This window comes from Papio anubis, chromosome 16 (assembly GCF_008728515.1).
Source record: "Papio anubis isolate 15944 chromosome 16, Panubis1.0, whole genome shotgun sequence".
NCBI classification, from domain to species: Eukaryota; Metazoa; Chordata; class Mammalia; order Primates; family Cercopithecidae; genus Papio; species Papio anubis.
The window spans coordinates 38,394,401-39,211,089 of record NC_044991.1 but is presented as its reverse complement, the minus strand read 5'-3'; the positions used below and the strand labels follow the sequence as shown (position 1 = coordinate 39,211,089).

At 43.9% G+C, this 816,689-nt stretch overlaps 3 protein-coding genes and 3 long non-coding RNA genes across 22 annotated transcripts; 2 read left to right on the top strand and 4 right to left on the bottom strand.

Moving 5' to 3' along the window:
* Positions 1–20,341: 20,341 nt before the first annotated feature.
* SLC24A3 (solute carrier family 24 member 3) lies at positions 20,342–518,288 on the top strand. Of its 5 annotated transcripts, none has more exons than XM_017945044.3 (17): positions 20,342–20,682; positions 82,494–82,622; positions 315,610–315,686; positions 379,536–379,610; positions 384,540–384,624; positions 385,006–385,109; positions 450,234–450,308; positions 461,923–461,948; positions 469,818–469,871; positions 476,018–476,151; positions 478,367–478,527; positions 479,304–479,565; positions 487,480–487,646; positions 490,960–491,074; positions 492,769–492,881; positions 512,910–512,975; positions 516,381–518,288. In XM_017945044.3, the coding sequence occupies exons 2-17, from the start codon at positions 82,505–82,507 to the stop codon at positions 516,528–516,530; spliced, it is 1,782 nt and encodes a 593-aa protein (XP_017800533.1). In that variant the 5' UTR covers positions 20,342–20,682; positions 82,494–82,504; the 3' UTR covers positions 516,531–518,288. The 5 variants fall into 5 exon arrangements, with proteins under 5 accessions (XP_017800533.1, XP_021776974.1, XP_017800535.1 ...); XM_017945046.3 differs by lacking the exon at positions 20,342–20,682 and adding an exon at positions 20,827–21,096; XM_017945045.3 differs by lacking the exon at positions 20,342–20,682 and adding an exon at positions 22,714–23,059.
* Positions 73,569–83,045, bottom strand: LOC103888157. 2 transcript variants are annotated; one of them, XR_004178992.1, is made up of 3 exons: positions 82,945–83,045; positions 77,103–77,166; positions 73,569–73,647 (listed from the first exon to the last, which is right to left on the bottom strand). It is a non-coding gene; the product is annotated as an uncharacterized LOC103888157 (long non-coding RNA). The 2 variants fall into 2 exon arrangements; XR_004178991.1 differs by lacking the exon at positions 82,945–83,045 and adding an exon at positions 77,588–77,720.
* On the bottom strand, positions 294,558–301,433 carry LOC103888156. 2 transcript variants are annotated; one of them, XR_004178990.1, is made up of 4 exons: positions 301,347–301,433; positions 300,750–300,971; positions 297,939–298,021; positions 294,561–294,641 (listed from the first exon to the last, which is right to left on the bottom strand). It is a non-coding gene; the product is annotated as an uncharacterized LOC103888156 (long non-coding RNA). The 2 variants fall into 2 exon arrangements; XR_002515254.2 differs by lacking the exon at positions 297,939–298,021 and having other exon boundaries at positions 294,558–294,641.
* Positions 487,427–490,883, bottom strand: LOC103888155. The gene is made up of 2 exons (XR_652561.2): positions 490,723–490,883; positions 487,427–487,683 (listed from the first exon to the last, which is right to left on the bottom strand). It is a non-coding gene; the product is annotated as an uncharacterized LOC103888155 (long non-coding RNA).
* Positions 518,289–548,743: 30,455 nt separating the features above from the next.
* Positions 548,744–801,543, top strand: RIN2 (Ras and Rab interactor 2). 11 transcript variants are annotated; one of them, XM_017945051.3, is made up of 13 exons: positions 548,744–548,903; positions 594,059–594,184; positions 685,724–685,816; positions 731,835–731,935; positions 754,517–754,709; positions 758,631–758,742; positions 762,879–762,951; positions 768,706–768,797; positions 772,801–773,934; positions 788,819–789,124; positions 790,950–791,081; positions 795,457–795,620; positions 799,714–801,543. In XM_017945051.3, the coding sequence occupies exons 3-13, from the start codon at positions 685,760–685,762 to the stop codon at positions 800,035–800,037; spliced, it is 2,688 nt and encodes an 895-aa protein (XP_017800540.1). In that variant the 5' UTR covers positions 548,744–548,903; positions 594,059–594,184; positions 685,724–685,759; the 3' UTR covers positions 800,038–801,543. The 11 variants fall into 11 exon arrangements, with proteins under 11 accessions (XP_017800540.1, XP_017800538.1, XP_017800539.1 ...); XM_017945049.3 differs by lacking the exon at positions 548,744–548,903 and adding an exon at positions 549,275–549,604; XM_017945050.3 differs by lacking the exon at positions 548,744–548,903 and adding an exon at positions 549,708–550,001.
* Positions 608,585–609,117, bottom strand: LOC101004009 (60S ribosomal protein L23a). The gene has a single exon (XM_003905126.4). The coding sequence runs from the start codon at positions 609,107–609,109 to the stop codon at positions 608,639–608,641; it is 471 nt and encodes a 156-aa protein (XP_003905175.1). The 5' UTR covers positions 609,110–609,117; the 3' UTR covers positions 608,585–608,638.
* Positions 801,544–816,689: the final 15,146 nt, after the last annotated feature.

Sequence of the window (816,689 nt, the reverse complement as noted above, 5' to 3'; positions counted from 1 at the left end):
TTGCCTCAGACAAAGGCAAATTCATTGTACACTTACAATGAATCCAAGTCCACTTTCAAATAACACTATACTGCTTCATGTGCAGTGCAAGTACCCTATAATAACACATTACTATTTTCTATCTCCTGTTCCTGATATCATTAATGTCATTTATTTCACTTGCCCATTTTATATATATAAGCATATATATATAAATGTATATATATAAGGATATATATATAAAAGGAGGATTGCTGTTATTATTTTGAACAGATTATTTTCTATTATATCAACTAAGAATAAGAAAATTAATAATTTTCATTTTACCTTAACCAATTCTTTGTTGCCTTCCCTTTCTTTGTGTAGATCCAAGTTTCTGATGTATATAATTTTCCTTCTCTTTTACAGGATTTCAACATTTCTTGCAAGGCAGGTCTACTTGCAACACATTCCTTCAGTTTTTGTTTGTCTGAGAAAGTCTTTACTTCTCTTTCACATTTAAAAGATAATTCCATAGGGTGCAGAAGTCTAGTTTGATGTTTTTTTAGCGAACACTTTTATTTCCCTCCACTCTCTTCTTGCTTGCATGGTTTCTGAGAAGCGTGATGTAATTCTTATCTTTGCTCCTTTATAGGTATCTCCCCACTCCCTGTTTTTTGTTTTTTGTTTTTTCAAGATTTGTTCTCGAATATATCCTAGGTGTAGTTTTTTTGGCACTTAACCTGGGTAGTGTTCTTTGATCTTGCTAGATCTGTGGTTTGGTGTCTGACATTAATTTGGGGGAAATTTCCAGTCATTATTTTCTCCTCAAGATTTTTGTCTTCCTTTCTCTTTTTCTGATATTGCCATTTTAAGCTTGTTTATACCTTTTTCAGTTGTTCCACAGTTCTTGGATATTCTGTTCTATCTTTTTTCAGTGTTTGTTCTTTTTGCTTTTCATTTGTGATTTTCTACTAGCCTATCTTCAAGCTCAGAGACTCCTTCATCTGTGAGCTATGTCCAGTCTACTAATGAGCTTACCAAACTATCTCTAGCCTTTCACTTTGGATTGTTTATTAGAATTTCTATCTCTCTGCTTACATTGCCCATCTGTTCTTACATGTTGTCTACTTTATCTGTTGGAAGCCTTACCATATTAATTACAGTCGTTTTAAATTCACTGTCTGATAATCCCAATATCTCTACCATATCTACATCTGGGTCCAGTGCTTGCACTGTCTCTTCAAACTTTGTTGTTGTTTTTTTTTCTTTTAGTATGCCATCTAACTCTTTTTTCATACTTGGACATGATGTACTGGTTAAGTGGAACTGTAGTAACAGGCCTTCTGTGACATGATGATAAGGTGTGAAGTGGGAGGAAAGGAATCTACGGTTTTATGATTAGGTCTCAGCACTGTAGTGAGCCTATCCCTCTGACCTGTGAACTTCACAGAGCATCACAGTTCTCCCCATCCTCTGCACCTTTGCTGGGACCAAATATTTACAGTTAACCTGAGTTTGACAGTTCCCTTCTGTCAGATCAGTTAGTCTGTTACAAAAACTCCATTATTTCAGGCTCTGGTAAAATACTTTCCTTTGAAAGCAGGACTTGTTAAAAACAGTCCCCTGGCATATTTCAGAATGGTTATTTTCACCCTCTCCTATTAGAAGTATGAAGGAATTTTTCTCTGATATTCACCAAGAGAATCTGGTGGAGCATTTGAGAGGAGCATTTACAAAAGTGTAGTGGAGTGGGTTTCTATGACTACCCCGTCCCAAAAGTGATTAACACTCAGATTTGTCCACTCTGAGTCTCTAGCATTTCCAGAAACTTGTCGTTTCCTATCCTGGTATTGATTCCCTTGTAAATATCTGCTCAGGGGTTTCCACTCTGATAAGTTGTGATTTTCTGTATTTGCCTGTTTCCCTAATTTTAAGTACAGTAGTTTGCCTAGCTCTAATGGATCTAAGAAGAGTTGTTGATTTTTCAATTGGTTCAGGTTTTTACTTGCTAAGGCAGAGCAATGACTTCCAAGCTCTTTATATGCTGGATCACAAACTGGAAGTTCATTTCTACATGAATTTGAAGATCAGCTTGTTAGTATATGCAAAAGGGCACCTAGAATTTTATCAGTATTACATTTAAACTGTAAATGCATTCAAAGAATATTGTATCTTAATTCCAATCCATAAATACAGGATGTCTTTTCACTTTTTAGGTTTCCTTTAGTTTCTTTCAATGATGTTTTATAGATTTCAGTGCACTTTTTGTTAAATATATTCATATTGGTTTAACCTTTTTTGATAGTATTGTAACTGGAATGACTTTCTTAATTTTATTTTCATTGAGAATATTTTCTTCTATTTATACCTCTGTTGAGTATTTTTATCATGTAGGATGTTGAATTTAGTCAACTGCTTTTTTTGGCCCCACTAAAGGTGATCATGTGTTTTTTGCCCTTTACTCTATTGATACACAGTTTCATTGGTTGATTTTTGTACGTTGAACTAACCTTGCATACCTGTGATAATTTCCACTTGCTCACGGTGTTAAAAACTATTTTTATGTGTTGCTGGATTCAGTTTGTAAATATTTTGTTGAAGACATTTTATCTACATTTAAAGGAATGTCAGTTTATAGTTTTCTTTTCTTGTGATGTTATTGGTTACGGAATCAGAAAAAAATGCTGGTCTTATAGAACGAGTTGGAAAGTATTCCCTTCTCTTCTAATTTTAGAAGAGTCTATGAAGGAGTGGTGTTAATTCTTCCATAAACATTTGACATAACTCATTGGATAAGCCATCTAGTCCTGAGATTTTCTTTATGAGAAGTTTTTTGGTTACTAATTTAATCTCTTGTTATAGGTATGTTCAGATATGATCTTTCTTCTTGAGTCAGTTTTGGTAATTTGTGCATTTCATGAATTTGTCCATTTCATCTAGGTTATCTACTTTTTTGTAAATAATTTAAATAATATTCTTATAATTCTTATTTTTATAATTACTAAAATTTCTACTTTGAGTCTTCCGTCTTATTTTCTGGCTCAGTCTCACTAAAGATTTGTTAGTTTTGTTGATCTTTTCAAAGACTCAACTTTTGGTCTCATTGATTTCTTTCCCCTATTCTCTATTTCACTATTTTTACTCCAATCTTTATTCTTCCCCTCCGTGCTAGCTTTTGGTGTATTTTGCTCTTCTTTTTGTAGCTTACTAAAGTGGAAGATTAGGTTGTTTATTTGATTTTTTAAAAAATAGGTATTTATTTTGTCATTTTTCTCAAAGCACTACCTACCTAACTTCCTTCCTTCCTTTCTTCCTTTCTTCCTTTCTTCCTTTCTTCCTTCCTTCCTTCCTTCCTTCCTTCCTTCCTTCCTTTCTTTCTTTCTTTCTTTCTTTCTTTCTTTCTTTCTTTCTTTCTTTCTTTCTTTCTTTCTTTCTTTCTTTCTTTCTTTCTTTCTTCTTTCTTTCTTTCTTTTCTTTCCTTCTTTCTTTCTCTCTTTCTCTCTTTCTCTCTTTCTTTCTTTCTCTTTCTTTCTAGTTCTGTGGGGACAAAGTACCTGAAGTTTACTTCTATACACAGCAGAATGTGGGTTCAGTTTCATAGCTGCATTAACTGGTTAGGAAAGGGTATGTAGCTTTCTATGAAGGCAAGTCACATGGGATTTTATTTATTTATTTATTTAAACAGAAATGTATTTCCACAGTTCTGGAGGCTAAACATCCAAGATCAGGGTGCCATGCATGGTTGTGCTCTGGTGAGGACCTCTTCTAGGTTGCAGACTGCTGTTTTTTTTGTTTTGTTTTGTTTTAATTATGATGGAAACACTTCTTTTTGTATCCTCACATAGCAGAAAGAGGAGGTGAGAGCTCTCTGGGATCTCTTTTTACAAGGGTTCTAATCCCATTCATGAGGGCTCCATCCTCAAGATCTCAAAGACTCCACTTCCTAATACTATCAATTGGAAATTAAGATTTCAACATAAGAATTTGGGAGGAACGCAAACATTCAGTTCCTAACAGATATTCCTTAATTTATGTAATCATTCTCTTACTTTTAGGCATTTAGATTATATTCTGCCTGTGCAGTAAATAATACTATAGTAGTGAGCATTAAAAAAAATAAACCTGTGTCATTTTTTCCCCTATATATTTCCTTAGGCTTTATGAATGACTGAGTCACAAAGAGTGCAGTTATTTTTACGTTCTGAATATACAACTTTCCTGGAAGATTGTACTGCTTCACACTCATATCAATTTTCTCACTATACTCTTGCCACGATTTAGAATAACCTTTTTTTTTAAGTCTTATTAACTTTGTAAAAACATTATGTCTCATTTCTTTACTTTTCATTTATTTGATTCTATAATGAAACGTTTAAAAAGAAAATGATAGCATGTTTCTAATGGATAGTGTGTTCAAATATTGACAATTTGTAAATATTATTCACAAAGATGCGTCTGACTCCTTTATCTAAGATTTGGGGTCAAATCTGTAGGTGGTGGTCATGTGAATTCTGGGAATGCAATGTGTTTTTAAAGGACCTTCTTTCTAGTATATTGTCTTTAGAAGCATCTTTTGAAATTTTTTTGAAGCTCCCCTTTTTTTCATAGGTCCTTGAACCCTGAGACAGTAAATCAGTATTATAATCACAGCTAACGTTTACTGAGTACTTAGAATTATTTGCTAGGTATCTTGCCAAGCACTCTACTTGTGTTATCTCACTTAATGTTCATAATCACCCTATAAGATGTACAAAGCTTTTATTTCCATTTTACGAATGGAGATTCTTGAGTACATAGAGATTAAGTTATTTGGCCAAAGTCACAAAGTTAGTAAGCAGCAGTACCTGTATCTGTACCCAGACATTCCGACTCTAAAGCCTTACTCTTAGGCACTTTGATTCCTGGCAAGATTACTGACTTTGGGATGGTTTTCTTCTAAACATGTAATCTGGTTTAAATTTTAAAAAAAATTTTAGATTCAAGGGGTACATGTACAGGTTTGTTACATGGATATACTGTGTGATGCTGAGTTTGGGTTTCAATTGAAACTGTCACCCAGGTAGTGAACATAGTACTCAATTGGTAGTTTTTCAACTCTTGCTCACCTCCATCTGTCCCCCTTTTGGAGTACCCCAAAGGACTGTCTATTTGGAGTGTCTGTTCTTCCCATCCTTATGTCCATGTGCACGCAATGTTTAGCTCCCACTTGTAAGTCAGAACATGCAGTGTTTGGTTTTCTATTTCTACATTAATTCACTTAGGATAATGGCCTCCAGTTTTATCCATGTTGCTGCAAAAGACAAGATTTTGGTGTTTTTTTTTATGGCTGCATAGTTTTCCATGCTGTATATGTACTTCATTTTCTTTATCCAATCCACTCTTGATGTGCACCTAGGTTGATTCCATGTCTTTGCTATTACATAGCACTATAATAAACATGGAAGTATAGGTATCTTTTTGATAGAATGATTTATTATCCTTTGGGTATATACTGAGTAATGGAATTGCTGGATAGAATATTAATTCTATTTATAGTTCTTTGAGAAATCTTCAAACTGCTTTCCATAGTGGCTGAACTAATTTACAATCCCACCAACAATATGTAGGCGTTTCCTTTTCTCTGCAACCTTGCCAATGTCTGTGACATTTTTTTTTTCTTTTTCTCTTTTTTGAGATGGAGTCTCGCTCTGTCACCCAGGCTGGAGTGCAGTGGCATGATCTCAGCTCCCTACAACCTCCGTCTTCTGGTTCAAGCGATTCTCCTGCCTCAGCCTCCTGAGTAGCTTGGACTACTGGTGCCTACCACCACACCCCGCTAATTTTTGTATTTTCAGTAGAGATGGAGTTTTACCATGTTGGCCAGGATGGTCTCAATCTCCTGACGTCATGATCCACCCACCTTGGCTTCCCAAAGTGTTGGGATTACAGGCGTGAGCCACCACGCCTGGTCTTGACATTTTAAAAACCATCATTCTGACTAGTGTGAGATAGTATCTCATTATGATTTTGATTTGCATTTCTCTGATGTTTACTGATACTGAACACTTTTTTTTATGTTTGTTGGCCACTTGTATGTGTTTTTTTGAGAAGCATATATTTATGTCCTTTGCACAGTTTTTAATGGGGCTGCTTTTTTTTTTCTTGTTGAATTGTTTAAGCTTCTTATAAATTCAGGATATTCGTACCTTGTTGGATGCATAGTTTGCAAATATTTTCTCCCATTCTGTAGGTTGTCTGCTCTGTTGATAGTTTCTTTTGCTGTGCAGTAGGTCTTTAGTTTAATTAGGTACCAATTTTCACTTTTTGTTTTTGTTGCAATTGCTTTTGAAGACTTAATTCTTAATTCTTTGTCTAGGCCAATGTCCAGAAGAGTATTTCCTAGGTTTTTGTTTGTGGTAAGAGATAGAGGTGCAGTTTCACTCTTCTGCATATAGCTAGCCAGTTTTCCTAGCACCATTTATTCAATAAGGTGTCCTTTTCCCATAGTTTCTTTTTGTCAACTCTGTCAAAGATTAGTTGGTTGTAGGTACACAGTTTTATATTTGGGTTCTATTTTTCTACCAGTGCCATGCTGTTTTGGTTACTGTGGCTTTGTAGTATAGTTTGAAGTCAGGTAATGTAATCTGGCTTCTGTTTTTGTTCTTTTTCTTAGGATTGCTTTGGCTATTTGGGCTCTTTTTTGGTTCCATATAAATTTTAGAATAGTTATTTCTAATTATGTGAAAAATGATGTTGATAATTTGATAGGAATTTCACTATATCTGCAGATCATGTTGGGCAGCATGGACATTTTGATGATATTGCTTCTTTCAATTTATGAGCATGGAATGTTTTTCCATTTGTTTGTAATTTCTTTCAGCAGTGTTTTGTAGTTCTCTTTGCAGAGATCTTTCACATGCTAGGGTAGATGTATTCTCAGGTATTTTAGTTTATTTTGTGGCTATTGTAAATGCAATTGTGTTCTTGATTTGATTCTCAGCTTAAACATTATTGGTGTACAGAAATGCTACTAATTTTTATACCTTGATTGTATACCCTGATACTTTACCGAAGTTGTTTGTCAGCACTAGGAGTTATTTGGTGAAATGTTTAGGGTTTTCTAGATATAGAATCATATTGTCAGTCGAGAGTGATAATCTGACTTCCTTTTTCCTATTTGACAAACTTTTATTTTTTTCTCTTGTCTGATTGCTCTGGCTAAAGCTCCCAGTACTATGTTGAATAGGAGTGATGAAAGTGAACATCTTTGTCTTGTTCCAGCTTTAGGGGAATGTTTCCATCTTTTGCTCATTCAGTATAATGTTGGCTGTGGATTTGTAATAAATGGCTCTTGTTATTTTGAATTGTGTTCCTTTGATGCCCAGTTTGTTAAGAGTTTTTAATATGTGGGGATTTGGGATTTTATTGAATGCTTTTTCTGTGTCTATTGAGATGATCATATATTTTTTGTTTTTAATTCTGTTTATGTGGTTAATCAATTTATTGATTTGTGTATGTTGAGCCATCCTTGCATCCCATTAATAAAACCTAATTGATAGTAATGGGTTATATTTTTGAATTACTACTGGATTTGGCTTGCTAGTATTTTGTTGAGGATTTTTGCATCTATGTTAATTGGGGATATTGGCTTATAGTTTTATTTTGTTGTTGTATTTGCTAGATTTTCATATCAGGATGATACTGGTTTTGTAGAATGAGTCAAGAAGGAATCTCTTCTCTATTTTTCAGAATAGTTTCAGCAGGATTGGTATCATCTCTTCTTTGTATGTCTGGTAGAATTCAGCTGTGAATCCATCTGTTCAAGGGCTTTTTTTGGTTGGTAAGTTTTTATATTGGTGATTCAATTTCATAGTTTATTGTTGGTATTTTCAGGATTTCAATTTCCTTCTGGTTCAATCTTGGAGGTTTTGTGTTTCCAGGAATTTGTCCATTTTCTCTAAATTTTCCAGTTTATGTGCATAGAGATGGTTGCAGGATTTTTTTGTCACTGAGGATCTTTTGTATTTCTGTGGGATTGATTATAACTTCACCTTTGTCATTTCTGATTGTGCTTATTTAGAGTTTTTTAAATCTGTCTAGCTAGTGGTCTATCAATCTTGTTTATCTTTCAAAAAACAATTTTTCATTTTGCTGATCCTTTGCAAATTTTTGGGGGGCTCAGTTTTGTTTAGTTCTGCTGTTATTTTAGTAATTTCTTTTCTTCTGCTAAGTTTGGATTCAGTTCTTGTTTTTTTTAGTTCCTTAAATGTAACATTAGGTTGTTAATTTGAGATCTTTATATCTTCTTGATATAGGTGTTTATCGCTATATGCTATAAACTTTTCTCCTAACACTGTTTTTGCTGCATCTCAGAGGTTTTGGTACATTTTGCCTGTATTTAAATTTGTTTCAAATAATTTTCTGTCTTACATTTTTGTTTATCCAAAAGTCATTCAGAAGCAATTTGTTTAGTTTCCATGTATTTGTATGGTTTTGAGAGCTCCTCTTGATATTGATTTCTAATTCCGTTCCACTGTAGTCTGAGCTGGTATAAGTACATTTTTTTTTTTTTTGAATTTGTAGAGACTTGCTTTATGACCAGCCATGTAGTCGATCTTAGAGTATGTTTGTGTCTGAGCACTGCTTAAGTTACATCTCATACATTTTGGTTTGCTGCATTTGTTTGTATTTTCATCTCAAAATATTTTTTAAAAATTTTTTTCTGATTTCATCTTTGGCCCATTTATTTATCTGTGTTTAATTTTCATGGATTTGTGAATTTCCCTCATTTTCCTTCTGATATTGATTCCTAGTGTCAGTCTATTCTGGTTGGAGAATGTATTTAGCATTATTTCAATCCTTTTCTTATTTTTTGTTTTTTGTTTTTCTGGGGGATGTCTAATATATGGTCTGACCTGTGGAATGTTTCATGTACACTTTTGAAGAATATATTTTTTTCTGCCATTCTTGGGAAGACTGTTCTATAGATGTCTATTAGGTAGAGTTTGTTTATAGTGTTGTTAAAGTATTAAAGTAATTTATTTCCTTGTTGATCTTCATCCTAGTTGTTCTATCCATTATTGAAAGTAGCCTATAGGGGTCTCCAACTATTGTTTTTGACCATTTCTCCATTCAATCACATTAGTTTTTGCATCATGTATTTTGAAGCTCTGTTGTTAGGCACATATATGTTTGGAATAATTATATTTTCTTGATGGATTGACACTTTTATCATTATAAAATGTCATTTGTCTTCAGTAATAACTCTTAAAGTCTGTTTGATTGATATTTTTAAGCCATTCAGGTCACTCTTGGTTACTGTTTGCACGGTTCATTGTTTCCCATCTTTTCACTCTCTGCTTGTTTATGTCTTTTAACCTAAAGTGTAGCCCTTGTAGATCGTATATACTTGAATCTTACATTTTTGTCTATCCATTGTGCAAATCTCTGCATTTGGCTTGAAGTTTTAAATCAATTCCCACATAATGTAAGTATTGATAAGGTAGGATTTATACTTGCCATTTGTTATTTGTTTTCTATATGCTCTATGTCATTTTTGGTCCTCTTTTTTTCCATTGTTAGTTTATTTTGTGTTAAGTAGAAATTTTCATAGCATACCATTTTAATTCTATTGTCATTTATTTTACTAGTGTTTAAACTTACTTTAAACTGGGGATCACAAAGAACATCTTAACACTGTATTTTCAGCTAACACCACCTTAATAATAAGAGTGTATACAAATTTTACTCTGACATGACTCCATTTCCTTCCTCTCTTTTATGCTGTTATTGTCATCAAGATTACATCTTTATACATAGTATACCCATCAACACAGATTTGTAATTATAGCTTCATGCAATAGTCTTTAAAATTAGATAGTATAAAAAGTTGCAAACAAAAAGATAGTTACACTGTTTTTATATTTATCCATGTAGTTACCTTTACCAGTGTTATTTCTTCATGTAGATTTGAGTTGCTCTCTAGTGTCCATTCATTTCAGGCTGAAGGACTCCCTTCAGTATATCTTTACTTAAAAAATGGATTTTATTGTTTATATTTGAGGTTTACAATATGATGTATGGGTTACATATAAATAGAAAGCTTACTATAGTGAAGCAAATTAACATATATATCAACTCACATAGTTACTTTTTATTGTAACAAGAGTGGGTAAATATCTACTTATTTAACAAAAATCCCAAATACAATGCAATTTTATTAATGATAGTCCTCATGTTGGACATTAGATCTAGACTCATTTATCCCACATATCTGCTACTTTGTAGCCTTTGACCTATACCTTCTCATTTCCTTCCGTCTTTGACCAGTAAACCATTGTTTAACTCCCTATCTCTGTAAATTTAAAATTTTTAAGAAGATTCTATATATAAGTGAGATCACGCGATATGTTTCTTTCTGTGTTTGGCCAATTTCACTTAGCCAAACGTCCTCTGGGTTCATCTGCATTGTGGCAAATAGCAGGAGCTCCCTTTTTAATGCTGAATGATATTCCTGTGTGTGTGTCTTTGTGTTGACAAGACAGGTTTGTTTATCTCCTCATCTGTTGACAAGTCTGCTAGTTCTGCTTTAAAAAAATATGGAAATGTCTAACCTCTTCTTTAATTTTGAAGAATAGCTTTACTGGTGTAGAATTCTTGGCTGACAGTTCTTTTTTTAAGCACTGTGAACATGTCATTTCACTGCCTTCTAAATTTCATGGTTTGTGATAGGAAGTCAGTTGTTAACACTATTAAGCCTCCATTGTATATAAAGAATCTCTTAATTCTTGCTGCTCTCAATATTCTCTCTGTATTTCAACACTTTGATTTAAATGTGTCTAGATGTGGATCTCTTTATATTACTTGAAGTTTACTGGACTTCTTGGGTGCATAACGTTTTAATCAAAGTTGGAACATTTTGGGGCTTTACTTCTTTAAACATTCTTCCAAGTGATTTCTCTGTTCTCCATTTGGGACTCCTATGATGTATATGTTGCATCACAGGTATGAAGCTCTATTCATTTTTATACATTCTCTTTTCTTTTTCTTTTTCAAACTACACAGTCTCAATTGATCTGTCTTCAAGTTTGCTGATGCTTTCTTCTGCTTGCTCAGATCTGCTGCTGAAAACCTCAGTGAATTTTTTATTTCAGTTATTGCACTCATCAACTTCAGAACTTCTATTTGCCTTATTTTTAAAAGCAGTTTCTATCTCTTTATTGAAAGTTTCTATTTTGTAAGACTTTTAAAGACATGGTTTCCTTAATTATTCAAACATATTTAAAATAGTTGACTTAAAATCTTTGTCTAGACTACACATTGGGTACAGTGTACACTGCTCAGGTGATGATGGGTCCACCAAAATCTCAGAAAACACCAATTAAAAACTTACTCATGTAACCAAACACTACCTGTTCCCCAAAAACCTACTGAAATTAAAAAAAAAGTAAAGTATTTGTCTAGTATGTCCAATATCTGGGCTTCCTCAGAGACAATGGATGTTAACTTCTGGTGGTGGTTGTTGTTATGGGTCATACTTTCTTGTTTCTTTACATGTCTAAAATTTTTTTCATTGACAACTGAACATCTCCAATAACATAACACGACAAGTCTGAAAATCATATTTTTCCTCCTCCTTACGATTTGCTGTTGTTGCTATTAATACAACCTGAGCCAGGCATGGTGGTTCATGCCTATAATCCCAGCACTTTGGGAGGCTGAGGCAGGAGTACTGCTTGAGATCAGGAGTGCAAGATCAGCCTAGCAAGATCCTGTCTCTGCAAAGAACAAAAAAAGGAAATACAACTTGTAGAGGGGCCCTTCTGTTTTCCTCTACCCATTCCTTGTTGTTCATTGTTTGAGCACAGCTCTCTTTTCTAGTTGTCATTCAATGCTTCAGAAAAAATGGCAAATAACTGTTTACACGACAGTTGAATACCGTGGTAATCATTGTTGCAGATAAGATTCATCAATGGATGTTAAAATTAGTGGGTGAAATTTTGAAGACAAATAAAATTTGCATAGCTTCAAAGTACCTTTCCCAAAATATTAACTCCATGTTGTCAAGGTTAACACGAGTAATAAGACATATTGATGTCAGAAATCCCATGGTATGAGGCAATGAGGAGGACGTGGCAGAATTTCATGCCATGATGCATAAACTCATCCAGATAACAAGAACATATTAGTCAAAAGTAAATTGAGGGGCATTTGTGAAACAAATCATCCGTACTCAAAAGTGTCAAAGCCATTAAGGAAAGACTGGGGAAAAAATTATGAAACTTGAATAAGGTCTGTAGTTAAGTTAGTAGTATTGTTGCTATGTTAATTTGTAGCTCTCATTATTTTACCATACATACACAAATTGATAACATTAGGATGAGATTCATGAAGGGCCCCTTGGGATTCTCTGTACTATTTTTATGACTTCTGTAAGGCCAAAATTAGCTCAAAATAAAAAGTTAAACAAAAATTGTTGTACCCAAGGTGGGAGGATCACTTGAGGTCGGGAGTTCCAGGCCAACCTGGCCAACATAGTGAAACTGAATCTCTACTAAAAATACAAAAATTAGACAGACGTGGTGGCATGTATCCTTAGTCTCAGCTACTTGGGAGACTGAGGCGGGAGAATGGCTTGAACCTGGGAGGCAGAGGTTGCAGTGAGCCAAGATTGTGCCACTGCACTCCACCCTGGGCAACAGAGCAAGGCTCCATCTCAAAAAAAAAAAAAAAATTGTTATACCCAGTTTTTAGCATCTTAAAGGACTAATTTTTATTCCTTTAATAATTTTTGTCATCTTGCTCAAAAACTTGATATTTTTGGACATGGTATTTTAATGAGAACATGACTAATGCTGACTATGGGTAGGAACACTCTGAAAAATTAAAAATGATTTCACCAAGGTGTTCTCAAATTCTCATGATACCTTTTCATCAGAGTTTAAGTTTAAAATCCTGTTTTGTGTTTAAAATGCATTATATGCACTGGTATTGTTGAACTAACATAGTTTACAATGATGTGGGATTTAACTTTGAAGTTTTTCTTTTCTATTTTATATGAAATAGGGTGTCTTGCTATTCACAGCTAAATGATGTAAGCTGGAATTACTAATGCTGTAGCTGGAATTCTTATTCCTTGGAGACTTTAGAAGCTATTGCTTGTAGATTACTTTAAATGCTTAAACGTTGGGAATTTGGTTCTGGTGGTTTTCCATATTTAAGAGGTGTTTAAAAGCAAATGAAACATGGAAAGTTGAAAAAATGAAAAGGTATGTGTAATCTTGAGTGCTGTAACATATAGTTAGCTGTAAATACGGGTAGTTATGAATTCCTAGTCATCTCATTTATGAAGAAATATCAACCAAATCTATGCTTTTCAATCTGTGGATTTTGTTAAAATGCAAGTTCTAACGCAGTGGTCCTAGTAGTCTACCTTTCTAACCAACTCCCAGGTCATGCCACTAACTCCTAGTGCCCGCTGTTCCAGGGAAAACATTTGGAGTACCAAGAACTTAAATGACAGGAAAGAAAATGCTATGCATGAGTCCTGTCTATTTCTGGCAAAAACTTTCAAAGAAAGGGACTTAATTTTTTAAGTGATGTATTTAAGTACCTAAAGGAACTCTTTAATTTGAGAAACTCTTGCCAGTGAAACAAACTTGGGAGACAGGAAGAGCTGCATGTGACACACCAGTCATCTTAATGTCACATGTCACCTGAGTGGAAATGTGGAAAGAAAAGAGGCTGTGAAGTCAAAGATTAAGCTGAACCAGTCAAGGGCAGGTAGGAAACACCTCCTCTCAGGCACACAGAAATCCCCCAGGAGGAGATTTACCGCCGCCACCAGGGGGCGCACCGCCACAGCGATCCCAGGAAGAGCGTCTGGACCCAGTCATTCTGCAATTCTGGGTCTGGAAACCTGGGCGATGAACTGAGATAACGAGATGGACACAGCACTGTATAACGTGAGACCATCCCATTAGCCTCAGGTCTCTCTGGGGATGACGGCTTGGTGATGGGTCGTGCATTTACCACTCAAGTTTTTGCACTGGACAGCTGAACTGGGCTTGAAATGGATTCCGCAGTCACATTTGAGGTCTTGGGCAAGAGGGGTTTGCTGTGATTATCCCCATCAGAATAACACAGGGCTGTCTAAAGTACAAAGAGCCAACTGACATTGGCATTTCTTTCCTCTGAATGTTCTGTATTTTCAAAATGCTACATTGCCACAAAGCACCCTTCTGTGGAAGAGTTGGCATCATCTTTGACCACTGAGGAAACTGAGGCGCAGGGGAGGAATGGACTACACTTTAGATCTGTGGCCAAATCAGAATCAGAATACCAGCTTCTTGCTCCAGCCAACCACAGCAGACCACCTGGGGTGGGTAGCCCTCCCCCTGCCATCTCAGGGTTCCTCTGAATGAGCCTCAGGCATAGAGCTGGGAGGAGTGGCTCCTTGGAAGGCAGGTCTGGAGGCTCAGCCTAGCCTCATGCTCAACCCTGCCAAAGTCAAACCATGTCAATTTCTTTCATTTAAGTCAACTTGTCTTAACTGCTGACACATGAACAGATTCTTTTTTCTTTAATTTTTTAATTAAAAAAATTGGACATACTGATGGAAGAAAAATAATTTTAAAGCTATAGAAGAGTATAAAATAAAAAGTGAAAGTTCCTCTTCATTCACTGACCCCCAACCCAAATCTTGTAATCCCACATCCCAAAGTAATCAGAGATTGAGTGAGAGAGAAACAGAGATGATTTTGCTTAACTTTACAAAAATGGGATTATACAATTTTTACTGTAACTTATTTTTTTTTTCACTTAAGATATACTGTATATCATGGTCTACCAGGATGAAGTTTTGAAATTTAAAAATGCTAAAACATTTTTTAGATCTATTGTCTTGATTAAAAACATGGGATTCCTAAGCCTAATAATTGTATGTTCACAAAAATAACCCTTCAGGGCTCTCCCCAGGCTTCTCTGCCACACTCAGCACCTTGTCTGCCCAAGCTTACAAGGGCAAAATTAAATTAGTGGCATGTATATGTTTTCTTTCTGAATGATCCTGATAGAATGAACAAATTCCTCAAATCGTGAATACTTAATGTTTGTCCTCTGTGGATTAAAAATTTTAATCTTTTTATTATTTATGGGGTTCTGAATTATTTCTTACAGGAGTCTTTAAGAAACATAGTACTCGTGTGAAAAAGGAAATACATATAGACATAGCTACAGGGTGTGTTTGCATACTCTGTCTTTATTTCTTCCAAACACCCCAAACAAGTCAATTAAAAATATAGACAGACAGGAGCTGGGTGGTGTATTTTTGCTTTTTAGACTTTCCCTACAGGATTTACCAAAAAATATATGCCAAGCTGTCCTTTTCTCTGAAACAGCAGATCTCAAACCTTAATATGAAAAGATACTTGAGACCTTGTAAATAGTGCAGATTGTTGAGCTTCCTGAGTCCCACGTCCTCAGGATAGGGTTGGGAACTTTTTCTGCCCAGCAGAAAGGAATTTGATTGACAGGATCCTCCATGAGTTTGTCATGGCCGGGTGTGAATCTTTCCTGATGGAACCTATTCTACTTTCCTCTGATTTAGAAGAAAAAGGAAATGGGTTGTACTGACTTTTGCCATTAAAAGTTTCCTCAAAGTCTAATGTACATTGCAGGAATTCTTCTATGCTTGTCTTTGACAGCTTGGCCCCCTGAAGTTTCCCAGTGGACCTGTTGTCCTGCAGTTTCCCTTGGGCTCCTCCTTATGTACTGATTTGAGAAGCAGCTGATGACTGTTTCAATTTCAACTGAAGTTCCTTACAAAACTAGCTAATCTGGGAGGTCATTTGTCTCTGATCCATATGTAGTGGTTTGATTATTCTTGGCTTATATTAAACTTGGAAGGGAACTGAAGCATTAGGTAAAAACAACCTACACCTTCACAGCGTGAAAAAGAACACATCACAGCTACACACACCGCAGTGGACAGACATCACAAAAACAAAGATGGGCAAAAGCAGCCTCCCTTTATCTGAGGCTCAAGGACAGGCAACAATGATCTAGGATACAGGGTTGGGAAGAGGCGCTATCTCTGGGGAATTACTGCCTGGTGAGGGGCTGGCACAAGGGAGACTTCCAGGGAGAGCAGGAAAGGTTCCATGTCTTGGTCTGGAACCTATGAGGATGTATACACATATACAGAGTCATTGAGTTAATGCTTAAGCTGTGTACGTTCTGCCTCATGTATGTTATACCTCAACACATTTTCTTTTTCTTTTTTCTTTTTTTTTTTCTGACACGGAGTCTCACTCTGTCACCCAGGCTGGAATGCAGTGGCGTGATCTCGGCTCACTGCAATCTCCACCTTCCAGGTTCAAGCGATTCTCCTGCCTCAGCCTGCTGAGTAGCTGGGATTACAGGCATGCGCCACCATGCCTGGCTACTTTTTGTATTTTTAGTAGAGACAGAGTTTCACCATGTTGGCAAGGTTGGTCTCGAACTTCTGACCTCAGGTGATCCACCCGCTTCAGCCTCCTAAAGTGTTGGGATTACAGGCGTGAGCCACCGTGCCTGGCCAACAAATATTTTTTAAAGGCAACTGTGAATCTGACAATGGTCCACTAGGAAAAAAAAAAAATCTATAGTCATATTTATGTGGTGAGTTAAAAACCAAACAAATGCACACAGTTGGGCAAAAAAGAAAATTCAAAATTAAAAACTCTTCTAAAATAAGCAGTCTATTTGAACTCCAGTCATAAACTGAACATCGAAAATAATGTGAGCTCACCTTGCAGACACAATACTCTCAAAAGAGCAATTTTTTCTTTTTTTTGTCCTTCAAAATATAGCCAGTTCAGAAAGTGTCTGAAGAAGCAGCTTTCCTGGCTTTTTGATAAAGACGGTGGACAAGAATGGGGGTGAGAAGATACAAGTTGTTAGGTCTTCCTTAGTAAGGATGGGGTTTTGTCCAAGTCTACGTGAGGGCGCAGGCGCAGGCGCAGGCGCAGGCGCAGGCGGAGGCGGATTTGTCTGGAGGTGATCAGTGCTATCAGAGTAGTGGCTTCCTGGGCTATGTTTGCGTGAGGCAATGACAGGAAGCCTGGCCCTTCAAGTCTCTAGGCAAGAGGGGGATGCTGTATACAAGGCCTGTTCTAGGCATACTCCATGGGAGGAATTTCTCTCTTTCATCCCCTCATCTGCTAACATTAGGTCTCACTGCGCTTAAAGGTTTTCCATGAACACCCACGGGTCTTTCCCCTCTGAGCATGGGCCAAGTCTCCTTGTGTTATGGAACAGCAATGGTGAGAAAGTTGATGTCTCTTTACCAAGAAAGTGGCTTTTCTGATTTTCTCTTCCTCTCTCCTCCTCTCTTGTAAATCAATGGCTTGCCTGCCACACCTGGGAATGTTTGGCGTTATGGAGACATAACCTTGCTTTGTCCTGGAAACTGCTCCACAAGGTCTGGGCGCTGGGGGCAGGAGGAGGCTGGAGAGCTGGAAATAGCACAGGAGGGCACCGAGCTGCACCTAGTTTGGGCACAGATGAGGTCTCATTCACTGGCTAGTGGGTGATCTGGCCTGGGCTGAGAGTTAGCGAATATAGTCACGGGAGGCTTTCTATTCTTTGTCCTAAAGGCAGAACTGTGAGAAAGACTAACCACCTTTATTGACCACCTCAGTCAAGGTCTCTGCATGGACCTGAAAATAGAATGTTTATGGGAGGCCAAATCAGGGGGAGTAGACAGTGACCCTGGCACCCAGCCCAAGGTGGGGAGGTGCTCTGTAAATACACCTGTCTTATTCCTGAAAGGGTGAAGACCCCCACACATCTGGGAGTGATGTCTCTCTTTCCAGGCAAGAAATACTCTCAGACTGAAGTATCAGAGCAGATTCTTCATTCCCACTCTTGCTCCTTTCACAGTTCAGTTTCTGGGGGGAGCTTTCAAACACTGGAAGAGACAGGTAGGAAAAAAAATGACTGTTTTCTTTGGAGAGGAGCCCCTGAGGCCTGTCTCACTTGGCCATAACCTGGTGGGCTGAGGAACCTACCAGGTCTCAGCTGCTGCCAGCCTAGGGACCAGGATCCCCACCTTTCTTCCCTAGGTGGTGCCTGGTCGCCCAAGGAATTGCTCTTTGTGCTTTACTTTAATGGTGCCCTTCACTCCAAAATCTGTCAGAATGAATAGCAACCCAATCATCATTTCTATGTGCCACAGGAGTGCTCTCCCTCCACCCCCCCCACCACACACACACACACACACACACACACACACACTCCTGGTGCTGAGATAATTTCCAAGAAATTGCCAATTCCTGGTTATTCTCCTTCCTCCTGGCTCCCTTCCTAACTCCCCCCTCCATCACCAGATTACACAATTCCTTGAGCCTATGGTATTTTGCCCTGGAGCTGGTGTTCATTTCCTAACTCAATTAATTCCAGATTCCTTCTCTCACCTTTTATTTTCCCTTGTTTTCACTAGAAAACACAATTTGAATGTCTCTCCTGGTTAGCTGAATTCTTCTCACCTACTAAACTTTCTTTTCTGTGTCTCCAAAAGCTTGATGGAGATAACACAACTAGAGAATTCTCCCTACACGCTCCAGCATGGATGAACTCATATTTTTACATCCTCCTTAGTATCTGCAGCCAAAGCAAAGGGAAAACCACTCAGGCATTGTGGGGGAGGTACCCTGAGTGTCTGGAAGATGCCAGGCTGAGAGCAGCAGTAATAAATGGTATACCCAGAAAGGAAAAGTCTCTGGTCTTCCTGGGTGAAATGGCCTTTCTGTGGAAAGGAGGCCACCTATGACCACTTCCTTTGCCCTTTGCTGTGACCTTGCTGTCTCCAGATGCTGTCAGGAATTGTCTGGGAGGAGATCGGGGTGGCGGGGGGTGGTAGAAGGTCAGTCACAGGTGGGGACACCTTTGAACTCTGCGGGCCCTCCCTGACCTAGACTGGAGAGCCCTGTACAGAGGTTCCCTGCTTCCTTCCCACCTCCTTAGGGTATGAAGCCAGATTCCCTGATCTGAATGCATTCCATGGAGATAGTCACTCAGACAGACACCTGGTTTCAGGTGATCCCTTTCTCAACAAGGACTTTTGTTTTCAGCCCCACCACAACGGCATCTCCTCCTCAGCCCAGCCAGCAGCCCCAGGGTAGCATCTGGGAAGAATCCAAGGAAGCCCAATGAGGGAGAGTGGGCTGTGTCTGGGATGGCCAGGGGTCCCCTTCAAATGGGCACCTTCTGCAGGGTCGTGAGCCCAGCCATCTCTAAGGCAGCCCACACCTTCAGCAAGGAGAGGCAGGAGACCTGGAATGGGGAAAATGGGAGGACTAAGGCTCTAACGTCGGAGATAGGGCAGGCTGCTGTTACCTGCACAAGGCCAGGAGCCTCTTCAGGCCGCCTCTCCAGGGACCCTGCCCGCCGTCCCCACTTCCGATCAGCCACAGTGTTGGGCTTCGTCCAGCACGAATAGAAAGCGAAGTGTGAGCCCAGGCCAGAGGGGGGAGCCCGGACACCCTCATGGAACCAACAGCCACTGGGAAGGCCTGTTCCAGATTCCGAGTCGGGCGCACAGGGGGATCCCCGCAAGGGGGCAGAGGGAAACCCGGGAGGCCCGCGAGAAGAGGCGATGCCAGCGGCTGGGCTCGGGCAGCCAAGTGCACTCGCGGCGCCCCGACTCCAGGTAGCAAGTAGAGAGGAGGCTGAAGAGCCCCTCGGTTTTTCCGAAAGTTTCCAGCGAATCCTTCTTGGTGAAGATCGGCCTCTGGGAGGCAGCGTGTGTGCTTCCCGAGAGGGGGCCCCTGCGCCGTCCCCCTTCCCCTGGCACGGAAGGGTTGAAGAACTGCACACAGGGATCCCTCCCCAGCCCAGTCTCCTCCCCGCGCGCCCCCTCCCCGCCGTGCCGGCCAGCGCCGGGCTGTGTCCCAGGCACTGCCCCCCGCCAACCGCGGCCCGACCAGCTTCGCCGCTGCAGGCTGCCGGGAGCCGCGCTAGCTCATGCTCCCAGCTCTCTCGGTGCTCCCTGTTCGCTCCAGCCCGGACCCGGCCCCCAGCACGCGGACCATGGAATAGGCGGACGGCCCCGCGAGGCGCTCCTGCAGCCGGCGAGGCCAGAGCCAGCCCGGGGTGGCTTCGCCAACCGGCGGAGTTGGCCAGCGGCGGGCCCTCCTCCCGTCGGTCCTCCCCCGCTCCTCCTCCTCTGCCCCCGCCGCCCCCGCCTCCCGGCCGCCCCCGCCGCCCCCGCCGCGCCGCCGCCCCAGGCCGAGCGCGGGCGCGGAGCGTGGGAGCCATGGCGCGCGAGGAGGAGCGGGACCCCGAGAGCCGGGAGGCGGCGGCGCGGGCGAGCGGCGAGGAGGAGGAGGAGGAGGAGGAGGGAGGGGAGGAGGGACTGGGCGATAGCTACGACGAGGGCGACGACGAGGAGACGGGCAGCGGCGAGGAGGAGGAAGAGGAGGCGGAGGCGGCGGCCGGGTGGGAGCGCAGCGAGGACGCGCGGCTGCTGCGCGCAGGGCTGCCTCCTGCCGCCGTCCCCGCCGCGGCCGCCCGCGATAGGAGCGGCCGCCGCCCGCCGAGGCCGCCACCCGGCCGCCCGAGGATGCGGCCGCCCGGCGACGAGGACCGCGCGCGTCGCCGCCGCCGCCGCCGCCGCCGGATAACCTTCTGCTGAGCCAGCCTGGCTTCCTGGTCTGGTGGCGCTGCTGCTCTGGTCGCTGTCGAGCCTGCGAGAGCAGAAGGGTGAGTGCATGCTGCCTGCCCCGAGTGGGCGCTGCGGCTCCGGAGGCTCGGGGCTCCCGGGGCCGGGCGCGGGGCTGCTGCGGGCGGCCCGGCCGGAGCCCCGGCGTAAGCGGGCTGGCTTGGCGGGGGGAGTGGGGTGCTGGGCACGAGGACTCCCCCTGCCCCACGCAGAGGCATGGGAGGTGGGGACCCTGAGCGCCAGCAGCCGGCAGGCTTGGCCGCCTGGCCGCCCTGGGAACATTTACCTGTGCCCGCCTGTGCGCTGCTTACTCGCGAGCTGGAGGACTGCTGGTGGCGGTGGCGGGGAGTCTTGCCCTCCATCAGCCCCAAGGCCAGGGATAAAGTTGTGCTGGTAAACCCGGCTCCTGTGCAGGTGACCACCTGTACACTCCTCGGCTTGCTGAAGGATTCAAGGTGACTGCTTAACACACAGTTGTCTGTATGTTCTCCATACAGAAAGCTGGCGGGACGGTCCGAGTAGAGAGCTCTTCACCCCCCTTTCAGAACAGGTGCCGGGAACTTTGGGGAGGGAAAAAGTGTTGGCCCTCCAGCTACGGGCTAGTAGAGGACTTGTTCTCCTAAAATGACCACTCACTGGGAAGACAGGGACTTATTCCCTAGCAGTCCCTTTTGCAGAGATACGGCTGTGGAAGAAATGGTTTGCAGTGGACCACGCATCACACTGTCCGCTCCTCTCCCGGTGCTCTGCGCAGGGTCTGCCCTTTAACTCACAACTTTTGTCTTTTGTCTTTGTCCTTGGCCTTTCTTGAGCTGAAATAGATCTTGTGTGCTTAGAACAGTTGTCTGCTGAAACAGTTTCTACCCTGTGATTCAGCTGTCTAAAAAACGAAGGAAAGACATGAGAGACTAACTGTTGTAAAATGGTTTTATATCCCGGCTGTGGAAGTGGCACGATTCGTGGGGAAACAACCATGTAAAGGATGGTGAGGAAAGAAACAAAACAAAACAAAACAAAACAAAAAAACAGTCACAAGTATGTGTGCTGTGGTGTTAAGGTTGACGTAGCTCTAATGCAAGGTGTTATGAGGTGCAGAATAAAGACATTTTGATAGTCACTATAAAATATTTTCACAGGTGCCGTGAATTTAAAAAGGGGTTTCCCCCAGCTTGGCTGGTCTCCTGCTTGGTGGGGAAGCTGAACAGGCGTCAGTCTTCGTTCAGGTCTTAGCAGACCGCTTGACGGACTTCATCATATATGGTAATAGCAGAGAGTCCGTCTTGGTCTTCAGTGAAGCTGTTGAAGACTCCACGGCTCTCTCCATTGCTCTCCTGGATCTCAGATCCCGTAGCCTTGGGTTCTGACATCAGGAAGGGGGCTGTGCCGGTGTGAGGGAAGCAGACTCTCTCCCAGGGCAGATTCACATCTGCCAGACATCAGTCTACTGAGAGTCTCACTAAGGGGGTTTTCGCTAATCCCCTTTTTATTTTCCTTTTTTTTTTTTTCTAGTAAAAAACCAGTTTATAGTTCATGCCACCTTTGCAAAGGGCTATTCCAAGTGGATTACACGCTGGCCATTTTTTCTGGTATTTTGGGGCTCTATGAGACATGGAGTTCCCACCACTTTCAAGAACGTAAAAGACATTTTTTTCTGGGTGAAGGGTGGACCTTAAGTCAGTCAATGACAGGGGGCTACCTGGGCTCTGAAAAGCTGAGATTTGGGGGCGGGGGGAGAGGGGGCCAGACACTCTGCAAGCTTGAAACCTGGGGACCGGAATGTCATTTTGAAATGGTTTCCCTGGCAGTGACATTTCTGTTCAGGTGCCACTGACTCAGATTTAGTTCTATAGCACAGCCCTTTCCCCATCTCTCCCTCTGTCCCTTTCTCCTTTCTACCTTTCATATTCTTTTTTTCCTCTCACTTCCTCTTCCTCCCTTCTCATCTCTGTTGGTCTTAGGACCCCTCCACACCCCAATAACTGAAGATCTAACGGGCAAAAGCCAACAATGTTAAGGAGGATGCCAGCCAGCCTCCCTGTGTTGCCCCCCAATGACATGTGAGTTGAAATGGTCTCCAATCACTTTTCTTCCATTAGATATTGATGATTTCAGTATGTGATGCACAGTAGTATTTTGCAGCAACACACAGGTTTTTCGAGATACTTTTTAACATATTAATTAATGGTGAATCTGCAAATGATAATTTTGCATGGGGAGTTGTCATTTGGCACACCGAAGCATTTGAGTGGTGACTTTTACCCTGGAAACTTGGGGCACACACTACCTGGCGGTCCTTTTGGTACAGATACTGAAGTTTGGAATGGAGCATTGTTTTGAAGACCCTGTGGCTTAGAGAGGCTGAGTGATTAGCTTAAAGTCACACAGCATTCGAAGAGTAGAGGAAAAAACCAACCTGAGGTAACCTGGTTCTTTTTTCCCAACTCTGTCCTCTTGTATTCAGACCACCATTTGGGTGTAGCTTTGTAATATTTATATAATCCCATAGGGGGTACCTTCATAATGATCAAAAGTAATATTTTCATTTAGTCACTTTGAAAGCCATGCAATGATTGTCAAATGTAACTTCTCAGAAGCTTGTTTTCTAACACATATTGACCTTTCCCTCCCTCCCTCCTTTTGTTGGCCCTTCCTCCCTCTCTCTTTCCTTCATTCTTTCTTCCTTCCTGCTCCCTTCCTTACTTTCTACTTTCCTTCTTTAAAGGACAGTTCTTTTACCAAAGCAAAATAGAGACGTGTGATACTTATATAATGTTTCATAACATAACATTTCTAATCATACGGAATTCAAGATCCCTTTCTAGACATCTGACGAAACTCAGATTTGGCTATGTACTGAAAAGTTTTGGTTATATACTGAAAACATTTTCCGTGTATTCAGTATTTGGTTAAATGCAGTAAGAATCTACATTGATTCTTTTCTGCTGAGGTGTAACATGAGGTCTGCTTAATTTAGGTCAGGAAGAATTAGTGCTGGAATCAAGAAAAATGTTAATTCTAACAACAACAAAAGCAATAATAATAACTGGAATTTGGTGGGCTCTTATGTGCCAGGCAGTGCGCTATGCCCACCTTATAGGTATTATTTTATTTAATCTGCAGACACTCTTTTCAGAGGCATGAGCCTTCAGTGGTGGAAAGCAATGAGCTGTAGTTGCCCTATTTAGTTGTCGTGGATGAAGATCTCATTTTGATCTCTTTTTTCAAAGCCAATTAAAATAAGGTGTTAGATTTGCTGAGGAGGATTTTCTTTCCTTTTTGCAATGAGAATAGATTACTTTTGGATATTTTGAGTGGTTTAAAAGTGTTCTATTTTTCTTTGACGTAAACTACCCAGCCATTTTTTTTCCAGAAGTAGTGTGGATAAAGCCCAGGGATTCTAACTGAGGAGTAATTCTAGACTTTTTCTCTAGAAGGTTCTCAGGGAGGTCATTAGTAATTAAGAAAAAATATACACCAGCCTAGGCAACAGAGTGAGACCCCGTCTCTAAAAAAAAATTTTTTTTAGTTAGCTGGGTGTGGTGGTGCATTCCTGTAATCCCAGCTACTTGGGATCTGAGGTGGCAGGATTGTTTGAGCCCAGAAGATTGAGGCTGCAGTGAGCCATCATTGTGCCACTGTACTCCAGCCTGGGCAACAGAGTGCGACCCTGTCTGAAAAACAGAAAAAAGGAAAAAATACACACACATGCATATACACTACATATACATACACATATGTACATATGTGCATGTATGTATGTATATACTTTGAGATACTTTCTATACTAGTTGCTGCATACCACATCACCCCAAAACTTAGTGGTGTAAAACAGCCATTTAATTTTTTTGCTTATGGACACTTTGGGTCAGGAATTGGTTAGGGGTAATGGGGATGGCTTGTCTCTGCTCCATTACATCTGGGACCTCAGCTGGGAAGATTGCGAAGCTGGGTGGCTTGACAGCTGCATGTGGAGTCGTCCGAAGCGACACCTCTCCCACACCTGGGGTCGACGTGGCTGTTCGCTGGACCCTCAGAGCTGGGCTGCCAACCACAACACCCACACATGGCCTCTCCATGTGATCTCTTTACGTGGCTCGCTTTGAACTTCCCAAGAGCATGACATCTAGGTCACGAGGGCAGGTATCCCAAAAGGACAAGGTGAAAGTGTATGGCATGTTTATATCCTAGCCTCAGAAGTCACAGTCACAGAATGTCATTTTCACTATTTTCTGTTAGTCAAAGCAGTGTGAGATGTCAGCCCACGTTAAAGGAGAAGGGCATAGATACCAGCAGTCATTCAGTGGAGGAGTATAGGGTCACATTATAAGAGCCTCTGCTGTGGGAGATAATGTTGTGGCTGCCTTTTTAAAAACCCGAGGATCCGAAGGGATCGTAACTTAGTAGTGAATGTAGACATTTCCCAAGGTGGCTAAGGTGAATATCACATATGTGCATACATACAAACATATATAGACAGACATACACACAGACATATGTATGTATGCGTATATTATCTTTGAAATATCTTCCGCTCATGAAAATATTGCTGCTTATTTTAGCTGGTGTGGGATCTAGAAGTGGTATTTGAAAAAGAGGTTGCAGTGGGTATTTGAACTGCAAATTTAAATTGCAGAGCTGAGAGCCCGTCTTTGCCCTTGTGGCTGCCCCTTCCTCCTATGGCGATGACCACAGCTGTTTAATCCTTCTTATGGCCCAGTGTAAGGGTTGCTGGAATCTCCAGCTTTGTTTCGCCCTTCTATTTCCACACATCCCCACTCTGGCTTTTCCTCTGCTCCTCAAAAGGTCTATGATTCTTCTGATCTCAGATTCCTGGCGCATGCTGGTCCCACTGTCTGGACTGCTTTGTCCACCATGGCTAGTGAATTCCTCACTACCTGGCTCGAGATCTTCCTGACTGGGTCCCTCCATTTCTCTGTCTGAATACACCATATGTTCCCTTCATAGCGTTTATCACCGTTAGTAATTATGTATTTATTTGGTCATGATTTGCTTGATATCTCCTCTTCCCCAGATTCTAGGCTCCAGGAGGTCAGGGACCCTATGAACTTTCCTCACCTCTGTACCCCAGTCACTGGCCCCATAGTAGGAGCTCAGAAGATATATAAATATCTTAAATACAGAGGCAAGTGTGAAAGGTATTTGTTAAATAAAGATGCTCTTTTGATCGCTGAACTACAGTGCCTGTGGTAAAAACTAGTCATCTTGTGTTAGGAGCCCATTGGCTGGCGTGGGTTTTATTGCCATGAGCAAAAGTAACTGAAGGTTTTGCCATTGATAACATGATTCTGCTCTCAGTCCAGCGGATTCAATATCATTACCCATTTCTCATGGGATAGCACTGAGCTGAAGAAAGGGGGAGTGCAGTGCCTAGTGTCTGTTCAGTGGTGGGGTTTGAACCCAAGTCCACCTACGTCAGGGCTGCGTGCTGCTGCATTTTCCAGCCTCTGCGGAGGAGGACATGAATAGAAGACGGGGAATCACCCTGCCTTTTTCAGTTAACTGAGGAGTAAGGAGTAACAGAAGGTTGGTTTCATAGAAGCAGTATTTTAGAAACACATTGCTTTTCAACCTTTTCTATTTTTTGCATAAACATATATAGATATGTCTCTTTCCTCTTGGCTTTTCTTAGCTTCTCATCAACCCAGATTTTTCTCAAAGATTTCCTCCACTTGCAAGCCTCAAATCCTTGTGGGAAGTTTTTTTTTTTTTTTTTTTTTTTTTTTTCACCCTGGAGGGTTGGCGAAGCTAAAAGAATTGCAAAACTAGCTATTTGCTGAGAATTCCAAGGCCTGGTGGAAGTTGGCTGATAGGACAAAATTTTGGCAATTTTCTTTTTCTGTATGGAGGTTTCTTTTCTTTGAGCAAAAGAACTTTTTGGAGGCATAATAGTACATGGACTTTCATAATGGGGAAACTGAGGTATGGGGTGGTTAGAAAATGTTCCCAAAGTTGCAAAGCAAATGGGTTGTGCTGCCAGGAAGGTAATTTGGATTTTTTTTTTTTTCTGGCCCATTTTCCCCTGCTTTTTCTGTAGAGTTTGTTTGGCAATTATTTATATTTATTGTTTGCAATGGTTTCACAAACAGGATTATCCTGTAGGATTTGAGAATGTGAAGTATTAAGGACCCAGATGGAATAAGGTTTTGTATGAACCAAGTGGCGATGGGCTCCAGGTGTCCTAAGATTCCCCCTGCTGTTCTCTTCCTGTTCCACTTCCAACCTGGAAAGGCAATGCTCCTTGCTGTTGCTAGTCCTGGACGGGCCACATTATCCCTTATTGGTTTCCCAGCCCTACACTTACCCTTGTAGACTGTTCCTTCATGAAACTCTCTCAGTGGGATCCCTTGAGGGAGTTCCTGTCTGGACTCCAGTTGCGTAAGACATAGGGACCTTCACCCGTTTGTTCATTCAACAAATGGCAGGCTCTTTACTAGTTGCTAGGGTGGCTGTGTTGTCTTTGAGGGACACCCTGATGTTCACCCTCGTGGTGTTCAAGCTTGACTGAGAAGAGAGGTGCTGAATAAGTAATTTTCATGAATTGTGAGAGATTGGGATGAGAAATACAGCATGGCATGGAGGAGGCTGTGGTGGTCAGGAAAAGTTGGAACCTGAAAAATAAAGGGAATAAGATTAAGGAACAATGGGGGATACAAAGGCAAACATAGAAAAATGGGCAAAAGATGCAGATGGGCAATTTACAATAAAGCAATTGCAGATGACCAACAGACACAAACAACAAACTTAATCTCAGTTTTAACAAGAAAATCAAATTAAAAATAATAAAATACCATTTCTCAATATCAGATTGGTAGATTAAAGTCAATTAAAACATGGGCTCACATCAAGGGTTTGTGCAGGTGCTGGAGATACAGCTGCTTTAGTTCACTTCAGAGGAGGATATCAGATGGCACCCCAAACACTGTGGGGGACCACCATCAGGGGACCTGGTTATAGGAATAGACCCCAAATGAAGCCTTGGCCATTTAATGTGATTGACACGTAGAAAGGGAGGTGGGTGGGATTAGAATGGCTATACATAGATATTTGAGGCTTGGGTAGAAACTCATGTTAGCTGGACCCATCCATGGACCATGGAGCGTGTTGGTCATGACTTTTTCACGTTTAGGTGCTTAGGTGGGAACTCCAGGGAACAAGGAAAGACCTGCGTCATTCCTGGAACTGTCTGAACCAATAAACGTCACTTATTTAAATCATGAAATCTAGCAATCGTTGTTGGCTTGTCAATAGCGATTTATTTTTAGGAGAAAGCGAACAAATAAAGTCAGCTCATCTGTGACCTAGTTTAGGGACTTTCACATTTGCAACTTTTACATTTGCAATATTTGCAACAAATATTTCTCTTCCTTTCTCACTTTGCATTTCTGCATTGTTTGATCTCAGCAAATGTCATTTTCACTTTAGTCAGCCAGTCTGCCATGGAATTGAACCCGCAGAGGACAGAGAAAGGAGCAGGTTTCCGGATTAGGACTTTGACAATAGAACAAAAGGGGTGGGAGAAGGGATTGGTGACCTCAGCAAGTCAATAATGCCATGTTTAAAACAGAATATGAAACATTTATTTTTGAAGATTTGTACTTTGAGAGCATCCAGGTGGAATATAGAGCTGACAGTTGAAAGTCAAGATGATAAGCATTTGCGGCTGCAGATAAAGATGTTGGAATAGTATGCATGAGGGTAAACATTGCATCTGTGGTTAGCTCTGTGCTTCTCAGTCTCGTCTGCACATCGTAATCACTTAGGGAACTTTAATAATTACTCATATCTGAGTCCCACCTCCCAGAAATTCTATTGTCATGTTCCCAGTTGTGGCCTGGGCATTGGGATTTTATACAAAAGCGATACAGTTGGTGCCAGTGTATCTCAGCAGCCAAAGCTAAGAACCAAAGGGTTAAAGGTTAGTATTTACCTTATCACAAGCACATTTTGCTGTTCATCACTGAGCTACGAAATACACTGTACTTAAATTTCCTGTCCTGAATGTGAATGAATATGTGTTTTTCTGCTTCATTTTCTAAGCCTTCACCACAAATTTAAACTTAAACTTCTCTCCAGTTGCCTAGATTTCCTTTTCTTTTTAGAGACAGGATCTTGCTTTGTTGCCCAGGCTGGAGTGTAGTAGCATGAACATAGCTCACTGCAGCCTCAAACTCTTAGGTTCAAGCAGTCCTCCTGCCTTAGCCTCCTGAGTTGCTGGGATTACAGGTGTGAACCCTCACACCTGGCTCTTCCGTCTCCTCTCAATATGTGCAGGGACACTAAGTATTCCAGGACGTCTTCTTTGGAGGAAGTCTTCACCAGATTCCTCTGGCCTACTCTGATCTGGACAGGTCACTTGTAAAGTCTGTTGCCAGCTGTCATATTGCCATCACCTTCAGCTTCATCCTGCATATTTCTTTTAACTTTCCCTTGGGATGAAAGCCCTGCTCCCTGGAACCCAGGTATGCATCTTTCTTGGCTTATTCCTGAATTTTCAGTGTACATTTTTTGAGGGTCATACCCTCCAGGTGCCTCCTACAATAGGGAGTGTGGAAAGTAAAGATTCAAGACTGTATGTGTTTTAAAATATATTCCTTCTACCTCTACACTTAGAAGATAGTTAGGCTGGGTCAAGAATTTAGGTTGAAACTCATTTGCCTTGGAATTTTGAAGGCATTGCTTGAATGTCTTCTAGCTTCCATTGTTGCCTCTGAGAAATCTGGTGCTGTCTTTGGTTAATCATTTTGGAAGCCTGTATCCCCCACCCAAGAGCATGTCTATTCTTTGCTTTGCTCCTAATGGTCTGTTTTTTCCTCATCTTCAGTCATGTCACAATTATATGATTGGGGTGGATCTATTTTCATTCATTTTCTTGGATCTTTCACCAGGTTCTCTTTGGAAGCTTGTCTTCTTCAGGTCTGGGAACTTCCCTTTTATAATATTCTCCATCCTAAGTACTCCCTTTTCTCTTTCAGGATTGTCTGTTATTTGGGTGTTTGACTTCCTGGATTGACCTTCTAATTTTCTTATCTTTTCTCTCCAATTTCTCTCATCCTTTTGCTGTAATTTCTATAAATTTTTTTAAACCGGGTCTTCCAACTCTTATACTGGGTGTTTAATTTCTGCTGTCATATTTTTAATTTCCAAGAGCTCTTCTTCCTGTGGAAGCTATTTTTAGTAGCATCCTGTTCCGCTTCAGTGGTACAATATTATCTCCCATATCCCTAAGTAGATTCATAGTAGTATTGAGGTTTTCTTTTCCCCATATGGACTCTGTTTTTTCAAGTTGCTGTTGTTCCTTTGTTTTGTCTTGTTTTTCATGTTGTATATGCTTTCTTCAGATGTCAGGGGATCTTTGGCCACCACTCATATTTAGGTGGTGCTGTTGAAAAGATGACCGGAAATTGTGCAAAGAGGGTCTTGTTGATTGTGAATATCTCTGTAAGGCTATCTAACTGGGCTATTTTATTGGGCAATGCTTCATATCTCAAGTTTTAGATCTCTATCGGGGGTGGTCAGTTTTCGCAGAGAAAGATCACTCAGTATCCTGTCTTGAGGGAAAAGACCTGGTTACTTCTGAGAATCCAATAGGAGAGGAATCTGGGAATGGGGAAGGTTTTTTCAACAGAAACAGTCTCCTAGACTCAAGATGTATTCAGCCCTCACAACTATGAGTAAGAAACTGCTAAATAATTTATTTAGATATATAGCAGGGCCATCCCAAATTATTTAACTTCTTTCCTTTCCGTTCCGTTCCGTTCCGTTCCGTTCTGTTCCGTTCCTTTCCTTCCTCCCTTCTCTTTTAAACTACTGTACACATGAAGCTGGGAAGAACTACTGCCTCTTGGTAGAACTAATGGTCAGAAGTAGAGAGAAGGCTTAATCTTCCCCATACCCCCTTTTTTTTAAATTGAAAAAATTTTTTTAGAGAATTTCAGATTCACATATAGTCATAAGAAGTAATACAGAGGGCCGGGGACAGTGGCTCACGCCTGTAATCCCAGCACTTTGGGAGGCCGAGGTGGGTGGATCATCTGAGGTCAGGAGTTCGAGATCAGCCTGTCCAACGTGCTGAAACCCCATCTCTACTAAAAATACAAAATTAGCCGGGCAAAGTCGTGCATACCTGTAATCTCAGGGACTCAGGAGGCTGAAGCAGGAGGATCACTTGAACCCAGGAGGCAGAGGTTTTGGTGAGCCTTGAACCCAGGAGATAGAGGTTGCAGTGAGCTGAGATTGCGCCACTGCACTCCAGCCTGGGCAACAAGAGCCAAACTCCACCTGGCAGGGTGGGGGAGAAGTAATACAGAGACATCTCTTACACATTTTGCCATTTCCTTTCATGGTAACATTTTGCAAAACTATAGTATAATATCATAACCGGAATAATAACATTGATAGAATCCACTAACTTTATTCAGATTTCTCCAGTGTTATTTTTGTGGTAGTCCTTCAATATCCATGGAGGATACGATTCAAGACATCCCAGTGAATGCCTGAAACCATGGATAGTACTGAATGCTACATACACTATGCTTTGTCCTATACCTATAATAACTATGATAAAGTTTAATTTAGAAATTAGGCACAGTAAGAGATTGACAATAACTAACAATAAAATAGAACAATTATAATATACTGTAAGAAAGATTATGAGAATGTGGTCTCTCTTTCTCTCTCAAAATGTCTTCTTATTCTGTGCTCACCCTTCTGGTGATGATGTGAGATGATACAGGGCCTACATAAAGAGATGAAGTCAGGTGCATGACGTAGGCCTGTGACATAGCGTTAGGCTACTGTTCACCTTGAACCCAGGCACTGCCACACTGTGATAGTCGATCTGATAACCACGCGGGCTACTGAGTGACTAAGTGGCTGCAGAGTGGATCAGCTGGACAAAGGGATGATTTATGTCCCAGGCGGGACAGAGCAGGACAGCTTGAGATTTTATCACATTACTCAGAACAGTGGCAATTTAAAACTTAGGTATTGCTTACTTCTGGATTTTTCCATTTAATATTTTTGGACCATGGTTGACTGCAGGTAACTGAAACAGCAGAAAGTGAAACTGAGGATGAATGAGGACTACTGTACCCACGGGTGTGTGTGTGTGTGTGTATGTATGTGTGAGTGTATTGAGTTACACACAGTTTTATCACCTGTGTAGGTTTGTGTGTTCATTATCACAGTCAAGATATGGTGCAGATCCAACACCACAAGGATCCCTTATGCTGCACACCCATGTGTCTTTTAGTACGAAAGGAGCAGTCCAGTAATTTATGTCACTTATTCCCCAAAAAAGTCAATTAAAAAGTATAACATCAAGAATTAAGGAAATTCTACCCCAAATAATTTTGCACTCTACACAAAGGATTTCTTGCAATTTGGGGCAGGTCAGTCTACATTAGTAAAATTGAACCATGAAGGGTTTTCTCCATGGATGCACTTTTATTACTGTCAGGTACGGTAACCTGAGCTACGTGCTGGATAACGGCCATGCATGGCTTGTTAACAGTTTCTTTGATTAATGAATTTTTTTCTGTCATTTGCACAGTATTTCTGAATGAATGCTTCATGAAAATAGCTTATTTGAGTAGTTTGTTCATTCAAGCAGCTTAGCCATGGCCCTTGCAATGTTACTTTCACCATTTTCTGTTTCCTAGAGTATTAGAGATGGAGAAGCTCTTGGGGACCGTTCAATCTTAACATCCTATTTTACTTTTGAGGAAACTAATGTCAAAGGAAATTGGAATTGGGGCCAGAACCCAGGCTTTCTGATTCCTTGCTTAGTAAATTCTTTAAAAACTCCAGAAAGTTAAGGTTATAAAAAATATTTAATGCAAACTGACTCTTGGTAAAAATTTTTTTCAAATTCTGAAATTCTTCTGAAATGCTGGAATCTTTCTGGGAATGTTTTGGCGTTTAGTGTAGTTAGTACATGGGAAAAATTAGGAATTTTCAGGGTGAGCCACTTCTTGTGACAAAAAAGAGATTTGTTTAATCAGAAACACTGGCCGTTGAAATGCTCCTAGGTTGCTTCAGGAGAGAGTTTGCATCGTTGGTTCACCACCTTCTACCTGGGTTGTAACCTCATATGACCATTAGGATGATTGACTATTTTGAAAATGAGTGGCCATTAATTCGTTTTGTTAGGAGTCTTTGAGCTTTCGGGTTTTCAACTTTTTTCATCCTTGTTGTTGGAATTCTGGGTTGTGATTTGAAGATACTTCCAAAGAAATAAAATTTTCCTAGGACCTTCAGAACCCAGGCTTCATAAGCGTGATATTAAGGGCCTTTTGAATGGCATTCTGCAGTTTGGTTGTTTGAAATCACAGGTGGTTGTTGGGCCACGTGCAGAAAGAAAACTCATTGTACCTATTTTGAGTAAATCTGGGCATGAGGACAGGTCAATTCCAGTATTTTTCCAGCATTGTGGAATATTTCTTCCCTTACATATGTTAAATTGATATCATACTACATATAATGTTTTGGATCCTGCTTTTAAAATGAAAAACCCTTAAAATTGAGTGACAGGGTACAGAACAATGTATCACACCCCAAAAACTCCCTCAAGCTACCCCTTTGTATTCATACACTTCTTCCATCTCTGAACCCTGATTTGTTCTCTGTTACTATAGTTTTGTCTTTTTGAGAACATCATAGATGGAGTTCTATAGTTTGTAATCTTTTGAGACAGGCTTCTTTCACTCAGTACAATGCTTCTCAACTTCATCTAAGTCATTTTGCACATCAGTAGTTCATTCCTTTTTATGGCTGAGTAGTATTCCACTATACAGATGTACAATAGTTTGTCTATCCATTTAATGTTGAAGAACGTTTGGGTTGTTTCTAGTTTTGTTAATTTATGAACAGAGTTGCTAAAAACACTCAGATCCAGGGTTTGTAATTCCTTTTTCTTGACTTATTGCAATGGCTAAGACTTCTAGTACAATATTGAGTTTGAATGGACATCCTTGTCTTGTGTCCCTGATCTTAGGGGGAAAATATTTAGTCCTTCCCTGTTAAGTATGCTATTTGCTGTAGGTTTTTCATCGATTGCGTTTATCAAATTGAGTAAGTTCCCGTCTCATGTTAGTTTTCTGAGAGTTTTTATCGAGGGTGGATATTGGTTTAACAAATATTTTTCGTGTATCAATTGATATGTTTTGTAAGAGCTTTTATATATTTTATTTTACTTTGCCCTATTTCAAAAGTCTTGTTCATTTTTTTTTTTTTTTTGGCATAGAGAAGATTCTCATGTTATCTGGCCCACACCATATCTCTTTCCCTTGTATTTTTTCATCCTCCTATTCTTAGATTCAGGCTCTCAGTCATGTATTTATTCCACATAATTCTTTATGTCGCCCCACCCCTATTTGTATGGTTTACTTTTTTAAAAATTTAACTCTTTACTTCATTTGGAATTTATTTTAGCATAAGATTAAAATTTAGTTTAAATGGATTAACATATTTATAGTTAATTCCAGAATTGTTTATTGACTACTGTTTCCTCTACCTCCACATTTGTGGTATCACTTTTATTCCATGCCTATTCTCTTATGTACCAGAGGCAAATATTTAATGATATTTATTTTGTTATATTTACTCATTAATTAATTGTAACTTATTAGCATGTTAATTATCTGGTAGGTCAAGACATCTTTCCTCTTGTTTTGAAAAAGACTATTTATTATTATCACTCATTTATCTTTCCAGATGAATTTATAATCCTTTACATTTTCTCCAAATCCTTCTAGGTTTTGATAAATCTATAAATAATTTATGGGAAATGGCATTTTATAATGTTGATTCTTCTTCTTCGTAGTGTGCTTCTTCATTTGATAAAGGCTTTTAAAAAATTTGTCAAGATTCGTGATTATTTCTCTATTTCTTTCTTACATTTGCTGATGAAGTTTACTCTGGTATTTATTATTTGTTGTTGCTCTTGTTTCATTCCTTAATAGTCTTTTAAAATATTGCTTCTTTATATTTTTTCTTAAAAATGTGAAATTATACAATACTGAAAATAAACTTATTTTATCAACCAATATCTTTAGACTGATTCTGTAGCTATGGAGCTTTTTTACTGTTGGAAGCCCATGTGCTGTCCATTGGGGTATGGATCCTGTTGGCTATTAGTGACACTGGTTATTTTTCATTATGCTGGGGAGGTTTCCTTTTATTTGTGGTTTTCTACATTAGAAAAAAATCAAGGCAGGGTGCGGTGGCTCACACCTGTAATCCCAGCACTTTGGGAGGCTGAGACGGGTGGATCACAAGGTCAGGAGATCGAGACCATCCTGGCTAACACGGTGAAACCCCATCTCTACTAAAAATACAAAAAATTAGCTGGGTGTGCTGGTGGGACTACAGGCGTAGTCCCAGCTACTCGGGAGGTTGAGGCAGGAGAATGGCGTGATCCTGGGAGGCAGAGCCTGCAGTGAGCTGAGATCGTGCCACTGCACTTCACACTGGGTGACAGAGCAAGACTCCATCTCAAAAAAAAAAAAAAAAAAAAAATTATCCGTGGATGTTGAATGTGATCAAATGCCTTATTAACACTTATTAAAGTGTTTAATATGACACTATATATATAGAAAATATATATATATAAGTCCTTACTATAGCACTTCTGAAAGTAACTCTTACAAAGGCATGATATATACTTTTAATATGATATTGGATTTTGTTTGCATTTTCTATGAAATTTTTACCTATATATTTATGAAGAAAATAGACATATAGCTCCTTTGCCAGGTTTTGGTGTCAGGAGCACACTAACTTTACAAAATGAATAGGTAATTTCTGTGTTCCTCCATGTTCTGCAATATCTTATGAAGCATGGAAATTTTGTATATTGAAAATTTGACGAAAGCACTTATAGTGCTGCCTGACTTACAGTCTTCTATGAAGATAATTTTGAACAAACTTTAATTTCTTTCACTGATACTTTTCTGTGTGGGTAATTTACGTTTTCCTAGAGAAGTGTTAATTTCATTAAGATTTTAGAAATGGACAAAATTATGAAGTACTTTTTAAATTTAATTTGTTCTGTAATTGCGATTATATAACCTTTTCTCAGTACTAACTTATTCATTTATTTTTTTCCTTGATAAAATCTGACTGTATTTGGTGTATTTTATCTATTTGTGAAAATTTGTGTCTTGTGTTTCTTCATTAATTTTTCTTTTTTCCCTTTTCCCTGAGTCAGTAAAGCTTTAATATTTATTCAAAATATCCTCTTAATTCCCGTGTTTATTTTCAAATCTCTTGCATTAAATGCTTTATTTCCTTTTTATTATTTCTTGCTTTATAATGCATTTGATGTTTAGTGTAGCTTTAGACTCACACTATAAATTATAAAATGTCATGCAGTCATTATTGGTACATTTAAAATAGTCTTGTAATTATAGTTTTTATATTTTCTGCAATTAATTATTTGAGAGACTGAATTTTAACTTCTAAGTTGTCAAACACACCAAGTTTTAATTTTACTTCATTTTGCCCAGAGAATATGACCTTTAATTGTGGCTTCTTGTTGGTTTTGGTTTTGGTTGTTTCTCTTGGAACATGAACGGTTTGTAATTTGGGTAGTTATTTGGCTGTGTCTTCATCTTGTTGTCTTTTCCTCTTAATTCTGTAAGAGCCTATGATTTTTTTCCCCTTGGTGATTTGATTTTCAGCACTATTGGGTCTGCTGTCTGCTGCATCTTATTCCCATTTATGTTTTGAGTTTGCATTTCTGGTTTGTTTAACCATTTTATGTCTTGTCATGTCCATCGTAGCTGACTCCCCTTGTAATCTTAGCCTTTTCCATTTAGTGGTTTTTCTTTCATATATCCTATGTTTATTTGATATCAAGATAAAAAAATGGATTCTAAAATGTACATCTTCTTCCCGTAATGTATGTTTTTTTCTTTTTAGAAGAATAGTGTTTTACTTCAGATGTTGCAGAGAATTTTCAAAGTTGTCTTGAGTTATCAACCTTTGAAAGAGAAGGTCCAGGCCAGGGGTGTGCCTGTGAACAGACCCTCCTGTCCCTTCAGCACCCTCGCCACTCTCACCTGGCCACAAGGGTCAGGTTGCTGTGAGCATCACTTATGCTGAAGGGGTGGTTGATGTGCATGCTCCCTGGTCAATCTTCCACTGTTTATGTTGACTTTTCTAGGGTGACTCAGCTTGCCTGAGAGGGGATCTCCTTCTCCTGCTGCCTTGTAGTTAGAATATCGAGGTGGAGCCTTATTCATTATAATTTTGATCAGTGATAGTTCTTCCTAGTTCTTATATCTAGAGACAGTGGGTGAAAGTCTGCCCCCCTGGTTTGATCCCTCTTGTGGCTCTTTCCATCGCCCCTCTATTCCGTTAATCTCCAGAAGGCTGCATACCACCCTCCTTTTGCTGCTTTAACTAGTTGAGTTGCATTTCCAGGAACTGGGGTCTCTGAATGGATGGGTATAGAAAGACATATTGATGGGGGATGCCCTTTACAACAGTTCCTTTCTGCAGCAAATGCCTCATGTTTCTGAGCTGGGATTCACACCTGGGGACCCATGTGCCCTTCCACACTCCATGTGTCACAATCCCTTGTGTATTAGGCACTCATCCACACTCAGCTTCTTTTATGCATCTCTGCATTTCCTTCAGTGGGAACGTGGGAAAGGGTGAATCACATGCCATTGGCTAATTACCGTGTATCACAGAATGCCTGTTCAGATTTTAGCTTGAAATTTTTAGTTTGTTACAAAGAAAAAGAAATTGGGATTTGGGAACAACTAAAGCTATCCGATATTAACTACTCTGTCTTAGCATTTTTTAGGCTCACACCTGTTTCTATGGTTTACCCCACATAATTATCTGCAGAACCATGGATTAGGTGATTATTATCCTCATTTAAATTAAAGTAACTTGCCCAAAGTGAAAAACAGGTAGACAGGGTAGTTTTGAACTTACACTTTCTGAGAAAACACTCTTATACTATTTTCCCCATGGTAAACATCTCTGAGGAAAGACATTTCTGAATATTTCTGCCAGGAAGTTGGACAAAGAGTTACCTCAGTGTGGTTGGCAGAATAGTGCTCCCAAAAGATGTTTATGTCAGAATCCCTGGGACCTGTGAGTTTGTTATGTTACACATCAAGGAGGAGTTCAAGTTGCTGATGGAATTCAGGTTGCAAGTTAGCTGACCTTGGAATCGTGAGATGATCCTGGCTTATCAGGGTGGGCTCCGTGCTATCACATTGTTCCTGTGAAACAGGGAGGCAGGAGAGTCAGCCAGAGAAGGTGATGTGCCAACAGAAGCCGAGGTCAGAATGATGTCATTACTGGCTTGAAGATGGAAGAGGCCACGAGCCAAGGAATGGGGGGGTGGGTGCCTCCAGGAGCTGGACAAGGCAAGGCTGCAGATTCTTCCCAAGAGCTTCCAGTAGGAATGCAGTCCTGCTGACACATTAAATTTAGCCTAGCAAGCCTTCTTTAGGATTCTGACTTCCAGAACTGCATGGGGCTGTTGAAAGCCACTAAGTTGGTGGTAATTTATTACAGCAGCAATAGGAAACCCACGCACCCAGTGTGTTGAATATTGGCCATGATCTAACTCTCTGCAGAACAGGAACAGGAAGTCCTGGAGTGATTGGCTGTGTGTGCACACCCATCACATGGAAATTTACATTAATGTGTAACTTGTTATCACTTGATTATATATTTTTTAGCTAATGTTATTGTTGTCACCCTCCCCTAGCTAGAATGTCAGCTCCCTAAGAGCAGGAACTTGGTCTGGGGCGTTCATGGCTGTATGCCCAGTGCCTCGTATAGAGGAGAGGCTCAAGTATTTATTGGATGATTACTTTTTTCCCAGGTGACATTGTACCAACTAAATGGAAGCTAACTTACGTCTTGTGGTGGAATACTGCAGATTATATAAGTAATAATAAGATTATATAAGTAATAATAAGAAATAGAAGAAATTGAGTTAAAATTATGCTGCCCTTGACAATCAAAATATTTTTCAGTGTTCTAGCATTTGGTCATATGTGTAAATATTATTCACGTAGGTAGTAAATATTTCTATTTAAGGGTCAAACATGCAACATACGACATTCTATTTATTTTGTGATGTTCAACTCTATGAATATTTTTATGAATAAAATAAGAGATGGTCATCACAAAATAAATGTAATGTTGTATATTGTATTTTTGACTTTTAAATAGAATGTTTCATGTTGCACTTTTGTGACAACATATTTGAAATAAAGGTCACTGAATTTTTTTAATAATTATCATCTCACAGGCGGGTTGGCATTCTGTTGATTGTATAGGTCATACTTATTTCTTGTTGGTTATTTTAAAAATTATAGTTTATTTGAGATATTTGAATACTGTTAACTGAACACCTTTGTGCATGAATTTGCTGTCAGTCATGTTAACTCTCCAGGCATCACTGAGGTAGTCCAGTAGCCTGCACTACCTGGGAAAGCCACTGACAAGGCCTCTGGAGCTAGAGAGCTTTTGCTTATTGATAGAGAACTCTGTCAGCTAAGCTACCTGCCTTTAGGCTTGTTGCATGCTTTTATAATTTTTGTCTAAATCTATTTAGAGGGAATTCTCCACCTGGCATCAGGTGTCCTCACCTTGCCTCTTCAACCTCAGCTTGTGCTTCTTCTACAGAAACTCATTCCTCATCAGAAATGCCCAGAACCTCTATGACAAGTGTAGGCAAAAGCACAGTATGAATGGGACAGTGATGGCAAAGGAGGAGCTACCAACTTGGAAAATGAGTCAACTCCCAAGAGGGTTATTAGTATCAGATTAAATTATCTCGTTTAACTGCGTCACATCATGACCTTTACTTTTTAAACAGACATCTTGTTTTTCTTATCTTCTCTTGTCAGTTGCTTCGGTTTTCCTACATACTGACTGTTCCTCTGATAACAAACTGAGAAGGGAAAACAAAATTTTAACTGTCAACTGAGTTTCGCAAGAGCGATGAGTAGTCCAGGGTGGGGAGGGGATCTCCCCAGGCTCCCCATGGTTGTACAAGCCAGCAGCGTTAACAGAATTGCACACAGCAGCTCCAAGCCTGGGAGGAGAAGGACGTCTGCTCCAGGCAACTCAGGACAGTTGTTTTGCCTAAGATGGCAAGAACATCATCCTTGCATCTTGAGCCAAGGAAACCATACATGGACACATCTTGTCCTGCATGGGAAGGCATCCTCCTGCAGGCTTCTGGGGTACCATAAGTGTCCCACGATGGCTCTTTCACCTTGGCGTTTGTTTTCCAAAGTTTTCTAAGTCCATTGGAAAGTAGAGTAGGAAGGAAAGGAGGAGGAAGGGGGGACAAGAAATATACTTGCCTGCACGTGCACTTTTCTGATTAATGTTCGGAGTGTCAGCACACAGTGAGGGTTTATTTTAGAAGACACCAGGAATGAAATCTTTTATGTTGATATTGTGCAGGACTAATCTGTATTTTCTGCTACGAAGGACAGTATAACTTCATGATGCTCCTGCATCTTTGTAGTTCCTGTCATGAAATCATTCAGGGACAGGAAACTTGGTTCACAAGAGTGAAGGGCATTGCCTACAACAGGAGTGCTGGACAGTGAGTCAAGAGACAGGAGTTCTAATCTCACTTCAGCTGTTAACTTTCTGCATGTCATTTTCTGTTCTCAGTTTCCTTATCTGTAGAATGAGAGCATTTACGCTAAGTTGTCTTTATATTGGTAATACTAATTTCTCTCCAATTTGATCATTGATTTTAAACCTCTAGCCTCCTGAAAGACGCTACCTTCTAAGGCTAATTTATAGCCAGAGTACTATGGTTTTGCTCTGAGCATGCCCTGTATCATTATTTGTTTTTATTTCATGAGCGTTACTTTTGTAAATGTTATTTTCTGTTGGTTCCACAGAGCCATTGAGATTGCACAACTCAGATTTCTTCTGCATGTCATAAGTTTTGCTAATAGTATAAACCCATGTTTTTCAAAGTGAGAACCTTGCAATAGCAGCATCAGCATTGCCTAGGTCCCCTGTGAACTTGTTAGAAATGCAGTCATGGGCCCCATCCCAACCTGCTGAATGGGAGCCTCTGAGGATGAGACCCAGGAAAGTTTACTTAACTCAGTTGACATGTATTGCCTGTGAAAGAGAAGTTTGAGAAGCACTGCTGTGAAACAGGGCAGCCAGCAGGTGCTGTGATTTTGCCCTCTGTACATGGTCACACACTCAAGCATATGGTTCGCTCCTTGCATGACTGCACTTCAGATGAAATGCCGAGATTGAGACCCTTCTATGTTAGTGAAGCACAGGCTACTTTATTGAGAGCCTAGCAATATCGAGAGAGAAAAATGCAGACCTTCTTGGGGTAGAAAGGAGGATGAGCTTCCTTTCTTTATGAGATGGGATCTAGCATCCTCACTACTCCAGACTTAACTCCTGAGTCTCCCATGGATGGTGGCTTTGCTGATTTCAGAGGGAGCTGCAGGTGCACAGGAGCACCGTGATACCATTGGCGTGCTCTGAAGAAATGAGGCCATGAACAGAAGGTGAACAGAAGGTATTTCTAAAGGGTCTGGGAAGAGGAACAGCACCTATGATAATGAATACCATTTCTGTTGCACAGTACTTATTATTTTGATGGTTGGCCCTGGGCTTTGATTTCCAGCCCTGTGGTCACAGACACTCTTTATAATCATCTGTTCCCAGGGGAGGGTGTCAAGAAGTCTCTCTGTTCCTCCAGCCTTAGCTGGCACTGGCCTGGAATACGGTGTGACTGTGTAGAAGCTGTTGGCATTGTTTCCGCATTGTAAACTCGCACACACTGAGTTAAATGCTGCCGAGTTAACGTGCCCACTCCGGCTATTTTCTACCCTAGAATACTTGACTCATTTCTTATATCCTCTACTGTCCTTTAAATCTCAATAGTGCTCTATCAGGGCCATTTAATGTGGTGGCACAAGGCATGCCTTGCATAGGACGTCTGCTTCTGTTTGAGTGGGACTGAGACCCTGGCCTGGAGCTGTAGCTGCTTGGAGCAAGAGCTGCCTTTTTCAAATGTGCATGAAGGTGCTACCCACTCATCTTCCCTGCCTATGCCCCGACCCACTGTGGGAGTAAGGTGAGGTAGGGTGGTGCTCTCTCCAGTTTGTAAAAAGGACTAGCCACGGCTCTGGGTCCCTGTATGGTGCAAGAAGAAACATTTATTTTCACTCAGGTGCTCTGCCTTGATCTAAAGCAAAATTCATGGACTTACCTCCTACACTAGGGTCCCTTCCTATTTACACACCTAGGTTGAATACCTGAGCCTCCTGAATTCCTGTGTCTTCATCAGAGCAGCGTCTGGGAAGCTGGGTCTCTGTACTAGCTCCTTCACAGCATCTCTCCCATGGCCCCTCATCTGGACTGCCATCTCATCTCCCCTCAAGTCCAGATTCTTGACACCTTGTACTTGCACCTTCTGGCTCCTTACCTGTCTGGCCCTCTAGACCCCAACCCCTTCCTCCTGACTGTTCCAGCACATCCCATGGACTGGGCTTCCTGCAGTAGCTTTGAGATGCTAACAGATGCATCCCCTGCAGAACATCCATTCGTATGTTCCAGTTTTTCCATTACCTACAAGGTGCAACTGAGCCCTGCAGCCTGTACCTGGAGCCTCCAGATTTCTGCTCCAGCCTACCTTTAAGATGAAGAACCAGTCCATAGTCTTCAGGGTCAAGGTGCATGTTGATCATAAATGCATTTAACACCATGAACACTGGGTGACAAACCCAATGAAGAAATAGTTTCACTCTTTCTTTGAACACTTGTGAAGTGCTCACGTATGAGTCAAATTTCAAGGCCTAATTTAACTCCAGTGTCCTGACCCCTTCTTCAATCTCATGGCGAACTTTTCTTTTTTTGAAATTATTCATCATTTAATTTGATATAATTCAACCAAGTTTTATTGGGGGGCCACGCTCTGTTGGTAGCATATGGGTCTAAATAGCATATGTGACACAGTCCTTGCTTTGAAGGCACCTAGAGTCCAGTAGGGAGAACAGGCATGTACAATCAAAAGACTCTCATGCCACCTGTGAAGTGTCCTTAAAAAGCAGCATGGGAGTGTGCAGGGGCTGTTGATAGTGAGTGATATGGGTTCATTCCACAGGAGAGCTCAGGGGGAAGCCAGCAGTGCTTTCCTGGAGAAGCTTGGAGTCTCCATCCCTCCCAGGGGGTTGATAGACCGGCCCATATATCATAGTATGCTTCTATCCTCCATTCTACACTAGTTTTAGAGAAAAAACAAGCAGGCTTGTCATGGTGGCTCATGCCTATAATCTTGCACTTTGGAAGGCTGGGGTGGGAGGATTGCTTGAGGCCAAGAGCTTGAGACCAGCCTTGGCAACATAGCAAGACCCCAACTCTACAAAAAAAAAATGCAAACATTGGCCAGGCATAGTGGTGCATGCCTGTATTCCCAGCCACTGGGGAGGCTGAGGAGGGAGCATCATTTGAGCCCAGGCTTTGAGGCTGCAGTAAACTATGATTGCGCCACTTCACTCCAGCCTGGGTGACAAAGTGAGACCCTGTCTCAAAAACAAAACAAAACGAACAAAAAACAAACAAACTTAACATGAGCACCAAGGGCATACTGAAAGGTCAACAGCTGTGACAGACACCCGCAGAGAGAGAGGGATGCAACTGTGGAGATGGAGAGAGGAAGTGTCCCTTGGGGATGGTGGCTCATGTTTATAAACCTCACTCTTTATTTTTCAGTAGAGTTTCCCTCTTCTTTTCTGGGCTATTATTCTCCAAGGAACCACCTACGCTCTGGGCACTTCCAAGCCTTGCGACGAACTGTAAAATGTGATATTCATTACACTGTATAGCACTTGGCCTGAAATGATGATGATGAGAAATTATGGCAACCCAACAAACATTTGATTAGCTCTGTTTCATTAGGATTCTTCACATTTTGAGTTTAAAGACCCTCTGGGTTTCAGGAGCTGCAGATATCCATCCATTTCACTTTCCTTCTGAAGTTCTTTCTGCCATGAAAAGAGAAGTTGGGAGGAATTTCAGCACCTGGTGTTCCTGGGCCTGCAGTCGGGTGTCAGTGTCTGGTGTGGGTCGTGCACCTGGATTTGGTTAGCCGGCTGGCCATCTGCTCTTCCCCTGCCTCAGCTGCCCATCTTCACCCGCTTTGCCATCTGTAAGTCATCCTGAGAAGGGATTTCATGAGAATTACCTTCCGAGAAGGCCTGGTGTGGTGTCCCTTTCAAGTCACGGGTATCTGCTTTCTGGGTTCAGCGTCTGTTCCTGTCATGTGCTAGCTCCACTTGGGTCCAGTCTCTCTGAAACAACCAAACACCAGCAGGGCCAGGCTGGAATCTGGGCTCTAAGCTGATCCTTCCCCTGCTCTCCATGCATAGGACCTGTCTCTTCTCCTCCATCTTGTCATTGAATGGACAACAGCATCGGCATTGACCTGTGGCTGAATTCAGCTGGATTGAGATTCGCTCTTGGTAAGAGGGAGACTGAACAGGAGAGATATGCAGCTCTCATGAGGGGCTCTTGGTTTGGCCTCCTTCTCACCAAATTGCAGCCTGCTCCCCCACTTTCCTCACAGCCTCCACCTCGCCTTCTGATTTAAGCCTGGGCCCGAGTTTCATGTCTGTCGGTTTTACTTTCAGTCGATTTTATGGGTGCCTGAGCGGCTGTAACATTTTCCTGCTGCCTTTTCTATTTTCAACCCAAATAGGAAGTGACAAAGATGGTTTTGGTGCAGAGAGAATGTGAATCATTTTGTTACTTTATTTAAAACTTTTTTTAAAGTTCAATATATGTACAGAAAAGGGTATCTATCATACGTATATATAGCTTGATGAATTTTCACTAACTAGACAGCAGCTGCCAGATTAAGAAAGAGAGCAGGAGCTGCATCCCTGAAACCTGCACGTGGTCCTTCCTAGTCACCCCCTGCAGGAGTGATCACTGTCCCAGCTTCTAACAGCAGAGAGCAGCTCTGCCTGTTCTTGTGCCGTTTGTCATCTGTGTGTCTGTTCTCTGGCTGAGTGTTATGCTTGTGAGATTCATCCACGTGGTCATGTCTAGTTGTAAGTTATTCATTATTGTTGCCGTTCACAGTTTTATTGTGAGAACTGATGGACATTTGTGTGATTTCCAGTGTTCATCTATAATGAGCTGACCAGTTCAGCTCATTATAGATGACCCTGGTGTCCTGGTCTCTACCCTGGTCTGGTATTGGGTCTCTACAGCATGCGAAGGGGGTGGCCAGACAAGACACACCGAAGGCACACCTCCTGTCCTTGGGATGCTGATTGTTTCAACAAGGACGTCGATGATCATTGGTATTATTATTGATCTTTCTCTTCCTCCTCTCCTTCTCTTTCCCTTCTCCCCTCCACTTCACCCAAAAAAAGAGTTTTATTCCCATCTCTCATCCAGCACACACACGGGTGCTTGCACGCACACACACACACACACACCCGCCAAATTCGTGGGAGGACCCACTCCTGAGGTTGGGATGCAGTTGGGAATCACAGTGTGAGGAAAAGTGTTAATCACACCAGAGGAAGTGTGATGCAATCACTGGAGCTCTTTGAGAAAAGCTTATTTATTTATTTATTTATTTTTAAAACAACACAGAGTAAGAATGAGTCTTTCCAAAATTACAGTGTCTGGGGCCAGGCCTGGAGGCAGCCCTGTCCGTCTCTTATGCTCCTTGCGCAGTGTTTGAGATGCAGTAAACCTGTATGAAGCACAACGGGAGAAACAGCCCCAGTACCCTCAGATAAAAGCAACAGGTTGTGTGTTTTCTAAATAGCACCTTGCCTTTCTAGTGCCACCTCCTGCAACTGGGGATCCCACTGCCAGCAGCCTCTCCAAGCACCCCCAAGGCTGTCTCCCACAGCTGGGCTAGGATATGAGTAACAGGGCTCGTTGCTCACCTGAGGACCTGCATGAGCAACTGGAAGGGGCCAGCTGGACACAAGAGGCACTGGGCGCTATTGGAGAAGAGGGCGCTTCCTTGGGACATTTGTTAGCCCATCAGAGGATGGTGACCCCAGGGTGGCTGACCCTTCCTTCCTCCATTCAGTTCAGCTGGGTGTGGCTGAGGAGCTTGGACAAGCATCAGTTGCGTGTCTGCAGGGCCAGAGAGGTGTGCCATGTTAGCAGGTAACTGATTTGATCCACACAACTCTGTCACATTGTTTTCACCCCAAGGGTCCAGACCGCCAGCCTGAGGGATCTCAAAGATCCCCCTCGATGGCTTTGCCTTTGGGAACTGGAGAGAGTGGAGGCATGGGTGAGGAAACTGCCTGGATACAACCTGGGGACCCTGTGAGCAGCCTTGGCACTAGTCCAAGGCTGGGAAGCTGCCCCCTAGGTCCTATAGCCCTCATTGGACTGTATGGGGTCCCATGGTCTGTGGTGTAGGAGAAGCACAATCTGTGGTTGTCCTGAGTCTCTTCTGTCTTCCTTTAAGCTGCCCAACCCCAGGGGCCTAGCAGAGATGATCAGTTTAACCAGGTTGAACATGCTGGTTTTGATGCCTTCTTCTGTTAGTTTCTTCCAATGTCTTGGAAAATCTTGTTGACCAGTAAAGCTTTATTAATAAAGCATTCATTTTTTCCTCCCCCCCCGAAAATCATCACAGATGCACATGACTGCCAGTGGGGGCTTCGGGTCACACTGCAACAACTGCTGTGACTACTGGAGTTTATCTAATGGTGTCTGAAACTAGAGGCGCGTGATGTTCTTGTGAGCCATTGCCGCCTCGGTGGTGTACATCTGAGGTTCCTGTTGCTTTGAAATAACATGCAGACCGTCAATACCACACTGTCCTAGTAGTTCTGAATGTGAGTTTGCATTGTTAAAGCAGTTTTCTCCTTCCAGGAGTTTCCAAATTGTAAGTGACAGGGAACTCCAGGGATAGTAAAACTGTCTTCAGAGTGGACCAAACTCTGTATGTGCAGACAGGCTCAGAAAGCCAGGGAAGCCGGAGGAGGTGCTGCTGCAGTAACTCATCTCTTTTGTGAAGGTGGAAATGAAAAAGGAATCTAAACCTCCTTCTGTGGGTTACCCACTGTTTCTGATTAGCGAGCCTGATTTGTGGGCAGGTGAGTAATTGAGGGAGGGAAGAAGGATAGGCTGGGGATGAAGGTCAGGTTGGGATGATGTCTCTGCTTGGGTTTGGCTGATCCATAGTGTTCTCTGGAGCACAAGCAACATCACACAGTTGATCTTATCTTGGGTCAAAGGGACCACTTTTTGTAGACCCAGTCAGCCACTCACTAGCCCCTGGCTGCCCCTTGCATGGGGCAGGAGAAATGTGTGACTCCTAAGCAAGCGGCTTCTCTGGACATGGGGGCAGCTGAGAGCCAGGAGCAGCCAGAGCTCACAGCAGCAGGGTGCATGGCCGGCGAGGGTATCTGCAGGCACCCGCAACAAGTGCTGCACCTGCCACCTGTGAGCCTGGCTGGCCACAGGCTACCACCTGTCTCAGCCTGTCCCTGTGAAGAGGATTGGTGTAGATTTGTATCCTACTGTTTGAAAAAGTCTCTGCAGCCCTGCAGGGATCTTGTAGTAGATTGGGGGAAAGCAAACCAATCATGTCCAAAAAGACCATGCCAGTGGGCAAAGTGGGGAAGCAGAGATGTGGCTGTCAGGGTAGGAGATGGACGGGAGGATCCAGAGGTGTGGGGAGGCGTGCCTGTCTCAGACCTGTCCAAGATTCTCTCTGGGTGGCATTTCTGCTCAGCCATGTGTTCCTGCTTTGTCCATGTACTTTGAGGCCCCAGGGTTTGTGCACACAATACACAGGGCTTGGGAGCTCCCCATGTAGCTCAGAGCTGTCCACCCCCCACTCCCCAGGCATTTCCTCTCAGGCCGAAGATGCTTTTCTCAGGATGTCCTGGCCCTTTTCAGGCCACTCCATTACTCCATTTCTCCATTTCCCCATTCTTGTGGTGGGCCTATTGATTAGGAGAATCTCACCCAGTCTCGCTCCGTCTGGGGTAGCGCTGCCACATCTGAATTCTTTTCAGAAATTGAAAAGTACTTGTAAGTAGATTAACCGTGCATGCCCAGGGGCGTTTCCCAAAGCCAGCATTGACAAGTAGATAAGAATGATTTATAACTAGCACTTCAGTCTGCGTCAGTGGTGCTTGTGGACAGATAACGGTGTCTTTGGCTCGATTTCTTCTTGGCTGAATTGGAGATGCTCCTTCCAGGCTGGTGGCTCTGAATTCAAGAACTCTGGCACACTCAGCTGTCATTGAGGGCAATCGTGATGAATAATGAATCAGCTTCCCCTGACAATGGGGGTCATTTTACTGCAAAATGGCTGCCCTTTGTGTCTCTGGGAAAAGGGTGCTGAGAAATGAATGTTGAGGGCTGTAGAAATGCTGAATAATAAGTGAACTTGATCTCATCGTGCAGTGAGTCTGAATGGTTCCCTTTGGTTGACACAGTTATACCTTCAAGGTCCCAGGACGGGTGCTTTGGATAAAGAGACTGGCTCCAGCTCATCTCCCTGTGCCTCGATGCTATCAGATCTCCATCGTGGACTCTCATTTCAATAGAATGTTAAGTTTTGAGAATAATAACTCAAAGAATTTCCTGGAAAAGGCAGAAGAGGTGAGGTGAGGGGAGGGATTGTGAATGGGCATACTGGAGACCCAGCTCCAAGAGGAAGATTAGTTTACAACTCAGAGGGATGGGCCTTGGCTTAAGCTGGAGCCGGACTGCTTGGGCCCTGATGGGAATAAATAGCAGCCCCAGGTTTTGTAGGTGTTTCAACCTCATTCCTTTATTCATTCAGTCAATGGGCAGGTGTGGGATTAGGTCAGTTTTGCTTGTATTGCATTTGAGATGTCCCACATAGATTAAGGTTTGGACGATAGAGGTTTGTGTTGTGGGAGGAAGCAATTCTTTACTATTTTCCCAAGGCTGTACTGAAAGCAGCTGGGATTGCAGCTGATGTTTTCCACACATGGCTGTAATCTGAAAGTACAGGGCAGTTGTCAGTTGTCTCTAAATTCACGGGGCAAGTTTGCATCCCTAGTTAAGTAACCATTTAAAGAAATGGTTAATCATGACCTTCCTACAGATATAAAATAAACATGTGTTGAAGATTTTCTTTAACTCATTAAGAATGAGGAAACTGGTAAGATGTTATAGACATTTCAAAGGATAATCCAAAGAACGGACACAAATATAGGTCAGGAATATTGAAATGAATGTGCAAATGGAGGCAAAATTGGTTTCTTTCATAGTAGGGGAGAGAAGTCAATTGAACCTACTAGACAAAATTTGCACGTGTAGATAATTATTTTGCGTCACTGTCAATTTACAGAGTCGTAAAAGAGCTCAAATGCAATGAAAAGTAAGAATAATCTGGAAAGATGTGCTCTAAACAATGCATAATTTCCTATTGATACACAATTTTTTTTTCCTTTACCCGTCTTAGTAAAGTTCAATATTTTTTATCATTAAACTTGCTCAGAAAGTGTCTGTCTCTTTAAAATATGTAAGCAATAGTAAAAGTTTCTTTTTTATTTTGTAGTACTTTATGTCTGTTTTTATGATATTAAATTTTAGGTAGGGCTTTTACTCTCCAAATAACTCTAAGAGTTACTGCAATTTTCCCAGGTGATTTCCTGAGACCTATATTAATGATTAGAAAGTATGATTTATAAGATTGATGTATATTATTTGTTAAATACTGGGGATATGAATAACATTGGAATAATGAGTCTGTGACCAGAATAAAATAGCTCAAACAACACAGAAGTTTTCAAAGCACAACTGTTATGGGGTGGGCTATGGGAGGTGAGGGAATAGGACACATTCAGAAACATCTATATAGTTTCAGAACACAACTTCCTCAAAATAACTGCAAATTTCTTCATGCATCATTTTTGAATCTCTGAGAACTTCTAGAGTGATTTAATGGTAACATTTTTCCTAGTTTAGAAGGACCCCACAGGGTAGATGCCTCTATCTTGTCTGCCTTTCTAAAGTTTATCCTGAAAAGATGTACAGGAGAACATGGAAAGGAGTAGGTAATTCGTGGCAGAATTGAACTTGCATAGCTTCTTCTGGTGTAATGTGGAAATTGTTCTTCTTGATCTTTCTGCAGCCTTTGACATTGTAGACTCAGCTCTCCTGTTGGAAACCTATGCCTCATTTCCTTAACCCCTCTTACAGTCCCTGTTTCTCATCTGCTAGGGCTGCTTCCTGTGTCTTTCTCTGGCTCTTTCTTCTTTCCTCCCCTTGGTTCCGAGGACGTAGCCCCAGGCACCACATTCCTCTCTCCCCAGAGCCTTCCCCAAGAACTGAATCCCCATGTGGAAAATCAGCCCCCACCTTGATTCAGATGACTGTGACCTTCATTCTGCTCCCCAGCATGATTCCAGTATTCCCCACGACCACTGGAGGTTCCCACCTGAATGTTCTTACACTCGATACTCAGAGCGACTGAAATGTAGATAATCAAATATCCTCCAGTGAAATATAGCTCCCTTTTAAATGTATTCTGTCATCCAACTGTTTGACAATTACCAAACATTGTCAATTCTTTCTTTTCCGTCTCTCTCCTATCTGACCTTTCCACTTGCTCCATTGTCAGGCCATAACCCAGGCCTTTATCCCTTCATCAAGGGGTCATCCTAATAGCTTCTGCATTCATCTTGATTCAATAAGCATTCCTTTAGTGACTTATGAGTAGATACTGTGAGCTGGGCGCTGACCCGCCTGGTAGGGCTACAGTGCCAAGAGGATGCTGGGAAGACAGACATCCATTAGATACTCATACTGTTAAGCATCTAATCATAAACTGCAATAAGTGTTAGAAAGAAGGTGTGGTGAGAACATGCAGTGGGCAACTGGACATTAGCCTCTAGGGCCAGACACAACATCTGAGTATCGGGAGAACCTACTCCCAATGGTTACATGGGTTCTTTTCTATTTCCTAGGTGTCTTGGCTGGTTTGAGCAATAAAGGAAAAGAGTACGAGAGAGAAATTTAAAGCTGGGTGTCCGAGGGAGACATCACATGTTGGCAGGATCTGTGATGTTCCCAGAGTCGTAAAACCAGGAAGTTTTTATTAGCGATTTTCAAAGGGGGAAGGAGTGCACGAATAGGGTGTGGGTCACAGAGATCACATACTTCACAAGGTAATAAAATATCACAAAGCAAGTGGAGGCAGGGCAAGATCACAGGACCACAGGATGGGGCGAAATTAAAATTGCTAATGAAGTTTTGGGCACGCAGTGTCATTGATAACATCTTATCAGGAAACAGGGTTTGAGAGCAGCCAACCTGTCTGACCAAAATTTATTAGGCGGGAATTTTCCTCATCCTGATAAGCCTGGGAGAGCTACAGGAGACTGGGGCGACCATAAAAGATGGCACACCTTGAGGGGGCCGTCTATAAACCTACCCTCAGGGTGCATTCTCTTTCTCAGGGATGTTCCTTGCTGAGAAAAAGAATTCAGCAATATTTCTCCTATTTGCTTTTGAAGGAGGAGAAATATGGCTCTGTTCCGTCCGGCTCACCGGCGGCCAGAAGTCTTATCTCTGATGTTCCCCTGAACATTGCTGTTATTCTCTTCTTTTTTCAAGAGGCCCAAATTTCATATTGTTCAAACACACATGCTCTACAAACAATTTGTGCAGTTCATGGAATCATCACAGGGTCCTGAGGCGACATTCATCCTCCTCAGCTTACGAAGAAGATGATGGGATTAAGAGATTAAAGTAAAGACAAGCATAGGAAATCACAAGGGTATTGACTGGGGAAGTGATAAGTGTCCATGAAATCTTCACAATTTATGTTCAGAGATTACAGTAAAGACAGGTGTAAGAAATTATAAAAGCATTAATTTGGGAAACTAATAAATGTCCATGACATCTTCACAATTTATGTTCTTCTGCTGCAGCTTCAGCCGGTCCCTTCATTCAGGGTCCCTGAATTCCCACAACATCTGAGGAATGAAGAGGCATGACATACATCGAGGCGAGGTGGAAGGGAGAATTTACTAGGCAAAGACCCAGCAGTGGTCAAGTCTATGGGGTGGTTGGAGGCATGGCACATCAGAGAGACTGAGCATGAAAGGCCTGTTGCTAGAGTGAGGTGAGGAGGGGCGGAGCAATGTTGGAGGAGTTGGGGTGGGAGAAGGAGGCAGCAGGCCAGCAATGTGAAGTTGCAGTAGGAATTCAGGTGTCTACCTCAGGGCAGAGGTGAGTCTTTGAAGGGTTTAAGCAGGAAGGGAATGACACGATCAGGTAAGCCTTTTCTGAAGGTCATTGTGACTGCTTTGTGATGTCCAATAGACAAGATAACCTGAAAATCCTCCTGATCCAGAACAACAGGAAATGCTGGATAATATCACAGCTGAGCTGAACTTAGAAGCAGGTGAGAGATATCCTTGGAGATGTAAATAAAGAGGAAGCTGAATACCCAAGGATCATGTTGTCACTCACTACTGCATCTCCCCTGGTGGCATTTGCCCATCTCAGTAAACAAGAGATGTCTCTTTTAATGACTGCACAGGGACGGAAGACAAGGCTGGGGGTGTAAGTGGGTTGGGGAATTGGATCTGTGACCCTGCCATGAAAGAGGAGGCTTTTGATTAGTAAACGGGACTGTATGGTAAATCCGCTTCCCACAAAATAAAATGCTGGAAAGTTTGTCTCTTTTGATCTGGGCTCTAGGTGGGGCTGGGGGAGTCTTCTTTAAAAATATGTTATTGTGGACCTGCCGCAAGTGGATTTGGAGTTCTTTACACTACTTTCATGGTCCTGGAAACCTCATGCCAAGAAATTAACATATTATAGTAATGGATTTCACACTGGTCATCACCACAGGATTCCTAAAAGAAGAATGGAAATTTTCTCTGAAACTCTCAGTAGAAATAAACTCTAAGTAACTTCAAATAGTAATATTCATATATATTTATATAAAAGATATTTTAAGTATTTCAGACTGTATAAAGCAATAATGACTATGTAAGTATGATCAATTTAAGTTGGTGATCAGAATTATAACATTTTAAGTCCTTGTATTTTTGAAGAAGAGAGTCAATATAGAGTGAAATTTAATTTTATTAAATGAAATGTGTATGTTAAAATTAATGGGGAATTACTAAGATAATACATTCACAACACAAAGGCACAAATGGTTGAAAATAAAAGAATGGAAAAGTATGTAGTAGGCAAACACTAACCAAAAGACACCATTGGATTACGTTGGATATTACTATCCAATAAAGTAGATTTAAGAGCGAAACATTATTATTTGAGACAATTTTAATGCTAATGGTAATTTTAATGGTAAATGGTATAGTTTCCTGGGAAGATAAAACAATTTAAAACTTCTAAACATTTAATAACATAGTCTCAATGTGCTAAAATAAAAAAAACTTCACCAGAAACTGAAGACATAAGAAGAAACAAGAAATTTTTAAAAATGACAAATTTATAATCAGACTGAGAGATTTTAATACAATTTTTTGGTAACTAAAAGATCAAATAATAAAAATATTCAGGTATAGAAGATTTGAACAATGGTTTGATTTGATGGACATGTATAGAACTTTACTCTCAACAATATAGCATAATATTTTTCAAAATATATAAGCAGTAAGACAGGTATAAGAATTCACCTTGTACCTGGCCATAACTCAAGTCTCAAAAAATGTCATTGAATTGGCTGGGCGCAGTGGCTCACGCCTGTTATCCCAGCACTTTGGGAGGCCGAGGCGGGTGGATCACGAGATCAAGAGATGGAGACCATCCTGGCTAACACAGTGAAACTCCGTCTCTATAAAAAATACAAAAAAGTAACCGGGACTGGTGGCGGGCACCTGTAGTAGTCCCAGCTACTTGGGAGGCTGAGGCAGGAGAATGGCGTGAACCCGGGAGGCGGAGCTTGCAGTGAGCCGAGATCACGCCACTGCACTCCAGCCTGGGCGACAGTCTCAAAAAAAAAAAAGTCACTGAATCAACATCACATCACACCAGTTAAATTATTTGAGTCCAGAGAGACATTTATAGCCTTATGTTGCATATTGTATATATCATCTTATGCTTTATTATATCACAATAAAGGAAGACTAATTGTTCAGTGTGATAAGTTAGAAGAAAGAATAATAAACCTAAACAAATTAGAAGGAAGGAAATAATATATATGAGTAGAATCAATGAAATAGACAACAGCTATTATCAGGAGAATGGTCAAAACTGAAGTTTTGTTCATTATGAAGAACAGTAAAATACACAAGAGTCTTTGACAAGCTTGATCAGCAAAAATGACTAATGTTAGGCACGAAAAGGAGGAGGACATAGGTACAACTATAGCAGAGATTATTAAAAAGATAAAGTGACTCTTACCAACATATTAGTCAACTCAGATGAGATTGACAATTTTTCTAGAAAAATATAACAACATGACTGAACAAGAAATCCAAAATATGAAGAGATGTATAACACGAAAAATTTTGATCAGTAGTTTAAAATATGTTTATTTAAATCTATAATGTAATTTATCTCATGAACAGTTAAAGAAAAAAGAACAGGATTATTTCAATAGATGCAGAAAAACATCTTTAAAATTTGAACCTATTATTTGCCTCTTCCTCTATCTCTGTCTTCTATCTCTATCTCTATCTCTATCTCTATCTCTATCTCTCTCTTTCTCTGTCTCTATCTCTATCTTGTTGTCTGCAAAGCAGGGTTAGTAGGGAGTAAAGAGTATTTATCAAAACCTGAAAGTAAATATAATTATCAATTAAGAAATAATAAAAGCATTTCCTTTAAAATCAGGAATAGGCAAGAGTGATCATTATCATCCCTTTTAATCAATATTTTATTTGTGGTTATAATCAGTGTAATAAGTCAAAAAAGGAAGTTAAAAGCATCTCAACATAAGAAGTACATTTGTTTATAAATATGTTTTTTAAATAAAAAAGAGAATATATATTCAATTAGTAGAGTTAGAAACAAAAATCAGCTTCAGATGTCCACATCAGTCGTGAATAGAAAAGTACGTAGCATTTAGAAAGCAGGGCCAGTGACCCCTCTAGGCTCTCTGATGGCTCAGTGGGGCATTGCCTGGTGAGTGAGCCTTCCTCTTTAGGTACAGAAACAATTCTGTGTGCACCTTATGCCCACCCTCCTACCTACCTTTGCCAAAGTTACTTGAAACCCCAGTTGCTTTGCATAATATTTTTTTTGACTAAAAGAAAATTATGGAGAAAAAAATTTAAATCCAATTTCTGAAATGTCTTCAGCTCTTTTTAGTGATCTATGGCTTTCTCAGAAAGCTCTTTAGGAGGAAAGGGTGTAATCCTGAGGTAATAATGTTGTGGATAAAAGTATGAGGCTCATAGCCACTGAAATGCTCATTTTTAGAGGCAGAAGGCAGTTCCCAATTCTCTCTGGTTTGGTAGCCAACAATCACGTGTAGCTGATGGAGCAACTTGAAATGTGGAATTGACATTTGCTATAGGTATAAATGTTCGTCAGATTTTGAAGACTTAGTAGAAAAGAATGTGACTATTTCCTTATTAATTTTATATTGAGAATGTGCTGCATTGATATTTTTGATATATTGGGTTAATTAAAAGTTACTACACTTAATTTCTTTTAGAAAACTTCTAATACGTGAACACTAGAAAATTTAAAGTTACATATGTGGTTTGGTTTTTAGACATTTTATTTCTACTTGATGACACTGTTGTAGGTCCTCCAATTCCTAATTGTGTGGTTTGGGGTTAGTGTTTAATTTTCTCTCAGCCTCAGTTTTCTCCTTTGTAAATAAGTGTGATAAGTGTGTCCTCTACCTTAGATGGTTGAGAGTATTCCATGGAGAAACCTATCCTTTAAAAGACAACTTGCTAAATGGTAAAGCTTTATAAAACCTACATAGGTTTGTTGTTTCTTATTTTTCAGTCCATTTTTGTTCCAGAGCATGACACAGTTCCAGAAATAGAAAAAAAAGCGGGGGGCGGGGTGGGGGGGTTAGAGAAAATCTACCACGTTGCTGGCACGTTGCCTCTTTGTTGGAGCCAGACATCAGAACCAACCTCTAGGCAAGGTTTTGCCATTTGTCTTCCTTACTGCCTTCCTTACTTCTACTTTCAAAGAGAATTCTGTGTGCCCCGTGTCCCGTTCATCATGCTGCAGTAGTACAGAATTGTAAATATTACCATGTAAGCTGAAACTATGCAATATGATCTAAATAATTTATTTAAAAATTATGATGGTTTTGTAAACTTTAGCATTTTTTCTCAAATCATTAAAAACTCTCTTAGTATTGGTTATAAAGCATAGTAAAATGGAAAGTAGTAAAACTAATATTTAGTCAGTACATTTAACAGAACATTAGAAATGTTGACATGGAGAAAAGAGAACCCTAGTACCCTTTTGGTGGAAATGTAAATTAATACAGCCATTATGGAAAACAGTATGGAGGTTCCTCAGAAAACTAAAAGTAGAGTTACTATATGATCCAGCAACTCCACTTCTGGGTATACATCCAAAGACTTTGAAATTGGTATGTTGAAGGGATATCCCCATTCCCATGCCTGTTGCAGCACTATTCGCAATAGCCACGATACGGAAGCAACAAAAGCGTCCATTGACAGATGAATGGATAAAGAGAAGGTGGTGTGTATACACAATGGAGTACTGTTCAGACTTGAAAGACGATGTCAGTTGTGACAACATGGATGAACCTAGAGGATACTGTGCTAAGTGAAATTAGGCAGGCACAGAGAGACAAATACCGCATGATCTCATATGTGGAATCTAAAATAACCAGACACATAGAAGCAGGGAACAGAATAATGGTTTCCAGAGGCTGGGGAGTGGAAGGAATGGGCAGATGTTGGTCCGAGGATATGAAGCTTCAGTTGGACAGGAGGAATAAATGATGTGTTTGAGATAATGAATATGTCAATTAGCTTGATCCAATCATTCCACATTGTAGGGGTAGATCACAGCATCACTTTGTATCTCACAAATAGATCCAATTATAATTTGCCAATGTCCAGTTGAAAAGCCATTATAGTTTTGAGAACCAAAGTGTTTTATTTATTTGTAAAACAAACTTATGCAAGAGTAGTTTGAACAGTGCTTATGATGTGGACCGAGTATCTTTCCTAAGCCCTGGCAAGCGTCCGTACTTCTTTCTAAGTTTGGCTCAGCCTCCAACATCTTATCTTCTGTGCTCTCTGTGTCATGAAATATCTTCAAGCATTTCTTTAAGACATCATCCTTTTCCTCAAGACCACTTTCTTCATTTGTGTTAAGTTTGTCTTCACTAATTCCTGTGGCTCCAAATCTAGAGTGTCTGTACCTCAAGAGTGTCAACATCCCCAGGGTCAGCTGCTGCTTCTCTAGCTCCATTTATGTTCCATTCACATTTCATTTCCAGCATGAACACGTTTCATTTCTTTGCTTCACTTTCATATCATCTTGTTGGCCAGTTGTTTCTTTTGGTCATCTATCTTTGTAAAATGGGTTTATCCCTGGGAGACAGGAAGGCAACACAACTTCACAATTTGCTATCTGTTGGCGGACTGAGTAACTGATGCACAGTGACCCCTGGTGACTCACTTTGAAAAAAAATCAGCATGTTAGTCATGGATCATGGTGCACATGTTAATTGCATGCTGATTTGAGGACTGAAGCATTGGGGCGAAATTTACACTTTTAGCAATTACTCACAGTTAATATACCGTGCTAACTGAAACTTGGACAGTGTTATTGGGGCACTAAATTAATGCCTATCAGAACTATGCCAAGTGAAGACTGCCTATGCTCAGCATGTTCAGAAAGTTGTTCCTTGGAGGAATCTTTGTCTCTTGTCTTTTGAGTGATCTGAAAGACCATCTTTCCTATTTGCAGTCCTCACATGCTGTCTTCTGAGTATTCCAAGTGTGCAGAGGAGATGTGCAGGGGTCGGCAGTCATTCAGTCATTCAACAGCCATGTGTGCAGTGTCCATGCTGTGCTGAGTTCAGTGCTGGGTGCTGGCATATTTGCTGGCAATTTCCAGTGCCTTAAATTGCTGTCATTTTTGGCTTTTGGCAGCTAACTTTCCAGCATATTTTCTAAACCACTGCTTATACAATTTGCACAAGGTTTTAGAGTTATTTCTTACTTGCACAAATTTCCACTATCTTGATTGCTGGGATACACATACTGTCAGGAGCATCAGGTTCCTCCAGTTGGGATACAGTCCCCGTCCTGGCATGCCAAATGGGACAGTCCCTTTTCTAAACAGAACAATCAGCTAATGGACACAGTCTAAACTTGCATAGTTGCTGGTTAATTATTCAAAGCATGTTTCAGTAAAGCCAGTCCCGTTTCTCAGCATCTTCTTTCTTCAGTATTTTTAATTGACCTGAGAATTACCATACTCTGAAGGGTATGTTAGAGTTTATTTAGAATCAGTTGTCTTTGCCTGGAGCATTAAATTCCACTGAAAAACTACTTCAACCAGAAGAGAGGTATGGCCAGAGAGAGAGGTTCATAGTCTTAGAGCTTTTAAAAAAATTTTTAATCCTTTTGAGATTCTTTGCCATTAAATGTATTAAGTAGTTTTGGCAAATAATGTGTTTGCTTAAGAAATCCAAAACACTTTTTATAAGGCAGCTCCCTGGCTCCCACTGGTGAAGGGAACCAAAGGTTTATGGATCTGGCAGTGTGCCAGGGACTTTCACATATCATCTGCAGTCCTCATAATGGCCTTATAGGATGGAAATTGTTATCTGCATTTTCACAGCGAGGAAACTGGGGCCTAGACAGGTAAATTAAGATGCCCAAGGTCTTACTTCTGTTGTTAGAGCTGAATTTTGACTTTTTAGTTTGTCTGATTCCAAAATCGTTTTACTTTTCCGTATATAAGTGATTGAAAATGCCTGACATGCCGATCACCACTCTTCTATCCTGGTACCGTTACAGACATCACTAATTGATAACGTAAGTATTCACCCTGCCTTTTGTCATGCTGCTGCCCATGAACGCTGCTCAGAATGGAAAACCCAGCTCACCGTCTGAATGGAAGATAATGTAAGCAAAGAGATTTTAGGGTAGACTGATGCTGGTGGGCAGCTTTTAGGCCAGTGTAGCCATTCACTGCCGTTGGATTCGAGGTGCCCCTCCTTCATACTGGCATTTTCTTATGCCGTCTATTTCTATATTAGGGATAGTAAGAGAGCACTAAAGCATTCGCTGTGGAAGAAGCCACAGACAGGGAAGGAAAGTAAGAACTTATTAATTTAAATTATGTCTGTTTCGCCAGTGTCTTGGTTTGGGTTCCCCTAGAAGCACACATTCAGACAAGGCCTTGGGTGCAAGGAGGTGACCTAAGAAGCACAAGAGAGAGAATGAGGTAATGAAACAGAGTGAGGGGAAGGGCTGATAAAGGTGCATTCTTAAGCAGAACACTGCAGGGGACAATGAGGGCCCAGCCCTAGCGGGTCTGTGGAACAGGCCTCAGAATTGTCCCACGAGAGGGGCAAGAAAGCCAGGGTATTGATCTGCAGGTTGAGGGTTGCCCACATCCCTCCTCTCTCCTAGAATTAAATCTTATCTACCTCTCAGTTTGTCTGTGCTGGTCCTGCAGAAAGCCCTCCAGGAGGAGCTGGGAGACTCCAGCCCTAGAGTTGAGGCGCTATCATCAGGATGCTGCAGCAGGGCAGCAGGGGTCCCCAAGGGGGCATGAGGGGGCTCCTCCAGTGTCTGTGTGCTCTCTAGCTGGCTCTCTTGGGTAACTTTCTCTGATGGTGAGCAGAGTTAAGTTGATCCCACTATCGTAACTTTAGAAAGTCGCTGAGATTCTGTATATCCTGAATGCCACCTGATGGGATATATAGACCGCAGATGGCCTTTCTTTGTGGCCCCACTACATTCTCAGTGGTTTCAGCCCAGCAGCATGGATTTGAAATTTATGGTGGTGGTTGATTCCACCAAAGACAACACAGAGTGTTGTGTGTAGCTCCTAGTAAATTCCTTGTTATCTTTTACAACCATCTCAGGCAAATATTGTTCCTCTTGACACAGTGGGCCATGTTAGCCAGAGCAAATGTTACCCCCAGACAACCGTGAATTGAAGATGAAAGAGGTGTTGCGGCCAAAATAACTAGCTTAGAAATGGAGCCAAACAGTCTTTCAACAGCAGAAGGGGCAGATAGGAGGCAGGGTGAACTCAGACAACCTTTGTGCTGAAGAGACCCTTTGCTGTGTGAGGGTCCAAGCAGTTGCTGGTAGCAAAATCTTTGCCACCAAGGCTTGGAGTAAGAGGAAAAATCATGGTGGTGACAGAGTAACAATATACTTGTGGTCATAGGCACTAATTAACGCAGACAGATGACTTTAATCATTGCTGTCATCTGTTGCAATCAGCTAGCTGACAGAGGGGTTCAGTTTCATCTTTTCCAATAAGTGAATATTCAAAGCTGTTCTCTTTTCTCTCTTCTTTCAGCTTAAAAAAAAAAAAAAAAAAAAGCCTAAAATGGGGGGGGGGGGGGGGGGGGTGCCTGTTCCAGAAACCCCTTGCAATTGCCCTTCAGTCGTCTTGGTATATTCATTTGTATGTGACTTTGTCTCACTGGATTGTGTAAACTAGGCAAAGAATAAACTCCGCAGATCTTACTCAACAACTCCCGTGATATAAACTTGTTGGGATCCTCCAGTGGAGCCTCCAGTGTGGGGGAGGGGTCAGCATGTTTAGAATGAATGTGTCACTAGCCCTGTACTAAATTCTAAAGAGACACACAGAAGAGGTGGTGCTTGATTTCACAATCTCATGGTAGAGCTTTGGGTGCATTTAGATTTATGTAATTATGCAATGGGTGCTTCGCCTGTTGGAGTGAAGCAAGGTCATGTGGCAACTTGTGGAGCAATTCTTGGACGCTTGGGCTTCCCACGGGCTTAGGCAATCCTGCTGCTCCTAAGTGCCCCCAGGCAACAGACAGGATGGTATCATTTATAGAAGGCATCCAGCTTTGGCCCCATGGTCTCATCTGCTGATTCCTATAGGAGTAGGTAGAGGAGGGGACAGACTTAAAGCCTAACATTCTCTAGGGGTTTGTTGGGATGTGCCAGGGCCCTAGCACATCCCGGAAATTTCAACAAGGGAGTGCAAATGACCTGCCATGCTTAGTTGCAGGAGTCTGTCGTTTTCAGGGCATTTTCGCTTCAAGAGAGGCATGAAATTGTTTTAGACTCTGGGGTCTGATGAAGGTGTGGGCAGCACAGGTTCATGTTGCCCTTGCCGGGCGTTACCCCTGTTCCCCTCAGGGGCTGAGCTCTTCTGAGCATTCAAGTTGGAATCCTCTAGACTTCCTGAACCCTTTCCATGTTGTATTTGCTTCTGACATTTGCCTCTCAGATTGTTTCCTGGTTAATTTTGAATCATCAGCATCTTTGCCTGTAGGATCCACATCTATACAACCTCCGTGGTCTTCTGAGGTCTTGGCATGGGTTGGCCAGTGAGGGGCTGTGTAAAGTCACCCCATTATTACCTGTGTCCTCACAGGTTTCCCATAGGCTCTTCTCATGTTGCATGAGAACCTATTGTGGGCCTAACCCAGTCTGTCAGGAAAAGGAGAGAAGGGAAGTGCAAGGAATGGTCCTGTCCTTAAAGAGCTTCTGGAGGAGATGGAGAAAGGAGGCATTCACATGTAAGATGAAAACACCATAGCAAGACATGATAAGCTTGATAGGCCTGATGAGCCAGGCCACACCGTCTTCTTCCATAGCCCAGTCCAGTGTGCATGTTTCATGTCTAAATCAGAGGACCCAGTGGGAGACAGTAGGGAACAGTGGAGCCCGTGGTGAGCACAAAGGAGGTTTTCCTGTCCAACATGGGATAGACGTTCCCCTCAGGGCTTACATGACATGAACTCTGGCCATGTTGCCAGGTCTTCTGGTTTTTAGAGAAACTGTACATCTGGTTTTTGTATGAAATTGGGGCTCTTTTATAGCATTGTATGAACAAACTAAGCATGCCTGTGCCCATCTTCATCCAGACTGTAGCCTCTGGGCTGTGCCATCCTAGTGTGCTCCCACAGAGTGACATTGCCCAGGCCGCCTGATGTCCATCTACCCCCAACTGGATCCCAGAGTCTGGCTGCATTTGTGAGGTCAGCTCACATGGTCCAGGGGTTCCTTCACAGGTCTTGGGCTCCACTGAATGTTCAGTGAGTAGAGGCTGGGGAGGAGAGCTCATCTGTGGGGAAGCGGCCTCCCCATGCTCACTATGTTGCTTGCCACCTCAAGTGAAGGTTTCTGAGGCTGCATTTCAGGCATAGATATCTGAGGCTGCACTCAGGTTGGGTAGGCACGTTTTGGGGACAAAAGCAGTGAGTCCATGTGTTGTAGAGTCTGCCATTCCTCAGCAACAAACTCAGCAGCTTTCCTTCCAATTTAATAAATCCAGACCCTTGTGGCTTGTATAACACGCGTGATGACAAGTAATGATAACTCACGAACGAAAGGAAGAAAACTTTTTTTGTCTTTCTGACTCATGCCTGTAGTGTGGGAAATCTGGTCAGGGTGGCCACACATGTTCCCTGGAGCTGGAAGGCGAGATTCCAGAGGACACACAGCATGGGCTGGGAGGTCTTTTGCTTCCACTGAGGAAGAGGAGACTTCACAGGGAAGGGTTTCCTGGAGTTCCAGGTTTCTCCAGGGCAGCGTGGTGGTCGGGAACCTGCATCCTAGAGCCAGATTGTCTGGGTTGAAATGCTGGCTGCACCACTTACTAGCTCTGTGACCTTGAGAAAGTTATGTAAACTCTCTGTGCCATACTTCTTTCATCTTTAAATGCAGGTAATAATACCTCTCACACAGCGTTGTTAGGACTAAAGCTACTTCCATTACTATATACGAAAGGAAGCATGCATCTGCCTTGCCCTTTCCCAGAAGTAGTAAATGCTTTTGATCCACTGGGTGGGGATCCATGTGGCAATATTATTTATAAGGGATAGAAGTTCATTGACTGTCGTTACTCAACAGACCTCATGTACCCAGGCGTGTTTGTACCTCATCTCCAGGGCTACCCTGCATAGCAGGAGATGTATGTATTGTTCCTCTGCCAAGGGGCCCCAGGGGAGTTGAGTGGCTTGTCATGGTGACCCATCAGTTTAACTCTTGCTGCCTGTCAATGGTGGCTACCACTGAGAATTCCCTCCCCAATAGGATGGAGAGGTGCTCTCTTTAGCATGATTGTGGCTGGGCTGCCCCAACGCTTGTCCCACTGGGCCTGTGCCCTGGTTGAAAATCAAAGATGATTAAGATTTGGAGTGTTGTTGGGAGAGAAGCGTAGACTTCTATGGATGTCTGTTTAGCCAGATGGATTTCCATCTTTGTCCTCTCTAGGTGGCCCAAAGATGGGTGAGGAGGAAGCATGGTGCCCCTGGATGGTCCCAGGAATGCTTGGGTTCAAGCTCAGATGGAGCCATTGACTGGCATGTGGCCTTGGGCAAGTCATTGTCCTTCCAGTGCCTTTAGTTTCTTAAAAAGAGGTGGACTAGATCTATGCTGTCCAGTACTGGAGCCATGAGCCACAAGTGGCAACCAAGCACTTGCAGTGTCGCTTGCTAGATGAGATGTGCTGTGAGTATAAAATGCACAGTGGCTTTTGAGGGCTTAGTACAGAAAAGAATGAAAAATACCTCATTAGTAATTTTTTATCGGCCAAGTACAGTAATTCATGCCTATAATCCTAGCACTTTAAGAGCCCAAGAAGGGAGAATTACTTGAGGCCAGAAGTTTGAGACATCCTGAGCAACATAGTGAGACCCCATCTCTACAAAAAATAAAAATAAGAATTAGCTGGGCACGTGCCTGTAGTCCTACCTACTTGGGAGGCTGAGGCTGGAGGATCGCTTGAGCCCAGCAGTTCCAGGCTGCAGTGACCTATGATGGTGGTACTGCACTCCAGCCTGGGTGATAGAATGAGACCCTGTCTCTAATAATAATAATAAGAAGAAGAAGAAGAAGAAGAAGAATTTTTTACCTACACAATAGCAATGGAAAGGGATGGAGCACTGATGCTTGCTATAACACGGATGAGTCTTGAAAACATTATGCTGAATTCATAAGCAGTTCAGCAAAGACCACATACTGTACAATTCCATTCATATGACGTGTTCAGAACAGGCAGCTCCATAGAGACAGAAAGCAGTTTCATGGTTGCCTGGGGCTGGGCAAGAGGGTAACAGGGAGTGGCTGCTAATGGATGCAAAGTGTCTTTTTGGGGTGATGAAAATATTCTAAAATTAGATGATGGTGATGGTTACACAACTCTGTAAATATATGAAAAGCCATTTAATTGTACACTTCACATGGGTGAATTTTTATGGTACTAGCTGGTTGTTTGTAAATCCAGCACTTTGGGAGGCCAAGGTGGGCAGATCACTTGAGACCAGGAGTTCAAGACCAGCCTGGGCAACATGGTGAAACCTCGTCTTTACAAAAAATACAAAAATTAGCTGGGCATGGTGGCACACACCTGTAGTCCCAGCTGCTTAGGAGGCTGAGGCATGAGAATCACTTGAACCCAGAAAGCGGAAGTTGCAGTGAGCTGAGATCACGCCACTGCACTCCAGCCTAGGTAATAGAGCAAGACGTTGTCTCAAAAAAAAAAAAAAAAAGGAATTTTATGGTACTTAAGTTATGTATTGATAAAGCTGATAAAATAATTTTTATAATTATTGCATGTTGAAATGATAATATTTTGGATATATCAGGTTAGGTAGAATATATTATTGAAATTAATGTCACCTGTTTGGTTTTACTTTTTAATACATCTGCTAGAAAATCTGGAATTGCCTGCATGGCTCGCATTATATTTCTGTTGGAGTGCTGCACCGAACCCTCTCTAGGGACCTTCCTAGTTCCAAAATTATATTCTTCCACAAAATGATCCCCAGGTTTGGACTTCTGATGACTCATCTGATATCATGGCTATGACCCAATTTGAAAAAAGTTCATTTGGGTCTTTTAAAAAGCCATTTGCAAAAATAGGTTTATAAAGAGAAATCCTGAAAGGAGGCACAGAGTCACATAAGGTAAGCCCAAGAGCTGGGACCGTCACTTTCTCCTGCCTCCATGAGCAGCCTGGAGCCATCTACAGCTGTGGATGGGGCTGTTTCAAAAAATGTATAGTCTGAGCCTGAACAGTGGTTTCCTTAGTCGATCCTCCTCTCGGACGGTTGACCTTGCTGAGACTGGCCCTGCTGAGCATCAGGCCCAGGAGAATGGGCAGTAAATTCCCAGTTGGGGTCAGCCAAGAACAGGTGCTTGGGTTTCTCATATCTTTATGGTCCAATGGGAGACCAGGGAGGTGCCTTTGGATCACCAAAATGCTCAATGTCAAAACACAAATCTTGGCCTCCAGTTGTACTTCCGAGGAGGGCTGAGGATGATGTCAAGAAGCATCTTTTTACCTTAGTTCTCCTGCAGGAGTTAATTAAGAATGCCTGTTATGTTTCCTACCTTTTTCTGGGTGCTGGAGGGAAATTCAGAAGTCTCACTTATATCTCTTTTCAGAGCAGCTTGTCCCCTGCAAGAACCAGAGTGTGTTCATGTCCATAAAAATCAAATCCAACCAAAACATCTCCCAAACTCCTGGATATGGTGTGTATTTCCTTTGGGAGGTTGAGTCTTTCCTGTTTACTCCTTCTTCTGCTTCTTTTTATTTTTATATTTTCAGAGATAGGGTCTCCTTCTGTTGTCCAGACTAAAATGCAGTGGGGAGATCATAGCTAACAGCAGCCTCAAACTCCTGCACACAAGCCATCCTCTCACCTCAGTCTCCTGAGTAGCTGGAACTACAGGCACACGTGCCACTGTGCCCAGCTCACCTGCTTCTTAAAGGCTGGTAAGAGTCTCAGTCCTGGGGCTGTGAGCCCTTATCCACCTCTGTATTCTGCAACCCCTGCACTTAGGTAGTTTCCTGTTTGGAATGCTGTTTCTAAACTGCCTTACCTCCCTTTTCACCTGTTTTCATTTAAACAACTGATACAAGCACCGCCGTCCTGAGGAAGCCCAGCTACAAGCTCCTGGAGGCTGGCGCCTTTGCTGTCTCTGCCCTCACAGCTCTTCTTCCCACCCCATGAACTCTTCTTCCCCATTTCAGGCTTTGGGCAAAGGCAAGGGGAAGAGGGCTTTTGATAAAAAGCCACCCTGAACATTTTTCCAGAAAACTGGGCAAAAGCAAATTTCTTTGGGTACTGGGCATTTTTTTAGATGATAATTAGAAATGCAGAGGAATAGTGATAGAAACTATAATGATGGCGGGGCGTGGTGGCTCACGCCTGTAATCCTAGCACTTTGGGAGGCCGAGGTGGGCAAATCACGAGGTCAGCAGTTCAAGACCAACGTGACCAATATGGTGAAACCCCCATCTCTACTAAAAATACAAAATTAGCTGGTCGTGGTGCAAGCGCCCATTTTACCCAGCTACTTGGGAGGCTGAGGTGGAAGAATTGCTTGAATCTAGGAGGTAGAGGTTGCAGTGAGCTGAGATGGTGCCACTGCACTCCAGCCTGGGTGACAGAGTGAGATTCTGTCTCAAAAGAAAAAAGAAAGAAAGAAAGAAAGAAAGAAACTATAATGATGAAGCAGATATAAGAGTGAACGTTTTCCTGTGGCTTTTCCACTAAGCACTGACTTTTCAGAGAACTCCAGAGAACAAGCAGCAGACAGGGAGCTTGCGCAGGGTCGATCAAGCACAAGATAAAGTCGGTGTCTTCAGGAATCAGAGTGGTTTGTGAGACACCTAAGCAAATTGCATTCAGGCCCTATCTCCTTCTGGCAATAATTCACCAGAGAAATGAGCCATTTCACTAGAAGATTTCCATTTTAATATTAGCGCAGGGACAAGCCTTGTTTCACAATTAAATTAGAGCCAGGTAAGTTTTCTAGTAATAGCGATATCTCGAGGAAGGATTGAAAACAGAGCCGCTCAGAGAGAATTTGCTTCTGAGCCAAGTTATTTCATGGATCTCCCAGGAGGACATCTTGCTGATATGGCTTTGCTACGTAGGAGAAGCCCTCCAAGCCCCTCTGATGAGAAGATAAGTCACACTGCAGCTCTGGAAGAGGAAATGAAACGAGTGTGCAGCTTGAGAGACACTGAGGTGCTGGGATGCTCTGACTCTGCTGTACAGATGTCTCGGGAGTAAAGGATCCAGCACGCAGGAGCCTTCCTTCTGGAATGGGCTGTTTCCACCCGCCTGACACCCCCAGGACGTTGTCTTGTCAACAATGGATGTTTGTCATGTGCTTGGCCACTGTGTTGGCACCATGTCACTCTGCTGGTGACAGTTCAGGCCCAGAGGCCTTTAATCACAGTAGAAACAGTTTCAGAAGCGGAGCACTGCTGAGTGGCAGCGACACCTGAAGGTTGGTGACCAGGCAAGGTGATGTGACAACACAGTGGCTACACGGTAGCCAGTCACGGCCACCCCGGGAGGGGTTCTTGGAACACATCGAGCTTGACCATAGCCCCTGCTGTTGCATTGATCTTTCTTCTTATCACCCTCAGATACTACAAGAGGCTGTTATCAATATTAATGTACCACTGAGATATTGGAAACACTGTTTCTCCCCCAACATTGTATATGAAAATGTTCAACCGTACAGAAACATCAAAATAATTAGATGGTGAACACTTAGATACCCACCACCAGGATTTCACCATTAACATTTCACTCTATTTATAGTTTTTCCCCCCTTTGCTATGGGAAAATCTCTTTTTGATGTTCCTGTCGTGTTTCCCTTTTAACAAAGTGGGTCTCTCCCTCCCATGTCTCAGATGGAAACGTTGAGGGGAAGATCATGCCAGATAAATAGCATGTTAGTGAAGCCAAGGAAAAAATCCGTGTGCCCTGAGATTAAGGCAGCAAAATATTCAGGGAAGATCTCTGGAGTGGGAGCTGGAAGGTGGATGCCAGGCCCAGCTCTGCTGCTGCACAGCCTGTGAACCTGAGATAATCACCTTCATCATTGTTATTTTTTCTTTTCTCTTTTTTCCCCATTATATTCAAGATCACCTTTATTTTGCTAGGATGGTCCTAAGGCTGACATTGGGCTACTTGTTGCCTGCAGTATAGTCCTATGCAGAGATGACAAGTAGCCTTTGGCAAGTTGCTGGACTCAATTCTGAGCTATTGATTTCTTATTTCGGAAGTGAGGATAACAACACCCAGCTCTCAAACCTGTTGTAAAAGTAAGTAAAGTGTTGAGATGAAAAAAAAAAAGTACGCAAAACCATGCCTGGCATGAGGTCAGCATACCCAGGATGTCAAAGTATTATGACTCCTAGTACACATATTCCCTTGCCAGTGTCCAGCACATAATCTCCCTGAGGGTAAGCACTGCTGAAGTTAGAGCTCTGTTGTATTTAGAAATAATAATAGTAGCAAGAGCAGCAGTTATTGTAAAGTAAAACTGAACTGAAAATGAAAGAACTCGAGATACAATTTCTCCATTCTCAATGTGTGCATCCTCTGCATGAATTTATGAAAAGAGCTGCTGCACTTGTCTCTATAGAAGAGCATGTTTTGGTTTACTGCTTCCCAAAAAAGGTTGAGGCTATGAGACTGGTGTCCTCCTCTGCCACCCTTTGCAGAAGGCCTGCGAGGCATCATTGCCATAGGCATCATTCGCAGTATGAGATGTGGTTACTGGAGCTCTGCCTGCCCAAGTTAGGTAACCCCCTCCGGCATGGACAGACACGTTCCTCTTACTCAGTGACTTCCTGTTTATCATCTGGCGGTAGACAGCTTGTCACTGGAGAGGACGGGATCAGCTCGAGTCACAGATTCAATGTGTTTCTAATTGGAAACCAAATCAGGGTGGCCTTGGAAGCAGAAGATGGTAATGAAGACTTTCTACAGCCCCTCAGAAGTCCCAGCCCCTCCTCATGAGGCTCAACCCTTGCTTCGAGCTGCCTTGCAAATCAGACACCACCATTCACAGTGCCTTTCCTGGCTTCACTGAACCTCTCTGAGGCAAGGAATCCCCTTGGAAAGATGGGAATTTATTCCAGAGACTCCTCATTCTGGTCTGTCCTCCCTCTCTACTGCAGTTTAGAGCTGAGGGGCACTAGACCTGGCTGATAGGCTGCCCTGGTGGAGACATGATGTGATGTGATGGACAGTGGACCCCTGAGAAGGAGGATGAGGTCTTTGTGGTGAGCATTCATTGTCCCAGTTTTATATTTTACTTCACTTTTAGAGACAAGGTGTCACTCTCATCCAGGCTAGAGTGCAGTGGTGTGACGTGATCACGGCTCACTGTAGCTTTGAACTCCTGGGCTCAAGTGGCCTCCCCCTTCAGCCTCCTGAGTAGCTGGTGTGCACCACCATGTCCAGCTATTTTTTTTTTGTAAAGATGGTGTTTTGCTGTATTGTCCAGGCTGGTCTTGAACTCCTGGCCTCAAGCGATCCTTCCACCTCAGCCTCCCAGAGTGCTGGGATTACAGGCGTGAGGCATTGTGCCCTGCCTCACTGACCTTCATAAAAATCTTTGTGTCCAAGCAGGCTCGTCTATGGAATAGTCCACACCTAGAGCCTGCTTCCAGGAAGAAGTTTATGCATTCATGAGGCCACATGGGTCAGAAAGTTGCAGAGCAGTAATTTAAACCAAAGTCTGGTGTTTCTCATGACAGCGCTGATATCTTCTTAACAAAAGGCTTAATCTGACATACAAGTCATGAGGCTTCATGCTGTCAAAAATAAAAAACAATGCAAAATGCTTGATGCATTGGGAGATTTATCAGCAGCTGTTTCTGCAGGGAGTGTGGGTGTCAAGGCAGGTAGGATCAATGGGACAGTGATGTCATGAAGGACCCAGTGTTGTTTTCCCCTTTCCCTCCCTTCCTGATGTTAGCATCATTCCCAAAGAAGCTTCCTCCATGGTGGCAAAATGGCTGCAGCAGTTGCAAGCATTGCCTCTATACAAAGAAAGAGAAAGAGAAATAGGACATCAGTAGCTCCCTCTGAAGAGTGAGAGGCCTTTATTCTCAGAAGCCACCAGTAAACCTCCCCTACCATATCACTGGCCACTTACCACTTCCCGAACCAGTCCCTTTGGCCAGGTAGATGCCGTATGCTAATACCCCCAATTATGCTACAATGATGATGGCCCATCCCTGGAACTAAGGTAAAGTCAGGCCACCCCTTCTCCCCTTTCTCCATAACTTTCTGCTGCTACTCAGTGGGGACTGGTGGAAGGGATCTGGAGAAAAGGACAATGTCTGTGGTATCTATGATGGGGACATTTACTAATCCCACCCACTTTACAATAACTACTGCTCTTGCTACTACAATTATTTCTGAATGTAATACAGCTCTGACTTCAGAGGTGTCTACCCTTTTTGAGATTGTGTACTGGGCACTGACAAAGCTGTGTGTGTCTTTATAGTCTTTATAGTCACAATATTTGCCCTGAGCCATTTGCCCTTTCACCACCCCCTCATCCTTCTGCCATGGAGTGACCATATGGGATTCCAGAAGAGACGGACACGCTCCTTTGTTCCTAGAATCCCTCGTTCCATCACCCACCCCACACTTTGTGTGTGTGTGTGTATGTGTATGTGTGTGTGTGTGTTCTTCTGTTGATCCCCCCACCTTTGTTCCTGTTTCCTTCACTTTTAGAAACAATGGAAAAGGATTTTCTTTCTGGCTTCCCATCAGAGGACATGCTGACCTTGGCTGATAGTGGCTGTGATGAGCAGGGTAGCTCACAGCACTGAGAAGGCAACAGTTTCATGTGGCTTTGGAGAGAGAGTATGGGCTGGAGAGAAGGATGCAGAAAGCCATGCAAGGAGCAAACTGTGGAGAGTGGGACAGGAGCCCTCAGCTAGGGGCACACAGCCAAACCTACATGCTGAATATTGCTTGTTTTCAAGGGGGAAAGTTATTGGAAGTCTGCACTTAGGTACCAGTGTTCCTTGTCAGGAGTCTGAAAAATAAACAAAGCCTAATTATTTAGGCAAATGCCTAGTCAATTAGAAATAGAGGGGTTCACTAGGGATGAGAGTGAGAGAGGCATTGCTCTCTGGCTGAAATATGCAAAGCAAGCCTCCCTGTTTCTCAGGAGCAGGTGGTGGCCAGGAAAGTTCTACTTGCATCAGCCTATCCCGGTGTGACTGAGCCACATCCTCTCTCCTTTCCCTGCCTTCCCTTACCTATCAGTGGATCTCAGACTCTGGGCTGAAACTGAGAGAGCATGGATCTATCTTTCTTTCCATTCAACCTTGCTATTCTCCTATTGCTGGTTTCAGTTTCCAACTTGGAAAGTTGCAAGCAATGGGCCAAAGAATAGGAAAAAGTGAGAAGAATAAAGTGGCTTTGTGTTTAAATGAAAGCTTCACTGCCTGTCCTCCCCTCAGTTCTGTCTTTCTCACTGTGAGGCACCGAGAGGATATTTTAGTTCTGGTGTCAAGTTCCAGTGGTGAAAGGAGAAGAGAGAAACATTAGCAGAAAATCTATGGGCCAGGGGTGGTGGTGGCTCAGACTTTTAATCCCAGTGACTTGGGAGGTTAAGACAGGAGTTCAAGACTAGCCTGGGCAACATCGTGAAATTCCATCTCTTAAAAAAAAAAAAAACAAAAAAAAAGCTTAGTGTGGTGGTGCACGTCTGTAGTTCCAGCTAGCTAATTTCCACCACTACACCCCAGCCTGAGTGACAAAGCAAGACCCACCCCCCAAAAAATTCTTTCTTCTATGGCTCTAGACCAAACACATCTTCCCACTTGTTTTAAGAGACATTGTTTCCAAGATGAGGTCAAGGTTACCTTCAGGGCTGGTATCACTTGGTGTCCCTCAAGGCAACCCCTCGGCTCTCCTCTGGTGCCAGCCTCAGGCGCCATGGGCAGTTCAGTGTAAGCTTAGACTCCCATTGCAATACACCATTGCCCCAAGCATAGGCTATGTGTCTCTCTGCTTCCTGGCTCAGGGTCTTCCTGAGAGGTGGGAGTCAGCCTGACTCACTCAAAAGTGCAGTCTGCCCAGCACTTTGGGAACCCGAGGTGGGTGGATTGCCTGAGCTCAGGAGTTCATGACCAGCCTGGGCAACATGGTGAAAACCTGTCTCTACTAAAATACAAAAGAAAAATTAGTTGGGTGTGGTGGCATGCACCTGTAGTCCCAGCTACTCAAGAGGCTGAGGCAGGAGAATTGCTTGAACCCGGGAGGCAGAGGTTGCAGTGAGCTGAGATCGTGCCACTGCACTCTAGCCTGGGCGACAGAGCGAGACTCCACCTCAAAAAAAAAAAAAGAAAGAAAAGAAAAGAAAAAATGCAGCCTGGACTCTGGGGAGTTTGTTCTCCTGGAGCAAGCCTCATCTAGTGAGGCATGGAAGCCACAGCCTCATTCTTCACATGGACAATTTGGGGAAGCATTCCGAATGCATGTCTGAGCTTCCAGAGGGATCCTGCTCTTGTCACGAGTGGCAGCAACCTCTGTAATGCATTTTCCCCTTTCCCTGTCTTGCTTTCCACTTTCTTTCACTGTTTCCTGGGATTGTCTCCAGAATAAACTACTTGCACCCAAGTCTTTGTCTCAGACTTGGCTTTTGGAAAATCCAAATCAGGACACCTTTCAAGGTTGCAAACACTATGTTACAACGTAAAGCATTACTGCACTACTACAATGACATTTGAGGCTTTTGTTTGTGTGGCTGAGCCAACCTGTGCTGTCAGTTGGCCCAGGCTAGCCAGGTATTTTGGGGGGCTAGGTGTCAACTATCTTGCTCCACCATCAGTGGTCAGCCTTCTCCCCTTGTAGCTTGTACTTGAACCTTTTTTGTCCCATAGCCATCTTAATTCACAATTTCCCCAGGGCTCTTAGAGCTTTATTACTCTGATTCATAGAAGCCACTTGAGAGGCTCTGTGTTCATGGCATGGCGAGGGACATTCATGCAAAGAAAAGAAATAGCTCTCTGCTCAGCAGTGCACTATGATGAACACAGGATGAAGCCAGGAAGGGCTGGGGAAGACGTTACTGGGGTTCTGTCTGGGATTTCATCAGGCTTTCCATAGGATGGGAATTTTTTAAAAAAGTAGAAGCACGTATCAGCTATGAGCTTCTCAGTTGCTCTTAGAAAAAAGCCAACCCAATCTGGCTCAGGTTAAAAAGGGAATACATTGCAACATGGAATCGAAAAGTTTGATTAGTCTGGCTTCAGGTATCAGGGGCTGAAATGTGATGACATCAGGACCTTGCCTATCTCTGCCCTTTGGTCTGGGTGTACTCACCTTTATGTGCTGTCTGCAGACTCTCAGCCTCCAGGTTCTCCTACTTCCAGGTTCAAGGTCACTGGGACAGAGTGGGTGAGTCTCTTTCTGGGGACTCTGCTTTGATTGGCCTGGTTCAGTTACAGGCACCTCTCAGAACCAATCATTATGGCCTACAGGATACTGGACTTGGGCTTTTAGTTCAGGCAGCGTCTTTGCTGGTGGTGCAGTGGGTGGGTGGAGCTTCCTCCCAGGACAGGTAGACTTGGCAGGAGGGAGGGGTCTCTCCTAAAATCAAAATTTGAGGTTGGTTCTAACTAAGGGAGAGGGGATGCTGGGAGGGGGAAGTGCCGGCACCAAACTTGCAGTGTAGTTAACACTTTAAATTTCCCAGTGGAGTTTTATTGAATCTCTCTGTGCAAGTACTGGGGCCAATAAGAAAAAAAAAATGATGTCATCAGGAAGCTTATAGTCTAATGGGGGAAATAAAAATCATACTTGGATAACTGCAATGTAATAATTGTTTAGAGACACATTTCTTACTACTCTGTGTGCAGATGAAATGTGCTTTCTCACTGTTCACATGGTAGCTCCTCCTTCTCTTCACCTCCTAGAGAGTCCCGATACTTGGTATCTTTGAAGAAAGGTGTTCCAGTCAGGATTGTGGAGAAGAAATCACTGCATTTCTCTTCCGTCTGCCTGACTCACTGGTGATATTTATACTCTAGGCATGAATTAAGAAAAGCCCAGAATTAAGGAAAGACTAGTTTCCTGCCCTGTTCTATAATGGCAGAGCCAAGACAGCCTGAGAGAAAGCAGCAGACAATTTTATACTCATACTCACAAATAAATTGGACTGTTTATCCAATCACAAAGGATGGAAATGGCAGTGATTTTGAGGAGCCAAGTGATGTAGAGTTGTCAAGTTGTACTCAATTGGAAACAAAAAAGTGAGTTTTATTTATTTTTTTTTGAGACGGAGTCTCGCTCTGTCGCCCAGGCTGGAGTGCAGTGGCCGGATCTCAGCTCACTGCAAGCTCCGCCTCCCGGGTTCCCGCCATTCTCCTGCCTCAGCCTCCCGAGTAGCTGGGACTACAGACGCCCGCCACCTCGCCCGGCTAGTTTTTTGTATTTTTTTAGTAGAGACGGGGTTTCACCGTGTTAGCCAGGATGGTCTTGATCTCCTGACCTTGTGATCCGCCCGTCTCGGCCTCCCAAAGTGCTGGGATTACAGGCTTGAGCCACCGCGCCCGGCCAAAAAAGTGAGTTTTAAAGAGAACTGAAGAAACACATCGGGCAGGTTTGCAGGGGCAAATATATTAGATGTATGAAAAATACAAGTGTTTGGAGTATATCAACAGAGCCCGAGGCAAGGCATATGTACAGCTGGAATGGACTATGTTACCTAAAACTGTGATCCTTAGGAAAGTATGTATTTTTTTAGAAATTATGTTTAAGAAATACTGTATATATATTATGTGTATATATGTATAATGAGATATTATTTTTAAGCCTTATACCTATCTTTGTATTTGTAAAATTTTATATTTAAAAGAGTGGTCTCAATATTACATAAACTTCAGGTCCCATAAAACCTGGATCTGCCCCAGATTTTTAAATACAATGAAAAATAAATGTAATAGGAATAAAATAGCGATGAAATAAACCATTTTAAATATATTACTTATATTTTAACAGAACAAAACATGGAGTTTTCTAAACAATGATGATGTTAATGTTGTTATCTTTATGAGTAGTATCTTATTGAGAAAACATGATAGAATATACTTAATCATTTTTGAAAATATTAGTTCCACACTTTGAGATACAGCTAACAGAAGGTCTGCTTATTTTAATTTAAGGTTCAGTTTATTTTAATTTTGAAGTTTAATGGCTGTCCTACTTGTAATAGATAATTCCCCAAGATGTATGGATCCAAATGGAAGAAAAGCATTATGGGCTATAACTACTAAATCAAGATACTAAATTTTCAATTTCATTCACCAATTACCCAAAGACTGTTGTTAATATCTTCCCATCTTTTCTGACTTCAGTAGATTAATCTTGCAACTTTTCAGAAGGTATTGCATTTACATGTTTCTAATAAATGGATTTATAAAAGTCCATTTTTTAAGTAAAAGACATTGAATTTTAATTTCAAATTTCTAATAAAAGTCATTGAAACTCTTTGTTTTGGAATTTTAAAATCAGGTTATATAATTTTGATTCCAAATTTTTAAGTGGAACATATACATGTTTTTAGAATGTACTGATTTTAATCATTTTCTTGATATAATTTATCATATGAAGACATACAAAGTTTTGATATTTATTTTCAAAATGCTCTGTCCATAGAGCAAATTTCTTTAGGAAAGCTTCTACTCTTTCACTGGTTGTTAAAGGTCACCTTGAGGGATGTGGAGCAAAAGCAGACATGAGGAGCAGTGTGTTTTCTGAAAATATCTGCTAGGTGCACACTTAGTTAGCTGGTGACCATGTCTTCCCAGAAAAGGTTAGCATATTTATAGCACTTGTCTTTTTATGAGAGAGAAATGCATAATTCATCTCTAAGTTCAACAGTTTTAAAAACTTCTTTGCCAAAAGACAATCAATGGACACGTGCATGGTATAAAAAGATTGCATGATCATGTCCCTCTTCTTCCACCCCTTTTTCTCCCCCTCCCCCTCCCCCTCTAACTCTCTCTCTCTCCCACACTCACACACATATAATGTCCAATATGGGGTTTCTTGTTACAAAGTATGGAATGTTGGTGTCAAATTCATATATGGAAATCCTAACTCCCAATTGAGAAGTAATTAGTTCATAAGACCAGAATACATCCACCACATCCCAAGAATGGGATTAGTACCCTTGCTAAAGGGACCCTAGTGAGCTCTGTAGCTCTTTTTCTGCCACGTAAGGATACAAGAATATATCAGTATGCAATTCAGAAGAGGACCCTCACCAGAACCTGACCATGCTGGTGCCCTGACCTTAGGCACGAAGTGCCCTGCCTCAAGTGGGCAGGTGACTAGGGTCACCTTCTTCCCTCTTCCCCTCTGGGTTAAAGGGAGGCCTGTCCTATTGGAGGGACTGAAAAGGCTCAACTTTCAATCTGGGTTTCCTCTTGGAGTGGAGGTGTAGCGCCTTGACACTGGCAAGAAATTTACATCCAGGTAAGAGTTGATGCCTGTGATTGCCGTCGCTGAGTTGGGGACATTAGTGGGAGACCTCGACCCAGGCCAAGGGGGTGTTCTTAGCATCCTCTTGCCCATTGGACAGGCTGTGGAAACAGGCTGTGGAGCTCGTGGAAGAGAATTTAAACAGAACCTATCACCTCCTGTGGCTTGGAGATCTTCTCCCAGACACCTTCTCTGGATCTTCCCTTCTCTGACTTTCTGGAAGCTTTGAGGCCATTGAGGGCAATGAATGTGTGGCCCTTTTAGCCTCCAGCTTCCTCCTGTCCTGCTGGGTTAGGAGAGCTTTGTTTGGAGGACTGCAACCTCTCCACAATTGGTGCTCCTTTCCAAGGACCATGAACAAAAGCACAGGGAAGCTCTTGCTTCAGCTGGAAAACCCATGAGAAAAATCCACCTGTACGAAGCCAGGGCCTCTACTGCTCCCCTCTTCACCCACAGAGGATGAGGCTCATCCTTCTGAGACTTTAGGGGGAGGGGCAGGAAAGGGGTCATTTGGAGAGCAGTGCTGCTCACTTGAGTCTGCAGAAGGCGTCCGCTTGCTGCGGGCTTATGCAAACCTGACCTCCAACCCTGGGGTGAAGACCTGGGGTGTACAGAGTGGAGGCAGCTGTGTAAACTGTAGGGTGGGGTATTTATAGCCTTAGCGAAGAGCACCAAACCAGCATAGAGAGCCTGAGTTAGTGCTGCCGCCTTTGGCTGTTTCTTGTGCCATTAACTGAGTGTTCCAGACATTCTTTCTCCAGTGTTGTATGCGGCTTTACAAGACTCAGTTTCTTCATCTGCAAATGGGAAGCTGTTGCCATGGCTGTCTGAGCATTTCAGCTGGATGGTTCTCTGCATCCCAGTTTCCAAAAAGAAAAGCAGTATTCCAGTTCACAGGGAGGGGAGAGTTAATACCTCCCCTCCAAAAGAGCTGCTATGCCCCTAAGACCACTTCCCTGGGCTCCTGGAGCTCTGGGACAGGTGAGAAACACATACCTGAGCTTTGCAGTCGTCTGTGGCCTAGGGTCCTGGCTTGGCTGCTTACCCCCATCAGCATTCCCTGCAAGCGGATGGAGTGAGATGGTACAGGAAGGGTGCTTGGCACATAATGAGGGGCATAAAAGATAATTTTGCTGGTGACGCAGCAAACTTCCTCATCTGCTGTTGCCAAGGTGTCTGAAGGAGTTAATTCTCCCATCAGAGAGCAGGCAGCCCCACCGCTCCACCAGGCCTGGGGCTGGTATTTGGAAGGGTTGCAAGCCCTATGGGACAAGGTTCACATAGGAGACAGTGTTAGGGTGAAGGCTGTGAGTCAAGGCTGTTTGTCAGGGGGCACGCAGGGAGATCCATTCTTGGTGTCAGAAATCCTTGGGCTCTCTAAGCCCCAGTTGTGGGGAGGAGGGAGGTAGGGGAAGGGAGGGAAGAGAGCACAAAAGGGTGAGCACATAGCTCTGTAATGGAAACTTGGCGTCCAGCCTCACTTTGTGTCCTTCCTTAGTGCATGCGCTTGCTTCTTGAGTTGAGAGCTTGATTTCCTCCCCTTCCAGCTAGCATCCCGTGCTGTCCCGACAGCCCACTCCTGTCCCCTCTTCTCAGAGCCTGCAGTCCTGCAGGCTGCCTCCACTCGTGACATGTGACATGTGAGCCTGCTGCCTCCCTTCTTCATACCCTACCCCTCCCCTGACTAATTAGGCCAACATGCAACTTCCAGGGCCTGGCAGATGAGGAGCCAAGAATGCCATGGACAGGGGCCAAGTGTTTTTGTTGACATTGCTCAAGTGTAGCTTTGCAGAGTGGCCTCTTTGCTGTAGCGGAGAAGTCCAAGGAAGCTGGGGAGGTGAGCGAGGGGAGAGCAGGGAGGACAGCCAGTGTGGGCGCCTCTCCGTATCCCCTTCACCTTCCCACCCTCCAAGGCTTCCCAGCTGCCCACCCTCTGCCCCGCCTCCCTAAGTGCAAGAAGATAGCCCTCCATGTCATAATGCGTGCGACCAGCCTGGTCTCTAGGAAATCACACTGAGCAGAGTGAGTTGCACCCAGTGGGACTTTAGTCCTTCGTTTGTAAACCTTTCATGGGGGAGGCTCCTGCCTCACTGCTGTTCCTAATTCAATCACATGTCCCTTAACAGTGGGGATATGTTCTGAGAAATGCATTGTTAGGTGATTTTGTTCTTGTACCAACACCGTAGAGTGTATTTACATAAACCTGGATGATATAGCCTATTGCTCCTAGGCTGCAAACCTGTACAGCACTTGACTGACTGTACTGAATACTGTGGCAATTGTAACACAGTGGTAAGTATTTGTATATTTAAACATATCTAAATACAGCAAAGGGACAGTAAAAATATGGTGTTAAAATCTTATGGGGCTGACTGTGGTGGCTCATGTGTATAATCCCAGCACTTTGGGAGGTCAAGGTGGGAGGATCACTTGAGGCCAGAAGTTTGAGACCAGCCTGGGCAACATAGGGAGACTCTGTCTCTACAAAAAATAATAAAATTAGCTGAATGTGGTGGCATGCACCTGTAGTCCTAGATACTGAGGAGGGTGAGGTGGGAGGATCATGTGAGCCTCGGAGTTTGAGGGTGCAATGCACCATTGCACTCCAGCCTGGGCAACAAAGCCAGACCAAAAAAAAAAAAAAAAAAAGTTGACCACTATCATATATGCCTTCCAACGCTGACAGAAATGTCATTTTGCGGTGCATGACTGTAACTTCTAGGGAAATAACCTCTTTGAAATAAGTCCAGTGAGACTTATTTACCTCTTCATTGCTAACCTGTTATAAGGTGCAGGCTACATTATTGAGCTACTTTACTATAGCTGTATAATGAAACCAGGATGGATTTCATCCTATCCCAGGATCTACCAAGAATTTGTCCTTTGAGGTCACTAGGCCTGGGTTCAAATCCTCATTCTGCTACTTCCTCACTGTGTGACCTTGGGCAAGATATTTAACCTCTCTGTCCATCAATTTCCTTATTTACAAAAAGGAACTAGTATTTCCATGTAGGGCTTTCGTCCATGAAGATGAAACATGGTGAAGAATGGAAAGGTTTCTGCACATCACAGACATTCAGTGAATAGAAGCCATGCTAACTATGAAATGATGGTTGATGTAGCCATGGATTGACTCTGATCTTAGCAAATCGCTTATCCTCTGACTTATGTACTCTAAAGGTAAAGTGACCCCAGAACCAACTGCCTCTTCCTAGCTCAGCAGGAGTTTTGCGAGGACAGATGAACTGTGCTATAATATTGTCAAACTTGGTTCTCTGTGGGAAGGAAATGCATGCAATGCATTGCTTCATCATTTTTTTCTCAGACTCTGGTCTCTGTGTTGTTATGTCAGCCCTCAGTGGTCAAATACATTTTTATTGAGATAAAAGTTTGCACATTTTGGAATCCAGAGGTGCTGCCTTAAGAGTCTAATTCCTGAAGATATTGAATCATTATGTTGAAAAATCCTCTAATTTTCTGCTACAATAGCTGGCTTTATTTTTACATCTCTTAATTGGTATCAGCTTTTCTCTCAGAGTTACAGAACCATGGAAACTTGGCATATGAAGCAACTTGGAAGTCATTGGAAGGGATACTCCTGCTTCTTTTTAAATCTTTGGGGTCTTCCTGAACATTAAGATTACAGTACCACAAAGCATGTCTCCTTGACCCAGATTATAAGAACAGTGGAATAGCCACGCTGCTGGCCACAGCATGACTCTCTCTTTAGGTACTGTGTAGATGGGCAGATGTCGTGGTGCTCAACGTATATTACTCGGTTCTGACCTCTTCAGTGCCAGCTGGCACAGTGCAGCTTCTAGCACCTGCCTCTCATTGCCCAAGGCCTTTTTCTGGGCATCACCTTGGACCTCCATGTGGCAGATTGGAAATGCTGGGGGATTATGTCCTCTTTTGTCAGCTTCAACCAATGTTAGACCAGGAGTAGCTGGATGAATACCCAAGCTTCCTCACCTCTTAGGTGTCCGAGATGCATGTCTACACTGGTCCCCAGAGCTTTCCAGAGAGGTCAGTTTCTAGTTATTCATATTGGCAACTGACTTAAAATGCACCTGCTATTAGCGTTTCCTGTCCTACTCTGCTCTTCTACTGATTCTTCTTGGGATCACCTCCCGTATAAACCACCTGCTCTCAAATCCTTCTCTCAGGGGCTGCTTCTAGGGAAACCCAGCCTGAGACAGAGGGGATGCCCTTCTCCACACTTGCAGATTATTTGTGACAATATGGGAGTTTAAGGCTACTAACCTTATCTTTTCTTCATGAGGCTTTGAGATTTTTTTGCCTCTATTCATCACTATTCTTAATCATAAGAATCCACCATTCAGGTTATTCAGACTACACAAATGCCTTGCTTTAACCTTGAATTATCTTTGATATTGTCCTCATAATTTGGGCTAAGCTGATACATGTGGCCGCCATGTAGAATTTTGTATTTCAAGAGTCTGAAATTATTGTTTCTTTTCATTAGACTCCACATTCTTCCTCCATTTTTTGGGGAAAAAAACCTGGGGGGGCTCTCCTGGATGGTATGCATAAACTGTAATTTGATATCTTGCTAAATTTACACGTGGAAGCAGGGTCTGTGTTTGAGGAAGACCTCAGTTCATGAGCTACTGATATTATGTGCATCATGTTATCTTAGGTGAGGTGCCCACAGGCATTGTGATTTCCAGACACTTCCATGAGTCTCACTTTCTCCACTTATAAAGTGGGAATAATTATTTCAACGCATACCTACTGAGCACCTACCCTGAGCCAGCAGTGATCAGGTGCTGGAGAGGCAATGTCCACACTCTTGCTTTCTTTCTTAAGCAGTGTTGTGAGGTTTGAATTCAGTAACAAAGGAGAAATCATTTGGGAAACTGAATCACTGTGAAAGTAGAGGAGAGGGCAGGATGCCCTCCAGCTCTTCAGTGACCACTTCAGACACTGTGTTGGTGTGGTTGGGTGCACTATCTGGCCTGAAGGCCACTGGGCCCGTGGGTTAGGCCCACGTCTTGTGTTTCAATCCATTTTCTGCCCGCGGCAACTTTGGACACTCAAGAGGCAGCATTGCCTCAGGTCCCTTCTTCAGTGCCAAGCCCCTGGAAAGAGCCACTTTGGCAGCTTGGCTTGCTGTCTGTGTCTCTCCATGGCCCCATGACGCCAGGTCCCACCTGTCATGTTTCTGCCTTCATCTTACCTGATCTGTCCATGGAGTTCAAGGCTATTGGCTACTCCTTCCCTCCTGAAATTCTCTTTCTGCTTACCTTCCACGACACCTGCTTTCCTTGCTCTTTTCCTTCCATTCATGATCCCTTCCTGAATCCTTTTGCTCTGTCTCCTCTCTGAAGGATATTGTGTTCTTCCATTCCTTCTCCCCAGTGCCCCCTCTTCTCCACCGGGAGACCCCATCCATACATGTGCCTCTCACCCTTCCCTGTTGCTGATGATTTCCCTGAGGTTTGCTGTGGCTCTGCTTTTCACCCCAAGGTTCCTCCACTCACACTTGCACAGGTGGCATACCTCCCATTCCGTGCTCTGCGGACTCTTCAAACTCAACGTGCCCCAAACAGAATGCACTGCACTGGCCGCTTCAGTGTGCTCTTTAGCCTGTGTTCTTTCTTCTGGCACCTCCACCCCCACAGTCATTGCAGCCCTGAGCCCTGTTACCTGCTCTCCCAACCTACTGTTTCCTAGTTCATGCCTTTATCTCTTGTTCATTGGAAACATGCTGTGTGGCACTCATGAATCTATGCTTTGGGGATGGCAAATTATGTCTTCGCTTGATAACCCCCAGAAGCAGATTCTGAAGTATGTTCAATGGTGGGTGGTTCATTTGGGGGCTGGTTTCAGGAGATACTGGCAGGGACTAGATCTCGATAGGCTGGAGCCAGCTATTATTGACTCAGTGGAGCTGATTGTGTCCATCTCTTCCGAACCCCATTTTCAATGATGTCATGTGTGTAGCTAGGCATTGGCTACAATGGGAATATTGACACCACAGAAATTGGCCAGTGGCTACAAAACAGGGCTTTTCTTCCCCTTTGAGAGTTGGTTGTTAAACATTTCTCAGGATGTCACTGGGAGCAGGGAATTGAGACAGGGAAGGGGGAGCAGTTGATCAAGTGTGCTTTATCAAGAAAGTTACACAGTAGACAACTGGAGCTTGATCCCACTGGGAAGAATCTAGAATCCAGTTTAGAACACACACCTCAAAGTCATCCCACTGATGCGGCGAGGAAGCCATCAGGCAGCTAGAAGCAGGGTGGCCGGGAGTGCAGGCAGGGTTGAGCAAGTGATGGCTGGTCGGGGCACCGGGCACGCAGTGTCAGCAGAAGCTGAAATCCAGCTGTGAATGACATGTGGTTATTGTCTTTGTCTCCCCAGAGCTTGACCTCATGGACCTCATAGGGGAAGACAGAAAGTGGATGATGGGGAGGAAGCTCATGCAGGTGAACGACACTCTGACTTCCGAAGATGCTGGACTCCGGAATGGCAAGAACTGCACCGAACCAGGTAACAGTGCTGGCTACTCATGGGCAGCAGCTGTCATTTTCTCCTGTGGCTAAGGAAGAGGCAGCTGCTGTGTGTTTTCTTAGAATATTAATCCAGAGAGCTTCTGAGGATGTTTAGGATGGGAGCCTAAGAAACTTTCAGGTGACATCCTGAGGGACTATTAGGGTATGTTTTGACCTCTGTGTTCGTTTTCTACTGGAGCTGGGGCTGAGTCAGAGACAGTGACACTCCTGATGCGGTACTGAGGTCGGATGTGGAGACTGGTGCTGCCAAGTGAGAAACTAAGGCAGGAGCAGGATGGGTGAGGATGTTGTGTGGTTACCTTTGCTTTGATCGCTTGGGTCCTTTCTGGCTGGTTTTTAATCAGGAACCTTGTTCCTATCACAGTAGAGACACCGGGATTGGGCCAGATCCTCACCCACGATGTTGATCTTCTTGGAAGAGGCGGATTTTCATTTATTGTTTGTTAGATTTGATATCTATTGCGCCATTCCCCGGAAACATATATGGAACATTTTGTCTCTGAGGTTACTGAACTGAAAAAGAAAACAAACACAAAGCAGATCAAAGGGAACGAAGGGCTGTGAGGACCCAGCCCACCAAGCCTCAGGGACATGACAGGCACCCCTCTGGATGAATGAGGTCCCTGAAGGTTCAGACGGGAGTTGGTAAACTTGTTCTGGAAAGGGCCAGATGGTAAACACTGTAGGCTTTGCAGGCCACATATTGTATCTGTAGTATATTCTTAAAATAATTTTTTATAATGTTTTATCAATTTAAAAATCATTCTTAGCTCACAGGTTGTACCAAAACAGGCGATGGGATGGAGTAGGTCTGTAGCCATGTTTTGTCACTTTGACTTGGACCTCGAAGCCCTCTGGGGCTTTCTGTCCTTACCTGGTGGGGATTGACCGCATGTGTGCCACTGTCCAGGGCCCAGGAGCTCAGTGACATGCTGATCTTCCATCCAAAGGCCTGTCTCATCTTTAGTGTCAGCATGGAAGGATATAAACAATCTCTGCTGCAGCCCAAAGAACTACAAGTTGTTGAGTACAGAAGACATGTCAGAGAATTGCAGGTCTGGATCTGTTGGGAAGATGGGTGGAAGTGCCCTTCCCACCATACTTAGACTCTTAACAATCAGCTTTCAAGCAAAGCTGAAAAGAATTCAAAATAGGTTATCTGCTCCATCTCCACCACCAAAAAAAATCCTACGTAGTCTGTGTTCCTCAAGCTGGGGAATCCAAAAGTTACTGTGGCTGTTGTTCCATGCTCACAAGGAACATTTTTCACTTGAAAGTGAAGCAGCACAAGGGCAGCTACGTGAGCTAGAAATGAAAATGGGTATGAAGGGGTCAAATGCCCCACTGAGGGGCTGAGCCACGTGTAGTCTAAAATTAGTATTAATCAGCTAATAGTATTAGAAAGGCCAGTTGTCACTCCTGGTGTGGAAAAGAATGGAATCAGACAGTACATGGTGACCAGCTCTGAGCATTAGGTTCAGCCATATGCAGACCCAGCAAGGATGGGGGGATTCTGTTCTCTGTTGCTGGGGTGTGTTTTGGGGGCAGATGATTGGTCTCTCTGTGAGTGGCATTGCTGTCTGTATTGGGAAATGCCTTTCTCAGAGTGACAGATGTAGAAGCATAAAGCACATTAAAAGTCATTCCAAGAGAGGAAATGACTCAGCCTCACAGATAGAAAAGAAAATGTCTAGGTAGATAAAAAGAACGCAAACCCAGGACCTGCCCGTGTTGGCAGGGGGCACTCAGGGAAAGGGAAGAGAGGAAAGGCTTTAGGAGAAACTTGGGAGGAAGCAAAAGCAAGCTGAGTCATGTTGCGAAGAGCAGGTCCAAAGGGAATATGGAACCAGGAGGGACAATCTTGATTTCCTCACCTGCAGACCAAAAGGACTGGGCTTGGTTTCTGGGGCCCTTGATTTAGAACCAAATTCCACAGGGAAGATGATCATGCCCGAAACAGAAGTTCTGTCCAAATCCTAACACATCAAGGGCTGGCTCAGAGCCCATGTGCTTCATGAAGCTCGCTTGGACCACCCCAGACTGCAGCATTCTTTTCTGACTGCTGCTGGTATAAAATGTCTCCACATGTGCTGTTAAATGTTGTCATTCAATGGCAATTTCAATTCAAATGAATTCAAACCAACTAAAATTAAATATTCAGTTTCTCAGTTGCACCAACTACATGTCAAATACTTGATAGTTGGATCACGGATGACAGCACAGGTCCCAGAACATTTCCATCATCACAGAAAGAGCTATTGGACAGGGTGGTCAGAACTTGCAGTTGTCTTTGGACGTATCTCCTGTCTTTCCAGCCCAATTGCAAACATCTCAAGGGTGTAGAGCAAATATGTAAATCTGAGGGCCTTATCTCTAACCGGGGTCTTAGAGTCACGCTCATCTGAAGCTGTGGACTTCGGCCAAATAGCCAGGTTCTCTGAGTCTCTGTGTGCTTCTCTGGAAGTTGACATAATCATTCTGACCTTTCATGATTGCTGTGAGAATTAGTAATAAAGTGTGAACAGCTTAGTGTCCTGGGTTTGATGGCACCATAGTAGGAGTGTATTCGTGAATTTCCCACCTTCTGTCCTGGGCCATCATTATGGGTGGGGCACAGTGCAAGATTCCTAGAACAATATTCTCCAGCTACTCCCTGCAAGAGCAAGTCTGTCAACAGGACACACTGCAGGTAGCCCAGGTCTGAGCAGATCGTCATCTAGACAGGAGGCTTCAGTACCATCTACTGAGGTAGGCAAGCCCTGAAGACCTCAGGCATGGCAATGAGTGCCATCACCTCTGCTGCATCGACTATTTCTAACAACAGGATCAGACCATTGCCATAGACACCTGTGAGCCCTGGTTACCTCCATGCCCTTACCAGAATGCTGTCGAAGATGGCTTCTCGGTCTGGACTGGACAGATATTTTATGAAAAAAGTTGAGAGCCAAAGCACCCATAAGGTCCTGATTTAGAAGCATCATTTTAATAATATTCTTCTTCTCTACCTCTAACTTGTTGTTGGGTGAAATGATTGAGCAGGAGTGAGGTGAGGGCAGGTTCATTCTAAAGCATTGTTCAGTTTTCCTTAAGAGGCCCTGGGCACGATGAATATTACTTGTGCCAGTTAAACATAGTGCTGTCTGCCCTCGAAAATCTTAAATAGAGAGGCTAGGAAGTGAGCCCTGTGGTTCCTGGACTCTCTCCCTTTCTATTTGCGATGATGTCAGCGGCAGCAGTACGCTTAACAGAGCCTGCGGAGCAGGCTTCCCTCTATGCTTGGAGGAGTGAGTGTTTTCATAGGGACCTGAGTGTTTGGGGTGCAGTGTGTGTCCTGGCTGTCTGAGTTATGGTGGCAAGGTCACAGGCAGGAGTTAATTTAGCATTTGTCATAAAGTACACCCAGCTGCCACTTGTGATGTCATGGGGCTTCTCGGACTGTGCTGTCAGAAACCCTGGCTTTAGATGCTATTAGAGGAAGGCTGTAGATTCAGAGACTGGAGACAGAGTTACCTCTATTCTGGCTGTATTCCCTGTTGGGGCGTAAGGCTAGTTTGCCTCTCAGATGACCATTTCCTCACCTATAAAATAGATCTTCAACTACATTTATCCCTGCCCTTGCACAAATCCACTTATTCCAAGAAATTTCAAGAATAGAAATTCAAGAAAACTTCTTCCCCTAGACACTCTCCCATTTCCCTTAATAACTGCTGTGTTTGCAGAATTCCATGCCATACCTCAAGCCTTCCTCTACTCCCTCTCCCCTCCTCCCCTTCCCTCTCCCCTGCCTTTTCCCTTTCTGTCTGTCTGAAAACCAGGAGCACAGAGTGCCCAGTTTTGGTGCCAGAGAAAGCCCAGGGTGCTATCTTCTTATGACAGCTGCTACTTTAAGGATATATTACTTTATACATTTTCTGCTTTCAAAAGAATGACGCTGGGCGCTGTGACTCATGCCTATAATCCCGCACTTTGGGAGTCCAAGGCGGGTGGATTACTTGAGGCCAGGAGTTCGAGACCAGCCTTGGCAACATGGTGAAACCCCGTCTCTATAAAATATACAAAAGTTAGCCAGGTGTGGTGGCGTGAGTCTGTGGTCCGAGCTACTTGAGGGGTTGAGGTGGAAGGATCGATTGAGCTTGGGAGATGGAGGTTGCGGTGAGCCGAGATCACACCTCTACACTCCAGCCCTAGGTGACAGAATGAGACCTTGTCTCAAAAAAGCTTTTTCCTTTGCTTATGAAGACCCAGTTTGGTGGGGTGGCATTTTTTTTTTTTTTTTTTTACCTTCAGAACTGCATGAACAAGACTGACCTCCGGGCTCCAACTTTTCTTTGCAATTGTTCCAGCTCTCTGTGAATTTTTAAGGTTGTTTTCTTAGCCTGACACTGCCGATTTCATCTGAAGCCTGGAAACATTTTTTTTTTTTCCTTTTGGCAAGTAACACTTGAAATTGTTTACTCAGATGACCTATTAAGAGAAATTTAACTTTGAATAAATTTGATCCACGGAAAATTAAGTTAGCTAAATGTAGTATTGAAGATGGTAGACAACTGTAGCAGAAATTAATTCTTTGTAATATTTATTTGTACACTTTGCAGAATTTTATTTATTCTGCACTTTGCAGTCTGTCTCCAGAAAAATATATCATCTTTTGGTTTTTGGTTCTTTGATATTTTAAGGAAATGAGCTTTTCCTCAGAGTACTTTTTTCAAGTAAACTTTGGAAGAAGGAAAATATTTAAAATGATGGCCTTTGGTGTGGGCTTCTCTGCAAGATCAGTGGATTTCCCTTGATAAAGGATCATCCCACTCTGTCTGGCTTAGCTGGGCCTAAGGCCTCGGAAGGTGAAGAGGACGCTTGGCCTGTGTCCAAGACCAAAGTCAGGCTGGCAGGGCACTGCCCTGTGGGGATGGTCAGGAGTGCCTACAGGTAAGGTGTTGACTGGAATGGCCAGAAGCCCACGTTTAACAGTTAAATGTGAGCTTCAGTCGACGAGGAAAACCAGGAAGTCTGTATGAGAGAAGCAACAGGAGGGGAGGTTCAAAGGGTGCCTGTGGTCCGTAAGCAAGAATTGGAGCCCAGGCACAGACCAACAAGCAGAAAATATGCATTCAGGGTACTGGCCATGAACAGTGTCAGGATCCTGCTGTTTGGGGTTTAAACTGTAACATCAGAGTGGGCTAGTTTAAAATCACAGGGCTGGACATGACCAGTCTACAAAGCATGATAGGGCCAACATTCTCATCTTTTACATGAAAAAAACAAGAACCACAGGGGATAAACAACCTGCCCAAGGTCACAGGGCTTGTCAGAAGTGAAGTAGGGCCACCCAACACCCGTGCAGTGCTCAATACCCGTTAATAATTGAATAGAAAATCTGAGGTCTGCACAATCTAGAGTAGCACTGTCCAATAGGAATATAATTTGACCTACAGTGTAATTTTAAATTTTCTATTGGCTACATTACAAAAGTACGAAGAAACAGGTGAAATTAATTTTAGTAATATATTTTATTTAACCAAATGTTTCCAAAATACTAGAAGTGACAAATTGCATTCGGGTTAGTGTGGTTATTGCTGGGTTTGAACCCAAGAAGGAACTAAGTTTAAAGACTTAAGATTCATCTGGACATTATTTCACTAGCTCACGTAACTTGAACTTCTTTCTGAAGTTGTAATTCTCATAATGATTCAAATCATAGTAGTTGACATTCTTAAGTGGAACAGATTTGGAACTAATGTGATCTGCTTTTTAATTTGTATCAAATTGTTTGCTGAATTACTTAGATAGGGTAATAATAGCTGCTGTAACAGAAAAGTCCTCCAGATTTCTATGTTAATGCAAGAGAAGTTTATTTCTTTCTCATGGAATGTTCTAGTCTATAGTTGCACCTGTTGCAAGAAGGGGTCTATAAACTCCAGATGCTTCTATCTTTAGGCTTTTCCCTCCTCAACTTGGCTTCCAAGGTTGCTGGGCTTCTTTGCATTAAGAGGAAAGAGCATGGAGGATTTAGGGTAGCAGAGTTTTAGGGACTAGATGCTCACTGATGCTCACATTCCATTGGCAGAGCTCAGTCACGTGACAACTTCTGACCTCAAGGAAGGCTGGGCCATGTACATTAGTGGAATGTAGAAAGCAGAAGAGGAAACAGATTTGGTGAACTGCTAGCTAGTCTCTGCTACATTAATTTTCCCTAAACTTGTTTCTTTTGAAAAAGCAAATTTCCCAATTTTTCTTTATGCTTAAATCATTTTCAAAAGCCAAATACCACCATTATAGAAAAATCATAATCCAAATTTATGTCTGCCAAGGCTGACTATAGCTCTTGCTTTAATCTTCATAATTCTTGCCTCATCAAGTGAAACAATTGGATTCTCTTTTTACCTTGTGGGGGTCATCAGTGAGGTAGAAATTGTCCCAGTGGTGCCATTTGCAAATTGCATCTTTTCTTTGGTAATGAAAGAACCCTGGGGAAAATAATGAATGCTTTTGTATAGATGAAGTCATTTGGCAATTGTGTGGAAAGAGCTTGGGTTCTGGAGTAAATCCTAAATCCCAATTCCATCACTTTCGACCTATGTGATGCCAAGTGGCTTGCTAAGCTCTTTGGACCTCATTTCCACCCTCTGGTAAAATGCAAATTAAGGTACCTTCTTCCCAGGCTTGTGGTAGTCATTCAGTGAAGTGAGCTTTGCAGAGCAGCTGCGCCCTCAATCGTAGTATGTGCTTAATAAATTGTAGCCACATTATCTTTGCTACCAGAAATACAGTGGAAGGTAGACTGATGGAGATCATTTATGGGGACTTTACCTCTCTTCAGGCACGTTAGAACTCTGTGGGGTTAAGATTGTTTTAATGATGAAGAGATTATTTAGTGTCATTCAGCAGCAATACCACATTCTTGCAGGTTGGGCTGCGTGTAGGAGGCATCCAGTGGTATTAACTACAAGGCTTCTGACTAATAAGTTTCTGGCCTAAGAGTCCACTATGTCAACAAACAGGATGAAATAGGGAGTAGAGGATTTTCTACTTTATACTAATGAAGAGTTTAAAAGTCTCAGGCTCTAGGAGAAAGGGCCAGACACTATTTGTTTTTTCTAGCTTTGACATCCCTTTAGGGCATTTTTTAAAAGACTGTTCTTCAAAAGCAGCCCGGGCAGCCTAATTTGGTGAGTGGTGTCTGGAATCTTTCTGATACACAGGTAAAGGATGATAAAACTCTGCTCTTAGATGCAGAGATTTTGTGGATCTATTTGTAAAGTACTGTAGACATTTCAAAGCATTTTCACATTCATTAGCTCATTGGAACACATTTGGCCATTGGAACAAATACCTCAAGGTCAGGGAAAACGGTATTATGATGCCCAGTTGATAGATTAGTTAGTCTGAGAGCAAAGTAAGTTGAGTTAAAGAATTGAGAATTCAGAGTCATAAATGCAAAAACAAGCACGGTGATTATTGTGTCTAGTGGCTTCTAAATCCTTTTCCTCTAAGCCAGGGCTCAACAAACAAGAGCCCTTGGCCACAGGGGGCCTGTCGACTATCTTTGTGAATAAAGTTTTATTTTAACACAGCCACCACACACATCCATTTATGTGTTTCTGTGGCAGCTTTTGCTCTATGAAGGCTGAGTTGAGTAGTTGCAACACAGACCACAGGGCTTGGAAAGCGTAAAATATTTATTCTTGGTCCTTAGAAATGTTTGCTGCTGCCCCCTAGTTCCAGGCTCTGTGACGGTTGCCTCATGTGCTCTGCAGGGGAGGTTGAGGCAGGAATGACATTTCCAAGGTCCTCTCTACTTTCCCTGATCCTTTCCCCGGGTAGTGCCTGTGCCATATTGCGTATTTTTAATGTCATCCCTGGGCTGGGGGATCTGTGATTCAGGTACTGTCTCCTCCTCCCGCCCTTACCCACTTTCTCACAATCAAAAAACTCCAGTATCTTTCCTTTCATATGTTAGGGATCTGTTTAAAATTTTATTTGAAGAGTAAAATTTTACCGCCTAAAAGAGCTTGAAATCACAGGCCTGGAATACCCCTTGCTCCAGAGCATCCGGGTCTCCAGACCACATGTCTAGTACTCATTCTACCTTGGAATTGCTTTCCTCTGGGGTTCCACAGTAAAGCAGCCACTTAGGGCTGTACACCTGTCCTCCTGGCTTGTTCTGCACGAGGACAGTTTCCCCAGGGCTCATCTCACAGGCACCCCCGGAGCAGTGAGCAATGTACTCAACTGTGTGTAGAGGCCATCGGTATTATAGTGGGGTGCTGGGAACACCCACCTTGGGGCAGTGGAGAGCCTGCAAGGGAAGTCCCCTCTTGGTCCCAATACACCTCTTGGCTGCAGTGTGGCCTGTGACAGTGATGAGCCACATAGTGCTGCTTCTCCTGGCCTAGGAGCACATGTGGCCTTGCAAGTCTCCAGCCCTCTGGGGTTCAGTCCGCCCCACCTGGCTCCCCACTCCTCAGTCATTTCTGGAGCAGCAGTGTGCCCGGGGGACTTGGGGCTCTTTTCTTCCATCTCTTACTGAGATTGTTACACAGATAATCTCATTTTGCAGATGAAGCTTCAGGTTTAGAGACATGAGAGGCATCTCCAGGGTTCCCTGCTAGTTGGCACTGGAGCAAGCACCAGGACTCTGAGGTTGCCTGTCTCCCAAAGCCTTGTTTGTGTGTGGTCAGCCTTAGGTCACATAATCTGGGTTGCCAGGTGGGCTCTGTTCTGCCCCCATCTAAGTGCTCTCAGATGTCTTAGGACCAGCAGCAGCAGCAGCAGCAGCAGCAACTGGGTGCCTATTACAAATGCTCATCCTTGAGCTGCACCTGAGCCCTACTGGATTGGAACCTCTGAAAGGCAGACCCAGCCATCTGGGTTGTAACAAGCCCTCCAGGGGCTTGGGAGGCACACTCAAGTGTGAGGACCCCTGGCTTAGCTCATTGGAGGCACCTGGGGGGATTTTAAATCCGGGTCCACCCCAGGCCAGGAAAATCTCAGCCTCTGGAACTGGGAAGCAGGTGTCAGAGGTTTTCAAGCTTCCAGGGGGTTATGGTCTGAGTGTTTGTGTCCCCCCAGTATTCATTTGTTGAAATTCTAACTCCCAAGGTGATAGTGTTAGAAGGTGGAGCTTTTGGCAGGGGGATTAGGTCATGAGATCAGTCCCCTCAGGAATGGGATTTCGTGTTCTTATAAAGGAGGCCCGAGAGAAGGCCCTCACCCCTTCCACCGTGTGAGGCTAGAGTGAGAAAGCGTCATCTATGAACCAGAATGCAAGCCCTCCACCAGACACCAAGCCTGCCGGCATCTTGATCTTGGACTTCCCAGCCTTCAGAACTGTGAGAAATAAATTTCTGTTGTTTGTAAGCCACCCGGTGAATGGTGTTCTGTTATAGCAGCCTGAACAGCAGGTGGGAATGCTGGCCTGTGACCCACCTCTGTGCATGGGCGGTCTCTGTCAAGCTGGCTCAGGGGAGAATAGCTGGGCTTGCCAGGCCTAGAGTCTTCAACAAGCTGGCAAACAGATGAATAAAGGGAGACCTCCAGCCACATGTAAGACACCAAACCTGTCTTCCAGCAGGGTCCATGTGAGTTCAGCACTCCTCCCAAGCCCTGTGAACATTGGTTTTTTTACTCTGTCATGGAGGCCACAGGTTTTGTTTCTAAGCTTTCTTGCCCTGGGAAACACCAGGGTGTGCTTCACCCTAGCTGCATTTTAAAATCTCTTTGTATCAAAGTCAAGAGGGAATGTTCCTGCCTTGTCCTATTTGTGGGTCTAATCTTTCCGTCTGGTCCTCAGTTGCCTCAGCATTTGCCACTCCCACCCACTCAGAAGCCAGGGCTGGCCGAGGTACAGGGCAAGGTGCCCATGGGACTGAGGACAGGGCCTTGGGGCGCATCTCCCGGCTGTTCTCTGACACTCCCAGGTCTGGGTGGACTCTGGTGCTTCGGGGTGGAATGAGGCCCGGGGAGGCCCAGGGAGGCCTCGTCTCTCTCCCCAAAGGCTCTCCCAGCCTGACAAGTTTCTCAGCAGGCTCCATGAACAATGGGGGTGGCCTGGCTGAGGGCTGTGAAGGTCAGGGATGGTCTGAGCTACCCCAGTGAGTGCGCTTTGGTTTGGACAGAGGCACCGAGCACAGTCTATCCCTGGCTAGTGGGCCAAGGCCATGTCTCAGTTTGTGTGCCTTGGGGTAGGCCCCACTGAGGCCTAGGACTATGCTCACATGCCACCTTGGAGAGTAAGTGTAAATAGGTACATGTCTAGGCTATCCTACGGGCGCTTCTGAGGTTCCTGATAGAGTGTGAATCCCATTTTGCTTGGCTGAAATGTCTGTAATAGAACAATAAAATTCTTGAATTAAAGATTAGCAGTCTTTTTTAGAAGCTGACTCAGAACAAAATGGATTTGGGCCCAGCCCAGTGGCTCATCCATCCCTGTCAAAACTTTTGTGCCAGGAGCTCAGCCTGGCTCCCCAGCCCTGAGCCTGCAGGAGACCTCAGGGCCCACTCAGTGTCCACGTCGTTGGGATCAGGGACACTGGTATGGGGGGAAAAAAAATGGCGACAAGCTGCAGACCCCTGGGACAGGCCATTCTGGAAGCAGCAAAGGACTGGGTCCAAAGAGCAGGCTGGACTCAGTGAAGCTTCTGTGACCTCAGTTGATAAATGGGAACTCACAGTACCCACCGTGTCTTGGGGTCATGAGGAAACCTTTCAGACAGAGAAGGAGAGGCCACATTTTGTAATTGTAGGTACTTCTGAGCAGAGTGAGAGAGGTAGGGCCTGGGCACCACAGGCCTGAGGAGGACCCATGGGCTATGGGACCCTGGACCGGCCACGTAATCTCTCAAAGCCTTGGTTTCCTTCCCTGAGAAGTGGGGATCATTCGTGGGTTGGTGGAATAAAGCGTGTTAAGTCTTTAACACACAGCCAGTGCTCGGTCCCTGAGTGGGTGTCCATTTTCCAAGCACCCACTTTGCAACAGTCCTGAGGGGTCCGGCAAACAGAGTCTCAGTTTGTCACACTTAGGAGATTGTGGTTATTATTCATGCTGCTGATTCCTTTCTCCAGTTTTTAGGGCATGGGAGTTTTCTACCATGGGAGGCAGGTAAAATGAATCTGACAGGCACTAATACTACAAAAACCCAGGCGGGAAGTAAAAATAGTCTTAGTTGTCAAAGCATAGGAGCCAGTCACAGGAACAGCCTGTCAGTATCAAGATGAGCCTCCCCGTGGAGCTTTTCCTAGGGAATGGGAATTCCACTTCTGCTGAAATCTTGTTGACTTGCCCTGGACAAATGTATAGAAAAATCACGGATGATGGGGGTTTTGGTCTTTAGGCCGAGTATTCAGGCTGGGTGTGTAGAATGGATAGCAGTGGTCGCAGGGATGAGGTGGAGAGGCAGAAGCAGGTGGAAAAGGAGGGCTTGATCTGCTCTTGATTCTGACCTTTTTGTCATAGTCTACTCGGGCTGCTAAAACAAAATGCCATAGACTGAATGTCATCTAAACAACAGAAATTTATTTCTTACAGTTCTGGTAGCTGGAAGTCCAAAGCCAAGGCATTGGCAGATTCAGTGTCTGGTGAGGACCTGTTTCCTGGTTCATAGTTAGCGCCGTCTCACTCTATCCTCACACTGAGGAAGGGGCAAGGGAGCCCTTTGGAGTCTCTTTCATAGACTTAGGAATCCTATTCCTCATCACCTTGCCAAAGGTCCTACCCCCTGCCTTGGGGGTTAGGAATTTAACTTGAGGATTTGGAGGGAACATAAGCATAAAGACCATAGCACTCTTGCATCCGTAGGACCATTGAGGTGGGAGGCTGCCCTTTGGACAATGTATTTCCACATTCCAGCAACACAGTGTCCCCACTGCCTGCTCCATTTTAACCACAAATACTAGGCCAATTTGTTAAATTGAGTTATTTGATACTGACTTTAAAGGAAGGAAAGTTTTAATGCAGCTGCACCTCCCCACTGTCAGCCATTTTTACCCAGTTGCCCTGGTTTCATGCAGGACATTGACCCCTTTGTGGAATCATTTTGTGTCCGTGGCTCGGAAAAGGATGTTTCCTGGCTGGGCACAGTGGCTCATTCTGAAATCCCAGCACTTTGGGAGGCTGAGGCGGGTGGATCACCTGAGGTCAGGAGTTCAAGACCAGCCTGGCCAACATGGTGAAACCCCATCTCTACTAAAAATACAAAAATTAGCTGGGCGTGGTGGCGGGTGCCTAGAATCCCAGCTACTTGGGAGGCTAAGGTATGAGAATCGCTTGAACCCTGGAGGTGGAGGTTGCAGTGAGCTGAGATGGCGCCATGCACTCCAGCCTGAGTGACAAAAACAAAACTTCATCAAAAAAAAAAAAAAAAAAAAAGGATATTTCCTTTAAGGATGCCCAAGCAAAATTACTTGGTGCCTGGCTCTGCTTAGTGGTTCTTAGGGGGACAGAATTCCTCAATAATTCCCATTATAAATATAGAATTATCGTCCCATCAGTGCCACAATTTGATGTGCTGTTTATTTAAAATTTTGCTTCCTCTGTCTCCTCATTCAGTCTCAAGACTCTTGCCTTTAGGTCCCGTGGTCCCTTGGTATCCACGGAGGATTGGTTCTAGGACACCCCTCTACCTCGGATATCAAAATGCACGGATCCTCAAGTCCCTGATATAAAATGGCATAGCATTTGCACATAACATATGCACATCCTCCCGTGCACTTTAAGTCATCTCTAGGTTGCTTATAATACCTAATACCTAATACAGTGTCTATACACCACTTCATTTACATGGATTCAGTGTAGTACTTGGGAAGTGGCAAATTTAAGTTTTGGTTTTTGGAACTTTGCGGAATTTTTTTTTCCAATTTTTTTTTAACAGAAAACTCTAGCATTTTTTCATAAAATCTATAAATGGAAATCAAACCATTTTAATTGATTACTCTAGCCAAAATTACTTTTAGTCAATAAACACTTTTTTTTTCTTTAAAGAAGAAATTTAATTGTATTTTATTTTAAGTTCTGGAGTACATGTGCAGGATATGCAAGTTTGTGCCATGGTGGTTTGCTGCACCTGTCAACCCATCACCTAGGTATTAAGTCCCATGCGTTAGCTATTTATCCTGATGATCTTTCTCCTCCTTCCCACCAACAGGCCCCAGTGTGCGTTGTTCCCTTCCCGGTTTCATGTGTTCTCATTGTTCAGCTCCCACTTATATGTGAGAACATACAGTGTTTGGTTTTCTGTTCTTGCATTAGTTTGCAGAGGATAATGGCTTCCAGCTCCATTCATATCCATGCAAAGGACACGATCTTATTCCTTTTTATGGCTGCATAGTATTCCACGGTGTACATGTACCACATTTTCTTTATCCAGCCTGTCACTGATTGGCATTTGGATTGATTCCATATCTTTGCTATTGTGAATAATGCTGCAGTGAACATATGCATGCATGTGTCTTTATTGTAGAATGATTTATATTCCTTTGGGTATATACCTAGTAATGGGATTGCTGGGTCAAATGGTATTTCTGTTTTTAGGTCTTTGAGGAATCGTCACACTGTCTTCCACAATGGCTGAACTAATTTACATTCCCACCAACAGTGTAGAAGTGTTTCTATTTCTCCATAGCCTTGCCAGCATCTATTTTAACAATAAATAGCTGTTGTTTCTGAACCTTTTAATAATTGCCATTCTGACTGACTTGAGATTGTATCTCACTGTAGTTTTTATTTGCATTTCTCTAATGATCAGTAATGTTGAGCTTTTGTTCATATGTTTGTTGGCTGCACAAATGTCTTCTTTTGAGGAGTGTCTGTGTCCCTTGCCCAATTTTTAATGGGGTTGTTTTTTTTCTCGTAAAATTTTTTAAGTTCCTTGTAGGTTCTGGATGTTAGAATCATTTCCTGAGACTTTGCTGATGTTGCTTGTCAGCTTAAGAAGCTTTTGGGCTGAGTCCATGGGGTTTTCTAGATATAGGTTCATGTAATCTGCAAACAGAGACAGTTTGACTTCCTCTTCTCCTATTCGAATACCCTCTATTTCTTCCTCTTTGCCCTGGCCAGAACTTCCAATACTACACTATGTTGAATAGGGGTAGTGAGACAGGGTATCCTTGCCTTGTGCCAGTTTTTAAGGGGAATGCTTCCAGTTTTTGCCCATTCAATATGAATGCCCATTCAGGCTGTCGGTTTGTCATAAATGGCTCTTATTATTTTAAGGTATGTTCCATCAATACTTAGTTTACTGAGAGTTTTTAACATGAAGGGATGTTGAATTTTATTGAAGGTCTTTTCTGTGTCTGTTGAGGTAATCATGTGGTTTCTGACTTTTTTTCTGTTTATGTGATGAATTACATTTATTGATTTGCATATGTTGAACCAGCCTTGCATCAGGGATGAAGCTGAATTGATCGTGGTGGATAAACTTTTTGATGTGCTGCTGGATTCAGTTTGCCAGTATTTTATTGAGGATTTTTGCATCGATGTTCATCAGGATATTGGCCTGAAGTTTTTTTTGTTGTTGTTTTATCTTTGCCAGGTTTTGGTATCAGATGACGCCGGCCTCATAGAATGAGTTAGAGAGAAGTCCCTCCTTCTAAATTGTTTGGAATAGTTTCCGAAGAAATAGCACCAGCTCTTCTTTGTACCTCTGGTAGAATTCAGCTATAAATCTGTCTGGTCCTGGGCTTTTTTTGATTGGTAGGCTATTCATTACTGTCTCAATTTCGGAACTTGTTATTGGTCTATTCAGGGATTTGAATTATTCCTGGTTCAATCTTGGGATGGTGTATGTGTCCAACAATTTATCCATTTCTTCTAGATTTTCTAGTTTATTTACATAGAAGTATTTATAGTATTCTCTGACAGTTGTTTGTATTTATGTGGGGTTAGTGGTGATATCCCCATTATCATTTTTTATTGTGTCTATTTGATTCTTCTCTCTTTTCTTTATTAGTCTAGTTAGTGGTCTTTTTTATTTTTATTTTTTCAAAAAAAAAAAAAAACAGCTCCTGGATTCATGGGTTTTTTGAAGGATTTCTCATGTCTCTGTCTCCTTCAGTTCCACTGTGATCTTGGTTATTTCTTGTCTTCAGCTAGCTTTGGGGTTTGTTTACTCTTGGTTCTCTAGTTCTTTTAGTTATGATGTTGGAGTGTTGATTTGAGGTCTTTCTAGCCTTTTGACATGGGCATTTAGTGCTATATATTTCCCTCTTAACACCACTTTAGTTAAGGAATCAATTCAACAAGGAGAGCTAACTATCCTAAATACATACGCACCCAATACAGGAGCACCCAGATTCATAAAAAAAGTTCTAAGAGACCTACAAAGAGACTTAGACTCCCACACAATAATAGTGGGAAACTTTGATACCCCACTGTCAATATTAGGCCATTGAGACAGAAAATCAACAAGGATATTCAGGACCTGAACTCAGCTCTGGATCAAGTGGACCTGACAGATATCTACAGAGCTTTCCACCTAAAAACAACAGATTATACTTTCTTCTTGCAAAATTGATCACATAATTGGAAGTAAAACACTCCTCAGCAAATGCAAGAGAACTGAAAACATAACAGTCTCTCAGACCATGGCTCACATTTTCCAAATATTTTTTATCCACAATTGGTTGAATTCACAGATGCAGAACCCATGGATACAGAGCGCCAACTCTATTTTCTTCTCCTGCATTTTTTAATGAACATTTGGAAACATACAGAAAACTAGAATGAATTTTATAGTGAATGCATATAGACCCAGCACCCAGGTTCTATAGTTTACATTTTACCATACTGGCTGTTATCACATGTTTATCCCTCTACCCAACCCTGTGGCCATCCATCAGTCCATGCTATTTTAGTAGACTTCAAAGTAGTTTCAGAAGTCAACCCATTCCCTCTCACACGTGTTGTTAGGTCATGTATATCATTAGCTAAAGTTTACCACTTGTTACCCTTCTACTTTGGGTTACATTTATACACATGATGTGCACAAATTTTGAGTTGCATCCATGAGTTCTGATATATAGTAAACCTTTGCACCCTGCCTCTGTCAAGGTATAGGACATGCCATCATCCCAGGAAGTTCTCTCTTGACCCTTCTCAGGAACCCCAGCTCGGCATACCCCATACAACTACTCTTCTGATTCCATCACCATAGATTAGTTTGTGCCTGTTCTAGAACTTTATGTGCATGATTCCCACTGTATGTGCTTTTGGCTGTAAGGCTTCCTAGCACTCTGTTTTTGAGATTCATCCATGTATTTGTGTGTAGTCACATTCTGGACACAAACACATCCTCATATACATACATGTAGATACATATCTATGCATATTGATGACATATACACCATGACAGACTTTTCAGGTAAATGTTAATTTGTTGCATGTATTTCTCTTCAGGAAATGCCTTATAGATTTTAGCCATTTTTCTTAGATACTTATTCAAGTCAACTTTTAAAGAGACTTTTGTGATAAATGGAAACTTAGAGCTTTGGTTGACCACGGAAAGTAACTTAACAAGGACCAGTTATCCCTAATATCCCTCTCACTTCCCTCCAAAGCAGAACCGTGAACTGAACCCAGAAATCTTGTGCTAGGAAGGGAAGGGAAGAAGGAAGGGAGGAGGAGGTGTCCCTAGTCCTTGAGTCTTATAACCAGTCACACCTTTCAGGTGTAACACTGCACATTCAGCTGTGACAGTAAGTGGGAGGAGAGAAGCTAAGAGGGTGGGGGAATGGTCTGATTTGTTGAGTAAACAGCCATGTTATTCTGTAGTGGAAGCTGCTTCCAGTGGCCATCCGCATCCTCGTTACAAACACAGCATCAGAGAGAGAAAGTAATTCCTTCTTCAAGTATGTTTATTGGGAAATGGATGCCTGGAATAGTTGTAGGGATACGAGGCCCCCTGCATGAACACGGGAGTTGCATGTGTCAGGCTCTTTGGAAGGAATGCAATCATCATTTTTTCCAGCAAACTCTGTCCCAGCAGAACCCTTCATTGGTGTGTATCCTCATTTGTTTCTTTGTGATTCTTTTTTATGTGTTGGTTCCTGAAACGCAAGTTGATTTGGGGTGGGTAACTTGAGATGCATAAATGACATGTACAGCAGTGGCACACCCTTGGTGATCATTAATATATTGCTCTGCCCGTCAAGTGCCCTGCTAAGTTCTTGTTCCCCAGAAGCAGATTTTAAGACAAAGATGTGGGTGTGTGTAGTTTTTTTGGAGTTGATCCCAGGAAACAACAGTAGGGAATGGGGAAGTGAGACCAGGAAGGAAAGATGAAGCTCAAAACAGGTCAAAAAAGAAAGAAAAAGAAAAAAAAATGGAACTGAAAAGAAAATTCTGCCTAAGCTCCTTCTGCAGGAAAATAGAAGCTTTACTCACAAGGGTTCCCTTTGCCAGGGCAGACCTTTTTATTTTGCAAATTGATGAAATAGTTGGCATCATTCCCGAATACCACTGTGAGCAACTCAGTTTTATCTGGCTGGGGGCCCCAGGATACAATGTAGAACACATACCTCAGAGTTCTCCCTTCAAGGGGTGAGAGAGCTGGGGTATTTATACACCACTTCCATCAGTCATGGGCTAGGGGCTGTTCCCAGAGGTGTCAATGACTTGGCATGTCCAGCCTGCCCCTCACACAGGAAAAGCAGTCCCCATGGCTGAAGACAGCCTTCAGGTAAAAGAGTGCAGGTGCTGGCAGTTGGAAGTTGGGTCACTGTGGATGAGGGGAGAAAAGCCAGCACTGACAGTCATTGCTAAGCTTCCACATTCCCCTAACTACATGATTTCAATGTTGTTGAATGGGGTGGAAAGCTCATCCCAACCAAGAAGACCACATAACAGTTCTTCCCCTTCGTGTGTGTGTGTGTGCGCGCGCGCGCGCGTGTGTGTGTTTTCATCTTGCTAAGTCCCAGCACTCAATCTCAGCCCATTATTTTTCACTGCCTCATAACATGTGTTTGTACAAGTGCTGACTGCTGGCAAGCCATCCTGCCACAGGAGTGGGCTCAGCCGAACGGGTGATCTGAGGAGGCATTTCAGGCCTAGGTCTAGAATTAGAGGAAAAACATTTCTTCTTCTTTCCTCATTTATCTTTTACCACCTCCATCCATGTGTCAGACTTCTGAGGACTCCAGGGAAGCTCAAAACAGGTCAATTTTTTTAAAAAAGAGAGTCAATAAGAAAATTTTGCCTAAACTCCTTCTACAAGAAAATAGAGGCTTTACTCACAAGGGTTCCCTTCACCTGGACTGATCTTTTTATTTTGCAATACGAAAGTAAAAGAGTTATTTCTAGAAGTGTTGCTGGGGCCTGGAACTTATGTAAACGCAGAGAGGAGACTCCATTTGAGCCCTGAGTAGAAGTTAGGAGATGTGATATCAGCACAGAAGCACAGTCTGTTCTGGAGGCTTTGACCTGTGTGTTATTTTAGGGGCATACACTAGCTTTCCTGGCTTCAGAGTCAAAAGAAAATGGAACTATATCCACAGGCAACTGGTTAATCCCTCACTGGGCTCTACCTTGTGTGAAATGGAATTTGTATTTCACACACAATCTTTGAAAGTGACTCAGTATGTTTAAAGCCAGGAACGCTGTGGCCCTGGCATTCAGGTCTTCCATGATTTCTTATTTCCAGAGTTTCCCAAATGTGGGCACATCCAACTCAGTGATGCTCCTTAGCCCAAAGCCAGGCACAATAAGAGGTAATTCCTGCCCGGGGAAGTGATGTGTGGATTCCTCAAAGGTGATGGAGTACAGTTTCTAGAGGAAGGGTTGTACCTGTGGTCTTCTAAAACACACTCACAAGTGCTTTGATATTTCTCTTGATATGAAGTAACTCTGATTCCCCTTTCCTTGAATATGGCTGGCCTTTGTGACTCCCCTCTAACTGACAGATTTTAGCAGAAGTCATGTGCCTTCCAAAACTGGGTTATAAAAACAATACAGTTTTCACCCAGCTCTCTCCCTTTGAACACAGCCACCATGTTGGGAGGAAGCTCAGGCATCATGGATGACCCCAGCTGAGGTCCTAGCTGACAGGCAGAATCAACCAGAGGTGTGAATGAAGATACTTCCTAGGTGACCCTATCCTCAGTCACCACCTGACTGCAACCACTTGAGAATTTCTGAGTGAGAACTATCTAACTGAGACTAGTCACACCCAGAACCGGGAGACGTAATGACAAGAAAAGAATGCTGCTGTTTTGTGGTGCCAGTGCGGGCTGGTTTGTTATGCAGCCACAGTGACTGATACACACATACAGTCATTGTCACATGGCTAAAGAGCTTCTGGGGCTCATAAAGGATCTCCACTGTCCATCATTCACTTCCTTCCTTTGGTTCAATGACTGACTGGCTTCTTGACTCAGGAAATCAGTGTCTGGGGAGAAGAGATAAGGAGGGGTGTCTCTCTCTTGTTCCTGGAGTCTTCAGCTTGCTGCCAAGTTTTGTGACCTAGAGACAGGCAGGAGGTTTCCAGCTGTTTGCCCTCAACAGGTTAGGAGTTGAGGGACTGTTCACTGGCTGTGAGAAGTGGGGGTGGCAGCTGCTGCCTTTCTTCCTCCAGATGAGATCACAGCGGTGGTGGCAGCTGCAGGGAACAGTTCTCCATGTTGTCCCCATGTGCTGGGCCTCTGGCCAACATAGCATACCTAACTTGCTTTTAGGTTGTTACCTCCACACGGAGCCTCGGACCTTAGGAAGTAGTCCATTTCAGGGTGCATGGCAATTGGCCCCAGTGTCCTTTACAATGCTTTGGTTCTGTAGAAAGCAGGTCCCTGTATGCCCAATCACAGGCCTTTCTTCTCACTTTCTCCTCTGCACCTCTCCCTGTTCAGCCTAGGATTGGATCTGCCATTTCTTCATGGGCTCTTGGGGAGAAATGTGAAAATGCATGTGAAAGGACTTTGAAAATCTCCAAATATGTTGCAAAAATGGAAGCTACTGTTAAGGGATTAGTGAGCAATTACTGTGTCAGGCTGGAGCAGGACACCTATCCAGCTGTTTCAGCTCCTCTTAAGACCATGAGTTAGTCATAAACTCTCAACATTCAGAGATTTTAAAAAAGCATGCAGCCCAGAAATCAGTAGAATGCTTGGATTTTCTTTGCAGCGTCACCGCAAAGTGCTCTTCTGTCACGTCCTTGGTTATCCTCAGTGATGGGGAGCTCACTTACCACCTCCTTTTAGAGGTATTTTATTCCGGCCGGGCGTGGTGGCTCAAGCCTGTAATCCCAGCACTTTGGGAGGCTGAGACGGGCGGATCACGAGGTCAGGAGATCGAGACCATCCTGGCTAACACGGTGAAACCCCGTCTCTACTAAAAAATACAAAAAAACTAGCCGGGCGAGGTGGCGGGCGCCTGTAGTCCCAGCTACTCGGGAGGCTGAGGCAGGAGAATGGCATGAAATGGAGAGGCGGAGCTTGCAGTGAGCTGAGATCCGGCCACTGCACTCCAGCCTGGGCGGCAGAGCGAGACTCCGTCTCTAAAAAAAAAAAAAAAAAAAAAAAAAAAGAGGTATTTTATTCCATGGGCAACTGGAATTATTAACATTGTCTTCATTGTAGCGAGCCAAACTCATTTTCCTTTGAGTTATCTTGAGTTCTATAAAGTAAATTGTATTTCTGTTCCTCATGGCATACTTTTGAGGCCAACTATTAAGTCTTCCTTGTTCAGGCTTCTCTCTCTTCAGTTTTTAGCAGCCCCCTTAAGTGACATGTTTTGATGACCCCCCTCACCGTCTCCCTTCTAGTTCCCTTCTGGGCCAAATGCTTATCTCCTCTTCAGCTCTTAAAAATCAGCCTCCTGTTATTATGTCTGAACAAGATGTGAAAAAATTGGACCTCACTCAGCCCATGTTTAGCTGTTGGATATAATTATTTCAGATGCAAACCCAGCATTCCTAAACTAGCACTTAAAGTCCTGTATTCTCTCAAGGGACAAAGTAAAGGAACCGGGCATTTGTTGAATGCCTCCTTGGAGCCAGGGCTGGGCTAAGGGCTCTAGCTGCAGAATCACCTTAATTCTAGTAATATGCCCATGAGTCAGGCATTCCAGAAACACCCAGAAAGGGCAGGGCATACAGGAGTTAAAACTCAGCTACACCTAAGTGCTCCTTCTAACCACCTTCCTAAACTGAACTTCAAGGAAGACTCTCAAGCTGATGGACTATATTTCCATAAGGAGTGGTCTTTGCCCTGCATGTACTAAGCCCTGTGTGGGCAGGGGCTGGGGCTGTTTTGCTCACTATTAGATCGCCAGGCTGTAGAGAATACTTGATACTATCTATAATGGTAATGGCATTAAATCTTTGGTGAATGAATGAACGATTGATTGAATGAATCTATGTAACTTCTCTGTGACAATTTTTTAGTATTTTATCTTGAAACAACAAAAATTAATACAGAAAACTGTAAAGGAAAATATTACAAACTCCAGTGTATTTATTCACCAAATTAATACATTTTTTCACCTTCTTAAAAGAACATGAATATGAAAATTTCTCAACTGAAAGTCAAGGATTGAGGATCCAAAACTAAGAAATCCCTGGAGGATGCAGCCATTTCTGTCTGGTTAGCTAACATTTTTATATTTGCCTCTAATCTTTTTCCATTTTTAAGAAATAAAACATTGCACATCAAGTTGACATCCTTTTTATTTGCTTTGTCAGGTCTTCTACTCCAGAAACAACCATCATCTTTACTTGGGGAGTGTCTGGCCTGTGTTTAATATTTTTACTTCATGTATAAATATAAATAAGCACTAAATAATTGCATGTGTTTTCACATTTAAGTAAATGTTGTTTTACTGTATTAGTATTTGTGATGTTCATTCCACTGATGTATTTTTTAGATCTATGCGTACACTCTACTTCATTTAACTGCTGTCTCGTATTCTACCTTATCACTTGATTGCCATTTGCTTATCCATCTCCCAGTAATCAATATGTGGGTTGTTTTCAGTTCCCTGTTATGGGTAGTTAGTATTATCCTCACCCTAAGTTTTCAAGCAAGGAAACTTAGAGTCATCAGTTAAATGACCCATTTAAGGTGTCAATTTTAATAGGTTGTAGAACCTGATAATGAACTTAGTGATCTTTTTCTTTTTTAACTTTTATCTTAGTTTCAGTGGTGCATGTATGAGTTTGTTACGTGAGTAAACTCTCTGTCATGGGGGTTTTGTGTACAGATTATTTCATCACCCAGGTGATAAGCATAGTACCCAATAGGTAGTTTTTCTGATCCTTCCTCTCCTCCCAGTCTCCACCTCAAATAGGCCCCAGTCTTAGTATCTATGTGTTCTCATTGTGTAGCTCTCACTCATAAGTGAGAATATGCAGTATTTGGTTTTCTGTCCCTGTGGTAGTTTGCTTTGGAAAATGGTCTCCAGCTCCATCCATGTTGCGCAAAGGACATGCTCTCGTTCTTTTCTTACGGCTGCATAGTATTCCATAGTGTATATGTCCCACATTTTCTTTATCCAGTCTACTGTTGATGGGCATTTAGGTTGATTCCATGTCCTTGCTATTGTGAATAGTGCTGCAGTGAATCTATGCGTGCATGTGTCTTTATGGTAGAAAGATTTATGTTCCTTTGGGTGTATACCCAATAGTGGGATCACTGGATCACTGTTAATTTCTTTGAGGAATCACCGTACTACTTTCCACCAATGGTCTTTCTCACTGTATCAGTTGTCTCTCTTCAGGAAAGGGAGTGAATTGAAGGAAATGTTGGACTGCTTTATCTTCTAAAAGCTCCAGAAAGAAAATGATCATTTTTAGAGGAGACTGTAAATGTTTTATGCAAAAGGAAGTCACCACGATGTGTTCCAAGGATGAGAAAAAACTCATGCATGATAGGAGGTTATCCCTGATGCTAGGTCTTGCCTTCCTATCTCCCATTTTTGTTGTCACCATTAGGCGTGAAGAGCATTGTTACCAAGTCACCCTACTGTGTGACTGCTGACTATTCACCCATGTCTTCTGAGCAAGAGACAGATCAAGTGTTACAACCACCTTGAGGTTGTCCCGTGTTTCACAAAAACCAGGAGGCCATGGGTGACCTTACTTCCCAGCTTTGAGGATCCAAAACTAACAAATCCCTGGAGGATGCAGCCATTTCTGTCTTTGGTTAGCATCCTTCTTTAATTTCAACGGAATATAATGTCTCCGTAGAGCAAGTTTAAACAAGTTAACATAGAAAAACCCTGATCATATCTTCTCTAGCTTCTCTTTAATACATGAGGCTTTGAATAACATTAGTCAAGTTTTACAAATTTACCAAAAGATGGTCTAATTTCTGCTACAATAGAAACCTTATTTTCCCTTTTCTAGGGATGGGATGGCATCGTGGTCTTTAAGCCACCTGGCTCTGTTCTTTGCTATTGAGAGGCTCAGGGGCAATTTGTGTAACTTCCCATAGTTTCCTCATCTTTCAAAGCAGATGTTGTTGATACCTGCCTCATTGCCAGAACAAATTTACCAGAAAGCCTGAGCCTGGGAGTTCTTACTTGCAATGGCCCTTCCAAGACGTTCCATCTCATTTCCTATTTGTTAATTTGGTAGACTTTTTTTTTATAAAGAGGGTCCCCTGAGTTGATAAGCTCCGCTCCCTGAGCCCTGGCTCCACCTCCTTGTACATTGGGTTTTTGTAAGGAGGATGCACCCCTCGCTGTGCCTGTGGCGTCATTCTTGCCCGGTAATTGTTAGCTGTGGTTAGGTTAATTTTTTCCCCTTCTTAAAAGAACATGAGTATGAAAATTTTTCAACTAAAAGTCAATGGTGAAACATTTTACAAGGGGGAAAAAAGCATATGAGAAAATGCTGATTACCAACAAAAGCAGAGAAAAAATTGTTCCTAGAAAAAATGAAATTGTACAAGAGAGGAAAGGACTCGTAATGTCTATTCTTGAGCATCCTCAATGCCTGGCTTCTTAAATAATCTTCACCCTGAAAACTTGAACCAGACTATTTTGGCCCTGTCTGAACTTTAAGACCTGATGAGTTTTTTTCTTTCTTTTTTGAATGCAAAGTGACAGTTGTGCTTCTAAATTTAACTTTTCTTGTTAGCTGCTTGGCTTGGACTTTTTGCTCACGTCAGGCCCAAGTGGGATATAAGCGGATATAAGTGGCTCCCCGTGAAGGATCAACTCTGCCATGGGCTATCACATCCCTGGGGAAAAATGGTCTCAAGGGCCCTGAGGGATGAGTGGCTCTTGGATATCACCATTCTTTCTGTGCAGTGACATTTTTTCCCCAGAGTTAGTTTCCTTGACATCATATTCCTCAGCCTCCCCAGGAATCCCCAGCATTGTCTCTTTCATGAGGAAGTGTGGGAGGATGGTTGTTTCCTGTGTAGTTCTGAAAGCCGTTTATGGGATCTTCTTGCAGTTTCTAACCTCTTTGAATGCCTTCTCAGCATTCACCATGCCCTGGAGACCCAGACTGTTTGTAATTGAGGCACCCGAACCACCAGGAGGGTAAGGGATTTGGCCAAAGGTGCATCACATGCTAAGAGTGAATGCCACACCCTGACGGAGAGTAGAGGTAGGGTGCTGCTTCTGCTTGGACCTCCATTCTTGCCTTGCTTGAGTGTTTATACTTAGGATGTTTACACCAGGTATGACTTGTGGGGTTAAGAATGATCTCATGATACATAGACCAATGGAACAGGATAGAGAACCCAGAAATAAAGCCACATCTGGTCTTCCAAAAAGTCAACATTAACAAGCAATGGGGAAAGGACTCCTTACGCGATAAATGGTGCTGGGGTAAGTGTCCAGCCACATGCAGAAGAATGAAACTAGACCCCGTTCTTTCACCATGTACAAAAATTAACCAAGACCTCAAACTATAAAAATCCTAGAAGAAAACCTAGAAAAGGAAATATCGTTCTGGACATTGACGTTGGCAAAGAATTTATGACTAAGTCCTTAAAAGCAATGGCAACAAAAACAAAAATTGACAAGTGGGATCCAATTAAACTAAAGAGCTTCTGCATAGCAAAATAAACTATCAATGGAGTAAACAGACAGCCTACAGAAAGGGAGAAAATATTTGCAAACTATGCATCTGACAGAGGTCTAATATCTAGAATCTACAAGGAACTTAATTCAATAAGCACAAAACAAATAACCCATTAAAAATGGGTAAAGGACATAAACAGACATTTCTCAAAAGAAGACATACATGTGGCCAACAAATATATGAAAAAGTGTTCAACATCACTAATGATTAGAGAAATGCAAATCAAAGCTATAATGAGATACCATCTCACATCAGTCAGAATGGTTATTAATAAAAAGAAAAGAATAGATGTTGGCAAAGTTGTAGAAAAAACAATGCTTATCTGCTGTTTGTGGGAATGTAAATTAGTTCAGCCACTGTAGAAAGTAATTTGGAGATTTCTCAAAGAACTTAATACAGAGCTACCATTCAATCCAGCAATCTCATTACTAGGTATATATTCAAAAGACATAGGTACTCATATGTTCATTGCAGCACTATTCACAGTAGTAAAGACATGAAATCAACCTAGGTGTCCATCAATAGTGGACTGGATAAAGAAACTGTGGTGCATATGTACCACGGAATAATACACAGCCATAAAAAAGAATGAAATTATGTTCTTTGCAGCAGTATGAATGGAGCTGAAGGCCATGATCTTAAGTGAATTATTGCAAGAACAGTAAACCAAATGCTACATGTTCTCACTTGTAAGTGGGAGCTAAATACTGGGTACACATGGACATAAAGATGGGAACAATAGACACTGGAAACTGCTAGAGGGGGAAGGTGGGGAGGGGGTGGGGGATGAAAAACTGCCTGTCAGGTACTCTGTTCACTACCTGGGTGACAGTATCATTCATACACCAAACCTCAGCAACACACAATTAACCCATGTAATAAACCTGCACATGTACCTGCAGAGTCTAAACTAAAAGATAAAAAATAATAATAATAACAAAACCTCTCACATGACACTCCATAGCTTTTCTATCAGTAGAAGTTTACCTTTCACTGACCTTTCCTCTGAGTGAGATCTGGGTCTCCCAAGGGCTTGAGGTCTTCTGAGCCTTCTGAAGGCTCTGGCTGTTCTCTTCCCTGGTGAGGATTTTGGTTGGAGTGGGATCAGCATTCTAGGTGAAATTGAAATAGCAATGAACTGGGAATCTAGACTAAATTTTGGTCATTGCCTTTCCATTGATCAGTGGAATGAAAACATCCATCCTCTCATCTCAAAATGGGGATATGAACTACATTGCTGTGTTATCATGAAGAGTAAATGAGATAATATTTGCAATCATGCCTAATATTTATAGTACCGGGTGTATGATCAATGATCAATCAGTGGTCACCCCCTTTTGATTGTGTATATCAAATGTATATCAAAATCCTTGGATTTTGTATATCAAATGCACAGACTGACTAGATTATCTTTAAGGCTCCTACTAGCACCAAAATGGAATGATTTTATCTTTTAAGAGGGATCTTTTAAAATCTGTTTTGATGTAGATGAAAAGCTTCATGTAGATGAGAAAAGATAAAACGTTTTAAAAAAGTGTCTTTCATCCTCAGAAAACTAACACAGGAACAGAAAACCAAACACCACATGTTCTCACTCCTAAGTGGGAGCTGAACAATGAGAACACATGGACACAGGGAGAGGAACATCACACACCGGGGCCTGTCGGGGGGTGGGTGGAAAGGGGAAGGAGAGCATTAGGACAAATACCTAATGCATGTGGGGCTTGAAACCTCGATGATGGGTTGGTAGGTGCGGCAAACCATCATGGCACATGTATACCTATGGAACAAACCTGCATGTTCAGCACGTGTATCCCAGAATGCAAAGTAAAATAAAAATAAAGAAAAGTTTTGCCAACCAAAAAAAAAAGTGTCTTGTTTGTAAAGCCCTTTACACAGGAATACACATGGCAGGGAAACTGAGGAGTCCACCTTGGGACCAACCCTGCCTGTGTGGTGACCAAACAGACAGCGATTTGCATAAGCCAACTCAGCACAGGAAGATTTACATTTTTCTTGTGCCTGATATTTACGGAAGCAAAGAAATTTTTAAAGTGAAATGTTATCTTTATTAACCATACTTGACCTCACGTCTACATGACACATGACACAGAGGTCCCCTCCACCAGAACACAGAGGGCCCTTAGGAAACGGATGTGGGAGAGTGAACCAGGTAAATCTTTCTTCCCTTCAACCTGGCCATTGTTTAAGGAGGTATCCTATTTATCATATTTTAATTCGGTGCTATGAGGTTTTCTAATGGACTCATAAAGCAATCCGTTGAAAGGAAAAGGTCTCTAGTGGTATATTGACCAACTTTGATGTCACCAACTTCTTGATTTTTAGTTTCTTCAACTCTATAGCTGTAAAGGTTGCTCAGATGGACCTTGCAAAAGGAAAGCTTCTAGCTAGACAGGGAGTGGCTTCATTCTGAAATTGCAAAAGACTGAAGTGACTTTCATTTTGTTATGCATTTTGTTTGGAGGGTGCAGAAATTAAACGTGTGAGTCTGCCTTCGCCGTCCTCAGGCAACCAGCTGAGGGGAGGGGACATTTGCGATGTCTTCTGAAAGCTGGTGTTGGAGAGCTGAATCATGCCAAGTCCCCCATTCATTTACTGTGAATTTGTGTGAGGGCTTATCAGGATAGATTCTATACTTGATGCACTTTGCAAACCTTTATTGAGCGATTTTTTATTAAAGTGTCTGAAATCAGCTGTGTCATTTGCAACTCGGGATGGAGAAATCCTAAACGGGGTTGCAGGAGGGGCTTTATTTCATTGTTAAGGAGCCTGTATTATGACTTAAGTACCTCATTTATCTGGCATCGTTGGGAAATCGTTTCTGCCTAAGTGGCTGCTGCTGAGGGTGCAGTTCCTTCCACATCTAGGAACTCGACAAATGTCTGCAGAATGTGGTTGAATGAACTAAATGAAACATCTCTGCAAATGCCAGGCCATTTTGAAAAGTGATAAGCATTTGATTGATATCTTTCTAAGTAAATTTAATACGTTCTTGTCTGTGAGTCACAGTGCACGGAATGTGGATTGGACATTCTAGTGAAAAATTGAAGCCATGGATTCGTAGAGGACATATGTTATTTTACCATCTTGTAATTCAGACCAGGGCCTCCTTTTTTGTTGCCACTGTGTCTGCTGTCACTTCCACTACATCCTAGGTTTGTCTACCTTTAAAATTTTCACACCCTCAGATCTTCTACAGTTTCATCCTGACAGCAGATCTATGGGTAGAACATAAACTTTGATGTCAGGCAGATCAGACTTGAAATCCAGTTCCTCTCATTTTCTTGCTGCAGAACTTCATCAGCTTTCCTAACTTCACTGAATATGGGCTTCCTCATCTATCAGATAAAGGATCTGTGCTTGACCTGATGACATTACCACTTCATTAAATTAGCTAATGTATATTAAGGGCCTAACCAGGTGGTTAGCATGTTCTCTTGCCTTCTACTACTCAGTGTGGTCCAGGGACCAGCCTGGAAGCGTCAACACCTCTTGGAAGCTTGTTAGAAATGTAGAATCTCATATTCCACCCAAACCTACCAGACCTATGGAATCAGAATCTGCATATTAACTAGCTCCCCAGGTGGTTCCTATGCACACTGAATTTTGGAAAACGCTGGCCTGGAGCTTGTATTTTTTCTCCTCTTTGGGAGAGAGAACAAGATGTTAACTTGAGTTTGTCAAAGCTTCAGTTTTCTGAAAGGATGAGGGGTTCTAAGCATCATGAGAAGTGGCCTTCGAAAAGAGAGCTGAAACTTTTTGCAAGCTTCTTCTCTGTGTGGCAGGTTAATTTGAGATGGCCCTTTATTGTTCATTTGTTACCCATCCACATACCGACACAGAAGCATCATTTGGGGGATGCAAAGACGAGGGACTCCTCCTTATACCCTAGGAGAGCTGGGCTTCCAGTCTGTGCTCCATGCTTTCATGCCCCAGGAGTGACTCTGGGTCATTGGGACAGGTCAGGGAGGCAGAGCATCACACTCTTCCTGCTATCAGTATCCGACCAGCCTGAGTCCCCATCCTGCACAGTGAAGAGTCCAGCAGGCACAGTGGGCCTGAGCAGAGCTGGGCTTGACATTGGAGGCAGCCCTGGGAGATGGTGCCTGGCCTCTTCGTGGAGTTCATTACTTCTTCTGGCTACTTCATCTAGGTGGCATGACATCCAATAACTGATTTTTCATTTTCTTGAACCGACAGACCCTTGCTTTCACATTGCTACTTCTAACATGTTTCTGTCACATTCTAAACCCTTGCTACTCAGAGTGTGGTCTCAGGCTCAGAGGCATCAGCATGACTGGGAGCTTATTGGCCACACAGAAGCTCAGCCCCCACCAGGAAAATGCACTGAGTCTGACAGTGAATTTCAAAAGTTCCCAAGTGGTCGCGTGCACAGAAGACTTGGAGAAGTGCTGAGCTAGTAGTGTATGTTCAGTAAATATTAATTTTCTCTTCCTTTGTTAAACCTGGTGTATGAAATAAAAATCAATAAGGCTCTGCATGAGGGCTTGAGAAATGAGGAGCTCAATATCAAGGCAGGAATTCCATGAGGACTGTCTCTTCTCTAGTCCAGGCCAGTTCTCTGGAAGGTCAGGGTTGCTTCAAGACTGACCTGCAGCTACCTGGGAAGGAAACTTACTGCTCCGGCCACTGTTCTTCCTTATCGATGCCTGCAGCCTCTTAAGTCTTGCTGGGACAGTCATTTTCTGTGCTGCAGTCATTCAGGGCAGCAAGCATGTAAACAGAGCTTGATGCTGCCTTTGGCTTCCGGTTGCATAACCCCACTTTGGAGTCATACTTTCCAGATGTTGTGTGTGGACATGCTCCCTTCTTGCACTACCTGTTTCTTTAGCCACATTCAACTTTTGGGGGAAAGGTCAAAAGACAAGCTCCAAGGACAGCCAGGGTACTTTAAATCTGAAAATCTTTTTGGAGCTTATTAAAAATCGTGTTTATTTGCTTTGCTGGAGTCTTTCTGAAAGCTTTTCATTTCTTTTTTTTTTTCCTCTATGTAATCTTCCTTCCTTCCTTTCTTCCTTCCTTGTTTCCATCCCTCCTTCCCTCTCCTTCCTTGTTTCCATCCTTCCTTCCCTCTCCTTCCTTCCTTCCTTCTTTCCTTCCTTCCTTCCTTCCTTCCTTCCTTCCTTCCTTCCTTCCTTCCTTCCTTCCTTCCTTCCTTCCTTCCTTCCTTCCTCCCTCCCTCCCTCCCTCCCTCCCTCCCTCCCTTGCCTTACCTTCCTTTTTTTCCTTCCTTTCTTCCTCTAATGGAGAAGCACAGATTTGGGCCACTGGAGCTTGGGCTTTGGTTACTTATATGTGTGTGTGACTTGAGTTCAGATCTGTGAGGAATTTGGGCATGAACCTAAACCCCATATTCAAGGGCTTACGGCTTCAAGAGAACCCCAGGCTTGCAGTCAGCATCTTTTGGCCAGCAGGTCCCGCTGGTGGGTTCTCTGTATGCGGTGGATCATTCCGGGGCCACACACAGGAAATCAGGATGAGGTCACTCAACAGACTTGTGCTCCTTGAGCTTTCATGCTGGTCCAGGCATTCTGCTAGTGGTGGGAAGGTTTGGAGAAAGAAGAGATGCAGTCCCAGCCATCAGGGATCACATGCGGAAGGTAGCAGGGAGAGGAATCCAGCTACATCCACTCAGAGTGATCAGTGCTCTACTACAGGTATGCATGTTGGCCCCCACGGAGAGCCAGGATGGATGGGAAAGTGTAGGGTAAAGGAAGGCTTCCCGGAGGAGGCAGTATTTGAGTCAACAAGTGTCTCCAAAGGAAAACAGTTAAATTAGATTTCACCAGGGAGGATGATGGTACTCATTTGAGGAGGTGGAAGCCATGAAATCAAGATAGCCTGTTAGCAACAATAGTATGCAGCTGTCTTTTTTCCCTATGGCCAGCAGGGAATTCATCTGCCACACTTACTTTCCATGCTCATTAAATACATGTTCCTAAAGGGTGGCATGGAGGAAACAGGGATGAAGTCTCCTGATGGGATCGAGGCCCACCGAGGAACACGGCTTCCAGTACTCTGTGTGTAGCATGAGGGTTTCCTTCCCCCTTTCCTCTGTTGTATGCATGCATTTGCTGCTTTTGTTCTACTTCATGTTTCAAACACAGGAAATGAGCCTCTAGTATAAGAACAATAAACTCAGAGGTAGATCACTGCCTGGATTGAAAATTGCCTTGTGAACCAAAATGGCACTTGATTAATTCGTTAAGGTGAAAACATTTTTTTAAGTGGCAGTGGGTGTCCCTCAGTGAGATCCCAGCATTGGAAGAGCTCTTCAGGGGTGTGAGACACAGGTGTGGGAAAATGGAGACAAATGTCTTCCATTTTCCCTTTAGTGAAGGGCTTCATTCTTGCATGTTGGAAAACTCTTACAGGTGTGCCAGACTTCATCGGTGGGTAGCCCAAGGTGCAGGGGACAATGTTCCAGGGAACTAGTCAAAGCTCTAGGAATTTGTAAGTTAGAACAGTATAGGTCTATGTAGTTTTTATATTTATATAGTCGATTTTTTTAACCTTGAGGAATCATTTCAGAATGCATACATACCGTAGAGAACCCAAACAGTACTGAACTATACAGTTAAAATCATTCTCCACTTACAGCTTACCTCCTCCAGCCTCTCTGCACAAGGGTAACTGACTATTGTGAACAAGGAGGCCGAGAGGGTGGGATTCTTCATGACCTCTTCCTGTTCACTCACAAGTATGTATATAGGTTATTAATACACCAGTGAGATACACTTTACACTTTATTTTGGGACTTGCTAAACTGCTGCTTTGATGTTTTGTTGTTTTGTTTTGTTGCCCACATACCTTTTGTCTGGACTTTATGTTGAAAAGTGTGATGGAGAAGGGCCTTGGGGTTGTGAGTTTTATCCCAGGACGTAAATGGAACCAGGGAGTTCCCCTGTGCTTCTGAGGTTGCTCAGAGCTCAGAGTTCCACTGGCCTGGGGTGCTTTATGTGGCAACAGCCTGGATATTGGGTAGCAATGGTGATGCTGGCACAGCCTAACCACTTGGGTTTCCCTGGCCATTGTATCGCACAGTTCCCCTGTTTACTTTATAGCAGTGTCAGGACCAACAAGATGAGGGAAAACAGAAATGTTCTCCAGAGTTTTCATATATTCTTCCTTTTCTATTGCTTTTTTTTTTTTTTTTTTTTTGAGATGGAGTCTTGCTCTGTTGCCCAGGCTTGAGTGCAATGGCAGGATCTTGGCTCACTGTAACCTCCGCCTCCCAGGTTCAAGTGATTCTTCCCCCTCGGCCTCCCGAGTAGCTGGGATTACAGGCACGCCCGCCACCATGCCTGGCTAATTTTTGTATTTTTATGGAGACAGTGTTTCACTGTGTTGACCAGGCTGGTCTTGAACTCCTGACCTCAGGTGATCCGCCCGCCTTGGCCTCCCAAAGTGCTGGGATTACAGGCATGAGTCACCACACCCGGCCTCTCTTGTTTTTTTATGACCTCTTCTTTATGGGCAAGGGAGACGAAATGAAGCATGTTATTTCAGAGCTGCCCCTCCACCCAGAGGTGGAATTAAATCAGAGCCTTCCAAGGAAAAGCAGTGGGGTGTCTGGTTCCTCCCCTGTTTGCTCCGGGCTCTGTACCTGAGTGGCATTGAGTAGGGCCAGGGAACCTGAGCTAGGCTGGAACCCAGCCCATTGTGGGTCAGTGGCCCATTTCAGCTCTGAGGTCTGAACTTGCCTCTCCTGCCACTCCTAGGTCTTTCTTTTCTTAGTTGACTTAGCAAGTCAGATTTTGAGATTTAACTAAGAATACGAGGCATTAAACCTAGCTCAGCTACAGTAATCTGGCTGCTGATTGCATGTGAACATGAAACAGCTCCTGCTTTCAGAGCAGGTCCTGGGGATCACGGTGATATAGGGTGAGTTTCTCTTGTGCTTGAACCTTTTCTTCTACCCTTTTCAAACTAGTAACAGGGAGGTACCACATTGACAAGTTTAATCCCTCTGAGGCTTTAGAAACTTGTTGTGCTACTCCACTTCAACCCCATGAAGAGATGATACATTTCAAAGGATGGGCAGAGGGAGAAGGTGATGCCAGAAACATGAGCCGAACTATACAACTTCAGGTCTTGAGGTGTGGGAAGGAGAAAATTCATGCTATAGGCATCCCCTGATGAAATTCACAGACTGGTCACTCTGGTCATTTATCCAGTTCATGTTTACAGAATCCAGGGACCGTTGATAAACAACAAAAGCCTTCACCTGTGAACATATTCTGTCCCCAACTTTGTCTGTGGTTTTGCTGTAAGGTCCCAGGCCTGCAGACAGGTGTTCTTCCATGGGCCAGTATTTTTTGAGGAAGGTTGGAGTAAAGATGCACTGATCCCTGGTTCTATTCTAAACCCTCTTTTTGTTTTTTTGAGACAGGATCTCACTCTGCCGCCCAGGCTGGAGTGCAATGGCGCAATCTCAGCTCACTGCAACTTTGACTTCCCTGGCTCAAGTGATCCTCCCACCTCAGCCTCCTGAGTAGCTGGGGCTATAGGCATGCACTGCAATGCCCAGCTAATTTTTGTATTTTTTATAGAGGTGGGGTTTCACCATGTTACCCAGACTGTTCTTGTACTCTTGGGCTCGTGCAATCTGCCCACCTCTGCCTCCCAAAGCTCTGGGATTACAGGTGTGAGCCACTGCACCCTGCCTTCAAATCCTCTTTACTGGAGTTCTAGAGGCTTGAGCATTCTCATTCCTTGTCTGCAGGATGAAGGGAGTCGCTGCGGAAGGTTCTCTGTCGTCAGGCAGCCTGTAACTCCTGCCATGCCGGCACACTGCCCATCCGTACTCACAGCCTTCCAGAAGGAGTGTCAGCAAAGCTTGTCATAACACACCTTAGTGGTTACCAGGCCTTGGCTTGTCAGTGTGTCTGGACATGAGTTACCGACTGCGGGCAGGAAGTCTGATGTTTCAGATGTGTGATTTACACATTGTGTCTGAAATGCAGAGAATTGCAGTATCACCCTGTCATCTGACATCATTAACTGCATGTTTTGGCATTTGGTCGAAGGCCACATATAAAAGTGCTGAAGAAGAAATTCGCTTTGATTTTCTAGGTGGTAGTGCCAGTGTGCTGGCAATCAGGTCACTTGCTTCTGGGACACTCACATTCTGTTCCATCTGCTCTGTTTTTGCTATTTTTGCAAAGAAAGAGTCCTTGGCTTTACTGTGCTCAGATTCACCTGTCCTTGCACCCACACCTGTCTCTACAGTTCACGCAGGGTAGGCTGGTTTCCTCTGTGCTGGGCAGACCTGATTTCCCTCTTCTCCATCAAACTAGACATGTTTTAAATGGGAAATGGAAAGGAGGCTGCAGCAACAGCCTGGCAGTGGCCCCAGGGCAGGTTTTCCAGAACATGATGCTGTTAGGACCAGATCACTGGGGCTAGGGTGCCAGAGACCCCATTCAAATGCAAAGAAGGAAGTGTACGGTTGAGGGATTTTCCACCCAGCACCAAATAGAAATGGGATGGAGTTTTCTGGAAAGAGGCAAGATTTGTGCTGAAATCCTGGGGTCATGGTCTTAGAAAGTCTTAGAAAGCTAAGTGGGTTATATGGCTAGGGACAGATCCCTCAACCTCCCTGGGCTATGGATTCTTTCTACAAAATGCTGATGTCCCTCCCTCCTGGTTGTGGTCATAGAGATTACATGGAAGGGTGCACTGCTGTGCTCAGGTCATGACCAAGAACACATGTGTTGGTGACTTTCATGATCTATTATTGTGGATCCAGTGGCTCTTCTGGTAGGAGGGTCATCACCCTGCTGGAATATTACAGCGCTGTAACCAGAGTTCACAGTTCTTTTGTTCACTCGTGTACATAAATATAGGTGATCCTCAATTTAAAATGGGATTATATGCCAATAAGCCTGAAAATATCATAAGTTGAAAATGCATCTAATACACCTAACCTAGCAAGCATCATCACTTAGCCTAACCTACATTAGACATGCTCAGAACACTTACATTAGCTTACAGTTGGGCATAATCATCTAACACAAAGCTTTTTATTACAGAGTTTTGAATGTCTCACAGATCTATTGAGTACAATATGCTTCAGAGTGCACTGGTGATGGCATGACTGGGGGCGGCAGCTCACAGCAGCTGCCCAGCATCACCAAAGCCTATTGAACCATGTATTGCTAGCTCAGGAAAAGACCACAATTCAAAATTTGAAATACACTTTCTACTAAATGTACATCACTTTTCACCATCATAAAGTGGAGAAATCCCAAGATGAACCATCGAGAATCGGGGACCACCTGTCCTAAGGAAGCTCTAGTTAAGTGGGGGTTTCAGCAAAGACAAGGCCGCACAGTTCCTACCTCTTGGTGCTTCTGTGGAGCTGGAGAGGGGTGAGATAAAGGCTCAGAAGCACCCGGAGGAGGTAAGCAAGTCCCCAGGGTTTACATAAAAAGCCAAGGAAGGCAGTGTGCCTACGGCCACTGGGTCAGGGGCTGGGCTGAAAAACATCAGGGGTTTGCTCCACCGCGCTGGGAGCAAGTACAATGGTTCCTTTGACACAACAGGGTTTCCCTGTTTAATCCGAGCTATGGCTCGTAAATCAGTCAAATAAAAAAAAACTAATCTTGAAAATGTCTAGCATTTTCAAAAACTCTGGGATTCAGCGAAGACGATGGGAGCCGTAAATCAGCCAGACACCAAGTCATGCCGACACTCCCTGGGTAGGAGCCTGGGGTCCAGGCCAGGTTGGCCCTAGGGACTGGGGAGAGGTCACCTGACCTGAAGTGGACTTTGCTGAGGAGAAAATGAGAATGATCTCTGTGTCTTTGCTGAGGAGGCAGACTTCTTTAAGTGTTCCCAATTAACTCTCTTTGCAAATTTTTTTAAAAATAGAATCTCTTGATTTTTTTTTAAATTTTCAACTTTTAAGTTCAGGGGTACCTGTGCAGGATGTGCAGGTTTGTGACATAGGTAAACACGTGCCATGGTGGTTTGCTGCACAGATCATCCTATCACCCAAGTATTAAGCCCAACATCCGTTAGCTATTCTTCCTGGCGCTCTTCCTTCTCCCACCCCCGACAAAAGGCCACACACCTACAACCATCTGACCTTTGACAAACCTGACAAAAACAAGCAATGGGGAAAGGATCCCCTATTTAATAAATAGTGCTGAGAGAACTGGCTAGCTGTGTGCAGACAATTAAAAACTGCACTCCTTCCTTACACCATAAACAAAAATCAATTCCAGATGGATTAAAAACTTAAATGCAAAACCCAAAACTATAAAAAACCCTAGAAGAAAACCCAGGCAGTACCATTCAGGACATAGGCACGGGCAAAGATTTCATGACAAAAATTCCAAAAGCAATTGCAAGGAAAGCGAAAATTGAGTCTCCTTGATTTCTAAGTGAGCTGCCGGGTAGCCGGGCAGACACATGCATTCAAGGTCTTAGAATCATCTCATTTCTGTTTCTCCTCAATTGCCAAGTATTACTTTTATTTCTACTCTGCTCTGCAAGATGACTCCCCTGTGACCTGCTGCATTCACAGAAAAGAGGCAAAAGGAAAAAGATCACTTCAGGACAAAGCCGCCACAGCAAGGCCCATGGGCCATGCCTTCTCAGGCCACCCCTCACTCCTGTGACCCCAAAGGGTAAAACAGTTTCCCATCCCCCTGCAGGACACCTGTTTAGAAAGCTGATGAGGAAGATCTGTTCCTCCTTTGAGTTGCTGTAGACATGTACACTCATCTTTGGGGAGGGGTCTCTTTTGTTCTCCCCTTCACCAGCTCACCCCGTCTTGCCAGGGAAATAGAATTGCTTGTCTGGGTGGATAAGCATGCCTTGTGTTTACAGGACACCTCTCTCCTGAGGAGTGTAAGCCTTTTACATAAAGGTGCCCTTGGGCATCCCAGCTGGTATAGTAATAGCTGCATTCTCTGAGTCTTTCAGGAAGCAGACACCACCCTGCCTGCCCATGGTTCGTTGCTCTTACCATGTTGGTGCACACTGGCCACATTCCACCTGCTCACACCTGCATTCCTTTGCCCAAAGGCTTTCTTTGGATGCCAGAGTCCACACTGCTTTGTGCATGGCAGGCTGGAAATGTCAGAGACTTAATAACTTCTGGAGCAGCCCTCAACCAATGGCTGATGGGAGGTGGTGTATAAATACCCCAACTCCCTCATCCCTACAGGGGGCTGGCTCTGAGACGCGAGTCTGCACTGTCTCCTAGAGTTGTCCAGTAGGATTATGCTCCACTTGCCCGCAGCCGTAACCTGCTGGATAACACAAGCTTTATGAGCAGCCTTTCCGCCTCTCTATTCCTTCTTCCTCTTTCGTCACCTCCCAAATACGTTACTTTCAGTGTCTGTTCAGTGGGATTGAAAGCCAAGACATTTACTTGGATCCTTTTGTAGGTGGGTGATGGTAGACCTAGGGAAGAATTAGCCATGATGAGGAGGCTGAGAGACAAGACCCAAGAAAAACCAGAGCCAGGGGAAACAGTGGCACCTCTGCCTGGGGAGGCTGTGCTACTTCCTCATCCCTAGTGCTGATATTCACCACTTTTCCAGAAAAGCCGAGTTAGCTCTCCTCATGCTCATTTCCTGAGACTAAGCTGCTCTTATTACCAGGTATGAAATCAAGAGTGGGAAACACCACGTGTGCTCCTTTGCCATGAAGAGGCCCCCTTGCAATCCCCAGTCCTAGTCTCTTGCTCGTCCCACAGGTAGAAGGGTAGGTGTAGGGAGGGAATACTGCTGTGCACCTGAGACACTTCGTTTTAGTGGGAAAAGACAGCACAGGGACATGTGGGATGCTCGTCAGGGCTGGAAGAGAGGCTGATGGGGGCGGGGCAGTCATGTCCCCAGAACTCCTGCCCTATCACTTGCAGGGTTACAGCCTGCCTGCGAGGGAAGATAAATATTCTGTCTTGTTCCGTGCTGAATGGCTGCCTTGGTCTAAATGATGCCTTTTTTTTCTCCTTTTGGGACAGTGTCTTTACTTCCACACAGTTCTTGCCCTTGTTACCAGCATTTTCCAGACCTCAGAAGAAAGTTCGAGAAGGATCCTGGTCTTGGTGATGTGAGAGCTCCCTTGTGCCACGTTTTAGAGCCTCTGTTTCTTTTTGCCTACCAGTGAGTTCACTGCACTGCCGTTCTTTGCCTCTTCCCACTCTAGACTTTACAACTGGTTTTCCAGGGTGAGGCTCTATTTCATTTAAGGAAGTAGAGATAGAAGATCAAAGTGAATCTAAAGGAACCATGGACTCTACTGTCCCATGAGCATGACACTGGTAGGGGCTGGCTGGGCTTAATTTTTGCTCCATAAATATGTGTGTGTGTTTATTACTTAAGAAGTGTATCTCAAGTAAGCGTTTTCCAGCAGAACTGCCTTATACATAAATCAGTGCCTCAAACCTATTGTGGTTCATAGGCCCTGCACCTGAAACTCAGATGTGGCTCAAATGCAGTAGTGTGATACCCACCCACAGCCACTCGCTGCTGCTCACTCTCCCTCACTAACAAGCAGCCCTGCCTCATGGCAAGCTCCTCTTGGGTCCTTGGTGGATGCATTGAACTGGTACTTCTGTGGGTGTGGCTTCAAGACGTGCTAGAGATGCAGAAATGAATAAAATAGACTCCTTGCCCTGGAAGCACCACAGTCTAGGAGGCAGAGTGCTGTTTAAAATACTCAACAATGAGCCGGGCGCGGTGGCTCAAGCCTGTAATCCCAGCACTTTGGGAGGCCGAGATGGGCGGATCACAAGGTCAGGAGATCAAGACCATCCTGGCTAACACGGTGAAACCCCGTCTCTACTAAAAATACAAAAAAATTAGCCAGGCGTGGTAGCGGGCGCCTGTAGTCCCAGCTACTCGGGAGGCTGAGGCAGGAGAATGGCGTGAACCCAGGAGGCAGAGCTTGTAGTGAGCCTAGATCGCGCCACTGCACTCCAGCCTGGGTGACAGAGCAAAGACGCCGTCTCAAAAAAAAAAAAAAAAAAAAAAAAAAAACCAAACTAAAATACTCAACAATGACAGAGTACTTGGCCCTAGGTTGGATGTAGTGAGATTTTAGCTCTTGGAGTTAATGGGTCATGGGGGAGGCGATCATGAGGGGTCCTGGTGGAGGAGGCAGCACGCAAGCACAGGAGGGGGCACTGGAGGCATTTGGAGGGCGGTTATTTACCACCTGCTACAGAGCATCTTGGTATTTTAACAGCTGGTACACCCGTACATTTGTACCCCAGCTGGCCTGTGCCCATTTGACCATGGGGTCATGGGACGCACACCTAAGGAATCAGTGCACTGGGTTTGTCAAAGGGTGGGTGGCTCCCCGCCAGGCACGGGGAGGTCACAGAGCTTCCTCCTGAAACTCCTGGGGCAGCCCTTCTAGATCTGCTCTACTTCTCGGCAGCTGCAGCATGGATTGGGAAAGCTGGGTCCTTGCAGCTTGCTCACCTCTAATTACATTTGCTTAAATCTGTTGGCAGGTCAAGGCTGTGCCTGAAGCCCAGTGTGTTTAAATAAAAGTTGAGCTGAAGACGTGCCAATGTCCCTTGTCCTGCTCTGTAGCTGTTTCGTGGCTTTGTTTTCTGTCGGGCGCAGACGGGCCAGGCTTTGTCATTTGGAGAAGTGGTGTGCATGTGTTTTTGTTTCACTCAAAATATGGTAATTTACTAACATCATAAAGGTCGAGTTATGAAATTAACATGAGGAGATGCCTGAGTGGAACTTAAAAGATTATTTCCACCTCATTTAAGAGATTGATGCTGAATTGCTGTTCTGGAGCTCTTGGATTTGGACATCTGCTCATTTTTTCTGGGACAGATGTTATCCCTTGCTTTGTTCATGGGATGGTCATTCTGCTTTGAGTGTGCTGGCCTCATGAACACAGCTCATGTCAGGCTTTATGTCCACATCCTATGCAGGAGCTTTATCACATCTGCTTGGTCTCTCTCTTTTGTGCATTATGGACACACACATGCATGTTACATTATGTTGCACATATTTTATTACTATTCAGTTGTCTCTCGGAGTCTTCAGGGGATTTGTTCCAGGACCCCTCACAGTTGCCATAATCTGAGGGAGGGTACCCAAATCCCTGATACAATCCTCCCATATACTTTAACTCATCTCCAGATTATTTATAATACCTATTACAATGTAAATGCTATCTAAGTAGTTGTTTTACTATGTTGTTTAGGGAATAATTACTAGAAAAAAGTCTACATGTTCAGTACAGATGCAAGTTTTAAGATATTTTCAATCTGAAGTTGGTTGACTCTGTATATGTGGAATGCATGAATACAGAAGACTGACTGTATACAGAATGTGTATACATGTACACACACACATATATGTATTGAATATGTGGATGTATATGTATACATACATATGCGTGTATTATGTGTATATACAGTTAGTCCTCTGTATCCATGGTGAATTTGGAATCCACAGATATAGAGGGCTGACTGTGTGTGTGTGTATATATGTATTTATGTATATAGTTTACTTGTTTTTTTGTAAAAACATTTGAAAGTAAGCTGCAGACAGACATCATGACCCTTTGGCTCTAAATACTTCAGCCTGATCTAGAAACAAGGCCATTATATTCCTATTCATAACTACAGTGTCATTATCGCACTCAAGACATTGGAGCAGTAACTTTAAGAAGTTTGAAAACAATACAAATAAGGTTTTTGTCACATTAAGGACTTGAGTGATGGAGCGAGCACAACGATGGCTGATTATGGACTAGGCGTTTCCTGAGTCCTTGGCATAGGCTGAACATTTCACTTAGCACTAAGGAGGCAACAGGCAGAGGGAAAACATGAATTGGTGAAGACAATGAAAATATGTGAAGGAAAGAAAAGGAAATTTAGAGAAGCTCATGCTACATGACTTCAATCTTGGAAAATCTTAGAAAATTAAAAGCCACTTCTATCTCTAGACTGTCAGATCATCCAGAAATCAGTACAAATCATCTTAACATTATCTTATGTCTTAGGTCTCTAAGACACTTGTTATATTTAAATGGGCTTAAAATAATTAAAACCATTTGTTAAGGGACAGTGGATAGAAGATGCTGTAAAGTTTTGTATAGTTACCTTCCAAGACATTGAATAAATACAGTTCCATTTTCTGGTCAAAAATAATGTCAATAATATCTAATATATTCATATATTCTTATTTCTCCCAGTCGCCCCCAAAAGTCTATAGTTTTACTTTTTAAATTTAGAATCTAGTCAAGGTTCCCACATTGCATTTTAGAAAATCTCCTGCCATTTTTCTTTTTCTTCCAGCCACTGACATTTGGATGCATCCAGGCCTGTTGACTTGCAGAATGCCCCATGCTCTGAACTTGTCTGATTAACTGATTGCCTCTCTCTGATTAGATGCAAGATGAACATCTTTGACATCAGGGGTGTGATGCCCTTCCCAGTGCGTCACATCAGGAGCCACACGATGCCACTGTCTCTCATGTTTGTTAGCTCTGACTACTTGGTTATGAAGTGTCCGCCAGGCTGATGCTTTGTCTATGTAAGTTGCTCCTATATCTCAACAGCCTTTCCCCCTGTGGCTTTAGGATCCTTGGATCATTCTCTCCTAGATCTGTTATTATAGAAAGGTGTGCAAAATGGTGATTTTCCTATTCAGTAATTTTTTCTACATTAGCTGATATTCCTCTCTAAAAATACCCCTCCCCCTTTTAGTATCATTATGGGTTCCCAAATTGAGCCAGCCAGCCTGCCTGCCTGCCTTCCTTCCTTCCTTCCTTCTTTCCTTCCTTCCTTCCCTTTTCAACCCATTATCTTCATTGGTCTTTTTGATTCTCAAATTGTCCCAATTTTGGACATAAAAGCCCATTTAAGCTGACATGGTCCTAACAGAATTTCCAAAAACTCACCTTGTTCTTTCCTGCGGGGGCATTTTTGACTTTCAAAGGCTTGGGATTTCCCTCTATCCTACATCTACCTGTTCTGTGAAATTTAGTTAGGTTATAGCAATCTATCTTGTAATTTAAAATAAAAACATGTTCACTCTGCACACACAAGAGATGCAATTTGCACACCAGACCTTGGCCCACTGCCACAAGCTCCTGGAATGCAGCAAACCCAGGGCCTGTGGTTAAGCCCTTCTCTGAGCTTGTCAGGATGAACTCTCCTTATCAGCTGGAGCTGGCAAAAAGATGGTGGACATAAAGACAGTGGGGCTGGAAGGAACCCATTTTGGATAAAGAAATTTTCCATTAAGAAGAAATATAACCTTCTTTATTCTTCAAGCTATTAGAGCATTGAGAATAGAGCTTTATAATTATAAGTAGAATGACCTGGAACAAAGTTTATGCATGGACTAGCGGAGGTTAGAGTGCGAGCACGTCCATGCCACATAAGCTTTTGGATGGTCCAGCCTGAAAATGTTCCAGATTTGTCCTAGGACACAGAGGTTTCAACTAGAGTGGTTGTTTCTGGCAAGATTGGTCATTTCTTTTATATGTAAGATATTTTAAAATGTAATGGTACCTCGAGAACCAATGGAATAAGGCCTTGTGGAGCCAACAGGATGAAACCTTCGCATCCAGACAGCTGTCCATCCAGCGCATCCCTAGCCTACTGCAGGGATGTCCTCACTGTCAGTTTTCCCCCTGTGAACTCCACATCCAGCGAGTTCACCAGAGGTTAATATGGGAGGCTGAGACCTAAGGGGAACTTTAGCTACCATTTATACATTTTATGGAACCTTCCATCAGAGAGGTGCTGGAAGCCACACTGACCCATGAGGAAAAGTGAAAGCTGGAACTTCATTTGCTGAGATGGCAGAAGAATAAGCTTTAGCTGGAAAATTGTTCCTTCTCACTACTCAGTTTTAAGATTTTTTTTTTTTTTTGGTAGCTCTGCAAACCATTTAATTGATGTTATTATCATCAGCAGCATCATTAGCATTTCAAAAAAGTCTGCTAAATTAAGAATATTTGCTTTCTAGTCCGTCATAGGTAAGAAGAATACCTGCCTCGCAAGGTCATTGATTGGTACACGAGATCACACACAGGGAGCGTTCATCACTGGGAGCCCAGAAAACACTGCTGGTGATGAGTGAACAAGCTTGGTTGCTGCCATGATCTGGCCTGGGAACACTTCAGAATTAAAAATGCTCTTCCCAAGCCATTAAATAATTCTTCTTGTTTCAGTCATGTGAAATCTCCTGGCTGCTCACTGTGGTGGATGATAAGTCACAAGTGGATGTTAGGAGGCAAATTTGACTGTCCTTTCCCCTCACTAGAGAAGGGGAAATTAGCCAGAATGCTGCTTTCCTTGGTGCTAAAACTTCACTGGATTGGTTTTAAACCTTTTTTTTTATTTAAATATTTTTCTTAACTGCAGTGAGATTGGGTCACACAGATATTATCGTGTCTAAATTATACATCCTGTGGCATTTATCACAAGACATTTTCACTGCTCTAACAGATGAGTGGGAAGTTCTGCTTTTAAGAACGTGTCTTTCACAGGTTGGCACTAAGTGGTGTCACAATCCCATGTCCCCCAGGATTGTCCTGGCCTTGGGGTTCACTGTGCTCTCTGGCCACGCTTCTCACCGCTTCTCCTGACTCTGCGCCATGAGGGTTTGACATTTTTACCCATCCGCATAATCAAAGGAAATCAAGTTATTGCTTTATTACTGAGGTTCCCTTAGGCTGTGTCTATAGAATACCAATTATATGGCTGGAAATTGGGATAAGTCAATTATCTTATTTTTCCCAAAGAGTTTAACACAATCTGAGATTTGGATTAATATTGTGACACATGCCATCCTGAGAAATGTCTCAGACTTTTGTTTAGCGAGTTAATCCTCTTGCTATCTTCACTTTTCAGTAGTCACCCTGGCAGTTGACATTCAAGAAGCACAGTTCTGCTGTTATGACAGCCTTGGAAGGTGAATGGATGGTAAAGCCTTTTTTTCTTTTTTTTTTTTTTTTTTGAGATGACACCATCTCATTCTTACTCATGCTTGTCATTCTCTTGCACTCCTAAAATACCTTAGGTAGCTTTTCGGTCAGAGTGGGGTCACCCCCTTAGGAGAGAAGGAACCCAGGCCGGGTACAATGGCTGACACTTGTAACCCCAATACTTTGGGAGGCTGAGACAGGGGGATCCCTTGAGGCCGGAAGTTCCAGCCTGGGCAACATGGTGAGACCTTGTCTGTACTACAAAGTACTAGTACTAATAATAATTACCTGGGCATAGTGGTGCATCCCTGTAGTCCCAGCTACTGGGGAGGCTGAGGCAGGAGGTTCCCTTGAGCCCAGGAGTTCAAAGCTGCAGTGTGCTGTAATGGCACCACTGCACTCCAGCCTGGGAGACGACAGTGAGACCCTGCCTCAAAAAATAAACAAACAAACTAAGAAGGGAATCCAGCTTGTAAAAGGGTTGTACAGGCTCTCCACAGCCTTGGGTGCTGCGTTGGATGAATCGTCCTTTCTGTTCTCAGAAATGATGGTGGTTTCTTCCAGTGCCATGTTCCTTCGTGACCACCTCCATGGAAGAGGAGGCAGCTACCAGGGCCCTAGGGATGTCCAGGTTGAGTGTTCCTTATCTGAAGTATTTCAGACCAGAAGTGTTTGGGATTTGGAGTTTTTTTTTGTTTTTTTTGATTTTGGAATATTTGCAAATATACATACATATGTATATATACATGTGTGTTTATAGATAGACATATATATGTGTATGTGTGTGTATATATACACATATATATGCATGTGTGTGTATATATATATATAGAGAGAGAAACATCTTGAGGAGGGGGACCCAAATGTAAACGTGAAATTTATTTATTTATTTATTTGAGACGGAGTCTCGCTCTGTCACCCAGGCTGGAGTGCAGTGGCCGGATCTCATATACCTTATACATGTAGTCTGAGGGTAATTTTGTACAATATTTCAAATAATTTTATACACAAAACAACGGTTTGACTGCAACCGGTCACAGGAGGTCAGGTGTGGTATTTTCCACTGGTGCCTTCATGTTGGTGCTCAGAAAGTTTTGGGTTCTGGAGCATTTTGGATATTGTATTTTAGGATTAGGGACCTATATTTGAACCTATATTTCTCTCCGAGTGTGGTGTTCTGCCTGGAACGTGCATTCTTCCTTCGGCATCCAGGATCTGTAAGCAACAGATGGGATATGCAAAGGGAGTAATACTTCATGAAGGGCCCCCGTTACCAAGATGTGGGCAGGACGAGGGAGCCAAGAGCAGATGGTGAAGCACCCAGAGGAGCCACAGTGAGGGGCCATCACCACTGTCTGCCCAAGGGAGCAAAGGAGGACAGGGACGAGCTGTGGATGCTGGGGACTTGATGGGGACTATGGGCTGGGAGAGAACTATGAGAATGAGAATCCTGACTACTCTCTTCTTTCACTCTTTAACTTCCTGCCATTGGCCAAATCCACCTGGAAGTCAGAGGGGAAGGGAGCCAGGTTCGGCCCCCTGGAGCACAAACTAGGGGCAGCGGGTATGTAGAGCTGGGTCAGGGTAACAAGGAGAATTTCTAGCACATTCAGTCCTTTCTTTCCTTCTTTTCTTTTCTTTTCTTTTCTTTTTCTTTCTTTTCTTTTCTTTTCTTTCATTTTTCTTCTTTTTTTTTTTTTCCTTGAGATAGTGTCTCCCTTGGTCTCCCAGGCTGGAGTGCAGCGATGCGATCATAACTCACTGCAGCCTCAACCTTCCAGGCTCCAGAGATTCTCCTGCTTCAGTCTCTGGAGTATCTGGGACTACAGGCACATGCCACCACAGCAGCTAATGTTTGTGCTTTTATTTTTTGTAGCAACAAGGTCTCACTGTGTTGCCTAGGCTTCCCTCAAGCTCCTGGCCTCAAGTGATCCTCCTGCCTCAGCCTCCTAAAGTATGCTTTCCTTTTTAAAATACAGAATAAAGTTTGTTTCCTTTGTTTTACAGAAATAGATTATTTGGAAATCCAGGAAATGTAAATCCTGCCAGTAATTAGGTCCTGTTTAGAAACTCATTAGAAGGAGACTTTGCTCTAGGAAAGAGTTGCGGCCTTCCCATTTTATGAAGGTTTACTGTTCTCTACATTTAATTTAACATTTTTATTTCTGTAATTTAAAAAATCTTACTAATATTTAGCTACCAAGTATTGGATCATTTTGTCCTGTTCTGTTTCATCCACCAGGAAGGTAATTTCTAAAGCTCTTTTCTCTGGTGATTACTGGAGTGGTAGATTATTGGAGATGCCTTGAGCTTCTCCAGCTACTGAGAAGGTCACTGTTGACTCCCGTGTGTCCTCACTCCATGGCGGGGTAGGCAGAGCAGCAGGCAGCCACAACGGCTTTTTTCCCAAATGTCAAGGCACAGAGTTGTCAAGAAAAAAAATCCTTCTTTCATTTCCCCATGCAAGATGCCGCCAGGTAGAGATGCCAATGGATGGAACATATGAGCAACAAATAATTTGTTAACTTCACAGACTTCTGCCAGAATAAACAAGAGAAGTGGCAGTGAGTGCTCTACCCAGAACGCCCTCTGCAATCTCAGCATGAGACTTCACACATTACAACCCTTCTGACAAGGGTTGTACAAGGTCTCCATATCTCTCCCTCAAGTGGAGCTGATCCAGAACATATGTTTCTGCTCTGATGACTCTCTGTTCCATTTGCATGTGGTCTTTGTCATCATATCATTGTTAGATGTTACTGACGTGAGCTTGTCTGCTCCCAGCCTCAGGACGCCTGTGGCTTTCTTGGTTTCCCTGACTTTCATGGTCTGATGCGTGGGTGCATCCTTCTTGTTTTGTCTACATTTCCACAAGATTGTGTAGAAGTGCATTCATTCATTCAATATATATTTATTGGACACCCACTGTGTGTCGCTCATTATGTGTTCTGGGTCATAAGGACAAGGAACAAAGAAGGGAAAGTCCTTACATGCATGGAGTTTCCATTGGGGTGGCGAGGGCTGGTGGTGAAGATAAACAAAAAATATACATAAATAAATGTAAAGTATGCTCGAAAGTGATACAGAAAAAAATGAACAAGGTGAGAGGGACGATGAGTTGGGGGAGTTTGGAGGGCTTGCAATTTAAGGCCAAGGTTGAGGTCTTTGTGAAGGTGACATTTGAGCGATCTCTGAAGGAGGGAGAGAGGGAGCCCTGGAGAGTTCTGAGGAACAGCATCCAGGCAGAAGGGCAGCAAAGGCCAGGGATGGAAGCACGCTTGGTGTGTCCAGAGGATGGCACGGAGGGTCAGTGTGGCTGGAGCGGAATGAGGGAGGAAGAGAGGAGTAGGAGGAATGTCAGAGGTCATGAGGGACCAGGTCTCTTAGGGCCTTGGGGGCTGATGGAGGTCTTCTGTATTCACTGTGGAGTGGAGAGCCGCCTCTTGCTCCCCGTGACCAGGTGTACATTGTTAAAGGATCAACCAGAGTGTTGGATTGATAGTCAAATGTAGTGGGCAAGAGTGGAAAGTGAAAGACTCTGGAGAGTATTAAAATAATTGTGGCTCAGTTCAGAGCAGTAACAGGGGCGGGGTGAGGAGGTATCTGATTCTGGGCATGGTTTGCCTTCCTGCAGGATTGACTGGACATGGTTTGAATCAGTGACAACACCCTGAAGGAGTGGGTGTGGGTGAGAGAGAGAGCAATAGAAGATTGCAATTCCTGGCCTGAGCAGTTGTAGGCGAAGGTGAGGGGTGAGTGGAGTGAGCTTCGTGGGAGACCGGGTGTCCTGTGTTGGAAGTGCTCATTTTGAGATGTGTCCTGGGTATCCCAGTTGAGATCATGAGTAGGATGATAATGAAAGTGTGTGCATCTGGAGTTCAGGCTGCAGGTCAAGGCTGGAGTTACCAAGGGGGAACTGGGAGGAAGACAGAAGCTTGTACTGATAGCCACGAGGTGGAGGGGATTCCCCACAGGAGCAAGCGTGAGCCGAGAGGGGACCAAGGGCCCAGCCCAAGCTCTGTGAGGAGCCCGCAGAGGAGGCTGGGAGGAGCAGCCATCGAGGTGGGAGGAGGATCAGGAGAGGTGGCCTGGAAGTTGGGCACCAGGGAGGTGGGAGTGAGTGATGGGTTGCAGGCTGTGGATGCATCAGGCAACCCCAAGGCCATAGTGACATGGACGGGAAGAGTTGTGGTGCTGGTGGGAACAAAATTCTGATTGTAATGGGTCCAAAAGAGGATGGGAGGGGAAGGATTGGAAACAAAGCAGATGGATAACTCTTTTTAGTTTTGCTACAGAAAGGTGAAGTAGTATAGTAGTTCGTAGGAAAAATGGGAATAAGATTTTTTTTTACTGGTTAGAAAAAAAAGCTTGTTTTTATGCTAATGAAATGGTTTCCTGTTTACCTGAATGTACTGGCTTCACAGAGTCTTTTTTCTTTTCATATTAACTGATCTGAATTCATGTCTTGCACTCCTTCATTCCATGAGCGTACCTTCCCTCCCATCAGTACAGCCAGTCATTATTCCTATAGGCAACACAATGAGATGCTCTCGAGTCCAGTTTTAGTTCATCTATTCCTTGGGCACTTATAAATCATTTCATATGCTCAAGAAAGAAGTTTGTCACATTACTTTGGTCATTATAATATCTGATTGTTATATTCTATCATAAAGCTATGAAGGCTATTTTGTATGCAGTATTATTGAATTTGTTGCCTAGCTTACAGGGCAGTGAGATATATTGTGGATTTATTCTTCTGGGAACAGATGAGATCTCTCCTTCTGAATCTTCTGCCCCAGAAATATTTTTTCCCCTTCATAGCTAAGTCACTCAAGTGAGTTAGTTTGTGGTTGAAAACATGTTCCTTGGTTCAGAGTTTGCTGTTTGCTTCATCTCATCTACTTAATACACAGTGAGTGCTAGCCTCTTACCTGTGCTATTTGAAGGTCAAGGCTTTGACCTTGGCAGCATGTGGGGACCCTCTGTGATCTGACGTATGTGAAATTTTGCTTGTTCCAGGTTAGAGGCCTGCCATGTTACTGGACACCCCTCGAGCTAGTTGGAATTAGTTTTCATCATCTGCAGTCTCTGCACATGATTTTAACTCAGAAGGGCTCCTTAGCACACATCAGAGACCATTTTACACCATGTTTATTGCAGCAAGAGTTTGGGGCTAACCAGATGACACACTCATCTTCTGAAACAAAATCATGCCTTAGGACGGAACCATCTTAGTTGCTTGCAGGGATGCAGTGCTGTTGTCTCCTAGCCAGAGGTTTCCCTGGTCAGGGTTGGGCTGAGGAGGGCCTCCAGGCACTGGGTCTGGACCCGCTCAGACTCCTCAGGGCTGGTTTCTCTTTGTCCCAGAGGAGGTGGTCAGGGACAGTGAAGAGCTGTGGCTGAGCCAATTAAATGGCCCCCAGCTATCCAGAGCCTTGATGTGGGAGAAACGCTTATTTCCCCATTAAAGAGGAAAAAGGGCATCTTTGAAGCAACCAGGATTTTATGGATGTACTTAAAAATTATCCCCTTTTATACAGAAGCCATTTGAAAGGGCTCTCACTGGCCAAATGTGGGATATTTCGGGAGAGGAGATAAAATATAAATCTTGAGAAGTAAGAATCCGTAATTTCTTACCTATAATAAATAGTTAAAGCAGTGGAGAATCAAATGTGGAAGGAGGAGGGCTCTTGCTTTCAGTAGAACACTGACTATTAACTGCTAAACGTGGAGAAGGTGCTGAGTTGGAAACTCACAGTTTTGTAGCGATCACAGTAAAGATTGGTCTGATAAAAGTCATCAGTAGATGCAAAATCCATGGGAAAGTTTGGATGAGGAAGAGGATATTTGCATGGTCTTCAAATGCCTCTCGTAAGTGTACAGTGAGAAATATGACAGCACCTTGACTGAAACTTCCTTGTTAAAGTTAACATCGCCAAGGAGACCAGATGGTCGTGGTGCCCTCCACATGTGATGCACCTGCCCTCCTGCAGTATTCTGGCAAGGAAGGCATGACTTGAATCTAGTTATGAGGAAGCACCAGAAAAACCCCCAACGAGAAACATTCTATTGAAGCAAGAGACTGTGTTCTTCCAAAATGCTGAAGTTGTGAAAGACACGAAGGCTGAGGAATAGTTCCACATTAGAGGAGACCAGGGAGGTGGGACAGCTAATTAACTACACCTGGATCAGATCCTGTACTGGAGGGAGAAGTGCTTTAGTGCACATTATCAGGTCAACTGACAGTTTGAAAATGGACAGAAGTTTAGATAAAAGAATTGTATCAGTGATAAACTTACTGGAATTGATGAGTGTGCTGTGGTTGTGTTAGGGAATTCCTTTATTCCTGGGAAATAAGCATTGAAGTATTTAAGGGTGGGGGCAATGATGCTTGCTACCTACTCTAGAACAGTTGAGGAAAAATGGTATAGATAGATGGATGGATGAGTGGCAGATGGATAGGTAAGTAGGTGGATATATTAGAATAGCTATGATTGATAGATGGATAGATAGGATAGATGGATGAATGCATAGATAGATAGATAGATAGATAGATAGATAGATAGATAGATAGAGAAAATAGATAGAGATAGAAATGATATAGATAGATAAACAGAATGCTAACAAAAATGAGTACAATATTGACAATAGGTGAATCAGGGTAAAGGGTTTATGGGGAGTTCCTTGTAAGATTGTTGTAATTTTTCCACAAGTTTGAAATTACTTCTCTGCAAAAAAAAATAGAAGAAATAAGACCCCCTTTTTATTGACTGATTGATGACTTCTCGCAGGATTGATTGGTCATTGGTCCATCTCAGGCCCCATCTTTCATGCTGTGAGCCACACAGACAAGCTCCTGATTCTCATGAAGCTTCCATTCTAGGGGGAGGTGTCAGAATTAAGGAATAAACAAAACAATTCGAAAGCATCTGATTTTGATCGGTGTTACAGAAAAAGGGAACGAGGAATAGGTCTGATGGGGATCGATGGGAGGGGTCCTTTGGATCAGGAGCCATGGGAAAAAGGAATCTGATTGAGGGAAGGAGTCATTCCTATAACCAGCCAAGGAAGAACATTCCAGGCAGAGAGACCAGCCACTGCAAAGGCACCCAAGCAGGAGGGAGACGGAGCTTCTTGAGGAACAAAGAAGGACATTGCAGCTGGGGATTAGGGAGAGAGGGAGAAGAATTGGAGCTTCTTGCAGGGCTGGACCATCTAAGGTCTTGTCTGCCTTGGTAAGGAGTTTGGATTTTATTCTGAGTAGCAGAGGGAGTCCATGGAAAGTTGGAAGAATGAAGTGACATTGATGAATTCATGTCTCCATGTATCACTCTGATTATTGTGTGGAGCTTGAATTGTAGTGGGACACTGAGCAGGAACAGAAACCAGTGGGCCACCGCTGGCCTCGCTGGGGTCACAGCCACCCCTCAACAGGGAGCAGGGCAGCTCCCTGAGCCCCCTAGTCTTGTTTCCCCTCACCAGCCCTCTCCTTCATGGGGTTGATGTCTTTAGGATTATAGCATGATTCTGGCACACCATCTCTTTCTATTTCTTTTATACAACACATGTCTTTAGTGCAGTCACTCAGTGCCTTTCAGCAACTCTAAAAATTGACCAGGTTTCTTTTTCCAACATGACTTTGACACATGCCAAGAATGACAAAAATGCATCTCTCTCCAACTGACTTCTTTCTGCTGTGGAGCTGCCTTCAGTCTTAAGCACTGGGGAAGAATAAATAGAAACCCAGAACAGGACTGAGGAGACCCAGTTCCACAGGGAGCAAACCACCTCGAGGTTTCAGAGGGGCATTTGGTGAGGGGGGTACCAGGGATCCCTAAAATAGGAGGGTGGCAAGAGGACCCTGGTCCCATGGATACTCCAGCACTACATGGGATGCTCTGAGGGCACAGAGGCTGTGGCTTTTCTTGCCTGTTGGTGGATTCTGTTCTCTGCCTCTACCCTGTGTTGCCTGCCACCGTCATCAAGAATTTGGAATTCTGAAGTCTAGGGAGCCAGGACAATTTAGGGAGGATGCTCTAAATAGCTTTCTGGTTTTGGCTCCTCCCAGGGTCAGATGAACTGAAGTTTTTCTTTAGCAGGCTGAAGGGGCTGTGGCTGGGTTCTTGTGGCTAATAGAGGTCTGTTTTGTTGTGCCCTCATCCTGCCAGAAACCAGGAGGGCCAGGGAAATGTCCTTCAAAATTGTGAGTGATTCTTTAAAGAGGGGCAGCGGTTGTAAACCCTTCACACTTCAAGCCATGTGTCTGTCTATCTGTCATCTGTCTGAGGAGTGAGGGGATATGTAGTGGGACAGTGGGTGTCCCTGGAAAGAAATTTATCCCTGACATCAGTAGTTGTGGTCATTCAGTTGGTTATAAAGAGTGGTGGTACCCTTTTATCTTCCCCCCCTGGATTTAATATTTATCTGCTTTAATGCATGTGTCCACTACAACCAGGGTGCTCAAACTAGGAACTGAGAAGCAGATTCTGGTGGGAGCTTAAGTGACCCCAACAGATGCAGGAGTCTCAGGGGGAAGTGACAGATTTGGCCTGTTGCAAGAGCGATGTGGGAAGAGGAGGGAATCATTTCACCAAAGTGGTTTTTGGTATCAGTAAGAATCAGAGAACTAGGGAGAAATTGAATTTTTTAAAAGAATACATTTTTGTGTGGGAATTTGTATTTCGTTGAACAAACAATATGTTACTGGTGAGTCCAGTCTTGCTAATGTGTGTGTGTGTGCATGTGTGTGTGTGCAGTATAACTGATGATATTACTGCCCTGGGGATTAGGTGAACTGATGACTGAACATGGTAATTCTGAAAAATGGAGGGGAAGGAGCAACATTGGTATAACTATTGCATATTCTGTTGCCTAGCCTCAGTGGCAGTAAATTGTCCTCCACTGCATATGGCTTGGGCTTTGATTTTTGAATGTAGCCATAAGGTTCTTAAGCAGGAATAATGTGTGAGGTCGAACTGCCTGTTTCCATTTATGGTGAAAGAAGACAAGAAAAAACATGGCTGCACATCCTGTGAGTATACTAAAAAAAAGGTGGAATTGTACATTTTCAATGGGTAAAATGTATGACAGGTGAATTATATCGGGAAAAAAGCTATTAAGAACAAAAAAGACAGCAAAGAGAAATAGACAAGTGTGACTATGAAGAAATCAAATTGTAAAAGTCACACAGGAAACAAAACATGTAAATGCGTGGTCGTTGTCTCCATGAGTATGGTCTGCTTATCCTGATGACTTGTTATTGGCCAACGGTCCTGAGAGCCAGACTATGGGAATAGCTTTCGGAGCCTGGGATGTGTTCCCTTCAGTATTCTCAATGGGGTCAAATATTGTCCCTGGAGAGTGGCTTGATTTTTGGAGATAGCTAAAATAATTCAAAAGTGGGTTTGGTAATTAAATGAAATGATCAAACTGAGAAATACTAACACAGTAAAAAAAATAAAGGGTGCTATAAAGCATACAAAAGTATATAAAGTAAATCAATACAGTTAAAAAAAAAAAAGAATTCTGTAAAGTAAGGCAACAGACTTAATTTTTTTCTGAGCTCTCGTATATTGATTCCATAAATGATCATCTTTTTCACTGGTAAAGTTGGCTAGTTTTCAAACACCAAGATTCAGTGACAACATCAGTGTGACTATCTTACAATTTGTGAACTACCAATGAAGTTCATTGTCTTAGATGGGTTCCTATAGAAGGCAACCCAAGTCAAGCCAGTTAAGGGGATTTCAGCAAGCACATGATTGCTGTGGGTAGCTGGGACTCATTGCAATTTGGCAACTCTGGGAGCCTCTGTAGGACACGCCTCGGAGCTCTGTAAGCCAGGGAACATGGACGCTGGGAGGCTCATCTGCTGATTCCCACCTGCCACTCGCTGAGCCCTGCTTCTAGGGGTATTTGTTGGCACTGCTGGCTTGACCCACCCTGCACGTGGGCCGAATGTCCCTTCCCAGCCAGAAACTGCATGCAGACACAGGGTTAGCATGTCAGTAGTGAACAGCCTCTGCTGTGCCATATGCAGAAGATAGGCACAGAGCGCCGCAGTACCTGGTACTTTAGTCTGAATCAGAACTTTCTTTGATGATGGACATATTCTCCCTCTGCATTGTACAGTAATATAGCTTGAAATAAGACTGGAATATGACTGAAGAACTAAATTTTTAATATTATTTTAGTTTAATTTTAAATTGCTACATATGGTTATCGGCTACCATCATGGATAGTGCAAGTCCAAATAGAATATTAGAAAATGAATCCCTCAAAGTCTCATAGTCTCAAAGTTAGGAATTAAGAGGGCTAGAATGAAGTGAGTGGCGTCCACGGATATATTTCCACTGCCTCTTAAATCTTGTCTTTTCTACTTTAGCTGGATGGGTTTCCAGCTTCTCTTAGCCCACAGATAGGACTTTGTGTGCTCAGCTGAAGATAATTGCTAATTAATGAAATTCAACAGGGTTTTCGAGGACCACTGTAGGAAATTGCTGTGGCCCTGCATCCTAGCTCTGCATGCAGAGAAGAGTAATTGGTGGAGCCTTCAGTGATAAGGAATCCATTCCTGCAGGACTGCCCAAGTGCTTGACTTAGCCTAGATAAAGGCTACTCAGGTAAATATTGTTGCGAGGGGGTTACTGGAACTGTGCCTCCAGTTCAGTGCCCATATTTGAAGATAGTAGTGGTTAGGGAATTTTACCTAGTCCTTTCCAGCTTCAGTGTATTGACCAGCTCTTGACGTTTAAGGTGAAATGATTGAAGCTGGCAACCAGATCACTGGATCAAGGGTATTCAGAAGATTATTCACACCTGTTTCTGAAAAGCAGCCTGAATGATCAACAATTCATTTTAAATTGAGTTAGCGTCAATTAATTTGTATTGAAAATGGGTAATGATGATTAGAACATACATGACCAGTGTGTGGGATGTTTGACTCATTTCATGCCATCTTTCTCCCTTCTTTTGCCCAAGACAGACATTGCTAATCAATCACAGTGCCCTTTCATGTGGACCCACCATATAGCCCCTGGGTCTTTCTTAACACAGCATCCCTGGTACATAATTGCAAGTCCATCAAGATGAATATGTTCAGTAAGAAATAATTAGTCACTTCTGTCATAACTTACAGAAAACAATGGGTGATTCAGATATCACTTAGAAGTAGGAGACTTTAATAGACTACTTGTTGTTTCTTAACTCCAGGGAGTTAGGGTACCAGCATTACTGTGTATTTCCCCTCTTCTCTGTCTGTCCCTTAGGCCAGGGCTCAGGAAACTACCCCCATCTTGGTAAATAAAGGTTTACTGGACATAGCCGCACCTGTTGGTTTGTGTGTTATCTGTGGCTGTTTTTGTGGTAGAATGGTGCATTCAAGACTGTTTGACCTGCCAAGGTTGAAAGATTTACTACCTTGCCATTTATAGAAAAAGTTTTCTGACTCCTGCCCTGGACATTTATTTTTTATTTTTTATTTTTTTGAGATGGAGTCTCACTCTGTCACCCAGGCTGGAATGCAGTGGCTCACTGCAACCTCTGCCGCCCGGGTTCAAGCGATTCTTGTGCCTCAGCTTCCTGAGTACCTGGAATTACAGGTGCTTGCCACCACACCTGGATAATTTTTGTATTTTTGATAGAGGCCGGGTTTCACCATGTTGGCCAGACTGGTCTTGAACTCCTGACCTCAATTTGCGCCCACTTGGAGCCCCAAAGTGCTGGGATTAGAGACATGAGCCACTGCGCTGCACCCCCTGCCATACCCTGCCCCACCCACCCCATCCTGGACTCTTATTTTGACTTTTATGCAGGGAGAAAAGAAAAACACTCTTTCCTGTTGGCACAGAGAGCCACATTAGATTCACCTATGCTTGTCCTCTCCTAGATTGGGTAAAACCGGTAGGGCTTACTACTTACAAAACTTCCTCTTTGTAAAATGTACACGAAGCTGCTATGTGGCCATGATGGAAACTTTTAAATCCCAGCCCATCATATTAATTGATTACAGAGACAGAACTTCTCAAGCATACTCTGTAAGCATGTGAGCTTGGGATAAGTTGCCCTTGGGTTCATGTTAGCCTCTCTGAGTCTGTTTCTTCATCGAGAATATTAAATCTCAACTCTTGTGTGTGGCTGCTGAGATAATGTTGCTGTGAAGATTAAATTACAAAAGAACTAAAAGTGCTTTTCCTAGTACCTCATACATATTAACAGTTCACACATCGGCCGGGCGCAGTGGCTCACGCCTGTAATCCCAGCACTTCGGGAGGCTGAGGTGAGCAGATCACCTGAGGTTGGGAGTTTGAGACCAGCCTCACCAAAATGGAGAAGCTTCATCTCTACTAAAAATACAAAATTAGCCAGGTGTGGTGGCATATGCCTGTAATCCCAGGTACTCAGGAGGCTGAGACAGGGGAATCGCTTGAACCTGGGAGGTGGAGGTTGCAGTGAGCCGAAATCATACTATTGCACTCCAGCCTGGGCAACAAGAGTGAAACTCCATCTCAAAATAAATAAAATAAAATAAAATAAAATAAAATAAAATAAAATAAAATAAAAGTCCACACATGGTAGTTATTCTTGAAGCAGCGTGTTTTAGTAAATAAGATGATGGACTTATTATGCACTCAGAACAAAGTCATATTTGCCCTGTGTCTTGGGGAAGGATTCTCTGTTTATGCCTTGAGAACCCTATTGTATCAGTTAGCTACACAGCTGTGTAACAAACTACCCTAAAACATGGTTGTTTCTAACACTAAGCATTGACTATGGCTCATGAGTCCATAGGTCAGCAGGGCAGTTATGTTGCTCTGGGCCAGGATCAGCTGATGGTTGCTGAGCTTGTTGATGCATCTGTGATCATCTGGTGGTCAGCTTGGGGCTGGCTGGATTAGGATGGCCTCGCATGTCTTGTGGTTGGCTGGCTTTTGGCTGGCACTTGCCTCTCATCACTCAGTAGCCAGCTGAGACCTGTTCACAGGCTGGTGGCAGGGGCGTGGAGGTGTGTGAGGCCTCTTGAGGGCAAGGCTGGAAAATGGCACAGCGTCACTTCCTTCAATTATCTTGCCCATATCAAGTCACAAAGATGGCCTATCTTCAGGGGATAGAGGCACCACAGGATGGGAGGAGAAAAATCCAATTGCGAAGGGCATGGATACAGGGATTAATGGAGAACTGGGGGAAAAAGCATGTTGTAATTACCTATCACATTGACCCCTTCACCAAGATAATAGAAAATATACTCTTTTCCTTTAATAGAAAGAAACTATGAAATAAAGCTTTTCATTAGGAAGTTTTGCATGGCAAACTCAAGCTCTCCCCTGCCCTGTCACTCTTGCACTGGCTTTGGTCAGCAGAGCTCCTGACATGGCAGGAGGTTAATTTGGGTCCTGCCTCCCAAGGTTTGTCTCTCGCGTGACAGGGTTGGCAAACCTCAGGGCCTGTTGGCTGGTTACATATCAGATTTCTTCCTCTGACATTCTCACAAGTTCCACAGCCCTTGGATTGGTTTATGAAGGAGCCCTCAAGTCCTCCACTTCTTAGATGTGTGGAACTCCCTGAGGCTGTCTCTGCAGATTGCCACTGAGACCACTTGAGAAGTGAGAATCGTGTCTGCTCAGTGTACTGTCTTGGCCTCTGGGATCAAGGCCTCCTAGCCAGCCTGCCCATATGATCACAATGCCTGTTCTATTTCAGCCAGTTGTTTGGATGAACTGTTGAGATGTATGAGGCATTTAAGAGCTTGGCTCTGGAGTCAAATACAACGTAGAAACCTGGCTCCTTTACATGCAGGTGTGACCTTGTGCAAGATGCTAACCTCAAGGGACTTCAGGTGTTATATCAATAAAATGGGAGTAATAACAGTGCTTGTGATATGGGGCTGCAAAGATTGCATGGGCTTGAGAAGCACCTTACCTATGTGTGTGGAATAAGTACTTACTCGATGATAGCAGTTATTATCACGATTATTTTTATGACTCTGACCCCACCATATATGACGAGTTTCACCTCTTCAAATGAGTCTCCACCACCTTTTCTTAAGGCTGGGAAGGCTTAGTTTTAGCACATCCATGGGTTGTCACAGAGATGTCATTTTTGATTCACACAGGGACGTTCCACACTTTGAACGGGATAGCTGGTCCCCAGCAAAGGGACACTGCCAAGCTTCGGAAGAGCTGTGAACTTGCTGAATCGTGGAGAAGGATTCTTGGACACACAGTTCCCAACAAGCCTGACTCTGTTTGTAATCAATTTGAATGCTTCCAGAGCTTCCTTTTATACCCTCCCTGTTGTAATTCCATGGGGAGTTCCTCGGGCCGGAGCTGCAGTTCAGATCATTGCGTGCAGTCCTCATTCTTACCATCTGGGCTACATTTGAGTAGAGGGCAGTTATTTTTTGCCTCCAGGTATCTGTGGTTTTTTTTTCCCTTGTGCAGCATCTGTGGGTGTTTGTACTGCAGAGGGAAGCATGTAAATAAATGCACTTGATGAAGAATCCATAAGAATATTAATTCCTAAGTTATCACTCAGTCTATATAACCATTTGTAAAAGAGGAAAATGTCATTTCACTGATTTAGCTGTTTAAGAATTCTAATATTTCTCATTTTATAAGAAAAAGTAGAAGAAACAGGTTAGGAAAACTAAACCCGAAGTATGACAGTGCTAGAAGAAACAGAAATTGTTAAGTAAATGCTGGAGTTGCATTTCACGTTGCATCCCACATGGTGTTTTAGAGAGCTAGCACCCTGATCTACCTGCTGGGGAGAAGTTTGTCCTTAACCCAGAGCTTCAAAGTTTGCCAAGACTTGGGGGCTGAGGGCCAGAAACCAACCAGGAGATGGGGTACCAAGGTAACCTGGAGACAACCCTCGTCCAATGCACGTGGACACCTCTCCAATCCAGTAACATTTTATTAGGCATGTTTGATTAATCAGGCTTAACCAGCAGCACATTGGGTAGAGGGAAGAGGGGAGGAAGGCAGAGGAATTCTAGAAGGAAATTGAGTGAGTTCCATATCATCTGCAAAAGAGTTCCTTCTGGCAGTTTGTGAAACAAGAGATATTTGATGAAGTAACATTCTAACAAGGACGTTGCACCTTGGCAGCCTGTCTTCTGTCTCTGGGACTTGGGGCATGTGGGAGATCCAAGGGGTGGGCTCAGGTGTTCAGGTTTGGCATGGTGTTGTGGATTGAATTGTGTCCCTTAAAAAAAGATATCTTGGCATCTTAGTCCTAACCCCCAGTAATTCATAATATGACGTTATTTAGAGATAAGGTTTTTACAGAGGTAATTAAGTTAAAATGAGTTTATTAGTGTCGTATTAATTCAGCATGCCAGGCGTCCTGATAAAACGGGGACATTTGGACACAGACATGCACACAGGAAGCACTCCATATGAAGATAAAGGCAGATGTTGGGAGGCTGTGCCTGCAAGATGAGGAAAACCAAAGCTTAGCAGCAAACCATGAGAAGCTGGAGAGAGGCATGAAACAAATTCTGCCTAACAACCTCAGAAGGAACCAGCTCTGCCGACACCTTGATCTAGGACTTCTAGCCTCCAGAACTGTCAGAGAACACATTTCCACGGTTTAAGCCAATCAGTCTGTGGTAGTTTTTGACACCATCTCTAGCAAACAAATACAGAGGGTGTCCTGATAAAAGGCATGGGTATTCTCACTGCATCACCCCACTTTCCCATTTCCACCATCCCCACAGCCTGGACAGGGAGGAAGAGTGAGGTGGAGAGAGGTCAGAGACAAAATTTGGGGATCAGGCATTCCCAGGTCCTCCAAAATGAGTTTGGGAACCACTTGGCAACTTAGATTCCTGTGTTTCAAATAAACATCCAGAAATAACATGACGAGTTCAGATTTCTGCCTCTTAGCTTGTCATCTAGTTTTTCTGTTTATAACAACAATGGTAATATGAAAAGTACAGTTGTATGATGTGATTTGTTGAGGGAGCGGCACAGTTGCACAGGGTAATTTGTGTGCAGAACACATATTATCCCTACCACCACAGAATGAAGGGGGTCTCATTGGGCCCCTTTTGTGAAGCAGCTGACTTGCGCAGGAGGCAGTGACTTGTACAAGGTGAATGATAGAACCACAGTTCAAGTTCAGGACTCTTGACTTGCTTGCATGTAAGCTCTTGCCTCCTACCTGTAGGATGAGTGCACCAAGGTCTGGCTGGGATGGCCCAGAGAGTTCTGAAAGTACAAATGCCTGAACCATCCCCAGAGGGGCTGAACTAATTGGTCTGGGATGTGGTCTGGGTAGGGGGAGTTTTTGAGTCTTCCAGGTGGAGACCCACAACAGTAGGCAAACCAGCAAAGGATTTTAGGTTGACAGCAGCCTGGAGAAGTTAGCTTATTCAGAAGTTCTCAGTGGCTTGTGACAATCCCCGGGGAAGCCGTTCCTAAAATACAGATTCCTGGGCCCTGCCCAGACATACCAGATCAGAATTCCCAGGAGTGGAGTCCAGGAATCTGTATTTTACAAAAGGCCCAGAGGTCATCTGAGGATCACATCGGTTTGGGAACTGGACCTAGTCCATCCACTGTGCCTGTGGGGTGTGTTCTGGAGGGAGTCTAGACAGTAAAGCACTCTGTTGTCTTCACTTAAAGCCTATGCTTTAACACCTTACCCAGGAAACAAGGTCATCTGCTTACTTCAAAGATTCCAAGGGTAAATATAGTGTCACACTAGGAAGGACTCAGGACTCAAGACAGAGTAAACACTTCTTCACTCAGCAGCTGGGTACAACTCCCAGCCACCCAGGAACGCTCATTTGGAATTAAACAGAGACTTGCAGAAGTCCCCCAAAGAGCAGCAGTTTCCCATTCCATAGACCCACAGAATACAGCCTTTTTTGATATCATCTGTCTGAGTTCTTCATTCTGCAAATGAAGAAGTTGAAGCCAATGTAGGTATGGTCATCTAATCTCTGTGACGGGCAGATCTAGGATGCCCTCTGCAATGGGCAGCTCCTGGTGCCAGCTGCTGTGTCCTTGTCATTGTCTCTATGTGTTTTTGACCCTGGACTCATCTGGCTGCAATTCACTGGCCACATTTGTAGATACAATATCTATTTTTGAAGTGTTTTGGAAGAGTAAATGAGATAGTGAGCATTAAAAGCACTTTAACACTTTATAAAATACTAGTTGTTACTGTTGAAATGTCAGTTTGCATTAGGGTGATATGGAAACTTAAGATGGGGCACCAACTTTGATTTGTACCTGTAAGAATAGTCATGTAACAATGTTGTTTGTGGATCTGATTCCCTTTTGCCAGTCATTTAAAAATTTCCTAATGTAATGCCCTATACAGTGAGTTAAGCTGATTAGCTCTCTGTTCTTCTGGTGCTTAAAGCCAAGACAGAAAATACTGGCAGTGGCAAAGATGACTGGGCCACTGGCCAGAGTGGATCCATTGATAAATCCATTTTTATGTCTTGCCCAAGCACTGTGGGAAACTGGAACAGAACTATGAGACCTATACTCTGCCAGTGTTCCAAAAATCAGGACTTAGGCATTCATCATGGTAAATTTCTGCTGAGTTGGCCCTGTTAATCTTTGGACAGATCAGATGTTTAAGATCATATTCAATTATACAGCAATCATACATTGGAATATGGGGAACTCATTATAAATTAAGTTGTTGAATATTGAATGACATGGGAATTTATTTATGACAACTGTTTTAGGTGCAAAAAGCAAGCTGCAACCTGGAAATGTATGTGCCAAATGTTAAGAATGAGTTTCTAGTGGAAGAAGGAGTGTCTTTTTATTTTCATCTTTGTATCTCTTGACATTTTTTAAAGAAATGCTAATTCTGCCAGATGAAGTGTCTTGACGGAAGAGATAACATCGAAGGTGGGTCTTGATGGATGTGTAAGAGTCTGAAAAGGCAGAAGCACCGGGCGCGGTGGCTCACGCCTATAATCCCAGCGCCTTTGGGAGGCCGAGGCAGGAGGATCACAAGGTCAGGAGATTGAGACCGTCCTGGCTAACATGGTGAAACCCCGTCTCTACTAAAATACAAAAAAATTAGCTGGACATGGTGGCGGGTGCTTGTAGTCGCAGCTACTCCGGAGGCTGAGGCAGGAGAATGGCGTGAACCTGGGAGGCGGAGCTTGCAGTGAGCCGAGATCACGCCACTGCACTCCAGCCTGAGCGACAGAACGAGACTCCATCTCAAAAAAAATAAAAAAAAAAAAAGAAGCATCATCCAGAGGAATGAGAGTAGCATTTGTGGAGGCATGGAGTAGTGAGGGCCCATAGTTTGTTCTGGAACTAGTTGGCTGTTTCAGCTGGACCACATTCAGATGGCTGACTGGTTACCAAGGCTGTGTACCACTGAGATTGACAGCAGTATGCTTAACCCACACAACCTGAGTTTGAGTCTTGGCTTTACCATTTCAATTGTGTGACCTTGGGCAAGTCAGTTTACATCACCTACTCTATGTGTTTTCATCTGTAATATGTGGATAATAAAAGGACCAAGGTATAGAGGAAGGTTAAGTGAGATAACACACGTGAAGCCATTAGACTCCTCACCTGGAGCATGGTGAGTGCTTAGCACATGCCAACAGTGGTACAATTTAGTCTATCATATCTCATCATTATGGCAGATATTGTTTTGCACCCAATAGAAATGTACAGCCTTACTTCTCTGAGAGTTGAAAGAGAAAAAAAAATGGCGAGTTGGAAGTAATACTTCATGGAGGACAGGGTCTCTGTGGGACTGTTTGGAATTGTGCAGACAGAGGGAAGACTGGAGAGCATTGCCGTAGGAGAGTGGCACCAAGTGAGAGCAATTCTTCTGAGCTCAAGATTTAAAACCAGTTCTAATTGGAACAGAAAGAGAGACTGGCAAGTGTTAGGAAATAATGTTGGATGCATTCAATGAAGCCAGATTATGGAGGGCCTTGTGGACCAGTCGGTAGGTGTCTCACTCACAAAAAGGAAAAGGGGATTAGCACGTGATTTTTACAGGTGATATATGCCTGGTGGAAATGTTAGAGCATAAAGGGCCTGGCCTCAGACTTGTTTTCTAAAGCTATTGGGTGATATTTCCTGTGGACCTCACCTGTAGCCAGTAATGATTTGGAAATATTTTGGACCTCCATCTCACCACAGCTTGAGTAATAGGCCCTGGTTTCTGCACCTAGAAAGAACCATGGTAGACTTTTCTTCTGAATATTGGTTTCTGGTTTGGGGAAAGCAGATGATTATCTGTGAACATCTCCTCCTTCAGTGAATAAAGAGAACAATGTTGGATGATGGAAAGAGCAGTGAACATGTTGAAGCCACAATAAAGTGTATTGCTAATTCATTTTTTAAAATGTGTTTGCCTTCTTACTTTCCTTAATTTTTTACTACCACATTATTTTTGAAGTTTAATAATATGCTTGAAATACATGACTAGCTGGGTTTCTAGTAGATATGATACTCTGTCTCAGAGCAGTACTTGCGAGAATTGTGAATCCTAACCTTTTACACCATAGATAAAATGAAACCATAACTGCATATGTACATGGCTTGGTCTTGGGTTGGGTATACCACAGGTTTGTCTCCTAAAGCAGGTGAGAATACTGTGGAGCATTTACTAACCAACTCCTGTCTGCTATTGGTTGATGGTTGCTTCTGGAGAAATTAACTCCCGGGCACTCCTGGCTTCTCCACATAATTGATGGGGCCTGATCTGTGGCCAGAGAAAGCTCCCAGATAAGGAAGATTGAATGCCAAGGGAAAATGGGTAGAACACCTGCTACTCCACGTCACATGGAGGGCTTAACAGTGAAAGTAATGGTGAGAAACTGGGTACCTTACCCCTAAGATGAGAAATAAGGCAAAAATGTCCATTCTCATCATTCTTATTTGACAACATACTGGAAGCCCTAGACAATGTAATGAGACCAGAAAAGGAAAGAAAAGACACACTGATTTGGAAGAAAGAAATAAACTAGTTTTGTTCACAGCTGACATGATTGCCTGTAGAACATCTCAAAGAATCGATAAAAATCTCCTGGAACTAATAAGTAATTATAACAAGGTTGCAGGATACAAAGACAGGAGAGTTGATTGCTTTCCTATATACCAGGAATGGAGAATTGGAAGAGTATAATTATAACTCTTCCATAGTGGCGGTGTAAATAGTACCGCCACTGTGGAAAACAGTGTGGAGAGTCCTTAAATAACTAAAAGTAGATCTGCTGTTTGGTCCAGCAATCCCACTACTAGGTTATCTACCCAGGGGAAGTCATTATACAAAAAAGATACTTGAACGTGCATGTTTATAGCAGCACAATTTGCAATTGCAAAAGTATGGACCCAGCCCAAATGCCCATCAATCAATGAGTGGATAAAGAAAATGATATATGGCCAGGCGCGGTGGCTCAAGCCTGTAATCCCAGCACTTTGGGAGGCCGAGACAGGCGGATCATGAGGTCAGGAGATCGAGACCATCCTGGCTAACACGGTGAAACCCCGTCTCTACTAAAAAATACAAAAAAAACTAGCCGGGCGAGGTGGCGGGCGCCTGTAGTCCCAGCTACTCGGGAGGCTGAGGCAGGAGAATGGCATAAACCCGGGAGGCGGCACTTGCAGTGAGCTGAGATCCGGCCACTGCACTCCAGCCTGGGCGACAGAGCGAGACTCCGTCTCAAAAAAAAAGAAAAAAAGAAAAAAAGAAAACTATGTGTGTATATATATATACACACACACACACACACACACACACACACACACCATGGAATACTACTCAGCCATAAAAAGGAATGAAATAATGGCATAATAAAAAGGAATGAATAATGGCATAATGGTATTTGCTGCAACCTGTGTGGAATTAGAGACTATTATTCAAAGTGAAGTAATTCAGGAATGGAAAAGCAAACATCGTATGTTCTCACTCATATGTGGGAGCTAAGCTATGAGAATACAAAGGCATAAGAATGATACATTGGACTTTAGGAACTCAGGGGAAAGGGTGGAGACTGTCGAGGGATAAAAGACTACACGTGGGGTATGGTGTACACTGCTCCGGTGATGGGTGCACTGAAATCTCAGAAATCACCACTGAAGAACTTATTCATGTAACCAAACACCACCTGATTCCCAAAACCTATTGAAATAAAAAGAAAAAAAAAAAAAGGAATAATTATATAAAGATCCCTGTTTAAACACACAAACAATAAAAGAATAGACAACTAGGCTAATGGAACAGGATAGACAACCCCAAATTTGGAAGCAACCAAGATGTCCTTCAATAGATATGTAAGTAAACTATGGTGCAGACGTTCAAAGGAATGTTATTCAGTGATATGAAGAAATGAGCCATCAAGCCACAAAAAAAAAAAAAAAATTAGAAACTTTTATTGCTCAGCAAAAGAAGCCAATTTGAAAGGGTTACTTACTGTATGATTCCAACCATGTGACATTTTGGAAAAGATAAAACTGTAGAGACAGTAGAAAGATAAGTAGTTGCTTGGGGCTCCAGGGGGAGGGAGGAAGGAGGGATAACGGTGCAGCGTAGAGGGTTTTCAAGGTGGCAAAACTGTTCTCTTATGATACTGTAATGATGGATACATGACATTACATATTTTCAAAACTCGTAAAATGTCAAACATCAAAAACTGACCCTAATGTTAGCCCTGCACCTCAGTCAATAATAATGTATCAATATTGGTTAATCAATTGTTACAAATGTACGTCACTAATGCAAGATGTTAGTAATCGGGGAAACTGGTTATCCTGGGAGCATTGGGAACTCTGTACATTCTGTTCAGCTTTTCCCAAAACCACTCTAAATTTGTTAGGACCTTATTTTAAGGTTTATTGACAAATGACAAAAAAATTATGTAGATTGGAGTTTTAAAAACTAGTATGTGTGAGTATTAACTTACAAAATAAATTGGAACAGAATCCATTGTTTGCTTGTTAAAAAAAAATGAGTTCCATTTGAAAGACAAAAGGGTGACATTATAGAAATGGAAAATACTGTGTTTGAGATCATGCATGGTATAATGGAAGGCCACGGTTCAGGGCTTGGTCACTGTGTTTGAGTCCCCTCCGGCCTGTTTCTGGGAAATACTGGGACTTCAAATTACAAATAAGCTTCAGACTTCACATCTGCAAAGTGAGGCTAGGGAGACCTACTTGGTGGGGTTGTTGTGAAGGTGGAGAGAGAGGAAGTCTGTCAAAGCAATTAGACAGCACCCAGCACGTGGAGCTCAGTGCCTCGCCCTGCTTCCAAACCTTTCCTGGTGCTGACCTGAATGTTTTTCTCTGATTCAGTCAACAGTTGCGCCATTTTTGGCTAGTGTTCTGTGGCTGGGCTGCCAGCCGATGACAGGCAGTTCCCCAAGCAGGTCACAACAAGGTGGCAATTGACCTTCCTCCACGAGGATGTCTGTTCGGGTTCTGCTAGAAGCCAAGGGCTCCCTGATGTGGGGTTTTGGTTTCACACTGCGGCACTCTGAACATTTTTTATGGGCTGGCAAAAGGCATTTCACACTTCAGATGGGCCCCAGGAGGATGATTTGCTTTCTTCAAGGAGAATTGAGAATTCTCAGATGATTGGAAGGTTCTGTACTCTCATTTTAGCACCTCCGATAGATTCTCCCACATGTGGCAAACACAGTCATAGCTGGAGGTCCATTGTCAGTCGGTAACAGGCAGGGAACTGTTGCTGAATCGGACAGTTCAGGCATAGGGCATTTCCGTCATCATAGAAAGTTCTGTTGGTCAGAGCATCTAAGGCATATTCGGCCTCTACCCCTAGCCACCGTGTTTATCTCCTGCTTGCATTCCTCTTTGCTGTTTGTGCCGCCCCCACCCCAGTTCCAGCCCCCAATGCCTAATAACATCCTGATAGATCGATAGGGTTGTGTTTCAGCAGGTCTAACATCATGTTGTATCTCCGGCCTCTCAAATGGCAGAGCTACTCCTCTGCTTGGTACTTACGGCCTCACTGGGGCCCCGACGGCCTGTGTCACCTTACAGTCTCCATCCTCCAGGGTGTGCCCAGGAGTGCATGGGGTGCACACACAGACTGCTTGCTGTTTATTGAGTAAGCTTGTCAGTCTGTGCTAGGTCTGTTTCACAACCCACTCGCCGTCTGCCCTGGTCAAACTCTTCTCCATTGTGTATCATGCTTCTTATATATCACCAGAGACAATTTCTCCCTCAGGTAAACACCTGAACACTTTACGTTTCCCTTCCATGTGACACCCAGCACATCCTGCTTCATATGCAATTTGTCTGTCTGCATCCCCCAGCCTCGCTTCTTCCTGGAGTACTTATTCCCTTAGGAACAGGTGCTCTGGGCCTTCCTCTGTGTAGGCTAGCCCAGTGCCTTGCCAAGGAATACATACTTGGTAAATTGTAAGACCCCTTTTCCAAGACACAATTTCCAAATTTCTTCTCTAAGAAGTTCTTTCCTAAACTTCCGTAGGAACAAGCCAGCATTCTTGCATTGACTCCACATTGGGAGACTACAGAATCGCTCCCTCAAACAATCCTCTCTCCTTGCATCAGTCTCCTGTCTCTGTGCCTCCAGACTAACATTCAGCCACACTAGCTGAGTGTCCCCTTCTGCAGACTAGGAAGATTGGGTTGTGTAGCAGACACTGTCCACACCTAGTTCGTATCTCTCAGGCCTTGCTACTTAGTATGTATTACCCAAGCCTCCCATTGCCTGAACCTGAATCTCTTTGCCTGGGAGATTCTCTAGTTCCTAAGAAGACCACACCATCTGCCCCTCAAAGCAGACCAGAAGTTCCAGGAGAATAAAGACCCCTGAGAAAAGTCCTTGACCAAGAACTGGTGAGTCAGTGTGTAAATATCCCAGTTCCCCAGAGTGGGATGACTCTGAGGTGCATGCTTGGTGTGGTTTTCTGGAGGCCCCCAGCAGGATGAAGCTTCAGTTGCCCACAGCAGTAATTAGCTTGATAAATTACTTCGTTGACTCCTTTGTGGACTCCCTTCTTCCCTATCCCTTTCTCCTCACAAGAAACTACTTGCCATATATCTTTGTCTTGAGCTCTACTTCTGGGGAACCCAAATTCAGATTGAATGACTCCCAAGCAATCTTCCTTTCCAACTCTCTGGCTGCGTTGGATTTTGTCATCCTTTGATTTTCTCTGGTTGGTATTTTGCCTACACAGGTTACCACTGCGTGGCATATGTTTCTAAACTTCAGCTGAAATTATTGCCTCGCTCATGTCACAAGACTAATCCCTGTAAATGGTGTGTCCAACCAGGGACCCAGCAGGGTGAGAAGCAAACCTTGACAGCATGGGCACCATTGGAGGCCTCCAGGAGTTCTGGAGAAGATGCTACAGAGAAGCGCTTGGCTGCAGTAGCTCTACCTTAAGCCAGGGATTACTGAGAGTTACTCGTTCTGCTATTTATAAGGACTGAATTCATAGCTAGGGAGTTTATGTATGAATAATGGGAAATAACTTTTTATGGGATATTTCATTTTGTTCTGTAGTTGGTAAAAAGAGCACTTTATTAAAATAGAATTTGGTAGATGAGATCAAAGTTACCTTGAAAAATTACTTTTACAAATTTATTTCTGTCTGAATTTGCTGCTGCTTTTCTTAATTCTGACTCTCTTGTTCTTTCTTTTCATTCTTCTCCTTCCTTTTCCTTCTGCCTCTTTTTTTATGATGATTTTTTGTGCTATTGCATTTAGGAAATAAGGTATTTTCTTTTTGAAATGCATGTACACATGATGTCATTTACTGATTTAGCTTTTGAATCTATTGGAAGATTCTAAACAAAAAGACATGTGTTGCTATCTCTTTGCCACTTTGCCTGCCAGACATCAATAGTCAATTGTAGCGTCATTCTCAATCTTGAGCTCCAGGGCACCCTGGTAATTGATGGGTATTAGCATAGGAGAGGAAACTGCTATGATCTAATGGAAATGATTAGATTAGGTAGACCAATGTAGGCAGATACTTGATATTCTTTTCCTTTCATTTGTCCTTTGTTAGGGGAAGGAGGCTGAATGATTACTTCAGGAGAAGAGAGATTCTTGGACAACTTCTTGAGTTCTATGGGTTGTGAGTCTGTCTTGGGTACAGACTGTGCTGTTTCCCATCTGTCTTGGAGAACTCCAAAAGAGACTAGAACCACAAGCTGGATTTTCCACTCACCTCTCTCCAGGCCCCAGTGGCAGTTTAATTCTCATTATGGACAGATGGGATGCTTACTTTTTCTCTCCTCCTGTGGACTTTATACATATTAATGCCACTGGCTTTCCCCATGGTCCAGCCTCCATTATTGACATTGCCTGTCCTTAGATGCTTTGATGTTTGGCTCCCTTTGTGATGGTGGCCAATGGCCCAGGCCTGGGGCTGGCCTCCATAGGGTCTCTTGGGAGGGTGATAGAGAGGAGACAGTTCCCTATGACAACATCTTATCTCAGTCCTCCCCAGAACCTTGGCCTTGTCACTGGGGCAGTCTGAAGTTCTCATTTGCCCTTCAGACTGTTGGATTTCCTCATACACCCAAATGTGGGGATCAGCTCCCACTCCTGCATACTTTTGCAAAGCTGAAGCTCATTATTTCCTCTCTATCTCACCTTCACATCATCAGCAGACAGTATCATCGCCTACCTGTAGGCTTAGCTGCTTTTCTCTAGGTCTGGATGTGCGATGAAACAGGAGCTCTTCCCTCTGACTTTGTGACCATCCCCCTCCCCAGCTTCTCCTTCCCTCTTGTCCTTATGTCCTGGCCTGCGAGTCAACTTGGAGAGCCTTTCCAATTTTTGTTGTGGAACCTCAACTAAGTGATTAAACTTCCCATGGGCCCTTGTGTGTGCAACAGCAGCGTTAGTAACATTTTCCTCTCCCAGCCTCCCCTAGGACTCCTTTACTGGGGTATCTGTCAGCATCTTTTATCAATAGTTGGACTGGAGGTTTGCCTTTGTCAGCTCTCTTCTGAACACTCCCCAAAGCTTCATGGATTTCACCTCAGTTTCCACCAGGTGGTTAGTTTGAAGCAGGCTGAACACAGTAATGTCGAGAGACTCCATAGGTTTAATCAAACACAGAATGTGTAGAAAATGCCTTCATCTGGGATGCTTTCACACTCCAGTGGTTAGAGAGCACAGCTTCAAAAAAAAAAAAAAAAAAGTTATCCTTTGTGCCATTAATGCATTGTGAAGGAAATGGTGCCCCTCAAGTTCCTGGGTGTCATAGGTGGGGCTCCTAGAAGCAGAGCCTGAGGTGAGGACTCCAGAGCCTGTGTTTTATTGAGGGAGAGCTCTCAGGGGATATCTATAAAAGAGGGAGAGAAGCAGGACAGGGCCGGGGAGGGGCTGCAAAGGGAGGATGAAGGGGTAGCAGGGCAGCTCAGCCTTGGCCTGAACCATTGTCGGTGGGAGAGGTGGGGAGGGGGTAGTTCTCTGGCTTAAATCACACCCAGAGTTGCCCTTCTTGAGTCAAGGGCCTTAGCATTTGTACTTAAAGTGGTCGGTCGTTGAAAACCCCCAGGGGCAGAGTGGGGGTACAGCCTTCCATGAGGCCCTATCCAGGTGCCCTACTGATGAAGGGCAGTTCTGCAGAGAGTCCCAGCTTTAGCCCTGCACTCAGCAGCTGGCACTGTGGTACCAACCACTAAGAGAGACCTGGGCCAGCACCAATGGCAGCAACCGCCCAAACCTTCTTGGCTCACGACAAAGGAAACTAACAATATTAATGGCTGCTGTGAGTAGGTGCAGTGTGGAGAGCTTCTACACCCATCTCCTCATTTGATTGTTGAAACAATCCATAAACATGTTATTCTTTTTCCTGATTTTCAAATGAAGACTCTGAGCCTCAGGGATTCAGGAACTTCCTAAGGTCTAAATTGTAAGCAGAAGAGATGGAATTTGAACTCAGATCCCTCTTTCTTGGTGTCTCTTCTCAAAGCCCAAGTCTGCATTGAACCTTAAGGTTAAATTGCTGCCTGGACCAGAGACACTCGTTGCAACATGTGAAGCCTTAGCTGTTGGTGGGGAAGAGACATTCTGTAGGAATTTCCTGTACAATCATCTTTTAAAGTCTTTAAGGTCATCACACAGGCTTATTTGCTTTTATTGTCATGTGTCGTGTACCAACATTTTGTCAATGATGGACCACTTATGCAATGATGATCCCATAAGATTATAATGGAGCTGAGAAAACCTCATCACCTAGTGACCTCACAGCTGTTGTAATGTCATAGCGTAATGCATTATCTTTTCTATGTTGAGATACACTTAGATACACAAAATACTTGCCATGGTGTTCCAGTTGCCTGGAGTATTCACTGCAGTGTCGTGCTCTACAGGTTTGTAGCCTAGGGGCAATAGGCTATTCCTCATAGCCTAGGTGTGTAGTAGGCTATACTGTCTAGGTTTGTGTAAGTATACTGTATGATGTTCGACAACCATGAAATTATCAAAAGGTGCATTTTTCAGAACGTATCTTCATCATTAAGTGATGCATGACTGTATTTATACAGTTGTAAATTTAGAAGTCAAAACAAACTTCTTTGTTAGCTTCCCAAACAAGCCTACAGTAGATTCAAATCACCGGTTTGGAAGGTGGGTCATCTACAGGCAGGGAGAAGCTGAAGATTTGATGTGAAAGGAGAGACAGTTTAATCATAGCTATTTTAAAAAATAGTAGTCTTGGGCCATTCAGTTAGAGAAAGCTGCTGCTTCACACTCTTTAGTAGGTCCCAAGTATGTCATCAGATTACATCCTAGAATTAACTGGAATCTGTTTGCTCATCTTTTTTCAGTAGACTTATTGAGTACCTTCAGTGTGTCAGAAACTGTGCTAGAGATGCGATAACTATTAAGACAGGATTCTTGTGCATAAAAAGTTTACATCTTAAAAACTTCTTGGACACAGGGAGGCTGCAGAGGAAGCAAGAGACAGAGCAAGCACCTCCCCTGAGCAGGTTCTTTATCACATTAGCCAGACTAATAAAAATGCATGACCTGATGCGCTCATAAAAGGATGTTCAACATCATTAGTCATTGGGAAATGAAAATTAAAATTGCCGTGAGATAGTACTGCACTAGAGTGGCTCAAGTTTAAAAGCTGACAATACCAAGTCTTGTCAAGGATGTGGAGACTCTGGACTCTAATATATGGTTGATGGAAATGTAAGATGGTGCAGCCACCTTGGAAAACAGTTTGAAGTTTCTTATGAGATGTATGAACCAGCCATTCCACCCTTAGGTTTTTTACCCAAGATAAATGAAAATATGTGGTCACCAAAAAGATGTGCACATGAATGTTTATAGCAGTTTTATTCTAATAGCTCCAAACCAGAAAAATCCGGATGTCCTCCAACTGGTAGATGGATTAACAGATAGAGGCATGTCCATGCAATGGAAAGCTACTCAACAGTTTCAAAGAATGCACCACTGAAACCCACAACCACGTGAACGGACCTCACAGACATCGTACTATTCTTGAGCTGAAGCTGCAAGGTAAAAATAAAATTAAACTAAAAAAAAAAAACTAGAAATAAGCAATTCGAAAACAGAAAAAAATAAACAATTTAAAAACATGCCAAATGAAAGGAACCAGGCACAAAAGAATACATGCTTTGTGACTCTAGTTGTGTAAGAGTCTAGGAAATGCAAATGAGGCAATAGGAGCAGAAAGCAGCTCAGTAATGGTGTGGGGGTCAGGTGCAGGGGGGTTGGCCTACAGAGGAGGACAACAAACTTCCAGGGGTGGCAGAATTGTACACTTTAAGTGGCCGCAGTTTATTGTATATAAATTATACCTCAATAAAGTTCATTTTTTTTTTCAAAAAGCATCTAGAAGCATGCCTAACACATAGCAAACGGTCAATAAATGGTGGACTTCATAAAAAATTTATGTGTGTGTGTTTGTGTGTATGTATGACCCAGTAAGCTCATAGAATGATATTCAACATCATTAGCCATTAGGAAATGAAGATTAAAACTACAATTGATCAGGCGATAGTACTGCACTAGAGTGGCTTAAGTTTAAAAGCTGACAGTACCAAGTCTTGTCAAGGATGTGGAGCAACTGGGCTCTAATATATTGATAGAAATGTACGATGGTACAGCCACCTTGGAAAACAGTTTGGGGTTTTCCCACTGCATGCTAGGTTCTTGCCAGCCTCTCCCCTCAGATAAGTCCCTTCTCCTCCTTTGGGCAGCAGCAAGGTACAGAAACTCCAAGCTCTTCCCCGTAAGGCAAAATGCCAACTTCAACTCACCTTCTTGGTGGCCGCTTAGCATCAGAGAAGGCTGCTTCCTGGCAGAAACAATCATGTTCTCTGCTTCATCTTGGCTTCCTTATGACCCCAGTCAGACTTTATCAGGCCTGTGTGCCACTCCTCAGACTGGGCTGAGTCAGGAACTCAGCTGGCTCTCCATGCCTGTCCTCCACATGGCATCAGAAGGGAGGAAGCTACGTGTGGTTCCAATCACTGCATTACAGATTCAGCCTGTATACCCTTCATTCTGTTTGGTTTGGAGGTCCCCTCGCAGGCTTTATCCATTAGCTCAGTTCTTGTGTTAAATTTATCTCTGGGTTCAGAACACTTCACATGATAGCCACTGATTAAAATCCAAAAAATGAGACAGAAAGAAGACAGGATAAGAAGGATGATACATTCGAAAATAAGTGATCTTAATTCCTGGGCTTGGCATTCTCCATCTGCTAAGATGAACAAGTGCAACTTCCTTTGCTTCCTTGCCTTATGATTTGATTGTTCTCTCTGGCCTCTCCACCTGGAGCTGTAGGGACCCCCAGGGACTTTTGTTAGCCACTGACCTGACCACTGGACCCTTCGAGAATCCCCAGCCCCTCTGGAATATGCAGGAGTTTCTAACTCTATGACATTCTGGTGAAGAATTTTGTTTTTAAAAGCATAGCTTAAAATAGAACAACAGAAGGTGTTTCCATCCTGTAGTGAATAAACAACCTGGAGGTGAAGGAATGTATATGCTTCTTTATCCGCACGTTAGTAGCAAGATCTGGTGGTGGGCCTAATAACTCCTGTCAGTTTGAATTGTTGATGAGCATAAATGCTATTTTGAGATGCCTGCTACATTGTAATGGACTGTAAAATACCTGACTGCCATTGGTGATAAAGTCATAGAAATTGCTGACACTGTGTGGTGTGCTGCCTATATTCATATCAGAAGGAAATGCTACATTTGGGTTAGAAGTTATATATATATGTAGCTGAGTTCACTTTAGAGACCCCCTAAATTCTACCCATAGTTACCTAGGGGGTCTATAGACCCCAGATTAAGAACCCTTGGGGTTAGGACCAAACTCTCCCACCTGCCAGGTATCCTCACTGAGATGAGTGACCTGTCACCACTCCTGCCAGCAGCATACGCCACCTCGTAAATTATTTTTAAAAAATGATAAAACATTTCAGATACAAAAACATATAGGGAGTAACACAATGAATATCCATATACTCATCATTCCCCTAAGACATAAACTGTTTGCAAATATATTTTGAAATCCTCTGCAGACTTGTCACTGCTCACAGTTCCAATCTGTTCCTTTTTCCCAAGGGCAACCACTATTTAGAATTGTCTTTTGTGATTCCTGTATGTATCCTTATGCTTTTTCCACAAATGTACATACCCGTGAATAATGCCAAGTATCAGCTGCATATTTTTAAACTTGGAGTGAATGAGATCATGCTATGGTGTATTCTCCTGCAATGTGCTTTTGCCTCTTGACATTCTTTTCGTGAGGTTTATCTGTGTCACTGTATGGGACCCCAGTTCACTTATTCTCAATGTTGCATGGTGTCCTATAGTGTGGCTCTACCACAGGTAAGCTAGCTATTCTGCTGTCGATTGACATTTGGATTGTTTCCAGTTCTTCAAAATGGCAGTGCTCCACAGAACATTCTTTTGGTTGTCTCCTGGGGGGATGAATTTGTCTGTCAGTGGAATGGCTGGGGAATAAGGTATGTGCATCCTTGGTGGCTACAGATTCTCCAGCATGGTTCTTCCGATAGATTTACACTCTGACTAGCAGGGGGTGCAAGTTCCTGCTGCTCTACATGGTCATCAGTACTTCATATTCTCAGACTTTGTATTAATAATAATAATAATTCCTGCATTCTGATGATATGAGATGGTATCTCAATGTGGTTTTAATTTGCCTTCCGTGGTTACCGGTTGTAATAATATAAATTGTACCCACAAATAGAGAAGGTCTTAATCCCTGGAACCTGTGAATATTACTTTGGTAAATTATTTTGCAGGTGTAGTTCAGTTAAGGATCTTGAAATGAAGAGAATATCTTGGATTATCTGGGTGGGCCCTAAATGTGATCACAAACATCCTTATAAGGGAGAGGCAGTGGGAGATTAGACACACAGAGAAGAAGATGATATGAAGGTGGAGGCAGAGATTGGGGTGATGCAGTCACAAGCCAAGGGATGTTGGCAGCCCCCAGAAGCTGAGAAAGGCAAGGAATGGATTCCTTCTTAGAGCTTCTAGAGGGAGCCACGGCCCTGCTGACACCTTCAGTTTGGACTTCTGGCCTCCAGAACTGTGAGAGGCTAAATTTGTGATATTTTAAGGGACACAGTTTGGGGTAATTTGTTCCAGTAGCCTAGGAAGCAAATTCATGGATCAAGTTCAGCTTCTGTTCACAAGTCTATAGGGCATAGGGATGGCCTCTTCTATGGATTGATTATTCATCAACATTGCCTATTTTTCCTTATTAACTGTAAGAGAACTTGATGCATTCCGGATATTAATTCTTTCTTGTTATTGCGTTTTGCCTATGGCTTGTCTTTTCTGTTTTTGGTGGTGGTTTTTTTATATACAGAAGTTTTAAACTTTAATGTAGTCAAATGTGTCATTTCTTCTCCTTGTTGATTTGTGTCATGTCTTGACTGAAAAGTCCTTACTGTCCTGAAATTGGAGATACATACATATCCTGTTATTGTCTGCTAAGTATCTCCTGCTGTGTTGGGGTATGGCCAGTCCCTGCCTCTTGGGTGAGAGACCCCAGCTGGGAAGGGGTTGCCTTGCCCTTCAGATAATGGGCAAAGCCATGCAGATATCCCAGAGAGCCTGCCAGAGCACGCTGGACTGGAAGCGGGTGTTGGCTCTTTCAAACCTTCATTTTGCCAAATGGCCATGCTAATGATTTTGATGTTGAGTTTTTGTAGTACTGACTTCTCTGTTGCTAACATGTGCTTTTTAGTCATCACTTATACCATTTACCACTTTTCAGTTCAGTTAGCACCACCGTAGGTCCAATGAAGGCAGATGTGCCCTCCAGCTCAGCTACAGGTTGTCAGGGTTGTTTTCCCTCATGCTCCAAGGGTGTCATCATTTTCACATAGTTTATTATTTGCAGCACCTAAAATTCCGGTCCTAACAGTTTTGTTTAGTATTTTCCTGTCAAAAATCCACATTGCAGGCTATGATCTGGGGTGCCTTTGGGCTAAGGCAGGTGATACAAGAGCAAGGAGGTGAATGAGTGACCTTAGGGACAGTTGCGGAGGGCAGGCCCCTGAGGTCTCAGATTGGACTCACACATCCACCTGCGTCACACCTGGGCCCTGGGCTCCTTGCTGGATGGCCTGTTATAGACCTCCACCATGGAAACTTTGATCTCATTTTGGGAAAAAGGAGACTAGAGCCTCTAGCAGAAGAAATGACCCCTCTTGATACTTTTTGCAACCCTGACTAAGTCATTAACTGCCCTACGTCTTTCTTGAGCTTTCAAATGGGATTACAGATGAGTGCATTTTGAAGACCCTTTCCAGCTCCTAAAAAGTGTCCAGTGACACTTAAGAAATCCAAAGGTGTCCAGTTTCATAGACTTATATGTTCCTTTAAAAAAAAACATGGTAAAGTATACATAACATAAAATTTACTGTGTTACTCATTTTAAGGTGTACAGTTTAGTATTATTTAGTGCATTCACGTTGCTGTACAACCATCACCTCTATCTAGTTACAGAACTTTCACCATCCCAAAGGATATCCTGTATCCATTAACAGTCACTCCCCACTTCCCCAGCCACCAGGCCCCCGGCAATCACCAATCTGTGCTCTTTCTCTGTGGATTAGTCTAGATTGGGTATTTCATATAAATGGAATCATACAATTTATGGCCTTTTGTGTCTGGCTTATTTATGGCCTTTTGAGTCTGGCTTATCATGTTTTCAGGGTTCATCCATTTTGTAGCATGTGTCAGTACTTCATTCACTTTTATAACTGAATAATAGTCCACTGTGTGGCTATATCACATTTTGTTAATCTATTCATTCATTGGTGGACATTTGGGTGTTTCCACCTTATGCTTGTAGTAAATAGTGCTACTGTGAACATTTGTGTACAGGTTTTGGTTTGAACACCTAAACTTACTTATTTTAGGTATATTCCCAGGAGTGGAACTGTGGGGCAGTACAGTAATTTTATGTTTGATTTGTTGAGGAACTGCCAAACTGTTTTCCATGACAGCTGCACCGTTTATGTTTTTCTTGATGCATTGTTTCCCCAATTAAAAAAAAAAAAATTTCTTGTTCTTTCAAATTTCCCATGTTTAAGATTCCTCTATTCCTAAAAGAATCCTTCATTTATTCCCACCCAGAGATTCCAGGAAGCATTTTCTATGAATGACCTGTGTAGCTTTTCAGTACCTTTTCTCCCCACTGAAGAGCCATACTGGGGGCTGCCCCAACAGAGAGCTGCCACCCCTGTCACCCACGCCATCTGGGTGCAGAGGGTGAGAAGCAGCCCTTCCAGGTCCCTGTGTGATGGGAGATGGGTAAAGTCAGGGGATAATGAGCATGTCCCCAATCTGGGAAGGATGTTGAGAGACATTAACACACCTCCATAGATTTCTGTCTTCCCAGTGACCCCTGCTCCTTGAGGGCAGGTCCCTAGCCCTGGGTGCCTCAGCCATCCTTATGGATTGTAGACGGTTATCCGACAGCCTGCAGAGAGAAATATGTCTCTTTTTGCAGGGATGGGTGTTCTGGCTCTGCTTTCTGACTGTTTGGAGAGAGGACTGGTCCTTTGGGGATGGCTTAGGGTCCAAGATTGTTTGGGAGGTAATCCCAAGAGACACCCATAGGGAGTATTACCACTGAGGACAACTTGGGTGCAGTTTCAGTGACTACCCTCTGGGAGACAGTGTAGAGCCCTCGGTGTTGAGGCACTGACAGGTGAGGAAGGTGGGGTATTTATCCCCCAAATCTCATCCTACCTTGGTTGAAGGTCACTCCTGAGGGCTGTCACTCCAGTCTTCACATGTAAAGGCTTAGCACACTCCTAGGGTCAGAGAACATCCTCAGGCAGAAAGATGCAGGAAGCCACAGGCATAGATGGAAACTGGGGAGACTTCCAACAGTGCTAACACTGTGATAACGGGAAAGAGGTGTGGAAGAAGAATTTGACAGATATTGCCCAGAAATGATCAGTATCTATATCTTGGGTTTGGCTGATACCGTGTTATGTTTGAAGTCAGACATGAATGAGAAGGTCTTAACATCTCAACATGTGAATGAGTCAGCTGATCCTGTCGATGTCTGTACATGTCGACACGCAAAAATCTCCACAGCCAAATCTTCAAATGCCTCAACATCTGGGCCTGTGAATATCTCAAAACTTTAACATGCAAATGACCCAGTATCTCAACGTGAGCATGGCTCTACATCTTAACATGTGGATATCACATCAACAGCTGAATTGGTGAATGTCTCAATATCTCAGCATGTGAATACTTCAACATTTCGACATGCAGATGCCACCTGTGAATAATATGTCAACTTCTCAACGTGAAAATGTCTCAACATGGAAATGTTATGGCATCTGAATCTATGGATACCTCAAAGCTTCAATATGTAAATGTCTTGGTATCTTAACGTGGATATTACAACATCTGAACCTGTGAATGTCTGTGCATAACAACATGCAAATGTCTTGACGTCTCAACATGTGATTGTCAACATCTCAACAGTGTCTTGACGTCACAGCATAGGTGACAACACCACAACTCCAAAAGGTTGAGTGAGCCCTTATCTTTCTTCTCAATCCAATTCCTCAAAACCCTATTGAAATACTAGCACACAGAAATGTTAACTTTTGTAGACGTTCTGCTCTTTTGCAGATCAGCACTGAATCTCACATGTGGAGAGATATCTGCTGAAGCTTTGCAACAATCCATCAGCTCTGCACTACATTTATATGGAAGTGAGGTTGCTGCATATCTCAGATGCTTCCAGATCCTTGTTGGGAAAAGGCCACCCTGAGACCTATCCACTTTCCTCATAGTGGCTTTAGAATCCTTCTCACAATCCCACCCTGATAGTTGCAGATAAAATGAGGCTACAGATTAGAAACAGAGGCTCCAACACATGTAAAGAGATAGTTGACTGCAGAGGAAAGAAAAGGAAAAGCTGTAGAAAGTAGGATCCCAAGGGAGTGAGAGTGGGATTGACTAGGATTAGCCCCAGGGAACTTCCTGGGACACAGCAATACTCTTTATTTTGATAGAGCTTTGGGTTACGCAGGTGCCCTCCTTGTCAAAACTAGGTGAATGTTCACCAGATTTGTACATTTTATTGTATGTTTTTAAATTGTATCTCAGCAGAAAAATACTGTAAACAAATATTGATATGATATGCTTGCTGAAGTATTTAGGGAAAAGTGTGTTAATGTTTGCAATATATTTTGAAATTTTTAAAAATAATATATTAATTTTAAAAATTTTAAATATATTATTTATTATTTAAAAATTAATATATTTTTAAAAACATTGATGGCTGGGTAGTTAAATATATGTGTGAAAAAACAAGTATTTTACAATGTTATCATAGAATCTAGGTGGCGGGTAACATTTTTTCAACTTTTGCGCATATCTTAAAATTTTCCTAATACAATATTCCAAAAGAAAAAGTAGGCTGGGAAAACTAACAAGTCCAGCCTTTGGGGGCTGCTCTACCCACATCATAGACTCTGAGAATGCCTCTCAGTCATATCTCATTTTCATGCCTGATACTCATTAATGATGGGCTGGGTTATTTTTAGAAATCTTAAATTCTGGTTCATGTGTAGTTAAGACAGCAAAAATGCATGTAATTACTTCTGGAAATTTTCCATTAAAAATATCTGCATTTTAAAAAAAGTGGATTCTTAATTAGGGGTAAGCCTTAGATACTTGGAAAATCCCACTTAAGTGAAATCTCGCATTCCCTGACAACACAGACACAGATGTTATTTTAATTAGCATTTCTAGTTAGTGGGTGATCCCATCAGCTTACCTTTATCCTGGCTTTATTATTTCCAGGGCATTTTTACATGTTTCACCTCAGAGTTTTAGAGAAAGGGTTTTTGAGTTAGAGCTGCCTGAGTTTGAACTCTAGTGTGACCACTTGCTGAGTGTGTGACCGTGAAGTCACTTCTTGATTTGTTTGAGCTCATTGCTTTTTCGTGACAAGTGGAAACGGTGATATCTAAACTGCAGGCTTCTTATAGGAAATAAATAATTCAGGCAAACCACATTAAAGGGCCTGATCGGCCGTAGGTTCTTAATCAGATAGTGTTCTCGGCTTCAGTTATTTTGATACAGGCACCATGAAGTTTCTGTGAAGGAGGAGAATGAATATTGTTTTATCATTTCCCAGATGAGATAGCTGGTGTTTGGAGGAGTTCACTTACCTGCAGACCACCAACCAGGTGGGTCTCCCAAAGTAGATGGAGGACTTGAACCCACATCTCTGTGTCCCCTGCTGTTTCTATTTCAGCCAGCCTCCCTGCACCCCTGAGTCTGATAGGACAGTCACAAAAACAGAGTGAGGGGTACAAAGATAATTGAGCTGGAATCTCCATTGGTCTCGGGGCAAAAATAAGGTTGCCTCATGCTGTTGGGTGTCACAGAGAGTTTTGTTGAAAATTATTAATATCCATGATTGAACAATGAAAAAGGAGCTGAAATCACTCAGCAAACTTGCTGTGCCATTTTCAAACATGGTTAAGTCCATTTGGGCTTCCCGTATGTCACTGCGGAAGCTTGGCTTAGGGCTACAACTGCCAAAACTTTGAAATCACAGTATAGGAAATGACAGATGTTTTCCTGGCCTGTGAGTTCTGCAGGTGGAGAGGCTCCATGTTTGCACGTCCTGCTGCTCGTCACTCCGTCCCCCGAGGCCCCTTACTTTCCACCTGACACCAAGCACTGGCGAGGAAGATTGGGGCATGGGTTGAGTGCACAAGCATGGATCAGTAGGGCAACAATGGCCTTTTGAAGGGCTGTGCGCCCTTTTCTTCCCCTTCTTTGGCCAAAGCTGTGGAGTTCCCGCACACAACAAGGAAGAATAGCTGTATTACTTGCCAGACCATTCTCCCAGGACATCAAATCTGCCTCAGACCTGGTCATTGGACAGCTTTATGCAGATATCTAAGTTCTAATGAAGACTTTCCCATCTTCTTAAGTTCGTTATCCAGAATTGGCCACCAGCCTTGTTTTAGAATAAAAGAAGAAAACACATATCCATTGGAAAACCACGTCTGCTGTTTGAGTGCTCTATCAATGCTGAAAGGGAGAGCCCTGGAGCCCAGCGTGTGTCTGCTGGGGATGCCCATTCAGGGTGCTCTATGGCAAGATAGAGACCATGAGAGGAACAAAATACACTCACACCAACCCTGGGAGAGATGCTGTGGCCAAGGAACACACACCCTCATGTGGCTTATTGTTTTTAGAGCATGCTAGAGAACTACGACAGACTGTTTGGAGCCTTAACAATCGCTTATTTTGTATTGGATGTTTTAAGAAAGCAAAGGATTTTTTTCTTTGTATGTTACACGTATGCCAGGAAAAATAGTTCCTGCAGAATGAAAACAACATGAGGGTCAGTTTGCAACTTGAGAGGGGCCTTTGGGTCCAATTGCAAAGATGCCATTTTCTCTGAAGCAATGAGGCTGAGTGTCTGCAGGGAGACAGACTGGGTCAGGCAGGTGGGCTTGATGTCAGATGATTGGCTGTCTTTAGGGAGGGCCCAGTCAGGTCTTCAGTGGGAACTGCAGGTACAGTAATGACCTTGCCCCTGGCCAGTAGGAACGTAGGCTCCTGAAAAACTGGTTTCCAGATTTAAACCTAATGGGAAACAGAACTGAACAGTCCCACAGCCTGGGGTGGTGGATTTTATCATTTCCAAGAGGAGATGGCTGGTGTTTGGAGAAGTTCAGTTACCTGCAGACCACCAACCATGTGGGTCTCCCAAAGTAGATGGAGGACTTGAACCCATGTTTCTGCATCCCCTGTTGCTTCCACTGCAGCCAGCCACTCCTCTTCCCCGAGTCTGATGGGACAGTCATGAAAACAGAATGAGGGGTACAAATATGGCCTGAACTGGAATCTCCGTTGGTCTCAGGCTCAGGGCAAAAATAAGGTTGCCCTGAGATCAGTGGAGATTCCAGTTCAGGAATAAGGTGTCCACATATGGCTCTGGGTTCCTCAAGAACAGTTAACTTTTTTTTTTCCTTGAGACAGGGTCTCACTCTGTCACCCAGGCTTCGAGGCAGTGGTGCAGTCATGTTTCACTGTAGCCCCAAACTCCCCTCAGTTGATCCTCCTACCTCAGCCTCCCGAGTAGCTAGGAATACAGGTGTGCACCATCATGCCTGGTTAATTTCTGTATTTTTTGTAGAGATGGGGTTTTGCCATGTTGCCCAGACTGGTCTCAAACTCCTGGACTCAAGCTATCCTCCTGCCTTGACCTCCCAAGGTGCTGGGATTACAGGCATGAGCCACCGTACCTGGCCAAGAGTGGTTAACTTTCAAAGTTCACCTTGCCTCAGCATCCCCAGGGCTGGGTTGGGAAACCCACCCAGACCTCAGGTTTTCTCTGGGCAGTGCCATCATCTGCAGGGCCAAGAAACTAGACCCTACCAGGAAAGTAGGCACAGAGGAGCAGCAGGAGAAATGAAAGGAAGAAAGCCAGAAAAGTAAATTCTAAGAACTAAGTAAGTTCACCCAGGGCTGCATCAGGCAGCCTCCATATGGACACAGAGAGGGGCTCCCAGAACCTTGGGCACGTCATCTGTTGAGAATTAGGCCCTCCCCATGGCTCCTCCATGGAGCCGTGCAGCTGTGCTAGGATGACCGATGCTATCCCATGAGGCCTTGCACTTTGTACCATTATACAAGGATAATGATGTTCCCCTACCGGCACCTTCAGCTTGACTTTCCCTCAAGTCAGCTTCTGGGGTTGGTAGGAATCTTTAAAGCAGAGTTTCTCAAAGAGAGTTTCCAGTACCAACAGTGAGCTTCCCCTGGGAGAAGCTTGTGAAAAATGCACATTCTCAGGCCCCGCCCCACACCCACTGAATCAGGAACTCTGGAGGTGGGCCCTAGGATCTGAGTTTTCCCAAGCCCCCCAGGTGGACCTGGTTCTAGATGCACAGCTGTAGAGGAACCATGATAGCTCCTGCAGAAAACAGATGGGGTGGGGATTCCATTGTGGGGCGTTTCTTTAATCTCTTTCACATTCTACACCCTTTCTGTTGGCTTTAGCAGAGTTTCTATATGGGAATGCATTAGGAACATTTGAGGCAGTGATCTGGCTGATAAGGGACACTAGGGAACTTTTTTTTTTTTTTTGAAGTTGCTATACAGAAAAGCACATGGTTATTACTTAAATGATATGTTGTAGATCAATAAAAAATGCTAAAATGTTTTAAATGATGCTTTTGTTCACACTTTACGTAAGAGTGAGTAAATGTCCGCGGTTCATTTCAATGGCTATGACTGTTGTCTGTGGAGGGAAGAGCTACCTCCGGCCTCACTACCCCCAGCTCCTCTCTGAGGCTCCATAATTAACATATCCAATTGCAAAAGTCTCCTGCTTTCTGGTTCAGGACACTGCCCTCTGAAAATAAAGCCTCCCCGCCCAAAACCTTTTATTTGATTTCTGATTTTTCCCTGACATGTGGGTCCTTTATTATCCGTTTTTTTTTCTCTGCCTCCAGGCAAGGACTATATTTAAGCCAATGCAAACTTTGCAAGTCTTAAAAATAACTCTCCCTTTGCTAACCCCTTCCAGGTTTGGCAGGGGCTTCCCTGGAACGGGAAATCCATCTCTTTCTACCTGCCCAACCCTCATGATTAAATTGCCCCATGATCTTTTCTTACTTTTTCAAGGTTTTATGCTACAATTTGACAAGGTCATTGTTTTCGGTGGTGGTGGTAGGGGAGGATGGGGTCCTGCTTTTCCTTCCATTGCCAAGGGTCTTGATTTTTAGTGGTGAAGATTCACTTCTGTAAAGGCAAAACAGGCATTACGGCCCCTCATGAATATTCACACCTTGAATGAGTTCATCTTTATCTAATTGTTCCTAAAAGTTATCCCAGCCTTCTGAAAGTGAAAGCAACTATGACTATTTTAAAAAACGACCTTTAAATGTCATTGATAATTATCTCCAGCGTGAATTACTTCTATACTGAAAGGAGGCCTCTAAAGAGTTCTCTTTTCTTGTAGTTCCTCCACGCAATGGGCTTTTGAGCACCTTTGTGAGTTCCAATCTCTCATCTCCCACTGCTTCCCATCTATCCCTAATGACCAGCCCTTACCCTGACATGTTTTTCTGTCCCTGCAAACCAGTGCAATAATCAAAACTCTTCATCCCCTGAAGGGGCCTCCTACAACCATGCATCTCTCTTCACGGGACCCCGAGTAATGATGAGTGGGAATCTTTGATCACAGAGGGATCTTTGGTAAAATCAAATTTACTTTATTAAAAGTTAAGAAAAAAAATAGGGGCTAGCAATTAGGCCCCATATTGAGGGGAACGTTTCAACTTGCTGAGAAATGTAGCATGGAAAATATTTGGAAGGTAAGAGATCAGTAAAAGAAGGATAAGTGCCAAATGATCTTCCGTTCCCTCCTCCCCACCGCCAGATCTACATACCCCGCACCTGATCACCATTCAGGGGTACACATGGAGACCGCATTCTGAGAAGTCCTTGAGTGACTCAACCCCAAGCTCCTTCTACTTTGAAACAGATGCACCAATTGGCCAGCCCTGATATCCAAAAGAACTTATTGTGATGGTGGAAATATTCTCTGTCCGGTTGGTACCACAGCCACTTGCCAATGTGTGTACCGAGCAGTTGGCAAGTGGCTAGTATGATGGAAGAACTAAATTTTGAATTTTAGTTAATTTAACTTTAATTCACATTTACATTTAAATGGCCACATGTAGCTAGTAGCTCCCAAGTTGGACAGCACAGAGGTGGATAGAAGGAAGTGGAGTTTCCTGAGCAATGTTCTCTCTTCCTCAGCTACCAGAAAATTCCTCTGGACAGTAGTCACAGGAGCAGACTGGCTCCCCAAAGAGGAGTTCCTTACCAGTTTTAAATATGGAAGCTAAGGGAGGAAAAGACAATTGTTTGGCAAAGAAACAAAGATAACCAAGGCTTGAAATTTTCACTGAGGTGAAACAGAACCTTCATTATTAACAAACAGGCTTGGGATGAAAGCAGAGAGCTAAAAAAAAAAAAAAAAAAAAAAAAAAAGAGGCCCTGCCCTTTCTTTAAAACTCTGCATAGGTATGAATCTCAGAAACGTGTGAGTGTTCAAGGCCTCCCCTTGCCTTGGAAAGAGGCGGAGTCATGGTGGTCTAATTAGATGCCCAGGTTCTCAGACTAGCTTTGGTCTCCCTGCCTTCTGTTTACCATCTGCTAAGCCACACCTTAGATGGGAAGGTAGAAGAAGATGGGAATGAACGTTAGTTAATTTCTTCCTTGTTGGCCAGGTTAATGAGAGGGTCTGTTGGGGAGGTTCATGAAACGCCACAGACAAAGTCTGAAAGATCACAGATAGCCCTGGGCCCACTTCCACTTGGCATTGGTGCATTGGCCGTGTTTGTCTGAGAAAGTTAGTTCTGTTCTGGAATGTTCCTTAGTGATGATCAACCAGCAGCCATCACTGGGTATCTGCTGAATAACAGGCTCCATGTTTTATGCTATGAGATTCAAAAGAAACATGATGTATTAGCATAGAGTATAACCTATAGAGTTGGAAAGATGAAATACACTCTCTTGGAATAGATGGTAGTAAAGGTAGTTATTGAAGTGTTATTTTTTAAGTAAAGAATAGGGCTTTGAGGGTGTGTATGAATGTGAGTGTGTGTATGCGTGTGTGTGTCCATGTGCATGCACATTTAGTTAACATGTTGGGGGCAGTCAGTGGGACAGAGTTTAGAGGGATATTGGGCTTCTTTTAACCTGAGAACCATCATGGCTGGATGGCTGGTATCTCTACTGAAGACAGGCCAGTAATTGGAAATGAGTAACACTGACACGTTAAGACAGGCAAAGTACAGCCAGAGAGAACATGGGACAGACAGAGTTAAAAGCAGCAAACCAAGATCCCAAGACTGCCCTGGGTCCCTCGTGCCCCTACTGGCCTGGTCAGTTGCATTTTACTCCCCTTGATGATGGTGTCACGTCACGGTCCTCCGTAGCACATGCTGTCGGTCCTGCATCTCCACCAGCAGCACTGTCCAGCCTGGCTTGGCTTCAGAGGCTGGTGTGTGCCCTCTATTCATACTTTTGGCTGGCACCTCCAGCAGCAGGCCACTGCATTCAACTGAGGTCTGGGCCTTGGTTCTCCTTCCTGCGTGCTCAGGGGCACCACCCCCATTCCATCTGCAGTCTCTGGTACATCTGCTTCACCTCTTTCCCTGGGGCAGGCAGCCATGACAACCATTGGCCCCAATACCCAGCAGTGTAGCCAAATGACGCATTATTTAGACAAGCATTTAACAAACATTACATCTATTCTGAAACAAAAATGGGGTCCGTGGTATCTCAGCATCCGGGAGAATTTTCCAGTTCTGACATATCAAAAGGACACAGGAGCCAGCTTGAAGAAGATCCCACTGACCAAAGCTGGCACAATTTGGACATCAAAATAAATAATGAAAATAACAGGTTATAATCCATAGAGTAAAATAAGAATCTGTGGGTCCAATGTGAATGAATGAATAAACAAGATGAGAAAATTTCTTCCTTTGAGCAGAAGACATGATGGAATTAGAAAAATTACCATTTGCCAATCATCTTCATAATAATTGTTTCAAGCAAAAATTCTAAACTAACACAAAAACTGGTGGATAAATGCTTGATAAACAGGATGTTTACATAGTTTCAAACTATATCCCCATAGGATACTTATAAATTACAAAGGAAAAAAGTAGTAACTTTGCAGTGGAGGAACCTGGCCACCTCCCCTAACCAAGTGCTTGCAGTTAGCATCACCAGTGAAGGCACCTGCATTCTGCCTCCTGTTGAAGGGCAGCACAGTGTCCTGTCAAAAATGCAGAGCTTGACTATCATTTTGAGAAATCATCAGGCAAACCCAAATTGAGGGGTATTCTACAAAATAACTGGTCTGTGCTCTTCCAAAATGCCAAGGGCATGAAAGACAAGGCAAGACGGAGGAATTGTCCCGGATTAGGGGAGACAAAGGAGATAAGATGGTTAAATGCATTGTGGGACCCTTTGTTGAATCCTGGACCACAATTTTTTTTTTTACTTTTCTTGTAAAGATATTAATGATAATGAGCAACATGAATAAAGTCTAATATAGATTAGATAATAGTAGTGTTATCCTTGTGAATTTCCATTTTTTGATAATTTCACAGTGATTATGAAATAGAATGTCCGTGTTCTTAGGAAATACACTAAAATACTTAGGTATACAGGGGCACAATACCTGGATTGGGGCCTCAAAGGAACTGTCCAAAATAATGGAAATGCTCCGTGTCTTTTTAAAAAATTTGTTGTAGAGTTGAGAGTTTCACTCTGGGCTCAAGCAGTCCTCCCGCCTCGGCCTCTCAAAGTGCTGAGGTTACAAGCATGAGCCCCCGCACCTGACAGAAGTGTTCTGTATCTTGATTGGGATGTGGGTTACAAGGGGATTCACGTTTGTTAAAACTCATTAAACTGTGCTGGAAAGCTAAGCTTTTTCCCATGTATAAATTGTGCCTCGATGAAAAGTTAAATTAGAGCAAATTAAATTCTTTAAAAAAAAGATAATTCTAAAATCGCTGTATGCAAAGCCATGGAAGTGGGTGTAAATCTGTCCACAATAGCTACTTTGAAATTCCAAAGTATCCCTGAACTAAGCATATTGGGTTTTTTTTTTTTTTTTTTTTTATGATTCACTACTTTCTGCTCACACATCATTTCCTTCATAGCATTTTGCATCATGTGGAACATAAATGTTTGTCTGTTGTTTGATAAGTGATGTCATTGACTGTAAAGTACATTTCATCTTCTTTGAGACCTGACAGACTGGAATGACATTCGTGTTTTCAGGGAGAAGCAGATGACCCAGGTCAGAACTTTCAGGCACCCACAGCCTCTGTGGGGACATTTTCCACCCTAAGAAATGTTCCTGCCATGTAATGCATGAAAGTGGCAAGCCTCATAGTCCTATGACTTGAAGTCGGACAGTCCATCGATTGGAGTGTCCATTTAATGGACCCCAGCTGGCTCCCTGCCTTGTTTTGAAAAGGTTGGAGAATGTATTTGTTGCTTTTTGTATCGCCCTCCTGTGCCAGGAAGCTTCTAAGACATTGTAATCCCTCTGCCTCCAAATCAGAGAGAGTAAAAATTTCCTGCCAACCTATCCCAGCAGGAGAAATAGGAGGTTTGAGCACATTGTCAGGTCTTTCAACTGAGGACTAGAGTTCAGGCCAAGGAAACAGGTTGAAGACTTCATCATGGGAGTTCTCACAGTATTGTGGCTCTGGTTGCTCAAGGAAAGAAACGCAACTCTCTGGTTAGGCTGGCACTGGGCTGTCAGCAGCCTGGTGGGTCCCGGTGGTGGTTCTCATCCTTTAGTACAGTATTTGGACCCTCATTGGAAGATGATGAAATGGAGGATCAGAGATTTTAACTCACTAGAACCTGGGCTTTCTTCTCTCTTTTCCAGGGCTCTTGCCCATCTTGGTGTGGGTCTTCCCAGAAGCAGCTCCTGAGCAAGGATTTGGGTGCAGTGCATCTCTCTGGGAGGTGAATGAGGACAGGAGTTCTGGGGACAACTGGGCTGAAGTTTGTCCTCCATGGGATCTGGAAAGCACTGTAGAACAGGCATCTCAGCATTTCCTCCCCAATTAGGGAAGGAGCAGGGTACATATAGGCCAACAACTGGGCGGTAGGGGAGGAAGCTAATTCCAGGCACTTCTGTCCATCACTCATTTCAGCAAAGAGATACTAATGTTTGTGTGTGAGAGATGAGAATGCAGGCCCTGGGAGGGTAAAGGCCCAGGAGGTCTGGGGATCACCCAGCAGAGTCTGCTCCACCACTGTTTAGGTGTAGGCCCTGTGTGTGGAACAGCCGGGAACAGAGAAGGAAATGAGCAAAGCGTTATGGACAAGACCCCAAGCCTGGCCTTGGACTAGGATCACACTGCCTGGGAACCAGTGACTGGGAAGACACAGTTAGTTCTCTAGCTAGTTCCTGAAAAAGGGATTTGGATGCCCCAGGTTCCTACCATTGGTAATAAACCCCACCATCCCCCACATACAGGGACAACATCCCCACACTCTCCATATGGGGGAAAGCTTTTGGTTGTCCATGTTTTTTAGTGGTATATTTCCCCACCTTTTTTGGGGTGGGACCCCAGACCCAGTTCTGATCTCATATCTAGACCCCGCCGGCCATGTGAAGCTGAGCAAAGTCCATAGACTCCCTGTGTTCTGCAGTGTACAGGTCTATGCAAACCTACCCCAGAGTCTGAAGAAGCTGATAGGCTGAATAAAAAGGCTGGCATGCGGATATGGATCCATATCTTAGGTGGGTATGCCAGCCTTTTCTTCAGCCCATCAGCTTCCTCAGACTTCTCTGTGGAGGCTGTCTATGTCTCAAGCAGTAGTGAGGCAAGATGGTAGATCCCCATGCCGTCACGCCCAGACCAGACCCAGGGCTTTTATATCATAGGGAAAAGGTATACATGCCTTGGAAGGGTTGTGTAGGACAATTGCTTAAGGGCAGGATTTATGATAAGGACATGCTTTTGCACAAGGGACAGTAAATAAACTGGAAACCTTAGAACTATGGTTGCTCAGAAGTCAATATGGTGGATTTTCATCCAAGATGGAGTTGCTTTAGCTTCCATACCTTGTGTCCAGAATTCCTCATGTGCTATATCTGTATTTGCTTGGAATCTTCTAACTCAGGGAAAGAAGCAGAAGTTGAGGGAAGGCTGGAATGAATGTAAAGAGACCACAGAGGAATCCTTTCAAGACAAGTGAAGCCTCATGAGGTACACAAGAAAGACAGGAACATCCACAGCTCACTGATGCTCTCACTCAGCATCCGGCTCAGCCACACCCACTTTCTGAGGGTAAGGGATGCTCTTGCAGGACAAAGAGCAAATTGAAAAACAAGGAAAAAATGGTTCATGTGGGAATAAAGGCCGTGACCTTGACCTTATTAACACTATCTGGGAGTAGGCTCAGTTCAATTGTTTCTTAGGAAAATGGTGAAACAGAAAAAGGAACACAGCAACAAACAGACTAACCAAACCTTGGAGAAGCTTCCTATCTGCTTACTAGGAATCAAATCCTGCTGGAGTGAGAAAAATGGGATTCCTCTGTCCAAGCTCTGCTGGTCACCTTAGTTATCAAGAATGACGGAGCCGGAAGAAAGGGTCTCCAGGGAGAAACAGAAAACACAGGAAAATGCCGGGTTTTCCCTCCCCGAGCTCAGCACCACTGAGCAAAGAACACGGGTACAACCAGCACATTTCATCTTTCTCTGTGGCGGCCAGAATTACAGATTTAATCAGGTGGCATCAGAAAGCAAATATTTGGACCTGTCTATGGAAAGTTCTTCTGATCCACAATTTCCTGTGGTGGCCCCAGGGCTGCATGGGACCAAAAGTGAAATGAATTGCACAGAAAGACACATGCCTGTCTTAGTTACTGAAAGAGAAATAAAGAAAGAACTTCTTTAGCTTTGGGATTTTTGGGCCCATTTGTGTTAAAGAGAGAGATCCTGGCAATGTGCTCTGGCCGGGGCCTGCAGGCGGGATCCTGTGCCTGTCTCACTTTGTCCTTCCACACCGAAGCTTTTAGGTCTGGTTTTTGTTTGTTGCTGGTGTTTAGTTCCTGAGAGATGATCTGATTTCTGCAAACTAATTTTTCCTTCAGCAGACCCCAAGGGAAATCAAGGCCTCTCTCGGAGGCCCCTCCTTGTTCTGACCAGCACCAGCCCCATGGTCACCTCCTCTGCAAAGGCAGAGCCTTGGAATGGACTGAGGTCAGGGTGGGAAGTTCCAATGATCAGGGAGACCTGGTAGAACTTTCGAGAAGCCACCCCTTTTCTCTACTCTTTGGTGGTCAGAGCAGCCCACGTGCTGCCTGAGCACTCAGCAGGCAGATCCTTGCCATCTCCATGCCTTCTTCAAGGATGTTTTTGTCTGGGATGATGTTCCTAATTCTTGAGGGACACTGAGCCCATGGAGGCTCTGATTATAGTGGCTATTCATTCTGACTTAGATTTTGCACAGATTTTGAGGACAGTCTAGGCCACCCTGTAGATTCCTAGTTCCTGGATCCTAGCTAGGTTAAGGAGATTTTGTCCAGACTGATGTAGGTGGGAGAAGAAATTTAGTGGAGAAGGAGTTTCAGCTGCTGCTAAGCATCATCTTCCTGGAGTGGGTGGGCTTCTGAATTTGGAGGCGTCTACTAAGAGCATGACCTGTTTTTAAGTCAAAACAAAATGAAGCTGAGATCAGCGGTGGGAGCAGGGTGGGCAGGGAGGAGTGTGTGTCTATCTACGAACCCTAGATCCCTGGTAGGGTTAATCACAGTTTCTTTCAGGTTTTCCTTGGATGGGTTGAATAACTGAATGAAGGATTCCTTATCCAAGTAGTTGTCACTTGGCCACTAATGTCAGTTTTTCACAGCATCATTTTGTAATGTAGCATAGGTGCTTTAATGCCAAATGCCTTTGCTTGAGATCCGGTAAAGAATGAGCCTCAGATCGGAGAAGTGTAGAGGAATGGTTTATCTTGTGGTCTAAGGGCAAAGCAAGGAATTTCCATCATGCTTCAAACGTGAGAAAGTTTCCCAGTTCCTCTGCTTACCTGACCCTTAGATATAACTCAAATATCACCACCCTCTCAGTGACAGGGTGGGCCGTCACTCCTCCACATGCTCAAGTTGCCATTTCTTTCTGGTCTTGCATGAGTAACCATAACCCTGTTAAAATGACAAATGTTTCCCCTGAGCTGGGACACCGGTGAAGCAAGCTGGATTTGTGGACCTGAAAATTAGGCAGAGTGCCTGCCTGCTAAGCGCTCAGATGAGCAGAATCCTGACTGTTGAATGAGCCTCCCCTTTGCTGCTCAATTATAAAACATGGGGAGACTAAGCCTGCACACTTTCCTGTCTCTCCTGGAGTTCTGGGCACTGGTGGGCTCCCACCCATCCCCATGAGTTTATGGTTTAATTGCCCTTTGTAATTTGCACTGTGCTTTCACAGCATTGCCTGACTTAATTCTCACCCCAAGCCTGTGGGGTAGGCATGATGACACTGTTTTCTCAATGTGAAGCTCAGGTATGGATCAGAAAAGTTAAAGGATATGTCTGAGTCACAGCTCTGATCAGCAGCAGAACATGGATTCATAGGCTCTCATGGCCCTGATCGCATCCTTCACCCATTCTTATCAGGACACCTGTATTCTTTTGTCAAAGATCTTTCTCTGGCCACCTAAGTGTAGCTTGCCAGCCTTTGTGGTAGACCAGAAGTCAGAGGAATGAATGCTTTCTAAAGCCACCCATAGCTGATGATGGGAGTTGGTGTATAAATACCCCAGCTCCTTTACCCCTTGGGCAGGGTAATATTGAGTCTGTGTTTTTATTTTTCCCCAGAGTTTCTGTTAGTAGGAAGCCCCAGGTACTCCCAGGGATAACTGATGCAACCGCTCATGCCTCACTGGCTGGTGTCTCTTCCCAGTATGACCTCCTCACTCCCCAGCTGGCCCTATTTCACCTCACAGATCAATCACTTGTACTGAAATCCTTGCCTCAGGGTTTGCTTCTGGGAGAACCTACACTATATCCCAGATTCCTGGGCACCAAATCCTGGCTTTTCTCATCTTCCCTCTGGGCATAAATGTTCACCAGGCTCCTTAGGGAGAAGGCAAGCTGTGTCCCGATGCTCAGAACACCCTCTGTCAATACTGTGGTGCATAGCGTGTAGTTAAAGTTAATGGTTTTTCTTTCTTTCTTTTACTCTGGGAGAAAGAAAACTGGCCCTCCCTTATACACTCCCTCATGAACCACACAGATCAGCACTGTGTTTCTTATCATAAAGAGAACTTGGCTGAAACGGAGGCGGGGCGGGCAGAGACCCAGGAGGAAACCCCAGTGTCAGAGCTGCTGGCCTGGGAAGACAGATTGGACCCAGATAGGTTAAAGGGTTCATGGAGTGACTGCATTTCTTCTGCACATTGCCTTATGTTATGTGAGAGGAGGAAGTGCCATATCAGACTCCATGACAGATGTTGTAAATCTTGGGAAGTGTGCTGCGGCCATCTCTACACTGTGGCTTGCAAATGAAGCCATCTGTCAAACCAGGGGCCAGGCGCCCAGCCCTTATTCACCTGGGCTGTGCCTCTGGCCAATGGCTGAGGTGAGCTCCCCAGGCATCCACGGTGGGGTATGTTTCTACTTTATTGAACACCCTTGAAAATCAGAGAAGCTGAAGAAACCACGTCAAAATTTTCTGAGGAATTTCTTTCCTGCATTTGGCAAAGGTGAACTAGAATTTGCCATGTGAGTGAGGAGGACTTTTTTTAATGAGGCAAGAGCTCCACAATTCCCACAGCTGCTTAGAAGGTTCTCTTGCATGTCTTGAGAGAGACTGAAATAAAGAGAAGTCAAGGACAGCCAGGCTTTGTTCTTTGAAACTGCTTATGAAAGTAAGATCATCCTAAACCAATATGAGAAGTGTATGTGCAACTGTGTGAGCATGTGTTTGCTTGTGAGGGTACACATTGAAAGAAACTAAGGATGAAGGAAAGAGGAAAATAGAACTGTTTCATGGAATACATCGTGTGCCTCAAGTAATGCTTCCTATACTTTTGTTTGTTATTTTGTTTGTAATTTTATTTATTATTAATGAAACTGCCAACTTGGGAATAACGTTTTAGGTGCTAGGCGCCACATTCACCAAGAACCCAAAGAGGGAAAGGACAAACGGAGGACTTTCAGTGTTCAAGATGGCTGCCTGCTGGTCGTCTTGGTGAAGAACAGTAACTAAAGGATAAGAAAGGATTAATGGAAACTATTGAACAAAGTGAGACTTTGGAGTCATCTCCAGATTACCTTGTGCGCTGCTGTATCTGTACTGTAGCATGGATACTTGTGGCAGGCTGTCGTTCTAGCCCTGCTGGGAGACAGATTCCAATTCATTATTTCATTCCCCAGCATGAGCCAGCCAAGGGAAAAGGATATTCCCGGAACCAGAGTGTTCCAAGTTTTCTGAAAGGTCATTGCCACTTTTTTTGTTTTTGGTAGCTCCCAGCAAAGCAGAAACACTTGGAAGTCAACCCTGTCCCTTTAACGCTGCTGTGAGCTGACTCCATTTGTCTGAGATAAAACTTCCCTCTTGGTCCAGTAGCGTTCACGGCTGAGTTGGCCACGAGACAGAGGACCCTGTGTTCCTAATTATTTCTGGATGAAAAGTCCTGCAGGCGAGTGGAGATTCGGGGCAAGGATGGCCAGGTGGAGCCGTCACTAGAGTGCAGTGGATTGTAGAAATGGAGAGATAATTAAATTAAAAGTGCCAGGTGCAGGCATTGAAAAATAACCCTGGGTGTTAATTATGCAGTTCAGTGTTAGCGGAGGAAATGCCACTGGCCTGTCCATCACGTGGCCGTTGAAAAGCTTGGGAAGGACACATTCATGGTTTCTAGAGAATTTGCCAGGGCTGCCTACTTGGGATTCTGGTGAAGCAGAGATTATTTATTAGTTGGAGTGTGTACATTTTCCCCATTTATCCTCTAGCCAAGGTGGGCGTTTGGTGGGTATTTGGTGTGTGGGGAATTAACTTTGATCCACATAAAAATTTGAACATTTGAATGTGTCGCTTGCAATTTAGGCACTTAGGAATATTTCTTCTCTTTCTGATTTGAAATGAATTTGATTTTAGGGGTCAGAGGCGATGTGTCCCTGTTGTGAAGATGGAGGGAATAAATGGTGGCGTGTTCAGACAATGGAGTAGAGCACAGTAATCAAAACGAAGGGACCCAGTAGTGCAATAGCAGCATGACTGCGTTACAAGCACAGTTGAATGAATGAAATAAGCCAGACCTCAAGACCCATTCTGCATGAATTTATTTTGGTGACATTCTAGAACAGGTTAAACTAAGCTGTGGAGGTGGATGTCAGGTCTGTGACTGCATGAGGGAACTTTATGAGGTAATGGGAATGTTTTCTTTCTTGGGCTAAAGGGCACATGAATGTAAATATTTTTCAAAATCTGTTGAATGCACACTTAACATTCTTGCATGGAAATTATCCTTCAGTGAAATAAATGTGAAAAGATCTTCCCATGTTTTGACCTTCCATGAATTTTGAACCCTGGTCAGTTCATTTCAAAGGGTGGTACGGATTAATCTGTTTGTGGTCCTTCCTGACCACCCAGCCTTTTCTGGTTCACAGACCTGTTCAGAAAAGACTTTCATTCCAAGGAAGCAGAATTGAAAACAGGGTGGCCCACTACAGCTTTTGGGCCAAATCTGCTCAATCACATTTTTGTAAGTAAAGTTGTATTGGGACACAGCCACGTGGTCAGTCATTGATGTGTCTTCTGTGGCTGCTTTCATGCCACAGTGACAGCCGAGGAGCTGCTACAGAGACTGATCCACCACCTAAAGTGTTTACTCTCTATCCCTTTACAGAAAAGGTTTCCTGACCCTTGGTCTAAATAATCTTTCTTTTTGGAACTTCTCCCTTCAGATCTGTGTGGGTGGAGGTTTTGGATGGAGAATGTTCTCTGGGAGCGAGAGCCCTGTAGAGCCAGGTACTGAGGTTAAGCATGGTCACAATTTGGATAAGCTGTCATTCATCCCGTGGAGTTCACTGGGCATGCGTGCTGTCATGGATCTACAACAGCACACAGAGCTTGGCCTATGTAGAGGTTTTTTGTTGTTTTTTTTTTTTTTTTTTTTTTTTTTTTAAAGTTATCCAAGCCACTGTAAAGAGAAGAGGAATAAATAAGGCCTGGAAGCTATCAGTGGCCAAAGCTAGACTCCTGTTTTAAACTCCGAGCCACTGGCTATAAATTAGCCCTGCATGGAAAATAAAACTAAGCTAATTGATTTTGATAAAAGTAAATGTGATCTGGTTGAATTGGGTCGACATGGTTGGCAGTGTTTGTTAAGTCAATGAAGGAACAAATTGAACTGATGTAACAATTCCGTTTTGAATTTGGGGCTAAATGAGCCATTTTGTTGAAGATACCCTGTGCTGCTGTTTTCTTCAGTAAGGTTTAAGCCTCCCTTCTCTCCTTTACCTTCCACCCAACATGAATGCACGTGACCAAGCAGGAAGTCTCTGGAGGATTTGCTAATGAGACACACAGGTCCCAAAGCTCAGTCTTTCTTCATTTTTCAAGTATTTATTTCCTTCATCTGTCTGCTTTCCCATTCCACAGTTACTGGAATTAAAGAGTTAGATCTTGGGGAAGAGCGATCAATAGCTTTTTTAATGAAAGGGGACAAATGCAATTGGTGTCACCTAAGGCTTGAGAAGTAGATCTCTACTGTCTTTAAAAAAAAAAAAAAAAAAAAGGATGCAGTGGGGGTAATTATAGACCCCAAGAGTCCACCTAATTAGGGAGTCTTAAAAAGTCAAGGCAGTAGCTTGTATTATATTGGACTGTTCCTTAATGGCCCCAGGTTACAGTGGCTGTGAGCAGATGAGGAATAATTGTTAGAAATGGAAAATTACCATTTAACCAAGAGGATTTCCGAAACAAGCAGATGAACCATGAGTGGTAAAAATGTGCTCTACGGAATGTGATTATTGCTGATTTCATCCTATGTCCTGGGCATCTTGGGTGAGAATTCACTCATTTACTCAGTCACATATGTTCAGAACCTCCCCTAAGTCTGGCACTGTACTAGGAGCTGGGGGGACCCTTGTGAGAACCCCCCATGTGTTTCTGCCTTCAGGGATCTTCAGTCTGGAGTGGGGCGGTGGGGGTGGAGAATAATTGGAGATAAGGCTGGAAGGCCAAGATGCCAGCCACTTGGGATCAGGGTTTTGCTGAGTTTGTTATTTAAGCCTGTGGTCAGTGGGGGGCCATTTTTTACTGTTTTAGGAATGAGGGAGTTTGATAAGTCCAAGTCTCACCAGATTCGTAGTGAATCTGACATGTTGTTATTTGTGCTGCCAGTGGTCCTGGGGAAGGACTCTCCATGGGCCATGGCGACCTGTGCTCACAGGTGAATACTCCCAGTTACCTTTGTTAACCAGAAGTTAGTCAGGGGTTAGCAGAATTAAGCCAGTGGCTGCTTCCACTGCATAATAGTGTCAAAAATGATTAAATCTCTGTACAAACCTCCCCTCCTCCCTCCAGGCCACTGTATCTTACAACAACAACAACAATGACAAACACCACACCATTATCTGATTTTCCCCCTTCTAGCTTGTTTCATCTATGGATTTGGGATTGAAGGAGAACGTGATTGTCCATACTTTCATCAAGCGTGAAGTATTTGTTCTATATGTATTCTTATAGAATTACTCTAAAATAGCCCGAGCAGCAGTGGCTCAAGCCTATAATCCCAGCACTTTGGGAGGCTTGGTGGGTGAGATCCTGGAATCAGGAGATCTCAGGAACTGCTCCCTGGCCTAACTAGGTAGAAACCAAATCTCCTACTAAAAAATACAAAAAGAAACCTTGGTATGATGGCGCCCTATGATCAACTACTTAGGAGGCTAGCAGGAGAACCAGTGAACTGCAAGTGAGCGAGATCAGCGCCACGCCAGCCCTGGGAGACTGAGTGAGACTCCGTCTCAAAAAAGGAATTGCCTAAAATAAACCCTACCAATGAACATGGGCTGGCTAGCATTGTCTATGCATTCATTCATTTATTAAAAAAACTCTTATATATGAAGCACATTGCTGTATGGCAAATACTCTACTTGGTGCTTGGGAATAAGTAGTGAACAAAAGCGAACCCAGTTCCTGCCTACAGGGAACTTACAGCTTAATAATGGGGGCAGGTAACAATCAAATAATATTCAAATATATGCTTGCACGTTTAGAAAAGGACTGTAAGTGATGCAATATGATGAGATGGCACAACAGGTCTGGGGATCAGGAGAAGTTTTGCAGAGAAGAAAGTGACACTGGATCTGGAATCTACAGGAAGTGTATTGACCAGGTGAAGGTCAGGGGAAGGCCTGTTGGTGCAAAGAAGTCAGGCACAGTAGAGGAATTGAAAGAAGACTGCAGAGAAGCAGAAAAGGAGAGTGTGGTGTGAGACAGGGCTGGAGACACTGGCAGAGACCCGGCAATACCAGTCCTTGTGGGTTGTGCTAAGGAGGCCGGGTCTTATTTGAAGAACAGCAGGAGGCTGCTGCAGTGCTTTAATAAGGGCAGATTTACATTTGGAAGACGCACATTTGGATTTACATTTTGGAAAGATCTCTGGCTACTGTGCTGCTGTGGACTAGAAGGGGGAAGATTCAACCTCTGATGATGGCTTTCTGATGATTTGTTTTCCTTCTTTCACTTTTCTTCTGGGTTTGGGGGCTCTTGGCTGATTTAGTCTCTGCTAGCCTCTGAGGAAAAGCACTGGTCACGGGGTATTTATTAAAGGAAGCATGATGGATTGTTTGGAGGGACATTCTTTGAAATCTGGAGTGAGAGGGAGTACCATATGCCAGCAGCAATGGGCAAAATGGGAGTTATGGTGCTAAGAGGTAAACTGATGTCCAAAATGATTCCGTCCACCAACCTTGGCCACGAGAGTGAAGTTCCTTTTTCATAAATGGGAGTATAAACCTAGTTTATCCAGAATAACGTGTAAGAAGTTTTCCTTGGCTGCAAATCTTAAATGATGGAGCCTTGGGGAATGATTTCTGACCCTTTATAATAATTAGCAAGGCCAGGATACGTAGATAAGACACCTGGTGACCAACAGCCTAAGGGTCAGGGGGCAAAGGGTGGTAGGACAAGTATAAAAATGCTTAACTCAGTGTCCTGCATAGATGGTAGCTATTAGCATAATGACTATTACTAATATACACACCACTATTACCAATAGAAATATACTGTATTGCTTTCTCATCTTTTAAATATTGATTCATTTATTCATTCATTCAATTCATTGTTTCAGTGAACATTTATTGAACACCCACTATACTATGCATTGTTACGGGAGGTGGGGACTCAACGGTGTCAAAAACTAAGTTCCAGCCACCATGGAGCTTACATTCTGGTTGGGAGAGGAGAGTAAACAAATAAAATTAAATAAATGAATGTGAATGCATTATCTGGCAGATGGTGATAAGAGCTGAGAAGAGAAACACAAAGCAGGATAAAGAGATGGAGAATGATGGATAAGATGATCTGAGAGGGCCTCTTTGAGGAGGCACTGTGAGCCAAGCTCTGAATAGAGGGATTGAACTATGCAGATGACTGGAAACATGGAACAGCAGGTGCAAAGGCCCCACAGCAGAAGATGCTTGCAGGATTTGAGACGGAGTGCCCTCCACTGTGTGCCCAGAGCTTCTGTTATTCTATAACTACTAACCCTTAGTAACAGGAGCGGCCCCTTTTCCAGGGGGAGGAGATGAGCAGCTCTGACACAGTAGCATCCTCTGTCAATTTTCTTTCTTTATTTCTTAAGGCTCTTATTCCCACCTCCCAACTATGGTTTCAGCACAGGTTAGGTGGGCAGCTATTTATCTACTAGGTGAAGGTTCCCAGAATAAATGTCTTGAGATTTTAAGTAAGGCGTAGTATTATCGTGTGTCTCTTCTGACAATTTTCCACGTTGACAAAAAATCTGCATTTGTCTAGCAACATGGTGACTGGAGGGGCAGGCATTCTGTTCGACACGGAACAAAAGTCAGCAGTGGGAGTTGATGTGCTGAAGTAGCAATTGAAGGAAATACAGCTTTGGATAAACTGGAGCCACTCACATGGCATTTGAAATGTCTGCTCTGCATTCGATAGATGATGTTGTCTGCCGCCGGCATCCTTTTTGATATTTATGCAGACGTTTGCCACGTGTCAGTTCTCAGCTGGGGACTAGGAAGCATTCTTCAGGGTGTCAGCGTCTTGATAAACATGTCACCAATTTGTATGATTCACTACACATGAATAAATGCTAGGAGTTTGGCTGATCAATTCATATGCCAGGGCCTACAAATGTGGAGGAAAATCGCACTTCTTATCTGTGGGTGGAAATGCAAAAACCAGCGTGATAGTGCACAATGCATGATCTGAGTGTGTGAAAAGTTTTAGAGACTCGATTACTGTTGATGATGATGATCTGAGTAATTGAAGCCATATCAGAATTAGTCTAATTTACTGCAGTGGGAGGAAGAAAAAAAATATTTATTTTTGTAGTCGTGAGAATCATAGTGATTGAAATTAAGCAACTTCCTCATCTTTTTAAAAGACAACCTAGAGATGCTGTTATCTTTGTTCCAGGGGCCTGGCAGCTGGCAGACATGCGATGTGAATTTACTTGTCCTTCCTGATTTGGGAGCTGCTCAAGCCCTGGGTGTAACGGGCATCTGTGTCTCTGCTTGGCTCCTGTCTCTCCGGCCTTGCCAGGCAACACCAAAACCTCTGGAGGACATTAAGCCTGGATAACCAAACTGCACAAATGTTGAGGGGAGAGAACGAGGTTTAATTACAGTTTCCCTTCATTGCCTGTCTTCTCCCACCCCAAAATTAATTTGTAAACAAACATAGCATATTGGGGTTTGAAGAGGATTCAAGCAGGAGGTTGTTTGGTTGTGGCCAGGATAGATGATGGGGTTGCAGTTTGCTCCGATATATTCAGTCGAGTCTGGCCGCCCCATGTCTCTATGGCAAAGCCTGCAAAATTGTGAGCATTCAACTCTGTACAATTACCCCTGACTCGGCTGCCAAAACGTATTTTCCATCCATTTTTGACAGAGGCTTCTGTCTAAATAGAGAGAAGAGGAGAGATGATCACTTTTAAAAGTGATTCCAGTCTGATTCTCAAAGTGCAAGTGGTAAAGTCACCAAGCCTAATTGGAATGCATTGATTTATCCTCTTTGGCAGCCCTGATCTGTACCCTCCCAAGAGACTGGACTACAAATGGGAGGTCATCATGATGATATGCATATTTCTTTGGATGCTGCTTGGCTCATCCAGTCCATTTTCCATAGATATTATCACTTAAGACAGCTGCTATTCTATCACTGGTCTTGGATTTTTTTATTTAATCCCGTACTTCAAGAAGAGAAATCTGTTGGCTTTTCGAATGCAGAAGAATTGCCAGAAAAGACATGGGAGGCAAACTGTTTCCTTTAACATTTTTCTATGGAAGTTAAGTTTTTTTTTTTTTTTTTCCACTACCCCCAGGCAAAAACTGAATGACCATTTATCCTGTGAAATGTCCTGAAGCTACATATAGTATATACATAGTAATCATCTGCATTCTCCTGCCGATGTTCTGTGTTCATCCATCAGACCCATCAAGCCTTGGGTTGTCCTTCTGCCTGTCCTGCTTCACCCTGAGAGGACTGAGGAATATGAATTTGGGGGCCAGCCTCTGAGTTGCCATAGTGTGTGATTTATCTGTTCTACTTTTGTCTTGGTCAATTGGGACTGTTGTAACAAATAGCATAGACTGGGTGGCTTACAAACAACAGAAATTTCTTTCTCATGGTTCTGGAGTCTGAGATCAAGGTGCTGACAGATTCAGTTCTCGTGAGGCTTGTAGACAGGCTTCTTCTCACTGAGTCCCCAGACGGGAGAGGCAAGGGAGACCTCTTCTGTCTCTGCTTATAAAGGCACTGATTCCATCATGAGCATGCCACCCTCTTAACCTAATTACCTCCCAAACGCCCATCTCCTAACACCATCACACTGGGGATTAGCGATTCAATTGTGAATTGGGGGAGGACACAAACGTTCAGTCCATAGCAGCTTTTAGTTTTATCTTTTGCTATTCTTTTTATTTTGAAATAATTTTATTTCTCTAGCTTTATCAAGGGATAATTGGCAAATAAAATTATATATGTTTAAGGTGTGCAGTATGATGTCTTCACTTACATAAATGTTGTGAAATAATTACCACAGTCAAGACAATTAACATATCCGTTGCCTCACATAGTCAGCATTTTTGTTTCATGTTAATCTTTAACATCTACTCTCTTATCAAATTTCAATTACACAACGCAGTATTGTTAACTATAGTCATCAGGCTGTACGTTAAATTTCCAGAACTTATTCATTCTGCAAAACTGAAACTTTGTGCTCTCTGAACAACATCTCAACATCTCCTCCGCCTCCCAGCCCCTGGCAACCACCATTCCACTCTCTACTTTGAGGAGCTTGACTTTTTTGGATTCCATATAGAAGTCCTATCATTTGGGTTTGTCTTTCTGAGCTTGGCTTATTTCACTTAGCATAATGCCCAGTAGGTTCACCCATGTTTTAGCAAACAAAGAATTTCCTTCTTTTTTAAGGCTGAATAGTATTCCATTGTGTATGTATACCACTTTTTCTTTATCTATTCATCTGTAGGTAGAGGGACCCTTAGGTTGATTCAGAATCTTGGCTATTGTGAATACTGCTGCAATGAACACTTGAGTGCAGATATCGCTTCAACATACTGATTTCCTTTCCTTTGGATACATACCCCAAAATGGGATGTGGGAATCATAAAGCAGTTCTCATTTTAATTCTTTGAAGAATCATCATACTCTTTTCCATAATGGCTGTACTAATTATATCACCACCAAAAGTGTACAAGAGTTTCTTTTTCTCTACATCCTTGCCAACACTTGTTTTCTTTTGTCTTTTTGTAAATAATCATCCTAACAGGTGTGAGGCAATATCTCTTAGTTTGCATTTCTCTGATGATTAGGCATTTTTCTTGTATACCTGCTGGCCATTTTTATCAGGTCCCTTGATCATTTTTTAATCAGGTTATTTGTTTTCTTGCTATGAAATTGTTTGAGTACCTTATACATTCTAGATATTAATGCCTTATCAGATGTATGGCTTGCAAATATTTTTTCTCATTTCTTAGGTTGCCTCTTCACTCTGTTGATTGTTTCCTTTACTGGGCAGAAGGTTTTTAGTTATTTTGCAATCCCATTTGTCTATATTTACTATTGTTGCCTATAATTTTGGGATCATACCCAAAAAACCAAAATCATTGTCCAGACCTATGTCAAGAAGCTTTTACTCTATTTTCTTCTAGTAGTTGTAAAATAGTCTCAGCCCTTATGGTAAATTTTTAATTAATTTAGAATTGATTTTTGCATATGGTGTGAGATAATGGTTCAATTGCATTATTAAGCATGTTTCCCTAACACCACTTATTGAAGAGACTGTTCTTTCCCCATTGTGTGTTCTTGGTACTTTGTTGAAGATCAATCAACTGTAAATGCACAGATTTATTTCTGGGCTTTCCGTTCTGTTCCATTGACCTGTACGTCTGTTTTTACGCCAGTACCTTGCTCTTTTGCTTATTGGAGCTTTTCAATATATTTTGAAGTCAGGTAGCATGATGCCTCCAGCTTTGTTCTTTTTGCTCAAGATTGCTTTGGCTCTTCGAGGTCTTTGTGGTTTCATATGAATTTTAGAACTGGCTTTTTTTTTCTGAGATAGGGTCTCACTATGTCACCCAGGTTGTAGTGCAGTGTTGCAGTCATAGCTCATTGCAGCCTCAACCTTCTGAACTCAAATGATCCTCTTACCTCAGCCTTCCAAGTAGCTGAGACTAGAGGCACACACCACCATGCCAGGATCTTATTTTTGTAGAGACAAAGTGTCAAACTCTGTTGCCCAGGCTGGTCTCAAACTCCTGAGCTCAAGCAATCCTCCTGCCTCAGCCTTCCAAAGTGTTGGGATCATAGGCAGGAACCACCGGCCTATTTTTCTATTTCTGTGAAAAATAACACCAGAATCTTGATAGGGATTACATTGAATCTGTAGGTCACTTTGACTAGTATGGACATTTTAACAGTATTCATTCTTCCAATGCACGAACACAGGATATCTTTCCATTTATATGTGTATTTTTCATTTTTTTTAACAATGCTTCCTACTTTCTAGTGTATGGATTTTTTCTCTCTTAGGTTAAATTTATTCCAAGTATTTTGGTTTGATGCTACTCTAAATATTATAGGATTGTTTTCTTGGTTTCTTTCTCAGATAGTTTGTTGTTGGTGTACGGAAACACTGTTGATTTTTTGTATGTTGATTTTGTATTCTGAAACTTTACTGAATTTATTTATTAGTTCTAACAGGGTTTTTTGGTGTAGTGTTTAGAGTTTCCTGTATCTAAAATCATGGCATCTGCAAACAGAGACAATTTAACTTCTTCTTTTTCAATCTGTATGCCTTTTTGTGTCTTATCTGGTTGCCCTAGCTAGAACTCCCACTACTATATTGAATAGAAGTAGGGAGAGTGGGCATCCTTGCCTTATACTAGCTCTTAGAGTATAAGCTTTCCATTTTTCCCATTGATTGTGAGGTTAGCTGTGGGTTTCTCATAAGTGATCTTTGTCATGTTGAGGAAATTTTGCTCTATACCTAATTTTCTGGAAGTTTTTATTCTGAAAGGATGTCAAACTTTGTCAAATGCTTTTTAGCATCTATTGAGATGATCATGTGGTTTTTATTATTCATTCTATCAACGTGATTCGTCATGTTAATTGATTTGCGTATGGTTAACCAAACTTGTATAGCAGAGATAAATCTCACTTGGTCATGTTACATAATCTTTTTGATGTGTTGTTGAATTCAGCTTGATAGTATTTTATTTAGGATTTCTGCATCTATGTTCATCAGATATATTGGCCTGTAGTATTCTTTCTTGTGATGTCTTTGCCTTTGGAAGAATTTAAGAAGGATTGGTATGTATTCTTTTTTAAATGTTTGTTAAAATTCACCCATGAAGCTACCTGGATCTGGGCTTTTCTTTATTGGGGAATTTTTTGATTACCGATTCAATCTCCTTACTCATTATTGGTCTGTTGAGATTTTCTATTTCTTCATAATTTAGTGTTGGTAGATTGTATGTTTCTAGGAATTTATCCATTTATTCTAGGTCATCCCATTTGTTGTTATGTAATTGTTCACTGTAGTCTCTTATGATCCTTAGTATTTCTGTAGAATCTATTGTAATGTTTTCTCTTTTATTTATAATTTTGTTTATTTGAATTTTCTTTCTTTTTTCTTTAATTGTGGTTTGTCAATTTTGTTTATCTTTTTGAAAAACCAGCTTTTAGTTTTATTTATCTTTTTATTGCTTTTTTCTCTATTTCATTTATTTCTGCTCTGATTTTACTCTTCCTTTCTTCTGCTGACTTTGGGCTTCATTCTTTTTTTCTAATTCCTTGGTGTGTAAAGTTAGTCTATTTGAGATCTATCTTTCCACTTACGTAGGCATTTATCACTATAAACATCCCTCTTAAAACTGCTTTTACTGCATCACATAAGTTTTGGTATGTTGTGTTTCCATTTTCATTTGTCTCAAGTTATTTTTTAATTTTCTTTTTGATTTCTTCTTTGACCAGTTGGTTGTTCAGAAGTGTGCTGTTTAATTCCACATATTTGTGAATTTTCCATTTTTTCCTGCTTTTGAATTTCTGGTTTCATACCATTGTGGTTAGAAAAGACACTTGATATGATTTCAGTCTTCTTGAATTTGTTAAGACTTGTTTTGTGGCCTAACATGATCTATCCCGGGGAACATTTCTTGTGTGCTTGAAAAGAATGTGTATTCTGCTGTTGTTGGATGGAATGTTCCGTATATGTCTGTTAGGGCCATTTGGTTTATGGTATTATTCAAGTCTACTGTTTCGTTGTTGATTTTCAGTCTGGATAATCTATCCTTTGTTGAAAGTAGAGTATTGAAGTCCTCTAATATTATTGTTTTTAATTTTTTTTAATTTTTAACTTTTGTGTGTTCATAGTGGTATATATATCTATGGGGTACAAGAGATGTTTTGATACAGGCATGCAATGCATAATAATCTCATCATGGAGAATGGGGTCTCCATCCCCTCAAGCATTTATCCTTTGTATTACTTTTAATCCAATTATACTCTTAGTTATTTTACAATGTACAATTAAGTTATTATTGACTGTAGTCACCCTGTTGTACTATAAAATAGTAGGTCTTCTTTATTTTTTCTAACTATCCCTACTATTGTATTGCTTTCTATTTCTCCCTTTACTTCTGTTAATATTTGCTTCATATATTTAGGTGTTTTGGTGTTGGATGCAAATGTATTTAAAATTACTGTATCTTCTTGATGAATTTACCCCCTTTATCATTATATAATGACCTTCTTTGTCTCTTGTGACAGTTTTTAACTTAAATTCTATTTTGTCTGATATAAACATAGCTATCCTCTCTTGCTTGTTTTTAGTTCCTATTTGCATGGAATTTCTTTTTCCATCTTTTCACTTTCAGCCTATGCATGTTCTTAAAACCAAAGTGAATCTTTTGTAGTTAGCATATGGTCAGCTCTTGTTTTTTTAATCCATTTAGCCACTCTCTTTTAATTGGATAATTTAAGCCATTTAAATCTAAAGTACTATCATTTTAAAATTGTTTTGTGACTCTTTTGCAGTTCCTTTGTTCAGTTTTTCCAATCTTACTGTCTTCCTTTGTGATTTGATTGTTTTTGCAGTGATATGCTTGATTCTTTTCTCTTTATCTTTTGTATTTATCTTTATTGTTACCATGAAGCTTAAATAAAACATCTTATAGTTATTACAGTATATTTTAATCTGATAACAGCTTACCTCTACATTTTAACTTCTCTTCCCCCCAAACTTTGTGTTATTAGTGTCATAATTTATATATTTTATATATCTTTATTAAATTATTATATATATAGTTATTTTTAATACTTTTGTCTTTTAACTGTTATACTGGAATTAAAAGTGATTTATTCACCATTAGTACAGTATTAGAATACTCTCAATTTGACTATATTCTTACCTTTAAATTGAGTTTTATACTTTTATATGCTTTCATGGTGTTAGTGTTCTTTTGTTTCAACTTGAAGAACTCCCTTTAGCATTTCTTATAATGCAAATCTAGTGGTGATTAACTCTCATACTTTTTGTCTGTCAGGGAAAGTCCTTATCTCTCCTTAATTTCTGAAGGACAGTCTTGCTGGGTATAATATTCTTGGTTGGCAGGGATTTTTCCCCCCCAACACTTGTGATTATATCACTGCACTCTTTTCTGGCCTCCAAAGTTTCTGGTGAGAAATCTTCTGATAGTCTAACAGATATTCCCTTGTAAGTGGCAATTTGCTTTTCTCTTACTGCTTTCAGAATTATTACTTTTTGTCTTTGACTTTTGAGAATTTTATTACAGTTGTGTCTTGGTGAAGATCTCTTTATTTTTAATATATTTGGAGCTCTTTGGAATTTATATATCTGAATATTAACTTCCCTTTCCAGATTTGGAAGATTTTCTGTCATTTTTTGTTTAATATGCTTTTAGCCCTTTTCTCTTTCTCTGTTCCTTCTGGAACTTTCTTATTGGTATGCTTGATTGTGTTCCATAATTCCCATATGCTTTCTTCATTCTTTAAATTTTTGTTGTTGTTGTTGTTGTTCTGACTGGGTAATCTCAAATGGCCTTTCTTTAAGCTCACTTATTCTTTATTCTTTCTTTTATTTGATTGAGTTTGTTGTGAAAAAACTTTCAGTTCAGTCCTCGTGTTCTTTAGCTCTAGAATTTTTGTTGGTTCCTTTTTATGGTTTCTAGCTCTTTGTTGAACTTATCATTTTGGTTTTTTGTTTCCTGATTTTTATTTAGTTGTCTGTTATCTCTTGCAGCTCTCTGAGTTTCTTTAAGATTATTATTTTGAATTCTTTGGCCAGGCAGTTTATTAATTTCTATATTTTGAGGTCAGTTAATATTTTTCATTTTGTTTCTTTATTGGTGTCATGTTTCCCTGATTATTTGTGATCCTTGTGGCCATGTGTTAGTATCTGCCCATTTGGAAAAGCCCTTCACCAGTCAGCTGATCCAGAGATGCTCAATGGACCACCTGGTGTGGCTTGCCTGGTGCCTCATTCATCAGTTCAGCAGGCCTAGTGCCTGGATTCACAGGGGCTGGCTTGGAGGTTAGGTCATGTGTCTGGCCTGTAGTATAGGACCATGAGGAATGGCCTGGCACTGGAGCAGGCCTAGAGGCTGGGTCCGCAGAGGTCTACCCAGTGTGAGGATCTACAGGGCAGAATTAAGCGCTGAGTTTGCTGGACCATGGAGCTGTGGGGGAATGACCTGTTGCTTGGAGTCACAGGGACTGGCTAGACCTGGAGCCTACATTTGCTGAATTTCCTGTATCAGCTGTAATTGCTGGATTTCCAACATGGGAATTTTCAGCATAGGCCTGGCAGGGAGGCTGCATCTGTAGGTATTGGGCTGGTACCTTAGGCCAAAGGGACTGACATTGAGCCTGGGGAGGCCTGAAGACTGGGTCTGCAGGTGCAGAGTTGTAGCTTGGGGTTGCAGAGGCCAGCCTTGCACTGAGTGGTCCTGAATTCTGAGGCTGCAGGGGCTTGCCTGGAAGTGTAGCAGGTCTGAGGGCTGAGTCTTTGGGAGCCAGACTATAGCCTTGGGCTCTAGAGGCTGGCCTGTCTCCAGTATGGGCTCTAAGCCCTGGGTTGCAAAGCCACCCTGGTGCTAGGGCAGGTCTGAGATCAGGGGCTGTGGGACCATCCTGGAGCCAGAATGGCTTGTTGTCACTGCTCAGGTGACATTTAACCCAAACTGTCTTTTCTGATGTTTAACTGATTCAAGGAAGCCTTTTTACCCCTAACCCCACAAAACCCTTGATGCTTTAGGTTAGGCCTCAAGAGAATTTTCTTCTTTTTATATTTTCCAAGGCTACTAGCCAAGCTCTGGGCCATAGTGAACCACCAGTAGCGTCTTGTTGACTTCTTGATAACTGAGTAACCGTGGGTTAATGAATGTGTCTCATAGTCCCTGGGTGTGAGTCTAGATGTGTGTTACTGAGGAATGTAGAGGAGTGTCTGGTCTGAGGGTAGGCTTTTCATGTCTCCAAGGTGAAGCATCCTGTAGCCCAGTTTTTCTTGAGGGCACAAATGCAAAATCTAAACCAGTGGATCTCAGACTGGTGTCCCACATCCAGCAGGCCACACCACTTGGGAACTTGGGAATGCAAATTCTCAGGGCCCATCTAGACTTCCTGAATCAGAACCTCTGGGATGGAACCATGCAGTGTATGCTATAACTAGCCTCCAGGAAATTTGGAGGCACTCTCAAGTGCAAGAACCACTGGCCCAGAACACTGCATTTTTAGCTATGCTGCCAGAGAGAGCATAGTCTTTAGGAGTCTTCAGTCTTTGAGAGGGCCCTTGGCTGACCCCAAGAGAGTTTACATGGCCTCTATATCTGGAAAAAGTCTCACAGAAAAATGCAGAGGTTTTTCCTTAGCTAAAAAGACTCAGTCCTCTGGCCTCTTGAGGTCTGTGTCTGTAAAAAGACATTCTGAGGATTTGGCTTCTGTCCCTGCTACATTGACTTTGTGTCGGCAGGCAGGTAGCAAGCAGTGTCTCCAAATCTTGTGCCTGGAGAAGGGAACAAATGTTCTGGGTACTAGTGACCCTTCGTTTATTGTCCATCTTCCTTTCAGAAATCCAACTTCATGAGACCAGAGATAGAGTCTTGCTGTTTGCCTAGGTGTCAGAGGCACACAGTAGGTATACAATTAATGTTTGTTGATTTTAAAAAAGAAAGGTCCTTGGAGCATAGATGTTAGAGGTCAGGTGAGGAATTAAGAGTTCTATCTTAACAGTTTCCTGAGCCTGAGTTGTAATTCTAAGGCGTAAACAAACAACAGTTACATCTGAAAGTCCCTTGTATTGGGCCCTCTGATCACCTGTGGGTACAGGTGGGCAGAAGGTGGTCATGGAGGGACGTAATTCATTCAGATGTCTTAGTCTGCCTCAAAAGCCCCAAAGCACATGGATTCCAGCATGTTCTATTAGTGTTTCTTGAGAGTGGAGGATATAGGAGCCTTCTCAGTGTTTAAAGTTTTAGAGAAGACTTGTGAAATGATGAGAAATGTTCCAGCATAGCTCCCAGGGCTGGGCCTGGATACTTCTGGGTTGGCTGTGAGCTTTGCTGTGGCTTCTTCAGCTTTTTGTGGGGGAGTGCTGACCAAGCAAGATTTCTCTCAATAAGAACTAGAACCAAATACAAAACTGAGGATGTGCCCTGTCTCCCATGGTAATGATATTGTAAGATTATTATATGTGCCATTGAGATTGATGATCTCCCATTTGCCAGGCAGTGGTCCTCCTGTTACCCTAGCTGGATGACATCATTAAGCCAGAGTGAAAGTGTATCAGCCATTGACCTGTAACATACAGATCTGTCATGCTTCTTCATTTCAAATGACAAATGTGAGTATGACTTGTGGGTAAATCTTTACGAGAGAAAAGACCACAACAAAGGCAGGTAATCACATGTTTAGTTTGTTGACAGTAATTGAGTGAGCCTTTCCCTTCTTGCAAGGAAAGAAGAGATTGCAGTCAAAAGGGGAAAGATCCTCTTATCTTGTCCGTCTTTATGGCCAGAACAAAAATATACTCACTCTCTGTCTATCTCTTATCTCTGATCACTCCTAGTTATCCTCAAGCAAAGAGTACATTGTACATTTTTCAGTGAAGTAGTTCAATCATGATCTGGCCAACAAATTATTGTTAAATAACTTTTAACCTGATTATTAAAAATATGCATAATCTCTTACAGATAACTTATGAAATATAGAAATATACACAGAAAACATAAAAATCACTGATACCCGTAGCCTGACATCATTCTTTATGATGAAAGACTGAAAGCGTTTTTCCTAAAATCAGGATGGCCATTCAGGGTACTCGAGGGTATGATAGAGACTGAAAGAAAGAAAGCACACTCACACCAACCCCTAGAAATGAGAATGCCCGCTTTTGCTGGTTTGCTCAATATATCACTGGAAATCCTAACCAGAGCAATTAGGCAAGAAAAATAAATAAAAGGTATTGGAAAGGAAGTAGTAAAATTATCTCTGTTCATAGGCTCTGTTCTACATATAACATGATCTTATATGTAGAAAACAAATTGTTGTTACTAACAAAGAAATTTAGCCCAGTTGCTGCATACAGGATCAACATACAAAACTCAGTTGCATTTTTATAAAATAACAATGAATAAGCTGAAAATGAAACTAAGAAAACAATTTTATTTATAACGTTGTCAAAAAGAATAAAATACTTAGGAATAAACTTAACCAAGGAGGGAGGCAAAAGATTTGTACATTCAAAACTACAAAATGTTGATGAAATAAATTTTTTTTAAATGTAAATATATGAAAAGACATCCCATGTTTATGTAATTGGAATAGTTAATATTGTTAAGATGTCAAGATTACACAAAATGATCTACATATTTAATATAATACCCATCAAAATTGTAAGAGTGTTTTTCAAAGAGTTAGAAAAATCCACCCTAAAATTCATATAGAATCTTAAGGGACCCCAAATAGCTAAAACAATCTCGAGAAAGAATGAAGTTGGAAGTCTCACACTTACTGACTTCAGAATATGTTACAAAGCTACAGTGATCAAAACAGTGTGGTACTTGTGTAAAGACAGACATAGATCAATGGAATAGAATAGGTAGCCCATACATTAACCCTCACATATATGGTCAAATTATTTGCAACAAGAGTTCCAAGACTTTTCAATGGGGAAAGGACAGTGTCTTCAACAAATGTTTTTGGGTAAACTTGCTATCTACATGCAAAAGGATGAAGCTGAGCTCTTACCTTACACCATAGACAAAAATTAAGTCAAATGGAGCAAAGATCTAAATATAATATCTAAAAATATAAAATTCTTAGAAGAAAACATAAGAGTAAAGCTTCCTGCTGTTGGATTTTGCAGGAATTTCTCAGATATGACACCAAAGCCATAGGAAACAGAAGTAGAAATATATAAATTGGACTACATCCAAATGAAAAACTTTCACCAATTAAAGAACACTATCAACACAGTGAAAAGGCAACCTACAGAATGGGAGAAAATACTTACAAATTATATATCTGATAATAAGTTAATATCCAGGATATATAAAGAAAGTCCTGCATCTCAAAGCAAACAAAAAAACCCAAATAACCCAAAAAAATCAATAAAGGACTTGAATAGACATTCCTTCAAAGAAGATGTACAAGTGGCCGACAAGTGTATGAAAAAATGTTCCACGTCACCAGTCACTAGGGAAATGCAGATCAAAACTGCAATGAGATATCACCTCCTACCTAGTAAGATGGCTGCTACAAAAAACAAACAAAACAGAAAATAGCAAGTGTTGATAAGTCTGTGGAGAAATTGGAACCTTTGTGTACTCTTGGAGGGAATGTAAAATGGTGCAGCCACAGTGGAAAACAGTATGGTGATTCCTCAAAAAATTAAAAGTAGAATTGCCATATAAGTAGAATTCCATATAAGTGGAATTGCCAGCAATTATTCACAGCATATGTTCACAGCAGCATTATTTACAGCAGTCAAAATGTAGGAGCAATCCAAATGTCTAATGATTGATGAATGGATAAACAAAATATGGTGTATACATACAACATTACTTAACCTTAAAAAGGAAGACAATTCTGACCCAAGTTACAATATGGATGAAATAAGTCAGTTATTAAAAGACAAATACAATATGGTGTTACTTATGTGAGGCATCAGTTGCAGGCCGACTCTCAGAAACAAGAAGTTGAATGGTGGTTGTCAGGTAATGGGGGGAGAAATAAGGGGAGCTATTGTGTAATGGTCATAGAGTTTCAGGTTTGCAAGATGAAAAAGTTCAGGGGACTGGTTGCACAAAAATATGCATATACTTAACACTACAGACTGTACACTTAGAAATGGTTAAAATGGTAAATTTTATGTCATATGCATTTTACCACAATTTTTAAAAGTCACTTATAATCCACATGATCTCAACATCAGAACTGACCAATGTTAACATTTTGGTATATAATTCTATCCAGTTTGTAGATTTTTCTTTCCTAGGTGTATGTGTTTGCAAATATGTGTGTGCCTACACACATACTAACACAAAATTAGGTGTGTTGGTCTGACAGTTCTGTAGGCATGTAGAGAACTACAAATTAGACAAGATGGTTCCTGCTCACATGAGCAGAGAGATACTCAAATAATTACAGTGAAACCTAGCTGTGCTCTAGTAACTAAATGCTGAAAATGTCGGAACACTGCGGGAGCCAGAGGGGGATGACCTGCAAAGAAGGAGGCATCCAAGTTGGGTTTTAAAGTATGAGTAGGAATTTTGTAGGCAGAAAAAGGGGATCATAGCACTCCAGGAAGGAGAATAGCTTGTGAAAAGGCATGGGGTTGTAAAAGGTTGTGTGTATTTGGGGAATAATGAAGAGTTCATGCCTGTGTTTCAAGAATTGGAGTGGGGTAGGTAGTGGCAGGTCATGAGCCTGGAGGAGGTGGTTTGGGGCTATTTGAGGCTTTGGTCTTCTAGCTCTGAGTCAACAGGTCCCACACCCTCCAAACCCTGAGATGGTTGGTCTGACTGATTTTAATAATGAGAATGATATTTTGGCTACAACATGACACAAAAATGATTACTAGGAATTACTTGTCATTGTAGAATTTGTATGATAACCCTTTAAAAGATGATCTTTTATGGCTCTGCAAAAGGAAACTACCAATATCCTGGTTCCCAGATATTTAAACTTCTAGTGGGTATACGAGTTGGCTCGCAAAGGTTGATGTGCTCTTGCTGTTGCCTTTCAAATTGGTGCACTTTAAAATAGACCAAACAATGAGTATACAAGGTTTATTAATCTTTACTGTTTACAATAACAATAAAGCAAGACATAATAAACTTTTAAATTTTCTAATAGCTACATTAAATAAAGTAAAAATGAGCAGGTAAACTTGACTTGAATAATATATTTTATTTTACCCATTTTAGTATTGAGACAATATCATCAACATGAAGTCAGGATACAAATTATTAATGAGTTATTTAAATTATCTTTTTATAGTAATTCTTCAAAATCTGGTGTACATTTTACACTTATAGAACATCTCAATTCAGACTATTCACATTTTGATTGCCCAACAGCCACGTTGTCAGTGGCTATCCTATTGAATACAGCAGATCTAGAACATGCAGTAGTTTAAATGCAATAAATAATAGCCACACATTGTTCAAAGGCTTTGGTTGGAATGAAACATGATCAGTATCAGCACTGTTTTAAGACTTTGTTCATAGTGCAGATCAAATTACTTCTCTGGCATTTAGGAAGGTTTAAGCTGATGAAGTATAATTTTCACTGACACTTTCATTTGCCAGGATCATATAGTGTCTAAAAAATATGCAGTCATGTCAAATCACGGTAATTAGTGCCAGAAAAAAAAAAAATGTGTCAAAGCATGCATGCAGACTCTAACATCTCCACTTGCCAACCTTGTGTGTGAATGTTCTTTTGCATTTTCATCTCAGTCAACAGTACTGAATTCTGCTTCAGGATATGTACACATGGCCTGTGCTAGTATAGGTGGGACTGAATTTAGAACAGAACTTGGCCTGAAGGGTAAATGAGAAAGTGATCTTTAACATCGCTAAATATTGGAGGTAGCAAACGCATGAGCATACACTAGACACTGATAAATGCGTTTGTATATGCATTTGCATTTCAACCCAACTCAATAGAATTCATTCTTTTGGTCTCAATGTAAGCATATCATACCCACTTTTCAAATTTTCCCTTATTCCATATCTTGCGTATTTTTAAGATACAGATTTGAAACTCTTAAATCATACATTATCTTTTTCTCATTAGCAAAATTTCTTCCACAATCCATATTTTTTCTCCTCTCAATATACACGCAATTTGTTTTACATCATAACCAGTTAGGTTCTTGCCAAAGGTATGAAATAATTTTTTGAGATGGCGTTCTCTTGACGCCAAGCCCTCCAATCAAGATAAGAAACTAGTTGGAAACCACAACAGTTGGAAAGAAAACAAGACTCGAGCCCAGGAGTTGAGTAGTGTTTTCAAACTTTGAAGGAAAACAGAATCCTAAAAACAACTTATTATGGATAACAGACATTTGTTGTCTTCAAAAGCAGAAATGGTTTTTCCATATCTCTTATTTCATTTTGCCTTAAAAATGTTAGCTTTTTTCAAAGTATGCTTATAAAGGAAATGGTTGTGCCTTTTTTTTCTTTTCTTTTCTTTCTTTTTTTTTTTTTTTTTTTTTTGAGTGGTAATTAAACAGATAAAGAGAACAAGGTAAAGATTCTAAAGTTTGAGACTGTTAAAGTAGTCAGAGTCTGCATCTATGAAATAAGTTGGAAGCTTCCAGGAAATAACATAATTTGGAACTGTTGTTGTGATGTTGAAAGGGCTGTTAGTTCTTGATGCAGTTGTGTGCGAGTCTGAAGGAGGAGGAGCTCTCGGGCAACAGGAAGTGAGATTCCAGTAGGAAGTGAGAGGCTCACAGAGATGAGAAAGCTGGCTATTCATCTGCCACTTAAGCAAGGAAGAAGCTCTGTGGAGAAAACCAACACCATTTTCTTAAAACACTGCTTTAGAGGAATAATAGCCTACCTTATGAGATTATGGATGTTTTCTACTTCTTTTTTCTATCTTTGCTTCTTTCTCTTTAATTATTACTTTTTACTCATCTCAGGAATTAAAGCCTTCTCTCTTCTATTAGTAATCATTTCCTTTTGACTTATGATTTCACTTGTGTAACTCACCATTGATAACACCTTTATTATGTAACTTAAAGGCTCTGTAACTTTTTTCTTCTTCTTTAAAAAAGACTGTTGGGATTTTGATTGGGATTGTGTTGAATCTATAGCTCAAACTGGGGAGAATTGATATCTTAATGAGTCTTCCAACACATGAATATGGTATATCACTCCATTTACTTCAGTGTTCAATGTCTCTCAGCAATGTTTTTAAATTTTCATTGTGCAGGTCTTATACATCTTTTGTCAGATTTATCCCATTTTTGATGTTAAAAAATGTGTTGCTTTTTAAATTTTTGCTATGTTGTTTTAATTTCAACTTCAATTGTTCATTGTTAACATTTTAAAATATGATAGATTTTTGCATATTGATTTTGTATTTTGCAACCTTGTGAAACTCACATATTTGTTCTAATACCTTTTAGTCTACAACATTAAATTTTCCACATAGAGAGTCATAACATCTGCAAATGAAGACAGTTTTACTTTTGTCTTTCCAATGTAAAAAGAGACATTTTATTTATTTTTCTTGCCTTATTGCACTGGCTAGAACTTCTGTAATTTTGAACAGAAGTGAGGAGAGTAGCTATCCTTGTTTTGCCCCATATCTGGAAAATGCATTTAATCTTTCACTATTAGATTAATTATTCTGTTTTAGTCTTCAGAATAATTCTGGCTTCATAAAATAAGTTACATGGGAGCTAAACAAGTTTCGTGCGATAGGTATTATTTATTTCTTAGTTGGTAGAACTTACCAGTGAAGCCATCTGGGCCTAGAGTTTTATTTGCATTAACGTTTTTAACTATAAATTCAATTTCTTTAGTAGATGAGAGCTATTCAAATTATCTGTTTCTTTGGTAGTTTGTTCAGGAATTTGTTCATTTCATCCATGTTGTCAAATTTATTGACATAAGGTTGTTCAAATATCTACTTAGCATCCTTTACATGTACATATAGAATCTATGTTGATGTCACCTCCCTCATTCCTAATCTGTCTGAATAGTTATCATTTTTTATGACCATCTCAAGAATCAGCTTTTGGTTTCATTGATTTTCTTAATTGTTGTGTTCTTTGTTTGTTTATTTTGTATTTCGTTGATCACACTCTGATCGTTATTATTTTCTATCTTCCACTTACGTTGAGTTTTATTCACTCTTCTTTTTCTAGTTTCTTAGGGTGGAAGCTGAGATCACTGATTTGAAACCTTTCTTCTTTTTCAATATAGATAAGGTCTATATTTTTCCACTTGATGACATCTGGCAATGTTTGATATGGTGTGTTTTTATTTTCATTCATTTCAAAAACATTTCTAATTTCTCTCAGAATTCTTCTTTGACATATTGATTAGTTAGAAATATATTATTTTGTTTCCAAATATTTGAGAGATTTTTCAGTTATCCCTTTGTGATTGATTTCTAGTATAATTCCACTATGGACAGGGAGCAAACTTTGTATCACCTGAATCCTTTTAAGTTATTATAATTGAGGCCAATTTTTATGGCCCAGAATATGGTTTGTTTTGACAACTGTTCTGCGTGCACCTGAAAAGAAGATGCTTTCTGCTATTGTTGGATGGAGTGTTTCATAAATGTCAATTTGGTCAAGTTGGTTGGTAGAGTTGTTTAAATCTACTATCTACTTACTGGCTTTCTATCTACTTGTTATATTAGTGATAGAGAGAAAGGTGTTGAAATATCTTTTTGTTCTCTTTTATTTTGGATAGTTTCTATTGGTATATCTTCGATGTCCCTAATCTTTTATTAGATTAAATATCTCATCTGCTGTTAATCTCGTCCAGCATATTTTTCTCAGATAGTGTGGTTTTCACTTAGAGATGCTCAATTTAAATCTTTTTTATATCTTCCATGTCTCTACATAACTTTTGGAACACAGAACAGATTGTTATAACAAGTTTTCCAACGTCTTTGCTCTAATTCTATCATCTGTGTCAGTTCTTGGTTAGTTTTGATTGATTGATTTATCTCCTCATTATGGGTCCTATTTTTCTGCTTCTTTGTACAGTTGGTCATTTTTGATTGAATATACAGACATTGTGGATTTTACCTTATTAGGTGCTGGATATGTTTGTATTCTTGTAAATATTCTTGAGTTTTGTTCTGAGATTCAGTTAAGTTACTTGGACACAGTTTGATTCTTTTGGATCTTACTTTTTTAACTTGTTGGGCAGGATCACAGCAGCGCTCACCAGGGCTAATTATTACCCGCTTCTGAGGCAAGACCTTTCCATTTGCTCTACCCACTGCCCCAGGAATCTTTCCATTTTCCAGTCTTGCTGTTGAGAACAGGCACTATTCCTAGCCCTGTGTGAGTGCTGTGACCTCTAACCTCTTTGAGTGGTTCTTTCTCGGGTAGGCTCTTCATCTGTATGTGCTAATCAGTGCTCAGCTTAATGCTCCCATGGGACCCTCTGCAACCATCTAAAATTCTGTGTCTGAGCGGCTGTCTTCTCCCTAGTGCCCTTCCGTGAGGACTCTAGCTGTCTTGGTCTCCTTAGACTCTCAACTCCATTTCCTCAGTTCAAGGATCCTGCCAGCCTGCTTCTGTGTTTCCCTCCCATGTGGCACCATCTTGGAATCTCTGTCAAGGCAGTAAGCAGAGGCATTTCTTGGGCTCATGCCACTCATTTCCCATCTTTTGGGGATCACTGTCCTTTTATGCCTGATATCTATTGTCTTGAAAACTGTTTTATATGTTTTGCTTATTTATTTATTTTTGGTTGTTTAATGTAAGAGGGTAAATCCATTCCATTACTCCATCTTGATCAGAAGCTTAATCTGGGGGAAATATTTAAATCCCAGTTCCTCGATTTTCTCAATTTTCACCCGTGTTTCATAAGGCTGTCATCAAGTGTGTGAGCTGCTTAGAGCATGCCTGGCATTTGATAAGCTCCCCTCCATTTCAGGAGGGAAAATGACTGAGGTCCAAAAGAGACAATGGTCCCAACTGCTCTTCCTCAGATTGTCAAAAGAATAATGAGACAGTTTCTAGAACATTAGGCAAACCTCTGAGGTCAGACAGTGGCTGAAGCATGAGTCCACAGAAGTAGGATGGCGCTGCCAGTGACCAGCCTCTCTCATCTCCCAAGGGTATTCTTGGAGAGTAAGAAGAGCTCATGCATCAAACTGGCATGAGTGGCAGAGGAATCGATGAAAGACTTCTAGATGGAAACAATTGTTGCATCTGATAGTCTGCTTTCCATCTTGGGGATGATAAGAGGCATCCACACAGATATGTATTGGAAAGTAGTTCAGAGCCTCAAATAATCAACAAATGTTTCTGGAACTTTGGGGATCATCTCCTTTGGACCCATTATTGGGCTCATGAGAATACTGAACAATGGAAAGGTTAAGTGACTTGTCTCAAAGGATTTCCCAGTAGAGATTGATTAGGAACCTGCCTGGCAAGTGGAGCAGCTGCTGTCAGGACCCTGCCTGGAGCTTCTCACCCTTACCACATCAAGTTCTGACTTCACTTCTTTGTCCAAGGGCTTTCTTTGACCCACAAGGCATGTTTTGCCTGTCAAGTGGAAGCGTGAAAGTGTAGGGAAATAATGCCCTTGTTCAAGAATCACTCTCAAATGACGGCTGCGGGAATTGGTGTATAAGTACCCCAGCTTCCTTCCTCAGGAGCAAATGCTTTACACTGCTTCCTGGAATTCACTCGTGGGATTGAGCTCCAGTTGTCTACAGTGGTAGCTGGTTTGATAACACACCTTTTATTGACCACTTTCACCTCACTGTCTCATTTCTCTACCTCCTACTAGTGTTTCTTGGGCTCACATCCCAAAAATCCTTGCCCTTGAATCCTTGTCTTGTTGTCTGCTTCTTGGAAGAAGCCAAAATAAGGCAGGGGCTACATGGGGACAATTTACAAGTTTCAGGAAAGGAAGAAACAACTAAGGCAGAAATCCCTTTTTAATGTAATGTTATGAAAGAGGAAAGAAAGAATTACTGCTCTGAAGCTCTAATCTAAAGATTAGATAGAAGCCTTGGAGGAAATGATCACAAAATAATCAAATCCTTGATGATCTCAGTAGGAATAAGCCAGAAAATGAAGAGAGTTCAGTTTACGAAAACAGATTTGCTTAGATTTTCTCTCCAACCTTTTCCCCTAACCGTTACAGGAATGTGAGTGAAGGATGAATGGAGATATTGGAACTATTATTTAGCAGCCTAAAGTTTCCTTCAGAAACAAACTAACCAGGGTCTCAGAAGGACAAAAATGACGAGAAACCAACCAAGGCCTCACTGCAGACTCCATGTAGTTAGGGCAGATTGGAAATGAGGCCGTGTCCTCAAAGAGAAGTAGAATGAGACAGTCCAGCAATATTAAGCGGGCCAACATTGAAAGAAGTTGTTACCAGCAAAGGGCGTAAAAATAATGAAAACAAACAGAACATTTAAAATCTATTGGGCAGAAGGAAAGATCAGAGACGTTGTTTTGTTGACAGATGAAAGTTTTAAAAATCTTTCTCACTTCTGTCCTTTCAGAAAAGATCAGCAGTGAACATTTGGCTGCAGCAAGTTCTAGTTATGACATTAGGAAAGAAGGCAAACACTAGATAGGGAGTGATGCAGTTCAAGGTGACCCAGAAATATGGGATGCATTGAGCTTAGCAGGGCCCACACAGTAATATCCAAAAGGACTTTCTGCATGAGTGGGCACGGCCTGCCCCAGTGGTGTCCAGGACAGTGGCCACTAGCCACAGATGGCTCTTGAGCACTGGAAATGTGACTACTGTACCCAAAGAACTGAATTTTTAAATTTTATTAACTTTTAATCACTGTAATTGTAATTAGCCGTGTGTATCTGAGGGCTTCCATATTAGACGTCCCAGGCCTGGAATATATTCCCCCAGGTAATGGGAGATGTCATGGAGGAGCCACTGGCCTCCCATTTTGAGACATCACCTAGGACAGAGAATGAGCCAGAGAACTGGGGAAGGGCCAGTGTCATTGTTGTACTTTTCTAAGAGAAATGTGACCACTGGAAACTACAGGTTTGTCCAACATCTTAAGGTACATGGGATTGTAACCCCATAGTAACGAACTGTTATACATCATCTTCATGCCTGTTAAACTTGTGATTCATTATCCTTTCAGGAAATCGGAGAATGCTTATTCTGTTCTGGAGAATGAAGTTTTGCCTGATTCTAGGATCACAAATAAAAGTCAATGAGTTTTTTCTTTAAAGAAATGGTTATTGAGTAACACACATGAGGTCAACTCTGGGAGCCACGTGGTGAACAAACAGACCCCATCTCTGCCTTCATCTCATGGAAATGTTCCTCTGGCAAAAAGAACAGACCTCTGACCAATAATCACATTGATGTATTTCGTTATAGTGTAACTATAAAAGGTACTGTCATTAAAGAGGACAAAGTACTGTGGGAACAAATAACGGGGGCCTCGGACATAGCTGAAGATAGCAGGGATGGCTCTTCTCGGGAAATAGCACTTAAGCAGGAGTTAGTCCAGCAGGTATGTATCAGCAGCTGGGTGAGAAAGGGCATGCCAGGTAGAGGGAACAGCATGTGGACTGCCCCGGGGGAAGGAAGGACTTTGACATATTTCAGGAATCATAAGAGTGCAGTGTAGCCAGAATGGAATTTGAAATATCATCAGATGGTAGAGCCTTTTGGGGCAATAGAGCCCAGTGGTTTTCCCAACCACTTATGATTAGCAGGGGAATCCTTTAGTCAAACAAAATAAGATGGGTAACCCTCATGATAAAACAGGTAAAAGCAGCTGTGCTCAGGTCTCCTGTGTGCTCCTGCAGGAAGTGCCTTCGCTAAGCTTTGGGACTTGATGAAGGTCACATATCTTGATAAGAGCGAGGGGGAATCAGCATTGTGGTCATCTGGCCCCGCTGCCAAAGGATATTTCTACTTTACTGTGAAGCAGTAATTCTGAACCTGCTACCAGGGATTTCTTGTCACCCCTTTAAAATTCAGTTTTACTCAGCAAATATTTTTGAGTGCCTACGATGTGTGCCAGCTACTCTCCTGGGAGCTGGGAATATCTCGGTTCACAAAACAGACCATGGCACCTGGTGGAGCTAAATGTTGGGGAGTTCATATTTAGACAATGAAATACAATGAAATATGGGGCTGGATAAGCCAATAGCCTTTCTAGTTGCAGAAATCCTTAGGTTCTCATGACAGCACTGTGGACAAATAAAAATTCCCTTACCCACTTGTCATGGGGGTGTAGGTAAAAGTGGAAAAGCACACGGGCAATGAGAGCCACAGTCAGTACTTTGTAAGTAGGGCTTGCAAAGGAATTGCCAGGAAACAAGAAATCCCCTGGAGCCTAAAGGGTCTAGTTTTGCCCCAGTGTTTTCCTTGGCCTTCCATCAGCCTTTCTCCTTTCTCTGTATTTGTTCACACGCACCTAGCTGATGATTTGGGCATGAGTTTTCATCCAGTTCCATGCATTCTTCAATGTGATACAGTGTGGTTGCTAATGGGGCGCAGAGGTCGGGCTGGACACTCCTGTCGGGTGTGGTCTGTTAAGAGTGCAAGCATGTCCCCTTGCAACTGCATGATACATGCAGCTCCTCACAAGAGCTTGGCCATGGCTGAAGGACTGAAGGGGCTCTTCCCCAGGAGGCTGGCTCTTTCCCTATTTAAGTGGCAGTTCTTTCACCTGGTGCCCAAGCAAGATGGTCTTGCATTCCTTGTTTCTTTCAAGCATATTAGGATTGAGATGGTTCTATTTTTAAGAGGCCAGTCAGTTTTTTTCCACTCTCTCTCAGGGTACTTAGGACAGAGAGAGCAGGCAGTATGACACACCCCAAAGTCATCCTTCCCCAGTGACCACTAGCCAGCGCCCCAGGAGGTCCTGGGTCCACAGGGTGGGTTCTTGCTAAACACGACTTTCTCTGAAAGACAAAAATCACATCTTTTCAACTGCCCCTGCCCCAATCCCCACCTTCTCTGGAATCTTAATTCCAAGGTGCAGTGCATTTTTCTGTAGTCCCTAGTCCCCAGGTCTCCGGAGGGCCGGGGCCCACTCCTAGCATCCCCTCTGTACAGTGGCTTGAGTGAGAGGTTAGTTGGTGTGACTGAACCAGGACTTGGGATTCCCATGTTGGTGCTTCTTCCAGCAGCTCTTTGAGAAAACCAGGAACCGCGAGCGCGTCAGTCTCAAGTTTGTCTTCCCATTTCTTCTGGAAAGTAAAAGTTACTGTTAGGAAAAAAGATTAATGTTTAAGAAAACAAAATGTTGGTGTGCCTTCTGTCAGTGGCATTCTAGCTGCCTCAAATTTCTTTTCATTTTGAGTCAGGGAATAAATGACCAAAATATCCTCAGTACCCTGGCCACATGTATGGAAGCCAAAGGCAGAATAGCAACTTGGGTTAGATCACAAGGGAGAAGCGTAATTTCAGCCACATCTATCTTCACCATCACTGCCCCTCTACATTTTTGTTGAAAACCATCCTGACTTAAATAACCTGATTCCCAATAGTGCATTTGGTTTCAGTGCTGTTTCCAACCAGTTTAAAACAAAATCACAAGCCTTGAAGAATTTGAAGAATTTAAATTTTATTTCTACTAGGGAAAATTATTGAAAGGTATAGCTTCCTGGGCTGATGGTCACACACTGGACAGTATAAAATGAAGGTGTCTTATTTTTGGCAGGTGTAGAAGGAACTTTGGGTGAAATAATGAAACGGTTTTAACACACAGATTTAGAAATGTATTTGTGTTTATTTCATGAATGATTTTCTCTGCTGAAGGATTGTGTTAATAAACATTCTGCAAGCAAATGGAATTTCTAAAAGGAACTTCTGAAAATATGATTTTGAATTGCCTCCTGAAACTTGCTGGAGTCTTGGGCCTGCCCCTCCTTCTTATTTAATTGCTTTAGAAAGTCCTTAGAATGCAGTCTAAGAGGCTTAACTGCCTTCAAGAATATTGTAGCAGCCCATCCCGAAGTGCTTAGTACATTAGAACATCTAGTGCTCTTAAAGATGGTGGGTGTGTGTGTGTGTGTGTGTGACAGAGAGACAGAGACAGAGAGAGAAAGAAAGCATATCTAAATGTTGGTACCAAATCATACCCCACTGGAAAGATTCCATTTTCTGAAATTCCATGTAAGAATTTTTGTACTTATATATGAAGGCAATTGTGAAATTATAGAGAATTAGCAAAGTTTATTTAGAATTTGAGGGGTTTGGAGTGCAATTTTACAGCTTTTCTACCTCTTTTTTCTTTAATGTCCATGCAGAGACTAACGTAATTGACTTTTAGATCTTTATCCAGAGAATCAGTCCAATTCAATTCAAAAATGTTTATTGCCAGTCCACTCTGAACAAACAAGATGTGATTTCTACCTTAAAGGAATTTACAGTCTAGCTGGGGCTCAAGACACATGTTGACACATTTATTGCAATACAGAGTGATGAATGCAGTGAGAAAAGTGGGGTGAGCTACAGGAGCCTGGCAGAAAGAGTGAAAGGTAGCACAGAGGGGGAAATCATTACATTTGGGGACCTGGAGATGCAGTAGACATCACAGCATGCTCCATGCCCTCGGTGGCCAGTTCAGCACCCCAACTGGAATGAGACAGTGCCATGACCTTGCCATCCCAAAGCACGGTGAGATTATTTGTTTGTTTCTTCTATTGTAAGTTAGAGAAATATCGCACCCCATTTATGAGGTCCTAAGTTTCCAAGACACAAGTACAATCCCTGGTGAAGTGAAGGGAGAGATCCAGTAAGAGATGGCAGTTGACAGACATGTGGTACTGCCAGGTCTCTGTGACTAGCACAGACATGTATCACTCACCAATCATGGCACTCTTTTCTGTTGATCTCTGACAACGTGGTGAACCAGGCAGTTTCTACCAATCCATGAGTTTGGGATCCAGAGGATATCGATGGACAATTACCAGAGGATCCGTTTCTGGAAACTGAGTAAGAAGGTGGGGTCTTGTTGGATGTATTAATCCAGAGACGATGGAGGCATCCAAGGATTGGAGCTCCTCCTTGTCACAGAGTCCACAAGCAGCGTGGTTGAGCATTCTGGGAGTGTATTTGGCAGCAGCAGCACTGAGAGGATGGTGGTAGGAGACCTTTGGATAGTTGGAAATGCCCTTCAGATGGAAAGCATTCACCATCTTTAGTTTTTCTGTGTCCCAGTGCTGTGTCCTCATTCCTGTCTTCCTCCCGGGAGTTGAGAACGGGGCAGGTCGTGCTCTGATGCTGCAACTCCTGCTGCTTCCAGCATGAAGGGGCACCTGGCAGAGCAGAGCTGCCTTTCATGTCAGACACAGAGGAGGGAAAATAACAACAAAGTTTTCCTGGCTTTAGAAGAGAACTGCAGGAAAGATGCAGCAGAGAAAGCTCTTCATGGAGAATAAATGAATCACGGAAGTGTCTATTTTAGGAATCTTTACTCTTGACTAATCTCAGACATAGAAAGAAAAGAAAGGAAAACAAGTAGCCAAGAACAACAATAGTAATGATAGTTGTCATTTAAACGTGCTTTTCTTTTCCATGTTATATAGGTTCCCTTTCTCCGCCATATTGATGGCTGAATCTTTTATATTTTAGCAAGGACATATTGGCAATGGTCAGTTTCTGTCATGGCGTCTGCACGCTAACCATGAAACCACCACAAAAGAATTTGGCAGAAAGTGTCACTGAAATAGAAGTAAGTCCTACTTCTTTCTGCATTCGTGGTGGTTGGGACATACCAAGGATGAAGGCTGCTAATAGTTCTAAGGAAACCTTGTGGCTTTATGGGAGTAAACCTGTAAAACTGGTTCCTTCTTTGAACATTCTTTCTGTAACACTTAAAAAAATACCTACAGTTTGCAAAACACTTCTAAGAATAGAAAAGAAGCCTTCCCGTACCTCAATAAAATGTGAGAATAAAATGTTGAGTACAAATGCCTTTGAACTCAGAAACTGGAGAATTTGTAATATTTTACTTTGGTCTGATTGTGAAACACATGCATGTTCACTGGAGAAAAGTCGTAAAACACTGAAGTACCAAGTAAAAAATACTAATTATATCATTCAGATATACCATTAACATTTAGTACATCTGCTGTCATTAAAAATTCTATAAACATTTTTTAAAGTCTACATAATGCTTTGCCATTCCTAAGAGATTAACCTGTATAATAATTTCCCCCCTTTTTCTATGTGAAGGTTTATTTTTGACACTAAAAATACTTTTTTTTTTTTTTTTTTGAGACAGTCTCGCTCTGATACCCAGCCTGGAGTGCAGTGGCACAATCTAAGCTCACCGCAGCCTCCACTTCCCAGGTTCAGGCAATTCTCCTGCCTCAGCCTCCCGAATAGCTGAGATTACAGGTGCACACCACCACTCCCAGCTAATTTTTGTATTTTTGGTAGAGAAAGGGTTTCACCATGTTGGCCAAGCTGGTCTTGAACTTCTGGCCTAAAGTGATCCACCCACCTCAGCCTCCCAAAGTGCTAGGATTACAGGTGTCAGCCACCGCACCCAGCCTAAAAATTCTGTTCTAATGACCATCCTTGTGCCAAAATTGGTGTCTCCATTTTTGTCTATGTCATTAGGAGAGATTCCTAGAAGCAAAATACTGGTCAAGGGGTTACGGACAATTTAAAACTCCTCTGGGAATAAGGAACATCCATATAATGTGGCAAATAATGTACAAAGCATTTCACCAGGGAAATGAGATTTACCTTCATGCTTTCTTTCATTCATTTGTTCATTCAGGAAACATTTATTGAGCTCCTGCTGTATGCTTTCACTGTTCTGGGCACAAGAGACACAGGGATGCACATGAGAAACTGGGTTTGGTTAAAGGGAGAAGACGACCCAGAAACACATCAAAGCACCAGATATTTTCCAGGAGAGTTCCGTGAAGAGCTCAGTGTTCTTGGGTTATGTTATTGAGTGTGACTGGTGGGGAGGGAGACTTAGAGCTTCTTCAGATTGTATATCCAGGAGGCCTCTCTGAGAAGGTGACTCATAGGCTCGGACTGAATCACAAGGAGACACCCTACAAAGACCAGGGAGAAGGAGGAGCCCTTCCCACGAAGAGGCGCAGCAGGAGCAGAGGCCCTGGATGGGATCTCTGTGCATGGACGAGGGGAGGTAGAAACAGCTGCAGGGATGGTGGGTTCAGGAAGCAACACATGAGTGCAGATGTTCACTCTGAAGGGCCTAGAGGCAGGATGTTTCCCATCAGGTGAAGACCAGGGTGTGCAGCTTTTGGACAGTATGCATGCCCTGAGAAGGAGGAGAATATTCTGTGCCTGATCAGACAAGTGAACTAGAAAAGGTTCTGAGCACCTTTGTGGATGAGCCACTGAGTCAGAAAGATTGCAGTGCAGTTATGCTCAAATGTCTCATTGGAGAAGGAGTAGGGGAGATACATTTCTTATATGATTGTAACAAGCAAGGAAAAATAACCCAAGTGTCAAGCTAGGAAAATGATGCAATAAATTATGATAGACCTGAAGCATAAAATATTACGTGACTATTTAAAATCATGCTTGTGGAGAATTTTAATAACATAGGAAATTACTAACACTACTATCTTAAATTTTAAAAAATCTAAAACTATACATAAAACTATACACAGTTATATAACTGTGCTATTATGTATAGTTTGAATATATATATAATGTGTGTGTGTGTGTGTGTGTGTATATATATATACACACACATATATTCAAAAAATGTCCTGGTGTAGAGTGGTCCAAAATGTTGTTAGTGGAAGTCTTTGAGTGGTAGAATTGTAGTTATCTTTAATTTTTATGTTTATCCTTTTTTGCATCTTTCAAATTGTTAATGATACATGCATCACATCTAAAATCTAAAAAATAAAGTAGGTCAACAGTTTTTTGAATACCAGAATTCAGACGAAATTCATCGCACAGTTATTCAATTACAGAACAAGGAACTGCAGAAAGAATAGAGGCATTAGCTAGAAAAACGTTGGAAGGAACCATGTAATGAAGCAAGTTCCTCCCAAGAAGCAGGAGACTTTATCAAACTCCTCATTAGAGGCCTAGAAAAAGTACCTACAAAGAAGCAAGAAATGTGGCACCCAGAGGGGGAAAAATAAATTATCATTTTAACAAAAAAAGGCATTAGACAGTGTCGTTGAGGAAGCGAACCCAGTGTGTGGTCATGGCCTCCAAAAAATAGAAGAAAAAGGAAAGAAAAAAGGAAGCAGCCTCATTTGTCATGCATCTGAGGACACATTTAGAGGAGAAACAGAAAGTGCTGTGCTCTGACCTGGGTTGCTAGGCTGTCTCAGGCTATCTCACTGCAAGAAAGGTGGTCAGAGGAAGAGAACACTCAGGAACAATAAGTATGTATCAGATCATGAGATAACAAAATGGCAGAACTGGAAGAAATACGCCTCTTCTTCCCTGGTTGGGTTAAAAAACAAACATGGTTGTCTCGGGGAAGTCTCTGGATTCCAAAAAGCTGAAACCACATCTAATTTTGGTTTTGGTCATAGCCCCGGCACCAAGAACATTGCCTGGCACATAATAGGTGCTCAGTAAACCCTGAAAATAAGTGAATGAAAGAATCCAATGAACCATGATTTGAAGGTATCTCAAGTGGTGACACTAGCAACATCTTCATTTACCAATTCATTCATTTTCTCTACAAACATGTATTGAACATTTTCCTGTGAAAGACACCGTCTTTAAAATAAAAACTGGCTCACAACAAATTTGATGAGCTCAGTGGGCCCACACTCAATTGTGACAGGGAGCTGTGGTGGGAGTTTTTTCTGGAAACATCCCAGTCTTTTGAATTGAAGTCTAGGGAGAGGCCACATAACGCTGTTCTGCATTCCTTGGTGCCTAAGAATGGCCACGCATTTACGATTTGGTTTCTGGGTCCCTGCTTTCCAGGTGATGTTCCCCTCTGCCATTTTGGACACCGATGTCCCATGGGCTGGCTGTTGTGGAGGATGCCTGCTTGGACCTAAGGTGATCACAGTCTGAATGGTGTGATCTGTGACCCCCTGAGCACACTTTTGCATCAGGGCTCCCATTACCCCTTCCTTAGGTGCTGAATCTCCCCATGTTCCCAAATAGGTGTTACCCATCTTGGGCCTGAATTGGTCTCTCTTTGAATTCCTGCTTCAAAAAGAAAGTGTTGGGTTTTTCTTTAGGGGGACAATGACATGGACTTTATTTTTTCTAACACAAGTCTTCAGAACCTTATGGTATCCTGTTAGTTGGCAAGACAGTAATGTCAATATTTTCGAAATGTCAGGACATGTTTGGATTTTGCCTTGGACATCACCAAGCAGATTGATGTTTCTTCCTCCCAAGTCTAGGACCTGGGTCTTTTAAGTGCATCCAAGCCAGCAGCAAGAAGGGAGTTGAATTTCCTAGGCAGCTGAAAACTCCGACTGTTGGAACAATCTTGCTCTGATGCATGAGTGAGTCAAGTAAACTTGAGTGATTTGAGCGAAACAAATATGGAGCAACAGGGTGTCACTTGAAGGAGGGTCTCACTGGCTTCCCCTCAGAGCTTTGGCCACCTTTCAGTCAGTTCGAATAATTGTAGGTTATGCTTTTGAAGAGCAGAAACACAAATGTTCCACTTGAGCAACCTCTGACGCAGTCGATCTCCAGTAGCACATTATAGCTTTGGGCATGAGGACACTGAATTTCCCTTGACATTTCCAAAATAGTTGAGGATTTTTTCTTACATATTTGGTGAACTTCCTTTGTGTTCATCTCAGGACTGTCAGTGTGTCAGAAATTCACAATGTGAGCTAAAGAAAAGCTCCATGATAGTCCCTAACCCCAGCCCTTACTTCTTCACTGTATTTTTAACTGTGAGTACACGGGGTCAGGGTCACAGTCTCTTCTTCCGCAACAAGCTAGGGAAAATTCTTGAAGATATGAAATTACAGTATTATTGAGTATACCACTAGGCAAATTCCAAACTCCAATAATTCTAGGAATTCAGTGCATTTGGACTGCAAATTTATCTCTTACTATTTTTCTTCAAATCCATCCTGTGCATCTTTGTTTCAAGCCTAATAAAATTAAGCCTTAATAAAATTATTCAGTCAGGAGTGACCCGGACAAAGAAAGACGGGCTTGGTTGGGGTGGCAAGACAGAACTGGAAATTCATGGAAAAAACCTTTTGATAAGATAAAGATGGGAAAGTCATGAAGAAGATTGTGACCATTCAGGTTCCCCTATGAGTGAAATGTCAAATTGAAGAAGAAAAGAAAAAGAAGGAGGAGGAGGAGGAAGAGGAAATGGGGAGGAAGAAGAGGAAGAGAGGAGGAGGAGGGAAAATAGGAAGAGAAGAAAAAGAAGAGGGAATGAGGAAACAGGAGGAGAAGGAGGAAAAGAGGAAGAGGGAAAAGGAGGAGGGGCAGGAGGAGGAGAAAGAAGGGCAAGAAGAGAGAGAAGGAGGAGCAAGAGGAGGAGGAGCAGAAGGAGGAGGAGGAGCATCCGAAAGCAGCAGCACATCCTGATGAAATTCTTTCAAGATCTCTCACAGAATAGTATAGGGTGCATATTTTGGATGCCACTTTGACTTAATATCTTTTAAGAAAAGAGAAAATGGGCTGTTTTCTCATGGCCTGAATCCCTTGGACTTCTTCATATGTGCAGTAACAGCTGAATAGCTTGCATTCAGCCCCTAAACTCCCGGTAACCACCCAGTTGATATTATTTTGGAGGCCTCTTTCTCTTTGACGTATCTCTGTTGAAAACACCACAATGTTTTGGGGCTAAATATAAAAGATAGTCTGAAGTGGGAAGAGTGACTTAAATGAGGAAGAACATCCTAACTGATGCTTGCTGTCAGAATGCATCATCTTGGCACGAATGCTCTAATTGGAGATTTCTGATGCCCAGCTGGGACACTTCTAGGATCTGTTAGCTCCTGAAGTAATTTTCAGCCCTTTTGCCTTTGGGCTACCTACTTAGTCACTAAGAAAGACCAAACCCAGAAGTATAGGGCCAGGACTAGAAGTCTTCCAGAATTGGACTGGACCTATAGGTAGTTACATTTTCATAAGTCAGACCATTTTCTGAAAACAGAAAGAAAATGGAGAAATGAAAACTTGCATCATTACATGGTTTATGATGCTTCATGGAGTATCTTGAGCAAAACCAAGATGCAATGAATATTTGTTGTATAAATAAATAAATGGTACCAGACACTGGGGTCCCTGGTCTCTAGGACAGTGGAAAAGAGCAGAGGAATTGGAGAAAATGCTGAAGAGTTAGAAAAATTTTCTAACTTCTCTTCAAGCGAGGATTACTGTTTCAGGTGGGCACTTTGAGCTGCCCAGTTCTTTAAAGGAGCCTGTCTGGGAAGATGCCTCATGCTGAATGTTCTAGCTGCGTTGATTGCCCCCCACCCCCCGCCCCGCCCGGCCAGGTTGCTTGTTTGGTTTCTATCAAGAACACCCAGTAGTCACCTTTCACTTTCCCCTCAACCTCACCTTTGCAGCTGACTGATGATTACATTTTGATTTGCAACTTCTTGCTCTAAAACAGGTAAGCGGAAGGAAAAACAAATGTCTCTATGACATTCTACCATAGTTCCCTAGGACAGGAATATTTTATTCAAGCTCTTTGCTAGAACGGCTTAAAGTAAATGTATTGAAAGAAATCATGGTGGAATCAATCAATAGATTAGACTTAATAACATTTTAAAATTTCTTTTTATAATGTTATCTCATGAGTAAAATCAACAGACAAGCATCAAGCTGGGAAATGTTTGAAACCAATATGTTGGAGAAAAAATATTAATATTCCTCATATATAAAGAATGCATACAAATCAATAAGAAAAACATTAAGACCCAAAATAGATACCCAGGTAAAGGACAAACAAATCTCTGAAGAGGAAATGCAAATGGCAAATCAGCATATGATACAATGTCCAGCCCTCCTTGGTATTGAACAAAATGCAGATTGAAAGAGCAGAAGGACATCATTTGCCCTATCAAATTAACAAACATTCTACAATGATGGTCCAAGAAAGGGGGCAGTGAAGTAGAATGTCATGTGCTACTCAAGAGAGGCACAGATTTTCTGGAAAATAACTAGTCCATTATAAATCAAGAGCCTTGAAATAGGTGAATACGCTTTGACCTAGGAATTCAGCTTCTAGAAACGTATCGTGAGGAGGTCATCAGAAATATGGAAACTCATTTATATACAAAGATATTAATAACAGACATTTGGTTTATTTAAATATTAATTATCAAAGAATCAAAGTGCACCAAATCATGAGATTGGCTCAATGAATATGGCTTATCCATTCCATGGAATGTAGAGCTGTTAAATATGGTATGTGTGTAAAGAGTTTTTGATGGCATGGAAAAACTTTTAAGATATAACATTAGTAGAACAAAATAGGAAAATATCACTATATATCATTTTATATATTTTTAAAACTGTAAAGAGACTGGAAGAAAATACTCTAAATCCTCACATCGTTTATCTCAGGACAATGCAATTACAAGGAACTATTATTTTCTTTTTAAACATTTTTTTCTCCAGATTTTCCAGAAAGGGCATCTTTTCCTCTTAAAATAGAAGAGAGAATTACACTCTCTCAGAGAGGCCCTCAGTCAAGATCAATGACCTCATGGTTTAGTGTCATCTTAGAGCATGAACTCAATCTGTGGACAAGTAACCTGTAAATTACATAATGCATCATATCACGTTTCCCTTTCTATGTTGGCTGTCAAAAACCTAAGGCCGATTATAATGTTCAACCAAAATAAATAATTATCTTGACTTTGTATTGAGTTTTCTCCCACCTCTTTTTATATCACTTCATGAATTTTATATTTATTTTTATAGCCTTGTAGTGTGTATCTTTAGTTAGAAACCACCTCAGATTCTTTTTCTTTTAAACATAGTTGGCTCTCTCATTATAATACCTACAAATGTGTATATTGAGCTTTAGAGTCAGTAAAAAGCACTGACTATATTTAGTTTTGATGTGTTATCCAGCAGCAGGGGTCTTTGGGAAGTGATATAAGGATCCTAGTGGTGTTGAGAGTGGACACGCTTATGGATACACAGGTATGTGCACACCACTGACACACCTACTCATCCTTCATGTTCATTTGTAGAGTATAAGCCTCAGGGCTGCACCTTTTCATGCCTGCATGTTATTCCAGAACTGTGTAGGCTCCTGTGTCTTGATTGTGCAGTGCACGGTGTGACCTGAATGACAGAAGCCACCTCACCAAAGTGAGGCAGAACTTTATTACAAACCCTCAAGTCCAGTCTCCTGCAGTCTATATAAAAGTTGAGGTGGAAACAACTGCTTCCAGCCATACCATTCATTTTTCCTAAAGAAACCCTAAGTAAGTATTCTAAGTTCCACTGTTTAAAAAAAATGAGATAAAACAACCTTTCCAAACTAACTCTGGGCTCACCAGAATGTATACCTTAAATGTGTACAAGATTTTGTGTATCAGTTATACCTCAATAAAGCAAAAAAAACACACAAAAAAACAAAAACACAAAACTTAATCTAGGTCCATGGTTAGGGATTTCAGCTTTCTCTTAGGGTGAGGCGTTGTTCAAAATTTGCACGCATTTCAGAGAATATGTTCTGTCAGGTGAATTGTCTCATCTGATTATATTCCAATTCCAGGAGGGGAAAGCTAAGGTATACAATAAACCTGAAGTCATGATTTTAGACTTCCAAATAATGTCTTAAATTAAAAGGAAAACCCACCAAGGCTCTCTTGTCCTTGAAAGACCTTTTTCTCTCGATGTGAAAGGCGGTAGGCACATCATGGTAGCTAAGCAAAGGCCAGGGGGTCAGATACACCTGGCTTTGAATTACTTCTCTCCTGCTTATTAGCTCTGCAAGTTTGGCAGTGATATTTAACTCCACCGAGCCTCAGTTTTCTCATTTGTAAATAAACCCAGTAAGGATAGTTAATGTGTTACATGTTCACTGTGTGTTAATGTGTTACATGTTCACTGTGTACCACACAGTCAGGAAACTCATCCCAAGCACTGGGCTGAGTACTTTAACTCATCCCAAGCACTGGGCTGAGTACTTTGCATGTATCGACTCATCCCATCCCCCACCACCTCACCAAGGTGGGTGCTCCATGGACTACCGTGGCAAATGGGGAAACCAAGGCACAAAGCACAACAACAAAAACAACACAATCATTTGCTAAAGTTCTGTGTGAGCTTGTAAGTGGCAGAGCCCAGATTCCAACTCAGGAAACTTGACCCTTGAGCTTGCGTTCGTAACTGATAACATTTACCCTGGCTGGTAACATTTGCATCAGAGGATCACCTAAGGATCAGGGGAATGATGATGTTCTCAACTCCAGACAGTGGCATCCCAAGGAAGTCACCTTTAGGGCAGGAAATGTTGTAACTTGAATAATGTTCGAAGACAAGTGCTTGAGAAAGAGAAACAAACACCAGTGCTGAAGGAATTCAGGGAAAGCGGATGACTTGACTCTGAGGACAGAGCTCTCCCAGAGAGTCAAGAGCCTGTCGCATGGCCCAGCTCAGCCACAGATACCCCATTGGTTCCTGGAAAGTTCCCAGGACCTTAGATTCTTATCTGTAAAATTATAGGTCACAGTGGGCTCAGTGATTACTGAGGTCCGTTCTTGCTTTGAGACCCTAGAAACTAACATAGCTGAGGCTGGACCCGAATGCTGCCTCACTGATCCTCTGATCAAATGAGATTCTGCCTTAGACACCCTGGCTTTGAGCCTTTCTTAAGACCTCCATATCATCCCATTTCAGGTCCTAGTTTTCGACCTTATCTTACATAATCTCACATATGTAAGCCCTTTCCTGAGTTGTCAAGCCTCTAGCATATTAGCTTCGGGAAGACAACTCCAGCCTCGTAGTAGATTTTTATTTTATGGCTCACCAGTTAACTAAAATCCTTGTAATAATTTGTCCTTCTGCTGTACTCAGGCAGAGGGGCTTCTTTCTCTTATAACAAAGACCTTTGACTGATAAGGGTCCTTCTCCCTCACAGACAAGGACGCCAGTGAGGAGAATGGCTCTGCCCAAGGACACCTGCAAGCTCGTGCCCTGTCCTGCTGGTTCCCAATCAGTGCTCTTTGCTTGACACTTCCTTGTTTGGAGTAAATTGATACAGTACAAGAGAGATTCAAGGAAAAGATGGAATTTTAACAGTTCACCAAAGAGAGCCTGTAACTTATATAGGAGAGTTGAGTAGGAATTTTAGGTTTGGAACCAAGAACCTTCACTCATTCCCTTACTTGGTCATTTCATTAAGACTGAGTGTTTACCACTTCCTGGGCTCTGTGCTAAGTACTTGAGATACGGATATAAGGAGTCTTTTAAGGAGCTTCCTGTCTGTGGGGGAGACATGCAGATACAATAAAATGCCACCAGTGCTATAGCAAAACTCGCATAAGGTATTGTGGGAGCACAGAAGGGGAGCTGTTAACCTAGAACCAACAGGAGCAATCTTGGATAACTTCTTGAAGCAGGTGGCACTTCAGTTTAATTTTTTAAGAATAAAGAGGAATTAGACAAATAAAGGGAGACAGAAAGGACAAGATAGACTGGAGAGGCCACATAGACAAAGGCTGATGGCAGGATAAATGTTAGGTGTTTGAGGAAATGCAAGTAATTTGGGGTGTATTAGACCAGTGAGGTAGGTAGGAAAAAAACAAGACCCATGAACAACCTTTAGCATTAAAAATTTAATTTTATCCTGAAGACAGTAAGGAATGGTCAACAGGAAGTAACATGATCAGATATGCAGCAGTGTAGAAAATAGATTGGAGACAAGTGTTGGTTAAACACAGTGCATTATATATGTGATTATCTTTGTTCTCTCCAAAAACCCATGGAAATGATAATAACATAAATAAAAAGGCATTGCTCTACAAGTACAGTCAGAATGGAACAATAGCGGGCAGATGAGAGACGTCAACTCAGTTCTACAAAATGTCAAGTGGATGGAAGGGTGATACCTCATCAGTGAACTAGAGACAGTGGGATCCCTGCTTCTGCAGGATGGGAAAGGTGAGACACCAACTAGAAGCAAGCTGATTCACATTGAGAAACCTTGAAAGGTTCAGAAATCAAGGTGGCAGGTATCCATAAACGTACAGACTCGGGGAAGGGCTGAGAACAGAAGAATAAGTTGTTTATTAGGAACAATTACATAAACTTCTAGATATGCTCTTTTCCTGTACCACACAGTCAGGAAACTGGCCTGCACCCCAAACCTAGCATAACTCTGAAGGCACATTTTCTGAGTTGAACTAGAAACATTCTGACTCAGGCATCAGCCGAGGTGAAGGTGCTGGATGAGGCATCACATTACAATGGTGGAAGTAAGTGAAACTCTATATACTGAATGGTGAGACCCCTGCCTGGCACCCAGAAATGAAAGCCAGACCTGTTCTGTAAGTGGGAAGTTGGAGGAGTGGAAGAGTCCTTTTGGGAGAAACCGATCTGCTCAAAACGAAAGGCCTACATAATGTTGACACTGGAGGTCCCCTGAGAGATTGCTAGATTCCTGCCTGCCCACTCTGCAGTGAAACCCTGAAGGAAACAGTCTCATCCTTTACAGAAACAGAGCTTTCGGTCAGCATTTTAGCTCCTCACTCAAACATGAAAAAATGACAAGGGATCATTAGACACTTGAAAGGGAATGGCGGAAACCAAAGTGGAAAAGCAGGACAAAAAGGAATATGAAACAAACAGAGACAGCGTGGAGCACATATGAAACATCAAGAAAAGGGTAAGTGACAGCCTCAAGTCTAAGAGAAGCTACTGCACCCATGGAACAAGAACAGCATGCTATATAAAAAGAACATTCAGAGAACACAATAGAGCTCTTGGAAATAAAAATATGTAATAGCAGAAACAAAAAGTCCAAAAAAATAGTGCCAACATAAAGTTGAGGAAATCTCCCAGAAAATAGAATAAAACTACAATGAATGGAATAAAGGAGGGGGAAAAAATGAGAAAATTAGTGGTCTGGTCTATGCAATCTAAAACCCAGATAAATAAAAGTTACAGAAACAAAACAAAACAAAAAAACAGCAAATGGAAGAGGAGATGAAATTATCAAAGAAAAGATACAAGAAAATATCCAGCTCATAGATATGAGTTGACTACTTTGAAAGAGCTCATTGAGTGCCCACCTCCATGAATTTTAAAAGACCCTAATCTAAATATCATTCCTCTTGAAAAGAACGAGATTCTTGGAGAAGTGGATAATTCTAAGTCTGGGGCAGGAAATGCACAAGATGGAACATTATATCAAACCAAACAGCAAAACAGTCATGGAAATAAGTCTGTTTGGGTCATGTCAGTGGGACTCAGGAGCCAATTTGGAGAGATTCCCACTGGCCAGAGGTGTAATGATTTGAGCGTCACTTAGAATAATGACTGTAATGCATCAGATATGTTTCAAACCACGAATCTATTATGATGCCTAAAAAAAGAAGTCATTGGCCACCTTTGGAAGATGCTAGAAAATCAACTCATTATTTTGAAAGCTGATAAATAACAAGAAAGAATCAAGCATGTATTTTGTCTTTCGTGTAAAACTATAGTTCAAGTAACCAAACAGTTGATGAGAGAAGGCTTCTCTTGATGCAAGTATTTCAACTCATAAACAAAGAAGGAATGAAAACAATTGTGAAATTCACCACATTGCATCTCCCAGTGAAATAAAGGATCTGGGCCAAGATCCCTGATTATTGCTAACACCAAAAGGAGTAACAAGCAGACATTTCTGCTTCCTGGCGGAAGTACACACCACCACCTGTGAGGCCCTGTTGCCAAACTCCCTCTCCTGCTGGCACAAATCAGGCAGTAAACAGCTAGCTTCTCATTATCTTTTTCCTGGGCATTTAAGCCAGAAGAGAATATGTTTTTCAGAGGCTCAGTTTACACTGAATGCAGGGACTGGGGATCTGGTTTAAAGGTTTTTGCAAGTGATGGATATAATGCTTAATGACCGATACAGAGCCTCTAAGCAAAAGTTCCTGAATCTCTGCCCAGAAGGAATGTTGGAGGTTTAACCCAGCTGTCCATCTATCATATGGACTATCTCTGCAGTCCCTCAGGCAGATCCTGAGGGGAGGGATGTGAAGGGGCTGGGAAAAGGGGGTACAGCCTCCTGGGTAGGATCTTCGCAGCAGCTGCCCTTTCCTGCCTTCCCTTGGGAGGCAGTGCTGGAAGCTGCACACCATCTCCTTTCACTTCCGAGGGCTTTCAGAGATGGAGGCCACACGGGCTCAGAGACATTAATCCCAGGTCTCGCCGTGTCTTCGACAGCCAAGTTTTGAGTTTTGAGTTTCTTCAACAGCTGAGCCTGAACGAGGGCTTCAGTTTAGGAGGAGGAGACAGGAAGCAAGGTAAGGAAATGAAACAGGAGACCCAATATTGCTGCAGGACTTTTTCCTTAGTTCAGCTAAAGATGGGGGTCCTTATCACACGCCCATGAAAATTTAGGCTTGAAGATGATGTGAAGAGTGAGAAAAATGGGATTTATTGGGCAAAAAGGAAAAACAAAGTGGGAGGATGGAGACTTTTAGCGAAGCAAGAGAGTGTGCTTCTTGGTCATGGGCTTCGCGCCTCACAGCTTGAATTCCAGGTTCCACACAGCAAGAAAAGGGGCCAGGCATCTCCTTTCTGCAAAATGCATGAAATTCCGGAGGCTCCACCCCAGTGGCCCAGGTCGGTTAGAGTTTTGCCAGGGAGCCCTTCCCACCTGACTGTCTCAATACAGGATGTGTCAGGGAGCGAGTTACCACAGCGGGCAGCTGGAGCTCAGTCCCACTGGGAACCTCCCGGAGACTGTGAGGAACACGCCTCAGAGTTGTCTCATCCGGGGGACAAAGAAGTGGGAGTCTCTTTCCCTCAGTGCTTGAGGGTCACTCCTGGGGTGCTGACTCTCTGGCACGTCTGGTCGATCCTACTGAGCGTGTTCTCTGGCCAGAGAACAGACTGGGTAGAGCTGTCTGCAGGTAATCTCTGAGGGAATGTAAGTCTCCCCTACACAGCTGGCAAATGGCAGACCTCAGAGCAGAACCAGACTATCCGGGCCACAGTGCTGTGCTTGTAGCCACCACACTAAACAGGTCTTGGGGTTTTTAAATAAAGCTCAGATCTTTTACTTGGAGAGAGAGGGCAGGGTGCTACTGGCTAGACGTGCCTATGTCAAGCAGGTAGTGACACAGGTATTGTGTGCTGGGAGAGCAAGCAGTTACGGGAGTAGGGCTGCCCCTCTATGGTTCTGGCATAATGCTTCCCAGAGAGAACTGAGGACGCTTGTGATCAGTGGGCTGTCAGGAACCTGGCTTCTGACCTGGGCTGTCCTGCTCTCAACATCTTCTGTAGCTTTGTTGAAAATGCTGACGGTAGTCCTCAACCCTGGCTGCACATTAAGGTCACCTGGAGAATTTTAAAAAATACTGGTGCCTCTGTTCCTTCCCCAGAGTGAGGTAAGTAATTGGTCTGCAGTGAGTCCTGGCAGGGGGAGCTTTAAAAATCTCCCCAGGTGTTTCCAATGAGCAGCCACAGCTTATAAGAAAGTTCTAAAAGCTTAAGCAGGAAGTCTCTATTGCAAGAAAGTATTATTTTAGCAATCAGGAAGGAATTTCTCACCTCTTTACAAAACCCCACCCACTGAGTTGGGGGAAGAAAGAGCCCCCATAGAGGGATGTGTGAGTGAGCCCTTTTGCCTGCAGGCCTCTGATGGAATAAGAGAGTTACACATAAGTGTAATTGATTAGTAATTGATAAAGTTAGGAAGTCCCTTTTCAGTGTTACCTCGTGGCCATAAAACTCTGCTGATCAGTGATGCTACTTTAATTCCCAAACTTCAGTTTTCACATTTATAAAATGAGCATATTCATGTGACCTGAGCAAACTCCTATGGCTGGGCACCTGGCATGCTCAGGGTAGACACACAGGCAGCTCTTGCCCTGCGTCCAGCCGGTCTGGCCAAGAGTGGTTCAGTGTTCTGGGCCACAACTAAACTGCTTTAGCAGAACAGGGAATGTTCGATTTTCTCAGCCCTGCTGGTCATCCAGATGTCATGGGAGGGAGATATTTGAGGGGCCGAGCTCAGGAGGGGCCATCTCCCTTCCTCTAACTTTTCCTGCTTGCCCACTCAGCCCCGACTGCAGAAACTGAACCCTAGCAGCAGGGTGAGTGCAAAGTGATAAGGGGCCTTTGCTCAGTCTGAAAAAGATGGCTGTGGTAATTAGGACAAAAGAAAATGTAGCTAGGCCATTTAAAAACTTTGCAGGATGCTTTCCTTCCCAAAGAATGAGCTAAGCAGGAGCCCCCGGGAGGTGTTTTTAATGGGGCTAAGCAGCAGGAGGGTTTGCAGAATTGTTTTCTCTGCTCCCAGGGGTTCTGTTTCTGTTTTGGTATAGGCACTGAACTTATTGGTTTTCCAGAGCCCCATTTGTTGTTATTAATAACACAGCATCATCCAGAGCTTGAGCAAAGGCAGGCAGCAAGGAAGCAGGAATCCTGATATTTAGAGAGGGCTGCGTGTTTAGAGACATCCCTGCCCAGCCCCCACAGTAGGCCGGTTCTGTGGACATTGAGGGTGCCAGGTCCTGATAGTGCACTCAGGATTTGAAGCCAGGTCTGCCTGGGGAGCTTACTGTTTAGTGCAGGATGCCAGGTTTGTCAGCAGTCAGCAGTTCATGTCCCACAACAGAGTGCATGATATGATGGAGGTAGGCACCCAAACCTGGAAGCATAAGGGAGGGGTGTGCAGAAAAGGAATTTCTCTCACAAAGAGTCTTGCCTGAGATACGTTTAAAGGAAATTCCGAAGTTATAGCATGAAAAGGAAGGAATCCCTTAGTGGTGGGAGGAACCACATGAGCCATAGCGGAGCAGAGAGGAAAGGCATGGTGTGATCTAGAAATAGTAGACAAGTGGGGGTGGCTGGCTGGTGCAAGGGAGGCCAGGGGTGACAAGATATAAAGCTGAGAGATTAAGCAGAAACCAAATACCCAAGACAATTTCCTGGGTCCAGGAGCATAGACTTGACTCCAGCTCCTTCCAGCTTTTCATTTTGAAACTTACAAACCTACAGAAAAGTTTCAAGAAAAGTACCATAAATAACTGTACATTCTCCACATGGATTCCCAACTTGTTAACAGGTGCCACATTGGTCTTCTCTTCCTCTCTGTATATTTTTGCCAAAACTTTGAAAATAGTTTATAGACATGATGACCAAATAATTGAGCATGAGCCCGGGTGCAGTGGCTCATGCCAGTAATCCCAGCATTTTGGGAGGCAGAGGCGGATGGATCATTTGAGGTCAGGAGTTCAAGACCATCCTGGCCAACACGATGAAACCCCATCTCTACTAAAAATACAAAAATTAGCTGAGTGGTAGTGGTGTGTGCCTGTTATCCCAGCTACTCGGGAGGCTGAGGCAGGAGAATCGCTTGAGCCTGGGAGGCAGAGGTTGTGGTGAGCCAAGATTGTGCCACAGCACTCCAGCCTGGGCGACAGAGTGAGACCCTTTCTCAAACAACAACAACAACAACTTGAGCATGGGTCTCTAGGAGCAAAGGACATTATCTTACATTATCTTACATAACCACAATGTCACTGCTATACTATGGAATTGAACATTGAAAATATATTGAATTTATTATCTGACACTCATTCTATAGTTAAATTTTCTGAATTATCCCACAAAGGAACTTTATAGGTCTACTGTTCCTTATCGAGAGTCTGATCAAGGAAGACTCTGATCAAGAAAGACTCTGATCAAGGAAGAGTCTGATCAAGAACACTAATGGCCAATACCTGCAAAACACACCCGCTAATAAAAATTCAGGGGCCGGGTACCGTGGCTCACACCTGTAATCCCAGCACTTTGGGAGGCCAAGGTGGGTGGATCATGAGGTCAGGAATTTGAGACCAACCTGACCAATATGGTGAAACCCCGTCTCTACTAAAAACACAAAAATTAGCCGGGCGTGGTGGCGGGTGCCTGTAATCCCAGCTACTCAGGAGGCTGAGGCAGGAGAATCGCTTGAACCTGGGAGGCGGAGGTTGCAATGAGCCGAGATTGTGCCACTGCACTCCAGCCTAGGTGATAGAGTGAGACTCCATCTAAAAAAAAAAAAAAATGAATTACTGGGGACATTGACTCTTTTGTCTCTTTTAATGACCAGCCCAGGCCTTTCTGTTGTAGTTGTTTGTTTTTCTTGACATTATCATCCGTTAAGAGTGCAGGCCAGTCACTTTGTAGAAAGTCCCTCAGTGTGAGGTTTGTGCAGTTGTTCTCTCATTATTAGATTGAGGTCGAACATTTTTGGCAAAAGTACCACATGGGAAAGATGGTGGCCTTCCCATTGTTTCGGTTCCAGAGGCTCATGGTGCCAGTTTATCCCAGTATTGCTGTCCTAAGTTGTCCACTTGGTGTCTCTACAGTTTTTCCATTTTAAAGATGTATCTTACTCCTCATAATTAAGGGTGATTTTACAGTTCTATCTTTCATTCTCCATTTGTAGCTTGGCATTCTTCTCTGAAGAAAAACTCCCACCACACGCTGCTTTAACTCATCACTGTAGACTCCTGGGATTCATTTTTTTATTCAATGCATTATAAATCATTAGTGTCATTCATTATGCATGTTGGTGCTCAGATTGTCCCAAATTGGGCCAGTGGTTGCTCCTTCAAGCCAGCTCGTGTGCCTTGATAGTCCTTACTCAATTTTGCACACTTCCAGGCTTCCTGCCTAACTTTGTGCTTTCTTGCCCTGAACTTGGAATGATCACTTCTCCAGGGAGCCCTAGTTCCTTTTAGTGAGGAATAATCACTAGAAACCGAGGTCTGTGTGCTGACTCTGCTTTATTGCTACAGAAATGTCGCTGCTTCTAGGCCCTTCAAGTGGAAGTGCTTAGAAATGTCTATTTTCCCAACTTACTAGCTTATGCCGATAACACCAATTCAACGTGAGATTCTTCCTCACTTCCTCCCATTCCATATCCCTACATTGGTTCTCAAATGTATGAATATATTTACTTATTTGTGCTCTATATTACAATTTGCACAACATTGTTTCCAGATTACTATATAGGTAACACCACCAACAACGGCAAACTTACTAGGTTAAATATAAGATTTCTTGGAGATATTTTCCTTCTTAGAACATATCCCACTATGGGTGTACACTCAGAGGACTGTGTTTAAAATTACTTAAATATATTACTTGTGGTTAGATTCAATTGTTTATATACAACTTTACGCTTGTTTACCTTTGAATTTATTTTTTGGAAATGCGAAATGCTTATATTTCAAAAGTCAACACTATATAAAATTGTTTATCTAGCCAGTGTCCTAGGGATAGGCACTTGGATTGTTTCCAATACTTTGCTATCACAAATAATGCTGTGGTCAGTTATTTTGATTCATGGATGTATTTTCGAGGTAAACTCCTGAAAATGAGATTGCTGCATTGAAGGGCAAATGTGTGTCATTTTGTGAGATGTTGCCACATTCCACTCACTACCAGCTGTACCATTTGAGTTTGTATTGGTTCTGTTGGAGAACGGATTTGAGAGGAAATGAGGTTGGACATAGGAGCATGGGTCAGGAGCCTACTGCGGACATCCAGGTGGGTGATGATGAATACCTGAACCGCAACAGTGGGACTGGGGAGTGAGAGGAGAGGCCAGGTTAGAGGTTTGGCCCTTGATTGGACATGGGCAGCAAGGGCATAAAAAGAACAGAGAACAAAGGAATAAAAAGATTCCCAGATAAAAAGATTGCCAGGTGATTAGATGAAGGGGAAGCAGGCAGTTTGGTGTCCACACCAGGACAGGAAATACAAGGGTGAAGAAGACATGCGTGTATGTGTATATGCTTGTGTGTGCATGTGTGTATGCATGTGTGTGTCTGTGCGTGTGTCTCTCTGTGCATGTGTATGCATATGTGTGCAAATGTGTAGATGTGTGTGCATGCATGCACAGAAATGAATGCCATCTGAACACGTGGAGTTTGGGAAGCAGATGCCCAGGAAGCCTGGAACACCAGGGGAGGTGGGGCTGGCAGCAGTGAGACACCGGCATGAAGAAGGCAGCAAAAGCCATGATCGTGGATGAGATCAGTACACACATCGCAGTGTCCCCAGGCTTGGGACACACAGGGAAAATGGTGCGTCTGCTTTACTTTTCTCAGGTAAACAAGTGAACTCATTGCTTTAAATTCCAAGGTATTTCATCTGAAGAGGCATCTGGAGGCTGAAGAAAAATATATTGAGCTTATTATGTAAAAATGTAAATAACTACTGTTTAGAAAGAAATCGATTTTATGTTTCTCAGCTTTTCAAACACCACTTCCGCTTTAGTGTTCCGCTAGGTGCTGGGGGAAAAGGCAGGTGGATGCAGCCTTGGCCCCCAAAATGAGGTGTGAAACAAGCCGCTGTCGGGAACCCCGAGTCGATTCCCACTGCGGTGCCTCTGCCTGTTACAGGCCCTCCGACATGTCCTCCTTCCAGGCCTGTCCTGGGCTGACCCAGGGAGGATAAAGATCTCTCCTGGAAAAAATATTTGCTGGAGGCTGGGAGGAGGGACTCCGGGCAGTGGGAACCAGTGGGACCTGTAGAGGTTGTCTGGAAAGGGGCTTTTATCTCCCATCAGGGAACAGGCTCTTCATTTCCAGAGGGTAGTTTATGTTTCGCTCTGTGTATTCATGCACAACTTTAATATCAGTGGATTAATCCACAGTTTTAGAAGCTTATCAATAATTCTGCTTTCTGCACACATATAACAAAACAGCACATTTGCAGCAACACACTGGGGATCTTGCATTGCTGTGCTCCTCATATTTGAATTACTCAGATAATTGGAAAATTTCCTCAAACATCAGTTTAATGATGATAAAACACAACCCCGTTTGGTTTGGACTTATTTCAGTGCAGTCTTTTGAAAATGCGTTCTTGTCACCTTGCGCTGTGTCTCATGCACATTCCTCAGCCGTCTCTCCGTGCAGTAGCAGCAGCATGAGCCCGGTCTCGTTGTGGGTATTGCAGTTGCTGTTTGTTCCTTTCACGGGTGGCTGTCAGCTTCTACTTCTGCTACCTTCTGGTTTGCCTCAGCCAGCTCATTTCACACCAGTAAAATTCAATCACTGTGCTTCTTGTTTGCTGGCTTAAACATTCACTGAGCTTGGACACAGCACTCAATCCACACCGTGTTAATACTGTGTGTTAAGTAGGAGTCATTAGACTCTGAGGGACTTCTCAAAAATAAATGTCTGACTGGGGTTCGGGGCACTGTCGGCAAGGGCTGCGAAATTCTAAGGTGAGAACAAGAATGTAGAGGAAGTTCCACATTTGCGTGGTGGCGTCTAACCACTGGCACTTGCAACAAACATTATTTCCCCCAAAATGATAAAACTGCCAGAGCCACTGACCAAAGGAAGCTACAGTTTCATTGCTCATGTGGGTTCTCTCCTTTGAGTGGGGGGGGTATGGCATGGGCCATCCTTAATCCTCATCTGGGAGGCAGATGAGAAGCAGCCCTAGATTGTAGTTCTGAGTTCTTACCCACTCCAGATTCTATCACTTCTCGGCCATGTAGTGTTGGGTAAGTTGTAGCTTCCTTATCTACACCTTCCGTTTCTCTAAAGTTGTAGCTATTTAACCTGCCCTGCCCAGGAGGTGGGTGTGAAGAGGCTTTATACAAGCGATGCAATCTACAAACATAAACTGTCTTCATCAGTATCGAAATCCTTATTTGCAAGTTGGGGATATGGCAAATGTGTAACAGACAAGTTATGAATTGTGGTTTTGTCAGCTACAACAAGCATGGGATGCCTTCTTTCCATCTTCAGGTTCTTCCCTTCCCCTCCAATGTTTCCCCCCAGAAATTCAAAACAGAAATATAATGCTATTTTTTAGAAATCAGAAATAATGTCCCCCCTACACACTATTAGCAGCCAGAAATTCATTCCTTTGAAGGTTCTAATGCAAAAGAGGTATGAACTGTGTTTAACAAAACAAAAGCAAGCAACTCAACTATCTTCACAGATCACTCAACCATCCTCCACTGTTCTCACCTTTACGTCTCTTATCATTGAGAAAAGAATTGATGTATTGGGTTGACCCAGAGGAGGCTGCTGATATTTGATCACTTCTGGCATGTCATTTTTGTATGCTCAACCTAATTATTTCTGAGAAAAGAAATTACACCCTTGGTTCAGGGTTATCCAGGCAGCATTGCAGCATAATGCTGAAACTCTCATTTTTAGAGTGCAAAGTCTGGAAAGAAGCCCATGGAAAGGGTGTGAGTAAATGCAGAGGTAATACACACACTATCTCTAATACTTTGTGTCTACCCCCCATTCAGCAGACACTGTTCTTTCTTGAGTCGAGCTTAGCTCGGGAAGGACACATATTTACGTGGAAGATGAGGGATGTGGACTTGAATTTACTGTGTCATTTTAATAGACTGCTTCATCTACTTGACAATGAGATTCTTCCAGGATTGTCTTCAAAGCCCTGATGATCTGCTAAATAAATAATGTTCTGGGCCGGCCGACTCTATATATGGTCATCCGAGAGGGCCATAAATCTGTGCTCCTAGGGGAGCAGGAGTTCAATTGTTCCATTTTTATTTCTGACTGACCCATAAAAGGCATCTTCAGTGTTGCTGATTATGCTCTCGTCATTTAATTTGGAGTTATGTCACCCTAAAGCAGGGAGAATTTCCTCACAATAAATCTCTCATTTTTAATTCCGAGCTTCAGTGGGAAAGCCTGTCTGCACAGCTGAGAAAAAAAAAAGAGGAAGGCCTGGGCTGTGATTTAATAGGATGAAGGGTAGGGAGGCAGCCACCGTAGGGGCTGCACAAAGGCATCTCTGGGGAAGCCCCTGGGAACTGAGTCCCAAGGGAGAGAGAGAAGGAAGGAGGAAGGGATTTGGTTTGATCTTTCTTCCCCAGCCCCTGACCCCACCCTAATTCTATGTCTTTCTTTGAGTTAAGATTTGGCTCTTGCTGGGGTAAAGCTAGCCTTTAGGGTTTGACTCCTTGGAGCCATCATCTCTGCTGGCACTGATCTTACTGACATGGCCAAAGGCATCATTGTTCTTCTGTTTTCTGGGCTCACTGAAGACAAACAAGGATTAAAGCAGAGAGGATCAATAATCAAAAGGGAGTTTTCCCTTGGCTCACCGCTCAGGCAGGTGCAGTCTCCAGCCCGACCAAGGGTCTTGATGCCAAAAGAAAGAAAATAAAGGAAGGAGGGAAGTTGGGTGAGAAAGAGAAAAAAACAGGGAGGGAGGAAAAGGAGGGAAAGGACCAGGGAGGAAAGGAGAGCGAGGGGGAAGAAAAGGCCATTCTCCCAGTTTATTTATGTGGAAATTAAAAACAGAACGTGGACCATAGGATTTCTGTAATCTTCAGGGAGAGTGCTAATGGGGAAAATAGTGCATAGAAATGCAGCTGATCCACACTAGCAGCCCTTCTCCCTTGAGATGCTCCTGCCCCAGCCTGTGACCATATACTCACACACACATACACATTTGTGTATGTGCACACTCACAGTCAAATTCACACGTGCATACAGGCCCATGCACAAGCACAGCTAGGTAGACTCACACACTTGCATGCACGCACACACACACACACACAGGCACTTGCACTCACAGACACACATACACACGCACACACATGCCAGGTACACAGTCACCTAGGGACACATGCACACACACACACACAGACACAGTCACACCCTACTCCATCCTGCCTGTTTTGAATCTTGGACTTTGAGGTTGTTGATGACTGATCAGTGGTGGAGTCTGCACAAGGTCATGTCCTCCATCCTCTGCCTGCCCTCAGGACCCCAGCACAGACAGATATCTCTGCTGGGGGCAAAAGGAGCACCCAGGCTTTGGGGTCAGGGCAGAAAAGCAGCTTTTATGCACCCTGGGAAGATGTTAACTGACTGGTTGGCCAATGGGAAGGGAATGTTGATGAGCAGTACCGTGAGGACTTTGGTTCTGCCCTCAACCCAGCCCCATGTGACATCCCAAGGTCATCCCTAGGGCAAGCCTGGGTCCTCCGAGAAACGGATGCCAAGACAGAATGAAGGATGCAAGGGTTTTTTTTTAGCGAAATGCCTATAAAAAGGGCAAGGGAGCTGCGGGAGGGTTGGGAGGGGCGATGGACCCATACGCCATCTGACCCAAGTGAAGGAGGGAGAGAGGGAAGCAAGATTGTGTGAAAGTGTCCATGTGTGGACGGCCGTGCAGTACAGACAAGGTTCAGCAAGACCAGCAGAGCATCACTGAATCCTTGGTGCTCCTGCTGTGCTCAGTCACAGGCTGGGAGCAGCCCCTCCATGGGGCCGTGGGTTTCAGTCACCCTTTGGTCAGTGGTGAGGTGCCTGTCACTGGCCGGTTGAGCACCCAGAGCCTCCCCTCCCAGCTGCCTTCCAAACTACTACTGAGCAAATGGAAGAGGTAGATTGAAAACTTAGCCCGGAGTCAGAAGCAGTAGCCCCAGTCAACTTCATACTGAGTTGAAACAGAAAATCAACAATTCACTCAAGAAATAGATTCACTTCAAAAAAGAAAAAAAAAAGGTAAATTTATTCAAGTAATAACTTGTTAACAAGGTGTTTTCTCTATCTGAATTTGAGGAGTTCTCTCTCCATGTCCAGCTGGGCAACACAGAGGCACGGCTGTTATCAGCACTGAGAAATGTCAGGGTTTTGAGCTGCCACAGGGAGCATTTAGCTTGAAAATAAGAAAGACTTTCTGGATGGTGAGGGGAGCTTTAAACATTGCAAAGGGTCATAGAATTATTTTTTTTTTTAGAATCCTTAAAAATCCAGTTTAAGTCTTACCGTTTTAAGGTAAGTTGAGTGACTCTATTTGAGGGAAGATGCTTTGAAGTCCTAGCTTTGCAAACTACCTGAATCCTCTCAGCATCTGGCTGAGGTCATCAAAGGCACCAATGAGGTGACAGCGGAGAGAGGTCTTTGCTTTGAGGCCAACAAAATACGCAGAATGTCGATGCAAACACAGTACTTAGCAAAAGCCAGTCCCCAAGGCGGGTATCCTAGAGGAGGAGATAGTTGGCTACCATCATTTTTACAGAATCAAACAGATATATATATATGTTATATATATATGATTATACATATATAATCATAATCATCCTAACAAACAATTTTCATCCTAATAAACAATATTCCGAGTTAAAATTTAAAAAATTGAATCAATCAAAGAAGACAAGAAAAATTGCCTAATTGATTTGAGAGTATTAGGTTACTCTTTTTCTCTGACCGTCTTTCAGTTCGCCTCTTAAGCTTTCTCTCACTGTCCACAATAATTCACCTAAAGGCAGATGACCCCATGGAGAATTCCAAGCTGAAGTCTGATTCTACCACTCTCTGCCTATCTAAAGCCCCAGGACATTCATAAACGGGGGTGGGCAGGGGGAAGCAACCAAAGTCAGCAGCTAAAGAAAGTCTTCAGTCAGAAGCTTGGGGTCTCTCTTGTCACCTGGGTGAGACTCAGGTAATATTGCCTTGCAGAGACTGGCTCAGCTGTGTTGTCTCGGCTAATAAGGGGAATGCTTTGCTTGCTCTTTGTAGCCAGATGTATTATTTACCTCGTGTTTACCGAAGCGTCTTAAAACACTGACTTAGTGCTGTAATTATGAAAAGTAGAAATTCATGTGAATGCTTCCAGTTTTTCTGAGGAACTTTCAGTGGATGATGGTGGTTGTAATTGTCTGCCTTTTACTTATGCCTAGTGTTCCATTATTGGAACGTCAGCATGTGGCAGTTATTTATATCCTATTGCTCAAGGTCATCGCCAAGGTCTGATTGCAGAAATTCAAAAAATTGCAACCTCAAGCATAAATGGGTTAAATAACATTAGAAGGACTATAGTTCATTATTCAGGTAGTTCCAGTTACGATGTAGATGTTTTATCTTGTGCAAATAGCTCTCTCTCTAGGAAGCTCTCCTCACTCAGGATTTAATGGAATATGCCCTTTCTCTGCAATGTATCATCCAAGGCATTTCAGGTTATATGTGGGGCAGTATCACCCTGTTATTTATTAATAGACTAATGATAGATGACCACATTGTCGTACATAAGACATTTATATTTTATTTCTGGAGTTTGGGAATTGAAACTAGGTCAAATCACAGAGAGCTCTTACACAAACTAATGAGCTTACAAAATCCAGATCCTCAGAAATCATGCAGTGGTTTTAATGAATGTTCCGCAGGGAAAATGCACCAAGACTTTTTGTTTGAATAAGGCAGTGCCTAAACTCAGGTCACTTCAGGTAAGTTTTCTCCAAGATGCAGAGTATTAAACTTGCATCTGCATCTCTTTGATTGTTTTGCTTCCTTTTTAAATCACAGTTGCTGGTTTTTCTCTTTGAAAAGCAAGATAAGGATAAGGCCACCAAAATTCTTCTGCTGCCTTGTGGTAGGCCATGGAATTTGGTAAAAGTGACTCAGTGGAGACTCTCACTCTGAAAAAATATAAAGTATTAATAGAAAATGTGAAGTATGGTAAGGCCAACAAATTAGAAGACAACTGCCACTGAAAAAACAGTTTGTAGCAATAGCAAGCAATTTCAAAAGATGAGTACATAGCTCCAAGGGGAAGTAGGACTGACTACTGTCTCATTTTAATGTCTCTCTGGGCCCCATAGTTTAAAAGGGCTCACATTCTTCACATAAAGGTTCTTTTCTTTTCTCACTAGGTTTTTGGCATCTGGCCCTGGGGTGATCTGAACAGTGGATAGTGGTCCCAAAGTGGAGAGTGAGAGTCTAATAAAGGAGATAGTTGGGGTGTGGGCTCTGGATTGATTGGTTTGTGTTTGAAAAGCACATTCTTGGGTTCCCTATCTCTAGGAACTGGTTAACCCTGGGAGGGGCAGTCCCTCAGGGTCAGCAAGATGCAGTATCAGAGCATCGGAATACAGGAAATGAAAGATGATTAATACACATCACTGAGCTGAAATGCCAGTGGTTTATCAAACAAGATAAGTAAAGATTTAGGACTACATTTGTGCTCACAGAAACCCCCATATATGGGAAATTTTCATGGGCAGTGAAACCAAGGAACTGCTGAGCTGTATTCTCCCATGGAATTTCCTAAACCTGGCATCCATCAGCCCCTTTTGATCCCTCCACAGCGAGGGCTTGGGAAAGCTCTCTAGAGAGAAGCAGGCAGCTGAACAAGGTGCAAGAGAGAAGGAGCATCACTTCGAGTCTGAGTACATGGTGGGAACAAATGGGAAAACATTCTTCAGGTGACCTCAGCTCAACAAAGTGTACACTGCAGGAAGAACATTTCAATTCTGGAAAAAATGGAAAACTTTATAGAACCCTGGTCTGCACTTTTAACATTGGTGCATTGGTGACAAATGATTTTTTTCTTGGAGAATTTGTCATTTTTGCTCAGAAGGAAACAAATAATACCTACAGTGAGGCATGCTATCTACCATTCTCCTTTTTTCTCTGCATCCATCTAATAGGCAGCACAGCTGCCTCTGGGTGGTTATTTATTCTTGGCTAATTACAAAGTAAAGGGATTTTACAGTCTTACAGATGGGAACTTTCAGATAGGATGGTTTTTCTTTCTTTTTTCTAGAAAGAAATGGAGCTCATTTAATGCCTAATTAGGGAGAGACATGTGTGCAGGGCAAGGGGAATGGTGACTCCTAACCTGAAGGGAAGGAACTCTTTCCTTCTTGCTGGCATCATACAGAGATTCTGTCTCTTACTTTTGTAAGCCACTTAACAATTGAGAATTATCTTGGCAACAGCCAAGGGCTATCTTTCCTTCGTCTTCCCACTAGCTTGAGGTGCTCTGCGTGTCTTTGGACAGATACTTGTTGATAACTGATCCAATTACTCCAGCTTTGGATTTTGCCAAAATTATTTACAAATGCTGCCTTCTCTATTTTGAGACAATGCACAATGGAGAGTGAACAGGCTTCCAAGTAAGGCAAGGTCAGGTTTAAATCCTGGCAGAGCCAATTACCAGCTGCAGAAAGTTGGGAACTTAACTCCCTAGAAGTTGAGCTTTCTCCTCTGTAAAATGAGCATAACAGCACCCACCCCGTCATTTCACTGACATGATTAAATGGTACTGCCCATGCAAGAACCTGCCATCTTATGGACTTGTCTTCAGTATATGTTTTACATTTCTACACCAAACAACATAGAAAAGGATTTTAGTAAAAAAGGCATTCGTTGTCACCACTTATAGTCTATACTATAGCATTAAGTACAATTTCAAGGAGAAATGTTTTGGAAGGAGATTCATCTGCCCACTAAAATGGTAGGAATCCAGAATGATCTACTTGGCTAGATCCTGTGCTCCCAGTTTGGTACTGGACAGTTAGGGGCATCCTAGGGTAATTAGTATGTGCTTAAAGTACTCATGGTCACCTTTGGAGCTTTCTCCCCAGGCAAAGAGTGACCCAGCTGGAGCACCCACCCCTGGCAAGCACTGACCTGTAGACTCAGAATCCAAAGGTGACTGTAGTTTTCTCATCTGTCTAGTGAGAGTCTGGGATAGCTTTCTTTATCTTTAAAGTCTCTTCCAGTTGGAACAGTCCTATAACAGCTCGTGGTTAGAGGAGAAACATAGAACAGAGAAAAGTCTACTGTGCTGACCTGCCTATACCTCACATTGTAGTGGATGCCCAAACTGGTTCCAAGAATGAATGATATAATGATGCAGACGCTCATTTTCTTGTCTCTTGGGTCTGCAGCTTAATCACCTGAAACTCTCTGTACCAAGTGACCTGCTACATGTCCTTCCTACAAGTGCTGACTTGTGCTTGGTAAGGGGACTGGTTAAAGATCTTCCTCAGTTCAGATGTAAATAGTGGAGATACTAATAGCTAACAGTTGTTGAGTATTTATCATGCATCAGATAGTGTCCAGAACTTGGCACATATCAGTTGATTCAGTCCTTACACCCTGAGGTGAGGACCACTGTTTTTATATCCCATAAGGTTATGTTTTCCTAGCTGGGGAAACTGAGGCCCTGAGAAATTCTATGCCTAGCCCCAGAGTTACAGGGCTAGGGAGAGGAAGCAGCAGAGATCGGTTTGCACTGAGCCACTAATGGAACTTCTAATTGACCCGTCCTTTCTCAAAGGTTGGGAGTACTCTCCTGTGACTTCCTTTAAAAAAGCCATGTAAAAGGACCCAAGTGGAATTTCAGCTCATGATCTTGGTGTTATTAGCGTGACGCTCAGATGCATGTGTCTTGGACTTCACAGATGGATGTGAGAAAGAAGTTCTGCTCTACCTGCTGAAAAGGTCCAGGATGCTCATGTAGATTTACTGACCCTAGTACGTTCAGGGGCCTCTTCAGGGGATGTCTTCCCCACCTCAACCCTAGTTTCTGGCTGGATGCTGGCAGGAGCTTTGTGGCCACTTTGTAGACAGCACTAGAGCAAAGGAGCCCAGGAGGTCTTCTGGCTGCTTCTCTCATCATATCAGTCTTGTTCTCTTTTACTGCTTTCCAGGTGTGTATTCACGTATCTGCTTTCACAGGTAGCTGGGTCCAGGGTCACCACTATACCTGAATCCAATCTTTACATCTCAGCCTCTAGGGAGAAAGGGACTCTTTCCCCATCTCTACTTAGGAAAACCCCAAAGAAGGGCTCTGATTGGTTACAGCTGGCACCTGTGTCCTTCCCTGGACCAATCACAATGGCCAAGAAAGTGAAGGACCATTTTTGGTTCAGCACAGGCCATGTCTTCACTTTTCTCCAATTTCTGCAGCCAGGGGATTGGGGTCACATCAGAGGACAGTGGCCCCCATTGATGAGAGAGCTAGAAGGGCAGTGGGGGCTAGGTGTACCCATGACAAGAGAGATCAGGTTCCAAAAGACAGAACAGATAAATGAGTTAACAGAATAACATGGTGAGACATGTAAATGTTGGAGCAATGAAATGGTCTTGTGGGGACATCAAAAGCAAATGGATTGTGTCAGTGTAGAGGGGAGAGAGGATACATAAGAGGAACGATATGAGAGTCGGTGATACGGTTTGGCTCTGTATCCCCACCCAAGTCTCACCTTGAATTGTAATCCCCATAATCCCCACGTGTCAAGGGCAGGACCGGGTGGAGGTAATTGAATCATGGGGGCAGTTTTCTCCATGCTGTTCTCGTGATAATGAGTGAGTCTCACAAGATCCGATGGTTTTATAAGCATCTGGCATTTCCCCTGCTGGCACTCATTCTCCTCCCGATTCCCTGTGAAGTGGTGCCTTCCACCATGATTGTAAGTTTTCTGAGGCCTCCCCAGCCATGTGGAACTGTGAGTCAATGAAACCTATTTTATAAATTACCCAGCCTTGGGTACTTCCTTATAGCAATGTGAGAATGGACTAATATAGTCAGAATTAGTAGAAGTCAGAAGACAGAGCAAGAAGTGCTGGGGCCAACATCGTGCCCTCAAGAGTCCCATGAGGAGGTGGGAAGAAGCCTGGGGCTTCCCACCTTGTGTGGGATGAGGCTTATCCAGGACAATTGACCCAAACAGCTGGGACAGGATAATTCCAGTGGGCATCTGGGTTTCCACAGCCTGGCCCTGCCCCGCAGTTCTCTATAGCAAACCCATGTGCCTGACGGCAGATGGTTTTCAAGACAGCTGGTAGGAATGCCGGGGAGCTCCTGCGCTCCTCAAGTGCGTTCTGATCCTGTCTTCATCCTCCTCCACCCTGTTCCCCCTGCTATTTGGGGCACAGTGGTTGGCCATGCTTCCCTCTAGCATAATTCCAGAAAATTCTCCACCACAATTTTGCCACAAGCTGGTGAAGGGACATTAATGAGGTCATTGTAAGGCCTGCTGCATTTTCGGGACAGAACTCTGCACATGAGTCTAACTGCCAAGTGAGCCGATGGAGAACACCACGGCTTTCCCTGAAAGGCTCTGGCGTTAGTGCCCAAGCACTCTCACTGCCTCAAGGTCCCCTGTGTTTTTGAAAACGTGAAATGATAATTGAGAAAATGAAGTGAATCAAGTTTTGGGATCCTCGGTGTCTGGGTACCAGGCACTCAGCTGTGAAAGGAAAACGCTGGCCTTTGAGCACACAAAAGTCATCCGACAGAGTTAGAATGAAGGGGCTTTTCAACACTTCAGGGCAGTAAATTGAACTTTGAAAAGGGCACCTTTCATTCTGGGAGGACTGATTTGGACAGTCATCATTTCTGAGTGATATAAAGATGGTCTTGGAGATCTTCAATGTCTAGCTCCTGGCCCATCACCTGCTTAGGGGGTGGTAGGTAGTATAGACAGCAAGCTGCTTGCTGGCCTCTATACAGGACATCCCTACATGGTAGGTAGTGTGGACAGCAAGCTGCTCATTGGCCTCTGCACCTGGCACCCCCATACAGTAGGTAGTGTAGACACCAAGTCACTCATTGGTCTCTGCACCTAGCACCCCTACCTGGTAGGCAGTATGAACAGCAAGCTGCTCATTGGCCTCCCCACCTGGCACTCCCACATGGTAGGTAGTGTAGACACCAAGCCACTCATTGGCCTCTGCACCCAGCATCCCCACAGGGTAGGTAGTGTGGACAGTAAGCTGCTCATTGGCCTCTACACTGGGCACCCGACATGGCAGGTGGTGTAGACACTAAGCCACTCATTGGCCTCTGCACCTGGCACCCCCACAGGGTAGTCAGTGTAGACAGCAAGCTGCATTTGGCCTCTGCATCCTCCCTCTCCAGTCCTCAACTTATGGTTGCCTGAGGAGTGGTAAATCATGCCCAGAAACAAGCGCACAGTGAGACGAGTGCATAACCTGGGGGAAGAAGCCTTTGGCTGTGGCTTTCTGGGATGCAGAGTGGCCTCCCAGGAAATAAGGCTGATTGCCTCCAGGCTGGCACCCCACACCCCGTACAGAAGTTTCCATTCCACTGCTGTGCTTGTCTCCACTGCCACATCTTCCTTGTCCCTCCACCAGCCTGCTGCCCCCTTAGCCCTCTGTGACAGCTGTCCTGTTGGTGACCCCAGACCCACATTCAGTGGAGCATGGGATGCTGCTGGGCAGCTATCCCAGGTCTGAGAATCAGGCCTCCTTCATCTTGAGAAACGTTCCTTTACTTTCAAAGCTTTGTAGGAACAGGGCACGAAATTTTTGTCTTTGTATTTTTGCTTGGGTTTAAAATTTTTTTTTCTTCTGTGGAAAACAAACACACATGTAAACAAAAATTATATATTGGGACATAAGCCTGCCCTTCCTTGCCAAAAAACAAAACAAAACCCCAGATAGATTTGGTTGTTCCTGTCTCAGAAGTATATTTGTGAAACACGTATAACTCCACACAAATTTTGTTGGCACATGGGAGTAACTTCTCAGCACCCCACTGAAATGATTACTAATAATAGCCTGATTCACCAAAAACAAAGCAAAACTTATTTCCTTCCAAGCAAGAGACTTCCAGGTCATTTATCCATAAAGCATGTCTGTATAAAGTCAGAACAACTGATGGTTTGGATCTGTGTAGTGGGCAAGTTCAGAGGTCTCTGGATGAAAAACAATGGAATGCCTCACTGATCCGAGTGACTGATTTGGCAATGACACGGTATCTCCATGTAGACATTGTTAACTCTTGCTGAGGATAAGAAGGGGAGAAAGAGGTTGAATTCAGTCTTAAACTGAGAGCGTTGTTGGTTTTGCATGTGGCCAGCTTTGGGTGGAAGGGGGATGTTAGTGACTGGGTTTCCGATGGGGTGTTGGGGTTTTAGTTCAACACAAGAAATACGTATTCCTATGGATTTATTATATTTCACTTTTTCAGATATGGGAAAAAAAATCAAACTTAACCTTAACAATTTGTCTTTGCTGAAATACAGTGACGTGAGAATCCTCGAGCACTGAAAACAGACATCACTCTAGAATTTACGTTTTCTTATCTGGGTGAATTTAACTTATTTCAAAGCTCAGAGATATCCAGAGTAAATTTAAGAGCAGCACCACAGCTTATACTTCACTTTGATCATGTTAGTCCCACCTGACCATGCATCCACTCACCTTATCTGTCAAACACCTAGTTGTCAAGTTAGGTGCTGTGCGGTGTTTAGGTAGGAAGGTTCTATATGTAATCTTAGAAGGACCTGGCAAGACAGCTGGAGAGACAGAACGGGATGAGTGTCCAAAGATCTGTTTTGTCTCTGACTGTAGTAAGTGCCTTACAAGTTGAATGCTGCAGAGATATGCAGAAAAGTAATACCCCATGTCACGCGCATCCCTGTGAAGAGACCACCAAACAGGCTCTGTGTGAGCAACAAGGCTGTCTCTTTCACCTGGGTGCAGGCAGCCTGAGTCTGAAAAGAGAGTCAGCAAAGCGTGGTGGGATTATCATTACTTCTTATAGGTTTGGGGATAGGCAGTGGAGTTAGGAGCAATGTTTTGCGGGCAGGGGGTGGATCTCACAAAGTACATTCTCAAGGGTGGGGAGAATTACAAAGAACCTTCTTAAGGGTGGGGGAGATTACAAAGTACATTGATCAGTTAGGGTGGGGCAGAAACAAATCACAATGGTGAAATGTCATCAGTTAAGGCTATTTTCACTTCTTTTGTGGATCTTCAGTTGCTTCAGGCCATCTGGATGCATAGTGCAGGTCACAGGGCATATGATGGCTTAGCTTGGGCTCAGAGGCCTGACACCCCAGCCCCTACAGTGCTTCCCAGCAAGGGACAAGCTACGTTTGACCTGTAAACCTGGCTTCCAAACCACGAGGTAAGAGAGAGAGGGTGGCAACAATGAACATTTCCTTACTTTTCTAACCAGAAGAGATTTCATTACCTGGAAAAAATCTAGAAATAGTTGCCAGAGGAGAGGCCTCACTGAGGTTTTTTTTTGTTTTTGTTTTTGTTTTTTTAAGAATGAATTTATTTAGTAGAATGAGTGAATTTAGTAGAATTTCAGCTACTAGAGGTAAGTCTAGCTCCAAGGAACTGTGTCAGCAGAGGAAGAAGAGCAATGAGAGTGTCCAGGGCTCTGCCAGGTATCTGGAGGGATGGATGGAAGATGAACTTAAGGGCCCGGGTGGAGGGCACTGGGTGAGGGCTCAGCACTGGACGGACAGCAGCCTCAGGGTGCATTTGGATACCGAGGGACTGTGTTTTCATCACATATGAGTGACAGGGGGGTTTAAATGGATGGGTTAAAAGCAAAGCCATGTGTTCTCTGAGTGGAAAGCAGGCTGGATTCTGAGACTCCACAGTCATTGGGATTTCACATCACATACCTGCAGCCACGTTTCAGACAAGACTGTGGACCCACTCCTGGATGAGGCAGCTTTGGAAACCAATCTGGAAGCCTTTAACCTTCCTGTTGTCTCATCAAGCTAAGGATGGGCTGACCTCTGTATGGGACCTTCCCTTCCTTGCACCGTAGGAGTCCATTTCTGTTTTTTGTTTTTTGTTTTTTTTGAGACAGTGTCTCGCTCTGTCCCCCAGGCTGGAGTGCAGTGGTGCAATCTCAGCTCACTGCAAGCTCTGCCTCCCGGGTTCACACTATTCTCCTGCCTCAGCCTCCCAAGTAGCTGGAACTACAGGCACCCACCACCACGCCTGGCTAATGTTTTATATTTTTAGTAGAGATGGGGTTTCACCATGTTAGCCAGGATGGTCTCGATCTCCTGACCTCGTGATCCACCTGCCTCGGCCTCCAAAGGCGCTGGGATTACAGGCATGAGCCACTGCGCCCGGCTGTAGAAGCCCATTTCTAATTCACATTCTGACACTGACAAACTCGGTTTGTTTGGTTACGTTATCTCATCTCTCATCTTCCTGGGCCCCGGCATCACGTCTGGGGGCCGGAAGTAATGACAGTTCACACCTCACAGTCACGCACAGGGCTAGCACAGCCTGCCGTTGACTCGCTAGGCAAGGGTCCTGTGCATCTGAAAGCAAAGGAAGGAAGTGTGGTTAGGGCTGCAGTAAGCATGGACTCAACGCACAGTCCCCACTCTGCTAATCAGATCATCACTTCTTAGACCTCCAGGGAACAGAAATATATTTAATGTTTATTTGAGATACTTTAAGTTAATATACTTTGTTTTTAAGAGTAGTTTTAGAGTTACAGAAAAGTGAGTGGAAACTACAAAAAGTCTCATATCCCCATCACTTACCCATCTACCCCCATTTACCCTGTAAACGTCTTATATTAGTGTGGTACATTTATTATGATTGATGACAAATAATGATGCATTATTATTAACTCAATTTTATAGTTTATATTAGGGTTTATTCTTGGTGTATAGTTCTGTGGGGCTTGCCAAATGTGTAATGTCCTGTATCCATCATTCCTCTATCCTACAGAATTGTTTAATTGCCCTAAAAATCCCCAGTGCTCTGCTGATCCATCCCTCCCTCTCACCAACCCCTGGAAACCACTGATCTTTTTTCTGTCTCATAGTTTATTTCTTCCAGAATGTCTCATAGTTGGCATTATACAGTACGCAGCTTTTCAGGTTGGCTTCTTTCACTTAGGAATATGTGTTTAAAGTTCCTCTATATCATTTTGAGGCTTGATAGCTCATTGCTTTTCATCGCTGAATAATATTCCAACGTATGAATGTACCACAGTTTGTTTATTCATTCACCTACTGAAGAACATCTTGGGTGCTTCCAAGTTTTGGCAATTAAGAATAAGGCTGCTATGAACATTTATGTGCAGGTTGTTGTGTGGAGATAAGTTTTCAGCTCATTTAGGTAAAGATCAAGGAACACAATTGCCTGATCAATCATATGGTAAAAGTATGCCTAGCTTTGTGACAATCTGCTAAGCTATCTTCCAATATGGTTGTACCATTTTTCATTCCCACCAGTAATGAGTAAGATTTTCTGTTACTCCACATCTTCACCAGCATTTGGTGGTGTCAAGTCTTTTGGATTTTGGCCATTGTAATAGGTGCGGAGTTGTATCTCATTGTTTTTTTAAATTTGCATTTTCCTAATGACATATGGTTTGGAAGGAACATCTTTTCATATGCTGATTTGTCGTCTGTACATCTTCTTTGTCAAAGTGTCTGTTCAGATCTTTTGCTCACTTTTTAATTGGGTTGTTTGCTTATTGTTGAGTTTAAAGAATTATTTGTGTAGATTGCTTACTAGTTCTTTATCAAATATCTGTTTTGCAAATATGTTTTCCCAGTCTGTGGCTTGTCTGTTCATTCTCAGAGCAGTGTCTTTCACAAAACAGTTAATTTTAATGAAGTTCAATTTATCTATTTTTTAATTTGTTTTATTTTGTACGCTGCATCTCAAGAATCACCAAATCCAAGGTCACCTATATTTTCTCTATGTTGTCTTCTAGAGGTTTTACAGTTTTGCATTTTACTTTTGGTCTATGATCCATTTTGAGTTAATTTTTGGGAAAGGTGTAATGTCAGTGTCTATGTTCATTTTCTTTTGCATATGGATGTCTAACTTTCCCAGCACCATTTATTAAAGACTGTATTTTCTCTATTGCATTACCTTTATATGCATTACCTTTGTATATCTTTATATGCATTACCTTTGATACTTTGTCAGAGATCAATTGAGTGTGTGGGTCTATTTTTAAGTTTTCTGTTGTGTTCCATTCATCTGTCTTTGCTTTCAGAAATATCACATTATCTTGATTACTACAGCTTTGTAAGAAGAGGTGAAGTCAGGTAGTTTTAATCCTCTGACATTATTTTTCTCCAATAATGTGTTGGCTATTCTGGGTCTTTTGTCTTACCATATAAACTCTGGAATCAGTTTGTTCATATCCACAAAATTACTTGCCATGATTTTGATTTTAGATTGCATTGAACCCATAGAGCAATTCAGGAAAAACTGATATCCTAACAATATTGAGTCTTCCTATTCATTAGCATGGAATGCCTCTCTTATCAGAGTTTTATATTTTTATATAGATCTTATACATAGTTTATTAGATTTAAACTTAATTTTTGTTATTTCGTGCTAATATAAATGGTATTATGATTTTACTTTCAAATTTCAATCTCTCATTGCTGCTAGGTAGGAAAGCAATTGACTTTTGTAAATTAACCTTGTATCCTACAACCTTGCTGTAATTACTTTCAAGAGATTTTTGTTGTTGCTGTGGATTCTGTGGAATTTTCTATATAGACAATTTTGAAACCTGTAAAAAGAGAGTTTTTTTTTTTTTTCCCCCAATCTCCATGCCTTTCATTTATTTTTCTTGTCCTATTACATTGGATAGAACTTTTATTATGATGTTGAACAGGAGTAGTGAAACATCATTGCCTTATTCCTGATCTTAGGGGAATAATACCTGGTTTCTCACCTTCCCTTTTACTGTTAAACCCTCCCCATAATTGGGGAGTGCTCTAGCCATAATTGCCTTGGCATCCACTCTTCCCTGTTTAAGGCCTTTCTCTGGCCATGGATAAGGCCCAGCCCATAATGTGGAGAAAGCCAGGAGTGCTTGAGACTTAATAAAGCATCTTGTTCCTTACCATTAATGTTACCGTAGGCTTTTGATAGGTGTTTTCTGCCAGGTTCCACTCTATTCTTAGTTTTCTGAGAGATTTTTAAAATCATAAATCAGTGTTAGATTTTGTTAAATGCTTTTTCTGCATCTTTTGATAAGTTTATATGATTTTTCTTCTTTAGCCTGTGGATGTGATGAATTACATTAATTGATTTCAAATGCCAATCCTACCTTGCATAACTGGAACAAATACCACCTGGACATGGCATATAACTTTTTATATACCTTATTGGATTTGATTTGCTGATATTTTATTGATGATTTTTTTGCATCTATGTTCATGAGAGATGTTAGTCTTTAGTCTTCCTTTCATGTAGTTTATCTGGTTTGGTATTGAAGTAATGTTGGCGTTACAGAATGAGTTAGGACGTAGTCCCCCTGCTTCATCTTCTGGAAGACATTGTAGAGAATTGATACAATTTCTTCCTTAAAGGCTTGTTATAATTTACTAGTGAACTCATCTGGGCCTGGTTTCTTTCAGTAAATTATTAATTGCTAATTCAATTTATTTAATGACACAGGCTTATTCAGGTTATATATTTCTCCTTATTTGAATTTGGTAGACTTTTTCTGTCAAATAATTCTCCCATATCATCTAGGTTCTCAAATTTCTGGGCATAGGGTCGTCATCATATTCCTTTATTATCCTTTCAATGTCAATGCAGTAAGTAGTGATAGTCCCGCTTTCATTTCTGATGTTAGTAATTTGTGTCTTCTTTTATTTTTCTTTTTACCTGGCTTGATCAATTTTATTGTCCTTTCAAAAGAACCACCTTTTTGTTTTGCTGATTTTTGCTGATTTTATCTATTTTTCCCCTTTTTAGTTTCATTGATTTCTGCTCTAATTTTTATTGTTTCTTTTCTTCCGCTTACTTTGGGTCTAATCTGCTTCTGTTTTTTTTGTGTGTTTTTTTGGTTTTTGTTTGTTTGTTTGTTTGTTTTTGTTTTTTTTTACTTTCCTAAGATAGATGCTTAGGTTATTGATTTTCGATCTCTTTTTCCTAATACCTGCATTCACTGTAAGCACCACTTTCTGTGTCCCACACATTTTGATACATTTTACTTTTATTTTTATTTTATTTGAGACAGTTTTAGAAATACAAAGATAAGTTAACACACTCTGTATAACCACCAACCAGAACTGACCTTTTTCGTGACCTTATATCTGCTTTATCTCTTTACAATAAAATCCAGTACAGCGCTACACATAATATGGATCTTGTCTTCTCACCATCGTTAGTCTGCATCATTCCTCATCCCTTATTTCTAAATATAACCACTGGCTTGAAGTTAGTGTGTTCTTTCCAACCCAATTACTTCTACTGATTTGGGTGACAACCTTGATTACTCCTGCATCAACAATGTGGACCTAAGGAAGCTGGAAAGGATAGCAGTATAATAAAAGATAATAGCAGCAGAATTGATCAATATCTAGTCCGGAATGCAGGGATATGTATTTATGAACAATGCATCTGTCTTAGTTTGAAATCTCTTAGAAGCAGACTCAGGGTCAAGGATTCGAAGGCAAATAGTTTATTTGGCAGTGCAGAACAGGGAATTGAAATGTAAGACAAAGAAGGGAAGAACTCTAGAAAAAGTACATTATCAAGGAAGTTATCACTTTGGACGACTGGAGTTTAATTCCTCTAGAAACTCTGGGAGGCAACGTAGAGCACGCTGGGGAAGTGGGATATTCATCCGCAACACCCATCAGCCGTTAGTTAAGAGCAGCCCCCAGGTGCGTTGAACCCCTGGTACTTCTGGACATAGACAAAGTCAGCTCTGACAGCCAGAAATTGCCCTTGAGAGGGGAGATGTAGGTCCTCACATGCAGAAATCAGACAGATGGGTGCTGACATGGTCAAGTTGAGGAGATATGGGCAGTCCACCAACAGCATCTGCCCAAACCTCTTATTAAAAATTCTTTTTCTGAGGTTTAGCTTATTTGGTAGGTATATAAAAAGAATAAAAAGTAAGAACACTACCCTTACTGACTACATGCTGTGTACCAGGTCTCGGCATCTCATTCTATCCTTACAATAACCCTTCGGGGAACTGTTGTTACCTTTATCTTCATTGTCCAAATGAGGCCCATAGGGGTTCAGTGCTTACCAGTAGCCAGTGCCAGCACCAGAACTCTGACTCATCTGCCCAGGACCCCAAGTTGCTGCTCAGAGAGTGTGGCTTCAGTAACCCTTAAGAACATTCAGGAAGGAAAAGGCTGTAATGGCAAAGAAAGCTTATTTTGAGTCAACTTTTAGAGGGCAATGTATAATGAGTTCTGGGAGCCTTTTAATTAAACATGGAAAAGCATGAGAGGTTGAAAGCAAGCTGCTTAAATGGGAAAGCTAATATTTACAGATTTAAAAACCATGTAAAAGTCTGAAAATCCAGGTCTCTCATTAGGTGTGATATAATTACTGAATTTCCATTTCCTAGCAATAAGGAAAAAGATGTTAATTCTCCATCCATGGATTGCATTTAAGCAGGTCTTGGATATGGCCACTGGCTGAAGCCTGTTGTCAAGGGATTTATCTTTGCACTTTTTAATGGAAGCAAGCGTTCGGGGAAATTGTTCTGCAAAGGATGGCATTACTCTTATTCTCTGTATTCAGGTGACTTGGATTAGATGTTCGGGCAGTGAATGTCAGAACGGGAAAGTGCTCTTTATGTGACCTTGACTCATTCTTCCAGAATGTCTGCCTACAGGGAAAACACCTAGGCTAAAAACAAAGACCTCGGCTTTGCCACTAGCCAGCTGTGGGACTTTGGACAAGTCCATAGACTTCTCTAGATTTAGAGTGACTTTTCGTGAGGTCCTGTTCAGCTCTGTTAATTGTACATGGCAGCAAGTGAACATGTGGGCAGTGGAGGCTTTGCCAAAAGGCTTTCGCGTGCACCTGCGGTGCTCATTGTCAGCTGCAGCCCACTTCTGCCACCAGCTTATCCCACTTTGTGTCATTAAATGGGTTTCCCCTTGGCATTAGGCCTGACATATGACTTGGATGAGGGCACTAAAAGCATACACATCCACTTTATGGATCCTACAAAGCTGGAGCAATGAGCAGAAAGTACCTTGTTGAATCACTTAAGGTAGCCCTAGCTGGTGTAATAGGTAGGGCCCCACATTTCAATGGCTTAACACCAAAGAAGTTTATTTCTCACTCTTGCAAAGTCTGATGCCGTATTCAGCATTCAGCCTTCCATGCAGTGGAAGCCAGGAGCCTACAATTTTCTGCTCATTATCTGCTGAGACTTCAAGCATTCCCTTCTGCTTAGAAGATGAAGAGAGAGAATGGAGGATCACAAGGGAGAATTGAAAGGGCCAGGCTGAGAAGTGGTGCGTATCATTTCTACCCATGTATTATTGACCAGTGCTCAATATTCCCTGGATGTAGAGTGCATGGGTTTTGGTGGAATCAGAGCTGACTCTGCCTTAATTGTATGAGAGTAGAAATGGGGTTCACAGAGGTCTGGCAGCCTGTATGAGGGGATACATGTTAAAAGAAAAAATTGGGTGGAAAAAAAATGAAATCGGGCTCTGGGTTACATGAAAGCCCTTTTGCAGAAGCATTGGACAAGGAGGATGTAGCTTAAGAATATCACACCTATCAGGCAACATCCAGGGCCTCCATGGCAGTAGAACTGGGTGAAATGCCTCTCAGAGTTATGTCTCTGCAGAGGTGGCTGCAGGCAGAGTTCACCACCACCCCTGAACCTCGGTAGCTGAGGGCCAGCTCCCCTGCATTTCCAGGGACTGAGCAGCTTTGCCAGGCTTTGGAGGGAGCTCAGAGGCAGGAAAGCTGAGAGTGCTGCCAGCACTGACAATGGGATTCTGCCACAGACGTGGGATGTGCCTCAGCCACAGTGAAATAAAGGGTCTTCCTGCCCCACATGGGGCCCAAGCTCTGGGGCCGAAGACACACATTTCCAGGAAGATCAACCTGACAGAGTTCTGGGCTGGAGCTTGAATCAGGAATTTGGAAAATGCCTTGACCTCTGGCAGGAAAACAAAAGTTGTCAAGTCTTACCAGCCACAGTGAGCTTGGGTCTGCATTTAATGTACTGAAGCAGTAGCTAGTGTTTGCCAGGTTCTTTCTATGTGACAGGTATGTCCTGGGCATTTTCTTGCATTTGGATTCATTATCTCATTTCATTTTTACACCCACCCTCCTAGGTAAGTATTCCCAGCTCTGCATTTCACAGATAAAGACTCTGACGCTCAAGGAGATCAAATGAATTTGGTCAAGGTCACAAGGCTGGTGTGGGGCAGATGATATTCAGATCTATCTTGGGTTTGTCCAGGTTCCATTTCTTTCTATAGGAATGACTTTCCGAACCAGGGCAGAGTTAGCTGATGATGCTCGCCTCCCTGCTAGACAGACATCCTTTGGACCAATGTTGTCAGTTCTCAATGCCCTCCTCTGGAAATGGGGAAGGGAGCAGGCTCAGTGGTGAGGGATGGGCATGGTGTCAAATTCCTGTCCTGGAGGGAAAGAAGGGTGCCTAGTGTTGTTTGCTCTGGAGAATGAGCATTTTAGGTGGCTAGTCCGTCTACTGGAAGGAAGGGAAGACTGAATGGACAGGGTTTCAGAGCCCCAAGCAGTAAGACTAGGGCCTGAACAGGTGCAGTTATGGGAGGCAAAGTTTTGTTCAATAGAATCAAGTGCTTTTTTTGCCCTAAAAAAATGGAGACACACACACACACACACACGCACACGAAGTAAAGTAAAATAAAACAAGTAAATAAATAGAGACAGGAAGATGGCAGGTTTACCATCAGTGGAAGTGTTTAGGTTATGCCGGGCACAATTTTCTGGCAGTGGTGTTGAGAGAATTCAAGCACATCTTGGTGGGGTGCAATGATGGTTGTTCCTCTGTGAAGCTGTACCAGGATGCCCCATAGGTAGATGGTCCGCTTGCTCCTTTGAGCCCCACTATGCTCTTGGAAGAGCCCTGTTTCTGCACTTGGGACACCTTAGTGAACTTAATTTCTGGGGTAGACTTAATCCACCTTCAGATCTCCAGTGGTTATCACAGAATGGGTACTTAGTGAAGGCTGTAATTAATGAATGAATGCATACATGCGTGAATGAATGTAGGGTTGGGAGGTAGGGACATATGACTTCTTAGGTCCCTCTGACCCCAGCATTTCATCGTTTCCTGAACAAAATGAGCTCGCTCTTCCCAGAACTGACCTGTGGATTTAGCTTTTCCGGCCTTAGTTGGTTCTAGGTTCTGGGGGAACCTCACACTTCCAGTCGTCCCTTCCTCCCAAAATGCAAGATGCAGGGTTTTCACTGCCCCTCTTGCACATGCCAGGATAGCTAGACCTGGTCTACAAACCCTCAACGGTAGTTCAGAGCCAGACACAGTGCTGGGCCCCATGATCTGTGATTATTTTAGCATTACTAAGAACATTGTTGATATTATTAATAGCTACTATGTATCGGGTATTTACATACACAAGGAAGTGGTTACTTTGTATACTCTGTCTTTTAATTCCAGTAACCAACAGTAAGATAGTCTTTATAATTCACATTTTTCAATGTGCAAACAAAACCTTGAGTTTCAGAGAAGGTCGATGGCTGATTCCAAATGCAAGCCTCGTCCGCCTAACTTCAACACCGTGTTTTCCCAGGTGTCACACGATTTCTCTGAATCCTCGAATCACGGCGTTCGACAGTTACCATTTTCCTTTTCTCCCAGAAGCAGTCTTGAGTGGTTTCCGTTGTCAACATTGTATCCCAGTGTGTGTGTCCATGGTGAATAGGGTGAGGCTCCCACAGTCATGGCTGGAGGTGTGAGACTGGGTTCAGGCTACCTTTGGGTCAAACCTGGGCCACACCATTCAATAGCATATTGTTCTGAAATCCCTGCTGTCCCCTTTGTATAGTGTGGCTGGCACTTGTGCCAGTCTTCCCAGAAAGTGGTCAAAGCGTCAATGAGAGAAATCATGCAAAGCCACTTAGCACAGACCTGGCACCTACTCAACGCTCCATAAATTATTAGGATTTGAGAGAAAGCAGAAGGCTGTAAAGCCATTTTCTCCTCTCCTACTAATAAAGGAGAGAAAATCACACTTCATGGGCAGGGAGAGCGCAATTGAACAGCAGCCACTCAGCCCCTCCTGGGTGTGCACCTTGGGATGGACACATATAGGGACCTGCCTGTTTTATTCAGGAGTCATTTATTAATGAAGTGGGCAAGCAAAAGAAGCGAGTGGGGAGGGAGAGGGAAGTGGGAAATGGAAGGACCCATCAAGGGGCAACATCCAGGGCCTCCATGGCAGTAGAACTGGGTGAAATGCCTCTCAGAGTTACGTCTCTGCAGAGGTGGCTGCAGGCAGAGTTCTCCACCACCCCCGAACCTTGGTGGCTGAGGGCCAGCTCCCCTGCATTTCCAGGGACTGAGCAGCTTTGCCAGGCTTTGGAGAGAGCTCAGAGGCAAGAAAGCTGAGAGTGCTGCCGGCACTGACAGTGGGATTCTACCATAGACGTGGGATGTGCCTCAGCCACAGTGAAATAAAGGGTTTTCCTGCCCCACATGGGGCCCAAGCTCTGGGGCCGAAGACACACATTTCCAGGAAGATCAACCTGACAGAGTTCTGGGCTGGGGTTTGAATCAGGAATTTGGAAAATGCCTTGACCTCTGGCAGGAAAATAAAAGTTGTCAGGTCTTGCCAGCCACAGTGCTCAGCCCGGGGGGCAGTCCAGGCCCATGGCTCTTCAGCTGGGATCCTCCATCTTTTCCTCTCTTTGAGTTTGAACATGCCACTAATTCAGAAGGGGCTGGCAGACAAGATGAATGAGAACTTCTTCCTGGGCAGTCATGTTTGCAAGTCTTGGACTTAAACCACATGCCTTGGAGTTTCAGGGGAAGAGGAGGAATAACTTGCTACAGTAAGTTCTCTGATAGGAACCTCATCTTCCCCACTGTTCTGTATCTAGGGGTCCAAACCCCAGCCCTGGAAGGGCTGCCAGTTGAGTGTTCATTCCAGATAGACTTTATCTTAAAACTTTTTAGAAAGGAGCATTAAGTAGAAAATAAGGCAAAGTAAAATACCTTTCTTTTTTAATGACCTTTGCCCTCATTTATTCATTCATTCATTCAGTATTCTCATTTTTTTCAAGAAACAGAGCTGTGGTGTCCAGACCTCAAGGCATTGACAGTCTGGGGAAGGAGAAGCAGAAGATGTGTGCCACTTTGGAAAGGGTCAACACAAAACATCAACCATAGGTGCCAAGTGAGAGCACGGTGGTTCAGAGGAGTTGGGTCTCTGCAAGTTAATGTGGTCATAGCATACTTCTTTTCTTTGGCTCCATAAGAAGTTAGGTGAGAAAGCTTCAGACAACATGATGGCAGTCCTCTCCACAAACAGTAAACTGGACTTGCTTCCAACAGTCAGACAGTGACGAACCAGCAACTTTCAGACTCCAGACAGCTCTCATGTAGGACGGGGTTGCATCCCTGGCACTTGTTACACTTTCTTTCTGCTCTCACTGCCAGTGAGCTTCTCCTTCTGGTTTCATCTCCCCAGCCCTGATCATGAGATACTATGATATTTACTGTGGAGAGGAGGAAGTGGCAGAGGGGAGGGAGGTTAAAGGGGTGTGGGCAGAGGAAGCCTTCCCTCTGTGCAACGTCACTTGTCATGTTCTCATCACACACTTGTCACCTTTGCACCAGCCCAGTCCCCCTCACCATATGCTAATTTCTTGAGGATAGTGGCCACCTTTCTCGAGACATTACCAGCTCATAGAGTGCTTTTGTGTAGACTTAAAAAGTGCCCCCTCATGATCATCACAGCCTTGTGGGCACTGGCTTAGTGAGTAGACGATACCTTGATTCAAATTTGTAAAACAATGGGCCAGGTGCGATGGTTCACACCTGTAATCTCAGCACTTTGGGAAGCCGAGACGGGTGGATCACGAGGTCAGGAGCTTGAGACTAGCCTGGCCAACATGGTGAAACCCCATCTCTACTAAAAATACAAAAATTAGCCAGACATGGTGGCGCACGCCTGTAGCCCCAGCTACTAAGGAGGCTGAGGCAGAAGAATCACTTGAACCCAGGAAGTGGAGGTTTGCAGTGAGCTGAGATGGCACCACTGCACTTCAGCCTGGGTGACAGAGTGAGACTCTGTTCCAAAAAAAAAAAGAAGAAAACAAATTTGTAAGACTACTTCTGGGGTTTTGTTAATGCTCCGTTACGTGACCCAGGTGCTGAGTATGTGGTTGTGTTCAGTTTGCGAAAATTTGTGGAACTTATGATTTATGTACTTTTCTTGTATGTATGTAATACTTCAGTGAAATTTACAAAAAGATCAAAGGTAAAAGAAAACGCATATTTTAAAGTACTCCTTCCTCCAGCTTGGCTTGGCAAGAGGAGCTAGTGGCAGGATATCAGCACCCAGTTACCTCTTCAGTCAAAGGTCCTTGTGCATTGCACGTCCCACACAACTGTGCATGACTATTCTTGCCTGAATCAACATCTTATGTCTCTGGGGTTGGGGTTTTTGTAACAGTTCTTGGCCCCGGCAGGCTTTCTTATCAGTGGCTGTCCACTTGGTTCGTTCGTCATCATGTTGAGCCTCTGTAGCCCTTTGAGTGGAGCCAATCTTTATCTCCTTCATTGCTGATGATAAGTCTGCTGTGTGGCACAGTGCAGAGGTGACTTGTGCCAACTCAAGAGTTTTGTTACTTGAACTAATCCTTTGCTTTTGCAAGAGTGAATGAATGAAAGTTTGGCTGGCAGCTCCCTGTCGTGGAGATGTTTTGAATGTTGGCTGCAAAGGGAGGTAGGACTGGAAGATTCTCAAGGTCATCAGAAAGTTCACATTTTCAGCTGCTGATAAATAACTTTCGAGTGGTTTCTCATAGACTCTGTCCCTTTCTGGTGCTGTGTTCCTGTCACTTCTTCTCTGCACGCCTGCCTCAGGAGTGCACCATACAGTCATGTCATGCACTGGCACCTCAGATCCCAGGCCATCCAAAGCGAATAAACTTGGTCTCTGTTTTTTTTTCCCCCTAGCAGTGCTAGAAATGAGCTTTCAGCCCCAGTAAAGTGAAAGAAGGAAATGTTTACCAAGAGCCTCCCTCCCCATCCCGTTTACTTTCCTTGACTTGCTTCAGTCTGTCCACATGTTATAAGACAGGATTCTCTCTGTGGCTATTTTCAGAAGCTCAGACCACATCTTATTACAGCGCGAGAACATAATTCAAAAGAAGCCCAGCTCCACTCCTGGGAAACATTGCGTGTGATAGATGAGGCGCTTAAGGCTTATCCCACAAGTGCAGTAGTGCTTTTTCAACCACAGACCAACATTTGAGAAGCCAAGAGGAAGACATGGTGTACTTTTTAAAGAACAGGGCTAGAATTTACCAAGGGGGAGAGGTTAGGTTCACATCAAAATCTACTATCTAGCCATCGGGCTCCCAGCAGTATTCCTGTCCTAATTGTTGTAACTTGTTAGTGGCAAACTTAGAAAAATGAACAGTAGGTGGCCCATGTGGGATCCTGTGGGGTGTGTGTGTGTGTGTGTGTGTGCGTGTCTGGGGGAAGTAAGGTGGTGGGGAGGAGTGTCCTTAGAGAAAGGAAGGGAGAATGTGAGAGTGGTGGGGTACACTGGGGCCCTTAACTGGGAAAGACTGAGGCACTTGGTGGAGTTGGAAATAGTCAGAGGGAAGAATTGACCCTTCTCTAAGACGTCTGTGGGGACATTATGTTCCATCCTTCATAGAGCATCATACAGGGGTCCTGGGTGAATCATTCTAGGCCAGAGAGGTAATTATGCTGTGGATGGGATACAGCTGGTATGTTAGCAACTGATTGAAAACAACTTCAGAAAGGTGGTTTGTGGTTGGGCACAGTGGCTCAAAGTGCTGTAATCTCAGCACTTTGGGAGACAAAGGCAGGAGTATCACTTGCGGCCAGGAGTTTAAGCCCAGCCTGGGCAACATAACAAGACCCCATCTCTACAAATAATAATAATAATAATAATAATAATAATAATAATAAAATAAATAAATAAAAATAAAAATATTAGCCAGGTGTGCCAGGCGCAGTGGCTCACGCCTATAATCCCGGCACTTTGGGAGGCGGAGGTGGGTGGATCACAAGATCAGGAGTTCAAGACCAGCGTGGCCAAGATGGTGAAACCCTGTCTCTACTAAAAATACAAAAATTTGCCAGCGTAGTGGTAGGCGCCAGTAATCCCAGCTACTCAGGAGACTGAGGCGGAGAATTGCTTGAACCCAGGAGGCAGAGAATTGCTTGAACCGAGGAGGCAGAGGTTTCAGTGAGCCAAGATGGCACCACTGCACTCCAGCCTAGGTGACAGAGCGAGACTGTCTCAAAAAAGAAAAAAAAAACAACAAAAACCCAGGTGTGATGGTGCAGGCCTGTACTCCCAGCTACTCAGGTGACTGAGACAGGAGGATTGCTTGAGCCCAGGAGTTTGAGGCTACAGTAAGCTATGATCATGATCATGCCACTGCCTCCAGCCTGGGTGGCAGAGTTAGACCCTGTCCCTCAAAAAAAAGGGTGATTTATGGCTTTGGTCGGGGGACTCTCTGTAATGGCATGTCTGCACTTGACCCCAACAACACCCTGATCAGGCTCTTTGATATATTGGTGGAGACAAGGAACATGCTGTTAACCACCAGAGTCTCTTGGGAGTCTGACCAAGCTCTGGAGGTCCTTGACTTCTGGCCTCAGGAGAATATTTGTCAACTTTCCAAAGACACATGAGAAGTGGGGCGAGAGTGGCCGATGGAGCCTGGAGACGGATGGTCGGTGTTGAAGTTCTGCTTGAGGCATATTCGCAAGATTTGCTTTAGATACTGCCCATGCCCTTCCATTGCCATAGGCTCTGCTCAGACCTGTGCGCCCACCCCACCTTTCCTTTCTGCAGCACTCTAGCATGGTCTCACCCCCACTGGAGCTGGCTCCCTCTCCCCAGATCACTTGCGGGGCTTGCCCACTGTGAGAACAACGAGGACATCAAAACACAGAGGCACAGGAGAGGGCTTTGGGGGCTTAGGGTGTTCCCAGACTGCCTTAAAAATGACTGAAAATACACGTGAAGTCTTCATTTACTGCAAGTGTATGAACTAAAGAGCACCAACACCGCTGACAGAGCCATTTTTCCACTTTACAAGCTGCTATCTTCAGATGCTAATGAATTATTCCTTGAAGCCTGACCAGCCTAGAGATATTCCCATCTCAGAGTTCAGGAGGCAGACATGCTGGGGGTTAAGAAGCAGTGCTCAGAGCCAGTGATTTTGAGGCGGGTCTGATGTAATTGAAAATTTATGGCCGTGGTGTGGGGAAAGGCTGGGCAGCTGGCCTTGCCTGCTTCCTGCCCATCTAAGGAGTCAAACTGTCATCAGAGTAGCAAGGGGAAGACCCGTCAATGTTGTGTTCCCCAGCCTCTAAACCTCTGATCCATAATGGATTTAAGATTCATTGAGGGCATCTTTTGCAATGATAATTTATTTCCTGATTTTTGATAGGTTTTTCAGGCTAGTAATTCAGGACAATGAAATAGATATTTGGTCTTGATTTCATGATAGGACTTGCAGAATCTGTTATGCTGTGATTTTAAGTTAGACTCTGCTATGGATGGTATACAGCTGCTATGTTAGCAACTGGTGGAAAACCACTTCAAAAATGTGTTCCTGGCCCAGGCTTTGGGGGACTCTCTATAATGACATGTCTGAACTTGATCCTAACAAGTTTGACATTTTTACAAATGATAGAGAATTAGAAAAGTCAAGCCATAAAGAACTTCAGTGAAGACATAAAAGGCGTAATTATCACATTTGCAAAAGACCCAAGGGTTGTAGGAGTAACCACAAAGTATAATGAAGAACCGGGATTTTAGGCTATCTGCACAACCTGCAGATGAATGAGATGAAATTTAATCAGGTTAAATGCAAAGTCCCTCATGTAAGTTCCCAGAATCAGCAATGTAAGTGCGGGATGGGTGAACTCTGTCTAAGGAGCAGTTCCTCTAGAAATTGAATACACATTGAATACACATTCTCAGCCACTGAGAATTATAGACACTGAGTCTAGGTGATAGTGTCACTCTCAGAGCTCCTTCCCGCTCCCTTCCCTCCCTGTCTCTTGTTCTATGCCTTTTTTTATCAGCAAGGCAGACATTTAGTGCCCCCCAATACCTGACCCTCGTATTTCATGCCCATTCCCAAGCTAAGCATTTGCAAGTAGAATGGAGTCACCATTATTGGTTGAAGAGTACCAGGCTCGGAGGAGAACAGATCCTGTGAGCAAAAGCGGAACCCTGTTAGAAAGGAGGAAGGGGATAGATGGGTCTTCTACAGAAACTGAATGGTTTTTGTTTTCTTTTTCCATAGACCCTGATATAGTGTTCAGTCATTGGTGGGTTGACTGATCTTATGACATTCATTTCTTATCATCACTATTAGGTAACCAGATAAACCTAATGGTTAGATGGATGAGATGTGAAGTTGTGTTAGATGCTATCAGTGCTCTTCCCATGTTGCCTCAGCCTACCCCAGAGGTCACCTGTAGATACTTTTCATAGATGTATGTAAATGGATTCTTGCGTCTGTCTCCCTCATGTTATCTTTTGATCATGGAAGTATGCTCAGCATAAACATAGGCAGAGCCGAGAATGTGTGGAAACCAATACCCAAGGATCAATCTTTAATCAGCAAGAGATAAGAGTATAGCAGATAAACCCCAGCCTCTTCACCTCTTCATGGAGCAATAAAAGGTAATTCAGCATCCTCTCTCAGAGCATCCCCAGGGGGACCAAGCCCTAGCTGATGGAGGTAACACGCTCATGAATGTATGGGCCACCTTCTGGGCTCTGTCTCACTTCCTCACTCCCTTATGGTGCTTCCTGTGATCACCACCCTAATTTCACAGTCACCTTCTGGGGGAAGTCAAATGAAGATGGAGGCTAAATAATTAGAACTACTTGGTTGAGTGGCTAAAATTGTAAGTGTCGCTATAATATATAATTGGTTCCTTAAGTAACATTTATTAGGCAACTATTGTGTACAAGGAACTACATCCAATGTTGGATATTTCTACATAGATGAATGAGCTATGAGTTTGTAATGTACTGGGGAAGGTAAAGTAAGTACATCCCACCCAGGAAGTCCTCTTTGCTGCCAGGCAGTGAAATCTCCACAAGTCCCGTGTTTGCCCCCGCTTTTTATTTCATCTGTATCTGTAACACGTTTCTTAAAGTTGAAGGAAAGACCCTTTAGAAAAAGAGATTTGGGCCCCACAGTTAGGGTAGTCTTTGGAGGAACACTTATGGCAAGAGAAAGACCTTTTATTCCTTCCAGGAGGTGACATACAACCAGATATGGTTTGGCTGTGTCTCCACCCAAATCTCATCTTTAATTGTATTCCCATAATTCTCGTGTGTTGTGGGAGGGACCTGGGGAGAGAGAATTGAATCATGGTGGTGGTTTCCCCCATACTGTTCTCATGGTAGTGAATAAGTCTCGTGAGATCTGATTGTTTTATCAGAGGTTTCCAGTTTTGCGTGTTCCTCATTTTCTCTTTGCCTGCTGCCATCCATGTAAGACAGGACTTGCTTCTCCTTGCCTTCCACCATGATTGTGAGGCTTCCCCAGTCATGTGGAACTGTAAGTCCAATTAAACCTCTTCATTTTGTAAATTGCCCAGTCTCAGGTATGTCTTTATTGGCAGGGTGAAAATGAACGAATACACAACCCATTCTTTAAATCCTTCCACATTGCCATGAGATGGCCAGGATGTCGGTGACCAGGCTGTCACCGCACTGCCCCTCTGCAGCTAGCAATGGCTCAGACATCCACTGTCAACTCATGAATCCCAAACCCTAGTCATTGGGCAAGACAGGCTGACAGGGCAAGGAAGTGACTGTGGGTGGTGACTTCCTGCCTTGGGCAACTTTGACCTGGGAGTCAGTGCAAGACACCAGTCACTACTCTGGGCTTATTATACACCCCAGTACTCAATCTGGCAGGCACAGTGTACAGTGTGTTCACAGAGATAAAAGATGATACTGTGACTTTGTCCAGAACCACTGTTAATGTCTTAGAAGCTTAAATATTAGAGCCTGAGCTTTCTCTTGGGATTAATATAAGAGGAGGCGTGTGCCAGACATGGCTCCTCCATGAGCTATCTGATGCTATAAAAAGAAGAACTGCAAAGGACATCCAGAAAAATGCCTGGACCCAAGAAAAAAAATGAATAATGTAGTACTTACTGACCTATGGCCTGGGATGTAAAGGGAAACCCTAATGGCATAATCCCAGATCCATCAACTGTGGAGTCTCGTATTTTATGACCAGACTTTCTCATCATGGTAGGGGAGAGCATGGAGGAGGACAGAGTCTTGCTTTCAGCTCTGCATCTAATTTGCTGCATAACCTGGGGCAAATCATGTTACTACCCTGAGCTATAACTTTAAAATGAAGGAATTAGGTTGGGTCATTTTCAAGCAATGTTTTCTTTTTGCTTGATACAAATTCAGACTAAAACAAAAATTATTTATAGCCTACTTAATTTTCACTCAAGATGAAAATGCTTTATTGAATTCCATAAAAGAAAATATGTATTTTTACTATTTAGATGGTTTACTCTACTGAACAGGAAAATGCCAGTGACAAAGTCAACACTCCTTTTTAGCCTCTGAAGCATTCATTAGCTGGGCATATTTGAGAAGTGGTACAGTGATGGAGGCTTTCTAATGTTCTGCCTTAAAACTGGATCTCTGGGCTGTCTTATGAAGCCAAGTAAATCCTGTACATCCTGACAGCCACAAATCACTCATGGGACCAAGGCCCCAACCTCGAGTTCCATTTGAGGACTCAAATTCCCTGGGTCTGTGGTTCTAGCCTGCTGTGAATCCCATCTGGAAGGGATTGAGGGAGTCAGCTGTGAGAGCTGAGCAGTCCCCAGAGAAAGAACTACACGTGGCTTCTGCAGGAATTACCTTCAGCCTGTGGTAATCGAGAGTGGCAGCTCCAGCTATGGGGTTCAGAAGTGGCAAAGCCTTGGGATTAGGTGGCCCCAGGCGAATCACAGAGCATCTGGAGGACCGTTGATGAATTCCTTCCCCACCTTTTTCCTGCAGAAATTTCAGGTTAAACTTACTCTGGCGTTTCATAATGGCTCTTTCATCCATGACTTCTGTAAGCCTAGGTTGGCAGGGCGGGATAGGAGCTTTGTAAGTTGGAAGTTCTGCTTGAGAATGTGTTCTGGACTTATTCTATATCCTGCAAAAAAGATGACTTCAAGATCCCCCCTCACGTGCGCGCGCGCACACACACACACACACACACACGTACGTCTATGTGCATATGTGTATTTCTGTATTCTTTTTATTGTTGGTTTCACTTGAGTAGTGTCAGAGGCAGGCTTTGCACCCAAGCCCTTAAGGGTAGGTATATAAAAATTATTTTTTAGTAGACTGTGTTTTTAAAAGTTTCAACAGACGTGGTTTTTAAAATGGTCATAAATACAAAATTTGCCTTCTTAACAGTTTTAAGTGCACAGTTCAGCTGTATTGAGCACATTCACACTGCCTGTGCAGCCATCACCATCAGCTATCTCCAGAACCCTTTTCATCTTGCAAAACTGAAACTCATCAAACAACATTAAACAATAACTTTCCATTTCTCCCTCCTCCCTAGCCTCTGGCAACCACCATTCCATTTTCTGTGTGTATGAATTTAACTACTCTAGGTACCTCATATAAGTGGAATCATACAGTATTAGTCTTTTTGTGACTGGCTTTAAGTTTTATCCGTATTGTAGCATGTCTCAGCAAGTCCTTTCTTTCTAAAGAAGAATATTCCATTTTATAAATATCCCACATTTTCTTTATCCCAGACTGTATCTTTCACAGTTGACTGAGCAGTCTCTTTTTTGTTGTTAATATATACCCTATGGCCGTCAATTTTTTAAATAAGAATTATATTTAATTCTGTGGAAGCAGCAGAGAAATTGATTTTTTTTTCACTGTGTGAGCATTGTCAAGTCCCTTACTTTGATGGACTTAAGAATTATAACCAGTAAAACTTGAGAACTTAGGACTGGTTAACACACTTGTTTTGGCCCATTGGAATGGTTAAGATAGTAGTGTTATAGTCAGATTTGCTTAGAACTCACTTCCCCACTCCAACATGAGCCCTGGGATCATTGAAATACTCTGAGATTTTGGAGGACTTGAGTCTCAGCACCTACCTGTGGGGACTGCAAGATTGAGATGTGTGATACATCCTTCTTGGTTGACTTGAATTGGTTGATATACCTGGTTTACTGAGTTGCTTTCAATTGAAAATATATACATACAGATATATTTTAAAGAGATATTTAGCATAACCCTAAACATCTTGGCCGGTCTTGTTATATTCACCAGTATCTTCTGGTCTCCATTTAGTGCTTCCCTAACATTTCACCTGCCACCACATGCCTCCACCCCCCTTGTGGATTGCCCGTGGTCTCTTGACCTCCCTTGTTAGTAACTGGCTCACTACTGTTCTTCACATCTTCCGGTTGTGGAAGGAACAGGAACTTGGACGTGTGCCTGACATATTTTGCTTTCAAGTTCTGGATGTCTCTGAGACATCATGTAAATGTTTATTGATTTTCATTGCACAGACTCTATTGACATAATGCAATATTAAATAGAATCCTCGTACTATGGAACCTTAGGGGGTGGTTGTTCCTCCATCCAAATACAGTGTGTGAGCTTTGCTAAATATTTCATAAATGGTCAATAAATATTTCTTTTAATATAATCAGTGTAATGTCTCTCTGGGAGCTGAATATAGGTTTATGATCTCCAGGTGGCCTGAGAGAGACTCGGGGAAACCCTTGGGGAATCTTCCTTCCGCTGATATCACTCGATCACCTCCCTCCCCCATTTGGACCAAGGCTGAGATGGCAAATGGCAGATGAGCCTGGGATTTCTGCCCTTCCTTGCCTCTGCTACCTCTCAAACATCAACTGTGCCACTGTAAATCGCCTGGAGGTCTTGTCACTCTGCAGATTATGACATAGTAGGTCTGGAGCTAAACCCAAGGCCCTGCATTTCTAACAAGCTCTCAGGCACCTCTCACTAGTCCTGGCTCTGAAAGAAAGATTTTGGTCCTGGGATTTGAAGTCTGTTGTGCTGTTTGACCTGAGTTACCTGGAGGCCAGTGCAGTAGAAACATCTGCCTGTTTGACCAGCGATACCCAGTCTTTCCTGCTCCCTGAGCCATCTGTAGACAAAGACATGGGCTCATGTAAACGACCCCCACAGCCTAACCAGATGTGGGCAGGATTCTCTCACAGCTGGGTCCGTGTGGCTGGCCAGATAGTGCAATGTTTGTAATCAACCCAAATGTCCATCAGTGACAGACTGGATTAAGAAAATGTGGCACATATACACCGTGGAATACTATGCAGCCATAAAAAAGGATGAGTTTATGTCCTTTGTAGGGACATGGATGCAGCTGGAAACCATCATTCTCAGCAAACTATCGCAAGAACAGAAAACCAAACTCCACATGTTCTCACTCATAGGTGGGAACTGAACAATGAGATCACTTGGACTCGGGAAGGGGAACATCATACACCGGGGCCTATCATGGGGAGGGGGGAGGGGGGAGGGATTGCATTGGGAGTTATACCTGATGTAAATGACAAGTTGATGGGTGCTGACGAGTTGATGGGTGCAGCACACCAACATGGCACAAGTATACATATGTAACAAACCTGCACCTTATGCACATGTACCCTAGAACTTAAAGTATAATAATAATAATAATAATAAAAAGAATACACACACACACACACACACAAAAGACTTTTAGCATGATTTCTTCTGCATGCTTTGTGGTGCAATGTGCATGATGTCCTGTGGCAGCAAGCAGAAAGGATGCAGAGTGAATTAGCAGTGGGGCCATGACTTGAACCCAGGCAGTCCCCTGACTGGCTGTGTCTTAACCACTCTACTCAACTGTTTTATTTGGATGTTTTTCCCTCCAGGGTGTTTGTGGTGGATTATCATGTTCTCTTCAGCATGCTAGCTATGTGGAAGGAGAGACTGCAAAGCCTCATACTGCAGGCCTTCCCTTGTTCTTTTACCCACTTTTCCTCTCCTCTTTGTAAGTCCATTGGTATTTAGTAAAATTAGGTTACAGGAAAAAAAAAAAAAAAAAGAAAAGAGTTGTTAGCCAACAATTGACCAGGCCTCCTCCAGTTGTGGACTTTCTGGGAGGGTCCCCATGAGTGAGGGGAAGGATTTTAATTTTCCCGGTAGAGTCATGTCCTAGGGAAGACCAGGCTTTGGTTGTTTTAAAGCTAAGCATTTTTCTTAGCCAGCAGAGCGTTTGGGGGTATCTTCCCATAGCACACTGGGGTCTCCAGTTTCCGGAAGAGACCAAGTTGAGTCTGATGGACTTCCATATCTGGAGAACGCCCCGATCATCTGCCTTTTCAGAGGCTGCTTCTCAGCTCACCCTGTGTTTGTTGGCTTTAAAAAAGCCAAACAAGCTTCCAGGGGGGAGTGTAAGATGCCAAGCCTGAGTCCACTCCATGTTCTCTCGGTGGTCTTGGATAAGTCCCTGTCCTCCACCTTAAGTTTGGATTTTGTCCCAAGAAAGATTTGATTCTTAGTTCCTCTACCAGAAGAAAAATGGGAAAAGAAAAAGAAAAATATATATACACACAAGTATACATACACATATGTGAACATATATACATATACACATACATGTATACACATATACATATATGTTCACACATATTATGTATAGTCTGTATATAATATGCATGCACTGGGCACTTATTATTTGCCAGATACTTGTCTTCTACATCCTTTGCTTGCTTGCTTGCTTTCCTTTTTTTTTTTTTTTTTTTTTGAGACAGGGTCTTACTCTGTCACCCAGGCTAGAGTGCTCACTGCACTGCACCCTTCACCCCCTGGGCTCAAGTAATTCTTCTGCCTCAGCCTCCCAAGTAGCTGGGATAACAGGTGCGCACCACCACACGTGGCTAATTTTTGTATTTTTCGTAGAGACGGGGTTTCACCATGTTGGCCAGGCTGGTCTCAAACTCCTGACCTCAAGCCATCTGCCTGCCTCTGCCTCCCTAAGTGCTGAAGTTACAGGAGTGAGCCATCGTGCCTGGCCTCCAAGTACCTTATCTACCTGTTTTGTTGATGCCTAGAAGCAATCTTAAGGGAAAGTACAAGCATTTTCCCCCATGTATAAGAGGTTAAGTAAAGTATCTCAGGTTAAACAAATATTCAATGGTTGGTTAAGGATTTGAATTCAGGCGTTCTGACTCCAGCGTCTTAAATCATTTTTTTCTTTCCAATTTTTATTTTAGGTTCAGGCAGTACATGTGCAGGTTTGTTACCAAGGGTAAGTGCATGTTGCAGGAGTTTGGTGTACACATTATTTCGTGTCTTAAATCTTAACCATTAAAGCAGTAGTTCTCAAACTGAAGTTCCCCTCAGAGCCCCCTGGAGGGACTGTGAAACCCAGATGACTGAACTGCTGTCCTCAGAGCTTCTGATTCAGTGGGTATGGGGAGGCGGATGGCGGGTGGCTTTCTAACGGGCTCCCCGGGGCTGCTGTTGCATGGGGGTGGGGCAGGACACACACTTGAGAACCACTGCCCTGGACACAACCCAAACTTGAGAGAAGGCCCCAAAACTCAGTGAGCCACTTAACAGACATGGTGAGACTTGAGTCCCTGCTGGGATGAGCCTGGGAGAGGCATCCCTTTGCCTCTGGTCAGATGTGCTTGTGCACTGCTGGCTTGGTGATCACCTGGGAGTCCATCCTGAGTGGAGCTTTGGGCTTCCGTCCAGCCAGAGAGAGGCCCAGGACACCACTGAGGCTTCACATTGCCATCACCGTGAAGTCAATGAGACCAGAGCTGGAAGGTGGTGAGCGCAGATGGAAATGCATTGGCCTGGAGGGAGCACCATAGACCCCAGCCCTGCCTTCCACATCCCTAGCAATGCTTTCCCACTTAGAAAAGGTGGGGCTGGACTATCTATCCCTGGCAGTTTGGAATTTGAATTCAAATGTATCACATTTTCACAGGTCATAGTTTGAGATTCTGTTTCTAAGTGCCTGACTCACCCTGCCTTAAGAAAATGTGTCTTATCCACCTCCCATCTCTTCACTGCCCGGGGTCTGGTCCTGCCCCGTCTTTCAAGTTTCCCAAGGACTTCCATGTAAGTTTCTTTGTTCAGTTAGCAACATATTATTAACCTCTTTTCTTGTAAATAAAGAGAAATATTCCATAGCTTTAGGTAACGGTGTGACATTTACCTGTGTGGACCCTTCAGCTTTGTTTACTTAGACTTCTCTTACGAGGCGCTCAGGTGACTCCTGTTTTCTCTGTATCGTAAACACACTGCATCCTTGTACATTCATCTTTCCTTATAACAGATTCCTGGGAGTGTATTCAGTGGGTCCAGTAATGACAGTATTTCCCTAGAGAGGTACTCAAGGGCGCAGGTGCCCACCAGTCTCTTGATCCGTTAACATTTCAGTCTTGGTGAAATAATGTCACAGGTTCCCAGCATCCCTCCACTGAAGCACTTATTCCTCACCACTGTGTTTTTCTATTAGCAAGTATCGAGGCACAGGAGAGCTTTCGATGTCTTTTCCATGACTTGTTTCAAGACAGGTCCCCGAGTGAATGCAGAGCATGAATTGGAGGTTGTCTCAGGACGTGGGTAGAGTTGGAGCATGGGCCATCGGTCAGTCGCGCTGGGAACTGTGGTGGGCCAGCCAGGACTCAAGGGCGGAGAGTCCTTGCAGCCCTGACTGCCCTGCTGAAGAGCCAGGATGTGCACACAGGAGCACTCTCCCGGGCCGCATGTGCAGATTGAGAAATTCAGGGGAAAACCTGACTTGCGGAGGTGGCCAGAAAATGGGATCAGGGCTGGGAAAGCAGCGACAGGATGTAAGGGGCTCCCCCTGGCTACGCTGAGGCCTCTTGGGAAGGGTTCAGCACAGGTTGCACTCTCCTTGTCACCTACAGGGCTTTCCCAAGATTGCTGAGGGGCAGCCCTGGTAGTGTGTGGGAGGTGGCCCTGATGCTTTCTCTGCCTACTCTTAAAGCCCTGTTGAAAATAAAAGGCTTTTCATACAGAGCAGCCCAGCCGTGAACACTTGTGAAACACCAAGAATGAAATCGCAGTGCACTGCCACCTAGGCCTTTGGGAAGTTAGTAGTTTTTCCTCACCAGTGAAAAGATCAGTAGAACCTGGAGAAAGGTGTCATGAAAGGCTCTTCATCACAGGGGCTGTCAGGCCCTGCCCAGCCTTCTGGCCAACACTGGCTGCCAGAAATGGCTTTCCTGTGTCTTCTTAGGGCTGGACCAGTGTCTGGCTCGGCCACTCCTGCCACACAGCTCTGGCTCTTTGACTTCTGGGCTCTGGTGCATGACTTCCTTGCCTTCCTTTGTGACTGGCCCTCAGGACTCCTGAGGCTCTCAGTTCGAGAGTACATGTGTCCATATTAATGTATTCATACCACACACATGCATGTGCACACATGCATACACACACATGCACACACACACACAAAGCCAGTAAGAGGGATTGTGGATTTGAGCTCATTCACGTGTGTGCTCACAAAGCCAGGACCGAAGAGGGAGCTAGAGACAGTTGGGAAAGGAGTGATCACATAAAACTCTCTCTGGTTTAGATCACCAAATGGTGAACTCTTCGTATTCTCGCTCATTTGCTCTTAGTGATTTTTTTCTTCCTGGGCCTGGTGTCTGGGGGCTGTTTGTTAGTACTTAATGTTGAAATTAGCAACAATCATAGCACAATCTACATACAGAGCATACAGAGTACATTTGTCTCAGCAATTTAAACTCCCTTTTTAGCAAGCCTTTAAGTATATTGAGGTCAAGAGAAAAAAGGAGTGAGTATGCCCATTATACAGGTTAAGAAACTGAGGTCTATCAATGCACCATGATTCCCCCTTTCCCCAGAGTATGATCATGGGTACACTTAGGCATTTGATTTTCCTTCATGTCTCCAGCCCTAGTCAGTATTGTCTAGCATCAGTTGGCAGGATACTGCAGGCCGAGAGCAGCGCTGTCCAGTGGATCTTTCTGGAATGATAAAAGCACTCTGTGCCTGTACCATGTAGTGTGGTAGCACTTGCCATGTGTGTGGCTGTAGAGCACTCGAAATGTGGTTGGTGCAACTGAAGGCTTTATGTTTAAATTTTACTTTAACTCATTTAAATTTAGGTAGCCGCAGGTGGCCAGTGGCTACCACACTGGACAGACCACAGGCAGAACGCATGAGAAGGAAAAAGTCCTTACCAGGGCAGATTTCGCGGAGCGATAGCCAGCTCTCCTTGGCTCGTTTACATTGGAGATGCCATCAGGGCAGCAAGTTGGGGGGCGTGGAGGGCTGGGGACTCCTGGGAGGCCCGGGGGTCTGAGGGCATCATTGACAGCCAAGGAAGTGGACACAGTGCCCAGTCCTCTGAGAGAAACTTCCCATTTGGAAGCGTCTCCCCAGCAGGGTTGGGGAATTTTTTTTTTTTTAAATCAAAACACAAAAACGCAAGAGACTTTACTAATGTTCTTTCACATGGTTTGCTAGAATGCACATTTGTTTGCTGTAATCCAGCCAATGAACAATGAAATTTATTTAAGATGCTTCCTGCATAAACCAGAGTTGATGATGTGCCATTATATTATTGATTCTACAGAACAGGATCCATGTGATCAATTCATGCATGAGTCTAGGGGTTTCCAGGAAAACAAGATATCTTATCTCTGCAGACCAACTGTGGTCTCCTCTTAGCAGATGAAATTCATGTGGCCCAGCAGGTTCCCCTTTGTCATAGATGTCAGAAAATGTACAGGCAGAGTCGCTGCCCGATTGCACTCAGCAGTTCCTCTCTGTGATGTAATAGAATCTCACCCTGCTTTCTCTGGGCTTGTGCTTCTACCACTGGAAGCGCATTAGAATCACTGGAGAGCTTTCCAAATAACACAGTGAAACCCAGGCCTCATCCGAGGATAATTAAACCGGAATCTCTGCATGCAGCCTGAGAAATGACATCTTTTAAAGCTCTCCAGGAGCTTCTTCTGTGTAACCAGGGCAAGCCAGTCCTGTTTAGGTAGCCTTTCTCCTTGTCTTCCCAGCTGTCTTATTTTGTATTTGATTTCCTTGTGAATTCCCCCAAGGTCCATTTAGAAGTAGACTGGGATAAACCTTACATAAAATTCTATATTGTGTTTATTAGACAAAGTACAAATGTATTTTCACTATATATAGAAGTTTGGCCTTTCTTGAATGTAGGAGTCTAAATAATAAATCTGAATAGAATTTCTGTAAAGCGTGAAATACTGTCATTATTTCAGGTTGATTCCACCCATACCTATTCTCTGCAATAGTTCTTTCAGCCACACCGTCTGGTTGCCACACGAAAGGATGCTGCAGACCTCTCCTGAGTGGTGATTAAGTGAAATGCACCAAAGAAATGAGGACAGTGAGCAACCAAGATGCCTGAAGCAACACCGGAAAGGGAGTCAGGTTTGAGCCACCTCTTTTTGCAGCCAATGTGCAATGGAAGTGGCTCGTGGGTGTTCCATGTTTGGATTGGAGAGCAAAGCGTAATCCCAGTGCTAAAGGAAGCCTCTTATGCTTCTGGAATTGTGCCCCATACTTCCCTGAAAGGGTAATAAAATATGTGCATTCACTGATTAGGAACAAATGTCAAAGCGTCCACCATGATGGAAGTGTCCGATTTCCATGGCTCTGATAAGTCGCCGCAGGATCTCATGAATCTTTAATGGCTGGCCTATATTTAGGGGCTTTCAGTTTCTGAGGGTGATAAAAGGTCTGCAGAGATGCTATTCTCCTAGCACACTGGCTTCTGCCAGGACCGGTGTCTATTTAAAGCACCTCTCGTCTTTCGAATGTACAGAGATTCTGCTGACAAGAAACTTTCTCAGGCCTGAAATTAGATGAAAAGACCTCCCACTCAGAAAGTGTTTATTAATTTATTTAAAAATATGGTCTGGATCATCCCCTACATATCAGGGCTTATTTTGGGCACACTGAGGAATAAGACAGGGTCCCTGACCTCTGAGCTTGTGTTCTAGTTATTGGATACAGGCACTAGATAAGAAAACAAATAATCAAGGTAATGACCATCCAGGGTAATTGCTATGAAAAGAATAAGCAAGGCAATCGGACATCGTTTAAGCACAGCAGTGACATGAGCTTATTTGCATTTTGAAAAATCACTCTAGCTCTTGGATGGGAAAAATGGATTGTAGGGGGACAAAAGCAAAAGCCAGGACACCAATTAAGAAGCCATTGAGTGGCCCAAGGAAGAGATGGTGGTGGTGATAGAGACAGAGAGAAGAGAGCAGATGTTTCTACATATATTTGAGAGTAAAAGAGAACGTGCTGGTGATTGGGACAGAAGAGCAGAAAGAAAAGAAGCAGGAAAAACTCCAAATGGGTGGCTTAACCACTTGGTGGATTGTGATAACATTTCCTGAGACAGAGAAGACTGGGTTGTACGTATAAGGAATAGGTTTGGGGGAAATTTCAAGTGTACAATCATCTAAATTATCCAAGTATGGCTGTTATCTAAGTGTAGATATGCCTAGAGTCTGGCTAGAGTCAAGCCTAGAGATACTCACTTTGGAGACATAAGCTTGTAAGTGATACTGAAAGCTAGAGCTGACCTGGAAAGACAACTCAGTTAGAAAATGACCCCTTTGAGCCCGGACGTGGTGGCTTATGCCTGTAATCCCAGCACTTTGGGAGCCCGAGGAGGGTGTGTCACCTGAGGTCAGGAGTTAGAGACCAGCCTGGCCAACATGGTGAAACCCCATCTCCACTAAAAATACAAAAATTAGCTGGGTGTGGTGGCGCACGCCTGTAAGCCCAGCTACTTGGGAAGCTGAGACACGAGAATAGCTTGAACCCGGGAGGTGGAGGTTGCAGTGAGCCGAGATCACGCCACTGCACTCCAGCCTGGGTGACAGAGTGGGACCCTGTCTCAAAAAAAAAAAAAAAAAAACTGTCTGATTCTTCACCCTGCAGCATCCAGGAGCAGAGGTAACCAAGATGGAGCAGCCAGTGAGGTATGTCCTAGAAACCAGGAGGAGAGAGAGTTTCCATAGGAAAGAGTGGTCACCAGGGAGCATGAGGTTGGAGAAGCATCGTTGAGCTGTTCAGCACCATGGAGCAGACAAGAGCAGTCTTAGAGGGAAGTTTTAGAGTGGAAAATGGATTGGGTGAGTCAAGAGTGACTGTAATGAGCAAGTAGAGTTACGCTTTTTCAATTTTGTCTTTGAAAACTAGAGCACAGAGATAGGATGGTAGCTAGATTGTGGATACTGAACAAGGAAGGGATCTGTTTGTAAGATAAGTGATATTTTTGAATAGAGATTCCGTAGCGTATTTGTTTGCTGATGGAAATGATGGAGTAGAAAGGGAGATGCTGATGTGGCAAGGATGAGGGAGCTGTCAGAGTAAAGCTGTCAAAAATCCAAGGGGGGACTGGCCTCAGAATTCGAGTTCAGCAATCCGTTTTCTAAAGCAACAGGGACATTTCCATTTTAACAGCAAGTGGGAGAGAGTATGGGTATAGAGACCAGGAGACTGGGAGATTTGGTGGAGAAGATGAAAGTCTCGTCACTCCTATTTTCTTCCAGATATAATCCTGAGTCGATGGAGATGGCACATTCAAGATGAGAGAATAAAGCATGAAGCTGTCACCTTTAAGAGCAGGGAGCAAAAATATACTAAGACATTGTGATCTGATTGTCCCACTCTACTGGTGCCCCTTTGGGCTAGTCTTCCAGGATGTTTAATGTCTGAGTCGGGGAAGAGTGGCCTGAGGTCTCTCTCCATCAAGCCTTGGGAAAAACTAGCAAGCACACCATCACTTTAAGAATCTTGGTAAAGGAAATGACTGTCGTCACATGCCCATTCAAGCATGTCACCTTGCCAACCTCGACTCTTCAAGCCTAAAATTATTGCCAGGCAAGAGTGACACCCATGTTCATACTAAGGTAGGGGGTCTGCCCACGTAGACCTCCTCCCTGCAAACTTATAGGTGCTCTAGGGCCAGCCAGGGACCCTTGCTTGAGAACCGCCGGCAAGCTCAGGGCGTTCCCACAGTTTTAGAACTGTACACAAGTGTGTGAAGATGCCCCGTCACCAATGTTCCTGATCAGTTCCTTGGCCAGCTCAGCTCTACCTGTCTTGTCAGCCAGTTAGAGATTCACACTAGAGACCAAAGTCCCACCCACAAATGTTCTTGCAAATATCCTTTCTTTTCCATCTGCTGTACAACTACCCAGTGTGTCTGGTTCCCAACAGTGAAACAGCCTCAAATGTGGCTCAGAGATGACAATGCCCAAATTAGAGACGGGAGGCTGCACAGGTCCCTGAGCAGGGCTGTTACCTCAGCAACTCCAGGTGTAGGATTTTAGGGTGAACTTTTTTCCTCTGAAAACGGGGAGAGCTGAAACTGGGAGGCCAGGCTGCGCTGCCTGAGTATCAAGAGAGTGTTCTTCTCTCTCCCAAGTATGGTTTGCTCCGACCTTAAGATATGGATGACATCAGAGTCTGGGGAACGGTCACTCAGATGCACAGCATTAAGTCTGTACACTGAACTTCTCCCCCTCCTTTGCACATACACTCAGGTACATGTGCACACATGTATGTACACGCACATACACACATAGACATGACTACTATTGGCTAATGTGCTGACATTGACAATGCAAAATGCCAGAAATTAGACACAGAAAAAGACTTTGACCCGCTCATTTCTGTGTTGTCTGTGCATAACACAGGATTTGGCACCAAGTAGATCACATACGCATGCATGTCAGTTCATACCTGTCAGTTCATCCCCACTCATGTCAGTGATGTGAAACTCACATAGACCCAGACATTTAGGGAGGTGCAGTCTAGCTGAGGTGCAAAACACACACAATAGCTGTAACACAAGTGTGGTAAATGACATAAGAGAGAGAGCAACAGAACACCGTGGGGGTTCAGAGCAAGATAGATTTCTCCTAGAAGGCATCAGGAGGGCCTCAGAGGGAGATGGCACAAGGTTGAGCATCTAAGATTCAAGCCAGCAGAGACTGGGCAAGGACAAGTCCCCAGCAGAGGGGGTGTCAGGGGCTTGGAGAGTACGTCTGGGGTTCTCAGGTCGCTGCGTAGTATTTTGATGTTTCTGGGTAGAGATGTGTTGAAGGCTTGAAGAAGAAGCGGAGTAAGAGGGGAGCCCCCATGCTGGGGCTGTGAGTGATGAGCTAGTGGAAAAGCCCCTTCAGTGTCTGCTGTTGCTGTGCAGCTGTCATCCATGAGAGATCCCCAGATTTGCCCAGTCTTCACTCTCAACTGCTGTTTTGGTCAGTCCATGAATATGGTCCTGAAGGATTTCAACCTTAATGAATATACTATCAAGATCAATGTGGCACCGATTTCTTCCTTAGGGTTCATTGCTAATGCATTTCTATGTTGGCACTGGAAGCTGGAAAGCCAGATGTCATCTCTGTGAATGTTTCTAAATGTTGACTGCATGTGTGTTCAAGGGAGTAGGGGCAGGGGTGTCCAGATAAAATGACTGGGTGGGAGAAGTCCCTTTTTCTGTGGTATAAATACCCTCATAATGGCCAATGTCAAGACAAGGACATTTAACAACTAGCCCGTAACATCCCTTCATGTTTCTACTTGGCCCTCAGAAGCTGGTTCAGGATGGCTCAGCCCATCACCATGTAGGGGAAGAGCGGGGATGAAGAAAGGAAAGTGTGCAGTAGATAGAGGTGGCAAAGTTTCCTTCCCTCCATACCCTGATGTCCCCTGCAGCATTGTGTATAATTAGTTGCTTTTTTAATTAAAAAGAAAAAGTTTTAACTGAATGGATGTAGCCAATTTATCTCCCTACATCCAAATTTCGAACCATTCCTTTAAAAAGGAGCAACATTTGAACATCGAAAATATGAAAGGAATAGTCTGCAAATCTCTGCATGACAGACAGATTATTGCTTTACAAAGGAATTTGCCATGTAGTTCTTTAAATCCCAAGTTCTCCTGGGGTTTTAAAATTATTCAATTTTACAAATTTTTTTTTTTTTGAGACGGAGTCTCTGTCGCCTTGTGGTTGAGGCCAGGTCGGATCTCAGCTCACTGCAAGCTCCCATTCCGGTTTAATGTTACCTCCTGCCTCAGCCTCCCGAGTAGCTGGGACTACAGCTTCACCTCGGCCTCTGGCTAGTTTTTGTATTTTTTAGTAGACATGGGTTTCACCCATGTTAGCTAGGGATGGTCTCATCTCCTGACCTTGTGGATCCGGCCTGTCTCGCCTCCCAAAGTGCTGGGATTACAGTTTGAGCCACCATACCGCAATTTTACAAATTTTTAATGTACTGTTTCTTTTAAAATTCCTCTTGTGTAGAGTAGAAGTTCTTAATTTGGGGTCCATGGATCCCTGGAAGGATCCCCTGGGATGGGAGTTTAGGAACCTGGTGAATGTTGTGAAGTGTTGCACTTGTGCTTTCCCTATGGAAACAGTGGGTAGCTTTCAACATATTTTTAAATAGATCCCTCACTTAAAAGGTAATGACCTCTGTCACCTGCCTGGGGCCCTGTGTTATGCACATAAAAAATGCCTGGGTGGCCAGCTCTAGGGGTCCAGTGAGATGTTTTAAAACTGAAGGCACATTTAAAGTTGGTGCAGATTTAGTCTATGTAATGGCCTTCTTTACATTCCAGAGAAACTGGGCTTGCCCTGGGATGGCGGGTAGGACGTGGGCTTTGCTAGCAAGCCTCCGCCACAGATTTTTGATGATGACAGTGCCAATGATGAGGACACTTCAGCTTCACACATGTGGGTAAGGGAACCCACCCAGAAACCAGGTGTGTTACTTCCCTCCTCCAGCCAAGAGGACGCTCTGCCTCGTTTTCATCTATGAATCTCTGGGGTCGTACCCGTTTCCTTCACCAGACCTTCCTGGGGACTCTGGAATAGTTTATCTAAATCTCCTGGTTAACTAGGGGAGCCAAGGCCTCCTACACTGGGTTTCCGGGGAACTGCAGGATTTTCTGTTGGATGAACGGGATTGTGGACATCCCCACTACCATTGCCTGAAATACAGGGGTGTGCTATGGTGAGTGGGTAGGAATAAAAACCACCCCATTTTCAATCATCCACGTTCACACCCTTGGGCATGCAGACTTCCTGGGCCCCTTCCTGGGTTCCCCTGCGGCTGCATATGTCTGTACAGGGCCAGCCTTAGCAGTGGTGGAAGCTGCTTGTAAGAAAGAGGCTGGGAAGGGAACAAGGGGCGTTTAGCCCATTGAACAGCACACTCGCTGGCCACTGGGCACGGTGGTTGCTAGCTGGGGTTTGGGGGCCACTGATCAAAGCTGGATCAGACATAACAGAGGCCGCTATGCATCTGATACCAGAGTTAGTATTTCTGGCCTCTCCCCTCCTTCCTGAACCTGCAGAACCCTGGTGTTGCCACTTTCAAAGTCAAAGACTTTGCTCCTGAGACTCAGAGACTTAGGATTCTTTTACATGTTTCCTGTTGTTATCCATTCAGCAGAACGTGAAGCTTGTATCTGTGTGGCTGTTCAGGATTTTAAAGCACATATTCTTTAGAACTCTGTAAAACAAGACGGAGATTATTTATTTACATTATAAAGGTAAGAAAACAAGAGGCTTGGGGTTTATGGAATTGGCTGAGATCAGAACTCGAGATTTCTAACTCACAATCCACCACACTGCCTGCCCAGGAGAGATAACAACAACGATGAAATAGCAGTAGTGGTGGTGGCGGTGGCAATAACCACAGCAATGGCAGGTAACCCTCCTTGAGCACTTACTGGAACTATGTTAAGCCCTTGCCGTGACTTTCTTCTTTTCATCCTACAACAATCTGTGACATAATTAAGTACTGTGTTACCATTTCTGAGGTCATGTAACTGGGGAATTGGGGAGCCAGGATCCGAACCCCAGAAGCTGAATTCCAACCTCTGAGCTCTCTCTGGCTTCATGAACCACCTCCTAGTATGGTCTGTGTAGTTCATGCCAGAGTCTTTTAGGAACAATGCTGTCTGCAGAGGGTCTGGCCACTGCTATGCAGAGGCTGACGAAGGGCTCCAGTAAGCACCCCTTCAAGGCCATGTAGGTGAGACTGGGCTGGCCCAGGCCCTTGCCCCAGTGACCTCTCACTGTCCTTTACAATCAGATCAGTCTTTAATTCTGTGGTTTGGTCTGCAGAGACTCCGAATTAAAAGATGGGTTTTCTAATGAACTTTTATTAATTCAGCAATCTGTCTGGATGCTGAATTGTCATTTTTGCTAATAGAGAAAATGGTTTGGTTTATTTTCCAGAACAGTGAAAGTCACTCAACTTAATTAAACTGTCGGAGGAGATTTTCTACTTGTCTTACTCAACACGGGCCCCTGAGGGAGCTCGCTTCATAAAGCCTGTCAGCCGCAGTGGCAATTCCAGTCTAGCTTTTCTTTTGAAGTCAGGACGGATTTGGTGTCAGCTACTTCTAAAATTCCCGGTCTGGTCTCCAGCGGCACCAGCCTGAAGCAAGGCACAGCAGGACAGTGTGCGTGTTACATGATTTCAGGTGATCAAGAAGGCCCTGTGTCCCCCGGGGCTCCCCCACTTCCCTCTGCCTGGTATCCGGAGAATGGTGGAGGAAGCCTTTTAATTCCCAACACAAGAAGACTGCACAACCCAGATTTTAAAATCTGATAGCAAGCACCCAAAAAGAAAATTATTAAAAATTCAGAATTGTTAAGGAAAATACTGACTACATTTGGCAGTACGTTAAAAGAATCATCTCTCATGGGCAGTTAGGGGTTTATCCCGGTGATACCAAGACTGATTAATGATAGAATATCTACCAGTGCCATCCATCATAGAGCTGGGTCTCCATGGAGAAAATCACTATATGAAAGAAAAATATTTTAGGAACATTTTTATTTTTTCTGTATTGTATGTATTTAGGGGGTGCAACATGATGTTTTGATATATGTGTATATTAGGGGATGATTAAATCAAGCTAATTAACACATTCATCACCTCATGTTAGAATTTGTGTGTGTGTGTGTGTGTGTGGTGAGAACGTTTAAAATCTACTCTCTTAACAATTTTCAAGTGTACAGAACCTCATCACTACCATGCTCTACAACAGATCTTTAGAACGTATTCCTCTTAACTGAAACTTTAAACCCTTTGACCAACATTGCACTACCCATTTCTCTCTCCCCCAACCCGGGGTAACCACTGTTCTATTCTCTGCTTCTGTGAATTCAGCTTTTGAAAAATTGTTTGATGTGGAAGGAAGAGGTATCTCCTGATATGAAAAAGGTTCTCTGACACTAACAGTTCACTATAGAGGTGACCAGGAAATACACACACCCCATAAAAATTACTTCCAGGCCAGGCACAGTGGCTCACGCCTGTAATCCCAGCACTTTGGGAAGCCTAGGCGGGCGGATCACAAGGTCTGGAGATCGAGACCATCCTGGCTAACATGGTGAAACTCCATCTCTACTAAAAATACAAAAAAAATTAGCCGGGCATGGTGATGGGCGCTTGTAGTCCCAGCTAATCAGGAGGCTGAGGCAGGAGAATGGCGTGGACCCGGGAGGCAGAGCTTGCAGTGAGTGGAGATCGCGCCACTGCACTCTAGCCTGGGCCACAAAGCGAAACTCTGTCTCAAAAAAAAAAAAAAAAAAATCACATCTAAGGCAGAGAATGGCCACCATTCCCATTTCTATGTAACATTTTAAAGGGTCCAATAGATGGCTATTGTAAATGCAAAGATAACTGCTATTATTTGCAGATAATATGATGGACATAGAAAATCATGAGAATCTAGTGATAATCTCTTAAAATTAATAAGAAAGTTTTAAATGATTGAACACAAGATAAATATGCAGAAACCAATAGTTCTTCCAATGACTGGACGTGACCATTAGAAGATACACTAAATCTTTTTTTTGGATTATAACAACAAAAAGAGAAATAATAAAATAACTAGGAATTGACTTTACTCTTGCATAACCTATATAAAGAAAACTATTTTAATTAGTACGTGTTCTTGGTTTGGTGAAAGATGGAAACTTATTTTTAAATGATTTTTTTCAGTTTAATTTAAAAATCCCAAAGATTTATTTTTAGATTTACCTAAAGACCTGAAAATATTTTGATGGAGAGCAACAAAGAAATATTTTCTTCCTACTCTATACTGGGAAATGTGTTTCGTGTTTTATTAAAACTACAGCATTAAACCAGACCAATGAGTGGTGTGGAGGAGATAGCCCAGAACTGACATTAGGACTTGAGCCTAATCTATAACAAGGGAAATAGCCTTGGTCAAGTCAGACAGAAGGACAGTTTAGCATAGCATGTGGGAAAATAGGCAAATGACTTTGGAAAATTCACGGTGTATGTAACATCCTCCTTGATCTCCCATTCCTCTGTCAGACCCACGCGATCCACTCCCAGCTGGAGAGCTTGAGTCCTCTGCCTGCCCACCCTCTTCCTTGCTGGTCTTGCAGCTGGTTATATAAATGCCTCCAGAGATTCATTTTGATGAGCAATTGATATTAATCTGAGATGTTGTGGTTAAAAATAATAAGTCTGAGCTTGCCTCAGGTGCAAATCCTGGACTTGATGAAAAACAGAAGGAAGGGCATCCCTGGTGTTCTTACTGGTTAGCAAATGACTTTTCTTCCTGCTGTGCCATATTAAATGTAGGCCTCAATGTAAAATGCAAAACCATAAAATTCCTGGAAGATAACATAGGAGAAAATTAGGTGACTTTGGGTTTGGTGATAACTTTTTAGATCAATAGCAAAAACATGATCCATGAAGCGAAAATTTATTAAGCTGGCTTTCATTGAAATTCAAAACATCTGCTCTGTGAAAGATACCATGCAGAAAATAAAAAGACATGCCACAGACTAGGAGAAAAGTCTTTGCAAAGTACATATCTGATAAAGGACTAGCATTCGAAATATGTAAAACTATACAAGATATTGCTGGAGAGAGTTAGGTGAATGCTTGAAGATGGTTGCTTCAGAAAGGAGGGAAACCCAGTTGAAAGTATGGGGCCTTCCCTAGCAAGGATGTGAGTGTCCATAGTTATGGGAACCCAGAGAGGGCTCCTCTCCCAAAGCACAAAAAATTCCAGAGGCATCCACCAGAGGGGGAATGATAGCATAGCACTGTCTGCTTGCTCATTAATCCTCTCTTCCTCTGACTCTTTTGCCTTCCTGTCTCTTCTGGGTACTATAAGGGCATTTTAGTGACTTAGACACATATAATAATGCAAGGAAGCTAAGGGCTTATTTTCCTTCCTGTGGGTAAATCCTAAGGGTGTCAGCTGAGCTGGGGTGGGATAAAGGCAAGATAAGAACTGGTGCCCAGCCATAGTAAGGACTGTGGTCCTCACTCTGCTGACAGCTGAACTGACACAGGACTGTTACCCAGGCAGAAGAGACTGGGAAAGGAAGTACTCCTTCTTTATAATGGATCCAGCAGGTGGACTTCCTAGGACCTGGAGATGGCAATGAGGTGAGGAAGAGTGGAGGTGCTGCCGAAGCCAGCAGGAGATGGACCTCCAAATTTGGAAACTGGCTGGACCCTGGGCTGGGTCAGGGCTGAGGAGGCCAAGAGATTCCAGATCCTCTGTTCTGAACTTGTGTGGATGCCACTAACATTTACAGGAATAACAAATCCAGGAGAAAGGCAGGTGTTTGCAGCTGGTAGAACCTGCAGGGAGTAGATCGCCAATTTATTTAGAGGCAAGCTAAGTCCAAAAAAATGAGATTTTAATAGCAGATAGAGTCGTTACCCATAAGTATTTTTGAGCTACAGAATTTCTCTTCCACAGCATATGTGTGTGGAAGGAACTCAACAGAGAGAGATCAGTGCTTCCTCCAGAGTTAAGCATCACAGACACTACAGTCCTTGGACAGGCAGAGTGTTTTTGGCTTTTGGTTCAACTCTGGCTCCTCCTGGCAGTGCTATCCTGGCATGAGGGTGCCTCATGCCATGTACCTAAAGTGTCAGTGACATCCCAATTAAGGCAAATGGCTTGGTTATGGTCTTGCTTCTCTGACAATTTCTCCCATTTGCCAGCCTTACACATGAATATAGTACACACTGTACCTACTGCCTCTACTGTGTGTGATATAAAACCATTAAGAATTGATCCAAAAAGGAACAAAATGACTACTATTGGGTTTTGCAGGTATTAGAAGTGAGTGAAAGAATGTGGTTCTCATTTTCACAAAGGACAGTCTATACCGGAGGATAGGAAACTATCAAGAAGTAGAATGACCAGGTCCCTGGACATCAATTCCCCCTTTGGAAAGCCATCAGGAATCCCTTCCTTGCTGCTAGCAAGAGGTCCTCAGTCATTCTCATTTATTGCCATCTGTCACCTTGGTTGTTTGCAGGGATTTCATTTAGTGATCTGAATCCAGAGATTGTCCATCAAAGTCGGGAGCCAGGAGATGACCTTGTGTCTCTGGTTCTGGCCCTGTCTCAGCCTTCCTGAAATTGGTAACTAGCATCCCCCTCCCTCTACTCTCTGGGAGAAATGAAGTGCAGGCTCAGGGCCTTATTGATTTCCCATAACAACTGATGGATCTTTAGGGCTCTATTTTTATTTCCGAAGTGGCCATCTGACCCGATCAGGTCTGTAAATGAGCTGATAAAATGTCTGCTGCTGTTGTTCTCAGCAAGTTCATTTATGCTATGGCTTTTTCTTATGTTTGACATGGAGTATCTCCTTGGGGTTTAGGTACATCTCCTTCTTTTGAGGGGAGCTTTTCTGAGGTGTAACCTCAAAGACAGTTGTTAAAAGTGGAATGAAAGAACCACAGCCCACCATCCATTGTGGCTTGACTAGTCCAGCTTACAAAGCTACAGTGTGCCCATATGTGGCTGTGTCCCCAGCCACCAGCAGTGTTTCTCAGCCCCTTATGGGGGAAGGGTGAACATTTCCACTAGCAGGAGGAGTCTAGGCCCATGGCCACACTCGAGAGCTTTTATACTGTAAAAGAACCCTGCATGCCTTCTGTGTCCAATAGATAAGTCTAGTCTCATCAGGCCATTCAGACTCTGCCCATCTCATTCATGTTATATGATGAGGAACTGCAAACCAAGCGCACTTTGAGGACGAGAGTTGTCTCAAGTTCATCTGCATCTCCAAAATAAAGCCGAATGTCTGGCAGTCACCCCAGTGTCAATCAACTCCTGTTGACAGAACAAACCAATAGATCGTCTTGCTTGTCAGTGGCAGGTCTCTTTCAAAAGCAAAGCATTGTTCATGCATGGACTGTGGAACTTTCTCTTTCCTTCTCCACAAAAAGCTGCTCTGCTGTCCCTTAGCATGTTGCAGGTCCCTAAGGATGGTGTGGGATTCTCCCAGGCTTCTGACAGGCCCATGCCATGCTCGGTGACTGACTACCCCTAAGTTGAAAGATCAGTGCATCCGGAGAGTCATAGAGTACCAGTTGTCTTAGTCTTTCATGGCTAAGACATCTCCATATGCTTCCTTCCTGCCAGTGCCCACTTAGTTTCTGCACCTTCACCAGGAATATCCGACTGTGGGCGAGCCACAGGTTAATTACTCATTGCCCATCTTCTACTTTACCTGTTTTGCACACAGTTCTTCTTGGCTTTTTAATTGCTCCACATCTGTATTTACGAGCGAAGCTTGCACCTCTAGACTGGCTTTCCTGACATCTCCTGTAAGTGTTTCATACAGATCTTCTCTTCTCCCTTCTCACAGATAAAGAATGAAAACTGCCCTCTTTACTCATGCTGGCTTGGAATGGCTTCCCCAAGGAGCAAACCCCTGAGTGAAGATTCAAGTGGCAGTGATTTATTTGGGAGGTGATCCCAGGAAGTTTGGTGTGTGAGTGGGGAAGAGAGACAAGAGAGGGAAGGGAATAAGATTCGTTGTGTGAGGGAGTGAGCAGATTGCTTTTGTGGGCAACCAAAGCTCTCTCCAGCTGGAGAGCTCTGGGAGACAGTAGAGGAGGGGAAGGTGGGTTTTACCCTCCATCTCCCATCAGTCATTGGCTGGAGCTGCATCAGGGGCATTAACCCCTAGCTCTGGTCTGTCCCATTGTCCCACATGTTGGGTGAGGAAAGGACCTCGACACTTGCGTGAGGAACATCAATGCTCAAGGCACGTGGTTGGGACACTAACAGCCCCAGCTACACTCAGGTTTTGAGAACCTTGAAAGAAAATGTTAAAGGGGTTTGGCCTCAATACCTGCTCATTCCAGGGACTTGAACAAGCTGCTGAAACTCAGTGAGACTCAGTCCTTCCCTCCATCAAAAGGGACTGTTATGATGCGTATTTCATATAGTGGTTGCAAAATCCAGGAAATGTACATGAGGTGCTTAGTGCTGGCCTGGCTAAGAAAGCACAAAGACATTAGATTCATTAACAGCGTTATAATCCTACTCCTTTTTTCCTACCTCTTTTGGACTGAAGTGTGTTCAGTATGGTTTGATGAGGTGTCTGCTACATGCAGCAGAAAGTTGCAGTTCCTAGGAGACAGAGCACTTGGGTGTCTGGCCTTAAGATGAGTGAGCTAAAAGAAGTCATTTCACCTCCCTGGTGTTGTTTTCTCCTTTGGACCAGAGGAGAGGCTCTGATCATTGATGATTCTGTGAAATGGTCACTCTTACATATAAATATCATATTCTACATTGTTATCTTGGCTTCCCAAACCCACTCTTACCCAGATGAGCCATCCTGCCTTTGGGACTATATTACATCATTAGACACACAGCTGACCAAATTGGGGGTTAAAAAGTTGTGTCCAATTTGAGGTGCACTACTGCAGAAACTAGTTGGGGTCTTGCCCACCATGTTGCCTACCTGACATGCGGTGGCATCCTCTGCCCTGGGCTTGGTTCTATGCCTTTGTCTGACAACTAGCCCATTCAGCTTCTGGAACCCTGCTCACAGAGGAGACCAGAGCATTCTGTAGACTCCATGTACCTTCTTCTCTGGTTGGGAGAGCAACTCTGTGTGCTGATCTTCCAGAAAGGGGGAAGTCCCCCAAAGACTAATTGGCTTATCTGAGTTCCCTTGGCCAGTGGACTCAATCTAAGAGCTGAGTTTATTGTTCATGAATATTTGGGTCCTGGGACACCAACTCTTACTGGTTTTACTGTCCTCCTGAAAGGCTGAAACAGCAGAACTGAGTTTAGTAAGCCAAGAAAAATCCAATAGCATTCAACAAATACATATCGACTACCCTATTTAATGTAAAACCTCTAAAAATACTTTGGGTTCTTGACGGGAACATTATTAATGCTTGTTTTTCTCACTACCCACTACATGCTTGGACTTACAAAATTTGTTGTGGCTCCACATTCATGGAACTAGTGGTCATTATGGAGCACATTCAGGGCATTGGGACAGGAACTTGGGAACCAAACAGTAATGAGAAACAGCCTCTGCCCACAACGAGTTTCCAGTCCAGAGGAAGAAATAGATAGCATAGGCAACACTCTCAAGAGAAGGTGCTACATTGCTACGTCCTGGCTGTCCATGTGCACAAAGTATGTTGAAGAAGATATTAAAGTGGTAATAATAATAAGTATTGAGCAGTGACTGTGTGCTGGACACCCATTTTAGCACTTCACATGTACTAGTGCTTAGTTTATACGGTCCTGTGAAGTGTATGAGGCCGCAGCCACTGTCTTAGAAGAGGAAATTGAGGCATATTTGGTCTAAGGTTGTCCAGCTGGTAAGTGGTGGAGTCACAGTGGAAATCCGGGAGGCTGGCTTTAGACCCAACAGAAATTCCATCCCATGAACAGCAGAAGAATCTGGCAGAGATTCAGGAAAATTCACAATGACTCTGACTTTAGCTGGTGCCTGGAGAAAGGGTGGTCCCACAAGTCTACGAAAGGAGTAGTGGGTCTCCAAGCTGGGGGAGAGCAGAGTGAGTCTGATTTGGGATAAGCAGAGTTTGATGTTGGCCAGACAGCTTGGGAGATTGTCCAGGGGGATTCCCTGAGGAAGTCAGGAAAGCCAGATCAGCATTTCATTTCCCTACAGAGAGCCCAGGGAGTGCTCCCCGAGTGACCTTCCTGCAGAGGACCCTTTTCTATGGAGTGAGTGCAAGGGCTTCCCCTCTTTGGCCCCTCCCCTTAGGGTTCTCCTTTGACCTCTAGCTCCATAATCTCAGGCTCTAGAATGAGCGGACACCTCCTTCTGGAAAAGCCATAGGCTTTTCAAACGCTACACGTCCAAACTGACCTCTAGACCCATCTCCCAGACCCAGTCTTCCTCCCGGGTTCCCACTCTCTGTGCACACACTTCCACTGTAGAGCCAAGCACTTCTCACCTGGACTCCGCCATGGTCCATGTTGCTTCATTTGCCTCCCATACTCTCTACACATGACAGCCAGAATGATCCTTCAAGAAATTCAACCTAGTTGTGCACCCCCTTTTTAGAAATGCAAATGGCTTCCCGTTGCTCTAAGGGTGAAGACCAACACTTCAACCTGACCCTCTCAGCCCACCTGGCCCACCTGGCCTGCATTGTCTGGCACCCTCTGCACCGCACCTTCTCACCCTCATTCCTTGTTCTCTTTCCTCAAGCCTCATTCTCCTTCTTCAGCTGTGTCAACACCCCCAGGCTTCTCTGGGCTTTTCCTCTTCCTGGAACAGTGGTCCTCCACATCTCCCTACTTTACTCCAAATCTTCTTGCCCCTCTGCCACGTAGGCCGGGGGAATCACAGCCATCCTTGCACAGGTCTCAGACTCTCTGGGGGCATCTTCCTGGTGCTTATCAAGTTGAAACTTTGCATTCATTAGTGAAATTAAATCGCCACTTGCTTTCCCACTGCACGGTAATCTCTCTGTGTCCCCAGTGTCCAGCCATTGGCAGGCATATAACAGGTGCTCAGGAAATATTATTTGAATGAATGAGTGAATGATTAAATAAATGGAGCAAGCCCGAGATAGCCTCATTTCCATTCCCATTGGAGGATTGTTCTTGCTTCTATGAGGACAGAATCTATACCTTGCTGAAATATTCTGGACAGTGAGAACCCTTCTGTTGAGATTTTCCTTTAGCTCCTCACTTGGTGGGATCTCAGAGAAGAACTCTTGGAGATAGTTTGAGGACACCACAAGCACATGGTTCAGTCAATAGGAGGCTCTGCACCTGTGTGCGCTGAATTCAATTGCAGGGTTTATGATTCAGTGTGAAGACCAGCTTAGCAGATGGGAAGGTGGTGAATCACAGAAATGGCCCATGGTGCTGCTGTGGTCTTTCCCTCTCAGCGCATGATGTAGTTTTGCTGGCTTTGCTTACGTGCCAACACACTTTCTAGCTCCACTGCAGGGATATAGGCTTGACAGCAATAAGTAATCTACTAATGATTAGCTTGTTTATTTGTAATTAAGGGCTGCTAAGGCCAGGCACATCAGGGGCAATGATCAGTCCTGATTCATTGACCAGACTGTCCCACTGTCCGTGGACTCCAGAAAGCAGCTGCACTTGGTCACCAATAGTTTTCCTCCTACCCACCCTATCCCTGGGGAAGTTGCTATTTAACAAACAATAACTTCTTGGCAGATTTTTTACTGAGCTTGGCTTTCCAAACAAGTGGCATCCCTTTTGAGAAAAGTTATCTGCAATTGAAATAAATGGAAAATACATTTTGACAGCAGCCAGCCTAGGACACTGGACACAGAATTTGGCTATCACATTTCAGTGGATTGTGGAGTTGTGGAGTAATTGTGTGTGTGTGTGTGTTAACTAAAACTAAATTCAGAGTTTAGAATAGTTGGCAAGTTCTTAAGGGTAGGTGGCATTTTTACCAACTGTGTCAGCTGCTTTTCTTGCCCTGAGGTTTACTGATGTTCTAAATGGAGGTGCCTCATTTGCTGTGGATAACAGAGTCAGGGCAACTGTGAACAGGAAGAAGGCTGCTGGATCTACATGGCCAAGGAGGCTCAGCTAAGGGTCCTGAGGACTAAGCCTGTGTGGAGTTGCCATGCTAAGAGCCCAGCTTCTTGCAACTGTGGGGCCAGGTTGGGTCCATGCTGCTGGTTTCTGGCTTTCTTCATGGGTCACACTGGAAGTCAAAATCCCAGAGTACCAAAGAGAGCTAAGGAACCTAAGAACAAATTCTGTGATGGGCTTGAGTATCCACGAAAGAGACTTCCAGGAACTGAGGTCTGGCTGGTGTTTAAGGGTTAGCTGGAAATAAAATGGCGTTAAAACTTATTGAAAAAAATCAAAATAGAATTACCCAGCAATTCCACTTTGAGGTATATATCCAAAAGAATGTATATATCCAAAAGCAGGGTCTTGAAGAGATATTTGCACACCTATGTGAATGGCAGCATTAGTCACACTAGCCAAGAGGTGGGCTCAAATGTCCACCGAAAGATAAATGGATAAATAAAATGTGGTAAGGGTTGAGTATCCCTTTTCCCAAATGCTTAGGACCAAAAGTGTTTTGAATTTTGGATTTTTTCAAATTTGGGAATATTTGCATATGCATAATGAGATATCTTAGAGATGGGTCCCGATGCTAAACACAAAATTCATTTACGTTTTATATGCACCTTATACACGTAGCCTAAAGATTATTTTATACAAATTTTTAATAATTTTGAGCATGAAACAAAGTTTTGATTGCATTTTGACTGTGACCTGTCACAGGAGGTCAGGTGTGAGATTTTCCACTTGTGACATCATGTTGACATAAAAAATTTTAGATTTGGAAGCATTTCAGATTTCAGATTTTTGGATTAAGGATGCTCAACTTGTATATCTATGCAAGGAATATTACTCAGCCTTAAAAAGGAAGAAAACTCTGATGTATGTTACACAATGGATGAGCCTTGAAGACATGATGCTAAGTGAAATAAACCAGTCACAAAAAGGCAAATGCTATAAGAGTCTACTTGGGTGAGATCTCTAGAGTAGTCCAATGCACAGAGACAGAAAGTAGAGTAGGATTGTCAGGGTCTTGGGGGTGGTGGAAATGGAGAGTTGTTGATCAATGGGTTAAGAGTTTCAGTCTTCTAGGATGAAAATGTTCTGCCTAGTGGCTACGCAAAAAACATAATATACTTTACACTACTGAGCTGTTCATTTAAAAAGGGTTATGATGAAAAATGTTATGTTGTGTACATTTTTACCACAATTAAAAAGAAAAAACTAACTTTAAAAATAGGTATGTATTTTTTTCAGGAGACTGAAAGATCCTCAGTCTCCTCTGTTATAAGCAAAAGTGCAAATTAGAGCTACCGTGGACAGCATTTTTCTTGGGCCATAGTGGCAGAGGATCAAAAAGTTACATAATTAATTGTGTTGGCAATAGCATGGGACTCAGGCACTCACTCTCATGCATGACTGGTGGGTGTGAAATTGGTATAAGCCCTTTGGATAGTATTTTATTTCTGTCAAAATTTTTTTAAATGTGCAGCACTTTTACCCATCAATTTCCCTTCTAGGAATTTATCTTCTAAATATTCTTGTCCAGATACACAAAGAAGTGTGCATAGGATGATGCTGCAGCCCAGTTTGCCAACCCTGGCAGCGGCCTTGATGTCTGTCACGGGGCCCCGGGTAAGGGAGTCATTCCTTGACATCCAGTCAGTGAATGAGGCAGCTGGGCTGATGAGTCCACATAGAAAGATTTCCAAGACATGTTAAGTGAAAATTGCAGTATACATACCATTGTGTGTAATTAGCTACCATTTGTGTAAAAACAAAGGAGGCTGTATTTATGCCTAAGTGCACAATTCTCATAGGAAAACACCTGCTAGGGCCTCGAGAGACTGAGTATACTGGTTGTATCTGGGCCAGGAGTTGAGCGACTGGGGACTTCATTCCTTCTTATCCCTTTGATGGCTACTTTTTGAAAGCATGTGTTACTTATTTGTAATAAACACATGCATATGTAATATATTTATTCAAACATATGTACACTTCTTTAGAGTTGGCCGTGATGATGAAGGTCCCAGTCATGCTGACCTCACAGCTCCTTGCAAGGCCTCTGATCCACAGCTCCTAAGGACCAAACCACCAAGATTCACCCACTCCCAAAGCCCACCTACTCCAAGGATCTAACTCACATTGCTAGAATCTCAGCAGAAAGAAAGTGCCGCCCCATGGGAGAAAGAGATCCCCCTCTAGGCAGCGGGAAGAATTACCCGTTGTCTATCATTCTGTTGTCCTGAAAACCTGACTGCCTTCCATTTCTGGGGTTAGGCTAGGTGGTGGTCCATTGAGGGTTTTGGAGGAGGCCATCAGTGGGCACTTTACCTGCAGGGGCTCTGGTGTAGGCGAGTGCAGGGTCTGCTGCAGTGTAGGGGTGTGGGATGTAAGTGAGCTGGAGGGTAGGTGGAGGGAGTTGCAGCTCCATCTCACAGCCCTGCCTCAGGCTCACTCACCACCATGCATGCCCCCACCACATCCCTAGGCTTAGCAAGTCCTTGCCGACCCAGGGGAGAAGAGTATCCCTTCTAGTCCATGGCACTAAGTAGGGAAGCAGAATTTGTAAAGACTGGAAATAAGTATTACCATAGTAAATTCTGTTCCTAAATTGTAAGAACAGAAAAACTGATCAGTGTTTGCCAAGGATTAGGAGTTGACTACCAGAGAATTAGGGGGTGATGGAACTGCTCTGTATCTTGATGGTGATGGTGGTTGAATGAAGAAATGAAAGCCTTTGTCAAAACTGCTAGAACTGTAAACCAAAAGTGGTGAATTTTATTGAATGTATGTATTTAAAAAGTAAACGAAAATTTCCAAAAGAAAGTATCTGCCTGCTGGTGAGATAAATAAGGAAAATAACTGTTGTCATGTGACTAGTGTCAGCTCAGGGTCACAACCCACCATTTGGGGGCCATGGCCCCACACCCAACCCACAAGCTCAACTTCAGGAACAAAAGTTTGTGGTTCTCATTTATCTCCTGTCTGCATACCCAGCTCCATCAACAGCACTGACCTCCACTTCACGAGGGTTATTCTTGTCTCCTGTTTTATCCTTGTATGCCTCCTCAACCCAATGGCTTAATCATGGGGACTATAAGTATCTAAGGAAAGAAGTGATGAGGTATGTCTCATGTTGTGGCTGAAGTGGAAGGAAGTGGATTCCACTTATCTTCTGCCAGGCGCCCAGGCCCTGCAGAATCAATGAAGACGTGCTACTGCATAGGAAGCCTGGGAATTAAATGCATCGGATACTGCTCCCATGGGCTTGGACACAACCGTGGTCAAGTTCCATGTTTGCCATGGAGCCCTGCTTCTCTGGAGGACAGCTAGAGGTACAGACACTGGGGCCCATCAAACCTGGGACTGAGTTCTGGCTCCAAGTCCTTGAACACAGTTATTTAAATGTCCTCAACCTCAGTTTGCTTGTCTATAAAGTGGGGATAATCATATCTTCATGGGAGAGTTTGGAAGATCTGTTAGGTGAACGTGGAGCATCAACTGTACACTTATGACCCTTCTTTAGCGTCTCCCATAGAGCTGAGTGCTCAGAACACAGGAGATGCCAAATTGATGCCTCTTGAATTGAATTAAATGCCCTGTAATATGATAAGGAAGGACTCCGAGTCTGGAGACCCCATGCATTAGGACTCTTTGTTTCCTTTCAGGAGCACAAAGAGACTTCTCTGCTTTCTTACCACCTTCATTCTCTTTTTTCCTTCATATTTCATTGTTTTCATATTTACTATTCCATTTTCCTCCCTGTACCTTAACTAAATCTGATTGCCTTTTCCTGTACCAGATCAGTGCTTCTAAATAATAATAATAACAACAACAACAACAACAGCACCATGCAGATTTCCATAGCAAAATGCCTTTTGCCTGATTTGGTAGGAAACCAGGGTTCAGAGGAGGCACATGACACATCTGTGGTCCCCAAGCTAATATGTATTTGGTGGACCCAAAACTCTCTGAAGAACTGAATCCCAGCTTATTGCACAATAATATCAGTACTAGATGATATCAAGAAATTCCATCTTGACTCAATCACAGCCACTACACCTAGTCAGTCACTGTGAGCTGAGGTGAAGACAAAGATCTGTATGCCATGCTAATATCCCAGTGAATTTACAGAGCAAGCCATAGCTACCCGATTCTAGAAATATTTGCTGATCCCCAAGATACTGATGCCACTTGGAGGTCATGAAGCTTTATTCCAAGCCTTCTTAAAATGAGGCTTCTTTATGATTAGCTGCTGCTTCCATTTTATTGTCAAAATTCCTACAGAGTTTTGTTTTGTTTGTTTTGTCCTGATGAACCAATATATGTGAGTTGTTTTCTTCTTCAGTGTGTGGCCAAATTGAAAGATGTGTCAATGACCATCTCTGCATGTTGATGTCACCACATCCCAGATAGGCCCTTATGGACCTCCTTCTGCAGAAAACTGATGGGGCTGGTCAGGAGAGACTTTCTCATACCAAACAAGAAGAGAATTGGCATGCACTGGGTAGCATGACTGTTGTTACTGACTCTGGCATTTTCCCCCTATTGCAGCTGTAATCATGGGACCCCAGGCAGTGCTCAGTCCTCTCAGCAGTGCTAGGCAGAGACCAGAGGGCAGGTGCTTTGGAGCAGGGACTTGGCCCTCTCATCCCAGCTCTGCTTGCCCTCTGAGCACATCAGGATTGCACCTCCTCCTGCCTGACTTACTACTTCATAACCTGGACTGACAAGTTAGGATGGGAATCCTTCATACTGGAAAACAAAACAAGATCAGGGCAATGCTTCATTATAGAGCCTTATGTGTGAGGTTCTGTTCTCCCTCAGACCGAGGTCTAGGAATAGCTTTCTAGAAAGAAATGAGAATGAGAGCCCACCTCCATCCAGCCTAACAACCTTCTAGAGGGATAAAACACGCTGGGACTCTCGACTCTCCATTACTATTACCACCAGGAGATGCTTCAGTTGGAAAATTGGCCAAATTACATTTCAACCTAGTTAACGGTGGGCACAAGTACAGGTTGAGCATCCCTTATCTGAAATACACGGGACTAGAAGTGTTTCAGATTTTTTTTTGATTTTGAAATATTTGCGTATACATAATGAGATATCTTGGGGGTGGGACCCAATCTAAATACATAATTTAATTACATTTTATATACACCTTATACACTGGCCCTGAGGGTAATTTTATACAATATTTTAATAATTTTGTGCATGAAATAAAGTTAGTGTACGTCGAACAATGAGCAAGCAAAAGTTTCACTATCTCAGCCCCACCAGTGTGGCATTATGTCACTGCTCCAAAGTCAGATTTTGGAGCAGTTGGGATTGGGGATTTTCGGATTAGGGATGTTCAACCTGTGGATTATTTAAGTTGTATTTACTGAGATCAGTCACAGAGCACAAACCCGCATACATCTTCTTTGCTTTTTTCCTTTAACGCACTCAGGAAAGGAAAGCCGCCCTTGGAATTTCTGGGGAAGTCACCTAGCCTAATTCCATCTATACATTCAAAACTCCTACTGCCTATAATTTCTCAAGAGAAGAGGGCTTTGTCCCATGATAATATGGAGAATTACTAGACTCTCAATCTCTATCACAGGGATTATCTCAAACCGCTTGTAGGTATGATTGACTCATTGGCTATATGAGGTTTTTATATTCTCAGTGTATGTGGGTTTTCATGTCTTAGAATCCTGAGTTCAGATCACAGGTTTTAATGGCAAGCATCTCATTTTATTGTGTGTTATTTTATTTTAATTAACATTGCAGGTTAAAGCAGCACATGACTCAGAAATATAAACATCATAGTAATATATTTGAAGTCGGCTTTGTTTATAGTTGATGAATCATTTGTTCTTGGTTCACAATTTACATTTACCAAACGCCTGCAATTTGATAAACACTATTCTAAACATTTTCATATTTCTCTCTTTTATGGATTTGTTTCCCAATTTACTTTCTCAAATGAGCTCAAGGGCCTTTGGGACATTCCGGTATATGACCAGCCAGGAACTACAATTCGGGGGCACAGAGGGGCTGATCAGGAGAATTTTAACCGTTGCTGAGAGCTTCCTAGTGGCTCCTCCTGAGGATCTGTGGGTCCTGAATTGTCTTTAGAACATCAAAGACAAATTATATATGTTCGGGAAAAAGTGAGTACTAAGTGTACAGTATATTAAGTGGCCTTTTAAATTGATGGCCCATATGTTAACATATGGTGTGTGCCTCTCCCTCTGGAATGTGCCGTCCTTCACTGTTCTGAATAATGGAGTTGAATGTTGCCGCATTTTCTTTCTGAATCCAGCACTAGATTTAGAGGCTCTGGGTAGGAGGAAATAGGAGGAAATAGAAACTGTCTTTGGGAATGTGGAAAGTTTGTGTCCTTTGTGTATGTAGTTGGGGGGATCCTGAATTGCTCACCTGTCTCTATGTTTGTAAACTTCCAAATACTCCCCTGGATCCCACAGATCTTCCTTGTCACTCGTTGTTGGCCAGATTGGCCATCAGAACTGTTGCCAGTTCATTCAAATTGTCCTTTTGATCCAAGGCCACATGTCCTCCCATCTCTCACTCTGGATGGCAATGAGATGGAAACCAATCTTGAGCCCAGGGGTAGCATCCCTCCGATGCACAGCGCATGGCCCCTAAGGAATTGAAAAAATGGCTCCTGGTTTACTTTCCCAAAACAGAAACTCTCTCAGGCTCATGAGGAATCTGGCAGTTGAAAAATGTCTCCTGCCATACACTTCATCCAGAAAGCTGAGAGAGGCAGTCAGCACCCAAGAATCCCACTGGCCTCCTTTGTTACTTTCTGGAGAGAGGGATGCCCAGGAGTCTCCCAAGTTACCATGTGTATCATTAACCACCTTAAATAGCAGCTTTAGGTGCAGTGGTATTTGAACTACTGAAAAATCCTGACCTGGATGTCTGCTAAAAGACAATAATTATGACTCAGTAATTGATACAGTGAGAGCTATTATTAAGACTGGGATGTTAGGGTGAAGATTTTGCCAAAGACACTCTAGTGTTAAAAATGAACACCATTCCTCAGTTTGGTAGTTCCACACCTCAGACCCACCTTCCTGAGGGATGTGGGATTTCATGTGCTGTTGGTACACACATACAAAATCCTGGAGAACTGCCTAGGGGGCAAATGGGGACTTATATCCCCCATCCTTGCTCTTTGCCATCCCTTGAAGGTTTTAAAAATATGCATCTGTAGCCCTTGCATGGAATGAATGACTGGCTTGCAGCAAACAGGTCTTTCTCCCTGCTCCTCCATCATGGCAATCTGTACCACTGCCACTTTCTAATCTCTGATTGTTTCTGTTTCTTCTCAGTGAGCAGAAAGTACTTTATTCATATTTTAAAATATGGAACAGTCACAAAACTCAACTTTGCCTTTTCCTCCTTTCCCACCTTTCATTCCTTGGAGGGGAGGGGTCCTCACTGCCGTCCTTGCATTTAGATTCCAGGGATAGCAGCACCAACCTTCTTCCCCCAGGTCCTTCACCTGAGCTCACAGGAGTTGTCCAGAGAGGGGAAGGGCTGTGCACCCCTCCCTGTCCTCTGAGTATGCTTCTCATTCCGGTTCCTCCTGGTCATTGTGTTTCCTGCACATTGAATCCTCCTTCCTTGTTAGCTGTCTAGTCTGTAATTAACCTCTTCAAAGATGGTTCTTTCGACATGCTTGGTTCCCCAGCACCTATCTGTGTTGTCTGCTGTGTTCCTGAGTTGACTGAACAGAAGTGTCATCTGTCTTCCATGCTCCTTACCACAATGACCTCAGGGCAGAAATGACCAACCCTTGTCCTCGGACAAAGGTGACCTGAGCTTCCAGTCACCCTGGCTTAGGCCTTTCCAGGCCCTGTCACCCCAGGCACTGAGTGGCACTGCCATCACATTCTGGCACCCCCCACACCTCCTCTACCCTCCTGCTCATGTGTCAGACACCCCTGCCCCTCCTCTGTTCCCAATGAGGATGGGCTCCCCAAAAGTGCTTTCAAGAGGAGGACTTGTCTGCAAATCACTAAGGACATGCTGGTAAAGGAGTGGGAGAGGAAAGAGGAAGAGGAGGAACCAAATTGAGGGTATCACACCAGTCAAAACCCTGCCCAGCAAGGCTTCATCTTAACCCCACAGGTACTCAGTGTGAATTCTCCCTCCAGGATGCCCCAACACTGGGCAAGGGAGCTGGGCTTGCAAACACCTTCCTCCATCAGTGATTGGTTAAGGGACCTGGGCAGGGCAGCAGTGTCATTATTGCCCAGGCTCTTCCAGAAGTGCTCAAGGGCCCCCCTCTTCACCCCTCTTCAAAGATAAGGCACAGGTGCTGGCTGTTACAAACTGGAGGCACACTGAAGCGGGGTGCAGGTGAAAACCGGTGGTGTGGGCAGATAACCAAGTTGCTCACTGCACACTAGATCTGAATGTTTTCTACCTTTTGATAGGAAACTTTGCAAGTACTTCAGTGCCTTCTGGCCTTGACAAGGTCACGCATATTCTTCTTTATCCTATAGGCCAGATGCTTGCTTTATAGTAGTCAGGACAACATTGTGTTTAAAAGCCTGGGCTCTGGAGTCCAAGAAAACTGGGTTTTAGATTTGTCTCTGCCACTTGAGTTTTGTGGCCTTGGGCAGATTATTTTCCTTTCTGAATCAAATCTCCACATCTGTACAATGGTGACAACTCCACTTAGCTGCCAGTGTGTTCGAAGGACCATTTGGGACAATGCTTGCATAGCATTGGCACCAGCGTCCAGCCCATCACACCTGCTCAGTTCGTGGGAGTTCTTACAATTATTCATTTTTCCCATCCTAGAAGCAGAGGATTCTGGGAAGTTAATACTGTCGTAGGATCCCACTCACTGTGGACCTTTAGCCCTTTACTCCTGAGGCCAGCGATCTGGTGCTTTAGTTGCCTGCATCTCATATTTACATGTTCACCATATCCACATACTCCCTGGAGAATTTTTATTTCCTTTATGCTTTCCTTAAACTCACTTTCAGAAACTATATTTCTTTTTAAAGCTAATTTTATTGTATCATAAATAAGTATGGATATTTTTATAATAATATTAAAATGATCATTATATAACTATTAACATTTACAAAGTTTGTTCTCATATGGCCTATCCTCATCTACACATCCCTGGAAGCACACCAAGCACCTTCCAGGCATCCTGTGTGTACTTCTCATACCTTAAGAGCTATCAAGCCATAGCGATGGGGTTTCAACAGCCCTAGGGGTTTAGAAACAGTTCAGAGTATGGTATTTCTAATCTTTCCAATAATGTTTTATATGTCTGACTGCCGATATCTGACTCTGGGCATGGAATTATTTCTGGACCCTGAGGTTACTTGTGAGGCCGGCGTGTAGCTCTCTGAATTAAATGGTTGGCCTGGCCTCGTTGCCATGGTGACAGGAATCGGCACAAGCCGACCAGGTGACCAGCTGGATGGGGAAGCGTCACAGGTGTGGACCGTTTCTTTGTCAGTTATCTCAACGACTGTCATTTCCATCCCCTTGAGTTGGTCACATGAGCAGTCACCATCTCAGATCTTATCTCTGACATAGCCGGTGGGAGGGCCTGAAGACTTTGGAAGTTGGTCTAGAATGCATACCTTGGAAAATCCACACAATTCAGTGATGTATTTTTAAAAGAGTAAGAAAGATAAGCAAACCGGGTGAACATTGTCTGTTTATTTACTGATGAACACAACACCTGTTATAGAGTTAGTACTCCAAAATTTTAATGAAGTGAATGAATAAACCAAGTACTAACACTGTACTATATAATAATCATATGTATGCTTCTTCAACCACCTTTTATTGACTATTTTCTGCATTCTTAGGACCAGGCTGAGGATAAAAGGGTAGAATAGCTTGAAAATGTGAAGCAATTATGGGATGTCAGAGGGTGGGTAAGAGGAGAGAATCTGGGTGCTTTCTTAGGGAAAGAGGATGGATCATAAAATGGGAACACTGGAGCTGGAGGGTAAGAATCTTAGTTGGGGGGATCAGTTAGGCTAAGGGCAAGTCAGGGAAACACTTCTCAAGCCAATGGCCCGCTCATCCCCTGCCCTGAGAGAATGACTCAGCCCTCCACACTCCAGAAACACTGCAATGAGGCAGACTTTCTAGGGTCGTGCTGCAGATGGTCCACTATGCTGCTTGCCTCTTTGGCTCCTCACAGACCTGGTTTGGAGGGAAATGCTCTCTCTCGGGTGTGCTTGCTGGACACTGTATCTCTTGGCTCCAACTTCCTTGGCCTAGCTTGCCGCATTCCAAGTCAAAATAGCTCACGCTCTTTCCGGGCAGCTCCCCAGGGCCTGGGGTGCATAGATCTGCATGGAGGGAGAGAGGGTCTGTGACTGGAGATCCTTCTTTTGATGGGTATCTCTCTGTGAGGCTCAGCCTCGGCCCCCAGGCCCCCATGTCCCCAGCTGACATGCTGTCTGTGTTATCTGAGTACTTAGACCCTGGGTTTGCCCATCTGTAGTCCATACCCACCCAAATAAATCATGCCTGTGGAAAACTTTTTAGACAGTTTTAGTCCTTGTGATAAAGGAGAGCAAAATCTTTCTCCAGAATTGAAAATGCTTCAGCAGAGAAGTACTCTTGCAGTAAACTGGCTCCATCTAGCAGAGCTACAAAATTAGTGGAGAGAAACTTTGCAAACACGAATCTTTAGAGCATCTCAACGAGGATGCTTGGTTCTGTCCAGATTCATTGCCTTCCAAGTGATAAAAACATCTGGGAAACAAACTTATTAAAATATAAAACCCTTCCAGAATCCCTCTTCAAGCTTCCAAGGGAGATTTGGGGGAAGGAAATACTACCCCATCTTAACGATTGCAAGGATGTTTGGGGTGGGAGTTTGGGGGTGCATATTGTTTTTTGGTGTCTAATCCAAATTTGGTTCTGTGCTGTAGGTCAGTTTCCAGGGTACACAGCCTGGACTAGGGTTTTCCTGAGCCTGGAATTTGGGACAGAAAGAGCTAGACCCAGTCATCCAGCTCTGGGCTGCAGTGACTTACAGGGATTAAGAGGCAAAGCTTGCTCTGGCCATCCCTAAAAGGCTAGAGGATTCACCTCTGATCCATTTTACAATTCAAAGGGATGCCCCATTCCTTTGGAGACTTAGAACAAAAGCCAACTGAAGAGGTTGTCTCGGTTTGGGTCCCCGAGACAGAGATTCTTGTGCAAGTCATTTCTCGCTGGAGAGATCTCCAGAGAAGGGGAGCGAGAGAAACAGGATCAGGCAGGAAAGGAGGCAGCAAAGGGGTGGTCTTGGCTGCAGATCAGCCTTAGGCGGATCCCAGGAGACCATGGAGTGTGAATGGCACCACAGAGCTGTCCTGCCTTGAGGCAGGAGCTGGCCTTTGGACCCTAGTGTCTACCACCCATCTGGGAGTGAGGACTTAATCTTCTAGGCATTTCTGGGTGAGGTTGCATGCACCGGCCAAGTGTAACTCTGGAGAAGTTACTCTTAGCCTTTATCAGGAGGTGGATGCATCAGCCCCAGAAAGGGTTTCTGAGCGGGCACCAACAGCATCTACAAGACATAGTCATGTGGTTGTCCTGCCTGTACTTCACATTGGGCTGGATGTACAAGTTCTTGTCACCTTTACAAGGAGACATCATTCATCTGTCTATGAGAACTCACTTTCCTTTCCAGCCCTTTCCTTCTCAGCTTGTAGACATGTTTTGTAAAAGTAGGGGAAGGGGTGGATACATAAGCGAATGTAGCTGGTCAGACATGAACGCCTCACTCTGTAGAGCATCGCCAGCTGTGGATGTAGCCACTCAGCTATTCATCCAGGCTTGTTAAAGTATGAGAGCATAAAAAGAGCTGATTTCATTCGTTTTATGGCAGTACAGCTTCCCCCAGGAAAGGCAAGGCTGGCCAAAATGTGTGTGGTCCATACCTTTCGAGTGGATAATATTTGCAAGACTTGACTCCCTCGGCTGTGCCCAATCTTGCCCTGACCATTCACTTCACCTCTTGCCTTTTCTCTAAAACTTCCCTTTCTGTTATTTGGAAATGGTCACAAAAAAGGACCATCTTTTCCATTCTCAAACCCAACTTGCCATTTTCTTCCATACCATGTGGTTCTAATATCCACATCCTTCACAGCACTCCAGATTTCGGGCTGGGCATTCTGTTGTCACCTGAGTCTGTGCCTCCTTCCAATACACCAATACATAGCCACACAGTGGATTCTGTTTGGCTCTTTGGATCTGAGCTTCCGGTAAAAGCAAGATTTTTTTAAAAATGATGTGACAGAAGAACATAGAACTGTCTGGAACGTGTTCAAGCCAGTGAAAACACTGAGAAGACGCTCTCCCTGCCGCCTCTCAGTGCAGACGAGTCAGACATGCCTCTGGGACACCCCGGCTCCCTTTGGCTGGCACAGGGAATGGAAACTTTGGCCACGGGTGGTTGTTTCTGCGGCTTCTCTACTCCTGGCCTCACCCGCTTCTCACTGATGATTTCCCAGAGCAAGCCTAGTCTAGCATCAATCCATCCTCAACACCAGCCAGCCGGTCTCCATGCAGCAAAGCCCCATAGGCATGCTGGAGTCTCAACAGGAAATGTGCTTTTCCACTGAGCAAAAACAGACACTCAGGAGCTGACGGTCTGTGGAGTTATGTGTGTGGTTCACTCAGGACCCTGTGACATTAAAGGAGCATATGAAGCCATATCCCCACACAGCTCAGGGCTGTGGGGAACAAGTTGCCATCGCCCACCCTCCCGCCTGCACTCACATGGTTGGATTCCCAATCTCTATAGCAATTTATTGCAGGATTCCTTTGGAATGATCAAGAGAATGTTTGTGGAAGAAGCAGCATTTATGTGGCTCCTGAGTTAGCCTGGGTTGCCAGAAACTGAGCCTGGCATGAGCATTCCTGAGAAAGCCGTGTTGGAAGTGCTCCTTGGAAAAACTGGTGAGAGAGCACACAGTGTGACCAGGAAAAGGCAGGAGGTCAAGAAGGGCATGGTGTCAAGCAGAATCCCACAGAGGGGAACTTCAGCACAACGGAGCCCTGGGTGCTGGTTCCTGGGTGTGGAAGCAGTCTGGGAGCTGGAGTTACCAAAATGGTAAAGGGCTTTCCAGCGAGGCGGACAGAACCCTGACTGCCAGCTTCTGTTCCATTATAGCAACTTTCAGAGGAATTTATGGGAGCAATAACAGCATCAGGCCTGTTCTTCCCCAGTGTCTAAACTTCTTTCTGTTGTAAGCTGGGCTCTTTTGCAAGCCCCAGTATCAACTCTTTCTGCCTTCTCCTTGTGGGTTCCAACACACCAAGCAGACATAGGGGTACCAGCCATTTACCCCATGGGGTACGGTCATTTACCCCATGGCCTTAAAATGTACACATGTGGAAAAGGGGCCCTGGGGCATAGAAAGAGTTCCTACAAAAGGTGCCAACATGCTTTCCATCAGGATGTATCTCAGGCAACAGGAGAATCTGAGTCAGCTCCTAGCTCATTCTTAGCCCATGACAAATGTTGGGACACAAGTAGACATTTCCGGCACTTAAATAAGGCAAGAACTCCAAACCAGTCCCTTTTTGGGTAGAAGGGGCTAGGACCATTTCATCTGAATAGGAAGCTCTAGCTGGAGAAAGATACTTACCACAAGGCCTGCAGTGAGGAGCAGAATCCCAGACGCTACATCCTCCAGGGTCGTGTTTCTCCAGCCCGAGGCTTAGTAAAAGGCTAATTAGGAAGTTGGCCAAGTTTAGTCTTGGGTCCCATTTTGGGTTCTAATGTACTGTGAAATTTAATGCAATTCCACATGGTCTTGCAGATGCTTGCAAGGTGCAGTCATTTCTTTTGGATAAAAACAAAGTTAGGGTTTGCATAGGCACATTTTTTCCCCTTTGAGCCTGGGGAGAAATGTGAGCTAAACCATGTCTAATGTTGATTCTGAAGAGGCTGCTGTGGTGTAGAAGAAAGGACACTTGCCTCAGAAGATCAAGTGGATCTCCTTACTTTGTGAACTGGGCCTCAGTTTCCCACTCTGTGAAACGCAGAGCTCTCGAGTTCTCATGAGGATCAGGAAAGAGCATGCAATGGGAACAACGCTATTAACATATTAAGAGATGCTACTGTTTCTGCTGGAGACCTTGGCTGTTTGTTCAGGCAGAAATGCATTAAAGCAGAGGTCCCCATTCCCCAGGCCATGGACCAGTACCAATCCTTAGCCTGTTAGGAACTGGGCCGCACAGCAGGAGGTGAGTGGTGGACGAGTGAGCAAAGCTTCATCTGTATTTACAACCGCTCCCCATGGCTCACATTATCACCTGAGCTGTGCCTCCTGTCAGATCAGTGGTGGCATTAGAGTCTCATAGGAGCATGAACCCTATTGTGAACTGCACATGCAAGGGATCTAGCTTGCACACTCCTCATGAAATTCTAATGCCTGACGATCTGTCACTGTCTCCCATCACCCCTAGATGGGACAGTCTAGTTGCAGGAAAACCAGCTCAGGGCTCCCACTGATTCTACATGGAGGTGAGTTGCATAATTATTTCATTACGTAGTACAATGTAATAATAATAGAAATTAAGTACACAATAAATTTAAGTGCTTGAATCATCCCCAACCCCCTCCCTTCCCACCAGTCCATGGAAAAATTGTCTTCCACAAAATGGGTCCCCATGCCAAAAAGGTTGGGGACCGCAGCATTAAAGAGCCACCACCTCGTTCAAACTCTGGATGGCTCTGCTCCTCCCCCACCCCCACACCTTGTCTCTGCTTCCCTGTCCACCTAGACTGCTTCCTGCAGTCCTTCTCTAAGGCTCCACTCAAGCCTGACTTGCCCCATGCAGCCTTTATTCACTGTGCTGGCTCACACTGACACCTTCCTTCGTGACCTCACTTCCCACTCCCCACTCACTGTCTGATCCATATTAATAGCTATCAATTGTTATCAATATGGTTATAGCTATGGCTATCAGTTCAGGTAGAAAGAAATAGTGGCAGATTGCATCTTCCCAAATGACCATAGCAAGAACTCCAAGACAACATACTCTTCTAGAATCTTGTCCTCCCCCACCAAAAATGAAGAGATAGGGTCCACTTCCCCTCCTTTTAAGAATGGTTAGGTCTTTGTAACCGCCATGACCAGCAGAAGGCAGTGGAAATGTTCTGCGTGACTTCCTATGCCAGATCATAAAAGGCTGTATGATTTCCTCCTGGCACTCTCTTGACATGTGCACGTGCAGCTCTGAGCCACTATGTGAGAAGTCTCCAAGCTGAGAAGACCACATGGCAAGAACACAGACTTGGAGAGGCCAGGGAGCCCCAGCTGTTCCAGCTCCCAGGTGTTTGAGTTCCCCTAGCCCAGAGGCCAGACAGGCAGTGAGTGTTTGAGCCTTCATGTTTCCAGGTCCAGCCAGCATATGATTGCAATTGTAAGGACCACCTACCTGAGGCCGGTCAGCCCTTAAAAATGTGAGACATAACAATAAAATGTTACAGTTGTCTTAAGCCACTATGCTTAGAATGGTTATTATGCAGATACATATACATACATACTATCTTAGTTCTGGCAGCTTTAAGAAAATACCATACTGGGTGGTTTATAAACACGGGAATTTATTTCACACAGTTCTGGAAGCTGGGAGTCTGCGAACTGGGTGGCGGCATGGTTAAGTTCTAGCAAGAGCCTTCTTCTGGGTGACGGACCTCTGACTTCTGCTTGTATTCTCACGTGACAGAGAGCAGAGAGCGGAAACAAACTCTCTCATGACTCTTCTAGAGAAAAGGTCTCGCTTCATCACCCAGGCTGGAGTGCAGTGGTTCTATCCTCCCACCTTAGCCTCCTGAGCAGCTGGGAATACAGTTGCGTACCACTATGCCAAGCTAATTTTTCATGACTTTTATAAGGATACTAATCTTATTGGTGAGGGCTCCACCCTCCCAAAGACCCCATCGCACTGGGGATTAGGATTTCAACATATGAATTTGGGGAGGAGGGCATTCAGTCCATTACACATACACACCTATATGCTTACATATGCATATGTTTGTACATATGCACACACACACATAGATGCATGCATACCCATATTTACGTACATGTATACACATGGATGTATGCATACATACATAAATGTTTAGGGATATAGCTTGATTTCTTCAGTCATCCTCCAGTTTGTGCATTTGTGTGTGTGTGTGCTAGAAGCTGGCTTCCCAGCTGGGCTGTAAACTCCTGAGATCAAGACTGTGCTGAATAGTCCCTGTTACCCTCCGCCAGCTGAAAAACGACATGGTGGATGTAGCAACTCTGCCCTGAACCCTTGAGTTATATTGACGGGGAAATGTGTGGTGAACACCTGTGTCCCTGAAAAGCTCATTACATGATGCAAGTGGGATCAGAGTCACTTTGGTCTTTGAATCTTTCTCAAAGGAACCTGTATCCTTGGAAAGAACCATTTACCTGAAATTGTTGAGAATAAGTCACTCGATTTGCTTCTGTGTCATAGACTCGGTGGAAGGAAATGCCGCTCTCACCAGTCTCCCAGCTGTGGATACTCAGCCGCCCCTTTGGAAGCTATTAGGCCGGGCCTCCTCTCCTCATTCAGGATCCCCATGGGATTTGCCGCTTCCATCTTCAGATTCAAAAGCAGCTCTTTTGCTTCTCTCCTCATCTTAGCGTTACCTAGGAGATCAGAGATTTTATGAGTTAGGATTGACAGTCTGATCATATTTATGTGAGCTAGGCAAGAAAAGTTAAATATTAGAGTCTCTCATCGAATACAATATTATTTGGATAAAAAATTGTCTCAAACATTGAAAGGGTTGTTTTCTAAAAGAATTTATTTTAATAACTTTTCCTCCATAAATCTATATGAAATGCCCTGAAATTCAAAGTTATATAATACAGGAGAAAAGATCAAAGGAAGTAATGATATTAAATTCATTTCCATCCTTGAAAATTCTGCTAAGTTATTTTACCCCACCCACTACATGAACTCAAACATCGTTACAAGAACTCAAACAGCCCGGTGAGGTGCAACGCAGCTTCTTCAAGTACCTGGTAAACCACTCCTCAGCTGGGAAGGTTGGAGAGTGGGTATCTTTGATCAGCCTTTGACTCAGGTGGGCCTGAAATTTGTCCTAGCTCACGACTGTAAATGTATACGTTTGCATGAGGCCTCTGTGACATCATGACCAAGGTTATTACATCACAGAGTGGATGTTGCTACCACTACCTCTTGCATTATTTTGTCTTGTAATAATTGTATTTTATGGATCTCTTTTCATCTGTTTTCAACTCCAACCAACCCTGCAATCATATATAAGTACATGGAAAGACAAAGATGACAATCTTTGTGCCGATGACACAAACTAGGTTCCGAGGGGGAACAAGGAGTAATTGACTTACGATGGGTGATATGATGGCATTCTAACCTAAAAACAAAGTGAAACCTTTTCCTCCTACTTCATGTCCACTTTTCCTCCTTGCTGGGAACATAAATTATAGTATTTATCATTTTGGTCTTAGCTAACTCAACAACTAAGCCAAATTTTCACTTTCTTCCATAGAGAAAGTAAATGTTGATACTCAGGTACTTTATGTAATGGCCAGACTTGGTCAAAAGTTTTATTTTCTGCCCACTTTTCTTTCCTCTTCATAAAGCTTCACAAGTTTCTCTATACTCGAAAAGCATTTATTAAACACCTACCTTGCTGCTGCCATGAATTTCAATTTGGCAACTTCACATGGGACATCAATCTGACACTTACAGGAAACATCTAAGAGATCCCATAGATTCTAAAGGAAAGTAGAACACAATTTCACCTTCTTGGCTGTAACTGGTTTCCAATATCATTTTGCCTCGAACACACGTTCTTGCCTCTGAGCCTTGGGGCATCACCTGTCAGAGACATTAGAACCGCCACAGATGCTTGTTTGGGATGACTTGGCCTTGAAATATTTATAGTTGAGAGCTTTGGAAGGCTGCAGCGTCTCTTGCTGTAATCTCCTACTGTTCTGATTGCTCTTTCTGTCTGATTTTGGGTTTATCCATGTAAGTTGGCATGCAATTAGGTCACCTCCCAGGCCTTCCATCCTAGCTTGTCAGCCCATCCCAACGACCTTTACTTTCCCTAGGCTGTTATTTACCACCAGGCCACACCGTGACTCCAGGCAGCATAAGTTCCATGGAGGACTTAATGTGGCTAAGGGCGAGTTTGGGGAATCTTTAATGTGAATTTGATTTGCAGCCGCTTATGATGTAGAATATATTCCAGAGGAAAGTGAAGAAAGCAAGTAGAGACTGGAGGGGATATGAACCTCAGAAGAAAACTGCACTGACAAAGGGCTGTAGCAGTTAGCTTTTCTCCTCTGAAACCTCCCCCAGGTGTGCAGCATATGAGAGATAGAACTCAGGCAGAAAGCAGCAGTCTTATTCAGTTGAGGCATCAGAGACTAGAGCTTGGATCCCAGAGCAGCTGAAAATTGGGGGAAATCTCAGAAAGAAAGGAGTCAAAGAGGGAGAGCCCTATAGTAGACATATAAATTTCCCTCAGGTCCATGACTGACCGCTGACCCTCACATGCTTGGAGATGACTCCACGCGGCCCAGGGAAAACAACAGCTGAAAGGCTTAAAGCAGATATGTCAGCTGCTGCCTGGCACTGGGGAGACAAACTGAGAAGTGCAAGCCTCTAAAGTTAAAGGGGCTTGATAAACAGTTCAGATGTTCCATTGAAAGCCTATACGGACCACATCTCGGGACGAAGGGCACACTTAAAACAGGCCTAAAATTACCACAGATGATGACCCGCCAGTAATTCAATCAAAGCTTAAAATCTAAAACTACCTCTGGTTTTGTGGCTAGTAATTACAATCCTCCAATAATTCAACTTCCTATTAGAACAAAACTCAACACTTTTCAGAGGAAGATGACAGAATCCAGAATCTCCTCAGCCATCATCCATGAAGTCAACTATATAATAAAAATATGTTTAGAAGACCGGGTGCAGTGGCTTATGCTTGTAATCTCAGCACTTTGGGAGGCCGAGGTGGGAGGATAGCTTGAGGCTAGGAGTTTGAGACCAACTTACATGATGTAGCAAGACCCTGTCTCTACCAAAAAGAAAAAGAAAAATAGCTGGGCATGTTAATGCATACCTGTTGGGAGGCTAAGGTGGGAGGATTGCTTAAGCCCAGGAGTTGGAGGCTGCAGTGAGCCATGATAGAGCTGCTGCTCTCCAGCCTTGGCAACAGAGTGATACCCTGTCTCAGAAAAAAGAAAAAAATACTAGATACACATCAAGTAGATTCTAAATTCTCTTGCTTTGATCTTGCTTGCTCTAAACTCTGACGGATCTTCTTCTGCTATCTACAAGGCAGCACAGTGCCCTTCCTAAGATACCTCTCATGTCATCAGTTCCTGTTCTTGATCTGTAACCCAAAATCCTAGCTGGACACCAAAGCGCATTGTTGAAGCAAAAGGCACTTAGTATGTTTCATTCAGAGCTATAATGTGCCATCACCAGAGCCCTGTGACAGTTCAAGGAAATGGAGAAAAGTGAACAACTGAATTACTTTTTTGGTTTGAATTAATTATGCTCTTTTCTTAATTTCTATTCATATTCAGAGGCAGATGTTGTCCAAGAGTTGGAGCCTTGATATTTGGAATCTAAACTTTGGATGCACAAACTTAGCGATCTAACAAAACATTATCGAGTTCAAATCTATCCTTAAAAGAGTTTCAGGTGTAATTTGCAGATTCTTTAGTGCTTTGACCTAAAATTATAGGTAAGTGGTCAAAAAATATTGAATATATGGTAACATAAAAGGAAAAATGATTTCCTGCAGTTAACATCTATATTTTCCCCTTAAGGAGGAGCCAGAGGTGGCCGAGACCAAAACTGAGCAGTAAACACAGCTTGTATTTTTTCCAGCTGAGCTAATCAATATTTTGTCTGCGTATTTACGTCTTCCTACAACGGCTATGCATATTCTTAGATATTTATTTCATTATCATAAACTAGAATTCGAGCTAAAGATTAAAGATGTCTCAATAAATTCCCTGAAGATACCAAATACATTCAAGCAGATGGATTAGTAGTAATTCTCCCCCTTTTAAATGGATTATGTTCTAAAATAGGTGCAGATCAAACAAAATAATGTCAGGAATCACTATTACCAGGACCGAGGAGTGCCAGTTATTCTTTCGTTTTAGGACCTGGTTAGCAAAGCTTCAGTATAGGGAGATAAGGAGCACATGTGTCCCTGTTCCCATTCCCCTAACCATCGTAGACATTGCTAATAGATGGAGATGCTCTGGCACACTGAGTCCCATCCAAGACTCAGCCTATCAGGCAATCATTAGCAGTCAAGCAATGAACATGAATGAGACCAATCTTCTATCCTTAAACTTGGCAGTCGTGGAATAACAACACCAGGAGGAAAGAAAAAGAGCAGTTTTTAAGAGGGGAAGCAGAGGGAAACTTTTGTGCTTTTCGTGAAATTCTGTTATTATCCTCCCATCTATAGACCAACAGAACCATAAAGGTTATTTCCAGCTCTGAAATTTGACGAGTTAACATTAAAAAATGTCACTGGTTTTGAAACCTCCAGCCGTTTAGCATGCACACTTCACCTTCTATAAAATAAATGCTTAAAGATTAAAAACTTTCCATGTAGATTCCTATAGGGAATTACTACATTCCAAAAGCACTACTTCAAGTGCATTTTTTTCTAGAAATGTTTTTCATGCAATCTCATCCTTTCTGAGGGCATTGAACAAGAATGGGCATTCCTTGTACCTCCATGGGTCCTCTTGAGGAACTGCTTAGTGGGTTCCTGTGTGCATCAGCCTGTTTGTCTGGATCAACAGCAGATATAAGAACATGAGAGATGCATCACTTGGGTCAGACCCTAGGTCATCCATTCAAACATTCTGTCTCTGACGTTGGCACCAAGGGACACTTTGAGAAACAAAGGAGTCCAAGAAGAGCATCAAGTTCTGAACACCACAGGGAATTTACCATAAATATTTCACTTTCTTTAATGAGAATTCATTAGTGACACAGCCTTGATAATCACATGTGAGCAACAAATGCATGCTGTAGGCTCTTGCCCTTGCAAACAGACCTCCTATCTGCTGCCATGTTTGTGGCCTGAGAAAACTACATTATTCATGAGATTGCTGTATTTTCTACAGTAGCTCCTGGCTGAAAGACATGAGCAGCACTGATGCCATGGTTTTTTATTATTGATAAAGAAATATGTTTCTAGTTTGTCAAATTACATTTCAGTGCTCTGCTAGGCCAATAGTCTAATGATTGGAGTTCTTTAGTTCCAAAAGAATGTCTGTTCTCTTCCAGGAGAAAAGTTTGTGGGCTGATTGTTTAAAATCTTCTGCCAATATGGACATGAGAAAAAGAGCTCTTAAGTGGGAACCAAGGGGCTTCTCATGATGTTGGATCAACTTCAGCATCATGAACAAGGAGCAAAGGCAGTTCCCCAACCTGCATTCAGGAGTGAGCAGTTCCATAATGCTATCTAGATTGCAACTCCACCACAAATTGTCCATACAGACTATTGCCATGATTTAGGGAAAAATTCATCCAAATGTGTTTAAGTTCTTTTCTGGAAAAACAAATCTTTGTTGAAATAGAGAGAGGGAAAAGTGCAAAATTCCTAACTCTCCTTTTCTAAATGTGGGTTTTCCAGAAGTAGTCCCAGAAACAGACACAAGTACAAGTTGTTTGTTTCTGAGATAATCCCAAGTATGGGAGTTGGGAAGTGAGACAGCGAGACAATGACAGATAGACAACCAATCAAAGGCATGTTACCACTGTGAGCAACCAGAGCTTAATTTTGCTGGGAACTCTTAACAGTGTAGAACACACCTCAACGTTATCTCATTCAGATAGTGAGGGAGCTGGGGTATTTATACACCCGCCTTTCATCAGACTTTGGTTGACAGCTTCTCCTGAGAGAAAGAGTGGTATTAATTCTCCAGCATATCCAGCCTGCAGTGCCTGGGCAGGAGATCCTTTCTCAGCTCTGGAGAAAGCCTTCAGGTAAAGAGATGCAGGTGCTTAGTACAAAAGAAGTAGGGCCCCAGGACTGTGGGCCTGGTATTGATGTCTTGGGAAACACCCCTATCCATATTTCTCCCTCTCCATTATTTAATAAATTAGAAACAAACAGAGCTATCATTTGATAGGTACTTGCCCAATTTTAGATATTGCACATTTCATAAGCATCATCACCATCAATCCTCATAATAACCATATAAATGAGTCTTGTTTTCATTCTCCCATTTTGCACATTAACAATTAAGACTCAAAGAGGTTAAAGAATTTTCCCAAAGCCACAGAACTTATGAGTGGTAAAGGAGGGATTCAAATCCAGGCCTTCAGGCTTTTGCAAAATGCAAATGTTACCACATAAGCATTTGGCTGATCCAGCTTTTCTTAGCAAATTTGATTGGCAATACCATTTTGATTGACAGTTTGATGATCCCTCTAGGCCATCTGTTTCCATGACTTGTGGTTGCATCTTCCTTCACAGAGATGCTTCTCATGACCTTGTTTTCATTCACACATCAATCCATTTGAATCTGAATGTTTCTGGTTTTTGAAGGGAAGGACTTATGCCCTTAAAAACTAAGAAAAAACGGGGTAGTTTGTTCTTTCTAGGACAGTGGAATTAACATATTAGAAAGTTGGACCCTAGTTTGATCTCAGCTCTTCCGCTAATGTCTGAAACTTGGGCTGGTTACTTGCCCTCTTTGGGCCTCAGCTTACCTATCTGTACATTCTGTAAATTGGGATAATGCTTCCTATCATATAGAAGCAATGAAAAAGTAATAAATATATTTGTAATACTTGATAAAGGTTATTTCCATTCTTAAATTCAGAGTACTTAAGGTATTAGGATGATTTCAAAGAGAGTCCCCCTGCTCCCAAGCTAACCTCAACTGTTAACTCCCCAGTGATAAGGGCTGTGTACCTTTAACTAGTGTTGAGTATGGTATCCAGCAGATGGTAAGGGCTGAAAGTAGTGGTGTTTTGGCACAGTATTGATTTAATAAATTTTCCAGTGTTATTAAGATATGGTCTTTAGAACCAGACAAAAATTCAAAAGATGATCTTAGAACAGACTGGGTCCCTGGAACACCCAGCACCTCCTGTTGCCAGATGCCTTCTCCCATGCCTGCCTGAGGTTTACTTGACCTTGTTGAATGTAAGCATGCATTGAATGTCTCCAAAACATTTCCAAAGACTAAATATTTAGAAAATTAAGTTATGCATTTATGTACTTTCACACAGATTCTTTTGTGGATAATTTTGTTCAGTGGCCTTTTAGTTATGACAGATGTGTTAATTGCCTCAACCAACACTTATTAAGTGATTTGTGTGCCAGACATTTTGTTAGATACCAGGGCTACAGAGAAGAATAAATATCCTACAACCTTAACCTCCCTCCCCCAGTCTATTGGAGAAGAGAGAAAACAACCAAAAATTGCTACAAGGCAAGACCTGACATGCAAAAGGCTGTAGGGATGCCAAGGAGAAAGGACCATATGCATTTCTCACAAGGAGTTAAGATATGCTGGGTAACAAACAGCCCCCAAAGATCAGTGGCTACCAAATACAACAATGTTATTTTTACTCATGCTACATGTACAAAATGCATGTATCAGGGGTTGGGGATTCTGGTATCAGTCACTCAGGGATCCAGGCTGATGGGAGATGCACATTGCATCTTGATGTATTTTTCAGGAAATGCTGAGACAAGAAAATGCAAAATGGTGAGCCAGGCACTGGTTTGAAAGCCACATGCAATCCACATCATTTTGCTCACATTTCACTAATCAAAGCAAGCTGCATGGCCTTAACCTAACTTTGAAAGGGATGTAGCAGTACTCCTCCTAGGTCTCTGGAACAATGAGAAATGGGGTGTGTGTGAACAGCCCTCATTGCCACCAGAGTTGGGATCTAGTAGTTGGGAGTTTGACTGAGCTATCCCTCCCAACGCCATTTCTCAGCCAATAAGTCTGTCTTGTGTTTATACAAAACCACCTCCTGAGAGAAAGGCCCTCTGCATTCAGTCACACTTGGTATTTGTTGTCCTCTTTCATGTATCCCAGCGTGGTGGATGCTGATGACAGAGAGAGAAACGACAGGGCTCCTGTCCTCAGGGAACTGAGCTCATGGTGCCACTGAGTCCATGGTACACATGGACAAGCAAATGCCTACAGTGTGGTTGGAAAATAATTTGATGAGCACTGAGACAATGTGATGGGGCCACAGAAAGAGAGGCAGGGAAGGTTTTGTGAGAGGCAGAGGAGGTACCGCACCCGGAAAACAAAGTTTTTACAATGCCCCAGGAAAAATGGGAGCAACAGGCTTTACTAAGACAGATGAAAGCATCTGAAACAGAAGCTTGAAGCCACTCATCACTGCAGGGGGAAGCTGGGTAGCATCCAGACCGCCATTTTTTGGTGCAATTCCTGACAGACTAATCCATCAAGCTGCATTGGGTATTTTGTCAAGAGAAGGTCACTGGGATGGCAGACTGGTATTCTGATGGCTGCAGCAGCCCACGTTCCTTTTGCTCAGACATGTTAAGGGAGCCAGGCTTTTTAGGATGTGTTGATCTTCATTTTGGGCTGCTCCATTTGATCAACATGTGATGAGTATGTCTAAAGATGGCATGAATGTTCCTGCTGCATTTTTTCAAGCAAAGGAGAAAAGACTCTCTGCCTCTACAAACCTCCATTTAGACTCATCAAACTCGGGCCTCATGAAAGCAGCCAGGAGGGAGAAGCAGGGAAGCTGATTGCTGTTGCCTTGGTAAGGGGAATCCACTCCACTCAGGTCCCTGTGGTTTCCATGGGAACAGCACTGCTTGTTTCTGCAGGCCCCCAGGGCTGGCCAGATGCACTGAAAGGAAAATTGGGGGATGAAAGAGAGGAGCAGAAAGAGACTTTGAGGACCTTGAAGGTATTTGGGGAATGACTCTCAGCTGGATGAGGCTGCTCCGTTCTCCCTGCATAGGTAGCTGCTCTTAACAGGCCACGTGGGCCACGTGGCCCCAACAGGCTGAGTACCGGAAGCACCTGCCTAGAGGCACATGCATTTATGCAGCTGTCATGGACTAACCACCATCCAGAGAAACAGATGCCAATGCAAGGAAGGAAGGAACTGGCAACATGTGGATTTCAACATCAAGGCCAGAGATGAATGTGCCCTCTACCCACACCAGGCCACCATGTCGTTGTTATAATTTAGAATAATGATATGTGACCCCAAGAAGCACGGCGGTAGGTATTTCACATTCACTATCTACACTCTTCATAACAACCCTGCAGGGATGGCATCAACACACCCATCTACAAATGAAGGAAATGAGGCCCCGTGTGGCACAGAAGAAGATCTGGACCTGCGCCTGATTCCCCACTGTGGGATCTTATGCAAAATCTAACTGATCACCCAAGGAAAATGTTAGTTCCCAAATTCAACAAGCATCCTAGCTCAATCTTTAAAAAACGCGCTGAGGACTTTTGGATTTGGCACAAGGACACTCACCTGGAGAGGGTGGCATCAGCACCAGCCATCAGCTGTGGGAGGCACTAGAGGCCCCACATTGTCTCACCTCTTGTTCTAGAAGTGAAGCAACTGGGCCAAGAAGCCCTTGGCAGAGCCTTCCAGTCCAGTGCACCACACTGTCTGCATACTTTTCTTGGAAAGCTGCAGCTATTCAGAAAAGCGCATGCCCTACCCACACCTACAAGGCACTGGAGTGGGTCACCAATTGGAGGGCTGTTGCAGTCTCCAGGAGGCAAGCACAGCTGCTGTTGCAGCTCTTTTCTTGAACCCCACTGAGACTTATCAGGCATCTGCTGTGTGCACTGCAGTGTGCTGTGTTTGAACCAGAGGGAATGGGAAGGAGGATCCTCAGAGGCCATTTTTCAGTTGGTCAAAAGGCAAATTGAGGCCCAGAGAGATGAAATGACAGGTGACCAAAGCCACACTTTGGGCAGGTTGGCATTGAGCCTCAGATTTCCAGATTCCCAATTGAGGACACTTTTCTTGACTCCAGGCTGATCCCTTCCTTAGGAAGACTAAACACTGCAACACCAAATTACTTTAGAACCACAGCAAGGCAACACTGAGTGAAACAGCGATGTTAATAGTAGGCTGTGTACGTAACACACACATAGGAGCTGACAGAGATCAATGAGAAGTCTTATGGCCTCCCTAAACGAAGCTGCTTTGCCAGTGGGTCTCTAGACTAGGATTATTCCTGATTTACATTCTGTTCTACAGGGTCATCTGGCAATGAATGCCCTTTGCAAATCAGTCAAAGAAGCTTCTAACATGGTGGAATTGGTTATGTAATATAAGAACATGTTACAACCCTAAGTCTTAACGTTGGGGTCCTACCATTGCTAGATTCAGAATGCAAGTCTTAATAACAGTTTATCCTGATTTTATGCTTGTGCAGAGGGACTCCCTTCTGCCACCTCCACCCCATGCCCCACTGCTGTGTGCTGAAGCTAATTATGTGTATATAAGTTATGGTCTGTCCTTTCCTGGACATAAGATACCTTGCATCTCCTCTTCACTTCTTATGCAAAGGAGGCTTAGGAGATGCTGTGGACTGAGTGTTTGTTTCCACTTCCCAGATTCATATGTTGAAGCCCTAACCCCCAAAATGATGGTATTTGGAGATGGGACCTTTGGGAGTTCATTAGGGTCAGATAAAAGTATAAGAGTGGGACCCCGATGATGGGATTAGTGTCCAAATAAGAGAAGGAAGAGACCAGAGCTTATTCGTACTATGACATGTAGATAGTGCACTGCAAGAAGAAGGTGGCCTCTGCCAGCCGGAAGACAGCCCTCACCAGAACCCAACCATGCTGGCACCTTTATCTCAGACTTCTAGCCTCCAGAGCTGTGAGAGATAAATGTCTGTTGGTTAAGCCCCCAAGTCTACGGTATTCTGTTGTATCAGGCTAGGGCAGACACAGGCATTCCTACACCCAGACATGTGGATGGTTTCTTGATATATCACCTGTGACTCTTTCTAGGGCCTTCTCTAGCCCTGGAAGCATGCTTGGCTTGGCCAGTGCAGGGCTCAGCAGAAGTATTGAAGGGTTAGTGCCTTTGGGACAGCCCTAAACAGTGACAGGCAGGCATCAGTGGACGGAGCCCCCCACCCTACTGCTGACCCGGCAGTAGACAACTCTGAGACCTGCTTCCCTCTGTCTCCCAGCAAGCTTGAGGCCACTCTGCCAGCCCCTTCCCCTCCCTGCCTCATCTCTTCACCCTGCTCCCGATGCTTCCTGGGATCACCTCCCAAACAAACTGCTGTCATTCAAATCTTTCTCTCAGGGTCTGCTCTTGAGGGCCCCAGTCTAAGGCACGGACATTTGAAACCTATGAGGGAAGACTCACTTCTTGCAGGGCTGGAGAAGAAGGCTTAGCTCAATTTTTAGATGAAATCTCTCCTTGTGACTTTTTTTTCAAACGATAATGCATGTATAAAAGGGAAAATAAAATACATGTAGTATTCTTTGTAAGTTGTGAATGAGTCCTTTGAAACCATTTTTCTAATTTCGTGATTTTCCTGATACGTGTTTCCTGAGAGGAGCTGTAATGAAAAAGTAGTCAGAGTGGTTGGATGTCAGGTGAAGTTTGTTAGGTGAGTATTTAACCTAGTCATTCTTTCCACATTGCTATTGGCCACCAAATAAGACTTTTTATTGTTCTTGAAGAACGGTGATTCAATACCCTTAGACTGACTGTCCTCTGCCTTCCCCACCCTTCCACCCACATTCAACTCAGTGAGGAGGCCCACAGTGCCGGCCGCTCCATTCACAGGCTCTGCCACTGGCTGTGCCAGACTGGAGGCTCTCATTGCCCCATGGAGAATTTTCACACACTTCCTCATGGCCAGCTGTGACTGCTGACGGGGGGCGCACTTTTGATAGAGGAGCTCCCAACTGGGCATGGATCAGAGAGCAGGCCCTGGAGAGCAGACCAAGATCAGGTCACTGGTAAGCTGCCGACTCCCTGAAGGGAGGGAAGAGAGGGTTGCTGAGCCTCCAAGGAAGGAGGACCCTGAAGAAGCTCCTGTGGTTTCTCTTTGGCTCACCCCTGCCCGGCCAGAACTTTGGGCAGCTTCTAGGTGGACTGCCCTGAGCCAGCACGGGGCTCTTTGGGTCCTGCCCCATCCAGGGCTAAGCCTCCAGTGTGTCTTCCCCAGGGGCCCAGCTGGGGCCACCATGTGGGCTGGCATGGAGACCCCTGACAAGAAACCACCTCCACCAGAGAGCCAGGCCCAGTGGGATCTGTGTATCCATGTTGCTTCATTCAGCCAATTGATGTTCATGTTATGGAGAACTGAAAATCAGAATGCCTGGATTCAGAACCCGAGCCTGTCACTTACTGACGTGGTGCCCTTGGTGGAACAGGTGCGCTCCCTGGCCCTTGGTGGCCTCATGCATGGGGTGGCAGTGAGGCAGGAGAACGGAGCTGGGCTGAGAGAACCCAGTGCAGATGCAGATGATGCTCATGGGGTGTCTTTCACTTCCTTCCTGTGCTTCCTCCGTCCCTTGTTATTGATCACGGAGGAAGCTTGTGAGGCAGGAAGTAAAGAGGTAACTGGATGCCACATACCTGTACCCCCTCTACCCCTCATTGATGATTGGGAACCTCAAGCGGTTTCCACGTGTGATTCTTTTGCTTGGCACTGCCCCAGGGCATATGACTGGCTTGTTTCCCATGGGTGATGGCTGTTGTGATTGATAAATTAACTCAGCATCCCATCTCTAGCTTCCAGCTCTGGGACTAGGAGAACAATAGGAGAGGTGACCTTTGAACCCTAGGACTGGCGAGTGCCAAAACGCCCTGTGGCAGCTACACTGAAAAATGCAAAGAAAAAAAAAAAGCCCATTGCTTCCCCTCCAGGAGTGTGGCAGCTGAATGTAGATCAGATCAAATCCTTTGGGAGGAGGTCATGGAAGGAAGAGGTCAGAGGGCAGAATGAAATTGCAGATCCATGCAGGAGGGGGGTGGCATGTGTGAGGGGCGTCCCCAGCCCTGGGTTTGCCGGGTGTGCAGCCCTATTCCCACTTTCCAGCCATGGAACCCAAGCATGTTGTCCCATCTGTCTTCCCCTTGGGTTCCTCACCTACAGAATTGGAATAATAACCTGTTTGTGAGGATGAAATGGGATCACAGGGGCAAAGTGCAAGGTACAGGGCTTGCCGGAAGCAGGTGCTAAATAAATGCTCACTGTTGTCATCCCTCTGCCCCTCACATTAATTTCCAGATCGTAGCTTCATTTTGTTCCCCAAGGGAAACTCCTCCAGGCTTCTCCCAGTTTATTTATTCATTGGTCAGAGAGGCGCCATGCAGCCTGTTTAGAGCAACTTCCGCTTAGAAAAATCCTTGCGTAATCATGACATTCCTGTGTTTTCTTGTCTCCTTTTTTATGTTTAAAGGACCATACAAAACTAGAGAGTGTGATTAGCTGGACATATAGGTGGATCTTGCTTTTTAAAAACAAAAAACAACTTTATTGAGATATTATTGACATATAAAAATTGTATATGCTTAAGGTATACAACTCCAGCTTTTGATATGCAGATGCATTGTGAAATGTTAACCGCATTTCAGTTCATTAATATATCCATTACCTCTACATAGTTACCATTTATGTGTGTGTGTGTTTGTGTGTGTGTGGTGACAAGATTTAGATCCACCCTCTTTGCAAGTTTCAAGTATATAATGTAGTATTTTCAACTCTCCGCCGCTTGCTGTACATTGGAAGGTGAGCCTTGCTTTATATACTAAATGTACTCTTTGGCCCAAACACCTCATGTGGCTCCAACCCAAGACCTGCACAGTGCCTTAAGCAATGCTGCCTTGGATGCAGAGAGCAGAGCCTTTTTGAGCAGTGACCGATGGCTTGTGTCTTGCACAAATCCTCTGGGCAAGCCAGGGGTCACCAGCAGAATTGGGCCTGGGTGTCTCAGAGGTCATCCACTCACTCCTTAGCACCACTGTCTTTGTCTCTTCTCCCCTTCCTGGCTGCACTGCCTCTCTCATGCACAGTGCATCCTGGAGTCACCTCCCAGATAAACCACAAAGCTCCACATCCTTGTCGGAGGGTCTGCTTTTAGGGGAATCCAAAATAAGACAAGAGGCGAACAATTATCATCTAGCACATCCTCCCCATCAAATGGTGGTGGTTTCTCTAAGAACTCACTAGAGAAAGACTTGGAGACCTCATCAGGCTCAGAGGAAAAGACAGCCAGTGATGTCTGCCCATGTGGGGCTGTGGGTGGGGGTAGTGTGTGCTGCTCCTACCACGCCTGATGGGCACATCCTCCAGCAAACGAGCCATGGATTCCTATCTGAGGGACCACAGGAGGCTTCATAAAGGAGAGGAGATGTGAGAACCTAGCCCAGAAGGTTGATTGGATTTTATCAGAGGAAGGGACAGGAGGCCCGGTTAGTGGTGGAGGACCTTCTTGGTCAGTTCACAGACTCCGGTTTTCATCTCATGGCAGAGAAGTTTTAGAACATTGAGAAGGCATGAACATCCCTGTGGTTGGCATTCCAGTCCAGCCACAAATGGAGGTCAACTTAGAAAGGGAAGCAGTGGGAGGGAGCAGGGAGGGGGTTGTTCTAATAGCACACGGGGCCCACACGCTAAGCCAGGTCAGGCAAAGTGGAAAAGGAGCAAAATGAAGACCCACTTAGAGCAGGGGCCTCAAATCTGTCTGAGCCACAGACCCCTTTGATGATCCAGTGAAGCCTACAGCCCCTGCTCAGAAAAGCAGTTTTCAATGAGTGCATGCAGCAAAGTACATAAGGTTACACATGGAGACTGACTGTGTGGAAATGAAGCTGTCAAAATATTCGAAAACAAATTTTCAACATAGTAGTTCACGTGCTTCCTCATTAACACTTTTAAGTCGCAGGTGGTGACCTAACAACCACCATAAGATTGAAGCAGTGGGTGAGAACTGCACAAATATGATGGTATGACATGTTATGAAAATATCTGTGGGGGCCGACTCCCAGGTTCTGCTAACACTACTGTGGTTGGTTGCCCACGTTCTTATCTGAAGGAAACACTCAATTCTGGTTGGTTTTGTGAACCTAAAGATGTAGGGTTTTTTTCTCATCCAAGTTCATGGACCCCATGTTAAAACCAAGACTCTAAAAAGGGGCTGGTAATGCTGTCCCAGACCTACAGCACTGAAAATGTGGTCACCTGTGCTGAGACGATTTTCTTTCTCTGTTCTTTAGCCCTGCATGAATTCCCCAATGACATCTTCACCAACGAGGATAGAAGACAAGGCGCGGTGGTCCTCCATGTGCTCTGTGTAAGTACCCCTCTGTGCCTCTGCCCAGAGGGTCCATAGGCCAGGCCTAGGGGTGTGGGGTGAGGCACCTGAGGCCCCCAGTGGAGTCTCTCTGCCCTCCTGTTTACACGCCTGGTGGGGGTCCTCCGAGCCCTATAGGGGGCCATCACCAAATGGAGACGAAAGACTGCAGCTTTCGAAGGTGGAGCCATCTGTTATGCACTTTCCCTTCATGTTAGTGCCCAGAGTGTGGGCTCTAAAGTCAAGCAACCCCACTCTCCATAACTTAACCCTACTCTCTGCTCAAACACCACCCTCTTGGGGGAGCCCTTTCCTAACCAGCCTTTCTGAAATGCCGCCGTATTTCCTCTTACCCTGCTTTGTTTTCCTCCATGCTACCTGCCATTGCATAGTTATTTGCTTTTCACTTTTCACCCTCACTCACACGTAAGCCCCTGAGAACAGGGACTTGGTTTTGTACACGACTTCATTCCCAGACCCCTTCTTGGCACGTGGTAGGGACAGAACATTTGCCCACTGAGTGGATTCTATGTAATGTCAACTGGCACCATGTCTGACACATAGAAGGCGAACAAGAAAAGCTTGTTCTCTTCCCATCTGGCCTCTTACTGTCCACCACTGCCCTAGCATCTTCTGCCACAGAGCCAGTGGCTCTAAAGTCTGTGGTCCTCTTGTCCCCATTTGGAGGGTTTGGGGGAAGGCTTGCATGTGACAATGTCTAAGGAGTGGACAGCTGTCCAACAAGAAATCTCTGAGCCACGTTCTGGACTAGGTACATTACTGCTCCCCCATCTCTGTGGCGTTCCCTCTCCCCCAGAATTTCCTCTCCCCTGAATTCCATTCTAGTTATTTACTGCTGTGGAGCGAACTCCCCACGTATAGCGGCATGCCCCGTCACTGTGTCGTTTTGCTTTGGGTTGTTTGTGGTGAGTGCTCAGAAGGAGCAGGGTGGGAATGCTGCTCCACGGAATCCAGGGCCTCAGATGGACCGACTCCCATAGCCATGGCTGGGCCACTGGTCCTAAAGGATTTCTCCCTCCCATGCCTGGTATGTGGAGTGGGATGGCTGAGGGACTGGCTCAGCTGTGGCTATTGAGAAGAACACCTACAGTGACCTCTACAGTGTGGCAGCCTCAGGCAGTCCAGAGAGCTCAGAAAGGGAGGGTGACTGAACCTTGAAGTCCCACGGTGTGATTTCCACCATTACAGTCACAGCCCACTGTGATTCAACGGAGGGGTCAGAGACCTTGCTTTCAACCCACAGCTGGAGCAGGTCAGCAGGCACAGCCTGGGCTCTGGAGTCAGAGAAGACATGGGCTTGAAGCCCTCTTCTGCTGGCCTTGCTTTATGTGTCACTTCCGGGAGGACACTTGACCTCTTAAGACTCACAGGCCACCTCCATCTTGACTCCTTTTCTGGGTAAAATCAATCAACTCTTCAACTGGTCTCCCACTCCCCAAAAAGGGAGCATGAAAAGTCTCTTTTCTACAAGGACATTCTCTAAAAGTACCAAATGAGTAAGGAGAGCCTTTGCAACCGCCCAGCCCGCCCTGCCTTTCAGGGAAGTTGCGTGCACTGAGCCATTAATATGGATGTCACCTTCGGCACCAAGGAGGCTACCCTGTCACAAGGCTGAGGAGCCCCAGGACTGAGTTGGATCCAGAAATCTCTGGCAGACATTAGCATCCTGATGCTTTGACATCTGAGATATGAGATTTCCACTCTGGACCCAAACACTGCGTGCTTTCGGCCTCCTGAAGAGATGTTGTCGCCTGTAGCTGCATGGCTCTTTCTCCCCACCTCCCTCTCCCCTCTGGACTCACTGAGTCATCAACTGGAGGTGGAGGAGGTTCATTTTTCTTGCTCTTCATGAGCCCAGGATACCCAGGAAGGTTTCTGCTGTCTGTGGTAGTACATTTCCAGGCTGGCATAAAGGCAACTTGGGCACAAATGCATACTATCCTCCTTAAACACTTCCCTAAGAGTGGGCATGAGCCTACAGGCTAGCACTTTGTAATCACTGGAATCCAGTGCCACTGTTAGCCCCTGTCCTGGGCTCTACACTTTAGAATCCACAGGGCAAGGAGTTCATGGACCAAGACCAGTGCCCACCCCTTCAAGATTATGTTCCAAGCACACAGAAGCCCAGAATTCTCCACCCAAATAGCCGTGAGCCTGCTGCCAAGGCCTGTGCACGTCTCCTCCCTGGCTCCACCTCTTGGAGGGAAGAGACCCAAGTGGGGCAAGCTTCAACACACAACATACATGACTGTAGTCCAGTGTGAGGCCAAGTGGGCAGAGCAGCAGGGCAGAGACAAATGTTAGGGTGGACCTGCTGGTGCCATCCCCAAGGCCCAAGACCAAATCTTGTTATCCTATCCACTAGAACATAAGCCCCCACCACCAGAATGTAAGCCCCAAGAAAGAAGCCCCTTCGTACTGTGTCCAGTCATTGAATGCCTGGAGTTGCACAGTCACTTTTTGTTCAGGGCAAGAGTAAATTATTCCTTCTATCCCCTTTACCTTCCATGTTGTGCGGCACATTTAGGATACTCAGAAACTGTTAAACAAACATCACTGGATGTGAGGACTGCTGGAAGAGTAACATCTGGCATTTGACTGGCCAGCAGGAAACAAATGAATGCATGGGTCAAAGCTGCAAGAAGCGAAATACAGACTTCCTGCACTTGGCCATCTAGAAAGCATTTCTTGAGCCCCTGCAGAGTAGTGCTGGGCTGAGTCCTTCTAGATGCTCAGGACATGGCCTCGCTCTGAAGGAACCTGCTGTCCTGTGAAGAGAACCACTTATGATCGGCACCTGCCATGCACTAAATGCTGACAAGGGTCTATACAGCCTGCTGTGCTGTGGGAGCTTAGAGGAGGCACCTCAGTGTCAGCAAGGTCGGGTGGTGCTGTTCTTGAAGAGTGGGCAGGCAGATTCCAAAGGAGCATGGAGAAAAGGGACTCCACACAGGAATGGGAAACCTCATGGTCAGATACACAGAGAGGTGAGAGTCAGGGAGTCTAGAGAGAGCACAAACCAAGGGTGTGGGTGGTGGAGAGTGAGCGAATGTAGCGTGGAGAGACCAGCGGGATCTCACATGGGAGGCACCACACGTGATTTAGCTGCTGCGTTGGAGTGGTGGGAGATTATTGACCTCATCGTCCCTCCTTGCCTAGGGTTAGTGCTGCATTAGCTCAGGCTTCACCAGAAGTGACCCAGAGTCATCTGCCCTACAGTCAGTTGATAAAGACCCAGGCAGGACATAGAAAAAGGCTCAGAGCCGTTTGGGCAGGTGATCCCAGAGTCCCAGGGGCCCTGGGGAATATCCAGGAGGGAATGTGGAGGACAGAACATCCCCAGGAGACTGTTTCTAGGCTCCTGAAGAGCTGGGACTGCCTTATCCAGGCAGGGGAGTGATGGCCTTCTGCTGGAGGGTCCCCGCGGGGTATCCTGCCACCCCAGGCTTTCCCTGAGAGAAAGCCATAGGGCTGCCTTTTCCTGGGGTTCACTGCTCTTAGTCATGGATCCGGAGCAGAGGGCCTAGTCCTTGCTGCTCCAGTTTGATCTGAAACCTGATCACACTCAGCATTGGCACCTACACTCAACCTGCCCCTTTTCACTTGGGTCCCATGAGTTTGCTTTGGTCCTGAGGCTTGCAGCCTTCAGTCTCAGTTTGGGTAGAGCTCTGGGGACACAGATGGTTCTGACCCTTTGATACACTCTTTTAAACCTTGAATGACAACGCTTGCATTCTTTTTTTTTTTTCTCCTCGTAGATACTTCCCTGTTTTGTGTGTGTTTTGTAGAATCGAACAGCTGAATCGTTCAACTTTCTGAATGTTCCCTTGGATCTTTCATGTTTTGTGTATTTCAAAAATCCTGAGCCTGAGAGTGCACTTTTTAAAAAGGTTTCTGTTCCTTCTGGCTGTTTGTCATGTAGCGGGGAAATTCATGATCTTGACAACTTTTTCAACAAAAGATAACCCCAAGAAAACACTTGTCTTAGAACTCGCTTTATATCTGATCTCTTATAACATTGAAACACTAAAAGCAGGATTTCCTGTCTGTGAGGAAATTTGCGTCCTATAGATTCATCGAGCCTGCCCCAAGTAAAGGAAGAAGGCTGTGAATGATTTTCTAGAATTGTAGTTTGTTTGTGATTTATCAAGATCTTGTGAAATTTTGCTCATTATCCCCATGACACAAATAGCTGAATCTTGGAGATGATAAGCCAAGCTACACATTTCCCTTCCAGTAAGAGGTTTTAAATAATCAATATTTGGAATTCTTTCTTGAAGTTGGTGTGGGTGGCTGTCTATCTTTTAAGAGATCAAACTCCACAGCAGGAATAAATACTCTCTGCATGCCCTGCCAGCTTTCAGAAGTCTTCTTCCTAAGCTTTGAGCCTTGCTTTCCGATTTTTAATGTCGTTCCTCTCTTCTGGCAGGCAGGTATTTCTACATGCCTGTGTGTATGAGAGTAGAAGGTGTCACACATTTGAAAATGATTCTGTATCCCATAGCAAGGCAAGCTGTTGTTAAGTGAGTCTGTTTGGTAGGAGGGCTGCTAATTAGTCCAGCAACCCAGACCTGTCATAGATGTGCTGGGGAAAGACATATCAAGGAGAATATTTTTGATGTGCATCTTCAGTTTCTAAATCCTAGGCATGCCCCGAGATGTCCCATAGGAAACTTGGGAATTCAGGCAGAAGGGACGTTTCCCTCCACTGAGCTGTTGGGGTTGCTGCCATCTGGACCTCCTCAGGCTGCTCAGAGCAGCAAAAGGGATGTTCTGGCCACGTGGGAGGTCCCTGGTCATCTGCCTTAGGCCCCTTCTGTTTAGTGGTAGGGACTCCCTTGTACACATCTCCATCTTCACACTCCTGTGTCCAGTGCCCATTAGGGGCTCGTGTGTATTAAAGGAGATAGGCTCTATACAGCGCAGGTCATTCCGGAATCCAAGAATCCAAGCAGGATTCTTGTGCTGAGCTGAGCCCTCAAGCTGGCGCTCCCTACAAGTGGAGATTCTCCAACAATGAGGAAGAGGACCGTTAACATCACTCCTTTTGGTGTCCCCATGGTGAGGGTGTCCAGGGCATGATCTCAAGATTGGTGGTCTCCCCTGTCCCCCACCTCAACACCTGTCCACACTTCTTTCTTCCGCCCCTGGACCCAGGGAGTTTTATCTGGTCTGGGAATTGGGGAATCTCATTTATGAACTTACATCCAAATTCTCTCTTATTCCTAGATCAGCTTTTAAACTTAAGAATGTGCTTTCTGTCTCATGATCCCATGGTGACCTCCTTGCTCCCCAAAACTGCAGAGGAAGCTGATTAGCATTGGAGGGCGGCCTTTGGTACAGAAGTGATGAAAGTAATTGGAGTATTAGGGAAGGAGGGAGGCTAGTCACATCTTCTCCTCCCTCTGGCTTTGTGGTTTTCAGGTCCATTGTCTATTTCTGGATTTCGTGGTATTCCTAGCCCAGCAGAGTACCTCGGTGACCTGGACCATGCTCTCCTTCCCTCCTTCCCTCCTTCCCTCCTTCCCTCCTTGCCTCCCTCCCTCCCCACACAATCCCTGTTCTCTCAGAAGAAGTGTATCTCTGCCTCCACTCTGGCCCTGGCTCTAGCTGGTGTCATCTTTTGTGCACCTGCCCTGCTTCTTCAGTACCTCCCTGCACTGGTCAGTTTCCTAATTTTATAGTCCCCAGAAGTCTCTAATTATTGGCCCAGCTCATACTTTTTCTGCCTGGCCATGGGGTGACTGTCCCCTATGGGTTGACTCCCCCTGGTTCAGGTCTTAACCAATCAGCGTGACTGAATCACACAGGTTTCCTTAGGAGGCCTGGAGGGAGAGGAGTCTCAGGTCCACAACTCCACCCTCCCCTCCTCAGCAAGGGTGGAGACTGATGTGGATGTGTTCTTGAAGGAGCCTGAGGCTGGGACACCTCCTGGGAGAGTCCAGGTTCCAAGTGGAAAGGGGTCTCTTCCTCCCAGCCAACTGCTCCTCTTTCAGGCCTAGGGGGAGGAGAGGGGCAGGAAGCTCTTCTTTCTGGAAGGAGCCTCACCAAATGGATGTCGTTTCCTGGGGTCTGAAGTCCTTCCAGTTATTTCTGCTGTTTAATTTTAATAGCTGAAAGAATGATTTCCCTGGATGCACTTTCCCAGGCCCAGATTGCTTTTGTTCAGAGCCAGAGAATAATGATGCAATAGCCAGTTCTTAGGGGATAGAAGACCAGGGTCCCAGCAGGAGGTGCAGAAGGCCCCATCCCCAGCCGCCATCTCCTCCAGCATTTTGTATATTTAGCTCACTTTCCACCTCACTCCCAGGGATATTTTTTTTTTGGTCTTTCAAGGATGTCTTTTCACTTTTTTGGCCCTAAGACTCAACTTTTCCATCATTGTCTATCAGACCTTCCCCAGCTGTCCAATAGTCTAGATCTGTGCTTTTAACATGGTAGCCACTGGCCATAGGAGCTGTTGAGCACTTGAAATGTGGCTAGTGTGAATGAGGAGCTAACTTTTTTTTTTTAATTAACGTAAGTGTAGATAGCCACGTGTGGCTAGGAATCACCCTAGAAGGCCTAGCAATGAATTCTAATTCAGCATCTTCCCTTCCTCGTTTATGTCATCAACTTGAAATCAAGAAGCAGAGGTGGCTGGAGAAAAGGTTGTCAGCAAAGAGACACTGCTGCTTTACTCAGTCCTCTCAAGGGCTGGCCTGGCTTTAGCCATCCAAACAAGCAGGATGTATAGAAGGCACTGCCAGGCCAGCGGGCTTACCAAAACAAGGGTAGCATGAGATGTTCTGGTAAGGAGGAAAGACACCCAAGTTAAGAGTCAGAAAAACATGTATATGACCAACCAGCTTCCTGCTTTGGAACAAGTCCCAGAACTTCTCCTGACCTCAATATCCACATCAGTAAAGTGGGAACGCATGGTAGGTGCTCAGTCAGTGTTTCGGTTTTCGATCTTCACCATCTCTTCCCCCGCAAACGCCACCAAAGGCAGCTCAGCTGTGGTTGCCAGCCCCACCACAAAGCACCTCCTGTCACAGGGCCAGAGCCCAATCCTTTCAGATGCAGCTGCCCTCCTTGTGAGCAACAGGACGGGGTGGCTCAGGAGGCCTCTCTGCAACTGGTATTCCCGCCGTGCCCAGGGCTCCAGGAGAGGCTGCTCCTGCAGTGTTTTTTTTGTTTGTTTTTTTGTTTGTTTGTTTGTTTTTGTTTTTTACTGAAAAGCAATAATCATATATATTTTGGGGGTATAATGTGATGTTGCAGTTACATTGTAGAATAAGCAAATCAGGCTAATTAATATATTTATCACCTCACATTCTTATTTACTTGTGATGAAAACATTTAAAATCTCTTTTAGCAGTTTTGAAAAACATTTTATTATTAACTATAAAATAGGAAAGGGAAGTGAAATTGTCTACTAATGACATGATCTTGTATGTGGAAACCCTTAAAAATGCTGCCAATAGACAGAACTGATGAACAAATTCAGTATAAAGTTGCAGGGTACAAAATCAACATACAAAAATCGGTAGCATTTCTGTACACTAAAAACAAACTATCTTCAAAAGAAATTGAGAAAACAAATTCATTTACCATAGCATTAAAAATAAAATAGGAGTACATTTAAACCAGGGGGTTTTAAAATTTCAGGGGACCTACATGATCTGGTCAGAAAGGTCCCAGCAACAACTCACTTTTAGGGCAGACGTATTTAGTTAAGGGATTTTATTCTGGAAGAGAAAAATCATTAGAATAGCTTGTGGAATTTGCTGTTTACTCTTGGAAAAGTGCTGAGCATGTCCTTAATTTGTCAGTGTCAACACAAAGCTAAAACTGGTGTCCAGAGAGGATTAGCACAAAGAGAGTAAATTATGTTTCCATACATCAGTGATTTAAATCACTGCCTCATCCCCTTGGTCATGAGACTTAATTCAGAAGGCCCGGGTCTAATCATTCAGCCCCACAGGCCCCACGGCTTGCTGGTGGGTTGATACCCTAGGACCTGAGCTGGATATAAAGCATGACGGTTTAGAGCATATGCCCTTGCAGTGAAACCCATGAGTTGTAGTCCTGAATTTTCCACTTTAACGTGTAGCCATGGGAAAGCTGTTTTGCCTTCCTGAGCCTCAGTTTCCTCATCTGTCACTGGAGATAAACACAGCACCCACCTCATCAGGCTGCCTTGAGGAACACCTGAAAACAGGTGGATGAAGCTCTTGGCAGAGTGTCTGGCACTTAGTAGACCGTACCCTACCTGTCCCCCCTCTTAGTTCTTGCTACCTGTGCATGCCCACCCAACTTTCAAGCTCCAGCCCTGCAACTCTGGGCATTTTCTGGACCCCCGTATCCTATTCTACCTGAATACTAGACAGGCAAGAAGTGCCAGGAAATCAGCATCCCCCAGTAGAAGGCCTCAGACAGACAGGGGATTGGTGGTGGATAAATGCCTGTTCCCTCTTGCTTCAGCTGGGCTAATGGAAACGCATGTTCTAGCCTGCCCCCCAAAGTACCCCCAAAGGAATAAGCCCTCCCTGCCTGCCCCAGTGCCCCACTTGGTAACACGCCTTTATTAGCTGCTCTTCCTGCCCTGACTCACTTCCCTGCTCCTCTCCTGGAACTTCCTGGGGTCCAAATTAAATGACATGCACTGAAATGGAGCTGCTTCTGAGGCACAGCCTCCATAGATGTCACCTACCATTATTATTATGCAAAACCCACGAAGACTTCAGGACATACAGAATCAGGACATCAACAATCCTGGTTGATTTGCAACCAGTTTGGTTAATGTCTTGAGCCTGGGCAAGATAGAAAGATGTTTGGGGAATGAGCTTTGAAGTAGACAGTTTCCAATTTGATTTTATGGTGGCGCCAAATGGTGGTAGGGGAGACATAATTTTGTGTTTTAGCTCATCCCTGCCCTGCAATAGAGAACTTATGCACATTGCTTAGATACCAAATGTTTACATGTGGAGATTAGATACATGCAGCCTGCTGTATGCTCCTCTTCATCTTATTTGTTTATTACTCGATCCACCTGTCCCCCACTTCATGTATTTCCTTTGTATATATTTATTTTTACAGTAAATAAGCTTTATTTATTTATTCTTCTAGGCTGACGTTGCAGCAGTCACAGATCTACATAACACAGTTATGTGTTGACTATATCTACAATTTACAGGAGTATCTTTTTCCTCTGAAAAACATTAAGTACAAAAGCTAAGTAAATAATGAGGTACTACTATTTGGAATGATCATATGTCATAACTTAAAGAACTGGTCTTAGCAAATATTCAGCAAATCGATCTGGATAAAATAGCCAACCAATTGCTCTAATTTATCAGGACAGACTCCATGTTGGTGTTCAATGGTTTTGTCTCTTTGTCAATAGTTTTCTGACAATTTTGTACCTGGGAAAACTGCAGAACAAGACCTGCTGCTTATCATGACTTGAGACTTCAGCATAAACAAAGTGGGAGCTTTGTTTTTATACCATCCTTCCTCTTTCTCTCTTGAGCCAGCCCCCCTTATATAGTAGAGACTCCAGATAGGGGTTTGAAGCTTAACAAGAATCCTGATCTTATAGCAGAGAAGCTGCCCTGTCCCAGGAACCTGGATATGCAGTATGTTCTGTAGTCAGTGTCTTGAGAGTCACTTCCTCCTGAGGACCCACACCAGAAGAGCTATGGGAGCCAAGACAGCTGTCTCAGGCTGACTCCCCCGGAAGCCAACCCTCAGACAAGGAGGCCAGGGCAGGGACTTCGTTTGGAGGGTGGTCCCAGGAAGCCCACTATGGGGCGTGAGGCAGAGAAGGAAGGCAGCCCCGAGGGTCTGTGGGAGAGCCAGCGACCGCTGGGGAGAAGGAGGCTGGAGCTTCATCCTACTTGGGAACTGGCAGGTCATGGAGAACATCCACAGCTGAAGATCCCAGGCAGGGCAGGGGAGGAGGGGCATTTATCCACCAGCTCCCATCCAGGGCTACCTGCGGGTCCCAGACTCATAGCATTTCCAGTCGGCCCCACCAAAGCCCTTGCACAAATGGACGTCGTGGGGTTAGCATACTCAGAAAGTGAGTGGCCGAGGACGAGGATGGGCACCAACAGTGCCTGTGACAACACACACCAGGTCCCACCCAGCTGGGCCACGAAAAGAGGGGTAGACTTGCACCTGTGCCCACCTCTGGGCTTCAGCTGAAGCTCTTGGCCTGCACACTCCCCCTAAGTCTTCTCCCCAACCCCACATCCCACAGGCACGGCTGTGCAGTGAAGATTCGGATGCCGCATGAGGGTCCTCTGGGAGTCTCCTGAGGCAGGTGGCTCTGGCAGATTCTCCTTGAGTTTCTGCAGTTCTTCTGAATCAACTTGGAGGTAGGGGAGTGGGAGAGGATGCCCTGCCTCTCATCCAGCTACCCAGCTTCGACATTCCACCTGGAATGGTCACGCCCTCCGCAGGTGTCCTGTGTCACCCTGTTGCCCCTCTCCCTGACAGCTTTTCTTTCTATTCAGCCTGCATGTTTCCCTTCCTACCCGCTGAGCCATGAAGAGCAAGCATCTTGACTGGTCCCAAAGCACACTTGTTCTCTTCAGTGCATTTCCGCCAGTGCTGGCTCTGATTTTGGACTTCACAAGTCCTGTTGGCCCTCCCACCACTTCCCAGGATTAGTGTGGAGGTCAAGAGTGCAAGCCCTGGCTATGCCATTTACTGCCTGTGTGATCCCTAATATTCTGGACCTCAATGTCTCCATCTGTGTATATGGATGAGGCTAGCATCTACCTCACGGAGATAAAGACAATAAAGTGTGTAACGTGTTTAATCCAGTGCCCCGCTCGCAATAAGCACAAGGAAATGTTAGCTCTCATATTATCTTCATCTCTTCTATACTGGATCAGACTATGGTCACTTTTTGACTAATTGACCTGCTTGGATTCAGTCTATTCTCTTTCAATCAAAATTTAGCTCTACCAACACCAGATCAACCTCTTGAGAGCAACGTCCAGGTCGCAACTTTGCTCGGAACTACCTTTCCTCCTTCTCCCCCACTATCAGAGGGTTCACACGGCATAGTGAGGAGAGTGGGTTTTTAGAGTTAGACTTCCTGGGTTCAAACCCTAGCCTCGCCGCTTTTTAGGTACATACTACCTAAAGTAAGAGTATAAGTTATTTTCCTTCTCTGTATCTTGGTTTTTCTATAAAATGAGGATAATGACAGTATCTACTTCACAGGGCTCTCTGCATGAGAATTAATCAATCCATGCCAAATGCTTTGAGCACAGCAGGGCATTTAGTAAGGACTCAGTAATTGTTGGCCATTGTCGTTATTGTTATTTCAGTAACCCCATAATCCATGTGACAACTATTTTTGCAGTCTTGCTTTTCTCTTCTCATAAACCCCATGTATCATGGTCTAGCAAAAATTGATTATTCATCACCCACCAAGAAATCCGAGGGCCTTCCTATTCCCAGTTCCTGCCTAGGCCCCAAAACCTTTGGTCTCCCCGAAATCCAACTACAAAGTCCAGCTAGAGGTCACTGCCTCCTTGAAGCTTTCTTTTATGTCCTATAAGGAAGAGTGGGACTTTACACTAGCACAGATCTCCCTCTACTCTAAATTCCTGCTTTCCTTTGTTGCTCTCCTGTAATGTGTCCTTCCCCTCTTCCCAGAATGATGTTGGAGACCTGGGACCATGCCTTAGTTATCTTTATGTCCCCATCATACCCAGCATGGCACCTTGTATGGAAGAAGTACTCACTGAATATGTAGTGTGAGGGTAAATGAATGAATGAAGTGTGCTTAAGATCTTGGTGGCTGAGTATAGGGTCTGTCCGCTAAGCTGGTAAGTGAGTGATTTAACTGTGGTTTCATAAGGGTCTGGGGGTTTCATCAGTCCTAAGTATAACAAGATGAACTTTAGGGGGCCAGACCTTCCTTAAGAGACGTGGACTAAGTTAAATACTCAGGAAACCCCTGCTCATGAGGCAAGAGAGAGCAAGTTGAAGTAAGAACACACAACTCTCTTATGCCAGTGGCATGCCTTTTCTCTCCAAGAGGTCCAGATAGCTTGGGCATTGCAAAGATCCAGGGACAGCAGAGACCCTGCCCTGCAAAAACATGTGCATTTCACAGTTTAACAGTGACTCAGAGCCCTTCCTGAAAGTTTGCACAAAGACAGAGCGTCTAAACAAACATCATCATTACTGAGGATCACAATGTTCTCCAACTTTTATTGAATTAAATTCTTTCCCTGAAGGATTGGTCTCTATCTACTGAGATATTATTTCAGCAGCCAAATTCAGCATCCCACATATGAAAGGTACCCAAACATGTCACCAACTAAGGGTGGCTGGAGTGAGGTTTGTAAATGTGGCTCTGGTTTTCTAACCCCATTCAGCCTGAGAGGCAGCTACTAGAAAGTAAGCAGTCCTGTTTGTCCCCGGCTCCAAGATGCCACCTAGTAAGGGCCCAGGAGTCCAAGCTCTTTAAGACCCCTTTGTTTCCCCGATATTCTAAATCCTTTTTTGTCCTCTTTAAAGGCTCCTGAAAATTCTCCCAAGCTGTTCCCATTTCTGGTGCTTCTTTGTTCTCACAGTTTAAAGAAACTCAAGGGTCCCAAAGATAACTTGCCCTTTCAGTTTGAACAACTTATTGAGGAATTTGGAACCAGATCTCCAAGTGCTGGTTTAGGGAACATTTGTAATAAACTGTCAGCCATCAAACCTCCCACTCACCATAAGCTGGGGACACAGGTTGGTGCCCATTTTCCCATCTCTTTACCTTCCCGTCTCTTTACCTTTGGTGCCCTTAACCCATCCTTATTTCCTAAGATGCTTCACCATTTCTCCCAAGAATCCCAGAAGCTATTTGCAAATAGATTTTTTGATGACATGTCCTTTTACTTGGAAATCACCAAGCATGTAGGAAAATGAGGTCTACACGTGGCCGTCACTATTGGGACTTTGGTTTGGATGCTTTTTACTGATTCTCATGATGTATCCTGAGAATACTGAAAGATTCCCTGCTGCTTGCCCGTGAGTGGATTCCAAAGGCAGTCATGAAACCTGCCTCTTCAGCTATTTCATTAGCATTGTGATTGCTGCTGTTTTATGCAACAAGGTAGAAGCCTGAGGATTTATTTTTTCCCCTTATTGAACTTGTTCCAGCTGTCTTTTCCTCTGTACTGTGGACCACAGAAATTAGGCAGAGGGGTATTTTTGGCAGTTAGCGTAATGCTTTTTAGCATCGGAAGCTTTCATGGGACCAGTAGTTTGACTGTTTGTGGGCCTCTCATTGTCTCCTGGACACAAGCCCAGGAGAGAATTCATTTGACTTCGTGCCTTTGGTTTTTCAGAGTTAGTTTGGGGCAAGACCCATTACTCTTCTTTATAGAGGGCCAACCCTGGAGGATACTTGTGTCCCCTTGCTCAGATCTCAGTGCACGCATTACACACACAATATATATATTTATGGTACTCCAACTCTTTCGTAAAATACAATAGACACTAATTTTTAACATATTAGCACAGCTATTTAAAGTGTGATTCTGAATAAATAAATGTACATTTGTATGTACGTGACATATACATGTATGTGTGTATATATGTATACACACACACACACATATAAATTTGTGTCTCCCATGGCAACCCATACAACACTTCTTGGGTTTACATGGAGTCTGAATGCAGTTTGAAATGGAGCTATGAGGTTTTAAAAGACAAGATTATTTCATTCTCCTTGCAAACCTGTTCATCTCTTAGCTGTGCCATGTCAATAATTGTCACCACCATGCATTGAGCTGCACATGCTGGAATCCTAGAACTCAACCTTGATTTCTCTCTCTGTAACCCCACCCATCAGCGAGGTCTGGCCACTTTCAACCTGGGTCTCCATCCTATCTCCTCTCCATCTCCACAGGCATGGCCCTTGATCAGGCCACTGCCCATGGCAAGAGCTCACTGATGGATCTCACCCTCACATTCATAGTCCATGTGATACTTTAGAAACATACATGAGGATCAAGACTGCACAGTCTGGCCCCGACTATCTTTCCAAGTTCATCCCCTCCTCCCCACTACCCTCATGGCACATGGGCCTCAGACTTTCCTCCTGTTTGTCAGATAATCCAGGCTCATCTCATCCTAGGTACCTGGCTGAGTACAGCCCCTTTTTTTGATATCACTCTGACCTTACGCCCTGCTGCCTGTGCCATTTGTTATACACGTCCCAGTTTGTGCTTGCGTGTGAACCCTCACCAACAGCCTGCCACCTGAAAATTTGATTCCACTCTTTACTCTGCTGGCAAATGAATCTGACCTTTCTATACCAAAAATGGCAAGAATTGAATCTTCTTGTCTCCCTCCCTATAGTAGATAGGCTATATAGTACATAGACTGAGTCAGCTCAGAGAGGAATTTGTTCAAACTAGAAAGGGCTCAGCATGACTAAAGAGATGGACTATGTCATTCCTTATAAAACCAACTGGCCTTTATTTATTTATTTATTTATTTATTTTAAAAGAGTATTGGCAAGGAAGTAAAAAGCTCCTCTGTGAATGTATTCATATGTACTTGATTCAGTGATGGCGTTGGCATGGAGACACAGCATGAAAGGGGAAGGAAAGGGGTTTCCTGCACTATAACACATGGGCAGAGACTTTTGTTTTCTACTGTGATCCCTCTAATAACACGACATAGAGAAACCGTACTCACTGGGCAGCAACAGAATCACCGTGCTACTCTGAGTGTCTTGAAATCAACTGAGTGCCGAGGGCCTCTCTCTCTTTGTCTTTTGGGGGAAGGTGGTGATGGAAACTGGTTCAGTGGTTAAAGGAGGGAGAGTCTGGATGGGTGAGGATGTCATTAGCAACAACTTGTTGATTTCCATGATAGCTCAATGGTGGTGGGTCATTCTGTCACAGAGCCACCACTGACCAGCTCTACGACCTTGAATATGTCACTTGCCCTTCAGGGTTTTAGCTTCTTCATCTTTAGAATGAGGAAAAGCTTCTTAAGGTCCAGCCTAAAGTTTCTCAAGGTCCAAGATCTATGATTTATATAGTGAAAGAGGAAGGAGCTCCTGGGTGACCTGAAGCATCCATCCCTAGACAGCAGGGACATTGTCTGGTTCCCCAGAATGCAACCACTTCTGATGAGCTTGAAGTTCCAGGAAACAACAGAAGGCTTGATGTTGCCTGATGAAAAGTCCCTAGACAGTACCTGCTAGCTTGAGCACTGAGGTCTAATCAGGCACTCCAGGGGAAAAGGCTCCATACCTACCTGTCCTGAGTAAACAGGTACGGCTCCATGCCCTGGGGTTAGACAGAGTCACATGACCAGTGCGAGTGGAACAAAGGCCCACAGCTGCTCCATAGAAGGAATAGGACTCTATCACAAATAACAGCGATTGTCCTCAAAATAATAATCTTAAAGGTAGGGGCAAGACGCTAGCCAGTGCCTGACTTAGGTTGGCTGTGGTTCAGCCTATCCATGTACTGTAGTCACGCCAATTCTGAATCTGTCCACGTGCATCAAGATGGGAGCTGAGCAGAAAGGCCCCCTGCTGTTTATTGCTGCTCTGCTATAAGCCCAGCCACCAGGTTAACAGGCCACTGGTCACCCAGTTTATTTTTCAGTCGCAAATGGAACCAGAAGTGGGTACTGAGTGCATCAGAAGTTTTCCTGGAAGTTCCAGAAAACAAAACAAAGTGAAACAGTAGTCAATCAAGTAATTAGGAAGTCTTCTGTCCTACTAAGTTGCTTACAAGGAAGAGTGGGATAAAAGAAACATGGCACATGGAAATATGTCAAGTACAAATACGGCAGTTCAGTTGTTTTGCTCCCAGGCCATTAAGAGGAGGAGAACCGGCATTGACTGGGGCCCACTGTGTGGCAAGAGGTGTCTGGGGCCTTCCCCATACTCTCTAGAGTGTGGATTAAAATCCATCCAAGAATGTACAATCCTCCCTATTTTATAAATCAGTAAAGTAAGGCTTGGAGAAGGAATTAGTCCAAGGAAACAAACTTTTTATATTGTGGTTAGCCAGTGTATGTATAAATACCTCAGGCTCAATCAAATGAAGAAGTATTACAAAGAGCTTTGTAAACAAGTGATGCAGAATGGAGACAGGGAGGGATAAATAAGACATGGCCCCCACCTCTAAGGAGCCTGGTATCTACCAAAGTATGAACTGGGAAACATTAGACCACAGCAAAAAGTGAAAGCAGCTTTCCAAGGCCCTGCATGGAGATCAGAGTGTCCTGACACGTGCCTGTTCTCACGTCCGTTTTGCAGATAAATAATTAAGGCTCAGAAAGGTTAAATGCATTTCCCTCCTGTGACAGAAGTATTATCTTCTCCATGTTAGAGGTGAGGAAACTGAGGCACAGAGAAATTAAGCAACTTTCCCAGGGCATGCAGCTCACGAATGGTGGAACTGAGGGTTGACTCCAGGCCATGGGGCTCCAATGTTCCAGTGGTGGGGAGGGCAGCCCCCTTCCCATGGCAATGGCTTAGAAGGAAGTCCAGGCTTGAGCAGTGAACATGTTGTTTGATCAGTTTTCTCAGCTTTTGATCTAGACCATAGATCTAAGAACAACGTTCTTTGATTCGTATATGCAGCCAGGGGACCCAGGAGGCTGTCAGCAGAGACAGAGACTATGGCACTGCTCTCAGGGCCCAATCAGCCAGCCTCAAGTCAGGCACAAAGCAGGGCTGCATAGTTGTTGACAGACCCCACAGCCCTCCATGTCTAGACCCCTGAGTGCCTGGGTCTGTCCTCACTGCTCCCTCATCCTCAAGGGGCATTGCATCCCCAAGACTGTCCCAGCCTCTGGTGCCCAATTCCACTGTGGTTCATGGAGTCAGCACCACACTGGGGCCCCATCTTGGAAATGAGCCCAGCTGTCTATCCTGGAGGAGAATTCCTGGGGTAGCTATGGCAGAGCCTCCTACCAAGCAATTCACCTGAGTTCATCTTCTGGAAAAAGGGCAGACAACAGAGCACCAAAACCAAGCATCCATTTTGCTACCTTTGACAAGCACTCCTGAGCGTCTGCAGAATGGGGAGCTCAGTGGTAGGTGACATGTTCAGAGCTGAAAGGTTCCACCCATGGAGCACTTGCAGCAGACACCATGCTAGGTGTTCCACACATGGTCTTATTCCACCCTGGCAACCCTCAGAGCTAGGTACCATAGAGACCTGAAGGTCTCAGAAGTAGGGTAACTTGCCACAGCTGAAAGGTAGGATATTAATTGGTCAGCACAGGCTATTGAGAGAGCACATTGGCAGCCCCCTGATTGGGGTGTCGTTCAAGATATTTAATAACTGGAGGCAACAGAGACGCTGATCAAGCAGACAGATATCAGCTGTCAACAGCCAGTTCAGCCAAATCAACATATATTAGCTGAATTTCAGAACTGCCTGATTCTTCTTGGGCACAGCGTGAGCTACCTTTCTGGATATCTACTGCTGCATTACAAAACACCCAGTATTTAATGGCTTAAAACAATTTGTTATCAATCCTGGGTCTATTGGTTGACTGCGCTCAGCTGGGTGGCTCCTGCTTGAGGTCTCTCATACACTTGCAGTCAGACGACAGCTGGAGCTAAAGTCATGTGAATGCTCTATGGGGCTGAACATCCATGATGGCCCCATTCACACAGCTAGTGTCTCTATGTTGCTTCAATTGGCTTCTCTCTCTAAGAGAGGAGGCTGAATGGTTTACACAGAAGCTTAGATCTCCAAAAGGCAGAAAGCAGGGGCAGCTGGGTACTTCGTGGCTACCCCTAAAACTGGCCCACCATCACTCCTGCCTGCCCAGATGTGAGGAGTGGCAAGGTCACACTGCAGAAGAGCAGGTGGAATGCAGTGATAATTCCATGGCCATTTTTGAAAACCATCTGCCACAGCAACCTTAGAAGAAGAGGCAATACCTATGTGGAGCCAGGTGAAGGGGGCAGGGAAGGATATTCCAGTTAGCGAGACAGTCTATGGAGAGGCAGAGGGGAGAGAGAACACCGAGCACCTGTGCTTATAAATATAAGGCACTCACTGTGGCCTAGATCTTTGAGGGTCTCCAATGCCTAAGGAGTTTAGATTTTATCCCAGCAGCATTGAAGGCCATTAAGGGGATTTGATCAAGCAAGGAGTTGACTCAACCAATCTATATCTTGGAAAGATTTTGCTGGCTATAAGATGGAGTAGATGAAGACAGGTAGACCAGCTGCCTTCCCGAGCTGTCCCACATCTCAAAAGAAGAGCTACCAGGATAAAGCCTTGTTGTAGCTTTGGCCTTGGCCCCGTCCTGATTCTTCGTTCTCATCTGAGCAATGAGGCTAAATACAAGAACAGAAGCCCTGGGGCAGTGGTGTTTGCAGGGTTCAGTTGACTCTATCTGTTATGCTCATTTGTCTGAAATTCCAGAAGCCTTTGAATAGCACTTGTGATAATTACAGAATCCCCACATATATTGATGAGAAACAGCTACATAAATAGCAAAGCTTGGTATTTGTGAAGTGCCAGTTTTCTGTAAATATAGAATGTTGGCAGTTACTGCTATGTGGCTTGTCTACTCTCTGGAGCCAGCACTGGTTTTATTACAACCCTTTCCAGGGAGGGTTTTATACCCTGCCTACCTGTGGCCAGTCTACTAGCTTCACAGGTACAATTGCAAAAAGCAACAGGCAATCTGAGACTAAGAGAGGCAATCCCTTTTAAGTGTAGAGAATCCTGTTTGACATCCAAAAAGATTTTTTTTTTTTTTTTTGAGACTTTGAGACAGAGTCTTACTCTGTCACCCAGGCTGGAGGTCAAGTGATCCTCCTGCCTCAGCCTTCCATTTTCTAATTAGATTGTTTGTTTGTTTGAGACAGGATCTTGGTCTGTTGCCCAGGCTGGAATTCAGTGGCACAATCTCAGCTCACTACAGCTTCTGCCTCCAAGGCTCAAGCGATTCTGGTGCCTCAGCCTTCTGAGTAGTTGGGATTACAGGCATGCACCACCATGCCTGGCTAATTTTTTCATATTTTTAGTAGAGACAAGGTTTCACCATGTTGGTCAGACTGGTCTTGAACTCTTGACCTTGTGATCTCTCCACCTCCCAAAGTACTGGAATTACAGGCCTGAGCCACCATGCCTGGCCCCAAAAAGTATTTTTGACTATTCCTACATCTATGTGTAGAAACTCCTGACTGCCTTAGTAAGTTGAGGCTCCTTAGCAGGTGTATAAGGTACAGATTGGAAATCAAGGCTCATTTGTAGATCTAGACCAGCATTTCCCAAATTGTTTTCTCAGGACACTAGTGAAAGAATGATACTCATAGGTATTATATAGACAATGTCATAGGTATTATATAGACAATGAGGATCTGTAAATCAAGTGTTTAGGAAATGCTAACTTACTATGTATTTTCTAAATGCAGGGTTTCTCATAAACTTTAAATATGTTAATTTGGGCCATGACTCTGCACAAAGGAAGTATAATAGCTGGGCTTTCAAAATTGACCACAGAACTCTTTTTAATAGAGTATTTTATAGGAGTTTGAAAAGAATTCTACTTTGAATAATGATGGCTAACCATCCTTAGGGCTCATTAATTGATCTCAACTCAGCTCTCAAAGAAGAGATATTGTATCAGTTAGCTTTTGCTGTATAACAAATGATGCTACAATTTAGTAGCTTAAACCAATAGCTGTTTATTTAACTCATGATTCCCTTGGTCAGTAATTTGGGCTGGACTCAACTAGGTGGTTCTTCTGGTCTTGGCTGCCTTTCTCATGTTTCTATAGTCAGCTGTCAGCAGTTAGACCAACTTGATTTTGGACAGTTAGTTGGCTGTCAGCTTGGTCAATGAGAGTAACTGAGTCACATGCTCTGTCATCCTTCACCAGGTTAGTCAGGTTTATTCACATGGCAGACAAAGAGGGTTCCCAGAGATCAATTAGAAGCTGAAGGTCATACTGAGACCTAGGCTTAAAACTGATACAACTTGCTCTCCAGTACGTTCTATTGGTCAAAGCAATTCAAAAGACCAGCTGCTATGATTTTCAAGCCAAAGAAAAATTAGCTTGAGAAATAGGGGCTTCCACATTTTTATATAAGAGAGTCTTAGGGGAGGTGATTTGCTTGAGAGAGTGGGACTGGGGTTATTTTTGAAGTAGTACCTGCATAACAAACAAAAAGAATCTTGGACTTAGATTGTATGTTTCTTTAGGGTGCTGGGAGGGGAGTCTCAGTCCATTTTGTGATGCTATAACATAATATCACAGACTAAGAAATTTATAAACAATAGAAGTTTATTACTTATGGTTCTGGAGTCTGGTAAGTCCAAAATCAAGAGACTGGCGTCTGGCAAGGTCCTTCTTGCTGCGTCATCCCATGGCAGAAGGGCAAAGAGAGGGAAAGGGAGGAAAGGGAGAGAGAAGCTAGGGAGGCTGAACTTGTTTGTTTGTTTTAAGGAGCCCATCCTCACAATAATGGCATTAACCACCTCTTAATTTTTCACATTGAGGATCAAGTTTCCAACATGTGAACTTTGGGGGATGAACTCAAATCATAGCAGGGAGAGATGCTGCTGAGGGAGATTATGTAGGGCTAAAACCACCCCTCAATCCATCCCTCAGTACTCTCACTGGAAGTGAGTCTAAATTTCTCTCTCTCAATAAATAATATACCCAAAGCCCACCAACTGAAGATGACTGGGAACATATTTGTAGTCACAAACAGTACAAAGTTAGATTTTTTAGCAAGCGGCAGTAAGGTTAGACCTGCCCAGAGGAACTTTGGGAGTGTTTCTGTAAGGGGAAGGTTGGCTTTGGGATGCATGACTCTAAGGACAGATGGTGGAGTGGGGCAGGTCTGGGTTGGATGCTGCTAAAAAGCAGGGGTGGTTTGGTAATTGGATATCTCCCTAGTGTCTATCCGAGATGCAGTACATGTTAAGCCATGGTGTGGTTTCCACTGGTAAGGAGGTGGCAACGGTCACTCAAAAGCAAGATGTTGGCCATTTCGGGGTTGCAGTTCAGCCTTGTCTATGTCCTGCTAGACACATTTCTCAGGATCTGCTGGCCTGTATAGAAACATCAAAATTCTCTTGGAAATAGTGTGATTTGATTGTCAGTGGGTAGATTATTGTTTCATCACAGACCAAGATGCAAGTTGGTCAGCAAGAGACTTTACTATAGATAGAGATAGAGACATCCAACATAGGATGCATACCCAGAATATGTGTTTTTAAAAACAGTTAAAAATCAATAAGAAAATGACAGACAACCCCATTTAAGGAAAAAAGCAAAAAGACTTGAACTTCATAGATGAGAATGTTCAAATGGCCAATAAACATGAAAAGTTGTTTGACTTCATTATTCATTAGGGAAAATCAAATTAAAATCACAGTGTAGTACCACTATACACCCACCAACATGGCTAAAGAAAGATGAGCAAAACCAAGTGTTGACAAGGATCTAAACAAAGCAACTGGAACTCTCATCTGCTTCTGGAGGAACATAAATTGATGCACTTATTCTGTGAAACTACTTGGTACTAAGTAGTAGAGCTGAACATGTGCATGCTCCATGATCCAACACCGCCACTCCCCGAATCAACAGAAATGCGTATATAAGTGCACAAAAGGTTCTAGAATGTCCACGGCAGTACTGTTCATGCCAAGCACTGGAAACTACCCAGCTGTCTCTCAATAACAGAAAGGATAAATAAATTATGCTGTGTTCAAACAACAGAATACTATGCAACAATGGTAATAATCTACCATGACCCACAACTGCATGCAACAACATAGTTGAATCCGTGAACACAATATAATACGAGCCTGACACAAAAAAATATGAGCTGTATGATCCCACTTCTATTAAGGCACAAAAACAGGCATAACTAGCCAGTGGTGATAGAAGTGAGGATGACGGTTAGAGACTGTGGGGACGTGCAAGAGTTTCTGGAGTGCCAGTCACATTCTGTTGTTTCTTGGGCTAATTACAGATTACAAAGTTATATTCACTGTGTAAAAATTCACTCAAGCTATTCACTTCTAATATGTCCACTCCAATTAGAAGGCAACATAACATCAGAATCCTTGTGTTGCTGGTGACACGGCAGCTCTGGCCACACTGGAGCACAGTCTTCCTCCTGCTCTCCCCGCCTCTGGGCAGCAGCTCATGGGGTGAAACCCCATGCTGGATTTCAGCTGGGGACAGGGTTCCTTCACACCTTCCAAGTCGGCAGGGACACAGCTGTGAGCCTCGTGGCCTTGTGTGGGGTCATGAGCTTAGTCTCTGGAGCCAGCCTGCCTGCAATTCTCTGACTAATAAACGTCTGTCCTCGTAACACTGAGACACAGTAAGCACCATATACATTTTGGCCGTTGTTTTCTGCTCCATTTTACAGATTTAAAAAACTCAGATTCAGAGCGGACACATGACTTTAGAGGAAGAAAGGGGAGATGCCTTTCCTTCCCATCATAAGGGTCACAGCTGACACTTCTACAACAAACTGCAGGTTAACAAGAGAAAAGCATAACAAATTTATTTAATCAAGTTTCATATGACACAGGAACCTTCAGAAATGAGGACCCAAGGACCCAGGGAAAATTGTCTGTTTTGACACTTATGTTTGATGAAAAATGGACAGCTATATAAAAATGAGATTGGACAAAAAGGGTGTAATCTAATGGCAAAAGATTAAGGGGGAAATCTAGCATGCCTGTCTGTTCAGCTTCTTGTTAGCCTCTCTGACTGGGATGTTTTCCACCTGGGTAGGAGACGGGACTCTTCTGGAATGAGAGTCTTCAAGGGAGATGGGAGAAGGGAAAAAGTAACCTTTCTAGGTTGTATGGCTTGCTTTTGGGAGAGACCTGTTTTGGGGAAAAGGAATTCTGGTTTTCTGTGATTCACTTTTGGGGGAGAAGAGGGATGGGAGACAGGAGGACAGAAGGTCAGAGAGAACTTGCTTCTGAGCCCCTTCCAGCATCCTTCAGCTCAAAGTACACGGCATACCAAGGTGCCACACTTCGGGATATGATGTTCTGAGTCCCAGCATGGCCCATCCCAAGTCATGCAGTAAAACACGTTCAGTGCAGAGCTGCAACTTGGACCAGCATCTCCTTGACTCCAGAACTTGTGTTCTGAAGGATTTAGCCCTTTGGCCAGGAAGGGGAGAACAAGGAACTCAGGGAGTGGTGCTCCTCGTGAGGGACCTGCTCTCTCTGCCACCGCTGGAACAGCCAGAAGCCCCCAGAAGCCCTCCACACAAGGGCTCTGCCTGAGCACCCATTTTTAAATGCAAACTAATTCTTCAGTCTGCCTTGGAAACGCAAAAGCTGTTCTTTTACACAAAGATGAAACCAGCAGGCTCTCAGAGGCCAGTAACACCCACTCCCCCACATCATAAGTTCCAAACAGTGTGTGAGGGACAGAGCCAGCGCCACGGTGAGGAGTAAACATCACACACGCCACACGTGGGCGGTTAGTACTGCATGAAGCCCGGGGGAGGCCCATTTCCTGGCCTTCTGCTTCTACGTTTTAGTCAGTGCTGCATTCATGGGTAAGTGTGCATTTGATTTGCTTTATTTCCAAATAATTTCCAGCAATGGAAAGGGAAGTTGAGAGGAAAAAACCAAAACATCTCCCGTCTTCCATCCCTTTATATAGGGCAGCATTAGCCCACTCATTACATCACCAAAGATCCATTGCAAATGTCAGTGAAAAGAAAATCTGTTTTGATAACAACGTCACTTTAGATGTATTTGAAATGTCTAAATGTTGGAGCAATTTTGATACTAATAATCCTCCCCCTCTCCCAGCCCTACTTTTTGTGGGTAACCCGGCACAACGATCCTTGGTGGGAATTCAGATGAAGACTTGAAAGGCAACTACTTTAAGAAAACCCCATACGCACAGCTCATGTGTTCTTCTGATTTAAAAGCAGCTTTTGACTCTAGTCTACCTTTGTAGTGGACGTATTTAGCTTAAACCTTACAGCAAGATGTACCTTTCAGGATAAAACTCATGTGGAAACCTTTCAGGCAGAAAATAATGGTTTGTATGGAAGTCTTAATAGTAATGGTAATAACAAGAATAATGGCAGTGGCTGCAGCGGGGAGATGTCTCTGGAAGATGTTGGAGCTATCCTAACACTCCTCCATCCCCGTTCACTGTGATCTGCTCATCCCTGAAGCCTGGCTCCCTTCTCTTCTCTTTTTTCCCACTTTCAGGAAAGCCGGTGTCCAGGATCAGCCTCCCTTTTGTTTCCTCCTGCAAGCCCTCTGTATTAGCATGTGTGTGTCTATTTACACGTACCATTAAGTGCTGTCCCTGGGTTAGAACAGGTGCTGAAGGAAGAGGATTGGTGTAGTCTGAGGATGTGGGGCACCCCTGTGCCCCCCACCCCCATCCACTTGGAATCCCAAATCCCTAGCATCTTAGAATTGGGAAGGGTCTCAGGATTCAGTCTCACTTCTATCAAAGCCATTGCTAGAGAACTTAGTTGCCATTTCCAGAATGCTCCTATTAAACTATAAAAATTCTACCTGAGATTGTAAAAACTTTTGCACTATTTTGAAAAAAGTCAGGGAAATGTGCTTCCCAGTTGGCGTTTTAGTTAGCCACCCTTTTGGGGTTGGGCGGTGTGTGCGGCTGTGGGTCCGTCTCTCCTCTCACACTTTCTCGAGGTTTGCACGTCCTTGCCTGTAATTAGTCAGAACACACTGTGGTGCTCCTACTGTGTGCACTACCAGCCAGCCTGTGAGTAAGGGAAGCAAGGAACAGGGAGAGGAAATAGCCTCAGCTCCTGCCCTTCCAGGTTTTCCAAACCAACGCAATACCAAATGAGAATCCAAGATATCTCACTCCACAGAGCATTATCAAATCAAATGAAGGGGGACCTGCAGCCAGGCTGGAAGGTGGCATTGAGAGGGGAGAGATAGCAGGTGGAGCAGTGTTCAGAGGCAATGCCCAGAGGAGAAAACACCCTTGAGTTGATGTGGAATGTTGAGGTCAAGGTGAAAATTGCAGTTCAATTTATGTAGTCCAATCTTCACCTAGAGAATGTGAAGTTGGGAGCCTGCGCATGCATATGTTTACTAGGTACTGAAATTGTATAGATGAGTAATTAATGTGTTTGAGATTGAAATAAGCTGCTGGTCATCATTTTGAAATCTCTGTCTCTGGACTTCCTCTTCGTTAGAATGCAAACCTCAGGGCAGAGCTGCTGCATCAGGGCTGTAAAGACTGGAAACCAGGCCCAGGACTTGCAGGTCAAATCACCTGTGCTTTGTTTTTGAAGTTGCCAAGGTTTATTTTCTTCCTGCTGTGTTGTTGTTGTTGTTGCTTATGACTGCAAGATGAACATTAGAGTATCAGTAGAATCTGGGTCTGAGGGCTGATAGTCACCCCAGAATGAAAGCTGCCTTCCAAAATGAGAGAGAAATGTTTCAGTATATAGATGCCCGCTGGCACATCTTTGCTACTGTAATTCCATAAGTGTTCAGCCCAGAGTCAGGCTGTGCCTAGGGAAAAATAAAAGGAATATACCCAAGAGATTGAGTATGGATGGGGGGGCTATGGAGAGGGAGGGATTGAAAAGCCCCCTGAGGTCATAAGCCCATGAGGGAGAAGGAGGAGCCTCCTTCAGAAGACAACCGTACACCAGACATGTCTGGACATTTATTCAGAATCTCCAGGATGGTCTATGGAGTTCAGGCTGACCTAATTCTCCTTAACAGAGTGACCTGGGGAGGTTACTACTGTCCCACAGGTTCAGTTTTAGCATCTGTACAATGGGGATAATGAGGAGGCCTAACACATAGTAAGTGCTCAGTACACATGGGATTTTTTTTATAATGATCATGGCCTTGTTTATTCTTCAAATGAGCCAGAGAGGCTCATCTCACTGTCCCCATTATACAGGAGAGTCAAAAAGAGCTTTATAAAGATTGAAAGCTCCATGAAATGAAATCGCTTCTTCAAGGCTATACATCCAGTGAGTGACAGTACCAGGAAGTGGCCACATGCGTGTCTAATCCTCACGTGGGTGTTACTACCCCTGGCGATGAGCCTATGGCAAGGAAAGAAAAAACCGGATACCAGTGGCTTTTTGCAGAGAGAGCGAGCTTTGTTTTGAAACGATGTGTCACGGACAATGTTGGCAAAGCTAAGGATGTTAGGCTGTAAATTTGAGCCTCTGGAGGGCTCGAACTATGTAGCATTTATTCAGTGAGTACTTACTGACGTCCTCTGATGTGCCAAGGTGGTGCCAGTGTTGATGATGCAAAAGTGAGTGAAACTGCCACACTGAAGCAGAATGCAGCTGCCAGACCGGGGAGGGAGGCCAACCTGTGGTGGTGCATGAGAGGTCTCCTGCAGCAGCAGAGGGAGGGAGGGGCCCACCCCCACTGGGTGGGAGGGAAATCTTCACGTAGGCCACAGAGGAAGCATGGCATGTTGGGCTCTGGGATGAAAACAGTCACCATGCTCTGTGCATAGCCAACCCCCAGTAAATACTGGTTGAATTGCTGAATAAACTAGGTTTCCTAAAGGTGGTGGTACCCTTATCTGCAAAAAGGATAGCAAAACTCTGAACATCAGAATCCAGTCCTGCCTCGGGTACAATTTACGGCTGTAAAGAAGGAGGTTTATCTTAACAGACATTCCATAATGTACACCGTGAAATGAGTGCTGCCCGCTTTGGAACAGAGTCCTGAGTGACGACACATTTATTCCTGTGATTTTGCCATTCTCCCAAACAGTTTTGGAACTCTTCTTCTTTGTCAGGTGAAGAGTTTTGATGTTTACAGGTCCTACCAGAAAGTCAAAGTCAATTTGTTACTGCAGTCGTACTTCATTTCTAACCAAAAATATTATTCTCCAGCCTGGCTGTCCACTTGATTCACATATTTTACCTCCGCAGGGTTTTTAGACCAGTTTCCAAATTCAAAACCCCCTCTAAGGACCCAGTTTGCCACATTTGAAGTTGTTAGAAAGGATAAGCCACAGGCTGTAAAAGCAATTCCAAAGAACAGGAGCAACACTACAGAAATCCTTCCTCAAGGACCCCTGAGAGGTGCCCAGTGTGCACGTGGCCCTGTAGAAACCCTTGCAAAGTGAGAAATAGACCAGCGTGAAAGATACACCCTTTTCATTCTCTGCCTTAGTTCTGAGAGATTCCAGCTATCCAGATGTTACACAGCAATAGACTCAACAGAGAGATCGAAAGAAAAAACAAAATAGGCACGTAAGGAACACGTGAAATTCTGGTGCTTGTGTACAGATGTGGGAGGGGAAGCCTGACTGAGTGATACCATTTTGCACCAGGGTTAAAGATTGTGGGAAGGGAGATTGTTAATCATAACACCCACTCTTCCTCTTTGGGGCATATCTTAGCAAAGGACAATAGAAAATTAGAAATTTGATATGCATCTGATAACCACCAGTGCAAAATTCCGATAAAAACTGGATTTATACACTCCAGCCTGAGGTTCAAGTGATTCCTCTTTCTCTCTCTGCATTGGATCCAAGATGGCAGTGGGCAAAATGGACCTGACAACCCGGATGGGACAGAAAGAAATGGAGCGAACAGGAACCCAAGGTAGCTTGAATTAAGCAACCCCAAGCAATAGTAAAGCATGGCCACCATGAACTTGAACTCTGACCTCAGATTAGCTTCCTTGTCAGAGCCAATAAGGGAAATGAGCAGGGAAATAGAAGCATGGAAAGGAAATGCGGCCTCCTCCTAGCACCAGATCCAAGGATTAAGGAAGAATATGGCTGTATGGGCATATTCATAGTTTTTTCAAAGACCTAGTAGAAGATAGATCACATGGGGTTTAAAAACAATGCAGCTCTATTGTTTTGCTTCCAGTGTTTACTAGGCTCCAAGTGGTGAGAAGGAGAAGTGGGAAATAAACATGGGAAATGCATGAAGTGGCTCTTAACTCAAGATGCTCACAATGTAGGTCAGAAGGCAGCACATAATTACATGCAATTAGCCAGCTCTGCAAGAGCAGATATGAGTTCGTGAGCAGTCCAGACAGCAAGTGTGGATAAACGCAGCTCAGGAAGAGAGGAATTCCCTGTTTCCATATGGATCTCCCAACACTTGGCTTCTGCAAGACTCCTCTTCAGAGGCACTCCCCCTGGAGTCAGCTGGCCTGGCATCCACACTTGGACAGAGCTGCTCCCTGTATGCAGATTGGGTTTAATTAAGACCAGATTAAATGGCTGCTTTTTTTCTGACTCTTGCTCCCATGTGGAGTTGAAAGAAATCAAACAACTAGGTCAGCCACACCCTCTGGCCCCGGGAAGAGAGTGATGTTAGCAGGTCCCTCTGAGACAGGCATGAGGACATGAGGGGTCTGGGCCCTGCTGTGTTGCCACCCGTATCTTCTGGTCTAATCACGAGACCGCCTGCCTCCCACTGGAGCATATCCTGCAGTATTTTCCCAGGACTGGGACAAAATGCAATGACTGGTTTGGAGGCATCTACCTTTTCAGGTTCCCGGAGGAGTCAAAGAACTGTGTAAGTTTTGTTTTTGCTTTTCCTGATGTAAATGGATTGATTAGAATAGTGCTTTCATTTCTTTGGACATAAATACCATTCCTTATAAGAACCCATAAAACAGGTCATCGACCTGAGCCTTCTTAGCACTCCCTTCCCCAGGACGTGGCTGAGAGGAGCATCTTGATGCTGTAATGAGTGTTCATCCTCCCTGCCTACACCCTTGAGCATGTGTGGGAACCCGCAGCCAAAAGATGAGAGAAGGCTTTGCAGTGACTGCCAGAAAGCAGGCCACATTCCTGTGACACCCAAACACTTTCCTTCCTTCTCCCATCTTTTAAAGTAATAGATTACAAACCAAATCTCATCAATGCCTAAAACAGAGCTGCTTGACAGAAGTGGACTGGAAGGACCAGAGCCCTGCTCCCTGAACCCCATCACCCTCACGTCTGTCCCACTCTTCACCTCATCCCCGCAAGGCAGCTACATAGAATGTTGGTAACTGGACAGCACAGCTTGAAAATGCTGCTTCCTTTTTTTGAGGGGGAAGGGGGTGGCAGGCATACTAGTGATTTTTAAGGTCCTTTCCAATTTGGAGTTTCTCTGATTCCCTGCGGCATAGTCACATAATACCCTCAAGCCATCTGCTCATGGGAGTAAATCCAGGCCTTGCCTTCACAGCCTGGTTTCTGCCTAGACCACTGCAGTCACCTTGCCTCCAGGAGGGGCAGCTCTGGTGCATTCACACTCCAGAGTCCACCCTGGGGTCAGACTGAGGCAGCACCCTCCACGCCTTCCCTTTCCACCCACTCACTGCATGCCCACAGGGTGCTCCAACAACTCTGACCTGCTTCCATTTCTTCAGACGACTAATCTCTTTGGAAAATTAACTACTGCTCCTCCCTGAGGTCTCAGCTGAGAGGTCCCCCTCTCTGAAGGTGTTTATGACCACCCAGGTCAGATCCTGTATCCTGTCTGCATGAGCTAGTGTCCCTCTGCACCATTCCTGTGGTAGCTATTATCACAACATGTAATTATACACTGTGGGATTACTTGATTAGCATCTTTCTTCCCCTTAGTCTTAATCTCCATAAGGGTAGGACCATGTCAATTTCACTCATCATTCCATCCATAGGGCCTAATTCAGTGCCTGACACACCATGAATGTCCCATAAGCGTTCAGCTAAGTGCAAGAGGCTAGGTCTAAAGGTCTAGATGCTGTATGATTTTAGTGATGTGAAATTTCTAGAAAAGGCAAACTAATGAGGCAAAATGCTAATCATTGGTGGCCTGAAGATGGGGATAGGAGTGAGGACTGGCTGAAAATAGACATGGGGAAATATTTTGGGGTGATGGAAGTGTTCTAAAACTGGGCTGTGATGATAGTTGCATGATTTCATAAATTTGCTCAAAATGATAACTGTACACCTACAATGGGTAGATTTCGTGATATGTAAATTATACCTCAATAAAGCTGTTCAGAAAATGAAATGAAACGAAGCCGTATCTCACAGGTGACTGCATTCACTCGGCTGCTGTCATATTTCCCTCTCTCCTTTGTCCAGCAAAGAGATGTGCACTATCAGCAGAAGCTGAGTGAATGGCCAAGCCAAAAAAAACTGCCTCTCCCACCCTCCCCTTGCCCTGAGCCCAGCTCAGATGCAGATGCTGAAACTGCAGTTCCTTTGATGGTATTCCAGAGCCAGGACAAGAGAAAGATTCATGATGGCTAATAACCCTCATCTCTGGTTGCAGCTCTGTCCTCTCTCTAATTAGAGAGATCTCCTTTGGGCACAGCCCAGAAATCAGGACATCTTCGCAGCTATCACTGCAGTGTTTAGCAAAATAACCAAGTATTGGGAACTGTGGTACAGTCCAGGATTTTTTTCCCCCAGATTAAAAATGCCCGGCCAAGTTTTGTTATTTTTAGAGTTCTTATTCTGACTGCATTATTTTCTCCTCTGAATTAACATGGTCTTCTCAGTCAGCATGCAGAATAGTTCAGTCCCAGTGCATGAAGAATGTGGGCCTGGTATGAAAAGGGGCTGATTTGCAAGCACGGCTGATGTTCCGCGCTTCTCAGCTCTTATCGGGCCAGCATCTATCCTGAGTTGTTGGTGCTCATACCTTACCTAGCATTACGTATTTGGATGACCCCTCTGCTTACTAGTAGCACACTTGTCAAAATCAGAAGACTTGGCCTCCAATGTAAGTTTTTTGTTTTCCCATATGCTAGCACTGTAAATAATGGCCCTGGAAGAGCTGTCATTAATTAGGAATTTTCACTATAGCAGTTTTTTTAATTTAACAATGAGATGTTATGTGACATTTGACTCTAAATAGGTCTGTGTACTAGTACGGTAGGCTAATTGCGGTAACAGATAAACCCTATGTTAGTTTTCTTTTGCTATGGAATGAATTACCACAAACTTAGAAGCTTAAAACAGCACCCGTTTATCATCTCAGATGTCAGACACAGCATGATAGGGTTCTCTGCTGAGGGTCTCACAAGGCTAACGCCAAGGTTTCAGCCATCAAAGGAGAATATCCGTCAAGGCAAATGCTTCTTATCCTTGGAATCTCTTTCAACAGAAAGAGTGCAGCCTCTTTTGAGGACTCCCCTGACTAGGTTGGACCCACCAAGAATAATCTTCCTCTTTTAAGGTCAACTGATGAGAGACCTTGATTACACTTGCAATATCTGTTTTCAGCAGCACCTATATTCATATTTGAACAACGCCAAGGTGTGTGTACATCGAAGGTTATCTTAGAGTTCTGCCTACCACAAACGCCTCAATGCATCATGGCATGAACCTAATAAGGGATTATTTCTTCCTCACACAAATATTCCAAGGTAGTTGCAGGTCGGGGCAGTAGGGTTACCTCTTTCCATAGAGTCAATCAAGGGCATAGACTGGTGAAGGCCCTGCTATTTTCAACAAGTGGCTTTCAAGATCTTTCTGAGCCTTAACAGCCAGCCAGCAAGAATAAAACACAGAGGCACATGAGACAAAAGTTCCTTATGGGCCAAGCCTGAGAGTGGTGCCTGTCACTTTGCCTGCTCACATTGAATTAAATAGAACTCAGTCACGTGATGGCACCTAACTGCAAGGGGTGCTGGGACATGCTGTCTTTAGCTGGGTAGCCACTTCTCTGTGATGGCTTTACACCACGATTAAAAGAGCATCAGTTTTTGGTAGAGAGCTAGACATACCTCTACCATGACTGAATTTTAGGGAAACGATCCGGAAGGAATACATGTAAATGAGGTACATTGTCCTCCAAGATTAAAAGTTGATATTGGAGAATCAATATCTTAGGTTCTGACCAAAAGACAGATCGTTTTTAAAATGTCAACATTTGTATTACTCATAATTTAATTGCTCAATGTATTTACTAGATTCAACCTCAAAAAACTTTGACTTGGCCAGGTGCAGTGGCTCATGCCTGTAATCCCAGCATTTTGGGAGGCCAAGGCGGGTGGATTACTTGAGGTCAGGAGTTCAAGATCAGCTTGGCCAACATGCCGAAACTCCATGCCTACTGAAAATACAAAAATTAGCCAGGTGTGGTGGCAGGCACCTGTAATTCCAGCTACTTGGGAGGCTGAGGCACGAGAATTGCTTGAACCTGGGAAGTGGAAGTTGCACTGAGCCGAGATCATGCCATTGCACTCCAGCTGGGGCAACAATGCAAGACTCTGTCTCAAAAACAAAACAAAACAAAACAAACAAACAGAAAACCTTTGACTCTTGAAAAAATTGTATCCACTTCCAACTGATGAGTGGTTAAACAATTGAGATTGTCCCAAAGAACATAACGCACGTCATCAAAATCTGAGTTCCAAATATGTTTTGAACAATAGAAAACATGAGAAAAACTACATACCCTTCCAAAACCATTACTTTGAATTGTGACATTTATTTGAAAATAAAACTTCCAGGCATTTTATTTAAAGGATCTTATGTTGAGTCACACTTCATCATTATCAGTCCTTCCTATCGGAGAAAAGTGTGTTTGGGAGAAATACAAATAAAAGCGTTGAGTTGCCAAGATAGCATTTACTAAATTTGGTCTTAAAAAATGTTCTGGGGCCGGGTGCGGTGACTCACGCCTGTAATCCCAGCACTTTGGGAGGCCGAGGCGGGCGGATCACGAGATCAGGATATCGAGACCATCCTGGCTAACATGGTGAAACCCCGTCTCTACTAAAAATACAAAAAATTAGCTGGGAGTGCTGGCGGGCGCCTCCCAGCCACTCAGTCCCAGCCACTCAGGAGGCTGAGGCAGGAGAATGGCATGAACCCAGCAGGCAGAGCTTGCAGTGAGCCAAGATCGCGCCACTGCACTCCAGCCTGGGCAACAGAGCGAGACTCCATCTCAAAAAAAAAAAAAGTTCTGAAACTTACTTTCCGTATGCTGTTCTAGATGCAGCTCAAGAATTACAGAAATTTCCTTTTTTCTGCACTCTTAATTTTTCTACTTTTGTATTTCTTTTTGGCTCTTTAAAAGGCAACAGATTTAAAAATTAGAGGAAAAACATTTGTTCTACTAATGTGTCACTTGAGAATCCCAGGCAATACATAGTATCATTGAGCTAAAATGTGTTGTAGCCTATAGAACTTAGCACTTCTCACAAAGAGAGAAGGGGAGACCCAATGAGAGAGGCAGACAGTAGTGTTAAGAGACTTTCATGGGGTGAGGCCAATGAACAATCAGAAATTAAAAAGAGTAATTCTACCTTCTTGACTTATGTGTAGCAACTAAATCACAATTAGAGAAAGATACGTGTGTGTGTGAGTGTGTGTGTGTGTGAGAGAGAGAGAGAGAGAAGGTGTGATGTGTACAAAGAAAATGGAAAATGCATTTCTACTTGGTGTCATAATGAAACCAGGATTTTGGCCAATATATTTTCCTTTTGCCTTTGCATATCTGTGGCCTGCTCAACCCTTATATTGTACGTGTGTAGAAAGGAAACCTCTAAGTCTAGTTGAGAGGCAAAGTGCCTTGAAGGCTGTGACCCATTAAGGAACCATATTGAAAAAATGTAAAGCCAGGCAGTAATTAAGAGCAAATGAGGCCAGAGGTGAGCATGGTAAGTAAATTAGACCCACGTGGGCAGTGAAATCTGAGAGCAAATGAGAGTGGTGAGGAAAGAGGATGAGAAAGTAAGGCATGGGCCACATGGACTCTGCATCTTTAGAGTGCTGTTTGGCCACAGGGAGAAGAAAAGCCAACTAAGAGTGGCCTAACTCCTAGAGGCCTGTTTCTCTGAAGGGAATGGATTCAGAGGAGCCACTTGAAAAGCTAGTGGAGTGCCTTTGCAGTTCCATTAATGCATCAAGCCCCTTCCATCTTTCCACTTAACAGAGCCTCTCTTTGGTCCTCATAGTTTCAAGTTGGAAGTGAAAGGATTGTGGGAGTCAGGACCTCGCATGGAATAAACCAGGAAGGCAGGAGGTGGAGATGAGAATGGAATGCATGAATTTGAAGTTGAGGAATGTACCGTAGGTATTCATAATGATAAGGTCTACTATGGTATGATAATGGAGGTGAGTGAGGTTGGGTGGACCACAAGACCCTTGGAGAAGAAGTCAAGAAACGGAGAAGCAGGTATTAAAAAGATCATCTACAGGTACACTGATACCTCCAAGTATTAAAACAGAAGTGGTATTTTCAATGAATTATGACTCCCCCCTCCCCATCCCACATCCTATAACCTTCCATTGTCTTCATGATGGGTGTAGAAAAATAAATGCCTTGGTGGAGTTGCTATAACATGCCATGAGTCGCTTGTTTTTCTTCATGTGCGGTTTCCTCCTAGCCTCTTCTACAGACCGCATATTGTCCTGTGTTGGAGAGAGTGCGCCCTTTAGCCTGGGCTGCCATGCTCCTTGGCTCCTGCCAACTGACACACTCCAGCAGAAGGCTCTTCCCTCCTTTCCTCCCATAGGACATGCTCTCAGCTCTCCTCCCAAGTCCTAGAATCGGCTACAAGAATCTGCTTCATTACCTTCATCCTCCTTCCCCCTACTGCCCAGAGGACCAGACAGGCTGCCCTCAGCTACCTGATCCATTATTGGGACTCAAAATACATCAAACTCTCTTAAAAGCCAAAACATTTTAAAAAAAAAAAAAGAAAAAGAAAACCAGCCGGGCGTGGTGGCTCACGCCTGTAATCCCAGCACTTTGGGAGGCCGAGGCAGGCAGATCACGAGGTCAGGAGATCGAGACCATCCTGGCTAACACGGTGAAACCCCGTCTCTACTAAAAATATAAAAAAATTAGCCGGGCGTAGTGGCGGGCGCCTGTAGTCCCAGCTACTTGGGAGGCTGAGGCAGGAGAATGGCGTGAACCCGGGAGGCGAGGCTTGCAGTGAGCCGAGATCCGGCCGCTGCACTCCAGCCTGGGCAACAGACCGAGACTCCGTCTCAAAAAAAAAAAAAAAAAAAAAAAAAAAAAAAAGAAAACCAAAAACCCAAAACTTGTCTTTCGCTGATTGTATGTGGGGCTACTCACGTAGCCCCTGCTTGCTCTTTTATTTGCCTGGAAGCTATTTTCTCAGTTTAGTTACCTCCCACCTAAAAGAGTTTAGTTTCCCTACCTTTAGGAAAACTTTTCCCCACTTTGAATCTTTCATTATTAGTATATTCCTAGAAGTATTTCTGTCCCCTTACAAAATGTAAAAATTGCGTAGGGTCCTCTGGTTCTCAGGCGTCAGCCAGAAATGGGCAGGTGAGCTGGTTCTTCCAAGCCTCTCTCTCCAGCAGAGGCAAAAGGGCCCTGAACAGCTCCCCTCCCACATTCCCAAATCGCCAAGGACAGCCCAGCCTCCCTCCTGCCAGTGCAAGCAGAGCTCCTCCCTCTCACATTGCTGTCTACACAGCCGCCCAACAGCTAGGGGAGAGACCTGTAAATGCATTCTGCTGACTCCGACTTTACCCCAGCTTTGAATTGTCCAGGTCTTTAGAATATAGCGCTCCTGTGTGGCCATCTACATAGAAGTTCAGAAAAGTAAATGAACCTTCCTATTTCCCCAAATTAAGACATTTCTTGCCATTATTTGGTTGACAACAGAAACCATTCCTTTACTGTTTACCAGCCGGGTCTCTGGGCTCCAGCAAGGAGGCTGAATCTAATTTCATTATGAAACAGCACCTGATTTCAGCTGATCCCATTCACTTTTCACTTTGAGGTAAAACACTTCGAAGGATTTTTTTTTTCCCTTCTTTCTGGCCCCTCTTTAAACTCCCTGTTTGGCGTTTCTCAGCTGCCTGCACTCTCCCTGGCCTGTAATCTCACAGACACAAAGTCTCCCTCCCTTGACTCCTCCAGTGTCAGTTTCTGTGACAAATATGGACAGGACTAGGTGACAGCCTACGTCTGTGTCATCTTGCTTCATCAGAGGAAAGGGGAGGGGGCCACGATCTGTAGACCACAACCAGCAGGAATTTGTCCTGGGCAGTGCGGGCCTGCCAGTGTCAAGACTTGCAAGGTCCCCAGACTGGCTTGCCTTTCCCTCCCTCCTTCCCTCCCTCCCTCCCTCCCTTCCTTCCTTCCTTCCTTCCCTTCTTCTTTCCTTCTTGTCGTTTTCTTTCTTCTTTCTTTCTTTTTCTTTCTTTCTTTTTTTCTGTCTTTCTTTCTTTTTCTTCTTCTTTCTTTTTCTTTCTTCTTTCTTTCTTTCTTCTTCTTCTTCTTCTTTTTTTTTTTCTTTTTTTGATGTAGAGTCTCACCCTGTCACCCAGGCTGGAGTGCAGTGGCTCAATCTCGGCTCACTGCAACTTCTGCCTCCCAGGTACAAGTAATTCTCCTGCCTCAGCCTCCTGAGTAGCTGGGACTACAGGCACGCACCACCACACCCAGCTAATTTTTGTATTTTTAGTGGAGACATGGTTTCATCATGTTTGCCAGGCTGGTCTTGAACTCCTGAACTCAAATGATCTGCCCACCTCAGCCTCCCAAAGTGCTGGGATTACAAGCGTGAGCTACCTGAGCTACCGCACCCAGCCTCTTTCTTTTTTCCTTCCTTCCTTCCTTCCTTCCTCCCTCCCTCCCTCCCTCCCTTCCTTCCTTCCCTCCCTCCCTACCCTCCTCCCTCCTTCCCTCCTTCCCTCCTTCCCTCCTTTCCCCCTTCCCTCCTTCCTTCCTTCCTTCCTTCCTTCCTTCCTTCCTTCTTGTCTTTCTAAAGTTATTCTGACAAATCACAAGCAGCTTACAGAACACAGGGCAGCGTCCGCATCTTTATGTGCACCTGTATGTCCATGTGCACACCTCTGTGTGCACATCTCTAGGTATGTGTGCACCTGTGTGTACACCTCTGTATGTGTATGCACCTTTGTGTGTGCACTTCTGTGTGTGTGATCAATGTAGGTGATAACCAGTATTCACAGTACACTTAAAAATCATGGGGAAATAGTACATAGACCACAGTTTCTGTATGGGACTTGCTGCGTCACTAAAGAAGTAAGGTGACTTTCATGGTGAGTGGGATACACTCAATTCAGGAAATCAGAAATCTCATGTATGGAAGGGTAGAATGGCCTCTCTGTAACACAACTGTGTACACTTCAAGAGGTCACAGTTCAAATTGGAATAATCCTTCTTTCTCCCTCAGAATGTGTCTTTCATATGATGAAAGGTCCAGCATGGTACTCAGTAAATAATAACAGAATGACTGGCGAGGTGTGTAAAACTAATGCTGACAAAAGCACTTGGTAGCACCAATGCTGTCCATGTCAGCTGACTGATATGGCAACCACAAGCCTTGTAAACGACATTATGAAGTTGAAGGTGACTCCGAAGACTGAGAAGCAAGAGGGCATGCATTGGACTATACAGGTGTGCCTGAGAATGTTTCTAAAATGTACCCCAAGGGAAACATAAAATATTCGAGTGCAAAAAAGAGGGAGCATATAAAGACACAGGCCAGCCTGTGCATTTTTGGGGTGAAGTTGTACATAACTTACGTTGGCAGAGTAGACAATCTGAGAATACCAAGAGGGCAGCAGGCAGAGTTTGTGAAAAGGAGGAAAACGATTCAGGAAAGGCAGAAAGTGACTCTAAGGCATTGAATGCAAATGAAGAAGAATTACTCCAATGGCAACAATGCAGTCTAAGAAGAAATAACCCAGAGACTGGAAATTGGGTATCCTTTATCCAGTATGGTGGCCAGCAGGCATGGATGGCTCAGGCCCATGTGAAAGTGCCTGAGCACATGTGAAAGTGCCAAGTTTAAACTGAGAATCGCTGTAAATGTAGAACACATGAGATGGTAAACAGGAGGATAAAGAAGGTAAAATGTCACATTAATACTTTTGTATGGATTCCATAGTGAACGATAATATTTGGATACATTCAGTTAAATAAAACATTATTAACATTAATTTCATCTTTTTTTAGCCTTTTCGAACTAAACATTTTACTTAAGAAGTAGAAGTTTTTTCATTGCATATATAGCTCACGTGATAGTTCTCTTTGATGGCCTTGCTCCAGAAGTACTTCTAACACAGTTTGTGGAGAGAAGAGAAAAGGTGGAAGAGAGATAATATTGTGGTGGTCGAAATTACACTGGGCTTAGAGTTCACTTCCTGGGTATAGGTTATTGAGTGTTACATAATTTCAGAAAACCTCAGTTTCCTCATCTGTAAAATATGGTGCTTGCTAATAATGTCTGTTTGATGGAGTTGTCATTAAGCCTAAATAGGAAACCACGCAAAGCCTCTAATGGGATACTTTGCATGTTGCAGAAGGTCCTCAAAGAGTAGTTCTTTTCTTCCCTTCCTTTCCCCCACCCAGAGTAATACATCAGGGGCTCCAGAGGCAGCAGGCAGAGCTGAAATAACCTTAGTGAGTTCTGAATGTGCCAGGTTTCTAAATGCATTGGATTGCAGGAGATGGGACAAGTGAAAGGGGAGTAGAAAGCTCGGTGGAGAAGTCAGAGTTTAGCAAGGACTGCCACCAGTCTGCAATGACAAAGCCACCCACCAATTTAAAGGGAGCGTAGAATGGCAACAGAGAACAAGCTCTGGTGGGTAGCAGGCAGGACTTAGAAGTGCCCTGTCCAGGTGCTGGAGTGGATGTGGAGAAATAGGAACACTTTTACACTGTTGGTGGGACTGTAAACTAGTTCAACCATTATGGAAGACAGTGTGGTGCTTCCTCAAGGATCTGGAACTAGAAATACCATTTGACCCAGCCATCCCATTACTGGGTATATACCCAAAGGATTATAAATCATGCTGCTATGAAGACACATACACAGGTATGTTTATTGTGGCACTCTTCACAATAGCAAAGACTTGGAACCAACCCAAATGTCCATCAATGATAGACTGGATTAAGAAAATGTGGCACATATACACCATGGAATACTATGTAGCCATAAAAAAGGATGAGTTCATGTCCTTTGTAGGGACATTGGATGAAGCTGGAAACCATCATTCTGAGCAAACTATCACAAGGACAAAAAACCAAACACCCCATGTTCTCACTCATAGGTGGGAATTGAACAATGAGAACACATGGACACAGGGTGGGGAACATCACACACTGGGGCCTGTCATGGGGTGGGGAGAGGGGAGAGGGATAGCATTAGGAGATATACCTAATGTAAATGATGAGTTAATGGGCGCAGCACACCAACATGGCACATGTATACATATGTAACAAACCTGCACGTTGTGCACACGTACCCTAGAACTTAATGTATAATAATAATAATAAAAGAAGTGCCCTGTCTGGTTTTGCTAAAAACTGCTGTCAGATACAATTGGATTAAGCAGATAGGTTTCCTATTACGTAAAGGAGTATGATTTTCTAATTCTTCGTGGTTTTGTAAAGCCAACTCTGAGTTAGCCACAGCCTCAGCAACTTGCAGCAATAATGCATCTTCAAATAGAACTTAGCAACCCTGAGAAAGATGCCAAAACTCATGCTTAGCGTTGAGCTAAGAGACTCACAAAGAGAAGAACTTATGTACTTGCTACTCATAAATAAGCCACCCACCAAGGGACGCCAGATACCAGTGAATGTCCCAGGATCCTGAAGAGGCTCAGTGGGGGCAGCAAAAGCAGATTATTTCAGAGGCCCCTGGTCACGATTTGACACTTCTTAAGGAAACGATACTGAGGCCAAGGAATTCTGATGAATGAGAAATTCATCCAGTTCCAATCTACTGGATTTATACTTCAAGAATGGTCGTGTTTCTTCTTCCATTAGTCTCGACAATGGGAAAGAAAAATAGATGCACGGCTATCCTAGAATGGTAGATAATCACCAAATTACTCCAGGAAGTGTTACAAAAACCACTGGTCAACAGAGACTTAAAGAGATCTGCTTCTGCTCTAATGGCACCAGTGACTTGTTCCTTCCCCACTGAGAAAATTGAGTCTCTCTTCTATGGACCTCAGTTTCTTGATTTGAAGACCATTAACACAGAACAGGGCATCGTAAAACCAGTTCCCTTATTTTATGCATTCAAAAGAAGCCCCTTCTTTGTACATGACTGAAGAATGTTGTAAATTACTCTGAGTTTTGAAGGACCCCTCTCCTCTCTATGACAAATATACCACACCGAGGGTTTCAAAAACCCAAGTCAAGTAAGTGCTGGTAGTCACAAAGATGTACAAAAGGACATGGAATGTGTCTTAGTCAATTCAGGCTGTAATAATTAACAAAATAGCTTAGACTAGTGCCTTATAAACAACAGAAGTTTATTTCTCACAGTTGTGAAAGCTGGAAGTTCCAAGATCAAGGAGCCAGGAGATTTGGTGTCTGGTAAGGCCTTTCTGGTTCAGAGACGGCACCTTTCTGCTATGTCTTCACATGGTGGAAGGGGCAAGGCGGCTTTCTGGGGCCTCTTTTATAAGGATATTAATCCCATTCATGAGGGGTCTTCTCTCATGACCTGATCAGCTCCCAAAGGCCCCACCTCCCAATACCTTCCTATTGGTGATTAGGTTTCAACATATAAATTGTGGGGGAACACACATATTCAGACCATTAACACCACCGATATCCAGAGTTGCCTGTTTCTCATCTCCTTCTCTATGTGCCTTAGGCATAAGGAAAATCCAAAAATACAATTATTTTCTTGCTAGCAAAGTATTCTAGTGGGAAAATCAGTCATGGTGTTAATAATCTGTTTGTCTTATTAAATTGTCCTCTCTCCCACCCCATCATCCAAATTAGTAGAGAATTTAGAGTCAGCTGAATAATTTCACCATTGAGTTAAGTCATTTAATAAGTGTGGGTTTTCTTCCAGCAAACCCTAAATAATTATGTTGAATCAAGAAAAAGATGTTGTTTTTAGCTAGAGTGTAAAAATGTCACTGTAGTGGCCAGTGTGTGAAAAAAAAGAAAAGGCAATTTTAGCTTGGTGGCTCAGACAACTCGGATTTAAGTCACTGCTACAAACGGCTTGTCACACCTGTTTGGGACACCTTTGCCCAAGATTCTCAAGTGATTAGTTTCATGTAATTCTTTCACTAAATGGTATTTTCTCTCTCAATGCAGAGACAGGACTGTGCCACATCCTTACTGACCTCAAAACCCAAAGTAAGAGAGAAAATAAGTCTAACTAGAAAATAACACCAGGCAATCATGACGTCTGCAGATGGCTTGTGGAAGCTGAATATTCCTTCACTTCTCAAAACAAAACCCATTTTTTAAAAAAAAATCTTCACTTCATTTCCAGTGGCCTAAAATGTAAGGTCTTCTCCATGGTCTGACTGCTCCTTGGGCCTCTGCTATGTGCTGCCAATGAGATGCCCAAGGTTCTCTGGGCTTGTCCACAGCCCCAGCCCTTTGGAGATCCTTCCCAGTGGGGCTCAGGTTCCTGCAGGATTTAGAAGTCTGCAGCTCATGCACTCAGCAGGGCAAACTGTGGTTGTTTACTCCGCCTGTCATCTTGGTTCTTTTGTCCTAGTGACATCTTGACTTTTCTATGGCTTTTATCAGCCAGATAAAGAGGTCTTTTCCACCTCCAAACACTTGTGAGATCCTCTCCCAATTATCAGTATACTGAGTCCTGCCCCCAGCATGTCTGTGCAGTGGTGTGCTGGAGATGGCCTGTGCTGACCTGCAAGAGTCAATTATGCACAACTCTTCCCGACTTTGACATCACAGGGGTAGCCTCCAATCAACCATGGTGGTAGCATTTGCACCATGAACATCAGAAAATGCTACAAATCAAGGTTTCGTCCCCCAGGCTCAGTTACTAAACATTTGTAAGCTCACCCCTGTGTCCATCTACTGACAAATCACTTCCTCAAACTCAGTAGCTGTCTCCAAAACCACCCCAAGTGTGGGGAATGTTCAGCTCCCATAAGCTGTCTGCAGACCTCATGATTGCCTGGTGTTGTTTTCTAGTTAGACTTCTTTTCTCTATTACTTTGGGTTTTGAGGTCAGTAAGAATGCAGCACAGTTCTGTCCGTGCATTAAGACAGAAAATACCACTTAGTGGAAGAATTATACAAAACTAATCACTTGAGAATCTTGGCCAAATGTGTCCCAATCAGGTATGACAAACCTATTGTAACAGTGACTTCAATCTGTGTTGTTTGAGCCACCAAGCTGAACTTGACCACTTTCATTTTTCTCAAAGGCAAGTTTCTGAAAGTTAGACCTAAATGGAATGTTTTGAAATATAAAGTTATTGAAATTTTCAAATAGTTGTTAGCAATAATATCCCCCATTTTTAATGGAGTAATAACAGAATAAATATATTTATGTGTGTGTGTGTGTTCAATCATGGGTGGGTGGATGGATGGATAGATGGACGGATGATGTTAAAATAGAACTAAATGGGTTGAACCATAACCTGCAATCGAGGATCGGGGAGGGAAATGAGGATGGGGCTTCCCCTCTTTACTGTGTCCTCATTTCAGGGCCCTTGAAGAAACATCAGGTTCTCTAAGTCACAGTTTGAGAAACACGGGTTTACTAAGTTTTTAAATCAGCTTTATTGACATATAATTTTACGCAAAAAAATAGCATTTTTATAAACTTTTTATTTATTTATTTATTTTGAGACAGAGTCTTGCTCTGTCACCCAGGCAGTGGCATAAGCAACTTTTTATTTTGAAATAATTTTAGATATACAGAAAAGCTACAAAATAGCACAGAGAATTATCTTATACCCTTCACCCAGCTTCCCCTAATGTTAACATCTTACGTAATCACAGTACAGTTATCAAGATCACAAAGTTGACATCTACAGACATTTTTAAACGTCACCAGTTTTCCCACCGAGCGCTTTGTCTGGTCCAACCAAGATCCCACAGTGCATTTGGTTGTTGTCTCTTTAGTGGCCTCCTCTCCATGTCAGATCCTTGGTCTTTGCTTATTTTTAGGACCTTCAAAGTTTTGAAGAGCTTGGGCCAGTTTAGGTTCGTCATCTATTTCCTCATGATTTGGTTGAAGTTATAGATTTTCAGCAGGAATACGACAGTGACGTTGTACAGCTGTCAGCATATCGTATCAGTAAATGGTGTTAATATGCCTTATTACTAATAAAAATGTTAACCTTCACCACTTAGTATAATGCTTTTGCAATCTATCCATATAGTTGTATGTATGTGTTGTGTGTAAAGAGGCAGTTTATTCCTTTTTATTAACAAGAAGAACTCCATTGTACGGAAGTACTAAAGTTCCTTCATCCATTCACTAATTGATAAACATCTGGGTTGCTTCTGGTTTGGGGGTATTATGAATAAAGCTGCTATGAACATGTATGTACAATAGTTAGTGTCTGCAGATTTTTCGTTTCTCTTGGGTAAATATCTGGGAGTGGTATGTAAGTATAGGTTGAATTTTGTAAGGAACTACCGAACTGTTTTACAACATGGCTTTACCTTTCACATTCCCACCAGCAATATCTGAGGTTCCAGCTGCTCTGTGCTCTCACTAGCACTTGATATTGTCAGCTTTCTTTACTTTAGTCATTCTAGTGAGTGTGTGGAGGTATCTCATTGTGGCTTCTGTTGTTTCCTTAATGACAAATAATATGAGCATGTTTTCATCACCTTCTTGTTCATTATCTTTTTGGATGAAGTGTTTGCTCAAATTTTTTGTTCATTTTAATTTGATTATTTCTTTTGTTTTTGTGTTGTATGTATTCTTCATACATCTTGAATACATGTACTTCATAAGATACATAGTTTGTGATTATTTTCTCCCAGTCTATGGCCTGCATTTTAATTTTCTTCGCAGCATCTTTTGAAGAGCAAAGTATTTTTATTGTTAAGTTTTGTTTGTTTGGTTTCATTTGATGTGGCTCATTTTATCAATCTTTTTTCTTTCCTAGTTTTTCATTTTCCTTTTGTGTGTTCTGTCTAATAAATCATTGTGTAACCCAAGGTCACAAAGATTTTCTCCTATATTTTCTTCTAGAGGACTTTCAAGTGGCAACTGCTCCTGCTATGTTTTCCTTTTGGTTTCTCTACCTATTCCCTTAACTCTAAATCTAGTAACAGATTGTCTTCCACCAGTTAAGTACCCTGAGAATCATTAGTCCTTTGTTCAGTGAAGAAATATTTGTAATGATTATGAGAAATTTTGATTCTTTTGTTACCATAAATATTCATGTGTTGGCTTCTGTGAGCGCTTGCTGCTCACACTTGTGGTTTCTGTGCTCCCAAAAGCAAATCCTAGCTGAGGACCTGGGTGAAGACAGCATTGTGCTCATAAATATTTAACAACTGGCTCGCCTCAAATAAATAAATAAATAAATAAATACCCTGACATGTAGCATTTGCAGATTTCCGTGGTGTAAATACTCACATGGCAAATTTTCAACTACTAGTGTTACATCAACTGATTTACAACAGTCCTGAATTTTTAATAATTGTCTCTCATGACAGTTCATAAGATATAAGCCTACTGCAGCACAGCCCCAGGTGCAGGCAATTTATTTGAGGTGATCTCCAGGAACCAAAAGTGAGGGAGTGAGAGAAATGAGACAGAAAAAGAGGAAGCCAACAAAGGGGGAATTAAAGAGCTGATAACACTGAGGACAACTGGGGCTTGATTCTGTGGAAGAGTCTCAGATGAACTGTGCAGACCACAACTCAAAATCGTCCCAAGGAGGGTGGAGAAGACCAGGTCACTGAGGCACCGATTCCTACTCCTGTCTCTCTGTTTTTGATCATTGTTCTTGGGTTGTCAAAACCTGGACATTTTCAGGGTGCTCTGAACATGGACTGAGAAAAGTTCTCTAGCACTGGTAGGAGCTGCAGGCAGAAAAGTAGAAAGTCATAGGGTGAGATGTGGGTAGGAAGCTGTTACAGGTAGGAAGCTGCCAGTGTATCTTACATTGTCCATTGTCAGAAGTGGGCAGAGGGTACATCTGCTCCATGTACCAGACATTTTAAACACTGGATCACTGCTATTCCACAACACCTCCCATTAGATCCACAGTCAGAGGTGTAATTCCCTGTCTGGTGTAAAGTTGATGATAAAATATAACCAAGAAGAGGGACCTTCGGTGTCCATTAAATATTGCTTTCTTTATTGGCTGATGTCAGTGGATTCAAAGTCCCCACCTGACCAGACTTTAGTGGCACTGGCATTCCCTACAGGTGCATGACTTTCCTCCTTCTGTTCAATTAGTACATTTTGTATTCTTCGAAGAAGGGGTAGTTCTTTGTCAGTCTTTAAAATATATGTAAGTATAATTAGTGGAATCCAATCAAATAAGTTCTCCATCCAGGCCACTTAATAATTAGAACTATATGTATGTGTGGATGGGGAGGAGGATTGTCTCGCAAACTGATAGGCAAGTCAGATTCAAATATTTTTTTATCTCCAGACTGTCTCACTGTGGTAGCATCTTGAGCTCCAGTAAGCCGTCTACATTCCGGGAGTATTTCCGCTGACCTTTCCTTGTTTGGACGTCTGACCTAATGTTTCTGTGGTTATGTAGATCAGAGAGAATCTTATCATGACAAATAATAAGATATTTTCTTAAATGCAAAATCCCAGTCTTTCTTGGGGCAAAAAGAAATTGGCTATGGCTCTGTCTTCTCCGCTGGGGAAATGTCCCACAGATGTGGAACAGATGGGCCTAGATTTAGATACCATCTGCTTTTCAGTTGTAATTAACATCGGATCCAGGGGCAGATTGGATTTTACCATTGCGTTGGTCATCCCTTTTGACCGCTGGGGAATCCTAAATCATGTGTTTGTTAGAACATGAAATCTGGGTTGGGTTTCTTTGGATGGGTAAAAGCTCTTAGGAGTCAAAGGAAGAGAAATAAACCAACCTCTTCAGCGCACCATTCCTATGTGTCTGTTTCTGTGGAAGTGGCCCCCACAGATGCAGTCAGAGAATAAGCCTGCTGACCATCCTGGTGATTTTGTAAAGAAGAACATATGCAAAGCTTCCCCAAGTCCACTTCTGCTCAGTAGGTCCCACTTCTTGAACAAGTTGTTTAAAATAATAATGACCCCAGCAACAATAAAACTATCTGGCACTGACTGAATGCTTGGAACATTCCAGCTATTGTGCTAAGAATTTTGCATGCATTATCCACTTTCAAAACAACCATATGAGGTTGGCACTATTATTTTTCCCATTTTACACACAAAGGAAACTGAAGCCTTAGTGAGGTTAAAATACCTCGAGTCACACAGCTGAAATATGGACCCAGGCTGTCTGATTCCTGCTTTGTAACCACAGTATTGTTACTACCTTCACTGACTTATTTACATCTGGGGAGAGCAAGGGTAACCAGCTAGCAAATTTCTTCCATTCCTGTTTTGTAAGGTGCAGAAGAGAACGGCAAAAACTCAAAGCTACCACTATACTCCAGGCTCTTTATGACCTCAAGGGAATTTATTTATCTCATGCTTCAGCATGCCTTACCCCAGTGTGCCTTTACACGATCTCCTGGATTCCCATTTGCGACTTTGCTTCTTGCTTTTTCTGAGCCCTGGGGAAGGTAACTGGAAGCATGATTAAATTTTAGCTCTCTGCTTTGCAGCCATGGCTCCTAACATTGGTGTTAGCATCTGCAAACTGCAAGTGTAGATCCTTCTCATTAACAATGAGAATATCTCACATTGTTCTTCTAACAACAGTAGAACCAAAATGTTGTCTGAGAACATCTTTCTCTCGAGTTCTGATTGCTCTTTAAGGGCACACTGGGTGAACAGATTGCAAGAAGGACATGCTGAGACCAGGAGTCATTTGTACTGATGTCCAGGTACCAAGGTTTCCCTGGAATACCCCTGAATTTCAAGCTGGCCTATATCAGCCAGAGACAAAGGAGCCCATGTGCCTAACTAAGCTAATTGTCTAACAAGAGAGGTTTTGAACTTCCTAGTTAAAAGTCCATCATAATCATCTGGTAATTATTTTAATGGGTTGTCATTGAAGTGTGAAGTTGAAAGTGCTGTAATAAGAAGGTTCAGTCTAGCTTCATTAGCTGTACTAAATCTTAAGCAATAAAACCGAAGGTCAGAGTTTAAACCCCACACAAGTCTATTAGCTTTGTTCATTTACACACACAGCCTCAGACTGGACCCCTACCCACTGCCATCCAGCTTGTTAGCTCTTTGCACCTATCATGAGAATGATCAGGCTAGAGACCCTAGGATGACCTAGTTGGCCCATCACCACTAATGAGAAATCATATTCCACCCCAGGAACACATCTTATGGGATTAGGTCAGTTCTGGCAATAGGATACAGTATAGAGAAGCGGTTAAAGAAGTGATCCCAACCTGGGAATCTTACCATGGCTTTTAGCTGCTGGGTGCACAAAGCTAGATTGCATGGTGACCCCTGAGCACCTTCTCAGGGTGCCGATCTACAATGGGCACTCAAATATCATTATAATAAACTGGAAAGATGGTGTTGCTTAACTTGGATCTCCACGTCACAGAAGTCATTACACAACTGAAGACAAATTAATCCACACAACTGAAGACAAAAACCCATCCCCTCCACCTGAAGGATCTTTTTTTCTTCTACTGTTACTAGCCTAAATACACATATTACGTATATCTCATAGGTGCTCACATTGTCCCTGCCAGCTGAGATTTTAAAATTGAACAGTGTGTGGTAGCTACCCGTGTTAAATAAAATGTGTTCACTATCTAAATATTAAATATTAAAACTTCAAATTCACCCACAAGTTGCCTGCTTGAGAAGCATACGAAAGAAACTTGAAAGAGAATAACAATGAAAAGAAAGTGGGAGAAATTTTGCAGAATTGTTTGCAGAATATTGACTATGCTTGTGCCAGGGGAAATGAATTAGTAAGAGGCTTTATTTCTATACACATTTTTTTATTAATAGAAGATTAGTTTTCTCCTCCCTCCTACACAGAATAAATGTTGAATAAATATTTAAAGAATATGGGCTTGAAGAGGCGCCAGATTACGAGCCTGCTGGTGTCCCGTGTCCCAGACCTATTCTGTTTTTGGAAGTCGTGGTTGCTTGCCCTTGATTGGCCAGCAGTTCCACTGTCTGATGTTATCTGGTAGCGGCAATGTCCATCAGCTCCCGAGTCTGAGTTTGCAGAGAGAACAAGAAAGTGACAGAAAGGCAAGAACGCAAAAATCTTATAAATTTAACCAGTCTTGTATCTTTTAAAAGCACAATGTTGGGCAATAAACATTGCTCTAACTCTGGCACGAAAATTCCTACCTTATTGTGATAACCCTCAGAAAGGCTCAGGTTACTAATAAGAACCTTTAGGCAAGAAGTAGGTTTCTTACGAACCTTGAAGTAAAGAACTCTATCATCTTGTAGACAGTTGAATGAGTTTTGAAATTTAAAAGGCCTCTAGAAAATTTAAATGATCTAATATTTACAATAGATACCTAGATAGAAGTCATTGTTCTCACTTCTCAAGTAAGCCTGAAGAGGAAGATCCCAGTGTTGGCAAACAGGGCCTCTAGCCAGCCAGTCTTTACCTGGGATCAGCAGAACTCCCACAGGGTATGCCACTGGGGTTTAGAGGAGTAGTGGGGAGGGAGTATCATTGAAAAGTGGGAGAGGATAAAAGGGAAGAAAGAATCTGATGACCCAGGAGAGGTCACGGGCATTCTGAGCTTCCTCTCACATTGCTGAAAGCAATCAGGGTTAGATCCATGGGTTCTGGCTTGGATTGGGGTCACACAAATAGTATTGAAGTCCCATCATCAATACCACCATCATCACTATCATCATCACCAACATCTTTGTCATCATCATCACCATCTCCTCCTCATCACCATTACCATCATCATCATCATCATCATCATCATCATTGTCCCCACCATCATCACATCACAATCACTATCATCACCATCATCATCACCACTACTATCAAAATCTCATTCATTATCACCATCAGATAAGATTCATCTAGTGGAGTCAGCAGTGATTCCTGTTCAAGACAGACAACCTGAACTTACGCATCCAAATAGCGTGGTCCTTCCCGGAATGAACTTTACCTGTTCCTCCAGTCTCATCTGTTTGTACTCCTTCATGCACAATCTACATACTAGCAACAGTGAATAATTTGTAGTTTTCAAGATAAACCGCATTAATTTTTGACACCATGCTCTTACTCATTCTGTTCCCTTGCCACTTCCTTCTTAACTACTTTGCTTGGCTAATGCCTGTTCATCTTCTCAGATGTTATGTAAGTATCAGTTCTTCCAGATAATCCTACCATATTATCCTCTCACTCTCAGCTCACTGCAACCTTTGCCTCCCGGGTTCAAGCAATTCTCCTTTCTCAGCCTCCCAAGTAGCTGGTGTTACAGGCATGAGCCACTCTGCCCGGCTAATTTTTGTGTTTTAGTAGAGATGGGGTTTTACCATGTTGGCCAGGCTAGTCTTGAACTCCTGACCTCAGGTGATCCACCTTCCTCAGCCTTCCAAAGTGCTGGGATTACATCGTGTGCCAATGCACCCGGCCTCCATCCTCTCACTCTCTAAAACCTAGGTTAGGTGTCCCTCCTCTGTGCATATGTGGAATCCAGTGAGTAAGACTAGATTTAGCTTTAATTTCAAAGGCTCCACTTACATATGTAGAAGACATGTTGGGGTTCCAATAGATCCACATGAATTCTCTTTACTTGTTTGTGTGTCTATCCAGTAGCTCTGTGTGCTTTGCTACTAATGCTTCACCCCTACAACCTTCAATGAACTACCTTAGGCTATGGGAGCCACTTCACCTGGATGCGCTGAGAGTGGGAAGCACCTGGGAATTTGCATTCTCAGGGGGATCAATAATCAATGACTGATTGCTACAGTAGTAGGAAACTCCAGCTGCTTTGCCTCAAGGTGAGACAAATTCTGTGGTGCAATCCACGTTCTGTGCAGGGTGAGACTAAGGCTGAGGTGTCACCTGGCATCACACGCCTCATTGGCTGCTGCTTCTTCCTTGTCTTGCCTTTGTCACCACCTTATTGGTCTCCCATTGCATATGGATTCTTATCTGAGGGTCTACTTCCGAGGAATCCAACCAAGACCTCAGAGCCTTTTTCCTTGTATTGATTCCTATAAACTGAAAGCCAATTTCCCTCTTACACTAAATGGCATCTTTAAATGAATGAATGGGATGGTGACCAGACAGGTAGGGAATTCTGCATCTTCAGTGCCTGGAGTCTACTGATAGTGGAGGCTGTGTGATTCAGATGAGGGACTTTGAAGTCATGTGGCACTAAATTTGGATGAATGCTGACTCTGTAAATCAGGCATCTTTCTTATTTCCTCCAAATGTAAGTTTACTCATCTGTGAATCACAGATTCAGTAGGCCCAACTTCTGTACGTTGGTTATTGGGAAGATGAAATGAGCTAATGCGTATCAAGCACTGAGCCCAGGGCTTGGTCCACTGAAAGCTCATTCACTCATTTATTCATTCAAATTCCAGAAAGAGTACCAGGTACTGCTCTGGAACTAAGGATACAAAAGTAAACTAAACTGTCCCAAGATCATTCAAGCAACAGCCAGGAGGCCAGGGTGCCTGGCACAGAGGCAGCAGCAGCAAGGGAGAAGGATCTGAGAACAGAGTGGCTACTTAGTGTCCATTACTCAAAATCAAGAGATTGTATCTAGAAGCCCAGCTTTGCAGCTTTTCTTGAAGAATCAGAAGCTTTGCCCACACCAAACACATATTCTCTTGCAACAACTGGCTGAGTCAAAGATGGGCCTCCACCGTTTAGCGAGCAGTGGGCCCTACCTCATTCATTTCTACATTCCCACACCCTGCTGTTTCCCGTGGGCAGCTGAGGTCATGGCCCAAGCAGTAGCCTCTGACAACACCAGGGACTCCCATACTTCTCATTGCTCACTGCCTCCACCCTGTGCCTGTCATTCTTTCCCTCAACCACAGAATGGGAATAAAGAACCTCAATCATCTGTGCCTGTTCTTGTATAAACCAAATGAAGACTTCTACTGGGTAATACTTTGAAAAGGAAGGAAACCCATATAGATGTAGGAGGAATTAACATTCCTTATGCTACAAGAGAGGCCCTTCCTTGGAAAATAATTAATGGACTCAAACCAGGAAGGCATCTTCCTCTAGAATCATGCTTCACAGAGTATGTGTGCGCTTGCCAGGGGAGGGTTGCCAGGAAAACCAGGGAACATTTCTGCTTCTCCATCATACTTGGCAGCAGGGCTTCAGGAGGATGGCAGTGAGAGGGGATTTCACTTTTTCAAAAATGAACTTTCTTAAAGACATAAAAACACAGCCAACAAGTACATGAAAAATGCTCAACATCACTAATCATTAGGGAAATGCAAATTAAGACCACAATTAGATGCCATCTCACACCAGACAGAATGGCTATTATTAAAAAGTCAAAAAATAATAGTTGCTGACAAGGTTGAGGAGAAAAGAGAATGCTTATACATTGCTGCTGGGAATGTAAATTAGTTCAGCCACGGTGGAAAGCCATTTGGAGGTTTCTCAAGAACTCAAAACAGAATTTATCATTTGACCTAGCAATCCTATTACTGGGTATATACCCAGTATATAGAATATTTTACAAATCATTCAAAAGAATATAAATCGTCCTACCATAAAGACATTGCAGGCAGCACTATTCACAAAAAGCAAAGACATGGAATCAACTTAAATGTCCATCAACAGTAGACTAGATTTTTTTAAATGTGGTACATATGCACAATGGAATTCTACACAGCCATAAAAAAGAATGAGGTCATGTCCTTTGTAGCAACATAGATGGAGCTGGAGCAAATTAATAAACAGAAAGTCAAATACTGCATATTCTCATTTATAAGTGGGAGTTAAACATGGAGTACACATGGACACAAAGCTGGGAACAACAGACACTGGGGCCTGCTTGAGGGTAGGGGGAGGGAGGAAGGTGAGGATTGAGAAACTACCTATCAGGTACTATGCTTATTGTCTTGGTGACTAAATGGTCTATACAGCAAACTCCCGCAACATGCAGTTTACCCATGTAACAACCCACACATCTATCCCTGAAACCTAAAAGTTGAAAAGAAAAAAATAAACTTTTAACCAACTCCAAAACCATGTCTCAATCACCTTCTCTTTGCAGCAGAAAAATAGATATATGGATCATCACACACGCATTAGAGTGGCTGAAAAAATAAATTGAAATACATCAAAAATTAAAATTTTTGTCCATCAAAGGACACAGTCAATAGAGTGAAAAGGCAACTCACAGAATGGGAGAAAATATTTGCAAATCATGTATCTGATAAGGGGTTAATATCCAGAATATATAAAGAGCCCTTACAAGTCAACAACCAAAAAGCAAACAACTTGATTTCAAAATGGGCAAAGGACTTGAATAGACTTTTCTGCAAAAATGATCTATAAATAGCCAATAAATATATAAAAAGATGCTCAAAATCACTAATCATTAGGGAAATGCAGTTTAAAACCACAGTGAGATACCACTTCACACCCATTAAGATGACTACTATCAAAATATCAGAAAATAATTGGTGTTGGCAAGGATGTGGAGAAATTGGAACCCATTGACACTATAGTTAGGAATGTAAAATGGTGCAGCTGCTGTGGAAAATAGTATGGCAGTTTCTCAAATGATTAAAAACAGAATTCCATATGATCCAGCAATTCCACTTCTGGGATTATACCCGAAAGAATTGAAATCAGGGACTCAAAGAATATTGCATCATTCACAATAGCTGAAAGGTGGAAACAGACCACCCGTAGACAGATAAATGGATAAGCACATTTGGTATAGATATATAATAGAATATTATTCAGCCTTATAAAGGAGGGAAATTCTAACACATGCTGCAACAGGGATGAACCTTGAATATATTATGCTAGGTGAAATAAGCCTATCCCAAAAGAGGAAATATCATATGATTTTACTTGTATGAAGTACCTAGCACAGTCAAATTCATAGAAAGGAAAATGATGGTTACCAGAGACTAAGGAGAAGGGGAAATGGGGAGTTATTGTTTAATAAGGACCGAGTTTCAATCTGGGAAAATGAAAAAAGCTCTGAAGATGGATGGTGATGATGGTTTCATGGTATGAATGCACCACTGAACTGTAGATTTAAAAATTATTAAAATGGTAAATTATGTTATGCCTATTTTACCACAATAAAAATAGTTTAAAACATTTAATCCAAAGTAATAGATATGTGGGAATATGTACAATATTTGTATATGTTGATACATCCAGTATATACTACGTATATATGAACAGTGACTAAAATAGACGGAGAGATATACAGAGGCTTCTTTAGAGATGCAGGCCCTCCCAGAGATATTGGTCCTTCCCGTTCCCCAATTAGGTTTGCTCTCCTCTGTCTTACTTAAGAAAACCAATACATAGGCTGACTTAGAAATGGAAATGGTTCACAAATCCCAGGAAGCAGTCCAGCTCAGGAACCCAAGAAAGAGTGGGTCGGGGAACCCCTGTGGGAGGTCAGACCTGCCCAGTTGTAATGGATCTGCCCTTCTCTGGCCAGCCCCCAGCACTTCTGGGTGGCAAAAATCCACATGGGATGTAAAGTGCAAGATGTCATATCAGTGTTCTTCTGTTTCTTCCTCTTGACACACTACTTGTATTTTTATGTTTCCTGTCTTGATGCTTTGCACGTACTTGTTTTGTACAATGATTTCATCATGTATGTACTTATTTGAGGGCCTTAGTAAATCGGCAGTGAAGGCAAGGAAGTGATAAAGGCCTGATGTCTTTATGTTGAGTTAGACTTAAGGACTTCTTCATGTCCCTTTCCTCATCCTTCCACTCCTGTGGCCCTCCTGTCCCACCTGTGCCTCCCATTTCCTTTCCATCCTTTCTCAAGCTTCCTGGGTGGTTATTCTCTGCTCCAACCTCTCTCCCATTTTCCGTTCTTCTCTGCCCTGCTCTGGACAGGAAGATCAGGCTCTAAGGACCTTAGCCCCAGGGCTCCCACACCTCTAGCTTTCACCTCAATTGATGGGAAGCTGTGACAGGAGAGGGGAGGGCAGGAGGAATAAGAGGCCCCGGCACTTCTTTTTGCTCCCTCCTGGCTCTCCAGGGTCTGGCAGCAGCTGCTTCCCTCCACTCCTGTGATCATCTACGTGCTCTTAACCCCCTTCCCCACACTTACCAGGCTGCAGCAACTCCATGTCCTCTTGCACCTTCAAGCCAAAGGTTCCCATTGTTGCTAGGCTCTGGGGGTCTCCGCCATCTTTGCTGGTTCCCCTAATCCTGACTGCACTGCTGCAAATAAGTCCTTCATTAAGTTCTCTTCAGTCAGAAAAGAGTTCTCTTTGGTCAAACACTTTTGAATTGTCTTCTGCTTTCTGCCCAGACCCTGACAGGTACACTAGACCTCCCCACTATTCTGGATGTATTAGTCTGTTCTCACACTGCTATAAAGACCTACCTGTCACTGGGAAATTTATAAAAAAAAGGAGGTTTAATTGGCTCACAGTTCTGCAGGTTGTACAGGCTTCTGCTTCTGGGGAGACCTCAGGAAACTTACAATCATGGCAGAAGGTGAAGGGGAATCAGGCACATCTTCACATGGCCAGCAGGAGAGAGAGCAGGGGGAAGTGTTACACAATTTTTAACAAGCAGATCTTGGGAGAACTCTTTCAGAAGAATAGCATTGGAGAAGCTGCCCCTGTGATTCAATCACCTCCCACCAGGCCCCTCCTCCAACATTCAGGATCACACTTCAACATGAGATTTGGGTGGGGACACAGAGCCAAACCATATCATTGACCCCTTCTCAATGAGTTTTATGGAAACAGACCAGGAAATGTCCAAGAATGTCCCCAGTGTGATCCCATGCACCACCTGGTGCTGGTTAGAAATGGAGATCCCTGGGCCCAACCCAGATTGCTAAATGGATCCTCTGGAGTGATGCTAGGGACCCCCATTTTATCTGCATTTCCTGGTGACTCTGGGATAAAGTGATATGGTAACATAGGATACTTTGTTAATACATTAGATAGAAGATCTAGCATTAGGTCTCATAGCTACTTATTTTTGAAGTAATGATGAACACAAATGATAGTTTGATAGATACTCTGAAACATGAGTAATGTGATATGAAAGATCTGTGACTTCTGCTGGGGACATATTCCCAGGTTTTGCCAGTATTATTGTGGCATATTGCCTGTATTCATAGTGGAAGGAAGTGCTGAATTCCAATTACAGGTTAGTGAGAACAAAGATGTAATTTGTTCGCATCCTTAGCAAACTCACAAATTCTTTCTGAGTGCTCTTTGGAGGATAGAGGCGCTTATGGACCCCAGGGTAAGAGCCTCAGTCTCCATAGAAGGGGATTTGAGGCCTGGTGGAGGTTAGAGCTGTAGACGTTCCTCAAATAGAAAGTAGGCTGTCCTCTTCCTGGAATGCTGTGTGGTATGGTGTGGTGTGGTGGTCAGGATTTGAACCCAGTGGGTCACCTGGGTTCAAATCCTGCCTCTATTACTTACTAGTCCTGTGGCCTGAGCTGCTGGACTTCTCTGTGCCCCAGGTTCCCACTTGTGAGGCTAGATGAGGCCCATTGTCCCCTGCTTCAGGTGGGGAGGTAAATGGAGAAGGTGTGTACTGGACTCACAGTATAGCCCTGTAGGGGGTACATCAGCATCAGCCCAGCTGCACAAACCTTGTTCCCAGACCCTTCCTTCAGTGGGTTTCGAGGGGAAGCAGCAAAGGTCACCCAAGAAACTGACAACCAAAAGAAATAAATGACTTCCTCAGTAACACAGGAGTCAATATCTCAGCAAGCGGACACTGTGAAAAAGGCATCTTCAATGAGGAAGAGGGAGAGAGAGGAGAAAAGGAAGGAGAACCAAGGAGGGGAAAGTGAAAGAATCTTTTCCTGCTGGAACATTTCTCCAGAGATGGCAAACCTCTCATTCCCAAGACTCCAAAACAGGGACCCCAGTATGGTGACCTTGAAGAACACTAAATGGCCAAGGACACATCTGGGCACCTTAAACTCCTTTAAAGTAAAATAATCCAAGGATTTATGTTAATGGTGCAGGTACATTCACATATGCTCGTTTCCCTTGGAATTTGAGCCCCAGCAAGATAACTAATTCAGCTGGTAATGGCTCCCAAAGACTTTCCCAATGCCAAATGACTAAATAACCATAGGGTGGGACTCAGGAGAGGGTCCCATATACATTAGGAAGGCAGTTGTTTCTGAGAGTGGCCCATTGTGATTTAAAATTTTATTTCATTCCCTTCGCAATCTTCCTTAACTCACTTCCCTCTTGTTTTACTGTGGGCTCTCTCAGAAGCAGAACCTGAGACAAGGATTTAAATGTAAGTGATATTGGAAAAGAGGAAGAAAACATCAGTAGGGGAATAGGAAGTGAGACAGGAAAGTGAAAGCTACTAATAAAAGGTACATGACCTGAACCAGGTGCAGTGGCTCACGCCTCTAATCCCAGCAACTCAGAAGGCTTAGAGGGGAGGATCGCTTGAGCCCAGGAATTCAAGACCAGCCTTGGCAACATAGGGAGGAGCCCCCCACCTCTAAAAATGTTGTGTAAAAAAAAAATTAGCAAAGCATGCCTGTAGCCCCAGCTACTCAGGAGGCTGAAGTGGAAGGATCCCTTGAGCCCAGGAGTTTGAGGCTACAGTAAGTTATGATCATGCCACTGCACTCCAGGCTGGGCAACAGAGCATGACCCCATCTCTAAAAAAAGAAAAAAAGAAAAAAAAAACTAGGTCCATAACCAAGCCAGCAATGCAACATAATATTCTGGGCACCTGAAACTTAATTCAGCTGGGAAACTCTGGGGACAGCATAGAGTTAGCCCAGTCACGGGTACTGATATGCCAACTCTCAACATTTGAGGGCTCCCATGGGTGTTAATTTTCAAGCATTTCTTGACTTCTTCATGTGGTTAAATCAAAAGTCTTCAAACAAATTGAGGAATACTCTGGTCTTTGAAAGTCAATGGAGCTCTCTAAATTAATGCGGCCTGAAGAATATGGTGAAGGGAAGGGGCACCAACAGCCTTCTGCTACATTCCTCTTCCCTGCAAACTCCCACCCCAAATCCTCTTGTTCAGAACCTGGACTGTGAGACTGAGCATTTCTCTCTAGTGACTAGAATCAATGAATGGTTCCAGAACAATGATATCCACACTGGTAGCAGCACCCTACAGCAGACCCATGGTCAGTTCCACCTTGTCCTCATGGGACTATTAGATACAGAGCCTGTGATCAGGGAAAATAAATTTTTAAAAAGTAACTTTTCTCTTCCAAGCTTAATTATATGTGATCACTTGAAACTATGAAAAAGAGGAGGAAAAGGAAGATTTTATTATGATGATTCCAGCCATGTTCCCTGGGAGATTTAAAATTTAGAACAATTTCCACCAAGGCCACAGTTCTGTAGTGCTTCCCTAAAAATTGCTTCTCCACAACACCTTCGCTGAAATTAAAGACAGAGAGACAGGAGTGCAGATGATGTAGTAAAAAGAAATTGTTTGTGAAAACCGCTGACTGTCGATGCAACATAAAACAGCAGGGTTAAAGTCCTGCTATTCAAATACATTTGCCCTCAGTATTCAGAAGTCCTTATGTAGATCAACATTCCAGCTAGAGCCTGCTCACCTCTATTATGTCATGGGCCATCATGATTTCCTGTTATCTTAGGTGTTTTTCCGTTTAACCACTGTAGACAAAGTTCTTTAGTTTTATTAGTCCCAATCAACCTTTGAAATTACCTGATGAGGTACTAATTATTTCTCAGAATCCTGGGTCAACAGCCACTTCCTCTATCTTCTCCTTGCACTACCTCTACCCAGCATATCTTTTGTGGCCCACATCAGTTAGGGAGCACATGGCTTCAAGTACAGAGCGCCCGGCTAATGGTGAGTGAAGCAAGTAAGGAAGTCATTTTCTCACATAGTTAGAAATACGGAAGAAGCTGATTTCAGGCATGAGTCCAGATGGTGCATGGTATCCTCAGCGCCCTGCTGCCCTCAACATGTTGGTGTGTATCCTCAGGCTTGTTATCTCATAGTCATAAATGGCTGCTGCCATTCCAGACTTCACATCCAAGTTGCAGGCTGGAAGATAGGGTGACTTTAGCTGAATGTGTGCTTTCTTCTCATTGGCCAAAACTGTGTCACATGGCCATGACTAGATCCAAGAAGGCCAGAAGAGTTGAGCATATCGTTACTCAGAACAAAATGGAAGTTGTGTTTGCAAAATTAAAGGTTTAATAACTATAAATAGGCCACCAACAGCATCTGTGACATTACAGAACTCTATCCTAAGATCTCCACACTGAGTTAAGGTGAACTTCTTATGTTGGGTACTTCCAACTGGACCTCAGGCCATTCTTCTTTGTTGAAGGACAGTAACTTATTAAATCTTAGACCCTTCCCACCAAACAGTGCATCTGGCTTTGAGTTGGTGCTGCACACAATGTTGTTGAATTAATAAATAAATAACTCTTCAAATCCTAAGGCAGGTCTGCCTCAGAATAGAATCATCATTTTCCTTGGTGGCCTCTGAATAGTGTATGCTTTAAACATATAAATATTATTTCAGCTGAGTGGAGCTATCCCTGAAAGTTCTACTTTGTCATTTTGTCTGTTAGGAATTTTTCAAGTCTGCTTCTTGGAAGTTACTCAATATTGTTTTTTTCACTGTGGCTCTTTTAATTATCTGGGCTGTATCTGTTACCTGTACATCAAAGGACACTATCAACATACTGACTGCCTCAATAATGCTGCGTAACAAATGGCCTCACAACTTCAGTGACATACAATAAACAATTCATTGGTTCATGGGTTTTTCTGGTTCAGCTGAACTGTTGAACTTGGGCTGGGCGGGGCCTGTCTCAGTTGGGCTCACCCACGTCTAGGGATTAGCTGCTTGCTGTGTCTCTTTTCCTCCAGCAGGCTAGCTTGGGCATGTTCTCATGGCATCCTTATTGTTGCCACGACAATGGCAGTGCCTGAGGGGCTGTGCTATGTCTAAGCCCTTTTGCTCATTGCTTTTCATTTACTTCTCACAACAGCCTTATAAGCACCAGGGAGCATGCAGTGATGAGGCCCATGTTGAAGGGTAAGCAAGGTAAGAAGAGTCACACAAAGTCACACAGCTTGGAACTTTCAAGTCTAGGACCTGATGGGAGATCCCACACCATGCCCCGGACTTCCTCCAAGGCTCCAGACTGTGTTGCTTTTAGCAACTGCTTGTACCCTGTCCGTGCTACTTGGGCATTTCCCTTGTTAGATTACACCAGGCCAGGTGCGGTGGCTCACAGCTGCAATCCCAGCACTTTGGGAGGCCCAAGTGGGTGAATCACTTGAGCTCAGGAGTTTGAGACCAGCCTGGGCAACATGGTGAAACTCTGACTCTTAAAAAAAAAAATACAAAAAAAAAAAAAAAAAAAGCCATGCATGGTGGCATGTACCTGTAGTCCCAGCTACTCAGGTGGCTGAGGTAGGAGGATTTCTTGAGTCTGGTGGAACAAGGCTGCAGTGAACCATGAGTGCAATGCGTCACTATACTCCAGCCTGGGTGACAGAGTGAGACACTCTCGAAAAAAAAAAAAGGCAACACCAGCTACTCCATGAACACTACCCTCCTCGGGATCCATCACTTCATATATAGAGAGCCCATGCTTGAGTGGGATGGATATTAATATGTGAGGACACAGATACTACCCTCAGTAGAAGGGAGGCCAGATACATGAACATAAAACAAAAGAGAGTCCAGAGACATGAACATAAAACACGACTCACAGTCCAGGCTACACACGATCAATGCCAAAGCAGATTCCCACTCAGAGGGTTCTGAAAAATTCCCTGGGAAGAGAAGCCTTGTGGTCATGAGAGTAAAGATGAAATTCCAAAAGACCCCCCATCTTCTCTAGATGCCCATCATTCATTGTTTCCAGAAGGCACCCCACATTCACTTGTACTGGCTGCTGTAGCCAAGCCATGGGCTTGGGTTCCAGGGTAAGTTACAGCATATTTGGGCTGCCTCAGGGTGTTGGGCCAGCCCAAGCATTTTCAAGAGTTCAAATCTGTCTCATATTTTGTAGTGCATCTGGTAAAAATAATAATATTGATAAAGAACTTCAATGGCTCTGACAGGCAGCCCCAAAAAGTGGATGGCTGGAATTCTAAAAATATCCCTCGCTGTCTGCAGTTGGAGAAGACAGCTCACTAGTAGATGAGCTGAACATCAGAAAAAGTGGCGATGGGGTGGTGAACCAAAAATGATCTTTATACAGGGAAATAGCTGGGCTCTGCGGGAAGGCTTGGAGGGAGTCCTGGGGTCAAATTTAAGCCCTGCCGTTTGCTGGCCATGTGTACTTGGGCAAGTTCCTACACGCTCTGCATCGTCCGGGAAATGCGACCAGTAACTCCCTGCCTCATACAAGATTTAGAAGAACTGAGAAAGTCCGGGTAATATACCTGGAGCATGCCTGGAATTCCTGTCTCAACAAACAGTGGCAAATGTGATTATTATTATTATTGTCAATGATATTAATATATCCTTTGAAAATAAAAGAATGGTCAAAGTAACCTAAAGATGCCTTACTCTATTAAAGCGATTTGTGCTAGTTGTATTGATAGTACCATCAACTAGTAGGTTTTCTGCATCTTAAAATTTGACTTTGAACCTACATTTTCTTCCTTTGTTCTCTTTGCTTGTGCTGCAGGAACCTGTTTTCCGGTGGGTAAGATGAGAGAGAGTTACAGCAGAGTGTTTTGTAGCCAGAGTGGCAGGCCCACCCTCAGGTGCCAGGAAGGGCTCTGCAGCTGGCAAGGGTTTATCGCCTTCCAGGCCTGTCTGGGTGCCCAGAGGTGCTATGTCAAAGGGCATCTGGTTAACAGTGAGCATCCCCGCCTCATGCTGCCCAGCTCATGAGAACTCACACAGCTTTCGACAGTCACTATCCTCAAAAGTCCTGAGTGCTTGGCAGATCTCATTTCTCACCCCCCTCCAAGCATGGATAGAACAGTGTTTTAGATGGAACTTCTTGCCACAAAACCAGATCAATACGTAATACTGGAACATATTCTTGGTGAGATGGTTTATGGACTTCTAGGCAGTGTTGGCTGTTTCAGTGAGTTGAATATGTCAGCTATGGACAGCTTATTTAGATCTTGATTAATCCACAGATGTGCAATTCTGTATCCTGATTACCGAATGTGAGTGTCCTTTCAAAGCTAATCTTCAAACTTGCATATCATTGAATCAGCCAAGTCATACAGCAAAAGAGGGTTTGAGTCCATTACAATTTGGGAATGTATTTTCCGATTTTTCCCAGGCTACAAAATACAGCAAGAATTATTCTTAATTGACGTTTTCAATAAAAAGCCCATTGGCAAATAATTTTGTACAGATTATGAATGGATCTATTAATGAGTTATTTTTGAGATTTTTTCTCCATGCCAAGCATCCCAGGCTCCTCAGAAATTAAAGAAGTATAAGACAGAGTTCTTACCTCTAAAATCTCCCATCACCTACAAAAGTTACAGAAGAAATACTATTTCAGAGTGAAAATATTGATAGGGATTATAAAATACAGATAGAGTCACACCAACTGAGAGAGAAATGTAGCCACTATTTTGATTAATGGCTTTACAAACTCTTATATGCAAATATATAATGTGCGTATGTACACATATACATAGATTATGTAATAAAAAAGAGATTGTAATGCTGTTTTTCATTTAGCAATGTATTGTGAATGCCTTTCCTTGTCACTTCATATTGGATTTACACAATCCCTTTTAAGGGCGTCTTATTGAATGATGAACCACAGTTTATATAACCCATTCCCCAAGGTATATTTTGCTAGGTTTGATAACTTATTGTAGCCAGCAATTGTGGAATGAAAATACTAGTGCATATGTCTTTGTGCATTTGTCTGATATTTCCACAGGATCTAGCATTAAGGTATACTTTAGAATCTTACGATCTCATGGAAGAGACCAAACATATATGTGAAAAAGCAAACAAGCTCATGCAAAGCAGGGACCCTGGGGGTACATTAGTGCAACTGCCAAGAGTCAAAGGCAAGAGAGATCATTTCATGCTTGGGTTGCCACAGAAGGCTTCATGAAGGACGGTTGCAAGTGACAGAAACTTAAAATTGCTTAATTGTAAAAGGCCTATTATTGGCTCATGAAATTGGAAAGTCCACTTTGATTTTAGACTGGAGCTGGGGTCAGGGGTCACATGGTGTCATTTGGGATGTGTGTGTGCCTGTGTGTGTGCGTGCATGTGCCTATCCCATCACTTGGGTCGGCTTCTCACTGTGAAAGCAGCATTCTTCTCAGGCAAGTTTTCTCTATATGACAGCTGCCTCTAGCAGCTCCAGATGTGGGGTGTTTATATCCATAAAAAGAGGGTGTCTCTCCCTCAGCTTCTCCATTTATCTCTGCTTGGCCCCTTACAGACCTGTCCCTGACTCTCCACTGTGTGACAGGGCATGGATGACCTATGGCTATCCTGGGTCATGTGTCTGCGCCTTGTGTGAGTTGGAGAGGATGTATGACTCCCATCCTGAGGAGCACTTCTCAAAAGGAAAAGAGACTGGGAGGTCAATAAATGAACGCAATGTCACTGCTGAGGTTGCTGAACTTGAACCACACCTATTAGATGCTTTGAGAAGCAAGTAACAGAGATGTTCTAAATCAAACTGGCCTCAACAGTGGTCATGGTATGTTATGAAGTCAAGAAGCAGGGTGGGCACTTGATCAAGGGCTCAGGGATGTTATCAAGGGCTTAGGTTTTTTTTTGACTCAGGGTCAACTTCCTCTCAAGTCAGATTCCTTCAATATGACTGTCAGCGGCAGTGAGGGCTCCCAGCTTCCTCTTCCACAGCCAGCAACAGAGGGTGAGAAATGGCTCCCTTTGGCAAAAACTAAAAGCCTTTCCTGCTCTCTAATTGGGCCAACCTAGGTCATGTGCTCACCTCTGAACCAATAGCCACAGCTAATGAATACTACATACTGATTGACCAATCAGCATCCACTCCTGGAGAAAAGGATAGGGTCACCTTCCACATGCGGCATGGTGGATATTTGGACAAAACTGGGGTCTCCTTAGGAAAGAGTGGGAGAAGGATGTTGAGTGGTCAATCAACACTGAAATCCTAGTAAGATTTCGTTAGAGAGGAAACATGGGGTTGAATAGAGTGGAGAGGCAATTTCTGGCCAGAAGGTAGAATTCCAGGTGATACCTTGGTCATAGCTGACCAAGATGCAGAAGCAAGTTTGCAAAGCTTTCCTGCAGGGATCTGGTGAGTAAAGAGGTTCAGTTGGAAGTGTTCATTTATTTATTCCCTCATTTCACATACCTTTATGGAGTACCTACTGTATACCAGGCCCTGTGCTGACTGCTGGGGATATGGCAATAATTACATGAAATTAATTATATGACATCGTATCCTCATGAACTTCTGGTGGAGGAGACAGACAATAGGTGAATTAATTTAACATATAATATATCGGGAAAAACCAAAGAGATAAATGAGATAGTGAGAAATGGGAGTGGGCGAAAGAGGTTGCCATTTGAGCAGGGACCTGAAGGGTGTGATGGCGTGATCCAGTGGGCTATCTTGCAGGAGAGTGTTCCAGGCAGAGAGAAGAACAAGTGCAAAGGCCGTGAGACAGGAATCCATGGCATGTTTCATGGAAAGGGAGGTGGGCAAAAGGAGAGTGGCAGGTGATAATATCAGAGAGGAAGCTGGGACCAGGTCACAGGGGAGTGTTGTGGGCATTGCAAAGACTTGGTATTTAAGATGTTGAATTCACGATGACAGAAGACATTATTAAAGCAGAAGGTGGCTGGACCCTCATCTTCCTGGCCCTGCCTCGCTCTAACTTTAACCCCTTTTATCTCCTCTCTTTCAGGCCATATACATGTTCTATGCGCTGGCCATTGTGTGTGATGACTTCTTCGTCCCTTCCTTGGAAAAGATCTGTGAGGTACGTGCCTCATATTCTTGGTATGTGTGAGCCAGACTGGGGACTGAACCTGTGCCCTGTATTGTTCCAGCCTCCTCACCAAGGTCCTGGGGAGCCCTTGCAGGGCAGCTGTGGTGGAAACACTAGGCATCAGCATGTTTGAGAGCGATGGTCATTATTAGCACAAAAGTGCCATCAGTCCACTGAGCATTTTATGACACCGATCAATAATCAGACGAAAACCCAAAGGACCAACCTCCGCAACTCCATTTAGACCTAACTAATGGTGCTATTTGTATTTTCCTTCCCCATTTTCTTTTCCTTTTAACCTCACTCTTCCTTTCTCTCTGTCATTTCCTCTACCCCTCTCTCCTGCGTTTCCTTCTGCCTCTATAACCCTCCTTTGATGATCCTTGGGGTCCTCACAGGATTAAAAACCTCCAACCGCATACCTCTGCCACGCTTCCTCTCTCTGTATATATACAGAAATGCTCCAAGTGGAAGCACTGAGATGAAAGAATTGGCCACAGAGATCAGGAAAGTGTCCTTGTTAGAAATCATCACAGTGCATGCCAGGCTGAACAGCAAGTTAAACCCCTTTCATCAAAAAATATTCAGCAGATCTAGAACTCTTTCATTCTCTTGCCTCTTTCAACTCTTTGTCTGTTTGGAAATGTAGTTTCCTTTATCTGAAAGCTTTCCATTTTATTTATTTATTTATTTTTAAATTCAGAATCCCTGTTTCCAGAAGGCATCTCCCTCAGACACGTCTGTCCGGAACTCGGTTTCTGTATGCCAGTAGTTCTCAAAACTGGTTGTGTCTTCCCTTTCCTTCTCTCTCCCATGAGTAACTGATCCAGTAGGTCTTGGGAGAGTGGGAGGGGGTAGAACTTGCATTTCTAATACGTTTTTCAGGTGATGCTGAGGCTGCTGCCTGGTGCAGGAACCACAGACTTAGCGAACCGCATACCCTAAACAGTTACTTCTACATCCTGGAAGTTAGCGTTGGATACTTAAATAAATAAAAAGTGTCCCACAGTAAGAATATTTAGAGAGTCACAGGAGGGGCTCCCTTCCACGGTAGCACAGAATAAGTGAGGTGGCGTCTGAAATGCACAGTGGGCAGGTGGGGAGGCCCTTTGTCCGAGGACTTCCACCTGGGAGTGGGGTCACGTTGTGTTGAAGGGGAGGAGGTGTTCCTCACCTGTAACTGGAGTCCTCTGTGATCTCTGAAATACCACCATTGGGTGGTTTATTCTTCATGCAGAGCAAAACCACTCTCTCTCTTTCCCGTGCAAATTTTTTGGTGTGAACATCAAAATTATATTCTGGAAATGTCAATACAGCTGTCAGCACGTGTTCTACTCAGTTGAGGAAATCCACAGAACCTGTGAATACCCACGCCCTTGTAGGGGGAGGCAATCAAAGAGCCAGAAAATGGCAGAAAAAGAGGGCGGGGTGAGTCTTTTAACAAAAAAAAGTTTTAAGGAGAGGAAAAGGAAAGAAAATGTTTAAGTAGGGGGTGTTATTTTACTAGGTCCCTGATATGGTTCAGTCGCTAAACAGTGTGTATGACTATGTCTACTTGTCTTTCATCATCTCAAGAATTCTGCCAGGTGACTGATATTATCCCCTCTTTACAAACAAGGAAACCAGAGCTTAGAGAAGCTGAGCAACTTGCCCTGGGTCACGGGATAGAGTCACTATTTGAGCCCAAGCCAGCCTGAGTCCCAAATCTTCAGACTTTTTGCTGCTCCACTATCCAGAGACGAGCTTGGATCAGGTCATGGTGTTGTTAGAACTGGCTGCACTGCCCGGACCCACAGCGATACTGGAGGAGTGGGCACAGAAGAGCAACCACCTTTTCCTGGGCTCTCCCTCCTTCCACCCCGAATCTGGTCTTATAAGCAAGATTCATATAACAAGAGTAGGTGCCCCGTGCCTGTCTCCTGTAAAGATAGTGTTGGCTCCATGGACCTTAAACAGCCTTAATTGCTGGGGAAACGTTATGTCTGTGAATGGTGGGTGGGCTGAGGTCAGCGCTTACATGTATTTAGAGATAGAGATCCTGACATGTTTACATCTTCTAAGAGTCGTGAGATCAATTCTCCCTGGAGTTATACTTTCTCACAAGATGAGAGGATCATGGTGTGGGTCCACCAGCAGTGGCCTAGAGGGCCTCTCGGCGCTGGGCTCTGTTTACTGCCTGTGCTTTCCCTAATCACTTTTTAATGATTCGATATTGTGTGTTTCATGGTTGCTCGTAGACTAAAACTCAGAGTAGGGCAGAAAAACACAGAAGGATGTTGTTTCCAGCTTTTGTGAAAGATGAGTAGGGAGAGAAATCCACACGATTCAACAAATTATTGCTTGGAGGTCAGGGCAGATTCTCACTCAGTCTCAAATACTTTAAAGTTAAAAGCAGAAAAATGTGGAGTTCTGGAAAAGGCAAAGAAGAGAAACTGGGAGAAAGAGAAGGAGATAAAGGCAGTGATCCAGGATCTGAAACTGGGGTCCGGCCCTGATGCTTGCAAAGCACCTGCTCCATGCCAGCCCCTTCCCCTGTCTGGACCTCACTTTCTCCTTGTGTCTGGACCTCACTTTCTGCATCTGTGAAATGGCAGCCCCTAGATTTTGAATAGCCAAGAGATATCATTGCAGGACATGCAGAGAGGGTCTCCAGAGTTTAGAGAAATCCTATGAGCCACAGTAGACAGACTCGGCTGCACTGAGGTGGAAAGGGAGAGAGGCATTTCAAGAAGAAGAGTGAACATGAACCAAAGCTGAATGAGGGGAAGGGCCTGGCATCCCCAAGGACCATGAGGTGGCAGCCTTGGGCTGAGCAGAGGCTCCTCTAGGAAAGATGAAGTCAGATGGGGAGGATGGGAGGCTTTGGGACCCATGTGGAGGCTTCCAGGACAGCAGTGGGACATTTGAGCAGCAGAAGATGTGACAATAGTTCTGGAACACTACTCAACCCTCTGATGTGAGCACTAAGCTGGGCTCTGCCTGGACCAAGCTCTATGCCAGGGGCTGGGAGGAAACTAGATCACACACAGTGTGTCCCATCCCATCCCGGGGCTCCTAGCTGCAGAGCAGCTCCAGGGTAATATCCACAGGGGGCTGGAGGAAGTGGCGGGGAATTGGCAAGTGCAAAAGTGCAGAGAGAGTGGGGGAAGGAGAGGTTGATGCTGTGAGGGATAGAGTTGGGAGGAGATCAAGAAAGGGCTTGTGCAAGGGGCAGGATTAGAGCAGCCCTTAGAGGGAAGGTGTTAGTGGCCAAGTATTTTGAGGAAGGGTATTTGGTGAGAGAACATCTGAGCCGCAAAACCAAGATGGGGTTTTGCACCAGCATACCGGCAGCCCTGCATGCCAGGCTGGGCGTTAGGAATTATTCCAAGCTCTGGAAGGAGCTGGGGAGGGCTTTAGAGGGCTCTGTCATGGTAGATAGGAGTCCAGAGTCAAGAAGACTAGAGTCCTGTGAGATGTTGCCAGGGCTGAAGTGAACTGAGGATGATGGAGGGATGTAAGAAGATACAGAGGAAGAAACAAACTGGCTGGATGAAGGAGAGAGGGGAACTGGACATGAACCCAAGGTTTGGATACTACAACTAATATCCCAGCAGGACAGAACCACAGCAACACACGGCTCCCGCCTCCTGGCAGGTCTTGGCAAAGCATACAGGTTGCTGCGAGCTGTGGGTCAGGCTACCTCACTCACAAACTCTTAGCTCCATGGGACGGGAGTGCTTGGGCACCCCTCACAGCCTCACCTTGCAACTTTGCAGTATGTGTGCCTCCATCTTAGGGTCTGCTCAGCATCCCATGTGAAGCTTTGCTGTCCAGCCGACAGCGAAGCGACCCAGGATCCTAGATTAAAATCCTCAATTAGGACTCCTCCTGCAGACTATTCTGAGTCAGTCAATGGAGGCCAGTGACCTACACCAGGGCCACACTGCCCCTCTCTGGCTGAGCAAGGAAGTGCAGCTGTTGGTGCCACTGGAAGAGGAGGATGTCACTGAAGCTTGACTGCCAGGAGGGAACTGTCATACTCCAAGTATACTGGCAGCCAGCAGCACACTTTCTGGGTCATGACTGAATGCAGAAATGCAAAATCTGGTAACCAGACTCTAATGTGTAATTGCCTTGTCTTCTTGCAAATCACCTTTTGGTTTAACAAACAGGGTAACATGGAGAGCTCATTGTATAAACTCCATCTTGGCAGGGCTGATGCCTCATTACTTTCTTCTCAGCTTTAAGCCCCCCCTCCCACTCTCCAATCCCGGGGTTTCCAGACTGCCTCAAGGAAGAGGAGTGGGTTTCAGTAGGGTGATCCCCACATCCACACCCCAACATGCCTCCATAACCTCCTAGAGTAAAGACTCACAAACTGGTTACCATGAGCCTCATTTAGCCTGAGATCAGCATAGTATCACAAAAATCAGGAAGCTTTGCATAAAAGTTTGGATTATTGGCATCTCTTAAAAATCAGAATATCTGGCCACACTGAAGGAACTGGGCAATGCTCCCATAGAAAGAAGTGAATGCCCCCATCATAGCCTCAGACATACCGTCTGCTGTGGCCTCCCATGGGCCCACCTCCACTCCTGACTGTCATCTGCACAGCCCCTGGGGGAACTGAGTTGAAGACTCCTAGATCTTCCCAAGAGGCTTTAGCTCATAAGGACATGCAGTTCCCTCCCCAAACCTGTCCCTTGAGGAGGGCATTGAGAGGAGCTCTGGCTCAGCAGGGGTTCGGCAACAGTGGCTGGGCTCTGTGAGAAGGAGAAGGGGGCTGAGAGGGACTAAGTACCAGCCCCAGGTCCCATCGTTCCTGCTCTCACTGGAGCCCCAGGCTTTGCTTCTCAGGGCTTGAACTTGTTGTCACAGTCATGTCTCTTCCCAGATGGAATCCCAACTCACCTGTGCTTTGTCTTTGCTCCTCTGTAGCGCCTGCACCTCAGTGAAGATGTGGCTGGGGCCACGTTCATGGCGGCGGGCAGTTCGGCCCCAGAGCTGTTCACATCGGTCATAGGTAGGTGACAGACTGAGGGACATCTCAGCCCTTCACTGTCTGAAGGAAAGGGGCTCTGGGAAGAGATGGCCCCCAGACCGAGACTGTCTGCCTCTCATAGAAAATGATAATCCAGGGGCCCCAATGAGTAGAACATCAGCCTCCCATCTGCTGTTGTTTTATTTAAGTGATGCTTTTACTGTGCATGAACTTGTCCCAGACCCCGAGCCCCCCACATTCCTGTGCAGCAGTCATCCCTCTGTAGATTAGAAAGCTCTCTCCACCCTCAGCTGTTTCCTGTAGATTCTGAGAACAATCTAATGCTTATGAAAGGTTCCCCACGCCCACTTTGGAATGCAACAGGGCCACAGCAGCCAGGCTGATGTGGGATCTGTGTTGCAGGGGTCTTCATCACCAAAGGCGACGTGGGAGTTGGCACCATCGTGGGCTCAGCGGTATTCAACATCCTGTGCATCATTGGTGTCTGTGGGCTCTTTGCTGGGCAGGTAAGACTGGCGGCTTCTTTGTGATGGCAAATGTGATATTGGGGAAAGGGGAGTCCTGGAGTTTAGGCAGGAGATTGTCTTGCTGGAACACAACTTGTATCAGGGCCCAGTGGTTTGGGCAGCAGTGATTTAGGACCTCACATCCCAGGAGGCTGGCCCAGCTGGAAGTGGAAACTGGTAAGCCACCATTAGTTGGTCTCCATGTTGATGATAGAATGCTCAGGTCCACATAAATAATTAACCAGCCTGAAAGATGTGGGTTACAATCTGAAGGGTTCCACACTCATTTTGGTATGTTACTGATCTGAACTAGAATAGCCTAGAACACTTTTAGGTATGATTTTTGCTCAGTGGAAGTAAAATACATGAGAATCTGCTAAACACAATGTGCAGTCATCATAGTTTAGGACACAGTCTAACCTTTTTCGACTATAGTAGAGCATTTCATTTCTCTGTTTTAGCGTGCCTTTGGGGTCATGAAGGGCTTTGCAAGCCTGCAGTTTACCTATGGAGTTGATGCCACTTCCAGGTGGTGTCCTGGTATCTGTGTTCTTTATGAATACTGGTGTCTGTTTTGGAAAGCTTGGGGAAGGTGCTCACTGCATGGGAGGCTTTGGGCGACTGAGACTACAGACACTGCAGCAGCGCCTGGAGGTTTGTTTGCAGGGTTTGCAACTGTTTTGCCAACTCTGATATCCTAAATTTCTTCATAGGAATTTTATTCAGAAACAACACAACCTTGAGGTCTCTTCCCAAATACCCACAACTTTGTGTATCTTCTAGTAAAAGTCACTTCTAAAAGCTCGTGGAGGCTACTGCACTTACAATATCAAGGAAACTGTTGATCGTAATCACTTGATCAGCAGCCTTGACATGAACAGTGCGCTGTTCTACTAGAAGCAGCTGATTGGGTCAGGGGGCTAAGGAAAGCCCCGGGGCAGCCTTCCCCACACCCTTTGCCAGGCCCCTCACTTCACAACAGCGGCAAGAGGCACCCCATGCTGCCCATTCCGCTGATGTAGACTCGAGGGTCTCCATGCAGGACACCCCTGGTCCACCATTGCATTCTCCGCTGCCCATTTTTACTTCCGTCATCTTCATGTCTACTGATTTGTCTGGATTGCCTGGTGTGTCAGTTGCTTTCAGGTGACACGCAGAGGGATACCTGGGTCTCATCGGGACTCAGCTCCAGGGCCCACAGGTGGACGGGTTCCTTCTTTCAGGAGAAGGGGCTCCCAGTACGTGGTGACTGAGCTCTGCTCAGCTCCCTAGACTGAATGATTTCCCTCTTGTCATCCTTTCGGTCAGTGAGCTCATGTCTTAGATTTTGTGGACCCACAATATGTGCTTTCTAAATCTCCCATAAATGTAGTTAGTATTTTTTAAAAAATGTGTCTCTGCCTTTGCCTTTGGTGCTATTTGCACTTCCCTGGCTCTCCTTTGCCTTGGACACCTGCCCGTGGCCTTCCAGAGATGAACAGCAGAAGAGTCTGTCGCTGTTAGCACTCTCCTAATTGGCATTGTCACCATCAGCAGTATGGTTATTAGTCTAGCTGTTATTAGTGTTGTCATTAGTTCATTCATCATTTGTACCTGAAGCTTGATTCAAAAGCAAGCCCAGAGGAAGAGAGATAATGTAGAGAAATGAAACAAATGACTGGGGAGCATCTAGTCAGTGCCACACAACTAATTACTTATGAAATGGCTTGGATGCATGTGTGGCTCATCACTCATTAGCAACGCGGCTCATCCCAGCTTGGTTGGAACACCTGCATCAAAGGCAAAGGGCTTCTGAACTCCAAAAAATGCTGGTGTTTGTCCCTTCACTCACTCCAGAAGGTCTTTGCTGGCTCGCCTCACAACCCCATAGCCATGGACAGAAGTAACAGCCATGACTGTTGGGAGAAGCAGTCCATGCGATGACTCTGGATGCCAACCTTTCCTTCTGAGTTTCCTGTCCTGTGCCCACTTGGAGATTTTCAAGGCCATCCAGCTCAGGGTTGTGTAGGATCCTTCAAGTCTTTGCAGAGAAAGCAAAATTATGTTTTGGAAAGAACATGGGCTGGGGAATCAGGTGGGTCTGGGTTTGTATCTTGATTCTGCCATTTTCTGGCTGTGAGACCTTGGAGAAGTTACTTATGTTCTCAAAGCCTCATTTTTCTCATCTATAGAGTGGGTATAAGCACACCTACTTCCTAGTGTTGCCATCAGGATGAACTATAGCACCTGTTCTACATGATAAGTCAGTCTCAGTTAGACACCATTAGCAATGCTCAGAATAGCATCCCTGGGGTTCTCACCTCCAAATTCCACCGAGATCACTGTGATAATTTGACCAACTCATTGATAGAACTTATCTAACAGTCAAGGGTGTCTACAGCTTAATTAACAGACACAGGATACTCAATGGGAAGGGAAGGGATGGTCAGGGAGAAGATCTCCTAAATGGAAATCAAAGTAAGGAGATGTTCATAGAAAAACAATCTCAAAAGACTGGTACTTACTTCTGTGCTGTCTACCAGTAGGAGGGAAAAAAAAAGAAATGGCAGCTTCCCAGCCTCACACAGGGAGAAGTTCTCCCAAGCAGTGGAGTTGGTGCAGTGGAATGTTATGGCAAAGGCTGGATATTGGGAATTGAAGCGATTAATAAATCCAATCATGGGTCTCACTTAGCGTTTTATTTATGTTGATCTGCACTTTCATTTGGCTGGGAGAATTACCAGCAAGTGCCCATGGGCCTCCCTCTACGAATTTCAGCATGGAGGGTTGCACATGACCAAGTCTGTTATCCATCTGAAATTAAAGTAATTAAGCTATAAGGTTTGAGTTCCTGTCTCAATTAGGGTTTTGATGAATTCAGTGTAATTAAATGTCTGCTGTAGTTGCAGTTTGCAAACATAGCCCTCGCTTCAGTGTTCGCCTAAGGTGCTTTGGGGAGTTTTATGGGACAAAAAGGAAATTGCTGCTTAGAAAGTGGCTTACAGAGAGGTTCTTGGCATCACTGCGAGACATTTACAAGGCTGTGGTCCTACAAGTTTTCTTTATTTAAGAACGAAGCATAATAACAACAAAGAGAAAACACTGAGCTCTTGATGCAACATACTAATGAATTTTGCACATTGTATTGAAAGGACCTCATGCCAGTTTTGTAAAACAACGTACTTATGAATTTCAATCTGCCGTTCAGAGCATGTGAAGATTTAAATGCATAACCACAAACAGAAATTATTCAGTTTAACTGCATCCCAGGTTAGGACTTTCATATTCAGGTTATTACAGGCCGGCAGATGGCTCCAGTTTATAATAAAGAGCTCCAACATCAGCCCTACTGGCATCGTCAAAATGTGCCTGATGTTCTTTGGCAAGGCCTGTCTCATCTTGGCTAGATTTGCCTTTCTTCAAATAATACTGGCTCGTTTAAACAAACCCTAGCAGCACCCAGAGGTTGCACCTCTGAATTGAAATCCGCCTGCATTTAGGTTTCCCAGGGAGATTCTAAGCAAGGATTCAAGTGCAAACAGTTGATTTGAAAGGTGATCCCAGGAAGTGCTTGTGGGACAGTGTGGAAGGCAGGCAGGGAAGAGAAAGGAGCGGAGGAAAGTGTGTTAGCAAGCTAGTTATCACTATGGGCAACTGAGATCTAATTCTTCTGTGGGAACTTGGAGACAGTTTAACGGGAGAGCCACTAAGTTATCTCACGTAAGGAGGCAGGGGAGCTAGAGTATTTATCCACAAGCTTCCGTCATTCATTGCTTCAAGACTGCTCTTAAGGGATATTAATTCCCTAGCATTCAAGCTTGCTGGGCCCAGGCAGAGTGAACTTTGGGGCCCAGGGGAAACCCCCAGGCAAAGAGATCTAAGGACAGCAGTGGAAAGGGCCTGAAATGGTAAAGGTGGGGAAATATGAGTGAGCTCATAATAAAGCATTTGCTACAAACTCAAGACAAAGGCTTTAAAACAATCCACTTGGTGGGTCTCATCTTCAGCTCCCTTAGATGAAACAGAAGCTTTAGTACTAGGCAGACTATAAAGTGTCTAAGGCCAGGACATGTTACATTTAAAGAATTTCCTCTAATGTTAAAAATAACAGCTACTGTTTATTAAGTTTCTCTAACATTCAGGCACCACACTAGATTCTGTATAAATATTTGCAGAAATACACCCACTGAGTTTTAAGATAGTTATCATCCTTCTTTACAGGCAAGAAAATTGATACTGGGGAATTCAGTACCCCCTAGCTGGCAAAGGGTCTATTGTGAGGTAGTTAAGACTGAATTTGAGCTCACATCAGTTGGTTATAAATTCCATTCTCCTTCCAAATGGGGGATCTATGATTTTAAAATCTCCAGATGTTATCTTTGCATTCTTATGATTAGCCTTGGATTTTATGTGTTCTTTGGAAGTTTGGGGCGTAGGAGCTGGGGTCAGTGCCAAGAAAACAGACACATTGGCAAAATGGTGGTAGCCCATGATCAACAATGGAAGTATTAGGTTGGTGCAAAAGTAATTGCGGTTTTTGCCATTACTTTCAATTACTTTTGCACCAACCTAATATTGTACTTAACCCAAACAATGTGCAGCTAGAAGTTTCTCTTATACTCAGATGGCATCTCCCACAGCTGGGCTTTTGCTTCCACCACAGATGGAGGACTCAGGCTAATAAACACAGCAGGAGACCCACAGGCTACCCCAGCTTTCCCCATATGCCTTGATTTCTAACTTATTGTTCCCCAGACAAAACCCAGCACATCATCTCCCCTGTTCCAATCCTGAGACACATCCAGATTTTCCAAGAAGCTGGAGACAGAGGACAGAGGAGGCCAAAAACCACATGCCAATAGTTTTGCCAAACCTAAAAATAGGGGCCGGAGGCCTAACATCCGCTCCAAGGAGGGAGATGAAATTGCAAGGAAGAGAATGAGTGATCTGTCGAGAAATCAACGGGGCAGGTATGGGAGAAGGCCTCACCCAGGAGCCAGGGTGCTTTCATACAGGATCCTGTGAGTAGCAGAGAGCAGAATGTGTGGTGCAGGAGTAGACCAAGGCCAAGGTCAGGTCCAGCTGAGGCAGCCAGTGAATTCCATCACACCCAGTAAAACTGGGTTTCTCCCAGCATCTTTTGCAGACTGTGGCATCAGGAGGCAGACTTCTGTTAGAAGCAGAGCCCTGGCCCTAGCCCCAGGCCAGCTGAATCAGAAAAGCAGCTCACCTGCTTCAGCTCCATCTGCAGGCTCGTCCTAGACCAAGCGTGGCACTGGATGAGAGGCAGCCTCCAGCAGTTGGTCCAGGCAGGGTAGACAGTCTTGCTGAGGCCCCAGTCCTATGACTGACCATCTGCCTGAGGCTGTCTCTTACACTGTCCCCTCGTAGTTTCTTTCCCTGGTCATCCCCACTCCAACCCCCTCAAGGCCAGGTCCTGACAGGGCCCCACACCTGATCTCCCCCTGACAGATGCTGTTGGTTCCAGGCCCAGAGTTCTACTAAGGCCACCCACCTGGCTCTGTGCTGCTCTGTTTTCATTTCCTCTACAACTTCACCCCAGATCTCTGTGTTAGCTTTGACCTTGGCTCACAAAATTTGTGTCTTGCTTGTTCTACTTCTTTGATATGATCTCCTGAAATCAGATTCATTCTCAGATCCACATCTAGACTAATTAGAAGCTTTCAGTCTTAAGTAACAACAACAAAAAAATCCCAACTCTAATTGGTTTCTTAAATGAAATAAATTTATTGGTGTCTCTGAAAAACACAAACGAAAATGAACATCAGGTATGGCTTGATCAGGACTTCCAGTCCCATTGTTGTGATTCTTATATCTCTACTCTCCTCTGTTTCCTTCCTCAGACTAGTTTTTTGTATGGCAGAAAATAACTGTAGCATTTTCAGGCCTCGTATACACATACCACATTGGCAAGGAAAGAGAAAGAGGATGTCTCCTTGGCTGCCACACCTCATTCCCCATCCCCCCATAGCATCATCAAACAAAAATCTGATTGAGCCAACTTAGGTCACCTGACCATCCCTGAACCAATCATTGTGGCAAAAGAACTAGTTACTCAGTTGGTTTAGGTTAATCAAGAACCACATACCCATTTCTGCCTTCCCTCCAGAGCTAAGAATCTAATCACTTCCACCCCAAATACACAGTTTTTGGTTTATTATAAAAAGCAGACAGGTTTATTATAAAAAGCAGACAGGTTTATTGTAAGAACCAGACTATAAGACAAAGCCTATGCAATATCATGTGCTGCCTCAATGTCTGCTTTCCCTGGGCTGGTAGAACACAAAGGAAAAAATGCACATAGATCCACTCCAGGTCTTGGTGTGGACATGTGCTCTCATTTCTTTCAGGTAAATAACCTAGGAATGGGATTACTGGGTTGTGTGCTAACTATGTTTGTAAGAAACCAACAACAACTTTGCAAAGTGGCTAAACCATTTGTATTTCCACCACCTACACATGGGATTCCAGGTGCCCCACATCATCACCAGCACTTAGTATTATCAGTACTGTTCTGTTCTGTTTCCATTTTAGCCATTCCATTGAGCACGAGTGGCACCTCGCTACGGTTTTAATTTGCCTTGCCCTGACGAGTCATAATGTTGGGCATTTTTTAACAGACTTCTTTGCCATCTTCTTTGGTGAAAAGTCTGTTTAAATCATTGCCCATTTGTTAGTCAGGGGTTTTGTCCTCTTCTTATTCTATTGTCCAGGCAGTTTCTAAATCATCACACACGACTAAGCACTCCTCTGAGTCCTTCCGTCTAATTTATTTCCATGGCCAAATCAATAGTGGGTAGAGCCATTGGAAATGATTTAGACTGATCATGGCAATGTTTTATTAGTTCTGTTGCTTGGATTTGGGTTTGCAAGAGAGGTACTCATAATCAGCACTGTGCAATGGGGGAAAGAAAATGAAGCAATCATTTCCCTTTAGTATGGCACACCTGGGTGTATCTGAGATGCATCATTCCAGAAATGTGAAGAGAAAAGCAGGAACCTCTCGTAGCCAGCATTGAGGACTCCTTCCATGTAGTTTTCATGATGCTCCTTGAAAGTGAGTAATTTTCATGTTTCTTTTGAAACTCACTTTCAAGGAGCACCATGAAAATTACTGGAAGGAATATTCACCTCCTGAAATTCACTGCCTGCATCCTTGGCAAAGACTTTCTTTTTTTTTTTTTTGAGAGAGAGAGAGTCTCATTCTTTTGCCCACGCTGGAATGCAGTGGCACGATCTTGGCTCACTACAACCTCCACCTCCCGAGTTCAAATGATTCTCCTGCCTCAGCCTCCTGAGTAGCTGAGATTACAGGTGCCCGCCACCATGCCTGGCTAATTTTTGTATTTTTAGTAGAGATGGGGTTTCACCATGTTGGTCAGGCTGGTCTCCAACTCCTGACCTCAGATGATCCACCTGCCTAGAAGTGCTGGGCTTACAGACGTGGGCCACCGCACCTGGCTGGCAAAGACTTCCAATGTACAAGGAGCCCAGAGTCTTACCACCATCGCAGTTGAGTGCTGTCCCAAGATGAGAGTCCATCTTTGGGGCACAAATGTCATTTCTTTCCATGACACCATATTCCCCACACTGCCTCCTATCACAGGCGAGTGGGGCTCTTAGCAAGAATCTGCCACGTGAGCCCATGGCTAATTGAACCAAAGCCAGGTCACCAGTTAGCAAAATCACAGAAAGTGGTAGAGACTGGGAAGCCAGGCAAGTAGCTGAACCTGGCAAGTAGCTGAACCTGAGTTGAAGGTTAAGTATAGTGAGGACAAAAGCCAGTCAGAGGGGCAGATGCTTATTTTATGTATGCTTCCCTTTAACAAGCACACCTACAGAACTTACCTTGTGGCAGGCACCGTCTCGCAGCATTACATATGTGAACTCATTTTGATCCTTTTAATAACTCCTAGAGAAAGACACTGTTGAGAAAAGAGGAAACCAAGGCTCAGAGAGGCTGAGTAATGTGTCAGCCACAGAACCAATGAGTTGGGAGATGCTGAGGGCTGCAGGGGTCCAGCTAAACAACATAGGCAAGGCAGGGTAACTGCTTCCTCAAGCCCGGCTCCCAGAGTCGATTTAGACCAGGGGCCTCACGCCCTAACCCTCCCTCCACAGTGTGGCTGTCCTCAATATTCCTTCACAGCTCAGTGCCCTCTTATCACCATGAAACCCACCTCAGCAAGTAATCAGAGGGGTACACTTGGGTGCAAAGGGACTGGCAGCGCAGCAAATGCCTCCTTCCCCACTGCTGCAACATGTGGCATCTGCTGAGCTTGTGTTCTCCTGCTGGACGTTCTCCTGTGGGGCCGTGTTCTCCTGTGGGGCCATTCACTCCTGAACCCCACAACTGCCGGGTGGGCCCAGGCACCCTCAGCCTTAGCACAGAGACCCCTCATCTCCACACCTGTCCTTTCTGCATGGGCAGAGCTAGCCTGCACGCCAAGTGAGGGGAGGCCAAGGATTCCAGTCATGGCCTTCAAACTCCACCCCAGGGCAAAGAGGCACTGGAAAGCTTCAACTGATAAAAGGGCACACAGGACATTAGCAAGTCACAAAAATGTATGTGTAGCAGGCAGGGAAGGCTTCCACCTCTGTTCCTTCAGCCAGTGTCCACTGAGGACTCCCTGGTCTTCCCTCCTATCAATCCCCTATACAGGGCACTGTGTGGGCAGTGACAGAGCGGACCAGACTTCATGCACTAAGTCCAAGAAGCTACAGTCCAGGTAACTATGGCATGAACCATGCCAGCACCTGAGGCCTGAGACCACCTAGAATCTAAAAATGCAGGCCCGTCTTTACACAATAATGTGAATTAAATGCGGTTTGTCTCGTAATTATTTGTGAATTTAAAGCCAGGGTCGTAGTCCAGTGATTGTGTTCTAGGGAGAAATTTGTATTATTGTCTTCTTTGGACAGTAAGTTCATTCACTGATTTAACAAATATTTACTGAGAGCTTACTATGTGCCAGGCACAGTTTCACACACTGAAGAGATACTAGAGAAAAAATTACATTGTAGTAGCAGGCTTCGAAATGTTAAATACTCAACAGAGATGATAGATTGGTAGGTAGGTGAGTGAGTGGGTGGGTGAGTGGATGGATGGACCGATAGATGGAAAGAGAGAGAGAGTAAGATATTAATATAGTGGGATAGTGAGATAGGGAGAAGATATATGGAGTCAGGTGGTGGCCAATGCTATGAAAAAGCAATACAGCATGGTAAGAGTTAAAGAAAGTACTTCACCCTCGCTAAAGCTGTTCCTCCACCTTCTCCACTGTTCACCACCCATCCCATTGTCCAATGCATTTCCATCAATAACTTTTGTCTTCTATTATCTGATCATTGATTGGTTTAGATGCTCCTTGCCTGTGTTCTCCCATGGGTCTGTGAGCTCTAGGAGGGAAGGAACCTTTCCTGTCTTGTTCACCTCAGTATGCTTTGTGCCTGCCCCTAATAAGCAGTGAATGGAAGTCCACATGAAACCACTAAGAGAGAAGTTACTGTGTTATAAAGAGTTTCCAGGGAAGACACCTCTGCAAGCACTGATAGCATAATGCCGTGAAAAAATATTAAGACATTCCACTCTGTGAAGAAAATGGCACCATTTAAAATGTAGACTCTGATTTGTTGCAGTTTTGAACATGAGTCACTCTCTGAGCAGAAGGAATGTGCCATCCCAGCAAACTGCCAGCCATTGCCCCCAGGAACAGTGTAAAATGCTGGTCTTCTAGGCTCACAAGCTAGAGTAAGAAAACAGCAAGGCCTAGGGCAATAGGAAGAGGCATATCCATCGACCATCCCCATCCCTGGCAACAGTGAAATGGGTGTTGTGTCTGCTTGGACACATCATGCATTTTTTCTGCTGAGGGAATCACCGTGCTAGGCTATGAGTTCCCCAAGAACCCAGCCCATCTCTGCTTGTTCCTCATGCATCTGCAGCACCAAGAGTAGTGTGGTACATGGTAAGGTCTCAAGCATCTTCGATAAAGGTCTGGCTAACTGATATCCTGCTCTTGACGCAGGGCAGGGGAGGATGGGTATATGATCAGTTCACAGGGCCCATCAGCTGGCACAGACATGCTCAGGGACTATTCTAGGGGTGCCTGGGTAGTCAGATGGGTGCATGGATGAATGAATATCATAAGTTGCCACCAAATGATATCTGACACCAAAGACAAGGTGAGTTGAAACAGCACAAACTCTATGGGTAGCATTCGAGACACAGTCACGGAACAGAATTATTGGTTTCATGTGGACTTCCATTCACTACTTATTAGGGGCAGGCACAAAGCATACTGAGGTGAACAAGACAGGAAAGATTCCTTCTCTCCTAGAGCTCACAGACCCATGGGAGAACATAGGCAAGGAGCATCTGAACCAATCGATGGTCAGATAATAGAAGACAAAAGTTATTGATGGAAATGTATTGGACGATGGGATGGGTGGTGAACAGTGGAGAAGGTGGAGGAACAGCTTTAGCGAGGGTGATCAAGGGAAGTGTCTCAAAGAAACCCCAAATCATGACAACAACTCCAACCAAGATCTGGGAGAAGACACTTTCAGGTGGGAAGAGTAAATGTTCATACAGAAGCAAGCTTGACATGTTCGAGGATCATGGAATAGGCCGGTTTGGAGCCTGGTGAAGAAGGGGAATATGGCTGGGAGTGCTCAGAGGGGTGGTAGCCGGGGGCAGATCATGTCCAGCCTTGGGTCATGCTGAGGATGCGGGTACATTGGGAAGCTACTGGAGAGTTTTAAGCTGTTGACTACCATTATGCAATTTATATTCTGGGAATATCACCCCAACTCCTTGGTGGAGAAAGGATCCTACGTGGGCATGATGGTGGCCAGGAGACCAGGTAGGAAGCCTGTGGTAAGACTTGAGTGGCATTGTCAGGAGTAAAGATAAGAAGTGGTTGCTGTCTTTAGAATATTTTTTGGAGGTGATGCCAAGAGGGTTTGCAGATCAGTTGGAAATAGGAGTTATGAGATGGAGAAAATCATGGAAGAGTCCAGGATTTTTGTCCTAAGCAGTATAAATGGGTTAAGGAATACATGTTGACTGTGCAAATGAGTACAAATCGCCATGAGCAATTAGCAGCTTGTATTCAGAAAGTAGGCATCCTGTTATCCAACACATTCTGAGGTTGACCATTGTGTGTCAGATCCGGAAAGTTGGTAGGGTCCCTGAGTAAATGGTGAGATTTTAATTAAAAGTTGTTGATATTATTCACTGGCCCTGCCCAACCTCCTGAGCCGCCCAACCCTCTTACAGTCACAGCTTCCCTTGGTGGCACTTATAGTGAAAGCCCTGATTGGCTTCTTCTAGGACTTCAGATACAGTAACACCTATGTCCTGGATAGTACTGCCCGTCTCCAGGTCAACCTCAGTCTTTATGAATTTGAAATTGGCACCTAGGAGCTCCATAGACCCCTGGTGGCCATGCTTTTGCATATGGTGGAGCAGGATGTGAACAGGTGAAATACACAGCATTTGCTACAGTGTGGATTGACCCATCTTCTTCTCTGTCCTCTGCTTTCTCACACCCCCTTTCCCTGCCCATGCTAGGTCCAGCTAGAGTTTGGATATTTTATCAGACTCTGCTAGGCTGCAGTCTTTATTCTGTGTTCCCTGAGCTCCTGACAAGCCTTATCTGTACTTGCTAATCCATCAGGCAAGAAGGACTCAGTTTGCAATTTTATTTTATTTTTTAATAAATGTAATTTTTGCTAGGCACAGTGGCTCACACCTGTAACCCCAGCACTTTGGAAGGCTGAGGCGGGAGGATTGCTTGAGCCTAGGAGTTCCACACCAGCCTGGGCAACATAGTGAAACCCCATTTCTAAAAAAAATTTAAGAATTAGCCAGATGTGGTGGTTCACACCTATATTCCCCGCTACTTGGGGAGGCTAAGGTGGGAGGATCCCTTGAGCCTGGGTGGTCGAGGCTGCAGTCAGCTTTTATCACACCACTGCACTCCAGTCTGGGCAACAGAGTGAAATAACTCAAAAATAAAAATAACCCCAAAAATAAAATAAAATACATGTAATTTTAGAAAACACATATGGGATGCATATTTTTGCATATTTATGAGGTACATGTGATATTTTGCCACATGTGTGCAATATATAATAATCAAATCCGGGTATTTAGAGTGTCTGTCACCTTCAGTATTTATCATTTCTACATGTTGGGAACATTTCAAGTCCTCTCTTCTAGCTACTTGGAAATATACAATACGTTGTTGTTCATTGTGGTCACCCTACTCTGCCATCAAATATTACAACTTATTCTTTTTACCTAATGGTACATTTGTACCCATTAACCAACCTCTCTTCATCTTCCCTCCAGTTGCTGATATCCATCCTTCCTAGTTGCTGGTATCCATCATTCTACTTTCTACCTCCATGAGATTAACTTTTTTAGCTCCTACATATGAATGAGAACATGAGATACTTGTCTTTCTGTGCCTGGCTTATTTTCACTGAACATGATGATGTCCAATTCCATCCATGTTGCTGCAAATGACAAGATTTCATTCTTAGTTATGGCCAAACAGTATTCCCTTGCATGTATAGGCCACATTTTTACCCATTCATCCATTGGTGGACCCTTAGGTTGATTCCATACCTTTGCTATTGTGAACAGAGCTGCAACAAATGGCAGTGCAGCGTATCCCTTCAATATTGAGTTTGCAGTCTTAAAATGGAGAAGTGAAGGACACAACCAAAGGAAAGTTTGAGGGGTGTTTTTGGGGTTTTTTTTATATGACAAAACACTTCTCTAGTCAAATCCTTTTATTTTCTAGGCCAATCTCCTTCTATTTTTTGTGAAGTAAGACATTTGTGGCCTCCTGCTGCAGCTGCTCTTTCCTGCAGGGGAAATCTCACCCTGCATTTGAATGGAAACCTGGAGCCTGGACCTGAGCCTGAATCTCCAAGTTAGAAAGAAACAAATGCCATTAACCTTTCCAGATGGTGTGCAGACCATCTAGGGCAATGGGAGGGCTCACACACCACGTGTCTGGCTTTCACTGGCAAAGTAAGATTGTGTTGCAGTTGGCTGGGGGCTCTCCCTCCCCGCCCCAACCAAGGGGGTGACTTATCTTGTGTGTGGCAGGGAGGATGAGTTCCTTCTTCCCTTCCCTATAGTGAATATACATGAGCTGCCATTCCTTGGGAGATGAGAAACAATAAAGCACACTGGCCTCAGGGTGCTTTATTTACTTGTGACTTTTTCCCACAATGAAATTGTGGCTGCAGTTGGGGCATGGAGAATTAGAATTAGGGCACTTGGTGAGGTACCAGCAGCTGGGAGACTCAAGGCATGGGTACAGCTGTTAGATAACGTTAAACCCCTACCCTTTTTCATTGTAAGATCTTGGTCATTATACAGGAAACTTTACTTTTTCCACTCTTTTGCTCTGTCTTTGATTACTGCAACATGCAGCTTCTAAATACATGTGTCCTGGCCTCCCCATAGCATCTTTGTGCTTGACCTTTTTCTTGAAATAAATAAAAATGTGCGTGTGTGTGTGTGTGTGTATATATATATACACACACACACACACACACACACACCCCTTCTACTCCCGGTTACTATTTTTATTTTTAAATTAAAAACAGTTTTCATATGAATAGCTAATCTTTACTGGGAACTTGGTCGAGTCAATGTAAAATTATATGCATGAACTCGTTTAATCTTTGTATCAACCCCATGGTGTAGATTCTGCTTTCTTCATTGCAGGGATGAGAAAATAGAGCCCTGAGAGGGAGGTTGAGGAACATACCCCAGGCCACACAGCCAAGAGTAGCAACACAGAACAAGGCAATTTGGTTCCAGACTGTGTGTGCGATGTGATCCCTCCCGCGCATACATGGAGGACTGTGTGTGTGAAATAGGACATACCGGCTCCCGTCCTGGAGGTCTGGAGAACTGCATGTGTCGAATGTGATCCCTCCCGCGCGTCTGGAGGACTGTGTGTGTGATGCGGACCCTCGCGCGTCTGCAGGACTGCGTGTGTGATGCGGTCCCTCCCGCACGTCTGGAGGACTGTGTGTGTGATGCGGTCCCTCCGGCGCATCTAGAGGACTGTGTGTGCCATGCGATCCCTCCCGCGCATCTGGAGGACTGTGTGTGTGATGCGGTCCCTCCCGCACGTCTGGAGGACTGCGTGTGTGATGCGGTCCCTCACGCGCGTCTGGAGAACTGCGTGTATGATGTGATCCCTCCCGCGCGTCTGGAGGACTGCGTGTGTGATGCGGTCCCTCCCGCGCGTCTGGAGGACTGCGTGTGTGATGCAGTCCGTCCCGCGCATCTGGAGGACTGTGTGTGTGATGTGATCCCTCCCGCGCATCTGGAGGACTGTGTGTGTGATACATTCCCTCCCGCGCATCTGGAGAACTGCGTGTATGATGTGCTCCCTCTCGCGAATCTGGAGGATTGCGTGTATGACGCGGTCCCTCCCGCGCATCTGGGGTACTGCGTGTATGATGTGATCCCTCCCGCGCACCTGGGGGCCTGCGTGTATGATGCAGACCCTCCCGCGCACCTGGAGAACTGCATGTATGATGCGTCCCTGGGCCTTTTTGGTTTAGAACACCTGATAGACAGTGCTGAGCCCGGCTACCCAGGTGCTCGTCTTTGAGTGGAACACAAGATGCTGCCTCCTGTTAGACACTGAGACTCTATCCCGAGCTATATTTATGCATGCGCTCATTATGGAATTTAGCAGGGATTGAAATGTAGTGTGGGACTAAATGGAATTTGAGGCCTTTCTGATACCATTTCCTGATACCAATACGCTCTGGTGCTGGGACGCTCTGCAGAAGGAAGCATGGGAAGACTCCCCTTCTCTCATCCTGATGAGTTTGTTCAGCCCATTCTGTTCCTGGCATCTACTCTCTTTGGGAAGAATTGACTCTGTTTCAGGGATGAGGAGGAAAACTTGAGAGGGTAGCAGCCAAGAGATTCTTCTATGACCCACGGAGTCAAAGCTCAGCCATGTCCTTGATAAATGTGTGCTTTCCTGTTTTGGAAATATGTTGGTGTTGGGGTCCTTGGAGGGCTTGGCTTGGCTTATTCTACCTGTGAAGGTCCAGGGGCCAGGTTGAAGGCCTGTGGGGGTCTTTCTGAGAGAAGGGCTCAGTGCTCTTGGTACAGAGTTGAGAATCAGGTCAGGGTGGAAAACATGTGGCTTTCTGCCAAATAGGGGTTGATCTCCCAAACAGGGGTTGGGAGATCCCAACCAGCGCTCCCAGCCTCCCCTCGGCCCCAGCTCCAACTCCAGACCCTCCCAGCTTGGCCTAGACAAACGCCATTAGGAGGCACCATTTCTCCCTGGACTCATAAATTCTGCCCAGCAGTTAAGCCCAGAACACCTACTATGAGTCATCACATTCATATGAAGGCTTCAGGAGGGCCTCTGAGAGCCCTTTTAAATGCCATCAAAAAACTCAGCTCTGCAATTTCATATAAAAAAAACAAGAATATCATGATCAAATATATCTCCTTAATTTCTATGACAATAAAATAAGAGAATTTTGCACATCTGTCATCTCACATAAATAAAAATGGATTTTAATGAAGTGCTATTCTACAAGTTTGAACTGAAGAAAAATGTTTAATATAAAATGTGCAGCTCCAAATCTGGCCCTAGGCAGAGAGAGTAATTGTAAATATTAGTCATATTGTATTATTATGCACAAGCTAAGTGGGTTTTGTGTGTGTGTGTGCTTTCTTAAAACTATTTTAGAAATGAGTTCTTGTCCTGTCACTCAGGCTGGAGTGCAGTGGCATAATCATAGCTCCCTGCAGCTTCAAACTCCTGGGCTCCAGTGATCCTCCCACCTCAGCCTCCTGAGTAGCTAGGACTACAGGCAGGTGCCACCACACCTGGCTAATTTTAAAAAATGTTTTTGTGGTGACAGGGTCTCCCTATGTTGCTTAGGCTGGTCTCGAACTCCTGGCCTCAAGTGATCCTCCCACTTCTGCCTTCCAAAGCACTGAGATTGCAAGTGTGAGCCACTGCACCTGGCCAAGGCTAAATTTTTTATATGGTTCTGGAGGCTAACTGCCCATATTCAAATCTCGGCCTCCCCACATCTTACATGCATGAACTTCAAAAGTTACTTAACCTTGCTTTCCCTAAGTTTTCTCATCTACTAAATGGGAGTAATAATAATATCTACCTAATAGGGTTGTGGTGTTCATATATGTTGATATATGTCAAACACCCAGAAGACCCTTTCGCCTTTTCCTCTACCTCTGTTGCCAGCAAGACCGTGGCTTGGGCTTTCTGCCCAGCACAGAAGCTTGTCTGGGGAGTGGTCCCAATCCACTTTTTCATGGGGCCCTCTTGCCCAGAGGCTCTAGGTCTATTTTCAGCCTCTGTAACTGCCCTCTCAGAAAGCTCCTGTTTCTTTGGTGCCCCAGTCTCCTGGTCTGTTCTGGCCGGCAAGAGCTCAAGGAGTTGGAATTCCCTTTATATGGGGATCCACACTTCAAAAAGAATAAAAAAGCAGGCACCCACAACCTCTGTATCTGCATCATCCCTCCTCCACTTGTGGAGATCACAGATGCAGGGTAAACCCATGCTTCACCCTTCTGACTCCTGCCCCATTGACAAAACCAGGGAAGTCACCAATACCATCCTACTCGTTCCACAGAAAGCTGAGGTTAGACGTAGCCCTTTCTCAGAACGGTGTTGACACATGATTCATGCAAGGGCTCCTGAGACTTGAGAATGTTTGTGGCCATGCTACAAGCTGCGAGTATGAATCTGACAGTTCTGCAAGTCTGATCTCTCCAGTCCCTCCATGCACGGCCTCTTGGCTGGCTCTGGTCTGAGGTGCTGGTATTTTCCATAAAATAGGGGTGTAAGTTAATGTTTAAGACTCCTATTACTAATAATAATTGAAATAGTAATAGGAGTAGTGGTAGCATTAAAGTTATTATTATTGGCCAGGCATGGTGGCTCACACCTGTAATCCCAGCATTTTGGGAGGCTGAGGCAGGTGGATCACCTGAGGTCAGGAGTTCGAGGCCAGCCTGGACAACATGGTGAAATCCTGTCTCTACTGAAAATACAAAAATTAGGCAGGCATGGTTGGTGGGTGCCTGTAATCCCAGCTACTTGGGAGGCTGAGGCAGGAGAATTGCTTGAACACGGGAGGCAGAAGTTGCAGTGAGCCAAGATTGTGCTACTGCACTCCAGCCTGGGCGACAAGAGCAAAACTGTGTCTCAATAAATAAATAAATAAATAAGTTATTATTGTTATTATTATACCTAACACGTATTGATGGCTCCTGGGCACCGTGCTTTGGTCTTTATAAACATTATTTTATTTAATCCTTTCTAGAGTCCCCTGAAAAAGTACTATCATTGTCCCCATTTTACAGATGAAAAATCAGAGATGTAGCTCATCAGTGTTGGTGCCAGTGGATGGCTCGGGAGGGCTTTTGCCCACCTACTCCACACACAAGCCCCTACACTGTCCTTGCTATAAAGATATGACTTCAAAAAAAAAAAAAAAAAAAAAAAACCCTCTACCTTCTCCTTTACCCAGACAGATGCCCCGGGCCTCTTCTTTAAAACTTTGAAACCACAGCTGGTTTTCAGTTTCACCCAGGTAGGAAATGTCCAATCCACACTTCCAACCCAGATCTGGCCAACTCTAGGATCCAAGCCGTACCACACTGTATGCTATTATATATTTACCAAAAGACATATATATCTATCAAGAGAGTCCCCATGCTAAGTATGGCTTGACTTGAGAACTCCCTCTTCACAAGCACCAATATCTAAAAGAGTCTCTCATCACATTCACGAAATCCCTGCTTATGGCTCTGTCCAGAGGAGGCCTGTCCAAACCAGATGGGGAAGGCACGGGAGTTCCTGGCTCTCTCTCTGCGCTAATGAATCGGCAGGCAGGTGTGTGGGGAGTTGAAACTCAGCCACATGTCCTGCAAGCAGACCCCTCTCCTACCACTGGAGGCATCAGCCAGCTGAGGTGGGCTTATCACACCCACACCGTGGTTCAACTGAGCAAGATTGCTTAGAAACAGTCTGGCACGTTCATGGTGCACGGGGAGTTAAGTCCTAGTAAAACAAGTCAGGGTTTCAGTCTCTCTGGAATTGTCACCCCATTTAAAGTCCTGAAATCACACAGCGTGGCACTAGTCATAGAACCAAAGTTCATCTACCAAAGCCCCAAGTGGCATTTAGAAGTAAACGAATCCTCACACATAATTGAGTCTCTGGCCCTGATTTGACCAGAGTTGGACCTGACTCAAGAATTCCCTGGTCCTAGCTTAACTTTTGTGGGGGTTTTGGTCTGGGCAGTCCTGGCCACACCACAGCATCTGCTTGCTGAACAGACGCAGCTGTGGAGTCAGGCAGCCCAGCAGGGGTTGATGGCATACACTGAATTTTGGCATCTTCAACTTTGTGTACCCTAATTTCTCTCCTTTTCCAAAGAAAAGAGCTCCGTGTGGAATGGGGGCTGGTGGTGGATATTTTTGAGGTTGTTTGCCTGCTTTTGGTGCTCACCTATCAAGTGGGCCCATCAGAGAGAGAATCAATGGACTCCGTAAATAGTCCGGAATGACTTCCTATTTGTGACCCAATCCCTCCTGAGTCTGAACACCTGTTCGCCCAGCAAGCTGGCTGTTGTCAAACCACTTGGCAGTTGTTTGAAAGCAGGAAGTCTTTTCTCTATCAGAAGAAAGAAGAGGTTTCCCATAACTATCAGAGTTCGGGTACATATTTTCCCTTCAGTTCTTTTTTTATTATTCCTTAAATTCATTGTTCATTTTGGAACTAAGTGTGCTGTCTATTGCTGGCCTTGGAGCCACATTATGCACGTATTCAAAAAAAAAAAAAAAAAAAAAGGCTGTGAGTTCCAGGGGTGCCACCTGCAGCTGTCCTGGCATCCTGGTTCACACCAAGCTGGTGCATATGAGAGCAACTGACCAATGGTAGCATCTGTTACCCCTGGGTCTGTGCTTAGCCCTGTCATTCACATGTCTCTGTAAGGACTTCGAAAGGAAGCTCAAGGTTCCCATGCTACTACATCATGAAAGGCAGCAGAGGTGTCTGCAATCCCTAGACAGCACAGTGTGGTCCAGTCACTTACTCCATCGGTGAGTATCTTTTGAGTGACAATTCTAGGGCTTGGGGATATGATGGTGATGAAGACAGGAAAGGCCCATGCTCTCTGTGCTTCCAGAGGGAAGGTAGATGATCAATAAGGAAAAATAAATCGACAAGGTAATCTCCGGTAGGAGTGGTCTGAAGAGAGTAAAATAGGGGGACGTCAGGGCCTAGTGGGAGTGAGGGGCTGGCAGGAGCCACCACAGATGGGAAGGGAACGAAGGCCTCTATGAAGAGGGAATCTTGGGGCTGAGACCCTAATGGTATGAAAGAGGATCCATGTGAAGACCTAGAACATTCCAGGAAGAGTGAACTCCCACTCCAAAGCCATGAGGCAGGAACAGAGTGACTCGGTTAGAGGAACAGAAAGAAGACCCGTGCTGCTGGAGAGCAGGGTCCTGGGGGAAGCCATGGGCTAGGCAGGGCTGGGTGGGCGGGTCCTGGAGCCCTGGTGAGGAGTTTAGCTGCAATTAGGCCAATGATCTAGGAACCTGCAGTCCTTGGGAGCAGTGAGAAATCACAGAGAGTGGAAAGGAGTCAGAACGTCAGGTGTTAACCTAGATCTCTGAAGGTGCTCAGTGGTTCTAAACCAGCTTATTGTCATGGACCAAGCATTAATAACACGACCCCAAGCCTTTGAGTGTTGGCTCAAATCCCCCGACTGCAGGCTCTGAGGAATTTCCACCATTACCCTCTGCCTATCCTCCTCTTTCAGGAGCTCTGCATCCCCAGTTCAAAGCACTTCACCTTCCCTCAGTCTTTGTTCCATTCCTGAGAGATTAAGCAGGTGGTTAGGCTTAACTGCCTTCTCCTCATTGTCTTGTTCTAAATCTCATTCTTTTTCCGCAGGCTGTGAGCGTTCCCCTCTTACAGGTGACCGTTTTGATTAATGGGTCCCAGGCTTTAGCATTTGCCACCCTCACTCTGGGGACCATTTCCCTTCCATCCCATTTTTGTATTGGAACACTCGGTCTGACCATGGTTTATGCTATTTTAAAGTATAAGAGTTAAATTAGGAAAAAAGCATGCTGGCCTCATCTCAATCCTGGAATGGTCCTAGATTTGGGGAACTCACAGAGAGTGTGGGATGGTCAAAGATCAAGCAAAGAGATTACTTTCACCATTTGTATAAAGTGTATGATTGATCAGATTTACTTAAAGCTCCATCATCACCCAGTTTAACCACAGCTGTCTGATGTCTAAAGGCTTTTACACTGTGTTTATTTCCAGTTCTTTCTCCTGTGATTTTTTTAAATCACTTACGTCTACTGGCTAAATAATCTGTTTCCAATTAAGACTTCTACTAAGCTTTCTCTATGAAAGAGGTTTTTCTTTTCTTTTCTTTATAAAATGCATCCTTGGTATTAGAACATAATAGCAACATATGAGTTTCTGAAGCTAAAGTCAACCGATTCTTAGCAATTCTTAGAATTTATATTGGCTGCCACTAAGAGATTAATGTCAACTCCACAAGCCTGCCATATCAGTTATCCCTGTATTTGTTCATTCAGAGCCGTAACGCTGTCTGTCTTCTTTTTAAATCAGCATAGGCCTTCTTGCATCTACCCATCGAGTCTCTGTTTAGTGACCTGATTTTTCAACATCTTCCCCAGAAAGTCACAACCACTGCATTTTTAAGCTTCAGTTTGCCCCTTGAATCAACCCATCAAATGTGCCAAACCAAAAGAAAACTAATAAAATTTAATAGCGTTGAAAAGAAAAATAAATTATACATATCAGACTGCTTTTTTTTCCTAACTCCTCCACTCAGGAGGTTTGGGGAGACTGAAAGGGAAGAGGCTACACCTCTCTTGTCCTCCCTGCTCTGAATGACTGTGCCCACTTCTGAAGCCAATTCTGACACTCAGCCCTGAATTTCTAGTATGGGAACAGATATTCTAAAAGCCTAGAAACATCCTTAGCTTAGGTCTCATGATATCCCCCAGCCGGACTTGCTATTTGGCCAGCACGAGCAGCAGAGCAAAAGAGAGTTGGCCAAACTGGCAGTTTCCCAGTCTTCCTCTCCGTCAGGGCCTGTGGCAGCACGCCCTAAGCTGTGCTCAATAGATTCCTCTCCCTGAAAATTACCCAGGGATGCAGGTGAGGCAGACCTACCTGCCTGTCTGTTCCACGTGAACACACCACTCGCCAGTGTGCATAGCCTTGTCATGTTCTAGTTACTGCTTTCTGAGTGCTAGAGGCTTCCAATATGGGGAAGGATGACATATTTAAATTAGCTCCTTTTATGGCAGGAATGATTCTGGTTGACATTGGCTCAGGCGGTGCCCATAGAAATAATAGCAGTTGGTATTGATTTTATTTTTTATTTTATAGCTCAGGGTGTTTAAAAATGTTTGGTACTGAAATGCAAAAACAAAATTTTTGCAGGGGATTTTAAGCTCCAGTAAAGCTCTAAAACCTCTCACTAAATCTGAATCTGGATGACTGCTTTGTAAATGATATTCATCTGACTTTGATGAGTGAATTTTTAAACTCAGGGAAGTAACCGCTTCTTTGTGCATAAATATAAATAGGAAGCATTTGTGAATCCCTCATATGTAGGAGGGAGATGAGAAAAGCAGGGACTTATAGGACTGAGGATGCAGAGGGAAGAAGACCGGGAAAGGTCATGAACCAGAGGAGAATGCCCATGGCATAGAAGGATGTCAGAAACCAGGAGGTCCAGTCCCTCATTTTGCAGGTGAATGAACTGGTGGTCAGAAGTGGGTGTGGCCTGTGCAAGTCCACACAGTGAAGAACTGTCAAACTAGGACTTGAACCCCACTGTTCCGCTTTGGTACTTCCAGTGTATATGTGGACAGTGTGCGACCAAGCCATGCCTCGCACTTGGTACACCTATCAACCCTTGTCCCTCTGCAGCCCCTGAGGCCCCTCTGTGAATTAAGGAAGAGAATGTAGGCTTAGAAGAGGGTTGGGCGTGTGAATGAGTTCAGTTGGTTATCTTCAAGGAGGCCACCAGAAATATGAGTCAGTTCACAGATATCCTTTGAGATCCTATAACATGAGACTTGCCTCCTTCTGTCTGATCCCCAATTTAAACTGATTCTTTAGACTCCCCATAGATCTTTTTCCTGGACACCAATCCAGTGAACAATCTCATTGTGCACCCTCTCCACCTGCTCTACTCTACAAAATGCTTTCTTCCTCCTGAAACCCCTCTTTTCTCACCCCAAATGGTAGCATTCCTTCCCCAACGGAGCTGCTCTTGGCCACACCTCCTTCAAAAGGGATGATCTCATCTGCTGTCATGACATCAGTCCCCTCCTCTGGCACCCCACTCATCATCCTTATTCTTGATTTTTCTCCCATCCTCAGGACATAGTTTGCAAATGGGTGCCAGATCTTTCCAGCCTGGGCCTTCTGAGGCAGTCTCCAATTGAGGGTCTAAACTATGAACTAAATTACTTGCTCATTAATGTGCCATTTCACCTGAGTTCTTCTGGTGCATTGGGTGCACTTTTGTGGTTTCTGTCACTCAGCCTTTAAGCCTCAGCCTCATGGCCGACTGTCCACATCCAGACTACTGTCAAATCTAATCAATTCTTCCATTGTAGCATTTCTCATCCTGCCCCTTGCTTTCCAAGTCCACTGCACCATCCAATCTAGACCTCCACTCTTGGTCACCTGGACTACCAAAGTCCCCTCACCCCTGTCTCTCTGTCGTTTATCCTCTGCTCCATCAAATTCATTTTCATACTGATAAGGTTTCCTGAGCCTCTACTCTGACCTTGCCTCTTGCCTGAAAGTCCCCCTTTGATGGTCACATCCCAGTAGCCCTTTCCCATGTCTGGCTGGCTTTCCTCTGTCCATATCTACAGCAGAACTGAACTGCTTATTACTGTGTCTTACCTTCATTGTCTTACCTGTGTGCTTGTGCTTATGTTGTTCTTCCTAACCAGAATGCCCTTTTTCATCTCTGTTCACTTCAACCCGTCTCCCAATTTTAAAAGTGCAAGTCAAGTCATTTTTGTCCTTCAGAGCTATAGTCTGTGTCACCTCCTGCAAGAAGCCTTCCCTGATTTCCCCAGGTAGACACAATCTTCTCTTCTTTGAACTTCCATAGCAATCTTTCGGTTTTATCTTGTTATTGGTGTGGGCCGATGATTATCTTTAATAGACTCCTAAACTTGTTCGTCTGAATTGATTGTTCTGGTATTTGCTTTCTTTGGTGATGATGATATGGAGTAAGAGTGTACAGAAAAATACATACACAGGTGACTGTTAATTAGCAACATAAGATTTAAATACATATCAAAGACCACAGGAAATGTGAAGTTACAGGTTGGTAAATGATTACCAAATGGATTGTACAGACTTCAAGATCCCAATGCATCATTCTACAACATGAGTTAAAGTCAGTCCTTTAATATCTGTGCCATTTGCTGGTGTCTTCTCATTTAGGACACACAGTTCTATAAGAAGCATAACTAGGTAAATAACTTTTCTTTGCAGATTAGCAATACTTGCTCCATGTTTCATGTATGCTTTGGTTGTTTCTATAGAATGACCATGTCACAATAAGCCTTTTAAAAAGAATAACAGTATGTTTTTTAAGTTGTCAAAAAGGAGGGTGTGATGTATAACGGAGGATCTAAGTTCAGCATTCATCATCTGAATCACTGCTGTTGGCAGGTTGCATAGGAAAGTGAACTTGTCAAAACACGCAATATTCACTAATGAACTAACCACTTTAAAAACCTGGGCCCCCTCCTACTTCTTTTCCTGCTTAACAATAGCATCTCTTCCTAATCATTACATAGGCCAGTTTTGGGCATTTGTTGGAAATTATAACATGCCCATAAAAATACAAACTGACTGCAAACTGAAACTGAAAATCTGGCAGAGACAGAGGGTTTCATGAAGCGGACGTGTTGAATGATGGCCCCATCCCATGTACAAAGGCATCAATGAAGGAGGCTCCTGCAATCGAGGAAGAAAAAAGTCACGGATGATGACCCAGGTTCTATATCCCTCCCAAGAAAATGATTCTAATATTAAAGGATTAGGATCGAGACTTGGAAAACTTGATGAAACTCTTGAATATTTTTCCCCAAACTCTCTTTATGACCATGTGGGAAAATGAAATATGAAAGAGGGGGTTATTATCTTATGTTCTTCTACCATTTTATGGGGAAATTACACCAAGGAACAATTAACTTGGTGGCAGGGCATGGTTGCTATTATAACCTGATTTTTTTTTTTTTTTTTTCAGTTATAAAGACTTTTATTTCTGTCCTACCACAATAGAGAAATCTTAATTTTTTTAGATTTATTTTTGTGTATGGATATATTTATTTTTTAATTTTACTTTAACTTCCGAGATACATGTGCAGAATGTGCAGATTTGTTCCATAGGTATACATGTGCCATGGTGGTTTGCTGCACCTATCAACCCATCATCCAGGTTTTAAGTCCCGCATGCATTAGGTATTTATCCTAATGCTCTCCCTCCCCTTGCCACCAACCTCCAAGAGGCCCCAGTGTGTGTTGTTCCCCTCCCTGTGTCCATGTGTTTTCATTACAACCTAAATTTTTAAGGAAATGTTAGGTTCACATGTTTTGCTTTTCAAGATAAAATCTCAACGCAACCATTCTTTACTTATGCAGCTTACTACCATTTCAGATAGTTTACCTGACCGTGTCTTTTTCACCAGCTATCCTCATGTTTATTAAGTTTAAATAATAGGAGAAGTGTCTTTCTCTGAAAAAGGACTTTGAGACCATTACTTTGACATTCTGAAATATGTCCAGACCTGCACTCTTGGCCCTCCTCCCAACATCAAATCTTCTAAGTAAATGGTGTCTCCATCTTTCCAGCAGCTCCAACAAACCTTGGGGCCATCCTTGGTTGACCCTATGCCCCATATCCCACGTCAAAGCTAACAGGAAATCCTGCAGCTCTACCTTCAAAATACATCCAGATGCAAAGTTACTGCTAGATGGGAGGAAGAAGCTCTGGCGTTCTGTAGCACCGCAGGGCAAATATGGTTGACAGTGATTTACTGTATACTTTCAAGAAGTTAGAAGAGAGGATTTTTAATGTGCACAACACAAAAAAATGATCAGTGTTCAAGGTGATGGATCTGCTGTGTACCCTGATGTGATCGTTAAGCATTGTATACATGTATCAAAATATCACTCTGTATCCTACAAATATGCACAGTTATTTAATATCACATGTCAATGAAAAGTAAAAGGAAAAAAATAAAACTCAAGAACCCTTAAGAAAAGTGTGTGTGTGTATGTGTGTGTGTATGTGTGTATGTGTGCGTGTGTGTGTGTGTGTGCGTGTGCGTGTGTGTGTGCGCGTGTGTGTGTGTGTGCGTGCGTGTATGTGTGTGTGTACAAAATAAATGTTTTTAAAAATACATCCAGAATCTGACCACTGTGATCATCCCCTCTGCTGCCACCTGGCTGAGCTGCCATCATCCCTCCTTGGGATGTCTGCAGGAGGCAAACCTCAGGGCTCTCCCTGTTTCTTTCCTCATCTCCTGGTGGGTGCTGTGTGCCCCACCAAGCAGTCAGAATCATGTCAGAAGGTCTGAGTAGAGCCACTCCACTTACACCCTCTACCAGGGCCCCATCGCACTCAGAGTAAAAGGCAAACTCCAGGGCCCTGAGGCCCCATTAGCCCTCAGACTTCCTCACCTACAGGCCACCACTTCCTCAGGCCCCTCCAGTCTCCCTGACCACCTTGCTGTTTCCCACACGGTCCTGCCTTGGCACCTGCTCTGCCTTTGTTCATGGATATCCGTGCCCCACACTTCCACATGTTCGCTCCCTCATGCCTTTCCAAATGTCACCATCTTGGTACGGTCTTTTGTGGTCACCCTACTCACATGTTCACACATGTCCCCACCCAGAACCCCCAGTTCCCCTTCTGTGTCTTTTAAGCTTTAATTCTCCATCCTATGTATCATCATGAACATGCTGCATAATTTACAATCTATTTGTGTATTATACACCTTCCTCCAATGGAATGTGAGTATTATGGAGCAGACAGGTTTATCAGTTTTGTTTCTTGCTGTGTCCTCAATATCTGAACAGTGCCCAAGATCCACTTGGTGGCTGACTGATGGCTGAACAAACACCATAATCAAGTACCTATCCCCAATGGCTTATTGTTCAAGGATAAAGAGCCTACCATGTTACAAGGCATTTGTATTAATTTTTTAAAGAGTTCCTTTTTAGATTATCATGCTGAATTCTCCCTGGAATGTGTGGCACTTGGTTCCGTTTCTGCATTCTCTGCCAAAACAAAATACATCTATTCCCCGTTTTAATCAAATAATCTCAGATCAATTCCTGGGCATCACTTCTGCCTATGATGGAAACCGTTCTCTGCCTCTTGGCCTCAAGACACCTGTTCCTCCTTGGGATATTCACGCATGGCCAGTGTCTCCCTTGCAGAGTGGGATCCAGACCTGGAGGATATTATTCTCCAGAAGTGTAGTGAACAATGCTGAGCATGGAGAGATGCCCACCTCTTCCCCATCACATGAAAAACCTTTTCACCCAGATGAAGGCTGCGTTGGTTTGTGTAGCTGTTGATGCTCACCCTTGACTCATGGGAATGTTTGAGCAGCTCCAGTCTCCATTATTTTTCCCGTGCACCACCCTGTTCTATATTAAGATGTGAGATTCTTTGTGTTCAACCCGCTTACACCACTCTTGTTTGTCCTGACGCAGGCTGTTGATATCTTTTTAAATCTTGATTCTCTTATGCAGGGGCTGGCTCTGCCTCCCAGTTGTGTGTATCCACAGATCTGATGAGCAGTTTCAACAGTGTGATGAGGGTGGGCCAGTTTGCATCTGGAATCTTTAAGAGATTGCAATTGAGAGTGTGATTAAGAGCTTGAGATTTACAGCCAGACTGTTGGGACTAAAATCCATCTTTACCATTTGCTATCTGTATGACATTGAGCAAATTAATTAAATTCTCTGTGCCTCAGTTTCCTCAACTGTAAGATGGATTAATAATAATAGCTTTACCTCATGGAGTAATTGCATTAATTAAATGAGTTAATACACTCAGAGTACTTAGAATGGCACCAGGTATATAGAAAGTGCTCAGTAAAAATGACCTGTTATTATGTTCTTGGACATGCAACATCTTTCTCCTAGAATGTGCTTCCTGCAGGGCTGGGCCCAAGCCCATCCGCTCCTGGAAGCTGTCCCTTAGTGCCACAGGCCCATTGATTCTCCTTCCTCCAGACATTAGTTTTTACCCCAGAACCTGGCAAAGATCTATTCAGATCCCATTCTGCCTTTCTTGCCCACTTAGCACATGTTATTCTGGGCCACGAAGATGGACTGTGGGCAAGGAGAGAGCAAGTGCCATTGCACAGCAGGTTCTTATGAGCCAAAGACGCAGCCCAAATTGTAGAGTTGGGAGAGTGCGCTCGGTGACACTGAGGCCTCTGTTGGTGCCATGTGGATTCAAGTTAAAATGCCGCTGACTCTGCAGCTGCTGTGATTTTGCCTCTTTTCCTAGGTAGATCCCTGACCTGGATCACTCTGCTAAGAACACTAAGACTGGTAACAGATAATGAGACTGGATTAGAAGGAAGATCAATGATCCACTGGGTTAGCATTTAACAACTCAAATTGAAATTTGCTGGTGGGACATGTGTGTGTGTATGTGTGCACTGTGATTAGTGAATCTCTTCTGTTTGCTCATCATCCAAACCATAATCTTTTTGTTAAAGCCATAATCTTTTAAGCTTTAATTTTACAGACTATGTCGTCTTTAGCTTCATCCTTAAACAGATCTCTAAGGGATAAAGCATCTTAACCACCAAGTGGTTTAATTCCTTCTCCAGTTGGTTTTGTTGTTATTTGGTTCAGACTTTCTTATGTTTTTGGTGGGGGAAGGGGAGAGTCATTAAAAAAAAAAAAAATCTGTCATGGAAAGATCAAATCAGAGTCCAGAAGTTGTAAATGAATTAATTAAATGCTGTCACCAGTTGGGTTGTCTGGAAGCAGACACTAAGATGGAGTTTTGAGTGCAAGATGTTTTTAAATCAATACCTATGTTAGTCCGTTCTCAAATTGCTATAAAGAAATAGCTGAGACTGGGTAATTTACAAAGAAAATAGTTTTAATTGGCTCACATTCTGCAGACTGTACAGGAAACATAATGCGGGCATCCGTTCGGTTTCTGGAGGGGCCTCAGGAAGCTTACAATCATGACGGAAGGTGAAGGGAGAACAGGCATATCACATGGCCAGAGCAGGAGCAAGAGAGAGCAAGGCAGGAGGTGCTACACACTTTCAAACAACCAGATCTCCCAAGAATTCACTCACTATCCTGAGAACAGCAAAAAGGGGATGATGCTAAACCATTCATGAGAAATCCACCCCCATGATCCAGTCAGCTACCAACACCAGAACAAAGCAGGCAGAACAAGAGGGGATAGCTTTGCTTGGTGAGTCTTCTGGCTCTCTTCTTCTTCCCACACTGGACCCTTGCTTCTGTTCCTCCTGCCCTTGGACATCAGACTCCAGGTTCTTTGGCCTTTGGACTCTGGGACTTGAACCAGTGGCTTCCTGGGGCCTCTTGGACCTTTGCCCACAGACTGAAGGCTACACTGTTGGCTTCCCTGCTTTTGAGGCTTTTGGACTCAGACTCAGCCACTACTGGCTTCTCTCTTCCCGAGCTTGCAGACAGCCTGTGGTGGGACTTCGCCTTGTAATTATCTGAGCCAATTCTCCCTAGTAAACTCCTTCTGTAGGTACGTACATCCTATTGGTGCTTTCCCTCTGAGACCCCTAACTAATACAATGCCTGTGAAAGGAAAGGAGAGGAAGATGAAGTCAAGCAGTGATGCAGGCTCACCAGAGTCCCAGCCAAGTTGACAAAGAGGTCTGGAACAAATGTGGTTCATACTGGGCCCAAATTGCCAGGAATGTATACCACTGCCTCTGTGTCAGTGGAGGTGGGCCTTCCAGGAAGGGCGTGATGTAGGTGAGGTAGCTCTCTGTGGCTGAGGTTGACCCAGCCCAGTGGAGCCAACAGCTTGAAGCCACCTGATGGCCACATCCATCTGCAGCTGAACAGCAGACCCTTCCTTGTAGGGAGTTTGTGTGTCACCTCTGAGTATTACCTGGAGGTGCTGGGCACGAAGCTCCCAGGACTGTGGAAGCCACAGACATATATCCAGGCCCTTCTCCCGCTGCCTCTAGCACTGGCCAGCGAGGAAGGGAGCAGCACCCTGGGACTTAGAGGGCTTAGAGGTGCCTGGTGGAGCTGGCCTTGATAGCACAGTCTTTTCTTCTCACACAGGTTCAGGAAACACTGTACATGACTTTTGTTTCAGGGAAGATCTGGGGAGGCAAATAGTCGTGAAAATTCTGCTGTTGCAAACCAAGACTGCCTGCAGGAGGGCGGCTTGGGCTTCCTCTCTGAGGTCTGGAGCCAGAGACTGTCCCCAGTGGGGAAGTTTGCTGCCCACAATCTCTATCCCAAACCACATATTCCCAGATTCCACCCCTAGCCCATAAGCTTTCTGCCTGTCACAGCAGCAATTATAAAAAGAGGGATTTAATAAAAAGAATGGTGGTGTCCCAGCAGGAATTTCCAGTCTGCGGTTCAGATGAGGCGGCATGTTACATAATGAAAAGACTGAAGGGCCCTGGGACTTTCTTTTTGATCTCCAACTTCCAAGCCGGATCCCAGGGAGCTTTAAAACGCCTCTCATCTTATTTTAAATGATCTCATTTCAGGTTCTCTTGTGCTTTTGGTTTTTTGTTTGTTTGTTTGTTCATTTTCCTTCTTCGCTTTAAATTGACTTCTCCTCCTAGCATTTCCACGGAGCATCTACCTGGAAATTTGAAGGAAAGAAGTGTCAGCCTGTCCTAAAACATGTTTGGTACTAGTGGTGGGGAAAGATGGGGAAGAAGGTCACTAGTGGGGACCCCACTTTCCAGCCCCAGCAGTGGGATGGGTAAGAGTCAGGCTGTTTACACGCAGGTTCCAACATCACTGCTCTGTTAGTCTACTTGGGCTGCCATAGCAAAGCACAGCAGAGTGGGTGGCTTACCCAACAGAAATTTATTTTCTCACACTTCCGGAGGCTGGAAGTCTGAGATCAAGCTGTCAGGAGGGTTGCTTTCTTCTGGCTTTCCCTCCTCACCTTGCAGGTGCCGTCTTTCCCCTCCCCATGTCTTCACAGGCTCTTCCTTCTGTGCATGTCTGTATCCTAATTTCCTCTTCTTATAAGGACACCAGTCAGATGGGATTAGGGCCCACCCCTATGACCTCATTATAATTTTAATTACCTCTTTAAAGACCCTTGCTCCAAATACAGTTGCCTTCTGGGATACTAGGGGGTAAGACTTCAACATATGAATGTTGGGGGAGACAGAACTCAGCCCATGACAATCATGTACTAACTAGGTGATCTTAAGAAGTGCTTTTTAAGCCTCTGTGCCTCTGTTCCCACATTTGAAAAATGGGCACAGTGATAGTGCCTACCTAGTGGGGTTGTTGTAAAGATTAAATGAGTTAATACCTCATGAGTTAGGTAGGAGTTAAAACAGTGTTGGGAACTGTTATTTCAGATGAAAGTTTAGCAGATTCTCAAGGCATAGCCCTTTCCTTCTTATGATCCATGGGATCGAGGCATGCCCAACTTTGTCCTCAGATCCAGAAAGCTTGTGTGACCAGTCATTTTTACTGTTGGAAAGTGCTGAATTGTTCAGATTCCCACAAATCAAACTGTAAAACCACAGCAGGGTGAACCGCCAGGACAGCCCAGAGCTCCAGCCAGCTACCCCACTTTGCTCCCCCAGTGCCCCACATCTCACCCTGCCTAATTACAGAGGCTTAAAATGTGACAGCAAATTATTTTATTCTCCTCCCACCAAAAAGTGGCATCTAATTACCCTTCCCTTGATAAGGAGCCAGCCCAGCAATTCCCTTACAGCAAATATGAGACAGAAGTGACCTTGCATGGCTCCCAGGCTAGGTCAGAAAAAGCATTATGGCTTTCCCCTTGACTTGCTCTCTCTCTCTCCCTTTCTTGGGACATTGATCTTCGGAGCTGGTAGCCGCCATGAAGCAAACCCAGCTACCAGCTACCTGAAGGGACCATGCTGGAGACCATACATGGAGAGAGATGCTCAGGGAGCCTCAGATGTTCTCTCCACAACTGTTTGAATGTTTCCAACTGAGAAGCCAGACTGATAATATGTAATATGCGTATGGTTTCAGCCTGCAATCCTCAAGCCACCCCAGTTGATGCCAACTAACGCAGAGATGAGCTTTCCCATGGATCCATAGGATCTGTGATCACAAGAATGGTTGTTTTATGCTACCGCATTTTGGAGTAACTTTTTCAGCAACTGATATTACTGGAGCATAGATACGTAGATAAAATCCAGCCACTTTCAGACAAGGCATTGTGGGTGTTTCTCAAGGCCTCTAAACAAGGAAGTGGCTCCAGCTCCTCCCTTTGGTGCATTGAGTTGTGGATCTATGCTAATGAGCTCTACATCCTTTTTTGTTCGTATGTGTTGTGTGTATGTTATTAAAAACCTCCAGAAGGAACTTTTGTTTGCCGGTGAATGACAGTTGATAGGGTCTTAAAAGAAGACCAAGTCTAGTTATATAACAGCCTTGCAGGTAAAAAGCGATGGGTACAGATTAAACTATGACAAGGGAAAATCTTGGCTGAGGGGAAAGTTTATCAAGAAAAAGGTCTGGGACATACCTACGGTTTTGAGATACTTTATTCTGCAGGAAAAAAAATCCCCTATGACTCACCAAAATGGTCACAAGACCCTTGGTCCTTCAGCCCTATTTTGCATTTTCAGATGAACTGGACCACTTTTTTCCTTGGCTGACTCACTCCACAGTTTCCAATGTTAATTTAGGAGCTGGACATCCCGTCAGTCTATCTAGCCTGAGAGTCTCCCAGCACAAAGAGGCTATAATCCTACAAATCCACCCATGACACCTTTACTAGTTAGGCAGATCTTTTTATCAGGGCAGCTTCCAGCATGTTAGAAATAAGATTAAACGATTACTCTCTTCCCTTTGGAATAAAAGAAATGATGATTGGGGAGTCTTAAGTGTCTGTGTGTTGTCAATCTTTCTTGGCGGGGGAAGCTTGAAGAGGTAACAATTGCACTCAAGCATCTCAAATTCAAGACTCTTTCAAAACCAGTATATTCTGCAGTGCTCTGCAAGGAGAAACATTACAGAGGGTGAGAGATTAGGCGTGATTAAGAGAAAGAAGCTGGAAGAGGGAAAAATGACCTTGCCAGACCCTCAGCAGTTTGACATTAAAGCTTGGCAACAAAGCAGAAGTTCATCAGGGAGCAAGCAGCTGGAATATTCACGCCAGTTGTCCTTGCTGTCACTGGGACACTAGCACATTCTTGGGGAAATCCGGATAAGGCCCCACCTGCTGGGACATTATCAGGTCTTGTCTTGTGTTTACAGAGCGGCTGGATAGCTAATGCATGTGTTGCTTACCTGAGAAATGAAATTTGAGCTTCCGTCCTGGGAGAGAGATGAGAAAGGAGAGAATATTTGTGGGGCTGGAGGAAGCAATAGCTCTGGCCTCGTTTGCAGTCTGCTTTGCAAAGACAGAGAGAGAGAGAATGATGGGACTCACCAGCTCTCGTTGCATTTACCAGAGAAAATGTTTGCAAAACCCAGACATTTTTCAAGGGACCTTCATTTTCTGCAGAATGAAAATATTACTCTGAAAAGGCTTCTTACTAGAAAAGTAAAAGTCTCCAAGCTGCCAGATTCTTTTTGGAATGGGTTTGATGTGAAAGGTGCCTTTAAGATTATCTGTTCTCTCTTTAACGGCCACGGAGAGTTCATTTTCTAGACTCTGCGCCCACACCATTTGCAGGTAACAAAAGGAGGCCAATAGCATAATTTTCAGCAAGCACAAAGTAAACCACTGAACTTCCTGTTCTTAAGGATTCTTCCTGATTGACATCTCCCCATCTGTGCCTTCCTCTTTGTGCAGCAGTCATGCAGGATGCTTGAGTGGATCTCCAGAGACTGACATTATCAAACCAATGACTCAAAGCAGGCTCATTTCTCCTTATGTCTCTCAGCTCCTTGATGGTTACCCTGACTCATCCCCTCACCAGTAACCCCTCAGCCCTTAGACCTAACTGCCTCAGAAGTAGATTAGTAGGAGGGTTGTTGGTTGGTTTGTTTAGTTGTTTTTAACTAAAGATACTTAATATTGTTCGCCTAGGTACCTTCTTGACCCTCTTGGTCAGAGTGTGTTGGTTCTGGTCCCCTCGGGAATTTCCAAACGCATTCAGTAGATGTCCCTTCTTAGTAGAATTCATGTCCCTTAGGTATGTCCCTGATATCTATTTACTTTTAGACCAGTGTTTCTCCCATTTTGTCATGCACATGGATCACTGGGGATCTGGTTAAAATGCAGATTCTAATTCGAAAGGACTGGGATGGGGCCTGAGATTCTGCATGGTTCCAGGTATGGCAGCTCCTGGGTTCTGCTGCCGCTGCCATACCCAGAACCACATGAAAGAACAGCCTGTTGGACATATCCAGTCTTCTGCTCTTTCCATCTTCCCTGGAACCACTGGCCCCACCCACTTCTCTTTAGAAACACTCATCTTAGCTGGTATGTTTATGAAAGATCATTACCAGGAGGCATTAAAGCCCAGAAATGCCAAATCTCCTGGTTGCCAATGCAGATCTGTCATGCTCATCAGCCCCTGCCTACCCCACTTTAAATTTGGATTGAGCTCATCCCCTGTGCCAACATCAGGCAAGATGCAGGGAGGTGATGGGTTCTGAGGAGCTCTCCTCAGAGAGTTTCTGTGCATTTGCAGAGTCAGGGACCCAGAAAGAAAACCAGATGAGAGAGCAAGAAGTTAAGGACTTCAGTGCATGATTGCACTAAACCAGTGCCATGAACCTTCAGGAACTTGAAAGGAGACTGGAGATGGAACAATCAGAGGCTTAATGCAGAAAAAGAAACTGGAGCTGGGTTCTAAGGTGTATGGAGAAGGAAGCAATGTGGAAACCAGAGTGAACTCAGGCTCACTGGAGGAATGAGCATGGGGCCATTAAGGGCTAACCTGCAGAGAGCTCAAAGTCTATGGAGAAGGAGAAAAACCAAGATATTATGGCCGGGTCATGTCCAGAGTGTCCTTTAGTGAGCTGGTAAAAGTGCTTAATGATAGTTCTCTGCTTGTCATCAAACAGTGCTATAATTCACACTGTTTGAGGCTGGGTTTCTGATCAGAAAGAGCTGAAAAAGGAAAAATCTATTTCAGGGAGCATAGTTCAACACATTTCCACTCTCATTCTTGGAGTCTGTGTTGACTTTTGAGAAGGTCATTCACAACACACCATGCTTTGGGCTAAACTGGGGAATAGAGTATCTGAAAATAAACTTAACATTCCAACCATGCTAAATTATTTTCCAACCCTGGAGCATACAGGTGAGTTCAGATGAGTTCAGTTGTGTGTTAGCCCATTTGTGTTGCTATAAAAGAAATACCCAAGGCTGGGTAATTTACAAAGAAAAAAAATTTATTTGGCTCTCAGTTCTGCAGGCTATACAAGAAGCTTGGCATTAGCATCTGCTTGTGTTGAGGGCTTCAAGGAACTTCCACTCATGGAGGAAAGAGAAGGAGGAGCAGGCATATCCCATGTTGAGAGAGGGAACAAGAGAGAAAGAAGGAAGATGCCAGGCTCTTTAAACAGTCAGCTATCGTGTGAACTAATAAAGTGAGACTCACTCATTATTGGGGGTGGCACCAAGCCATCTGCCCCTATGACCCAAACACCTCCCACTTGGTCCCACCTCCAACACTGGAGATTAAATTTCAACATGAGATTTAGAGGAGACAAATATCCCAACCATAACAAATTCTAACTGTTTTTTGTTTGGTTTTATTTTTTAAACAAGAAAAGCTATCAAATACAGTGACTTGAATTCAGAGTCTTTAATTGAACAAGTGGTTCCCATGGGCTCTGGACACTGAAAAAGCCAGCACCACAGGCCCATGTTTCTGTTGTCCATTTATCAAGATAGCAGCAAGTCTAATGCCATAAATGCTTTCTCAAAATGAATATGTGCTCACCACTAGCATCAAGCATGCTCAGTTCTGAAACAGGAGCTGCAAAGGACCATCAAGGCTGTGACTAGTTTGCAGAGGCTTGGCTTTCCAGTAGCTTTAGATTTTACATTAGTAATGTCTATTAGAGGTTCAGAATGTATTGGGATTGGCCAGCAAAATGCCATCTAGAATTCTGCTGTCCAGAATGGTAGCCACTAGCCACATATGGCCACCCAAACTTAATTATTTTTTAATTAAAAATTAATTTCCTCAGTCACACCAGTTATATTTCAAGTGCTCAATAACCACATGTGTTTAGTGGCTACCATATTGGACAGCACAGGACTATTTTCATCATCACAGAAAGTTCTATTGAGCAGCTGCTCTAGAAACTAATCACATACATTGTCTTAATATCCAGTGGTGGGTGGAGAATGGGCCTGCCAGGGTAGGAGCGAAACATTTATGGAAGAAAAGCAAATATATGTCCTTAGGAAGAAAGACTGCACCAGTATGATGCCAGGTGGACTAAGCTACATACCAACAGCACAAACACTTGGTGGCCAGCCACATCCCTGTGACTCAGGAAGAAGAGGGGGAGTTGAAGAGCATGCTTTCTTCTCCACAAAAGCTTCTTTTTCCTGAACTAGTCTGACAACTCCCCCTCTTATCACAAGCCAGAGCACACCCCTTTCTCAAAAGAGCCAAGGCCTCCAGAAATCTTTTCAGATCTCACCTCCTATTATTATACTTTGCTTCAAGAACTTACTTGCTTTGCCTGGGTACCTCTAAGCTATTGTTTTCAAGTATTTTACCTGTCACCTGCATTTCTTCCCAGTTCCTTCTCTCTGATGTTTTGATTGGACTCCCTGCTTGGTTTGATCTTGCCTTGGCTTCTAAAGGTCATTTTTCCAAAGTCACTCAGTGACAGCTCTGTAGGCAAGTATCCTGGAACCCAGCATTCTGGAACTCAGGCCTAGAACAGTACCTGAGACACCCACTTATCTGGGAAGGAAATGCATGCATAACGGCAGTATCAAAATAAAGTTGTAAGTATGAAACAGCTATTGCTGTGTAACAAAAAGCACCTAAATCTCAGTTGCACACAAGAACAAACATTTATTTCTCACATATCTGTCATTCTGGGGCCCAAGACAAAATAGCAGCAGGTACTCAGGGGGAAGTCTTCTCATGGTGATGGCAAAAATACAAAAGGAAAAGTAAAATATGCCAGGCCTCTTAATTCTAGGCTCAGAGCTGGCAAACCATCACTTCCACTCTCATTCAGTGTCCAAAGTAAGTCACATCACCATGCACAAATTCAAGGGGCTGGGAATCACATTCTACATTTTACAGGAAAAAATTACATAGTTACTGAAATAGGGTGTGAGTTCACACTGTGCATGACTACTTATCTAGATCTTGGGAAGAGGACATGAGCAGTCAATCATACAGTTCCCACTCATTGAGTTCTGATTCTGTGGATGAGTTCTACATAGTGTCATTTATCTATTGCTATGTCACAAACTGTCCCAAGATTTATTGACTTAAAACAACAAATTTTATACAGCTCATAATTTTTTGGGTCAGCAATTTGAGCTCAACCCAGTGGAATGGTTCTTATGATCTGGGCTGATCCTGGCTGGATTTGTTTAAATGTTTCAGGCTAGGAAGGCTGCACCTCACATTCTCCAGCAGGCTGTCCCAGGCTTGTTCACATAGTAGTTGAAAAGTTCTTGTCATGAGCGTGGATGCTCAAGCCCTGTTAAAACCTAGGCTTGGAACTGAAGCCCCAGTGCGTCTGCTGCATCCTATGAATTAAAGCAAGAGAACAGATTCAAAAGAGGAATTGGGGAATAGACTCCACCTCTTGATGGAATGATCATCAAAGAATCTCAGATTCTTGTTTTGCCATCTACTAGATGCATCCAGGATATATAGTCCATTACTGGAAATAACATTATAAGGCTTGGTCCCCATCCAGAATTTACCGTATAGAGGTAACTTGAGTGACATATATTAAGTGCAGATAGAGTTTGGAAGATGTATTTCTTTCCTCAGTTGCTCCCTATACAGTGGGCCATCTTTGCATGTGCTGTCTTGATGAGACAATGTCAAAAGTATGTTGAAGTTATATAATATACTATGATGGCAGCCAGTTATTACCAACTCAATGTCACACCAGCAATTCACTGGGGAAATTCACTGGGTCTGAATTTACTAAGAAAATCCCCATGTATCTTCATCATCAGTATTACCACCTGTCAGTTCTTTTCTACAGGATGGAGTTGCAGCTGCTAATAACAGCTGTCAATAGCAGCTGCAATCATAACCCTAAATCCAAGTTTCTATAGTTTCAGTCTTTCTGGGAGCCAAAATTACTGCAAGCATATATTTTGTCATTTATTCCTACTGAGGTATATTTATTCAGAAACAGTTGGGCACAAGTGAATGCAAGTAGTAACTCCCTAAATATATATATATACATATATATACACACACACACACACATATATATACACACACACACATATATATATATATGTCTTTTCCTGAAGTCCCAGTTTCCCATTTCATCCCATCAAGAGTGTTAATGCGACACTTTCTCTTACTTCAGGCATTATAAATCTATTCGTCTGGTTCATGTTTCTTTTGGATTGTTCCTTTCTCCACCTTTATTGAATTACATTTTTCTTCCTATTTATCTAGGGGCATAGTTTATTCATTTTTCCTGAGTTTAGCCCACCTGGCTATAGCTTTATAGCCTATTTGTGAATTTTTTTAGTAATAATTACTATATTTTAATATATTTGGATTCATAAAACATTAATTTTCAACTTATAATAGTCAATAAGTCCAATCAAAATCCATCAGAATTCAGATAGAAAGGAAACCACATTCCAAGCTCTACAGTAAGACTTGACATGATCCTGTTCATCCTCATGTCAGTCCAGAAGGAAATGCATTATTACTTCCATGTTTCAGCTGAGAGATCTGAGGCTTAGATCAGGGAAGTACCTTTTCTATGTTCCAGGATAGTCATGAAGCAGAGCAAGAATATTCTTATCACTTCCTGATAATGAAACTGTGATGTAAGTTACATATAGAGAAAGAAATTCCAATTTTTTCTAAAAGACACTTATTTTTGTACATTGTTATAGAAGGTGACAAAAAAGGATGTTGAGTTGAACAGAATAAAATCCACCTTCGGAGTAACTATGCAACTTATTTCAAGAGTAGGTGAATGTTTCTTGGTCCTATTCTCCTGGGTTCTAAGTAGTTCTTCCCAGGAAAACATAAGAGAGATTAAGTTTAAGTAGTTAGTGCTTCCTTGTAAATGTATAGTCCTTAATGCTGGCACTCTGTTTATACCACAGCCTGACACATATAAAATAACGCTAGTGGCCTTGCTCCATCTCATAAGCATCCTAATCATCAAGTACCAGGAGTAAGAATGAGCAGTGTAGATGTGGAGAAAAAACATTTGTTTTCATGATCTTAGTCCCCCAGTTCTACTGAGAAGGCCTTGGGTATTTTGATTACTGGCAATATGTCTATTTGATCATTCCTCATCCGTTTCAAAATGAATATGGGCTGTCACGTAGAGCCAGTTGAATCCTGTGAAAGGATCACAGTGGAAAGTCTTAAAGGAGACCTTGGACAAGAACCTGGATTCCTGCTTCTAATTGAGAACATCCTACAAGGTTATACAAACTGGTAGGAAATGGCTGACCTACTGGAGATCTGCAGATCGATCAGGAGTGAAGCCCCTTAGAGCATATCAGATTCTCTTGTTATCTGCAAAGCAGGAGTGAGTCATTTCATTGAGCTGTCGGCATGCAACAGGCACTTAGGAAAGATCTGACGAAATGAAAGTATCCATTTGGGACCCATTCTATTCAAATATATGCCTACCCTTAAGATGCATGTATCTGTCTGTGTTGTTTCTTAGAAGTGGTACAACTGCACATGAGCCATTCTTCCCAACCACCATCTCCTTCATTTTAACATGTGAAAATATTGTTATTCCATTATGTCTAAATTCTCCATTTTCTTGACTCTCCCACTATCTCCATAGTATTTCCATGTGTAAGATGTGGGCTTTTGTGAGAAAAAAGAGAATTCCTTTAATTTGTTTCAGCACTCATTAACCTAACGTGATTCTTGGCCATTCTACATGGAAGTCCACTTACACTTTCCATGGACACAAAGGAACCTTGATTCTTACACTTACTTGGCAGATGGACTGAGGATGGGGAAAAAAAGGCACAGAATGAAAACGAATAAATATTCTGGGGGGTCAGGGAGATTATGATAAAATAAATAAAGGAACAACAAGCTGTAAGAAGAAAAGAAAAGAATAAGTCACTCCTGATCAACATTATTTTAATTGTTCCACTACATGAATTAGTGGAGGGAGGAACACCATGGTGCCCACCCTTGAGAAGAATGTGCTGTTGAGTGATTTGTGAAACATTTAACTATCACATTCATTGAACAAGTATAAACACAGAGTAGTAATAAGAGACAAGGATTCTATATGGAGATGTATATTAGCACAGGTGGGAGCAAATTTGAAGTATTTTGAGGAAAAGGTAAATCAGTCACCAAGATCACCTTAAGAAAATACCCTCAGCTGGGAGTTGTGGCTCTCTCCTGTAATCCCAGGACTTTGGGAGGCTAAGGTGAACGGATCATGAGGTCAAGAGATTAAGACCCTCTTGGCCAACATGATGAAACTCTGTCTCTATTAAAATTTAAAAAAAAAATTATCTGGGCATGGTGTTGCACACCTGTAGTCCCAGCTACTTGGGATTCTCTCCTGAGGCAGGAGAATCGCTTGAACCCAGGAGATGAAGGTTGCAGTGAGACGATATCGTGCCACTGCACTCCAACCTGGTGACAGAGTGAGACTCCATCTCAAAAAAAAAAAAAAAAGGAGAAAAGAAAAGAAAAGAAAATACCCTCAACCTGCAGAAGTGAGAGTACTCATATCATTGATGAGTAGAGAGAGCATCAGTGATTTCAGAAAGATGGTGGAACAGGAAGCCCCAGATCCTTCCCCCATGGAGACATAACTTAACAACAATGTATAAACCACATTGCCTTTGTGAGAACATCAGAAACCAGTTGACAGGTTACAGGACCCCAGGTGAGTACAACACTGAGAGGAGACACATTGGAGGAGGGAAGAAAGTTTGTTGGACTTACCTACTATATTCCATCCTCCAAACTCATGGCTTCTCCTTCAGGAGTAAAAGAAAAAGGCAGAACATGCACCCAATGTCTGGATTTTGGGGGTGCTTCTCAGGGGACTGGTTTCTTTCTTGTGTAACTTAGAATGCGGGTGGGGAAACAGCACGTTTTGAACACCTGGGGGCCACTGAGAACCAAGGCAGCACTTCTGCTTGCCACACCACTACCAGAGAAATTAAAGCATCACAGACAGACACTAGGAGGAGCTACTGAGTAGAAACAGGCACACCACTTCACCTGGGGAATTATACCGGTAGGTCCAGAGATGATGCAACCCCAGGGAAGATTTGAGAGACCTACAGAATCTCTAGTGGGGCTAATTGCAGAAGATGTTCCCTGTCTGAAGACAGTCCATAGAGACTGGGAGAGATGGTTGTTTTTTCAAATGTCCACATATCAACAAAATAATATCATAAGACATACAATAACAACAACAAAAGAAAACATGTCCCAATAAAAGGAAAAGATAAATTAATAAATCTCCAGTAATTGACCCAAAAGAAATAAAGATTTATGAATTACCTGAAAAAGAATTAAGAATAACTATCATAAAAATGCCTAGTGAGCTATAAAACACACACACACAGAGACAACTAATTGAAATCAGGAAAACAATATACAAACAAAATGAGAGCATCAGTAAAAAGAAACTATAAAAAAGAACTAAACAGAAATTCTAGGGCTAAAGAATAACAACAGAATGGAAAAATTCACCAGAAGGGATCAACAGTATACTGTGTCAAGCAAAAGAAAGAATCAGCAAACTTCAAGACAGGTTATATGAAATTATCAAGTCATAGGGTAAAAAAATAAAAATATGAAGAAAAGCAAAGAGCTATTAAGAGACATATAGGATACCATCAAGTGGACCAATGTACACATTATGGGAGTTCAGAAGGAGACGAGAGAAAGAACAGAGAGCCTATTTGAAGAAATAATAGCCAATAACTCCCCAAATTTGAGGAAGGAAATGGATATACAAATTCAAGGAGCTCATGTAACTCCAAATATAATCAATCCAAAGAGACCTTGCCATCAAACACACTGTCATCAAACTGTCAAAAGTAAAGACATGAATCTTGAAAGCAGCAAGAGAAAAGTGACTTGTCTCATACAAGAGAAAATCCATAAGATTATCAATGGATTTCTCAGAAGAAGACTTGCAGGCCAGAATGGATTGGGATGATATATTCAAAGTGCTAAAAAAAAAAAAAAAAAACTGACGACCAAGAACACTGTGCAGAAAAACTGCCATTAATTAAGATTTTTTTATTTAAATAAAAGCTGAGAGAGTTATCACCAGTAGGCCTGCCCTACAAGAAATACTTGAAGAGACACCTTCAAGTATTTCTAAAAGTTTTTCTAAAATGTGGGCTTCAGACTCTGGGAAATGTGAGTCTGGATCTGACTCCACTGTTCTCAACTGTGGGACCTTGGGCAAGCCTTTCTGCTCTCCTAAGCCTCTGTTTCCTTCTCTAGAGAATGGGAGTAACCACATGAACCTACACAGGATCGTTAGAAGAGTTAAATTTGTCGGGCTCTTTAAAGACACTCACTCCCCATGCACAGAAACAAAAGGATTCTAGAAAGCAACGCAAAAGTATACAAAAATATGAAGCTCTCTGGTAAAGGTAAATACATACACAAATATATTATAGAGTCCCATAGTACTGTGATGTTAGTGCAAAATCACTTAATTCTGGTATAGAATTATAAAGACATAGGTATAAGCTATAACTATAAATTATTGATGAGTAAAGAGAAATCATCTTAGAGGCTTAGGGCACAAAAGATCCTGTGAAAAGCCACTATGGTTTATTCTCATAAGAGATTCCATTTTGAGTAGTTGCCCAGATGGAGATGAGGGAGATTGTCAAAGGTTAAAACATTATACAAAGTTGGAAAATAAGATTAAGACAGCTAGTAATTTTGAAGATTTCTGTTCAATAATCACATTAATAACAGTAAGTTTGGGGACAAGAAGAAGCCGCCCAAATACTTATGAGATCCCTCTATGTTTGACTTAAATGATCGAAATGACTTGAGATATATGAAATGAATTTGTCAAGTCTATTTCTGTAATCTTCAGGTCATCTGCCACTTACACTGACCAGGTAACTCTAGCTTTGTTTTGAAAGCAGATCTGATGGTGAAATTAAATAACAAGCTAGGATCAAGGAGACCATTTGAGAAAGAAAAGGATCCAAATTCTAGTTCTAGAATGGGATCCCAGACATAACATATAACTGACCCCAATTATTCTTTAGCTAAAAGTTTTCCTTTTCTACAACAGGATTGCAGTCATTCTTTTCCAATTGACTCAACAATATATTACCTCATTTTATTATTTAACTTTATTTTCATAGCTCTGACGTAAGCTAAACTCCATTTAATCCAAAAGGATTTTAAAAGCGTCTATACTGGAAAAGACTACAATGGAACAGGACTGACTTTGTACCTAGTGCAGGCCAGGATGAAAACATACCCTAGGACCAGAACAGCAAGGAGGGATGGCTTTCAATGGATGGTGCTCTGAAAACAGCCTCTTGAAATTTAGGTGCTGGCCCTTGAACTAATTGTGTGGGTGGAACACATTAGCTGCTTCAGAATAAAAACCAATTATATTAACAACCACCCTCATTATGTAGGACATAATCACCATGACCATGTCAATACGTGTGTGGAATATGGATTTTAAGTATTTTATTATAAAAGTATTGTGTTATTGTGTGTTGGGCACAGTGGCTTGTGCCTGTAATTGCAGCACTTTGGAAGGCTGAGGTGGACAGATCACTTGAGCCCAGGAGTTCGAGACCAGCCTGGGCAACATGGCGAAATTGACTCTCTACAAAAAATAAATAAATAAATAAACAAATTAACGAAGCATGGTAGTACCATATATAGACCCGGCTACTTGGGAGACTGCAGTTAAGTCATGGAGATGGAGGTTGCGGGAAGCTGAGATCACACCACTGTGCTCCAGCCTGGGTGACAGAGTCAGACCCTGTCTCAAAACTAAAATTAAAAAGATATTGTGAATGTTTTGCAAAGTGTTGTAAGAACATATCCATCATGGAATATCTAAAATAAAGCCAAAATACATCAACTCTTTTATTTTTAAGTATAGGTGCTCCTTGACTTATCATGAGGTTACATTCCAATACATCTATTGTAAGTTGAAAATAGTTTAAGTTAAAAATGCATTTTCTACATTTACCCTATCAGTTGTTTACCCTCATGGTCACGTGGCTGACTGAGAGTTGTGGCTCGCTGCCACTGCCCAGCATCACAAGAGCATTGTACTGCACGTTGCTAGCCCAGGAAAAGATCAAAATTCAAATTTTGAGGTATCCTTCCTACTGAATGCATATCACTTTCTCGCCCTAGTAAAGTAAAAAAAGTCTTAAACCATCGTAAGTTGGGGACTATCTCTGTATCCATGTGTATGAGTGTGTGTGCGCGCGCGTGTGTATAACCACAATTTTTTAAAAGTTTTTCTAAAATGTGGGCTTCAGACTCTGGGAAATGTGAGTCTGGCTCTGACTCCACTGTTCTCAACTGTGGGACCTTGGGCAAGCCTTTCTGCTGTCCTAATCCTCTGTTTCCTTCTCTAGAGAATGGGAGTAACCACATGAACCTACACAGGATCGTTGGAAGAGTTAAATTTGTCAGGCTCATTAAAGACACTCACTCCCCATGCACAGCCTCAAATGCAGGGTTTGGGGGCACCAGCTGGCCTAAAGAAAGCAAGCCTTTCTTCTCTCAGGAAAAGATTTGGAACCCCTCCTTTAGAATACTAGCTGTGCGTAGAGTAGGTGGAGTCAGAAGCACTTGGTGACTCGCATGCGAAGTTCCACTGCAGCGTAGGTGTATTAGCTTCCTATTGCCTCTATCACAAATTACCACGAACTTGGTGGCTTAAAACAACCCACATTGACTCATTTACAGTTCTGGATGTTATAAGTCTAAAATTGAGGTGTCAGTAAGACTGCAATCCTTCTGGAAGCTTTTGGAGAGAATTCATTTCTTTGCTTTTCTCAACTTGTAGCGGCCACTTACCTTCTTTGACTTGCGACCTCTTCCTTGTATCACTCCACCCTCTTGTTTCCATCATCACATCTCTCACTCATCATCCCTCTGATCCTCCTTCTTCCCTCTTGTAAAGGACCCTTGTGATTACATAAAGCTCACCCAGATAATCCAGGCTAACCTCTCTATCCCAACATCCTTACTCACTTCTGCAAAGTCTCACTTACAAGGTAAGCTAACATATCCTCAGATTCCAGGGAGTAGGATACAGACATCTTTGCAGGCCCCTTATTCAACTGGTCGTACCAGGCACTCTGTTTTTTATAGGAGACCATCAAAGAGATTGTTTACATCACCACTGAGCTCAGCACAAGGGAAAAAGAACAACTCTGCTGCAGGATAGGTGTGCCTGACAACAGCTCTGGCATGCTGAAAGGCTCTAGGCACCCCATCCTAGAGGGTCTTTTAAACAATGCTAGGCCTGGTCCTGCAACTCTTAGCGCTGTTTGAATTCGAGAACTGGACCATGTATACTTTGCCTCCTATGCAGAAATTTGCCTTCACAGTAAGTTGTAAGCTCCTACAAGATACGGACAACCTTCCGTTTTATTTTTACTACTTGAGAAAAATAGTTTTTTTATAAAATGCATGTAAGCATAGACTTTCGAGTCATTTAGCTGGCTCCATTCTTGGGCATATGCAGATTTATCAATTTACCGTGATCCTTGGCTTTCCACATCTGTACAATGGAGACAACCTTATGTAGCATATTCTTAGTCAGCCAGGGCTGACATAATAAAATACCACAAACTGGGTGGTTTAAATAATGAAAATTTATTTTTTCACATTTCTGAAAGCTAGAAGTTCAAGCTCAGTGTATTGGCAGAGTTTATTTCTTCCGAAGACCTCCTCCTTGCCTTGTAGATAGCTGTCTTCTCCCTGTGTCTTCACATGTTCTTCACCTTGTACGTATCTGTGTCCAAATTCATTCTTATAAGAATGCCAGTCATATTGGATTAGGGTCCACCTAATGACCTCGTTTTAAGTTAGTTCCCTCTTTAAAGACTCTATCTCCAAATACAGTCACATTCTGAGGTACTGAGGGTTAGGACTACAACTCATGAATTGGGCTGGGGGAAAGGCACAGATGCCCCCATGACAAGCACCCGTCTTAAGGAGTTGTGTGAGAATTAAATTAATTAAAGCATGCAGAGGAAAGTCCCAAGGATGATGCCTGGCATTCATAAATATTCAAAAAAATGCTGCTGCTATTATTGTTTGTAAAGGAAGTTGTCCAACACCCCCTCCCACCTCTTTCTATATCTGCCATAAAATAGTTCTCAAGTTTCTAAGAAAAAAAAATTCTTATGCCTTCTGTTTCTTTTCAAGTTCCCTACTCAGCATTTATTTTTATAGGCATGGCCATTCCTAAATACTGAGACATCAGCAGTCAAAGGGGAAGCACTGTCAGCTTGTGCTCCATAGTGGTGGTGTTGATGTGCTACTTAAAGGGAAGCTGCCTATCTCTTTGAGATGCTTATTATCAAAGCATGCCTGAGTCAACTTTTCCAGTGCAGTAATGCTGGCTTTGATTTTCACAGACCACTTTTGATATGATTAGCTCGTTCTCTCCCACTCCTGGGAGCCAGCATCTTCTCACTTACAGATGCTGGTTGCCCAGCTGCCACCAGAAATTCTGCTGGGGAGACTCTAGTTCATTTAAGGAGGAAACAAAGGGCTTTAAAATATATAGATCCGAAGCACTTCTACAGTGTTCATCAAAAGGCTTGTCCCAAAATGTTTATATCAACTTTAAAAAGCATACCCCAAAACCAATAATATCCCAAATATCTATCAGTAGAGAAATCAATGAACAAATCTAATAGTGTTCAACAATAAAAGAAAAAATTGCTGATACACACAACTTAAATGAAGCTCAAAAATATGCGGAGTGAAAGAAGCAAGCACAAAAGTATACCATATGATTCCACTTATATGAAGTTCTAGAACAGTGAAAACTAATCTACAGTGATAGAAATCCAATCTGTGGTTAGCTGGGTGGGGATAAATGAGGTGATTGACTGGAAGCCACTCGGGGACACTTTTCTGCATGGTAGAAATGTTCTATGTCTTGACTGAGGTGGTGGTTACAGGGGCATACAACATCTTATATGCATAAATTTTATTGCTTATAAATGATACCGCAAAAATTTTATTTAAAAACCAATCAACAAATAAAACATCATCCAACCAAGATAGAAGAAAATTAATCTAATTATCTTCACAGTGTGTATGTCTAGGAAAAAGACATTTGACTACATTTTTCATATTTGTACATGTTATGTCATAGACACAGCCTACTTCTAACTCACTGATGGCTGTGAAATGTACCCAACTTGAGTAGAGGATCTATCTCTTTCTGCGAAGAATCTCACTGCTGGTTCTCAGAATGGACACTTACCTCCCTGGTCTACAAGCTCGTTGAAATAACAGCCTGATACACAAAGGGGAAGGATGAGTTCATCACTGCCCAGATAGCAAGAATGCATAGAAAGGCTAGTCTAGAATTTTTAATGAATTTCCAGAGAACAGAAATAAAATGTGGTCATATTGACCTGGAGTATGAAAATCCTTAAACTAAAACACACACAGGAAAAAAGCTGAAGTGGGGATCCTAGAGGGTCTCTCTGAACTTAAAGCACAGACCTAGAAGATTTGGTGTGTGAGTAGGTTGATGGACAAGGAGTAATCAGGTTAATTAATTAATTAAACAAATCTTTGTGCTTCAGGTATCTATTGCTGTGTAACTAGCAACCCCAAACTTAGTGATGTAAAACAACCACCACATAATTCTTCTCAGTGACTCTGTGGTACAAGACTTTGGACAAATCATAGTAGGGATGGCTGGCATCTGTTCCACTGGAAATACGGGAATAGCTGGAAGTGACATGAATGGCTGGAGCTGGAATCATCTGGAAGATTCTTCACTCACATGTTTGGCACCTGGATTGGGGTGACTTGAAGACTGGGCTCCCCTAGGACTATCACCTGGAGCACCTTTGTATGTTCACTCTATGAGGCTGGGGCCTCCTTACATCATGGCAGCCTCAGGTTATCAGATTCCTTTCATGGCAGCTTAGGGCTCTGAGAGTGAATGTTCCAGAAAATAAGAAAGATCTCCCAAGGCCTTTTATGATCTAGCCTCAAGAGTGACATAACACCACTTCTGTCATGCTCTATTGGTCAAAAAGCCACAAGTCCACCTTTATTCAAGAGGAGGAGACATAGATCCCCAACTCTTGATGAGAGGAGTGTCAAAGAATGTGTGCCATATTTGAAAACCTCCATCCATCGAGCAAATGGATCAGTTGGTCCTTGTTCGTCACTATCGACAGACTAATGGCTTTCCCAAGACAGTACCAGAAAGATGCTCTTTAAGGCAAATGAAGATATGTCTAAAGAGGTTTGTAACTGAGAGAGAAAAAAGGGGTATCTTTGAACTTTCACAATGTTCAATATTGCAGGGGTCTAACCAGGAGCCAAGCATACTTAAGTATTACATTTTTCTTTATTTTGGCTTTTGAGCCTACCACACTGACCACACACCTTACAGTGAAGCTTGCCAGTCTACACATCCTATTTACCTCCACAGAGCCAGCAATCAGCCTTCCTGTTTGGAGGAATTTGGGCAAATAGACCTATACACCTGCAAAGAAAACTCATGCTAGCTGCCACATCACTCATCCTCGGGACTGATCCATATGTATGAGGCGGCTTCCTCAGGCTACAAGGCGTCTAAGGATCCTTCCCAAAGGAAGGACCAAAATGGGTAAACAGAGCAGCTGTCTACCAAGTAACCGAAGATAATTCCAGTAATAGAAATCAACTTCTTAAAAGTTTTAATTAGTATCCTCACAGAGCTTCGCAGGGATATTGAAGCCATAAAACAAGAATAAGCTGCTATTTAAAAAAAAAGAAGACGACGACGGCAGAAGGAGTAAGCAGTAAAAATGAAATTGTTGGCTGGGCGTGGTGGCTCACGTCTGTAATCCCAGCACTTTGGGAAGCCGAGACTGTGGATCACCTGAGGTCAGGAGTTCAAGATCAGCCTAGTCAACATGGCAAAACCCTGTCTCTACTAGGAAAACACAAAAATTAGCCAGATGTGGCAGTGCATGCCTATAATCCCAGCTTTTTGGGGAGCTGAGGCAGGTGAATCACTTGAACCCAGGAGGCGAAGGTTGCAGTGAGCCGAGATCGTACCACTGCACTCCAGCCTGGACAATAGAGTGAGACTCTGTCTCAAAAAAAAAAAAAATTGTTCTTAAAATGTTTAAGTGTGACTTCCAAAATGTAAAATATCACGAAAAGGACCAAAATAGTGGAATTGATATGGTGATGACCAAAATAGAGACTTGAGAGACATACAGAATATTTTTTTAAAGATGATGTTTCAGATAACAGGTTCTGTTTTATCTTAACATAAGAACATAATCTTTTGAATAGGGAGTAGGCCAGCATGTTGAATCCATACAAAAAAAATATGTTCCTAGCACACTATTTGGCTCCACTGTGAGCAATATTCGCTTACTAGTAGCAATAATATAACTGCTATTTATTGTTTAATCCACATTTAAAGCCAATCCTTAGATAAGGCATAGACAACTGAAAGAGGATGACGGATTGGAATGTAAATGTTTTCAATGTTGACAGTGTAAGAATCAAGTTATATCTAAGAAAAGATTAAGAGCGAAGATGAAGAGAGGAGGTGGCTAGATAAGAATGTGAACATTTTTGTTCTACCTAATATGGAATCAAAAGATACTCCTGAAAGCTAATGGTATGTGATACAGAGGAGAAAGCTTCAAAGATAGTAACCCTAATAATTATAACTATCAAATAGATTAGGAGTATAAGAGAATGTAGTGCATAATATAAATTAGCTAAATCTTCATTTTTCTTTTTATTTTATTTACATGTGCAGAACGTGCAGGTTTGTTACATAGGCGTAAGCGTGCTGTGGTGGTTTGCTGCACCTATAGACCCTTCCTCTAAGTTCCCTCCCCTCACCTCCCACTCCCTGACAGACCCCGGTGTGTGATATTCCTCTCACTGTGCCCATGTGTTCTCACTGTTCAACTCCCACTTAGGAGTGAGAACACGCAGTGTTTGGTTTTCTGTTCCTGTGTTAGTTTGCTGAGGATGATGGCTTATTTTTCAGAGTAGGATTCAATAGATGATACTAAAAGTAGATAAATCTAGAAAGGCCTATTATGATTCTTTTTATTTGGCATTATATAAATAAGAACTCAAAGACCCCAAAATGAAAATAAATAAAAGTGCATACTGCTGCGATATAGGAGGGATGAGATAAGGAACAGTTGTTTTTCATTATCAACCCTTAAGTATTATTTAATTTTGTAATGTGTGCAATTTAATTTTATTTAATATGGGAATAAAGTCCTTAAGATAACCACTTGAGGAAGTCAATTTCAAATACCCAAGAAAGGAGGAGTGGGGTGAGGGAGAGGAGAAGCAATGAGAGCAGCTGTCACTTATCATATAAACTTTATTACACGCCAGGCAGTGTTCTAAATCTGTTACATATGTCAGTGCATTTGATCCTCATAAAGACCTTAAGGGGGTGCTATTATTATCCCTATTTTGAAGATGAGGAAAGAGAGGCACAGAGACATAATTAATAGCTTGCTCAAGGCCAGACAAGTAGTAGCAGTAATGCAGGCACAAGTGTGTCATTTTTTTTTTTGTCTTTTCTAACAAGACATCAATAGAAAACAAGATAAGAAGTAGAAGCAAAATACTAGGGTTAGTTTATTGACACCTGAAATAAGGACAAGCAGAAATTTTAAGAATGCTGACCCCAGTGAGGAAGGCTGGGGTGAGGCAAGGAGGGGCCAGATATTTTTTACTTTTATTTTATACTCAGTTGTCCTGCTTGATTTTTTTAACCATAATCATCAATATCATTTTTTTCCCTTAAGATATTCAGAGTTTTATTACTTGAAAGCTTTCTCATAATCTGAACAGAGTCCAGATCTGTGGCAAAAATGAAGCAGAAAACAGGACTTAATTCGCCAGTCCTTAAAGATTCTAATCTTTTTTTTTTTTTTTTAATGAGACGGAATCTCACTCTGTCATCCAGGCTGGAGTGCAGTGGTGCCATCTCTGCTCACTGCCATCTCCACTACCAGGGTTCAAGTGATTCTCCTGTTTCAGCCCCTCGAGTAGCTGGGGCTAAAAGCGCCCACCACCACGCCCAGCTAATATTTATAGTTTCAGAGGAGATGGAGTTTCGCCGCGTTGGCCAGGCTGGTCTCCAACTCCTGACCTCAGGGAAAGATTCTAACCTTTGTGACAGGATCCACAAAGATCTGTAAATTTCCTCAGTTGGAGTAACAGCAGTCTTTCAGCTTTCAAGTGATCTCACAACTAAGTCAGCTAGGCATTGTACGATTCTTCCTAAGGATCTGTTGGAAGAAGAGAAGCTGGTCATAGGAAGTACTAGTAGTATGAGGATTGAAAGTACAGTATAGGTAGTATTGTTTTCTTTTGTTGTTGTTGTTTTGTTTTGTTATTATTATACTTTAAGTTCTAGGGTACCTGTGCACAACATGCAGGTTTGTTACATATGTATACATGTGCCATGTTGATGTGCTGCACCCATTAACTCATCATTTACATTAGGTATATCTCCTAATGCTATCCCTCCCCCCTCCCCCCACCCCACAACAGGCCCTGGTGTGTGATGTTCCCCTTCCTGTGTCCAAGTGTTCTCACTGTTCAATTCCCACCTATGAGTGAGAACATGCGGTGTTTGGTTTTTTGTCCTTGCGACAGTTTGCTGAGAATGATGGTTTCCAGCTTCGTCTATGTCCCCACAAAGGACATCAATATCATTTTTAAATAAAAATATTCTTGTCACAACTGTAATTCTAGCACTTTGGGAGGCCAAGGAGGGCGGATCACTTGAGGTCAGGAGTTCAAGGCCAGCCTGCCCAACATGGTGAAACCCCATCTCTACTAAAAAGACAAAAACTAGCCAGGTGTGGTGGCGGGTGCCTGTAATCCCAGCTACTCGGGAGTCTGAGGCAGGAGAATCACTTCAACCCAGGAGGCGAAGGTTGCAGTGAGCTGAGATCACGCCACTACACTCCAGCCTAGATGACACAGCGAGAATCTGTTTCAGAAAATATATATATATTTTTATTTTTGTGTCATACAAAACCTACAATTATCACTGAACTTTTAAGTTAAAATCAGATTGAAATAGGAAGAAATTGATGAAAACTCAGTTTATGACCCTTTTGTCTCCCAAGATTGGAGATATAATTTGTATGGGTGTGTGATTTTTGCAACCAAATGCACCCTTAGGAAATTTGACTTAAATATTTTATTATGTTAGGTGTTTGTTTCTTTTGAAGGAAAACATATTTACATTTTCTTGCCAGTACTTCTATTCAGTTTTTAAAGGCCGGTAATTAGATTTTACCAGTCTTGTGCATCAGATACAAAGTGAGACTGACTATCTGACCCTTAAGGCCACACCATAAAAGACTATATGGCTTCTGCCTGTCCTCTTGGGACACTTGCATTTGGAGCCTGAGCCCCCATTTAAGTTGTCTGACTACCCCGAGGCTGCCCTACTGTAAGGAAACCCTGGCCGCAACTTCGGCCCGTAGACCCATCTGAGATCCCTGTCCACAGTCAGTGTCAGCTACCCGTCGTCATTCTGGCAAACAAACCTTCAGACGATTTCAGCCCCAAGCCTCTGAGTCTTCCCAGCTATAAAATTAAACCCAGCAATTCCACACATCTTGTTTTATGCTGATGGACCTCTCAAAGTAAATTTTTATTATAAACATAAAAGGGATATTAAAACAGATCTGCCTTAGAGGCAGGGTGATGGATAGCAGTGCTGCTGATGTGTGGACTCTGAGATAATCCTGAAGCATGTACAAAATGCACTGTGACTTCTCGAAATCTCATCCACATAGATGGGGCTTTCTTCACTGTTGTGTGGGACTGGGGATTGTTAGGGTATTTCTCATTTTTTTATTGTCTCATATCTATTAGCCTCACAGAGTGTAGCAGGAGGGAGCAGTGGTCTCAGTCCCCATCTCATGTTAGAATTACTTGGGGGTATTTTAAAAACCCCAGTGGCTGGGCCACAGCACAGCTCAGCTAAATCAGAATCTCCGGGGGTAGGACCCAGGCATGAGTATTTCATAAAGCTTCTAGGTGATTCCAATGTACAGCCAAAGTTGAAAACCAGGGCCTCCCTGAAACAGTTTGATTCAGAAGGTCTGGGGTAGGTGGGCCCGGGAATCTGTACTTATCAAAGAGACCCAGGTCATTCTTACAATGATGTAAGTTAGGGTCTTACCTCAACAAGGGGCTAACCATGTGCACTCTGCAGTAATTCAGACCGAGCTCAAAATGTAGTCCTATCACTTTCAAACTATGAACCTCACCAAGCCTTAGTTTTCTTATCTGTGAAATGGGAATATTAAAAGTTTGCAAGAAAAACAAAGGCATGTAAAGTGCTGAGCACAGTGTTTGACACTTAAGAACCAATTGTTAAATGTTGGCTTTTGCAGGGAGAGGCTTCAGCACAGGCCATGACCTCCTGGAAAACAAGAGGTTCCTGACAGCCCCAAATCATTCAAGGGGGGTCTTTTCTTCCCTAGGAATGAGATAAGGTGCTGTAGTCAAGGCCACTATTTGCAAATGTTCGCTGTCCCTTATGTGTATATGCACAGTAATCCTTTCATTCTGAAATCTTAGAATCTTCTCATACGTTTTTGCATGGATTCTTACACATTGCTGAGCATCTGGTATGGGTAAATATTACCATTCCAGGTGGAAAAGTGAAATAAGGAAGTGCATAGGCAGCACTCTTGATCACACGGTACAGGAAGGGTGAAGGTGAAGAGAAACTCAGGCTTCCAGGCCCTACAGACACACCCTGAAATATGGAGGAAAATAAAGGAAGGAGATGAGGCTGCAGATGGAACCCATTCTCCCTTGTCTCAGCCTTCTCTGCACAATATAAGCACATATTTTTATCACTGTACTTCCGGGCTGCAAATTGATTACCTTTCTGATCCCGTGAACAGCTAAGGTGCTAACTGCACTCTGCTTAGATGGTCTTCATTTGCAAACTGAAAATCCACATAAATACTTTGATAACACAATCTTCCCCTATGTTTTTGGCTAAAAAATATTCAGCTCCTTAAGGAAGGGTTCTTTGTTGGCTGGTTGACTTATTGACTGCCTTAGTCACCCAATTCCCTCAGCTCTCTTCTTTATTGTCCAACACAGATCAAACCTAGATGTGTTATTGATGTGGTACTTTGTTTTAATTCTCAATTTCTTTAATTCAGGGGGGAAATATCTTTCAAGCACACATTAAAGAAATGTTCTTGTGTTCAATTTGCCCTGGTTGCAGAATTGATTCATGAGTGTCACCTGCTTTCCCTACCCTGAGTCATAGAAATTACTTAAAATAGATCATCTGAAGATCAGCTGGGGCCAGATGAGCCACACAGTCCTAGCAATCAATATCCTTTAGTATAAAAATATCACTGTTCGCCCCTAAGAGAAGAGGGTGGCCGGCATCTGCATCTGAGGGGGACAGGTGTTTCCCTTCCAACCTAGAGCTCACACCAAATATGCAGAAGGGTTTTACTTGGGGGGTTGGGAGGAGTCACCCACATTTTTAAACACATGCTCCATTTTAAGCCAGAATAGCTCCTGATACTGTGAAAGTCCCCTTCACTGCCAAACACCAGGTAGAAATCTTAATTTTAAAAGCACAATCAACTTTTCTTCTTGGTTGTTAATTGATGAAACCAGAAAACCTTGGATCCTTCCAGATATGAACCAGAAACTTCTAAATCCACGTCCAAGCCTGTGAATTGAAAAATAGCTGACTCTTCTGTCTTTCTATTCTCTTTGTTTTTAGCATTTTGATTTTTAGAGGGATGAGAGAAAAATGGAGCATCTGTCCCATGTGATTCTATTACTGGCTCTCCTAACACCATGAAAAATATCAGCTTCTGCATTCTGATAATATTATAGATGTCAAATGCTAGTGTAATGATGTATGTAATTTTAGGCAGGGTCTTACTTCCAAAAGCTTAAACTCAAATGCATAGTCTTAGCTGTCTGATTTCTGAACTCACCTGGTATATATTCACTTCCATTTTTGTCAGCACTTCAAAATGTAATGTTGAGTGAACTCCACGCTATTTTGGAGACCAAGTACTATGATGGTGTATTCAGATCAGGATGCCAAAAGGATTCCTCAAGCTAGAGATTGCTCTTAGGTTTTGTAATTCATAAAACAAGGAAATAAATATTTGCTCCCCACATAGATCTAGCTACTAATCTGGCAGGTATACATTTTAAGATAAATTCAGCACCCCTCTGGTTTGGAGTTCTTTATACCGTCTTTTGAGTGGAAGGAATAGGAAGGGTTGAGGGGAGCAGGAATTTTCTAACATGGTTCTATCCATTGTACAAAAGGATGATTTCCCCCCGCATCTTCAACAGGGTTGCTGCTCAAAATAGATGAAATATGAAGCCCCGTGCAAGTGGTGCTTCTAACTTGCAACTTCAGCCCGTGCAAGGAGTCACAAGGTGTCCCAAAGGTCCCAGATGACTCCCTGTGCCTGCTGCATCGCGTCCAGATCCCACTTCTCATGGGGAGGGCCATGGACCTCCTCCTCAGCCTCTCACTCTTTGCATTTCCAGTTTCATGGGTGTGACTCAGACCCTGAATTCTCTGTTCTCTAAGCGAGCAGGACTCACACTACAATAAGCACCTGAGCCACCTGGGCACGTTGGTGGCCTGCAGGTTCTGATGCAGCAGGTCTGGAGGGAGGCCTAAGAGTTGCTTTTCTAACCAGCTCCCGGGCGATGCCGACACCACTGTGCCCATGTGTTTTGGGATAAGCAGCAGGAGGCACACACTTAGCTGTGGGGAGAGTGTCTATTCAGTCCTCACAGAAATGACTCCAGTTCCGCACTCACCAGTCTGAGATAACAGAATTAATATTGTGAGCCACTTTAATTCTTCCTGCAAAACTATAAATATAACCAGGTTTCTCTCTATGATAATGAATTTAACAGACAGCACTCTTAATCAAAATCTACAGATAACCCCAAACAGTGTTTTTGCCATTAGTTTAACCTCCTCCACCTGAATTTGTATCAACATAGCCAGAATGGGCTGAGAGCCCATTTCCTCCTGTCCCCTTCTCCAGAGGACAATTAGATGACCAAATGCCAGGAACTAAAAAGGAGTAGTACCTCAGGGCTTCCATCTCTGAAAACTAGATTAGGGGGTGGCTGAGCATGAATGAGAAAAAATATATACATCTTTATTTTCACCAAGCAGTTTTATCTAGCATTTGGTCTCATTATACATGAGGCAACAACCATAGTCACTTCAGCTGTATCTGTGATGTTGTCTCCGATAGAAATGTGAGCAATCACGTGCTGGATTACAGTCACCGCAGTTATCTCAGAGCTCTTCTCATTCGTCACTACTTCGGAGTGAATGACTAACTCTTCTTATAATAAAGAAATGTGGCCGGGCGCGGTGGCTCATGCCTGTAATCCCAGCACTTTGGGAGGCCGAGACGGGCAGATCACAAGGTCAGGAGATCGAGACCATCCTGGCTAACACGGTGAAACCCCGTCTCTACTAAAAATACAAAAAACTAGCTGGGCGAGGTGGCGGGCGCCTGTAGTCCCAGCTACTCCGGAGGCTGAGGCAGGAGAATGGTGTAAACCCGGGAGGCGGAGCTTGCAGTGAACTGAGATCCGGCCACTGCACTCCAGCCCGGGCGACAGAGCAAGACTCCGTCTCAAAAAAAAATAAATAAATAAAATCAAATAAAGTAAAATAAAATAAAATAAAGAAATGTACTGGCTCTTGTTAATAAGGAAACACATATATTAATGAATCTCTATTTTTCAATGTTTTGATAACTAGATTTCAATAAATCAGTTTCCTAGTAATTCTGTTATTTATTTTATGCCTTTTAACACACTATTCTGCAAAGGGATCCACAGAGCGTCAAGGGGTGCATAGCACAGAAAATGTTTAAGAACCCCAGAGCACCATGTCAAATGTGGAAGAGATGGCAACTGATTGTGTTCAGCATGGTTGATGCTAATTAATATAATTGTTTTAGATCAGGGATCACAAATGCATATTCCTGGAAACCTCAGCTGTATAGAATAAATAAGTGGAGTGGTTGGGTCTAAGACAATAATAGCAGAAAGAGAGTAGTATATGGCATCTAACTCTTGGCCTTAGGAGTTGGGGGCAATGAAGAGGTGGGTGACCCATGTAAGCAGATGAACGCACATCCCATCTAAAGAGGGCACCGCTGAGCAGCTCCACAGTGACACAAGTTGCCTGGTCTTCAGATTTTTCCAAGAGAAACCAAAAGTCTTGATGTTGTGGACGTCCCTCCTTAAAAAAAAATGCAATGTGCACTTTAGCAACTATTTCAACTAACAAGAAACAAAGAAAAAATTCTAATCAGGCCAAACAACCAAAATAAAATAGGGGCTAAGGCCGAGGACAGTGGCTCACACCTGTAATCCCAACACTGTGAGAGGCCAAAGCAGATGGATTGCTTGAGCCCAGGAATTCCAGATCAGCCTGGGCAACATGGTAAAACTCCATCTCTACTAAAAATACAAAAAATCAGCTGGGCATGGTGGCATGTGCCTATAGTCTCAGCTACCTGGGAGACTGAGATGGGAGGATTACCTGAGATTGGGAAGTTGAGGCTGCAGTGAGCCGAGACTGCATCACTGTACTCCAGCCTAGGCAATGAGAGTAAGACCCTGTCTCAAAAAAAAAAAAAAAAATAGTGGTTAATATCCAGCATAAGATAAATAGGCAACGTAGAACAGGTTCAACTTGCCCTTTGTCCTAAGAATATTTAGTTCAAAATCACTAAACTTCCAATCTTGTGCTTATCTAAAGAAAGTCAAAATCGTTATTTTAATGAACGTCCAAAATCTAATAAGTATGGTTACTAGATTTAGCAAACCAGAATACAGTATATTACATTAAATTTTAATTTTAGATAAGCAACTATACTATTTTTAGTATACTGTATGTTCCATGTGATATTTGAGATGTGCTTCTCTCAAATATCCAAGTTATTTTTTATTTGTATTAAAAAATGACTTGGTATGTATTAAAAAATGACTTGGTATTTTCCTGAAATTCTGATTTTGCTGGGCTTCCTGTATTTTAGCTGGCAACTTTTCTAATAAGCCAACCCCACGTTGTGATGGAGTAATTACTATTAAAATTAATGTGTAATATTAACAATAACAGTTAACATTCTAATTGCATTTGTGTTTTGTTTGAATAGCGTTTTTGTTGAAGCACTACATACACTTAAGAAAGTGCACCTGTCCTAATCCAGCTCCATGGCATTTCACAAAGTGGGTACACCCGGTAACCAGCACCCTGATCAAGAGGAAGAACAGTCATGGCCTCTGAGAGCCCCTCGTGGCCTCTTTCAGATACTAGCCTTGCCTCCAGGGGAACACTACTCCTGACTTAAAATGACATGAATTAGTGTGAACTGCTTTTGAGTCTTACACAAACGTGATTGGGTTGTACTTTAAAAATTACAAAATTCTCTGTGTGTGTGTCTGTGTGTGTGTGTTTGTGTTTATGCTTTCTCTGAATATTGGATTACTGTGTAAGTCCATGTTTTTGGCTACAGTAGACAGTGCTCATGCCCCACCCGTGGCCTCTCACCCTTACCAGTTCAGTTCCCACTGGCCTGACTTCCAATAGCCAAAACCTGCATTTCTTTGTCTGGGGGCTCCTCTCGGTCACAAAAGCCCGTAATTTCTGCCCTTGGGATAGGAAGTGCCAGAGAATTTACACTCCTAGGTGCAGCTCTCAACCAATGACCAATGGGAGTGAGTGGATCAATACCCTGGCTCCCTCTCCTCTCAGAGGCATGTTCCATCCATGTGGTCTCCCAGGGTCCCCACTAACATGGAGCCCCAGTTGCCCACTGCCATGACTTGGTTATTATCTTCCTTCCACCACCTGCCTCACTTCCCACTCTCCTAACAATTATCCTAGAATCACCTCCCCAGATAAACTATTTGCACTCAAATCTGGGTCTGTTTCTGGGTGAATCCAAGCTAATATATTTGGTTAAATTAAATTACCCTAAATGCCCTACATTTATTCAACAAATTTGTATCAAGTACCTAGTACTGCCAAATGCTGTGCCGGGTGCTGGCACATCAATGCCTGGCAGTGAATGTAGATGTCCTTACACCCGGTACCCAGAATGGGCGAAGGGAGCCAGGGGCACTGCAGGGAACAGCCCTGTGGCCTCAAGTCCAGAATTTTCTTCCCTACAGCAGAGCTGACTCCCTGTGAATTCTGATGTGTAGGGGAACACCCTGAACTACCAAATTTTGAAGGCCTAGCAGGCAATAACTTACACTTAACATGAAAACTGCACATAATTTTGTGGATGATTGAGAAGGCATGTCTGAGTCCCGAGGCATCTCCAGGTCATTATGAGCATCCGTGGTTATTGTTCAGCAAGATCAATGAAGAGCACTCAAGAGATTATTCTATGTCTGCACTGTCCTAATGTGGCCTTATTTTTATTTAAATCTGTCTCCACTAGAAGCTTGTTTATTTGTCATTTGTTTTTCTTACACAAAACTAGAACTCAAAATGAGTTTTCTTTAAAAAATTAAATTAAAAATGTGAATTTATTTGTGTGCCTGGTTGGGAAGATTAATAAGCAGCAGTTCACTGTATTTTGCAAAAGCATGTTATTGTCTTTTTACACAGCCCAATTATTACTGTCCATTTTCGATAGTGAACTTCTAGAAAACAAGAGTCATTTGTATTTCAGTGATTTTTCCCAGCATAGAAGTTTTTTAAAAGTGTACTTCATGAGCAGACAGTAGCACTGAGGTTTCCCTGTGGGAGGAAAAACCCACATCAGGCCTGTCTGAACTTCAGCACCACTTGGTGTCCTTAGGTGGTTTCAGGGACACCCCAGAGCCCCATCCTCACTGCAGATCAGGTGGCTGTGTTCCCTGAGATGAGAATTGGCTGTAGAAATTGTGTCAGCTCAAAAGCTTGGAACAAAACTCATGTTATGATTTCTCAAATCCCTTTTCCATGAAATGTGTGTGAAATAACAACATTTCTCATAGACAGTAACAGTTTTATGTTTTATGTTATGTTAACGACTACGTTGTTTTGTTTGCTTCAACTGTTTTTTTTTAAGAGCAAGTACTCACCAATTGAGAGTATTTGTGCCTTTTAAAAGGTGCCTGCAGTGTCAGGTGATATTGTTCATCAGGAAAAGTTATCATAAATATTGTATCATATTACAGATACACAGTCTATCCTCATATATACTATATGTGTATTATCATATATACAAATAGCTGTATATAGATTCACAATGCATATCTGTACCCAGAAAGTGTATGGTTTTATCATAAACAATTACTTTTAACCTCTTAGAGGCAGCCAGAATTTCAGAAGAGAATGTGTTGTTTTGAAAGTGTGAATTATTTTTTGCATTATGCCACTCTGAAACTAAATGGAAGTATAAGAAGCAAACTGAAGCTGCATGTTCAATGGAGAATGTGTGAAATGCATTCCATAAATAGAAAAAGAAATATCAGGATGAAATTCCAGCTGGGTGGGATTCCTAGAACTATAGGGGGAAAACAGAGCCTCTGGCTGAATCTGTGGAGGAGTGGATGGACTCCTGTAATCTGCACCATCTATGTTATTGATCAGTGAGGTCAAGGACAGAATTACTCACTGTTGGTTTTCTCCTGGGACCTCTAATCTGGTCTCTTTGCCACAGTGATTTGTCTTTCTTCCATGCAATCATTTAGCAAAGGGCTACAGAAGGTGACCTGTCTTCTCATCAGCCTGCTGTGGCTTGGGGGACACCTGCCAACAGATGCAAAGAGACTCCCATTTGATGCAGAGATGCTAACATGTTTCCCTCTGCCAGGAGATGTGTTCAGGGCTGAGCCACATGGCTTCCAGCCTTCATCTAGAGATAAGTGATCCTTCACTGAGAGGCAAAGGGAACCATATGGAGTCCAGAAGACCAGGGTATTCATGTTTGTGAAACAGTGAAACACTCAACCCACAATGAGCTGTAGTGGTGTTTGATTTTTGTAAATTAAACAGGTCAAACGGACAGGTAGTTTCAGTGTTTGTTTAACTGATTCTCTTCCTCCTAGAATATATCCGTATCTAGAATATATCCTTTCCATATCTACATTCCTATCTACAGTCTTTATAGTAACTCTTTTTTTGCTTTGATCACTTACCTCGATTCTCTTGAAAGCAGTTTATTTTAAAATGTAGCTGTGGTCACTGGTTTTTGTTTTTTTTGTTTTTTGTTTTTTGTTTTTCTCTCAGCCTTCAACTATTCTCTTTTTTGGCTACAATTTCTATTATACTTGTTTTAATGGCTACAGTGAGGGAGAAAGGAAAATCCCCATGGGAAGCAATCGCAAGTGGGTGCCTGCTTTTCACCTTTGCCTGTAGTGAAGCATTGTAGTATAGTGTCTGGGAACAGGGACCCAAGGCCCAGGCTTCCTGGATTCAAATCCCAAACTCTTTCCCACTGCTAGTATTACCAACCTGGCTTAGTACTCAAATTCATCAAGCCCAGGTTGCTAGGAAATGAGGGTAAGTCAAATGGTATTGGCCTCTGCAAGGATACAGAACCCTTCTAAACCTTCTTCTTTGCAGGAAGGGTCAGATAAATATTGCTTTTGTGGTGAGTGGTGGTGTCAGAAAGGTAAGTCAGAGGTGGACATGAGTTCATGATCACAGTTCTCACTGTAAGTACCATAGAATTGTGAATTATTTGAGTGTGTATGCCTTTCTAAATTCCTTCTAGAGTGTGGAAAGAATTCTTTGGTTTGATGCCTTCTTACCTGTGCTCCAGTTTGTCACCTCTATGCAAAAAAAAAAAAAAAAAAAAAAAAAAAGATTTTGCTAAGGGTATGCTCTGAATATGGGGCTGAAACTTGATTACAATCCAAACATTGAAAACTATTCTATTAATAAAGAAGAAAAAGAATATCACTATCCACCCACATTTGACATCTAGACCTAGTACATGATATATTTCTTGCAGAAGTAAAACTAAGTGGATAATTTGTGATATGCTTTCCTATCTTTATTTTTATTAAAGTTATATGGGCACAGAGCTTAAAGAGGCAACCCATTCTAAAAAGCTTATTATGGAAAACAGCCATCCTCCAGTCCCACCATCACCATTTCCCCACTCTTCTAAGGTAACTACTTTCCATTAGTTCCTGTTCCTGATATTTGCTCAGTATCTCTAAATAACCTACTTAGATGGCAGCTACTTGATTTTTTCAGTTACAGGCATTCTCCATTTATTTCACAGTATAGAAGAGGAGGGTTTGCGTCTCTTTTAGCCTCACCCATCTCACTACCCAGCCCCCATCTTCCCCTAAAGAGTTATAAGTTTGGTTAGACAATATTCTGCTTAGTTTATTATCACTTTATGACCACTCTTCATAGTTGAGCCATTAATATACAATGGTTCATCTTCTTTGGGGCACAGTCCTATGTTTACCTTGTGGCTTATAATTGTCTTTTTTATTGTTTGCTTGCTTAGTTTTTTATGTTCTCTTCTTAGAGTTCTCTAATCTTCTTTCTGTAGATTCAAAATTATCAACTGTTCCATCAATTTTGTCCTTCTGGCAACATTTTTTCTGTAGTCTTCTGAGTCACTCCAATCTGGCTAGGTTGTTCTCTAAGCCTGCTGTAAAAATTTCATTTTGGAATTTCCTTTTATCATCCTTCTAAATTCTCCCTTCACTGTCATTCTAGAAATCCCCTTTAATTATCATCATAGATTCTGGTTGCTTGGTATTATGTTTTATTGTAACATAATTATATGTAACAAGTGCTTTACTCCCTTATTTTGGTGGAGTACATTCTCCAGTAGCTTTTTCAGAAAGGACACATAGGAGGCAAATTTTCTGAGACAACTAAAATTTTATTTTTATTCTTTTCTCATTTTTAATTAATAATTTGATTGGGCATAGAAATGCAGTTGTTTTCCTTTCTAATTTTGAGAGCATTACTCCATTTTTTGCTAGCTTTCCATGTCTTTGTTGAGTACAAAATGTCACTCTAGTTTTTATTTTTTGTATATAAACCTGCTTTCCTCTGTCTGGTAATTTCTAGGGTCTGTTATTTGTCCCAGTGTTGTGAAGATTTATGATTATCTGCCTCGATGTACATCTTGTTTTGTTTATTGTGCACTCAGTGAGATAAACTCAGAGGACCCTTTTGCTATGAAAATGCGTGTCCTTAACTTCTGGAATGGTTTCTGAATTATTTATTTGATCATTTCCTCCCTCTGTGTTCACTGTTTTCTGGAACTTCAATTCTTCAAATACTGGGTCTCTTATTTTCTATTAAGGTAAAGAATGAGCATTAACTGGGCTGTATGAAGTAAGGAAGGAGGTTTGGAGAATAAATTCTTAAACAGTCTTTTGATTGTTCTGTTTTCAGGTCCATCTTTATTCTAACTTTTAGAACATTCCCAATTATTCTTCTGCTTTCCAGCTTCCAAAATTTTGTTGTTCTGATCAGCTCTTCTGTTCCTTTTGCATTGTGGGTTTATGACCTGTTTGCAAAAAACCCTTTAGTATTATCTCGTTATGGTATAACAAGAATGGTAATGGTATGTGTTCAATCTGCCGTTGTTAACTAAAAGCCCAAGTAATGTGTTAAAGAAATTCAAAATGGATATTTGCCACATGTTTTAAGCCCATTTGTCTGATTATAATGAAATGAATAAATACAACCTTTTATGACCTGCTGGAAAATGAACAATTTAGTCCAATTTAATCTATTGCATAAATGGTGAGTGATGACCACAGATTCTAAGAGTTTACAGTACTGAAAGAGAATGATAAAAGGGTAAAGAGTACTTTATATTTATTCTAACATGATTTTTCTGATGTGAGTTCTCTTCTTGACAACCCTGTCATGTGTGACTTAGATCTGCAAATGCTTCACCTAATAAGGCAAAATTAGCTACAGGAAATAACTAAGTGTTCATATAAGAAGTGGGGAATGCGTTAATGGAAAGAGACTGGCCTCGTTATTCATTTATGGTCCTATGTAAGTCATGCCTTTCATGTTATTTGAATCCAGAAAACCTCCAGTTTGACTTGGTCTGATCTTTACAGACTTGCACAGCAGTCAAGGAGGGTAGAGGCTCAGGGACTGCACGTCCCTGGGGTTCCTTTTTCCCACTGTGTTTGGTGTAGCGTGTGCCTGTCATTACCCCTGCTGAGAGTGTTGACTTGTGCTGTGTCTTTTTTCACTTACTAGGCCAAGGGCAAAGGTAGCCAGGCAAACATCCTGTGCCCATGGGGTAGTCGGTACTCTTCTAGGGAAGGGAAAGGGACTTGCCAGTGACAGCCCTTGGGACAAGGTGTGTGAACTCTCCCAGACTTATTTGTAAGGTCTGCCGAAGTGAACCTACACTGTAAAGACAGAAGAATACTAAATATTCCTTAATAAGAGACTTTGAAGAACTTTCCAGGGAGAAATAATTCTTTCTCCAGAACAGAAGCCTGAACCTGACATCCAGAGCTCTCTCCCCACCACTTCTAGCCCTGGCTCCTCTGCCCTCCTTTGGACCTGGCAGCCCCCTCCTCTTGCAGGGCAAGGCTGCTTTAGCCTCCAGCAATGTGCCTATCAGCCTCGTCTCAGCAGAGCTAGCATCTCTTTAAAAAGGGACATCTCCAAATGCCAAGAACATTTTCCCCTGGATCAGTGTGCAAATCAATCTTTCAAAGATTCTGATTAAACCAGGGGTCAAATGCCAGCAAGACCAGGCATATAATAGAGATGAGGGAAGAAGGTCTGGCAGAGACAGGCTTGTCCACACCCCTTCTGAAGGATGGCAGTGGCAGCCCAGCACAGGTTGCTCACTCCACGGGGCAGGACAGGCTGCAGCAGACGCTAGAGTCATGACAAAGGCACAGGTTAGGATTGCTCCTCCTATCCCCTTGACGTTATGGATGTCAAGGCAGGCCTGTTCCTGGGGCACGTGAGTCTCCTCTGATAGGCAACTTTGCATTAAGGATTCCCTGGGCCTCGCTGCACCTTCCTCAGACTGCCTGGCAGCTGGGACAGTGCACCCAACCATCCCTGTCTTCTCTGCGGGGGTCAGACACGCATCACAGGTGGACAGGCTGCATGTCCAGCTCCCCCGATGCCCCATTTTCTGTCACCGGCTCTTTCCCCCTAACAAAATTGTTGCAGGTTTAAGTCCATCTTCATGTCTGCCTCTCAGAAGATCCAGACTAATATGCCTAAATACTTGAATAAATTCCTATTGATTGGCAGATGGATTGGGTGCAGGACAGGAGGCCTAGACAGGAAGCTGGCTCGCCGTCTCATTTGTACAGTCTATATCCTGTTTGACTTTGTTTCCCTTCTCCTGCAGGTTGTAGCTCTTTCCTCCTGGTGCCTGCTGAGGGATTCAATTTACTACACGCTGTCTGTGATCGCGCTCATCGTGGTGAGTCGCTCTGGCCATTTCAGCTCCCATCAGTGCTCTTTTAAGCACCAGGGGTGGTGTGCGGCTCCTCCGCGTGGAGTTCACTAGAGGTCACCGGTGACGAGTGCGTGATGCATGTCTTTGCTTGGAGGCAGATTTCTTTCTTTCAGCTACTTTGATCACCCAGAACTCAGCCTGACCAATTGCTGGTCAGAACTGGCATTTAGACTTGGGTTATCTGGGTCTGTGAGAGTCCATGGCTGTTCTCTTGAGACCCTGCTGAGCATGGCTCTTCTGTCACTTCATTGGCATCCCTAGCTTTGGACATCACTTCTCCCCCTTCTCACTCTGTATGCTCTGCCAGGACTCCCTGCCCTCCCACAGAGCCCATTACCGTGGCCACCTTTGTGCCAACAGCAACACCCGTATACTCAGCTACTTAGCAGTGACACCTCCCTGAGGTCCCGTGGTGGATAAAGAACTCTCTACTAGACATCTCCATGCCCCAACTCAACACGTCCCTAAATAGAATCCTTCCTTTTTTTTTTTTTTTGAGATGGAGTCTTGCTCTGTTGCCCAGGCTGGAGTGCAGTGGCATGATCTTGGCTCATTGCAACTCTGCCTCCCAGGTCCAAGTGATTCTCCTGCCTCAGCCTCCCGAGTACCTGGGACTACAGGCATGCACCACCATGCCTGGCTAATTTTTGTATTTTAGTAGAGATGGGGTTTCACCATGTTGACCGGGCCAGTCTCCAACTCCTGACCTCAAGCGATCTGCCCGCCTCAGCCTCCCAAACTGCTGGATTTACAGGTGTGAGCCACCGCACCCGGCCCCTAAATAGACTTTTGATGTTTTCCCCAGGACTTGCCTTTCCATATATTTCAGTCCCCGTTCCTATCTTAGCCACAAACTGGGAATGAGATTAAACTGACCTTTCCCTCAACTCCCAGCATACCCATGTGGCTTAGTTGTTCTGTGGATTTCAGCTTACCACAATCTCCCCAGTGCATTCCTCCAGAACTGACTTCAGCTGAGGCTCTCTGCATTGCAGGCCTGACACAGCAGCTGCTGCAGTTCATGGCGGGTCAGTGTTTCCGTGCAGTGCATCTCCACCGCTTACTCCTCGCTTCTCTCTACCCCCAGCCAGTCCTCACGGCCATCCAACTGGCGTCTCCACAAAGAACCCCTGCAAATGCTTCTATCCCTTGTTCAACTGCTCAGTGGCTCTGTGTCGTCTATGGGGAAAAATTCATACTCTTTAGAGTGGCAAGCAGGGCTGTCCACAAAAAGGGTGAAAAATTGGAAAGAAGATTGAAATAGGAGTCGGGAGATCTGACTCCTAGTTCTGCTTGCCCCTTTACCATCATGGTTAATTTTATGTGTCAACTTGACTGGGCTAAGTTGTGTCCAGATGGGCTGGTGAACGTATTTCTGGCTGTCTGTGAGAGTGCTTTTCAGGAGAGATCAGTGTCTGAATCCTAAAAGATCACCCTCCCTACGGTGGATGAGCACGATTCAATTCACTGAGGGCCCGAATAGAACAAAAAGGCAGAAGAAGGGTGAATGTGCCCTTTCTGCTTGAGCTGGGCTATGAATCTTCTCCTGTCCTCAGACATCAGTGACATCAGTGCTTCAGGTTCTTGGGCCTTTGGATTCAAACTGGGACCTACAGTCTTGGCTTCCCTGGTTCTCAGGCTTTCAGGCTTAAACTTGCACTACACCCCAGGCTTTGTAGATGGAAGATCGTGAGACATCTCAGCCTCCATGGTACTGTGAGCCAATCCCTCACAGCAAATCTCCATTATATATATATGTCTTCTGTTGGTTCGGTGTCTCTGAAGAGCCCTGACTAATGCAGCCTTCACTGGCTCTCATGACCTTGGAGAAATCAATCAATCTAGGTTTTCAGTTTTCTTACCTACACGATGGGGATGGATCAACTAAAGGGTCTACTCACTTGTTTGACGAAGCTCTTAACAGTAGATTATTTTATTGTAAATCTTTATATAAATAAAATGAACATGAGGGTTGATGTGAGATTTTCCCTGAGGAACCAGACAGGTACTTCAGTGACCAGCAGTTTCTGACATTGAAAATCTTGAGTTTACAAACCATCACAAGGTTTGCCAGGAGGTCAGTGTTCCCTTAAAATGTGCTCTCAACCTTGTCCTCTAGCATCCCCAGATTAAAACAGGAAGGGAACTAGACCTGCCATGCTCCCCTAATTACAGGGGCCCTTTATCACTGGGAGGATTGGAACCCACCCCACAGAGCAGAGAGGTTCAGAATGTTATGCTGGAACTGAAGACATGCTTCATCTTTTACACTTCTGGTTAGGAGATTTAAGGACATACATGAACTATGTTCTTGTTCTCAGTTATTACCCATGAAAAGAGTATGATCCCCTGGAACCCAAGGACTCTTCCCAGACTTCTCTAATACCCCTTCCAGTGAGCTTCATCCTTCTATGCACAAACCCACACTGACTGCGTGCCCTCTGCTCTTCTGCCATTACAGGATGTTGGGATGATTTTTGAAAATTATTTTTTTAAAAAATACATGGTTAGGGAACAGTGTCAATGAACACAGCCCTCTACTTTGCTGAATTCCAGAAGGAGATGACTGTGCTCATGAAAACAAGGTGGTGGAACGGAACGGAGCAGATTCGGATCTCCTGGGAGCACAGACTTAACCACACATTCCCAACAGCAGTTCTGCTGGTGTTGGCTTCTTTCCCTGTTTTCCGCATAGACACTAACTGGACTATGTGTGAAATCACTTGTCTTCTGTTCAGTGTATCTGGATATATCCAAGATAAAATGAATATAATTGTTGTTAATGACGTGTGAAGAAGTAAAGAGGTTTTTCTTCTTTGGGCTTTGAGTAACTCCCTCACCGAGTCTGGTCTTTGGGCAAAGCAATCATCTGTCCTCGGGGCGCAGTGTATAAACCCCAGAGCTGAGCTAGCTGAACACGCAGGCTGCCAGGACAGCTCCATATTTCATTCAGACAGCAACAAGCCACACAAGCAAATGATTCTTTGCTGTTACCTGAAGATGTGGACTGTACATTTACAGACCAGGTGTCAAGGCTAGAGTTTTGTGATTTGAGAAAAACTACATCTCTCCACTGTTAAGAAGAAATAGGAAAGATAAAGTTTCAGTTCTCAAGGTTAGGTCTTGGTTCTTTTTACTTTAACTGATGTTCCTCCAACTTCAGTCTGCACTGGAAACACCCAGGATGCCTATTTAGTTCAACAGCCTCTTGGTTAGGACCTGGGAAATTGCATTTTAACCAACATCTTCCCTCAACCGCAGGTGATTCTGATGCCAGTAGCACCACGCTGCATCTTGAGAAACACAACTTTAAATATGGCTGGAAACTGTTTCCTTGGGGTATTCATCTGTGTCCTAGAAATGACAATTTCTAGAGTCAGTTTTGAGATTCCCAAAGGAAAGGAATCATAGCAGCCTAAGTAACTTTAGTTGCCGGGATTTCTGACTATTGCTAGTCTGAGTAGACTCTTAACTCTTGTTAAGTGGTGGCCAGACTCCCAAGGTCATTTTTACATGAGATTTGAAACTGTCCATGAGGGTTAAAACAGAGTTTCACACCCAAAAGTGCTGCAGTTCACAAAGTACCTCTCACAATGTCTCCACATCTATTCCATGCCCCCAGCCAGAGGCTACAGCTCACACACACTCTGTGTCTTTTTTCTTATTTTCCTCTTTCTATTTCCCCTAATATCATGGTAACAAAATCATTTTTCCTCCAGTTTCCCTTAGGTAATACTAAGCTTCTCTATAGGACTCTGCAACGAGCACTTGAAATTCCTTTATTTAAAGGCCCTTTCTGCTACCCACCAAATAATTACCAACCTTCCCAAACAATGCATTCAACTATTCGGGTGTTTTCAAACCCTCCTCCCTACTATACAGCACTGAAATGTTCAGAAGGCGTAACTGTCAGTGTCCTGAGGTTGTGCAATAAAGAGCTCCTTCACCCAGAGGGCAAGTCAGGATTCAGCAGGACCAGATGCTGTGCTGTGTACATGCCCACCAAGGGGTTCTTCAGACCTCAGCAGAGGAGCCCTGGAGACAAACCGTGGGGCCTGGAGACCCACAGAGAGGCACCGCGACTTCTCCAGAGACGCTGATGGCTGCTGAGGGGCTGAGGGTTCGGAGGAGGCCAGGAAAGTGCTAATAGAGTCCTTATGACCTGGATTCAAAATGGCTGAAATGTCAGCCTATGCGGGCGGGACATGGCGGGGGCCGACAAGCAAAACCACAGGAGCAGGAAGCGCACGTGCATTCCAAAACCGACAGAGCTCGCCACAGTTCATTCAGATAGAGACGCAGGGCGATCCACTTCCCTGTTCGGGTGTTTCACCTAAACTTTCCTCTGTGCTATTTTCTAGTTTGTTTGTTTGAAGGAGAAGCAAAAGAAATGAATTTAGTCAGTGTCCAAAGCAATTATAATTTCAAAAACATAAAATGTGTGCTTCTCGGGGCCCTTCCCCCGCCCCAGTCAACGTTCCCTTAGCCCCGGTGACATTCCATACTTTGAAACATCTGGCCAGCCCTGGCGAGGCTGGACAGTGGCTCTGAAAGCATTGAGGAGGCTCCCCCAATGCCTTCAGTCTCTTTTTACAAGACAGACATCACCTTGTAAGTCCTGAAAGAGTTCTAGGTTCTTTAGAGCCCTTCCTTGTGCCCATCCACCCAACAGCCAAGTGCAAGTCATTGCAGATTCGTCGCTGCTTCTCCTCTGCCCCCAGTGAGCACTTCAACTGCGGGTATCTCCGGCCTCCCAGTCCTCTCTTTTCTCCCAATCCCAGCAGGCCGACAGTTTTTTGTATTGAATTGTTACTGTAATTTACATAATCAGATAATTTACATAAATGCAAATGATTCATTACATAGGCAGTCTAACAGCTGCTCTAAAAGAAATACTTTATTTTTACCCTTCCTCTCTTCTGGAGGAGGGGGATTGTGAACGTGGAGAGGAGGGCAGCCCTCAGGGGAAGCAGATAGGCCTATGGGACAGGTCCCAGGTAAGGTGGACCGGCTTGAAACTCCAAATTCGCAAGTGCTGCCTGTCTGCTGATGGGCCAGGTGAGCCCTTGGCAGCAGTTTGGGGCTCTTCAGGGCAGCCCGAGCACTGGCACAGCAGCGAGGTTCCTTCATGCCAACACATGTCCTTCCTTCCTTGGGACATTCATTGTCATGGCCCCAAGTGGATGGAACCCAGGGGGATATGAGAGAGCTCAGCTGACTCACCTGCCACAGGTGCCCAGCACTTCTAGCAGAATTTACATGGTGATAGAAATGGCCTGCAATCTGTGCTGTCCAATGTGGTAGTCACTAGTCACACATGGCTACTGACAGACAACTAGTGGAACCAAGGAACTACACTTTTTATGTTATTAATTTTAATTTTTAACAAGCATAGACTTGATCCTCAAGAGGGGACTGTGTTGGATCTACTGATGATGACATTTTAGTTTAATACTTGTGACTATGCATGAAAGCTATTTGGTGAGTCCCACCTTAGAGATGGCATCACCAGGGCTCCGGTGGTTAAATGGTTCACCCAAGGTCAGGGACTGGTAATACCTCGAGTTTGCCAGAGCAGGCGTCTGACATGGTGCAGCTCTACTGCCCCAATATAGAATTTGGACTTTCCCTCCAGTAAAATCCTCCTCTTACAGTCTTTAAAATCATCCTTACCCCACCGCCCACTCCCCCTGTTAGAGATGAGCGTCACCTTCACTAACTTTGCGGTCTAGTTTTTCGGCAGAAGGGAACAGCTTCAGCCACCCCCCTGCTAGAATTTTTTTCATTAAAATAACTAATCTGAAATAATCTGGAAATGATTGTATCTTGCCCTTTCTGTGAGAGAAAAGACATCTCAGAGGGCGTGTGGAAGGCTGTCCTTCACCGGCAGCTGGCTGGCCTCCAAGGCCCTGTTCCTCTGACCCATCACCCTCCCCTCCTGCACACATTTTTCATGGGAATTAAGCTTTTCTCTCTCCAATTTAGAAAACTTGGGGTTCTTATTTTTTTATTTCAATGGTTTTTGAGGTACATGTGGTTTTTGGTTACATGGATGAATTATATAGTGGTGAAGTCTCAAATTTTAGCATGCCCTTCACCCGAGTAGTGTACATTATACTCAATACATAGTTTTTTTTATCCCTTGTCCCTCCTCGCACCCCCTCTTCTAAGTCTCCAAAGTCCATAATACCACTGTGTATGTCTTTGCATACACAAAGCTTAACTCCCACTTATAAGTGAGAACATACGGTATTTGATTTTCCGTTCCTGGGTTACTTCACTTAGAATAATGGCCTCCAGCTCCATCCAAGTTGCTGCAAAAGACATTATTTAGTTTCTTTATGTGGCTCAGTAGTATTCCATGGTGTATATAACCACATTTTCCTTATCCACTCATCAGCTGATGAACACTCAGGTTGGTTTCATATCTTTGCAACTGTGAATTGCGCTGTGGTAAACGTACTCACGCAGGTGTCTTTTTGATAGAATGATTTCTTTTCTTCTGGGTAGATACCCAGCAGTGGGATTGCTGGATCGAAGGGTAGATCTACTTTCAGTTCTTTAAGAAATTCTCATACTAGAAAACTTGAGGTCCTTCAGCTCATTGTGCCTTCATTACATTTCAGCTCTCTTTCTGGCAAAGTCGGAATAACTATGGTAGCTAGAAGATCCTCACTTTGCCAGAATTTTAAGATCCTTAAACAAATCAACTATGGTCTTACAAAGGTCGCCTGCTGTCGACAGGAGGAAGGAAAGGCCTGCTTTAATGACACTGGGTAAACTAGGAGACCGGTTACACTCGCATTTGCTGCTTGAACAGAGAAGTGCATCCGCTGGCCTGGAGACCCCAGGGAGGAGCCTCTCATCTCTAACAAGAACAACTTGGAAACTTTAGCTACGTGTTTAATTTCGGTTTTCCCTGCCTAACAAACATAGTCTTTTTGGTTGAACTACCCCCGTCTCCTTTATCCTCAGTACTTATCCTTTTTTCTTCCCTGTAGCCTGCCTTTATGTATTTATACAACATGATTAGCTCTGCTAAAGCCCTGCCCTTAGGTCATTTATTCCCTGCCCTCCTGCAACCACAGCCTTCATCAATCAAGCCAGCCTACAAGATATCCTGAAGTAGGAATTCCTGCTTAACTTTGAAATATAAGCGATATTGGTGCCTAACAGCCAGCTTTGCAATGTATTCCATCGGATCCCTCTCCTCAGTTGAAATCACCATGGCCTTAGCTAAGCTGTCTGTACCCCCACCCGAGAGCTGAAGAAGTGAGAACTACACCCACTCAAGGGAATTCCCGTGATATTGAGTGGGAAAAATCTACGGGGGACTGTTTTCTTTACAGCAAGGAAGGAAAGAGTGTCAGGTTTCAGTCTCTTGAAAGAAAATGATGATGTTGATTTTCTCCTATTATTTTCGCTGCTTAAAATTCTCATGGTGCCCGTGATTACAATACATGCTATGAAGTCTTGGCTTCAGCAGTGCGGCCTCTCCTGCTTCATGGTTACAATTTACAGTAAGCAAACCCAGGGGCTGACATGGCGATGTTGAGACAGCCACCTGCCTCCCAGCTCAGCCAGCCTCTTTTCTCCCGCATATACCAGGGGGTCCTGGCTCTTCCTCCCCTGCTTCTCCATGTTGAGCACTCCATTCCCTTGGCAGCTATCTGGGTTGTTCTGATATCCAGGGATTCGCCAGCCTGCTGTAAGCCGGTCTTGCTTGGAAGAATTCTGGAGCAGAAACCAGGAATGAAATGCCGGTTTCCATGGTACCCAGCCGTTTCTCTGAAGCCTGGAGGAAATGAGTGCTTTTTTCAAATTCATTCCTGTTTAACATTTCGCTCAGCGGCAGAACACGTGGAAACCTTAGGGTGAAGCCAAGGGTGACTTTGGATGAAGCACATGTGGGTCAGAGGGCAGAGGCCCCCTGACCAGCTGGTGCTCAGCAGATCTGAGACCCAACTATCAGGATCACCCTTGGTGGTCTCTGGGCTATCACAGTGCCTGGCCCCCAAACAGAACCAACAGGGCACAGAGAGAAGAGCTGCTTACCCATGGCTTGCTTTCACAAATCTGATGGGGAAGAAGCTGAGTCAGTTCCAAAACCCACAACAGGAGGTCCCTCAAGTGCAACTCATCGTGAGGACTGAGTGTTGACCACAGGACAGAGCACCAGGCAGGACCTGCCCCTGGAACACCACCTTGCCCCATGACAGCAGCGGCTGAAGCCGCCTTCAGTAGGCTGCCTGCCTTGAGGTGCTTCCCTTCCTTCCGGGAGATTTAATAGAGCTGCGAAAATGGACTTGAACTGACTTCATTTCAACTTCACTACCTTGGCAGGCTGGACATGGAAGGAGGACTGGAACGTGAGCACCACCTAGTGGTCATTGGGGGGAACTGTGGGTGCAACTTCTGGTCTAGAAAGAAATGATTTCAAGTTTTCTTCTACACTGATAATACTGATCTAAGGAATGGGGGATGTTGCTTTGATTTCTTTTACTCTCAGCCAGTAGAGCATAAACTACAGAGGGATATACAACGGGTATATTAAGTGTATTGAATAACATGAAATCTTTAAGGAATAACAAATTCATTTCCTAACCTTCAGCAAACTCGAGTGAAAGGAACCTCATCCTTGTTGTTTGAAGAGTTTTCCGAGAGAGCAATTCAAATGCTCCATCAAGATGGTCCAGCAAGGTACCCTCCCGATGGAACGTTCTGCAAACAGTACCAGTCCTCATTTCCAGTCTTCCAAAGAGGCGATGACCAGCTGTTTGTTCTCCAAATAACAGCACGGAATGCTCACAGGCAGTTCATAGCTCATCTCCACCTCCTTTCTCACGATGAGGAAGCCCTGCTTCTGTTTACAGTGTTTTTAGAGACAGGGTCTTGCTGTCTCCCCAAGGCTGGAATGCAGTGGTCGGATCATAGCTCACTGCAGCCTCAAACTCCTGGTTCAAGTGATTCTCCCCCCTTGATCTCCCAAGGTGCTAGGATTACAGGCATGAGCCACTGTGACAAGCCAATTTAGATTTTCTAGTCCCTTTTGTTCATTTCGTTGTTCTTTTCTGAGTCCTCTCATTCCTCCGCACAATCCTCTTAAAGGAGAGGGATAAACCAGAATGATGTTTGCCGTCAGCCACAGGGTAAAGAAGACCTGGCTTTGTGGACGCCGCCTCCTCCTCCTCCTCCTCCTTTCTCCTCCTCTACCCTTATGCATTCTGAGTGATGGGGCATCTTCACACCAGGCAGAGATCAAAGGGGAAACTGTATCAGTTATTTGCATGTTTCCAGATCTCCACCATTAGTTAGTACTTGTAGTGAGATCACCTGCATTTCTCTCTCCCTGTCTGCCTCCCTGAACCATATCCCCAACCACAGCTCCCCAAGCCATAACCATTCTCTTGACTCCAGGGTCATGAAGCTCTGTCCCTAATAGCGTATTTTGTCCAGTCTCACCCGGATTTGCCCACTGTTTCTGTTTCTCTGATTATGGTGTGCCTATTTGGGGTCTCTCATACAATTAAGCCCAATCTCATTTTTTCTTTGCTATGATCATTGAAATGATCAGTAGCTAAAGTCCTATGAATCTCGGGGCCCACTGTTAGCAGACAGGAAGTTCACTTTCTTCCAGGGTGAGTGATCTTCAAGCTTTTCCTTTGCAGAATCTGTGCCCCAGCTATGGGGAGGATCACACAGAATCAGGGCTTTCTGAAAGCTGCTTTCATATTCTACGGTATTGCCTGCCTTCCCTGATAGGAGAAAATTAAATTGGCCTGGTCTAATAAACTCTTTCTCAGTATCTTCTGTTCTCTTAAGTGGCTACAAATTGATTGTTCCAGCCTGCTGCAAGGACTGATATTGAATTAACTTCAATTAATAGAAAATGTTTTCTATCTTAAATAATTTGATCTGCTCCATGATTTTTTGACAACAATCTTTTTTCATAAAAAGAAAGGGGGTTATACAAAAGAGCTGTCAGTGCCTTCTAGGAGATGGCTTCCATGCCATTCAACGTGGATTATGAGATTGTTGCCTATATTTCTTTAATTCTCTGCCCATTCTAGTTTGACATTGTCATCCCAATGTCAACTTGTTGAATCTGATAACAAAGATGAAAGTAACAAAAATGATGAAGCTCATGTTTCCAATGGCTTGTTAGGAAGAATGAGTTACAAATGAGCACAGCTCCTTCCTCCTCATCCTCATTTTGACCTTCAAGATAATTGGAAAGAGTTCCTTTTATGCGCTTTGTGACCTATGCCCTGAGGTGTTCTCCACGTCTCTACCCAGCTGGTGGTTCCTGCCCTGGCTGAGGGCTGATGCCATGCCCACTTTGTTAACTAAGTTTCCCATCTCCAAGCTGTGATGGCGGTTGACACCCAGAGTGTCCTGCAAGTGTCTGCCTCAGTCTGCAGAGGGCTGCTGCCTCTAAAGGAAAGAGCACTCTGAAATGACCATACTCAAAGCAGTTGTCCTTCAGGAGTGTGGGAAGAAAGAGCTACGAACCATGTCCTCAGCCTCCTGCTTCTATGAGATACAGGTGTACTCGTTCGGTTTCGGCAACATGTCATTAGCCATGTGTGTCCTGAAAAGGACACCAAATTCGGAGCTGGGGCTGAGTTTTCGAGCCAATTCTGCAGCAGATGGAGCAACCCCAGGAAAATTACTTACGTTCTCTGTGACTCAGTTTCCCTGTATAATCAAAGGATTACACTAGATTCCCCCTCCCCCTCCCCCACCCCACAAGGTGGGAAATGATTTCAGATGGTATGTAGACCAGGACTTAAGTAGATTAAATCCTGCCATGTATTCTCTCTGTATTCTCTTTCAAGTCCCAACTGATGAGTAAACCTCAGTGGGATGCTAGTGTGCCTTTGACTGCTTCTGACCCCTAATAATCTTCCTTACTGAAAGGGCAGACCATGCCCAGGGCTTGGGCAGCCGACAGTGTCCAACTGGGATTTGCAAACACCATTTGTTGTGATTGCACTTATTTTTCAGGGTGATGGCAAGGGGTGTTGAGCCCCTACTTCTGGTTGTGATGTGAAGTTTCCTTTGAAAATAAATTATTTTATGGAAACCAAAAAAAATCTATTAAAAGAAAAAATGGAGCCCATAGAAGTCCAAGCACTTGCATAAAAACTGAAGATGCACAGACATGCAGAAATCTTACAGAGACTAATACTTGGAAGTACCTGCTGAGCTCCTACATCCCCTTGCAGATCTAAGATTCTACAATGAGCCTTGCTTTACAAAGCAGGTTAGTCACACTTGCCTGTCACTCTGATGTTGTACAGAAATTGCAGGAAGAAGGGAATTACCTGAGGCTGCTCCTTTCCACACGTGCCCACCCTGATCTGCGAACACCTCCTTCCACTAACACTGGCCAAAGGCAAAACCAGTACAGAGGGGAGTTTACTCACAGGGACTCCAGGTCTCAGGACAACCCAGTCCTGATTATACCATGCCAGGATGCCAGGAACAAGGTGGACACTGTGTGCAGCCTTAAAGAGTATGGTGTGTGTGTGTGTGTGTGTGTGTCTAATCTTCTATTCTTTTTATTTTTTCACAGTTCATTTATGATGAAAAAGTTTCCTGGTAAGTACCTCTTTTTCCCCCTTCTCATTTCCGAATGTTGTGTTGTAGAGCCAAATATATTGAAGACCAGAGTTAGGATTCAAGAAAGAAAGAGAAATGTCATGACAGCTTATAATGAGGAGAATTTCCTGGGAACCCTCTGCACACCCCAGGAGAGAAATTAAATTCATTTTCACAGAGTAAAGACCTTTTCTCTTGGGCTAGAGTGACGGGGTTCCATTTGAGATCCTAATATCTAAATGTCTTTATCATCCTATGTCTGGACATCATGGCTTAGCTGTGTCTTTCTACAGTCAGCCATGTGCTAGGGCAGAGTGAAGATCTGACTGATCTTTTGACCGGGTGCAGTGGCTCATGCCCCTAATCCCAGCAGTTTGAGAGGCCCAGGCGGGTGGATCATGAGGTCAGGAGATCGAGATCATCCTGGCTAACACGGTGAAACCAAAAATACAAAAAATTAGCCAGATGCGCTGGCGGGTGCCTGTAGCCCCAGCTACTCAAGAGGGTGAGGCAGGAGAATGGCCTGAACCTGGGAGGCGGAGCTTGCAGTGAGCCGAGATCATGCCACTGCACTCCAGCCTGGGCAACAGAGCGAGACTCCATCTAAAAAAAAAAAAGAAAGAAAGAAAGAAAGAAAAGAAAGGCCCGGCGCAGTGGCTCACACCTGTAATCCCAGCACTTTGGGAGGCCAAGGCAGGCGGATCACGAGGTCAGGAGATGGAGACCTTCCTGGCTTACACGGCGAAACCCTATCTCTACTAAAAATACAAGAAAAATTAGCCGGGCGTAGTTGCAGGCGCCTGTGGTCCCAGCTACTCCAGAGGCTGAGGCAGGAGAATGGCATGAACCGGGGAGGTGGAGCTTGCAGTGAGCCGAGATCGCACCACTGCACTCCAGCCTGGGCAATAGAGCGAGACTCCGTCTCCAAAAAAAAAAAAAAAGATTTGACTGATCTTTTAAAATTGTGTCCAAACCAAGCTCCCGTGTTTATTTTAAGAATTAGGACCCAGGCACTTCAGTGACCATTAACCCATTAAAGTTCCTCCTGACTTTCAAAAGATCTTAGAGCTCTGAAAATTGGTATTGTTGGGGATTTTTTATTTTGATAGACAGAAACTGTTGCCCAAATTAAATATATGGGAAGACATTTTCATTTGGGCCAACTGTTCAAATCCTCGTTTTTGAGATGGGTTCTGAGCAAGTTGAACATGTTTGAAATGGAAATGGAAGTTGAGTGTATTGTGCATTTTCGTTGCATATTTTCTAATATTTGATCTACAGAGGTAAGAAATGTGAAATAACATCTTAGGAATATGCGTAGGTAGAAAATTTCCCTATTACTGAAAGCTAGGAATGAGCCAGAAAAAGTAGAGTCCACCAGGCTTCACTTTCCTCAAAATGACTGCTAACTCTTTTGTTGGAGTGGGCCTCTCTGTGTCTGAGGACGTCTCTGATTTTCAGGATTAGCGGGAGGTGGAGAACCCATCACATTGATGATACATGTTACGTGCTGTGTCAGGGTATTAAGATACTTTTGCTAACTCTCTCTCCTCTGTGCAAGAAGGAAGAGAAGGAGAGACAGCTAGGAGAAAATAAGAAGGAGATCTTCTTTGAATGATCGTGAGCAATAGGCTGAAAGGAGCACCCCAGATCAGAGAGCCTCCTTGTTATATCATCCTGGAGGTGGCTGCCAAATGCAATGTGGAGCATTTTTCCCCCATGTCCTTGGGGATAAAGCGCCGCACAAGAAAACTTCCAGAAGCCGATGGCATAGTTCGCACAACCACTGCTCCGCCTTAGCAAACAGTAGGTGCTTCAGCATTGCTCAGTGTTGCTAGTCTTTGCTAATGACACTCCCCAAAAGACAAACAAGTCATGATCACAGTTGATCTCAGAAATGTGTCTGCTGCTGTTGTGCAGAAACGTGTTAGGAAAGGCTACCCCGGATGATTTGCTGTCAGCCTTGGAGGGAGCCGTCTTTTCTACTACCTCCGTGGCAGTGCTGTATGAAAGCCGTGGCAAGTGAAGAAAGCAGGCTTCACCATCAGCCCATTTCACTCCGTATCCTCAAAACATCTCGGGATAGTTCAGATGGTTTGGAGCAAGGAAAGGAGTGTCTATTTCATCTTCATTCCTAAGACTTTTCCAATGATGTTAGGTAACCCCATCCTAGGGTAGGTGCCCAAGCCTTCAGCAGAAGGGTCTAGATTCTGGAAGGCATAAGTCATCAGAGCCCTTGCCCTGAGCATCGAGGCTCCCTCGCATCCAGTTAGGAGTGAGAGGCTGGGAGGGCCATGGATACATGAGTTGCGAATCCCCAGGAGTGTCTTGATCTATCTGGGGGATGTTGGAATCATAAGTCATGCACAGTTGTGGATTCCAGGGAAGAACTGGCCTGGGAGGCCTTGGTGGCACCAGAGCTCCATTCTTCCCAAAGCGCTGGCCTGTCGTGTAACTTGTTATTACACACATGGTCTGATGAAGAGCATTTTGCACATGAGTGAGGCTGAGAAATTAAAGTCTGTGCCACTGGCCCTTATCTACCTTGGGACTCCCAGGGATTTCAACTTCTCATTTAGTGGATGAAAAATATATGGAAGTTTAAGAATTTTTTACTGTTCACTTATTCTATCTTCTTACCAAGCCAATCATGACTATTCATTTTGCTGAAATGGTGCATCTAGGTGCTGATTTCTCTCTTTAAAATCAGAGTCTTCGGTCTGTGCAATTAAAGCACAGTAACATTTTGAAAATACCTTTAAGAGAGAGTTCCATTCCTTGTTATAAAACATTCCAGCATGGCCTAGAGATTTCAAGGCAGGTAACCAGTTCAATCCCCAAAATCCTCAAAAGGAAACAAATTTTAATTGTGTTTATTTTGAAACTACAGTACTCTTTAGGAGGAAGTGAGCTTTGTCAAATACAAATACACCAGGACAAAGGACCCCTGTCATACAGCTCATATTCTTTCACCATTCCTGAAGCAGCCTTCTGCAGGAAGTCACATTCAGTCAAAAAATGGCAGTTGACAGTTAGTCAGGAATGATTTTAGTAGCAGGTACTAGAAGAACCAGCTACAGCGTATTGAAAACATAGTGGTGTGTTTTTCTTACATATCGGTGCCCCGGATATACGTGGTGCCGTGGCTCTGCATTTCCCCTGGCCTTTGCTTAATGGTCCCAAGATGGTTGCTGCAGTCCCAGCCACCAAGTTCATCCTGAAGGCAGGAGGGAGGAAGAAGGGGGCACTGTTGTTATTTTTGGCACACTTCCACCTTGCATCTCTTTGGTCACTACAGGGTCTGCCTTGACCACTGAGCAGCCAGGGAGATTAGAATGACCACTTTAGACCAACCATGATTCATCCTCAGGGCCTAGGGGCAAGGCGCACCCTGTTTGAGATCAGAAGGGCTCCATATGCTGCCTCGACCTAGTGGTTGGGGTTCCCTTAGCAGGGAAGAGGCAGGGGAATAGTGGTGAGTACTTTTCGGTTAGGTGCCTATGCGCTAAAAGACATTGAAATAGGAAGCATCGGCCGGGCATGGTGGCTCAAGCCTGTAATCCCAGCTCTTTGGGAGGCTGAGGCAGGTGGATCACTTGAGGTTAGGAGTTTGCGACCAGTCTGGCCAATATGGTGAAAATCCGTCTCTACTAAAAATACAGAAATTAGGCAGGTGTGGTGATGCACGCCTGTAGTCCCAGCTGCTCTGGAGGCTGAGGCTGGGGAATAGCTTGAACCCTGGAGGCGGAGGTTGCTGTGAGCCAAGATTGTGCCACTGCACTCCAGCCTGGGCGATAGAGCGAGACTCCGTCTCAAAAAAAAAAGAAGAAAAAAGTGTCAGAGGCCCAGCTATTAGGATGTACGCTCGACTCACAGAGCAAGGCCCATAATGTTGCTGGAAGGAATTTGGAATGTGCCTCCAGGGAGTCTGAAGACCCAACAAGAAAACTAAAGAATGCAGAGCGATGGTTTGGTTTCTTCTTTTGAGTCCAAAGCTGTGACTTTGGGAGAGAAAAGAGACCGTGGGATTGCAACCTGGAAACTCTTCCTGGTGGGGCTGGAGAACAGCTTTTGCTGTTCACGGCTGTGCTCAGGAAACCTGAGCAAATGGTGCACCCAGGTGAGGAGAGGAGCAGTCCTCACATCTGAGAAGGAACCGTCTTTGGTGAGAATCAGGGATCCGTTGAAAATGATTCAAAATGGAAGCTTGGGAAGGGAAGAAACAAACCTAGATCAGCCACAGAACAAGATCCTCAGAGGACAGCGGGTGAGGTGTGCTCAGGAGGAAAGGGGAGAAGGTGCACAGCGTCCTAGGTGAAAGGGCGAGGAAAGCTGAGTGACTTCCAATGTCTGGATGCCTCCTAAGCACCTCTTCTACACCAGGGAAACATGTCATACAAAACCAGAGCTGGCCTGACCTGGAGCTCTCTCAGGCTGGAGGGATGCAGACCCTTGACATGTAACTATGGGGCCACATGGAGAGGCTCACCACACTGGGGAGGGGGGTGGGGGGAAGGGGTCCTGAAGAGCATTAGGCCAAGGCTTGATGATCCAAACTCAATCAGATCAAAAATGCACAAGGAACAGTAGGTGGGGCGCACAGAGGCCTCCTAGAGCCCACTGGGTTGACCGGGGAGAACGCCTGGTGAGTCCTGTGTCTGAACGCCAACAGAGCAAACTTGAAATGTCAACAAAAGCAAGGAATCTCATCCTACAGGCATCTCTGCAAAATGGCCAAAGAGAACCTGTTTTGAATATTGCAACAGAAGGGCTTTTGATGAGTAAAAAATTGAAAAGATCTAAAAGAATTAGAAACAGCATACATAGACCTGTTTAGAAAGTGCTGGACTTAATTCAATCTGACTACAATATTTCATTAAAGTTGATTCATTTTCTGGTGACTTCTCGCTGAATCTATAAAAATGCATCTAAGCAATAACGTGACATCCCTTCAGATCCTGGGGGTCCGTTCCTTCCAAATGAATGGGCTGTGAATGAATCTTACTTTTCACCATGAAGTGTATGCTACGTGTACATTGGTTTCGACGAGATAAGAACCACGTTCAGGCCACTGGAGGCGTTTTGCAACTGAAAATTGATGTTTGGAGGGAGTGTCACCTGCACAGATGAGCTGAGGGTTGCTTTGTGCTGGGGAGAAGAGGCGAGTGGGCAAGACCTGAGGGTGTCTGCGTGGGGAGAAATCAGCCGTCGGCATTTTAAATCTCTGGAAAATGAGACACCAGATACCAGGGAAGGTGTCAGGTGTGAGGAGTGGTGTCAAGTGACTGCTAGAAACAGGTGTGTGTTACATAATAAATGAGTAATAAATGTATAAACAAGATAATCACAGACTGCTTAGAGGTTTAAAGAACATAAACAGGGTCATGTGAGAGAAAGTCGGGCAGGGGCAGGCAGGGAGGATTGCTTGGAGGAGGTGATATTTAAAAGCTGGTATCTGCAGGATAAAAGGGGCCAGCAAAGGAGTGAAGAGAAAGGCATTCCTGGTCCAAAGAACATTCAGGGCAAAGGCTCTGGGAGAGGGAAGGAGATGGCTGTGTGCAAATGAAAGGCCAGTGAGGTGGGGCACAGACAGGACACAGGACAACTTGGAAAAACAAGAAAAGGCCAGGAATTGCAAAGTAAAAGGAAACTTTCATTTTTTTCTTAAGCGTTTTGAGAAGTAAGTAAAGATTTTAAGAAGTGCAGTGACATGCTCCCATAGTATCAAGGAAACCAGTTCAGAGGTTGAAGTGAAAATGACCTAGGGAGGGCGCAGTAGAGAGGAAAGAATCGATGACTGATGAAATACTTGAGTCACAAAGTCTGATGAATATGGGAGTGAGGAAAAGGGAGTGTTCCTTATTGATTTCCAGATTCTGGGCTTGACTGGGCAGGGAGTGGTACAGTTGACTGAAATGACAAAGCCCAGGTTTTTTTTTTTTTTAAGGAGGCTAGGAAGTAAGAATGAAGAATTCGTTCTGATAGACATTTAGACTTCCAGGTGCAGAGGCCCGATATATTAATCTGGGGCTGGAGAGAGGTGTGGCATGGATGTGTAAATTGGGGGTCATTATCACGTATTTGGTGTTTATAGCAATCGGTCAGGATGAGGTCACCTAGGGAGAAAACATAGGCAATAAAGATGGCCCAATAATGAGAGGATGAACTGAAGGAGTGGAGGAGGCAAAGGAGGTGGAGAAGGAGAAGCTGGGGGCAAGAAGGAAGCCAGGGGTGTGGCCTCTCAGAAGTCAGAAGAGAGGGTTTTATGAAGTGGGGCAGACGATCTCCTTTCAGATGCTACCAAGAAATGGAACAGGATGACGGACAACCACTCACTCATTCTTGGATTGGTGTGGATGGAAATCACTGGTGCCCTTGACAGGCGATTCAAGAGATCAGTGGGTGTGGAAGTTAGGCTACAGAAATTTGCCAGCTGAATGAGAAGCACTGAAATGCAGTGTGCACAGCCCTTTAAGAAGTTTTGCCACGAAAGAAACTGAGAGATGTGGCGGAAATTGAAAGGGCTTGGATACCCTGATTTCCTCTCTCGATAGTGCATCCTGAGCACTTTCTAGAATAAATACATACATCTTTGCATAATTTGTTTTGGAGGGGAGAAGGAAGAAAGGGTTTTACTCTGTCGCCCAGGCTGCGGTACAGTGGTGTGATCATAGCTCACTGCAGCCTTCATCTCCTGAGCTCAAGCAATCCTCCCGCCTCAGCCTCCCCAAGTAGCTGAGACTCCTGGGGCACACCACCACACCTGGCTAATTTTTTAATTATTTTTCTGGAGGCTGGATCTTGTTATGTTGCTCAGACTGTTCTGGAACTTGGGGACTTAAGTGATCCTTTCCCCTCGGCCTCCCAAAGTGCTGGGATTACAGGAGCGGGTCACCGTGCCCAGGCTGCATAATCATTCTTAATGGATAGATGAACATACTTATCATTTATGTGCCCAGTGCCCCATTTTATAACCATCTGGCCTCTTTCCAGCTTTTCACTTTTTTATAAACACTGCTGCAAGAAAAACCCTTGTGTATGTATCCTTTTCACATTTGACCAAATATTTCTCAAGGATCAGCTTCTAGACATGGAATTTGAAAAGAGAAAAGGAAGGATGGATATAACCTGGAGTTTCCTCATCTGACCATTCTCCAGTAACCTACCGTTGAAGCCAAAATTACTCCCTCAATGAGCCGATTTAATCCTGTAGCTAAAGCGAAACCGGGAAAACAAGTTCCTGGTTTTTAGCTGTTAGCCACTAAGATAAAGAAAACAGAAGTATTCAGACTATTAGAAGCTCAAGGCGCATTCCAGTGGGTTTTTCTTTTCTTCCTTCCTGTGGAATGTCTTCCCACTTATTCCTTCTTACTCTTTGGCTGGTACCTTCCCTGCCCAGGTTCCATCTGTCTGCCTGCCTGCCTCTCTCTCCCCTTCTACCCTTTTGGCGTGGCTCCTGTATACCCAACAATCCCTCAGGCACCCCTGTCAATTCCTCTAATTTTAGTTTCCCCTTGTAAATATATCTGAATAGTTTCAGTGAATGATTAAGCTGAGGCCAGATGTATACATATTGACCTATATTCAGCAACATGTATGAAAGGCTTGTTGCTTTCGAAGAGCTCTTTTAGGTGACAAATAACAGAGAGGAAGGGGCATTTTCCCTTTAGATGAGGAGAGAAGAGAAAGATGGTTGACAGCCTTATGCAGCATAGAGAATGTCTCTAGACCAGGAAGTATCCATCACTGGCGACGTCTGCCTTCTCCTTACTATCCTGGCCGTTTGCATCAAATGTGTCTTTAAAAAGGGGGCAGGTGAGTTTCACAGATGTCTATGACTGTCTTTAACTGTTCTTGGTTTACATGCAGGTGGGAGTCTTTAGTCCTTGTGCTGATGTATCTTATCTACATTGTCATCATGAAGTAAGTAAAATTCTTCATTTCTTTTCCAAAACTGTTTCTTGCATTCCACATTATGTGATGACATGGGAAGAGGGTTGGGGTGGGTATCTGACTGGTTTTTCAGTGTGTATCATCACAGTCACTTGGCTCCCTGCCAGACTGCTGTGAGTCACTGTAATTTTGATTAGTATCAATTGTAGTGACCCTTCCAGCCCATATACGATGATAAACTCAAAGCTTCAATGTTTCACTTGAGAACTCTCTAGAACCTCTAATCTCTCTTCAGGATCTGGCAGCCTAGCTCTGGAAGGTTTCTTCACTCTCTTTCTTAACACAAAGGAGATACAACTCAATACGTTACACTGCAATAGAGGGTGAGGGAAGATACAAGGTAGTCTACTGCCATTCTACTCAATATGGCGGCCAACGTGAGCCAGCCCTCCGGTGGTCTGTGTAGACCCAGTATCTACGGCTTGCTTGTGGAAGGAATTCCTAGGGTAGGACCTTCATCAAACATATCCTGGCATGGAATTATCGTGAGGTAACTGATGAAGAGTTAGTTAAGAGACAACTGAAATCATGGATCAAATATCTGTGGACTTCCATTATTTGCGTGGTATTAGTCATCCACTGCTGCATAACAAACTATCCCGAAACTTAGTGGCTTAAAAGCACAAACATGTATTATCTCACACATTATCTGAGAGTTAGGAATCCGGGAGCAGCTTAACTGCAAGGTTCCAGCTCAGAGTCTCTCATGAGGTTGCAGGTAAGAAGTCAGCCAGAGTTGCCATCATGTACCAGACAGGTGTGGGAGGACCTGCCTTCAAGTGATGCTGGCTCTTGACTGGCAGGCTCAGTTTCTCACCACGTGGGCTCCTCCTTAGAGCTGCTTGAGTGGCTTCCTCCAGAGCAAGTGATTCAAGCAGAGAGCAAGAAGGGCCCTGCAACACCTTTTATAATATCCCAGAAGTCACATGCCATTACTTCTACCGTATTCTGTTTATTAGAAGCGAGTCGTTAAGTCCAGTCCACACTCAAGGGGCTGGCATCACCTAGCGAAGGGAAGAGTGTCAAAGAACTGTTGATATATTTTAAAACCACCATGTCATGTGTTCTTTTCCCTCCTGGAGTTGGAGTAGCTTATTTATATCAAGAATTTGCCAGGCGTGGTGGCTCATGCCTGTAATCTCAGCACTTTGGGAGGCCAAGATGAGCAGATCACTTGAAATCAGGAGTTCGTGACCAACCTGGCCAACATGGTGAAATCCCGTCTCTACTAAAAACACAAAAATTAGCCAGGTGTGGTGGTGCGTGCCTATAATCCCAGCTACTTGGGAGGAGGCAGGAGAATCTCTGGAACCCGGGAGGCGAGGTTGCAGTGAGCTGAGATCACGCCACCACGCCAGCCTGGGTGACAGAGTGAGACTCCATCTCATTGGAAAAAAAGAAAATTATATGGCCAATGTTTCCCATGCTCTAAGTTGTAAGCACCATGTAAGCATCATGGTTGTGAGCCTGCTGGTTCATCTTTTTGCCAGGCACCACTGGGATGAGGAGGTTATAAATAATGCAGAGATGTTCTATGCTACAGCTGCCCACTCCTGTGGGAGCAGCTTCTTTTCCTCTAAATTAGCCCATGTTTCCCCAGCATATGTAGCTGTAGGAGTGACTGCCTTCTCTAGGGGCAAGAAAGTAGAAATCCATCAACAATGGCCAGTTTGGACATATCAGGTAGCAGTCTGGAACTGACACGTTAAGGTTTCTTATTGTTGAGGCCTGACAAAAGTTAATTCTGGTGACCAGTGACTGAGACGCTTGTTGAGAGAAATCAACATGGTCATTGGCAAATATCACAGGAGCAAGCACATCTGGAGCTTAGTGGAGAAGGGCATTCCTAGAGTAGGACCTTACTCATACATATCCTGGTACCGTAAGGTAACTAATGAAGAAACCAGAAGTCACACACCGTGAAGTCACATACCGACAGATGAGCTCTCATGAAACCCAGAGTTGACCCAAAGCCTTTCCAAAGTTTCCAGCCCCCAAAGGAAAGGCCTTTAAAGATCAGAGCACCCATCTTATGCCTCTTTGCCTCAAACAGCAAAGCTATATAGCGAATCAGTGCCAAGTGGGGAAGCCTCAAACTGCTGTCTGTGTGTGTACTCACACATCTTCCTTTGTTGTTTTCTAGTGCATTGTTTCGATTTTTTAACATTTTGAGGGTCTGATTGAGCTCCCAAAAGTGGATTAGTTGATTATTCTGGAAGAATCGACGTACAGTGTCTGCTCTATGCCCAACATTAATCTTGGGTCTTGAATCTTAATTTTCAAGAAAGTACGTTTCAAAATGAATTCACTAGGGGCTTCACAGAGTTACGTATTCTTCAAAAACAGATGTGACCAGAGGGAAGGAGAGTTGAGGAATTTTGCTGTCATGCATCCTATGGCCCCTGCTCCCCTTTCTAAGCCACCTTGAAGCCCATGAGTTGCTGTCAAAACACGTGGACAGTAAGATAGAACAGCGAACACATCCTCTCCTCTTCCCCAAACCATACCAAATGTGGAAGCTAATGAGGTGTGTTTCTGCTGATGCCTCACTTTTACCAACATTCCAGCTGTTCAAACCAGCAGGATACAAACAAAACCGGGAATGGAAGCTACTGTGCTCATGAAATTTTCTGCATAAATTCTGGTCCTAAGTTCTAAATTGAAATCTCTGCTCTTTAGCCATCCCCCTCTGCAATCAGAGGCTTTAATCATTGGGTTTTATCAAATCTGATTTATAAAATTGCATGCTTCACAATAAAATAGCTTCAGGGTGCAAGCACAAAATTTAAAACATTCAATTAAAAATATAAAACAGCAACAGTAGTTAAAAAAAAAACACACCAGCATATATTAAAATCGTCAGCAGCGTCCTAGGTGGAGAGTTTTTAAAGGACTTTAAACATTCTATCTGAAGGTCAGAAAGCAATTTCAGATTGTCCAGGTTGGTAGAAACCTTCAGGGAGCATGAAGCCTGCCTGGCCTTGGCAAGGATTGATTTCTGTACATCCCCGGTCGCTGCTCTGGGATTTGTTACCTAGATGGGTTATGTGTGCTGGTGGTTAAGAACCAGTGCCTCACATTCGGCCCTGACAGCGGAGCCCCCTGCCACTGACAGCCGTGGGACCTCAGCCAAGTTATTCAGCCATCTTGAATCTCAGTTTCCTCTTCTGCAAAAAAAGATTAATAATAATTTCTACTGTTATTATATATATTCCATGAGAACGGAATGCGACAGCTTAGTTAAGCTGTCAAGCTAAGATAAGCTTAGTTTAACTCTGCATCCAGTTTCAAGAAAGCCCTCACTGTATAGTATTATTATCCTGTTCTCTAAACCCTGATAAATGTATAATACATGGGTTTGCTTTTGTACTTTAAAAGCAAAACCTAATCACTGGGCACTGTGGTGCATGCCTGTGATCCCAACTATTCAGGAAGCTAGAGTGAGAGGATTTCTCGAGGCCAGGGGTTTGAGACTAACCTCAGCAGCATAGCAAGACCCTGTTTCAAAAAAAAAAAAAAAAAAAAAAAGCAACCTTTATGCAAGTCAATATTTCTTTCAGGGAAATGGATTCTAAGTCAAGATGACAGAAACACTGCCTCTTTCCCTGTCGCCCTATGGGGCAAGGCATCCTTGTTGAGTCTATAAAGTGTGGAGGTCTTTTCACTAACAGGAATTTTGAATATATACAAGAGTCAACAGAATAGTATAATGAAGCCCACGCACTCATCACCAGCCCCAGAAACCATCAACCCACAGTTGCCCCATCCACACTATATTCACTTCCCTTTTCTTCTGTAATTTGGAAGTCCCAGACATCATACTAGCTCATCCACAAAAATTCCAGTATACATCTGGACTTCTCTAGACATAGCTGGATACTCTTTTAGGATTCTAAAAGGACAATTGTCTTTAACATAACCACAACATTATCATCACACCTAAAATTAATACTAATTCCTTAATGTCATAAAATACCCAGCGTTCAAATTTTCAGTGGCCTAACAAATGTCTTTTTGATTGTTTTCTTTTAGTTTCTTGAATATCATAAATATTTTAAAAATGAGAATTCAAATAAATTCCACTCATTAGAATCGGTGGCCCTTGACTGAGTGCCGTGTCTGTGTGTGTGTGCATGTGTGTGTGTGCATATGTGTGTGTGTGCATTTTCCTTGCACTTTGTTCTTTAATGAAGTTTGGCTGTTTGCTCTGCAGAGTTGCCCACGGTTGGAAAGTGTTGATTACATCCCCTGATGTGGCACAGTCTGTTTCCTTGACCTCTGTGTCTGTGTATATGTCTGTGTGTGTCTGTGTGTGTGTGCTGCATGTCTGTGTCTGTGTCTGCGTGTGTGTCTGTGTGTCTCTGTGTGTCTCTGTGTCTGTGTGTGTGTCTCTGTGTGTGTCTGTGTGTCTGTGTGTGTCTCTGTGTGAGTGTCTGTATATGCGTGTGTGTGTGTGTGCATTTTCCTTGCACTTTGTTCTTTGATGAAGTTTGGCTGTTTGCTCTGCAGAGTTGCCCACGGTTGAAAAGTGTTGATTATATCCCATGCTGTGGTGCAGTCTGTTCCCTTGGCCTCTGTGTTTCCTGCATGTCTGTAATTGATCTGATTCGGGCTAGACTATGTCCCAAGTGGTGGTGAGTTCCATCATCAGGAGGCACGGCGATGTCTGCCTTTCTCTCTCTGTAATGTTGGCAGCCATCAGTGCTCAGTATCTGGATCCATTATTTCATTTGGGTTGCAAAATAGTGCTGTTCTAATTCTATGCTTCGTGTCTTATGAACTACAAATGGCACCTGTCACTTTGACTAGTTTTCTGTTCTCTCTCATGCAATGTAGTAACTGCATGTTCCTAGAGTGTACAGGAAAGACCTCATGGACGAGATGGTCCAGCTACAGAGGACCTCTTCATCTCTCTGAGGTCTTGTTGCCATAAGCCAGCCACCCTAGAGCTGCCCCCACTGAAGAATCAGGCGCAAGGGAGATAGCTGGGAGGGAATCCAGAGAGCTTCATGTCTGTAGCAGCAAAAGAGTTGAGGAGGGGAAGAGAAACATAGGTTGAGTGGCCTTCCAGCTGGTCACCATGCCTAGCTGCCATTCCTATGGGAGGCTGGAGGTCAAACTGGAGGTCCCCAGTGAGCCATCCCATGGCCAGGTTGAGTGGCCTTCCAGCTGTCAACTTAGGGTCACCATGCCTAGCTGCCGTTCCTATGGGAGGCTGGAGGTTAAACTGGAGGTCCCCAGTGAGCTGCCCCATGGCCAGTAAATGATGAATGGGGAAAAGCAGTAGCAGCCTTCTGTGACCTGGAAACTGTGCCTGGCTGTCTTTGCCCATGAGTTTTTATGAGTTTTCTAGAATTCCTCTGTGGGAATCTTCTCATACTAAAGCTAGGGAGACTGGAACATTTACTTGCAAAAAACCACCCTTGGAACTTGTACAAGCTTCTTCCCTTCCCACCTGAGCCTGCTGGGGCATGTAAGGAACACTGCACAATGTATTCACTTGATCATTCGGGAGGATCCTAGCCTAGAAGTTTTCATAAAGCCAAGGGCCCACTGGGTCTGGAACTTAGGCACGATAGTCATAGAAATTTGCAGAATCCCAATCCGTGACCTCAGGAAACCAAAGACATAGAGACCTAGATGGCCAACTGACCTGTAGCACATAGACTGTGACACACAGCCACTGCTCTTGGGGAGTGGTGTGGATGAGGCAGCTTCCCCTTCTTCCAAAGGCCCTGGAGATGTGGCCCAGAGCAGGTAGACCTTGACCATCCCACTGAGTCTTAGCACAGTCCTTCCATATGCAGACTGAGAAGGGGAGCTCAATCCCAGAGAGGCCTCCACTGGCATGAAAGAGGTTGCAAAGTAAGCAGTGTGATCTGGTTTATTTCTATAATGGTGGTTTTCTTTTCACCTACCATTTGTTCATAAATTGGGAAATGGGACAGGTTGTATATTCTGAGGGGGAATGGGTTGAGAAAATTAGAACAGTAATAACTTGAGCTCTGGGGACTGTACATGCAGACTGGGAGAGCTCCCAGGAGCACTCGGTGGGAGCTGAGACATGGCAGAATGGCAAACACTGATGGACTCTGCCCACTTGTTACTTTGCTCAGATATAACGCTTGCATACATCAGTGCTTTGAGAGGAGGACAAAAGGTGCCGGGAACATGGTCAACGGATTGGCCAACAATGCTGAAATTGATGACAGCAGCAACTGCGACGCAACTGTGGTGCTACTTAAGAAAGGTAACCAAGTAGAGCACTGTGGGGGCCAAGGCAGCAGGATCACTTGAGGCCAGGAGTTCAAGATCAGCCTGGCCAACATGGCAAAACCCCATATTTACTAAAAATACAACAAAATTAACCGGGAATGGTGGCCCAAACCTGTAATCCAAGCTGCATGAGAGGCCAAGGCACGAGAATCACTTGAACTCAGGAGGCAGAGGTTGCAGAGAGCCAAGATTGTTCTACTGTAGTCTAGTCAGGACAACAGAGCCAGACCCTATCTCAAAAAAAAAAAAAAAGAAAAGAAAAGAAAGGTAACCAAGGGGATACTGTGTGCGAGAAGAAAGTGCTAGAATATGAACCCATCTGCCCACTGTCATAGCCACACATGGGGTGTCCTAGCTGGCCTTGAGAAGACACTCCCTGCCCCAAGATAGAGCAGAAGTTTCCAGTCCTCCAACCCTCCCTTTCGCTACAATGTCATGGAGCCATCTCATACCTGGTAAGCCCGTTGGAGCTCAGAAAGCCCCCTGGAAATTTCCAGGCAACACATTTGCTGGGAGTGCTGCAGAGAACAGGATGGCAAAGGAAAGGAGACCCTAGGTTCTGAGATACCGGTTCTGTCCCATTTTGGCTGTGTGACTATGAAGCAGGTTATATAACCTCTTGAGCCTCAATTTTCTCTTCTGAAATATGAGAATCATTTTTGTAATAAGCAAAGCAGATAAATATGTATAAGAGTTTAGTGCGATGCTCTATAAATGACAGGTGTTATTAGTGTATTACTAGATCCAAACTCACTTTAAGGCTACACTAACTCAGTTTGCAAGCTGCAAATAGAAATAGAAAAGTACCTTCCCCTTCAAAGTAATTCTTATATTCAATCGAGTCTTACAAAACAGCTGAGATACTAAGGGAAATAATATGGCGCTCTCAAACATATAATATTTTTTCTTAGAGGAACTCAGAAAATAATCATTGAATTTTGCCTGGAATGTGTTTTTTTATTTAATTTTTTAAACTTTTCTCTTGAAATGTAAGAGTTTATTTTTTCTTGTTCCCATATGGTTGCTTTGCAGGAAGGAAAAAAAAAAAGAAATTAGAAAGGTTATTTTCAAATACATCTATGGGTTATTTTCGAACATATCTCTGACATCACTGCATCATTATTAGATTTTCAAAATTAAATATTTGATATATTTTTGTGAATGATTATACATATGTTTAACAAATGACTTAAGTGATTTAGTACCATTTCACATGAGGATTTTATTGAGTTTATTCTCTTCTGGGTAGTTTATAACCATAAAAGGACTATGCCAAAGAGAGCTACCTAGGATTAGCCAGTGTTTCCAGAGATCCTTTCATGCTTTAGTGGCTTGGAAAACAGGAGCTAGTACTACAAGAGGCTGCAGCCAAGTACCCTTGAGCTGTGTGCATATACTGCTCATTCACAGAGAGGGAGCTGGACCCTTCGTGCCACATTTTTTTAGGCCTTCTGGTGAATTATCACACAGGATTTGTCCCAAGCACCCTTCTGACCTCGGTTCTCTGTAACATGAACAACTCACCCACCCCTTGTCGGCTCTGCTCATAGACTGCACTGAGGGAATGTGTACATTTCACCACCATGTCCCCCAGTGCAGAACTGCACTAACGTCAATCCAGTAGCATTTAACAGCTCAGGATGAATATTGCTGACATTTGAAGGGCATATAGGGTACAAAGTTCTTAGAGTCTTCTCTGTGCCCCAGATCTGAGTGGTGGGAAAAGAATCCTTTGAGGACAAGGAGGAATTCTCTTATGGTATCATTAATTCTTACCATGTCAATGAATGATGCTTAAATTGTTTCAAGTCCTTTCAAAAGATTTAACATTAACACCCATGGAAAGGAGATTTTGACTTGTTCAAAATTTGCTCACTGCAACCCTTCCTGGCTGGCTGGATGAATGGAAAGAAGGAAGGAAAGAAGGAATAAGGAAAGAAGAGTGGATGGATGGGTGGATAGGTGAGTTGGATGGATGGAAAGAAGAATGAATGGATTGGAAGAAGGAAGGAAGGAAGAAATAAGGAAAGAAGAGTGGATGAATGGATCGATGGATGGATGGATGGATGGGTGAATGGATGGGAGGAAAGAAGGGAGGAAGAGAAAGGAAGGGAAGGAAGAATAAATGAATGCCTCTTTCCTGTTCCTGGCCTCAATGTTATTTTACCTTATGTTTTCCATTTCCCTAGCAAATTTCCACCGCAAAGCATCAGTGATCATGGTGGACGAGCTGCTGTCGGCCTACCCACACCAGCTTTCCTTCTCTGAGGCTGGCCTTCGAATCATGATCACCAGCCACTTTCCCCCCAAGACCCGGCTCTCCATGGCCAGTCGCATGTTGATCAATGAGGTACCTTGGAAAGCACTGTCCACTGACACTGGACAGGGGTGGGAAACTCTGGGAAAGAGAGAACGTTTCTTGTTAGAAAGAAGAAGCACCTAACTCAAAGTCTAACACCGCAGCATCCCTCAGCCATTTCCCAATCTTAGTTCCCTGGACCAGCTGTGTATCTGGCCCTTGCTATTCCCTCCACGTGTTGAGACATGGACTAATTCCCATTTATATAGAAAACTCCCCTGTTCCTTCTCCCTTTCACCCACATTTTTCTTCTATTGTTCCATTTGAATAAAGCTCCCTGACGTAAACTTGCACAGAAATTGTTGCTAACTAAGGGTTACCTTAGTTTAAAGTAATACAGAGTCCCTAACTTGAATTTTGCTGTGCATTCCTTTTCTGGAGTGTAGCCTTGTTGATACACTAGTCCAAACACAGTTGTTCAGCTTTCTCACATAGGAACCCAGGAACTCCTGCAGTCTGGGGAAGAAAGATGACACCACAGTACACAGAGTATCAAGGAACTGCACATCCCAGACACAAGAATTTTCCTCTAAAGGGATTTGCAAATTCTAATTTGCAAATTCAAATTTGCAAAAATTAATCTTTCCTCCCAGAAGGACGTTGTCTGGAGTTGGTTATCACATTGAGAGGCCCCTTAAAACTTGACTCCAGGGTCTTCTGGAAGCATCTCGTCAGCTGTCAGGAAAAAATCCCAACAGTTCGTGTTCTGAGTGTAAGGTATTTGCAATCCCGCTGACCGTGGTAAGAGTGCACCTTTCTCTTTCCAGAGACAAAGATTGATAAACAGCAGGGCTTATACCAACGGGGAATCCGAGGTGGCCATCAAAATCCCAATTAAGCACACTGTGGAGAATGGGACAGGGCCCAGCAGTGCCCCAGACAGGGGCGTGAATGGGACACGGAGGGACGATGTTGTGGCTGAGGCTGGCAACGAAACAGAGAATGAAAATGAGGACAATGAGAATGACGAGGAGGAAGAGGAGGACGACGATGATGATGAAGGACCATACACGCCATTCGACCCCCCCTGTAAGAGGTTCTATGTCTGGGCTGGGGTTGGGAGCTATTTTGAGCCACTGAGTAGATGCCCCTGAATGATCTTTTTACCATTCAATTTTTTAAAATCTCTGTATGAACATGAGAATATGTATATCAAGTCTTCTTTGGGCAGGACTTTGTTGTAGAAGTTCAAAGATGGCCAAGATGGGGGTCCATGATCATTGGTTGAAATGTGAGCTCTTTAATCAGCTGTGTTTTGTACAAGTGTTACTGAAATGCCAGGGATTTGGTCTAGGTCCTGCTCATCAGTGCACAGAAAGCCAGTCACTGAGACAACGAATATTGCCAGGGAAAAAAGGCTTTAATCAGGTGCTGCAGCCGAGGATATAGGAGATCAGTCTCAAATCCATCTCACTGAGCAACTGCAATTGGGGATTTATATAGCAGGGAAGGAATGTAGCTACCTTCCGGCAAATAGGAATTAGGGAGAAGTAAGGAAGAGGAGTTGCTCCGCAGGAAGTAGGCAGTCCATCAGGCATCACGATGAAGGAGAGATCTGACTCCTCATTGTCCAGACACAACGATCTGGTGAGTTTCAGTTCCTTGATGCCATCTGGGAGGCCTAATGGTCCATTTCCTGAGAAAAGAGCTCAGAGAAGACAAATGAACGTTTCTCAAGTTTTAAAGCTGAGAGTCAGTTTTTATATTAATTCAAAAGAAACTATAAACATCAGTTCTATGGGACAGTTGGGCTGGTTTCAGGGGATGGTCTTATCTTACTTAGCTGTTCTGCAGGAATTTTTGGTATGAAGGAGGAAATGCCCATGACCCTTGTGGGCAAGGCAGTTTGGTGCACAAAAGGAGAGGCACATCACTCACCTCCACCCATCCCATTGTACCTCGCCAGGAGAGCTGTCCTGCCAAGGTCAGCCCTGGTGGACGCCAAGCCCTGAAGAAGCTTTCAGGACCTCAGTCGCCAGGGCAGTGTCCTCCTCTCCCAACTGCTGCCTCCAACAAGGACTTGGTTGTTCCAGAAACTGTTTCACCCCACCCCACCCATTATCGGAGCAGTTGGACCAAGCCCAAAGAATTCTGCCTATTTGCTGGACCTTCCAGAAGCTTCTGGCTGTTTCAGGGAAGAGTACACTAGTCTGATTCACATTGACTGTCAAGTGTGTGAGGCTCAGTATACATGTGCAGCAACCTCTTTGGGATGTTTGAATGTGCAGGATTATCTGAGGAAACGTTTGATCCACTTCAAAGCCCATTTAGTGGTAAGACATGGTGCCGAGTGTCAGAGTCCAGTGTTAATTTCAGATACAGGGTCTTGCTGTGCTCCAGGGGAGCTCCTTTCTGTCCAGAGGACAGCAAGTAAAACTTCAATCAGAGCTGCCCTGTGCCCACTCAGGGCACCCAAGATGTCAACCTCATCAAGAACTTACCAAAACGAATCAGAAAATATTCATCCACATTCCTATAACCCCCCATTCCCTCACCTCCCACCCAAAGCTGAATCATCACTTGTCAGTATATTATCTTCATAGAAAAAATGTACACTCGTCCTTTATCCATTTTGCCACCATCGGATATATTTCTTGGCAACCTTTCCCATCAACCAAGACAGAAACATCTTAAGAATTAAATGACAAAAAACACTCCTTTCCTCCCTTTTAAACCCTTCCATTCATTTTCTGTTGCCGCCTAACAAAATACCACATATTTTGCAGCTCAAAACAAGACCCACTGATTACCTTACAGTTCTGTAGGTCAGAAGTCCAGCTGGATTCTTAGTCTCACAGGCCATAATGAAGGTGTAGCCAGGGCTCCATTCCTTTGCAGAGGCCCTGGGAGAAATCATTACCAGGCACCAGTTCACTGTGGCTGTACAGCTCCTTGATGGCTGTCAGCTGGGGATGTTCCACTGTTCCTAAAAGCCATGGAGCCCCTCCACCTTCACCTGGATGTGTGGACCTCTTCCCACCATCCTTCCTAATCTCTCTGGCTCCCCTTTTACTTTTGAGAACTCTTTGCAACTAGATCAGGTACCTGCACAATCTCTCTACCTAAAGGTCAACTGTGCCATACAGCACAGCAGAGTCACAAGGCTGATAGCCCATCCCACTCACAGACCCTGAGAATCTTAGGGGCCCATGTCTAGAATTCCGCCTACTCAGCCCCTGCTTTCAGAGTCCACCATTGGCTGGCCATAACCAAGCTCCAGTAATGCTTATTTTGCTAAACTCTTTCACTAATTAAAGAAATAGTCGAGCCAGTGGAAGGTCTGTAAGTGGCCAAGTTCTATGTTAGCATCTTGGGAGCCCAGAATCCCCAAGTGCACCCCTCCAGGGGACAATGAAAGATGCGTGTGTGAGATGAGGCCAAGTCTGGCCCAGTGCCTGGGCCTCGTTACTGACTGAGACCCAGTGCCCCCTTCAGATCCTTGGTTCCATATTTCTCTTCTGGATGAGAGCTCACCGTGCGGTTTCAAGGTCTTTGAAACTCCTGCTCCCAACCCTCTGTCTCACTGTGATTAGGTTGCAGATGATGGAGGCCTCAGACCTTCCAGCCACACCTTCTGGGCTCCTGTGTATTAGGAGACATGGCTGCAGGCATCTCACCCCAACAAATGTTGCACCTGAGGCTCAGGAACCCCACATCCCCTCCCATGTCCTTCTTGAGCACAGGCAAGAGAGAGGAGATGATATTCTGTGTGGTCATACCATCCCGTGGGGTCTCCATGTCATTCAAGGACCCCCAGCTGCCAAGATAGAAAGCAGAATTCCAAGTTCTTCTCTACCAGCCCTTCTCACCTGGGCTTCCGTAATGAAATGCATGTTCTGATTCAGGAGGTCTAGGGTGAGGCCCGAGTCAGCATTGCTAATCAAGAACCCCCCGCATCCTGCGACACTGGCGCTGCTGGTCTGTGTGCTACACTTGGAGCACCGAGGGGCTAGAGACCTAGAGGCACTCAGCGATCATCCCAGTTCTTCTAAGATGCACGAAAGCCTGATTCAGAGCCCGAGTCTGCCTTTGAAAAGAGTGAACTCCCCCAATTACAACTGTCTCTTCCCCTCTACCAGCTGCTAAGGAATCCCAGGCCCAGAATTAGGAACTCCATTTTAAGGCAAGGGGACTGAATGCCCAGCCAGGCCCCTTGCAGGGGCAGACAGGCCTCTGCTTACGGGTGAGAAGCCTGAGGGGTGCTTCTGGCCAGCAGAGGGCATCCAGAAGCCAGGGAGTCAGTTCTGGGAGCCCCAAGATGGGTTCCTATCAAGTCAAGTTCCTGTGGCCTGAAAAGGGTCCACCCACACGATGAGGACATGTTTCTCTCTCATAGTCATTCGTAGTCGTCCTGCAAGGCGTGAGTACCCTGTGTTTCCAGCACCCAGCCACAGTGCTTTCTTCTCTCAGGACTTGACTAGAGTGGGTATGATGATTACCAAGAAAGTAATTATTTAGGAGTATGTGAATACTGTTTGTGAGTTCGTATATGTACATATATGTACAGTGTGCAATTCAAGATTGATATAACACATTAACATGCGCATGTATACTGTATACACTCAATAGATTGTATACATGTATAATATATGCACAGATATTAACATATTTATGTTTATATATGTATATACTATATTATAGGTTATATGCACATAATATATATTATATACTCCTACACTTGGTATATGCACATACATGCATATAAACGTGCAGCTGTTGTTATCTCTTGGGTGAAGAAAGCCTTATGGTTGACAGACAGCAAAAGAAACCTTTTCTTGTGTATATAGGTAAACACATTTCCATGGGAAAGAAAAACTAGAAGGAAATACACCAAAATACAAGCAGGTTTTTCCAAAGCAAAATTATATTTTTCTATATTTTTTACCTTAAAACAGTGTGCATTTTTATTGCCTATATTATCGGAACAAATGCATATATTTAAGTCTAGGTCTAAAATACTGTGCAATAACTTTTTCTCTCTCTGATAGAATTCAGTTTTCTTAAAGCAGACTGAGGAACATAATTTAGAAACAAATGTTTTTGCTTGCTAAAGCCAAGTCCAACCCAAAGGGATACTATCATGCTTATGGGCCCGGCTCAGGCCCCTGGCTTCAGCTCTCAGTTGCTGGCTGACTTTTGTGAAATCAGGTAATCACCAGCACATCAGGTCCATGTGCAGGGAAGTTTTTTCCCTTAATTCATTGCTGTACCCCCAGCACCTGCAGCAGTCGGCCGGCACAAAATGCCATAGAGGGCATTCAACAAATATGTATTAAATGAATGAATGAAGAGGAAACCTATCCCCTTTGCTGCTCTATTTTGACCCAATGGTAATAGAGCAGAAGACGGAAAAAATGTCCAGAAATGTTGTTGACTCAAAGAGGAAAGGAAACCTTTTTAACCCCTTTATTCAGAAATGGAAATTAAGGGCTGGGCGCAGTGGCTCACGCCTGTAATCCCAGAACTTTGGGAGGCAAAGGGAGGATGCAGATCACCTGAGTTCAGGAGTTCAAGACCAGCCTGGCCAACATGGCGAAACCCCGTCTCTACTAAAAATACTAAAATTAGCCGGGCATGGTGGCGCACGCCTGTAATCCCAGCTACCCGGGAGACTGAGGCAGGAGAATCACTTGAACCTGGGAGGCGAAGGTTGCAGTAAGCTGAGATCACACCACTGCACTCCAGCCTGGGCAAAAGAGTGAGACTCTGTCTCCAAAAAAAAAAAAAAAAAAAAAACAGAAGGAAAATTAAGACCAGCTAAAATGTGGGTAATCATTATTTAACTGTCTTTGCTCCTCAAAATCACTTTTAAAAGACACCTTATATTTGTACCTTGTATTTGTTATATTTGCTGTGTTACTTTTAAATATATGATTCAGATAATGCTCATTGAATTTCTAGTTTTAAGGTGGTTGTTGTTACAAAGGGGCAATAACTTAAAGCAAGCATATATATCATTGAAAATGACATTTTCCAGATATAATGCCCTCCCAGTGTCCAGTCAGAAATTTTTAAAACAGTTGATAAGAACTCAACATTCACTGGCACTCACACTTCTTGCAACTTTGTCTAATCAATATCATTTTCCAAGCTCTTGCACTTGTAAGTTCTGACTTCATTTTTTTTTCCCTCTATTTATTTATTTTCTGAAAAATGTAAGAGTCAAGTTGGGATTATTTCTCCTCCTCTTCATGTGTTTCTTTGTCATCTTTGATTGGGTGTGCATTTTAAACTAAACTAAGTCTCCCTGTCCGTGTGAGGGCATCAGCCATATGGAAGGCCATTGAGGAGATTCTTGGAGTTCCACATGGGTAAATGCCTTATCAGCACATTGCAGGATTTAGGAATGTGCAGAATTCCAGGATGCATGTGGGATCCAAAGAGCTGCCCATATCCTGGATTCTGCAACATTTGGAAGCCCGTCTCCAAACAACTCTCAGCCAAGCTTCCTGGTTTACAAAGCAAGCACAGTCTCTCTGTTCTCATCATTCACTTGACCGTCTCCAAATCTTAAATCTAACAAGATTCATAGCAGCTAATAGGAAAATACTTCTCCTTTCTTGGTAATTTTTTGTTTGCTTGCTTTACTCTGTACTTGTATTTTGGATAGCCTTAGATTCTCAAAAACAAGTAATTTTCTTTGGTCTGTCTGATTAAATTGTTCATAATAACATTATTACTACAATTGTTATTGCTATTTACTGAAAATGTGATATAAGCTCAGGACTATTCCTGCCTTTCAAAATCAGGTGCTAAACAAGTGAGAAGACCCCTGTTCTCATGGACTTTATTCTAATTTGATGGAGACCGAAAATAAATTAAGAAACAAACAACCCTGATGGTTTAAGACAGGAAATATTTGGATGAAACAAATAAAAAGGAGTATAGAAAAGCAGGACTGAGATGATAAGGGTTATATTTAGATTTATCTGAGGGCCCGATGACATTTGAGCAGTGAAGTGGTCTGCGTGACAGGGCAGACTCTGCCATGAGAAGATCCAGGCAGAAGACCTGTGAGGGCAAAGGCCTTGAGGCAGGAAAAGGGCTGGAGTCTCTGAGGACAGAAAGCAAGCCAAGACCAGGGAGTATGTGAGCAGGGAGAGTGGCAGTTGGGGCAAAATCAGGCAGTGCCTTACAGACCATGGTGGGGAGACCTGGTTTTACTCTAAGGGCAGTGGAGACCAATGGAAGGTTCTAGAACAATTTGATTTTTGAGGCTCTTTCCTCTGGCTACTGGTAGCAAACAGATGGAGATAGGACAGGCATTGGAGCAGTAGTCCCCTTAGGAAGCCAGGTTGTCAGCCAGGCTTGGTGAACCTGGCCCCAGCGGAGGCTGTGGGAATAGTGAGATGGTGGGAATACCCTGTCAGGTTGCCAGGGTTGGCTGTGGGGGATACAAGAAAGGGAAGAATCAAGAATGACTCCCAGGATTTTGACTGGAACAACTTGCAAGCTCATGTTGTCCCAGCCGTCGTTCTAATATCATCTTATTTAATTCTCCAAGCAACTCTGTCAGCTCAGTGCTGCTGTATACACATGTTCATAGATGAAGGAACTGAGGTGTAGAGAATTTAAATAACGGAGTCATTCAGCTCATCAGCCACAGAGCAGGGACCAGAGCCCAGCACCATCTGATGAGAAACCCCTCTGCCTCCCATAGACACTGTGCCTCGGCCATTTAAGAGAGGCCAGAGGGTGCCCGAAATAATGTTAGATAATTGTTCTATCTATGCAGTTTTTAGAAACTATTGGGAGATTGGTAGGATATATGAAACAAATACTGGATACTGGTCTAAAATTTTAAAATACATTTTATTAAACATTTAATTACTGTTTAAATGTTATAAAAATTCCTCCTTAACTCTGATGGGAATATAAAATGGTTCAGTCATTTTGGAAAACTGGCAGTTTCTTATAAAGTTAAATAAACATCCACCCTATGACTCAGCAATTCTCCTGGGTCTTCATCCAAGAGAGATGAAACATGCCCACAAAAAGACTTGTACAACAGTGTTCGCAGTCATCTGGCTTGTAATACCCTCACACTGGCAACAAACAAATGCTCACCCACCGCCATATGGATAACAAATCGTAGCACACTTATAGGATGGAATACTACACAGCAATTAAAAGGAATGGATCACGCAACATGAATGAATCTCAATCACATTAGGCTGAACAGAAGAAGGTAGGCACGAAAACATCCTATATGGTTTTATTTGAAGTTGGAAAACAGTTAAAACAGTATCTATGGTGGTAGAGGGTGAGGAGTTGACTAGAAAGAGGCACAGGAAACTTTCTGGAAGGTAGAGACACTGTGTATCTGGATTGCATTGAGGAGTACATGGAAATATGTATGCATATTTCTTTCTAGAGGTGAATTAGCAGTTAATCAGGACAGTAATACAAGTCTAGGCAGAGCCTTCAAATCCTCTTTGAAGATTCCGGCCCGCTGACAGACCATGCTGAGAAATTCCACCAGGTGGCGCTGCGTCCGCTGACGCTGTATTATTGGGCGAAAACGTGGAAAACAGAAGCCCACTGGTGGTCTTCCTAGCTCCCCACCCCCATTTCGACCCCCTACACCTACACACATTCCGCCTCTTTTTTGTCCTGAGTATCCTCCTCTTTTTTCCCACCTGGCCATCTGCCAAACCATCCCCCAAGTCCGGTGTTACTAAGAAGTGATTCACCCTCTCATTCCGGAGACCTAACTAGCAGGTGGGCAGTGGATAATTTTTGTTTTAATTCTGCTTGGTGTTGTATGTCAGGTTTCGTTGGTGATGGAAAGTCATTTGAATGTTTTAGGAAAAGAGCAATATAATAAGGTTTAATTCTGGGGAAAGCAGTACAGACGCTTGGCAGCGCAGGGAAATAAAGCTAACTGGGGTTCTTTATCATTTTTTTCTTTTTATTTCTTTTTGGCCGTTTTCATTTTTCCAGCGGGTAAACTGGAAACAGTGAAATGGGCGTTCACCTGGCCACTGAGTTTCGTCTTATACTTCACTGTACCCAACTGCAACAAGCCGCGCTGGGAGAAATGGTTCATGGTGACGTTTGCTTCCTCCACGCTGTGGATCGCAGCCTTCTCCTACATGATGGTGTGGATGGTGAGTGCAATTGGGACCCCATGGCACTGTTAAACCTCTTTAGAGGAAAAAGAAGGGAATAAGAGTCAGGGTTTCGGCCTATAACTGTACCAGTCAGCTATTGCTACAATAAGCTGCACAACGAACCACTCCTAAACTTAGTAGTTTAGAATTGCAGGCATCGATTCTCCTGCTCACACCTCTTCAGGTTGACTGTAGATTTATCAATCTTAGCTGGGACTTGCTATACAACTGTCTCTCAGGCTTCAGGGTGGTTGTGTTTGATTCAGGCAGCAGGTGGGGTCCATGTCTACTCCACATGTCTGCTCATTTTCTTTGTACTAGAGGCTAGCTACCTGGGATATTCTCTTCTCACAGTGCATCATTAGAATGCAAGAGAGTACATGAAAACATGAGATGCCTCCCTGGTCTTCTCCTGGCCCTGACTTACCATCACGTCCACTCACATTTTACTGGCCAAGCCCCACATCAATGGCATGGGGGAAATGTACTCCACCTGCTCCAGTGGGAAGAACAGCCATGTCTCAGGGCAAAGGACATGGAGGAAAGGCATGAAGAATTGGGAAATGGTGATCAATCCCTATCAGCAACTTAGTTTCTTCAACCAGACAATGAGGCATTGCATTAGGTGATCACTCAAGGGTCCCTTCTGAGGCTAAAATAATGAGTCAGTGATTCACATTGGTTGATTGACATTGACTGACATTAGTTGATTGACATTGATTCAGTGGCTTTGACATTAACAAAGCCATTTGAGGAAACCCAGCCTTCCAGAATGCATTGCCCATTTATGGCTATACTTTTTAAGGGGGGAGCAATTCCAAATCATTAGAATTGGCCAGAAATTAAAAGGCATGGCAAAATGATGCAAATCCAAATTAATCTTGCCTTGAGTGTTGGACAGAAATGCAATATAAATCTGGAGAATTAAACTCAAGAGCTAAAAAGAAGGTTCTGAAAAAGGTATTTTGGTAGGACCAAAAATACCCAGAAAAATTTTGTTACATGGATTGCAAATTGGTAAACCTGACACAACTAATTCATAATATTCTCTTCCCTCAATATCACAAACATTTTTTTAAAACCCAAGGTTTATAGCCAAGGGTTTCTCCCTCATCCTGCATTCACTAATGTTTTTATCTGACATATGCACCAAGTGCCACCTCTTATCTGGGTTTGGGGGACAGTGTTGGCTGTCCCTGACCTTAAGGTGCTATGTGATTTTCTGTGCAGTCCCCTAACCAGCAGTCTAACTGACCTGACTCATCTGAGGTTCAACCTCCTTCTGTTTGCTTCCTTTCCCTCCAGCAGAGGTTCTAGTAAGTCCCAATCAATGCCCAGGACTAAGGGAGAAAACTAGGAGAAGCCGGAGACCTGGTCCCAGCCACCTGAGCAGTCTGCTCCCCTGAACTCCAGACCGAGCCACAAATATGATCATGAAAATGATGAGCCAGAGGCCAAGCCTGGCTAAGCCAAACCAGATTCCTACAGGGACTGAACTGAGGGTTAAAAAGGAAAAACAAGGTTTGGCCAGGATGCCGGTAGCTCCATTTGCTGCAAAGCAACAAAATAGAAACAGCGTGTGTTTCTGCAGCTCACTTTCCTCCCTGGAGACTGGAAGTCAGAAAGCCCTGTGGCCACCCCAGGTTCAATTCTGTTCAGTTCTGCTCAGTACTGAACAGAAATGAGCTGCATTCTCTGGTTTGAAAGGAGGCAAGGCAGGCATCTGTATGGTTTTCACTCACATCCCCCCAGTCTTTGAACAGGGAAGGAGGGATTATGGCCTTTGGAGTGAAGTCAGGGTTCCGGGTGTAGGTGTCTCTCAAGGGCTGGCCCAGGAGGAACTGTGAGAAGAATGTGCTCCTCACAACATGTGGTTTGCATTTCCTGTAGTTTTATGGAAAGTGGCATCCTAAAATGATCTAACAGTTTCAACTCTTGTGAGTTATCTTCTTCTTGGGCCCACGTGCAGGGAATATGTCTCTTTTTCCAGTTACCTCTTTTTTTGCCACCAGCTCCCTCATCATCTGCCTCATCAACTGCTTTTGTTTTTTTAAGCATGCTTACGTTTGCCTTTTCTATATTTGCATAAGTTTAAGCGGTACAAGTGCAATTTGTTACATGGACATATTGTGTGATGGAAGTGACGAAGTCCTGACTTTAATGTATCCATGACTGAGATAATGTGCCTTGTACCCGTTAAAGTAATTTGTCATCACCCACCCCACTTCATTCTGTGCTGAATTTAAACTGGGGTGGCCTCTGGCCTTCCTGACTTTCCGTCTCCAGGGAGGAAAATGAGATGCAGAAACACAACATTTCTGCGCCTGACCCTTCTGAGGCTCCATTGCCTATCATCCCACACCCATGTCCAAGTGTACACATTACGTAACACCCACTTATGGGTGAGAACATGTGGAGTTTGACTTTCTGTGTCTGAGCTGTTTCACTTAAGATAATGGTCCCCAGAAGCTATTATGATGAAGATGGACGAGGACAGCAAATTGCTACCAAGCTTCAAGGAACAGAGAAAAGGAAATGCTAGTTACGGCTTTGTCTTTTTTTTTTTTTTTTTTTTGAGACAGGGTCTCACTCTGTTGCCCAGGCTGGAGTACAATGGCACTATCACAGCTCATCGCAGCCTGAACTTCCTGGGCTCAAGCCATCCTCCTGCCTCAGCCTCTCAAGGAGCTGGGATCACAGGCATACACCACCATGCCCAGCTAATTTTTAAAATTTTTTGTAGAGACAAGGTCTCACTATGTTGCTCAGGCTGGTCTAGAACTTTTGAACTTAAGCAGTCCTCTCAACTTGGCTTCTCAAAGTGATAGGATTACAAGCATGAGCCACTGTGCCCAACCTTAGAGTTATGCCTTTTCTGACAAGTACGGATACTGTCAAATCCAGCCCCTTTGCAGTTCTTCTAAATTCCCATTATGCATCCCCCCTGACATGGACACTCAAATTCCAAGCAAAGCATCCATCCATTCTGGATTCCTCAGGGCCACCCGTAGTTCAAATATTCTGTCCCAATATTAAGAAATTCTATTTTCTCTTCTCAAACCACCCACCTCACCTGAAAAGAACAAGTGAAAAGACCAATGTTTTGTTGGGAAGCATGGGTCCTATTATAGCACCGTCCCCTGACCTGCAGCCCCAGCCGGCATCCACATAGTATTGATACAGAGAGCAGACATTGCACCCCACAGAGATAGCCCAGACGGTACCCTGTTGTGAGTCTCCATCAGAAGAACCATGGGCCGGTGGGGCTTGAGGTGACCCTCAGCTCACCATCTCTTCCTGCTCCTTCTAGGTCACAATCATTGGTTACACCCTGGGGATTCCTGATGTCATCATGGGAATCACCTTCCTGGCTGCCGGGACCAGCGTGCCTGACTGCATGGCCAGCCTCATTGTGGCCAGACAAGGTGGGACTTCCAGTGGCAATGGGGAAGGAGGGAGGGAAGAAAAGAGGGAGGGAGGAAGGGAGGGAGGGAGGGAAGGAAGGAAGGCAGGAGGGAGAAGAGAAAGGAAGGAGGGAGAAGAGAAGAAAAGAGGGAGGGAGGGAGTGAAGGAAGGAAAGAGGGAAGGAAGGAAGGAACGAAGGAAGGAAGGAAGGAAGGAAGGAAGGAAGGAAGGAAGGAAGGAAGAGAGGGCCTCTCTACCTGGGGTACCTACCTGGCAATTAACAAGGTTTGGAAGGAGGGAGGGTGATGCCATGTTGGTTGAAAGGTTTCCTGGGATCAGAAGAACAGAGAAATGATCCAGAAAGTCCCACCCTTGAGGAAAGCAAAGACATTTCCAGGTAGCACCCGTAGCCTCTTCTGGAGGCTGTATCACCATCCTTCTATTATTCAAAGTAGTGGGAAATGTACTGACAGCTAACCTTTGCTGAGTAAAGCATGGCAGATGCAGTATCTTATTTGATTTAAACAACAGCTCTGTGAAGTAAGCATAATCATACCCCCATTTTATGGACAAGAAAATTGAGGACAGATCCCATCCCTAAAGCTGACCCACCTGCAGTGCCCTCTGAGTGACAGGTCCCAGAGGTCAGTTTTCAGAGTGTGACAGATCCTTCCCTCCTTCAAAGCCAAGCTCACAGGCTCACAGCTCACTTTCCCAAACAGATGCCCCAGATGGCCACACCCTTCTGCAGCACTCGTTCTGATGCATCTGCCTGATTTATGCTGGAGGGCATTTGTTTCAAACAAATGTGTGTTGAGCTACAAAACTTAGCCCAGTGTCCCATAGACATCCTCACGAAGCTCTACTATTGTCTACACTATTGTTCAGTTATTCTGAAGAAGGCCTAGAGACAGTGCAGGGCAGTTGGAAGATGACCCAGTGTGCAGGTGTGATCTCAGGAGTCACTTTCTAGAATGGTTGAATTTATTTCTTTCCATAAGGATGTCTCAGAATCTCCAGAATCTTTGAAATCATCTGTATTAGTGTGTCTCACATGGCTGTAAAGAAATACCTGAGGCTGAGTAATTTATCAAAAAAGAGCTCTAACTGGCTGACGGTTCTGCAGGCTGTACAGGAAGCATGGCAGCATCTGCTCAGCTTCTGGGGAGGCCTCAGGAAACTTCAGTCATGGTGGAAGGTGAATGGGGAGCAGGCATGCCTTACATGGCAGGAGCAAGAGGGTGGGGGGAGGTGCTACACACGTTTAAACGACCAGATCTCACGAGATCTCACTCACTGTCCCAAAGCTGGTACCAATGGGGGATGGTGCTAAACGACTCGTAAGAAACCACCCCCATAATCCAATCACCTCCCGCCAAACCTCACCTCCAACACTGAGGACTACAATCCACATGAGATTTTGTGGGGACACAGACACAAAGCATATCACTGTATTTGGTTTTTTGAATCACTTATATTCAGTCAGTGATCATGTTTGAAGTAAAGGTCAACCATTCAATAGAACGTGTGTTTCTATGCTTGATAATTGGTGTCATCCTTTCACATGGGTGATGGCCTTGAAAGAGAAGCACATATGTGAGCTTGCAGAACCACACTCTGGCTGTGAGATTAAAGGTTTGGGAGAGTCCTATGTGGGGCCCCTGCACTCTCCTGGGTTCCGTTCCCTCACTTAAGTGACCTCTTGTCGCTGCAGGGATGGGAGACATGGCCGTGTCCAACTCCATTGGGAGCAACGTGTTTGACATTCTGATTGGCCTCGGTCTCCCCTGGGCTCTACAGACCCTGGCTGTGGATTACGGATCCTACGTAAGTGGTTTTCTCCAGGACTTCTCCTGAAATCCAGGGCTACGTGGACTCTGTTTTAACAGCCTTGGCCACAGGGTCTTTGTCTCGGGGCAAAGGGGGTGTAGAAATCGTAATATTGAGGGGAAAACAAATTCTCCTTGTCAAAGGCCTTCCTAAGTCAGGCTTGCAGGGACATTCAGGACTTTAGAGCAGGGGTCAGCAAACTTTTTCTGTCAAGGGGCAAATACTAAATATTTTAGGCTTTGTGGGCCAGAGGATGTTTATACAGCTCTTCAGCTTTGCTGCTGTAGTAGAAAAATGGCCATAGACAACAAATAACCAAACGGGCTTGTCTGTTTCAATTCAACTTTCCTAATAGAAACTGAAGTTTGAATTTTATATCATTTTTATATGTCATGATATATTACACTTCTTTTGATTTTTGTTCCAGCCATTTAAATATGTAAAAGCCATTCCTCACTAGTGGACTATGCAGAAACAATTGGTGGGCCAAATTTGGCCCATGGGTCGTAACTTGCCAACTCCTACTTTAGTGTATTTAGACTTGCTCCACCTTATTACAGGCTAAGTGATGCATGTCAGAGACACATTGGAGAGATGCCATCCAGGTTGGCCACTGAAAGGGCATCACCCACTGCAAGGGGTCACAGAATTCCAAATAACTCTTCTAAGTTCTGCAGCCCAGAGGGTGAGACTTTTGCAATCAGGCTTTTACAAATTGACTCACATCAGCCAAATTCACAAGAGTTTGATGTCTAGGATAGAATGTCAACAGATGGTAGTAACAGATGGTAAGATATATAAGGGCTGTGCAGAAAGCATATGCTTATTTTGGATGATATGTTCTCTATATTCCTGGAGAAATAACTTATGTGGGGGTTATTTTGGGCATCCTGTGACCATCCTCTAATTCAGTGTTTCAGGAGTACTCACAGATTACATTCATGGCTAAGGTTTATTATAGCACAGGATATGGGATAAAAGGAGCTGGAAAGTGAAATGCATCAGGAGAAGCCCAGCGTGGTCAGCTGCAGGCCTCTAATTCCTTCCCTAATGAGTCACACAGAACGTGCTTTCTCCCTTGCAGGGAACATGCATGAGATGTCTCTGTCCAGGGAAGTCCACTGGAGGCTGAGGCTTTTGGGGAGGGCTGGTCTGGTAGGCGCATTTCTGCTGCACGAACGGCCATGATGCCTGAATCTCAGAACCACAGCATAGATACCAGGTAGACATTATAAAGTTTGCCAAATGATCCTGACAAGTTGGTACAGCATGGCCTATCGCTTCTGGGGTACAAACCAATGTCATCAATTGTAACATCCCAAGGGTCACATTCATAGGGGTTGGCCAAAGGTCAACCATGGTTCTGGACTCTCCTGGAGGTATGCAAGGATTAGATAACCAGGCCTGCTGTGTCAACAACTTTCACACAGAAGGTCAAATTATTGTTTTATTTTTCAGAGTAAATGTTGCTAGCTACTATGTTACCAAAAACCCCAAAATTCCACTGAAGTAGCCCAACAAGGGTTTGGTTTTTTACTCAAATTCCACTGCAGATATTCCCATCCTGGCAGCTCCCATGGGCTCTTCCAAGCAGAAACTCAGGGTTTGTCACAGTCTATCCAGTGGTTCTACCATCTTAAAGTCCTTCTCCCATAGCTACACAGAAAGCAGAGAAGGCAAGGGCATGGAATATTATGTAGATCATTTTCTGATGAGGCCCAGAAGTGGTATCTATCCCAACTGTTCCCATCCCACTGTCCACATAAGTTACATGTACCCACTTGGATGCAAGAAGGATCCAGGTAATTAGTTTAGTGTTGTGCCTGAAATTCATATAGCCACGTGTAGCTTGTGGCTGACTGTTGGACCCTGCGGCTCTAGAGGATTAAATGACAATCCCCCAGAGTCTAATCCATAGATAACTATTGTTAACATTTCAGCAGATTTTTCTTTCTCTAGGTTACTTCGTATAGCTAAGATGATCCTATAAAGGCAATTTTATACATCGCTTTTTATACTTCCTGTTATATCAAACATGTTTTCCTCAAAATCTCATTGGAAACATCATCTTCAAGGTGCCCTATTATTACAGTATATTCCAGAATTTACATAATCATGCTGCTGATCTTGGACACTTATGTTGATTCAAACCTTTCACTGTTTCAAGTAGTGACACCACAGACATCTTTGTACATTAATCTATAGGTTTTAGAGTTGTACATAGATCTATACTTTTCAAGTTTACATTTCAAGTTTTTTTTAGATGATTTTTCTCAGTGTTGGAAAAGTTATATAAAAGAATGACAGATTGACATTCCAGAATCACAATATTTTTTACGTGGTTGTCCAGATTCATTCCTGAAGTTTTGGGACAGCTTTATGATACCCTCATATCCTGACCACAGGAAGCTCCACGAAGGCTGACATTGAACCTTTCACTTGTCTGTCTTCTTCATGGCACACAGTATGGGGCAGGCACATACTCAAGCCATGAAAAGCCTGTTGAATAAATGGGAATCCATGTTTAGCTCTTCCACGGCCTTTGCATTCACTTTCACCAGCAGTGAAAGTTACCTTTCATGAATTAGAGGGACATTTCAGGTCCAGGCTGAGACATGAGGACATGAATAACCTTGTAATTTGGTGCCCCCCAAAACATATTTGTATTTAAAAAAATATTTCAGCATTTATTTTCAAGATGAGATAAAATGTTTCGTGAGCAAAGGGTGGAGATAGGAGATTACTGGTTTCTTCAGTAATGCAATCCTCCCTTGTTATCAAGCAGTTCAGCTCTGAACTCAAACTTGCGTATCATGCTCTGAACAAACGCTTTGCAGTTAACACAACCTAACTTCCTTAAAAACATTTAGTGACTTTCTGTTCCTACTCGGTCATACTTGACAAGGAAGCCAATAAAGATGCTCCTTAGCCAGATTCAGAGTGCTGCATACAGGGGTCTGATGAACTCATTGGCAGTCCATCTCGTTTATTCCTCAGCTTGTTTCACTTCCCCATTTACCTCTTACCAAAGTTATGAGGAATTAAAAATCAGACCTATCTCAATTTTAACTGCTTTGTGTCCCTCTGTTGAGGACTAGAAGACAGTGGTTAAAAAATGACATCAAAAAGAAGAAGAAAAAACTGGGTTCTAAACAACCTGATAAATTCATCCCTGCATAATATATTTTTACCAGAATGACTCTCCAGTGAGAGAGAGACAGGCAGGACCAGAGAATGAGAAACTTTCAATGTCCTTCAGATCCATGATATTATTTCTTATTTTACTTTGATTAAAGGGGACAATCATAGAAGGTGAAATCAAAAACTTTCAAAACAAAATGAAAACTCACCCCAGAAGCAAACTAGTTTCTCTTACCAACTTTGAAATCTTCCTGACTAGACGTGGATATTAGGCCTGAAATTCCAACTCGATTCAGCACACCATAAATCATTCCCCTAATGATCTCTCCTCCTTTCCTCTCCTTCTGACATTCCCCCAATACTCTTTAGAGAACAAACAAATTAAACGTTATTCTTCTGTCAGTAATTCCCAGAGCTATGAAAGCATACTCTTTCCAGATCTCAATGTCTACTGACATGGTGACATCATGAAAACAAAAATTCAGGCTTTAGTGGATGTTTGGCCCAAATTCATGTTTTTCATCTGAAGATGACATAATTGGATCACTGTGGTCATTCTGCTGGAATTGTACAAGAGCCACATTAAGTCTTGAAATTGAAGATCTACTTTATCCTTGGAGTCAAGGAGGAAATGCAGGAGCAGAAACCACTCTGGCTTATTATGATCAATAGCCATGACACACACAAGAGTCCTCTTGGGGGAGACTTGGTTAGGAAGACTGTAGAGAAAGGTGTGTCATGTTGTGTTTCCATCCAAATGCTGCTGTTTCTGTAATCAGTGCAAAAAACAAACAAACAAAAAAGATCGTTTTATTCTGGGGATACAAATATCCAATGTAGACCACTCTCTTGAAAGTAGAAAATCAGTAATATAATCAATAAACAGTTTATGAACTCCAGGGAAGTCAAGGAGATTCCATTTGATATATGATTTGAGGTAGGAATTCAATTTTATTATTTGGCACATGGATATGTAGTTGTTTCAGCACCCTCTGTTGAAAAGGAGATTTCATTTTGAGCTTTAAAAATTCAATGGAAAAATTTCTGGTTAGCTTATTTTTCAGTAATAATCACAACCTAGGAACTACTAGAAAGCCATGATTTGGTTAAAGCTGTGAATGTTGCATTTCATAAGTAATGCTAACTTCCACTATTTGGAAAAGTTTTTATCCTGAGTCAAGACTAAAATGTAAATGAACAAGAAACAGGGACAGATTAACCTGGTGAACTGAATCAGGGAGGTGAGAGTCATAAAATCAGCCCTAGATCCTAGTGGCATGCTTTAATATTTTGCTTTCTTCTTCTTTTATTCAAGTAGTTTGCTCTTTTTCCTTGAGAGGGCATTTAATAAGGGAAGAATCCCTATGAACAGAAGAACCCCAAATACTCCCCACATCCTAAATCCTAATCCTTATAAGCTCTCTCCAAATGCATCCTCACACTGCACATAATCTCTTTCCACATCCCTGTTGACCCATCCACGTTCCTCCTTGTTTCACAGTTATTTACCACATCTCTCTCTGCTGTTAGAGTCTGAGTTTAAGGCCTCATCCACTTCATGTCTGCCACCAATATCCATCTTACACATATGTAGGGTCCAACCCCACAGGGTTGGTGGGTTTTTCTCCCCATGTGTGGAGAAGAGAGATTGTAGAAATAAATACACAAGACAAAGAGATAAAAGAAAAGACAGCTGGGCCCAGGGGACCGCAACCACCAAGACATGGAGACCGGTAGTGGCCCCGAATGCCAAGCAGCACTGATATTTATTGGATACAAGACAAAGGGGCAGGGTAAGGAGTGTGAGCCATCTCCAGTGATAGATAAGGTCATGTGGGTCACATGTCCACTCAACAAGGGGCCCTTGCCTGCCTGGCAGCCACGGCAGAGGGAGAGAGACAGCTTACACCATTATTTCTGCATATCAGAGACTTTTAGTACTTTCACTCATTTTGCTACTGTCATCTAAAAGGCAGAGCCAGGTGTACAGGATGGAACATGAAAGCAGACTAGGAGCGTGACCACTGAAGCACAGCATCAATGAGAGACAGTTAGGCCTCCAGATAACTGCGAGTGGGCCTGAATGATGTCAGGCCCTCCACGAGAGGTGGAGGAATAGAGTCTTCTCTAAACTCCTCCGGGGAAAGGGAGACTCCCTTTCCCGGTCTGCTAAGTAGCGGGTGTTTTCCCTTGACACTGACGCTAGCACTAGACCCTGGTCCACTTGGCAATGGGCGTCTTCCCAGACGCTGGTGTTACCGCTAGACCAAGGAGCCCTCTGGTGGCCATGTCTGGGCATAACACAAGGCTCGCACTCTTACCTTCTGGTCACTTCTCACTATGTCCCTTCAGCTCCTATCTCTGTAATGGCCCGGTTTTTCCTAGGTTATGATTACAGAGTGAGGATTATTATAGTATTGAAATAAAGAGTAATTGCTACAAACTAATGATGAATGATATTCATATATAATCGTATCTATTGTCTATATCTAGTATAACTATTCTTATTTTATATATTTTATTATACTGGAACAGCTCGTGCCCTCGGTCTCTTGCCTCGGCACCTGGGTGGCTTGCCACCCACACAATAGAAGGACATTTTGTTTGTTTAAATAGAGAATAAATTTTATTTTTTCAATTGCAGAAGCAAGCAATCCCTTTGTACATCGATAGCTCCTGAGATCTTTGCCATGTGTCAGCCCAGTTAAATAATTTATATTAATGGTGGTGATCCTGAGTCATTCAAGCAAAAGTTAAGTTGTATCTCATATCCTCTAGGATAAGCATCAAGTGTATGATCTATTTCAGAGTGAAATATTTCATCAAAAATAGTTAAGGAACTAGCCTATAGAGAGGTAGACTTAAATTTTCCAGAAGCTTTTGCTTGTACAGACTATGCTTCTTTGACTAATAATGTTAGGTCAAAATAGTAACAGTATTTGGCCCAACCAAACTATGCCTTTTGGTTTTCTTGGAGGCTGGGGGTCCCAGAAAATGGCTGTCTGAACTCAGACCACGTGGTTACAGGGGCCCCCACCAGGGGCTTCTTTTTTTCTCTAGCTCATCCTTCAGGTATCAATACAGATGTTGAACTGGGATTTCCCAAGCCTGGACCAGGTGTCATGCCTGTGTTCAGCAGTTCTCATCAGAGTGCTTACCTTTACCCCTTGAGCTGAGTCTCCCGCTGGAGAAGTGACCTCCCTGAAGACAAGAACTGTGCTCATCTTATGCATTTTTTATTTCCTCTATGCCTAGCACAGTGCCTGGCACTTGTAACATATTCCAAAAATGTTGGTTGGATGGATGGATGGATGGATGGATGGATGGATGGATGGATGGATGGAGAGATGGATGGATGGATGGAGAGAAGAATGGAGGGATAGATGGACAGATGGATGGATGGATGGATGGAGAGATGGATGGATGGATGGAGAAATGGATGGATGGATAGATGGATAGATGGATGGAGGAACATGTGTGAGCAAAGAAGAACAAAGCAGTAGGATGATTTGAGAAGAAAGCAGGGGGCAAGCACAACAGCAAAAAGAATAGCTAGAACTCACTGAGCATCTAGTCTGCACTGGGCACTGTAGGGACACTGTTCGCATGGTCTCATCAAATCCTTCCAACGCCTATATAAGGAAATGATTATTCTTTCAACCAGGGCTTATTATGCACCCACTATATGCCAGGAACTTGTCAAGGCAATAGGGATTCAGAAGTGAACAAGGTAGACAGGACTTTTCCTCTTAGAGTATACATTGAGTGGGAAAGGATAGACAGTACATACATGAACAAATGCCTGATTGCACTAACTTCAGAGGACAAAAAGCTTTATGCAGATGATGAGATGAAGTGATGTTTTAGAGAGTGAGGTACAGGTGTCACTCTGTATTTATTGAACAGGAGATTAAGTTCTGTGTGGAGTCATGAATGACAAGAGCCAGCCACGGGAAGAGAGGGGTGTGTGGAGAGCAGGGGAACATTCTGAGAAGGAACTGTACTTGCAAAGGCATTGAGGCAGGATGTGTCCTAGAACGGGAGGCATGCTGGGCAGGGGTAGTGTGGAGTAAGGTGGGCAGGGGTCATACTGGGCCACCAAGACTGGCCACAGGGCTCAGGTTTCATGCTAAATCCAATCTAGTTCTTACCTCAGTTCTGCAGATTAGGAAACCAAGTGGCAGAGGTTAAATCACACAGCCAGAAAGAGGCAGAGAGGAGTGCTTTCCTCAAAGCACTGACAACTACTGCCAAAGCAAATCATGCCACAGCGGTCACCCTTGCATAACTCTGGGCTCAGAGGAGACATTTCAGACCAGATCCATCCCTGAGTTGGAATCTTTGCTAAAAGACAGGGCGGGGTCTGCTTATTAATGCTTAGGTGGCCTCTTCAACTTCATATAAAGAAGCGAGCAGCTAGAAGGGGAGCAAATTCTGATCCCCAGTTTTCTATCCCAAAAGTACCAACAGGCATCATGGGGGCTGCCCTCACTGCTGCCCTGGGCCATGGTAACTGATATTTTTACAGGGAGTTTCTGTCTGATGGTTGGAGGAACTGCTCTGGATCCTTTGTTCAGTCCCTGGTCCCTCCCTGGCTCTCTTTGCGTGCCTTCAAGTGGCCAATTCCTCGTGCTCAGCCACACTGGGCAGGGTAGGGGGACATCACCATGAAGCTCATACCGAAATGCAGACGTTATTTGGAAAAATAATCCCAGGTTCATGGAAAGGCAAATCTAGGGCTTATTTGCTGAGAGCATTTTGATCTGCCCTCTTCTCCACCGCAAGCTTTTCCTAGGAGAGGCTTTATTTCCAAAAAGACACTCGAAAGCCTCCTTTCATGTAGCATGGTAGTGACCGCATGACATCTTTCTGCATCTCTGACATCAGAACTGAGCAGCCACTGTGGGTTTAATGGCCTCTCCTAACCTCCCAAGGGACCTGCCAACAATTTTGAAGCAATTTTTCCGTCTCATCTAGATGGGATTTCCAAGTCATAATTATCTGATAATTACCATCCGGACAGCTGTTTTATGCATGGCATTAGGTTTAAGCATTTGGCAGGGAAGGATGAATGCAGTTTTACAGATTTTGACATTTCTTAGCACTTTGTGGCTTGCTCAGGAGGCAGCTAGTTACCTAAGTGCCCAAAGTAAGAAATATTTCTAAAAGTCAAAGCTTGGAAAATGAGCACTTCTTGTTCCATTATGGTGATGAACGTCTGTTCCACAAGCTTTAAGAGAGCTGAGAAAGTCTCATGCAGGCTCCAGGAAGCCAGGGCAAAGCATATACTTCTAAGCTAGGGCTTAGAAATGTAAAATAAATCTGAGACGCAATGGAGGGAGGGTGTCTGTCTCTCTGTCTCCAAGCAAGACCACCAGAGTCCAGAAACAACAGAGACAAAGAGAAGAGCTGTCCAGAAATATTCTCACCCCACACTGTCTGCCTGGTTTATTCTTTCTTTGACCAAGCATTAATTGAGTGCCTTCTGTGTACTACACTGGTAACCACTGGAGGTGGTGCAGTAAGCAAGACAGGCAGAAGCCTATGCTCCTGGACATACAGCTATGGAAGGACAGAATTGCACAAGCAATTCCAAAACAAGATATGATGCCTGCTTTCCTAAGGGCTGCTTATACAGAAGTTTAGGCAGTGTGTGGCAGTGATCAGGGGATCTGGAATGCTGGGATGGAAATGACAGTTATTCTGAGAATCCAAGATTATCAGGACAAGCAGGTGGAGAGAGGTGAGAAAATTTTTTTCCAAACAAAAATAAGAGCTTGTAGAACACCAAGATATGGGAAAACTTGTTGCACTGAAGGACCCAAGGGCTGCTTCTGTGGCTGGGGGGAGTATGGGAGGGGTGAGGAGTTGGAGAGTTGAAACAAAGTGGCAGAAATGAAACTAGAGACAGAGAGAAGCTACATGGTAAAGGCCATGGTAATGGAAAGAATGAAGGGTACATGAGAAGGAGAGGTATAGTCATGTGTGCCTTTTAGAAAGGAGATTCTGACAATTCCATAGAGAAAGCATTAGAGCCTGATGAGACTGATGGCAACAAGATCAGTTATAAGGCATTTGCAGGAAAGAGAAAATAGGGTGATTGGATTAGGATAGTCGTATCTGTTAGCTATGGTTACTCCATAATGCTAAGTAACAAAAGGCAGGCATCCATTAGCGTATATTTCTCAGTCATACCTTTGTGGCTGACAAGTGTGTGGCTGGTCTGGGCTTGGCTGCAGGCTTCATATGAGTCTGCTCCATGTGCCTCTCATTCTCTTTGGACCACTGGCTTCTCAAGACAGTCTTCTCATGATGTGTCTCAAAGAAGACACATCCTGTTTTGCTCTTCTCAAAGCAAGAGCACAAGAAGACGCACCCAGCTTCGGAAACACATTTTGGATTCAGGCTCATATCAGGTCAGCTAACACCATTGGCCAAAGAGTATCACACAGCCAAGCCCCAAATTAGGAAGCAGAAAAAATGCATCCACCCACCATGAGGTTATGGAAAGTGTGTGGATATAAAACCTATTATGGGGAGAGGAAGTGAGACCAGCAGTTTGCTCTGCCTCCACAGTAGCTGTAAAACTGGAGATCAGTGGAAAGCTAAGCAAGAGACTACAGAAAAAAATAACAGGACCTGGTAATTGGTTTAACTTTAGCCCCTAAACAGCTGTTCATGCGGAGGTGAGTCGGGAGAGGCAAGGATTTTGTAAACTATTGCAAAATTTCCGGGTGCTATTATAACTACGATTGAGGATTTTAGCAAGGCAAGGGCATGATTCACTTTACATTTTAAGATTCCATTCAATGCTGTTTGTAAATGCACAGGAGGCAAGAGTGGATGAGGGGAGACAGGTCAAGGAGCTGATGACAAAAATAGATTCTTTTTAAGGGAGAATTAATAAGGTTTTCTGACAGATGTATGGAGAGGGTAAGAAGAAGAATCATAAGTAACATATGATTCTTTGCTTGGGCAACTAAGGGTATTGTGGTGCCATTCATGGAGATGGGGAGACAAGCTGGGAGATGAGGAACACATTTAAGGTGAAATACCAAATGTTCCATTTAGGACAAATAAAGTTTGATATGTTTGCGGGTCATCGGAATGGAGATGTCAAGCAGGTAGTGGAAATGATGAGTCTGAAGTTCAGAGGCAAGGTCTTGGTTGCAGATATGAACTTGGGAATCAAGAGCATTAATTGCAAGTAACAAAGTAAGAAGGTAAGTGTAGATAGAGGAGAGGGCCTAGAACATGTTGTGATGTTGGATGGGGGAAGAAACAAACATTCACTGAAGGAGACTGAGGAAGGGCCAGCCAGAGATGTGGAGAATCAGAAGAAAGGGGACCACAGAGCCAGAAGAAAGTTATAAGGAGGTTGGAGCAACCAAGTATATCAGACCTTGTCCAAGGTCCTTCTTCTAAGACCAGCACTTTCAACCAACCATCACCTCCTCCAAGAAGCCTACCCTCCGCCAAATTTAGGACCTGTATGACAGCATGGGGGTATATTCTGTGATGTGTGTGCCTCCCCCTTAACTCCCTGAGGACAGGAACTGTATCTTACTCAACTCGTGCTCCTTAACACCTAGCAGAGGGCTTTCTGTGGAATGAATCAATGAACCCATTAGTTCTTGATATCTCCCATGTCTTTCATTCTCACCTTGTATGGCAACCATTCCCAATTCAGGCTCCCAGCATCAGGACACTGCTCCCTCTGCTAGAACCAGTCTTCCCTTTTCTGCAAATTCCTTCCCTCGCCCCCAGGGACAGTAGGGTGCTGGAGCCACCTCATACAGCCTCCAGAGAAGCGATCATGTGCAACTCTTCGTAGCTTCCTCCGGTGATGCCACGTTGGTAGTCTGAAATCAGCCGTGATGGCAGTATTTACACCACAGAAACAGGACCGTGTCAGACGGCCACTGCTAGGGTTGTCTACAAACTATCCCCACAGGAACTAGATAGGTAACTTGGGGATTGTGTGGTGATGTCTTAATGAATGAGGCCTCTCAAGGTTATTCAAGCATAGCTCCTGGGAGCAAAAGTATCACCACCCAATTCCCTTAATATTGACCATTGAGTTTCAGGCTCTATGTTAGGAAAATTAGGTGATGCCCGGGGGAAGGAAGGGTTCTTCCAGATCCTACTGTGGAAGGGCTTACCTAGAAAGCCGAATCAGTCTCTTTGTTCATCACAGTTTAGGTCCCTCAGAAACTATTCATTTCTAAGATGAGGATCCAGGGTAAAGAGTTTATTGAGGGGGAGCAGTATGACAGTGGAGAGAGAGAAGGAGGGAAGGCAGCTCACAGCAACTGTTCTAGCAAGACTATTACCACAGTGGGCAACCAGGGCTGACTCCCACAGTGGGAGTCTGGGAAACAGGGGACAGCTTCTGTCTCAGAATGACTCCATCCGAGAGGCAAGGGAGCTTGCACCCACTCCTCAGAGTCATTGGCTGAGAACAGCTTCTAGGATTGCTCGTTTCTTGGCACTTCTGTGGTTCAGGAGAAGGTCCTAGGCACGGAGGCAGGAATGGCTGTTGGGAGGCAGCTGGCACCCACCAAAATGGCACCTCAGGGAGATGGGGGGACGTGGATGAGTACTGATGGCAACTGCTGCAGGGGCATCTGTGATTCTTAAAGTTCATTCAGGACTTTTACAAACATGGTAGGCAGACATGGTAAAACCCTGTCCTACTAAAAATACAAAAAGTAGCCAAGTGTGGTGGCACACACCTATAGTCCCAGCTACTTGGGAGGCTACTTGGGGGACTGCGACAGGAGAATCACTTGAACCCAGGAGGAGGAGGTTGCAGTGAGCTGAGATCATGCCACTGCACTCCAGCCTGGGTGACACAGCAAGACTTCATCTCAAAAAAAAAAAAAAAAAAAAATTGCTAGGCAGGAAAGGTCCAGATGCACTTCTGAGGGCTCTTAGAGGGTAAAGGGAGGCTATACCCTGGATTTCTGCTGTGCCTAGCAGTGTATAACAAAATTGAGAATTTAGGGTGCGAAGCCCAACTCTAAGTGCAGACCTGACTCCTCACCAACTTCATAAACTTGACAAAGTGGTTTAACCTCTCTGAGCCTCAGTTGTCTCATCTTTCAAATGTGGAGAACAAAACTCACTCTGCATACTTCATGAGTGGCCACTGGAACTAAACGCACTGTGGTACTAAATGACTAAAGGACTTAGGGATGCAACTGTCATGTAATTGCTTCTTTTCTGTGGGCTTGGTCACTGTCTTACCTCATTTAATTGTTCAAACAAAGAGATTCCCACCCAGTGATATTATACAATGTAAAGCCACAGCTGGGAACGTCCATTTGGAAACTACACCCAAACAAGTGTAAAACTACCCAAATAAGAAAATGTGAAATGACATGCCACATATGTTCCAAGTTAGAAATAAATTAGGAAAAATGCCGGGGCTTCTTATTTTTCCTAAAAGAATTTGTTGGTTGGGTCGAGCTGACCACAAGCCATAGAGAGATTTTAAACTGTAGTACTGGGGAAATCAGAATCTTTTAGGGTGGGGGTATGGGCTCTCCAAAGGTAATAAGGTTCAAAGAACTATTTTATGAACAGCAAGTATGCATGAAACTTGGTATGAATGAGTATCTGTGTCTGCATCCGTACTGAAAAATATACATGCACTGTGGGCTAAATTCCTGTTGACTTTGGAAATAGATACCCTCCTGTTTCCTCCACAACAACTGCCAAGAGGGAATTAGAGAATGAAAATGCATGCTTCTTAAGGCAAGCAATGAAAACAGCATTAAATGTCAGGGCTGAACAATCCAAGATGTGCCTCACATGCTCTCAGATCAGTATTGCCTTGAAGATTTTCTGCACTGGCACTTAATGTTCCTTGTGTCTGTGAGGCAGGGAGGAGGGAGATGATCTAGTTCAACACTGTGCAGGCCTTTCCAAAGGTCATTCACGGATGAGAAGGGTTTGGTGATATCATTTGGCTTAGCATGCCTCAAGAAAGTGTTTTGCTGCCTTCAGGAAAAGTTACTGGGATGATGAAAATGTTTTATATTTTTGTTGAAGTGTGGGTTACATGAGTATATGCATTTGTCAAAACTCATCCAGTAGTAAGAACACTTAAGATTTGTGCGTTTTACTCTATGCAAATTATGCCTCAATTAAAAAACAATTTGGTGCCCTCTTGCTTTGTTACTTGCAAAGATCAGCTTAAAGCCAACCCTCACCATGGCCTGTCTCTCAATCAACTCTCCACTCTTGCCCTTTGCTATGCAGCCTCACTGCCTCCCAGTATGCACATGCATGCACACATGCAGACACATGCAGGCAAAGGCACACACACATATGCACACATGCAAACATGCTGGCAAACGCACACACATACAGATCACACGCAGGCAAACACACAGACGCAGACACGCAGGCAAACGCACACACACGCACACATGCACACATGCAAACACATGCAGACAAATGCACGTACACACACATGCAAGCACATGCAAATGTGCACACATGCATGCATACATGCAAACATGCCACACACATGCATGCACACATGCATACACACACAGGCAAAGGCACACACACACATGCACACACATGCTGGCAAACGCACACACATGCATCCACACATGCAAACACACAGGCAAATGCACACACACACACGCAGACACACACAGGCAAACGCACACACACACATGCAGACACACGCAGGCAAACACACACACATGCAGACACGCAGGCAAACACACACATATGCACACATGCACACATGCAAACACATGCAGGCAAATGCACGTATACACACATGCAAGCACATGCAAACGTGCACACATGCATGCATACATGCAAACATGCCACACATATGCATGCACACATGCAAGCAAACACACACATCCACACATGCAAACACACACAGGCAAACGTACACACATGCATGCAAACATGCAAACATATGCAGGGAAACGCACACATGTGCATGCTCACATGCAAACACATGCACATACACACACACGCATGCTAAGAATCACCAGCAGATGCTTTTTTTTTTTTTTGACAAGAGTTTCACTCTGTCGCCAGGCTGGAGTGCAGTGGCGTGATCTCAGCTCACTGCAACCTCCGCCTCCGAGGTTCAAGCAATTCTTCTGCCTCAGCCTCCCGAGTAGCTGGAACTACAGGTATGCACCACCATGCCCAGCTAATTTTTGCATTTTGAGTAGAGACAGTTTTTCACCATGTTGGCCAGGATGGTCTCGATCTCTTGACCTCATGATCCGCCCGCCTTGGCTTCCCAAAGTGCTGGGGTTGCAGGTGTGAGCCACCACGCCTGGCAGCAGATGCTCATTTTTTTGTTTGTTTGGGAAAGGGTTTTGCTCTGTCACCCAGGCTGGAGTGCAGTGGTGGGATCACAGCTCACTGTAGCCTCGACCTCACCAGCTCAAGTGATCCTCCCACCTCAGTCTTTCGAGTGGCTGGGACTACAGGCACATGCCAACAGAATTGGCTAATTTTTATTATTTTTTTGTAGAGATGGGATCTCGCTATGTTGCCCAGGCTGGTCTTTAACTCCTAGATTCAGGCAATCTACCCACAACACCTTCCCAAAGTGCTAGAATTATAGGCATAAGTTACCACACCTGGCCCAGATGCTCATTTAAACATATAGTATGTGGAGCCAGGGACTGGAAGGGTGAGGGAATTAGGTGCTAGAGTGAGGAAAAACTCACAAGCCAGGCATCCGCCTTCTGATCATTTGGACCTGCTGGTCTGGTAAGAACGTGCCCCAACCCAAGCACAAGCAGGATGACATCAGCACCATATGGACAATGGTGAACTTGGAAGAGGCAAAAGGACTTAGGGCGGGATGAGCAGAGTAGAGGTGGGAAGGAGGTGAGACCCCCACCTAGCTAGACCGAAAGTCTCAAAGAGGGTTCAGGAGTGTGCTTAAGGTGCCAACTACAGAGAAGGGGTGCTAGGATGTGAAATAGTGACATGAGGTCCTTAACAGAACTCCTGGCCCTCCTCGCATCTTCCTTAATGGCTAGCCTCTCAGGAAGGAGGAGCCCTACAGGCCTCTTTTCATTTTGTTTTTGAGTTATAAAAGTAATAGACATTAATAGCCCAAAATTGGAAGCAGCCCAGATGTCCATCAACAGGAGCATAATTAAACACACCATGGCATATTTACACTGCTGTAAAAATAAATGAGCTGTTGATGCAATGAAAACATTGAAAGAGTCTTTTAAAATGATGCGGACATAAAAGAGTCCACGCTGCAGGATTCCGTTGCTATGAAGCTCTAGGACAGGCTGAACTGCCCTGTGGTGGAGAAACAGGGCAGTGCCTGCCTCGGGCGAGGTTTGCAGGAGGGCACCCGAGAACTTTCTGGAATGACGGAAGTGTTCTGTGTCATGGTAGTTTGGGTTGCATGGGTGTATGCGTTTCTCAGAACCTGTTGAATGGTACAATTTTGTTGTGGGAATTTTACTATATAAAAATGGCATCTAAGAATAAAAGACCCATGAACTGTGAATGAACTCTACTTAATGAGATGCAGACAGGAGTGCTCAGGGGTGAAATGGCCTGGTCTCTGCAGTTTACTTTGAAGTCCCCACAAGCACATGTGGACATGCCCTGCTTTTTAAAAAAAAAAAAAAAAAAAAGATGGTATAATTCTTGCAACTTTCCTGAATGCTTGAAAACTTTCATAGCAGCATGCTGGGTTTAAAAACACTACATAGACTCAAAATAAATTAAGTAAAGTGGGGAAGGGAGAGAGAGAACATTGGGCAGAGACCACATTGCTTCTGGAACATTATCCAGGGAATGGCATCTGGGGTCTCTCTGCTTCTAACCTCACTCTGACCAGTCCCCGCTGCCCCACAGAACACTGGCCTCCTTATAATGCATATTCAAAATGAGATCTCATGGACATGTATTATTCATTCATCAATTATGTTTTAAGCACGTGGTCTGTGCCCAGCCCTGTGCCAGGTGGAGGGTAAAGTCAGACGTGGTTCCTACCCTTGCAGTGTCTGCAATCTAGTAAGCTATTGTTCAGTGATAGGTTTAGAAAAGAAGCAGCCTCGGGGGTGCAAGGAAGTGGACCCAGCCCCCAGTTACTGGGAATATATTATACCCTAGGCCCTCTTCAACCATTTTAACATGGATTAATTCAGTTCAACCTCATAAGCACCGACAAAGCAGGAACTATATTATCCCCCATTTTACACTTTGAAAGACTGGGGCTTAGGGAAGTTCAGTTACCCGTCCACGATGATATAGCAAGCGAGTGACCTAGCAGAGATTCAAAACCCAGGAAGTTAGCTCCGGAGTCCATGCCTTAAATCAGAGGGTTGCAAACATTTTCTATAAGGGGCCAGAGAGGAAATATTTTAAGCCCTGTGGATCATACTGTCTCCATCAAAACCACTCAGCTCAGCTGCTGTCATGTGGAAATAGCCATTGATGACACATAAATGAATGAACTGAGTTCCAATAAAATTGTGTTTACAAAGACAGGCTGGAGCCGGATGCAGTGGCTCATGCTTGTAATCCCAGCACTTTGGGAGGCCAGTGCTGGAGGATTGCTTGAGGCCAGGAGTTTGAGACCAGCCTGAGCAACATAGCAAGATCCTATCTTTACAAACAACAACAACAACAAATGAACTGGGCGTAGTGGTTTGTGCCTATAGTCCCAGCTACTTGGGAGGCTGAGGCGGGAGGATCACTTGGGCACAGTTCAAAGCTATAGTGAGCTGTGATTTCACCTCTGCACTCCAGCCTGGACAACACAGTGAGACCCAGTCTCTAAAAAAAACAAAAAGAGGCCATGACTCCTGCCCCAAACCATCCATAGCTGCAGCAGCCGGGAGATGTTTGAGCTGGGCCAGAAGGCAGCTGAAGGAGCCCTCATTCCTGCCTGTCACATCCTTGTGGAAGTACAAGGGTCAGACAGCAAGGAGTAAATATAGGCTTTGAGAGCCCAGGTCTCTCACAATGAAAACACAAAAATACACTCCTGGGTGCGTGTAGCAGTTCATGACCAAAGGAAGGCTATAGAGAAAAAGGTGAGAAGTTAAAAACACATAGAAACTCCACAAAATAGTGAGTTGCCTTTGGCCTCTGGAGCCAAATTTAGAATTTCAGCCACGCTGTTCGAGATTTCATGTGAACACAGGAAGAGTAAAGTTGAAAAACTTTGGTTTAACAGGATTCCTTTTGAAAATGTTTGACCAAAGAGAATTTTCCTGCTAGGAGCTTCGCTCTCTTGGTTTCTTAAGGGTGTGAAATCACTTTACTAAGTTCTTGTTGCTGACAAGGATTTGACCCTGGAGCTCAGAGGGCAAGCCGTGCTGGAAATGCATTGTCCCTCATAGAAGGCATCTGTGTGTGCAGTGCTGAAAGTTAAGAGCTCAAAAGGATTCCTGAGTGTTTATCTACAGTTTCACCTCTACCCAAGGGTGACTGAGGATAGCTCCAAGAGCCTCTTCCTCTCTCCTAGGGGTTGCCATCTTGCTGTGAGGAGCCCACCTCTCCCCTTCAACAGTGACCAGAACGCAGGGGATTATCATAGTCAGTGTGGACAGAATACTTGGAGGAAGAAAATCTCCTTCAATGCAACACATTTGTGATGCAGTCCTGTGTGTTGGCCTCTTTACACCAACCCAGCTGATGAAAGTAGAACAGTCTACCCACAGTCAGATTGAGTGTGTGCATGAAGTTACGCCACCAGCTGGACTGCGATGGGGCCAATCTGCCATTTTTCCACACTGAATTAACCAGGTTAAGCCATTGCTCTGGTGTCATAGAGCTATGACTTGAGCCTTTCCTTATTCTCGGGAAGGCATTTGGTGGCGGGGAAGCATGTTCCAGCTGGGGGCCAGCAAATGGTTGACTCGCAGGGATTGCAGATCACTGGAGAAAGAGTCCAGCTCAATCCCTCCATGACAGGACATCCCTAAGTCACATCTTCACAGAAAGGGTTGGCTGTTTAGGGCGTATGGTGTCCATATTTTCTGTCCTGTCAGAAAATAAACCTGACACACCCACCTATGGAGACACCTTCCCATATGCACACTCCAGTAGTGAACTGGTGCTGTCATGGCACGAGGTACCTTAAACCGTGTCAGAAGGGCCCAGAACCACTCTTACTCGATAATCACCACTTAGTTGTTTAATGAAAACAATGCAGAAATCAGCCAGCCTCACTTTCCCTTCCCATGAACACAGAGAAGCTTTTCACTCCCTGCAGGATAGTGTACATTGATTGGGGCCTGTCGTCCTCAAACCTGAATGCACACAAGCATTTCCAAGAGAGCATGTGAAAGATGAATATCAAGATCCCTTCCCCAGAACCCTTGGAGACCAGAAGAAGTGGATCTGAGCTTTATACTTTCTCTAAATCAGTGGTTCTTAAACTTTCCTGTGCATCAGAATCACCTGGAGTTAAAACACAGATTCGTGGGCCCTGCCCCAGCGTTTCTGATTCAGGAGTTCTGGGTGGGGCCTGAGATCCTGCATTTCTAGCAAGTTCCCGCATGCTGCTGCTGCTGCTGGCCCCAAAAGCACCCTCTGAGAACCACTGCTCTAAGGAATCTCTTCTCTTTTGGGGCAGCCGGCCTCGTGACTTTGGTCAAAGGCAGATGCAATGTCTTCTCTACATCATGAAAGAAACTATTTGACCTTTGTCGGCCAAGTCAGCACTCCAGTACTCTCTACCTGCTCTGCTTCATATTGTAGCCACAGTCACATGTGGCTCTTTAAATGTAAATTTGGTTGAGGACGAGATTAAAACTGCTTTTTTTTTTTTTTCAGTTGCATGAGCCACATTTCAAATGCCCAACAGCCACATGTACTTAATGGCTCCCATGTTGGAGAGCACAGATATAGAACCTTTCCATCACCACAGAAAGTTCTGCTGGTCAGTGCTATTCTATAGAAACTCCAAGGCTGGAAACTTTGAGAGCACTTTGGGATGCTTGTAATGGGCACTTTGAGAGGCCAAGGTGGGAGGATCACTTGCTTCCAGGAGTTCAAGACCAGCCTGGGCAACACAGTGAGACCTAGCCTCCACCAAAAAATCAAAAATTAGCCAGGTGTGATGGTGTGTGCCTGTAGTCCTCAGGAGACTGAGGTGGGAGGATCACTTGTGGCTGGGAGGTTGAGGCTGTAGTGAACCAAGATCACACCTCTGTGCCCTAGCTTGGGTAACAAAGTGAAACTGTGTCTCAAAAAAAAAAGAAGGAACTCCAAATACGTTTCTCTCTTTCCCTTCATTGGCTGTTTTCCCCACTGTGTGAAAAACAAACCTCTCAAAATCCCTTTACTAACATCAGAAATGGAATTTTAACTTTTTCTTCTGTTTTGTTTGCCCGCAACAGCAACCCTCCTCCACTTCTTCCCATCAAGTTAGGGTAAGGACAGAGACATTTTGGTGCAAAAGAGATGAAAAGTTTATTCATATTTTTCCATTGCCCATGTCGTGAAATTCATCCTAAAAGCAGTTCGGGTTTGAGACAGCAGAAGTTCCCCGGAGGTAAAGGAACGTGTGGACAGGGATATGTTGTGGGCCACAAGAATCTCACAGTCCCAGATGGAGAGTTCAGGTGGCCGTGGGGCACTCCAGCCAGGACCCTGCTGTTGAGGGTAAGGCCAGGATGGGACTGAGAGTGGACAAGACAAAGACAAGCCTTGGGTTTCCAGAAGAGCACACGTCTCAAGTGTAAGCTGCGGAGCTGGCTGCTGAAGCTGTCTGTTGGTTTTTCATTCTAGAGGAGAGACGTGGAATCACTGCTACTCAGAGTTGTGTGGGCAGATGCCCTTTCCAAAGCCTAACTCTGCTTTGGAGGCCTAGCTTGTCAGAAGCCTAACTCTAACCCTCTCTTACAGATCCGGCTGAATAGCAGGGGGCTGATCTACTCTGTGGGCTTGCTCCTGGCCTCTGTTTTTGTCACGGTAAGTTGGCAGCTCTCTCCTCGTACTTGTGTTTGCCTGTTCTTTCCTCCCCTTGGGTTCTTTGGAGACTAGATGAGCTTGGCCTCCTGGTGACTGGAGACAAGCAACCACCGTGTCCCATCTCCTGGCTCTTTCTTTTAGAAGTGAGTCCTAGCAACCCACTAGAACACCTTCTCCGTTTCTGAAAGAAGCCGGCCTTCCTCTCAAAGGCATGACCCTATCTTAAGTAGAACACATACTGTTTTCCCAAATGCAAAGAGAAGATCCCACTTTGTCTGCAATATTAGTCTTGGAAAGGTAGATTCCAATTCATTGATTGTTCCAGGTTTCCACATGAATCCATGAATTTGACTAATACTTGGAAACTAAAAATATATTTTATTGACAGTACATTTTGAGGCCATTCCACTGCTGTCTCAGCCATTACGCCCACTTGTGTACTTTAATATTCCCAATTCAACTGATGTGTTTGGAACAAGTTCACACCAACGCATAGACTCATCCACATGAAGCATCCATTAACATACAAATATGCTGTTGGCATTAATAAGCATTGAGACACAATATGTTTTTTTCTTAATTTTTCAAGGAAGTAGTCATTGAGTTACACCTGGCATGTTGTTAGCATAAATATGCCAGAGAATGGGAATTCAGAAGGACAGGCAGGAAGCAAGATAAGTAGTTTATAGGATCAGGGTGTGAATTGAATGTCAAGATTTCACCAAAGCAAACACTGCCTTATGCAAAAGTGAAAATCGACATCATTCGTGCTCTTATGGTTTAGGAGGTCCTGCAGTTCTTCTATGACGTGGAGTGGTGACAGTTGTAGTAGCCAACACCGTATACTTAATGTTTTGTATACATATTTTCCCATTTGGAGCTCATCATGCCCCCCATGAGGTGTCACTAATGTCATTCTATTATACAGATGAGCGACTGAGGCCTAGAGAAACTAATTGACTCATCTTTATTGACACCGAGTGAATGGAGGAACAAGGCAGCTGACACCAGGGTGCACACTCATAGCTACCGTGTGACTTTTTAGGCTATGCTATAGTTATACCATCTACAGGAGACCTGGCTAACCACTAACTGGGCTGTCAAAATGAGGTTGCCAAAATGCTGAAGAGAGGCAAGTTTGGGGGAGGAAAAGCAATTTTAAACATCTTAAGTTTGCAATGCCTGTTTGACATCCAGGGGAAGAGGTCAAGAAAGCCATTGGAAATATAAGCCTAAGTTCACGAGAGATGTTCAGTCTGGAGACACCATAGTGTAGATGGTATTTAAAGCCCTACAGTTGGGAGAGATCACCAAGGGAGTGAGTGCACACAAAAGAGAGAAGAGGCCCAAGATCTCAGTGTTGAGGCAGTCTGACACTCGCAGGTCAGGTCGATAAGGAAGAAACACCAAAAGAAACAGAGAAGGAACAGTTTGGAGATGCAGGAATAAAACCAGGAGAGTGCGGGGTCCTGGAAGCCACCTACTGGAGGGTTTTCCAGGTGGAGGGAGCTATGGGCTGAGTCAGGGAGAGGAGCCCTGAGCCCTGGTCGTTGGAGTTAGCAATGCAAAACCGTTGGTGCTAATGAGAGGGTAGTGCTGTGCAGTTGAGTGGAATAAGTTAATAAAGAATGGAAGGAGTGAGATTGGAGACTGTGAGCAGACATTCACAACTCTTTCATGTTATCTGACTGTAAAGAAAGGAGAAAAATGGAAATTCAGAAAAAAGTGTTATTTTAAGATGAGTGAGATAACAGAATCTTTGTATGCCATTTAGAATAACCCAGGGATGGAGCTGGGGCATGTGGCTGGCAAGAGAGGGAGTTGCTGGAACCAGGTCCTTAAGCAGTGTGGGAGATGGGATCTGGGGCATGCAGGGTGGAGTTGAGCTCACTGCCAGGAGAGAAGGCAGGGAGGTGGGGTTGGGAGCTTTGTGCCATGGGGATAAGTGAGGATGGGGAAGCGAGTGTTGGAGATTGGAAGAGAGGGGAGAGGTGTGAAGTAGCCATCTGGGGAAGGGAGAGACAAGGGACTAGGGAAGGATGAGATGCCTGCTGAAAAGCATGAATGACCCACTTAATGTCAGTGGTCTCGATTTTTAAAATAAGACCCATCAGCATGGCTGGCCGACTTCCTCCAGCCCTGATGGTCAGCTGCACGGATGCGGCATGAACCAGATTGGAACCTGGCTTGAACTGGAGGGCTATGGCTTAGCCAAGCAAGGACAACCGAGCAAGAGAGAGGCCAGGGAATCAGGGTGGATGCCCCGGAGTGACTCTAGCGAGTGTGGGTGGAATTGAAGCAGAAGAAGGAGAGAAGGAAAGGGGCAAAGTGGGTGAAGTGTAGAGAATTGGTGATGGTATCAATGAGGTGTGGACTATGGGCATTTGCAGAGTTGTGGGAGCTGGGGAATCGGGAGGAGTAAACTAGAAAGGAAGAGATTGGAGTCAGAAAGTGGGATGTGTGACGCTAAGATAACACAGATGCTTCTGTCAGTGCCAATAGCAACATCTAGGCCCCAGTGCCACCCAGCAGACCTTTCTGCAGTGAAATGGCCGGCAGCTGGGCTGGACAGTACCACTGGCTACGGTTGGCTGTAGCACTTGAAATGTGGAGCTGTGTTTTAATTTTATTTCATTTATATTTGGGTAGCACATGGGCTGGTGGGTGTGAGTGGCTGAGGCCAGGTGAAGGATGAGGACTTGATGGGGCAGGGTGTTGGAAAGACCCTCTCCCCTCCGGGAGCATTGAAATCACAGAGAAAGTCAGCAGGAGTGCAGAGGAGATTGGCAAGAGCTGGGGCAGAAAGCTTCAAGGATGGGCAGTGGCCGGGGTTACATTGTTGGCTGCAACAGGAGGAACCAAGAGGAACTGTGGGAAGAACCAAGATTCCAGGCTCAGTGTTTTTAGGGAGGAGAGAAGGAAAATGGTCTGGAAGCAGCCGTGAGGAGCAGTGGGGAGGGAGCAACTTCCTCCGCTCCAGAACAGCCATGGGAAGAGATGCAGCCGCCGCCGCCTGAGGACTGAGGGATCAGTGTGCCCAGGGGAGCAGGGGTCTGCTTAGAGCAAGATGGGGAAGGCCCAGAACAAATGAAGGGCCCACAGGGGTGTGATGTTGGAGCTCCATGGAAGAGGATTGGCTGCTGGGATGTGCTTGTGAGTCCTGCCATTTGTTTTAGTTATTTTTCTACAACCAGCAGCTTCTGGCTTCCTTCCTTCCTGATATTGATGTTTTCACCTCCCACAGTCCAAGACGAGAGGTGGATTTTGCAGGCTCAAAGAGGATCAGAACCTTGCCCGAGGCCCACAGACAGCAGCCCTTCCCTGGGTCCCCTGGGTTCCCCTACCAACCCCCCAGAGGCTGCTGCCTCCTCCTGGTGCCCTCTGAACCTGTTCTGTGCCCTGCAGGTGTTCGGCGTCCACCTGAACAAGTGGCAGCTGGACAAGAAGCTGGGCTGTGGGTGCCTCCTCCTGTATGGCGTGTTCCTGTGCTTCTCCATCATGACTGAGTTCAACGTGTTCACCTTCGTGAACCTGCCCATGTGCGGGGACCACTGAGCCGCTGGGTGCCCGCAGAGGCTCAGCTCCTTCTTTTCTGTGCAATACGAGACCTGGCCGCACCCTGAGTCACACAGGACCCTGGGGCCACGGCGTTCGTCTCTCCTGTGCTGTCCTCAGGCCTCCACTCCTGTTTTGGTGGCCCAGGCTCTCCCCTACCCCATCGTCACTTCCCCAATCCTAGGATCATGCCCACCCACCCTTTCCTGCCTCCTCCGTGTGAAGACATCCAACATCCACGTGACTTTTCCAGCTCCATTTTGGAACAGCGACTGAGATTCTAGAAAAACTGGCTGCTAACTGGCCCGAGCCAGGCAACACTGATTCCAATCCCTCCTCCTTTTTTAAGTTATTTGATGGAAGACTCACCTAATTTGTGACCTGAGACTGTTGAAGAAATAGAGAGGAGGGGGCCCGTTGATTACAGAGAGTGTTTGGGATTTTGTTTGGTTTGGAGATGATGCCTAGGTTACTGGATTTGGGGGGATTGTTTTCTTTTGGGGGCCTTCCCTTTTTACTCCTTTTCTTCCAGAGATCAAGAACTTCTCTTGCATCTTCTTCCACTGGGCTCCGGATTAATCAATGACCCAAAGGTTGCACCTGCCGTGTTGTCTGGGCCTGCGTCCCAGACGTGTTGGAGTATGCATGGATGTAGAGCTTTTTAGAGGAGCCACTGGGCAAGGCCACCGAGAACAAATGCATGACATTTTATAGCCAAGGACGCCTCGCTAAAGTCTTATGGGCGTCCTCTGGGGTTGGGGGGCACAAGGTTTTGGAGGAAGAAGACAACTTCCCTCATGTCCATCATCACCATCTCTTTCTCACTAGGTTCTTTCTAGTTTTCAAGCAATAGTTCTAGCCTGCCTTGGACAAGGGGGCCCCAGTTAAACTACCCATCCATGAGGTGCCAGGCAGTCAACAACAGAAGCTTCCCCAACTTGTGAGTCCCTGAGATGCGCTCTTGTTGTTTGGCATTTGGGGTGACAGGGAGTGACCCAGAGGCCACCACTGCTTTACATGCAGGAGTTACAGACACTGGTTTCTTGGAAAATGGAGAGAAGCGCACTTTGCACAGACGTCGTCAATTAAGTCCCAGTTTGCCACTTGGTATTGAGTACACTGGACCCTGACCGCTGGCTCTTGGGCAAACGTCCTTCCTCACGGGGCGCCTCCGCCAAGCTGGCCCAGCTGCACCCCTCCCTTCCTGGAGGGATGGCCAGGGAAGAAGAAAACAGAGAACTGACACCTTTGAAACCACAGAATGTGTTACATGCAGACTCGCTCAAGGGCGTAAGTTATTGTGAACGTTTTTGCCAATCACCGCTCAACAGCCCTGCTAGATTTTGTATGATGCTGAATTATTACGCAGACTAATTCCACCCAGTCAAGACACACCCATGCTTGTTCACTTGTATTTATTGAAACTGTGGATTCTTGCCCGTGCTGTCCCTTGTATTTACTTTAAGCACTGATCACTTATCATTCATTCGGTATGGTTTTCCCTGTCCCTTGTACACATTCTGGTATGAATTTGTAAAAAATAACCTGCTACAAATTGGTTGAATGTTTCTGTCTATGATGCGAGCCAGCATTAACGAATGGGGCACTTGCCCAACTGAGGAACAGGAGAAGAAATCACCAATTTGGGCTCTCAGAGCTAAGACACACTTATTGATTCTGTTGCACATTTTGCACTGGTTTATCGCGATTGTTTTCTTGGACGGATAGTGTAAAATAAACTTCTCTGTTCTCTATCCTTCCCAGAGCAGAGTGCATTACTTTCTCCCCTGGAAGGCTGTGTGTTTTTCGTTGAGGAGAATGGATGCAAGGTAAAATGTTTGCAGTCACTATGTGTCCAGGTATTTGCCACCTGCTGTTTCTGCGTTGCCTCACCTGGAAAGCTGGCGTATGTGTGGCAGATTATGAGAATGAAGTGGCCAGCTGTGGGTCTCCTGTAAATCTTGAAGGGACTTTAGGCCTATCATCCTGTCATAGAATTCTAGAACTCCACCTGTCCTAGAATACATTAGTTAGGAATTCATTGTTTCCGTTGAACATGAGAGAAGGAGCATCACAGGACTGACAATGACATTCTAGAGTGGCCAAGTTCTCCATTCTGTCTGATTTGAGTAGTTCTTAATCGTGAAAATTAGGATTTCTCCAAAGCTGATACCTTAAAAGTGACAATAACATAGTTGTAATAAGCCGTGTTCTGATGCTAGGTGATGCTCAAGAAATAACTACCCAGATCTAAATTAGTAAACACAGACAGCTAAGCTTCCACCAGAAATGCAGCAAATTCGTTTATAAGAGGCAGAAGAAAAATAACCACTAATCCACAGCACCAACTTTTTTTAACTGTTGAAAAATATATATTCCTGGGGTGGGAGGAATACTAGGTACTTAGCATGTTTTCAGTGTTTCTATCTTCAAATGTTTTATTACTACATTTGTGTATTTTACAACTATACCTTGGACACAGGGCAGGGTATTTTCATTATGCTGATCAGTGCCCACAAAGCATTAGATACTTTCATGTTAAGTATCTTGTTAGACTAGTCTTGATTAGTTTTACTTTTAACATTAAGCAAAGACATTTAGTCAGAAGCTTGATTTTAAAAAAAAAATACGTTTTCTGTGAAATCTTTAGAAACTGTAATTCATGGCTGAATTTCTCAAAGTGAGAATTCTGGGACTACGTAGAGTTTTCATGTTTCCATGCATAATGATTGCCAGCCCAGGAACTGTGGGGGTTTCCCTTTTGAAATGAGAATTTAGCCTATTTCTGCCTAGATCTGAGGCGTGCACAGCTGATTCGGGTCGTGAGTTGAGAATGGGGTTTGAAATGAGCCGGCTGTTCAGTGATGCCAGATTGCTCTTGTCATGGCTTCTGCTGAGCTGGGATTTAAGATGGGGCTGGGATAGGTCAATATCCCCAAACCTGACCATGTCTACTAGAGAAACCCTCACGGCAATTTTCTGAGCAGGCTGAACTCCCCAGGCTGCAGCCGTGCACAAGTGGGATGTCTCCCTGGCCTTGGCCAAGGGAAGATGGGCACTGGGGCTCACACTTCCTCCTGAGTGCATCCTAGTGGCCTCACCAGCTGGCACCTGGAGAAGACCCTCTGTTCCTGGAGATTCTTTTCCCACCTTGCTGAGAGTCACTACCAGGAGGAGTCACTGAGGCCCTCAAGTGGCCTCAGATACACAGAGAGGTCACAACGAGGGGATATTTCCATGCACAATGGAAAGATAGCGTCTGCCCCTTCTACAGAAAACTGCTGGCCCTACCTTTTTAGTAATAGTTCACTTTTGTAGGCACATGTTTTGTATTCACCTCCAAAAGATATCTGGCATGCGGGGTGAGTGGATATAAGCCATTTATATTTTCCTAGGTCTTTTGCTGCAGACCCTTATAGTTTACAGTCATAGATTTGCATACTAGGGATCCAAGACGCCGTATAACTCAAGCAGCAAATCTGAACTCATTTTAACCATTCCAGCTTCAAAGAAATGAATGTTCAGAAAAAGATAAGGAGTGATAACATTGTAAAATCCAGACCGTTTTAAGTTGTGGTGTATAAAAATAAGAATATCCAACTTAGAATAAATGTAACAAAAGAGTGTCCTAGAATTTTACCTAATTGTTCTTAAAAATATTCAGAGGCCAGGCGCGGTGGCTCACGCCTGTAATCCCAGCACTTTGGGAGGCCGAGGCGGGCGGATCACGAGGTCAGGAGATCGAGACCATCCTGGCTAACATGGTGAAACCCCGTCTCTACTAAAAATACAAAAAACTAGCCGGGCGAGGCAGCGGGCGCCTGGAGTCCCAGCTACTCGGGAGGCTGAGGCAGGAGAATGGCGTGAACCCGGGAGGCGGAGCTTGCAGTGAGCCGAGATCCCGCCACTGCACTCCAGCCTGGGCGACTAAGCGAGACTCTGTCTCAAAAAAAAAAAAAAATCAGATCGTTGGGAAAAATTAGAAGTGAGAAATTGATAATGATGATAGTGCTTTTTCCAAGATTTATTTATTTTCACTTTTTAAATGTAGAATAATTATCCCATTAACAGAATAATTATCCAGTTATTCTGACCCATTTCCATCAACTGTTTTGAAATAGATGAGATATTTTCATATTGGATTTTGTAGTCTCATACTAATTAATGAGTCTCATTTATTTTGTTATTTTGTGCAGTGACTCTCCATACCCACACACGTGTGTGCACACACATACACACACACACCATCTATCTGATACCAAAACTCTGTATGAACACAAGCCGGTGGATCATTGCAATTTTTTCAAAAAAGTTCTTCCATCTGCCTATTATTATGCAAGAATAATAGAGGCGGATTCAGCAAACTTTTTTCTCATAAAGAAAAAGCTCTATGTTCATTGTCTCCTCATCCAGAGATGTGGGCCCTGCTGAGATGCTGAAAAGTGAGGAGCTGGGCTGCGGAGAGCAGAGAAGATTAGCAATGTACATGAGATAGATAAGGCCAGGCCCCAGAATTGATTTCACATTGAACTTTATGCTTACAACACAGGGCAGAGTAATAAAACTCCACCAAAGTCTTTCAGATGGCTTAGTGTTACACTCAGGCCATTTATTTCTTTAAAAACGTATACCCAGTAGTCCCATGAATTTAAGAAATTCTTACTAAACCTTCATGTAGCAAACATTCTTGCCACGTTACAGAGATTTAAACCTAGTGAGTAGCCACAGTTAATACTCATTTTGGTCTTGGTCTTTGTTTTTGCAATAAGAGGGAGGAAAGGGAAGATTTAAAACTACAATTTTGGCTTTCACAGATGCCACTTAAGGATTTTTCTACTTGAACGAATTTACATAAACATATGCATGTATACATAAATTGTGTTTCTTCTTTATATAACTTCCAACTTACCCTATTTATCAAAAGCTGAATTTGGTGATGTCACATCTTTTGGTTTGTTGGGACAATCAATCCAGTAACTGATTCCAGAAAACGACACACGAAACTTGGAATGAAATGTGACGAGGAATTTCAGAATCCTTGCAATTGCTTTTTTCAGTGCTTCCGAGCCATGTTGATAAATCATTGCTTAAAAGAGAGATGCTTGTGTGTGAAGGTGCTTCCAGTACAAAACTAATGCTTTTTAATTCTTGCAGAATAAAGTATACTCCACTCAGTTTTACATCTTTATTTTTTATATGCCAAGTTAGACGTTTCATCCCTCTCCCATGATTAATGAAGGATGATTAATTTTTGAAATACCACATACTAAATCTGTACTGTGTTTGGTCATCATTGCTCTAACCACCAAATGACTAGTGCTTTTTTCTTAGGAGAATGGATTTTGTCTGCTGGTTACAGATTTCTGATATACCAGTTCTAGCTTTTCTAAAAATGTATTGTCATAGCAAGTGGAACTGTTTCTTACAGTTGCTTAAATATTCAATCCAACTTCACATGTGAAAAACATGTTTACCTGCATTTATTCATCATATTATCTCAATCAATGTTTCCCAAACTGATGCATACGTCAGAATTATCTGGAGACTTCTGGGCTTCATCCCAGAGTTTCTAACTCAGTAGACTCAAGGATAAGTCCAAGAATTTTCATTTCTCACCAATGCCCACACATTACCACTATTGGGTCTAGAACTGACTTTGAGAACCACTGGTCCAAATCATTTGCCCATAAACCCACATTTTTCTTACACCAGCCCCTACCAGTATCACAGGTTTACAACTTATGAAAAGCATACACACATGCACACAGATACTATTTCTTTCATTTTTCAGAATTATTTTTTCCTTCTACTTCCACTGAGAGTTACGAATAGCTGAAAGTGGGAAAATAGTATGTTTAATTCTTCATAATCTGCATTTTCCACCATTCTGCAGTCTGTCTGTTCCCATCCCCAAAGAACTTTTAAATTAAAACCAAATCAGATGAAAGTAAATGATTTAAGATAAAGACACAGGAAAGCCGAGATTCTGTGTGGGCTATTCTCTCTGCAGAGATGGAAGCAGGTGACTACCAATTTCATTTATGGTAAAAAGGATTTCATTATAAACTATGAGAAAAAGTAATGTTACATATAGGAGAAATTTTCTGCACATGAACTCATATTTGCATATTACAACTGTGTGTAGCTAACCTTCTCATCCAAATGTGTTATTTTGATGCACATCAATCCAGGAAATATGTCATGGTTTAGAAAATAAATAATAGTCCTGCACAAGAGTGAGCCACCAAGTGCTTCAGATCATCACACGAAGTGAGAGCAGCACACACCCTGCCACGTGTCTCTTGCCCAGGACTCAGAAACCTCCATGGACAGACTGTGACCAAGGGTCAGCTCCCAAGTGGAAAATGATTGAGACTCCCACTTGAGAGACAGAGACAGGCAGGCTTGTGTCTATGGCCAGACCTTAACTCGGGCGTGGGCTCTTGCATTATCCACAAGAACTCAGAGGATGCACTGGGCTCAAAATGACCTGGTAAAAGCCACAGTTTTATACAGTTCACTAAAAGTTTTGCTCTGAGTCAGGAAGTGGGTATAAATATTGGCAAGTGGAACCCAGGGAGGGCCAGGCAATGAGGAAGGGTAAAGTATTCCTCTCTAGAAATAGAACATTTCACGCTTGGCCTGAGCCAGCAAAGGGGTAATCAGCCTAAAGGCAAAGAGGTGTGGGACCTCACCCTCAAATCTCTGGATGCTCCGAAAAACCACAGTTTTCCAGTGGTGGTATTGCCGATGAAGAAACATGGGCCAGCAGTAGGAGATCATGCCTGTAGTCCCAGCACTTTGGGAAGCCAAAGTGGGAGGACTGCTTGAGCCCAGGAATTTAAGACCAGCCTGGGCAACATAGCAAGATCCCATCTCTACAAAATTTTAAAAATTAGCAAGGTGTGGTGGTATGCACCTGTAGTCTCAGCTACTCTGGGGGCTGAGGCAGGGGGATCACTTGAGCCAAGGAGCTCAAGGCTACAGTAAGCTATGATGGCACCACTGCACTCCAGCCTGAGCAACAGAGCAAGACCCTGTCTCCAAAACAAAACAAAACAAAAAGCCCGCTCTTCTGTGGTAGCATTGTTACTGTGAGACCCCTTTGCCACTGTACAATGGAATGCAAGACATTTCTTCCTATTTCTAAACCCCTCTGTGGGCCAGGTGCAATCAAGCCTCTGATCCCAGCACTTTGGGAGGCCTAGGCAGCCTGATCACTTGAGCTCAGGAATTTGAGATCAGCCTGGGCAACATGGCGAGAGACCCGTCTCTTCAAAAAAAAAAAAAAACAAATACAAAAATTAGCCAGGCATAGTGGCTTGCACCTGCAGTCCCAGCTACTTGGGAGGCTGAGGTGGGAGGATCACTTGAGCCCAGGAGGCAGAAATTGCAGTGAGCCGAGATCACACTACTGTACTCCAGTCTGGGTGACAAAGGGAGACCTTGTCTCAATAAATATTTAAATAAATAAAACCCTCTGTGATGGAGGCAGCCTGCTTACACTTCTAGACAGAATCTAATCTGCCACCTAAATGTTAACTGTTGGCACTTCTTAGGAGGAAACCAATAAGTTTGAAAAAACAGAAGAGATCCATGCCAAGAAATTTACTCATCTGTTAAAAATGAGGCAAGTCTGTCATACATAAGGCAGATCAATTATTCGAAGGTGTTGGTACTTACTGTGCCTTGGATGGGCGTTAACAGAGTTACTTGTGTTGCTCTCAAAGGGAATCTAATACAATTCCAAATTTTCAACTTTATTATTTGTTTCATTAGGAATTATGTCCCTGATATGTTTTGGCTGTGTCCCCACCCAAATCTCATCTTGAACAATGGTCAATTCCAAGTGTTGTGGGAGGGACCCAGTGGGAGATAATTGAATCATGGGAGTGGTTCCCCCATACTGTTCTCATGGAATTATTAAGTCTCATGAGATCTGGTAGTTTTATAAGGAGAAACCCCTTTCACTTGACTCTCTGATTCCTTCTTTGCCTGCTGCCATGTAAGACGTGGCTTTCACCTTCTGCCATGATTGTGAGGCCTCCCCAGCCACGTGGAACTGTGAGTCCATTATACCTCTTTTCCTTTATAAATTATCCAGTCTTGGGTATATCTGTATCAGCAGTGTAAAAGTGGACTAATATAGTCCTGTTAATATTTTAACATGGGTTGACTGGCTACACAGAAAGTTTCACAATTCTTTTATTTATTTATTTATTTATTTATTTATTTTTGAGATGGAGTTTTGCTCTTGTTGCCCAGGCTGGAGTGCAATGGTGCAATCTCAGCTCACTGCAACCTCTGCCTCCTGGATTCAAGCAATTCTCCTGCCTCAGCCTCCTGAGTAGCTGGGACTACAGGCATGTGCCACCACACCCGGCTAATTTTGTATTTCTAGTAGCAACAGGGTTTCTCCATGTTGGTCAGGCTGGTCTTGAACTCCCGATCTCAGGTGATCCACCTGCCACGGCCTCCCAAAGTGCTGGGATTACAGGCATGAGCCACTGTGCCTGGCCGAAAGTTTCACAATTTATATGTATGAATTCTGGGACCAGGCAGCCTTTGAAGGTAAGTGGCAAGCTCTTCCCTGGCCCTCATCAGGGAACCACGCTGGCTTTGCTGTATCTTCTGAGAGCTCCCTCTGTGACTCAGTGGTGAGGGAAGCCAGGAGGTCCTAAATCCTGCTTGCTTGCTCATTTCTCGCTCGCTTTACCTCCGTCACCATCCTGAGAGTTCCCACATGGCCCCTTTTCACAGGTCTCAGGCAGTGTGATGTGACTTCTCTCACTTTTGCTGGCCTGGCAGTGGCCAGATGTAGGATCCTCAAGAGTTCTCATCATCAGCTGAACTGCGAAGCTTACTCCCACCATCAAGAGATCCCAAAATGGGGAGAGCTGGGGTCATGGTTTACCCAGGTTCTGTGATGCATGAAATGAAAACAGGGAATCTTTCTAACCCAACTTTTGAACTCTAGATAAATACGCAGTGGCCAAGATATGATCCTGCTTCTCGTGAAAGCCGTAATCAGGGGGCCAGCAGGCTCTGGGTTCAAGGGCAGGAACCCTGGCCCGTCCTGGAAGAATGCATCGGGGCACATGGTCACCGAGGTCCCTGCCAGCTTGAACAGTGTATTAACTTAGAAGAGAGAAGATGATTTCCCTCCAGAAATCAAAAATAATAATTATATATGGTATGTAAATACAGCAAGACTGGCATGAGTTTTGATATAAAATACTTCACAAGTTCTTCTGGTCATTTGCTCTGTGACTGAAATTCCATCTTTATTGTAGTTGAGCTTTTGTAATGTCTATAATTTTGGACATCATCTATAAGAAAAACAACCTGTTTGTAAAGTCTCATCCCTTTGTCCTTCTCGGGAAGCATTGTTGGGGTTCTGGAGACCAGACATGCATTTATTTTAAAGGAGATGTAGAGTGTGTGCTTGTTGCCTGGCAATGGCTACATGTATCCTTTCCAGCATCATACACGGTTTGAGTTCTGGGCCTCTGAAAAAAAAAAAAAATCTCCAAGAACTGGTCATCTTGGGGACAGGAAGCTTCCCAAGAGGCAGGGATGGCTGGAGCTGGGCTGGCACTGGGCATCAGAATGTTCCAGCAGAGCTGGTGGTGTGGACAGGAAGCCAGGCATCCTTAATGAGTGCCGCAAGCCATGTTGACACGCGTGCAAGGTCAAGAACCTCTCAGTTCACTCCCTTTGTGCATGTAAGTCACTTTAGGGACAGACAAAAAGTATTTCAAATATGTATAATGCATAAAGCAGAGAAAATGCTGCTGTCCCTGTTGGTTACAGGTCACCTGTTTTCCTACAGTGCTCTGTGTGTCTTAGGCTCACCAGAAGCTAAGTTACTTTTTTCTTTGCTTACACTTAAAATTTACTATTTCATGTAGTACAATGACAAAAGGAGGGACAATAGCAAGGCAAAATATGCTTAATGTTATAAATATTTGTTAATAACAGTTGCAGGGCTTGAGATTTGGAAAACAGCTATCTATCCACCATGCTTTCTATTTAGACAATGTCAGCCATGGGGGAGAAAAAAAAGACAGTGTTTTCTTGAACGCTTACTAAATTGGGAGGAATTTTCCCCCAATGAAAATCAGAGTCACGAATGGTAAAATCTGCACAATACATTATTAAAGTATCGTGCTAGCAGCTTCTCAGGAGACCTCAGTGCATTTTTTCAACGTAAACTATGAACCATGCCTGAATGGCCTGGCCTGACGAGGGATAAACAGCAGTGATGCCTGCAGTTGGAAAACCTATCCACACATATCAGGCATGGAAGTCACCCTTGACCAGGGGTCCTTTGACGTGTCTTAGGTTTTGTCTTTACTTTATTTCTATTTTTTATTTTTTTTATTTTTATGGGCACATAGTAGAAATATAAATTTATAAGGTACCTGAGATATTTGATACAGGCCTACAAAGTGTGATAATCTCATGAGGGTAAATGAGGTATCTATCACCTCATGCATTTACACTTTGTGTTACAAATAATTCAGTTATACTCTTAGTTATTTAAAATGTACAATTAAATTATTATTGGCTATAGTCCTCCTGTTATACTAGCAAATACCAGGTCTTTTTCATTCTTTCTATTTTTTTGTACCCAATAATCATCCCCACTTCCCTTCCCAACCTCCACACTACCCTTCCCAGCCTCTGGTAACAAACAATCCTTCTACTCTCCATCTCCATGAGTTCAATTGTTTTAATTTTTAGCTCCCACAATTAAGTGAGAACATGTAAAGTTAGTCTTTGTGTGCCTGGTATATTTCACTTAACATAATGACCTCCAGCTTCATCCATGTTGTTGCAAATGACAAGATCTCATTTTTTTTTTTTTTTTTTTTTGTGGCTGAACAGTACTCCATGATGTATATATACCACATTTTCTTTTCTTTTCTTTTCTTTTCTTTCTTTTTTTTTTTTTTTTTTTGAGATGGAGTCCCACTCTGTCGCCCAGGCTGGAGTGCAGTGGTGTGATCTCGGCTCACTGCAACCTCCGCCTTCCAGGTTCAAGCAATTCTCTGCCTCAGCCTCCCAAATAGCTGGGATTACAGACACCCACCACCACTCCTGGCTAATTTTTGTATTTTTAGTAGAGGCGGGGTTTCACCATCTTGGCCAGGCTGGTCTTGAATTCCTGACCTTGTGATCCACCGCCTTGGCCTCCCAAAGTGCTGGGATTACAGGCATGAGGCACGGCGCCCGGTCTATGTACCACATTTTCCTTTTCCAGTCATCTGTTGTTGGACACTTCGGTTGCTTCCAAATCTTGGCTATTGTGAACAGAGCTGCAACAAACATGGGAATGCAGATATCTCAATATCCTTATTTCCTTTTTTTTTTTTTTTTTTTGGTATTGACCTAGCAGTGGGATAGCTGGTAGCTTTATTTGTTGTTTTGTGAGGAACCTCCAAACTGTTCTCCATAGCAGTTGTATTAATACTAATTTCCATTCCCATCAACAGTGTATGAAGGTTCTCTTTTCTCCACATCCTCACCAGCATTTGTTATAGCCTGTCTTTTGGATAAAAACCATTTTAAATGGAGTTGAGATGATGTCTCATTGTAGTTTTGATTTGCATTTCCTGATGGTCAGTGATGTTGAGCAGGTTTTCATATGCCTGTTTATAGGCCTGATTTTTAAATTGATAAGTGTGGGTTATATGCAGGCACAGTGTCAAATAGGCCTGGTCCTCAGTATATTTTTCAACCCAGCAAAAGGAATCTCTGTGGCCAACTGCCAAGAAAAGACAGTGAGTGATTACTAACAAAATAGAAGACACTTTGGAAGCATGTCAGGCGTATGTGGACCTATGACAGCTCAGGTACTCACAGTGATGTGGTCCATCATCTGGACCATGTCATTGTTGCAGTACAAATGCCAGTTCAGCTGAAAAGCCTACACTGTCTTTGTTGTAATTGGTGCTGCTTCTAAACAGGTCTTTCTATCATCCCTGTCCATTTTTCTGAATGCAGTTATATGAGCATAAGGCAGAAACCAGGAAACTTTGCTTTTAAATCTTTATAAAATGCTTTTCCTTTCTTTTTTTTTATTTTTATTTTTTATTTTTGTTTCAGATGGAGTCTCTCACTCTGTCGCCCAGGCTGGAGTACAGTGGCGCGATCTCGACTTACCGCAACCTCCGCCTCCCAGGTTCAAGCGATTTTCCTGCCTCAGCCTCCTGAATAGCTGGGATTGCAGGCACGCACCACCACGCCCAGCTAAGTTTTATATTTTTAGTAGAGATGGGGTTTCACTACATTGGCCAAGCTGGTCTCTAACTCCTGACCTCGTGATCCACCTACCTTGGCCTCCCAAAGTGCTGGGATTACAGGCGTGAGCCACCAGGCCCAGCCAAAATGTATGTTCTTAATGTATGCATCTGGCACAGAGAGTTCAAAATCTCAGGAGAAACCCTTAATGTGTCCCTTATATCCACAGATACTCATCACATGGAGAGTCAAATCCAACCAGAGATGAAATTCCTCACCTGTAACTATTTGCGTGATTTTCGTGGGCCTCCCTGGACCAGGCACTATTCTTTTCCCAGTGACTGGAGCATTAATGGGAATATTGATGGGTGTAAGAAATGTGTTAACATAAAAATGTTTTATTTTCCCTTCTTGACTTTCATAAATGAGGCAGGTTTCAATACGGGGACGCTTGAAAGCAAAGAAAGATCAAAATGAATCTCAGTGTTCCTTCAACGCCTGCCAAACATCTCTTCTCGTGTGAGAATGTCACAGTGAAGCTGTCTCAGTTTCTTAGCCTCTATTAGAAATGTAAAATTATTATTATTTTTTAAAGCTTCAGTCCAGTGTCTCAGAGACTTCACCTGAAAATGGAGGCACTGAAAAAGCCATGAGGTGCTAAACACAAGCGGAGTATTTTGAGAAGCCCAGAAAATGTTTCCTAGCCCTCCTCACACCGTGTGTCAGTTCTGGGCATGGCACTAAATTCAGGGGGAAAGCACTGATTCCTCACTTTGGGTTCACATCAGAACCACCTAGGATGCGTTTAAGAATACCCAGGCCCAGCCACCAATCCCCAACCCATCTTTGGTGTCTGACACACCACAGGACCTCAGCTTTTGTTTGGGACTCCCCAGTATTTCTGATATGTATCCACGGTTCAGAACCACTGGCTTAAGGAAGCATAATCACACCATTTGAGATCTTTCATTGTGTAGATTCCAAAAGGAACGCCCTGTGTCCTGCAGGTCTTTGCTACGCAGTGTGAGTGGGTCTTCACCCAGCAGCTTTGATGAGAGAGAGAGACAGAGAGAGAGAAATGATTTTTGGAGTTCCTGGAGAACAGCGCTGTCTGGCATTACTTCCCATGATGATGAAAATATTCTTTACCTCTGCTGCTCGGTACAGTAGCCACCAGAGGGTGTTGCCATTGAGCACTGGCAATGTGGCTCATGCAACTGAGGAACAAAATGTTTAACCTTGTTTATCTTTCATTTAAATCTGCATTTAAAGAACCGCATGCAATTAGGGGCTCCGATATTCGCAGAGCCGACAGAGTGTACTGAGGGGCCGACTTGGCCAACAAAGGCCCTAGACTTCCTTCCATGGTGTAGAGAGAACATTGCTTCTGCCTTTGGCAAAGGTCGTGAGGCCATCTGCCCTGAGACAGACGGGATGCTTCAGAGCAACGGTTCTCAGAGGATAGTCCCAGAGCCAGCAGCGTGAGCAACAACATCACCGGGGAACTTGTTAGAAATGTGGACTCTCAGGCCCCATCCAGACGGCCTGAATCAGAGCCTGCGTTTTAACAAGATCCCCAGGTGATTTCTGAGAATAGTCAAGTCTGAGATGAGCTGCCAATAGCTGTCTGCTCTGCTCTTCAGAAGACAAGAAGCCGGTTGCACAGAAGCCTTGTCCAGGAGGTCACTCTATATTAAGTCACGGGTATCCGTGTGTATTACAAGACTTGCCAAATGTGGACAGACAAGAGTTACGGAGAGCAACACATTTGAAATTGGGGATAGACTGGTACAGTTTAAAGGGCAAAAGGGTTCTCTTTTAGTTCCAGTAAGCCTTTGTTTTGATGGGGCAGAGGAGAAACTAGAGAGCTCAGTTGAAAGATAAAGATCTAACTCAAGGTGTTTCCTACTTGATTTTCAAATTCATTCCAGTTGTTTCTTTAGAAGGGGACTCACATCAGGTATCTTGCTAGCATAGAAAGTTCCTGAGCTGTACTGACAAATAAAACAGGCCCGTAGCCCTGTGACACTGTGTTTCACTAGCAAGCTAGATTTCTCTTTTGGGGCTAAGGGAGGGGGGACAAAAAACAAAAAAGCCTCAACCCAGAAATTCAACACATTTAGAAAAGGGGGCAGAAAATAGGACAAAGAAAAAAGTGGTTTATGTAACAGCAATTTTTTGTAATAAGTGTAGGGACAGGTCCCATCGGGACGACATTAGGCTGTTAATTTTGAAATGATCATTGGAACCCAGCTGGATAGCAGCAAGGTTTGACGCCAGGAGCAAACACAGCCAGGAAGTGGAGGAGCAGATGACTCAGCCCACAGGGCACCAGAGGCGGGATAATTTCTTTGCCCAGGGGAGTAGCAATAGTCATCTGTGGTGTAGGCATTACCAAGTTCAATTGTGTGAGCGAGAACGGAAATCTGTTCTTCTGTAGCTTGTGAAAGAAATTAATCACAGCTCTCTGCATGACAAATTTTGGATATTTAGCTCAGACAGTCCCTGAATTTTCCTTCAAATTAAATTTTCCTTTCCTTGGGACCTCCCGTTACCTTTACTACACCCCGACCCTCTCTTGCCCATTTTGCACCCCTAATCCAAATATAAAACAAAACAACTGGGAATTGGTTCTAAATGCCTCTTTCACATCTGCTCAGGCCATCATTACAGAATTTCATTTGCAAAAAAAAATTCAAGATGAAAACAAATAAGGCATTTTATTCTGGCATTTCATTTTATTCTACATACAGATAATGACAGGGCAGTGAGGAGTTTTGGTCTGTGGCCTCTTCCCAGGACTAAAAAGGGCCTGACACAAGAAAACACACCCTTGGTGCTTTTATTAATAACCTTTTTCTTTTTTTTTTTTTTTTTTTGAGATGGAGTCTCGCTCTGTCGCCAGGCTGAAGTGCAGTGGCTCGATCTCGGCTCACGGCAACCTCTGCCTCCCGGGTTCAAGTGATTCTTCTGCCTCAGCCTCCTGAGTAGCTGGGATTACAGGTGCCTGCCACCATGCCCGGCTAATTTTTGTATTTTTAGTAGACAGGGTTTCATCATGTTGGCCAGGATGGTCTCAAACTCCTGACCTCAGGTGATCTGCCCGCCTCATCCTCCCAAAGTGCTGGGATTATAGGCGTGAGACATCACGCTTGGCCTTAATAACCTTTTATTAAATTTATTTATTAAGTTGATGGGGCAGAGGAGAAACTAACTCTCTAGGTTGCTCACCTTTGTAATCCCAGTGCTTTGGGAGGCCAAAGCCAGAGGATTATTTGAGATCAGGCGTTGGAGACCAGCCTGGGCAACATAGCAAGACCCCACTCTACAGAAAATTTAAAAACTAGCCAGCCATGCTGGCATGCACCTGTAGTGTAGTTCTGGCTACTTGGGAGACTCAGGCAGAAGGATCACTTAAGCTCAGGAGTTCGAAGTTGCAGTGAGCTATGGTTGTACCACTGCATTCCAGCCTGGGTGACAGTGTGAGACCCTATCTCTAAAAAAAGAAATGAACAAGAAATAAAAAATAGAATAACCTCTTGTAGTCCACCACCAAAACAAGGATACGGATTAAAAGTCCAAAACTGTGTGAAAGCACAAAACTCAAAAATCTTTCCAAGACTACTCTCATGGAAAAATAAAATAAGTAAAGGTTTGAGATTTCTTAGTGTATTAACACAATAATCAGTAAGGTGGTAAATGTAGCTCAAAAAGCGTGTTGAGGACGTCAGGATGTATAGGTATATACAAAGACTGTGAAGAGTGCTAGATTTCAGACTAATTAATGATCTCCAGTGCAACCACACTCATAACCCTTCACAATCTTCGTTACCTGATAGAAATGATTTGCCTTTCCCAGACAAGATACACATGTTGAAGTGTAACTTCATAAAGTGTGAGTCCTCGATCGACAGTAAAGAGTGAGTCAGAGGTGCACTCTCCTAGTTTTCACAACAACCCTTGGGTGTGTCTGTTGAGCAATGTTTCAGTATGCCACTGAAAGGAGAAACTAACCTTAACCCTAACCTTAACCCTCTCTTGTCCTTATTTCCCAGTGCTGGGTAATTATGTGAAACTACTACTGGTTTCAATTGAAATCATTCCTCATACATGCATGTTCATAAGTGCTTCAGCTAAGCGGGCCTGAAATGCCTCTAGTGTCCTGGAAATTTCATTACAAGCCTTTGTCCTTCCTGAAATGTCCCCTTTTGAAATCCTATACTTCAAAGTATCAGCCTTATACTGTATACTTATGTACAGGATAAGATATTAATTCAAAGAAACTTAATGCAAGCAGCTAAATTCCTTTCATCTAAACATGCCTTTCTTCTTTCTCCTTGGTGCTACATTTCACTCAAAGCTGCAGGAAAGCATAGCAGGAAAAATGAGCTGAGTATGTTCTGGAAATAGGTCAGGCTGAAGCAGGCATGTTTTCCTGTGCTGAATTAAAAGTTTTCTGTTTCATTTATCAATAGAATTAAAAGTTCTCTGGTGTTTCTCTAAGCGTCATACATATACAAAACAATGTGAAATTGAAAAAAAAAATCCACATGCTATATTGTCCATCTCTGTTCTTTGGAACTCTACAGTTTAAAAAAAAAAGAAATTAAAGAATTTTGAAAGTAAAAGTTATCTTCAAATATTATCTTTCTTCTTAATAAGATTTTTTATCTTTAAAGCAGATGCAGCAAGGACAAACTTTAGTTATTATTTTTAAAGTGATATAAACTGAATTGTTTCATGCTTATATGAAACTGATTTCTCTATATTTGTTTTGCCATTTATTATAGAGGAGTATTTGCCTTTATAACTCTTTTTCTTCTTGTATGCACTAATTAGTAGTTTAAGAGAGGCGAAAGCACTTATTTTTCCATTTTTCAGTAATCTGAGTATTTATAAACTGGTGTTTGTGTATTTGAAAAAGTGGCTATTTGTGGGCCTAAGAAAATTTCACAACACTGTTGTTGAAAGAATAAGATGTATCATATTTTAGTGTTTAATTATCTTTTAATTTACTTTGATAATTATTCTGGGTTGAATTGTCCCCCCTCCAAAAAAAAATATATGTTACAGTCCTATCCCTCAGAACCTGTGAATGTGACCTTCTGTGGAAATAAGGACTTTGCAAATATGATCAAGTTAAGATGAGGTCTTAGGGGATTGGGGTAAGTGCTAATCCGATGACTGATGATGCCCCTTCGAGAAGAGGGAAACGTGGGCCGGGTGCGGTGGCTCACGCCTGTAATCCCAGCACTTTGGGAGGCTGGAGCAGGTGGATCAGCTGAGGTCAGAAGTTCAAGACCAGCCTGGCCAACATGGTGAAACCCCATCTCTACTAAAAATACAAAACTGGACCTGGTGGCTGGGCCTGGTGGTGTGTGCCTGTAATCCTAGCTACTCGAGAGGCTGAGGCAGGGGAGCGCTTGAACCTGGGAGGCAGAGGTTGCAGTGAGCTAAGATCGTGTCATTATACTCCAGCCTGGGCGACAAGAGCGAAACTCCGTCTCAAAATAAATAAATAAATAAAAAGAAGTAAATGATAAAAAGAAGAGGGAAATGTGGCCACAGACACAGAGAGAGAACGCCAGGTGACCTCGGAGGCCGAGAGTGGAGTAATGCTGCCACAAGCCGAGGAATGCCAAGGACTGCCAGCCATCGCCAGAAGCTAGGAGAGGATGGAACAGGTTCTCCCCGTGAGCCCCAAGAAGAAAACAACCCGGACTGATTATGGACTTCTGGCCTCCAGAGCTGTAAGCGAAAAATGGCTCTGTTGTTTTAAGCCATCAAGTTTGTGGTAATTCGTGACAGCAGCCCTGGGAAACAAGCACAGTGGTGATTCAGATCCTACCCTGAAACCATCCCAAGTTGATGGATGCACCAAGTCTTTGTAATTGGAGCTTGACTACTTGCAGGAAAGAGTTGTGACTATCGATAAAGGTGAGAATATTTTACAATCCTGTTTAAGCCCTCTGTATCTATTTCCAGGGTGGGGCCATGGTATAAACAGGACAAACAGAACTCTCTGCTTTTGCTACCACTGAAGTAGCATTTCTGTGGGAGATCCATACTAGATAGCACCTGGAGATGCCAGGACCACAAAACCACTGCCCGGCGGTGCACACACATACGCCCTCCAACCCCTAGGATGGGATCAGATCCCTCTGTGATTCTGCCAAAGGCTGAGGCTGGCCATGGGTTTGTGGGATGGGGCGGAGACGAGGCGGCAGGATCACCGTCTAGTGGGGATGGGATGCATAAGAGAGATGAAAGCTTCTGCAGCTTCTGCTGCCATGCACTCTTACGTATGAGAGCTAAGGGCACTGGCCAGAAGGCAGACAGACAGGGGAGTGGGCTCTCTCTAGGAAACATCAGCTCCAAGGGGTACTGAGCTCCTTTGGAAGGAACCGGAGCCAGGGTGAGACGGGGACAGACACCCAGATAGATGGGATGATCACGGTTCCAGCCTTTGGACATCTGGAAGGCAAGTAAGGACGCAAAGCATGTGGGAACTGGGGCAGACAGTGGCCTATTTCCCACTCTGCTGTGTAGGCATCAAATGTTCCCCCAAGGGGGCTTCTAGCTTGAGAGAGCCATTGTTCTCAGCATTCATTTGCCCAATGAGCCGTGGTTTTGGAGACCAGGGTATGATTCTCCAAAACACAAGCGTGTTGGACCCACCCACATAAGAGACCCATGGAGAAGACTACATGTCAGTCAATTTCATTTCTCCCATAGCGGCCCCAGTCCACATCCTGGGAGGCATCCTACTGGTGGTTATCATTATTTATTCACTCTGCAGAGATGCCCTTTTTTCCTCCGGCCTTTCCTCATTGGTTCATGTAGGTTTCTTCAGCCACCCAGAGGGAGTGGCAATCCTATGGCGCTGTCTTAGGCCTGTGTGTCTCAATACCCCTCATCCTTAGTTCTTCTGACCCCACACCATGCTAAATGAAAGAGAGCTCCACAGTCTTCCCACATCACTGGGCACCAGCCTGGAAAGGAGACGCAGAAGCCGTGCTAGTCTCAGTTCCTCGTTCTCTGTAGGGAATCTATAATTCCTCCTGATCACAATCAGGACTTACCAGGGTAAAGGGCACCCGAGGCTTTTCTCCAGAGGGCTTAAACTTACACAATGTCTGGTCAAAACCATCCCATGTTAATTTTTTATTATTTCACACTTGAATAAGTAACATAATGTTTAAGTTTAGGATGCAACTCAAGTGCCAACTACAAATCGCACTGAAATGGAAGAACTCAAATGCATGCCTGGACCAGCATCAGGTGCCTTCCAGAAGTACTGGACATGTAGAGTTTAGGCAGTAAGCTGCCCATATAATTTCCATTCTGCATAAATATAAGCATAGGACTAGTGGAAATTGCCCAGAAGATATTGGAATATTCTTTTCTATTCAGTTAAAAAATGATGTCATAGTTTGCTTCAGGGCAGAGCACATGGAAGTCCCCTTGATGTCACTTCTTCAGGTCACCACTGACAGAGCCAGAGTTTCCCTAAGAGGTCATTCAAGGATCTCTGAGTCCTTCAGTCTTCTGGAGTCATCCTTTCCTTTAATATCCAAATAAAATGTCTGAAGAAGTAGAGTTCAAAATGGTAGACTAATCACCTGCATTTGCTTCCCTACCCTCCCCAAATCCCTTAGAATGAAAGTAAAGAGCTACAAGAGGAATTAAATCCATAACAATAATGGGATCTGTATGCGGTTCCTCAAGAACTGTGAGACTACGGTAAATTAAATGAAAACACAAGCAGACATGAGGATACTGATGGATAAAACAAAGCAATGAATGAAAGATCAAGTCCAGACAGAATCTTGTGAATTTTACAACTTGGGGAGATTTAAAAAAAAAAAAAAAAAGTCTCCAGAGGAAAAGAAAATGAGATCAGCTGTAAGGAGAAAGAGATTCAGACTAACATTGATTAGATTTCTTTCATCAACACCAGTCAGTAAAGCACAGTGGAGAAATGCCTTCAAATTAAGAGGGAAAAATATTTTGAACTAAAATGTCATTGTTAGCCAAAATAACTATTGAACACGAATAATATATATTCTCAGATATACAGAGCCTCTGAAAGCCTTTTCTGCAATAAAATGAGAGAGAAAACAAAACAAAAGAGGAAGACTTGAGATTCTAGAAAACAACAGATTTACCCCCAGAAGTACAAAGGGAAAAAAATGCCTTGGGTTATAGCTCCCAGCAGGTCTAGACAACAGCCAATTTAGATTGGAGCAGAAATGCAGGAGTCTCTGGAAACATGGCTTTAAACAGAAAGTAAATCCCTTAGTTAGTGTGATTAAATAGCTGGATATTTCTGAAGATGTGTAATGATAAATGTCCTCTGTTGACAATATAAATGGAAGGAAGGAAGGAAGGAAGGAAGGAAGGAAGGAAGGAAGGAAGGAAGGAAGGAAGGAAGGAAGGAAGGAAGGAGGGAGGGAGGGAGGGAAGGGACTTAAGTGGAGGAATATTAAGAAAATGGATAAACAAACAAGCAAAATAAGTTAATGATTGAAATTAAGGATAAAATTATTGACGATGCAATATTAAAATAAATTAAATTCTTTTAAAGTAATTTGAATTAATTAATTTATCAAGATCCGTCCTGTAAAGGTCCCAAAGAAACTGAGAATCAGCCTGTAAAGAGGTCTAGAAAACTAGAATCAACCTGTAAAGAAGGTCTGGAGAAAAGCAGAATCAACCTGTAAAGAGGTCTGGGAAAACAGAATCAGCAGAAAAGAAGGTGGAAAACAGAATCAACGCAAGAGAGGTCTGGAAAACAGAATCAACCTGCCATGAAAGTGCACAGAATCAACCTGTAAAGAAGGTCTAGAAAACAGAATTGGGATTATAGGGCAGATTGTGCCTGTTATAGTAAATCTGAAGCTGATAGAGAGGATAGGAAGAAAGAGTTCTATCAATTAAAGTAGTCAGAAAACATTTGTTCTCCATAAATTTTCTCCTCTTCTGTATCCTTTAAGTTATATTGTTTGTTCAACAGCCATGCACAATCCCACCTTCATACATTTGACCTTGGACTTCAGCCTCTTCCCCCAGCCTAGCTAAGCCTACCCTCAGGCTCCAGCCGAGGGCCAGCTTCTCCATGCTCTCTCCTTTGACAACCCAGTCTACAGTGATCTCATTGCTGAAACCAAAAGGATGCTTTGGGACTGCTTCACAAACTCAAACTGACATACCAGATGGAGAATCTGAATCATGTGCTCTTAATACTGCTTATGAAAATCAAAACACATGCAAAATTTAGTATCAAAGGGAAATTTCAACTGCTTGTTTGGAAAACTTTCCTGAAAACAGGGAATCTGATCTATGCTTGAATTAATATTCTCGATGATTTCAACTTTCAGAGCAAAAGCAACCCGGAGCCTTATTTTCTGACCACCATTTTATTAACAACATTTAAACCTGAACACCTGCCTCTTTCCTCATTGAGCAGAGCAGAAAAATGAGACTCAGTCCCTGTGAGCGTTTTGCTACCTGGATGTCAAGCCAGGGTGTGCTGTCGTCACCTAGAGAGCTTTTAAATGTCCTGATACCCAGGCCACACGCCAGACCAATTACATCAAAATCTCCACAGGGGAGGCCCAGGCACCAGTGTCTTTTAGAGCTTCTGGGGTGATTCCAGTGATCAAGAATTGCTTAAGGGCTATAACTTTTAAACAGTGACAGTTCCAGAACCTTAGATACATATTAGAACCACCTGGAAGCTACAAAATTTCTTATGCCTGGGTCCCATTTTAGAGGCTCTAATTAGGGTGTGACCTGGGCATCAGGATTTTAAGACTCCCCAGGTGACTGTAATATACAGCCAGCGTTGAGCCCACTGCCCCACAAGAGGACAGAGCACTAAAGGGGACGGGCTCTGTACCAGGAGTTGAAGGACCCCACACTTAAGGAGATAGTAGAAGAGACATGGAAAGCCATGGAGGCAAACAATGACATTTTTGGGAGCATAAGTTTTTCACTTAGAGTATTAGAGAGCTAGAGAACCAGGGAGTGAATTAGAGATTAATTCTTGCTAACTGGGTAGACGGGTGCAGGTAGGGCACTGAGAGAAGAGTTTGAAAGGAATCTTCTAATTTCTGCTCCTGGCCTCTTTCACACAGAAATCAGCCACAGCCACCGAGCTGCAGGTGTTAGAGCGAGGCTCTCAGGGCAGCACACAACCCTCTGTGCTGGAGGACCATTGAAATGAGGGCCGGCACAGCACTAGTGGAACTGGCTTCTTTCCAGTGCTCCTTCTTCTACAAGTTTAAAGGTGAAATCCCAAGCACGGATGTCATCTGGTGGAAAACCGATGAATGGCAGTGACCAACGGTTGTTCTCCAGGACCTGGGCTCTCCTTGTGGGTTCACTCTTTCTCCTCTCGTGTTAGGCACTATCCTAAGTAGTAGGGAAAATGCCTGATGATCTCCAGCCCAGAGTTATACTCCAAAGAATCCTCCCTCTTCAGTGTGGGCAGGACTTGCGACTTGCTTCTAACCAACAGAATGTGTTAACAGTGATGGGATGTCACTCCCGTGATTATGTAATGGCATGTCATAAAATACCATCTTCCCAGAATGCATAAGAGTGAGAGATGCTCTTCTGCTGACCCTGAAGAAGTGCCCATGTAGATAGCTACCTGGTACGGGACTGCAGGTCTCCTAGGGAGCTGCAAGTCTGAACATATAAAGGGACAACGGCCAGACCATCTGTAAAAATAGAACTCTAACCAGCAACCTGCAGCAGCTAGCCCAGGAAATCAACCAATTATCTGTAGGAGCCAGCCCAGGAAGCCAGTCTGCTACTTACAAGTCAATCTTATGTAGGAAGTCAGACCACCAAATCTAACAACTGGTCCAAGGAGCCAAATGATAACCCCTATAACAATCAGTCTCACACTGCCAAGACTTAATTAGTCACAGACAGCTTCCCTCATTTTATTGCTAATTTCCAACTAAGGACAAACCAGAGAGAACTAAATATGCACTTCTAACCAACCACATGGGACAACCTTCTTCCCTTAGCCCACCTACAGATTCCTCATCACAACAGCCTCTATCAAGGCCCACCTGAAGCCTTCCCTTTCTTCCTGGATAAGGTTTTCCCACTCCTCTGCCTGGGAGTCAGAATTAGCAGCATCTTGGACAGTAGTGACTTCGACAAAAGCCATTTTAGTCTAGTACTAGGGACAGACTGGAGCAGGCTGAAGAGCAAGTGGTAGATGAGGAAGCCAAGACAAATAACATGGACAAGAGTAACAGAGTCTAAGAATTATAGGTGATCTAGAGCAGCAGTGAACAAACTTTTTGTAAACAGCCAAATAGTATATTTTAGCCTTTGTGAGCCAGATGATTTTATTTTATTTTACTGAAATGGAATCTCGCTCTGTCGCCCAGGCTGGAGTGCAGTGGCACAATTTTGGCTCACTGTAGCCTCCACCTCCCAGATTCAAGTGGTTCTCCTGCCTCAGCCTCCTGAGTAGCTGGGACTACAGGTGCACTCCACCACGCCTAGCTAATGTTTTGTATTTTTAGTAGAGATAGGTTTCGCCATGTTGGTCAGGCTGGTCTTGAACTCCTGGACTCAAGTGATCTGCCTGCCTCGGCCTCCCAAAGTGCTGCGATTACAGGCATGAGCCAGCGCGCCCAGCCCCAGATGATTTTTTAAATGTAGGTTTAATTATTATTCATGTATGGTGACGCCAACAAGTCATTGAATGAGATGATTGCCATTGAAAAGATAGTTTGTTACAGTTCCCAAGAGGAGGAGCACATCATGCAATTGAGGGAGGTCACACTGTGAAGTATCAGGGTTGGTCAGGAGGCCGAGGACGTGAGGGGAAAACATGGGCAGGAGCCTCTGTGTGTGTGTGTGTGTGTGTGTGTGTGTGGGGGGGGGGGGGGGGTTTCGTAGGAATAGGCAAGTCAAGGTAAACAGGCTTAGGACAAGTTGGTTTGAATAATTTTGGTGGGCTCTGGGGCACAGTGACTGTCCCTAGTTGTCTGGTGCCTGGCCCTGGGGTGATTAGGGTGGGTGGATAGTGGTCCAACTCTGAAAGCCCAAGAAAAGAGGTGGTGGGTATGGGTTTCAGATGGGTTGATTTGCATTAGAAAGCAGCATTCCTGGACAGAGTTGTTTGCTATCTCTAGGAATTAGCTAACTCTGAGACGGGCAGTCCCTTCCAGTGTCCACAAAGCCCTATATGTCAAAGCCTCAGAATAAAAAAAAGAAAAACATGCTTAATACAGATGTTCTCTGTTGCAGCTACTTAACTCTGCTGTTGAGGTGTGAAAGCAGCCATAGACAATATATAAATGAACGGGTATGACTGGGCCCCAGTAAAATTGTATTGATGAAAACAGGTGGCAGGCCAGGTTTCATGCAGGCTGCAGTTGCTCACCCATGTCTAGATGAAGGAATCATTACAATTAGAACCGATGCAGTAATCAAAGGTTTCCCTAAAGAAAATGTTTTAGAGCTGAAAAAGAAATCCTTGAAATAATATCAAAAATTTAACTCTGTTTTATACCAAATCAATGAAGAAGTATTCATACTCCAACACATACTGGGAAATAGCTTAAAGTAGGAAAATAAAACAAATTCTTAAAGTATGTAAAATTAGTGTCTATAATAATGAGGAAAGACAGTCAGGTTGAACCCAAACTTGTCACTGAGATTAAACATTAGAAAGTAATAAAGCAGTGTCTAATGAGTTTTGAAGGGAAATGGTATCAGTTATCTATTGCTGTGTAACAAACCACCCCAAAACTTAGTGGCTTAAAACAACAATTACTTATTTTTCATCATTATATAGGTTGGCTGAGCTCAGCTGGTGCTTCTTCTGCATCCTGTGTTATCTGTTGGGGTCACTGACATGGCTACATTCAGCTGGAAACTCAGCTGAGGGTTTCCATCTGAGGGTTGGATCATCCAAAATGGCTAGATCCTCAACTAGGGTAACCAGATGGCAGAAAGCTGTCTGGCATTCTCTCCACCTACATGGTATCTTATCATTCAACAGTCTTTCCCAAGTTTCTTTACATCGTTTTGGATCCTATGATGACAAAAATTGGGGTAGCCAAAGCTTTAAAGTCCCAAGGCAAAAAAGTATCACAGCATCATTTTTGCCATATTCTCTTGGTCAAAGCAATTCAGAAAATGAGACTAGATTCAAATAGAGGGGAAATAAACCAACCTCTTAATGAGAAAAGTGATAGATGTGCATATACCAGGATGGGAAAAACTGTCAGGACCATTTTTGCAGAAAATCTACCACAGAAAACAAGAATTCCATACACATTTGTGTGTAAAGAGATAAGAAAAACTTTTTCAGAAACACATATGCTTAGAAAACTTATGATCTTTATGTTCTTCTTGAAAAAGTATTTTGTTATATTCTTTCTATTCTGATGAAAAGGTGTATCGTTAAGAATGGCAAAGACAAGATATGAAAGACGAGGAAGTAGATATTGAAACAAGTTTAAATAAATAATTAAATCTAAGTAATTGTTATAAATAGAATTGAAATCTGTAGATACAAAATAATTCTTTTTTTTTTTTTTTTTTTTTGGAGACGGAGTCTCGCTCTGTCGCCCAGGCTGGAGTGCAGTGGCCGGATCTCAGCTCACTGCAAGCTCCGCCTCCCGGGTATACGCCATTCTCCTGCCTCAGCCTCCCGAGTAGCTGGGACTACAGGCGCCCGCCACCTCGCCCGGCTAGTTTTTTTGTATTTTTTAGTAGAGATGGGGTTTCACTGTGTTAGCCAGGATGGTCTCGATCTCCTGACCTTGTGATCCGCCCGTCTCGGCCTCCCAAAGTGCTGGGATTACAGGCTTGAGCCACCGCACCCGGCCACAAAATAATTCTTGAAAGACAAGTCGTATAGTCTAAAAATAATGATTCATTAATCCAAATATCTGCTTTAAAGCTCAGAGTGTATAAACAAATACTAGAGAAAGAAGAGAGAGGCTGGGCATAGGCTGTGAGTAGGGAACTGGGAAGCATGATAAATTCCATCTTGACATGGGCAAAGCCATGTATTTTTTATCCTGGTAGTTAAGGCAGGCAGTTTTCAAATAAATTAAATATAACCGGAACTCTATTTTCCACCCCCTTAAACTGCTCCACGATCCACCCAGGCACTCAGCAGAAAGCCTAAATCCATGTATGATCTCTCTTTTCCTCCCCTGAACATGCCCTGAAACCTTATCCTCTGAACATTTGCAGGAAATGTTTAATGTATATCTTAGTCTGTTTTGTGTTGCTATAACAGAATACCTGAGATTGGGTAATTTATAATGAACAGAAATTTATTTTTTACAGCTCTGGAGACTGAGAAGCCCAAGGTCAAAGGGCTGGGATCTGGCAATGGCCTTCTTGCTGCATCATCACATGGCGGAAGGTGGAAGGGCAAAAGAGAACAAGATGAGGCAAACTCACCCTTTTATAAAGACCTCGATCCCACCTTGAGCCCTCACAACCTAATTCTCTCTTAAAGGTTCCACCTTTAATACTGTTGCAGTAGCAATCAAATGTCAACATGAGTTTTGGAGGGGACAAATATTCAAACCATTACAAGGTGTAAACACATACCCACATGCATGTATACAAGCACGCACACATTTTTTAATGCCACTATTTCATTATAACTTCTTATTGTAAACATTCTCAAAGGAGACAATGTATTTTCAGTTAATGTAAACAAATATTTGGTACTTTAAGTCACCCTACAAGTTTAATAAATTTATTGATAGCTAACTTCAACTGAAGTATAATCCAAATTGTATTCAAATGTACTACAGGAGAGATATGTAAAATAGCTTGCCCAGTGGGTCCTACCTTCAAAACTTACCTTGAATTCACCCATTCTATTCCATCTCTAACCCTCTACCTAATCAATCTACCATCCCTTGCCTGGGGACTGCAAGTCTACCTCTTTTGTCTCCTTCTACCATTCATTGCTCATCTCCTCCCTGCTATCCTTTCTCCCCACAGCCTTCTTTGTGGCCATTTTTAAACATACAAAGCTGACTGAGCCATTCCTTGCTGGAACCCTCCCCGAGGACTCTCCCTAAGCCTCTAGCTCCAGCCCCAGTGGGCTTCTTCGTATTCCCTGACACCCACCTTAAGGCCTTGTCTCTGGCTGTTCCTTCTGCCTAGACTGGAAAATTTCTCAGGTACTCTCTGTCTGCATCCTTGTTGTCATTTATCTCAGCTTAAGCATAACCTTCTCAGGGAAGTCTTCTCTGATAGCCCAAATTAAGTCAGCCCCCAGCCACTCTTCCTCACACTATTCTCTTTGTTTTATTCATGGTATGCATCATGCCCTGCATATCTTCATATTTAATTGTTCATGTGTTTATTGTATGCCACCAGTTAGATGATAAGTACATTGAAGGAAAGATTTGATCTGTTTCATCACATATCCACAGTACCAAGGACAGTGCCTGCCACCCCACAGAAAATCAAAAGTTCTATATTGAAAAAAGAAATGAGGCCAGGCTCAGTGGCTCACACCTGTAATCCCAGCACTTTGGGAGGCTGAGGCAGGTGGCTCACGAGGTCAAGAGATTGAGACCAGCCTGGCCAACATAGTGAAACCCCAACTCTACTAAAAATACAAAAATTAGCTGGGCATGGTGGTGAGCACCTGTACTCCCAGCTAATCGGGAGGCTGAGGCTGGAGAAATGTTGAACCCAGGAGGTGGAGGTGGAGGTTGCAGTGAGCCAAGATCACACCACTCCACTCCACACCAGCCTGGTAACAGAGTGAGACTCCATCTCAAATAAAAAAAAAAAAAAAGAAGCACTATGGTTAAAACAATAAATACTTTCCAAATGACTGGAGAATATATAAAGAAATAAGAGCACAGTCAGTTTAACCAAAAACATTGAACTTAGGAATTGGCAGGGTTTCATAAAACCCAAAAGCATAAAACAATATGGCAGAAATTAAACCAAATTCATTAGTTGGGTTTAAAAACAAAATCCAATCATGGTATATGTTGCTTTAAATGGACTCCTCCAAAATAAAATTCTGCAGAGAGACTTAAAACAAAGGATGGACAAAAATGTACTATGTGGATGCAAAGACAAAGAAAGCAGGGATCATGATATGAATTTCAGTCAAGGAAAAGATTAAGGGAAACACATTGAATGGGGTAAAGGAGTTTTATTACACCAATAACTGTGTAGCCCGTGGTGACGTGATAGTACATATACATATTTCTGTACTGTGTAACACAGCATGAAAATGCTGGAATAAGAGCAGTTGAAAGTCAAAGAAAAATGTCAGAATTCTGATTGAAATGGAAGATATTAATACACCCATCCTAAATCCATTTTCTTCACAAAGATGGGTAGGGGAGAAGGCAGAGTATAGTCTAGAAGACTGGAAGATGAAATAATAAAGTAAATGATGTAAAGACTTAGAATAAATATGCAAGATGAATGAACATTTAATTATTGCTCATGTTCACTGATAAACAATTTTTTTAACAACTACTATACGCTCAGCCTAGAACTAGATTATGGGGCTTGGTTAATATGCCTTCTGTTCAGATAACTATGGAAATCTTTTTTCAAAATTGATCATACACTAGATCACAAAGAAAGCCCCAATTAATTTCAAAAAAAAAAAAAAAGCAGAAATTGAACAAGCTACATTTCTTCACCACAATGCAATAAACCTGGAAACTAATAACAAAAATTTAAAGAGCAGCAACAAAGAAATCTCAACACTTGGAAATTTTTTAAGTGATTTAAATACTAAAGTCAAAGAGGTTATCAAAATCTTAAGTAATTATAGATAAGATTGCCTTCACACTTGTGCTTTCAATTCTCTCGCCAGAGCGACTCCATCTTGAATACGGGATGGGTAAAATAAGGCTGAGAACTATTGGGTGACATGCCCAGGAGGTTAAGGCATTCTTTTTTTTTTGTTGAGACGGAGTCTCGCTCTGTCTCCTAGGCTGGAGTGCCCTGGCGATCTCGGCTCACTGCAAGCTCCGCCTCCTGGGTTCCCGCCATTCTCCTGCCTCAGCCTCCCGAGTAGCTGGGACTACAGGCGCCCGCCACCACGCCCGGCTAACTTTTTTTTTTTTTTTTTTTTGTATTTTTAGTAGAGACGGGGTTTCACCATGTTAGCCAGGATGGTCTCGATCTCCTGACCTCATGATCCACCCGCCTCGGCCTCCCAAAGTGCTGGGATTACAGGCGTCAGCCACCGCGCCTGGCCGGTTAAGGCATTCTTAGTCACAGGATGAGACAGGAGGTCAGCAGAAGATACAGGTCACAAAGACCTTGCTGATAAAATAGCATGTGGTAAGGAAGCAGGCCAGATCCCACCAAAACTAAGATGGGGATGAAAGTGACCTCTGGTTGTCCTCATGGCTCATTATATACTAATTATAATACATTAGTATGCTAAAAGACACTCTCACTAGCCCCATTAAAGTTTACAGATGCCATGGCAACATCTGGAAACTATCCTATATGAACTAAAAAGGGGAGGAACCCTCACTTCCAGGAATTGCCTGCCTACCGCTTTCCAGGAAAACTCATGAATAATCCACCCCTTGTTTAGCATATAACCAGGAAGTAACAATAAGTATAAGCAGCTGAGTAGCCCAGGCAGCTACTAATACACTTTGCTTTCATTTTACTCTATGGATTTGCCTCCAATTCTTTCTTGGTGAGAGCCAAGGGCCCTCTCTTGGGACCTGGATTGGGATCCCTTTCTGGTAATGCTTTTTCTTTGGATTAACTAAGGATTCATACAATATTTAAATATTTAAATAATTCATAAACATGCAACTTGAAAAGTTAAGGGCCCATGCCAGGCACAGTGGCTCACGCCTGTAATCCCAACACTGTGGGAGGTCAAAGGAGGTGGATTACGCGAGTCCAGGATTTTCAGACCAGCCTGGGCAGTATGATAAAACCCTGTCTCTATGAAAAATACAAAAATTAGCCAGCCATGTTGGTGCTTACCTGTAGTCCCAGTTACTTGGGAGGCTGAGGTAAGATGATCGCTTAAGCCTGGGTGGTGGACGTTGCAATGAGTCAAAATTGTACCACTGCACTCCAGCCTGGGTGACTGAGAAAGACTGTCTCCAAAAGAAAAAAGAAAAAAAAAAATGTTAAGGCCCCAGTAATCCCACACTCCAGGGATAATCACTGACTCTTTTAGATTCTGAAACAAAGATGTAAGTTAAAAAGTAGAAAGAATGTATCCTTTTCAATGTCCCTTCCTTTTTAGAACCTCCTCTCTTTTGAGAACCAAATCTTTGGAGAGGGAGATGCAGAGTTATATAAACACTGTTTAGGTAATTTCTAATACATGGAAATAGTTAAGTTTCTACTGATATTCTCTACTATCTTCTGGGATGGCTATGCTATGGGGCTTGAGCAGGGTGACGTTACCCAGTATCAGCAGCCACCAATAAACAAGAATTGCCATCATGATTATGATGATTATTTTATAGCTCAGACCCCAGGGTAAAAAATTGCACTTTTCAAATCATTTACACATGACACTCACCTCTACCTGCCCTGCTCAACAGAGGAGAGAAACAAATTGCTGAGTTGCCAGCTCTGGGCAATGCTTCCAGAACCAACACAGCTTGGTTTACTTTAAAGGGCAAATAACTTCATTAGAAATGACATTTTCTTGGCTAGCCGGTCCCCAAGCTTGCAAAAGTGCCCCACGAGCACTTGTGCTCTCTGCAGCTGACTGAAGCAGCCACTCAAGTCTCTTGGGACCCTGGGATGGGAGGTCAAGTCTGTCAAAAATGAGATAAGTCCATGTGTCCTCACGGTTTTCTTTGATGAATGGCTGTTTTACAGTGCAGCCTCCCCAGCACTCTCTCTTCCTCTTCCTGGTTTAGCTTTTCTCTACGGCTTGAATACTACATATTCACCTTGTTTGTCTGGTTTATTGTCTCTCCCTCCGCATTAGATTGTGAGTTCGCAGAGAACACGGGGATTTTTCTGTTTAGTTCACTGCTGTAGCTCCAGTGCCTATGACAGTGCTTGGCACATAGTAGGTACTCAATAAATCGTTTTGAATAAACAACCCCCAAATTCATTTCTACAGTAAAAGATGTTTTTCTGGGGAAGGGCAGAGCAAAATGGCCCCCAAGTTCTGGAAGAGACTGAGCCTCTGGGACCATCCATGGTGCAATGTGGGCAGAGGAAGGATGTTTTCAAGAGAGTGGGTGGAAGGGGAGAAAGGAAAACTGGACAGGAAGAAAGGAGCAGAGGTCAGGTGTCTTCAGCATTTACCTGGCACCCTTTGTCTATAAAACTGGGTTACTCTGCGGCTGAAAAAGGAAGAGAAGAGAGAGGGACATGGGGCCAGGTCTACCTTTCTGTCCACCTTTCCCTTTTGCCCATGTGTCCAACCTCTTAGGAATTGCTGTCAGCTCGACCTTCAAAATAAATAAGAATCCAATTACCTCTCTCCACCACCCCTGCTCTGAGCCTGCTACCAGCCACCATCTCTAGCCTGAACTATTTCAATTGCCTCCTGGCTTATTTCCACCTCTACCTGGACAGTGGGCTCTCCAAACAGCATCAGACTGAGTTCTCAGCAATAACAGATCAGGTCATCCTCTGCTCAAACCCTTAAGGCTCAAATCCCACCTTCCCCGAGGACCACCCTGACCACACCGGTGACCTATTTAATTCTGTGACCTGCTCCTGACACAAGCACTCTGGGCCCCCATATTCTTTTTCTTGTTTTGCCTGACACCGACTTCTTCCAACACCCCAAATAATTGACTTAGGGATGGCCACGGTTTACCCTCCGTCTTCCATCCCTTCCCCACAGGACATCAGCTCCCCCAGGTGAGGGAGACTTTCGCTTTGTTCATCGACACATCCCAAGCATTAGAACTTCGCCTGGCACCAGCAGGTGTTCAATTATTTATTTAATGGGTGTCTTGGAGCAGAAACAGAAGTGCAGGGGGCTGTTTTCCCAGGATCTGAGCTGATGATAAATGATAAATAAGTCTTGGGATTTTAGAAGGCAGGAATCACGAAAAGCAACACCAATGACATCCAAGTCTCCTCTGCTACTGTCTGAAGTGGAACAAGAACAGAAATAAGGTTTGTTTTCTTTCCGCTTCGCTGTTCTGTTTCTGCCGGTAACAACTGTCTCTCTGACACCGTAGGTTCCCTCTGTGACACTGACTACTTTGTAACTCTAACACTGTCAGCAATTAATTCCCAAAGGTGAGGTCCTCGTGGGAGGTGGGAAAACCCAGCGAATCACCAGGGACGCGCCTGATTCCGAAAGGGCTGGATGCTGGCGGGGAACCGGCCCCGCGGCTCTCGCGTCCCCGCCTGCCTGCGAGGCCTTCTGTGGGGTTACAGAGGGCTCCCAGCACCGATCCAAACCGCGTTCCAGGCGGGGTGGGCGGGCCCCCGGCCAGCGAGGCCGAAGCAAAACAACCCGCCCAGGCGTCCAGAGCGTGTCCAACCGTGGAGAACCTGCCCCGGGACCAAGAGGCGCAGCCAGCTCAGGCCTCTGGAGTGGGGCCTTTCCAGCCCCAGCGACAGATCCCGGGATCTGTAGTTGGGCGGAGGGGCTCGTTATGGGAAAGGGGTGCGTGCGCGTTTGTGCTAAAACAAGAAAGGCAAGAATCTCCGACAACGAAACTCTGGTCCTCGCCTGGCCGGGGAGCGCAGAAGACGGGGGCGGCGGCGTCAAAGCGGGTCAGGGGCCGGTCCAGCCAAGTTTGCTCCGGCTTAGATAAACTTTCTGATGGCAGTTTTTCCTGGTTGCAGCGTGGGTTCCTTGTAACCGGGTAAGCGTAGCGGGTGGTTGTCAGGAGGGGCTGGGGCTTGCGGTAAGAGGGAGTGGAGGGATGGGCCGGACCTGGGGTCGCGCAGGCGCCTTGGTCGCTGCCTCCGATCCGATCACCCCCGCCCCATCCCCTCTGCGAGCTCTGGAAGGTGGCTGGGGGAGGGGGATGGCTCCCTACTGCCGAGGGACGGCCCGAGGCAAACACAAAGCCCTTCCCTCCCCTCCTCCTCTTTCCTCTCCTCTCCCCTCCCCTCCCCTCCTTTCTCCCCCTTCCTCCTCTTCCTCCTCTTCCTCCTCCTCCTCTTGCTCCTCCCGGGCGGTGAAACCCAGCCCCGCGCTCATCTTTGGGGCCACCGGTCGCCCCCGCCTCCGGGACCTGCGGGGAGGGCCCGCGCGAGGTAAGGGGCGGTGGCAGCGGAGACCCCACCCCCTGTGCCCGCACCCAGAGCCAGGAGAGGCTCCGGGCACGGGCGGGGCTCTCTGGGGTTCCAGACGCGGGTGCTACTGCGCGCACCCTCTCCCCACTCCGGAGGGGACTTGGGGAAGACAGCCAGAGCGCGTCCTCGGGGATCGTGGGGCGGAGGCGGGGAGGGGGATCAGGGAGTGGGGACAAGGGGCAGGGTGACATTCCGGAGCGCGAGGTGGCCGCTGGTCCCGGCAGGGTCACCGGGTGTCCTCAGCTGACCTGTGCGGGGCTGGGGTGAGGGGCAGCTGGAGGGCACTATGGCTCGAGGTGCGGGTGTGCGTGCGTGTGCAAGGGACGGAGTTTGGTAGGGACCTTTGTGGAGTTCTACCTGCAGGACTGCCTGTGGGGTATCAAGTGCTCCCTGCGCCTGAGCGCGCGGGCTAGACCCGGTGTCGCACAGTTTTGATCTCCAGCGCGGACCCCACTGGTGCGTCCAGCCAGTGTGCGGGGCAAATGCTCCGACCGGAGATTTCCTCCCCCGGGTGGAAAAGCAGGAGGGTTGTTGTGTTGTGTCCAGGCAGGGGGCACTTGGGCTGTTGCGGTGATTGATGGCTGCACAGCGGGCGGAGGAGGAGCCCCGGATTCCTGCCGGGAAGGGACGGGGCCACTTTCCCACTTTGAGGCCTCCCCGCCCCCTTCTGGGCTTGGCCTCCACCCTTGGCCTGGGCTCCCACGGGCTCCGCGTCCACCCACCGGCGGTGGCGCGCCCCTCGACGGAGCGGGGACAGCAGGATTTGCAGAAGTTCAGCTTTAAAGCCTGTGATATGTTGCCAAGAAATACAGGGCAAGATCGGTCCCCTGGGCCCTGAGAGGCGCCTCTCTTCTCAGAGCTCTCAAATCCCTGGAGTTTTCCTAATTCCGCAGCGTAGCCGCACTTCCTTGCGCGGTTTTGGGCACATTGGGGTTTCTTAGGAACACGGTGTCATCAGTAAGGAAACATCAGAGTACTCTTCGACCAAAAGGACTGTAAATACCGAAGCAAAAAGAAATACTTGCTAGGAGTGCAAAGGGTTTACTGGGAAAAAAGAAACACACAGGGCAGCACTCCATCATTAAGATAAATAGTATTTTAATACGATCTTTTTAACAAAACCAAATTGAATGTAAAAAATTCATGATAAGCAAGAATCAACATTTTAAATAAAGGTGGGTGTTGTTAGAACCCTGCTTCATAGGCCGGGTGCAGTGGCTCACACCTGTAATCCTAGCACTTAGGGAGGCTGAGGTGGGCAGATCACTTGAGGTCAGTAGTTCAAGACCAGTCTGGCCAACATGGTGAAACTCCATCTCTACTAAAAATACAAAAATTAGCTGGGTATGGTGACACGTGCCTGTGGTCCCAGCTACTCGGGAGGCTGAGGTAGGAGAATCATTTGAACCCAGGAGGCAGAGGTTGCAGCAAGCGGACATTGTGCCACTCCACTCAGCCTGGGTGACAGAGTGAAACTCTCTCTCAAAACAAAACAAAACAAAACAAAACAAAAAACACTGCTTTATTGTTCAATGAGAACAGTCATATCCAGTCTCCCCCCCGCCCCCCAGACTTCCCATTTGTTTGTTCCCTTGCCTGGTGGTTTGAGAGTTGACAGTGGCACGCAACAGATTGAGCAACTCTGGCTTCAGATGTAGTCATGTTCACTGACTGCAGAGCTTTTATGAACTTTTTACCTAATTCAAATATGGGAGGATGTTGTCGTAAGTGGATATAGAGGTGCTGATTTTCCTTTTGCCTCAGGTTCTAATATTGCCTCTGGAATACCCAAAGTGTGCCCTCCCATGCTTTGGCACCTCTGGAGAGAGCATCACAAGCTAGGCATTGGTAGGGTCCTGGGACAGCGAAGGGCCCTTGCTTTTGGAACTTGGGAAGAAGGTTGTTGACAGGAGCTTTTGGGTTTGGAGACTTTCAATAGTTGGAGGCTGGAGACATGGGGAAAACCAATCTGCTATCAAGACGTCTCTTGTCTGGAAACATTCTCCTTCAGACAGTTCATCGGAGTTCAGAGGAGGAAACTGAAATAGCCCACACTTGACCTCTAGTGTAGGGCAGGTGGGAGGGAGCTTGACTCCCAGGATGGCTATGGCATGTGCTTATTTTTATTTTTATTTTTTGAGAGGGAGTCTTGCTCTGTTGCCCAGGCTGGAGTGCAGTGGCCGGATCTCAGCTCACTGCAAGCTCCGCCTCCTGGGTTCACGCCATTCTCCTGCCTCAGCCTCCCGAGTAGCTAGGACTACAGGCGCCCGCCACCTCGCTCGGCTAGTTTTTTGTATTTTTTTTTTTTAGTAGAGACGGGGTTTCACCATGTTAGCCAGGATGGTCTCTATCTCCTGACCTCGTGATCTGCCTCCCAAAGTGCTGGGGGCATGGGCCTCCCAAAGTGCTGGGGGCATGTGCTTATTTAAAGTTAACTTCACAGCAGCACTCTTATCCCCACCCAAGGTGCCCTGCCACATACCTTATCCAAAGTCAAGGGCCACTACCCACTTCAGGACTTCCACTTTCCAGAAAGAACCTCCTCGCTTAGCTAAATCCTCTTCCTCTGCTTGGAGGACACAGATGAATCAGGTATCACAGATGAAACACAGGGTATGCTACCCTGGGAGGTCCATGCTTATGTGACCCATTAATGGGAGGCCCATTCTTCACATACTCTCCGTGTTACAGTGTTTTGACCTTGTGCCCAACTCCCCTTGTACATCCAACATTCCTAATGATCCTTCAAGAATCCTAATAGTTTCAGCAAGAAAGATTTCCCTGACCCCGTCCTGCTTTCCCTGGTAAGACACCCCCTCACCACCACCAGAATTCCTTGTGTGTGTGTGTGTGTGTGTGTGTGTGTGTGTGTATCACTTAAAGCAATGCAGTGGATCTCACTTGCCCACTGTCTGTAAGCCTCCTGGGGTTGAAAACCAGGCCATAGCCCTTAAGACCTACCAGTAGAGGAGGGGGTGTTGAATGAATGAATGAATGAGCAAAAGTATCCCTTTGTCAAGGCATTTGGAGGAGTTGCACAGCAAGAAATACACCCTCAGGACTGTAATGCCTCTGAAGAAAGCAGATAACATTTTTGTAGCACATTATAAAATGGCTTTACAGATAGTATCTCAGCCGTTCCCACAACAGTAGTATTCATTGCATTTTGTAGGTGAGGAAATGGAGGCCTAAAAGTAGTCTGTCATTCTGCCGCAGCACAGCGGACCTGCCCAGAGGCACGCTCCATGCAGTGTGTGTACAAAGCAGGATTCACCGAGTTGTGTTTTAGGATGCAGTCTTGCTAAACAATCACTAATGAGTTACAGTGATAAAATATGTTAGGGAAATGCTAATGTTAATCTGATTTTTATGGCAGGACTTTAAGGAGTCTTCATTATTATACCATATATTGGGACTCTCTAGAATGACACCACAGTATGGGATGTTTGCCAACTTTCTTTGGCCACAGAACACTCTTTCTCATGAAGCATCTTCTGGATCCATTGTTCCAAGGAATTCACCTTGGGAATTGTTCAGTTCTCCCAGAATCTTCTAATGTCCGGGTCAGCTTCCAAGGAATGTTGACTCCAAGTAATATGTGGTATTTTGGATAGTAAAAATGTGTATTCTGGACACTAGAAAAGCATAATAATCCACCCTTGTAAATTTAGAGTGGATTGTTGATCTGTGTATCCAATTAACTCAAGTAGCTTCCCTGCATCCGATTAATATGAGTAGGTTCTTTGGGTTTGATCAGATATGATCTGAGGGAACCCCATCCTCTGGGGAGCACTGCCTTTTTGCTGCCCAGAAGCCTTCAGATCTCAACCAGCCTTCCCAACTCTGAGAATGTCCTCACACACAGCTCTGTAGATGGGGTGGTAACTTCAGGGTTCTTGTCCTGAGATCACTATTTCCTCTTGGCTAGTTACATCCATTGAGTGAGAAAGGACTCCTGCTCAGTGAATTTTCAGTTCTCTCACTTCCTCTCTCCCTGGGTGCTGGCCAAGTGAATTCTCTAGGGTGTCTAAGTGCGTGTGGACATTTACTTATGAAAAGATAGCAACCGTCATTCTCTGGGTGTCTCAGACCTGGAACAGAGGCCTGCTAATAGCAATCCCTCCTCATAAGAGCTGCAGCCCCCTTTCGCAAACACCCACTGTTTGAAAAGAGGTATTTTTAAATTAGAGTTTGCCTTCAATCTACTGTTAGAGCACCTTCCACGGACCAGTAACCTCAGCTATTGAGGCGTTATTGCAATTAAGGAGATGAAGTGGGGAAGTTGGAGTTAGAATTTCAGGGATTCAAAGGAGTATTGTGGGCTAATGGAGGAGCCTTTGGAAAGTGATCAAAGAGGCATGGCTGTGCAAATTTAACATTCATCTGCAGACATTTCTAGGTCTCCAATGCTGAGCAAATATATCTCAAGATTTGTTTTGTAGATTTTTCCAAAGCACAAAAAGTAAAAAGTCTCATTTAGAGATATGTATTAAACAGGGTGGTGTCACAGAAGTCAAGGGAAGGAGTGTTTTGAGAAAAATGGACCTATCAGATGGGGCGCGATGGGGAGTGACAAGGGGAGTTGAAGAAGAGACTAGAAGGCTGATGAGTCATTAGGCAAGCCATGGAGTTCAAGTGTGTGTGTGAGCATGCACATATCATCGTGCTGTGCGAACAAGGGAGAAGGTAGGGAGGAAATACTGAGTGTGATTTATTTATTTATTTATTTTGAGACAGAGTTTCACTCTTATTGCCCAGGCTGGAGTGCAGTGGTGTGATCTCGGCTCACTGCAACCTCTGCCTCCCGGGTTCAAGCGATTCTCCTGCCTTAGCCTCCTGAGTAGCTGGGATTACAGGTGCCCGCCACCACACCTGGCTAATTTTTTGTATTTTTAGTAGAGACGGGGTTTCATCATGTTGGCCAGGCTGGTCTCAAACTCCTGACCTCAGGTGATCCACCCACCTCGGCCTCCCAAAATGCAGCGATTACAGGCGTGAGCCACTGTGCACAGGCCTAAGTGTGATCTTTAACCTGTTGAGTTTTAAAGTCCTGGCCAGGTGCAGTGGCTTATGCCTGTAATCCTAGCATTATGGGAGACTGAGGTGGGCAGGTCACTTGAGGTTAGGAGCTCAGGGCCAGCCTGACCAACATGGTGAAACCCCGTCTCTACTAAAAATACCAAAAAAATTAGCTGGACCTGGTGGCAGTCCCCTGTAGTCCTCACTACTTCAGAGGCTAAGGCAGGAGAATCCCCTGAATCCAGGAGGCAGAGGTTGCAGTGAGCCAAGATCACTCCATTGCACTCCTGCCTGGGCAACAGAGACTCTGTCTCAAAAAATAAAAAATAAAAATAAAAATAAAAAAATACATATGTATATCAGCACAGAGAAGTGTGGAATGTCAGCTGAAAGTGTGAATAGAACCACACAAGTTAACACAGCCACTAGCAAAACCACTCAAGAGCATAATCACATAATGAATGAGTGAATGAATGAATGATTAAATGACACTGTTTTTTTGTAGCAGAAATGGTTTTTAAACTCACTAATGGTTAGATGAAAGTTTAAACACACCCATTTTGTAAAAGAGTCTAAGAAAATAAAATCGGATTTTTTTAAGGCTATCGGCATTCCAGCCTGTGTGAGATATCTTATTCTGGTCAAAAATCTTTGGTTGTAAGAACCTCCATTACTAACTTTGAATTACCCCAAAACTTGATGGTCCATGATTGAGAGCCCCTGATTCAGTTTGATGTAGGAAAGGCTATAAAGGTATGCTGGTTTGTTTTAAAAATCATCCTAAGAGTGATTTAAAAGACATTGCTGGGTTTTATAGTACCCAAATGAGAAACGGATCTGGGAGGTGTCCTAATTCCTACTATGAGTATATATCTCATTTTTATTTGATGATGCCATCTGGCCAAGTGATAGTACATGGAGTATTAATACATAACCCCCCACTTGCTTCAAATTTTCAAAATCTGAGTCATTTTAAAAAGCAAATTTGGAAACATTTGTATTTTTAATGAGTGAAGTCTTTTTTTTTTTTAAGTAATTTAATCCAATAAATTGGATAAAGAGACTTTTTGTTTTTTATGTATCTGATTTTATTTGGTAGATCAGGAATTCAAAATTTAAAAAATAGCTAGTTTAAATAGTTAGCTGGATGAACTTTAGTTGTTAAGAAATTGTTACAGATTTTTCCCAAATACTGAACTCTCCCATTGCATTTTAACTATGGCTTGATTATAAGAATACTTTTAAAATATGAATGGAGGCAGATGTCTGTCCTGTGTGGTAACTGAGGGCAGCTGCACTAGTCTGGATGGAAACCTTTGAGTCTCGGAAAGTGAGCCAGGATCCCACATCAGGAGTTGAGTGCTGAGACCAGCCACCTTGTCTGTGCAGGACCTAGCAGTCCCGGTGTGTCTGACTTCAGCACACCCTTGTCCGGATAAGGGACGTGGAACCTAAACGCTCATCGTCTTGCTGCCCAGACTTTGTTTAAGTGCTGAATGTTTATCGCTTCAGTGATATACATTTTGTTATACAAAATCTTTAACCTTTTGCATCATCAAATGTTTGTGCTTTTTCTTAAAATTTCCTTAATGGCCCCTCTGCATAGAAAACCTTTCCACTTCCTCAATCAATTACCCAGCCTTTTATATTTTCTTGTAATGTTTCTGCTTTCAGTTTTTTAGATTACTACTTAAATTCATTTGGGATCATTTGGTAAGTGGTTTATAAAGTAGGAACAAAAGTTTATTCTTTTCTCCCCATAGTTTTCCCCCAGGTCTGGCATCATTTGGTGAATAAACCTGCCTTTCCCCAGCTCCATAATACAAACAAAGTATACTAGGAAGGGCAAGCCCCACTTCACTCTCTGCCCTTTTTTTTCTGTGTTTCTTTTTTTTTTGACAGAGTCTTGCTCTGTTGCCCAGGCAGAAGTGCAGTGGCATGATCTCAGCTCACTGCAACCTCTGCCTACCAGGTTGTATTTTTAGTAGAGACGGGGTTTCACCATGTTGGCCAGGCTGGTCTCGAACTCCTGACCTAAAGTGATCCGCCTGCCTCAGCCTCCCAAAGTGCTGGGATTACAGGCGCGAGCCACCGTGCCCGGCCACTTTCTATGCTTTTATCTTCTCCCCCACCCCCAAATTTTTTTGGCAAATTCACTCATTAATTCTTCCAGTGAAATTGTATTCCGGCGTATTTGTTTGGAATTATATTAAGCCTAATTTGCGAAGATCAGAAAGAAAGTTTGGCCGGGCGCGGTGGCTCAAGCCTGTAATCCCAGCACTTTGGGAGGCCGAGACGGGCGGATCACGAGGTCAGGAGATAGAGACCATCCTGGCTAACACGGTGAAACCCCGTCTCTATTAAGAAATACAAAAAACTAGCCGGGCGAGGTGGCGGGCGCCTGTAGTCCCAGCTACTCGGGAGGCTGAGGCCGGAGAATGGCGTGAACCCGGGAGGCGGAGCTCCGGGATCCGGCCACTGCACTCCAGCCTGGGCGACAGAGCGAGACTCCGTCTCAAAAAAAAAAAAAAAAAAAAAGTTTAGGATCCTCTTTTTCCGGGAAACCATGACACTGAATTAGAGCCAGTGGGCATTGATTGTATGTGTTCAGGCCACATTAGCACACTGATCCCTGGGGTGGCTGGTGAGGAAGGCACAAACCCAGATTGGACAAGACCAGCTGCTGGTTTCAGCTCTGCTGGGAGGTGTGGGATCTTGGCTGGCCCAAAGATTCATTTGCACTCATGTGTGCAGGCGCTCCTTTAAGATTCCAGGCCTAAAGGACCTCACAGCCTAGCAGGGGATACTTAGACTGGGAAGGGCAGGACAGTGTGGTCAGTGCTTGACTCGAGAGACAGACATATTTGTGTTGAGTTTGAATTGGAAAACCCCTAATTCAAGTGCTTTGTTGCTGTCCTTTGCAATGGTTTTTCTCCTTGACAATTCAGGGATCCCACAAAGTCGGAGGCTTTTGTCTTTTTAGAAAAGGTATTTATCAGCCGGGCGCGGTGGCTCAAGCCTGTAATCCCAGCACTTTGGGAGGCCGAGACGGGCGGATCACGAGGTCAGGAGATCGAGACCATCCTGGCTAACACGGTGAAACCCCGTCTCTACTAAAAAATACAAAAAACTAGCCAGGCAAGGTGGCGGGCGCCTGTAGTCTCAGCTACTCGGGAGGCTGAGGCAGGAGAATGGCGTGAACCCGGGAGGTGGAGCTTGCAGTGAGCTGAGATCTGGCCACTGCACTCCAGCCTGGGCGACAGAGTGAGACTCTGTCTCAAAAAAGAAAAGGTATTTATCCCTCTTCCTTTTATGAAGTAAGCACAGGGACCCTGGGGGTGGGATGGGGTGGGTTTAGGAGATTCCTCTGGCTCTCTGCTAGACTAATGTTGCTGAAGGAAGGAGACTTCATCCTCATAGATGGCAAGACCCTTTGGAAGGTTTCATGGCTTTTGAGCAAAGGAGTCTACAGAGGGAGGGAGGGAAGGAGGGACAGCCAGTGGGACGGACTAGGCACAGATGGGGAGAATGGTCCTCCTAGGTTGACGAAGGTGCTTTATTAGGGTGGCTTCTTCAAAGCTTCTTATCCTCTCAGTTGGGTGAGGTCTGATGTATGAAGTGACAGTCAGACAGCTCCCTGTCCCTCCCCCATGGTGGGAGCCCGCTCCTGGCCATCTGTCACGGGGAACCCACCCATCCTCTCTGTATTCCAGGATTCCTGCCTTAACAGATGGTGTGTGTTCCCTATGACAAACACTTTCTCTGGGCACATCTCATATCCCTGTTTTCCCTAATATTTGTAGCTAATGTCTTTCCCTAAACCATTTACAGGATGACCTTAAACTACATATATGATCTAAATAATACAAATAACCTACTACACTTTCGTGTTGGTTCAGGCAATCTCCCTGTTTTAAACTGTGCTTCCATGGGACCTTGGGATCAGAGGTAGAGTAATTTCAAAGAATGGGGCTAGGAAAGGGCAGATTCAAGGTTGGTTCCCAGGCCGCTTTCTATTCAAGGACAATGTGGTTGCATACAGAAGGGGTACTTCATCCTTTCCTGGGCATCAGAAAAGGATTCACAATGGAAGGGATGTCTAAGCTATGGTGGATGGAATCATCAGTGTTAACTAGTAACACGTGGGTTCCAGGCAGGAGTGGTAAGTGCAAAGAGTGAGAAATAAGCTGGGTGTGGTGGCTCACACCTGTAATCCCAGCACTTTGGGAGGCTGAGGCAGGCGAATCACTTGAGGTCACGAGTTCGAAACCACCCTGGCCAATATGGTGAAACCCCATCTCTACTAAAAATGCAAAAATTAGCTGGGCGTCGTGGCACACACCTGTAATCCCTGCTACTTGGGAGGTTGAGGCAGGAGAATTGCTTGAACCCAGGAGGTGGAGGTTGCAATGAACTGAGATCATGCCACTGCACTCCAGCCTGGGCAAAAGCATGAGACTCCATCTCAGAAAAAAAAAAAAAAAAAAGAAAAGAAAAGAAAAAAAGAGTGAGAAACAAGAGAGGCTTGGAGCACCTAGGGAAGGAACGTGTAGTTTGTAGGGGCCAAGGGAAAAGTTCTCCTTCACCTGCTGAAGGTTTGCTGTAAAATCAACTCAGAAAAGGCAGGTTAATTGGGGAAAAGGCATACAGATTTACTTAAAGTGTATACAGAGGAGCCTTCAGAATGAAGACCCAAAAATACAGGGGAAGTTGTGTTTATGTTTAGGTTCAACAAATATGGACAGCCATGTAGAAATGTGATTGAACAAAGAGAGTCTGATTGAGTGCGAACAGACTGCTTGGGGAGACCCAGCAAGGCCTGTCTAGATTCCTCCTGGTCTCTCTGAGCAGATTCCTTTCTTCCAGGTATGGAGCCAGACCCTCTCTGGAATGCACTCATGACCTACAGTTAGTCACAGCAGGTCAGACAGTTTCTTTATGGCCAGTTTTTACACAGAATGGTGGAAGGAAAGTTACAGCAGTACGTTTAGGTTTTGTGGCTGGCTCTGGGGAAAAGAGGTTATGGGTCCTATGACCCACTTTGAAGGAGAATTCTAGTTTCTCTGGCTAGCCTCAGGGAGGATGTGGCTGAGAGACCAGAGGGCAGAAGGTCAGAGAATGACTTTTGCTTCTGACGCCCTCATTTTGGGGTATTGTTTTCTGAGCTCCCACGAGTTCATTATGGCACCACTTAGAAAGCGAAGCTCCTGGCCAGATGCAGTGGCTCACACCTGTAATCCCAACACTCTGCGGGGCCAAGGGGGGTGGATCACCTGAGATCAGGAGTTCAAGACTGGCCTGGCCAACATGGTAAAACCCCATCTGTACTAAAAATACAAAAATTAGTTGGGCGTGGTGGTGGGCGCCTGTAATCCCAGCTACTCAGGAGGCTAAGTTAGGAAAATCACTTGAACCTGGGAGGCGGAGGTTGCAGTGAGCGGAGATCATGCCATTGCACTCCAGCATGAGCAACAGAGCAAAACTCTGTCTCAAAAGAAAAAAAAAAAAAATCAATGCAAGCCTCCTGCGAAACATGGAGAGAGACGGAGGATGTGACCCAGACCCTCTGAGGGCTTCAGTCCGGGGAGGCAGGCAAGAACTGTAACTGTGGGACAAGTGGAGGACAACTTAGGAGAGCGTCACGTCCCAATGATCCAGACTGTGTGTCATGATGGAGAAAGTCCATGAGGGAAACAGTATAGTCCACAAACAAATGCTTAGGTTCTGCCTGGTCTTGTTCCCTACGTTTTGATCTAAATAGAATCTCAGGCTCCTTGTCTATAACAGGAGATGAGGGAAGGTCTCAGACCAGGTTCCCTAGAAGCAGACCCTGAGGTGAGGATTCATGGAAAATAGATGAAGAAATATTCACAGGAAAAGAGGAGAGAGGGGAAAGGGGGCCAGAAAGCAAGGAAGCTGAGCAGCGGTGCAAACGGGAATGCTCTGTAGACAGTGTGGACCCCACAAGAGTAGCCAGATTGGAGGCCAGCTTACTGGAGACACTATACCCCTGCATCAATCAGACTAAGGGTTGCCCTAAGTGCTTCCAGCTCTCTATGCAGGCAGGCAAAGCAAGTCCCATAGAGAGCTGTCCTCTGACAGAGACCCAGGTGCTGGCTGTGGAGCGCAAATGTGAATGAAAATGGTTTAGGACTCTGAAGGCACAGGGACAGGGCATTGGCAGCATTTGCCAGACTGGGATACCTATTCTCATCCTCACACAGGCAGACAGGGTGGATTGTTATGAATAATTCATTGTCATTTCTTGTGACCTCCTGATCGTATGAGGAGCAGGAGTGTCTTACTGACATTACACAGCATGATGCCAAGTGTGGCTTACTGGCCCCTCAGAGGTTATGCTGACCCACCAGAAACCACCTGTCCTATACGTGCTTATTTCTCACACTTCTGGTGCTGACTTTTATGCCTTTAGACCTTATTGGAAATATTCAATATAATTACAAGATACATATATATATATATCCTTTTTGGAAATAGTTTGCTTTCTGTTTCTTTTCTTTTTTCTTTTTCTTTTTTTTTTTGAGACTGAGTCTTGCTCTGTCACCCAGGCTGGAGTGCAATGGCACACTCTCGGCTCACCGCAACCTCTGCCTCTTGGGTTCAAGTAATTCTCCTGCCTCAGCCTCCTGAGTAGCTGGGATTATAGGCGCCTGCCAACACGCCCAGCTAATTTTTGTATTTTTAGTAGAGACAGGGTTTCACCATGTTGGCCAGGCTGGTCTTGAACTCCTGACCTCAGGTCATCCATGCGCCTTGGCCTCCCAAAGTGCTGGGATTATAGGCATGAGCCACTGCACCCAGCCAGCTTTCTGTTTCTATTATTATTGGCTCTGAGTTCCTTAAAGGGTAAGTAATGAGTAGGATAGAGGACACTGAGAGATTTGGGTCTAGGAGACCAGAGAATGTGAAGATATGAAGAAGAATCTCCTAACCAGGTCAGGGCACAGCAGCGCATACTGTCACCACCCAGGCTAGTAGTTTGTCAAATCCTTACTCAAATACACATGAGTATCTGAATGCATAGGCACCTTTCCACCTCCATCCTTTCTGTGCTGTCGTCATCATCATCGCCCCTCCACCTGTGGTAGGTTGCACAGGCCGTGAAGTGTAACAGGGTTGGATATGTAAATTACTTCAAGCTAGCAAATCACAAGAGATTTCAGAGATGAAGCACTTTGTTGTTACCAGGCGGCTGCAATTTAACATGAAGCTCCTACCAGTGACAAACCACGAGTAAGAATTCCATGTGTCTGCTATTCTGAGCATGCAGCAGCTGGAGTAATGGCTGAGAAAGCAGAATAACATGACAGGGCCATATGGAATCAGATACTTTAAATACTGTGTTTCAAGACCTCAGGAGGTAGATCATGATAAGGTCTAATTTGAACTGCTGATATAAGGTGGAAATCAACTTCATTTAAAAGTTTTTTACTAAGGTATATTTCATTTAGCTTAAGAATCAACAAACCATAGGCCGGGCGCGGTGGCTCATGCTTGTAATCCCAGCACTTTGGGAGGTGGAGGCGGGCGGATCATGAGATCAGGAGATCAAGACCATCCTGGCCAACATGGTGAAACCCCCACTCTACTAAAAAGTACAAAAAATTAGCCGGGAGTGGTGGCAGGTGCCTGTAGTCCCAGCTGCTTGGGAGGCTGAAGCAGGAGAATGGCGTGAACCCAGGAGAAGGAGCTTGCAGTGAGCCGAGATCACGCCACTGCACTCCAGCCTGGGCAACAGAGTGAGACTCTCCATCAAAAAAAAAAAAAAAAAAAGAATCAATAAACGATAAAAATAATTATTGTAAGAGAAAAAGTTATCAACCTTAAGAGCAAAAGAAAATGAACAGCAGAAAAGAAAAAGTGAATATTTTAGCTACACTTTCCTATAAGCCCATTTAAACCTCTTGGTTGTAGTTGGTCTTTAACATTCTGAGGAATTATTTCTATTTCTCATGGAAGATGGTGTAATGAAGGTATAAAAGGCTCCAGAGAAAGCTATGCTCAAGTTTTTTAGAGAGGCAAAAAGAGCCTGGCATAAGAACCAAGACTTCATATTTCACAAGGATTATGATGCTTTTATAAAATAAATATCATTCCTGAAGCAAAGATAAAAAGTAATAAATTTAGCAAAATAGCTGTTGAAGGTTGACTGAGCTGAAGGAAGGATTATTTAATTTAACAGAACTGCCTTTGAGGAAAACAATGCTGGGTGAGTGCTGGAGAAATTGACCCAGCTATGATACTATTTGACTTCAAAATTGTTTACATGACATGTGAAAAGCCCAGTGCAGAGGCAAGGAGAAAGCCCTCTGACCCTTAAAGCATTTCCCGATCAGCCATTTAACAGAACCTCTCTGCAAATGAGCGTTTCTAAGGGGACACAATTCCCCTGCCCTCCGTCTGGAGGAGGAAATGTGAAATTTTGTTTTCCCTGCGGAGCTGCTTCCGCTCAGTCACCACCAAGTCCTGCAACCCATAGCTCTGCCCCTGGCCTCTGTCCCTCTTCCATCTCCTGCTGCCTCCTTCCCAGCAAGAATTCCATGTTTTCACGTATAACCTGTACGTGAAAAACAAAACAAAAACGTGTTTTTCCTCTGCTCTCGCAACAATCATCAACATGGAAGACTTCTGTGACCAAATGTTTGGGGGTTTTCCCCACACACCAAGCAGTTGACACCAGCTGTGCATCCTCCAGCCCAATTCCCACAGGGCGAGGGCTGAGTCTCGCGAGACTGCCCCCCCCCCGCCCCGCCCTGACCTTCCCACAAGTCCCGGCCTCCAGATCTGCTGACCGACCGGCACCAAGCCGGGGTTCCCCCAGCCCCTTCTTCGAGTTCAATTAATTTGCTAGAGTAGCTCACAGAGCTCAAGGAAATATAAATATTTACTGGATTATTGTAAAGGACATTGCAAAAGATACAGATGAAGAGAAGCACAGGGGGAGGCCAGCTTCCAAGAAGCTTTCTGAACACAGGCCTTTGGCGTGTTTGTGGTAGCTTCATTACCAATGTCTGCTTGGTCAAACCATTGGCCATTGGTGATCAACCTAACCTTCAGTCCCTCTCCCGTCCCTGCAAGTGAGACAGTGGCTCAAAGTCCCAGTCCTCTAATCCGGCCTTGGTCTTTCCCGTAACCAGGGACTGCCATCTGTCAATCCACTCATTAGCATGCAGAAACATCTTTGGAGAGTCTAAAGATTTTTGGAGTTGTATGGCAGGCGACAGGGTTAAAGACCAGGTATATGTTTCATAATATAACACATAACACCTCCTTTGCGTATTCCTCAATTCTCTTGCCTGGTCTCTCTCAGGGCACTCCCTGGGCTCAACCCCAACCCCTGCTGAAGCACACTTGCCCTGGGGTGTGCCTGCACCAGGCAGACGGACACGGCCAGGAAGACCACAGCCTCCTTTTTTTTTTTTTTTTGAGACGGAGTCTCGCTCTGTCGCCCAGGCTGGAGTGCAGTGGCGCGATCTCGGCTCACTGCAAGCTCCGCCTCCCAGGTTCACGCCATTCTCCTGCCTCAGCCTCCTGAGTAGCTGGGACTACAGGCGCCCGCCACCGCGCCCGGCTAATTTTTTGTATTTTTAGTAGAGACGGGGTTTCACCGTGGTCTCGATCTCCTGACCTTGTGATCCGCCCGCCTCGGCCTCCCAAAGTGCTGGGATTACAGGCGTGAGCCACCGCGCCCGGCAGACCACAGCCTCCTTAAGGGATTCACAGCTGTCGGTCTCGAGGGGTCCAGCTCCCTTTTCTTGGTCCATCCACACACCTCTTCAGCTCCATCTTCGACACACTTGTTTTTTAAAATTACATTTTTATATGTGTAGGAGTGAAGGAGAGTTCGGGGAACTAACACTTACTACTTTGGTATTTCCTTTTTTCTTCTCTCTGATCCTATCCTCTTTCATTTCATTAAAATACTCTGACAGCAGCTTTTCTAAATTGCTTTCACAACCCACTAATGGGGTTTGAAAAAAACATGCCCTGGATGATTATTCCACTCTGTCCCTCCCTTCTCAAGCCTCCTGCCTCCTCCTGCTCTCCTCGTTTTTTTGAGACAGGATCTTGCTCTGATGCACAGAAACTAGAACTAATCCGCAGAACTTCCAGAACTCCCAAACCCCTCCCAAACACTACCAAGCCACCTGCATGCCGACCATAGGCTCCAGCTCCCTCCTGCTTCCGTGGATAGAACAGATGCGCACTCTCAGGTAATGCAGTCCACCCAGGCTTCCGTGGATAGAACAGATGCGCGCTCTCAGGTAATGCAGTCAACCCAGGCTTCTGTGGATAGAAGAGATGTCACCTCAGGCACGCAGGGTCCACCCAGGCTCGTGAGATAGAAATTAGATGCCACCTCGGTAATGCAAACCCAGGCTCGTGGATAGAACAGAGGATGCTGGCCTTGTGGGTAATGCAGTCCACCCAGGCCCGCGGGATGAAATTAGGATGCTGCCACCTCGTAATGCAGTCCACCCAGGCTTCCGTGGATAGAACAGATGGGCGCCTTGCAATGTGCAGTCCACCCAGGGCTTCCGGGATAGAACAGGATGCCAGCCTCAGGTAATGCAGAGTCCACCCAGGCTTCCGTGGCTAGAACAGATGCACCCAGGCTTCCGTGGATAGAACAGATGGGCGCTCTCAGGTAATGCAGTCCACCCAGGCTTCCGTGGGATAGAACAGATGTAGCTCTCAGGTAACAATGCAGTCCACCCAGGCTCGCGGATAGAAATAATAGATGCTGCCAAGCCTCGGATAATGCAGTCCACCTAGGCTTCCTCGTGATAGAACAGGATGGCCCAGGTAATGCAGTCCACCCAGGCTTCCGTGGATAGAACAGAGGGCCTCAGGCACGCAGAGTCCACCCAGCAGCCTGTGGAAGCAGGACCACAGATGCACCCAGGCCTCATGGGAGAAACATGCTGGGTAATGCAGTCCACCCAGGCTTCCGTGGATAGAACAGATGGCGCGCTCTCGGGTACGCAGTCCACCCAGGCTTCTCTCAGATACTCAAGGGCATTACAGCAGCAATTGTCCCGCTCTTTGCTGGGTCACCAGTTTCTCACCCTGTCTCCTGGGTCATTTCCATCCAGGTGCATTCATACTGTAGTATGGCTCATCTTTAGAGAACCATCTCTTGACTCCACATTTACTTCCAGCTCCCACCTCTTTTCTCAGCTTTCATTCTACATAGAACTCTTTATGAGCGCGTCGGTGCTCACTGTCCCCAGGTCCCTTCCTTCGCTTCTTCTGTTGTACCACTCTAGCCAGGATACTGCCTCGGAACTGATTTTGCCAAGGTCACCGATGACTCCCTCGTTTTTAAATCCAGTGGTCAGTCTTTGATCCCCATATGATGTGATTTTCTAGCAGCATCTGACATTAAACCAAGGGTGGGGCCCTTCTAAATGCAGGGCCCTGTGTGATTGAACAGTTTGGGTGTCACGAAGCCAGCCCTGGAACCATGCTGATCTTGGGTTTCATGTCACAAGAGACACGAGCTTCCACTGCCAAACACTCCAAGATCCCAAGGAATAATTCCAGCAGCTACAAGAGTCCCGGCACCGCCTGAGCCAGACCTCTGTTCAGGACTTCACGTGGGCTGGCCTCATCTCAGAACCCTGACCAGCCTGTGAGATGATCACTTCGTGCGTCACCGCCGCGGTACGCATGAAGTCGTTTTATGCTTTTTTTTTTTTTTCCAAATTATAGAAACTGAGGCACGGAGAGATGGAGTGATTTGTCTGTAGTCACAAAGCTTGAAAGTGGGGAGCCACAATTCACTCCTGGTCTGTCAAACACCAGGACCTATACTTGTAGCAATGACTGTAATAACCTCAGAATGTATCTGTGTAGAAATACAGGCATGCATTAATATTCTAGGGTTGCTGTAACAAAATACCACAAACAAGATGGCTCGAAACAACAGAAATTTATTGTCTCACAGTTCTGGAGGCCAGAAGTCTGAAATCAAGGTGTCGGCAAGGTTGTGCTCCCTCTGAAGGTGATAGGAAAGGAGCTGTTCCAGGCCTCTCTCCCGGCTTCTGGAAGCCTCAAGCATACCTTAGCTTGTAGATGCATCCCGCCAGTCTTCCATGCTCACACAACATTCTCCCAGAGTGTCCTCACATGATCCTCCAGGTTTCCCCTTTCCTGTTGGATTGGGTCTCATCTGATGACCTCATCTAACTTAGTTAAATCTGCATAGACCCTATTTCCAAATAAGGTAATATCCAATGCTACTGGGGTGAGAACACCAACATATCTCTTTGCAGGGACACAATTCAACCCGTAACTAGGTGTAAAATTAGAAACTGATCAAATATCCAGGAAGTGTGACCAGTGCATGCAATCAGAAAACAGAGTCAGGCATTCTCAGCAGTAAATATTTATTACAGGTCAAAGGGCCAGGTATAAGTTGCCTCCTTGCCTTGTTCTGCTGTTGTTGGGGAGGCCTTAGCACCTTCTGAGTTGGGTGAAAGCAGAGAATGGGAGCTGAAGGCTTAAAGAAAGGGCCAAGTGAGGTGGGTGTTCCAGAACTTTGGTTTGGTGGCGTGCTGTCTATGATTTCTGTGATCTCTTGATGGTACTGCGGGGTGCCAGGTACATCTCTTTGGAGGTGTTGATGCTTAATGAACTGCAACTTCTCCTTCCTGCTGGCCGAGGTGCATGAGAGGCCAAATGACTATATTTGGGAGATGTGCAGTACAATTTCAAAATGCCTGATAATACAGTGATTCTGATTACAATCACTATTAAAATCACATCATGGATTGTGATAATAAAAATAAAGTAATACGATGCACTAGATGATAAATATTATAAAATATTATATATGTATCATAAAAATAAAAGAAATAAGTTTAGCTTCATATAAAATTCACCATCGTGCCCTTGATTTGCCCCTGACCAGCACCCAGTTCCATGACCTTGGAGCTTCTGTCCCATGGAACAACCGTGTTTATGGGCTGTCAACCAGCTACCATAGGCAGGGGGTGGAGGCCTTTATAGGCTCCTCTCTTTTATCTCACAGGGAATTTTTAAAGACAGAGCTTAGGTTTCTGAACTCAATTTACATGATGCATCTAAAATGACATAAATATGAATGTATCTCCCCTCTTACCCCCAAGCAGCCAAGTACCAGTTCACTGAATCAGGAGAGAGCACTGGGATTGCTGAAGAGAACAGGATGATGAGGTTGCGTAAAGAACTCAACACAACCCAACTCTGATTGATTTCTCCAAAGGAAGTCAGATAGGAATGTGGACTGGGTACGTTGTATTTTTCTTACAGTAGCATATTATAAAAGCAGTATTTTTGCAACTAGAGAAGAAGCGGGAAAAAGATTAAGAGCCAGAGATTGCAGAGAGGAATTCCAAGAGAATCTTTAGTCAGAAAAAGCCATGAGTCTCCCTTGTCTTCTGCCACTGTGGCATGTAAAGGAATTGAAAAGGCCTTGAGAAAATCATTCATATTGTAGAAAAAGGACACAAGGGAGTGGGATCCATGCATTTGCTCATCAGATCACTATTGAGTACCAATTATATTGTCAGGCATCGAACAGGCAGGGTACCCGCTTTTGTACTTCCCTGAATCTCTGTGGTCATTGTCGCATTCCAAGCCATTGTTCTTTCTTGTGAATAGGATGATGTCATAGGATTTGGTGTTACAAAGTTCACGCTGACTGCTGATCACAGACAGCATCTCAGTGGAGCAAGAGTGGCCTCAGTGAGACCAGATGGCGGAAGACTGTGATCATTCCGAGACTGGTCCCGGGCTCCGGGAAAGAATTGGAGGCAAAATTTGGAGAATGACCCAGCAAAGCTGTGATGAATTAGATGTGAGGAGAGCAGAAGAGTCAAGGATGGCCCATTACTGACCACCCACGTTCATGGAGGCATTATTTAAGGAGATGATCAATCTGGGAGGAAAAGAAGCCAAAGCAATACAGAGTTCCACTTTGTATGTGTTAAGTTTGATGAGCCTGTGAAAATCCAAGGAGGTATTAAAGATCTGGGAGTCTGGAGCTTGAAGGAGAGCTTTGGGCTACAAATGCATTGTCGGTAGTTTTCAGTATATAGAGAGCCTAAAGAGGATAAAATTGTCTAAGAAAAGGATATGGAAATGTTATCCTAGGATTAACTCGTGTAACAGGATGGCAATAAGTGCAAAATCTTATGTTGCTAACTATGGCCTCCAAAGTCTGTGAAAATGTGGCAGTGCAAGGATTGACTACTGGTTCATTTTGCTAAATTGCATGTCTTCCCTGCAGATGGAGCCCCCATTGAAATCGGTATTTTGGATGTTAGCATCTGGCTCCCTCTACTGCAGTAGGTTTCTGACTGGTGGAGGTATGCCTGCCCTTCCAATCTGGGGCTGAGGACACCACCTGATTTCAACAAGAGACTAGGTAGACTGCTGAGAGGTGAGATCAGTAATGAACCTAAGATTTATTAAGTACATGTGTGTCACTCATATACTTGCCACAGTCCATGTGCTATTTATTGTATACTTACACCAGTCTTGAAGATGAGTATTCTTACCCATTTTACACTGGAAAAACAGAGGCTTAGAGAACACAAGCATTTGCTCAAGTTCATGTTAATCAGTGGTAGAACAGGTCTTGGACCAGCTCTGTCCATTGACAGAGCCCAGACTCCTAAGTGCCAAGCTGTACTGCTTCTCCTGAAGCCAACAGCCTAAGAAGCATGTCCGCCCCGGGGCCCTCCATTGCTTAGCTGAGTGTAGGACTCAACTGCAGTCAGGAGCCTCACCCTCCACAGGCGGTCAGAGCCTCCAGCTTCGCTCCGACTGAAACTGCAGAAAAATACCCAGGCAATCTGGTTTTACAGTTTCCTTCTGAAATAGAAATACTACTACTAACAAATATTTTTGTGACGTGTATAGCTTATTAAAGACTTACCCAGGGGTTCTCTGGCCTCAATCTTTTATGTGCCCTAAAGTCAACCGTTAACTTCTTCTCATTTCCTTGGTATGTAAACCAAAAATAAAATTCTAAGTCCCCCAACCAACTGATGGACCCCTCCCCTTGGCCAAAGGCATTCCAAAGTTAACCAGAAAAACTAGCTCAGGCCATGATGGGAAGTGGGAGTCGGACATGCCTCATTATACCCTCCTCCCTGTTGGAATTCAGGCACAGCTGACCAACATTAACATCAACACAGAAACCTTAAGACTGAAAGAACAGATTCTTTAAGTCTGTTGAGAAACATTTACAATCTCTTCTCTCTGAAGCTTGCTACCTGGAGGTTTTATTTGCATGACAAAACTTTACTCTCCACAACCCCTTATTGATTCCAGGTCTTTAGATAATAACTCTTGCAACCAATTGCCAATCAGAAAATCTTTGAATGTGGCCAGGCACTGTGGCTCTCGCCTGTAATCCTAGCACTTTGGGAGGCTAAGGCAGATGGATCACCTGAGGTCAGGAGTTCGAGACTAGCCTGGCCAACATGGTGAAACCCCATCTCTACTAAAAATGCAAAAATTAGCTGGGCATGGGGGCGGGTGCCTATAGTCCCAACTACTCGGGAGGCTGAGGTGGGAGAATTGCTTGAACCCAGGAGGCAGAGGCTGCAGTGAGCTGAGATCACGCCACTGCACTCCAGCCTAGGCGACAGAGCGAGACCCCTTCTCAAAAAAAAAAAAAAAGAAAGAAAGAAAAAAATCTTCCAATCTGCCCACAACCTGAAAGCCCCCTCCCTTCCAATTTTCCTGCCTTTCCAGACGAAACCAATGTACATCTTACATGTATTGATTATGTCTTACATGTATTGATGTCTTATGTCCCTCTAGAATGTATAAAACCAAGCTGTAGCCTGACCACCTTGGGCACATGTTCTCAGGATCTCCTTGGGCTCTGTCTCAGGCCACTGATCACTCATATTTGGCTCAGAATAAATCTCTTCAGATGTTTTACACAGTTGGGCTCTTTTCATTGACAGATAAAATAGGAAAAGGAGTGAGGGAGGAAGGAGGAGGTGTTTGGGGTGGGTCCATCCCGGAGGCAATTGTTTTATCCTGGCTTCTCCTTCCATCATTCATGGTAGAGTGTCGGTCTTTTTAAATGTGGGAGGTTTAGAAGAACTGTGTGCTCAGGGCCAAAGAACACAGGGAAGGGCACAGGTGGAACCCCTAGAAATCTCAGGGGAAGAGGCTCCAAGTGCCTGAATCTCTTTCCCTCTTCACCCCACCAGGCCCCTTCTGCTTCAAGCTCATCTGCCCCACTGGGGCCTTTGGAGCAGGGTCCCACCAGTTGAGAAGCCTAGGGTGGGGTAGCCCCAGTGTATCTTACAAAGAAAGATGCTGTTTCAGAACTTCAGCTCTGCATTCTTCCACATTTCCCCTCCATACCAGGAGATTAAAATTCCACACTCCAGTTACTATAAAACTGACCCATGGGATTTAATAGGCTTTTATAAATTGTTAATTAGACCTGACCTCTGTGTCGCCTCATGGTTCCAGGAAATGACCATTTAAAACTAATTCCTCAAGTAAACGGGGGCTGTCTCTCTGCAGAGCAGAGACATTCACCATGATTTTTCTTATATTGGTTTGTGTTCATTTCTGGCTGAGAAGAGATCTTCCTTACGATAAACAGTGGATTTTCTATTCAAATGGAATTTTTAATTTCTCTGGTTTAGTTTTCGTTCCAGACGAATTGTGAAATGCTGTGAATAAACACGCAGAACACTGGTGTGGAGCAAAGGCTGGTTCTGTGGCCTTCCTGGTTTTTTAATTTTGCCATTTTTAAAAGTCAAATGTCACTTTTTTAGGAGCCACCAAAATGTAATTGAATTTGGGGAGGCTTTGGATGTGTGATTACAATCAACACATGCTACAATCCACAGTCTTACTGGTGTGTTCCAAATCCAAAGAAATTCCTAAAAAGGCAAACAATGCTACAGAAGCTGTATTTTCAAAGGAGGAGAAAAGCATGCCTTTGTTTGGGGTCCACCTGAATATATTTTTCATTTGCTTGGGAAGGAAAAACAAAGTCCCCTGATACAGAAGAGGTAACTTTAGAAATGCAGAGGGCGTTGCCCCAGGCATTGATAAATTGCCTGCATGCATAAGGCTCCCTGCCAGGTGCCACAGAAGCAGTAGTGTTAAGGGTTCAGACAAGATGGCGAATTCCAGTTGCATGAGCATTTACATAGACTCAGAATTTGAGATAACAAAAGACCCTAAAAATCACTGAATCATATCACCCACTTTTACAGAAGGAGACGCTAAATCCTAGAAATGTCAAATTTTGTGCCCAAGTCCTTGTACTTAGAGCATTTATTATTTTGGGACTGTTAGTTGTGTGTGAGGCACTGTGGTGGGAACTTTATCCACTTTATTTAGGGTACTCACAGTTTTGTGGGGTGAGTGCCTTGATCCCCACTTTACAGATGGGCAAACAAAGGCTCTGAGAAGAGAACTGGTCCCAAGTCACAAACCTAATAAGTAGTGCCAGAGCCAGGGTTTGGAACTAGAAGTGCTGACTGCAAAGCCCAACATAGACTTTCCATGACACATCCCAAACACGGGCTAATTCTAAGCTTGGAGCAGATGCTGGGTAGGGAAAACCCTGAGCTTCTTTGGGGCCAGGAACTGGGCCATACCAACTAATGGGACGGTGAGCTGGGGACATTTGGAGGAAGGACATCTATTCTGAAGTTAGGGAACTTCTGGGACCTCGGAGGGCACTGTGGGGTACAAAGAAGGAAACCAAGGCCCAGAGACACCACCTGAGTTGCCTTGTTAGTGCCTGGGACTGTACTCCCAGCCCTCCAACTGCTACAACTCCTGGGGTTCCCCTTCTCCATTTCCTCACAGCCGAAAACCAGCATCGGAGCATCTGGGTCCTGATACAGAGTAGAGTTTGGACTAAGAACACCACTAAGTCAAAAGGCAGAAATGTCCATAAGGAAATTACAAGTAACTTAAAAGAGAAAATAAGGCCATCTGGGTGATCCAGCGAGAGCAATAATGGTAGTGACGGGAGGATTCATCCTCTTGGATCATCACAAATCTGTAAAAAGGAGACTGAGCCATATTCTTGCAATTCCAGGTCCAGCTCAGAAAGGTGTCTCAGTGAGAGAATTGAAGGGTGTTTGACTTCTGGCTCAATTCTAACCTAAATCCTGCCAGTTTTACATAGCAAATGCTGTATCCTGTGTGTCAAGGTGATAACAGGCATTCAAAGCACAGATTTTAAAAAATCCTCCTAATTATTGATAATATCGTTAATGTTTATTGAGTGCTACCATGCACAGGTGCTGAGCTAAGTGCTCTTTTCTGGGCCAGGCCCTGGGCTGGGTATTCCAGAGAGATCATCTCAACTCATTCTTACAGCACAGTCCTCAGGGCACGGGTCACTAGAACTGCACCTCAGTGGGGTATAACTAATTTGCTTAGGATACCAAGGTAAGAGAATGTGGAAGCTGGAATTTGAATAAGAAAATGTGTCCAAAATTCCAGGATCCATGTTGACTCCCAGGATGAAAAACTGATTCATTCTGGCCATGCTTGTCAAATTGCAGCCAAGCAGAGAGCCTCAGATAAATGTCCCCAGACCCAAGCCCTGCAAAAACAAGTATTAGTATTTTTCTTTCTTGAACACTTCGAGATTTTCTAAAATAAGACTTTCAGTGGTTAGACAATCTAGTCGTGCCGTGGCTTTCAAAAGTATACCATGTATTGCTTACAAAGCTCAAGTTAGTGTGATGGATGTGATTTTTATTGGTACCAGCATGTTTTGTGCCTCCAGGGAAAGAATACATGAAATCTTTGGTTTGTCTAAGCATAGCAAAACCAGCCTATTTCTGGAGGTTGGGGTGTTTGCCCTAAAGAAGCGATGTTATGGCTTCTGTAATAGTTGAATCATTTTCTTTCTGCTAGCACCTCATTAACAGATAATAGCTTTTATTTCTGATTATAAAGAGAATATCTACTCATTGTATATGATTTGAACCATTCAGAAAAATACAGAAACAAAAATACAAAACACCAATGCCTCATTGACTCAGCTCTTGGGCCAGAGTGTAATGTGATTCAGAGCATGAATTCTTAATGTGGAAGATATATTCCTTGAGAAATTTCACTTATCATGAAGGTAGCTATATAATTTTAAGGCTGCATAGGCCTAGAATTCAGTTAAAAGGAAAGCATTAAAATAGCAAGGAAATAATCATGACCTAGGGTTGTTTGTGAAGACAGCTTCCGATAGTGGTCACGAATTGATATGTTTTGAAGAAGCAGTGCCTCTTTAAAAATATAATCACAAGGGACCAGGGTGTCCCATTCTCTGCTCAGATATCACATGTCCTGCTACCCACTGAGATCTGGGTGTAATGAGCTTCTCTTAAAGTAGACCAAGCCAAGTGGGAATCAAGGGTCTCGCCACGAGTCCACCCAGCGGCCAACACTGTGTTAGTGGAAATGCCCAGTGCTCAAGAATGTGACTGGTGCTGACACGAAAGGCTAGATGGAGAAGTGGGACAGTGTGATGAATAAAAACACGTGTTCTGGAGCTAGATGGCCTCTGTTGCAACCCTCGTGAATCCACTTACAAGCTGTGGATCTCTGGGCAAACTAATTAACCTCTCTGAGCCTCAGTTTCTTCATATGTAAAATGAAAATGAGAATAGCATCTGCTTCAAAGGAGAAGATTAAAGGAGCTATGCCACATAATACTTGAATTTAATTGGCATGGGGAACGCACTCAGCATTTGTGCTGTGGCTTTATATGCAACAAGGTCAATAATAGAAGGTCTTGAAGAATAGGAAGGAAGTTCAATTTTTTTTTTTTTTTTTTTTTGAGATGGAGTCTCGCTCTGTCGCCCAGGCTGGAGTGCAGTGGCACGATCTCTGCTCACTGCAAGCTCCATTGCCTCCTGGGTTCACGCCATTCTCCTGCCTCAGCCTCCCTAGAAGCTGGGACTACAGGTGCCCACCACCCCACCCAGCTAAGTTTTTTTGTATTTTCAATAGAGACGGGGTTTCACCGTGTTCGCCAGGATGGTCTCCATCTCTTGACCTTGTGATCCGCCTGCCTCGGCCTCCCAAAGTGCTGGGATTACAGGCGTGAGCCACCGCGCCCGGCCAGGAAGTTCATTTTATTTCAGTTCTTCTAGTAATAGAGAGATGAAAGGGTGGTTGCAGCCTGGCCAGATGGTTGCACTTGTTAGGAGAGGCTAACAAAACCCAGACTTTCAGGGGCTTGTAAAGAAGAGCCACTCAACCCACATCCACTACATGATCTTGGTTGGGTGGCTCTTCAGGTGATAATGCAGGGATCCAGGCTGTTTTTATCTTGTATCATATCATCTGGAACATATAGTTTACAAGGCTATTGCAGAAAGGGAGAGAAGGCTGGAGACACATGGCATCCCTTTAAATGCCATGTCTGAGGGTGGCATATATCACTTCCACCCATATTTTACTGGCCCAAACCCAGTCACATAGACCCTTCCCAATGCAAGAACATCTGGGACATAGAAGTCACATGGATGGATGCTCAGTGGGCAGTGGCTACATGTTGTAAGGAGTGTGTAGAAATAGCTTATTATTGCCAAGAAAGAGAACATTGATAATGACTGCAATAGGTGACTTTCTGGAGGTTAGGAAAACTCCTTGTGTCCTGGCTTTGGGGATCTGTTTAGAAAAGCAGCACTGTTGCATCATCCAGGGAATGTGACATCTGCATACCCTTTACCAAGTGACACAATCTCTCTGCTCACTGCAACCCCCATCTTCTGGGTTCAAGTGATTCTCCTGCCTCAGCCTCTAGAGTAGCTGGGATTACAGGCACCCACCACCACAGCTGGCTAATTTTTGTATTTTTTGTAGAGACCGGGTTTCACCATGTTGGCCAGGCTGGTCTCGAACTCCTGACCTCAAGTGATCCACCTGCCTTGGCCTCCCAAAGTGGTGAGATTAAAGGCCTGAGCCACAGCGCAAGGCCTATTTACCAAGCTTTTTATGAGTGAGGCAAAGAGCTATGAAGGAAGATCATATCTTGTTTTTTATTTTTTTCAAGAAAAGTATTTCCAGGTATTCATCTGCGGCCAATCTTCATTAACTCTGTGCTTGCAATTACTGTGCCCCCTACAGCTGGAGATACAAAACCTAAAACATATGTACTGAAGGTTATTGATGACCATGCATCATCAAAGAACAGTTCCATTTCCCATGATAGGTTACTAAGGTAGTGTAATTTGGCTTTACATTTTAAATTAAGCCCTAATTTAAAAATCTGTTTTATTGTTTGAGGTGTTAATGCCAAGATGGTTAACCCTTCCTTATCTGGGCTTGCACATGACCGGGATCCACAGGAACATATCAGACAAAGTTGAATGGAGAATTATTCATGAAATATCCAGTGGATTGATCACACTAGATTGGTCTGTCTTTCCCACTAAAACTCCTGAAGGAAAGGTCCAGATCAAGTCTATATGTTCCTTGCCATATGCCTAGCACCTAAGCCAATGTCAGGCATGAGATATGTATTTTAAAATGTTAGCCAGCCATGGTGGCTCACGCCTGTAATCCCAGCACTTTGGGAGGCCAAGGCGGGTGGATCACATGAGGCCAGGAGTTTGAGACCAGCCTGGCCAACATGGTGAAACCCCGCTTCTACTAAAAATACAAAAATTATCCAGGCCTGGTGATTCACGCCTGTAGTCCCAGCTACCTGGGTGGCTGAGGAACAAGAATCCATTGAACCTGGGAGGCAGAGCTTGCAGTGAGTTGAGACGGACTCCAGCCTGGGCGCCAGAGCGAGACTGTCTTAAAAACACAGTTAACTATTAAAATGTTATTATTGAATAACAAAGTTTAAAAATAACTGCTGATTTAATTAACTGATGTCCCCAAGAATTGGAAAAAGCCTGATTCTGCCTGTAAATGTGCATCTTCTCCTGTGTTCTAAATGCCTCCCTTGCTGCTACTTGGCATGAACCAAACTCATCAGCTTCGTGTGCCAGTCTGGCCTCTTCTAAAGTATTACCCAGGTTGATCTGTCCCTTGTCTTAATTATTAAGACATTTATGAAGACAGTTATTTCCTCCCTGGTACGCAGATGTATTGACTTCACGGCCATTCAACAGGTGTTTGACCGTTTGACCGCATCTCCTGCCTACCTGTGTGCTGGCTGCCCAGCTCAGGCCTGCCACGGTGGGGAGCCCAGAATGCCTAGCAGCTTTGGACAGTGAGTGTATGAAGAAAAGCTCAAACCATTTCCATCTCTCCTTTTAGTATGTGACCCCACCCAGGAATTCAAAGAAGCGGCTGCCTATGGTCAACGGTGGGTTCTCTTGAGTGCCCCACGGTGGTGGTGGGTGGGAGTCTATAAATCCCAACTCTTGCTCATCCTGGTGGTCGTGTGTTGCTGTATCAGATCATAACACAACAAATATGTGTTACGTTAGAGTGGTAACTGGAAAAACATTCCGTGTTTAACAGAGTTTATTTTCATACGGTTTTCTCAAACTAAATTCCTGCTCATTTATTAATCCCACAAACATCGGCATAGAAGTTACTGTGTGCACAGGCCTTTGTCATGGACTGTAGATGGCCCTCCCCATCACTGCCCCTTTGAGTCTCGGCCATGGCCACACCAGGGTTCTCTGCACACTCCCGTCAAGGCCTTCTCATGGGCTTCCCTGGACCCCCAGGTTTGTGGACGTCACATCCAAAGCCCCCTCTCATTCCTGCCCTGTTTGGATGGGGACCCGGCTGAGGCTGTCTTCCAGTCTCTGACCTGGGTGATTCCTGTCCAGGCAAAGGCTCTGGGTGGCTGGAGGTGAGGCCCTGAGCTGGGGGGCTGTGTTGATCTGAATTCCTCCCGAAGCCGGCTCTGAACAAGGATTTGATTAGAATGCAAGTAGTTGATTGGGAGAGTGGTCCCAGGAAACCCCTAGGGAAGTGGGGAGGTGGGCAGGGGAGTGAGGCAACAATATGAAGAGTGTTATCAATCATTTACCCCGTGGACAGCTAGAGCTTACCCTTGCCGGGGAGCTAACTGTCCCACTAGGGGTGGAGGTGTGGGAGGTGCAGGGCAGGTGTTCACATTCACTCTCATCAGTTGTAGGTTGAGGGCTACTGGGGTCTGGGAACTGATTCCTAGCATTTCAGGCCTCTCCCTGGGAAAAGCTCATTCCAAGAGCCAGAGGAACCCTCAGGCAAGGAGACGGGGATGCTGACAGTGTGGAGTCCAGCAGGCTGTCGTGGAAAAGGGGACGCGAGCAGCACCTGCAGTGTCTACTCCGGGGCGGAGGCCAGGTTAGCACAGTGAGACACTGGTGGACACAGTGTGTCCGAGCAGGGCTGGCACATGGCACTGGATGGCGCTGCTTGAAATTGGCAAATTGCCTGCTACCCCAAGGCAACTTGAAAATCAGATGTGGCTTTGCCAGTAACCCCTGCAACCTGTAGTTTTATTCAGGACAGCAGATGCTATCAAGGGCGCTGTGCCCTTTGCTGATGTAGTTGAGGTAGGAAGTTTGCTTGTTTTGGTGATGGCTGATGATATGTAAGAATTTTAGCTTCAAGTATACTATAGTGGTCAGAAAGGAATTTAAACAATTGTGTGTGTGTGTGTGTGTGTGTATGCATGTTAGTTATTACAAAGGGTTCCTTGTTTAAAAAGCTATATATACTGTTGTACTAAGAAATGCTTGTATTGTGAAGAGCAAATAGATCTGGGTAAGTGGATGTTTTAGCACAGTAAATGGCATTATTATTTAAACGCATAGGGAACTCTGAGTTTCAGTAGAATAATGGTGGTTGCCTACATCCAAATCTCTTACCTTAACTTAAAAAAATTTACCCAAATCAACAAATAGAGCAAATAAAACCATTGTTTACACAAGCCCTCAGGATTACTAAGAGACAAAATTCTACAGACTTCAAATGTCCTGTAAGTAGTGAGAGAAGCACCCAGGTCCAGTCAGGCAGGCTCCGGAGCCCGCCCCTGTCTAGAGCGTTGGGCGGGGACCACAGAGGACAAGTGGAGATGGGCAGGAGTGTGCAGAGCCTGGGGTGATGCAGCCCAGATCACGTCACCCGTGGAAAGACAGGTCCTATCCTGAGTGGGAGTACCAGACAGTGTGAGACTGGAGGCTACAGCCATGGGAAAGGCGAGGTTACTGGGAGAGACGAGGGAAACTAGGAAGGGAACTGCCCCTTGGAAACTTGGTGATATCCAGAAAGAAAACAAAAAGAATAAAATAAAGGGTCCTTTACAGATCAAAGAAAACCAGAAAATTAGACATGCTCCCCCTCTTCTAGAGTAAGCACAATGAAGAAATTACACTTCACTCTATCAACGATAGAGGGCGCGTCTGAATCAAGAAACCTAGTTAGCCACCCACACACTGTCCCCTGCCTACATCAACACTCACCCACGATCCAATAAAGAAAATAGATGACAAAAAGAGCAGAAAGTGGCAGACAACGTGCAAGCAGAGCTGCAATCAGAAGAAACGAGTTTATGAATCTAAGCATTTCAGCTAGTGAATGTTCTCACCCCTCTACACACACACCCCCCACACACACACCAGAGCAAAAGAAAACTGTAATGGCATTCCAACACTAATTAAATGTCCTAACATAAGAATTTTCATATGTTAAAAAACCCAACCTTTAATAAAAAAAATCAGAACTAAAATGGGCAAAACCCAGGACGATGTGAAATGAGAGTTGACTGAACTCCGGAGAGGACATGGAGAAATTCAGTTTGCAGATACTTGTGCTGCCAGACGGGACATCCTTTCAGCAGAAAGTGAATGGACCAGAACTTAGCACCTTTTCTCTGTTGCCTTTTCCCATCCACCGGCCTATGTTTTCTAAACCCCAGCCCATGGCAAGCATTTCTTATCCATAAGCGTACTGGCTATTTCAGTGGGGAACATTGTGAAAAGCCAATGTTGGCTATCATTTTTACTTGCCAAGTTCTCTATTATATGAGACTGTAGGAAATACCCAAATACTTTCCCAGGGAAAATCAAGTTGAGTGGATTAAACTTTCCAAGGAGAGCTTCATTCTCCTTGGTAATATGTCGAACTTTCAGAGATAAACTTTTCAGAGATGTTTCCAAATTATAATGAATGACTATAATAAATCATGCTATATTTTCTACTTTAAAAAGTAATTTTCATACATTATATTCATCATTAAAGTTGTAGATAAGTCAAAGTAACACATACGATAGTTTCTTCCCTGCCTCTGTGTGACCACAAGTAGCTTAGAAATGCTTTGCCTTGGTTTATACATGTGAAAAATGAGAATGGGAATGGCTTTCCCCTCTGTGACATTTCCAGTGCATTACTAACTTCAGTCTGTGGGACAGATTGTATTTTTCTAAACATAACCACAATGTCATCACCCATCCTACACCTTCTCCTAGGCACCTCTTTATCAAGAGGTAAAGTTGAATGCCTGTCCCTTGAGTCTGGGTGGGTTTGTGTCTCACTTGTACCCAATAGAATGCAGCAAAAATAATACTGCATTACTTCTGAGGCTAATTTGAAAAGAAAAAGATAATGAAATTTTCACCTTGCTGTCTGGTGCATTCTTGCTGGAGTGCTGAGCTGCCATGCAAGCAGGTTCTGAGGCCACCATACTATGAGGAAACCCAAACTAGCCCAGGCAAACAGATCACATGACAAAGCCCTGAAGCTACATGAAAAAAGAGAGAGATGCCCTAGCAGTCTCCAGCTGTTCCAGCAGTACCTTCCTGCTCCCCACCCCCACACACTCTGCCTTTTGTTCCAGCTCCAGTTACCATCTGGCTGCAACCACATTTGAGACTCTGAGCCAGAACTACCCAGCCAAGCCCTTCCTGAATTCCAGACACTCAGAAACCATGGCAGTAATAAAATGGTTATTGTTTTAAGCCACTGAGTCTTGCGGTGACTTGTTATATAGCAATAGATAATGAGGATGCCTGAAGCATAAAGATGCATGAAGCCATCATTTCTAGGGAAAGCATTGTGACTGTGCCTAACACCTTTTGCGGTAGTGTTGTTTTGGATAATTTTTATAGAGGAAGTTGATAGGACAGGACATGTCTCTTTTGGGAAGAATTATATTCCTCTCTAGATTGAGCTTACAAGCTAACCCTTCCAGTGGAAAAGAATTGAGTTATTTTCCAGTGATTTTCTGTTTTTGTATTTGCAAAGCTTTATGTATCTATTGCTTTTGGTGAAAGTAAATGATAGAATAGGGTACTGGAGAGAGCTGTTTATTTTGTTTCTGGGTGGGATAAAGCTAAAAGGACATAGGGACTAAGAATGTGGCTGCTGGTCTCAAGGATTTCTAATAAAGCCCAACATTGGGTAGCTCTCAAGCTAATTCTATGGTGAGCAAACATATTTAACATTCTAGGCCATAATAAAGAGAAAGACTGGCCGGGCACGTTGGCTCATGCCTGTAATCCCAGCACTTTGGGAGGCCAAGGCGGGTCACAAGATCAGGAGTTTGAGACCAGCCTGGCCAACATGGTGAAACCCCATTTCTACTAAAAAATACAAAAATTAGCTGGGCATGGTGGTATGTGCCTGTAATCCTAGCTACTCAGGAGGCTGAGGCAGGAGAATTGCTTGAACCCAGGAGGCAGAGATTGCAGTAAGCCAGTGCACTCCAGCCTGGGCGACAGAGCAAGACTCCGTCATAAAAAAAAAAGAGAGAGAGAGAGAAATTACCTCAAATGGGGGGCTAGAGGGAGAAGATTTTATTCCTGATGGCAAAAGTGTAGTGATTAATGTCATGCAGTCAGACGGTTTGAATCCTAGCTCCCTCACTTACTGGCTGTGTGACCACGGGCAAGTAAATTTATTTCTCATGCCTTTGTTGCCTCTTCTATTGTTATGAGGGTTATAGCAAGGATTGAATGAAATAATAGACATGAATGGCTTAATACAATGTTAAGCATATACTGAGTGCTCAATAAGTAGTAGCTAGTGTTATCATTATGTTATGCTCTCTGGATTTTGTATTTTAAGCTCCAGATCCAGAGACATAGATCTAATAAGGGGAGGATAGACAGTTCAGAGATTAAATTGCTTGGCTCAAGCATGTGTTACTGGCGACCGTGTTACTACCCTATGCATTACACAAGACAATCTCAGATCTACTCCATCTGTCTAAGGTGATAGTCTTTTCCAAATAGAGGAAGACTTCCTCTATCAGTAGTGTGAAGAACTACACCCCTTCCTAACTTGAATTTCCAAATAAGTTATTGTGTTTTTATTGTAGAATTTAACATTTAGATTAAAAATACCTCGTGTGATCTCAGCAAACTACCATTGAAAGGTAACCACTTGAATCTGACAAAGGGTATGTGCAAGCCATATTGAATGGTGAAATCCTTACTGCTTTCATTCTGATGTATGGAATAACACAAGTGTGCCCTATCACTTTTATTCACTCTCACCTTATAGCACCTATCACTCTGTCACCTGTGTTCAACAATGTACTGGTAGACTTACCAGGACACTAAGGCAAGAAAAAGAAAGAAATCTTATTAAAATTAGAAAATAAGAACTGGCTGGGTGCATTGCCTCATGCCTGTAATCTCAGCACTTTGAGGGGCAGAAGCAGGCTGATCACTTAAAGTCAGGAGTTCAAGACTAGCCTGGCCAACATGGCGAAACCCTGTCTCTGCTAAAAACAAAACAAAACAAAAATACAAAAACTAGCTGGGCATGGTGGCAGGCACCTGTAATCCCAGCTACTTGGGAGGTTGAGGCAGGAGAATCACCTGAACCCAGTAGACAGAGGTTGCAGCAGGCGGGGATGGCACCACTGCACTCCAGCCTGGGCAACAAAGCAAGACTTTGTCTCAAAAAAAAAATTAAAATTGCAATTACTCAGGAGTTAATATACTAGTAACATGTAGAAAATTAAATAGAAGATGGGATTTACAGTACCATACAAAAATAAACTTAACAATAGATGTGCAAGAACACCACACTAAAACTACAAAACATTGAGAGAAATTAAAGAAGATCTAAATAGATAGAAGAACATACCATGTTCATGGACTGAAATATTTTAAAGATGTCAATTCTCCCCAAAATGATCTACAGATTCATCAGAATTTCAAATAAGTCCTAGCAGAATTATTTTCTGTTTAAATTGGTAAGTTAATTCCAAAATGTAGGTGAAATTGAAAAATAATTATAAAATTCAAAGCCTTATTTAAGAACAACAACAAATCTGTAGCTCTTACATTACCAATTATCAAGACATGCTATAAAGCTACATAATGAAGACTGTGGCATCAGAACAAGGATAGACAAATAGGTAAATGGAACAGAAGTGAGAGTTCAGAGACAGATCTACAAGATAATGCAGTATCTTGGCTTACAACAAAGGCTACACTCCAATTAAGCAGGTGTGGAGGTGGGAGAAGAGTCTTTTCCACAGATGGTGCTAGTCAGTTGATATTCCTGAGGAAAAAAATAAAACTTGATTCCTATGCCATACACAAAAATGATTTTATGATGGATCATAGGCTTAAATGTTAAAACTAAAACAACCTTCTAGAAAAGATATAAGAGAAATATCTTCATGAATTTGGAATATGCAAAGATTTTTTACATTAGTACTTTTCACTTAAGACGTCTGCACTTTACTGTACGTTAATTATACTTCAATAGAATTTCCTCTCCCTTGTCTTTTGTTATGTGACACTCTTAATTTTCTTCCTAGTCTTTTATGATTTCTCTATCTCGGCTAGTTTATTTTATTTTGTACAAGATTCTTTCTGCAGTTTAGTTATTTTCTCTTGCTACAGTTGGTATCTTGGGCATCTTACCTATTTGTAGTTTTAACTGCTTGCTCCCTGTAGGTGGCTTCTAATCTTGTATCTGTTGTTCCAATCTGCCTCCTCCCATGGCGTCATAGGGCTCTCAGGGACATCCAACTGTTGCCTGGTTCCCTGCAGTGTGCTTCAATCCCCTCTCTGCATCCCCAGGGGTTGTTATTTAGTCTGTGCTTTAATATTTTGATGAGGAGAAAATCAACCAATCCCAAAGTGCTAGCTAGAGATTCCTTATCTCTAGTTACAGTTTGTCTTCCTCTAATTTCTGCCCTTTGGTTCTCCTCTTATATGTCACTGATCAAGTCTGATTCCACTCACATGACAGAGCCTTCCCTGCTTTTTCTTTTCTCCAAGTCAATCATCCAAGACTCCTTCAAACATTTTTTCCTAAACATGGTCACATATTTCATTTCTATCTACTTATTGACAGGCCCCAATTTTATTACATTTCTATCAAAATGTGGCACCCAGAATCAAACAGAAGGCTTGAAGGTGATCTGGCCTCTATACACCATCATTTCCCTCGTTGTAGATGTGTTGTTTTCTGAATATAGACTTATTCATTTGTCTCTAGTAATTCTTCAACTGCCTTTTGGATTTCTCAATCTGGATCTCCCTGGAAACCTCAGACTCAATTTATCCAAAAATGAAATAATCATACACCCACTGACACCAGCAACAGCCCCAGTCTTACAAGGCCAGCAAGTCAGATTGCCTGCTTCCCACTCAGATAACTTGATCTCTAGCCTTATTATTTAGGGGGCAGCTATTACTCCACTCAGCCTTCGTTCTCTATTTGTGTATGTGGGTTTAGGGAAGGGGAGGTTCTATCCCAATACAAAATATCCATTTATTCCTGTTAATTTTTCAACTAATGTTGGACTTTTCAAGTTGGACTTAATTTATCTAAATGTAGGATAAGCTGGGCTCTGTGGCTTGTGCTTGTAGTCCCATCTACTCTGGAGGCTGAAGTAGGAGGATGACTTGAGTCCAAGAGGAGTTCAGTGCCAGCCTGGGCAACGTAGGGTGACCCCAGCAGTAAAAAAATTAATAAAAATAGAATAATTATCCACTTGCCCAAACCAGTTCCCCCTCCCAACTTCCTTTTCCTTTGGGTGGCCTTATCTGGCCCTTCTTCATGTCTGCCACCTTTGTTGTTAGTTCAAGCCCATCATATTCCTTAGTTCAGGTCTCTCTTACCTGCCCTAAGTGGTCCTTCCACCTCCAGCACTCCACTCCTACTCTGAGATGGTCACCAGCTTCCATTGGTTTACATTGTAAAATGGAAACCCTTCCCTTTGTCCAGACTGTGACCTGGCCTGCCTTTCCATGTGAATCCTCAGTGCTCCAAGGGCTAACCAGTGTTCTAATGGTTGTACCTTGGCACAGCTGCTTTAAACCAAGTGGTCCTGTCTAAATGAAAATGCCTTTTCCTACACTTCCCAGCCAAAACTACACTCATCTTCAGCATCTCTTTCAGATGGCCTACATAGAAAAACAGGACTTCATGTGCGTTCCTGTAGTGTATAGCTTAGACCTTGAACAAAATCAGCAAGTGGTTTTGAAATTGAATAAACAAATGAATTACTTGTCCCATTTCTTTAATTGGAAAAAGAGAATTAGAAATGATTGGAAAATTATCACAGATATATATGTATTTCTGAAACTATTGGTCATTTCTAAAGATAAGGTTTCCAAAAAAGTGAATGAATTTATTTGAGAAAATAACTAAAATACAATTCTGTGGATGTTATTTAATTTACTCTTACATATTTAAGAAGACACCAAAGAATATGATTTGGGAGTTATAGTGCTAAGGCTTAGATAGTTTAAGGTCAACAAAATTCTTAGCTTGATCTTTGAAAGAATACCTGATCTGCCAAAGAGGAGATGTGCCCCCTGCCTCAGATATTATTACGTAGAAGTGAGAAAAACTTCATAAACTTGCAATAACATGACTTCTCCAGGGAAAGCAGAGACCATCAGTTGAGGAAAGTTAACTAAGAAGTTCATTTTAAAGTAATCTAGATTTTCTTCATTACACAAAAGTCTTTGGAAAGGGAATGAAAAATATAACACATATAAATCCTCATTTTTCATAGGACCCTTACTTTCTTTTTCCAAAGATAAATTATTCTTTGAAATAAGTATTCCTAGAACTGTTAACAGGAGGCATTTTGAGGAAATGCTCATATTCTCATGCAAAATCAGCATTGAGGTTGTCTTAGTGCAACTAGCAAGGCTTTATTTGCCTGTATTGTGTCCACTTCAGGCAACAGGTAAGGAATAAAGTCATCTAAACTTACCTAAAATGTTCATGTTTTAGAATTACCCATAATTATTATCTTCATTCCTTTAATAATGTTGAAAAGGAAATATGTAATTTTTTCCCTTCCCTCCCCCATCCAGCTTTTTCTCAGGTTGTTTTCCATGGTTGGGGGCAGAGGAAGGACAAGTGGGACTCCTTCCAGGGACATGGCCAGAGCAGTTGACAAGGTCAAGTTGACAGTATGAGCTGAAAGAAAGAAATTCTTATTTGTGGACAGAGGAACTGCCTGTGAAGGTCTTCAGTGTCAAATTCTACCACAGGGGAAATTACACTTCCAGCCGGCGTGGTTTGGCTTGGCTTTTTAGGATCTGCCTGTCTGTAATGGTCACCCTCATCAATGCACTTAATTCCGATTTTTAACAGCAAAAATATATGGTTTTAAAAGATGGTAAAGGAAGATAATCAAGTATATAACATGCTTTACCTTAATCAAATATTGACTGAGACCTCATAGTGTCATTTCTCATGAACATTTAAACAAGAGCAGAATCCACCGGGGTCATCAGAGGGTATCATGTGCCTGAAACAAAATGTCAAAGCAGTGGTAATAGGATGCAATGAGTGATGGGTATTGTGAGAAAGACACTTGAACTAAGGTCTGGAAACTGAGGGAAGCGAAGCTCACAGGAGCAAGGGGTGCCTGCCATTGAGGACTTAGAGCACACATGGGGAGGTGAGGCAAGAGCCACCACAGTGGCTAAAGATGATTTGATGATTGACAAGCCAAAGAAGACTCAGCTTTGCCACTGATCAGCACATAGCATTAAGCAGGTCACCTCACCTCTTCCAGCTACAAAATGAGCACATTCTATTTCACCTTCATAGGCTGCCAGGGTGATTTGAGGGAGGAGGGGGCTCAGCATAGTGCCTGGCATGGAATCTCTTCTGAAGACCTGCTAGCAATTGCCTATTATGTTTTGAGATGGATCTTAAAGGTTGGGCAGGATGGTAACAAGAGATGGCTGCAGAGGGCAAGATATTTTAGGCTAAGCAGCCACTGTGTGTGTGTGTGTGTGTGTGTGTGTGTGTGATGTTCAGAATATAGCATTGTGTTTGTGTGTCTGTGTGTTCAGAATACAGAAATACACCAGCTCAGCCAAGAGGTATTGATGACCAGTAAGACTTTGGGAATTATTCGATCAGGCAGCACTGTCCAATAGAACTGCTTACGTAATTTTCAATTTTTTTGTAGTCACATTTTAGCAAGTTAAAAGCAATAGGTAAAATTAATTTTGATAAGATATTGTATTTAATTCAATATTTCAGCATATGATCAATATGAAAATTTATTATTGAGGCATTTTACTTTTTTTTTTGGATTAAGTCTTCAAAACCTGGAGCATATATTCTACTTACAAAGCATCCCAATTCAGACTTGCCACATTTCAGGTGCTCGATTGCCACGCAGGGCCCGTGGCTGCTGTGTTGGATGGCTCAGCCATAGAGGGGCTTTCCTGTGATAATAGCATGGTTTCCCTTGAATGTTAGTCTTTCTCTCTCTCTTACCCCAGAGAGGGAGATGGCAATGCCTTTCTCTAATACAATTAATTTAACGGAAAAAAAAAAGGAAAGGAAAAAGGGAGGGAGAAAATAAGTACTCCAGGGCACTATCTTGACAGCTGGCCTAATCCTGAGGTTTTCACAAATGAAAGCTCAAAGGGTTTAGGGAGATGCTGGAACATTCTTTGACCCTGTTAGATTATACTAGCAGAGATGCTCTAGAAATCTTGCACAAAAAATCTTATTTTACTTTGAATAACTCCAAATTTTCCAGGTTATTAGGATTACAGAACAATGTTTTAACACTTTCTAAGGTTGGGAATTCATCGTTTTATAGGAAAAGCTGTGGGGAAAGACTGGACAAGCCTAGATTTGGGTTCCCCATGGTAGCTACTGACACATTGCTAGGGTTGCTAGATAGAGAAGTACAGGGAATTGAAATGAGAAAGCTCATAGCTGGGTGAGTAAATTCTTAGCCTGAGCCAACACCAGAGATGGGGTCCCGTCGTGAAGATAACACAGGCAGGATTAAGTACCTAATGAAAATCAGTCAAATTGGTTACTGAATCTTTTCATCTGTGAAGCTTGGATACACTAAGGCAGGATGAACTGAACCAATTTTACCTCCTTTAAGAGAAGATCAGGGAAAATAATATACCCAAGATCACAATTAAGGATCCAAAGAATAGTGAATCTATGGTCAACATGTACAGAATAGAAAAGAAAGGCTTTAGTGAGAGATGAACTCCACCAATAGCAGCATTTCAAAATGACACCCAGCAAGTGGCCTGCATGTGCAAATCTTCAAAAAGATTCAGTGGGCTGGGTACAGTGGCTCACGTCTGTAATCCCAGCACTTTGGGAGGCCAAGGTGGGTGGATCACTGGAGGTCAAGAGTTAGAGCCCAGCCTGGCCAACATAGCAAAACCCCATCTCTACTAAAAATACAAAAATTAGTCAGGTGTGGTGACAGGTGCCTGTTATCCCAGGTACTTGGGAGGCTGAGGCAGGAGAATCACTTGGACCCTGGAGGTGGAGGTTGCGGTGAGCCAAAATCGCACCACTGCACTCCAGCCTAAGGAACAGGGTGAGATCCTGTCTCAAAAAAAAAAAAAAAAAAAAAAAAAATTCAGTGATACTAGGTAATGATGAATAACGTACATATGAACCTTCTAGATGATGCTATCAAAATATGTGGAAAAATAAGCAACTACTTCAGTTTCTAGAGTTGTGACTACTAGATTAAGAAAAAGTAAACCTAGTTGGTGTTTCATTTTCTTCCACCTGTTATTACCTTGTAGGTTTTAATTTATAAATTTCTTTATAAGGACTTCAAGGTTTCCAATGAGAACAGCGACTCAGAATTTCTCACAACGCCTCGCACCTACTAGATGTTTGATCAAAATTGGTTAATTCATGAATAGTTCTGATCAAGACAATCCCCTTCATAAATTTGGCTTTCCTCCATAGAAAAATTAAATTAAAATTTAAGACAATTTAGAATTCTCAAAGGTAGAAACACGTTATTTGTCTTTAGAGAAATTCTGGTTTGTTGAGAAACCAATGTAAGTTTTAAATGAATTTGCATTTCTCTTAGGAACACAACCCTGTTAAAGTTCGATAACCCATTTAAAGCACAGGCACTTTGCTGAGGAAATGCTCTTGTGTACACATGTGGTGACACTGGCCCAGGAAGGTCAGGACAGCATCCCAAGTTGTTCCAGCTGCTTAACCCGGACTCGCAGGGAAGTCTCAGTCAGTCTGTTTCTGTTTTTAATAGGTGATTATATTTCTTCTTATGGAAAAGCACCGTTTGTAAGTGGCTATAGTGTTTTAATTTTTGTAGTGATATCTTAGTTTCTGTAAGATGTTATAACATACATCATACATATTCAGTGCAAGTTCGGTTTTGTGTCTATTTTTAAGATTGTTTGAGTTTGACTGTTTATTGTAGTTTTCAAAGTAAAAACCCGTTTGGAAGTTGACCAATAGCATTTTGCCTGGTGAGTTTTTTTCCCCTCAGGTCCTCAGAAAACTTAGTTTTAAATACCTGTGGATGCTACTGAAGCAATATTAATGAAAGTTAGATATTATGATCAGCTTTTATTACCCTCTATTTTGCCCATGAGATAAGGGTGTCAGAGATCTAAAACAATACAGTCTGATGTTAGAAGAGGTTCTAGTATGGAAAACAGCCTAACTATTGAGATCCTGCATGTGACAGCAAATCCCCTTCTCTATAAGACCAAATGAGCATTTTTTCAGCCTCCTTAGAGTGCCATTGTGTCAAATCCAAATTGGAAATATATCCTAGAATGCTAAAACTCAGTCGACAAGTGTTAAAATGCACATACCCACCCCATGCATCATGGGCAAAGGAAAAAAAGACCAGCACCCCCAAACAACACACACTGAAGCAACATCACTAAGCTCCAGGAGCTCTATGTTTAAGGATCCACAATGTCATCATTTAAGGATTTTTCAAATAGATAAAATGCCACAAGAAAATATGAAACAAAGGGCTGGGCGCAGTGGCTCAGCCAGTAATCTTGCAGTGAGCCAAGATTGCACCACTGCGCTCCAGCCTGGGCGACAGAATGAAACTGTCTCTAAAAAAAAGAAAGAAGAGAAGAGAAAGGAAGAGAAGAGGAGAGGAGAGGAGGAAAGAAAAGAAAGAAAAGAAAAGAAAAGAAAAAAGAAAAGAAAGGTAGGTTAGGGCAAAGTGTAACACACACAGGCACGTACACATCCAGGAGGAATGGTATATAGGAGTTTGACCTTTTCTGTTTTGTAAAATGAAGGATTTGGTCCATAGTAAAGATTTTCAAAATGAGCCTCTATATGGACTTATTCTCAGGGATCCACATATCCTCCTTTGGAATGTCTGAAATCCAGTATGTTTTCATGTCAAGGATAACATTTACTAATTAATCAAATTACATTGTGGACTAACTAGAGCAGTGTTTTACAAGCTGTAGGTCATGACCCTCTAGTGAATTGTGGTTCATTAAGGGGTGAAGTTGGGTACATCCAGGGTTGTTTTAAATAAAAGTGAAAAAAATGGATAATATTAGAGTGTATGGCTGGTAGCAACAGTTAAGTATTTTTCTACAAAATGTTTGTTTCTGTTTTGTATGTCTATGCCTGGGTATGGATCATGATGTGAAATATATTTATTTATTTATTTATTTATTTATTTATTTATTTTTTTTTATTTTTTTTTTTTTTTTGAGACGGAGTCTCGCTCTGTCGCCCAGGCTGGAGTGCAGTGGCCGGATCTCAGCTCACTGCAAGCTCCGCCTCCCGGGTTCACGCCATTCTCCTGCCTCAGCCTCCAGAGTAGCTGGGACTACAGGCGCCCGCCACCTCGCCCGGCTAGTTTTTTTTTTTTTGTATTTTTTAGTAGAGACGGGGTTTCACCGGGTTAGCCAGGATGGTCTCGATCTCCTGACCTTGTGATCCGCCCGTCTCGGCCTCCCAAAGTGCTGGGATTACAGGCTTGAGCCACCGCGCCCGGCCGTGAAATATATTTATTACCATGGATGGAAGTCAAACGTGTTTGAAAGCTATGAATCAATAGATCCCTGTTCTCAACCTTCAGTGCACATTGGAATCACACAAGGAGCTTCAAAAATAGGGTTCCCACCCCCAGAGACTCTCCTGTAATTGATTTGGGATGTACTCTGGGCTTGGAGCTTGCTTAAAGCTTCACAGGTGTGCAGCCAGGGTGGAGAATCCCCAAAGAATTGAGCCTTGGGACCAAGTTCTGCCAAGTAATTTCAGTGCCTGCCTCTGAGTTTGAGTTTATTTAATTTGCCTTGGGGCCAAATCGTCCCATAAACTGAGATTGTTGCAAGGTATGAAGATGGCCAGAGGAGGCTTCACACATAGTCAATGTTCGTTTGTTTGTTTGTTTTCCCCTAGTGAAGGCCAAATGCAGTGTAATGGGGGCGAATGAATGAAAGCTGCCCAGTAATTCAGATAGAGAAATGTAGTGGGAGAATTCAAAGAGAGAGTGGAAGAGATTGGAATAATTTGAATTGTGTGAGCAATTTCAGCTACCATTCCACTCAGCGAGTGAGTGTCCCAGCATCAGCATGACGCAGAGCACTGGAGTCTGCTCTTCCTCCAGGTGGTCTCAGTTTATAGATACCTATCACTAGTATGAGCCTCTGCACACAGCAAATTAGCTGTCAGGGTAATTTTTGACTTGTTTCTCATGTAAGCCCTTCCTCTCTTAGAATATGTAGCCCCACCGTATTTATGTTGCAGGAGTGACTTAGTTTCAGGAAAACATTATCCCTTGCATTAATTGAGTTACTTTTAATTATATTAATTTGCATTCTTGTTCTTATATAATTTACAATTGTGCTTGGTTTTATAACTATGTAAAAACAAGAACATAAGCCATTTACACCTAGTTACTTTATTTGTACATACTTATTTGATACCATAATATAAACCATGCAACAGAAGAACCCCTAGCATTTTTGTCCCTTGAAAGGATAACCTTACTTTACTCACTGGCTCCCTTTACTCTGTGTGATTTGTGAAGCTCGCCCTGAATACCAAGTGGGGCAGTAAATTGAATCCAAGGCCTATCTATTAGTAAATATTAGAAGACATTGTGAAGTGATGTCAACGTAGCTTAATGTTTATTGGGATGATTTTGAGTAGTCCTATCTGTGTGGGAAGCAGGGGTTCAGGGGAAAATCTGGATTAAGAAGGAAAGTGGGATTTAAATGATTCCTGAAAAACGGTGATGATGATCACTAACATTGACGGTGGTGGCAGCTCACATTGTTTGAGCATTTACTAAATAACCTGCAATGGACCAATGCTTTCTATGGATTATTCTACTTAATCTTTAGAGCAATGCTTTGAAGTATAATAAATGCTATTACAATTACCCTATTTTTTATGTAAGAACCCAGGTTAAGTAATTTGCCTGAGCAACTCATCTGGGACTGAAGCCTAAGTATGTTGCATCCCAGCCCAAGAGCTGAATCTTCTCAAGGAAGAGGAGAGGGACAGGGAGGATATTCCAAGCCAGAAAGCTAACATGGACCCAGGCGTGAAGGAAGGGATGTGTGTGCATCTGTGTGTGAGAGTTCCGGGGGAGGGGATGGCGGGGAAGTCAGAAGCCAGTTATAGAGCCTGACAGAGGAGCCAAGCCTATGAAGTACTGGGAAAGCAATGGGAAAAAAAGAATGAGATAACCTTCTTATACCGATGTTGGGAGTTTGATAGGACATCCTGAGGATGGAATAAGCAGGAGAATGGAGCACATGAGAAACATATATTTAGAAAAGAAACACATACACATGTGTGTTTGTGTGTGTGCGTGTGTATGTGTAATTGGATATTGGAATGCACAGAAGCAATGTGGAAAGATATAATTTAAATTATAAAAATGCCCACTTCTGCCAAGGATATAGGAGTTAATGGTGATGGTCAAAGGGAACTTGAGATTTGATCTAATATTTGCATTTTCAAGCAAGGTGACTGCATTCATGCATGTACTTAGGTAATTTTGAAAAGGCCTAGGATACTGATTCAAACAGTTAAAAATGAAATATAGGATAATATGGAATTTTTTTTTTTGAGATGGAGTCTTACTCTGTCACTCAGGCTGAAGTGCAGTAGCATAATCTCTGCTACTGCAACTTTGGCCTCCTGGGTTCAAGCAATCCTCCCACCTCAGCCTCCCGAGTAGGTGGGACCACAGGTGTGTGTCACTATGCCTGGCTAATTTTTTGTAGTTTTGGTAGAGACGGGATTTCACCATGTTGCCCAGGCTGGTCTCGAACTCCTGAGCCCAAGCAATCCACCTGCGTCCACTTTCCAAAGTGCTGGGATTATAGATGCCAGTCACTGCACCTGGCAATATAGGAATTTCTTATTCTGATTAGTCCCATCTCCAGAATCCTAGACTGGAAGATTTCGGGATCCTTTTTGTAGGAAGCGATGTGATGCAAAGGATAAGGGAAAGAAATGAAATGTCACTTAACTGGTGGGGAAGACAGGATGCTTGTTGATTAGTTCCATTCATGAAAGACCATGGAGAGTTTTTTTAAATCTGAGCATTGGCACAGGGGTTTACAGGGCATTCTGGTAAAGAAATCTCGCTCCTCGGTTTCCTCGTCCAAAGGTAGAGGACCAGGAATGGGAAGGAAAGGCCATCACTGTGTTCTCATTTAGCAATGTCTCCTCCCAGAGCCAGGCTAGGAAGCAAGTCCTCTGGGTGGTGGTTCATTGTTTTTTTAATATACATACAAAACTCTGAATGGTCAATTTTTGTGTTGTAGATGGAGACGAGAGATCTGGACTTCTGAACTTCTACCAGAAAAGATAAAATGTGCAAGCCCTTCAGAACACTGGGGAGGTCAGGCTGAACTGCAGTGGGAGAGGAGAAGAGATGCTGGCGTGAAGGGGTACGTAGCAGCGAGACCATAAACCCAGTGTGCACCACCCCAGTGTTTCCTTCATTTCCAAGCTCATCAGTGTGATTGGGAATATCATGTGCTATAGTTGTGGTATGTGGCTGTGGAAGGGACTTTGCTCTGACAGAGCAATAGGGAGGATGTTTTCCAGCTGTCTGAGGGATTCTGTCCATGATACACTGGCAGCAGGGCCACATCAAGATCAGGACAAGTTAGGAGCCCATGAGCATAAAGGGAAACCATTCACATTTTCAGAGCACTCATCATGGGCCAGGCACAGCTTTAAGCACTTTAATGGGTTAGTTCATTCAATTATCACAACACCACCATGAGGTGGGCACTGCTGTTGCCCCATCTGAGGGATGACACCACCTCTGAGTACAAAGAACCTGGCAATAACTGAAAGAGGATGTGGCAGTAATGATTCTACTTCTCTTCAGTTCCCACCACTTTGCTTCCTCTTCTCTACTTTTTGTAGATTTTTTTTCATGGAATTATAAATCTTCACACTGAAAGGAAATTGCATCAACGGGATATCAGTATAGGCCACTATGGCAGATCATATTTTTCAACGTAGGTCACAGTGATGGCTCCTCCAAAACCTTGCTACTCCTCCATCAAGCGGAGAGGTCTATTTTCCCTCTTCTTGAATCTGAGCAGGACACAGTGACTGCCTTGACATAAAGAATGTGGCAAAGTGATGCCAAGTGACAGCAAAGTCTTGATTAGCAAAGGGATGGGATTTCCACCTGGCTCTCTAAACCTCTTAGGATACATGTCCTTGAGACCCAGCCACCATGTTTCTGGGAAGCCAGGCCCTGCAGAGAGGCTACATGTCGGTGCTCCAGTTGACAGCCCCATGACATGGGACTTAGAAGGCTGGCTCCAGCCCGCAGCTTTTGAGCTGCCCCCACTGATGCTGAATGGAGCAGAAATAAGCTGTCCCTGCTGAACCGTCCCTGCTGAGCCCTGCCCCTATAACAGATTCATGAGCAAAATTAACACTGTTGTTTTCAGCTGTCTCATTTAAACGCACAGCAACACTGTTTAAGTGTAAGATATCATTACACTTGTTTACAAGTAAGAAAACAGAATTTGAGTGAGATAAACTGACTTACCCAAGGCCACACAACTATTGAATGTGTTGCTGGAGTTTAAACCCGGGGCTACCTGATTTCAAGCTTGTGAGGTTCACCACTGCTCTAACTACACATTCTTTCTGGGCTGGGATCTGGGCCTTAGCTGCCCTGTAGACACAACTGCTCTCAGAGAAAGCAAACCCTTGCAGAGTAAGAGGAACAAGAGAGAAAAATGTTAGAGAACTATCTCTGCACAATATGTTGCTGCTCTATTTCTTAATTTGGACCCTGGATGGATGCCTCCTGTTCTGACTTAAATGTAGAGTTCTCTCAGGAAGCTGTCTACCTTCCCTCCATGAATTTAAATCCTGTGGTATTTGCTCATATTACACAATATTCTTTTCCCTATCATGTAAAATAATCATGTGATTCGTGTTTTTTAAATTTTATTTTATTATTATATATTTTTGAGATGAAGTCTCACTCTTTCGCCCAGGCTGGAGTGCAGTGATGCAATCTCGGCTCACTGCAGGCTCTGCCTCCTGGGTTCATGCCATTCTCCTGCCTCAGCCTCCCAAGTAGCTGGGACTACAGGCTCCCGCCACCGTGCCCGGCTAATTTTTTGTATTTTTAGTAGAGACAGGGTTTCACCATGGTAGCCAGGATGGTCTTGATCTCCTGAACTTGCAATCTACCTGCCTCGGGCTCCCAAAGTGCTGGGATTACAGGCATGAGCCACCACGCCTGGCATCATTATGTGATTCTGTGATCAATGTCTCTATCCCTTGTTTTATTTTGGGAAGGTCTGGGATTAGTCTGTCTTTCCTATTCCTCACCTCTTTTCTTCTAGCAAAGACCCTTACCTGAGCAGACAGCTAATAAATGCATGTTAAATAAACACCAGAGAGCATTAGATGTGAATTTTCTTGATAATAATGATGACAGAGTAAGGAAGTGCATAGTTCTAGGTATAAATACTGAAGTCTTATCATGATGCTGTAGGTTTGTCTTTTGAGGCCAAAGATTTATTTCTCACTTCCTCTGTCCTTCCTGTTAGATAAAACATCCTTGTGCTTGACTTTCATAAATAAATTACTTCAGTAAAATGCAGTTGTAAACTAAACAATAACAGGAACTGCCACAGGACTCTGAGATACAATATTTCACTAGGTTATTATCCAAGCAAAAAATATTTTCAAGAGGGGAAAAGCCAATATACAGCATTGGAGAACTGATGACCACAGCATCTATTATCATATTTAATAATCACAACAGCCCTATACAGCCCTATACAGATTGTTATTATTGTCATTTTACAGATGGGGAAACTGAGTCTTACGAGGTTGTCACTTGCCCTACATCACCCAGTTAGGCAGCGTCAAAGGTGGAATTTGGAGCAGGCCGTGTGACTTCACAGGGCCCTGTCCCGAGCACCCCGTGCTTAGGTGACCTACATGCTTGGCAGAAATAGCTGCCTCTACCAAGTATGGCCAGGCCAGGTATGGTGGCTCATGTCTGTAATCTCAGCCCTTTGGGAGGCTGGGGCAGGAGGATTGCTTGAGGACAGGAGTTCAAGATCAGCTTGGGCACTATCTCTACAAAATTTATTAAACAACAACAACAACAAAAGGTATAGCCAGAGCTCCTGGGGCTTGGCCTCCCTCCCTTGCCCTTGCCACAGTGTGACTGAAGGTCTGGAGTGAGGCTGTGTTATAGAAGAGCAGGCTGGAGGCATGACATCACTGAAGGAGAATTCCTTGGCAAGCAGTCAGTCCATCAGCCACCTTTGGGTAGTCCCCACTTTTACCTGGGTCGCTAGGTATGGTTAGTTTTTAATACCAACTGAGTGACCCACCCCCTTCTCCACCTTGCCTGAGTCCTGAAGTCCCCCTCAAAAGCTAGGTTTTTGTGCCCTATTTCATGGTACCCCAAGGAGTGCTCTGGCACTATCTAGAGTGAGCCCTGGTCCTCTGCACATCTGAATGAAGTCTTCCAGACCCTGCTGAGCCCTGTTGCAAACAATGTATCCTCTCTTGGACACAGTCCTTTGAAAATGCCTCCTATACCTTAGACCTATACTCCAAGGAGCACAACCTAACCAGCCTCTCCCCCAGACCCCTTTTTTATCTTCTCTTGTTCCCAGGCTTCTCCTGCCCTAAGTACGATAGAATTTCATTAACTAAATACGATTAACAGAGAATGCTTTATTGTTCCTGTTGTTCTACCTGCTCACTGATTAGCCAGCACTGCCATCAGCAGGCTGAGAATTTTAAAGTGGCTTAATGAAGATGAAATGTACTCCTTTTCTCTTCATTCTCTTTTACCTCTTTATTTTCCTCAATTCTGTTCTTTCAACCCTAGCAGATGCAGCTTAGAAGCCTGATAGTAATAAGGATAAGCAAGTCTTGCTGGAAAATAACTAGCATTTATTGAAAGCTTGTTGTGTGCAAAAGGAACAAAGCTGGAGGCATCACACTACCTGAGTTCAAACTATACTACAAGTTTACAGTAACCAAAACAGCATGACACTGGTACAAAAACAGACACATAGACCAAAGGAACAGAATAGAGATCTCAGAAATAAGACCACACATCTGCAAACATCTGATTTTTGACAAACCTGACAAAAGCAAGCAATGGGGAAAGGATTCCCTATTTAATAAACGGTACTGGGAAAACTGGCTGGCCATATGCAGAAAATTGAAACTGGACCCGTTCCTTATACCTTATACAAAAATCAACTCAAGATGGATTAAAGACTTAAATGTGAAACCCAAAACTAAAAATCAGATCTTTGTTCTTTTTGCTTAAGATTGTCTTACCTATACAGACTCTTTTGGTTCCATGTGAATTTTAAAGTAGTTTTTTTGAATTATGTGAAGAAATGTCAATGGTAGTTTAATGGGAATGGCATTGAATCTATAAATTACTTTGGGCAGTTTGGCCATTTTCATGATATTGATTCTTCCTGTCCTTGAGCATGGGATGTTTTTCCATTTGTTTGTGTCACCTCTGATTTCTTTGAGCAGTGGTTTGTAGTTCTCCTTGAAGAGGTCCTTCACTTCTCTTGTTAGCTGTATTCCTAGGTATTTTATTCTCTTTATAGCAATTGTGAATGGGAGTTCATTCATGGTTTGGTTCACTGCTTGTCTATTGTTGGTGTATAGGAATGCTTGTGATTTTCACACATTAATTTTGTATCCTGAGACTTTGCTGAAGTTGCTTATCAGCTTAAGAAGCTTTTGGGCTGAGACAATGTGGTTTTCTAGATATAGGATCATGTCATCTTCAAACAAAGGCAGTTTGACTTCCTCTCTTCCTATTTGATTCTGTTTATATCTTTCTCTGGCTTGATTACCCTGACCAGAACTTCCAATACTATGTTGAATAGGAGTGGTGAGAGAAGGCATCTTTATCTTGTGCCAGTTTTCAAGGGGAATGCTTCCGGCTTTTTTCTATTCAGTATGATATTAACTGTAGGTTTGTCATAAATGGCTCTTATTATTTTGAAGTATGTTCCATCAGTGCCTAGTTTATTGAGAGTTTTTAACATAAAGGGATGTGGAGTTTTATTGGAGGCCTTTTCCACATCCATTGAGATAATCATGTGGTTTTTATCTTTAGTTCTGTTTATATGATGAATTACATTTACTGATTTGCATATGTCAAACCAGCCTTGCATCCCGGGGTTGAAGCTGACTTAATCATGGTGAATAAGCTTTTTGATATGCTGCTGGATTTGGTTTGCCAGTATTTTATTGAGCATTTTTGTATCAATGTTCATCAGGGATATTGGCCTGAAGTTTTATTTTTTTGTTGAATCTCTGCCAGGTTTTGGTATCAGGATGATGCTGGCCTTATAAAATGAGTTAGGGAGAAGTCCCTCCTTTTCAGTTGTTTGGTATAGTTTCAGAAGAAATGGTACAAGCTCCTCTTTGTACCTCTGGTAGAATTCAGCTGTAAATCCATCTGGGTTTTTTTGCTTTGTTTTGTTTTGTTGTTGTTTTGCTTTATTTTTGATTGGTAGGCTATTTATGACTGCCTCAAAATTTCAGAACTTGTTATTGGTCTATTCAGGGATTCAGCTTCTTCCTGGTTCAGTCTTGGGAGGGCCTTTGTGTCCAGGAATTTATTCATTTCTGCTAGATTTTCTAGTTTATTTAGGTAGGCAGGCACTATTCTTACCCTCATTTTACAGATGAGAAAACTGAAGCACTGAGAAGTAAAGTTACCTGTGTGTCATGGGGTCTGGCACATTCAAGTGTTCAGTGAGTGTTAGCTACTATTTGTTACAATGAGACTTAGCTTTGGTCAAAAATTGGGATGTGAGTATTTATATGGGCAGGGATGCTCTGAAGCACAATGACGGAGTGGGGAGTGGGATACGAAGGGCAAAGAGGCCATATAGTCTGTGACATGAGCAGGTTACCACTGTGGGCACTGGGCCTCAATCCCACCATTACTGTGACAGACTGTGTAGGATTCATCTTGGAATAGTCCAACTATGGGACTCAGAAGTTAGGATATTCTTGGAAGAAGTTATAGGGACCTTTTTTTTTTTTTTTTTTTTTTGAGATGAGGTCTCACCCTGTCGCCCATGCTGGAGTGCAGTGGTGCGATCTCGGCTCACTGCAACCTCCACCTCCTGGGTTCAAGAATTCTCCTACTTCAGCCTCCTGGGTAGCTGGGATTACAGGCACGTGCCACCACACCCAGCTAATTTTTGTATTTTTAGTGGAGACAGGGTTTCGCCATGTTGGCCAGGCTGGTCTCAAACTCCTGACCTCAGGTGATCTGCCTGCTTCAGCCTCCCAAAGTGCTGGGATTACAGGCATGAGCCACTGCCCCCTTCCCAAATTATAGGAACTTTTTTTTTTTTAATTATTATACTTTAAGTTCTGGGGTACATGTGCAGAACGTGCGGATTTGTTACATAGGTATACACGACCCATGGTGGTTTGCCACACCCATCAACCCGTCATCCACATTAGGTATTTCTCCTAATGTTATCCCTCCCCCAGCCCCCCAACCTCCAACAGGCCACAGTGTGTGATACTCCCCTACCCTGTGTCCATGTGTTCTTATAGTTCAACTCCCACTTATGAGTGAGAACATGCGGTGTTTGGTTTTTCCATTGTTGTGATAGTTTGCTGAGAATGATGGTTTCCATCTTCATCCATGTCCCTGCAAAGGACATGAACTCATCCTTTTTTATGGCTGCATAGTGTTCTATGGTGTATATGTGCCACATTTTCTTTATCCAGTCCATCATTGATGGGCATTTGGGTTGGTTCCAAGTCTTTGCTATTGTGAACAGTGCTGCAATAGACATGAATGTGCATGTGTCTTTATAGTAGAATGATGTATAATCCTTTGGGTATATACCCAGTAATGGGATTGCTGGGTCAAATGGTATTTCTAATTCTAGTTCCTTGAGGAATTGCTGTACTGTTTTCCACAATGGATGAACTAATTTACACTCCCACCAACTGTGTAAAAGCATTCCTATTACTCCACATCCTCTCAAGCATCTCTTGTTTCCTGACATTTTAATGATTGCCATTCTAACAGGTGTGAGATGGACTTTTTAAAAAACAACTGTGAACGTCATGATCATATCCTGTATGTTGCCACCCATTTTTCCAGGGAAGGAAAGAGGAGAAACCTACTATGCACTATTCCCCCGGCTTCCTGTACTTCCCCTTTGCTCTGGCATCAGCTCTTACATGTGCAACAAACCATCTCCAAACTCAGTAGGAAAACTGAGCTGGGTGCAGTGACTCACACTTGTAGTCCCAGCTCTTTGGGAGGCTGAGGTGGGAGGATTGTCTGAGCACAGATGTTTGAGATCAGCCTGGGCAACATGGTGAAACTGCATTTCTACAAAAGATACAAAAATTAGGCAGGCATGGTGGTGTGCACCTGTAGTCCTGGCTAATAGGGAAGCTAAGGTGGGAGGATTGCTTGAGTCCAGGAGCTCGAGGCTGCAGTGATCCATGATTGTACCACTGCACTCCAGCCTGGGCAACAGAGTGAGATCCTGTCTCAAAAAAAAAAAAGACAAGAAATTTATAATAAGTGTCTGTTTAGCTCATGCAAACAGAGGTTAGCTGGGATCTGGCTGATCTAGGCTGGGCTCAGCTAGGTGACGCTGCTTCCTGCACAGGTTCAGCTAGGCTTGGCTTCCCGCTGATGTCTGGGTTCAGGCCAGCAACACTTAGCACACTCTAAGTCCAGGTTGGTGGGCGGTGACTACCTGAGGAAAGCTCTCCTTGTGACAACGGCAAAGGTGCATAAGTATAAGTAGAAGCCCAAGAAACCTTGTAAAGCTTGTGCTTGGAAATGGCACTTCGACATTTCTGTATTATTCTATTAGCCAAAGCAAGTCACATGGCCAAACCTAAGTCAAGAGGCAGAGAAATGCATTCTGCCTTTGCTGGAGGAGTTTCCACTGTTGACCTTGGCTTAAGACCAATAAGGCCATCTACCATGCTTCCTCTATCTTCTGCCAAATTGGGCAAACATGATGTGAAATTTAAGTCTTTACCATTGCTAGCTTTAGTTATCACTTTCGGCAAAATCCCAAAACCTTAATGATATTCTAAGTTGTTATTCATGGGAGATGAGATGATACTAAAAGCTGCACGCCGTAAGGCTCCAAGAATCTCTTTATCTCAGACCCGAGCTGGGAATTGTTACTTTATCTTGTATGATGGCTTTGTTCACCTTAGAATCATGAAGTGTTTGGAGATGGTAAGCTTATTCCTCCACAGTGACAACCTGTTAACACCTCAGCAGCTGCCTCAGATGATTAGACTTGGATTCAGCACACACCAGTTGCCCAAGCTTGTCAGAATGAAATAAGAGTAGCAAGTAGAATGAATAAATTGTCAGTCATATTGATGTGTGTGTTTTCCTAAATTTTAGGAGAAGGTTTTGGATTCTGCAAAAATGTCTTTTCTGTGCTTCTCTCAATACCTTGGCTGTCTCATCTGGCATGGATGCAATTTAGCTGGAAGGAGAAGAGGCAAAGGCTTTTATGTTGGTTGGAATTTGCAGCCGTAAATTTACAGGACTTTTTCCAACTTAGCATGGAAAAGAGTTGCTGTTTTATGCTTTTTGTGAGTTATAAGTCATAAAACATATGCTAGGGGTGGCATCACTGTTGTGTTCTTGGCCGTCTAAAGGTCTGCGGAAGAAACCTAAGCCTTAAATGATTAAATGTCTTTCCAAACACTCATAAGTTATTTATACTGTGTCCTTGCATTGGCTAAGCAAGCAATCAAATGAACCCAGACCTTGATGCTAGTGTCTTACGGTGCATTCTAATTAAACTATGAATGAAATCATATGCCTTATGCATACCGTTAAGATGCCTGCAGGCTTAGTGGCTTGCTTCTGTCTGTATAAATTCACGGGCCACACCTGGCAGTCACAGGCCTCCCCTCTCCTCCCTGAGCCCGGTCCCCAGCAGGGCCAGAGAAGCCGCCATGGCCCAGTGAGAGTCAGGGGAAGGCGAGTCGGGTGAAGGAAAGCTGAGAAGAGGATCGTGTGTAGGCACGGGCTGTGACATGGCCCTGCTTTGACCATCTAGCTATGCTGTAGGGCCAGGTGGGGCCTGGAGTAGCCTGAGCTCGGGTCTGCCATGAACTCTTTCCACTCCCCCAAGGCCCTGTATAAGTAATGTCACTTTCTATTTGCACAGCAAAATCAGGGACAGTTTTCCAGAGCGCGAGATGCCTCCCCTCCCCCAGCCCAACGGATGGTCTACGCTGGTTGGTGGGCCCTTGTTTGTGTCAGAGACAAAACACTCTGCAGGGTTCCGGTTAACTGTGGTCCACAGGCTACTGGCAAGTGGAGACAGAGCAGCAGAGCCTTCTGGAGCCACGGAGGGCCTGCTGCTCGCTATGCAGTGCCTACTCAGCTGCTGCTGGCCCCCTGTGGGTGGCAGGGCTAGTGATGTACAGAATCCTGGGACTAGTGCCAGCTACCCTAGGGATACCCTGGGTGATCTGGGCATGCACTGCTATGGTGGCCTTTATGGTCAGGAGACGACATGCAGTGAAAAGAAGGGCAGAGCCAGCCCAAAGGGATGTCATCCAGGGTGTGGTCCAAGGAAAGGCCAGAGCCACGATGTAGCCAGCACGCTAGGCCAGTGGGGGGCCTCGTGTCACCCATTCCACAGGCCAGTCCTGGATTGCTCCAAACCCTCTGCCTAGGGTTCTGAATGAAATAAGCAGGTCTTCCCATCAGGAACTAGGTGAGCTTCTGAAAAAAACACCAAACAGGAAGCCTCCTGAACTTCCGTAAGTGACTGATGCAAAGCATGTCCATATACTTCACAGCTGGGGCAGAAGATCAGGGGAACACTGTGGATGATCTGAATGACAGCAGTGACCATCAGCAACCTGCAGAGCTGCCCAATCAGGAAATTGTCAGACGGAAGCAACGCTTGCAGGCAAAGAAGGAAAGGCTGAAGCAGGCCAAGGCAGGAATGAAACAGTCATGAACGTTGGAGTGAAGCGACTGACCTTCCTGGTCCACACCCCGCCCAGCATCCTGCATCTGCTAGAGGGTGGTAGAGACCATGCGGAGGATGGGAACTTGGCAGAGGAGAACAGGGAAGCAGGATATGGCGGTCCCCTAGCGTCCCAACCACAAGTCTCTCTGAAGAGTGTGGATGACGATGGTGACTTAGGTGCATCCTCCGAATGTCCTTAGGGGGAGACTGGAGAAGCAGACATGCAATCGTGGGAAGAAATCAAAGGTATAAAGGACTCACAGCACAAGTCCAAAGTCTGATCAGCGAGCAGGCGACTCTGCAGGGTGCAAGGGCACCGCTGGAGAGGGAGCTCCTGAAGCTGCAACCGACGCTTCCCGTTCTGCCTGATCTCCACCGAGAACACATGATGGGGCCTCATGGGAGCCCACAGAGGAGACGCCTACTGCCTGGACTTTGACCAGAGACTTCACAAGGTGCACATATACATGAACCATGTGTCACACCCACAACCACTACAAGAAGATGGCCCAAGACCTGGCCCAGGAATTGAAGAAAGACACTTCCAGTTTTCAGAGGGAGATCCTCTTCCACGAGAGAACAGCCCAGGAAAGCTAGATGGCCGCTGAAACAACTGAGACAACACTCCAGGTGCTGCAGAAAGAAAATGACTACAACAGGCAGAAGCCAGCTGACTGCAAGGCCAAGTTGCAGCCTTTCCTGAGTGGCCCTTTGGCTCCTAGGGCTCCACCATCCACAGCCCACAGGAGCCCAGAAGTGCCAAGAGGGGCCAGGTGTGGTGGCTCACTCCTGTAATCCCAGCACTTTGGGAGGCCAAGGCAGGTGGATTTCTTGAGGTCAAGAGTTCGAGACCAGCCTGGCCAACATGGCAAAACTCCATCTCTATTAATAATACAAAATATATATGTATAGCCAGGTGTGGTAGTGCACACCTATAGTCCCAGCTACTCGGGAGGCTGAGGCATGAGAATCACTTGAACCTGGGAGGCAGAGGTTGCAGTGAGCTGAGATCGTGCCATTGCACTCCAGCCTGGGTGACAGAGCGAGACTCCATCTCAGAGAAATGAAAAAAGATGTACCAAGGGGACTATGGGCTGCCAGGGCCCCCAGGAGGGAAGTGGGTCACAATGTGAGGGCTTGGGTCCGGAGCACCTGCCGATTTGATTCTGTTTTCCCTTTAGCCAGGTTCTGAATGCCCAGAGCCTCAGCAGAACATCAGCCAGTGCTGCTCCCTTTAAAGCACTTTTGATCGCTCTCTCATTAGTTTAGCTACTGTTTATCAATGCTGAAATTGCTCTTGTTGAAGTTTGCTAGTGTTAAGATTGTAAGGTACTGTTTTTCAAATAAAGATTGTTTAATATAAAAAAACAAATGCACAAGGATCAAGTGGAGAGTACCAGATATATAAGCCAATTAGTAACTATCACTTCTTGGTGGTGGTTGATTTTGGACAAGGATTTAGATACAGTAATTTATTTGGTGAGTGATTCCAGGAAGGATGGAGGACGGGTAGGGACATGGGACAGAGAAGGGAAAGAACGAGTGTTAAAGATCAGATGCTGCCATTGGCAATGGGGGTTCAGTGGTGCTGGGAGCTCTGTAAGTTGCGGGAGACGTCACCTCTGAGTGGTTTTACCCACAGAGTGAGGGAGCTGGGGTGTTTGTCCATAGCTTCCTTCCCTCATTGGTGAGGACTGCTCCAAAAGGCAGTAACTTCCTGGCACTTCTGGCCACCCATGAGTGATTCAGGTATGCTCCTGTCACTAGAGACACTTCAGGAAGAGACTCACGGGTACCTGCAGTGGGAAACCCTTGGCATGGATGGGAACAGTGGGTGTGGAGGGGACAAGGGAGGCACCATTAGCATCCACCACAGGGTGCTCAAGAGATTTTGAGGCAAGGAAGGAATGAATTTGTAGCTTTTAAAACTGAACGCAGAAACTGTATGCCTACAAGGTCTTTGGACGGAATGGGGAAATGAGAACTTTTTGTTCATGGCTGTTTACATTACTTAAATGTGGGCATGGTCATACAACGAACCATTATATAACCACTAAAAAATGAGGGCCATCTCCTGTGGTAATATGAAACTCTCTTTGAGTTATAGTTTTGAGTAGAAAAAAGCACGTACAAACAATACTTAGAATATGCTCCCAGTTTTAAAAAAGCTTTATTTGGGTATAATTTACATACCATAAAATTTACCTATTTTAAGTGTACCAGTATAGTGTTTTAGTAAATGTGTGCAGCTTTCCAGAAATTTTGCATAGGTGGAACTATACCATTTGCAGTCTTTTGTGCCTGACTACTCGCACTCAACATAATGTTATTAAAGTCATCCACGTTGTAGCAGGTATCAATAGCTTGTTCTTTTTTTTAACACTGAATAGTATTTTACTGCATGGATTTATCACGTTTTGTTTATCCGTTCTACATTTGGACTGTTTTTAGTTTTATTGTTATAAGTCATGCTGCTGTGAACACCCACATACAAGTCTTTATGCAGACACACATTTTCACTTCTCCTGAGTAAATACCTATGAGTGGAATTTCTGGGTGATGTGTTAAGTTTATGTTTAAGAAACTACCCAACTGTTTTCCAAAGAGACTGTACCATTTTATGTTCCCATCAACTATGTATGATGCTTCCAGTTCTCCAAGTCCTCATTGACAGTTGGTAATATCACTCTTTCCTATTTCAGCCATTCTGATAGATGTGTTGTGGCATCTTATTGTGGTTTTAGCCTTTCCCTACAGACTAATGATGTCAAGCATATTTTCATGTGCTCATTTGCCATTTGCATAGCTTCTTTGATAAAATATCTGTTCAAATCTTTTGCTTATTTTGTGTTGGGTTGTTTTTCTCCTTCTTGAGTAGTAAGAGTTTGGATCATTGCAATTATTTCCTGTAAGTTCAAAATTATTTCTGAATAAAAAGTTAAAGAGGCAATTCTAGCTCCCATCACACTGCAGCCCCCACCCCCACCCCCATCAGAATGGTATACTTGGGAATTGTTTCATAGTGTGGACATCCTCACTGAAAGGATCAAAAGGAAGAGCAAGATCAGACTTTAAATCTTTTGTTAAAAATAGTCGTTGTCTGGTAACAATACTCCCTGGATTACTTTTTGTCTGTGAATGGGAAGTTGGTGGTTAAAATGTCCAGGTGTTGAGTAAAGAAAGACGTGAGAGTACGCATGATGATCTTCCTTTCTTCAGTTACTGCAGAAGGTACTCAGCTTCCTCAGCGCCGTCCCTTTGGGGCTGATCAAGAATCACTTGCTTCGTATCCACCTAACAGTGCAGGTCAGATTCTGAGAATGGAGGAATTGAGGGGAGCTATTCATTCACCACCCCTGCAGGAAGAACACAGGCACCAGTAAGCTCAGCAATAGACTTCTCCACAGTGGCCTCCCGCACATTCAGCCCCATTTGTGGGGGTCACCACTCTTCCCCTTGCCCCCAGATCACTACTTCTCTCTAGTTCTCATATAATGAATCATCCGCATGCCTGCAGCTAATTGACTGAGTTCAAGCAAATTAACGGGCTAATCGGCCAATAGCAGATGAAATCAAGAAATATGAGGTGGAAAAGAAGGAAGTTCCCATCCATTTGCCATATTGTGACTTTGGGTCCGTTGGCTTGTACTTCAAGGCGTCTTTCAATTCTTCAAATATTTAGTGAGCATCAACTATTCTTTCTTTCTTTCTTTTATGGACACCTAATATGTACCAGATACTACGTGAGGCTAGTGGGGCTTGGTAGTAAACAAAAGTGGCAGAGTACTTTCCCCTAAGAGGCTTCCATTCGAGTGGGAGAAATAGATTAGAACAACTGGGCAAATAAATACGTAATACATGTCAGGTTATAATAGGAATTACAAAATGAAGTAAAACATGATTAAAAAAAGCAGAGATAGATGGGTGCATAAAAATTCTGGAAGGGTGTACTCCAAAGGATTAACAAATAGACCTGTAGCTTTTAAAATTTATATCTTCTAAATGTTCTGTAACAAACACGTATTTTTAAAAAAATAAACAGTTACATTAAATATATAAAAAGCACTGGGTTTGAATGTCCCACATGACTAATTGTGTCACCTGTTTTATCATAATTTTGTTACCAAAAACACTGAAAAAATTCAACTGGAAAATAATACATAGTCTTTATTATCTGGGGTGTGGTTTCAACGTATTTTAGGAATTTTGATATCTGGAAATATAAATAAATTATAGAAAACCAGACATGTTTATAAAATGCCTTCCAGATGGGTCATTTGAAATGATGAATAATCTCTTCCAGTCTTGGTAAATAGCAAAATATGTTGAATAGGTCAGAATAGAAAAATAGTGGCATCACATGCACGAAATAGAGAAGAAAGCATTTGAGCCTAAAATGCTGTTTCTAATGTTGCTTTGTTTTGTTATGTTCTTACTGGCAAATGAAGGGCAAATGTGTGTTTACGAGGTCACACAATAAAATATAAAGTGAAGATTTTAGGCTTTTGGGTAGCTTGGCCCAACGAGACTATCAGGCTTGGAAAAATCAGACAAAAATAAATCATGTTAAGTAAGGTCCAACCCAGGCCGCTTGCCTGGGGCTCAGCTCCCTGGGGTGTTTGGACCCATGTTTGGTAGGTGGACAGGAGGTCACGGTGCACACTTGCCCCTTCCTTCCCCTCCTCCCACACCCCTCCCCAGTGCTTCCACAAGTCTGACTCTGCCTTGTCACTGATTGGCATTGCCTTCCAAAACAAGATGACATGTTTATTTTCTTTTTTTTTTTTTTTAATGTTGAAAAGATATATATATATATATATTTAGAATTAGGCAGCTGGACTCAGTTTAGATGATCCCAATTTTGTTGGCAACATCCAAAGCGTCGTAATCAGGAGCCAGTCGAACATACGCCTTTTTCTCTCCATCAGGCCGAATCAGGGTGTTGACCTTGGCCACATCAATGTCATAGAGCTTCTTCACAGCCTGTTTAATCTGGTGCTTGTTGGCTTTAACATCCACAATGAACACAAGTGTGTTGTTGTCTTCTATCTTCTTCATGGCAGACTCAGTAGTCAGCGGAAACTTGATGATAGCATAGTGGTCAAGCTTGTTTCTCCTGGGGGCGCTCTTCCGAGGATATTTGGGCTGCCTCCGGAGTCGCAGTGTCTTGGGCCGCCGGAAGGTGGGTGACGTGCGGATCTTCTTTTTTTTGTGGCTGTGGACACCTTTCAACACTGCCTTCTTGGCCTTTAAAGCCTTCGCTTTGGCTTCGGCTTTAGGAGGGGCAGGAGCTTCCTTCTTTGCTTTCGGCGCCATCTTGTGAAAAAGGGACATGTTTATTTTCTAACATCACTGATTACAGCAACAATCACTCACAACAACTGGTGTGGTCATACAACATCCCACCCCAGATGTCCACCTAAAGCGTCCGCCTCTCACATGATTAAAGTCATTCAATCTCTGGTCTAAAGTAATTTTACGTTTTGTATTTTGGAGACAGGGTTTTGCCCTTTCACCCAGGCTGGAGTGCCGTGGCACGGTCATACCGCACTGCAGCCTGGAACTCCTGGGCTCAAGCATCCTCCCACCTTAGGCTCACAAGCAGCTGGGACTACAGGTGCATCCCGCCATACCCAGCTAATTTTTTTTTTTTTTTTTTTTTTTTGGTAGAGACATGGTCTTGATATGTTGCTCAATCTGGTCTTGAACTCCTGGCCTCAAGTGATCCTCCCACCTCAGCCTCCCAAAAAGTCTCAGGATTACAGGTGTGAGCCATCATGCCCAGCCCTCGTCTACACTGATTTTAAAATCCACTTGGCCATTTCTGGTGCTAGAATAAACCACATCCTATCCAAATATTAACTTCATTTTATGTTTTATAAACTTGGTCATGTAATAGTCATCCATTTCAGCACCAACAAAGAAACTCCAATTTGTATCTGTGTGGATTATTAACTGGCTCTGAGCTCTATGACTTTCTGCAGTATTTCCAGCAGGTTTCACAGTGATCAGCCCTAATAACCTTGAGGTTTGTGTTTTTTAATTTATTTTTTAATTGCTTGGTGAGTCTAACAACAATGAATCCAACTTGCACTTTCTTATTTTGTGTTCCTAGATAATTCATTATTGAGAAAGCAATTTATGCTAGTTAAGAGAAGGCCTATAATGAGGCACGAATTCTGTTTACAAAGATAAAGTAATTGAAGCAAAAGCTAAAATTTAAAAGTTTGATAGTAGTCAATAAAAATTAAAGAAGGTATACATAGGAATATTTGAAATTAGGCCAAAAACAATACATTGGCTCCCTTTTTCTTATAACAAAAACCAAGTTCACTGAAAGTAATTTATTTCCTTTTATGGAACTACATTTTGCATTATACAAGTTCAGTCTTGCTATGAATAGATTTATTAGGCTTTGTTTTGAAAAATTGCTTTTCTTTTTCTTCTTTGGACTTTTCAAAAGCAGAAGCTACACTGACATGCTCAGTGTGGTATTTGCTGATGCGTGCGTGTGTGTGGTTTTAATTTTTAGGTTTGTTTCCTCTCAACCTTTTCTTTGAGTTAATGTGAATCACAGCTGTATTTTTCATTCCTGAGCACTGTGATTCATTGCTATTGACTTCCTCTGGAGCCCACTATACCACAGAGTCCTGTGGGAAACTGATTAGTCACTGCGGAGCAAGGTACCTTGAATGCTGTGGTCAGCATCAGCTCAAACAACTGTCTTTGGGCAGTGATGAAAGTTACTGTAGCATCTTCCTTTGGGGAAGTAAGAAAGCTTCCCTTTAGGGGTTCATATGGTTTGTAGCAATCCTTGGATTCATCTTGATAACATACGGGTAAATTTGATGTTGGAAAACATAAACGTCTTATTTGGTTAAGAAGCTTTTGGGTCACACTTCTGCCTTCAAGAAACAGATGTTGATCACAGCCCCTTGCCAGTGGCATATAAATAATATTTGTGGATATCTTGAAACTTACTATATTGGTGCAGCTTTGAAAAATTTGGAACAGATTCATTTATCTCAAATATACTTTTATCTAACTTCCTTGAGTCTAATTTTAGAAAATTTCAAGCCAAGGGATTTTTCTTTATAAGCTAGACTTACAAAGAATTCCTAAAGTCATGCCTTAACCATAATCAATTATTCTCCCTAAGTTTCCACTTGCAGTTAGCATTGCTGATTAATAGTTTGTGATCACCTGTTGCAAGGGTGTAGATGTGACCCTACCTTCGTTTGATATCACCTAACCTGAAGGGGCTTTGGCAGCTACGTCTGCGATAATGAGAATTCTAATTTTCCTGTTCACAGTATAGGCTCTACAAGTTTAAGGAATTGGAGCAGTTTCAGAGCAGGGACAAATGGTTAACCAGTTAAATAGGCCAAACAGGCCGGGCGCGGTGGCTCAAGCCTGTAATCCCAGCACTTTGGGAGGCCGAGACGGGCGGATCACGAGGTCAGGAGATCGAGACCATCCTGGCCTACACGGTGAAACCCCGTCTCTACTAAAAAATACAAAAAACTAGCTGGGCGAGGTAGCGGGTGCCTGTAGTCCCAGCTACTCGGGAGGCTAAGGCAGGAGAATGTCGTAAACCCGGGAGTCGAAGCTTGAAGTGAGCTGAGATCTGGTCACTGCACTCCAACCTGGGCGACAGAGTGAGACTCCATCTCAAAAAAAAAAAAAAAAAATAGGCCAAACAAGGTGTCAGAAGATCAAATTCTGGTCTGATCCTTGGGTAGCCTTGGGAAACAATTTTTGCCTTGCTAGGCCTCAGGCTTTTTATGTGTCTGTTAGCATGGAGAGCTTGAGGTGGAAATGCAAACAGAAAACAGTGCACCCGGGTAGAAGTTGCACATGGTTGCCTTGCAATCAGAACTGGGTCACACAAACAAAAAGCCCGATCGACTATTTCCTGAACATATAGGAAGTATAATTTCTTAACCTCTGCATAAAAGAGGATTGCCAGCCATATTCTGTTGAGACAAGAGGACATTGATACAATTCCTGATGCATCTGAATAACTGAAAGAAGATTTAGAAAATTTGTAAATTTCAGGATGAATAAGAGAAAAGTAAATAAAAACTAAAAATAAGACAATATTAAGCTGTTCAAGAGAGGAACATTTATCATAATATACTGTGTATTTCAGTGATGAGTACAATATTGGCATAATTACAATATAACAATATTGGCGTGATTGTAATATAATCATGTAGAGAAAATGGAGACATAGTCATATAGAGAAGGTGGAGACAAGAAGTGTGCACATTTGCTAGAGCTGGGATGGGAGTAGAGGTGGTAAAGGAGAGTTCAATCCTTGCCTTCCATAATAGGGAATCAACAGTCTAAAACGGAAAATTCCAGAAGTTGCAATACATGTGTTATTACTTGGAAGTAAATACCAACTGGGTTGGTCCATTCCAGCTGCTCTAACAAAATACCTTAAACTGAGTAATTTATAAACAATAGAAATGTATTGCTCACAGTTCCGGAGCCCGGAAATCCTAAGTTCAAGGTGCTAGCTGACTCAGTCCCTGGGGAAGGCTCACCCTTTGCTTCAAAGATGAAGCCTTCTAGCTGTGTCCTCACTTGGCAGACGGGGCAAACAAGCTCACTCAGGCCTCTTTTATAAGAGCAGTAATCCCATTCATGAGAGCTTCACTCAAGACCTAATCACCTCCTAAAGGCCCTACCTCTTCATACTATTGTATTGGGGATTCGGTTTCAACGTATAAATTTGGGGGTGGGGGGCACAAACATTGAGATTATAGCACCAACACAATTAGCTAAAAAGATTGAAAGTGGTTACTCTAAGGAGAGGGAAGTGGGGAGAAATGCTTTTTATGTGAATAATCTTTATGGATCTATTTGATTTTTTGTATAATTTTGATGAAACTAAAAACTGAAAAAGTCACAAGAATTTTTTTAAATAAAATCAGTGAATCAAAAAGAAAGACACTGATGCCCACTGAGGTTCAATAACTTGTCTAGGGTTCACCACTGACAATGGGGCAAAGCCAAGATTCAACAGCTCTCAGTTCAGCTCTAGAGCCTGAGCACTCCATCACTATTGAATATCGCCTCTCCAAAAAACATTAAATATGTTTGTTCATTCATCATTCATCATTCAGAATCAAAAAATATGAATTACATAACAGTGAAGTATAGTCATGCATCCCTTAATGATGGGGATACACTCTGAGAAGTGAATCATTTGGCAGTTTTGCCATTGTGCAAATATTGTAGAGTGCACTTACACAAAAATGGTAGAGCCACTACACAGGTAGGCTGTATGGTATAGTCTATTGCTTCTAAGCTATGAACCTCTGCAGCATGTTACTGTACCGAATACCATTAGGCAATTGTAACATAAGAATAAGTACTAAGCATATCTAACATAGAAGTGTACAGTAAAAATATGGTATAAAAGATTTTTTTTAAAATAGTACACCTGTATAGTACAGCTCCATTATAATCTTATGGGACCACCATTGTATGTAAGTCCATCATTAACTGAAATGTCATTGGGCAATGCACAACTGTATTATATTGTACTTTTCAGATGAGCAAAAAAGTAAACAATTGTTAATGCTCATGGTTGGCAAGAGTGTGAATTCATGGGCATCCTCGCATCACAAGTTCTTAAAACTGCATACGCCTCGCCCTAGTAACTCATTTTATAGAACTTAATTTAAGAAAATAGCTGGGCATGCCCAGCACTTTGGGAAGCCAAGGTGGGCGGATCAGGAGGTCAGGAGTTCGAGACCAGCCTGACCAACTGGTGAAACCCTGTCTCTACTAAAAATACAAAAATTAGCCTGGCATAGTGGTGCATGCCTGTAATCCCAGCTACTAAGGAGGCTGAGGCAGGAGAATCTCTCGAACCCGGAAGGTGGAGGTTGCAGTAAGCCGAGATGGCTCCACAACACTCCAGCCTGGGCGACAGAGTGAGACTCCATCTCAAAAAAAAAAAAAAAAAAAAGAAAAAGAAAGTAACTGGGCATGGATTAAAAGATATTTGAAAAAAAGGTTGCAACATTGTTTAAAATATCAAAAACCGCAAAAATTAAAAGTAACTGAAAAGTTCATCAGTTGATTAAATGTATTATTGTATGCATTTCACAGGTGTGAAAGGGATGAGCTGGATATATTTGTGTTAACATGAAAAGATGTCCATGTTATATTATCACATGTAAAATACACATCTCAGGACAGTATGTGCAGTATGATCCCTTCATATAAAAATGTGTGTGTGCATGTGCACATGGGCATACATATAGGGTCTGGAAGGACAGATCTTTAATGGTTGATGAAATTTATTTCTAGGTGGGGAAGGATTAGAAGGCTGCCATAACAAAATAGCATAGGCTGCACCGTTTAAACAACAGAAATGTATGTCTTGTAGTTCTGAAGGCTGAGAAGTCCAAGGTCCAGGTGCCAGCATGGTCAGGCTCTGATGAGGGTCCGTTTCCTGGCTTGCAGATAGTCATCTTCTCACACAGCAGAGAGAAAAAGAACCAGCAAGCTCTCTGGTGTCTCTTCTTTGAGGGCACTAATCCCATCACAAGCACCCCACCCTCATGACCTCATCTAAACCTAAATACCTCCCAAAGGTTCCACCTCCAAATAACTTCACAGTGGAGATTAGGGCTTTAACACAGGTGTTCACAAACATTCAGTTCATAACAAGAGGGGACTTTCCCTTTTATTCATACACTTTTGCGTTGTTTTAATATTTACAGAATATTTAACGATTGAAATTGTATATGTACCAGACAAGGTCTTGCTGAGGCTGGAGTGCAATGGCACAGTCACAATTCACTGTAACCTCAACCTCCCAAGCTCATGCCATCCTCCCACCTCACCCTCCTGGGTAGCTGGGACCACAGGTACATGCCACCATGCCTAGCTAATTCTTTTATTTTTGTGGAAATGTGTCTCACTATGTTACCTGGACTGGTCTGAAACCCCTGAGCTCAAACAATCCTCCTGCCTCAGTCTCCCAAAGTGCTGGGATTACAGGCACGAACCACCACACCCAGATGAAAATATACTTTTATTTAAAAAGCAAAAGCATATAGCTGTGAGTGATAAGTGATCAGAAATGACATCTAATCTAAACTTTCAATTTTTATAGGTAATCAAAGAGATTTAATAACTTTCTCAAAGTCACATAAATGCAAATGCAAATAAAAACTCAAGATTTCTGGTCTGATGAGTATCAAATTACTGTAATCAAATAAGTATTAAAATAAAACAATGACATTATATGGTTCTCATTAAATTTAAAAGGCTCAAACAGACAACTCAAAATGTGTCTCTAATATTCTAGGCAATTTGTTGCCATTTTTACATCAACATTGGTTTTTATTGCTAATCCCATTGCTATTAACCTTGTTTTGTGACAGTCATAAAGACTAGTAAGATCAAGTGGCCAATGTTATGATTGTTATTTGAAAGGTGAAACCAGAAAACAAAGCCTGATTCTAAATAAGGTCATTTTAAATGGCAAATGAACAGATGCCAGTTTTAAGGGACTCCATCGTAGCCTTTCTCAGTGAGTGAGATTTTAACATTGTAATTTATCACCAAAAAGTAACGTAATGCACTACAGACTCTTAAATTGTCACTTTTCCCCTTAAACCCCCTCAAAACGCAGACAAAAAATGATAATTTACTTTAGGAAATTCGAGAAGTGTGGGCGAGGGGTCTGGGTATGTTACTTCTATCACAGACTTGGAGAGATGTTGGCCAATTGTCAACAGTCTGTTTCTGGGTCCTGTGGTCTAGAGTCCCCCAAAAGCAAGCCAGGGGTCTCCCTGAGCCAGCCCAGCCTCAGGTGCATTTCCAGCGGGTTCTAGGCCAGGCTGGTCTTCCTGGGCCAGTGTGGACCATGTACTTCCTGTGGTTGCTGGCGTTCTCCCACTTTCCCATCTGAGTCCCCTGGAGAGCTGGTGAAAACTCCCTCAGGGTTTCTGATGCAATAGATCTGGGCTGGGGGCTGATAATTGGCATTTATAATTCCTTCTCAAGTGCACCATAGGCTGGTAGCCAGCTCTAGGATGGGCTGTGGAGCAAGCAGACCTAATTTATAGCATTTGCTGACTTCCATGTGGTATAAATACTCCCACCAAGCTACCAAGGGTTTCACAACCAGCCTGCAAAATTGCTGCATATTTGGTAATGGGCTCTTGTGGGCCGGTGTGAGCTGATGTGAATTGGCTGCCGAACATTGCTGCAGGTGAGGCTGATGCTGCTGGTCTAGGTGGGTTGTCTGGCTTTCCACCGAGAGTTTCATCCACTGGTGGTCCTGCCTGCTCTAATTCTGTTTCTCCACCCCTGACTGTATGTCTCGGCTCCATACTCATCTATCCAACTATCCTTTGGTCATTTCCACTTGGGAGGCCTACAGGCTCCTCAAATTTAGCTGGTCCAAAGTTCAACTATTTTATTTTTCTCCCACCATATCTCCTATCTTTCTAGATGTCTTACTTTGGTGAATTGTACCACCACCCACTCACGTTTCCTAAGGGAAACTCAAATCCTGTATCCCGTAAATATATTGTCCATATGTGCCCCACCGTTTTCCATTCATCTCACATGTGTACGATCATTCCCCTACCTGCCTGGCCATCCACAATGTCACTCTCCTACTCAGAAGTATTCAGTGGGGCCTCATCATTCCCCATAGGATCAAACCTCAGTTTGTCTCTATGGCCTAAGGATGATCTGATCGCCCCTGTGCAGCCCCACTTCCCCTTCCACAGGATACTTGAGGCTCCAGCAAGAGTGGGCAGTATTGGATGTGTAGCTTCTCCAAAGCACTTGCTCCTTTCTCACTTCTGGGGACCATTCCTCACGGTGCTCTCTCTCTCTGTCTCTCTGCCTGGAATCCCTTCCTCTGCCTACTCATCCTTTCAGGCCCAACTCAGAGGCTGTTTTTTCTGCAACACTCTTTGGGCCTCCCTCAGAAGAACTTACACTTTCCATTTTCTGTTCCTATTGCACTGGTCACAGATCTGTTTTAGCAATGATCTTGTTGGTAGTGTCTGAGTGCAAAGGGCTGCATTTTCATATGTCTGTTATCTCACATTGACTGCCTGGGACGTTGTAGATGTTCAGTCATGTTTGTTAAATAGAAGAATGGCTGGGTGAACTGTGGGCCAAGTTTTACCCATCTTCACTGCTTACACTACAAAAGGTAGAACTGAAAAGGTGAAACCAGGGTTAAACGTGGCTCATTCTCCTCCCACTTTTTGGAAGATATTTTTGTCTCCGGAATCTTCAGACCCATGAAGTCCATTCTGATCTGTGTTCCAGCCTTTAAAATGGACTCAAATGTATTTGTTTCTAGGTGGCTCATAGGTCTGAGCTTCCTGGGAGATCTGCAGACTAGAAATGGTGCAAGACTGGCCTGGGACAGGTTGACCAGCTCTTCAAGACCGAGACAGTGGGGTGAGAACTACCTACATCTGAACAATGAGAGTGGCAGTACTCTTTCTTTTGGTTGGGCCTCCTGTGTTTTCTCGGAGCTTATAAATGAAGTTAGTATAGATGAATCCAAAGAATGGCAAGAATTTTCAGAGGCTGAATCGATAGAATAGATGGAAGAGCCCGTTATCTGTATGAAGAGACTCAGGAAGTAAGGAACTCCAAAAGCCACGAGTAGATTCTAAGCAGGTATCCTGATTTCATCTTAAATGCTCCCTTGCCCATCTTTCCCTGATCTCCTCCAAATGTCTTCATTCCATCTGGTATTAGAATTACTTAGAGCACTGGTAAGACCTCTGCTAATGATACCTATTCTTCTAGGCAGGATAGGTTCTTACTGATTTACACTGAAAGCAAAATACACACACACACACACACACGCACACACAATTACAAATTCAGATGTTAAAGCACCAAATACATCTATTTGGATGAACATAGTGGAGTTTTAATTATTTATGATAACTCTTTGTTGCTTATGCTAATATATGCATTATTATGATTAATATTTTAACAATAATTTAACTTGTAAAGTGCTTTGGATGCATTTATTTAGTATGCTATAATTTCTAAACAATGCCCTCTGCAAAAAGAGGTGACTATTTGCATGAATACATTTTATTTGGCCTAGCAACATAGTAAACCGGGATTTAAAAAAATATATTTCTAATAATTTCTAATGATAATAATCATTAGAATAGCTAGCATTTATTAATCATTTGTTATATTACACACATTGTGCTAAGAAGTGCTTATTCATGGACTATTTTTATTCAATGCGCATTTTACAGATGAGGAAACTAAAGCACGGAGTAACTAAGTAACTGCTCAAAGTAACTGCTTAGTGATTCCCTGGGATGGCCCAGCCCTGGTTTAATAGTCATAGAGCCATAGCAAGGAGACATTGCTGCTTGTTGAAGTTTTTCACCTTAATGTCAAAGCTGACTGGCAGTGAATGTGGTGAGGAAGCAGAAGGTAGTGGAAGTGTTCATGCCCTGGAATCTGAAGACCGAATGAAGTTCTCATCTAACTCTTTTGTGGCTGTTTGGCATTCTCTGAGCAAAAGTGAATAAATGGTGGTAACATCTACTCTGCCTGCTTCTATGCCCACCCAGGGGCTAGTATGCGCATGTGCTGAGTTAATTGTATGAAAGTTATTTGCATGCTGGACCTCACCTAGGCTCCCTCTCAATGGCCTTTCCCTTTCCTTCCTGTAAGAATAAGCCTACGGCAGAGACGGAAGCTTCCCGCACAGTTTGCTACCACCGCTTATCAGCAAGACGCACCTGTGCCCTTGAGTGAACATGAGATAATTTTAAATGGAACATCTTTTTTGAACTTAGGGGTTTATTTTAAGATTATTTAAAATACATGTACCTAGTACATCAAATTGTGATTTCATCATCATTATTATTATTTAGGGTGTTAGGTATATTTGTTTTTAAATAATAGTACACTATTCTGTGTATATGGCCCTTCTTTTGCCCAGATCCCTCCCAGTCCTGTGGGCAGTTTGCATTAGTACTTTCGTTTTCTGTCTCCTAAAGGGGGCTTCCAGAATACAATGAATCTAAGGCCCCCTGAGACCTGGATCCTCCGTGTGTGACATGGACTGTGTAACCATTGCAGGAAACTTCTTAGAATCCCAGAAAGAGAGGTTTTCGTGAGTTCTGGCTGGCAGGAACACAACAGGAGCCAAGGAGAAGGAAAATGGTCTAGAAGACTTTTTGAAAAATGAACTGAAGGCATTAGTTACAGAAACTCGGTTAGGTCCTGCCGATGATCATTTTCAGTTGGAGAGGATCATTCGAAAGCCACCCTCTTATGTCACTGTTTGGATGCTGATCCACCCAGATGTCCTCCTCCGACCATGGTGGGAGTTGAATGTGACGGCTCTCAGTGGCTCTCTTCTCTAAGGCCTGCTCGAGGCCACGAGAACCTCCTTACCCAGGAGGACACACTCAGACACACTGACTGGCACCAAAGCATAACAGGCAGCACGCCCCGCCTCGCCGCCAGTGGGATAACTGTGGGGTGTGAGTCATGCTCTTGAGCTCCCTGGGGATGAGACCAGGCTAGACTTTCCCTGCAACCACTGGCTCACTCTGCTCTTTCTCCTTTCCTACCTGCCTTCCTCACTTCCATATAAGACCCTCCCAATATGCCTTATGCATCTGAATCTCCACCTCAGACTCTGCCTCTAGGAAATCTGATCTAGGACTAAACCTTTCTTGGCAGCCCCACTACCTGGTTGATGTCCTAGGGTCACCCAGCGGTCAGAGGCCCTCTGCCTCCAGAACAGTCCTTGCCACGTGTGGGCAGCTCTGGTCATTAGACAGGTCTTCCTTAGCTTGATCCAGGCAGATGGAGCCTCCCTTTCAGAAGACAGTTCTCCTGCCCCGCTCCTCTCCCCTTCCCAGTCCTCTCTCACCCTAAACTTTTCTAGGTGCTTCAGCTAGGCCTCTTGTGGCCAGGTTCCTGTTCTCTCACTTCCTGGGTTCTTTCCTTGCCTCAATCCAGTGTTGCAAAACCCCACCATGGGTGATCACTCAAGCCCTTCATTCTCACTGAAGGTTGAGGACACACAGAATAGGACTTCCACAAATATGGATACCGCCTTGGATAAGCCCAAATGCTCGTCAGGGATTTGGACAACTCTATCACTGAGCTTCAAACCAAAGACCCTCTCACCTGTGTTTCTAGTAGGCTGCACCTTGCCTCAGTGCACCCTCAGGTGATGTTGTCTGTAACCCCACTCACAGGCTTTTGCATTTATTTCTGCTGCATCTCATTTGTGAGCCTGTTGTCTCAGCCAGTTGAGTTGTATTTTGTATCCTAATTATTTCATCTGGTCCCATCTTTCCAAAGCATGTTACAACAATCATTGTAGGTACAGCCCTGAAGATTTTTAGCTGGAACTCAGATTAGCATTCTGTAATAATTTTATTTCATTGCTTAATTCTTATGAATTTAGTTTATAGTATCAAAGTATGATTTATGGTCGCTCTTTGTTGCTCATGCTAATATATGCTTTATTATGGTTAATATTTTTAACAATAATTTAACTTGCAAAGTGCTTTGCATGCATTTATTTAGTTTGCTATAATTTCTAAACAGTGTACTCTGTAAAAGGAGGTGAGTGACTGTTTGCATGAATACATTTTATCTTGACCTTAGTAAGCCAGGATTTTTAAAAAATTTCTTATAATTTCTAATCTAATAATAATTATGAGAATAGCTAGCATTTATTAATCATTTATTATATTATGAACATTGTGCTAAGAAGTGCTTTTTCATGAGCTGTTTCATTCAATACCCATTTTACAGATGAGGAAACTAAGGCACGGATAACTAAGTAACTGCTCAAAGTCACGCCCTTAGTGATTCCCTGGGATGGCCCTTCCCTGTTTTCATAGTCATGGAGCCATAGCAAGGATGTAATTGGCACATCATATCCATTAGCTTCTTCTGCTATAGATTTAAGTTGAAAAGAGAGTCAATTTAAGGAAAATTCACAATCCTGTGTGATACTTGGCAGCAGGCATTGTGAAGGCAGTACATGAATGACTGGTGTTTAGGAAACACTGATTTATAAGGTTTGTCATTCTCTCTACTTTAAGTCATCTATCAGCTTAACCTCTGTTTAATCCTTATCCCGGTTTAACTTCTTAGCAAACATCCTGTGCAGGACAGGCACGGAGGGAATCTTGGGGCCTACTCCCGCTTGGTAGCAATCCATCAACTGTGGCTCCTGTGTGCAGGCATTTAACTATTTTCTCGTCATCCTCTTCTATGCAATTTTTTTTCTTGCTAAAAAGGTGTCATTATTTGTCAGCTTCCTTTTTGAAATTCAGATCCACACAACAGTTTTTTCTAATGTTATTTTTGTTTTTGTTGTTGGTTTTTCTGCTCATTTGTTTTTGGGGTTTTTTTTGAGACAGTTTCGCTCTTATTGCCCAGGCTGGAGTACAGTGGTGCAATCTCAGCTCATTGCAACCTCCACCTCCCAGGTTCGAGCGATTCTCCTGCCTCAGCCTCCCAAGTAGCTGGGAGTACAGGCGTGCGCTACCACACTTAGCTAATTTTTGTATTTTTAGTAGAGATGGGGTCTCGCCATGTTGGCCAGCTGGTCTCCAACTCCTGACCTCAGGTGATCTGCTCGCCTTGGCCTCCCAAAGTGCCGGGACTGCAGGCGTGAGCCACCACACCCTGCCTTTTTCTAATTTTCTAATCTAATAGCCCTGCCAAGTACATAAGGAGTATGGCTAAACTGACATAGCTTGTCTTGGGAAACCCAAACTGGACCCTGGAGATGACCACGTTTTGGCTAAGATACACCATCTTGCAAAGAATCCCAAGAGTAATCATCTCTAAAATGGCCCTTGAACCCACAGCTTTATAGCTGGAGGAGTCTGCTGCCTTCTCTGTTTTTGAAGCCAAGGACCAACATTATCTACCGACTTTATCCAGCCCTCTTCAATTCTCCTGAATGCTTGAAGGTGATCACAAATAATCTCACATGCATTTAATTTTTAACCATAGCGTGGCACAGGAGTCCTGCAGATTGGAAAAGAAAATGCCTATAGAAGATCCAGGTACGCTCTTACGACCGCCTAATTGACCTCAGGATCCAGTCTTGCTTTTTAATGCTGGTCTCCTCTTCCTGTCTTACAGCCTTTAGGTGTTCAGCTGATGTAAATTAATTGCTCCCATAGTCAAGGACTTTAGTAGATTTGCTTTTTTTTTTTTTTTTTGCTGCTAGTCAACCACATTGTGTTCCAAAAGTACTTTTAAAAAGGTATTTTATGGTTTTATTTAGCTTTGTTTTATTTGTAAAATACCCCTCTTCTGGGATGTAGGCCTCTAGGCATTATTCATATAGATCCAGCACACTGTTTGGGGTACACTTAGGCGTCCAAAGCCCTTACCCATATTCCTGTGCTGCTCAGCTGTTCATTGCAAAGGTGCAGACACGCCTGCTTGTGATACCTTTCTCTCTTAGCTACTGACTTATTTGTGACGTCAGAACCCCATTTTCAAGAACTTCCCATTCTATTTGATGGGAAAGAGGGCACTGTTTATAGACTCCAACTCACCTTTAAACTTTGTGAAATCTCTGTTTATAAACCACAAAATTCATCAGCCCCACTAAGTTTCCCACTCCTAGCTTTTATGAACGTAAGGATTACATAAGAATTTTCTCTTACAATGCCTCTCACTTCCACTTCCCCAATCAGTTCCTCCCGGTGAATCAGAAATAAGTTGAAAATAGCAGCTCCACCCACAGCTTTCTGATCCTTCTGAGGGCTGAATCTGCCCACAAGTTAGGTCAAGTGTGTGTCCTTATCACAGAGACACTATGAGAATGTGTGTGGACAGCTGACCCTGCCACCTGTCTTTCTGCCTGATTTCTGCAGCAGGAATGAATCACTCACTTCCTGCGTTGATGGTGGCTGTGGCTTCCTGTCAGCACAGAAGCACTTTTATTCTTTTCTCCATTCGTCTCCATTATCTTCTAACATGAAAACCATTATGTAGATGCATAGATTTATTTGTCCTTGACTTAACAGAGACAGCTTAGCACTCTCCAAAAGAAAAGAAAAAGTATGTTTCTTATGAGTGGAACATGATAAAATATGCCATCTCTTGGTCGCATTCTAACAGAGGGTTCCATTCCTTGTGATCTTGCTGACTCCTAGGAAGTTCTGCAGAGCTGATCATTTCCTCCACCATCCTAGGTCCATTTTTGCTGGTTCTGCTCTGTATGATGATTGGGATGGTCCAACTGGCTACATCGTCTCGGGCTCCCTTTGCTAACCGGCTTCCTGCTTGGCTTGGTTTGGCTCATGTGAAGCCCTGGTTGATAGGGTGGGTGGAAGGAAAGGAAAAGCCAGGGCATTTCACCACCCTTAATATACTAATGATTCAAATTTGTGCCTCAGCAAACATGCAGATTAGCTGGGATCCTCAGCAGAGAATAGAGCTACCTCTGGAAATAGTAGGCCCATGAATGTTAAGAGGATACTGAAATTGCCACCTATGTAATGGGACGTTTTGGGTGAGAGGTTCATGGAGGTTCTGATTGATCAGGTTGTTGAAGAGTACATGAGCGTTTTTCCTGGCAAATCTACTCATGACAGACATCCCAGGAAGAAAGAAGAGAAGATGAGCAGTTATGGAAACCCAGAGTTGTATGGTGTGCTTGCAAATGGGATTAATTTATTAATCTGTAGGACTTTGTTTGGGGGCATGATAGGAGATTAAGACAAAAAAAGAAAAAAATGTGGATTGAATCCAGTATATGAAGGACCCTCTCTAATAACCATGCTTTCTCCCAGGGGTGAGTTCACAGGAGCTCCAGAGAGGTCTAGAGTGAGGAGGGTGGGAAGAACAATTTCGTATATCATCTACGTTGTATACTGGGCTTCTATAGACTATTGTGTTTGATGAAAGTGCGCCAGCTTTAAAAGTTCAAAATCCACTATTGTGGCAATAGGAAATGTATTGGTCAGGGTTTTTAGATGCATATGAGAGAATCCCCTCTAGCTGGTTTAGGCGGGGAGGGGCACTGATGAACAAAGTTCCCAGAATCATGGGATGGATCCAGCAGTGGGGTTTAAGCTGAGCTTCCCAAGGGACTCCCAGAATGGCCCACCAGAATCGGCCGACCAAGGGGTTGGCCACTGCAGAAGGGATCAGGAAGCTGCTGAATCAGGAGACCCCCTAGGGGCTGCTGCTCAGAGCTGCTCCTGCTCTGCCATGGTCCCTGACCACAAAACGATGCCCCGACTCTGTGTCATTCCCTGCATCACTCAGTTCCCAACAAAGCCGTGCAGGAGCCCATCTGCTTGGTAGAGTCTAAATCATATGGCCACATCCCAGCAGCAAGGAGGCCAGAAAATGAGGTTTCTGTTGTCTTATTTTTGCGTCCTATGTTGGAAAGACAGAAATTATCCTGAAAGACACTATCAAAATAGGGATTGTGATCAAAAGATTTAGGGGATACTCAAATGACAGGTGTCCACCTCAGGAAGACATATTTTCTAAAGGAAGGGAGAATAGGATGAAATTTGCATTTTAAAATATCATTTTTATGAAACCATTTGTTTTTTAGCCAAGGCCAGTCCTGATGACTGTGTGAGGTCATGAGACTGCTGGTTTCTCTAACTAGCTTCACATTTTCTTTTACCAAGTTATCTAAATTCAAGCTAGCTTTTCATTAACTTTTATGCCAGGCCTCGAATCATCTTTTACTTACATGGCATTACCTTGGAATCCTTTCTTGGCCTCTCCTTCATGCTTCATTATTGTGCAGCTTGGTGAAGACCCCCTGCTCCCTCAGGTGTAGCATCTTCCTGCCACATGAGGGATACCTTAATAATATGACCGTCAGCCGTAAGCCTCAGCCCTTTCCAATGTCACGTCCCACAGTGCATCACGTACCAGCAAATGTTTATCACAGCTTACTCAAGGCCAGTCATTCAGTCTCCAGGACTCTCAGTAAGGTTGGGCAGGAATTTCATGTTGCTGTGGAATAAAGCATGAACAGCTGCCACATGATGTGTTGCTAAAATGAATGCAGTATCATTAGTGTAGTAGACACTGTGATGCGCCACCAGATCCCCCTTAAGGAGGGACTTGTTGCCCGGCTGCTGGCAGTGCTGACCATGGGGAGTCAATAGCTGCCAGGCAGCCCCTGCAGGGGTACCTTGGCTGAAGGGGGCTGCCTAGGCAAGGGTTATGCCATTCCTGGGGACACCCACATCCAGTGACTGATGCTGGTGGGGGTACAATGGCATAGCCATCTCAGCCCACCTCGGGACACCCCTATGAGGTCATCCTGAATCCTGAACCTTATCTCCATGTCCCTGTGTCCACTCCTGCTTCCTTACCATTCCACAGGCAGTGATCCCATGGGCACTCCTTAATAAGCCTCCTGTACCCTAAACTCTGTCTCCAAGTCTGCTTCCGGGAGACCCCAACCTGTGACCATCAGCCTCTTGGAGAAGTACACAGATGCCCCAGCATGCCACACTCCAGGTAGATGCTCCACCCTCCCAGGGCACCCAGTTCACTTTAGAAATGTGCAGCTGCCAACTGCTCTCAGCAAGGAGATGTCTGGTGCTTGGTGCTTGGGAGTAGTTTCGTTCATTTAAAAACTTCACATAAATTTTTACATTAACATTTTTTAACCTGAAAAAAAATTGAATTCTAGTTAGTGATATGTACGTTAGAAGTATTTAGGGGGAAGTACAGACATCCAAGTTTTTCTTTCAAATGCACCAAAAATAAGATGGATTGGGGTGTGCGTAGAGGGAGGTAGAGATGGAAAAATATGGATAAAACAAGTATCGTAAAATGTCAATGGTAGAATCTTGGTGGTGTGTATATGAGTGTTCACTGAAAAATTCTTTCAATTTTGCTGTGTGAAACTTTTTATTTTAAAGTATTGGGAAAGTAAATAGGTATAACTGAATAGGAAGAGTAGACTGAGATTGTTTTATGAACTTATTTCAACGATAAAGTTAAGCCCATCAAGTACTTGAGATTATATCAGTATAATTTCCCTGATATGCTTGAACCCATTATTTATTCAGCAGACATTTATTGAGCATGTACAATGAGCTTGAATATACAGTAAGTGTTCCAGGGAGGATAAAGAAATATAAGAGCTATATATTCGATAAGTTTGTTATAGTGGATTCAATAAATACATATAGAAAGTTAAGTAGTAATAGTTCATATCACCCTAGACGTAGACTTTTAAAATACATGGATTCTCCTTCCTGTAGGAGACAGCTACAAAGCAAAACTCAAACAAAAACAAATGCATGTATTAGTTCTACCATACAGATAATGTTTCTAGCAATGAATAATAATAATAATAATAATAGCAGACCTTACACAGTGTTCACCATGTACCTGGCAGTGTTCCGAGGGCTTCACCTGTTTTGATGCATGTCTTCCTTACACTATGTGGTGGTGAGAATGTGACTAGCTGAGGGCACCACCTGCTGTGCTCTCTAACCCATCACTGAATTTCTAAGCCAGTGGCTGAGCCCAGTAGGGATACTAAGGCAAGCACACTCCCAAGAGACACGGGCGGCCTCTGACAGCCATCGCTGGCTCCGTGACTCCCAGATGGCCTCGCCAGCCTTTCTCAGCCAGCATAGTGATCTAGGATGCTGTCCCCAACCTTCCTTCCTCCCCACTCTCCTTTACAGAGACAAGACCTGTGTGGCAACGTGATGGCTCTCCCCACCTCCCTAGACTGCCTCCCTCTTGCTCCCCACTGTCCCTCCCAGGGCTAATTTTTGGAAATAGTAAAAAAGACTCACCCTCAAGCACGCCTTCCAAAGGCAAACCAACCACTCCGGAGCCCATGCCCCAGCCACCTCTTTCATGAGCTCCCACACTCCAGGCCATGACCCACCAACCCTGATCACCCCGGGGCCAGGTAGCAGACAACCAGGGACAGCCCCTTCCTTAGTCCCTCAGTGCTGCTATAACAAAATGCCTCAGACTGGATAACTTAGAAACAATAGGCATTTATTTTCACAGTTCTGGAGTCTGGGAAGTGCAAGAAGAAGGCACCAGCAGGTTCGGTGTCTGCTATAACAAAACGCCTCAGACTGGGTAACTTAGAAACAATAGGCATTTATTCTCACAGTTCTGGAGTCTGGGAAGTCCAAGAAGAAGGCACCAGCAGGTTCGGTGTCTGGTGAGGGCTGCTCTCTGCTTGAAGGTGTTGCTGCATCTTCTGGAGGGGACGAATGCTCTGTCCTCATGCAGCAGAAGGGACAGAAGGGGCCAACTCACCCCCTCAAGCCCTTTGGTAAGACCCTAATCTATTCATGAGGGCGGGTCCCTCATGGCCTCCTCCCCTCCTGAGTGCCCCACTTCTTAACACTGTTGCACTGAGGATTAAGTTTTAACATGAATTTTGAAGGAGGCACAAACATTCAAACCACAGCAGCCCCTATACTCCAGAGCCTAACGAAATTACTCAAACCACCTAGTCCTAAGCCGGATTACCCTGCCCTACATGTTGCTCCCCACGGAAACCACAGCGAAAGCTCCCGCCCACAGTTTCCCCCTCACCTTCTGCCTCTAACAGACCCTGGTGTTTCCCTGTGTGGCCCCCGACAGTGTGGCAAGCCCTCCTCTTGGAATCTGTGAGTAACAAACTGTCTTTTCAATAGTAGTCATCTCCTGATATGCTGGCCTTGCCAAAACAAAATCATAATAAAACCTAGATATAGATATAGATAGGTTTACTATAGACCTATATATAGTAAAACCTATATAGAGAGTAAACCTATATAGAGTAAACCTATATATATAGTAAACATATATATGTGTGTGTGTGTATATGTGTGTATTTTTTTACTTTAAGTTCTCGGAGGCACGTGCAGAACGTGCAGGTTTGTTACAAAGGTATACGTGTGCCTTGGTGGTTTGCTGAACCTATTGACTCATCCTTTATGTTTCCTCCACTCACCCCCGACTCCCCAGCAGGCCCCAGTGTGTGTTTTTCCCTTCCTGTGTCCACGTAAAACCTATATTTTTTAAAAGCCAGTTAAGTACAAATGTCCCATGGTGTTCAGCTTTTCTGAGTTACTGTTTACAACGTGTTGAGCTCTTAAAATAGCAAGAATGCCAAGAATAGTTTGCTCTCAAGTACTTGGTTTTACGGTCTTACATGCACAAGGAAGAGAACAGAAGGTATCTATATATGAGTACTGAGTGTAGCAGTGCTCTTGGGGCCCCACCAGATCCTCAAGCCTGGGCTGGTGCCCCACTGCGTTGGGAGTGGTGGCTGCTAACTGGCCTCCCTCCCCAGGAGATTCTCCCCCATGAGATGCAAGGCAGCACAGGGGTGCAAAAGCGCAGCCCCCTTGCCTCAGTGCAGGACCAAATCTCTGGTGCAGTTCAAACCCCAGAGCTCCCTGCAGGCTCAGGCTGAGGTTGGCCTCCTGCTGAGGTCCCATTGCTTGCCCCCATCCCCTTCTCCTAAGAGCTTTCCTCCACCACATCGCCTGCACGAGGATCCCCTGTGAGTGAGACCCGCAGCGACCTAGTAACCTACAAGTAAGCATCACAGGAAATGTGGAGGGACCTTGTGCTGGGTGCAGGGTTTTCCCGTGTGTAATGGTTATGGATCATTTAGTGACTCCTGCTAATCTCCTTAGTACAGGCTGTCAGAGCCTAATTAATGGATCAGCCCATAGGCAGCTCCTTAAATATCCTGCCTATAAAGAGCATGAAAGAACCCACTGGCATGAGCAGCGCATTACCTACGGGCAAATTCACATCCCCTCATTCAGCTTTTTGCTTCAGGGAGAAGATGCAACTGGGACCCATTTTTGCCAAAGTGGAGGCTGCCTATGGGTGAAAATAGCAGGGACAAGGGATAGCCCATGTTTATGGGGCACTTGCTTGGTGCCAGGTACCTCGCTAAGCACAGGAAGGACAAATGGCCGAACCCAAATCACACAGCTAGTAAGCAGCAGCATTCAGCCCCACCCCACGGCTGCAACCTCCCACCCAGCCTGATACTCTGGTTCTGGACAGGCTGCTCCTCCTGCCCTCCCGCCCCCTTGAAAGTGGAGGAGCAAATCAAGAATATTGATGTGAAGGGAGGCACCTCATGGCTGGCCCTGTTGACTGTATTTAGTCTTCAGATTTCATAAATATGCAAACTAGGAAAATAGAATGATCTTCTGTCTTTTTAGTTTTTTCTTTTGTTTTGTATTATTCGTATCTTTTGTGGTAACATGTAGACCTGACACCCCAGTCTTCTGTCTTTTAAGTTGTATAATAAATAATGTTCATCATTTTCTTTAAAACTTGACTCTAGGCCAGGCAGAGTGGCTCACACCTGCAATCCCACCACTTTGAGAGACTGAGGCAGGAGGATACAGGAGGTCAAGGCTGCAGTGAGCCAAGAGCGAACCACTGCGTTCCAGCCTGGGCAATAGAGGAAGACCCTGTGAAGAAAAGAAAGAAAGAAAGAGAAAGAGAGAAAGAAATGAAAGAAGGAAGGAAGGAAGGAAGGAAGGAAGGAAGGAAGGAAGGAAGGAAGGAAGGAAGGAAGGAGGGAGGGAAGGAAAGAAAGAAAAAGAAAGAAAGAGAAAGAAAGAAAGAAAGAAAGAAAAAGAAAGAAAGAAAGAAAGAAAGAAAGAAAGAAAGAAAGAAAGAAAGAAAGAAAGAAAGAAAGAAAGAAAGAAGAAAGGGAAAGAGAGGGAGGGAGGAAGGAACAAAGGGAGGGAGAGAGGGAGGGGGAAGAAGGAAGGAAGGAAGGAAAGGAAGGAAGGAAGGAAGAAAAGAAAGAAGGAAGGAAGGAAGGAAGGGAGGGAGGGAAGGATTTTCTAGACTAACTCCTACATTGCATCTATCATTTTCTTCATGTCTGCACTAGTAATTGTGTAAATTACTAGTGACATTACTTTGTTTTGTTTATATACATATATGTGTGTGTGTGTGTGTGGTGAATGTTTGTATCTATAGGCATGTGTGTGGAATGTATATAAATCTTCTTTATGGTTTGAAGTGCTCATGTGTAAATGGTTTTACTTTCAACTTCATTAAAATTTTTCGAGGGCAGAATATTTTAAAGTCTTCAATAACAATTATTATATTACTTTAAACAAGATCAGATAAGAAGGACATAAATAAATGTGTACTGAGTTATAAAAGAAATAAACCGAATTTCACATCATTTACCTGAGTTGATTAAAAGATCAGCATTCAGACAGCTATACTCTAAGGTAAATAAATCAATACCTGAAAGCAAATAGTAAGGAAATACTTAGTTAACAGAAAGAAGTCAGTTTATCTCAAAAGCCGTCTTCTCTGAAATTCGGGCCTACATTGCTTTGCTTAAGTCACAGCAAATATGAATGGGAAGTTGAGTGGATGCTCAGAATTACTTAAATTTTTTCAAGGTTTTTTCAAGCACTCCATTTAGTGAACCAGGATGAGCAGAAAAATCTCTCCTCTCCATGAAGTTGTTTAATTGCAGAAAAGCTACAGAAGGAAAGGTTCCTGGCCAGAAGGAGAGACTGCATCTTGCTCCTCTAAGGATGACAGTCGATGAGGGAATCCAGGGTCCTTGCCTGTCACACGTTCCTCTGAGCTCTGGGCACTGTGCTAGGACCGGGACTGGCTGCCTTTGTTCCTTTGGGGCATGACCAGGCCATCTGGTATCCCAGGCTACCAAATAAGTCCCCCTATTCTACATCCCCAGAGGGAGAGCTGAGCTCTGCATCAAGCACTTACGGACAGACCATTGGTCTGAGCTCAGCCACTTTTGTTTCCATGACTGGCATCATCTGGTGACATCGGATGATGTACAATGCATGTCGATTGCAGACCTCGAGGCAAAGTGGGTTAGAGAATTAATGCACTGAGTGCTCCAGCAATTATAACACTGAACATAAGATACCCCCATTTCTTCCAGGTAAATGCTTGTTTCAATTAACTAAAATTTGAGTGAATTCATAAGTGACTATTTCCTCATTATGCCATCACACCAAAACTAAATTAAAGGATTCGTCCTCAATTTCCACATTAGTAACTTAAATATTAGAGCATGAAAAGATTTGTAATTCTCATTACAGATCACCGACTCGTTCTTCAGAAAAATTGAACTAATTAGATCTAACTTAATCCCTCACAGTTATGTGCCTACTTTAATTGGAATTACATTAAATATTGATAGTAAATTAAAGAATATTTTCATGGATAGTATTTCTAATCTACCAATTAGGAGACCATGATCTCTTTCTCTCTCTCTGTCTCTCTCTCTCTTTCTCTCTCCATCTATCTAAATCTTTTTTCGTTTCTCCTGTTAGGGTTATATAATTTTGATGGCCCTTATGTTTATTGAATTATGTAATTCTCATCTATTTAATTTTTGTAGCTGTTATGATGGAGGAAGATAATGAGTTTCTCTTCCATTACTAACATTAAATAATTCTGTTGATTTTTACATTTATAGGTAACATCCTAGAATTTTGCTGAACTTAACTATTTTCTTAAATAAATTTTTGTTGATTTTTGCCAAATTCAAGGCATATAATCACATTATTATAAAAAGTAACAAAAATGCATCAGAGTCTTAGTGACAAATACTAATTTTAGAGGAACTGGAAGATACTGAAAAAGCCTCATCCTGGCCACTGCACCATTGTACTACCTACCATTTATTATATATCATGTGCAGACGCCTTCCCTAAAGCTTTATCTGTACAATTTCCATACAACACTGCTATGAGATGGGTACTCTAATGATCCCCATTTTGCAGATATGTATGGAGACTAAGCCTCAGAGAGATTAACTAACACTGAACATCATACACACACACACACACACACACACACACACACACACACACACAGAGTGAATTACACAGCTTGGGTTTTAACCCAGCTCAGTCTGAGCCCAGAATCTGTTCATGTAATAGCAGCAAAAAGGAAATAATGTACTTGAGAATTAACTCAATACACATGAACTATTCAAAGAAAATTGAAATACCTCCAGGGAAAATAAAGACTGAGAAATCCACAAGGAAGCATTATCTCTTTCTTAATCTTCACTTATTTCACAAGTGAAAAATAGTCTCTTGTTGTCAGTTTAATCTGCATTTTTATTACTAGGAAGTTTCAACATTTTCAGATTAATCACATATCTTTTCTATGCTGTGTTTTTTCTATTCAGAAGTTCTAATTTCACCATTGGGATACTAGAGTTTTTATTGCTGTATTTAAATTCATTATAAGTTAAGTATATTATATTTTATCAAATTCTTAGCAAATGGTAAGCCAAGCTTTTGCTTTGCTTTTTGTTTATGATATATGCTGATATACAGATAATGCTATTTTTAATATAATTAAATGTGTCAACCTTTTTCTCTTTGATTCTTCTTTTTCTCTTTCCTTTCTTTTTTCTTTCCTTTCTTCCTTTCCTTATCTCTTTCTTTCTCCTTCCCTCCTTCCTTTCTTTCTTCTCCTCCCCTTCCCTCCCCTCCTCTCCCCTCTCCTGTCCTTTCCTTTCCTTTCTTGTAGGAGTGAATGCTGAGAGTGATCTTCCCAATCCAGAGATAAGACAGATATATGCCTGTATTTTCTTCTGGTTTCACTGTTTATTGACTTAACTATAATATATTTGAAATATATTTTGAGTGGAGGGGACAAGAAAAAGAAAGTAATTTATTCAGCTGGCTAAAACAGTCACTTCACAAAAATCGGAGGGTTTTTGTTTTTTTTTTTTAAACAAAAAAACTTCAGATTTTAGTTTAAAAACAAAAACATATCTTCTCTCATTGGAAGCCTATTTCCATCTTCTTTTAACATGAAGTAACTTTTGTTAGTTACATTCTGACTTCTTTTTAAACAGGTTCTGCAATAAGTAAGTCTAAGATCAGTCATACTACATTGCATAGGATATTGTGAGCTAAGCTTGCATTTGTTTGGTGTCTTGAGGAAGAGAGATATGGCCTGTTTAATTAATTAATTTACCCAATCAAGTTTAATAGTAGCATTAATTTTAATAAGACTATTACTTTTTGTACTTTCTAAAAATTAACGTATGATCTACATGCTATAAAATTTACCCCTTTAAAGCATACAATCCAATGATTTTCAGTATATACACAAAGTTTTGTAACCATCACAGCTATCCAGAACATTTCCATCATTTCCCCCAAAAACCTCATCACCATTTACAGTCATTTCCTCATTCCTCCTCTCTCAGCTACTGGAAACCACTCATCATCTATTCCCTGTCTCTATGCATTTACCTCTTCTGGACATTTTGTATACATGGAATCATACCATACATGGCCTTTTGTGTCTGTCTCTTTTGACTTAGCATTCAAGGTTCATCCATGTTGTAACCCGTATCAGTAATTCAGTCCTTTTTATAACCACATATATATTTCATTGTATGGACACACCCTATTCTGTTTGTCCATTCATTAATTTATGGACATTTGGATTGTGTCCACTTTTTGGCTATTATGAATAATGCTGTGTGACACTGGGAGGATCGTGTGTGGCTTTAGCCACTCCCTTTCTCACTGGGATTCATCCTGGGGGCTGGAGCTTGCTGCTTCCAGTCAGGTCTCTTTCCCCCATGGCTGTGGGAAATCATACTCCCAACTGTGGTGAAATCTAAACCAATGGTCTGGATGAATCTTTTGCAGACAGGTTTGGCACTGTTTGGATAGCTTGGCAGGTCTCGGCACACCTGCGCTCCAGCGTCTATTTTTCTAGTGTGGGAAGTAACTCTGGGTGCAGGGTTGGTGCTGAGGGTACCGCTGCCTCCCCACACACTGGGTTCCCCGAGACTTCACACAAGCCTCCTCTCCAGCCCCCAGAGCTTCACTCAGTGGCCTGACAACACCAGCTTGTCAGCCTGGATGGCCTGGAAGGCCTCTCGGATCGTTTTAAATCCGTCCACGGACCAACCTGATGATTGGGAACGGTATTCCAGCCGGACCGTTGTGTGCGATTGTTTCCGCAGTGGGAGGAGCACAAATCCGAGTCTGTGCAGCCCCAGTGCTCAGCGCCTCATGGATGCTCCCTGGAATCTATTCCAATCCCCTGGTCAACTTTGACCTTTGCCTGACAACCATGTGGTTTCCAAGGGAGGAACAAAATAACCGGTGAGAAAAGCTATTGTGCACAAAGCCCCTTTTGTTGGTACCTAATTACATAAATACTTGAGAAGGAAAATGAATAAAGGCCAGTATGGGACCTCCCTCCTCATGGCAGTGAGAATAACTTGCCCTTGGGCATGCCCTGGAACCTGCCTACAGCTTTCATGAGCTAGATCCACCATATCATCCCAGCCACAGTGTGGAGACTGAGCAGGACCTGCTGCCCACATTTTACAGATGAAGGCATGGAAACTCAGTGAGGTTCCATAACCCAGCCAAAGTCACAAAACCAACTAAGTGATGGAGTTCACCATGTCTCTGGGCCCCTGGCCTAATGCTTTTCTCTACCAGGGGCTATTTACCCGCTCAGAGTCTGTTGTGTCTTAAGAGAATTGCTTGGCTAGAGAAGACCCTTTCCTTCCTTCTCTACCACCTTCCCCTGGGGATCTAGTTCCACCCTTACCTCTGGTTTCTCTCCTGGGCCTTTCTTCTTGCACCTCTGCAACCCTGTCCCCCTTCCCTCTCCACTGTTCTTTGTGCAATGTGGCTAGAAAGGCCCTCCCCTTTCCCACTCACCCTCTGAATGAATCCTATCTAAAACACTTGGCTTCAAATCCAATGGGACATTTGAAATGTACAGTACTGACATGTTTAAAGTAAGAGTAAGCAGTTCCCTATCTTTAAATCAAAAGTGCTTCTGTAAATGCAAAATTGAAACCCACATTTCCTGCAGCAGTAAAGCCCTAGAACTGCAAGGAATTTGAAAGAGTAGCTATTTATAAAAAAATATATTAATACATGTCTTTGAGGACAATTGCCTAAAATTAATATACCAAATGATAACAGTGGTTACTTCGAGGTGGCAAGATTATAGAGGCTTTGATATTCTTCTTCAAGCTTTATTGTGTTCCCTCCAATGAGTAGCTATTATTTCTATAATCAAGGAAAAAACTAAAAACTAGTATTTCAATGCCAACTCCAACCTCAAATTTCACAAACAGAGAAACAGAAACTTAGAGAGAACATTCCTGGTCACACGAAGGTTTGCCAATGGAAGCGGGTGAGTCCAGGTCTCAGGGTTTCCTTCCCCACGCCTTTTCCCTGGTGCCAGGTCTTGGTAAGACAGTGGCCACGCTCAGCACTGAGTACTTGGGCAGCAGTTTGGGGTTGGTTGGTTGACTATCCTTACAAGGTGCCTGATTTTCACCAGTGTGACAATGAGCAGGCAACTTGGGGAAACACAAGTCGAAAGGAGTTGTTCTTAGGTTCTTTTTTAAAACGCAAACACACATCGTCATTTCCTTTCCATAGAGAGCCCTTCCCCACAGTTTATAGGAATGCCTTATCATTGTTGACATAGCCTATTCATGGGCTTCTGTCAAGGGTAAGTCCCTATGGCCCTTAGCCAACCAGAAACCACTTCTGTTAATTGAGGAAATGTCTTTACATGCCCTTATGTTCAGTCACGCCTTGAAGTGCTGGGAGAACATCTTCATCCAGGATGGGCCGTGAGAGACAAAGCCTTGAATCCACACAGTTCCATTTCCTGGGGTCCCGTAGAGCATTTTTCATTCATGTTCCACAAGCTCCTCTCATGGATACCTCATTGTGCTTAGAGTTGTCCAGAGCAATTGATGAACAAATGTCTTTTCTTTCTAGGAACTCACAGATTTAAAATCTTGAAAACTGGTTAAGATAGTTTGCTGTTGAGAGATGATGAGACATAACCTACATATAAGAGTGTTTCCATCATCTCCAATGTGAACTTTTGTCCCACTTTTCTCTTTCTTCTTTGGCCTCTCTTATTCTCCAAAAGTTATCTGTTCTTTAGGGAATGTTTGATCCTATGGGTCATTTTCAATCCCTTGTTACCTACCAGGAAAGAACTTTATTTTCTTTTAGAGATAGGGTCTTACTATGTTGTCCAGAGTGAGAGTGAGAGTGGCTATTCACAGATGTGAACATAGCACCCTGCAGCCTCAAACTCCTGGCCTCAAGTGTTCCTTCCACCCCAGCCTCCCAAGGACAGTAAAATCCTTTTGAAAAAGTCCTTTAGCCGAGTGAGGTGGCTACAGGCGTGAGCCACCACACTCGGTGAGGGACTTCTTCAAAAGGACTTTACTGTGATTTTTTTGGCACTGCTGGCTTGAACACAAATTGGCTTTTGTTCTTTCAGTTCTATTGAAGTGAATTAAATCTATAACCTCGCATGTAGTTGGCAGTAATAAGTTCAGCCCCATAGATTTTGCCAGTTTATGGAATTAAAAAGGCCACCACTGAAATGATGATCTGAACCATAAAGGCAGAGTTTCCTCTCTCTCTACTATAAAGTGTTCATGTTTATTTGGGGGATGATCTAGGCATCCACATTGTAAAGGGGCTTATCATGTGATAAAAGTGACCTTTGCAAACATCGAAACCTGTGAGAGCATCCCACAGCTGAAAATCAGGGACGGGAACTAGGACCAATGAGAAAAAGCATTCAAGGATGCACAGGGGCTAGGCTGGCTTGCAGGCAGGACTGCCCTTGTACCTACTCTGTGCAGGTCCTGCTGGGAGCTTTGTCAATATGAAGGCTAAGTCATGTGAGGAAGCTGCAGAAGAAACGTTTGAAGCTGGCAAAGTTAGTTCCTGAGATTTAAAGAAAGAAGCCATCTGCAAGTGCCGGTGGAGAATCTGCAGCAAGCTGTCCAGAAGATCTACTAAGATAATTGATAATTGCAACTCACTACACTAAACAACAGATTTTCAATGTACGTGAAACAGCCTTTCGTTGGAAGAAGATGTCATCTACGGCTCTCGTAGCTAGAGAGAAGTCAGTGCTTGGCTTCAAAACATCAAAGAACAGGCTGACTCTCTTGTTAAGGGCTAATGCAGTTGGTGACCTTAAGTTGAAGCCAAGGTTCATTTATCATTCCCCAAATCCTAGGGCCCTTAATAATTAGGCTGAATCTACTCTGCCTGTGCTCTACAAATAGAACTGCAAAGCCTAGATGACAGCACATCTGTTTTATTGTTTCCTTGTTTTGTTTTGTTTGTTTGAGACCGAGTCTTGCTCTGTTGCCCAGGCTGGAGTGTAGTGGTGCGATCTTGGCTCACTGCAACCTCTGCCTCCTGAGTTAAAGCAATTCTCCTGCCTCAGCGTCCCCTAGTAGCTAGGATTACAGGCACTCACCACCATCCCTGGCTAATATTTTTTTTGTATTTTTAGTAGAGTTGGGGTTTCTCCATGTTGGCCAGGCTGGTCTCAAACTCTTGACCTCAGGTGATCCACCTGCCTCAGCCTCCCAAAGTGGTGGGATTACAGGTGTGAGCCACTGCGCCCAGCTGCACATCTGTTTACGGAATGGATTACTGAGTATTTTAAGCCCACTGTTGAGATCTACTGCTTAGAAAAAAATATATTTCTTTAAAAATACTACTGCTTATTGACAATGCATCTGGCCACTCAAGAGCTCTAAATGAAATGTAAGAGGAGATTCATGTTTTCAGGCCTGCTAACACAGCATCCATTCTGCAGCCCGTGGATCAAGAAGTAATTTCAACTTTCAAGTCTTATTATTTAAGAACTACATTCTGTAAGGCTATAGCTGCCATAGATAGTGATTTCTCTCATGGATCTGAGCAAAATATATTGAAAAGTCTTCTGAAAAGAATTCAGCATTCTAGATGTCACAAAGAACATTCATGATTCACAGGAGGAGGCCAAAATACACTGGTATTTTAATTGGAGTTTGGAAAAAGTTGATGCCAACTCTCATGAATGATTTTGAGGGGCTCAAGGCTTCTGTGGAGGAATCTGCTGCAGATGTGGTAGAAATAGCAAGAGAACTAGAATTAGAAGTGAAGCCTGAAGATGTCGTTGAATGACCACAATGTCATGATAAAACTCAAATGAAATGAGGTGTTGCTTCTTCCAAATGAGCAAAGAAAATGGTTTATTGAGATGGAATCGCTCCTGGTGAAGATACTGTGAACAGTGTTAAAATGACAACAAAATATTTAGAATATTTTATAAACTTAGCTGATAAAGTAGTGGCCGGAAGGGTTTGAGAAGATTACTCCAATTTTGAAACAAATTCTACTTTGGGTAAAATGCTATCAAACAACATCACATGCTACAGAGAAATCTTTGATGAAAAAAAAGTCAATCAATGTGACAAACATCATCGTTGTCTTATTTTAAGAAATTGCCGCAGCCACCCCAACTTTCAACAACCACCACCCTGATCAGCCAGCAGCCATCAACATCAAGGCAAAACCCTCCACCAGCAAAAAATGACAACTTGCTGAAGGCTCAGATGATCGTTAGCATTTTTTGGTGATAAAGTGTTTTTACGTAGAAATATGTGCATTTTTTATACAAAATGTTATTAGGTACTTAATAGACTATAGTAGAGTCTAAACATAACTTCTACATGTACTGGAAAAGCAAAAACTTTGCGTGACTCCCTTTATTGCAATATTCACTTTATTGTGATATCTGCTTTATTATGGTGGTCTGGAACCAAACCCACAGTATCTCCAAGATGTGCCTGGACTACCACAATCCACCAGCATGCGTGAATATCAAATGGCAAGCAATACTGAAAAATATAGTCACTTTTTTTTTTTGAGACGGAGTCTCACTGTGTCCCCCAGGCTGGAGTGCAGTGGCGCGATCTCGGCTCACTGCAAGCTTCGCCTCCCGGGTTCATGCCATTCTCCTGCCTCAGCCTCCTGAGTAGCTGGGACTACAGGCACCTACTACCGCGCCCAGCTAATTTTTTGTGTTTTTAGTAGAGACGGGGTTTCACCGTGGTCTCAATCTCCTGACCTTGTGATCCACCCACCTCGGCCTCCCAAAGTGCTGGGATTACAGGCGTGAGCCACCGTGCCCGGCCACATAGTCACTTTTTTTTTACTTTCTTTTGAAAAGAACTAATCATATTAGAAGTAAAAAATTATTCTGAAAAAAAAAATACCTTTTAGTCCTCAAAATATTTTCAAAGAAAAACGATTGACTTTATTTAAAAAATACATTTTATCCTTCTATAAAACATGCAATTCTTTGACTCAGTAACTATTCATAACTTTAAAAACAACATGATTCAGGCAAATTAACAAACTTTAGAGTACAAATACCTTCGATGGGGAAGAATAAGTCTTTAATTTCCTGATGGCAAATCATATTGAAATCCTCCAGTAGATCACACTCCAATGCCAAAATAACTTAAGGGAGAGTAGCTCTACAAATGATGTTGGTAGAGTTTTTCCAGTTTGGCTGGCAAGATTGGAAACAGTTGGTAATTTCAAGCCTGTGCTGGTGGGAGTTACCTCATTAAGCACTTCGTTGCCTCAGATATGTGAAGGATAAAAAACATCACTTGCCTTTGAATCTGGAACCAACTATTCTACTGAGATATAAGCTAAAGGCTCAAAGCCTCTTAAGGTTAAACTGAAACCACTCAAATATAAGCATGATAAATAATAGTGTTTAATTTTGCTACAATTTTTCCCATTGCCAATAGCATACAACCATATTGCTTTCAACATTAGCCTATTGTAACTCAGGAAAGTCTTATTGTCCCAAAGGCATGACTACTGCAGGGGACACAAATTCAAAAACTAGGTAGTCAAGCAAATGGGTGCATGACTGGTGTGTGACAGGTGGGAATGGTGGAGAACATGGCAACTAGAAAGCACTGTCTTCTTCTTCTCCTTTTTTTTTTTTTTTAATTATACTTTAAGTTCTGGGATACATGTACAGGACATGCAGGTTTGTTACATAGGTATACACGTGCCTTGTTGGTTTGTTGCATCCATCAACCTGCCATCTACATTAGGTATTTCTGCTAATGCTATCTCCCTGCAGTCCCCCACCCCACAACAGGCCCTGGTGTGTGATGTTCCCCTTCCTGTGTCCATGTGTTTTCATTGTTCAACTCCCACTTATGAGGGAGAACATCTGATGTTTGGTTTTCTGTTCCTGTGTTAATTTGCTGAGAATGATGGTTTCCAGCTTCATCCATGTCCCTGCAAAGGACATGAACTCATCCTTTTTTATAGCTGCATAGTATTCCATGGTGTATATGTGCCACGTTTTCTTTATCCAGTCTATCATTGATGGGCATTTGGGTTGGTTCCAAGTATTTGCTATTGTGAATAGTGCTGCAATAAACATATATGTGCATGTGTCTTTATAGTAGAATGATTTATAATCCTTTGGGTATATACCCAGTAATGGGATTGCTGGATCAAATAGTATTTCTAGTGAGGAATTGCCACACTGTCTTCCACAATGGTTGAACTAATTTACACTCCCACCAACAGTGTAAAAGCATTCCTATTTCTCCACATCCTCTCCAACATCTGTTTCCTGACTTTTTAATGATCACCATTCTAACTGGAGCAGGATGGTATCTCATTGTGGTTTTGATTTGCATCTCTCTAATGAACAGTGATGATGAGCTTTTTTTCATACTTCTCTTGGCCACATAAGTGTCTTCTTCTGAGAAGTGTCTGTTCATATCCTTCACCTACTTTTTGATTTTTTTTTTTGGCAAATTTGTTTAAGTTCCTTGTAGATTCTGGATATTAGCCCTTTGTGGATAATTTGATGGATAGATTGCAAAAATTTTCTCCCATTCTGTAGGTTGCCTGTTCAATCTGATGATAGTTTCTTTTTCTGTGCAGAAGCTGTTTAGTTTAGTTAGATCCCATTTGTCTATTTTGGCTTTTGTTGCCATTGCTTTTGGTGTTTTAGTCATGAAGTCTTTGCCCATGCCTATGTCCTGAATGGTATTGCCTTGGTTTTCTTCTAATATTTTCATGATTTTAGGTCTTATGTTTAAGTCTTAAATTCATCTTGAGTTAATTTCTGTATAAGATGTAAGAAAGGGGTCCAGTTTCTGTTTTCTGCATATGGCTAGCCAGTTTTCCCAACATCATTTATTGAACAAGGAATCCTTTCCCCATTGCTTGTTTTTGTCAGGTTTGTCAAAGATCAGATGGTTCTAGATGTGTGGTATTATTTCTGAGGCTTCTGTTCCATTGGTCTATCTACCTGTTTTGGTACCATCACCATGCTGTTTTGGTTACTGTAGCCTTGTAGTATAGTTTGAAGTCAGGTAGTGTGATGCCTCCAGCTTTGTTCTTTTTGCTTAGGATTGTCTTGGCTATACGGGCTCTTTTTTGGTTCCATATGAAATTTAAAATAGTTCTTTCTAATTCTGTGAACAAAGTCAATGGTAGCTTGATGGGGATAACACTAAATCTATAAATTACTTTGGGCAGTATGGCCATTTTCACAATATTGATTCTTTCTATCCATGAGCATGGAATGTTTTTCCATTTGTTTGTGTCCTCTATTATTTCCTTGAGCAGTGGTTTGTAGTTCACCTTGAAGAAGTCCTTCACATCCCTTGTAAGTTGGATTCCTAGATATTTTATTCTCTTTGTATCAATTGTGAATAGCAGTTTAGTCATGATTTGGCTGTCTATTATTGGTGTATAGGAATGCTTGTGATTTTTGCACATTGACTTTGTATCCTGAGACTTTGCTGAAGTTGCTAATCGGCTTAAGGTGATTTTGGGCTGAGATGATGTGGTTTTCTAAATATACAATCATGTCATCTGCAAACACGGACAATTTGATTTCCTCTCTTCCTATTTGAATACGCTTTATTTCTTTCTCTTGTCTGATTGCCCTGGCCAGAACTTCCAATACTATGTTTAATGGGAGTGGTGAGAGAGGACATCCTTGTCTTGTGCCAGTTTTCAAAGGGAATGCTTCCAGCTTTTGCCCATTCAGTATGATATTGCCTGTGGGTTTGTTATAAATAGAGAGAGCACCTTCTTCTGTGGGCGGGGGCACCAGTTACTCCATCCAGCCTACCATAATTACCTGAGAATACAGGACCTGTGTTTGCAGACCTTCTGATTTTTCAAAAGATGAGAGAAATCCAGATTTGTAAGAAGTATCTCTTAATTTTTGAACATGGGCGACTATTCCATTTTTCTTTTGTTTATCTCTTTTTGTAATATTGGGCAGACCAAAATTAAATTAGTGTTTTGCCCTGCAGTCAACATTGTTTTGTCACTGAATAGAATAATGGCACAGCTGAGTTGCTGAAGATACTCTTGAGGGATGCTTGTTGACTCCTTTTTTGCTTTTTATCCTTCATCTGAAGCATTTAGCATTTGATTGCAGTTTTCATGTTATTTTTCCCTTAGTGAAAGTCCAAAGGGTTTTGATGCTCATCAGCTCACTCTACCCTTGCTCATAAAACTGTGAGTTTAGGCCGTTCTTCCATACTCTTCATCCCTGGGATATGTTACAACTAAGAGTTGTAGGATTTCTCAGGGTGGTTTTGAAAATGCACATTTTAAAGAATCAGGAAAGCTTATGCACAAACGTGCATGCAGTTAAAAGAGAGGTGTCTAGACTGGCAGTGGGATCAACAAGAGGGTAGAGGTACTGTCGCTCCAGCTTCCAGAGACACAGAGGGGGTTCTAGAAGTGTGGCACCCAGCACAGTAGTCCCAGAATACATGGCACTGTCCAGCACTTGACGTGTGGCTTATGTGAACTGAGATGTGCAGTCAGTGTAAAATACATACCAGATTTAGAAACATTATGAGAAAGATATAAAATATCTCATTTTTGAAATTGGTTACATGTTTAAGCAACATTTTAGATATATTGGGAAATTAAACAGTATTAAAATTAATTTTACCTGTCTAATCTTACTTTTTAATCTGGTTACTAGAAAATTTAGCATTATGACTGTGAGTGGAATTATATTCTACTGATCAGTTCTGCTCTAGAACAGGGAGTGGCCCGTAAACTTTTTTCTGTAGAGGTCCAGAAAGTAACTGTTTTAAACTCCACAGACCCTATGGTCCTTGTTGCAAACATTCACTCCACCATTCCGGTACAAAAGCAACCAGGAACGAGATGTAAAAGAATGAGCACAACTGTGTTCCAATAAAACTTTATTTGCGAAAATAGGCAGGGGCCATATTTGCTGACTCCTGTTTGATGAGAAAATAAAAGCAAAGGGGAGGGAGGGGACATTGAGGTATGGATGGCATTCTGTTTCTTGATCTTAATGCTAGTTAAGTGGTATACTTTTTGAAAATCCATCAAGCTACAGTTATATGATATGCATACTTTCCATGTATACATTATACTTCAATAAAAAGTTGACTTCAAAAGAGCAGGGTCTCGGCCATGCGCGGTGGCTCATGCCTGTAATCCCAGCACTTTGGGAGACTGAAGCGGGTGGATCATGAGGTCAGGAGATCGAGACCATCCTGGCCAACATGGTGAAATCCCATCTCTGCTAAAAATACAAAAAAAAAAAAATTAGCTGGGCGTGGTGGTGTGTGCCTGTAATCCCAGCTACTGGGGAGGCTGAGGTAGGAGAATCACTTGAACCGGGGAATCGGAAGTGGTAGTGAGCTGAGATTGCACCACTGCACTTCAGCCTGGCGACAGAGCAAGACTCCATCTCAAAAAAAAAAAAAAAAAAAAATGGAAAGAAAGAAAAAAAAAGAGTGGGATCTCTTCTGGAAGATCTGACTAAAAGAAAAAAAGAAAAAAAGCCAGAAATGTACATCTGCTCTTATCAGTCAGTGACAATCCTCTTCCCAGTTTAAGAATGAAACCATTTTTTTTTTCACAGTACAGAGCAGTTGTTTATTTAAATACTTGAAAAGGTTGATGATTGGAAAAAATAGGTTTGTCATGCGTTTATATGCATTAAATTTATTTTATCATTTAAAAAATTACTGCCTCTAGGTTATCCTAGCCTGACATAGAACACTTGTGACACTTGCAGTTACTGTAATATACTATAATAGACACAGCCGTGATAGAATGATTCCATTTGGGAGGAAATTCAACAGTAGTAAGGGTGACTCTTCATTTAAACTAAAAACATTTTACTAATTCTCTACCATCAGTCGGCCATTTAGTTGTCCACACTCATCCAGCTTTCCTCAAGTCTCTGTAGCTCCTGTCTTACTCTATATCCATTCTGTACAATGGTCACTACCTTTGGGAGAATTGCACTGAGACAAAATTCAAGCTATTGGCTATTTGGAGAGTAGTAAGGGGATAGAATTCACTGGATATCAAAAGCCTAAACTGTATTAAAGTTGTATAGACTTAAACCACCAGATTTTGCAAATTAAAAAAAAAAAAAAATTCTGGCTCCCTACGAGCTCATCCTGTCTGCAGAATGAATAAACAGGTTTTACTATTTTGCCATTCGAATATAGACAGACAGAAAAGTATGACTTTTCCTTCTGGACCTCAGTGCTGACCAGCTATCAAGGCACTTGCTCAGGCCTGCTCAGACAGAAATGAGTAAGTGTGGAAACCGGGGCCGAGGTTAGAGAACAGGACGGCCATGGGCACAGCCTCCCAAGGTCAGGGCATGAAAATGCGAGACCCAGCAGGGTCCTGGTAGCTGAGAGAGCATCCTTCTACTCCGACTCTGCTCCCGCTCGGCAGAGAAGTTGCAGAGAGAGAGCTTCCAGAAGTGGAAACATTTTTAAATAAGTCTTTTAACTTTTTGCCTGTGGATACAGCTGCGTTGACACAAAGCCACGTTTGAGGCATGGTGTCTCGGAAGCCTGGCACCACGGACTGTTTTTCTACTGGGACCCATAATTGCTGCCTTTTAAGAGGGGTCCTGTGTTCAGTTTTATCAATGTGGTGCTTGAACCGGACTTTCAGCTGACCTCCAAAAGGAAATAGTTTTAAAAGGAAGAATTTTAAGTCTGCCAAGAGCCAGATAATGGCATCGCACAGAGAAAAGCCAGGGTTTTGTGGTTTGTATATTAAAATACAAGTCTCTTAATGCCTCAAAACAGCAGCCTCCAGAAAATGGGAAGTTTAATAGATGAGGCTAGAAAAAGCAGTTTTCAAGATCGAGATTTTCCCTCTTTGTTCCTTGTGATTTACCAGAAAGGAACAAGTTCCTTTCTCCTGAACCTCCTCCTACGTCTATTTTTGGTTATATACAAGTGACTGTTCTCATTAAAGTAAATCTCAAAGTGCTCTGAAAATGTCCATGCTGGGCTGCCGGCCTCGCGCCTGAGGAGCTTTTGGCCTGGACACTCTGCAAAAATGTGTCCTGAGGACAAAGGCCATTAACATTTGGTTAATCCAACATCATAAATTACTTTTCCCATGAATCACCATTAACAGACCTCCCTCCATACTTTTTCTGAGTGCTGTCTTGCCGTTTTTAACCTCCCTTGCATTTCCACCCTTTTGCCCAACACAGTATCACATGAGAGCCCCTGGAGGACACGGGGGAGGGGTGAGTTCAGCTGTTGTCCTAACACAGTCTGCGGCTTCTCCGTGACGGCTGTTGTTTTCCCTGAGAGTAATCATCGGTCAGGAGAAATGCTGTGTATACCATCATCAGAGTAGACTCTGGCTGGACTCTAGACAACGCACAGAAGCACCAGCCATGGTCCTCACAAACCACTTGACCACTATTGGCTTCTTACCTTCTGTGTGCAGCAGTCACTGCAATAGGTTGGGCCAGGGGATAGCAGAGGAGGTTTGGGGACCCCTGAATTCAACTGGAATGCCACCTACACTTGTATCACCCAACACATGCCCCTGGTGCGGTATATTTGGTTTTAAAATTTGTTTTAAAGAGATGCACGTTGTGGTTAGAAATGGCAGACCAAGCCGGGTGCGGTGGCTCATGCCTGTAATCCCAGCACTTTGGAAGGCCAAGGCCGGTGGATCATTTGGGGTCAGGAGTTCAAGACCAGCCCGACCAACATGGTGAAACCCTGTTTCCCAAAAATACAAACAAAAACCAAAAAATTAGCCGAGAATGTTGGCACATGCCTGTAATCTCAGCTACTCAGGAGGCTGAGGCAGGAGAATCGCTTGAACCTGGGATGCAGAGATTGCAGTAAGCCAAGATCACACCACTGCACTCTAGCTTGGGCAACAAGAGCAAGACTCTGTCCAAAAAAAAGAGAGAGGAAAGAAAAGAAAAGAAGAAAGAAAGAAATAGCAAATTTGCCTAACCTGTAGTCTGACACTGATCTCCAGGCATGCTGGGTGCTGGGAACTGGGGTGATGGAGAGGGGCCAGTGGCAAAGAGAAAACCTTGGGGCAGGTGAGATGATGCAGCGGGAATAGGCCCCAGTGGTGATGTGGATGTGACACTAGGCATAGAGGACCCAATCAATAAGAAAGGAAGGAATTTGCAGTGTCAGGGGTTCCAGACACAGGTGAATCTTGAAGCCAAGTACAGATGAAGGAAATTGGGAAAAGTTTGCAGCCACTGGGTAGGCCAACCCAGGTGCCAGGGACAAAGAACCTTGGTCTTGGGGCTGGGCATGATGGCTCAAGCCTATAATCCCAGCACTTAAGGAGGCTGAGGCAGGAAGATTGCTTGAGGCCAGAAGTTCTTGAGACCAGCCTGCACAACACAGCGATACCCCATCTCTACAAAAATAAAAAATTAGCTGGACTTGGTGGTGCATGCCTGTGGTCCCAGCTACTCAGAGGCTAGGGTGGGAAGATTGCTTAAGCACAGGGGGTCGAGACTGCAGTGAGTTACGATTGTGCTACTATACTCCAACCTGGGCAATAGAGCAAGACCCTGTCTCAAAAAACAAAACAAAACAAAACAAAACCTTGGGCTCCCAAGAGCTCTAGGGTGGAGTGACCACACATGGTGGTCGGCACTGTGGCAGCTGCCATGAGACTGGTTGAAAAGAGGTATTAGTTAGCTATACTGCCAGTAGAACTACCTAACAAGGCACCCCAAACTCAGAGGTATATAACAACAAGCACTTCTTTCTCACACTTACATATGCAGGCTGGCTGAAGTTCAGCTCATCTAGGCTGAGCGGGCTGGGCTCATCTGGGCTCAACTAGGCTTGGCTGCGAGTCGTAGATTGGTTCAGGGCTACTGCATATGTCTTTCATCTTCCCTGGCATCTCTGACACGTGTTCTCAGGGCCATGGCAGAAGCAGCAGAGCACAAGCCCGACCACATAAACACTTTTTAGAGCCAGTGCTCATGTCATTTATTCTATTGGGCAAAGCAGGTCATGCAATGAAGCCCCACATCAAAGGGCAGGGAAATATGCTCTGCCTCTACTTGGGGAACTGCAAAGCCACATGGCAAAGGGTGTGGATAAATAGAAGGGTAAAGAATTGAAGGTGGGTTACATGACCAAGGTGATTCTACCAGCGTCTCCAGGTGGTGATGAAGGCTCCGGATAGACTCCCACTAATTAAGCTCGTACAACTGATATATAAACCAGAAAGTCACCTTATTGATTTGCAGCTAGAAATCTAAGTATATTGCAGGCTAGAAAGCTCCTGTCATCCACTCAGCGTATTCTTTTCAGTAGGAAATTAACGTAGAACATCAAATCATAATTCCAGCTTTGCTTATGAACATGGAGAGGAAGCAAGAAGCATTGGTCAGGCGATCATAACGGCTTGAATTATCCAGATCTGTTTACCTGAGGCCTGCATTTCTACTACAGGAAAACACCTGCCAAAGGGGTAGTGGGCAGGCTGCTCCCATGTTTAGGTAGAGACCGTGCCAAATTACTTTTTCTATACTCTTTTCTAGCCTCCTCTCTGATCATTCTTAACCTACATTAGTCCTTTACATACAAGGTAATAATGAAATTATTCTTTTGTGACTACAAGCCATATTGCGAATTAACGTCTGTAAGATGCTATAGCCACCTAGTCGCTTAGGACTGTTGCTTAGGATAAGGTGCTTTACATATTCATCAGTATATCTTAAATAGCAATGGACATCATTTGCATAATTTGATAGCAACTTACAACCCCTTCTGACCGCATAGTCTTCAAGTGGCTGTCATTTCCTGAGTGTGTACAAGCTTGCAACTGGACACGCTGAAGTTTCCATCAACCATTTAAGGAGCATTTAAGGAAGGAATATGAGTCTTTCACTGACCTCTTCTGTAAAATCAAGAAAACATCAGCAAGAGACTCGCAAAACTGATGCCAGAGGCTTGGGGGGAAAAAATCCCAGAGACAAAAATGAAACGTCTTGGCCAGGGATGGTGGCTCACGCCTGTAATCCCAGCACCTTGGGAGGCCAAGGTGGGTGGATCATGAGGTCAGGAGCTCAAGACCAGCCTGGCCAACATGGTCAAACCCCATGTCTACTAAAAATACAAAAATTAGCCGGGCACGGTGTCAGGCGCCTGTAATCCCAGCTACTCAGGAGGCTGAGGCAGGAGAATTGCTTGAACCTGGGAGGTGGAGGTTTCAGTGAGCAGAGATCGCACCACTGCACTCCAGCCTGGATGACACAGCAAGACTCCTTCTCGAAAAAAAAAAAAAAGGAACATCTTTTAGGGGATGCTACATCATCAATGTCCTTGAAAGATCATACCCTGTATATGAAGGAATTTTAGGGATATCTTAATTAATTAATTTTGCTTTTATTTTCCTTGTAATATGCATGATGACATTCTGTGTCTAAATATGATTTTAGGATTTTAAGAGTTATTTCAATAAGATGAAAGTAAATTCTAAGAGATAAGAAAATAAATTCAGCCTCGTCAACATAGTGACACGCCATCTCTACAAAATAAATTTAAAAAATAATTTTAATGAGCAGTAGTTGGGCATGGTGACATTTACCTGTAGTCCCAGCTACTCCAGAGGCTGAGGTGGGAGGATCGCTTGAGCCCAGGAGTTCAAGGCTGCAGTGAGTCATGATCATGTCACTGTACTCCAGCCTGGGTAACAGAGTAAGACTTTGTCTCAGGAAAAAAAAAGAAAGAAAGAAAGAGAGGGAGAAAGAGAGGAAGGAAGGAAGGAAAGGAAGGAGGGGACAGAGGGAGGGAGGAGGGAAGATGGAAGGACAGAAGGAAAGAAGGAAGGAAGGAAGGAAGGAAAGAAGGAAGGAAGGAAGGAAGGGAGAGAGAGATTGCCATGGTTTAATTGGCAATGTCTGTTTCATTAGACGATATATAAAATAATAGTGTCCTTTACTATTGATGGAGACTCAGATGCTATTACATTTAGTATTTCTCCACTGGAGCGTTCCAGTGACTGATTATTAGAAATGGAACTAGAACCATAAGTGAGGTGACTTTGGACGTGAACTGATTCCAAATCTGGCAACGTGGCCAGTAGTAAAGAAACAGGAAGAGAGGCCACTTTTTATGTGGCTTTTTAAAGCCCTTATATATACACGTACTGGCATATCTTAGCCAGTATCCCCCCTCATTTTCTAAAACCTTATTTGTATTGAGATATAATTTGTATACAGCAAAGTGCAAAGTCTTAAGTATACAAATGAGCTTTATGCATAGACCCCTGTAGCCACCATCCATCTCAAGGTCTAGAACATTTTCATTATCCCGGATGGTTTCCTGTCCCTTTCCTAGTCAATGCCTCCCTAAACAAGAATACCCATTATTCTGTTTTCTATTAATAGCAATGTATATTAGTTTTACCTGTTACTGATCTCATATATATGGAATCAAAATATATACACCTTTGCAACTGGCCTCTTTTGCTCAACATAATGTTTTGAGGAAATTCATCCATGTTGCTTCATATATCAGTAATTTGTTCCTCTTTGTTCTTGGGTACTTATCCGTCGTATGAACAATACAATGGATTCATTGTATTACTTTCATGTTGATGGATATTTAAATTGTTTCTAGTCTGGACTATAATGAATAAAGCTGCAATGAACATTTCTGTACATGTATCATTTTGTGGACATATACACTCATTTATTTTGGATGTATAACTAAGAGTGGAATTACTGGATTATAGAGTAAGCATAGATATTAGTAAATTATTCCAGCTTTCCAAGGTAGTTGGACCAATTTTTATTCCCACCAGCACCATATGAGAGTTCTAGTTGCTAACACTTGGTATGATCAGTCTTTTAAATTTTTCTTATTCCAGAGGGCGCATGGGGGTATCTCAATATGGCTTTAATTTGGATTTTCCTCCCTGGATAGGGTGGTGCACACCTGTAATCCCAGCTACTTGGGAGACTGAGGTGGGAAGATCGCTTGAGCCCAGGAATTTGAAGCCAGCCTGGGCAACAAAGTGAGACCCTGTCTCTAATAATAATAATAATAATAATAATAGTAATTTGGATTTTCCTGATGAGTAATAATGTTGAACAGTTTTGAATGTTTTCGGTTTGATTATTCTCTGTAGTGAAGGCTCCATTTAAGTCTTTTGTTCTTTTGAAAATGTGTTTTGTCTTCCTTATATATTCTGGTCATAAGTTATTTGTCATATATGTGCATTTCAAATATCTTCTCCTGCTCTGTGTCTTATTCCTTCACTTTTTAATGATGTGTTTTGTTGAAGAAAAGCATTAACTTTAATGAGGTCCAGTTCATCCCTTTTTATGGTCTGTCTTTTTTAAAAAATGTATTAAGATGGCTTGTGTTTTTTATGTCCTGTTTAAGAAATGTTTGCCTACTCCTTGTTTTTCTGTCTTATAACCCCTGTTTCTTTTGCCAGTTTAACTGCCTGCCCTTTTCTTGAGTGGGGAGAATAGGAATCAGGTCAGGCTACATCTGAGTGAGGCAGGAAGGGTGACAGAGTTAAATTAGGGAGGCAAGACCAACAAATTTGTGGAATAGATTGAAGCAGGAAGAGGCCCAACACTGTCTGATTTTTGGTCTAAGGGACCTGAAAGCCTTTGAGTCTGGGTAACCTGATAACTGACTTCAGTGCTGTCCAGCCCAAATATCTGCATTGCGTCTCTTAGAGTGTTTGGAGAAGCTTGTCAGATTTTGTGAAATCAACCTCTTCCATGCTCACAGCCCTGATCTATTGCTTAGAAACATGACAAAGTCAATGAAGTTCGCGTTTTAGGGACATCATGCTAATGTCTAGAGACCATCATTTTCCTTCTAAGTGCTCAAAAACCAAACTATCATCTTGATAATCCCTTCTCGACCATATCCAGGAAATGAAACCTCCATTTGGAATAATATTTACTTCTTCCTAATCCTCTAACTCCTCCCCCATTCTCCGTAAGTTTTCCTTACTTACTGAAGATGTCAATAATTCCATGATCTCATCTGTCTTCCTACAATCAAGGGTAAATGCTTGGGTCTGCTTTTCATAAAGAGACCCTGGCAGGGCCTGGACTGAGCTGCCCGTGTAGTGGGGACCAGAACTAAGCAGGAGTTGGCAAGAGGCTCAGAACATGCAGGGAGAAGGCGGGACTGCTGCAAACGCGGTGGAGGACAGAACACATTCCTTAAAGTGGCTTCAGATTAGGTAGCAGCAACTGAGTTGAGACCCCTGGGCTCAGAAGATGGGCTCTGGAGACCATGGAGCTTTCTTGGGAATTCAAACAGCTCTACAGCGAGAAAATACTTCCATGCCAGGCCCTTCCAGGGGTCATACTTAAGAATGTTGGGACTACATTAATGAATCAGAGTCTCCTTAGAGGCACTAATTGGCAGGAACAAGATGAGGAGGAGCCGTCCAACTTCCAGGGATGAGCTGGATGAGGGCAGGCAGGATGTGGCTGCAGAGACGCCCCTGGGCGTTCACCCTCAGGCACAGGGAAAGGGAGCCTGGCATAATAGGAAGAGAGGACTGCTGGGATTCATACATTCCTGGTTCTAAACCTGACTCTACCACTTATTAATTGTGTAATATTAAGCAAGAATGGTGCCTCCATCCTCAGATTGACTAGAGGGTCAAATAGGATACTGTGCATAAAATGCCAGCTTCCCCATTTTCCTCCCGTTTCTTTGGCTCTTCCTTCCAACAGATAGCTTTCAATTCATATCTTTCTTGCCCACTTTGAAGTAGTGGCACCATTAAATAGTCACAAGGTCTTGAAATACAACTTGCCCTTGACTTCCATGAAGATCCCATCTATTCCATGACAATAGCTACCATGTACATGCTGACAGCTCCCACGTGAGTATCTCTAGCACATAACTCCTTCCCATGAGCCAGATCCATTGACATACCTGCTTCCTGAACTTTCCACATAGATGTCCTACTGACAGCTCAAACTCAACAATTCCAAATTCAGCTCATTATCTTTTCCATAAATCTTTCCCTTCCTCACCTGCCTTCTCTATACGGAGAACCCAGTCATCAAGCCCAAAACTTAGGAGTCATGGATTGAAGTGCAAGTGGTTTATTTGGGAGATGACCCCCAGAAGCATCACTGGGGGATCTTGGAAGTGAAACAAGGAAGGAAAGGAAGCCAGTATAGAGTGTTTTGTCAAGCCTGGCACTCCTGTGGACAACTGGAACTGAATCCCACTGAAAAACTTGGAGATGCTGTAGAGAGCACAGTCTTCAGTCACTCATCCCAAGGTGCAAAGGAGCTGGGTATTTATTTGCCAACTCCTGCCAGGCATTGGCTTTTCTCTGTCATTGGCTGTCCCTTGCACTTCTGGCCTTCCGTAGGTGTGATAGCATTAGGTCCCATCACCAGGGAAAACCCTCAAGTGAAGTGGCACAGATGCTAATGGTTGGAAGCCAGAAATGGACTCCTGACTGGTGCCCAAGGAGACATCCTGTGTCTGGTCTGCCCCTTTACATGGGTAATTCTTTTTTTTTTTTTTCCTGAGATGGAGTCTTACTCTGTTTCCCAGGCTGGAGTGCAGTAGCATGACGATCTTGGCTCACTCCTAGCTCCACCTCCTCAAGCAATTCCCCTGCCTCAGCCTCCCGAGTAGCTGGGATTACAGGCACATGTGACCACACCCAGCTAATTTTTTTGGTATTTTTAGTAGAGACAGGGCTTCACCATGTTGGCCAGACTGGTCTTGAACACCTGACCTCAGGCAATCCACCCGCCTTGGCCTCCCAAAGTGCTGGGATTACAGGCATGAGCCACTGCACCTGGCTAGGTAATTCTAAGCTAATTTTCAGATTGCCTAGTTGTCTTCTCCTCTTGGGACCCTTGTGTCACTCTCACACACTCACCCTCCACGGAGTCTGGATGGCGTGCCCCTCTCTCTCTGTTTTAGTACTGATACGCTTGTCTTTTAATGGTTTCTTATTTAATTATGGCCCTCACTGGACTATATGTATATTCAGAACAGAAACCAAACTCTAATTCACCTTTACATCCCCATAGTTGAGTTAATGAATGACTAAATGAATGAAGAAAAAAGCCATAAAAGAGGTGGCATAGCATGTAACCAACTGCAAGTTTTTGCAGATAATCCTGGAAGGTAGCAAATTAAAGCCAAGGCAAAGAACACTCTTCTTTCACTATTACAAATCCTATGATAACATTCCGTCACGTCTAAACCCACAGCCAGTCTTTACTTGTTAAGTTTGGGTTAACAGTTCCCCTTATGACCTTATGAGGTAGAAAATGGTCAGCAGAGCAAATCAAGTATGTGTTGGCCGGGCACGGTGGCCCACGCCTGCAATCCCAGCACTTCGGGAGGCTGAGTCAGGTGGATCACGAGGTCGGGAGATCGAGACCATCCCGGCTAACACGGTGAAACCCCGTCTCTACTAAAAATACAAAAAATTAGCTAGGCGTGGTGGCAAGCACCTGTAGTCCCAGCTACTCGGGAGGCTGAGGCAGGAGAATTGTGTGAACCTGGGAGGTGGAGCTTGCAGTGAGCCGAGATTGTGCCACTGCACTCCAGCCTGGGCAAAAGAGCGAGACTCTGTCTCAAAAAAAAAAAAAAATGTCAAATGTCCTGCTTTGATCGGTCTCTGGGCAGATGTCACACTATTCCTTCTATCCTTCTTGATCCTGTCCACCTCCTAAACTCTTATTCTTCCTTTAAAGCCCCTCTCAAATGTCCCTCCTCCTTATAGGTTTCCCTGACCCTCCCACCTCTAGAGAAAATTGATTTCTGCCCAACTGCACTCTACTCTCATTGTCAGCCTTTGTTATATGTTCCACCGCAGCCCTTCCCCTTGACAAAGATTCTTGGCTTGACGAAACTTTAGTCAGGCTCCTGGACTTCTTCCTAGGTGCTTCTGTGCACCCCCTTATAAAATCTAGTTTTAGCAAAGAACCCTGCTAAGTCAATTGAGCAAGAACGCCCTGCCCTCGATACCTGATCACCCTCCATATCTGATCAACCTCCATATCCGATGATCAACCTCCATATCTGATCACCCTCTGTATCCGATGATCACCCTCCGTATCCGATGATCACCCTCCATATCTGATCAACCTGATGCTCAACCTCCATATCTGATGCTCACCCTCCATATCTGATGCTCACCCTCCATAACCGATGCTCACCCTCCATATCTGATCAGATTTCTTCACTGCCACTATCCCCCAGGTGGTGTCTGGCCACCCTGGCCTGTCTTCAGCAAGAATCCTGTTAGGTTGGTTTAGCCCGAGTCTCCTGACCCTGATGTTTCCTCTTAGTAATATGCATATGATACATAAATAGTTATACAATGGATATCCATGGTATTAAAATTTAATGGAGGCCCCATCCACTGTCCCTCCACTCTGCTCCTTGGCTGTAAATTCCCACTTGTCCATGCTGTATTCAGAGTTGAACTCAATCTTTCTCCTCAACCACCCATTACCGCAGACTGAATAAAGTCTGTCTTACCAGGCATTAACAAGTATCTTTGAATAACTTTTTCTTTAATGCTCTATGTAGACTATGAGTTCTTCAAAGTTAGGACCAGGGCTGGTCTTAGTCACTTTGGTGTTCCCAGTGCTTGGGAGCACAGTCCCTAGAACTGAATCCTTGCCAAATGCCCGTTTACAGAGTTGAATCCCCTCTCATTGCTAGATCTTGTCTTTGAGCTGGTTTGTAATATGACTTAATGTAGCAACATCTGCCCTCCAGCATGGAGCCAGCAGGCCCGTGCCATGTTTCTCCCTCTTGGCATCATCTACTTTTCTCTCTTCTTTCACCCTCTGCTCTATGCCTACCCTTGTCCTCTCAACTTATGTGTTTACCTAAGGTGAGCGCTTTCTCATATATGTCTTACTGCTTCATCAAATCGATTTGAATAGGAAAAATCAAGAGGAACATGTGTGTGCAAGGAGAAAGGCAGTATACATGTGCAGCCTGGCACTTACGCATGTGGCCTCTGGAGTCAGCACTTGTCACTTCCACTTACTCCCTGTTGACCTTGGGAACATTATTTAACACTTTTTGTCTCATTTCTGTAACATTCGCAGTGATTAAGGGCTCACCTCTCCTAAAAGTTGTGCATTACATGAGACCATGTATGTGCCTCAGCCTTCTACCCTGGGCCTTATCATTGCGGCTCACACCAGCTTGACTGCTGGCTGCTTGCATTTGCAGCTCTCTGTCTAGAGAGTACTGGGGAGTTAATGTCCCCACAAGCACCCTTCAACCCATGACTGATGGAAGTCAACTGTATCAATACCCTGGTTCCTTCACCCCGTTCAGATGGGATCACTCTGAAGCTTGTGTTTGACACTGTTGGCCAGCGTTACTCTGTGAGATTAAACTCCATTTGTCCACAGGAGTCAATGGCTTGAAAATCATCGTCCTCTTTCCTGCCTCACTTTCCCATTCACCTACCAGTCTTTCTTAGGACCACTTTCCCAGAAATTACCAGCCCTGGAATCCTTGCCTTGGGGTTTGCTTCTGGGAGAAGGCAAACTTTGACAGTATGTAAAGTGCTTAGCTCATTCCTTGCATTTAGGAAGTCCCAGAATGGTTGTTGTTTCTGCTGTTATAAAACTGCTGTTCATCAGTAGAAAGCAAAGATGACCATAGATGGGAGAGATCATTCCCATCCTGTGTTCATCTTCACACCCCTCTGAGAAATCCCATGTGGGTGTTGCCAGGCTATGAGAGCACAGTGAATAATGGTCAGTTTATAACATGCATTCTCAACAGGGGCTAGATTGCCCCCAAGAAGGCAAAAATTGGTTTTGGGGGGTGAGTGGTTAAAAAAACCAAAAAACAAAAAACAAAACTTTTTCTTTTAATGTATGAGACACAGACATCCATATGATACATAAACAGTTATACGATGGATATCCATGGTATTACAATTTAATGGGGGGATCAATTAGAAATAAAGGTCTGAAAAGGCTGGGAAACAATAGTTTGCAAGAGGCAGAAGTTACTATTGACAGTACCCTGGTTTTTGACCATCCTGGGTGGCACTGTTTAGTTTGCAGGGTTCACATCCTCTTTTCTGGAGTGAGGAGTTAACAGCTGAACTTTCATAAAGTTATTTGGTTAAGTTTGCCGTACAGGGCACAAGCTCTTTGGCAAAACATTCATCTGTTTGTGGTTAGGATCTTCCTGGTTCTTATTAACACCAGACATGGTTACATTTCGAAAATCATGAGGCTTGGCTCTATAAACAAAATTACCAGGTCGTGAAACACAACATCCTTTGAATCCTTCCTTCCTGACTTCACCAAAGTCCCTCCTCCAGAGCAGACAGCATGAAATTTGACAAGAAAAAAGGACCAAATTCTTTAATTCCAATACACTTTTCCTTTGTCAAAATATGGTCATTTAAAAGTTTAAAAATAGAACCCTCCTATAGACATATAAGGAGTGTGGGGTTAAAGACTTATTAGGAAGGCATCAGCAGGTGGGTAAAGCTAGTTCAGAGCAGGATGGGTACAAGAGATTGGTGTATATGTAATCAGTCCAAAGAAAGCCTGCTGAAATAGGCTACATATACTCGCTGCCTGTGATACAAAACTGGTTACCATCCTCACAGGGCCATCAAACCATCATCTTTGTTCTCTACAGGACAAATGTTATTTGTAAATTATATTTGGAGGATTCTATTTGGGTATTTTGGACCATTATTTTAAAGATCACCTAAATTCACATTAACACTTTCTATAGCATTCAAGCTAGGCTATGAAATCTTAACAAGTTTTATTTCTTCATTTTCTTTTTTGAGTATCTGAAAGACTACCTGAAAAACCTGAATTAGCTTATCCCTTTTACATCAAAGGTGCTGGGGAGAAAGGTACAGACAATGGTTTGTCGTAAAGGTTTACAGCTCCCCCCTATTTAGCACTTGCCAGTTTCCGTGGTGTAAATAAATACTCCAACCATGGTCATCTTCAAATTACCAACAGGATGTCCTTAGGCAGAGTTAAGAAGAGATGCTCACCATCACCATTGTGAGATGGCGTATTTTGATTCCAGCATGTCATCAGGTGTGTGCTATGACATATTTTCTATACATTATAGTCACAACATTCAGGTTACTTTCTGAGGAGGTACACTCAGGCCACTGGGTAAATGACTCTGAAGAGCCAGAAAGATCAATTCAGCTAAATAAAACTGCCAAATAAAATCGTTTTCCCTGGAACCCTAATATATGCCCTGAGGGATTCTTCAGGGATTACACAGTTTTTAATTCAAATTTCATTTTAAAAGTTATACTTTCTATTTTTTTCTTTCTTTTTTTTTTTTTTTTTTTTTGGTGACATGGTCTTGCTCTGTTACCCAGGCTCAAATGCAGTGCTGCAGTCATAGCTCACTGCAGCCTCAAACTCCTGGGTTCAAATGATCTTCCCTCCTCAGCCTCTCAAGAAGCTAAAACTATAGGCACACACCACCAGGCCCAGCTAATTTTTATTTTTGTAGAGATGGGGATCTCACTTTGTTCCCCAGCCTGGTCTCAAACTCCTGACCTTAAGCAATCCTGTTTTGGCCTCCTAAAGTGTTGGGATTACAAGCATGAGCCACCATGCCTGGACAAAAGTTATACTTTTCAAAAATATAATAAAAATATACATATATATACATATGCAGCAAATGCATAAAGGTACATTTGCATACATATAGTAGAAGCGTTCCTCAACCTTTTTGGCACCAGGGACCTGTTTAATGGAAGACAAGTTTTTCCATGGACCGGGGTTGTGTAGGGGATGGTTTGGGGATGATTCAAGCACATTACATTTATTGTGTAGTTTATTTCTATTATTATTACTTTGTAATATATAATGAAATAATTATACAAGTCACCATAATGTAGAATCAGTGGGAGCCCTGAGCTTGGTTTCCTGCAACTAGATGGTCCCATCTAGGGGTGATGGGAGACAGATCATCAGGCATTAGATTCTCATAAGGAGCAAGCAGTGTGGATCCCTTACATGTGCAGTTCACAATAGGGTTCATGCTCCTATGAGAATCTAATGCCACTGCTGATCTGACAGGAGGCAGAGCTCAGGTGATAATATGAGCAATGGGGAGTGGCTGTAAATACAGATGAAGCTTCACTGGCTCACTCACTGCTCACCTCCTGCTGTGCAGTCTCAGGGGGTGGGGGGTGGAGGACCCCTGATATATAGGACTAATGAACTCCAAGTTCAGAATTCTTGTAACCTCTGAGAGAAAAAGGACAAATGATAGAGAGGAATTCACAGGGCTGGGGAGTGCAGAGAGACATGATACATCTTTAAACCTTTTTGTATATCTTTAACATTGCATACAAAATTCACAAAACACATAGCCAGATATGCTTATTATATTTCAAATTTTACGTGTTTAAAAAACACTAACATGTGAAACTGTGTTTCTGGATTAATTTTGGTTATTTATTTATTTATTTTGAGACAGAATCTCCCTGTGTCACCCAGGCTGGAGTGCAGTAGCATGATCTCAGCTCACTGCAAGTTCCACCTCCCAGGTTCAAATGATTCTCATGCCTCAGCCTCCTGAGTGGCTGGGATTACAGGCAGGCACCACCACACCAGGATAATTGTTGTATTTGTAGTAGAGATGGGGGTTTCACTATGTTGGCCAGGCTGATCTTGAACTCCTGACCTCAAGTGATCCACCCGCCTTGGCCCCCCCAAAGTGCTGGGATTATAGGTGTGAGCCACCATACCTGGCCAGATTAATTTATTTTTGAACACACATGTTAGTGTAATGCAAAAACGTTAAACCATCACTAAGTATCTTGTTTTATTTTTGTTTTGTTTAATGGAATGCATTTTTAAATTTTTAAATAATTTCAAATTTACACAAAGTTTGCAAGTATAGTACAGAGACTCATAAGATGTCAGTTATCCAGATTAACACATTTTAACATTTTACCACATTTGTTTTATTTCTGTTTTATATCTCTCACTCCACACACAACACATGTGCGCACACACACACTTTTTTCTAAACCATTTGACAGTAAGTTTCATGTGTTATGCCCCTTTACCACTTAATACTTTAGTGTTTACTTCTTAAGAACAAGGACATATTTTTACATCATCACAATACAGTTACCAAATTCAGGAAATTTAACATTGATGCAAAACTTTAATCTATTGCCCATATTTCAGTTTATCCAATTATCCCAATAATGTCATTTACAGCATTTTTTTTCCGTTCAGCATCCAACTGAGGATCATTTATTGAATTGTATTTTCATTTATCTTTAGAGATTCCTTCACTCTGAAATGTATCCTTAGTTTTTTTTTTTTGCCTTTTAAGACCTTGATGTTTTTAGAGCACGCAGGCCAGTCATTTTTGTAGTGTGACCCCCAGTTTGGGTTTGTCTGATGCTTCTCACAGTCGATTCATGTGTTGCACCCCTGGCAGGAATGCCCGAGAGTGATGCAGTGGCCTCCTCAGTGCCGGATATCAGGAGGCACATGCGGCAGGTTTGTTTTATTCTTGGTGACACTAACTCCAATGGTTTAGTTAAGATGGTGACCACCAAGTTTCTCTGCTGTGGGAGAATTTTAGGAGTTGTGGTTTGTCTAAAAATGAGAGATGAATCAAACTGGGAGGGTATGTAGACTTTGCCGGATGACGGTCCCAAAGCTGCTCTGAAAATGCTATGCAGCTGGGTGAGCCGGCCTGCTCTCTGAACTGCAAGGCGTTTTTGTGGGACAAGAAAGGGCGGCATCAGCAGCCTGCTCTGCGGCTGGGGCTGCAAAAGCCATCCATGTCGTCACGTCTGGCGTGGGGCGTGCTGGTGCACAAAGAGCCAAACTAAGCTCCACAGCAGGAGCTGACATCAGGCCAGGCCTCAAGGAGGCCTGAGCGTGGCCAGTTCCCCGCCTTGGTGACGTGATATTTATGCACCATGGCTTTTCTGAGGTTTCTCCAACTTTCCCATGTAAAATGAAGATGGCCTTTCTTCTGAGCCAGGGCTGCCCAAGTGGCGGGCCACAAACCATGCATCGCCTGACCCGGACTGGGGCAGCAGCGTCTCCGAGAAAAACAGGAAATTGGGACATACACGCTTTCCACAGCCTGGCTACGTTATGAGTTTCTTAGTGATTCCATGTGGCTTGAGTAACAGGGTAATTTTCCTTCATGCAGTAAAATGCCCAAACGAATGAAGATGTATTTTATTGGACAACATTTTATTTTAGTAAATTATTTAGTGTCCAGCACTGTGTTAAGTAGTCTTATAGATTCGCTCCTGAATTCATACCACGGACTTTCACTGTGCCAGGAAACACGTGAAATGAGTAGAGCATGTCTTAGGGTCTGGTCCAGGTTTTATGATACGCTGGGTGGACCGTGAACATCAGACAACAGGCCGTGCTCCATCCCGTAGAGGCACACAGCCTATGTGTGATAAACAGACATCTACAATCATGATGTTGTGGAAGCTGTCAGAGGGACCTTGGGGACCCAGAAAGGGGGAGGCCTAATGATGGGAATAGGGAATGAAGGGAGGCTGGCACAGAGGAGATGATCTCTGACCTGAGTCTTGAGGGATAAAAAGGTGTTCACTGGCTGGGCACAGTGGCTCATGCCTATAATCCCAGCACTTTGGGAGGCTGAGGGGAGTGGATCACCTGAGGTCAGAAGTTCAAGACCAACCTGGCCAACATCATGAAACCCTGTCTCTACTAAAAATGCAAAAAGGTAGCTGAGTGTGGTGGTCTGTGCCTCTAATTCCAGCTACTCGGGAGGCAGAGACAGGGGAATTGCTTGAACTGGGAAGTGGAGGTTGCAGTGAGCTGAGAGCGCACCACTGCACTCCAGTCTGGGTGACAGGGTGAGATTCCATCTCAAACAAAACAAAACAAAACAAAACAACAAAAAAAAATGTTCACCAGGTGGTGAGGGGGAGGCATTTTAAACAGAGACTGGGTGATGTAAACAGAGATACATGGTGTGGATGAGTCTGCACTGAAGAGAGGAATTAGAAATGCATATAAAGGTTTGAATGAAATTGATGAAGACCATATACGCTGTGGCAGAGTCTGGACTGAGTGTCAGGGCCACCTTGATTAGATTTTGTGTTTTAGGCAAGGTTTCCCAAACTTGAGAGGAAGGGTTTCTGGGGAACAAGACCCTCACTACTCCTTCAGAGGTTACTGACTTTTATCACATGGTGAGGTGGGGAGGCGAAGCCACGTCACCACTGACCCCACTGAAGGTGGGTTACCACTGACCCAGGGAAGGGCCAAACCAAGAGATAGAAAAAGCTGGGGAATTGGAGCCTGGTTAAATTGTGGAGCTGCTGGATTGGCCCATGCCACTCCGTGAAGCCTCCACCCTCACCCTGGACTTTAGGCCATCCTTTAATCACTTTTACTGCTTAGAGATTTTTAAGCTTTTATTTTGTTCTTGGGATTTTTTTGAGAGACAGAGTCTCACTCTGTGGCCCAAGCTGGAGTGCAGTGGTGCAATCACAGCTACTGCAGCCTCAAACTCCTGGACTCAAGTGATGCTCCCACCTCAGCCTCCCAAGTAGCTGGGAATACAGGTGTGCCCCACCATGCCTGGCTAATTTTATTTATTTATTGTAGAGAAGGGGGTTCGCTGTGTCGCCCAGGTGACAGTGCTGGACTCAAGCAATCCTCCCACCCCGGCTTCTCAAAGTGTTGGGATTACAGGCGTGAGCCACCACGCTGGGCCAAGTTATTCTGAAATAATGTCAAACTTCCAGAATTGTGGCACGAATAGTTCTGAGGACTCCTCTGTACTATTTGCACAGGTTCACTGACCTGTGCCATTTTGCCCCATTTCCTATATCAGCCTCTGAACCAGATTAGAGTAGATTGTAGCCATCAGGCCCCTTCACCACTTACCGTGCCAGTACATACTTCTGAAGAACAGGGAGGTTCTCCTACATTCCCACAGTTCAGTGACCCAAGAATGAAGCCTAATCATCATATGATACTTTGATCTAAACCTCAGATGCCAATTTTTATCAATTCTCCCAATAATGTCCTGTGTAGCATGTTTCATTCTCTAGTCCAGGAACTAGTCCAGATCACGTCTTTTGTGGGGAGGCGTCATGCCTCTTTAATCTCTTTTAAGAATGATTCCTCAGGCTGGGTGCGATGGCTCAAGCCTCTAATCCCAGCACTTTGGGAAGCTGAGAGAGGTGGATCATATAAGGCCAGGAGTTCAAAACCAGCCTGGCCAACATGGTGAAACCCCATCTACTAAAAATACAAAACTTAGCCAGGCATGATGGTGCACGTCTGTAATCCTAGCTACCCAGGAGGTTGAGGCACAAGAATCACTTGAACCCAGGAGACAGAGGTTGCAGTGAGCCAAGATGACACCACTGCACTCCAGCCTGGGCTATAGCATTAGACTCTTTCAAAAAAAAGGAAAGAAAGAAAGAAAAAATGCTTCCTCAGCCTTTCTTTGTTTTTCAAGACATTGATATTGATATAGAATCTAGGCCAGTTCTGTGATGGGATGTCCCTTAGTTGGGGTGGGTATGTTTCTTTGTGATGAGATTCCACGTACACACCCCCTGTTGGAACATCCTCTAACTGATGCTGTGTTCTTCTTGGGCATCACATCTGGAGGAACACAGCATCTGGTTGCCTTCGTTGGCGATGCCGATTTGGATCACCTGGACAAAGTGTTGCCTAATTTCTCCACTGTATAGTTACTATCGGTCCCCTTGCAACTAACAAACACTGTTTAAGGAGATGTTATTATTTACCTTTAAGCCAATTTGAATTGGATTTTCTGTTACTTCCAATATAAAAACTCCTAGCTGATTTTATATATATATAAAATGTTATATATATATGAAGCATTTATATATACACACACACACACACACACACACAAATAACAAGGCCGGAAGCAGTGGCTCATGCCTGTAATCCCAGCACTTTGGGAGGCCGAGGCAGGTGGATCCCCTGAGGTTAGGAGTTTGAGCTCATTTATATTGCAGGATTGATTGCTGATTACCATGGAGAAGCAGGCAAGGGATTATGAAGAGAAAAATAGGAGGGATATCTGAAAAGCTTTCATTGTGGTCTGATGGGAGCAGATCTGGACCAAGGCACATGGGGATCCTGAGAGGACTAATCATTTGGTGACACTTCTTTTTGTTTGAATTTATTTTGCAAGAGCTGAACAACAACAAAAACTATACTCTTGTCAGGCAGATGGCTCATACCTGTAATCTTACTTTGGGAGGCCAAGATGGGGCTTCACTTTGAAGCCAGGAGTTTGAGACCACCCTGAGCAACACAGTGACCCCTGTCTCTAATTTAATTTTTGTATTAAAAAGAGATACTCTATTAATAAAATTACATTTTTTCAAAGTAGTTGTATCATTATTTGCACTGAATGTAACACAACATTTTAGCTTATTTGTAATTTGCAATGGCCTTTCATTTTAGTTTTTTCATCAGTCTTAAGTGGATAATGTTAGTTATAGTCCCAAAATATAGTGGTTATTTACAGAGACACTCAAATTTTATTCAAAACATGTGTATGTATTTCTTCTAAATTTTATATTAGGATCCATGAAATCAGACCCCGAGAAAGATTCAAGTACAAATAACAAAGCCGGGCACGGTGGCTCATGCCTGTAATCCCAGCACTTTGGGAGGCCAAGGCAGGTGGATCCCCTGAGGTTAGGAGTTTGAGACCAGCCTGGCCAACATAATGAAACCCCATGTCTACTAAAAATACAAAAAATATTAGCCAGACGTGATGGCACATGCCTGTAATCCCAGCTACTCGGGAGGCTCAGGCAGGAGAATAGCTTGAACCTGGCAGGCAGATGTTGCAGTGAGCCAAGATCTCACCATTGCACTCCAACCTGTGTGACAGAGCGACACTCCATCTCAAAAATAAATAGATAAATAAATAAAAACAAGCAGGGTTCTCTAAAGGGACAGAACTAATGGAATAGATTATATATGTATAAACGGGAGTTCATTAATTATTAACTCACACAATCACAAGGTCCCACAATAGGCCGTCTACAAGCTGAGGGGCAAGGAGAGCCAGCTCAGGTTCCAAAACTGAGGAACTTGGAGTCCGATGTTCGAGGGCAGGAAGCATCCAGCATGGGAGAAAGATGTAGGCTGGGAGGCTAGGCCAGTCTCTCTTTTCACATTTTTCTGCCTGCTTTATGTTCTAGCCACACTGGCAGCTGATTAGATTGTGCCCACCCAGAGTAAGGGTGGGTCTGTCTTTCCCAGTCCACTGACTTAAATGTTAATCTCCTTTGGCAACACCTTCACAGACACACCCAGGATCAATACTTTGTATCTTTCAATCCAATCAAGTTGACGTTCAGTATTAACCATCACACTCCCATAGGAAAATGGGAACAGGAGAGAAGTGTGTGATCAAGCAAGTGTGTGTGTGTTTGTGTTCATAACCATCTGCGATTGTCTTGCTTTGGGTCTCCTCAGAAGCAGACCCTGAGATAAGAATTAAAACGCAAGCCGTGTTTTGGAAGGAAAAAAAGGATACTAGTAGGAGATGGTGGAATCGAATACATGGCAGCCAATATATGGTTTGTTTTCAAGCTGGCCCTCACTGGGACAGCCAAAGCTTCATGTCATGAGGTATCTTTGGGAGACAGTATAGATCGTACACCTCAGAGTTATCCCACTAAAATGAGGGAGTGGGGTTGAGGTGAGAAAAATCACTGTTTCTAGTAAATAGCATCACGCACTATGTAGTTTCAGAATTTCCTCTTCCTCAGACTGCCACCTTAGGTCACATGTTCTAGCTGTTCTAGGTTGGCTTGTTCTAGGTTTGGCTGGGAGTTAGGGCATGCAATGCCATGTGTCAAAATACTCAACAAAGACAGATCGATGCTAGTGAGGAATGCTTCCTATCTCCATTCTGTGGGGTCTCTACCCTGAAGGAGGCAGAACCAATGTACACATCACAGCTTCTCTAAGGAATCATAGGCAGGAACTCAGCCCAACAGGTTAATAATGCTGTTTTTTCCAGTTAAAAGTGCTGAAATGGGTCCCCAGTTTATTTCAATGATGTTTATGAGGAGGACACTAAGATTTAGGAATTGTAGACTCTTAAGTTATTTCACTGGTTCAATAATGGGGTTAGATCATTATGGGGGCAGTGCTCCGGGAAAAGTCCATGAACAAGGTAGGTGATATGGTTTGGCTTCGTGTTCCCACTCAAATCTTATCTTGAACTGTAATCCCCAGGTGTTGAGGGAGGGACCTGGTGGGAGGTGATTGGATCATGGGGCCAGTTTCCCCCACGCCTAGTGATAGTGAGTGAGTGCTCACAAGATCTGATGGTTTTATAAGTGTTCAGAAGTTCCTCCTTTTTCACTCATCTCTCTCCTGCCGCCTTGTGAAGAAGGTGCTTGCTTCCCCTTCCACCATGATTGTAAGTTGCCTGAGACCTCCTCAGCCATGCAGAACTGTAAGTTGATTAAACCTCTTTCCTTTATAAATGACCCAGTCTCAGGAAGTTCTGTATAGTAGTGTGAGAATGGACTAATACGGTGGGCTTGAGCTGATCTTTGAAGAATGGGCAGAATTTGGATATATGAAGCTGGGAAGGTGTGGGGGCACTGATCCACATGCAAAGGTGGGAGTGGGGATAAAGTATGGATAAGATGCATGTACCTCGCTCACCTCCTCCTACCATACACTCCTGTGCACGTCTTACTGCAACTTTCTGCCTGGCCGTCTGAGGGTGCCGTCAAGTTAATACCCCCAAAAGCAATTCTCCAACAGTGACCCACACAACCCAGCTTCCTTGACCTCAACTGGGACACCCCTGGAGCACACTCACCCCACATCATCTGCACTCCCCTGCAGCATCATGCTCTGGTGGCCCCCAGCTACACATGTTCAGTCTTAAAGGATAAGTATTCTAAAGGTAAAATCATGACATTAGTAGAAATTGTTTTAAAAACTATATCAGAGTGAAATACTGGACATTGGGAACTACAAAATGTGGGATGCTGGGTAGGGAGTGAGGGTTGAAAAATTACCCATTGATTACGATGCTCACTATTCAGGTGATGGATATACCAGAAGCCCAAACTTCACCATGACACAAAATATGTATGTAAGGTGCCTGCACTTATACTCCCTAAATATATTTAATAAGTTGATTAATTAAATTTTTTAAAAACTGTTCAAAAATTTTTTAAACTCATTAGTGAATGAGGGAAATGGTAAAATGTCACAACTGTTTTAAAAGTGGACTCAAATAGCACTTACACACAAATATATAACAAGCTTTCTCTTTTTTAATGTTTTATTATTTTTATTATTATTTTTTATTTATTTTTGAGACAGAGTTTTGCTCTATCACCCAGGCTGGCGTGCAATGGTACAATCTCGGCTCACTGCAGCCTTGATCTCTTGGGCTCAGGTAATCCTCATGCCTCAGCCTCCCAAGTAGCTGGGACTACAGGCATGTGCCACCACTCTTGGCTCATTTTTTTAAGTTTTTTGTAGAGATGGGGTCTCACTATGTTGCCAAGGCTGCTCTTGAACTCCTGGGTCAAGGGATCCTCCTGCTTCAGGCTGCCAATATGCTGGAATTACAGGTGTGCACCACCATGTCCAGCTGTATAACACACTTTTTCTGGAAAGGACCAGATAATATTTTAGGGTTTGCAGGCCACGTAGTCTCTGTTGCAACTACTCAGTTCTGCCATTTTAGTCTGAAACAGCTATAGATTATATGTTAATAAAGGAGTGGTCGCTGGTGTTTCAATGAAACTTTATTCTCAAAAGCACATGGTAAGTGCATTTGGCCTACTAGACCTTCTTTGCAGACCCCTGATATAGGCAATTAAGAACACTGAAATTACAAGTGGATGCAAAACTGGTCAATATCCACAGGGCACTAATCAAGTGCATCTCCACAGAACCGAATTTGCATCTCTGTGGGCCACACTCATTTGCATTATTATCAGTTTTCTACAATTTACAGAATTGAAAATGCAGTTGATCCTCATTATTTGTGAATTCTGTATTTGCAAATTTGCCTTCTTGCTGACATTTATTTGTGACTCCCAATCAATAATCGTGGTGCTTTTGTGGTCATTGTGTATGTACACAGAGGAGCAAAAAATTTAAATCACCTGGCACATTCCCAGCTGAGGATCCTACCTTCTTTTCGGCTCTCATATTGTAAGCAAGTGTCCTTTTTGATGTCTATTTAGTGCTGCCTTTTTCACATTTTGGGGTGTGTGTGTGTGTGTGTATGTGTGTATGTGTTGGTTATTTTGCTGCTTTAAGAGGCCTGTAAAGTAAATGCCAAAGCTGTTTAAGGGCAAGAAGGCTGTGATGGAGAAAATGTGAATGTTAGATAAGCTGTGTTCAGGCATGAGTTATAGTGCTGTTGACTATGAGTTCAGTGCCAATGAATCAACAATACATATTAAATAAGGTGGTTTTAACTAGAAACACACATAAAGCAAGGTTATGCATTGATCTGTTAATGAAAATGCTGTGACCAGGGGCTAGCAGGAACCTAAGCTGGTATTTCCCCTAGGAACAATGGTTCAGTGTTCGCTAATTCACAGTTGGTGATGACTTTATGGAACTTAATACCATGAAGCACAACAATTGATTGTGGCTCAAAGAAAGACAGTGACAGGTGGAGCTAACCCAGAAGGGTGCTCAAGACAGCACACTCTGTCATTATCTCATAATGCTTCCTGGTGTCAGTAATGCACCTTTCCTTGGCTGCCTTCCCTTCCCTGACTCCCTCACAGTACCTGTCTCTTTCCCTACAGTGTTTCCTAGGACCACCTCCCAAGGAAACAACTTGCACAGCAATGCTTCTCTCAGAGTTGGCTTCCAGGGGAATGGAGACTAGGACAGGTTACAATGAGCAGAGGAGCATAATGAGAGTTGAGGCATAGTTGAGTAGAGATATAATTAACAACTGAGATTGAATAGTTGGGTTGGTTGCAGAGCAGAAGGGGCCCTAAAGAGGGAATATAGATAAATTTTTATGTTTTAAATTATTTTATTTTCTTATTTTTTTATTTTTTGAGACAAGGTCTCACTCCATTACCCAGACTGGAGTGCAGTGGCATGATCTTGGCTCACTGAAGCCCCCGCCTCCTGGGTTCAAGCGATTCTCATGCCTCAGCCTCCTGAGGAGCTAGGATTACACGCGAGCACCACCACACTCAGCTAATTTTTGTATTTTAGTAGAGCTGGGGTTTTGCTATGTTGTCCAGTCTGGTCTCCAACTCCTGACCTCAAGTGATCCGCCCACCTCAGTCCCCCAAAGAGCTGGGATTACAGGCGTGAGCCACCGCACCCAGTCGATAATTTTTTTTTTTTAAACGGAGTCTTGCTCTGTTGCTCAGTTTGGAGTGCAGTGGCGCGATCTTGGCTCACTGCAACCTCCGCCTCCCGGGTTGAAGCAATTCTCCTGCCTCAGCCTCCTGAGTAGCTGGGATTACAGGCACACACCACCATGCCTGGCTAATTTTTGGTGGGTTTTATTTTTTTTTTATTTTTTTTTTTTTTTTAGTAGAGACGGGGTTTCACCATGTTGGCTAGGCTTGTCTCAAACTCCTGACCTTGTGATATGCCCACCTCGGCCTCCCAAAGTTCTGGGATTACAGGCATGAGCCACTGTGCCCAGCCTAAATTTTTAAATTCTAAAAAAAATGAGTTAACTGGATGTGGTACTGCACACCTATAGTCCCAAGGGAGTCTGAGGCGGGAGGATCCCTTGAGTCCAAGAGTTTGAGGCTATAGTGAGCTATGATTGTGCCACTGCAGTCCAGCCTAAGCAACAGATTAAAATTTTTTTAATTTTGAATAAATAAAAAATGGGTTGCAAACAGGGAAGCAGAATGCTGGTGCAGGCCTGCAGGATGGAATGAAACAGACACAGACAGTGGTGATGCAGACATTTAAATCACCCAACACATTCCCAGCGGAATGTGTCCTTTGGTGCAGGCCTGTAGGATGGAATGAAGCAGAGGCAGACAGTGGTGATGCACAGACATTTAAAGAGCTGCTGAAGCCATTAGGGTTGCCGCAGTCCAAGGTCTGAGTGAGTGCAGAGGATGGGAAGGAAGATGAGCGACGTTTCAACCAGAAGACTCAGCAGAACCGCAGAATGACTGATGTGAGGAGGAAAGTGAGAGCACAGCCGGGGTCCCTCCCTCTGAGGCTTTGAGCCTGGGGTTGTCATTAACAGAAGATGGAGCGACGACTTCAGGGGAACGGAATGTGAAGTGGAAAGTCTGCACTGGAAGCTAAATTTCAGAGAAAGAAACCAAAAATGACTGTTTCTCGTACTTTTTTCTAGACTGATATTTCAGAGTATAGGAAAGAAGGAAGAGGACTCCACAAACCCTTAGCTTTTTTGTTTTCTTTTTGTTTGATCCAGACAAAATAAGTAGTTGCAATCCAGAAATAATGCACAGCTTTGCCACTGAAAGATCTGACATCTATCCTCTGGTTGATCTTCAGGTCGTATAAATCTTTTGCCTTTGACTGAAAGATTTCATTTCTGTCTACTCTATGTGTATACCCCAATGAGATAATAAAAGGATAGACTACAATTTAAAAAAGGGAAGAGGAGAGAAAAGGAAAGACTCCTAACTAAGAGAAGAGGGCTTCACTGGAAAATAGGGTCTATGGAGAAAGCTGTGGTTAAAATGGAAGCTTCCAGATGTAGGGAGGGCTCATGTTGTAGAGAGAGGTGCCACACAGACTACGACGGCATGACAGGCAAAATGGGGATATGTGAGTGAAAGCCCTTTATAAATCAAAATACCACATACTGGCCGGGTGCAGTGGCTCACACCTGTAATCCCAGCACTTTGGGAGGCTGAGGCAGGCAGATCACTTGAGGCCAGGAGTTAGAGACCAGCCTGGCCAACATGATGAAACCCTGTCTCCACTAAAAATTTAAAAATTAATTGGGTGTGGTGGTGGGTGCCTGTAATTCCAGCTACTCAGGAGGCTGAGGCAGGAGAATTGCTTGAACCCAGAAGGGCAGAGGTCGCAGTGAGCTGAGATCGCACCACTGCACTCCAGCCTGGACAATAGAGACGCCGTCTAAAAAACAAACAAACAAAACAAACAAACAAACAAAAAAACACATACCAAGTGTACTGGGGCATTCCTTCTTTTATAGCCAGACCCACCCATTTGGATTAGGCCAGTGAGGACTATAAAGAGTCCACTTTGGCCCAGTTTGCTTTCCTGATTTCACCAAAAGCACTTACAGCCTTCTGGAGAAGAGTAAGAAGATAAGGTCTTCAGGAAGATAAAAGCATTAACTTCTAACCATCCCCCCTTGCTGGAGATGCTATTACAGCCACCCAAAGAGAGGGACACCTTGTTTTACCAAGAAACTCAGCTCCTGGGTGATTCTCAGGCATGTTATCTGTTTTCCTATTATCTGCAGCAACTCGAGGTCAATGGATGCTGATTGCAGAGGGTTCATAACATTACCCCAGCCCCAGAGAAAGTGTGCATATCTCAGACACAAGGCAGAGGTATTTTTCAGTGCTTACTGGATACGTTTTGACTCCCAAGACAAGAATGTTTGGAGGGGAAAGGCATCTGGTTTAGAATTGAGAACGAGATTTCAGGAGTCTAAGACAGTGGGTTCATAGTGCAGGGTTAGAGTGTTGTAGACTCGCCCCATGAAAGAATCATAAGGCAGAGGAAGGAGCACAAGAGCCAGGATGCTTCTCAAGAGAGAGCCTGACCTCTTCGCTGGAATTCAGAGCTAGAGAGAAATTAGATTGCAATAGGGCTGTTGAACCTTAGCCCACCTGCTTTCTGCAAGTACCACAGGGATGTAACTAGGTCCACACAGGACCGAACCTTATGCTTCTGCAAACCAGGAATGGATGGAGGGTGGGAGAGGACCAAAAGCAGTGGTGGGGCTGGGCACAATCGTTCATGCCTGTAATCTCAGCACTTTGGGAGGCTGAAGTGTGAGAATCACTTGAGGAGTTCAAGACTAGACTGGACAACTGTAGAGACCCCTGTCTCTACAAAAAAGTCAAAAAATTATCCAAGTGTGGTGGTGTACACCTGTAGTCCCCGCTACTGGAGAGGCTGAGGTGGGAGGATCACTTAAGCCTGGGAGGTTGAGGCTGTCATGAGCCATGATTATCCCAGTGCATTCTAGTCTGGGCGACAGAGTAAGACTGTCTCAAAAAAGAAAAATAGTAGCGGAAGCTGTGTCCGTTCTGTTGTGAGCCCTAAGATGGTCCTACTTGCCACCCAGTAGTCCCCTAACACTTGAGATGTGTACTTTTTCCTATCCTAGCCTCACCCCTCCTCGTGGAAGGAGAAATTTTTGGAGCAAACCAGTTGTGCCAGTCTTGGGCCCACATCCCCTCACTGCCTCGCCCATGCTCCCAATGCCCAAAGCTCTGGAATCTCTGCACGCATGGCCCAAGCCTGCTTCCACTGCCTGGCAGGCTGTCTCCCAAGCCCCTGGGCCCACGGGCTGACTCTGCTCCTGGAGTAGCATCTGTAGGCTGAAAAGTGTGGGAGGGAATGAAGGATGCACAGTGCTTGGACATCAAGGATGGGGTATCCCCAGAGCTAGTGGAGGGAGAAGAGAGGTAACAAACCTTGAGGCAGGTTCAGGGTCACCCCATGTCCCCATGTTCAGGGACAAAACACTGACAAGTCTGAGAATTTTAAATGTAAACCACGTTTCCCAAGTCCTCATAAAGGCACGTGTGTCATGGTAGGAGACTAGAACATATTTTAGTTAACAGTTTGTTCTCTTGATGTGTAATTTCTTAATATTGAGACATAAAGTATATGTGAACTTCCATCTGTCCTCTTGCCTCAGTCCCTGAAAATGTCAGTGTCCACCCTGCATCCTCATGGGTGGCATGAAAACCCAGACACGGGCAATGACGCTGTCTCTACTGTCCGCTCAGGCCATCCATCCACGGGCCTGCATGACCCTCCATGCTTTACTCTGTTCTCCATAATCTGACTCTTTGGCTATCATTATGACCCAAAGCAGTCTCTCTCGGACATGAGTTTGTACCCACCCTCAAATAGTCTCAATGGATAAGCGCTAATCCTGCTTCCTCCCCTGTACCTTGGGCTCCACGCTAACCACACCTGCCCTGTCTGACACCACTGCCATGGGAAGGAGTCAGACGTCTGAACAAGAGGATGGGGTGAGGTAGACCATTGAGAGGAAAACCCTAAGCTTCAGAGAACCTGCAGAACCTAGCAGAAATTTTTTGGTAGTTGCAAATACTGCAAAACTGAATAATAGGAAACTATTATTTGTGAAATATCCTATGTCCTTGTCACTCCTAACAAAAAAACCCTGAATGCCATTTGTCAGCCAAGACAGACTTTTAAAGATGCCTGAACTTCTGAGGTACAATTGCTGCCACCAAAACCACCTTTTGGTGATCGCGACAGATATCTCTGAAAGCATTATGTGGATTTTCATGACTCTTTCACAGACACACAAAATACTAAGTTATTTTGGAGAACTGTTTCTTTCTTTATGCTTTTCCCTTGCTAATTTCTGGAGTCTGGTTGTGTGATGGTATTAAATATTAATACATATTATTAGCACATTTACTATGTATAGAAGGTGTCATGGTATGTTGTTATTTTGACATTAGCCACTGTGCTTCCGTTGACTGTCCACAGGGAATCTGTGGGCTTACAAGGAAAACATTCTTCAGAGGAGGCCATCTGTTCTCCAACCCACTTCCTAAGAGAAAGCATGGGAATTTTGAGGCTCTAATCCTATAGCACGTGGATGCAAGGACATGCACAAACATGCACTGTGGTCAATTTGCTTCAGTGGTAGATATATTTCACTGGGAGTTTTGCACTTGTTCCTGTGGACTTTTTTCCTTGTGTGATCTTCAATGCTGTTGTGTTGTCTTGGACAAACACCCAGAGACTTCTCTAGAATTCCAGTTCGTGTAAAAATGAAAGGGTTGAGAAACATGACTGGCTAGGGACTTGTAGGGAACAAAGTAAGTTTGTATGCTATAGAGAGAGGAAAGATCTTCAGATCATAGAACTCTGTAAGAAAAATCCAACAACAGAGAGAACACATGGACTCCCTAGACTCTTTTATTTCTTTGGTATTTCAAAGTGATATGAAAAAATATATATTTTTTTCCAGGCCAGGTGCAGTGGCTCATGCCATGCCAGCACTTTGGAAGGCCGAGGCGGTCAGATCACTTGAGGCCAGGAGTTCGAGACCAGCCTGGCCAACATGGCAAAACTCTGTCTCTAATAAAATTACAAAAATCAGCTTGTCATGGTGGTGCATACCTGTGATCTCAGCTACTCAGGTGACTGAGGCAGCAAGAGAATTGCTTGAACCGGGAAGGCGGAGATTGCAGTGAGCTGAGATCGTACCACTGCACTCCAGCCTGGGCAACAGAGTGAGACTCTGTCTCAAAAAAAAAAAAAAAAAAAAGTTTTTTCAGCATGTTTTGTGAGTTTACAGCATGGTATGTGTGTTGTTGGCATTTTATCTGATCTAGTGATTCTTAAAGATAAGCGTGGTTTTTCCTATCATCTTATGCTTTAGAGGAAGTCATTCTTGGTTTTTTTTTTTTTTTTTTTTTTTTTTGAGACAGTGTCTCACTCTGTTACCTAAGCAAGAGTGCAGTTGCATGACTAATGCAGCCTTGACCTTCCAGGCTCAAGCGATTCTTCCACCTCATCCTCCTGAGTGGCTGGGACCACAGATATATGCCACCATGCCTGGCTAATTTTTTGTAGAGATGAGGTTTTGCTGTGTTGCTGGGCTCAAGCGATCCTCCTGCCTTGGTCTCCCAAAATGCTGAGATTATAGATGTTAGCTGCTGCACCTAGCTGAAAAAGTCATTCTTTAAAAACCCTTTTCAGCCTGGATGACTTCTTTGTAAAATCCTATGCGCTTACTCATTCAGCAAACATTTACTGAGCACATAGTACCAGGCAGCACGTAAGGTATTAAAGACGCTACTGTGAAGAAGCAGATGAGATCTCTAATGTCTGGTTCCATAAAGGAAGATCTTTTCTTCTTCTCCTCTTCAACCTCCATAGAAATGGAACCCACTAAGTCTAAAATAACAGACCGAACATATGGCTTCCTTTAACTATTCCCGATGGCAGCATTTCACTTGGTTAAGATAAGAGCCAGAAATATTTTATGTCCTACTAGTGACAAATAATGTGGTTTCATGGATAAAGCACTGGTTTCAGTCTGGAGATCTAGTTTCTTACTTTTGCTATCTTTTATTACTTAAGTGTATGAAGAATCAAATAAAAGCCACCTCTTCGGAGACCTTGTGGTTTAGAATTGGTGAATTAAATATAGTGGTGACCTGGAATTGGTTCTCCCTGCTCACTAGAGCTGTTTGTTAGATTTTCATGCATTTTCCAAGTCTGTTGATGTCACACTGGTAGCTTGAAACCAGCCATGATGGGAGTATTTACACCACAAAATAGCCAAATGCTAAAACTCACGGCTTTTATTTCCCAGAAAGCCAGTTGTTAAACATTTTCCTGCACATCACTAAATAAAGGGAAGGGTCAACACCTTAATGGTGAAGGGGAAAGTTTGGAAAGACATCAGCATATTCATGGTCAAAATGAAGGAAAAGAAGCAAATGAGTACGTAAGATTCCAGGCAAGATGTATCCTAGAGGCTAATTTATTATATAGGGATGATGTTCCTCTCTTTTTCCTTCATAGCACTGGTTGTCATAACATTTCGACCCAGAACATTGTATTTTATTGATTTATTTTTAAATAGAGACAGAGCCCCTCACAGGGTCACCCAGGCTGGAGTGCAGTGGTGCAGTCTGAGCTCACCGCAGCCTCAATCTCCTGGGCTCAAGAGATCCTCCCTCTTCAGCCTCCCAAGTAGCAGCTGGAGTTACAGGTATGCACCACCACACTGGCCAATAGACCCAGGACATTTTCATGTAACCATGTGGACTTTGTTTATGTTCTTTACTCCACTGATGACATAGGCTGTTAGTAAACAAAACAAAAAACATTGATAGAATAAACAGTATTATGTTTAGAATTTCAGTACTCCATTGCTGGGCCAAAGAATATTCCTAGAGTTTCTGTGGAATTGCTTCTACTTTCCTTACTGACTGTCTAAGAATTACAAAATCACTAGTATTGTAGCCATTTCATAATGAAATGGGTGAAGATGCACTCAACAGAATTTGTGATAGATCCAAACATGAATTGATGAATTATATCTTGTTTGTAATTTTGGAAAGTGAAAAAAACTTGGTCTGAGAAAAATGATACTGATAGAAGAAAACCTGATGACAGCTGTCCCTAACTGTGGACAGTCACACTTGTTATGTACTAAAAAGTGACGGAAGCATCAATCTTACAAAATTCGGACATTCCAAATGTAACCCAGAAAATTTGGAACTTCATAGAAATAATGAAAACAGCCAACACCTCACAGGACAGGAACCTTCAACGGTAAAGTTTCATGAAGACAAAAATATTTTGGATCTATCACTTCTCTTTTACAAAGTTTACAAGGGAAGTATTCATTCCTAAAACTATTTTCTATAAAATTAAAATTAACTGAATAGCTATATGAAAAAACAGACTCTCAACCTTCATACCACACACAAAAATTAATTTGAGATGGATCATAGATCTATGCATAAAAGCTAAAACTGATTGGGTGCGGTGGCTCACACCTGTAATCCCAGCACTTTGGGAGGCCAAGGCAGGCAGATCACCTGAGGTCAGGAGTTCAAGACCAGCCTGACCAACATGGCAAACCCCATCTCTACTAAAAATACAAAATTAGCCAGGTGTGGTGGTGGGCACCTGTAATCCCAGCTACTCGGGAGGCTGAGGTAGGAGAATCATTTGAACTCGGGAGATGGAGGTTACGGTGAGCTGAGACTGTGCCACTGCACTCCAGCCTGGGCAACAAGAGTGAAACTCCATCTCAAAAAAATTAAAAAAAGCTAAAACTATAAAGTTTTTAAAACAAAACATAGAATCCTTAACAGCTTTAAGTTCTTATATTAGAAAAGAAGAAAGATACAAAATTAAAATAGAACTCAGAAAAGTTTTAAGCAATTTAACTGTACTGTTTAAGAGAATGGGCCAATGAGTTAAGATGGTTTACTTGGGAAAATACGTTCTCCATGAAAATTATCAATATTGGTATAATTCCAATTTAAATATCAGTGTTTATTAAACATGAAGTTAAAATATCCTTTGAGGTCACAAAGACCAGATATAAATAACAACGTAAAAACATTTTTACAACAGTCCGTAACTGCCCCACAATCAGAAAAACAGAATTAATTGCATTTCATTCAAGTCAGAAACTTAAAAAGAGAGAGAGGGGGAAACATAGCAAAGCCTCCACTCACCTTTGCAGGGTGACAGGAGAGATCAAAGTATGGCTCTTGTCCATCTTCCTCATCCCTAAGTTGAAGCATCTTCCCTCAGATGGTCCACAGGTCTCCCTCTACTGTATTCATCTAAGAAACCCCGTCAGAGGTGACAGCTGCAAGTACTGTTTTGGTTTGGTGGGCTTCTTCTTTATCAGTGTGGGCTTTAGTTGATTCCAAGATCTTTGAAGTAAACATCTGATTGGATGATAGTAAACATCTCAAAGTTCTACCTGCCTCTGAGAACTCATGGTGTCCTTCATCCTTCGGATGCTGTCCTGGTCAAAATGCGTTTGATGGAAGGGAATATAAGTCTATCCAAAAGGCTCAAGACTCTTCATTGCACATTTAACCTTCACCACTGCCACACACATCCTGTGGTCCAATGGTCTCTCATATCTGTTCACTCAAGGTATCTGTTCCCCATAAATTGAGCTGTCATATGAGTTTGTAAGAGCCAAGGAGAAATTTCCCCTTCACTCTCTGAAGGCTGGATGAAAGATTGACCGACAAAAGGCAGGTTAAGAGGAGAAATGGCACAAACATTTATTAACATGCCCAAGGGAGAGCTACAGAGTGGTCACCCCCACCCCGCTATGGGGCTCAGAAGCTTGTATGCCATCTCGAGGTTACAGAAAGAATGGGTTTTGGATGGTGGCAAAATAGGTGATGGGAGGGGCAGAAGAGGAGGCCTGGCTAGCAAAGGTGGTCTCATCAGGCAGAGGAAACCTCCCAGGTAGCAGCTCTCAGAAAGAAGAGATGGGAAATGGTTCTTTCCCACCTTTGATGGTGCCAGCCTCTCAGTTCATCTTTCCTACATCTGGACAGGGGAGGACCTCAGAGGAAACCTGGCTGCATCCCCAGAAAAGACAGCTTTTTAGCTATTCTTAGATTTCCAGCCCTTCTGAATAGCCATCTTGAAAGATGTCAAAGAAGTATATTTTGGGGTGAAATATTTTAGTTTCCTTCAGTTTCAAATCCAGCTTTCAGGCATAAGCACTTACTCTGTGACTCTTAACTCTAGTCTGGGCCATTGTCCATCCCCAGTCCAATCAGCTGAGGGTAGGGCCGGGCAGAATCACACCTGCTAAAGATCGGGCACAGGGGTGAGTCCCTTTCACTCACACAGGGCATCTGAGTGAGGAGAGCAGGTCCACGGGCCCTGATCAACTGGAAGGACCTGCATTCTGCCTAACAGAATCCTCAGAGTGAGCCATCTGGGGCCATGCTGGAAGGATAACTCAGGGTGGCCAGAGAAGCCTGACATCTACATTTGATGTGCAGTGTTCTGATTTTGTAAAGTGGCCAACTGCACCCAGTCCTTCGCATATTCCTGGATATAGCATCCCCATGCACGCTGCCCTGATTGCCAGCTGCCACCTTTATATGAGGGCTCTCTTTGGCTGCTAGAGCCCATTCTAGCCATGCAGGGACTTGCTGGAAGTTCTGGTGAACTAAGACCCTCTGGAAGCAGCTCTCAGTCAATGACTCAGGAGAGTTGGTGGACAAATACCCCAGCTTTCCACTTGCCTCACTTGAGACAGTTCGGATGCATGGCTGTCACTGACTCCCAGGGCTCCCCTGAGGGACTAGAGTCCACTGCTCACAGTGGTTCCTTGCTTGGTTATGCACCTTGTATTGGTTGCCCTCCCTTCCCTTTGTCACAATCCCATACCCTACAAGTGTTACCTGAAGTCACCACTGAGAAACTACCTGGGCATGAATCACTGTCTTGGGATCTGGAGACAGTTAATTCAGAAACATTTTAAATGCAGGCAGGGCACAACGGTTCACACCTGTTATCCCAGCACTGGGAGGCCAAGGCTGGCAGATCACTTGAGGCCAGGAGTTCAAGAGCAGTCCAGCCAACACGGTGAAACCCTGTCTCTTCTATAAATACAAAAATTAGCTGGGCATGGTGGTGCACACCTGTAGTCCCAGCTACCTGGGAGGCTGAGGCACAAGAATCACTTGAACCCGGGAGGTAGAAGTTGCAGTGAGCCAAGATGGCGCCACTGCACTCCAGTCTGGGCAACAGAGCAAGACTCTGTCTCAAAATAAATAAATAAATAAATAAATAAATAAATAAATGCATTACTTAATATATTGTGTCTGCAGTGTGGACTCAATCCAAAAGCTGCCAGATTACAACCTCTAATGAAAAATAATCACCTACATAGACTCTTTTACCATCATAGACAGAGAACCTTGGAAAAGAAAGCTCTAAACTCAAGTGCTAACAGGTTGATGAGTAGACCCTGAGGAAGTCCCAGAGTGTGTGGCTTCTTTGTCCATGGGATTCTGTGGATTAAGAGCTGAGTTGGCTTATGACACTTCTGCATTGTATCGTATGAAGTTACTGCACGCGTTTGTTGTGTGACCACTGATCACGTGGAGCTTTTCGAGTGAGGAGGTTTGGAAATATTGTTGACCCTTGAACAACATAGGTTTTCAAACTGCACTAGTCCATGTATACACAGATTTTTTCAATAAACACTTCTGGGGGAGATTTGCACCAATCTGAAAAAAACACACAAGTTGTGTAGCCTAGAAATATTGAAAAAATTAAGAAAATCCTAAATATCTTATGAATGCATAACATATGTGTTAATTGGCTGTTTGTGTTATCAGTAAGCCTTCTGATCAATCGTAGGCTCTTTGTAGTTAAGTTTTGGGGAGTTAAAAGTTGTACTCAGATTTTTGACAGCTCGGGGGCTCAGAACCCTTACCCCATCCATTGTTCAAGGGTCAACTGTATGTAGACTTTTCAGTGACCTTGCGGGTAGCCCAGGGATAGCTACCCCTCTTTCCATGCTCCAAGTGAGTAAAGTCCATCAGCCCTGAGGCCTGGGCCATGGGTGCAGGAGAAGTCATCAGTCAAGAGAGGAATAAGGGATGCCTGCAGGGGTGGGGAAGAAGGATGCTGCAGGAGGCTAATTCTTAAATGGCCCAAGGGGGAAAACGAGGGCATTGGCTAGGAGATGAGAGAAGTTTCCTACTCTATAAAGGGAGGACTTTTTTTTTTTTTCCCCTGGTCTCACTCTATTACCCAGGCTGGAGTGCAGTGGAGCGATAATGGCTCTCAGCACCTTTGACCTCCTGGGCTCAGGCAGTCCTCCTGCCTCAGCTTCCCAAGTAGCTGGGACCCTAGGCACGCATCACCATGCCTGGCTCATGTTTTTATTATTATTTGTAGAGACAGGGTCTCCCTATGTTGCCTGGGCTGATCTTGAACTCCTGACCTCAAGTGATCCTCCCACCTCAGCCTCCCAAAGTGCTGGGATTACAGGCATGAGCCACCATGTCCAGCCAGAAAAGGAGGACTTTCTAACCAGCAGAGGAGCCGCCTGTTGCCCTCGGGTGGCCACATGGCCAGTAGCTACATGGGCACCAGCAGGGCTTCTGTGGTGTGGACATGGTGAGAGTTTCTATGAGTTTGTGAACCAGTTTTCCAAGGAAAGAAGGGATGGACTTCCAATGGAATTAGCCCCATTTACAGGCCAGTCCTGTAAGTGGCAAAAATCAGTTTTACCCACCCCACTCCACAGCACCTTGTTAAAAAAAAAAAAAAAAAAAAAAAAAAAAAAAGTTACTCTCAGCAAAATTGAGGCACTGGATATTGTTCCTAATTCCATTTTTTAAATACTTTTTCATTTTTTTTATGTTAAAGATAGGGTCTCACTATATTGTCCAGGCTGGTCTCAAACTCCTGGCCTCAAGCAATCCTTCTGCCTTGGCCTCCTAAAGTGCTTGGGATTATCAGGATACAGGCATGAGCCACAGCACCCAGCCAACAATAGTTTTTAAATAGGATTAGTACCAGGCGTAGTGGTTTACGCCTGTAATCCCAGCACTTTGGGAAGCCAAGGTGGAAGGATTGCTTGAGGCCAGGAGTTTGAGACCAGCCTGGGCAACATAGGGAGGGAGACCTGGTCTCTACAGAATAAAAATAAAAAGATGAGTTGAATGTGGTGGCACACACTGGTAGTCTCAGCTTTCAGGAGACTGAGGCGGGAGAATCACTTTAGCCCAGGAGGTCTAGGTGCAGTGAGCCGTGACTGCAGCAATGCACTCCAGCCTGGGCAACAGAGTGAGACCTGTCTCAAAAACAATAATTAAAATTAAAATTAAAACACTGTTGCTGAGTAAGGGGGCTGGGAATACAGTTCTTTGCATATGACTTCTTTCTTTCTCATAAATTAGCTTCTCTTTTCAATGAAAAGTTTTCATGACCTTCAAACTTAACATTTTTTTAAAAAATGACTGTTGGGCAAGGGAAAACCTGTGTCAAGCAGTGATCCAAGACACTTGAAAAATTTCTTTTAATTCACATAGTTCGAATTGTCAAGTCCGATCCTGGAATAACATTTTTCTGTCCAACGTGTAAAATATTGGGTAATACAAAGATAATTATGGAAATATTCAGAGAACTTCCCTGGACCCAGACACACAGCCACCTCCACTTCCTCCTACCTCTCTTAGAAAAAAACAAAAAGCATTAAAAGGAGAGATGACCTGTCTCCCTGGGAGCTCATTAAGGGACCAGGCAAAAAAGTGAGATACATTTCTTAGATTCGGACTTGACCTGACAGGTCCCCTAGGGTGAGTCACTTTTTCCTATTTTGGTCAATTTGACTGTAAAATAATTACAGTAACGAGGTCTTGTTTACTGAGACTGAAGTCAGTGCTGCCTCGCCTCATTCAACAGCTAGAAAGAGAAACTGAAGGCTGTGATTAGAAAGCTTCTATAGCCAACCTCAGGCAGTGCGGATTCGAGAATCCAGGACTTGAGTACACTAAGTGTCTTTTAAGTCAGACCTGTGAGTAGTGGAATCCAATATAATTGCTTTTGCTGCTTCTCTTGTGGGTTTGCACTTGTAACCTAAAGTAAATAAAATAGGATAAAATAGAAAGCTGGGGTGGGGCAAGGGGAGAAGAGATTGGGCTGATGTTGGTCAAAGGATACAAACTTTCAGTTCAGAAGGAGGAATAAGTCCAAGAGCTGTATTGTGCAACACGGTGACTGTAGTCAAAACCAATGTATTGCATATTTGAAAATTGCGGCCGGGCGCAGTGGCTCATGCCTATAATCCCAGCACTTTGGGAGGCCGAGGCAGGCAGATCACTTGAGGTCAGGAGTTCAAGACCAGCCTGGCCGACATGGTAAAACCCCATATCTACCAAAAAATACAAAAAGTAGCTAGGCATGATGGTGCACGCCTGTAATCCTGGCTACTTGGGAGGCTGAGGCAGGAGAATCCCTTGAACCCTGGAGGTGGAAGCTGCAGTGAGCTGAGATCATGCCACTGCACTGCAGCCTGGGCAGCAAAGTAAGACCCTGTCCCCCACCCCTCCCAAAAAAAAAGTAAAAAGAAAAGAAAAGAAAATTTTCAAAGAGAGGAGATTTTAAGTGCGCAAGTGCACTCAGGACAAGTAAAAAGCATATGAGGTAATACATATGTTAATTAGCTTCACTTAGCCATTCTGCAATATGTATACGTATGTATTTCAAGATGTCATGTTGTATACCATAAATATATACAATTTTTACTGGTCAATTAATAAAATAAAATCCTTGACTCAAAATAGGAACGTTACTTTGGACTAAAGAAATTAAGAGAAGAAAAGAGGAGCAGAGGAGATGGGATGGGAAGGGTGGAGAAGGGAGAGTAGAGGTGGGCGGGGAAGGGGCGAGCGGGGAGGGAAGAGAAGGGAACAGTCCTGTCCTTAATGCTTCTCAAGCTCTCTATCTTGCCAAGATCTGGCCTGTGGCCCAGCACAGCAAAAACTGGAAAAGTGCCCGTGACTCAACCCAGTTCCATTGATCAGTGAACTGGAAATCGGGGACTCTGTGTTTCAACCCCAGTCGGCCAGCCCACAGCCAGGGTCCAGGTGGCGGCCTCAGCTCCTGGCCTCAGTGGCTGTCGGTAGAATGGGTTGGAGAACCAGCCTCCAGCGGTCTCACATAGCAAGCAGGCAGCGCAGCCTGGAACCCAGCCAAGGGACGCAGGAATCCTTTCTGTTTTTTAAGGACAGACTTTGCTTTACCACAGCGGTCGCTCTTGGGGCCACACGGAAAGCCACCACTAAGTTTACTATAAAGTGACAGAGGCTGGTGTCTCTGGGAGAATGAGGAATAGTCACTTCCTGCCTTTGTCCATTAGTGCCGACCAAAGCGACCAGCTCCGTTTACATTCTTTCAGTGGTGTTGTTGAAAAGGCTTGGCAGCTCCCAAATGTTTGCAGTGTCCTTAGTCCTATGAGGGCTGCCTCCTTCTTCTCTTTTTTTTTTTTTTTTTTTTTTGCTAGCTTTTAGCTAGTATCTGGAAAGATCTACCAGACGTGTTGGACTCATTTTCTCAAGAATCCACTTTACCCTTCAGGGAAGCCAGGAAAAGAACACGCTTCCAACCGGTACAAGTCTGGAGGAATTTCACAGCCTCTCAAACTACGGTACCCTTTTTGTTTCTTAGTCCAGCCTGTTACTGGGGTGGTTTTAGGAAGAAGCTGCTGGGGTGACATCTGTGGGGAGGCATGGGGAACCGCAGGTGAAAAGAAGTTATTGTTTTAAATTGTATTAGATTGCTGGCAATATTGAGTCAAGGTGTCTAAGGTTATGGTTTGGGGAAGAAAACTATAGCTAACTATAGCTACTACGGAAAGATTTTAAACCAGAACTTCTTTGGGGCCCTTAAGAACTTTTCTTTTCTTTTTTTTTTTTTTTTGAGACAGAGTGTTACTCTGTCGCCTAGGCTGAAGTGCAGTGGTGTGATCATGGCTCACTGTAGCCTCAACCTCCTGGGCTCAAGTGATCCTCCCCCCTGAGTAGCTGGGGCTACAGGAGCATGCCACCACGCCCATCTAATTTTTTTTTTCTTTAATTTTTTGTAGAGACAAGGTCTCGCTATGTTGCCCAGACTAGTCTCAAACTCCTGGGTTCAAGTGATTCTCCCACCTTGGCTTCCCAAAATGCTGGTCATGAGCCACTGACCAAGAACTTTATTTTTCTGATCAAGAACTTTATTTTTAAAAATAATATGAGCTGTGTACTGTCTGCTCGAACTATTGGATGGCCCCCAGCATTTAATCCTGTGGGAGGTAGGTGCTGCTGCACCTGGCAGTGTGTTCCTGTCACCTGCTCTCATTTCCCTCTTGGAGCAGCTTATGAAGGAGAGATGCCACCTGCATCTTTTGAAATGTGATGGATCTGCCTGCCCTGAGCAGAATCCAAACTGGATGGTGAACTGAGGACTGCTGGAGGTGAAAGTGTGCACATGCAGTTTTCAGGCAGCTAATTAAAATAAACTAGTACACTTCTGGAACCTAAACTGCTCCAATGCTATAGGCAAAATTCCCTGCCTGCCGTGGCTCATCAGAAAGAGTTTGTATATGGAAAACTTCAGAACAGAACAAAGAAACTTAAGTCTGGATGAGGAATGAAGTCTTGGCTGTCTTTTCGCAATTCCTGAACTGCCAGGTGACATCAAATCCCCTGCCGAAAAAGAGTCTGACATAAAAAGAATTCCAGACATTAGGCCTGGTTTAAAGCAGGGTATGCTTTTTTATGTGTGTGCTTCTGGGTCTAAACAGGTCATGGTTTGCCCCCCAAGGTGACAGGGTGGCTCCATTCCGCCCCTAGTTCTGAGCACGGCACTGTGATTTCTTTCTGGAGTCGCTCCAACCTGTGGCCTTTGCTAATGAGTGATGAACCCCGAACCTGAACTTCTAGAGTCAGCAAATCACACACTGCCTTCTCAGGAGGTTTCTGGAACGTTGGCCTTCATCCCAGCAGGATCACAAGTGGAAAGAAACGCAGGGAAGACACCGTCGAATCTTTAAAGTGGCCACAGCACGGAGCAATGACACAAAGAGACGATGCTTCTGGAAGGAGGGGTGGGATGCTCTGTGTCATTCTTGTTTTCTAGATGGGATTCCGTGCAGAGGTCATCACCACTCACTGTGAGTGCAAGCAGGGGGCAAATCATGGGGCCGAAAAACCAACCTCTCTGCAAAGATCCTTGCTCACTCACTCATATGCACTTCTCAGCTATAAATTCATGCTTTTCCACTTGTTGAAACATCCCTAACCGTCGCCCTCAATGTCCTGTTTGTGTCGCTGGCTCTCTGCCACTCAGCTAATAATGAAACAGCCTCAGTGAACCTGCAGCAGCAGCTGCCTTAGCTTCGGTGCCTACCCAGCCCTGCAGCTGAACCACTTTGAATATTCCTTGATGGTGCAAGAGACAGTCTCACTATTTCCTTCACTGGCCCTCCTCTGTGTCCGTCACGGTTGGCATGAGCTACATCCTGTGCATGTCATGGCGAGAAGGGATGAATGAGGAAGGACAGGGTGGTTTTATACTAGATCCTGGGATGGTCACTGGGTAAGGAAGGGTCTGGGGGTGCTCCCTTTAATGCACAAAGGCCTGAGCCAGGTCAGCTGGCAGAGGTGCATATATGTTTAACTTAGAACTGAATGTTGAAGGCTTTGTGGCCCAAAGGGGAGAATTATTGGGATCTGATGCCCTAGCAGGGGAAATTCCAAGCCCCAAAAGCCGCAGTTGGAATTCAGAACTGTGTTGTTACCCTGCCTCTAAGTTTTCCTCTACGTTCAACTCCCCTTTTTTGGATGATTGTGAAGCTGTTTACATGTTGTCCTCCTCCGTGAACTGATCCCTGTAAACAGTGACAGGATTTTATCCAAATATTTCTGATTTCTAAGGGAAAACTAGAGCGATTACTTCCCAGTGCCCTTCTGTTGACCTTGCCTGGGGGAGAGGCCTGCAGAACTAAGGATGACCTCACCCCCTTCCAGCAGGATTTCCTGGGATGTACAGAACCTCCTTCTTCAGCTGTCCCTCTGTGATCAGCCACAGTCAATCTATAAGCTTTCAGAGCACATGATGGGCACATCTAATATTGGTTCCATTCACATTTCAGCGCGAGGTCAAGCACAAAGTAATCATTATGCTTCCTGGAGTCCCAAGGACCTTCTACGTCAGCGGCAGCGGTGGGAGGTGGGCTGGCGAGGTGGGGCCGTCTAGGAACTGTGCTGGTGGGGACAGGAAATTGGGCTGAAGGGAGATGTAAGGGCTTGGTGAGAAATAAATGGCACTGTGTTGTTGACGGAAAAAGATCTTGGCAGGACTGTTGTTGTGAGTGTTCTGTGGCTTAGAAAGGAATTTCCTACAGGCTGGACTAACCATTAAAAATGTCTCTACCTTCAGGAGTCCCCGGCGTGCAGTGGAGCCCCGCTGGGGGAAATGTCAGCTTGGACCATGGGCGCCCGCGGTCTGGACAAGCGAGGAAGTTTCTTTAAGGTAAAAGGAAGCCTTGATTGGGATCTCAAATCGTCAGCTTGCTGCCTTAGCCTGGGAGCTGCGGTGCTCCGTGGAGCTGCTGAGGGAAGTCTGCTCTCTCAGCCAGCGGCGGCTAAGGGAGCTTGCCTGAGCCCGGCCGCTGATTGTTACCAGGGCTTATAACAGGTTGCGGGGTCTGTGATTTAGTGCTTTCATGCAGGCACGGGACTTGGGCACGGAGACGGGCCGTGCTGCGCAAGACGGATGAGGCTGTCTTTATCTGAGAGCTGCTCAGTTTGTCCTTTTCCAGCTGCAGGGTTTTATGGTGGACGCTGGACTTTCCTTTCCAGTGAATCAGTGCTGTCGTCCATGTGTTCTCTCCTTGGCTTGTTTGTATGAATCACTGAAGGGCTCCAAAATAAAAACAAAAACAAAAACAGCTTCCTGGGCCTCACCTTAGAATGATGAAATATTATTTTCTGGAATATTTTATCAAACATCCCCAAAGGCTTCTTATGATAACGAGAAAGCACGATTACAACTGTCTAACTCTTCTGTGTTCATGTTGATGTTAATGGGACTAAATTACCTTGCGAGCTTAATGAGATAAGATTTTAAATGGGTGTTTTATGTACTCTGTGTGTGTGTATTTAATGAAGACTTGGTGGTCGCTTCTAATTTACACTTGGGAATCAATTCCCCTCTTGTGGCTTTTTGCTTTGTTTCCTTTCATTCGCCCTCGAATTAAGGCATCCTCAGTATAGAAAATTTTGAAAATACAGAATTATGTTTAAAAAGGTAGAAAAATGGAAGTAAAATATGCACTTGAAATCTGTCATAGGCAGGTGTTCCAACACCAGGTCTTGTCCCCAGAGGAGGAAGATGGAGGAGATTTTATTACTGAGGACAAGTGACTATGTTTAACAATTAACTAACCTTTATGGGATGGAAGTATCTATTAACATTTATTTGTATGTTTCCTGTTTCCAAGAGACCAAAACTGATATATTGTGTCAACTGTTGACTCTACAAAAAAAGTCCATCAGAAGAACCTGCTGATAAAGCAGAGTTCATGAGATTTACTGAAATAAGGAAGAACATCACCAGGACACAGTCTTATTCATGCCTAAGCCACGGGAGATTAAGAGGCAGATTTATAGGATTCCGGGATCTAGGTCCAAGTCCTTCAAGCTGCATTTTTCAAGGTGGAGAACTAATTTGATTTCGGTGACGTCTATGCCACAATAGCTTGGGATTGGTGGATACAGCAAGACTAGGATATTGAAGTGGCTCTTGACAAGTAAACCCTTGTTTGATAAGTGAGCTGTTTTCCCAGGTGAACAAAATTGTTTGCCAGGACAAATTATTGTGTAGACATTTCCTGCAGCAAACAGTGAAGTTATTTATTGGTTTACAGCCTTAATTTTCTGGGCAAGAAGATCCTGGAAGAAAGAGTTAAGTTATGTTGACACAGATGGTCTCAATTATCAATCCTAATCGTTAAGCTTTGCAGACAATCTCAATTCTCAAATGATTTACTCAGTTTTGATCAAACCTGTATAACCTCCACCCACAGGAGGCAGATGAGAGCAAGGAGCTCCTCAAGTCCCCTGTAGATCAAGAGTTAAGCCCACCAGATTGCCCGATTGTCATCCTCCAGGTTGCATCTGATGCTGAGATATTTATTTTCCCCTGTTAAGAGGGATGATCCAAAACCTCTCCTTAACCCAAAGCACTGTCTAGATCAGCCTAAATATTGACTAGTCCATAATTACCACCTTATGATGGTCAGGAAGCACAGTGGAGCTGTATCTTACATAGCAGTTAAATTTTAAAGTCAAGGCAAAAGAAGAAAATGGAGGCCTGCCACGGTGGTTCACGCCTATAATCCCAGCACTTTGGGAGGCCGAGGTGGGCGGATCACTTGAGGTCAGGAGCTTGAGACTAGCCTGGCCAACATGGCGAAACCCTGTCTCTACCAAAAATACAAAACTTAGCAGGGTGTGGTGGCCTGCACCTGTAATCCCAGCTACTTAGGAGGCTGAGGCAGGAGAATCGTTTGAACCTGGGAGGCGGAGGTTGCAGTGAGCCAAGATCACACCACTGCACTCCAGCCTGGGCAACAGAGCAAGACTCCATCTATAAACAAACAAACAAAAAGGGCCGGGTGCGGTGGCTCACGCCTATAATCCCAGCACTTTGGGAGGCCAAGGCGGGAGGATCACGAGGTCAGGAGATTGAGACCATCCTGGCTAACACGGTGAAACCTCATCTCTACTAAAAATACAAAAAATTAGCCAGGCGTGGTGGCGGGCGCCTGTAGTCCCAGCTACTCGGGAGGCTGAGGCAGGAGAATGGCGTGAACCCGGAAGGCGGAGCTTGCAGTGAGGTGAGATTGCACCCCTGCACTCCAGCCTGTGTGACAAAGCGAGACTCCATCTCAAAAAAAAAAAAAGAAGAAGAAGAAGAAGAAAATGGAGTACAAAGTTGCCTTTGAACATTTCTTAGGAAGGTGCCCTGTGGAGCCCAATATACCACCTATCATCAAGTCCACTGTGGCCAGTTTTTCCTGCAGTTCTAAGAAAATCACATTTGTTTTTATTTGAATTTCCAGTGGGACAGCAGTTAAGTCATTGACTTGTATTTCTGGGCTACGCTGTAGGAAAGAACCAATCAGGTGAGAAGTGAGAGTCCTGCCTGACCCCGCCAAGGGTGAGACCTGTCACGTAACCTCTCCTAGGTCAAATCCCCGTGCAAATATTGGCAAAGGCGCCTGCACTATTTAACTTGTCTGTAATTTTGTGTTTTTGGCAGAGTTTAAATTTTTTAATTTATTTAAGTCAGATGCTCCATGTAAATGATATAGTTACTTTATACTTCTTTCTTTCCTATTTCTTTCTTGGAACTCCCGGGCTCAAGCAGTCCTTCCACCCTGGCCTCCCAAAGTGCTGGGATTATAGGTGTGAGCCACCACACGCACCTCCTTCCTCTTCCTTCTAGACGTGGTTATTCTTTGCTGTGACTATTCCATAATTAGTCACCAGCATTCACATGTAATTATCTGTGAGAAGTAAACTGCCCTTTGGATATTCAGTGCTGACTCTTTGCACGTTCATTTGTAACAAGCTGGAGGGGAGTTCAGTGCTGAGATGGGTTGTCACCCAGTGGGCACCTTCTGGGACCCACTGGCCCTGCTCTGACTCACCATGCTTTATTTCAGTTCTCACCTGTTAAGCACCCATGAGCAGCCAAGCTTTGTACGTGGCCAGGGAGAGAAAAAGCAGAAGCCGCCCCTAACCTCAAGGAGCTTTCAGTCTGGTAGCAAATAAAGATATTAATCAAATCATCACAGCAGCAGACACATAATTATCAATCGTTTTTTAAAAATGCTTCATGGGAGATGTAAAAGGAGTGCTGAGAGTATATAACTAATCTGGGGTTGCCGAGAAATCTTTCCTGAGGGAGCGGCCTTTGAGTTGAGAGCTGAGGCTGACATTATACCATTTAGGAAGGTGGTTGGAGCTAAGGTTTGGAGTGACTCTTGATGCTACTACAACGCACTTCTCAGCAGACACCAGTGATGCCCTACAACTGAAGAGGATGCTTTCATAAAGCGTGAGGTTTCCTGGTCACATTCTTGGCTCACAGCTGAATTCCACATGACTATTATACCTCTCTTGGCTATTAGTGCTCATGTGACTTTGTGTAAAGCACAGATAATTGGAAGGCAACCATTGGACCTCTTTTTCATCATTGTCCTCCCCATCCAGTTTGTGTTTCTAAACCAGAGTTGCTAACCACTAGTAGCGAGCCTTGATTTGTGGTTTCCCATCTGTCCTGGCTCATGGACATGACTCAGATAGGCTGGAGGACGTGAAGTGTGTGGATAACACACAGATTATGTGAGCATTCTGGGATCACTGAGATGCCCCGTAGTTACTGTGGAATCGCATCACGGAAGTTCCAGCCACATCCATCCTATGCAGATCAACCCATTTTCCAGTCACTCACAGCACCATTGTTAATTTTCCACAACCCTCTGGGAAAAATAGTATCTTCCTGCTCCACAAAACACATGGCATGGCTGGGTGCTGTGGCTCACGCCTGTAAATTGTAGCACTTTGGGAGGCCGAGGCGGGCAGATCACTTGAGGTCAGGAGTTTGAGACCAGCTGGACAACATGGTGAAACCCTGTCTCTACTAAAAATATAAAAATTAGCCAGGCGTGGTGATGGGCACCTGTAATCCCAGCTACTCAGGAGGCTGAGGCAGGAGAATGGCTTGAACCCAGGAGATGGAGGTTGCACTGAGCCAAGATGGTGCCACCGCACTCCAGCCTGGCCAACAGAGCAAGACTGTGTCTCAAAAAACAACAGAAACAACAACAAAACACATGGTAGGGGAGAAGGGGTAACACCCTGGACATGGTAGCCAAAGTGACCTGCTTTTAAGTAATAAATGTAAACACCTACTGCTATCAGATTTCAAAGGTGTATTGAATGAAAGAGTTTAAGAAAGATGTCATCTAGGCTGGGAAAGCTATTGGTAGTCTTGAATTAGGGGCACAGATGCTCAAAGTTATCTTTGATCCCCCCTTTCCCTGAATCCCATAGCTTCCCCCAAGCCACCCCACTCCCCTTACCATCCAGGCTCCCAATGCTGGCAAATCCTCCTCTTTAATTTTTTTTTTTATAAATAACTTCTCTATTTAAAAAAATAGAGATGGGTTCTCTGTGTTGCCCAGGCTGGTCTCAAACTCCTAGCTTCAAGCAATCATCCTGCCTTGGCCTCCCAAAGCCCTGGGATTACAGGCATGAGCCACCACCCCTGGCCCAAATCCTCTTCATTTCTCCAAAGTCCTTGCCTTTCTTTCCTGTCCTATGTCCACCTTTCCTGTCCTATATCCACCTTTCCTGTCCTATATCCTGTCCTTGCCCTTCTTTCCTGTCCTATATCCACTTGGCTATTAGTGCTCATGTGACTTTGTGTAAAGCATAAATAATTGGAAGGCAATCATTGGACTTCTTTTTCGTCATTATCCTCCCCATCCAGTTTGGGTTCTCATTCTTTCATTTGGTTCTCATTGTTCCATTGTGGGCATGATAAATGATGCCTGTAATCCACCCACACCAACACTGTACATGTTTCTACTGATCCATGTCACCTGCTTGAAGATCCTGGCTCCTTGCTGGCTCAGGACCAAGTCTGAACCCTTCACCTTGACATTCAAAGATTTTCAGGCTGTGCTTCCTCTTTCCCCGAACTCTTCCTCCACCGGTCCTGCCTCTGTAGCATCGTGAGTCTCTCCTGGGGTCCAAACCCACCAATCCCGGCCTCCAGCCTTGCTACCACCCCCCCTCCCTTACCACTTCCCACCATCAGCCTCCCAACCACCGTTCCAGGCTTTAGACCCACTTTATCCACTGACAACAGAGCTCACACGGGCTGAGCTGGTATCTTCCTTCAGTTTGGTCTGAAGATCAAACTGTGGGAGAAATGTTATGTATGAAGGTCTAGCTGTGGTCTCAATGCAGTGCCAGGAAATAAACTTCAAATTCATATATCTGCCATACGGGATTTGTTCTTTCCTTTTGTCCTCATGGCCCTGATCCTGAGAGGGATCCTCTTACAGCAAAGAATGGTGCCAGAAGAGAACCAGTGTGAACTGCCGGTCAACAGTTCTAGTTTCTTACCAGCATACCTTGGGGCTTCCTGAGCAAGCCTGCCCTCACCAGCCTCGAGTGTGTAGAGTACCCCCTTTCTAAGTGGCCGCCTTCTAACCTCCCTTGGCCTCTGGGACGGGGTGAGAGTTGTTCTTACTAGACCAAGAAGAAAATGTATTTTAGCTTACAGGGATCCTACTGTCCTGGGCCTCAAAACCATTCATACTGCAGAAGTGTCTCTGAACCTAGGTTCACAAACCAACTGGGGTCATTCAAGGGCCCAATGTGAGAGGCCCTCTTTGGTCATGTCTCACAGGTTGGATAAGAAGGTGCATCATGATTGTGTTTCAGAAACAGAAAACCTGTCATTATATTTCAGAGAATAACAGAAGAGCTCTCTGACACCACAAACACTAGAACTGCGACTAGCTTTGAAGAAAACACATTGCTGAAATCTGGCTATACCAAATAGATGGACCAGCGGGTGATGATTCACTGGACCTCAGATGAGTTCCCTTAACTATTGGTCTCTTCTTGGCATTTGAAAAAGTATTCAATTTTCAAAAATTCTGCCTGCCAAGCAAAATTTTTCAATCATCCAGAACTGATACAACTGCACATCTCAGGCCTCCGGGATTCCCAGCAATGGAGTTTTCAGATTTTTTATTTCCAGATAAGTGGAAATTCATTCATCTGCATGCACAATAACAGTGTACTATGGACAGAGATTGCAGAGGCATGAAAAATAATGGATAGAATCAAAAACCACATTTTAGTAATTTCTTTCTTTCTTTTGCTTTCTTTTTTCTTTTTTTTTTTTTTTTTTTTTTTTTGAGATAAAGTCTTGCTCTGTTGCCCAGGATGGAGTGCAATCACATGATCTCGACTCATTGCAGCCTCCGGTTCCCAGGTTCAAGCGATTCTCCTGCCTCAGCCTCCTGAGTGACTGGGATCACAGGCATGCGCCACCACAACCAGCTAATTTTTTGTAATTTTAATGGGGACGGGGTTTCTTCATGTTGGCCAGACTGGCCTCTAACTCCTGCTAGTCAGTAATTTCATTGAGCAAATCCTTACATGGGTCTCTGGATGCTCAAAAGCCATAGAGATGAATGTTGCCCCTTGGCCTTCCAGCAGATCCCCTGGACTGTGAGTAGACACAGTGTCACCTGCCCACTGTCCAGTGAGTCCACATCCCCACAGTGTATCAGCCCACAGGTCTCTCAGCACCTTGCAGTGGAAACAGCAGGGCGAGGAGAGATTTAGTCACAGCGATTGGCACAGTGACAATTTACTCGTAATGGTATTGCAAAGCGTGCCTCACACCTGTATGTGGATATGTCTTTTGTTTTCCATAAATAAATTCTTCAAAGACACTGACACCTACAGCACCGCTGTCCCATAGAAAACAATGTAAGCCACAGATGTAATTTTAAGCATTCTAGTTGTCACATTTTAAACTTTAAAAGGAAAACAAGTAGAATTAATTTTAATAATATATTTTATTTGACCTAGTATATCTAAAATATCATGTCAACAAATGATAGATATAAAAAAGTATGAATCAGCTATTTTACATTCTTTTTTTTACCACTTTTATATTGACAAAATTGGTATGTATTTATTTTGTACATGTTATTTGAAAACATGTATTATTGCATGTCTTTGAAACCGTGTGTATTTTACACTCAGCATGTCTCAATTCAGACCAACTACATTTTGTTGTTGTTGTTGTTGTTGCTGTTATTATTTTTGAGACAGAGTCTCTCTCTGTCGCCCAGACTGGAGTGCAGTGGCACAATCTCTGCTCACTACAACCTCTGCCTCCTGGGTTCAAGTGATTCTCCTGCCTCAGCCTCCTGAGTAGCTGGGATTACAGATGAACTGCCACCACGCCCGGCTAACTTGTTTTGTATTTTTAGTAGAGACGGGATTCCACCATGTTGGCAGGCTGCTCTTTAATTCCTGACCTCAAGTGGTCTTCCTGCCTCAGCCTCCCAAAGTGCTGGGATTCCAGGTGTGAGTCGTCGCACCCAGCCAGACCAGCTACACTTTTAAGTGCTCAGTATCCACATGTGGCCGGCAGCCACCAGACTGGACAGCAAAGGTTTAGCTGGTCTAAATCCCTTCCTTTTACAGATGGGGAAACTGAGGTCCAGTTTAGGATACAGCAGAGATGGGAGTCAGACCTGGTCTGACCTGCCCTGTGGCTTCCTGGCCCCACATGACCTCCTGCACTGGTTCTTCTGTGACTGTCTTCCCCCTTAACCAGCTCCCTCTCCCAGAAAACTCCTTCTGAAGAGGTCATAGGAATGGTGGTTTCTCTCTGCAGGAGCTGTTGGCTTTTTTTTTTTTTTGAGTTGGAATCTCACTCTGTTGCCCAGAGTGGTATGAACATAGCTCACTGCAGCCTGGAACTCCTGGGCTGAAGCTGACTTCCCCCATCAGCCTCCCAAGTAGCCCGGACTACAGGTGCGTACCACCATAACTGGCAACTTTTATTTTAGTTTTTATAAACACAGGGTCTCACATTTTTGCCCAGTCTGGTCTTGAACTCTTGGGCTCAAGTGACCCTCGTTCTTCAGCCTCTCAAAGTGCTGGGATTACAGGCATGAGCTTCGGTGCCCAGCCTGTTGGCTATTTTTGGATGCACACACATGCCTCTCACCAATTATTCCAAACATTTCCAGGACTCAAGTGAGTGCCCCAAGGCATGACTTTCTAGGAATGCTATGAGCTTATTGAACAGAAATTCCTCTTCATGTTTTCAAAAAGCAATGGGTTTCATGGTTTCATAAATGGTTTTTCCAGTATATTGTGGCCATTCATTTCTGATGCTAACAGCGTATGTTGTTCCAACACATGCTCATCTTCACCAGGGGACTTCGTTGTTTAAAATCAGGAGTGAAGTAGATTGCCCGAGTTCCCCTCAATGACATATTTCTCTAGGCTTCCTTGTAGCTCCAAGTTTCATAATTAGAAGGATACCAAGAAGGAAAATGTAGTTTTGAAGGACTATGTGTCAATGTAAAATTTTCAAAAAGTTAAAATATGACTCTTGTACAATATAGAATGAACACCTGCCAAAGCTTTATCTCACCCATTTATGAGGAAGCCAGTAAATAGTAAAGCTGGTTCAAAAAATGCTTTGACAAGTGATGTATTTGTAGTCAACTTAGAAAGGCAGTCTGTGATAAGTTTGCTGAGTTAAAATCAAAACTGTTAACATCCTACAAGGCAGTAAAACTAACCTTTAGTGTTCTCCCTTCAGAACAGAAATCTGCAGGCTGGTATATAACCTCACTATGTCTGACCTTTTCATTAATAGCACATAAATCAAACACAGATACATTCCTCTAGACAATTAACTAATCCGTAGATAAACTTGTTAAATCATGTGCCAGCATGGCAATGAAAGGACAAACTCAACTAAACAAAAAGGCCCTTTCATCTAGAAGTTTTTAAATCCTCTAATAAACAACTCTGGGGTGAAAGCAGAAATACAAACTGGAATTATGGGAAAAAAGATACAAAATGATAATCAGAACACTACCTATCAGAATCAATGGTATACATTTAAAGCAGCAATCAGAGGAAAATTCATAGCACTAAACACTTTTTATCAGAAAAAACATGCCCCACCTTTTTAAATCTATTTCAAGTCTTAGTGTTTCTTTTTTTTTTTTTTTTTTTGAGACTGAGTCTTGCTCTGTCGCCCAGGCTGGAGTGCAGTGGCCGGATCTCAGCTCACTGCAAGCTCCGCCTCCCGGGTTCACGCCATTCTCCTGCCTCAGCCTCCCGAGTAGCTGGGACTACAGGCGCCCGCCACCTCGCCCGGCTAGTTTTTTGTATTTTTTAGTAGAGACGGGGTTTCACCGTGTCAGCCAGGATGGTCTCAATCTCCTGACCTCGTGATCCGCCCGTCTCGACCTCCCAAAGTGCTGGGATTACAGGCTTGAGCCACCGCGCCCGGCCTTAGTGTTTCTTAATAATTACTGTTGAAATGGTTTATTCCCAGCTACTTCTATTATGCCTCTTCTTTCCTTGTTCCCAAATATCCCCAACCAAGGATTTTTGCCTTAAAAAATCAAATGTCTTCAATGAGGTTGAAGAACTGTGAGAAAGCTGGTTCAATGTTTATTGACTTAAATACTGGTAGAGGATTCCTGGGCTCTTTTTCATGGTGTAAAATCCTTACATTGATGTTCTGGGTGTTGCTTTAATCCCTGAACTCAGATGTGTACATATATATGTCCACTGATCTGAGGTGAATTGAATGGAGAATAATTTCCCAGCATAACAATCTTTCAAATGTCTTTATGGTGATATGTAGAAAACCATTTCCACAACATAATCTGAACCTATACTATCTCTTGCTGTGTAACTAATTACCTCAAATCTTAGTGACTTCAAACAGCAAACATTCATACCTCACAGTTTCTGTGGGTCAGAGATCTGAATGCAGTTTAGCTGAGAGCCTCAAGCTCAAGGTCACTATGAGATTTGGGAGGAGTTGGTGGCCAGGGTCATGGTCTCATCTGAAGGCTTGACTGGTGAGGAATCCACTTACAAACTAACTTGGCAGGTCTCGGTCCATTGTCACATGGTTCTCTCCACAGGGGTAACCTCAGGACATGGCAGATGACTTCCTCACAGGGCAAATTAAACAGGAGAGAGCAAGAGAGACGGAAGTCACAGTCTTTTTATAACCTACTCTTGAAGTGGTACCCCATCACTTCTGCTATATTCTATTCATTAGAAGCCAGTCAATAAGTCTAGCCTCAGGAGCAATTACTCAGATGTGTGAATATCAGGCTGTGGCTTACACTGGGAATATCTTAGAGAGCACAACATAGAAAAACAGCTCCATCACAAACTCAACAACCTGCAGGGCCAAATAGAAAAAAAACGAGTGAGTGGGCCTGGTGTCAGACAGGTGGGATTGGTGGGGACTGTAACAAAACTGGAGCATACAAGTCTTTTCTAGAAGGAGAAACTGTTTACTCAGTTCCAACCAATTCTTGTCATGCAAGAATGAATGTGGGTTTTTCGGTTTTTCCAAGTGAGGCCAGAAATCTAGATTTTCACGTAAAATAATCCCAATTTAAAAACTATTCTGACTCGGCATCATGGCTCATGCCTGTAATCCCAGCACTTTGGGAGACTGAGGCTGGCAGATCACTTGAGGTCAGGAGTTCAAGAGCAGCCTGGCCAACATGGTGAAATCCTGACTCTACAAAAAATACAAAAATTAGTCAGGCATGGTGGCGCACACTTGTAGTCCTAGTTACTCAGGAGGCAAGGCAGGAGAATCACTTGAACCCAGGAGACAGAGGTTGCAGTGAGCCGAGATTGTGCCACTGCACTCCAACCTGGGCAACAGAGAGAGACTCTGTCTCAAAAATAAAAACCATTCTAAAGTCAGGTGCAGTGGCTCATACCTGTAATCCCAGCACTTTGGGAAGTCAAGGTGGGAGGATCACTTAAGCCCAGGAATTAGAGACCACCCTGGTCAACATGGGAAGACCCTATCTCTACTAAATTTAAAAAAAAAAGAAAAAGAAAAAACAAAAACAACAACAACAAAAGTAAGGCCGGGTGTGGTGGCTCACGCCTGTAAGCCCAGCGCTTTGGAAGGCCGAGGCAGGCGGATCACCTGAGGTGGGGAGTTCCAGACCAGCCTGACCAACATGGATAAACCTCATCTCTACTAAAAGTGTAAAATTAGCCGGGCATGGTGGCACATGCCTGTAATCCCAGCTACTTGGGAGGCTGAGGCAGGAGAATCGCTTGAACCCAGGAGGTGGAGGTTGCAGTGAGTGGAGATCACACCATTGTACTCTGGCTTGGGCAACAAAAGCTCTGTCTCAAAAAAAAAAAAAAGAAATGCACTTCTTGGATTCCGCCCCAGACCTAAAGAATCAGAAACTGCAGGATGGGGCCCCAGCTCTCTCCTGGTGATTCTGATGCTCACCCAGGTGGGAGAACCACTGCTCCAGACCCTATATTTCAATGAGTAAATGGGACTATACAAAAAACACAGAAACGTCTTCATTCTCAACCTGGCTTCATGTCCTTCTCTGGAAAAGGGAATGATACCACCTTACCAGCTGGATTGTAACTATCTGTTGGTTCAGATACAGTATTTTGATGATTTCAATCAATAACTCTGCAAGCCTTGGTGTTATTACCGTCGTCTTTTTCTGTCTGCTTTCCCCCACTCCCGTCCCCACATTTTATTTGCTTTCACAAAAGCATCTGCACACAGATACACGGGTGGAGATCCTCAGAGGCAGGGTGACTCAGCCAAACAGAACCCTGCAACATGCGCTGGCAAAAGTGTCCCACCCAGTGTCAAACACCCGACTTTGTCATTTATCCATGGGTGCTAGCACAATCAGTGCGCTAAGATTCAGGGGTGACTCTTCCCCCCACCAACTAAATCCTGGGGAAAATGAACACTCAAACTCCATTGTTGGTATACACTGCCATTAGCCAAAGGAACAAATGATCAAATGGAAAAAACAGACACTTTGTTGTTTGACATTTAGGTAAAATCAACTATTTTGGTGCCAGTCCCTAGGCACAGCCCAGCCTTCTTCCTTATTCAATTACTTTGTAATATTTATGTTTAATCTAATAAACAGGTCAGACGCGGTGGCCCAAGCCTGTAATCCCAGCTCTTTGGGAGGCCAAGGCGGGCGGATCACTTGAGGTCAGGAGACCAGCCTGGCCAACATGGTGAAACCCGGTCTCTACTAAAGATACAAAAATTAGCTGGGTGTGGTGCAGGCACCTGTAATCCCAGCTGTTCAGGAGGCTGTGGCAGGAGAATCACTTGAACCTGAGAGGTGGAGGTTGTGATGAGCCAAGACTGCACCACTGCACTCCAGCCTGGGCGACAGAACGAGACTCCATCTCACAAAAAAAAAAAAAAAAAGAAAGAAAGAAACCGAACTAACGCTGTTCCAGGCATTGTTCTAAACACTTTAAAATCATTAACTTATTTAATCCTCACAATATTATTATCCCCCTTTTGCAGTTAAGAAAACTGATGCATGAAGAACTTGCCCAGGGTCACACAGTTTGTGAAGTATGTGGTGGCTCCATGGAGACTGTGTGTAAACTTGGGAGGAATTTCATAGAGACAGGACCCAGCACTCATTGGACTCCTCCGACTCTACTTGGGGCCTTGAGACGCTGACTCTGTGCCTCAGCTGGCTCAGAAATTAGACACAGACAGTCTCTCCTCCCACCACCTTCCAGGAAGTGGTCCCTGGGCTGGATGCCAGTGAGCTGAGCCTCTCTGAATTTTCCCACTGCACCTGTCCCTCACCTCTGTCCTTTGCTGGCCACCCACCACTAACCCTTTTCGATGGCCATCTCTGAGTTTCCTATAGCAAAAAGTGGGGATGATTCTTCTCAAAGGCCACCAGGAAGACATCCTTCCTCAAAGTTAGGTTTACGAGCTTGTGCAGACAGAATGCCCACTAGCAGAGGCATAGGAGGTTCTCAGTCGGAGGGAGCTGGGGGAGCTCATTAAAGGTTTCTGTTTGCGCTGGATAATTATAAGGAAGGTGGGGTTGCAGATCTAGCAAATAAAATATACAGGACACCAGCGAAACTTGAATTCCAGATATGGCATGAGCATATCCTATGCATTATTTAGCACATACTTATACTCAAAAACTTTATTCATTGTTTATCTAAAATTTAAATTTAATTTAGCATCCTGTATTTTCTTGGGGAACTCTAAAGGAGGGCTAGGATGTTATCAGGAATGAGGGTAATTTGTTGCTAAAGGTAGCCAGATAATGGTCTTTATCTGGAAGGGGAGGAAATAAAGGGAGCTTGAGGTTTCGTTGGTGAAGGACCAGCCAGCACGCATGTGTGTCGAAAGAGGGGGCCATTTCATCGTTTTTGTGGTTTCAGCATCCTGGTTTCCGTTCTGTCATTTCAGACCTGTTCCCTAGTGGCCTTGAATAATTGGTGTTTATATTCTGTGTGTGTTGTTTATGTTCTGTTGGGAGCATGCCAGGGGCATTTCTCCCTTTCTCGTTCCACTTCCAGATTCTAGGCTTGTTTCGGGGTTTCAAAAAGACGCAGGTCACTTGGGGTTCTGTTCCGGTACAGCTGGTTCCATCTTGACCAGTGGTTCTCTGGAAATATTTTTGGCTGCCACCACTGGGGTGGGGGTGCTACTGGTCTCAGTAGGCAGAGGACAGAGATGCTGCCAAACTTCCTCCAATGACCAGGGCAGCCCCCACAACAAAGAATTATCTAGCCCCAAATTCTAACAAGGCTGAGGTTGAGAAATCCTGGTCTGTACTGTAAATTAGGAAATAACATTTTTATTTTGAGGTTTCTCTAACTATCTCTGAATCAGGCTTTCCAGAAGTAAAGGAAAGGAAAGGAAAGCAAGAAGACTGTGATCATGTATTTAGCACCCAGTGTCCTGCATGCTCCTTGAGGACAGAGAGAGTGTCTTACTGAATTTGTATTACCTGGGCTGAGCTCAATACCTGGCCGGTAATTGCAGGTGTTCAATAAATATGCTGGATGGGCCGGGCGCTGTGGCTCACGCCTGTAATTCCAGCACTTTAGGAGGCCAAGGCAGGTAGATCACTTGAGGTCAGGAGTTTGAGACCAGCCTGGTCAACATGATGAAACCTCATCTCTACTAAAAATACAAAAATTAGCCAGGTGTGGTGGCGCATGCCTGTAATCCCAGCTACTCGGGAGGCTGAGGCAGGAGAATTGCTTAAACCCAGCAGGTGGAGGTTGCGGTGAGCCGAGGTTATGTCCTTGTACTCCAGCCTGGGTGACAGAATGAGACTCCATCTCTCTCTCCCTCTCTCTCTCTCTCTCTCTCTATGTACATATATATATTTGCTGGATGAATAAAAAATGTGTAGTACACATCTGTATGCACTGCCTGTATATGGTTCATTTATTCAGCCAGTATTGATTCCACACCTACAATGGTGAGGCCAGCCCTGGGCACTGGGTATGTGGTGCTGGGGGAAGCAAATCAGAACTGGAGAAACTTGAACTTGAAGGATGGGGATGAGGGACAGGGCTACCTGCATGGGGGGTGGGGAAAGTCTTCCTGAAAAGGTGACTTTAAGCTGAACTGTGCAGGAGAGAAAGAGACGAGAGGCAGAGCATTCCTGGATAAGGAAACCACATGTTTAAAGGCCTGGAGTGACATCTGAGGCTCTGAGGGAGAAAAAGGGTGGCAAGTATAATGAATGGCAGGCCAGAGGGGCCGGAGGCCAGTCATGCCAGCCGGGTAAACACTGGGATTCCATTCTTAGTGCTATCAGAAGCAGTGACAGGTATGAGGAGAGGAGTGCCACCTATGTGCCACCCTCATAAAGCTCACCTGGCATTAACACTGTGTCTACAATCCATCAACCAAGAAAGCCAAAGTGCAACTCAAATCTTCCCTGAGTCCCCTCAAAGGATGCCACAGCCAGCTTCCCCATCAGCACAACTTGAAATCTTGACATTGAGTTGCTATTCTTTCTCTACACATGCTTCTTCATGTGCCAGGCAGCTCTCTCAAACTGAGGTAGCCCTGCCTCTCCTCTCCACCCTTCATGTTTGAGTTTCTCCGATTCTGATTTGCTTCCTCCATCTCTCCCAAGCTCTTCCAGCCTGTCGGTCCTCTCTGGTTTACTCTGTCCTGTTCCCACTTTCTGGTCTGTATTGTACAGATAACCTTGACCTGGCTGGAGTCTTTAGTATCATGGTTTTCTTCTCTGCCCCGATTCAGAATCTGCTCAGCAAAAGCCAGAACAAACTCAAAACTCACACCTTCCCCACTTGGAAGGTAAGACAGAGAGGAGGATTGCAGACTCCTGTCATGTGCATTTTTCAAGATTGTCTCATATTCTTTGAAATAACTCGCCTACCTGACATATGTGGAGTGGACAAGAGAGGGGTAGGAGAGGGAATGAGACAAGCTCTGAGGACAAAGCAAACGATGACATTCAGGCCACATCCAGCTGGCATCTGTGCTTGAAAGTCAAGTTCTGGCTGGGCGAGGTGGCTCACACCTGTAATCCTAACACTTTGGGAGGCCGAGATGGGAGGATGGCTTGAGGCCAGGAGTTCAAGATCAGCCTGGTCAACATACTGAGACCCCATCTCTATTTATAAAAATAAAATAAACTAAGAAAGTCAAGTTCTATTGGAGCTGGGCATGGTAGCATGTGCCTGTAGTCCCAGGTGCTCCTGGAGGCTGAGGCAGGAGGATCACTTGAGCCCAGGCGTTCAAGGCTGCAGCTATGATAATGCCACTGCACTCCCGCCTGGACAACAGAGCAAAACTCCATCTCTAACAAAAAAGAAACAAGCAAACAAAAAGTTCTATTGGAACCCAGCCATTCACTCACGTATCGTCTGTAACTGCCTCTGTACCATTAACTGCAGAGCTTGGTCGCCAAAGGGACTGTATTGCCTCTAGAAAATAATTCCTAAAATATTCATTCTCTGGCCCTCTGTAGAGAAAATTTGCTGACCTCTGACTTAGGAACTAACTGCATCTTGTCACTGAATTCTCAAAGGTAGTCTTGAGTGTAGGTTTCACAAACAAACAAACACATGCCAGGGCCATGAATCTATAAAAAGACCCCCAGAGAGTAAGTGGCAGAGCCAAGATTCAGAGCCTGATCTCCGAGGGCGGGTTCCATTCTCTTTCCTGAACTGTACTACTTGCCTCATACGTATAGGTTGTCAGAAACAGCTGGAATAGTGGCTAGGCATGGTGAATTACACCTGTAATCCCAGCGCTTTGAGAGGCCGAAGTGGGAGGATTGCGTGAGTTTGGGAGTTGGAGACCAGCCTTGGCAATTGGTGGCATGCACCTGTAGCCCTAGCTACTCTGGAGGCTGAGATGGGAGGATTGCTTGAGCCCAGGAGGTTGAGGCTATAGTGAGCTATAATCATGCCACTGCTCTCCAGATCCTGGGTGACAGAGTGAGACTCTGTCTCGAAAAGAAAAAAATAGCAGGGATGAATTCATCAGAGGTCTTAACCTCAGATGCTTACAGGGGCCAGGAAGGTAATGTAGGCGAGTGAAGCCAACCCAGGCCAAAGTTCATAAATGGCACCTGACATTTGGCCTCAGTATTAGAGAACGAGAACCATAGGGAGTGGTGGGGGTCTGCAACCATCTGAAGAGTGGATATCCCGTCTAACAAGGCAGCATCACCTTCATGGTCTAGGGTTTCTAATTTTCAAAAGCTGGAAACCTGAATTTTTTTGTGTAAATCTCCTGATTTTTGTATGAAATATTATTATATTTAAATGTTGAAACAGGTTTAACTCTAAAAGCCAAGACAAGCCCATGTGAGGCAAACTGGACAAAGCATGGGTGAGTGTCCTATAGGCCACTGGAGTATGACCTCTGATATGTGACATACATATTGGAGTGACTGCCACAGCCTTCCTCAATGTCTTAGACTGTTTTCTGCTGCTAAAACAGAATCCCTGAGCCTGGGTAATTTCTAAAGAACAGAGATGTATATGATACCACTCTGGAGGCTGGGAAGTCCCAAGGTTGAGGGGACTGCATTTTGTGGGGGCCTCCTTGCTACGTCATTCCGTGGTGGAAGGGCAGCAGAGAGTACATGTGCACGCAAGGGTAGGAGAGAGAGAGAGAGAGAAAGGGCAGGAGAGAGAAGGAAAAGGGGCTGAACTCATCCTTTTATCAGGAACCCACTCCCGTGATAACCAGCGCACTCCCAAAATAATGGTGTTAATCCATTCAAGAGGGCAGACTCCTTTGACCGAATTACCTCCTAAAAGTCCCACCTCTCAACACTGTTGCATTGAGGATTACGTTTCTAACACATGAACTTTGAGGACACAGCCCAGTCATAGCCCTGGAGAGGGTTGGGTCTTGTGGAGGGGAGAGGCAGCTCTAGGGGAGGCAGCTGGGGGTTGCCCTGGGCTGTGCACCGGACAGAGCCCTGGCTCCCAGCCAAGCCCTCAGCTGGACACTGGGTGCATTCTCATCCTCCACTTATCACCAGAGCGAGGAAGGAAGGAAGTTCCACCCATTACCAGAAGCTGTCCACTTACTACTTGAAGGAAGGAAATTCCGAGGAGCCAAAGAAGATACAGAGATGCAGGAACGCTGAGCTCAGGGAGGAAGAGGGTGGAGGTGGGTTTGGGAGAGCCCCAGGGTCTGAGATAAAACTGGTAAATTTGTCCTGAGTATAGCCACAGGGCCTTGCCCAGAGTCCACACACTCACCTTTTCAAACGTAGTAAAAGTCAATATTCCCTTTAATGCATCAAAGATATGTATACCTCTCCTGGGTAAATACTGCTGGAAAGGCCATGGGTTCGTAAGGCCTGCCAATCCCTGTTGCACCATTACGAGCTGCATGGCATTAGGCGAACTCTCAGAGCCTCAGTTTCCTCATCTGTAAGGTAGGATTAATAAATCCCTGTCCTATGGTGCTAAGACGATGGAGGAGTAGGTGAGACAATGGACAATGCCAGCCGTCAAGAAGGGCCCTCATTAAGGGGCAGCTGCTCTTGGCTGAAGCTGGTTAATGAAGTGTATTTCTTCACCTTCCTCATGCCTGTAACATTGACCTCTGAGACTTCACCATGGTTGGGACAGCGTAGGTCCATGCCCCATCTGTCTGCAGGGCGATTGCTTCAAAACCAGACAAGACTCATCCAAGAAGCATTATGTTGTGTTATGGACATAGGAACTTTAGAGTTTGGACATCGGCCGGGCGTGGTGGCTTACACCTATAATCCCAGCACTTTGGGAGGCCGAGGCAGGCGGATCACGAGGCCTGGAGATCAAGACCATCCTGGCTGATACGGTGAAACCCTGTCTCTACCAAAATACAACAAATTAGCCAGGCGTGGTGGTGGGCTCCTGTAGTCCCAGCTACTCTGGAGGCTGAGGCAGAAGAATGGTGTGAACCCAGGATGAGGAGCTTGCAGTGAGCCGAGATTGTGCCACTGCGCTCCAGCCTGGGCAACAGAACGAGACTCCGTCTCGAAAAAAAAAAAAAAAGAAAGAAAGAGGTTGGACATCAAGGGGGTGGGGAGGTAATTCTCTGGTAAGTAAAATAATGTTGTGGAAAGAATCTCTCATTCCCACCATGCAGGTTAATGAAGACTGAGAAAAATTCAAGTAACCCCAAAACATTATCATTTATTTATTAAGGTTTCGAGTTCAAAGCTTTTCAGAATCAAATTGAAGAGGCAGAAATTACTCACGGGCAGCAAAAGTTGGCGACCCTCCTTCCATTCTGTTCAGAGATTTCTGGTCACTTGTGGAAGATCCACTATTTGGAAAGAGCTGGGCTTAGGGGTGGGCCATGGAAAAAATACACATGGGGAACACCATGCCTGTTCTTCAGTTTGTTTGTTTGTTTGTTTGTTTTTTGTTTGTTTTTGAGATGGAGTTTTGCTCTTGTTGCCCAGGCTGGAGTGCAATGGCCTGATCTCAGCTCACTGCAACCTCCGCCTCCCAGGTTCAAGGGATTCTCCTGCCTCAGCCTCCCAAGTAGCTAAGATTACAGGTGCCCACCACCATGCCCAGCTAACTTTGTATTTTTAGTAGAGACTGGGTTTTGCCATGTTGGCCAGGCTGGTCTCAAACTCCTGACATCAGGTGATCCACCCACCTCGGCCTCCCAAAGTGCTGCGATTATAGGCGTGAGCCACCACGCCTGGTCTGCTCTTCAGTTTTTGTTAGTAACCCACTGAGGCCCATAAAACAAACACACCTGTCATCAGAGCAGCCGGCTTTATAATCTCCTCCTCCATCCTATCATTCACCTCACACATCCTTCCCTGCCCTACCCCCAAGGCAAGATTAAATGCCTTCAGGGATTCCCAAATACTGAGGAGTTTTGATCCACCACCACTTATACATAACTAAAAATAATTTCAATTTTTCCCGAGTGACACAGAAGTTACCTATATGCGGGCCGGGCGCAGTGGCTCAAGCCTGTAATCCCAGCACTTTGGGAGGCCGAGACGGGCGGATCACGAGGTCAGGAGATCGAGACCATCCTGGCTAACACGGTGAAACCCCGTCTCTATTAAGAAATACAAAAAAAAACTAGCCGGGCGAGGTGGCGAGCGCCTGTAGTCCCAGCTACTCGGGAGGCTGAGGCCGGAGAATGGCGTGAACCCGGGAGGCGGAGCTTGCAGTGAGCTGAGATCCGGCCACTGCAGTCCAGCCTGGGTGACAGAGCGAGACTCCATCTCAAAAAAAAAAAAAAAAAAAGAAGTTACCTATATGCTAAAGTTGAAATCATGCCTTTCTGGAACTTTCAACAGCCAAGTACTGGGCAAGTTCATCTGAGATGAGCATTTGTGTGCTTGTGTGCACGTCTGTGTGTTGGGGCTTGGCACACACTCTGCACCCTACTCCCGGCTGGCATGGGATGATTTGGGTTGTGTCCACAATACACTGGGCGTCCTCACTCTGGTCCCCTTTCACCATCCCACCAAGTTATCTCATCTTTTACAGATGAGGAAATTGAGACCCTGGTAGGTTACAGTCTCCCCCCACAGGTCGCACAGGTAGTAGGAGCCAGCAGAGCTAGTTTCAGGCCAGTGCTGTGTGGTTCCAGGGCTCATCAGTAAGCTAAACTGGTCGGTCTCCTTGGTGGCCACGAGACATTGGCTTCCCCAGAGGCACTAAGCAGACAGCCTGGGTGCAGTGCGGCTGCTGTGAACGGGGACCATGGCGTGGCCGTGCCTGGGAGCCCAGCCAGTCTTGAGCAGAAAAAGGTGGGGCGCTTGTGGTAGCTGGGCACGCTTCCTCCAGCTTGCGTCCCAAGTGTCCATCGATGCAGATTTTGAGGACAAGGCACAGAGCTGGCCAAACTTTTCAAAGGCAAGATTTCCCAACTGTAAGAATGTGCAAAGTGAGCTTTGAAGATGTGCTGGGAGAAATTAAGGAAGTGGTTCCTTGCAACACTGTTTTTAATCTTGTGTACATTAATTTTTTATTTAGTTTAATTTTTTTCATACTTTCTTTTTTTTGAGACAAGTTCTCACTGTCACCCAGGCTGGAGTGCAGAGGCACGATCTTGGCTCACTGCAACCTCTACCTCTCGGGTTCAGGTGATTCCCCTTGAATCCTGAGTAGCTGGGACGACAGGCCTGCGCCACCATGCCCAGCTAATTTTTGTATTTTTAGTAGAGTCAGGGTTTCACCATGTTGGCCAAGCTGGTCTTGAACGCCTGACCTCAAGTGATCCGCCCACCTTGGCCTCCCAAAGTACTGGGATTATAGGCATGAGCCACCACGCTTGGCCTTCATACTCTCTTTTTTCTTTCTCTCTCTCTCTCTTTTTTTTTTTGTTTTAATCATTCTTATGTATATTGTTTGAAATAATTTTTTTCCCCTGGGAGAGGAGGTGAGCTTTTTTTTTTTTTTTTTTGAGACAGAGTCTCACTCTGTCGCCCAAAATGGAGAGCAGTGGCGCAATCTCGGCTCACTGCAGCCTCTGTGTCCTGGGTTCAAGTAATTCTCCTGCTATAGCCTCCCACAGAGCTGGGATTATAGGCGCCCACCACCATGCCCAGCTAATTTTATATTTTTAGTAGAGACAGGGTTTCTCCATGTTGGCCAGGCTGGTCACAAACTCCTGACCTCAAGTGATTTGCCTGCCTCAGCCTCCCAAAGTGCTGGGATTATAGGTGTGAGCCACGCTGCACTCGGCCAGGAAGTGAGTTTATTGATATAATTCCAACCTTTCAGAATAGTTGCAAGAGTTCAAGGAATGCTTATATATCCATTACCTTGGTTCCGCATGCACCAATGGTTAACCTTTCGCTGCCCTTACTCTATCATTCTCTTTCTACACACACAGACACACACATGCAGAATTATATAAATATCTCAATTTTTTTTTTTTTTTGAGACAGTTTCACTCTTGTTGCCCAGGCTGGAGTGCAGTGGCACAATCTCAACTCACTGCAACCTCTGCCTCCCAGGTTCAAGCGATTCTCCTGCCTCAGCCTCCTGAGTAGCTTCCTGAGTAGCTGGGATTACAGGCACGTACCACCTTGCCCAGCTAATTTTTGTTATTTTTTTAGTAGAGACGGAGTTTCACCATGTTGACCAGACTGGTCTCGAACTTGTGACCTCAGATGATCTGCTTGCCTTGGCCTCCCAAAGTGCTAGGATTACAGGCGTTGAGCCACCACGCCTGGCGCAAATATGTCAACATTTTACATAAGTAGATAATTTTGTCTCTCTACGTATCGCTACATATGTACTCTGTTTTCTGAAACATCTGAATGTATGTTGGATACACACCCGCGACCCCACCACCTTATCTCTAAATCCTCCTTGTGTATTTCCGAGGAACAAGGACATGCTCTTGCACAAAGAGTATGTAAATGACTAAAGCCAAAAAACTATTATACACACACTGATAACGCTAATAGAACACTCCTCTCTAACCCACAGTTCATTTTCAGAGCTTGTTCGTTGCTCTGGTCATGTCCTTATACTATTTCTTTTCCTATTTCTTTGCCTCACTGCGTTTAGTTGTGATTCTTTGGCCTCCAGATGGTCCTGTCTCACTCATTTCATTCCGTGTTTAACTTTTTGCTGCCGTATCACATACATGCAGAAAGTGCTCACGTCAATATCCAGCTTAGTGAATTTCCACAAAGTCAACATACCTGGTACTGGCTTTGAAAGGCATTTGTATGTGACATTTTTTACAAAATGAACCTCTTTGTTATCAGAATAGGTGAATCTTGTGGGTGAGCCCAGCGTACAGATGTGCAGCCAGCCATGGCCATGGGTCCACAAGACAGGGGCTGTCTGTGGCTTTGATGGAAGGATCCACAGGGCTCCCTTTTAGTTCAGGTTTTACTTCCTGGCCCTGTGGACTCCTGTGGCCTCTCATGCCCATTTCAGAGTAGGCATTTGATGTGTTTTGATAATTGAATTAAGCCGAACATGAAAAGCACATTCTAAAACTCAGCCTTAATTCCAGGACTCCTCAAGTACGTGTCAACTGGACCCAGATAAGTTTCTCATCTGAGTCAAAATGCTGTGACCCAGAACAGGGAAAGGACTTTCACACAGACACATATCATATGAGCATTGCTTAAAGACACAAAGGAAGGAAGCCTGGGCTTCCACCCTGCTCTCACCACCCCAGAACCTGGTTGGTCTCCTGCTGCAGGTCCATGCTCTTTGCCAGGCCAGACCCCTCTCCGTGGCATCTCAGCCAGGTCACCTGGCTCCAGAAGGCCTGTTCCCATCAGGAAGAGCCCCTGCATCCATTGCTGGGATACTCATTTCTTTTTTTTTTTTTTTTTTTTTTTTTTTGAGATGGAGTCTCACTCCCATCACCCAGGCTGGAGTGCAGTGGCACCATCTCGGCTCACTGCAACCTCCGCCTCTGGGATTCAAACGATTCTACTGTCTCAGCCTCCCAAGTAGCTAGGATTACAGATGCCTGCCACCGTGCTTGGCTAATTTTTGTATTTTTAGTAGAGACAGGGTTTCGCCATGTTGGCCAGGCCAGTCTCAAACTCCTGACCTCAAGTGATCCACCCGCCTCAGCCTCCCAAAGTGCTGGGATTACAGGCGTGAACCACCACGCCAGGATAGTCATTTCCAACCACCTTTTTGGGTGAACAGCAGGTTTTTCTTCTCCATCCTGAGTGTTTGATGTCACTAGGAAATGGAAGACCCCGGGGCGTGGGAAGGTCACAGCTGAGGAAGCTGCATGTTGTCCGCAGCATCAAGATGCGCCATGAGTGTGCTGTGCACAGGCTGAGCCTCTGTCCCTGTGTATGGATCCGGAGAAAGTGCTGTGGGGGGTCCTCTTCACATTTAGGGCCCTCCTGGGCTTTGCCTCTGATTACTGTCATTTTCTTGGAGGAGCCCAGAATTTAGAAGCTGGAGATGGGTTCGCATAGATCATTTCCTCAAGAGAAGGTCTCCATGACATATATTCATAAACAAGAAGAAACTCTTCTACCTTGCTTTCTATGAAATTATTTTCTAGGGATTGTGTTTTGTTGTCATTGTTTACACTGCAGCTCTCAGATCTTAATGTTGTTTTTTAAATTTTGATAAAGCATACATAACATAAAATTTACCATTTTATGCATTTTTAAGCATGTTTCTTAAGCTTACCATTTTAAGCATTTTAGTGATGGTGTCTCACTGTGTTGCCTAGGCTGTTCTCAAACTCCTGGGCTCAAGCCATCTTCCTGCCTTGACCTCTGAAAGCGCTGAGATTACGGACATGAGCCACCATGCCCAGTCACATTTTAAGCATTTTTAAATGTACAATTCTGTGGCATTAAGTATATTCACATTGTTGTGCAACCATCACCATCATCCATTTCCAGAACTCCTTTCATCTTGCAGAAACGAAACTGTCTATTAAATAATTCCCCATTCCTCCTTTTCCTCAACCCTTGGTAACTACCCTTCTACTTTCTGTTTCTACAAGTTTGACTCCTCTAGGTACCTCCTACAAGTGGAATCATACAGTGTTTGTCCTTCTGTAACTGGCTTATTTCACTTAGCGTAATGTCCTCAAAGTTTATCCCTGTTGTAGCATATGTTATAATTTTCTTCCTTTTTAAGGCTGAATAATATTCCATTGTATGGGTAGACCACATTTTGCTTATTCATTCATCCATCAGTGGACACTGGGTGCTTCTACCTTTTGGCTACTGTAAATAATGCTGCTGTGAACGTGGGTTAGATCCTGTTTTTAAGGAAGATTATTTTGTTCTCTTGCCCTGAATAAGAATATTAAAACCTATGTGATTAAGGGGGCCCATCTGCCTCTAGGCATATGCACACATGTGTTGTGATGGGGTGCATCATAGGGTTGAAGTTGAATCTGAGTTTTGTGAAATGCAACTACCAGTGTTTGTGGTCCCGGAGAGCCAAGTGGCTTTAATAACAGTACTATCAGTTCAATGATCAGACGGGCTTACTGAGATGTCAAGTGAGTTAGATCAAGCAAGCTAGTTGTCAGCGTGACTACTGTCTTTAACCACTCACCTGATGCTTGTTTTTTATTGTCTGTCTGATTTTTTCAGTCACATTGCAAGCCTTTTGGGGGACAGAAATAATATCTTATGCTTCTTTTGGTGTCTAGTTAGGCCACTACCCTAGGTAGTGGTAGCAGGTCGTCAATAACTGTGAGTTGACAATGACTCACACACCAAATTTGCCTGTCTGCACATGCCCTGCATTGTTCTGTGGTGTTCCCGTACCACTTTCCCAGTATGTACTTTCCCAGCATCAGAAGGACATTGCATCAAAAAATTTGCATTAAACAGTTGCTGCTCTCTTGTTTGAAGCTGGGCAGCTGAATTAAATTAGTGAATTGATGTATTAATCAATTGCAAGAGCCAGATTTCACCAATACATACTCAGCACCCACTGTGTAGTCAGTTGGACGAGACACTGGCTATACCGACCTGGGAAAGAATTGGTCTTGTGGTTGGGACTCTCACACTCCAGTGGAACCTTGTTCACAGTGTGGTCTGCCAGTCAGTCATGGAGTTTGCTGAAAGTGCAGACTCTCAGGCCCTGTGGTATGCCTCTGAATCAGAACCTGCACCTTCACCAGGCCCCCACGTCATGTGTGTGCACATTCCAGTTTAAGAAACACCAGTCTTATGAATACTATCCTGTTACATGTATCCTAAATGATAACAAAGGGTGTTTTGTGTGTGTCAGGGAGAGATGAGACTAAGGTGGCACTGGGAAACTGTGCCCAGTTCTGGTTACCACAACCTAAATGAGAGCAGAGCAGCACAAGGGACCCCTCTGTGGTCATTCCCTAAGATCCTTGGGATGACAGCAGTGCAGCTGGGAGAAAAGGCCCTACGGGTGTTGAAGGGATCTGGCTGCCTAAGATGGACCGAATCCCAGCAGGGATTTCCTGCTCTAAATTCATAGTAAAAAGAAAAACATTGTCTGGGTTCTCCAGTAGCTGACTCAGAGACAGAATATGAATTCAAGGAGTCTATTCTGTGATCAGTGATCACAGAAAGTTCAGGTGGGAGAGTAGGGGAGTGAGACAGGAAGGGGAGGAAGCCAATACATGGTGCAGTCCCACTGGGGACCTCTGGGAGACTGTGTGGGGGGGCCTTCGAGTTGTTCCACGTAAGAGCGAGGCAGCTGGGGTATTTGTGCACCCACTGCCATCCCTCCTTGGCTGAGGGCTGCCCTGGAGTATTAACTCCCCAGCACCGTGGTCTGATCTGCTCTGCACTCACTCCAAGCCACAAAGCATCCTCAGCCCATGGGCTGAGACTTCCAGGTGCCTGCAGTAGAGCCATCACAGCAGAAGAAAACAGTGATTTCCAAGGGTCGTGGGCTGAACACTCACAGTCTCTGCTCCATGTGTCCTATCTGGAATAAGAAGTCAAGGGTGTCTCAGCAGATGTCCGCATCAGTGTCCAGGTTCCAAATGAGGAACAAACCTTTGCATTTCAGTAAATTTCAAATCTTAGTGACTCATCCCCTTAGAGTAACTAATCATCTTCACGAGACTGAAAATGACTGAACTTCACATTTGCTTATAATCCAAATCCCCTTTTCATACCCGCTCTGCTCTCTTCCTTCCCTAAACCAACTCTGTATGCTCAGAGGACACTGACATGCTCAATTTACAGAAAATTTTTTGTCATGTTCTATTTCAAAATTTCCCCTCTGATATTACATGCTACAGATTCATCTCCCCTTTCCAGTTCCTTTCACTGTGAACCCTTACTCCATTCTTTTCTGTCTTGTTTTTTAATTAAAACTGAAACTCTGACCGAGCGCTATGGCTCATGCCTGTAGTCTCAACACTTTGGGAGGCCGAGGCGGGTGGATCATGAGGTCAAGAGACCGAGACCATCCTGGCCAACACAGTGAAGCCCTGAATCTACCAAAAATACAAAAATTAGCTGGGTGTGGTGGCAGGTGCCTGTAGTCCCAGCTACTCGGGAGGCTGAGGCAGGAGAATCGCTTGAACCTGGGAGGCAGAGGTTGCAGTGAGCTGAGATAGCACCACTGCACTCCAGCCTGGTAACACAGCGAGACTCCATTTGAAAAAAAAAGAAAGAAAGAAAGAAAGAAAGAAAGAAACCGGAAATTCCAAATACAGCAGTTACTGTTCCCGGGAACATTGCTTTAAGTTTGTATTTCTTTAAGAGTTTGGGGGCCAGGTGTAGTGGCTCACGCCCTTAATCCTGGTACTTTGGGAGACCAAAGCGAGAGGATTGCCTGAGGCCAGGAGTTTGAGACCATCCTGGACAACATAGCAAGACTCCGTCTGTACAAGAAATAAAAATATTAGCTGGGCATGGTGGTGCACACCTGTGGTCCCAGCTACTCAGGAGGCTGAGTTAAGAGGATCACTTTAGCCTGGGAGCTCGAGGCTGCACTCCAGCCTGGGCGACAGAGTGAGATCCTATCCAAAAAATAAAAAGAGTTTTGCAGACCACTGCTCCCCAGAAATGATCATCAATAGAAAGCCCTAAAGCCAGTAGGTCTGGGGAACCCCGCACACTTTATTCACTCCCTGGAGACCAACCCTGGACATCAGCATCTGAAAAGTTCTGAGGAGTCCTCAGTGCTCTCATTTTATCGAATGTTTAATGCGCTTCCACTGAATATTTTCAGTGTTGTTCGAGCAGTAGTCTTTTTATTGAAATCGTGCCTGTTCACATCCTACACTGCTTGTGTTGGGTGGAAACCAGTTGGAGAGATGCTGCTTGATATACAGATCCTGGCTCTCTCTGTGCATTTGAAATTCGTCGGCATTTGGAGACAGTGGCATAGAAGCAGTGGGCACAAGAAAAGTACAACTCAGAGTTTACGATGAGAAAAAGTGAAAACCACCTGACACATAGCTAATGTTTTGGAATGAAAAGTGACTTCCATTCCAATTGAAGTCAGCCTCTGCTGTGTAATTGAGCAGATATTAAAAAAATAAAAAAATTAAAAAGGCAGGTGGAGTGGGTAAGATACAACTCCAAATGGCAAAGCCCTGGCTTCAGGAAGGGAGAGGGCCCGGGAATGAGGAACATAATTCAATAGCTGTGCCATAGTCATCCACATAATGCCTTATTTCCTTTGTTTACCAAGAACTGCACCAACCAAGTGATCTGTTGCCAGCACTTCCATCTGGCAAATGGAAGCACCTGTCCAGAGTACTAAATTGCTGAGCCCAGGAGCTCCAGAGGAAACTTATCTGATTGCTGTGCTGCTAACTCCAGGCTCTCTGTTAATGCCATCCATCAAATTATTCTTTTTCTTCTATTTTTCCTAAAATGATAATAGTTATTTTTACTATGAAATTTTAAAAGTATAAAGAAGAAAGAGACCTATATTGTACCACCTCTAATCACCCCACTCGGAAATGAAGCCAGTGAGCATCTTGACGCTAATGCATTCAGATTTTTGTTCTGTCTGTGATTCGACTGTATTATGTAAATCCATACACAAGTGCAGCCACAACTATTACTTAAGTGAGCTCGGAGAACACATACTGTTTCACAACTTGTTTATTTCCATTTAATATCACTATATTGATATATTGACATACAATATATTGATATATATATTGTACATCTCAAGAAATATGTACCAGAATCACCATTTCAAAGGCTGAATAGCACTCCATCATATTGGGGTACACACTTTATTTACCCAGTCCACAGCTGTTTGACATTTAACCCTTTTTCCATTGTTCACTATTACAAGTGATACTGCCCAAAGCATTCCTTTACATGTATCTGATTATTTCTTTGGGTCAATTCCTAGAAGTAAAAATGCTGAATCCAGTGGTTTTCATACTTAAATGTTGATATACACATTCAGATCGTCTTCTAGAAAGAGCAAGTCATCGTTTTTCTCTAGTGCTTGTAGAAAGCCCAATGAAGACAAGTGGTAAGAAGCCAGAAATGGTGAAAGGGAAGTGAATGTCACTGTGACACCCACACCAGGGCATTCCGGAAAGGCAAAGCGGGACAGCTGGGGGGACACCAAGTTAGAGCCAGAAGAGGCACTGGAAACCTGTTGGTCTATTTTAAGCTTAAGGAAACTGAAGGCCGGAAAGGTTAAGCAACGTCCCACCCAAGGCCAAGGTCCTGTAGCTTAGATGGATAGCTGTAAAATTCAGGGATAATTTTCAAAAAATGAAAAGACGTGACTCTCATACAAATACATTGTGTGTGTGTGTGTGTGTGTGTGTCAAAGGTTGATTTAACTCATTAATGAGATCAACAGGGCTTTAAAGCTGGCTCCAAATGGGGCAAAGATTGGGAAAGAGTCAGTGGGCAGAAGAATAACACCTTAAAGCAACTTTGTCATCTATGAGCCGCTTTTGCATTTCTACCTTAGAAGGTTAGAGGTAAGCTTACTATTGTCAGCATTCAACCACTTTTTGACTTTCAAACAACTCAACTTCAAAAAGTAGAACCCAATACAAACCTGGCTAAAGACATAAAGGGCAATACAATCAAAACCTTTGGGGTTCTCTTTTCTACTGGACAAACATCATTTGCAATTTATAGACCTTCCAGAAATTAGCATCTGACTTTACAGAGTCTGGGCCTTAATTAAAAAAAAAAAAAAGAATCAGACAAAATACAAAATGACATCTGGGATGACACTTAGGTAGATGTGTTACACAGAGCCCAACTATGCCTTTGCGAGGGAACATTTTGTGCTTTATTTCAAGTTGGCATAGTTGTATCTGCTGTAAGGACAACCTTTTGTGGCTGAACTGTGTATGGGAGAACAAGGTTGATCTTCATGGCAAACCTACTCAAGCTACTCTCCAATGGAGTGTCTCTGAAGGCTGGGAGGCTGGAATGCCCCATAGTCAGTTGTTGCTCTCATTTCCCAGGGAGTGGGCTCCAGGCTTTGTGTTTCCCCAGGAAGCTGAGGTGGAGCACCTGTTTACCATGTGGGAATCTGCTCTTGTCAGCTTTCCAGCTGGGGGATGGCAGATGCCATGCGAGAGTCCTGGTTTTATACCCAGAGAAGGTTCCAGGGAGAGCTCAGGATGCTGGAGGGCCTGCTGGTCATCTGTCAGTTTCTATTTTGTAAATTCCAGGATGCTGGTCCCCACACAGCATGTTTGTCAGTAATAATACAACCGAACAAGTCACTAATATTCGACCTATGCGGCTGCAGGCCCCTTCAACCTGAGCTCCATGAAGACATAAGTCAGCACATTTCAGTTAGAAGATTTTCAAAATGTTATCCCTGAAATCATTTGTGTCCTATAGTCAATGATGTATAAAAGTGCCAGGGCTCTTTTTCTTGATGATATATAAAATAAGAGTGTGTGTTATAATTAATAGTATCTTAAATTTGTGGCCAGGTGCAGTGGCTCACACCATAATCCCAGTATCTTGGGAGGTCAAGGCAGGCAGCTCACTTGAGCTCAGGAGTTCGAGACCAGCCTGGCCAACATGGTGAAACGCCGTCTCTACTAAAAATACAAAAATTAGCCAGGTGTGGTAGCACACACCTCTAATCCCAGCTACTTGGGAGGTTGAGGCAGGAGGATTGCTTGAACCCAGAAGAGGGAGGCTGTGGTGAGCCGACATCATGCCACTGCACTCTAGCCTGGGCAACAGAGCTCAGAAAATAAAAAATAAATAAAAATGTGAAAGTGCACATTATGTATTTTTCTTTCCTATTGTAGACCCAAAGCCTGATGCTTAATAAGTACTCTGTAAACACTTCTTTTTTTTTTTTTTTTTTTTTTTTTTAGAGTGGGTGGTTTTCTCTTTCGCCCACGCTGGGGTGCAGTGGCCGGATCTCCGCTCACTGCAAGCTCCGCCTCCCGGGTTCACGCCATTCTCCTGCCTCAGCCTCCCGAGTAGCTGGGACTACAGGCGCTGCCACCTCGCCCGGCTATTTTTTGTATTTCTTAGTAGAGACGGGGTTTCACCGTGTTAGCCAGGATGGTCTCGATCTCCTGACCTCGTGATCCGCCCATCTCGGCCTCCCAAAGTGCTGGGATTACAGGCTTGAGCCACCGCGCCCGGCCAACACTTCTTAAAAATATTAAGCAGAAGATGCAAGATCTAACTGAAAACACCAATGCTAAAACTAACTGGGGCTGCAGAAGGCCTTAGTGACCACTCTGAGAAAGAACTTCGTCCCTTGTGGTGCTTCAGTCATTTCTCTTATTACTGAACCTAAAAATGCAAAGCCACAGGCAGGAGTATGGTGCCATCTGTGACTGCCAAGGTCATTGATTAATTCAGAGGTCATGGAGTAATCTAAGACAACACTGGCCTCAGACAACTGATGCAATAGACCAAGGCCTCAGCAGGAGGACTGTTTCAAGATACAGCCACACAAGCTGCTTCCGTATTTCACACATTGAACTACAGATACTACATGCACCTTTTACAACTTATTTTTCTTTTTCTGTGAGCATGCACCAAATTGAAGATTATATCGGAGTGTTTGCTCTTCAGTGTAATTTCAAACATAGTTCTTTTGTTTTTGTTTTTGTTTTCTTTGAGATGGAGTCTCACTGTGTTGCCCAGGCTGGAGCACAGTGGCATGATCATGGCTCACTGGCAACCTCCGCCTCCCGAGTTCAAGCGATTCTCCTGTCTCAGCCCCTGAGTAGCTGGGACTACAGGTGTGCACCATGTCCGGCTAATTTTTGTATTTTTAGTACAGACAGGGTTTCACCATGTTAGCCAGGCTGGTCTCGAACTCTTGACCTTAAGTGACCCACCTGCCTCTGCCTCCCAAACTGCTGGGATTACAGGCGTGAGCCACCATGCCCAGCCGAAACAGTTTTGTTTTTTTTGTTTTTTTTTTTTTAATAAAAACAACTCTGGGCTAAGCCTCTGGGAGTGCCACTGATCAGGGGTGCAGCCTAAACAGGGATGTCCTCTCGGCCCTTCACAGCCTCTTCCACGTATGGTGAGGAGCACCTGGCAAGGTGGAGCCCACTTTGATCTCTTTTATATGTTGAGAGGAGCAGTTTACAATTTCGTTATTAATTGTTTGAAAGCAAACGTTTTACACTCAATGAGAACTTCCCCCAGGATCAGAAGAGAACCACTGCCTCCTGGATGTGCAAACACATTGGTGTTTTTTGATGGTGGATAATTGAAAACTCGAGCAGTCTCTTTTTAGTGGATGCCACACGTCAGCAAGTTCCCCATCCCGTCCAGCTGAGGTTATAATGGATTGGATCCAAGCTCCACCTCCTCCCTGTCCTGATTTACCCCCTGCCTGGCACGAAAATGAACAGAGAAGTCACCAAGAGGAAGGCGGAGAGGGAAGAGCACTTGATTCACTCAACAACTAATGCGTGCCAGGGACTGCTGTGAGCTGAGGAGACCACGGTGAACCAAAGGACAGCATTCCTACTCTGTGGAATTTGCATCCAGGTGGGGGCGTTTGGGAGCACCTCTGGCTCCAGGAAGAACCCACCGAGCGGGGCCAAGCAGGAAGGTTGGGGGGTGTCCTAGGTCAGGTTCCCCAGAATCAGGCCCAGAGCTGAAGAACTGTGTGAAAGTGCCTCTCAGGAAGTGCTCCCAAGAGAAACGCACAGTGAAGTGGGGGTTGGAGCCCTGAGGGAAAGAGATCAGAGAGCAGAGGTCCAGTATCAGGTGAAGTCCCCTAAGGGTAAATTTGGATCTGTCGGGGTTTTCTTTGTTTGCTTGTTTTGTGACAGGGTCTCTCTCTGTCACCCAGGCTGGAGTGCAGTGGCACGATCTCAGCTCACCGCAACCTCCGCCTCCTGGGTTCAAGCGATTCTCCCGCCTCAGCCTCCAGAACACCTGCAATTACAGGCGCATGCCACCATGCCCGGCTAATCTTTGTATTTTTAGTAGAGATGGGGTTTCACCATATTGGCCAGGCTAGTCTTGAACGCCCAACCTCAAGTGATCTACCAGACTCAGCCTCCCAAAGTGCTAGGATTACAGGTGTGAGCCACTGCTCCCGGCCTGGGTCCATCTTAAAGGGAGCTTGAGGACAATGTAGGTCTCACCTCAATTATCCCAATCAGGAGTGTGGAGCTAGGATATTTACACCCCAACACCCAGCATTCACTGGTCACGGACTGATCCTGGGGACCCTTCAAGGTCTCTGCACCAAACAAAGCCAGCTGTGACAGCCTGAACCACCAGCTGTGTGGGATACGGTTCTCTTGTCCCAACCACTCTCTCTCTGGAGGTGTGAGAGGCCCCCTCTGGCAGAAGTGTTGGTCTCAATTGAGGCCACTGTGCAACCTGATGTTTCTAGGGATTTTCAGATCGGAGAAAAGTCCAAGAGGTCCAAAGCTATGAAACCGTCGTCATCAATGCCTTGAGGTCCCCCGAGGAGGTAGCACCACTCAGTAGGAGCACCAGGTGCTCCATTTTCTGGGGCTCTCCTAATTTCAAATATTCTGTCCACTGTAAGTCCATCCATGCTTCTCAGACCCCATGTCCCTGTGGAATGCAAGTGTCCATGGGGACCATAAGGTGGGGAGTCTCCCTCCTGCTCCCAGGAAGTGCCCGAAGACCAGTGTTCCCAGCAGATAAAATTAGCCAACGCATTCTGCCACCCAGACCCCACCCCACACTGCAGCACTCATTTAAACCATACCTCTCACTCTTCTGTCTTTGGAAGAGGGTGTAAGTCACTCAGCCCTCCCCCGCCCAGCACACTACAGATGCCCGCCTGCTAGGGGGCTCTGCCAGCATCACTTCCGAGAACCCTCTGCAACCTTGGATGCAACCTTCATCCTGTCCCCTTTTTAAGCTTGAGGAAATTTAAGGGGTCAGATTATTTATTCAAGGACACACTGCTTAGAGCAGCAGAGATGATAACATTCCAAGTAGGCATTTAAGTCAAAATTCTGCTTTTAAATATTAAATTGGCTGAGAGGCCGGGTGCTGTGACTCACGCCTGTAATCCCAGCACTTTGGGAGGCTGAGGCAGGTGGATCACAAAGTCAGGAGTTAGAGACCAGCCTGACCAGTATGGTGAAACCCCGTCTCTACTAAAAATACCAAAATTAGCCAGGCATGGTGGCGGGCGCCTGCAGTCCCAACTACTTGGGAGACTGAGGCAGGAGAATCCCTTGAACCTGGGAGGTGGAGGTTGCAGTGAGCTGAGACTGTGCCACTGCACTCCAGCCTGGGTGACAGCAAGACTCTGTCTCAAAAATAAAATAAAATAAAATAAATTTGGCTGAGAGGTGTAGTTCACACCTGTAATCTCAGCACTTTGGGAGGTCAAGGTGGGAGGATTACTTGAGCCCAGGAGTTGGAGACCAGCTTGGGCAACACAGCAAGACTCCATCTCTATTTTTATTTTTATTTATTTTTTATTTTTATTTATTTATTTATTTATTTATTTATTTATTTTGAGACGGCGTCTCACTGTGTCTCCCAGGCTGGAGTGCAGTGGCGCGATCTCGGCTCACTGCAAGCTCCGCCTCCCGGGTTTACACCATTCTTCTGCCTCAGCCTCCCGAGTAGCTGGGGCTACAGGCGCCCACCACCACGCCCAGGTAATTTTTTGTATTTTTAGTAGAGATGGGGTTTCACCATATTAGCCAGGATGGTCTTGACCTCCTGACCTCGTGATCCACCCGCCTCAGCCTCCCAAAGTGCTGGGATTACAGGCGTGAGCCACTGCGCCTGGCCTCTATTTTAAAAAATAGATAATATTAAATTATCCATTGTGTTTATTTCCTTTAGATACTACCATGTACTAATGTGAACTAAAATCATAAAATTATTCACACCAAAATACTCATTTCACTTAACTCAGAGGATAGGGGTGGGTGGCTTATTACATTTTTTTCTACATACTGTTATTTGAGGAGAAAAATGGAATTAAAAGATAGTGAATGCTGCTTTTTGGTAAATAGAACATCCTGATTTTGACTAAGGTGGTGTCTTGAACCAGCAGGGCTAGGATGGACAATTGAATGAATGCTGTCGAACTCATTTCCATTTGCAATGAAAAATAAAGGGCAGAGTTCTATTTCATACCTCCACCTCTTCATACCCCCACCTTATACCCCACCTCATATCCCCACCTTCCATACCCCAACCTTTATACCCCCACCTTCATACCGCCATGTTCATACTCGCACCTTCATACCCCCACCTTCCATACTCCCACTTCATACACCCACCTTCATACCCCCTACAGCACCATCCCACATCTACTTCACCCTTCATACACCTAACCCTTCATTCCCACCTTTATACCCCCCACCTCATACCCTAATCTTCATACCCCTAATTCTATACTCCTACCTTCATACCCCCACCTTCATACTCCTACCTTCATACCCCACCTTCCATACCCACCTCTTCATACATCCACCTTCATACCTAAATTTCATACCCCGAGATTTTCCTCTGATGATTTTACTTTGAGCATTTCGGATGATACTCCTGACGATCTTGATTTCTGCCGAGATTCGACGCCGAGATGTCTGACGCTGAGCATTTCCGATTTTCATTTCCGGAGATGATTTCCCGACGCGATATTTCCGACGCGAGGTTTCGACTTATTTCTCGAGATTTCGATTTCGATATTTCATGATTTTCGACTTTTAGGACGACTTCTCGAGATTTCCCGGATTTATTTCGGACGATTTCGAGATTTCGACACTGATCTTATTTCGACGCCGGATTTCGGATTTGATTCTCGACTTTTGAGACGGGATGATTTTCGACGCGATTTTGATTTCGACTTTGATTTCGGACGATTCCCACTTCCGTGACTCCACGCAATTCTAACTCAATTTCATGATCGCACTCTCCGACACCGACTCATGACCGATAATTCGACTTCATACCCTGACACTTCACTTAATTCCCACCTTTATTCCCACCTTCATACCCACTTCTACCTTTACTCTGGCATTCCCACCGAGATCCCGACCTCCTCACTTATACTTCCTCGCACTTTATAATTTCCCCGATTGAGATTTCCCGACCACTCCCCACTTTCACCCCCACCTTTCATAGTCCACCTTCATACCCCACCTCCATACCCTCCATACCCCCACCTTTCATAGCCCACCTCCATATCCCCACCTTCCATATACCTTTCATACCTCTTGCCTCTGCAATTCCCACCTCCATACCCCTACTTCATACTCCCTACCCTTGAAATGCCCCTCCTCTCACCACACCCCAGCCTTTCGGTAAATTTGCAAAAAAAACCCACAAAACACAAAAAACTACCCTCTGGGCACATTCCTTAGCCTGCAGAAGGTGCCTTAGGCAGGCAGAGCCAACCCAGGGTGCAGTGCTTAACAGGCTGGAGGAACTCAGCTCTGGCCATGTTGTAGTTATTTCTTGCTGCCTAGTCCTGACTTTACACCATGCACAAAACTAAATTCCAGATGAATGAAAGGCCTACAAATAAATAAATACATCATCTATAAACAGGCAAAGCTGTATACACTGTATAAGTCTTAGCAGAAAATAAAGGAGACTTTATTACTTCAAGATGAGGCACTTCTTTCTAGGCAAGAGTTAATAAGCAACAGCCATATTGGAAACTTGGATAAATTTGCTTCTATCATCATTAAAAGCATAAGAAAATTTTAAAGGCAGAAAAACAATGAAAGAGAACATATGTGAAACATATCAGACAATGGATTCATATACACAACCAACTTACGCAACTTAATTTTTGAAAATCAAGAAACCACAAAATAGGCAACAGATGAATGGAAAGGCAATTCCTTGCAAGAGGAAATAGAAATAAACGATACAAATTTAATCAGGGCTAAGCAAATGAAAACAAAACAAAATCATTTCTGTTCATCAGATTGGTCTGTTTAAATGTTTGATAATATCAATCATTGACAAGCAGTGTGGACACTTTCACAGATGGCAGGGGCAGTGCAGAAGGGCACAGCCACCCGGGGAGCACTGTGGCACCAGCTCAGAACCTGCTACATGCATAGACCCCGGTATTTTCTCTGAGGTTTCACACAGTACTCAAGGGAACATGCACACAGGTGACCATCACAGCCCTGCCTGTGATGGATAGCAAAACGCTGGAAACGACTAAGCGTCTATCGAAATAGAATGGATATGTGGATTGTGGTATATCCCTATGGTGGAAAACCATTCCCACTTACAACAGTTGAACCAGGGCTTCATGTGTCAATGTGGATAAACCTCATTACAATTTGTTGTGTGAAATTAGTAAGCCAGTACAATTCCATTGGGTGGAGAAAACACAGATGATACCATTCAAGGATGATACACACAAAACTGATTACAGTGGTTACATCTGAGTAAGTGAAGGAGATTATGGGTGATGGTCAAGGGAGATTACTTTCAACTACAATCATTTATTTTCTTTAATTAAAATATGTTCATTTGTGATGTTTGTAACTACAATTTCAAAAATGTAAATGCAAACACCTTTGGGAGGAGTAACACACAAAGTTGAAAGAAAAGAAGCACTGTTCTGCAAAGATGCGCTTGCGTCATTGTCCAGGTGCCCTCTGCCTTTACAAGGCCATTGTCCAGGTGCCCCTCTGCTTTGGCGCTGTTGTCCAGGTGCCCTCTGGCGCTTTATGCCGTTGTCCAGGTGCCCTCTGGCGTTAAGGCCGCTGTCCAGGTGCCCTCTGCGCTTTGCGCTATTATTGTCCAGGTGCCCATCTGCAAGTGAAGGCCAAAAGCCTCCATTACCTTTTTGTTTCCCAGGTGACAGTTCCTGGGGGCAAAGGTCATTTGAAAGTTTGAAGGAAGCTCATTATTTTCCAGACTGGTTTAGAAAAACCCTTACATGAGAGGTACCCACCACACCAGGAGGTTCCTCAGCCAAGCAGAAGCAGACGGTAGAGAGAACTGTTTGGGTAATGTGTTTTTTTAGAATCTGGAGGTAGGTCTGATACTACAGAGCTGATTCCGGGATTATAAATGCTTACCACACCTCAAGGCCAAGTTGATGCCCTTGGGGAATGGAAATTCCATAGCCGGGAGCCAAGGACTTGACTTTTCCCACACCCTAGGTTTCAAGTCTTCAACGTATCAGAAACACATCCCTTTTCAAACCACTGATAACATTCCTGAATGAGACTTGGAATTTGAAGAGCTCTGTATCACGACTTGTGCCATAAGCACTTTCTTATTTGACTTTTACTTGACCTTCAAGATAATTTTTCTCCTTTTATGTAACCCTAAAAGAAAGAAAACAAGACTTGGGGTCCCTCCCTTTACCCTCCTCCCTGCAGCTTCCTATGCATGCAAAGAAGCATACAACAACTTTTCCCTCTATTAGGGGACATTCGGCGCCTAGTAGGCAAATCTCTAGGTTACAGGCTTCTAAGCAGACAGGCAGAAGGAGATTGGACTCCACAGACACTGTTTCTTTGTAGTCCCAGGTCTCTGCTGCTGGTGATTAAATGATCTCTTTCCAGGATGGGAGGTATATGAATCCGTTTTAAGTGTCTTTTAGTATCAGCTCTCTGGTTAATAACAAATGCCATTAATATGAAGAGATAATTTGTTATTTATTTATTTGTTTGTTTGTTTTATTATTGTTATTTTTTTGAGATGGAGTCTCGTGCTGTCGCCCAGGCTGGAGTGCAGTGGCAACATCATGGCTCACTGCTGCCTTGAACTCCTGGGCTCAGGTGAGTCACCTACCTCAGCCTCCTGAGTAGCTGGGACTACAAGACACACGCCACCATGCCCGGCTAATTTTTTTTTTTTTTTTTTTGGAGATGGAGTCTCGCTCTGTTGCCCAGGCTAGAGTGCAGTGGCGTGATCTCGCTTCACTGCAACCTCCATCTCCTGGATTCAAGCAAGTCTCTTGCCTCAGCCTCCTGAATAGCTGGAACTACAGGTGCACGCTGCCATGCCCAGCTAATTTTTTGTATTTTAGTGGAGACGAGGTTTCACCGTGTTGCCCAGGCTGGTCTCAAACTCCTGAGCTCAGGCAATCCACCCACCTCAGCCTCCCAAAGTGCTAAGATTATAGGCGTGAGCCACCGCTCCCAGCCAATTTTTTAATTTTTTGTAGAGTCAAGGTCTCTCTATGTTGCTTAGGCTGGTCTCAAACTCCTGGGCTCAAGTGATCCTCCTGCCTCGGACTTCCACAGAACTGGGATTATAGGCATAGGCTACTGCACCTGGACAAGAGATCGTTTAAATAGGAAGAGTATTAGAGAGTATTTAGGTGCCTATTGAAGTGTTTTATTTTGTTTTTGAGATAGAGTCTCGCTCTGTAGCCCAGGCTGGAATGCAGTGGTGTGACCTCAGCTCTCTGCGACCTCCACCGCCTGGGTTCAAGCGATTCTTCTGCCTCAACCTTCAGAATAGCTGGAAATGCAGGCAAACACCACTACGCCTGGCTAATTTTTGTATTTTTAGTAGAGATAGGGTTTCACCATGTTGACCAGGCTGGTTTCGAACTCCTGACCTCAGGTGATCTGCCCACCTCATCCTCCCAAAGTGTTGGGATTACAGGCGTGAGCCACCGTGCCCAGCCTATTGCAGTATTTTAATCTCATTGTCCATTTTATTCCTCCAGTGACCTTCCCTTGATATCATCAGCCCTAGCTTTGGGGGTTTAAGGATGAGGGCACCCAAATGGGTCGCCCAAGGTGACCCAGCCAACCGGGGCTCGAGATAGGATTTAAAGACAGGTTTTTCTGAGCCAAAAGCTGGTACTCCCAGCTGCCAGGTCACCAGTCAGAGCTGCAAGCCAGACTGCCTCGAAATTGCACAAGGTTGCTGCCTGAAGAAGGGCCCTTTGGATGAGGTCCCCGCCTACTGAGAAATTACGTAGAATGATTACAAAATGGTACAAATTACTGTAGACTCCTGCACCAGACTGGAACTCAGCAGGCCCAGCCTTGCCCAGCCCCAGCCCTGGGTGTGACCTCAAAGGGCTGGGAAAGAACTTGGGCCTTCTCCAGTTGTTCTCTCGCCCTTGGCCAGGATGCCAGCTCTTATGCAGGAGAACTCAGGTGAACACCTCGGGCTTCTCAAGGTGTGTTATGCATGAATGCAGGACGAGGGAGTGGACCCAACCCCTGGCCTGCCTTCCTCTCCCTCTTGTGGTCACCAGCACCCCCTTTTCTTCCCTGGAAGTCCCCAGCCAGGCCAGCAACCCACTCTCTCCCAGCTTCTAAAGGCAGCACGTCACCCCCTCTGTCCTGCTGTACATGCCTGCAGGGAAAAGCAAACACAGGCAATGCCCTGGCGAGCTCTCAGTGGAGGTCTGCTGTGCTCTATAAGGATAGGTGGCTATCCCTTGGGTCGGGGTCTTTGTTGCTGCTTGTGGGGTTTTCTGGGAATGATGCAGCTGTGTAGGGTGTTTGATATAAGAACCATCGTCTCACCAACTTTGTGCCTTGCCAGCCTTGTCCTGTCTGACCCTCTGGCTGCACTGAATCACAGCCACGTGGCTCCGCCACCACTTTCCCAGGTGTCCACAGCCGAGCAGAGCTGTAGCGAGCGGCACTCACTCACCAGCTTTGCAGATATGTAGACAGCCCCTCCCCCTACTTGCAGGAATTCTGCACAGGTACAGGGATGTGTTGGAGGCTGGGGTTGTGTAAGTGGGTCTGGAGAAACTTCAGTTAGTAGCACCAGTTTTTTGTGTTTTTGTTTTTGGGTTTTTTGTTTGTTTGTTTTGTTTTGAGACAGTCTGGCTCTGTCACCCAGGCTGGAGGGCAGTGGCTCAATCTTGGCTCACTGCAACCTCTGCCTCCCGGGTTCAAGCGATTCCCCTGCCTCAGCCTCCCAAGTAGCTGGGATTATAGGTACATGCCACCATGCCCAGCGAATTTTTGTATTTTTAGTAGATGGGGTTTTATCATGTTGGCGAGGCTGGTCTCAAACTCCTGACCTCAAGTGAACCACCCGCCTCAGCCTCCTGAAGTGCTGGGATTATAGGCGTGAGTCACCACATCGGGCCTGTAGCACCAACTGCTATTGACTTTGACATGGGAAAGCTGACATTAAAACTGGCCTCCTTTGTTGGGTGACAAGTTATTTCTGCCCTCAAAGAAGGAAATTTTGAAGAAGCAAGTGTAAGGGATGAGATTGAAAGTCTGTGAGAATTAGAAACAAACAAATAAATCAACACAAACTTGTCCAAAAACAACTTTAAAAAACACGCAAAATCCCTTCAGTGGGACAAAATCCAATCCCCAGACGGGAAGAAGTGTTTTGTGATGCTAACTGCTGCTGGCGGAGGGCCCAGGGGGTATATACACATGATTCTGAGAGGGAGGACTGGCCCTGGAACACTAAACTCCGGTCCATTCGTGAGATTAAATCCCTCTGTGCTCTGGGACAAGTGAGTCAGGACTGAATGGAAGGGGAGGGAAAAGCTGGTGCGGGGGGAGGTGGGGCTGAGGGGATTCGGGGGACCAAAAAAAAAAAAAAAAATCCCCACATCCAGCAGGGAAGGGTCCACAGCGATCCAGTCAAGTGCAACCTCTGTGCTTGTCCACCCTCGTGCCTTGGGGTCATGGCGCCTTCCTCTGCACTAGAGATAGGTGGCATGGCATGATTGGTGACTTGGCATGGGAGTGCTCCTGAGTGACAGCCACAGATTGTAGCTTCTTGTGTGTGGCCAGATGTAGAGAAGGAATCAAGGAGGAAACTTGGAGGTCTGGAGATCCAGCCAACAGCATCGGCAAGAGTGGTACCCAGACAAAAACAGCCTGGCTGGAGGGAATCAGCTGCTGCCCATTCCGATGAGAATCAAGGCCATTTGGGGTTTTTATGCCCAAATCAGTATGGTGGTTGTGAAGGTAACCAAAGTGTGGAGAGGGAAATGTAGCCAGTGACGGGGCTTCCTTCTGGGGTGGGAGTCCTCTCTTTCAGGTTTGCCAGAGGCTGTGGCTGGCCCTCCCTCACAAGGCCCTCTGCTTCTGGTGGGTGTGTGGCTCTCCTGTTTGGTGCCGCAGCCACAGTCCAGAATGAAGCAGGGCCTAGTCCCAGGGTGGTGGGACTTCAGCAGAGCCGCCCAGACTCCCCTGAACCCCTTCCTTGCTTCTACCTTTTTAGTCCCTTCACTCCTTCCATTTTCATGCACACCACCCTTTCTTTGTCTTGGTTTTCTAAAATTTTGGTTACAAAGCGCGTTAAGCATACAGAAAACCACACATGACACTAAAATACCCATCACTCAGCGCTGTCAAATGTCATCGTTTCACCATTTCATTTTAAGAGATAAAATCTTGCCAGGCACAGTGGCGCCTGTCTGCTGTCCCAGAGCTTTGGGAGACCAAGGTGGGAGGATTGCTTGAGTCCAGGAGTTCAAGATCAGCCTGCGCAACACAGCGAGAAAATGTCTTTACAAAATAAATACATAAATAAAATCTCACACGTGACCGAGCCACTTGGCCTGTGAACACTTTCATCCATTTCTCCTGTCTAGAGGTAACCACTATCCTGGATTAGGGTTATAACCCCATACATATTGGGATAGCTTTTGGGCCTATGTATGTATCTATAAACATACAGTACAGTTTTGCGTGTTTTTAAAATTTTAATAATATAACATGTAACAGTATTTTATTTAAAAAATTTTTTTTTATAGAAACAGAGTCTCACTATGTTGTCCAGGCTGGTCTCCAACTCCTGGTCTCAAGCAATTCTCCCACCTTGGCCTCCCAAAATGCTGGGATTACAGGCATGAGCTACCACATCTGGCCTAATAATATATTTTTAAACTTAACATAGACAAAATAGTATCCTATCAACATGTTATCGATATAAATATTATTGAGATACATTTTTATTTGTTAATTTGTCATAGTTATACATATTTTGGGGTGTACAGGTGATATTTTGATATATGTATGTAATATGTAATGATCAAATCAGGGTAACTGGGATATCCATCCATGTATCTTTTTCTTTGTGTTGGGAACGTTTGCATGGTTTTAAACTTCATATACTGAATGTAATGTTTCTTGATTTGCCTTTTTTTTGCTTTCAAAAAAAGCCTTTTGAGCTTTTATGTTTATGCATGTGTTCATACATACAGTTCCGGTTCATTAATTTTTAATTGCCATGTAGCATTTTATACTTCAATTAATTTATCTATTCTATTAATGGACCCTTAGGTGCTCTCACAAATAATGGTGCAACAAATATTCTTGCAAAGGTATTTTTGTGCCCACGTGCAAGTCTAGTCTCTAAAGTACACATATAGGTTTGTGTATCTTTAACCCTACAAGATGTTGCCAAGTTGCTTTCCAAAGTAACTCTGAGGTCAATACTCCTCCAGCAGTGTAAGAGGTGCCATGGTTTGAATATGCTCTCTAAGACTCATGTTGAAATTTAATTGCCATTGTAATGGTATTAAAAGGTGAGATCTTTAAGACATCATTAGGTCATGAGGGCTCTGCCCTCGCAAATGAATTAATGCCATTATCTTGGTAGTAGGTTCGTTTTCAAAGACGTGGTTTCCTGTCAAAAAGAATGAGCTTGGCCGATTTCCTCTCCCTGTCTCCACTCACTTCTGCCTTCCGCCATGGGATGACCCTTACCAGATGCCAGAGTCATGCTCTCGGACTTTCCAGCTTCCAGAACCGTGAGCCAAATAAACTTCTGTTCTCAATAAATTAGCCAGTCTGTAGTATTCTGTTATAGCAACAGGAAACAGAGAAAGACAAAGGGGATCCTGTTTTCCCACATCCTAGAATATTTGGCATTGTCAGACTTTTAAAAGAAACTTTGCCGCAGAGATGTGTATAAAATAGAATCTCCTAATCATTTTCTCTCTCAAGGCCCCAGTGCTTCTGGAAGCTCCCCTTCTGGTCCTTACTGCAGTCACAGGCACCGAGGGGATGGATCAAGCATGAAGGGCTTGGCTGGCTTCCCTTCTTCTGACCCTCTAAGTCCTGGGAGTATCCATAGCTATCTGCTGGGCCCCCTTCTCCACTGACCTCTCTCCTTAGATAATCTGTCCCTGCCACAGTGCTTTAGAATGCCAACCACACGTGCCAGTGACTTCCAAATGTAGAAAAATCTCCTTGCAGAGTGTCAGAAGCTACTTTACAGATTTATTTGATGGCTGATAAGCAACTGAAATAAAATTTAACCTGCCCAAAGTTCAACGTGGTTTCCTTCTCAGGTCTAATTCCTCCCCATTGCTCCCATCTCAGTCAAGGGCAATGCCATTTATTAATTGCTCAAACCAAACACTTGGGAACCATCCTTGATTCTTCTCTTTCCACCACCCCCACATTCAATCCATCAAATTATATCAATTTCTATGTCAAATAGTTCCTAAATTCCCCCCTTCTTTCTAGTTCCACTGCTACCACCTTGGTCCAAGCTACATCATCTCTTGCCTAGACCACTGTAGTTGCTCCTAGCTGGTCTTCCTGTTTCTCGTCTCACCCTTTCCAACCACCTCAGTGCCAAGGTGATCGGTTTAGACCATAAAACACTTGTAAAATGCCATTCCCCTACTTAAGACCTTCCAGTGGTTCTTACCACAGAAGACTCAAAGTGATGAATGCTATGATCTAGAAGTTGGCAAGATCTGATCCCTGCCTGCTTCTCCTCCGGCACACCTTCCTCAGCTCCAGAACTTTCTCTCCATGTGGAGGGCTCTTCCTTTGATCTTTTTATGGCATTCTTGTCATTCAAGGCTCTATCACTTAAAAAAGACTTGGCCTGACCCACCCGCCCTGGTCCATGTGGCCCCTTCGTTGCTCCCACAGCATTACCTTCATCTGTCTTCATTCTGGAACTGCTCAGTGCTTGGTTCTGGTGTCTTTCTGCCCCACCAGAATCTCATCTCCAGAACTGAGATCTTCTCAGCTCCACTGCCCATTTGTAGTGCCTGGCATGAAGCAAAAGCCCATAAAAGTCGAAATAATGAGTGAATAGATGAGGTCACATTTTAGAACAAGCTTTAAGCACAAATGAACTTTCCCTCCCAGAGTCTGGGTGAGATAAAAGCTACTTGAGACAAGACAACATTTCTCTTTAGTGAGAGCAGTGGTTCTCAAACTTCTTAGCCTCGGGACCCCTTGATGCTCTTAAAAATTATTATTATTGTTGTTATTTTTTTGAGATGGAGCCTCACTCTGTCGCCCAGACTGGAGTGTGGTGGCATGATCTCGGCTCACTGCAGCCTCCACCTCCTAGGTTCAAGTGATTCTCCTGCCTCAGCCTCTGGAGTAGCTGGGACTTACAGGCGCCTACCACCACGCCCGGCTAATTTTTTTTGTATTTATGTACAGATGGGGTTTTGCCATGTTGGCCAGGCTGGTCTTGACCTCCTGACCTCAAGTGATCCGCCTGCCTCGGCCTCCCAAAGTGCTGGGATTCCAGGCATGAGCCACTATGCCCGGCCAATGCTCTTAAAAATTATTGAGGACCCCAAAGAACTTACGTGTGTGTGAATCATATCTATAAATAGTTGCTATATTAGAAATTTAAATGAAGAAATTTTAAAATGCTTATTTTAAAACAATAATGGACCTATTACATGTTAATGTAAATAACATTTGTATGAAAAATTACTATGTTTTTGTAGATGTAAATAACATTTGTATGAAAAATTACTATGTTTTCAAAAAATAGTGAGCAGAGTGGCACCCTTGAGAACAGCTACTCTACACTTACAGTGCCTAGTACGCGCCGGGAAAGACTCTGTTGAATGAGTGAATAGGAGAGCGAAAGAGTTTAGACCAGTCTGAAGGGTCAGATGCAGGTGCACGGATAGGTGGGGATCTGAGATGGGGCCACCTTTTCCCCTAGATGGCCCTGGGGCCCACTTCCCCTCCTCCCTACTCACCCACCCCAGCCTCACTGAGTCCTTTCTCCTCCCTTTCCCCAACAATCTTCTCTCCACAGCAGTGCAAAAATAGAACAAGAAATCATTTTGATGTCTTCAGAAATCAGTGTGTATGCTGGATATGTCTTTTCAAGAAGCTCACTTCTATAACCAAAATAATGATTGTATGAATTTCAGTCCTTCAAAGGGGGTTCCTTTGGATTGTTTCCCTTGCCAAATGGATATTGAGGCCCGATTTTGCCAGGATGTATTTATTCTGTCTATATTCATGTTGAGAAAGCTAACTGGGTGTTATATTGTCTTCCTTATTACAATACTGAAACCTAACAAACTGGATATCATATTCTTTTCCTTATTACAATACCGAAACCTAAGTTCTTCCCCTTTCTAAGGAGAAGCTGCCTCCTCCCCCTTTATTTTTTCCTCTGGCCAGAGGAAATTCACAGAGCCAAGATTAAAAAAAAAAAAAAAGAAATAGAAAAAGATGGTCATCTCTGTTCCTACTGAAGAGCCTGAGCTCCCCGGGCGCTGTGGGCATGCCACGCCTCTCCACTTCCTGACGTCATACTATTTTTGTCTTTGAATAGCTCATTGACACAATTGCCTCGGAGATCGGAGAACTGAAACAGGAGATGGTGCGGACAGATGTCAGCCTGGAAAATGGCCTGGAACCCGCTGAAACCCACAGGTGACCAGAGACACGGTTAGGTGATGGGTGCGAGAAAGAGATCGAGTGAACCCTGGCACTGCCAAGGGCTGACTTGCAGTCACTCCTCAGAAGTCCGGGAACTGGGAGTGTGGTGGCAGCTCTAGATGAAATCCTCTGTAGGAGGTGGGAGTGGCCTAGGAACTAGTTGTCTGCTTGTTTCTTTTAATCACTTTGAAGGCACTTGAACTTTACACTCTCTCGATTCCTCCTGGCACCAGAACCCGGAAACCTAAAATTGTCTGTGCCATATCCACCTACTCCCAATGATGGAAACAGTAACGCAGCGAGATCCAGCGTGTGCAAAGTAGAATTCAGTGTAGCCGTGTGAGTCTCCAGAAGGCTTACAGGGGAGCAGCTAAAGAGGATGGACTCATTTTGCATTCTCAGGTCAGAAAAAACCCCAGCAGTCTCCAAAACCATTAACCTGAAAAGCCATTTAGCGATTGGAAACTGGATGTGGTTGTAAATTAGATACAAAGGGAAGACGGCGTGCTGTGCTGTTGAAGCCGATACCTGTGCAAGTACTGCATGCTGTCTGAATAGGAGGCAAGGGATTAGTCTGTACCTGGAGAAAAGGGGTGCAAAAGTCGGGGGGTGGTGGGGAGTTGAAGGTGACCTCTTCCAACTTTGATGCTAACAAGATAACAATATAATGGCTGTAAAAAGACACAGACACTTCGTGCCTTAGAGGCCAGATTCATTTACAGCTTCCCCTTTCTCCCAGAAAGTGGGGCTGAGCCTGCCTGGAGCAGTGTGAGGCTGATTTATGGAGTGGGTTTTGCTTGCGAGTCATGCAACAGGCAGGCCAGCCAGATGGTTCTGGTTGTCCAGGCAAGTTTCAAACCAGCCCGACTAGTTCCCCGCCATACGCTGAGGGGAGAGAGCACCATCCCTTCCAGCACTTCGCAGCTGCAAGGTGGTACTTTGACACCCGATGTCTCTGGGGGAACAGTACTCACCCTTAATTCTCTGTGCCTTCCCTTTCCTTTCCTTCTCTACAGAACGATGGGGGTGGACCAGATGGTCCCCTTGCTCCTTTCAGCACACCCAGCATTGTATGATTGTTCTTGGCCTCAATGTGAAAGTCTTATTTTTTCCCCGTAAACTAGACAAATGCACAATGATTTTCAGGTAGTGACTCTCTGCCTCACCTCCAGAGTAGTTTCAAACATCGTGGAACTTTAGCCAGGGAATTTCTCTTTATCCTGTGCCTTGTTGAGCTAAAATTTAATTGGGAGTCTAGGCTGATAACAACAGAAAAGAGAGCTTTGGTAGCACTGATTTCTCTCATAGCCAGGAAAGGTGGCTCTGTGAGATCAACCCCAAGCTCCACAGATGACAGACACCCGGACACAGAGCGGCAGAAACCCTTCCCCTGCATATCAGCACGGGGGATTTTAGGGGTGTAAGAAGGACGTTCTGAACATGTGAGGGGCCATCGAGATCTTGTTTTCTGACTCCGGTGGGTATTAGAGTGAGAGCCGGGTGGTTGCTTAATCTTTCACATTTCCTTCCATCTTTTCCTTTTCAGATGTAAGAATAACTGTAAGCAGTCCACAATAGCCTTTTTTCCCAGATGAATGTCACTTTGAATGCTATGTTGCTTAATTCATGAATTGATAAATTTGCAGAGGCATTTTCCTTGGCTTTTTTTTTTTAACGGAAATGAAAGAGGAAAAAGCAAGATGAGTTGTCTTTATTTAACAACATAGGTCATGTTGGCCATGTGGCAACACTGTTCATGTTAAACTACTGTTCTAAGTTGCTTATAGCGACTAACTTATGGCATCTTCCTAACACTCCTAGGAGGGAAAGCTCTTTGGGTCTGCATTTGACTGATGTGGAAACTGTGTGCTGTGGGGGAAAAGCTACATAGTTTTGACTTCTGTGCTAGAGTCTCTTGCTGATTTTTAAGAAGTAGTGGGTTTGCTTTTAATTTCTCCAGTTTATCCAATGGAGCTGTCAGGAGGGCCAGTTCGGTTATTTCCAAGATCAAGGAAAAGTATAGCTGTGGCCACAATTCAGCCTGCCACAGAGCAGCAGCCAAAGGGGAGAGGAGGGAAGAGGAAAGCAGACCAGTAGGTAGCAGAGTTGCTTTCAGCAAAACCCCTGCAGAAGGAAGTAGTGAGCACCCCCCAGCCCCTGGCTCTGCACATCTGATGGCTGCAGGAAATGCATGGCAGTCAGCTTCCTCTGCGCTTCGTACTCTGTGAGTGTGAGCTGGGACAGGGAGTCGCCTATCCCACCACAGCCACCACGAAATGTCTATGGTTCCTTAGTTGATGGAATACCAGATTAAGCACCAAGCTAGTCCCCTAGGTTAGGAATCACTATTCCTCTAGCTGTGTTAGTGTTTGGTTGCTCTTTCATGGTTAACATTGGGATGACCTTGATCTTTAACTTTTTCTTGTGCCATGGACTCCTTCTCTGAATAATCTTTTAAATGCATAAAATAAGATCTACAGGATGTCATGGGAAAAACAATTATAGTGAAGTCCAGTGATCAGAAGATTTCAGTGTGTGTTTCAGTGTGTGCTTTCATGGCATAGGCGCTTCTTTTTTACACGTGACAGATAGGCATAAATGACACAATCTCTGTAACAGCTGTGACGACGGTGAAACCTCTGTGGTTTCTGTTGGTGATAAAGTCACAGGTCTTGATAATACTACTGTGGTTTGTTGCCTACAATCAAAATGGAAGGAAGTTCATTCAGAATGAGGCTAGGGAAAGTGAAGATGTCAGTTTTGGCCCGGTGGCCAGTGCCCACCTCCCAGCCTGTCTCCTATCAGCGTCGTCTGCCATGGTCCATCTGCCCTCCTTTTTGGGACACTTGCTTGGCTTGACTTCTGGGACCCCACACCTCCCTGGGATCCTCTTAGCTGTCCTGCTGCTGCCCCCAGTGCCCTGACTGGTTCTTCTTTTTCTCCCTAAACTCCAGCCCTGGAGAACCTGGAGATCACACTTTGAGCCTCTCCTTTTCTATTTTTTGTTTGTTTGTTTTGAGACGGAGTCTCACTCTGTCACCCAGGCTGGAGTTCAGTGGCACAATCCTGGCTCAAAGCAGCCTTGACCTCCTTGGCTCAAGCGATCTTCCTGTCTCAGCCTCCCACGTCGTTGGGACCACAGGTGCCCGCCACCACACCCAGCTAATTTTTTTTTTTATTTTTGATAGAGATTGGGGTCTCTCTGTGTTGCCTAGGTGGGTCTCAGACCCCTAAGCTTAAGGGATCCTCCCACCTCATCCTCCCAAAGTGCTGAGATTACAGGTGTGAGCCACTGCGCCCGGCCGAGCCACTCCTTTTCACTCTTCACACCTCTCCTCTCTACCACTAACTTTGTACAAGGTACTTTAAAAAATATCTGTGCCTCAGTATTCTTACCATTAAAATGGGAATAATAACAGAGTTACCTCACAGGGTTGTTGGGACGATTAAGTGAGTTAATAGCTGTCAGGGACTCAGCATGGTTCCTGACACACGGTAATAGACACACTATATGTAGTTTTAAAAAGAGGTCTGTGGAGTAATTTCCTAGCTTATCCCACCCGGTCTTGTGGCTCTGATACCATGTATACATTGGTTATTCCCAACTTATACTCCCTTGGCTGATCCTGTCTTTGAGTCCAGAGGTTGGTAACCAACTGCCCACTCAGGCAGGGTTCCTTCACAGGTGCGTTCCTTCCTGGGTCTTCCCCGTCCCAGTCACCATGCCTCCAACGTCTTGGGCCTTGCAGTCATCCATGATGCCTCTATTCCTCTCATAACCGCCCTCCTCCCATCCATCCCCAAATCCAGGCAGCTCTACATTTTATTTTTCTTTGAGACAAATCTCGCTCTGTTGCCCAGAGCTGGAATGCAGTGGTGACATCTCAGCCTCCTGCAACCTCTGCCTCCCAGGTTCAAGCAATTCTTGTGCCTCAGCCTTCCAACATAGCTGGGATTACAGGTGTGTGCCAAAAATGCCTGGCTAATTTTTTAATTTTAGTAGAGCTGGGGTTCCACCATGTTGGCCAGTCTGATCTCAAACTCCTGGCCTCAAGTGATCCACCCCCCTCAGCCTCCCAAAGTGCTGGGATTATAGGCGTGAGCTGCCGTGCCTAGCCTCTACCTTTAAATAGATACAGGATGGAACCACTTGTCACCAGCACCACTGCAGTAGCCCCTGCCTGGTGCCTCTGCTTCCACCAGTTCCACTTTCTCCAGGCTATTAGCGAAGCAGCACAGTGAACCTTTTAGTTCACCTAAGTCCAAGACACAGCTCTCCTTTGTTCAAAGCCTTTTGATAATTTTGCATCTAAAACCAAAATTACTACCATAGCCTTCAAGACCCTACAAGATGTGACACCCCAGCACCCCCTCCTCCGCCATCTCTTCTCTAACAGTCTCTCCGCATCACTCAGCTCCAGTCCCACTGACTTCCTTGCCAATGTGGCTCCTGCCTCCTGGCCTTCGTACTTGCTGTTCCTTCTGCCTGGCACATCCTTCCCCAGGAAGCCTTCACCCTTGAGCCCTCCTTTTCTTCTACCCCCTTACCTGGCTTTATGTTTCTTCATAGAACTTGTACAGACAGGACGTATACTCACTTGCTTCCTGTCCATTTTTTTTCTTTTTTTTCTTGCAAACAGACTCTCACTCTATCACCCAGGCTGGAGTGCAATAGTGGCATGATATTGGCTCACTGCAGCCTCCGCCTCACGGGTTCAAGTAATTCTTGTGCCTCCAGCCTCCTGAGTAGCTGGGACTACAGGCACACGCCACCACACCCGGCTAATTTTTTGTATTTTAGTGGAGACATTTCACCATGTTGCCCAGGCTGCTCTTTAACTCCTGAGCTCAGGCAATCTGCCCGCCTCGACCTCCCAAAGAGTTAGGATCACAAGCGTGTGCCACCACACCTGGTCCATCTGTGCATTTTCTGCCTCCCATCTCTAGAAGGTAAGCTCTGTGAGAGCAGGGGCTGGGTCTGTCCTTCACCTTGGGATTGCAGTGCCAGGGACAGTATCTGGCATAGAGAATGCACTCACTAAGTATTTGTTGAATGGATAAAGGAAGGGTGCCAAGTCTCTTAGCGATTTTAAAGTGTTTATGCATCAGAGACCTCTTGCAGAGGGCCACCAACCGGTGCATAAAAAAATAAAAAGTTGAAAATGTGTGACAGGCCCAAGGCTTCCTCCCTAGCAAAGAAATAGGGCAGAGGTCCTTCCCCCAGTCTCCAGTCGTGCCTCCTCCACCAGTTCTACCATGAGCTATTTTAATCTTTGGCCAATAGAGTAGGAGCTGATTAAATCTCCCTCCATGCCTCTGCTAATCTACCAAATAGAAGCCCATAAGCCAGGGGCGAGACTGAGGGCTTCTTGCTCCTGGTCCTCTGCTCTCTCCCAATGCAGTTTCCTGCTTCCTCTCTTCGCACTGCATCCCTCCAAAGACAGGCGAGTACGGGAACATAAAGGCGTTTCACTCCCCTCTCCCTCCCGCATGATTTCACAGTCCATTTTCATTTGGGGGAAGCAGGCCTCTTTTGGGTAGGCCCACCAGGCCTGAGGTAGGTTCCACTCTCATCATCACTTGAACCCATCCCCTCTAGGCTGACACAAGTCTCTAAAGATCACTTTGTCCTCAGGCAGAACAGAGGGATCCGCAGAACAACCTCCCAAGCTATTGTCTGGGCCCAGGCTGCCTGTTCAGGATCCCTGGGATCCTGGCTAGAGCAGGTCAGTGAGGGCTGTGGCTCGTCCCTTCCTCCACTCTCCTGTAGCCATCACTCCTGCTGCCACCTCGCTGGTGTCCTCTAGCCCAAGTGGATTGCTGTGGGATGCCTGCGGTCCCATGTCTATACTCCTCCTGCCCCACCACAGAACCAGACATGACACATGGAATTCAAAAATTCCTTGGCCAGCTCTTCTCAATGCTACAATGTAGCAGCTGGTCATCACCTTTGGCCTCTTCTGGGAAGCTCTGAGCTTCTCAGTGGCTATGTGACAACATTGACATTATAACCACAGGAAACCCAGATGGCTCCTCCCTTGGACAATCGTTCACTTCTTCACTTGCCCAGAGGTGAGAACTGAAGATGAGAAGGGAAGAATGGCGGCCTCAGCCTGGGGAAAAGGTGCCCAGAGCTCCACTTCCTTAAGTCTCAAGGGGGACAGTTGTGACCACATTAGCGACTCTGTGGCTTTTTGAACCAGGCCTACCTTCACTTAATGCTGCTTTTTAAATAATTTTCCACTGAAGTAAAACATGACTCAGCAAAATTCACAAATAAACATCCAGCTAGATGAATGTCCACAGAGTAAACACATCACACGTCGATGGCTTTACTGACAAACCTGTTACTGCTGCAGGGCAGTCCGTGTAGCAGCAACAGGTATATGGTGAGACATTTTCTGGTTATGTCACCGAGGATTCACTACCATGATTACTTTTATCAATTTACCCCCAATCCCCTAGAATATTTCCATATTTCAGCTCAATCAGGAGTGTCCCGAACATGATTTCAATGAATTCTATGAGGGTTGACCAGCTCTTTGCTACACTCTTACCAATGTAGCAACCACTAAACTCAAAGAAAATATTTTAGCTGGGTGTGGTGGCTCACACCTGTAATCCCAGCACTTTGGGAAGCTGAGGTGGGTGGATCACGAGGTCAGGAGTTCAAGACCAGCTTGGCCAACATGATGAAACCCCGTCTCTACTAAAAATACAAAAATTAGCCGGGCATGGTGGCTTGTGCCTGTAATCCCAGCTACTCAGAATGAGGCAGGAGAATTGCTTGAACCTGGAAGACGGAGGTTGCAGTGAGCCGAGATCAAGCCACTGCACTTCAGCCTGGGTGACAAAGTGAGATTCTGTCTCAAAAAAAAAAAAAAAAAAAATGGCCGGGCGCGGTGGCTCAAGCCTGTAATCCCAGCACTTTGGGAGGCCGAGATGGGCGGATCACGAGGTCAGGAGATCGAGACCATCCTGGCTAACACGGTGAAACCCCATCTCTACTAAAAAATACAAAAAACTAGCCGGGCGAGGTGGCAGGCACCTGTAGTTCCAGCTACTCGGGAGGCTGAGGCAGGAGAATGGCGTAAATCCAGGAGGCGGAGCTTGCAGTGAGCTGAGATCTGGCTACTGCACTCCAGCCTGGACGACAGAGCCAGACTCCGTCTCAAAAAAAAAAAAAGAAAATATTTATTCAGTGGATCCTATTTATCAAAATACCAAGACAGTGGAGCCTGAAGATTTACACAACCTAAGGAGGGAAAAAATTATAAACAAGTGAGTCTCATGTAATGAAATGGGACATAATAGAATATGTCAGATGAATACAGGAGGACAGCAGATGTCCCGAGAACTTCAGGTGGGAAGCAGGTACCTCTAAGTCAGAGGTACATCAATTTCATTAATGAATGAGTAAGAAGTATAAGATCAAAAATGCCCTAAAGAGCTGTTCAGTCTATCTTGACTGGTGATATCTGTTATCTTTAGGAAGGTTTTTAAAAGGGACGTTTAAGATTTCTTTTTTGATGGCCAAAAGTAAAACACCTACGTGGTGGAAAAAGCATAACGCAGAAAATCAAAATAAACAGCACCCTGACCCCGACCCCACCCCCACTCCAAGATAAAACCATTTTTGATTGTTTGTTTGTTGGGTTGGCTGATTTAATTCTTTGCTTTGATGTGTATCCTTCTGATGTTTTTGCATTACAATCCATTTAAATGGTAGATCATGTACGATTTTTCACTGAGTAACAAGGGTGTTTTTGATCATCCTAGAAATGCAGTTTCCTAGAAATTGATTCTGTTTTTGTTGATGGGTAGCACCTTCCAAAGTAGTGGCTGGCTTATCTTTTTATAGTAAACCTTGGCCACACAATGTCACCAGCAGCATATTGGAGCTGTTCTGTGCTCTGTAGGCTTTGCATTGCTGCTATATTGGCAGTTGGTTCTGCCATAAAATATCTGCTTAGTTAGAATTCATCTGCTAGGAAATAACACCAGTGTAACCCAAAGCAATTAAATACTAGAAACTGCCAATCCATGGAACGCTTGCCTTTCCGTGAAGCAGGGTGCGTGCCCCGGGCTCAAAGGGCATCGGGACCAAGACTGGAGCCCGCCTGGCTCCTTCTTTTGCCTGTTTTCAGCTCCAAGGGCAACCAGGACAACAGGTTCTTTGTTCCTCTTTCTTATTTTTACAGGAATGAATAAAAGCTTCTGCCAGCATTCACTCCATATCTGGCCTTTTCATCTCCAGCTGGAGAGTCAACGAGAGGAAGTTTTGGGCAAAATAGCCACCACTTTTTCTTACCTCCTGAAAATGGCAGTGTCTCCCCGGAGGCAGACATGCACTTTTGTTCCCATTTCTGTGTCCTCTTCTGCTGGGCCTCTGTTGATAGAATTTAAAAACTACCAAAGGCCCTAAAAGTTTTTCAGAATAGTCCTCCCATGACACGCTCTTACAAATCTTTTTTGAGGAAGTTGGGCCTCCACCCTCAAAAAGCAGCAGCCCTTCTCCATGGAGAAATAAAATCCGTAACCCCAAATATGCTAGTGATTCTTTTTCCTTTTAGAGTTTAATGGGACCGAAAAAAGGCCTTGAGGAATTAAGTATGCACTTGCTTGCTCTAGGGAAACTGCGTAAGTTGGAAAACTGGACCCAGGACCAGTTTTATCAATTTCTAGCATTTTGATCTCAAATAAGGAGATAAACTGGATGGCCACTGATAGCCCTTAAAACTTGGCTAAATATGCAGTGGTCCTTCTAAGACAATCCATTTCCCCAGGCCTTTCTGTCACTAGTCTTCCCATATGGGGTGGTGGGTAGCAGGTTTCTTCTGCTCACCTGGCCATTTCCATGCTGTCAACTGTGTTAGCCAGGCCAGGGTCTTGCTGTGTCCAGAATGGATTGGGGTTTCCCTGCTTCTCCAGACTAATAGAATATTACAGAGACATGTTTAATTCCATTTCAAAATTCTTTTCTTTTTTTTTTTTTTCTATTGAGACGGAGTCTCGCTCTGTCGCCCAGGCTGGAGTGCAGTGGTGCGATCTCCACTCACTCCAAGCTCCATCTCCCAGGTTCATGCCATTCTCCTGCCTCAGCTTCCTGTGTAACTGGGACTACAGGCACCCACCACCACGCCCGGCTAATTTTTTGTATTTTTAGTAGAGACAGGGTTTCACCGTGTTAGCCAGGATGGTCTCGATCTCCTGACCTTGTGATCCGCCCGTCTCGGCCTCCCAAAGTGCTGGGATTACAGGCGTGAGCCACTGTGCCCGGCCTTTTTTTTTTTTTTTACCTATAACTAGGCTCAAGTTCTGAACTTCAAAATTCCAAAGAAATATTTTTATGTCTGAAGGTGTTAAGAAATCATTAGACATCAACTTCTAGGTATTTTTGAATTTGAAGTTTCTCTGGGTATTTTTTGTTTGCTCTGTGTGTGTGTATGTGTTTAACACAAATTGGAATTGGTCCTGTGTCAGAGATTTTTGGTCGATAGATATCTTCGATATGAGCCATTATTTTCTGTGTCTCTACATAAGGGGCCTCTGGTTCTAATATTCTTCCAGAAGTTGTTGATCCCAGACCCACCACCTCTCTTCTCCCAGCCCCACTAAGTCCTGGCTTCATCTCCCACCTATCCAGGCATCTTGGCCGCGGCGTGGCATTGGGGATGTATATTTGTGTTCCCTTTGATACATGGTCAAGGATCTACTGTCCCAAGAGCAGGACCATGGTGGGCACAGGACTCTGACTTCTGTCTCGTCCTTGATTCATAAGATGACCCCTGCATTGGCCTCTTGTAACTAGAAGCCTGGGTCCTCTGGCAGTGCCACATCCCAGGGTGCACCTTTCTTGCCTTTGCAGCTGGTTAAGGCAACAGCCTGGAAAAAGGTTTTAGTCTGGCATGCAGCTGAAAGGAGGCTCCTGGAGAAGCGTGATATACATGGACATTTTAACACAAAAATATCAAAAGAAGTGGCTTTGTTTTTTTTTTCTTTTTCCATCTGAAAGTTGAGGATGGTGACACCAGAGTCCAAGTTGAGCCTGGACACTAAAGGTAGATGGAAAACTCTCCTGCTTCCAGGACCTGCTGGAAGCCAGCCTTTAGAAGCTTTGGGGTTTTACTTTCTCCCAGGTCACATGAAATGCTGCCAAAACAAGCTCCAGAGTTGTGTTTATACAACAGTATTTGTCAGTCCTAGAATGGAAACACATTGCCTCGCTTTCTTTTTGTGACTATCCAAAAATTAGGAGACAATAAAAAGTCATCCTGGAAACTCCCGTGGAACTGAACCTTTACTCATAGTTTCAAAGACATTCCAGGCACTTAGAATCAGAAGTTCTTTTCAGGTTCTGTTTATTTGTTTTGCTAACAGATTCCTTTTTTCAACAAGAATCCATTTTTAGACACAGGGAAACTGAGACTAAGTGGTGCGTGGTAATGGGTGCAGGTCTCACAGTGACGAAGGGGCAGTGCTGAGGCTCTGATTCAAGTCTGACTTGGGGTCCTCTTTCCACCTAACCGCTGAAGATTAGGAGACTGAGGGAGACTAGAATCAGGACTGATTTCATTGAAACTATGACATGCCTTACCAAAAATATCATCGTGATTTCAGTGCACTCACATGGGCAGGAGGTGGATGGCTTTGATTCCAGATAAATTGATGACTGAATGCGAAAGCCCCTGAAGCTGTGTGCGTGGGGTTCCCACTGGGATTTCTTCAGACCTCGTGCACTGCACCTGCCTTCATCCAAGGGCATTTTCCTGCCAGGACTGTCTACCCTCTACTTTCTCCTGCACTCAGCAGGCCACTTTTTGTTGGAATTCTAAATCTCATTCTCCGTGCTGGAATAAAGCATTCTGTATTTGGAGATCTTGGATGGAGCACTGGTCTCCAACGTCTGGTATTGGTGGGCGTAGAATTATTGTAATTCTAAACTAAAGCTCATCATTGACTTTTCTTTTTATCTTTCTTATCATTTTTTTTTTTTCACTATGTAGACTGCAAGAACATCATTGACTTTTACAACCAAAGCCACTCAAAGCCCACTCCTTGCTAGTTGACTTGAGCTTAGAAGGGGTGTCCATGGGAGAAATTCACGAGCAATAAGGAAGGATTTGTTTTTCTGGAAGGATTGGAGCTGCCTCCTTTTCTTGCCCCAGAGATGGCCAAAGGTCAGGGGGCTCTTGGTAGCTGTGGTGATTTTTGCCGCCCATTTCCTGATAAGCACAGAAACAAGAACCCTTTGTCTCCTGAGGCTGGAGCTGAGCAGCGGATTGTATTTGTTAGGAGGACTCAGAAAGAAACTGCCCAGTACCCTTAAGAACCTTTCTTCCTGCCCACTAAGCTCCTCCTCTTCTGTAAACCTTGCTCTCTGCCGATCACCTCCTCCTCAGGCCCCTGGTCACGCCTAAAGCAGACCCTTTATTAATGCCTGCCCAGGGCGAGGCCTGAATATGGCCTGGGGATGAGGCCAGGCTAGTAAGGGAGAGAAGTCTGACCAGAGTGGAATGGGGTAGGTTCCCTGGAGGTGTGGGGACAGTAAGGAAGGAATGTGATGGGTCACAGATTACTTGCAGCTGACAGAGATAAGGGATGAGGATTTGAACTCAGTTTGACAGGTAGGTAAGTAGGTAGGAGCCAGATATGGCAGGAGACATTCCTAGTAGCTTGAACTCAGTAAGGAGGAAGCTGAGCAACAGCATGTAGATGCATCTACAGGATGATCTCCCCAGGCCGGTTCCGGGGGCTCGCACCTGGAATCCCAGCACTTTGAGAGACCAAGGCGGGAGGATCGATTGAGGCCAGGAGTTTGAGACCGGCCTGGCCAACATGGCGAAACCCCGTCTCTACTAAAAATGCAAATATTAGTCCAGCATGGTGGCGCATGCCTGTAGTCCCAGCTACTCAGGAGGTTGAGGCAAAAGAATTGCCTGAACCCGGGAGACAGAGGTTGCGGTAAGCCGAGATTGTGTCACCACTGCACTCCAGCCCTGGGCAACAGAGCGAGATTCTATCTCAAAGAAAAAAAAAAGGAAAAAGCAAATTCAGCCTGGTGCAGTGGGTCACACCTGTAATCCCAGCACTTTGGGAGGACGAGGTGGGTGGATCACCTGACATCAGGAGTTCGAGACCAGCCTGGCCAACGTGGCAAAACCCTGTCTCTACTAAAAATACAAAAATTAGCTGAAGTCCCAACTACTCAGGAGGCTGAGGCGGGAGAATTGCTCGAACCCAGGAGGCGGAGGTTGCAGTGAGCCGAGATCACACTACTGCACTCCAGCCTGGGTGACAGACTGTCAAAAAAAAAAACAACAAAAAACAAATTCAGTATCTTTACCATAATTGGGAAACACACTGAATACATATAACCATTAAAATAAGTAAGGGTCATTAAAATTAAAACCATGCCTCCATGGATTACCTTGCTATATCCATCACTGTATCGGAAATATTGTCAGTTTCTAACCACATTGAGATATTACAAACTATCAAAATTGGGCTAGGCGTGGTGGCTTGTGCCTGTAGCCCCAGCTACTCAGGAAGCTGAGGCTGAGACAGGAGGACCACTTAAGGCCAGGAGTTTGAGACCAGCCTGGGAAACTCAGCAAGACCCCCATCTCTAAAAAAGTAATTTTTAAAATTAAAAATTTAGATATCAAAATTAATCTATACTTTTCCACCATTAGAGCTTTATTTTGTTTTTGGGTTTTCCACTTAGTAGCAACACTACAGTTCTTTATGTTTGGGAGACAAACGATGTAATGACTCTTAAACCATAATTTAGTCAGAGGCAAAAGCAATATGGAACCTGAGCTCTGCTTTTGTTGTTGTTTTTGTTTTATTGATAAGAACTTATCACCCTGTTAATGATAATTAGCCCATTGTCTTCATTCTGTAACCACTTATTAAACACTTACCATGTAAACAATGAAAAACTTTGTTTTCGTAAAAGTCTAGAAGATTCCCAGAAACCTTCAGGGAATGAGCCCTCAGGCTTCAAGAAAAGCCAGGAATTTTTCGTAATGACTGTTTTCAGGGAGTGCCTAGCCAGAAAGGTGAGACTTGCAAGGAGAGACATGGGAGGAGCCTGCCGCTCACTCCTTCAAATCCCAGGTCTGGGGCAGTCCTTGTAGATTCCACCATGATTGGCCTGGGAAAGCCGGCAAAGCAAGCAGGTGTCGCCCTTCCAAGGGGAGAGTTCTCCATACCTTGTGGAGCCTGACAAGGGAAAGAAGGTCATGTCTACGGCCAGGGCTTGGGGAACCGAGATAAAAGCCGAAAGCCCAGCTGCTTTTGAGAAACTGTGATAATCCTTCCTCCAACTAACTGCTGACCCAGTCATCCCAGTGTCACCAGATGACTCATGTAAGTAGAAGCAAAACAGGTTACCTTGATAAAACACAAGGGTAGACCACAAATGGTTCCAGCTCCGAGGCAGATGTGATAGTGACTGTGCTGAGACACAGCCGCTGGCACAGACACACGGAAGGGAGCCAGAGAACTATGGAACTTCCCCTAGGAAAGCATCACTTGACTTAGGGGCCACAACTGCCTTATTTATCTCCATAGGGGACTTGCCATTCATTCTGTGAGGGGTTTTCAGATATTGTTAATTAACTAAACCAATCCCTTTTTAGCTGAATTATGATCTAACAGTCTGCTATAGACTGGAAAAAATATATATCTATATATAGATATATATTTTTGTAGACACAGTATCCCTCTGTCGCCCAGGCTGGAGTGCAGTGGCGGGATCTCGGCTTACTGCAACCTCCACCTCCCGGGTTCAAGCCATTCTCCTGCCTCAGCCTCCCAAGTAGCTGGGACTACAGGAGCGTGCCACCACACCCGGCTAATTTTTGTACTTTTAGTAAAGACGGGGTTTCGCCATGTTGACCAGGCTGGTGGAAAATTCATAGTACATTTTAAATATTTGTTTGAAATCACTTTTGTTCTTAAAAAAAATCTGGCACATCTTATGATAGATGATATTAAATTGTCCATTTAGAAACTGCAGTTTCTCGGGAGCACTCTCCAAGGCAACTTGGAAGTATGTCCCAGACAAAAGTGATTGTCTTGAATGATTTTAATTTTAATTTTAAGTATATATTTATTTATTGAGACAAGGTCTCACTCTGTTGCCCAGGCTGGAGTGTAGTGGCATGATCACAGCTCACTGCAACCTCGACCTCCTAGGCTCAAGCGATTCACCTCCCTCTGCCTCCCAAAATGCTGGGATTAGGGTACAGGCCACTGTACCAGGACGTCATTTTATTTAAAAAAAAAAAAAAAAAATCTAGGCTGGATGCTGTGGCTCACACCTGTAATCCCAGCACTTTGGGAGGCTAAGGCTGGTGGATCGCCTGAGATCAGGAGTTCGAGACCAGCCTGGCCAACATGGTGAAACCTCGTCTCTGTTTAAAAAAAATACAAAAATTAGCCAGGCATGGTGGTGTGTGCCTGTAATTCCAGCTACTTAGGAGGCTGAGGCTGGAGAATCACTTGAACCTGGGAGGCAGAGGTTGCAGTGAGCCAAGATTGCACCATTGCACTGCAGCCTGGGTGACAGAGCCAGACTCCGTCTCTAAATAAATAAATAAATAAATAAATAAATAAATAAATATCTAATTGCTCAGCTTAGTGAAGGTGTGGTTTTACACACACAGAGGAGGTTTAGGGGGCTTTTTGTTTAACTCGTTTATCCTCATGTCCTACCACTGAGGGCAGAGCCATACAGAGCAGAGCACACCTGCTGACACCTATAGCCTAGTGGATGTGCACCATCCTTGATTGACAGAGTAAGAATTTGGCATTTTGCCTTGAACTTTCTTTTTGCTATTTAACAGCCAAACTAGGATTCTTATATCTAGAAAGTTGTTGACTTTATTTACTCTGTCAGTACTTTTTGCCACAGAAATGACTTCGTATCACATTTCTATGTATTTTTGCCTTATCAATTGTCTCTCATTTGCAAGGTCAAAGGGTACACTTCAGATGTATGGTTGGGGACGGAGCTCGGGGGAGCGGGTGATGTAGGGGGAGGTGCAAGGGAGGCTTCATAGCATGCTTTGTCTAGACCCTCGTCGCTGGGACTGGTCATTAGGGGCTGTGCTGGTAGACTGTACTATTCTTCTGGAATTAGGACAAGAAAAGGCATGCATCGTTTGGAAGCTCTGCTCTGCTCAAGTGAATCTGATTCTGGCAATGTTAGTAAAACTAACCCTTGTCTGCCTGGTTGTCCTATTCAGAACGAGCTTTCTGCGATCACTTATTCTTCCACCTGCTCAGGCGATTAACGCTGGGCCATGGGAAGGAAGGAAATCCAGCCCAGTGGAAAGGCCTCTCTCATTCCATACTCCAAAGAGCCTTAACCTGGTTTTCACAATAGCAGGACAGGTGCTGGAGAGCCCTGCCCTTCCAAAGTGGACGGAAGATCCACCCATCTGCTTCACAGCCATGAGGCCCAGGTTTGGTTGGAATTGGGATGGGTGGAGGCTGTGACTTTTGGGTGAGTGTTTGTTCTCTGCCCCTAGAGGCACCTTATACTTTGAGGGGCATTCTGTGGTTTGCCCATTGTATTCACAGGTGGGTCTCACTGTATCTGTACCTAAGTTTTGTCTCCTCATGATAGCAGCCCTAGACACCTAGACATAGTGGGAATGGCCGCACAAATAAATGAGTTTTATAGTCAGAAAAACTCAGTGAGATGGTAGATACTTCTCCTCCAACCTATTATTTTGAGAAATTTCAAACATTATGGAAAAGTTGCAAAGATAGCACTGGTCACTTAATTCACTACCTGTTGAAATTTTGCCACATTTTCTTTATCTCCCTATATTTTTATTCTTTTTAGGCGGAGCTCACCATTTGACACTTTCTTTCTTTTTGACACTTTCAAACATGTTTACACTTTGCCCTTAAATTTTTCAGTATGCGTGTCTTAAGAATAAGAGCATTTTTCCCTTGTAAGCATAATAAAATTATCACGCTTAGGAAATTATCCATTTTATTTTATTTTATTTTACTATTCAGATAAGGTCTTGCTCTGTCACCCAGGCTGGAGTGCAATGGTATGGTCTTGGCTCAATGCAACCTCCACCTCTCAGGTTCAAACAGTTCTCCTGCCTTAGCCTCCTGAGTAGCTGTAGCTGGAACTATAGGCACACACCATTGTGCCCGGCTACCTTTATTTTTTTATTTTTTATTTTTTTGAGGCAGGGTCTAACTCTGTCACCCAGGCTGAAGTGCAGTGGTGCCATCTCAGCTCACTGCAACCTCCACCTCCCAAGCTCAAGCGATCCTCCCGCCTCAGCCTCTGGAGTAGTTGGGACCAGAGGCACGCACGCTCCACCATGCCTGGCTAATTCTTTTCTGTATATTTTGTAGAGACCAGGTTTTGCCGTGTTGCCCGGGCTGGCCTCAAACTCCTGAGGTCAAGCAAGCCGTACACCTTGGCCTCCCAAAGTGCTGGGATCACAGGTGAAATTGTCCTTTATAGATCTTTTTATACTGATGCCATACGAGTTCAAGGCTATTCACTCCATGTAGTTATCATATCTCTTTATTCACCTTGAACCTGTGTTAATCCTACAGCCTGTTAAAATTCATGACATTGACATTTTTGAAGTTTTGGCCATTGGTTTTGCAGTCACTGAAATTTGGATTTTTCTGATTGTTTTCTCCTGTATACATTCAGGTGAGTCATATTTGGGGGCAGGAAAGACACCTGGGTGACATGGTACCTTCTCAGAGCCTCACGTCGGGGGCACATGATGTCAGGGCGGCTCATTTTTGGAGGAGTTAGCACAGATCACTTGGTTAAGGTGGCATCTACCAGGTTCCTCCATTGCCAGGGTACCTTTGCATTTTCACAAGTCATTAAGTGATCTGTGAGGTGATATTTTAAGACTATGACTATTCTTTTTTTTTTTTTGAGATGGAGTCCCTCTCTGTCGCCCAGGCTGGAGAGCAGTGGCGCGATCTCAGCTCACTGCAAGCTCCGCCTCCCGGGTTTATGCCATTCTCCTGCCTCAGCCTCCCGAGTAGCTGGGACTACAGGCGCCCGCCACCCACGCCGGCTAGTTTTTTTTTGTATTTTTAGTAGAGGGCGGTTTCACGTGTTCAGCCAGGATGGTCACCGATCTCCTGACCTAAGTGATCCATCCCGTCTCACGGCCTCCCAAAGTGCTGGGATTACAGGCTTGAGCCACCGTGCCCGGCCAACTATGACTATTCTATTTCCTAAGTCTTTTGCCTTCTGATTTTAGCATCCACTCACAATTTTTGCTTGCATTGATTACTAGCTGGTGGTGAAGGTATTGTTATTTACTATTTTCAGATCAAAAGGACGAGGCTCAGAAAGGGACCTGAGCAAGGACTCACAGGCCCGGCCAAGCTAGGAGAGGAACCTCATGCTTCCTGCCCTGTGCTTGGCTCTGTGGCCATTCCACTATGGCCATGTTTTTATTGGAATCACCTGAATTGTATCACAGTGTTTTACCTTTTATGAACCTCTGTTCACTGCCTTGCCTCCTGTTTGCATGCAGACACCTTTCTTAGCAATCATTAGTTTCTATTAATCTCATCAAGTTCTATCGTAGGTTGAGTTCCCTGGAAGGAGAACCTGATTCAGGGCTTCTTGTGCAAGTGATTCAGGAACAGTCTGCCAAGGAGTGAGGGATCCAGGATGGGACAGGGAGGAGGCAAGGCAAAGATGTGGGCTCTGCCTGGTCCCACAGGGAGCTCAGCAGCGTGAATAGCCCCCAGAGTTGTCACACCTTGAGGCTAGAAGGCCACTCTTCTCCATCTCACATATGTAGAAAGTACATATCAGTATGTCATTGGCAGCGAGTCTGCTCTCAGGGAGAGGATGTAGCTTCCTGGGCATTTCCAGGAGAAGAGGAGCAGCTGTGAGCTTTCCACAGCCAACACTCACAGCAGCTGGGGCATGGGTGCCTGCCCTAGAGGAGGGGCTCTAGGTGGGGCACCAGTAGCATCCCCTACATGTTTGATGTTCTCACATTAGTTTTTTCCTGAAGGTTGTTCCTGATTAAAGCCAATTTGTCCTGTAATAACATGCTATAAATCTCAAGTGGCTGGCTGAATCAAGGAGTTAGCTTAGTCATTTGCAAAGGCAAGGGATAATTTATGGTTGCTCCTTTACGAGGTCCCATGAATTTTATTCACCATCTTCCTGTCTGGTCCCTGCTTTTCAGGCTGAGGTCACTTGTCAGAACAAAGGCTTTTCAGCTCCTTGAAACCACAGAGGAGTCACAGGATGTGCCCTTCTAGGGAAGGAAGATATGTCAACATGTTTACTTTCAGCACACATGAGCATCACAATTGTCATGTTAGACACTGTCCAATTTGGACTTGGCAAAATATGGCCAACCTGAGGTGGCAGTGATAAAATATTCATTTAGTCACCAAGAATTCTTTTAGTGGCATGGTACCCATCCCTCGCCCCTAGCCCCTAACAAAACCAAACCAAACCCCTAATTGGATCTGAGTTAATGTGCATGTTTTACACTTGGACCTCAGGCAAATGCTCCTTACAGTGTTGTCCTCAGATTGGTCACTGAGAGCTTGTTAGAAATGCAATGTCTCTGGCTCACGCCACGCCTGCAGAAGCTGTGAGTCTGAAATCAGGAATCTGTGGCTTAACAAACCCCAGGTGACTTTCACACAGGCGCTCAAGTTTGACAAACACTGATCCAAAGTAGTGGTTGTAAACTTGGTTGCACATTGAGATCCCCTGGGAAATTTTTTTTTTTTTTTTTTGAGATGGAGTCTTGCTTTGTTGCCCAGGCTGGAGTACAGTGGAACAATCTCAGCTCACTGCAACCTCCACCTCCCAAGTTCAAGCTATTCTCCTGCCTCAGCCTCCCGAGTAGCTGGGACTACAGGTGTGCGCCACCATGCCCAGCTAATTTTGGTATTTTTAGTAGAGACAGGGTTTCATCATGTTGACCAGGCTGGTCTTGAACTCCTGACTTCTGGTGATCCAACCGCCTCAGCCTCCCAAAGTGTGCTGGGATTACAGGCGTGAGCCACTGCACCTGGCTTTTTGTTTTTCTTTCTTTTCTTTTTGAGACAGGCTCTTGCTCTGTCACCCAGGCTGGAGTGTAGTGGTGCGATCTCCACTCATTGCAACCTCCACCTCCCCAAGTTCAAGCGATTCTCCTGCCCTAGCCTCCTGAGTAGCTGGGACTACAGGCGCCCCCCACCACTCCTAGCTACTTTTTGTATTTTAGTAGAGACAGGGATTCACTATGTTGGCCAGGCTGGTCTTGAACTCCTGGTCTCAGGTGATCTGCCTGCCTCAGCCTCCCAAAGTGCTGGGATTATAGGTTTAGCCACAACACCTGGCTTTTTTTTTTTCCCCGAGATGGAGTCTCGCTCTGTTGCCCAGGCTGGAGTGCAGTGGCACGATCTCGGCTCACTGCAAGCCCCACCTCCTGGGTTCACGCCATTCTCCTGCCTCAGCCTCCCGAGTAGCTGGGACTACAGGCGCCCACCACCACGCCTGGCTAATTTTTGTATTTTTAGTAGAGACGGGGTTTCACTGTGTTAGCCAGGATGGTCTCGATCTCCTGACCTCGTGATCCACCTGCCTCGGCCTCCCAAAGTGCTGGGATTACAGGCATGAGCTACCGCGCCCGGCCCTCCACACCTGGCTTTTTTAGGTGATTTTTATCAGCAGCCAGGGTTGAGAATCACTTGTCTAAAGCTGGCTCTTTTGCTTCTATGAAAGGAATCTTAACACCAGCTTTACTTTGAAGAGTATGTTTTTTTTAACTGCAAATATTCACTTCCTAATACCTGCAGGTGCTGGAATGGCATTTGCAGAAGGAGAAACTATTCTTTTTGGCGCAGAGTCTCCTACCTGGAAACTTGTAGCAGAAGTTGAGCAAAGCGTTCATATGTTTGAGAAGAAATAAAAAGATAAATCTTGAATGAATGAGTGAGATTCCTCAGGCCTGCAGACAGTCACGAAGGTGATGGAGAGAAGTTAGGATGGGGTCTCTGGCCAGGCCACATGCCAACACTGGGTATTATTATTGAGTCTGCACACCCAAAAATGATCGGCATAGGTTGGCTTCTTCTAAATTCAGTCCCACCTCTTAGGAGTAGAGTTGTCCATGTGGAACTATCACACTTCCTTTCTTTAATTTCCTTTTTATAACTCTCATCATGCTTTCGGTTTCATTATCCATCCTTCTCAGTGCTAAAGACATTATCTAGATCACACAGTTGAGTTCCTTTGGGTTTAGAGGATTGAAGACCATATGTACCCCAAGCTAAACCTGCTTGTTTGGACATGAATGGTTAGGTCTGGTGTCCCTTGGCTGCCCCAGGATAGGGCTTGATGACCTGCTCCTTGAGAGCCAGGGAAAGTGTCAGTTCTGAGTTTGGTAAAGGGGGAGAGAACCCAGAGCGAAGCTGCCTTGGATGGGAATGTCAGCCCCTCCCTCTAACGAGGGGCTTGACCTTGAGCAAGGTCCTGACCTAGGCTCAGCCTCCTAGTTCTCTGTAAAACTGGGATCATGGTGCCTGTGGTTCAGGGCTGTCGAGAGGAGTAAATGAGAGAAGGTAGGTAAAGGGCTTGGCACACAACAGCCACTACATGGATACAAACTGCCCAGTGTCCTTGACCTCTGTGCCCCTCACCCCTGTGTCCCTGACCTGACCTGACCTCTGTCCCCTCACTCCTGTGTCCCTGACCTGACTTGGAACCCACATGTTGGATAAATTATCAGAGTATGTGTAATTTCTAGCTCTGCTGTTTCAAGGCTGTTATCACTCAGGGCAGCTCAGTAACTTCTTAGGCTTCAGTCTTCTCATTAGTGAAATGGGAATTAAACACTCACTGACAGAACCAGTATTGGCACCAAAAGGATGTCAGTATGGTTTGGTCATTAAGATATAATTCACATACCATAAAATTCACCCTTTTAACGTGTATGATTCATGGGTTTTTAGTATATTCACACATTGTGCAATTGTTACCACTGTCTAATACCAGAACACTTCCATCACCCCAGAAGAAAGAAACCGGTACCTGTTTGCAGTCACTCCCCATTCTCTTTTCTCTCCCTCATTCTCTGGCACCCACTAATCTACTTTGTGTCTCTGTAGATTTGCCCGTTCTGGATATTTCATGTAAATAGTCATTCAGTATGTGGCCTTATACTTCTGGCTTCTGTCACTGAACATAATGCTTTCCAAGTTTATCCATGTTGCAGCATGCATCCGTGCTCTATTCCTTTTTTTGGCTGAATAATATTCCATTGTAAGAATAGATTACTTTTTTTTTTCTTTTTTTGAGACAGGGTCTCACTCCTGTTGTCCAGGCTGGAGTGCACTGGTGGGATCATGGTTCACTTCAGCCTTAACTTCCCAGGCTCAAGCGATCCTCCCACCTCACCCTCCTGAGTAGCTGGGACTACGGGTGCACCTGACCACACCTGGCTGATTTGTGTATTTTTAGTAGAAATGGGATTTCGCCATGTTCCACAGGCTGGCTTCGAACTCCTGGGCTCAAGTGATCTGTCCGCCTCAACCTCCCAAAGTGCTGGGATTACGGGCGTGAGCCGCCATGCTCAGCCACATTTTGTTCATCCACTCATCAACTGACAGACATTTGGGTTGTTTCCACGTCTTAGTTATTATAAAGAATGTCGACATGATTTTACAAATAGCACAGCATCACTCCTCTGTGAAGTTTTATTATAAATAATGTCAGTAATAAAAATGCTTAGATTTGTGAGAAGAAATAAAATCCAATCATTCAGGTACAAAATAAATCTGTGTGAGTGCATTTGCCTTTAGACTGGGGCATGGCTGTGCTTATGAGAAATGCTACTGAGCATTAGGATCTCACGGTTGCCATCTATGCTATTTCACATTTAGGGTTCTGTTCTCAAAGTTAGAAATGTTTTATGTCAGCCAGGCGGGGTGGCTCACGCCTGTAATCCCAGCACTTTGGGAGGCTGAGGTGGACGGACCATCTGAGGTCAGGAGTTCAAGACCAGCCTGGCCAACATGGCGAAACCCCATCTCTATTAAAAATACAAAAATTAGCCGGGCATGGTGGCGGGTGCCTGTCATCCCTGCTACTTGGGAGGCTGAGGCAGGAGAATCACTTGAACACAGGAGACGGAGGTTGCAGTGAGCCCAGATCGCACCACTGCACTCCAGCCTGGGCAACAGAATGAGACTCCATCTCAAAAAAAAAGAAAAAAAAAAGATATGTTTTATGTCAGAAGACAAAGCCTGAATAAACGGCATTTCGGATGCTTAGAACTTTTGAAAATGGGGTTAGAAATAGAAGGTCAGGTCTGTCCAGTGCAAAGTGTTCTTTTTAATATTAGAGATATAGGGTAAAATAAAACAATGTGTCTGCCCTCAGAAAGCTTTCAGTCTGGAAGAGAAGATGATTAAGGGGGCAATCACAAGATGGGGTATGTGCGGTGGCAAGCCTGGCCTATGAACTTGTAGGGACGGTCTCCTCATTAGGGAAATGGTACTGTAGCCCGCTGACCCTGCCACTTCTCTTTCTCCTAGCATGGTAAGACACAAGGATGGTGGCTATTCCGAGGAAGAGGACGTGAAGACCTGTGCCCGGGACTCAGGCTATGACAGCCTCTCCAACAGGCTCAGCATCTTGGACCGGCTTCTCCACACCCACCCCATATGGCTGCAGCTGGGTCTGAGTGAGGAGGAGGCAGCAGAGGTCCTGCAGGCCCAGCCTCCGGGGGTAAGACTCAGAACCTCGGGAAGCAGGTTGAGGCAGGCAGGACTGCTGCCGGCTTAAAGAAAAACACTTGGAGTTAGTTCCAGAAAGTTCTTCCCAGCTTGTAAGGAGCATGTTTCCTGATGTGTAACTGGTTTTCATGCAGAAATATTCTGGAAACCCAGGAACAGAGCCCTTCACAGCGTGTCTTTCTGTCTTTATCTGCTCAGTTACCATGGGAGGTACAAGGATTCAGCAGAGTAACTGGGCATCTAGGTAGCGGGTAGGGGCCACTGGCCAGAAGCCTGGGTCTGACCTCTTGAGCCCAGACACTGAGGATGAGCCTGGGTCTGGGATCCTTGGTGGCCTCTGCTGCCTTCCTCTCCTTCTGAGTCTGGGAGCTCTGCCAGGGTCCAGCCATCCAACTTGGGACCCAGCCTTCAAAAGTTCTGTGTCCACAGACTTGCCTGCTCTGTAGTCCTCTTTTCCCTGGGCTTTCCACACAGACCAAAGTCTAATATGGTTTCCTCAGCTACTGTCTATCCAAGACCACTGTCCGTCCTATCCAGACCACTCCACGACTTGCGAAAGGTCCTCAAAAAAGCGACTGGGGCTGGGCACAGTGTCTCATGCCTGTAACCCCAGCACTTTGGGAGGCCAAAGCGGACAGATCATTTGAGGCCTGGATTTCAAGACCGGCCTGGGCAACACAGTGGCACCCTATCTCTACTAAAATTACAAAAATTAGCCCGGTGTGGTGGCACATGCCTGTAATCCCAGCTACTCAGGAGGCTGAGGCAGGAGAATCACTTAAACACAGGAAGTGGAGGTTGCCGTGAGCAGAGATTGTGCCACTCCACTCCAGTCTGGGCGACAGAGTGAGAATCGGTTTCAAAAAAAAAAAAAAGTGATTGGTATCTCTTGTGCTGTCCAATATAGTAGCTTCTTGCCCCATGTGGCTCTTTAAATTTACAAGAATTAAAGCAAACAAAATTAGAAATTCAGCCCCTCAGTTACCATAGCCACATTTTAAGTGCTTTCTGGCCTCGACCGGCTACCGTATTAGATGATGCAGAATATGGAACATTTTCACTGTAGTACAAAGTTATAGAGGATAGCACTTGTGTACAGTGTCTACTTCCAAAGGGTAAATACAGTAAGTCACAGATAAAATAAGACTTCACGCACAACACAAGATAGAGACTAAGAACTAGATGGAGAAGCAAGGGAAAAATCCCATTAGTAGCCAGCTGAGGAATGTCATAAGAATTGGGCACCAAATATATTTTTGAATTTCCTAGCAGTCAGAGTCTGTCTGTTCTCACTTTTTAAAAAACATATGAATCTTTCTTTATTGCTCATCAGGGAGAAACAGGCAGAACTAAGACATCTGCTAGAACACGCTCAGGGGAACAAGGCACGGTGCTTTCTCATCTTTGCAAAGAATCCCTTGGCCGTAACACAGAGCTGCTGCCTCTAGTTTTGCTCTGTAGGATCAGGATTTCCTCACCTCCTGTGAAGCCTCACTTTCAGCCTGTTGAATTGTCTGCTCTTGCGTTGCTGCAAACAATGCCAAAGACAGAAGTTGCTGCAGAGCTAGGCAACACCCTGCCCAGCTCCCCCTCCCAGGGTAGGGCACGTCCACTCTTGCTGAGACCTGCGTGGGAAACAAGCCAGGCATGTTCTCTCCATCCGCCTGCCTGATCCCTGCACAGGGCCTGCCTGATGAGATTGGGCAGGTTGAGGGCAGGGCCAGGACAGGAGTAATGTGGACCAGGACAGTCAAGAATAATGAAGGGAGAGGCCAGGCAGGGTGGCTCGGGCCTGTAATCCCAGCACTTTGGGAGGCCAAGGCAAGCAGATCACTTGAGGTCAGGAGTTCGAGACCAGCCTGGCCAACATGGCGAAACCCTGTCTCTACTAAAAATGCAAAAATTAGCCAGGCATGGTGGCATGCTCCTGTAACCCCAGCTACTCCGGAGGCTGAGGCAGGAGAATCGCTTGAACCAGGAGGTGGGGGTTGCAGTGAGCTGAGATTACGCCACTGCACTTCAGCCTGGATGACAGAGCCAGACTCCATCTCAAAATAAAATAAATAAAATAAAATAAAATAAAAAAAGAAGAGACAGAAAAGCAGGTGGCTGAAAGTGTGTGAAGGAGGAGGATTTCAGAGACTGGCCATGGAGGCATGAGTGAAGTGGGCTTTTGGGGTGCCCATACTTAATTATTCTACAATCTAAGGTAGGCATCCACAAACTGTTTCTATAAAGGGCAAAGTGAAATATTTTTGGCTTTGCAGGCCATACAGTCTCTGTCACAACTACTCAACTATGCTATTGTCATGCAAAAGCAGCCATAGACAATATGTAAATGATCAGGCTTGGCTGTGTTTCAATACAACTTTACTCAGAAACAGATGGCAGGATGGATTTCATCTGCAGGCCAGACTTTGCCAACCCCTGATATAATGTAAGCCTGCAGTCCTCAAAAAATAAGGCCTAGAGGTTGCACTCCCCAACCCCAAGGCTCAGGGGGATCTCCACCTGTAAAAGGGAGTGATACTTCCTCTCCTAACAACCAACAGCTGCCTCTCCGCAGTGCTTCGGCCTCTTACCCATCAGGATGCTACTTAGGAAGCATCTGCTTCAGTTTTAGGGTGTCCCAGAGGCACTGACTCCCAGAACCCGCTACTGGATGAATCCTATGGATTCATCCCCATGGTGCCAGGAGAAAAGAGAACTCAAGGTCTTCCAGCCTCATTCTTCACCAGATACTCAAGTCCCATACCCATCTTCCCACCCCCTAAATAAAGTATCTTACAAGCTATTAACTGGAGATAAAGAGAGGAGCAAAGATTAGGTGGGGAAAAAATGAAAGGCTGTAGAAAGGTAGGGGAGAGAAGAGGTAGAGAGTAAGGTGTTTAAATGCAGAGGAAAGAGAAGTAGCTAAAGAAGCGTGACAGACAGAATAAGATCCTTGGAGAAGGGTCATGTTCCACAGAAGGGAACCAGGACTCAGCTGGGCTGCCACACGCCACACTCCAGGGAGAGTCACTTCATTCGTAGACTAGGTGAATGGTACCTCCTGGAGTTGTGCAGTGCACGGCCTGCACAACAGTACACAGCATAATTACCTCTTCAGTGATGAGGGCCAGAATGGTGTCCTGAGATCAGCACTAGGAATTGGGCTGTTTTAAAGCACGTGTCTAAAGACAATATTAGGATCTTGAGGGAACTGGTAGAATGTGAAGTGACTCAGGAATAAATGGACAGCCTCCATGTCCACCGGGGTGAACTTGAGCGTGCATCCACCCATCGCCCAAATGGAACGGCCATTTTTCAGCTCCAGTAGATTGTTGCCTGGTCATACTGTGTCATCTCATTTTCCAGGAGGAGCTAGAAATTCAGATTTCAATTTGAAAACGAAAAACAAAGCAACTTCTGCTTTTTCACTGTTGGCAACAAACTTAAAGTTCTTTTGTAAATATCCTCGTAAGCCAAGTTAACCAATGAACTCCCAATTCACCACCTATGGTTTAGCCATGTTACCTGTGTTTAGAATTTAGGTTTCACCAACCAAGATATATAAGACAGGGACTGGAGAATATAATTCATATAAGACATCATATAGGACGGGGCTGGAGAATGTAACTGCGGCAGTAAAACAGTCACCGAACTGAAAATGCTTATGCAGACTAGGGGAATTCTTAGCCCCACGGAGAAGCTTCTGTCAGAGGAAAACAGGATTCTTTTGAAGCCAGTAATGAACAAAGGTGTCTGCAGCCTGGGCACTGAGCACCCCTTTCTATGGCAGGAGAGTGTCCTCCATGGTGCCAGGCAGTGTAGATATGAAGGGGCTCTATTCATTGGCTGTGAGGGAAGCCAGATTCTTGGGTTCCAACGTTCTAAATATTTCCTAAAGCTTTATTTCTTTTCCCTCCACTAGATCTTCCTGGTTCATAAATCTACCAAAATGCAGAAGAAAGTCCTCTCCCTCCGCCTGCCCTGTGAATTTGGGGCCCCACTCAAGGAATTTGCCATAAAGGAAAGCACATACAGTAAGTGGTCATTGGATGCTCAGGTCCTGACTGACATGAGGGCCGCGGGGCTCTGCAGGGAGTGGAAGTGGAAGGAGCTCTGGTTTTGAGATGGGCAGATATGGGTCTGAGTCTTGGCATTGAATGACTAGGCAGGTAACCTACTCCAGGAGCCTCAGTTTTCTCATCTGTATAATGGGGTGATGGTAACCTCTGAGTTGTTAATGAGTCAAACAACCTGAATATTAAGTGTGCAGCCTACTGCATGGCATATGGTAGGGAACTAATAGAGGTTGACTTTCTCTCCCACTACCCAGTTAAGTGGAACACGAATTCGGTTCCCAGGTTTGCCAATGACTAAGTTGCAAGGAGACTGTAGTGAGAGAGCCCTTTTACAGGATCTAATCCTAAAGCATGTGTCTGCACTTCTTCGTGAATAAATAATCCCTGAGCAGACCTGTTCCCTCCAGGCAATCAGTGTTCAGTCTTCTATGAAATGCAGCTCATCAGAGGCAGAATCCAACCTTTTGATGAATATTTTGAAGGGAGAGTGGTGTTCAGTAGTTTGGTTTCCTTTCTGCTGTTCCATGATTGGTCATTGGAAATGTGAAGTGTCGGGAGGCCAAGTTGTAAATAAAAAAGGGAACAGGCAGTTCTGATGTACTGCCAGCCTCCAAGAAAGGATCGGAAGATGGATCTGCACATCAAAGGGGGAGGAGTGGGAGGAGCAGGCCTGGAGGAGAGAGCTCAGAAGCAAGACGGACAGAGCCTGGGATTCCAATCTCTTGCTTCCCGATTTCCCAGCACCTCACCTCCTGCATTTGGAGAAGCTGAAGCTGTAGATGGAGGTCAAGTTCAGGGCTGAGATGAGATTCTACTCAGCCGGGAGGGCACAGTCTTGCTGAGCCAAATGACCTTTAACTCAGTCAGTGGAGGGTAAAACCTGCCAGGCTGACTGTGATCCACCTCCAGCTCAACTGTGAACCTGAATCTCACAAGGCCACAAGGTCATGGATGCCAGGGAAAAACTTCCTCCTGAAAGGCGCACAAGCAGGCGGAACCCAGCCAATAATGTAAATACATTAGGATGCAACCACAAGGTACATTGCAAACCCACTCTTTGAAAGGTAATGAATTCATATTGAGTTAATAATGTGTTAGGTGAATTGATAATGAATTTATATTAAGTGAATTAATTAAGGAATTCTGAATTGACTTTTGAAAGTCTGTGAGGGGCTGGGCACCGTGGCTCACACCTGTAATCCTAGCACTTTGGGAGGCCAAGGCCAGAGCGTTGCTTGAGCTCAGGAGTTTGAGACCAGCCTGGGCAACGTGGCAAAACTCCATCTCTACAAAAAAATGAAAAAAAAAAAATTAGCCAGGCATGGTGGCACACGCCTGTAGTCCCAGCTACTCAGGAGGCTGAGGTGGGATCACTTAAGTGCAGTGAGCCGTGATCGTGCCACTGCACTCCAACCTGGGCGACAGAGCCAGACTGTGTCTTAAAAATGAAAAAACAGCCCAACAAAAAATATATATGTAAAAGTCCACGAGGCAAGACGCCACAGGTCTAACTGGTTTTGAAATTCCTCCCTAATGTCCAAAGTGGAGCACGGGATGTGTTGGTCAGAAGCCACTTCCTTTCCTCTTCCAGAAGTGTGGGCAATGTGTGTAGAAGCTTCCTGGTTATTCATTGAGGTCCTTGTGGCCAAAGGTTTTTCCCCCATAATTTAACGAGGCCTCTATCACTTCCCTAATTCTCTCCAGGTGACTTCAAGTGGTTAATAGAGCTTGTTTAAATAAAGCATTAGCCTGGTCATAACTAGTTACCACAGGCCTGGGTCCCACTGCAGTGGCCCCTTCCCAGCCAGGGCCTGTTTATTTTCTCTCTGAATTGAGGTGAAGGAAGGACTTGCTATAAAAACATTCAGGGAGGCTGAGGTAGGCGGATCACTTGAGGCCAGGGGTTCGAGACCAGCCTGGGCAACATGGTGAAACCCTGTCTCTACTAAAAACACAAAAATTAACCAGGTGTGGTGGCACAAGCCTGTAATCCTATCTGCTCAGGAGGCTGAGCCAGGAGAATCCCTTGAACCCGGGAGGCGGAGGTTACAGTGAGCCGAGATCGTGCCATTGCACTCCAGCCTAGGCAACAGAGAGATACTCTATCTCAAATAAATAAATATTCAGATATTTGGTCATAACTTACGGACAGTGCAGCTTAATAATGAACAATATCTCATATTTGGATACAGTGCTTTCCCATAAATTATTTCATTTTTTAAAATTTCAGCTCCCCACACCACCCTTCTGGGAGATAAGGAAAGTACTGTTAGAGTCCATTTTCCAGATGAGAAAACCAAGGCTTGGAGAAGCTAATCTGCTCCAAATCAGTTCTCTCCTACTTAACTCTACAAATGGTGGCACACATGTGTGTTTGTTGTTTCTGTGTGTCTGTGATGGTATATGTGTAGAGGTATGGATGGTTTTTGGGAGTGCTACAGAAATAAACAAAATAATACAAAAAAGTAAATAAGCGGCTGGGCGCAGTGGCTCATGCCTGTAATCCCAGCACTTTGGGAGGCTGAGGTGGGCGGATTGCCGGAGGTCAGCAGTTCAAGACCAGCCTGACATGGAGAAACCCCATCTCTACTAAAAATACAAAATTAGCCAGGCCTGTTGGTACATGCCTGTAATCCCAGCTACTTGGGAGGTTTAGACAGGAGAATCGCTTGAACCCGGGAGGTGGAGGTTGCAGTGAGCCGAGATCGCGCCACTGCACTCCAGCCTGGGCAACAACAGCGAAACTCTGTCTCAAAAAGAAACAAAGCAAATAAGCAAAATAAATGAGGGTATGGAGTGAGAAGAAACGCATCGGATTGAGGAAATCTTCATAAAACTGAGGATATTTCACTGTTAGGAGGAATAACAGTGTGAGTTGCTCAGCTGAGGTTGCGTGACGGCTGGCTGGCAAATTCATGAGTATTTGAAGTCAGACTACTTGCTGCTCCAGCATTTGGAAGATGAGCAAAATACCACACCATCTTGCCACTGTGTGTCTTCTTTTTTTTTTTTTTTGAGACAGAGTCTTGCTCTGTCACCCAGGCTAGAGTGCGGTGGCTCGATGTTCGCTCACTGCAGCCTCCTCCCAGGTTCAAGTGATTCTCCTGTCTCAGCCTCCCGAATAGCTGGGATTACAGGCGTGTGCCACCACATCCAGCTAATTTTTGTATTTTTAGTAGAGATGGGTTTTTGCCATGTTGGCCAGGCTGGTCTCGAACTCCTGACCTCAGGTGATCCACCCACCTTGGCCTCACAAAGTGCTGGGATTACAGGCACAAGCCACTGCAGCCAGCCCAGAATATGTCTTCTGTGTTAGAAAATGTGTACACTGGCGCAGGGGTGGAGGGGGGGAACAACACTCCAAGTAAATGGGTTTTAGAATTTTTGTTTTAAAAAAAAAGTGAGAGAGAGAGAGAGAGAAAAAAGAGAGATGTTGTCTCACTATAATGCCCAGGCTGGTCTCAAACTCCTGGGCTCAAGAGATCCTCCCTCCCCGGCCTCCCAAAGTGCTGGGATTATAGGCATGAGCCACTATGCCCGGCCAGTTTTGGAATCTTTCATGTTGAATTTAACCAAAAGCTGATTTTGGGGAACCTCGTTGTATCCTCCCAGCTCTACATTCCTTCTCCCGTGTGCTTTTATCACAGGTGCCCTGTTATGACAAAAAGGAGTGACCAGGGAAGTGTGTGTCCTAGGAGGGTCAAGGGATCAAGGGGAGTAGGTGTCTTGGTGTTCCCCAAGCCCTGTCCTGTGCTGATACAATCCAGACAGACTGGCCCCTTGTCCCCTGCCCTTTGTGTTCTGAAGCTAAAAAAAAAAAAAAAGACAGTTGTGCAACTTGAGTCTGTCCTGGTCTGTTTACCAAGCACTGGAGCATGTGCTCGGAATGAGTCAAGCGATGAACTTCCAGATCATCGACTGTTTACCGGTGGCTGCTGGCTGACATGCCTCCTCTGCACAGCTGGTTCTGATAAGCCACACGGTAGTTTGTTTGAGAGTACTCAGATGGTCCCACACACGTGGTGTTAGGGGGCTCTTCCTGTCCCAGAACGTGCTCAGGGAGAATCAGCTGCTTTCTGAAATCTCTTTTCCAGCCTTTTCCCTGGAAGGCTCAGGAATCAGTTTTGCAGATTTATTCCGGCTCATTGCTTTCTACTGCATCAGCAGGTAAGGCCTTTTCCTCTCATATGGTTTCAACGCCCTGTTTGGTGTGTGGGTAATTAGCCTGAGGTTTCTTAAAGGATCTAGGAGGCTGGCCACCTATTTGATGTTGGTAGAGTAAGACTGGTTACTTAAGTAAAATGTTCACCAAGTTCACACCATGCCAGGCTTCAGGTCAAAACAACTACCCCAACCCCTCCAAACATAAATTCTCCTTCATATGATTATTTCTTCAAGCTGCTCCCAAGGCTCCTTTCAGCCAGACCCATCAAGCAGGAAACATGCACACATGCACATACGTGCACACATGCACACACACACACACACAGAGAAAGGGACTGAGCATGCCAACCTGTGACATTGAAAGGTTCATGATAATGCCTCTGAAAACTCTGCAAGGGATGGAGTTCATTCTACAAATGTGGGTTCCTTAAACCGGCCCGTCAGTCTTGTCCTTCAGGCCAACTGGGTGCTCACGTCCTTTTCATAACCAAAGCAGCTATTTTGTTCTACACAACATTAACTCCAAAATCAGATTCTTTTTTCCTTTTTCTTTTTTTTTTTTTTCCTTTAAGACGAAGTCTCACTCTGTCACCCAGGAGGCTGGAGTACAGTGGCACAATCTCAGCTCACTACAACCTCTGCCTCCCGGGATCAAGCAATTCTCCCGACTCAGCCTCCTGAGTAGCTGAGATTACAGGCGCCTGCCACTATGCCTGACTAATTTTTTGTATTTTTAGTAGAGACGGGGTTTCACCATGTTGGCCAGGCTGGTCTTGAACTCCTAAACTCAGGTGATTCACCCGCTTTGGCCTCCCAAAGTGCTGGGATTATAGGTGTGAGCCACCGCACCTGGCCCAAAATCAGAATATTAACCAGAGTAAACAGAGTGTGAAAGCTTGCTTTTTTTTTTTCTCTCTCCATTTTTTTTCTTTCTAGCAATAACAGTTTTTTCACATCAAGTGTTTTTTCGGTAATTAAGAATCAAAATTCTTGTTATTTGCAGGGATTGGCATTGCCTCCTCTTATGGGGCTGGACTCAATTTGACCTTCTCTGTCTGTCCATGGCTGCTGATATGGCAGAGACAGGAAAATGTGTTACTAGGATGTTTTCAGACATCACTTCTCACAGCAATCACACATCTAGACTGGGGAGTTTATTTGAGTTTGGCTCAGTTTATTTTAATTTAAGGATTAGGTTGTTTCTCAAAGTCTAAGTGCCTGTTGACTAGACTCTGCCAGAGGGCAGGAGGCACTACGCTCTTTTTTTTTTTTTTTTTTGAGCTGGAGTTTTGCTTTTGTTGCCCAGGCTGGGGTGCAATGGTGTGATCTTGGTTCACTGCAACCTCCACCTCCTGGGTTCAAGCGATTCTCCTGCTTCAGTCTCCTGAGTAGCTGGGATTACAGGCATGCACCACCATGCCCAGCTAATTTTTGTATTTTTAGTAGAGACAGGGATTCACCATGTTGGCCAGGCTGGTCTCGAACTCCTGACAGGCAATCCGCCCGCCTCGGCCTCCCAAAGTGCTTACAGGCATGAGCCACCGTGCCCAGCCGGGAGCCACTAAGCTCTTTACCCCTGAAGTCTCCAGGTCAGCTGAAGCCACATAATAAATGGCCTCAGGAAGGGGAGGCACTTCCAGAGGAGGAATTCAGTGCTGCTTACGAGCAGGAGGAAAGTGAGGGCTTCACTGAGAATGGGACCAGTACCTGGGAGCACCTCACAAGAGGATGCAACCTGCCTGCCATGATTTGGGCAGGATCACTTGAGCCTGTGTAAGGAAATGTGCTGCCCAAAGAGAGGAGGCTGGTGCAGAAGCACAGCCCCCGACACACACACACACACTCATCCCCAGGGAAGCACACCTGGTCTGGCCTAAAGTCAACCAGTTTGGAGGAGTAAGTATCAATGCTAACATGTTGGCCAGAGGTGAAGTTGGCTGATACTTACTTTTCACAGTTTGCTTTTTGGTAATTGTGGAGTTGTTGGGAAAAATCATTACACCTACAAAGCAATATTTGGCAATGGCGTAGAAAAGATACCATCAGTGTTCATGGTAGACTGGAGGGCCTGCTGTCCAGGACTGTTTAAAGATCCAAGGAGATAAAGTATATGGAAACCTTATAAACTATAAAGCTTGATACCAATATATAAGGTACTTAGAGGAAAACTCCAACATTGATGTTTTGCAGCTAGGAAGGCCAAGGTCAATTTCTCCGTTTGTTCCAAAATGCAAAGATATTGGATGTTTTTGTTTCTCTTTCTATGCTACTCATCTATGTTCTTGGCAATTGGTAGTTGATTTACCCAGTCTTACAAGAATATTTGTGACATTTTTTAGTTGGTTGTTATTATATAAATATATTCAAGTAAAGAAAATGATTGGATTATTGGTTCTGGTGTTTCACACAGCACGCATATGCAAATATGCATTGCACAGGAGAATTCACGAATCAATAAACATAGGATTTGCCATAGTGGGAAGGCTCACTGAAAAGTGTTGTTGAGCATACAGATAGTGACTGCACATCTTCGCCCCCAATGCCTGGCAGCACTCTGTTGATTTGGTGTTATCAGTGTAGTAACGAGAGTACTAGAGTCATTTGGAGTCTTATTAAAATGCAGAATCCGGTTCAGTGGGTCTGGGGTGGCACCTGAGATTTTGCATTTCCAGCAAACTCCCAGGGGATGAGGCTGATGCTGCTTGTCCTCAGACCAGAATAGAGGGATAGAAGAAATAATAATTTTAGGGGTCTTCTATATCTGTGCTAAGCACCATACATACATATTTCTAATCCTCATGGCAACCCTGTAAATTAGGATGATGAAAACACGGAGGCAGAAAAAGTGAAGCATGTGCCCACAATCATTCAATCAGTAAGTGACAGTTGTGGGAGTTGAACTCAGGCCTGCCTTAATGCCAAAGCCCGTATTTTCCCACCATACTATTCAGCTGCACAGACCTTAGGGCCCAACACATCTGGGTTTCGACCCTCACTTCGCCTCCATTAGCTCTGCGAGGGTGTGCTAGGGACCTCACCTGTCTGCGTCATCATCTGCTCCTGATCCACAGAATGGGGAAATCACGGCTTCCTCCCAGGGCTGTTGCAGGCCCCACACGAGTTACAGTGCCTGCTGTAATTTAATAGTAGTTGCCCGATGATCTTTGTCCCCTCCCCTTTAGAAATCTATGTATAGAGCAAAGTTAAACAAAATAAATCTAGACTGTACATGTTTTAAGTCTTGGGTGAAGCATTTATATCGAAGATGATGGCTTTTGTTTGTCTGTTATGCAAGCTTTAGAATTGAAGCCCCTTTCTTTAATAGGATATAAGTGAAAAGGCATCCCTGTGTGAGTGTGTGTGTGTGCACGTGCGTGCTTGTGTGTGTGCATGTGTGTGTGAAGATGCTGGGATGCACCCTGGTTGGCACAGTGGGAGAGGATGCATATACAACATCTAATTTTCTAGTAGATCAAAGCCTGAAAGCATCCATTAACCAAGGACAGGTGTGGCTTCCTGTCATATATCATTAAGAAAAATCCAAACCAGTCACATGATATTTAAGCTCCAGGTACTGCATTGAGCAAGGTAAAAGCTTAACATAAACATAGGTTGGTTTTGTTGTATGCAGTTTTCCCCCCAAATTGTCTGAGGAAAGTAGATTTTAATTAAGTTGGTCCGGCTATACAAACATATATTTACAGGCTAGTTTGGTGTTACAAGGTTCTGGTTCCCATTAATCTTCATTTGAGATTATCATCAGGGTTGCCGCCCTGCCAGGTCACGCAGCAGCTATTACAGACACAGCCATCCCCTGCAGTGCTGCCTGCTTCATCTCAAGCAGACACAAGTGGCCAAGCAAAGGTGGTGCTCACAACATTTGAGGACAAATGAAAGGTCTCGTGGAAGGAAGAGGTGATCTGGGCCTGACCCCCAAGAAAGAGCAGCCTCCTGGCTTTACCTTAGCAGAATAGTACCGTGTCAAAACATTCTTGTTTTTTTTTTTTTTTTTTTCTTTTCATTGACTTACTAATTTGTCATTCATTGTTAACAGCTTCCATGGCTCCAAAATTCTCCAGTCATCCAGATTTAATCTGGTTTATCCAAGAATGTTGCCTAATTTTACTGTAAACAATAGGTTGTTTGGTATCATTATTCTTGCCAGTGGAAATTCTCAGCATGTCTCATGATGACAAAATCCAGGCAGGACTCCAAGTTTTGTTCCTTAGTAGCACCTTCCAGCCACAGTGGCCTCCTTGATGTTCTTCATCCATGCCAGACCCTCCCCACCCCAGGGCCTTTGCACCTGCTGCTCATGCTGCCTGGAAGTTCCTTCCCCTCATGATTTAACCCCTGGCCACCATTAGATCTTCAGTCAAATGCTGCCTGCTCATGAAGCCTTGTCTGGTCACCTTCACACTCAAACACTCTTTATTCTCCTTTCCTGCTTCACTTTTATCCATGTCATGCATCTCCTTCTCGTAGATTCTGTAAATTGTGTATTTGTTTATTATCTATCGGTATCCCCTGACGTGGAGCTCCATGCAGGTAGGAATTTCCGTCTGTTTTGTTTCCAGCCCCTGATGCAATGTCTGGCACATCGCAGATGATCATAAACATCTGTGGAATAAATGAATGAATAATTATTTCTTTGTAAGACTACTGTCACCACTGGAAAAAAAAAAACAACAAACCCTCCCTTTTGATTAAGTCACCATAGTTATTGAACATTCATTCATTCATTCATTCATTCATTCAAAAGCACTTTCTGCCGTCTGTGTCAGGACAGTGTTGTGCTTTGCCCTGTGGGGAATTCATCAGTGCTTAGAGCATGGTCCTAACCTTTGTGTATGAACATGAGCAAATGTTTAAGTCTGCCTTTGCCCTTTTCAAGCAAGCAAGTCATGGCCCATGGCTGTGGCAGGCTCCTGATGCTGACTGGGCTCTCTCCTGTTGGATCTGTTGCTCCCTCTGCCATGTGTGTTTGTTCATCTGCACATGGCACCATGCTGCTTGGGTGCTGGGGTTATTGGCATGAGGGACCTTAGACTTGCTTTCCCATTCAAAGTCCGGTCTAGGGTCCAGCAGCATCAGCCTCCTCTAAGAGCTTGGCAGAAATGCCAAATCTCCAGTTCCTCCCAGACCTCTGGAATCAGAGGATGCAGTATAAGAAGACGCTGGGTATCCATCTGTACATTGGAGAAGCTCTGCCTCCAAACACAGGAGAAAGTTTTGTCTCCAGCACATCAAGGCCAATGTGTGGGCTCTAATGGGAAGGTTTCATAAGTAAAGGCAACAGATATTCATTGAGAGCCTGCAGTGTGCAAGGCAATGGGCTAATTCATCTCAGTTTAGGATTCCACATTCCTGCCCAGGCAGTTTCGGGCCAACATTCACATGGGCATGCAGTGAATTGGTACATAGTGTTTTATATGCGTGCCAGATCTGCCAACAGAGTCAGCAATTCTGATGTAAACTCTACATACCTTTTAGCTACTCAGCAGGACAATTGGGTCCCTACTTTGATACTGAAACTATGCTGGCTTTTCTCTCAGCCTGTCCTGAGTGTGATAATAAGACAGGAATTGTAAGTGTTAAGTATTACCACCAGGAAAGATAACGTCTGGTTGATATGGTATGGTGTCCACTTAGGACATTTGAAACAGTTTCAGCTAAAATGTCTCTATGATGAAAATAAACACCAGATAGAAACCAGACATGTAATTACAAACATTCTCTCTTTTTCTGAACAATCAGGGATGTTCTGCCGTTTACCTTGAAGTTGCCTTATGCCATTTCAACAGCCAAGTCGGAGGCTCAGCTTGAAGAACTGGCCCAGATGGGACTAAGTAAGTGTGTGCCCCCTGCCTAGGTCTATCTAAAAATGAATCCACAGAGCAGAGTCAATGGTGGGCTCAGTGAGGCTACATTGCTCCGTCAGTCTCTCCAACTTCTCCATCAATGAGTTTGGGCTACCCAAAATGTTGACGTCCTCATGTGAGCATCTGTAACGTGTTGATGTCTTCCTTTTCTGAGGAATCTTGCTGGGGAGAGGCAGCACTTGACAGAAAGGGAAATCCAGTGTAGTGCATCTCGCATGCAGGATTTTTTTTTTTTTGAGGGGCACATGGGCATTGATGGCACTTATGTGCTTTGAGGAATTTGACAGCACAGAATCTAGAGTAACATCTGTCCCACTTCCTCTCTTGTCATTCAGTTCTCGTCCTGCTGCTCCGGGCCATGTCCTAACCTGTCGTGGATCCCTCCTCTGGCAGCTGGGTACTTGCTTCCCCGTCCTGCCCCTTTACCGATGTCCCCTAAGTCGCCACAGTTCTACCGGACAATAGTTGACAATGGATCAAGACATACAACTCACTCACTTTAACTTCTTTTCTCCATTGCCCTGGGGGAATCTATGTGGGTTTAGCTTTTGCAAAAAATGTTCCTCCTAGATCAAAAGAGGAAATTCTCTTAAGATTTTAGGACTTCATTCACTATGATACTTGACCTAGCAAATAAAAGATGTATGTATTCCTCCTCTAGCATATTTTTCTCTTAAAGAACTTGTTTTGAAGCGAGTATCATTTCCAGGGAAGCTTCAGAGAGGAGCCTAGGCATGGCTTTGAATTCCCTTCTGCTGAAACTGCTTTTTTTTTTTTTTTTTTTTTTTTTGAGAGGGAGTCTTGCTCTGTCACCCAGGCTGGAGTACAGTGTTGAGATCTCAGCTTACGGCAGACTCTGCTTCCCAGGTCCAAGTGATCCTCTCACCTTAGCCTCCCGAGTAGCTGGGGTTACAGGCGCTTGCCACCACGCCCAGCTAATTTTTGTATTTTTGGTAGAGATGGCGTTTCACCATGTTGGCCAGGAAGGTCTCGAAATCCTGACTTTTGGTCATCCACCTGCTTTGGTCTCCCAAAGTGCTGGGATTACAGGCATGCACCACCGTGCTCAGCCATGAAACTTAGACTGTATCTGTAGAAGGATTGCCTTCTGTGTTTCAGGCCTGTCAGATGGCAAGACTGGGTAATGGGATTTGGAAAGAGAACCCTGGTAAAACTCTCAGGCCATAGAAATGTCCCTATTTTAAAGTCAGCACCTTCTTTTGCAGCTAAGTTCTGCATACCTTTGGAGAGAGATTAAAATACTTGCTGAAGTTAAGTCAATATTGTCAACTAGATTCCAGGCCTCTTGAAGATGTGCACCGAGTCTCAGTTCTCTCTCCTAACCTCTGTCCACATAGCTCCAGTTTGATGGTCCTGTGTGCATAGTGCTGAGTCTGAAGGACCGGAGTATCAAGGACAACGCTTGTGCTATGCCAAAGAGAGGGGAAAAGAGTTTGCTTCAGTGGCTACTAACCAGAAGCGACTAAGGGCTAATTCATATATATTCGACTTGTGATTCTCAGTGTGCATATTATCCATTTTGTGTAGAGATAGCATATTTTAAAATTCTGTGCCTCAGTAAAAATACTGTTCATCAAACTAATATTTCTCGAGGGTCTGCTTTGTGGCAGACACTGTGCCCCAGACCAAGGACTCAAAGATTAATAAGATCCCCTCTTACTCCCTGTGACTCTACCCACTGCCAGTGAGATTTGTAGTTTATATGGAGATACATACACACATGAACTAAATGTACAACGCCTTATGAAAGTTTTACAGCGGTGACAGTATAAGTCTAAGGAGGACTCAAAGGAGATGGAAGTAGTTTCTCCAAGACCTGCTGTCCTGGCTAATAGAAACATAAGGTTAATCTGTGTGTAATCTGAAATTTTCCAGTAGCCACACAGGTTAAGTTGATTTTAATAATTTATTTTGTTGTATTTAATATATCCAAAACATAATTTCTACATGTAGCCAATATAAAAAAAATTTAAGGTATGAAATGTTTTACATTCTTTTTGTCATACCAGGTATTCAAAACCCAATGTGTATTTTATTTTATTTTAATTTATTTTATTTTATTTTATTTTTTTTATTTATTTGAGATGGAGTCTCGCTCTGCCGCCCAGGCTGGAGTGCAGTGGTGCGATCTCGGCTCACTGCAAGCTCTGCCTTCCGGGTTCACGCCATTCTCCTGCCTCAGCCTCCCGAGTAGCTGGGACTACAGGTGCCCACCACCACGCCTGGCTAATTTTTTTGTATTTTTAGTAGAGACGGGGTTTCACCGTGTTAGCCAGGATAGTCTCGATCTCCTGACCTCGTGATCCGCCTGCCTTGGCCTCCCACAATGTGTATTTTATACTTACAGCACACCTCAACTCAGGCCCTGAATGTTTGTCAGAAATACATGGCTTGTATTTAGATTTCATTAAATTCACAGTTTAAAAAGTAGATTCTCATAACCAAGTTCCAAAGATACTTAAACGTTTTCCAGTTCTAAAATTTAAATTGAATGACATTGAATGAGATTTGATACTGACTTCCTCAGTTGCACTAGCCGACTGCAAGTACTCAATAGTCACCTGTGGCTGTTGGCTTTCTTGGACAGTGCAGGAGTAGGGAGAGAGAAGGAGGGATGCAGGACAGATTACATAAGGCATGTGACACAGCTGTTACCTCACAGACAAGGCAGGGCCAGGGCTCCCAAAGGGCTTCACCTCAGTCTTCCCATGCCCAGCCATTCTGGGCCCATGGGAAAGAAATACACTGCAAAGCATAGCTAGAGATAGAGAATACCTATTCCAGACCAGGCGCAGTGGCTCACGCCTGTAATCCCAGCACTTTGGGAGGCCGAGGCAGGTGGATCACCTGAGGTCAGGAGTTCAAGACCAGCCCAGTCAACATGATGAAACCCCGTTTCTCCGAAAAATACAAAAGTTAGCCAGGCATGGTTGATATGCGCCTGCAGTCCTAGCTACTTGGGAGGCTGAGGAAGGAGAATCACTTGAACCTGGGAGGTGGTGGTGGCAGTGAGCCAAGATCGTGCCACTGCACGGGCAACAGAGCCAGACTCCGTCTGCCTGGGCGACAGAACCAGACTCCGTCTCAAGGGGAAAAAAAAAGAATAACCTATCCCAAATGGAAATTATAACAGGCACCACTGATCACAGCACTACCTCCCTCAACTTACATGGAACACTGAGACTCATCTGCAAGAGGAGACACAAGTAGTACGGATCAATAAGCAAGCTGCACTACTTTGCAGGGCATTGCATATTTATGAGCATGGTGAGGAGGTTATATAGGATTTGGGAAGGAAGGGCTCCAAACCACAAAGGTAAATGGTTGGGCCTGCACTGCACATTAAGCTTGCTGTGGTTTTTCTGCTGATGGAACCCATGAATGTAGTTTTCCTCCTTTGGTGGTTTTAATGCTGAATGTGTAAAACCCTAGGCAGATTGTGTAACATCCCCCAGGCCCAGCTGCTGGTCCTGCCCATCAAAGGGGAACTTCAAGGCCCGATTCCTTGACTGGCAGCTGCGCCACGGAGGGCATCCCAGGAGAAGTTGTTGGGAAAGGGTGGTGTTGCTTTGTAAGTCGGTTCAGTTTTTGTAAAGCAAGTCAGGAAGCCCCAGTGACTTTTTTTGAGCTTATATTGGAACAATTTCAGTTCCTTTTTTTCTTCCAACTTACCTGTGAAAAGGCAGGGCTGGAATCCTATGTTGGCCAAGCCATTTCTCCAGGGCTTTGAAGTGACAGGCCCCTGGAGCTTTCCTGTGAGCCCACAGCTGGGCCTGGCAGGCTTTCTGCCCTTTCCAGTAAAGGAATGCAGTAAACCCGAGTACAACGCACCCCCCCACCCCACCCCGCAAGACTCGAGTTGTCATGCAGTGTGCTTTTTTTAATTTGTGAAGGAATGGTCTGAGAGTACCGTATTTACATTCTTGTGTTCACTGATAATGACTTTCAGATTTCTGGAGCTCCCCAGCTGACAGCAAACCCCCGAACCCTCCACCTCCCCATAGGCCTCTGTCCTCCGACGGTGTCTGTCCTGCCTCCCTGCGTCAGCTCTGCCTTATAAATGGAGTGCATTCTATCAAAACCAGGACGCCTTCAGAGCTGGAGTGCAGCCAGACCAACGGGGCCCTGTGCTTTATTAATCCCCTTTTCTTGAAAGTGCACAGCCAGGACCTCAGTGGAGGCCTGAAACGGCCGAGCACAAGGACTCCCAACGCGAATGGCACGGAGCGGACTCGGTCCCCCCCACCCAGGCCCCCGCCACCCGCTATTAATAGTCTCCACACAAGCCCTCGGCTGGCCAGGACTGAAACCCAGACGAGCATGCCAGAAACAGTCAACCATAACAAACATGGGAACGTAGCTCTGCCTGGAACGAAACCAACTCCCATCCCTCCACCCCGGCTGAAGAAGCAGGCTTCTTTTCTGGAAGCAGAGGGCGGCGCAAAGACCTTGAGCGGCGGCCGGCCGGCCGCGGGCCCGGAGCTGGAGCTGGGCACAGCTGGCAGCCCAGGTGGGGCCCCGCCTGAGGCCGCCCCGGGGGATTGCACAAGGGCCCCGCCGCCCAGCTCTGAATCACGGCCCCCGTGCCATGGAGGCCGGCAGCGGCTGAGCGACATGAGCATTTCTACTTCCTCCTCCGACTCGCTGGAGTTCGACCGGAGCATGCCTCTGTTTGGCTACGAGGCGGACACCAACAGCAGCCTGGAGGACTACGAGGGGGAGAGTGACCAGGAGACCATGGCGCCCCCCATCAAGTCCAAAAAGAAAAGGAGCAGCTCCTTCGTGCTGCCCAAGCTCGTCAAGTCCCAGCTGCAGAAGGTGAGCGGGGTGTTCAGCTCCTTCATGACCCCGGAGAAGCGGATGGTCCGCAGGATCGCCGAGCTGTCGCGGGACAAATGCACCTACTTCGGGTGCCTAGTGCAGGACTACGTGAGCTTCCTGCAGGAGAACAAGGAGTGCCACGTGTCCAGCACCGACATGCTGCAGACTATCCGGCAGTTCATGACCCAGGTCAAGAACTATTTGTCTCAGAGCTCGGAGCTGGACCCCCCCATCGAGTCGCTGATCCCTGAAGACCAAATAGGTAAGTATCCGCTTTTTTAAAATATAAAATCTATTGTAACTCTGTCCGGGCAGTGCCACCTGTGTTTGTTATTTTTGATGAAGTTTACTCCATCAGAACAATACCCAACTCCACCTTCTCTCCCGGTTTGAATGGAAGAATCAGTTTCTCAAAGGAGGTGCTAACTGCCAGGCTCAAAAATGTTTTTGGAGTGGCAGATTGGGACTGCAGAGTGATTCTATTCAGGGATGGAGTTTGGCCCTCTGTGGGTCCAGCTGCCGCCTGCTGTGGTAACGTGTGTGTGTTGCACGGGCTGGGCGTTTCTGGAAGTGTGCTTCTCTGCAGGCTATGCATACATACAAAGGTATTTTTGTTATCTTCTGAGAGGCAGTGGGTATTTTGTTCTGCCCTGGTTGCAAAGGAAACTTTTTATTGAGCTGTATGTAGCATATGTTCAGAGAGCACAAAACTCAGGTATGCATTGGAATGAGTTTCCACCGCGAGCTTATCTGTGGGACAACTACCAACCCCTGGATAAGCAGAACCTGACCAGCATCTAGCGAGCCTGGGACCCCTGTTCTCCCTCAAGGGAACCATCCTGCTGGCTCCTCATCCCATAGACTTTCTGTAAGCAGCACAGCTTGAGAGTAAGCAAAAACTGAAAAAGACAGGTTTGTTTTGTGTACCTTTAAAATAAGTAACATAGTTTGGAGGTCACATGAAAGGTGTTTTCTCCAACGTCAAGGGGAAATACTTTCTTTATAATCTCATTTAAAGGATGAGTTGCTAATAGTTACTTCGGCCAAGGCAGATTTGAATTTGGCAAGCAGTCTTTTTTTCCAGGGTGAGAATGTTGAAGCGTTTTTTGTTTGTTTGTTGTTTTTAATTTTAGAAGGTTGACTCTTGAAGGTTAATTTCAGAGACTTTATTCACTAGGCAGCAGGCGCATTTGGAGCTACCAAACATTTCCAGGCGGTTCAGAAGCTAAACCCCAATTTTTTCTTTCTGATTGGTTCCATTTGTTGAAAGTAGTAAACAGTGTGTGATAGAGGACTCTTTCTCTCTCTCTCTCTCTCTCTCTCTCTCCCTCTCCCCCCTCTCTTTTTTCTCCTTTAAGTGATTTTCAGCAGCTCTTTGATTTTCTCACAAAGGAATCAAAGCCTTGTTTGTTTTCTTGTGGTTTGACTGAGGCCAGGCCTGGTTGATCAGGGCGTGGTTAAAGCTGGGGTGTTGCTGGAGTGAGTGGCTAAAGGAATGTGCCCTTGTGAGGTGCCTTCTAATTGAAAAAGACGTCAAGGAGACGGCAGAATATCCATGCAGGCTGCCTCTTTCCCCATCCCACCAGAGACCCGCTCTCAAGGGAGACCACATCAGACTCAGTATTAACAGAAACCCAACCTGCAGGGGAAGCTTCCTCTTAGGGGCTGGGGTCGGAGGGGGTGCAGCCAGGCAGGCGCTGATGTCAGGGCTGAGCTATGTGGCCATCGGCGCCAACCAGCCCACAGTGCCTGGCCTTCCCTCCCTGCTGATGCTGCAAGCACCAACCCAAGTTAGTCCCGGGAAGCTCTACAGCCAGCTCCTTTTGTAGTTAAATTTGGATATGGTACTTGCCGTTAGAACTCAAGGACTCACTCATTTTCTCCAAAAACATGCTGAAAATTATATACTTCACTACTCTAGAAGGATGCAGCTTTTAATTTAAAATGATTTATGGAGCTTCGAGTACGAGCCCGGTAGCCTGTCTAATCTATTCCAGTGGATCCTCACCTCACCCCTGTGAACAGTCATCGGCATCCCTTAAGGATCGGAGGAAGGCAAGGAGGGCCGTGCCAGGCCATGCCATTTGTCCGACAGCCACACTCTCTAGTAAACTAGCAGGTGCAGTGTTTGAACTTCCGTCGGATCAGAAGCCCACGTTTGCCGAGCTCACTGTTCTGCTGCTGCTGCTTGTGCTTCTACTTTCTCATCAGTAGTTCAGGGGAATTGTAACCGCAAGGCCAACCCTGTGTTGAGGCAGCTCAGAATAAAGCTCTCTGTTGAGGTACGGGTATGGCCTCCACAAGCATTGCCGTGCTTTTTCCGTGGGTTTGTTTGGTTTGGTGTTTTTAAACTTTTGCACTAAAAGCAGTCAGTTCCTCCTGTTTCTCCACCAGTTCAAGCTTTCACTATACTTTCAAAGCATCATTCTGTTTTGAAAGTATAATGAAAATGTTGGACTTTTGAAATAAAGAAGGTGAGTGGGAGCAGGGGTCAACCTGAGAAACGCATCCCAAGTCCAGGTGGAAGAAAAGAGGTGACCCTAATTATTAGAAAACCAGTCCCCATAGAGGTGCACTTTACTAGATGAGGCCTCTGACCTGAACATGGACTTAGATAGCCCACTTGTCTAGGTGGGCTTAAAAACTTGTCTATGTCTGCTTTAAAAAAAAAAAAAAAAAAAACTATTTCTATCCTCATTTCCTATAGCTTCTGAAGAAGATAGCTCTGAACTAGAAGACAGAATTCTAATTTAAAGCCTAGATTTATGCAACATCCTGAAGTCAAGAAGGTAGGAGGAGATATTACACTGGTTTAATCCATGTATGTTAGAGCAGTCATTTTTAGGTGAAAATGAACCTATGAATGCATGCACGTGTATCCCTTTAGTATGGGGAGATAATACTCATCTGTCTTCTTCAGAGGGTGGTTATTCCGTTGCATAGAGAAAAGCTAATGAGAAAAACAAATAGTTCTCACTCACTTACCTTTTGCCCATGTGCTGGTGTCACTATCCCTTCTAGCACTTTCTGGACAAGTGCAAATGACAAACAGTGAATCGATCTCAAAACTGAAAAATTGCCCCTGTAAATGATTATGTCCTCTCTTGGAGAATTTGCATTCTATGTAGACTACCCTTTGGAGCATTTCCAACCAAAAGCCTAGCTATGCAGAGTTTCCTGAATACATGTTCATTGCCTGGCACCAGCTTGGCTCTCCTGGTTGGAGAATGAAGCCAACGCGGGTGAGACACGGGCTTGTTCCCGTGTGCGCCAGCTCTCTATTCATTCCAGGCCACATACTGGGCTTCCCACCCAGAGAGCCATCACCTACTCTTACCCCTCCAGAGTACGTGGTACGTGGAAGAACAAACAAATGCTTTAATAAGAAGAGTGCAGTTTGGGGGCCCTACTTAAAGCCTTGGGATCAACCACTTCATGGACAGTGTACTGCGCTCATTGCTGATGAGTCATGCTATAGGATCTAGATGGGGTGAAATCACTTCCTGCTCCAACATACGCTCCTCACTGGTGGCTGTTCACATCCCACCACTCTTGCTTTAGTCTTTTTCAACCCATGGGGGAAATCCATCCAAAGTTTCGGGTAGAGAAATCTTCATTTTGCAGAACTTGTTGCAATGGTGTGGTTAGTGTTCTCATTTTGGTAAAATGAAGTTTATTTCTGACTTGATGTCAGTCTTGGGAAATCCCTCTGTTTTCAAGGCTTGTGTCAAGAAAAACAAAATTCATCCAACTCCAAAAATGTTAGTAATCTTAAAGTTTCTATTTCATTCAGATACTCTCCACAGACTATCAGCAGTGATACAAAAGAGTCAACTGTTCATATTCCTAAAAGTCAGTAGTGGAAAACAAGACAGTACTGTGTTTATTTAAGTGGTACAAACCAAAATGTATGGTTTCTCCAAAGAGCAATTTAACGATTTGAAGAAAAAGTATCCTTAAAATCAATTTCCACATATTTCAAAGATCACTTCGATTTACGTATCTGAGTGTTTTTTGTTTGTTAATAGAGAAATGATACGGAAAAGACACCAGAGAGTATAGCACACATAGAAAACAGAATTGAAATGATTCCCGGGGAGTTAAACAATCGCAACTACTCTGGTTCAGATCTGTTTTTTGTTTTTGTTTTTGTTTTCAAGTGAGTATTTAAGCTGGCTCTAGCTTCAATATCTAGTGTGACTTGTTTTGTTTTTAACTTCTCAGGTCACAGTTTGGTTCAAGCCCCTGAGTTATCTGGGTTATGTCGCCCAGGCTGGAGTGCAGTGGCGCGATCTCGGCTCACTGCAAGCTCCACCTCCCGGGTTCACGCCATTCTCCCGCCTCAGCCTCCGAGTAGCTGGGACTACAGGCGCCCGCCACCACGCCCGGCTAGTTTTTTGTATTTTTAGTAGAGACGGGGTTTCACCATGTTAGCCAGGATGGTCTCGATCTCCTGACCTCGTGATCCACCCGCCTCAGCCTCCCAAAGTGCTGGGATTACAGGCTTGAGCCACCGCGCCCGGCCCTGGGTTATTTTTTAAGATAAAGAGCTATTCTGGGGCCAGGCGCAGTGGCTCACGCCTGTAATCCCAGCACTTAGGGAGGCCGAGGTAGGTGGATCACCTGAGGTCAGGAGTTTGAGACCAGCCTGGCCAACATGGTGAAAGCCAGTCTCTACTAAAAATACAAAAAAATTAGCTGGGCATGGTGGTGGATGCCTGTAATCCCAGCTACTCGGGAGGCTGAGGCAGGAGAATCACTTGAACCCGGGAGGTGGAGGTTGCAATAAGCCGAGATCACGCCATTGCACTCCAGCCTGGGCAACAAGAGTGAAACTCCGTCTCAAACAAACAAGCAAACAAACAAAAAAGCTCTTCTGAGAGGTGTAGCCAAGGAGACATGTTAGTGCCAAACAGAGATTAAAACCTTGAATCTTCTGACTTCTGATCTAGTACACGTGACCCTATCGCCTGAGGGAACAAATGTCCTTGTAGAGTTAACAAGAGGCAGAGAAAAAGAAGAAAGATTGTGGTATGCAAAAGGATACCTGTATTATTTCCAAAAATTAATTTAAATAGAAAACCACGATAGAAAGCACCTGTTTTTCTCCCGTGGGACATCCTTTGTTGAATAATTTTTACTTTAGGGCACAAAATGGGGTCAATTATCTTACATCAACCAAAACAAGGTTGATACCCCTGGAGTTGTGACTGTCTGCCCCGGAGCCCCTGACTCCATGACAGCCTGCACAAGGGGGCTGTTAGCTCAGTAATTCAGAAAGACTTTGCTCACAAGGTGGGTGGGGGATGGCATCACAAAAGAAGTCACACGAAGATGTCTGCTCCAGAGTATCTTCTGACCATACTCGTAGAGTCTTTCTACCTCCCAGGCAGGAAACCTCAGCGGGTAAAAGAGGAATTCGTGTAGGAATTGAGGAATGTCACCCAAAGGACACCTAAAATGCTGCATGAAGTTTGTGGCAGCATCAGGCTCTTTAGGGCACACCTATGTTTTCCCACCCCTCCACTCCAGCCAAAAGGAGGGTTCCCACTGGACGCCTCTGTGAGGCCAGCACTGCATAGATGCAGCCCTCCCTGGTGCTCAGGTCCTACCCACAGCCTTGTCTCACTAGCTCAGTCTCGCAACAGGGCACAAGTGGTGTAGACACAGCCCCCACTCTCTTCTCGCAGACACAGTATCCACTCTGGAGCTTCTCAGTTATTGTCCAGGCCTAGGGGAAGTCATAGCCGCCGCCTCTGTGGAGTCAAAGCGTGCGAATTAAATGCATCCCTGTTTTTAAAAGAGCCAAGTGAGAGCACTGGTAATCGCTCCTCGTGGGCGGCCCTTTATGGTTTACAAAGCACTTTGATGTGTAGAATCCCCTTTAATCCTCCGAATGCCTTGGGAGGCTCCATTTATTGCCCTCACTTCTATAGATGAAGAAACCAAAAGCGTAGCAAGGTCAAGCCAAGATGCAAGCATGACTGACGTGGACCCTTGGCAGGCCTTGTCTATACTTCTGGTGGCGGGGAATTATCGCTGCCTTCCAGTTGGTTTAATGTGGCGGAAAGGTGACCTCAGAGGTGAAGGCACATCACACCAGAGGGTCCTGCTGTCTGCATGACTCATCACTGACATTGTTCTCCCGATCCCCTGGCCAAGGCAGGGTATGCCAGGTTTCTGCCCTGTAAGGTTAAAGATTCCCCTCTTTCCATACTCTGTTCTTTGGAAGCAAGTCACTTAGCACTGCCCACACTCAAGAGATGGAGTGGAATTAAGCTCCACCTCCCAGAGGTGGGAGGATCTACATAAATTATTTGGAATTCTTCCATAAGGGAGACTGGTCTCTTCTTCCCTGCTTTCATTTTTCCTATCCTTTTACTAAAACACACTGAAATCAGTCCGATGGAGTCCCTCCATCAAATATCACACAGAAGTAGCCCATACTTTTGTAGACTGGCTTTTCCTGAAGCCCACCAAAATGAGCGGAAACTGAAGTGGATCAAAGCCCCAGTGCTTGTTATCCTTATTTCGGCCCCTTTCCTTGCTGGGCTAATGGGATCTTCCTTAAAATCATACAGTGTCCTTTATTATGTATTATTTATGAGTCGAAGTGTGCATGGCCAACAATACTTAAAACCAATCCAGGTTACAGGACATCCCTGCAGAGTGACGGGGTGCCCCACACCTGCCTGCCCCACACCTGGGCGGTGATTTCATCACTAGAGTTACACACCTGTATTCTGCAGGGTAAAGACATAATTCCTTGTCTTCTCCCAAAGGAAGAATTTTCTGTTAAACGTCACACTTTTGGAGTGTGTGCTGCATGAGGGCCTCGTGCTGGGGGCTTCAGCAGACACTAGGGACTGCAGAAACCCAGGCGTGGTTTTCAGAGGGCTTCCCCTCAAAGAGAGAAGACGAATTGACTCTATGTCAGAGACATACAAAGACTCTATGTGCAGAGACAACAAAGAAAGCAGCGTGCTTACGAGGCATCAGATGCATACAAGTGCTCCTGGGGGAGACGCCTCCCAGTCCTCCCAGCAACCACCCTGGGAAACTGTGAATGGCCCCATTTTACAGATGAGGAAGCTGAGGCTGGGAAAGGTCATCTTCTTTGATGGTTAGAAACCAGAAAGCTACCCATTCAAACTCTGCATCTGACCTGAGTGCGTCTGCAACCCCAGGTGGCCTGCCGTTTTTTTGTGTAGTTTGTAATAGAAGATTAGCAAAATGCTGTCATGGCGGCCCCAGTGTCATATTTTCAAGATCCTGCCTTCCACCCTCCTCAGCCACCAGCTCTGCTCACGTAAGATAGAGAAGTTTCTTGACTGAGAGTCAGGGGCTAGTGGTGGCTCAGAGGAAGGGTTCAGGCAGGTCTGAAGCCCTGACTCTGCTGTGGCTGACTTGTGGGTGCTTGGTCATATTTCTTAATATCTCTGTGCCTCAGTTGCTTCACATGTAACATGGTGTTGTAGACGCCATTGTGCTCTGCCCACTGACACTTGCTTACCAGTCTGACGTCCAGCTTCCCGCACCTGTGACATTTTGCATGAGGCTTTCACGAGAGCTGTGGCCCAGGGTGGGCTAGAAAGCCTGGGAAATTGATGCCCATCCACCTCCAGGAGAAGCCTCAACCAGGGTCTGAAGGGAGCATGTGTATCCGTAACCCCGCTGCCTCTCTCTCCTCCAGGGGGAGCAACTCTAAGGCATGTTCAACGCCGCCTCTTGGAGTTCCCCAGCAGGGCTGAGATCCACCTGCCAGTGGTGATAACTGGCTTAATAAAGCAAACTATATTGGCTGCCTTCTCTCCCCAGTCAGTGCTTCCTGGGATCACTTCCCAAATTTAACCACTCACACTCAAATCCTTGTCTCAGGATTGGCTTCTGAGAGAACCCAAACTAAGACAAATAGGGATTATGCACCCATTTTAGTCAAAGAACTGTTTAAATACCTGTAAAGTACTTAACAGACATACTGAGCTTTCACTCAGTGTTAGTTCTGATCCTTAATCCAATAATACAGCCAAAGGAGAATATGCTAGCACATAAAAAAAGAAAGCATCAAGCCGTTTTGCCCTTTTTGTACCAAGGGAGGTCTATGTGCCGTCTCCTGACTTGTCAGACTAGAAGTAACCTGGGTTGCATTTCTTCTCCAACACCTGGGAAAGTCACCTGACTTCCAAGCCTCATGGCCATCTGTAAAATGAATGACAGAATGACAGTAATTCCAGCATCGTAGGGCTGAAGTGAGGGTTAATGAGGTAATACATATAATATTAGACTAGAAAGTGCTGAAATAAATGCCCAATAAATGTTAGCAATTATAAACGTTTACATGTCCACAATTTGACTTCCCTACAAGAAAAGGCCCATATCTTGTTATCAAACATTAGCTTCTATTCTACTACTTTACCTTTTTAAAAAAAAATCAGAACGCTAGAACTAGAATAAGTTAAGAGGTCATATGATCTAAACTCATGGATTTTTAAATTTTAAATATGTTTATGTATTTAGGAGGTACACGTGCAGAATTCTAAGTAGTGTAGTGATGAAGTCTGGGCTTCTGGTATACCCATCACCTGAATAATGAACATTGTAACCCAATAGGTAATTTTTCAACCCTCACCTCCCTCCCACCCTAACCTCATGTTATATCTTTGTCAAGTAACTTTAGGTTGTAACCTGTACAATTTTTAAATTATGATTGTACTTTAAGTTCTAGGGTACATGTGCACAACGTGCAGGTTTTTTACATATGTATACATGTGCCGTGTTGGTTTGCTGCACCCATTAACTCGTCATTTGCATTAGGTATTTCTCCTAATGCTATCCCTTCCCCATCCCCCCACCCAACGGCAGGCCCTGATGAAGCTGGAAACCATCGTTCTGAGCACACTATCACAAGGACAGAAAACCAAACCCCCATGTTCTCACTCATAGGTGGGAATTGAACAGTGAGAACACTTGGACACAGAGCGGGGGACATCACACACCTGTACATTTTTAATGCAATCATGTGTTGTTTAATGATAGGGATACATCTGAGAAGTGCACTGTTAGAGAATATTGTTGTTGTGGGAACATCATAGAGTACTTACACAAAGCTAGGTGGCATAGTCTACTACACACCTAGACTGTATGGTGCAGTCTACTGCTCCTAGGCTAGAAATCTGGACAGTTTGTGACTATACTGAATAGTGTAGACAACTGTGACACAATGCTAAGTATCTCCATATCGAAATATGTCTAAACACAGGAAAGGAACGGTAAAAATACGGTATCAGAATCTTATGGGGCCAGGCGCGGTGGCTCATGCCTGTAATCCCAGCACTTCGGGAGGCTGAGGCAGGTGGATCACCTGAGGTCAGGAGTTCAAGACCAGCCTGGCCACCATGGTGAAACCCTATCTCTACTAAAAATACAAAAGTCAGCCGGGTGTGGTAGTGCATACCTGTAATCCCAGCTACTCAGGAGGCTGAGGCAGGAGAATCACTTAAACCTGGGAGACAGAGGTTGCAGTGAGCCAAAATTGTGCCACTGCACTCCAGCCTGGGTGACAGAGCAAGACTCTGTCTCAAAACATAAATAAATAAATAAATAAATAAATAAATAAATAAATAAATACGAATCTTACGGGACCACCCTGGCATATATGGTTCATCTTTGACCAAAACACATCATTATGAAGCATGTGATTATATTACGTGGCTTAGACTCTGGGTGTGGTTAGATTCCCTGGAGAATAGTGATTTTTACTTTGTATTGTTTTAACAATCAGCAACTCAGTTAGGTTCAGACTGCTGGCTCTGTCTTGCCTTCCGTGGACAAGGATTCTGATGGCCGTTCAGACAGTGGCAGTGAGAGGGGAAGGGACTTGGCCTCCTCATGGCTCCCAGGGCTCTTTCTAACACAAGCAATTTCTCCAGTCTTCAGCTTTGCCTCTCAGAGTCTCACTGCCTTCTGGCCAGCAGCGGAAATGCAGAAAGTGCACAAACAAAGCCACTGCATTGCTGGTGTTGTGATGTTTCTTTGTCTGTCTCCAGCCTCTGGAATCCATGCTATAGGTGGTCAGCATGAAGGACAGGGTCAAGGTTTCTGTCTCTCATCCTTAATGGAGGAGTGAATCAATTCTTGGAGAAGTAATATGAATGAATCACTTCTTGTCTAGAGGCCAACACATTGAATACTTCCTATAAATTATTACAGTAAGTGACATTTAGTCAAGGAAAAGCCAGCAATTGCTATGGTCTCTACCACTTTCCTCTTATGAATTATTTTGGGGCCAGTTGATATGATCTTGATAAATATTTTCAGAGAACTTGTTTCCAGTTTCGGTCATTTAGAAACATTTCGTTTCTAAAATTCAATATGTTGTGGTTTGAACGATTTTTTACTGTTTGGTTGTTATTAGAAAAATAGAAAAGAAATGAGTGAGGTTAGGAATGGTGTCTCATGCCTGTAATCCCAGTGCTTTGGGAGGCTGATGTGGGAGGATCCCTTGAGACCAGGAGTTCAAGACCAACCTGGGCAACATAGTGAGACCCCCACCATCTCAACAACAGCAACAACAAAAAGACAGTAATGAGCTTCAAAAGCATATACTCGGGCCGGGCGCGGTGGCTCACGCCTGTAATCCCAGCACTTTGGGAGGCCGAGGCGGGTGGATCACAAGGTCAGGAGATCGAGACCACGGTGAAACCCCGTCTCTACTAAAAATACAAAAAATTAGCCGGGCGCGGTTGTGGGCGCCTGTAGTCCCAGCTACTCGGGAGGCTGAGGCAGGAGAATGGCGTGAACCCGGGAGGCGGAGCTTGCAGTGAGCCGAGATCGCGCCACTGCACTCCAGCCTGGGCGACAGAGCGAGACTCTGTCTCAAAAAAAAAAAAAAAAAAAAAAAAAAAAAAAGCATATACTCACCTTATTCATCTGTAACGGTTTCAGGTGTTTGTTTTGCATGCGTGCTTGTGGATGAATACAGTTGACATTACTCCAAGAACTCAGGAAACACTTTGTGGGTTCAAGTCCTGGCTCCCGCTCTTGAGAGCTGCTTGACAAAGATGTCCGTGGGTTTCGGTTTCCTCATCTGTGAAATGAAAACATAGTATTCCTCCCTGGATGGGGTTTGTTTGAGGATTTGAAGATCCAGTGCAAGTAAAGTGGCTAGAATAGTGTCATTGTTCTGAGAGTTTAAAAGATTTTTTTTGTTTTCCAGGAATTAACGATTAATGCAAACAGAGATCACAGAAAACAATGGAGGTAGTGATTTATGAGAAATGTGACCAATTTGCTTTTTCCTCTTTTGTCTGAGGTGGTTCATGACATGAAAGATCGTCTGTTCTTGGGTTCCTCAAATCCTTTTTCCTTCTTGCTTTATGAGCAGAACCTTACTTTCTCTACTGGAGAGAGCCAGTTGGGTCTTGGGTCCCTCTTTTCATTTAGGCTCTTGTCCCCTACTCTTTATGTTTATTAAGGATTTGGGGAGGGTGGGGAGGAGGAATGGGGTAAACCTCTGAAAAAACATGCAGGGACCAGTTTCCTTATTTTTAAATTATGATCTTAAAGAAAAATGTACTAAAATCTACCACTAGCAATTACTTTTTCATTTTATTTTCAGACAATGGGCTACCCCCTTGGCAGTTGGTCCTAGGTTTCAACCCTCCTAAGAGATTTCCACAGCCCCTTTTATACCTAAGGGTGGAATTCCTCTCGAAGGTCAGCACCCCTGCCTGGCAGCAAGGATGAGTTGCACAAGGGAGCCTGTCCAACTTGCTAGTAACGACCTTTCTGCTGTCATCGTTCCCCAGGTGCAGCTGGGAGCCTTTTGGGGGTGATGTGTACTAACACTCTGGCCCAGAGGTCACCGGGCTCACTCTGATGATAAAAGTTGCCCTTGGGGTTCAAGGTGAAAATCTCATCCAGGTCTTCAGTTGTTTTCTGTTTCTCTGATTCATATACATTTATTGAGGTTTAACTTACATCCATAAAGTGTGTAAATCTTAAGTGCTCGGCTCAACAGAATTTTACACACATGCACACCCATGTAGACACAACCCAGATCCAGATACAGAACATCTCCAATCCCTGGTGTCCTGTCCCAGCCCAGATCCTCCCCAAGGGGGGGACTGCCATGGTGACTTCTGTCCCACAGGTTAGTTTCGCCTGCTTTTGAAAATTCATAGAAATGAAATGCTGTAGGAGATACTCTTGTGTCTGGGTTCTTTCACACAGCATCGTGTCCGTGAGATTCATCCATGTTGTTCTGGAGCAGTAATGTGAGCTTTTTCATTGAATAAATACATTCAATTGTCTGAATTTCATTGTAGTGTTCCATTGAATGAATATATCCAGTGTATTCATTTCTGTCCAAATGGGCCTTTGGGTTATTTCCAACTTGGGGCTATTATAAATTACATTACTATGGACATTCATGTACATTTCTAATTAATGATTGACATGGCCTTTGTCCTCCCATGGTGACCCTATTTTAACCAAGTAGTGGTCACTTACAACCATGAATATAGCTTTCAGAATGTTTGGATGAGAGGAATAAACTGGCAAGTATTTATAAAGTGACTTGAACTTTACAATTAAAAGATTATTTACTTTGAAAAGTTGTATAAATGGTTATTTAAAATGGTTGTGTGGCTTCTATCAAGCCATTAGTCATCTCTGAGCCTCAGTTTCTCTATCTGTTAAATGGACATAATATTAGTACTGTGCAAAAATAATAAAATTGTTGCAAGGATTGGATGATAGTGAAGTAAAGCACTTAGATGGAGCCTGGCCCATCTGAGCACTAAATATTAATTGCTGTTATTAATTTTTTATCATAAAGATGATATAAGGTAAAGTCAAAGATGCTATAAAGTTGCACGAGCTTATTGAGCAACCAATGTAAACCAAGTAATTTGTTTTAATGCCAGATGTGAATAAGTTGTTCTGCTTTTGTTCCTACTTTATAACCTCCTTGGCATCAACCTTGATTTCTATAGTTACATAAACCTTTGTATTTAAACAAGGAGATCTCCTGGATAAGATGGAGGAGGAGAAAAAAAAAAAAAACAACTTGGGCAGGGGAATCTGATGATTGTGGGGTCAGCGTTAACTTTTGGCCTCAGTTTTAACCTTGAGGGATTGTTTTCATTGTTTCTACCTCTGGGTTAGATTTCTATTTGTCCCTGGCCATTCTAATAATGGGTAATCATTTGAACTCAATATGATCTGATCCAGTGTCAGGAATTCCAAAGGCCAGAGAGACAACTCAACTATTTCTTTTTCTTTCTCTTTTTTCTTCTGAGACAGAGTCTCGTTCTGTCACTCAAGCTGGAGTGCAATGGTAGGATCTAGGCTCACTGTAACCTTTGCCTCCAGCGTTCAAGAGATTCTCATGCCTCAGCCTCCGGAGTAGTTGGGATTACAGGCGTGCACCACCACACCAAGCTAATTTTTTGTATTTTTGGTAGAGATGGGGTTTCGCTATGTTGGCCAGGCTGGTCTTGAACCCCTGGCCTCAAGTGATCTGCCCACCCCAGCCTCCCGAAGTGCTGGGATTACAGGCATGATTCGCCATGCCCGGCCTAACTTAACTATTTCTAATCTCATATGTAAGTGGATCCATTGGCTTCCCAAATGGAATCAAATTAAGGAGTCATGATTTTATGTGTAGATGCTGCAGTAGAACCCAGGGGGTTTAGATGAGAATGTGCAAACATGTGAGATCAAAAAGCTGCTATTGACAAAGCAGAGGAGTTATTGTTATATAAATAGTCTTCAGCCCACATCTCTGGATTTATGGTACTGGTCATTTTGGTATTAGCCAAGAAAGCTACTCCACTGGGCAACCATTCAAAGAAGGAGGGAAGAATAACGCCTCCCACACCCAAAGGTGTTTCCTAACTCAGAACAGAAACACATTTCACACATTTTTAACTTTTAATTTTGAAATCATCTCAGACTTCCAGGAAAGTTGCAAAAATAGCATAAAGAAATATCTACCCTTCACTCAGATTCCCAAATGTTAGCACTTTGCCACATCTGCCTCATTCTTCTTTCTCTCTGTTCACACACACACATACAGGCACACATATACGCACGTACACATACGTGCACACAAATACATGCACACACTCTCTCTCTCATTTTTTCTGAACCATTCAAGTTGCAGACATTGTATCCCTTTATCCCTAAATACTTCAATGCATATTTCCTAAAAACAAGGCTATTCCTGTTTAATAACTACAGTGTAATTATCAGACCTAGAAAATTAACACTGATGCCTTGTTAGCACTATAACCTAGTCTGCAGGCTGTATTCAATGCCCTACTAATGTCCTTTACAGCAAATGAAGAATTTTTTAGTCCAGAATCTGATCCAAGATCACATATTATATTTAGGTGGATCTGCTTCCTCAGAAAATATCTTTTTTTTTTTTTTTAGATGGAGTATCACTCTGTCGCCCAGGTTGGAGTGCAGTGGCACAATCTTGGCTCCTCCTCCTCTTGGGTTCAAACAATTCTCCTGCCTCAACCTCCCCAGTAGCTGGGACTATAGGCATGCACCACCACGCCCAGCTAATTTTTTTGTATTTTTAGTAGAGATGGGGTTTCACCATGTCGATCAGGCTGGTCTCCAACTCCTGACCTCAAATGATCTGCCTGCCTCAGCCTCCCAAATTGCTGGGATTACGGATGTGAGCCACCACGCCAGGCCCTCCTCAGAAAGTATTCTAAGAGATGTTGAACCCTCATTATTAGAAAATCCTTCCTTTAAGATAACATCTTTGCTCTCCTGTTAACTGGATGACCAGTTGAAGGACTAGGTCAAAAGAATGTCTTCTAGCATATTTGCCTGTACTTATAGGGATAGGGCATGAAAGTAATTAAAACAAGTATATTTCATTGTATTGGTTATATGCAAGTTATACATCATTGGGGAAGATTAGGTCTTCCCGGCTTTTCAGAAAAAAAATGTTAACCTGTGAGTCATGGTGCTGCTTGGTGTTGTCTGTTGGTTGGATGTTAAGGTGTACAACTTGTGTGCCTGCAGTGAATGCATAGAGTTGCAGACGTCCATTATAAGAAAGCAGATGTTGCATTTCTTCTTTCTTCAGAGAATGGTCATAGTAGCTACACTTTCTTTGGCAGATGTGGTGCTGGAAAAAGCCATGCACAAGTGCATCTTGAAGCCTCTCAAGGGGCACGTGGAGGCCATGCTGAAGGACTTTCACATGGCCGACGGCTCATGGAAGCAACTCAAGGAGAACCTGCAGCTTGTGCGGCAGAGGAATCCGCAGGAGCTGGGGGTCTTCGCCCCGACCCCTGATTTTGTGGATGTAGAGAAAATCAAAGTCAAGTTTATGACCATGCAGAAGATGTATTCACCAGAAAAGAAGGTCATGCTGCTGCTGCGGGTCTGCAAGCTCATTTACACGGTCATGGAGAACAACTCAGGTGAGGCCGCTGGAAGCCCAGGCTCCATGTCGCTTCCCTCCCGGGCCAGAGACAGGCCTGTCTCCTGTCAGGCTTTCTGATTCCCAATTTCTCCTCCCTTTGGTCTCTTGATTTCACCAAGTGCCTTACAAAACTACAAGTGATTCTCTGATATCTGGCAAAGTAGCCGCATGCAACGGATTAAAATGTAAGCAGATGAGGGCAACAAGATTTTTGTACCTGGCCGATTTAAGTAAAGATTTAGTTCAGAGTATGGTTACAAATTCAGTCTCTGGAGTCTGAGTTCAAATCTTCCCTCCAAGAAGAAGAAAATTAACTGAGGGACTTTGGTCCCCTTAATCAATCTTGCACGCTATAGTTTTCTGCGTCTTTAGCTGGATGTCACCCTTTCTTTCATAAGGTGGGGATCAGCTGAGACAGCTCACACATAGCCCCAAGTGCAATGGAAATATCAGCGAGTATCATTACAACATTTTGGCCAATGAGGGTTTGTGTCAATGACCGATAGTATGTGAAAGGAACTCGGAGCATTCAGTCATAATGAGGCCTCATTAGAGCCGTTTCATTGGCTAGCCCTTCTTTGCTACAAGCCGAATCAATATAATTGAAATTCACCAAAGAGTTACAAACTTGGAAAGCCAGCCCTCGGATTTAGCCTTGCTGCTTCCTGTAGATGCAGGGGTAACCATGAATCATGGATAGTGATGGAGCCTTGCATTGTCCCAGGTCTTCAGTAAGCTTATTGTAATTCCGAGGACGATTACGAACTTTTCCTCTGAGTGAAATTGCTTAATGAAGAAGCAGCAGAGAGAAAACACAGGCTCTATTAACCACTGCTTGAGTAGACAGGAATGTGTGTGCACTTTGGGAATTGTTGAGTGAAGATGTTAAAATATGAGCTCCTGGGCCTGGTAATGATAGCATGTGAACATCACCTCCTAAGTTCGCAAGCATATTTCACATATAGGAAACATATTTTCTATAGTTCACAGTCATTTATAAAAATTCCCCAAATAATAATCTGCACGGGATTTTGCTTTTCTGAAGCACAGTTTCTCAACACACACACTAAAGACTTGATGTAGACAGAATAATTCTTCTAATCTTCTAATCAGGGGCTGTCCTGCTTCCTGTAGGAAGCTTAGCAGCATCCCAGATGTCATCTGCATCCCCACCCTCCAGTTATGTCAATGAAAAATGTCTTCAGACAGTGCCAGATATCCCCTGGAGGACAAAACCATCTCCATTTGAGAACCACTGATGTAAAGAAAACTAGAAGTAAAGACTAACACTTTTTGCCATATATTTCTATTGATCAATGTGTATATTCAACATATACCGAATTAACTGTGTGCTCACATTAAATACAGAGCAAAGTTGGCTTATTCCTGGTTTGAGTTTGGCCTTGTCATTATGTTTGTGAATAATGTGCACAGCAAGAAACAGGAAATAAGACACAAAGAATTAGCATAAGTAAATATTTTGTGTTTTACAATATTATTTATTGTTTGCTGAAAATTAAAATATTTTAACGAGCATTCTGTTCTATCATATAATTTTATACAAATTGTAAAAGTGGGGAGAAAATCTGTAATGTGTTCATTGGTTCATAGACATTCATTCTGAAACTGTAAGGGCTGGTCTCTTAACATTAGCAGCTGGGAGGGTCACAGGCTACATAGGATTCCAGAAACACCCACCTCTGTTTATAAATAGCACAGTCCCCCAGAATGACTCCTTGCCGTCTAATTAAAGCAGCAAGTAGGATGTGAAAGAAAGAAAAGTTGGTAAAACATTCCATCTCGTTCTTTCTTCCTACTCTCAGGGAGGATGTATGGCGCTGATGACTTCTTGCCAGTCCTGACCTATGTCATAGCCCAGTGTGACATGCTTGAATTGGACACTGAAATCGAGTACATGATGGAGCTCCTAGACCCATCGCTGTTACATGGAGAAGGTAACTGCTTTTGAGAAAAGTTGAAGGAACTGGGTGCTATTTTTTTTTTCATTTTTTAAAAATTGAGATGAAATTCGTGTAACAACATTAATCATTTTACAGTGAATAATTCAGTGGCATTTGGTATATTCACAATGTCATGCATTCTCCACCTTTATTTAGCATCAAACTATTTTCCTCACCCTAAAATAAGATTCTGCACCCATTAAGCAGTTACTTGGGTGCTTTTTTTGACATCTTAAGTGTTAACTGAATTTTTTTTTAATTTAAAAGAGTGTACTAAGCTTTTTCTGATTGCAAAGGTAATACATACTCATGGTAGAAAATTTGGAAAAGCCAGGAAAAACACAAAGAAAAAATATAACCCCATCTTAACTATGCTTCACTAAGATTGCTTAATGGCAATAAAAAAAACTACGTTCAGTAGAATAAATGCCATTTTTTTTTTTTTTTTTTTTGAAGAAATGGTTTCTTTGACTCCAAGAGAAAATTATAAACTTTTGTTGAGGATATTTCCATTGCCAGAAAAATAACCTGCTCTTATATTAGTGAAATGGGTAAAAGCTTGGCTTTGTTTTTATTTTTTAAAATTTCACTTTTAAGGTAAAAACAGTATTTTTTTTTAAAGTTTTTTTTTTTTAAAGTATCTTTTCATTTTTATAATAAAAACACAGGGGTGTGGAATCCGTGCAGTTTGCTCTCAATTTACCTTGGCAGTCGGGTTCCTTCTTCTTATGTCTGCCTAACCCCAACATGTCTTAGCAGAAATTCCTTCTCCTTACACATAGCTTAGGTATTTTACCATGGAAATGATTAGGATGTTTGGCACACTAGTGCACAGCCTTGAAAAGCAGACGTAACTGGGACTCTGTGTGAGCTTATCTTTTTAAAGGAGAACAAATCAGGGCCTGTGCACTGTGAATCCTCTTAATCCATTTTAATATATCCAGATAAAAACCCAGACAAGCCCTAGGGGGGATTGTTATGGGGTTTTTGTTGTTGTTGTTGTTGTTGTTGTTGTTTTGTTGTTTTCCGATGAGTTTCAGTCTGGGCTTGAGTGGAAAGGTCCATCTCTGACAGGATTCCCTAAGGAATGAGTCATCCCAGCATTTTCCCTGGAGGGAATGAAGTGCATTTTTACCACCCCAGAATGTGCCCCTTAGTCTCTTCAGTCCTACTTTTTCTGTCGGAGAGACCGCCCTCCCTGGAGCCCAATTATGCCCTTCCCACGTGGCCATGGGTAGTGCTGACTCAGAATGTGGGGATGAATCTCTCTCCTCCTGTTCCCCATCCCAGGCAGGTATGAATGGGCCTCTTTCATTCTTTCACCCTTTAGCCTCTTCTGTCCCCTCATTAATATTCCTAACCATGGAACCAGACACTCCCTGATGAGCCTCTGAGGCCCTCCCTGGAGCTTTTCTTGCCTGCTCTGCCCTGGGATTAGACAGGACAAGGCCAAACATGTGGTTTTGCCCAGGGACCAAGAGAAGCATGTTAGTCTACATGGCATGCTTTCCTTCCTTCCACTGTAATGTTTGTTATTAATACAGTTTGGGGTTGGGTTGTTCTTTTTCAAGCTTCAATCATGTTTAATTCTAGTAATAAGTATGTAGAGCTCTTAGGGCTTTGGGGAAAAAGACATGCCGGTTTCACTTAGAAAGTCGATTCTGTTACTGACAATGTGCACTCAGGACAAACATTTGCTTATATCTTGTGGCCCAAGGATAGAGACAGCTACTTCCTGCCCCTTTCCCAGATTGGCCCAGGGCAAGGCCCTGTGTTGATGACCAATGGACAGGTGGCTGTCATCTCCTCCACGAATCCCACAAGAAAGACAAGGGCACAACTAGTAAGGACACAAAGCGGCTGGTGAGCTCGCACTTAAATAGAGCCTGCTTCCACTTAACCGTGTCTGGGGCTTCTTGGCTGCTTTCCTTGGGAGAGCAGGCAGCCTAGTCAGGTTGGCTGTGATCACAGACCAGGCCTACGTAGCATCGAACTGAAGCTATGCAGCCTGGGAGGAAGAGGCTACTGAGCAGTGGCAAAAATACAGATTGGACTTTTCCGTGCCTGCCCAAAGTCCTCTTTGGTTTGCGGGGTAGCAGCCACGTCTGTTTTCTGCTGTTTAAGCAGGTATTCTCATTTACCAAAAAGGCGTCATAGAATCCCTTAGAATTGCACAGCTCTTGTGGTAGGGTTATAGTTTTGCTGAAATTTAAAACCTTCTCTAATTGCATCCACATGTTTCAAAGTGTGGTCAATTTTGTGCTTCCAGCATTTGAGTTTTCTCCTTAGTGTCCTGAACAGATGAGAGCTAGGGAGTCTAAAATTTGAAGTCCAAAGGAGCCCCCCACCACCCCCACAAAGATTGTAACAGTTCTCCAAGTCCTTGCTCAAATCCTGACCCTCCATACAGCCTTTCCCGAATACTTACATTCATGCTGATTTCTCCTGAAATTCTTCATGTAGCATCTGTATTCTGGATTACTGAGTTTCACACACAGTCACCTGCTGATTTGTTTGTGGGGCAAATATTTGGTAAAGATCAACAATTCAAAACTCTTAACTAGGGTGATTATACTGTAGGTGGCAAGGTCTGGAAAACCTTTCAGATCGCTCTATACACAGAAAGCTTGACATGTGATCAAGGGAAAGCGCATGGCTCAGGGTGACCCAGATTATACTGTAGGAAAAAATAACCTCAAGTCTTTATCTGCAACTTGAAAACAAGAAGGGTGTCTTTCTTTCTCGAGTTCATGTCCAGCACAAGTTTGCAGGGCGTGCGGCTCCTGATCCACATGGAGGGGACAGTTGCCATCTTGCATATTGCCACTTATTGACCAGAGAGAGGCTTCCGCAGGGTCTCACATGAACAGTTAAATACTTTGGCCCTAAAGGTGACACTTCTGCACAAAACTCATTTCACCACACCAACTTCTGGTCCCTGCAGGCGTAAATTACCAGTGTCTTTTTGTTTTTTAAACAAACAAACAAACAAAAAAAACACACATTCATAAACTTTTGGAGAGTGAGGACTCAGATTCTATTTCTTACAAACCTACTTTCTCCTCTGTAGCTGTGGCTCGCAGTAGAGATTCAGTGGGTATTTTGACAAAGAATGTCTCTACATGTGAAATGTGCTGTGCCCAGTTAGGGAATTTTTAGTAAACATTCAGGGCGACCCCTAGTGGCTCTTCAGCGCAGAGACCGTAAGTTCCTCCCCAGGCACCTAATCATATGTTACAACAAAAACTATGAAGGAATACATACGCATCTTACAGGGTCGTCAGCCCTTTTACACTCCTCAGGAACATAAGAGATCATTCCTAAATGCACCATCACAGGAGCATCCCTTTCCTGTAAATTATTTTATCCTACGTGCCAGATGTCACGTTAGTCCCAAAGAAGAAAGGGAACCAGGAGAGAGAAATTATTTTTGAAGTACCCACATTTTTGCGAACAGTTCTTTCAAAGTGTATAGTATACTTAATTTAGAAAATATTCATTTTGCTTTTTTTTTTTTTTTTTTACTTTTTTTAAAAACCAAATTCTTGTTTATCAGAGATAGAAAATATCAACTACTAAAAGAAAAAGCCAAAAGCAAGTGTTGCCACGAGTCTGGACTGAGTGATGGAGGGGATTCTGGTCTTGGATTGTCTCACAAGCCTGACTTTCCCCCAACCACCCTGTCAGGCCTTAATACCCCAACCATTTCTAGCAAACGTTTTTCACAATTGCACTTTAATAATTTTGGCCAGGCATGGTGGCTCATGTAATCTCAGCACTTTGAGAGGCCGGGATGGGTGGATCAGTTGAGGCCAGGGTTCGACACCAGCCTGGCCAAAATAGTGAAACCCCATCTCTACTAAAAATACAAAAATTAGCCAAGCATGGTGGCGCCTGCCTTTAATTCCAGCCATTCAGGAGGCTGAGGTGGGAGGGTTGCTTGAACCTGGGAGGCGGAGGTTGCAGTGAGCTGAGATTGTGCCACTGCACTCCAGCCTAGGTGACGAAGCGAGATTCCATCTCAAAAACAACAACAACAACAAAAACACTTTAGAGGCTTGGTCAGTCTTACGCACTAGAATGGAAATCCCATCAGTGGAAACAGGAACCTTGTCAGCCTGGCTTGTCTGTGTTCCCCCGGCCCCTCCCAGGCCTGGGTCACTCCATAAATCTCTGCGGGATGGCTGTGTGAAGGGATGGATGGAGGAGTGAGTGCCATGCTCTTGGATGTGGGCCTCTGTGATCCTACAGGAAATGCATGTTGAAGAAATACTAAAAATGCAAAACATGCCCTCTAACGCTGGCATCCCGTTATCACCTGTGAGCGGAGGTTGGCACTGAGAGGACCCACTCTTTCTGCTCTTTTCAGGAGGCTATTACTTGACAAGCGCATACGGAGCACTTTCTCTGATAAAGAATTTCCAAGAAGAACAAGCAGCGCGACTGCTCAGCTCAGAAACCAGAGACACCCTGAGGCAGTGGCACAAACGGAGAACCACCAACCGGACCATCCCCTCTGTGGACGACTTCCAGGTGTGCAGCTGGCCCCCGCTTTGCTTCCTTCGTCCTCCAGGAATGCAGAGCTGGCTCACCCAGCACATCCCAGCTCAGAGGTCCCCACTGTGTTGAATTATTTGGCAGGAAGGGGATATCTCAAACCACCCTCTGGCCTTGTTACATGGCTCTGTTTTCTTTACATTTATATATGCATGGGATATTTGGCCCAAGGTTTGCTGTCCTTAAGAAAACCAAGTTGAATGAAGGCAGGATTTCTGCCCAAACAAGCAGACGATAAGTCAAAAAGGAGGAGGAAGCATTTGGCACAGGCGTTGGAGATTTTGTTTCATCAGGAAACAGCCGCTGTGTTACGCGATGCAATTGGCCTAGTTTCTCTTTGGGAAAAGGGAGAGGAACAGTGATGTCTCCTTCCCTTTTCACTCGCCTGCTCTCCAAAACAGAAGACCCCAGAATCTCAGCAGCAGCAGCAGCAGCTATGGCAGCCGTCCACAGCGCAGAGTGACCAGGCAAGCATCTGAGCGAGTCCTGCTCAGGTTCCCTGGCCAGGGTTTTTCCTGACCATGAGCTGCTGCTTGGGAACGTAGGATTCCCAATGAGCTTGTTTCTTAGAATGGAGAGGTGGGTGAGGGCTATAGAAATCTTTACCCAAGGCCAGGCATCAGGGCTCACGCCTGTAATCCCAGCACTTTGGGAGGCCAAGTCGGGCAGATCACCTGAGGTCAGGAGTTCGAGACCAGCCAGGCCAACATGGTGAAACCCTGTGTCTACTAAAAATATAAAAATTAGCTGGGTGTGGTGGCAGGCACCTGTAATCCCAGCTACTTGGGAGGCTGAGGCAGCAGAATTGCTTGAACCCAGGAGGCGGAGGTTGCAGTGAGCCGAGATCGCATAACTGCACTCCAGCCTAGGCGACAGAGTGAGACTTAATCTCAAAAAAGAAAAAAAGAGGCCAGGCGTGGGTGGCTCACGCCTGTAATCCCAGCACTTTGGGATGCAGAGACTGGCGGATCACAAGGTCGGGAGATTGAGACCACCCTGGCTAACACGGTGAAACCCCGTCTCTACTAAAAATACAAAAAATTAGACAAGTGTGATGGCAGGCACCTGTAGTCCCAACTACTCAGGAAGCTGAGGCAGGAGAATGGCGTGAACCTGGGAGGCGGAGCTTGCAGTGAGTGGAGATCGTGCCACTGCACTCCAGCCTGGGCGACAGAGCAAGACTCCGTCTCAAAAAAAAAAAGAAAAAAAGAAATCCTTAGCTAACACAATTCCTGATTTGCTCATTGTTTATGAAATAACAAGTGAGTTGGCAAGTGTCTTCAAATAATATTTTGAAGGTTTTAAATTAAATGATAACATCTGCCTATGGTTTGTTTCTATGTTCCTCATGATGAGTTTCCAAGCAGGGATCTGGAAAGCAGGACAGATTTGCCTACATGTCCAGATTCACCTGCTTTTTTTTTTTTTTTTTTTTAGGTGGAGTCTCGCTCACCCAGGCTGGAGTGCAGTGGTGGCACGAGCTCTGCTCACTGCAACCTCTACCTCCCAGGTTCAAACGATTCTCCTGCCTCAGCCTCCAGAGTAACTGGGACTACAGGAGCTCACCACCACAGCCGGCTAATTTATTTTGTATTTGTAGTAGAGACGGATTTCACCCTGGTGGCCAGGCTGGACTCAAACTCCTGGCCTCAAACTGATTCACTTGCCTCAGCTTCCCGAAGTGCTGGGATTACAGGCGTGAGCCACTGCGCCTGGCCTTTTTTTTTTTTTTTTCTTTTATAAGAGCTCTGAAAATAGAGGGTCAGATGAGGTGGCTCACACCTGTAATCCCAGTGCCTCACAGGCTGAGGCAGGAAGATCGCTTGAGGCCAGGAGTTGGAGACCAGCCTTGGCAACAAAGTGAGACCCCCTTCTCTACAAAACAACAACAACAAAAATTTTCAAGTTAGTCAGTGTAGTGGTACACACCTGCAGTCCCAGCTACTCAGGAGGCTAAGGTGGGAGGATCTGTCGAGCCCGGGAGTTTGAGGCAACAGTGAGCCATGATCACACCACTGCACTCCAGCCTGGGTAGCAGAATAAGACCCTTTCTCAAAAACAAATAAAAACAAGGCAAGCCCATCTTTGAAAGCCAAGATCAGCTCGTTCTTCTCCAAGATTTCAGTATTCTCAGAAATTCCTTCTCAAGCACATAAACCTAAAGAATGAGAATACACGTGCTGCACTCTCCCCACCCTGTTGCACTAAGAAGGTCCCTGTACCACTCAGTGTTTGCAGACCCCTGGGGTGCCATTATACAGCCATCCAGGGAGGGGCTGCCTGAGGCAGAACAGGGGAAGTGAGAAAAGTTCATTGTTCCTTTGCCCACCTGCCAACACACACTTCCTCCTTCACCTCTTCACCTGGAGACCTGCAGACACCATGGAGCTGCCTTCTTCTGCAGCCGCCCCCTCCTGCCTTCATTGACCCTGCTCACTTTGGAGGTGCATGCCTTCTCAGAGTGTAACCAAAGAAGGAAATGCTCAGCACTCGGCTCGGGGGTCAAAGCAAAACCTCAGACCCAAAGCTCCATCGGAAACCCCTGAATCAGAGGTCGCAGGCACAGAGGTCTTCTCACATGGGAAGAGGCAGTACGTCTCAGTGGTCAAGGTGGTGGGGCTGCCTCTGCCATGTCCTAGCTATGTGGCTTTGGGCAAGTTACTTAGCCTCTCTGTGCCTCAGTTTCTGCACTAGTCAAACAGGGATCATGTAGACCCTGTCTCTTAAAAAAAAAAAAAAAAAGGTTCAAAGAGTGTCATTGTCAACCTGGGCACCTCCCACTAGCTCACCTCTCCTGCAAAGTCACTGGGCTAGCAAAAGTCCCCACTGGAAGCAGATATGAAACATATCTGACATGTGCAGTGCTCACTGTCCTTCCCGAGAGCTTCCCCTTCCATTATCCCAGGAAACCCTCGTGGTGACCATGCAGGCACCTGGGCAGAGAGCCCTCCTTCCCTTCACTGCCGAGCAGGGTTGTCAGATTTAGAAGAATAAAATGTATTTGTTTTCGAGATGAAACTCAAATTTCACTGGGTATTCTAGATTTCATCTGATAACGCCACTCTTAAGGAAACAGAAGCAAAGCTATCTGGGGTCACAAAATCTAGGAGAGCCTGATGTGAGTTTAAGATTCTTTATGCCTGGTCTGGGCTTTGTATCTTGTAAGACCACAGGTTTACATATTTCATGATAGTATGTACCTGGCATGATGGCAGCGCCTGAGCCTGCAAATGTCTTTGTTTAATTCCCTGCAGCACCACCTTGCGTGTGATCACCTCCATCTGCAAAAGTTGGCAAAATCAACGTTCTTTTCCTTCTGACTTTTTCCACATTGTGCCCAGAGCCACTAGGAGCCTTGTATTAGACTGAACTACCTGAAATCACCATTTGGGGGAGATAAAAATAGTCAAATGTCAGCATGTTTTTTGTATGTGTGTGATTCAACCTAAATTATTGCCCTTGATTAGGATTTATTTAAAAAGTGTGTCAAAAGTGAGCACAAGCCAGGTACAGTGGCATGCACCTGTAGACTTAGCTACTCAGGAGGCTGAGGCAGGAGGATCACTTGAGCCCAGCAGTATGAGTCCCGCCTGGGGAACATAGTGAGATCTCATCTCTTAAAAGGAACAGAAAAAAACAAAATGTGAGCACTGTGCGTGCTGTTGTGTGTAGATATTTTAAATCTCTTCCTGCTGACTTCCTTCATACTCTTGTGCTATTTGGTTTATTTTTCAAGCTGGGAAGAAACCCAGCATTGGATGTGGTTCACACTCTTAAGCAGGGGTTTCTTAAGCAGACTTTATGAGGGAAATGGACAGATCAGAACCAGGGCTGCCTGGACTTCCTGCTTCTTATAGTTGCAATGAATCATGTAGTTATCCTCGCCACTGTCCAAAGTCAGATCAGCCTCTTTCCTTGTCATTCGAAGCCTCATGGCCTGACATTGGGCATTATGACAAGACAGGGCCTGGAAGTGGCTCACAGTCACCGCGCCCCACTCGGTCCCCCATCATGCTCACTATCTAGTTTTTCTCTTCTGACTGTCTCAACATTCCTCTTCCACTTGCAGAATTACCTCCGAGTTGCATTTCAGGAGGTCAACAGTGGTTGCACAGGAAAGACGCTCCTTGTGAGACCTTATATCACCACCGAGGATGTGTGTCAGATCTGCGCTGAGAAGTTCAAGGTGGGGGACCCTGAGGAGTACAGCCTCTTTCTCTTCGTTGACGAGACATGGCAGCAGCTGGCAGAGGACACTTACCCTCAAAAAATCAAGGCAGAGCTGCACAGTCGACCACAGCCCCACATCTTCCACTTTGTCTACAAACGCATCAAGAACGATCCTTACGGCGTCATTTTCCAGAACGGAGAAGATGACCTCACCACCTCCTAGAAGAGAGGCAGGACTTCCCAGTGGTGCATCCAAAGGGGAGCTGGAAGCCTTGCCTTCTGGCTTCTATGTACTTGAGCTTGAAAAGCAGTCACCTCCTCGGGGACCCCTCCGTTTAGTGACTAAGCCATCCACAGGCCAACTCAGCCAAGGGCAACTTTAGCCACGCAAGGTAGCTGAGGTTCGTGAAACAGTAGGATTCCCTTTTGGCAATGGAGAATTGCATTTGATGGTTGAAGTGTCCTGAGATTGTTTGCTACCTACCCCCAGTCAGGTTCTAGGTTGGCTTACATGTATGTATATGTGCAGAAGAAACACTTCAGATACAAGTTCTTTTGAATTCAACAGCAGATGTTTGCGATGCAGTGCGTCAGGTGATTCTCACTCCTGTGGATGGCCTCATCCTGTCCTGCCTTCCTTTTTCCTTTTTTTTTTTTTTTTTTTACAAAGAGCCTTCATGTTTTTATATATTTCATAGAAATTTTTATAGCAGTTGCAGGTAAACTGTCAGGATTGGTTTTTAAAATATTTTTGTAACTTTAAAATATTCTATAATTATGCATGTGATTTTAACATTTAATATTCAAAAATAAATCTCTTGCTGGATTTGAGAGTATTGCATTTTTAAAGTCTCTCTTCTGTAACTGGATGTTTTGGCAACTTTGTGGGGAGAGACTGCTGGATTTCTTAAAGCAACGTATTCCTGACACTGGCCACAGAATGCCTTTGGAAATCGGATGTACTGTTCTCTTGTTCACGTTTAGTGGTGTTTTGCTGTTTTGTTTTTTAAACAAATGATGCTGAGAATAAGGAGAGAAATGAATGTAGCGAGAGGTAGAGAGAGAAATACGGACTCTAACAAAGGACTGAGGAGTGCAGTCTGCTGGTTCAGGCTCTTCGAAAGATGTAGAAAAAGAGATAGAAGGAACCACCTACGCTTAAAATACTGTAAATATGCAATGAGGTTTGGTAAAATCTATTCCATGCGTGATTTGCTTTTAGAAACAATTTTGAAAGCCCCTTGAGAAAAATAAAAATCAAGAAGAACACTTTTTCTCCCTTTTCCATCGAAATTAAAACTAACAGCATCAAATTATTGGGACCAGAAACCAAGTAATGTATAATGTGGCTTTTGTTGAGTTAAATAAGATGCTGTATAATGGAGAATTCGAAAATGCACACAAAAAAAATCTACATTATCAGAACCTGCAGTGAAGTTAAACTTACGTTAAATAAAACCAGCTTGCAGGTGCACAAACTATGAGGGTCTTGTATCCATGTAACACAGGTAGTTACAAAAACATGTTATTGTACTGTGTAAAGATGCATAGTCATCTAATTTGGTTGGCTTTGTACCTTGTACCTTTTTTAGCCTTGGCTTTTGTTGAACTAGAACCCTCAGCACATACTGTGTTGTACTTTTGTAAATGATTTTTTAAATGGAATTTTGCACATAATACATTGTAATACTGTATGATAATCATGTGTGAAAATAATTTTTGAAATATCCTTTGGTTTTTTTTTTTTCTTTAGAGTAAGAATATATTCATGCACCACACAGTGTCATGGACAGATGAAATACGAGCCAGGGTTTGTGGTTAGACGATGTATTGGGGGGCTAAGCAGAAAAGCTCACATTTCTCAGAAGCTCCTCCTGATATGGGTCAAAAGTTAAGGAGCAGAAGGAAAAGATCATCCTCCCCCTGAAAGTGTTTCCATTGTTATCTAGTACAGTACTTGGCTCGGTCGGACTTAGAGAAAATCACAGGTAATTTGAACATGGAGTTAGCTGGGGCCCTGCAGACAGCCCCACCCTGTCCTCACGCAGCCTCTGCAATGCCCTGGTTGAAAGTTCAGTGCTGTTTCAAAATTGACAGTCAGAGGCTTGGTCTCCTCGCTGCTATACTCCCTATGCTTGGAACGGTGCCTGGCATATATGAATAGTAAGTGCTCAATAAATCCTTCCTGGCTGAAGGAAAGAAAACGTGAGTTTAAAAGGGTTTCTAACTCATCACTGGGAGAGATCCGTAAAGATCAGAATGAGGACTGAATGGGCTGCCTGCTTTTGATATTTACAACGAACTAAAAGTTGACAGCTCAATCCATATGGTTGTCCTCCCCACTCTTCAAACTAAGATCATCATGCTTTGTTGATTTAAAGCAGGTCACAGCCTCTGCATGCGAGGCAGCCTTGCAGCCTTCTGCGGGATGAGAGCGAGCTCAGAAGAGGAAAAGGTAGCGTGGGCAGAAAGCGACATCACAAGACAGTCCCTGGTTTTGTCATTGGGCAATGCTTCCCTGTTAAAATTACAACACAACATGTGCCTCCACTTTTTCCCCCACGCAGGCATTTCTCACTTCTCAAATTGCCAGGAAACAGACTTGGGTGAAGGTTGGAGGGAATAAGAGGAGAGTAAAAATATAACGCTGGGTGGAGGAAGAGGAGAATGCATTTCCAAATTTAAAAATACATTATAGCTGAGGTGGGAGGATCGCTTGAGCCCAGGAATTGGAGGCTGCATTGAGCTACGATCACACCACTGCATTGCAGCCTGGACGACAGAGCAACCCTGTCTTTCCCCCAAAAAAAGTAAAAATAAAAACATGTTATAAAAGTTGAATGCCGGCCAAAGGAAGGGATTTTTTTTTTTTTTTTTTAATGTTGCACGCACTGCCAAATCCTTTCACTCTAGCACCACCCCCACTCCCCAGGGACATAGAATAGAAATAGAAACTGTTGAAGTAGTTCATATTATGTGGAAGTTACAACTTTAGATCTATAAGAAAATACAAAGTACAGGAAACCCAGCTATGAGTGCTTCCATTCACAAATGCGGTTCCATCCTCATTGGGCAGCTGTTACCTTCATCTTTAAGAGACTTGAAATGAGGGAGCACTTCTTTAACGCCTGGTCATGCCTGGTCACACCTAGTCACACCTGGTCACTTGCCAGCAATCTGAGAGAAATAGAAACAGCACAAGAAGAACTCAGAAGGGCACAGTGTGTGTGGAATACAGGTGTTTTAATCATCTGGCAGTATCTGATAGTAAAATTATAAGTGTCCTCATGTTTTCGGCCCATTTTCATGATGATGAATTTGAGACCAAAAGTACTTTTTGTCATTTAGTTAACTCTAATTCAGTTGGAAATATGGAAAAGAAATCACCTAACATTGCGAAATCCTAAATAGGTGATAAGGAAAGGAAGTAAAGAAGGCAGAGAGGGGCTGGGCACGGTGGCTCACGCCTGTAATCCCAGCACTTTGGGAGGCCAAGGCGGGTGAATCACTTGAGGTCAGGAGTTCAAGACTAGCCTGGCCAACATGGTGAAACCCTGTCTCTACTAAAAATACAAAAATTAGCCAGGCATGGTGGCAGGCACCTGTAATCCCAGCTACTCGGGAAGCTGAGGCAGGAGAATCCCTTGAACCCAGGAGGCAGAGGTTGCAGACAGCCGAGATCACGCCACTGCACTCTAGCCCGGGCAATAGTGCAAAACTCAGTCTCAAAAAAAAAAAAAAGAAAAGAAAAGAAAAAAATGCAGAGAGGGAAGGAGGAGGAAAACATCTGGCATTTTTGTCAAGAAACAGGTTCTGATCAGAAAAAGATCGATTTTACTCCAACATCAAAAATGGTGGCAGCTGGCACAAACCTTTCCCACATGGATACTAGCTTTGCAAGAAACGTAGGTATGGGAAGTTAAAAAAATAATTATTCCGAAAGGTGTGGGCATATAACTTTTTTTTTTTTTTTTTTTGAGACAAGGTGTGACTGTCACTCAAGCTGAAATGAAATGCAGTGGTGCTATCTTGGCTCACTGCAGCCTCAACTTCCTGGGCTCAAGCGCAATCCTCCTACCTCAGCCTCCTGACTAGCTATGACTACAGGCGTGCACCACCATGCCCAGCTAATTTTTGTTTATTTTTTGCAGAGATGAGGTCTCACTATGTTGCCCAGGCTAGTCTCAAACTCCTGAACTCAAGGGATCTACCCCCTCAGCTTCCCAAATAGTTGAGAAAGTGTAACCAAGGCCTCCCCTCAGAAACCTCCCTGGAGAAGCTTCAACTGGAGTGAGGCAGTTGGGGGTGGGGGTGGGGGAGGAGTTTCTTATCTCGAGTCTAATACAAATTCTCCCATTTAAAAGTCGAATTTGCCAGAATTCTGAAGCTCTATGTAAGACACTTAGAATATCATTACATTAATGAATCTGAGTATTTCCTTTGAGTGCACACATTAGAACTACTATAGCCAACCCTCATTTCTCACTGCTGGGGAATGGGGCTGGTCAGATCCTGCGGCCTGTGAAGAGGGGCTTGGAACCTGAGGACCACGGGTGACCAGGGAGGAGCTCCTAGACAGCCTTCACCTTTGTAACCCGTCTTCGGTTTCCTGGGGAAAATATCACTACACATAATTAGCTCCATTGCTTCCCTTTCTTCCCATTTCCCCACCATGATTCTGTGGGCTGGGTTTTCCCTCATACCATAGATTTGAGGGTGCTCTTAACTCTATTCCAAGGCTCCTTGCCAAAAAGCAGGCTCTGATCTTTTCCACAGTTTGTTTCTGTAGTTCCAACGAGAGACTCAAAAAGTGTGAACCTGGCCCCACTGCAAACATCACCCGCCCACACTGTCGGTCACCAAGACTCAGTGTCGGCTGTTCCATTTGAATAGGTGGCTCTCAGTTTTGGCTGTCAGCTTGAAGTCACCTGGAGCCTTTTAAAACTCCTAATGCCCCAGCTGCCCGGACCATCAGAATCTCTGCAGAGGCAACCCAGCCAGCCATATTTATTTTAAACTTCCAAGGTGCTTCTGCTGTGAAAACTACTAGTTTAGATCAAAATGTGGATTTTAATATAAAAACACACCTGGGAGAAGTAACACCTTGCCTAACCAAGGCCACTGACACCTAACCAAGCATGCATTCTCAACCTGATTTGGCTGGCAGAGGACCATGGAACATGTACTTCTAGCCTGGTGCTATCCCTTAGAAATATAAAGCAAGCCACATAGGTAATTTTACATTTACTAGTGGGCACAATTTTAAAAAGCAAAAAGAAATAGGTAGAATCAATTTTAGTAATTTTATGTAGCTCATGATATCTCAAATATATTTCAACAATTAATCAAAAATATTAAAGAGGTATTTTACATTCTTTTATTTTTTATATTGTCTTCAAAGTCATGTGTGCATTTTGCACCTACAGCACATCTCATTTCACACTGGCCATGTCTCAAATAATCAATAGCCACATGTGGCTGGTGGCTGCCATATTGGAGAGTGCGGTTCTAGCATATCAACCAGGGTTGATTTAAAAGTTAAAAAAAAAGACTGTCTGTGCATATAAAATAAAAACACATTCACAGGTTACATCTACAAAGGAACAGACACATGCATCCTATCAAACATATGTATGTGTTACTAGCCAAGGATGAAAATAGCATCTTTCCTCTTCAGTCGCTGCTGTAAGGCAAACATAAATTAATCCATGCAAAGTGCTTAGAACATCCAGGCACCACATCATAAGCACGGTTAAATGTTACTTATTACGATCATTAGATAATTGACTGCTTTGGCATTTCACCCCTACTGCTTATTTCTGCCTACCCGTTCATGCTATTATCTGCTGGCAAGTTTCTCGTGAAACAGAAGAAAGGCAGTAATGGGTATCAAAGGTTTAAGAAAAATGTACTGGGGCAGGTTGCTCAATGTAGGAAGATCAAACATAAAGTGAAAACTAGTTATTAACTTTATTTATTTTATTTATTTATTTATTGAGACAGAGTCTTGCTCTGTCACCCAGGCTGGAATGCAGTGGTGTGATCTCGGCTCACTGCAAGCTCCGCCTCCAGGGTTCACGCCATTCTCCTGCCTCAGCCTCCTCAGCAGCTGGGACTACAGGCGCCCACCACCACGCTGGGCTAATTTTTTATATTTTTAGTAGAGATGGTGTTTCACCGTGTTAGCCAGGATGGTCTCGATCTCCTGACGTCGTGATCCACCCGCCTTGGCCTCCCAAAGTGCTGGGATTGTAGGTGTGAACCACCGCGCCCAGCCCAACTTCATTGCTGTTACTGCTAATGGTGGTGATGGCAGTGATGGTGGTGTGTGCGTGTGAGCTCGGAGTAGCTCATTTTCCCCAGTATTCCCTGCTGGTCAAAAGCATCATCAGGGCCCATAGCCAGGGGTGACTTTCACCAAGAAAGGCAAAGGGAGCAAGGCAGGTTGCAGAGACGTGTTGCTAGCTTCCCAGTCATTGCCAGAGCGAAATCCTGAGAGGAACCATCTCTGCCTACACAAGAGTCTAAAACAGTATTTCCCAAAAAGGAATTATTATTTAAGTAAAAGCATAATTATAGTCAGTGATTGTTTAAACAACTTTCCTCCACTTTTTTCCCCTTTTACTTTATCATATTCACTAATTTACATAGAATTTATATGTACATTTATATTATTTAAAAGCACTATTCTTTAAAACTTGGTGCTCTACCAAGAAGAATACAGAGGCTGACATGATTAATTCTCTTTATTTCTGATGTGCGTGCTTCTGACTTCTCGCCGCTTCTACAAATTAAGAGAGAATGCATTTATTTACCAGATTGCAGTTTCCGCCCATTTTATCTTTCTCACTCCCATTTTTCTCTGCAGCCTATTGATGTACAATCATATGCAGAATAGACTTATGCATCTATTATCTATTGAAAGAAAAACTGCAGAGAACAATAAAATGCTAGAGACTCATTAACCAATCAGAAAAATATATGTAAGTGAAGCAGCTAGGACATCACAAAGCTTCTATTTTTTACTAGCACATGAAAATATGAGACCTGACAAATTGCAAACTCTCATTAAACAGATAGTTTAGGATTTTGCTGTGAAAACCATAATCCACGGATGAAGCATCACATCTTTGGGGAGTTTGTGAGAATCTCAGACCCCTGGCAGACCTGCTGGATCAGAATCTGTATTTTAACAACATTCACGTGCATATTAGAGTTGGCTTGAGAAGCATTAGTTCAAGGTATATTTGGGGCAGTGGCATTTGTGCAGCTGATACAAATACACAAATGTAGGAGGTGTGCTGCTCTTAGAACCCTGCAGGAAAGGAGAAGAAAATAGCTCGTAATTGTTTTGCTAAGAATAAGGCATAACTTCGTTTAAAATCACCACATTATGGACAAAAGGTTTCACATACAAATGTCAGGAACCAAGTTTTCACCTCCTTATGTATATTCAATGATATTCTTGCTTTGACAGGGAAAAGGGGCTTGAAGGGCATGGGGAAAATATTCTGAAAATCAGGTGGGATTGCTGAAGTCAAACTTTAATGATTTTGCTGGAAAGTGACTTCTCTCACCTCTAACACCTGTGTGAGGGCACACAGGCGCAGCGGAGGGGGGGATCTCTGGGCCAGCTGCTTGCACACGCACGTGTGTGCATGCACGGATGTAGTCATGCACAGTTAATTAGTCACATTGTCTGCATGTGACATGGGAAATTTATAAGCTTTTTTATTTTCTTAAAGAACAGCTGAGCTGGCCACAGTAGCTCACTGCTGTAATCCCAGCACTTTGGGAGGCTGAGGTGGGCGGATCACCTGAGGTCAAGAGTTTGAGACCAGCCTGGCCAACATGGAGAAACCCCGTCTTCTACTCGAAATACAAAATTAGCCAGTCGTGGTGGCACATGCCTATAATCCCAGCTACTCGGGAGGCTGAGGTAGGAGAATCGCTTGAACCCGGGAGGCGAAGATTGTGGTGAGCTGAGATTGCGCCATTGCACTCTAGACTGGGCAACAAGAGCGAAACTCCATCTCAAAAAAAAAAAAAAAAAGAAGAAGAAGAACAGCCAACTTCCTTTTAAAGGCATTTCATTCCCCGAGAATCTACTAATCTACTAATCATAAGACCCTTTTACTCATCAACTTCGAGAAACAAAGATGTGTTTAATAAAACCTCTTTGGTGAGCAAGGAGTGAATGATTTAAAACTTCGCTGGAAAAAGCTCCTGTGGAATCCCCAGCAGACGATTTCAAAGGTAAAGTGTGGTGAATTTCGCAGAACTCTTCCATTTCTCCAGGTAACCTTTCTGAACAATCCTGAGCCCTCGTTTGTTTTTCCAGATGACACCGGTTTACTCACATGATTTTGCCTTATGTTTTTTAGGGGAAGGAGGATTTTAAAAAAATACACACAATACATAGTTTTCAAAACCAAATATTGGAAGACTTGCAATGGAAGGTAGCAGCCCCTGAGCCTCCTCCCAATCCCATTTCTGTTACCTCCCCCCCAAACCACGTCTCCAGCTGTGTCTTCATTATTTATCTAAATACTTCTAAAAAGATGCTGATTTATTGGTTTTGTTTTTTCTTTTTTCTTCTTTCTTTCTTTTTTTTTTTTTTTTTTTTTTTTTTGAGACAGAGTCTCACTCTGTCCACCAGGCTGGAGTGCAGTGGCATGATCTCAGCTCACTGCAAACTCTAATTCCCAGGTTCAAGTTTATTCTCCTGCCTCAGGCCTCCCAGTAGCTAGCTGAATTACAAGCATTGAGCCACCACACCGAGCTACTTCTTTCTTTTTTTTTTTTTTTTTTTTTTTTTTTTGAGATCTGGAGTTCCGCTTGTCGCCTAGGCTGGAAGTGTGGCGGATCTCTCAGCTCACTGCAAGCTCCACCTCCCAGGTTCACACCATTCTCCTGCCTCAGCCTCCCGAAAGTAGGGGCTGCTGACTACAGGCCACTCAGCTATGTTTTTGGTATTTTTTAGTAGAGACGGATTTCACCATGTTGGTCAGGCTGGTCTTGAACTCCTGACCTTGAAGGTCTGCCCACCCCCTGGCCTCCCAGCTGGGATTATGGGTGAGCTACCATGCCCGGTCTCTTTTTCAATATAAGACATTAATTATTGATTCCATATCATGGAAAGTGAGGATTGAACCCTCTTGTATGGTGGTCCTCTCCTTAGGGTGACCATGTAGCGACCTGGCCATATGTCAATACCTGTGGGGCTTTTCTTCTGGGTCAGGTGGTTTCCCCACAAGAAAATTCTCCAGTATCCTACTGGGGGGTGCCAGGTGGGGTTAAACTTTAGTGCCAGTGTTCTGGGAGCTAAGCAGGCAAGGAGCCTGTGGGGTTTCAGCTTTCTGTCTGCCAGCTTTCACCTCCGCCCATTTCCGATGCAGTATCTCAACCTCACTCTTCGCTGCCTGTGCTCTGACGGCTCAGGGACATGGCTTCCGGGTCTCTCCAGGAGTGAGGCGCTCATTTTCTCCCGTCACTCACACCTGCCTTGGCTAATTCCTGAGCCCGCCCAGACTCTGCACGGGGAATCGATTGCCTTGCTTCCTGCTGGCTTTTCCGCCTGCAGTTGGTTAACATCTAACTTTCTCCTGTCTGCTGAGTTTTCAAGCATACAACATTTTGTTGCCAGTTCCCACTGGCTACTGTCTCCTCTTCCATTCTTTTTGTTCCTATGGATGTATGCCCTTTAAAAAATTCCTTTTTAAATTTTCTTTAATTCTCATTTTAGTGAGGTATTGGTAGGGAAAAGATAGATAAATACAGCCTGCGTTATTTAATTGAAACCTGTAGTTTTAATAAGAAATAAATAAATAAGTAATAAAATAATAAATACAGAAAGAAACCTATAGTTTTAAATTTGAATAGTGAATGAATTTATACATCCTAGTTAGCAAAACTGAAAATAGATTATTACATCGATAGTTCAGAGTCAATGCATGTATCTTGTCCAGTTATTATTTTATTTTAAAAATTTCTTTTTTTTTTCTTTTTTTTTTTTGAGACGGAGTCTCGATCTGTCGCTCAGGCTGGAGTGCAGTGGCCGGATCTCTGCTCACTGCAAGCTCCGCCTCCCGGGTTTACGCCATTCTCCTGCCTCAGCCTCCCGAGCAGCTGGGACTACAGGCGCCCGCCACCGCGCCCGGCTAGTTTTTTGTATTTTTAGTAGAGACGGGGTTTCACCATGTTAGCCAGGATGGTCTCGATCTCCTGACCTCGTGATCCGCCCGTCTGGGCCTCCCAAAGTGCTGGGATTACAGGCTTGAGCCACCGCGCCCGGCAAAAAATTTCTTATATGAAGGCATCCAACCATCCAAGATGTTTAATTGTAAAGTATGCTGCTTAGGATATATCAAAATATATATTTACTGCGCACTTTGTGCTTTCCATATAATCTGAAAGAAAAGAAACAGAGCAACAACAGATGAGCCATCAAGCTGTTTGCTTGTTTTCAAAGTGGAATTTTGCAATGATGGATGTGAATCTGGGTCAGTACTATTTACAGAGAGCACATGGTGTTTTGTTTCAATGAGCAGGAAAATGTTTGCCATTAAATGTGGTAAAAGCTTGTAGTTTTTTCCAACAAAGCAGTAAAAGAAATTACTCTGTGTAGAATGATAAATAAAGGATTCTATGAGTCATCTTTAATGTAGGGGAAAATGTGCAGCCGGGATAGAAACAGTATTTTACTGCCGGCTAAAAATCAAATCAAATGCACTGAAACAGAAGTCAATAGCAGCATGTCTTAGAAGCCCAAGTAACTGTGGGGTTTAACGTAGTTCATGCTTTTCAAATATACTTCTTAAAATGACAGTGACAAAAATGTAAAGACTATGCTGATCCTTCCTTCCTTCCTTCTTTCCTTTCTTCCTTCCTTCCTTCCTTTCCTTCCTTTCCTTCCTTCCTTTTCTTTCTTTCCTTTCTTCTTCTCCCCTCCCCTCCCCTCCCATCATTATTTATCTCCATACTTCTAAAAAGGTGCTGATACTGCTGCTTATTGTTTTCCTTTTTCCTTTTTCTTTTCTTTCTTTCTTTCTTTTTTTTTTTTTTTTTTTTTTTTGAGACGGAATCTCACTCTGTCGCCAGGGCTGGAGTACAGTGGCGCAATCTCAGCTTCCCTTCTCTCTCCTTCTCCCCTCCCCTCCTCTCTCTTTCTTTCTTTTTCTTTTTTTTTTTTTTTTTAACCGTACTGGAGTGCAGTGGTGCAATCATGGCTCACTGTAGCCTCAAACTCCTGGGTTCAAGGGATCCCCTGGCCTTACCCTCCTAAGTAGCTGGGACTACAGGTACACACCACCATGCCAGGCTTTTCTTCTTCTCCTCCTCCTCCTCCTCCTCCTTCTCCTCCTTCTCCTTCTTCTTTTTCTTCTTCCTCTTCCTCTTCTTCTTCCTCCTCTTCTTCCTCATCTTCTTCTTCTTCTTCCTTCTTTCTTCTTTCTTCTTTGTAAGGATGGGATCTCGCTTTGTTGCCCAGGCTGGTCTCCAACTCCTCAAGCAGTCCTCCCACCTCAGCCTCCCAAAGTGCTGGGTGATTCCTCTTTTTAAAGTCAGGTTTATTAAGGCATAAGTTTGATAAAGTAAAATTCACTCATTTTAATACACTTTTGATATATTCTGACAGACTCATTTGGTCACGTAGCCATCACCATGATCAGTCCCAGCCTGGGCAAACACTGGTCTGTTTTATTCTGTTCCTATAATTCTGCCCTTTCAGAATGTCATATAAATGACTGGGCACATTCACTCATGCCTGTAATCCCAGCACTTTGGAAGACTGAGGTGGATGGATCACCTGTGGCCAGGAGTTGGAGACCACCCTAGGCAATATGTCAAAACCCCATCTCTACTAAAAATACAAAAATTAGCTAGGCATGGTGGTGCACGCCTATAGCCCCAGCTACTTGGGAGGCTGAGGCAGGAGAATCGCTTGAACCGGGGAGGTGGAGGTTGCAGTGAGCCGAGATCATGCCACTTCACTCCAGCCTGGGTGACAAAGTGATACCCTGTCTCAACAACAACAACAAAAAAAGAATGTCCATGTAAATGGAATCATAGGGTACATAGACTTTTTTGATTCTGGCTTATATATTCATATAGATGTTTTGATGAAAACATAAGTTTTCATTTCTCTGGGTTAAATGCCCAGGAATGCAATTGCTGGGTTAAGTGGTAGTTGCATGTTTGCATGTTCAATTTGTAAAGAAACTACCAAACTGTTCTCCAGAGGGGCTGCACCATTTTGCATTCCCATCAGCTTTGTATGAGTGATTCCGTTTTGAAGTTTTTAGTACATTTCAGTGTTAAACTGCTGAAATTGTCAGATTCACTAGATTTAAAACACATGCACTGTTAAAAATGTTTTCTTTCTAAAAGTATCATAATTATATTTCTAGAAGTGTTATAATTAGACTCCAGCATAAATTGCCACTGATACAAGGGGGAAAAAACTCATGCTGGCCTTATTCTTCTCCCCCAGAAACTTTAAACACCAGAAAACAATGGAGTAATGATGTTTACAAAATCTTGGAGGAGAGAACATGGGATCCAGGAATATCCAGCCAATATTCCACTTGAGCGTCCTAAGAGACAAGGGCGCTCTGTGAATAGAGCACCAGCACCACGAGCCTGAGGAAAAACAAAGCACAGCAAAGTCAAACAAACAAAAGCTCAACAGAGAAACTCAGCCAACCCATACATGCATCAGAATGAAGAATGGAAAGGGAAGAGCTGTAACAAGAAACAGGAATGACAATTACATCCACCCTATCATAGACTTAAAACCAAACAACTAGGTGATATATAGTTGTAAAAGTGATGTGGCTGTATAGAGAATGGTGGCACATGCCTGTAGTCCCAGCTACTCAGGAGCTGAGGCATGAAATTGCTTGAACTTGGGAGGTGGAGGTTGCAGTGAGCTGAGATCATGCCACTTCGCTATAGCTTGGGTGACAGAGAGAGACCCTCTCTCACATACACACACGCAAAAGGCCGGGCGTGGTGGCTCACGCCTGTAATCCCAGCACTTTGAGAGGCTGAGGCTGGTGGATCACAAGGTCAGGAGTTCAAGACCAGCTTGACCAAGATGGTGAAACTCCGTCTCCACTAAAAATACAAAAAAAGTAGCCTGTGGTGGCAGGCACCTGTGATCCCAGCTACTAGGGAGGCTAAGGCAGAGAATCACTTGAACCCAGGAGGCAGAGGTTGCAGTGAACTGGGATCACACCACTGCACTCCAGCCTGGGCAACAGGACAAGACTCCGTCTCAAAAAAACAAAGGCCTCGTGTGGTGGTGCACACCTGTAGTTCCAGCTACTCGGGAGGCAGAGGCAGGAGAATCTCTTGAACCCAGGAGGCAGAGGTTCCACTGAGCTGAGATCCTGCCAGCACTCCAGCCTGGGAGACAGAGCAAGACCCTGTCTCAAAAAAGCAAAAAACCAAAAAACAAAAGAACAAAAAAGAGTCAATAGTGCCCTAAATTGAAACTTCTATTAAAAAATCTGATTTTGACCATTAATTATCCTCATTAGGAGACTGAAAGTATATTTAATACATGTATAATACTATACATATCTTAAACTTTACAGGAAACTTTTAGGAGCTTTTATTTTGTGCTGCTCAGCAATCTCTTTATTTTCACATTTATTTATTTATTACTTTCATTATTTTTTAATTTTTTGAGACAGAGTCATGCTCTGTCACCCAGGCTGGGAGTGCAGTGGTACGGTCTCGGCTCACTGCAACCTCCGCCTCCCGGGTTCAAGCAATTCTCCTGCCTCAGCCTCCCAAGTAGCTGGGATTATAGGCGCCTGCTACCACGCCCGGCTAAATTTTTTTTGTATTTTTAGTAGAGACGGGGTTTCACCATGTTGGCCAGGCTGGTCTCAAACTCCTGACCTCATGATCCGCCCGCCTTGGCCTCCCAAAGCACTGGGATTACAGGTGTGAGCCACCGCGCCCGGCCTATTTATTTATTCATTTATTTATTGACATGAAGTCTCCCTCTGTCGCCCAGGCTGGAGTGCAGTGGTATGATCTCAGTAAACTGCAACATCTGCCTCCTAGGTTCAAGCGATTCTTCTGCCTCAGTCTTCTGAGTAGCTGAGATTACAGGTGTCCACCACCATGCCCAGCTAGTTTTTATATTTTTAGGAGAGATGGGGTTCACCATATTGGCCAGGCTGGTCTCGAACTCCTGGCCTCAGGTGAACCACCTGCCTTGGCCTCCCAAAGTGCTGAGATTACAGGAGTGACTCACAGCGCCTGGCACTCTTTCATTTTCATTTGATTTGTTTTTCTTCTGTTAAATTAAAGAAAAAAGTCAAGTATAGTAATACCTTATACTTCATAATCTATTAACATATGTAATTAGAATCCCTTTTAGGTAAAAGTCTCTTTCTCACCCCTTAATCTACACAGAGAGATGACTGAAATTCTCTGTGAGTTAACATGGTTTATTCCCAGGTGGCAAAATTTTGAATGATTTGTTGTTTTCTTCTTTGTACATTTCCACAAGTCTTTGATTTCTTAATAATGTGCATATATCATTTTTATTAAAAGGTCTTTAAAAATGTAAATAGCCCTGAAAGGTATTTTTAAAACCCATAAAACAAGTGTGTCAACATGTAGACTTTTCTGGTGGGAGCAAGACAATAAGAGGAAAGGGAGGTGGCTTCCAAAGCCTCACCCATCTCCTCTAAGCTGCTCATCGGGGACTGTGGGCAGCCACTGCCCCTCCAGAGCCATTTATGCTAAGGTCTATGGTTGAGGGCTGTGCCTCTCCTAACTCTACATCTCCAGATTCTGATCCTTCAAAATGCAAAATACTTAATTTCATTATTTTCCTTACCAAACTCTTATATGGCACTTAAAATGTGGCAAGCACTGTTATAAGTGCTTTACAAATATTAACTCATGTAATCTTCATAATAATTCAGTGAGGTAGGTGCTATGATTATGCACCTTTTACAGAAACTGAGGCACAGAGAGGTGAAATACCTTTGTTGATAACGTGAATACCCTCTTTGTAAACTACCAAGGATGACATTATCTTCTGGGTAACCTGCATGCCACTTTTTCACTCAGCTGTTTAATCGATATTTGCTGGGCACTTACTGGCCACCCTTTGAGATGCTAATTCATAGGCGGCAATCAGCAATGGAAACTGATAACAGTTTAAAAATAAGTAGACAAACAGGAGAGAAGGGAGAACCAGGTGGTGAATATCCAGGATATTCTCTGTACTTCCCTGCACGTTCCTCTGTCCCCATGTGTTGGAATGGCCACATAGCTATAGGACATTTCTGATCTGTGCCTCAAAATCAGAATAATAAGTCGTATCAGTGCTGCAAACTGCTGGCCCACAGCATCCAGTCTCTGCAGGGTTTCAGTACTACCTTTGTGTTAAATCCACAGTGTTTTTTTCTAAAAATCAAAATCATGTTTATTCCACCATTACCTAGATACAAACATAAAGTAGCTATAAACTTCTAATGTTTATAATACCAATGAATCAGAGCCAAAGATATTACAAAAACCTTCACTACTTCATAAGGAACAAGATTCAAATCAACATTAGCTCATGTCACACACACAAAAATTATGAAACATTTTGAAATGGCCAGAAAAAGATTACTGGGTGTCCTGTCTAGTACACGTTTCCAGGTTTTCTCTGCTTTTTATTGTCTTTGACAATACAAAATTTTACCAATTTGTAAGCTAAGGAAAATTGATAGTAATGAAAATTTTTGTCCATAAAATACAAATGCATGGTGTTATACAGTGTCCATCAGAGACAGTGGATTACAGCTCTGTGGATATTGACCAGTTTAATGCTTACATGTAAATACATTTCAGCATTCCTGCTTGCTTTATGTATTTTATCTCTCTTTTTATCTTATCTTGTTGAGACAGGGTCTTGCTGTGTCACCCAGACTGGAGTGCAGTGGTGCAATCATGGCTCAGTGCAACCTCTACCTCCTGGGCTCAAATGATCCTCCTACCTCAGCCTCCCAAGTAACCGGGATTACAGGCGTGAGCCACTGTGTCTGGCCTGAAGAAAGAAATTTTTAACTTTTAATTTTAACTACTTTAAATTTAAAAACTGATGTTTGATTCAGCGATTTGAAAACAGTATATTTGGAACCACTTGGATATGAAAATCTGCTTTTTAACCATACATTGATGAAATCTAAATAGAGAACAAGCGTTTCCGATGACAGGTACTCTCTCAGATTGAAATGCACTGCAATTGTATACACACCGGATTTCAAAGTCTTTGCAAAAAAGAATGTAACATATCACATTAATTTTTTTATTGACTGATTACATGTTGAGTATTGATTGGTTACATGTTGAAATGATATTTCGGGTATAATAAAGTGGCGTCAGGGAAAAATATTTTTCCTAAATAGGAAAAATAAATGGGTAAAATGTACTATCAAAATCAATTTTACATTTCTTTTTGTTTTTATTTATTTATTATTTATTCTTGAGACGGAGTCTAGCTCTGTTGCCCAGGCTGGAGTGCAGTGGTGAGATCTCGGCTCACTGCAACCTCCGCCTCCTGGGTTCAAGCGATTCTCCTGCCTCAGCCTCCAAGTAGCTGGGATTACAGGCGCGTGCCACCACGCCCAGCTAATTTTTCTTTCTTTCTTTTTCTTTTCTTTTCTTTTTTTTTTAGTAGACAGCGGGTCTCGCCATTTTGGCCAGGTTGGTCTCGAACTACTGAACTCAAGTGATCTGCCCGCCTCGGCCTCCCAGTGTTGGGAATACAGGCGTGAGCCACCGCCCCCGGCCTTCTTTTTGGTTTTAAACGTGGCATTGACATTTTAAGATGATATCTGCGACTCGCATCACTGGGAC

Bases quoted from the DNA above. Each gene is read 5' to 3' on its own strand.
- SLC24A3 (XM_017945044.3), top strand. From the start codon at position 82,505: ATGGACCTCATAGGGGAAGACAGAAAGTGGATGATGGGGAGGAAGCTC. The intron at 385,110-450,233 runs GTAAGACTGGCG...CTTCTCCTGCAG, and splicing joins GTGGGCTCTTTGCTGGGCAG to GTTGTAGCTCTTTCCTCCTG. The intron at 461,949-469,817 runs GTAAGTACCTCT...GTTTACATGCAG, and splicing joins TATGATGAAAAAGTTTCCTG to GTGGGAGTCTTTAGTCCTTG.
- LOC101004009 (XM_003905126.4), bottom strand. From the start codon at position 609,109: ATGGCGCCGAAAGCAAAGAAGGAAGCTCCTGCCCCTCCTAAAGCCGAA.
- RIN2 (XM_009216620.4), top strand. From the start codon at position 685,292: ATGACCTCACCCCCTTCCAGCAGGATTTCCTGGGATGTACAGAACCTC. The intron at 754,710-758,630 runs GTAAGACTCAGA...TCCCTCCACTAG, and splicing joins TGCAGGCCCAGCCTCCGGGG to ATCTTCCTGGTTCATAAATC. The intron at 762,952-768,705 runs GTAAGGCCTTTT...CTGAACAATCAG, and splicing joins GCTTTCTACTGCATCAGCAG to GGATGTTCTGCCGTTTACCT.